Consider the following 925,036-nt stretch of genomic DNA (forward strand, 5'->3'; position numbering starts at 1 on the left):
CTACCATGGGTGCTCAGAGGGTCAGGCCCATGATGGAATGCTTTCCCTTTCCTCTGAAACACTGCTTTCCCTTCTGCCACAACCGGCTCAGTGGGTGCCTCTCAGACAGGAAATCTCGTGTTCCTCTGGGGCATTCATAATGCGGTATTTCATTTCAATAATCAAGGCACTCTGCATTCTGTAAAAGGGAAAACCAATGAATTCTACCACTTGCAATTTTGCTCTGACAGGAATTAATGTGGAAGGTTTCTTATTTTATTGAGCCACCCACAAAAGGGAGCGGAGAAAGCCTCAAATTCCTCTAAAAGCTCTTATTCCAGCAAAATAACCCAGATAAACATTTATGCTTCAGCTTTGAGATAATTTTCCCAAGCTCCATTTTTAACTTTTAGCGCAGCATAATCTTATCAGGATGGTTGATGCCCTTCAATTGAAGCATCAGCTCCTAGAAGAAGGGGTTACTAGACACTCACCCCGCTACCGACCTCAGTGGCCATCCTGAGATGGGGACTCCCAGGAGCTTTAGAAGGTGACCCCAGTGAGAGACATTGCCCGATGCCCTCTGAGGAGGAACACCTATGTGGAAGGGGGCAAGCTGCCGGGGAGAGAGGGCAGGAGGCTGCCAGTGAGCAACTCTGCCTCCCGTCTCCACCCACAGCAGAATGGGAAGATGCCTATCTTTCATCTCAAGACTCGTCAAACCAGTGCCATCTGGTTACCTGTTCTTCAGAGCCAGCCTCCACTTCTACCGAATTAACAGGCCCTGCATGCAGCAGGAGAAGGTCAAAAACAGCCCTCAGCAGGAAGCCCTGGGCCACTCTCATCGTGGATGCTAATGGGTATACACTACACACTGAAAAGAATTTTTTTTTTAATGACACCATGATGAGGGAATTCTCATCAATTCTAAAAAAATATTTATGATCTATTTTGGTCTCTTCTAGGGCTTTGGGTCAGTCCACAGACTCCTGGAAGCCTTCAGAGCCTCTACAGTATATAAGAGCATGGTCATTTGACCTGTTGAAATCCCTCCATCATCTAAGCACGGTAATGAGCTTGTGGAAGGTGCTCAAATATTTCTTTCTGGATTGAACAGAAATGGCCATTCATGTGCTGTTAAGTATTACATAATAATTTTCATTAGCTGAATCTTACTATGTGCCAGGCGCATATACATATATATACTAGTTTCTTCACATATGCTTTTTACTGACTTCATTTAAACACGAGAAAATACCACAGAGGTTTCACACAGGTAGAAAGTGCTGGAGCTGCCATTTAAATGCAGGTCCATCTAGATCCATACCCCAAAGTCTAAACACTAGGAAAAGGAAAGACAGAGAAAGTGGGAAAATGCCAATCTTGCCCTCAAGAGACTGATAATCTCACCAGAAAACAAGACACACTCCCATGAAATAATTGTAACGTGGAACAGAATAAAATGCCTAAAGTAGGCACTATGTTCAGTTAGCAAGTGCTTCCAGAAGTCAAAGCTGGTGTTGATTAATGCACACAGGATGGTCGGGGAAGGCAATGAGGTTTAAGGCGGGGTTTAGAAGACCACCATATTTTTGATTGATGTCAGTATAAGGAGGGGGCTTTGAGTGAGAGGGGAGGAGGATGGCAGAACCACACTAGCAGACAAGGCACCTAGCATTGTTCAGGTGTAATCCATCCTGGGTGTTGAGTAGTGTGGGAAATCACGGGATGTAAGGGAAAGAAGTGGCGAATGAAGGAGTGACGATGCTCAGCGGATCTTAAAGGAAAAGATAAAGTATGCAGATTTAGGCAGGAGAGCTATAGCATGGTGAAAACAGGGTTCCAGGATGAACTATCAGGTGGTGGTGGGCAGGGCTCACTCCAGGCAGGGGAGGAGAGATGGAGAAAGCACCTTTCAGATTTCCAGTCATCAGAAGGATTGAGGACAAACAGAATATCTTCCTTAGCCATGCCAAGTGGACAGCTCCACGGAGAAGGTACGGACATTTGCCATGGGTAGGACCAGAGCGAGATATGGGTAAATATTTGCTTTGCCTCAGCTGGAGAAGATGGATTTTTAATAAAGAGACAGTGTGACTCATGTCACAGAGTGTACCAACAACTCAGGAAAAAGCCACTTCAGAAAATGCCAGGATGGCAGGCAGTCTCTCTTGATGTGCTCTCAGGAAGGGTTTGCACACACACACATACACACACACACATACTTCCTCCTCCCAATGGCACTGGCACCATTCTATCCTACGGTGTCACTATGGGCCTGATGGTGTCTCCTGGGGACATTTTGGGTCTGGTTTCCACAGTCATTCCAGACCCCTTGTAGATCCAGCTCCCGTGAAAGCTGTGCGATGTGGTGGTTGTGATTAGAGAATGCTGAGGGCCAACCAGACCGTGCTCTATGACACCCTCAAAACAAAACCCACCATGGTATCCACAGAGAGCAGAATTCTAAGAGGGCCCTATGATCTCCATCCCTCGGTGTCATGTCTCGTGTAATACCCTCCCCTCAGGTGTGAGCAGGACCTGGACTTGCTTCGAACCAATGGAATATGGCAAAGTGATAGGCTGTAGAGACTTCCCTGCTGGCTTCGAAGTAAGATGCTATGCTGTGAGAGGGCCAGATGGCAGCAACCATGAGTGGTCTCTAGTTCCTAAGAGCGGTCCCCAGCTGACAATCAGCAAGCAAATGGGCACCTCACTCTCACAACAATAAGGAGATGAGTTCTGCCAGCAACCCAAGTGAGCTTACAAGTGAATTCTTCCCTGCTTGAGCCTCCAGATAAGGACGAGCCTGGCCATCATATTGATTGTAGCCTCGTGAGAACTTGAGCGAAGGACCCTGCTGCACTGTGTGGGGAGTTCTGACCTGTAGAAATTGTGAAATAACAGAAATGCATTGTTTTAAGCCATTATGTTCATGGTAATTTGTTATGCAGTGAAAGAAAGCTAGTATAGCCTTCATTTTCCTGTCTTCCCATAGGAAGCCCAAGAAAGCTCCGGTAATACAGGGAGTCTGAGACTCTTTCAAAACAAGCTGGAAGAAAGGAGCACGACCTGGAGTTAAAGCTGAGGGCATGGAGTCCACAGCAGTCAAAGACTGCTGGCTACATAACCTTGGTCAAGGTGGGAGTCCAGTTCTACCTCTCTCTAGATGAGAGAGTTCTTCCAACTCCGATAGATTCTGATTTAAATAACTGATGAATGAACACATTTAATGTCAGTTGAACACCTACTGATGTGGCATGCTAAACATTACTGCATTCTGTCTCATTTAAACTTCAGAAAACATCGTGCCCACGTGATTATTACAGTCACTTGCAGAGATAAGTAAACTGAGGTTCAGAGAAGTTTAATAATTTGCACAAGACCACATGGCTTGAAAGCGGTAGAGCCTGGAATCAGTCTTAGGACCTTTTTGCTGCATAATGCTGGACTGGCGCCCAGGAGAAAGTCTACTCAACTATTTAACTAGAAGCAATCAGGGAAACAGAGGAGCAGAGAAACCTCAGGAAGGGACCTGGAGTTGTAATAATCAAGTGGAGAGCCATGTAAGTGGTAATTCAATCTGACAGCTAAGACTGAATAGATTCCAAGTGATGGCTTTGAAAAAGTTAAATCACCAGGAAAGTTCATCAGAGTTCATTTTAGAGTGGAGAGAAGGGAGAAATTAGGATTTCAGGAGAATATTTCCCACCACACACTAAACACTGATGGTTCTAAATGGCTTTCTGTGGCTCAGACACGTCTCCTCAACTTTGGATCTATCTCTGCAGCCCTCCTGGTGGTCCCAACTTCAACTCAACATGTCCCCAAACCAAAGTCACCTTCACTGGAGGCCCCCTGCCCTAGTTAAACAACTTATGATTTCCTCATCTGGCTTTCATATCAGCAACTCCCTTTGCTTATCCCCTCACTTCTTAGTGGTCACCTAGACCTCTAACCTATGGATTTCCTCCTCTTAAATGCTTTGAATCATTGTGCATGTTATCACGAACTCAGAGTTTCATTACCTCTCTGCTGGGCTATTTCAGTAGTCCCCTAACTTATTTCCCTATCCTCCAGCCCACCCCCACCCCCTTTCCTTACACAAATCCATCTTCCACATTAATTCCAAGGTGAACTTTCAAAAATGCAACTCACCGCCACATCTGAAGCATTTTAAAGACGCTCCAGCACTAACTGGATGCATTTCAAACTCCTTGATAAGGCATGCAAGACACTTCCTTCCTGGCCTCCGTCTCCTCGTACAACCTCATTCCCCCCCATATCTCATCTTGTCCGGTTAACTCTGTTTGAACCATATCCATATTTTACTCCATCGCCTGGGAGATTCCCTGCAACACCTTTCTATATTTTGTCTACCTACTCATCATTTCAAGGCTCAACTCAGGTGTCCCGTCCCCTACGAAGCCTGTTTGTGACTCTTCCCTGAGCGACATGTTGCACATCTCCAGGATATCACTCACATTTTACCCTGAGGGCTGCCATTTGCATAGAAAATCATGCCCACGATCCCCCATGTACAACAGAGTGGCATGACACACTACCCTAAATGAACTCGGTGACTCTCCCACTATGACTACAATCTGATAACTGCCTCCTCTTCGAGACATTAAGCTAAGCTCTTTAACTGTAAAGGCCATGTCTTATTCATCTTTGAATTCTTAATGCCCATCTCAGTGCCCTACATACCGTAAGCCCTCAATAAGTCTCTGCTGAGTAACTGAGTGAACAGTTGGATGAAGTCATCAAAAGTCAGCCTGTGCAAGGGCAAGTACCTGAACTCCTCATCCAGATTTAGAATCCAGAAAAAAGGACAAGTTTCTTGAGCCAGCTTACATTGGGCCTTCTGACCATACATCCCCCAAAGAATAATGCCAACTAGTTGACTGCAATGCTATTAGTCTGAAGATATTGGTAGAGAAAAATATTGCCGGTTCTTTCCATTTTTGGCACATATACAAAGTATTTTGTAAAAATCTCAGGGAGGCTGGTTCCAGCTGCATGGAATGGACTTTCTCTTTCCTTTCCCTTTTCTTTCTCTTTCCTTCCTTCCTTCCTTCCTTCCTTCCTTCCTTCCTTCCTTCCCTTCTTTCTTGATCAATGTAGGAGAAATTTGGCTATTCCAGCATAATCAAAAAAATGTCTATGCAAGGTAAATCAGTGTCTTGGTAGCTTTCTGAGGTAATTACTTAGTTGTAGCTAAAATATCCATGTCTAGGACTATAGGAAGACTTAATTTTATTTATGTATTGAGAAGTTAGGGTTCCCATCCCACTGTTTCTTCCTGAACAGCTGAGTGCATGGTTCTAGACTGCAGGAGAGTCTGAGACTGTCCAAGGAGATTAACTTTATTTATTTATTTATTTATTTATTTATTTATTTATGTATTTATTTACTTACTTACTTAGCTGTTTATTTAGTGTGTTCTATCTCTCTCTCTCTCTCTCTCTCTCTCTCTCTCTCTCTCTCCAGGGAATTTTAACTCGGCCACATAAACAGCAGCACAGACATCTTCATATTGGGAAACTGATCATAGACTTTCTAGCCTTTACTACTTGTTTATGGTGTGTGTGTGTGTGTGTGTGTGTGTGTATGTGTGTGTGTGTGTGTGTATTTACTCCAAGGCCCCAGAACTGATCTGGTCTAGAAATTCTTCTGCCACCTGCTCTGGTTCAAAGTAGACCTACTGTGTGGGAAGAGTAGCTTCATAATCGAATGGCGTGTTCAGCTTCTCCTTAGTTTTGGAACCTAACACTAAGCTTCTCCAAAGTCACAGTTGCCAGACTCATTGTGAATAAGAGCAGATTTCATTGATATAGTTGCTATAGTCTGGGGCACTGGGGAAAAAGAGACCATGAAGACATGGCATTTATTCTCAAGGAGCTTACCTTAAATATCAGTAAACTGTTGCCCCCACTTTATTCTGACATATCTCCACTACTCCTAATTCTCTAGGCTGGAGATTTGGAATCTTCAGAAATAGCCTGAGTGCCAGCCTCACAGGTCAGTGTTTATCTGAGAAGTATACATGAGTCTGAGTTTCTGGAGTTCCAAGTTTTCAGCTCTGGAGAATCTCCATTAAAGAAAATATTACGTTACATACCATGGATGCCCCTTCCCCAGAGATCTGCAGGTAAAGACTAACTCTCAGAAATCCCCAACTCCCCTTATACCTCCGTGTAAAAGCTGACAATACCAATCCAACCATAGTGACAGATCATACTGATGTAGCCATTAGGCTAATGTACTTGCATCTTTGGGAAGAGGTCACAATAATTACGTTTTAAAATACAAACTCAACTAATTTACAGATATGGCCAGTGGCTTTGGGTACATGGTAAAGAGCACTGTATATTGAAACAAAATGTTGTTCGAGTATCTGAGACCCATCAGACTGCAAGCTGGACAGATTAAATCTGGTAGATTTAATTAAGTGAGGTGAGGTTGAGTTTTGGGGTGTGTGAGCTTAGGTGTGGTTGAATCCAAGAGAATCCAAGGTGGATATAAAGAAATACTCCAAAGAGTATCCTAAGTTCCCAATGAAGCAATGATCCTACATGTTCCGTTGGTATAATGGCAAACACTGATTGTCCTATCTACAAACAGCACTACATTGGGAAATTGCACTCACCGCAGCCACATTTGCCTGAACACCTTTAAAAATCCCTGAGCTCATAAACTCTTACATGTTGCACAGTTATCAGAAAGATCCCGATATACTGTACCGTGTTTAGAACTGAAAGATGGAAAGAGCTGGATTTTAACTTGGTTCTAGTTCTAATTGGCTAGGACAAATTGGGCAAGTCATTTGAATTCTCTGGGTCTTACATTCTCTTATCTATGGGCAAAAGTTTTTATGCAGATGACCTCCGAGACCCCTCTCAGCTTTAGATTTTATATTAGCTGGTTCCACCCCAACCCTGCATTATGTATTATGTCAACAAAGACAAGCCAAAAGGCTGAATCTTATTGCTCTAGATAGCAAAGAGCAGCATAGAGAGGTTAGTCGCTCAGCAATATTTAAGGTAAGCTCCTTGACGGTAAAGACCACATCTTCATTGTCTTTCTGCCAAATGCCCAGCACAGTGCCCCGTGCATTCTAGAAGTCTGCAAACGTTAGCACATAGAAGGGTAAGTCCTAGTTAGAACTGTGGCTGGGAAGTGATTGCACAGGTGAGGACTACAATACCCAGGCTCCCTTGCTTCTAGGTGGGGCCATATGACTAGCTCCCCCCAACCAGATACGGGGGAACACATATCTGGTCGGGGGGAGCTAGTCATATGGCCCCACCTAGAAGGTGGATGTACCTTTTCCACTGTCTCTTAGAAGCCGTGTTCTGAAGATGACAGAATTCCTGGGTCCTTGAATGCTCGTGTGGGGCAGAATACCCCATTACTCACTTGTGTCAAACTGTTTCGAAAGTGAGACGCAAACTTCCATTAAGTTAAGCCTCTAAAGTTTAGGGGTTGATTTGTTATGACAGTTGTTTTTACTTTAATGAGTACACAGAGAGTAATAATTGCTTCAATGCCAAAGCACATTAGATTTGCAAGAGATTCGCTGAGAGAAAGAGGGAGAAAGGGAGGGTGAGAGAGGGAAGAAAAGAAGAGGAAAGCAGGGAGAAGAAGAGAGGAGAGGAGAGGAAAAGAAAAAGAAAGAGCTGATTTGTTTGGAAAAGCATTTCATTTGGAAGACTGAAAGGTCAAGCTTGTAGGACTCAGACTGCAGAATTTTTTACAATAAGTCTAGAACAGAGAAGTACCTAGGACATTATGTAAGCATGACATAAGCAGTTTCCTCTGCATAGAAAGGGCTGGGGCTTGAACTAAGAAAAGTGTTGCACGGAAGAGCATTAAAATTGGGTCAATATCCCTGAGTAGACTCAGTCCAGCCCCATTCCACAGTCGAAACTGTGTTGGAGAGAGGTGCTGATAAGATGTTAGAAACACCGAATAGGTTAAGAGGGAATCTGTGACCCTCAGGGCTTATGCCCACCATCGGACTGAAACCCTGCAAGATTTGGAACACTTTGCATTATTCTCTAAGTCGACACAATGGCCTCGTATGTTGAGGTAAAGAGGGCCTGAGATACATTCACTGACTCTTCTCCATTAAGTGTAGGGGAAGGCAGCCAAGATGCTGAGAGGGTCTGTGGGCTGCAGAGGTCTGGGGCAGGTTAAGAAGCAGGCGTGGACCCGGGACTGGAGTTCCAGGAGGTCTCCCAGCAGCAGTGACAAGTACAGGTGCACGGCACCAGGGACCAGCCATCCCCAGTAGGTGCAGTGGCCTTCACACAAAAGCCCCGGCTGTGTGGCCACTCCAGGAGGAGCCAGAACAGAGGACTCAGACCAGACATCCCTTCCTGAGGCTGGTGGGTCACATGCACCCCAGCTTCCCAGGGGAGAAGAAAACACAGTGGACTGGAGCATGATCCTCAACAGACTGACTTTTCACCAAGAGTTTCACCTGAAAAAGTCTAGTCTTAAACTGAACAATCCTCAAAAGACAAGACGTTCCCCCTCCATCCATACAAAGGAAGGCTCATGAGGAAATTTAATTCAGTTATAGAAAAATTAATTTTCTACACATCCTAATTATCGTGCATAACTTTTATGCCCATTAAGTATATGTAGTATCCTTCCAGAAACAACACAAACCTGGTCAAAAAGCTGCGGTTACTGCCTTATTCTGAAGTCCAAAAGAAGTCAACTGGAGAAGAACTGTCCTCCTCTCCGTGACCAGAGGTGACCTTGTGCCCCAAACCTTTTAATCCCACGCCTTTTAATCCCAAGGCGTGGAATCTTCTTGATTTCCTGCTGGAGCGGGAAGGCCTGGGCAGAACCCAGGACCCAGGGCTAATGTCCACAGTTGAGGCCAGAAATGGTCAAACCGCCAGACCTGTTAGGGTGACCAGACGCCCAAGTCTGCCTGGGACTGAGGAGGTGGGGGTGTAGTTCCTGAAACAGGGCTTTCCATTAAAGCCGGGAGACTCCTAGGCAAACTCATGCAAGTTGGTCATCCTATCCTCTTCCCCACTGAAAGGCCAGGCCAGGTGGAGAGAAGAGCAGAGGCCCTTCTGCTGGGCATGGATTCACGCCCATTCACGGAGCATGGATGGGCAGGGGCTTCTCGGGCATGGTTGAGTCTTGGAACCCTTCTTGTAAGTGTGGAGTTACATAATGGAGTGAATGGACATGATTCACCATCACCGCCAGCGGAAGAACACACACACACACCTAAATATAATTTACAAGTGGCTCCTCTTGATGGCATTGCACAACCAAATTAGCTCCTTTAAAAAAAAACACCCACTTTAAAGCACAACAGATGATCTGTACTTATGCTCGAAACCACAAAAGTTTGCTCTGGTGGCAGAAATGGCTGAGACAAACAGGACCGGATTTGGATTTAGTTCTGAGAGAATTGTATTTGTTACTGTACATCACACGTGTGCCCGGCAACCTCCGAGATTAAAAAAAAGTCCTGATCCAACACCCTATGTCAAATGCTTGGCCTTTGCACGCGCACGTAACTTGCAAGTGTGCTAAGCGCACTCAATTCCCTCCGCTGTGAGGCAGAGGATGATAACGACTAGCAGAGGAAGGTTCCTGAAAGCGCACATCTGGAATGGCACAGATCTTGACGGTACTTCAGGATGATGGACTCCTCCCAGGAGAGGCGGCTCACGGAGGAAGGCTGCAAAGCTGGAAGACTGAAGTTTCGAGAGCATCCAGACCTGGGGACCGGGCCTGGCTGTGCGAGCTCCCGGGCTGCTGCCCTGCTGAGTTTATTTTGGAAGTCTGTTTTGAATTTACAGCGCTGCCTCTTTAGGAGGGTATTTTAAGATGCTCTGCCAACCCGCAAGGGCTCCAAGTAGCTTTTGTTTCTGTACTCACACAGATGAGGAGCTAAACTAATTGAGAGACTGACCCAAATTTGTGAGTATCACAGAGTACCACAATTGGCCTGAATTCCCCGCACCCTTTGCATGTGTCTGTGTTCATGTCCATTTGGAAGTCGCTCTTGGAACCCTTGCAAAACTCTCCTCACTCACATATAATCAGTAAATAAATCATCAGTTCCGCTCCTAAGTGGTAATGTTCCAAGGTCCCAGGAAGAAAAATTTCAAGTGCTAAACTCTTCCAGAGGCCTTTGTTAATATAAACACAGCTTAGCAAAACAATTACTGTTTTCTTTCTTTGTTCCATGACGGCACAGAGCGGCTTGTGCTCAGATATTGTCCTTTAATTGACATAATTTCGGTGTCTTAGTGTTGATCTACTCAAGGTTGTAAGAGCAAGAGATTCGCCTTACAGCCTTGGAATGTTTTCATTTTTATTCTTCCAAGTGTAGTCTTCTAGCCAAGAGCATTTCAAATCATCGTCAGAATTCACTGGAGAAAATAAAAGGGGGAAAATCACTCCCCACCCCGCTGTCTCTCCCCCCGGCCCCCCCCCCAACCCTGAACACACACAGACACACAAAGGGAGGAAGGCATTTAAGGTAACTACAGGAATGCAAGTCCTACAAGAATTTTCATTTCAAATGGGCATTTTCCATTTAGTTTATACATCTCTTTCTCCCTTTCCTTATTTCCAGCTTTCAAACTCCTTCATGATTAATAGATATGCCAGAAAGCTTCTTATTCTCTCTTTGGGAATCATGCTTATAACAAAGAGTAATTGGTGCAAAAAAGCAAGTTGCTGAGAGAGGGTGGGAGAGCGACGCACAGGAGTGTGTAAAGAAGGAGCAGCAAGGCAGGCGGAGCATGAGGCATGTGGGTGGCCTGCCAAGCGCAGCAGTTGGTGGGGACAGAAGGCTTCAGATGGACACATCCAGGTCCAGGCTGCTGGCTCAGACTCACCTGCACTGCGTCAGGCCTTGTGCCACCGAGCAGGAGTCTGCCCAGAGTCCCATCTCCAGGTTGACTCAGCTGCTGACCAAATCAAGGGTCCTTCGCCCCATCCCTCTAGGTTTTTTTCTTAGGCACAATATACACATAGGGATTTGGGAAAGGTAAGTCATCCTGCCGCACTGGGAGCAGAAAGGGGAGACTGAGTCAACCGCTGAATGAAAGCTTAGAGAGAAAAGTGAGAAAAAGAAAAAAAAAAGAATCTAGAGGCTGGCTATTCAAAGCGTGGCCCACTCACCAGAGGCATTAATGTCTTCTGGGAGCTCATTAGAAATGCATGACCTCAAACCTCAACCCAGATCTACTGAAGAGGAATCTGCATCTCACATTCCTAGTGATTCACGTGCAGGAGCAAATTTGAGAAGTGCTGACCCGAGATATCATCACATGGGGGGCTTTTAGCAATCACAGCAGCCCATGCTCTGGTCTGCAGTAGGGCGCACACCTCAGTACTTTAAAAAAAAAAATCCTCTGGTGATTGGAATGGGCATCCAGAGTTGACTGCCAATAATACACAACAGAACAATGGTTCCCAAAGTGTGGTCTCCAGACCAGCAGCAGCAGCTGGTGAACCTGTTAAAAAGGCAGATTCTTGGGCCCCATCCAGACTCTGGGGTGGGGGACAGCAATCAATGTTTTAACAAGCTTTCCAAATATTTATCCAGAAGAGCTATAGAAGGACCCCAAATAAGAGTAAGGGCTGTAAATACATTCAATTCTACCACTCAGAACTTCCCAGAAATATCCATTACCTGTAGTACGTCTTTTCAAAAGACATTTTAGGTTCTGCATGAATTAATCCAACATACCTTTCTAAATATACCCCCCGCCCCGTAATTCCCTTTAACGCATGCTGCTAAAATGAGTGGACTGGATTCTAGGGTCCCTTCCAGCTATAAGACACTGATTCTATGCTTCCAAAGCTATAACTTCAGCTAAGTTTATTATCTCCCGGAATATGGCGACCTAGATGCTCAACCTTCTTTGTCTACACAAGTCTCTTCTTCCTGTCTTCCTAGGTCAGATCCTATCCATTCTTGAAGGCCACGTATAAATGCTATCTCCTCTACTAACTGGTACCCCCTGCTAGAATGAAGCTCTCTCCCCATGTTTCTCATAGCATTTGCTCATTGCATACATTTCCCTGTTTTCTATCAGTCATTCGCCTGATGCTTTGGCTGTCAGCCATATGTACTGTTCCTTGAAATACAACAGTGTTTTATTCTTCCTCACTACTCCCAGCTTCTAGCACTGCCCTCTGCACATAGGAAGTAGCACATAAATACTGATCACATTGAAATGAATGGGTTTGAGGGCTCTCCAGAGATTTTTGTGGACTATAAGATGAATCATGACTGCTTTTTTAAACATAGTGAGCAAGCACAGAATTCCAAACCAGCCAACGAGAGCACAGACATCATGAGTCTAATGAAAGTGACTGTTCCAAAAATTTGATTTCAAAAAAAGTCTAAGTCACATCCTCAAAAATCCATAAAAAGAAATTATATCAAATTTTACACTACTTGGCACATATTAGTCATTCAGTAATTATTTTGTTAGATGAATTTTTAGATGAATATTGATAGAAAATTTTCTGAACAAGAGCTCTAGAAAACTAAAAATATTTTCATATATATATATGAATATATAACCTTTTTAAAAATGTTTAAAAGTTTGTTTATGTATTTATTTTGAAAGAGAGAGGAAATGAGTACCAGTAGGGGACGGGCAGAGATAGAGAGGGAGAGAATCCCAAGCAGGTTCCAGGCGGTCCGCGCACAGCCCGACAAGGGGCTCAATCCCGTGAACCATGAAATCATGATCGGGGCCGAGATCAAGAGTCAGATGCTTAACCAACTAAGCCACCCAGGGGCCCCTATGTGAAACCCTTTACTGAAATCTGATTTGACTTAACCCTCTGGCAGACACATTACGAATTTTATCTCATAATCTTCATAACCCTAAGAGGGAGATATCTTCTATTCTCCCTTCTGTGGGTAAATTCAGGCTACAGAAGGTTAAATAAGGCATTGAGAGCATCTGGCTAGAGAGGAGGCAGGACAAGGGCCCACCTCACACCTCGCTAAATCCAGAACATCTCTGCTCTCCACTGTATAAAGATGCTTGGTGTTTCAAAGATTTCAAAACATTGATTTCTCTTACGTGACTTTGTAGATTTTGTGTCTGTTTCTCCTTTTTATGTTTGTCATTAACTACATACTTCCGAATGATGACGCGACCAATAGGACTTTGTGGGAATGATTCCTTCCCACAAAGGAATGAGCCTTTCTAGTGGGACATTAGAGAGGAGAAGGAGGACGAGAGCAAGGAGGGAGCAGAGCCTGTGCGGTGAATGGGGGGCGATACATCTGCACTGGTGTGTCTGCTATGCCTCTAAGAGTTTAAACTGGATTTAAATTGCACCTGGTAAAATACCTCACACACACAGGCACCGGCAACCTACAACCACATGCCAAGGGCAGAGGTGAAAGGCTTCACGGTGGTCTGTTTCAGGTGGATGTGCTGAAGAAATCCCGCAAACTCTGTGAATTCGCCCTCCTACCTCCCTTTATTAGCGGCACTACCAGCTCTTTACAAAGTGCTACCTCATACCGTCAGGCTCGGAGATCTTTTTGGTTTTAGAATGTTTCCCTACAGAATCTGCCTTCTTGCCTCTTACATTTAAAAATGACCCCTCTTCTCAATCCCAGTCTCCCACCTTTATCCAGGACTGCCAATTTGTCATTGAATGATAAAGTCACTTTATACTAAGGAGTGAATGACTGATAGAATCCCTTGTCAGGGAATGCATCTGAAAAAAAAAAAAAGATCTTAATAATCTTAATGCTCTTAAATGACTTTTTAATCAGTTAAACATGTAGAATTAGCTTGAAAGGTGACCAACCTTAGAAGTGTATGTGTTTATTGGTGGGGGGGGGGGGGGAGAGGGAGGATTGGATTTCCTTGGATTTATTTTCTTATTTAATCCTTATTTTTCAGGACAGAAAATTAGTGGCCATCACTAAGGCAGGAGACTTTTGATCTGACCTAGTTCTGTGATGGGCAGTGTTTAAAACTATGACTTTGATTCTGATTCTCTCTGGTTTATCTGAGAACAAAACTCATCAGTATGTAAATTAAACTCAGAGAGGCTGAGGTCAAAGTCAAGCACAATATAAGAACAGAGAAGAACCAGGGATGTTCAGGAAAGAAGAGCTCAGTGCCACAAAGGAGAAATGAAACAGAGCTCTGGAGTCAACACCACCACAAACAGAAGTTGTCATGGAAACCCCCGTTGGAAAGCAGGCAGTTGGATTCTGGAAACTGGATGAAGCAAGACTTGATGTCAAGAGAGGGGGGGAAAGGCTGAAGCCCCAAAATGAAGTCAGATCCTTCAGGGGAATGGAGTCATCATGCCATCACTGTGCCTGTGAATGTATACATCACTGCTACAAGATCGGAGCATGACCGATCTGTCCAGCCAGAAGGTCTATGAGTAAATGTGTTAGGATCTTCCTTTTATGGCATTGCGGTGCTCATGACTCATCCTGCAGAACAATGTGATAGGTGGGTGGAATCTCTTTTAAAAGATCCCCAAGAAGAATAGGTAGTATGTCCATATCTAATTTTGAGCAGAAATTCTTTCTCCACTCAAATATTAAGAGTGGAGGCAGGTAAAACAATCGTTGCCATGATTTTTTGTACTAAGTATTCCCTTACGAATACGGCCATGAGGATTGTGCAGGCATATCAAAGACTGGCTTCCCTGTTTTCTGGCTCCAACAAACTCTGAAATTGTATGATTACACGGACTTATAGCATTGGCACTCGTAATGTACGTGGATTGGTTTTCCATAAATTACCTCTTAAAGAAGAGTCTGTAGCACTAAATGTGCACATGTGGTTACAAAAATTTTCCAGAGAGGAAAAGCAGACAGTGTGCCAGAGAAAAGAAAGAACTCTTTCAGCAGCACATAAAAACTACAGAGGGCTAATTCAAAAGCAGAGTGTAAGTGCATGTTCTGTTACCTGAACATGGAATAAGACACTCTTTGGGACAGCAAGGGGTATATGTGAGGAAAAGGTAAAACAAGTTACCCCAATGTAATATGTAGGGGGAAAAGGGCGGGTGACTTTGGCAATATGCACATCTGTCATGAGTAGGTCTGACAAGACTAACTGGTCTACGCATCCATGTTAAATAATACCACATCTATTCATTATGATCCTCGTGACTTCCTTTTGTATTTGTGAGTTACGCTCTAGCTTGAAGTTGGAAACAAGGATTGCAAGTGGAATGACAGGGGTAGAAAAATGCTACACTTTAAGCATTTGGTAAGTTGCTAGCTTAATACCCTTATCATGACTAAGGGACATGCTGGGCCTTCAAAACTAGGCAAGCAGTGAAAGGAAGAAAACTAGGACAAGACAGGGATGAGGTGGGAGCCAGGCCATGGGAGCAAACTCGGTTGCATCATTTGTGACCTGGGGCACCGGATTAACTAACACTGGTTGGGACCTAAAAGTGAATAGATCATGAGAACAGAAGTTGCCAGGCAGAAATATCAAAGGTGGGTGACAGCAACCCTGGGGTTTCAGGGAGGTTGTCTTAGGTTGGAGCTAAGTCCAAGAGGTAGAGTAGATAAGAGGCTATGGTTGAGTTTCTTAAGATGATTATCCAGCAAAGTTTAGGAAAGGCACAAGAGTCTTAGCCAGGTGGGATGGGACCCACCATAGGGGCTGAATTTTTGCAGAAGACCTAGAATACAGAATGCAGAAGATTCGGAAGCAGGAGTGGAATCCTACCAATCTGTGCAACCGCAGAGGGAACAGAAAGGTTGTATCTCAGTGAGCTCAAAGCTGTGGCTCGGCTTAAACTCATTTCCAAATCATTGGCTACCAGATCTATGTTAGTAAAGGTTTGTTCAGGAAAATGGAAACTACTCCAGGTATTCCCAGAAGAAAAGACTTTATGCAGGGAGTTAAGGGCTTGCAAAACCCTTGGGAGATAAGGGTAACAAAGGTCAGTGAACACTGCTTTTCGAATTTAGGGGAAAAGAACATTCAGGAATTACAGGTAACTCTGGTCAGTGATTTCAGGTGCCTGCAACAGCACTACAGGTGGCCACAGAAGGCCTGGAAGCCACAGGCAAAGCCTCCAAAGCTGCCTGTTGCTGCTACAGAAACAATGTTGACGTCAACTTCTCTTCTACTTTCAAATCTCCCTTGATATTTTCTCTTTGGCACAATCTAAGCAGGAAACCTCTGGAAAAGCTTCTGGGAAATGTAGTTTCCACATTTTACAGCCCACGTGATTCTGGGAGAACACAGAAGGGGGAAGAGGTGGTCTGGCACAAGGTCTACATGAGAAGCACTAATAATATCCCATTTGCTCGTGGAGATGTGATCCTGAAGTGATTTCCTGAAATGAGTTGGTAAGGCTGAGTCTGGGTGGGATTGATGCTAGGAAGCAAAGTCCAGCAGACTCCATAGTCACAACCAAATGGAAGGATGGCTTGAAGAGTGTGTGGGACCACATAGGGAGAGACAGGCCATAGCGGGGAACACGGCAAGTGCAAGGTGATGACCTCCAGGAGTGACACAGGACATGCTCTGATTTAGAACTCTCACTGGAGTGTGGAGCATAAAGGGGGACAGAAAACACAGCTGACTGAGGGCAGGCAAGTCAGGAGGAAGACTCTACGGCAACCCAGACATTCAAATGATAGTTACTGAAAGGGTTTTATGAATAAAAAAATTACTCCAGAGCAGGCAAAAATTTGAATAGCCTGAAATAGGGCAGTGATGTTGGAACTAGAAGGAAAAAGGTAGAAATCTGAGCCATTGAAAAGGAAGTTGGTAACCCAGTGGATAGTGGGGAGGGTAAAGAAGCCAAAAAGACTCCTTGGTTTGTGATCTGGGTAACCTTGTGAATGGTACTACTAATTGAGATACTACTTGAACACAGACTAGAAGTTGGGTCTGAGTCATTCTGTTTTGGGTCTGTTCAGGGGGAAGCACGTTAGGATTACATGAAAGGCACAGTAATTCACTGAAGATGAGGATGTGTGTTGGGCTGGTCTTCCCCACTCCTGTGGACCAAAAGGTAAGTCTTATATGCAGATGTAAGTAAAAATAACCTACACATGTGACATTGGATGTCCCCTAGTCTTACTCCCTCACCAAGTTTGATGTCTACAATCCAACGATCAGTACTTTGCATTGTCAGCTTTAAGTTAAACACTTCAGCTTTTGTACTTGCAAGCCTCCTGCAGTGTGTGTGTGTGGGTGGGGGGGTCGGTTGCCATTTCCATCCAACACTTAGCCTGAAGACGGTCCACGGCATTTCTGTGTCACACTTACAATTCGCCACTGATCTCAGGTATAAGAATAAGACCAGGAGGAAGTGGAGCTAGAAGAACATTTTAGGGGCGCTTGGGAGGCTCAGTCGGTTAAGCGTCCGACCTTAGCTCAGGTCATGATCTCACAGTTTGTGAGTTCAAGCCCCAGGTCGCGCTCAGACAGCTGCTGACAGCTCAGAGCCTAGAGCCTGCTTTAGATTCTGTCTCTGTCTCTCTCTACCCCTTCCCTGCTCACACTCTGTCTCTATCTCAAAAATAAATAAACATAAAAAAAAAAAGAACCTTTCAATCCCACACAATGCAGGGATAGTCAGAGAGACATGTAGGGTTTGCAGACAGAGAGAATAGGACCTTCCTGCGATTATCTTTTCTTCTGTCTTCACAGACTCCTTTTCTGATTTAGAATTGGTATTTCCTTATTAATAACTCGATTCCTGAAATCTCAGGCAATTCCAAACCTATTTCTCCCATCAAAATAAAAAGAATTCATCAGATAGAATCATGAGTCCATTAAGATCGGATGGTACATCTCCATGAAATTGTGATTTACATTGTACAACAGGTTAATAAAAATGGAAGCACTCTGTTGAAAGGGAAATATATCCAAGAATCTTTTAGGGCTATCTAAATTACATGAAATAATATTGCGAGAAAACCTGGAGAGACAGAGAAGGTACTGACTGAGAAAAAAGCACGACCAAAAACCCATAAGCCAGTAAAGTGGTGTGGCTCAGAGCTCTAAGTTTTGGGTAGACAACTGAAGCCAGAGAACATTCAGAGCTGCAGACAAACACTTAAATTAGGCATTCTGGTAGAGCAGGGGCTCCCACTGCAATGGCCTGTCCTACAGCTCTTATGAGGTCATTGTCGGTGTGTTGATTAATATGGCTCCTGAGAGCCCCTCCTAGCCAAAAGCTATGGGCTTTACAAGTGGTTCCAAGTGGACCAAAAACACTGCTCATTTCAACCTAGTCCAAAGAGTTCAAGAAAACAGTCATATGTCAAGAACTATGTAATAGTTTCCATATAATTCTGATTGTTTCAAATCATCAAAAACGCTAAAAGGAGTGGTCCCTGTAGCTATAGGATAGTATAGCCTATACTATCCTAAACCCTAAAGGTTTTGGGGCCTAAAACCCTTCCCAAATGCCTTCAGGCTAGTGTTGCTTTTATGTACTCTATTTATGTATACAAACATGAATTCCCTTGGCCAGAAAACAGTTTGGAAACCACTAGCTTAAAGGATCGGTATGTCGGACAGAATTAGATGTTCGATGGAAACAAGACACAGAATGGGACACGAAGAGAGAACTGTGGCCACACTGCCCTGAAAAGGGGATGACTTCCTTGACGTGCTACAGCCAGCCTGTAGGTGCCGGCTTCCAAGGAAAAAGGGGGCATGTCTTTCCCTAACTCTGAGTTCAGGGGCTTCACGTTAGCAGCTCAAAACTGGCCACGGTGGGAGTATTTACACCATAGAAACTGGCAAATGCCACACGAATCAGGGCTTTTTCTTTTTTTTCCCTCTCAGACAGCTGGTTATAAACACTTGCCAGCATACCACTGGAACTTAATCCAAAGACAATTTAGCCAGGAAAACTGCCAAAACCCTGTGAAACTCTGACCAATCGCCTCTGGCCGTGGTCAAGTTAGGGACGTGTGGAAGTTTGTAGAATCCAGAAAGAGGGGAAGGAGTTCTTCTTGGAAAACACACGTTCACTATGTAGTCGGACACACAGCCATAGACCAGGGATCTGAGAATTGACATGGAGAGGCCCATGTGGCAGGCGCTGCTCCGACAAGGAGCGAGAAACCTTTCTCACTCGACCAGACTCCGCATAAAGGAAGGAGTTGGGAGAGCCAAGAAGGTTGGGACTCAGAAGGACCAGTATCCAGGTCATTCTGACAGCTAACTTCTGCTTCTGTTGGAGTCCAAACAAAAGAAAAATGGGCGCCAACAACACATTCCTTAGGTATCACACAGAACTCTCCTAGACCAGGGGTCAGCAAGCCCTGGGTTAAGTGAGTGAGTGACATCACAGAAGCTCTTTCTGAGAGGCTCCAGATGGATATCATCCATCTGGGATGTCTGTGGCTCCCTCCTGACTGAAGCAAAGATTGGAAAATCTCTTCTGCTCCCTTCCTGAGTTCTGAGCCTCTTCAGCAAGATGTGTCATTAACCCTGAAGTGGCTTCCAGCAAAACGCAGGAGAAGTCGAAGCTGTCACACATAGAATGAGAGGCTCTGGCAGCCTAATGGAAGGAAGTTTTGTTCCGTTTTGAGGAAGAAGTTGATCTCTTTGAATGGGTCTGGGACAAGACTGCCTTTGCCTGACATGCCTCTCTAAATCTTACTGAGTCATATGTGTTTAAGATGGAGGGCCAGCTCAGGCAGCGAACAACAGCACTATGGGGCCACACGGTGTCCTTGCTATTTTCACCAGCTGCCTGGCAACTGGAGTCGCAGTCACTGGGCAGTCAAGCGTGAGACTACAGGCAATGGTGCTTGTTCATCTCAATCCTGAGACCCAAGCTCATTAATTTCTTTAAATATTTTTTTTTAAAGTTTATTTATTTTGGGAGAGGGAGAGGAGAGAGAGCAGGGGAGGAGCGGAGAGAGAAACCCAAGCAGGGTCCATGCTTCGCGCAGAGTCCGACGAAAGGCTTGATTTCATGACCCTGAGATCATGACCACGACCTGGGCCAAAATCGGGAGCCGGACACTTGACCAACTGAGCCACTGATGTGCCCCTTTTAAAAATGTTTTTATTTCATCTTTTTAAAGGAGGCTCTACAACCCACACGGGGCTTGAACTCAAAGCCCCGAGAGTGAGTCAGATGTTCCACTGACCGAGCCAGCCAGGGACCCCTCTCTGAGAAGCAAGTTCAAAGGCAATGTCCCAAAGAAGGCTGAGTGCAGGCACGTTTTTCCTAGAGGGCGGCAATTTCCCTGATGGCTTACTCTCCAGCAGTATAGTTTGCTTTCTCAAGAAAACATTGACTTTATTATTTAGAAAAAAGATTTGAAGTATGTGAGGACAGCTTTAAGAGCTGCTATTCAAAATAGCTAACTAGTGTAATGTGGACACTGACCAATCACAACAGGTGCTGGCATCAGTGCGAGGTTCCTGGAGACCCCCTGCATGCCAGCCTTTAACTCCTTAGATGCTGGATCGTGAGAGATCGTCCCCAAGCTGGAGCGTGGGTGACTGGGAAGCGGGACGCTCTGGGAGCTGGGGGGAGGGGGGGTACACCAACCACTATGGAAACATTGCAATGTCTTAACAACCAATCAAGCTGTCCCCATGCATCCTGGCTATGGAAACTTGACCATCCAGGACTTCATGGGCCAAAGGGGAAGAAAAGTCACTTTTGGCCGTGTTTCAGTTTGTATCATTGGTAATCAAGTGCCTGACCTTGTGAGTTTCGGCCTGAAGAACAGGAGTCCAGGATTTATAGTTCTTAAGCACCTGTTAAATTTCAAGCCGTTCCTTTATTTTCCTACCTTTGCGAATCTTTTCTATTTTTTAAGAGCACCCTTTGATGTCACTTTGATGACGTTTATTTATCTTCTCCAAACCTGCGAAGGCACTAGTACCTTTAAGTCGCAAAACGGATTCACGCTCGATGTTCTATATTTAGCAACCAACTGAGAGGAATCTGAGTCTGCACTTAGCCCTAAATAGCTACAAATAAGGGAGTAGCAGCAACATCCCTTCAAAAGCTTCTGTAGGAAGCACGGTGCCAGGGATGGTGGGACATCCCAGGACTTACAGGTGTGCAGGTGAGCTGTAAGTGAACAGGAAATCCAGGTAGTAGCTGATCGAAGAATCCGAGTGGTTTACTACGAAGCAGTTTCCCCACTTTTTCCAGATGGGTTGTAAGGAAACATTTCAGCGTGTTTATCTGTCTGCCCAACCCTATTTAGCAAAAAAAATGATTGCTCTTTGCTTCTTGTTACCATGCTCAGATGATACTATGGCAACCAGGCTGCATAAAAGGGAGGGGGTGGGGGGGGGATGCTGCTTAGCAACTTGAAGATTTTTAAAAGGCAAGTACTCATTTTAACAGCAACAGTTTCTCAAATGCCAGTTTTGAGGAGCGAAAAGAGAGGAACATTAGAGAAAGCGAATGGAATGACACAGTAAAGGAATGAGACTAAGCTCGTGGGAGTTTGGCAGGGTCCCTGCTCACTGATGGGGAAACTGAGGCTCACGGAGGGTGAGTGGCATCCTCAGGGGTGGCCAGTTAGGCAGGGGCAAGGCTGGAACTAACACACAGACATCCTGATTCCAAATTCCACACTCTTTATCACACCATGCTTTAAAAAAAGAAAAAAAAAAAAGGAATGAGAAAATCTGAGAGAGAGGAAAAAATTTAAAAACTGCATGAAAGTGTCAACAATGTGAAAAGAGATGGACATCTGTTTTTCAGGTAGAAACTCAATGGAAAGGAGAAAAATACATTTGAATGTATTTATTTAGGGCAAAAAACGGTGACAGGCAGACAGTGCTGAATTCTGGCGTTCCCTGAAAGGACCGCAGGTTGCCTGTTCCTGGAACACAGCATCTGGAGGAATCCCTGGACATTGTAGAGACTCAACGCAGAGGGGCTGGAGGAGAGGGGAGGGCTGGGAAGGGGCGTGGAGGGAAAACGGAGGGCGGAAGCCTTGCTCTGATTTAGGAAAAGACTGTCTGAGTGGGAAACACAGGCCTCAAAATAGATGACCACGTGGTCTCGACCAGGACTAGAACCAAAGGTGGCCGGAGCTCCCACTGCCCTCCTCACAGGCCAACGACGCTCTGCTTCCCAGCTCCTCTGACCCCCCTGCCCTCTGCTTTCCTCTGGAGATGAAGTACTAGGTGACTTAAAAACCAGAGAGTTCAAACACGGAGTCGCTGTGGGGTTAAGCCTGATGCACGTGTCCAGGAGCGTGTCCAGCAACCGCTGGAAGGTATGTCAGGCGAATGAGCCTTCTCCCAGGCAGACAGACGGGAGTCTCTGTATGATGCCCCGTCCTCAACCGTCTTGGTCGGATCGAAGCCCTAACTCAGGCCCAACCTATTCCAAGCTAGCGGAAGTCCTGTCTCTGCTTCGGGCGCCGGGAGTTGTAGGTGGAGACACGCATGGATGAAAACAGGCTGCTGGCTGAGTTTTCTGCTCTTCGGTCACTCTGTCACTCCATCACTCCACCCCCCCCCCCGCCCCCCACACGGAGGGCTGATCCTGTGCCGGGTGCTCCTCCCCACTGTGCCTTCCGCTGCCCTGCAACGGGAGGACCTCCAGGCCCAGGGATTCCAGGCCCTGGAGCGCGCCTCCTGGAAGAGGCGTGCGTCTCCTTGCTTTCCGGGTAATAACACAGCACTGACAAGACAAGTGCGGCTTTGGGCTGCCGCGGTCACAACCAAGTCATGGGCTGGCTCCACTCTGCGTTGTTTCCACTCGCTCCTAATTGTGTGGATGCAGAGTCAGCAAGAAACAGTAAACAGACTGCTTTTTCCTGTATGTAGTTCAACTCAAAGGGTTGTTAGGCTCCTAACGAACCAGCTGCCACCAAACATGAGTTCTAATGAGCCAAGAGTTTGAGGAGTGGGGAAGGGGGGGTGGGGGCGCCGTTCTTATTCAGGACACAAAGACATGAAAGGAGGACACTGACATGAAAGGAGGGATCTTCTGGGTTCTAGTCCTAATTTTGCCACTGGCACTTCCACCCCTTGCGATCACCCCCCTCCCCAGGTGTGCCACATACTCTGGCCATAATGAGTTTTTCTTTTCTTTTCTTTTCTTTTCTTTTCTTTTCTTTTCATGTCTTTTATTTTTGAGACAGATAGAGTGTGAGTGGGGGAGGGACACAGAGAGGAAGACATAGAATCCGAGGCAGGCTACATGCTGTCAGCCCAAAGCCCAACGCAGGGCTCGAACCCACAAACCATGGGATCATGATCTGAGCTGAAGTCAGAGGCTTAACCGACTGAGTCGCCCAGGCACGCCCCCTCCTTAAGGAATTTCTTGAGAGCTCCATGAATACTTCCACACATTTGTTCCCCCTGTCCCCCAGTTCATGAGGAGGTACCCTCACAAGACAATGCATTCGGTCTCGGGCTACTGCAGCTGGGGGTAGTCCTAACTGACATTTGTGTCATTTTTTTAAAAAGCACAAATCAGGGCCCCTGGGTGGCTCAGTTGATTTTCACTGAGGTCAAGGTCTCACGGTTGGTAAGTTCAAGCCTGGCATCTGGGCTGTGAGCTGACAGTGCAGAGTCAGCTTTGGGATTCTCTCTTCCTCTCTCTCTGCCCCCCCCCCCCCCCCAGCCAAAAAAAAAAAAAAAACTTAAAAAAAATAAAAACCAAAAATTATTTTCAAAGTCGTAATCTCAGTGAATTAAAAAACAACCAGTTTTAGTTGTTTAGATAGCAATATCCCTCTTTTTATAGACAAGGACATGAGGGAAATCGTTTAGCTGGTCTTCTCCAGCTCAACCCGCCTGGGTCACTAGTTGGGAGCTAGTGAGGTTTGGGATAAGGTCCAACTCCAAATCCCCTGCTCTTTAAGGATTTGCAAACCTCCTTCTCTCTCGGCTTACATTAATTAAACCCAAACCTGCCTTTTAGAGCAAAGCAAAACAAATACACCCTCCCTTTCAAATATTGGCCCTCCAAATATGTGAAGGCAGCTACTGGCTCTCCTCCCGGGGCTTTGCTTGCTTCTCACACTTGAAAGTGCACAAGACTCACCTGGGGGAGTCTGTGAAACCTCAGATTCTGATTCACTGGTTCTGGGATGGGGCCTGGGATCCCCATTGCTAACAGGTCCCACCTCCTCCCACATCAGTTGCTCTGAGGAAAAAAAAAAATGTGTACCATCTTCACAGTCAAGACAAAGAACTTGCCTTGTTTGCCGTTCCCCTGCATGTACAAAAATGCCTCACTTACACGGCACATTTAATAAATGTCTCCTCTGTTGGCCAGACACAGTAAAATAAAGTACCTCCTCCTTCCCTCTTTCTTTAGAAAGAGCCTTTGTCTGTTCCCCGTTACTCAACTTATCTGAAGAACACAGTTGTCATCTCTAAATCGGTGGTGACTGTGATATTGAACCTTAGGTGCCCAGCATGGTGCCTGAAGCACATGGGGGGGGGGGGGAGGCGTCTAATAAATGTAATGATCACCCCACCAGACAAAACCGAACCAAACCCGGCCACATATCAGTTGCCAAAACACTGTGTCCTCACTGAAACGAGACAGGAAAAATGCCTCCGCTGAAAAGAACACGCGGCAAGGACCGCTCCCGAGGCCTTTCCCGAAGGGGAACACAATGGCTCCCTGTTCGCCGGCGAGGCCGCGGGAGGAGCGCCCGGGCGAGCTCTGCTGCCCTCTGCTGGACGGAACGCCCACCCCGCGCCAGCGTGTCTGGTCACATCGCGCCAGCTCCCGGGGGACCCGTGTCCTGATCCAGCAGCTTATGCAACACCAGACTGCAGCCAGAGCACGTCTGAGAAAAGGAAACCACTGACTTCATGGCGCTTCGGTGAAAACTGGTGATAAAAGAAGAGAACAGGAGGGCAAGAAAATAGCAAGTGCTCTTGCAGCGTAGCAGGCTCAGAGCAAAGGTCCTTGAACGTTGTCTGCGCAGGACCCCCCAAACAGCAGGGGGCTCACTCCTATTTTGTTGTAGATGAGGAACCTGAGGCTCAGGGAAGAGTTGGGTACATTACTGAGGGAAACTGACTGCAGAGAGCCTCAGCCAGGTTTTGAATCAGGGCCTCTTTGACTTAAGAATACCAAGTTGCCACACCTAGCTGTGCCATTAATTAGCTGTGTGAGCTGGACCAAATACCGGGTCGTGTTGGGTCTTGGTGCTCTTCATTTTTGGAATAAGGGGTTGGCTGAGGTAAACTGAGTTCCCTCTCAGCTCTCACATTCTGAATACAAGCCTTTGTTACTGGTCGCTCTTGTCGCCTAGGAATGGATTATGGGGTCATCTCCCCCAGGGGACCATGCATTTCTCATCAAGCATAATTACCGGGAGACAGCTGGCACCCCCTACTCTGCAGCACCAAGCATGCCAGGTCCCCCACCATATTCTCCACAACTTACCTGGCTTCTCCCGTCCTCCAAATTATGTCAGAGGCTCAGAGGTGTGTTTTCTTCTTCTTCTTCTTTTTTTTTTTTTTTAATTTTTAATGTTTCTTTATTCTTGAGACAGAGAGAGACAGAGCATGAACAGGGGAGGAGCAGAGAGAGAGGGAGACACAGAATCTGAAACAGGCTCCAGGCTCTGAGCTGTCAGTACAGAGCCCGACGCGGGGCTCGAACTCACAGACTGTGAGATCATGACTGAGCCGAAGTCGGACGCTTAACCGACCAAGCCACTCAGGCGCCCCATCAGAGGTGTGTTTTCTAATTAGTCTTGCAGCTTTTCAAATCTGACCACTGGTGAAATGTGCCAAAGAGTCAGGCTTGCCTGTCCAAGATCCATGGTACAAGATAATGTTGCAGAGAAAGGAATACTACAAACTGAACAGGTTCACCTAATGCCCATCAGAGGCCTTGAGAAACATTTATAAATTCTCCAGGGAGAGTCCCCGGGGTCCTGCCCAAATGAGCCAATGGGACCATTTACCTTTTTTGTTTTGTAAAAATGGTTTCATTGAGTGATTGACATACAAAAAGCTGCGGATATTTAAGGTATACAACTTGAGGTGTTTGGAGGCTAGTATACACCTGTGAAGCCATCATCGCAGTCAATGCCACAAATGTATCCATCACCTCCAAAAGTTTCCTCCTGCCCCATGTTTTGTTTTGTTTTGTTTTTTGCCGTTCACTATTTACTTCAGGCATACTTTCTTTCAGTCTGCAATAATCCTTAGGAGTTTCAGTTGGATTCTTTAATGGTATGAAGGGGGTGGACATTTCAGTCCAGTCTAGTTTGGATATTGATTTATGACATTCTTCTAGTTCATTGGAATCTTCAGGTTGTAAAATATTTTAGGGGGCTCTTTTTCCACAGTGGAGCCAGGAAGCATCTCTGCTTCTCAGACAACTTGACAGAAAATTTCAAAATCCAAAAACATGAAAACTGGAAGGCACCCTAGAGATTATATGATCCCATTCTCTCATTTTATGGATGACAGTCTGAGCTATTTGTCCAAATAAAGAGAGTTCTCTGGAAACATTTTTTTTTTTAAAGCAATAAAACAAAACCAAAAACAAACCAATAAAAACAGATGCACCAAGCATCTTTTCCCAGACTCTGGATGGTACCTTTCATACACTGGCAGGAAGGCATTAGGAAAGCTTAGTCAACACAGAATCGGGGCAGCCACCAGAAAGTTAGGGTTCAGCCTGATTATTATATTCCCAGCTTTTAAGAAAGTCAGGTCTGGTGCCAAAAATATATTAATGCCTTTCCCGGAGCTCTCCCTCCAAACATGGCGCCTGGAGGGCAACTCTGGTCTCAAGAAAACATGATACCACACAATATCCAGGGAGGCCCAAATGATGTTCACCCCTGAACTGATGATAAAATACCGATCAAACACTGATCAAACCTCTTTAGAGGCAGCCAAGTTGCAGTTGGAGACGGTATCTGGCAGAGTTTCCAGACTGAGAGCACATGCCAAGTGTAATTGAATGTGAGTATGATAAACAGTGATGGACCCCTCACTGACAGACTGCAATGCTGTTAGAACAAGATTCCCAGCCGTTCTGGAATTATGGGGAGATGCTGGGAGGTCCAGCTGCAACCCCCGAATTCTGTCATCCCAGCTTAGAGAAAACTCTTACTGTTTTTCCCTTAAAAAAATTAACTGTTTCAATCTGGTCTTTTGTTTGTTGGTTGGGTATTTTTTGGTCCCATCCACTGTTTTCCCTATTAACATGGAACTTCTGTGGCTTGTGTTTTATTTCATCCCATCGGGAGCAGTAAAGAAACTGCACAGGACTGAGGAGCCCCCCAGGGGTTCTTGGAAGTGAGGGGGTGGGGTTGGGGGTTCTTGAAGTCCCAGGATGAACCTGTAGGATGAACTTGGCCCATGTTCCAGGAGCATATTTATAACTCATGGTTTACATTTTTTGGTGCGGGGGCGGGGGGGAGGAGAGGAGGAAGAGATGACATTGACATTTTACGAAGCAGCAAGTAAATCTGCATGGGTTTTAAAGATAAAGCACAAGATGTGAAGGAAATTCCTGCTTTGTGGCTAATTGCTTCGAGCTATCTATCGCCCCCCGTGACCCCTTGGGAGCCCACAGACGAAAAATACCAGATATGACATTTGATTCCGTCCAACTTTTCGCCTGGAAAATACGATTACTACTATCATTATCACTGCTACCTGCACGACTACTACTTAGTACTATTTCTATCCCTCCAACTGTTACTTCCACTGCTATTACTAACACGCACCCCCCTTTTCTTCTTTTTTATAAGCTGGAGAAATCCCAGGACTCCAAGGGGACAGGACTGCTGTGATGTTCTGCAGGGCCTGAAAACATGGTGCTTCCTTTGACTTCCCACCTGAAGACACGTCCCACTAAGAATTAATAATGTCTGAAAATAATAATAATACAGGCCAGTCTGCCAACACGGTGGCCATCAGCCCTCACAAGCCTGGGCGAACCAAGGTGGATGTCTCACACTAACACTTGGGTGACACGCTGGGTAAGTGATAAGGCTGCTTGGGGCCAGCAGCCTGGGCCAGAGTCCAGCTATCCTAGGCCTGCTCACTCTGAACTGAAGGGACTGATGTCACACTTGTAACACATCTGTGGCACACCACAGTAAGATCCGATTTAGCCTACTCATTACAGCAAATAATTTCAACAGTTTTTTCAGTTAGGAAAACAGAAGATTTCTCCTTGGGCTGATTCATCCCAGATGGGAAGGGGATTTGATTGAGAGAAGTCCGCATGTGACACTGATCACATGGAAATCTGTTTTCTCCTCTGGGTTCTGAGATGCCACCTGCTGGTGTTTCCCAAAGACTTGAGGCTCAGTCGGCTCTTAACTGGAGAACAACCTCATTCATGCAATTTTCATTTGTTCATTCATTCAACAAATACTTGTCGAATTCCTACCTTGTGCTATGCACTCCGCCAGGCACCAAGGATGTTATAAGGAGCCACTGCGGACATGTTCCTCCCACCGTGGAGCTTTCCATCTAGAGAGGGACACAGAGAAATAAGCTGATTTGAAGCAGCATAGGGCAGGAAACAGAGTGCCACATGGCACACGAGCGCAGATGTGAAGGCTGACTTTGGGAATTGGGAAGTGCAGCATCTAAGTGAAAAGCTAACAGAATTAGAAAAGTCAGCTGAATGTGGTGCAGGGAAGGCTACAGGAATCTGAACTGCCAGGTGATGCTGGAGGATAGAAGCTTAGGAAGGCAGAGTAAGGGGATAAAGACTGGAGTTCTGGCAAGGGCAGCAACTGGAATCTGCATTATCCATGACGCCCTAGCTCAGGGGAGCAGGGCCACGTCCACGTAAAGTCCATCCTCATTGTTCGGGGTTGCACAGGTGAGGCCCACCTCTCCACTGCCACTTAGTTTAATAAGGAGGCTTTGTGTGGATACTGGTAGCTGGGTTCCCATCTGTCACTTTCCTCCCAACCGAGACTCCGGGTCCTCACCCAGGCTGGACCAAGGGGACAGAAGAATGTCTGTTCTCTGAGCTGGAAACACGCCTCAGGAGAGACAAGGCACATGGACAGGGCTACATTGCTCCCTTTTTTGCTTTCTGAAATGCATTCTTAGATCTCTGTGACCTCAAAAAACTTTTATCACAATGTGGAGAAGTCCTAAACAGTTCAATTGCCCCAAAGCTCTTAAAAATGTTATCCAATCATTATCTCCCAACACAGTTTTGGGGCCCAGATATTTTTAGGTCAATTCTTTCAAATCCTTAATTATGCAATTCCTATTTTTCCATAGACTTCTCTTAAAGATAGAAAATATAGAAGACTACCCAATTTATTTTATGAAGCCAGAATAATCTATTAAAGACTCCAGACACATCTGTCTCATTCTCCATCCTTCCCTCCCTCCTATCTCTCTCTCACAAATATAACTATTGACTTCAATTAACGAATAGCTCAAAAGCTCCTACAAAAGTCCCACAAAAATCTAGAAAATTAAAACTGAAAATGTAGTAAACTAATAATTCACTACAACCAAAAATGTCATCATAGTTTAAGGTGAGAAAAGCTAACAATATAGCCCGCTGCATTAATGTCAGATAAAAAATAGTAAATACTGAAAAGGCATTCAATAAGTTCAACAACCATTCTTTCTTAGAAAAATACAAAAGAGGGGGTGCCTGGCTGGCCCTGTCAGTAGAGTGTGTGACTCTTGATCTCAGGATCATGAGTTCAAGCCCCACATTGGGTGTAGAGATGACCAAAAAAATAAATAAATAAAAATTATAAAATAGAGAAATGGAAGGAAGTTTCTCAAAAATACAAAAAATATTCACCCCGAAACAACAGGTGTATGTAACAGTACAAACTAGGCCTATAACTACTAAAATCAGGTCTGCGGGTAATGAGCACACTGGTATCATGAGGAAGTAGCAGTGTTCTGGAAGATATGGCAAAGACATTAATTTGTGACACTCAAATAATCATAGAAAGAGAGGAGAAAATTGCAATTACTTGCAGGATATACAAATCATCCAAAATAAATCATGGAGAGACAGTAAAATGAATGGATATTAAGCACATGTATAAAAATGTGTTTACTTTTTTCATCTGTCACAAATAATTTGACATATAAGAAATAAGACCCTTCATAATATCAAAAAAAAGCCCATAACATATGTAGAAATAATGTTACATCAGAAATATATAAGACCTCCATGTACCTATGACAGTATGACTTAAATAAATGGAGAAACATACTCTATTTTTGGGTGGGAAGACTTAATTTTGTAAAGATTTGAAAACTTACCAAAATCTAATGCTAAAATGTAAGAGTTTTCTTTGCAATTTATCAAAAATAATCCTAGAATATACAGAAAAATCCACGGGTGAAAATAGTAAAGAAAAATACTGAGAAAGGAAATTGATGATGCTGGATTACCATCAAGCAGAACAGGTCATGTGCCTGTCAAAGTTCCCTCTTCTGGGAGGATGGGACACCTTTTTCTAATAGGAATGCTTAGAGGAAAGTATATTTGCTAATTGGTTCACCCAAATGGGATGGCTTTTGCAATCTGACTGTCTGAAGGAGGGCCGTCCTTTTGAAGATTGAACAATGTAGAAAAAAAAATAAACATTTCAATAAATGACAGTGGCCAACTGGGTATCCGTATGGAAAAAATGGAATTGGTTGCTTATCTTATACCATTCACAGAAATCAGTTTAAGGTGGTTTAAGGACCTATCAGTAATGGACAAAACTTTAAAACTTCTAGAAGAAAATATAGGATAGTAGTTTAACACCTCAGGAGAGAGTAGAATATCTTAAAACAAGTAATAAAAGCTTAAACCATAAACAGAATATGGTTACTTGACTACGTTAGGATTAAGAGCTATTATTTATCAAAAAAACACACAGTAAAAAGAAAAATTACTAACTGGCATACACACACACACACACACACACACACACACAATTTATGAAACTGGAGAAAGAATTTGTATGCAGAATATGCCAAAAAAAAAAAACAAACCCAAAACCCACATATGAATCAATAAGAAAAACACAAAAATGAAACATAAAATGGACAAAAAAATGACCAAAGGACAAACATAAATTTCCAATTAAAATATGAAAAGATTTTAAGCTTTTAAATAATTACAGCAATGTAAATTAAAACCACAATGAACCACTTTTTCTTGATCAGATTGGTAAACAAAAACATCCATCAATTCTAAGCTATGGTGAGGACAGTGAGTGGGCAAGAGCTTAATGGGACAAATAATCTGGAAAACAGTCTGGCATTATCTAGACATTTAGAAACGTACATCCCCCAAATCCAGGATTTTCACCCTCACATATGAGAGGTAAGAACAACTCGTGAACACTGTCAACAAGGGACACATAAAAACAGTCATAGATGCCTTACCTGTAATAGGTAATACAAAACAACCAACCAAAATCATCAGTAGAATGTATAAAGCTGATATATTCTTATGGTAGAATATTAAACAACAGTGCAAACAAATTACAGTTACAAGCATCAATGTAGATGAATCTTAAAACTTCATGTGGGTTGAAAACACCAAATTGTAAAAAAATTATATCCAGTTGATTCTACTTATATAAAAGTTAAAAATTAGCAAACCTAAAGAATGTATACCACATGGGTGGTAACACTATAGAGAAAAGCAAGATAATTCGATCGTCTTTTAACTTTTTTTTGTTTTTAAATCCTTGGCGGTTCTAAAATGGGCATTTATTACCTACCTAATAATAAATGAATGTTTCAAAGAATATGCCTCAAGAGGTTTGACCGTGGGAGGCCTTGGTTCTTATACGTTTTCATTCCTCAGAGCCCCTCGTCCTGGAGTCCACCAGGATCTTAACCTCCCTGAAGTGTTTTTCTTGGCCATCGCCTGGACTTGAGACCTAGAGAAGTGTCAGTTTTCAGGCTCCTTTACCTCCTTCACCTAGAGGGAGTGACACATGGCATGTTTGAAGTCCCCTTGTTTCACTGATCTGGGGAACAGGGTAAGAATGAACAGGAAGGTAGCTCCTGGCAGAAACATGGATGTACTGAGTGGTTAAGTTCAAGATGACCCAAAACGTTTTCTGATATTCCTACATTTGAATTACAAGAGAAAATTTTTTTAATAATGATTCTTCCCCCTTTTTTAAGTTTTAAAAATTATTTAATAACTTTTTAAATTTTATTTAAATTCAAGTTAGTTAACATATGGTGTAGTCTTGGCTTCGGGAGTAGAACCCAGTGATTCATCACTTACATGTGACAGCCAGTGCTCATCCTGAAAAGTGCCCTCCTTAATGCCCATCACTCATTTAACCCATCCCCGCCTCCCCCTCACAGCCCTCAGTTTGTTCTCTGTATTTAAGAGTCTCTCGTGGCTGAAAATGGGGAGGATGTGTGTTCTTCTGACTGCCCTTCCCAGTGGCCTGCTTATATCAGAGTCTATGTTGCATACCAAAGTTTGTCCCATGGCTTCGGTAGCAGGAACTCTAGGCTGCCTAAACTCATCTTCTGTCCAATCTTAATAGTTTGAGTCTTCATTTACCATTGATATCGATCCACATTACCCCATAACGAAGGCTGTTTCATTGTATTGGATTGGATGTACTACCGGGCATCCAGTCTTTTTTCAGCATTGCCCAAATGAATGATCTGGTACATGGGCCTCCAGCGGAGGGGAACAGATTTCACTGCATACAAAACAGGAACATTGTTTCATTGTATACAAAATCGGGATGTTTCGCCCTTCTCCGCCACCTTTGACCTTGGTATAGCTTTGGAGTGTTTTTCAGATATTTAAATACATTTATTTTGAGTTACTTTTTAAGCATATTAAGGAATTCCTTCAATGTAATTTTTTTTTATGGTTGCAGAAGTTACAATTAAAGAAACTAGTACCTGTCGGTCAGTGGTTCTGCCAGTGATTTTGCTCCTCAGGGGATATGTGGGGATGTCTGGAGACAATTCTGGCCATGGCATCTGGGGACCTAGCTGCATCCATCTGTGGGTGGAGGCCCGGATGCTGCCAGTCACCTTACAATGCCCAGAACAGCTCCTCACAGCAAAGAATGGTCCAGCCCCAAATGTCAGGAGCGCAGAGGTGGAGAATCCCAGGTGTTGATTTACGGTGAAGATAAAGCATGCGGGCAGGCATGCCTTTCTCCGCGTTTTGAACACTCAAGTCTTAGCCAACGCAACATCAGTCTCACTGCCCCATCCCAGACAACAGCCATTTTGTTGTTGTCGTGGTTAACCAAATGGGTCAAGGCTATTTATGTTTCTCACAAGTCAAAAATCTCTCTTTGCCTAAAAGAACACCCTATTGGAGAACATTTTGTTTTGCCCTACACCACTTCACCTGCTGGCTTAGTTTGGCAACCGAAGTTGGTCGCACCGACTTTCCCGGCGTCATGAAGCTAAGTGTTTCATTTTATTTCCCTGATGAAACCTAATGCAAAACTGGAGTGTGTAGCAATGCCCCAGTGATTAAAGATGTCACTTTTTCCCCTCAAAGTCTAAACGTTTCCATTTTCTGAAGCAATCTAGTTGTGTTAATTTTGGATAATGAATGAAAAAATTCCAATTAAAAATAACCCCAAATCATTGCCAGTGTTAGTTCTCAGGCTGTAAGTGAACTGATCAGAGACCACAGCAGCTTCAGAAAGAGGGTTGCACTCCAAGTAGCCTAAGAATCAATTCTTTTATTTTAATTAACTCTTTCAGGAGGTCTGGCCAGACCCAGGTCCAGACTGTGGGTCTCAGTGAGGTGAATATTACAGATTGTGGAAATTAGCACCAGAAGGACAGTAAGGCATTGTTTTGTACAGCAACCTGCATCTTAAGACCTCTGGCTGGGCAATCATAACAATAAAAAATATTACATACAGAGAAAGACAGATACCATATGGTTTCACTCTTATGTGGATCCTGAGAAACTTAACAGAAGACCATGGGGGAGGGGAAGGGAAAAAAAAGAGGTTAGAGAGGGAGGGAGCCAAAGCATAAGAGACTCTTAAAAACTGAGAACAAACTGAGGGTTGATGGGGGTGGGAGGGAGGGGAGGGTGGGAGATGGGAATTGAGGAGGACACATTTTGGGATGAGCACTGGGTGTTGTATGGAAACCAATTTGACAATAAATTTCATATTAAAAATATATAAAAGATTCGCAGGACAGCTTTTTAAAATAATGCAGATTTCTAGGGCTTCAGAGACTGAGATTAGTAGGTTTCGGATGGGAGCCTAGAATATCTAGCAAGCACCTTTGGGTGATCCGAAGCAGCTTGAGAAGGCCTGGTTTAGGACGGCATGCTTATACTTCCTTGCCTGCCCTATCACTAAGTTATTAAAGACATTTCTCTTTCCTGCTTGTCCTTTAGTGCAAAGATAAGTAACAACGATTTAAAAGAAGGAACCTTGATTAACCACCGCTGTGGAAATGTTTGGCCTCAGCACTGTCTCCTTGGCCAAGGCAAAATAAAATTAGATGTTGCATGCGAAAATGCTTTATAAATTGAGGAGAGGGAAATAAGCCTATTTTCGTGCACTCAGCAAATAGCTTATATGTTGCCTCTCACACAAAAAAAGGTGCTTAGTGGCATGACTAAGCAGAGAAAAGCTACAGAATATCAAAATGTGACTGCATTGTTCTCTCTCATTTAGAGCTTAGGAAACAAGGATGGATCACTAGGCAGGGATTGATACCGTTCAACAGGATGAAAGGAGTCCCTAATTCAAAGAACTTTTGAATCCTGGCAGGCCGTCAAAGCAGAAGGTCATCATTCTGAAAATGACTCAGCAGAAATCTATAACCCTGCTAAGAGTACATCAGCAGATCTTTTTCAGGAAGCTCACACATTTCGATTTAGAATCTCCTAGAAGGCTTGGGGGCCTGGTGTGGCCCCTTACATCCTTCATTCCATTCGGAAACTCACTATATGCCTGACCTCGGTCAAAATCCTGAAAAGTCTCCAAGATTACGTCCCCCTTTTGTGGAAATGGGGACAACTGTATTTGCCTCAGAAAGTCACTGGGAGGATTAAAAGAAATGATGTGTGATAAGAATGTCGACACAACAAAACCACCTGTTCCCCTCCGCTGGAGACCCATGTACCAGATCATTAGTTTGGGCAATGCTCAAAAAAGACTGGATGCCAGCAGTACATACAATCCAATTTATTATTATACGCCAAAGCAGCCAACTGTGTGGGGAGCTTGACAAATGGGGACTGAACATGTGCAGTGCTAAAGTCTGTATGTTCGTACTTGACATCATATGCAATTTGTCTGGGAGGCCCAGCTCAGAGTCTTCCTGTTCGACTCGTCAACACCACACACACACACACACACACACACACACACAACACACACACACACACACACACACACACACACACACACACAGAGTCTCATTCTCCCCAGCAAAGGTAGTTCCACTTCTGCAATAGAACTTTCACCTCTAAAGTCTTGATGCCCATCTTTTCGCTTCGCCGACGGTCACTGCATCCTAAAACTTGCCAATAAAAACCTGAACAGGGCTGCACCTAGCAGTCAATTCGTCCCCATACAGTCAGTCAATAATCATAGCCACCCTGGAATTAGCAGGGTTTCCCGGGGGGTGTAAGTCATACGTTTTTCTGGCCTGAATGTGTGCTTTATTGGTGAAGGAAAGTTAGAATGAAGCACAAAGCAGCCAGCAGGGTGGACAAAGATCCCCACAAATCTTGGCTTAGACAATGATGTAGGTGAGGCTCGCCTGGGCAGGACGGGATTCTTCCCTCTGACAGTCAGCACTCAGCATTTATTTAAAACTACTTTCAGAAACAGTTTACGTCGATAGGAAAGGTGAGTCTCGTGATTCCACTCCTACCTCTTTTTTGAGATCGCTTATGATACCACCCAGCTTCCCCCATCTGAATCCCCTGTCATGGTTCTAAATGCCAGTTTAGAAAGTCAAGATCACCTTCACAGAATTAAGATTTATAACCTTTGAATATATTAAAAGAATGTGCCACAGGCTCTCCAAGAAACTCTTAAAAAGGAGTACTAGCAAAGTTTGAAAAGTGGAATATGTGTGTAGTTGTCAAGTTAATTACATTGGAATGCAACATTCATGTGGAAGGAATATTTGATCTGCTTGCTTACAGAGGTCAGTTACATACCTTTTTTTTTTGTCATAGAAGAATCATAGTAATATTTCTCCAAAGGCACAATACCAATGATTCTTTGAGCAGCACATAGGCACCGAATAGCTCCTAGGGACTGTTTTAGTTGAATTCAGATATTGAAAGGACACTGCAACCCGGCTTCCTTCTTCCCACAGAATGAGAACATTTAGTGTTGGATGGTGTTGATTATGGATGCAACTTCCAGAGAATAAGAATATTCAGTGTTGAGTAGTGTCTATTATGAGTGCAAATTAATTCGAAGAAGGGAAACAGTGTGCCTTAGTGTCGTGAGGAAAGCTTCAAGGACACTGGATGGGCCTGGAAAGATGGCTTGCATTGGTATCAGCAAAAGAACAGAGGAGGACAGTCCCACAAAAACACGGAGGCAGGGGCATGTGAATGGGCCCACCTGGCTGGTGTGGCACTAGCATGTTGGGGGATCGTGAGAAATAAAGGTGGAGTTGGGTCACATTGTAGAATGCCTTTGAAGGTTGGGGGACGGTATGTAATATCTTAGGGAAGAAAAAGTCATTACAGACTTTGGAGCAAGAGAAATATCATGATAAAAGAAATGTTTTCAGGAAAATTAAAGCAAAAATGACATCTAGGGGCTTGGAACAGAAGGCAGAGGAAACTATTTCAGTAACAGAGTTATGAGGCTAGAACAGAATAACAAGCGAATTGCTCACAGGTTCTGCATTTTTATATTTATCTTATTTTCCTCAGAATTTCTAAACATTTATTTCTACTATTTATTTGCCACTTAAGTTCTTCCTGTATGGTAGCCTTTAATTAATTAATTAATCAATTAATTAATTCATTTTTTTGGCATTTCAAGAGATCACACACCTTCTCCACTAGATTATATATTGGGACTCTATTTTATATTTATATTTTTTAATGCTCCTTAACATTGTCTACCCACAATTGGAAAAGAAGAAAAGGAAGCAAAATTATTTATGTTGACTAAATTAGAGAAAGTTTTTACAAATCTTGACAAGAGATGGAGAAGCCAGGAGAGATGGTCAAAGGTATCTCCCAATTTTCTAACCTAGGAGAATAAAATATAATATATACTTAGAAAATGGTTTGTTATAAGGAAAGTTGATGAGTTAAGTTTTAGCTGTGTTGATATCCAAGCAGAAAGATCACATCGGCTTTTGGAAACAAAGAAATAAGTGAGAAATCATCCATACTTTTGCATATTACTTTTCACTGTCTCTTCTTACATTATCCTATTATGACACTTTTGATTACCTATTCTGTTTCAAATACATGTTTTATCTCTATGGTGAATGTGGGATACATATCTATTTTATCTTTGTAGATATGGGACCATATTGGCAGATTTTTGTAGATAAAGGACTTTATCTTCCTCAAAATATTTAGCATATTGGGGTGCCTGGCTGGCTCAGTCGGTAGAGCACGCAACTCTTAATCTCGGGGTTGTAAATTCAAGCCCCACATTGGGTGTAGAGATTACTTAGTTATATATTATATTGTAACATATTAGATTATATTAATTATATTATATTTATTATATAGTACATATACTATACTAATATATTATATACCATTATATACTACTATATATACTATATACAACTACTTTACGTGCTATTTAGTATATATAAATAAATAAATAAATAAATATATATATATATATATATATATATATATAGTATTAGTTATATAATATGGTTAACATAGTGAATTATACATGGTAGGTTATCGGTGCCATATCAATAAGCAGGCTGACAAATGTTTATCAGTGTTTCAAAACTTCAGCATTATTAATATTTTGGACTGTATAGTTGGGAGGCTGTCTTGTTGTACTGTAGGACGTTTAGTACCGTGTCTGGCCCCTACCCACTAGCCGCCCACAGTATCCTCACTCCCCAAGTTGTGACAACTAAAAATGCATCCAGACATTGCCAGATGTCCCCTGGGAGTGACACTGTCCCTGGCTGGGGATCTGCTGGTTTAGACAGATGCTGGATTGGAGATTCAATTTAGGAGTCATTTAAATAAAGATTATGCTTTAAGGCTCGGTTCCAATAAGAAATGAAACAGAGAAGAAAGAGCTGGTGGCTAAGAACAAAACCTTGGGTGATGAATGTGAAATGAGGGAGGGAGTTTTCAAACAAATTTCTAGTTCCATGATATACCTACCTACACCTTGTACACAGTGGCAGCCAGCATTGCTCAACAGACACTTGTGTTATGAATGTAATTGTAAATTTTCTAGTAGTTCTATTTTAAAAAGTAAAAATAAACTGATGAAATTAATTTTAATAGTACATTTTATTTAATAATACATATTACCACTTCAACATGTAATCAATATATAATAGTTATTTATGAGCTATTTACTTTCTTTTTCTGTATGAAAACTTTGGGATATGGAGTATATTTTATTTTATTTAAAAAAATTTTTTTTAATGTTTATTCATCTTTGAGACAGAGAGAAACAGAGCATGAGCGGGGTAGGGGCAGAGCAAGAGGGAGACACAGAATCTGCAGCAGGCTCCAGGCTCTGAGCTGTCAGCACAGAGCCCGACGCGGGGCCCGAACCCACCAACCATGCGATCATGACCTGAGCCGAAGTCGGCGCTCCCGACTGACCCACCCAGGTGCCCCTGGAGTATATTTTATACTGATAGCACATCTCAATTTGATTATTCATTTCAAATGCTCTATAGCCACATGTGACTAGGGGCTGCCATATTGGATGGACAATTCAGTCGATTTAAATAAGCGTTTTCTGATCCTTTCATTTTATGTTATTATGCTTTTCATAAAGGGAGCCACAAGGATTAGCGACGTGTCTGAAACTTTTTATCAATTTACTTAATACTTTATAAATATAAAAAAGATGTCTCTTTTTTGGCATAGCGTTCTGTGAGTTTTGATAAATGCATGGGGTCAAGTAGCCATCACCAGAGTCAGGATACAGAACAGTTCTCATACCCCTAAAATTCTCTCTGCTGCTCTTTTGTAGTCCAGTTCTCTCCCACCCCAACTTCCATTTTTTTTTTCTTTTCTTTTTCTTTTTTTTGGAACAGGATTCTCTCCTTTTATCAAAAAAAGATGTCAGGGAAAAAGGTAGATGGGAAGCAGACACAGTTGGGAAGATGCAACCGTCGACATTGAATACATTTCTTTCCAAAGCTCACGTGCGGTGAGCTCTGCTCTACTTGAAGTCATGCAAGCCCACTCTGAGAGGGGCCATGTGTCTTCCCTTCCCCCACATTCATCTGTCGTTCCTCTGCAGGTTACAGGAATAGGAAGGTCTCTCCCGGAATACTCTGCACGACAGATGGCAGGTTCACACTAGGAGACACCTAGAAGAAGAACTCAGCCTCCACAGGTGGGCGCCTTTCCATGGCTGAGGAACAAGGCACTGAAGTGGACCCTCCTTGTATGCTAGATATTCCTTACACTCTGGCTTCTGGGTTCCCAAGTGTCTCTATCTTTTCATGGCCTCTTTGCTTTTCTAAGGAGAGAAACCTAGGAAAACGAGCTTTTTAGTGCATGTGCAGCTCCTAGAGTGGACAGGTCTGGGCTGCGGCTGTCATCAAAGCATAGATGACCCGGGTTGTGCCAAACACCATGAGGGCAGGTGTCCTTGGGCCAACTGACAGCAGTGGCTCTGGCTTTGTCATGCCTCTCAGCATCCCCGTTCTGTTCACAAAGCCGAGCAAGCAGATGGGAAGAGGCATGTAGAAGCACCTCCCTCACATATATGTCACTACTGGCACCCACGTTGGGAAGGGGAAGGTGGCCGGTTTGCTTGACATTGTTCCAGGAGCACATGCCTATTGTGCTGCCCAGAGAATCGGGCTCCAGAAATAGAGTTCCACAAGTCACACAAACGCCCACAAACACACGGAGACACAGAATATGCAGAGGCAAGCACATCGCCTCGAGTTCCCGCTGTTGAACATTTGTCCTTTGCAATTTGCCATCATAACAATGCAATCATAACCTTTAGGGTGTCTATCTTGGACATCTTAGTGTTCTCTACACTTTATATACTTGGGCTAACACTTCTCTTTATCCCTCACTCTCCCTCATATAAAGTTGTGAAGAAAAACAACAACAACAACAACAACAAGAGATTACAGTAACATAAAGGCAGGCACTGACCTAAACACATATGCATTAATTGACCAAGTACTTTGAGTAATTGTGTAGTAAAATTAAACTAGAAAGAAATCCTACCAGAACCGGAGAATCCTTTTTACTTCACAGTTTTCCCTCCCAAAGTCTTCCAACAACATGCCTCTACTGGAAAACCTGGAGACCATGTAAAGGCTTGCATGTTTGTAATGGATGACTGGCAACTAGTTTATCCAAGTTATTTCATTTTTTTTTAATGTTTATTTTTGAGAGAGAAAGAGAGAGAATGAGCAGGGAAGGGGCAGAGAGAAAGGGAGACACAGAATCCAAAGTAGGCCCCAAGCTCTGAGCTGTCAGCAGGGAGCCTGACGCGGGGCTCGAATCCATGAACCATGAGATCATGACCTGAGCTGAAGTCTTATGCTCAACCGACGGAGCCACCCAGGCGCCCCATCCAAGTTACGTCAAGTTTATCATGTAGTTCAACAAAATCAAGTATCCTCATTGGCACCCACTGTAAAAGGTGAGGTGTCCTGTGCACACTAGGACTTGCCAGGCAAAGAAGGAAAAGAGTGAAATAGTGGCAGTGGCCACACGATGTGTTCACAAATTACCGTTTCATTTCCTCCTGGGCATATGAGGATGCCACCTTTTCCCAGTCTCCCTTGCCAACTGAATTCTGGCTTGAAGAGACGCAGACTAGAAAAGTCGCATGCCCTGTAGAGACCTAGTCCCTAAAGCCACCCGCTGAAACCAGCGCGTGCCCTCCTTGAGGGCCAACCAGATACTAGACACCCCATGAGGACCCAGGAGATGGCGGAGGCACTCAATGGAAGGAGCCTGGGTCTCTGTTTGAGCACAGCCAATACTTCCAATCCTTAAACCACACTCAACCGTGAGATGAGCAAAAAATAAAGCTCTGTGAATTGCTCAGCTTCTGGAGTCGTCTGTCACAGCATTTTTTTTTTCATTTCCTAATCAACACAGGTCACAACCACCTGACTCCCAAGTTTCCTAACCTTGGTCTCAAGGCGATCATACCAAGTCTCCTTCAGTTGGATGTAACCGTGAAGGCTGTGATGCTTATGGCTCTTTGGAGAGCAAAACCTGTCTACTTCCCTGTCCAATTTCATTACTGTTTAGTTTAGTCCTGCCTACTATTCCATTTTGATTTGCCTGGTCTGGTCTAGAGGGGAAATAATTGGCGACAGGTTGGGTCTCCTAACATCCCCAAGGCAAAGAGCTGGGATACACTGGTAGTGTGCTGGTAAATGTTTAACGATTGGTTCTTTGAGAAAAATCATATGCATATATACAAGTGCATAAGTCTATTGCTACTTTTAATGATATTAAGAATATGTAGCACATAATTTACAAGTAATAAAATGTACAATACTTTTTAGTATAAATTTTATGTAGTCAATTGATTCTCACAGAACGTTTTCAGCAATTTTGCCCAAACTCTTGTATCCACAGGCAATCTACTATTGCAATTCAATCACGATTTGATAAAATTGCATTCCAGTCTGCTGATTCTTTTCTTAATACATTTATTGCCATTAAATCTGATATATTGTCTACCGTTAAACTATTTTTCAACCTCAAATTATATTCACCAAAATGAAACTTCCACCTCACCACGACACATACATATGGGAACTTGACTCATTTGTCCATTACATGAGCAATGCTTTTGCTGAATTGGATAATTGTTTTTGAATCCTGGAGGAATTTTACAAGTTTTCATGCTAGCCACAGCGTAAGGTCCATACATATGATGCCCTTTGATGTTTAAACTGTATTATCAAATATCTTCCCCATCAGTTTCCTATGTCTAGATCAGGGGCTTGGAGACACTTTCTGTAAAGGGCCAGTTAGTAAATATTTTAGGATTTGTGGGGCAGATGGTCACTCTCACTGACTACTCAATTCTGCCATTATACAAAGGCAACTATAGGCAACACAGAAATAAATGGGCATGGCTGTTTTCCAATAAAACTTTCCAGAAACAGACCTTCGGCTGAATTTGGGTCGCTGGCTGTAGTTTGCCAAATCTCGTCTAGGCAATCAATAAGACACTAAGTCAAGCCTCGATGTGTCGGGTTTGCCAATTTGTTTGGTGGACAGACTTCCATTGTAGTCAACTTCAGACTACTCGTGTGGTATCACTGAATGCAGAGTCAGGAAGAAACGTGCAGTAGCTGAGCATCATGTAATACTTTCATCGTACAGACACAATGGGGCTAACTGTAAAACCAGAGAGAATACCGAACTATAACAAAACAATTAGGAAGTGACGCTGAGTATTCATCACCTTTGCTTTCAATGCGATTTAACTGCAAGGATTTGTAACTTAATTTTTAATAATAGCTACCTTTCCCACATCGCTCAGGAAATTCCTGGAAGTTTACTAGTCAAGTCTCACGAGACGGTGCAAAAATGTTTCTAACACACCACCGGATCCCAGACAGTTTCTCTTCTCCATGGCCGTTGTATTGGAGTCAGGGAGTATCTCTCATCGATTTATTTTCTCCTGAGGCAGTTACAGTTGTTGGAAGGTAAATATTATTGAATCAGTTACCTTGCTCAAAAGATAACTCTGTCAACACTTAAAACTCAAAGCATGCATCAATTCTTACTCACATGTTCAAAATTATTACAGGTTCATTGCATGCTTTACACCAAAACATGCTCGATATTTTCCTTACATAGTGTGGAGGTGACTCATCTTTACTTAAGGGGAGGTACGATAGATTATGACAGTGTGTGAAAAATCCTCAAGCACAGACTTCTTTACTCCTTTTAAGCATCCACTTCCAGGTGAGGAAATCAAAAACCTAAATGCAAATAAAGGTGACTTTGAACAACACAGGCTTGAACGCAGGTATGCAGGTCTGCTTGTACATGAAGTTTTGGGATAAATACCAGACAGTGCTGTAAATGTTTTCTCTTCCCTATGACTTTATTAACAACATTTTCTCTTCTCTAGCTTACTTTAGTGTAAGAATACAGGATATAAGAATACAGGATATAATACATATGACACACAAAATTGTGTTCATCAACTGCTTATGTTATTGGTAAGGCTTCTGGTCAATAGTAGCGCTAAGGACTGGTTAAGTCTGGGGACGGCCAAAATGTCTACATAGATTTTCAACCGCATGGTGATCAGCACCCTTAACCCCCATGTTGTTCCAAGGGTCAACTGGATCCTAGAGCAAAACAGATCCTTACATAGATTGTCTGTACATGAGGCAACATGGCTTAATGGAAAAGGTCACAAGCTTTAGAATCAGACAAATTGGGTTCAAATCCCTGTTTTGATATGTGCTCGCTATATGACTGAAGGTAAATTCCTTAACCTTTTGAAGCCTCAGTCTCCTCTGTAAAATGGGTCATGAGGTTTAGAAGGTTCGAATGAGGAAAAAAATATGTGAAGTGCTACAACGTGCAGGGCTTCTGAAGCATTCGGTCAACGGCAGGTATTATCGTTATTCACTGAAACTCTCATATTGCTCCGGTAAGTGTTATCGTGAAGTTGGTGATACAATGGTTCTAGAAATGTCAACGATTATTCACGCCTTTAATGGTCTGATGCTTGGATTGGGGAGCCTGTGTTTCAGATACACGCGTCCTCTTCTTCATGCATTGGGTACCAGCAGTTGCTCTGAGTAGTCAAAAACTGTCAGGTCTACAATGCTGAATTAGCAATTGCCAATTCCCCGTGTGGCAGACTGAGCTGCCTCTGCTTTTCACCTAGACATGAGAAGCCACAGTGGCATGTTACCACTTGAAAATAATCTAGGGGCCTGCCATCGCATCGGTTTGTCCAACTTACTTAATAAAGCTGTCTAAGATGCTGTGCCAAAGATGAAGAGATGTACTTGGTTTTGAGTTAGCTTAACTTTTTTCTCTTCTATCTCACAGATGGGTAGCATCAGTTTTGGCCGTGGTATTAAGATGAGAGCATCTATTTCCTCCTGTGCTTCTACCAGAGCATCTTAAACTATACAAATGGTCAAACAATTCTTTAGGAAGATTTCTCTTTAACTTCAATATAAGGTCGTACTCGATGCTTTGATATGCACTTGAGAGTTCCAACCTAACACTCAAGGAGCATGTTGGCCTCCTGTTGATATTGTCAAGTATTGTTCACGATGATCCCACGCCTCCTACATCTTTCAGTGGGGAAAGCACAGCCACATTAGAAATCTGGCTCGCTATTGCACTTTGAATCTTCCCCAAATACCATTGAAATGTCCAAAAATATAGATATGATCCTGATTTTCAATACAGTCATCTGATTTTATTTTTCTATCATAACTTAAGACACCTGTACAGTAAGCAAAACTCATATTCTTGACCACCTGACCACTTTGAGTTGCTGATGACATCAAGCTACTGTCATCACGGTGACAGATAAACTTGACATATTTGGTGAAAGTATTCATCATTCTTAGCATATGTAGTTGAAGAATAACTACGTGTTCATTTGCTTTGATTTTTAATAAGAGGCAAAATAAAAGTCACCAGGACCAATATAGGTCAAAGAGCTTCCCGAAGGAAAGGAATAAGTGACTTTCTTTCTTTGTATTTCTTTTCTTACTTCTTTTTTTCTTTCAAGCAACATGGAAACATGACCTCTACTTGCTGTATTTTGGTAACCAGAAACCTTCCAGCGAGATGCCTTTCTAGAGCTATTAAGTTGTATTTTGCTCCTTGTGTATTTAAATTCTCCAATTGCAGGCACAGGGCAAAGCTTTCAATATTTTCTTGTCTAGAGGATTTTTTAAGTCAAAAACAAAAGCCCTCAGCTCTTCCTGCTTTTTTGGGAAAACCTAAACACACAGGAGAGATTATGTTGGATCTCCCAGAGGAGAAGGGCAGTCCTAGACAGAGAAATGGGTGAGGTGTGCAGGCGAAATATTCTTCAGCAATGGGCCTAGTGAGATATTACCAGAAATGTCTGGTGTGAGTGAATACTGGCTTGTAGCTTGGGGGAAGAAAACTGGTTTTCATAACCCCAGAGAACCCGAGGATGGATTAAGTGCTCATTCAGCTGCAGGGGCTCCTAATGAAAGCAGTGTGGTGGCAAACACAGGCAAGAAACTCCCCACTAAGCAGAGAGTTCTCTCCTGAACAACTCTCTTAATAGGCAGGTGAAACTCTATACAGGCAAGAAGAGACAGACAGACAGAGATATAGATAGATAGATAAATAGACAGACAGATAGATAGATAATAGATAGATAGACAATAGATAGATAATAGATAAATAGATAGATAACAGATATTAGATAGATAGATAGATAATAGATAAATTATAGATAGGTGATAGATAGATACATAGATAGATAGATTTTTCCCATCCTCTTTAAGGATAAAAAGATGTGAATATATAAATATATATTCAATATATAAATTTTCAAGACAACTTATTTGAGTTCCACATAATGGATGAACATAAGCATCTGAAAGGATATGAAAGCAAAAAACACATTATATGGGGGGAAAATCCTGTAGTTCACAAGAAGTGCATGCATCTGAGTTATCAGAGGAAACATTCTGTGATGAAACAGATTATGCACCAAGCAAAATCCAGGAGAAAACTGTTTTTCAAGTCTAATTTATATTCTCAATATGATTCCCTAAGATATTATATAAATGAAAAAGGAAAAAAATTGAGAGCAGTGAAGATTACTTTCAGAGGGAAACTGTTATACTCAAAATGACAAACACAGTGGAGGCCCCAAAGAACAGAATGAATAGTAAATCAAGAAATGAGATAAACAGCTTGAGAACTCCTCCTAGAGCAAAAAAACAACAAAACAAAACCCACAAGTAATGACTATAAGGAAAATATAAAAAGCAAAGAGGATAGCTCCTAGAGATATAATATAAACAGAAACAGGACAGTGCTCTTCATATCTTTCCCCGCAGAAGAACAGTGACAGAGAATAAGTATATTTGTACCATCTGTGTATACAGAGTGAGGAGTGGAGGGGTTGGTGGAAAATGCAGAAGAGGTTCTAACCAGGGGTAGAATATCGAGTGATCCAGGAAGAACAAAAAATGTGTTTTCAGTCTTTTGCTCTATCTTAAAAGTTGTTGAATATTTAATTTTTATCCCAAAATATATCCAAGTCTCATTCAACACCATAAGAAAAAAAGAATGTTTCATACAGCTTTCTGATACTTGTATTAGCTGCTGAAAGGAGTTAAAACATTGGGTGGATTTTTAAAGTATATTATTAAAAGTTCTAAATAAATAATAGATAAATGAGTACCCTAAAAGTTAAGAAAGCATGGAAGTCTTTCTTGCCTTGAGGATTTGGTACTCTCAATACACCAATCTTACTGCTTACGGGATTCTAAATGAGAGGAGATTTCAAAGAAATCCCAGAGTCTGTACAAGATGGGGCCTGATATAGAAAACTCTCTGCAGCCAATTCCCTCCACCATCCCTCCCAAAAAGCTGCTGAGACTCCAAAAATCCATACATTCAAGGGTGAGGGCAAATCAAAATGGCAAAACCCACAGGGAATTTCTTAATGGTTTCAAATCCTTTGGTTATACAGGTAATGTAAACTCCGGAATTTGGTTTAAAGAGGTAATGGAATTCAAGTGACCCCAGGCACTTTGGAGAAGTAAAAGTAAATTCTTTCTGGAGGGAAGCACCTGTACTATATGCCTCGAGTAATTCCTACAAATAATTTTTCATGTGCAATGTAATACACAGACAAAGGTAACCAGATACCCAAGAAAATTAATCTTCGCGAGCAAAATCAGCAGAATAAAACTACACAAAATACCTTCAAAAACTAGACTCAGACTGTAAAACAACTAGGCTATGTAAAAGAAATACTTGATAAGCTTAAAGATACCTGCAGAAACAGAAAACTATAAGAATGTCACATTGTACATTTAAAAAATAACCAGATGTAAGTTCTAGAAATTAAGAAGAAATTAACCTAATTAGAAACAATTTATGGCTTTAACATCAAATTAGAAACACCAGAATGGAGGGGTGCCTGGGTAGCTCAGTCTGTTAAGCGCCCTGAGCGCTTCGGCTCAGGTCATGGTCTTGACAGTTTCTGGGTTCGAGCCCCGAGTTGGGCTCTGTGCTGACAGCTCAGAGCCTTGGAGCCTGCTTCAGATTCTGTGTCTCCCTCTGTCTCTGTCCCTCCCCCGCTCACACTCTGTTTCTCTCTCTCTCTAAAAAAATAAATAAACATTAAAAAAATTTAAAAAAGGAAACACCAAAATGGAGAATTACTAAAATAGAAGATAAATTATAATAAATTCTACACAGTACAGCACAAAGTTGTAAACAAAACTAGGGGTAAAAGAAAAAGAAGGAGGAGGAGGAGGGGGAGAAAGAGTGAGAATCATAGACCACGGAGTGAAAATGTTTAATATATATGAACTAGAATCCAAGAAGGAGAAAAACAATTGAATGGGACAGAAGCATCACCCAATAGCAGATTAGACTTCGTGAAGACAGGATCAATACAAAAGTGAACAAGTCAATAGAAATATCCAAACTGGAGACAGAGAAGGAAGAATGGAAGTTACAAAGAAGAGCATTAGCAATGTGGGACAGAGCAGGAATATGTAACGTATGTGTAATCATAGTACCAAGAGAAGAGGATAGAAGAAATGGGGCAAAATGATTATTCAAAGATATGATAGTTGAGTTTCTCAGACATGATAAAAAGCACCAGTCCACAGACGCCATGAACTCAATGAATCTCAAGCAAGATACAGAAGATGAAATCCACACCTAGACAAATTATGCAAAGACTGCAGAAAATCAGAGAGATCAGACAAAGAATAGAGTATCCTTAAGCTACAGTCGACTGACAGCTGACTTCTCAACATAAATAACAGTATCTCTAAATCCATGGAATGATATCTACAATGTACATTTAAAAAAACAGGGGTGCCTGCGTGGCTCAGTTGGTTAAGCGTCTGACTCCAGCTCAGGTCATGATCACGCAGTTCGTGAGTTGGAGTCCTGAGTTGGGCTCTGTGCTGACAGCTCAGGGCCTGGAGCCTGCTTTGGATTCTGTGTCTCACTCTTCTCTCTGCCCCTAGCCTGCTAGTTCCTCACTCTCTCTCAAATAAAAATAAAAAAACTATCAAGCTAGAATGCTATACTGGTTAAAATATCTTTTAAGACTAAGATGAAATAAAGATATTTCAGTAAAATAAAACTGAGAGCATTCACCATCAACACTACCTTAAAGGAAGTTCTAAAGCATATAATTTAGGTAGAAGAAAATCTTAGATCTAAGATCTAAAATATAAAGGGATAAAAAGCAAAGGAAGTGGGAAATATGTGGATAATTCTAAATGAGTTGACTATAAACTTTTTTTAAATCAATGTTTTTTGGAATTTAAAAAGTGTATAATTAAAATATTGACAGAAGATTAAAGGAGGTAAATAATGGTAGAATTTTCAAAAGATCTTTGTATTGTTCAAGATGAGGATGAAAGAATTAATTAATATTAGAGATAATAAATTAACCTACATTTCAATTTGCAAACTGAAAATAAAGAATAAAAGCGGGATATATAATTGCAAATAAGTAGAAGAAAAATAGAAAATGCTAAAAAGAAAATAGGCCAAAAGAAGTCAGGAAAGGAGAAGAAAAAAGCATGGAAGACGTTAGACAACTAGAAAACACAAAACTAGATGGCAGATTTGACCCAATATATCAGGAATTCTTGATGTAGACATAAATGGATTACTTGACTGACTTCGGCCAGTACAAACGAAAACAAAACAAAATACAATAATTTTTGTTTTTCTTAAAACAAGAAATGTATTTTAACACGGTAACAACAATAGTAGCAACAACAAAACACCGGAAAGGTTGAGAGTGCTGTGTTAAGCATCACTTAGAGAAATTTGTAGTCTTGAAATAAATGTGTTAGAAATGAAGAAAGGCTGCAAATTAACAAGCTAAATGTTCAACTCAAAACTTGGAAAATAGTAGAGGAATAAACCCATTAGACTGAAGGAAAGTAGATAATAAAGTTGGGAGCCAAGATGAATAAAAATAAAAAACAAATATTCAACAGAAAGGAGCAATGAAACTCACCAAACATTGGCCTTTTGAAAAAGCCTAATAAAACTGTTAAATCTTTGATGAGGCTGACTCAAAAACAAGACAAAAGGAGATGAAACACAACTGGGACTCATATTACTACAGAGCCTTCGGACATTACAGAGGATCGTAAAAGGATATTATAATTTTATACCCTAAGTATGACAATTGAGATGAAATAGACAAATTCATAGAAAGGGTTTCAACTAAAAACACTGGCTCAAAAAGAAATAGAAACCCTGAACAATCCTGTAAGCACCAAAGAAATTAAATTAGTAAGAAAAATAATCTTGCAAAAAAGACCCAATGTGGGTCAAGATCATCCAATCCAGTGAAGGCCTAAATAGAACAGAAACGTACAAGAAGGTTTCCTGACTGTTGAGCTGGGACATTGATCTCCTGCTCTTGGCATTCTGGGTTCGCAGGTCTTCAGACCCGGACTGAAATCTACACCATTGGTTCTCTGGCTCTCACACCTTCCTTTGAGCACTACCACTGGTTTTCCTGGGTCTTCAGCTTGCAGATGGCACTTCAGCCCCCATCACCCCCTGAGTCAATACTTTATAATAAATATCTTTCTCCCCTGTGTGTGTGTATACGTATATACATATTACATATATTCTGTTTCTCTGAGGAATCCTAATATACTAAAAGATATCTTGTTTCTTCCTATGATGCTACCAGCCCAAGATGGATGCCGACTCCCCACAAAAATTTTAAGCCTAACAATGGGCAAAATGGGGTTCAGACATAATCTAAGCAAGGGAAGTCATGGACAAGCCATTTAACTTCTATCCTAGGAATAAGTGCCCCCCATTGTCCAAATTGGCTACTTTGGGACCAAGAATAGAGGGGTGGGGGCAGGGGCTGGAGAAACTAATGCCAAGTCTATTCCCAAATATTTAGGACTCTTTATTTTATAAATAACTGGTATTAAGAGTGCCATTGGGGCGATTCAGTGATGAGAGGGGACAGGGAACTAATAAGAATGAAAATATAGACTGTTGGTCATATTTTAACTAATCCAATGATTCTACAACTAAGCAGCCCCCTGTGTAGCCCTTAGGCTCTCAGGAGAAGCCTTGACAGCCACTGACTAAATAAACCTCTGCTGCTTGTGAATTGTTGCATGAGCTGCCCAATCCAGAAGCTGCTTGGGTCCAAGAGTTGCCACCTTCAGTCAGGACTTTTATTCGGGGCCCCTGTCCGAAGACACTGTTTTCTGCTTGGTTGATGGCATATCCGACGACTCTGTGCTGACTCTCCCAACTGGCAGTCAGATCACTTGTTCCTGGCCTCAGTATCAACTGTTCTGGAGAATAACCATAAATCTTCTGAGATGCCCACCTTCACCCTCAAACACTACCAAAGGGAACTTTTAGTGTGTTTCATGACATACGTTTTAAGTCAAATCATCCCACTGCTACTTCTCAATTTTTGCAAAATTGCTAACGGGTAGAAAAAAGTATTTATAGACTTTTTTTTCTATTAACACACGATTCTCCATTGGAGATTTTGAAAAAATTAATAGGAAATACCCCTAAAATGATAAATTGGTAGTATCTCAGTGACAGAATTATAGATGGTTGCTCTCTAGAGTTTATGAAATGTTAGGTTACTTTAGTAATGGTTAGGTTAAATAAATAAGGAAGTAACCTGATTCTTTCACGGAAATTTTTATATTAATAAATAAATGCTTAAGGTATGTGTATATATATATGTATATATATACATATATATAATCTATTATATATACATACACAAAATGTGTTGTATGTGTTAATATCTTTGTATGTCTGTAAGTGTATATATTGATATCATTCTTACACATCAACTCTTAGCGCTACAAGTACCTTAAAAAATTATCTTACCTTCTTCACACAAATCTAAAATTATCTGTTGTGTCCTGGGGTCATTTAAACCTGCTTACATTTTGATTTTTATACTTATCAGTTGGTTTGCCTGGAATTGCAGAGAAGTCAATAGTCATTGACTATTAAAGCCAGAGAAAACTTAACAGATCCAACTCAGCCCCTGCCAGGAAGATGATGAATTTATAATCATAACAAGAGGTGACTAAGGAAATCAAGCCCAATTTTATTAACAGGTGTATCTTGGGAGTAATTAGTTCTGGGCCAGAAGCCAATTTCAAGATCACTCCCTTCTTCTAAGTAGACTTTCATGTCCAGTCCCTTTGCTATGTTTTCACAATGCCAAAACCAAACATGCAACCGAACCATTTTAGTTAAAATGTCAAAATATCGTTCATTTAGTTGGTTAACATGATACCAAGGCATTGAATTAATAGATGCTTTGCCCAAAATTGAGGAGATGCTTTTGTATCTATTGGCATAGCCTTTGTACATGTGATATTTAGGACTTTCACCTTCAGATGTCCTACGCTCCAAAGTATCATCGAAGACACACCGAACTCATACATACACTACACTCAAAAATCAACTAGTCAATTTCAGATAGATTGAAGATTGACTTCATGTAAGAGATAAAACAATAAAGCTTCTAAAAGAGAATATGGTAGAACACCTTTGGGATCTTAAGATAGGCAGACATTTCTTAACAGGACACAAAAAAGCACTAACGATTAAGGAAAAGACCAAACAATTGAAAACTTCTCTCCACCTAAAGACACCATTCAGGGGCGCCTGGGTGGCGCAGTCGGTTAAGCGTCCGACTTCAGCCAGGTCACGATCTCGCGGTCCGTGAGTTCGAGCCCCGCGTCAGGCTCTGTGCTGACGGCTCGGAGCCTGGAGCCTGTTTCCGATTCTGTGTCTCCCTCTCTCTCTGCCCCTCCCCCGTTCATGCTCTGTCTCTCTCTGTCCCAAAAATAAATAAAAAAACGTTGAAAAAAAAAAAAAAAAAGACACCATTCAGAGAGTGAAAAGGCAGACAAGAACAAAGAGAAGATGATTATTTTCAATGACAAGGAACTCATATCCAAAATATTTAAACCAGTTCTACGTACTGATAAGAAATGCACAGGCAAACAAAACATGGACAAAAGATTTGAACAGGCAACTCACCAAAAGCAGATGTCCAGAAGGCCAATAAGCCTACTAAAAGTTATTGAACATGATTAGTCGTCAGGAAAATGTAAACTAAATCTAAAACAAGATACAACTATATACCTAGCAGAAGGACTAGAATAATGGAACAACCTGACATCACCAAGTGTTGGTAAAACCGTGAACAATAGTGTGGGGGAACAAACTGATGCAATGCTTTCAAACAGTATCTGGTAAAGCGGAACACAGGTGCACCCTATAACCCAGCAATTCCCCTCCTACACATGCTTCCATATATACAAAAATGTGAAGATTTACAAAAATCTTCAAAGCGATGATGTTTATAATAATCCCACACTGGAGATAACTCAAAAGTCCATGACAGTAAAGTGAGTAGATCAAGTGTGGTATGTTCATACAATGGAATACTATCACTCACTGGGGGAATAAGGCACACGACACCTGAATACATCCCAGAAAGATGTTGCAGAATAAACCAGAAACACAAAAAAACAGTATGGTTCCGTTTACATAAAGCTCAGCTCTGCACTGTACGTCAATAAGGAATGTTTACAAATAAACAAAGGCAATATAACCAGGCATGCTATATGCTTGGTCACAAGACAAACTACTTATAAAGCATGACTGTCATAAAATTACAGAACAAACACCCGACTTAGATTTATGTAACTCATTAATGCGGACACAAGTGAAAACATAAAGCTGGTTCAAACAAGAATTAGGGGAACCAGGGTTATAAAATCCACCAGGAAAGACAACATATTGAAATAATTTTCTGGGTTAGAGACCAAACCGTTCAATGTCCAACAGGGCAATAAAACTCATTTTTGTGATTACCAGTTCTATAAGACTGAAATATGTTCCAGTCTGACATTGAAAACACACAAGAGCTACCCTTTGTAGATATTAATGCTGTTAAGCATTTGATTGATCATCTTGAAGGATCAAGTGCATGGAAAGAAGTGGGTTGTAAAGAATGAGCAAATAAATATATATGTGGAACTACTATAGGTTGTCAAAAACAAAGGAAATTGAAATTCTGTAAACACGGTTTCACATTCCAAATTTTCTATGATTCTCCAACTCATCAGCAGTGAGATCATGACCTGAGCTGGATGCTTAACTGACTGAGCCCCCCAGGGGCCCCTAATTTTCTACAATTCCTCCTGGCCCGCCTAAACTGGTATATCTGGATAAATGATATACAATATTAAAAAATAAACATTATGTCAAGAGGGGGGTGGGCAAGAATATGAACTTCTTGCTTTGCTGAGAAATGAGTGCAAATAAGCAGGCCAGCCATGCATGAGATCGCTGTGGAGACAAGTCTCTACTACAGTAAAACCTGTCACCTGGCTTTCTCATCTCTGCATCCACAACCACCTTTGTGAAAGGTCTGCTGATGTCATATAAAATTTATGAAATGATAAGTTTTCTAATCTATAAAATTATAAGTTACCCCTTCTACGTGGTCTCAAGGCATTCAGTGTTCAACACACAGTCACGGAACCCTGTCCACATGGTAGGCACTGATCCAAATGCTGCGTAGCAGGAGTCAATGTGTAGGAAGTGGATGGACACATTTGGGATATATTTTTATGGTAAGAGGATGCTCTTCCAAGAAACTGAAAATGGGTGGCTAGGAGGAGAGATGTGAATCAGGAGTTTCACGATCTTGGGGTTTCTTCCTAAGAAATTAGAAGGATGAGTATTACAATTTACCAAGAGGGTAAAAAAATGTAGGAAGATCAGCCTTACTAACTTTCTAACTTGAGAAAACTGGAGGTTCCAATGATAGTAGAGATCAAGCGGGGAGATCAAGTGTGGTACGTTTATACAATGGCACACTATAAGGTGGGAAATGCTTATTGGACATCCACCATGGTAATGTTGAGCACGCGGTTGTATCCGGAACCTCACATTCAGGAATAGGTCTGGATTGAAGATACAGGAGGCACAGGTTTTTAAAGCCACAGGACTGCATGTCATCACCAAGCAGGTGCATACGGAAAGAAGAGTTGAGGACAGAACCCTGGGGCACTCCAAGTTCGGAGCTCTGGAAGGTGAGGAGAAACAAAGCAAAGGAAACAAAGAAGAAAGGATGAGAGAAGTAGCAGGAGAACCAAGAGGGAGCATGTCCTGGAATAGGAATAGGAGGAAAGGCAGATGACAAGGCAAAGCTTCAGGCCAGGTGACAGAGGACACATGCAATTCCTCTACCATTTACTTTGCAGTGAAACAGGAAGGAGGGTTATCCGACAGGGGTGAGGATGGGGCAAAGATAGCACAGGCTTGGAGAAAGAAAAGATGCACAACAGTAGTAAGCTAGGAGAGCAGGAGAGTGAACTAAAGGTAGGTGGGAGGCCTGAGGGCATGCTCAAGGTTAGCGTCGTGAAGAGAGAGTGGCATGACAACATGGTTTTATGTTTTCCTCCAGTTGCAGCCAGATGGTTCTGAGCGGGTGAGGAGAAGGCAGGGAGCTGGATTAATCCAGGGGCTGGGCTTTCCCAAAGGACCACGGCAAAGGGGGAGAGATTGAGCTATGGGTTTGTGGAAAGCGTATATAATGGGCTTGCAGGTGAAGCTGTACAAGGAGGATGGAGCCGCCATGGGTAGGCAGGGGGAGTGGAAAGGTCGGAGGCTCCATGGATGGCAAATCCTGGTGGGATGGGATAAGTTCTTGAGTTGGGGGGGCATGAGGGAGGGATCTGGCAAATGACAAGACGTGGAGGTCTGGAAGTGGGGTGGAGAAACTGAGTTTGGGAAGAGACGGGGCATGTAGTAATGGGAAGGTGCGGGGTGGAGGGCTGGGAGGGGGTGGAGGGCAGGGTCACTGGCGAAGAGGAAGCCAGAGAGCTGAGGCAGCAGAGGGCTGGGAAGGTCAGCATGTTCATTCCCCAGGGACTATTGCAGAGCTTGACCACTGGGCCTTTTCTGTGAAAGAGGAGGGCCCTGGGGTCACTGCACAAGGAAACCATCCAGGTGGAGGGCTTGGTGGAGGAGTCTTACACATGTGCCTTAAAGACTAAGGGGGAGGGTGTTCTGAAAGCGCAGGCCCAGGACCTGGAGGGCTGAGAGGGAAGCAACCGCCAGCCAGCGGGGGGCTGCCAGGAATGCATTATCCTCAGGGGAGACCAAATTGCATCTCCTTAGGACAAGAGCTTGAGGACACAATGGCCTCTGCTACTGAGCGGTCTGTTCAGAGGGCACAATGAGGGGGTCTGTGATGGGGTCAGACAGAGGGCCTCATGGGGACGGGGGTCCAGTGTTGAAGAAGGACATGGAAGTCTTTGGGCTCCTGTGGTGCTCTGAATAAAGAGGAGCAGTGGATCCGATGCACGATGGGACTAGGCCCGAGGCTGTCCCTTACTCTGTAAGGCTGAGGGTGCAGAAGGGGCAGAATGGGAGGTAGGAGCCCAAGGCTCTGGGCTCCTCTTCACTCTGCCAACGCAGGCCCAGAGGCTAACGGGGTAGTGGTGATAGAGGAATGCACATTTCCTGAAGTCAAGCATTGGTTATCACCACCTCTACAAAGAGCAAAAACAGGCCTACCAAGAGCTGGAAAACAGGGACAACAGGTATCTGCACATCTCACTGATATCTCTAGGTCAGGGGGAAGTTTAATCAGTGCACAGCACAAGGACCCCTGTGGTCACCGATGAGAATGGCCATCGCCAATAAGAGAGATGAGAGACGAGACAGACTCCTTGTTGCTGAGGGCTGAGAATAGCGGTGGGGATTTTAAACCCCCTTTCCCATTTGTATGAAATATCAGAGTGCTGGCAGACGCGATTTTGGAAACTGACTGTTGGTGAAGTGGAATCCACAATGGCCTCCACCCATGTGCTTTCAATTCATCAGGACATGTGAAGAATTAATATCCTGCCTGCCCAGTAGCAAGGAAGTTCTCGTGAATGGAAGGAGGGATGTGCCGTGGCTGCTGTTGCAGAAAGCCAAGCAGCATGAAGTATAATGGGAAGTGGGGAAAAATGGAAACTCAGCCAAGAACAGAAAACTGCACTTTAAGTGGATAATGGATAATGGAGATCGCTACTGGCCTAAGATGCCGTCCTCCAAAAAGAGTCACCTTTTAAGTGATTTGATTTCACCACTAAGCTGTTTGCCCATAAGATAAGTGCCCAATTAAGGCAGAGGGGGAGTTGCATTTGAGGAGATTAATGTTTCAGGCTTTTAGATTCCACATGGGAGAAAAAAAAATCAAGAATCAACTATTTCTTGAACCTACCAGAATGATGCTTCCCTCCCTCCAGGTAATTGCTGCTGGGAGAGGCCAGCCTTCTTGAACTAGCATCCAACCTGGGCCACTGTCCTTGGAGCTGATTGCTTGTAGGACGGAAAGGGCGGCTTTGGAGAAGCACTGAAATGCAATCACCACGTTGCCTCACAGGGGTGGCGCACTTTGCCCAGAAAGATCAGAGGGTAATTTGTTTGTACTACTCCTTGGCTGACTGGAAATCTTTACCTGGTTTCTAAACCTTGAGTCAGGTTCCCCAGGGTCCTGGCATCTCATTTCTGGAAAGCAAGGTCAGTTTTAATGGTGGAAATTAGTATGAAGGAGAGAGAATGAGCTTCAAGGTGAAGGGCAGTGGCTGTTTAAATATCCACAGTGTTTCCCTTCCCCTGATGGCTCCCCGGGCATTCCTACTTATTCTGGGGAATGTGCTTGAAGAGGTGCCATCGGCAGGGGGACATCAGAAGGCATGGCTGCAAGCAAAAGCACAGACATTAAATTCCACTTAAACACTGGATACCTTAATCTCCAAATTGTTCTGAGCCCAGCTACCCTTGCTCCCCTGCCTGGGGAGCCCACTATGTGGGAGGTCCCAAGTAACCATTAATTGCAGTGGCTTCCTTGAGCTCGTCCCTTATCAAACTGAAAGGCCAAAAGCAAACTGAATGTTAGTGGCACTGTGCACCACCCATCAGGTTTCTGTAACGCCAGAGGAAGGCGAATAGGCATGATGGTCACATCTTCCAAGAACTGTCGAGATGCTGAGCAAACAGGTGATTTATTGCTGCAGAGAGCCAGTAAGAGATTACTAAAGGGGAGCAGGACACAGGAGATCAGTGACTAAATGATTTCCTAATGGCCTGAACGAGTCCCACTGCCTCCCTCTGTACCTAATGTAATAGCAGAGGGTGCCCTTTGGACCCGGGACAGAATCTGGATCATTAACCCTAGCTGGATGTTTTCTAAGATAAAAGGAAAGTGGGTTGAGGCTAAGGGAAAATGCAGATAGTTGGGAAATTCTTCTTCACTGACAGGGATGGATCGCAGACTTGTATTTGTGGTTTTTTGGATCGTGGAACACCGCCTTGAGAAATAAAAAGTTTTGGACTGTCACACTCCAGGCTCTGTGTGTGTGTGTGTGTGTGTGTGTGTGTGTACACGCACATAACAGATTTTATATACAATTTCAGAGAACTAATGGACTCCTAAAAGTCACCCATTACATCCAGTTTAAGAAGCCCTGTCCTATACGGATTAGAGAGGGAAATGCCTTATCTAATAACACAATCCTCCTTCAAGAAGTTTGGAAATATTTACAAAGGAGGGCATATTCCTCATTAAAACAAATAAAATAGACATGGGTTAAAGTTAAATTCCTGAATATTTGTTTCTAGTTTCTCTTCCAGGCTTCTTTTGTCAACGTGTCACCTCCAGGATTAAATATGGGTAAAACCTAGCCATTTACTAACAAAACATATATTTAGTATTAATAATGTGCAAACAAATATGCTAAGAGCCCTGCTAAGTATGCAGAGATAAACAAGGCCTGTTTTAGATGCTCAAAGAGATTCGGAACATGTTGTAAAAATTAGATACAGTAGCAATTCCGCTAATATATAGAATGTGACTTCCAGGCCAAGAAGATCAAAGGAAGAGAGTTCTGGGCCACATCATCTGGAAAGGTTTCTTGAATGACATGCAAACCGATGGTAAAAATGGGGCTCCTGGGGGGCTCAGTCGGTTGAATGTCTGACCCCTGATTTCGGCTCAGGTCATGATCTCATGGTTCGAGCCCTGAGTTGGGCTCTGTGCTGGCAGCACAGAGCCTGCCTGAGAGTCTCTCTCTCCCTCTCTCTCTGCCCTTCCCTCACCTGCCTGCACTTTCTCTCTCTCAAAATAAATAAATAAACATTAAAAAATAAACTGATGGTAAAAGTGTTTTTCAAACTGTTTTCCCAGAAGAAATACATTTTATGTCACAGGATAGTACACATATTCATATACATGAAATAAAAATTTTGCAAAGCAATATTTTCCCTTATAATGAGCCAAAATACTCTGTTATATTCTACTCTACTCTGCTACACTATATTTGTTTTCATTTAACCAGAAATCATGATTGGAACCCATAAAGTTTATTTCACAACCCAATGACTATCTACCGTTTGGTAAATACTGTACAGTTTGATAAATACTGCTTTAAAGGATGGCAGAGGTGGGGGTACTTTGCATGATTAATATCACCAGACAGTTCCAGAAATTTTATGCTATAGGTACCATGATCATCGCTGTATGTCAGTCAAGGAAATGGGACTGTGGACAGGTTAAGTAACACACCCAAGGTCGCTTAGCTCTTAAGTAGTGCAGCAGGGATTCGAACATAGCACAACAGACTATGTAAAGGTCCAAGACCGTGAGAAGGCACAGAGGGAAGAAACCATATTTGCGGAAATGTGCAGTTTGGCGACTGTGTAGGGTAAAAGTAGGAGAATGGGGAGAGATGATTATAAAAGGAACCACATCATTATTATTTTCAAATAATTTAAGTGAAGTTCTTTTTTGTCTTTGTTTCATTCCCAACCTTCTCCTGGAAAATGCACCTGCACCTAATAGGTGCCTAATTCTTAGCCTAGTTCTCTCACACTTGATTTTTTAGTTAGAGCCTTTAAGAAATGCAATTCTTACCATATTTCACACAAGAAAGAGTTGAAAACATACATATTGTGTTTCAATGCTAATGAAAACAGAAGAAAAAGTGACAAGAAGGCTCTTTCGAGCACTCTGACTGGCAGGCAGACCTTACATAGGTGATTACATAGGTATATTAAATAAACATGCACATAAAGGGAAATGTTACTTTTGAAAATACAGGATGAATTACAGATACAAGTTAGAAGTCAAGAAAGGGAGAAAACATTTTCAATTGGTTCTTGGGATGTTCTAGGAAATAAATGGGATTTAGAAGGAAGATGTTCCAGATAAGACAAGGACAAGGGGAACCCAGAGAGTCCTTGGGAATTGGGTGATAGGAGGCAAACAGAGTAGGGGGGTGGGAGGTGAAAGCAACTGGAAGAGTTGATAGGGTGGTAAGGGGATTCAGGGCTGGGTCTGGATCGTGGAGGATCATCAACATAGTCTTAATTAAATTCTTGTCTTCCGTTATTCATAGTCAGCGCACGCTGTATGTCTGATGTATCTAAATGAGAATCTGATTCTTATAACAGCAGAGAGGAAAAGTCTAAACATAAAAACAAACCCAAAACCTAGCCTGTGTTTATGTTTGAAAAGTTATCCACAGAATCTTTTAAGTCGCTGTTAGTATAATTTAGATGAGAGCACCCGCATTTTGAACTGACTGGTGGTGAGAGCAGGGGGATGCTTCTCAGCTCATACACAGTGACAGCTGTATTTATATTTTGAAGAAATAATGAAATGCTCTCATTTTTTCCTGTGTCCCATTAAATGCTGCCTTACATAATAAAAACATGCATTCAAAAGAAAGCACAGGACTTTGGGGCCAGATTCTTAATAATGACTATTACTCCAATGTTCATGACACCACGGATAAGTATCCTCTCCCTACTCCAAAAGTGGTCATTTTAGGTCTTTGTTGACTTGCTGGATTATTGCATATATATGTATGTATAGCCTGTTCAAGAGATCTCAAAATATCCTTTCTGATTATTTGTGCTTTAATTTTAACATCAATAAAATGGAAAGAAGAATTCATTAAATAGATCCACCTTGGATGACTATTTGCAGAAAAAAAAGACATCTAAAAAGATATCTTGAACAATTTATAGATTCTAAGAAAACTGCCCTCACAGCTTCAACTGGAAATATGCCTCCGGTAGCCCAGACCTCTCCTTCTAGCGCGGGTCCAATAGGACAGAAACAATGTTGGTTCTTAGCTAATACTAAAACACCAATTTGGTTAGCAGTTGGAGTGTGTGTGTGTGTGTGTGTGTGTGTGTGTGTGTGTGTGAGAGAGAGAGAGAGAGAGAGAGAGAGAGAGAGAGATTTTGAATAAAGTAACTAGCCAGACCTTATTTTATCTGTTTTGTGTGTTAAAATGGTTTGACTGCCAAGCATTTGTTCTCAAAATCTGCACCTGTCTGAAACACAGTGGGTTTTTGTTTTCATGGGAGTTACGTTTTATAAACTCACTGTGAACACTAATCATTGCTCCTAGGAGAAATAGAAGGTTAGGTTCCTGTGAGCCTCTGGTCACATTTTTGTCAACGGATTAATACATACCCATATTTTATGTGTGTTTCTGTTTAAAGACACCTTATTTAATGTATAGTATTGATTCACTGACATTGAACTTGGCCAATAGCACTATAACTCAAGCCCAAACAAAGCTTATTAATGTGAAAGGGTGTTCAATATACCTAAATATTGAAAACTGAAAGTCAAAGAGTGATATGTATAGTGTATCCCCTTCTTGTAAAAACAAAAAGCAAACAAAAAAAACCCCTCCTATGTATATGTGTGTTTGTGCTTACACAAGCATGCAGAAAAGAGTTGAAATATAATGCCAGGCTGTTAGCATTATCTCAGGGCAGTAAAGGGCAGAATGGAAAGAAGAGTATTAACTTTTTCTCTATGCGTCTTGTATTTTTTAAATGAAACATAAAGATGTATTACTAATAAAATGTGTTTTATAAAATTTAATTTTAGCGTAGGCTGTAGCAACTTCTTTCTAGATATGTCTCCTGAGGCAAGGGAAACAAAAGCAAAAACAAACTATTGGGACTGCACTAAAATAAAAACCTTCTGCACAGCAAAGGAAACAAGCAACAAAACTAAAAGGCAGCCTATAGAATGGAAGAAGATATTTGCCAATGACATATCCGATAAAGGGTTTATATCCAAAATATCCAAATATATATCCAAAATATATAAAGAACTTGCACATCTGTCAGAATAGCTAAGGTCAACAACACAAGAAACAACACATGTTGGCAAGGATTCAGAGAAAGGGGAACCCTCCTACACTGTTGGAAATGCAAACTAGTGCAGCCGCTCTGGAAAACACAATGGGGGTTCCATAAAAAGTTAAAAATAAACTACTCTATGATCCAGCAATTGCACTACTAGGTATTTGCCCGAAGAATACAAAAATACTAATCCAAAGGAATGCATGCACCCTGATGTTTATAGCAGCATTATCTACAATAGCCAAATTATGGAAACAGCCCAAGTGTCCATCAACTGATGGAAGGATAAGGAAGATGTGGCACACACACACACACACACACACACACACACACGAAACGGAATATTCTCAGCCATAAAAGAGAATGAAATCTTGCCATTTGCAATGACATGGATGGAGCTAGAGAGTAAAATGCTAAGTGAAAGAAGTCGGAGAAAGACAAATACCATATGATTTCACTCATATGTGGACTTGAAGAAACAAAATAAATGAGCAAAGGTGAAAAAAGAGAGCGAGGCAAAACAAGACACAGACTCTTCGCTGTAGAGAACAAACTGATGGTCACCAAAGGGGAGGTGGGTAGAGAAATGGGTTAAATAGGTGATGGGGATTAAGGAGTGCTCTTGTTGCGCAGAGCACAGGTGTTATACAGAATTGTCAAATCACTATATTGTATGCCTGAAATTAATATTATACTGTATGTTAACTAACTGGAATTTAAATAAAAACGTTTTTAAAAAGCAGAAACTATCTATTTATTTATTTATAAAAGAATAAAGGCACCAAAGTAATAAACTATTGGCTCTCTTTAGCTAGGCAAAAAACAAACAAATGCAAAAAAAAAACCCCAAAAACAAAGCAAACAAAAAAACCCAAAGAAATTAAACTAAGGAGAAGTTCTAAAGTGTTTAAATTAGAATTGAAATAAAATAATGCTGGTAGAGTTGAAAATCTTGATAGTAGCTCACTTTTATAGAAAATATAAATTATTACAATAATGACAAAAAATAAAAAACCTGGGAAAATAATAACTATTAAAAATTAAAGTTATCAAAGAGTTACTTTTCCAAAGAGACTAAGCCATGATGATTCTAGCAGCCATTGCTTTTAAACAGACGATTTCAATACCATAACAACAGTCGAGAGAAGGAAAAACCTATAAAGCTACCTTACTCATTCCATCAAAATGGAAATAAATATATGTGTCTCTCTCTTTCACACACACACACACACACACACACACACACACACACTGAAAAAGAATACATCTATCACGTTGCTGGGGAAGAAGTGTGAAACTAGAGAACCAGAAACTTTGAACAATGTTTGGAAGAAAAAGAAGACTGGAACAAAAGGGCACAGAAACCAGAGAAAGAAAAATATTACACGCAGAAAAGAAATGTGCAGACTAAAACCACACTTTCCCCCACCGAAGCCCTCTGGGCACTTCAACTTGGAAGGGCTCATGTAATTCATAAAGTGAAAGAATTCCAACTTGAAAAATGTAACAATTTTAATCTTGTATGCATTGAAAATAATGCATATTAATAAAATCTGCAGAATGAACAACAATGATTATAACAATAATGATAAAACTACAAGGAGAAATGGACACACCTGCAGTACAATGAAAAACGTTTTAATTCTTGAGTAATTGGTAGACCAGGCAAACCAAAGAACTATCAGAAAAGGTATACAGGATTTAAACAACACAAATAAAAAGTGCAGTCTGACGGATATTACTAAAGTATTCACCCATGGATCTATCCGTCAGGAGTGAACCAAGGAGACAGAAACTGCTTTAAGTCTCTGCAACAGGGGTGAGGGGATTTAGCGCAAGAAATTGGTTACACATGTGATGGGAGAGTTGCAATGACAGATGGGTGTTGTTGAGCTAAGAGATTAGCAGCAGCAGGAAGTCACCACCACTCCAAAGCTGGGATCAGTAGTAACAGACAGCTTTTTCAAGTAGTTTTACCATAATTAGTTAGAAAGGGATTTGGGGTCAGGGTTGGCTTTGTTTTGCTCTTTTAAGGGATCTCCCCCCCTCGCTCCTGGAGGAAGAGGTTCTGGGCCTCCTTCAGTGCTGCTGCTGGAGGCTTGAGGTCCAAGGGGAGAGCAACTTTAATAAAGAGCAGATGGAGATCCAGGTCTGCCTCTTTACTTTCTTTAAAAAAAAAAAAAATCTAAACACGTTATATAAGGATCATTCTCTGAAACAAATCTGCAGATTGAAGCAGGAGCATACTGTGTTCCAAAAAACTGTAATGTAGAAAGCTTAACACGGAGGCATATCCTGGTGAAGTGGTTGAATTTCAAAGATGAAGGATTTCTTCAGGCATTCAGGCAGCGATATCATATCCCCTAAGCAGCGAAAGCCGTCAGGCTGGCCTCCAACTCTCTCCAGTGGTGGTGAATGCCGGAAGACACTGATGCTGTGTTCTGAAGGAAAGAGTGACTCAGGACTAGCGTCCACAAATGTCTTGTCTTGCAAGCGCTATAGAATTTGGGGGGGGGGTCTCAAAGCAAAGTGAAAATGCAGAACCCCTTACTTAAAAGAATATTAAAACTTTCAAGACTGTGACAACAATATTAAACCAAGCACGAGGTCCTTCCAAGTGCCAGCCCCCGTGCAGTAGCGTGTGTTGCACACTGACAAAGCCAGTCCTGCTTTCTAGTACAAAGGAAATGCTCAGGCATACATACAAAATACCACGCGAACCCTCTTCAGCAAATTATTTGATGAAAAAATCCAGAGATAATATAAAGCAAAGAACTAAGAAATGAAGAGACTGCACTGGCTGTGAGGATTGAATTTATCTTACATATGAAACAAATACTAAACAACTTTGAGAATTATGGTTACGGAAAATAAATATTTGGCAATAAGAGAAAGGATGAAATTGCTAATGCCCTTATCTAGCCCTGCAGGTAATCAGCCGACACTGTCTAAAATTATATTATGTATTTAATGAGACATAATGACTCTACATTCTCAAGGTTTTATTTAGTCTCTTTCCTTAATTTTAGAGGGCTTTTTTTTTTAATTGAGAAATATCTCATGGAATGAAGAAATATTTATGTGAAGGTTAAGGGATCTCTCTGGTTTTGCTTCAGCTTATCTTTCTTCTATTAAATTCAGATAAATTACATTTAATACTTTTTATTGAGAAAAATAGATGGCTCTGTTTTTATGAAAGTCCAAATGGTAATGATTATTCATAGATGATGGGATCCGAGTCCTTTACCTTCATCTCTGCCTTTTCTGCAGGAACTGGATTCTTTGTAAGTGCATGCGTAAACAAAAGCTAAATTTATTTTTATTTTATTACAAAATTTTAGTGAAATATTCTCTCACCAAAAGGCTCCAAGCCAGAAAGGATTTTATTGGTGAGGGCTAAAACTTCAGGGAGCGGAGTTTCTATAAGCTGGGCTGTTTTCTAGTGCAGAGAGTTAGAGAAGTTCCAACCCGTTCCATGATATATCACTGATACCAAAGCAAGGCAATTTATTACCAAAAACCCCCCACAATATGCCAATCACTTTGAATATAAACATGAACACAAATCACTTCGAATATAAATGAACATAACGATGCTATATAAAATATTTCCAGCAGGTTAGACCTCCCCTGATCCAGCCGCACACGCTCGTGCAGGTGTGTGTGAAGTGAGAGCTTTGTCACTAAGAAGTTGGTATATTGAGAGTCCAGCCTACGTTTGCGTGGGAGCGAAGGCGATATTCTCTGCCCCACCCCCCGCCCCGCCCTTGACGCCTGAACAAAGTCTGCTGGACTGAGGGCAATGCAGAGCCGTGGGCCACAAAGAAGGCTCAGAGATGGGCAGGGCCTACAGTGGACTGCTTCGGTTCAAACTGGCATGATCACAGAGAGAGGGCGCTGCCCTGGGTTGAAGAGGAAGGCATATCAAGGCGGGTGGTGGGAGGGGTCCACCCAGAGTACAGGCACATAAGGGAGTGAAGTGCCTGCAGGCAGTTTGTTTTTTGTTCTGCAGTCAGTTTTAAAAACAGTAATAAAAACAGCTACGGGGCGCCTGGGTGGCTCAGTTGGTTAAGTGTGGGGCTCTTGATCTGAGCTCAGGTCATGATCTCAGGGTCCTGAGTTCGAGCCCCGCATCGGGTTCTGTGCTGGGTGTGGAGCCTGCTTAAGATTCTCTCTTTCCCTCTTCCTCTGCCCCTCTTGCCCACTCGACGCGCGTGCTCTCTCTCTCTCTCAAAAAAAAAATAGCTACTAGTTAGTCTGCTGCTTATTATTACCAAGTATTTGCAATTCTAATGTCAGTGATAAAACACTCCCTTGTGAAAAAAAATACTCCCCCTTGGAATTAATAATATATATAATTTATATATATTATATAACATGTATAATGTATTATACATATTACATATTGTTAATTATGTATTAAACATATACACACATTATATACATTTAATAATATATTGTTAATTATATATAATACATAATACTAAATAAATATATATATAATATTACCTATCCTTTAATAAATATTGCATTTTATAGGAAATTCAACTCAGAGATCTTTGAGTCATGCACTCAGCCATCAACATGCAGAATTAGCTCTACAGGAGTTTTTCAAGGCCAAGTTTATAATGGTTTGGCTATTTTTAGCTGGCTTCAGGGGCAGCTTGTGTCACTAACCTTCGTGAAATGACCCATTCCTGTGTTTAAACGGTAAATTATATATAAACAATGAGTGTGCAATGATTATAAAGTCAAAGAGACAAAACTCAGATTGTTTTAATTCTCTAAATTGTGGGATTTCTTGGACCTGTTACTTGGAACTTGAAACCGTGTGAAACAGAGAGCTCGCTGAAAGGTGTAATATTTTTGTTTGGTAAGTGAACATTTTAATTCGCACATGAAACATACTCATTTTCTTTCATGACTATCACTAAGGATATTCTGTAGTAGAGAGATATGGGCGACACAGGAGGATCTACCTCAGGCATGAAGCACGTTGCTGACGTTGATGCCCCCGTCACAATGGCCACACGAGGGAGTAGTTGCAGTGACAGCAGCCAAAAGAGAAGGGAGAGGGAGTCTCTTCAAGACACTGAGCACATTTCCTGCTCTGTTCTCAGGTAATCAGGCAGAAATCGGCCCTGAATCCTCTGGACTGAGTAAGAGCCCTAAACTATTGCAAAGCAAGGGATTCAAGGGAGGAAAGAATGGATTTCTCTTGACTATTTGGATAAAGACTAGTATTCTTATGAATTTGGGTTTTGTGTGGACACCTCCACCTCAGCCATAGTAGAGTAACTGGAAACGATCTTACCTTCCCACCATAAACAGACAGAAAGCCGAACAAAATAAACATGGCAACTATGTTCGGATATTGGACAACAAGCAGTGCGGGACTGCGATCCCTGAAATCAGGGGAACAAATGAGGTGAGCCTCAGCTTTCTTCCTAGAGAGACTTTCTGCATCACAGTGCAGACAGGGAGACCCAAGCGAGGTCACAGGGATCTCCCAGAGGCAAGGTAGCAGAGATTAGTGCCGGGGGAAGGTGAAGCATCTGGAATCTGTGGGACAGAGTAAAGGAGCAAAAAGTGCTTCATGGAGTAAGAGCTCCAGAGTGTACAGAGGTTTCCCCTGGAGACTGAGGCTGAATATTAACTTCTGCATGTGTATGAAACGCTGGCCGAAGAACTTCCGGCTGAACAAGTCTTAGAGCTCACAGGGGATGAGAGAACATCCAGTTCCAAGCAGCATTCCACAAGGACATGAGAGTCCAGCTTTAGTAGTGGGACTAAGCTAGATTTACAGAAAGACTGCTGTAAACCCACTGACAAACCACAAAAGAAAGCCTCAAAATCATCGGCTGGTCCACAAGTGACTCAAGCGTCTTCTTAAAGTCCATCATTGTTTGCAGGAAGATAACAAAACCCAGAACTCAACAATATAAAATCCACTATGCCCAGCTTCCAATACAAAAGGACTTTGTCATTAAATTCTTGCCAGGGAAAAATATCAGGTCCAGATGGTTTCACTGTTGAATTCTGTCAATCACTTAAGGGAGAAATGATACCAAACCTTCACAGACTCTTGAGAAAAAACAGCCACTTTGTGTCACTGGCACATTGGCACAAACCCAAAGAGCTTCTAAGAAATGGAAGCTGCAGACTGATACTGCTCATGAAAACAGTCACAAAAGCCTTAAGAAAATATTAGAAAATCAAATCCAGCAATATATTGTATTAGCAGACTATATATGCATATATAGTATATATACATAGACATATACATGTACGTGTACATTCATATACATTCACATGTATATATAACACACACCAGTTTTTATATATTAAATTCGTATATATTAGTTGATCTGTACTGATGTATATTATACCTCATTTACAATTATAAAAATGTAAATAGAACCAATTACTTGGAAAAAATTTTCAAAGCCTGTATCTGATAAGGGATTTGTCTTTAGATTCTATAAAGAACTCACATGACTCAAAAATAAAAAGGTAAGTAACCCAATTAAAGAACAGGTAAAGGATATGAACAGCCATTTCTGTAGAGAAGATATACAAATGGTCATCAACACATCAACAGATAAACACATCAACAGATGCTCCGCATTATTAGTCATTAGTAAAAAAGCAAATCAAAACCACACCGAGGGGTGCCTGGGTGGCTCAGTTGGTTAAGCATCTGACTTTGGCTCAGGCATGATCTCACGGTTCGTGGGTTAGAGCCCCGAGTCGGGCTCTGTGCTGACAGCTCAGAGCCCGGATCCTGTTTCACATTCCGTGTCTCCCTCTCTCTCTGCCCCTCCCCTGCTAGTGCTCTGTGTCTCAGAAATGAATAAAACCGTTTAAAAAAATTAAAAATTAAAAAACACTGAAAGACTACTTTACACACTCTAGGATGGATATAAAAGAAGGTTAATAGCAAGTGTTGCTGAGGGTGTGGAGAAATCAGAACAAAAGTTACACACTTACACTTTTTACACTACTTGTGGTAATGTAAATGGCATATACACTTTGGAAAGCAGTCTGGCAGTTCCCCAGAACGTTAAATATAGCCTTATCGGGGCGCCTGGGTGGCGCAGTCGGTTAAGCGTCCGACTTCAGCCAGGTCACGATCTCGCGGTCCGTGAGTTCGAGCCCCGCGTCAGGCTCTGGGCTGATGGCTCGGAGCCTGGAGCCTGTTTCCGATTCTGTGTCTCCCTCTCTCTCTGCCCCTCCCCCGTTCATGCTCTGTCTCTCTCTGTCCCCCCAAAAAAAAAAAAAAAAAAAAAATATATATATATATATATATATATATATATATATATATATATAGCCTTATCATGTAACCCAGCAATTCCGTCCCTTCCCCGATATCTAACCAAGAGAAGTGAAAACATATGTTCACACAAAATCTTGCACACAAATGCTCATAGCGGCAGCACTCATAATAGCAAGAAAGCGGAAACAACCCAACTATCCACCAACTAATGAATAAACAAAATGGGGCATTTCATTGTACGCCAATGTTTACAGCAGCATTTTTGTCACAGTCAAAAGATGGAAACAACCCAAATGTCCATCAATGGACGAAAGAATAAACAAAATGTGGTATAGTCATGCAATGGAGTTTGCCATAACGAAGAATGAAGTAGGGGCACCTGGGTGGCTCAATCAGTTGAGTCTTGACTTGGGCTCAGGTCACAATCTCACAGTCTGAGCGTTCGAGCCCCGAGTCGGGCTCCCTGCTGTCACCACTTCAGATCCTCTGTCTCCCTCTCTCTCGGCCCCTCCCCCACTCCTGCACTCTCTTTCACGAATAAAAATAAACATTAAAAAAAAGGAATGAAGTAGTTATATGCTACAACTTGGACGAACCCTGAAAATACTGCGTCAAGTGAAAACAGCCAGTCACGGAAGACCACATATTGTATGTGCCTGTTCCTCTGAAAGTCCGGAATAGGAAATCTATAGAGACAGAAAGAAGACTAGTAGCTGCTAAGGTCTGGGGCAGCAGATGCAGGGTGCGGTGCGTGAGAGCTACAGGGTATATGAGGTTTCTTTTCGAGATGATGAAAATGTTCTAAAATTGTGGTGATGTCTGCATATCTGTGAATATACTAAGAGCCACTCAATTCTACACTTCAAATAGGTGAACTGTGTGGTGTATGAAATTATATCGCAATAAAGCTTTTTGTTGTTGTTGTTTTCTAAGTCTGTTATTGGAACTAGGGCCTACATTGTCAGAGAAATCACAGAGCCGGGGCAAGGGGGGACCCTGGCCCAGACACAGCCACATTCCCCAGGAGTGCAAAGAGCCGCCCCCCGAAACACAGCCTACACCCTGCTTTCGTGGGAGAACATGGGGAATCAGAAGTCAAGAAACTGGGGACTCCCTGACCCAGCCCCGTCCCCAGGAAGACAGGTGCCAGCGTAGACAGGCCTGCGGAGGCTCGAAGTTTCCACAGGTGCCGACCACCCACAGGCAGTCTGGGTGGGACCCCCAGGTCTGCAGTGACCCCGTCCCCCCTCCCGCGCTGCGCAGCCTCTGACCTGTGGCTTTGCCTCAAGGGCACCGCCCACGCTGCGTCCAGGGCCCCAGCTGACCTTGAGAGCACACTGAGCGTGTCCGGGTGGGCGCCGGCCATAGGAAGGGCGAGGCGACTGCCGTGTGCCACTCACCTCTGTCACCCAGGCTCCTGCCCCCTGGCCCTTGAACCTGAAGCTTCTCTGACCGCGCCTCCAGGTCACGTGGGCAGAGTCGGTCCAGAGCAGGCTCTCGCGCAGCGTGCATGCGCGCTCCACGCGCTCGGGCACATCGTGGACACAAAGGGCGCCCAGCTGGTGAAGTCGCAGGTCATCTGGGCTGCTGCAGTTGAGCAGTTCCAGAGTGCCAGGCGGCCTCTGTGTGGTCCCGATACTGGAGCACCAGCATCTCCCCCTCAGGGCTCCCAGGGCTGACCTGACTGCCCTGAACAGGAAGAAGGCTCTCTCGGAGTCCAGGTTCCTCTGGGGTCCGCCCCCCAGGTCCTCCAGTTCAGTGTCGCTGGCAGCTGGTCAGGTGCTGTGTGCCCCTAGGCGCAGGCGCAGGGGAAAGGGGGAAAGGGGGTGGTGTGCTGTACCTCAGCACTGCGTGGAGGTGGGGGAAGGGGGGGATGGTCTACACCAGCTGGACTCCAGCCCTGGCATGCCCCTCTTCCTGCACCCCCAGTAGAAATACTGTTTGACCATAAAAAGGAGTGAAGTAACGATGCATACTGGGACATGGATGAATCTTGAAAATATGCTAGTGAAAGGAGTCTAGGAAAATCTGTACAGATTGGTGGTTGCCTAGGGGTGAGGGGATGGGAAGGTTGGGGGGCTGGTAGTGATAGCGAAAGAGTACGGGGGGGGGGGGGGTTGGAAAGTGGCGACGAAAATGTTCTAAAATTGTGATGGGAGGTGTACGGCTCTGTGAACATACTAAAAACCTTTGACTTGTATCATTTAAATGGGTGGATTGCATGGTTTGTGAATTATAGCTCAGTGAAACTGTAATAAATGTATTTAAAGAGTGGGTAAGAATGGAAAGAGTGGGAAAAAATGAGACTTTTCAGATATATGGATAAGTAAGTTGGGGCAAGGCCTCTGGAAAGGAGTTTAATAGTACCTAGTAAAATGGAAAAGTTACATACTCTACGACCCAGAAATTTCACTTTTCTATGTGTCATCTGGAGCAGTTCCCCCCAGTGTGGTCATGGGGTTAGGTCAAGAGCTTGCACCAGAGTGTACATCAGAGAATCGCTGCCTCCCTCAGAAAAGTCTTGCTCTGTACTGTCATGTGAACTGAAAAGTGTGCTTGTGACATAGCTAACCAGTTCTGTCATAGACTCCTTACCTTACCATGGACCACGGCCAGTTTGTGGACCACAAACCACATTAAGCACTGCCAGTCTAGAGAAACTTGCCTGTGTGTCAAAAGAAATAAACAAATACAGAATGTTATGATGGTGAAAAATTAGAAACCGAACCGACTAATAGTCCATCAATAGTTAATGAATAAATAAGTTGTGGAATATTGATTGAATAGAATATCATTTAGTCACTAAAAGGAATGCAATACATATTTATATATAAATAGGTCTCAAAGTGTGTAATTTGGTATAAAAATACATAATAATATGATGTCATTCACGTTAGTTAAAAACATATAAATCAATGCTCGTTTATGCTCCTGGAAGTAAGTGTGTGTGTGTGTGTGTGTGTGTGTGTGTGTGTATTTGGATAAACTGGAAAATACACACTCAATTCATGACAATGGCTACCTTTGGAGGAAGAGAGAATTCAGACTAAGAATTCAGAGCAAAGTGACTTCAGTTTTACTCATCGTGTTTTATTAAATTACTTTTTTAAAAAAAGATTTGAGTCTAATATGTCAAAAATGTTAACAACTTTTGTTTTTAATGTTTATTTATTTTTGAGAGACAGAGACAGAGCATGAGTCAGGGAGGGGCAGAGAGAGAGGGAGACGCAGAATCTGAAGCAGGCTCCAGGATTCAAGCTGTCAGCGCAGAGCCTGACGCAGCCCTCGAACTCGTGAACCATGAGATCATGACCTGAGCTGAGGTCAGACGCTTAACCCAGTAAGCCACCCAGGTGCCCCCAAAATGTTAACAACTTTTAATACTGAGTGGTAGTTCATGGATACTTGATACATATTACTGGTACATTTATGTATTTTCAAATTTCTCAAGAAAAACAGCACAATAAGGTAGCTGTACTTTTAGTAAATTATGGCTGCATGTTACCCAGATATCTGCTCCAGTTATATTGAGAAACTGTTCGTGTGAAACTCCACCATCTGCTAAAGAAATCTTGACATCCATGGATAGCACAGAAACATCAAAGACTGACGTTTAAACCAGATGACAGAGCAGATATAGTTGGGGACATGTGGACAACTGTAGCCATTTGGGCAACAAATCCTGGAAACAAATTTCAGATTCCATCATAGAGTTAGTGAGGAGCATCTAGACCAAGGTGAAATTATCGACAGTACTGATTACGGTTTCATACACGACTTTTCATTAATTTTTCTGCCGGGTGGGAATAAAGAGCTGTTGAGCAGAATAAAACTTGTTAAAAGTGCAAGCTGTTCTGAGGAATCCTTATGTCTATTCCAGTCTGTTATTACAGGATTAAAGTGTTAAATGTGAGCAGGAACCCAGCAACATATGAAGAATCACAGCTTAAGCCCACCCCCCCCACCCCCCCCCCACCCCCCACTGGCAGTGAATTGTTTCTCTGACTCATCTTTTGTGCAGACAAATTCATTAAAAGGCACTTGCCTGACTGTGAGGTGACTTCCTTGCTGAACTTCTGTGCTGGAGACCTGCTGAGGGCTGACTACGGTGCAAGTTTCTGCAAGGGGGTGCTTGCTGTGGAAGTCCTTCCCTTGGAAAATAATGCCCCATTTCATAAGTAATTGTGCAATCATGCAGTCATTTTTTCCCCCGTTAAAATAAAATCACATATACTTATGTTCCAATTCTGCCCCTTGGCTTAAGGCAGACAAATCTACAAATTATGTGTCCCAACGTTGATCCCTAAGAGTGTATAAGTACTAGAACTTTTAAATAAAGTTTGGGGCTTTATTTATTAATTCAGTTCAACCAACTTTTATTTAGTTTCTACGAAGTCCCAGATACTTTATAAGTTACTGAAGATACAAAAATTAAAATGACGTTTTTTTGCCTTATAAATGGTTGTCAAATAGCGAAGAAAACAGATATGTAAACATATATGTATAGTTCAATGAGATACTAAAAGAGAACTATGAACAATGGTAAACCCCATGAAAACAGGACCATTGCTTTCCTTTTTCACAGCTTTCCTCCCAGACTTAGCCTAGTGCCTAACGCACTGAATATATTGAGTGAATTTGTTTATTAATGAGCAAAAGTACTATAGATGAGAAAGTGATTGTGATGGAAGATGTCAGATGTTATTAAGGACAGTTGGTTAATTAAAAGCTTGGGTCAGAAGTTGGATCCGGGGCACTTACGTGGCTTAGTCGGTTAAGTGTTCGACCTAGGCTCAGGTCATGATTTTGTCGTCTGTGGGTTCAAGCCTCGTGGGGGGCTCTGTGCTGACAGCTCAGAGCCTGGAGCCTGCTTCGGGTTCTGTGTCTCCCTCTCTCTCTGTCCCTCCCCCACTAGTGCTCTGTCTCTTTCTCAAAAATAAGTAAACATTAAAACAATTTTTTTAAAAAGAAGTTGGATCGAAAGTTGGTCGAAGTGGATACTTAACGAAAACCAACAAACCTGAAGCATTTTATTTAAAATAAAACATCATTTTGTTGTTGTTTGTGTTTTTCGTCAATCTTCTGATAATGGGCCAAACCTTTTTGAGTGTCTAAACCCAGAGATGGGAATCTTTATTGTACAAACCACATTTATGATGAATCTTCAATAATTTCCAGTTTCAATGGATTAAGAGCAGTGAACCCAAAAAGATTCTTGTGAGGTATCCTATCCCTCTAGATTTTTCTTTTCTCCCCCCAAATTTCCCCAAATTTCACACTTGTTTTGCCTATTAGTCTTTGCATGTTTTTTTTTTTTTTTGTATTTTTGAAGACTATCTTCATCGAGCCTTTTTAGTTCTCAGAGAAATATATCTATTGCCCATGCACATTTTCTTGATTTGTGTAAGCTCTAATTGAATCACATGGTTACAATAACACACACCACTGGAGCAATTGGTCCAAAGTGACTCCTGGTGAACACATGCTGACATGATGGGAGAAGCCAGCTGGAACTCTGAAGAACACTCCAGAAGAAGGCTGCCCTGAGTGTGCTGTGGGCATTTTGCAGAGCCAGGGACAGGCTGGTTAATATGAAAAGCTAAGAAGTGGAGGTTGTTAAGAGCATTCATCTAATGTCAGATGACCTGATGTCAAAGCCATTTAAAAAAGGATTAAGGTTTTCTCAGTAGACTAGGAAGAAAACTCTTCCAGATCAGAGGTCAAGTCTTGCAAACATACGACTCTCAAATAGGACTATATTTAGAGGGAATCTGAATCATTGGGATGTATCCTAATATGGGTTATTTTGAACAAGAAATTGCCTTTTGGAGGTAGTTTACTAGGATTATCAACGTAGTCTTTATTAAGTTGATTAGCTAAGGTAATTAATACACCTTCTATATGCATGGACCCATTATTGATTGTACCGTTTATGCAGAGTTGATATTTGACTTTGCATGAGGATAAGAAGAAAGAAGAAAGAGAAGGGGGAGGGGGAGAATAGGAGGATACATTAAGTTGATTCAAAGCAAAAACATTCTACAAGAAAGATTCTGACTTACATGGTGCCATACCCTGAGATGTTTACCTAGGGGTCTTTAATTTCGTTAAAATTGAAAGAACAACTTTAGAAATAATTTTACATGTTCGCATATGTATTCATTCCCATTCTCCCACACCTTCACATGCACACATACATAGTCAATACCTTTAAAAATATAATTTTATTTTAAAGTATGGCCATAAGATTTATCAGAAGCTCATAATTTAAATGTAATTTTATTGTAAACATGATCTTTAAATTCTAGTACCATACTTAAATTTTCATGAGAAGACTTTACCCCAGAAAAATGGTATTACGTACGAGGGGTCATAAGACTTAGGAATTTTATTATGACCAAGTCACTAAAAAGCTACAAAAAGTGAAGATCATCCCTTAATTAAGAGAGTTTTTCTTTAACTGGGAATTTATAATTTTGTATTCCAAAGAGGGAAAGGGCGTGAACTGACTGCAAACTTACTGTACAGATTGCTAGATTTCTTTGCTAGGCTTTTCCAGCAATTCCTTCTATTCCAATGCCTAAATTCTCCTGTCAGAAACCTTTCTCATGTTTCAAAACACCTAGGTTTTGTAGTGGGTTTTAGCAGGTCCCTTGCAGACAGTACAGAAATATTTGCTCAAAAACCATGGAAACAAACAGAAAGCCAGAACATGAAAACAAATCTTCATTAAATTATCATTTTTGCTTTTACAGGGTTTTTTTTTATTGCAACTCGAGAAGATCTGTTTTCATACTTTCCTCTGTTATTTATGGATAAATCATAGTCTAATTTGTAGTAAAATAAAACATGTACGTGCTCTTGAAAGTTAAAATTTTCGATGAGGAAAAACAGAGATCTTCTGTCCTGTTCTTTTTTTTAACCCTTTGTTTAAAAATCTTTAGGCCATTTTTACAGGCTTTTTACATACGTTTTTAAATGAAGTGTCATAATGTTATTTGCTCAATTTGTAGATTTAGCTGCCTATGAATTTTCCCAGCGATAGATGTGAACTTTGTTCTCCACCACCCCTCTCTCCATTTCCTCCAAATACCACATTTCTTCATTCAGTCAATATTCATAGTTTCTATTACTGTGGCTTATAATTTTATAATTGTTTGCTTACACATCTTTCTGTTTTCCTGTAATTAATAATTCCTTATCTTTTTTTATTAAAATTTTTTTGATGTTTATTTCATTTTGAGAGAGAGAGAGAGATAGAGAGACAGAGAGACAGAGAGAGACAGAGCATGGGCGGGGGAGGGGCAGAGAGAGAAGGAGACACAGAATCTGAAGCAGGCTCCAGGCTTTGAGCCGTCAGCACGGAGCCCGACATGGGGCTCGAACTCACAGATGGCAAGATCATGACCTGAGCCAAAGATGGGCACTGAACAGTCTGAGTCACCTAAGCACCTTAAATAATGCCTTATCTTGTTTTATTTTTTGTTAATAATGCCGTGTCTGTTGGCCATGTCTCTACAGCTAATTTTTCTTGAAACTCTCCAGGAGAACAGTACAATTCCTTTGGCTAGACACCATTACTTTTGCTTTGGGGGACATCCCTCTTGGCAACTTCTGTTGTCCTGCTCCACTATGGGAGAGCTGTGCTCAGATCTGCTGACCCGCTCGTCTCCGGGGACTTCTCATTACCATGTTGGTGAGTGCTTCTCTCTCCCAGTCAAACACCGTTCTTCGATCCCGATCCCATGTCTTTTCTCTGAGTGCACTGCCTTGTTTTGGTTCCCTTTCCACCTGGGGGTTTCCTGAGAAAGGTGCACAAGAAGTAAAAATGATGAGGCCGTGAATATAGGAAAATAATATAGTTCACCTTTACACTGTTTTCCAGGTTGGCTGATCCCGACTCCTACTATAGAAGTAATTTCCTCCACAAGTGTTTGAAGGCACAGCTTCGTTGTGTTCTAACTTTCAGCGTTGTTGGGAAGAAGACAAAGGTTGTTACACTTTCTAAAGTTTTGTATGTAACCAATTTTCGTTTCCTCTCAGTTAACTTTTAGTTTGTTTATGATTATGATTATTATTATTTTAGAAATATACCCAATATTTTGAAATTTCTGATGGTATGTGCTATTAAGTAGTAATTGTCTTCCTTATTTTAGGAATTTGGTGACCTCTTTCCATCTATAAACCTCTGTCTGTCTGTTCTGGAACTTCTGTTTATTTATTTATTTCTTAAACTTCTTGTTTAACGTTTTATTTTATTTTTTGAGAGACAGAGAGAGAGAGAGAAGGGGAGGGGCAGAGAGAGAGAGGGAGACACAGAATCCGAAGCAGGCTCCAGGCTCTGTGCTAACAGCTCAGCTCGATGTGGGGCTCGAACTCGCAAACTGTGAGACCATGACCTGAGCTAAAGTCAGACGTTTAACCAACTGAGCCACCCAGGCACTCCTGGAACTTCTTTTTATACCCTCCCTTCTATTTTCTCTTTTTCTATAATTTTTTAAAGTTTATTTATTTATCTTGAGAGAGAGAGCGCATGGGCGGGGGTGGGGCAGAGAGAGAGAGAGAGAGAGAGAGAGAGAGAATCTCAAGCAGCTCTGCACTGATAGTGTGGAGCCTGATCCTGGGCTCAAACCCATGAACCGTGAGATCATGAACCGAGATCAAGAGTTGGCCACTTAACCAACTGAGCCACCCAGGTGCCCCACCTCTGTAATTCTTAATAAGCAGATGTTGGATTATCAACATCATCAACAATAGGAATGTATTCTGATTATCCACAAATAAGAATGTAAAAATCAGGATTTTTCTTACATAACAGGACATGTGGATAGAGGCTAAAAGATGACCAGGGCTATACGTCTGTAAGATTCTCATACTTTTCTTCATCTGTGCCAAATTACGGTTTTTTTTAAAAATTTATTTTAGAAAGAGAGAGAAAGCACACTGGGGGAGAAGTACAGATGGGGAGAGAGAGACAAAGGGAGAGCCAGAGAGAGAATGTTGTTAAGCAGGCTCTATGCTCAGTGTGAAGCCCGATGTGGGGCTTGATCCCATCACCCTGGGATCATGACCTGAGCTGAAATCAAGAGTCCAATGCACAACCCAATGAGCCACCCATGCACCCTGTCAACTTATTAATAAAGAATGACTGCTAGCATCATATCTGCTTTCCATGATAGAAAAGGGTAAAGGGAAGTGAGTGAAGGGCCAATGTAGTGCAGGGACCTAGCTGTTTTGATCTGGGGACTCTTGACAATCTGGAGGTCTTCTTTCCTGAGGGCTGTGAGTTTTTCCAACACTGAAGGCCATGTGCCATTCCAGGAATCTCAAGAGAAAGGTGCTGGAGGGAAAGGAAAAGTATGATGGAATGAAGCCACAGAGGTAAACAAGAAAAGGACCATGTAGGATCTTGTGTTAGAAGATCATGTAAATGCAGAACGAGCAGTGTGTGGTCCCTGTCTGTTGGAGGGTTACTGTCTATCTGGAAGAATTGTTATCAGTTGAAGAAATCTTGATAAAAGATAGTCCATGCTCTGAACCATATTGTTTATTTTCTATTGAATAGTCTTCAAAGAAACGGAAATGTCCTCAGATCTCATAGCCACCAATATACAGCCACTATTGTCAGAGGCCAATTAAAGATTCTTCTATAATCCATAACTCTGGGGCAAATGATATGCAAGTGTTCAGGCCAATTTCCACTGCCTGCTGGTTGACTGGGCACCTGAAAGGTATAATTCAAACAACTGACGGGATCATTTTTATCACAGCTCCTGTTTGTATCCCATAAGAGCATTAGCTCACACTTTTGATGTGGTACAGGGGCTGTCCATGTTAGGGACAACAGTCCTGCTGTTATCAGCCCTGGAGAGGCTGCCTCCAGAGTCCTTTTCACGTGAGAGAAAAATAAACTATCTCTTTTAGGGCACGGGTATCTTTGTTTTCAATCACACACTACTGAATCTAATCCTGTGTGATATACACACATAGGGGCTTTCCTTAGCTGATGAATATTGCATGTATGTTCACGTATGTGCACACCAACTAATTAAAACTTTCTGAAAATATAAGATTAGAAACAAGAATTTACCTTCAGACCAAATCGTTTGTTTAGTAACACAATTCCGTATTTCAGTAAATATTGAAAGTTTCAATTCCATAATATAACATTTACTAAGATCTATTCAATATATACTAAAGGATTCACAGATGGATTTTTTGAAACAAGAAATAAATGTTCTATGTTTCAGAACTTAAGTTTTCTCAGGTCAAAAATTCCGATCCATTTTATTTAATAATGTCTCCCAAGCATCTCTAATATAGTGAGAATTTGGTAAGTATTTGTTGAACAAATTAATGGGCATATGTACCAGAACTGAATTATTGCCAGGGTCAAGCACAGGCTTTGTTTCATTATTATATTAACATAGATTTGGTTATTATATACCTAGATTTGTATAGATACAAAATGAAAATATATGCACATATCATATATCCTTTTTTTAGTTAACATATAATATATATTTTAAAGTTGAATATAATTTATTTTTTAAGTTTATTTATTTATTTTGAGAGAGACAGAGACAGCACGAGTTGGGGAGGGGCAGAGAGAGAGGGAGAGAGAGAATCCCAAGCAGGTTCTTCACTGCCAGCCCAGAGTTCCACGCGGGGCTTGAACTCATGAAGCTATGAGATCATGACCTGAGCTGAAACCAAAAGTCGGATGCTTAACCCACTGAGCCACCCAGGCATCCAAGTTGAATGTAATTTAAAGGTGAATCCATCAAGGAGGGTTTTCTTGCTGGAAAATACAGTACAAGCACAGGCTAAGGAATAAAAATAACTGATCAGCTCTGTAATTTAGAGCCTTGTAGGTCTTTATAAGTGCCTGGAATTTATATTCTGGGCAATGGGTTGGGGACTGCACTGAATAACTAGAATAGAGACATGGCCAGATGTACCCTTCACATAGATGAGGCTGATGGCCGTGGGTCACATGGAAGGCCCACCTTCTGGAAATTTCTGCAAGGACAAGAGAAGGGGATGGGATTGAGACATATTTGGAAGACAGTCCATAAGACTTAGATTGATTGTAGGATCTAGGTGAAATATAGGAAGGTGTTCAGATCCCTGGGCAATTTCTAGAAGGCTTGTAGGACCACTCATTGAGACAAAGGACTGTAGGAAGAAGTTGGGAGTGATGATGTGACAATGACTTCAGTTTTAAATATGATGCTTAATAGGATATCAAGTTGGAAATGTTTTGAGCAGTTAGATAGCTGTAAAGTTGGCTGTAGAAATTTACCTGTGGGTAATTTATCTTTACGTGGGTAAAGATTTCCAGGTACATATATACACACACAATTCTCATCCATAGCTACATATAACTATGTATTTATGTGAAGATGCAGTGTATCTTTCACACCCTATATAGAGATAAGTTTATCAGTAAGAATTGCTTATATAACATTATATGGGAATTGAGTGCACATTTATATGTTGAATTTAGACGTATAAAATAGAAATAACCATATATCTGTAGCTTTATCTCTGCGTAGATATTTCACATATATAACACATACATATTGATATTCTAAAAGGTTAGAATAGATGCTAGTATATTTGAGATCATTAACTCTGAAAAACCACAGTGGTAAAGGGGCACCCGGGTGGCTCAGTTGGTTGAGCATCTGACTTTGGCTCAGGTCATGATGTTGCAGTTTTGTGAGTTTGAACCCCACATCGGGTTCACTGCTGTCAGCCTGTCAGTGCAGAGCCTGCTTCAGATCCTCTGCCCCCCTCTCTCTGCCCCTTCCCTGCTTGTACTCTCCCAAAAATAAATATTTTTTAAAAAATCACACTGGCAAAAAAAAATTGTCATGTTATTATTAGAAATGCTTAAATTCAGTATTCTGAAAAAACTCTTAGATTAAACACAAATATAAAAGATGAGAAGTTCATGCAAAAATGTGGCAGGAAAGAAGGGAGAACCGCTTTGATATAATGACTTAGTCAGATAACACGAAAATGCTACCAGGGGCTAAAACTTCTAAGGCCCTACACCAGGGCCTCGCCTAGGACCCAGTGACTCCAGTATTCTATGGTCTCCACCTGGAGTGAATCTAGGAAGCCAGTTTCGGTTGCCATGTTGTGCAAATTATTTTTAAAAGCAAGGGGTTTTCATAAATATACGCTTTCTTTGACAAGCACATTTTGTGTATCCAATATAGGGCCAACATAACCACTAAATTGTAAGGGAAAACAGGGAGGAAACCTCTTACGAGTTTAGAAACAGAGTCACCTTGCTTTAAAAACTGCTCTTTCGAGTTTTCTACTTGCCAGCATCATGAAACAAGGAAGACTGTGTTGGGTCTCCACCTTGTGGCTATAACATGTACATACCATTAGACATAAAGAGCTAAAATCCCCATTGGAAATATTTATTTTCATTGACTTAACCTAAAATTTTGTTGTCCAAATCATTTCCCTTCCATTGGACCCGTCAACTGCATCTGCTACACCACACACACACACACACACACACACTTAATGATTGTTAATGACCTCAGCTGTACTTTTCCAATTATCAGTGAGCGAAGATTTATACTTTCAGAAGAGTGCAATTTGGAGTATAAAGTTCAAAAGTTTACCTTAAGAAACTCCTCTACAAGTTGTTTTTTATTCCATTCTCTCCTCCTCCCCCAAACAGATCTCTCTCTCTCTCTCTCTCTCTCTCTCTCTCTCTCTCTCTTAAAGCTTGGGATCATCTAGTGGAGGTTTGGAGTATGTGAAACTTTCACCTTCTCAAAAGCTGAAGCTCTGACTTACACGAAATCCTACATTGGTAGCCATGTACATGACTAAAAATGTCTTAAATTCTCAACTGTTTAGCACCGAGCAACTACTGTGTAAATTAGGCACCCCTCAATCCCTGTTATCCCTGGGCCTCACGTCATCGCCAGCGTGGTGATGGAAACAACATGGGGCAGGCACCATCTGGCAGATCAATCACAAGGGCTTGTAGTCATGTGTCCACCATGCCCATTGATCAATATACTAAATAAAAATAAACGTGGCATGAAAATGAAACATTTCTTTGAGAAAGACATCAGATATTGAGATGCAGATTATGCATGATACCTGTGAATGTGCAGATGATTTTGCTTAGAATCATTCATAGAACCTTCTGAGATCAGCAAAGGACAAGATAGATACCCGTAGCTAAGGCAGCTGGAATTTCAGAGCCGCGTGAGTGATATGCCTTGGGTTGTGGAAGTGTGTGTGTGTGTGTGTGTGTGTGTGTGTGTGTGTGGTGGGTGGGAGGCGGGGCGCGGTCAGGGGCAGGCAAGGCAATAACACAATTTTGTATTTAAAAAAGAAAATGGAAATTATTTTGTCATGCAAAATACACGCTATACAGCTTAGAGGGAAACTCTGGATGGCAGCTGTGAATCTTGAGGAAGGATGAGATGCTGAGATCTTCATGATTCTCAGGATGAGCCAAGGATTAGAACTATATTGAAACACTGATCTGAGAAGGGGGACCCTCTGCCTGCTTAGACTCCATATTTAAAACCTGCATTAGATTGGACATATGTCAGAAAGTGGTTTAGTGCCAGGTCTGAAGACGGTGATCGGACCACAAAAATGATCATAACACAAAGGAAACAGTGTAAACATTAAATGATTTCTCGTGCAGTTTGGAAATGTGAATAAGGGCTATTCTTAAAATACTTTTGTATGTTATTATCTTATGAATAATAAACTTTAAAATAAGTTGCAAAACTTCTCTCTGACACTGGTTTCATGGGACAGACTTCCTTGAGACCAAAGCTGTTATGAAAGTTATTTTAAAAAATGTTTCCATTTCAGTTTTACACCCCAAAGGTAATAAAGACTTGGTATAAACAAATACATTCAAACATGGATAAAGAGGGAAATGAAAGTCCTCTCTGTGTAGAGTGAAGATCTGACACGGAATGAAGCTCCTGGCTTATGATTGCAACGCTTAGGAGTTTCAATGTCTGACAAGGCCATTTTGTGGCAGCGTCATCAAAAATCCTCTGTACAAATATTCAGCTTCTGCAGGCATCATGCGGGGCTGACACTAGGGGGCAGACAAGCCTATGTTTATGATCCCGCCTTCTGGAAATGGGATTGAGGCTTCAAATAATTGCTTGCAGACCTGACGAAAGAAGCAAAAAAACCTGAAAAACAAACCAAAAAACTTAGCAATCCTTTAAAATAAAAAAATAAAGAAACAAAGCAAAACTGGGCTGTGTATTTTTGCCCAATTCAATAAAAACACCGACAGCTAAACAAAATATGTGTACGCGTATGAACAACACACACCAGTGAAATAGTGCTTAAGGAAGGAGATCCCGGTACAGCCTTATGGCTGAAGCCAGTGTGGCTGGAGGACAGTGTCTCAGGGGTGAGTGGCCACATCAGGTTGGAGAGGTAGGCAAGTTCACATCTGGCAAGATCTTGTAGTCCTACAGAGGTCCAGGCATCCCCCTTTCCTGCTGTATGGATACCTTTGTAAATGGTGGTAGGGTTCTTGGGGAAAGGACAAGGTGATATTGATACAGACAGGAAGCATCATCATGACCCCTATTGGAGTGAGAACATAGGAGTAGCTTCCTAAATGGAGTCTTGGTCCAGGCCAGCTTTCAGTGGGAACATGGATCACACAGTGCCAATTTTCTCAGTCCCCAAATGTATAGCTGAGATGGACATAGGTAGGTTGAAAGAAAAATATACGGGAAAAGTTATATCCTGGAAATTTTAAGAATAAGAAAGCTCGTGTGCATATGTTAATGCCAATTGACTTCCAGAAAAATATTGTCAGAGGTATACACACAGGGAAATGTCATGATGATAAGGAGTCATTTCATCAGAACATGAACACCATAAATGTAATATGCCCAATAATGAAGCTTCAGAATACATGAAGCCAAAACTGACAAGACTAAAAGGAAAATAGAGAACGTATGATCAAAATTCAGGACTTGACACCCCCCCTCCTCAGAAATTGGTAGAACCACACACAAAAAATTGGTAAAGCTATTGAAGATTTTAGCAACATTACTAATTTTGCCTTACATTCACAATGGCAGAACATTCGATCTTTTCAGGGGAACATAAAACGTTTGCCAAAATAGACCATGTGCTGGTACATTAAATAAATTTTAATATAATTCAAAAGATTACAGGGTATGTTCTCGGACTATACTGCACCTTAAATTAAAAATAAGTGACAATGGTGTATGTTTTTAAAAACCCAAATATTTGGAATCCATTTTTCAAAGATGAAACCTCCAAGGAATTAGGAACACACTTCAAGCTGCATAATAATAAAAAGGCAGTAGATGAAAAATTGAGGAGAGGCATCTGGGTGGCTCAGCTGCTTAAGCATCTGATTCTTGATTTTGGTTCCGCATTGCGTGAAGCCTACTTGGGATTCTCTCTCTTACTCTCTAAATAAATAAACAGACAAACAAACAAATAAATAAACGAACATATAAAAAAGAGAAAGATTGAGGCAGCTAACATAGAACTAGATGGTCAATGCCTGTATTAGAAAAGGAGATAAATTAAAACCAATGATTTCAATGCACCTTCCAAGCTAGACTAAAATAGCAGCTTAAATCTGAACTACTAGATATGAAATAGTAAAAATAAAAGCAGAAATCGTTGAAAAAGGCAAAAGGGCAACAACAGAGAAAATTAAAACCAGAAGACACTTCTTAGAAAAGACTAATAAAAGAGAAATAGCACTACTCAGGAAAAAAGAAAAAAAAAGATAAATATCAGCAATGAAAGAGCATCTCACTACAGATCCTACGATCACAAAAAGAGAAAAAAAGGAATAGTCTGAATAACGTTATGCCAATAAATTTAATAAACTCAAATGAAAAACAAAATCTCCCAAACCTGATACAAAATAAAGAGAAAATGTTATTTAGGATATTGAATTTACTATTAAGAACTTTCCCCCCCACACACAAAAAAATCCCTTCAGGTTATAGTTTCACTGGTGAATTCTATCAAACACTTAAAGATGAAGTCACTTCTACTCTTATAGAAAGTAGAAGGGGAATACTTTCTAACTTATTTTATGAGGTCACTAACACTTAGATATCAAAACCTAAAAAAAAAGATTTTCCAAAAAAAAATTATAAGCAAAAATCCCTCAAGAATTTACATGTGGAAATTCTTAACATAATATTAGCAAATTGAGTCCACAATGTAAAAAAAAGGCATTTTTATGGAATGTGCATACTTTTATAGTACCTCAGTATATAGCACAGATAGTATTTTTAGTATATATAGTATTTTTTGTATAATACTTTTATAGTAAAAATATTCTTTTTTTATCTGAAGTTTACTTTTAACTAGGAATTCTGTATTTTTACTTGATGTATCTGGTAACCCTATGAGTTCAAGATACTTGGAGTCTTTCACATAGTAAATGTTCTTAGGCTGTTGGAATGGATGGGTTGGACATTGAACAGAAAGTAGTCACCACCATGCAGTTTCTAGATCATTGTGCCTAGGAATTAGTGTTCCTGAGGGCATATAGTTTTGAATATCAGTTTAAGTTGACAAGGACCCTTTGGTCCTTGCATAGCACTGAGGTCACTTTCTAGCTGTCTTCTTACCACCAACCAATTTGACCAAAACAGACCCCACATCCAGAAGCAAAGACTGACATCATATCCTGTTGCCAAAGGAGCTTCTGAAATCAAAGGACCAAGTTAGAAAAGTGTACTGATTGATCTTGGAAAAGTTTTCCATAAAGTACCATAAAACAACATCTTAAAATTTAGGTGGAATATATTTCCTGACTACCCCAGGAAACAGAGTTTACTAGAATATAAGTTAACACTTCCAAGGAAGAGTTATTTTTAAAAATCCAAATAATTGATGCATCTAAAGACAATTATAATTTAAGAAGTATCCTATTACTTGATTATTAAATCATTAAAATAATTAATTAATGGTTTTGCCCTGATATTGCTGAAAGCAATGAGCATGGCAACTTTTCAAAGTAGTAGGATTTTTTTTTTAAGGAAAAAAATGTATACAACGGTCATAGCCATATTTTTCTAGTTTGCCAGTGTGGCTCTGCCTTCAGGGTGAAGGCGGGGTCCAGAACCTTATCTGGTTACTTCTGTGTTCCCAGACCCCTCAGAGATGCTCAGAATGCTTTTCTGTGAGTCTCATTTCCATTGCTTTTGGTCCTAGCTGACAATAGAGGACCCTCCATTCTTCTGCAAATTCTCTCCTAATTATTTCTCAACATTACTAGAGTGTGCCTTGCATGTGCACGCAAACAAGTTCTGTTCACTCCCGCCCTGTGGCTCTGGATGTTTTCTAGCCCTTGTGTTCTGATTGAGCCCTGCTGGGCAGATGATGGCTCTGCACCGACAGAGAAGCTCCTTCTCCCACATTCCTCGGCCTCCCTCCCCATGCCCCCTGCCTCTGAGGTAGGTATCAGGGAGGCACCAGGTTGTCTGAAACCCCCTCTGTTCTCTGCAGAAGTGGGGAGACACACACTCTCTCTTTTGGTTAATTCTTTGTCTCCATGACAAAGCAACATGTACCCAATGACTTGCAGAGATTTTAGTAAAATAACTCTCATGCTCTCCATCATTTTCATCTCCAGTAGATGCTGTACATTCCTGCTAAAAGGCAACAGTGACATCTGCTGGTAGAGGGAAACATTTCCTGGTACAGCTGTTTCCTTTTGTTTTGTTTCTCCTTTCAGTTTATGAAACTCTACAGTCAGGTCAAGGCAACCCTGACCCATAAGAACAGATCTAATTCCTGCCTGGCCATAATTATTTTATTTTTAAAATAAAATAAAATAAAATAAAATAAAATAAAATAAAATAAAATAAAATAAAGTAAAATAAAATCACTGTCTAGCATATGATATTTACTATTTCAGTAACTATAGGGGATTCAAACAAAACAGATGAGCAGGTCAAGACATCATTGTCTAAAGGATCTCCCATTTCTAAGAACACTTAAAATGGAAACACATTAATTCGATAGCTGTTTTGCACGATATAGAACAAGTTTCCACTTTCAGTTCTGCAAAGACACAAAACAAACAAATGAACAACAAACCTGTATCACACTCAACCATGGAGATGTAGAATCCTGATTAGATGTGTGAACTCTAGAGCTGTGGAGGCTGGGTTTGAGTCCCAAGTCTGCCTTTTAAACCTATCACCTTGGGCAAGTAACTGAATTTCTCTGTGGCTCAGTTTTCTTATCTGTACAGTGAAAATAAAGATAATAATACTTACCTCATAGCATTGTCATGAGGATTAAATGAGCTAATAGGTGCAAGTGCTTAGCACGGTCCCTAAAATAGAGTAAGCACTCTATGAGTTGTAACGAATATTATTATCTCATTTAAATGGTGTTAGTAAATGTTTCATATTAATCCTAATTAGCTGGAGAAGACTTGGGAGTACAATAAATAAAACAAACAACTCTAGAAATGTCAAATATTTCATCAGAATGAACATGAAAACAAAATGAATCTGCCAGGCAATCCTAAACCTTACAAACCTTCTTGAAAATTTAAAACTAGAAATGTTTTTGCTGTTTTAAAATTTACAAATTATTTTATTTTTACTAGCCATTGGCTATTCTGAAAAAGATCAAGAGAAAAAAGAAAAGTCTTTTTTTTTTTTGCATTATGATAGAGTTGGGTTTCTTTTAGAATTCCAAATGCATGGTTTTATCATAATTTTAAAGTAGCTTTATATTTTCAAGATGAACAGATATTAAATCTTACATCAACTATAAGCAGATCCTCAAGACCAGCATATGTCAAATGACATCATTTGAGTCACATTAATTGAAAGTTAACCTAATACAAAAACCACTATTGTTTCAAGAATTGAAACATGGCATGGGGCGCCTGGGTGGCTCAGCTGGTTAAGCATCTGACTTCAGCCTAGGTCATGATCTCACTGTTCCTGAGGCTGTGCTGGGCTCGGTGCTGACAGCTCAGAACCTGGAGCCTGTTTCGCATTTTGTGTCTCCCTCTCTCTCTGCCCCTCCCCCACTCATGCTCTGACTCTCTCTCTCTCTCTCTCTCTCTCTCTCTCTCTCTCTCTCAAAACTAAATAAACATTAAAAAAAATTTAAAAAAAAGAATGGAAACATGGCATGAATCAGAATTGATTAAGAATATTTTGTCCTCTACATTAAGAGGGGGGAAAAAATGCTCAGTGACATTACACAATAACAGTTCCCTGAGGTCATTGCAGATTCAGCCTACACATCTTTGTTGTTTTAAAAGAGAGGTTCACATAGCCCTGGGGTAGAGCTATGTTAAGGGTACACAGACTCACAGGGAAATAGAGCAGAGTCTTGTCAACACTTTTTAAAAAAATCAACAATGCAGGTAAAAAAAATTTTTTTTTTGGTATTTTAAAGTTTTTATCAGACATATGCACAAGTAAAATTAGCAGAATTCCATGTCTCCACTTTATCTAATGGAATGATTCAGGTCATTTTGAGAATTACTTTGCAAGATTAAACTGATACAAGAGGGCAAAGAGCAATGCCATTGTCTACTAAAGTGATTTCAAATCTGTTTCAGGTGAAGAAAAGAGACAGCCTGTCAAAGAAAAAAAATCCAAAAAACTTGTCCCATCAAAAAACTCAAACAACAAATTTTAATGTGCCCCAAGCATAAACTTGAACAGTTAACTGATAAACTGAATTAATCAATTTTCACAATATGTGCAGGAAAGCAGAGAAATGACGTACTTGGTGTTTCACTATTTTTTGCTTTCTGCATGAAGTGGTTTTGATCAATTCGTAAGGAATTTCATGGTGAAATACCAAAGTACGTGAGTTTGTGGTCTGGTTCTAATTAAAGTCATTTTCAAATGGGCAAAACAAGCAGGTATCTGCAGAGAAGGCCCATTTGTGACAGAGTCCTGCATCCAAACACTCCAGCAGCCACTGTTGCCTCCATCGGAAATGGTCTTTTTTTTTTTTATTTTAGGGGTATATTCAGTGGCTAGTAAAAACTGAATGATTGGCAAAACTTTTTAAAAAGCAAGCAACAATAAACCCAGATGAAATGCTCAGCTAAACACAGTTTATCAGCTCCCTGGTGCATTTTGTCCAGCCCGACAGCTGCCAGGAGGGAAATGCAAGACTGAAAGAAGATATAGCTATCCAAAAACGCAGGAGAGAGAAAAACTAAAATATTACAGAAATTCTGAATTGAATGTATATCTTTAAATATATATAATGCACATATGACATATAAAGACACCAATATAGAGTATCTTTATATGTATATATGTGTATATAAAACACACATTATATATAATATTATCTATATATTATGTGTATATATTATATAACTAAATTACCATAACCTTGTAAACCTCAGTGAAAAAGATGAATTTCTAGCAAAACTGATTTTTTAATGGCATAAGGAGAAATAGAAAATACAAATGAGCTAAAAACCTTTCTTTCTTTCTTTCTTTCTTTCTTTCTTTCTTTCTTTCTTCTTTCTTTCTTTCTTTCTGTTTATTTAATATGAGAGAGAGAGAGTGGGGGGGGGGTGCAGAGAGAGAAGAAGAGAAAGAATCCCAAGCAGGCTCCCTGCTATCAGCACAGGGTCTGACATGGGGCTCCATCCATGAATCATGAGATCAAGACCTGAGCCAAAATCAAGACTCGGATGCTTAACTGACAGAGCCACACTGGCGCCCTAAAAACCATTGTAAATATTGCATTGTAACCACCAAAAGCACATGCCAAAGTTTTGTACAAGTGTATCCCACCAAGTTTTTAAAGAATAGATAATTGGGTGCTTGGGTGGTTCAGTTGGTTAAGTGTCCAACTTCGGCTCAGGTCATGTCTCACTGTTTATGGGTTTGAGCCCCACCTCAGGCTCTCTGCTGACAGCTCAGAGCCTGGAGCCTGCTTCGGATTCTGTGTCTCCCTCTCTCTCTGCCCCTTGCCTGCTCCTGCCCTGTCTCTCTCTGTCTCTCAAAATTGAATAAACATCAACAAGTTAAAAAAAATAAAGAGCAGATAATCTTCATTGCCTTCTACAAAAATAGAAATCAAGTATTCTTTTTACTATTCAGTATGAATTCTCATACTGAAAGATTATCCCAATTTTCTATACAGCTAGCTGCTTACTCAGTAAGTCTAACTCATGCATCCATATCCAAGGGCTTCACCCCTGCGTGGGTTTATGTCTCCTCTACTCAGACCTGATTCAGTTGAAGGTGTGAATCCTTGCCCACACCCTGAGTCAGAGGTGCTAACCCAACTAAAGCCAAGAGATGGGACCGCAACATTCTACATCTATTAGATTTTACTCAGGTACAGTTATTGATCTGCAGACAGACATCCTAGGAAGTTTCTTAGCAGAAGGGCTTTGTGGAACCCTAATTATTTCAATAAACTGCACTTATGTCCTACACCAGCTGAGTCTAACATCCAAAATGTACAACGGCAAGAATCACCTGCCAACATGGGAAGTGTGTGCTGAATTCGTTCTAATTCATAGGTGGATCAATGAAGACAATTTTCCAGTGGTCTTTTTTATAAAACACACATATCAGCTAAACCAACTTACAGCTGTAGCCTGCAAAAGATGTGTGCTAAAATATTTTCTGACCCAGGAGATTTTTTTTTAATGTTTTTATTTATTTTTGAGACAGAGAGAGACAGAGCATGAGCTGGGGAGGGGCAGAGAGAGCGAGAGAGAGAGAGAGACAGAATCCAAAGCAGGCTCCAGGCTCTGAGCTGTCAGCACAGAGCTTGACGCGGGGCTTGAACTCACGAACTGTGAGATCATGACCTGAGCTGAAGTCGGATGCTTAGCCGACTGAGCCACCCAGGCGCCCCAAAGAGATTTTTTTTATTATAGAATTGTCCTTGGCCCTAATTCACCTAGATATGTTGTTTAAGACTTCTGTTACTATGTGTTAAAATGCTTTTGAAGTTATAAACATTTACTCATTCATCCCGCAGTCTTTTATATGGTCCCCTATAGACTAGACTGGATTCATGATGTGAAGGAGAAACTGATGAATAAGACAGACGAGGTCCTTGCTTTTATGAGATTTGTATTCTAATGGGAGAACACAAATAAGTAGTGAGTAACACAGTTTCATGTAACAAATAAGGTAAATAAGAGAAGCAGGATAACGAGAGAGTGATTTAATGGGCCAGGGTTGGGGGGGGGCGGTTAGATAGAGTGATACAGGAAGACTTCTTGGAGAAGGTGGCATTTGAAACAAAACCACATGCTGGGAGTCTTGGGAAGATCAGGCAAAAAGAATTCCAGACAAAACAATCAACAAACCTAAAGAGCCTATGTTTGAAATGAGCTTTCTGTGGTCTAGAGACATCAACAAACCTAGAGTGCCTGGAGATAGTAAATGAGGTAGATGATGGTCCAATCCTACGTGGCTTTGTAAGACAAAACATGGAATACTAGGAAAGACTGAGACACAAAGTAATGTACTTTGATGACAGTTTTTTTAAAAGAGACTTTATTATGACTTACAAATTATTACAAGGAAGAAATGCTTTGTAGATTTCTTTGTAGGTTTAAAAGAATCTTTTATAGTCCTTTTATATGAGTTGGTTTTCCCAGAGATAGAGGAGAGAGGTCAGAGTGAAATAATTATCGCAAGGTTGGTGGGCAAAATCCATCACCCATGACAAAATCAGTTAACAACTTCAGGTGAATAAACATTAAAGAAAATTTTTTTAAATGTTTTTATTTATTTTGAGACAGAGAGAGAGACAGAGCATGAGCAGGGGAGGGACAGAGAGAGGGGGAGACATAGAATCCGAAGCAGGCTCCAGGCTCTGAGCTGTCAACACAGAGCCTGATACGGGGCTCAAACTCACGGACTATGAGATCATGACCTGAGCCAAAGCCGGATGCTCAACCGACTGAGCCACCCAGGTGCCCCAACATTTTTTTTTAAACAACAAGACGATCTTACAAATGTGATTTCCTATAGTAGACATTTTTAGTCTCAAGGACACATGCCAACAAAGTCCTGAAACTGTTAAGAACCCTTTCAAGGTAACAGGAAGGCTCTTTGACCTCCTTGGCAAATAGCTGGACCCTCATCCATGAAGACCAAAGAACAGGCAGAGATGTCACTCAAATTTGGGAGTAACTAGCAGTATATATATTAGCTACATTTCCCTCATATTTATCTAGCAACAAGCAATTCTGCTTGATAGCCTGTCTTCTCAAGGGCTCATGTCAACAGTCTTCCATTCCTTCGGGATTTCTCATTAAACTCCAAGGGGAGGCACGTGGCTTCCATCTTCAGCTACATTTTCTGAATGAGCAAATATGGGGTTTATAACTTACTCTTTCTACAGAAATTTGGTTTTATTCTAAGTGTAGCAGAAAGTCATGGAGACTTCTGAAGTAGGAAAGCGATATGATGTTATTCGTATTCTAAAAAGAACATGAAGTCTTTAAAATGGATGTTGGGGCCTAAAAGTGAAAACAGAAACACTGACTAAGAGGTCATGGAAGCCTCCAAGGTGTAAGAGGGGGGCTTAGACTCAGGGGCAGGTGGAGCTGTGATCAGGGATCAGACTTGATAAGCATTTTGGAATTGGAGCCAATAGGACTTACTGATGAGTTGGGCAGGCACCTAGGAGAGGCGGTAGAAAGAATAGAATCATGAGTGACTTTGGGGCTTGGGGTCTGAGCAATTGGATGGTATGATAATGAGATGGAGAGGATTTTGCAGGTGTGCAGCAGAATCAGAAGTTCTGCTGGGTATCTGGAATTTAAAGTGGTCCAGGAGACATCAAGGTGGAGACAATTAATAAGTAGTTCATTATATGTCTTTGGTAATCAGAGCCAATTTCTGGGAAGATATGAACTGATTCTATGCAACTGAATGGGGTATTCTAGGGAAAGAGTGTGGATAGACAAGAGAAGATGACTGGAGTGAGCCCCGGCACATTTCAGCGTTTGCAGGACAGAATGGCAGAAGGACCCAGCAAAGCTGCAAAAAAAGGAGAAACTGATGAGGGTGAAGGAATACCAGGAAAGCAGGTTGTCCCAGGAGTCAATGCACCATAAAAAATGTACGAGCTTGAGATATTGCCCCTGGACATGAGAGTCTGTGTGTACTAATCAGGACAGTCTCCATATGCTGCCGGAACAAATGGCCCAACAAGCATCCATTTCCCATTCATGCTACGCGTGCAGCTCAGGTTACCTGGCTGCCCTGCTCATTGTGGCCACTCAGGGACAGGGGCTGGTGGGAATTCTGTTTTGACACTTGCTTCCATGATTGGCAGGACAGGGGAAAATGTGGTCACACATTGGCTCTCAGAGCTCTACTTGAACATGACACAGGCCACTTCCTTTCACATCTTATTGGTTAAAGAAAGTCAGGTCCACAGTTAACCTCAAAATAGTTAGGCAAAAGCCATGTTACCATGCTCCCAGCAGAAGGTGAAAATAGCCCGAGTGATGATCAGGCAGTGAGTTGCTGGTAATAAGTAGAAGTGGGATGTCATTGGTGCTATTCATCACTCATAGACAGTTAGAGACCAGAAAAGATTTTATTTTATTTTATTTTATTTCATTTCATTTTTAATATAATTTATTGTCAAGTTAGCTAACATACAGTGTGTACAGTGTGCTCTTTATTTTGGGGATAGATTCCTGTGATTCATCGCTTACATACAACACCCATTTCTCATCCCAACAGGTGCCCTCCTCGTTGCCCATCACCCATTTTCCCCTCTCGCCCACTCCCCGCTCCTGAAAAGATTTTAAAGAAGATTCTTTGGTTCATTTCACCTAGCCTCGGCTTCAAAACCAGCTAGGATGGGGGACTTTTCATCCATGTGGTTTCACAGGAACACGGGAAAGTTGAGTATTGGTAAAAGTTCTGGTGCTTTCTCCTAAGACACAGCTCAGCTGCGTAAGCACAATGCCATGCTGCCTTAGGGATGAGTTCCCAGTCTACTACCCATGTAGCAGGGTCCAGTCAGGAGACAAACATTTTAACGGAGAGAATTTGGTAGAAAGAACTGTCAACTGGATACAAGGTCATTAACTACAAGAAGGAGTCAGAAAGAACTGTAAGGTTTAAAAGGGCAGTAATGGTGGACAGCAGTTATAAATATCATTGCTGAGGGGGCAATGAACAAGGAAGGAATCTGGAAACTTTGAGGAGGACCTTTCAGAGATGAGATTCAGAACTTTGGGCTGAAGGAGTGGTCGGTGGAGATACAGGCTCCTCAGGAAAGGTCACTACAGAGCACCTGCCTTTGAAGCCCAAGAGCCACAACCAGTGCCATGAACTCTGTGGGCATCTTAGCCCTCCTTGTGAGTGGATGTCACAGTGAGAACAGAAACAGAGAAAAAGAGTCATCCTGTTGTGGGTAGAGTTCATGCTGCAAAAGATACACTGAAGTCCTGATCCCGGGAAACTGTGAACAATGACTTCTTTTGGAAAGAGGGTTTTTGCTGATGTAATGAAGATGCAGGATTTGGTGAGGTCATAGTGGAGTATGGTGGGTCCTTCATCCAATATGGCTGGCGTCCTTCTATGAAGAGAGGTACAGAGTCAGACACACAAAGAGAGCGCTGTGTGATGACAGACAGGCAGAGAGGAGATGACCACGTGGTGATGTGTGACATTGGGGTGATGCATCTACAAGCCAAGAAACGCCAAGGACTTCCAGAAACACCAGACACCAAGACAAAGGCATGGAACAGATTCTCTTCCAGCACCATCAGAGAGAGTGTGGTCCGGCCAACACTTTGGTTTCAGACTTTTAGGCTCCAGAGCCAAGAGCAAATAAACTTCTGTTGTAAATTACCCAGCTTGTGGTAGCTTATGGCAGTTCTAGAAAACTAGCAGACTGTCTTTTCTTCCCCTTCCAGCCCTCAGCCTCCCGTCAGGACCACCCGTGGGCAGGCGGGGAGAAATGAGGTTCCCTGGAGTCCCCACGTCACAAAGCAGGATAAAAAGACTGTGTGGAGCTCAGAGGCACTAAAGTAATAATGGTTACAGCCTGGGAGATCTTGGACAAGCCAAAAAACTTCTACGACACTCAATTTCATCTCATATCAGATGGAGAACAATCCAAGGGGCCTCCTAGGAATGTTGCAAGGTTATATGTGAAATGCATGTAGTAGGCTTAGTTTCATACTTGCAAGAACCCCCCCCCCCCACACACACTTACTAAGATGTCTCTACATATGCTTAATATTTTTCACGTGAGTTGAAAGCAAAGGAAAAGTTACCTGATTTCCTGAGGGAATTTATGGCACACCTACCTTTCTTTTGGAGAAATAAGAGCACAATGAAATTTCAGCTCTCATGACAATTTAAAGCCCCAGCATCTGGAGATGGGGGAGGACCCACGTGCAACCCCTAGAAATCCCAGTCAAAAGATGTTACATTTGAAATAAGTTCCCAAAATATCCAAATTAACTGGCATCCTGAATCTTTTCAGCAACCTAATGAAATGAACTTGAGATGAAAAACAGAGCAGTCAATTAAAAAAAAAAGAATGTTATATAAGATATAGCAGCAATGCCAAGACCAGAACCGCTAGGCCGCTTTACTTTTTTAAGAAAGCACCTCTGTCACCTCTAACTTGTCTGGGTGGGAAATTTTGATCGCTCCCAGACACACAGCACATTTCCCACAAAACTAAGGGTCATTGGTCGTCTGTTTCACTCTCTTCCATCTAGGTTAATGACCTAAGTTTTAAAATGAAAGAGAAAATGAAAACAAAGTGGGACTCCTTCTAAGAGACCGCGGGACCAAGTTTGCTCAAGAAAACAACGTTAAGGAGGCGACAGAAGTACAGATTCCTTGGGTATGTTCATGCTCAGAATTCTCAAGAGTTGACCCCAAGGAGGGGGGCACCACGAAAAACTGGGGTTTCCTAGTGTAGTGTGTATATTACAGGGCAATGGCTGGGTCCTGAGGATGCCTCACCAGGTCAGATCCCATAGCTTGGTCCATAAAGACAATCCACCCTCTGAAACCGCTCCACCTTGTTGAATGGCTACCAGAGGCCAGAGCCTGTACTAGGCACAAGGCAAACAGTGATGAACCGGACACAGACTTAGAGCCTAGTAGAGAAGACAAACTCTGACCCATAATGGCATGTGTGACGATCCTTCTGCACACACAGTTCTCACTGTGTTTAGAACTTCCAGAAGACACTGTCATTTAGGTCATCCTGGGGCACCTGTGATTCCTCATGAGATCCTTAAAAGGCTTATTTTAGTCCAAAGCTGTTCTTTTGGAGCACAAACATTCAAAACTCAGCATGCATCTTGTGGCTGCAGCTGCAGGGTATCTGGCTTCTGCTGGCCGCCCGGGTTCTTTGACCGCATCTCTGGCTGAATGTCAAACGTCCACTGGTTCTATATCTCTTAGAAACTCACCTAAGAAAGTGCTCTGAAATCGCCTGATTTTGCGTCATCCCACTTGGATGTGTGGTTCCGAGGGAGTATTCTGCCAGAGGCATAGATCTTCAAGAGATTCCTAAAATCTCTAATGGTGAATGGCCATTGATAAGTGGTCACTTGAGCACCAAGTTCAGCTGCACCAGATTGGTGTTCAATAAAGTGTGCTGGGAGCGTGAGGGAATAGACCACTCTTCAACACTTCACATTAAATGAAAACTCATAAAGAAAATTCATGACAAAAAAAACCATTCAGGGAAAAATACCCCATTTTCTGATATCAAGAGATCTATGGAGTTTCAGCATGGTTATCCAAAGCCCTTGGAATGTGGCCCCCATGTTTCACGTAGCAGTGTGGGGACACAGAGCTAAAAGGAACACAAGATAGTCATTAGTAGACTCTGAATTAGGAACAGTCATGCCAAGATTTTACGATTTTTAGAAGGAGGAATCAAAAGACATGCGTGAAGTTTTAGGAACCAGTGAATTCTCTTGGATATTTGAAGAAGGAACATGGAGTGGCTCTTAAGTTTGTCATATTCTGCTCCAGAACAGCCTTCTCACTAAGACCTCTTCTTTTTTTTTTTTAAATTGTGCTACTTCGGTGTTTTCAAATTGCTCGTTGTAATCTGACATACACTTGACTCAAGAGCCAGAAATGCTATTAAATTCTATTTCCTTATGCATTGTTTCAAAAGAACTTATACAACAGTTCAGTACTTTTAAGCAAGCGGGCACAATGAAGCAGTCCTAATCAAATATGTTCATCGGCAGATTCAGCCCCACACGTGAGCAGAGCGCTGGCACCTACAGGACCCGCTTGGCAATTTCCTATAGACACCCTCTCCACCAGCATCAGAAACTCGGGTCTGAGTGTCCCATGAAGGGCTTCGTCACAAGCTCCGCATTTTAAATAAGCTGACAGATTTCAAGAACTTTTAGAAGGGGAGCAATTAAGAAGGCTTAGTTTTTATGGTTAGGCTATCACTGTGGCTTATCATAAAGCTAGAAGTAGGGCTCCCAGGGAAAGATACATAGGGTCTTTGAGAAAATTACATATTGATCTCTTCTATAACTAAGTCCACTTAATTATTGCCTGTACTAAGTCTATAATACCAATGAAAAGATACGGCATGGTGTCAAGGTAAAGTCTGGAGTCTGGAGTTAGACTTCATGGGTTTCATATCTTGAGTTTGCTGTTTTCCTGAAGCTGGGCATGTGACCTTCAAACGGTATGCAGGATCACTGCATCTCATTACTTCATATGTAAAGTGGACATAATCATAGAACCAACTTCGTAGACAGAAGTGTTGTTATGAACAATATATAATGTGGAGATCTAAAAAAGCATATCTGTACCACATACAGAGCCTTTTCTCCCAACAAGATTGTGATTTCATTTCAGATAGGCATGAAATATTAGTTACTTTTTATTCTATGCTGTCTGGGATGGTATTAGGCACTTGATAGTAATGCCTGACATTGCAGTCGACTCTAACAGTTTTCTTATGGTGTGTTATTATATGTGCAGTGTTTAGCCTGGTTCAATCTCTAAACCGTGAGATAGGCAAGAGGTATTTTCATCTCTAATTTACTACTGAGACAACAAAAGCCTCCAGAATTAAATAACTGGTCTAAGGTCATCCGGTGAGACATATGCAAAGCCAAACTCTGAATGATGGTTTTTATTCTTTCAAATACATCTGTCCATCACCAGCATATTCTTTAGAAGACTCTCAGTTAATATCTGTGCCTGTTTTGGTTGATTGACAGGAATGCAAGTCATGCTGAATTCTGGTACCTGGAGAGGCTACTCAAGGAGGATTTGCGGTACCCAACATAGAGCGCCTTTCTGTGGTATTCTAGACTCAGCCCTGCCACTCCAGTCACTCGGCTTCAGGCATGATGCCTCTGGGACACTGCTGTGGCCAAAGGATAAGGTCACAGAGGGAGACTGAGAGCAAGAGCAGAGGCAGGTCCAAACTGGTCGTTGTTTATCCCTGTAGACAAGGCAGGCTGAGGTCAGCGCACAAGGGCAGGGAGGGGAAGGATGGTCCCAGCTCCTTTATGGAGCCCAACACACTACTCTCCTGAGTGCAATGGACTAGCTCTCATTCCTTGTTCCCACGAAAATGTTACAGCAGTGAGGGTTTGTCTCTGGAGCCGTCCACACTACACAAGGAGAAAAATGTGGGGACGCAGCCAGGATGTAACTCACTAGAAAAACATGTGCATGTGGCCCCATGGTTATATCTCTTGATAGGTAACAGGTTCACTTTCCGAAAGAAGTTAAAGATGGGATCCGTGGTTGGCAACTGCCCTGATACGTCTGAGGAAAACAGATTATTTGCAGACTCCTAGTATCCTCCCTGTCTTCAGTAATTTAATAAGACAAAAGCTTGAATTGTGCATAGAGTCAGCTTTAAAAATGTCAGTTATGAAGAGATAACTTGCTGTGTCAGTCCTTGGGAAAGAAATCCATGTTACTGCTTCCTTGCTGCCCCACCTCTGTGTGTGTGTGTGTGTGTGTGTGTGTGTGTGTGTGTGTGTACACAGTGCTGTGGAGTGATTATATAACTCCTTGGGGCAAAGGTCTTTTTTTTTCACAGTTCCTCTTTTGTCTCTCAAGGCATTATTATCTACCTATCATCCCCTGTGGGTGGAGGGTCAGCCCCTGCAGGCAAAGTCCACCCCAGAACCAAAGCCTTTCATAAATCACACATGCCACGTCCAAAAGACATCACCACTCAAGGGTCTGAGGGGGCATGACCCAGAAATGAATAAAAGGGGTGCCCTGCAACCTGGAGGCTCAAGAGGTTGAGGAACTTATGTGCCTGCACCCATGCAGAGATGAAGCCAGAGGTAATCCATATCATTCAGAGTTTATAAAATAATTCTGTGGCATCGAACAGGAAACCAGAGGTGTTGGAAGTCAACCCAATGAACTCAATCAAAGGAAACCAAATTTTGATGTCCGGTGGTCTACAAACATAAGAAGTAGTAACTTAAGTGTTTCTTCCTCATTGACACTTCCAAAAATATTCTTGACTTTGGTACCTTTTCCGTGGTTGAACCTGAGTCGATCAAACAAGTGGTTTCCTAGTTCAAGGCCAGGCCTGACTTCATGGATGTGCAGACTACCCAGTAGCCCAGGGCCCATGTTCAGAAGGGTCCCTTGTTTGGCTTAATCCTGTATTGTTGCGTCTTGAAATGTTTAATCATGCTATCTTTGAACTTGTGTTTTGCAAGTGAAATGTGATGGGACAGTGGAGCACACGTGTGAACAGAGAAGTTACATGCTATATGCACGTGCACTGCGACTCTTTGTAGGCCTATTTACAAATAGAATGGATGACATTCAACGAGCAAAGAATTCTGGTGGATCCACAAGGCATGGCAGTTCAGTGACTCAGTACAAGTACCAGGCAAGTAAGTTGGGTCTTACAGCTGGGTATGAAGGGTCATTGACAACCCCTTTAGGCCATGCTTTCTGTTTAAAACAGAACCTGCTTCAGACCCAGAGGAAGACAATGACACTCTAATGAACACTAATGAACAAGGAACCCTATCAAGGAACCCATTCTTTACTTGTGTTACTTTCTTGAGTTGGCCAATAATACTGAAAATGGTGACCCAGAAAGAAAGGAAAAGATAGGGTAATGGTTTCTTTTCTGTTCAGTCTTTCCTTACTCTTCAGTAAACTGAAAATAGAGTTGGTAGAATGTGTGCTGTGAAAAGCAGAGTTGCTTTTGTGCAGTGTTTCCACTGTTGCAATAAAACCACAATAGACATACAGGTATGAGCTTTGAAATTTGGCTTGTGTAATTTTGAGTATGCTACCTGAGAGATGAAGGCTCTTATATTTTCATTTAAAACTAGTATTGCACCCTATAAAGACCAAAGGTACATTTCATGCTAATCACCTAAATATGTTGATTTTTCTGGGGGCGCCTGGGTGGCTCAGTCAGTGGAGCATCCGACTTTGGCTCAGGTCATGATCTCACGGCTTGTGAGTTCAAGCCCCACGTCGGGCTCTGTGCAGACAGCGTGGAGCCTGGAACCTGCTTCAGATTCTGTCTCCCTCTCTCTCTGACCCTCCCCCACTCACACTTTGTCTCTGTCTGTCTCTCTCTCAAAAATAAATAAACATTAAAAAAATTTAAAAATTAAAATGTTGAATTTTTTCTGATTTAGAATGACATTAAATAGCAAAAACCAAATCAAACCAAAACAAACAAAAAAAAAGAAAAAAACAAACCCAATTACCATGATAAATCAAAAGGAGACTTCAGAAGAAAGGAAAAAGCCTTATGTTTTAATACTTTTTTTTTTTAATTTTTTTTTTTTAACGTTTATTTATTTTTGAGACAGAGAGAGAACATGAACGGGGGAGGGGCAGAGAGAGAGGGAGACACAGAATCGGAAGCAGGCTCCATGCCCTGAGCCATCAGCCCAGAGCCCGACACAGGGCTCGAACTCACAGACCTCGAGATCTTGACCTGAGCCGAAGTCGGATGCTTAACCGACTGAGCCACCCAGGCGCCCCACTTTTTTTTTTTTTTTAAAGAGAGAGAGAGAGAGAGTGGAAACAGGGAGGAGAGGGGCTGAGGGAGAGAGAATCTTAAGCAGGCTCTAGGCTCAGGGTGGAGCCTGACCCCACGACCTTGGGATCAAGACCTGAGACAAAATCAAGTCAGTCGCTCAACCGGCTGAGCCACTCAGGGGCTCCTATTTTATTGCCTTTAAAGGCATTTTCTCTCCTACTTTTTCTTTCTTTTTTTATGGAACGCTTCATGAATTTGCGTGTCATCCTTGCGCAGGTTCCATGCTAATCTTCTCTCTATGGCTCCAATTTTAATATACAAGCTACCAAAGCAAGCACTCTCCTACTTTTTAAAAAAGAAGCCCCACATTTTCATTCTGTAATGAACCCTGCAAGTTATATAGCTGACCCTGCTCAAGGCCTCATACGTGCACAGGTCTGTTGTGCAAAACAGAGACTGCTGTAAATGTCTACTCTGGGTGACAATGTCAGAAAAGGACACTGCTCTAGGGCTCAGCCTTCAAAGGGCAAGTGGCTGTAGCCACGGGGTGCACGCATGGTAAGAAGGCTTCCCCGGAGCTGCTCTGTGGTCATAACTGCTCTGCAGAGTTGCTTCTCAGGAGCAGAAGCTTCTAGCACTGGCCTCGGTCTTCACAGGCTCCCACCCTGCTCTGTCCATATGGGAGTCACTGTAGAATGAACCCAGAAACTAAAGCATAGCGTGTTGGAAAGCGGTGATGACCAAATGGCAATATTTTCTTTTCAAATAAATATACAATAAAATTACCAAACGTGGATGTGTCTATCTATTCAGTGTCTGTGCTGCTGAAGCGAGCACTGGGTGTATTTATTCAAAAAATATCCCTTGGAGATTTTGCCGATCCGGTCGCCCCTAGTTAGAAATAAAATAAAACAGAAAGGTCAGCTCTGGAGACTCAAAAGACTTGTAAAACCACAGGACCAGTGATTGGTATGTTTGATGTGGACAGGTGGGTTAGGGAGGACGGCAAAGGCCAGACACAGACCACTTTTGAAGATGGGATCGAGAGAGGAGTGAGTCATCTGTTCTCAAGGTGCAGGCTAACCAAACGGGGCATTCCTCGATTACCACTGGACAGTGTTGAGGATTTCACAAGCATCTGGGTACGGTTTAACTCACAATTGGGATGAAAGCAGGATTTACAGTTAAAGGGGATTAGAACTGTTTTTGCGATATAACCAGATATCAATCTGGCATAATTAGGAAGGGAGGAACAAGAAATAGCTTGATGATGTCACCTGGCCATCGTACATCAGTGCACATAGCAGAAGGGGCTGACTCCCGAGGACTGTCTGTGGCAAGTTGGAGAAAGAAAGAAACGGCTTCTTTGGCTAAATCACTTGCGTTTTTATTCTTTTCTAAACATGAGCGCTAAGATGAGCCACTCGAAGATTAAACACGATGCTGTCTTCACATCCCATTCAATTTCAACCTCCTCTTATTCACCAGCAGCCCATCCATCATGGACATGAGTGTGTCTGGCTTACTGTTCATCAGGCCCAGGCCAGCTGGAAACTGTTTGGGGTTTCTCACTCAAACCAGATTTCAACTCTGATTTTTCGAAGGTTAACAGGTTAGTACAGCGGTCTGTTGTGTCAACAAGGCCCTAGAAAAAATTAATCGTGAAAGCAATATCAAAAGGTCAAATGGGAGAAATTGAAAATGCTATCATAAAAAAATTACATAAGCCTTTTGTATGTGTTTCTGGGGCATTTAAATTCAAATGCAGAAGCATGACAAAGAAAATAAGATGATGTTGCTCAATGTGGTCGCCGCCAGGGGCAAGTGACATAAGACACTAGCAGGGGAGGGAAAAGAATTTCAACAGCTCATAATGGCCTAATGTTCTCTAAAGAGTCTAGTGAAACAGGAGAAATCCTAACAGAGGTAGGAAGGGAATGGAATCTCTGGTAACAAATTACTTCTTTAGTGTTAGGTGAAGTTAACGCAATCACCATCGGCTGCTATAGAACTTGCAAACGACCGTTACTTTAGCACTGAAGAATTTGAATCTCTGAACTTCCTTTAGAGTGTTAAGTGTGGTTAATGTTCCCTTCACATGGTGAATGGAAAAACGTGGGGATACAGAAGGTAAGAGCGGTGCTGGGACAATTTTGTTCTATTTGCTTCAAACTCCCCATCCTGCGCTGGCTGTTGGTAGCGCCAAGGAGGCTCAAAAAAGCCACGCATTGCATTATGGGTGCCTCAGCAAAGGAGAGAGCATGAAGGTAGGTCTACATGGTGAGTGTCTGTGTGTGTGCACAGGTGGGTGGGAGGAGTTATGTCTTAGACATAAAGACAAAGGTAATGTTTGTGTGATATGCTCGTATAGTTAAGCTTCCTTTTCCTGGAGAGAGACTTGGAACAGCCTCCTGAATAAAACAAGAAGATGGCTTAATAAGCCATGGGATTCTGGCCCAATGTTCTTTCCATCACTTCAAAGGTCCAAAGAAGAAAACAAAGAAATAAAACCTGAACCACAAAAGTAAACACCAGAAGATGAAAATCTGAACAAATCATCAAAATATAATATACGCTTAAACATAACGGTATGTAACTAATATAAGACATGTGAAAGGTTAAATCTTTAAAGTAACAACAGCAAGCTGGTTCCTTTCTCCGAATAGTTTCCTGGGATATCCCCTTTACCTAGTAGAAATTTACTGATAAGATAATTGAACTAGGGGTGCCTGTGTGGCTCAGTCAGTGAAGAGTCTGACTCCTGATTTCAGCTCAGGTCATGATCTCCCAGTTCATGAGTTCAAGCCCCACATCAATGCAGACACTGCTTGGGATTCTCTCTCCTCTCTCTCTGCCCCTCCCCTGTTCATACTCTCTCTCTCTTAAAAATAAACTAAATAAACATGTTTTAAAAAGATATTTGAACTAAATACCTGCTCAACAGAAAAACTAGTGGATAATTAGGTGTTGTACACATTTGAAATAGCTTTTATTAAACTTCCCTACTCAAGCACTTTTAAAAACAATTTTTTTACTTTTATTTATTTTTGAGAGCTAGAGAGACAGAGCACGAGTGGGGAGAGGCAGAGAGAGAGAGGGAGACACAGAATCCAAAGCAGGCTCCAGGCTCTGAGCTGTCAGCACAGAGCCTGATGCAGGGCTAGAACTCACGGACCACAAGATCATGACCTGAGCTGAAGTCTGGTGCTTAACCAACTGAACCGTCCAGGCACCCCTCTACTCAACTACTTTTAATGGTTCCCCATTTGTTGTGTAATCAGATATATAGGTACAAATTCATACGCTAAAATGCAAAGATTTTAAGTGTACAGTTCAGTGAGTTTGAGCAATGTATTTAGCTCAGTAACCAACACCTTAGTCAAGATACAGGATATTTCCATCAACCTAGAATGTTTTTAGTTGTCCATTCTGGCTGATTCTCCTCCCCTCCCCAAAACAACTATTATTCTAACTTTTATCCTCGTAGATTTTTTTTCTTCTCTTCTCTTCTTTTTTTTTTTTTTTTTTGCTTGATGTCAATGTCAATGGAATCACGATGGCATTATACGGGGTGGGTCTCTTCATTTCTGGCTTCTTTTGCTCAATGTAACATTTTTGACATTCACCCACGGTTGCCATCAGCATTCTTTAAAAGTTTTGAAGTGTCTACTTCAAAAACGTATAGTCAAGCTTCAGAAATGAATCAACTCTGTGCAGTGTGTTTACCTGGAGAACTTAAAAAAGACAAACAAACAAAACAGTACTCATGCCCAACTTCAGAGTTACTGATTTAATTGGTCTGGGGTAGGAGAAAAGTATTGATGTTTCTGAAAGCTCCCCAGCTGATGCCAGTGTTGAAAACCTCTGGATGAGCCTCAGAAATGTTGGAATTTCCTCTTGAGTTCACACAGATCTTCCCCTACCCTCTTTTCTATTTCAGAGGCATTGGTGGCCCTTCCCCTTTCCGTTTGTGCTCCTGACTTAACAATAGCTGCTATTTTATGACAGCTTACACCATGCTAATGACTTCTATATATTACCTCGTTTAGGTCTTAGAACAATCATGTTTTATCCCAGTTTGACATATGAACAAAATGCGATTTAAAGAGAGAATTTGCGCAGCTTGTAAAAGTAGGAGCCAGGAGTCAAACACGGCTATTGTCATACTTCCCCCCTGTGATCCTATCTCCCGTCCATTAATTATCTCTCTCCAATCTTTCCTTCCTTTGGCTTTTAATTTTTCCTCAGTCTATACGAATGCTTAGGTTATCTTTATCCTAAATAAGGAATAAATAGAGACTTCACCCTTAAACATGTCAGCCTTCAAACTACACCCTTATTTCTTTCTTCCTGTTTTACTCTTCTGCTCACTTCACAAACTAGCTGCAGCCTCTAGCACGTGACTGCAGTGGCTCTCTGGTCACCAGTGATTTCTTATCCCTCCATTCAATCTTTCAATCTCTCCCTCTGTTCTTTTTAAAAAAAAATTTTTTTAATGTTTATTTTTGACACACAGAGAGAGACAGAGCATGAGCGGGGGAGGGGCAGAGAGAGAGGGAGACACAGAATCTGAAACAGGCTCCAGGCTCTGAGCTGTCAGCACAGAGCCCGACACGGGGCTCAAACTCATGGACCGTGAGATCATGACCTGAGCAGAAGTCGGACGCTCAACCGACTGAGCCACCCAAGCGCCCCTCCCTATGTTCTTTTCATACGCTCAACTGATTGGACAGACGCCAGTGGGAAACTTCTTGGTGTCAACGTGTAACCGGAAACCTAAAGAACTTGGTATTAATTAAGGTCAAAAGAGGAATCAGATCCATGGTTATAGTAATAACTGCCCAAACAACAGGCAATTGTTATTGCTTGCTATGTATCTATGTAACATGCTGCTTAAGATCCAAAGAGGAGAACATAAGCTCCTCTCCCCTGAAATGGAGAAATCCGGTTGACCCAAGCAAGACTCAAGTTAGTAAAACTATTATAGTTAATAAAATTGTTAAACAATTTAAAAGTGAATAAATGCTGGATAAAATGGTATGGTTTACAAGTACAGCAAGTATCCAGAAAAGAAAAAAGTACTTCTGGGCAAAGAGACTCATAAAGTAGTTAGTATTTTATTAGGATGTATCACATCTCTAAGTCTTATATTGTCTTTCTGAGTCACAGAGTAGTTGGTAGGGTCAGAAAACTGGAAGGCAGGGACACTACACCAGTAGAGGCAAAGAGCTCAGTTCCTTGATGATGATGCCTTTCTTTCTCTGCTGGCTTTTTTTTTTTTTAAAGAGTATTTATTTTAAGAGAGAGAGAGAGAGAGCACAAGTGGGGAAGGGGCAGAGAGAGAGGGAGAGAGAGAATCCCAACCAGGCTCCATGCTGTCAAGGCAGAGCCCAATGCGAGGCTTGAACCCACAAAACTATGAGATCATGACCTGAGCTGAAATTGAGAGTTAGACACTTAAAATCAACTGAGCCATCCAGGTGCCCCTTCTCTGGCTTTTCTCTACTCCTTTTTTGTACCACATTTTCTTTGTCTATAATCTCCATTTCTCCCTGCTTCCATGGGTCACCATACTTCACATTAAAACTCCTCCTGAGCAGAGTGGCAATCCCATCCTTGTCTGTGGCCAGCAGCCGAACTGTACTAACTGCCTGGCTCTTTATCCTCCCAGAAGACCCTAACCATCTTCCAACTTTTACTGGGATTGAATCTAAAGAGACAATCTAGTCAGTCTCTTTCCCAAGAGTCTCAAATTTCTCAAATTTCCCAGAAAAACCTCTTTTTCAAAGAATCATCAAGATAACGTTCACATAGAAGCATAGCAAATGACTCACATTGGTGCAGCAACATCATACCTACTTTTCTAAGAAAGAAAGCTTTGAGCTTCCCCTAGGTTTTTCACAACTAAGACCCCTTTAATCTGGAACGGGCCATAGAGAATGTCTTGTCCAACCTCTGCTTTTCCTAGATGGAAACCTACGAAGGGAATGTCTTTTCTCAGCTAACGGAGTTGCTTTCCAAACACTAAAGTTTAGGCTTTAAATGTCTGGGCTTCTCTCCACTCTACCATAATGTCTTCTTCTTTGAAGAAATATTGCAGGAATCTGGAAGGCATCACAACAATTGAATTCGTTGGCGAGTAGAGCATAGATCAAAAACTTGCTTTATTTAATAAGTGCATTTTCACTGAGCAATCCATTTTAAAGGCATTAGAAAACAAGTTAATCATTTTCTTTTAAATCAAGACAATTAATCTCATGAGAATACTACTATCACACCAAGAGATATATCGTGGCTGAAATTACAAAAGTCTGACAAGGCTACAAATGGTGTTTCAAAACATAGGTTTGTTATTATTCAGGTATGGCGAGGTCAACAGATCAGGAGATGTTTGCCATTGAAAAGATAGTTTGTTATGTTCACAGATCCCAGGAGGAGGGAGTACCCTACACCATGGATGGGGACACACAGACATGTACTGGGATTGGCCAGGAGGCAGAAGGAAAGGAGGAACTTGATTATAGTTTCTGTGGGAAGGAACAGACAAGGCAGGGGAAGCAGACTTAGGACTGGCTAGTTTGAATAATTTCAGTGGGCTCTGGGGCACAGGCGCTGTCCCTATTTGTCTGGTGCCTGGCCTTAGGATGATTAGAACAGATGGATGGCGGTCCAGAGTGTGACAGTCTGATAAAGGAGGTGGTTGGGGATAGAAGCTCTGGATTGCTTGGTCTGCATTTGAAAGTACACCCTCTGGTGGGTTTACTATCTCTAGAAATTGGCTAACCCCGAGAAAGGCAGTCTCTCCCAGGTCAGCAAAGTCCCAAACGTCAAAGCATCCGAATATACACATACAAATGGTCAGCAATGATAACTTCAGCTATAGTTGAAACTATGATCTGGAAACATGATCATTTGACGTTTGGGTCAGGATAATCAGAGGAGAAAGAAATAGAATGGTTCTGCACAGTCACCAACCATTTGTCCCTTTCTCACTCAACTGAGTAAGAGCTAAGACTAGTACTAATATGTTATTCTTTCCCCCCTGCCAGCGTCCAACTCAGTAATTAATGGCTTTCCAGAGAATGCTACTTGAATCTGCCTTCTCTGCAAAGTTTCATGGAGCTTTTTGGAGCAGGAGGATTTAAGATGTCAGTGCGTCTTTAAAAAATTTTTTTTAAATGTTTATTTATTTTTGAGAGAGAGAGAGAGAGAGAGACAGAGACAGAGACAGAGAGTGAGCAGGGGAGGGGCAGAGAGAGAGGGAGACACAGAATCTGAAACGGGTTCCAGGCTCTGAGAGGTCAGCACAGAGCCTGACACGGGGCTCAAACCCACGAATCGTGAGATCATGACCTGAGCTGAGGTTGGATGCTTAAGCGACTGAGCCACCCAGGTGCCCCCAAATTGGAGAATTTCTGAGTATCCAGATTATCCTGGAGATTACCCCATCCTCTGCTTCAAAGGCCCAATTGCAGCACATTGCAGGTGGCACCTGTGTTGCTCAAATAGCTGTGAAAGTAAGTGCTGGAATCCTGTTCTATCGAGTGTTCATTTAAAAGAAGAAAGTGCATTTCTGAATCTGGGCAGGAGACCAATTTTAAATGGAAGTTGAATTTTACCCTATAGGTCTTTGACTTGTGTTGCTAGAAGACCTAAATCTGAAGTTTAAACATAGTCTAAATTAGTGACATCATTCGCTAATGCAAGCTTGTTTTAAAGATATAAAAATTGTATCATTCTTTCTATTCAGAGAATGATTAAGGTCTATATTGGTTAGTATTTTTTTTCCTGCAAATGACTACTTCATAGGTGAGAATTTTGAATTGTAGTAAGAAGTTATATTTACAAGTAAACATGAAAAAATAAGATAGTTAGCTCATAATAATCATCTTGTTGATAGAGCCAATATTGAGTGTCAGATTATAACACATTGTTTTCTGATAAAGTGATGGCTTCAATCAAGTGGCCAGTCACGCGTAGCACAGAGAGGTAAGAACAGAGGCATTGGCCTCACAGAGACCTTCCTGGCATTCACCTCCGTCTTGTCTCTTGAAGCTCTAGAATTCTCAGTGTCCTCCTGTGTAAAGGGAGGCCATAGGACTCGATGTTCAAATCAAAGTTTTAAAAAATTGTGGTAACATACATAGAACGTAAAATTTTACTATCCCAACTATCTTTAGTGTACCTTCAGCGGCATTCGGTATATTCATACTGTTATGCAAATCATCATCCGTCACCAGGACTCTTCGGCTTGTAAAATTGAAACTCTGTATCCACGAAACACACACCCCATTCCTCTCACTCCCAACCCTGGGGCAACTGCCATTCTACTTTCTATCAACGAGAATTTGACTACTCTAAGTATCTCATACAAGCAGAACCATAACTGACTTTTCACTTACCATCGCGTCCTCAAGGTTCATCCATGTTGTAGCACGTGTCAGAAGCTCCTTCCTTTCTAAAGCTGAATAATACTCCATTACCTGTATATACCACATTCGGGTGGCTGCCACATTGTGGTTATTGTGAATGATGTTGCTATGAACACAGGCGTAGAAATATCTCTTTGGATCTCTACTTTCAATTCTTTTGGGTGTTTACCCAGAAGGAGAATGGCTGGATCACATGGTAATCTATTTTTAATTTTGGGGGGAACGATTACACCCTTTTTTTACAGTGGCTGCATCATTTTACATTTCTAGAACTGGGTATCTTAAAATGTCTTTTGCACATTTATGATTCAAGGACCTAACGCTTGTCCTTAAATCATTTCTTTCAGCCATTTCCTCTTCACCTGGAAATCCTGCTCATCACGGAAAAATGGTCAAAAGTCTTTTAACTCCAGGAAGCTTTTTCTGACCTCTCTTTCCCTTACACTTGGATCAGGCACCTTATAGCACCCTAATTTACCAGTGTCAACACAAATCACTTTTCAAATCAATAGTTTATTTTTTTCCAGGACATGAGTTCCTAAAAGGCAGAGATCATGCCTTATTCCTCCTTATCTCCTCAGTGCCTGATACAGAATAATCAAGCAGCAAATGTCTGCTGAATGAATGTGGGTGGATTTGCACAAAATAGGGTCAAATACTTCCAAATGAGGGATCGAGGAAGTGATTAAAAACAGTAACTCCGGAGAATACTTTTTCTCCTAATGCAGAGTATTTCCCTGGAAAGGCTGGGACTCAAATAATAATAATGAGAAGCATAAAATTTAAAGACCTCTTAATAGTGCTGTCCAACCATCACCTAGGGGGGAATCTTCTCACTTGGGTTCTGGAAAGCCTGGTTCGGCATTCTTGCTGTCGCAGGCCTGCGAGCCGGAGGATGAACTGGTGGTTTTACTGCCCACCAAGACAGAAGTGCAACCAGGGATTCTAGGCTCATCCACAGCAGAACGTGGAGGGGACTTTCTCTGCTCATCTCTGTTAGACAATACAGAAAACTCGTCTCTAATGCTGGAAGGGACCTTAGAGTCCCATGATTCAGAGCCCTGTTATCTTGGATGGTGTAGCTGAGCTTCAGGGAAAGGAAGAGGCTGTTCGCAAGTCCTATGGCAAGAGGGCTTCACCCTAGATCCGGAGATCCAGACAAATGCTCTTCGCACACCGTTACAAACTATTTTTAAACGACTTTGCAGAGCGGTGGAGGACAGGCCTGTAGCTGGATACAGTGAAAAGACACTTCAGTGGAAGTCTTCAATTTAGAGGGTCAGACTGAAGTTGCTTCCATTCCAAGCTAGATGAAAGGCCCTGAACCGTGGGCAAGCAGGTGATAGTTCTGGAGCCAGACAACAGGACCTCAACCCTCCTGGGGCAAGAGGCCACCTCTGCAAATACTCCCTTTGTGCAGTCTTGGGTCCAGCCGGCAAGGAGGATGTCCAGAGATCCCTGGGAGTGTAAGCGGCTATTCTGGGTAGGCCTCCAAAGTGGGCGAGGGAGGACGCTGTCTGCTGTCTGACGGGGCGGGACCCTGAGCACGCACCTGCGCACCTGCTCGGGCCTGGGAAGGGGGAGGGCTGGGAGGGGCAGGGGCGGTGCACCGGCCTCTGCTCCTAGTGTCCCGCCACCAGGGCGCGCAGCCGCGCTCCGAGGGCCACGCGGGGCGCACGGCGGCCGCGGCCGCATACCCGGTGCCAGGTGAGCGGAGACCCGATCCGGGAGCAGCCCGAGGGCTGGAGGGAGCCGGGTGCGGGGGTCCGGGAGGGACGCGGGGCGCCCTGAGCCTGGGGAACAGAGCCCCGGCAAGTCCCTGTGACAGGACAGGGGCGGACAGAGCGGGGTCCCTGACTTCTCTCAGCAGCAGCAGGCGTACCCCGCACCCTGGCAGCGAAGACGAAAGCCTAAGATGGCCAGAGGTTTATCTCAGGGGAGCCTGAATAGGTTCCGGACTGTCAATCCCATCTTGTGCCTTTTTCACGACCAGGCGACCAAGCGTAGGTGTCTATGGGGGGTATTTTGGGGGCAGAGAGTTCATCTCTGACACTGTTTGATTTCGCTTTCTGGGTGCGTTCTCGGCCCCTTACTGCCTCTTCCCGGGGTCAGCAAAGTCCAAAGACGTTGCCCCACAGCCTCCCCAAGTAAAGGAACAAAACCTTACCCTCTCCCCAAAATGCCTTTCTTTACCATCTTATGTTTTGTTGTTGTTGTTGTTGTTGTTGTTGCTATGGATTTAATGAACAAGTTTGCTACTGTCTCTAAATGTCCAAACTGTATGTAAAATTTCTGTGTGCCCATATTTGCACATTTCCCAGGAGAGATACCCATAGATTGTATTTGAAGATCAAATAGCTAAAATCCTAGCTTTGAGCCCCATCGACTGGGCCAGTGCTAACAGTCTTTAGCAACAGAGTTGCAGATTCTTTTTTTTTTTTTTTTAAGTTTATTTATTTTGAGAGAGAGAGAGAGAGAGAGAGAGAGAGAGAGAGAGAGAATGAACAGGGGAGGGACAGAGAGAGAGGGAGAGAGAATCTGAAGCAGGCTCTTCACTGTCAGCTCAAAGCACGACGTGGGGCTCTAACTCATAAACCTGAAATCAAGAGCCCTACCCTTAATGGACTGAGCCACCCAGGCGCCCCCCCCCAGTTGCAGATTCTTTCTTTTTTTAAATTTTTTAACGTTTATTTATTATTGAGAGACAGAGAAAGACAGAGCATGAGCATGGGAGGGGCAGAGAGAGGGGGAGACACAGAATCGGAAGCAGGCTCCAGGCTCTGAGCTGTCAGCACAGAGCCCGATGCAGGGCTCGAACCCACAAACTGTAAGATCATGACGTGAGCTGAAGTTGGATGCTTAACCGACTGAGCCAGCCAGGTGCCATGAGTTGCAGATTCTTAACTGAAAGCTGCAATTGAGGGAAAGGTTGGGGAGAAGGAATCCTTCAAACTCAGGAAGGACAGCATTCATGCATCTCTCAAATTTGCCTGGATGAAGAACTGGTCTGTTTTCAACTAGTACCAAGTCAAATTAGTTTACAGATATGTAGAGGAAGAAAGGAAGATGAATCTTTGTGAGTAAAATGTCTACCCATGGTTCCTCTTGGTACAACCCCAGCCGTAGTTTCCAAGGACTCTGAAGGAATGTGAGAGGCACAGGGTTACAAGTTTATGCCTCCCTGGTCCACTGGCAGCTTGAGAAGAGGAAAGAATGAATGTTAACTCAGCTTTGGAACAGCACCGGAAAAACCCAGGGTGTGTGCGGAGGGAAGGGAACTCTAACGGGGTGGGGTGGGATATTGTTGGATTAAGAGTTTACTACAAAATTAACAGATACCCTAGAAAAATCACATTTCATCATGAATCCTACTTGTTTCCCCCCTCCCCCCACCCCCCGGCAGCCAAGAGGGTGCCATGGACATAAAATAGTTTATGCTGCCACTTTTTTGGTCCTGTCTTCCATATCAGAAGCTTGGAATCCCTGTCTATGAAGTTCATTGGCAAATTGACATTTAGGATAGCGGTTCTCAAACTGCTTGTTTCCAAAACACTGATAGCCTGCAGCTAGCCTCAAAGAATCACAATCTCTTCCCAATTTCCGAGAAAAAAAAATGAGCCAAAATGATGTGATTTTTTTCCTTTGTAAAAATATCCCCAAATCTTTGGTATTTGCTTTTATTTGTGTGTTATCTAGTTTAGTTCAAACATATGCATCTGTTTATGTTGAAACTTAATAGATCATTATTTCTAGTTTGTAAAGAGTCTGTTAGTTCTAGGTGGTCTATAACCTCCCTTTGATTGAGGTCCGCTGTTGGAGCAAAATGTAGGGAGCATATCATATCATTCTTGAGTGTCCCCTGAATGTCAATGAGTCCTTTGTGGACATCTGGCTCTTGGGATAGTAGCAGTGAATTGCACGAGATTGTGGGACGACTGAGGAAAGAAACCTGACCTCACATCCCTGACCAGTTTTGTTGTTCTAAACCTGACACATATTTTGTAAACTCAAACCATTCTTTTGCTGAGGTTTGTGGAAGAGGGGTTAAACTTCTTGGCCAACCCCTCCTCCCTTCCACTTGGTCTGTCAGTCTTCATTAAATCCCCAGTTGAACTGTTGTTTTTCAAAACAATAAGGTGGTTGTTTCTACCTACAACCTGTCTTCTCCTGATATGATTATTGTTTAAAATGGCCCCATGACATGGCCAGGGGTTCATTTGGCAATGACAGAAATTATAATTTTGCTTCTTACTGTATTTATTTTGTTTAAAATTTTTTTAATGTTTATTTATTTTTGAGACAGAGAGAGACAGAGCATGAACAGAGGAGGGTCAGAGAGAGAGGGAGACACAGAATCCAAAGCAGGCTCCAGGCTCTGAGCTGTCAGCACAGAGCCTGACGCGGGGCTCGAACTCACAGACCGCGAGATCATGACCTGGGCCGAAGTCGGACGCTCAACCCACTGAGCCACCCAGGAGCCCCACTTCTTACTTTAAAAGTGGTTAAAGAAGCAAACTTAAAACAAACAAACAAAAAAAAGTTGCCATTTCATTAACCCTTCAGCCCCAGATAAAATTTTGCTGAAATTACTCATTGTTCTTTTCTTCAGCAAATATGTATTGAGAACCTTCGCTGTGTTGGCCCTTAGGGTATGAGGTGATTCCGTGTTTCTGGTTTCAGGGAGTTGACAGACAAGCAGTGTGGACCTGACTAAGGACTTGCTAAGAACTGGCTTCTGGAAGTGCTGCCTCAGGGACTCTTTGACCGTGACCATTTTCTTTCAGGTATAAATTATTGCTCCCATCTGGGCATGAACCCATTTAAAGAGTCTGGCCAAGGAAAAAGCTGTCTGCTGTAGTTTCCTGGCCTCAGAGAACCCTTGCTGGTCAGCAGTACCTGAATTGGATCACCTTCACTGCTGTGTAGGTAATAGTTCTAGGAATAGCGTGTCCAGCGAGAGTAAATTAACTTGACAAGGAAGGAAACATTTGCTCTCCATCTGTGATACACGGTCCCAGGGAGCACTGGCGTCTCCCCTGGAGGATCCTAACAGCTGCCCAGTGGCATGCTTCACATCCCGAGGCTAGTCTTTCCCCAATTCATATGGAATAGAAGTCATAAATGTTTAAGGCCATCCTGATCTGCACCCTAAGTGAGATCCGGGAGAGTATATTCAAGGCCAATGAACTGGGGAGGAGTCTACTAGTTTTGATTAGTTAAGTTGGGCCAGTCTGAAATCTACCTCTTTCCTGCACTGGGGGAAAGCTTGATAGTGTAGATTTTAGTATCAGATAATAGTAATAGTGATGGCAGACGATGATATAGCACGTATATCTTTCAAAACACATACATAAAGTATGTTTCAAAATATACTTAACTCATTTAACCTCTCTCAACCCAAAGAGGTGGGTGCCGTTATTGTTGACAGGTTAGCCCTGGATCACACAATTTAGGATGTTTGATATACTTAGCCCATCTGGGATAAAGTCTAATTCAACCTTGTTATTTTAGAGCATTTATTTGCCTCTTGCCTACTCACTGTGAGAGGCATCCCAGCTCTGCAGACTGACTGCCCTAGTCCTCATCTTATGGCTCACTACTAACTAGCAGTGTGACCTTGAGCAACTCATTGTCTTCTTGGTGCCTCAGTTTCCTCGATAAAATGGGCATGATCACAGAATTACCTTGCCAGACTGCTGGGAGGATAAAATGAATGTATACTAGAGTATACATTGTATACATTTGTACCCAGGACGCGCTATTATTTTTATTATCAGCTATTATTTTCTTTCCAGCTTCATCTCCCACTGGTCCTTAATATAGCAGCCATGCTGAGCAGAGCTCCCTTGAATATCTCCCTCTGTCATATCTCAGTGCTTTTGCACATGCTATTCCTTTTGCCTAGAATGCCTTTCCCTTCCTCTCGCTACTTTCCGCTTAAATGTTCCTTCCTAATGACCTTGCTTCGTGCCCTCCCCTGTTCTCCAGGCAACTGTTCCCTTCCGTCTCATGCCATTCATCTATCAAAGGACTTAGTGATTAACAACTACCCAACATTTATTGAGCACTTATTATGTGCCCAGTAGTGTTCCAAGTGTTTTTCCTGCCTTTTTAAAAAAAATATATTGACAGCTCCATGTGGTAGGGTTACATTTCGTCAAAATTATGTCCATGTCTATCTCCCCCAGTAGACTGTGATAGTGGCTTGTACATCTGTGTGTGTTATTCACTTTGTATCTCTAGGAGCTGGCAGAGTGCCTAATTAATACACAGTGGGCACTCCGTAAATGTGTAAGTGGATACATTTTACCAACATCTATTTACATCTGAATAATAAGCTAATTGTAAGTGATTCTTCTTTTAAATAATCTTCATGCTTTTCTCATTGCAGAAATTCACTGTCAAAATTTTAGAAAACCCTGATAAGTAAGAAGAAGGAAATTAAAACGCCACTGCTCCCAGCCCTGGAGAGCTTGTGCAATGTGCTTAGGGACACACAAGTGTTCTCAATAGCCAAACTGAGAATCAAGGTCAGGCAGGCTGGCGACAGAGCGCAAAGCTTTAACGCTGCATGAATCTGCTCTTCCTTCTCCCCTGGCAAACACACACGCACACACCCTCCCGTGAACAAATTATATTAGCTATTAAAATAGGTTGGAAGAGCCGACATTGGAAAATGAAATCTACCGTATGTATGATGGCGCAAGATGTGAAATCTACATTTAAAAAATGGGCAGTATTCTGTCTTTTCATGCCTTCACACTTCCTGTTCCATCACGTACGTGGGGGAATCTGGACTGGGAAGCAGCATAGTGAGGGAAGCTAGAATCGAGGATGGCCTCTAAATCAGAGAGACACAGGTTGGAGCCCTGGCTGTGCCACCAGGTGCCTTCCAGGGACGTGTTGCAAAACCTCCCTCAGTCTTTATTTCTCCTGTAAAATAGAGATAATAAGAAACACTTCACAGCGTCTTGTGAAGTTTAGAGGTTACATGATGGTGAAGTGCCTGGCGCTTGATTAATGGTAGGTCTTGTTAAGTCTCTAATGGTGACATTCTGTGGCTTCCCCAAACAGCAACCTTGCCAACTTGATGTCCACTGCGGCTACGTGTATTTGTTTATTTGCAATCCTTCGTTTTCATTCTGGTGGTAACTTAACTTTCATATTATTATTAGATGCCTTGCCTCACAATCGTTTTCTTAGAAATTCAATCTCTTCTCCACAGGGTCTCTTTGAGATTAAAGAGAAAGAAGTGGCACATTTAGGATCTGAGAGCAATTTTCATTTAAAAGAAGATCATTGTTTTCATTACCCTATCATTAATGTTTTCTATTTTCCTTTATCAGGGAGTTAGTTTGAAGTGATTTGTGTTGCCAAACCGAACGCTTGTTTTCCTGCAAGATGAAAGGAGACAGCCATGAATGAGCCACTGGACAGTTTTGCAAATGCTTCTTCTGACTTCCCCGATTTTGCAGCACCTTTTGGAAATTGCACTGATGAAAAAATCCCACTCAAGAGGCACTACCTCCCTGTAACATATAGCATCATCTTCCTGGTGGGCTTTCCAGGGAACGCAGTAGCAATTTCCACTTACATTTTCAAAATGCGGCCGTGGAAAGGCAGCACCATCATTATGCTGAACCTGGCCTGCACAGACCTGCTGTATCTAACCAGCTTCCCTTTCCTGATTCACTACTATGCCAGCGGCGAAAACTGGATCTTCGGGGATTTCATGTGCAAGTTCATCCGCTTCGGCTTCCATTTCAACCTGTACAGCAGCATCCTCTTCCTCACCTGTTACAGCATCTTCCGGTACTTCGTGATCATTCACCCCATGAGCTGCTTTTCCTTTCACAAGACTCGATGGGCCGTGGTGGCCTGTGCTGTGGTGTGGATCATTTCACTGGTGGCCGTCATTCCCATGACCTTCCTGATCACATCAACCACCAGGCCCAATAGATCAGCCTGCCTTGACCTTACCAGTTCGGATGACCTCGCCGCTATCAAATGGTACAATCTAGTTTTGACTGCAACTACTTTCTGCCTTCCCCTGGTGATAGTGACACTGTGCTATACAATGATTATCTGCACCCTAACCCAAGGACCTCAGAATCACAGCTGCCTTAAGCAGAAAGCTAGAAGGCTAACCATTCTGCTACTCCTCGTGTTTTACATATGTTTTTTACCCTTCCACATCTTGAGGGTCATTCGGATCGAATCTCGACTGCTTTCAATCAGCTGCCCCATCGAGAATCAGATCCATGAAGCGTACATCGTTTCTAGGCCGTTAGCCGCCCTGAACACCTTCGGTAACCTGTTACTGTATGTGGTGGTCAGTGACAACTTCCAGCAGGCCCTCTGCTCGATGGTGAGATGCAAAGCCAGTGGGGACCTGGAACAAGCAAAAAAAATCAGTTACTCAAACAACCCTTGACATACTTCATTTAGTCAACCAAGAAGAAAAGCCTGCTGACATTTTAACTTCTAAGTCCAGAACGGCTCCCTCAGTGGCTCTCAGGAAATATTGTATGTTCAGCTAATCACGTGCTAAAGCCAGGACGGGGCTACCGGGAGTTCTTGGTAACCCATTAATTGAGATCTTCCCTAGGGTAGAGGTAAGAATGGGATACGTGCATATCAGCAGAAGATTCACATGTAGAATCCAAACTATTACAAATCAGGGACATCTTGCAAAACATCTAGTCTTGGGGCACCTGCATGGCTCAGTTGGTTAAGCCTCCAAATCTTGATTTCGATTCAGGTCATGATCTCAAAGTTCATGAGTTCGAGCCCCTCACTGGGGCCTGCACTGGCACTGAGGAGCCTGCTTGGGGTTCTCTCTCACCCTTTCTCTGTCTGTCCTCCTCAGCTCTCACTTTCTCTCTCTCTCCTCTCTCTCAAAGCAAAAAAATAGATAAACTTAAAAAAAAGAAAAACATCTATTCTCACCAATAAAATACACAGTTATATATGTATGTGTGTATATATACATACATATATATATATATGTATGTATATATACATATATTTATTCACACACTTGCCCTAGATCTTTCAGGAAGTTAGTGCCAAGATTGGAGAAAACCAAGCTACTCACTCATGGTTTCATGCCCCCTTCATACTGGGGCCTGTTTGTGTTGAACCCCCAGACTATCCAAGGCATTATTTATCTCTTTTTCAGTATTCTGTTTTCATTTCATAGCTTTAAAACTTACTCTTTCAAACTTTGCTTTGAGGCCATTAAACTGCGTTTCTCACAAGGCTTTAGTCAAGTAGATTCAAGGCGGTCAGTACAATTCACCTGAGACACCCCAAAGATGTCAGTGGAAATAGCAACATATGTGGGTCATTATGTCTGTATTGTTGTAGGTCATTTTAAAAGTTGCTGCTGAGTTTATAAAAATGACCAACTAATACTAGTTATTATCACCACATCCTGGGGAAGGAGGAGCCACTTCTTGGGGAAACAGAAGTCCTTTTAAATACCTTGTATATAGGGGAGCCTGGGTGGCTCAATCGGTTGGGTGTCCGACTTCGGCTCAGGTCATGGTCTCACCGCTCGTGGGTTCGAGCCCCGCGTCAGGCTCTGTGCTGACCACTTGGAGCCTGGAACCTGCTTCGGATTCTGTGTCTCCCCCTCTCTCTGCCCCTCCCATGCTCATGCTCTGTCTCTCTCTGTCTCTCAATAATGAATAAATGTTAAATTTTTTTTTTAAATATCGTGTATATATTGGGTGTTAAGTAAAATCTAACGTCGTCATGATTTCTGTGGAAAACGATTCTCAGAAACACCGATTCCCTTTAGATAACTTTCTCTTTTGTGACTCTCTTGAAAATATGTTATCTATTTATTTTAACAGCTAAAGCTATTTTTGATTTATGTGTGTGCCTAATTATCACAATATAAGTTGAAATAGTTTGAGAAAAATGCTCAGTCTGGACATTTAAAACCTTAGTAAATGTGTCGATACAATTAATAAACTAATTTATAAATTTTTTATGTTTGCTTTTGAGAGAGAGACAGAGTGTGAGCAGGGGAGGGGCAGAGAGAGAGAGGGAGACACAGAATCTGAAGCAGGCTCCAGGTTCCGAGCTGTCAGCACAGAGCCTGATGCAGGGCTCGAACTCACAAACCGCGAGATTGTGACCTGAGCCAAAGTCGGATGCTTATGAAACTGAGCCACCCAAGTGCCCCAATAAACTGATTTAAAAACACTGGATAAATACTGAATAAGCTGGTAGTGTTTTTCTGTGAAAGTGCAGCTTTACCACCATTATATATATTTACATGAAGCTTACGTTCTCCATGTGTAGAGAGCAAAACTGTTTGTGACTTTCAGGTTCTTCTAGAACATTACATCTGACTTAGACCTAAGTAAAGATGTGCGCCGGGAGCCTCTGCCAGGCTTGCAGGGGTAAGAAAGAGGCAGGCCGATGGCTCCGCACATGGATGTTTCTGGATGATGGCACTGTCTCCACCACCCACCTTCTGAGCCATCGTCTCCAGGGCCTTTCCAGAGCATAAGGAATGAGCTGTTTGACTGGAGGGCTTGACTTCCTCATGCACGTTGGCTGCACAGCATGAAACAGCATTCAGAGGCCCGTTGGGAACCTGAAGGCCGGGTAGCTCTCCTTCCCATCTCCCCAGTGTCCCGCCCTCACCAAAGTGTGGACAGGTCAGCCTCTGTACCACAGCTGTTGTTATTCTAGCCCGGGACGCAAACCCCTTTCTGTCTCTATTCTTTCTTATTTCAAAGATTTTACCCACCAGAAAAAAAGCCACCCGAATCTCCTTTATGTGTGTCTCAACTGTCTCTGTAGAATCTTTTTTATCCTTTTCCTTCTTCCCACAAATGTACAGAACAGTAAATCATTTCTCTTTCTGATTTCAATTCTTCCACTGTGTCTTTGGTCCTTACTCTGCTGTCTTAGGGATTTTACTCTGCCACTGAATCCCATTTTCTCAAATTTTTAACATTTCTATTACCTTGGATAACCGACCTTAGTTTGGGAACATGCATAATATTCCTTTATCCTCAAAATACCTTTGCTCACTCAGCTGTGTTATTCTTTTATTGGCCCTGCTCCCTGCAGGTATGGGTCAGGTGCAGATGACAGTCTGTCCTCCAGGGTTCTGCTGATAGAATATAATCGCAAAGATCCGAGCTAAATTAGACTCAAAGGGTCAGTCTTATTTTCCAAAGTAAAGAGTTCTGGGCTAATTGTGTTTGGAACTGAGGCCAAAAGAAGAGATTGATGATACTCCCAAGACTAGAATAGGACCCGAATGACCTTGTCTCATAGTTGTAGGCCAAGAAAGTACGGGGACAAAAGAGCAGAGCTCTGACTGTCTGCCAGAGAGGGAGCTGCTGGGTCTTCTCACCATATGAGGAATCTAAGTTCAAGTCAGGCCCAATGCGCTTGAGTGCAGGGAATCTAGAAAAAACTGTTCCAAACTTTAGCGACGCGGTAACCCCTCCACTTTGTTTTTAACTGTCGATCATAGAATTTTTTTAAAAATGTTTTCTTTTTAATTTTCATTTTAGAGAGAGAGAGTGTGAGCGGGGGAAAGGGACAGAGGGAGAGAGAGTGCGCAAGAGAGAATCTCAAGCAGACTCCATGCTCAGCATGGATCTTGACATGGGGCTCAACCCCCCGACCCTGGGATCATGACCTGAGCCGAAATCAAGATTCAGACGCTCAACCGACTGAACCACCCAGGAGCCCCTATCATGTCAAAGAAGTAGAAAAAGTAACAAAATGACCTCCCATATCCATGACTGAATGTCACCAGTAACCAACATCCTGCCATTCTTGTTTCATCCATTCCCCCCACCCTTTTGTTTTTTTGCTAGAATATTTAAAAGCAAATCCTAGGAAACATAGTAGTTTCACCTATAAATGCTTCAACGTTGATCTCTTTCAAAAAGCAGAAAAACAAACAAAATAAAAAATTATTTCTTAATATTATCTAATATCCAATCCTTATTTTCCTTCCCTTGGCTACCCCAAACATGTCTTTATACAGTTGGCTTTTTCAAATTAGGGTCCAGACAAGGTCTATGCACTACATGTGGTTGATAGGTCTATCAAATTTCTGTTCATCTATTAGAGTTCCCCTTTCCTTTATTTATTGTCATCTATTTACTGAAGGGATTGAGTCATTTGCCCTGTGGAATCTTCTTCATTGCGTTTTAATTCCGTTCGGCTGTTTGTCATGTGGCTCCATGCCCTGCATTTGGTGTAAATTAGAAAGGAGAACTGGAGGTTAGATTAGACGTAGATTCTTTTCTCCCACCCTCGCTCCCTCCCTCCTCTCCCTTTCTTTCCCTTCCACCCTCTTTCCCTGCCTCCTCTCCTTCCTCCTTTGTTTTCTTTTCACAGAAACAGGACTCCACCTCAGGAGGTATAGTGCCTGACTGCTCTCCATTTAACGATTGAGCAGGGGTTTCAGGATGTATCGGCCTGATCCTTGTATCATAAAGATACAACTTCCTTTGCCCTTCATAGTTTTCCCATCATTACTTATTGTCTGGACCCACTAGGGTGTTCACAGTGGTGACTTTTAAAAGTCTAACACCCTTCTGCTTTCATTTGTTACAACTTTTCTGTAAAGATCTTTAACCCATCAACTGTCTCTTCCCCTGCTACTCTGAGCACAGACCCACCGATTACATTTAGCTCCTCCTCCTCCTTTGGGAAGGCACAAATAAGGCATGAAAAGACAGAGTGTAAGTACTGGCAGAGTATCCTTTCTGTATGGGCCAAATTTTTGTTCTTTAACTCTTCAGGGTTAACGGCCATTGCTGTGACCCACAGGGTTAGAGCTGCAGCCTTGGGGAACGAGCTGGCCTTGTTGCGCCATGCTTCTACAAACCCACCTTAGTGCCTCTGTGTATCTTCTTGGACTACGGCAGGGCATTTTCACTTTCCCCTAGAGAGCTCTGAGAAGAGGGAGAACAAGGCATTAATAACGACAAGGCCACGTAGCACTTGAGGCTAAATGCTCACTTCCTGTGCTAATTTCATTCTTAAATTCCTCCCAGCGAACACCGTTCAATACAATCTACCTGATACTATACAATGAGTCCAGATGATATCAGATGATACAAGGCCAGCAAGGCAAAAATCCCTGAAGGGTGAGAGCCCTGTTCATTACCGAGTTCCTGGGAAGAAACTACATTTGTTATGCACATTGATCTGTCTTCTTTCAATTCTATTTCCTTTTCTGCACTTTCTTCTGAATATTTTCTATTTATCTTTCATTAATCCTGGCTTGTACTATAGATAATTTGCTATGAAACTCATGCATCGAATTCCTGATTTCAGATATTGTTTTTTTTTTTTTTAAATTTATACAATGTACTTTTGGTTCTCTTTATTCTACCACTTCTGTGAAGTAGTTTTTGTTGTTGTTTTTGTCTTTTGATCTGTTTTGTCCCTTTCCCTACATTTTCTAGAACTGAATAATCAGTTATTTTAAAGTCCCAATCTATTTGCTCCAATGTCATATCACCATTGGGTCTGCTTCTCTTGTCTGCCATTTTGCCTGTGTTTATGGGTCATGGGATCCTGTCTCCTTGAATGTCTATTAGTTTTTGCTTGGCTGATAAAAATTGCCCATAAGAGAATCAAAGGGACTCCCCTGAGAGGTTTTTATTTCAGTTATTTTACTTTTTGATTATAAAGTTTTTATTTAATTCCACTTTTGAAATTTCCTCTCACTCACTAAATAAGTCATTTTCTTTCAACTCTTCAAGCATATTTACATAGCTCCTTTATTATCTTTGTCTATTAAATCTAGCAGGGACTGGCTGTCTTGCCTTACTTCTGGTGGCTCCAGAAGGAAGCCATTTCCTGGCATTTTCCAAGTTCTAGAAGCCACCTCGTTCCTTGGTTTATGGCTGCTCCTTCCATCTTCAAAGCCAACATCTTCAATTCTCTCTGATTTGTGCTTCTAGGTGACTATCTCCTCTGCCCAACTCTGATTCTCCTACTTCTTTTTATTGTATCTCTTGCAATTACCTTGGGCCCACCTGGGTAACTCAGGATAATCTCTTCATCTCAAAATCCATAATTGAATCACATCCTCAAATCCCTTTTTCTGTGTAATGTAGGATATTTACAGGTTCCTGGGATTAGGACAAGGACATTTTTGGAAGGCTGTTACACAGCTGACCACAGTGGTTTCTTAAAGAGCAACTGACTCAAGTAACAATAATAACAATGTAAAGTGACTTTGAGGCTGGTTTCTGGTTGCTTTTTTTTTTTCTTGGCTGTGAGACACATCTTTCTGTTTTGCATGTGTAATCATTTTTTACTGAATACCGGATATTGTGAGTACATCATTGTAGAGATTCTAGATTCTATTATTGTCCTCTGAAGATTGGTGACTTTTCTCTAGTAGACACAGCATTTACTTGCTAATCACTTTAAAATTATGTTGACTCGGTTCTACAAATTTTTAAAGAACAGGTTTGTGAAAAGTCCATGATGTTTTCCATACCCTTCTAACACAGCAGGACCCAAATACCAAATTCTGTTTCTCCTTTGGTCTTGTCCAGACTTGGATTTAGGCTTTTTTTGTCAAAGCATGTCTAGAATAGACCTTACTCTGGGGCATGGTCTTTACAGCTAAGACACAGCTTTCTGCCGTCTCAGCAAGATGCGTTAATGGAGTGTTAGTGAGATTTTTCTTCCCTGGTTGGGCCAGACGTCCTCGCCCTGCTTGACCACTGGTGTCTCTGATGCCATAACAGCATCTTACTGGTGAATATCAAGTAGTCTCCCTTGCAAACATCGCCCTTGACCCAAGAATCACAGGAAATCTGCATGGGGGCCCCTAAGCTCCCCATGATTTCTTTGTCCTTGGTGCTCTGCTCCAAATATTTCAAATGATTCAACAATGCCAAACTCTGGCCTCTGTCTCCTTAGATCAACGGGACCACAGGACTGCTGTCTTCTGCTTAGACTTCAGATTTCTGCACCACAGTCAGGAAATTATTTCTGGACAGAGAGCCTGGGTGACCGTGGGGCTTATAGCATTACCTCATCTATAGTCCCAGCCTGAAAACATTGGATCCTATGTTTCGCCCGGTCCTAGTGTTGCTAACAGTGGGAGAGCCTCTCCCTAACATTCTACTGTACCGTGTACCAGGTTGGGGAGCGGTATCCGTGTGGAGGATTCCTGCCTTTCTCATTAATGCTTTCCACAAAACATGGGAGATTTTAGGGGCTCCTGGGTGGCTCAGTCAGTTGAGCATCCGACTTCGGCTCAGGTCATGATCTCGCAGTCCGTGAGTTCGAGCCCCACGTCGGCTCTGTGCTGATAGCCTAGAGCCTGCTTCGGATTCTGTGTCTCCCTCTCTCTCTCTCTCTGCCCTTCCTCCCTCATGCTCTGTCTGTCTGTCTGTCTGTCTCTCTCTCTGTCAAGTACAAATAAACATTAAAAAAACTTAAAATGTGGGAGATTTTAATTTAAACATGGAGGTGAGTCTCCTCCTCTCCTCAAGTGACACTAGAGCAATGACAGGAACATAAGTATAAAGATATTGGAAGGTATGGAAGCTGAGAGCCCATGGTTGAGTGGTGAAGCCAGACAAAAACAGAGCTGGTAATGCGGGGAATCTGTAGGTAGGCTGACGTACTCTGGTTAACTGCAAAATGCTTAGGAGTTAAATTACCACTAGCTCCCTCTCAGGGATGGTTGTAAATGGGACTGACAACAGGAGGTTTGGTTTAAAGCCTGAATAAGAAACAATGGCATCTCCAGAGACTCTCCCTTCTCCTGTGCAAACCGACGACTGTCCCTTTCCCACACCAGAATTCAAGGCTCTTCATTCGGGGGAGGTTGAAGCAGGAAGTTTCTTGGGGACAATAGACAAAACTGAAGGCAGCAGAAAAGCGAGGTGCCAAGTACTGGATAAAAAGACGTGGCTCTGCTACCAAGGGCAACTCGTGCTTGCACTTCCTAGCAGAAGATTCGTGCATTCTTCTCTATGGAAATGAAAATACAGCAATAACCGATACAAATTCCTGATGTGGAAGAATGGCTTTCTTCATGCACCCAGGTGATCTGACTTCAGAGCCTGTGTGCAGAACTACTACACTCTCCTGACTTACATAAAAGGAGAGAAAATACTCGATGCTAACAGTTGGGGAATAGCTCAGCCTGCTCACCCACGGGGCTGCCTACGAGTTGACCCCCTTGTCAACCCTGCTTCTCAGCGCCTTCCTCTTCAGAATGAGCGGTCAGCCACAAATAACAAGGTGACCGATGAAAGCCTGGAGTAGGGATCAGAGACTCCAAAATGAACACACAGGGAAAAAGCACTCAGGGAAACAGAAACACCGTAGGGAGCATAAGAAAATTTCAAAAAAAACCTATAAATTAATACTCTCAGAGACATCTTTGAAACAGACCAGGAGGTTCTAAAAGAATGACTGTTCAAAAGACAACAAAGAACTCTTGGCTACTGAGCAGGGGGAGGTTAGTGGGGTTATTCCACTTGCCCTCTGCTACCTGGCCACATCTTGGCGTGTGCTCTGCACTGGGGAGCCGAGAGTTCTCCTGGCATCTTCTTTCAATTTATTCTAAATGCTTCATAACTAGAAGAAAGTCTCTGAGGTTGGTAGTATGATGCCAGAGTTATTTCCTGATTTCAGTGCAGGTAAAACATTCTCTGATTTTTGTAATCTTGAGTGCCTCTGGGAGGTTTTAGGAAAGTGGGATGTTTTTAAGTGTACCTAAACCACTGAGTTCCTTGAAGTTGCCCTATTGCCTTCTTATTTTATCTCTGTGATCACATATGAACTAAGAGTATATGTTATGTGATTATATAGTAGCATATCATTTTTTTTCCTTTGATTTGAAAATATGCTCGTAGCCTGAACTGTTTTTCTTTCTAGAAATGCTCGCTGACACTACCTTAATGCTTCTAAATGATTTTTGGGGGGTTAGTCACAAGACCCTGCAGGAACATTAACAGAAAAATAAAACATACATGCATAAAATCTTTTTTAGTCTTTATTTATATTGCTGCTGGTTAAGTAAAGGGATTTATAGAATGGAGGAATGCCTTCATGTTTAGGACTCAATATCAGTTTTAAATGCAATCAGGTTAACTAACACCAGCATCTTCTGAACCTCTATACCATGTGCAAAGTTCTGTGCTACACCCTGGAGACAGAAACCTGAGTAAGTGAGCAAGTCTGCTTCCAAAGATAGACAATCGTGCAAACTAGCTGCATGATTGATATGTACCTTTTAGGGTGATTATTTATGCTACTCTGCATTTACTTACCAAATCTCAGCGAAATGTTTATCCAGTTCATTTTGCATTTTAGTTTATTATTACCCTAGTTATGTTCTAAAGAGCTTAATCCAAAGGGATTATTTCAGGAACATATATAATTATCTAAATCTCTCTCACTGATAACTCTGAAGGGTGTTCTAAATGGCAAAGCCACAGAAATATCCTAGGGTGCTAATTGTATATGGTTAAATGCCCTATTTATCTGTTTAAATCCACATAAGAGACAATCAATACCACAGTTAATACTTAGTATTATTTCATTATCAGAGGCAACACTATAAATATCTGAATCGTACACCATGAAAGCCAAAAAAAAAAAAAAAATCTACATGTGCATCACAATTGATGCTCTCTGGATCAAAAAAACAAAGTACCTTCTTGCAAAACATTTTCTGATTCACATAGTCCATTTTAACTAATAGAGCTTCTCCCTTCCCCAAACCCAGATGTTATTCATACTAAAGAATTAAAACACAGCCAATGTTAAGGCCTCTATTCAATTTTTAGCCATCCACAAAAGCACTGCTGAAGTTTAGTTTTTGAGAACTTTTCTCCAACCATCCAGCCTAGGAAAACAAGCTTCCCACCTCTCTTTTCTATTCATGAGGCATTTTGAGCACTTTATTACACAGGATTTGGATTACCAGTCTTCCATGTCCGTGCATTCTTTTTGTCTCTGGTGAGATTTTAATTCCTCCAACACACAGTCACATTTACTTGTGTTTCCAGCTCCTAGCAATGTGCTAGAAGGTATGACATATGGAACAACAACACAAAGGAGCCTCTCTGAGAATAAGAAATATCTACTTATAATCCCACTTCTTATTTGACCAATTTCTGGATATGAAAAATTCATGCTTAAACCGAGTCTTTGTATTGCCTTTGAAGAAGAGGGGAAAGACTTGTTTTTAGTAACATGCTAAATTAAATCTACTGCGCAACCTTCCAATTGGAAACGACAAAAATGGCTAAACAAAGTATTGTCGTAAGCACCTATAAAAATGCTCACTGAGCTGGTAAGAAACTAAAAAATCCACAAAGGACAAAATACAATATATAGCTAGGGAACTAGAGGTCAGCAAGCAACAAAAACAGCAGTTTTCTAAACAGTATCTGGTGCTTTTGAGCCTAAGTTTTGATATCTGTGTTTGGATAAGTAGGGTGATCGTATATCCTGGCTAATGCCTGTTGCCTTGGTGTAATTATTAACAGCACCCACTCTTATTCTTAAAAGTATCTTGAGTGGTACATGGTCATCCTAATTATAAGAGACAGGACATAATGTAGGAAACTTGAAAAAGTAAGGATTCTAATAGGAGATCTCGCGAAAACCAGCGTGTTAATGGGCTCCATTCTCCATGTTAGGAAGAATGATAAGGACACAAAGCCGAAGGAAGCAGTGTGTGAAATAGCCTGTATTTACTTTGACACCGGGCAGAAGGAAAATGAATCTGCCCCTGAGAAATCATAGTCAGCATCAAGCCCTCATGTACATTTGTTGTTATCTGCATGTTTAAATTGAAGTTCAAGTGGAGAATTGCATTTAAAGTGATTTCCAGATGGGTAGTACCACCAGGCAACTGGCAGAACATATGCAAAACCTCTCTGAGGGGACACAGCTTTCACCTAGGTCTCCAAGAATTCCTGGTGGTAAAGTTTCCAAGGAAATGAGAAACACATTTAAAAAGAAAGCACAAGAAATGCCAACCAAAAGGCACAATGGGTGAAGTACATCAGAGTTGGAGGATAGAAGAATCAGAGTGTCAGATTTTCCTACGTGAGGAATATTAGGCATGGATTATAAAATGGAATGTTTATTTTGTTCAAAAAATTAAGAAAGTTCTAAGAAGTGGACTGATAAAGATAAGACTATAAAATGATTAAGCAAATTTAGGAAAACAAGACTTCCGGAAATAACAAATGTAAGTCGCTATAAAAAAATATTAATGTTCTGTGTCTCCTTCTCTCTCTGACCCTCCCCTATTCATGCTCTGTCTCTCTCTGTCCCAAAAATAAATAAACTTAGAAAAAAAAAAAAAAAGGGGGTGCCTGGGTGGCTCAGTCGGTTGAGCGGCCGACTTCGGCTCAGGTCATGATCTCGCAGTCTGTGAGTTCGAGCCCCGCGTCGGGCTCTGTGCTGACAGCTCGGAGCCTGAAGCCCGTTTCAGATTCTGTGTCTCCTTCTCTCTCTGACCCTCCCCTATTCATGCTCTGTCTCTCTCTGTTCCAAAAATAAATAAACTTAAAAAAAAAATTAAAAAAAATATTAATGGATTGGTAAAATAGGGGATTAGATACAGCAAAAAAGACCATTAAGGAGTTGGAAATGAGATAAGAAAGAAACTATCTGGAATGATACCAAAGAAACCCAAAGAAACCAGAAAATGAAAAGTGTAAAAGGGCCCTGGATTGAAGACTGAGGAGGCTTCACATATACATGAGCAGATTTTCAGAAGGAGATAGAAAACAGAATGGGGGAAAAAGCAAAAACAGTCGCACAATTAGGTCACACGTGTTTATTGTAGAACTTAGCATGCAAACAAATGGATCATACGAAGGAAGGCTTTGCATAGAATGGTGTTGAGAATCTGTCGTAGGCCAAGGATTGTGATGAGACCAATTCTGTCACATGGCAGGTATAAAAGATAAGTCAGTCAACCAGCCAGTAAATAAATGAATAAATAAATAAATAAATAAATAAATAAAATTTAAATGAAATCAAGAAAGAAGAGGGAAAAAGAAACAGAAAAGTGGGACAAACAGAAGCCATACAATGAGATGGAAAAACAAACACAAATATGTCAGTAATCACACTAAATGTGAAAAGACTAAATATCCCAGTTAAAAAGAGCAAGGTTTTCAGACGACCCTTTAATTTAATATAACGTATGGCCTTTTAAAGAGACACATCTAAGACATAAAAACAAGTTATGAACTTGTGAAAAAATGAAAAATGCAACAGATTATAACCATGAAGGAAATAGAACTAGAAATTGTCTTAAGACAATACAAGTTTGATACTCATTAAAAAAATCAGTGATGTTCCTGGTCAGAAGGCAGCTTTATCCATGCAGTGATTCATGGACCGAAAGACTTTTCACCTCGTGAGGCCTCCACTGCCCAGGGCCTCAGAATCTTCTTCTTTTTTAATGTTTATTTATTTATTTTGAGGGAGGGAGAGAGAGAGAGAGAGAGACAGAGAGAGAGAGAGAGAGAAAGAAAGAGTGTGTGTGTGAACGGGTGGAGGGACAGAGAGAAGGAGAGAGAGAATCCCAAGCAGGCTCTGTGCTGAGAGCCTGCTCGGTCCCACAAAATGTAGGCTCATGACCTGAGCCCAAATTGAGAGTCTGATGCTTAACCAACTGCCACCCCACTGCCACCCGCGTGCCCCCCGAATCTTCTCACCTTTCTCACATTCCATCAGCAATAACCGATCACAGTTCTCTCCAAATGGTTTGGTTGTAAGAGCCTCATTATCTGGCTATTCAGGAATTAAAAGACTGGTTTTCTGCCGACCATCCCCACCTCAATACAGAACAAAGTAAAGATAATATCAATGTAAAAGCTCCTTCAGAGAAAAGAAACGGAAGAAGACAATAGTCATGGGAATGTTGAACCCCTGCCATGTAGACATTGTGAAAACCCTCTTCCCTGGCTGTGATGTTCCGGAATAGACTCAATTCTGTTCTCTAGAAGAAACTTCCTTTTCACTGTTCCCCAGGGGTTTTAAGATTTAGCAAGCATCAGAATTCCCCGGAGGGCTTGTTACAATACAAATTGCTAGGCACCATTCTTAGAACCTCTGATTCGGTGAGTCGGGATAATTTACATTTCTAACAGATTCCTGGGTGACAATGAAACTGTTGGTTTGGGGACCACACTTTGGAGAACCACAGTCCTAAGGCCCCATCTGAAATGGGCTGGAGGAATACGTACTCCTTGAGGGTGCTTCATGTTCACTGCCAGCTTCCTACTGGGGCAAGTTTGGAGACGTGAGAGCTGTTTTATAGTTGCAGGCTTTAAAATTTTTTTTTTTTTAACATTTATTTATTTTTGAGACAGAGAGAGACAGACCATGAACAGGGGAGGGGCAGAGAGAGAGGGAGACACAGAATCTGAAACAGGCTCCAGGCTCTGAGCTGTCAGCATAGAGCCCGACGCGGGGCTCGAACTCACGGACCGTGAGATCATGACCCGAGTCGAAGTCGGACGCTTAACCGACCGAGCCACCCAGGCACCCCGTTGCAGGTTTTTTAAAACCAGCCTTCAGTTTATTTAGCAAGATATTCCCACAGATACTTCCTAGATTCCTCATCTATTTGCTTCCAGTAAATCCCATGTATGAATAACCACATTAGTTCTTCCCTGGATAGAATTCTTTGATGTGTATCTTTACTTTCTGCTCCGCACCCCCCACGGTTGACTCTCTCAAATGCAATGACAGGTATCTCGAGGCCATGTTACAAAGTAACCTCGAAGTGGAAAGAAAGAACCTTAATGCAAACTTGGCCACAGAGCCGAACCCCTTCGTGTAACTGAGAACCCCTGCGGGACCTTTGCTGCTCAAAGTCCTTTCCGTTATAACTTCTAATTCTGCTTTACAGCATAGATACAGTTCTGCCAGTCCTCAAACGTGCAAGTTCCTGGACTCTCTCCATTCCCGTTCATCTCTGCCCTTGAGCCAGCCACTTCTTGTGGGGACTCACCTTTTTGTTTTTCGCACTTTGCTATAAGAAGAAACCAACACACCAACATTTCTAGCTCCTTCCAATTACTGCTTGCAAATCCACACATTTACTAGGCATCAGATACGCTTTCAAGATTACAGCAGGCCACGTTTTATGCTACCAGGGAATAGAGCTCTCCGTATTTCAGTCTGGTTTTATTGTTTTCCTTGCTGCCTGCCACCCACCTATTACCTCAATGCTACAAATTTTACAGTTTATTAAGGGGCGGGGGGATTCCCACTTCAAGATAGCAATTCCCATACTGGTTAGGGTAATAAATGTTAGCTGATGAAACAAAATAGTCCGCAAATATGGTGATTCACGCAACAGAGGTCCTTTTCTTGCACAAGTGACTGCCCAACATAGGTGTTCCTGGCTGGCAGGCTATTTACCTACGTGCAGGGATTCAAGCGTTTCTGTGCCTTCTATCTGTGGCCTCACCAAGTCCCAGGATCCCAGAGTCCCTGTATCTGATTGGATAAGGAAAGAGAGAAGGCATGCACTTCTTGCAACAGTGCCATATCACTTCTACACATATTCCATCGTCAAGAGCGGGTCATGTGGCCCCATCTCCATGCAAAGGTGGGTCAACTAATTGCCGACTGAGCAGACGCTTTCCCACGGTAGCTACCTTCGGGAAGGGGGGAGGGGCATGAGTTAGGGGGAGCTGCCAGGCCGTGAGCTTTCTTTGCGACAAGTATCAAAGATAATACAGTAACACTTTCGAAGGTAAAGGAGCCTGTCTTTAAACACCCGAAAAGGAAAGGATTTTTACACAAGTCACGAAAAGTTACAAACCGTAAATATATTGATAAATTCAACTATGTAAAAAATTAAGAGCTTCTATTCATCCGAATACACCATGAAGAGAGCAAAACGACAAACCTCAACTGTCTTTCGAGGCTGTCTCTGAAGATACTTGCTGTAGAAACAGCTGCCCCTACATACCCAGAATACGCGCAAAACTCTTCCAAGTGAATAAAACAGATAATTCAGTAGAAACAGTAAGTAAAAAGACGTAGGTAGTGACTTCCTGGAAGTAGCATGAAAGGCCACCAGGTATGTGGAAAGCTGTTTCCACTCATTGGAATTTAGGGAAATGCAAAATGGAAGTGCAAAGAGCTGCCATTTCGCACCCGTCAGGTTGGGTGAGTGTTTAAAGGTTGGGCAAAGCAAAGTATCAGTGAGGAGATGGAGAGAAGTGAATTCTCTTACGGTGCTGTTAAGGACAAACATTTACACACTGATTTATCAAACAGACTGACATTGCCTCGTAAGGGTAGTGGGTGTGAGGGTTCTTGTTTTCTCATTATCCAATAGTAAACTGTGTGTGTGTGTGTGTGTGTGTGTGATCTATCTCATAGTACAAACATTTAAAACAGCACTCTTTTGAAAATATGGTGTAAGAACTATGGAAAAGAGAACGGCCACACCTCGGTTGCCCTGGACACGCTTGTGACGTCCCGTACTGCCTCCCTGTTTAGAACTGGCCCTTTCTTCCACCCCTGGATCAGCACCGGATAGCATTTCTTCTCAGACTGATGAGAAATTCCAGCCTGAACAAATCCATCTCGTCATTTTAGTCTCAGTACTGGCGAATGGGGGATGAGAAAGCCGAGCCATGGAATCTTCTCCATCCCAACGCGCAGCCCTCTGCAGGAAATTCACGGAGGAAGCACACCTTCTGTTTATGTCAGAGGGGTTAATTAAGAAGAGTTGGTGTCATTTCCAATAATTACCAGAGATCGAAATTTACAGAAGGCGCAATGAGGGCCCGGAGGCTCTAGTAAAATAAATCTGCCTCTGACCACATGGCTGCAGCTGTTACATCTCAGAACGTATTTTTCAAATCACCTTGGCTTTTTGAAAGCCGGAGCCTGAGAATAGCGTGATTCCAACCACGTGGACTGGACCAGAAAACAAGAAGGCCCCACAAAATGCCACGTGGCTGTCCTCGGTGGCCTTAGAAAGGGACACAATTCATTTTCCATTTCTCAGAGGAGTGAATTTTAAAGCTTCTTCTCCAGGATCCAGAATTTAAGGACAGAAATAGGCTCTTCTCTGTCAACTTTCAGACTGAAATAACCAGTTCTTATAATAAACTATCCAATGTAGTCTAAGTGAGGCAGAATTTCACACAGCCCTGTGTTGGGGAGCACAGGAAAAGAGGTTGGAAAGATAAATTGGAAGTTTGCAACCTGTCTTTGTGGAAGGTGAGGTGAAGCCTAGACTTCTAGAATCTCCCGTTCTCTGAAGGTGCTCCAGAAACCACTTCAAATCCTACAATGAGTGCACAGCAGTTACTCCTTTATCCCCCACAGGCGAAATTTTACTCCCTAATTGCACATTACCTTGCCTCAAACGCTGGAAACAAAACATCCACTAGAGGGCATAGAAAAGCTTATTAGAAATAAAAGTGCCTCGGAGAAAACCCTCAATATTGGAAAAAATGAAAGGCTTAAAATGCCATCTCAGCCAAATGCAGCTGGGAAAGGCAAAGTGAGGATGCATTTTAAAAATACAGTCTCTTTCTATAAAATAAGATCCTCCTTCTGGAACGTGAACTAAATAGACAAAATTAGTAAATGGGCACCTTTTCCTACTGATGTGAAACAACTAACAATTTCTAACTTACCTTACAATTTAGATTAGCCCACAGATATCGGTGGTTTTCATCCAGAAAGGTCTTTCAAAAGAAAAGTACTGTAGTGGCTATTAAGCATCACAGCACTATTGGCTTACAAAGCCAACACTTTCTTAACTCACTGTGCTTAGAAGCTTCCAAGGGACCCCTGACCCGTAAGAGATGGGGTCTAATGAATGGAGATTTTGTTTGGGAGAGAGTAGGATCATCTGTTTTAGGAATCTGTGCCTTGAACTCACTGGGAAATAAAGTCATGATCATTCAGCTGGCTAATCCTTCATCTGGTTGGTTTATGCCCTTTGTGTTGTTGTTGTTGTTGTTGGTGGTGGTGTTTATCTTGGGTCTATGGGTCTCTCTCCGGAATGTAAGAAATGCATATCAGCTTTGGAATCCTGCTTTGGGATAAAAATGAATTGCTAAGTCATGCTATGACTTCATTTGCCAACCACATTCCTTCTGCCTCTGCTGAATCACCAAATATCTCCACGTTGCTGAAATCAGTTGAGCTACAAGTGAACTCTTAATAAGTATTGATGCATAAGGAAGATGAGGACATACCTGGAGACGAGATGCTGAGGGAAATTTTGTTGATCCCAACAGCTAATCATTTGTTTTAAACTTGCAAGAAAATGGAAGTCAAAGGAGAAGTTGCCAAGAAATGTAAAAAAATTATGCTGTGGGTTACTTGGTTACACGGAGCTTGTGGCAGAAGAGAAAAAAGGGGGAATGAAAAATGCAACAAAGGAGATAACACACTATAACAGAGCATATGTTGGTAATAGTTCAACATGGAGACTGCTGTTATCTTTTGTCTTCCGGGATGGAAACATGGAAGAAGAGCTGAGGAGCTTTTGGAAGAGACTCTCATCTTTACTGACAGGTACGGTTTCCAGACCAAAGAATTCGGTGGAACCTCATCTAAAATTCCCTTGGGTGTCAGAAGCATCTCAAGTGAGCAAAAATTTTGAGGATTACGTTTTCTCCTGTAAAGGCAGTCTTTTTGCTTAAATTTTTACTGTGTGCTTGGCTTGGCGTGTATACAATAGAGGAGACATTTCAAATCAGAATTAAGAAGAACCATTAGACTACAGAATAATGATGGTGGTATCGATTATGATGATGACAGCAAATTCTTCGGAGTGTTTGGTTGTAAGCACTTTGCGTATACTAACTCATGAAATCCTCACAACGACCCTATAAATTAGAAATTACTATTATTATTCCCATTTATAGATGGAACTGAAGCGCAGAGAGATTAGGGAACTCACCCAAGGTCACGGGAGTAATAAACAGTAGAAATGGAATTGAACTCAAGGGATCTGTCTCAGGGCCTATGATTTTAACCGCTGGCCAAACTGCTTCTCTAATAAATAAATATTGTCTGTTATCATATAATGTTATGGTAAAACTTTGGTTTGTGAGCATAGTTCGTTCCGGAAGCATGCTTATAATCCAAAGCACTTGTATACCAAAGTGAATTTCAGGAACTGTTGGCTCAGTTGTGATCACGTACTACTCGCTTTGCAAGACATCCCTTGTTTATCAAGTTAAAATTTATTAGAGACGTTGGCTTGTCTTGGGGAACACTCGCAGAACAAGTTCCTCACAATCCAAGGTTTTACGGTATCGTATATTACTTTTTTGTCTATTAGCACTCGTCCTGTGAATGAAAGGTAGTAATCTGTAAGTTCAAGTGTCCTGTACCAGTTGGCAGATCCCTGCACAAGTTAAGAAGAACGAATGCTATTATTTGCACACAGTCTCATCTCGATTTTCTATCTTGGAATGTACAGTGGTATCTCAAGTAATAAACTCTAAAGAAGCAGATCTCAACAATGTTCTTCATGTTAGATAGAATGTGCCAAAAATGTTTATATTCCTAGTCACCTGGAAGGAATGGTTTGGGGCAATCAGAAGGCAAGTTCAGACACTGGTGTCATCCACTCGGCATCTTATTCCCTCCCTTACCTTATTCCCACGTCTCCCTCTTCATTTTCCAGGCCTTTCCACATACTCATGACTATAAAATTTGCTCTTGCCCAGCAGTTTAGAAACTTTCATAAGACTGATATCACACAGCATTGGGGCTTTCTCTGAAGGTATGTTTCCCTCCCATCAGTCATTTTTAAGTAGAGCTTAATTTAAAATTCTATGACTTTGATCAAACCTAAGGGAATTCCTCGACCAGAAAAGATTGAGGGAGTGCCCATGAGGCACGGTTTTTATGGGTTTAGTTGGCCTATTCCTGTACTTACTCCCACCGAAGTAGAAGACTTTAAAATATAGGTTTTATATTTAGTCCAATCATATGATCTCAGGCATTTTGCTTACCAAGTTTATCTGAGCATCTGCCTGAACTTTTCTAATCATTTCTTTCAGCTAATATTTTAGACATTAGGAGGTTCGAAAAACCATAAAACAATGCCACTCTTTTCACAAATATCTTTTGCTTTGGTAAATACAGTTATCTTTCAGAAATACGCATTATTTGTGTTAATACGTGATAGGTTTATTGTCATTTTTAAGTTAATAAATAAATTTAGAACTTATTCTTAAAAATTTTAAAGTTTATTTATTTTGAGAGAGACAGAGAGCGTGCACACAGCAGGGGAGGAGCAGAGAGAGAGAGGGGAGAGAGAGTCACAAGCAGGCCCTGCACTGTCAGCACAGAGTCTGACATGGGGCTCCATCCCACGAACAGTGGGATCATGACCTGAAAGAAATCAAGAGTCAGATGCTTAACTGAACGAGCCACCCATGTGCCCCTAACACTTTTTTTTTGCTCTGATATCTAATATCACATTGATAGATATAATCCACATTAACCAAAGCTCTTTGAGGTCCTCACCACTTTTTTCATGAGTGTAGAGTGGTCCTGAGAACAGAGTCTAAAGACTTGTGCTTCACACACCTGGCCTCAGCAGCCCCAACCTCCACGCCATCGGAGGACTTGCCATGCTCCAGTGCCAAAACCACAATGGTAGAGTCTATAGCCCTGAGTCTGGTCATGACTGCCCATTTACTAAGAGGTGAGTCCTCCATGCCTTCATCCGTAAGGTGGAGACAATAATAACTAGTTTTAGGGATGTTAGAAACCTTGCATAAGTTGCCAGAGGTTAATGTGCATAGCCCAGGGTCCAGAATAAAGTAGACAAGAAATACATAGTAGCTCCCTTCTAGTTTCCCGGGTGCCTCGTATGCACCGCACCATTACATCATATTGTCTTTAAATCCTTAATTTTTAGCCCAATAGATCATCGAGAACACCTGCTTATCTCTTTCCTAAATAATGTTCTAAATCTCTCATGACAAAATCTTGTAACCAGAACCACAGCTTACATTTATGTAGTGCTTGTTGTGTGCTAGGCACAGATCTACATATTTCATCTGTATTAATTCATTCAATCCTAACGACAAACTCAAGAGTTAGGAGCTATTACATATAGTTTGGTTTTACACAATAAAAAACTGAAGGACAGATAGCAAGCAACTAATATTATATAACAAGCAAGTGTTGGAGTCAGCACTAGAACTCAGGCTGTTTTCAGATTCTATGGGCTTCACTTCGGTTGATGGTGCTAAACATTTTATAAAAGGCTCCTAAGGAACTCTGCACCGGACCCCACTGGTTCTGTGTGCAGCCAGTTAAAATATGACTAACGGCAAATTGACTTCATCACATCGATATCTGCTTGGTTGAGAAATTGCAACAGCGTCTTCTCTCTCCTTGCTTTGGTATCTCCATTGCAAAACAGGCCGACTTGTCAGCACTTAAGTAGGGTGGACCAACAAACCCGAGCTCGTTCTTCCGTGCAGTGGCTCTTTGGGACTGTTGCTGCTTAAACGCAATCAGATAATTGCCTCTGGAAGATAAACAAAGACAATTTAATATTTTCCTTCCAAATAATTGCACTGTAATCCATCGATTGGACTAAGGCCTCAGCATCAATGGCTACTTGACAGCCCATGTTAAACATCTTTAAGTTGCCAGGGTTGGACAGAATGGGACATTGATACTGTTGTTGATGTGGGCACATTTGCATCCACACATACTGGAGACTTTCTAAAAGTTTTAATAACATAATTACATAAATACATGACATACATTGTGTATGCACTCAAGCAGTAATTTCAAAACACGTTGTAATTTTTAGAACAGACGCTACATTGCTGCCAGAAGGATCTGAACAAGCCATTGTTTGGTGCCATGAGAATACTTCTCTTAATTTGTTTTTTTCCCCCTCACCTAGGTGTTAAACGACTGTCATTATTTTGTCATCTCCAGTGCCTAATCAAGTTAATTCGGAGCACCAAACATTTTTCTACAATAGGACATAACTTCTATTAGTTTTCCCAAGCTCAGTGGAAGGTTGAGATTCACAGAATGTTAAAGCTGGAGGGGCTCTGAGGGACCACCTAGTTTCTCCCTCTGATTTTACAGGTGGGGAAATAACTCGGTATATGGTTCATGTGGGGTACATTGTTCAGACAGGGACATAGAATGGGGGAAGGATGGTATTTCTATTTCTGTTTCTTTTTCTAAATTTCCTTGCTAACTCTGGTGACCTAGTTTCTTCGGAGTTCTTTTTTCTCTTTGATCTCTGTGCCTTTCTCTCCGTCTTGGTCACATGATGGATCACATCTGTCTCCTTCACACGCCAAAAGTTCCACTCACCTGATGAAGTCACAGAGAGGAAACTTGCACTGGACGTAGGTCAGAGTAACAGCATGGGGGCCCTGCATCTTCTGACCACATAGTAGATGAATTTAAATTGAACATTAGATCCTTCTTTTTGTAAAAGTCTCTGCTTCGTCTGGTGACATATGTTTTCTGCCACATTCTCTGGATCTCTTCTGCCCATCCCCCCATCTCTCCCCCTTCTCTTCTCTCCCAGCTCCATACTGCTTTTTGTGGGTCTCAGGTTTTTAATCCGTCTCGTGTCGTTCCTGCTTTCTCTCAAGGCCTTATTTTCTGTTAGCTGTAGCTTTTCAGTGTGTTTTCCTAAACAAAAATGGTGCCTTCCCTAACCGGAACTCTGGTGCCAACAGCGAAACAATACTCTTCTTTTTACCCAGTTATCTCAGAGCTGAGATATATGCCAGAGCATTTTTGGACAACTGGGCAAACATGCTTCATCCTATTATAGGAAAGGTCATGCATGGCACCATTTGCTGTGGGAAACGAAGGAGGCAAGTTGGGGAAGGAAGTCAGGTCAGGCCAGAAGAGCCACGTGGAGGTGAACGTAAAACAAGCCGCATTCTGCAGGGCACGGAGGGGCCTGAAGTTCACAGCTCCTCTGGTGGTGGGAGGCGGTGATAGGCAGATGGACGTAGGGGCAGATAGCAAAGGGTCTCTCTTGTCACGGTGGGGTATTTAGATGGGGAACACCAGGCACCAGAATCTGCTCCCCTGGGTCTTTAACTTCTCTACTTACATACTCTCCATCTGCCCTGCTGTGACCGTGGTCCAGCCTGCCATATCTTTTGCTTGGACTACTACCATGCTTTGAGGTACAGAGACAAATAAAGACATGATACATGAGGCAACAGACTGTTAACTCAGGAGAGTTAGAGGAACAACGTGGAGGAGTAGATAGGAGATGAGGGGAAGACAGGCAGGGGCCTCGTCTCTTTCCAAAGCCGACTCTCCATCCACTCAACTCTCGAAGATCCCGGCAATCTATCTACCCAAATCTGCTTATTCAACCTCCAGGAGGAAGTGTTCTCACCATCCAAACCTTTCTACCCACTGTCCTCTGGAAAAAAACAAAACAAAAACAAAAACATGAACAATTTATGATTCTAGCGGATTTCTAGTGTCGCATAAAAGTTTCTTATAAAAATGAATATCAAAGTAACAATATTTTATTGATAAAGATCAATGAAATTAGTAGAGATGCTCCACGTTTACAAGAACTGGTTGTAATAATGTTTAGTTATTCTAGGCCATCTGTGCACACACAGAGATAGCCTCATTATATGTAAACACATAATAATACTAGTTATTAAAATTTGATTCTCTTTGTAGTGTATTCAAACAAAATGAGAAAGCAGAGAGGCTAAGGTACATATTATTTTCTTTTTTTTAATTTTTAAATGTTTATTTTTGAGAGAGAGAGAGAGACAGAGACAGAGACAGAGAGACAGAGCTTGAGTGGGGGGAGGGGCAGACAGAAAGGGAGACACAGAATTGGAAGCAGGCTCCAGGCTCTGAGTCGTCAGCACAGAGCCTGACGTAGGGCTTAAACCCACAAACCGTGAGATCGTGACCCAAGCTGAAGTGGGACACTTAACCGACTGAGCCTCCCAGGTGCCCCACTAAGGTACATTTTCTATGAATGTGGAATCAGGAAAATAATTAGATGTGAAAAGAACTGTAGAGTTAAAACATTTTTTTTCCCCTGGGATATTTATAGTTTTCATGAGAAAATCCAAGATGCCCTATAGGTTATCCTAGCTACTGACTAACCTTAATCACCCAGAGCTGGCAATGTTCGTATATGGAAGTTCAGAGTCATCGAAAGCAGCAGGCTGCCTTGGGGAGTGTTCTCTGTCACACCATGTCATGCTGTCGTGCTGACCACGATCTCTGTCAAAGTCCCTGACGTTGACGAAGCCCATAATAAATGGTAGCTTCCTGGGGCGCCTGGGTGGTGAGTTCGAGCCCCGCGTCAGGCTCTGTGCAGACAGCTCAGAGCCTGGACCCTGTTTCAGATTCTGTGTCTCCCTCTCTGTGACCCTCCCCCGTTCATGCTCTGTCTCTCTCTGTCTCAAAATAAATAAATAAATAAACGTTAAAAAAAAAACAAATGGTAGCTTCCTTCCTTATTGGGTGAGGAAGGGGCTCCACCATTCCCACTGGAGTTTTACTTTCATAATTTATGTTTTGATTCTTTTTGAAGAAAAGAGAAAACAAGGCAACAGTTTATGGGTTTCTAGTATCTGCTAAACACTATGCACAATAGTTCTTCGTATGTGTATACACACATACGTATTTTTTTATATGCAGAACTGTCTTGTAACGTTGGTTTTACCATCTTCGTTTTACCGATGAGGCAAAAGTCTCAGCTATTGAATGGACACTGCAGACTGTAGACTAGATGAGCCAAAGAGCCAATATTTAGTTCAAGTTCTTGGTTCTCCAAAGCTCATCCTCTTCTTGAGCTTTCTTATTCTCCTGCCATCAGCTTTTACCCCATGGGACGTGGGAGCCGGTTAAAGAAACTTAAAGCCTTTTCTCTGACATATATCGAAAAAAGATGTCCAACATTCTGCATCAGCTAAGTTTGGGTTTTACGGTTGAAGCACACTTACTATTCACCCACTAGCTTTTGAAATTCCTTTGAATACAGGTAGCCCTCACTGCAGATGCAAACGGAAACCATGCCAAGTGGTTTGAATAATCAATAGGAAAAATCACGAGTGTTCCTTGGCCTTTAAAATTTTATACTGAGACATTAAAAACTCCCTTATGTCTGTTGTAAAACATTAGAAACACTGAGAATGAAAGTGTTTTCTTTGTAAAAAAAAAATGTATCAAGAGTAGTTTGAAGCGTGCTCACTTTCTTCTCATTGTAGAACTTAGGACACGGAGCAAGCATCTTTTCTATGCCTTGTTGAATTGTTGTGCTCCTTTCTAAACTTGGATCAGCTCTCGACGTTGTGTTCTCTGTGCCTTCAATGTCATGAAACACCTCTGAGAATTCCTTTCATGTGAAGGTTTTCTTTGCCAGCTTTGCTTCCTCTGGGACATCTTTATTTATTTATTTCTTTTATTACAACCACTTTCTTCATTTATGTTGTTGATGAGTTCACTTCCAATAAGTTCCTTCTGCTGCACATCCAGACTCTCTCAAAAGGAGGCAGACTCAACATTCCTGACACTAGCTATTGCTTCTATAGTTCTTTTATGTTTGATTTGCATTTTACTTACATGGTTATCAGTTTTCACTTTTTCTTTACTTTCTTTCTTTCTTTTTTTTTTTTTGGCCATCTTTGTTTCAATTTCCTCTTTATTTCCTAAAAAATGTTTATTTATTTATTTTGAGAGAGAGAGAGAATGAGAGCAGGGGAGGGGCAGAAAGAAAGAGAATCTCAAGCAGGCTCCATGCTGCCAGCACAGAGCCCAGCGCGGGGCGTAATCCTGAAAACCAAGATACCATGACCTGAGCTGAAATCAAGAGTTGGACACTTAACTGACCGAGCCACTCAGTTTCCTCTTTAGATCACCCTCACTGGTAAAGGCAAACATAACGACCCATACAAAACTATAATGGGGACATTTAAACCACTTTTAACCCTAATACATAAGTTAAAAGATAAAAAAAAAAAAAATTAAGAAGAGCTACAACTACAGAAATTTGCCCGTGGATGTATAGCATAAAACATGTTAAGTATGGGGGATAAAGGGAAAGCATAGGGAATATGGCCAACAGTATTGTAACAGTGTTGCATGGTAACGGATGGCGGCTACATTTGTGGTACACACCTGTTGAATCGCTCTGTTGTATGCCTGAGATGAATATGATATTATGTTTCAATTATACTTCAATTAAAAAAATATGTAAGTATGACATCAATAACATAAAGGGTTAAGGGGGGGGTAAACATGGGGAGACTTTGTATGCGATTGAAGTTCAGTTATCAGCTTAAAATAAACAGTTGTAACTATGAGATGTTTAATGAAAGCTTCATGGTAACTACAAAGAAAATACCAACTGTAGATACACAAAAGAAAAAGCGAAAGGAATCAAAGCATATGACTACATTAAAAAAAAATCAACATATCACAAAAGAAGATGTCAGGAAAGGAAAAGAGGGAAGGACGAAAGAACCACACATCAGACAAAAAAATAACAGAAGGGTAATAGTGACTTTTTACCTAACAATAATTTCTTTGAACGTAAATGGATACAGCTCTCCAATTCAAAGATATAAAATAAAATCAGAAAGTGTGATGACTACAGCTTTGCTTTTCTTGTCCAAAATTGCTTTCTCTATCCAGGGTATTTTGTGATTCCACATGAATTTTAGGATTTTTCTCTTTCTTTGAAAAATGTTACAAGAATTTTGATAGGGATTGCATTCATTCTGTAGATTTGGGGGAGGGGGGGTGGCATAGACATTTCAACATTATTCATTTTCCCAACCCATTAGTATGAGATATCTTTCCATTCATTTGTGTCTTCAATTTCTTTAATCAATGTTTTATGGTACTCACTGTATAGATCTTCTACCTCCCTGGTTAAATTTATTCCTAAGCATTTTAGTCTCGTTGATGCTACTGAAAATTATTTCAAATAATATTACAAAGCTACAGAAATAGAAAAGGTATGGTGCTGGCCTAAAAATAGACACAAGAGTAATGGAACGTAATAGAAAACCCAGAAATAAATCCAACTGATCTTCGACAAAGGTGCTAAGAATACACAACGGAGCAGGATAGTGTCTTTAAGAAATGGTGTTGGAAAAGCTGCATATCTAAATGCAAAAGAATGAAATTGGGTCTTTATTCTACACCATGCACAAAACAACTCAAAATGGATTGAAGACTCAAACATAATATCCAAAAATGAACATTTTAGAAGAAAATATAGGGGAAACGCTCTTTAAATATTGGTTATGGCAATGATTTCTTATATATGGTGACAAAAAACACAAGCAACAAACACAAAAATGACAAAAAAAAAATCAAGCGGAAAAGCTTTTTATAGCAATGGAAACAATCAACATAATGAAATGCCAACTTTTGGAATGAGAGAAAATACTCACAAATCCTATAGGTCATGATGGGTTATTATCCAAAACATATAAAGAACTCATACAAGTCAATAGCAAAAAAAAAAAAAAAAAAAAAGGTAACCCAGTTTAAAAATGGGTAATGGATTGAGCAGACATTTTCCCAAAGAAGACAAACAGATGGCCGGTGAAAAGATGCTCATCATCTAGGAAATGCAAATCAAAACTGCAATGAGGTATCACCCCACACCAGTTAGGATGGTTATTATTAAAAAAAAAAAATACAAGTTTTGATAAGGATGTGGAGAAAAGGGAACCCTTATACACTCTTTTTGGGAACGTAAAATGGTTAAGCCTCTATGGAAAACAACAAAATTAAAAACAATAAATTAAAAATGGAACTACCATATGATCTGACAGTCCCGCTCCTGAGTATACACCCCAAAGAATGTAAATCAGGGCCTCTAAGTGATATCTAAATAATATCTTCACTCCCATGCCATGACAGTACTATCCACAATAGCTAAGTTATGGAAACAGCCCGAGGGATCACTGACAAACGAATAAAGAAAATGTGGAATATTAGCCTTAAAAATAAAGGAGATATGGGGCGTCTGGGTGGCTCAGTCGGTTAAGCATGTGACTTCAGTTCAGGTCATGATCTCGCAGTTTGTGAGTTAGAGCCCCGCGTCAGGCTCTGTGCTGACAGCTCAGAGCCTGGGGCCTACTTTGGATTCTGTGTCTCCCTCTCTCTCTGCCCCTCCCCTGTTCACACTCTGTCTCTCAATAATAAATAAACGTTAAAAAAATTTTTTTTAAATAAATAAAGGAAATACAGCCATTTGTGACAACATGAATGAACTTGGAGGACGTTTTGCTAAATGAAATAATCCAATCACAGAAGGACACATACTGTATGATTCCACTCACATAAACTACCTAAACTAACCAAACTCGAAGCACAGACTGGAATGGTGGTTATCAGGTGCCAGGAACAAGGGGCACCTTGCCAGGGGAGAGGGGCAAACGAGGAGTTGTTCAACTGTTCTAAAGTTTCAGTTATGCAAGATGGATAGTTCTAATGATCTGATGTCCAGCCTAGCACCTAAGTCATCACTATGTATTATGCACTTAAAAATTTTGAAGTGTGGCTCTTGTGTTAAGTATTCTTATGAAAAAAAATCCACAGAGACAGAAGGAAACCTCAGAGGTGTTAGATACATCTATTACCTTGGTTGTGGTGATGGTTTCATGGGTATAAACATATGTTGAAACTCGTCAAATTATATACATTAAATATGTGCAATTTATTGTATGTTGATTATACTTTAATAAAGCCATTTTTTTGATTTGTTTTTAACAACAAGCTAAGTGCATAAAAGGAAGAGTGAATTTCCTGGACAACTTCAGAGGCTTGTTCCTGCTTTAGGCACCACGTGAAAGAGTTGTCCTCAGTCTTTGTAACACCAATTTTTAACTCTGCTCTTTGGAGAATTATTTCCATGACCATGTATTTACCCAGCTCTTGGAGTCAATGAAGAAACTGCTTTCACTAATATTTACTTACTGCTGTTAACATATCTAAATGTTGAACGGCAGCTGGCCACCCCAGTTTCCATGGGGAGCTTTTATCTTCTTTTAGAGACGATTTTGTTTGACTATGTATCCCAGACTTTCTTCATGGTAAGTCAAGATATTTGCTCATATAAATATTTCAGGAAGGAATACAAAGAGCCTCGGAAAGAATCCTTGAAGAGGATACAGATTTAAGTCCAGATTCTCTTCCTGTGACACTTAAATTCTTTCTTCTTGTTTTCTAAACACAGTTCCAGAAATACTTCACCAGTGCAATCTCTCCAGATTTGAAGCGTCTCCCAGAGAGGGTCTAAAACAGGTCCAACCAGGGGCTGGCAGAGAGCTGCTCTTAGTCTGTGGTGTGTGTCAGTCACCATGCTCTCATTACAGTGCAGGGCTCTGTTGTGATGGAAGGAAGGACAAAGTATTCAAAATAAATATCTTGGTATTTTAAAGAGCCTTAATTATGAAAAAAGTGACATTTTCACAATTCTTTCAACACTGTGGAAGGAAAAGCCTTTGTGCTCAAATGGCTTATTTCCTTGATTATTTAAAGGTTCTCTGCCCGCGGAGAAGGTCTTCTCCCAGAGGGAGGCAGAACCCTTGGGTCTCAGGGGGAAGGAGGTGAATCTGAATTCCACACAGTGGATTAGTCTCAAGGATGAGCTTTGATGAAAGGAACAATGAGGATCGGATTGCATAGTAGTGATCGTAAACTTCATGCTTCCAAATCCCTCTAAGCTTTGGAGTAGATGAAGTTCAGGGTCTGCTGTCTACAGAACAGACAGTCATGATTCCAGCTGTGTCCACTCCTATACTATCCACTTACTCCTTCAACGAACTGATGTTAGAGTCAAATTTCAAATAAAGGACACATGCCCTCTTTCGGTAGGCCAGAGAAGACATCTTGGTGAGAAGGAGTGAGTTGTGTGCTTTCCCAAATGAAGTTATATTGCAAGCCTGAGTTTGTTGTTTGGAAATATGGTAGTTCAATCATCTTCAGAGAAATTAATTATTCAAGGATGTTCTAAGACAGTAAAGAGAAAGTTTTTAAAGAAAAAGGGGATCGGCAATAAAGCTATTGATGAGCAAATATTGAAACTAGAGATAATTAAAATTAATTCACCAGATATTTATTGAGCAAATACGTTATCCCAGGCAGGTCTGCCATGTGCGATTGTGCAGTATGTAGACTGTGCAAAAGCATCTGGCTACTCACAAAGAAACCGTGTGAATTAGTGGAGACCCTAGAGTGAAAAAGATCTTTCAGCTCTGGGGATAGAATGGTGAGCCCAAAAGACAAAATCCCCCTCCTAATAGAGCTTATATTTCAGTGGAAGACGCAGACACATTGGCAAGCACTTCTATAACGGAGTGTGGGATGTTGCATATGTGGAATGCCATGGGCACAGTCAAGAGGACTCTGATCCAGGTAGAGGCTGGAGAGGGCAGAAAAAATAAACTAACACCAGAGTGTGAGTAGGATCTAGACAGACTGACACACAGAATGTGGGCAAAGGGAGTGTTTCAGACTGAGAGAAGGAAATTGGTAAAAACTCAAAAGTGTTCCTGAGTTTGGGATTTCCAAGACTCTGAGTGAATTCCATTTTAGCTGGAGCATCAGAAGGAAGGCTGGAGAATGAGGCTGGGGGGTGGGGGTGGGGGGTAGGCCAGGCAGGGCTCCCTACTGCAGAGCTCAGCTAACCATAGCAAAGTGGTTGGAGCAGTGAGTAAATGTTTTTGAGCAGGAAGGGAGGGAAGCAGGGGTGACAGGATCTGTCTTTTTTTTTTTTTAATGTTTATTTATTTTTGAGAGAGAGACAGAACACGAGTGGGAAAGGGGCAGAGAGAGAGGGAGATACAGAATCCGAAGCAGGCTCCAGGCTCTGAGCTGTCAGCATACAGCCCAACACAGGCCTCCAACCCACAAACTGCGAGATCGTGACCTGAGCTGAAGTCGGACACTTACCCGACTGAGCCACCAGGCACCCCAGGATCTGCTTTTTGAAAAGACCATAATGAATGCAAGGTCCAGACTGGTTTAAGGGGAGCAAGAGACGAGTCTGCTTTGAACACACCCAGTATTGATTTTACTTTGGAACCATATACATTACTTCAACCACATTTAAATAAATTAAAAAGTAATTACTTAAAATGGAAAGTAAAATTAAATGGATGACCTTAACTACATATCTATTTGGAGACAAAACCATACAGAGAAGAGTTATTCCCAGTGACTTTAAAAAACAATCACTTGATTGACCCTAGTGGGATAGACCTTGAGGAAAAAAGCACTGTAAAAAAAATCCCTTAAGATTTTAGAAAAATCCCTTAAGATTTAGCAATTATTTTGTTGGAAGAAATGTTAATATAAGTTTTCTGATATTTTTCTGTATGTGTCATGAACAATATCAAACAAGTAATTAGGTGAGCTTTTCAGCAGTCTTGAAAGAAGATACAAGTATCAGAGAAAAGAGGTTAAAGGAAAACTCTATAGGCCTGAATTTGAATGGCAAGTATTACTATAAATTTATGCTCTATTTTTTATTTAAGAAAAATTATATTATTATTAGACACAACGAGCAACCCATCTGCCGTGACACCATTAGTGCCCAGAGTGTCATCCATAAAGAGTGAAAGGAATCAGGGATCTTGTGAGAAGTATATTATCCTAGGTCTTGGCCCAGAATATGCACAAAATGAGTCTGGGATATCTCTTTGCACCAAAAGACACGATCTGAATTAGTTCCTGCTGGCCAAACATGAGCAAATACGACCGTTAATAAGTACGATGGATTAAAAGACGTCTTCATATGTTTGGGCTACCATAACAGAAGTACCATAGAGAAGGGGCTTATAAACAATAGAAATTTTTCACAGTTCTGGAGACTCAAAGTCCAAAGTCAACATGCCTGCACGGGCGGGTCTGCTGAGAACCCTCTTCCTTCCAGGTTGCACATCACTGACTCCTCCCTGTGCGTCACACAGAGGAGAACAGAGAGGAAGCAAGCTCTTTCCTGAGTCCTAAAAGGACACTAATGTTCATTCATGAGGGCCCCACCCTCATGACCTTATCTAATGCCAATCACCTCCCAAAGGCCCCACCTCCTAATACCAATGTGCGAGTGGGTAGAATTTCATGTGAATTTGAGGGGAGGACACGTTTATTCTAGAACACACAGCAAATGATATTTAAATGCCTGACCTCATAGATACCACAACAAACCAATAAATAAACAAAACCAAACCCTTACTGGTCAGTATGGGAGGATGAAAATGACTGACCTCGTGACCAAAGGTCCTTGAAGTCTTTAGACATATCTGAACCCTTGGGGCAAGACAGCCAGTACTGGGATCAGGATTAGACCTAAGATTTAAGCAGAGTCACCCATGTTTGTAGGGTTTCTGTTTCACAGTGTTTAACAATCCCATTTATGCTCTGGGTCCGAGAGAAAGCCCATTATTACTTAGAGCAACAGGTCTCACTCACCGAGACAATACTACCTTCCCCATTGTAAATGAAAATGCAGCTCTTTTTGGGATGAAACCAAAATTTTTCTAAGTGATATATGTGATCATCCATCACATAAATGAGATTTCCTAATTGTATAAGCACAAGAATTTTCCAGCATTCTAAAGAAATTGATTCCTCTCAGTTTAAATAAAAAAAAATGTGTCTTTGTTTTAAGATATAAATGGTGGAAGCTACAGAAGAACTATATTCAACACAAAAAAAGAATTTCTTCCATTAACTAATTTCCAGAGACTGTCATTTTCTTAAAGACAAAAAAAAACCCAAAACAACAACAACAAAAAAACGCTAATACAAATTTAGCTGGTTGGGAAAGTCTTGAACTTTGCTAAATATGTCACTGTTATTTCTTTGTTTTCCCCGTAACAACGGCAGCAAAAAATAACTATTATTGGAAAGCTTTGCAAGTTAAAATGAAGCTACCCTGGGGAACCAAATAGAGTTGCTAATCCTGTATACTTAGCTGGTTAGTTGATATTTTAGACTATATTTTTTAATGTACAGTGAAGGGCACCTGGGTGGCTCAGCTGGTTAAGCATCCAACTCCTGATTTTGGTTCAGGTCATGATCTCATGGTTCATGGTATGGAGCCCCCGTAGGGCCCTTCGCTGACAGCACGGAGCCTGTTTGGGATTCTCTCTCTCTTCTTGTCTCTGCTCCTCCCCTGCTTGCATGCCTTCTCTCTCTTTCTTTCTCTCAAAATAAATTAATAAACTTAATAGATAGATAGTTGCACGTCAAGAGACGTCCACTTAGGGAAAGTAAGAAACTGAGGGCTAAGCTAAGAAGGGACCCAGTTTGTATCGAGCACCCCACCACACATCTCCCAGGCCTGGGCCCTCTCCAGTTTGAGAGAGTTACTTGCAATCTAAACAGAAAAAGGACATTAACTTGCATTCCTAGTGTTCTTAATTAGTCTCCCTACGAATCGATAAGAAAAAACAAATAGGAAACTGTGCGAAGGATGCAAAGCTGCTTCTCACAGGACAGGAAGGCCGCTGGTCAATAAGCACATCCCACTCGTAAAGGGAGAAAAGCAGACGAAGCAGCAGTCCATTGCCATTTCCCACCTGCCTGACACGTTGGCCAAAAATTAGAAGTCTGATCAGCCGTGCCCGGGTGAGATGCGGGGCAAAGGGAACCCCACTCACTGCTTGTGGGATTAAACATCAGTCCACACATTCTGAAGGAGAATTTTGTATCGTCTGGAAGTCCTGGATATTTGTTTCTTCTTTATGATGAAATATTTTGAGTATTAAAAAAAAAAGCGGGGGAAAATATGCAAACATCCATGTATCCGCCACCCAGAAGGAAGCATGCACGTGAAAGAAGCTCTAAATGTTTCTCCTTTTCATCCCTTTCTCCTCTTTTCAGATGAAGCCACCGTCTTGAATGTGGTGTTTGCCGTTCTGATGCTTACTTACCCGTGTATGCGTCCACACGCCAAGTCCTCGAACTCTACGCAAATGATCTTATGTTGTATATTTCTTCCCAGAACTTGGTTATTTTTATTTTTGTTCTTGGTTGCACGCACCATTATCTTTTCAGGAGTGACCCATATATCCACTTATCTATACATCCATGATAGATGTAGCTGGAGTTTTTTCCTTTTAACTTTTTGCGGTGTTCCTTTGATAAATACACTGCAACTTATTTTTCAATCCACTACAGATGATCAATTATTTTTTTCCAGGTTTTTTGTGCTTTCTGTCTGGTTTGGGGTTTGCTATTATAAGCAATATTTCAATAGGCTTTCCTGTGTAGATAGCTCCTGTGAAAATGTGCGCGAGTTATCCTGGGTGTGATTCGTACTCTCCTGTGGAGTAGTCTAGTTAAAAACCTCCCCAACTTGTAATGTGCATTGGAATCTTTTTCAAATGCAGATTCTGGTTCAGTGATGTCTGGGGTGGGAAGAGAAACCTCATTCTCAAAAACTCCAAGGTGATGCCAGGGTTGCTGGTCTGTGGACCACTTGGGGCGTTATGAGATATTAGTAGCCTTTTGCTTCTTAGGACACTCCTATGACCCTTACATCAGTGAGCTCATGGTGTCCTTAGGTACGCCTTAAATGCAATTGGCCTGCTTTAACTCTTTAATGCGGAAGGGACCACTTATCTCAGTATACCTTCTCCGATCAATTCAATACACCATAACGGCGTTTTTAAGAGATGTGATAGAGTTTCTTTACGATGTCTTAACGTTGCCATAAGGCTCCCCTTGATTTTCACGTACAGGAGAGGTGACATGCAAGCCTTAGCTGGGCACTGGTGCTGAGCTGTCTCCGAACACAAACAGTGCTGGAGCCTGGGGTTACGAGGATGATTGCCAAGTGAACAACATGTTTTGTCCCTGGTCTTATATTTTATTCTCTTTACTGATTAGTGAAATTGCGCGCGTGTGTGTGTGTGTGTGTGTGTGTGTGTGCATGCATGTGTTTATTTTAATAAAAAAGTAATAAATGCACTTGGAAAAAATTAAACTGTGAAAAAATGAAACTGGATCCACCCCAATTGTGTGGTAAGTTACATGAGATTGTAGCGCTCATCTTGCTTGAGTTCCTTGCTACTTTGAGGGCTATGTGGGTCCCATGTGACATCCTTTAGGGGCCAAGGGGGGCCTCAGCTTCTGCAACAACCATATGAGTTTGAAAGCAGATCCATTCCAGGGCACCTGGGTGGCTCAGTCAGTTAAGCATCCAACTTCGGCTCAGGTCATGATCTTACAGGTCATGAGTTCGAGCCCCACCTCGGGCTGTGTGCTGACAGCTTAGAGCCTGGAGCTGCTTTGGATTCTGTCTTCCTTTCTCTCCGCCCCTCCCCCACTCTCACTCTGTCTCTCTCTCTCAAAAATATATAAATATTAAAAAAAAAAAAAAAGGAAGGCAGATCCATCCTAGTCAAAGCTTCAGGTGAGAGCACAGTCCACCTGCCGCTGTGACTGTGCCCTCAGAGGGAGTCCAGCCAAGCCATTCCCTGACTCGTGACACACAGAAACCAGGAGATAATGAGTGCGTATTGTCCTAACCATTGTAAGAACATGGATACACAGTAATAGAAAATGAATACACTACTTCCATAAATGATAAACATATACAAAATATTTATACATTTCTCTCTCTCTCTCTCTTTTTTTTTTTTTTTTTGCTCCAAATTTGGAAATTATTTAACATGGTCATATACGCATGTACTCTCTTAATTTCTAAGGCTGTCTTGTATTTCAGAGATTGAGGCTCCACATTTTCCTATTTAATGCACTTCTAGGTTGTTTCCCTTGGCTTTCAAAAGATCCCATTCTGTCGTCAGGGAATATATGAAAGTGGCTTCCAATGCCTAGGGACAGTAAACCATTTTTAAACATCTATCTGCTTTAGTTCCTGCTTCCCAGGCCTTTCTGTCTTTCTAGCCTTTCTTCCACTTGAGGTTTGAACTAAGATTAGTAACCATTTGGTTTACTCAGGACTAGGGTTTTTCTGGAATGCAAGATTTTTGGTGCTAACACTGGGGCAGTCCCCTCTCCCCCAAAGGGACAGTCGCCAGTCCTGCAACCCCCTTTAAAAGTTCAAACAAGGGGCGCCTGGGTGGCTCAGTCGGTTAAGCGTTGGACTTCGGCTCAAGTCATGATCTCACGGTCCGTGAGTTCGAGCCCCATGTCAGGCTCTGTGCTGACAGCTCAGAGCCTGGAGCCTGCTTCGGATTCTGTGTCTCCCTCTCTCTCTGACCCTCCCCCGTTCATGCTCTGTCTCTCTCTGTCTCAAAAATAAATAAACATTAAAAAAAATTAAAAAAAAATAAAAGTTCAAACAAAAGGAAAAGGAGGCATTCTAAGGACTGCAGGTGATTTCCTCTACGCTCAGCCAACAGTGAAGGAATAACAGTCCCCACGTCTGGTCTCCACGTTGCAGCCACGCTTGCATACCCAGCTTGGGGTTCCCTGCGAGGCCTCTGCTAAAAGTGAATATGCAAGTGTCTTTACCTAATGCAAGAATGAATAAAAGGCTTTGGATTTTCAGAGCAATCATCTACCTCTTTTTATCGGAGGGATAAACCTCTCAACCTAAAAGAATAGTTATCCACACAGGGCTTGGATTACGCCTCATAAAACAGCAAGCCTTCTATTATCACCTAAATAAAGCTGCCATCAAGCTGGAACAAAGAGACCAGGCAGAGAAAGTCTCTGAAAACAAGAGGCTCGGCATTTTATTTTTTTATTTTTTACTTTTCTCTCAATATATGAAATTTATTGTCAAATTGGTTTCCATACAACACCCAGTGCTCATCCCAAAAGGTGCCCTCCTCAATACCCATCACCCACCCTCCCCTCCCTCCCACCCCCCATCAACCCTCAGTTTGTTCTCAGTTTTTAACAGTCTCTTATGCTTTGGCTCTCTCCCACTCTAACCTCTTTTTTTTTTCCTTCCCCTCCCCCATGGGTTTCTGTTAAGTTTCTCAGGATCCACATAAGAGTGAAAACATATGGTATCTGTCTTTCTCTGTATGGCTTATTTCACTTAGCATAACACTCTCCAGTTCCATCCATGTTGCTACAAAGGGCCATATAGTATCCAAAATCTATAAAGAGCTCACCAAACTCCACACCCAAAAAACAAATAACCCAGTGAAGAAATGGGCAGAAAACATGAATAGACACTTCTCTAAAGAAGACATCCGGATGGCCAATAGGCGCATGAAAAGATGCTCAACGTCTCTCCTCATCAGAGAAATACAAATCCAAACCACACTCAGATATCACCTCACGCCAGTCAGAGTGGCCAAAATGAACAAATCAGGAGACTATAGATGCTGGAGAGGATGTGGAGAAACGGGAACCCTCTTGCACTGTTGGTGGGAATGCAAACTGGCGCAGCCGCTCTAGAAAACAGTGTGGAGGTTCCTCAAAAAATTAAAAATAGACCTACCCTATGACCCAGCAATAGCACTGCTAGGAATTTACCCAAGGGATACAGGAGTACTGATGCATAGGGGCACTTGTACCCCAATGTTTATAGCAGCACTCTCAACAATAGCCAAATTGTGGAAAGAGGTTCGGCATTTTAAAGGCTTCGGAAATGCACAGTAGGGTGGTGATGGCGGGGTCTGGAGTCTGACTGGCTCGAGTCCTGGAGGAGATTACTTCCTGCCTCTGCTTCTCTGTTTTCTCATCTGCAGGGCCTAATACAGGCAGACGTTTTGTAAATCTACATCCCACCCTCTCCTTTTTCCAGAAGAGGACACGGAGGTCGTGCCAGGTGGTCTGAGGTGAACGCTTGTTTCAGAAGGGCGGATAAGCCCATTCGACCTTGATGACACCCGCGTCCAAGTGCACTTGGGAAGAGGCACTGAGAGGAGGCTCCAGAGCCTGGGGCCCCGCTTCCTGCCCTCAGAAAGGTGACGCCCCAGGTTTACGGCCCACATGTGAACTATATCCAGAGACAGACATTGCAAATCTGCTCAGTAGCACATTTGAGAGTCTCCACGAGGACAGATGGTTAGGGGATGTTTCCTTGCGCCCAATGGCAGGATTTCTGGCTTTGTGTTTATGATTTCATGCTTCCTTGTCAGCGTTCAAAGCTATGGTTCTAAGGAATGTAAAAAAACAAAACCAAAAAACCTACACTTTCATATACTGGAAGCCCATAAATTAAGCACCTTTTAGCCTTTTCTTTCTTGGACTCAAAAAACCCAATCCACATACCATTTCCTGGGGAACCGCAGATGCATTTGTGTGGCAGCTCAGAGCCTTCCATCCACAGCTGTCATTCTGCAGTCACGGTGCTCGGAGACCCTGGGACAAAGCTGTTACCTGCGCTTGCCAGCTCAGTAGTCAGGCTAAGTGGAATAAAAAGGGGCCCCAGGCAATGAGCACCCTCCTTTCACTCATGATGCTTCTAAATAGAGGCACAGGTGCCTGTGTGTTTGCTATTTTTATTTGCAAGTGTCCCATCTGTGGAAGGGCCTTTAAAACAACAACAACAAATGGGCTTTCGTTGGGGAAGGAAAACAAAATTGTCCGCTGAGAGTAATGAAAGTTTACTGCTGACGACAGAAGCCATTAAAGATTTTTCAATGTTTATTTATTTCTTTATTTGAGAGAGACAGAGAGTGCATGAGTCGGGGAGGGGCAGAGAGGGAGGGAGGGGGGGAGACAGAATCCTAAGCAGGTTCCATGCTTAGCACAGAGCCTGACTCAGGGCTCAATCCCACCACCAACTGTGAGATCATGACCTGAGTCCAGCTCCAGAGTCAGATGTTTAACCAACTGAACCACCAGGTGCCCCTGTTAAAGACTTTTAGAATAGACAGGAATCTGGGGTCTCCCATGTGTCACACCACAAGGTGTGTTATCAAAAAGAGAGATGTGGTTAAATGACTGTTCCTGGGCCACGGGGACAGGAAAGGAGCCAGAATACCTTCGAGGAACAGCCGACAGACTTCCCTTTGTCTGGGGGCTCAGAGGGCAGAAGAAACAAAGGGGGGTGGTAGCCCATGCGGATTCCTTTTGTACATTTTATCTTCTTACCTCCCTTTTTTCCCCACTCCCACACCCTGGCCCTGAGAACTTTTAGTGACGGGCCTTCTGAGCCCGCAAACCTATCATGTATAGGGTTTATATAGCCACCTTACGAGGAAGCTAGGATTGTATCCCTGAAAATGTCATTCAAGGTTTTTGCAGGAATCATTTCGGTCTCCTTGGTTACTCGAAGCCATCCAGGTGACGTGTGTGTCTTTCACAAGCACATGCTACGAGGAAGCAGTTGAGAACCCAAGTGTCACAAGCACCAGGGTGTGCACTGCCCACGTTCAGCAGCAATGGCAGTAGAAGAGGCAAACTGATATAGAGTTGACAAGTAACTCAATAATGATGCATATTTCCACTCTGGAATTTTTCACTGTCCTCAGTCATTCGTTCATTTACCAGATATTTATTTGGCCCTAGCCATCATGCCCCTCATGTTCCCACTTTCTCTGCAAACGCCTTTAATTCCCTTGCTCTCTACCTGCCTGGTCGATACCAATACTAGAGAAACCAAATATCCACTTATTCTATTCCTGCAGCGGAGTAGCCAAACATTGGCTTAGCAAAGCACACAGTTTCATGTGTTTGTCTCACTTTGAGTCATGTTCATACATTTCAAACGGGCACACAATGCTGCTTGCTAATCTTATTATAGATCCCTAGTGGTCTCTTTCCCATTCCCTAAAGTGACTTTTTAACACATTGCCCTCTCTCCTCAAACATCTTGCTTCCCCTCCTCCCCCTTCACTCTCAACAAATGACCTTGCTCTAAAGTTCTAAGAGAAATTAGAAACAATGAAATAGGAATTTCTTGTGCTTCCCTCCACTAGATTCACCATGAGCCTAAGGTTTGCACCTGCGCTCCAAGGGTCGTGAATAAAGTATCTCTTCAGATGTCAACACATGTCTACCTATCATCTTCTCTCCCCTTTTCAAGAACATCACTTGTGTAAGTATCCCTTCTTTCTCTGGGATCATTAGTTTCCTCTTTGTACCAGATCATTCTAATGTGAAACAAAAGTGTCTCCAATCCTTAATAAAAGATAAGATAGAACCACAGAATCCTCTCTCGACAATCTACCAATCTATTAGTGTTCCTTACCTCCCCAAGCAAACATTCTTGCAAGGGCTGGCCAGAGTTCCTCTCTTTACTACACATTGGGACTCCGCTAACACTGCTAATTAAAATTACTGAGGATCCTGACTTTGCCACATTCTTTTTCTATTTTTGCCTTACCTGATTTCTACGGAATAGTTGATGTGATCAGACATTCTATCCTTCTTCAAACACTTTTTCCCCTTGGCCTCTGTGATAGCACACTCTCCTGATTTTTCTTTTATTTAGTTGTGGCCATTTATTCAGAGTCACTCATTCTTAGTCTCCTTTGTTGATGGATGCTCTTCTGCTTGGCCTTAAATATTGGAATATTCCAAGGGATATGTCTGGTACTCCTCCTCCCAAATGATACTCTCCTTAGGTTGTTTCAAGTGTCTCATTTCAATGTCATTTATAGGATAAAAAGTCTCATCTTTGTGCATATACAGATCTTTTACACGCCAGACTCTTGCACCTAATTGATTACGAGATGCCTTTACTTAGTAACGTATCTCCCAGTCTTTCCTATATCAGTGACACTTGCAACTGAAAGTCAAAAAACAGGATGAAGTCTCTTTTTCCCTTACCCATCATATTGAATTCATTAGAAGGCTCTGAAAATTCTTCCTCCAGAACACATCCTGAATCTCTCCATTTCTAATGCTACAACCTGAAAGAAAGCCAACATCATTACTTCTCTAGATTATTCCATTAAGCCCTCAATGATCTCTCTTCTTCCAGGTAGGTATTATCTTTCTTTAACATATGAGGACACTAAAGCTCCACAAGGTCAAATGACTTTATACATTCATTCAGAAATATTTCTGAGCACCTGTTTTGTGCTGCCAGATGCTTGTCTAAGTTGCAGGATATAATGGCAGTGCCAGTGCTATCTGACGCTAAAGCGCTGTTCTCAGTCTCACATACCATATTGGTATCAGACCAGGAATGTGCCAGAACATTCCTTCTAGTACAAGAAACAAATACATAGAAAATACACTGGCATGTAAGAACATCACATGCTTTATAATAGCAGAAATATACTAACTCAACCTGAGGGCTTTGGGAAGTTTACCTAAGGGAGCCAAACTGATCTATTTCTATTGGAAATTTCTCCCAAGGATCCTGACATCTTTTCCTTTACCAAAGTGGCTTTCTCTACCTGGCCTACCTTGTAGATCACATGCCTGGCTAATGACTACTTAACTCTGCAAAAGCATTGCCTTATCTAGAAATGGTCTACCCTTGGCCTATCCATGTCAACAAAAGTTCTCTTCCTCTGTGTTCCTTAGTTGATGCTTATTATATTGTATTGCAATTTGGGGTTTATACCTACAAATGACTTTGTGAAATCCTTTAAAAAATATTAGGTACAATTGATAAATATAGATGGAGATACTTGAAAAATGCATAGGGAACATCTAACTATCTAACTTTCCTTTGCAAAACCTGACACTCATCACCGTGTTCTCTCTTACTAGCCTACATGTCTTGAAAACTAAAGAAGCTTAAAATGTGTATTCAGTACAGGGTTGAATGAAATGTCATCCATATCAGGCACTACACAAGCCTGGAAAACAAATACAAGCCCTTCTCTTTGATCTTTCCAATGAATCACAAGACTCATTTGCCTTTCTTAGCAGAATGGTGCTACAGTGGTGGTGGTGACACTTCCGAGGGCAAAACAGAAATCTGAACCAACTTGGCCCCGCACTCCAGGAAGTGGAGACTCTGTAAGGATGTTGCTGAAGATTGAACCATCCCAGCCATCAAAGAAAGTGGGAGCTAGGTACTTTGTTTGCACGTGTATGTATTTTTTTATTCCGAACGACTCGGGTTTTAGTTTTAATGGTTGCTGCGTCTCCTCATTCAAGGCTTTTCATCTGGAATTCATTTCTATTCAAACAAAGTTGGGTTTATGGATGCTTGGCACAGCAAGCAAGACCACACATCATGGGGAAACGCCCCGTATTTCAGTAGGAGAGTGTCTGAACGGATAATTAGTAGAGGATGTGGGCTCTACCGAACATCAGGATGTTTTGGCACATTCCTGATCTGATACCAATATGGTATGTGAGGGGGTTTGGGGGGAAATTTAAGGAAGCAGGAATGCTCTTTGCATAGGTCACTGTCAGAAGGCAGGGGTAATTCTATAATCGAGCATGTCTTTTAAAACTTATTTATTTATTTATTTATTTATTTATTTATTTATTTTTGAGAGAGAGAAAGTGAGAACGATTAGGGGAGGGGCAGAGAGAGAGGGAGAGAGAATCCAAACAGGCTCCAGGCTGTCAGGGCAGAACCCTATGTGGGGCTCAAACTCGTGAACCATGAGACCATGACCTGAGCCAAAATCAAGAGTTAGATGCTTAACAGTATGAGCCACCCAGGCACCCATATATAATTGGGTATCTTAATACATTTTATATCTAGAACCAAAAAAAAAAACCAAACAAAAAAAACCAAAAAAAACACAAACAAACCAAAGAGTGAGGTTAAAGCATTAATTGGTAAAGGTGAGGTAGTCACTCAAGTTTGCCAGGAGAAGGGGACTGAGATATTATGAATTATAAGAAATGTACATATCTGATCTTCACCCACATTTTTTGGGTGGCTCACATTTGGGGCCATTGCCTGAGTAATACCCATAGGGTATGCAGGGCAAAACCAGATGTATGTCTTTGTTCAAGTTTCTAGAACTGCTAAGTCAGCCCTTGCTAGCAAACCACCAAATCATCACCTGGCTGGACAGCAGGAACCAGCTGGCTTTTGGAGGGGTAATGTGGTACCAATGCCATCTCTGGGGTCCACCCCAGACTCTGAAGCTGGAATGCTTGGGTTTGAAGGCTCACGTTCCCACCCATTTCCTAGCTTTGCACATCTATGCTCTGTTTCCTCCACTAAAATAGTATATACCTTGTAGGATTATTGTAAAGATTGAATACTTCCATGCACGTGAAATTTCTAGACCACTGAATGGCATATTGCCATCTGTGTTACTTCTCAACCCCACCACGCACACACATTCCTGGAATCCTTGGACCCCATACCTGAACTCAGTGGTTAGACAAACCCAGTTAGAGCTCCCAGGGCTGCATGGTTAGACAAACCGGATTAGCGCTTTCCAGTGAGAGGTAGGGGTCATGGTGAGTAGGCAGGCCTGTCACGTGATATTTGTGGAGTTGCAGAGATCACAGTCTGAATCTGGCATGAGGAATCTGAATTGATTCTGCCAGTCCCCTGGGTCCTACACAGGGTGCCTGTAAGGCAGGGGTCATGGACCATGTGCAGATAAACACACTCTTGAGTGCAGTGGGCCGGAAGTGCCATTTTTCCAGGCCTCTTTCTTTCCAATGTGCATTTTCACACACAATAGATCCCAATAAAGCCTGTAAAACTGCCACAATTTCCCCATTTTAGGAAAGGCCAGCCTCCCACTATAGGGAGGGGCTGTGTGCAGCAAGCATTAGTGCTGTAAATCACAAGGATGGGCTCTGCACACAGCGACTCCTTGCTTATAAGCCTTTTAATGTCTTCTTCCGTCACTGTGGCGTATGTTATTTACTCTCTGCCGGAGCTTTGGCTTCTGCCCTTCTGCTGACCATAAAAGTAATAGCCTATGTTTGTGCACAATGACAAATCAGAGAAAGCAAATATTATACCTGTGGAGTACAAATCCACCTGAACTCCTTTTGATCCCTATCACAAGGTTAGGTTATTTGGATGTGTCAGAGTAAGAGGATTTGGCTCTGTTTCCTTATGAGGGTAGATCTTACGAGCAAGCAGAGCAAATAGGCAAATACAGTTTGATTTGAGGGGTACAGACAAGAGCCTCTGTCCAGCTCCCCATTCTCCACAAAATGTGCAAGTATACTTTTAATCTATGTGCAATTGACTGCTTTACTCAAGAGTGTACAGTCTGAGGGCGGTCAGCTGGTCTTTCCTATTGATCTATTGCCAGATTTCAGACCTAGGGGCATTTGCATTTCAAGGAATGCCAAGAGTTTAAGTTGAAGGAATACATCTCCAGTTGTGTAATTCAACCAACAGTTAGTCTGTGGTGGAGGTATTTGCTGGAGCCTGGCAGGTTGAGGTCCAAGGTTTTGGGCTACAATTTGCTATGCATGTGAACGTGGGTTCGTGCCCACTCAGATTCTAAAAGATATAGACAATTGATTTTAGACCATTGAGGGACCATTAGTCCCATTGTGGTCACTATATTCTGTTTTGGTTCAGTTGTATGCTTATTATTCTACATCATAAACAAAAAGCTCCCAGTATGGCTCATGATGAAAATAATTTAATTGTCAGCTTGATGGAAACTCAGAAATTCCAACATCCCACCTCCTAAGAACCTATGCTAATTTCTAGGAGAAAATTCCCAATCGGGTAGACTATGAGCGTGGAGAAGGCTTTCCTGGGGCTGTGTTCTAAGGGAGGCCCATGTTCTGACCCTGGGGAAAGAAACTATAGACCCAGGTCAACTAGTAACCACAGCTGAACAACCATAGAAACAGAGGAATGGAACAAGACATGCCCTGGAAGGATTGAGTTGAGAAGACATGACTCTGGGCAGGAGATTCAACCTTGTCATGAAGTCTGAAACATCCATTAAAGTACTCTACCTACAGTAACGAGGACTTATGAATGTGCAAGTATAGTTTTAATCTATGTGCAATTGACTGCTTTACTCAAGAGTGTACAGTCTGAGGGAGGTCAGCTGGCATTATATTGGAAAATAACACATTTCAGGGGCAACTACAACATGTATTTCTGATAGCTAAATTTTAATCAACCCACAGTATTCATTTGTATACCAAATGTCAGAAAGGGGTCTTATTGGTGAAAAAATATTGATCTATTGACTAGTATGAGGACTTAGAAATGGGATCTGATTGGTAAAATTCAAGGTTTCCAAGACATGTAGGTGAGCTAAGATATTTTGGAGACACCCCTGCGTTCCCTGCATCCCCCACATCTCACATGGCAAGGGTATAAAACCCAGCGAGGTCGGTAATCTGCTTATGCATGCATAACCCCTGAGATCCCCAAATGGTCCTTCATCCAGCCATCAGGAGGATTTCTGAACATCTGACTAACTTTATATCCCAGAGTACTATGTCTGCAATGTTATGTTTGGCTCAAGAGAATATTTCATGCAAAGTAAGGGCAGAACATTTAGAAGAACCAAGAACCGGACCCTCATTGAACTTACTGAATGCTAATTATTCTTTCCCGCTTGCTTAATGTTGATTTAATAAATGTCTGACATGTGGATTGGCATTTTGACCTGCTCTCTTTAGAGTATGGTAGTGAGGTTATGGATAAAAAGCCATTCTCATCTAACTTAGTCATTTTGGGGTAGCTTCTAGTCTCTACCACAAAAACTAAAACAAAAAAACACAAAGAGTTGGACATTACTATTTTTTCACCTGTTCAAGATGTAGTCTGAAACCTAAGGATCTGTGGGAACATTTCTCTAGGGACATGGGGAAAGGGAAGGGATAACCGGATGGGGTCAGAAAAATCTTCAAGTCTTTAGAGGGCATTGAACAGAAACACAGCACTGAAGGGAGTCAGAGGAACAGGTTTTCCCTTGGTTCTGCCACTAAACAGTTCTTTGTGGTTGGCTTATCCTCTTGGACTCCATTACTCTCAGCTGTGTAAAATAAGGAAGATGAATAGAAAAAGCTCAAAGGTTCCCTCTGGTTCTCAAGTTCTAGGTGTTCCAAGGGGTACAAGCAAACGGATCTCTCCACCTTCTGGGTAAGTCACCAGGAAGGTAATTCTATCCCAACAGATGAGCCCCCTGCCTGACGTTCAGGTAATAACTGGAACCGCACTTTGGTGAACACTCCTCCTTTTCAATAAAGTATTATTAGAGGACAGTGGGAAACTACAAACATTTACAATTCATTGAAAATGAATTTCATTGATAGCTTTCTGATAGCAGTTAACACTTCATGAACTAGAATGTCGATCATTCTTCCATGACTGGAAGGGGAGGTAAGAAGGAAAAGAAGCAAGGGGTCATTTTCATCAGTGGTACAGAACTGAGGACAGGAATGGGGGAGGAGGTATGTTGAGGGGTGTTCAGGACACGTGTAAGCACAAGTGGTGGTTAGTCAAAACCTGGACATCCAAGATTCCTAGGTTGCCTGGGGAGTGAGAAAGGGACATCGGGAAAGGAGGGACAAAAAAGGCACAGGTGATTACTAAGCAGATTTGCCTAGGGGTTACCTCTCCCCCAACAGGCCCTGTGCCATTACAGAAGCCACTGATGAACTCTGAATTTAGATTTGAGAGCAGAGAACACTATCCAGAAGGGTAGAAGGCACTGCCGTCTTGGGATTCCCCAACCTTCCAGCTCTCTGCCACCTTTCCTCCAGAAGCTAATGCTTTCTCCTTCTCTTTGCTTTGTGAGCTGACTCAATGGGAAGGCCCAGGTCAACAGGGCCCACCCAGTTAACAGGTGTGTGTGTGCAGAGCCATTTTTGGTTGAAATCTGCTTCCCCTGTCGGCAGTTCAGAAGGAGACTCCTGGTCTCATCTGGGCCCCCAACAGAAGCTGACATGGCATCAGCCTTCCGGTGCTCGAGGTAAGATGGCAACATTCTAAACACACTTCACAAATCTTGCTCGGGGAGCATGGGCACAAGCTGCCTCAGGAGCCTACCGTTGGAGAACCTATCAGTCCCAGAGAGGGCAGCAGCCATCCTGCTTTCTTAGTGATCATCCAGCCCTATCTCTTCTGCCAAGAATATCTTCCAGAAGCTTTCTAAGATGGGGGGAGTGAGAGGGAAATTAGAACTTTTGCATATCTGAGCTCACTTTCATAGTCCCTACTCACACTTTATTGATCACTTGGTGGGTATAGATTTCTGGATTGAAAATGACTTCTCATTTTAACTTTGAAGGTGATGCTCCATGATCTGCTAAGCTTGTAATGGTAGCCTTGAGAAGTCTAAAGACATTCTGGCTCCTTACCCTTTGCTTTTTGTCCCTGGAGCATTTAGGGATATTTCATCACACTGCAGTATTTTGGCATTTGGCAAAGATATAACTTGGTATTGCTGTCCTTGCTTTAATTATGCTGGGGACTCATTTACCTCATTTCTCAGAAATCTTATCATATTTCATTGATAATGTCTCTATTTTCTCTGCTATTCCTTTCTCGAATGCAATTTTAGCTGGATGTTGTACGCCCTAACTTGATGACCTAAATCGCTTATATTTTCTCTTCCATTTTTCCAGCTTGGTTTTGCTGTTATTCTGTTTGATGTTTTGTAAAGTGTATGTTTTCAATAACTTTGATTAAGTTATATTTTCATTCCCCACAAAGTGCTCAGTTTAGAGTTTATCCCTTACTTTCCTATTTCAGTCTAGGCACGTTTTCTTTTTAGTAGTGTCCTTTCAGTCAAAAGATTCTCCAAAAGGATAAAGACACACACCAAACAGACAAAACCCACAAGTCTACAGAAGTGTCTTGACACTTGTGAAATACACATGATACTCTTCTACTTCAATGTCCCTTTTGTGGCCACATGAGTTGAGATACTCTTGTGGTTCTCGTGGCCTGCCCTGAAGCTTCTATCCTACCTCTAAAATGCTGTTTCTAGCAGAAGTTTCAGGAAACAACCGAGTTGTCACCAAATCCATAAATGGAAGTGTTATGCAATCACTGTAGTCAAATGGATGAGCAAAGCCCTAACTAGCAGCTGCTTTAAAACTTTGATTCAGAGTATGGCAAATCAGTACTCCAGAGTGGGGAAAGTATAGTCATGATCCTTCTGCTGAGTTTCATAGTTATAATCCAGAATGTGTCACTTTTACCGGCTCCAGAGGATCAGAAAAGCCACTGAAATGATCATGGTTGTTGTAAATTTTTTCTTACTGGGTAACACAAGCTCAACGTTTAACTGTAGCCATGTCCATGTACCTATACTCTGTTGAGATTCATTTTCACAAGGAAATATATTTTTTTCTGGTTTTTGTTCTTTGGGGTGTTGAGATCTGGAATTCATAACTGCAGATCTAAGAATGCACACAGCCACAGGCAGTTCCCTATTTAAAAGATAGATTCCAAATTGGCATTTATCTCCAGTTCCAGAGTTGGAAAGTGGGTAGCAGCCTATAAGTGCCTCCCTGCTAGGAAAAAAGAGTTCCCGGGGTCAAGGAGACCAGGAGAAAGCAAAGACAGAGGTTGGCAGGTTGTCTGAGAATTACGGAGTTTCAAATATGCACCTTTCTGTCTCTATAGACACAAAAGTAAAAGAAAAAGTGTTGTAAAGGCCCTATTCTCTCTGAGTATGAGGGGTATTTCTGTACTGTGAGTCTGTCCACTGGGAAATCTGATTTCAGCCAGTAAATCATGTAGAATGTGGCTCAACAACTCTTCCTTATCCTTTTCTCAGCTTCACTCCAGAGAAGCAAACTTACTAATTCCATGAAGACCAAATATTTCCATTAGGATAATAATACAGATCCCATAACTGTGTTATCACACTACTGGGCATTTATTCCACGGAAATAATTCTAGAAAAGAAAATATAGTTTTACCTGTTCTTCACAGAAAAATTATTTATAATTGCAGAACTACTGCGGTGAGCATTTGTGTCACACAGGGGAATGGTATGTAAATGATGTTATTTCCTTAATGGGTCATTAACAGTAATAACTATTAAAACCATGTAACTATTAAAACCATGTAACAGTAAGAAAAGAGATTTGCAGTTAAGTTTTAGTGAGAAAGGAACACAAAATATCACCTATGTGATGATTGCCAATTTTTAAAATGTATTTATATGGACTACGATGAGAAATAAAAAACAAAAATAAAGAATATTTACCAACAGTTGCTGGTGGAAGTTTGGTCGGTGTCTCTTTGTTGTTATTTGTCAAATAGTGGTCACCGTGGAATCTCATTCTGGAACAGCCGTTCTGCAGAGAAGCAATTGGGAATCCCTGGCCTCTGATAATACTTCCTGGGTATGTTTCATGGTATACTAGTTAGGTCTAGGATACTAAGATATTCCATGAAAACAATACAAAGCAAAACAACAAAGAAAATACTTTTGACCAAATGAATGTTAAATCCATTTGCTCTCAAAAATGTTACTGTAGGGCTCCTTAGAGACTTAGATATGCTAATATAGAACATGAAGTTCCCAGAAGGGAAATAAATATGCAGTCTTTTCAAGACACCTCAGGCTACACAGATTCCCACCCTCTCCCCCAGCCCCACCTCCCTCTCTCCTCCCTCCCCTCCACCTGCCTCACACACACACACACACACACACACACACACACACACACACAGGCATTCTGCAGGACTAGTGTCTTGCTGAGCAAGATTGGGTTGCTGATTGGGTTGGCGCATTTCCTTGGCTGTGCCAGAACTAAACAAACACTTCTCCAGGGTTCATCGTCTAACATAGTAGCTGAGCAATTTCTTTTCATCTTTCAAGGTCTCCCTTGAGTGTCACATCCTCTATGAGAACCTTCCCAATCCCTCCAGGCAGAACTGATGTTCCTTCCTCTCACTCCCCTTCCACTTTGCCTTTGTTATTGCACACTTTATTCTTTGGCAATTATTTGTGTTTGTTCTTCAGCTAGAAGGGCTGTTTTCAGTCCTCCCTGTGCTTCAGAATCCACGGGGGACCTTAACATAGTACAGATGCCCAGGAACCACTCCCAGAGATTCGGGTTCTTTGGGTCTGGAGTGAGACCTTGGCAAGGTCTGATGAGGACCACTGGGAGAAAGAATCAGCTCCTTAAGGCCAGGTGTGAGTTTCATTGATCTTTGTATTACTACTGCCTGTCACTAATGGGCAGGCACAAACTTCTGCTAAATCAATGTGCCCTAGCGAGAAAAGAGGAAATGCTTACTTAAACACTGGTTGTTAAATTCCTCTTAGGGAAATGACATGTTTTGAGTAGCGAGGTTCCTTCGTTTGCCATTTTAGTTATGGAAAGACGGCTGTGGAAGCGTCCAGGAGATGAGGAGAGAAAGGACACAAAAGGTCAGCATGTGAGAGACTATGAGGAGTGAGTGGTCCTCTGGTGAGAACCAAGATGCCCGATGTTCAATGTTAAGTTTTCAGTTTTGCCTCATTGCCACACCCTGCTGTTGCTCTCAAACTTTAAGGAAAGAGCATTCCAGCATAACGCTCTGAAGTTCAACCGGTCAGGGCCTGGGCTGGGCTATCCCTTGAGTTTTGTCGGAAAAGAAGAGAGGCCAGAGCCTGCATTAGGGTGAGGTGAGTGTGGTGCTTAGGGCACCAAAAACTCTGCAATCAAGATAAATACTATTTTGATGCAGTATTAAAAAAAATCAAGATGGAAACAAAAATAAGTCTATGATCAACCAAATACCAACATTTTATTATTTATTTAATTATTTAATTTTTTTTTTTATTTGAGAGAGAGAGAGAGGGAGAGAGAGATTGAGAGAACATGCCAGCAGGGGAGAGGGACAGAGGGAGAGAGACAGAATCCCAAGCAGACTCCATGCTTGGAGTGAAGCCCACTGCAGGGCTTGATCCCACAACCCTGCGATCATGAACTGAGCCAAAATCAAGAGTCGGACATCAACCGACTGAGTCCCCCAGACATCCCCCAAAATTTTAAATAAAGACAGAATCAATCATAGCTGTGTCCCTAAACATAGTAGAGCCCGAGGAAAGGAAAAATCAGTGATACTAATCCTGTCTTTATCTAAAACTTTGGTATTACGTTCATGATGGATTTGGGGGTTCATTTTGATTGTTTAGTATATTGCACTAAATAATATTTATCAAAACTTTTACTGATCTTGATCACTGAAGCATCTGGTGCCCCCACCGGTTTTATGTCTGAAGCAAGTACCCTCACTTGCTTTACTCTAGTCCCAACCCTGAGATGGACACTTGGAAACTCTTCTAAAACTAGTCTTCCAGCTTTGCAAAGGATGCTGTGTTTGAGAATACGGGATGCCCAATTAAATTCCAAGGAAGGAGGCTAACCAAAAAATTGCTCAGATGACACAGTATAACCCAACATCTATAGTCACAGAATGTCTTAAAGAAAAGAATATTGCTTTTTGATAGTAGGAGGCTTCAGACTGATCTGGAGAAGGATCCCCACTGGACTAGCCCACTGATGCAAACTGCATGCAATCCTGGTCTGGGGATTGTCTTGGGACTGACAGAAATTGGAAAGGATAATATTGAAACATGGCAAGGATATACCAACAATCTGCTACAACATTGGCATGTGTATGACACAGAAAAGCAAGGAGCCCCTATGGTGGAATCAATGTCTTGGGCACAGAACTTCAAATCCCTCAGTGCAGGAGACTTCTGTCCTTGAGCCCACGAGTGTTGGTTGGGTGAAATGCAACCAGGACTTGCGGTCTAGTCTCTAAAACATGGATGATGCACCTGCATTGCTTGATGTATGTAAACCATTTTCTCTTGGGGATCAGTGTAAACAATTATTCAAGTTCTACAAATAAATGATGTGTTTCTTTCTGCCATCCTCACTCATCACTTCAGGGTGAAAATTTGAGGGATAAGTACCCTTATGGGGACTGCAAAGATTTTGCTGAGAGGAAAATGTAACAGGACCACCACAACACCCCCCTCCCCCACCTGCAAAAACCAGCTATGGTTGGCATATCAGCTGGTGGCAGGATTCCTTTCTATGGGGTGAAGAAGTTTTTCTGTCTGTAGTGGGATACCTTGATGGGTCCTTTCAGTTGGAGTGAGTGAGCACCCAGTCATGACTCGGGTCATCAGGGCAAAGCAGAGGGAGCCACGTTGCCCTGCCTTGTAAAGTGGGAGAAGCGGTAAGTTTCAGGACATGGCCATGATGCATGGGGTGCCCTGCTGGAGAATGGACATGAAAGGGAATGAGTGCCTCTGGGGCTTGGGGAGGCTATCCAAAGCTCTGTTTAAAGTTATTTGCTACGCTGTGCTTTGCTGTCATTTATAGCCTCACCCTCACTCACTCCACCACCAAATTTGTCAATAAAAATCTCTCTGAATATAAGCGGTTTTTGCAAACAGTGTTTTGAGAGAAAAGCACAACAAAAGCAAAACGGGTTAGCATTCTGTGCTTGGGTTGATGGGGGGCGGGGAGTGAAGAAGTGAAATGAATAGTCAGAGAATGGGAACTTCAGGGGAAACTGAAATAAAGTCTAGAAGCAAAATAGAAAAAAAGAAGCAAGAGCCCTTGAAACTCCTTGGCCTGTGTTAGGTGGGGGATGGAGAAACTGGGAATGAGGGTCCTTCCTCGTGGGGGAGCGAGGCTCCAGCCACCTCCTCTCACTATTACGAGAAAAGGTGACCCCATAAGACAGGCTAGGGTGAGGACTTCCAGGTGACTGACATAGAAATGAGAGCTTAAATGCCACCACGTGTCACATAATGGCATAATAGAGCTTCTTTTCCCAGAATAATAATAATGCACTTGACAAAAGGCTTTTACATGAGTAAAGAGAACATAATTTCTGAATATTTAATGCAAATTGCCATAGAATAAAATGATCATTAAATATGTAAATGCTATTTACACGTGCTTATTGCTACCATAACTCATCTCTTATATAATGCGATCTCTGTGCCCTAATTTGTTACTTGGTCATGGGTTCCACAAATCAAAATCTGGGGCAGCTTCTCACAAAGAAGCAAGTTGATGAAATGCACAAAAAATATCTCTTTTCAGCGCTAACAGGAGGTTTCTGAATTTGGCCTTTGTGCTCTTGATCCGAGGAGGAAAGATGGAGACCAGCACCCTACTGGGAACTGATGTGATGCCAGGTGCTGAAGGGCCATTCGGATCAAAGAGAAGCCCAAATGTCCTGTCTCAAGTACACACCGTGGGTCTCCTTAGTCTCCTTTAATGTAATACTAAGCAAAAGATTAAGAAAGTTTAAAAAATTGTCCTTTGATGATCACAAGTGAGCCAAATTTCTACTTTCTCTTGAGGGCTGCTTGGGTGCTATTTATTATTTTAAAAAGAAAATAAAGCGAAGCTGGTGAGAGCAGCCTCCCTCATTCTGACCCTCATTATTGTGCAGTTTTTGGATTTTCGTCAAAGGGCCCAAGGCCTGCTTAACTCAAAGTGCATCTGGGCCAGCACTGGCGTCACCCAGAGCATCTTCGTTAGAATCCACATCTTAACAGATTCCCCAGGTGGACTGTATACACATCTGTGGTGGGTTGTTTTTTTTTTTTTTAAGTTTATTTACTTATCTGGAGAGAGACAGAGACAGCACGAATGGGAGAGGGGCAGAGAGAGAGAGGGAGACAAAGAATGCCAAGCAGGCTCTGCACTGTCAGCATGGAGCCCGAGACTCAAGAAACCATGAGGTCATGACCTCAGCTGAAACTAAGAGTCAGAGGCTTAACCAACTGAGCCACCCAGGCTCCCCCCGTGGTGGTTTTATAACAGTGTCAGTTTGGATAAGATTCCCCCGAAATTAGGGTTGGCCAAAAGAAAACTTTTGCGGGAGATTGACAAGATGGACTTAAAGCAGCCTCGGTCCTGCTCTGGGGCTCTCCTAGCCAGGGTCCCTGTAAACAGGTGGCTGGGTTCCAGCTTTTCCCTGCTCTCTCCCCTCTACCTGCACACCCAGCTCTTCTATTCGACAGTCAGCCCAGCTAATCAAGGGAACTCCAGACAGGGGGCAACAGCCTTCCATAGGCTTCGGCATCCCTTCTCTTTCCCACTGGCCTCCTAGATTTCCCAGAAAGTTCCAACTTGTTCATGCATGCAAAAGCTTCAGGTCAGTTTCCTTAGTGACCTTTCTGATTCCCCAGTTCCACTTACGGGAACTTCCCAGCTCATTCCACAATTATAATAGGTGCAGTTTGTATAATAAACGCCTTCCTCTATATTACTCAGAGCAGCTTTGCTTTCTTGGTAGAATTCTTAACTAGAAACACATTGAAGTTCAGAAGGCACTGATCTAGGTTACAGTCGTGATTAGCAAGCAACATTGCAAGTTATCCATTTTGAGCAAGTCCACTGGCCCCATCCCTTACAGGGTTTATCCGAATGAAGCATGTGCTTTCCAAGCAGTGGTGGAGGGAGATTCAGAGGTCTCTGGTAATTTCTGGTGAGTGCCCCTTATTTATATGAGAACTAGTTAGGTGGAGACAGTTCATCTGGGAAGGCTATTGAGTCCTTTTAGCCACATTGATTGGATGTTTCAGCTCGGAAGAGGAAAAGGTGAGCTGTTCCTTTGGGTTTTGGATACCTTATCCTGGTCTTTGAAAGTTTTCCTGGTGCATTTTTGAGTGATCTTTTTGAACTCTGAAGTTCTGTGCTGATCAGCTCTGTCATTTGAAAGTGATAGAGACCAACTCAAAAACAGCCCAAAGCGGTTAGAAGTGCTGTTTTGGTTTTTTGTTTGTTTGTTTTGTTTTGTTTCTCCCTTAACTTTTTTCTTTTTTTTTTTTTTTGGCTGGGAGGAGGGGTCAGCAAGTTTTAGGCTGAATTTGATCCAAGACCTAGGTGATGTCCTGAGGACTGAGTTTCCATCCCTCTGTCCTGGATCTTCCTCTTTGGGGAAAGATTTTTTTTCAATGGCTGCTGGAGACAATTCAGGGATCCAAAGTCCAGTGGCACAAAAAAGGTAATATCTTCTTTCTGGTCATGCAGGTGGAAATTCTGGGACCAGCCTGATAGGATCCGATGGACTGACCTATGCCACCTGCTCATCCATGATCCAGCCACCTGGCTAGGAGAAGGTCATAGGCCGAGGTCCACCCTGACAGCTGTGATTGGCATAGTCTCTATCTGAGGCACCCTGAAGTCCTGGGACTGAGAACCAGTATGGCAGGAGGTGGTGTTTTTACAGGAAGAATAGGGAATTGCTGTAGGCAGACACAAATCACCACAACCACCATGATGAAATGAATAGATGGCCACTTGAGGATCATAGTATAATATACTTTGGATTTCACTGTTCGGATTCTAGAAAGGAAATAAGAAGATCATGGCCTCTTAGTTTAAAACTCATCAAATGTTCATTGTTGAAATTTTAGAAAGTGCAGGAAAGCATAAAAAGGAGGAAGAAAAAAAGTCACAGCAATCTTATCACCAAGGGAAAATCATTGTTATTGTGTAGGCAAGTAAACTTTTTTTCCAAGTAATTTACTGAAGAGTATTTTCCATATCATTAAATATACTTCTATACTGTGCTTTTCAGTAAAGGCATAGTTTTTCATTGTATGTTTGTGCTACACACATGGTCCCATATTGTAGACCTTTTTATTGTTTCTAAATTATGAATCCAATGTGTAAAATGCTTACCCATCAATCTTTGTGAATATTTATAATAATTTCCACAGGATAAATGCCTAGCAGAGAACTCGCTCGGTTAAAAGACATGGACATTTTCCCTAATTTCCAACATCTTGCTATCCATAAATGTATCAATTTATGTTTCTATCGGATGTTCATTTTGCTACTTCCTCAACAGTGATTATTAAGAGTATATTTTAAGCTTGCCAACTCCATAAGCAAAAATGTCATTGTTGTTTGCCCTTATACAACTTTGTGATGTTAACACACTTGCGTATATGAATATCAGGGCTTGTATATTTGTATGTGTGTGTGTACTTCCTCTTCAGGTTGTTTGCCCATTTAAGAAATTAGAGCATTTTTATCTTTCCCTTTTATTTGTTAGACTCTTTGTAAACCAGGGACATTAATTCTTTATAATATATGTTATAAATATTTTTCCCAGTTTAACATGTACACTAAATTATTTTTTAATGGAAATTCAGATGTTTCCTTTTTTTTTTTTTTGTAGACCAAGTAATCTTTCCACTTCTGTAACTTGCCCCTTTAGAATCGTTATTAAAAAATGCCTCTTTCATTGCAGGAAAGGGGGGGGGGGAAGGAAGACAAAAATGGAACTCCTGAAGTTCCTTTCCAGGCATTCTGTGCTATTCAACAGTTAATAATAGATATTTTGTTACCCGCTGATAGGAATTACACCAGCCGTTTCCCGTTCCTCCCAAACGCTTCTAAGAAGGCGAAAGTTGTTGCTAGCCATTTCTGACATAAAATAATGTTATTTTGCACTGCGTTTTCCATATGAATTTGGGTTTCTTTTCATGTGGGTCGTTCGTTTCCAGTGATAAGTGTGTCTGTTCTAGTCCCAGAAACACACTGTTGAATGACTGCTACTTGGTACTGTATTTTATTTTCTGCAAGTGTAAGTCACATCTAATTATTTTGATTATGTAAAATTTGACTACTATTTTATCTTTTTTTTTTTTTTTTGGATACACTGTAGAATAATTTTGTCAATCTAAACAAGTCCTTCTGAGTTTTTTATTGGAATTGCTTTAAGTTGATGAATTGGGGAAAAAGTATTTCTTTCCATTCAATATAATTTCATATCTGTTTCTTTTTCTCAAAGAGCATCATCCCCCAAATTGAATATGCTTTAAGATCCACAAAACCATGACAACTCTCCTCCCACATTTAGAAATCCCAGGCTTGGGGCTGACAGCAGTATAATAGTTTAGCTTCCTTCTTTCTGGGTGATCCGCTGATCCCTCTGGCATTCCCAAGGTTTTCCAGTGAGGACTGGGGAGCTCTCTGTAAAATTCTCCATAACCAAATGAGATCTGACCTTGATCTCCAGCCCTGCCATGAGAGAGAGGGAGGAACTAAGAGGCCCCTCCCATGTTCTTCGCTCTTCAAGGGGAAAAACACACCTTGCAGACAGGCTAACACATGCTCCTCAAGGAAAACTGGCCAGAAGTCACAGTGGCAGAACTGGTCATTTTCTTCCACCTCAGAGCAGATTCTTTTAGAGCAGCAGGAAATGAAACGGTATTCACACTATCAATTACCCCAGCTGTTTACCTAACAAACTCAGCTGCAGAGACAGGCGTTTTCAAGACCAAAAGAATATAATAAGCCCACGGTAACCCTGCAGTAACAAGCACCTTGGCAAACTCAAGGTCTGAATTCACACGATTATAGTCTGGCTGCCGGGAAGATGCCATCCCATTATTGACTTATAATGCCATGTTATTTATTGGGATAATTATGCTTTTCTACCCTTCAGGGGCCCAGAATCAGAGAAAGTGAGCAATTTATTCTTATTCATTCAGCATGTGAGCAAATTTCAAATTAGAATAGATCTCTCCAAGATCTATTATACTGCGTGGAGGCACTCTGCAGGCTTTGGTCCCTACCCCTAAAAATTACAGGGGCTTAGAGGCATTGTAGGAACCCGTGGGAAGCAGTGAAACAAATTTCCGTTTTGTCCAGAACTCTACTCTCCCTCTCTGCCCTCAAATGTTAGCATCTTGTGCCGGCTCTCTGAGCTGGTTTGTAACGTTGGACGCAGTAAAATGAAATTTTAAAAAAGCATTGCATCTATTCTGCATAACCCTGGAAAGGAGTTATTATTGCAGATGAGGAAGTAGTTAAATGACTTCTTTGGTGAACACAAGTTAATAATTTTCTTTTCACTGGGGCACCTGGGTGTCTCAGGGGTTAAGTGTCTGACTCTTGATTTTGACTCAGGTCATGGTCTCACAATTTGTGGGATTGAGCCCCAAGTTGGACTCTGTGCTGTCAGTGCAGAGGCCTGCTTGGGATTCTCTCTCTTCCTCTCTTCCCCTCCCCCCCCAAAATAAGTTAATAAATATTTTTAAACATAATTTTCTTTTCACTGAACATAATTCACTTGTTTGCTTATCTAATTTCCCACCAGGCTTCCAGGTCCTTGAAATCAGGCATCTTCTAGTTGGATCTCAAATACCTCTGGCTCTGGTATAGGTCCTAATATACAGTGGGAGTTTAACAATTGTCTGCTGAATGGTGGGTCAATACTGGGCTAAATGTTGGTAGAATGCTCAGATCCAGTCTCGGGCCTAATGATTATTATTAACCTCGTGAACCTGGGTCTATCACTTTGCTCTGGCCTTCATTTTTCTCATCTCTAAGGGGACATAATCATACCAAACTTTTCTTTCTCTTTCTCACAAGTTTTTTTGCTAAGAATGAAATGAAATTTAGTGGAGGAGAGGGCTTTGAAATAAATTATAAAGTACGAATAAAATGAAATCCACCATGGGGTGCCTGGGTGGCTCAGTTGGTTAAGTGTCTGACTTTGGCTCAGGTCATGATCTCCAGTTCGTGAGTTCAAGCCCTGCATGGTGGTTGGGGCCGGGGGGGGGGGGGGGGGGGGTTTATACTGACAGCTCAGAGCCTGGAGCCTGCTTTGGATTCTGTGCCTCCCTCTCTCTCTGCCCCTGTCCCACTCGCGTGTGTGCGCTCTCTCTTAAAAATAAACATTAAAAAATTTTAGAAAAAGAAAAATTTTAAATGAAATCCATCATATTAAATTCTTTTTAATACAAATTGACTAGATTAGAAGAGGCCATTATGAATGCTCTCATGCCTCTTAATATGCAGGTCAGGGCTGTTTTTGTGTCATCAGGGTTTACTGAGTTTATTCCGGTGGACCCTTCTTTCTAATGGGTGGTCTCTAGGTTCTATGCCCTTTTGAGTGGTGCAGGAGAAAGATCTCTGAATACGGAATCAAAGTATTAAGGCTTACTACCCGTTTTGCCAGTAATAAACCATGTGGTCAAGTCATTTAAGCCCCGGATTTCAGTTTGTATTTTCTTTTCTGTAAAATAATGATGGTGATAGTGTTGGTGGTTGTGTCTACGGAGAGAGAGAGTGCGGTGGACGGAATTGGCTAGTTCATCTCTAAATTATGCTGCAGCTTTATTATTCCATGTTTTCACCTGTACCTTTAAAGTCTAGTTGCTATGGTCCAACTAGAGTTTAGAGAGAGCATAGTTGAATTAGATGGAAAGCTCTGAGTTTGAGACATATGCATGAGCACATAGGGTCACTGCTAAAGAGTGAGAATCAAGAATACCATTTCTCTTTCTCCTCCTAAAAGAAAACATTTTACATATGCCAGTTGGGAGTAAATTCGGCTCCAAACTTGGACCTGCTTCCACTGGAGTTGAGGTAAGTTAGACACCAAACCTGCCACTAAATTGGAGGGCTTCCTAATGAGCCACTGGAGCTCAGGCGGCCAGACTTCACTGTGAGGGCCTGAGCTGTTGACTTCTTCAGTGTGGGGAAGGTACTTACGAGGCTGTTGTCACAGGCATCACATGGAACTTTCTGAGGCCAGCACATGTTATGCCCAGAATCCGAGATCCCCAAAGACCACCAGGGAGCCAAGTCCGATGCAAAAGCAAAGAGCCTTTATTCGAGCTAGCTAAAGCTCAATCCCCTACCTGCACCAACGCAGCGGTGAGATACCGGAGAGAGAGAGAGAGAGAGAGTGGGTTTCAAGAGCACAAAGGTTTTATAGGGATCATGGCCTTAGCCGATTGGCTGGGGAAGGATAGAACAATGGCTGCCAAGGTGTGGTCCCAGATCAGCAATTATCAGCGTCACCTGGAACTTGTTAAAAATGCAAATGTTGGGTCTGGTGGCCACAGACCCACTGAATCAGAAACTCTGGGGGTGGGGCTCAGCAATCTGTGTTTGAACAAGTCTTCCAGGAGATTCTGATGCACCTGAAGTTTAAGAACCACTGTGTCTGAGGGTCTCTAACATGTTTGGCCTCAGTGTATACAGTACGTTTCTCACTGGTCACCTATTAACCATTGGCTGTCAGCCTTGCTGTGCTATATAAATACCTAGCACCAAACACCATCCCCAGAGACTCTGATTAATTGGTTTGGGGAGGGGTAACATGCTCCCAGGTCATTCTGAGCCTGGACAGGGTTGAAGGCTCCTGCCTTTGGCCCCTACCTGTGAGAAGCCCTCCCTCTTCTACTCACACTTTCCACACTTCTCACACTCCCCTTTCTCCCACCTTAGACTTCGGAAGAATGCATCAATCGGTAGCCTGCTTTCTTAGAAAACATAAGTTACTCAAGGGGAGGAGGCGTGGCCTGAGGTTTGAGCGGGAACTTCTTTCTGAGGCCATGTCGGGGACATAGTTACTAGTCAGCCGGCCTAGGTCTGCTCTTTCACACAGACTGTTCGCCCACTATTGCTTGTGTCCTGGTCTGACCATTCTTCCAGTGCTTCCTCTTCCTGGAGGTGCCCCAGCTCTAATCTTCTCCATTTTCCTAATGAATATTGCCCAGACATTGCAATTCTGCCCCTGCAGTATGTCTGAGAAATTCATCACCTTCTCTGGCAGGCTTTGAACTTAGCTTCTGACTCAGAGGATAGGATCCAATAAAACTGGTTTCCAAAACAGTGGGAATAACACAAATTTCATAAAAATCAAAGGCTCATCTTCTCTGTTGTATTTCACATGAGTTTCCCATGATTCACACATGTTGCTGTATTTTACCTTAAGAGACTGATGCTCCGTAGGGATAAAAACATGTATGCTTGCAAAGTTTTCCATGGAAACTTTTCCTCCGTCAGCCATGTTACTGCACTTCCTCAGGACTGTTTCGTTACAGACCCTGCTGAGACCTGATTCATATTCATGGGAAGAGAATACAAGCCTCTGAAGACATCTTGAACTTAAGGGTGAAGAAATATGCCTTGAGGAGACATTTCAGCTCCAGAGTACAGCTCAGAGCCACCAAATCTCCGAGAGAGGTGATGATGAGAGACAAAAACATTTTTTAGTCGTGGGTTTTTATCAGCTAAACCCTGGGGATTAGTTCTTGGTGCTGGAAGAATGTGAGAGTCACATGGGCGAAGAGCCTGCTCAGTAATTTTAATGACCTTTCCTATGAATAAAATAGTTTTATTACTTTGTACCTTTGCTAAGGATTCAGGGCCTAAGAAAAGGCAGGCACGGTAGAAAAAGATAGTTAGCTTTGACTTCAGTGGTGGAAAATACATTCCCCAAATAATCACACTGGGCTGGGCCAATGGAAGAGCTATTTTTGAAAAATACTGGAAATTACTGAGATCCAAACCAAATGGGGTCTGAATCCTCTCCCGCCACCTTATATTTTCTTTCAGGCTGCTGCCTTCCATCATCCAGAGAGGCAACTTCCAGTCATCCCCACTCATCCCTAAACACCTCATGCCACCTCCCCCGGGGACTCCCCAAAGATGACGTGGGGGCCAAAGTCATAGAATAAGAAACCACCACCGAGTCAGAATGGCCTTGACTTCTTGCCTCTCACATATGGACTTACCATGGCTGGTATGCTGTTAGTCAGCTAGGGTTTCTATAACACAGTAGTATAAACTGGATTGCTTGAACGACGGAAATGCATTGCCTCGCAGTGCCGGAGGCCAGAAGTCCAAGATCAAGGGTGGGTTCCCTCTGAAGGTGCCAGTGAATAATCTGTTGCAGGCTTCTCTCCTAACTCCTGCTGGTTTGACAGTGTCTACAGCCTCACCTCAATCTCTGTCTTGATCTTCATGAGGCACTCTCCCTGTATGTGTGTGTCTCTGTCCAAATTTCTTCTTCTTCTAAGGGCATCAGACATATTGGATTAGAGGTCCACCATAGTCCAGTATGACTGCATCTTAACTAATTACACCTGCAATGACCTACTTCCAAATTATGTCACATCTGGAGGTACTTGGGGCTGGGACTTCAACCTAGAAGTTTAGGGAGACACAATTCGATCCATAACAGGTTCCCATGCCTGATCTTTTCCAAAGTACCTATCTCTCCCATGTGGCTACCCCTTAGCAGGGATGTTTTGGAGACCAACCACTCCTGCCTCCCCTAGAATCATCTCTCTTCACCAGGTGCCATTGCTTCTGCTATACTGATCCTCCCAATCAAGCCTTCCAACAAATTCACTTCTCTTTCTTCTGAAGAACCAGCTGCGGCAACAAAAGCTTTCCATGGCCTTTACGTTCCACTTAAGCCTTGGCCCTGCACCATCTTTTCCATCACTGCCCCCCATCTGCTCCCTCCATGTGCTGTCTCCCGTTCACCCAACTCACTACAGTGTGGCCTTCACCTTCACTGCCTTACTGAAATGGTTCTTGCTGGGAATAGTAGACACCTTCCTTCAGCTATGGGCTGCAGAGGCTGCATCTTCCTTGACTGTATATCATGGCTTAACATTGCTAACCTGTTTTGACTTCCAGAAGTGCTCTCCCATTTCAGCTTCCCCAGCTCCTCATTCTCCTGACATCATGTTGTGTTGGGTTCCTTCCTGTCTCACTAGATGTTACAGTGCAGTCTCCTTTGCTGGCTTTTCTTTCTTTGTCAATTTCTTGAAGTGTCAGCGCTTCTCGGGGTCCAAGCCTCGATTCTCCAGACTCTCCCCTCCTGTGATCTCCTGTCCCACCAAACTCCAATGACCACCTGTATGCTATGACTTTCAAATGTCCTTCAAGCTCAGATGGCTCTCCTGAGCTCCAGGCTCGCATGTCTAATTACCTGCAGATGTCTTCGGGTGGATAACCACAGCCATCTCAAACTCAGTTTATTCCACACTGAACTCATGACAGACAATCCAAGTCTATTTCTATTTCTCTCTCTCTGCTCATTATCTTAATGGTACCATTAATGGTTTTGCCCAGTGTTGAAGTCTTGGATTCTTCTTCACTCTTTCCTTTCCCATATACCACATCTAACCACGCTTATTCTCTAGATTCCATCTTGTTATCTTTTAGAATCCTGCTTCTGGCAGTGGCTTATGCAGGCTGGGGGCATCATTTTTCCAGACTACCACAGCAGCCTGTGGACAGGTCTCCTTGCCTCTGATCTTGCAGTTTGCTGATCCGCTCTCCACACCACAGCCAGAGTGGCCTTTCACAGTGCAATACTGCTCTTCTGCTAAAAGAGATTTTTAATGCTTTTCATTGCTCTACAGTTGAAATTCAAACTCCTTAGCACTGGAGTCTCACAATTTGCTCACAACTATGCTGGACTCCTCAGCATCATTGTTCAATATCCTAATGGAGAGCTCCAATCTTTCTGAAGTACCTGCAAATCCCCAGTGCACTATGATTTCTTTCCACTCCTCACTCCATTCCCCTGCACGGCGAGCTCTTAGACCAGGAAACTCACCCCCAAAGCTGACCTAAAAAGTCTTCCTCTATTTTCTCATCAGACAGGTTTCCACCAGCTTTCCTAACTTTACCACATTATATATTGCATGCAGATTCATATATTCCTTGAAGACTAGGACTTTGCCATCTATGGAAAAGAAATAGCCTAATTTAGTGCACATAGCACAGGGACTGGCATATAGTAATCATTCAATAAATGCCTGTTAAATAAAATGAATGGATCAAACCTCCAGAGATAGCCAACTTAGCCATATCCAACTTAAAATAGCAAATAGTTTTGAAACCTCCACCAAATATTCTCAAATGCAGATAAGTTAAAAAAAAATCAGAAAGGTCCCCAAAAGCTTGAGTACATGGGTAACGTTTAAGGACATAACATGAAGAATATGTCCTTCTAATCTGTCTGTTTGTAATATTTCAAGGTAAGATTGAGCCCTCTGAGGGGGAGAGGGAAGATTACTTATGTCTATGACTAATAAAAACAAATTCTGCTAACTCTTCCATCAGAATATACCCCAAATCCAGTTACTTTCCACTACCCTCTCTGCTACTCCTCTGGCTCTAATCACCATCATATTTTGCCTGGATTATTTCAAAAGCTTCCTAACATCTGCCTTCGCACTTTCACTTTGCATTCTTAATCCAGTAGCTTAGGGGATCCTGCTCAAAGAGAAATGGTAACTTTTCACTCCTGTGTATAATCCATAACAATAATCAAAATGCTTATAATGAGCTTCAAGATCTTACAAGAGTAGCCTTCCCACCTCCAGCCACAACCACCCTGACCTCCTCTCCTGCTGCTGCTCCTTCACCCTCACCACATCCCACGCCTTGTTCTTCACACACTTCAGGCGTGTTCCTGCCTCAGGGCTTCTGCACTTTCCCTTCTCTCAGTCCAAGTGCTTTCGCCAGATATGTCCATGACTAGCTCATTTGTTTCCTGAGGTCTTTGCTGTGATGATTTCTTTTCAGTGGTGTCTCCCCTATTCACTCTACTTTAAATTACAATCGCTTTTCACCCCCAACACTCCCTGTTTACCTTTCCTGTCTTGACTTGCTTTGTAGCACGCAATCCTATCTGGTGCTCTGTCGGCTTGTTGACGTGTTTGTTTCTATTGCTTGATTTTTCCCATATGATATGCTTTTTAGGAGTTTTATCCACTCTTGCATTCTCTGCATTTAAAGCAGTGCCTGGCACATAATAGTCAATTGATAAATAAATGTTGGGTGAAAATATAAAATCAAATTTGAGGACTTTCACTTTAGCCATAGTGGAATGAGAGGGACCAGATTAATCTTCCGACTTAGAGAAAACATTAAAATGGAAAAATATAGGTAATAACATTTCCAGGTATTGGACAATGGGCAGCACAGGAAAGTTATCTCTGAGAGAAGGACAAGAAAGAAAATGAGACTCAAGATTGCTCCAGTATACTGCCTTGAAATAATTCATGGGGTGTAATGCAGGTAGGGACCCAGCAGAATCCCTAAGTTGAGGAGGCAGAGACAGAATTTGGAGAGTCCAAGATGGCTAGAACTCATAGGGAAGAATAATGGAGAGGTGATATCTATATATCTACATATTTATATATTGATATCTATCTGTCTACCTACCTATCTATTTATTTATTTATAGAAAGGAAGAGGGAAAGAAATTTCTGGAAATCTACAGAGGATTCCCTTTGAATCTTTAATTGGGTACTGGCCAGTGCATGTGTGTGATAAAACTGCACGAGGCCAGAAAAAGATAGCAGGAAGGATCAGATGGGACCAGTCCCCAGTGATCACATAGAGCCAAAAATAGTTTCTTTTCCACCAGCCAGAGTGGAAAGACCTCTTAATACCTGGATCATCAAATATAATGTTTGGAAGGGTATTGTCATAGCAGTGGGGCAAACAAGAATCAGAATAAAAATTGTTCTGAACCTATCTTAAAGTGGTTAAAAGAAAACATAAAGATCAAATTATTTCCAAGTAACTTAAGTGTAACACTGAACATAGCCCCACAGAATTTATAGTTCTCTAGAAAATCATGATGTTAATTTCACAACATCTGGCATTGAATCAAAAATTAATAGGCATGCAAAGAAACAGAAAGTTTAATCCATAACAAGGACAAAAATAAATCAATAGAAAATATCCAGAAATGAGATTGTTATAGGTTGGATAATGTCCCCCCCCCCCCCCACCCTGACAAATTCATATGTTAAAGCCCTAAATCCCATACCTCAGAATGTGAAGCTATTTGGACATAGGCTCATTTTAGATATAATTAGATAAGATGAGGTTATTAGGGTGGTGTCTAACCCAAAATGACTGGTTCTCTTATTAAAAGGAAAATGTGGAGACATAAAGAAAGATGATGTGAAGAGACAGGTAGATGATTACCATCTTCAAGCAAGAAGAGAGTCCTGGAACAGATTTTTCCCTCATAGTCCTCAAAAAGGAACCAATCCTGCTGACACCTTGATTTTATATTTATAGCTTCTAGAAATGTGAGATAATAGATTTCTATTGTTTAAGCCACTTATTTTGTGGTACTTTGTTAAGGCAGCCCAAGCAAACTAATGCAGACATCAGTGGTAAAATTAGTACAGAATGACATTATAAAGCTCCTATACATGTGAGGTATATATTTAAGAAGGTAAAGGAAAATATGTACATAATAAGAGGCTTGGAAATACATTCAAAAGACTCAGACTGAAGTTCTATAAATAAAAACTATATTATCGGAGGAAGAGAATTACTAATAGGTTTTACCTGTGGAAGAATAACTTGAGGACATAGCAATAGTAACAATTTGAAATCAAATACACAGAACAAAAGAAAACAAAATAATAACAGTATCAGTGAGTTGTGGGACAACTTTAAGTGGCCTACCACACAGGTAATCAGTCCTGGAAGGAGAAGAAGTTGAGGAAAAACAAATATTTGAAAAATAATGGCCCAAAATTTTCAAAGAAGCTCAAAGAATTCAAGCAGATGGAACATAAAGAAAATTACAGCAAGGCATAATGTAATCAAATTATTTAAAAGTAATGTTAATGATTAAAAATTTTTAAAGCAGCCAGAAGAGAAAGAAAAGAAACATTATGTACACAAAACAAAGTTAAGAGTGACACCAGGGTCAGAAATAATGCAAACAAATAGTAGTATAGCAACATCTTTAACATCTGAAAGGGGAAAACTACCAACATAAAATTTTATATCCAGCAAAAGTATCTTTTAAAAAATGAAAGCAAAATGAAAGCAGTGTGGAATGGCCCACCAAGCCATTTACTGAAAAACATTACAAGATAGTGAGAGATTAAAAAAAAAAAAAAGAAAAGAGAAAGAAAAAACCAAGAACAACAAAGACACAATAAATTGTTAACACTTCTCCTCTGTTGAGAAAATGCACAAAAATGCAAGCAATCTATGGTCACTTGTGTCCCAACAACAAAAAGAAATCTTTATGCACCCAATAACAAACATTTAAAATACATAAAGTAAAACTGTTAGAACTGAGGAAAGAAATAGACACATCTAGAACTATATAAGACATTTCAATCTTTCTCTCAACAATTGATGGAACATGTATACAGGAAATTGGTTAGGATAGAAGAAATGAAGAACTCATTTGACCAACTCGACCCAACTGATATTTGTAGAACACTCTACCTAGTAGCAAAAGATTATATCTTTGCAAGTGCACATGGAAAATTTACTAAATTAGGCCATATGCTGGTCCATAGGATATTGAAGTTCTAAATTATATAAAATATGTTACCTGATCACAATAGAATTAAATTAGAAATCAGTAACTCAAAGATATGTGGAAATTCACTAAATAGTTGGACACTACACACATACTTCTTAATTCATGCATCAAAGAAAAAAATCATATGGAGAATTAGAAATTATTTTGAAGTGAATAGAAATGGAAATGCACTATACCAAACACTGGGGAATGAAACTAAAACAGTGTTTACAGGGAAATGTATAACCCTAAACACTAGTATTAGAAAGGAAGAAGGGTTTCAAATCAATGACCTAAGCTTCCACTCTATAATCTAAAAGAGGAACAAATTAAAATCAAGCAATCAGAAAAAATGAAATAACAAGCATAAAAAGAGAAACTAATAAAATGAAGACAATATTAAAAATCAATAAAACCAAAAGCTGGGTCCTGGGAAAGATTATAAAAAAACAACAACAAAAAAGATAAATCTCTAGCCAGATTGATCAAGATGATCAAGATAGCTAGGGAAAAAAATTGACAAACCCACAAATTATACCAATATCAGAAGTTAGAGTGGGGAAATTCTACCGGTAGTGCATTTATTAAAATAATAATATAGAAATAATATGCATGATTTTGTGGCAATAAATTTGGCAACTTCTATAAAAACACATTCCTCAAAAGTCATCGACTACCAAAGTTCATTCAAGAAGATAACCTAGAGGCCTGGGTAGCTCAGTTGGTTAAGTGTTCAACTCTCGATTTTGGCTCAGGTCATGATCTCACAGTTGTGGGACGTGGGATCAAGCCCCATATCAGGCTCCACACTGAGCATTGAGTCTTCTTGGGATTCTCTCTCTCTCTCTCTCTCTTTCTCTCTCTCTCTCTCTCTCTCTCTCCCCCACCCCACTCATGCTATCTCTCTCTCAAAAAAATAAGTAAATAAAAATAAAAGGTAACCTAAACAGCTTTGTATCTATTATAGAAATTAAGTTCACAGTTAAAAACCTTCCTACAGTGAAAACTATAAGACCAGATGGCTTCACTGGTGAATTCTACTGAGTATTAATGAGGAAACAATATAAATTCTACACAAACTTCTCAGAAAATTGAAAGAGAGAGAGAGAGAGAGAACACTTCCAAACTCATTCTACAAGCCCAGTATCACTCTATAAAACCTGACAAAGCTACTACAAGGAAATTACGACCAATATTTCTCTTGAACACAGATGAAAAATGTATTAATAAAATCTTGGCACATGATATTTAACAATATATAAAGGTATAATACATAATGACCTAGTTGATAGATCACATTAATTAGAAAAAAGGAACAAAATCACGTTATCAGCTCAACAGATACAGAACATAATTTTTCAAAATTTAACATCTATTTATAAATTAAAAAAAAACTCTCAGAAAACTAAGAAGGGAGGAGATTTCCTCAATATGGTAAAGGAGATGAACAAAAACCACACAGCTAACATCATCATTTAAAGTCTGTGGCACTTAACGTAGGACATAGGAATTCTGTTCCTAGATATTTACTCAGAAGAAATGAAATAAGTTGTAGGAGGTCTTTTTGTATATTTCTTTGCAGTATCGTAACTATCTTTTCTCACCTGCAGCTTGCATTTCCCTCTCTTAATATGACTTTTGATCAAGTCTCTTAATATGACTTTCATCAGGAGTTCTTAATTTTAAAATAGTTTTACTTATCAGTCTTTTCTAGTTATTGTTTTTTATGTCCTGATATTAGAACATGATTACAAAAATGATTCTGTAGTCAAAATCTGGAAACAACCCCAAAGTCCATCAAGAATTTACTAAATAAACAGATTATGGTATTTTTACGTGACTACTACTAAGCAAAGTGAAGAAACCAGGTACAAAAGAATTTATGCTGTATAATTAATTCTATTTATATGAAGTTCCAGAACAAAGAAAACCAATCTCTGCTTCTTACAATTAGAAGGATGCTTATAATTATCAGGGCCTGAGATGAGAAAGGGCAGGAAGGAGGCCTCTAGGAGGTTCTATATTTTGACTGAAGTAGTTGTTACACAGATATATGCATTTGTTGAATATCTTCACACTACATTTAAAATCTGGGCGTTTTATTGTATATCTTTATAATTTAAAAGTATTTTTTGGTAGTGAAATATTTATTTATTTTTCTTTAAACACTTTTTAAAAATTCCTTAATTTTTTAAATTTTTTAAAATTTATTTGAGTTCAAGTTAGTTAACATACAGTGCAGTCTTGGCTTCAGGGGTAGAACCCAGTGATTCATCTCGTACATATGACACCCAGTGCTCATCCCAACAAGTGCCCTCCTTAATGCCCATCACCCAGTAAACCCACTCCCTACCCACCTCCCCTCCAGCAACCCTCAGTCTGTTCTCTGTATTTAAGAATCTCTTACGGCTTGCCTCCCTCTCTGCCCCCTTCTCAGCATCTATGAAAACATGCAGTAATAAGGATCAAGAACTTGAAGCTATGGCATATAAGGAACATGATGAGTGTGAATCAGGCTCGTAAAAATAAGATAGAGGAGTATCTCATCTAGCTTTTTAGACCATGTGAATTTCTTATCTTGGGTACCTATAAGGAAATGCACTCAGCAGGGAAGATAACTCATTATTGTTCAGTGGCAAACATTGATCTTTTTAAAGTTTCTAGAGGCTCTTGTGTAAAGGTCCTCCACTTTGTATCCAAGAAAAAGGGGCTTGTGACTCAGCAGACACTTGCCCAGCTGAGGCTCTGACGGAAAATCCAGTGCCAAGTGCTACTTGGAGATGTACGTTCTGCAGCCATTTAGCAAACAGGTAGAGGTTGAATGAGTGCCCTCCTCTCTCAGGAGAAAGGGTAATCTACTCCTGAAGTAAAATCCAATCAGGTAGGATTCCAGTGGTCCTTGCAGCATGACGGTCAAATGGCTCTACAATTAGCCTTACATATGCCCAGCCTTAACTGCAGGCAAGAGCACTGGTCACAGTTTTCAATCGTTCTCTGGAGGTTAATGCACTGGCTTTCAGCAAGATTTGACACGGCACGGAACAAGGTGCTGTGTTATTAACTACTTGGGAATTACAAATAGGTTATGGTAGACCAGATATGATTTGGAAACCGCATAAAATGGAATGATCTGTAACTCACATTAAAACCAGAATTACGAAAATACTGCCTTGACCTACGTAGCCTCTGTCCTAAAGGTCCAATGTATTGAAACCTCATTATTCCAGCTTTACTTCAAAGGCCCTGGGCTTTCTGTCCTCAATGAGTCTCTTAACTCCCCCAGTCAATGAGATGCTAACATGGGCGACAACAAGACAATGAGCTGTGATGCAGAGCAGGGAGAATTCTCTGGAGTTCCTGCTGAAAGGCAATAGTCAGCCCTTTCTGGGGAGACATGACACAGTAGCATTATCGGAAGCTCTCCCCCTGCTTCCAGTTATTTTTCTTACTCTTACAGATGTCCAAGCAGCACTCTTATAGTCCAGTGGTCTTAGACGCTCACAGAAGGCGAGCCCCAAGCAGCCAACATCTTTTCAGTTATGAGAACTATCACCCCATGCCATAGATATGAAAAGCAAATGACATAACTACTATTCATGGAAAAGGCTTCTGTGAATCAACAACTAGCCTGGGAAGATGAGGCAAAGAGCACAAATGGGGAATTTACAAAAGAAGAAATGCAAATCTCTAATCTGCATTAAATAGATCCACGTGTCACTAGTGAGCAATTTAAAGCAAAATGTGCGTCAGACTTCACGTCTCAGGTTAGTGCTGATTTGGAGAGTAATTGTGAGTGTATGGTAAGACAAGTACTCTTATGCACTGTTAATGGAACAGTCCATGCCATATCCTTCTAGGGAAGCGATTTGGCAATACATATTGAGTGACTTAAAATGTTCTTTCAATCAGTCATTATCTTATGACATGGTCCAAAGGAAATAATCTCACATGGGGACAAAGATGTGTATGCAAAGTGCTTATCACAGTTAGCAAAAACTGGAAATGACTTAAAGGTTTAATAAAAGAACAATGATTAACCAAGATATGTCATATTAAGGAATATTATAAACCCATTATAAGTAATGTTGGTGGACAGTAAGAGACAGGATTCAAGGTTAAATGTTAAGTGCAAAGAGGATAAGTGGGTAAAACTATGAATAGACATTCCAAAGAAGAAGAACGTACATAATTCTATGCACAAGTGTTGAAATCCCACAGCTATCAGATACAAATACAAATTAAAAAGAGACATTGATTTGCAGGCCTCAAAATAGCAAAAAATAGAAGAGCATATAATACAAAATGTCACTAAGTATGTGGGAAGATGGGAACTTGAACAACACTAGAAAGTGATATGTAGGTTCTTTGAGAAGTTTCCTCTGTGAGAATCCAAGGCCTAATAATTCCACTCACTCTTGGACATAGATCACAAAGACATTCTTACGCCCGTCCTTACAGGAACACGTAAAAGACGTTTGTCATGATATAGACTGGGGTGGCAAGAAGTTAGAATAACCCAAGTGTTCAACACTGGGGAAAGAACAAGCAAAATGTAGTGGATTTACACTATGAAATGACAAAATTTGGATTAGGTATAGGTCAATAAATCTGTAAAAGAGAAGGTTGAATGAAAACACTAAAGGAAAATGGGATTTTAGTAGAAATTGAATATTCTACTAATGAATATTAGTAGACCATATATGTGAAAGCGCGAGAGGGTGCAGCACGAGATGCATATCAAAGACCATTGAATATTAAAGACCATATGAATATTGAATATTAAAGACCATATGAATATTAAAGACCATATATGTGAATATTGAAAGACCATGTATGTGAAATGAATATTAAAGACCATATATGTGAAACAGTGCAACAATGTATTTCTCAAGAACAGGTGGATATATAGAAATTGGTAGGTAAGCATCTTTATCAGAAGGGAATCATAAATGTTATTTTTTTTTATTGTTAGTTTATAATTACAATAGAAAAGGACTTTGCTTAGATGGATATTCAATGATGAAATAGTTCTATAACTGAAAGGCATGAAAAGTTAATTGCTCGGGTACCTAAGACTTTAAAAAGAGAAGAGGCAATATTAAACTTCTACCATATAGTTCCAAGTTTGTAATAAATGTGCAAAAAACACCGGAAGGAAAGAAAAACATTACGATGTTAAAATTAGAATCTTTGAATGATCGTTTGTCACCTGCCTCCTTCATATCTGTAGGTAGGTGCCAAAGTCCGGCATGACATGTCCAGCTGTTGGGATTTGGAGATATTTGAGCATGGGGGGGTGGGCTGGGCTGGGGTGGGCTGAGCAAGCTAAGATTCCACTGGATCAATGTTCTCATGGCATGAGCCTCAGAGCTCAGGCACCAAAGGGGCAGTAAATGTCCTCTGAAGACCCATTCTTTGGATACGAAACTTAGGCTAAGGGAGAGAGGAGCTACAGTCAGAAGGCAAGAAATGGTTCCTTAGTTTGCTAGGTCCTCAGTAAGAAGGTCTGGCTGGGGATGGCGGTGGAACTTGCTTTCCTCACATCTGCATAAAACCTCAGAGCTTTAGTCGCACCAAGTGTCCTTTGACAACTCCAAATCCTTAGAGAGGGGACTCTGAGTGGTCATATAAAGAAGAGCCCAGGAGTCCCCTCATTCGGTTTTGTAGGCAGCTGATGTCACTGAGTATGGCCAGATGTGGAAGGGAAATGATCAAAAGCCACAAATAATGGGCCAAACTAAATTGTGAGCATCAGTCCAGGTGCTCTGGCCCCTTGGGTTTCTCATACTACCTAGAAATAAGAGGATGGAGGGGATAATAACTGGTTAGGGATTTGAGAACTTGCATTAGGAAGGAAGAGAAAGAACCGGTGAAATATGAGTTATTACTATTAATAATCACTCAGGTCAATGAGCTGAGGAAATGTTTCCTATTTTCTCTATTTTCTCAGCATTCATCATATAAACATATTTTTATAATAAAAATTATAATAAATTAGAAAATAAAAGTCTCAAGTATAAAGGAAAAATAGAGAGGCAAGGTATTTCTAAGAAAAGTCCTGATGACAAACTGTCCTCATCACAGGCTTATATTGTCTGTCTCTCTGTCCCATCCTAGGCTTTGTGTTGGAGTCTGGGAAAGAGAGAAGGAAAACACTGCCCTGTTGTCAAATGGCTCATGGTCTTGTTCTGGAAGAGCATCTAAAAACCGTTCTTTTGACATAAGAAAGTTTAATCCCATAGTTCAAGTTAAAGGACTGTTTCTAAGGCTATGGATATCAAATTTTGTGGAAGACAGTCTCTTCATACTGCCACCCTTACCGATGAAGAGTCACACCCCAAATTCTTCTTCTGCAGCTGGAAAGAAGGAAGTCGGGTTTACCAACCACATTCTGCAGAAGCAGCTTCTTCCTGGTTAGTGTCCTGAGTCCTGTAGTAACCACCCCGCAATCCCTTTCCCCACAGGTCTCCCCACCAGACGCTAGAGCCGGGGCCAGACTTCAGTAACACTGGTTGTCTTTGGTACTTTGCCTGTTTTCCATTTCCCGGGGCTTCCTCTCCTCTATTCCCAGAGAGGGCGCCCAGTCTCTCCCAATGCCCCACGCCTCCTGTTCCCATACCTACGTGCTACCGCGGAGCTTCACAAGCCAATATATTCTCTTCCTCCACCTTCATATTCTATCTCAGAGCTATATTTGAATTTTCAAAGCACATATTTGTTATTACGAATGGATCTATTAGGCATGCTGTGTATTTTACTTGCTTATTTTCTGCCTGTCTATATACTCTCTCCCACTCCCCAACATCAGTAATTCTTGTTTCTTATTCTCTGATGTAGTTCCAGGGTCTAAATCAGTGCTTGGCTTATAGAGAAAATCCTACTAAGCATTTGATGGAAGTATGAACAGATTTGAGGGAAATAATGTGGGGTAATGAACTTCCAGGAAGAAAGGCCTGGTAGATGATTGGCCATTCCATTCATTCATTCATCAGACATTTATAGAATACCCATGAAGTGTCAATCACTAGTATGGGAGGGGGGATTCAATTCTTGCCCTGGGGGAGCTCACAGCCTGCAAGGGTAGACATGCCAATGGAAACCAAATAGTGTGAAAAGCGCTATAATTGGGTAAGCATTGGAGCAAAGAGTGGGGGCATCCACTTGGGGGTCTCCATAAGGGCATCAAATTTCCCACCTAGGCTGAGGCCACCAAGTAGGGAGGAGTAGCCGAAAAACCGGAAGTGGTAAGTTTTGAAATAGGAAGTTCGGGGCGGAGGGGGAAAATGCTGCCAAAGCTTGAGGGTGAGAGAGGGTAGTATAATCCGGGCCTTGGTGCTGCACAGCTCAAGGGGATGGTGTTCACATCGTGCTGTAAGCGAGTACCTCTCTCAGGCACTTACAAATATCCAGAAGCAAAGGCCGTCAGGTGGCCATGGGAGTGTCCGGCACTTTGTAAATGCTCGGCGCACACTGGCTCTACCATCGGAGAGAACAGGAGGCTTCGGGTGGGAAAACGGGGAAGATGGGGCTGATCTTCCTAAGACAGTAGGCGTGGCTCACACTGAGAGAGTTTCTGCCAACAAGGAGGAGCAGGGCAGCACGTGAGATACGTAGCGTGTAAGGATGAGGTGACAGTTAGTGGGGATGACCGGGGGACAGGGACGCAGGGCTGGCTGAGAGTACTGCAGTTGTCCAGTTGTGAAGTAGCTCAAGGTGCCAACCAGAACGCAGGCAGTGGAGCAGAAGCACCGGGCTCGGGTGGGTAAAGGGAGGGTTGCTGGGATCTTGACTAATTATAGGGGAGAATAAAGTAGGTGGATGTGAGGACCGCCTCCGCAAGCCCCTGGCTCCAGGGCAGTGACGGGGACACGGTGAGGATGGCACAGGGGGCCGGAAGGAGAGCTTGCTCTCTGGCCCTCAGCCCCCACTAAGCACCTGCCAGCAGTCTGAGCTGCTCTGCAAGTGCCCACAGGACAGCAACTGTCCTGTGCTGCAAATAACCAAAAAGCCTCGAGATGCTTCTGCACTCAGCATTTTAATAGATGGAGACAAATATTAAACCAAGGGAATGAATCTCTAATTATGGAGCTAGTCATCTGGGAGCAAAATAAGGATATCCAGGGCAGGAGAAATAAACTTCAAAATGCCTCCAGCCTGCAAATAAGATAGAGCGAACACACCCACTAGAATGGCTGTAGTACAAAGGATGGAAAGCAGCCAGTATTACTGAGGATGTGGAGAAACTGGGACACTTGCATTTGCTGGTGAGGAGTTAACACGGTCCAGCTGCCGTGGAAACAGCTCAGTGGCTCCTCTACAAGGTAAATATAAGTTACTTTATTTATTTTGAGGGGGTGAGGGGCAGAGAGAGAGAGAGAGAGAGAGAGAGAGAGAGAGGAGAGACAATCCTAAGCAGGTTTCGCACTGTGAGTGCAGAGCCGGACATGGGGCTCGAACTCATGAACCGTGAGATCATGACTGGAACCAAAACCAAGAGTCAGATGCTTAACTGACCGAGTCACGCAGGCACCCTTAAAAGGTAGATATAGAATTACCAGTCACCCGGCTATTCCACTCCTGGGTATACATCCAAAAGATCTGCAATCAGGGACTCACAGATACTCGCATGCATGTTCATTGCAGCATTATTCACCACAGCTAAAAGGCAGAAATAACCCATGTCCATCAACAGATGAGTTGATGCACAAAATGTGGTGTAAACATGGGGTGCAGTATTATTACTCAGCCCTAGAAAGGGAGGATGTGCTGACAGAGGCTACAACACAGATGAAACTTGAGAACACTGTGCTAAGTGAAATAAGCCAGGCACAAACAGGCAAATACTACGTGATTCCATCTACCTAGAAATGGCAAATTTGGGGGACAACAGGTAGAGTAGCATCCAGGGAGAGACGAGAATGGGGAGTAACTGCTTACTGCCTACCGAGTTTCTGCCTGGGGAGATGGAAACGTGGTAGAAATTGACAGTGGTGACGGTCATACAACACGGTGAATGTCATTAATGCCGCTCAACTGTAAAGAACGGTTAACACGGCAACTTTTGTGTTATATATAGTTTAAGACAGTAAAAAAGAAATTTAAGCACGTACATAAAATACGTAGGAAAAGGTACTGTAAAGATATGTCAGGGATTAAGATAAATATAGGGATTTTCTTCTGGGTTTTGTGATGTTTTTGGGTAAATTTTAGCTTTTATACTTTGTAGTTTGTTGTGATTTCTTTTCTCATTTTGAGTACATTTTCCTATAGTAAAAAAAAATACATAGAGCCAATGTGTAGTTGATAGTGCCATTACCCAAACAAGATGCTTGTGGAATAGTTAACTGGCTGCTGGACCCCCCTCTGTCTCTCTGTCTTCTTCACTCTTGTGGCATCCCTGGGCCCTAGTGTCCTCTCTTCACAGCTGAGGAAACGGATCTGAGGAAGCGAACGGACTTGCAAGGAGCTCCTCATCAGAAGCCCGTGCTTGTGGATGAGGCTGCCTTATGTTTGGAAAGTGCCACTTTGGATCATAACGCGGTTGAAGGAAATCACCAGGGTGCAATTCCTTTCTAAGCAAATGTATGCCCCAAAATGACCTTTCAAACTGAACCACAATGAGTTTTTGGTTGGAAAGAAAAAGCTGCTATCCTGTCCTGGCATAGCCACTGACAAGTCATGGAGCACTGGAAAAGCCAGTTAGCCGCTCTGGGCCTCGGTGACAGCATCTGCAAAAGCCAAGTCGATAATATTTATCAAGTGGCCACAAGGCACAAGACCCCAAGTGAGTCTCTGAAGGATGGGGAGGCAGCATCGGCAGCTTTGCTCTCGGTGAACTTGGAATCCAATTGAGAAGACAGGATCTAGTTGAACAGAACTCTGAAGGCCCATGAAAGACGACGGAAGCCAGAGAACAGATCCATCAATTCTGTCTGGGGAAACAACACTTGATGAAGTGTGAGAAAGAAATTGATAGGCGTGTAACTGAGTCACCGGCCTTTGTGTCTTGGAGGTGGGGGTGAGGGCTTCCAAGAACAGTCAGTGAAATCGGTTTTTCTGGTTAGCTGGTTGGCTGAACCCCTGCTTTGCTCTCTTCCATTCTCATAATCTACTGTTTTGATCTTAAATGCCTGCAGGTGACTTACAGGGGGTGGGAGGGGTGATGATCTATTCTCCATCTTCTGCACGGTCCATGCACACACACACACACACACACACACACACACACACATTCCAGAAAAGGCCAAGCATTTGCTTTCATATCTCAGTGGTAGAATGCCCTGTAAAGAGCTGGAAATTCTCATGCACTCATGTCTGTGCTTGTCCTGACCCACAGCCTTCTTGCCCCCACCACCCTGGTGCCTCCACTGGCACATGGACTTTAACTCCTTCTATCTCTTGAAGTCTTGACCTCCATCATTCTCTGGCTGGCCCTTCCTCACTGTTTCTCCCCAGTCTCTGAAACCTTAGATGTGTACGTGAGTTATTCTGTTTTCTCTTCCTTTTGTTTCTGTGGTTGGGTTGGTCAGGAGGGGGGTGTGAAGAACTTTGGGTCTAAGAGTACAGGAAACTAGAAGGGTCATTTTAAAAGACAGGGATTCTGAATGGCAGCCTTTTGGCTCTTCCTAACCTTTCACTACACCCCAAAGTCTCATTGTGTTAACTTTATTTGCCTGTTTTTAATTCTTGACTTTCCCAAACTTGAACACTCAAAGGGCCATAGATAAAAGACCATCCCATTTCAGATACAAAAGAGGGAAGGGTATTTCTGGCAGAGAGAACAGAAGGAGCAAAGTGGAAAAGATGGGAATAAGCATGATACATCATAGGCATGGAAATTGTCTAGTCCATCCAGTTAGTAGGGTCCTGGAAGAAAGTGGTAAGAGATGAACTCTCAGAATTAAATTGAGGACTCTGTGAAAAGTCTTGAGTGCCTCAATTAAACATGGTGGCCTTCATTCTGTAGCACATGGGAAACAACTATGGAAAGGTTCAGAAAAAGTAATGATACGATTATGTCTTTGTTTTGCTTAATTCTGATGGTTGTATAGAATGAATTAAAGGGGAGAGAATATAGAAATCGACTTTTTCATTTATTCAGCAAATATTTATAAGTTGCTTCAATGTTACGGGTACTATATTAAATGTTGACACTAGACAGTGAACAAAATGGACAAAAATCCCTGTCCTCACAGAGCTTAAAGGCTATGGTTAGAACACTGTGGGTTTGTTGTCACCTTCAATGGAGCAATGATAGGGGAATAGTTAAGAAATATGAGATAATATTTTGGAAGTTCAATTAATAAGATGTTGAAACTTGGAGTATGAGAGAAGGTGGTAATACAGTTGACTACTTTAACCAACATAAGATACAGAGAATAAGAAGAAAGTTTTCTATAGCTTTCAGGAGAGTATGTTGTAGGTATACTAAGTACTAAGTGGGAGGTTTTTTAAAATTAATTAATTAATTTATTTTGAGAGACAGCATGAGCTTGAGCCAGGAAAAGGTAGAGAGGGGGGAGAGAAAGAATCCCAAGCAGGCTCTGCATTGTCAGTTCGGAGCCTGATGTGGAGCTTGAACTCACTCACTGTGAGATCATGACCTGAGCCAAAATCAGGAGTTGGATGCTTAACCAACTGAACCACCCAGGAGCCCCTAAGCATGAATATTTTATAGGCATCCCTGTGGTGGTATCCAGAAGGCGGTTGGAAATATGCCTGGAGTTTGGGGGGCAGGTGAGAACTACAGAAGTGAAGGGCATCAGAATATAGGTGATAACTAAAGCCATGGGCAGAGGTGGAGTCATCCAGAAGGAATAATAGGGTAAAAAGAAAAGAAAATCAGGCTCATAACTTTTGACATCGGGGCTGCAAGACAAGAAATCAGTGAAAGACTGAGAAAAAGCCATCAGGGAAGCAAGAGGAGAAGTAGAAGATACTGGTGCTTTGGAGCTCAGAGGAAGCAAGTGTTTTAGGAAGGGATGGGTAGAGGTCAGTACAGGAGGAAGCCCAAGATAACCCACGAGACGGTCAAGCCCATAGGGAAGCTTTGAAAGCAGCTTCTTCCTTGGAGCAGAAAGGTACAGGGAGGGAAGTCTGATTTTATAGAAGGAGGGAAATAAAGGGAGTTGAAGAAGGACTGTAAGGCATTCTTCAACTCTTTATTTCTTAACTTGAGTCTAGATACATTAGAAATAGTAGTTTGGGTGTTCTGTGACTTCCTCTGTGACACTTAACATGATACAATTCCTTTGCTATAGTTTGTCTTATGAATTCCAAGAGACTAAATGTAGGGAGTGCAAAAGAATCAAACTTCTTCCTAAGGCCAACAGGAAATGTCTGATTTGAAAGAGGTCTTGTTCTCACTCCTCAGAGAGCTGGGGGTGCCTTGGATTCCCTCTCCATTGTCCATAGACAGGATTCCCGGATTGCAGTGTCTAAGTGCTATCCCAACATCTTAGGAGATGGCACGGACATGTTTCCCTATTTTGTAGCAGTAGCAGCAGCAGTGGCTTCAGATTAAAGATGAAATTCCCATGAAGGCTTCTCTGCGGTCAAAAAGCTCAGAAGCTTTTTGACTGCAACGCTCTTGAATGTCCTACAGAAAACAGGGTCCCCTTGGATGCTTCAACATCAGTATTTCTGAGCATCATAAATCAGTAAATAATCTTTGGATCCGAATAAACTGAGTGAACCACAGCTGAGAGCTCTTAACTGGACAAGGTCTGCAGGAGATTTAAGGGATTAATAACTCAAACTTCCACCAGTCTACATGGTGACACAGCTTGATGTTGTCATAAGAACACCCGGTCCCCTTCTTTATTTATTGGAGTTCAAGTGCCTCTTCTTTCCTCCCATGGCAGTTCTCAGTGAATTTTGTGGCCAGCTCACACTAATTTATTTGTTCAAGTCTGCCCCCTTCAGCTTTCCGCAGAGGTTACAAAATTAAAAATTGTCAGTACCCATAACTGCCTGACCTTTTCAGTTGGAAAAGTTCAGAGACTGGCCCACTGGGGCTACAAGGTAATTCTGCCAGGAGCAGCTGTGGCCTCAAAGAATCAATGTAAATATTTCAAAAGGTAAATAATCAGTCAGAAGGCTTGGGCCAAAAAAACTACAAATGTTGAGCCAGACACAGGATGTCAAAGGTGGAGTAAACTTAAAAGGAAAGCTACAAGAGTGACATTTCATGAAAATAAAACCTTGTCAGAAGAAGAGCTTTGAAGTAGAATTATCTAAGTTCCAATAAATGGCTACTCTTCAAGGGAACTCAAGAGAACAAATGGAAGAACATGTGAAGGTTTCCATTCATCCTGGACTTTGCACTGTAAGTGATACACCATCACAATGGCCAAATTTATTATTTAAAAACTATGCAAAAACCCTTTTTTTAGTCTTCAGGAGTTACTCTGCTGTTGGGTAGCACTGTAGAAAAGAAGCCAGGAAATACTTTAGTGAATGAGGAAGGAAAGACAAAAATATGATTACATGGCCTGAAAGTCTCTCAAAAGTCTTGCAACCAAGAGAAATGAGCAAAATGGAACTGTGTCTGAATTATTCCCCATGAAAGTTCTATAAAAAGAGAGGGGTGTGAACATTGAGAATGCACAAATAAACCCATATATCCACGGCCAATTGATTTTTGACAAGGGTGCCAAGACCATTCAATGGAGAAAAATAGTCTCTTCAATGAAATGTACAGGAACAACTAAAAACCCCACATGGCAAAGAACTAAGTTGAACCCTTGCCTCACATTATATACAAAAGTTAACTCAAAATGGATCAACAACCTAAACAGAAGAGCTGAAACTATAAAACCCTTGGAGGAAAACATAGGGCTAAATCTTCATGACCTTGGATTTGGCAACAGATTCTTAGCTGATACCAAGAGCACAAGAAATAAAGGAAAGAATAGATATATTGGCCTTCATCAAAATTAAAAACTTGTGCACATCACAGGATACTATCAAGTAGTTAAAAAAGCCTACCCAATGGGAGAAACTATTTGCGAATCATATATTTGATAAGAGTCTAGCATGCAGAATACATAAAGAATCATTACAACTCAACAATAAAAAGATAACTCAATTTTTAAAATGGGCTAAGGACTTCAATAGACATTTCTTCAAAAAAAAAAAAAAAGCTATCCAAAAGCTTACATGCCTTTAACTTGGGGCTCAGAGAAGACAAACCAGATATTGACAGGCTTGTCAAGTAGACTCCTGTGACAGTATTGTCCTTCTTCAAGGGGATTAATCAGACCCATTCTCTAAGGCTCAGCTTAAGTGTTACCCGAACAAGAACATGAAAAATGTTCAACATAAATAGTCATTAAGAAAATGCAAATCAAAACTACAGTGAGATGCCTCTCCCATCTGATAAGATGGCTATAAAAACAAACAAAACAAAACTCCCAGAAAATAGTACATGTTGATGAGGATACGGAGACTTTGGGACCCTTGTGCATTGCTGATGGGAATGTAAAATGGTGCACCTGCTGTGGAAAGCAGTTTGGTGGCTCCTCAAAGCGTTAAATGTAGAATTATCACATGACCCAGAAATTCTACTCCTAGGTACATACGCCACAGAACTGAAAACAGGAACTCAAATAAATGTATGTACATGTATGTTCATAGCAGCAAAATTCACGATAGCCAAAAAGTAGGAACAACTTCAATGTCCATCTGTGGACGGATGAATAGATAAATAAATTGTGGTGTATACACATACTGGAATATTATTCAGCCATAAAAAGGAATGAAGTCCTGATAGATGCTACAGTGTGGATGAACCTGAAACCCATTATGGTGAGTGAAAGAATTCAGGTATAAAATGTTACATATTGTAATATTCCATTTACATATATTCAGAATAGGTAAATCCATAGAGACAGAAGGCAATTTGGTGTTTGCCTGGAGTTTCCAGAAGGAGAAGCTGGCGAATAACTGTTTAATGGGGATGAGGATTCCTTTTGGAAGATGAAAATACTTTGGAAATAGACTGAGGCGGTGGTTGCACCATATTGTGAATGTACTAAATACCATTGGACTGTCCATTTTAAAATGGTTAATTTTACTTTATGGGAATTTCACCTCAATTTTTTAAAAAAATTAGAGAAGTGTGGGTCATAATTCTATGCAGAGTGACTTGGGCTTGCTCCTTTAGGAAACATTTGAGCCCAGTAATGTAAAACAGTATTTCTGTAGAGCTTAGCCCAAAGACACATGTGAAGTAGCTTTTGAGACTTTTCTCTCCTCATTTTATTGCACCAAGGCTGTGGGTGGGGCAGGGTGAGGTCTCTTTTTCACTGTCAAACACGCTTGCTTTCTCTACCCACCCCACACCCCAGAAGGGTCCCAAACAACCACCCTGAACTCTCAGTTTCATCCCTCCAGTAAATTTCACTTATCCTGGGGCTCTGAGAAGTGACATCAGATAGTGACAGATTTGTCAAGTAGACCAGTAAATTCACTCCTGCTATAGTATTGGACTTCTTCAAGGGGTGCCTAGCAGAATGCTCAATATATTAAGGGTATCAATGCCAATAGATTGAAATACCTGTTGGATAATACATCTCAGACTAAGTAAAAGTGTACTTATTCCTTAGCAATATATCCATGGGTGTGTGCGTGTGTGTGTGTGTGTATGTGTGTGTGAGAGAGAGAGAGAGAGAGACAGAGATGAATTGGGCAGAATATATTCACTTGTGGAAGCCTTTTCATACGTCAGATGACCTCCTGCCAATGCCTATGGGTATATCAGTCTTGCTGCCACAGAGTTTCTGCCCTTCAAAGAATAAATTTATCATTCAGAGACCAATTAATTTAACCTAATTCTATCTTCAAAATAAATTGGGAGCTGCTTTATCGGAGGCCAGCTCTCTGAGATGGAACTGGAAAGGGGCCGGAGAAAGGTGTTTGATGAGCAGCCGGTCACTGGTGACTGGAGGACTTGGCGGGAAGCAGGGGGCCATGGACACCACCTGCGGCTCTACACCTGGCTGTGATTCTGTCACCCCACAGCAGGCTACAGAGGACTTGGACGCTGTCAGCCTCCGGGAGGGGGGACAGGAGAAGGAGGGTGGGGGAATTCAAGAAAGGAAATGCAATCGCTAGAGCAAAAATAACATTTTCTCCCCGAATCCAGAGTCAACCCGATTACTTCCATGTCCTCATTATATAAACTCTGAACAATGTCCGATTGTTCTGAAAGTGAATTCAGACAGCTGGTGGTTGGAGAAGAGGATGCAGATGATGAGGAGAAGCTGCTAAGGCCTGAGCCCCCAGGGGAGGTGCTACAGGCAGCAGAGTGAGGGCCAGTTTATTTAAACTAAAACACAAGGTTTAATATATAGTTGACCCTTGAACAGAACAGGTTTAAACTGCGTGGGTCCCCTTATATGTACATGTTTTCCAGTATACACAGGACACGACCATAAACGTATTTTCTCTTCCTTACGATTTTTCTTAATAACATTTCCTTTTCTCCAGCTAACTTTATGGTAAGAATACAGTATATAATCCATATGACATACATCATGTGCGTTCACCACCTGTTCATGTTATCAGTAGGGCTTCCGGTCAACCGTAGACCACTGGTAAAGTTTTTGCAGAGTCACAGTTACGCTTGGAGTTGTGACTACGCAGGAGGTCAGTGCCCCACCCCCACATTTTGGAGGACCGACTGGATCCACATTTCGCCGGCACTGCTGGGCTGCCGCTGTCCCCCATGGCATACGTTGGTTCTAAGAACTTCCCAAGACTCTACAGTGTGTCCTTTGCGCTAACCCCCTGGAGAGGAGCCGTCCTACGTGTGTGTCTTGCCAGTATGTTCTTTGATTGCTTTCACTGAATGCTTGCTTTGGAGTTTGCAGGTTCAGACCACTGGAAATCATTTCATTCTGTGCCCTTCTCTTACTTAATCTGGTTGGCTTTTCTTAGGAAAGCCGTGAGGGGAAAAACCAACTTTACTCAGGTTTGTGACATTGGTAAGAAAAGATAAGAAGAAGGTAGAGGGCCTGGTGGGAGACGCGGGGCAGAGGGAGTTGCCGGGTAAGTGGGTACATTGTTACTCCACAATTTGAAAGGATAGTGAAATCAACATAGAGTGAGTCATATTACCACCATGTAGTGGTAATTCTTGAAGCATGCAGGGGCAAATCAAATCACTGGCTTGAGTGTATGACCAAAGTTAGCCTGTTGCTGCACTGGTCATTGTAAAATAGTTTTGAATGTGGAAACGCAGAACATTAAGACCAAAAGGCAGCTTAGGTATCATGTAATAATATCTCTTCTTTTTTCCTTCACTCCCTCTTTCACTAAACGAAAATCGGAGTAGCCACTGCCAGTGATCACGTTTCCCAAGATATGCCCCTGCCCTTGTGAAGCCTCTAAGCCTGGGAAAGAGTGGTGAATGACCTTGTCAAGGTCATATGAGTGCCGAGAGGCTGAGTCAAAACAGAATCCATGATACTTTCAACTGGCCTTCCTTCCCCAAGGGGTTTAAAGTAGCGAGAGCCCAGGAACCGCAGAAAGCCACGGGTCTTGACATACCTTCCAATCTATGACTAAACTAAAAAAAGTTGAAAATTCCTGATGTTTTTTTCTGAAAAATTTGTTATGGGTTTTGCCTTTCCCCCTCAGGACACAGGTGGTTCCTGGAAGTCTGCAATGGCTTCTCCCAGCCCCCCCCCCCCCCCCCCACTTAGTACAGGGAATTTTTCCAGCAGCACAATTGCATTCTGAAGTTTATGCTTCAAAGCGAGTACTAACAGTGCTCTCCCTAGGTGCCCCAGCGAAGGCAACTCCCCCAACACCACCTCAAATGACTTTTAATTAAATCGAACTCAGTCAGTCATGACTTATGCTTTGCCCTTCTGTTTTCCACATCTAAAGTTCTATTTATAAACCATTTAGTCATATGGACTACTGGATTGGGAGCGTAATTAGAGTTGTATTACAGTATGGCCGCCTCAAACATTTGCCTCGCTTTGATAGGAGGCGGGCTAATTAATTGCTTGTGAAGGACCCATTGTACTTCTCTTACCAGGTTTGTCTGTGGATTCCATCTAAAGGGGATGCACTCCCTCTAAAAGCCCCAAACCACACACTACTCCTTGGCCACCGCTCTCCGCTTACTGGCTGTGTGCTGTGTGGCTGTGTGCTGTGACAGAGAGAAGGAACAGCAGCCCCGCACCAAGCCCATGGGCAGCAGTCACTGCAGGCCCCCGGTCAGTGTGCGGGAGGCTCTGATCACCTTACAGCCTGCTGGTGGATCGGTATTGGAAGGTTTGGGCCCATTTCTCCTCCTGTCTTGGACGGAAGCCAGGATTTAAATAAAGGAAAGAAATAATAAGAAAAAGAAATCAAATAGAAATTCAACGACTGGAGTCAAGGGCAAGCGAAATTGATTTTAAAGGGCTGGCTTCAAGCCACAGAAACAAAAGAAAGTTGAGATGGAAATGACTCTCCTGCTCCTGGTTGAATCGCGGCCACTGCTGAAGGAGGGGGATATAATGGGAAAGGGGACATGAATGCTTCATTTTAGAATTCCCAGTGTACTGAAAATGAAGACGGGGCATGCTGCTTAAAATTTGAGAAAAACCTGTCCCCCAGAACAGTTCTGTCTGCCTAAAATGTAAGCAAGAGGCATCAAAATCAGAGCAAAATGAAAGGATGGTGGGAGAACAAGACAGCTTATATCTTGCAATTCTGCACTGTTCCTTTATTACTCGATTTCTCTACAGTCATGTAATTTGCAGCATGGAAGTAAGATGTTCAAATTTAGCCATTTTAACTCCACTTGTATCACCAACTGCAAACAATGTCAGACTTATTAAGAGGTGATATTGCCTTGTGGTTAGGGGAGCCGGTTCTAAAGCCAGAATGCCTGCGTTCAAATGTTTGCCACTTATTAGCTGTGTGGCTTCAGACAAATTGTTTGACTTCTCTGAGCCTCAGTTTCTTAATCTATAATATAGGGATCATAGTAATAGTAAGTGTAGTACATAAAACGAGTGACATATGTAAAATGTAGAGGGCAGGATTTGCACATACTAAGTGGTAAAGTGTTTGTTATTTTTGTTTTTAAATATTAATGCTTTCTGCTGCCTATCCTACTTATCTATTTAATTTTCCTCAAAAGTTATCAGTGCAAAATATCCAAGTGGGGAAAAAGTGAATCTTGACCTGATAATTATACCGATATTATATACAAAAATTAATTCCAGGTATTGTGGGTATAAATAATAAAGTTGACACAATAAATCTTCTGGAGGAAAATGAAAAAATCTCTTTAGGACTATGGTTAAGGCAAAAATAATTTTTAAGCAGGACATAAAAAAACACTAACCATAAAAAAAAAACACTAAAAAATTCTACTTAAAATTATTTATGCTATGGAAGTTAACAAATAAATGTGCTAAATAATTTAACCGCTCAAGTCTTAACATTTGTTTATAATCTATTCACATCTAAGTGAGTTGAGCATGTGTGTGTTTGTGTGTGTTTGTGTGTGTGTGTGTGTGTGTGTGTGTGGTGTGTGTGTGTGTGTGTGTGTGTGTGTGTTAGAATGTAAGTTCCATGAAGACAAGGATATTTGACTTTAAGACTTGCTGCTCCCATCTCTGGCCACTTCAATAGTGTCTGATATGTAGTAGGCACTCAATAAATATTCATTGGATACATAAATGAATAAATGCCTTGCATTTGATAAATTAAAGGAAAGTTAATTTAATACTGTATTTGTAGGCCAGGAAAACGGAATGGGTTCCTTCCTAGGAGGTATAAATATTATGATTGATCTACTTTTATGTTTTCTCCAGCTAGTTTTTTTCAAGCAGGGTTTGTAATTGCAGGGAGTGATATATGAGTAATAGTCAACAGTGGGAACCAGTGTTCAAGGCCATGAAACATAAAGGAAATTAATTTCTGAGCCCACCAAGATATCTCAGTATCTATCACTTAACAGAATACATGCATTCCAGTAAAGATAACTCTAAAGCAATTTCTTTGGTAAAAGGAAATCTATTTTCCTATGGGAACTCTCAAAAGAAGTTGAATGAGTGTTTTCACAGGGAAAACTCCTACAATAAATGAGAGTTACAAAAGAAGTCTTTCTGTGAGAAAAGGCACAAGATGGCGGTCAGTTTCCTAACAGACTAGACATGACAGTACCTAGGACAGATCCTAGAGCATGCTTCTGATTGTCATTTCTACCTTGTCTGTTCTTTATTTGCATAGGTTTCCCAAATTTTGCATTCTTTATATCCAATCAGGGAACACATTTCTGTGAAAGTCTGCATTCCCTACCTTCTCTTTGGGGTCAGGTATTTTCCATATAATGAAGCTGGCACATGATAGTATGGGTCACCAGCATTAATAGTGATGTCACATTCTAGCTTCAACATCCTTCAAGTCTGAAGTCAAAGATTGTATCAAAAAAATTTTTATAGTCTTTTGTTTACTGTTTATTCACTTTTGAGAGAGATAGAGAGAGCGCAAGAGAGTAGGGGAGGGACAGAGAGAGAGAATTCCAAGCAGCCTCTGTAGTGAGAGCAGGAAGCCTGATGTGGGGCTCAAACTCACGAGCCATGAGATCATGACCTGAGCTGAAACCAAGATTTGGACGCTTAACCGACTGAGCCACCCAGGTGCCCCGTGAAACAAATTTTTTAATGTGGCAAATTCCAAATCAGGTAAATCAACCTTAATTTTCCTAATGGATGAACTTCACTTGCACACATAGCTTCCGAAGCGATTAGGTCAGTAAGTGGTATCATCACCATCACCATCGCCATTTACACCCAGACGGCCAGAAAGTAGCCAAGTGATACAAGCCCAGTAGTTAACTGCTGGTTTTTGTGTGGATGGCTAAGAACTGGAATGGACTTTGGCCCTGAGACAGTTTAGCAGCTTGGCCTGAGGCACTGATCAGCTGGGGAGACCAGCTATTGTAGCTGCTGTTTTTGGTTCTGTCAGCATAGAGCAACTCATCACCATGCTTCATATTTCCATCTGCAAAATGGGGCTGTAGACCCATAGCCACTCACAACAGCAAGGATTTCCACACTACCCATCTTGGAAACTGGCTGTGGAAGGAGCAGAATTAGCAAGGCAACGGGGAGGGAGGAAGGCCCTTGGGTTGCTGGTTGGAAGCTGAGAGCTGGCTGGAGATAATTCTCTCTGATCTATTGCCTGGAGAACATCAGGAGCCAGCTGGTCTGAGAAGATAAGAGAATTGTTCTTCTCCAGGCGAGGTGGTGCCATTACCTATCAAGGAGTTGGGCTAGCTGCTTAGCAAACGTTACTTTCACCGTGTGCCAAAGTTTGCCCACGTTTCATCTGGATTTGAGAATTAGAAAAAAAAAAAAAAGGGAAAAGGAAAAAAGCTCATGTTTTAAAAAATGACTTGGAATAACTTTGGAAATAACAGTAGTTTTGTATAAATGCTAAATTGCCCCTCATTGCCTCCTCCATCTGTTTGTATACCTGCTCTTGCTATCAGACTCTACCTTATCAGAAGCCGAGGTTCCACAGCTCAGAGGAAGAAGGGGAAACAATGGACTTTTACCCCTGTGGGATGGACGCATAAGAACAGAACTGAGCGTGGTGATGGGCGAATTTATATCTACTTCGCTAGGTTGTGGTGCCCAGCTGTTTGGTCCAAGACCAATCTAGGTGTTGCTATGAAGGTTATTTTTTTAGCTGTGATTAACATTTAAATCAGTAGATTCAATTCTGACACCAATTCTAATGTGTGAGTTCTCCAAAGCCATTCTGTGACGCCAACAGTTCAACTCAATTCTCAATTCTGACACTAAGTACCTGGAGATAAAATTAGATCCCATAGGTTAGGGGCTCTTTCCCCCCGTGCCCCCCCCCCCCCCCCCACAACACTTCCAGATGCAAACCTGTGTTTCTGACTTACAAGCTATAGGTTGGAGATTCTCATGATCCCCCCTCCTTGAATTAATTTGCTAGAGAGGCTCACAGAACTCAGAGAAACATCTTACTTACTAGATTACTGGTTTATGATAAAAAGACTTAAATCAGGAATAGCCAGATGGAGGAGACACATTGGACAAGGTAGGGGGAAAGCTGGGAGAATTTCCATGCTGTCTCTGAGCACACTACTATTTCCAAAGCCCCACGTCTCCACCAACCCCGGCCTTTACAGACCCTGTCCTCTTCTGTGTTTATGGAAGTGTCATTACACAGGCATGATTGATTAACTCATTGGCCATTGGTGATTGAACTCAATCTCCAGCCCTCTCCCCTCCCCAGCAGTCAAGAAGTGGGACCTAAAGTTCCAATCCTCCAACCACAGGGTTGTCAGGTGACAAGCCCTAATCCTTAGTTGACCCAGGAGCATTCAAAAGTTGTGTCATTAACATAGCAAAAGACACCTTTATGCTTTCATTGTTTCAGAAAATTCCGAGGGTTTTAGGAGTTGTGTACCAGGAATGGTCTAAAGCCAAACATACAATTGTTATTGTAGAAATAGAAGAAGAAGAAATTCTAAGTTACAACATAGAAACCCTGCCTGAGTTTCTAGCCTGCTGCCTTGCAGATTGTGGACTCAAGACTGCAACATCAATTCTTACCTGTTTCCAGCCTGCCCACCTGGCCTACAAATGGCTGACTAGCTAGCCAGCCCCAAATCACATGAGCCAATTCTTTGCCAGATCTATCTATCTATCTATCTATCTATCATCTATCTATTATCTATCTCTATCTCTATCTATCTATCTGTCTATATCTATCCACAGATAGAGTTCCCTACAGGATCTGTTTCCCTGGAGAATCCTGACGAACATAAGCATCCCACTATTACAGTAAAGGGAAGATATGCTGTTCCCCAGGAGGTATGGTTGAAAAGCTGCCAAAATATGACCCGTCCTGAAACATCTCCTTCCTCTCTTTATCCCCAAGTCTACCAGTTAGCTTGCAAATTCATTCTGGAAAGCCACTGAGAGGGACAACATCTCATACAGAAGGCCATAGAAGTATCCTTACCCATTAGGCCATTAGCTTGGTAAATTTCTCTGGGCGGGCCTTGCACCTTGAAGAGAGAGGCATAATACTGACTCCTGAAAATGGAGTTATATTGCTCATAGCCCTCAGGGGTAGGGGCACGTCAGGGTAGTCATATAGGATGAGACAGGGACTACAAGGGCTGCCCGGGAGGAGGGTGAAAAGACACAAGGTAGATGCTTTGTTACGTTGGACACTATTATGAATGATCAGCATCATAAGATCAGTAAGCCCCAAGCTGGCCATCTAGTCATGGGGAGGCAAGTCCTGACTCAAGCAGCTCATAGGGGCACCAGAGTGAAGCCCCGCACCCCAGACCACTTCCAGCCACCCCGTGCTTCCTAAGTGAGGTGCCCAAGTAACCCCACCCCGTCAGCAGCAAGCAGGGACTTGGCTTTCTCGATATGGGAAGAGGCACTTTGGGGTCGTTCGGCTTTCAAGGACTCACTGAATTTCTCCTCCTGGACATGTCATTCCTGGAAACCCAGCCCCCCTGCTGCAGGGGGATCCTCGGCAGCCAAACTCTTCCTCTCACTACTCCATCTTTGGTCTCTTATCATTTTTTTTCTTTAAAAAAAAAAAAAAAACAATTACCACGAACCCGGTTCCCATTCTCTTATCCTTACTTAGAACCCTTTGAGGTTAATAGTGCTCCATTTTGCAAGTGAGGCAACAGGCTGGGAGAGCTTGCCCAGATGTCAGCGGGCGGATCGGAGCTCGGCCTGGCGGAGGGCTGGTACTTGTGCTGACCCACAAGAAACTCAACGAGCAATAGACCAAGAAATGCCACGGCTGAGACCCCTTGGCCTGAGAGGGGCTCCAAGGTAGGGCCCCAGCACATGTGGGAAAGCCAGAAGAAAAGGGAGCTATTTAAAATGAAAGCCAAGGGGGTCTTTATTCTGTGAATTTAAATGCAGACATGACATTAACAGCAGGAGAACGCAGGAATACTAGCTCACTGCTGGTAATTAGACCTCGCACATCTTTACTCTTTGACAGATGCAAAGAATTTCAAAATATAATTAAACCTTCCAATACCCTTGTGAGGAGGTGGCATCATATTCATTTTACAGATGGGTGAATTGAGGCCAACAGAAGACGAGTCTCTGAAAGTTAGATCCCGAATCCATGAGAAAACATTAAGGAAAACCTGTGGTTCTTGGCTCCTCTGTGTTTCAGCCCCAACCAGCTCAGAGCAGTGGTCTAGAATTTTTAAGGGAGGAATCAAGATTAAATGTCGTTAAGGAAAGCATTTCACCCATATGTATCCATCCCAATATCTGAAGCAAATATCTAAAGCAACAGAACAAAAGTCGGTCCGTACAAGCATTTAGCCCCTGAGTGGCAGTGGTCTTATCCGGGGTTTCCGAATAGGACTCCCACAGGTGCCACTTGTAAATGATACAGGTTTTCTGGATTCTCCCCTGGAGATTCTGATTTGGTAGGTCTGGGATGGATCCTAGGAGTCTGCGTTTTGAACAAGTTTCCAGGTGATTTTTTATAAGTAGGCAAGTTTGGGAAACACTGGATTAGTTTCGTTTTTTTTTCTAAGTACTTCTGAAGCCTATTAATGTGCCTAGCACTGTGTTAGGTTCTATCAGATAAACTCAGAGTATAAGGAACAGCCTCTCGGGGTGCCTGGGTGGCTCAGTCGGTTAAGCATCTGACACTGGCTCACGTCATGAGCTCGCAGTCTGTGAGTTCGAGCCCCACATCGGGGTCCGTGCTGACAGCTCAGAGCCCAGAGCCTGCTTAGGATTCTTTGTCTCCCTCGCTCTCTGCCCCTCCCCCACTAACGCTCTGTCTCTCTCTCTCTCTCTCTGTCTCTCAAAAACAAACAAACAAACAAAGAAACAGCCTCTCCAATCCCTTTCTCCCCCTACTCAATGTCATGGAGTATACAACAGATGTTTAATGCAGGCCTACTCTATGGAAAGCCTTAGCTCTCAGGTTGGGTGCTACAGCAGTCACAAAGATCAAGAAACCAGGAGAGACAGACAGCTAAACAACAATTAAGAGCATGAGATAATAATGTGATAGAGGTGTGTACAAAGCATTCTGATGGAGGAGACAAGGGGGCAGGTAAATATAGCTGAAAGGAAGAGAGGGGAAATGTATAGCAAGAGAAGACCTATGAGCTGGGTTTTGAAGGATGGATAGGAGTTTGTCCACTGGGAGTGCATTACAGAAAAAAAAACAGTAACATAAGCAAAGGAATATATATATGTACATGTATGTGTACACATATATTTTAATCATGACTCTGAAGGAAAGGCAAGTGATACAGTGTAAGTCTGTGACAAGGTGTGGTAAGAGGTGGTGGCTAAGGGTTTCTTTTAGTGTCCTTGTATGTCTTGCTCATTCATTCAACAAATATGTATTGGGTACCTGTTGGCTGCCAGACAGTGTTTTAAGCTCCGGTGATTTATCAGTTACAAACTAATTTTTCAAAATGCCTTTCCTCGTTGGTTAACACTCCAGTGGGGGGAGAAGGTCAAAAGAACAGCAGTTCTGCCTGGACGAGGCTTTGCTTAAGGGGACATCTGGTCTGAAGAAGGCAAGTGTGGGAACCAAGTAGGGGACAGAGTGTTTACATTAGAGGGGGAAGCAAACAGAAAAGCCTTGAGCATAGAGTTTGCCTGGGGCCTCTGAGATATAGAGAGGAGGCCAGCATGGCGGGACTGGAGGGAGACAGGAGAGAGTGTTAGGAGATGAGGCTAATAGGGTGACAGTGTTGGAGGGGACAGTTAGTGAGGTCTCAATAGGATGTTTGCAGTCAGGGTGAGCTATCAGGTAAGTCAGAGGCCTGTTCCGGCAGCTCTCCCAAAACGTAGCCACAAGAAGCCGGATCAAACCGGACAGGCCAAGACAAAGAAGGCTGGAGACACTGCCCAAGTAAGGGAGAAAAGGCGTGAAACCCTGATGCCCCCAAATCCCCTCCCCAGTAATAAGCACTGCACCCCCCTGGCTAACATCTGTCAATAAAAGATAGAGACCCAAACCTTAGGTACAAACTCTCCCTTGAGCTCACCTGCTCTAATATCTCAAGAGTGCACTCACTTTAATAAACTTTCTTGCTTGTGCTCGCTCAACCATCGTATCTGGTCTATTCTTAAATTCTTTCTTGCCGTGAGACCAAGAGCCTCCAGTGACATCCCAGAGATGGGCTGACTGGAGGTCTTAAGGTTGGGGACCTCCCCAGTCTACCCAGCAACAGCAATAGGCAGAGAGAAGGGGGACCTGTTTACGAAGGGCTCTCTAGGATATCTTACGGGTTTTTGGCTTTTTTGAATGAGAAGGAAAACCACTGGAGGGTTTTAAGTAGAGGTGTGACGTGATCTGATCCTCTTCAAAGATGTATCACTCTGACGCCCATGATGAAAACAGCATGCAGGGTTAAGTGCAAACCAGAGAGGAGACTACTGCAATGATCCGAGTGTGAACTGATGGCAGCTTGGGCCCTGGGGGAAGCACTGGAGGTGGTATAAAATGGTAGAATTCTTGATGCCTTTTGAATTGTTAGAAGGGTGGATACAGAGCATGAAAGACAGAAGGAAGCTGAGGATCTTGGTCTCATTCTGGAAACCATTTGCAACAGCATTACCTGATCTCTGCTTTGTGAAATCTTTCTGGTTTTCACCTAGAGAATAGGCGGAAGGCTATTATAACAAGCCAGGCAAGAGGTAAGGATGTTTGAACAAGACTGGGTCTGGGAGTTCCAAAGAAGGAACCATGGTGAGAGAAGTTTTGGAAGAACAAGTGCAGAATTCGGTGACAAATTCAATGGGTTTAGTGCGACTGGTGCATGATGGAGGCACAGAGTAGCAGTCAGACTCATGGCAGGAGAGAGGATGACTGTGGCTTTGGCTTGTTGATCTTGAGATGTCTCCGATCTTTGGATCAATGATCCTTAGAAGGCCACGGGCAATTTATCTCTGCCATTTGGGAAGGAGATCATGGCCAGGAAGTTGTGGAAACAGCTAGTGATTTTAGATAATGATGCTAACTTTAAAGTAAGCCTCTAGATTTTGCCAAGGATAATGATTTTTACAATATATAGTGCTCATATCTCTAAATTTAAGCACAGGAGGGCTTGGGAAATACTTGGAGGTACAAATAGTCCAGTAGGATGAGCATGAGTGTGGGGGTGGGTGGAGGAGTGTAGTGTGGGCTGTGAGAAATTCCCCAGCCGGCTTGGATTGGCCAGCCTCCACAAGCAGACTGCATTCCTTGTGAGTTTTGTCTTTGCATAACTGCATAAGCACATTTATAAACTGTCTTTGCATTTTCATACGTTTATTTATTTATTTTGCAAGAGAGAGAGAGAGAGAAAGAGGCAGAGAGAGGGAGGGAGAGAGAGAATCCCAAGCAGGCTCCAGGTAGTCAGTGTAGAGTCAGATGTGGGGCTTGACTTCAAGAAGCATGAGATCATGACCTGAGCTGAGATCGAGTCAGATGTTTAACCGGCTGAGCTACCCAGGTGCTCTGCTTTTGCATTTTTGAAGCATATAACGGGGCAGTGGGGGCAGGGGTGGGGGGGAAGATGCCTGAGTGGCTCAGTCAGTTGGACATCTGACTTCGGCTCAGGTCATGATCTCATGGTTTCATGGGTTCAAGTCCTGTGTCAGGCTCTGTGCCGACTGTCAGAGCCTGGAGCCTGCCTCAGATTGTGCATCTCCCTCCCTGTCCCCCTCCCACCTGCACTGTCTCTCTCTCCTTCAGAAATGAGTAAACATTAAAAATATTTTTTTAATTAAAAAAAAAAAGCGTGTAACAGGGATCTTCAGAAAACCCCCCGAGTGGCCCTTGAAATCCCTTACATGCCCACTATGTCATCTCTTGCTTTGGTTGTTGGCTGGACAGGCACGGGCTTCTAACGGACGGAAGACGGCCAAAGTGATGAGATGTCTCTACTGACATTAGGTCATTAAAGACTGTGACTTCCATCTTGCCAGCACTTTCTCACCCTACCTGTTCACTTTGATGAAGCCAGCTGCCATTCTAGGAGCTTCCCTCTGGGGAAGCTCATGTAATAAGAACCAGGGGTGGCCTCTGACCAATAGCTCAGGAGAAACTGAGGTCTAGAGACCACTGGTCCACAAGCAACTGAAGCCTGCCTACTACTACTGAAACAGCTTGGAAATAAGACTCTTCCTGGGTTGAGCCTTGAGATAACTACACCCCAGGTGAGCCCTAGACTTCAGCCTTGTGAGGGGCTCAGGGCAGCACACCCAGCTCAGCCATGCCCAGATTTCTGACCCACAGCAAATGTAAGATAATAAACGGGTATTACGTTAAGCTGCTAAAATCCAGGGTAATTTCTTACACAATAGATAACGAATACACCGATTAATGTAGCATAGCCTGGGATGGTTTGGAGGAAAAGAAATAAAGGGTCTTACATAACGAACCTGGGGGGTTACCAAACATGTGACCCTGACATGGAAGCAAAGCTAAAAAAGAGGTCCTAAGAAGCGCTGGGGCAGAGCATAGAAAGAAAAGTGTGGAAATAAATGAAGACCAACCAAGTGAGAAAAGCGGAGGGTACTTATTCCAGAGCTTGCTGGAACAAGCGAGTCGTTGACCATCACTTGCATTTGGCAGAGACTCAAAGGCGGGCAGAGGATAGGAGAGCTTCACAGAGGAGAAAGAGGAAGGCTCCAGGGGTGTCCTGATTGGAGGCTGCTGGCCTGGGGAAGCAGGAGGCTGGCCAACTAGAAGTGGGCTGTCCTGTGTGATGGGTTAGGGGTGCACGTCTGACTTTCTCTGGTTGGCCCCAAGTTGGAAGTGAGAACAAAAATTAGGGAAGTTGGCAGTTATTTATCGAAATCCTGGCCATTCGAGGCCAGTTGTTACAGGGATTATTGTTCGGTTTCCTGGGCTGCTGATAAAGATAGTGCTCTGACTGGCCTTCTGGACGGCTTCACATAGATAAAGGGCTGGTTGCTGGAGACTGTAGGTCAGAGTTTTATTTTTATATTATGGTCTGGCCATTTCTATACTCAGTCTCTCAGAAGGAAGAGTAGCTATGAAGAAATGGGCTACCTGAGCCAGATCCAGGAGATGCCCACAAAGGGACTCAGGACATCCCTAGTCACAGAAGGGAAAGTGTCGGGAGCCCCTGCTGCTTTTTCACAGGGTCACAGATGACCCCATAAGTGAATACCATGGAGAAATGCTTGGCTGCACCGTGCTTCTGGAATCTGGACCCATGACAAGTCACTGGTCCAATTTGAATTGCTCATGACCATGTTTTTAGCCACACCTGTCTCTCCTTTCCTTACCTGGGTCTGAAAGCAAGTGGCAGTGCCGTTCCCGCAATCCACCTGATAGCCTTTCACACAGCCTGCTTTGCTCTCGCCGCATTTCTCTCCATAAAGCCACCATTTAAGTGGACTCTTAACCACTACGGCTTTTTTTTTCTAGAAACAGTCCCAGGAGAGTCTTTACCTCCATCGTCCTGAGTTGCACTATAACTTTCTTTACTGGACCCCGTTAAATATGTTCTTTTTTTCACAGTCAGATTTAGGGGAGGTTTTCTTTTCCTTTTTTTTTTTTTTTTTTTTTGCTTTGCCTTTTCACCTGCTAACTAGAAAATTACCCTCCGCATAGTAAATGCTATCTCATCCTGTTGTGAGAATCAAAAATTATCTTGTAACTTTGCTCTGTTGGGCAAAAATCTACATCAGATCAACACTCCCTCTTAGCAAGCAGTGATTTCAGGAGAGGGACCAGGGTCTGGATAATAAGAGCAGGGCTTGTAATCTTCCCGGTGCTAATGAGGGTCGCATCCTCCCTGACTTTCAGGGCTTCTGTGGAGAGAGTTACAGCTTCCCCTGCTCTAATTAGCAATGGCTGATGGAAGTGGAAACCTGCGCCTTTAAAGGTATCCATTGCAAGTGGTTTGAACAATGCAGAGAACAATTATTTGCAGGCCCAATGGCAAAGATGGTTAATTAAAATAGTGATGATGTGGATGAGAGGCACGACAAACGGGGGTCTCTCTTTAATGAGAATGGTCTCATTCTCTGCTCCCTTCTCCCTTGGCTCATCAGGAAATAGCAGAGTGGAGCCCCCAGGAGACTCCTGCTCAATTAGGCCCCGCAGGCAGTGGAAGCTGCCAAAGGCCCTGTGAAGAGAAAATTTAACCACCTAATTTGGGAGGGAAGGAGAGAGGGCACAGGCTTTAATGGAATATGCCACTGGCACTTCCAGGTCTGTAGCTGATGGGACGCGCCTCTGGAAACAGAGCGTGTGATGTGAGCAGGAGACACACGGGCTTTGCCGCCACGCAGGCCTACACCGGGATCCTCATTCTGGTAGTGTTCCTCCCCCGCTCTGAGCCTGTCTTCTCATCGGAAAACATAATGACAATGACCTCCTTGAGGGCTGGGTGTGTATGTGTGAGGGGAAAAGAGAGGACGTACACAGGGCTCACAGAGCACCCAAATAAAAATTGGCGCTTTTCCTCCTTACCCTCCTTTGTCCCAAACACACCTGCCCCGATGGACTTGATCCCTGTCATCTCTTGCAAACTACCACTTACAGTTGATAGGACCTGTTTACAGTGGCCCACACTTTGTCCTGCCCGCTGTCACATCGAAGGTGTCCTAAAGACCTTTCTTGGGCATTTTGTGTCCTTTCTTCTAGGCGTCAGCACCCTAAGCATGGGAGCTGTTCTTTGTCACCTTCTTTGATCCTTAACAGACCACCACTTGTCCCATCTGAGTTGGACATCACCTCCTCCCCTAAGAGAGAAGGGTCCTTGGAGGGACTCTGAGAACTAATGAACCCGACATCTGTCTCTTTCAGCTTTGAGGAAATCCCCCATTGTGGCTAACACCTATCTTTGTAAAGCAGAGGCATCTCGCGATCTCGATTTTGTTCTTTCCAATGACCTTGTGAAATTGTCCAACTTGGCTAAATCTAACTTTTTGGAAGAGGCAGAACTCAGGCCAAATATTCCGAGGACAAAGCTGGAATATACTCTCCATTTTCTGGAAATAACTAACATTGGACTCTGTATCTCAGGATAAATTATGAAAATCGCAGTGGCTGAAAATAACAAAGGCTTATTTTGGCCTCGTGCTACATGTCCATGACAGGTCAGTTGGGGTCCTGCCCACTAAGTCACCCCTGTAATCATCTGCACCGTGAGACCCTGGCTGATGGAACAGTGTCCCTTGGAGCATTGCTAACTGCCGGGGCAGAGGAAAGGCAGGCAAGCTAAGCATTTGCTTGATCCTAAAGCACTGGCCTGGAAGAGATGTATTTCACTCCACTCCCATTTCACTGACCATGCGTGAGTTCACCAGGGCAGGGAAGCATCACCCTCGCTGAGTGCGGGGCAGGGACACTGGTGAACAGTTGCACAGTTTCCCACTGACCCCATTTCTCTTTGTCTCAATTCCTCAGTGCTCTTGAAATCAGCAGAGTCTGTTAGTGGTCTACTCATTCCGGCTAGTGATTGTCACTACAGATGGAAGACTGTGGACCCTCTACGTGCTCTTTTTTGAAAGCAAAGACAAAGCAAGGACATCCACAGTAGTGTTTGCTTTGGAGGACACAAGTTAGAAGGTGATGTTTGCGCTTGGCGATCAATAACATGTTTAAATCCTGGACCGGAGGTTATATTAGCAACTGCAGAAGGAGAAGCTATGTGGGGCTTCTTGCCATAGATACGGTTCCAGTCTCCAGGGGTTCAAAGCCACGTGCAAATGTTTATGGTCTTCAACAGCAAGGTACTAACATGTCCCACTTTTTTGGTTTGTTTGCTGAAAAGAGGAGAAAACTAAATAACTTAACGAACAGCAGTTCATGACGAACAGCAGAAACAGAATTTTAAAAGTGTTTGGAAGTGATACAGCAGAAGATGGCCAGGGGCCTGGAGTAAAGGACCCGAGGACTGAGTTGTCTTAGGACAGGCCGCGTGACTCCTCCATTTCTACCTCCAGTGTATGCTGTGTCTTCTTCCTTGAACTCATTTGCTTGTAAAAGAAAACAAAACAACACAAAACGAAAGTACCAAAAAAACTTTTTTTTTTTACGAACAAAAACCCAACCCAAAGCTTCTCCTTCTAGTTTATGTGACTTGTTGCATACAGGTAAACATCAGATATATTTACTTACCTACTCAGACTTCATGCTTCATCTACTTCTAGGTGGATTTGAGGCAGGGTCGGCTTTAAACTTTATGCAAAATAGGAGAGTTGGAACTGAAGCCAGAGCAGAGACCATAGAGTGAGTAGATGTTTCCACATCCCTGAGAACAGCTAATGATGTGCTCAGCACTGACTTGTCTCCATAGGTTCTGGAAGCTATGGCACAACAGGACCACACTGGCCTCTTGGGAGTGTCATGCATCTGAAGTCCAGGCGATTGTGCAGGCAAAGTGCCACTTTGAGGGCTGTCCTCTCCTGCCTTGGTGGGACTACCTATCCCCTGAGGCTTAGGAAAGGCTGACTTATTACTAGGATAGGTATGCAACAAAATCTGTCACACCAGCCCACTGACCAACAGTGTACGTAGCCCTCTCTCCATTCTGGTCCCTCCTAAGTCTCATGGCGGAAAAGCAGTCTGATCCATCTCTATGTTCAGATGTTATCTGAGACAACCTCAAGACCTGACCTGATTTAGGGATTTTTGTTCAATTCCATTTATCTAATGTTTATATATTGACTACATGTTCAGAGCCTGGAAATACAGAGATGGAGAAGACAGAGTGTCTGAACAAGAACACTGATTGGTAGAACCACCCTGGGACCTAGGTAGCTGGGGTCCCCTTGCTTAGAGGACCCATTTTGGGCCTCCACCAGTCATGCCCCACCCTATAAGGAAAGATTCTACAGTGCCGGGAGGGATGTGTCCAACTGAAGCCTGTGGCTCTCCCTCCTTCTACTCCATGTTCTAGGTACACGGCACCCCAGATTTCCCTGCCCTAACAACCCACAACAGCATCTGGGGCCAGCATAAGCGTCTTCTGAAGATCTAACCTGGCCTGGTGGGAGTGCATCCAAAGCGTGACAGTATGAGAGAGTTGGCCACAGTAGGACTCTTGGCCAGAGGTGTCCGCAGACTTGAGACCATCCCCTTCAGAGTGTGGGATGGAACAGGGGTGGGAGGTGGAGCAAGAGGGTCAGCAGGCCACAGCCTGTATTGGAATGTTTGCCCCTGGTCCTGAAAATGTGGAGATGACCTCGTGATTGGGCATTCTGGGAGGTAATGATAGAGCTAGGTTGGAGACAGATCCCAAGTCTAGAATGGGTTTCTTTTGGCCAGCAAGGGGTTAGTCATCCACTGTTACCTATTTCTGATTGTTTACGGGAAGATTTGATCATGAAAAGCCAATGAAAGTGTTCAAGAGTCTGATTCTTCTTGTCTATCTAAATTACCATCTCAGGAGGTAAAGGAAACCAATTTACCTTGAGGCTTTCATCAAAGAAATCCGTAGACAGTTCAGGAACCACATGCTAACAAGATAGTGAGTCTTAAAGCAGGAAAACAAACTAAAAAGCCAAACTCAAACTAAAAGGTATTGCTTCATGATGAACTCCCACTTATTTGGGCCAAAGAATCCAAAGATAGCAGTATCATGGGGAAACACAGATAGTTTTGTTAACAGGATGTAAGTTAGGATTGTGTCTTCACAGATTTAATTTATTGTAATTTATAATATAATATAATAATTATATTTATTATATAATACTAAAATTATACTAAATATGATTATATCCCTTCTTTGTTACTAACTTCAGTAATTTGGCAGATTGCCTTTATTATTATTATTTAGGTTGCTAATATGTGCGTAGGGTCTATCCTCCAAAGACTGACTAAGCAGAAGTAGGACAAGAGGTCCCCTCCTTGTTATGACTGAAGACAGGTGCATGGGAACTTCTCATTAAAGACAGGCAGAAACGTTTCTCCCGTCGTGGCCCCTCTGTGGGTAACTCATGGCTTCACTGTTGCGATGGTACCTCAGTCTTCTCAACTGTTGTCATTCTAGAGTGTAGAGCTCATCAAAGAATTCTCTTTCACGAGAGAATTTCAGTGAAATTCTTTTTGCTCGCCTTCTGTGTTGGGGGTCACATAATAGTTGTCGACTCAGACAAAATGGTTATCTTGCTATTTAAGTCCCTGCACCTGAAAAATGTGTAGGTCTTTGCTGTTCTTTGACTTCTTCCCTTATATTCTTAATTAACTCCATCTGTACCCACCCAATGATCCCCTGAAGGCATTCCTCCTGCCATCCACCATGCCCACCCCAGGCCATTAGGTAGAATTCTTCAGAAATTCTGTGTAACTGGAAGACAGATTTAGTAAAGAGCAAGATGACGTGGGAGAGTGTTAGTGTGGTGGGGAGAGGTTGCTGGGCCCTAAATGCCATACTTACTCTATCTTAAGGTCAATGGATTACCATTGGGAAGGTTGAACAGGGAAGTGATATGACCGGGTCTTTGAATAAGAAGAGGAAAAGGTTTGGAGGCTGGGAGAGCAATTATCTCATAGTAGAATGTGGGCTTCGGGTAGAAGCAAAGCTGATCTCAAATCCTAGTTCCAATATTTATCAACCGTGTATCCATTAGGTGGTTACTGTTTACTTTCTTTGATAAGTCAATTTCCTAATTAAAAAAAAAAAATTGTAATGCCTCAGCGTGTTTCTGTGAAGGTTAAAATGGGTGTAAGAAGCTCCTACTGGCAGACTGGATGAGACAGAGGAAGGTCTACAGGCTGTGGCTGTGGAAATGGAGAGCAGGGATGGATGCTGAAGGTAGAGTTGCCAAAAATGGTAAGAAGAGTCAGGGGTAGGCGGGTGTTCTGCCTCAAGTGACCTTATAGGCTACACAGTTCATGACTGAGTGGGGGTGAGGCAGAACAGAAGGAACCAAAGACTAATTCAGATAGAAAAGAAGCTAATTTATTTCATTTTATATAAGTTGAATTGAGGGGTGAGTGGAAGACATTTAGGTGCAGGTGGTTATTAGTTCACCAAAGACAGGGGTCTAGAGAGCACTATTGGGACTGGTCAGAACATGGGCCATTGTGGTCACCCTGGGATTTGCTTAGCTTGCCCAAGAGGACAGGTTGGATTCACTCATTGATTTTTTCACCCACTAATTCACTCATCAAATATATACTATTTACTATGTGCCAGTGTAAGTGCTATTAAACAATGATGAATGTGCAGAAGTTGTGCCTGATCCTCAAGGTCTTATGTCAAGGTTATAGGATGAAAGGGAGCCAAGGATGCCCCTGGCCTTCGATCCTGGGCAGCCAAAACCCAGGTCTGTGTGTGGGCTGGATGCCAGGCTGCTGAGCTGAGCATGGAACAAGGTAGAGCTGGTCTGTGGTCGTGGGTTAGGGCACAAGAGGAGGGAAGACTGTCTAGCCTGACAGTGTCTGAGAACAGAGCAAAATGTGGATCCAGAATAAACCACGTACAACACAGGGTAAGAAAGATGGAGTGTGCAGGTCTAGATGTGGAAAGAGGAGAGGTTTTCTGAGGTATGACTGGGGCCAAGGGGAGAGCCTTTTCCAGCACACCTGTCACTTGGCCTGTGAGTGCTAGAGAGATTGCCGAAGACATCAGATGGGCCCTATTCTTTTAACTTTAGCATCCAGCATCACGCCCCGCTCTTAGAAAGTTTAGTGAACATTTCTTAAAATGGAAAGACAAAGGAATAATAAAAAGAAAGGTAGGAAAGAGATATTGAAAAGAGCTCAATTGTCATTGTCATCAGTCTGTAGATTTAGAAGGTGGTAAAGATATTGTGGAGTCTCTATTGACCTTCAACCCAATTACAGAAATTATTAAGGGGGACAAAAAGTAGCTAATCTGAATTTGGGGGCTGTTGAAAATTCCTAAAAACTTGCTCCAATGACTTTGAGTACTAACACCAAGATGTGCAACGTCATAGCGTGATGCTGAATGTATCAAGCACGTTTCCTAAAGTTCAGGATCTTAACTAGGGAAGGCTTTCTCTCCTAGAAAGCAAAGAAGCTGATGACATCAGATGGGGATTGTGGCTCTTTAGCCGTGACTGAGCTTCCTACGTGGGGTGCTGGTCTACCTTTCAATGGGGAGCAGCATGGGGGTGGCTGCGGGATTACTGGCTGTGGCTTGCAGCTGAACGTGGGAATACTAACTGTCAGCAGTGACCTCTTACAACAGTAATATATATGCTTCCATTTGAAACTTAACTGGCAGAGCTCCTGGGAGTGATGCCCTGGTTTGCAAAGACTTAATGACTCCGTGTCATCCAACACCTGTAGGTACAGAGACGAGAGGGGAGGGCATCAGCACCTGGCTGTGCCCCAGATAAAGTGAGCCGCGTGAATTTGTGAAGGCACCGCCTTTCCTTTTGAGAAAAAAATTCTTTATTCAATAACTGTTACCTTGATTTTAAGATTGCCAATGTTTTCACCCAGAAATATTTTAAATTATATTCTTTTTGTAAGGTTTATTTATTTGTTTTGAGAGAGAGAGAACGAGCAGGGGAGGGGCGGGGGGGGGGGACAGAGGATCCGAAGGGGGCTCTGTGCTGACAACAGAGAGCCCGATGTGGGGCTTGAACTCACGAACTGTGAGATCATGACCTGAACTGAAAAAAAAAAAAAAAGGCTGTCGCTCAACCAAGCCACCCAGGCGCTCAACCGACAAGCCACCAAGGCGCCCCTAAATTATATTCTTAAAATATATCCCTGCTAGGTTCAATTCCCCCTTTTGTGTATATTAGGATGGGTTTAGTTAGTCATAAATTAAACTTGAGGACAATTGCATTTCTAGAGTCCTGATAGAATTTTCACTCCTTTGATTTCTTCTTTCTCTGAACAAACATACGATTCACAGCAACTGAGGACATCCTGAAAGCTAGCTGCCCCCCATGGCTTTCAAACCCAATTTGTGAGGTCCTAATTTCCTCTTTAGCATATATCTTCTTATTTCACATGTGACAACTGTTGAAATAATTTAAATGATCAGATACATGCAAGCCTCACCCAGAAGTGTGAGGATTTTGGCTTTGAAAGTAACTCAGTATTTCTAGATTAGGATGAAAGTAACAGTTTGCCTATTTTTACTCTCCCATCTCCTTTTGATATAATTATAATGCTAGCTACAATGACGATATGACAACAGCAATGACACTATGAATCTAAACATTCATATTATTTCTAATCCAGGGCTATTACTTCAGGTATTAAAATATTAAACACTTGGAAGTATGATGGGGGAAACCAATAAATGCTTGCATTTATATAAATGTGAATATCTTCAGATTACACAAGGAAAGCCAAATAAATATGATTGCGTTCTTACCACTGATTCCAAAGAAATTGTAGCTTATCAAAACAACAGAAAATAAAACAGGAAAGGAGCATAAGTAGTAGAAATCATAAAATAACTGAAGACAATAATCCATAAATTATAACCATTTTCTAATGAAAAGACCATGACTCAAATTATGTGAAGAAAAATTAAACTACATGTTAGTTACAGATTATAAAAAGTTGAAAACAATATTAAAATGAAAGTTGAATTGAAGGCAAAAAGTATTAAATGATACAAAGGGGGTCATTTTATATTGAAAATGGTAGCCTCATCAGTAAAGAATGTGGAACATTCTCTCTAATAAATTCTTATTTATTCTTTGATAACAACTCACCAAAGTATATAAACTTAAAACTGTTATGAAATGATATACAGCTACAGTGGGAGAGTCTAGTATGCACTGTGTCTTTGATTAAAAAAAATACACACACATACAGTCGAGATATGTGTATATAATATAAATATATACATAAACAATACACATTTAATACATATATATCCTGGTATATAATCATTTAACTTGTGATGCAAGTTAAATGTGCATATATATATATTTGTGCGTGTATATGCATTTGTGTGTGTGTAATTTGATAATGCAATACATTTTCTTTCCAGGTATCCATGAAATTTTTATGAAACCTGACCACTTACAAAGCCCCAAAGGAACCTCAGTAGAGTTTAGAAAGCACAAACTTTGCAGGCAGATTTATCTGAACACAACATGTTGATCAAAGATAATAGGAGTAAACGAATTTGTTTCAAAGTAAAGGGACAGTTACAACCAACAATGACAAACTGAAATAAACTTACAGAAAAGCAAGTAAAAGGATAAACTGTCAACAAAAATGAAAGGCAAAGCATTGAGACAGATGAAAATGGTGGTATTTAAAATAAATCATAAGGGGCGCCTGGGTGGCTTAGTTGGCTGAGCGTCTGACTTCAGCTCAGGTCATGATCTCTCTGTTCATGAGTTCGAGCCCCGCATCAGGCTCACTGCTGTTAGTGCAGACTCCACTTTGGATCCTCTGTCCCTCCCTCTCTCTGCCTCTCCCCTGCTTGCATTCTCTCAAGAATAAATAAAACATTAAAAAATAAAATAAAACATAAAATTAAATAAAAATATCCGTGCATAAATTAAGATTAATATTTGAAAATGAAAATTAAGAAGTGGGATGATAAAGTAAAATATAATCACAAATAGGAAAAGAAAACCCTTATTAAAGGGAATGAATATTAACAGAGAGGTTTATGGGAGGGATGAGCAGACACAGAGGGAATCCCCCCAAAGCAGAAAGAGAGTGAAAGTTAATCACGAAAATCTGGAGTTTTGAAATAGAATGTGACGAAGCAGCCAATAATGAGAAAGCAATGGAAATAGAGAATTGATAAGAGCAGACTTGTTTCTAGAAACTTGTCAGACTGAGCTAACACGGATTCCTCTTTCAACCATAAACAAGTGGAAATGTTGGACCAAATATGCCAAAATAACTTTTCAAAACGTTGCTGAGCTCCAAAGACAGGACGGGAGCTAGAAGGAAGCAACAGCAGCAGCAGCAGCATCAGGCCCTGGAGGCTGGAACGCAGGCAAGCCTGGGTCCCTGGAGAGGAGGTGTGTGTGTGTGCGGAGGGTTCACTGGGAACAACCTGTCCCGAGAGTCAGGGCCCCAGGAGGGGCAGAGGCAGGAAGCGAACTGAGGCGTCTTACAATGAAATCCTCAGCTGACCCTACAGGCACGTGCTGTGGAGCCGAGAAGTCCCTAGTTAAAAGACCTGGCCTTTGCCTCCACAGCCACGTCATTAGAAACAGCCTGGCCTCTACAGGTGACATGACCTTGGAGGCGGCAGGTGCTCCAGGCAGACCCAGATGAGAGCTGTCAGCCAGCAGCCACACTCCCAGCATCTTGCGGGAATGTGCGCTTCCCTCCAGGTCCAGGAAGACAGTTCTGGAGAGATAACATATAATTTTCTTTGAGTATATGAATAACGTTCATTTTCCCCCCCACAACTCATTTAGCTGCGGCTACGTTATTTTGACAACCTTGAACATGTTTTCTGTCTCAGTTGTTGGGGAGATCCAATCAAGCAGTCCACTGCCCTCTGTCCAACACGTGCACAAAGACAAAGATGCTACTTATGTATGCATATATTCATTTCAGTGTTAGTCATTTGGTGGAAACATTGAAAATAACAAGAATGCCCCAAAATATGGGAATGGTAGAATTACATGCACCTATTAAAATTATATTTTCAAAGAATGGCAGTAAGAAGTTAATATATGTATTTACATTATATAGATTGTATGATTCTAATTCCCTAAAACATGTTATTTAAAATTTTACTCTAATTGCTAATACATAAAAATATGAAAGGAAAAGGTCAAAATAATGTCAGGATTTGGCTCTATTATGTATGCATTTTTTCTCACATTTTTCAAATGATCTAAGATCACATAGTATGTTGTAATAAAAAATTAATGTAATATATAAAAGAAATAATTATGTTGAAATTAGCTTTTATTAATTTTCAAATTTATTTTTATGTAAAAACTGACCTGTGAAAGGGAAACTTTACTATATTGAGAGCAGATTTTCAGTAATATTTTTGACATTTCTTTCAGTCTTACCTTGAACAGTATTTTCATGGTGAAGGGGGAAAGAAGTCTTGAGTATTTCTTAGTTCTTCTCTTATCTGTTTTTTTTTTTTTCTTGGAAGACAGAAGCCCACAAAATGTCCATGCATGTCTGTGTGTGGGGGTGTGGGGGGATGCACATTTGTTTATATTTAACTTCAATTGTCTTTTGAAGCCTCTCCTATGGCTGCTCCAATTGCTCTAGAGTCAGTGACTTTGCCTATGATCCCCACTAGTTAGAGGAACACAGTCAAGTGACATTTCTCTGAGGCTTTAAATCTAATGAACCCATAAGCAAGGAAAGAATCCACAAATCCCACTTCCACAGAATAAAAAGAAAATGATAAAATGCACCATTCAGGGGATTTTTTTGAATGAAGGAAGTTTTCTCTACTAGAAGTTAATTTTATTCTTTCTTTGCTTTTGTTGTAGGAACTAGTTATTTATTAAAAAAATCTATGTGGACAAACTGTACACTTAGAAATTGTGGAGAAACCCACATCGGCTGCCATTGTTGTTGTTTTCTTCTTCTTCCATTTTCTCTCCCTGTCTTGCCTTTCCTCTCTCCCTCTTTTCCTTCCTTTTCTCATTTCTTTTCACTTCCAAACTCCTTTGCTTCAGTTCCTGTTTTTGTCTCCCACCACTCTTTGTCAAACCTTTCCCTCATCCTTGCTCCCCAGGCTGCTGCTTTTCCAGGGCTCACAGTGAATTTCAATGTGCCGGGGGAGGGGGGGGGTAGTGGGGGTGGGTGGGGAGGAGGGGGACAAAGAACAGGAGGACCACCGAAAATGATGGTTCTAGAAGCTTATGTGTTTGAGAGCCTGTGAAATCCTCCCTGGCCTCAGAGATTTTAAATTGTTCCAATCTATATTTTCTTTGTCTTTTATGCTTCTAAAGCTTCACATCCAATAGCCACATTTGTATCCAAAGCATGGATTCTTTAGAGTTTGACAAAGCTGATCCCATGCATTCAATTTCCATAAATCCCTTAAAGTGTTTGACCAACTTTTCTCATTTTGCAAAAACGTCTAACAAAATCACAGGGGAAAACAATTGTTCTTGACATCACAACAGTTTAATATGGTAACTTATTCATTAAATTGTGCTTCACATCAATGGAGATCCTCAGTTCTACAAACTATCATGTTTTAAATAGCAATAAGGGTTGATAATGTCACAATACAATCTCCTAGTACCCGAGTTCATACATATTATTGCACAGAAACAAAAGGAAATATCTCTTAGGTGAAATAATTTACTATCTATTGGATAACTATCTTTACATCTAAAATGGGGCACCAGATAAAAGTCTAGATTTTTCTTTCCAACATTTTTCATCTTTGATACATTAAATGAAAAATAATGCAAACAAAACCCAGAAAGTACCTCTGGGGAACAAAAAGAAACAAGAGAAAAAGGAAAGAAAAGATGGCCATGTGATTACAAACAAAAGAAATGATGGGTTGGTGGAGGGCAACTGTGACAATAACTAAACCACACAAACTCTGCTTCCTTAGAACGCCGTCTTCCCCGGCAAGAACTGAGGTCTTTCAGCACTGACATCTGGCCCTTTGAGGAGTTCCCACAGTGCAGCAGAGCACGTATCGCGCAGAGGCTCCATTTAATGCGTCAAAGGATGACAGTTGCAGCCTTTTCCGTAGAAAAGGAAACAGAACACAGGCTTCGGAAACATCTGTGCTTCGGCGTTCTCAGATCTGGAGTTTTGTTAGGTCACCTCGAGTCCTTGCCTGGAAGTTCAGGGGCTTTGGTCTTGCAGATGTAGCTGGTGTTCATAGCAAGGCCAGTCCTTCTGGAAATCTCAACACTTCTGCAAGGTGGATTGGTTTTGCCAACGTGTGGCGTGGATGGGTCCATGTGTGTTCCATCCACGAGGCTACAAAACACACAGGTCTCAGAACTCACCCACTTGCCCAGAAGGGCTAATTCAAAGTTTTAGGGGGTTAATTCAGATGCGTCCAGGTGAATGTGGTAGGAGGACAGCAGGATTCTGTCCCGTGGAGAACGGAGGAGGGGGATAAGGAAGGTGCCTTGGAGAAGGAACCTCTCTCTGCGTGCTCCCCAGAGGCGATGTGACTGGGTGGAATCATCAGACTCAGGCTGCCCTGATACCCAGCCGGGAGACTTTCAGTTGGAGTTCTGATGACCAGTGGAGGCACAATAACTGTGGGAAAGGAAAGCCTTGGAGACGAGCTGTGAACAGATCGGGGTATCCTTTGTCTGAGTCCAACCCAGGTTTCCCTTTGATCCAACCCTTCCAACTCATTCAGCCTTCAGTCCTGTCGATGTTCTCGTCCTGCTTCATGAGCCTCATGCCCTTGTCATCTCTTTTAAGTGGCCCAAAGAAATACAGTCCACATGTCTTCAGCCTGCTCTTGTTCTTGAGGACAGAAACCGTATGTCGTTTTTCTATTTTTCAATATTTCCTGGCACATATGTAATTCCCATTCTTTTCACCTTTGAAAGACTGCTTCCCTTTTAGGAGCCCTCTCCTCCTCTATAGTTACTCCTACTCTTCCAAACCCCCACCCCTGCATGATCCCATTATACAGGACTTTCTTCTCAGCTAGAGGTCAAGTTTAGAGAGGAAGATGATCGACTCTGTGTGAAGATGTTAGCCTATGACAGCTTAAAGCATTTCCTCTCTCTGGCAAATGTGCAAGGGGACTCATTTAACACCAAATATAACCTTTAAGAACCAAAGCAATAAGTTGCTGATAAAATTCCAGAGACCTGGGGAAGAAGTAGAGAGGAGGGGAGATTTTTTGAGCAGGGTTCTATTGATCATTCCTCACACCTAACTATTCCGGCTATTACTGATTCTAGATATTTCTAACACTGAGCTTCCCTAAGGAGTTGTGAGCATATTCCCTCAGCCTTCATCTTGAATCGGACTCTGGATTGGCTGGGGTGAACAGCCAGCATGAGGTGTTTGAACGTCTGTGCTTCTCAATCTCCCCTGAAACACTGCCCATCTCTTGGACATTTCACTGCTAATAAGATGATTCCTCATGGGAGGCAGGGGTTGTGAGCCAACTCTACCAGTTTCCTTGGTATCTTGTAAGTCAGTAGTTCTATAAGAAGGTAAGGAAAGATATAAATCAATAAAGACTTAGATTTCATATTCTTGCAATTCCCAATCCTAATACTGATGCTGAAGAGCATAAAGTAGTAGCGAAGGCTCTGAAGTCAAGACGGGGGCTCTAAGCAACTTTCTTGTTAATAAACTAGAATTGAGAAATCTTTTAACATCTCTAAATCCCCATGTGAAACTATCAGATGGGATAATGAATAGAGGTCCTCTGTAGCTAACACACAAGACAGTAGTGGAGATAAAATGGGATACTGAGTGTACAAATGTTTGGAAAGCATTAAATGCTATACAAAGTTATGAATTTTAATCTAATCCTTTGCAAAACATATGATAGAATAGAGAACTCTGAAGAGCACTCGAAATATTTTTCAATTCCCTTTGGTGGCAGAGACTGATAGTTTTATCAGTATTAAGTTTCACATTGCCTCTTTTAATAATAGATTCCCCCCTGTTGGTCAAGGTGCATGGCAACCAATAAGGAAGACATTTCCTGGCATCCTTTGTTTACTTGTAGCTAATGGCTAGGTTCTAGCCCATGAGATGTGAGTGGAAGCGATATTTGCAACTTCCTTCCGTGCCCTCTCTGTTGTCTGAAATACAAACAAGATGGCAGGAGCGGCAGCAGGCACCTTGTATCATGAGGTGGCAGGCACGTGTTCGTATGAAAGAGCAACAAAGAGGGGGCCTGGGCTTCTGTAACTCACCAGAGCTATCCCACCAGTTTGTCTTTTAAATGAGAGGACAATGGCTTTGATCTCCTTGAAGTCATTATTATTTTGAATTTCTCTGTTAAAGTGGCCAAGTGGGAATCCTATCCTATGGATTTAATGTTTGTTTTTGTTTTTGTTTTAATGATCCGTGCTCATCTCCTTGCCAGGTCTATCTCTGGTAGACTTTCTTCCCTGTATAAATACTATCTTTACTCAGGTTTGAACAAGTCCTCATATTTCAAACCCTTGATTAGATGATGACCAAGTTACCTCCTCTAGATGATAAGAAACACGGTCTTATAATTCCTTAATAGCACACATGATATCCTTAGCTGTTGCCCAACACTGATTGCTAGTGTTATTAGTTATTAGAAGGAATATCCAAATAATTCTCAGGGCAGGCTTTCTCTGGTTAGCAAGAGTAGGCTGCCAAAAAATTAAAAAGAGACAGAAGAGATAGTATACCTTAGTCCCTGATGATAATTTAAACACACACACATAAACACGCACAAAAGGACACCCCTGTCCCAATCTGGGGCTCTCCTTGCCAAGAGAAGGGAAGGAATGTCTACCTGGGTGTTGTAGGAGTCAGTAGGATGTGGAAGCCCCTGGGGAATTTTCTCCCCCTCCTCTTGGGCTTTTAACAGCAATGTACCTGGTATTGATTTGGTTTTGGATCTTAAAGCTGTTGACTCCCCATGGCTCCCAAGATCCAGATGTCTTCTGTTGGCATCCCCTCTCTGAGCTTCACTCAGCATGTAGGTGTTCAGTCAATTTTTGGAGAACAAACTGTGTCCTTACCTCTTCATTTCTATCAACATAGGACCCCAGGGATATGACAAGCGTGCTGCTTTCGAATGAAATGATATGAGGGAGGAAGCCTGTGTCGGTCTTTTTAATTTGCTCAGCACTGGCCTCGGGCCAACACAAAGAGATGGTTTCTCCTCTGAACATCCTGATATCTGGTCTCAAGTGGAGCTCCATACATCACGCCTTCAGCGGCAAAGAGCCTTTTGATATAAATCCCGAGATGCCTAAGGAACAGTGTGAAGTCAGCAGAGGCTGCCTCCAAGTCTCAGCTATGCATGAACTCCCTGCCAAACATTTAAAGGGAGTTTAAAAGAAACAATCCGAATGCTTTCTAACTTGTTTTGATTTTCCACATGACAAAACACTGGATTGCTATTGTGTGAGTGTGTGTGTGCGAGCGTGTGCGCGTGTGCGTGTCACAGCGGCAAGCAGATAATTTGCAGCTCTGCCATTCCAGGCAGAACATTAGATCCTAACATCGAAATGTGACGATGGAGAGAGAGCTGCTCATTAACTGTAGCTGCCATCTTCTTCCCTCTCTACCTCAGGAACAAATCACGGGTAAGATTTTGTGAGTCTAATTTCTACCGACTAACAAGCAATGTCTATTTGGTCCCTTTAACTTACATATGTCTCAAAAAGTATGACTGCCTAAAAAGTCATCAATCTCTCAGCTTGCTGGTGGGCCAGGGATGTGGAGACGTCCGGGCTCACCCCAGGCAGCGTGGCTCTGGGTCACGGCCGGCTCAGGGCTGGCACAGTTGTGCCACGCACGTGGGTTAGAGACAAATCCTTCTGGGCTTTAATAGCTGGCTTCTTGCATGATTGGCAGGAAGCTTTTATCCCTCATGGAACACACGAGTAAAAGGAGCTTGCACTTTGCAGTCGGCCACATCTAGCATACAACCTATGAGGAAGCCGGTTATTGTCTGTGGGATTCACTTTTCCCATCTACGTAATTGGGCCCAATAATATCTACCTTGTTGTGAATAGATTTAAAGTATGAAAAGGGCCCCCCCACAGTGATGGACACAAGGGAGGCCCCCAATAATACTCCCCTCACGGGGCAGATGAAGCCAAGGGTAGTGAGAGAAGTACAAAGCCGCTTCTCCAAATCTCTCTTTGATGGAGACACTGGGCTCCCCTCTGTGCAGGCAGGCACTCCATGAATGCTTGTGGGTTGATTGACTCTCAACCCCAGAGAGACTATTCTGGAGGCTGAGATGTGGCTTACGTAAAGCTGGCTTAAACATCAAACATGTTAGATATCAATGAAATAGGCTTTTCAATCTGATTTAGGGGTTTCACTCATTTTGCCTTGAGCTCCTTGAAAGGACTGATCAGATCAATGTTGTGAAACTCTTGACCCGCTCTGATCCTGCTCCTGAATGCTAGGCAAGGGCTTTCTATCCCCTTTTCCCCGCTTTTCCCCTTATTATTCGACAAACTTGGTGTTCCTGTAGTTGTGATTGGGAAAAATTGAAAACGAGAAGCAATTGGCAATGCAGCACATTTTCAGGTCCTGTCTCACACACTCCAGACCGAGCTGCCAGCTGTGGGCATAGTCTAACAAGAGGAGAAGATCATGTGGGTAGAAGAAGGTTACCAGGCTGGAGATAGTCAAGATGTTGGGAGGTAGTCTGTCTAAACTCCTGGGACAACTGGCCCACTGAGTTCCGTGTCTCCTAGCATAAATCAGTTATCATTTATTTAGTGACCCTGAAGATCTTTTGCATACCGTCTAGCTAAGCTCCTAGTCTTTGGGCCACATTCTTTTTAAACGTCTTCGCCTCTGTGCTATAGCAGAATTTCAAACTTGGAAGTATCATATCAAAGAAGATGATGGCTCCAAAGAGGTAAAACGGAAATACTCCTGGAAACACTACAAGTTCTGTAGCCTGTTTGGAAATGTTAGACATAGAGTTTTCTTCCTGCTTCCCCCAGCTCTTAATTTATGAGTCAATTCTTTTTGAACGAAAATAAAATCGGTAAAGGGTGATCTTAGACACTTGTTAATAAGCACATGTTCTCTTAAATGCCACTACCAGTGTTCATTTCTCAGGGCCTGTCCTGAGACATGCCTGTCCTGATTCTAGCAGCCATTCCCTAAAAGACGGGAGATGCAGCACGGCTCCGAGCTGAGATGCAGGGACTTTGCGGGGTGTGAATCTCTAGCGATCGTCAGTAGGAGGGTGACCTTGTTTAAAAACAGCTGCAACAACAAAACACCGCTACTTATGATTTGAACCGCATTCGCACCGGGTTCAAGATGAGAGCGAACAGCAAAGCGAGGGTTGGCGTAAAACCTCATTTAAGGGTGGAAGGGGACTTCTTTCTTTCTCCTTCTCTCTAGACAGACCAGTATTTCCATTACAGAGGCCGTGTGAAACAGACCAGTTTCAGCAGAACATCCAAGCCATAATTTGGCTTTTCATGTGTGCCTCTGTGGGTTCCCATGCTGCTGCAAAGGATGTTTTCAAGAACTGTTTCTTTCTGGTGCTTCTCTCCTTGAGCTTCTAAGGACGTCTAAGTCAGATGCATCCCTACCCTACTTAATATCATGGATTGAAAAACGTCAGGGGAAAAAAAGAAGAAGAAGACAGATCCTCTCCAGCTGGGCAAGGATGAAGACAAAGAGGAAGCAGGTGTCCAAATCAAGCCACCTACAGCCAGATGTCCTCCAAAAGGCCCATCCTTCTCCAAGGTAACCAACACCACAGAAGGTCGGTGCGCCTGCTCATCCCCCCGCGTCCTGAGGAAGGAGAGCGCAGGGGGTCACCATCTCACCACCTGGCTGTTGTAGTCCTCGGTGACCACCCCGTCTGTGTTCCCATCCTCCTTGGGCCACCGGTGGCCCCTGTGCTCCCGCTGCAGCCTGCGCCCCTCCCGCCTCTTTTGCCGGTCCCTCTGGTGCTCTAGCTGCTTGGTGTGGTGGTAGCGCTGCTGGAAGAGATCCTTCGCGTACTCGTAAAGCTGCATGTCCAGGAAGTTGAGCTCCTCGATGCGCTGGCGGGCGCCCTCGTTGATGTCCACGTTGGAAGCCCGCGTGATGTTGAACTGCGTGAAGGGGGAGATAAACTTGAGGTTGAATGTCCTCTCAAAGAGAAACTGAGTCTTCCTCTGGAATTCCGTGAGCCCAAAGAAGGCCATGTTCTTCAGGTTGTTTTTCGCGCTCTGCAACAGGATGGTGTTTCTCTCGCTCTCATTCATGAAAGTCAAGTTGTAGCAGCCCACCAGGCTCAGGTCGGCCAGCATGCGCACCTGGCGGTTGTTGGCCAGGTTGTAGGTGCAGTCCATGAACTCCCGCAAGCTGACCCCAGACCAGTCGTCCCCGGGGTAGCAGGTAGGCAGCTCATCAGGGGTGGGGCTTCTCCCATCACACATGTGGAGGGAGGTTTTCCACGTGGCCCCTCTCTGGACGTGTTTCCACTCGCTCAGGTAACGTGACACTGGATCCCGTAACATGGTGATGTAATAGAAATTCCTGGAAGAAATTAGAAGGAAGAGGGTCAGTCAGTCGTTGACAACCACAGCTCTGGGATTCTGAACCTCCGTTGTGTTTATATCAGTACTGAGTCAATTGCCTCTTCTGCCCAATGTTCATGCGAGCGTCGTTGCTTGGATTTGCACCTATCAGGCAAATGTTCCCAAATGTGATATTTCCATAAACATGCATGGACCGGTTTTCAATACCATTCATTTGTTGGGTATTTCCTCCCTGCTCCAGTGTGGGGAGAGATGTGGTGGGGGAATAGGTCATTCATTCATTAAGCAATTTCTTCACTGATAAATTACTACCAGAAATAACAATACCTTATGTTAAGAAAACACACCAAGAGTTTTCAAAGTTATTCTCCAACCAATGTTTTATTTGATCCTTACAACAAACCTTTGTAGCAGATGTGGGACTATTTGACAGGGAAACGTGCAAGGAGGCAAAGTGATTCATCCAAGGTTGTGGGACCAAAAAGGGCAAAGCCGGGAGCCAAGCCTCCTTAGTCTTGCCTGTTTACACTGCTGTTTTGGATTACAAGGTAGGTGGGGTTGGGGGACGATGTGTTGTATGTGGAGACTGATGTTCACTGAACACCTACTGTGTACTAAGAGCTGTGACAGGTGCTTTATGATACTAGCACAGATAATCCTCAGCACAATTTCACAAAAGGTTCTTTATCATAACTTCTTTTTCTTCAAAGCTGAGACCATAGAGACTGAAAAAGGTGAAAACACAGCCTAAGATCCTAGAATGAATTAATACTTGAACTGCAATGGAGTCCAGGCCTATTGATTTTAACACTTCTGTGCTTTCCTATGTACTGTATTGCTATTTTAAAAATAAAAATATAATTAATATTTATTGAATGTCTGTTTTTTTAATTTTTAAAAAAGTTTATTTTTGAGAGACAGAGAGACAGAGAGAGAGAGAGAGAGAGAGAGAGAGAGAGAGACAGAGAGAAGAACCATGAGCAGGGGAGGGGCAAAGAGAGAGGGAGACACAGAATCTGAAGCAAGATCTAGGCTCTGAGCTGTCAGCACAGAGCCCGATGCGGGTCTCAAACCCACAAACTGCGAAATCAGACCTGAGCCGAAGTCAGACGCTTCACTGACTGAGACACCCAGGCCCCTTGAATGCCTATTAGTTGTCAGGTACTGTGGTTATTATAAGCACAGGTCTTCTCTACTGGCATCAGATGGAACATTGAGAAGAAATATGTCTTTCAAATGGTTAGCTTCAGAATGATTCTGTAAAGATCAGGGTGCTTCTGGCTTAAAGAGGCAAGAAAACTGTAAAGAGGCAAGAAGAGAGTTGGAAAAGTAGATAGGTAAAGACACAACACAAAGCATTACAGGAAAGTAAATATTGATTAAAATGAGGAAAACCCTTCTCATGATCTGAGCTGCCTCCCAATGGAATGAGCTGCCCACCCACCACTGGGACGAGGAGTGACAGTCAGAATGCCCCTGAGTAGACAAATGGTCCTGAAGAGCTCAGAAAGGAAGACTGGTCTTCCCTTGGCCAAGCTAACCTGGATTTTTTTTTTTTTTAACTTAATACCCAGGAAAAGCAATGACAAACATAAGGGCTTTGAGGGTGCACTGCTTTTGATGCTGCTTTTAAAAAGGAGTTGATAGGGCGCCAGGGTCGCTCTGTCGGTTAAGTGTCAGTCGGTTAAGCATTGGGCTTTGGCTCAGGTCATGATCTCGCAGTTCATGAGTTCGAGCCCTGTGTTGGGCTCTGTGCTGACAGCTCAGAGCCTGGAGCCTGCTTCAGATTCTGTGTCTCCCTCTCTCTGCCCCTCCCCTGCTCATGCTCTGTCTCTCCCTTTCTCTCTCTCAAACATAAATACACATTAAAATAAATAAGTAAATAGGAATAGATGAACTATAATATTTGAAACTACACATTTACTATATTCAGTTATTCTGAATGTCTAGCCAGACAGTTTGAAACGTGCTAATGAAACTGCACTACCTTAAGGAATGCTAGCGTCTCCTTAAATTAGAAAGAGGAATGTGCTGACCACAGACAGGCCAGCCCCAGCCCTTGCTGTGGCCAGGCCCCATTTTACGTTACTCCATTGTCTTTCACTGTGACAGAATGACAATTCCATCAGTGGGAGAAAATTTCCTGAAAGGTCAGTAGGGAAAGCAAAAAACAACTTGATACAGCTTCTGGACTCCACGACGAAATGTTGATGGCGAAGTTTTGTTCAGAGTAGGTATTACTATGGTTGAACGCTATATGACATGTCATTACTTAATCCTGCTTTGGTCCCATCTCAGGGCTTGTTCATGTTTACACTTTATAAGCATAGACTGATGTTTATTTCACAAGACAATTGCATAATAAATATAGAAACACAATAATGATGATAGTCACATAACTCATTAAGGATGCCAAACACTTCAAGACAGAACAATCTAAAGCAGACCGATCTTTAAATTGGGACAAAGACCGCAAATGGAAAATTTAAGATTTTCCTGTTAATTGGGCAGAACAGAAAACACACGCAAAAAAAGGATTTAAGGAAAACGCATGATGACAATCAGTTGATAAGTCTCCACCTCATTCACGTGTCTCAGAGTTAGAAACAATCTAGATTTTTTAAATTATCATAGGAGCTGGAGGGTTTTATGGCCAGGAATTACAATGGTTTGTGACATAAAGGTTTAACTGGAATCTGCTCCTGGAATTTTAGTGGCTTTTGTCTGACTCAGGAAAATTGGCCATAGAATTGCTGGGGCCCTCGTTCCATTGGAAATTTACAGGGTCTCAAAGCTGACTGAACCTGGCTTGGCTTAAAATGGTATTGGTTTCAAATTTAACTTTATTCAATTTAACACCGCAGTTAACAATGACCACCCAAGCTGTAGGATGATGTTTACATAAGTAAAATAAGTCCCAAATGTCTTCAGGTTCTGCCAGCTAAACAGGTAAGAGATCAATTTGTACGTAAAACTCCGACATCAAGACACAAAAATGTACTAGTGGGATATTTACATTGATGCAGTACAAAGTTATCCCAATCTCATGGTTCCGGAAAGGAATGGCCCTTCGCATTTAAGTATTGCCTTAGTCAGACATATTCTCACGTATGTTGTGTTTCCTTGTTTAAATCCTGCCAAGGATTCAAAATAGAAATTTAGAAAAACAGTAAAAATAAAACAACGGGTTGCAGAGCACTCAAGTACTGGTGAAAGACAAAACACTTAAACATGATCAATTAAATAATTTTTTCTCATCTCTACTTTTCATTTGCTTCTCTCCTTTCAGACAGAACACTGCAAAGATCACTGTTAAAATGATGTCTATGTCCAGGCCACACGCCCACATGTGCAGCGTACAAGCTTTGCTCAGGTTTTATGAATCTTCTGCTCGCTCCAAAGAACAACACGTACTCATTATCTTCTGTTCTCCAGACGCCTGATTCAGTTTCTAGGGAGAAGTCTTAGAGGGTGCCACACTACTTAAATTTGCACGTTTCTTTTGTACGCCTTTCTTGTTCAACAGCACAATGGAAGGTAAAGCAAAGAACAGAGAAAGACTAGCCCCAGCTCCCTAGCAAAGCCTGTTATGGCCACAGTGTGGAGGTCTTCATCCACTCTCTCCGTCTTTCCTAACGCAATCTCCTCGCCTAGGTACAGCGTCATCTGTTCAGATGCCGTCCTTGCAGTTGACTTCAACTCCCCTCAGATTTGGGAAACACAAATAAGTAAACTACTATTTTCCTCCCTCATCTACCATTCATTCATTTGTTAATTCTGCCAATGTTAATTGAGCCCCTTGTGTTTGGTAAGCACGTGAGGGGGTGGGGTAGGGTGGGTAGGAGACATCAGGGACTCAGAGATTACCAACACATCACCCTCAAGGGGATCTCCAGCACCCAGTGATTTTGTTGCAGTGAAAGAATCGCTAACTACCACGGTAAGGGAATGTTCTACCAGTCTCCTGGGACCACAGCAATCTCCGAGACAGATAACTTTATTTGTCGGTGACAGCATTCTGTCAGCAGGTCGTCCGTTTGCCACCAACTTCATCGAGAGTTTGGGCGAATTCATTTAAGAATGTCTATAAGGCAATTGCAGCCCTTTCGAATTGTCATTCTTGGGCCCCCAAGGTAATGATGGCAAATATGGGGTGTGCTCGGGAAGATTAGGGAACAAGTCACCTTGGTTAGTTCAAGGATGATTTTAACTGATGATGATCATCTGGGCCATCGTGGCTTTCTCAAGTTCAGGGCCACAGAAAACACACTTTTCCACGGCTGCTTTAGAACCACCTGAACGTCCTGCTCTGCTCTGAGGGAATCACATCAAACAATTCTACATGCAGCACAGAGGCATGACTGCCCTCCTTCAGTCTTTGACTTGTCTTTCGCTCACTCGCAAGCTGCTGCCTGGTCTTTTGTGGCCCAACTCCACCTTGCCTGATTTTTCCAGCCTCTGGGGTTTCCTGCATTACTCACTGCACTTTTAACCTGCACGTGAACATCGTGATCACCTCTACCCTTGAATCTCCCTTTTGATAACTGGACTCAGGCCTCATGTCCCACAACACCTCACACAAAGTCCTGCTCATAGCAGGTGATCAATACACGATGCCACATAAAAGAAATGATCATCGTATGAGATTAAATGTATTTTAATAACTAAGGTTAATATCGCCTTTGATAAATATGCCACTATCTTCTTTCCTAAAACAAATCCAATATTATTTTTGACTGTTTAAAATGTGTGAAAAGTAGAAAAAGATACATAATCTATGAGTGTATCCATCATTTGAGTGTGATGGTCCACGTGCAGAGAGAGACAGTCAACACAGACTTTGGGTAAAAAGTAGAGTGTTCAAGCAACAGGTAATTAGTAGCAATGAGGTGGCTTTTTAAAAATGTTAAGCTTACTAGTTTTCTTCCCTATTGCTTCAAAAATCTGTATTTCACCAAGCAGTTTATTGTATAATTGCTCATTTCTTTAATTAGCAAGCCATTTAATTAACACACGCTTATCGAGGGTTTGTTATGTGTAAGGATCTGCTCTAACAAATGTGGAGAACATAAAAAAAGAATAAAATGCCCTCAAGTATTGTGTGTGTAAGGGTGGTCGATTAGAAAAAGCCATTGCGTAGCATGTTACGGAGGTAAGGAGTGAACAGGCAATATTTAAGAGAATAGTTACGAATGTACGGAGAGAAGAGTGGTCTAATTAGACCAGGAGGTTCGTGTTGTGCCTTTCACAAAATGTTTGTTTAATATATGAATGGGTGGGAGCTACAATAGGATGCTGAGTCCGAGGAGTCACGGGCTCTGAATACAACTGTCTATTCCCCAAATGGGAAATGTGTTGATTTAAGAAGACTCATTTAGCAACAGTGTTCAGTGTAGACGGAAGTAGGCAGAGCCAGGAGAGACATTTGGTAGCTGTGGTGAAGGGCCAGCGGGGAAGAGCCCAGAACCATCGGTGTGGATGAGGAAGAATCAGGGACAGATTCCTATCATGCACCCATCTGTCATCCTTCCTTCCCTACTTCCACATTGCCAGCTTCCTCCAAACTACCTTTCCCTCTGTATATTCTTCTTCCCTTTTACCTCATCCTTCCTTTTCAATTCCTAAATGAAAGAAGGCAGAGCCAGTATGCCCATCAAAATGGTGGAATGAGAGTAGACGTCTCTAGAATCACCCTGCAAGTGGTGATTAAAAAATAGTTTTATGAGGCTATCACTTGCCTAGCCATTGAAAACACATCCAGAAGAATCTACAAAATGCTACGTTCACAGGAGAGATTTAATAAATGTATTCCTTCCACCAGTAGATTAACCCTTGTAAAATCAAGCAACAAAATTAGTAGCTCCATGGTCCACAGCTCTGTGCATTCAGAAAAAAACAGCTCAAGTAGAAACTCCTCCAGCCAACACCCTGTGATGTCCTCTGAGGAAGGAGCTTCTACTCCCCTGTAACCTGTGCCATTCATACTTTATCTTCATTCCAGTGACCAGTGACTGTTCCATCCCTTGAACAGGTGTCATGCCTCACTCTTCTTGTTTCACCCGGAGCATATGGTGCACGACTTTATACAACATGGATGTTCAGTTGTTCAATGTTTGTGGAATGAAAAAATATTTTATCAGCTACTGTCTCAGGGATTCTGATAGTGATACCCCCGGGAAACTGAACTTGGTGCCTGGACCAACAAAAGGTGACCCAGGCTAACGGTTTCTCTTAGCCTAGATCTTGTGAAATGTATGGAAAATAATCAATTTCTCCACCTTCCTCTCACCGTACACTTTTCAGTGAGTTTTCCCTACATAATCAAGTTTTGCCAAAGCTCAGCATCTCACAAAGAACGTTGTGAACAGTTGAAAGGTGGACTTGGGGGTCATCTGACGGAGATCTTTGGTCCTCCTAAAGGAGTGGTACAGACATCTAACAGTATACACCTTAAACATAAGCTGATGTGTGCATTTTCAAATAGTGACACTTAGCTCCCCTTCTGCCCTGCTGTACTGCGTACTGGAGTCATTTTCCAAATGCTCAGAATGGAATTAATTTCTTGACTCTCTTTAGAGCTGCACACTCATTATGGGCTACCCATTCTTCATTATCTCAGTAGAGTGTTATCTGCATTATACTGTATCTGATAGGCGGAATGGTGGCAGTTAGAGCTTGGCAATCAGACTGCCCTTTGACACAGTGATGAAAAGGCCTTTTATTCGAGCCTTGAAAACAAATTAAGGAATTTAAGAATGATGTTCTAAGCAAATGGGAAATTGGGAACTATGATTGTTAAGTATGGTAATAAAGAACTTTCAGAGGCTGACAATGGTGTGTGTCAGAGCGATTGGTTCCAAGGATGTCCAGTATTGTGATGAGAAAATGGAGACATGCATGTGTGGTTATCTTACTTCACACAGAAGCCACACGTCCCCCACCCAGCTGCCGCTGCTCCTCCCTCGCGGCGACTTACAAAGCAGCCAGACCCTTTTGGCTAAGGCCTTTTTATTTTATGTACTACCCAGAGATCTTGACTCTTTTCAGTTGGTAAGATAGAGGGGAGAGGAATGCCCACAGCCCTCCTCTCCTCCTCTCAGGAGGAGAGACACTTCTCATCACTTTTCCTGCCAGTGTACCTGATAACTTTAGAAGGAGAATACTTTTAGATGTAGCTGGTTTGACCCTTTTTGTTTGTAAATCAGTGATCCCCCACCTTCCCCCAGTTGGAAATGCAATACATCGGGGCACCTGAATGGCTCAGTTTGTTAAGTGTCTGACTTCAGCTCAGGTCATGATCTCACAGTTTGTGGTTTTGAGCTCCATGTCGGGCTCTGTGCTGACAGCTAGGACCCTGGAGCCTGCTTCAGATTCTGTGTCTCCCTCTCTCTCTGTCCACCCCCCTGCTGTGTTCTCATTCTCTCTCAAAAATGAATGAAAAAATTAAAAAAAATAAATGCAATACATTGATTTTCATGCCACTATGGAAAATATGAGCAATGCAGAATAGCCAAAAAGAAAAAAAATTAAAATTATGTATAAGCATTTCACTCATATATAACCACAGATAAATATATATTTTTCTTTATAGATTAAGGATCATAAATGAGCATGATATTTTTAACCTGTAATTTTAAGAAAAAGGGTTTTTTTTTACATTTATTTATTTTTGAGAGACAGAGTGAGACTGTGCAAGTAGGGGAGGGGCAGAGAGAGAAGGGGAGACACAGAATCCCAAGCAGGCTCCAGGCTCTGAGCTGTCAGCATGGAGCCCGATGTCAGGCTCTAACCCACGAACTGAGAGATTATGACCTGAGCTGAAGTCAGATGCCCCATCGACTAAGCCACCCAGGCTCCCTTAACCTGCACTTTAAGTCAAAACTACAGAGTGAACACTTTTTCTATTTTATTTAATATTTTTCTGTAAGAGTGTGATATTCCAATTATAGATGTACCATAATTTATGTGACTCATCTCCCGGTTTTGGACAATTAGACTGATTCTATTTGGAGGAGGATACTACAAACAATAATCTGGTGAATATCCCAAGCCATAAATATTGACGCAGGAATAAATTGCCAGGAGTAGAATTTTGAGTCAAGAGAATTGCCCCCATTTTGCTCTCAAAATGCCAAAATATAGCTGACCATCACTAGCATTGGAGAGGACAGGGTCCTTCCACGAGGCCTGACATCAGGAGGTGCTGGGGGACAAGGCCGCCCAGAAGCCAAGGGAGGCCTATAAAACAGGCTCCTGGCTCTGCTCCCTTCTGGTTGGACCAGGAAGAGGTCCTGCCGGGATCACATTTACCAAAGACGGATGTTCAAGGACCGCCGGGTGGGGCTTGTGACAGGGTGGTGTGGAAACATTCTTCCAAAAAGATTTGTTTATTTTGCACTTGATGAGCAGCTGGAACATCAAATTAGAGACTAGACATTTGTGGAATCAAATCCCACTCATCAGTCTTGCAGCTATATTAAAGCTGACATCTGGATCAGAAAGATGGAGGTCCCTCACCCGATTATATTGGGGCCGGTCCTCCAAGAAACAGCCCCTTGAGAGGCAGCATTTCTGCAGCTTTTAGTTGTCAACTAACTTTAATTATGAGAAGCCACAACACAGTACTAAAACAACCACACGAAAGCGTGAAATAAGAGGCTTCCGGACCACACTGGTCATTTCTCAGCGACGATCAGCCCACCTTCCAACCTCCCCAGAGGAAGAGGTAGTATTTATCGATAAGATAAAATTTTAAGTCCTGTCCCGTTGCTGCTTTATATTGACACGAACGCTAGGAGCCTCAGACTCACTAAAATGCCATGATTTTTGGGTGGTTGTCTAATTTGCTTTCACTTTCCCCCAAGTGGCTGCCGCAAGAATAAATTTCAGGGCATGCATGTTCCAGGGTCTTGTTTTTTGCTATCTTGCTGAGTACAGTTCCTTCCAGTACAGTTCCAAATGTGCCAGGGAGGGTCCTGCTCTCATGCATTATTCAGGCGCTTCCGTGCTTATTTGGTTCAGAGGCGCCCTGCTTTGCGCTGCCTTGCTGGGATTTGGGCAGGAGGACGTCTCAGGGCACTCCGCTCTGCAGAGCTGTGGTTTATGCGTGTGGGCATCCACCTGAAGCCTGGAGCCGCCCCAGAGTGAGATAAGGCCCAATTCCGTCTCACTTGCAGCTCTAATCCCAGCCGGGCACAGCGGAACACCAGATAGTACACTCCGATTGTGTTATCAGGCCGTGCGTGTTCTGCTGTGCTCTCTTCTTAGCTAATTTCCCAGACGCTGCTTTTAGCAAACGTGAGAATTACCCAGGGTAGAAGCAACGAGGTGTTTCCATTGCAATTGTTTTGCTGTAGCCAATTTGGAGAGGAAAAGAAGTAAATCGGGATATTTAAGAGCAAGGCACGTGTTTCAATATTTAGGCTTATCTCTGACGGCTTCGGTACACATTTTCCTAAAATATCTTAAGAACTTAAGAAAAAAATCATCTCTGTCCAGATTTTGCTGTGCTCGTCCATAAAAGACTCTTCTGAGTTAGGATTTTCCTAGATTCTGCTATCATGACTTGGCAATCATTTCAGGATATTTAACAAAATACCTGAGAGATCTCTGCTTGATTCCATCCCTTGGCAGTTCTCAAAGAAAGAGTGACTTGGAGGTCATCCCTTGCGCAAAGATTATGAACCAAGCTAACTTAAAATATGCAAAGTTCCATGTGAAACAAATATTGATATTAATAGCAGTAATAATAACGGCTAACATTTATTGAGCGCTGTCTATCTCCAAGTACAGTTATAAGTGCTGTATTTGCATTAACCAACTTAGACAGATACCATATGGTTTCACTCTTATGTGGATCCTGAGAAACTTAACAGAAACCCATGGGGGAGGGGAAGGAAAAAAAAAAAGAGGTTAGAGTGGGAGAGAGCCAAAGCATAAGAGACTGTTAAAAACTGAGAACAAACTGAGGGTTGATGGGGGGTGGGAGGGAGGGGAGGGTGGGTGATGGTATTGAGGAGGGTACCTTTTGGGATGAGCACTGGGTGTTGTATGGAAACCAATTTGACAATAAATTTCATATATTAAAAAAAAAATAAGAGTTACATAGGCTTTTAGATGGTGTCTGTAATTTCACCAAGCTCTCCCAAAGAGAGTTCTGATGGTCTCCTGTCCTCTTCTAGGAGTCAGGCTGTTTTAAAGATGCAGTTTATGAATTAATGCTGCAGTGGGCCAGGCTTTGTTTAACTCAAAGCTCTAGAAGCAAAATGAGCATTTTGGGTAAGGGGTTTGTGTTTACCTGTGGGGTGGGCAGCAGGAATGAGGGTGAGGCAGCACACTGTAGGGTCGGGGGGCAGAGGGTTTATCTCAGCTCTGGAGCATATGGGCTCAGAGGGTCCTCTAGATGGTCACAGCTTAGAAGTTCAGAAACACTTATCCCGACGTCGGCATGCACACAAAACTGCATAACAAATTTGCACTTGAGCTATAGAGACTAGTGGGAAAGACTGCAGCTGCATGAGTTTTTTAACACTCCTGAGGAATCTAGAAGCCAAAAGACTGCGGTAATCTCAGGACAATAATGGATGGTTGGAAATAGCGACACAAGAGAATTCCGATAAGGCAGAGCTCATGCAATGCCATAATTCTCTTCCTGGCTTTAACATAAGTCTTTTTTGAACACAATGCTACAAAATCTCAGAAATGTGTTCACAGGAGGTTGTCGGATCCTGAAGTTGGCTTTTGTTTCGGAAGAGAAGATTCAAGAAAATACACGTCAAGCTCTCCTCATTTGGACATTGTATGGGCGCATAATTTCGAGCACGTTGGAAACTTCACTGAAGGTGCAGTGGAAAGAGAATGGGTTTGAAGTCAGAAAGATCTGGACTTAGAATTTTGGACTTCAATTTTGGATCCTCCTCCCCCTTGATGTGCACTGGGTAGCTTATATGACCTCTGGGGGCCTTGGTTTCCTCATCTAAATAGCCAGGGTATATACATGCTTATTTCATAGAGTTGCAGGATTAAAGTAATGAGCGTGAAGGGCCCAGCGGCAGCTGATGCATGGCAGTCCCTTAACGTAAGTGCACACCCTTCCCTTTGACAGTTTTCCTTCTTACATGATTACCAGAACCTCAGGAACTAGCCAAATACCGTCAAGTTTTAAATGTTAAACAAGCTGCGTTAATCATAAAGAAAGAGAGAATGCTTTTCTATTTGTATAACATGCTTACAGTTCTCAAAACACTTTCCTTATCCATTATTGCACTTTATCCTCAGTAAAGGATTGTATCATAGCAGAATTTTCCAGGTGAGGACACTGGCGTTCAGACATAGGAAAGGATGTTCCTGAGGTCAAACAACTCAGGCGCAGTGGCTGTGGGACTTCTCTTCTGATCTGTCTTCAGCCACTATACTCATTTATTTATTTAAATATATTTTTTGATTACGTCTTTCATGCCAAACACTGTGCTAAGTACTTGTGATATAATGGCACACAGGACACGGCCTGACCTCAAGGAGCTGACCACGCCGTCATCTTTGATGATCCTACACTGTTGTGTTTTGCTCCTATGTAGTTGAGTTAGAAAGAAAACATGGGATTTGCACATCATTCTACAGTGTTGGAGGTTTCACTGATGTGTATATTAGCTCATTTTCTCTTTGAAACCCACTGAAAAGGGAGACCCAGAAGAAATAGGCAAAAATGCCAGGATACGGATATGCCTTTAGGTAATATTTGAAGTTGTAGAAAAAAATCAATCTGAAATAATAAACTCTTATTTCTAAGTAAGCAGTGTTATGGACCTCAGTCTGGAGGCACACAACGTCTAGCGGTCTCTCTTTCTGTGATGCCAGTGGCCACTGGTGATCATTTATTAAAGGATTGAGAAATGGTAAGATTCTAATTCTATCATTTCTGCTTCATTTGTTAGCCACAATGCTTCTATAAGGAGAAACTGCCCTTTATCAACTATTTGATCCCCCAAGGTATAGTTGATATAGTTAGGAAAGGTAGATGAATGTGTGAATCATGTTATTTATTGGTTTCAAAATAATAGATTACTTTCCTAGAATCCTCCAGAGGGGCTTTTTTTTTTTTTTTGGATGTTGTTTGTTATTTGTTTTTCTATCACTAATAGGTCGTGAGTTTAAACATATTTAGCGTGTTTCAAGACATTGCAGACATTATACTTATTGATGTTCAAATTGTCTAATTTTTGGCCAGTAGGATCTTATTCAAGATGGATTCTGAGTCCCTTTGATTTGGTCCCTTACATCCCTATAAGCCTTTTATGCATACTCTTATAGGATCTTGAACGTTGCAGAAGTTCCCTATTAACAAAGAGCAAGGAAGATGGGGTTACAGCTGGAAACGTGCCACCAATCTGAAAGAACAAAGTGATGGCTGCCCAGCCCCTCCTCCTGGCCAGCTGGACCTCTCGCAGTCCCTACCCAGCAATGTAACTGACGCCTGTGTTAATTACCCCTGAACGCAAATGGGGAAAGAGACCAGACACCATCTTTAATTCTCATATGTTCTATCTGGGCCCAAACATCAGGGGTTTCTGCTTTGATTTTTTCTTCTCTTTTTTTAAGTGCACATGTGTGACATTTTCCTCTGTGCTTGGAACAATAGGCAGGGCCAGTGACTCATCTGTGACTAGATGCCAATGTCACTCTACAAACTAATCTGGGAGAAACCAAATTATGCTGGAAGTAACACGGAGCCCTAATGAGGTTCTCTCCCAAATCCACTTATTCCCAATAACAGCTTGAGTTCCTTCCAGAAGCCTGGCTTACCACGTGGACACTCAGTGGGACCCTCCAGCTGCGGTGGGCTCTGAAGCACGGCTGTAATTCTGCCTAATTAATAAAGCAATGACAGGAATTTAGAAAAAAAATATATGCACGAGAATTTAAATCTCCCAGGAAAAAATCAATTCGTTCTGTCTAAATTTTGCCTTGGGTGCTCCCTTTATCAATTCAAGTGTGGAGCACAGTGACCTTAAGTTGCAAATATTTTTCTTCAGGCATGATTGAAGCATCAGAGAGGTAATAGCTTTCAACATGCATTTCTTAGAAATTTAAAAACACTCAAATGAGGACACTCATTTCCCCACTTGGCTCTGCTATATGGAAATCAGAGAAAATAATCTTTAAAATGGTCAAAATAAATGTAGCTCGGTGCTGCTAAAGTTAGCTTTACCTTTGTGTAGTCAACACCTGGATTAAAAATAAGAAGCAGCAAGCCTCAAGAAGCAGAATTATACACCTGTAATGCCCTTGCTTGCAAACTTCCCTAAACATACCCCCTCTGCATTTATTATTTCTCTTGGTGATAAGAATCTGAGTTTAATAATCAGAAAAACAGGAGGCGTCTGTCTCTTAAAAATGGACACGGCTCCCATCTCCGAGTCCTCCATCGAAATGATGTGAAATATGCTGATGCTAATCTAAAATGAAAAACAATTCAAAGCCATAATGCAAGCAAACAAATGTAACTGAAAAGAGAGAAAGAAAAAAAAAATCAACCAAAAACATCAACCAAAAAACCCAGCTAAAAGTGGATCGTCAGTGTTCAGTTCAGCTTTGCTAGAGCCACAAGGGGGCTCTCAAATCTTTCCAAACACTAGGTAAGTGCTGAGAACTGTTTTTCTAATAATTAATTTCCACAAATCAATATTACCTATTAATGTACACTACAGAGACAAGCTACAGACTTCTGACACTTTATGCTCAAGTTAAAGAGAGAATTTCCTATAAAAATTCTAGGGGCCTGTAGCGATTGTAAGTCAAAACCAGAATGAGTTGCACCTGTGATTTCCTGTGTCTGCTCTAGCATAAAAAATCCCAACACTGCACATTTCATCAAAGGTTAAAACTGAATTTGAAGCACCATGTATATAATGGAATACATTGACCTCTGATGCATTTTTAAAGGCTGTCTGCTTCCTTCCGCCACATCGCGCACCCCCAAAACAGCCAAGGAGGCTGATACACAAAAGTTAAAATGTGGTGACCCTTTCCTGGGGCAGGGGGAAGTTGCTAGAGCCATTAGTTCTGAAGGTTTTCAGCTCATGCTGAGAGTTTTATGGTGTCGGTGTTTGCAGCCTACATTAAAAAAAAAAAAAAAAAAAAAACAACTTGCAAGGAAAGAGGGTATTTTCATTCTCCATTAAGCCAGAAGATGGAGGCAGGGTCTGCTGAGGTACAGGGGCAGAAAAGGAGGTTTCCGCAACTAAGGACAGATTGGAAACTCAGCTTTCTCCGAAGCTGTCCCAGAAAAGAATACCACATATCACCCCTACCTCAGGCAAAATAAGGGAACAGAACAGACGTGCCCCCAAAACATTCTGTCAGATTCATTAAAATATCAAAATCATCTTTGTACGAATTCAGAAAGCCCCTCTGAGCTTTGATATAAAATGGCTTCTGATAACGGCCTTTCCTCTAATGGTAACAGTCCCAGTGAAGGGTAAGGATTGGTAACAATTCCACTGCGATAGGGCAGGAGTATTTTCATGGCATCTGGGGGATGTGGACCTTCTCCTTCTGGGCAGCTTCTCTCCTAGAACTGACAATGAGGGAGGAAGGGGACACCAGCTAGGACAGCTCAATTGTCCCTCTGGATCAGAATTTCCACACATTCATCTACTTCTGAAATTAAGAATCACCATAGAGAGGCACCTGGGTGGCTCAGTCAGTTGAGCAGCTGACTCAGGTCATGATCTTACAGCTTGTAGGTTCGAGCCCCGCATCGGGCTCTGTGCTGACAGTGTGCAACCTGCTTGGAATTCTCTCTCCCTCTCTCTCTCTCTCTGCCCTTCCCCCACTCATGCTTTCTCTCTCTCTCTCTCTCTCTCAAACATAAAAAAATAAACTTAAAAAAAGAGAATTATCATAGAGTAAATCCTGGTGTAAGAAGGCCAGTGTTCTGCCTTTAACTCAGGCACCCAAGAGATGTGTTATGGAAAAACAAAGTTCTCTTTCATGAAATCCGACACTGCTTGGCATATGCCCCAAATGCATATTGAACTAAACCTTGATGTAAAATGTGTAAATTTTTAGCTAGCACTTTTTAGAGTTAGTGCTTCCCCAAGTATTTTTTTAAATTGAAGTATAATTGACACATAATACAGTTGACTCTTGAACAGTGCAGGGGTGAGGGGCGCCCACCCCGGCACAGTTGAAAATACATGTATAAGTTTTGACTCCCCAAAACTTTAATAATAGTTTGCTGTTGGCCTGATAGCACAAACAGGTGATTAACACATATTCCGTATGTCATATGTATGATATACCGTATTCTTATCATAAAGTCAGCTGGAGAAAAGAAAATGTTATTAAGAAAATCATAAGGAAGGGAAAATACATTTAGAGTACTGTTCGTACATTTATTTTTGCTTTTTAAATTTATTTCTTAAAGATTTTTTAAATGTTTATTTATTTTTCAGAGAGAGAGAGCTAGCAAGTGAGGGAAGGGTAGAGAGAAAGGGTGACAGAGAATCTCATGCAGGTTTCATGCTGCCAGCCAGAGCCCAACAGGGGGCTCTAACTCACAAGTCACGAGATCATGACCTGAGCTGAAAGCAAGAGTCAGATGTTTAACCAACTGAGCCGCCCAAGGACCCTCCCTGCCCCAATACATTTATTTTTAAAAATCCACCTACAAGTGGACCCATGCACTTCAAACCCATGTTGTTCAAGGATGAACTGTATTATATTAGTTTCAGGTGTACAACAGAGTGATTCAATATTTTTATATATATATCATGAAATGCTCAACATAAGTGTAGTTACTGTTTGTCACCATACAAAGTTATCACAATATTATTGACTATATTCTATATGCTTTTCACTCCCATGACATATTTATTTTATAGCTAGAGGCTTGTACTTGTACTTCTTCATCTTCCCCTACATCATCCATCCCCACTAGTTTGTTCTCTGTATTTATGAGTTTGTTGTTGTTGTTGGTTTTTTTTTTTTTGGTCTGTTCTTTTTAAAAATATATATTTTACACGTAAGTGAAATCATACAGTATTTGTCTTTCTGTGACTTATTTCACTTAGCATTATACCCTCTAGTTTCATCCATGTTGTAACAAATGGCAAGATCTCAAGCTTTGTTATGGCTGAATAATATTTCATATGATATACATATCTCACAATCTCAATGGTATATATATATATACATATATATATATATATGTATATATATATATACACACACACACACACACACACCTTTATCCATTCATCTAACAATGGACACTTGGACACTTGGACCTTGGCTATTGTAAATAATGCTGTAATAAAGATAGGAGTGCATATATCTTTTCGAATTAGTGTTTTCATTTTCTTTCCAGTAGTGGAATTGACGGATCACAAAGTAGTACTATTTTTCATTTTTTGAGGAAACTCCACACTGTTTTCCACAGTAGTTGTACCAACTTACATTCTTATCAACAGTGCATTAGGGTTCCTTTTTCTCACTAACACTTATAATTTCTTGTCTTTTTTAAAAATTAAAAAAAAAATTTACTTTTGAGAGACAGAGAGAGACAGGGAGTGAGCAGCGGAGGGGCAGAGAGAGAGGGAGACACAGACTCAGAAGCAGGCTCCAGGCTCTGAGCTGTCAGCACAGAGAGCCTGATACAGGGCTCGAACCCACATACCATGAGATCATGACCTGAGCTGAAGTCAGATGCTCAACTTACTGAGCCACCCAGGAGCCCCAATTTCTTGTCTTTTTGATTTTAGCCATTCTGACAGGTGTGAAGTGATATCTCATTGTGGTTTCGATTTGCATTTCTGTGATTCCCCAATTTTAATTCCCAGTTTAAGTAGCAACAGTCTCTCTTAATTTGCCTAAATCATTTCTTTTTGCAATTTCAAAAGGTACGTCCTAAGAGATCATGTTTTTCTTCCGGCTCTAATCCAGACTTCCATTCAAATCCTTCTTCTTCACCACTTTGCACATTACTTTTATGCTGTCCCACATCTAACCCATACTTTCATTCATGCAACCTCAGAATGTTGACCTTCTCAAGGGATATCCCTTGTTAAAATTCTGGTCATGACCTGGGATTGAAGTTTAGTCTAAGGCTTAGGTGTACACATGAGGGTCTTCAACTTGGTCTTGACTCAGAGCCCTACCCCTCCAGAAGGCAGTTAGGACTGAGGCAGAACTTGTGAAGGAGGAGGTCAAGCAGTAAGGAGGTAGAAACAGATCTTTAACTGATCCCAAGGCATTCTGTTTTTAGACAAAGCACATCTAGTCAAGTGTAAGTATATTTTTTTAACTACATTTTGATCTGTGTACTTAAAATCACTCAAGGTCATAAAGAGATAGAATTCCCCACCTCTAAGCAGGAGGCGAACATTATAGACTGCATGTTTGTGCCCGCCCCAATTCATATGTTGAAACTGTAACTCTCAATGAGATGGTGTTAGAATGCAGGGCCTTCGGGAGGTGACTAGCTTTAGAGCCCCACGATGGGATTAGTGCCCTCATGAGAATAAAAAGAGACTAGAGCTTGCCCTTTCTACCATGTGAGGATACAACCAGGAGACAGCTGTCTGTAAACCAGGAAAAAGGTCCTTACCAGACACCAATTTGCACCCTGGTCTTGAACCTCCCAGCCTCCAGAACTATGAGAAATAAATTCCTATTGTTTAAGTCATGCAGTCTGTGTATCTCATTATAATAGCCCCAACTGACCAAGAGAGCAAAGGTTGGTGTTTTAGAGAAAAAAAAGGAAGCCTTTCTCCACCAACTTTCTCCTCTCATAGAATATCCATTGCAATATACCTGATCATGCTAAAACCTGCTTTCTAAAGAAACTAAATGACTAAATGATCTGACGTGATGGACTGGGGTTGGGGCTGGGGCTAGGTTTTGTAGAATTGGTCTTTCTCAATTTAAAATTCACCAGCCCAACTGCTCCTCTTCACTAGTCAACTCAAAACCCATCACTGATCTCCCATTTAGAGGTGTTGTGAGTTGAATTAGGTTGTCCCAAAAGATGTTGAAATCCTAACCTCCAGTACTTGTGAAAGTTACCTTATTTGGAAATCAGGTCTTTGTAGAGAATCAAATTAAGGTCATTAGTGTCTCCAATATGGCTAATCCAATATGCCTGGTGTCCTTGGAAAGGGGAGACATTTGGACACAGAGACATTGTGAAAAGGGAAGACAGTGTGAAAACACAAAAGGAGAAGGCAAGCATCTATAAGCCAAGGAATGTCTGAACATACCAGAAGCTAGGAGAAAGGCATGGAAGAGACTCTCCCTCACAAAACTCACAAGGAATCAACTTTGCCAACACCTTGTTTTAGGCTTCTAGACTCCAGAACTGTGAGACAATAAATTTCTGGTATTTTAGCCACACAGTATCTGGTGCTTTTGTTACAGCAGCCCTGAGAAACTAACGCAAGAGAGACATTTACTAGAGAAACAAGAACACAATGGTGGAGAAGGCACACACTAACTACCCACATTAATAACCCTAGTTTTTCTCTATAAATATGAATGGACCATTAAGGTTTACTAAACATTTGAGGGGAAAAAAGTGAGTAAACAGAATAAATGCCTGGAAGAAAAAGGCAATTTAATAAACAAAATGTATTATTATGAACTATCCTGAAAAGTTACTGCAGCCATTAAATAAGAATAGGATTGTAGGGGAAAAAACATGAAAGAGTTCTTAGAAATTAATTTATATTCATATATGTATTGGGCCTGAAAAAATCGATAGATGGAATAAGTGATAGGATCCAAGAAACCTGGTAGATAGGGAGGGGGAAGGTGTGGAAAATATGAGAAATTAAGAGACGAGGATATGCATTCTATAGGTCCAATACCTGTCTAGAAAAAATTTCCAATAGAGAGTAAAGAAGGAACAAGAAACCACAGGAAGAAATAATAAAGGTAGAGTATTTCCTAAGCCTAAAAATACCATGAATTTGCAAATTGAAAAGTCCTGTGGAATTCAAGGGATGTAAGTGGAATTTTAGAGCCCCCAAGATAAAGAGAAGTTCCCCAAAGCTTCCAGAGAAAAGGGATCTAAAGAGATCTAAGATAAAATAAAAAATTAAATTGCTAACAGTTTTCTTATCAGAATTCTGAATGCTAGAAACATTGGATCAGTGACTTCAAAATTCCGAGGGAAAATTATTTTAAAAATTGAATTTTCTACCTAGTCAAACTATCAATTAAGTGTGGAATAAAAATACTGATAAGCTCAGAATATCTACTTCTTCTACATTCTCTGGAAAGAAAAAAAAAACTATATTCTAGAAAATATCCCAACACAAGTAAAAAGAAATCCATGAAAAGGAGATGGGATCTAAGACACTGGAATTAACAGTCTACACAGGAAAGATTTACTAGGATAGGAACTCCGATATCTCCAGAGAAGGAAGCAAGGGAAGTGAGAGAAAAGTCATTTCCTCAGCATTTGTAGATTGAATATTTTATTTTATTATTTTTAAAGAATTTTTTAACCTTTATTTACTTTTTTTTTGAGACCGAGAGAGACAGAGCATGAACGGGCGAGGGTCAGAGAGAGAGGGAGACACAGAATCCGAAACAGGCTCCAGGCTCTGAGCTGTCGGCACAGAGCCGGACGCAGGACTCAAACTCACAGACTGTGAGATCACGACCTGAGCCGAAGTCGGACGCTCAACCGACTGAGCCACCCAGGCGCCCCTAGATTGAGTATTTTAGATAATAATGATGAAAGAGGCATAGAATTCTTCTCTCCACAAGATAAAAGAAAGACAATTTCCCGGCGATTCCAGGAAAAACAAAAACTGAAAGCGAAAGTCACAACTATATGTGAAGCAAACTAAAACATGGCAATATTTTAGGGATGAAATGGAATTCATGAAAGGAGAATCCATTTGGCTTGGTGTGGTTTGGGGGAACCAATGTACATTTCCTTTTTTTTTTGAGTCCAATCACACCATTTGTAGATATTTACGTGGTTACATTAGGCATGGTGTTTATTGGTTTTTTAATTTTTAATTTTTAGAATCATCTTACAGAATAAGTTCAGAAGTCTATGTTTCATTGAAGGCCAGAATGCAAATAGTCACAAAAGCCTCACAAAATGAAGGTAAGGCCAACAGATGTTGAAGGTGGAGTGAATTGAGGGGCACACATGGAACTAAATGTGCCTTAATGTCCTCATTTTTCGTAAGAGAGAGTCAACAGAACTCTGCCACAGAGAAAGAAATAGGCTTTTACTCACTGAATAATGAATAGTTGTTGAGCCCCTACATAGCAGAGGCAGGAGTCGAAGTAGCATATCAGTAAAGAGGCTGTGGTCCAGGGTCTCATTCCCTATTGTACAGTGACACCATCAGTGACAGAGTATGTGATGGAGTATACCTTTCTCGGGAAGGAGAGTTGCACATTGACGCCTTTTCCCACCCTTGCATTCAGTCCAAATTACATGGGAGAGGTTCTCCTAAAGTCAGATGTTGAGTCCACACTGCACCTTTCTTCGTGTGTGTGTGTGTGTGTGTGTGTGTGTGTTTACATTTTCTTTCCCATTTTTGCATTTATTTCTTTTTCTCAGATCCTAGGATAGCTGTGGATTAGGTAAACCTGCATGCATGCCATTATTTTTCTGGAAGTAAATTGTAAATATATCTCGATAGCCAGCTAGCTTCAGAACCAAGGGCATTATATATAGTTCCTCTACCTGGCCAGATATAAGATTAGAGACCAGGCAGGGCTGATCTCACAGGTACTGCGATCAGAAGGAAGACCAGAAGGAAACAGGCCCTGAGTCCTAAGAAACTCTAAAGATAAGAAGCTGATAACCCTATACCAGATTCCTTCAGGTTCAAATCTGCAGGAGTCATTGAAAACACGAAACCTTCCAGCAAATCCTAAGTCAGGGTATCAGAGATATGTCTTGATTGTCCAACATCAATGCTTAAGAGGTATGTGTGTTCACTTTTAAATACAAAGATAATTCCTCATATTCAGAAGGAGAAAAGACACCATATATGCTACTGTGATTTCTAATTAGGAAATGTATATTTGGTGTTCACCTAGTTCCTGGCACAGAGCTCTTAAACCTTTGGAATTTCCTGAAGTGATGACAGCATAAATGTGTCTTTTGTTTTGCTAATGAGGCTACTGTTGGAAAGCTTCTGGGTAACCTAAGGATGGGAGAACCAACCCGGTGAGTGGTTCCATCTGGAGTCTTCAGTTCCAGATGTGGCCACTGGGGAGGGGAGAGGGGCTGGAGATTTGAGTTTGATCACCAATGGCCAATGATATAATCAATCACACTTATGTCATGAAACCACCATAAAACATAAAAATAAAAAAGGACAAGGTTCTGAGAGCTTCCGGGGTTGGTGAACCTGTGGAGATATGTGGAGAGTGGCATCTTAGAAAGATAAGAGAAGCTTTGCACTCTTTCCCCACACCTTGCCCTGTGCATCTCTTACATCTGATAGCTCCAGAGTCATATCTTTTTTATAATAAACTAGTGATCTAATAAGTAAAATATTTCTCTGAGTTCTGTGAGCCTTTCTAGCAATTAATTGAACCCAAGGAGGAGGTAGAGGGAAGCTCTAATTTACAGCCAGTTGATCAAAAGCACAGGTAAGAGCCTGGGCTCGCAAATGGTATCTGAAGTGTGGGTGATGTGGTGGCAAAGACAGTCTTGTAGGACTGAGTCCTTACCCTGTGGGATCTGATGCTATCTCCATGTGGATAATACCAGAATTGAGTTGAATTGTAGGACACCCAGCTGGCGTCAGAGAATTGCTTGGTGGTGTGGGAAAACCCTCTACACATAGTAATTGGGATTAGAATTATACCATGACTGGTTGACAACTTTATAATAAGAAGAGCTTCACCTAAGAGTTGGGAGAAACCAATATCTCAAAGCTTGAAGAATAAAAGGTTAGCAAGCTGACAATTGTTAGCAGGCAAACTGCCCTTCTATGCAAACTTCATTGTTCTTATGTGCTAGTGAGAAGGGAAAAAAATGTTGAAAGGTTAATTTTAAGATTCAACTTCAAAATTCTTCTCAGGAAAATACCTGTTCTAGCTTTGTGGAGGCCCCGTGGTACAGGCTTGCAGGGAAATATTGGCCGGCCGAAAATCTCTGATGGCAGAATGGTCGAAAGATGTGAAGAACAGAGATGACTAATATTAACCCTTAAATTTATCCCTTGGATTCTGTATTGTAAGCCCTCCTTGCCACCCCTAAGTCATCAGTAAAGTCTGGAATACAAACAATCATCTCGTGCGGGTGTCAGATTGGGACAACCCAGGACAAGAGGCTGGGTTCTTCAGCAGTGTCAGGATTGGAATGTCACTGAATTCAGGCCATCAGAGCCAAAGGTGACCTTGAAAAGGAATGAAATTCCCCGCGTGCCTAGAAAACTTGGGGAAGGATGTGTGCTCCCCTGCCTGTCCCCCAGACCCTGATTCCGACAGTATGAACATAGCCCACCTGGTAAACCCCAGCCTTACCCCCCAAGCCCGCGCATGCTCTGACCAACATACCCCCGTTACCTAAGTCTATTCTGAGCATATTCTTTCTGGTCTAATAGAAATTGGGTCTTCTAGCTTGGCTGTGACTCAGGCTTGAGACCTAGGTATTCTTGGTCCTTCCATACTTCCATCTTGAATTTCAAGCTTTGATGTTCATATTTTAAACAAGGCTTTCTTTGGGTGTAAAAAGACTAAATTCAATGGCAGGTACAAATGGTTATTTATTATATGTGTTCAACTTTCTAATTTGTTTTTAATGAGGTCTCCTATTCATGTTTTTTATTCATTAATTCACTCAGCAGATACTTACATCCTACTATGTTGCAGCCACTATACGTTCCAGTCTATGAAGTAATTGCACCTTTTTGTACATTGTAACAAATGTATTTGCTTCCCAGTATAAAAAAAAAAGTTGAATACTATTAAGCTTTTCTTAGGTATTCTTTTTACAAATAATGGCATTTTTCCTATTTACATAGAGCTCCAGACATTTATTGAACATTTTCCAACAATTCTTTAACACTCCAGCCAAGTGGGTAAAAAAGAATTGCTATTCTGATTCTAAGATGATTTAGGAACAGGGCCCAAATCACATCAGAAGTAGAAAAGCCCTTTAAAAATAGGACTGCTTTTTCTGGGTTTCTCTTTGCCAAAGCAGAGCAGTGCAGGGTCTCGTGATGGTGCCTTATCACTTCCTAGCTAACATGCTGAAGATATTTCCTTTGCAGCCCCAAGGTAAGTAACAGCAGTGGCTTTTCATTTCTGCTTTTGGTTTTGCACCATTAAAAATGCTCATTTTGCTTCATTAACAAGAAAAAGATTCACACTGTCTAGGGGCCTGCTGCTTCTTCATACAGAACATTGTCTCCTTATCACCTGTCCTAAACAGACCCAATGGAGCTGGGAGGTCTCTGGAGAATTTGTTTTTGGATGGCCCCTATTATTAGTACTTAGTGTATTGTTCACAGCAAAGAGGCCTATAATTAAGCTGCAGGAAAACTTGAATTGTAATTTCTCATTTTTGACTAACACAAGTAATAGAAAAATTGCCTAAGCTCTTTAGCTACATTATTGTTGCTATTTCGTTTTGTGTTTCATGGACAGTTTTCCACGAGGTAAAGGCAAAGAAAATTCCCTCACCCCAAAACACACACCCAAATTCCCCAAAGTTAGGGCAACTTAGATTTCCCTCTATTTCAACGTAACAATTATTCCATTTTTAACATCATCCTAAGATTTGCTCATTAGACAGAATCCAAGCTGTGACACCACTTACTTGAACAAATTATTTAACCTTTCTGAGCTTTACCTTCCTCGTGTTTAAATGGTGATAAAAATAGTACCAAGCTCGCAGGGTTTCCTGGGAGGATTCACTGAGATACAATATGGAAAAATCTCGGCACAGAGCCATCCCATAATAAGCATCCATGAAGGTCAGCTATTCTCATCATTCACAAAGTTTTATGATTAATACTACTAATAATAACAATACATGAAAACAACCCATGTGAGTACCTTTCACAGAGTACTTCCTGTGCCTGGTGGGGGGAGGAAAGAGGTCTGCTTCCTCCTTTGTTCTTCTATGTCTTTGTGTCCCTCACTGATGGAAGGAGAGGCGATTTCTAATGAATTGATTTGAGTCCAGAACAGGATGAAGCCATGCTTTCCTGATAAAAGGGCTACCAAACCTTCCAAGGAAGCCACCATAGGGAGACCACCCTATACTTGCTTCCCTCATGTCAGGGAGCTGTGATGTCTCACTGTGCCCTCCAGATCTCAAATCGCATTCCCCAAATGAGCTTTGACCTGCTTTCAGCCTTGCAGGGTATTGGATGCCATCTCAGTCCTTCATCAAGACAAATGTTGAGTCCTACTTGGCATTGCCTCCTTGGTCAGGAACCCCAACTGTAGCATTCTTGTGAGCTGGCCATACGACTATCCTGATGGTACCACGGTCTCATTTGGAATCCCTGGCCCCAGGCACTGGGACAAGTTCTATGGAAACATGACCTCGTGAAGCTCCTCAGGGAGGAAGGCGTCATTATCCTCAACTTTCGGAAGGCCACGCCAGGTTTAGAGAGGTGATGGCCTCTGCCCCAGAACTGGTAAGTGTTAGAGCCAGCGTGTATATCCAGGCCTGTCTGACTGCGAAGCCAGTGTCTGTAAGTCTTATTCAGGGCTGCCTCGTATGTGCTAGATATTAATAATTAGTGTCAGAGATACCAAGATAATGAAAACACTGTCCTACCTTCACAGAGCTTATGGCCAAGTCTGGAAGCTCAGGGTCAGTACTGTCCCACCCATTGTAGTCTGCAGATCCCCTGCATACATGACTTGACCTACTTCTTAATGTGCAGGTTCCCAGCTCCTGTCTTAATTCACTCAGGCTGCTATGACAAAAATATGGACTGGGTGGCTTAAACCTAAGCATTTATTTCACACAGTTCTGGAGCCTGGGCAGTCCAAGGTCAAGGTACTGGCAGATTCAGTGTCTGGTGAGGGCCCTCTTACTGGTTCACAGGCGGCTGTCTCCTCACGGTGACCTCACAGGGTAGATGGGATAAGACAGCTCTCTGGTATCTCCTCGTATAAGGGCACTAATTCCATTCATGAGGGCTCCACCTTCGTGACCTAATCACCTCCCAAAGGCCCGCCTCCTATTACCACCACATTGGGATTTACATTTCAACGCATGAATTGGGGGGCTGAAGTCCATAATACCGCTCCTTCCCTAAGTATGCTGAATTAGAATCGCTCTGAGGCAGATCTGAGGATTCTGCGTTTTTTTTAAAAATGTGTCACCGGGTTATTCTTAAAGTAATTAAAAGTTGAAAACTACTAGTTTTAAATTTAAAAGCAGAAGACAAGACAGACTAAGAAATAGCATATTCCTAGGAAATTCTCCTAAAACATTTATCCATAAGGGTGTCCTTTTTAAATTCTTAGCCTGAGTATTTCCTGGGGTTGCCTAAATCCACCAAACATAATTCTTAGTTAGGAAGAATCATGTTAGCATCGGATTACAATAAAAATTTTATTACTAGGCTTCACTTTAAAAAAAAGAGGACATTATTACAGGGCTAACAAGGACCATTACTCAAGCGTGATGAATGCAAAATCAGAGGTCCAAGAGCTTTTTTCCTTGAGTCTAAAATATTAAGCCAATAGCTCAAATGGTTAGAGGTGAAACTATAAATTCTGCCCAGAGTAGCATGTATTTTGTTTTGCTCGTGTGTGTGTGTGTGTGTGTGTGTGTGTGTGTGCAGTTTAAAAGAGAGGAATGCTCTCAGTTTAGGAAAACTTCTCTTCTCCCCTCCCATCTGCACTCTGCAGAAACCTGGCTGGGCTCCCTTCTTGAATGCCCATGGACCACTGCCTTCACATGAATCATCACAATTACTTCTCACGTTAACTTCTACTCAAAATCAGTAACAAGGCTCCTGAAAAAGTCCCCACTTCTTACCCTGACATGCAAAATTCTCCACAATCTGGGCTCCTTTGCCTTTTTTTTTTTTTTTTTAGCATGTACTTCTTTTCAAAATTAAGCTTTTTCAAGGAGTTGACCTACTTAAGCTGCTACATTCCCATAACTATGCTTTCTCTTTTGCCTTTTCTCCCACGAGTGCTGAGTCAGTAGGCACAGGCTGGGTTCTATGCAATAACAAAACAACCCCTGATTCCCAGTGGCTTAAAACAACAAAGGCTTCTTACTTTTTGTGCAAGTCGGGTGTCTCTCATGAATTAGCACGGGGCTGGCCTCATCGTACACTACTGGGTCAGCAGGTGAGGTCGCCATGTTCAGCATTGCTGGTTGCCACGCCAGAGGATAAAGAGAGCTCGGGGAGACTCACATTGGCAGTTAAATGCTTTGACCTGCAAGTGACACGCATCACTTTTGCTCTCCACTCATTCATCAGAACTGGTCACGTGGTCCCACCCAGCCGCAGTGAAATCAGGACGTGCAACCCCATCAGCAGCTCAAGTGGGAAAAGTATCAGTAAACAGCATTCATGACGAGCTGAAGTATTTTTTCAAATCCCATCAGTACTAAAAGCTGAGCTCAAATACCTCCTCCGTTGCTTTTCCTACAGAGCCCAGCTGGATGAGAGCAGGGTTTTTTTCCCCTTCACTTAGAACTTTTATTTTTCTGTTCCGTTTATTTGGCATAATCAAATCCAAAAAAATTTACATGATTATTTCATATACACATGTCTTATCTCTTCATATACACTGTCTTTTTGCAAATCATTTACTTGATGTATCATAGTTAAGATAACATAATAGATGTTTAATAGTATATGTAGGCATTGACTATCTTTCTAAATTACGTTAAAAATACGGCATCTATCCTACCACATTTTCATTTTGTACCGCTAGACATGAGAGCTTTGAACTCCTAGTTTACCCAGTTTAAATCTTATGACAATCATTTCAAATACTATATCCTTAGTTGCTGGTTTTGTCCAGTACTCACATTTTATCAAACCCTGATTAGATGTTTTCTAATGTTTTATATGTAACCCAGACACATAGGACAGTGACTGACAAATAATAAGCACCCGATAAGTTCTTGTTGAAGAGTTCATTCTATGTTCAGAATGACCCTAAAAGAAAACATCCCCATTTTACAGATGAATAAATGGGTTGAGGCTTAGGGAAGTCTGGCAAACAATATGCAGTATAATATTATTAAACAAAATAAAGCTTCTTTTACCAACACCATTAAAAGGATATTGTTTTGATTTAGGATGCATTTGATATTTCTAGAACTTTTTAAAAAATGTTTTATTTATTCTTGAGAGAGCGCAAATGGGGGAAGGACAGAGAGAGAGAGGGACAGAGGATCTGAAGTGGGCTCTACGCTGATAGCAGCAAGCCGACGTGGGCCTTGAACTCATGAACCAAGAGATCATGACCTAAGCTGAAGTCAGACACTCAACCGGCTGAGCCACCCAGGTGCCCTGATACTTCTAAAACTTTTAAGCTCTTATTTTGGCTGGGTTCTTGATGGTGATCAAGAGACGTCAACTCTGTGGACTTAGAAAAAAAAATGGGGGGGGGAGGAGGAAGGACAGGAAGCCTGTAGAAATGATGAACTGGCTAATTGATAGGTTCAGAAAGGAAACGTGGGATCTCAGGGAAGCGAAGCGATGCCTAGGTGCAGACCCACAGCAGGAAGTCTGCTGAGGAAACCATTCCCGTGCCCTTCCCACCGGCCCCTGGCTCCCCAGCTTTGTGACTTTCCACTCAGTTGTAACTCTGACTGTCTTCACTCTCCTCACACCTGTGAGCCACTTTCTCAACAATTGACTGGCTGAAACAAGCCTGGATGAGCCTTCTCACATGTTTGTGTCATCAGTGCCCAATGGTACAAGATTGGGCCCTACCACTCTCCATCTCGGGAATTCCCAAAATAGGAAGAACAGTCAGTGAACCAAACGGCAAATTTCCAACACCGTTATGTGCAATCAGTCCCCAGGGGCTGGACTGACATTTCTGACCTCAGATCCAAACGATAAGACCAACACTTGTATTAGACACGAGAGTAGAGAAAGGCTTCCCCAGACATGATCCCCTAGAAGCGGGCAGAATTGCTACTCTCATTCCACAATGAGAACATGAGTCAGGTAGGTCATCCGACTAGAACTGTGGAGGCAGAGCGTAAACTCAAGTCTTCCTTTCTGCAGATACTGTGGTCAATTTACTACATTATGCCACAATTCAGTCTATATTAGAATTCAGGGAAGACAAAAAAATTATTTATAAAAGTTAGAACCAAGTTTTCTTCATTTAGAACAATGCTTCCCAACTTCTTCCATGGAATGGCACATGTAGAAAATAGTCATTACTATGCACCCATCTGGGATAAAATGGATAAATCTGGTTAGGACCAGACCCTCTCAGACTCCACAGTACAGCTACTAAAAACAATCATGGAAAAGCTGAGTATTGACCAATGTATCTGGGAGTATAATACTGATATAGTCCATGAGCAGGGATAGTTCCTCAAACATGGGCTTCTTATCTCCCATGAGCCAACCTGAATAGTCAGGGCAGGAAAAAACAGGTCAACATGCATGAAGAGCTCAGATTTTCATAGGGGAGACAAAAACGTAAGCAGAAAATTACAATGCAGTGTGACATAGCCACAAGGCAAGGGATACCGGCAGCCACTAGATGCTGGGAGAAGCAAGGAGCATATTCTCCCCTGGAGCCTTTGCAGGGAGGGCAGCCAAGCTAACACCTTGGTTTGGACCTGCTGATATTGATTTCAGACATCTGGGCTCTAGATCTGAGAGAGAATAAATGTATGTTATTTTTAGCTGCCAAATTTGCGATAATATGTTTTACTGTTAACTTGGGAATGACATTGCTCAGAATCTTCTTCTCTGTATGGGCTGGGTTAGAGTTCTGCAAAACAAATTATGTGATATCTGGAGCTGAAACTGAGGCAGAATTACACTCTGAAGGTCATCATTGGTTAGGAGCTTGAAACACGTGCAGAGGTGCAGGCAAGCTCTCCTCTGGCCCTTCTCATTTACTCTGCCCCTACATCTTGGTCCTGACAGTGGCCCTGCTGACTGACAGTACTTCCAGACCCACACTGCATGGGAACTCACAGGGACAACAGCCATGAGTAGTCAGGAACCTTCCATAGGCTTTGTATACCAACCACCTCATGGCCCCACTGCGTCAACTGCTTGTGCCTACCTTCAGGATCTCCTTTGCAAGCTTCCACCCAATTAACTCATATCGAGACTGATCAGTGATTTTTCCTTTGATTTCCCAACTCTCTTTCTCATTTATTATTATTTTTTTTAATTTAAAAAAGAGAGAGAGAAAGTGCATGCACATGAGCAGGGGGACAGAGACAGAATCTTAAGCAGCCTCCGTGCTGTCAGCGCAGAGCCCCGTGCGGGGCTCCATCTCACGACCATAAGATCATGATCTGAGCTGAAACCAAGAGTTGGTTGCTCAACCGACTGAGTCACCCAGGTGCCCCTAAAATTCTCCTTTTCAGATCTTCACTTTCCTAGCTTCTGTCCCTGTTGTGAAAATTCTTACTCCTACGGTAAATTTCTTACTGTGCATAGTGGTTTACTCCCCTGATTGAATCCTGATTGATCCGCACGTGTGAGACAAGCTAGGCCTTTGCAAAATGTACTTGGAAAGAGGGGAAGGATGTCAGCAAAGGTACAAGATAAAAGAGCTAGGGAGGGCTAAGTGCAGTGACTTAAGAAGAGGAAAAAGGTTTGGGTGGCTCCCGGGTTTCCAGCTTGGGAATGGGGGTGCTGATACTAGTTTTCTAGGTTTCCTATAATAAAGTACCAGACCGGGAGGCTCACAACGGAAATTTATTGTCTGGCAGTTTGGAGGCCAGAAGTCTGGGCTATGCTCCCTCTGAAGGTGCTGGGGAAGGATCTGTTCTAGGCTTCTCTCCCAGCTTCTGGTGTTTTGCTGGCTCTCTTTGGTATGTCTTGCCTTGTGTATGCATCACTGCAATCTCTGCCTTCAGTTCACGTGGCATGTTCCCTGTGTGCATGTCTGTGTCCAAATTTCCCCTTTTTATAGGAACACCAGTTACATTGAATCAGGAGCCCACCCTACCCCAGGATGACCTCATTTTAACTAATTATGTCTGCAAAGAATCTATGTCCAAACAAGTCACATTCTGAGGTACTGGGGGTTAGGATTTCAACATATGAATTTTAGGGGACATAACTTAACCCATGATAGGAGGATCATGACTCAATGAAGAAATCAGGAAGATAGATGGGGGAAGACTGAGTTCCATTTCTGACATAATAGTAATAACAACCACCATCTTGAGCGCTTGCTATGTGCCAAGAGCTGTGTTCATTTTTTTTTTCATGTGTTTAGCTAGCTTATTCTTCACAAGTGATTCTTAAAAAAAATGATTAAAATTGGCATTTGACTTTCCAGAGGCTTAGAAATCCAGCTGTATGGCATTGAAGTCATTTGGACAAGGTCACACAGCTAAACAGAGTAGATGAACCCAGATATTTCTGACCCAGGACCTTTGGTCTTAACCTGTATGATATGCCGCCTGCAGGGATGTCCATATAAGAGGGGTCTATAGTAGGCAACTGGATCAGGTGAACATACAGGTTTGGCAAATAGTAGCTTAGAAAAAGCTTGGGCATCCTAGAATCTTGTCCAAATCTAAGAATATAATTGAACAATTATAACCTGAAATCGAATAGCCAATATTCAACTGATTTATAGTTGTTTTATCTTCTGTGTACATCAATCCATTCAGTTAACTAAGACTACACTTTAAAATCTGATATCCAGGAAGATTGAAGGTGCAGTGAATGCTTTCCTGGTGTTGATTTTTTTTTCATGATCTGGGTAAAGATTTTGTAATATTTGCTTTAATATGTTTTTTTTTTTCCCCCAAGCCAGGACTATTATGGCTACACCTTGATTCAATCCTAATATTCTTTTCAATTTCAACTGAAATGTCACTTCCCCAGGAAAGACTTCTCTCATCTTCTCCCCAAATAAAGCAGGCAGCTGTGATGGGTGCTCCCCACGTACCACAAATCTATCTGATTTTGGTTCTACCATGTTTCATGTTAATGGCTTATTTAGTTATGAGTCACTATCGGAAGATCATATGCTCAGTGATGAGAGGGGCTAGCGATATTTTGTTTCCATTATGCCTCTAATCCCTGGCACATCTCAATAACATTTCCATGGGTGCATAAATATATAAATTAACTGCACTTTGATTATTGGTTATTCTGAGACTTGAAAACATTTTGGAAACGTTTTACGAGAAGCGTTTTGGTTCTACCCATGGACATCCTCTGTGTGAATATATAGTGACCTGCTTGCTTATGTGTCCTCGTTAGTGTCCACCACAATTATAAGATAAAGTCAATCCCTCTTCCAACTATGGGCTATATTTAGCAAGTGGTATAGGTACCTACAATTCCAGGTGTTTGTCAGGGAGCATACATACTTAATAAAAGCTCTGAAGTAGAATTTGTGGAACATTGCTTTGAAGATAGAACTACTCATGCCTCTAGATACCCAAAAATACATCCTTGGGTGAGACTGCAGTAGTACGTTCCTGCATACCTGGGACAAAATTGCATAGCTTGTCATAGAATTTCATTAGCAAACTTCACTTGGATATAAATGTAACGTAACAACACTGTCATCTTTCTAACCCTTTTTAACTCAATAAGATTCACCAGAAAAATATTTTTGAGGGTACTGGTCACCCTATTGCTTTGTGACCCTCTTGTTAGTGACCCACAGAGCAATACTAAGCTCCGTATTTTACTTCCTTTGGAACTCTGTTTATTTTTATCATATTGCCAAGTCTTGGGTTTCTTATTGGAAAGATGAGGACAATAATACCGAGATAAGAAAGTTTTGGACAATATGAAATGGGATAACACCAATAAAATGCTTGCTTAGCATAGTGCTTAGTGCATGGTAAGGAATTTGTTATGTACTGTTTTGTCACCGTCATCACCACGATCACCATCACCATTATCATTGTCATATTACCCTCTTGGCATTTATGACTGGAAAGTGCCAAAGCATGTTCCTAACCACCTCCACCAAGTGAAATTACTGTTTGGACAAAATAACCTTCACCTCATCCTAATTTTTCCCTACTCTTACTTTTCCCTTGAACCAGTTTTCTCATTTATACATGTCTAAGTACATTTTTGTTCATACCACTAGATGCTGGCTCACAATCTTTGTGGAACCATGTGAGTTATTACTACGCACATATGTACGTACGTTAGTTTCCAAAGGGCAAAGATGGATCACAGAAAAGTGGAATGGCTTGTACTCAGAGTAGCAAAGCAGAAAGAATTCTTGTGGGTTTTTTTTTTATTTTTTTTTTAACATTTATTTATTTTTGAGACAGAGAGAGACAGAGCATGGACGGGGGAGGGGCAGAGAGAGAGGGAGACACAGAATCGGAAGCGGGCTCCAGGCTCTGAGCCATCAGCCCAGAGCCTGACGCGGGGCTCGAACTCATGGACTGAGAGATCGTGACCTGAGCCGAAGTCGGACGCTCAACCGACTGAGCCACCCAGGCACCCCAAGAATTCTTGTGTTTTAAAGCATGGCTCCAGCCCTTTTTTTGTGCAGAAGGCCACTGAAGCTTCTCTGTTGCTGAATTCCTACACAGTCCCGTCAAAGAGTCTGATGTACCTTTTGCCACGTTCCATGCTGCTTATTGTTGAAATGAAAGCTTTCCTTCTTATTTGGTGCAGAAACTTCATTGAGGGAAGGAAGGAGCCTGAGAGGACAGGCCACAATAGCTGGAAAGGAAGAAAGGATTCCTGGCGTGCTGTGTACTGCCTAGGTAACCTAAATATCGCATAGTGAACTGATATAAGCAGGGATTTTAATATTATTTTTAAAGAAAGAAGAAGTCAATTTCTTTTTATTCCCAAAGGTAGCTGTGATTAATCTGTGGGGGTAAGAAGAAAGAGCGGCGAGACACAGAGCCCTTGAAGATTTATGGCTTTGTATGTGTAACGAACATAAGTTTATAAATACATTTGTAAGCCCCAGGCTCTACCCTTAAACATTCGAGACGCTTCCCTCCTCCCTCTTTGTACCACATGGCCTCAGAAACCACATGAAGGACACTCTGGGCTGCCATCTGGCCTACATTCTTATACGGAGGCTAACTTTTCTCCGTTCTGACCACTTCAGCTGCGTATCTTCCCCTCCCCGCACTACCTCCCCACCTCTGGTTTTACACTCATATATATATTTTTTTCTTTTGGATGGGGTAACTTGACTAAAGCATTTGCCTTGGCACAAGAGAATAGGAAACCCCACATGGAATGCTGATCCAGGCATCCGCTCCACTGCTCAGCCTTCAAGCTTGTAAGCCCGTGTTTTAGGAGCCGTCTTTTGAGCCCTGCCAGGTTCCCAGGATAGGAAAACAGGCATGTCTAGCCTCCAGCTACAATCAGGGGGAGGAGAGATGGGTCCTAAATAGTTTTCCTTCAGACAGGCTACAGCCTTTTGAGGGCAGGACCCACTTCACTGCCACGGTCTTTCCAGTTGTGCAGAGCAGGAATCATGTTGGAAATTTCTTTTCTTTCTTTCTGTTTTGTACATTCTCCCACACCCAAAGCATGAACACCTCTAGAGTTATATTCCATGTGGCCCAATAAGTGCTCATTTAAGCAGATTATGGAACAGAAAAGGAATCATAATTTTCCTCGTCTGCTGTCAAATACTCCAGAGGGTAGAACTACCCATGCCCCAACACAAAACTTCTTGCCTATCCACTCTCAGTATTGGATCTCAAACTATAAACAAATAAACAAATACTGGCAAGATTTCAAATTTGAGTAGAGCCTATTTGCCAGAAAATGTTGAGTTCCAATCTTGGCTTTAACTCAGAGTCTATTTTTGTCTTAAAGGAGAAAAAAACAAACAAACAAAACACATTTTCTCATCAATTTGCGCAAAGTCATTCTTACCTGCCCCTTTGGGTACCGTGAGGATTAATGACTTCTATTTCTTAATAATACCCGACTCCCTCCCTGGTAGTAAGCTAGGGATATGGGCCCATTAGCTGCAAATGTTGCTCCAGTGGCCTTTAAGGATTAATATACCTCCCAAAGCCCTTAACTTACTGGGACAAATCTGGCTCAATGAGTTAATTGGCTAATTAGTTAATTGTCAACTCTGCAAGATGAGAAGTATTGTTATTTTCACTTTATCAAATTCTTGAGGATTAACAACTAGAGGGAGTGCATGCTAAGAGGATTTGAAGGATCCTGGATGAGTGTGACACAAATTGTTGGTCTTGTCAACAACCTCTTGTCCAGCCTTTCCTGGGGGAGTGAGGGGATGAGGCCATTCATTCTATCCCGCGGGTAACTGACAACCAGAGCTGTTGGGAAGAGATTGGACTCCACTGTATAAAAGCCTTCTTGACATGAAAGTGCGTCTCCTAAAGTAGGACGAAGAGTCAGGGTGGTAGAATAATTGTCAGTTTCCATGTCACTGAATGAGAGAGAGATGACTGTTGTGATGTGTGAACTGAGGAAAGATTTGGTCTGCAGCATAACTGGATATGCAGAATGATGAAGTACTTTTTAGTGAGGCTTTATAATGCCACTTGAAAATATGGTTCACTTTAGAGCCAAAGGAAAGAGCATGGGGGAAAGTATTTGAAAATGTGAATATTCTATAAATAAGAATGAGGTGAGATCAGCATGGGGCATCTGAGTCACAGATACTATTAACAAAGGGAAGTCATTGGAAGGGGTTCAAATTGTTAGTTATGATCAGAGATTATACAGCTCAGACAACTTGTTTCTAAGGACAAACTTTAAAATTGCATGAGCCTCTGGATGGTTTGGGAGTGTGTTCAATCCCTTTGCAGACCAGTGCATTTTGAAAAATTGGAAATTCTACACAGAACAGTCATAGCCCAAAATGATGGATACGTAAGCCTTCCTGGTTCCACAGGAAGCATGTTTTATTTAAGGCTCTTAACAACAACAAAGTAGCTAATTAGACTTTTGGAAAAAAGGTATGAAGAACAGGTGAAAAGTTGTACTTAACAAAGAAAAGCTGTGTTAAAAGAGAAAATGGCTTCAAAAGGGAGCATACACAAACACAGATGGCCAGTTACAGACATTGTGCCAGAAACTCCTTGAGATACGGAGTAGACCCTCTTGGCTGTCTATGCAATAGTCATCATTCCTTCACAATGTCTAAGCCCTGATTTTCTTCTTGTTTCTAATCCCTTCTTCTTCCCCACGAATCAGGTATATCCTGAAAAGTCTCAGCCATTAGCGATGGGTCTACTGCTGCCAAGGTGGGGAGTTTACAGAGGGGTATGTAGCCAGTTTTGTCAGTGGGATATGAAAAGAGGCCTACTGGAGGGCTTCTGAAATTTTCCCTTCCTAATACATTTCTTTAAGTCAGAAATATCTCCTTTTCTATTGCTGGACAATGTTATACTTTGATGTGTTTCTGTAACTACTTCAGCCATTTTATGGTTATAAGGAAAAACAGCCTTTAGATGATATCAACACAGAGAACAGCCAAACAGAGAGCTAGAAGGAGCTTGGATCCTTGATGACATTCTGAGCTACAGATCTTACGATGATATAACTCTGGAGTTCCTTTCATTAAGATGATAAATCTCATTATTTATTCCAGGTAAACTGAGTTCTCTATTGCTTGCAGCCAAAGGCACCGTATAAATCCAAAATTCCTGTTCCCTTTAAAACGCTAAATGTACACTGCACATTTATTTTATCTTTTTAAAGTTTATTTATTTTGAAGTAGAGAAAAAGCGTGGGTGGGGGAAGGGCACAGAGAGAGAGGGAGAGAGAGAATCCCAAGCAGGCTCCTACTGTCAGCCCATTGCCCGATGTGGGGCTTGAACTCACGAACCTCAAGATGGTGACCTGAGGAGAAATCAAGAGTCAGAGGCTTAACCAACTGAGCCATCCAGGCGTCCCCACTGTACATTTATTAAGAGTATCATCAATGCAGCCTGACATGGGGTTCGATCCTTGCCATTGACTGTGTGAACTTGGATAAGTCACTTAAACTCTCTAAGCTTCAAGTTTCTGTCAATAAAGGAACAATAACCACTATTTCCTAGGGCCCCTGTAAAGATTATGTAAGAGAACACATGGAAAATGTACTCAATAAATACCTGAAATAACAAACATGCATACAGTCTAAAGGCAACTCTGACAGCTGTTTTCAAATAGGAAACAAATCAAGTGAGAAAATAAACACCATTCAAGCAGCAGGATAAATAAAACTAGAAAGACATATGGTATATCAGACAGCATCTGAGTTGAGGACGTAAAGCCTAATTTTTTATACCTAATCCTGGATTAAGTATAAAAATATTGGTATTTTTCTCAGATCTCTTAAGAACCCAGAATCTGAGGGGAGAATCCCTTAGGGATCTACAATGTGGGGCATACTCAATGTTTCAGGTCCTTGAAATTGTCAGAGAAGGATCAAACAATGAGACCAAGGTAGACTGGCCAGTGACGATAAGTAGGGCAAGAAGAAAACGAAAATGTTGACCCCAAAGCCAAGGGAAGAAAGTGTTTGTGAAGTATGGAGTAAACGACAGTGCTGAATGCTCTTAAGAGACTAAGTAGTGTAAGAACAGAGAAGTGAACATATGGATTTCCACGGAGGAAGATGATGAAACATGAGTGAGGGGTAAACGGTAAATGAAGGCTGAGAAGTTAGAAACAAGGACTACCTATACATTCTATATTTTACTCGGGCAGGATAGAATGAATGGGACAAGAACTAGTGGGCAACCAGCGGTGTTTTTTTCCCTTTCTTTCTTTTAAGATCAGAGATGCTAGCAGATGTCTACATGCTGCTGGGAGTGTGCAACAAGGAGGGTGAAACTGACCGAGCAGAGAGAAGGGGGATGATCCCAAGAGTGAAGTTCTGGAGAAGAAGAGAGAACAATGGGACATCTGGCTTTAGGTAGGAGCTGGGAAACTATTCATTATAACAAGATGGGAGGTATGGTTGTATGCAGACAGAGGGAGGTACTTTGGCGGATTTGGAAGATGAGTGGATTTCTATCTGTTGGTGGTGGACTTGGAAGGTAAGTGGATTTCTATCTATCTGTTGGCTTCCATCCTAGACAATGGACAAGAAAATACACCAGTCAAAAGACAGAATTTCCCAGAGATGGAAAAGTGTTCTACATTTCCCTTGTTCTAGATTTTAAAGTTTGGACCTTGGGTTAAAGTCCCAGAATTCTGAGAAAGAAGAGTAGAATTTTCCTTAATTAGAGAGCATTCTAATTGCTCAGACACTGAGCTGCTTGGATGCATAGCTTCTTTGGCATAGATGCAGTATAAATGCTTTGGGACAGGATAGTCATGAATTTAACAGGAAAATTAATTCTCTGACAACTGTCCAACTACTTGGTGGCAGCATCATGTGGTGAAAAGAAAACAGTTTGAGGCTGGAAAATTGAGGTGTAATATTACACAGGGTGTGTAAACAACATTACACACCCTGTGTAATATTGGGCCAGGACTGTAACTTCTTTGTACTTCAGTTTCTCTGCCTACATATACAATTATTATGATAATCTGTATCTAACAGATTTGATAAGAAAATCAAATTATATGAGAATAATGATAATAATGTTCCTGATAGTTATAAGGGCTGTTTCTTATTGGGTGCCTACTTGGGGGCAGTAATTCTAAACTCTCTCTCTCTCTCAGGGGTGCCTGGGTGGCTCAGTTTGTTAAGTGTCCAACCAGGGCTCTGGTCATGATCTCACGGTTCATGAGTCTGAGCCCCGCATTGGGCTTTCTGTTGACAGCTCAGAGCCTGGAGCCTGCTTCAGATTCTGGGTCTCCCTGTCTCTCTGCCCCTTCCCCACTTGCACTCTCTCTCTCTCTCTCTCTCTCTCTCTCAAAAATAAACATTAAAAAAATTTAAACTCTGTGTATGTGTATGTATATATGTACATACACACACATATATCTTGCTGTTGGCTAATTGTGCCCCCCTCCCCATAAATTAATGTGTTGATGACCTAATGCTCACTGCCCTGTGTTTGGAGATAAGGCCTTTATGGCAGTGATTAAGTCAAAATGAGGCTATTAGGGTGGGCTCTAATCCAATCTGACTGTGTCCTTACAAGGTGTCCTTATAAGAAGAGGAAATTTGGACACACACAGAGACACTAGGGGTACACACACACAGAGGACAGACCAGGTGAAAACACAGGGAGAAGGAGGCCATTTGCAAGCCAAGGAGAGAAGTCTCAGAGGAAACCAACACTGCCAGCACCTTGATCTTGGACTTCCAGCCTCTAGACCGTGAGGAAGTAAATTTCTGTTGTTTAAGCTTCTCAGTCTCTGGTGTCATGTTATAGCAGCCCTAGGAGGCATATTTTATTTTATGTATAAAACCTCTTCTCCTTCCTCCAACTCAACAAGGTAAGATACTGTTATCCTTATGTTACAGATGAGAACCCTGACACTTAGATTAAGTGACTTCCTCAAGGTCACGTATGACAGGCAAATTCTCACAAAGTGCATATTAACTTCAGAATCCCTCTTATTTTTTATTTTTTTAAGTTTATTTATATTTATTTTGAGAGAGACGGAGTGAGTGGGGGAGGGGTAAAGAAAGAGAGAGAGGGAGAGGCGGGGGTGAGATAAAAAGAGAGAAACAAAGAGAGAGAGAGTCCCAAACAGGCTCCACAGGGTCGGTGCAGAGCCCGATGAGGGGCTCGAACCCACAAGACCATGAGGTCATGACCTGAACTGAAACCAAGAGTCAGCTGTTTAACCGACTATGCCACCCAGGCACCCCTAGAATCCCTCTTAAGGTTAATTGTAAAAATTTGAAGTCATAGAAACAAATTTAAAAACTTCTCTGTTTCTCATCACCACATTCTTAGATTCCTAGTTCATATGCTCGGATTTCATAGCTGTTTGCTGTTGTTATTTTCGGAGCTCCTACCCTGCTATCTCTTCAAGGTTTATTAGAATTTTTAAACATCCTTCTTATTGCACCTTTTATTGGTCCCTCATTGCAATTCTATCATTCAAACTCAATTAACCAGATTGTTTATTCTCTCGGCCTTTGTTACCTTCTCAGCTGGGATCACTTATGGGAGTTGCAGCTTGCCAATTCTGCAATGAAGTGCTTAGATCAGAACTTCGAGCGGGACCTGGTTTACGGGACAGCATTGCAATCGGAAGGCGCCCTTGTCAGCGCAGCCTGGGACCTCATTCGAGGCTTGCAAACATCTGCTCTCCCTGCAGCATTTCACTTCCATTAAATGTGGAGCCTCCAATCTCCCTTGTGCATCCATGCTTGGGCACTGGGTGACTTCCAGTTGAAGGGTCAATAAATATAATTAAAAGGCTCATTCAACTGGATCTCATTTTCCCAGTGTCTTCTCTTGGAAAGCCAACGCTTTCCATGTCATAAATGGATTTTTTAAAACATGCGGGCTTTGAAAGGTTGCAGATATCCTCAGCCTATTGATTTGCACAGTTGAATGTCTGTCGAGTTGTAGTCAGGGGCCTTAGACTCATAAGGACACACTTTTATATGCAGAAAGTTAAGGGATAGTATTCACTGCATTATTGTCTGTTCAGTGGCTCCACTGAAGCAATGTCACCCATTCAGATCTCCTCACGGACAGGTAATAATGACCATGACTCATCAGGAAATAACAGTGAGAGAAAAAAACAGCAGTAGCCAGTTTCTTGAGCAGCTATTATACAGCAGGGCATTTCTTCATATTCTTACATACCTTGGTCCTATTTCTTATGTTAACCTGGCATCCTGCCAATTATTACTTCTCTCTCATTACTAAGGAAACCAAAGCTTGGTGAATTTAACTAATGCATCCAAGGTTTCATAACTATAAAGTGTCTGAGATTGCCTCCCCATCTCCAAGACTCATGTCTTCTCGCTCTATTAAATTTTCCCTCAGCCAATCATCGCTGGCATTCCAAAAATATGAGTTTTCTTTAAAAAGTTACCCTTTGAAACTTCATTAAGTTGAATGTTGCTTTCTTATACCAACAGTCTGAACTGCTCTCCTGTTTTAGAAGTCTAGATGTTCAGTGAGCCTTTGAATTATTGGTTTATTGCCATATCAGTCAAAAGAAATGACAGTATGGTTCATTTTAAAAATTTCTTTTGCCTCTGAGGTTTTGCCAAGATCTGTTTATCGCTGTCATGTGGAAAAGGGAAATATGATGAGGCCTGAAACATTCAAATGTGAAGTTTTCCCTTTCCCATTCAAATAAGGGCCGGCAACAAATCAAAAGGCAAGATTTCATTTCCAGTGATTGACTTAGACAAACGAAAGGCTGAATAAATGCTGGGTAAATTAGATGTGGTGACTGCTGCTTAAAATACGTGAATCTTAATGTTTCCGAAAAGTAACAGACAGATTAGAAGCAGATCTTCTATCAATACTAATGGTAACATCAAGGATCATGATGACGGTAATGTGGATTTGTGTCGCCTTTTTCCTTCCCACCATCTCCAAGCCATCAACAGATGCATCTGGGAACAAAGACCACAGGTGGACAAGTCCAATGAGCGCCACTGTGCTGGACCACTGTGCCTCATCTCCAACAAGCAGCCGCCCCTCCAGGAAGCGCAGCTTCTTGCCATTTGGTGGGTTGCAAAGGAGCATTCAGTCAGATGCTTGTTGCCATGGGGATAAGAGTCAGGAAAAGACCTGTTCAATTGGTCGCCCAACATAAAACCCTTCCCTTTAGATATAATTCTCTTTGGGCTCTCTGGGGGCCAGGCTGAAAGTGATTTGCAAAGAAGTCAGAAATTTGAATGAGTAAGAGCACAACCTTTAAACATATTTTTTATAGTTGCAGTCTTATCGCATTTTTGTTTGAAAAATATAAGGCAGGTATTAATGAAGGGGTAACAGAATTATCAAGTTTATACGATTTTGATAGCTTAGCATTTAAGAGAATGGGATTGGGATTCAGAGACTAGCTTCAAATCCTGCGTCTGCTACTTATCAGCTCTGTGGCCCCAGGGACGTTACTTAACCTCTTTCGTCTTTAGTCATTGCAACTATATGATGGAAATAATAATACTCAGCGTATAGAGCTGTTGGAAGAATTTAAGAGCCATAATGAATATCAACCATATTTCAAATATCTGGCTCAAAGACAACATTGAAAATAGTAGATTTCAATATTAAAATTGATTATTAATGCCGTGATAGCATTATGATGACCAGACTGGATAATAATGTCATCAGTCAGTTAGAAATTTAGGTTTATAAGATGCACTTCCAAAGATAATAAAGAGGATGGAAAGGAGTGAAGGGTTTGAGTGATAATGAAAGCACTTGTGCAGGAATGACTTTGATATAAATAGGTTTTTGTTTCGGAGGGTGGCGTATTTTAAAGGAAACTAAGCAGAACATTTTTTTTAAAGCTACACAGTAGGGTACCAAGGTGGAAGTCACAGGTGACAATCAATATGCTTTGCCAAAAATATAAATAAGGAAATTCATCAGCTGGAAGAAGCATTGCTACAATGTGCGTGTTGCTTCCATCTGGAAGGAGAATGCTGGAAAGAAACTTAATATTCATGACTGACACATTTTCTTTGTACTGTCAGTCAGCCAGAACCAAAATACACAGCTGGTTAGAAAGCCCATCTCTAGTTCGTGTTTCATCTGATGACCTTATACATCAAATCAAAAATTGTGGGACGAAACAACCCTCTTCACCTAGTTTATTATTTTTTTCCTGAGGACGGTACAGGGACCAAAATCTGCCACCATGTAGCCTGTTTCCTTTCTTCACCTTTCAAGTTCTTATCAGAAATCAACACCAGAATTCAGTAATATAAGTCCACTTATCATCCCAAGAAATAAAGGAGGAGAAAATACACACTTGGTCAAATACCTTATTTGCAGGCAAAGTAATTTGTCAAACAGAAGATTCATTTTTGTTTTCAAAGCGCTGAAGTTATGTAGAGATGTCTTAAAATACATTTTTTTTTGGAAACTCAGCCATAAATATTCAGGAAATCCAAATGTTAGAAAGACTCTCCATTGTGAAAATATGTTTATTTTTTATAGATTGTAAATTTCTGGAGTCAGATCCAACCTTTTCTTACACAGTTCCTGGAAATGTTATCTGCATAGAGGAGTATTTATCAGTTTTGTACACACGTGGAACTCACGTGCCTAATTATAAGTTCAGGGCTGTGCATTTTCACAAAGAAGATGAATATCAAAAGTGTTACTATTTAACCTATCATCAGGAATTGAAATAAAGGAATTGACACATAAAGGATGACATCGAAGTGTCTGTTCTCAGCAAAACGAAATCAGCACTGGGTGTTGTACGTAAGCGATGAATCATGGGAATCTACCCCCAAAACCAAGAGCACACCATACACACTGTATGTTAGCCAATTTGACAATAAATTATATTTAAAAAATAAAATAAAATAAATGAAATTGCAAAAAAACAAACCCACACCACCACCACCACCAGAAAAAACCCCAAAAACAAAATCAGTGGCCACCTGTCATTTATCTTAGCAGAAACTGTCATAATTGCAAAATCAGTAGAAACAAAAGTAGTCAGGTACGTGCACACCTAAATCTTCGAGGATTCCATTCCTTCTTAGCATGTCATATTCAATCAGTAAGAAAATATTTGGCTGATGATAAAAAATGAAAATGAAATGCATTATTATCTTTAAACAATATTTTAGGAAGGAAGTCATCCTTAGAACCATAATCATACCCTTGTTCCCTCTCGAGGGATTACTTCAAACTGGCATAGGAGTCCTAGAGCATTGTAGTGGAAATAAATTCCTAGCACTCTGCTCTTCTGAGGATTGATTGCAGATTTATATATCTTTTCTTGCTTTGGTATGGAACAGCCTGTAAAGATCCCCACATGACAAAGGGTGGTTGTGATCCTGTGGTATGAGAGATTTAATTAGACATCCAATGTGCCTCACCTAATGAGGGTTGTTTAAATTATCAAGGCACACACTGCCATTCTCCAGCTCACACACTGGAAGGAAGCATGAGGTAAAAATCCAGTGAATCCCTTTTTGACATAACGGGATGCAGGGAACTACCGTGTTACCCTTGGCAGGCACACAACTCACCGACTCTCCTTCTCAAATGTCTGGGCTGTTTTGTATTTCATAGATGATTGCCACTTCTTCTCTTGTCTCTCAATCAACCGGTCCGCTCACCATCCCATTGATCAATTTAATACCTTGGCTAATTTCACCCCAGAATAATGTTTCTGTTTATGGAAGTCTGGCTTCTGGGGCAAGCAACAAACACACAGGAGTGTCCATGAAGCAATGACAGTGGATGCTGGAAGGACAAGGAGAGCCTCTCCAATCAAAACACAGTCTCAGCTTCCAGGGCGTCTGGGTGGCTCAGATGGTTAAGTGTTAGACTCTTGGTTTCAACTCAGGTCATGATCTCACAGTCATGGGATTGAGCCCTATGTTGGTCTCTGCTCTGAGCATGGAACCTGTGTGGGATTCTCTCCCTCTCTCTCTCTCTCTCTCTCTCTCTGTCCCTCTCTCACTCTCTCTTCCTCTCTCAAAACAAAGGTAAACAAACATTAAAACAACAACAAAAACAACAACAGCCCCCTCCTCCATGTCTCGTCTTCCCCCTCCAGGGGAATTGGTGGTTAGAACCCTTCTGTGCACAGCTATACATGTCCATGCAGCCTGTTGGGAGAGGGATGGTCCATGGGGATGAGGGTACCTCATTGCCACAACTTTCAGACTGCAAGGTAAAGAATGATGTGAAATGGATCCTTTCAAGCCAAGGTCAGGGCTATTAGAGTATGTTGGCAAGACACGAACTCACTTCTCAGACCAAACAATTTGTTTTATTTCCCTCCATCTTTCTAATACCAGGCATGGGTCACATGTGGCCAAAAGGAAGCAATTCTTGGTCATCTCGACAAATTGGTGTGGTGCCAGGAGGGAAGGAAAACTTGCCGATTAGAAAAGGATTGATGACTGCAAGTGTTTTCCAGGTATAAACCATCTGGGCAGGTGTCTTTTAACTAAGATTAATAAACATATGTCGCTGCAAGTTTCTCATTACAAGAGGCATGATAATGGAGATTCAAAAATTTCAAGTCAAACTGCCAGCCTGCCTGCCAGAGAGCAAAATCTCTCCAGATAAACAAAGCCATGCCAGCTCAGATAGGAAAAGCTCCACTTACTGCACCTGAAATGTGATGTCCAAGGTAAATAGTCCTCTTTGTTTCTGGAAAAGTGAGTGTAGACCAGAGGTCTCTCTGTCCAGGCCAAAATACAGGTTATAAAATTTCCTCTCAATTGGCAATCTGTGCTCATATGGACAAAGCAACATCCTGGCCTCTAAGTTAATGCCTACAGCCAAGCACGGAACTATTTTAGAGCCTCTCACCAGAAATTGGTGGCCAGGGACCTGAATACAGCAACATTTTCATAGGGTAACTACACAAAAGTCGAGGACCATGGCAACAAATATCGGAAGTGTTCCATGGAACACCAGAGGGGAATATACATGGTCAGTTCAAAATTTCGTTTCTCCCCAAATGTCAAAATGGGCCAGGGCTGTAAGCTTCCAGGGAACCATCTGAACCATGGTTTGTGTTTCAAATTCAGGATCAATGCGCATTTGCATTTTACAGCTCACGTGTGTAAATCCATCACTGAACATTCATTTAAATCTTGCTGTGAAACTGTGGGCGAACTCTTTTCACAAAGACGATTAAAGGCTCAGAAAACAGAATATCTAATCTCCTTGCCCACAAAAGTTAATTATTAATTTTTCCATTTGCTTGAACTTTTGGTTGACTGAAGCCTTCACCTTTCACTTGAGATGTAGAGTAATGTTTGCGTTATCCTGTATGATAACATATATATGGTGTAATATGTGTATGCGTGTTATCTGTTTATATATGTTAGGACACAGGGAAATAATAACTCTATTATTTTGCCTCATGAAACCATTATGTTGGTAAAAAGTAGACAGGCAAGTCCTTAACAGGGACTTACAGGAAACCATCATCAATTTGAAATAATTATCTGGAGTGGAACGTCAAAGATCTAAAATATATGACGGTACTAAAGAACGGCATGAATTATGAAATAAACACAGATAGAGGAGGACAGACACAAGAAGACGTGGTCAGTGTTGTACTGTCCAGGTAAAGACACTCCTTCCTGATCCAGCCTGCCATATAAATAAAGATTTTTAATATCAGAATGAGAATGAGTGTTATTTTCCTGGATTATATTCATTATTACCTTTCATAGCCTGACAGAGTTATGGCAACCAAATTTTATCCCATGTGTCAAGTTTGATGGCTTGATGTGGCTGTCTGGACCCTTGTGCCGAGAAGGTTTCTGAAGCTGCATCTGGGTCAAAGAGACCAAAGATAATCAACAAATAATCCCTGCTGTGGCTGTAAGACTGGCAGCTGGTGATTACACAGTATACACTTGCCGTGACTCACTCTGTACCTAACAGGTGTCTCTCTCTCTTTTTTTTAAAATTTTTTTAATGTTTATTTATTTTTGTGAGAGAGAGAGAGAGAGAGAGAGAGAGCGAGCATGAGTGGGGGAGGGGCAGAGAGAAAGGGAGATACCGAATCTGAAGCAGGCTCCAGGCTCTGAGCTGTCAGCACAGAGCCTGATGTGGGGCTCGAAACCACAAACCACAAGATCATGACCTGAGCCAAAGTCAGACGCTTAAACGACTGAGCCACCCAGGTGCTCCTAACAGGTGCTTCTTAAATGTTTATTATTGATAATAAAGAATGGAACATTAGCATGCAAGATGCCAAAAAACCAAAGGTCAGAGGTTAAAGGATGGTAAGGACAACCAAAGCTAAGATTAAAAAATGGGATTACATCAAACTAAAAAGCTTTTGCACAGAGAAGGAAACCATCACCACAATGAAAAGACAAACTACTGAACGGGGGAAGAGAAGATATTTGCAAATCATACATTCCATAACGGGTTATAAGGGGAAGCTGGGTGGCTCAGTTGGTTAAGCATCCAACTTTGGCTCAGGTCATGATCTCACAGTTTATGAGTTTGAGCCCTGCATTAGGCTTTCTGCTGTCAGCACAGAGCCTGCTTCAGATTCTCTGTCCCCTTCTCTCTCTGCTCCTTCCCCACTCTTGCTCACTCTCTCTCTCTCAAAAATAAATAAACATTAAAAAAAATAAGGGATTATTATCCAAAAGATATAAAGAACTTACATAAATTAATATCAAAAGAAAACACCTCTATATTTTTAAAAAGGCAAAGGACTTGAATACACATTTTTCAAAGAAGACATACAAATGGCCAAAGGTATATGAAAAGGGTTCAACATCACTAATCATCAAGGAAATGTGCAAGTCAAAACCACAGTGAGATATTACCTCACATCTGTCAGATCGGCTAGTGTCAAAAAACAAAAATAGAAACAAAAGATAATAAGTGCTGGTGAGGATGTGGAAAAAAAGGAACCCTTGTGCACTGTTGGTGGAATGCAGGTTGGTGCAGCCACTGTGGAAAAAAGTATGGAGTTTACTCAAAAAATTAAAAGTAGTACTTTCTAGCAACTCCACTTCTGGGTATTTATCCGAAGAAATGAAAATACCAATTTGAAGAGATATATGCACCCTTATGTTTACTGCAGCATTATTTACAGCCAAGATATGGAAGTCGACTATGTGTCCATTGGTAGATGAATGGATAAAGAAGATGTGGTGTATATGTGTAATGGAATATTACTCAGCCATAAAAAAGAATGAAATCTTGCCATTTCCAACAACATGAATGGACCTAGAAGGTATTATGCCAAGTGAAATAAGTTAGACAGAGAAAGACATATACCAAACGATTTCACTTATAAATGGAATCTAAAAAACCCAAACAAATGAACAAACAAAACAAAATAGAAACAGCCTCATAGATGTAGGAAACAATCTGTTGGTTATCACAGGTGGGAAGGGGCTGGGAGGGGTTGGGTCAAATAGGTGAAGGGTACTAAGAAGTAACAAACTCCCAAGTCATGAGGAGGTCATGTACAGCATAGGAAATAAAGTCAATAATATTGTAATAATTCTGCATGGTGACATATGCAGACTAGACTTACCATGGGGACCATTTTATAATGTATAAAAACATCGAATCACCATATGTACTCCTGAAACTAATAGGATGTTGTATGTCAGCTATATGTTAATAATAAAGTAAGAATAATTTCTACCCTACTGCTTTTAGTGTTCTTTTAACTCCAAAAATATAAACTAATAAGTTTATGTCTCTCACAGTCCAAAATGATGAACTTTTTTTAAAAAGCTGCCATAGGAAGAAAAAAAAAACAACCCACAAGCAAGACAGATCCCAAATAAAGGTAAAGGAAGATTTTTGTATATGTTCCAGAAAGTTTTTAAATGCCTTTCATCTTGGGCATCCTGTGGCTTGCTGACTTTCTTTATTACTGTAAATCAGTGAGGGCGACTCCGCTGGCCATAGGGCCTGGATCCATGGAAGGTGGAAGTCAGTGGCAGGGCAAAGCAGCCCATGCCTGTAAGCTAAGGTTAACACCAGAGCTAAAGTTGATGATTCCTGCACAAGGAGATGAATGTCTTTGCTGATCTCTTTGTGTTGTCTGGATCACATCTCCTGCATGAACACATAATTAGAAGTTTGTTAGACTTGTTATCTGTTCCACAAGTCTCTGTCTGTTGAAACGAGGGCTATTTTTAAGTGAAAGGAAATAATTATGAAAATGGAATTTATATTTGACAGTTTCACCTGGCTGGTCAAGGAGAAATTTGCCATTTCCCAATCTGCTTTGGAGATGGCAATAAAATGAGCGAGCAAGTTTAAAAAAAAGAAATTAGGGGAGGTTAGGGGTGGCAAAAAATAGTGCAGCACAGAGAAGCATCCTAATGAAACAGCCTCAGCAAAGTTCAATAACTTGAAGACACTGCCCGCTGCATGAGGAAGTCATCTCTCAACCTAGTAAGAATCTATTTCAGGTCACATAACTTGAGGATGTGGGACTAAAAATAGCCGCTAAAAGCTAAAGGAAGAAGTTTCCTCAGAACTGCATCTATTATCAGGGCAGGTAGCAGGGAGGAAGAGACCTCTAAGACACTACTTCATGAATGACCATGGCAATTAGGGAATCAGAGGATATATGCTCTCTTGTTTGTCATCCTACAGAAATTTTTTTAAAGGGGAGGGATGGTACTTTCAAGGGAAAGTTAGACAACCATTTCTCAGAATTTGGGGAGGGAATTGGTTCGTGAGATAGCCAGGGTCACTGTGAACGAAGGTGGGGCACCAGAATCACCTGTGGAGCCAGCTAACAAGCCATCTTATGCAAACCTTCAGCCATGGGACCCGGGAATGTGAAATCACATCCTCAAGAGATTCTGGCACAGAGACAGTACTGAAAACAAACAACGTTTTACAGAATGTCTTCTGAAGTTTAATTCAGACAGGCAAAATTTTGTAATAAATAAATAAAAATAAGTCTGTGTGGATATTTGGAATGGCACTTCACACGCAGCAGGAACTAAATAAATTTAGGTTGAATCTGAATCTTAATTTAGAATGTTTTGGATTTCCTTGTTTTAAGTTTTCCCCTCATTTCCAAAAATGATGACAAGAACTGCAGATAGCCCGTTACTTAACATGTAGTCAGGACTCCATAAATGTTGGTTAATTTGAATCCTGAGTTACTTTTCAAGACTTCTTAATATTAAATAGTATCTTCATTGAGTTAGCTCTTGGGACCGATTTTAAGTTTTTCTTTCATTTGCAACAATGATTATAAATAGGTGTTGCACATAGCGTAGAAGAGGTGTGTGTGTGTGTGTGTGTGTGTGTGTGTGTGTGTGTGTGTCTGTGTGTGTGTGTGTGTTAGAATCTGATTACTGAGTTAGTTTCCAGGAAACAAGCTTATAATAAACCACAAATCTTAAAACACAGAAGTACTTGTCTGCTGAGTGCTCAGTCTGTAACAGTGCTTATCAGTGAAGAGGGACATATAATGTTTCAGATGCTCAGTCTGACACTTTTCTAAAAACGATGGGATAAGGAGAGTAGGAAAAGTTGCAAATCAGAAGTCCTAACAAAGCTGATTGTTTGCTGGCCTTCTTTTGCTTAGGATTAGAACCCAAACTGGGGAAGGAAAACAGAACTTGACATACCATCAAATCAGCGGGGACTTTCCCAATGGCCTTGCCTCTGGTTTCTCCTGGCAGGGACACCTGGAGCTGTGCACTGGGTACAGCAGAAAAATCTCCAATGGAAGCCCTATTTTTATTGTTTAAGGAGTGGGAAAGAGGTCCCTGCCCTGTCAGAGAGAGTGTGGGGGGTGGGATCTGTTTTGTTCTGTTTTTTTGTTGTTGTCTGCTCTTGCCCAAGCTTCCAGGCAATCTTACGTTTAGGTTAAGAGCCTAAAACTCTGAGAGGAGGAACCTTTCCTTCTGACAGAAGAACCATGGTCCAGAGGCTATTGGGGAGGTATTCCCATTGCTTTTATTTTGCTACTTGGCCCCAAGGTGGGTATAGTTACAGGAAGTTTATGACAAAGAAGGCAAATAGAGTTCTGGCTTTCTCCCCAGGGTGCCATGAAGGGGTGCCCTTGGAAGCAAGAATGTATAAAGGAGATCCTAGAGATGAGGAGCCAAAGAAAGTGATCTCATAAAACTGTGTATGATCTCCTGAGCTCATCACCAAGCCATGTATATGTGGATCTGAATCCAGACAGCTTTCCAAAGCTTTGAGGACTGAAGTGTGAGGCAGACGATTGCCCAGGTCCTAGACTGGAAGTGAGCAGGCCTATATGTGACAGATCCAAAGTACATAGCAAAGATTTTTAAAAATGAACTAACAAAAGGACCACAGCTCACAGAAGGTGGGTAGGAAATTTTGGTCTGAACATAATCAAGTTAATTGCCTGCTAAACAAAAAAATCAACATCCTCCATACAGTCTTACTCAAAATGTCTGGAACATAATCCCAAATTACTTAAAATGTTAAGAATCAGGAAGATCTCAACATCTCTCAAGGAAAAAGACAATCAAGAGATGACAAACGGGAGATAAAACAGATGTTGGAATTATCAACAAAGGCTTTGAGGCAAATATTTTAATCATGACCTAAGAAGTAAGAATGAATACTATTGAAATGAATGGAAGATAGGAGATAGAAGATACAAGGAATGACCAAATTAAAAGTTTAGAATTGAAAAATATAATAGCCCAAGGGGAGCCCGGGTAGCTCAGTCGGGTAAGCGTCTGACTCATGGTTTTGGCTCAGATCACGATCTCGCAGTTTCGTGAGTTCGAGCCCTGTGTTGGGCTCAGTGCTGACAGCATGGAGCTTGCTTGGGATTCTCTCTCTTTCCTTCTCTCTCTGCCCCTGCCCCACTCATGCTCTGTCTCTCTCTAAATAAATAAATAAACTTAAAAAAAGAAAAAAATATGATAGCCTAAAAAATAAAAATCACTGGGAGCACTCAATAGCTGAGTGGTGATGACAGACTGAAGTCAGTGAACTGAAAGATTCACAGAAAGTATGCAATCTGAAAAATGGAGAGAACAGAATTGAAAAATTAGAACAGTGAATCTAGGACCCATGGGACAACACCAGAAAACATTTATATTATCAGAATTCCAGGGGAGAATTCGTCCCCAGGGGGATAAAGTGTGGTGCAGAAAAACTGCTTGGAGAAGTATTAGATGAAAATATCCCAAATTTGGTAGAAAACAAACTTACAGATTTAAGAGGCTTGTAAATTCCAAACAAGATAAACTCAAAGAACTCCATACCCAGGCACAACATGATCAAACTTCTAAAACTGAAGGCAAAGGAAAAAAATCTTTAAGGAAGCAAGGAAAACTGTCCTCTACAAAGGAACAGCAATGCAAATGGCTGTGGGGTTCTCATCAGAAACCACGGAGGACCAGTTTCTAATGCAGTTTTCTAATGTTTAAAGAAAAGAATGGTCAGTCTTGAATCCTAGAGCCAGCAAAAATATGCTCCTATAAAGAGGAAATAAAGACATCCTCAGAAGGAGAATTAAGAGAATACATCAGCAGTACACCTACTCTAAAAGGCAAATTTTCTTCAACAGAAAGAGGAATGTTATCAGTGAGAAACTTGGAACTTCAGAAATGATGGAAGAACAAGAGAAATGGTAAATACATGGCTAATATAATGGACTATTATTCTCCTCTTACTCTTTAAATACAAATAATGGATGAAGACAAAAAAGATAATATTATCTGACTGGAGCTTCAATGTATAGAGGTTATGATGATCTTGAAATGAATGGTGATGAGAACAACATAAAGGGAGAAGGGCAAAAGAACTTTATGGCAGTAAATTTCCATATTCCACTGGAAGTGATAAAATAATAGTTATAAGTAGACTATAAAAGTTAAGTATGGGGGAGCCTGGGTGTCTCAGTCAGTTGAATGGCTGACTTGATTTCGGCTCAGGTCATGATCTCATGGTTCATGAGATTGAGCCCCACAGGCTCATGCTGAGTGTGGAAGCTGCTTGGGATTCTCTCTTTCCCTCTGCCCCCACCCTCAAAATAAATAAATAAACTTTAAAAAGTTAAGTATAGGGGCGCCTGGGTGGCACAGTCGGTTAAGCGTCCGACTTCAGCCAGGTCACGATCTCGCGGTCCGTGAGTTCGAGCCCCGCGTCGGGCTCTGGGCTGATGGCTCGGAGCCTGGAGCCTGTTTCCGATTCTGTGTCTCCCTCTCTCTCTGCCCCTCCCCCGTTCATGCTCTGTCTCTCTCTGTCCCAAAAATAAATAAAAAACGTTGAAAAAAAAAATAAAAAAAAAAAATAAAAATAAAAAGTTAAGTATATATTTTGTAACTCCTAGATAAACACAAACAAATTAATACAAAGAAATATTTAAAATTCAATAGATAAACTAAATTGGAATAAACAAATTCAAACAATCAAGAATGCAGGAATGAGAAAAGAGAGGAATGTAGAACCAAGGGAACCAATAAGCAAACAAAAATCAAATAAACATAAATCCAAGTATATAATACAAAATGTGAACAATGCACATATGAATTATAAATGAAAGATTATCAGAATGTCAAAAAAAGAGACTCAATTTTATGCTATTTTAAGCAACCTACTTTAAATGTGATGTCATAGGTAATTTTAAAAGCTATCCATATAAGCACTTAACAAAAGAAAGCAGCCATAACCATATTAATTTCAGACACAGTAGAATTCAGGACAAAGAAAATTGTCAGTGTTAAAGAAGGAAATTGCAGGGGTGCCTGGGTGGCTCAGTCGGAAATTACATAATGATAAGAGGCTCAATTCACCAAGAATACGTAACAATCCTCGATGTGTATGTAATCTAAAAACAGAACTTCAAAAACTGTGAAGCAAAAACTGTTATAACTGGAAGGAAAAATGGACAATCCATAATCCAACCCTTTCCCTTCACCTATAACTATCACAAGCAGACAGAAAATAGCCAGGATATGGAACTGAATGATGTCATCAACCAATAGATCTAATAGACATTTACAGAACACCCTCAAAAAAAAGCATCAAAATTTTATACTGAAAAGTACAAAAGGCTGATGAAAGAAATCAAAGAACTAATAATTGACCTGGCATACCATGTTCATAGAGTAGATGACTCAATAGAGTAAAGATACCAATTCTTCTCAAATGATCTTTACGTTTAATGTGATTCCAAAAAAATAAAAAATAAAAAAAAGTTCCAGGAAGATATCTTGTAGATACAGGCAAATTCATTCTAAAATTTCAATGGAAAGACAAAATAGCAGAGTCAAAACAATTTTTAAAAGCTAGATTAATGTAGGAAAACTCATACTGTTTGATCCTAAGACTTACCATAAAGGTATAGTAGTCAATACTGTGTGGTTTGGCAAAGAGGCAGACTTGCAGGTAATGGAACAGAACAGAGAGTCCAGAAATAGGTCAACACAAGTATGCTAAACTGATTTCTGACAAAGGTGCACAAGCAATTCAATGGAGGAAGGAAAAGTGTTTTTGACAAATGGTACTGGAGTAGTTGGACATCCATAGACAACAAAAGAAAAGAAAAAAAAAAAGAAAAAGAACTTTAACTTAAACTTGACTTCTTATATGAAAGTTCATTAAAAATGGATCATCAACCTAAATATAAAATGTAAAGTGAGAAAACATATAGAGAAAAAAAAACATAGGTGAAAACCTTGACGTTGGGTTAAGTGAAGAGTTCTCAGACATGACACCAAAGGCACAATACAAAAAAAAAAAAAAAAAAAAAAGAAAAGAAAAAAAAGAGGATAAATTAGGCCTCACCAAAACTGAAAATTTCTGACAGTGCAAAGCACACTGCCAAGGGAAAGAATAGATGAGGTACAGTCTGGAGGAAAACCCTGATTACAAAATATATAGAGGCGCCTGGGTGGCTCAGTTGGTTAAGCGTCCAACTTCAGCTCAGGTCATGATCTCATGGTTTGTGGGTTTGAGCCTCACATCAGGCTCTGTGCTGATGGCATGGAGCCTCCTTGGGATTCTCTCTTTCCTTCTTTCTCTGCCCCTACCTCACTATCTCCCCCCCTCTCTCTCTCAAAATAAATAAACTTAATATATATATTCAATATATACATATTATATATATATGTGTGTGTGTGTATATATAACTCTTATCATGCAATAAGACAAAAACCTCATTTTTTAAAAAATGGGCAAAATATTTGAACAGACATTTTGGTAAAAATATATAGAGATATATAAAGAAACACATGGAAAGATAAAGAAATGCAAATTAAAACCAAATGAGATGTCACTACACACATATTAGAATGGCTGAAATGAATAAGTACATACATACGTACACATGGACATATGTGCATACATAAATGATAACGCCAAGGGCTGGTCACGATGGAGAGCATCTGTAATTTTTGTACACAGTGCTGAGAGTGCGAACTGGTACAGCCAATCTGGGGAACATTTTGGCAGTTCCTTAATAAGCTAAATATGCATTTACCACTGACCCAGCCATTGTACGCCTGTATATTTACCCCAGAGAAATAAACTTGTATTCACAAAGAAACCCAGACACAAATGTGTACAGTTATTGAATCCATAATTGTGAAAAACTGGAAACAACCCAAATGTCCAGCAGCAGGTTAACAGATAAACTGTGGCACAACCATACACAAGATGACTACTCATTAATAACACAAAACAACCAATATATTCAACCAACTGGACGGCTCTCAAGGGAGTTATGCTAAATGAACAAAAGTCCATTTCAAAAAGTTACATACTATGTGATTCCATTTATGCCATTCTGAATAGGTAAAACTCTAGTGATCAGTGGTTACCAGGGGTTGAATTAGGGAAAGTCTGAATCTAAAAAGAGCGACACGAGGGAGCCTTTTTGTGTGGCCATAAAACTGTTCTGTGCAATGGCTGTGGAACTTGTAAGAATCTATGCATGTGCTAAAGCTCTTAGAATTATACATCTTAAGAAAAGTCAACTTTATTGTATGTAAAATTCTTAAAAATTTACTTTTGATCACATGCCAAACTTTCTTAAATTTGTAATGTTTTCTCATGCAAAGTGTATGGCTGTGTGTGTGTGTGTGCACTTGTGCGTCCTGTCCCTGTGTGTAATTCTCTATTCATCTGTGCAACCACCAACAGGAGATCCTTACAGTCTAATGGAAGGAACACATGCTTTGGGGGCAAATCAAAACTTGAATTCTTGCCTCCCAAATTTATCTAATTAATAGTAACCTACTATGTGCTAGGCATGTGCTGCGTTCTAGGAATAGAAAGCCAAATAAAATAGATGTTTTGACATCAAGAAACTTACAATCTTGGGGTGCCTGGGTGGCTCAGTCGGTTAAGCGACCGACTCTTGGTTTCAGCTCGGGTCATGATCTCACGGTTCTTGAATTCGAGCCCCGTGTCGGGCTCCACACTGACAGTGCAGAGCCTTCTTAGGATTTTCTGTCTCCCTCTGTCTCTGTTCCACCCCTCCCCCTCAAAATAAACAAATAAACTTAAAAGAAAAGAAACTTACAATCTCGGGACGAATTCAAAAGTAAGCAGATAAACATGAGAGTAGATACATAAGATGTGATAGGCTGTGGTAAGTTCTATCCAGAAAATAAACAGGCCGATGAGCTACAGCAGAATGAAGGAGGGGACATTGAGACATGAAGGAAGACAATGAAGCATCCAGGCAGAGCGCTAGGAAAAGAGGCCTTCTTGTTGTAGGAATCAGTGAGTGCAAGGGAGCAGGGGGGAGAAAGCCCTGTGGAATTCAGAGAATGACGAAGCTGTCAATGTGGCTGGAGTGCTCTGAGGGGAGAGAGGAGGCACGGAAGGTGCCATGTCATGGAGCCTCAAAGGATGTGGTATACAGTGTGGCTGTCAGAGCAATGGGCAGCCACTGGTTTTTGCGGTTGTGTTTTGTTCTTTTTTTTTCAAGCAAGGGAGTGGCCATGATCTGGTTTCTGCTATCAATGGGAACTTTAGAAAATTCTTTTTTTTATTAAGTTTATTTATTTTGAGAGAGAGGTAGACAGAGAGAACTAGAGAGACAGAGCGAGCAGGGGAGGGGCAGAGAGAGAGGGAGAGAGAATTCCAAGCAGGATCTGTGCTGCCAGGGCAGCGCCTGACATGGGGCTAGATCCCATGAGCCATGAGATCATGACCTGAGCCGAAAATCAAGAGTCAGACACTTAGCAGACTGAGCCACCCAGGCGCCCCTGGAAAATTCTTTTAACTCTGAATCTCAGTTTCTGCATATGCCAAATGGGAGGAACAATGCTTTTGTGAGAAATACACGTGCGCGTGTGCGTGCGTGCATGCGTGTGTGTAGAATTGTGCAGGTTATAGCAGGTGCTCAATGAAATATGGGCTTCCCTTTTTTCACTGCGTCTCTTTATCTCTGGGTATGTGTGCCCCTGTACTGCTTTCCTGTTCATGTGAGCTTCTGTCTCTCTTGTCTATCATTTTATCTTTCGTTGAACTCTGGGTGACCTCGGAAGGAGAATGTTAGCAAGTCCACAAGCACTAGCACAGTCAAAGCCTCTGGTTCCTGTTCTCTTTGCCCATTTGCAGCTCAGATTCAATTTGGGCGAACCATATGAAGTGGCTGTGTCAGTAGATCTCGACTGACTGAATCAGGCTGACCCAATTTCACAGAACTGAGCTTTGTAAGCACACCAAAATGTGACCAACACGGATCTCAGTGGTTTCCTCATCTGCTAGAGATTAGATTATTTTTGAGAACCAGTATGGCTCTAAATTCTGTAATCAGGCCCACGTTGATTAAAGGCACAGCCTTTGTCACCAGTATAAGTGAGCATCTATCTCTCTTGCAAACTGTCTTGATCACTGACAAATTCCCAGGAGGCTCTCTCCAGGATCACAGCACCAATATACAAAGGAGCTTCCCCAAATACTGCACTCTATCTCTCAAAAGCATTCAATCCTTGTTATCTTTTCATTAGGCAGGTTTTAGGGTTTCATTGCATGGAGCACCATTTCCATCACTTCCTTGAGGATAGGCTTGGTAGAGAATACAGCAGAATTAGAGAATCAGGTCTAACTAATTCAGTCAGTTGATAAAGTTCTAGTTTTCAGGTCCAACGTGAGACACCTAATTTATAGTTCCTTGAGGATAATGTGTAACATCTATAAAATGTATCTTGAACAATGCTTTTTAGCCTGCTAATCAGTTGTTTGAAACAGAAATCCACTCTCCTTTGCTCTTCTAAGCAAAGCCAAGTCATTTTATCTGTCCACAAGCGAGAATAACGTTATCGTGTATTAGCTGAATGATGTCCTATGACGTGGTGGGTAGGCGTATTTATAATACTCTACTTTAGTACGTAATACTTTATCCAGCTCTCTACCTCCCCTTTGACAAAAATAAGGAGATAAAAATTAAAAAGTTACAAATCTCAAAAGCTCATTTCCCGAAGAGAGGATTGCAACTCCTTGCCTTTTCTCCTGCTCTGTGCAACGTCTGCTAACTCCACCCCCCAAGCACTGACTTTCACCAGACAGGTCAGTTTAAGCAGGTCATATTCATTTCCAAAGGGTTTTCATTACTACCATTAATCTTTCCCCAGATCCTCATGAGGAGATAAAGCAGATATCAATACAAATAAATATGCTGTTTATTTATTCATATCAAAGCTCCTTTCTTCTCAGCAGGAAGTGAATTTCGGCCTCAGTCTCCAATCTCCCATTAGTGATGAATCAAAGGGCGAGAGCAGGGAAAACTTGAAAATATTAAGATCGAGGAGGCCTCCAGGGCCTGGCTGTCCTCCGCTTTTTCTACTGAGTCTTTCTTTCTTCAGGGTGTTGTCATTAAGCTCACTGGTGAGTCTGGGGTGTAGCACGGTGGGAGTTCATCGTGAAGATCAGTGACACAATAAATATGATGGTTTTAAGTACGCTCTTCTCAACCCAATCAATAATAGCTTTCATGTGATCTTGAGATGCAAAGTTCTTCCACACATTGCTTCTGGGCTCTGCTTAATCACGCCTCCCCCTCCTGTTTGAGTTCTCATGACTGAAAACCATGCTGCTAATCCCCCAGCAAAAGGAACTGCTCTATATTGTCTCCACTTGCTTTGCAAAGATTCAGTGGCTCCATCCTGTCCATAAACCAAGTTATCATTGCCTGAGCCCCTGGGAGATTCTTCTTCCTTTCACAAGAGAGAAGAGACACTTTTATTTGTCTAACCCCTCCCCACCCCCCCGCATCGTTATGGTGGTAATCAGCTGTGGGATTCACAATTTCTTCATAGAAAAAGAAAAACTGTTTTGAATTTCAAACCCAGAGAAAGAAATGAAGAGAAAGGGGAATACATCAGAGATCGCTTCAGCCTGTATAACACCAAAACACTGGGTAAAAAATAAAACCATTAGCCAGACTTTGTGATGTTTAGCTGGTAGGGTGTTGCTGCCCAAATGGGACAAGAGGTAAGGAGGGCAGAGTCATGACCCATGATGGAGGCAAATCAGGCCAGTTCAGGACCCCAAAGACTAGCTACATCATTGGTTCGTAAGAAAGAAGTGATCCCAACACACAGCTTTGTGCACGAAGGGCTCATTCGGTGCCATACATTCTGTTTTCACATTTTTGTGTCCTATCCATATACCCACTTAAGACTCTTAGTTCATAAGCCTCTTTGTTCCTTCAACAAATAATGTGTTCTATTTTGTCCTCATTTGATCATATGGCTTGAAATAATTTACTCAACTTACTCATAAATTATTCCGGGTCCGATGCTCTCTCTGTTCTTACAGATGAGAATTTCTGGCCTCTCTCAGAGTTTATCTTTCCTACCATAGACAGTTTCTGTGCACATTTTTCCTCTCCCTTCACAATAGGGACCCAGAAATTTCAGTATTGAGGCATTTGGAGGGTTTCTCCTCCCTCTACCTAAAATGAGTGATTTTAAGTGAGTATCTGATTAGCCTTGTTCAATAAAACTTCCCAAATTCCAAACCTCCCTTTGCATGTCTGCCATTTTAGAGCTGGCTAAGGGCCACTCAGCAGCTCACGGCCACACATCCATGTGCAAGGAAAGACGCTAAAGCTGAACAGGAACAAAGAAAATTCATTATGTCTGGCAATGATGTGACGTGTTCATGGCAACCATTTTGGAGAGTATGGAGAAAATTGGCAATCCTTAACTCTGTGATAATTTTACTGCCTTCAGCCTCTTAAATAATTCAATAGCCCTTTTTGCTTGAACGTTAGCATATATAACCAGAGGAAACTTGGGGGCAGCATTGGGGCTAGATTGGTAAATTTATTATGTTCTCTGAAGAAAAGCATCAGATTCCAGAAAAAAAAAAAAAAACACAACAGTATATCTGAGACAAGCTTGAAAGTTCACCATCAATATGGATGCTAATACATCACAAAATTTGCCTTCAATTTCTATTTATTTCCCTAACAGATTTCTAGGTTATCTACAACCATTCCTGTTCCACATGAGAAGTTTATATTAAGGCTATGTGGATATTGGACACGAGATAATTATTTGGGAACATATTTATGAAAATAAGATTACTTTTTCAGGGTTTTAGTCCATGATTTTTCCTTCAAGGTTTGACAACTGACTAATAATAATGCCAATAAACACCAACAATAACATATTTGTCATTCCACTATAATAGCTAAGTGGAAGCAATTTTAGCGAAACATGATCATCTCTTGAAAACAAGATTTGGATTTGCAAGAAATGAAAGAAGGTTCACATTTCCCCTAATAATGGGAAAGAGATTATTTTTGAGGCCCAAAGACAACATAAGTTGTTTTGAATTGGGCTTCATCTCATTATTGATATATTTTCATTTGCTGAACTGCAGCAGAGTTATGATCTTCTCTGGTTTCCTGTTGAGAGTTTTATCTTTCCATTTTTATAGTGTATGCTTTTTTCAAAAGAGTAAACTTCCAGAGCAATTTGTTTAAGAACACACAGCTACTGAATATCAAGAATGCTAAGAAACTGTTATGAATACACTACAGCTTTTCCTGAGAACAAAGCTTTGCCCTTGGCTCTTCACCTCTGATAGCATTCTGGAGAATTTGGCTCAAGGCTGCTGGGTACAGTTGGGTAGGTTGTTCACTGCACAAGGGCAAATGACCAAGAGATGAGGGGCTGAAATTTGGCTTCACTTGCACAGCTGTATGCCCTGGCATTGGGCTGCAACCCACTGGAAGAAGGAGTGCCTTTTACTAATTTTCACAGAGGCATTTATGCACTTGTGGCAGCCTTATTTAGCTTGGCAACTAACACCTAATAGGAAAACTCTCACATGTTGAGATTAATTTGTTTGCTCCTTAAAGTGCAGAAAGAAGAGAGTGTGTCCACAAGCAAGATATGGGCACTGCAGGTATGGAAGGAAGAATTCCTCATCGCGAGACAGACATAGCTATCTACCTCAGGGTATGTCACAACTCCTTCCAGACTATTTCCTTATCAGTAAATTAGCTGTAATAATGTTTATACAGCAAGGTAAAGTATATCCTATACTGGCTGGTACTTAATAAGCCTGAAGTGCTTGGTGGTAGTTGTGGTGGTTGCTGCTGCTAGTGTTTTATTGTGCTGTGATTAATATCTCTTCCATCCCCTCACTTCACAGTTAAGATTGTCACTCTGCCAGAACCAGCTCTCCTGTGCATACACGTGCAGCTAGGAACATTCGAGAGGAGAGGACAGAGCTCATCCCCACCCTGTCTTCTGTCTGCTGTCCATACAGTGGATAGTGAGGCAGAGCCTTTAACTCCCCCCTCCCAGAAGCTAGGGTGTGCTACGCAAGAGCTGACTTATTCTCACCCTGGACTAGCGGTGTTGAGAGGAGTTTGCAAACCGCTGTAACAATGGGAAGTATCTGAGGGTTCGTGAGCCTTTGCAGTTCTGTGAGGAGCGAGTCTCTGGCTTTCACTCAACTCTGAAAGTGCCTCTCTCCTAAAAGTTAAGACCTGCAGTTCTGGACTAAGGAGAGGGGGAAGGAATTAAGGAAGATTATTTCTCTCCAACTCCAGGAAATGGAGTTCTTGTCTGGAATGCATGTGTCAAGATCTGCCCTGTCCAGCTCTCTGCCTCCTATTCATCTCTTTCTGCAAGACTTGGGCTGCCCAGCTAAGGCTGCTGGTTCTTACTATTGCAGGATGATCACCCTTCCCTTCAGCTGAAGCAAATACTTGGCATATAGTGTGTGCAGTATCTACTGCTGCTTTCTATCTATCTATTCTGTCAGCCCTCGGCATGGATCCCTAATCTCTACTGCCCACTTTCTCTTTCCAGCTTCTTATTCCTTGATACTTACTTACTTCTTCCATTTGGTACATCCATTCTCCCTCAGTTCTAACTGCTACCGTTCCAAATCTGAACCTGTTCTGGGAATCGTGTGCCATGCCTGCCACTGAGACCAATCTCCGTGCGTGCCCTCTGCCCACTCTGCTTTCTGATCTTGTGGTTCTGATTCTTTGCTTTAGTCTCCTGCTCTAAACACAGGCTTTTAAAATAAATCATGTTATTCAGCAATACATTCCAATAACCACAGTTCCATTCTGGGATTGGACAATAGGTCATTGAGGCCTGTAGTTTATGATTCATCTTGGCTTTTTTCCAGAACCTCAACTTGAATTGCAATCTTGTTGAGCTAGGCAAGGATTCAAACATCCTTCCGAAAAAAACAGTGTAAGTAAGATCAGGGGTTCTAATAAGGGAAATATACCTGCTTGATCTCGGGGCAAGTCCGAGAGTCAAAGGGCCACGAGTTCCCTCACCTGTGTTCCTGGATCTGCCCTCACATTCACTCCTACACTGTGACAGGAACATTCCAGTGCTTTACATTTCCATCTCTATTCTCCTTTTACATCCTGCACTTGCAACAGTGATCACACTCACTCTCGTGCGGATGTTCTGCCAACTCCTCACACTCGAAATGTCCAAACCCTCAATTCACTGTCTCCCCGCAAATGACCTCTAAACTCAGATGCATTTTTACACACTGCTGTCAGAGCAGCCTTTCCAATATGAAACTTTGAGATAGTTGTTGGCTACCTCAAAAAGTTCCAGTAGGGGCGCCTGGGTGGCTTAGTCGGTTAAGCATCCGACTTCAGCTCAGGTCACGATCTCACAGTCTGTGGGTTCGAGCCCCGCATCAGGCTCTGTGCTGCCAGCTCGGAGCCTGGAGCCTGCTTCGGATTCTGTGTCTTCCTCTCTCTCTCCTCCTACCTCCCTTGTATTCTTTCTAACAAAAATAAATAAACATTAAAAAAAAAAAAAGTTCCAGTAACAGTCTGTTCCCATAGAACAAATTTCGAACTTCTCAAGATGGCACTCAAGAACACAGTGTACTTTAGGGGGAAGGACCTCTTTTGCCAACATTACAATAACTTGGGGGAATGTCCTTCTCATTGAGTGTACCTTCCATGCCAATTCATAAATATCAAAGTACCTGTAGAAAGATGCACCTGTATAACTTACTGCTTTCTAGCACCGGGTGTGGCCCACAGAAGATGGTTAATAAATCTCACTTTATTATTTCCTCATCCCTGTGCCCTTAGGACAATTTTTCTTTTCTTTTCTTTTCTTTTTTTTTTTTTTTAGTTTTTATTTACTTATTTTTGAGAAAGAGAGAGAGAGAGAATCCCAAGCAGGTTCTGCCCCATCAGTGCAGAGCCTGACATGAGGCTCAATCCCATGAACTGTAAGACCCATGACCTGAGCTAAAATCAAGAGTTAAATGCTTAACCAACTGAGCCACCCAATATTTAACTCCAACATAGAATTTTTGATTTCTCTCTATTTATATGTATTATAAACATTTTTCTCTTTACAATATTCCGAGTATTTGCTGACCATGGCTCAATAACTGCATAGCTTTTTTGCTCTGAGGTCTATTTTTTCCTTCTGACAAACATAGCATTGCTCTCTTGTTCTTTTTTAACCGGGTTTGTTTACAGTTTAGAGCTGAAGAGTGCTGAATCTACCATTCCATGTTGCTGGTATGCACCAGAATTAGGCATCTCACAAACCCTACTGAAATAAGGCAGACCTTTACCTCTGGACGGTGAATCTCCAGATTGGGGATGGGTGGGGGGCCAGTAGTTGCTGATCTAAGTAGCACCAACTCTGATAGCCTTGCTGAATTTCACTTTCCTCTTAGGTCCCTCTCACCTTGATTGGAATGGCCTGCACCCATATCTCGGCTGCAGATGTGTGCTACTTTCCATATCAAACTCTGGCCTATGCATGAACCCAAAGGTCTTCCCTTGTGATCCTGAGCAAAGCTGAGGCACCATGAAATAAAACAAATAAGAAAGACTTCACCAGGTGTGAAAGAAGAGCAAAGATACAGCAAAGAAAGAACTAGAAGCCTAGACTTGGTCATGATTATACCCACATAGATTTGTGGTATTTCTTAGCTAGTGTCTCACCTTTCTTGTTCATGGCCCATCCTTGTTGGAAGTAGAAGCTAAGGGCAAGATGGCCTCCTTGCAACACACACACACACACACACACACACACACACACACACACTGTATATGTATTTACATTGTTGTAGTTTCTGGTAGTCTTGTCTAAGGTTGATGCCTAACTTCTCGAAGACTTTTTTAAGTCAAGCTGGGGTTACGGGTATCAAAAGCAGTCATGTCAAGATCCCTCACTGTGTGAGAGAGGACAGGATGCCTGCTCTGTAACAGGACAAAGCTGACAAAATCTTGGGAGGCTTGGCACCTTCATAGAGGAAGTGATGAACATTTGTTCACTGCAATATTCCTAAACTGCACATATGCCCTCTGGATGCGGGGCTGGAATCATTGGGTTTCTTCTCCTCTAACCCCTCAGCCATTTTGGTCTGCTTATTTACTTGTATGAATAGCTGAGTGATTGCATCATGAGAATGTTCACGTCGGTTTCTCGAATTCTTTCTAAAGCTGACTCTTGCTTTCAATGTACAGGTTGCCCTCGCTGTCTGAAAGGGTGCTCCTACGGAAACTTTCCCAAGCCAAAATGGTGAAAGGCGAAAAAGGAACTTCCATTAATTTTCATGGGAAACATTGTAAGCCTACCTAGATCCGAAAAATCACGTCTCCCAGGCTTTTCTGATACCTTAGCGCACATCTTGCTAACGGATGCACGAAACAAACCGAGACAAAGCCCAGATGCGCACAGACACCGCGCAAAGCTCTGGCAGCTGGAGGCGGAGGTGCTGAGCGCGGTCCCCGGGGAAGGAGCCTGGAGGGGCAGCTCAGGGAGCGCTACTCGGGGCGCGCCCCGCCTCCGCAGATGCTCACCGCAAAACTGAGGTTGAACTCTTACTTGCACGTTTTGCCTTTTTCCGTAAAACTGAAAAGCCTCCTCAGATTTCTCCTGGTTAGTGAAAACAGATACCGACGTAGTAGGTCTTTTGCGACGCAAACTTTTGAGAAGTGGGGCATGCATGTCTCATTGAGTTTGCTGATCTCACCAGCCATTCCGCCAACGGATTAACTACCAAACACAGCACTGCCTTCCTTTCAGGGAGGTAGCTGACCAAACGCGTGTAACCTCCTCCAGGCTACTCTCGATGGGGTGACCAGAATACTTTCAGAGAAGTTCCCTGTCTCAACCTTCTACTGGTTTCTGACAGTCACTGCACAATAATTAATCAATCCATATTCAATACCAATCTATTGAATACTCACTGCAATACAGAATCCACTAGGTTTTCTTCCCTAATACCTCCTATTTTATCCCCACCAAGAAAATCATGCGCTGTTTGTTTTGCATTATAGTTTTTCTATATGTTGTGGCAAGCAAATTGTTATAAGACAATTTGCTACTCCTATGAAATAAATATGATATCCCGTCAAGAATCTGTTACCTCTATAAGGCAGGTATGTAAGTAAAACATGAAAGCCTTAAGTCTGACTTACATTTGTCTAAGTTTCTGGGTGTGTGTGTGTGTGTGTGTGTGTGTGTGTGTGTGTGTATAACATGCCAGCATTAAAATTACACTAAAGAAAAATTATTTGAAAAATTATTAATTGCTAAATTGCAAAAAAACAAAAAAAAAAAAACAAAAAAAACCCACCCACAATCAGGATGCATTTTCAATTAATAAGTCCAGCCTCTGGATCTCCAGTTTGGCTTGTATGAACAAGTGAACTGCATTGGGCAGTAAAGCCAGTATTTAGAGCCAGTAGCTGTGTGCACACATAGTTCTGGACGATTTATTATTCTGTACAGTAAATGGCTGGCCCATAATTCACAAGCTGAGAGTTAATGAGAATATCTGTCCTTAATACCCATAAGAAAGATAAGGACCAGCATAATGTGGTTTATCCAGCACTTCCCAGCCTTTCAAGGGCAAGAGTGAAAGCCTCTGACAGCAAAATGCAACAAGAAATATTGCACTGACCTACAGACTTCCTGCTCTCCCATCAAACCAATCCATGTGTACAGGCATTAAGGAACAATTCATTCTGAATAACTGTTCCCAAATAACTAGATCCTTTATAATTGTTGGCACAATTAATGATATGATTGTGTTGCTCCAAAGAAGAAAGGGATGGAGAGAGAAATTTATTTCTTCCTCATAACTTAGCTAGCAAAACTAGAATATATATACACATATGTGATATTATACAATTATTTTCACAACCATATATAAAATATACATTCTCTATATATTCTATTCAAAACTACATGTGTATTATTATATATTATATATTTATATATATATATAGGATATGTAATATTCATACACACAAATGCTATATACACAAATGCACATACACATAACATATATACACAGAAGGGCGGGATAGGAGAAACAAATTAAACAGGGAGAAAGTCCCCCAAATGACTAATTGTTTATCAGTTTATCTGATTTTATTACCAACCTTTAGAAAGTAAATATCTGCTTGGGGCCTCATCAGAGCAGTAATAAATATTAATAATTACCAATTGACTACGGGTTTTAAATGGTCTTTCTAAAGCAACGTGTCAGCAATACTGTGTTCCTAGTAAGCATAGAATGGATGTCTGCATTAACAGCTTCTCCTCTTTGTGGGGTTTTAAAGTCAGGGATGTTCTCAACGGTCTATCCTAATGGCCTCTAACTCTCTCTGCTATTTCCTTGAAGGCAGTTGAAGTGTCTTGTAAAGAAGATGTGTTACCACTCTGTGCTGAAATGAACCTACAAAATGCCCCACCTTAAATAAAGGCAGACTGTGTGTGTGTGTGTGTGTGTGTGTGTGTGTGTGTGTGTGTGAAACAGAGAGAGAGAAAGTGTGTGCGTGGGTGTGCATACATGTTGTTTAGGAACCTGATAGGGTTTAGCTAGGATGTGTTCCTCCCAGTGGTTCGTGGACCAGCAGTGTCGAAGTTTGTTAAAGCCGAAAATCCTCAGGTCCTTCCCATTGTCGATCTACTAACTGAGGGGAGCCCAGGAATCTGTGTTTACAAGTTCTGCAGGCGATGTATTTGCTCACTAAAGCTTCTGAAGTATCGGAATGGTTTTTCTTGACTCATTATCGTGCTGTGAATCAAGTATGAGCCAGCAGATGCCAGAGACTTCGTAATGTGATCGCTGGCATTTTAAATTTTATATAATCAGTCAATGGTGTTGCTTGTATACTAATGGAAGATTAGATATTGCGTTTTATGGAGGACATGCTCACGGGATCCAAAAGAGTAAAGAGGTATTAAGAGTCTTTTTGTTCCCCTCCTGCACTGTGACTTACGTGGCAGGAAAGCACTCATTTTCTTCTGAGTTTAATCACACTTCAGTCAGACCACAAGAAACAGAGTTTGAGTATTCATGTTAAAATTCTATTCCTTCAAACAACGGTGTCTGAGGAGAAATGCAGAAAAAGCCAGAGAGGAATACAGAAGTGACCCAGTCGGGTTTGTGATCATTCGCTAAGAAAGGCTTACGTGTGCACTTACATGTACCGCCTGCAAAATTCGGGCCCCAACTCACTGTTGGCAATTACTGTTCTACACGGTCAACTAGCTGATGGAGTAACACTGAGCATTCTCCCTTTTGCATAGACTGTGTCCCTTCCCCTTCCCCTTAATCTATTGCCTCAAAGGCAGTCCAGAGTGGTGTGCAGGCTGAGCAAGTGTGACCTTCCTTCCAAGCATCAGTGAGGTAAACAAAGAGCAGGCGAAGTCAAAGCTAGTGATTGGAAAAGTAACGACAGCCTTCTTCTCAAGCCCTTGGAGAAAAAGCATGAGTATTTGAGACTCTACTGTGTCTGCCTGAGTAAGGAGAGACAAAAAAAAAACAAGGTACAACGTGACCTTAGGGATGTTTTCCTTTCCGGTCCCTGGCCTCATCCTTCTTAGCTAAAATGGGAGAGCAAAACTATTATGGCATCCAACTGGGACAGAAGAACAAAGATGTTACCTAGTTTTAAGACCAGCTCAAGGTATCCCCTGGTTCTAAGCTAGGCATTAGGTTATGGGTATCTATTCAATAAAGTTGTGTATCTGATGCTTTTCTTTTTTCACTTTTAGCTCAGGGTGTGCACAATATCTTGCCTGCTTAACACTTAATTTCTGGGCTGACTGAGGCTTTGGCAATATGTGAACGTGGCTGGCTTCTTGCCACAATCTGCAATCTGCAGCTGCCAGTCTAATTTCTGCCCCCTGAGCTGTTCCACTTGGCTTCAGGTGCCATTTATCACCAAATACCACACAGGCGTCCAGTGGGCAGAAATTCTATCAATATGCGTGTTTGCCACAACATGCATATACCCAGTTTTATTTCAGTATGGCAATTCAAGACTTTATCAGATCAACAGAGAAGGAGTACTGTGTGTGTAACAGGTTACAAATGTGCAAAAGGTTTTGTTTTCGTAATTCCCACACCCACCCTCCAACAAAGCCATAACATTTTCCCAAGGCTATTGTAATGAGAACAAGGCAGGTAGAGATTTGTCAGATAGATAGAGATATAGACGACCTTTGTTTTCTTAAATCTTAAGGTTGGGGAGCATGTGTGTGTGCACCATATGCTTGTGTGTTTCCCTGTGTTAGTCACAGTGCACCACGGATAGGAGTTTGTGGTCAATGTTTGTTGAATGAATTATTGAAAATATTTGTTGGATACTTGGCTCAGGTCATGATCTCATGGTTTGTGAGTTTGAGCCCTGTGTCAGGCTCTGTGCTGACATCTCGGAGCCTGGAGCCTGCTTTGGATTCTGTGTCTCCTAGTCTCTATCTGCCCCTCCCCCACTTGTGCGCGCGCTCTCTCTCTCTCTCTCTCTTTCCCTCTCTCTCTCCCTCTCACTCTCTCAAAAATAAATAAACATTAAAAATTTATTTAAAAAAACAAAAATATAAATAAACAAACAAAGACATACATGTATGTATGTGATTCATAACAGTTATAAAAAAAGCAAGCTACTTCTGGAGGGAGTTACACCTCTGTGTTAGGTATCTTAATCAGTAGGGATCTAATGAGACAAAGTTAGCACATAATTTCTGGCACACAACTGGAAGAGGTCTCAAATAATCTTGTCGAAGGGCAAACATCCTAGCAGAGGATGGCCTCATAGTCATAAATTGTATTTGGGCGACAAAGGGGGGATTATTTCCATCAGAAAATAAAAAGACCAAAGCTGGTGCAAGGTTGCCTCGGAAATATTTCTCAGTGACACCCCAAAGGAAGCTTATCCTTAGAGAAAGCTGCAATTCTTTTGATGGATTACAAGTGGAAGGATTCCCCTTAAAGATGTTAGAGACTTTCCAAGTCCCACAAACAATTGGCTGCAATCATGTAATCAGTCATCTCCAAATGTTATCCCACCTAGGCTCATAAAACTTTTACTTAATGATTTTGTCAGGCATATCCACCCAAGGGAGTTTCTGCCTGAAGAAAGTAGTGGGAAAATAGACATATGCTAAGAATCTTCCTAGTTAAGGGATTGAAATAACAAGCAAAAGACAATTAGCGCATATAATCAGCACTTTGGAAATTTGCTGCCTGCAAGGTTTTAAAATTCCCCTTTTAAAGATGATTAACACCGCACTGTCACATTTACTTTTCAAAGGGATATAAACAGAACTTTTGTGTGGTATGATTTTTTAATCATTTGTTTTAGTTTGTAAACTTAGGTTCACAAATGTTTCTCACCAGGTAATTAACTGCTGCCCGTTCATGTAGGCAGTAGGAAAAGAAAGGAAAATTCTAGTGTCAATGTTTTTAACGTCTATTTTTCTTACTCTTTTTTTCTTATAACCCCAGGGCCCCGCCCCCCAAAAAAAGAATGGAACAGAGATGAACTTGTAGTTCTGATTGATTGACAATAGGATGTCCTACTGGTTTATGTTCAGAATGTGTACCTGGAAATTTGGAAGAATTTGCCTCATATAATCAAATAAAAATCAGTTGCTACCCTGACTTCATTAACTGTGATGGCATTTATTACAGTGTCATTTCTTCATCTCAGATGAAGCTTTTATCTCAAAATAGAATGTGTCCTCGTCTCTTTCTGAGACCTGTTTCATAGTAAAACAGCTGCCAACACTCATAAAAGAAAAAAAAAAGCTCTTTAAAAGTCTGAGGCTATATTTAGTACACAAAGCCTTTGTTGCATACATTACCATATTCTTTGTCAAGTACATGGTTCCAACATACAAGGTGAAGATAAGAGAGGTACCCTTCGCAAGATGAAGAGGGAAATGGAGAGAGAGAGAGAGGGAGCCACAGCTCACAGAATCCAAGGCACTATTGCCAAACCCAAGAAAAATGCTGGGGGGGAAAATCACAGAATGTTAGTGCCAGGGGGATCTTACATTCATCTAGCGGAGAAATTACCAAATGCTAGCGCAGGAGGGATCTTATGGTCACTGAATGCTGTCTTTCCACTCTAGAGGCGAGTAGACTGAGGTTGGAGCTGACAAAGATAACACGGTGGTTACTGGACACTTGAAACATAGCCAGTGCAACTGAGGGCCTGAATTTTTTTATTTTATTTTATTATTTTATTTTTAATGTTTATTTATTTTGGAAAGAGAGAGACAGAGCATGAGTGGGAGAGAGGCAGAGAGAGGGAGAGACATAGAATCTGAAGCAGGCTTCAGGCTCTGAGCTGTCAGCACAGAGCCCAACTTGGAGCTCGGACTCATGAACCACGAGATCATGACCTGAGCCGAAGTCAGATGCTCAACCAGCACCCAGGCGCCCCTGAGGGCCTGAATTTTAAATTTTGGTAACTTTAAGTTCCAACTTCAATTTCGGTGGGCTCATATGGCTAGTGGCTACCCTGTTGGACAGGTCAGAGGTCCTTCCTAGATCCTTCTCTTCAATTCGGTTTAAAGTCACGGCCAATCTGTTAAAACTCAAAAGAATCAAAAAAGACAAAAATCATTCACAATAAACAAAATCATCAAAGCCTTCTGAAACCATTCAGGAGCATGACAGGCACTCCAGGGGAACGTGATCAATAAAACAAAGACCTTCAAGAACCAAAAACATCTATGAGGACTTCGATTCTTTCTCAGGAGGTGTGGAAAGCATAAGAGAGAGACAAAGTGGCAGCAGAGAGCAGCTAGGAACATACTTCTCATTCTGACCTCTCAGCTGGTGAGAATTCTGCCCCAACACCAACAGGATGAAGGAAAGAAAGCCTGTTGAGAGACAGAATCAACAAAGGACAAAAGGGGAACCACTGAGCAAGATGGCGAGGTTGGAAAGACCAAGAAGATCACCCTGCCCATCTCCTTCCCGAATCACACACGGAATCAATGCCGAGAGGATGAGTGGAGAGCAGACACTAATCAAGAATATTGGATTTTTATCGCTATGTTAGCAAGTTGGAGTATGACCTTGGGAAGCACACTTAACTGGCTATCTCACTTGCTTCGTCTGCTGGAAGAAATGGTAATGAGACTTGGTTTCAGGTGCTTGGGGAGGCGTAAGATGAAAGTGTAAGATAGAATCATCACTTGTTCCTTTTCCCCTTTCTATCAGGCCATACTTCTCTTTCCAGTTAATAAGACCAATCACTTTCAAACCACAGTCTAATGTCTTGTTATAGAATCCTTCTTTGAAAACAGTCAGGCTTAACACTTTTTTTAGCTTCTTTGAACATATAACAATTGGAGCTAAAATTAGTGTTGTTCGTGTACTCAATAGAAAAGGGTTTACAATATTTAAAGAAGGAGGATGACTGTGTGAGGAAGTCCGTGGAATCTAAAGAAGTAAATGTGAGTAAATGTTGAATTAAGAATACTCTGAACTATTCTTTTTTTAAAAAATTCATTTCTATTATAAATTTAAACAATTTTCAATGTTTATTTATTTTTGAGAGAGAGAGAGAAACAGAGCACAAGCAGGGGAGGGGCAGAGAGACAGGAGGACACAGAATCTGAGGCAGGCTCCAGGCTCCGAAGTGTCAGGACAGAGTCTGACACGGGGCTTGAACCCATGAGCTGTGAGATCATGACCTGAGCCGAAGTTGGACGCTCAACCAACTGAGCCACCAGGCGCTCCTTCTATTGTAAATTTTTTTAATGTTTATTTATTTTTGAGAGAGAGAGAGAGCAGTAGAAGGCAGAGAGAGAGGGAGACACAGAATCTGAAGCAGGCTCCAGGCTCTGAGCTATACACATAGAGCCCAACACAGGGCTCGAACTCACAAACCATGAGATCATGACCTGAGCTGAAGTCAGATGCTCAACTGACTGAGCCACCCAGGCTCCCCTTATCCTGAACTATTCTTAATTAAAGCTCCAACAATTATGATTCTGGGGGTACAATTGCAAGTTATTATAATTTCTTTCACTTCTACTATTTTTCTGCATGCCAGAAAATTTTCTTATTTTCTACCTTCAAGGTTACTCAAGAATGATTGTCTTTGAAAAGCACATTGTTGTAATATAACTTGCATCTTACTTTCCTATCCAATGTTTTCCCCATTTGTTTTTTAATTTCGTCTATTTAGGAAACTACATAGTGCTTGCTATATATCCAACACTAATCTAAGCACTTTACAAACGTTGAGGCATTCAATCAACAATGTTAGGAGGTAGGTACCATTACTCCCTCCAACTCATAGAGGAGGAAGCAGATGCAAAAAGGGGCTTAAGAGTCTTTCCCAAGCCATGGACAGAATTCCAAATGGTGGGGAGTAAAACAACCCATCTGGGTCTCTTAACCTCTAGGCCATGCTGCCTCATTTTATATACACACTTAGGTCAAATTTAAAATGAGTGTTTGTAAAATTAACTGCCTTGAAACACTTTTTTAGGCCACAGTTTTTCCTCAGTGTTGCTTCCCCATACCCTCTATCCCCACTCACTTTATTTCTGAACAATCTCATACATATGAGTCATTTGTCTCCAAAAGAGCTAAATCACCACTAGAACAAAGACCATATTGGAGGAAAACATCAGTACCAGTTTGTTTGTTTGTTTGTTTGTTTTTACTTTATTGTTTCTGAAATTTAATTTTTTTATGTTTTATTTTTTATATTTGAGAGAGAGAGAGAGAGAGAGACAGAGCATGAGTCAAGGAGGGGCAGAGAGAGAGAGGGAGACACAGAACCCGAAGCAGGCTCCAGGCCCTCAGCTGTCAGCACAGAGCCTGACGTGGGGCTTGAACTCACAAACTGTGAGATCATGACCTGAGCTGAAGTCAGATGCTTAACTGACTGAGCCACCCAGGCACCCCTATTATTTCTGAAATTTAAGGAACATAACTGGAGGGGTGCCTGGGTGGCTTAATCAGTTAGGTGTCCGACTTTGGCTCAGGTCATGATCTTGTGGCTTGTGAGTTTGAGCCCCACATTGGGCTCTGTGCTGACAGCTTGGAGCCTCGAGCCTGCTTCAGATTCTGTGACTCCCTCTCTCTCTTCCTCTTCCCTACTCACGCTCTCTCTCTGTCTCTCAAACATGAGTAAATGTTAAAAAAATAATTAAAAAAAAAAGAACAGAAATGGAAGAAGGCCAACTAAAAGAAAAGAAACAGGTGGAGGAGATCAATATAGAGGAGAAAGAACAATAGAAGGAATAAGGAAATGTAAGAAAGATACAACACCTGTCAGCTTTGCAGAGCCTCCTAACATGTTCAGTTCTCACAAGACAAATTTAGTAAGCGCTAATTATTTAGAGTCAGTGACTTGAGTGGTTAAAGAACAGGTTGGCCTTCAAATAAGTACACCTTATTCTCCCAAAAGGAAGTAGTCTTGAATAAGGCTGCTGAGCCAATGAATAATCTTTTGTTAATTTTATTCACAGGGTGGCAAAGACAACCCGAAGAACAGAGAATAAGGCTTCAGCTGGAGTTGCACAGAAACAGCCTATGAGAGAGATCAGCACGATGGCAAACACCACTTTCCTTGCTGAGGAAATCCAGTGTGAAAGGCTTAGAATTTGTGCCCTCACTGTCAATATTTAGAACGATTTTAACACCTCCTCCACTCTGATCTGATGGTATATGTCTAACTATCTACACATTTGAATTGTAAGCAATAATTTTTAAGTACATACATATGTACTACATGTATACACACTTCATTTTTTTCCCACTTTTATTGAGATACAATTGACATACATTGCTGTATAAGCTCAAGGTATACAGCAAAATGGCTTGACGTACACATACTGTGAAATCATTGCCACAATGATTTCAGTTATTTAGTGCCCAGCATCTCACATAGATACAATAAAAAAGAAAAAACAAAAAAAGAAACAAAAAATTGTTTTTCCTTGTGATGAGAACTCTTAGGATCTACCCTCTTAATGACTTTCCAGTTACCTTTCAGCAGCATTAACTACAGTTGTCATGTTGTACATTCCATCCCTCTTGCTTATTTATCTTACAATGGAAAGCTTTTAATCCTTCCACCTTTTGACCATCTTCCTCCACTTCTGCTACCACCAGCCCCCCAACCACTGTTAACCACAAGTCTCATCGTGGTCTATGAATTTGTTTTTGTTGTTGTTGTTCTGTCTATTTTGGATCTCACATATAAGTGATGGTGAATCCCTAATATATAAAAAAAGATAACACATCATGAACAAATATGGTTTGTCAGGGAATGAAAGATTTGTTTACCACTTGAAACTGAAACTATAATTCACTATATTCATTAAACAAAGGAGAAAAGTTACATGATCATCTCATTAGATGAAAAAAAATAATGACAACATGTAGTAATGTTCATCACTTAAAAATTTTCAAAATTGCAAAGGTGGTTTTGAAAGCAGAAGTCATTAAATACAATTCACCACATTAATAAGTGAAAGGAGAAGAAAGAAAGTCATATATTCTCTCAAAAGATGAAGAAAAATCTGTGATAAAATCGATTTACTCATGATCAATATCATTGGTAAGCTAGAAATAAAAGGGAACTTTCTGAACCCAGTAAAGAGTAGTTCCAAAAATCGAGACTGAAAACATTCCTAACAGTAGAATGTTAGAAACAATTGCTTTAAAATCAAGAGCAAGAGAAGTATGCCTTGCTTCTATGCAGGTTGTATTAGAGATTCTTGCTTGTCTAGTAACACACAGGAAATAAAAAAAATTTAATGTATTTATTTATTTTTTACAGAGAGAGAAAGCATGAGTGCGGGAGGGGCAGAGAGCGAGGAGAGGGAGAATCCCAAGCAGGCTCCGCACTGTCAGTGTGGAGATGTGGGGCTCATGAACTGTGAGATCATGACCAGAGCCAAAGTCAGGTGCTCAACCAAATGAGCCACCCAGGAGCCCTGAGAAATAAATTTTAAAATACAAGAACCAGAATGGGAAAAACAAAAAAGGTCAACATAGATGATATAATTATCTACACAAAAAATCGAAAATAATTAAGAGAGATATTAAATTAATATAAGATAAATGAATTTAGCAATCTGGCTAGAACTAAGATCAATACATTTAATCTATATGCCATCAATGACAATTGAGAAAATGTCGTTTAAAAAAAAAAAGATAGCACTTAAAATAGCAACCGAAATATGCAGCACCTAGAAATCTAACAAAAGATATAGGTCATTATGGATACAATTTTACAACTTTATTGACAGACAAGGAAGAAATCATAACTAAATGAAGAGATATAACATGTTCATTGGCAAGAAGGCCATTGTATCATAAAGATACAATTCTCTCCAAATTTATCTACAGAGCCAAACCCTATTCTTTTTTAAAGCAACTTACTGAGGTGATTCTACATGTGCATTAAAAAAAACAAAATGGCAACTGGCTACTGGAAAAGATAAATAGTTGTGAAGACTTGCCCCACAAGACCAATTTAAGGCAACAGCAGTAAAAACACTGTAGGATAATTACAGGGATGTATAAAACAGAACAAAACAAATTCCAATGAAACTGAATAGAAAGACCAGAGAGTTGATTTAAGACAGACACAGATGGCAACACAAAGCTCTAAGAACAGAGATGCCTCTTCAAGAACAGGTTCTGGACAATCACGAACCAGTGACCTGAGGAAAGAAGTGAAATTTGAACACTACCTCTCTCCCCATTCACAAAAATCAATTCTGTGTGTTTTAAGTATAAAAGTCAAACTTCCAAAGCTTTCCGAATAAAGTACAGGAAAATATCTTTATCATGCTGGAAGTTGGAAAGCATTTTTAAAAAGCACAAACTAAGGAATTAATAGATAAATTTAATTACATTAAGTTAAGAACTTGTGTCACTAAGAGATATTATAAAGATGGTGAAAGAAAGGACACCAAGGAGAGGATATTTACAATATCTGTAAGTGACGAGGATCTAATATGTGCAGAAATCCTAGGCATCAATATGAAAAAGACAAATGATTCAGTAGAAAAATGAGCAAAAGGTATGAATAAGCATCTCACTTAGTGGGCAACATAAATGATATAAAAACTTGCTTTTTATTTTATTTTTTAATTATTTCCTTTTTTTAACCTCTTTTATTTATTTTGAGAGAGAGAGAGAGACAGAGCATGTGCAAGCCAGGGGCAGAGAGAGGGAGAGGATGAGAATCCCAAGCAGACTTCGCATTGTCAGTGCAGAGCCTGATGGGGGCTGAAACTCACAAACTGTGACATCATGACCTAAGCTGAAGTCCGATGCTTAACCAAGTGAGCCCCCCAGGTGCCCCTAAAAAACTTATTTTAAAATGATCAACGCAGTTAGTAATCAGAGAAACACAAAATCAGATCATAACCAGATTCCATTTTATGCTCATTAGTTTGGGAAAGTAAAGGATCCTTATGCTATCTAGTTTCGTAGAGTACCTGGAGTAGTGGAAACTGTCCTAAGCTGCCCGCAGGAGTATTAACTGGTGTCAACCCATCAGAAGGCAATTTGACATTACCCTGTACCCCAAACACGTGCACACCCTGAGAGTCCGCAGTGTGGTATACAATGGTACTCGCAAAAGCATGTTGTAAACGGCAACTACTACTAACAAAATGCTACAAATAGCTCCAACGTCCATCCGTCCACAGAAAAATAAATACACAAATGAAGGTAGCACGTGGGTAAATCCTAGAAATGTTCACTGAATGATAAAAGCATCTCTAAAATGACTACACTGAGTAAAATACCATGATACAGACTCAAAAGAAAAGCAATATAGTATTTGGGAAAACATATGCATTTCTAAAACTTTTGGAAAATAAGAAATGTTTTTAAAAAGTCAGGGGTGCCTGGGTGGCTCAGTCGGTTGAGCGTCCGACTTCGGCTCAGGTCATGATCTCACAGTTTGTGTGTTCAAGCCCCGCATCAGGCTCTGTGCTGACTGCTTGCTCAGAGCCTGGAGCCTGCTTTAGATTCTGTCTCCTTCTCTCTCTGCCCCTCCCCCACTCACACTTTGTCTCACTCTGTTTCTCAAAAATAAATAAAATGTAAAAAAAAAAAAATTTAAAAAGTCAGAGAGTAGTTACATTTCAGGGTCATGTGGGAGCAGGAAGACCACACAAGAAGCTTTATCAGTACTGGCAATAATCTTGCCCTTAGATTTGACTGTCAGCTTATGACTCTTTGTTTTTAAATTTGCTTCAAAATTTTTCTCCAGGTGGGGCGCCTGGGTGGCTCAGTCAGTTGAATGTCCAACTCTGGATTTCGGCTCAGGTCATGATCCTAGGGTTGTGGGACTGAGCCCCATGTAGAGCTCCATGTTGAGCGTGGAGCCTGCTTAAGGTTCTCTCTCTCTCTCTCTCTCTCTCTCTCTCTCTCTCTCTCCCTCTACCCCTCTACCCCACTCCTGCTCTTTCTCTAAAAAAAAAATTCTATATGCAAGTTATACAAATGATTCTATATTTCTATAATTCAGAATAATTCTATATATAGATATATAGCTGAGATTATGTGTGTATATTTATAATATATATATACTATATGTAGAAACATATCACATTTTTTTGAAGAGGGAGGATGCATATACAATATACATACAATGTGTATCTCGATCCTGGAAATCAGCTTTTATTCTTTTAAACAGGGTATTCCATAAAATGGTTGCGTTGGCTATGATTAATTACATGCTCTGTTCTGTCGCTTGCCTCTTCCAGCTTCTGGTGGCTGCTGGCATTGCTGGGCTTGTGGCTGCATCTCTGCAGTCTCTGTCTCTTCTCACTGACCCTCTCCTCTGTGTCTCTAATTTCCGTCTGCCTTTCTCATGTCATGACAAAGCTGGATTCATGGCCCGTAGTCCACAATGCTTTCATCTCAATATCTGTAGCTTAATTATGTCTGCAAAGACCCTGTTTCCAAATAAAGTCCTAGTCATGGTTTCCAAGTGGACGTATCTTGGGCACCATTCCAACCATAACAGTCAGTCACCTGTACTCATTTTATTTTAAATATTATTTAAAAATCTGAGATACTGTTCCTAACAGATGATGAGGGAAGAAACAGTTGTGTGATTCCCTTAATTCAAATGTAGACAAAATATACACTGATGTCTGAAAAGGGCATGGCAAGATTGTTTCGTTTTGTGCGAGAGAAAATAGCAGTTTTAATTTTACATTTTCCTATATTGTTTGGAGGTGTTTCAATGAACCTGCACTTTTTTTATAAGCACACACAAAATTAAGCTCTTTTCTCTTCAACGCTAAAATGCTATTGGCATGTTTCTTTTTTATATTTGAAAATCTCCACCTACATTTCAACTTAGGTTGACAAAATTGTAAAGGAAGTTAGCGGTATGTCACGGTATGCTATGCCATGACTGGCTTCCTGCCTGTTGGGCAAAGCTTCCGGTCTTCCCTGAATACCTCCATGGTTAATTGCTTCCTCTCAACAAAGGCAGGGGGGTCAGCCTCAGATCTGAGTCCAAGGCCAGCGGAGCCTTTCTTCTTTTAAAAATACCTTCTTCTTTGTTTTTGTTTTTGCTCGGTCATAGACATACGAGGGATTTTAAAAGCATTATCTTGTTAACAAATAACACTTCTGTTGGCATAATGATGTCATGAATGGGTTACCAGGATGAAGATGTGGCGAATCCTTTATCTTCACTTCACTATAAAAGACAGACAGACAGGGATGTGGCTTGTCAAGGCTATGCAGTGAGGAAGGGGGGATCTAGGGCTGACCCCAAGGTGATGGCCACCAGTCCTAGGTCACTGGAAGATGGCACAGCGAGATACCGCATTTCTTATAACTGCTGGGTTTCCTTGGGACTTGCGCAGAATCGGTAGCATGAATGAAGCAACTTTCAAAAAATGGAAAGGTTTAGTTGGGCCATGTAACGATCACTTTGTGACTTTTCTTTACCAAGTGCCAACTTTGAAATGTGTGGTAACTGCTATAGTCTCTCCAAAGGTACTAGGGTAGTTAAGATATGTAAATGAAGGAATTGGGAACTTCTGATTATTTCAACTGTCTTCCTGTTAAAGTCATGGCATTTATTATAGGCAAAAACTTGTGAGAGATTTTGCAGTTACCAAAAAATTCTTTACACAAAATAATATCTTCCTCGACTTCATTACAGAATAGAACACTGACCGTCAAGAATCTTAAGTTTGATTTATTCTCATGACCATGGATTAGGGTAATGGATAGATCAATTTATTTATTAACTCTGGATTATGATATTTAGGAATATTATGAATTAAATAACTCAGTGCACCAAAATAAAGCTTAAGAAAGCTGAGATACAAACTTAATGAAAGATAAAAGTAGAAATTAATTAACTAGAACCCAAAAGACAATAGAGCAAGTAAACAAAAGTGTAAAATATACAGAATTTTGACGATGAGGGAAATACAAAGTGACATTACTATAGATATAAAGATGGAATTAGAAATTATAAGAGAGTACTATGTACAAACTTATGCAAGTACATTTTAAAATATATATGGAAGGGACAATTTTAAATTAAATTACCAAAATTGAATGAAGATTTAAATATTTTAATGGACTAATGATCATAGACAAAATTAAAATTTAGGCAAATCTCAGGGCACCTGGGTGGCTCGGTCTGCTAAATGTCTGACTTTTGGTTTCAGCTCAGGTCATGATCTCACAGTTGTGGGATCTAGTCCCACATCGGGCTCCAGGCTGGGTGTTGAGCCTCCTCCGGAGTCTATCACTCCTTCTCTCTCTGGCTCTATGCCACTCACATTCTCTCTCTTAAAAATAAATAAACAAATTTAAAAAAAAATTAGGCAAACCTCTATCCTTAATTTGAGACTACCAATCCAGATAATTTTATAAGTGAATACCAAAAAAATCCCCTCCCCCCCAAAAAAAAACCCCAAGGCAATGCAAAACAACACCTAAACTATTCCAGAGCTTAGAAAAAAATGTAAAATTTCACATTCATCCTACAGTGCTTATATAATATTGACTCCAAAACTGGACAAGGAGAGCTCTCATGCATACACACATACACATAAACACATGATCCAAAATTAATCTCATTTATAAATAAAGTACAGTAATCCTAAATAAAATATTCACAAAGTACACCTATCAGTGTATTGGCAAATTAATTAATATGCATTTGCATTTTTATATGTGTATGTACATATATGTATAATTATATAATTATATATGACAAGATTTATTAAACTGTATATATTGTGCTCATTTTCACTCAATATGTGAGAAAATATCTTGACTTATCATCTTCAACAATAGTATGATGTTCCACTGAAACCACCAGTTTAAGGCAAAATAAAGAAAGAATTTATTTGTATTGAACACAAAGCATAACTGCAGTGACATTAGGGGGAAAAAAAACCAAACGCTTTTCAGTTCCTTTTGTGTTAGTTTCAATAAATCCCCAAGTAGCTGTGGAATCAACTTTTAATTTTCTATCTCAATAAGAGTATGTTTTATCATAACAGAGAGAAAAGGGGGACAGTGAGAGGGAATTCCAAAAATCTGTTGAGCTGAAAGTATTTAAACGTCTGGGCTATTTATTTCCTAAACTAAGGGGGACTAGGAGAGGCAGAGGGTGAGAGAGGCCAGGAATCTGAGGGAGGGTATCAAATGCCAACTCGGAAGAAGACAATGAAAATGGCAAGAACTTAAACTGTGAAAGAACAGTTAGTGCCAAACGAACTCTACCGGTTGTTCCACAAAAGTGAGAAAAAGCATGACTATTATTATTCAGTTCACAAACTTTTTAAACTTGGGGTATAGTTGACACAGTTTATGTTAGTTTCAGGTGTACAACATAGTGATTCCATAAGCTTATACCTTATGCTATAGTCAAATGTAGGCAAGTGTAGCTGCCATCTGTCCCCATATCACTATCACAATATTATTGACTATATTCCCTATGTGGTGCCTTTTATTCCCATGACTTATTCATTCCAAAACCGGAAGGCTGTATCTCGCTCTCCCCTTCACCCATTTTGCCCACCTCACATCCCTCTGGTAAATATCAGTTTGCCCTCTGTATTTATAGGTCTGGTTCTGCTTTTTGTTTGTTTACTTTTTCTCATTCCACTTAAATTTGAAATCAGATGTTATTTGTCCTTCTCTGTCTGACATATTTCACTTAGCATAATGCTGTCTAGGTCCATCCATGTTATCACGAATGGCACAATCTCATCTTTTTTAATGGCTGTGGAATACTCTGTTTCATATGTATGTGTGTGTGTGTGTGTGTGTGTGTGTGTGTGTGTAAATATGTATGTAGACACACAACCTCTTCCTTATCCATTTGTCTGCTGATGGACACTTGGGTTGTTTCCATATCTCAGCTATTGTAAATAATGCTGCAATAAACACAGAGGCTCATATATCTTTTTGAATCAGTGTTTTCATTTCTTTGTGTAAATAACTAATAGTGGAATTATTGGATCGTATGGTATTTCTATTTTTAATATTTTGGGGAACCTCCATACTATTTTCCACAGAGGCTGTACCAATTTACATTCCTACCACATACTCTAAAATACTCTGTAGTTATACAGAGGAGATTAGCATGGCCCCTGTACATTTCACAAACATTTTTAAGGTTCTACTATAAGGCAGGAAGAACAATAGGTGAGACACAGTCACTTAATGAAGCTTGAAAATTTACACTGTAATGAATGAGACCAGGCAAAACATTTATGTAAAATAAAGCATACAAAAGTATATATGGGTTGCATGTCAGACATTTGCAAACTAGTTTAGCTCCAAGTAGCTAAATAAAAGTGCATGAGTTAGACTGATTAGTTCCACTATGTGGGGATTAGCCATGATTAATTAGCCAGGATCAAAAGCTTTTCCTCTATATGAACTGAATCACCTTTTCATAACACTCTGTACTCCTGGGTCACAGGGGTGCACATCCCTGACCCAAGTCTGGTCAAACAAGCATTGGATCCCCATTTCTCCATCCATGGTGACTGGTCCAGGAGAGGACACAGGATCCAACCAGGGCTACAGAAATCTTGTCCTGGGAGTTGTATGTGGGCTTTGTAAGACATAAGTTCTCTTTGAACTCTGCTAAACAAAGAAGTTGGAAATCTGGGGATGCCCTTGGTCATCTTTCATGCCGTATAGAGAACACTAGTCTGCAAAGGCAGAGGATGAAGTAAACACAAGAGTGAAAGAGACAAGGTAAGGTGAGAGATGGATGAAGAAAAATGCCCTCCATCATGTGTGAAGTGGGGTATACCTCTAGCCTTCCCATTTATATGAGACAATGAATTTGCTTTTTGCATTAGTCAAAATTTCTGACTCTTATGATCAAATACCTCCTGAATATATCTTCCCAATATCTACCTTGTTCCTGAGAGGCTTCCATATATGAAGAATTCACACAACATGCTAGTGTCACCAGGTTTTTATTACGGTGTCTCTAGTGGCTCTGAATCTCAATCTACTTCAACCACCACTGGACCCTTGTCATTATCCACAACTGCACCACTATAAAATACTATCCCTAATATCCCCAGTTTCTCATAATCGCAGAGATACACATATATATTAGTGGCTGAATTATGAAAAATCAACTGTGACAGATTGCATCATATAATTAGGTGTTGTGAAAGTTAAAAAAATAGTTCTTATTTGGAGTAGTAGTATTGAAAAAATCTCAAGTGTTCAATATAATTTCTATTTAAACATATGGTATGTAAAAGAATCGATCTTGTTAATGATTTTTCATTGCCCTATTTTAAAACACATGGTATTCTTATATATTCATCAGTCTTTAACCAAAATAGACAAAAAGGGAAAACCGTAGCATTCCAACCCTGCCGAAAGCTAAATATAATTGATCTTTTTTTCTTCACATTTCTTTTAGCCTTATGCTGCATATTTAGGAAGCATGTAGAATTAATTGAATGTGATGAGCTACTGAAACATTCTGAGATAGCACTGGGATAATAGAGAGGTAAAGAGCTGGGCCACCGTTAATCATAACAACATCCCACTTAAAAGCTGGAATGTATCAGCAATCTGCTGTTGCCATATTGATTTCACTTAGCCCTTCTGGATGGAATACGAGGGAGATTTTCCAATGTAGAATCAAAACAGATGGTGGGGAGGTTGGGGAAAAAAATAGTCTCGCAGTATAATGGAAGTCACAGCAAAGCTTTTTGAAAAATATTATTATAATTCCTTGACAAACAACTGACATAAAACCAAAAACATCTATTGGTACCATGGCAAGAATCAGTGACATAAGAACCTTACAGTGTTCAGTGATGTTCACTGGCTGTTTACTTTTTATCAATGAAGTTAGACCTTGCGGGTCTAGGGTATGACTCTAATAGGGGAGTTCCTCAAATCACTTTATCAATCAAATGATATAATACAATTAATTAGATTAGAGCTTCAGGGGAAATCTTAACCTGGAAATGGAATCTTCAAAATGACATTTAATTATAGAGCAAGTGTTTAAATGTTATATTTTTTATAAAAAATGATCATTCATATTCATGAACCAAACATTTACAGTGATGCCTCATGATTTCATATGAGATTACTACAGAAGCCAAAATCATGTTATTCTTGATATGCAAAAAAGACGGAAGCCTAGTATCACATAGGAAGCACTTGTGGTTTTCTTTATTCTATCTAAAGCATTGTAAGTAACCAGTTTTAACTAGTTAACTCAATATAATTACTACATTCTACCTTCCTTGTGTACATCCTTCCCTTACCATCCTTTCTTTGATCTTTACAATTTGAGAGGAACTAAAGTAATTGTATTCTATGTCCTTGCAAACAGCAATAGTCTGGTTGAAAAAAAAAAACAAAAACAAAACAAAACAGAATTTTTAGTTCAAGGGTTTTAATTCAATTCTATCACATATTAATTCTTTGACCTTAGGCAGGTCACTTAACCTTTTAAACCTTCAATTCCTCATTGCAAAATTGGAATTATATCAAATAATGCTAAAGGTTATTAAGATTAGATACATAATTATATAAAAGTGCCTGAATTAGTCCCCTTACTTTCCCTTAGTCTTGTCAAGAAAATACACTCTCTCTTTAAAGTGGGAGTGGAGCGGGGTAGTTCTCAAGTGGAGTTTTTTGCAGCTTGGAAGAGTCTAATGCATTTCTTGGGTCTAGTCCTAATATTGGAGGACTGCCTCCCTACCAATGTTTGCTTTGTTTTTTTCACTGGGGCCGATTATTTATGCCAGGGAGGAAAGGCAGTTCAACCAGAACTTGCTGCTACAATACATTGGTGGGCTTTGTCTTTCTGCAGCAGTGGGAAAGCCTGAAGATGGGAGTGAGGCACCAGGAACAAGACCAGACAAGTAGAAGCAGAGACCCAGAGGAAATCTGCTTCCGATCATGGCCAGCAGCCACATGGCTACAAGAGCGTTACTGGAGGCAAAGTAGAAAGTTTCAGGAGTGGTGTCAAACCACCTCCCGGGTGGGGCAAGCCAGAGACCTATTGAATCCAGTGCACTCAAGTGAGTTCTGAGACACTGATGTACATTAAGTATAATTGGCACCTACTGGAAGCTCCTCGGCCTTCACAAAGAGAGGGCCTTGCCCTCTTCCTCCATGCCAAAGCCAGTTCACTCAGGAAATTGTGCTTCTGTTACAGTTACCTTCATGACTTTGGGTGCACTGCCAAAACATAAATGTCCCCCCGCCAACTCTGCTCTGACACATAGCTCCCAGAGATAACGGATTCATCTCTTTTAAATGGACACGGAGTCATGTATGCCTAGTGAGACGAGAAGCCATCACTTTTACAACTTGGCTGAGCACTACCTTAAATCCTAGCATGTTTAGTCACTACCACTGTTTTGCACTTTATTTGTTCTCTTTATGCCTTTTGGTCTCCTACTTCCTCTTCTAGAGGTTGGCATGTAGGTTCAGTGAAGTTCATCGAGGCTATGATGTTTCAACTAGAAGGTACGTTAGAAAATATTTATTTAGGTTTCCTCATTTTCATAAAGGCCAAGAGGTTGGGTGATCTGCAGTGATCACATAACTCATGGTAGAGACGGGAGTAGAACTCAGATGTTTTGAGGGATCTTTTGTACTTACGAAGCAACGTATCTTCTCTCAGATAGGAATTACATAATTGTCTGGGCACTTAGTAGGTCTTCAACAATAAACGTTGAGTTAGTAGTTGTTCAACAGGTAATTTCCAATTTAGACATTTGATCCTTAAGAAAGTAGAACCCTCAGTGAGGTTGATGAAATTGTGAAACACAGCACAAGTGAGTGGAAAGAGCTTAAGTACGATGTGCTGGTAAGTACACAGGCAACAGATTTGGTTTTGATGGACAAATATTGTTATATTCCTCTTGACTACCTTGTCACCTCAGAAAGTGCTGCCTAGTGCGTCTACTTATGAGAAGTTGGTATTAAAAACTTGATTCATCAAAAGTGGAAAAAAGATGATTGTCACAGGGGAAGGCTTCTCAGAACTGAAGACAAGCTGCTCCTTTCCAACTGAAAATGTCCAACACTTATTCATACAGTTCTTACCAGACTTGATTTATATGAGCAACTGCCGATCCTTAACCTCCCCCTCATACAAGTGCAAATGGGAAGCCTGCTCATTCAGCCATTAAAATCACGTTAGTTTTGTTTGATATCCCGAATAGAAAATCATTTCTTCCCTCCATGTGGGAGTTATTGATTTACCCTGTCATTCGCTTTAAAATCTTCTAGTTTCTAAATATGTTTGTTGTTTACCTGCAGGGTTGTAAAAAATATGATTATTTTCTTTATGGGTTTCTAGGAGTTTGGCTTAAAAAATAAACATTGCTTACAACCTAACTGATCATTTGAATTCACATTTTCCAAGGCCAGTGAAAATTACACTTTTTGCGGAGAGAGGGGGGAAAAAAAAACAAAATAAGGTAAAATTTCACGTGTACCGTGTTTCCAGGCAATAATGAGGCTTCTACACTGAAACCTGTGCATTTTCTTAAGGACTCAAATATTAAAAATTTTTTACTTCTGAATTTCCTAGATGACATATGACTTTTATAGAAATATTCTTCAAATGGGCATGCCCAGATAATGGGAGAATTACCAGGAAAAATGACACATACGTGGTTGGGGCAGATGAAAACAAGGTTTTCAGTGAAAATGAAAAAAAAAAAAAGAAGAAGAAAAAGCAAAAGGAACAGGCTTGATCCTACAGAATGAGTCACTTATTTCAGAAAGAGAAGAGGGAATCAGAAAGCGTGATTTATAGTGCCATGGTCCAATAAATCATAGCCAGGAAAGAGTTGTAAGGTACAAAACGTTTCCTGTGATATGCCTCTTCAAGCACCAGATTGATAAATCTTCAAAAATTAGTCCCTACCCCCAAATGTATATTACAACAGAGAGCTGTCTTGAAATACCCTGATTCACAACACCTTCATTGTCAAACTAACAAAGAAAAGACCACAAGCTGTGTTTTGGGTTTATTTCATAGAGCACAAGGACTAAGAGCCCCAGAAAAACTATAAAGAAACATGCCCCCATTTCCCCACTTCAAAAAGAATAGAAAGATCAGTTATTCACTAAGCAGGATTTCCACTGTCATTATGGAATTTTACTCACAGTATGGAGCAATGCTACAATAGAAGAATAGAGGGTGTTTAATGGCCATGTTCTCCAGGGAAAGCTGGGTCATCTCAGAAGCTTTACCTCCCAATACAAATGTTCAGTGCCAAGACTGCCAAAGAGGCAGGGGCAAGTCAATACGGGGAGGGTCCCAGTGACTGTTCAATAGCTTCGGTATTTTTAAAGCATGCATTTTGAACCTCGCAACTTTCTTCACACTCGCTTTTTCCACATTAAGTGGCTTTCTTTTTAGATGCTCCTGATGAATAACTCAGAACAAAGAATGACTTGAGACTGCATAATTTAACCAGTGGTTTGACCAGAAGGAGACCCACCATGTCCCCCAGGATTAGCAAAATCAAGACCTGATCATCCAAGGTTGGCAGTGAAGCATGGAAAGGATCGGAGGTCCCTTTGGAGCTCTCATCCACATGACTGCAGCCATATGTGGAAAGGGATCACAACTTTAAAAATCCAGCCACATTTCTCTATAAATCTTGGAGGATACAAAAAATGTGAGAGGGGACACTACCTAGTTTCCTGAGAAGAGTCTCTCTCTTCTTCCCGATGTTGGCAGGCTGAACTGGATTTCATCAGGGAAGTAGCTAGTCCTCAGCATCCCATCAGTTAACATTCTGCTGCCCTTAGATTACAGCTTCACCACAACTCAAGTTCATGAGCTACAACGAAATAGGGTGCAACTTCCCACGGAAACATGTTTCACACAGAATGTGTCTTCATGGATAGCATTTTAATAAGAATATGACATTAATATCTGTAATCATAGGGATGTACTCTTTAATGAAAATAAATGTGAAGTTGGCATTTTCTAGGGGAAAAAATGAGCTCAGAATTTAAAACAAGGCTGAATATTCAGCTGAACTATTATGCACCTGAAATCGTGGTATTCAATTACATCTTCTCATTCCTTTAAAAGATGCAGAACCTTGAAATCTTACAGCTACAGGTAACAGAATAATGTGACTGTAGTGGCCTCAAGTACATTTATGATTAACATTCGCCTGGTATATCTTTCTTCCTCCTTTAACTTTCAGTCTTTCCCTATATTTATGTTTTAGCTGTGTCGTTTTACATGTGTCACTTGTAAAGAGAATGCAGCTGAATCTGGGTTAGCTTTTATTCAAACTAGTGTGTCTGTACTTTACACAAGAGGGTTTGGCCCTCTTATACCACTTGAGATTATCAATGTATTTGGAATTGTGTCTAATCATCTTATTTTGTTGTTCTCATTTTTTCTGATTTTACCTCTTTTTATTTTTTTTCTCCTTTTCTGCCACATTTTTGAATTCAAATTCTTAAATTCCACCCCCTCTCCCCCTGCCACTGGTTAGGACGTGACACACACTATTTCTATTCTTTAGTAGCCATTTCTGTTAACAAGGATCTGCTGAGACTAGGTGAAGAATGTTGTGCTTTTTAATGCCATCCTAACCATTGGCTTCACACACACTCTTTCAGTGGGATGCTGGTATAGCTTCAAAGGTGACAAGCCCTAATCGTGCTTCAAGAGATGTGGGATGTTTTGTTAATCTTGTGAAACCAAAGAACCACATAGAGGGCAGAGGAGCAAAGGAGAGGAGCCAGTATATCCATGATGCCCCCCTCTTTGTCTATACTGCATTCATTCATTCATTCATTCATTCATTCATTCAGACAGCCATGTATTCAAGGAGCAGGCCTTTGCTAAGTGCCTCCCATGCTATGGGTATATTGCTTGATAATAAAACCGAATTGCTTTCTATGTAAGGGGTTTGCCTTTACTCACTATATTGTGCATTGCAAAGGAACAAAGGCACGGTCTTCTATTTATTTTCATCTTCTCACGCAGTAGTTCTCAAACCTGAATGAGCAGCAGAATCATGGAGAAGCTGACAGTCTGTCTTTCAGATTAAGGTGAAGCATGACCACGTTTGCATGGTGTTTCCCGTCAATTCTGCACATAGCGGTGATCCATAAATGTTTGCCACAAGTGAAGGAGATAGCTGCACTAGACTTGGGGGGCAGGTAGAAGTCTACATTTCTACAAGCCAGTAGTTCTGATGTTAGTTGACAAAAGGCCTTCATAGTGTGGTTTGCAGAATAAAAAAAATTAATCCGAAGTAATAATAGCCACGGTTGCATTTTATCTTTATGTCAGTCTGACCCATCTAATCCTATAAAGTTGTACCAAGAACCTCACTCTTTCAAAATCATCTCTGGCTGAAAAGCTCTCAAAATAGATTATGCCAGGTAGGACAGACAGCAAGGGAATCTGTGATTGTGAAAATGTTGCTCATTGGCAAGAAAAAAAAAAGGTACCTTAAGAGAACTTTAAGACTTTAATAATGCCACATAATGTCAAATGGCAGCCAATTATATACTTTGCTAAAGGAAGACACGTTTCTGGTGGCAGTAAATTGTTTTCCAGACAGAAAGTTACTTTCAAAAATAAGAAAGAACGGATTGTTTCCCCTTGTGGATTTTTCTTTCAGTTGAAGGGGAAAATGCTTAATGCTAACAAAGTGCCTTTGCTTGTCAACACCATAACCGCTACTTCTAACTTCTCACAATTACATGCTTGTTGGTATCTGGCACCTGTTTAATCAAGTATGATTGCTGTCTCCGTCTTGTTGCCAGACACACTGAGTTCGTCCATTTGTGAGCAGCTATTCATCTGCTGACCTATGGCTAGCCTCTGTCTCCTCCTTGGAGGAAAAGATCGAATCTTGTTGCAGCTCAGAGCTAATCTGATTTTGATCTCAAGAGCCCTGTCTTTCTGGACACGACTTTTCTGCAAGTCCTCTTAAAAAATGGGTCAATGAAAAACACCAATTCAAAGGGATACATCCACCCCTATGCTTACTGTAGCATTAACAATAGCGGAATGATGGTAGCAGCCCAAGTGTCCATCTATAGATGAATGGATAAAGAAGATGTGGTGTATCTGTATACACGATGGAATATTATGCCATAAAAAATTATGAAATCTTGCCATTTGCAACAACATAGATGGATCTAGAGAGTATAATGCAAAGCAAAATAAGTCAGTCAGAGAAACACAAATACCATATGATTTCACTCATATGTAGAAGTTAAGAAACAAGACAAATGAGCAAAGGAAAAAAAAGAGAGAGAGACACACACTCAAATCAAGAAACAGACTCTTAACTATAGAGAACAACCTGATGGTTACCAGAGGGGAGGTAGGGGGAGGTGGGTAAAATAGGTGATGGGGATTAAGGAGTGCACTTGTCATGATGAGCATTGAGTAATGCATAGAATTGGTGAATCACGATATTGTACACTTGAAACTAATATAACACTGTATGATAACTACACTAGAATTAAAATTGAAAAAACTTAATAAATACAAAAATAAACAATACTACCCCCCAAAAAGAAACCCAAAAACCAGGTCAATGGAATGAGAATGAATGATCTAGTGATGGAGATTACCATCAACACTTCTCCTAACGGACTTACATTAAATTACCATATGGTTAGCAGAGACATGTCCACAGCAGAGTGTTGGATGACTTTGAATGGGTATGGGATATTTCAAATTCTTGGTTCAAAATATGTTACTACACCCCAACTCCCAGCTGAGACTAAAGCCTTTAGCTAATATTTTTTCTTGTTTGTAAATGATCTATATGATTGTTTTAAATATAGAAACAGCATAAAAGTAAAAGATCAGAATGTGTGGAATAATAAACATTTCCCTTCCCTATCTGTCGCCCCCAAATCCACTTCCCCTCCACAGAGAAGCCTTTGTCCTCATTCTCTTGTGTATCCTTCTAGAAATCTGCTGTGCCCATATAAGGAATTAATAACCCTTTCAAGAAATATTTATTTACCACTCAATATGTGTCAAGCATTGAATATGGTGTATATATATCAGTGAGCAAAGAAGTCAATATTCTTTTCCTTCAAGTAGTATACATTCTAGGGTGGGGAGACAGGCAATAGATAAGATAAATATGCGAATTTTTTAGTCTAGTAGAAGATGATAACTGTTTTGGGAGAAAACTCAAACAGGAAATGATAGTAGGGAGTCTTGGGAAGTTGTAGAAAGAACTTCATAGACAAAGTGACATTTGAGCAGACTTGGAGGAGAAGAGGTTGTAAGTTCTGTGAATACCAGGGAAGAGCATCCAGGAAGAGTGAGTTGGGAGCATAAAGTGAGAAATGAAGTCAAGGTCCAAGTGGACCAAATCAGACTGGGATTTGTCCTTGTAATAAACTTAGCTTTTGTTCTAATGGAAATAGAGTGCCATTGAAGGGTCTTGAGAAAGGAATGACACTATCCCAATCATACTTTGGCAGGATGTCTGCATGTTTCACAGAGAGCAGCCTGTATAAGGTAAGCAAGAGCTGGGAGACACTAAGAAGGACATTGCAGTAACACAGTCAAAAGTCTGATCAATGACTTGGACTAGGATGGCAGCAATGGAGGTGATGAGAAACAGCTGGACTCTGGATATAGTTTGAAGGCAGAGGCAACACGAACAGACTAAGGCTTGGATGTGGGCTGCATGTGACCCTGAGGATTTTAGTCAGAACAAATGAAAGATTGGAACTGTCATGACCTGAGATAGGAAGGCTGAAGAAGGAACAGATTTGAGGGGGGGATGATGGGAAGTTCAGTGTTCGATATCCTAAGCTTGAGATGCTTACTAGATGTCAAAATTGGATATGCCAAGAAGACAGTTGGATATATGAATATGAAATCGGGGAAAAGATGTGAGCCAGACATTAAAATTTGAGAGCTGAAGACAAATGGATGATATTCAAAGCTCTGAGTTTGGGGGAGCTCTCACAAAAGTGAACACGGAGAAGAGAAAGGGAGCAAGGACGAAGCCCTGGGGTCCTGAAACAGTGGTGAAGGCCATGAGGTAAAAGCAAAGAGACGAAAAGGAAAACCAGTGTGAAGGGTCCTGGAATCCAAGGGAATGACAATATTTCAAGGAGGAGGCATGACAATTGTGTCTAATGGTGGTGAACGATTTATCAAGATCAAGGTCAATGGTAGTACTGACGTGAAGAGTTTTAGCGGGACAAAAACGAATTAGAATGGATTTAAGGAGTAAGAAGCCAAGGAGAAATTGGAGAAAATGAGTATAGATTAAGTCTCTTGAGGAGTTTTGCTGTAAAAGAAAGTCAAGAAAAGAGGTATTAACTAGAGGGAGAAAATGTGATCAAAAGGAGATCTGCTTTTCTTTAATAGAAGAAATACAAAGCTTTTTTTGAATGCTGATGGTAATGATCTAATAAAGAGGGAAAATGTGTGTTTTACACATAATTATTTTGTTGCACATATAATACAGTTACACACTAATTTGAACATCCCCCCCCCCACACTTAACTACAGTATTTCATCAAGTTCCAGTTCTCACTGACCAGAAAACACATCATTATTTCACTGCTAGGGAAGAAGAAAACTATTCTGCCATCGAAAAAGGACAAGTCATTATTTGAAAGACACACCCTGATTTCAAAACGTTAACAAAACAAAACACAACAACATCAACAACAACAACAAAACACGTGCTTCATAAACAAATGACATACAGTCTGCCTCTTGGTGATAATAACAGAGAAAAGCATCTTTCATGAAAGGCGGCAGCATATTCCATTTTATCAGTGTACCATGACTATCCAACCAGTTATTTGTTGGTGATGACTTCTTTACAATTCTTTAATGTTACAAAAATGGGGCACTGAATACCCTTGTATATATAATCATCTTTACCTGTCTAGGTGAATCTGAAAGAGAAATTCCTGCAAGTGCAATAATACTCTTATGGATAATCCAACCGGCTGTGCATCAAGGTTTTGCCAATTGCCAGCAATGTCTGAGATGCTGTTGGCCACCTTCATCCAAAATATGATGCTATCAAATCTGTTAACCTCTGCCTATATGGTGTGGGAGGTAGAAGAGTGCCTTTCCAAAGATGCCCATATCCTAACCACAGAACCTGTAACTGTATTACCTTACACAGCAAACACGACTTTGGGATTAATTTAAGAACCTTAAAATGGGGAGTTTAAACTGGATTACACAGGTGGGCCCCCTGCAATCACAAGGGTCCTTTAATAACTGAAGGAGGGAGGCAGGAGATCAGAGAATGGGATGTAAAGAGAAGAGATGTCAGAAAAACAGGGCAGGGCACCTGTGTGGTTCAGTTGGTTAAACATCCAACTTTGGCTCAGGTCATGATCACACAGTTCATGGGTTTGAGCCCCGCACTGGGCTCTGTGCTGATGGCTCAGAGCCTGGAGCCTGTTTGGTTTCTGTCTCCTTCTGTCTCTGCCCCTCCCCCGCTCGTGCTTTTTCTCTCTCTCTCTTCCTCTCTCTCTCAAAAATGAATAAACATTAAAAAAAAAAAAAGGAAAGCAGAGGGCAGAGGGACACAGTTGCTGGCTTTGAAGATGGAAAGGGGTCACCAGCCAAAAATGATGGCCTGTAGAAACTAGAAAGTCAAAGAAACAAATTCTCTTCCAGAGATGATAGCTTTACTAAAAAAACACAGATAGTATCCTCCTTTATCATACACTCTGAAACAGTCTGAACAGCATTGGAATTCTCTATTAGTTAACATTTCAATAAATTGTGCTTTGAAATTATCTCTTTTATAGAAGTTGGTCTGTATAGATTTTCTATACATTCTATAATTCCCTATGAATTCATCATCTTCATCCATATTCTTTATCATGTTTGTATAGACCTGAGCAAAACAGTCTCTTGTGATTTTTAAAATTTTTACATCTGCACTCACTGTCAATTTTTTTTCTATTTTGCTTTATCCTCTTTTCTGTGATTAAGTCAGCTAATTTTTTTTCTGTTAACCAGCTTTTAGATTTACTTACTTTTCTATTTTTCTATTTTCCCATTCATGAAAATCTGTTTCATCATTTTTGAGTCTTTTTTTTTTTTTTGCTTTTCTTAGTTAGAAGTTTAAATCTTTTTCTTGTTTATTACTGAATTATTTAGTGCTGTAACTTTCTTTGAGCGTGACTAGATGCCTCACATTCTGGCATATCACACTCTCATCAGTCTCTCCTACATGTATTACAACTTACATTTTGATTTTCTTATTGTCTCAAAAACAGTTTAGGAGAAAAATTTTAAATATTTACATGGTTATGTTTGTTTGTTTGTTTTAATTTAAAATAGCTATATTTCGGGGCACGTTGGTGGCTCAGCTGATGAAGCATCTGACTCTTGATCTCAGCTCAGGTTTTGATCTCAGGGTTCTGAGTTCAAGCCCCGTTGGGTGTGGAGCCTACTTTAAAAAAAAACATAAAATAGCTATACTTTGAAATTTCTCATTTTATTACATTGGATCAAAGGATGTTTTTGGTCCTATTTCAGCTTTGGTGAATTTGCTGAAGTTTTATTGATGGCTAATATGTTACTTTATGCAAATATTTCTTGAGCACCTGAAATAAACGTTATTCTCCATTTTCAGGATAATGAGTCTCATATATATTTACAGAAATTAAATCTATCTTATTGTTATTTAGGTTTCCTGTATCCTTAATTTTTTTTTTGTCCAGTCAGTCTATTGATGACTGTAATAAATAACTTAAAGTCTCCAATTTTGCCTTATGTTTCTGGTGGTTTTATGATGATTTTTATAAATGATTTTTTATGATGATTTCCATAATGCTCTTGATGCTCTATTATTTATTTGGTGATTAGGGATTCACAGCGGGAGACCTCCATTGTGAGCTGTACTCTGTATCTTTATAAAGCACCACATTTTGTCTAGATTTACCTTGGATTCAAATTCGTCTGGTATCAACATTGTGGCCAATACTTTATTTTTGTCCACATCTGCCTGGGATGTCTTTGCGTCTCCTGTGACTTCCTCCTTTTGTTGGTCACTTCGTTTCAGAGTCTTCCTTTTATACAGAATGCAAGTGGGATTTTTCTTGTGTGTTTCAGAGCCTTCCTCTTAGATGAATTTAACCAGTTTAAACTTAATTATATGATAGCTATATTTAGGCTTACCTCACTCATCTGTTATGGCTTTTACTTCTTTTTTAATTACCTGGCATAGGGGAGGAGAGAGCACAGTTTCCATTTATTTAACACAGCGATCTTGGGTAGTCTGGAGAGAGGCTGACCAAGCTCACTCTTAAATGCCAGGGATCGAGATCTTGGCTCTTTTTTTTTTTTTTTTTTTTTTTACTATTTTTCAGTATCCCACACCCTGCATTCTGACCCAATATCCTTCAAAATGTTTTCACATTTTGTTTAATATTCTTCCTCATATATATTGATGCCTCTTTGATAGTGAGTGCTTTTCATGAATAAGAATTATGTAATTGACAATAGGTGAGTGTTATCAACATATTGCCTTTCTGATAACTTTTCATATGATTCTCAGCATTTCTGAACTTGTGCACTCCCCTTCCCATGTGCCCGCTCCAACCCCAACACACAGAACACATCAGCCTTTCTCAGATTTTTTTTAAAGAAAAATAATTTTTTCTTTAGAGATTTTGTGTGTCCCTTTGGTTCTTAGCTACAGGTGATTTTCATCATACATCATCCTAGGCTCTTCAAAAAAATTGTGCAGGTAATGGCTAATGTACTTGGCTGAGCAGTCTACCCCATCACACAGCTGAAAGCCTGATGACTTTACTTTCTTTGTCAACTTAATATATTACATTCCGACTTTGAATGAGTATAAATGTCAAAATCCAGCATCCAGAATAGCCCTGCAGCATCTCAACCTTCAGCTTTTGGGGAGAATGCCAGAATCTGTTCTCTAAGATGCTTCTTAACTGTTAATGATTAGCACCTCAAAGCTTAGAGGCACTCATGACTCCTCATCTGAAAAAAATACCCATTAGCAGAAGCTACACTGGTGTGTGTGAGTGAAGGAAAACAAATTTCTCCAGACACCATGTCCTGGTGAGAGAAGCAAATGGGGGGTGTGCTGTCACTTGCTCATTCTCTGCGTTAATGCCGCTTCAGGCTTTGCTCATTTTAGTTTTGCATTAGCAAATAATCTTATTAAAAAGATGGCCATGATAACACTGATTGATGGAGAGGAAACATGCCTGGTTTAAAATACTCATAATTTATAATCAACTGTGCTTTAACAATGTAAAAATGTCATTTAAAATGCTGGGTATATTTAATCTATTTCTGAGGGAGCAATTACATCTATATGAAATTCTAATGATTTGAATGTAATGTTCATCAAACCGTTCTTCATTTTAATTTCAGTCCCCTCCTCTTTAACAAATAGTTACTTTAATCTATAAGAACCACTTTCTTGAATACTCAATGATTATTAAATGTCAATGTCTAGATAACAAAGGTGGGGCCAGTATAGGAGCAATCATAGTTTTACCATTTGTCGCTGTGCAACGTCTTTGAGCAATCTATTTTAGAACACTGACCTAGGAAGAGAATCTATGGGCAAACTACGAGACAGTCTTTTGTTTCCCTTGCAGCAATAGTGCAGAGTGTTTCCTTCATCTAGCAAATATTTGTGAGTGCCTCCTATGTGATAGGAGACTGCCTGGTGCATGCTGCAATGACAGGCTGGTCCCTGTCCACATGGAGCTTGTGGTCTGAGGGAAGTGGCCAGATCATAAGTAAACAAGGGGGCTGGATTGTATGTCAAGTCGGAGAGAAGTCCCTGCAATGTGTCAGCAATGGAGTGGCAAGATCTGATATGCACTTTTAAGAGGTTAAATCTGACTGTTCAGTAGGCAGTGAACTGTAAGAAGGCTCCGTTGAAACAGGGAGACGTGGTCCATTGCGGGGACCCTGGGGCAAGGTACTGAGGTGGCAGTGGGTGGATCAGAGGTCTTCTCAAGAAAGTGGCAATGAGGCTCGCTATTTTGTGATGTGGAGGTGAAAGAGGAAGCCAATCACAGCTGTCTTCTGAATTTCTGGCTTGAGCAATGGGGCAGAGGAAGCTATTTCCTGAGATTAGGGGAAGGTGGCAGACGTATGTCTAGAGCCATCACTTGCCAAGAGTCTTCCTAGGGCCTGTCATCGGTGACATTCACAAAACCTCATGTGGTTGGGGCGCCTGCATGGCTCAGTTGGTTAAGTATGGGACTTTGGCTCAGGTCATGATCTTGAGGTTCATGAGTTCAAGCTCTGCATCAGGCTCTGTGTTGACAGCTCAGAGCCTGGAGCCTGTTTCACATTCTGTGTCTCTTTCTCTCTCTGCCCCTCTCCTGCTCACTCTCTGTCTCTCTCTCTCTCTTTCAAAAATAAATAAACATAAAAAAAAACCCAACTCATGTGGTTAAATATTATCATTCCCATATCACGGAAGATGAGACTGAGGGCTGGAAAGGGTTACACAACTCACTGAAGTCATTGATCTAACAAATAACAGTGTCAGAATTCAGTTCTTCTTCTTTTTTTTTTAAGTTTATTTATTTGAAAGAGAGACAGCCATGAGAGGGGAGGGCAAAGAGAGAGAGAGAAAGAGAGAGAGAGAGAATCCCAAGCCGGCTCTGCACTGTCAGTACAGAGCCCGATGCGGGTCTCAAGCCCACGAACCATGAAATCATGACTTGAGCTGAAGCCAGATGCTTAACCAACTGAGCCACCCAGGTGTCCCCCTATTCTGACTTCTAAACTCAGACCCTCCTGTCTTCTCCCTTCTGCCCCTCTTGGAATAGTTTAGAAGAACTTTTAAAGTATGTATTTTTCCTTTCCTTCTCTTTTATTGTGTTCTTTCTTATATCCTCCGACAATAGGTACTGCCTTACTATAAATAACAATTTATTATAAGATCTCTCAAATCCTATTAGGACTTTTGTGGGGTTATAAAGGCAACTGATTAATATTAAAGTTGCTACAGAATACATATAGTACTTAGCTATCTTTCTTGCTTATTGTTTATATCAGCACCCTGATTAAGATAGTTTCTGAACATCAGCAAAAAAAAGTAGCATCCTTAATATTTAAAAGTAGAGAAAATAGCTAAAATCTGTCTTACTAAGTCCATCACAAAAAGGATTTATGATTTTTGTTTGCTCATTTGTTTTGCTCTGTTTTGGATTTGGTAGGAGTGGGGTTGCCAAACACATAAAAGCAAATGGCTGACCTGGTGACCCAATTTTGTTATACTAATGTTTATCTAGTACTTATCATGTGCAAGGCATTCTGCTAGATTCTGAAACATAGATCACACAATTAATTTTAAATGACTGGATATGAACAGTATCTGGAGGATTGGGAAAGTGGTTGGCAAATCCTCAAAAAATTATATGCTATGATAAAGAGCACTGTGTTGAGCTGCAAGATGACCAGAAGGAAGCCATGGGAATAAATGTCAGGTTCAGTTTGAGGTATAACTTTATTAATGATCTGGAAGAAGACATCCATTAATGAAATTTCCAGATGCTACTACAGAGGGAATTGTCAAGCACACCAGTGAAAACAGAGAGCTAATATTATGTACAAAGGCTAATAATAGCAAGAAATAAAGGTTAAGTCTACAGAAAAGATCTTACTGCATGAAGTTCCACATTAAAAACCACCATATTCTAACAGAGCAACTAAAGATTCAAAAACTAAATAAATGCTAATTGGACTGAACATGTACCAGAGGTGAAAGAAAGAAGTAAGACAATAAAATCTGGAGATACCAAGGTGTTATATATACAGAAAATGAAGAGGAAGCTGGAAAAACAATTGCTAACCAAAACTAAAAATATTTTGTGATGTTTTGAGTACAGGAAGTATAAACCATTTTAAAAGCCCCTCAAAACAAATAGCGAAACAGAAGTCAAGACTGAAAGACTGTACTGAATTAAGCGTTTTAAGCTTCCAGCGTCTGCTCCGTTTTCTTGGTTTGTTATAGTTCAGACTGCAGGATGGTCTATGGCTTCTCTCTACTGCTTTTAAGGCAGAGCTTCCTTTTGCACCACATAGCAGCTAAGATAATGCAACAATAGAATTAATTTTTAAAGTCAGTGAAGGCTCTTTGTTTCAAAGCATCACTGGAGGTTGGGATTCCAGCCTGAGTGGGCATCCTACTTATTACCCTAGAGGACATATCTCCTCCCAACAACCCACCCCCTGGCATGGGCACTGTCATTAGCCACCAAAACTAGAAACTTCTTCTCCCTCCCCCTTAGATACACTAATTTTATTATTTAAGTTTATTCTTGGACTAGACAATGAAAGGAGGCTTTAAGCCTTGCTCTTAAAGCACCCTGTGTGTATTCTTACAGCTGATTCAGTGTTTGGTAAGTCAGGTATTACTCACCTAAGTATGAAAACTCACAATTTGATATTAAGCAACCATCTGGCTCTTTTTCCCCCCTACACCAAATAAAGGAGGTAATTTCCATTACCACTACCACTCTGATTTATAGTTTGGTTGTAAGATGAATGGTAGAAAACACTTTTTTTTATTAACAGAATTAGTTTTTATTTAGCCACTACAATATGCCAAGCCCTTTGCACATATTAGCTCTTTTATGTCCCATAATAATCTTATAAAGATAACTGACTCCATTTTTAAAAAGCACTTCTTTTAACAAAACCCATAAAAAATGTGGCTTTCTCTTGAATATGATAATTTTTCATGCATCAGGTCACGGATGATCAATTAACATCTTAATTGTGGGAAGTGCCATATTCACTGGGTTCCCAGATAAAGCTTTTCAACATTTGAGCTTGCCATGCTATGAGAATGGTAACAAAAAAGAAGCTGAGAACATTGACCTTCTAACCCTGAAAATGACTCAGTGTTATATTTATACTTTGTACAGTGTAACATGTAGAAAAATCTCAAACAGTGGGTAGGTAGCCTCTCCTTTCAGGAGAAGATAATTTTAAATATTAGAAAAAAGAACATTTTCTTTGTTAATACTTAAGGCACTCCTGAGTTATGTTTAATCTCAGTTCTAGGGTCTCTCTTATCTATATTTTAGGAAACCGAATGATGCCATGAAAAGTACCCTCCCTAACCTAGAAGACTTGCAACCTGAATTGTAGATATGGTCTGACACAAATTAGGTAAATGAATATAATACTGGGCTTCTTTTTTCATTCAGTAAATATTTATTGAGCACCAACTGAATAATCTCTCACCTCTGATACTGAAAGTGTAACTTGATTATCTATCTTGTATTTTCAGTATTTGTGTTTTTGTTCTTGTACTTTATTTTATGAATTTATTCAAGAAAGTATTTATTGAGTGAATGCATTTTGCCAGGAAGTGTGCTAGCTGGGTACTGTCTCCTTGTCTTCAAGAACTTAAAATCCGTGGAGAAGACAGACAAGAAAATAGACAATTACAATCAAAAGTACATACATGTGAGGAAACTACCCAAGACCAAGGAAAGAACTACCCAAAAATATTAGAGGGAATAGGACTCGGCTTCTCATTCAGGGCTGGGAATGGTGACTGTTATTATAAGTCAAACACTAGATACTCTCAAAATTCACAGGTTATTGAGTAAAGTAGTATTTTCTGGTTCCCCCCCAAAAAAGAATTTAGATGCAAGACCTAAAAGAATCTATTTCCAAGTAACTTAACTGCATTTAATAAAAAGTTTAAGAATATTTATAAGAATATAAAATATCCAGCATCCAACAAAGTAAAATGACAATGCCTGAAAGCCACTCAAAAATGATCAGACATACAAAGAAGTGAGAAAATACCACCCATAATGAGAAGAAAAATCTAACAAAGCAGATCCAATACTGACCCAGATATTAGAATTAAGAGATAAGGATACTGAGTTATTATGACTGCATTTAACATGTTCAAAAATTTTAGTAGAGACATTGAAAACATATAAATGATTCAAAATGAACTTTTAGACATTAAAACAACAGTTTATGAGATGAAAGTATGAACTGGAGAGAAATAACCACAGATTAGAGATTGCAGAAGAAAGAATTAGTGAATTGGAAGATATAGCAATAAAAACTACCAAAATGAAACAAAGATGGAAAGCCTTTTTTTTTAATAAAAAAGAATATCAGTGAGCTATCAGACAACTTCAAGGGGCCTAACATTTATGTAATTGTAGTGCCTGAAGGACAGGATGAAGAAAGGGAAACTAAAAATATATTTGAAGAAATATTGGTTGAAACTTTAAACACACTGATCCAAGAAATTGAAGAAATACCAAGCAAACCCTATCAGAAAAAAACACACAAAAATTATGAAGCAAACTACACCAAAGCACATCATAATCAAGTTGCTCAAAAAAAGTGATAAAGAGGAAATCTTAAAATCAGTCACAGAAAAATAACAGAGAGTGAAAAGAAAAAAAAATGACTGTAGATTTCTCTTTGCAAGCAACACAAATGAGAATAAAATGGAACAATAACCATAAAGTACTAAAAGAAAATAAAAACTGGCTACAGTGAAAATATCTTTCAGAAATAAAGGAAAAATATTCTTTCAGTCATACTAAAGGTGAAATAATTCATCGTCAGAAAACACTGACTCCAAGAAATGCTAAAGGAAGTCTTTCAGGCATAAGGAAGATGATACTAGAGGGCAATATGAATCAACAAATAGGAATTAGGAAGTAAATTTTTCTTTATTCCAGATGACATTATTGTCTATGCAGAAAATCCAATGGATTTTCCAATGGATCCAATGGAATTTACAAGGAAAGCTACAAAAATAATTGAGTTTAGCAAGGTCACATAAAAGATCAGTATTCAAAAGTTCGTTACTATTTACATATTAGCAACACTGAGGATTTGAAATTTAAAAACAGGACTATTTATAATATCAAAAATATGAGGGTGTCTGGGTGGCTCAGTCAGTAAAGCATCCAATTTCAGTTCAGGTCATGATCTCACAATTCGTGAGTTCAAGCCCTGCATTCAGCTCTGTGCTGACAGCTCAGAACCTGGAGCCTATTGAAAATTCTATGAATCCCTCTCTCTGCCCCTCCTCTGCTCATGCTCTTTCTCCCTCAAAAACAAATAAACTTTAAAATCATATATTTAAAAAATATGAAATACTTAGCCATAAATCTAACCAAAGATGTGCAAGACCAGTACAGTGAAAACTGCAAAACATTTATGAAGGAAGTTTAATGGAAAGTTATACCATATTCATGGATAGGAAGAATCAATATTTTTAAGATTTCAGTTCTCCTCCAACTGATCTATACATTTAAAATAATTCCAATAAAAATCCCAGCAGTCTATTATAGATAATGCTGTTATAAACACCATGATGCATGTATCCCTTTGAATTAGTATTTTTCTATTCTTTGGGTAAATAACTGATAGTGCAATTCCTGGGTTGTAGGGTAGTTCTAAACAGCCCAAATGTCCATTGACTGATAAATGGATAAAAATGATATGGTATATATACACAATAGAATATTACTCAGCCTTAGAAAAGAAGGAAATCCTGCCATTTGCAATGATGTGGATGGAGTTAGAGATTATTATGCTAAGCAAAATAAGTCAGTCAGAGAAAGACAAACACCATACGATTTCATACATATGTGTAACCTAAGAAACAAAATAAAGGTGGGGCACCTGGGTGGCTCAATCAGTTAAGCATCTGATTCTTCATCTTGGCTCAGGTCATATCTCATGGTTTGTGAATTCGAGCCCAGTGTCAAGTTCTGTGCTGACAGTGAAGAGCCTGCTTGAGATTCTCTCTCTCTCCCTCTCTTTGCAACTCCCCCTCTATCTCCCTCTCTCTTTCTCTCCCTCTCCCTCCCTCTTTCTCTGTCTCTCAAAATGAAAAAAGGGGCACCTGGGTGACTCAGTCAGTTAAGTGTATGACTCTTGGTTTTGGCATAGATCATGGTCTTGCGGTTTTGTGGGTTCAATCCCCACGTGGGGCTCTGCACTGACAGCACAGAGTCTGCTTGGGATTCTCTCTCTCCCTCTCTCTCTGTCCCTCCCCCACTGGTGTGGTCTCTGTCTCTCTCAAAACAAACTTAAAAAATATTTTTTAAAGAAACAAAATAAATGAGAAAAGGGAAAAAAAGGAGAGGCAAACCAAGAAACTCTTAACTATTGAGAACAATCTGATGCTTACCATAAGGGAAGTGGGTGGGGGGATTAAGGAGTGCACTTATTTTGATGAGAACAGAGTGAAGAATGAAAGTGTTGAAATACTACTATATTGTACACCTGAAACTAATATAACCCAATAATTTTTTTAAAAAAATCCCAACAGTTCTAAAATTCATATGGAAATGCAACTGACCTAGAATAACAAGACAACTTTGGATTAAAAGAAAAAAGGTGAAAGATCAATATTTCCTGAACTAAAGACTCACTATAAAGTTGCAATAATCAAGACAGTGAAGCATTGGCATAAAGATAGAAAAATATGTCAACAGAACAAAATGAAGTCCAGAAATCTCTCCCTTTTTCTTACTATACACACACACACACACACACATACACACACACACACAGAGGAAATTCAGTAAAGAAAGAATTGTCTTATCAACAAATTGTGCTGGGATACATTGGATATCTCTCTGCAAATAATTTTTAACTTTTACCCATATCTTGTACCTATATAAAAGTTAACTTCAAATGGATCATAATTCTACATGTAAAAGCCCAAATTTAAAAACTAATAGAAAAAGCATATGAAAAAAATCTTTGTGGCATAGGTTAGGTAATGATTTCACCTTTAATACACTAAAATCATAATTCATAAATGTATATAATGACAAATTTTACTTATTCAAAATTAAATGATTCTACTCTTGAAGATACCGCTAAGAGAGTTTAAAAAACAAGCCAAATAGTAGGAGAAAGTCTTAGCAACTCGGGTTCTAACTAAGGATTCATATCCAGAATATATAAAAACTCATAAAAGTCAATAATAAAAAGCCAAACAACTCAGTAAAAAATAAGCAAAAGTTCTGAAGAGATACTTTACTAAAGGTGATATGTAAATAGCAAATAAGCATATAAACAGATGCTGAACATCATTTTTTGTTAGGGAAATGCAAATCAAACCCACAATGTGAGACCAGTATGCACCTATCAGAGCCTACATATCCCCAGTACTAAGAACATAGAGTGGTACAGTTACCATGAAGGACAGTTTGATAGTTTCTGAAAAAAGTGAAACATGCATCTACTATATGATCCAGTCATGCCATTCTTAGGTATTTATTCAAGAGAAATAAAAACAAATGTTCATTCAGGGCTCACATACAATATTTCCAGCAGCTTTATTTATGATATCCCCATACTGGAAACAACCAAACTGTTCACCAATAGCTGAATGGATAAACAAATTATGGTCATCTACACAATGAACTACTACTCAGCACTAAATGAATAAACTGTGGGTGCAGACAAAATATGGATGAAACTCAAAATAATTATGGTCAGTGAAAGAAGCTCAACCAAAAAAAAAAGAGTATGTATTTTATGATTTCATTTGCATAACATTCTCAAAAATGAAAACTCATCTCTAGGCACAGAGCCGATGTAGATCCGTGTTTGCCTGGATGAGGGTTTGAAGGGGAGCCAATAGAAGGAATTACAAAAGGGAACAAGAATTTGGGGGATGGTGGATATGTTCACTATCTTGATTGTGGTTTCATGGTGCATACATATGTGAAAATTGTGTTGTATACTTTATATGTGTAGAGTTTATCGTATGCTAATTATATACTAATAAAGGTGCTTAAAAAGTTACAGACATAACCAAAGACCCCATTTCTCTCCCTGCCTCTACAGAAGTTATCACTACCAAAGTTGATATGTATCTACTCCGTGCATTTTCCTCACTTTTTCTACATTTCTGCGTACCCATTCAATATACACTTCTATTGTGTGTGTCCTAAGTGTACATAATGGTTAATATAATGTGCACATTATGTTTTATTGCTTTAATCTCTCCAGAGTGTTGTGAAGGATATATGAGCTTTGTTTGTGAAGCTGTACTGCCTTCTGGGAAGAAGCCAGTCTAATCCCAAGAGGAGAATAAAGCAATGGAGAAACAACTTTTTCTAAAATGTAAAAGTAAGACCACAAAAGAAAGCAAGCCAGCAAAGATGTGATGAAGAACTTGGAAGAGAGGAGGCAAAAAAAGGAGGCTAATAAAGTATTTCACAATGAAACATCAAAAGAGTTTTAGAATCATAAAATAGGAATTAAAGGGATTTAAGATGAGACCATTAAAAAGCTCTTTAAGAGGCTGGAGGAAATGAAAGTAGGATAAAACAGAAATGTCATAGAAAATGCTTTACAGAACAGACTGCCTGTTAAGTCAAGATCATGTTGAAGCGCGGAGAGGCAGAAAGCACTGCCAGGAAAGGGTATGGGGAGGAGGTGCCCACAGCCGGGTTGTGAACGCACCATAGAAATTAACCAGTAAGCCCCAACGTCAAGGTTCGGAAGACCTGCAAAGAGAGTCTTATGGGTACCAATGAAAAGAAGATGGTGAGGACAGCTCAGCAGAGCCAACGTTTGTTGAAAGATTTGCCAGTTAGAATCAGGTCGTCTGTAAGCATCAGAATATCCACAACAACAGTGGCCTAACAAGATGGACTTTGGCTTCTCTATCTTCTAAAGGAAATCCAGAAGTCGGCAGTACAGGGCTGGAAGGCCAGCTCCAGAGCTGCTCTGAGCTGCCCAGTGTCTTCTTCTCATTGTGACACCATCCCCAGGGAGGGGAGAGTCCTCATCGTGATCCAAGGATGTCTGCTGGAGCACCTTGTGAGGAAGGAACAAAGGGGAAAGAACAAAGGGCACACACACACCCGCTGTTTCCTCAGGTTTCCTGGCAGGTGCCATCCAGAACTTCTGCTTTGATTTCATTTCATTGGCGGTGACTGTGCGTCACAGGCATACCCAGCTTCAAGAAGGCTAGGAGATGTAGTCATCCTTTAGAGTGGCTATGCACCAGCTCAAAAATTAAGGTTCTGCAACTCGGTAAAAAGAGACCAGGGAAATCGGGTACACAATCAGCTGCTTTGCCACAAACCCCTTCAGGCTAAGTACTTTTATACATATATAATTTTAATCCTCACATAAACCCTACAAGATAAATCTTAGTATTCCCACTTTAGAGGTGAATAAAATGAGGTATCAAGGGTTCAAGTATATTTCAGAAAGTCACAAAAGGATTAAAATCTAGATCTGTCTGGCTCTAAAGCATATATCCTTTCACTTTTAAAAATGGGAAATTTAAGAGTCATGATCCCAGGATAAAGATGCTTGAGAATACAAATGCAAATGCAAAAAGAAAGCAGGAGGCCCAAGCATTAGAATGATTAAAATTTTATAAAAAACATGACAGGTATTGACAATTTTGGTTTTTAAATAAGAAATTGATAAGCAATGCCGATGGAACATTTTTGGCTTTTGTTAGTGAAACCCTAGGTCTTTGACATATATTTTGTATAGCTTCATGATCCTGTACTTATGTGCCAAATCCCTGCTCTATGAAAACCAATTTTCACTCTAAATCATTTATTGGCAAAACCTGATTTAAACTGAAACGCGAGTCTTTAACTTTATTATTTAGCTTACTTTGTGTGACTATTCAGGAACTTCCCCGCAACAATACCAGAGAGCTTGACCACAGGGACTTCTGTGCACGGCCCTGGATGCCACATAATAAATGGTATATGTACAATCCTACCCTTACAAGTCAAACTTTTAAAGAAATATATCTGGCTCCAAGGATTCAGATAAGGTCACGTAGACTGTGTAACAATCCTCCTCAAACTGGAAACCAACTAAGCTGATGCGTGTGGAAGGGCATGGGGAGGACTTGAGAAATCCGTATCGATGTGTAATGTAGTATTATTAGTCCGTGACCAGATGCACTCCTTGGTCTGTAGCTCGGTAAGTCAGTACCTGAGGTGTGTTTTCTTCCATAAAGAGAATGTGTCTATAAATTCGCCTTGAATCTAAATTTCTTAGACATTACTATTATTAGACAAATATTGTGATTTACGCTAACATTCTAATTAGCTTGGGTTTAATTTGGCAATAGAAAAATCTTCCTCAGACATAACACTTTATGCGTGGTTAATCCCCGAAGACTCCTGACTGGAACACAAATCACCCGCAGAGGCAAATATGAGGACATTAAGTAGATAAAGATATAAAAATGCTGTGTCTGTTCTAAAATAATATGTCTAAGCACCTCGCGCTCAGGTGATATGCACCATAAAAACACATAAACACCTTGTTCTTCAACAAGAGGAATTATCATTAGCCTCAGTACAGAGGCAACCAGCATGGGAGGGTTTTGAAGAATTTGAAACTTTGCTGCAGAGTCTGCTTGTTAATTCACAGTTTCTAGGTCTCCGCTATCTGCTCACCATGTGTCTTTGTACAAATTGTATGATTTTCCTTCAGTTCCCGCAGTGGTTATCATTACATAGACTTTCATTGAGCTCTTACAAAGATATGCAATGAAGAGAGAACAGGAAGATGTGCTGATGTGAATTGTTCTTTTAATGACACCCTTAAATGTGCGCTATGAATGACATAAAACACCATTTCCTAAGGGAGCAGCAAACTTCAAATTACCACCAGGCACATTATGTCATCATCTGATGAGCCAGGGGTCAAGCCAGATATGAGGATTATAAACCAAAGAAGAAAAATATTTATTTCCATATTGCTTTTCATCAGTAGAAGAAATTTCCGTTGACAGTACATGGTGCCTTTTTACCATGTCAGGATGAGGGTAAAAGCAAAAGATGTCAAAATACAAACAAAACAGGGCCAATCAGTGACTCAATCGGTGAGGATAACCATAACTAAGGAGGTACGTTAGCTCACCTGAGAAGAAATTCGAGCGAACACAGAAGACTGCTAGCATGTCATCAAAAAGCTCTCTGTTCATTCAGTTTTTTTCCTGACCCCTCAAAAATTCCAAGAGAGAAAAAGAAAGCTAGTACCAAACCCAGGAGTAGAAGGAGAACCCACACGTGCCTCTCCCAGCTTGATTCCCTGGGGCGACTTCAGACCGAGCAGAAGCAGCCTGCAGAGTTAAGAGTCTCTCCTTTCTGTATTTCATTATCACCTACTATAAGCAAGTAGCTACTATGAGTAATACAAAAGGGAAGACGATAGCCATGGCCTTGTGCAGCTTATAATCCATTTCTCGGAGATAAAAGTACAAGAACAAGACAAATTCTATAGGAAGTGCACATGAGTGGCAACAGGGTCTTAGAACTGATATACACTATAGGCGTTTAAAGGAAGAGGATAGTTAGGACGCTTCCAGAAGCTGAGTGGCTTCTTTTATCACTGCCTCCAATGTCAGGGGAGCTAAAGAGTCACATAGGAAGGAAGAAGAATGGGGAAGAACAGGAGAGACAAACCCACATGTTGGCTTCTGGTGCTGTGAGGACACACGTGCAATTTACCAGCACCTGGTCAGCAAGCATGAGAGGGCACCCCCTTGAATCCAGAGAGAGAGATGCGGGTTTCCCAGCAGACGGAGAGAAGGAAGACAGAGGGTGTTAGGAGACTGGGCTGTCAGGCACCCAGGAGTCTGTGGGTTCTCTTGTCCTGGGCTTTACTCAGAGAATCTCTAGGACAACTTTGTGGAAGGTAGAGTCACAGTTATAGGTAATGGCAGAGGTGCTACATTATTGAACTACGTTTTCTTTAGTCCGGCAAGTAAGAGCACCATAAACCTGTAGAAAGCTGGATTCACTGAAAAAGCCGAGTGCAGATCACATAATGTAAAACAGTAATTATGCTGGCAATTACTCATTTTAAAGTCTAAGCAAGCTGGCTTTAATAAACCACAAACCACCTATCACCAAAACTCTCCTTTTTATTACAATAAAATAACACTTCCAAGCTTGTAATTGCTTTAGAGACCTAGAAATAGGATGTTGATGAGATTATTTCCACAGGGTTCAAATATTTATGAAAATCCTAATAATTTCAAAAGTTACAACACAAACATTACCAAAAAAAAAAAAACCCCCTCATAAAATAAAAGAGTCTCTGTTGCTTTTTCTGTTGTTTTTAAACCAAGAAGAAGTGTTGGTCTCACATTTTCTGGCTTCTTGAAGTAGGAGCTTCTTAGTTGCCATTTTAAAGTAAAGATTTTGTAGGAGCACCTAGGTGGCTCAGTTGGTTATGTGTCCGACTCTTGATTTCAGCTCAGGTCATGATCTCGCAGTTCGTGGGTTCGAGCCCCACGAACATCACACATCACACATCAAGCTCTGTTCTGGGGGTACAGGGCCTGCTTGGGGCTCTCCCTCTCTCCTTCCCTCTCTGCCCCTCCCTAGTTCACTCTCTCTCTCTCAAAATGAATCAATAAACCTTTAAAGATTTTGTAGAGGAAATTTGCATGGCATATACATTGAGGCTATTTCTAAGGGTAAATTTATTAATGTTTATTTATTTTTGAGAGACAGAGTGCAAACAGGGGAGGGGCAGAGAGAGAGGGAGACACAGATTCTGAAGCAGGCTCCAGGCTCTGAGCTGTCAGCACAGAGTCCCACGCGGGGCTCGAACCCACGAACCGTGAAATCATGAACTGAGCCAAAGTCTGAAGCTTAACCGACTGAGCCACCCAGGTGCCCAGAGGCTATTTCTAAAGGAACCAAGCTTCTCTCCAAAGATGCACCTCCATCTACTACAACTTTAAAAAGCTTCATCACTGAAGGAAAGATGTAGCTGGGAAGGGGATAAAAAATAAAAGAGGAACATGGATGGTGAGGAATAACGTGGAAAACAGTAGCTACAACGGCGAATGTAGGCATTTACCAAATGTCTTAGTCTGCTCGAGCCGCTATAACAAAGTACTGTGACGGGGTGGGGTGGGGGGCTTATAAAACACAGAAAAATTTATTTCTCACAGTTTTGGAGTCTGGAAGTCCGAGATCAGAGGCATGGTTAGGTCTGGTGCTGGGCCTCTTCTGGGTTGCAGGCTGATGACTTATTGTATCCTTTCGTGCCAGAAAACAGGGAGGAAGTAAGCTCTCCTGACCCTCATAAAGGCACCGATTCCATTCCTGAGGGCTCCGCCCTCACAGTCTCATCTTACCCTAATGACCCCAAAGTCTCCACCTCCGATAGCAGCACGTTAGGGAGGGGTGGGTTTCAACATGCGAATTTTAGAGGGTACACAAACATTCAGTCCCTATCACCATAGAGCATCCATTCATCCCTCCATTCATTCATTCTGTTATTTAACAGATTTTAATTAGGGCCTCTTCTGCACCCAGCATTATTTTGTGAAAGTTACATCAGTAGTTATTTAATTCTGTTTCAGATGAAATCTTACACTCTCTATATAAAACAGATTAAAAGGGTATTTTAGGAAGCTAGATATGTGTCATAATTTCAAATTTATAATCTTTATTTTGTATAGTCAATCATCAAACAATATGGCTATTTTTGTGAACCCCCAGATTGGAAGTTGGTAGTTACAGAAGTCAACATCCAATTTTTTGCCACCCCTCCCATTTTTTGTTGTTGTTGTTATTGGTGGTGGTTTCACACTATATAGAAAGAAATTTTGATTCCTGTTGGAAAGGAGTCACAGTTGGTAACAGTTCCTTAACAGCATGACAGCATGTGTTGTAATCTCAGGGAGCTCTTCAATTAAATAGAGGTGGAAGGAAAGCTTTGATCTGAGGTCTGCACAAAAATGATTTAACCTGGCACTTATTTATAGATTCAGTAAGTCACTGCGAGAGATACAGTGGTGAGAAACTATCTTTGTCACCCTTGTACAATTTAAATCTGGCAGGGAAGATAGACATTAAATGAAATTAATTACATGAACTATTATTTAAAATCATTGTAATAGGTGATATGTGAGGGTAGCTGGGATGCTGACCCGGACTCGGGATTCAGGAAATCTCAGCATTAAAGGCTTGAAATAGAGTAGTGCCGAGGACTGATGAGAGGAACCTGAGACACGGGACCCTGGGTGGATCACGTTTGTTATTATCACTTATTTTGCAGGGCAGAGGAGGGTTCCAATGTGGGAACCCCGGTGTGTTAAAATGTGGAATATCACACTGCTGAGTGTATTGTATTTTTAATTATCTTTTGTAACACACAGCTATATGATACATTTAAAAAAATGAAAATTTCCCCTACATATGTAGAACCTCTAAAGCACCTCTCTGGGATCCCCACACTGCCCTCCCATCAGAGAAGTTCTTGGGGACACGTGCCAGGGTTAAGTCCAAGGGCTCCAAGCCTAGCTAGCTTGACACCATGCAAGTGCTGTCTCATTTCTGAGTGTTGATTTCCCCACCTGTGAAATGGAGTTGTGAAGAATAAGCAAAACTAAATACGAAAGGCCCCTTGCACAGTACTCACGAGCTAATAGCCATGTAATACATGTTACATTTCCATTTCCTCCTCCCTTTCTTTCCTATACCTCAGCATAACAGGAATGTGAAGACGCGCTCTCCAGGGCTGGTCTGTGGTGTGAGTGCCACTCTCTACATGAAAGCATATAGTATGCGGTACACTTCCAAAAAGGATTAGTAATAAAAAATTTAAAAAAACAAAACAAAACAGAAAAAGCATAGCAGTATGGTACTTCACACTTACTTGGGACCAAGATGCTTTTATTTTTCCCAGAACCTGTTCCCTCTGAGTGCATAATCTGTCAATGATAAAAGGGCCTACACACTCCCCATTTGCCTACCTAAACACTAGTCCCTCGTATGCATTGTCGGAGACTCACTTCATTCGGGTGGACAGCAGAATCATACGCCCTGCCACACAAGTGTCCCCACTCTATAAAAGTATACTTCTTTCTTGACTGCATGTTTTCAGATACAACCTTTGTGGTTGATGTTTGTTCCTTTACTTGGCCCATGTACCTACACCGACGGAGGAGTCAAGGGCATTTGCTATCTTTCCCCGTGCGTTTCTTTTCCTTTTCACTTTACTTTTACTGCATGCTGTTTTTTATAAGTCCAAATACTAACTTGTGTCCTTTCTGGAACAAAAACAGAAATAAAACGGCATAGAGATGGGCATGTATCTGGAGACATGGAATGCTAAGTAGATGCTGGATGATAGGGAGATTAGGTAGGTAGGTACACAGGTAGGGAGGTGAAGGAAGGAAGGTGACAGAGCTGTGGGCAAAATTCTAAAGACACTCCTACCATGTTGCTACAAAAGGCCATATTTCATTTTTTCTCATTGCCACGTAGTATTCCATTGTGTATATAAACCACAATTTCTTTATCCATTCATCAGTTGATGGACATTTAGGCTCTTTCCATAATTTGGCTATTGTTGAGAGTGCCGCTAAAATTTCATATATTAAAAAATAAAAAATAAAAAAAAAAAATAAATAAAGACACTCCTACCCCCAAGATTCTCCTACCCTGTTTATTCAGTCAAGCACTAATCCAGGTGCTGCTTAGTAGGGATTTTGCACATGTAATTAAAGCCCCAGATGGGCTTGATCTAATCACAGGAGCTCTTCAAAACAGAGAGCCTTCTGCTTTCTGAAGTTTAGAAGTCGGATTTGAAGATGGAATGGGCCACATGAAACAGAAATACTGGCGGCCTCCAGGAGCAGACAGCAACCACTGGCAAAGAAATGCAACTTCATTCCTAAAACCATCTGAATGAGTTTGGAAGCAGATTCTTTTTCAGAGCCTCCACTCAGTGTGGCTAACACCTTAATTTTGGTCTTGTGAGAACCTGAGAAGCCACCTAAGTCAACCATATTTCAGAACTAGAGTTATTAGCTAAGTTTGCGAAATTTCTTATGTAGCAACATAAAATTAACACAGATAAACGGAGAGGTAGGTTAGATAGATAGATAGACGATAGACAGACATCATTGCTGGCACTTTGCATTAATTAAAATATTAGTTGGAATTAGTTAATGACATGTGCTAGGAGGACTATTTGGTGGTGAGTCTAGAACAATTACATATACCCTCTCGGTTATTGCTAGAGACAGAATTTACATGGTACTCTTGGTAGACTAGTAGGCTATTTAAGTTTTTTGTCCAGATTCACTTCTACTTAAAACAAAAAACAAACAAACAAAAAACCCCTTCTCTAATCATATCAGCCTCTCGAATGGAATGCTTGATATTATGGGATATTTGAACAATTCAGAAAATAATAATGGTATCTAATTCAAGAAATAAAGGCAATTAAAATTTCTAGAAAAAGCAAAAAGTGATATGAGAAAAGTAATAAAATCATGATACACTGCTAGGATCTGTCGTAAATCACTGTAAATAATCACAATAATGTAAATATTCCTTATTGATTGTGATCTGTTATAATTAGCTCAGAGACAAAGCACAAAAGATTTAATTACGATTACAGAACAGAATGTAGATGTTATCAATCTGAATAACGTAAAAGCACAAAAGAAAAAGTGTCAGGTGGAAAGGGAGGAAAACAGTAAGAAGTCGGAGGAGTAGGAAACACTATCTGTAATGGATAGAACAAGAAATTAAGATTTAAGTATGTCGTGTTTCCTAAAAGTCAATACAACCAAGAAGGGAACTTATAAAATCTTAATACAACTATGTTTAAGACATGTCGAGGGAAGGCAAGAAGTAATATAAGTGAATACAATCATTCACTTTCATCATGAGAAACAGATAATGTTTCAATTAGATGGATTTCTACTGTAAATAGCTAAAGATAGGGCAATTACTGCTAGAAGAAACAGGTGGTTAATAAGGGTTGCCTCTGGGAAGTGGTACAAGGAATGGAAGGGAGTCAGGAACGAAAATGTTGTGTAGTTATTTTTAATTGGAAATATTTCAAGAATTTAACAAAGATAGGATAATGACATAATAAACATCCAAATACACCCAACTTTATCAAATTTACTATTTTCCTGTACATGCTCCAGATTTTTTTCTAATTTGAAAAATGTTGAAAAGAAAAAAAATCTCCCCAGAGTTAACGACTAGCTTTGGAGTCGGTGTTTCATCCCCTTGAATATTTTGTTTTTCCCTTCATATACATAAATCCAAAGCACTTAAATATTATTTTGCATGATTTTAAACTTTAAATTACCAGTTTGCCATTTTTTCCTTCAACATTCTTTCTTTGAAATTTATTCAAGTTGACATACGTAGCTCTATTTCATTCAGTAATGTTTGTTTTTGCCATTAGTGTATTTAGCAAAATGCTATTTCTATTTAATGACTACTCCACAGTTTACTTGATAATCCTTCCAATTAATGGACAGTTGGACCCTTTCCAGATCATCACTATTATAAACAATTATGAGTATCCTTAACCATCTGGTTGTGTATTAATACAGATGTGCAAACGTTGTTCTACGTTGGCAGTGAGTTGCTAGTGTGTTGGGAATGCACACCTTCAACGTTATTCATACAGCTAAGTCAGTGATGCCAATTAAAATTCCTACCAGCAATGCGTGAGTGTTCCTGTGGCCTCACAATCTCTCTAACGCTTGGCATTCTCACACATTTTTAAGTCTGCATACTTGATTAGGTAAAATGGCATTGCTTTGCGTTATTCTGCCTTCACCTGACCATTCTAGAAGAGGAAGCGCCTTTTCGTACGTTTGCTGGATTTCCTCCTTTATGATTATTCTGCTCCTACCCTTTACCCAATTTTGAATTGTTATTTGTTTTTCCTTGGAAATATGTGGACGTTATCTATAAACTCAGGATATTAATACTCTGTTGTAATATACGTTACAAATATCTTTTTCTAGACTGTCTTTCCATTTGGTACACATTTTTATAGAGATGTTACACACTTAATTATAGCCTTATTTATGTATATTTTCCTTTTCACCTTGTGGGGTTTTCTACCTTAAATGTCTCCCTACCTAGTGATCACAAAATAGTCTCTATTTTCTTCCAAAAATTTTAATGTTTTTCATTTTCACATTTAATTTTTTAACCCACATAGGAGCTATTCAGGGCCCAGTTGTAAGGTAAGGGTCTAATTTGATCCTCATGGGTAACCAATTATCCCAGCATCACTTACTGACTAGCCAATTCTTTTCCCACTGGTTTATATGCTGCCCTGCCTACCAAGTTTCCATACATATGGAGGCGGTCTCTAGGCTGTTCCAGTAATCACCATGTTTCATCACTGGGTGTTCTGGAATATTTATTTTATTTTATTTTATTTTATTTTATTTTATTTTATTTTATTATTTTTTTTTCAATATATGAAATTTATTGTCAAATTGGTTTCCATACAACACCCAGTGCTCATCCCAAAAGGTGCCCTCCTCAACCCATCACCCACCCTCCCCTCCCTCCCACCCCCCATCAACCCTCAGTTTGTTCTCAGTTTTTAAGAGTCTCTTATGCTTTGGCTCTCTCCCACTCTAACCTCTTTTTTTTTTCCTTCCCCTCCCCCATGGGTTTCTGTTAAGTTTCTCAGGATCCACATAAGAGTGAAAACATACGGTATCTGTCTTTCTCTGTATGGCTTATTTCACTTAGCATCACACTCTCCAGTTCCATCCACGTTGCTATAAAGGGCCATATTTTGTTCTTTCTCATTGCCACGTAGTACTCCATTGTGTATATAAACCACAATTTCCTTATCCATTCATCAGTTGATGGACATTTAGGCTCTTTCCATAATTTGACTATTGTTGAGAGTGCTGCTATGGAATATTTATTTTAACCATAATAAACTTCAAAATAATAAATAATAAAAACAGAAAATCGAATCATGTTTACTCTAAAGACAGAGAGTAAATTGGTAGAGCCACTATGAAAAACAGAATGGAAGTTCCTCAAAAATTTAAAAATAGAACTAACATACAATCCAGAAATTCTACTTCTAGCTATTTATCCAAAAAAACAAAACAAAAACAAAAACACTAATTCAAAAAGATATGTACACCCTATGTTCATCTCAGCATAATTTGCAATAACCAAGATATGGAAGCAACCTAAGTGTCCATCAATAGATGAATGGATAAAGAATACGTGGTACGTACACAATGTAATCTTACTCTGCCATAGAAAGGAATGGAATCTGGCCAGTTGTGACAGCATGGACAGACCTAGAGGGTATTGTGCTAAGTGAAACAAGTCAGACAAAGACAAATGCTATATGATTTCACTTATATGTGGAATCTAAAAGACAAAACAGAACAAAACAGAAACAGATTCATAGATAATACTATGAATAATTATAATCATAAATTATCTTTATGTATACTTATATATATAATTATAAATTTATATATATATATTTACATTACAATAGCATTGCAATAATTTTGTATGTTGACAAATGGTAACTAGAGTGTGGTGGTCACTTTGTCATACATACAAGTATCAAAGCACTGTGTTGTACACCTGAAACTAATACAATATCATGTGCCAACTATTCCTCAGTTAAAAAAATGTTTTAAAAGATTTAATTAAAGACAAAATAAAGGTAAAGAATTTTCATTTTTCTTTTGCAGCACTATTAAAAGAAAAAAGTGCTTTCAATAAAACCATGCATGACTGCTTCTACCAAAGCACCGCTCAAAGCAAATTATTTTTACAAAGAGTCTCAAAATTGTTGAACGCACATGCCCTGGAAAAATATATTTTATTTAAAACATTGGATAAATTACCCAGTAGCATTATCTCCTCCCTTGGTATAAAATAAAATTCATATATGGGAGGTGTTCAGGATCTATTCTTGGAGAGGAGTTATAAATGGGCTCTAATGCATCTTTTGGAACCATTAAGCCTTGCCAGGTAAATAATGTGTGTTTTAAACATCGCTGAATCTATATTTACAGTCATATGATAGATGGTAATGGCTCTAAAGAGAAATGTTAAGATCTAATGGACATTTAAAACAGTCCCTCAATATGTATTTATGCAAGGGATCCAAAGAGACTCAAAAGCAGTTTAGTCCTATTTGATCAATGGCGATCAATGGTTTTGAAAGATGTAGAATATTTAGAGTCCATATTTAAAACTCCTATAACAAGCAAGCCTGCAAGCTTAGGGTTATAAATGCTTCTTTGTAGCTTGGGACAGATGTGGAATTTTGAAAATATCCCATTAACATCACACCAAAAAAAGGCCAAGAAAATTTAGCACAGAAAAAGATGACATTTCACAATAGTAAAGTTGTGGCACCGAACAAGGAAAGCTGGAGCATCCTTTTTATATCCTCAAATGGATTTTCATTTTATGTTACTCGGTAGGAGTCATTTTGAAGACAATTTCTTCTGAAAATAAGCTTTGAAGATTTACTGTTTTTAAAAATCTCATTTGATTCAGTTTGCACAGGCTTGGTTTCTATTTCTGTTCTTTTTTCCCTGTAGAATCACTTACATTTCCATTGTATTGTTTGAATGAAAGAATCACACCTACTGAATCTTTTAAATGCACTGGGTGTATGGGGAGGGAGAAGATGTCATAGAACAAGAATTTGTGTCAGATTCCTAGAAAGTCTTTATTGGCTAAAGAGTGTCAGGACACTGTCGGGGACATTTGGAAGCTATCCAACAGCTGTCTATCAACATATGAAATGGAGTCATCTTGACTGATCTAGATGGTAAGCCAATACTCTTTACTCCAAAAAAAAAAAAAAAAAGGCTATTTGACATTCCCAAAGCACTAAGGTGCAGTCCTGGGGGCTAGTTCATTCTTTTACTGTCTGTCTACACAACACCATCCCTCAATCCTTACACTGGAATAATAGAGACTGTATGGTTTTGCTTGGGTGAGCCTGATATCTCATTGAGTTCGGCATATGGAATTCTAATCTAACAGAGCCTATCAGCATGCAACTTAAAATTCCATAGCCCTAAATCACCAAGTGATGCCTAATCCATCTGTTCCCTTGCTTTATTGTTGTTCCAAGTTCTTATGAGGCTGTCACACCAGGAAGTATCTACAGATACTGGTGTCAAGAAAGATGAATCTGTATCTCTCAGTGTTCATTAGTGTTCACACCCTAAAACTCTATTTAATTCTACCATTCACCTTCGTTCAGTTCAATTTAGTCATTTTTCATGAGTCTAGGAAGCCCTTAACATGATCACCAATCTATAGGTCACTGTGTTAAGTGAAAAAACTCAGGACTGGTTCACAAAATAGACAAGAAATGAAATAAAACCATTCATTCCTAGCTTATATATCTTTGGGCAAATATCCCATAATGGAGTAAATCATCTGTTATCCCAGAAAACTAGAGTCCTACACAACTCATATGGTTTAAATTCTATAGGGGCAGAGAATTATAATAAGAAATCTTAACTTCACAGATAGAATATGAACTGATCTGCTCAATCTATTGCAATTAAATCCAATGTCATTCTTGATAGAAGATGTACCAGAAATTATAAAACAATTCAAGTTGACCACAATATGGATTATATAATCACAGGTAGAGATACAAAGAAACATGGATATATAAAGAATAACCCATAGAGAGAGGGTGGCACAAAATATATTGGGATACACAAGGAAAGTCTGAAATGAGACACGCAATGGCACATAAATAGAAAATATGTGGGAAGGCAGTCCCTGAAAAAGTCCTATGGATATGCAGGTGCTTAATTGATGCTTTGGATGGTGGCTTAATAAGAAGATATCCTTAGAAGTTAGGAGAAAAAAAAATATATGTGTGCAAAGTAGAACCTAGGAGGTTCACAGAAAGACACGAACTGACAAAAGCCAGAATGTAGACAGGCAAAGATGAGAACCACCTTGTCATAATTGCTCATACTGTATTTTCCTACAGAGAATTACTTAATAAATGTACATATCTCCCACATAAAAAGTGATTCATCTCCATGTTAAAATGCTTAAGTATGTATGTATGTATTTATTTATTTTATTACCACATATTATTTTATCAATAAACTATACATATATTTAGGCTTTTATGCATTATGCATCATAAGAGTGTCTGCTTATTTTATTTTCACCACATAATTATATGGTTGGTGGATGTTCTGACTGGCCAGGTTCTGAGAAGTGTGGGTCATTCAGACTGAACTAGCATGTGGTCGACTCGGGGGAGACAGGTCAGACTGGGATTGCTGGCCAGTGGCAGGTCAAAGTCTAGGAAAGTTGCCAAAGCTGAATATGGAACACAGGTTGTTCACCTCCCTTTGGAAGGGACAGGTTACACATAAGTGGGTTCAGAAGCAGGACAGACTTAGGACAAAAGGTACATTTTTGTTGGTAAGACTAGCAAAAGAAGGGTCAAGGTAGGTATGGGATCATTGAGAAGTCTGAGAAAAATGTTCGATTCTGACACTGGCAGGGTTCACCCAGGTCCAGCTGGCTAAATTCACTTTGGGATACCTCCCATTTCATCTTCAAGGACAGAGACAATCCATCTAGGCCTGGCTTCCTAGGACAGCAGGAGATTCAGCTTCCATCCAGAATTCTCCATAAGGCCCTCATCTCCACTGGAGAAGCACTTCTCTTGGATTTGTGAGCAGCAGTACCCAGCAGGAGGCAGAGGTGATGATATGCACCCCACTGCAGTGGGGTCAGCCTGCAAGAGGAGGCCGGGGATCAGGACCCTGCCTGGCTTAGTAGGTATTTAATGAACATTTGTTGACTTACGAATGGAGGAGGAGTTATCTGCCTTATCTGTGCATTTGCTTACAGAGAGAATGTCCATTGTCACTTATGTTTACCTGGGAAAGATCATGGCCTCATGTGGTCCAGCTTTATCATTTTGGTCTCTGGCACCTGAATCAGCCATCTCTGGGTGGACTGTGCTCAGGACGTCCCACTGGTAGATGCGGGGCTCAGAGGTGACCCAGCGCCAGCTGTCTTTGTGCACAATGCTGCTGAGCCACACCCCCAAGTTAGCGTGGCCAGTTCAAGGCTGGGATCTGCACTATGCTTTCATTTCTAAATTCACTGTTAGCTGACATTGCTTAATACTTTCTCCTATTTCCTTTAGCTGTCTTTTTAGCCATTTTCCAAATCTTGAGTTATATATTGAGTAGGCTAATTACACATCGCGGGAAAATTAGACTAATAGTCGTTGCAACAGACGTTAACACCACCGCCTGATTATTTACTACGCAGCAGCCCTATTTCAGCTACTGTCCTTCCCTTACCTCTCCAAATGACTGAGAAGCAGCACAGAGTTGCAGTCAATGACGGGAACTAAAGACACAAGTTCAAATAGGGCTCAGCTGTTCATAGCCTTTTGCTTGAATTATAAAATATTTTCTTTACATCGTTTCCAAGCTACAAAATAGGAATCATAATAAGGAAGATGGGGCTTTCTATTTCAAATTACCACTTTACATAGGTATTAAAATTAAACAGTATCTTAAAATGCTTCACCTTGAGTAATCTATTTGACATTTATTGATTGCTTACAGTGCTAACTCAGGCTGCTCTAACAAATCCCACAGACAGGGCGGTTTAAACAACAAACACTTATTTCTCACAATTCTGGAGGCTGAAACTCTGAGATCCATCTCCGGCATGGACAGATTTTCGGTGAGGACCCTCTTCCTCCTTTACACATGGCCACCTTCTTGCTGTATCCTTCCATGAAATCATCTCTTTTCTGTCTCTTCTTATAAGGGTGCTATCACTTGAGGATAGCACCTCTGAATGTGTGAGGGTGTATCACTCATGGCCTAATTACCTCCCCAAATCCTCTCTTCCAAACACCATCGGGTTGAAGATTAGGGCTTCAACACAGGAATTTGGGGGAAACACAAACGTTTAGCCCATAGCACTTATCAATGGGAAAGGCTCCAGACACAAAGGGGAATAAGACACAATTCCTACACTGAAAGAAATGGCAGTCACGTGCATGTGTGCTTGTGCATGTGAGTGTGAGAGAGAATGTAAGAGAGAGATGCTGTGGGGGTGGGGCAGTGGGGAGTTGGTATTTAGGAATGGGAGAAGGGGTATCCAAAGTCATTGCTCTCCTATCCTTTCCTCCATCCTATCAACAGCTGAAAAGCATCTACTAACACTGTCTTTGTATTCCTTTGTCCTTCATTGATAGCTTATCATTTTGCATTTTCTCCCATAATGTGTTGTGCCAGAGATCAGTTCCACAGAGGAGTTGAAAGGAACAATCACATTCGTCTAGCTAAACTGGTATGATCTGCCCAGGATCCGTGGATCCCTCACTACTAGGCTATTCTTCCGCTGGGGACCCACATCTCTCTGGAGAGAATCAGGCTCCAGGCTGTATATAAGGTCTGCTTAGTTAAATAAAAGCCTGACCCATGTGTATGGAGACAGCAGGGACCAAATGAGGAAGGGAAAGCCAGAGGATAGCACAATTGGCGTTGAGAAAATAAGGGAAGGATGTATTAAGCAAATTAAGTATCCTTGACATCACGCATCAGTATTTTGCTGACCTTCCTCATTGAGACAATGAGCCTGATCGAGTTGAGAGAAAGAGAATGGTGCCTTTCAAACTGGAACACCCGTGCCTTGGAAAGTCTGAGTACTCGTATGGAAAATTCCACATCACACGCTAAAATATGAGGTCCAGACTTTCCTATCGTCTCATGTTTTGCGGAAACCTAATCTGAAGTCATTAGCTGCATTCAGATAATTATGACAAAAAAGTAAAGTGGCTTCTAAGTGAAATGTTTATTCATTTTCCACAAACATACTGTGAGGTAGTGAACATGTAAACAAGAGTTCCGGAATGATTTCTGGCTGCTGTTTTCTTGAACTCGTGACACCAGCACTTAGTGTCTTTCTGAAGGCTGGTTGAAAGGTTCACAAATCCAATATCCCCAGCAGACATTTCATTAGATTTCCTAACTTTAAAGCCCATCTGGAATGCCCTTATTCCTTGGCAACTCTTATTGACTGATGCTGATTATGCCATCAGCAAACCTCACGAACTCCAGTTCTTCATTTAGATCATTAATGGTCAATACAAGGCCTGCGATGGTTGACTATTAACCTCTTTTCTTTCAGAGGACTGACACTGAATACTTTTCCTTTGTTTTTCACTGCATGCTTAGCATGGCTCTCTGTGGGGGAAAAGAAGAAGGGAGTGAGATAAATAAATCTCTTGGAACCTTCCTACACTCGTCCTTCATGTGCATGAGCTCTAGGGCTGTCAGGGCATCCCTGTATGAGCTGAGCACACGCAGTGCCAAAAAGAAAATATCCAATGTGTCTGGCTCCTGGTGTACATATGTAGAAGCCAGAAGGAGGCCCAGCCAACATGGACCACTGCCAGTGTGCCGTAGGAGCACAGCTCTGGGGCTCAGGCCCGGCTGGATTCATCACAATTCCATGAGGAGACTTGAAAATGCAGATTCCTTGCTGTTCCATTTCCAGTGATGTCTCAGCTTCCAGAGATCTTTTTTTTTCCCATGCCTTTTTGTTCGAAGAGCCAGGCTACTAACAGCTCTGTCTGCTCCTCAGTCCATCTTAGAGGGTAACACATGACCCCAAACTCAGCTTCCAGGGACTGCCTGCTCGTTTTCTGTGCGTCTGATCCCGGGCAAAGAGAATGTACTTATTTCCTTTCTGCTCTTAGGGGACGGAGAGACTAAAAAGAACTCAGTCTCCTTATTTGTCAAGGATAAAAAAGACAATTTGAGATGATATTTTGTGGGAAGTGCTGCAAAGAAAGGAATCAATGGATTATTCCAGAAGAAAAGACTCCTAGATGAGCCCGGGCTTGACAAACTAAAGGTTGAGACAAGCCAAACATCTAGGAGGGATGGAAGAAAGAGGGTGAGGGCCAGTGAGAAGTATCTGTCCCTGCCACCGTCCTTTCGGTGAAATAAGCAAGAGTTTGATGATGGGACCTATAGCTGAGGATTCAGGAAGACCTGTTGCCTGTCAGAGTGCCAGGACCATGGATGTAGGTAGAGGCCTGGGTGAATTGCTAGAGACTGATCAGGCTGCTGTTCTGCCTGCCTGTTATGTTTCTCAGCACTGCAAGCAAGGACTTGCTTCAGGGACAGAATGAACACAGCAGCTCCTGAAGACGTGAGTCATGGCGGGACTCGGAGGCTTGAGCCAGAAGACACCTGCCTTCACTCATCACATGTGGGCTGGTGGAAAGGCCATAAGCATCTGGATGCAAGTGTGCAGCACTGGCGGGCTAGAATGGCCTCATGAGCTTCCAGCATCATTTTGTGGCATCCTTATGTAATACCTGATGTAGACACCCTCAGCAAGGCAAATATGCACCGTGTTCCACGAATGGTATCACGTGGAAGAATCTGACTAAAAATCCCATTGACAGAAGAATTCATCTAGGTCATTCTTTTGGCCGCTCTTATCCTTCTAAAAGTTGTTCTTACATTGGTTCAAATTGGTGCACTTTTAAAAGACCTATTGTTAAGGGAAAAGAAGGGATGAACAACAGGCAGAGCACAGAGAGTTTTTAGGGCAGTGAAACTCTTCTGTCGGCTACAATAATGGTGGGTATGTGACATTAATGCATTCATCCAAACTCAGAGAATGTACAACATCAAGAGTGAACTCAAACATAAACTATGGACTTTGGGTATAATGACACATTTGTGTAAGGTCATCGGTTGTAATGAACGTACCACACTGGTGGGGGCTGTTGATGGTGGAGGAGGCTGGGTGCATGGTGGGGCAGGAGGTATATGGTGAATCTCTGTACTTTCTGCTTGATTTTTTTGTGAACCTAAAATTGCTCTAAAAACTAAAGCCTATTTTTTAAAATGCCCTAATAGAATCTCTGAAAATTATTTGCATAGTTTCTGAGAAGAGACTAGGTAGCTCACCAAAGGGACCCCAGGCCACTTGGGCCCTTCTCATCCCTCATAGAGACCCCAGATTACCTACAAAGCTGATTTGCAGGCTCAGATGTTTAGGAACTTGGGAGAATTGCTTGCTTTTCTAGTCCTCTGACTCAAATGTGCCTGTGGCTGGTGTCCCAGTTTTCGTAGTTTCCACCCTGCTCCCTAATACCTGGCTCCCTCTCAGCTAAGCCCCAAGAAGCTAACTCTTCAGGTGGCCTGGACCTGGTATCTTACACACCCTGCTCTGCAGCCCAGGCTCTGGACTACTCAGCACAAGAGAAACATCTTCATTCCAACACAGAATGTTAGACATATTGCTTCCCAACTGATTCAATATTTTTAATTTCTGGTCTTTGCTCTTGATCCAGTTATAATTTATTCATCTATATTCATCTTCCCACTTGAGGTATCCACATCGACCTAACTGATCTAACAGCTAATGCTTGCCCTCAGCAAGCTAATTGGGGAATGGGTCCTATAAACTATCCAGATTAGATCCCGATTGTGTATGGAGAACCAAAAGACTTCCTCGGTCGGGATTTATTCTGGTAGAATGTCAGGTGCAGCATCCCATCTGATCTGTATAATGCTGACTGGAGATGGGGCTTGGTGCTGGCTGATACAATCTCTATTTTCTCTAGCTCAGGTTGTAGTGTTGCCTGAGATATTTGGTGCTAATTAGAAGTGCCTACTTAGAACTATTTTGAGGGCACTGACTAATCCCAGCATGCTTAAGACAAGTTCTTCTGTAACGGAAGACGTCTAGTATCCTTTGTTACGTGTTAGTGAGATCAGTAATCCCAAGGAATCCAGCAAAGAAGCAGAATAGAGTGATTGCCAGGAAGTAGTGGTAACATTGATGCCTGTGAATTTGTTCCATTTTCTTTGTTATCCCCACTTTAGACATATGAAAATATTTGCAGCAATTTTATGCTGAACAAAAAGCAAGCACTCAATCAGGCTAAGTGCCTCTGATGAGAGCATAACATTATTTTCATTTTCTATTTTTAATTAGGATGCACCAGAAAATGACAGGTTGGTTACTCTTCTCACAACCTTAACAAATGCAGATGAGCAGAGATGCCTCACCGGTTGACACTAGAAATCCTTAGTGCCATTTGTTAAATACAGTTCTTAAGCAAGCTTAAATAAAAGCATCAATTGATAGGCAATGCCAATGTCAATAGATGATTTAGAAAAGTTGGTCTTGAGTGGAAGCCATCTCATAGATACACATGGTTTGCTATTTGGAAGCAGAAACTGTTGCTGATAACAGAGATTATGCCCAGTATTAAAATTTGATTTTCTCATTAATGGAAGCAATTTGGAGAGCAAATATGTTCAATATACATGACTATTTTAAACCTAGAAGAGACTAAGTCTTGGAGATCCTAAATTTCAATCATATTATTAGACAAAGAAGTCTTAGACAAGTTGGATGGGCTAGATCAAAGTTACAGAACAGAAAATAACAATAATAATAGCACCTAATGCTTTATTAACTTCTACAGTTTAAAAACACCTATAAGTGTATTATTCCTGCTCTGGAAACTGAGGCTCACAGAATTTAATTGACTTGTGCAGGTCACTTACCCTTTCCTTTTTCACTCCTTTTGCTTCAGGTGAAGCTGATATACCCTGTGAGCTTGAATTCTCCTGGTATTTCATGGTGGATATTTAAAAACTCTTTAAAGAGGTCCAATTATTTTACTTCTATTTCTCTTGGACACATTCTGAAATGAAAAGATTGAACCCCTCAAAATTTCTTCTTTCTGTATATAGAAGCAAGTGATTTGTTTCGTACGTTTTCAATAGAGATACAGGCAGAAGGTTTGATATAGCTGTGCTGATGCCCAAGGTGGTATCAGCAGAAAGGGAGTGGGCAATCCTCAGTGCACCCTAGTAGTTTCAACATTAGACTTTAAAAGTAAGGTAGGAATATGTTCTATTGATAAATATTGATTTGGTTCATTTGCATATTGAATTGGGTATTCATTAAGTACTCACTGAGTATTTCCTTTTTTTTTTTAAGTTTTTAAAAAATGTTTATTTATTTTGGGGGAGTGGGGTAGAGAGACTCAGTGCTGTGATTGCAGAGCCTAGGGCAGAGCTCGAATTCACCAACCATAAGATCATGACCTGAACCCAACTGAGATGAAGTCAGAGGCTTAACTGACTGAGTCACCCAGGCGCCCCTGAGTATTTCCTTTGAGAACTGTCAATGAACTACCCAGAAATATTGTCCCCAGAGGGCTACTTTACACATGGAACCACCAGAATGGTTTGTCTGAAAGGCAGAGAAATCTCTGTAGATAAACCAGATTCCTTTTGTATTATCTTACTGGAATGAGTGCAGACCATTTTGACCTAAGAGGAATGGATTACACGTTCTTTAATGGTGTTTTCTACATCTGTAGTTCATCCCACAACTAAAATGGGACAATCAGTATTGTCTCTGACTTCACCTAGATATTTAATCCCTTAGATATCTGCACAGCCATGCTTGCTGTTCCTTTCATCTTCTTTCTCTTCACACCCTCTCTCCATCCGTCTGTCTGTGAAGTCCAATGATCACCTTGATCATCAATAGATGATCAGTCTCTGTCCTTACACTCATCATCTGTGCTGTTATTGTTTTTTTCACTTCCCTTTGCTTACAGGAAATTCTTGTATCTTTCTTGTCTTCCTCAATCAGTGATAAATAGTTTGGTCATGGGGACACTTTTTTAAGTCTACCAAGGGCCCAAAGTGCTCTGAGTAGTACATTTTGATTGACTTTTCTTCCTAGCTTTGTGAATTCCATAGTGTTACATTTTATTTTTGTGCCCATTAAAAAAAAAAGTCTAAGGCAAGTTAAATATGTATATTTAACCACTTTGAATAGTTATTTAAAATCAGCCCCTTCTATTTTTATTCTTAAATACCATCATTAAGATTTGTCTATACATAAGGTAGAATCTCAATGAGCTACCACATTATTCGATTAGTCATTCTCTACATCTTCAGACCAGTAATTAACATTTCACCTGTCTCAAATTGTGCAGTGTCTTAAAAGGAATGAAAACAAAGTGAAAGGCTGGTTTTAATAATACACCATGCCAGTTGTCATGATAGAAATGTTATGACTTTGGCAAGTATAGTACTTCTTTTGTTAGATGGTAATTTTGATTGATTGATCAACCCAACTATTTAAAATAGCTGATTATTATCCAACACGTTTCTTCTCCCCCAAAATCAGCCAAAATACGATTGTTCTGCTTATTATGATGATCAAAACAACTCTCTGGGCAAACCATTCACCCTTAAATTGTAACCAGGTCATTTGAAGATGTGAATTTCCGCTAGCTCCACTGTTTCTTTGGGTGAACTGAATGAGACCCGGATGTCCCAATGTCCTTGCCCCATAGGAGTAAGGAGTTTACACTCATTAAGTCATTATCTAGCCTAATGATTAAATCCCATGAAATGAGAGTGAATCATTCGCTCCAGGGGAAGTGTGTCATCTATTTTGGGCCAAAAGGAAACAATTTTGTAAATGACCTTTTCAGGGAGACAAGCAGTCCCTTCGGAGCCAGGGGGAATTAAGGCTCTTCTTCCTTACGGTGGGTAATTTTTCCTCCTCTCTTACACAGACCCAGATACAGTAAGATGACAAGCAAAGGACTTAAGCTGTCTTTGCTTTAGGACTAACAGATTTATTAGTTTAGGTTTCATATATAAGATAAATCAGCATCAACAAAAATGTTGACAACGTACATGATGGGCTACCAGAATTAAAAAAAAAAAAAAGAAAAATTGAAAAGGGATCATTGAAAAAGGATAATCTTTGGACATCGCTACAAACAAACAAATAAGAAATAATGCTGAGGTCCTGAGCAAAGGGAGATGTGCCTTAGGGACATACAAATGAAAAATAGTTTAGGGGCCTAAGCTGCCAATGCATTCAATAGGATTCAGCAAAAACTACTGTCACCAAAAAGGCTAATGGCAATCTTAGCCCACTGCTCAGTAGAAACAAAGTATTTTAAAGGATTTATGTAACAAACTTACACTGCTCAGCACTGATTACACTACATGTGGTCTTTTGTGTTTGTTTCTCTGATTCACGCTTAAAAATTTGAAAACATATCAGTCTTTGGAGAATATCAGAGTATAATATAAAAATGCTCCAAAAACAAATAAAATAACCCATCGATTCACCATGCAAAGGTAACCATTCGCCAGTAGAATTCTGGGATCAAAACCATTTTCCCTGGTAGTTTTAAAGACATTGTACTGTTGTCTTCAAGCATGCATTGTCACTGATGAGACCTCCATCAGAGGTTACTTGTAGTTTAAAAATTTTCTCTCTAAATGGGAACTTTTAGATTTTTTTTTTTTCTTTTTTTACTCTTGGTGCTCTAAAATTTCACATTGATAGGTCTAACTGTGGGTGTTATCTCCTTCATCCTATTCAACATGCAGTGAAAACTTTTAACTGGAGAAATCTTGCCTCCCATCAGCTCTTAAAATTTTCTTGCATTGTCTTTAGTTTCTCCAGCTGTATTTTCTCTTTCCGTTGGTGGAACTTTTAACTGTCATATGTTCAACTGCGCAGATAGATTTTAATAAATTTGTAATATTTTCTCTATTTCCCACTGTTAAAATTTTCCTGTTTTTGGATATATGGTATATATCTTACATATATATCTTAGGATATATATGTGTGTGTGTATATATATAATCTTAGCATATATATCTTACATATCTTAGGATATTTTTTGTCACTTTTGTTCATAGCATCTTGTTCTTGTTTTATGAATTGTATTATCTTCTCAAATCTTTCTGAATATAATAGTCATATTATCACAAGTTATCTTCCAGTTCTTGAATTTTCTGTTTTTTCTGGGGCAGTTTTTCTATGTGCTCTTTCTTTTAAAAAAAAAAAAAAATGCTGCATTCTTCCTCAAATGTCTGAAGACTCTGGTTTGCCATTTATAGTTAAGGATGAGAAAACAGAGCGGCTGCCTGAGAGCTGTGTCTGTGTGTGTGGACCATCCTTGCTCATTGTTTCGATTTTGTGTGACCAGATCCTGAGCTCACTGTCAGGCTAGGGACCTCTTCTAAACGCTAAATGAGGCAGGCCTCACTTTCATCTGCCAGCACCCACATTGGCTATCCTAATTCTTCCCACATATTAGTTCTGCTTCCGTAGAGAAAAACTCTCTGATTTTTTTGCTCTGGTTTAATGGTTAGTTTCACGCTATTGTGCGGAGAGTCCAAGGAAGAAAGAAGAGAGGAGGTCAGCTGACTTTTAGTGAATACCCAGTCTTCTGCCTCACTTCCCAGTCTACCCTAAAACCTGTCCCTGGAGTTCTTTCAAGCTGAACCCCATCAGTGTATTATATATGCTGGGACCTCCTCCTCTCTGATTTATTGGATACATTCTTCCATCCATTTTCTATCTTCTAGAGTCATAGTTTTATATATCAGTTTGATGAGGCTACAGTTCCCAGTTATTCAATCAATGGCTAATCTAGCAGCTGCTATGAAGGTATTTGTAGATGATATTAAAAGTCCCCAGTGAACTGATTTTAAATGAGGGAGATAATCCTAGATAATCTGGGTGGCTGATCCATTTAGTCAAAAAGCTTTAGGGCAGAGTTGAGGCTTCCTTGAGAAAGGAGCCAATCTACCTGTTGACAGCTGCTTCAGCTCATACCTGAGATCCAGTCTGCCCTTCCTGAGCGTGGACTATGGATTTTGAACCTACCCGATGAGACATAACAGTCATGGAAGCCGATCCTTTGCAGCAAATCTCTTATTATTTACCTCCTATTTCTCTGGTTACACTCTGACTGATAGATTTCTTAAATTCTTTCATCCACTCAGAGACTCCTCTCTCCCTGTATCGTGCTCCTTACTGTTAACGGATTTACACTACACTTTTTCAATAGATTATTGTGAAGGAAGAAGATCTGAACATAAACTCTCAGTCTACCATTTGGTGCCAGGAGCCCAGGATTATTTAATTCACTTATTGTTTGGGTTTTCCCAAATTTTCGTGATTATTATTTATTATTGTTGTTATGAGTGTCGTGTTGCACATCACTGTACATGAACCTTGTACATCTCAATCTTTCTCTACACTAAACTCCTAGAAGGAGGGGCACCTGGGTGGCTCAGTCGGTTAAGCATCCGACTTCGGCTCAGGTCATGATCTCACGGTCCGTGAGTTCGAGCCCTGCGTCGGGCTCTCTGCTGACAGCTCAGAGCCTGGAGCCTGTTTCAGATTCTGTGTCTCCCTCTCTCTCTGACCCTCCCCCGTTCATGCTCTGTCTCTCTCTGTCTCAAAAATAAATAAACATTTAAAAAAATAATAAATAAATAAACTCCTAGAAGGAATTGCTGCATCAAAGAATAAGCACAGTTTAAAAGCTTTTGTTGCATATTGCCAAATTGTCCTCAGGACACCTATTTCTCATTCCTGACTTCAGGGTGTGAGAGTGGCTCACAAACTTTCTGATGGGCCATGGAACCAGAACTAGGGATGGCCAACTTAGAGGAGACTCACTTGCTACCTGAAAACAGTCTTCAATATTTTGACTCAAAGGAGTAAACTAGGACAAATGAGCAGAATCTAAAGGAGAGACAGAGTTTTTTTCTTCTTCCTGGCCAACCTAAGACAGAATGTTAAATTAAAAAAATAAAATAAAAGTAATGAATAGTTTTTAAAACATGATGATGGTATCCTTAGATGAAATGAGTGTTCTCATCACTAGACCTTTCATGCACTTACTGGTAGGCTGTCAAACAGCTGGGACTTTGAACCAAAATATTTGGATACTTCCAACACAGAGCTTCTAGGTGTCTGTGTTTCTGTGCAGATGTGTGTGCATATAAGTGTGTGTGTGTGTGTGTGTGTGTGTGTGTGTGTGTGTGTGTATCTTATTTTGATACATCAAGTTATTGTTGTTGTTTTTTTCACCATAACATTTAAAACCTATGGACAGAGGAAGAAGACATTACAGCCTGCAGATATGAAGAGGGTGTTACTGCTTAAGCTTAGCTGCTTTCTGAGTTTCAGGCCTGTGGGTTATAAATGGTTGCTGAGGACAGCATTGAATGTGTATTAAGGGTCAAGTCTGAGCCTGTGCAACTTTAGTTTAAGGATGAGTCTCTATGACAGGGCTAGAGCCAACTGCCACATGAAAGATGCTCAGAGACTGAGAATGTGAATATGAAAGCAGTTCTCTCTGGCTTTAACCTTTGTGAGAGACGGTCTCACAGTAGCTCTGCCTAATTTCCTCTAAATTGTGCTTATAGCCGATGATCACTTTACCGTAAGAATAAATAACTGAAATAATCTGGATTAGGCAGTAATGACAATACAACTCTGAAGAATCTGGCTAAGATTTTTTTTTTAATGGCATAACAAAGTCACATATATTTGGCATTAGAAAATGTTGTTCTGTATTCAATAATGGGGTTGGAATCTGGTTTCATATTTTTATTAAAAATAGGTGAAGCAGAGCAGTAAGCTTTCTTGTCTTCCACCTGTAGAGTAGAGAAAGCAGCCTTACCTACATAAGAGTGACGTACCAGATGAAGGGTAAATTTCATCTTAGAGAACCAAAATAAAACTGTGAATTGATATTGTAGATGGGTATCAACACTAGGGAGTCATTGTACCTGAGTAGGAGACTTAATTTTTCAAATAGGTATTATCATCTGGCCACAAATGGCCTTTTCAAGCAAAAAATTCCAGCGTGAGCTCAGTAAAATACAGACCATACCGCGTCCCTCAAATAGCACATTAGAAAATGCCCCTGTCTGACAACATATTTCCTCCTACACAGTAATTTTTGAGAGTAGTAATTGGATTTGCATAATCCTGAATACAAAATAACAGAAAAATAAACACAAAAGAATTAATAGGAGACCAAAATTAGTAAATAAGCGAATGGAAAAAATATACATTTCTGTTTAATAATTTGACCAATAATAGCTATGCCAGAAAAAGAAAAGAAGTAAAAAATGAACATCTGTTACTCCATGAAACGTTATTAATATTCATATAGAAAGAGTTGCTGCTGAATCATTCAGTATGGAATCTTAATGCAGTTTAATTATTTTCATCTTCAGGATTTGCACAAGCTCCCTGAAAGCAATCTGTGATTAAAGTTCCCCACAGATTCAGAAATCTGTAGCTGTCCTAATAGTGGCAAGCGACCTTGAATATACTATGAAATCTGTATGGCCCCCAAGGCTACGTAACTCTGCAGAAATGAAAAAACAAAAACAAAACTTATGCCTTTCCTAGAAATATTTGTTGTTTGAATGAATCTGAAAATTTCAATTTTAATTTTTTTATATTTATTTACTTATTTTGAGAGAGAGAGAGAGAGAGAGAGAGAGAGAGAGCAAAAGCAGTGGAGGGGCAGAAAGAGAAGGAAAGAGAATCTCAAGCAGGCTCCACGCTGTGGGCACAGAGCCCAACGTGGGGCTTGGTCCCACGAACTGTGAGATCAGGACCTGAACTGAAATCGAGTTGGACGCTTAACCGACTGAGCCACCGAGGCGCTCCTGAAAATTTCAATTGTAGCTGGTTACTGACTGATCTATATTCCTCATTCTAAGTACTAGTCTTTCTCTTAGCCACACTAACCATGATTTTTTTTTTTTAATTTTTTTTTTTTAATGTTTTATTTATTTTTGAGACAGAGAGAGACAGAGCATGAACGGGGGAGGGGCAGAGAGAGAGGGAAACACACAGAATCGGAAGCAGGCTCCAGGCTCTGAGCCATCGGCCCAGAGCCCGACGCGGGGCTCGAACTCACGGACCGCGAGATCGTGACCTGAGCCGAAGTCGGCCGCCCAACCGACTGAGCCACCCAGGCGCCCCTAACCATGATTTTGTTTACAGTGGAAGACACTGAATTTAGGCCTCGCTGGAGTCCAAATGCCGCTTCTCTCGCTTGGACGTGTGTGACGTTGAATATCCACTGTTTAGCTTCCGCCATCTGTTTTTTCTTCTGCGTGGGAATATTGATGCCTACGTTAATGGTGACTAATTAGGGCAAGTGCTAGATGAGATGAAACAGTCCCTCAATGAAACGTTACTGAAGAGCAGATACTCACGGAAGAGCTCATTTCTTTAGGGCGCACAGCCACCAAATATGCTATTTTTCTTTTAAATCTTCTCTGTGCTGACTTGGTGTTCAGGTTGTTCCCACGGTATAGGATGAGGAAAGGAAACGAGGAAAGAAGTAAAAAACAAAAAAAGGAAAAGAGAAAGAAAAGAAAAAGGAAAAGAGAGGAAAGCTACGCAGAGTTGCCCGAGCTAGCTAGCAAACTCCGGATGTGCCCATTTTGCCAGCTTATGAAGTCAAAAACTCAAATTAAGTTTATATAAATTCCAACTGACTTCCTTGTCCCCCTATTCTCAATATATGACCACCAGCAGTAAGAAGAGATACAATGGGGCTCCTTCACTGGCCAACCAGTTGAGAGACTATGGAGTTCCAACGACCGAGGGCAGAGACATGTGGCAGGTGGCTACCAGTCTTACATTAAAACCCCCCTTTAAATCCTTCGTCTCCAGTAGCCTGTCACCAGAGCCATCATTGACACATGGCCCTCTGACAACTTATCAATTATGAGACAGCTGCAAATTAAATATTTTGGCTGAAAACACCCCCTCCTTATGTCAGGACACATTAATTTGAAACAAACATTTTGCTGAGATGTGAAATGAAGCAGATCCATTAAAGGTTACTAGTCATGTGTTTTGATGTATTACTTTCTGATGTAGTATTTGCTGTTGGGCAGACACAACAATAGTTGACCAATGTGATGTATTCTTCATGGGACAGGAAGGAAACTGGAAATTATAGAGGGCCTGCTGTGTGCCAAGGACTGTGGTATACACTTTACTTTCTATACTTCCCTAAGTAATCTAGTAGGTAGGCATTTATTCCCAACTTGGGAATTGAAAATTTTGAAACCTACCATAGCTGAGCATTAGCAATAAGAATAAAAACCATATTCAGGTTTTTTGTTTTTTGTTTTTTTTTCTTATCTCTTATGGGCATTCATTTCACAAGGGACCAAACCTTCCCATGTGTTGGAAATGCATTTTCTCATTTCCCTATCCCTAGGTAGTTTCCATGCAGAGTAATGGTCTCTGTGCAGGAGCACTTGGAAAAGTGATCCAAAAATGCATTTCAACAATTTCAGAAGTTCTCACCACTGCTTAAAGGGTAATCTCTGTCTATGTAAATAGAGGTAAACATTGCAAGGTGCCAGGGCCAACAGTGCTTCCTTGCTATCCCCTCCTGGCATGGGAGATGGCTTTCACTTCAGATGATCCATGAAGGTCTTCGGGAGTGCAGTAGAGATGTCTACGTTGTATTTGTAAGATAGCCTATTATCTGGTTTCAAATACCGAGTCAGAGGGGAACCATGCAATAGTGTCTAGAAAAGCTTTTGTCACAAAAACTCAAAATACCAATCTATCAAACAAAGATGACCTGATTGCATTTTGAATAGTAAATCACACATAGCACACTATGTCTGCATATAATTATAACCTGGGTAATGAAACCAAATGCTCTGATATCCGTATACTTTTGCCTTAATATTTGGGGTCCATTGGTTCTGTATCCAATTTTTTTAATTAATTGTTTTCCTTTAAGTTTCTATTTCATTTAAATTGAGGATTCATTTATGCTTTTATATCTAATATTATAAGATGGGGCTGAATGATGTTCCCTTTGTAAGGACTCAGCCAGATCTCAAATCTGATGCAGCAATGTTCAGTGTGTAAGAGCTGATTCTTGTCCATAGGATCCATCACTGGTTTTCTTCAGCTGTAATTCAAATCATGAGCAATGAAAGGACCTGTAGGACCTTTCTTCAAATGGGTCTGTTTTCTCTGCTTATACCCCATCTCCTGTGAATCTTCAACTTGGTAGCCAATTTAGCTAATATGGTTATAATATAGCAAATTCTCAATATTGATACAAAATCAAAACTGCATGCTGCATATTCTCATTAAAAAGGAGGTGCCTGCGACCAGTATCATCTGAAGTCAATACTCTTTCTCAACAAACACTGATGGACAAATAAACTTTAGGATGCTGAATAAAGAAAGAATAGCCAAGGAAGCTGCCTTCCTCTTTCTAGGAGGAAGATGAGCCAAAATTTGCACTTCATTTCTTTCATACATAAGTAGGTGTAGTTATTTCTACATATCAGTCCACCATGCAAACAAGTACCAAACACAAAACAAAACACAAACGCACAAACACAATTGGTGATGCTGATGGTTGTATAACCAACGAACCCACTTCTTGAAGACTCGAAATTGTGCCTGTCCTTACGTCAGTGCCAATATAGTTGAGGATACAGGGCATACACATCAACTACACCAGAATATAGTTTATAACAAAGCTGAATTTGCTAAAGATCAGTATTTTAGGAACTAAGATGAGGGAAAGACATGGGAAACAAAGAGGAGCCTGGATTTTATTGTCCAACAAATTTGATTGTAAATTCCAGTTCCAGCGCTTACTAGCTGGCAAAGATATGAGTGATACCTACCTTCCCAGACCCCTATGTGGACTGGAAGTGATAATCATTTGTCTGCTAACTATGTGTACTGAGCTAACCCTTATAGATGCCATTTTATTTAACTCTCAGAGCAACTCTGAAGGGCTGTGAAAGACTGTACTTTGATGATCCCCGTTTTCCACAGTATGAAACTAGGACTCAGAGATAAAACATGTATCAATACCACTGCCCTACCTTGTCTCATAGGAAATACAAAGACCTATCACAGACGTGGAGATAACAGGTGCTTTATAAATGGTGACTCTCAGGATTAGGGTGATGGGAAAAGCTTCAAGGAGGAAAAGATTTCTCCTGGACTCTAAAGCATAAGTCTGATTCAAATAAACATGCAGCGATAGAAGGATGCTTAAATTGGGGTGTCCTGGGTAAACAAAGGATCAGCAAAGCATCCTTGATATGTCATAAGCTGACTGCAGTGGCTACACAAAAGATATATGCCAGGGATTAGTGGGACCCTTTGCATAATGATGGGCAGCTTATTTAATGAAGATTATAAATCTATTTCATCATACTAAACAGGTCACCGAAGAGGAGAGAGAGTTCATCCACAACTGACAGATTCATAAGTTCAAGGAAAAACTCATTAACAAAAACACACTTAAATTCAGAGGTTGTGAATCTGACAGCTGATAGAGTTAGAATAAACTTCCCTCTCAAGTGAATATCTCTTCTCTATGATTCCTTCTGCAGCATCCTTCAAGAACTGAAAGGGTGGGGTGGGGGGGGGGGTAGTACTTAAAAACAGAAGGAAGCAAGTACCTTCAACCTACCATCCTTTGGAACCACACAAAACTAATCCTACCTCTTCATGCCACCAGCTGGATGAAGCCACAGAAATCACAAATTACAAAATCCATTAAAAAATAAAAACAAATTTTATATGTGCATAAACACATAGCATCCAGCCAAGTTCCCAAAGCCTAGCTTAGTGGCATCAGGGGGAGGTTTGGAAGGTTTTGGTTGACAAGATTGGAGCTGGAAAGAGTCAACTCCTCTCACAGATCTATTATTCAAATGGTGCAAATGAGGACTAAGCCAGTATTTGATCATCTCAAGCATTGTTTTAGCCAGTTTTTAGTGAGAAATTGCACGGTGGTAGCCATCGTGCCTCACTGGCTTCTTCCTCATCTATCGCCCATGCCCCTAAAAACACAGAGGGTCTCAAGCCTAGATATCACCACCAACTCCCAGCTTTTACCACTCTATTTCCAATGCCACCAACAAGCCTGCCCGCCCTCCTCCTCAGAGATAATATTTAGATACAACCAGCTCATCCTGTGAACTGCCTCTTAGATTGACATGCATACTACCAGATCATTTTAGAGATGGAAAGTGCTTCAAATTTTTCAGAGATTGGCTGATATGTGAGTCGGAAATATATAATCATTTCTGCCCTTCATTTCCTACAAATCTAAAATACCAAAGTGAGCTCAGCTGTGGGCATGTTTTGAGACATTCTGCATATTGTCGTCATTCTTTAAATGCACCCTGTCTAGATGTGTTACAAACATAAGTTGCCCAAATTCAAAGTAATTGACTTTCAGCCAACTGTGACCAAATCACAAAAAAAGAAGACACCATGTGTTACAGCATGAAAACCCACCCCAAACTCAGAAATTCCCATCCCAAGGAAACTTTTAATAGCCTGCCTTGAAACCAAATGCATTCTATGGTGGCTAAAAATAATGTATTCACTGGGGGTGGAGGGTGTAAATTTGTCTCCCTGCACAGATTATTCTTTAACAGAATTATTTTGTATATTTGTTATACTAAAAATATTCACAAAGTGAACATTTTTACCATCATATTTACGAAAAAAATAAAGGTTCTTTTGGCTGTTTCAGAATATATTTGATATTTGCTCAGTGTTTCTTTAACGAAAAGGAGAAAAGAGAGCCTGGAGGAAAGGGAGCAGCAAGCATGCATAAATTAAATTGCACTTTTATCTCTGGTGAATATTAAATACCAAAACCCACATTTTAATATATCTGATTATCACATGCATTGGACTCCACAATGGGGAATGGTGTAAAACCTAACTATAGACAATAGATGCCGAATAAATTGTATCTATGACATATGGCCATGAATCCCATTCCTCAACAGTAGTGTTATACAGTTAACTTCTAAGTCTGTTTCCACAATGGAAGAATCAAGCTCCAGAGCTATAATTTTACACAGGGACAGAGATTAAAGGACTGCAACAAACATATGGCATTTTAACTTTCCTTGACTGTAAGCGTGCTTGCTTTATCAAGGAGCCTTTTCTATTTTATTATTTAGTTGCACAGATCACCAGCTTCTTGATGGAAGGGGCTGTCTTGTGCATTCAGTGTCTTAGGAATGGAAGTTATTAGATGTACTAAATTAAAACAACAACAACAGCAATAAAAAAATGACTATCAATCCTTCTCAGATGTGCCTAGCCAACATAAGATAGCACATTAAACCCGAATAGGTTCAGTTACCTTGCGTTCAATAGAAAACTACAATAACTCAAGACATATTTTTAGATGGCTTTGGCCTCTGAGCTGTATGTACTAAGCACCATTTCAGCACTATTTACACAGGTAATAAACCATAATTATTAAAGAGGAATAAATGCATTGCTGTGGGCTAAACCACAATCTGGTCTGCACATCAATAAAAATATCTTTTCACTTGTGACAGCTATTTTCTTGGCTTGAAAGGTCATCATTTGCTTGAATAAATAGGCAAAGAGGAAGCTTTTCAAGCTGCATTTGAAGGAAAATGAGGCCCCAAATTGGAGGAGACGTGTATGGTAATGAGAAAGTGTGATGATGAGTTGTGTGTAACTGCAGGCAGACGCCTTCCTCCTCATATGAAATTTTAATGATGGGTTACTTTTCCAATGGGAAAGTAATAACTTAGGTGAGTACAGTTGTACACTCCAAAAATGAAATTATTTTCAGTTTTAAAATATAACCCCGATGCTATCTACCTGCAATTTCATCTGCCACTGTCATTAACGAAGCACCTAAAATGAACATCTCATTCTCTGAATTACTCTCTGGTCCTTACGACCTGGCAGGGAGACATGGATGTAGACCACGTTTCTCAGCACCTTGGAAATTCTGGGAAATTATTCTGGGCAAAGGAGGGAAAACAGGAAGGAAATGTAGTCATTGCCATCTTTTCTGTGGTTGTGTCTGTAAGAGACGCTATTTTTTATCTATTGGACGTTGAATTCTCCTTCTCTTCCCTTTCCATCGCATCATGGGATAGGTACACGGTTAGGCAGGAGGATATATAATTTATAATTGTCACATTCCTACAGAAGGGAAGATCTCAACTCCATGGTACTCCGAATATTGTTGATGCTCAGCATGTGTTAATGAATGGATGAATTATTGTCATGTTTATTCTCTTTGCAGAATCATAATACACATACTACATGTTGTAGAATGGAATCCATTGCATAAATGACTGATTGAAACATAAATTGGTGTGAGATAAACTTAAGTAAAGTACAAAACACAATGGTGACTTTGTCCTTCCGTATCCCTGTGCCAGGTATGCAGGAATTAACACTCCTTTGACAACCACAACAGTCCACCCTCTTTCCATCTTTATGAAGACAAAAAAAAAAAAAAAAGCGAGAATGAGTTAATAATAGAAATAAACTATCCATATTTAATCCTTTCGACTTACGTAAAATAATCAATTTCTGGTCTACTTAGTGCCAAAATGACTGGTTTGACCCACATTATCACTTTTCATTGGTTTGTTTTGGAATCATGGCAGAGAGAGTAACAGTCAAATGATACTTATCTGTTAAAAATAGAAGACTGTCAGATTAGGAGAACCAGCCCTTGCTAAATAGATTGCTTCCATGTGCTGTGTGCTGAATACTCCTTTTATGTACTGATCATTTTTTTTTCACTCACATGTCTTTATTGCAAGCTACAGAACCAAATAAAAAATGCTGTGCAGGTATGCTTGTATATGTGTGTGTGTATACACGTATACACATTATGTATCATGCCAGGACAATCATAGTAGAAAAATGCCCTGTGTGTGTGTGTGTGTGTGTGTGTGTGTGTACATAACATATATATGTGTATACACACACACATATATATGTTATGTACACACACACACACACACACACACACACACAGGGCATTTTTCTACTATGACTGTCGTGGCAAGCAGCTCTCAAATGCACCTAGTAACTTCCTGCTTGGATGGGTCTTCTGCTGGCATTCTTGCTGTCATCCACTCCTGTGAAGTGCATTGTAATTAGGCGTATGTTTCAAGCCATGGAGCTGCACTACCAAGTGATAACAGGTTAGGGCTGTCAGTTCAGGTGTCAAGAATATGAAAGGATATTTAAGTGCAGATGACAACACAATGGGCATACTTCAAATCCAAGAGGCATTAGACGCTTGGTCCTTCATTGAGCAACAGGCTACCTTTGCAAAAGAAGCTATTTCTCGGATCCACTGGCCCTCCTCATGCCCCCAGCAGTATGCACAAACTGAGAACTTTGTTCTTAGGCTCCAGTTTTCAACAAGCCTCTAATTATACACACAAGCCTCCCAGTCCTGATTCCACTTACATTTCTGACTGTAAATGAAGACTTCATTTCAAAAGTGTTGGATGATATCAAATATTAATGCCAACATTTAATTCGGCTACTTAAAACAGTTTGAAAATTAGACAACTCCTTTGGCTACGGCACTTGGTGTTTCTGGAAATACAGAAATATGGTTTAAAACAGACAACCTTTTGGGGCATCCACACAGGAACCTCTGAAAAGGTACACCAAGAAAAAAAATCACAGTATAAAAGAGAAATGAAGAGAAAAGATAACTATTTTACCCAGGTTCCTATAAATTATATATAATAAAAATATAAAACTTTTTACTCGGAGTGAAATAGTTTAGTTACTGGGGCAACAAATATATGCATAAATTCAGTGTTTAGCCTGTGCTACACAAACGACTTTCCCCAAAATTACAACTGCTCAACTATTTCTAGATAAGTCAATATTAGCGGACTTGCAGAAAGTGACTTAGCTGTCGACATAACCTTTCAGATTTCCCAGTATACAAAGATCATTCCAATCACAGTAGTACGGCACACAAATGCCTACTTCTATTTAAAAAACAAAACACACACACAAAAAAGCAAAACAAAACAAAACAAAAAAAACATAGCCTTCAAATCCATCCACCCACCTTTCACTTCTTTTCAGATTCTCTGTGGTTGGTAATTCTTATACTGGTTTTTATAAAACTAAAGATAGTAGTGATTGTGTTCTGTTATGCTAAATGACTTGGGAATTGTTCAGGTTTTGTTGTTATTATCATTACTGCAGATTTTCCCCTTACAGAAAAATGTAATACTTTTTTTGAGAGAGAGAAAGAGAGAGAGAGAATTTTAAGCATGCTCCACTCTCAGTGCCAAGCCCAACGGGAGGCTTGACCTCATGACTGTGAGATCATGACCCGAGCCAAAATTAAGAGTCAGAAGTTTAACTGACTGAGTCACCCAGGTGCCCCTGATTCTTCCTTGTGCAAACAACAGTCCAGTAACACCAATAGAAATTAAATATGTGAAGAGAGTATTGCCCAAAGGCTGAAGATTATTTCCCAACAATGCGATGACTTAGCCAAATTAACCAGCACCTATTAATACAAGTGGCTACCAATCTCGTTTCCACAGCATTTTGGCTGGCATGTGGTTGGAACAAAGTAGCAACAATAGATGAATTATGCATGTACTAAACCAGTCATTAAATAATACCTGCTAGTATTCATGCTCTTACAATGTCTTAATGAACATTTGGAGGAAAAGGGGACTGCTTTAGAGGATTGTCTCCATCAGTAAAAATTCCGCCAAGGCATACCAAGGTTTAATTAAAATATCAAAATGTGGAGGAGAAACACAATTTGACAGATAAATGTAGATATCATGGCATTGTCACTGAGCTTTCTAATGAGATTAGATTCCTACTTTAATTGACATTTCCAACTGAGGCACAGATAAGACAGATTTAATGGGAGCAGTTATATATAGCTGGACTCTAGCTGGATGAATAAGTGTTTGACATTTAAATATCGTAAACGATATATGCTCCCGTCACTAATGCACTGTCAATGTTAAGAAGGATAAGCAGATACTTTAACTATACGCAGCACAGAAAGCACAAGTGAGGTAAATAAACCTTATGGCAGCTTAGTTGTTTCAAGCAAACCTTCATGAAATCGCTTTCATTCTGCGCATGCAGGGTCTTCTATAAAAAAGGGAAAATCCTCACACAGAATCCCTAAGGGTAATTTAATTTTAGGTTTATAAAAGGGAATGGGAGAATATAAAGTTGCTTTCCTGAAATTATTTTCGTTTGGTAGGAACAAAAGTCATGGAAAAAAAAATTGATCAACTAATGCAAGGTTGCATCATGATCAAGGCAAAAGAAATAAACCCATCATTTATTTAAAAATATCAATACAAGAACTTCTTTCTTTATTGGCCTTTAATGAGGTTTCCACCATGAATTCACCTTAAACACTTCAGCTTAATGAACAAAATTTGCTATTATGAAGTCTCTTTTGTATCGGGTCTAAAACCCAGGTGACACGGTTCTGGGATCTATGTGCAGTGCACTGCATTTAGCTCCCGAAGGGTCACTGGTTGTCTCTGGAGTCAAAGTCATTGTCCTCATTTGTCCAATTTACAGCTGGAGTTCCCCTGAGAATTCAGCAAGTACCACAGGATCATTGTATTTCCACAAATCCTTAAACCTAACTGCACAGGAACAAAGGAGGGAAGAAACAGAAGCGGAATAAAACATTCAGCTTCAGGAGGCAAGGTTTTACTGAGCTTGGTAAATATGAAGAGAAAGGAAATGATATGAAGATTGCACGGTTTAAAAGGTCGTTATTATGCCACCTAAATATTTATGCACAAACACAATTTCAGTGAGTTTAGAATATATTTGTGAATAGAAAGAGGTCATTATTCATGTATAAATATATATGTGTCTGCAATAGCGACATCTACCCTTAATATCCGGATTGAGCCCTGTGTATCAATTAATTTTGGAGAGTAAACTAATACCTTTAAGGATTTTATTTTATTTATTCCCCAAATATTTATGAAACTCCTACTATGGTCCATACACAAAGATAAATAATGCATTTCACTGGTCTCCAGCAGCTTAGTCTATGAGATACACAAGAATATATTCAAGAAATTATATTCAACAGCCCCCTGATTTTGCCCACATAGTCAGCACAGGCTTTGCACAGGTTGGAGGTTGGTGGGCGGGGGGAGTGATGCTGAACTCAATATGAAAAGGACGAGGAGATATTTTTCACAGGGACAGTGTGGAAGAGAAAGGAGAAAAGGTCCTTTCTAGATGAGGCATGACAGGACAAGATCTAGTCGATAAATGGCCATAAGCTCAGCAAGTCCAGGCTTGGACTGGTTTAAAAAGTGGGCGACATAGAATCTCTCGGTGCAGGAGAAAGTGAGGGAAGGAAATGGGAAAAAAAATGTTCCACCCCCACCCCGGAACTCAACTGGAACAGCCCTTTTCATTCATTCTCATATCAGCCTTTAAATAGGATTTTCTTTGAAGAAGTAGTCTCCTGTGAAGAAAATATATTAGAAAATCAATTCATTAGTGGCACATAGTCCATGATGGAACATACTAGGGATGATACTAAAAAGAATCTAGATTAATTTAGGGCTTTGAGTGCCCATCCAAAAGGTGTGGACTTTAGGGCAATAGGGCCAATGAAGGGTGTAATATGGTTAGTGATGTGATCAGTTCCGCTTTTTTGGAAATTAAGTCTAGTAGCAGCAGGATGGAGAATGGTTCGCAAGAGATCATGAGAATCTAGAGCAAAGGAGGCCCAGGGGGAGAGAAGGTAAGTTTGACTCTGCAGATGAGAAAGGAAGTCTACACTGTTTTTCCAGATTTGACAAAGAATATTGGTTGAAAACAGGTGTTATAATTCCTTATTTCACAAAGCACTCGTATCTTGATCAGTATAAAACACATTTTGGGGGACTAATTTTATTTCTAACATTCATGCATCTGAACACATCCAAACAAAATTTATATGATCAAGTGTTATTATTCTTATTCTAGCCCAAATTGTGGAAAACCCATAAAGCAGAGCCAACTGTCTCAATTAGGCAAAGGAAAGAGCTACCCAAATGGCACATTTTGGCAATTATAGGAAAAACCAACCTAATCATAGTAAGTATTTCCTGCCATTTTAAAGATGTAAAAACTGAGGCCCAAAAAAACCTATGTACCTCATCCCAAGTCATAAAGCTAATGCATGGTGAAGACTGCATTCCAAATCATGTAATTCTGAAGCCATCACATCCTTCCTCTACCACCTACCTATGTGCTTCCCACTCTTCCCTATTATTTCTCATCATGTCTATGATTCTAGAAAGGACTTTTCTGAAGTATAAAGTCTACAGGAGATTTAAATATCCCTGTAGTGGGTAGAAAATTATGCCCAGGGTTGAAGGATGGGACGGTTGCTCCAAGATGGTGGGTCAACTCCTAGTGCAACAGTCTTTAAAAGTTGTCCATGGGGACCCATGTCTTGGCATGACCAAGAGCTATGGTTTAAACCTCTTAGGAATATGGTGGTGCTTAAACCTTCCTCAGCTGTGCTAACATATTGTCTACACCTCTGTTGAAACACATTTCACTGTACTCAGGTAATAGAAGTGTCCTCTCCCCTTTGTCCCAGACTGGAGTGCACTGAAGTGTCTTGCTTCATCTCCGGGTAGGAAGACCCTGATGTGCCTCCACCCCAGCCTGGCTTCTAATTCTCATTCTCCCTATCCTCTCAGCAGAGTCCTGCCATCTCATATAGCTTACAAATGTACGGGAGGATTGCCAGGTTACATTTATCACACCGCAGGGCTTCTAATGCAATACGATACCTTTTAGGTTAGGGCAAGGGGTTGCTAAGCCATGTCACGGTGAAGTGGCAAGATTCCCACCATGAAGCACAGAAGTCACTGGGGGGAACCAAGGAGTCTGTGGTAGGCTGCTTGGGTCAGTTGTCTCCCAGAAAGAGATGCTAGGATAGGTGCGGGGTCTTTCGTAGCAAATTTCCCATCCATAAACACTGGCGTCTCCAGAGGACAAGCCTGTCCTGGAGCACTGTGCTGGATGGGCTCCGAGGCTCTTCCCTCCTAACCCGGAACCTGGTCCCTTTCCTCCGAACCCCTTGCATTCCTTCCCCATTCTTCTCTCACCTCTGCATTTCGGTTTGAAATATGGCACTTTGGGGTCTTGGGCACACCTTTTCTTATTTTGCTCCAATTCTCCCAAAGATTCTAATGCCCTCAAGGCCAGGACCTGTTTTCTTGGAACTTTTGATCCCGTTATTGTATCTCAGCCCATACCAGATCCTTAAATGTTTGATGAATGAATGTGCGATATCTATCTTAAAGCAAGAAACGGCAAAGAAGGATCTGCTGCTTACAGCTGTTGCCACAGTAACCAGCAGGTGACCTCCCTAAAAGAAGGCATCTGTGGGGGCAGAAAGCTAGGGAACAGCAGCATTTCAAGTGAGTCCTCATAGAAAAACAAAAAGGAAGCACTGACAAAGACTGGGAAGCAGCAAGGCGCCTAAGGGTAAAGTGTCTTTGGCTCTGCCTTGTGGCAATTGTGGAGGGTGGGCAGGGGCTTGAACAATGGAGTGGGTGGGCGTGGGGGGGGGAGGGGTGTGGGAGGGGGCAAAAAGCTCCCAAATAAAGGCATCCAAACATGCACGTGCGAATGTGTCTGTGTAATCCTCTCACACTGAGAATCTGTGTAACTGCTGGTGTGGGGGTTAGTGAGAAGTCCATGGTCAGCGCTTTCAGGGTGAGGCAGGAAGGGATGCTGTGGTGTGCTTTAAACAAGCCCGTTAAGAGCTTTTCAAAGTGATGCTCATGTGTCTCATCATTAACTAATGAATTAACTAGTTCGGTCGTCCTCAACTTTTGACTGTTACATTAAGATGGCTGGATGCTAAGGGGCACTTGTACCCCAATGTTTATAGCGGCACTCTCAACAATAGCCAAATTATGGAAAGAGCCTAAATGTCCATCAACTGATGAATGGATAAAGAAATTGTGGTTTATATACACAATGGAGTACTACATGGCAATGAGAAAGAACGAAATATGGCCCTTTGTAGCAACGTGGATGGAACTGGAGAGTGTGATGCTAAGTGAAATAAGCCATACAGAGAAAGACAGATACCACATGTGTTCACTCTTATGTGGCTCCTGAGAAACTTAACAGAAACCCATGGGGGAGGGGAAGGGGAAAAAAAAAAAAAAGAGGTTAGAGTGGGAGAGAGCCAAAGCATAAGAGACTCAAAAACTGAGAACAAACTGAGGGTTGATGGGGGGTGGGAGGGAGGGGAGGGTGGGGGATAGGTATTGAGGAGGGCACCTTTTGGGATGAGCACTGGTTGTTGTATGGAAACCAATTTGACAATAAATTTCATATATTGAAAAAAAAAAGATGCCTGGATGCTAGCATCCTGTAGATACTATTAAGATGCTCAGGACATCAAAGACAAGTCCTGGTCCCATCCAACAGCCTAATAAGGAAAAGAGGTTGGTATCTGCAGATTATATCCCATGTGGAAGTTAAATTAACAAGCATAGACGAACTTTGCAAAGGCCAGCCAGACAGAGGAGGGTGTGGTGATTAAGAATACAGAGCCACTGTTCTGTCTCCTCTGGTCCCTACAGGAGTGACCTCTTTGTTCTATGACTATGCAAGGAAACAGATGCAATTTTCCTATCATCCCCACACTCAGGGTGAGTTCAGGGTTGACATTTTAATAAATTGTTTTATAGATAACAAAAGCTTTGAAATTCTGCTTTCTTTGTTTCCTCTTCTGAATGCTATGAGGGTTGCACAAATAGCTGAATTGTTAAGAAAAACAAATAAACAATGAAGTGTACAGTGTGGTAATTAATAGATGGACAGTTAATGAGATAAATTGGAATCAAAATCAGAGGAACTCTATATCATTGTCAGTTCTTCATGTTGCTTTTGAGGTCAGAGAGCCCATCTTGCTTTTAACTGGTTGTAAGTATTAGTCAGAATGCTACAATAATGTATTACAATGGTATTACCAAATATTATAGGCCCAAGTCCTCAAAATATTTCTGCACCTTAAAGAATTCAGTATGAAACAATAAATAAATAAGTGTTTTGACCAAGTACAATATTCACTTAAATTTGAAACGAGATTTATGTGAATCTAGCATGACTCAAGTTCTCGAGAAGAAAGATGTAATCAAATATTTACAACACAATGTCATAAGATATATAAGAGAATTGAGTGCAAAATGATCTGGGCACGGAGTTGCTAATAATATCCTGAAAATAAATCTCTTTTAAAAAGAAATACAGCACAGGGAATGAAAATGACACATAACCTTCTCATTTTAATTTTTCTTGAACAACTAAAATGCGTGATATACATACATACATACATACATACATACATACATACATACATAATATATATATGTATATACAGTTGACCCTTGGGCAACACAGATTTGAACTGCATGGGTCCATTTGTAGGTGAATTTTTTTCAATAATTACACTGCAGTACTGTAAATGTATCTTTTCTTCCTTACAATCTTCTTAATCATTTTCTCCAGCTTATCTTACGGTAAGAATACAGCATATAATACACATTATATACAAAATATATGCTAATTGCCTTAATTGGTAAGGCTTCTAGTCAGCACGCCATTAGTGGTTGTTTTGGGGGAATCAAAAGTTATGCACAGATTTTTGACTGCACAGGGTGTGTTGGTGCCCTTATCCCCCACATTGTTCAAGAGTCAACTGTACACACACATACACACACACACACACACACACACACACACACACACACACGTGCCTAACTGAATTTTAAAGTACCAAGAAACGTCTTATCTTACATTTTATTGTGTCTTTCTGGGTAGAGAAAATATATCCTATCAAAATGCAAACTAATCCACATAACCTGCTTTAATCCAAAAATGGACTCTCGGAACAACAACATAGATGTTCTCCTGCTTCACCTCTATTTACTGTAATCCAAGACCCAGGGATGTGGCAAACAACTTTTCCTTTTAATCTGAAAACCTCCCGGACCACCCAAAGAGATGACCCGTGCCCTACCTGTGAGATTGGCTGTAGGCATCGCCATGCAGTATTTGAGAAAAGGCAAATACAATGTCAACTTTTCTTTATTGACTATGACCTTGCCTGTTGTCCTGCTTCTAATTTACTCAGAGAGATTTTCCACCTAACAGAACCTGCTGACCACCACACCCAAGGAGAAGGTGCTGGAAAAAATCAAAATAACTTTCTGAGGAACAAATCACAGCCATCTAAATTACTCCTTTGACAGAGTAATGGATCTTATAGATGAAAGAGAACACAAGGTGTCATTTATCTTGACTTCACAAGACTTGTCAACTTTTCTTGGTCTTTTCTGAAGAACACAATCATAAATAATTTAGAAAATTATGACTTAGACCTCAAAACCTTTAAGGGAGACAACTACAACCTGGGAATGAGGACTTTAAAAAATAATAGTTACCTGGGTCTCCTGGGATGGAATGGGAATCATAAAGCAATTTGTCAGGGAAATTTATGGAGCCCGGTACTACCTATAATTGATACGAGGCATTCATTTCTTGGACAATTCAACTTCATTCAATTCAGCAAAAATACATTTGTTTAATGGAACTGTAATGGGGTTGAACACTGCCCTGGGTGTGTCAGTGATGGTGTTTACAGCCTGAGAGTTGGCTTCTGGTTCAAGCAGCTCTGCTTGTTGCCAGTGTGTGGTATTTTGCTACAGCAAGCAGCCCAAGCAGACTAATACAGAGCTCTGGGCCAAGAGGCAGCCCTGGGTCCTCTGCATTGCACAGGTGGCTCTGACGGGACCAGGGATTCGCAATAGACACCAGGGTAACTCATCTAGAAGGCTGACTGGCCCTGTATGGTGGCCAAGAGCACAGCTCTCTGTGCAACTGGGCAATGATAGAGAGCTACACAACCAGGCTGGCTCCTGGTGGATTTGCACTGGTGGGTGCAGTGGATTAATAATCAAAATCTAAAGAAGGTACAGTGCACACAGAAAAAAGTGACAGTACAGGGAGAGATCATGTGGGGTATTAGTGAAAACTGAACAGAGAGGTTAGTCCTTCATGTTGCTTCAGATGGATTTCCAAATCTGATTCCAATCTTCATTTAGCCTTATAATAATCTCCTCTGCCTCACTCCTTGTTTTCTCTCCTCCCTCCCTTCTTTCCTCCCTCCTTCCCTTCCTCTTTCTCTTTCTTTCTTTCTTTCACTGAGAATATTTAAGTCCTATTCTCTTAACAAATTTTAATTACACAATACAATGATGTCAACTCTAGTCACCATGATACACATTATATCCTCAGACCCTATTTGTTATAGCTAAAAGATTGTACCCCTTTACCAACCTCTCCCTATTTCTTCCATCTCCCAGTCTCTGGCCACCATGTTTCTACTCTGTTTTCATGAGTTTGACTTTTTTTTTTAAGTTCCACATATAAATATAAGTGATACCATGCCAACGTTGATCTTTCTCTGTCTGGCTTATTTCACTTGGCACAATGTTCTCAAAGTTCATCCATGCCGTTGCAAACGCCAGGATTTCCTTCTTTCTCACGTTGAGTAATATTCCATTGTATATATACCACAATTTTATCTGCTCATCCACCAAAAGATGTTTAGGTGGTTTCAATATCTTGCCTTTTAATAATGCTGCAGAGAACCTGGGAGTGCTAATATCTCTTTGAAATCCTGTTTTCATTTCCTTTGGATATATACCTAGAAGTGGGATTTCTGGGTCATATGGTAGTTGTATTTTTGATTTTTTGAGGAACCACCATACTCCTGTCCATAGTGGCTTCACCAATTTACACCTCCACCAATACTTATCCCTTGTCTTTTTGATGACAACCATTCTAACAGATGTGAGCTGATATACCATTGTGGTTTTGATTTGCACTTCCCTGCTGGTGAATGATGGTTTCTTTAAACACTTTTATGTAACTAGAGGTCCAGGAGAGACTTGATCTTACATGGCTTTTGAAATTGGAAAAAAAAATGTTTTTTGGAATTTGAAAAAAAAAATTTTTGGAATTGGAAAAAAAATATGTATTTTCTCTTATAAAAAGTGGGACCTTTCATTCTGCAAATATGAGAAAGCTCCTTCCTATTTTACCATTTTATTCTTGAGGAAGCCCTACATTCAACAAAATAACCAAAATACTCTTTCTTTAGAATGAGATAGACAATATATATTTTAGAATTTATATAAATGTGTATATATATATATATATATATATATATATATATATATTAGAAAGAGAGAGAACTTGTGTATATTTAGAAAATAGTAAAGAATAATTCCCTCTCAAAATTAGAAAATAATAGTTCTTAAAAAATACAGTTCTTGATTTTTTCAAATTGAGATTTAGCTTCAGATTCAGGGATATCTAATTTATATAATTAAATGTATACTTAAAATTACAGCTTATACTAGGGGTGTGTGTTTGTGCGTGTGTTGGTTTTTGTTTGCTTTTTATATTCTTGTCCAAGTAGTAGCTTCCCAACCATCAAGAGTAGGGGCCCAGCACAGCTAAAGCTAGAATGGATTACTTAGATGCTAAATTTACTGTTATTTCAGATGAAGCGTAAACATGGTAAGTTGAATCAAGGCATGTATCTCTACTTTCTCCTGAAACATGATGTTTAAAAACAGTAAAACAGTAAAGGGATAAAAAAGGCATAAACTCACAAGGATATTCCATTTGGGAACAGAAAAGGAAACAGTAGCAAGTAAAAGGAAATCAGCACAAGTTCTGAGAGCAGAGCTGAAATCAAGTCTGTTGGGGGTGGAGGGAAGGGAGGAATGGAGAAAGCAGAAGTGAGCAGGTGAGCACCTACTGATCCCGAGAAGGCTCAGAAGTTGGAGGGGCCATGTTTCCAAGGCTCTTCCTCATCTTAATAAAGGAATGTGGAGTTTCTATTGAGACTAAATCAGAGCATGTGAACTCAGGAACAATGAGTCCATCTGAGGGCCATGGAGAACGAAGTGAAAGACTGCTCATGAATGGTGAGAAGCCAGCCTCTTTACCCATTCAGCTCACACAATACTAGCAGCTTGGCTCACACATCCCAGAAAAAGGAGGCTTTCTCTCTAAGAGCAAGGACCACCTATAGGAAAAACAAAAAAACAAAAAACTTATAGAAACTGACACTTGGAGGTCACCCATCAAAAGAGCTTTGTCATCACCTTATAAGTGTTCATTACCTCACCACTAACTTTGAGCAAACATTCAGACATTTGAAGAAATCTTCCCACATAAATGAGAGAGGCGGGGCACCTGGGTGGCTCAGTCAGTTAAGCATCTAGCTCTTGATTTTGGCTTAGATCATGATCTCATGGTTTGTGAGTTTAAGCTTGGGATTCTCTCTCCCTCTCTCTGCCCCTCCTCATTCGTGCGTGTGCACTCTCTCTCTCTCAAAATAAATAAACATTTAAAAAACGAGATAGGTAGAAACAAACAGAGATTTTTTTAAAGCCCTTGGAAGAAAAAGAGATGAAACTATAAGTTTAAAAAAAAACTAATTAAAAAATCCAGATGGTGCCTGGGTGTCTCTGTCGGTTAAGGGTCCCACCTTGGTTCAGGTCATGATCTTGGGGTTTAGGAGTTTGAGCCCTGCATTGGGCGCTGTGCTGACAGCTCAGAGCCTGAAGCCTGTTTCAGATTCTGTGTCTCCCTCTCTCTCTGCCCCTCTCCCACTTGCTCTCTGTTTCTCTCCATCAAAAATAAAGAAACATTAAAAATTTTTTTCAAAAATCATCAGAGATGAGAAAATATTGTGGTCATGAAATAAGAATTGGAGGCTATAAAAGTGAGGAAAAGTATTATTAGATATTAATATTTTAATATGAGAAATGTAAAATATCAATAGGAAGGTTAAAGGATCTAAGTTGAAAGCTCTCAGGAACTGGAGCAAAAAGTTCAAGGACCAGAAAACACAAGAGAAAACATAAGCAGCCAGAGAATTCACGTGGAAGAACTAGGAGGTTCCACAACTGACAGGTAGGAATTCTTGACAAGGATCAGGAGTACACTGGAGAAAAAAGTTCAAAGAATCAACAAAATAGCCCTGAAATCAAGGACATGAGTTTCTAGATTAAATTACCCACCAAGTGCCTACGAAGCAAATGACTGACAGAAACTAACATCAAAACACATCATTTTGCAGTTTCAAAAGGGAAGATTCTATTAGCTTTGAGCAATAAAATACCGTTTACCTTCTGTGGATGGCTGAGTAATGGTTACCCAAAGATATCAGTTCCTAATTCGGAGAACTGTAAGTTTGGAAAAAGTATTCTTGCAAACGTAATTAAATTAAGGCTCTTGAGATGGGGAGGTTATTCTGGATTATCCCAGTAGGCCCTAAATGCAACCATGAGTGCCCTTATAAGAGAGAGGCAAAGGGGATATTAACACACACAGAAGAGAACGTAGATGAAGCAGAGACAGGCTTGAAGATGCTGGCCTGATATATTTCAAGGACTGCTCATTTCCGGCACCGGATTCCCCCAGACTCCCCAAGAGGATTGATAGTGGCAATTCTCTTCCACTGAATCTATACTTAATCACAAGGATGTGCCCTGGGTCCATGTCCTCAATAGGACAACTGCCATAAAGGAGTCCCAAGTGTATCAGTTTCCTACAGCTGCTGTAACAACGTACCACCGACTGGATGGCTTAAACGACAGAAATCTCTTTTGTCACAGTTCTGGAAGCTGGAAGTGTGAGACAAAGACGTCAGCCGAGCTAGTTTCTTCTGAGAGCTCTCTCCTTGGCCTGTAGACAGTGTCTTCGCCCTATGTCCTCACATGGTGTTGCCTCTGTCTGTGTCCAAATTTCCCTGCTTCTAAGGATACTAGGCTTATTGGATTAGGGTCCACCCTAATGACCTCATTTTAATTTAATTCCTCTTCAAAGAAGCTGTCTCCACAAAAGGAGAAATGCGGTCCAGAAACGCAGCATATAAATTTTGGGACAGGCACAATTCAGCCCGTAATGCCACATTATAATTTATTCAGCCTTAAAATATTTTTATCAAAATGACATCTAAAAACAAAATAATAGTTTAAAAAGTTAGAGTATTACATAACTTAAAAATGTTTCTTTATTTTGAGAGACAGAGGGATAGAGAGCGAAGAGGGGAGGGGCAGAGAGAGAGGGAGAGAGAGAATCCCACCCAGGCTCAGTGCTGTCAGTATGGAGCCCAAAGCAGGGCTCAGACCCACACACCGTGAGATCGTGACCTGAGGCAAAACCAAGAGTCTAATGCTTAACCGACTGAGCCACCCAGGAGCTCCTAGAATATTACATAACTTACAGTTAAATTAGCACTCCTTGTCCCACTAGCTCCCTCTGTAATATTTGCTCTCCAACAGTAGCCACTTTCAAGTTTTTTTTCTCTCTATCCTTTATATCCACATTTCTAAATACATTTTTATACTTCTATTTATTGTTTCATCATAAATATTACGTGTTGGCACCATAGTGTGGAATGTAAGGATTTTACTCTCTTGTACCCCTTATACACACTTCCCACCAAATGGTTAAATAGTCAATATTTACTTTATTATCACTAGGTATTATTCACAGGTGATCCAAAAAGGAATTATGTTTCCTTTCTTGTGCTGTATTTCATTTTATATGGGGCTTAAAATTGCCTTCATTTTCCCTAAGTGTTCAGTAAAGCCCTGTTAGAGTTCATAGTCAGTTCTTGTGGCACTGGCGGGTCTGGTCCCAGATATAGGAAGGAATGGCCAAGGAGCATCAGTGGTGGCCCCAGGGAGGACAGCCATGCCCGGCAGAAAGCACTTATCAGATCTTTGGCTGCATAAACACCACACACAGTCCATTTCTGTTAACTGCTCATTATCCATTTGGCACAAGAGACCCTCTGCCAACGGCCAATGGATTATTCAAAGAACTAAGAAAATATTTGATTACCTGAGACAAATTCGATTCAAATATCTAAAAAGAATGGTTCCATATATTATTCAATGAGCCAAATCTCTAAACCTCCTCCATCTTTGCTCATATATCTGGCTTCCCTCCGATGGCCATAGATGAACACTCCCAGCTAGATCCAGGATCAATACTCGACTTGTGGGTACCAGACATCATCCCCTCCCTGGCATTTCCTTTCTCTCTAGCATTTTCATTTCTCTCTGCTACTGAATAATCCCCACTAGTATACATTTTTGCTGTTGGATCTCATACCTTAAAAACACTTATTCTTGAACTCACATTCCCCTCCGTTGCCATCCTGCTCTCTATTCCCTTTTATATTTAACTCCCTGAAAAGGATGTCTGCATTCACCTAGCTCTGCTTTTCATCTGCCATTGTCTCTTGAATCTACCTCAAACAGACTTTGTCCCTATTACACCACTAAAAATGACTTTGCCAAGGTCAACAAGGACTTTCTCTCATTTGACCTCCCAGCAGCATCAAACACAGCTGGCCACTCCCATCTTCTTAAAGCATTTCTTTATTCGGTTTCCAGGACACCACATTCTCCTAATTTTTCTATTCATCTCTGGCTTCACTTCTTCTGAATCTTCTTTACTGGTTCATCCCTCTCTTTTCAGACCTCAGAATGCTGAAGTGCCCCGAAGCTCTGTTCTTTTTATATCTAATGCCACTTTCCACATCCACTCCTTAGGTTATCTCATTCAATCCCACTGCTTTGAAAATAATCTATGACTTGATGGCTGTCAAAAGAAATCTCTAGCCTCATTTTTTAAAAATTTTATTAGAGAGCGAGAACCAGAGCGAGCGAGAGAGAGAGAGAGAGAGAGAGAGAAAAGGAGAATCTCAAGCAGGCTCCACGCTCAATTCAGAGCCAGATGCGGGCTTGATCTCATGACCCTGGGCTCTTGACCTGAGCTGAAATCAAGAATCAGATGCTCAACCAACTGAACCATCCACGCATCCTTCTCTAGCTTCATTTTGTCCCCTCAACCCTGCATCAGTGTATTCTCTGCTACTTAAACCTCAGTTCCCTGTTCCTCCTCCCAGACACTTGTCTCTCCTTCTCCCCTGTCTTAAGGAACAGCAGCAGCACTGGCTAAGTCAGCGTAACAACTATGATGACAATTTCCTGCTACTTTTGCCTTAGGATGAAAAGTTGTCAGAGAAATTTTAACTTGTTAAAAAAATTTTCTTAATGTTTATTTATTTCTGAGAGAGAGGCAGAGTGCAAGAAGGGGAGGGGCAGAGACAGAGGGAGACACAGAATCTGAACCAGGCTCCAGGCTCTGAGCTGTCAGCACAGAGCCCGTCGCGGGGAACCCACAAACAGTGAGATCATGACGTGAGCCAAAGTCGGCGCTCAACAGACTGTGCCGCCCAGGTGCCCCCAAATTTTAACATTTTTAAATACTACTTCTTTCAGAGCAGGATCCAGGGTAAAACAAGGAGATGAATATTAAAAAAAAAAAAAAAATTAAGTGGTAAAGAGAAGAACAGTATGTCCAAGTGTAGGAAAGTTGAAGAACCACCAAATCATATATCTAGCTCTTGAGAAATAAGATAAAAATACAGAGGTTAAACCACTGCTGGAGAGACCACGAGGTGCATGAGAGAGGACTTCCTCCACCCGGATGGGCACTGGCTAGAAATGGGCCACGGAGGAAGGGGGCATACACTGTCCCTCTGAGCACTTATTAGACATGGGTTGGTAACAATCTGCTCTGAAAGATTTCAAGACATGTCCTCCCTGGAGGGAGGAGGAAGACTCCAAAGGCCTGCTGAGGGCCCATATAACTCCTAGATTTACAGTGCACCATTACATTACCACCACGGCTTAGCGACACAGTACAGTAAACGTATAACATTAAGCCAGCTGCCATCTGGACCTTTCTTGGCCTAGGCACACTCAGTAGCCGTCCAGGGTTTACACCTAAGGAGGTGTTCACATATGTGTGTGCCTCCAGCATAGTTCATTATGGTTTTGTTTTATTTTATTTTATTTTATTTCATTTTATTTTCTCTTAATATACAGTGCCCTTCAAGTTTTCTTTTAAGTCTACCGCAAATAACAGGTTTTAGCACATCAGGTGATATTTTGCTTCCTGAAGCAGTTAAATTAATTTTCGATTACCAATGCAAATGTGTACTTTCCAATTTACCCACTGCACAATAAAACCTAATTTAAAGCAATTAATGTTCATTAATGGCCCCATCTGCATGTTTATCGCTTTATCCTTAAATACTTGAGACATGGTATCCATATTTTATAGCTCACTTCTTATCAGCAAGAATTCTTATCCTCAAGGGTAAATGTAAGACTAATGTGCCAGGATCTCATATCTTTATAAGAAAACTACATTGTCTTTTTTCTTTCTTTTTTTTTCTTTTTTCTTTTTAGAGCTGTATGAGTAGGTTGAATGTGCATCATACCAAATGTACCTACTACCGAAAAAAGTGGGGGGCGGGGTTCTCCCTGGGCACTCACCTCCCTCTCCATCTTCCTTTCCCCAGAACTGGTGTGTCGCAGCAGTGAGCGTGCTCTGGCCAGTTCTGCAACCCTCTGACAGGATTTGGCCAGGCATAGGATGGAATGCGGGGACAGCAGCACTGGCAGGTTATCTCACCTTGTCCCCTTCAGCAGGGCAATGCCTTGCCCGGAACGGGCCAGGAGGCGGCGCTTCCTAGAATGTCAGAGGGCGTTCTGAGCATGCGCCTTGATATCAGCCAGGCATCGCTTTGCCACTTAATTGCATTCGTTGCATACACTTAAGGATATTGTCTGCACCTGTTGCGCATCAGTTTTCTCACTCTGCTTGATTAGGCTTTTCTCAGGACTAAGATAATATGCTAAAAGTGAAAAGATGTGTCGTGAATAAGAGGGTAGCTTTCACCCGACCAGACTGTTGGGTTCAAATCCTGGCTTCACCTCTCACCAGCTATGTGTGCGTGTGAGAGAGGCCTCTCTCTGCCTTGGTTTTCTCATCTGTAGAATGGGCATCATTACGGTATCTATCTCAAAGGGTTCTTGTAAGGATTAAAAGGAGCTAATATGTATAAATAGCTTAAAACAGAGCATGGCAAATAGCAAGGACTTGGTGACTGCTTGGAAAAGAACAAAAGCGGTAGTAAGATGGAAAACAAAAGCCATTTTTATTAAAGGAATTTGTCTAGAGTCACCGTCTGTAGTGATAAATTGTGGTTTCTGAGCTTAGAGACAAGAATCCTGACATAAGGGCACATTGCAGGTGGCTGGTCTCACAATATCTCCCCTGCAACCTAGACGAAGGCATAGTAAGTATCTCTGCTATGACACTATTATGTCTAAAGCCCTGACAGCCAAATGCATGTATAATGCTTGCAAAAAGAAAAAAAAGGAAAAAAAAATCAATAATATGTTTACACTCTTGTAACAAGGAAAGCGAATTCGTTTGGAAGGGATTTTTTTATATAATGTTGTTGAGCCAAGATCAACCCATCTGATTTCTCTATTCCTTAAAAAAAAAAAAGAAGAAAGAAAGAAAAGTTAATAAATGTTTCCACACGTGTGATTTCAATGAAATTTACATTTATGAGTCATTATCATTTTGGCAGAAGGCAGAATGATACTCGGCTTGTCACTGGCAGGACAGATGGAGATGGGAGTTTAGGAAGTTGACACACTAGCTGACAGAAACGAGTAAAATTTACGTCCCAACCAACCTAATGGCAAGCAATTATCTCTGAACTAGGATAACAAATGTGCTTTTTTATACTCAAAAGATGACATGCATTTTAGAAGTTTCCAGAAGCCATATTTTCTGTAAAGAAGCAATTGCTTCTGTATTCAACGTTTAGTACAAGAGTTTAATTGGATACTGACCCTCTCAGAAGATTTCGTTACAAGTTAGACATTAAGAGAATGGAAAAGTCTACCTAAAGTGGTGGCTACTTTCTGTTACCTATTTCTCTGTTTAAATATGGCCTTACAAACATGCTTTTACTGGGACGCCTGGGTGGCTCAGTCGGTTAAGCATCTGACTTCTGCTCAGGTCATGATCTCGCGGTCCGTGAGTTCCAGCCCCACGTTGGGCTCTGTGTTGACAGCTCAGAGCCTGGAACCTGCATCAGATTCTGTGTCTCCCTCTTTCTCTGCCCCTCGTTTGCTTGTGCTCTATCTCCCTCTGTCTCTCAAAAATAAATAAACAAACAAACAAAAAACAAATGTGCTTTCACTTCATATTCAATACTGTTTCTAGACATTGGCATCAGCAAAATATAAATTACTCTATGCACAATCCATAGGCATCCTATCCGGTGAGCATGATAAATAAAACAAATACAAGTGGAAATCTGGTGTTTATCTTGTCTTGAAAGACTATATATCTTAGTATGAGAAAGGCATTTTTGATTCCACGATTAAATGACATCTTACATAACAAAAAATTGGCAAATGTACTGGTGTAAATTCATCACGATGACATTATGTAATTAAAATGTATTGATATAAACCTTTAAGACACTTTAAATGTCTTACAGTGTAAATTTCAAATGCTTGGGCTCATAAATTTATTCTATATAAGAAAGTAACTTAACTAGATGCACTGTCCTATCTATAAGTTATATATCATGAAACATGATGAAATAGTTACATGAATGACTTTCATTTACTTATTTTCATGAGGGCATAGAATATAACTGCTATTTGATAAAGAAGAAAAATTTTGAAAATTAACTTACATAGAAAGTCCAGAAATACACATTCTTGGCCTATTAGAGATGGAAGTGACCATACTTATTCTCTAGATCAAATCCCTTAGGTTAGAAATAGGGAAGCTGAGGCTCAAAAATGTTGCTGTCACATCCTAACTGTGACAGCAATGATACTGATACAATGAAAACATCCTCAGCCATTTAAAAATTAACCATATCTCTATTTAATAGTATCAAAATCTTAGCCTCAAAAAAATATTGGAAAGAAAGGAATACCAGAAAAAAAGAGCATGGATGTGATGTAATCCAATGAATTGATGATGGTGCTATGATGTCAGAGGAAAGAGCAAAAGAAAGAAATAGGTACAAAAGAAATGATATTGAGCCTTTGCTCTATGCCAAAATCACCATAACATAACTTATTCAAAAAAGACTTAAAGTCTGTCTTAACGCTTACTAGTCAGTGTCCTTGGGTGAATCAAGCCCTATGAATCTCTGATCCCATATTTCAAAGTAAAGGTAATAATACCCACGGTTACCGTGGGGACTAATCGAGATAATGCATGTAAAGTAAGAAGTTATTCCTGCAGGACAGGAAGACTATACTGTACCCTTAGATCTTCAGATGGGCTCTGTCACTCACTGCTCATGACCACACCATGATACAAAGTCAGTGGCAGAGCTGGGATTCAAATTTTGTCTCTAGTCCCAAACCCAAGCAATTCTCCTGTTTGGCTTCAAGACATTTGTACATGGTCATCCCTCCACTCAGAATTCTCTCCCCACCTCCCTGCCCTACACCTCCAACTGCCTGCTAAATCCTATCCATCCTTCACAATTCATTTTAAATACAACTTTCAGTGAACTATCCCTGGAACTTTCCCTATATGTTCTCTTAGTATTCCCATATTTTTGCTTTGTTGTACTTATTAATAATTAAAGTTAATTACTCTTCTAACTATTTTTAACCACTGTTTCTCTGCTAAACTGTATAAATTCCATGAGATTGAGGGCCATTTCTCTCTTGCTGAACATTATATCTCCGATCCTTGGGAAGGTATTTGGCACAACGTAGGCATTCAATAAAAACTTGCTGGATACATCAGTGAAGGCATGAATGGATAAACAAAGAATGAAAAAGAGCTTTGTATTGGCAAATATTTTTTATTTTGTTTAGTAATGGCAGAATGCTAATAAAGTCCCTGAGGAAGTCAAAGGACTTTGTCCAGGGCAGAAGCAAGAATTGCCCAAGAAAAGGAGGAGGGACGATTTTGACATTTGTAGAAAAGAAGATGGAAAGATCACTGCAGACGTACAAATATCTTCAAAGGATCCCTTCATAGACATGCTATTCTCTGTGAAGTGGGAGGTGGCCTTCACGTGTGATTAAGAGAGAGGAGGGAGATGAAGTTTGGAAGAGCTCTGTGAAAAGAACAGAAGGTTCTGAATGAGAGACACAGAACTGCCAGGAGGCATCAAGCATTCAGCCAAAGTTAGAGACCATGAATTTGGAATGTTACCAATTTACACCGGCTTGGGTAGCATTTTCTGCTGCTCAGTTCAGTGATCAGGGTCTTGAAGACAGATGTTTAGATTCAGTATAAAGATGAGGATCAGGAGGAGGAGGAGGAGGAGGAGGAGGAGGAGGAGGAGGAGGAGAAGGAAGGGGAGGAGGAGGAGAAGGAAGGGGAGGAGGAGGAGAAAGAAGGGGAGGAGGAGGAGGAAGAGGAGGATGCTGACAAACATTGACTCACTCCACCAAACACTGTGCAAAGTTGTTTCTATGAATTATCTCATTTCTTATACACACAATATTGTGTATATCCATTTTTTACAGATGAAAATACGAAGACATTTTTATACCACTTTTTAAAGGTATAATTCACATACCATTGCATATGTAGAATTAAGTGAAATTTATAAATTTACAGACTTAGCAACCATCATCACAAGTCAGTTTTAGACCATTTCCATCACTCCAAAAAAATTCCCTTGAGCCTGTTTGCACTCAATCCTGCTTCAACCTCCAAACCCAGGCAACCACTGATCTGCTCTCTGTTTGAATAATTTGTCTTTTTTGGACATCTAGTATAAATGGAATCATAAAATAGAGAGATTTGTGTTTTGTGTATGTGTGTGGCTTTCTCACTTAGGATAATGTTTTTGTGGTTCATCCATGCTGTAGTATGTATTAGTATTTTGTTCTTTTTTTATTGCTGAATAGCATTTAATTATATGGATACATCCCATTTTGAAATTCATAGGCATTGGGATTATTTCCAGTTTGAGACTATTATGATGTTGCTATGACTGTTCATATATAATTCTTTGTGTGGACATATATTTTTATTTCTTTCTGTAGATCCTAAAGTGGAACTTGGAATTATAAACCTGTCTGGTAAAGTTATATTTAACTTTTTAGGAAACTCCCAAAATGTTTTCCAAACTAGACATGTACTGTCCAGTACCATTGTATATCCCTACCAGAAATGTATATATCAAATGTATTTTCTGTGTCTATTGAAATAGCCATGTAGTTTCTATTCTTTATTCTATTAATATGGTTATTCAATTAGTTAGTTTTCAGATGTTAGTTTTCAAAGTTTTGCACTCCTGAGATAAACCCCACATGCTCACGCTATAGAATCCTTTGGATATGCCTCTGAATTTTTTTTGCTAATATTTTGTTAAGAAGTTTTACATCTATATTTCTGAGGGATATCCATTTATAGTTTGCTTGCCATGTTTTTGTCTGGCTTTGGTATCAGGGTAATTGTGGCCTGAAAAAAAATTAGGTGAAAATGTTCCCTTTTCATCTATTTTATGAGTTTGTAAAGATTGTTATTACTTTAAACATTTAATAGAATGTACTATTTAAGACAAGAAAGGCAGGACCATTGTGGCAAGATTTTAAATTACTAGTTACATTTCTTTATTATTCTGGACTTTTCTGATTTTCTATTTCTTCCTGAGTCCATCTCAGTAATTTGTAAACACACAATTTTCTACTCACATCTTTATCATTTCCTTCCTGCTGTTTACTCTGGATTTAGTTTGCTTTTCTTTTTCTATTTTTTCAAGATGGGAGCTTAGATTATTGGGATTAGAAACTTTCTTTTTTGGTGTTATAAGCATCTAGAGTTATAAATTTCCTTCTAAGCACTGCTTTAGTTGCACTCGATAATGGTCACCTCTTTTTAGCCTTCATTCAACTCAAAATAATTTTTGATTCCCTTTTTGGTTTCTCCTTTGACCCATGGGTTATTTAGAAGTCTATTAGTACCCAAATGTTTGGCACACATCTCTTTCTGTTGTGGATATCTAATTTAATTTTGCTGTGGTCAGAAAATATACTTTGCATAATTTCAGTTATTAAAAAACCTGTTCAGAGGGGCGCCTGGGTGGCTCAGTCAGTTAAGCATCCAACTTCGGCTCAGGTCGTTATATCATGGTTTGTGAGTTCAAGCTCCATATTGGGCTCTCTGCTTCAACACAGAGCCCACTTCAGATCCTGTCTCCCTCTTTCTGCCCCTCTCCAGTGCTGCTTGCTCCTCTCTCTCTCTCTCTTTCTCAAAAATAAGTAAACATTAAAAAAAAGTATTGGGAATATTGTGTGGCCCAGCATATAGTCTATCCTGGAGAATATTCCATTGCAAAAATGTGTTCTATAGTTCTTGAGTGAGATGTGCCCAAATATCAGTTAAGTAACATTGGTTGATGATGTTGTTCGGTCTTTTATACCTTTGCTGATTTTCTGTTATTTGTTATATTGATTATTGGAGTGGAGTATTTAAACCTCCAACCATTAATTTTTTGATTGTGTATTTCTCTTTTCAAACCTGTTATTTTTTGCTTTAAGTATTGGGGGGGTCTCTGTTATTAGATGTGTATACATTTATAATGATTATATCTTTCTAATATATTGACCATTTTAACATTATAAAATGTCTTTCTTTGTTTCTAATGATATTTATTATATTGAGGTTTACTTTGTTTGATAATAATATAACTGCTCCAGATCCATAAGGTTACTGTTTCATGGTGTACCTTTTTTCAACCTTTCTTTTTTTAATAAATCTATTTATTTATTTTGAGAGAAAGAGAGAGAGAGGGAGAGAAAGAGGGAGAGAGAGATAATGAACCAGGGGAAGGGGGGAGGGGGGGAGAGAGAGAGAGAGAGAGAGAGAGAGAGAGAGAATCCCAAGCAGCCTCCATGCTGTCAGTGTGGAGCCCTATATGGGGCTCAGTCTCATGAACAGTGAGATCATGACCTGAGCCCAAATCAAGAGTCAGACACTCAACTGACTGAGCCACCCAGGAGCCCCTTTTTCCAATCTTTTACTCTCAAGTTCTTTGTGTCTGCATCTAGGTTGCATTTCTTCTAGGCAGTACATAGATATCACAAAACACCAAAGAACACGTGGGTTTGTTTCTTCCTTGATTAGCACTCCAAGGATTTAGATTACAAAGCTAATGAAGACACTCTTTTCCTTAACCAAACAGTTGTGAGAATAGGTAATGAGACACAGAAGTTTTAACACTCTAATCTTCAGAAAATCTGGATAGCTTTCCTTTTAGGTTATCTCTGCAATTTGGAATTAAATGTTTAACTGTTCTGAGAGAACACAGATAAATGATTTTCAGCTTCTCAGTCACTTTGTCTTCTTTCACTGTGGTTCTGATGATTTCAGATACCCTATTAGTTTTAAGGACAGAAGGAAAACTTAAAAAACATTTCAGTCTTCACATCATAACATTCCTTCACTGAAACTAAAGGAGAATGTACCTTTTTCTTACGGTTTTAAAAACTGTCAACCAGGTCACTGACTGATATACCAACAAAGCAGGTGTGTGACATTTTACTCTTAACAATTTCATGACTGTTGGACACTGCACCTATGAGTAATGACTCGTTGCTTCTTTTCAGCCCCTACATGTGGACATTTCATCTACTCCGTGCTCACCAATAACATGTACTATTCTCCTAAAGTCTATGTTTTCAAAACACTTGTAATGATAGATTACATTCTCTATATATACAATTGCATCCAATTGCAGCCATTCGATTTTTAGGAAATGCACGGTTTCCCCATCACTCAGGTTACTATTTCTACTGACTAACTTGCAACAGGCTGGACACCGTGTTAACTAAAATGTCACGGCACTGGGACTAGAGGTCTGAATAAATCGATATTTCCCAGAAGCTCAGGAAGGATGGCCTGAGAACTACCCCAGGAGCTCAATGTGAGGAGCAACTTCTTGGAATAAGCAAAGGCAGACCCATCTTTCTCAATCTCTACCTTGGGAAGGCTGAAGATGTCAAGGTCATTGTGTCTCCTGCAGACCATTCTAAAATGTCTAAGAGGACCATCCTTCTGGAATGTCATTGCTGAAATTGGTAGTGTCCAAGCAATGCATAATTATCTGACTCCAACCTTAGTAAATTTATGGGCTGTTTTATTCTCATCATTTTCCCAGGACTTTGAATTTATGTCTGAGACACCTTCATTGATTTTTGCAATCTAGGCGAGAAAGTCTGCCTGCCTTGCTTCATCAGGTGATGACAAGGAACATAGGGCAAATTCTTCTTGAAACTTTGAAATCATTTATTTAATTATCCCAACAATTACAGATTTAGGATGGCTCCAATTATGGAAATAAGGTAAGTACTTAATGTTTAAAAGGTTACTACAATTTAAAGTTACTGAAGACTGGAGGTCTCTTCTGGATTAGAGCCTTGTCCCAGATAAGGTCCATTTCCTCATGAACAAGCTTGAGTGATTTTGTTTGTCAAATAAGCTAAAATGATAGGATGCTTGCCAAGCTTTTATTATTTACCAATAACAAAAGATATTTTTATAGGAACTTATAATTTTCAAAGCATTCCCATGTCCATTATCCTGCTATATTCTTGTTACAATTCTGAGAAGTAGGTGTTATTGTGCCCAAATTGTAGCTGGACCTAATAAGTGCAAGAATCTTGATTGGAATTCAGTTCTTCTGATTCTATATTAATGCATTTCACACTATATAATAGAGTGTCTCTTCATTAAAAAATTAATTGCCCTGGTATTGTTACAGCATTTGTACAGAATAAGGATTCGTAAAGATTCAGTATACATAAGAGAGAAAATAAATTTAATAAGTGAATTCATAAGCCATAGGGATTAAGTAAATTTCAGTGCATCTATAAATTAAATCCTGTCTATTTATTAAGAGGGTATTATGTTGAATATTTATTATTATAAAAATATAACCATAATATACAAAGCAGAAATTTGCAAAAGACTATGTGTATACAGAATAGGCAGTTCAGAAATAGATACACACATATACAGTCAAATGATTTATGACAAAGATGCCACTAAAATTTTGCAGGAAAAAATGTTATTTTCAATAAATGGCTCTAGGGCAATGAGATATCCATATGAGAAAAAAATGAACCTTGTCCCATTATTTCACACCATATTTAAAAACTAACATGAAAAAGCCCAAGAAACCAAATGCAAAAAAATATATTTTTTTTCCAGAAGAAAACAGAATCTCTTCATACCTTAGGGTAGAAAATAATTTCTTAATTAGTACATAAAAGCAATGTACATCAAAGAAAAAATAATAAATTATAGCTCATTGATTTGAGAACTAATTTATCAAAAGATACCAGAAAGAGAATGAAAAATAATCCAGGAAGAGAAGATATTTAAAATACATATACCCAAAAAAAGCTTAGTGTGGTATATCTCAAAAACTCTTACAAACTAATAAAAAAAGGACAAACCCTAATTTTTAAATTGGACAAATATACAACACACAGCCACTATACAAAAGAGAATATCCACATAACAAATTAGCAAAAATCAATAGAATTAATCATTAATTCAATGCAAATCAAATAATCCTTTTAGAGTAGCTAAATCCAGAAGACTGATAATACCACTCATTGGCAAGAATGTGGAATAACTGGAAAGTTCATATCTTCCTCAAGGAAGCCAAACTGGTGCAAATAAATTTGAAAAACTGTTTGCCATTTTTATTACCCTATGATCCGGCAATCACGCTCCTAGGCACAAGTGTGTATATCCATCAAAAGACATGTACAAGAGTGTTCAGAGAATTCTTACTCATAATAGCCAGAAACTGGAAACAACCTAAATGTTTACCAATAGAAGAATAGCTAAATACATTGAGACATAAAATAGTAGGCAGCATTGAAAATTAAACAGGGTAACAATACATAAAATGTGAATAAATCTCCTAAGATATCATGTTGAGGAGCCAGACACACACAGAAAGTTCATACAATGTTATTTCATTTTTATGCACATCAGTAGTAAGGCATAAATAATTAGTCAATGGTGATAGAAGTAAAAAATCATTGCTACCTCTAGGGGGAAGTGTACTACTGAACATTCTAGAATGCCAAGAATGTTCTTAATCTTAATGTGGTGACAGTTGTATGTAAGGGCAGAGTCAGATGTTGCTTCATTTTGATGTGCCTCCTTTTGGCCAATGCCTTTTAATCATCTTATTGAATCCTGAGTTCAGCAACTGGCAATGGTGTCCCCTTTTTCTTCACAATTTTGTGAACGGCAATGTTGAATACTGAGCATGCACTTATTAAAACGAAGTTTTAGAACAGACACTCTTCCATCCCTCTCTCTCCACTTCTTTTTCCACAGCTACTGCCATGCAAGATTCTGAAAGACGTCACTGAACACTCCTAGTGTCAACGTGACCACAACCAGGCAGGTTCTTCACAAAAGTCCCTTCTGCAAAAGTTGCCAATAGCATTTTTAAAACACCAGCGCTCATAGCAAAGCACTTTTCAGGCCTCCAAAAAATTTTCTTTTGAAACAATGATAACAAGATGCACTTAAGGATTCTTGATCCAGTCCATTCTTGTTCCACCTTGAAAGTGAATGACTTCTAGATGTCTTTCTTTCTCTTTTTAAAATTATCCTTGTTATGTTTAAAATTTTGCTTTGCAATAAATAAAAATAAGGAAAGAATATCTCTTTGCTTGTACTGAATTAATATTAGAGTTAGAGTGATTCTACCTTTCTTCTTTTCTTGCTTTGCTATTTGAGGCATGTCCCGGGGGGCGGGGGGAGGGAATGCCAAAGAGACACATGCATTCTCTCCCTTTTACACACACACACACACACACACACACACTTAAAGAAAGAGTAATCCATTTGGCCATGACACATCTAGGTTTTGACAACCAGCATCCAGTGAAAAGGCATCCCAAATATGGCTTTAGAGCAACATAAGACTTTTTAGGTATAATATACATAAAACCAGTCAGTTTGCTATGAAATCTAAGGTTTAGAACCCACCTAAATCTTGGAGCTCAGGCACATTAGCCCTAGTTTCTCAGCACAGACAATTTATTGAAGAATCCATCCAGCATCGCTCTTTTGTCCCTCTTTCTCTCATTCCCCTATGGAATGGCTCAGAGTGGAGCATAGCCAAAAGGAAAAAAGCTTTATGGTAGCCCTTATCTTAAGCCTAGAGACTTGGCCTTGAACACACCTCTTCCATAATGTCATATTTTGGTTTCATTTTGTTTCCTGGCCCTTATTCTAGTCCCAAAGGAGAAGTTTGAGATAGGGTCAGAATTAATTCCAACAATGTACTCCTAGTCTATCTTTTGAAGATAAGTTTGTGATAGGAATAAAATGAGGTTTCCCTCAGTAAATGAAAGTGTATGTGATATAATTGGGATATTGTAAAGCATCCTGAGAAATCACGATGGAAAGCATAATGGAGAATAAATTACTAATTGCATTAGTGGTCTTCTGTGCTCAACTCAGAGTATAACTTTTAAGTGTACCTGGCATCTAGTCCCATTACTGTAATTTGTTTTGCTTGCCTTTTTTAAAAACTCACACGAGTTATTTTTAATAATGTGTTTTCAAAGGTAGGACAAAGACGATCTTCATAATTCTCTCAGGTTATGAACAAAGGCACAGAAATAGGAGTCTAAATTGGAAGCTCTAGAGGGGATTATATCTATTGCTATGTTTTATACATTATCTAATTTCCTCTTGGCAACCGCAGATTCTGAATTATAACTGTGGTGATCATAATAACAATGAAAATGAGTGACATCTCTTACTAGCATGAACTGTGTTCAGCCCACTCCTTTGTTCTTGAGATGTGGGATCTGGTTTCAGAATCTGTAGAGAGCCCTAAACAGCATGATAGAAGGTTAACAGGTAAATAAAGGTTAGAAGACACATCTTTACTTTCTATCATCACGTGGTCTGCCTGTCTCTCCTTCTTTCCCAGGATCAAAATACGTATGTGGCAAATATGGAAGGGAAAAGATCTGTGTGTACTTGGTAGAGTTTCATTTCATTCTTTATCCATAATGCCTGGTTTTTCTCAGCGCTAGCATTGATATTCTCCAGCATACGATCAGAATTTTCTTCCTGCGGACAGCTCATTTCTGGTATAACAGACAGTCTTCTAACAGTCTTTTAAATGAAAGGACTAGTGTTTTATGTAGGCCTCCAAGAAGTCTAACTATTTGAGGATAGATAACGAATGAAAAAAAAACTAAACAAAAATCAGCAACCCTCCCTTTGGCAGCCCATTTACAAGTTTTGAGTAAGAATTCAATGATGTTCTGAACATCAATAATAATGTTTTCTAAGACATTCAACTTCCCAGAGATAAGCAATAATCTTGTTTGCTCCAAACTCTTTGGTATTTCCTGTTGAACTAGTCTTTGAAGCACATTTTCTAACACATCTGCAATGCCCCCTGATTTAGCCTGCTCAAGGAAAGGGGACGACCCACCCACTCTCTGGGGTTCAGTGTCTCCAATCCCTGTCATCATAAGTGTGTGAGATTGAGAAATTCAGTTGCACTGAAAAGCATAAAGTAAGGAACTAAGATGCTCATTTTATTCTCCCTTGACAGATACTGGCAGAGAGAAGATATAAACTTAACAGTGTCCTAAGGGCTCAGGTGAGCTTTTACCTCACTTCTAAAACACCTTAAAAATAACAAAAATTGCTGGTAAAGCGGCCAAGTCGGCCAAGAAGTTCCTTCTTCAACATTTTGTAATGTAAACTCTTGTGGGGAAAAATTGGTACTGCCCTTGTCAAATTAAATAATCGCTGCAGACACGGTAACTCCGGGCTGTTTTCTAATAATGATGGCTTGAGGAACAGGTACATCTAAGTATGCGTACAAGAGATAAAGATGGGGTGTGTGTTCTTACATTCATGATGAAAAATGAACCATAGAGAGTCGGATTCGGTATAGATTTCCTTCATTTCAATCAGAATATTTGATTGAACAAAAATTAAAAACAAAAATTTCAGAAGATTTCCTACACTGCCTACTCTTCAGCCTCAGTTTCCTTGGGAAGGGGTGGGAGGTAAGAATCAGACACGCTGCGAATAGACAATCAGGTCTTCCCACCTTCTTGGTTCAAGACCAGAATGAGTCATGAAGTGAGATTCTCCTGCCTTCACACTTACCTCAGAAAAGCTTTTAGCAAACACAAGACCCCAAATAGTATTGACATTTTAAAAATATGTTTTTTTAAAAAGCATTTCCATTTTCTTGCAGAGCAAACGGTCAACCATGAGAGTTTGGTTGTCAATTCACTGATGATTATTATGATGTGATTATTATATGTGATTGAACTTTGTGACACCATAAGAAAGCCTTCCTTACCTCCTTTATCAGTGCCGCTTGTTTTTATGGCATTTCTAAAGAGCTACCAAATATGAGCTCAAAGATGGCCAGCAATGCCTTTTTAAATTCAGTTTTAGAGTAATTAAGAGTCCCGTCGCTAACTGCAGCAATATTTTCAGAACCCATACCCCCACAAAGGTCTTCAAAGACTAGAGGCAAAATTCACAGATTACGACTTGCCTGTTTGAATTCAATCTTTCTTTCAAAGAAGCACACAAAACTTTTTTTCTAATGCACTGTACAATCAAGAACAGATAGGTGAGATGCTTTCAACCCATAAGCCTATATCTCAACAATTCAATACAAGGTGACAATGGTTAGTTTAACCATCATCAGAACCTTTTATTGTGTGTACCAAATACATCAAAGTGGAGCCATATCTCAAAGAACCAGGAAGCAAGAGATAGGTGGGCAGACAGAGGGGAAGGAAAAGAAAGGAGGGTGGAAAGGAAAGAAAATGTGTGTTTGTGCAGTTCTTCCTGGGCCTCAGACCACAGATGGGGATTCACTGATGTGGTGACTGTCAGGGAGTGAGTTACCTACGTTTGAGTGGGGGTCAGGTGGGGGATGCCTTTACACTCAGGAAAATCCATTTTTCACACAGCAGAGTCATCTAGCATGCCCCAGCACTACCTTTCCCAGTGCTCCAGAAGGCCTAACCTCTTCTTGGAGAGATGATTGCTCCCTTAGATGAAAAGAGAGTCAGGAACCAGGGAAAGGGTTGACCTGACAGGCAGAGTATCAGAATAGCTGGGACAAAGGGACAAGGTCAGGAACTGGGAAAGCACCATTGTTTCCAGTGGCCATTGGGAGGTCTATGAGATACTCTCACAGCTCATAGCATATTCCCTGTGGCAAGAGATGTCCTAAGTGGCCTGTGTCAACACCATGCAGGTGTCACTACTGTCACACATGTGGCCCATGTCCTGCACTAGACAGCCATGAGACCATGATACTCTGACCTATACTTTCTATTATTTAATTATTGAGCTTTCTTGATACATTTAGCCCAAGGAAAGGCAATGACATTACATTTCTATTATTCAAATTTTATATATACACGTGTATGCTTATGCATGTGTATATATAAAGATGTGTTTATATATGTATCTATACAGAAAGACTGTACTATATTACTGTATTATATAAAATAGTAGAGATTTAATATAGTATTATATATATATACACACACATATATATGCATATATGCACATACACATGTGTATATATATGCACATACACACATGTGTATATATACACATACACATATCTCCTATACACAACCACACATACCAGATATATGGTAGAAACTTAACATGGTATATTTTATACATACTTAGATGTGTATGTGTATGTAGGTATATATAGAATTGACAGCATTATATATAATAGTAGAATTTAATGCAGTTTATAGGTCTTAGACTATATGCTTGAGACTATATACCAGGTACTAAACTTTTACATATCTGATATTTATCATGACAGTGAACGTATCAAGTCAGATATGCATTCCACATTCTGCATTCATTCATTCTATACTTACCGAAGATTTTCCTATGAACAGAGAATTGGACCACATACTGCGGGGATAGGGAACCAAAGAGAATACAGTGCCTGAGGTCCAAATGAGCTTCAAGCCACATGACAGAAAACGTATGTCAGTAACTCATTGAATGCAAAACAGTATGGAGCAGGTGTCCCAAGGCAGACAGAGCCAGATGCTGAGAGTGTCTGAAGGAAGGAAGGGTTATTATGATTTGGTCTGAGAAAGGAGACAAGGAAATCATTGTTAAAGGAGATGCTTTTGAACCATTTTAATGACCAAAGGAGGAATATGGGATCTACAAGCCAACAGAGAAATGTGAGCCAGGGGATGAGGTGAGGAAGGTATCGCATGCTTAGGGATAACAAGCAGATTCACTTATGTGAAGAGGAAGAAGAGTGAAGCAAGGGAGCCAAGCCAGGAGCAATAGGAGGGACAAGATTGTCTGTTGGTGTGCATTCTATGTTGAGTCTGTATCAGAAGATGAGCCATTATGGATACGGTCAGGGCTGACGATGTGGAAGGCAAGGCATCTGAACTAAGTATTGAAAGATAAATATGATTTCTATAGTCAGAGGTATAATCAAGAAGAACATTGCAGGAAAAGAGAATTGCGTTAGGAAAGGGGCAGTGAGAAGAACAAATAGTGGGGACTTAGGGAATGGTACAAGTAGGATAATAAATTTTGGCCCATTCCTGGCATGTACTATGGGTCAACAAAAATTTGTTGAATGAATGAATAAACGATTGATCACAGGGACATCAGGCAGAAAGAAGTTTCAAAATCTAGGTTGGAGTCAAACCTTGAATTCTAGACTAACAAGTCAGGCCCTCAGCCAGTAGTCATTGAGGAGGAACTAAAGAATTCTAAAAGGAAAGAGTGACAGGATTGACACTGTGATCTGGAAGAGGAATCTGGTATTGAGATTGAGAAAAAGGTTGGATTAGAGAGGGGTTGTCACAAAGAAAAGGCTACGCATGTATCACCAACTCCTGTTGGCAGGGATTTAGGTAATAGTAGGAATGTAATAGAATGAATGGAAGAAACATTAGAAAGACATGTAATAGTATTACTTGGCTTTATCTGATGACCCACCCACACACAGCAAGGTTTGCAGGCCAGTAGAAATATACCCACAGGCCAACTTGTGGCCATTGTCTGGGGCTTCACACTTTGCTTCCCCTGGTGCATCATTCTTCTATTTCAATCTTCTGCCCCTTTAGCTCTGTTACCTGTTTCCAGGCAAGTCTGCACATGCCTCTTGGACTTGAAATAAGTTTTACCTCCTGATGTGACATCCAACCCTCATTCTTGTACTCTTCCTGTGCCTGACTGTTTCAGATAAACATAGCCCTCATCTCAGCCTCAGCTTCTGGAACAAAACCCCAAAGGTGGCCCACTCGTTTAGAACTTATCGTATTCTTTGAGCCCCTCGGAGGTAAAGCCACGAGGAAGGACTTACAAAAGGAGGGATTTCAGTAGAGATTGAAAGTGAGAAGGAAAGAAAAGTCAAAGATGAATTACCTTTCAAGAGAGATCATTCACTCATAGATATTTCTAGAGTTCCACTGCTTGCCAGTCATGGTTTTTCATGCTTTACATAAATTAGGGAATGAAATGGCCAACAGTCTTGCTCTCATGTAGTTTGACTTCTAGGTGGGAGAGACAAACAATAAACAATAGGTATCATAAAAATATAAATGATACAGCATGTTTGAAGATGTTAAGTGTTCTGAAAAAATCAGCGCAGGGTATGGCAGAAATAGTACTGTGGGAAAAAGTGGAGCAGGATGCTATATTGAAAAGGTTGTCAGGGTTGGCCTCATTGAGGAGGAGTGATACGAGCAAAGGCAAGAAAGAGACAGAAGAAATTAGCCAAGCATGTATCTGGGGGGAAGAACATTCCAGGCAGAAGGAATAATAGCAGCATGTGTAGCAGGTTCAATGAGCAACAAGAACGTCAGTATACCTACCTCAGAGCAAACAAGAAGGGGTATAATAGGAAATGAAAAACATAGTAATTCTGGGATAGATCGTGAAGGCTTCTACAGTCCATAGTAAGGACTTTGGCTTTCACTCTGAGTGAAGTAGGAGCCATTAGAGCATTTGGGCCAAAGAGGAACATGATCGAATTTACATTTTGTGGGATTACACTGAGTGTGCATTGAGGAAAATTACAAAGGAGCAAGGATAGAACAGGGAGGTCCCTGAGTGGGGCTCAGCAGTAATCCGAGCGAGACAGGACAATGTTCTCACAGCAAGGATGCAGCAAAATAGGGGGTGAGAAGTGAGCAGGATATATTTTTGTGGTTAAACCAACGAGAGTTCCTCCTGAAAACCTGGATAAGGGGTGTGAAATAAAGAGAGGAGTCAAGGAAGAGTTCGAGGGCATTTTTTGGCCTGGACAACTAGAAAGATAGAGTTGCTATAAACTAACATAGAGAGAACTGAGGTTGGAGCAGATTACCTGGAGCACAGCGCAGCAGATATGGAAGCTCAAGATGTCTGTGAGCTATCCACGTGGCATGTTCAGTAGGCAATGGGATGTGGGGGTCTGCAGAAAGGTCTGCGATGGAGACATAAATGTAGATGTGCTCAGCATGGAAACCATACATAAAGTCATGAGACAAGATGAAATTACCAAAGGAGCGAGTGAAGATGAGGCAGCGAAACAAAGAGGACCAAGGACTGGGGCCAGGGGCACTCCACATTAAGAGACTGGGTGGAAAATGGTGCCATCCCTGAGGCAACAAGAGATAGTCTGAGTGTGGGGAGAGATGACTGGTTCGATAAATGAATTCTTTTTTTTTATTTTTTTAATGTTTATTAATTTTTGAGAGACACAGACATGGCACGAGTGGGGGAGGGGCAGAGAAAGAGGGAGACAAAGAATCCGAAGCAGGCTCCTGGCTCCGAGCTGTCAGCACAGAGCCCAACGCGGGGCTCAAACTCATGAGCTGTGAGATCATGACCTGAGCCGAAGTTGGACGCTCAGCCAACTGAGCCGCCCAGGCACCCCTACATGAATTCTTTTTTATCCATGTTGTGTTTGAGGTGAAATTATGAAATTCAGGTGACAGCTAATGGTGCACTGGTAAATAGTAAACAACTGACTTCAGGGGAGGAGAGTGTAATTTGTAGACTTGGCCAATTTCTCTGGTGTTATATACTCCCATCATTGCCAATTAGGAGCTACAAACTTGGAAGTCATTGCATTTTAGTGGCTGATGGAAATACAGGAGTAAGACCCAAAACAAAAATGTATTACTTTTTTGATTTTGAGAAATCAGCTCTAGGGAGGGGACAATTAAAGTGATAGGAAAGGATGAAATCTTCAGAGGGTATATTGTGATAAACAGGAGACAAGGCAAAACGTGGGTAAATGTCCATATTAAGGGGGCTCGAGAGATGTCCAAGGGAAGAAAGAAACGCAAAAAGCTAAATTCCAGAAAGGTTTTATAAACTGGGATCCTTTTGCTACTGTTGTGTTTCTTCTTTCTTTTCTTCCTAGTTTTCCCCTGGCAGGTGAAAGTATATGACTCAGGTAAGAGTTTTTCTTTCAGTGCCTCAGAGAATGGACACAACAAAGCCTTTTCCTTATCGATATAAGAACTTTAGTATGAACGTGCTTATGAATAGTTTTACCCATTTCCAGCTTTCCATAAAATAAAATGTCATAAGGATATCTGCATACTCCAACATTTATACCATTTGGATTTTCCAAATGGTCAATGTGTTTTTTCAGACACGTTCGAAAAAAATTTTTAAGTCAATTTACATTTGGTAAAAAGCGCTGCACTTAATAGCCAAAAGTCCTGTTACACTGATTAATACTAAGAACAACCAGTAGGAAACAGTGGTGTCTTAGTTTGCTTTTTTGTGTGCAACTTAGCTGCACTGATGAAGAACAGAATTAAGACTATGATTCATTCTTAGCTATTTAGATACAGGTCATGCTATGGAAAACGAGACATATGTTAGAACAATCAAACATGTGATGCAACTTTTTTAAAGGTATGTATGTTTGTTTGTTTATTGAGAGAGTGTGTGTGAGGGAGGGGCGGAAAGAGAGGGAGAGAGAGAGAATCCTGAGCAGGCTCCACACTGTCAGCGCAGAGTCTGACGTGGGGCTCGAACCCACGACCTCTGAGATCATGACCTGAGCTGAAATCAAGAGTCAGATGTTTAACCAACTGAGCCACCCAGGCACCCCAATGTGATGCGACTTTTTAAAAGCCTTTAAAAGTCTCTATGTACCTTTCAAGTATAGCATATGTGTGCTAATCACATTTCTGGGATATTTCAAGATTCAAATACAAATGTATTTGTAATTGTCGAATCATGTATTCTAATTTTTTCATTTGAAAAACATGAACACTGTTAGCAGATTTGCTTTGGACTAAATTCAATTTAGATTCCACCCCCAGTGTCTGCTGGATGGTAGAGAGAAGGCTACTAAATCTAAGGAAAATGCACTAAAAGCCTACCCGACATGCTCATTGGGGCTGTACTCTCAAGAAAGCTTGGCCAGCCCAAGCTTGCTATAACACTACAAGTATTCTCAAATAGCAGTTGAATGTCCTAGTTCTTAGTAGCTGCTCTGACTCAAAAGAGCTCTCCGTTCTTAGGACATTGAAATTATGACTTGAAAAGCAAAAAAAAAGCGTGTTATTGCATTTTTCCTGGATTGAAAATCACACTGAAGACAGTGAAACTCTTCCAAAAGGCAAAGTTCTGCTTCACCGTTTGGGGTCCTTGTGCAATCTCCCTCAGGACCCATACACAAAATGAGGACAATACGGAGACCTGCCTGTTCACATAATTGATCCACTTTCATCCGCATAAAGGGATGAGAAAGTCTCAAATTATTAACAGTCCAGTGCTTTTACAGCTCCCACCTACCATGCACTTATCGCTTTCAGATTTCTCCTAATTGAATTACTCAGAGCAGACCAAATGACCTTAGTTGTCCAAGCGCTATTTATCACATTGTACTGTAAATGAATTACGTTATTGAAAGAAAAATATTCTCCTAATCCATTTTCCATCTTCTAGTAATTATATCCTCAGTGTCCTAATTTTTCCATGACTTTTCTTTTCAAGAAACAGCTATTAACCTTCAACATAGTCAGTGACCTTGTTTGGATGACTCTGTCCCCCCAGGTGACCTTGAAACAAAAAATTATAGAAGCATCAATTGGCAAGTTCACCAGCATTCAGCAAAGTATGAAAAGGGTAAGAGCTCTTCATTTCCCAGCACTGGCATTCATCATGGAAAGACATGTAAAAGAAAGGGCAAATTGCAATGACATGCATCCAATAAATTGGAGACTCTTGTCACAGTAAACGCGAATTCAGCAGTTTATAATCACAATGCATAATACGGCTACATTACTTATTTTTCAACCCTCCAAACTTATGCTTTTAATATGGGTTCTTCTGTGTCTTCCTTTTTATCATTAAAAATCCTAAGTGCTGTCTGCTATGAGATCATCTTTCTAAGTCTGTTGAATTTCATCTTGACTATTAGTAACAAATCTTTTTTGTAAAGGCATCCAATCAAGCGTCAAAGATTTTGAAGAAATCTGAAAGGTCACGTAGTTTCAAGTAGACCATGAACAAACTGAACTAAAGGGGAAATGACCTATCAAATTGTTAATAAACTATTTGCAAGTTCAAAAACCCAGCCCTTCTCTTGGCAATCTGCATGGCATTTCATTTCCTTTAATCTGGTAGATGGGATCCAAATTCTCTTGCCTAAATTGGAGTTAAACCCAACAAATCAATAATCAAGATGATTCATCATTCCTAAATAGATTTATTTATGAACTAAGAGAGTATAGTTCCATACATATTGTACTGGTGTCAGTAGAGTGTCCACACTAAGTGATGTTCTCTATTACATGTGCTTGATTTTTTTCAGATAGTGTGAATGCTGTCACTAAAGTGCAACGTAATAAGGTCAAACACACTTACAGAGATGTCCGTGCGTGGTCAGGCTCTCTCATCTCCGTATTACATTTCACCCAAGCGGGTTATGAAAGGTAGAGCAGCAACACAGAACAGACACTGGCCAAAAGGGATCACAGGTATGGGGTTGAGTGCAGCTGTCTGACTCTTGTGAATTCTACTAGACATTCACTCGAACCCCCTGGGCTTCTACTTCCTCATTCATGAAACCGTCTCTGAAGTCATACGATCCTATCGGTCTACGTTGCTACAAGTAAACACCGGATTCATTGCTCCCTCTTCATTTCTCCCTCTTCTCCCAAAGCAAAACAAAGCAAAGCAAAAAATAAATAAACAAACAAACAAACACACACACACAGAAAAGGGGGCAAGGAGACAAAACTGGCTCTAGTCTGTGCCTGAGACGTGCTGAGTTTCCCAGTTTTGCATGCCTGCTTCCCAAGCACTGTGAGCGTGTGCTAGCAGTGAGAAGCACTACTGTGGCAACCCATGCTCTGATGCTGTGTTGATGCTCTGAATCCTATTAAACAATAGGATTCTTAGATTTCTGGATCTTTTCATGGTTCATCCCCAGTGACCGTAGCATACATATCACAACTTGAACAGTCGGTATTTCATAGTTCAGGACGGGTCCACATTATGAGGTGGAATATTTCCTCCACCTAAAATAGAGCCTTCTTCGAGATCATTCTTCAAATAACTGCCATTTTTGGAAGTATTATCATCTCTGCAGCTAGATCCATTGAGGAAAATCATTTCCAGAGATTTGTTTCCTGAAGCATTGTTTGTCTATTCACTGTACCAACAAAAGAGCTTGACCATTCTGTGTTTCTGCGTAAGGTGCTCCTGGGACATTTCTGATCCTGAGGTACAGCCATAGGTTCCTGCTACTGATTCTCATGTCCAATTTTGAGTTGCATCAGCTGCATGTTATGAAGCCAGTCCTCACTACATCCCACCAAGAATGTCAATCGGTTTTCCAGGCTGTTTCTACTCCCTGCCCCCACACCCCTGAGGCAGTGCCCTAATCATCTCACAGGAGCCCTGGCTGATCTCCATGCCCACACTTGGAGTTGGACTCTAAACTAGACCCACTAACAAGATTCAGGTCTCCTGCTCATATGATACCATTTCAGGCATCTCAAGGGCTTCCTTGCCTTAAAAACAAAATTCTACTTTTCTAACTGCTGCTTCAAATTCCCTTAAGAGGATAAAGACATGCTTTGACTCAGTACACATTTTCCTGGGATAGGAAACATATAACCTGAAATCTATATAATTGATTATTCTGACAAAATTGATTAATATCAAATCCTTTCCTGAGGAAGGACTCTGATGGGGGAGCCCCACTGGCTAGCGAAATGGGAAAAGTACAGCAAAAGGAGGTGAAAGACACCATATGTTTTGCTTCCTTTTTGCCTCATTATTATTTGTGATAGGAGCATGATGTTAATCTCCTGAGGTTCTTCAGCTAACTGAACAATAAATAAACACCATTTACTGAGTCGCTCAACAGTGAGAAGCAGCACCGTGAAAACGCTGGTAAGCTCCAAAAAGCTTCTCCTTTATAAAAGCAAGGAGAGCACTGGCAAATATCATCAGAAGTTACTTCTTTATACCTCTGTATATTAGCTGAAGGCTTGCAACCATTCACGGAACTTTTGCTGTTTTCGTTGGTAAACGATAAGCCTTGTTAAGAGGAGCAAGCTTCATTGTGTTTTTACTTGCCCTATTTCCACCCCATCCCTAAATTCACAGTCCTCTTGAAAACTGACAGCCACAATCACTGTTAAAACCAGCAGTCTGGCATCCCTCACAAGGGGCAGAATGGTCCTGGAGCTTCTTGAAAGCCCTATTCTTAGAGAATTAATCATTATTTGACCTGTCTAGTGGTTCCCCAGAAGACCCTATTTGCAAGGATATCTTTATATGACATGACTTGAAACTCATCCAATGTGAAAAGCCTTTGTCCCAGGGGTATTTGCCCCCCTCCAGAAAGAATCTTAGGCTCCTATTAACACTGCAGCCACCTGAGGCAGTGGGCAACAATGGGACAATGGGTAGGGAAAAAGTTTAAAAGAAAAAGACAGGGAATGAGATGTCCAGAGTGGGTTTTGAACAACCCCAACATATTCCTAGTAATCTAGAAGCCCGTGTGCACGTGCGGGGCTGTGCACAAGGCCAGGACTGTGTGCACATTCAGGAAGACTTAAGAAACTCTACCTTCTTGCTAAAGTTGACATCCTGCGCAAGTAGAAAATGAAGGCTAAGAAGAAGTAGCCTAGTTGAGTGTTGAAGGTGTTCCCCAGGACACATATAGAGCTCCTGGCAAAGACTGGGCAACTTATTAATTCCAGGCATTTAAGAAAATATCTATCCAATTATTATCTGACCATTAAGAGAACTGGGCAGAGACTTCACTGACCACACACACACACACACACACACACACACACAGAATTCAGAGTTTACAGAATTACAGAGTTCAGTAGAGTCACCGAACAAACACCAACAGCAACCCTGGTGAGGAGGAAGAATCTGATTTCCAGGGTTACCACAGGGTATTAGCTAAAATGTTCATTTTTCAACAAAAAGTAGGAGACATACAAAGACGTAAGTGGGTATGGCACATACACACACAGGGAAAAAAAGCGATTAATAGAAACTATCTCTGAGGCAGGTTAAAGGTTGGGACTTATAACACTGACTTTAAGTTAGCTATTTTATTTATTTTACTTTATTTTATTTTCTTAAAGTTTTATTTATTTATTTTGAAAGAGACAGACACAGTGCAAGTGTGAGAAGGGAAGAGAAAGAGAGGGGGAGAGAGAGAGGAATCCCAAGCAGGCTCCATGCTTCCAGCACAGAGCCCAACATGATGCCCAAACCCACAAAGCTGCGGGAACATGACCTGAGCCGAAACCAAGGGTTGGACACTCAACTGACAGAGCCACCCAGGCACCCCTAAATTAGCTATTTTAAATATGGTCTAAGAATGGTCACCAAAGAGAGTATGTCAATAAAAAGGCAGAAATTATACAAAGGAACCAAATAGGAATTCTGGAGACTAAAAGTATAATAAAGGAAATAAAAACTTCACTACAAGAGCTCAACAGAAGATTTGAGCAGGTGGAATTAAAATTTAGTGAGCTTTTAAGGCACCTGGGTGCCTCAGTCAGTTAAGCATCTGACTTCTGCCCAGGTCATGATCTCAAGGCTCATGGGTTTGAGCCCCGTGTCAGGCTTTGTGCTGACAGCTCAGAGCCTGGAGACTGCTTCAGTCAGATTCTGTCTCCCTCTCTCTCTCTGCCCCTCCCCTGCTTATGCTCTGTCTCTCTCTCTCTCTCTTAAAAATAAATAAACATTAAAAAATTTTTAAAAAATAGTGAGCTTTTGGTGGGTATTTATCTCCCACAAAAAAAAACCCAAAAACCAAAAATTTGAAAAGATATATACACCCCTACATTTACTGTAGCATTATTTACAATAGCCAAGATATGTAAGCAACCCAAGTGTCCATAGACAGATGAAGAGATAAAGAAGCTATGGTACACATATACAATGGAATATTACTCAGCCACATAAAAGAATGAGATTTTGCCATTTGTGGCAACATAGATGGACCTACAGGGTATTATGCTAAGTGAAATAAGTCAGCAAAAGACAAACGCTATATGATTTCACTTACAAGTGGAACCTCAAATATCAAAACAAATAAATAAACAAAAAGCATAATCAGACTTATAAAAACAGAGAACAGACTGATGGCCACCAGTGAGGAAGGGGTGTGGGGAAATGGGTAAAATGGGTGAAAGGGAGCTGGAGGTACAGGTTTCCAGTTATGGAATGAGTGAATCACAGGAGTGAAAGGTACAGCATAGGGAATATAGTTAGTGGCACTGTGATAGTGTTGTACTGGAACATGGCAGCAACACTTGCAGTGAGCATAGGATAGTGTACAAACCTGTTGAATCACAGTGTTGTACACTTGAAACTAATATAACACTGCCAACTATACTCTGATAATAGTAATAATAATAAAAATAAACAACATAATCTGGACTTCATGTACAGAGAAGGTGTACATGCGTGTGTGTGTGGGGGGGGGGGTGTGTGTGTAATGTTCAATTTTGGGTTTTTGGGAAGTGGCTTCTAGAACTATCACCAAGTCATATACATGTGCTTTTAAGATATAAAATTATTTCAAAAATATTTAGTGAGCTTGAAGATAGGTCAATTGAAAGAACCTAGTCTAGGGAACAGAAAGAAAAAAGAATAAAGGAAAATGAATATAGCCTAAGAGCACCAAGTAGATTAATATATGCATAATGGGAGCCTCAGAGGAAGAGAAGAGAGCAGGAAAAAGGGGCAGAAAAATATTTGAAGAACTAATGGCTGAAACATCCCAATTTAAAGAAAACCATCAATCTACATATCCAATAAGCTCAAAAAAATTCCAGGTGAGATAAACGCAAAAAGATCCACAGCTAGACACTTCATAATCAAATCATTGAAAGCCTAGGACAAAAAGAGAATCTTGAAAGTATCAAGAGAGAAGCAACTTAGCATACACAAAGGATCTTCGACAAGACTAACTGACAAGCTGATTTCTCATCAGATATCAGGGAGTCCAGAAAGCAGTGGTATGACATAATCAAAATGCTGAAAGAATAAAGGCTGTCAACCAAGAATTCTACATCCAGCAACACTATCCTTCAAAGATGAAGTAGAAATTAAGATAGTCACTGATAAAAACTGAGATAATGTATCTGCTTGCTTTTCTGGCCCACAAGAAATACTAAAGGAAGCCCTTTAGGTTGAAATAAAAGGATACTGGACAACAACTCAAATCTACATAAAGACATAAAAACCACTGGTAAAGGTAACTACATAGGTACATATAAAAAAATGATATAAATGTTTATTCACTTGTAACTCATTTTTTCTCCTATCTGATTTAAAAGACAACTATATAAAATGATGCTTATAAATATGTGTCTATGGACACAAATGGATAAAGATATTTCCAGGACAATAATAGCACAAGGAGGGGGAGAAAATGGAGCTACATAACAGCAACGATTTGTATATTATTGAAATTATATTGAAAATAACACTACAGGGGCGCCTGGGTTGCTCAGTTGGTTGAGTGTCCGATTTCAGCTCAGGTCATGATCTTGCGGTCCATGAGTTCGAGCCCCATGCTGGGCTCTGTGCTGACAGCTCAGAGCTTGGAGCCTGTTTTGGATTCTGTGTCTCCCTCTCTCTCTGCCCCTCCCTGCTCATGCTCTGTCTCTCTGTCAAAAATAAATAAACATAACAAAATTAAAAAAATAAAATAACACTAGAAAATATCTATATAACACAAGAAAAAAAGCTGTTATGGGCAAAACATTAAAGACATAAGACCTACAGGAAACAAATAGAAAAATAGCAGATGTATATTCTACCTTATAAGTAATTTCATTTAACAAAAATGAATTGAACAACCCAATTAAGAGAAAGATATTGGCAGAATATATAATCCAATTATATGCTGTCTGCAGGAGACAAACCTTCAAAGACACAAATAGGTTGGAGGTAAAAAAGATATATCATGCAAACAGAAACCAAATGAGAACCGAAGTGGTTATATGAATATTAGACAAAATAGACTCCAAAACCAAAATTGTCACTAGAAATGCAGACATTTTAAAGTAAAAATCTTGAAAAAACACCATACATCAACTAGACCTTCGGACATTTACTGAATGCTCCACTTGACAACAGAATATGCATTCTTAAGTGCACATGGAACATTCTCCAGGACATGCCATATATCAGGCCACAAAACAAGTCTCATTAATTTTAAATCTGTATTACTAAAATGGAATTAATCAAAAATCAACACCCAGATAATATTCTGGTGTGTGTGTTTTCTTTTTGTTTGTTTGTTTTTAAGTAGGCTCTATGTCCAGCATGGAGCCCAACATGGGGCCTGAACCCACAACCCTGAGATCAAGACCTGAGATGAGATCAAGAGTCAGATGAATAATCGAATGAGCCACCCAGGTGGCCCAGCCAGGCAATCTTTTAAGTCATTTACATGAGTTATTTTAATTAATTCTGAAAAAAAATTCTATGAAGTATTGATAATATTGGGTCTAAGAAGCATGATTAGGTATGATGATTATCCACTTTTACAGATGAAGAAGCTACAGTAGTGAGGGTTATATGACCTACCTATGATGGAACACTTCATAAGGAACAAAGGTACGAGCTAAACTTAATGCCCTACTCATGTTTGAGGTCTCAGCTTAAACACTGCCTCATCAGAGATACTTCCTGCCCAGTCTACACAAGATCCCCCCTGCAATTCACTCTTATAGCATCCTATTCTCTTTCTTCATAGAACTTTTTACAGTGTGAAATTCTATATTTCTGGGTCTGACGATGGACAAGTGGATAACATAAGTAGTGTGAACAACTTGTCTTTGTTTGCCTGGGACTTTCCCAGGGTTGACACTGACAGTTCCAAGTACTAGGAATCCTTTCAGTCCTGGGGAAACTAGAGTGGTTTGTCACACTAAGGAATAAACAAGCTATGAGCGTTTCCTCATTGATGTCACACAACAAGACATTCCCTCCATAAGTGATCAGAGCTATCACCAGGACATTAGTGCTATAGCCAACCCTCTTTCCCCTGACAATCCTAAGTGGCTTCTAAGTCATGGGAGCGTCTCTGTGTCTACCCGCTACAAGGCACCCTTTTCAGTCACCATGGACACACCGTGTAGAAACTAAATAGAGATGGGATTTAAAAAAATTTTTTTTACATTTATTTATTATTGAGAGACAGAGAGAGATAGAGCACAAGTGGGGAAAGGGAAGAGAGAGAAGGAGACACAGAATCCGAAGCAGACTCCAGGCTCTGAGCTGTCAGCACAGAACCCGATGCGGGGCTCAAACCCACAAACCGCGAGATCATGACCTGAGCCGAAGTCGGATGCTCAACCAACTGAGCCACCCAGGCGTGCCAAGAGATGGGATTTTTAACCCAGGTTTTGAATAAAAATGGAAACTCTGTGAGAAGGAACTCCCATTTTGGGTACCATTATTGTTTACTTGTTTATTCCCCTTCTTTTCCATTTACTCCATAAGAGCAGGTGGCTTACATTTTTGTTCACCATTAAATATGCAGCATGTAGCAAAGGCCTGGCATCTGGTGACTATTCAATAAACATTTGAAGCAGGGACCATGTAACTTCTAAGGCCTTGCTCTTAATCACCATCTACCTGCTTTGATGTAATACTTTAATTCCCCCGCCTTAACAGTAACACAGGCTAACAGTATGAACTACTCACAACATTCCAGGAATGATATAATTAATTGACAAAGTTTTTGAGGTAATTATTCCCATTTTCCAGATGAGGAAAAGAGAGATTAAAAAACTTTTCTAAGACCTCAAAGTTAATTTGTATTTGCTCCACAAATGTGTGCTGTAATTTCTCAACTCCATCATGCTTGTGGCAAGAAATATTTCTATACCCACACAGTGTAAACTACAAAACATCAGGTGCTTACTAGCATTCCTTGTAGAGACCACTTCTCCATGCTTCCCATATTGTTTAGCGTGCCAATCTGGTAAGCTAAATATTTTTCATATCTGGGAGTTTCACCTGGGTTCTTCTCCAATTAAGTTCAAATTAACACAGAGTTATAGTAGTTGTAATAATAACCTCTGAATTCCTCAGGCACTAGCAAATTTTGAGTCCATAATAATATAATTTCCCAAAGTTGTTTCTTCTTCTAATTTCTAAGACAATCAAGGAAACCATTTTCATTCATTTTTAAATTTCTCTTTTATTTTATTTTATTTTATTATTTTCCATAACCAACATAGCTCTTAAAGCTCTCCTTTCTTCTCCTTTTTTTTTTTTTTTGAAAAGAATCCTCAGGTGTACATGCATGATATTTAAACTAAACTCCCTAGAGCTGAATATGATTTATCTTCAAACAGCAGGGAGGAGGGAGGTGAGTAGAAATCTTCAAATATATATAGATTCATAGCTAGCTTCTACTGAACTCTCGCCCTTGTCAACTCGTTTAGAACACAATTTTCCAAATGCCACTGCTTTCTGGGAATCAGGGGAGGGTAAGAGAGCTCTTTCATTTCATTAGATTTGTGTCAACTCCATTCTGAGTTTCGAGCAATGGAGACTCTTGGAAAAATATTCTGAGCTCCCCTTCAGGGCTGGGCTGCTGCAAATCTGGCAGCACAAAGCACTGAAAGTAAATAAAATGGTTCGCATTGTGCTCCAGGCATGAAGGAGCCCTAGAGATAGGACGAGAAATCCAGTTGATGTGCTCAGACCCTACCTCCAATTGTATGCTGCTGTTTTCTCAATAGTCAGAGCTGTAGCCATGGCCAAATTGCACAATTGGAGCCAAATCCTCCCTCAACTCTGTGTAGGCAACTTCATCCAAAGTCAGTAGGTGTAGAGTGCATATCTAAAAGGGACATTTGGAAATAGTGCCATTTAGTTCTCTTATCGGCCACATACTTACTATGCGGTAAGTGCTTTTCCACCAATTTCTGCACAAACGTGAGCCTGTTTGCTATTATCTATCAGATGGCAACACTTGCTGTACAATTTCCTCACTTTTTAAAGCTTTTTGTGTTTTGCCAGTCAGGAGTACATTCTGCAAGTCCCTGGCAAACACAAGTGTACTTTCTCCTTGGCTTGAAAACTTGCGGAAGCCAGATGAAAGAAAACAGCTCCCAGGGAAAGCTCAGGATTTCATCAGTTCATCGGTGAAATAGTCTTAGGCTTCTCCAGTCCAGTTTTGAGTGGATTGTGTTTCCTTAATTGAAGAAGTAAAATTTCAGAAGAGGGTAAGTGAAGAAAAGAGCAGAAGGCTCACCTCATGAACAAGTTCTCGTCCTTCCCTTGGCTCTCTGTCCTCAGGCTGAGGTGGTGGTTTCCATTTCCTATGTACATCTCACATCCTTTCATGTGGGGGTGGGATTTACCAGGTGCATACATCCCCCACCGTCTAAGGTGGGCTCCCTGAGGCAGGACCAACAGCGTCTTCATCTCTATAACGCTGGCATGTCTCATCAAGAAAAATTTGCTCTCTACCTACTCTATGTTAGGCATTGCTGCTCCTCCCAGGGAAAGGGATAGGGTGGGGTTGCATACTTCTATCCCTTGAGGAACTTAGAGCCTCGTCAGGACACGGATGCTTAAGCATAACATTTATGCATAATGTGAGTCAAGGTTATATGGAGTATGACCAGGGCACAGATGTGTGTGTAATCCTGATGGTATAGTCAAGAAGACTGCTGGGAGAGGACTATGCCAGAGCTGAATGTGACAGTGACACTAACCAGAAATTACGTCAAGAATGAGCATGGAAGACAGGGAGTTCTAGGCATGGGCCACACGCCGGTGAAGGGGCACATGCTTGTCAAGAGCAAGAGGGCAGGGAACAGCATGTGGTGTACCATGCAAATTTCAAGGGCCAGGCTGGGAATAGTAGGGCCATTAAAACTGAGGAGGTGGACAGTGTCCAGCTAGCCAAGACTTTCTTTTTAATTGTCTAAGTTTTTAAAAAGATAGAGACTAATTTCAACACTGAGAAAACAGGCTCGTATCTGTGTTTTAAATAGTTTGAATTGGGAAATTAATAAAGAGGACGGATTTTATCTGTGCAAGACAGAAAACAAGGAGCCCAACTGGGAAACAATTTTAATCATCTTGGTGAAAGACCAGGGCAGCCTGTGTTAGGGCATTGTTATTAGGCCTGGGAGTAAGGTTATGCAAGAAACATTGACAAGGCAGAATGGGAAGGATATCGTGCTGGAAAGGGGGTGGATGGAGGTACTCACTGGGCCCTGGGTTATGTAAACTTGAAGTTCAGAGAAGAGTGAGAGATTAAAGTTGCCTTATGTGCCTCCTAAATTTATCGGAATCAGAATAATCCTTGAGAGCAGATGAGATTCCCCATGAAGAACTTGTTAAAAGAGAAAAGCAGTAGCTGGGCATCCTTGGGGGAAAAATACCATTTAGGGGGTGAGCAGGGGAGCAGGTGCCTTTCAAGGTGACAAGACCCTTCAGAGACCTACATGTGGGACAAATACAGGGTGAGACCCTAGAGGTTCAGCAGTAAAGTTTTTCATAGAAAAGGCAGAAAACAGGGGCACCTGGGTGGTCCAGTCGGTTAAGTCTCCAACTTTGACGCAGGTCATGATCTCATGGCTGATGAGTTCAAGCCCCGCATTGGGCTCTTTGCTGACAATTCAGACCCCCTGGAACCTGCTTCAGATTCTGTGTCTCCCCCTTTCCACCCCCCTCCCCACTTCATTCTCTGGCACTCTCTCTCTCAAAAATAAATAAACATTAAAAAAACATTTTACAAAGAAAGGGAAGAAAACAGTGTCAGTGCCACTTTGTGATTAGTCAACATAAAGTAATGTCATATAACTTTGGCAATAAAATAGTCTTTGAAGACCTTTTGTGTAGTAAAGACACTTCTACCTATTGCTTACTTAATACATGAATGAATGAATGAATGAATGAATGAGACCAAAACTTCAGAGACTCTGTTACCTTAGGATGTAAAGGGGGAGGCTTCATTTGTTGGGTGAAGGCTGAGCTTCAGAGTAGTCTAATCTCTAGCCTTATAAACTTACTTACTTAGTATTGGTAACACAAAATAAGCCATTCTGTCCCAAGCTGTTTCTTATTGACTTTTCCTCTCCATAGAACTTGCCACCACGCATATTAGCAGTGATAGATGAGGTAAGAACTAAGGCGGAAATGCAGGATCCAGGGATAAGCTCCCTTCATCACTGGTCACAAATAGGACCCACTTCCACATTTCATGTAGGTTAAGGGTCATAGGTCTGTGTTCGGAAACATTGACAACTAGGTGTCACGACGTCCAAGTTTTAGCACTAGCTCTTTTATTGCCCACAAAGAGATCTCTGGGCCCGCACCTGTTCATCCTTGAGTTGAAGTAACAGACTAATGGACTTCGACGTTTTCTTCCATTTTAAAGTTTTTCTAGACACTCACACTCTGACGCCTGTGAGGCATACTATATTCACTTAATAAGTGCTCAACAAAGATTTCAGCCGCTAATTCAGTCCCTCCGGACCGAAAGCTTTACACTGAAGCGAACAGAACGATGTGCTGTTTGTTCCTGAACCAAGCAGAGATTTATTTCGCTTGCTGTGGTTGTTCTTCGTTTCTGCTTTCCCTGTTGTGTTGGTACATATGCCTTCACTTTATATTCCTGCCTTTCTCTCCGGAAGTCTGAGAAACACTGGTCGCTGCCAACGCATACACCCATGCTGACTCATCCAAGGAAGGTACTGAAATCCGCTCCTCCATGTTTTGACTCACTGCAGGGAAGAAGCACACTGCCAAGTTTGCAGCTTCCAGGGTTAGAAGAGTGACAGGACAGCAAGATGAAAGAACAAAGAAAAGAATGAGAAGAGGTTCTGATTCCAAGTGTGGCTTGCAGCACGGTGAGGGGAGAAACACAAACAAATGACCTGGCTGATTTCACTGGGAACATGCGCATCTCACTCACGTGTTCCCGGATTTTGACATCTACTAATGTCTTGCCTGGTGTATTCAGATGACTCACCATATGGACAGAGGCAATGTTTTCCTTAATCCTTAGTGTAGTGTACAGCCCGAACTATCAAAGTTCCATCACCAACCCTAACCACAAAAGGAAATGGTACTGCTGTTGCAAAACAGTGATTCACTTTCAGCACGGAAGCTGCAGAGGGCAGGGATCTTGTTTATGTTATATACTGTTCTCAGAGCTCACCAGGCAGTGACTAAATAGCGAAACCCACAAGCCCATCTTCTTTCACTAACATACATCTAAGTCCTTAATGGCCGCCTAAATTCTCAACGTTTCCAAGGGTTGGTGCTTTGGAACTGCTTCACAAAGGTATTTAAAAAGACTGAATTGCAGAAATAAGGCAATGTTTTGATGTTCAGAAAACAAGTCAGAATATCTGATATTCTGGAGCTCCCCCCAAATAACAGTCCACTCTTTGATATTCTTGAATTAGAACAGCTCTCCATTTGGTTCAAACAAGAGAACAGCCTCCTCCCTCCTCTCTCACCTAGTCAGAGCTCTAACTTGCATGTATTTCCAGATATTCCCTATTGCGCTTGCCAAATGGCAGCCCTTTCTTACTCTGCTCTGGCACTCATAATCTTTTGCTTTTCTTGAAGATTTTCATGAGCCCCAGAGCACTGATCCTGACATCCAATCATTGCAAGAAATGTTTAAGAAATGTATGACATCTCAACCAAAGTGAATTGTAATTAATTGACTTTTTGAGAAATTTGCAATATTATCTGGAAATATATGGAAAAAACTTTTTTTTAATTAGTTTTCTTTATTTTTGAGAGATAGAGAGAGACAAAGCACGTGTGAGGGAGGGGCAGAGAGAGAGGGAGACACAGAATCCGAAGCAGGCTCCAGGCTCTGAGCTGTCAGCACAGAGCCCGATGCGGGGCCCAAACTCACGAACCTTGAGATCATGACCTGAGCCGAAGTCGAACGCCCAACCTACTGAGCCACCCAGGTGCCCCTAGAGAAAACTTTTAGTTGACGTTTTAAAATAAGACACACAAGAAATAAACATATGACATACAACCAAAGTGCACCGAAGATAATTATATTTTAAGAATTTTGCAACTTGTCTGGGATATCAGTAGATAAGATGCTATAGACTAGGGCTGAAAACCAGTCCCTTAGAGCAACAGAATATCCCAATAGAGTGACTGGCGGTAAGGGTTGGTGCAGAGGAAAAGAAAAATAGGATAAATGGCTATTTCTTTTCCAACACAAACAACATTGTTTACTCTTAGAACATTCTTGTTTACCTCATTAAATTTACGACTCTTGGACAAAGTCAGTGTCTTATGTTACCAGCCTTCTGAAAATGAAATTTACAACGTTCATTGCTGTTACTTCATGATAAAAACATTTGTTATTGCTGTGCCCTCTGATCTAAACAGGGCCATGGGCTGCTAAACTTTTATTTTTAGAAACAGAGAAGAATTGATAGATGATACCCAGGAACAAAAGAGAGAAAAGGACCATAATCTAAGCCATAATAAAACTACTCTGAAGAAAATTCTGGAAAAAGATGAGCTTTTTTGTGTATGCCTTACATTGCCCTTAAAACCAGAGCAGCTTATCTGAAGTATTACCTTCACCTCCCAGCTCATTTGATTACAAGCCGGTTCTATCTACCTTTATTTTCTTATAGGAAATTAGCAACAATATCTATCTCATATGTATTTGTACTCTCACATTTAGAATGTTTCTGCCTTGATTTTACATTGAAGAGTACTGAAAACCATTGATTTCTAATTATAATGGTAAGCTTCACATCTAAAACAATGTAGAACTCAATGAAATAAATTTCATTCATATCCCTATTCCAACAGGCACTATAGAAAAAAGCCCATTTAGGGAGAATTTCCCATTTCTGAAAGTATGGCCGACTAAATTTTCTGTTTCCCTTTGAAAGCTCCTAAAATGATTAAATAAAATCTTTTTTAAAGCATAGCGTTTTAAAGCCATCTTGGAACTCATGAGAAAAAAGGAATCCCAGATAAACTGAATCCCCAAAATGAAATAAAAGCCAGCCCCAGAGAGGTAAGCCAGCATCAAAGCCTCAGCTGTCTTGAGGGTATTGGCCGAATTGTGTAACCTTGACTCTCTATTTAGGTAGATTGTCCAGGCATAGGAGGTAACAGACAAGAGTCTGGGTCTGCTCAGAGTGAGGAACTTAGTAGAATTCTACACAGTGCTGAGATTCCAAAGTGGAAGAGTAAATAATAAACAATCTTTACCCTCAGGAAAGGAGAGTAAGGGAACTTGCTACCATAAACTTGACACTAGGTATGAGGAAAAACAAATATCCCTGAGAATTAATAATCACAAGTCAATCCTTAGGGACAATTTGTGATTTGTAACCCACATTTGTGTTCTTTGTATGTACTGAAAAACCACAAGCATGGAAAATAGTTAAATGTGCAGCCAGATTAATATTAATCCCTGACATCCTTTAGAGAACTCAACATCAGGATGGAGTTCTAGTTCTCACAGGTAATTCCAAGAAAAACAAGGAAATCACAATAAAAATGATCACCACACATACAAGAAACAGCACACCAAGAATGAGAGATGACAGAATTATCTGCAAAGACCTCAGATATTGAATACATAATACTCTTCTTTCAATGTTATTTTGAGAGAGAGAGAGAGAGCATGCACATGTGTGTGTGTGTGTGTGTGCATGTGCACGCGTGTGTGTGTGTGTGTGTGTGTGTCATGTGTGTACGACGGAGGGGCAGAGAGAGAGGGAGAGAGAAAATCCTAACCAGGCTCCACTCAGTGCAGAGCCCGATGCAGGGATCAATCCCATGACCGTGAGATCATTACCTGAGCCAAAATCAAGTTAGACGCTCAACTGACTGAACCACCCAGGTGGCCCTACATAAGACTCTTAACATAAAAAAATTTAATATGCTCCAAGACATAAAAGACTCAAAAACATGAAAAAATAAGACATTTTTAAAACCAATCAATATTTCAAAGTATCTATTGGATTTATTGATTTTTCAACTGAAACTTAAATATCAGTATGATAAATTAGCAGATTTAACATAGCTGAAGAGAGAACTAATGACCTTGAAGATAAATCTGAAGTAATCAACCCAGAGTGAAAACTATTAAAAATAGAAAAAAGTTGAAAAGAGATAGATGGGATCACTGAGAAAGTTGGACGTACATATACATGGAGTCTCATAGCTTCATTTATTCACAATGAATAAAACTAGAAGGAAATGTTGGAAAAATATTTTCAACAGTGTTTGAAAGATACTAAACTCATTCAGAAAGCTTAGTGATTTCCAAGCATACCAAATAAAAAGAAATCCATACCTAGACATATTGAAAGTAAAAATATATATCGATGAAAATAAAGAAAAGATATTTGAAAGAATCAGAGGAAATAAGGGTTATCACTTATAAAGAAACAATGATACAGATACTGATTTCTCAGCATAGCAATGGATATCAGAAGATAAACTGCAACACACTGAGACAAAGCAGTCATTACCCTAGAATTTCATACCCAGTATAACTAACTTTTTAAGAACAGGGGCAAAATAAGAACATTTTCAGAAAGGTAAAACCTGAGAGTTTTCATCATACACAGACTATCCCTAACTGCAACTCTAAAAGATATGCTTTAGAAAGAAAGAAATCTAGTCCAGATGGAAGGCCTAAAATGTAAGATGGGATTCTGAGCAATGAGATTAGTAACTATATGGTAAATACCAATACTAACATCTAAAAAAGCTTAATTTGTGAAGGTTAAAAATATAGAACATGATAAATGGAAAATAATAGCTTGTAAGCTCGGAAGGTGGTGAAAAAGCTAAAGCATTCCAAGGTTTTTGTATCATTTGGGACGAGAGTGAAGTTATGATTAATTTTAAGCTGTGCTCATTTACGAAGGTTAACATATCCATAGTAACCACTAAAAAGAAACATAAAGAATAAATTTTTTAAATGAGTGCAGAGATAAAATTAAAAAGAAAGCAAGAAATTAGAAAAATTGAGTAACCAAGCGAGATGTAAATTTAAAATAAAAAGGTAAAAGAAAATTCCAATGAAATAATCTATGGGGAATTTTTTAAAAAGATTACTAGAGTTGACACACACACACACACACACACACACACATACACACACACACACACACACATATATATATATATATATTTGTGTATGTATTTACAGGCACACACGCTAACATACATATATTCTCAACAAGTGAGAATGCAAAAGTATCAGTTAAGTCAAACAAATGCTAACCCAAAATGTCACAAAGAGAATAGACTTTAAGGGGAAAAGAGCATAAGCAGAGAAAAATAAGGTCTCTTCATAAAGATAAGACATTTAATAAATTGGTAGATGTGACCAACAAAAAAGCCAGCATAAAGATGGAAGACCTGGACAGCCTACTTGACTCACATGGACGTATGTAATACAGAGCACTGCACCAAATAACTCCAGAAGTTACCTTCCTTTTAAGAACAGATGAACTATTTATGAAATCATCCACATGAGCGGCCATAAAGTACATCTCAATAGTTTTCAAAAGACTGGTCTCAGGTAGATTGTATTCCATTAATAGAAAGCAATTAGGTTAGAAATCAAAAACAGAAAGGTATACAGCACAAGAACTATATACTGGCAATATTAAAAGAGCATCCGCTTCTAAAAAATACATGGATCAAAGAAGTCATGAGAGAAAAATTTTTAATGAACTGTTGAATGATTCTTTAAAAAAACTGCATATTAACACTTGTGGGATTTAGCTAATAAGTTCAGCTAATAAGTTCTGAGGGAAATTTGTACACTTCTATGAATGTATTAAGAAGGATAAAATCTTTAAATAAATGAATTAAGTACCAAGCTTCAAAAGTTAGAAAAGAACAACAGTATAAATCCAAATAAAGCATGATATAGGAATTCATAAAGAGCAATCCATAATTAAAGAATGAGAAAACAAACATACAATAGAAAGCATCAAAATGCCAAGCCATTTCTTTCAAAATATCAACCACATAGGAAAACTGCTGGTAATATTAATTTTAAGAAGGAGAAAGAGTACAGATAAATAATAATTGGTATGAAAAAGAAGGCATAACTTTAGATGCAGAAGAGATTTAAATTATAGTGAAAGGTTATTATAAACAAATTTATACCAAAACATTTGAAATCACAGACAAAATGGGTAGTCTTTTAGAACATACAACTTATCAAAACTGGTTCAAGTAAAGTAGAAAACCTAAATAGTCATATAATCATTAATACAATTAAATCCACTGTTCAAAATATTTTAACAAAGAAAACTCCAGGCCCAAATTACTTTACGGAGAAGTCTATTAAACATTCAATAAATGAAAAATATAAGGCATAAACAAACTCTTTCAGACAATACAAAAAACCCACACTTTTAAACTTATTTTATGTAGCTAATATAGCTTTAAAAAAACAGAGAAGAGTATGAGAGAATAAAATAATAGGCCAAGTCAATCTTGGACACAGTTCCAAAATTCCTAAATAAAATATTAGGAAATAAAATCTAGCATTATATTAAAAATATACTCACCATAGCCAATTGTCTTCCTCCCATAAGTACAAAATTGTTAGAAAATTGATGATTCTAACTCATCACATTAAAAGATTAAAAGAGAAAAATATATCATCTTCAACACAGATACATAAAATCATTGGTTAAAATTTAACATGCAAACATGATTAAATTATATGATGACAGAGGTGCTAGCTAATGCTATAATAGCAAACATATTACAGTATATAAATGTATCAAATAAATATGCTATAGACCTTACATTACACAATATTACATGTCAATTATAGACATGCAATTATCAGATTAAGAGAATTAGTGAGATATCTGCCAGTAAGAAAATACAAATAAATAAAAATAGAAGAATCAGAATGGAAAAAATAAAACTGTCCCCATTTGCAAAAGATATGAGTACATCCACAGAACACAAAAATAATATACAGATTATACGTTATAAATAATTAGAGTTTTTTAGTAGAGAACCTGGGTGGCTCAATCAGTTGAGCATCTGACTTTTAACATTGGCTCGGGTCATGATTTCACGGTTATTGAAACTGAGCCCAGTGGGGCTCTGTGCTAACAGCATGGAACCTCCTTGAGATTCTCTCTCCCTCTCTGCCCCTCTCCTGCACTCTCTCTCTCTCTCTCTCTCTCTCAAAATAAATAAATATTAAAAATAAAGAGATTTTTTAGCAAAACTGTTGAATACAAAATATTCAAAATTAAATTATATTTCCAATACCGCAGCAATAAGAAATGTAAATTTTAAAATATACCATTTATGGGCACCTGGGTGGCTCAGTTGGTTAAGCATCCGACTTTGGCTCAGGTCATGATGTTCCAGTTTGTGGGTTCAAGCCCTGCATTAGGCTCTGTGCTGACAGCTCAGAGCCTGGAGCCTACTTCAGATTCTGTGTCTCCCTCTCTCTTTTCCCCTCCCCTGATTGCACTCTGTCTCTCTCTCTCTCAAAAATAAATAAAACATTAAAATTTTTTAAAAAGTATACCATTTAAAATAGCACCATATCCTATTAAGTACCAAGAAATAAATTTAACCAATGATATACAATACTTTTAAAAAATTACTCATTTTATGAACAATTGGGATCTCATGAAGATAAAATCTTCTACACTGCAAAGGAAACAATCAACAAAACTAAAAGGCGACAGACAATGGGAAAAGATATTTGCAAATGACATATCGGATAAAGGGCTAGTATCCAAAATCTATAAAGAACTCACCAAACTCCACACCCAAAAAACAAATAATCCAGTGAAGAAATGGGCAGAAGACATGAATAGACACTTCTTTAAAGAAAACTTTCCAGATGGCCAATAGGCACATGAAAAGATGCTCAACGTCACTCCTCATCAGGGAAATACATATCAAAACCACACGGAGATACCACCTCACGCCAGTCAGAGTGGCTAAAATGAACAAATCAGGAAACTATTGATGCTGGAGAGGATGTGGAGAAACGGGAACCCTCTTGCACTGTTGGTGGGAATGCAAACTGGTGCAGCCACTCTGGAAAACACTGTGGAGGTTCCTCAAGAAATTAAAAATAGATCTACCCTATGACCCAGCAATAGCACTGCTAGGAATTGACCCAAGGGATACAGGAGTGCTGATGCATAGGAACACTTGTACCCCAATGTTTATAGCAGCACTTTCTCTAATTATTTTTTTTAACGTTTATTTATTTTTGAGACAGAGAGAGACAGAGCATGAATGGGGGAGGATCAGAGAGAGGGAGACACAGAATCTGAAACAGGCCCCAGGCTCTGAGCTGTCAGCACAGAGCCCGACACGGGGCTCGAACTCACGGACCACAAGATCATGACCTGAGCTGAAGTCCGCTGCTTAACTGACTGAGCCACCCAGGCACCCCAGCAGCATTTTCAACAATAGCCAAATATGGAAAGAGCCTAAATGTCCATCAACTGATGAATGGATAAAAAAGTTATGGTTTATATACACAATGGAATATTACTTGGCAATGAGAAAGAATGAAATATGGCCTTTTGTAGCAACGTGGATGGAACTGGAGAGTGTGATGCTAAGTGAAATAAGTCAGGCAGAGAAAGACAGATACCATATGTTTTCACTCTTATATGGATCCTGAGAAACTTAACAGAAGACCATGGAGTAGGGGAAGGAAAAAAAAAGTTAGAGAGGAAGGGACCCAAACCATAAGAGACTCTTAAAAACTGAGAATAAACTGAAGGTTGATGGGGGGTGGGAGGGAGGGGAAAGTGGATGATAGGCATTGAGGAGGGCACCTGTTGGGATGAGCACTAGGTGTTGTATAGAAACCAATTTCATATTAAAATAAATAAATAAAAATCATTTTAAACAAAAAATTAGTCTATAAAAATAAAAAAAATAGATAGGAATGACAAATTCATTAACAGAAAGCACCAATATTATGAAAATAACAGGTTTTCCCCAATTTTTCTATACACAAATAGATTTTTAAAATTATATGGAATATCCAAATAATGAAGAACAGCCCAGATACACTTGAAGAAGAAAACAAGGTGAGAACACCTGCCTAACTAACAGGTATTAGTACTTACTGTATAATAAGACAGTAAGATGCTGATTCAAGTATATGTAAATAAACCAGAGAAGTAGAACTGAAAGCTTTCAAAGTGACCCAATCATGTATGAAAACTAACAGTTGATGGAGCTGGTTGAAAAGCTATAGAGAAAGCTATATGATACTGAAGAGTTGGTTTTCTATGTGAAGTAAATAAAGTTGGATTCCCTATCTCACACCATATAGAAAAAAATCAAATCTAGGCATATTAACAGATAATATAGGAGAATATCTCTGCAAAATTGCTACAGATTAATATTTATAATATCAAAACAGGAAAATATTGATAAACTGGACTATGTTAAAATTAAGAACTTCACTTTATAAAAATAATCATAAAAAGAACAAAAGAGCTAACAGAAATTGGGTTAAGTTATTTGCAACCCATATGATGTTGCAGTGGAACCATACATACAGTTTAAGGTCTAACCTTTCAGAAATGGTGGAAAATAAATATATGACCTCATCTGCACACACACACACACACACACACACACACACACACACATATACTGAGATCTGGGTGAATAAAAGTTTCCCTGAGAATATTTACTCACAAGTATGTTCTCATATAGATTTGGTGTCTGAATCTTTACTACAACATGATACAGGAAATTACAACCTGATATTTAACATAGAATATTCTCTGCCAATAAAATTCCTGAGATTCCTGACTCCCATCCCCACCCTCACTCTAATCTCAACCCAGGATGCAAAGGATTCCAACGAATAAAACCACAAGGGAAATAAATTCACAATCTCAAATTACCAAATAAAAACAGGAAAAAGAATCCATCAGGTAAAAGTCAACAGATAAATAAGAATAGATCTTGAAATAGATTTTGGATAATAGAACTATGAGATATGGAATAAAAATGAAGTATATTAAAATGATTGAGGACATAAAAGGAGAAGTTGAAAATATCTAAAAGGAATGAGCACTATCACAAAGGCAGGCAGACGTGAAAAATAGCCACCTGGAATTTCTAGAAATAATATAATTGAAATATAAAATCCAAGAGACAGATTAATTAACAGCTGAATATGACCTAAATGAAGACAGAATTAATAAACTGAAATATAGAGATGGTAAAGTTATTAAGAAAGCAGGACTGAGAAAGAAGTATAAAACCTGAAAGAGTCATTAAAAAGACCAACAACATCCGAGTTCCAAAAGAAGCAATAAGATGTGGGTAAAGCAGGCAATATGGAGAGCTATGGGAAGAGAAAGAAAGAAGATATTTAGTGATTTTCAAAAGATGCTTGATCAAACCTTGCCTGAAGCCCTTTCCATTACTCAGCCCTTCTGTTGTTAGTCCATACATTTTCTTAATTATTTAAGCCTATTTGTGTTGAGTATTTATTTCTTTGCAAGTTAAGTTTTTCTAACTGATATGGGGAGTAAGAAAATAAAAATTAGTTAAATTGAAAAAGTAAACAAGGTACCTCTACACGCAGCATCTAGAAAAACAGATACAGATAAAGCCAGCTGAAAGTTAACAGGAAACAATACTTCCCCCAAGTACATACTGCTGATGTAAAGGGTCTCAACAAACACCTTTGGGTGACTACTGCTTTTTTTACTCAGTGAGATACTTTGTTCTAAGCGATGAATCATTGGGTTCTATCTACTCCTGAAAACAATACTACACTGTATGTTAACTAATTTGAATTGAAATTTTTTTTTAAAAATTAACATTTTAATTATCAAAAACTTTGGGTTTTTTGGGGGGAATTGTAAAAATGTAAAAATTGTAAAAATCAGTAAAAATTAAACATCACACTCTTATAGAGGATCTAAGCCACTTTGACACAGAGGCATCCTCAATTTCCAATCCTGGTGCAGAGCTTCAAATAGGGTTTCGAGACCCTACACTGTACGTCTGTCTTAACTTTGTAGTTTCCAAGGAAACAGGACTTTAGATCCACTTCACAGCCCGGACTTGATGTTAAACCCTTTGCACACAGCCCTGCTTTGCTTGAGCTATCCAAACACTGCTTTATTTAAATGTAACCTAAACTCCATTATCCCTCAAAATCCTATAATAACCCCTATGTTTTCCTCTGTTTGGTGAAATGCCCCATAGTTCCCTGGTATGTGGTCTCCCTCACTGCAATGGCACAATAAACCTGACTTTGCTGAATAAAAGCTCGTTCCTGGTGATCTCAGGCCAACTGGGCTAGAAGAGAAGGCAAAAGAAAGCAAACTAAATAACTCAAAATATAAAAGTATATTTTTAGTATTTGCCTGAAGAGAGTCACGTTGAGAGGAGTACAAAAGAGGCAAATGACAGAATCATTTGGTTGGTCTGTAACTAAATAGGGAGGGTTTTCATTGATGATAGCTTCTTGGAGAAGGCGAGTTTTGGAGAGAGAGAGATTCCCTTTGCTCCATTAAGAACATGGAACTAGCAACAGAGGTCCTTAAAGAAAAAGGACCCCCCTCCCCCTCCCCTCACCACATGTATGCTTCCAGACAGGGACAGTTCCTTGTTCAATGCAGGTGGCCATGGGGCTCCCAGAAATCTGAGTGCAGCTTAAAACAAGTGCCAAAGCACACTCTGGGATCCAGCTGCCTCCCAGGGCTAGGGCTGAGCTCCTGGGCTGTATTTTCAGCAGAGAACTGGCAGTCATAAATGTCAAGCCCTGATCAACATAATCCCCTTAGTTCTTCCAGCTTAGTTCACAGCGAGTAAAGGTGGCATGAAGAAGATTTCCTATGTTGGAAAAAAAAATAATTGCTGAACTCAGATTGGCATAATATTATAGTATTAATGTTATCTATGGCCTTTATCTCTCCAGCAGGTTCAAGATTACTTAAGCGTTTGTGGGAATTAGATTTCTTTGTAATCAAGACAAAACACAGCCTTTTGGTGCCTTCTCTGATGGCAAAGTATGGTTATTTTTCAGCTGGGGGAACTAATAAGAAAAATCTGGTGTAATGCAGCAGTAAAAATAAAAAGTGGAGCATAATGAAGATGTAGTTCTCTGATATCCTCAGTTTCAAGAAACCCTTGTGGCTCCTCTCACCTTCTTCAGGTCCCACGGCTTTGACCTTGAACAGTGAAAGTCATACCCACAAGGTGTGCATAGGCTACTCAGTGTCTTGAATGTGGGGTACTTACATAAGTAAACACTAAGGAAAACTACACATGAACCAAGTACAGTTGCATTTTTAAGAGCTTGAAAACTGTTCTAATCCTAGCTAGCTCACCTTTACATTACTATGGCTTCCTGGGCTCTATCAGTCCATCGTGTTTGCATTTCCAAGCATTTTTTAAAACGCCAGTATGTTGATTTTCTTGACCAAACCATACTGAATTAAAAGCATCAAAGTGTGTGGGGTGGGTGGGCGTAGATTCTAAATGGAGCATTGAGAGATTGAAGACACAACTTTCTTTCATAGCAACAGCTTTTGGAGCTTTAAATAACTCAGGTCATGCACGGGTACCTTCAGCCCCAATGGAGAGCTTCATCACCAAACTCCGTCCACTTGGCAAAGATGCAAAGCACATCTCACCTGCCAATCTCTACAGGTGTCAGCCTTGCAGGAAGAACATGACAGCCAGCTTCTCAGAAACGGAAGGGATCTGCCAATTCACCTACCTTGTATATTTCATAGACAGGCGATTTTAAAAGGTTTCAAGTCCCAAAGTTTGGTTGTTTACATCGATCCTGCCACTGATATGTTGCCAGGGCCTGCCACCTGTCAACTTTGTCCAACCTACCCAAAAAGGAAGCTGTAAGGGTGCATGTGCCATTACTGTAGAATATGGGATATTAAAATAAAAAATATTCCAGCTCTTTGATTTCCTCTGATTTTGTGGGTAATACAATAACCAGAATGAGATAGCTGAAACCAATAAAATCTGATTTATAGCATTAAAGGCAATCTTTATAGCACTTATTTATGGTACATTACATCTAAAATCCAATTTCACAGGCCGCTGTTTGAAACTTTCTGTTCAATCATAAATACACTACATACACTGTACCTCAGTGCCACAGAGTTAGATTACATAAATGTCTGTATCCCCAGAAGGTATTAAAATTCGGTTACTATGGTGGTGAGTGAGCTTGACAGTAATTTTCCTAACCAACTCTTCAACCAAAAAGATCCAGTCAGCATTTGATAAATACTGAAAACGCTAGACTACTGTCATTAAACCACACACACACACACACACACACACACACACACACACTACTTAGATAACTCTACATTCTAGAATGAAATTAATTGAAAAGAAGTATAGAGAAATAGGATAATTGATGACGCTGAAGGATACTTGCATTAATGTCGCTGGGGTACGTTTTCAAGCCAATGAGCAAAAGCACTTTTTGCATGACACCATCCGTATTGCAAGGAGACACATGGCTAAGTCTACACATGCTACTGTGGAAATATAACCTTAAGTGTCTACATTCATACACTTCAATGGAGAAGCCTATATTGAGTTCAATTACTATAATCATTGTCAAAGAGAGGGCAGAGAATACAATCTTTCGGAGAACTGTCATTTGAATCTTAAGCAACTTCACATTAGTTTAAAAAGGTTTTGATCTTAAAAAAAAAATCAGGTCTCCATAAGCTTTGCTTGCCAGGTATTAGATAAATGCAAACAGAGTGGCTGGAATCTTCACCTGAGCTAAAAGGAAGCAGACTCTTGCTTTGTGAGAGTTGGCACTTAAGTTTTATTCCCTAAATACATTTCCAACTCATTGTCTCCAGAAATGTGCGTCATGCACCCCTCACCTGGCTTATGTTCTACGCTGGTAAGTCATTCCAGACTACAGTTCAGGGCTCAGCTGTAAATGACAGAAAATGGCAGGAAAAGGGAGGAGACTCAGTACCCAAATAACCAACACTCACCAAGTCTCTGGCCCGTGCCAACCATTGCACTATGCCAGGAGTGCACTGGGATTCTGCGGGTCCTGAAGCTAATCCAGTTTGAGGATCCTCCTTAAGAGAAGAATACAGGCTTCAAAAAAATTACAAAACTAGGTTGCAAACTTAACATTATCTAGAAGGGACTTGAAACAAGTGAAGCTTCGGTAACAAAGTGGTAAAAGCATCTCTGAGTCTTGCTTTTCACATATCATTCTATCCTCCCTACAGCCCGGCAAGGTCCGCATTATTCTTTAGTTGAGGAACCTGCTGCTTACATGGGTTATCCCAGATGAGGAGTTAGGAATCCATTCCTTGGAATGCAAGCTCAAGTTTGTCTGCACGGAAACCCACGTATACTGTTGAGTTTCAGTTTATATTGATGAAGGTGTGGGTTGTATTAGCTGGACCTCCCTGAGATGGGAAGGTACTATTGGTTGCTTTAGCCTCCAGAGAATTCTTCACGGCAAGGGAAGATTTGAGCACGAATTAGATTCCCCCGGAGGGCTTGTGAACTACAGATTGCTGGATCCTACCTCCAGGGATTCTCACTCGGTAGGTGTGGGCAGAACCTGAGAATCTGCCAGGCAATGTTGATACTGCTGGCCCTGGACTATACTTTCAGAGAGGGACCTAGCGAAGCTGGATTAATCCCAGCATTCCGTCCACCCGTTGTCTTCCTCTGGTACAACTACAGCTACTGTCGTTCAGGTTTACTCTTACCAGCTCAGCTCAAACGGAGCTAAACCCCATCCTTTTCCGTAAAAGCCTTAGGCTGGATGAACACTGTCTAAAATCCAAAAGATGCTGCAAAGGAAAAATGTTAGTGAAAGATTATGTTGGAAGTACAGACTGATTCCTAAAATCTGATTCAACAGTGATAAACTCAGCGTATTTAAATTAGCTTCACTATAGCATAATTTAAAATTGTTAAGTAACTGTAGTTAATGAAAACGCATATAAATGCCCTAAATTTTCTGTAAACTAATAGAAAAATAAAATCAACGAATATGGTGAGAAGCCAAGGAAAGACAATCACCATGTTGGTGGGGGTGGGGGGAGACCCTGAGACACTTAGGGCATGAAGTGTCATTCAAAATTGAGTTAGTAGGATTTAATCAAGGTATTTAAATGCATTCTACAATAGAGTACAACATACATTCTGTATTTAAGTCGGATTCAATATAATAATGATGGACTTTTATTACAAGACAGCTATTCAGTGATACTTATGAAATGATTGTAGACAAATTATCTCTGTGACATACTACAAAAGTCACATCCATAAATTATTTTAAGATGCCAGCACGAAGTATATTAAGATTTGAAAGACTTCAGTTCTCTCTGAACTCTTATGTCTCTTGAACATGTTTACGGAAAGAAAAAAATGACCCTTTTGTCACTAGCATCTCATGAATTATTCTGTAGTAAAGCATCTTGTGTATTTTGCCCTTGGTTGAAAGCCTATGAGGAGCTTTGTTTATTCAACAAAGAATTACTGACACCTACTAGGTGCCAAAGATACACAAATTAATAAGATACCGATTCAGCCTTCAAAGAATTAGCCAACTACATTATTCTCTTTGTCTCCTTTACTTGAAGAAAGAAAGGAGAAGTAATACAACTATCCAGCAAGTCATGTCAGAGATAGAAAAATATAATCTGAGCTTTGGGTTCAGGGAGGTTTTCTTCTGCTAACTCCATGTGACTTATAGAAATGGATGTTCAGAGATCCATAGTTTCCTCATGTGGTGATCAACAGACTAGGGGGTGCCTGGGTGGCCCAGTGGATTTTGGCTCAGGTCATGATGTGGTTCATGGGATCAAGCCCTGCATTGGGCTCTCTGCTGTCAGCACAGAGTCCACTTCACATCCTCCACACCGCCCCCCCCCCCCCGCCTCTCCCCTGATCTCTCGCTCTTCAAAATAAACATTAAAAAAGAAAAAAGAAAAAACAGACTGATTTCTAAAAATATATACATAAGGTGAATATGGCCCCACTTAGAATACTTTCTGCTTCTAGGAGCAGAGAGGTTCATAAGGAGGGCTTGTGTGCATGGGCATTTGTATATGAATTGTCTAAAGAATAGGAAAGTGCTGATAATGAAAAGAAATTAAGAGTTTTTCAAGTAGAAACACAGATTCTGAAAAGGAACCACAGATTTTTTAAAGAACTAGTGATAAAATGATCAAATTTTAGATCAATAAGGTGATATACATAGAAGTTCTGCAATTTCCTAGAAAATGTACCAAGGGTAACAATAAATCTTAGCTCTGATTCCAGTCAATTACCTACTTTATGGACCAGTACACAAGAAAACAATAAATTCCCTACAATTATCATGGGCTATAAGCACCTTCATTTATAAGAGAGTCCATAAGAAAATATATGTTTATATTTATAATATCAACATTTGATACTATTCTTGCTTTCTAAAAACGGCTGCTGTAAATGTATTTTTACTACACATTTCATAGGCAGATGGTTTAAAAAATATCGTTTAACAAAACAAAAACAAAAAACAAAACAAAACAAAACAAAAAAACATTTCCTAGCCAGTGTCAACTGTGTTTCTATTAATCTGCAATATATGGGAATAATTCTTTTGATCCTCTCTTAAAGCTGTTAGCAGAAAACTTTTATTTAGTATAATTAAGGGAAGGGGCACCTGGGTGGCTCCGTTGGTTAAGTGTCCGACTTCAGATCAGGTCATGATCTCACTGTGGGCTCAAGCCCCGAGTCAGGCTCTGTGCTGACAGCTCGGAGCCTGGAGCCTGCTTCAGATTCTGTGTCTCCCTCTCTCTCTGCCCTTCCCCTGCTCATGCTCCATCCCTCTCAAAAGTGAATACACATTAAAAAAAAATTAATTAAAGGAAATCATAAGTTTCTAATAGAAACAGATGACTTAAATGTTGCAGCAGCCTTACCAAAGTAAACTTCAAGTCATATATATCAAAAATGTGCCTATGTCAATATGAAACAAATTTTCAGTACATTCCACATGAGGAATGCTGCCTGTTTGCAAAACGCCTATGATGACATGTCCAAACACACTTCACTGGTGTCACAACGTCATAAATCCTTCATGCTTCACCAAAATTCTCTAACCGATTCCTCTAATGGTTGTGTTTATTCTGCTTCATTGACTTTCAAGTTCACATCAAGTCTCAAAACTTTGAACTAAAAGGAATCTTGGAGATGATTTAGTCCCCTCCTTCCAGCTCACTCTCAGGTATGATTCATTGAGACCCAGAGGAGTCTGGTGATATGTCCAGGATCTACATCTGGGTGATGAAAGAGCCAAGGTTGATTGAGGCCCTGGTCACATGACTCGCCGTCCATTGGCATTGGTCTCACTGTGCCCGTTGATCAATGATCTCGGATGGTGCCCTGACACCTTCTTTGGAATCACACGCTCTCAACAGCTATGTGAGTGTATGGCATCCAGACATTTGAAGAGCAAATATGAGAAGCAGGAATTTGTACATGGAATTCTGGACTAGCTGGCTTATGCTAACTCACAGAATGATCACTAGGAGCAACTGGTAGGAAGTAGGTAAACTCTTAAAGCAACAGCCTTTGTAAATTGTAAAGCACGATGCAAATATAAGGCATTTTCAAGACCACATAACCTAAGACATTGTTATATGGAAAGTTTCTTAAACAAAAACTGAGGTGTCTTGCTAAAAATGTATGGGATACCACAAAATATCCAAGCCAAGTTCTACCCACAAACAAACTGACCGGATACATTTTAAAGATGTATTGTAAGCAAATGTCAAGAACAATCTTATTACCAAAACGTATCTGAGATGAAAACAAACCTGAAATTTAGCCAAAGGTTAACCAGCATTTGTAAAAATTTGGCTGCTTTTGAAAACTGTACCAAAATGCCAATTCTAAGGGGATGGAGTTGAATAAGACCATGATTTTCCATTTTCATAATTAAATGGGAATATATTTAAATCACCCATAAAATCATAGCGTATTATTTTGTTTTTATTTTCTGTCAGCAATGTGTATACATACGCAACTCTGAACCTTCAATAGTCTGACAGCAATTTATAGAATTAAGAAGAAATTGGATTCTCACAAATTAATAGACTTTTTCACCATGAAAAACCAGCTTGAACAAAGATTCACAACATGGTAAGTTTCCATTATTCTTGCTTCGTTCCTCTGCCTGGAAAGGCTTCCACCCACCGTTGCCACCAATTCTCTCTGCCCCAAAGCAGACCCCCCGAGTCGGCCTTGCAGATGCTCACCTACCCCCCTCACCTCCATCAAGCCTTTCCTTGTCACTTCTCCTGCTTTATCCAATCCTCCTAACATATAGCTCTCGGCTCCTGTTGTACACTAGCGATCATTTTTGTACTTACTTATAGTCTACCTCTTAGACCGTAGACTCCATAGACGTAGGAACAACTCAAAGGCCTTTACGTTCACAGCACAGTGCTTGGAGCTTGCCATGACCAATAATCTTGCTCAGTTTGATAAGGCTAACGTTCCTCATCAAATATCTTTTTATTGACTATTTCCCACAGTGCAATTAAAGGGAGGAACTTTTAGACACAAGCCTTCTTTTGATTAATTTACTCAACTCAGCACGTGATCATAGAAAAGCAGTCAAGTATTTAGTATATTTAGTATTTACTGCTGAGTTTACAATAACAGCATTTTAATAGAAAATGGAATCATGCAGGCCGATAAAATAAACGGCTCCCAAAAAAGCAACTTAAGTGATACTCTCAAAAGAAATAGTATATAGAGACTGAACAAAAACAAACTTCCTGATTTTTATCTTTCTATTTTTCCACCGGTCTCTGAACACAAGAAAGGAATGGCAAACCACCACCTCAAATTAATAAAGTCAATGTTTATTTATTTATTCATTAAATGCTGAGCCAGGCACATCCTAGGTGCCAGGGAAGCAGCATAACAGTGACCACAACTAAGTCTCTGCCTTCAAAAGACAAAAACTTAGTGGTGGTGATGATGGTTGACGACCTGAGTTTGACTCTGAGCTCTGCCACATAGGAGCTGTGAAATCTCATGTAATTTACTACACCTCTCTCTGCTGCAATGTCCTAGTCTGGAAAATAATACTACCTATGTTGCAGGGTTATGAGTAGTCAATGAGTTAATATTTGGAAAGTTCTTTAAAGCCTTCCTGGCACATATGATGTAAGTGTTTGACAAAATTTCAAGGTGCTTCAATTCTACCAAAAAGAGACAGACACAGAACACATCTCTCTATGATCTGTCACCTGGTGACAACCGCTGTGAAAAAAAGTAGGAGGCGGAGGGAACAGAGGGGGTAGGTCGCTGCTACTTTATTCTTGGGTCACTGGAAGAACCACAGGGACTAAAGGAGCAGGACACTGGCTGGAGGCCAGGTCAGAGAAGAACTGAGGGAGTATGATAGCTCCTGCTTCCGTGGGAAATATGGTCCAAGACCCCCAGTGGATTCCTGAAACCACAAATAGGACTGATCCCTATATATACGATGTTTTCCCTATACACATATCCATATGATAAGGTTTAATTTATAAATTAGGCGCAATAAGAGATTAACAACAATAACTAATAAAAAAAACAGGACAATAATTGTAACAATGTACTGAGAAAAAAAAAAGCTGTGTGAATGTGGTCTCTCTTATTGTCAGCGTCCTCACCCTTCTTCGTGTGATGCTGTGAGGTGATAAAATGCCCATGTGATGAGATGAAGTGAGATGAGGGACGTAACTCTTCTGCTCTGGACCACAGGCAACTGAAACCTTAGGAAGCAAAACCATGGATAAAGGGGGATTACCGTAATCCCACAGGGCATTGCGGGTCGTGAAAAGGACCACACGTTTCAATGTGCCTGAGGTGAAAAGCCACTGGAGGATTCAGAATGGAATATTAATGTTATTGGGGTTTTGTGGTAAAAGGACAACTGTGTCTGCTACAGAAGATCAGCGAGCACACAAACAGTCTAGATGAGAGACTATCTGTCTTTGACGAACAAGGTAGCAGTGGAGAACATAACATGTTGCCAGTCTCAGGTTAGTTTCGAGGTATAGTCCCAGGATTTCCTGACTGAGGGAAGCAGGGAGAGAAAGAGAAGTCCAGGGCGACTCCAGGGTTTTTGGTCCAAGCCTCTGCAATGATGAAATTATTATCCATGGAGATGTGCAGACCAAGGGACAGTTTTATCTACTACAAGTCAAATCAGTTTCCGCCTCAGAAATCTCCGGTGGGCCCCACTTACTTTGTGAAGTAAGTCCAGCCCTCTTGGCATTCGATTCGAGGTCCTGCTGGCTGACACCACAGTCTTGCCCCCATCCATTTCACACATGCTCTTTCTGCTTCAGCCACGCCCGACCCATTGCTGGTCCCCAAACCTTCACAGTTTAATGACTTTTCCTTGATCTTCCCTTTCCTGGAAGCACTTCCTCCTCTTGTGTGCCTAAGTAAAAGTTACTCAGTCCTTCAGTGATTAACTCGAAAGTCCATCTCTCCAATGACGCCTTCTCTGATATTTCTTGGCAGAAAGTTTTGGGCTTTCTATTCTTGTCACACATACCTCATTTCACCTTAAATTATTTTACATACTTGTTTTCCCGTTTCATCGAGTAGACTGTATGCTCTTTGAAGGTAGAAATCATTTATTTATGTGAATAGATCCATGGTTCCTAACACACTGCTTGCATTAAAAATAATTCAAATTTTTGTTGAAATGAGATTAATATTAGTATCACTGAAAATATCTTTCGGGGGGGAGCACCTGCGTGGCTCAGCTGGTTGAGAACCCGACTCTTTATTTCTGCTCAGGTCATGATCTCAGGGTTCGCGATATCAAGCCCTGCATCAGACTCTGCACTGACAGCATTGAGCCTGCCTGGGATTCTCTCTCTCCATCTCTCTCTGTCCCTCCCTCTCTCTCTTTCTCAAAATAATAAACTTAAAAAATGTCTTTTGATATGGAAACAAGCAAGTGCTCTCTTCAAAATATGCTAATTTCAGAATTTTGCTATTTTTTTATTTCACCAAATAAACATATATTTAACATTTTCTTCACTTATAGAATGCCAATAGGTAAATCATAGAGGAAAGGAGAAAGGAAAGGAAAGGAAAGGAAAGGAAAGGAAAGGAAAGGGAAGGAAAGGAAAGGAAAGGAGAGAGGAGAAAGGAGAAAGGAGAAAGGAGAAAGGAAAAAGGAAAAAGGAAAAAGGAAAAAGGAAAGGGAGGATTGATGTGCCTCTGGTTTTTTGTGTTTGTTTTTCAGCCAGATACATTTCTTTGGCTGATCGTGTAGGTAATACTCTTGAGCTTTACATGATAAGGTTAAAATTTTTCTCTATGATATCCCAGCATATAGTTCAGGCAATATGCCTTAAGTTTTTATTTTTTCTTTCTCTTTCCAGCACAGCTACAAGCTTCTCTGGGGAACCAGCTGTAACACAAAGATTTGGTACACTATCTGTCTCTTCCATTTCAGAAAACTACAAATTATGTGCTTTGAGACATAGGGAAGTAAAACATTGATTGTATACAACATTTCAGTAGAGTGGAAGGTATTCTAATTAACATGATAATCAGTACAGTCCTTTTCATTGGAAGAGATTGTATAATCGAACATTTTTTATGGATTTTGATAAACATACTTTATTCTCTGAGGGATTTCAAGCTTCTGGTGTTATTTCTCTTTTCTGGATACCAAGGTATACAATTAAGGTAAAAGAACAAAGAAAGAACCAGACATTAACTTATAAATGAGCTAATAATTGACTATTACATAAGGGAATAACACCACTCCCTGACTCTTCTGATGCTGATTAAAATAAATCATACTGGGGACGCTGGAAATTAATAACGGTCTCAGAAATCCTCTACCATTCTTTATACCGGTGTGTGAGCCTCACTTTCCATCCATATTATTTGTTGAAAATAAGGGGCGCCTGGGTGGCGCAGTCGGTTAAGCGTCCGACTTCAGCCAGGTCACGATCTCGCGGTCTGTGAGTTCGAGCCCCGCGTCAGGCTCTGGGCTGATGGCTCGGAGCCTGGAGCCTGTTTCAGATTCTGTGTCTCCCTCTCTCTCTGCCCCTCCCCCGTTCATGCTCTGTCTCTCTCTGTCCCAAAAATAAAAAATAAAAAACGTTGAAAATAAATAAATAATTTTACCTGGGGCACGATGATAGCAACCTTCATTATATGAAGTTACTCTTAATTGAGTACAAACTCAGCCAGGCATTGAACTGAACATTTCATATATAAAATCTTAAATTTTTGCAATAATCCAGAGGATAGCTAATATTATCCCCACATGTTTTAATTGAAGTTGAGAGAGATTAAGTAATTGCTCCAAGGCAACAGAAGTCATTAACAGTCCAAGTCAGGATTTGAACCCAGGCTACCTGATGCCAGAATCCACGTCCAGAATCATGGATTCTGGATACTATCAATTTCCTTGATCTTCCTGTGTACCTATGTGCCTGTGTTGTCACAAGGAATGAACTGGTGGAGAAAAGTTCAGTAACCGCTCTCATGGAGCCTCCCTAATCATTCCGAGAGGAAGGAAAATGGCTTCCCTAGTGTATATTTTGAAGATTCAAGTGGAAGGCAATATTGACCTTCCCAGTTCATTTTCCATCACCACATTTTATTAGAAACAGTAAAGTATGGTAGTATATTTCAAATTAAAGTATGTTTTAATGGAATTATTTCCACTAGATTCACAGGTAAATTTTCATAGAACATAATGAATCTTCCCCTGTTAGATTCCTACTTTGTAACTGAAGAAAATGTTTCTATGATTTTGAAAATGTGCGACTCTTTCGACAGGACTTGCTGATGAATCTACCGGCACCTAATTGGAGCCAGTGTCAGCTGAGTTCTGGTCCTGGTGTTGCCATGATAAGAGTCAGTTCCTACTAAAAGAAGTGCGTCATGTGCATGCCTCAGTTTATAACAGATTGTTGTCAATAAACACTCATTTATTATTTATGGTTTGTAGCTCATAGAAGCATTTTTAAAACGTCATCTCTCTGAACACTGGTTCATGAAGATATCCACACAGTCTGTTTTGAAACTAAATTTATAAGGATGTAAAAAATGAAAAATAAAATTCCTTCAAGGTGTAAACCCACACAGAAAACCACGGTAAAACTTGGTGCTATCTATCCAGACATTTTCATATTCATCTACCAAACAGAGATCCTTGACTTCTTATATTGGACCATTTATTTAATTTTTTAACATTTATTTATTTTTGAGAGACAGAGACAGAGCATGAGCAGGGCAGGGGCAGAAAGAGAGAGACACAGAATCCGAAGTAGGCTCTAGGCTCCAAGCTGTCAGCACAGAGCCCAAAGTGGGGCTCGAACTCATGAACCATGAGATCATGACCTGAGCCAAAGTCAGACGCTTAACCGACTGAGCCACTCAGGTATCCCTATACTGGACCATTGAAAATAATGACTAATTTAATTTTTCTGAGTTTCTTTTTTGTTTGGTCTTTAAATTTTAACTTAAGTTTCTCGTGAAAAAAGATTCACAATATATCATTTGCTTTATGTATTGGGATGGAGTAGGACTAATTATACCAGATCCTCTGGTTAGTAATATAGGGAAAATTTGGGTGTGGGAGTCCTATGAACAATGTGTGGGGCCCAAGAGTCTTAGAAAAATATAAGTAGGTAAACTCATAGACAAACTCTAAGGAGTAAATAAAAAGCTGTGGCTTTAATTCTTCCAAACCAATACGAAGAAGATACAAATGAAATCTGATGGGATTAAAATGCATACCTCTAAGATGGTTCATTTATTACAGACATGATGATTAGTGTATTGTCATATTTTTCAGAATTCAGTCATTATTTCAAAATAATATTAATGTGGGATAGGCTCCTCAAACCCATAGAACCCTATTATTAATTATTTTCCATTCCCTCTGCACAACATATCCCTTATATTTAAAGGGAATAATATATCTCTACTGATAGGTAAGAATACCTTCAGGTCCCAGAACCTATAAGAGCTGGAGTGGAGGCTTTTAAAAAAATCTGTTGATAAATTATTTAAAACTGACTGAGCTAGAAAACCACCAGAAGAGAAAATATTTGGTAAAAGATGTAGAAATCTTAAAAATCATCAATACGGGAATATTTTAAAGCCTTTTCCCTTTTCTTCTCCACCTCACACCTCACTCATCAATTCTCCAAATGTCAGCTTAAACCCTCTGGCCAAATCCTGTTTCAGGGAATCCACTTGTGGAAGTGCCACAGCAGGCATTAAAGATGCCATTAAACTGACATCTGCTCCCGGACACATGAACCTTAAATGGCCTGAAAGCATATAATGCATATAATGTGCCATGCCAACTTAAGAGAAATAAAAAAACAGAAGCAAGAAAACAGAAACAAATTAAAAATTACTTAAATGATATTTGAATTTAAGTGTGTGCACAGGTGTGCATGCTCACACACACACACACACACACACACACACATTAATATGCTCAACTGGCTTTAGATTCGTAGCATTGAGCACAGAATTGGAATACCACATGCTCCATTCTGATAGTGACGCATGTTTTGCATTATTTTGAAAGAACTAATCCTTATGCTCTTTTGCCAAACCATTATATTATCGATGCCATTTACATCTCCGCCACCTTTGGTCATACAGAGAAAGACTCCCTTCTTGTTCTTTTCAAATAAGCCCAAATATACATATCTTATGAAACAAAGACACACCTCATCTAATATGCACTGTCATCCCCAAGACCTGAAATTTCTTTCCCAGCACCCTGACTCAAATGATGTTCTCGGTATCTCCATCTCTAAAATACACTTGAAATTAATAGAAAGTTGAATTACACCCACTGCCTTTATTTTTAAAAATATTTTTACAAAGTAGCAAATTGTTTCCACTCAGTAAAAATGATGGATTATTGTATAGTGTGAAAAAATTAATGAGCAGATGGAATGCCAAGCCATTATTCATTAAAATATTGCACTAGGTTAATTCAGCAAATAAAAATGGAGAAGAGAGCAGATGGCCATTTATAGTTCTCTTGAATTCTTAAACTACTTCTTTACAGCCAGAACTGCTCCTATATTTAACTTGAAATGCACAGCTCTTACCATATGCACAGTAAGCAAGCATTCATGTGACCTCATAAACTTTTCATATAGCACAGCAATGATTTTTATGATTTAGTTAAAGGAACACTATACACTTACAGAGCAACTTATTCCCCTATCCCCAATATTCTGGGGATAATTTGAATTTCCTAGACTCAGTAGATCCTCGCCATCATTATCTGGACTGAAGGAGGTTCAAGTAGGCACATGGGTAAAATTTCACAAAAGGAAGTGATCAGCTTTGTTATAAACGCTTAAGTATGCCAGGCATACATAAAATTATTACAGAGTAGGCAGTGTTTCTCTTAAGGCAATGCTTTTTCCCCCCATCATATCCTGATCTTACAAGTTATTGCCTTTTTCAAAAATTCTTTTCTCATGTAGAGTAAATGGAACTCTCATGCAAGTAAATTGAATCAACCACTCTGGAAGGGTGTTTGGGAGTCTCTATCACAGCAGAACATACATACACTCGATGGGCCAGCAATTCCACTCCTCATTATATGCCCAACAGAAATGCACACTCATACCCACAAAAGACAAAAAATGTGAATATTCACAGAAGCACTATCTGAAAAAGCTCAAACCAGGAAACAACCCAGATAGAATGAATAAATAACTGGTGACATATTTATACAATGGTATAATATAGGAAATGAAGATCAAGGTACAACAGCTATAAGAACAACCTGAGTCAATGTCACAAACACAAAGCTGAGCAAAAGAAGGCAAACACAAGAGCATGTACTATGTGATTCCCTAGGTAGAAACTTCAAAGGTTGAAAAAAATCACTCTGTGATGATAGGACTTGGCATAGAGGTAGCTCTGGGGGGAAGAGTGGGGAACAGTCATTGAAACAGGATGGGGCTCTTTGGGGGTGCTGGCCAAGCTCTATTTCCTGATCCGGGAGGTTGTTAGTAGGTTCTTAGGAGGTATGATGACTTTATTTTTTTTTTGAAATTTACTTTAGAAGCTAAACAGACACTACGAATGAAAGAAAAAAGTCCTCTGTATCAATGCCACATAAAGAAATCACACTAGGATTAATAGCAAGAATTATATTCTATCAGAGGTAACACAAGTAACATAATACAACAAATACTATGTGAACACTTTTTTCATAAAATTCTCTGATCCCCATATTCCAAGAAATCCTTCAGTAACTTCTCTTTTGTACCTTTACCGGTTAAAGAAGGCCTATGTTATTTCTCCCGAGCACTGGGCCTTCCTCTTCCTGGTGAGTATCCTAACTTTCCTTGGTGAAATTCCTTTCCCCGGTTCTCCTCCGTGGTCTATGCCCAATGATGTTCTCACCAGGAATGGCTGAAGCCAGTGTTTCTCTCAGGGACAGTGTTCTCATTTGGGGTAGGATAATTTTTTGTTGTATGGAACTGAGCCAAGCACTGTGGCGTGGTTAGATTCCCTGGACCTTATGCAAGATGGTGGTAAGCCTGTAGGATGTGTCATTGTTATTATATGTAGCCTGGAGTTCATGACTGGGCTTCAGGGTAAGATTTCAGAGACAAGAGACCAGGCATAATGTCTTGTACATTGTTATTCCATCTAAACCCAACAGTGCCTGGGGCATGCTAGCTCTTCAATAAAGTTCATCTGAATTTATTTGGCATATATTCAATAAATGTTTATTGAGCACCTTTATATGCCAGGCATAGTTCTGGACAATAATAAGGATATAGACTTGAGTAAAATAGGCCAAATCTTGCACACATTTTTTTCCTTCTAGTGAGAGAGAAAGAGATGATAAACAAATAGCAAATAAATGCAAATAGAAAAATTGCAGATAGTGAAGTTAGGAAAATAGGATAATGTGATAGAAATAAAGTGGAAGGGGGCTGGTTGCTTCCGTGGCCCTCAACCAGCAGTGATTTTGCCTCTGCGGACATTTGATGAGACAGTTTTAATTGTCTCAAGTGAGGACATCTAGTGAGTAGAGGCTGCTAAACATCTTACAATGCACAGGACAAGCCATCCTCACAAAGGATTATCCAACCCAAAATGTCAATAGTGCCGAGGCTGAGAAACTGTGCTTGATAGAGTGACCAGGGGAAGCCTCTCTGAGGACGTCCCATTGGAGCTAAGAGCTGAGCAATGATAGAGACAGGTGAGCAAAGCGTTGGAGAAAGAACATTCCAAGGCTCAGGGACAGCAAGTGCAAAAGCCCTAGCGTGCAAATCAGTGTGGGCGGTGTGAAGAAAATGAAGGATAGAGGGGCTGAACTTAGCCAGGGGGAAGAATGGTGTATTCACGATGAATTTGGGCAGGTAATTGTACCTGGAAGATAAAGCTGGACAAGGGGGGCATGGACTACATCATTTAGGGCCTTGCAAGTCACAGTAAGGAGTTCGAATTTGATTCTAAGTCCAAAGGGAAACCCCTAAGATGTGTTAAGCAAGGAGATGACCGTAATTCCATGAAAAAAAATCACCCTGCCTGTTCTGTGAAGAACGGCTTGTAGAAGAGCCAAGTGGAAACAATAGGGTGAGAAGGAAGACTCGATCCAAGAGAAATAGGATGGTACATGCACAGAGTTGCCAAATAAAATACAGGATGGCAAGCTTAATTTGCATTTCAGAGAAACAATTAATACTTTCTTGTATAAAGATAGCCCACAAAATATTTGGTATATACTTATACAAAAATCATTTGTTGTTTATGTGAAATCCAAATTCAACCGGGCATCCTGTCTTTTTATTTGCAAAATCTGGCAACCCTGTGCATGCATGAATGGATGAATATCCACATAGGTAAACAGAGAATAATGTGTATTTGGAAAATAAGCCAACTGCTACATTTCTCAAATTCAAAAATAAAAGGTTCTGCATGACTGATTCCTATATGTAGAAGAGGGGTGTGTCTAAACATATAGTGTTTATAGAGGAGATCAACTAAGTCTCTAATCAATTTTGACATTTATGTCTTTCTCTCATTAGTTTAAAATCTAATGAAAGTAGGAACATATATAGTAAATTGGTTCTCATTGCCCCCTAAGCTGTCTTCTAAGTCTCCAGCGACCTAGACCCCCAAGTTCAAAACTTTGCGGTAGGCTTCTTCCATGGCTTTAATTTTATATGTGAACTAATAAAATTTCCAAATTCTGTCAATTATTCTGCAAATTCTCTTAAATTAGATCCTCCTTCCCAGTTTCCATAGACCCATTTTTGTCTGGATCTGACTCCTGCTCATTTCCTACACTCTCATGTTTAACCGTTCCCTTGTTCCTTATCATGGAAGTGGTAACTGGTCATCCTTAGGCTGTATCAAGCCAGCAGGTGTCTTTAATTTGGCTCACACAGTAGCAAAAAAGAGTAAACGTTTAAAATTAGGAGCATTTCCTTTAAAGTGTGGGTATCTGGCTACATTTGAAAGATCTGAAGATCTGGCCACACCAGATCTATCTACTCATGGTTACCACAGCTGGAGTTGAATGAATACTTCCTTCTTTAGACAGAGCTTGTAAGTCCTCCTCTGTTTTGGGACCTGGCTGGCATCTGACATTGGATCACATTCAAATACCTCTATAGTGAGTGTCAGAGACCTCTAAAAGCTCTTTCTTGCTCTCCACTTGAACCCAAACTCTGGATTAGGCTGATAGCCCCAGCAATCTCCTTTTGTTCCCTCTTCCTTCACCTGCAATAGCCAGGAGAGGCTGAATCCACATTTCTTTTCCTCAGTTCAGATTGGTTTATCTTTATGTTGATTTCCTATGTAAAGTTTTTTTCATACAATCTCACCCACATTGCTCATTACCTGGATTTTCTTTCTGAAAGTTAACATGCAGATATTCTCTAGGCGTTTCTGAGGAACTTGCCTTTTCTCGCCAAGATGATTGTGTCAGCTCCCTGAGGACAAGAGCCTTCCTTGCTACCTCTTCTAGCAGTTCTGGGCATCCAAAAGCACTCAAAAAGTAGCTGGTGCATGAAATGACTCTACCACAACCTAATCAGCATGTAAAGAGAAAAGTGGGCCTGAATTTATTCCTTTTCTGAACGTTATACTAGTATGGTTTGAAACTGGTCATTTTTCCTGACATCAACTATTTTAAAAAATAGCATATAAGAAATAGAAACTGAGAAAGCTCTTTTAAAGTTCTGTTTAAAGTAATTTAATAAAGCCTTTGTATTAAACCACATTATCTTACTTTATTCCACAGATATATTTGATTCTATGACCAATAAAAACTAAAAATTTCATTCATTTTGCCCTTACTTCTTATGAGATTATTAAACTCAAAGATCCAATTTTCTATCGTTTTAAGAAGGCTGATTATTTAAATGTTAAAAGCTTGAAATGAGGAAATAAAGCATTCTCTGGGTTTGTATGTATCTATTAAAGCACAAAGGAATAGATGAGAAGCCTGAATCCTAAGGGAAAAAAAAATTAACTATGTGAGCAGATACCAAAATCTATTTAAACTGGTATGTAAGAAACAGTGAGTCTTAAATCATTTACTTTAATTGTACACCTTAAAAAAATAAGATTTAAAGTGGTCCAAAACGCAGTATTTCCTTAACGAAAAAAAAATTCATTCCACACAATAATTACCTCTAAAGAATATTTTTAAAGAGGTTCAAAGTCAAAAAATAATTAGTAAGAAATCCACTCGCAGTAGGGATTAGCAAACAGTCTGTGTTTTCCTAAATCAGCTCCTCTCGATGTGTTGTCAGGATCATGAGGCATGACAAATTTTAAATGGGCTTTCTGCCGAGAACTCATCCATAAGGTACAACCATTTCACACACACACACACACACACACACACACACACACACACTTTAAAGGGGTGAATAAAGCAGCAAACAGGCATGGCTTAGCCATTTTCATCATAATCAGTAGAAATGAAAATAACATTCTAGATAAATCTTTTAGGAAAGGCTTATATGTCAATATGCTATGTGAAACATGAACTGCATTTTTCATAAATTTACATGTATGTAAATTTACACACAAATATATATGGCTTGAAAGATGCTTACTCATTAACAAATAAGGAAAAAATGCACTGCTCAAGCAATTGAATCTTTAGCACAATATAGAAGAATTTAAGGGAAAAGTATATACAAGGACATTGGTTTCTGATTAGATTTACTCAGATTTCATGTTTCTGGTATGATTTATTCTAAATCATAAGATCATATGGTGAATAAAAAATAAAAGAACATACAAAAGGTAAACAAACAAAATTAATGATCAACTCAAATGTAAGACAGCAGCCCTTAATTATCCAAGGGAAATTACATTGTTCATAACACAGCACATGACTTACTAATATCATTTGCATAGAATCATATGTCTCATTAGCACTTGGAAGGGATCTTAATGAGTGTCTAAGACCTGTAACTCTAGAAATACCACCAAGGAAACCTCATACAATGACTTTCCCAAGGTCACTCAATTTGTCAGTGACAGAGAAAGGGCTGAAACTTGGGACTTTTTGCTTTAGAAAAAAACCTGGTAGCCCTTGAATTTGTTTGGTTAATTACTTGCCCTGCTGATATCTTGCTTGTAGTTTGTTGCTTTCTTCACTTGTTTGTTTAAATGAAAGGCTAAATATTCTATCTATTCTAAGAAAGTTTGCGAGGGGTTTGAAGCGCTCTTTGGTCAGGGATGTAAAAACACATCAAGAGTAGACTGGCAGATATCGAGCAAGAAATGGAATTGAAAAATGAGCCCAGGAGATTTTCACGTTCAACTTTGTCTAAATATCTATGAACAAAGGGACGTCCGGAGACGCGCTATGGCTTGCTCCATGTTAACGCAGCTAGCTGGTGGCAGGAATGGGGCTAGAACCCCGTGTACCTGTCTAGTCTAGGTTCTTTCATTTGCATCTTGTCCTTGAGTTGTGTCTTCAGGGTGAGGCTTCATTGTAACATTGAAATGGAATTCTTCATTGAATTAGATCATCATATTAATTACAAATGCAAACACCATGCTCCAAAACCGGATATAGATGTTTTGATTATTTGGTGTTCTACAATGAGTCTATTATTGTTCCTTGCAATTAGAATGGATAAACAACCATTGCCTTAGGGTACTGCTCATGTGTCTTGAATCCGTTAGTTCATCATGGGCAAACAGGAACGAGGCAGGACCAACACATCACATGTTTTAGAATTAAGCGTTGTGTCAAGCACAGGCTGGGACAATACACTTACAGCTTCATTGATTCAGCCTATTTGGGAGGAATATGGTACAAGATGGGGACAAGTGAAGTGGTGAAAAGACGAAGTCTAAAATTAAATAGTTTTGAAGAAATACAAATCAATTATTTTGAAATAAGCGAAAGTAACCCACTCCACTACTGCCAAATATGAGTCCTGTAGGGCTTATTTTAATAACTGAATAACTCAGCTGTAATTAGCAGACAAATTGTTTATATGCAAATGGCATCAGAAAACATTTGAAAATACTTTAGCACATTAAAAATGTGCCATTGAATCTTATTTATTCCAAACTTCACATGGAAAACTCTTCCCTACAGGGAGCAGAGGGAAAAATTAGTATATTTGTAGTTAAATTATCAAAAAGTCTCCTACTAATAATGCTCTTACTACTATAAGAAGTGATAAAGATAGTAATAATAATTCATTTCTGTTCCTTCGAGGGAGTCCATATGTATTTTCTAATTTATATTCTAACAGAGCTCTGTGCCCTGAGGGTACAAAGAGGTGACAGGACTTACCCAAGATCTAATAGCAACTATGTTCTACAGCCTGAACTAGAACATGGGTCCTCTGACCCCTGCCATGTGCCCTTTTGCTTCTCCACATACTCTCCATGATAGAACACAGTGCTCTGGGCTAGGCCAGATGAGCCCTATGTCATTTTTCTTGCTAGCAGGATCTACATTTGCCTGGCTTCATGTGCACTATGGCATCAAAGAGAAAGGTACAAAATCCACATATGTGCGATTGGGGCTTAGCTTCCCTGTATTTCAGGGACACTGGATTGCCCTTCTGTGTGATCATTGTTCCGTGGGTCAGTACCTATGTTCACCACCTCAACTCCTTGTTGATATGAGGTGGGCATAAATATTCAAACTATCTTTTTTTCCGAAACACTGGGTTTAATTTATAAAGGAAACGAAGTCAACTATCCCTTAGTTTTGTAACAGCGAGGATAAATGATAGCTCCTAATCTACCATTAACATTACCAACACCTAGATATATGGATAATCTTCTTTTCTCAGGCAACAGCTACTGTGAGCCTCACTTTGGCAAGGAGAGCAGAGACACCAAAAGAAAGAACCTTGGAGATTAATTTGTTAAACGAAGAGACACATGCAGGATAAGAAAAAAGCCTTTATGCTGTTTATGCTGCTAACTTAATAAAGAGGCAGATGAAGTAAGCATGCACTCGTTCAAGAGTCTCTTTCACCTTAGCCCGTGTGTATGCCAATATTATGTTTATGGCCTTACTTATGTTGATAAAGATATGATCTTAGACAAGACTCAGTTTGAAGTTTTTAATAGTAAAATGTCACCTCTCAGCCTCTGTATATGATACAAGGGAGATCTTTTTCGAGTGAAGTGTGCACACATGTAATACTGCCTATGACAGCAGATGAGGGTGCTAATACCTAGTGACTGATCAACACTGGAGTTGACCAACATGCGTAGAGGGGAGGAAAGAAGGCTTGAGCTTTAAGTAATGCTGTGAGTGGCTTAAATGAGCGTTTCTTACATCCCTCTCTTTGTTCTTTATTGTCAAGATTTTTCAGCTTGATTTCTCATGCATATCCTCCACCCCAGGCCTCCTTGACTATTTACTCATGGTTGCTTCAACAATAATTTTCTCACGCTGTTCCTTTGCAAATAGTATTTTGTCACCTGTAAAGCCCCTTTATCCTTTCTCTTCTCCACTCATGGAATTCTACTCATTTTTAAAGACCCAGATTATACATCACCTCCTGAGAGAAGCCCTCAGGAAATGTGCACTCATCTATATTCAAAAATATGCTGGTCACACCACTATTATAGCACTGACCGTAATGTTCTGCAATTATTTGATTAGTTACCTCACCCAGTAGACTGCACATTCTTCATGGCCTGGGTCATGGTGTTATTCCTTTCTGCTACTCCTTCGTTGCTGCCTCTTAAATGTGACCCTTGCCAATATGCTTCCCAGTGTCTTGTACACTGTTGGGCATACAGTAGGTATTCTATAAATGCTTATTGACTGAACCAGAGTGGAAGTGGCCAATGGATAATCAGGATCTAATGGGTAGTTAGATTTATGTGTGATGAAAACCCTCCTAAACATAATGCATTGACCTAAAGTCTCAACTCCCTGACCTTTCATTTACACTGCAAACCAGAGTTCATGAATCTTTGCTTACTTTTTTTTTTTAATGTGCTATACACTTAGATTTCAGCCTTACATTAATCTGGGATATTAATTCCACCAGCACTTTTGATAGAAGCTATCATTTATACCACTGAAAAACCCTTCTGTGGGTTAATATTCAGAGGTGTAAAAATACAAATGATATTAAACATTAACTAGGCAAAGAAGTATGAGTAAAGAAATTGTACTGTGTAAAAACTGAGAGCTAAAATTAAGGCTAAAACATTTCACAATTAAAACAGGATGAAATGAACGTGTTACAGGCTATGCATTAATCAGAAAGGACATAAACCAAAGCAGAGGCGTATTTATTCCTTAAAAAATATTCTCAACTCCCTAAAGCGCCTGTAATTATTAATTATTTATAAACAACACTGGAAGTGTTGACACTGCATATTCCCATAAAATGAAACATAAAATAATAATGCCTCAATTTTATACAATCCCTTCAAGTTAATGATACATTTGAAAAAGGATCCTGTGAAGTTTTAGGTGGGCACGCATTGATGACCACCTAGAAATGGTACCCATTAGGTTAATACCTCAGTCTCCTCTCTCATTAAATATCCTCTCTTTGACCCTAACACCACAGACAGACAATATGAAGTGGCTGATCCAGTCCTGAGGTCTTATGTTGACATGCCACAAACTTGCTGAATGACCATGAGTAAGGTCTGTATTCCTCTGGGCCTGAAGTTCCCAAAGTAAACGAAAGGACTAGAATAGTTCATCTTTCTTTTCAACGAGTATTCAATCATCGGTATTTCTAAAGTTTATTTGATTTGTTTTCCCTGCTCTTGTTCCTCACACAGAGGGAAAGGGTGGTGGTCTGATAAAAACACATGCCATTTTGTAGCATTTTTGGTTAGTTGAAAAGTCAGTTTATTGAAAAATTTTATCCATTTTGGTGTTTCTAGCCTCACCTAATAGAAAGCCTAACCTCATGCAAGTATTATTTCATATACTAGGATAGGCAGGGTGGAGATGGGCTCAGGTGAAGGTATCATCAAAGACAAAGGTTCTTTCCATCTCTCGCCCCTACCCTCTTTGTGTCAGTCTGTTCTTCAGATTTCTAGTAAGACAGCTATCTTGGTACAATGGTCCAATAGGGAATACAAAGACGGGACTCATAACTTCCAATATCCTTGGATGATGTCATCATTCTCCTCTAAGCAAACAGCCAACAACTCATCTAAGTACCTTCTTCTTTCTGTCACATTATTAAGGTAATTTGGAAAGTAACCATTGAATCCCTAGAAGTCCAGTATGGTGCTAGGAGCTGTTAGTTATACAATGAAAAGTATTAAGGAAAATCCATTCACTCTTTCACTGTGGAATCATGACTGATACAGAAAATCAAGCATATCTGTTCCAGAGTCTTAAAACAGGACACAAACACTCTCCATGAGGTTAACCCAGCCCTAGCTGAATCTCCAGGTATAGTTAGACAGTGTTGCCTCATTCATACTTGTAGAATAGTAGAAATTCCATACCGTTAAATTCCATACTTAAGAAATTCCATACTTTTAAATGAAAATTATTTCATTATCGCAGGCTGCAGTGACCTTGTTCTTGAAGTGACTAAAGCTCAGCGATGCAGAATGCATTTCAGATTATAGTGGCTAGAAACCAAGGGTTTCCTGCGATATCTAGAATAAAATTTTCAGCAAGGTAAACATAGTATAATCCAAAACGTAATCATAGTTGCTATAGATTAAAATATGTCATATATCACAGATGGTATGTACAATTCATTCCCAAATCCATTCTTCTCAGATAGGACCTGATTTTGAGATGATAAGTATTACATTAGAGTCTAAAAAGGGAGTACGTGGGGTGCCTGTGTGGCTCAGTCAGTTAAGTGACTGACTCACGATTTCGGCTCAGGTCATGATCTCACAGATTCGTGAGTTTACACCTAGCCTCGGGATCTGCACACCGTGTGGAACCTGCTTGGGATTCTCTCTCTCCCTCTGTCTCTGCCCCTCCACTGCTCCCACTCTCTGTCTCTCAAAATAAATAAATAAACTTTAAATAAATAAAAATAAAAACGGAGTATGTGATAAAAATCATAATCATAATATCCAGGCACTTGAATGTAAATGTTCCCAGAGTCAAATGGCTCTGGGATTTGTTTACAAAAACAAAAAACAAAAACAAAAAACAGTATAGTATGACTATATCACAGAATATCTAAGTAGATCTTTATTTCTTATTTCCAACAATGTGGTAGTAACACTCACACACGTGCCTTCTGGAACATATTAGTGACAGTTTCTCTGTGCTGGAGACCTAGTAGTAGAACTCCTTCTGGGTCATAGGGTAACCACATTTTCCATTTTCATGACTGCTGCTAATTACCCCCAAAATGGCTGTCCTAAATCCCACCAGCTGTATGTTAGAGTTTTTGTTTCACTGAATTCTCCACAAACGTATGCTATGATAAGACATTTTAATTTTTACCATTCCAGTGGGTGAGAAACAGCACCTCATTTTTTAATTCATTTGCACTTCCCAGATCCCCAGTGAGATTAAAGTTGAACACTTTCTTGTAGGTTCATTAGCCACAAAAAGCCTTTCTCCTACTAAAAAATGCCGGGGCGCCTGGGCAGCTCAGTCGGTTGAGCATCTGACTTCAGCCCAGGTCATGATCTCGCAGTCCGTGGGTTCGAGCCCTGCATCGGGCTCTGTGCTGACAGCTCGGAGCCCGGAGCCTGTTTCAGATTCTGTGTCTCCCTCTCTCTCTGACCCTCCTCTGTTCATGCTCTGTCTCTCTCTGTCTCAAAAATAAATAAACATTAAAAAAAAAGCCTACCTGTTCTGTTTGCTCATTTTTCTATTGGGATCTTTTCTAGTTCACATGACTTTGTAAGTTTTTCCCATGTATGTTGCTTTTTGTGGGTTGATGCCTTTTCTATTCCTTTGCTCTCATTTTCTTTTTTTACAGTTTTGTTGAGGTATGGTAGAAAAATAAAAATTTTTGTGTATATTTAGGTAGTTCAATGTGATTTTTTAAAGGGCTAGAGTGTGACAATTTAATATGCCTCTATATTGTGAAATGACCAGCACAATCAAGTTAATGCACACATCCAGTGCCTCACACAGAAGTACAGAGATTTCTTCAAGACACTGATTTCATCTCTGTTGCATATACACCCAGAAGTACCGCTGAATCATATGGAAGCTCAAATTTTAATATTTGAGAAACTTCCGTCCTGTTTCCAAATGGGTGTGCCAATTTACATTCCCACCAACAGTATACAAAGGACCCCAGAAGGAAACTCCACACACTGACCCAAACTTGTTATCACTTATCTTTTTAAAATCTCTTATCTTTTTGATAATAACCACCCTGACAAGTATAAGGTGGTATCTCATTGTGTTTTGATTTGCATTTCACTGATGATTCCTCATGTTGAGTGTCTTTTCCTTTATCTGTTGACCATTTGTGTGTCTTCTTTTGGAAAAATGTCTGTAAAGTTCCTCTGCCCATTCTTTAGTAGGATTGCTTTGTTTTTAGGTGGTTTTTGCTTTTGTTTTTTGCTATGGATTTGTAGGAGTTCCTTACATATTTTGGGTTTAAGACTTTATCAGATACGCACTTTGTAAATATTTTCTCCCATTCTGTAGGTTGTCCTTTCAGTCTGTTGATGGTTTCCTTTGCTGTGCAGAAACTTTCTAGTTTGATGTGGTCCTACTTGTCTATGTTTGCTTTTGTGGCTGTGCTTTTGTTGTCACAAAAAAAAAAAAAAAACAAAGAAAAACAAAAAACAAAACATTGCCAACGTCAAAGAGCTTTTTCCCATTTTCTTCTAGTAGTTTTATGATTCAGATCTTAATTTACATCTTTACTTCATTATGAGTTAGTTTTTATGTAGGGTACAAGAGCCTAAATTTCTTTTTTTTTTTTTTTTTTGGCATGAGTCTATCCAGTTTCCCCATTTTAAAGAAACTATTCTTTCTCCTACTGTGTATCTTAGCACCGCTGATAAAGATTAGTTGACCATATATGTGTGGGTTTATTGCTGAGCCTTCTGTGTTGCTCCATTGGTCTATGTGTCTGATTTTAGACTAGTACCATACTGTTTTGATTACTATAGCTATGCAATAAAGAAATAAAAGCCATCCAAATCAGAAAGGAAGAAGTTAAATTGACACGATCAATCTTATACATGGAAAACCCCAAAGATTCTACCAAAAAACTATTAGAACTAATAAATTCAGTAAAGGTGCAGGATATAAAATCAATATGCAAAAATCAGTTATGTATATATACACTAACAATGGACTACCCGAAAACGAAATTAAGAAAACAATCCCATTTAAAATAGCAACAAAAAGATAAAATACTTAGTAGTAAACTGAGGAGGTGAAAGATCTGTACACTGAATACTAGCTGACACTGTTGAAAGTAACTGAAGACACAAATTAATGGAAAGATAGCTCATGCTCGCGTATTGGAAGAATTAGTATTGTTAAAATGTTCATACTACCCAAAGCAATTTATGGATTCAATAAAATTGCAATCAAAATCCCAATGGCATTTCCCATAGAAATAGAAAAAATAATTCCAGTATTTATATGAACCCACAAAAGACCCCAAATAGACAAAGCAATCTTGAAAAAGAAGAATCAAGCTGGAGGCACCACAATTTCTGCTTTCCTTTAGTCTCATTTTATAAGAGTTTGGGAAGGAGAAAGGAGTTAAATGCATGTAGCTGACTCACTATGTCAACTACAAGTTCTGAGCGCTCCATAATTAAGACCCTCTTCATATATGAAGGGGGTCTGTCATATATATGGACTTATGCTCTGTCATGCATGCTGGTCTGCACATAGCTGCGGCTAGAATGTCACCGTGGCTTCTAAACTTGTCCTTCTAACATACCAACCACCATAGAACTTCTGATTTCTTCTCTCACCAAAGAGACAGGTGGAGATAATGTAATTATTCTGCAAACACACATGGAAAACGAGTAACTTCCAGGGATTTAGTATGAATTTTGTTACGATGCGTTCTTTAAAGAATTTGGGTTTTTTGTTTGTTCTATTCTTGATATGTTGGAGCACCATCCCAGAAGTCAACTGAGTACCTATTTAGGGTAATGAGAAGTATCTAGCTTGTTTTAAAACTAAGGACGGGGATGAGGGAAGATTGAGTTTAATGAGATAGTCTATCATTTCTGTAAATGTAATGAAGAGCTCTGTAGTCTAGAGTTGCCCAGATCGTTTTGTGGGGAAAACATCCCCCCATTAATTCTCAGGACCTTGTGCTTTCTTCTTCTTTTATTTTCCTGTGCTTATTGCTATGGTTTTAAAGAGTCACTTCTCGTCAAATAGGGAATTTCTTTTGGTTGTGTGACTAAATGGTGCTTAAGCGGTATGCCAATGAGACATTCATTATGCAAGGTGCTACAGCAAAGCACCCAATGATCTGTGAAGGAAACAGAACTTCATCTTTGGTATTTTAAAAGTACTTTCCAAGACAGATTATAGCAGTTCACCAAAGGGGACAAAAAAATAGTCTCACGTAGTTTTACAAGACAAAAGAATAGCAAGTATGTGCTATCTTGGCTTAAAAACACATAAGCTGCATGCCGTCTGAGTTTTTCCCAAAGAGTTCCTGAACAGGTAGAAGAAAAGTTCTACAAAATGCATCAGCCAGAAGTACTGTGCTAAATTGCCCAATTACTCATGCTCTACAGAAACTTTCAAAATGCAGTTCACACCACTTGCTGAACTTGTTAGTTCATTTTCAATTGCAAGGAACAACAAAATAGTTTCTTTCCCTATTTTTGGGCGGTGAAAAATGAGTAACCTCATAAACTAGATATGTATCATTATCATTTATATCTGAGGAGGCTGCAGCCAATTATATTATTTTCTATGTTATCTGCAGGGCAACAAATAGAGGCAGGAGAAAAGTCAGCAAGCTGTTTGCACACAGGCTGACCACACTGATAGAGCACAGACCTGAGGCTTGGGGCTGAAGCAGTGAGTGGGGATTGGGTGGAAACGTATGCGTGAGAAGCTCCTTGGGCTCCATTCTCTTCCAAAAGCCCATCAGCCCAGAAGGAGGCTGTGTCATAAAGGAAGGTGATAAATGTTGGCCTCAGGCATGTCACTTAACCATCTGGGAGAAGAGGGTATGATAATACATACTTCATAGGGACTCCATGAAGACTAAGAGAGAGACAATCCAGGTAATACAGACAGCACAATGCATACTTAATAGGTGCACAATGAAGCTCCTTTGAATCCCCCTTCCGTGTTACCTGTCAGATCCCAATCATTAAACTGGGTCTCATTCTCATGCTGCGATGCTACACTAAAGAGCAGGGCACACTTTTCAAACCTTTGAGTAGCTCTATATAGAGTGACTATTTCTCTGGGACTGTCATAGGCCCCATACCTGTACACCCACTAGAGTTTCTGCCAGTAAGACCTGTGGACTGTGACCAGACTTCCTTTCCCTTTCTTACATGCTTCAGATTCTTCCTCTCAAATGGAACTTGGAAGTGTTTTCTCCCCATTGCTACAAGACTTCTTCAAGCATAAAAGTAAATACCTGAAGATGGGGCAGCTTTCTCAAAAAAAAAAAAAAAAAAAATTAAGACTAATGGGTGTTCGTTCTAAAAGAGCAAGGATCAAAAAAAATAAAAATAACTTTCAAAGCAAAACAAATGCTGTTGCTCTGTCACCATCGAAGACACCTGGGGTTTGGTTTCCTTTTAAGGTTTTTTTTTTTAATTCCTTTGAAATATATATAAATGTGATAGGTTTTCCCATTTAATCAGGAATGGGTCTGAGACAATATGATAGAAAGAAACCCAGCCTTGCCTAAGCCACTGCCAGACCTATATCATGGGATCCTTTTTATTCAAATCTCTATATAGGATGACTAGAAGTGTGATTTATTAGAAAAATTAAAAGGAGATCAAAAGAAAATATTTTACCTGTTGAATTGCTAACTAGCTTTTCATCCTGAGGCTCTTTTTCTGTTTCTTCTAGATGGATCCATTGTTCAGTCTAGCCCAACTTCCAGGAAGCAGCTTTGCTTTCTCTTTCCTTAGCTAGATCTCAGAAACCTGAGAGTTTCTATCTGGGTTCCCAGTCTCAGTGTTGGCTGCTTTCTCTCTCTGCCTCCCTGGCCTTTGGTGAACCACAAGCAAGGCACCTCTTGCCACCCCCTGAGTTGCAAAGTACCTGCCATCTTCTGCCCCCCCCACCCCCCACCCCGCCTGCTGCACAGAGGCCGTCTGACTCCTTACTTCTGGATGCAAGATGCTAATTCCAGTCACACACTTTCCTTGCCTGGTGCAGGGACACAGTAAAACATAGTTGATTATTTTACCAAAATTCAACAGCTAGGCAAGATGTTGTTGTTGTTGTTGTTGTTGTTGTTGTGATCCCAAAAGAGAGATTCAACTTGCTTGACAGACCTTTGAATCTACATTTTTAAAGTCTGAATCGTCAAGGATGATGTAATCACAACTGTTTCAGAAACTGTGTGGGAAATAAGTCTACATTTACTGGTTAAATATTATCTCTGATGTCCAACATTTTTTATAAATATATGAAATTTATTGTCAAATTGGTTTCCATACAACACCCAGTGCTCATCCCAAAAGGTGCCCTCCTCAATACCCATCACCCACCCCCCCTCCCTCCCATCCCCCATCAACCCTCAGTTTGTTCTCAGTTTTTAACAGTCTCTTATGCTTTGGCTCTCTCCCACTCTAACCTCTTTTTTTTTTTTTTCCTTCCCCTCCCCCATGGGTTTCTGTTAAGTTTCTCAGGATCCACATAAGAGTGAAAATATATGGTATCTGTCTTTCTCTGTATGGCTTATTTCGCTTAGCATCACACTCTCCAGTTCCATCCACGTTGCTACAAAGGGCCATATTTCATTCTTTCTCATTGCCACGTAGTACTCCATTGTGTATATAAACCACAATTTCTTTATCCATTCATCAGTTGATGGACATTTAGGCTCTTTCCATAATTTGGCTATTGTTGAAAGTGCTGCTATAAACATTGGGGTACAAGTGCCCCTATGCATCAGTACTCCTATATCCCTTGGGTAAATTCCTAGCAGTGCTACTGCTGGGTCATAGGGTAGGTCTATTTTTAATTTTTTGAGGAACCTCCACACTGTTTTCTAGAGCAGCTGCGCCAGTTTGCATTCCCACCAACAGTGCAAGAAGGTTCTTGTGTCTCCACATCCTCTCCAGCATCTATAGTCTCCTGATTTGTTCATTTTGGCCACTCTGACTGGCGTGAGGTGATATCTGAGTGTGGTTTTGATTTGTATTTCCCTGATGAGGAGCGACGTTGAGCATCCAACATCTTATTTTTAAAGAGCTACTCTACTGAGCTTGGTGCTAGGGATTTACTTAATACAAATCACCTTATTGCTCACAAGGTAACATTGTTCTCAGAGGTGATTAGGTAATACATCCAATGTGTGGCCACTAGTAGGCGAAGTCTTTGAACCTAAACCAGCACATTCAGAAGCCCCCACTCAACCCCACACACCAATACCTTCTATAATAAATAATGTGCCCGTCCTTCATTTAAGAGGTTGGATAAGCTTCAAGGTTATTTCCAACTATAAGCTTATGGAGGGCCTGGCTGAAACCCTCATAGATCTCAACTCAGGAATATGCACAAAGGAATTTTGGATACATGCTTTTTGATTAGGATGATAATAATTAAAAATAAAATTGTATGAATGATCATAGGGAATACTGATTAGACCAATTTAATAAAACCCCATCACCACCCCTCTAAAGATACATTTTAGCATCTCAATGATTTAATAGAAGATTGCTATATTGCAATTCCCAGCTGCACAAAACCTATTCTCAAGCATGATCATTATAATCTCGTGCTTTATTAAACATCTGAAAGGAATGGCATAATGGTCCTTCAAGGACAGCTCCATTAGGGGAAAAAAATAGAATAATCTACAGTATAATGTGTTTAAAATGCTTTTTAAAATAGTGTTGTCATTAAGGTGATCAGCACCTGGGTTATTCTCACTGAAACAAGCCTGAGGTCTGCTGATTAAAGAGACAGCTACACCCCCTTTCCCTGACCCATTAAATGAACCAAAGATGTAATCTACACATGTCTTCCTGTGGTCTAGTTTCATTAGGATGGAAATCTTCAAAAACCAGTTCGTTATCAGTGCAATAAATAGGTTGGGAAATAGAGGAGTGGAATGACACATAGCTTTATTGACCAATAAAATTTAATTGACTATATATATTCTCACTTAGAAATTGGTCAAAATGACCCCCAAATTCAGTTTGATGCTACCAGAGCTGCCTGCAAAGGTCAGAACAAAATTTTTAAAAAGCACAAGTCCACCGTTCTTCATCTTTTCCTGGCCAAAATTATATCAGGCATTCCTTCCAAATGAAGCTTGCCTGATAGTTGATTAATATTCCCCAATCCACATCTAAGATTATAGGTGGAACTCTACTGGACTGAAAAACAAATAATAAGATTAATAAAACTTACATTTATGTTGTGACATAAAATCTACCGGCAATTTTAATGTCTGTTCCCATTTTTAAATTCTCACCTCGACAACATTATGATGCCCGTTTTTCAGATGAGGAAAATGAGGACTGAAAGATTACATGACTTGCCTGAGATGACAGAAAGCACAAATCACTAAAAAAGGATTCCCAGCCAGAACTTGGAACTGGCCCTGGGCTTTCTGTACTATGCTATCTTTTTTAAGTTAAAACTTTCCCCTTACCTGGCACTTGCCATACTGCCCAAATTCTCCAGAACATTATTACATGCTTTGTAAATGAGTCCGTAAATGGTTTGTGAAAAATGAACCTCTTACGCACAGCAGGCAGCAGGCAGTGATAACTGTTATCTGCCTGCTGTGAGACGTAGGGCAAGTTAGTAAATCTCTCTGAAACTTAACTTTCTCTTCTTAGTATCAAAATAATAACATACTTGCCTATAGAGAAACCAGGGCAATAATGCATCAGAGGACCTCTCACAGAACTTGGCACATAGGGAGTTCTCAAAACGACTTATTTAATACACATTTCAATTAGAGCATTATCAGAACCTACATGTAATTAAGCTTGGAATTGTAGCCTTTCTTTTCAAAGATGGGACTGTTGGAGGTAAAATCAGCGGAGGGCGGACTTGATGGCATGCTCATCTAGAAAATCGGAAACAGAAGAGCATTGGAAAGAGAGACGAAAAGAGACAAAGATAAAGGCTGAGGGAAATCAAAAAGGAATTTCAAGAAGACTGATGATACCTATGCACAGACAGGTATCAGCCTGCGGATGATGACTAGATGGCCCAAAGCAGATAGAACATTTATGTACTTAGTAATCTTCCTGCTAACTCTATGAGACAGCTCTTGTCGTTACTGTTCCCATTTTACAGAAGAGCAAATTGAGGGACAGAAGGTTAAGGATTTCCCCAAGGTCACACAGCCAGGAGGTGGCAGAGCTGAGATTCAAAGCCTGGCTATGTGACTCGAGAGTCTGTGCTCTGATTCCATGCTATTGTTTTCCTGGTCTAGCGGGCAAAGGCAGCTGAGCGTTAGAGTGGGCACTGAACATACTCGGTCACTCCACAAGAGGACATGGGTCTTGAAGGCAAACACCACCTGTGTGTGCCATCCTTTGGACACAGCCGTCCAGGAAGCCGCTGGCTCAGAGCTTGGGATGACCAGAGCACAAGGCGGATGCCGCTCTTTGCACACTTGCCAAGATGGCTGAGGGATCCCTTAGGGTGCATGATTGTGGCTGAAAGACACTAAATTTTCCCAGTAACATTCTCTGCACATTGTGAGGCTCTCCCTGTCGCTAAAAAGTTCAGAGAGGTCCGGGAGAGCTGGCTGCAGTTTGCTGGGCTTCCACTTGCATGTGACATCATTAAGGGTTTTCCTTAAGCTCTTCCCTGCCCTCCTTACTCCTGAGCAACACCGCGTCCGCTTATCTCTCAGCCTCTGCCTTGGCATCTCACCACCTGCCTTAACCACACAGACCCTTCCAGCTGAAGCCCTTCCGTACCGGCTCTGCAGCGACAACCTGTTCAGTGCCACCGCTGCTCATGTGACCTTTAACCTCCCTGAGAACCTCTCCGTCTATAAAACCCGGTACAACAGGATCTACCTCCCGGGGTAGGTGCAGAGGTACAATGAGATTATACTTGTGAAAATGATCTGGGATTATAGAAATGTTTGTTGAATCTGGACTTTAGTAGCAAATATTACCTACGAACAGCTAGACTGACTGTTTCTAGACCCTCACTGTTGGTGAATCCATCTCAACTTTAGAGATGACCTATAAATCACCTGGATTAAGTAGTTTAAGAAATTGGATGTGACATCAGATATAAGGCTATCTCGTTTCAGCATACCCAACAATGGCCTGTGCTGTAGCTGCTGCTGCTGATAAAAATGCGCGCAGCCAAAATATCCTGAGCCATTATTATATGCCATTAATGTCACTTTCAGCATTGGAAAACTGCTTTTCTGTCATTTTTATGAGTAATGACTCACCTGTGCCTGGGATGTAGTTACCATCATTCACTCTTCCCATAGAAGTGGATGGTTTGGAACACACATGAGGGTTGGTATCAGAATCGGGATTCAAACTACTCTACCTGTATTGCTTAGTCAAATCAAGCCTAATTGACCAGGATTAAAATACACTTGTATCTTCAAAGCAAATACTTTTCTCGATCAGCCCCAAGGTACACCAAAGCAGGATTTTGTTTTTAATGGTCAAAGAGTCATCCCAGTTCACAAATTTAGGGATAATGAGTTCTGGCCAAATCTATGGGTACTTATGGAAAACCAAAGATGCCCATTTAGATATCAATTTCTAGGTATCAATTCATAAGAATGAAGGTAAAACTTAAATATATATACACATATATGTGTATATATATTGCTTACTCTGGAAAGGAACTTTATTTTAAAGCTAAGGAAAGGGAAGCCAGAAAAACTACCTAGCTACACAGTTGGTTAGTACAAAAACTAGCAATAAATGCAAAGTCTCTTCACCCAAGTCCAGTTTTTTTTAAGCATTATAAATCTAGAGGCACGGGGCTCCTGGGTGGCTCAACTGGTTGAGCGTCTGACTTCAGCTCAGGTCATGAACTCGCTTTCATGAGTTCAAGCCCCATGTTGGGCTCTGTGCTGACAGCTCAGAACCTGGAGTCTGCTTCTGATTCTGTGTCTCCCTCTCTCTCTCTGCCCCTCCCCTGCTTGTACTCTCTCTCTCTCTCTCTCTCAAAAATAAATAAAGATTAAAATAATAATAATAATAATAATAATAATAATAATAAATCTAGGGGCATGAAAAACTAAGGCAGTCCTATTAATTTATGAGCAACACAGCCCCTCCTACTCTCATTCTAGGGAAAGTCCAGGTAGACCTCTCTTCAAATGGAAGAATAGCCTAGGAAAGCAAATAGTCAGTAGTGGGCTGATCAAAAATTCATTTCCATTATACTAAGAATGGTTCAGATTCAAAGGGCAAAAGCATAGAGCCAACTCACTCTTTAGACCCTTCTGAAATGTTCCATTTCCCCTTCATTCAGATATACAGGTGACCAAGATATAATAATCTATGGTGCTAACTTAAGGTGGCTGAGGTCCTGGGAAAATAAATTGTTTGAAGCAATTTTCCCACTAAAAAATCTAGAATTTATTATCTCTGTCTGGCATTTATTGTCACTGACGTCTGTGAAGATTTTCAGACAAGAATGTATTGTCTTCCACATCTCGCTCCAGTTCAGTGTACCATATTCCACAGGATTTTTTTTTTAATAAAGAACCATCTGTTTAAAATGATTTTATTAATTCCTTTTGGTATATTTTTTGACATGTCTACAAATTACAGATCATAAATTTTCTAATAACAAATTGTTCATGGAGCTCTAGGCAGAACCTAACATGAGACTAAATATAGAAGTGGTATTTACATATGTACCCAAGTAATTCATACATAATGGAAGCCCTGTTTCCCAAGACCAGGATCACCGGTAGACAAGCTCTGATAACACAGAATATAGAGCCCCTATAGAGTTTCCATTAGGTCTAGCGAACTCTGCAGTAAGGCTACAGTTTTACTCTCATTACAAATCTCTAACTTATTTCATTGTTTTCTTTAAAAATATCATATTTGACTTGAGCCTAAGGCAAATGTTTTCTGAAAAGTTTGCACTCAGCCAATTTCTTTGTGACCCATGTGACCACTGGCCCTGTTTCCATTGGTATTCAAAAGAGCAGAAGGGGAAACAAAGGAACAGAAGCAGAATTAGGTCTAATACTCTTAATGTACAAATACCCACACAGCGTCTCACTTTCTTCTGCAGATTGTAAAATTTCTCAACCGCCCTGCTCCATGAAATCCCACAGTGCCTTTTCCAAGCTCCTGATGGGAGGAAGTGCCCCAGGGAGGTTGGGAAGGTGATGCTAGATGATGCCCTGGAGGAGGGCAGGAGCTGCTGATGAAAGAGGCACATTTCCTGTGCCCAGAAGCTGATGAAATGGGCTTTGCTACCATCTTTCAGATTCCTTCCTTGACCTGAGGTCCAGATATAAGAGATGGTGTTCAGACTCTTCACCAGAGAAGCCAAATAAAATGTTACTTAAGCAGTGAGCACTGGCTTGGTTACAGCAAAGACAGGGTATTTCTATCAGCTATTGTTTTTAGCTGTTCACGTTCTGAAAATGGATATTAATGGATATATGTACTTGTCTGGCTCTGACGCTCTCACTCATCTTAACTGTTGACTTTTACTGTTCTATCTATATCCCACTGTAGTTAATTTACCCAAACATGTTTAAGTCGTAAATACATATATTTTAGAGAGAGAAACATATGATACTTTCTCCATGAAACTGTCATCTCTTGGCTTGGTGACACTTATATTTACTGGTTCTCATCTATTCTGAACAGTCCTTTCTCTGTTCCTTTTGTTCTTCGTTTTTCTTCTGTCCCTTAAATGAGGATGAACCCCAAGGTTCTGACCTCTCTCCTGTTTTAACCCCTAACATATCTCCCAAGCTGTGGCACCGCATTCTAATTACCTGGACACGTTCACATCCATTTCCAGCCAGCTGCCTAATCAACCTATTTGTATTACTGTCGTCGGCATTCATTACCTAGCCTAGTGCGCGCACACACGGCCAATTCCTTTGTCTAATTTCCCTAATGCTATTTGTGCCAATATTCTCTGAGTCAATCAAATTCAAATCCACAGCTGTCTTTGATTCTTCTTCCTCTGCCACCAAATTGTTACCATCACGGGCACTTCATGATGGTGTCACAAATGCATATGCTTTCTGACATGGCCTTCTTCTTTGAGTCTCCATTTAATTCCATCCGGATAAAACTAAGCACCTCTTTGGTTGCATTAATCTTATGCATAATATATTCAATAAGGCTCTGGGACATCCACACAAAGTTTCAATGTAATTTAGTGGAATTAATCTGACACGTAAGATTCTACCAAATGTAGGCATGTCTGTACGAGGCTACCTTTCCATTATAAACTTTTGTCTCCTTGTTGCCCTAAATACCAACAAGCTTAAAGAATGCTTTCCTATCTGTACACCTGCTCTTTCCTCAATCTTATCCCCCTCATCTACATTTACTGGGATCATTCCTGGGAAGCTCCTTTTCTGCCCCTGAGTACTGTGGCATTCTAGACCACTCATCCTGCATTCCCTGGACTTTTCCTCATTTGTACCTTGTCATACCTCTCCAGCATAGTGACAGCATCTGGAAATCTGGAAATTTCTGGAATTTCTGGCATGATCTGGAAATCATGCCTTATCAAACACTAGGACCCACATAGCATCCAGCACGTGGCCTTTGCATAGTAGGTGCTCAGTAAGAACATGCTGCATATTGAAACAATGGACAGGAGTTCCCAGGAAGAGGGAAGAAGTGCCATTAAGTCAAGGAATCAAGGCATCCCGATGTAGACCTGACAGGCGATAAGGTAAATAAATTGCATGTGTGGGAGTTACACGACCTCTTCAAATATACTTTGAGTTTCATGAAGTCCAATATCTCCAGTGACCCCAATGTCCACACCTCAGGGAGGACCCACTGACCCCTAGTGTCAGGCTTACCCTTTCTCAGCCCCTACTTCACTCCTGTCCCTGCAGCTGGACAACTCAAACCCCTGCTAGACTCCAAGGGCGTCTGCTACACGTTCTGCTCAGAATCTTTATTTCAGCCATGATAACTGGGCTTAACTCTTCTCCCACCGGATTTTCCAGTCTGGTAGCTGTATTCTTTTGCTTTGTGCTATGGCTACGGCTTCCTATTCTTCCCTGTCCCCAGTCCCCTGAGTGTCGGACGATTCTAGTTTGTATTTCTCAGTGCCATCCTCACATCTCCTCCAGTGTAAACTCCTACACTTGAACCTCAGCCAGGTGCCCTTTACCTGCTGAAGTAGCTCTTGATACTGAGTGCCTGACTCCTGAAAATCCACTGCCATGCTCCAGCCACTTGTCCAGACGCCCCTCTTTGTCCTTACCATGAAGTCTCTCTGTGTGGCTCTTGCTGGCCCAGATATCTACTTTGGCAGCCCCACTACATTTGCTCCAAGAGCGAGCCGCTGGATGTGTGCCCACAGTGCCCATAGTGCCCAGATGGGAAGGTCTGGATTAGAGCCCTGGACCCTTGCCCTCTGACCCTTCCTGTTCTAGTTGACTTGGTACTGACCACAGATGTGACAAGCTGGTAAAAGGCCAGCTATGGAGAACCCAGAGACACATAGCACAAACACTATGTCACCTTCTGAGAAGTCAGGATCAGCTGTCTCTTGCTGCATCTGGCCTCAGGTGACCCCATAAGGCTACGGCCAAAATACTACAAAGGAATGTACTTCAGAAGAGTCAAACATTTTTAAGAGCAAAGACATTGAAAATATCACAAGCCTCTGTACTCCTATAATAGGTGTATAGCATACATCTAAGCAATAAATACATGCACTTTGAATTGTTGCAAACCATTGAAATAAACCAAATTTCATTTTTTAATGCATGCAATAAACTTCTTCCGTAGCCTATCAGTTAAGATTGCTCTAACTTTAAAAAAAAAAAAATCACAACTGACTCGTTCTGTATTCCTGTAGCTCAGAATAAATAGATCAACTAACTTTAAAGTTGGCAGGTTTACAGTTCTCACAGAGAAGAGAAATTAAAGCCAAGCTGAAGATAAAAAGTAAGTATTTTTTTATATTTATGAAGTCTTAAAATTACAGAGCTGAACATACAAGGTCAATACAGAGCTGGCAGAGAGCTGAAGTCGGATATTTCCTACATTAGCTTTATTTTCTAAACTGAGAAAGTATGATCCAGGGGGTGGAGATGTGTGAGCAGAGCAGCAGGGAAATGGTGAGGCGTGGTTCCCATGCAAACTGCTCATGAAGAGTAAACATTTACAGGTGGAACCCCAACTCTAGGCTTCATCCAGCGAAATCCCTTCCCAAAGAAATGTCAAAATATGAACTGTGGCATAGAATGCTTTCTTGGGTATCTGCAAGGTATTGGGTCTTCATTTTGTAATTATTTTGTGTTTTATTTTTCTACGTATTTGCATCTCCTTACCCCTCAGCAGTTAACTCCCCAGGACAAAATTTCTGCTTTCGTCAAACAAAGTCATAAACAGGACCATAATCCCAGCATTGAGAATAATGTCTGACACATGGCAGTTTCTCAATAAAAATTTGTTGAATAAATGAATACATTTTTAGTCCTACCGTGACCCTCTCAAGGGAGCTCACCAACCTTAGCACCTATTCAATGCACACAAAAAACAAAACAAAACAAAAAACACCCTGCTTGTTCACTTTCTATATAAGGATATCTAAGCACTGTAATTTAAGGTGTCACGTTCAAAGGTAACATTTTATTTTATCACTTTGAGGGCCCATCTCTAAGCATGAGAAAGAATATTAATCTTCCTTGTATTTGTCTCTCTGATCACTAGAAATTTATTAACATTTAATTGTCTGGAATTTGAATTTGGCTTCCAGGAAGCTTCAAAGAATTAGCACACTCTGAGTAAATCCTTGTACGATATTAGTTTTTGATCTCAAAGGATAGTTAATTTAGCTTGTTTACATGACAGATTTGGACAGAGTTAAAGGTTAAATTCTACCTTGGAAGTCTAAATATAACTGACAGTTGATATTAATAATTTTATAATTACTGAAACTATGATTAGCATTGTCTGAGTATCTTGTGCTAGTAAAAAGTGTCATATGATTCTAGCCTGTTCTCCTGGGAGATGACCTGACTTTTGAATTTTCATTACCCCTAAAATTATCAGCTTCAAAACAGCATTTATGAAAAGAAATTAACATAAACCTTTAAATGAGGTTTTTCTGAAAAGCTACTTGCTCATATAAAATTGAAAGTCAACAATGAAATTACTTAAATTAATCATTCTTTCATTCACTCCACACATAATTATTGAATATCTGGTGTGTGTTGTTTATTATGCTAAGTTCTGGGGATACAAAAAAAAAAAAAAAAACCCATAGGATATTGTCCCTATCATTGAGGAGTCTAGTGCAGAGTTGGGTTTTATTTGCTGGTTTCATAAGCCCTGGTATTTACAAAGATGCCAAGACTTGAGCTCACATAAGGCTCGGAGCTCCGTGATGGTAGCATCCAGGCTGTGCTGTTCACCATTGAATGTCCAATGTCAGGAGTATTAGTAAGTATGGGTGTCTCTGTGGTGCTTTCCAAGGTGCTGACGTGGTAGAAAGACAAATGTGGAAACAGAGATCAACACACAACGTGGTAAGCGAGATAACAAAGAAATAGAGCACAATGAACATGGCCTGGATGAATAGCTAAGTCTGCCTGCAGAAGCCAGAGAAGGCCTCTGACAGGAGTTACCCTTGGGCTGAAGCCCCTCTGGGATGAAGCATTATTATGCCAGGCACGGGAGAGGGTTCCAGGCAGACAGCACAGCACATGTCAGGCATGGAAGCATGAGAGAACATGACGTGCTCTAAACCCATAAATGTTTGGATACAGCTGGTAAGGAAATCTGAAGACTGCCGTGGACGTTATCAGGATTCCCCTCAGGTTTCCTTACTAACTGTTGTTACCTCATCAAAAACAATGCTCCTGGAAGTAATCTAAGTGAAAAATTATTATTGGACTAAAGTTGACTCTTTTATAATTATTTCAGCAAAGGAGAGAGGACCTTTTACAATATCATTTGTAAAGTTTAATAAAGTGTTCTCTTTTCAAATACTTGTATTTTGATTACTTCCAGAAACACGCTTTAACAATTTCTCTATAAGCCTGGAATCAAATCAGAGCCACAGCTATTCCTTGACTCAGTGAGGATTTAATATTCTAATCTATACTGTGAAAAAGCCAGTATCAAAAATTCCTCATGGGGGTGCCACGTGGCTCAATTGGTTAATCAGCATACTTGATTTCAGCTCAGGTCATGATCTCACGGTCCTGGAATCGAGCCCCATGTTGGGCTCTGCACTGATGGTGCGGAACCTGCTTAAGATTCTCTCTCTCCCTCTCTCTCTGCCCTCCCCTGGTCACGCACACACACTCTTTCTCAAAATAAATAAAGAAACAAAAGAAAAAAGAAAAAGAAAAAAAATTCCTCCTCCACATTTCCCCCAGTCTGATAAACTATCTCAAATGTGTATTGAAAAACACAAATAAATTAGCACAAGCACCCAACTAACAAATAAACAGTGGTTTGTGGAGGCTGTGGAGGTTCTTCATTTCGTGTGCACACCCAAGAATAATTTCCACTGAGTGCCTCCGGAGAGTACAACAAAACAAGTGTGTCTGGCCACTCTTGGAGAAATGAAGGAGACTAAACAGCCCTTCTCCTTTGAGACTGGATTGTGGGAGGAGGGACGGTGGGGAACAAAGTGCAGTGTGATTCATAGGAGCGTACTCAGGGTCCAGGTATACCTTGAGCACAGCTGTATGAGGAATGACTCAAGGTCACTCCAAGGTCTGGGATGTTTAGGTTGAGAGCTGTGTATTGAGGGGAATAATAATAACTGTCTTCAAGTGTAGGGAAAGTTGTGATGGCTAATTTTATGTGTCAATATCACTGGGCCAGAGGGTGCTCAGATATTTATTTAGTCAAACATTATTCTGGGTGTTACCATAAGGGGATTTTGGATAGATGAGGTTAACATTTAAATCTGTAGACTGAGTAAAGCAGACAGCCCTCCCTCATGTGGTTGGGTCTCATCCAATTAGTTGAAAATCTAAACAAAACATAATGATGGGCCTCCCCCAATTAAGAGAGAGAATTGTCCTGTCTGACAGCTCTCAGACTGAATATCAGCTCTTCCTGGTTCTACTGCAGCTTTGGGTTTGAGCTGGGATGTTAGCTACGTAGACTCTGAACTTGCCAGCCCCCATAATCATATAAACCAATTCTTTGTAAGTCTAGATAGATAGATAGATAGATAGATAAAGAGAGAGAGGGGGAGAGACAGAGAGAGAGAGAGAGAGAGAGAGAGAGAGAGAGAGAGATCTCCTATTGGTTCTGCTTCTCTGGAGAACCTGACTAATACAGAAAGTAATAACAAAGGAAGAATACCATGAGAAAACATGAAAAGTTGAGAAAGTAGAAGACATTTTGGGGTGACAGTAGAGAGGCCAATTTACAGGAAGAGAGGGATATTGTAGACAAGATGAAATAGTCACATTGGAGCCATGAGGTTGATTCCCACAGTTTCCACATCACTGGAAGTCTTTGAGTGGGGTGGGATAAAATTAGTGTACTTTTTGAGGAAGAAGTGTTTGGATACAGCATATAACCTTCTAGAGGACGAAAAGTCTGGAGGCCCCAGGGTCCACTCACATGCTGAAGAAGAGTGAACTCCTCTATATGAACCCAATTTTGAATCAAAAGAACTTGACAGTATTTTGAGTTAAATATTAGGTTGGCCAAGATGGAAAGGGCGGGGGCATGCTTCAAGTGAAACAGAATCATTGAACAAAATGTAACAAGACCGGATTTGTCCTTCTCTGTATGTTACAATTTTGCAATTTTTGCACTTTTCTGCATTTCTCCTAAATAAAGCTTCACAGTGGAAGGGAATTGTTATGACTTCCTTGGATGCCTCCGTGACAGCTTCATCTTTCAAGCAAATCTCTAGGATTAAAAAAGGATTCTCAGGCCTTAAAACACCCCTGATACCGTAAGTCTTTTAAGCCAAAAACAAACTACAAACCAAGCAACCCTAAGACCCAAAACTGGAGCCTTTCCCATGTCAGCAGGTAAACACACTACGATAGATACACTATACAAACTCGAAACATCTCAGATGACAAATGAAGATGAGGCAAAAAGCAATCAAGGCGGCAGAACACTAAGACTGTATAAAGGACAGAATTCATTAACATGCTTAAGTTGAATTCTCTCGTTCTCTGCTTTTCACTTTTTTGACAACAAGGGAACCACTAAGGTTAATCTTAAGGAAAACTATCCCATCATGTTTAAGTTTCAAAAGCAATACTAAGAAAGTAATAAATATCACATTAGTATAGTGTCTCTAATTTTTCCCTGATCAAAGGTATCTACTGCTGTAGCACTCTGTCTCCAATGCCCTTTAAGGAGTGAAGAAATACTAGTCTGAGAGGCTGGGCAAACCCTAAAAGGATGAAAGACATGCTAGAATCAGCTGGTGGATTTGCTGTGAACTGATTTTGGTACCACATTAGCATCCTGATGTTAATAGCTCCCCGAGCCATACCTGAGCTTACCTTAAACTTCACCCATACCCTATACCCCCAAGCTGTTCTCTCCAGGGTTACTTTCTTCTAGAAAATATTTACTGTACCCTGCCGAGAGGAGTTCTCCACAGTATCTCTTCACTTCTCCTCTGTTCCCATGGTGCTTGTTAATATCAGCAAGTTTCCACCTAACTGCCATAAAAAGAGCCCAGCTGTTGCCAGGGACAATGATGCCACAAGACTTTAAGAAGTGAAACCCAGATCACTATAGCTTCTGGCTTCTGTCATTTACTGTTTTTCTCTGGCATCAGATGTGGATTACCCAGATCAGACTCCCCTCCACTCTTACTTGTAACAGAATACACAAGGGAGACATGGCCGGAACAAGTGTGGACATTGCTGGCCCTCTAGGAATCCATACCTGATCCCAGGTCGATGCTGAAATATGTATTCTAGGGTAAGTGCCCATTGTGGCTTGGGAGTTTATTTTAAATTGAATCTTTAATATGCAAATGTGAGATTCACCTGGGGCACCATAAGAATGAAATCTATCCTCCACCCTGTCTTGCGCTCTTACATTAAAGGGAAGAAGAGTAATTTTTAACACACCCCTACGATGGTTTTATGCAAATTCTTCAAGCTAGGCAAATTATTTTTGTGTTAAAATTTTTCAACCCCATAAAAACAGGAGTGAATTTATGTGGCATTTTAAAACGATGTTAGGCACATTGTAAACCTATTTCATCTCATTTATAAAGAAGAGTGAACATAAAAACAGGCCACAGCATAATTAATAGTGAAATGATTTATAGCACCAACTCTTTCTCCATTCATATTTATGTATTTTCTGCAGTGTGGTGCAAGTTTTCCCTTACACATCCCCAGTGCCTGTCCTTGCCACAAGAGAGAAACGGTAGCAGGTGAAATTCACCAGGTGGAGATTAAATTCATTTAGGCGCACACGCACGCATGCTCACGTGCCATATACTCTTAACAATGGTTTTCAAACTTGGCTGCATGCCAGAATTTCCTAGCAAGGGCTAGAAAGTACTGATCCCTGGGTTCCACCACCAGAGGGTCTGTTTCAGTTGGTTTGGGGGGGGGGGGGCAGTGTGGAGCATTGGGATTTTTCAAATGTCCCAGGTGAGGCTAATGTACAGTCTAGATTGAGATTTACTACATTAAAGTATTTTAAGATTATTAGGCAAAGCTATAACATGGAATTTACATACCCCCGTTAAATAACTTGAAGAATAAATTCAGAGGCTACCCTATAAGGCTGCTCCATTTCTAATTCACCCTGTAATTTATGACTTATAGCAAATTCAACAAGTATTCAAGTGAGTACCTACAATGTGCCAGGCACTGCAGTAGGTCCTGCAGACACAAGAATAACACCTATCTTATCTTCACAAAGTAAAGTATAGAGTTCCGCAGATATTTGTAAGTAGTTTTTTCTACTTTCTGTATTCCAGCTAATGCTCTACCTGCTCTTGATATTTACTTTCCGTAACAGGTGGTTCTTAAAGTAGATCTTGGCTTTTTCTGCTTGGAGCTTCTGTTTTTAAATTTCTTACGAATACAGATGAAAACTAGCGAACTCACGTATCTTTATAAGAGCAATAAGAACACAGGTAATAAACCAATTCTAAAACTAATTAACATTTCAAAGAACCACCTGAAAGGGAAATAGGAAATATTATCTCCTCATGAGGATTTAATCCTACATTGTGAAGTTTATGAGAGAAATAAAAGTTCAGCACAGACTATACGGACCGCTCTTAAGATAGTAACAGTCTGATGTTCGTCGGAAGTAGGGCAATGAGTTATATACTTCCCTCCTTCCCATGATGATTGGTGTGGGTTTTGAGTCTAATTTGAGATAGGCTCTAAACTATCTCCTAAGCTTTTCAGAAGAGTAGTTTTGGCTACAAAGGGAGTGCAGAATAGTAAATATGCCAGCATCATTTGTAAGATGTCATTTAATTTCTCTTGACTATGTTCAGCTGAGAAGTCTGCTCACAATGGTTTAATGAGGTAAATTGAAATAATTGTTCCATTCTTACATGGGAGAACATGAGCACAATAAGCTGAGTTATCAAACTCACAATCCAAATAAGTAGCAGAAATTTGAGCAAGAATTGATTCAAAAGAAACACAAATTTCAGTCTTGCATAGAAACCACCACAACTTTCTCATGGCTGACACAGGCTGCATAAAAAATGCCAGGAAGACTTAGAGAAATGTTCTCAAACATTTCTATTATATATTCACCAGGCAAGGAGTGCAGTTTCCATTTTTTAATTAACAAAGATCTGTTTGATTCTCTCTAGAATACCAATTTGGAAGGTAGTTTCTTTATTGTTATAATTTCCAAAAATCTCTTCTAGGACGAGCTTCATTTCAAAGCAATACAGATGTGAATTTCTAAGAAGGTTCATTTTTAAATAGTATAATGACCCAGATTTTCTCTGAGTGCCCAAGTCACTCCTTGGAAAGACTTCCTGGCCAGCAGAGGACCACTTCCCACATCCCATCAGACATCCACCAGTGAAGATGGTAATGTGGAAGTTGGCACAAGCTTTATGCATGCACAAGAGGGTAGAAGAGGGACTCAAAGCTGGAAAATATTCATATTCTGGATTTTTCCATATTGTGGGTCAAAGAGGAAGACTAACAATGAGTTGTCTTGAATATCATAGTAATAATTGGAAACAAGATAACTAACAGTGATATATATTTTGCAGATGTGTTTAGGCTCCTACCTGATCATTTTCTGTGCCAAAGCACTCACCACTTTATTCAGGAGCTTTTGCCACTATTAGATTGTTCTCAAATTCCTGTTTGTCTGACATAGTTCTATCTACTCATTCTTCCATATGCTACCCATCTAACTATTTAAAGATACATATCATATCTACTACAAGCCTTCTCTTTCTGTGTGAAATTCCTTAGTTTTCGATGCCCTTCTATTGGATTTAACCTACTCTGAATGCTCTCTGGTTTGTAAATATCTCTGTGAGTGAGTTAGCACCCAAATTTGAGACAATATTCCAGATTTCAGCTTTCCAGTGCAGATGTTTATGGATATCTATCTTCCCTTGTTCTGGCCGCTTGCCCTCTTGTTGCTATGCCACCCTGTAGAAGGGTAAGTTCATGATCTACTGAAGCCATCAAGGTCTTTTTTCACATCAACTGTCATTGAGTCATGTCAGGCCTCCCCAACCCTGAGAAAGTACGGATAAGATTTAGAATTCAGTACCTTACATTTAATCCTATCATATTTAATATCCATGGTTGGAACACATCATTCCATCCTATTAAGAAAAAAATTTGATTCTGTCATTATTTTGGCCTGTTCAACATTTTTTCTTAAAATATCTTATATGAAGACCGGTTTTAAAGCTTACTTGCCATCACTCATATTTTGTATCTTACACATAACCCAGAAGCATGTTTTCTATGTCTAACTGAAGCACAATTCACCCACACCTTTCTGAAGTGTTACCTGGACAGAAGAAGAATTGATCCTGAAACTGATTCCCTTTACACAAATATTATAGGAAGATGTTCTGGTCAATACATTGTCTTGGCCCCAGATTTAAGCAAAAATATATTAATTGCAAAGTTTTTGCTCAATATTTATATAGCTAAGAGATGGCCCCTATGGAGTGGTGGACCCTGTAATGGTTCCTTTTTTTTTTTTTTTTTTTTTTTTTTGTATTCCTATAGATTTCAGTGTAAGTAAAGAGCAAAGATCTGCAAATTAATTAAGGTTCATGAAGTTGTTCATGATCTCTCTGCTGTGGGCAGGGGCAGCCGTGAAGATTATGCTTCTCTTTTTCAACATGTGTTTTGACCGTCCTCTGAGAATTGTTCTTGGAGTTGAGCACCTGTTTGGGTTCAGCGATCACCCAGGGGATGACAACCAAAATAAGGAGAGCTATTGTACCACACGCCATTGAGACCTGGAACCAACCAGCCCTGAGAGAGAGGGTGGTAATGTCTCCCAGCAGATTGATTTAGACAGAATAAATCAGGTATCCAGTAACGCTGCTGGGAATGCTGTGTCCCAGACTGTCTGGAGGGGAGATGGGAAGAGAAATAGAGTCCTGTCTGTGAGTGAGAGTGGCCCTCCTTAAAGGCAATCCATCGTGACTGTGTTAAGATATCGATATGGACGTGTGAAGAATTAAAAACTCTAGCGTCTTTTTCTTCATAGCACTAGTCACTATCTGAAAGCATTTGTTTACTTGAGTATTTTTAATCGTCTCTTTCCTACCATCAGAATGTAAATCCCCATTTGAGCAGGGACTGCCATCATGTTTTGCTGTCATGTGTCCTTGAACAGTGCCCAGAGAGGCTCTCAATTACTATGTGTGACTATAATGACGTGTTGAAAGGCAGACAGAGACAGGGCAGGCCTTGAAAGTGGCAGAGCAAGGACCTAGACTATGTCCCTGAGAGGAAATCTCTCTTAAAAATTGATAAAGGTGAATGCAGTCACTTCCACACTTCCCACTCTGCTGAAGTTCGTGAGAAGGAAGAAACAGCAAACACAGGGGACTGTGGTCAGGAGGTGTCAGAAAGGGGTCAGGAATGGAGAGAAAGCCCCTAACTGCATTTGCAATAGGAGATCAAGTTCTGCTTTCCCAGAATATTCCAGGAGGGATTCACTCTTAAAACACTGGGAGGGTGTTACTTTGTTTAATCATGCATTTGCATAATCATAAATAAAAACCCCAAATGGACAATAGATTATCTTTAAGGTAAGGTGAATCTAACACTTTACGGGTAGGTGTTCAATCAAAGGGACCATCTGACTCTATTACCATGCCTTTCAATTTCTCCCTACTCACCACAGGCATATCCGTATTGGCAGAAAAGCTGCTGGAGATCTTAATGAAATAAAGATATACTGTTTCTATGGTTTATGGTTTTCCCCTTCATCTGCCAGTCCAGTAATCCCATCTATAAATGTGAGGAAGTAATTTGGTCATGTCTTGTCTTAATAAGCCAGGAACCATCTTTTTCTTAGGTAATTGTTCAAACATAATTTAAGTATTTGTTCCTGAGATTTTCTTTTCTTTTTTTTTTTTTTTTTTTTTTTTGCCCCTGGGAATCCTTGAGTCAAAAAGGTTTCAGGTCTAAGGATCCATAACTAATCCACGGGAAGGAAAAAATATTTTGATTCAATAAGACTAAGAAAAAAATGTAAATACAAAAAACTCTCAGGAAATGAACATGATGTCAAACTTAACTCCCACTGTGTTACATTTCAACTGACATAAGAAGAGCAGTTGGTAAATTGTGGCACCGCCTCTAAGTCAGATGATACAATGAGTTGCACAGTCTACCAACAAAATCGCTTCATGAATAATTCAGCGCTGATGAAAATACTTTATGTGTCGGGCCCCTAGGTGACTATTTTGGGCATCACGGTTGCAAGCCATAGCTAATGGTAATGGGCAAAGATTCCCCTAGATTCCACGAGGTCACATAGCACCGGGTGATTTGAGGAGACACCTCCCCTCTGGCCCTGGGCAGGCATCATATCATCCCATTTTCAGAAGCTTCTCAGTAAAGTTATCATTTTCATTACATTTTGCATTTTTACAGCACCTGTAATCATAGCTCCCAGGCACTATACATTGTTAATTTATTACAGGCATTTCAATTTTGCTAGTTAACTCCCCGGTCTCCTTACACACTAAGCCCTAAAATCGGCACCGAGAACTGAAATTCATGCGGCTTCAGACCAGAGTATGTTCTCGGGAATCTGGAGGCCTGGGTTCCAATATCAGGACTTCCCCTGATTGGCTCTGTGATGAGGGGAAGTCCCTTCTTCTTTCTGGGCTTCAGTCTTCTCTTGGATAAAAGGCTGAGACTGGACGACATGTCTTTTAAAATCCCCTGCAGCTCTAAGCTTTTCTGGTTTTGTGTGTCAGAGCTCTCAGGAAGATGTGTCTGACATATATCTGTGCATAGATATGGATTAAATCTGTTCCTGAGGTCACTCTTGCTCTGCACTCCTTAAGTGCATCATCCATCCTGGTGTTGGCCGCTGACAGCTCCCTGTGGAGGACCCCATGCCAAATCTAATTCCATAAGGTACTCAGAACCAGAATTAAATAGGAATGCCTCGGGCTAATTTAGATGTCCCAAGCTAAGCCAAGAGAAGTGATTCCTTCATGAGATTTATTTTAGAACAAAAATGGTTTGCAGAGTGAAGTGAAGGAAATGGCATTAAGTTACGAGAGCATGTTAGTTAGTAATTAATGGCACAGCTTAAAATGTCAATTTAAGAGATTTTCCTCAGTGAGGAAAATCCATTAACCAAATTTAAACAATGCTGACAAGGTCCCTTTGGCTGAGGAGGAACTGCGGATGTCGAGGTAGATACAGGAGGTCAGACAATGTCCCTACATGTTTCTTGCCCTTCATGTGCTTACAATTTAGCAGATAAAATGAATCAAACATTTAAGGAAGAGACAAGTTAAAAAAAAAAATGAAAGAAAAAGAAATATCTGGACTGACAGCACATGATACATATTTGGGAAATCTTGAATCAGGTTTATATCCAAGTGCCATAAAGACCTCAGAATGGGCCTTTAGGGAAAAGTAGAATTTGTTTTGGAAAGTGGCTTGGAAGAAATAAATACAATATATACACTGGGAAGTACTGAGAAGAAATGCAATCAGGTTGGACTTACCAAAGAATCCGTTATATATTAAGGTCTAGAGCAATGCTCCCCACACAGTAAGACGCAACCTGCCAGGAAATTTCAGAGCTCTGCCTGGCCATCCCAAGGTTAGTTCTCTATAGACGCTGGGTTTCAGATGACAGCCACTGCTCCCTTGCCGGGCCTACTGACGACCTCTACCTAACATTCTGCTCTAGTTATCCAGCAGGGAAACTGTGAGAATGAAGGAATCAAGTAGATTCTCTTATGGGAAAGACCCAGCCCCTGGGCTACAGGAAAATGCCAAGCGTGTTTATGGTGTAGGCCACAAGAGAAGTGGGAAGTGAGAAATGCAAAAGCAGAACAGTAGTTAAGGATATTATCCAGGGAAGAGAATGTGTCAATATACAAAAGGGAGCCACTGCAACTTTCTGAACCTGGCAGTGGCTACTGAACACCTGGTATTCATCACCCAATTATCCATTAGAGGGTTTCCTTTTCAATTCCAGGACTCTATTAAAACAGAACGAAAACAATGAAGAGGCAGTTGAAGATAGACTTTCACGTGAGCCCTCAGAGTTGTGCAGGTGCCTGGGTTGAGCTGGGGGGTTGTAGTCATTGGAGTCATATGATAGATACAAATCTGAGCTCAGATAAAAATTTATAGAGAAAACTAGTAAGACAATGAATGCTAGGGCAGAACATAAACTGAAAAGGACTTTTCTTATGTCTGTAATTTCCCTATTTGGGAACAAGTATACCCAAAGTATAAAGCACCTGCTTTGTGCCAACAACTCTTTCCTAGACGTCATTCTCTATGAGGAAATACAGTGCTGGGAAAACCTGGAGGAGTGGGAAAACCACTCTTCTGCCTGCGATGATACAATATCACAACCTACAGAGGCATTGGGGCAGGAAAAATGTTGGTTTTATGCAAAAATACAGAACAAGAGACCTGCCCAAAGACAACGTATAGACCAATTGGAGATACAGGATCTCCTCTGAACCAAGTCCTCTATAACCCACCCTCACCAAAAAGCAGTAAAACTGGTATAAAAACAATCCACTGAGGGGCGCTTTGGTGACTCAGTCGGCTCAGGTCATGATCCCATGGTCGTGAATTCAACCCCCGTGTCAGCCTCCATGCTGACAGTGTGGAACCTGCTTGGGATTCTCTCTCTCTCTCTCTCTCCCTCTCCCTCTGCCCCTCCCCTGGTCGCTCGCTCTCGCTCTCAAAATAGATAAATAAACTTAAAAAAAATCAACTGAAAAAGTGGAATTGGTAAAAATTTCAAAAGGAGATTTTTCCTCATTTAAGTCTCGAACTCTCTATATCATCTAAATATTGCTAAAACCAATTTCCACACACTCAAATAGTTCCTTAGGATATCTCCCAATATTTTAAAACAAAACTGCTTTCCTCCCAAATTGCTAATAAATGCACAATGCAAAAATCACTCTAATTAATATATAAGGCAGGAGAGGGGCATGACCACTGTCGTTTTTTTTCCCTTCAACATGTGATTAGAATTACTTCATAAATTATTCACATGTTCTGCTAGAATAATAAAAGAGCATCTCATTTTACATAAATGACATTACTTATTTGGAAAGGGTGGCAAAGTTCCTCTAAAATGTTTTGATAACACGGAAGACAAGGCACCCCAAGCTCTGATTAGCATTTGGTTCATCCCGTTTTGAAGTAAACAGTGTAAGCAACCCACTTGCATGAGCAGCCACTTCACCTGCATCTATTATCTGTGGAGCATCACCATCAAGGTTTGCCAGGGCTGCAGCGGAACTGTGAGGTTGAAGAGAAGAATCTCTCCATGTCTCTCCTCCACGTTTTCGGATACTCACTTTCCCCTTTGAAAGCACCATGACCCACCTGTACCTCCTGCTACACCGAAGCTGTGTCTTCCATAAGCCTCTGCCAGCAGAGGCAAACTCTCTCCCACTCTCATTTATGAAACAGACTTCTGACATCCAACCACCCTCAACGCTTGATCTGTCCCTAGCATCGGTTTATTTATCAGTGCCCTTGAGTTTTGAGACACATGAACGAAATTTGCTGTTCCAAGCTAAGACCACTGTTTCCTGTTGTATTATAATTAACATTTAGTTATGTGAATAGCACCCTACTAGTTATTAGGGAAGATGATGACACAGGAGTGTATGAAACATGTGCCCTGTCCTAAGAGGTTTTTCTTTTTTGATCTTATGGTCTACATGGGGAAAAAAATATATGTATGTAAGTAATAGAATGAATATTTCAAATGGGGGACCAGCACAGAAATAGAAGGTGCTCAATATAAGATGAGCATGGAAGCTGATGTAACTGGAAATGTGGACCCCTCTTCAATCCTGGCCTATTGTAGAGTCTTCCTCAGGTCTTGGAGGCAAGAGAGAAGTGCTTTGGTCTAACCAAAAGAGTATGAGCTTCTCAATGGCTTTTCATGTCACACACAGAACAAAGGGCCTAGTAAAAGTTTAAAGAACATTTTTTGAATGAGGAGAGCCTAAAAGGGAAGACCATCAGGTATATGGGTAAGTGAAGAATCAAAAAGTAGAACCCCCCCAAAAAAAGAACAACAACAAAAAAAGAAGAACCAAGAAGTATCCTTCTGAAACCACACAGCTTAGGTAGCCTCTGTACTTTTTTACAGTGTTTCTATTCTGTTTTGCGTAATCATCCACAAACAAAGTATTACCTATCACAGACCCTTTGAGAGACCCTAGGACCACATTCTCCCTGGCTGACTCAGATTATCCTAAAAAGAGGATGGCAAACACCAACCAATTCCTTGAGGGTCATGGTTTTCCACCTTGTCTGGCCAACCGAAGTCAGAATTCCAGGCATCACTTTGCCTCTCCTCTCCCCAAGCACAGATGGACAAGAGCCACAATCTCCAGCTGTCTAGAAACGAACGCCCTCAGCTAAGAATGCCCTTTATATTTGATCATTCAGGATCTGTACAGAGTTCTTCTCTAAGCATCCCTGTGTGTGTTATTCATGTGGAGAGAGAGCATCTTGTTTTTATGTTGTCTATAATAAATTATAAGTGTAACAGCGGGAGCTTTTTCAATACTATTTGTAAATGCAGCCAGAGGCTATTAAGTGATTGGTGTATCAAATAAATATAATTAGTAAATAGAAAAATAACATGTCTGTAAACTGCCTTTGGAAATATGTGATTAGACCAAAGACAACAATTTCTGCCAAAGCTTCTAAGTGTTTCCAAGAGATACCAGGAAAATACTTTAACGATTTCATAATGACTTTGAAAAATTTCTGTGTAAATCTGTTAAGAAGGTAGACAGTACGCTTACTTAGTCCCAACTCCTTCTGAATGCTACATGTTGGAAATTTAAGTGCAGGGGTATGCTTAAGTGCGCATCATAATTTTTTCAGGGGAGTTAAAATGTGCTTGATTATTGACTCTATAAGTTTTTAAATTGACATTTGATGAGGTTAAGAAGAGTTATAAATATACCTCCATGTGCAAAGTGCTCTCAGGCGGTAGCGTTATTCTCAATTACTAACACTTAAAATGATCCCAGCAGTCAATCAGTGTAAAGCGAGGTGAACTCACCCTGCCCTTCTCTCTTATTGGCATTAGGGAAAAGTTTGCTCTTCACCAGTGATGTGATGCTCATTGTCTGGCAATGGAAACTGAAGAGTCACCCGAACCCACTGATTCCTCCTCTGAGAGATACAGACAGACACCCATGCTTGTCCCTTAATCATCTCCCCTGAATTCATACGGGACTGCACTGGAACCTCACTTCCCTCATTGCTCCCACCCCAACTTCTCACTCCCAGTCCACATGAATTACTCTTCTAAGAACCTCACTTTTACCTGTGACTTCCTGGGAAAGAACCTAAAATGGATCTCTATACACACGTAGCAAGCCACACGTTTAAACCCTACCTACCCTTCCAGATTGTCCAGAATTTAGCTCCACCCATGCCTACAGAATTTCATTTCCTACTAACCCCCAATCCAACCTCTAAGTCAAGTTAGACTAGTCTCCTCAATGTCCCTGGGGCCCACTCCCAGGGACACCTCTGTCCCCCATCTCATTCAGGACTCTCTGCTACAATGACTTGCCTTCTAAGAGCTACATACTTCCCCACCACATCGGATCCCTCCATACATACCTGAGCGGGCCCTACTTTGCATTTGCGGTCTTTCTGCATTTATGGTTTGTTCTGCATTTCACTGCTACATTGTTCCTGCCTGTGTGTCTTTTTTCTTGTCTTCCCAGTCCCTTAGAAATTCCTCCTGGGAAAAGAACAAATTTTATGTCTCTTGCCTCCTCTACAATGCCAAGACTGGTGCTGAGCTAAAAGCATGTAAACAATGATAGCCGTGATGACGATGACTGTGACTGTGGCGTCATTAATTATGTTGTTATTTGCTTATGTGGCAGGCCCGGTGCCATCCAATGTCAACAATTATGTAATTTAAATCTTTCAACAACCAATTGGGATAAGATATGGTTAAATACACTATTTCAAACATGAGAAAACGGAGACATATGAAGGCAGTTTGATTAGCTAGTCAGTGAGTCACAACTGAATTTCAAAGAGGTAGGTATATTATTACCTTAGAGATGTTTACTAATAGAGTCAGTATATACATTTGGCTTACAATCAGAAATATATGGCTCTTAATCCCCTGATCAGAACATTTGGCTGAGTTTCATGATTACTCATTTACTCATTCTTTCAACATACACTAACTGAGTCACCTCTATGTGTCATACGCTAATTACTAAATCCTAAGGATAGAGAAAAGCAATAACATATGGTCCCTGCCCTCAAACAACTCACAGTCTTGACATTGCCCAAAATTACATCTATGGCCTTATTTCCTATGAGTTGGAGGAGGCTGGTGGACAATAGTGTGGGATGGTGGAGAAGGAGCATTTGAAAAGCAACCAAGATCCAATGGTCATTTTGGGGCCTGGGTGATCAGTGCCTGGTGGGATAAAGAATGATGAGAAAGGAAAAACCTATATTAGGAAAGGATAGATTGGTGAAGTGACTGGGAGAGCTCTAGCAAAAACTCTGGAAAAGCAAAGACCATGCCATGTGTACAGGTTTCTAGAAAAATAATCCCCGGGGCAGTGCACTAAAGCCCATATTTATCTGTCCAGAGCAGAGGTGTGAATGTGTGCAAAGACCTCAAGGCCAGATCAAATGAGACTGCGCTTCTTTCTAGTTTGGGGGCCCCTGGGGATTACTTTAATACTGAGCACTTCGTCATCATGCTTGATGGCTTCGGCGGCCTCATTTATCAAGGATCTATAGTTAAATTTAATTTTCCTGTGAGTGGAGGACAGCCATGGCAGCCGGGCTCCTTGTTGCTGATCCGTCCCCGTTGATGTCTTCTGAAGTGGAAATGATGGATGCCACATGTTCTGGCTGTGATTAAATTTGCTTTGACAAAGCAGCATGGAAATCTGATTTTCAATAGACTTCTGCATTTCACCTAGTGCTGAGTAAACAGATACAGAACATAATGCTTACATGGCTGTCAGGCCGCTAGCTAATTCATTGTGCCCATCTAATCAGGCTGTCCATTAAATTATTATTTGTCAATAACATGCAGGATCATTTTTGAAACTCTTGAGGAATGGGAAACTTGTTTTTAAGTAAATAAACGTGAAGCCCTTGACAAAGGCTGGGGATTTTCTTAGGAAGATCCAAATAACTCATCTGTCTCTACGTTCCCCACTCCCCTGAAGAATCAAAGCACCATTTAAGAAGTTTTTAGTTTCACTTCACTTGGCTCCCATTTCAAATGCAAACAACAGCATCCAATTACAACAGAGAATGAAGCTACAAACATTGACACTTTAGCTCCCCAGTTTATCTTTAAAGGAGAATGAAGCAGAAAATCACATTAAGTATGCATCTTATATTAGAGCTTTTAACCTCCTGCCTAGAAGTGCTTCGTGCAGACCACCTCCTGGAAAAGGCTCCCACTTTGGGGGAACGCAGAAGAGAGCTGTCTCCAGAGGCAAGCAAAAGCAAAAGTGTGATGTTAATGCTTGTTCTTTTCCCCAGTCAGTGGGGGTCCATGTAATATTAGGAAAGCCCAGCTCCCAAACTCAGACATTCCTTCTCTCTGTACTCTTTTACTTCTGAAGTTCACACCAAGTATTTTCTGACCTTGCCTGAGCCTTTCTTAAAACATCAGAGCCTTCATCAACGCTCTCCTTTTGAGCCAACCTCTTGTCAACCACCCACATAGCCCTGAAATGTATTTGCCAATGGAACCCACAGACCTCACACCTTCCGTATCACTGAAGAGCCAAGAGCAGGCAGTGTACTTGCATATCCACACTGGCTGAAGGACCTTGAGCACATTTCTTAAGCTCTCTAACCTTTATATTTCTCACTGGAAGAATGCCATGTAGTCAAAGTGCAGTTGCAAGAGTTAAATGGAATAACGTGTGGAAGAAACCGTTTTTCACCTCAATCAGTTACCCTTTGTGACCCTTCAAATAGGAATTACCCTCTCTCAAAAGTACTGGGGACCAGCTGTCAGTCTTCTTACAGTCATTTTTGCCTTTCCACAGAAAAGGGGTGACTGCGTGATGAGGTCTGGCTGCTCTTTGGATCCAGCTGGGGCAGGTCCCACTTCTGCTGGGACAGTGTGGGGCTGCCATCTCTGGAATGGCCTGCAGTTACCTGTCTAGCTCATTGGCTTTTGGAGGTAGGTATGTTGTATTCAGGAGAGAAAGAAGGTATCACAAATTGGCCTCCAGTCCATGGTGTGTTCTTCTCCCCAGCTTTAAGGGTAATGAAACTGATATGTGACAGTTGTGTTTATTTCTCAAAGGGGAAAGGACTGGGGAGAGACACAACACGAATTATTTATTACATTCATTGCCCCAACACGGATGACTGGACATGCCAGCTACTCCACTCTAGCAGCTTTAATAATAAATAAGTGACTCTAGGAGATACAAAATGGTAGTGATGTTTCTTGTCTCATTAAGCCTTCACAACACCCCAGGTCAGCAAGTAGGGCAAATAAAACCTCCATTTCACATGGGAAGAAGCTGAGTTTCACAGATGTTTGGTGATTTGCTCAAGTTCACAAAACCTAGGATACAGGACAAGAAGAACCAAGCTTTATAATTCCCACTCAAGGACACTTTCTACAACCACACTCTGCTTTCTTACTTTCATGTGTCCAGGAGGGGACAGATCTCTGAAACAATCCCCTGAGTTCTCAAAGTCCCTTGGATTTCTCAGTATAAGGTTTCTTTTCAACTTCCATGACCCCGCCACTGTGCTATTTTAACTTACTCGAAAGTATTTTGTTGCCAAAACACTTACACCCTCAAGGAAGCTGGCATCTCCTTAATGCTTACTGTAAAGATGACCACGGATTGGCCAATGACCCTGTCACAGCCAGAGTATGGCCCTAGCTACAACAGCAACTAATGGATCACAGTCCACCCTCTGCCCTGCTGACCTGCACTGAAAGAGCAGTAAATATAAGAAACAGTTCAAGGCTTAACATAATTATCATGAATTGAAATTTAAGCTAACACCCAGCCCACAGTGAGATGTTCCCAGAAGACTCCTCTTCTAAAATTTGAGCTTATAGTGATCTTACAGTGACTGGAAAAGAATCAAATCTTCTGCAGTATGTCTAAAAGGAAATGGAGGGATATCTGTAAAACATGACTTAATCCAACCCAAATCCCTTTTTTTCAAATATCAACACCACCAGGCCAAGAGAGTTTGAACCTCTCAAAGCCTGGTTGTACAGACAAGGTGGAGGTAGAGGGTTTGCAGACTTTTACTTTGTCCAAATAAATTCATTGTTTATTAGGAGCATGACCAGAACAATAAAGAGGGAAGAGAGGAGGATGAGTGGAGAGAGAAAGTGGAAAGAGATATTGTTAGCAATATAGACTCAACACTTTCTGATCAGCATTGAATGTTGCTCTAAAGATGAGGCATTGGTAAGCCCTGAGGAGTGCTCTAAACTCTTGCTACTCAGTGTGGCCAATGGATCAGCTACACAGGATTCATGTGAAACATGTTGGAAACACAGACTCATCAGATCTACTAAATCAGAATTTGCATTTTAACAAGACCTTAGGGTTCTAATGAACCTTAAGACTTGAGAAACACTCGCTGGTTATGGCTTTAAAAATGGGGATGAGACGGGTGCCTGGGTGGCTTAGTTGTTTAAGCATCTGACTCTTGATTTCAGCTTAGGTCATGATCTCCTGGTTTGTGGGATTGAGCCCTGCATCAGACTCTGTGCTGACAGCATGGAGTCTACTTGGGATTCTCTGTCGCCCTCTCTCTCTATGTTTCCACTTGCATTCTCTCTCTAAATAAATAAATAAGCTTAAAAAAAGAGTAAACACTTAAAAATGGTGATGAGAGGCACCTGGGTGGCTCAGTCGGTTAAGCATCCGATGTCGGCTCAGGTCATGATCTCCCAGTTCGTGAGTTCAAGCCCCATGTCAGGCTCTGTGCTGACAGCTCAGAGCCTGGAGCCTGTTTCAGATTCCGTGTCTTGCTCTCTCTCTGCCCCTCCCCTGTTCACGCTCTGTCTCTGTCTCAAAAATAAGTAAAACATTAAAAATAAATAAATAAACAAATAAATAAATAACGGGGTGATAGTATGAGATCTAGGGTTCAAGCAGGACTGGGAAGCATGGGAGACAAACAGCAGTATCGGAACAAATTATCAATAAGACAGGTTATAATATCTCCTTTGCATGTTATCTGCTTTGATGTGTTACTTTGGTGGAAGGATATGAGAAAATTTGTCTGTCATACACGTAGTTGGAAATGAAAGGAATATTCTAATGTCACTTTTAGATAATTGTGAATATATTTCTTGGGTACTACATGCCAACTTGACAAGCGGTAGTGCCTTCAGGGTTAGTTACAATGTGGAATCTGAAGCTTTATCAATGAACATTTGTAAGGTATTGTGGTAAGATACCTTGCTGTGTCTCGCACTTTGAATGATTCTTTATTCGGGCATGATTTCTGACATTATGTATTGGTTATTAGAAACCATCGGTTCAATGGGTTATGTGGAACTGTCAAATGTTAACATACTTCATTGCCTAACATTTAAAAATTGCATTTGTTAATATTACCACCAATCTCATCAGTATTGGGCAACAGTGACGCTCATGGAGCCTCACACAGGCCTTCCAAAAATTCGAACTTTCTCTTGAGAGCTCAAATTTTATCATTAGCAACAAATATTGCCATTTGTTTCCCCTGAAGTGACAGACTCGCTTTCGAAGTGATAGGTTCATTTTTGAGAACCTTTCTGCCAAATACCTGAGTCTGAATAACCATAACTTGCAAGACATTATTTCAAATTAAAAAAAAAAAATGATGCTCCATCAAAAACACTACCAGTTGGGCTCACAATCAATTGTGCCATTGCTTTCCCTTGGCACAACCATCATATTTGGGTATTTGCTTCCTATGTACTTCCCAAGTCATTAGAAAGAATGTTAAAAAGATGTGTACTCACAGCTCAAGATTTAATGCAATTAATAATTACACTGCTTTAGCAAGGTCATTCTTATGTGAACCTGGCATTATGTGTACTTGTCCTGAATGGCAATGAAGACTATAGTGACTCGTACAGTTTGGTGCCCCACCTGGATAAGCCCTACAACTCCACCGCTACCTTTCCATCAGGAGTGCAAATATTAACACAGTAAAATAGTTTTGACCTTGCAGATGCCCCCTGAAAGGTCTTGAGATCCCCAGGGGTCTGCACAGCACACTTACAGAACAACCCTGCCTACTTCTCCAAGGGAGCCCTTACTACTGCCTACCTCACTCTGCCCCAGCCACATTGGCTTCCTTGACCTTTCGTGAACACACTGAGCTTGTTTCTGCCTCAGGGGAGTCGAGCTCTGTGGTTGCAGTTTCTTTCATTGGTGATGTGATGCTCCTACCTGCGGGGTTCACCTAGCCGGCTCTCCTCATCACTTCTGGTTTCTGTTGAAGTGATAGCCCCTCGAAGATGCTTTCCCCAACCGCCCTATCCACATTAGGCTCCATCTTATCCAGCAGAGACTCAGGAAACTCTCTACCTCCTTATCCTGCCGTAGTTCTTCATGTTACTCATCGTTAACGAGAATTCCACCATGCATTTATGTTTACTTGCCGATTGTCTGCCATCCCCACCAAAACAGATCCTGCATGAGATCTAGGGCTTTGTCACATTTACCACTACAGCTCTGATGCCTAGAAAAGTGTTGACATATAATAATCAATACTTGTTTCATGAATAAATTAAGTTACTTAAAAATCCCTCAATACTGTTGCTATCATTTAAAAAAAATTTAATGTTTATTTACTTTTGAGAGAGAGAGAGAGAGAGAGAGAGAGAGAGAGAGAGAGAGAGACAGATAGGGCACAAACAGTGAAGGGGCAGAGAGGGAGATGCAGATTCCGAAGCAGGCTCCAGGCTCTGAGCTGTCAGCACAGAACCCGATGTAGGGCTTGAACTCATGGGCCACGAGATCATGATGAGCTAAGGTTGGACACTGAATAGACTGAGCCACCCAGGCACCCTTACCATTGCTAACATTTTAAAGAAATAAAAGAAAGTCTTCTGAGTCACTGCTGTCCAATAAAAATATAAGGTGAGCCACAGATGTAATTTTAGATTTTCTAGTAGCCACCCTAAAAAAAAAAAAAAACTAAAAGAAACAGCTGAAAATAATTTAATGGTGTATTTTATTTAACCCAAGATATTCAAAATATTATGATTTCAACATGTAATCAATATAAAAATTATTAATATGTTGCACTTTCTTGTTTTTCTTGCTAAACCTTTGAAGTCTGGTGTGTATTTTACATTCACAGAACATGTCCGTTCTGATCAGAGAATACAATCTAAGGAAAAATTAGAGGAAACTAGAAAGCAAACAGTATTTGCTTTCTCTCAAATTTAATGGAATGAAGAGAAAAATTATGAACAGTAGCAAAGAAGAACAATAATAATTACCAGCACAACCGAATAAAGGAAGAGTCCAAGTTAATGCCATGTATTTTACAAAAATGGAGGCCATGAATGAGGCAGAGAATGTGCCACAACCCACCCCTTCTAATCATCCCCACTTCCACTCCTAGAACCGGTACTATGAAAAGAAGGTGAGTTACCAGTTTGCTGAGAATTTTCACTAATACCTCTTAATTTGGCGAGGATTAGAAGGACGGGGTGAGCAGGCATCCCAGCCCTTAACTCTCACTGCCGTCTCTGCCAAAATAAAATAAGCCCCCCACCGCACCACACAAATTCAAGGGACTAATTAATTCTAAGTCTCCACACAGCATCCGGAGTGACCTTTCTAAATGCAATTCTGATCATGACACTCACCTATTTTAAATCCTTCACTTGTGCACTAACTTCATCCTCTGGAGAAATTCTGAGCTCATCAGCACATCACACAAGCTCCTTGTGGGTGAGCAGCTCTATCCTCCCTTTCACCGCACCAAATGCGTTCTCCAGATCAGGAACCACTGTTCTTTCCCTGAGCCACTCCATTTGCCCAGAATATACTCTATCTTCCCCTTTCCAGGCTAACTCCAAAAATCCTCTAAATTCAACTCAGCAACTTAGCAAAAGCCTTTCCTCTCTCCTTGGTTTACCTAATGATGGATTCCTGTGTCCTGGAAACCTCTAGATTAGTGCATACACAGCTCTATCATTGTAGCTCTACTTGTATATCTTTTTTTAATTTTATTTATGTACTTTGAAAGAGAGAAAGCATGAACAAGAGAGGGGCAGAGAGAGAGGGAGAGGCAGAATCCCAAGCAGGCTCTGTGCTGTCAGTAGAGAGCCCAATGGAGGGCTCAAACTCACAAACTGTGAGATCATGACCCGAGCCAAAATCAAGAGTTGGATATTTAACCGACTGAGCCACCCAGGTGCCCCTCTACATGTGTGTCTTGACTGAAGTGCAAATTCCTCCAGATCAGGAATGAGATCTTCCATTGCTTTGTCACCAGAGCTTAACACAATGCCTGCTTCATGGTTTGCAGAATACATAGGTGTAGGACAACTTAGACTTGTCATTTACTGGTTGTCATCACACTTATAACTAATAAGTACATTGCAAGAGATAATGAAAACCAAAACACTCTAAGTAGGCACGTAATAATTCCAGGTGAAGTTCATTCAAAGTCACAGGTTACATCTGATTATATCTTAAATAACTGAGAGCAAAATGTCCCAAGTTAAGTTTGGGATGTGTGTGTGCGTGTGTTTGTGTGTGTGTGTGTGTGTGTGTTTGTGTTTCATATGGAAACATTAGGCAAATGTTCAAGGCTTTTGTGTCAGTATATCATCAGTAGCTGCTGTGCCCTCTTGGCTGTAAGAGGTAAGAGCCAGTCTGCCTGATGAAGTCTCACAATGGCCACAAAGTTCAGAGTCCACTGGTAACCAGGAGGGGTGGAGGATGAGACAGAAAATGAGGTGGGTAATTAAGCAATACACCAGTCCCCAATCTCCCATCTCTATCCTAGCATGTGCTAACAATGAGCATCTCAAAATTTACCTCAAGGCAAAACAAACTAAATACTCTCTCTCTCTCTCTTTTTATTTTTTTACAGAAATTAAATAATTTGCCTGTGGCAAACTAGTGTGGTTACATAGAGGGACTGAAGGTCAACTTGCTGGCCTATTTCACACCCCAACACTCTAAATTTAATTGGTGCCGGAAGAAACATAATTCAGAGAACAAAAGGCAACTTTCATAAAATGAATTCTTATTCTTGTAGGCATTTGAAGATATTGCCATCATAAAATAAAAATAGGATGCTATGAGAAAGAATCATATGTGAAACTAAAAAGAATATAATTATATATTATAATTATAAGTACACACCTAGCAAAATAAAAATACAAATAAAGGCAGAAATTATTTTTAGGAAATTTTATAGCATGGAAGCAAAAGAACAGGAGACAGAAGACACGAAATAAAATTTAAGAGAGAAAAAGATTAATCAGGAGAGTCCACATCGAACCAATAGGAGATCCAAAAAGGGAGAACAAACAAAATGAAGGGAAACACGTAATCAAATCAATAATAGAAGAAAACTTTTTAAGACCAGAATGAAAATAAAAAATTCAGCACCCCAGCACATCCCTGTGAAATTTCAGCACAATCAAGACTAGCAGAAAATCCTAAGTGTCCAGAGGAAAATAAAACATGAAGAATATCTACAAAGTTATGAGTGTTAGACTTTTCATTATCAACACTAGATTCTAAAAGGCAATGGAATGATGCAGTCAAAATACTGAAGGGACATTCCATTATCCTAAAGTGCTTTGGCAACCCAAATTGTCAGTTATTTGAGGATAAAACACTGACACGCTCAAGCATCCAAGGACTCAGAAAATCTTCCTCAAAGGCACCCTTTCATTAGAAGTTACGAGAGTGTGTGCTCCAACAAAGCAACCTGCATTGCTTGGCTTATTAAAAATTGTAACATTCAATAAAACGAAATGAGCTATCAAGCCACAAAAAGACATGGAGGAAACTTAAAATGCATATTTCTCACTGAAAGAAGCAAGTCTAATATGATTCCAATTGTATGGCATTCTGGATAAGGCAAAACTGTAGAGACAGTAAAAAGATCAGTAGTCACCAGGGTTTGGGACAAGGGAGGGAGGGATAAATCAGTGGAGCACAGTGGAACTGGGGGACTGTTCTATGTGATACCGTAATGATGGATATGGGACATTATACTTTCACCAAGATCCACAGGATGTTCGATAGGAAGAGTGACCCCTAATGTAAACTGTGGACTTTAGCTAATAATAATGTATAAATATTCCTTCATCAATTGTAAGAAATGTACCACACTAATGCAAGGTCATAACAGTAAGGGAAACTGTCATGGGAGGTAGTACACGGGATCTCTGTACTTTCTGCTCAGTTTTTCTGTAACCCTAACACTACTCTCAAATAAAAGTTGATTAATTAAAAATAAATACATTGTAACCCACCCCTCACTAAGCCTGCTGGTCTCCTTTACCCTGATCTACATCGTCTATTTTTTCATGTATCACTCACTCATCACCTTCTAACATGTTAATATAATTTAGCTATTCTTTATTGTTTATTTTCTGTTTTCCTGGCTTCAAGGAAACTTCGACAAGACAGGGATTTTGTCTTTCTTATACACAATTGCATCAAAAGTGCCTGGAACATCGTGTGCTCAAAAAGTACTTATTGAATAAATATAAGAGCACGGTAAAAAAACAAAAACTGCAAAGAAAAATAAGAACAGGGATTCCTGGAAATAGAAGACATAATCCATACCAGTAAAAGTTGCTCTCTGCCTGATGCTGGACTGCAGACCTAGAAAGATTCTCATTCACATTGGGGCAGGAAGTGTGCAGGCTTTAAGAGAATATCTGAATATACAAAGTAGACTCAGAAAGGTGAAAAATGATAGATAGATAGATAGATAGATAGATGAACTGCTGCTATTTTTAATGTTAGTAATAAGAAAAAAGTGTACATAAGGGAAAAAAGGGGAATTAGCCTAAAAATGAAAACTAGTAAAAATAATTTAATCAAGGAAGTCTTAAATGAAATAAAATGTAGCATGCTTTTGAACATTTAATGCCGTTTTTAAAACAAGGATGTAGAGCTGCTTGGGTGGCTCAGTTGAGTGTCTGGCTCTTGATTTCAGCTCAGGTCATGATCCCAGTTTATGGGATCAACCCCACACCAGGCTCCATGCTGACAGTGCAGAGCCTGCTTGAGATTTTCTCTCTCCCTCTCTTTTTCTCTTCCCCTCCACTGTTAATGCATGAATGCTCTCCCTCTCTAAATAAATAAATAAATAAATAAAGAATCAGTTAAAATCAATGAATCAGTCAAGGACGCATTTGATCTTGAAGCCTGCAATGTACTCTCTTGGATAGTATAAGACTAGAGATATCAGTTTCCATATTTCTACAAGATCAATCACCATTTGACTCTTCAATAAGCCACACTTCCATAATCATAATAATACAGATGTTGAAAACATTTTTATAGTTTTAGAGTTAACTGACAGACAAAATATTTAAATTATGGTTTCAGAAGAAGGGGTAAATTTTATAAACCCTGATGATAGGAAAATAATAGTAGAGCTAACGGAATTTGGGAGTTAGAGGAAGAGGTGGAAGTTGGAGGAAGAGGAGAAAGGTAATGATGTTATTTCCCTCAGCTTTTGTAGTGAGGAATCGTGAACTGTTGCCTAAAGTTAATGCGACAAGCAGTGGAGGTTCAAATAGATTATTAAAACTGATAACATTACAAAATGTAATAATAAAAGAATCATTAGTGAAGTGAAGGGAAGAAAGGCTGGGGGAAATCAAATAGTCCTTCATTTTTCATATTAAGTGGTCAAAAAGCCATCTTTACATTTTCCAAATCAAGATCTAAGTGTATATGCTTATAATTTAGCATTACAGAGATTATTACCAGCAGAACCAGGAACTTCATTTTCAAACAACTTTATGGAGTAAATGCTATTATTTTACCTAGTTACACAGCAGGAAATGCAGGCACAGCAAGGTTAAGTAATCTTCTTGAAGTTTTGCAGCTAATAAATCACATTGGTGGGATACAGACTCATTTTGTTGGACCTGTGCTTATAGCCTTCACACCATATTTTCTCCTAAGCTATCAATGGACAAATAAACATGGTCTCCCCAAGTAAGTTTCAACTGCTTAAGAGCAGAACTATTTTTACTCATCTTCATATACTCTTAGGTGGTCAGTTCATTACCAGTCACATCCCTGGAACCCAATAAATGACCACCGGGCAGACCATGCCCAGAAATATTCATTCATTTGCTCCTCTGACCCCAGTGGTAGAGTTCAGACCCGAGAGTTCAGTTCAGACATAGTCATTCAAGGCACAGAAATGAGACCTAGCCCAGAATACCCCATCTCTCTCCTATAACTTAGGGAGTATGTAGGTCATTGAGTAAAGCCATAGTTCTCTAGCAGACAGACTATCAAACATGATGCCAGTTACCTACCACTTAGGCAAATGTTGGAGTCAGTGAGAGCTGAGACCACCGGTCATTATCACAGTGATTCCACTGCAGTGTTAACCATGTTTTAGACCCAGAGGTCTCTCCAGGCATTTCTCTGTCCTGCCCACTAAGAACACGTCTTCTGAAAGGCAGAGAGAATGAACTCTATTACCTTGTGCTAAGTAAATAGGTTTTAAACAAGTGTTCTATCATTTTAGACAACTTACCAATAAAAAAATAAAATAAAAAAGAATGCACATATTTGGATCATAAACTCTCTATCTATTCTAAAGTCATTTTCAGCCAAAATGTGAAAATAAATGTTTTCTAAAGGCTTGTACATAGAAAGGATAGAGATAATGTTCCAGAACATAGAAATCTGTCCTTTTTAGAAATAAGTGAAATGATTTTAGTATGAATGCTGCTTCATAAAATAACCTGAAAACTATAAGATGACTTTGAATGAAGGATAGGCATTACAAAATGTACCTAATAAATCAGAAGTTCAAAAATGCTATTAGACACTTCCTTCTCACATGACAGTTGCCTTTACTGGGAACATAATATAGGCGAATTATTAAATTACTGCTGTCTTAATCCAGACATCCGAATTCTGAATTCCTACAATTTCAATATCTGGTTAACTACTCATTAAAGATAAAGAGCTACTTATAGCAATCAAGTAATGGAAACGAATGTTTGCTGACTTTATTTTTACCACCCAAGGGTGAAGGAGGAAAGGCAGTTGGGGTGTACATAACATAATATTCTTTTTCTACATTTTTTAATAAATAGTTTCAAAGTTGCTACATAACATACCTAATATACTACATAGATCAAATAAATAGCACTGCTTTAATGAATATCTTGCTCTAAGCAACTAAATTACCTAGTATTATTCCAACCGCTCCCCCTAGAAAGGGGAATAGAATTAATTTGCAGTCATACCCCCCATTCATGTAGGATTATATTTAATTAACATTTGTATGATCTTAATCAGAAAGAAATTGAAAATGTTCTAGGTATCACTGCTTTTCTTTTAATAAACATCTACCTAGGAGATGGTATTTTCCTCCATGGAAAAGGAAGCATTTCCAGGAAACCCAAAATGCCCAAAGGAAAACCAGTTTAATAAAGCTGCATAGGCCCCTGCAATGATCTTAGCTTCCATCTTAGTCAAGGAATACTTAAAAGCTCACTGTGATAGATTTGATTCTTGTCCCCGCTTCCTGGTCCCCAACCCTGACCTCCACAGGAGGCTGTGATATTATGATTTATAATAAGAAATATACATTTGGTCTTTGTCCCCATTCCTGGCACAGAGTTCCTAAAACCCTTGGAATTTCCTAAGGGATGACAGCAAAAAAGGTGTCTTCTGTTATGTTAAAGAGGTGACTTTTAGGGGCGCCTGGGTGGCTCAGTCGGTTAAGCATCCGACTTCAGCTCAGGTCACGATCTCACGGTCCGTGAGTTTGAGCCCCGCATCGGGCTCTGGGCTGATGGCTCAGAGCCTGGAGCCTGCTTCTGATTCTGTGTCTCCCTCTCTCTCTGCCCCTCCCCCGTTCATGCTCCGTCTCGCTCTGTCTCAAAAATAAATAAACGTTTTAAAAAAATTTTTTTAAGAGGTGACTTTTGGAACCCACCCTTGGATGGGTACCTGCTGCCAAAGGAGCCAACCAAGTGATTAGAGGGTTGAAACTTTAAGCAGCGACCCCCCTCCCATCTCCTGCTTCTGGGAAGGAGGGAGGTTCTGGAGGTTGGATGGCTCGACAATTGCCAATGATCTAACCAATCATGCCTATGTACTGAAACCTCTGTAAAAACCCAAAAGGACTGGGTTTAGAGAGCTTCCCAACTGGTGGACGCATGGAGGTGCAGAAGCAGTGGCGTCCTGGAGAGGGTACAGAAGCTCCATGCCCCTTTCCCGTGCCTCAGCCTATGCACCTCTTCCATCTGGCTGTTTCTGAGTTATATCCTTTTATAATACTGGTGATCTAGTAAGTAAAATGTTTGTCTGAGTTCTGTGAGCCATTTTAGCAAATTAGTGGGACACAAGGAGGGGACTGTGGGAATGTCTTTGTAGCCAGTTGAGCAGAAGCACAGGTAACACCCTGGGCTTGTGACTGATGACTGAAGGCATGCATACGAAGGGGAAAACCTTGTTCAACTGAACCTTTAACCTGTGGGATCAGACACTATCTTCACACAAATAGTGTCAGAATTGATTTGAACTGTTAGCACACCAAGTTGTGTCCAGAGCATTGCTTGATTATGTGGAGAAAAACAAAAACAAAAACAAAACCCTCCACCCTCCCGCCCACATACACACACACATTTGGAATTGGGTCCTAGAACCCAAACGAGAAGTATATTCTCTGCCTTGCTGTTGTTGGGTTGGCCATAATATTTGCCTTGGTCAATGGGACACAGGTGGAAATGGGTGATATGCCAGTTCTGAGCACATTATCCTGGCCCTCTGAGAGCTTCCAAACACTGCCACAAAAAGAGCATACCCCTGGCAGCCTGCTGGTCACAGAAGAATGAGAAATATGCAGAGGGTGCCTGGGTGGCCAGTAGGCATCCGACTCTTGCTTTTGGCTGAGGTCATGATCTCACGGTTCGTGAGTTCGAGCCCCGTGTTGGGCTCCATGCTGGTGGGCAGAGAGCCTGCTTGGGATTCTCTCTCTCTCTCTCTCTCTCTCTCTCTCTCTCTGCCCCTCCCTCACTTGCATGCTCTTTCTCTCTCTTTCAAAAATAAATAAATAAACAACAACAAAAAAAAGAAATATGTGGAGCTGACCTGCACCTCACCATGGCTTTAAACCAAGGCTAACTAAGCCCAGATCTGATCACTGAACCTGCAGAATTACCTGTAACAAAAAGTGCTTATTGTTTCATGCCACCAGATTTTAGGACAGTTTGTCACACTGCATGATTGTGGCAGTGTGTTAAAGTTAACACCTAATAGTTTTGAAAACTATTTAGGTTGTCAATAAACCTAGACAATAAATTCCTAGAATAAATTCTAGACTAGAATAAATGCGATTCTTTTCAGTGCGCCCAGTGAGGTTCTAATGCAAATCACTACCTGAACCAATAAAGGTTCTTCCAGTATCCTCCCTAAGCATAGAAAATAAAACTGAAAGTACTTATTAAGTTCTTATTCAAAAATGTATGCCAATTTAAGAACATTTGAACTTCAACAAAATATATCAGGGGTGGAAAATGTTTTACTGCTTTCTAGTTATTTACTGAGCACCTATTAATTGCTAAACAAATGTCAAAATATAAAGATGAGAAGTATAGGTTAACTAAATAGGGCAGCATCAGCCACATAGTAAGTATGATATAAATTTTAATGCTGTTACTCTCTTCATAATCATCTAGACAAACAATAGAGTGTACTATAATGATGTAATATAGTAACAACTAAAATGGAACCTTGTACAAAGTTGAAATAGGAGTTTACAGTACAGAGCCTCCATTTACTTTAGGCAGTCTGACAGTCTCTTAGAGGAGGCAGCATTTAAGGGGAAGGTAGGAAGATGTCTAAGAATTTGCAAATACAAGAGCAGGGGAAAGGCATTCCAGCACATATAAAAAGGCACAAAACATGAATGTGCCCAACATGTCTAGAACGAAAAAAGCAGGAGCCACTCTACAAAAGGCGAACAAGGCCAACCCCTCATGCCTACCGCTAGCAAGGACCTCACTAGCTCCTTGCTTACCCACAATCTGGACCAAGGGAGCCCTCCTGGTGAGCTGCATACTGACTTGAGAAATATAATTGCTTCCTTGAATTCTTATAAGGGAATTATAAGAAACTCAACAGATCTTACTTTTGAGTTGCATGTTAGTGATTTATTGAAGTTTGCCAATATTAGGTATTCCTAATCAAACACTACATTATTCCTCAAGTTAATACGGACTCCAGTGACAGAGTAGAGCAAGGAGGCTGGCTGATTACACCAACCGCAAAGCTCCTTCCTCCAAGGCAAAGGTGCGCAGAAAGATAGATAAAATTCTTACCCATTTCAGAAAGAATGCTTTGCTTTTAGTGCAAACTGAGTCGCCTTGAGGTACCTCTGACTTTCAGTTATTCAGATATTCTAGACCTTTTATTACAAATAACTGTTAGTGTACCTTTATCATTATTAACGCTTTTCCCCTGAACTCCTTGTTACCAGACAACATCACTTGCATGTCTAATAGAATCTCAAATTTAACTTGTCAAAAACTGAACCCTTTGATAAATAACACAACGTGAAAATAACAAAGTAAATAAATAAAGGAACTACTGTATTAGTCTGCTCGAGCTCTTATAACAAAATACCACTGATCGTGGGGATTGGGTGGTTTAAAAAACAGACAGTTTTTTATATATTTTTCACAGTTTGGGAGGCTGGAAATCCAAACAAGGTGCTGGGAGGACTGGTCTCCTGCCTGTGACTGGTTTGTCAACAGCCACAATATGCTTGTGTGTTCATATGACCTCTTCTTTGTAAGTGTAGAGATAGAGAGGTCTCTCTTTCCCTTCTTATAAGGCCACCTATAAGATTAGAACCCCACCCTTAAGATCTCATTTAACCATAATTACCTCCTAAAACTCTATCTTCACATATAGTCATGTTGAAAGTAAGTGTTTCAACATATTTATTTTGGGAAGGATACAATAGCGGTTACCAATGGTAAATTGTATCATCATTCAGTCTGATGATCAGGCCAAGAAAAACCTTGAAATTGGTCCCCTTTCAAACATTTTATAACTCACATTGAATTTATCACCAAATCCTACTGGCTCTACCTTCAATATAGAGCCCAAATCCAGTAAATTCTACCCTGCTGCACTCTTACCAACCTAGTTCAGGCTGGTATCATCTCATCTCAGGGTTATTATAGTTGTTTCCTATTTGCCCTCCCACCCCCACCCCACCATTCTACCCCCCTCCCAAAATCTGTTCTCCACATAGCAGCCAGAGTGATCCTTTGAAAAACAAGTTATGTCACTATCACTCTCCTACTCGGATGCCCCACTGGCTTTTTTGTCCCACTGAGAATGAAGTCCAAATCCTCACCGTGTCCCACAAGGCTCATGACATGCTCCTGACCACCCTTCCAACCCTCCCTAGAATTAAAGCTTTATAAGGCAAGTAGGTTCTCCTCCTCCTCTTCCTCCCTATTCTTTCCACTATATATTACCTTCTCCTAGAAAAGTACCTAGACCATTTTGATCTATTTAAGTAATATACATATTGGATAAATGAACGGATTTAGGTTGTTAGAGTTTCTTGGTCAGCCTTACAATATGTAGTAATAGAATATATTAATATTATTTTAATAAAATTTATAATTTTCAAATAACTGGACATTAAAATATCTATGGGCTATGATTCAAATGTAAATCATCCAATTCCTCACTCCTAAATTAAAGATGCAAACATAACACTCCAAATTTGTTCATACTTCATCATTGTATTGTTGTTCTTTTAAGCTATTTTTTTACTAGGAAGTAGAACCTTAGAGCATGGGCCACAGATAAAATGTTTGAGAACCACTATGCTAATCATGTAATGAACAAGCTCTCAGGAAATATGATGATGAATAACTCCTGGCAGTTTCACACACATATGCCCTTATTTATAAAAGTGTATATTGTGTAAAGTATGCAATATACTTTATGAATGCATCTGCTATATAATGTGAAGCCCAGACCAAGTTGAGGGACCACCTGAGAACAGATGCACACTTCCTCAGAACTCAAGCAGGACACAGACGTTCTCTAATTTACCTGTATGATCTTGAAAAAAAATATCAGTGATCCTTGAATCAGAGTAATGAGATCTAGAGTCATGGCCACAGGCATGAAAAGTGGGTGATGATTCTGTAAATCATAATTAGAATCAGGAAATCAGGGAAAGATCATTGAGAGGGAAACATGCCACTCATCTATTACTACTGTTTACCACCTGTCTTTTTCTCAGGGAGACCGTGGCAGATAAAGTGGAGGGAATGGAGAAGACAGACACATAAGTCACATGGCGACGGTAAGACATCCTGACCCCAAGCCATAGCAACCTCCTGAACTCTCAGTCTGAGAGAAGCATCCCCAGCGAGACTGAGTAGAAGGGACTTCAGATCATTTCAACTCCCAAACACCCTGCCTTCATTGTCTGCATGGGCTTTCCTTTAATTAGTATCTGTCTGCATTACTACAATCCTTTGAAAGATCCAGTATCACAATTATGCATCAAATCTGTGAGAAGAGAAAAGTAAAGGAACACAAGCAAAGCTACCTGGGGAAAATACATTATAAGAAGTAACAATATCTGGGGGAACAGAGGCAGAGTTGAGATAGTTCTCTGTTGCCTCAAAGAGATTATTGACAGTATGATGGCTCTAAAGAAAAAAAGCTCAAGAAAGAGACACAAGAGGGGCACCTGGGTGGCTCAATCGGTCGGGCATCCGACTTCGGCTAAGGTCATGATCTCACAGCTTGTGAATTCGAGTCCCGTGTCGGGCTCTGTGCTGACAACTCAGAGCCTGGAGCCTGCTTCAGATTCTGTGTCTCCCTCTCTCTGTGTCCCTCCCGTGCTTGCACTCTGTCTGTCTGTCTCTCTGTCTCTCTCTCTCTCTCTCAAAAGTAAATAAAGATTAAAAAGAAATTTTTTTTAAAAAACAGATACAAGAATTCAAAGAATATTTAAGACACCATAAGGAAATGAAAAGTAAGTTGCCAGAGCTCAGACAAGAAGTAGAAGGGGATGGGGCGCCTGGCTGGCGCAGTCGGTTAAGCGTCCGACTTCAGCCAGGTCACGATCTCGCGGTCCGTGAGTTCGAGCCCCGCGTCAGGCTCTGGGCTGATGGCTCGGAGCCTGGAGCCTGTTTCCGATTCTGTGTCTCCCTCTCTCTCTGCCCCTCCCCCGTTCATGCTCTGTCTCTCTCTGTCCCAAAAATAAATAAAAAATGTTGAAAAAAAAATTAAAAAAAAAAAAAGAAGTAGAAGGGGAAGACATATAAAAAGTCATACAAATTACAAGTAACACATAGAAAAGTGAAGATAATAGTGAAAAATCACACAAAACAAAAGGTAATTTAGCAAAGATACTTCTATTTCAATGATTATGGCAATGAACAGAGACATGAAAACAAAGAAAACTCCAAATGAGTATTACTGGTATTTAGAAAGTAGAGAACAGGCAAAAAATTAAATGAAAAAAGCACCCAATGAAATAATAGAGCTTTCCTAAAATGAAGACTTGAATCTTCAGATCTTGTCCCAGAAAAAAAAAAAAATACACAGAAAGATCAAGGCCAGAATGCATTGTGGAAAGTCACTGAACTTCATGGATAAGGAGAAAGATTATATTGATATCCAATAAAAGGCAGGGGAGGAAGAAGCATTTAAATGGGGAAAATTACAGTCTGATCTCATAGCTACCCACAGCAACACACACTGTGATCTCCCAGTGCAGCTGGCCACAGAATTTCAAGGGAAAGAAAGGGTGTTACCATTATTTTAGGATCATGCAGTTGGAGTAACAGAAAGATGCTCTTGAGCTTACAAGGACCAAGGGAAGGCAACGTCATGAAGCTTTCTTCAAACTACTGGGGAGCAGCACCATCCCTGTTTCTGTAGAGGAAAATGGGTGCATACTATAAACACAACATCAACAACGAGAGGTTAAAGATCAGAAAAAAGAAAGAGAAAAACAATCATTATTATCTATAGATGATATAACTGCCCCCAGAGAAGAATCAATAGAATCAACAAACAACTAGAATTAATGAGAGGGTTTGGTGAAGTTGACAGATACACGATCCATTGATACCAACAGTAGCATTTTTCTACAACAATGAACTACTAGAAAAATATAAGTAAGAAGATAGCATTTGCAATCACAATAGACTTACGAAGTTGCCTAGGAATTTTAAAATAATTCACAAGCCCCTCATATAGAAAACATTTAAATCTACTGAAGGACGTAAGAAGACATAACTGATGGACAGTTTGTACTCTTAAGTGGGAATACTTAATATCAAGAAGTCAGTCCTTCCCTGTTAGATCTAAACTTCAGTGCAACCAAAATCAGAATTCCAGCTGAAATTTGGTGGATTTTGACCAACTGAATCTAAAACTTATTTTAAAATTTAAATAAGAGTTCTAAGAATTGCCAGCTCAATACTGCAAAAGAAAAGCAAAGACAGGGGACTTGCCTAAACAGATATTTTTAAAACAAAGTCATACTAATAAATACCATATGATACTGGGGCAAGAAAAGGAGACTGTATAATCAAATAATCTTTTCATATGATAAAGTTCACACCTTAACTCAATTGATAAATATTAGTTTGCATAGTAACACTAGGAAAATTGACTTACTGTGAGGAGAAAAATAAAACTATATTCCTATATAATAGTGTATAGAAAAGTGGATCTCAGACCAAAATGTGGAAATTAAAATAATGAAGTTAATAGAAATGATGTAGGAGAAGACTGTTGTAACCTAGGAATACAGAAGGACTTCATAAACATAAGCCTCAAAGCACATTTTACATAAATTAACATAGATGGATTTGGTGAAATAAAAATAACAATTTCTATTTAACTAAGGACACCATGTGCAAAGTTAACAACAACAACAACAGACAGCCCGAGAGATGCCTGCAATCTAACACTAGCAAGGAACTCTTATTTATTGAGAGTGCCTGCAAGTCAAAATCAAACAAACCAAAGCAAGAAACCCAATAAAAAAAACAGGCTCTGTATATGCACAGGCCATTCAATGGAGGAAGAAACTCAAAGGCTAATAAGCCCAAGCTTAATAGTATTTAGAGAAATTCACATTTAAACAGCATGGAGCTATTACTCTACGCTATCACCTTGACAAGAACTGGAGAGCTGCCTCGCGTCAGAGTTGGACAGATGTGGGAATCTGAGAATCCCCACGTACTACTGATAAAGTTTACACAGCTGGGGTCATTCTAGAATGCAAATCGGCTTGTTAGACAAATTAATCATATGTACACCTCTGACCCAGCAACCTCTAGGTATAAATTCCCAGGAAATTCTCACCCAGTTCCATGAGGGCATATACAAGCATATCCATCTAGACATACTTAGTAGTGGCAGAAAGTTGGACACAACCTAAGTTTCCATGAATAAAGCCCTGAAAACATAAAATGTGGAACAGGTATCCTAAGGATATGGTGACCATGCTCCTCAGTGGCCTGAGTCAATCCCAATCAATGTATGCCTACTGTCCTAGTGTAATTTATTAGTACAGTGTTTTGGCCTCAACGGTGTTCCATTTTGGATGATAAATTACCCCTAATGCTCTGCAGAGAAAAAAGCCACAAACTATACACACAGGAACATGGATGAAACCTTAAGATGTCATGATGAGTAAAGAAGAAGTTCAATGAAGTCCTTAGTACAGCGTCACTTATGTAAAAACACAACGCTGTATGTTTTATAAGGAAGCAAACTCATTCATCAAACACCTGGGATATTCATCAAACACACTAGAATGATTGTCTATGGGGTCATGTCAGGAAAATGAAATTGGGGAATAAAACAATAATAACAACAATCATAAAATAATTATCGTAATAATTTTTTCAAAGAGATTGTGTCCCATAAACTAAGGAGCAGGATTAACCTAGCCTCTAGAAGTGAGATTCAAAATGATGGTGGTGGGGGATGGCTATTGCTAAGGGATCCAGACAATTATGGAATAAATCAGAGCAAAACTAAAAATATAAACTCAGTAATAGGAAGGCTTGAGTTGAGCATTCTATTCATTTAAATGCTGATTACCATTATGAAACCATGGGGGTGAATGAGAACCGCAAAAGGTAAATGCTATAAACTTCAGTGGTGAAAAACCTAACCATATAACTAATAAAAAGAGTATGTTGTGAGGAATCAAAAGTGTGCTAATCTCCTCAGTCTTCATAGCAGGGAGTCGACTGCTAAAGTCTAAATTTCAAACATGTAGGTAAAATAAGCAATATTCCTTAGGAAAGATTTACCTGAATTTCAACTACTTTGGGTTCATTCAGCTTCCCTCATTAACCTGAACTAAAAGTCAACTGGATATTTAATATTAAAATTGTAGCTACGGAATTATGCATTCTAAAGTTATTTCGATTTTACTTTTACCAATCTCTCTACCTATCTGCTTAGGGCAACATCTAGAATAACGCTCACCAAATGTACGTGATGATTACACCCGAACGTTTATGTTCATTTTCCTTGCCTTTTTTTTAATTGTTTAAATTTTACGATGGCTTTAACTTCTTTAGAGGAACAATACAGTTATTACAAATAAAATGAGAGGAAAATAGTGAATGCACGGCAGTAATGGCAGGAACCATTCTTAGCTGCTAAGTTACACAAGTAACTTCAGATACAGAGGCAGAGAACCAAGCTCTGTATGCCAAGACTTCCCAGTACCACATATTAATTGCAGAAAATTGAAAGCAAAAACGTTATTCTGAGTAAATTCCCAGTTGCAAAACCCTATTTCCTCCTCCAGAGGTGAGATCTGTCTTCTTAGGATCTCAGAAAGGCACAGCTCAGCCAGGGTCCGGCTTTCCTCCACAGTTCATTACTGGAAAGGCAAAACCACAGGAGACGGTGAACAGAAACAATGTCAAATTTGTCATCGACAGCCAACCATTCTCGCTCGGGACACACGTCATTACATTTTACATTAAAAGGTAAAGTTAGCCAAAATAGTGCCCATGACTGATGCACCAAATTGCCACCCAGAATTCTCCAGTGGAGGCTGAGGTGGAACAGTTCTTGATATCCTTAGTTATTTGAGTTAAATGAAGTCTGACATAGTCCCACATGGAAATAGTAAGGAGAAACGTGTTTTTTTTTTTTTCAGTCTATTAAATTTAATTCATTGTGTATATTTTTCTTCCTTATCAGCAGTTCAAATTAATTTTTCTCATTGTCAATGGGGCTGACAGACTCCCACATTTTTAAATCCAAGCACACAATATTTGCTAGGACTATCCATACCCACGGGTGTGGAAAACAACATGTTCATTCCATTAGGTCTTAGCCAGGCTCTAACAATTACACAAAATAATTTATCCCTCGACGATCGGGTACAGCTGTATCTAACTCCTCCTGTCAATTTCCATTTCAGCAGCAGAAATTATGATGTTCTCGGGAGAGGAATGATTGGTTTTCAGTTACACACTGCTACAGGTGGAAGTCATCTGAAAACTGTAATGCCAGCATATGGGTAACCTGTGTGGCAGCATAATGATATCTGTATGTGCCTTAAAGGTACTCATTCAGGACTATGGCAATGTAATCAGTTTCACAGGGGGCAGAAATAACATGCATCTCTCCATTCACTTATTGCATTGAGCACTGAAATAATGATCCCCACCTAAATGGAAGGGCAGCATTCAATAGGAAAATAAGGGATAACTGCAAAGAAAGATCTCTTATCCTATTTAAGAAATGAATGAATGACAGACACAACTTGTAGAGGCAGCCTTCATGGGAGGTCTCCCCACTCGTATCTAATGTGTAGTGGAAATACATTTGCCATTTGAAAATCAGGAAAACCTCCTGGAATCAGAAATACAGGTTTTTAAAATTAGTACTCATTCCAACATCTTGCTGCCTCATTTTTTTTTTTACCTGCAAAATGAGGAAGCTGATACTTTCTCATTCTTCCCTTGAAAGGGTATTTGAGGACAAATGGAAGAAGAATGTACAAGTGGTTAGAGCTTTTGGAAGAAAAGTTCTCTTAATCCAAGCTATTACTATTATTATCACCGCTGACTATACAGTGGTTTCAAATCTCAAATCTAAAAGCTTTTTCAGACATCTATTATTCAAATCTTATAAAAAAAAATCCTGCATTATTTAGCTCCTTATTAGAGGTGGGTAAACTGAGACCTAAAAAGAATAAGAAACCTCCTCAAGATCACACAATGGCAGCTAAAGAAACAGAAATATTAATTCTGTGTACAACATCCCACAAAAAGGCGAAGTGAAACTCAGAACCATTAATATCAGAGCCTGAACCAGCAGCTTTTATATTTAAAAAGGATTCAGTTGAAAACACTAGCCCAGTAAAAATCTTGGAGAAGCCCTAAGCAGAAGCATTTTTGCACAAACCACTTTTCTATCCTTTCCTTAGTTGTATTTTTTTAAATGTTTATTTTAGAGAGAGAAACTGTGTGTGTATGTGTGTGGGGAAGGGACAGAGAGAAATGGAGACACAGAATCTGAAGCAAGCTCCAGGCTCTGAGCTTTCAAAACAGAGCCCCATATGGGCTCAAACTCACGAGCTGTGATACCACAACCTAAGCCAAAGTCAGACACCTAACCAACTGAGCCACCCAGGCACCCCTCTTCAGTTGTATTTCTTGATGTGACATATATTTTTTATTGAGAGTAAGGGCAATGTACTTCTATATATGATTCTCTCTCTGTGCTTATGAAATCATATTTTTAAAACCCCTCAATTTTCTTCATTGAATAACGAGAGGTCTACCCATGTGAAGTTGTCTTCATTTGCAATGCATTTTTAGAATAGACAAAGGCAAGTAAATATCTTCCTGCCAGTGTATTTCCCTCAATTCATTTAAGTTTTCCATGTACTTTGCGGAAATCAGTATTCTCTGAGTGATGGTAAGGGCTGTAGGGACATGTACAGCCCAAAGCCATGTATGAATTGGATTGCCCCATGGCACAACGCGGCAACACCCACCTTAACTCATGGACATTCCAACTTACAGCTCGAGTTATACTTTGAGAATTCTTAGAAATATTTTCTGGGGAACCTGGGTGGCTCAATTGGTTGAGCATCTCACTCTTGATTTGGGCTCAGGTCATGATCTCACAGTTGTGGAATTAAGCCCCTTCACTGATCGTGGAGCTTGCTTAGGATTCTCTCTCTCACCCTCTCTCTCTGTCCTTCTCCCACTCACACGCTCTCTCTCTTTCTCAAAATAAATACATAAACTTAAAAAAAAAGAAATATTTTCCAGATACAGAGCTCCACCTTAAAGGGCTCATGACTGTCCTACAAAGGCACCCACTTTCGTGACCCACTTGCTGTTCTTATCAGCGCTTTTTCATTTTAACGGAAGCCTGCCTATTCACATTTTCTCGCATGTTTTTGATGGATTTAAACTGCAGCCTGCCAATCTTTTGGGAATTCTCCCATGTGATTACAGGGGATGTAAAGTAGCAATTACAAAGGAATAAATTTGTTCCACATTAAAGATATTTTCAGCTGCTTTGGGAGATCACTTTGAAAAATTTGGAAATGTTTCCATCTTGTTGAATAAGCATTATTTACATTCTCATAGGGAGGATGTCACCAAAATTTAGTACTTGAGTGTAACATAGAGTACTGTGGGTCAGAGTTGTCTCATTGGGGTAATACTTCTCAAAAGTGGCAGGCAGGAAAGCTGGACTTTGGGGTCACTTATTATTTTAAATTTTATTTTTATATTTCTCAGTTTCACCTTGAAATAATAGTATTATTTTATTACTGTTGCATAGGAATTATGCAACAGAATTTTATACATTTCAAACACTTTTGAAAGCTATTCTATCACCACTGAACATCTTTGGAGTTGTGGTCTTACATCACAACATGCTCGTAAGAAATACATTGAAAGCAAAAGAAAAAGAGAGAGCGCCTCATTTTCTAAGAGGAAAGGTCATATTTGATTATGTTAGGTACGTTAGAACTAGGTCAAAGGAATGGAGAGCAGGGGTGCCACTAAATGTCATTGGGTGTCACTCAAGGTCTCCTTTTCCTATCTACATTCTAAGCCCTACTGAACTCTGCTAGCAACATTCATAGCAAAGCAATTGCTAACACCTGATCAGAATCTGCTGTAAATATCTGTAGTACCCAAGGCTGCCCACAATACACCAGCTACCACAGTCAGTGGCCACCAGAGGGGCAAAATTGTAGTTACAGATGTGAGTGTTGCAACATCTGGAGTCATGCTGCCTGAATTCAAATCCCACATCTGTCCTTTATCAGCTGTGTGACCCCTGGGCAAGTGATTTCACTTCACCATACTTTAGTTCATCTTCTGTAAGATAGGAATAATACTAGCCACTACTTCATAAGGGTTTTGGAATCATTAAACGTATTCATAGATACAAAGTATTTAACACATAGTATGGCGCATGCTCAATAAATGCAAACTATTATTATTAGTCCAAACTCTTCTACTCTACCACCCAATTCATACTGGTTTCATTGTTGTTCTAGAATGCTCCATGCTCATATGGCCATATGTTCCCCCATCCCCACCTCATGATGATCTCCTATCCCATGAATCTAAAATGGAAGAATCCCTGTGTTCTTCCATTTATAAATCCTACCCATCTTGTTACACTCACCTCCACCATAAGCTATTCCTGGGATATGTCAGGTCACAGTCATCTCCCACTATTTCTTCTCTGTCATTTATACTCTCATATTCTTTCATTGTTAATTACATACTTTAGTATACCATTCTCTATTTGTTTTCCATGTATTCATGTTATCTTCATAGTTAAACATCAGCATTAGGCACTGCCTTGACCTTCCTCATGTGCCAGAATGGTGACCAATGGTAGTTCCAAACAGGTGTTAGTTCACTCCCTTGTAAACACCCTAGGGGAGTTTTCTGGGCATTAGATGAAGGAGAAGGAGAAAAGGGGAAGGAGAAGGAGAAAAAGAGAAGGAGAAGGAGGAGAAGAAAAAGAAGAAGGAAGAGAAGGGGGAGAAGGAGCAGGGAGGGAAGGAATGGGGGTGAGGAGGAGGAGGAGGAGGTAGAGGAGGAGGAGGAAGAGGAGAAGGAGAAGAAGAAGAAGAAGCTTTCCATTTTTCTCTTTCTTTTCATTTAATTCAATCCAAGCATTTAGAAAACAAAATTTATAAATGCAGGAGGGGTTCTGACTATCACACACACACACTGCACTGAATGAAGCTCACTAACATCATATTAAAAATAAAAAGCTCTTTTGTGAATAGCATAGATAGTGGATAGTGGATAGATAGTATGTGTGATTTAGTTAAGTTACAATCAAGCTATAGTCGGTTGACCTAATCAGGGATTTTCAATCCAGGAAACTCATACCAGTCCACCAACCCAACAGAGGAGATTCTGTTATCTCTACTTCAGTCAACACCAGAAGTTTTGCTGATTAGTATAATGAATGTCCAAAATGGGTTTTCATCGGCACTAGGGTATGTTCAAGATATGGAGTTTGGCTAAATATTTCAGAAATGTTCCCACCCTTGAAAGAACAAAGTATAAGAACTACTGAAGCCGATAACCTGCACTCTGAGGGCTGGTACAGAACTGGCATTGGAAGACCTATAGTTGCATAAAGCCGCCTGCAGAAACTTCTACAGAATCCTTACTTCGGAATACTGTATATCTGATTCCAGTGACTCTTGCTGGCAAGGTCACGGTTGCAGACCCTAAAAAGAATGGAGAGCTGGGACTTCATCTAACTCACAGAGCAAGCTGTATATCTGCTTTGTCCCCGCTTGCTAACAAATAGGTTCTTTAAATAATAATAGTAAAAAAAGCTCATTTGTGAGAAAGTGTCAGGAGGGAACCAGTACTTTGAACCATTTCCCTCTGTATGTCGAAACTTTTGATCTATTCCCATTTAGAGTGTCCAAAACTGACAAATGAAAGAAAATAATGTGATATAAATGTGCACACACATGGACAAGGCAGGCTATGCTGGCACTTTGCTAACCAGAAGGCTGTGGAAATCAAATCAATCAATCAACTGATATTTACTGAGTGCCTGCTAGGTGCCCAGAACCGTGAAAGTACAAGATATCAGAAATTGGCATTTCAGATATCACCTAAAATAAATCTCCAATCTGGTCAGGAACAGTAGGCTAACTGAGTACTGCAGTCTACACAGTGAGATGAGGGTACCTGAGGGTTGCTAGAACACTGCTATTTATTATTCCAGCTTTTCTTGAGGGGAAAAGTTAGATATCTGTCATACACGGCCTTAACAAACAGTCATGATTTATGGTCCATATATTTGCTTATAGGTCTAAGGAGAAAAGAAAAGGGGAGAACAAATGCAAGTAAGAATATAAGAAGCAACATAAATGAAGTCTCATTTTCCTGGAAATTTTGCTTTATTCACCATTACAATTTTATGCTAGATTACAAAAGTTTTGTGGTGTATGTCAGAGGTCAAGTGGCTCATATCCTAATCAAACAACAAATTCGACTGGACTCATCTCATGCTGTAGGGGACTTTAGGTCCCTCCATTCACAAGGAATTCTTAGCATGCCAGAAGTGAAACAGGTAAATTAGGAAAGTGTAAATCATGTGTAATGTGATATTCTTCTATGGATTGCAGCAGCGTGTAAGGTGAAAGGAAACAAGTCAGGCTCTTGGCAGAACTTACTTCCCACTGGTTCATGGAAGACTCACTCTGGGCCAGGCTCTGCTCTAAATGCTTTGAATATATTAATCCTCACAGCTGCCCTGTGTGGTAGGTGATCAGTATTATCCCCATTTATAGATAAGGAAATAAGCACAGCACACTTACGTGCCCCAAAACAGCAGTTAATAAGTGGCAGGAGCTGGAATTTGAAGTCAGGGAGTTTGGCTCCAGGACCTATTGTCTTAACCACAGCATCCACTCAGAGAGTATAACAAAGGTCAAAGTGTAAAAGTATATATAGTAGTAGGCACTCGATACACTTAATTCCACTTTCCCTTATTTAGAAACCAATTTTCTGTACTATAGGTGCTCAAAGAATAGACACTCCTCTATTAAGCAAACAGACCATTAGGTTCTAAGCCACAGCACAGGCACAGTATACCAAGGGTGTCATTAACTGTGGGTGTCAAAACTCGACAGATGTGGGTTGAGACACCTCTGTCTCTCTCTCTCTCATCACCATTAGAAGACATTCTATAGTCAGATGTGTGGGCTCTATTTTTTTCTGGCCCTATCCATTTCTTCCCACAATTCCTTCCTCCCAAACTTTCATTCTACCAAAGAGAAATTAAGATTGCCAAGAGTGTCATAAATTGCAATGCATTTCACAGCCAAGGAAGCCCACAATTGGTGCAAGCATTTAAATAATATGGCCACAAATTTATTTTTGCAAGCCAACTACAGTTATGCTTTATGGCTCTAACATTATTGGACAATTGCATTTTAATAGATTTCATATTGATCCAGTGCAGTATCATTAGATCTATGAATAGAAACTCTCTCTAGAAAACAAATGCCACAGACAGCTAATCCATTAAACGTGGGGCTTTTCATGCCATCTTCAGGATGGCAGGCAGACTTGTTGATATGTTGTTATGGCACCATCCTGAGCAATGGCTATCACCAGGGGCCACAGCTCAGTCATGTCCCAGGACTTGTGGTTGGTCAGAAACTTGCAAGTCACCATCCTCTCGCATCTGGATTACTGCAAAAACCTTTACTTTTAACCCCCTTCAATCTATTCTCATCATAGCAGACAAGAGTGGTACTTTTTTTTTTTAAGTTTGTTTATTTATTTGTTGAGGGGGATGGCACAGAGAGAGGGAGAGAGAGAGAGAATCCCAAGCATGCTCCATACTGTCAGCTCAAAGCCCAACCTGGGGCTCAAACCCATGAGCCATGAGATCATGACCTGAGCAGAAATCAAGAGTTGGATGCTTAACCAACTGAGCCATCCAGGCGCCCTAAGAGTGGTCCTTTTAAAACAGAAGTCATTCCACTCACAAGTGGATACCCAAGGAACCTGAAAACATGCAACCATACAAAAACTTATACATGAATGTTCATAGCAGCATTACTCACAATGACCAAAGTGTGGAAACAACCCAAATCAATGAATAAAGAAACTATGGTATACCCATACAGTGGAATGACATTTGGCAATACAAAGGAATAAAGTACTGATATATGCTACAACATGGGTAGACCTTCAAAACCTGCAACATGGTTGCTAAATGAAAGAAGCCAGCCACAAAAGACCATGTATTGTGCGATTCCAATTATATGTGATGTCCAGAATTGGCAAATCTACTGAGACATTCAACACTAGAAGGCACCACATGGAGAAGAAAATGAACAACCCAGGTCATCACAGCCCAAATTTTCATTCACATGTCTGACATTTCACCTGTGGTGGTTGGACAAGCTGGAGAGAGGTGTGGGGCAGGCCTCTTCCCACAAAGCCTCTACATTGCACGAGCCTTGTCGTCTTAAGTTGTCATCTCTTGCTTGGCAGCCAGCTTCCAAGAGGGAAGAAGACCGAGAATGTCACATCTGCTAAACTCTACTGGTTGAAGCCTGCTGGAAGGCTAGCCCATTCAAGGACAGGGAATAAAGATTCCACCTCTTGATGGGTAAAGTGGCATGAGCATACAAGGGAGGGGAGGGGTGGATGGTGGCCATTTTGGAAACAAGTTCCCAGAGCCTCACAGAGGGACTTCTAGGAACTTCAGATGTTCTCTCCCCGTGGTCTTTACTCCATTCCAAGGTAGAATGGAATTTCCCCAGAGTCAAAGATAAAATGAGTACCAGGAATAGAATGTGGCCACTGGAGTCAGGGGTGGAGACTTCAGGAATTCCCCCTCAGGGATAAAAAGGATTTTAGGTGGAATTGGATTAGAGCATAGCCCTGTTCTTGGAACTGCTGACTGTAGTGAGTGCTCTTAGAATCACTCCCTTTTTTTTCTTGCCCTCTTCTTCTAATGTGGCCCAGACAGCAGTCTTGATTCCACATCCCACTTATGAGTGCTTCTGCCTCTGTCCATCACCCCTAGATGGCCCAGTTATCCAAGAGGCTCAACCAAGGATGTCTCAGACTCAGAGCATGTTGCTCATGCCTACCTTGTGTCCAGGCTTCATGGGATAAGAACCACTGGTCTGTTCCTAAGGGTAGCAGGTACGTGAGAATAAATCTAAACCTTAATGAGTTACAAAAAAAAAAAAAAAAAAAGCATGCTTTGTTCTGTATTTATATTTTTCAGAAATCTAGTCTTAGTGGCATGCAAAGGATTATATTCAAAAATACTAAGATTCAGGTCTTGGCCACACATTTACACAACTAACAACTCATGGCCCTATGAAGTCATATCAATTATACTCCCACTGCCCCAGGCTGAGATTATATTAGAGTCTTCATTAAATGGCTCTTTAAGTAAAGAGGCAATATGCTCTTTCATTAAGCTGTTAATAATCTTAGCTTGAGCAGGACTAAAGAAGTTACTCAAAGAAGCCATCAACAACACAAAAACAATCTCTCCACTTACTCTGTGGCTATTTTCCTCATCAACTCTTTCCACCTAAGATGGAGAACCACAAGTCCGCTGTGTGTAAGGCACTGTTAAAATTCTAAGGAGGTAATGGCATTTTTTCTTAATGAGGACCCTTATAAAATACTGGCACGAGGGGAACCGCTAACTAGCCAAAAATAAAGATAAAAACACAGGAGGGATATTTCTTACAAGTGGCAACAGCCCTCAAAACAAAAATCCTCATACACAGTATCCTCAGCTAGTATTAAAAGAGGGAATCTCATTCCATTAATGAATTCTGTGCCAATAAATTCTTGAATCCATTTAACAAGAACTGAGTGTTATAAATGGGCTATGGAAAAAACATAAAAATCCCCCTCAGGGTGATTGTGGAAAAGGAAACAGTATAATATCAGTCAAGATGAATGAAAAAAGATGACAAGACAGAATAAGAGAAGAAAAGCAGCAGGTTGGAAGGGGGAGGCGAAGAAGCAGGAGTGAGTACAGGAGAAATGGAAAGGATGGCGTAAAGTAACCAGACACCATCCACTGTATGTAGTCAAACTCGATTTGTCCTTGGGGCAAAACTATTCCTACTTATTCTTCATATTGCTATATCAAAGCGCATATCAAAGAGACATCTCAAAGAAAAGGCTCCCAACAATACTGGTTATCCTGAAGCACAGACTATCAGTGGGACCAGTAGCAAGAAAGCAGTCATCTTATTACCTCTTTGTTAATAGAAGCATACTGAAGGAGTCCCTCCAGTATATGTGCTGGGACATGTGCTCAACATCATTTCTCTTTTCTTATCCTTTCCCTCATGTATGTATACGTATTTTTGGTGATTCCAAAAGGATGTTGCAAAATTGCCAGTAGAGCTTGACAAAAGCTATCTTGAGAGATTGTGATTTAGTAAATATGTGGCAGTTCTAGGCACCTCCAATCCTATAGGCTCCTAAGGTTATTCTGATATATCACAAAGACCAAGAGTCATCAGCACAGAGCAAAGACATGGACAGAGATTAAGGACAGTATGTTTGAAGTCTGACTCTGAACTGATGGCATTTAAGCAGGACCATGAGATCTTCAGTAATTCATTTAGCCATTCTGAAAAATTATAATAGTCCTTATATTTGTTTTAAAATGTGAGATATTGATATTCATACTTTAATAAGCCATAATATTTCTCATAACTTTCTATACTTGCCTCTATCTTTTTATCATTCTACTCTAATTTGCAGCACATGTCATTTGAAGTTAAAAAAAAAAAAGACCACAAGAGAAAGAAAACCTACCCTTTTTTCAGAGCTTTTGGCAAAGCAAAATCACAGTATAATTAATATTTTGCTATGGAGGAAACATGAAGTTCAGTTCATAAGTTAAGATATTAACATTTCCCCATCATTATCAAGGTCAAGAGGATAGCATTAATTTATTTGAGCTGATGAGTGCCAATACCACTCCAAAGAAGAGGTATCCCACACTGTGCCACATACTGTCCCCAAGGAATATGGTAACATTGATATTGAGAGTGGTTGTGCAGAATAAATGTGATAATGAGTCAGTATAAACCCTGAAAAACATTCTAAAACCTAAATGGTTATCATTATTAGGTATATATGCAGCCAAATGCTCTGTTATGTTTTTTTTTTTTTAATATTCTATTAAGAGAGGCATCAGAGAATTACTTTGAAATCCTTGAGGGGAACTTTGAGAAGGATGAATAGAGGGATGCCTACAATCTTTAAGGTAACCTCCCTCAGAAAGGTGAACTATCTGGGAAATGGGTACAGTGAAACCTTCTCCGTACCAAGAACAAAAAGAGAAAAAGTGCCCAATCTCTAGGTACAGGTCTCCAGGGGCAGGAAGAAAACAATGGTTCTAGTTCTGAAAACGGACTAAACGAACTGAACAGCAAGAACCATGACCTTGGGAAGCCAAGTGAAGGGCAACTTTTTTGGAGCATGGCTCTGAGAAATTAAAGTTGTCCTCGCTCAAAAGTCAACATTGGCAGAGTGCCCTTGGCCAGTGTGGAGATGTGAATTAGCAGCATCTGTCAGAGCAGGGAGCATGATTTTGTCAACAGCCACCAAACTTGGCAGCCTCAAGCAATAGCATTAGCAAACTGAAGAGGATTCAATCTCTCTGCTCTTATAATGGAAATTGAACTGACCTTTCAGCCCCCATTTGGATCTGATAAGCCCTCAGGTTTCAAGGAAGTTTTAAGAGGGGAAGGATCCCCAAAAGGGAAGCTACTGTACTTCCTGTCAATATACAAGAAGACTCAAATCAATTTTAATTTGTGTTTAAAGTCATAGAGGAGTTCAAACTCAGTTATATGCCCACATATATGTATTAGGGTCTCAGCAAAGGCCATTCTTCAAAAAAATTAAATTTCCCTGTTAGAAATGGTGAGTGTATCTTGGGACTGATCATCCATCTGTAGACACTAGGACTAAAACCCTTAAGGAAGAAGAGACAGAATGCCCCAAAAGGCAAAGTCCTCAACTTACTAAGGAGGAATTGAAGGGTATTTACTCTGACATAGGACCAAGTCAAGATTAAGGAGGAAGACGTACCTATGACACAGAGTAGTATCACACATTAGCCCTAAGCCCGGCTTCTTGATAACTGGTATTTGTTCCTTAATAGAACATGCTTTGAAGCAAAATGAGATGCTAGTCTCTCTAAAGTTGGCTGAAAGAATGGAGATTCTGTCCTGTTGCCACAGAAAGAGTGGTACTGCTGGCAGAACGTGTGGATTGGGCAGAAAAGCCACAGGAATGAACCAAGTCTCTAGAGAGTGTGGACTGACCAACAAAATGACAGCGTTTGTGAAATAGGAGTTAAGACATAGTGGCCATACTGGGCAGAAAATAACAGTAACAAAAGCAACCTGAGCCACCTACAATCCACAGGTAAAATGGAAAAAGAAAAATCAGGATGTTTCATCCTCTAGTATATAAATAGACCCCTTAGCAGAGTCACAATGGGACACCCTTATAAGGAGAGCCAACCACATAACAAAATCTGGGTTGAGACTAGATCTATCCACTTCATTCTTACACTAGCTTTTAATTTTTCCTTTGAAAAATAGAGTAGGAAACAAAAGTTTAATAGTGTCTCTGTCATACATGGGAGAATAAAATCACTGGTGATGATGACGCCTACCAAGCTACTCTAAAGATTGACACGAATGACCCAACAAGATAGCAGCCTTCATTACCAAGAGCATACCTTCACAGTATTAGGTAGCCAGACTGACACAAACTAATGCTTCCTAATGTGACGTATCAACTAACAATGGGCCATCAAGTCTCTATGGATCACACGCTAACCAACATGGGAAGCGGAAGAGAAGTACAGGAGTGTCTAGTCACAATTACAAGAGAGGTGTGAGACTTCTGGTGCTGGACTGGGACACATATTAGAGATTTTTTATTCAAGTGAAGTCAGTTTTGATGTGCTGGGAACACCTATGTACCAAGTACTTCCAAAGGAGGCACAGACAAGGAAGGAAGAAAAGATGAGAACATAACTTGCGTGAATGCTGAATGCCAAGCCAATTACTGAGCAGCAGTCAGAATGAGGCATGACTCTAAAAAAATGTAAGATCTGTATTTGTTTATATTGATTACCTGGCAAAGGAGAATAGTTGAGGAAGTACCGTGGAAGGATTTATTAATAAACATTAGTTAGGAGTCATACTGTACAATGAATTAGTTCCCTGGGTGGGAAACAATAGGCAAGCAATAACAAAGTTGCCCAGGAGATCCTTGAGACACACTTCTGAGCAAGAGTGGCTGGAATTGGGAGATCTGGAAATGAGGGCAAGATGAGCACAGGTATCATGACCATGGTCTCATTGAAGGGTTTAGCACATCACTGAGACTGGAAGAGGCTATGTGTTTACAAACTGGCTACTAGGAAATATTGCTAACAGCTAGGGTATAACTCACCACTGTAACTGGCCCAATGGGGCCCAGAGGCCTATTAGTATGCAAGCTGAGGATGCAGGCAGGTGATCGCAGATTATCCAGTTACGAAAGGTGATACATTCAGGGGCAGACAACTGGGAACCCCCATCTTGCCGTGCTCCTGTCAAAGTCTCATAACCATACATCTGCACTGTTCTGGGTATTTTATGCCCATTAATATTATAATTACGAAGTTACTAATAACCATGTAACAGGAAAATCTCCTTCCTCCCTTTGAAAACAAAATCTCTCTCCACTTTTCCTGCTCTTCTTTTAATGGTGGTACGAAATGTGTCCCTGAGTCCCTCCAACCTACCACAGAACACTAAAACAATAACCATGAGGATAAATACCAGATGGCAAGCTTATGGTGCTGGGAATAACTTTCAGCAATGGTCACTTTTTTTTTTTTTTTTTTTTTTAGCTTTCAAAATGCATTTAGCTAGCAAAAATAATGGGATAATTCACTCAAATAAATGGAATCTATTTGAACTTGATTAGCTAAAGTATAATATTCAGATTAACATGGGTCTTCTTCAGAACTGGTCCAAGAAGATAAATTATGTTAAAAACTAACTTATACCCTACGGTAACCCCAGACTGAGTATCAAGGAAGTCATTATGGTAAGTGTTCAGAATAGCTCACAAGCAGTCATAAGCCACACACTCATGTCCTAAATACACAATAGCACCAATTGTCCTTTGCACTGTAGATGGCTCACCCAGGCTGTCCAGATGGACCCAGTATTGATCGCTAAGACAACATATAGCACAATATGACTGAAGATTTGAAGCAGGTTAGCCTGTATTAACACCATAGTGGAAACAGAGTGGGGGTTAACTATGAGTTTGCTTACTACCCAATGAATGCTGTGGAAAATCCTGTATTTAATAGATTACCACTCTGTAGACATTTTAGGGAGTTCTATTTATAGATCAGATGATACAGGGGAGCCAATAAAATATGTCTCTCAAGTGATATCATAGCCATGAAATGCAGTTGTGTGGTACTTAGGAAGACAGGGTCTATAATCATGTCATTTAAATATCCTCAGCATTTCAGAACCGTAATATGTACACATATTAATATTTTAAATGCATTCTTAGTCTGGTCAATGCAAAACAGTCATCTCATAAATCTTTCAGCACTGCAATACTGTTTTCATTTTATTCATTTTATTATCCCTAAAATTCTGCCTTGCACATTTATTTCTATTTATGACCCTTAAAAATACATTGAAAATATCTGTGTATGGCTGAACTCCTTGGGACAGTTCAGACTTCAGCTCACTCTCTGAGGTTCATATTAGGGTGCACATGTTGTCCTTTCTTCTCCTACCGTGAAAACACATGTCAGATGCCCTTATTCTGATGCACACGACAAACACCGAATAGTTCTAGAATTAACATTCTGGGGCTGAGCTAATTATGTATGTTTTCCTATTGCATTAAGTTCAGCTACTACCAAATCCAAGTATGTTTCAAAGAATCTAACTCCAGAATTGGTACCATTGATTATAATTATTGCCTCTGTAACTGAAAGACCTAATCCTCAGAAATGTAACACACTTGTCCTTATTTAATGCATTTCCAGGTTTCTTTAATATGCAAAGAAAGACTCAGAGTTGAGTATGAGTGGAAAGGCTAAATGGAGCTAACTCATTCTACATAAGAAAACATAGTGAAATTTATATTTATATATACGAAGGAAGGGACAGAAGTAAGAAGAAGAGAGAAAAAAAGACTGAGCTACACGGAGGAGGATATTTTAAGAGTATTATTATCTGATACGCTATGATATAAATGTACTCTTTCCCCTAAATATCAACAAAATCTGTTCAAACAGACAAGAAGTACACACATGTGATTTAAACAAGTTAATATCAGGGCATGCTATTTGAGAAACTCTTAAAGAATATTAAGTCTTACTATGATCCATACCATTATTTACCATTTATAATGCTGACTAACGATAGAGACTCATGGTATCACAACACCCATAAGCAGTGCTATTAAAATGATGGGTGTTTTTAGAAAACATGGAAAGATATTAAAAAAAAAAAAAGAATTTCACCAGAAACTACGATGAACTAGTTACTATAATTAAGAATAAAATTTAATTCTAAGTTTCTTAGTTGGGAGTCAAAAATAGAAGCAGATTTTCTTTTATTTTCCTAATTTGAGAAAAACTATATGTTTGTACATATACAGGCAAAAAAATTCCTGGCACAAAATCTTGTAAGTTTATTGTGTGTCTTGATGAATTAAGAGCCATCAAATAACATGAAGAGCTATTTACTAACTGTAGTTTGTTCTGTAAGTAGTCATTTTGCTATAAAAAGCCTGGTTAAAAGCTGAAGATATAACATTAAATCATAGCTTCAAAGGCAGTTCTTTGGGGGAAGAAAGCTAATAGAGGCTAGAAATGCTATTTCCTCTTACTTCAATAATATAAAGATAGATCTTAGAGAACCTAACGGTATGGCTTGGTTCGCATGCCCATTGTAGTATCATTTATTATTTCTCATGACTCTTTCTGAATATCATCATACATTGCCAGCCGGCCTCTTCAGTATATAAGGCACACATACGTCAAAGACCAAGCATGCTGTCTTAGACATAGAGTTCCATTAGGCATACATTCTTGAAATTTTTTAAATCTATTTTCCTCATGAAGGTAAAAGGAATGATTTTTAAGGATTCCAAAAATTTGGAGTAGGTGTTATGAAATATATTCACCTACACCAAAAGTAAAACTGGTGTAGAAGCATTCAATGTGGCCAAGAATATTATTTTAATTGAATGCATGTTCCACTTAAAAAAAAACAAAAAACACTACCGTACAGCCAGTACTGATTATTTACAACATAAAAGATGATTTGATTGACAAAAGGCTTCATGGTCATGTCCTTATTCACCAAATGCATTTTCCTGATCTTTGTAAGTATCCAACTACTTGATGGCAATGAAGCTAGTGGAAAAAAAGGAAGCTCAGCTTTGAAAACACAAGGCAGCATTGCCAATGGACATCAAATCAGAAGTTATGACAGGAGTCAACAGGGAATGACGAATCAATTTACAGTCTGATTTTAGGAACCCATCCCTCTTACTAAAACACCTTGATATACAAATACCAACACATGATCTAAATAACAACGTACAGCATGTATCATCAATAATTTAAAGATTTCATCTCGGAGGCATCCTAAGAGATATCAGTTTTCAAGTTTAGGAGCACATTCTCAGCATATTAAAGGACAACAGTGGAACAGAGAAGTGATGTTTCTTACTAAATATAACAGAAGCACAAAAGAAAAATATAAGCAGTAAAATTATCTTTTCTTACCTGTCATCGGAGAGAAGGAGCCAAGTTCACAGGGTTCATACACATCCAAAGGAGGAAGCCAGAGGGGGTGGGGGAGGGGAGAGAAAAAAAATGACACAAAGGATCATTTTGGGTAAAACTAAAGTATAGGTGACAATAAAAATGAAACATTTTGCAAAGAAAACCACTCTCCTCCCATACAGGAAGCATCTGATTATGTGGATTTATTCAGTTTTTTTTTTTTTTCTCCTGCCAAGTAAACTCGAGTTAATTTGCTTATAATGTTGTGGATCTCTCATACTAGACATTGTTAGGTTGTACAGCTGCTTCTATTCACAATGATAGATGTATAAAACCAGTCTCACATTTTAAACATCATTCAACATAGGAAACATTGAACATGTCTCATGGTATCAATGGGCTCACACTCAGCTGCAGAAACTCTGCAGTCGTGTTCAAAATCACCTTGAAAAGGGATTATAAGCCAAATGTGAATAGTCTGCATGTGATTTGCGATCTAACTATCTGCTCTGCTTTTAAAAAACATTGACTGTATCTCTAAAATACAGGAGCCAGTGCTGGGAACTAGGACACATAGACGCCAACCTCAGCCCCTGTCCTTTAATACCTACTATTCTACATGAATGTGGTTTTCATATGATTTAAATAGGTGTAACTAGAGATCATCCATGAATTCTGAATCTGAGATCACCAGAAGATTCTCTGACACCAGCTTCACCAGGAAGTGTAGTCCCTGTTACAAGTCAATTTTTTTTTTTTTTTTTTACTTTGCAGGGATATCATATTTAGAAATGAAATTTCGGTATACGGTATTTTCTGAAGTGATTTATCAGTCACCTATTAGGCCTCTAAGGCAATGGCTTACAACCCCAAGCCAACATCAAATCACCATGTGCTCTAGGAAACCTCAAATATACCCATGCTATTCTACCTTTCTAAGTAACATTGCTCTATTAGAGTTTTCCTTTTTTCCCTCATTTCTTAAACATTTTATGGTTAAGGGAGGCAGACAGGAAAACCCACACAAAAGAAGTCAGATCTCCCTTTAAGAACAAACAAAACAAAACTCCAACACCCATGTATTTGAGATACTTCACAACAAACTGATCATAACTGAACAGGGTCTAACCTTATCCACCTTATCCTTATTCACCTTATATGGATCCTTTCCAGATAATGCCTCACCTCTTACAGTTCCCAGTGACCCTGTCCCTTTATCCAACTTTTACCAGATTTTGCATTCTCTAAACTGAAAATTCTGCCTATTTGTAAAGTTTGACCCAATGGCATTGTTGCTACTGAATACCAGTCATCCCACTTTACTGCCTTTGTAGGTGAGGATGTCACAGATCAGTTGGAGATTTGCCAGCCACTGATATTAGTCATTCTATGACTCTGGTCTATTCAAGGCTTCCTACTGTATAGAAAATTAACAAGGAGGTACACAGATTTCTAAAAAGAATTTGAGAGCTCTAACGAATCTCAGACTGTATGAACCAGGTCAAAACAACTCCATATGTGTTCATAACACTAATGTTTATTCTTTTGTTCATCTCTCTCTCTCTCTCTCTCTCTCTCTCTCTAGCCATTTACTCAGAAGCAATTTAATGTGCACCCAATATTGTTCCAGGTACTGTGTTAAGTACTAATGTGGAAAAGATACAAAACAAAAAATATTCTTCTCTTAAGGATGCCCATCTCCTGAGTGAGACAAATAGCCCACAAAGATATACAATGATATAATATGAGTGATAGAAGAGTCAGCCAAAGAACCATATACTCCAAATTTCTCAAATTGAGTATCTTTCCTAATTCTTAGAATATATGTTATCCCTTCTTCACTTTGAAGCTAAATGCCTCTTTTAAAAGTAAAAAATCTGATTATGTCCCAATCCTTACTAAAAATATTATAGCCATTTCACATGACCTTGCATGGATAGTCTACATGGCCTCAGGAGCCTTGGCTTTGTCCATCTCTCCCACCTCATCCCAAACTACTGCTCCCTTGATCTCTGAGCTCCAAACACACTGTTCTCCTTTCAGTTCCTCAGAGATGCCAGGCTCTTTCCACCACTGGACCTTTGCACTTCCTGTTCCCTTTTTGTGGAATACTCTCCTTATAAGCTCCATCCTTCATCCGGCTAATCCCTATTAGCCTTTCACATCTCCAGGATCATTTCCCTGACTGCCATGCCCTCAAAGTCTGATCATTTTCCAGTGTTAAATGCATCCATAATACCATATTCCTTTCCTTCAGAAGTTAGATCTCAGTTTGCTTTTATAATTTCATTAGTATGATGTCTCATTAACAACTGTCTGTGCCATGAAGATGGAACATCTACTTTTGCTTACGAATGGTATCTTCTCTAGCTAGCATCTGGCGTAGTGTAAATGCTCGATAGACACTGCTTATATCAAATCTGTTGATGGAATAAGAACCTCTTTTAGTGTACATGGCATGCGAAAAGTAACACTAGGGGGAAAAAAAAGAACATTTGTTGGGAGACATCAGAGGAGCCAGAAAAAGGTAATGAGTATTAAAGGCATGGGCATGTTTTCTCTATTTAACAAATTTTCCTAGGATCTCCTTTGAACATAATGATATTAACAATTAAAAGGAACATATCCACGCAGATTAATCTCTCTGTTTAGTTTTATACTTTCTTATACATTTCTATTTTACCTATTTCCTTATATTTAATGTTTGATTGAACTTGAAGTGGGGAAAGACCACTGCTGTATGGGATTGAAGAAAAGTCATTTTGAAAGCTGCTCAGGATCCAGACAGATTAAGCTGCCTAGGCCCAGGAAATGACCTTAATCAAGTCATTTCATTGTTATGGGCTTCTAAAAGCACCGCAGGGGAGACCAAATAAAAAGTTAGTCCCCATAGGGCAGACAGTGCTATATCCAAGCTGAGCTTTATGGAAAATACAAGGGTAGGAATGTGAATCCTAAGATATTGAAAAATATTGTCATATGAGCAGAAAATACATTCTGTTTGGTTTCAGGGAGCCAGATTGGAAAGCTAATGATCTCAGTCTCATAACCAGCCTCCCCATCAGTCTCCTCTGGGAGATATGGCAAAGAAAGTAGATAGACCAAATAATGAACCTGCATTTGCCCCAGGAGAAAGGACCCTGAAGATCGGTGTTATAGGTTACTGGTAAATATTATTGCCGGTGTAGAAACAGATAATTCTCTGGGTTATTTTGAATAGGAGTATTTATAAAGTACCCCAGTATAGGAGAGGCGCTGTGAATAATATACTTGAGGACAAGACGGGAGGAAGAGAAAAGAGCATTTTGCTGAAACTTTCAGCAGTAGTAACAGATTCTTTCCCATTTGTATTCTTTTATTTTGGGGGTTGATGAAACACAGAGGGTGGAGATCTAAGAGCAAGGAGTGGCATGTAGTGAAGAAGAGAGAGGCGAGTAGGACTCAGAGAGAACAAAGAGGGGAAGACAAAGACAAAGATAAACCAGGTGAGAATACGGCCAGACAAAGAGAACTTTGAAAACTGATTTGTTTCCCTTTAGAGCTCATCATAAGCTGTTTTCCAATGTCCAAAGCACGTTGCACACGTGACTTACATCAAGCCTATGAGACAGATGGAGCAGAGATCACCACCCACGTTCTTGATCACCTGAGGCTCAGAGACAATGCAAAATGCCAGACCCAGTGAGCAGAGGAGCAGAGTGGATGGGCAGGATGACTCTGACAGCAGCACGCATGCGGGGAGGGCAACAAGGTGCACCATGTCGTGAGGTTGGTAGAGCGTGAGCCCATGGAAGTGCTGGTACCATTGCCAGCCTGGGAGACAGGCAGAGCTGCTTCCAAAAAAGGAGAAATCCAGTTAAGTCCTGTTTTTCTACTCTCCATGCATTCTACAAAGGTTTCCTGCGGCCCAGTCTGGGGCCACTCTAGAGAAAAGCGGGCACCGCATCTTCCTCCAAAAACCCACCACTTTCCTCTGCTTATGCAGTCAGAAAAGTAAGAAGCACAATTTTTGTTGTGACTGTTTTTTGTAATCACGAACGCAGTTTTTAAATTTCCCACTTTACATCATAAGCTTTTCTCAGTGGCCTCGACACAGATTCTAAATCATGTGCTCCTGGGTTTCAGAAAGTTCGTCTGAGTTTGACTTGACTGCATCTGAAGCATAAGCCAAAGATGTCCACGATATACTTGGTCGTTGATTAGTCAGATCCTGAAATGTATTATACTGAGAAAATAAAGACGTTCTCATTCCCGATTAAAACCCTAAATCCGATGTTACAAAATAGAAAACAAGGGTTTTTAGATAGAGCAGATATTTTTGTGATTAATCAATCTGATTTATGGTTAGGAATGAATCTAAACAAAAAGTGTCCAAATCACTTAGTTTCTCTTCAGCACACTGCCATTTTTAAGTGCATGTACACATTTCATAAGCATCTGGTGCTGTGGGCTCCTGAGTACACTGAGGCCACACTCAGATGAACCTACAACCTGGGTCAGTCCACACAAGGACTGAGGACGGCAAGTGAGTCACCTCCCAGTATTGCACAAAACTCCCCCATAAACCATTTAGAAAGGGACACTGATGCCAGGATGGCAGAAGGTGGGCAGGAATAGGAGTGGGGAGTAGTGAGATGGAGAGGGAAAGACCCAGAAGCCTAGAGGACCTCGTGATATGCAAACAGACACCCTAATAAACATCAACTGTCTTCAGAACAAAGCAGCCAAATGTGTAAAAGCCACCGAGACCCGCATGCCCTTTCCCATCTCATGAATCAGCCCAACACTTGGAAAGTTAATCCACTGCTGCCACACACACTAGACTCTCTTCTCTCCACACACACGTACCTACGTCCTTATGATTCTTCAAGTGCAGAACTTACTAGTCCTTGTGGTAGACAATGCTAGTGCGTTGCTGCCATTTGGGGGAGGGGGGCATGTGACTCATTCTAGCCAATGAGATGGAAGCAGAAGAAAGTGGGTCACTTCTGGGCTAAGGCAGTGAAAAGCTCACCACACTCCAAGTCTTCCTCACCCCCATCAAGGTGATGGCAGAGGAGTTCTAGTGTCAAGACAGAGCTAACACAGGTTGAAACCACTAGATCACTGGGCATGCAGGACAATTGCCTAAAAGAGTTGCCTGGACCTACGTGGACTCTGCATTAGAGAAAAACAAGTTTTTGTTATTCTCCAGAGATCTAGGTGCTGTTTTTTAGAGCAATGTAACTTGGTTTAATCTGACTCAGTCTCATTGTCCATATTACTAATCACCAAGCTCTCTTACTTCCATTTTTCAAATCCCCTGAAATCTAACCACTGTGACTACCTTAAATCAGGTTATCATCCCTCTTACCTGTGTCAGTGGAACAAGTCTTCCTGCTTCTGGTCTTGAAGCAGAATGGGCGGGCCCAACCCATCTCTTATGTACCTACAGTCATCATTCTAAAGTGCAAATTGAACCTTTTGTTCCTCTACCTAAAACCATTCAATGGTTCCCAGTTGCTCTGATGATAAAACGCAAACTCCTTCCCATAGTATTCAAGGCCCTCTGGTTACCTCTTCAGCCTCAGCTCTTGACATCCCACTCTCCCTGCTTCAGTCCTATAAATATCTGATGTCCTTTGAATTACCATGGTGCAGACTCATTAGTCCTTCTTCTTAGAACACTGTTGTCCACCTCACTCAACTTTCTCTAGACTAATTTCTCAGGAACCTGTTTAGGCAACACCTACTCTTCTGATTTCTTAAGGCTGAACTGAGTATTCCAGAGTCAACCTCTGTTCACCCAGGTCACTTCTTTGGGATAAACAATCGCCTGTCTCCTTGACACTCCTCTGCTAGAGTGAGAGGTCCCTGAAAGGCCTAGAACACAATAGACCTTTAACAAGTATTTGCCAAATGAAAAATGAATAACTGAATGCTTAAATCCGAGGCTCCCACCCCCACCCCGCTCCCCACTTCCCTTCTCCACAATTATTCCCTTCTCTGTTAGCTTGGGCATAGAACAAAAAGGAAAGAGAAAGGACTTAAAGTCTGACCAAGCTGGCTTTAAATTATTTCCCCAAAACCAAGAGCACACTGCCTACACTGTCTGTTAGCCAACTTGACAATAAATTATATTAAAAAATAATAATAATAAATTCTTCCTCTATCGCTTGAAAACTGTGTGACCCCAGGCGAAAAACCTAATCTTTCTCAGCCCCCAAATCTCCATTTGTGAAACTCCATTACTCCATTACTCCAATGGAGTAATCGCATCTCCATTAGGGCATTGTAAACAATGGACTTGTGAACATAAAACAGCCCTGGAATGAGAGGCACAAAGCAAATGCTAAATATAAATGCTAGGTATAATATTATTCCTGTTGTTATTATTATTATTATTGATCAGATAAAAACTAGTCTGATGGCAGCAATGGAAATGCACTTGAAAGTGAGATCAGCTTCCATTTCAAGCAGGAGCAAAGAGGAAAGAATTAGGCTAGAAATGAGTCCGGGGAACTATGAGGGCGATAATGGACTTCTACTCAACTCCCCTGCTGGCTTCCTCTGTCTTTCTCATCCTTTATGTTTTTCATAAATGCATTATTGTTTAAGCTACTCCCAATGTTCCTTCCTTTTTTGCCTCTTAAGACCCCAGTCATTCCTCCCCATGCTTTCCACGTCCCCTCCCCTTCGCCTGTCATCCTTGAAACTCCTCTCTGCACATGTCCCTTTTTATATTCCTGGCCAAGAAGAAGCAGCCTGTTAATGAACACAAATAAGACAGAGCAATCCATCCTCACTTGAAATACTAAGTCTTAATTCCAGGTCTTCCAACGTCCACATCAGTCATTCATTCGCCACACATTGATTGAGTGCCCAGCGATCGAGGCCTGGGGCGCTGAACTAGGTGCAATTTTTCTCTCTAAACAAGAATTAATTAGTTACAAACTACCGGGCACACCTATTAGAATAAAATTTCTTGGAGGAAAAACCAGTCTCTTCCATACTCAGGCCGTCTCGGTACCCAGGCACAGAGAGGGGGGTTTTATTTTGCTGCTGTTGTTGCCGTTAATAAATCATGTAGCAAATTGGTAGCATAGAATTTGGTTTTCGGCGTATATGAGACTTGCATTTTAGTCATGAAAATTAGCCACTCTTTTGATTGAACCAGACCAGACGTAAGGGCATGCATGCATAAAAGGGAGCTCTGCTGCTCTAAGAAGCTGACCCTATCAATACATAAATGCATTTATCTTTTTAACCTAAAAATCTCACAAGTGTCAATGTAGCATACAGTATGGTCGCATATTAAAGGACATAGTAATTTCTTGACTTTCTCTTTTGTGTAACGTGAGATTCTTGTTGCTACAGAAATCTGATGACCAAAATGAAAAGTCGGTTTATATCTCTATTGTCTTCCTCTATCTCTCCCCCACCTCCCCCAGCCTTCTGTATAAACCAGATGAGGCAACAGTATCATGGACACTATTGCTGGTCAAGAATTCCAAAGAATAACCTTCCCATAGGTCTAGGTAGAGTGTGGTACATGAGGGAGACTTGGCCTCTATTAGACTCTGGATCTTCTTGAGGGAAATAGAAAGAAATGTTACATGACCAATGTTTTACTAAAGGTTGATTTAAACACACACACACACACACACACACACACACACACACACAGTTACTAACCTTCTTCATGTAACTCATGTCTAATATTAAAAAACCCAATTTCAGGAAATTCCTCCTTATAACTTACTCCAACCCTCGGTATGTGCAAAATTCTCTGAATTATTTAGGGGAACTCAAGGACGCTATCAAATTAAGGTGTTGTCCTTGTAAGCTTCATTTCACTATCCTTTGATATGAACTCTTCCTCAGAGATTGGTTCCCCCTCATTAACAGCATGACTATATTTCCCTTTCTGATGATTAAAGTATGGTCCAAGATACTACGCCACAAATATATCCCATCCCAGTGAGCCACATTTGGCAACATTCATAAGATCTAATGTCACCACAGGTGCTAAACAGTCTCAAGGAATGATTCACATCCTAGTCCCCTGTCTCCTTGGTCAACCCATCATTGGATCTGTCTAGGGATCCTGAGTAAGCTATAGAGGAAATTAACCTAATTATCTGTGTTCTTAGAGTGTTAAGGCTCCAGCGAAGATGAAAATAGCCTCTCTTTCTCATGTCTGTGTCAGATTTATTCCTTAAATTTAAGAGCTTTCACCAGCTATGAAGAAGCACATTCCATTCCTTTCAACAAACGGATAGCTACCTCTTCTTTTCAGATGGTGTTTGTTTTCTTCAAATAAAAATCTACCACTAGCCAAGGTCACTGTGCACCTCAGCAAGTGAGGTTATGTTTTATTTCATGGTTCTTCCTGCATTTCCTCCTTTTGGCCATTCGTGGATGAAGATTTTTAAATGTAGGTAAGCTAATTACCCTAAGTTTCATCTCAACTCTGAATTCCTCATTTTGGAATAGACCACAGATGTCTTTGTGTCTTAACAGGTTTACCAAGGGACAAAGTTACGATGATTTCATCTGATTTTCTTTTTTTCTGCAACCATTGTTGGATGAGTAAAGTCCCTAATTAAACAGTTCATACCATTAGCAAAACACATTTAGAACAGTCCCGGACTTCATTTTCTCTTTGTAAAACTGGTTGATGGGTAACACTGCTGTTTTCTCAGGGCCATATTGTAACCACATAGCTTCTGCCAACATGGACCTTAACAGACTGCTGATGGTCAAAGAGCAGGCAGAGGTTTCCAGGGAAATAAAAGAAAACTTGCAACAACCAGCTTAAGGAACACACTACATATTTATTATCAAGCAACTAAACTATTATGTTTGTATTAGCGCCCAAGGCTGTAAGGAAAACGTGCATTCATGGAACCTATTTTAATAACCACTATCCACCTCCTGTCATCCCTGTTTCATGTGCCCAGAGCTACATAAGCACTTACTGTCCTGTTAAAAGGCATTGCTTGGATGAGAGAGTAGGCTTTTAAGTAACTGCCCACCTTTCTGGTCAAAAAAGTAGAAGCCTGAAGAGTAAGGAGAGCCCAGAGAAATGAATATATTGTAATCCCAAGAATGTTCAGGACACTTTGGTGTTAACTATGGGAGCAAGAATTTCCAAATGCAAACTATAAGTTAAAATGTCTATTTAAGAACAAAACTATAGCCTCACTGGTGAGAAGAGAGTTGCAATTTAGCCTTGAACCTTTGTTTTTCTACTTGAGGAGATTCCTCTAACTGTCAACTGCTTCCCTACAAGGTAATATGTTTCAGTAGCCAATCGAAGACAAATGTTTAGGGTTTTGAGCTCTCATCCAAGCATTGTATTTAGCATCTATCTGATGTTACATAATTTTTAAAAAATATTCTGTGTCTGAGTTTCACACCTGAAAGTTAAAAAATATGAGGAGCCATCCACCGCTTATTTGAAAGGAATAACTAAAACAAGTTCTAGCTAGAGATAATAATTGTTGCAGGTTACTATAAGTTTCTTTTGATCTTTTTCTCATTAATTTCAACAGACTTCACTGGTGCAAACACTCTGGAGAGGTCACGATTTCTGGGTTTCTGATTTTTCTCCAGGATAGCCAAATTATTCTTCCACCTAGGGTGGTAACCAAAAACACGATTAACTTATTAATTACACTAAACTTGCATCACTGTAAACCAAATGTCATTCTTCTTCTCTGCATTCACATAGAACCATCAATATAGTAACTGTGTTTGGCCAAAGATACCTCTGAAATCCTATCATTAGGCCCACACAGATTTAGCACCACTCACTTCCCAGGGCACTACACGTGCTCTTTATCTACAGCATCTGTCACTGATCCTCTTGCCCTTTCAGTATTTTCTATCCATTTGGACACAATCACTGCAGTTGTTAAGCTAACCTACTCAACCCTAATACCCCCAGCCCCGCCATCCGCCCCCTGCAACCAACACTCTCTCTAACATTAGGAGCAAGCATCACATTCTCCAAGCTTCGGTTTCATCTCCCCGAGCTCTTCTGCAAACCTACCCATCGCCATCACTAACGGCCTTCTGTGATTCAAGGAACTGTCACTCTCAGCTCCCCACTTGATGCAGAGCACTGACATTAAGATGTGCCCACCAGGGAAAAAATACTGAAGGAGGGGTGTACATAAAATGAAAAGGATTCATTGACCAGCAAAAATCAATGAAGCAAAAATGGACCATTTTCCTCTCATTGATTTTCACTGCCCATTGTATGTTGATAGCCATTTCTGCAACTTTTCCCTCCTTTGTAGTTCTCAGGGAGGCCATGAAACGACATGGGATGCTCACAACACTTGGCCAGGCCCTTTCCATTCCACTGGGTTAGAGCAGCATACCAGAAAGAAATGCACATTGAGGAAACAATGAGATTCTTTCTTAGTAAACTGCAGCCAACACGTTTGTGAGCAAGCTGTCCTCGCTGGACTCTGAAGAAATCACACCATGGCCCTCACTCAATGGCCTCTTGACTTCATCTGGCCACATTCTCAGATCTGCTGTCCTGTGGGAACCACGACCTACCCTCTTCCGGATTCAACCTCCCAGTATTCTAAAGAAATGGCCATTTTACACAAAGTGCCATCCATCATCTGCAAACGCTGGGAAGTTTAAGTCCCTGCCAAGAGCAGGGGCAGATATTCTGAGTAATTGGATGCTGCCTCTGTAACCTAACTGCTGCTGAGCAGCTGGAGACAAGAGGTGAGGTGACGAGGAACCTTCCCGGAAGAGGCTGCAATGCCAGACACTTCGAATTCCATCTCCGAGGCAATCAGGTGTGTGTCAAACTCCCTACCTATTTTTAAACAGCACACGCATTCTAAAACAAGTCAGCATATACTTTTTTAAGAAGTTATTTACCATGATGTGTCATGCAGTCACTTAGGTCCTAGAGAAGCTCAGATAAAGATAAACTCTTCTGAATACATGCCTAGAATATGGGGGAACTCAGCCTGGGTTACATTCACTGCCCTTTGTTTCACCAAGAAGAAAATGCCTGACTAAAAACCAAGTCCTTATTTCCTTAATTAGCATTCTAGTGGGGCTACGCAAACCTGTGCATTTAACTATGCATCAGTCAATAGCAGGGCAAGAGTGCGCCTGTGTAATTAAACATGCCCATATTCATGCACACACTGCTAAGCAAGGTAGAAGCCACAAAATATTCACAGACAAGTAGGAAGGGCACAAACTTGGCTTTGGAAAGGGACTTAGGATTTAAGCATGTGCTTACAGTACTAATTCTTTAGATGTGGTCCATGAAAGAACGTTGCCTAGAAAACAGAGCTAACGATGTATCGGTTAAGGTCTAGCATCTCTTAATTACATTCCTAGCATATGCTTACTAGATGAACCCAGTGAATGAACTGTCCCACAAGTACCACGACCTTTCCTTGCTTCCTTCTTTCCTCCCTCCCTCCTTTCCTTCCACCCTCTCACCTTGTTATTCTTCTCCTTTCCTTTTACAAACATTGATTGAATGCCCATAAGTGTCAGGCACTGCACTAGTTCCCGGGGATGCAAGTCGACTAAAGTTTTCCCATAGCCCTTGAGTAACTGCCTCAAGCCCTTTCGACTCGGTCTAAAGGAACAGATAGTTAAGGCAATGATAAGGCACCCAGGGTTAAGTGCAATGATAAAGGTAAACCCGAGGTGCTAAGAATCACAGAGGAGGGGCATCAATCCATGTTTAATGGAATCATGGAGGGCTTACAGGGAAGAAGTCTTTTCTTGACCTTAGTTTTCGAGGTTAAATAGGAGTTAGCTAGACAAAGAATGGGAGGAAAGTCCAAAAGAGTAGCATGCAATGAGAGGCATGATACAACATGATAGGCTGAACAAATTGGAGGACAAATGAAAGAGAAATGAGGCTCCAGACCTCAGCCAGAGGCAGTTACAGACTTAGCACACCTGGCTAAGGAATTTGAACTCCACCTTAAGAATTAAAATTTCATTGAAATCATTTAGGCAATTTAGAATTGTGGTAGTTCAGTTTGCCCTGTGTCTGGCTTGCTTGTTTGCTTTATTTGTTTGTTTATTTATTTATTTATTTATTTATTTATTTATTTATTATTTTAGAGAGAGTGGGGAGAGGAGGAGAAAGAACCTCGGCGCCAAGCCTGACACAGGGCTTGATCCCACAACCCTGGGATCATGACCTGAGCTGAAATCAGGAGTCAGACAACTGACTAAGCCACTCAAGTGCCCCTCTCTGGCCTTAAACAATAGGACAACTTCCCCTTCCGAGCCCAGGCCTGCTGAAGCATCCCATATCTTCTCAGGATTCTGCCTTGGGGGAGCAAGCTCTGGGTAGCCTCTGTCTTCTCAACCCAGTTCCTGAAAGGAGCAGACCCAAATCTGACTGCACCAAATCCAACCAAGCTTGGCCAAAATCAGCCAGACCTCAGCTCCTACAGACCCATGAGCAAGAAAAATAAATTCATGTTGTGAGCCCTGAGACTTGGACCATTGTTTATTACTCTACCTTGTTGAAGCAATACATTATTTATTACTCTGACTGACCAAAGTACTGAGAAGTACTCATTCTCCCTACTTTTTTTTTGGTGGGAAATATTTGTGTTTGGGGAGTCTAGATTGCTTAAAAAAATGAGAGAAGGGGTGCTTGGGTGGCTCAGGCAGTTAAGCGTCCAGCTCTTGATTTTGGCTTAGGTCATGATCTCACAGTTCATGGGATCGAGCCCCATATCAGGATCTGAACTGACAGTATGGATCCTGCTTGGGATTCTCTCTCTCTCTCTGCACCCACACCCACCCCCTTGCCCCCACACTCTCTCTCTCAAAATAAATAAATAAACATTTTTTTGAAAAAAGAAATGAGAGAATGCTGGGAGGTAGATGTTCAATCATTCACCACATTTTTAAGTGAACAATGAAAGAGACCTATGTTGGAGCACCTGGCTGGCTCCTGTCCCCTCCACGGTGAGCAGCCCATGCCCCCTCATGGGACACCATGTTTCTACCACTTGTCTCTGCTCCCCTGGCGATAAGGACAAGAAGTGATGATGTCAGAGGAGGGACAGGGAAGCCAAGAAGCAGGGAAAGCTTGTCTGCAGAGGGGAAAAAAAAAAATGGAGCCAAAACACAGAAAGCAGCAGAAACCAGTAGCTATTTGGCCTTGGAGGGTAGAGGACATCCAAGATAAGTTGCGTTGGTGCCCACAGCTGTCTGTCCTATTCTCAGTCCCCGCAAAGCCTGGCGCACTTCCTGCCTATTAACCCAAAACGTGACTCTGAATCACAATAATAAATCCTCCATTTGATTAAGCTCAAGAAAAGATCTGTTACTTGAAACCAAAAGAAACTTGAGGAAAATTGTGCCCATTCTGTGCCATACATGTGCACGGCATGAGGGGTAACAAAGAAACAGGACAGATAAATAAATAGACACTTTTTTTTAAATTTTTTAACGTTTTTTTTAATTTTATTTTTGAGACAGAGAGAGACAGAGCATGAACAGGGGAGGGTCAGAGAGAGAGGGAGACACAGAATCTGAAACAGGCTCCAGGCTCTGAGTAGTCAGCACAGAGCCCGACGTGGGGCTCCAACCCACATACCGCGAGATCGTGACCTGAGCCGAAGTCGGACGCTTAACCGACTGAGCCACCCAGGCGCCCCATAAATAGACATTTTTGAACAGTTCCCAAGTTATGACGGAAATGCAGATGGTAGGGGAGTACTTTCCCACACATAGAGGCATCCAGAAAGTCATCTTGGAGGAACTTACATTTAAGCTGAATATAAGCAGAATACTTTACCAGAGAAGGTGTAGTCAATGAGGTCAAATGCCATTTAGGTGGCCAGTAGGAATCTGAGAAATGGCCTCTCAGTTGAGCCAAAAAGGTCACTGGCTAATACTGAGAGGAATTTTGAGGAGTGGTCAGGACAAGCCAGACCACAGGGGTTGAAGAGAAGAGTGGGAGGTAGGAACAAGGGATGACAACACTTACCATACTTTAAAATCCATGCCTATGGAAGAGGCAGGTATGTGGGATGGAGTTGAAAACTTGTTTGTTGTTATTGTCTGAGTAGGAAAGCCTTCACATCCCAGACATGAGGACACAGGCTGATGTATCTAGAAAGGGCTATCTTTTTTGGGAATTGATGAACAGAAGGAACGGTACAATGAAATTAGGAAATAATGTGTCAAGAAGATAAAGACAGGCCACTCAGAAAATGCAAGTTTATTATAAACCAACTGCTTGGAAGGAAATTATTTTGGGGGGAAATGCATTACCATTCTCAAATGGAATGCCTGAAAACTAATTAATATTCCTAACTTATTTATGCTCAGTGCCTCACCAACATGATCTTTCCATAATAGATTCATAGTTCAAAGTATGGAATGAAAAAAAAATGTAACAACCAGCAATGAATGACACAGAGACAATGATCTCAGGTATAACAGCAATTGGAAAAGTGAATATGGGGAGATGTTCAACTCTACTAAATTTACACGATTGTTTTCCTTTTTACAAGTCTCATTTCTCAAGGGCACTGAATGTATACCAAACAAATAATTGAAAATTAATTTTGTTGACTTTGAAGAATTTCCCATATGTATACAGTATATCCAATAAAGACTTCCCTTGGTGTAATCAGTTGTATTTTTACACACAGGAAAATATTAGCAGAGGAAGAGAATACTTGTGAAATGAGCAGAGCGTAGAAGTAAAGAAAAGCATCGTACAAAATACATCTCCTAGAACCTGGTGTTTGTAAGCCACTGCTATGCCCCTTCCACCACCACAATCGTTACCGACACCACCATCCCCATCATCATCATCACCATCACCACCCTTACCACCATCATCATCATCACCACCACCACCATCCCCATCATCATCATCACCACCACCACTACCACCATCCCCATCATCATCATCACCATCACCACCCTTACCACCATCATCACCACCACCAACACCACCATCCCCATCATCATCATCGTCACCACCACCATCCCCATCATCATCATCACCACCACCACTACCACCATCCCCATCATCATCATCACCATCACCACCCTTACCACCATCATCACCACCACCACCACCACCATCCCCATCATCATCATTGTCACCACCACCATCCCCATCATCATCATCACCACCACCACTACCACCAACCCCATCATCATCATCACCATCACCACCCTTACCACCATCATCATCATCACCACCACCACCATCCGCATCATCATCATCACCACCACCACCCTTACCACCATCATCATCATCACCACCACCACCATCCCCATCATCATCATCACCACCACTACTACCACCATCCCCATCATCATCATCACCATCACCACCCTTACCACCATCATCACCATCACCACTACCACCATCCCCATCATCATCATCACCACCACCACCATCCCCATCATCATCATCACCACCACCACCCTTACCACCATCACCACCATCACCACTACCACCATCCCCATCATCATCATCGTCACCACCACCATCCCCATCATCATCATCACCACCACCACCCTTACCACCATCACCACCATCACCACTACCACCATCCCCATCATCACCAGCAGTAAACCATCTCTACTACCATCCCTACCATCACCACCACCATAGCTACCAATGTCATCACCACCAGCTAGTTTCCAAGAATGATCTCTGAGCCATGAGTGGCTATTCGAATCACCAATATTAGGTATCACTCATTCAGTTGCAACACAGTTTGGTGCTACTTTTTCTCCTGAAACTCCTTTCCTTCTTTATTCGTATAATAAATATAATAAATATACAAATGCAGGCCAGTGGCAGGGGTGGAAGTGAAGAACTAAGCCTCAGGGTGAGAGGTGGAGGAGCGGGACACCGAACAACCAAGCTGCAATAATGACCTGACTCTCAAGGCACACTAGCCTGCTGCAGGACGGATTTTTGATAGGAACTTACAAAAATAGCATGTGCAGCCAGGGTTTTATTTTTAATGTCCCAGCATTGATCAAAAAAAAAAAAGGGGGGGGGGTGGGATTCAACTAAGCCAATGATGGAGAAAACTAATTTCATGGTAAAATAATTCTAAAATGTATTTAAGGTGCACTGGCAAGACCATTTTCAAAGACATCTGCATTACAAAACATGCATGGGAATTGAAGACTCTATTCAGACAACCTCCAGCTGCTAAAGAAAACTGTTTTTCTGTAGCTCTCCCCCACTGTTTCGTGTAAACAATTTTATGAGGGAGAAAGCTTCCTTACCACATCTGCCCTTGTCAAAAAGAAAGGCACAGCATGGTGTAAATATTTTGCTTTGTTTCTTCCATTAGCAAATATTTCTTTCCTGTAGTAAAAGACATGAATAAACAAAAAGAAAACAGTGGCACTGAAATTATTTACTAGCTTACGTGGAGGGGATCGATATGGAAAAGCGATTGAAATCATCTTTTTCAGGTGTTGCCAAAGAGAGGAGATTCAGTGAAGGTGTGTCTTCCTGTGAACTGTTGTATTTTACATTTGATGCCAAAGATCCAAGATAAATATTTTACTTCTTAAAAAACATCTAAAATTCTCAAGTATAGCTTCTATAGCGTCTGTATACAGGGTTCTATAGTATATTTACATAGTACACTTGCCTTGTTTTGATCACCCCTTGCTCCGGCATGTGTGTGTTGAGTGAACTTAAACTTGCAGTAGGACATAATACTCAAACACAGCCTTGTAGTAGCATGCCTTTTTTCTTTCAATTTCCTCGTTTTCCTTACAGCAAAAGGAGCTGATTGATCGCAGTGTGTGTGTGTGTGTGTGTGTGTGTGTGTGTAGCCTTTTAAATAAAATTTAAATGACCACACAAAATCATTCAATTAAATGACCACATAACCAGATAAATGTCCCATCAGTTCAATTTCTCTCTTCTTATTCACACTTATTTCAATTTAAAGACATCCAATTTCTGGCTTTCTGGGACTTCTCATAATTTATAAGGAAAAATGCCCATTCACGATGCCTAGCACATCACGCCATACATTGTTTGTGCATTTGTTTCTAAGCCTCATTTGTCATTTTCTCAAACTTAAGCCTTGAAGTTCTCATTTAGGATCGTGTGCAGCAATCTCTGACATTTTAGAATGCAAATAGCTGCTGGGAAAAGTCAACAAAAAGGTACGTTTAAAGAAAACAGAAGCTTTAATCATTAGGAAGACACAGCCCTTGGGTGTCAACATAAAGAAACACAGGACTGACTAAGACTAAATACACCATTCCAGGAATGGGTCTTTAATGAAGTCAGTTCCAAATTCCTGGGTTTCAGTTTGAACCTTGACACTGACTAGTTTTGTTCTCAATCCATACCTAGCCCTTGCACCAACCTTGTTCTTGGCTTTATTTTGCAGTGAACTTAAATACCATGTGTGTGGTGAGTACAAAAAGTGGGTCTTCAACTGGGCTACCCAGTTTTAAAATTCTGACTGTACCCTGTATGAGTTTGGGCACATGATTTGACTTCCCTCTCTCAATTTCCTCCTTGCAGAATGGTGCCAAGTAGTACCCATGTGATGTAGTTATTATGAAGACTAGGCAAGTTAATACATAGAAACTGATTATCATAAAGGATATGCTAAGTTAGTTCTGTGGTTGTTATCGCTTATTCTTTTTAATGTTTATTTATTTATTTTGAGAGAGAGCAAGCGCACAAGTGGGGGAGAGGCAGAGAGAGAGAGAGAGAGAGAGAGAGAGAGAGAGAGAATCCCAAGCAGTCTCCATGCCATTAGTGCAGAGCCCGATGCAGGGCTTCATCTCACAAGCCGCAAGATCTGACCTGAGTTGAAGTCAAGAGTTGGGCGCCTAACCAACTGAGCCATCCAGGCACCCCATGTTATCACTTATTTTTATAATAATAATTATTTTCAATAAATATTGTATCTACTTAATGTATACAACATGATGTTTTGATACACCTATCCATAGTGAAATGATTGGTACAGTCAAGCTAAATAACATATCCATCTCCTCAAATGGTTACCTTTTTTGTGTCTATGTGGTAAGAGAGCCTGAAATCTACTCTCAGCTAATTTCCAGTATACAATGCAGTATTATTAACTATAGTCATCCTCTATACATTAAATCCTTAGACTTATTCATCCTACGTAACTGCAACCTTCCTACATAACGGGATCCTTTGACCAACATCTCTCCATTTTCCTTACCTCCTCACCCTTGATAAGTACTATTCTGTTCTCTGCTTGTATGAATTCAACTTTTTCAGATTATACATATAAGTGAGATCGTGTAGCATTTTTCTTTCTGTGTCCAGCTTATTTCACTTCGCACAACGTCCTCCAGGTTCATCTGTATTGTTGCAAATGTCAGGATCTCTTTCCTTTTAAAGGCTGAATTTTATATCTATATCTATAGATATAGATACATCTATAGATATATATTATAGAATATATATATCACAATTTCTTTATCCATTTATCTGACAATGACAGTTGTCTCAATACCTCAGCTATTGTGAAAAATGCTATAATGGCACCAAAAGTTCAGGCAGAAAAAGCAAAAAAAGTGACCAGGAATACATTAAACCAAAAGGCTTCTGCATAGCAAAAGCCAAAATCAACAAAATGAAAAGTCAACCTACTGATTAAGAGAAAATATTTGCAAACCTAATATCTAATAAACAGTTCATTCAAAATATATATGCAAAATATACAGAAAAAAATATACAATCCAATTTAAAAATGGCAAAGGACTTGAACAGATTTTTTTTTTCTAAAGAGACTTGCAAATGGCCAACAGGTATGTGAAAAGATGCTCTGTATCACTAATCATCAGGGAAATACAAGTCAAAGCAAAATGAGATATCCCCTCACACCTTTGAATGCTTATTACCAAAAAGATAACAGATAATAAATACTGGCTTTGGTAAGGATGTGGAGGAAAGGAAACCTTTATACACTGTTGGTGGGAATATAAATTTTTTTAATTTTGTTTTAATGTTTATTTATTTTTGAGAGAGAGACAGAGTGAGAGTGGGGGAAAGAGGAAGAAAGAGGTGTGAGCACACCTCTGAGCTGTTAGCACAGAGCCTGATGCAGGGTCCAAACTCACAAACCGTGAGATCATGACCTGAGCTGAAGTCGGATGCTTAACCAACTGAGCCACCCGAGTGCCCCAGTGGGAATGTAAATTTGTATAGCCATTATGAAAAACAGTATTCAGGTGCATCAAAACATTAAAATAGAACTACCAAATGATCCAGCAATCTCACTTCTGGGCATATACCCAAAGGAAATGAAATGAACATCTCAAAGAGGTATCTGTGCTCCCATGTTCATTGCCACATTATTTTTAGTGACTATTATCATTAGCATGGCTGTCTGTCCCTTTGAATTATAGGTTCCTTGAAGAAAGGTGCAGGCCTTGTATATTTGTGTAGCCCAAACAATGCCTTGTACACGGTAGATGTTTAATAAATTAAATCTACCTAGACTCTGGTTTTTATTAGAAACTCTACAAAGGTAAAGATAAAAGATGACCAGGGGCACAATTATAAAAGAATAATAAGAATTCCAAAAATATCCCATCTTGAAGCATGATCTTGTTTTTCTTTTCCTATGAGACTAATTAAAGAAACACAGGACTAAGAACAAACTTAAGCAGAGGTTGGTGCCAGCTGCCAATATGGCATTCCTCTGAGTTTCCTTGCCATCTTTTGCCTTTGACATCATATCAAATGGAGATGCTTGAGAAACACCATTCGAATAATGGCAAATAGAACACAAGGACAGTTGGAAAGTATAATCATATTTTGAAACTTATCATAAACAACGCCAATGAGAGCTACACGTGTGACAAATGGAATTCCAGCAAACATGGTAGACCCAGAGATCCAAGAAAAACTGGTAAGTACAACCACTAATATGCAAACAAGATCCTAGACAGACCATCTAGTATCTACCCAGATCGTACCTCTTTCTCTACCCAAAAACGAAAAGCAGGGTATGATGTCAAGTTAAGGGGGGGGAGCTAAAAATCCAAAAAAGTTCAATTTCACTCTGAGTCCAATAATTTTGTCTCCCATTCAACTTGTAAATAGGAGTCATTAAGAACAAACTGAAAACATACATGTAAAGGCAAAATAATTGAAATAAAGGAAGCTACCTTCCAGTGATACTACATTTTTTTCTAACTTTTTTCCCCTAACATTTCTTGCTAAGAAGTATAGAAAAATCAAATTCCACTCAGGGAGCACCACACCTTTCTTCTATGACCAGGAAGCTTTCATGTGTAATGCACGTGCCCCGTCCCATCAAATAATTGTTACCACGTTTTAAAATGATACATGGTGGTGCGCCTGGGTGGCTCAGTCGGTTAAGCATCCGACTTCAACTCAGGTCATGATCTCACAGTTTGTGAGTTCAAGCCCTGTGTCAGTCTCTGTGCTGACAGCTCAGAGCCTGGACCCTGCTTCGGATTCTGTGTCTCCCTCTCTTTCTGCCCCTCCCCTGCTCATGCTCTGTCTCTCTCTGTCTCTCAAAAATAAATAAAACGTTAAAGAATAGAATAGAATAGAATAGAATAGAATAGAATAGAATAGAATAGAATAAAACATGGTGTGTGTCATTTCTCTTCAGTTATTTTCATGGCTCCGCAGTACTCGAGAAATGAGTAAGCCCCCATGTATATTTTGATTCTACTGCCAATGGCTATTTGGGGTGTTTCTATGTTTTGCTGCTAAAAATATTTTTATGCAAGTTTCTGGGTGAAAATATGCAAATGTTTTCTAGGGTTTCCACCTAATAGTGAATTTTCTAGTTTCATGAGTTATGTGTAGGTTTAAATTTACTAAGTAATACCAAAGTGTTTTCCAGAGTATTATACAAATTCCTACTCCCAGTAGAAGTAAATGAGAATCCCATCTACAACCTGACATTTAGTGTTATCCAATTTTTTAGTTTTTGCCAATCTGGTGGGTATGTATAGTTTTAACACTAATAACTCTTGAGTTGGAGCATCTTCCTAAATCAGCTTTGCCATTTGAGTATCTGTGTGTGTGTGCCTGGTGTGTGTGCAGTGTCTTGCTTAAATCACAGTATATTTACTATAGATACTGTGGATGACTATGTTTTGTTTTCATATTGAGAAACATATACATTGTTTTTATATATGCTTTTAGAATTAAGAAAACATATATAGCATTAATGAGAAAAATATCACGGTCAATGGCACCACTATCGACATCATTGGCCAAATTAGAACTAGAAATCACTCCACTGCTCTCACTTTCCGTTACTCTACCTTCCAGGAGATAGGTCCTCTGCTACCTTCCAGTAGGTAATCAAATTCTGCTGAAACTATTTACCTACATAGTTAGGTCTAGAAAACTGGTTCCTCTCCTTCCATAATGTAATAAATATTTAGTTATTTGTATGCTCTACTCTTGTCTCTCGAGAGCAGCTAATACAAACTGTGATGCTATGAACATTGTTGTACAACAGTGTGCAAGCATTTCTCTAAGATGTATATTAAAAAGTGGCATTTAGAATCATGACAGTGTGGGAGTGTTGAAAGTTACTATTAAGAAATCCCAAAAGTGAATGAGCGTTCTCCACTGCAGTCACAACCTCACAACACTTTTTAGTATGGCAGCTCTCGTGGGGAGGTAATGGTATCTAATGTTTTTAATTTTCATTTCTCTGAGTAATAATATTATTTAACATCCTATAAGATGTTTGTTAGTATTTTAATTTTCTCTTTTTTTCTCCTTTTTCCCCCCGTATTGTTGTATTAGATTATCTTTTCTTACTGACTTGAGGAAGTTCTCTCACCTGGATACTAGTTATTTGCCAGTTGTACATGTTGCTAGCCTGCTGGCTCCCCCTTGTCTTTTCACTCTGCTTACAGTATCTTTTGATAAAGAATATTTCAACTTTAATATGGTCAAATTAAATCCTTACTTCAGGGTTTTGCCTTCTTGTGTCTTGCATTATTTGTATCTTTGTTTAAGAAATATTTTTCTATCTTGTGGTCATAAAAATATAATCTTCTACTTTCTTCTAAACATTTTGTAGTGTTTCTTTCATTTGCAAAATTTTAATCCATTTAATTGACTTCCTCATAAGAAGATAGGCACCCGATTTCAATCTTATCATATGCTTAACTAATTATCTGCCTTATTACTATTTACATTGACCCCTTTCTGCAATGTTCTCTTGAAAAAGCTTTCATACATTGCCTTTGTGTAGTGGGGTGCTCTGCATTTTACCTCATAGTTCTATATCCAACCCTGTACACTGTCTAAATTGGAATATAAACTTAACTAAGCTCTATTATCTGAAAGAGTTTGCCTCGCCTAGTTATTCTTCATGAGTGTCTTGGGCAATCCTTGTACTTTCCTTTTTCAAACAAAAAATTTTTAACTTTATCTAGTTACACAAATACACACTACTCTGTTGAAGTTTTTGTTAAATTGGCATTGAATCAACATGGGAAAAATTAACATCTTCCTATCTAGAAGAATGATAGAACTCTCCATTTATTCAGATTTTCTTTAATATTTTCCAATATAATTTATGATATTCTATATTTGTTCCCTAGTTCTAATCTCACACATTATTTAAATAGGAACATGATATTATAAAATTTTTGTTAGATTTATTTCTTGTTACTTTATATATGCTGCTACAGTGACTTCCTGGGTATTCACATAGACAATTGCAACTCATGTTTATATCTTGATTTTGTATCTAGCATTTTACTAAACTGTCTAATTAATTTTAGCATTTTATTTATAGATCTTTTGAGTTTCCTAGATAGGAAACCTTTGAACAATGGCAGTTTTGTTTTTGCTTCTCAGTTATTTATTTTTTTGTCTTATTACATTAGCTATCTCCTCCAGTAACATTGAATAGAAGTGGGGATAGTCAGCATTCTTATCTTGTTCTTGATTACAAAAAGTGCTTCCAGCATTTCACCATTAGGTGGATGTTTTGCTGTACATTTTGTAGAAGTTTCTTTTACCAAAATAATGAAGTTTCATTACCCTCCTAGTTTACCAAGAATTATTCTTTCTAAGTCATGAATAGATGCTGAAATTTATCAAATTTGTTTTTTCCCGAATCCATTAGGAGTTTTAAGAAATTCTTCAATGTGTTTGGGTAACTTATTACATTAATCAAGTTCCTCATATTAAGTAAACTTTGCGTTACTGAGATAACATTATATACTATCTTCTTTAGATGTGCTAGATTTCATGTGCTACAACTTTAACTAGGTATTTGCATCTATATTCATGAGAAGAATAGCCTATAATTTTTCTATCTTCTTATCTATGTGCTTCCTTGCCTCCAACGTTTTGCTTGCCTCACATAATAAGGTTGAAACTGCTCCCTCTTCCATCTTCTTAGAAAGATTATATGTAACATTGGTATTACCCATTCCCTGACCATCTGGCAAGCCACTTGGCCCTGATGTGAAGGTTTAAGGTCTCGTGGATTTGGCAGAACCCCTCAGGGTGAAAGCCAGCTTTGGAGCTCATCCACCTTGCAGAATTCCAACTTATACTTCAGCTGTAGTTTCTTCCGATTCATGTTGTGTTCCATTCAGCAATGCATTTTAAAAGACTTTTAAAAATGCATTTTCACCAGCCTATGGTTCTTTTAATCAGGTGGTTTTTCATACCAACAGAAATGGATATCCCAGCGGCTATGTTCTTCTAACAACATTCAAACTGCCCTTACTTCTGAGACCATGTCTACTCTGGCACATGGTAGAGGTTCAAGTAATATTTTTCAAATAAATTAATGAATAGCACAACCAAACATGTTGTTGTCCTTATCACAACACATTATAACATTTACCTATGTGTTTATCACTCCTGCTGAATGGTCAGCGCTGAAGGACAGGAGCTATGTATATATCTGTTTACACATCTTCTTATCCCCAATGTCTAGCACATAAATATAATGAATAAATGAGTGAATAAATACACAGATAAATCAATCACTATAGTTAATTTGAATATATGTAGGTTAAATTTTACCCAGATGCTTTTTAGTCTGCTACCAACTAGGTAATTAATGCAATGCAGTGTAACCAAGATGTAAATTATTGAATTCTACAGCAAAGTAAATTTACTGTCATTTAATTGGGTGTATCTCCCATTTTGTAGAGTTGCATATGTAAATCTCAGATAATTAAAAGCCTACAGTGAGTTGTTCAATAGCACTTATGATGCTTTTTTTTTTGTTTCTGCCCCCAGGCAGCTTGTTTTTGGCAGTAGATGTCCAGCTCACATGCATTATTTGAACATAAGTTATACTTCTTGACAAGATGCTCTGACCTCCCCATTGAAAGAGAGGGAATTCAAGTAGGCCTGTGCTGAGCAGGCATACTGCCAGACCTCTTTCCTTAACTGAAAACTGCCTGCAAATTGAATTTAGAGTCATATGAGCTGTCTAATTCTTAAAGCCACTGTTATGTGAAGTAATGGCCTCCCGTAGTTTACTGCTAAGTATAAAGATATAAAAAATCAATACCAAGCACACATATTTCTCTGAAGAAAGACAAATGGATCTGCAATCACACAGCATCTAGTCTTGAAGCTTATATGAACCACGCCAATGGCTGTGTGACCCTGCTGAGGTCGAAGTCTGAAAACAGCAGTGTGTTTCCCAAACCCTAGAGCTCAGAGAATATAAACCAACTAAATACATGTTTACAAACATTATGGGATCTTACAAAAATACATACGAGCCTTGAGAAGGAAAGTGCTTCAGAATGAAGCTTAGTTACCAAATTAAAAAAACAACAACAAAAAAAACTTTCCTATATATAAAACCATTAGCAAACTTAAATAACAAGTAGAATTCCAAACAAATAAATTACTTTCACAGTTCAACTCCTTTGCTTTGTTTAAATTCCTAGTAAATGTCTGATAGTCTGAAGCCAGAATTCTCTGTCCATTGTTGGGTTTGCTTTCTGCGCCCACATACTCATAATGGCACCGTGGCTAGGTTAAAAACACAGAAGAATGGTACAATCCCGGGGAAAACTATACCCTTTCACAGAAATTATTTTTTTGCTGTTATGTCATGTATAATACCTTGGCCCAATCTCGATCTCCAAGTAAAGGAATTTAATGAGACTCTTGCTTTTAATAATGCCAATATAGTGAATTTAGCTACTTGCAACATATTTAAAGTAAACCAATCTGCTCATTAATCATCATTACAGTTACAAAGAGAATCAAGCAAATAACCTTTCAAAATGTTTCTCGGGTCAAACTTCAAATCACTCCTGCAACTTTCAAACACTGAGTTTTAAAAGGTAGTTTACCAATACATGCACACACTGTAACCAGTTAATTAAAGTAGATATTAATTATGCTATTATTCAATTTATCATTTTTAAGTTACAAAAGCAAATGTGAACACTCATCAATCCCTTTATGGCTTGGAAGGCATCATTCTCAGGTAAATGTTACAGCCATTTGTGCTCCCAAAGCCAGAAAAGGAACAGACTATGCAATCTTATCAAGAATTGTTGAAAACAAAAGGACAATTAAAATCACCTCTTAATCCCAGTGAATATGTAGGAATAAACACATTGCAACACTGCAACAGTACAAATATCAGACTCCACCATTATTCCAAAACTGCACGCCTATTCCTACTGTCAGGGATAAAAGCTGGCCTGGTTCCAACAGTACCTGTATTTTCAGATATACTCAGTATTTCTCCTTATTGCTTTATACTCTGCCCTGAAAGCAGTATGACCTTCCCAGTTTGTAGAACTTCTCCAATACAACAACCAGGATGACCTTCTATATAAGTATCTCAATGATGAAATGATGATCTTGACATCCCTTTTTTGAGGTCATGTAGGCGTTCCGGGTTTGGAACAAGATAAAATGGATGTGTATTTCTTCCTTTGTTTAATGACTCCTATGGGGATTTATTTATTTTATTATTCCTTATTTATGATTCAATTAATACAATTCAGATGAGCATGAATATGATCTCAGAACACCTACCACCAGGTTCCAGTGTCTCTCCTGTCAAGCCCAAATACAATCTGAATTGTCTCCCCCTTTTTACACCACCTCTTTCTTATAGACTGCTTCATTTTTATCAGTGATTACCTCAGTCTTCACTTCCCTCATGGTTTTAATATATCCCAGCTCCCTCAGAATACGTACAGCAGGAAATGGAAATATGATCTGGGAATTTCAAATCTCAAACTGCAATTCAAAGATCTTTTTTTTTTTTTTTTTTTTTTTTGTCTTGAGAACCTGACAAATGTAACAGATTGGGCAAGACAGTCTCTTAGAACCTATTCCAAATGTTATAAAAGAAAGTCAAATCAGAACCAGAACACCTTGAGTTTGAAATGCTGCTGCTTGCCAAGGCTTTGTCCTTTCTCAATTACTTCCTACTTCTTTGAGTGAGTCTGAACTTTATTTTAGCATGCAGAAAAATGGCTCCATTAGAAGAATTGAGCAGAAAACATCAAAGAAAAACTGCTTTGGGCGCTCTGTTGTAAGATGGAAATATCCTAAATCAGATGTCACACAGGCAATCCACACACCTTCTATAATCTTGTTACTACAAGTGTGATTATATGCATAAATGCTTAAAATAGAAAATACAATTTGACATTCCTAATAGGCAGTGTATTCTGGATTCCAAGTCATCAACCAGTTACCCTTGAGCATAGTAAGGCTGGGTAAATGTTTTATGAATGAATAAAGGCAGGAGTCGTGTTCATTTGGATGATGATGAAAGAAAAAGCACTACCATGCTATTAGCCAAAATGGTTCTTTTTTTATTATTCTATTTTCCCCCATTCCTAAATGATTTATAAAAAAGGTCAAAAATGCTGATTATACAGCTAAACCCATCTAGTTTTCTACAGTTTTACACAGCAGTAATTATAATCAAAGGATCAAAACAGGGATTGAACAGTCACTGTATATGTGGAATACTGACTGTATTCATCCTACCACACCTAGATAATAAGGCAGATTATGCAGTATACAGAGAAAAAAATTTTTACCTAGCAGCAAAGATAGAGTAGAATAGGGGTATTATCTACTAGTGAAGGCCCTCTTAGCATTCTTCCTGAGGAAAGGGGGAGAAAAAAACCCAAAGAAACACTTGACATACTGAAAAAAAAAAAGATAAAGAAAAACAAATTTTACTGTGAAAAATGCCAGCATGCAATTTTTATCTTAACTAAAATATTTTGAATCGTATTACTCAAGAGTATCTAATGATGAGATTTCCAGGGCTAAATTAACAGAGCTACTTCTCCTTGATACAGAAATAGGTTCCTATTGATCAAATTCAGCACAGGGCAAACTAAGCAGTCTTGTCTGCCCATCTGTATGTGTTTTGCCAGCTCAGAATATCCCTAAAGAGGAACAGAAGTGCTTGGAATCAATACTGTCCAATCCAATTTTTTTTCATGGCTATCAAAGAGAGTTCGGTAATTAAGAAACAATTCCATTAAAATGTCTAGCACCTATACTATAATCAACAGGGTCTCAGATGATTCTCTGTTTCTGAAATACTATTTACGTTTTCACTTTGTACATCACATTTATGTAACTACCACATTGTCACCAAGGAAATAACCGCTTTCTCTTTCTACTGCCTGTGCTGCCAGAAGTTGGAAGTTAAGGGAAATCCCTATATGCAGTTTAAGGCTTGAGATGCTTTTAAAGAGACCCATCTTGTGATTATGAAGCTTGTGACGTTAACCATTTTTTTCAATTTAAGCTGTTTCTGATAAGTGTTTTAAAGATAAATGCCAATCTGGCCATATTCAAATAATAGAAATTTTCTGCTAAAAGGATAAGTAAGTGTTTGACCCCTGCAATGTATTTCAGAGCAAGGACAAAATAAGAGGAGGAATTCTAACCGAGGTCTTTAAACTAATTGTTATCAGCTTCTATGTAACTGATAGAATTTAAAGTTCTACATATCAACATTTTTTGCCTGTTATTTTGTTCTTTTATTAAAATATTCACTTATACATTCTAGAGACTAAAAATGATTTGCATGCACTAAGGATTGCTATGGTAATAATTCAAAGAGATTAATTTATTTCAAAAATATGCGATTACTATAAATATGTACAATAGCTACATTTTCAAAAAATAAAAATAAAAACTCTAGATAACAGGCCAAATACTTCATCTGAGATTGAAAAAATATAAATAAACATTAAAAAAAAATTTTTAAAAAGGGGCGCCTGGGTGGCTCAGTCGGTTGAGCTTCTGACTTCAGTTCGGGTCATGATCTCGCAGTCTGTGAGCTCGAGCCCCGCGTCGGGCTCTGTGCTGACAGCTCAGAGCCTGGAGCCTGCTTCAGATTCTGTGTCCCTCTCTCTCTGCCCCTCCCCCACTCATGCTCTGTCTCTCTCTGTCTCAGAAATAAATAAACATTAAAAAAAATTTTTTTAAGAATAAAAAAATATTAAAAAGTCAGGACTGCATAGTCAAACCCATGACTTATGCCAAAAAATAGATGTAAATATATATAAAGTTTTATAATTTCATATAAATGAAGTTATAGGAAAAACAGATTAGACCAAGAAAATCTCAGCTTAAATACCACCATCACCGAGGGGAAAAAAAGCTTTTGCCAAATCTCTAATTACATAAGTCACTTTCTCAAATGACTAAAATAAATTAGAAGCAAAACTGTCCTCTAGGAACCTAAAATCTCAGACTCTCAGAGCTGACAAAGTTAGGGCATTTATAGTACATACACATAATAGATACCTATATTACAGAATATATAAATAAGATGAAATACTGTATAAGAAAAATTCACTTGCTTCTCACTTAGGAACATGCATTTACACATCAGTAATTTGTGTAATTGGAGTGGAGAGCTGCTGGGCGTTCAAAACTGGATATAGCGGGGCCAATCTGCCTCATCTGAAAACAGATTACAAATGGATAACACATGTTCTGATTAAGCCCCCTCATCTTCAGTTTTACACAACCAAAATGATTTGCAACGAAGGTGATTACACAGCTAACTGGATCTAGTCTTTACTTCTACACAGCGGTAATTAAAACAAAAGTATCAAAACATTGATTGTCCGGTCGCTTTATATGCAGTATATTTAGTGCAGTCATCCTACCACACCCAGATAATAAGACAGAAAATAAATATGTTCTTTCAAAAATTTACCTACCAGAGCCGAGTTTTTATAATTCCACTGAAGCCTCAGGGTCCGACTGAACATACGTGTAATAAAAAGCCTTCAGAGAAGTTGGCTCTTCTACAAAAGATAGCACACCTTCGTCATTCTGCCAGGAACACCTGAGAGACTGTAGCTAACTCAAGAGGCCGTGGTTTAGCCATCAGCATTTAAAAGACATTTTTCTATAGTAATTCCACTGGCCTGATGAGTTCTGTTTCACAGAAGTACAGGCATCCTGTGTCCATTATAAGCCAGGATTAAAGAGTTTTAAACCGACCTTAAAACCAGAAGATCGTTTGTATATCCTGGATATCATGTGGATAAACAGTTCATTCTGCTTTACAATAAAGACAAAGTTCTAAATTAATCACCAAAATTTCATTTTAGAAAAAGCAATAGGCATACAAAAAGTAGTCAGTTATTCAAGTTCAAGCCTTACAAGCAATTAATTTCTTTTAAACTTCTTTCATCTATCAAGGGCTGGGGACACAAATATGTTGCCTACATAGTAGATATTCATCCATATGTGTTTGATGGACTGATGTTTAAGCATTCCCCTTGAGCTCCATTATTTATGGAGCTAATACTCACTGAGAATCCTCTTACCCTACTAAGAAGCCTTGCTCTGTGGTACTTCATTCTAACATCATGCCACATGAACACATTTTAAAGCAAAGTAGTCTTGGTTAATACACAGAAATTAAGTCAAACCAGCAGGTAAAAATGGAGAGGAGAAAGCTGAGTCCTCATCCATAAAGAAGGAAAAGGAAGAATTTACACCACTCATCTTCCCACCCTCTACACACATGCACACACACCCACACAGCTAATTCCTGAACTTCAATTTATTTCAGCATATCAAGAATACTGTATACTTCTCTGCTAGGTTGGCATGAAGGCAGACATCGCATATTTTAGGATCCGATTATGTCATTCCTCAATAATAAGAGAAGTGGCAGAAATAAAACAAGAAGAGAACTAGATAATTAGCTACAGGACGCAAAGTCTAAAATGCCAGCACTCTTGCTACTCCTGACTACTGTCCTCAAGATATGAAGATTCTACTGCCCATAGTGATCCACAGCCAAACTGGCTGCAAATTTATCTTTTCTAATCAAATGGGTCTCTCCATTCATTAGAGAGAAAAAAAAAACCCTAAATGTTTTAAGCTGTAAGAAGAAAGCCCCGATACTTTAGCAGGCACCCATTCAAATGAAGATAGAGCACCACATATGAGCGGACTTTAGTGTTATAATCAATGCAACTTAAAAACATTGATCTGACACATATTTAGTATTATGAATAATCATTGTGCTGCATGGTAATTAGGGATAAATGCTAAGTCGTTCACATAAATGACAAAAATTAATGTAAGGTTTACACAGCGAAATCAAATTTTCATGGTACTACACTTTTCATTAAATTACCCCCCAAATCAATGTCTGCTATCACATGCAGCAGATCTTGTATCCTGCAGCTCTCATTAAAAAGGCAAAGGTCTCGGGGCGCCTGGGTGGCGCAGTCGGTTAAGCGTCCGACTTCAGCCAGGTCACGATCTCACGGTCCGTGAGTTCCAGCCCCGCGTCAGGCTCTGGGCTGATGGCTCAGAGCCTGGAGCCTGTTTCCGATTCTGTGTCTCCCTCTCTCTCTGTCCCTCCCCCGTTCATGCTCTGTCTCTCTCTGTCCCAAAAATAAATAAACGTTGAAAAAAAATAAATAAATTAAAAAAAAAAAAAAGGCAAAGGTCTCAAATCTTAGCCCCTTGAGGCTGGTAGATGCTTCCGCCCTGCATCACCACAGACCCGCTGTGAGTTTCTTAGGGGCCCAGAGCTGAGGTACATTCAGTTCCTAACACATGCCCTCATCTCCAGATCTTGGTCCACAGGCTCCATGGAAGGACCCTGTATAACACTTCCATGCTTAGTAGCATTTAGTTGGCAAAGAGCCAACACTACAAGATAGTGGAAACCTTGAGCTCATAAGACTAAGGGTGAGCTGCCTATAGGTTGTGGAGTGTGTATGAGAAAAAGGGAGAGATGCTTTCTTTTTCTATTAACTTTTCTCGAGGATCTTCGACAATTCCTTACAATTATACCCAACAGGGCAAGAGAAGGAGAGTAAAATCAAGGGAAGGAGTCCCAGAAAGGGGAGCATAGTTATCCTTATAACAGACACTCTTTTCCTTATCAGTGTTTCAATCGAGGCTGACTGAAGTATAACCAGCAAAAGTTGGTCAAGAAATATTTAAATTTTCTAGACCACTCAGAGGTAGGGGTAAGAAGTTTTATGTACCCAGGGGTTCTGGGATGCACTTCTAGCTTCCTGTTATTGATTTCCAGGTGTGTGATGACTTTGGTGGCCTTCCAAATGAACAAAGTCACCAGTGGCTAATGAGATGACCTGTGGCTGCAATAAAAATAAACTAGAACCGGTTTCCTTCTACCTCCATATACTACTAAGAGAACATTACAGATACACTACTGAAGTGGCTTGAAACAGGGCCTGATCATTTTCACTCAGCAGCGTTGACAGACAATTCTCCAAGGTGGTTCTGCACATCTCGTATCAGCTGTTGTTTCAGGCCTAACTTTCCAAGATTGTTTTATGTCAAACAGTCCTAGAAGATAAAGAGAGTGTCTCTCTCCAGGGCATGGGTTGATCAGGCTACACACAGTTTGTTAGAAAATATTGGGTTTCCTATACTCAGGGGTCCTCAGCTGTGGCACAAACCCACTGTGTGCACAGCATCTACCTGGCCGCGCCTCATCACTCCCACGGGACTTGGAGATGAGGAGGAGAATGGGGAGTAGGGGAACCAGAGCAACCATGTAGCTCATGCCATCTGTTGTGCCATGAGTAAATCCTTTGTCTCAGGCCACGAGTCTCATGTCTTTTGCCAGCATCCAAACTGTGGCAGGCTAACTTGTTAGTTTGCAAGTAGAGTAAAATCTCATACCTTTAAGAGTAATTCCTGGCAGGATAAGAGTATCCTCCCAGGTAGCAGGGTAGAAAGTTGCTACGGATTTTCCATCCCCCTGGGAAAAAAATATAGGAGTATATCTTATCCTGGGAGAGGCAGTTCTGATGCTGAAGGAAGAATAAATAGCCAGCTAGAAAAGAACTTCTCCAAGACCTTGGAGGCAGCCATATTGCCCACATAATCTAAAGATTCATTTTATTATGCATTAGAAAAAAAATGTGTATTATTTTGAGATATCCCTTGTTGATTCCTGATGGAATTAGAATAGCTGATAATTCAAATAAAATTAAGACACATTCAGTAAACTAAGAAAATCTTCTTAAACTCCTTTAAAAATAAAACTGTAGGGGCTCTTGGGTGGCTCAGTTGGTTAAGTTTCCAATTCTTGATTTCAGTTCACGTCATGATCCCAGGGTCATGGGATCTAGCCCTGCATCAGGCTCTGTGCTGAGAGTGTGGAGCCTGATTGGTATTCTCTCTCTCTCTCTCTCTCTCTCTCTCTCTCTTCTGCCCCAACCCCACTCATTCTTGTGCTCTCTCTCTCTCAAACAAATAAATATCTTAAAATGTAAATAAATAAGAAATTTAAAATATAAAATTAAAAAGTTAAAACTGTAATGACATGAGAAATTAGGGTTTCTTTTCCCATATTAATTTCCTGGCTGCTCACAAAATACGAACATTAAGCTCAATCATTTTCCTGTCACTGGTTTTTTGTCAGTATTTTGAAATGAGAAAGGGAAACCTTTAAAATTCTCTGGAGTACGAAAAATGTCTCCTTCAATACTTGGGTTTCTACTGCTCAGCTGTGTCATTTGGTTGGAGCACAAATTCAGTGATATGGTTCCAAAAAATGGCTATTTACCCCGAAGTTCTGAGCCTCTATGAATTTTACAGGTTTACTATATAGATTCTGCTGATGATTATAGTTCTCCTTGGTTAATTAACGCTCTGCAACATTTAATTTTGCACTACATAAATACCAGTAAAGAGAGGGAAAAATAAAACTGGATGCAAATTTTATGCTCATTGCAATGCACAAATTAGGCCATAGAAAATCCCTGGCTGGATTCAGAGTTTTCTTGAGCCAGCTAGAGCCTCAAAAAAAATGTTAAATTATTTTTCACCAATTCAACAGAGGTAAAAATGATCACATAAAAACCAGACTAAACAGAAACAAGTCAATGAGGCTGCTACACATAAAGCTTTATACAAATGAAGCATTGTCAAAACATTTCGAAATGTCAGAAATTCATTTAGAAATTTACAGTCTCTTAAAAAAAAAAAAAAAAAACATACACTCCTGGCATAAATTTGCCTTTCTGTAAACGTAGTCCCAACCTCTCATTATCACAAAAATGTCAGTCTTCTCAATTTCTAGAACTGTATCTATGATATTAATTTGCAGAGTGCGAGCTGTCTGCCAGTGTCATGTCCCAAAGGTGGCCTTTTTGATCGGAGTGTTTGAGGAACACAGCATAGAAGGACAAAACTGTGCACAATAACAATCAAGCTGCACAAGACGGCATTTCAAAGTCATTTTTAGACACACATTAAATCAGAGATGCATTTGTGTTGCCTAATCACTACTAATGAAGCTTGAGCAGATAATTCAAACTTCAATATTTAGCTAAAATGTTGAAGTGTAGGGGCACCTGGGTGGCTCAGTTAGTTGGGCGTCTGACTTCGGCTCAGGTCATGTTCTCACGGTTCGTGGTTCAAGCCCCGCGTCGGGCTCTGTGCTGACAGCTCAGAGCCTGGAGCCTGCTTCAGATTCTGTGTCTCCCTCTCTCTCTGCCCCTCCCCCACTCAAACTCACTCTCTCTCTCTCTCTCTCTCTCTCTCCTTCAAAAATAAACATTAAAAAATAATAATAATTTAGAAAAATAAATAAAATGTTGAGTGTAGCATCTAAATTAAATACTATTACTTGGGAAGCTAAGATTAGGCATTTTTACATTTTCTAGACACTCAGGACTGGATGATATGACCACAGACTAGAACAGAACTAAAACCCAAAGAGTTTGAAAAACCATTCTTGCTGATATTGGAAATTCAAAATAAAAGCCTATTTTTGTTTTTGTTTTTTTTTTTTTTTGGATAAAGTTGTGTTACCTAGGTCAACATCGTTGAGGCTTTTTAGTCGTAGAAGGATGGGTAATGTGATTACCATCTACCCCTTCTTTTTTCTCCTCTAATGTCAGGCGATTTTTTTTTAATACATTGAAAGAAAAAATGTTCTGTGAAACATGAAAAAAAAAAGCCAGAAATAAAATTACAAAAGTTTAGTTACAGCCATAGAAGACTAAATCTGCTTCCTTAATATTGGTTGGTCTACTGACATGGCAAAAATTGGCTGTTGGTTCCAGCTGGGGCTTTCACATGGATGGGGGGTTGAAGAGTCGCCATTCTGACTTCACAAGCCACAGCCGAGTGTTTGTCTAGTGCCAACGTACTTGATAACCCACCCAGATTGTTTTGCCAATAACATAATTTCACCTCTTTAGCAGAGATGCCAAATGTTCTATGACAGGCTACAACTGCACTTTCAGCCACATCTATCTCATAATGAACAAAAAGAGTCACTGCCTCTCCCTCAGTGGAGAAAAATATTGCTGGAGCATAATTTCTTATTAATCATACACACAGTTTCTGAGGACAAGTTAGCCAGAAACCTCTCGGGCAATTTGTGTGCTCAAGACAATCATCTCAACTTCTTGTGGGACTGGTAAATATTTGTACTGAAGAATGAAAGATAGATGGCCAGTCTCCAGGGTATGGGGAAAAATACTCAATAGTCATTCCAATCCAGCCAGGAAAAAAAAAAAAAAAAAAAAAAAAAAGGTATAGAGGTAGGCAAGCAGAGGTCTCTATTCAACACAAAATGCTTAAAGACATCTTTACTAAAAATAAGCAGATTGCAACAGTAATTCTATAAAAAGTCAACTATGGTGAGATATTTCACAAATATCAATGTTCTGTTGAGATGAATAGACAAGTTTTTAAATAAGTCTCAAAACAAATCATAAAAGTTCCTATGGCAAATACCACTGGGAAAACAAGAAAGTAACAGTCCATCAAAAAGGCTCATAAAACTGAATAAAAGCCAATCGTACACCCCCTGAAAAAATGACTGTGTTCGAGTCAACTCATTTATTAAAACTACCCATCTCTCGGAGACCGAGTTTCCAGATTCCCTGAACTACCTCTGAGCAAAACATTTGTTTGAAGTCAGAGCAAGGCAGGCACCACTAGTGGAAGGACTAGTGGGGTCTTAGGGAGAAGAAAGCATAAACACGGGGAAAGGATAGGAATAAAAATCACTTGGTAACCTGGGGCTGCTCTGTGGAGCGTTTTTAAAAATCCAAACTATACAGCTGATCTTGGGTTTTCACAAGTCCAATTAGAGTTTTAGCAAGCAATATAAGGTAATGCATAATACCTTTTATCTGTAGAAAATCTTCACTTTAAAATTCTATGATCTCTTTCTACATAGAAAGGAGAAGGGCAACAGAAGTACCCGACATTGTTCAATGTCTTTGAACATGTTCCTAAGTAGGAAGTCTATTGTGACAAATAGCTGGATAGCCCACTACACCTGCATTCTCTTTGGTAAAGAACATGAGATTGGTATGGCCTTCTGAAGGGTTAAACATAGGCAAGTACACAGCTGGGTAGGTAGATATAGGTGGACACACATATGGGAGTACAATCTTCTGAAGATAAATACATACATATATATGTGTGTATTTATTTATTTATGTATTCATTCATTCATTCATTCATTCATTCATTCATTTATCTCAGATTTAACGTGAGCCCACCCCATAAAGAGATCTGTTTAGTATTGTTATTTGGTAACAAGGGAGTCACTGTCCATGAGGTAGAGTTGAGTAAGTGAGATGGGAGACTGAGTCACATGAAACATCCTCTCTTACAGGAACTCTACAAGAACTGGAATCAGACAGATTCGTAGCAGGGACATAATTTTATTTCTCCAAGCTTGGCATGGTAGATGTCATAAAGAAGAGTAGCAGTGTCTTTCTGGGGTGGAGGGGAGAGAGGGCCTATTTTGAATAATAGTTCATACTCAGCCTTCAAACCATTCTAAAGGTTTCCAGACTATACCCATTCATCACAAAGGTAGGGAGAAAAGACACAAAATTATACCTCACCCAACAATTATGCTCAATCTGTGTCTGCTAAAGTTCTAGGCATGACATATAAAAATGAACAAAACAAATATTCTCATAGTCTAATGGAGACAGGCAATTAAACTTAATTGCAATACAACCTAAGTGCTACACTAGAACTACAGAAATAAACAAGAAAGGCACTCTGGTAGGGAAGGCTTAAGCATTGGATGGGAAGGCTCCCCAGGAGGGACTCTCTAGAGTTGAATGGAGAAAGTCAAGTGGATGGGAGAAAGAGAAACTGTAGGAGCTGTAGCTGGAAGGAAAAGGCACAATGGCAAAAGACATGATTCACTAGAAGCACAAGTGGTTTAGGATGGATAGGATTTTTTTTTTTAGTATTTCATAGGCACTGCAATAGACATTGGAAATATCCAGGAAAAAAATTGTGTTCAGGAGTCTGAAAGTTAAGTTAAGCCACAGGCAGAATGGAATGAGTATTGGGTGCCATTCTAAGTTATTTTGGCCTTTTGTACAGGTGATTAAAAAAAAAAGCTGAAAAATTTTAGGCAGTAAAATTACAACCTTATTTGCATTGGAAAGAGACAGTTTGGGGCATATTCAGAGATGATGACGATGGTTGATTATTTAAGGGATACAATTAAGTGAGTCAATACAAGAAGCATAGAATTTACGACTGTAAAATGCATTTTTAGTGGGTTGATTTTTTTAAAGTAACCCAGAAGTTTTGTGTCAAGGGAGAAGATAAGCTACACCATCCTCAAGTTTTTAGGTGAGAACTAAAAGATAAGATGATGTGGGCAGAGGAACAGACCTGGCTTCACCCAGCTGCATTGACCACCGTCCCATGGACAATTAGGTGAAGAGTCTCCATCGCATCTGCAGTAAGAAAAACAGCCTCTAGTAAGATGGAAATGAAGAAAACACTTCTGGAGATAGCACACAAGGGTAGGCCTTCTGGGAACTGAGAATTGAGACACAAAAGAGAAAATGAATGAGGAAGTGGGATGGAGGAAAAGATTGACTTGGGATAGTTACGAACACAGAGGATGCAGGAAAGCGGATGACCCTGCCATGTTAGTGAGCTCCACCCAGAAATCCCTCAGCTGGTAAAGTTGTCGAATGAGACTAAAGTAGAAGTTGATGCCTTCGTGAGTGTCCTTACCTGGAGACCAGATATTGGGGGCTGTGGCTAGAAAATGCACAAGCTGGGAACACCTAGAAACAAAGGTGTTTCAGATTTCTAACTGGATAATGAGGTTGATACTAGCCCCACTAACTGAACTAAAGAATGCAAAAGGACTACATTTAGAGGGCAAACTGCTTGCCTTTGTGGAACTCAGTTTCTTCCCATTCATGGAATGAGGGCATTGCCCTGGTGCACCCTAACATCCATGCCAGTGCTGAGAACAAGAATTCATCAAGAACATTCCACTTTCAACTAATGGATCTCACCCCCCACAGCCCTCCTGGACCCCTCAACATGCCTCCTCTTTTCCACTACCAAAGCATGTATGAATACAGTAAAACAGAAACTTCTGGAAGAGGAATAATGAAGTCTAGTTCAAGGCCATTAGGAGTGCCAAGTATTCTTTTTTTCAGAGGGAGGTCATACCACAGACCTTGTCAATCATGTTCCCTTATCATTATGAAGGGAGAAAACTACTCCCACTTGCAACCCCACACGGGTCTTCTCACAGATAGAGGATTCTTTCATTATTAAATAGCAGCAGTCACAGAAAAGCATACATATTTGAAGGTGTTACTATTGGATAGGTCAGTATGCAGAGTAAGATACTGCTGATTAAATTCAGCCTCAGTTCACTGGTCTAAAAAGAAATCCTACACATAAAAAAATTATTAACTTACTTTGGGACTCATTTTTTATAAAAGATGTAGATATTAAGACTGATAGCCATCTAGCATGAATTCCATAAATAAAATATTTTTATTTCAAAAAGTTTAATACTATCATTTTTTTTATTACTTCTACCAAAGTAGAATGAAGAAAAATATATAGCGCTGCGTACTCTTGCGGGGCTTTATTTGAAGTCTTTACTAGGAGATGTTTGGGTAATAGCGGATTTTAGTTGCTCTCTCAAGAAGGAGTTTTAGGTTTAACAAAATATAATCTGTAAGACTTCAAAGTACTTTCTAAAAACATAAATGTTAAATATAAATGAACAATCATATTTGGCTGTCATATACTCTGGTTACCAATACGGATGTCAAGCCTTCCTCTGACACACTTTTTGCTCAACTGATTGTTTTATTTCATAAAAAACGTAATAGCTTCAGTGTTTTCTTCTTCAGTAAACACTGGGTGATATCTGGTTCAATGCTTTTCAGCACAAAATTACGCCAAAGAAAGGCCAGTGTAATAGGTTTGACCTATTATTTTTACCTATTTCTTTCCAATTTCCACAGCCCATTGTAGCATCAAGCATCTCTAATGCAGGGTAATTCATTTCTGACTCTACAGCCGACCCCTAACTACACCGAGGTCATTCACTACATTTGATACCCCCATTTTTTTTAACAACCTCTCCTTAAATTTAGATTATGCTACAGCTTAGACAGGGTGTAGTATGTGCTAAATCTTCTGATCTTCAAAGAATATGTTTACGCGCTTCGAGTACGGTTTGAAAATGAGAAAAAAAAATCTCTAAAAATGCTATTTCAGCAGACGCCATCCATTCAGTCTATTTATAAGAAACTAGCAGATGAAACTTCATCTCACATCACTATCCAGAGAGATGTCACATGTATAAATAGCACAGTAGCAGTATCTGTTTTATATATCATATAATTGTATACTTGGTCATGTTCAAATCTTTTTATTGCCTAAAAAAGGTGAACTCTACCCAGTATAGTCCTACAGAAGAAACCCTTTCGTTTAGGTATCACACTGAACCCAGAAAGCTTAGTATAAAATGTCAATGACGTACAAACCCATTTGTGTTCCATATGAACACAGAAATTTCCAGATTTTAGTCACAAGAAATTGAGATGACTCACTTAATTATTAGGCTATTCTGGATGTTCCAATCTTGTTCGGCTCACAAAAACAAGAGTGAACCCTCACGACTATAAATCAATTCTCGTTAAACATGTAATGTCCATTAGTGGGAAGTCTTCATTCCAATAAAACGTCCTTTTTGGGCTTGTTCCCACATCAGGGACCATGCCAGAATAAGCAGTTACTGCTTTGAAATCCACATGCCATGTGATACAGGCTATAACTCTGGTCATTTCCAAAAAGTCATAAGGTCTACCTGCCTCAAATTAAACAGTGCTTCCATTTATACACCCCAGCCCTGTGTACTCACTGCAATGGTAATTTGTTCTTAAATTTTGCTCAAAGTGTACTTGCCCATGATTTAAACAGCAAGTAGTCCAGGAGGATCTATGGTATAAAGAAGAAGCTTCTGCCCCACAGTCTATACTTTTCTCCACCTCTCTCACCAGCTTCTTCCAGCTATAAATGAAAGTCCATAATATGGGAATGATAGCAGTGAAAGCAGTTTACAGTAAGAAGTAGATGAGTTTATACATATATATACTTGGAGGACTGTCACGAGCATAGGACACACTATGTAAGTGTAATCTGTGATGATAATCACTTTTACAGTCCCAGGGCCAACGCTATCAAGAAATACAACAGTTATATTCTGTCCTATAACTAGAATTAAGTCATCAAGACCAGAAACTGAGCACTTCCTAGGAAAGGGCATTGTCTTTAATGAGAACCATGGGGAGCCAGTGTACGTTTCTAGTTCAGCAGCATACCTATCATGGGCCACTCTTCTACAAGCTGGGTACGGAGGGGTGAACCAGCCCAACACGGTGCTGACATTCTAGTAAGGAAAAACAATGAAGAAACCAACAAATAAACTTTTGAAGAAACACAGTCAAAGAATGATTCATTTTTTTTTTTTAAGCCCATGATTACTCAAAATTTGCCAGGATTTTAGTGTGCTTTACATTTACATGGTGCTTCCCTATATGCTTCCTTTCTTTGTTCTTGTTAGAAGTAGGACTTTCTCACCTTGTCCCTAATATCATCCAGTTCACTCATTCTTTCTGTTGGAGCCTCTTCCATTTTTCTTGAAGCCCAGTAATGTCCTAATATAACGAGGGCTGGTTGTTTCATATTTGAACCATAAAAAAATAATTTTTTTTTTTAGAATTTCAAATTTAGTCTTATGGTCTATTTCTCATTATATTCTCAAATGTTTTTCTCCCTGTTAATTGTACCTTTTATTATGTTGAATCCACCATTTTCTCAGAATCCCACCTCCTGAGACCTTTTTTCTCTTCTCCGATCTGGCCTCCCTTGGTGAGCTACCCTTCAATTGTCACCCTTCAATTTTTCTATGTCCCTTGGATGCCTTGTTTTTTAAAACCCACACTTTTAAAAAAAAATCTTACCCTCTTTTTGCTGCTATGCATTATCAAGTAACTTTCTCGGAGTACCTGTCTGAAAACGACTTCATCCTGGCCTCCTGATTGATAATTTATCAAGATATAGAACTCCTGACTAAAAATCTCTTAATTCAGGTTTGAAAGTTAATGTTCCATTGACTTCTAGGATCCAGTGTGCTAACGAGCACAGTGGGAGGAAAACTGGACTTTTTTTTTTCTTTTAGGTCTTAACAAGGTTAATTCTCTCTGTTAAACTTGATATCCAAAATTTTTTAGAAGGCATTGTTACTCTGCTCAACCCTATTTGCAATGTGAAAATCTGTGACCAGTTTTCACTCTGGGAACTTTCTTATATAAGATTTGTTCCCATCGGGGTGCCTGGGTGGCTCAGTCAGGTAAGCATGCGACTTCAGTTCAGGTCATGATCTCAGGGTTTGTGAGTTCAAGCCCTACATCTGCTCGCTACTGTCAGCACAGAGCCCTCTTTGGATCCTCTGTCCCCCACCCCCTCCGCCTCTCTCTGCCCCTCCCCCTCTCACTTTCTCTCTCTCTCTCTCTCTCCCTCAAAAATAAAACATTTAAAAAAAAGATTTATTCCCATCAACTTTTTTCAGTTACTTATTCCTGAAACTCCTATTTGTTGAACAGTGGACATTCCAGATTGAATTCTATGTCCCTTATCTTTCTCTCACACTTCCAGTCTCTTGTCTTTTCATTCTCCATCCTTACAGACCCCCTAAATTTTAACCTCCAAATCTCCTACTGTAGTTTGTATATCAATAATATTTTTTTCAAAAGCTCTTTCTCCTTATCTGATTATTCACTTTTACAGTATATTATTCCTTTTATGGATGTACTATCTTAAATCTCTGTGAGGAGACTGATGATAACTTTTCTTGTAATTTTCCACGTGTTCTGAACTCTGAATTACTTGTTTCCTTTACAGTCAGTTTTCCTATATTTTTTACAGGTCTTTCTCTAATGTTGAAGACTTTCCTCAGCTATCTTGTGCTTCCATGTTGTTCATTATTTTATAATAATAATGGGGCCTCTGTGTTCATGGGTAAGATTTGCCAACTGGAAAGCTCTACTTTAGAATGAGCAAGTGAGGAGCAGTCTTTGAGTCAATGGCCCCCCATGTCCTACCAAGTGGAAAGCTTTACTTTGCAGCACAACAAATGCTCCAATTGTTTTCTGGGTTATCCTCTCACCCTTCCCCCAAAAAGCATGTTTAATATTTTCAAGTTCACTCTATTTTTCATCTACCTAGTAATAAGTGCTGGAGAAAAGTTGGGGGGGGGGTGGTCAGTAAAAGGATTTATTAATCTACTTCATAGTCCCTGTGCACAGGGCTCATTCCTCATGGCTATAGTCTTGCTGAGATTCTTTAGTTGAAACCACTGAAGGCTCCCCTGCTCTAGAGGCCATGTGGAATCAGAATATTTTAAACCAGGAAAGGCCTTGAAATTCTGAACCACTGGACCATACACATGATGATTCTCAACATTCTTGAGCAGTTTCATTAGTATCACCCAAGTATGGACATTATTGGTCTGAAACAGTTGTAAGGTCTTTCAATGGACTCAATACATTTTTATTGACATGGTGTTCATTGTAAGCCAACTCCTCTCATTAAGAAATGTGAACAAGATAATTTAGTCCAAATAGTTCCCTCAGTATGAGCTCATATGGGTTCAACATGAGCCAAATAAGAAAAAGTGAGAGAGAAAAGAAAACACAAGACTAGAAGGTAGGAGATCTGGGTGTGGATCCTAGTTCTACCTCTAATCATCTATGAGACCTTAAATAAGTTGATTCACCTTCCTGGACCTTTTCTGTAAAATAAGAACCTCTCATGAGAATAAGCAGCATAATGAAATACTAAGTCATGGCCCGAGATATGTGTCAGAATATGATTTAAATTTGTGTATATATTAAACCTACAAAATACTCTTGTTTTAGATACCAGAAGTGGAGGAGGAAAGAAATCAAGTTGTTATACAACGAATAGAGTATATGGAGACACAAGAACCAGCTGGAACTCAATACAGACATCAGTCCCTTGACACAGTGGAGTATATACTGAATGAATGAACAAGTGGAAAGAAATATATGTTTAGAGCAGTGAAACTCTTAAAAGATGAATGTTGCTGACATTTGTAAAGAGTAAAAAGTCATGACATCATAACAGAGTGTCCCCCGGCGAGTTCACTGTTAAAAGTGTTACTCCTCCCTAAGACAGGTTGGAGATTTCCAATAACATTTGTCTGTGCCTCTGACTGTCAAAGGAATTTATTGTGCATTTACACAAGCAAGAAAGAAAAATTAGAAGAGAGACCAATCCTCATACTTTTTTAACATGAGAAGTATCCCCAGCAGAGTTACTGGGGAAACAAAAGTTCCCCTTAAATAATTTCAGGGTCTTTCCATCCAATGTATTGAATAGTCAATAGCAGTTTGCTTTTCCTTGGCACATCATGAACTGACTAGAGCAAGAAAGATATCAAACAAGAAAAGGCAAAGGCTTAATCTAGCATAATAATCTGTCTTTGCATTCAGACATTCCCTTCATTTCAGAAAACAAATGTTGATGGTTCCTACCAAGCTTATTTCTTTTTTTTTTTTTTTAATGTTTACTTATCCTTGAAAGAGAGACAGAGCGCGAGCAAGGGATGGGCAGAGAGAGAGGGAGACACAGAATCCGAAGCAGGCTCCACGCTCTGAGCTTCAGCACACAGCCCGACACAGGGCTCAAACTCATGAACCGCGAGATCATGACCTGAGCCGAAGTCAGATGCTTAACCAACTGAGCCACCCAGGCGCCCCTACCTACCCTATTTCTGATCAGTCGTGAGGAATCAGAATTGTGGAAACCTCTTAATTTAATTCAAGTGCTAAGAATCCTCATGTGTTCAGTGATAACCCTAGCTCCTCTGGGATAGGGACAAAGCAGTGATGGTGGGGAAGGACAGGAGTGAAAGAAGTGATAGTGCTGTCCTTGCATCCAGAAAATATAAAATTCCTTGAAGGCAAGGAAGACAAAACATTGAAGGGGCTGAACAATGAAAACAGCTGATGATGACACTCAGCAACTAGGAAGCCACCTCAGTGGACAACATGAACAAAGGGCCAAGGATAGAGAAGGAAGAGATTGGTGTAGACTGGGGAATCAGGGTGACCTCCAGGAAGGAGAGAAAATTAACAGCATGCAGGACAATAGTCGTGGTCTAGAAATACGGGAAGGAGTGGGGAGGAATCTTGAGTTGGTAAACTCAGCAACCAGCACTCAAGGAACAAAACTACAAAGAGGTTAGTAAAGTGACAACGAGGAAGTGCACCACAAGGTGTCTCAAGTTGTTCGAGGAATGCTCTCGTGGCATATTTAGTATCCACCATGGCCTTCTAGACCACTGCTCTGAGCTCTGACCCCACAGTGCATTTGTGAGGATAACAGGAAGAGCTAAAAGAGAATAGAAAAGAAAAAGAAGGACTTTATTCCCCAACTTTAATATCCTCCATTTTGAAATTTATCAATCAATATATTTGAGTGTTTATTTTTGCCCTGAGGTTACATTAACTTGCTCGGCTGCCACCACAAAATAGGACAGACTGGGTGACTTAAACAACAGAAACTTATTTTGTTACAGTTCTGGGGGTTGAAGTCCAAGATCAACTTGTCGGCACACCCTGGTTTCTCCTGAGGTCTCTCTCCTTGGCTTGCAGACGGCTGCCTTCTTGCTGTGTCCTCAAATGGTCTTGCCTATGTGCAGACATCCATAGTATCTCTATGTGTGTCCAAATTTCCTCCTCATATAAGGATACCGGTCTGATTGAATTAAAGCCCACCCTAAAGGCCTCATTTTGACTTAACAAGCTGTTTAAAAACCCAATCTCCAAATATAGTCACATTCTAAGGTACTAGGGGTTAGGGCTCCCACATATGAATTGAAGGGAAAAAGTCTCAGCCAATGACATGTATTTTATGTGTTTTTTAGGCAAAAGAGAAATGACACTGATAACTATATACAGTACTTTAAACACAGCATGATATACTGGACATTGTCGTAAATGTGAAATGTAATTTAAAAATACAGGGGCGCCTGGATGGCTCAGTCAGTTAAGCGTTGGACTTCGGCTCAGGTCATGATCTCCCAGTTCATGGGTTCGAGCCCCACATCGGGCTCTGTGCTGACAGCTCAGAGCCTGCTTCGGATTCTGTGTCTTCCTCTCTCTCTGCCCCTCCCCTGATCGCACTCTGTCTCTCTCTCTTTCTCTCTCAAAAATAAACATTAAAAAAAAATTAAAAACACAGATTTTGGGGGCACCTGGGTGACTCAGTCAGTTAAGTGTCCAACTTCAGCTCAGGTCATGATCTCACAGTTTGTGAGTTTGAGTCCCTTGTCGGGCTCTGTGCTGACAGCTGAGAGCCTGGAGCCTGCTTCAGATTCTGTATCTCCCTCTCTCTCTGCCCCTCCCCCACTAGTGATCTGTCTTTCTCTCTCTCAAAAATAAACAAACATTAAACAAAATAAAAATACAGATTTATACAAAAGTACAGATAAATACCTTATAATTTGAACAATTAAACTCCGAAATCTCGCCAGACAGGGGAGTCGCAAATTTAGACCAGGAAATGATAATGTCGACCTTCGATTTCCCGCCCACTGAACTGATGAAATATCTCAATAGATTATTTGCTGGAAAGGCTTTTTGATAAAACAAATGACCGTGTCCTAGGGAAATGTAAAGCAAAGGGAATAATGTAGTAGAAAGAGCCATGGATTAGGATTCTGGTGTTCTGGATTCTAGCTTGAGGCAGAAATATCCAAAGAGATTGACAAAGAGAAGGGAAAGAGCAACATTGTAACAGCTAAAGGGATTCAAGATCCAAAGAAGAGGTCAACCCAGAGTCCCCTGCTGTGAACAGATCAGCCAAACATGGCCTGAGAAGAGTCTGACACACCTCTGGGTTCACTCAACCTTCACAAAAGCAAGCCAGGAGAGCTGAGACAGTTAAAGACAGATTTGGTTGATGGAGCAATGAATAAGAAATAAAGTGTAGAGGATTAGTGATTTTTTTGTTTAGGTCTGACCACTGGAGACTTTGGTGGTGGCTTAGAGGAAGACCACACAAAGGAGTTTTTTTCCTTCCTTTTTTTCTTTTTCTTTTCCCTCTCTTGTTTTGTTTTGTTTTGGTGATAAAACTAGAGCTTGTTGACAGGTTTAAAGAAAGAACCTGCTTGGAAGTAAGGCTTGAGGAATCTAAGGAGTGACGGAATTTTCCCTGGGTTCCCTGAAGCAATGTGTGAGGAACTTCTAGTCATGTTTGTCCCTCCCTGTCCTCAAGGGGCTTATAGATTAGTGGGGCTACAGACAATTACCATAAAATTTTTGTTTTCATGCCTGGATGTCAAACTGAAGAGAACACATTGGCAAAGGAGAACCCACATGTCCTTGAAAGTCTGAGAAGGTCTTCCAAAGAAGTTGGAGCCAAACCTTGTGGGATGGGCAGTGTGTCAGGTGAACCCGAGAGACGAGGTATTTCATGCAGATGAGTTTATGCAAAAACAGAATCATGAAGAATACAGACAGACCCCATGGAGAGATTCACCTAGAAAGGGAATAAGACGTTTCTATAATTCGTAGAAGGAAAAACAGAAAATATGAAAAACAATCTGGTCAAGTTTTGGGAAAGAATGGACGGGAAATGAGAGGAAGTTATGCCTAAGGACCCCCATTTTCTCAATTTTCTTCTTAAACCACATGAGCTGTTGGTCAGATATAAGCATCACACTTTGAAAGTTCACTTTTAAAACTGCATAGGGCTTCACGGGACAGTTTAGCATCAAATACAGACACCCTCAGAAGAAAGGAAATAAGATGGACTGGGCAGAGGATAGGTTTGAAAATTCACCTGGAGACAAAGGCAAAAAGTTTAAAAGAGGCGATAACAAGGGCTCTGCCCATCAACACAGCTCAGTTGTAAGTGCAAACAGGCATTATTTGATCAAAAAAAAAAAAAAAGGCATCGAATCGAGAATTCTTTCAATTAACCTCCTTATAATTTACAATGAGAATTAGTCAAAGTACTAACAATCTTACAGGAGAGATAAAACATGAACCAAAAATACTGGTGTACAAATTGGAATATGATACGTACCTAAAAGATAAATAATGTTCAATCCTCATAAAAGCAATCAAAGTAAAGTTAATCCTATCTAGGGATCAGATCATGCGCCAAAAAAACAAACAAAACAAAACAAAACTTCATAGAAAGTATAAGGGGCTTGGGAAGGGAATCATAGATCTCCACTGAGTTGGTAAGGTCAAGACCTGGTAATATGAGAGAGGAAAGCCACCAGCAACAAAAGGGACTATGATACGGAGGCATCTGTACCCTTCAGAACAGTCTTCAAGGCTGGGTGAACTTGACCAGTATTAGGAGGCCAATCAAGTCGTCTGACTGGAAAGCAAGGGTGACTGAGAAAGCCGTATGGACAACTGAACCTAAGGCCAAGGCAGGCACTGGTCAAGGAAGGAAGGGAGCTGAGGCAATCATGGTGATAATTAGGGTTGACATACAGCAAAATAAGAAAAAACCTGGTTGGTGTAGTAGTTGCCTAAAGCTGCCATAATAAGTCCCACAGTCCAAGTGCCTTAAACAACAAAAGTTTACTTTCCCACAATTCTGGAGGTGGGAAGGCTGAGATCAAGGCGTTGGCAGAGTTGATTTCTTCTGAGACCTCTCTCCTCGGCTTGTAGATGGCCATCCTCAACCTGTCTCCCTTCACATCCTCTTGCCTCTCTGTGTGACTGTGTGTTCAAATTTTCTCTTCTTATATGGACATTGGTTATATTGGATTAGGTTCCCTCCTAATAGCTTCATTTTAATGTAATCATTTCTCGAAAGATGATCTTCAAATCCAGTCACATTCTGAAGTACTTGGTGTTAGAACTTCAACATATGACTTGGGAGAGGGAGGAACACCTCAGCCCATAACAGTTGGTAATTATAGGATTCTTTTAAAAATGCAGCAGGTAATCAGTCTTCCTGGTCAAAATTTAGTCGCAGACATTCTTGCTTAGCTTTGGAAAATAGAGCAATATTCAGATGACCTTCTCCGCCATAGAAAGGTATCACCCTCGCTCGGTTGAAGAACTAGAACGTGAAGTACAACTTTTGGTTGTGGGCTCTTTTTTATATTAGAGCTGAGAATTTTATTATCACCCAATCATTTTACCTCAAATAAAAACATAGAACAGAAAAGTGGAAAATGCTTTTTTAAAAAATGGACAAATTTCAATAATCTGTGGCTTTGGCTACTTCCCAGCTTCACTTTTCTTACTATTTATTAGCTAAATAAGGCTACTTAGGATTTAAAGTCAAAAAGAGGAGGCAAAATTGCCATGTTCTCTTCACTTACGATTTTCAATATTTTAAAAAGAGCTTAAAGACCTTTTATTTTATACAATTGCCCATAATTGTCTTTATGGTCTTATTGGTATTAATTTCATATAGCTCATTTAGAATGTCAGGCCACATACGCAACATAGTAATAAAGTCATTATTACTGCATAGAGATATAATTATAAGTAATTTTGATTCTCTCATTTTTGTCCTCTTACTTTCTTCTCATTTCTGCCCACATTTTATAAGAATGAAGATGAGTTTGGTGACCTTTTGCTAAAGAACATTTACTACGAAGAAGCTGATGATTTCATCCTGATAAGGGTCCGGGAAACTTTTATTTTCTAGCACTTTTAGCGCCTTCAGAGTAAGTCTGATTATAATATTACTGAATTACAAATAAACTTCTAAATTCAGAGGAGAATGCTAAGGCTACAAAACAGTAAATAATTCAAATAATATATTTGAATTTTAGCCATAATTCAATATAACGTTTTTTCCTTTATTAACAATATACTAGAGAAATAATTATTTAAAAGTAAAAGAACACAGGAATAAGAGGAAAAATAAAATTTCTCATTTTTTGTCCAAGATGGGATGACATACATCATTAAATATACTACAATAAAGTTTCTCGGAATTAGGTCAGCAATTTAAAATATGTAGTAAATGGAATCTATGCCCACTAAAGCAATTTGCATATTTCTACAGGCTTCATTAGGCATAATTTTGAAGGACTTTATGAATCTATTAGTTCTTACATAAGAGAGCACACTATTTGGCCCTGGTAAGGATAAGTACATTTTGGCAAATGTTTTGAGTTCCAAACGTATAGGGGAAAAGGCAAAAAGAAATGGAAGATCCTATTTCCAGGCCTTGTGCTGGGGAGGGGGTAGAGTAACACCCCCTTCTAGGTAGCCAGACTAGAACCTGTGATCTAAAGGGGAAAAACCCAACCAATTTCAGAGCTTGTACCATGAGGGATGAAACGAGATGAGTGGAATGTACTTAGTGCTGACCATGCCTTTGTTTTGGGAAAGACACAGGTGTAGACACAGAATTATGCCAATGTAAAACAAAAAACATATTGTACAGTGGAAACTTAGAGAAGCTGGGGCTTTGAGGAACTAAGTGGGTCTGTGAAAGATGATTATACAATAGGCAAGATTTGTATCCCTGAACACGATCTTCTAATTGGAAAAATATTGCTTGCCAACCATCACTCTCTCTTAGGCGCAAGGGTATGTTGTATTTCAGCTGCCTGCTCATAGCTTAAGCAGAGCCTGAGAACATTCAGATGGCAGAAAAACCTAGAAAAAGAACTAGACCCGTCATGACAAAGCTCACCCAGGAAGTCCAACCCACAGCAGTACATAAAAATGAAATCTGCAGATATTCAGAAATGTCTACATTAAAGGACCTTTTCTTTTTGTAATTTAGAAGAAGACATGAGGAAGAGGTTTAGAATTGCAGGACTACAGCTTTCTGGAGAGTGACTGTGTTATTTGGGGAAAAGTGAAAACCACAACCCTATGAAGGAACTGGACATACTCACTGTCAGTCACCTTTGGAGTTTCAAACAGCAAGACTTGGAGGGTGGGACTAAACTGGGAAGAGGGGAACTCCATACTCTTCCTTGGTATTGTTCTCTTAGGACTGGACCTGAAGGAATCTACCTCAAGGGTAGACATAAATAGTGGAGGAAATATACCTCTGAAAGATGAAAGCAGGCAGGGGGATGCTGGCAAAAGCATACCCTGTGGTCAAGCAGGGCAACATGATTTGCCTGAGCAGGGAAGCAGCTTCAGCTGGAAGGGCTGAACAAGACTATAACCTATGAGAGTCGCCATTGCTAGTGGCCAATGAGAATTTGGTCTGGGTGGTGTTCTTCCCCTGGGCCATCTCTGACCTCGTGCTGCAGGTAATGACTGGAAATCCTAGGTGATAAAGAGAAGAGCAGGGCTCTCTGAGACTAGCAGAAAGGGCAGCATGATAGCAGCAGGACTCGGCTGCCCAAACAAGCAGCTACTTGGAATGCAGGCTCCAATCATGGCAACAGTGAGGACTGGGGTCCCAGGAAAACCTGAAGTCAGCTCTCTGCAGCAGAGCAAAGAGCCAGCCAGTGCCCAGCCTGACATCAGCAGTTCATGGAGGCACTGTCCCGGAAAAATATTAGCCAAAGGAGGTTATCTTGAAGAACCCAGAAAGGAGAGAGAGTTCGCCTAGTACAGTTTTCCAGGCGAAGGGAGCAATTGTATTTGAATTTAACTTACACGTGACATCCCGTGTATCCCCCATGCTGGTGAGACCCCGGGGAAACATCTGTATTACATTTCAAATAAACACAACTCCCATGAAGCTAGAAATTAGGGTTATTCTAATTTCATCGGTAGGAAATTTAAAGATTGTGATATTTCCTCAAACTAAAAAGGGTAATACCCCAAATTAGAGCCCAAAGCTGCTAATATTCACAGCGACGCTAAGACACTAGCCGCAACGTTGTCTCAGACAGCGAACACCCAGCAGGCATACTACATCAAATTGTGGAAGCACAGTGATCAACGTCAATTTGGATTCTATGAATGAGCCCCTAGATTTTACCATGCCTTTCTGTCAGGGTTTATTATCTGTTAAGGGGTTTAAATTGACAACAGAAAAATATTTCTGTGAAATCCGGTAATACACAGTGGTTAACCATAGCCGAATTTTATAAACTGTGATTTGTCAAATAATTCATGCTTTTCCCCAAACACAAGCCCTGCATTTTTCTGACAGCAAAAAAGAGTCTACCTAGCACCTATAATTTACCATTGAACCTACCGCATATCTGCTTTATCTGGATTCTTAGAGGGTTAGGAATTTAAGCCCCCAAACCACTTTGTGATAGAAAATGTAAAGTCTTCAAGCTAGAAGGACTGGAAATATCATTTCCCTGGACTTCAAATGCGACCATACATGCCAGCTCAGGCTGAGCAGAGAACACTGACTGGACTCTTTAGTAGACACATCTAAGAAATGAAATTATACAAGAGAGAAAGTAACAATCAATCAAATTAACAATTATTGAGCGGCAAGCTCTCTTCTCAATATGCTCAAATTACATTAGTAACTCTGTTAAAATGGCTGCTAGTAGCTCACTTAGTCCTTAAAAATAATGAGACCGATAGTGTTGTCATAGGGGTTAAGTTCTCTGTCCAAGATCACACAGCCGAATGGTAGAGTTGGTGTTTAAAACCAGTGTCTCTAACACCGACATCACTGTTCTCTTTACAATATCACGCTTCTTCCATCTGTAACCTTTCTGGTACTTAACCACGGCTTCTGTCAGGAAATTTTTTATTCTATTCTAAATCTCATTCATTTAAGCCTGTTTACTTGAAATCTTTTCTCGTAAAGTTTTGAAACAGCTGGTCACTGTCCTTGGTTTCAGAACTCCCTCACATACAGTACTCGGAGATAATTAAATCCCCCATCAGCAATTTCTTCTTTTGGCTGAATAAGCCCTTTCCAATGTTTCCTTAAAAAGATTTCTGCACCCTTAAATATCTTGCAGCATCCCCATATCGTGTTTTACAGCTGGAACACTGGCACATGTGTTTTGGGGAGTCATTTATAACCCTGAGGACCAACCCCTCCCCCATTGCCATCATGTTCCTTAACCAAATGTCTTCTGTTTAATGCTTAAGCAGCTTGGTTCTCCCTGCTAAGCATTTTGTCCTCCTTGAGTTTCCTTATGTTTGCCGTGACCATTTTCTCCAATTCGCCAAGAAGCTGCTTCTGTTTTCTAAGGAGCACGGCAGATCATTTGCCATCCTGGCAAAATCCTTACCTCCTCTGTTTCAGTGTATGTATCTGCTTGAGAAGCACCTGTTACAAGCTAAATGGTGCTCCCCCATCCATAGGTTAAAGTCCTAACCACCAGTTCCTCAGAATGTGACTGTGTTCGGTCAGAATTAGGGCATTTAAAGGTATTTAAGTTTAAATGAAGTCATTGGGGTGGACTCTGATGCAATGGGACTGATACTGTTATAAAAAGAGACTGTGGGGGCTCCTGGGTAGCTCAGTCGGTGAAGCATCTGCCATCTGCCTTCGGCTTAGGACATGATCTCATGGTGCGTGAGTTCAAGTCCCACATCAGGCTCTCTGCTGTCCTTGCAGAGCCTGCTTTAGATCCTCTGTCCCCCTCTCTGTCCCTCCCCGACTTGCGTGCTCTCTCTCTCTCTCTCAAAAAAAAAAAAAAAAAAAACTAAACTAAAAAATAAGATTAGAACACAGACACACGCACAGAATTAGGACCATCTGAACGCACCATAAAAAGACCAGTCACCTACAAGTCAAGGAGAGAGGCCTCAAAAGATACCAATCCTGCTAACACCTTGATCTCAGACTTCTAGCCTCCAGAATGGTGAGAAAATAAATTTCTGGGGTTAAAGCCATTTAGTCTGTGGTCCTTACTATGGCAGCCGAAGAAACTACTATAGCTCCCTGTAATGCCTCATCTCACTAGCCATATGATTAATTATGTAAAGAATTCCACACTAGGTACCTGGGTGGCTTAGTTGGTTTAGGCGTCCGACTTCAGCTCAGGTCAAGATCTTATGGTTCATGGGTTCGAGCCCAGTGTCAGGCTCTGTACTGACATCTCAGAGCCTGGAGACTGCTTCGGATTTTGTGTCTCCCTCTCTCTCTGCTCCTCCCCCCACTCATGCTCTCTCTCTCTCTCTCTCAAAAATAAATAAACTTAAAAAAATTAAAAAAAAAAAAAAAAAAAAAAAAGAATTCCACACAAACTGAAAATCCCCTAATACTGAAAAGGTCACATCACTTCCGTGGTATTCGTGTCAAAAATGAGCCAACTCTATCCATAAGTAGGCATTAGATGATTCCTGAATCATAAAGCACTCTACAAAATAACTGACCAGTACTCTTCAGAGGGTCAAAGGCATCAAAGCAAGAAAAGAGCAAGAACAGCCACAGAATGGAGGAAACTAAGGAAATACGAAAACTAAATGCAATAGGAGATTCTGGATTGAATCCTGGGCCAAAGAGTATTAGTGGAAACCCGGTGAATTCACAATAAGGTCTATTCTTAATTAATAACATTGTACCAACTTTGATATTTTAGTTTTGATAAAAGTATTATTATTATGCAAAATGTTGACATTAGGGAAACCCAGGCAAAGCATATATGGAAAATCTCAGTTTTACCTTTGCGATACTTTTGAAATCCCAAATTATTTCCGAAAAAACCCTAGAATAACAAATATACAGCAATAAATATATCATAATATAAATACATATTATAAAAATTATATATTCTAAATACATATAAAACAATAGATATAACAAAAATTTAAATAAAATAAATGCACCAATAAATAACCACTGGGAGAGGAAAAAAAACCTTTAAACACTAAAGTATTCTCTGAAATAAACTCTATTAAAGAAAGCAGGAGAGAAGGAAAGAGCGACTATTCATTGAGATCTACTGGATGATACATCCAAGCACTTAATCCTCACAACACTGTCATCCATAAAATGTGACAGCGGATGAAACAAGCTCAAAAATATTTAAGTAACTCATTCAAGGTCACATAACAAGTATGAGGCCTGAATTTCAGACCCAAGTCCATTTAAATCCAATGCACATGCTAGTTCTACTGGCCTCCCCACCAACTTAACATTCGTTTAATTGTATCTGTTCTGCCTTTGGGGTTCCCTTCCTTGGCCGCACATTGGAATCACCTGGGGGGCTTTAAAAACACCCTGATCCCAACCTAGAAAACTCTGATGTCATCGTTTTGGGGTTCAACCTGATCTCAGGATTTTAAAAAATCTCCCCAGATGATTGAATATGAAGAGAACAACTGTACTAGCTTATCAATGCGTGGGGTCACACAGAACAGAACTCAAACCTTCCCAAAGACGGAGCAATCCTATCTACCATTTCGCTGGGAGTGAGAACGTATCATCAAAATCAATTCAATTTCACCAGTGCAACACATTCTTTATGGGAACAACAAGAGAAGTGGAAATTCTTCAGGAGAACAGGAGAACAGGGACCAGCTGTAGAAGGGTGCCATCAGCTAATTGCGTATGTGCCAAGAATTTAGAGGCAGTTGATTTGAGAGAGAAATCTCTGAACTCTTTCAGTACAGAGAAGAACGTAGCAATCTTTTGACGGGTAGAAGTCAAATGACTTAGTGTCTTTGATTTTAATTTCCTCTGGTCCCTTTAAAATGGCAAAGGAAAACCATCAAGCTATGTAAGACTCTAATTGAAAATAAACATTTTCCTACTTTTGAGTGGAATCGAAGCTGGGAAAAAACTGAATAGCTTCAAGGTGAGGAATGAAACAGAAAGCACCATCAAGAAGGCTGCAGTGAGGGGATTTGAAAACCATTCTGTTTGCTGAATTGTGAGCCGTGCAAGCACTTACAGACAATTACAACCCTAGAAAACAAATAAAAAGTGGGTAAGTAGGCACTTTGATACTTCTTCCTAATTATAGGGTTTACGAGCTGGATTCTAAAAACACAAATAGAGGCAATGCAAACAATAGTAACCCTGAAATGAGGTTATGAACTTATTAGCTTTACATAATTACACAGCTGTGACAGGTTGACGAGACCCCTCCCTGAGGCACAGTGCCTCCTCGCCGCTGGGTCTTGGAGTAAGGGTACCACCTTTGTGCTTTAGATTTTGAAAAAAATGCAACTTAGGTGGAGACATGTGGAACTGCCAATATTTGGCCTACGAAACAGCAAGTCCATATTTTGAGTGACAATATGAAGATCTCCTTCATCTCCCTGGGGTTTCTCAGGGGCACAGACTTCTTTTCCTAGAGCCTTTGAAACATCCATAGCACCAACCACAGAGCTACGAATAATAGAGCAAGCTTAGTAAAGGCATCTACAATAAAAGAAGAAAGTCACCTACCTATAGAGAAAAGCTGTATTTTCTAATATCTAATGAATCGAGAAACCCCTGGAAACCATCGTCTGTGATATATATACCAAATAACATTTCATTCTGGTAATTGGCCCAGATACCAAATTGCACCTGCAAATCGGCTGACTGGGGCTTTTAGAGAATGATTATTTACTGTCCCTCTTGATTTATTTGTAGAGGGCTTTGGAAACTCAGTGGGGTTAGGAGCCTTTCACTGCATTTAGAAACACATACACGCACACAAAGAAGGCTTATAATTAACTGTTTTACATACCCATGATTCACAAATGCTTGTGATTAATCTTCCATGTTTTTAGATATAAGGAAAAAAAACTAGGCAAAGAGCAATCGCCAAGAAAGGCATAAACTAATTCTTAATTGTCTAACATTTGTTTTAGTAATGAAAACCTGTTTGTGAATTCCCATGTCACACACACACATTTTGCCTTTGAAAAGCCAAATATGGACTTGGCAGATTTTTCTCATATATGCCAAAGAGAGATGTCTATAGAAAGTTTCATTCCAAAGAAAAACTGCTAAGTTCTTCAAGGCTCCAGGCAGCAAACTGCAAGATATAATAATAAAAGCTCACGTTTATTGAGTGCTCGCCATGTTTGCTGTTCTAGTGCTTTAAACATATTAGCTATTTACTCTTCACAATGATCTTAAGAGGCTGGTACCATGTTTATTCCATTTAGCAAAGAAATGAGAGGCTTCAATAGGTCATTTTCCCACAGACACATGCTTCCTAAAAGGCAGCCTGAGCTCTGTCTTATGTGGCCTCTTGCCTGAGCAGGTACTCAGACTCACGACTCTCCTGCCTCACATGGATAGCCCACACCAGCCCAACTACAATGCAACCATAATAATATTCCAGAAGTACATAACCCCATTGTACGTTATTTTGATTTGTATAGTAGGTTATTAGCAGCTATCTTGAGTGTTGCTCAATGAAAACAAAGAGGCATCATCTCCCATACAGGCATGCATTATAAGTTTGTTTTATTATGTTTATCACTTCAGGGTTTATTTCAAGTTCATTATGTAAAAGGATGTTTGTCAAAAAAAAACCAAAAAAAAACACGAGGATATGCCCACTGAATGTATATTGCATTTCTAAGTGAAGTGCTAGCAAAAGATGTTAGAGAGTTTATAATTCTTTTAATTTATTGAACAGTTTTACTGTTTTCAGTTTGGAAACTAATTAATTGAAACCATTTACAGGTGTAATCATTAAACAAGAATTGGTTGGACCCACGTTTTATCAAAACAAGATGTCTTTGCTTTAATTGGAAAGATTCCACTGCTAGAATTCATTTGATGGGGAATGTCCGCAGTGGCGAAAAAAATGTATCTCTAATAAATTTAGTCATTGTAATTGGATTTCATAACACGGATCTTGCTGAAGAATGATGATGCTATATAGGAAACATGCACTTGTAATATGAATATGACTGGTCTCTGTGGTCGGTTTTTTATTTATTTATTGAGAGAGTGGGAGAGAGACAGAGAAGGTGAGTGGGGGAGGAGCAGAGAGAGAGGGAGAGAATCCCAAGCAGGCTCCACACTGTCAGCACAGAGCCCGACCCGGGGCTCCATCTTACAGACTGAGATCAGATCATGACCTGAGCAGAAATCAAGAGACTGTGGCTTAACCCACTGAGCCACCCAGGTGCCCCCCTATGGTAGTTTTTAATCCAGTCTTCATGAAGTGTAAGACTGGGATAACAGGCTTAAAGTATTGAATGCATGTGAATAATTCAGATTATTGCAGCCAAGATTCAATCGCATGCTTGGGGAACGAAGTAAGTTTGGAAACCCACAGGTTGTGTTACTGTGCGGTTACATGGAGTACTACAGTAGCTTCCTAATTGGCCTCCCTAATTTCATGTTATTCACTCCCTGTAGTCTGTTCTCAACACAGCAACCCGTAAGGCGAATTAGATTAGTTTTCTGAAGTGTATCATAGTGGGTAGAATCAAATATAAAATCCTCACCGTGGCCAACAAGGTCCAACCTTCATTCTGCTCCCGCCACACTGGCCTCACACCGGTCATGTGAACCCCCATCAAAGAGCCTCTGCACCATGGTTCCTTCTGCCTGCAGTGAAGACTTTCAAGTGGATGGTATTCTCGCTTAATCCAAATGTTACCTCCCAAGGGGCCTTGGCCGTCCACCCCATCTCAGACTCACCCATATCCCACCCCAGCATTCTCTTCAGGCAACTGACCCATTTTGTTTCTCACTTGCTTTTCATTCCCTTGAGAGCATGTACCATTTGTTTATTTGTTTGTTTCCTGTCCTCCCTGCTAGAAAATAAATTCACTGAGGGCAGGGACTTATTTTTTTGGACCCAGGACCAAGAAGAGTGCTAGGCACATAACAGACATTCTCTAAAAGTTTTTGGAATGAATGAATGAATCTGAAAAACTGAGTGACTGTCTATGAATGAACAGCCCGTTTTGATTTAAGGTGACATATCAGAATTAGAATGAAGATGGAACCTTCATCCTTAAAGAAAGCAGGATTTGCAGATTTCATGGGTTCTATTTGGAGGACCACTTTTCCCAAATCCAATAAACCTTGGGGAAAATATATGGAGTCCTGAAGAATAAGAAGTAAAAATTCTTGCATTTTCTCTGTTGTCCACTGAAGATTTTTGTTTCAATTATATATTTATTTCATTTTAGTGCTTTTTTAAAGTTTATTTATTTGAGAGAGAGTGCATGAGAGTGCTATTTTTTTTTTATCTATTTATTTATTTTGAGAGACAGCACATGAGCAGGGGAGTGGCAGAGGAAGAGGGAGAGAGAGAATCCCAAGCAGGCTTTGCACGGTCATCATAGAGCTTGACTCAGGGCTCGATCTCATGAACCATGAGAGCATGGCATAAGCTTGAATCCAGAGTGGACACTAACCAACTGAGTCACGCAGGCATCAGTTTACTGTTTACTTAATGAACAGTTCTGTTTACTTTTACATATGCGTGCCTCCTTTATTTTTTTATTTATTTATTTTGAAAGAGAGAGAGCACAAGCAGGGGTGGGGCACAGAGAGAGAGAGAGAGAGAGACGAAGACAGAGAATCTCTCCACACTGTCAGCACAGAGCCCAACGCAGGGCTCGAACTCACAAACCATGAGATCATGACCTGAGCCAAAACCAAGAGTCAGACACTTAACTGAGCCACCCAGTCACTCTTAAATATACATGCCTCCTTTAATGTTCACATTACAAGTATATTACTTACAATGTTATGATAGTATTATATAAGTTAGGTGGGAGGACTAGATGCTTTAAAAAGCAAATAAAAAAGAGAAACCATGTTTTAAAAGTAAAAGATAAATGGGAGTATTTTTTGTTATTACTTCTTGCTAGTTTGTTATTTTGTATTCTATCACATTTCTTGCTCTCTTGCATTTAATTCTAAGAGTAAATGCATACCTCATTTTAAGAATAGGAAGGAAGGAGGTGGGGTGGATTCCCAGATAAGGGCTCTAAGAGAATTAGTTCTAGTGCGACTCACATAACATGAAGCCATTATATCTTTGTCCCTATGGAGATGCATCACACAGTGACAAGAGCTCCTTGATCCTCCTCAACATGTCCTGAAATCATGATACACCTTCCACCATAGTTTGTTCTAGACCCCAGTCTCCTTTAGAACATCCTGCCCAGTCTGTGGGGATGTATACGTGCCCTCCATAATGTCAAGGGACTTGCCAATCCCTGATTTCCTGATAAATATTATCCTCTGTTTTCTAGAACATTGCTTGGAGGACCTTTAAGCTACCATAAAACCCAAATTTCAATACTAAATTGTTGCTTTGCAGAGATGTCTGCCAAAGTACAAAATATGTGACAAAGAGAGAGAACACTACAGACCAAACTACATGTGTTGCAGAACCCACTCGACTCAGAATAGTGCGGTGGGCTCACACACGGCTGAGAGAGTTTGCAGTGTATGTGCTAATGCATTCTGGCCAAGAGCGTTCGGCACAGTCTGCCATAGCGCTCACTGGCTGAAAGTGCACGGCAAAGAGTATATATACAGGGATCTGTAATTTTGTTTTAATTACAAAAACACTTCTATTATAAATAGTGCTAAAACGAATCATTATTACGCAGGGAAGCACGGAACATGCAATATATTCAGAAGGAGGTGATAATTATTTCACGAATGATAAAACAATTATGTAAAGATATGAAAAGCTGAACTGTGGAGAAAATGAGCCAAGGCACGAAAACATGCATTCATTTAATAAACATTTACTTATCTATGTGCCAGAGGGGGGCACTCAACCAATACCCAAATTTATAAACTAGACATACAACAATGAGAAGACATTTTTCCTTGACCTCAAAGAGCTTACAATCTACTATGGAATAATAGATACATAAATAAGCAATATGTTGACTATTTACTAGAGCTTTTGCAAAATTCTACGGAGTTTTTGTCGGTTTTTTTGGACAAAGAGGTGGAAGACGTGAATCCTCCCTGTTTTGTCAGGAGCGCCTTTACTAAAGATTACTAGAACAGAACCTAAGGCGATGATTGGGTGAATCAAGCAAAGAGGGCTTCCTAGATATAAGGAACAGCATGTGCCAAGGTGAGAAGGAAAATGGCACATTCAGGTGACTGTAGGTCATTGTGAGTAGCAGATGTCAGATCATAAAGGGCCTTCTATACCATGCTAAGAAGGAGCTTGGTCTTCATCTTGAGTAAAATGGAAAGTAAAATGGAAATATTTTAAATAAGGGAGTATTATGATCAGATTTTCAATCCAACTATAACAGACTGTAAAACAGTCCTGTCTTTTTCCCTTCCTTGAGAAGTTGAGGCATTGACAATACCCTAAAAGTTCTCCATAGAGGGGAGACAAAATCATGAATGAATGAATGACTTAATATTTTACTAATCTCTGTTCTATGTGTTATGCTAAAGCAATCCTACACAAGGAGTATTTCTGTGCAACAACTAAAAAAATGGGGTTTTAATAATTCAATAGTAATCAATATTAACGTTTGTTACTAGCTTTCTTATGCAACTCTGATTTCCGCCATGAATAACTTCCAGTGGAGTCAACATAATGGAGTCTAGAAATTCTCAATAAAGGAGAAAAACAAAGGTTAAGAGGCATAGAAAGTGGGGTAGAAAAGAAAGCCAAACTGCAGCTAGGAGAACCAAGATTCAAAACACATTCTCATTCCCCAATGGGGTGAATCTCAGTTCACACTCTATCAATTTTCCTCCTTCCAGACAAAGTGGGAATAACTATACTACTCCCTGATTATGCAGAACTGTTTCCCAAACCAAATGAAAAACATGCTTATCAGTGAAAAGCACAAAATATCTAGGTTATGAAAACCTCATCTATCAGTGTGCATAAGTGCAAACATGGGCACTACTGTGATAAAAGCCATAAATCCAATACTAGTACGTATTTGATCATCGATTATGAGCTGGTTTTAAAATTTAGAAAGTGTATTTGTTGATCTAAAGATAGCTCTTCCCCCAAATATTTACCATGTGGGCACAACAGTAAAAATACGTAAAATAAATTTTTCAAATGAAAATTTCTCATCCACTAGAGTCCTTCTCCATGTTACATTAAAGTGCATTCAGATTCAGTACACCATGAATCTGATGAAGAAATAGGATGGCATAAAGGGTGAAGGGTAAGGAAGAGGGAAATATACAAACATTTCCAGGAAAGTAGACACAACACAGGGACACTTCCAAACACAAAAATGGGACCTTTTATTCCCCCCAGATGTGTCATGAATCCCGTCATATACATCCAGGTGTGTATCAGGTAACTCCCACCACTGTTCCCCCACCTAACCAGAATGTATTGTTGACAGTACCTGGTTCCAGGGCACGCAGATACCAGCTATGTGTTTCTTGCTACTGCTGGCTGGAAAACTTGATGTAAATCCCCAGCAGGAGGGAACTGGAGAAGCCCGCAGATATCTGTGACTGTGTAAGGTTGTGGCCCAAAGTTATATACAAGATTTTCATGGACGATAGAGCAACCCCTCTATCATGGGGCAGAATCTCATCTTCACAAAGATACATTGAGGGGCATCAGAGTGGCTCAGTCAGTTGAGTGTCTGACTCTTGGTTTCAGCTCAGATCGTGGGATTGAGCTCCACATCAGGCTCCACGCTAGGCATGGAGCTTGCTTGGGATTCATTCTCTTTCTCCCTCTGCCCCTCTCCCCTGCTTGCACTCACTCTCTCTCTCTAAAATAAATAAAGAAAAAAATATATATATATGTATATGGGAAGATAGGTTGGAGTCCTAACTCCTGGTACCTGTGTGTATGACCTTATTTGGAAATAGGGTCTTTGCATATGTAATCAAGTTAAGATGAGATCATTAGAATGAACCCTAATCCAGAATGCCTGGTGTCAGAAGAAGTGGGATGTACCATGTGGGCACAGAGACACATGGGGCAAAGACAGCCAGGTGACAATGAAGACAGAGGTTGGGGTAATGTCTCCATAAGTCAAGGAAAGCCAAGGATTGTTGGTACAAGGAAGGATTCTCCCCTACACATTTCACGGGGAGCACGGCTCTGATGACACCTTGACTTTGGATGTCTAGACTCCAGGTTTATACGACAATAAGCTTCTGTTGTGTTAAGCCACCTAGTTTGTAGTACTTTGTTATGGCAGCTGTAAAAAACTAAAACATGGTTTCATACAAATTCATCTATCTACCTACCTATCTCTCTATTTATCTATCTATCATCATCAAAAGATCATACCAAGCAGGGCGCCTGGGTGGCTCAGTCCGTTGAGCATTCAACCCTTGATTTCGGCTCAGGTTGTGATCCCACAGTGAGATTGAGTCCTGCATCAGTCTCCATGCTCAGTGTGGAGCCTGCTTAAGATTCTCTCTCTCTCTCTCTCTCTCTCTCTCTCTCTCTCTCTCTCTTTCTCTCTCTCTCTCCCCCTCTGCCCTTCTCCCCTGATCATGCTCTGTCTCTCTCTAAAATAAATAAATAAATAAATTAGTTAATTATCAGACTAAGCAGAAATGATGCTTTAGTGAATACTATACCACAGAGACCAGCTATATTCTCTGTCCAGGCCCGATCAAATGCCAACTGGTCAAATTTCCCTTTTTTTCTTTTTTTTTTTTTAATTGGCTGTTCCATTTTCTCCCTACATTTTTATACAGTTTCAGTATTGAGGTATCCTTTTGCTACAGATGCCTGAAGGACGGTTTCACATCAAAATAGAAAAGAAACTCATAATGAATAATGTACATTTGTTGACTAACTGCATTTTAACAGAAAAGCATTCACACTAAACTGTTACAAATGAATACTTTTGTGATCTTTTCCTTGCTGCCATATTACAGGTTTTTTTTTTTTTTCTCATCTCAATATAGGAATTTTAGGCACCTATTCAACCAACACTAAAAAAAGTCTAACTTAAAATCAGTAAAAAGCTTGAATACAGTTAATCACTCAAGAAGGTATTTATGGGTGGGTTGCCTGGGTGGTGTCAGGAGGTTAAACGACCAAGGCTCAAGTCATGATGTCAAGGGCTCAGGTCATGATGTCAAGGTTAGGGAGCTGGTGAGTTCCACCCCTGCACTGGCTCTGCACTGACAGTGCTGAGCCTGCCTTCCATTCTGTTCCCCTCTCTCCCTCTCTGCCCCTCCCCCGTTCACACACACTCGCTCTCAAAAATAAATAAACATTAAAAAAATAAAAGGAGATATTTATGGGGGCCTTGCACACACTGATGCTGAACTTCAGGCTCCCAGGGCAACGCGTCCCATGTCCTTGAAAGAACTGCCAGTCAGCTGGGAAGGACGCAGTCTTCAGGAGGCTGGGACCGGTGGCGTCTAAGTGTGCAGTGAGTGACTCAGTGAAGCCTGGAGTTACAGCCATAAACAGGAATCTGGCCCATAACCGAGAACGAAGCCACGCTGCCACCTGGTCGAGTTCCCATAGCTTGTTTTCTGGTGTCTCCATACACTCATCGCTGCTTACGTCCTCATTTCCAGCCATTTCTTCTCCAGCTCAGTATTCACAACCCCTGGGCCATGGTTGGGATGTGCCTGTGGGCTGATTGAACCACTGTGCCATCCCATCTCTTAGGGTGCTACCAGTATAAAAGCAGAGAGGAGGTCTGGATTGCTGAGCCCAGCACTTGGGGGAAGGGGATTATCTTGCCCCCCTACTGTGAGCTGGAAACTGCATTTCCAGCTTTGAATTACAAACTCGTCCAGAGCTAAATTCCCAGCGCAGAACTCATGAAAAAAGACAGAAGATGCAATTTAATCTGTGTCTATATATAAAGCCAATCCTCATTGTTTGCAGATTCCATATTTGCAAAATCACCCACTCTCTAAAATTTTTTTTAACACCAAAATCAATACTCCTGGTGCCTCTGTGATCTTTCAGACCCCGTGCTCAGAGCAGCAACAATTCCGACCCACGTTCCCAACTGAGGTTGAACAAGGCAATGCTCTGCCTTCTTGCTTCAGCTTTCATAGTGCAAACAAGTGTCTTTTTTGTGCTCTATTTAGTGCTATGTTTTTTTTTACATTTTTTGTGCTTTTTCTTGGTAATTTTGCTGCTTAAATGGTCCCCAAGCATACAGCTGAAGTGCTGTCTGGTATTCCTAAGTGCAAGAAGTCTGGGGTGTGCCTTAGGGAGAAAAATACATGTGTTAGATACAGGCAGGAGTTATAGTGCACTTGGCCATGAGTTCAATGTTAATGAATCAACAGTAGATATCAAATATTGTGTCTTTAAACAGAAACATACATAAAATAACGTTGTGTATTGATCAGTTGAAAATGCTGTGTGACCGGAGGCTTGCAGGAACCTAAATCTACATTTCCCCTAGGAGTAATTAGTATTCACTAATTCAGTGTTCACAGAAACTTCATAGACACAACTACCACACATAACGAGAATAGACTCTGTCTCCATATACGTATACATATATACGTACGTACAATTATGTATATATGTGAAATCAACTATATACACATATATAAATATATTTATACAAATATATAAATATAAAATACATTATGTATACATATATACACATGTTATTTATAGGATGTTATATCGTTTTTCACTATGTTGTTTCTATAGGGATGGTAGTCAACAAAACCGATATGGCCTCACTTCTCAGGAAGCTTAGTCTAGTAAAGGAGTAAAACGTTAATTAGCAAACCTCTCTGGGCTGCTAAATCGAAAGCCACATTCTCCAATCATCTTCATCAGTAGTAAAACTTGATATGTTTACCTTCGCTGATTTCTCGCTCTCTCTCAAGTGGTTCTGAGGTAGAGCAAGGAAGAAGACATTGCCTTAAAATGTGAGCTCAGTGGGGCAGGGCTCTTTGTTTATTTTGCTCTGAACCCCTAGCTCCTAACACAGGTACTGTGTACATAACGGACTCTCATAAATGAATAAATTTATTGGTCCAGTGAACACACAAACAGCTGGTACCAATAAGAAAAGGGTGCAGAAGCAAACTGCAAAGTAAAACTACAAAATATATTCATTCATCTGATAATAATTCTTCTAATTCCTTTCTCCTTGCTAAGAACTTCTGAATGTGTGCTGGCAGTGGGAAAGTTAGCCAAAGATAAGCAAGCAGGCAGGCTCTCTAAGGGCCAGTGGAAATTAGGAAATGAGCAATCCAAAAACATGCTTGTGGCTAGTTTAGTGTTCTAAAAGATTCTTCTTTGTAACTACCTAATACCTTTCTGCTCTCCAATCAATCAATTTATTGAGTTCAGTTGCTCAATAAATTTGGCCTGTATAACCAGCAATGAAAATACTTTAAGCCCTTCAGGAAAATGATCAATAATTGTAAATGCCATTAATGAAAAATCATCTGTAAGTTGTTTATGCTGTTGTCGTTTTATTCCTAACTCTATGCATATTGACAGCAAAACTGGTAACATTCCAGCTGTTAATCTTTGTATTGGGCTAAATGGGGGAATCCCCCAATACAACTAGGCAAATAGGTAAAAAATTTTAATGGGGAAAAATTTTTTTTTTCAATTGACTGCAAATACATTTTAATGCATGCATCCCAAGATATCGGCAATACCAACTGAATGAGAAGAGACAGTCTGGCCAGTTGCCATTTTGCCACTAACTAAAAAAGCTAAGGACTGCTCTGCAAATCTCCTAAATAAAAAAGCAATCTAGTTTCTGGCAAGGAGATCAGCAATGGCCATTTCATATAAATGAATCTGTCATGATTTCATTTGCGCACAAGCTCGATCATCCAAAATAGCAGAAACAGCAGGCTGTGGTGTGGCTTTTCTTTATCTGTTTTTGATAGACTGCTTCTCCCTTTCCTGCCCCAAATGATGACTGCCATCGATGAAAAACTGTACTGTGAAATTGCAAGAAAATTATTCTCAATTTTAATAGTCAACTAACTTACCAAAGAGAAATTGTGCCTTTTATTTTGTTAGTGCTTTACAGATTCCTAACACAAGATCAAGTACAAATGTGATCTTCCCCTTATATATCTTCATCAAAATAAGATAAGTGGAGTATGACAGGCTATAAAGCACATTCTTTGCTTATTGGTATGCCCACCTGTTCCAGATCATTTACAAGGCTGCCAGTAACAGAAGGAAGTGGCATAAATGAAACATGCCTTTTTCAGTAAGATTTTCTTGCAAGATCCACAGAGAACATCAACTATTATTTTCTAAAGCCAATCAAAGGTCTTCTGTGCCAATATGCCCATCTCGACAGCCATGCACGCTGGCCTTATTTCCCAACTCTGGCTATTCCGGTCATGTGGTGCCTAAGCTGCTTCATTAGGCAGAACCAGCAAAGACAGAGTGAGGAAATGGTGTGCTCTTCATTCCAAATACAAGCAGAACACTTTATTTTTTCTTTCCTTCAAAAGGCAATGAAAGTTGTTATAGCTTAGCAAGAGGATAATGGCAGTGCATCACTGGGCTTGGAGAGGCGTAAGCCTTGTATTATACTGTGTCCTCTCCACCAGCAGGACTTGGGGGCTCCTCACCGATGCCCGAGATTTCCCAGGCCAAGAAGGATAAGATGACTCTACCTCCCTCCCGCTCCTCATCCGCTCCCATCCCATCTGTACTGAACATCATGTTCCCAGACAAGTTCCCTCAGGAACTGTAATTTTCTGATTAATGTTACACTGTGAGAAGATTCAAAATGGCTGAGCAGGGTCACTCCATTCCCTAAAGAACCATAATTGTAAGGCAGCGATAGCCTAGCCTGAATTTTTTCAGTTATGTTTGAAACATCCTATTTTTAAATCTACCTTTTTGAGGAGTTAATTATTATAACTATGGAGGCTAAATTTAGAAGAATAAAATTTGTTGAATCCTCAAGAAATGTTTTGGGTTTTGGTGGTGATTTTTTTTTTTAAAGGAACAGCAACTTTAATTTCCTGCTCAAATATCACAGAGCTCTAAAAAAGTCTCCATCATGTCTTATAAAGTATACCATTTTTTAAACACCTAATGTCAATTTTGTGCAAAATGAAAACAAGCCCGTATTTATTCAGCAAGAAGTAGCACCATGTTAAGAAAGAGAACTAGAATATAAATCTAGTCATCTGACTTGAAGTTGAAATCACAAAACTAGTTAAAATTTGGCTTTGAGTAAATATACCTCTTTGGACTCCATATTTTGCATACACATATGAAAAGGTCAGGCCAAACGATACTAAGATCTCTTCAAGTCCCGAATTCCACTATTCTAATCAGCAAAGGAACAATATGACTAAAAATCACTTCTTGTTTCATTTAATACTTAGTAAACCACAAACAAAATAAATTGTCCCTCTGCAGGGCTGATCTATGTGAAAATTCTATTTTACTTTTGAATTCATCTCCTAAAATGCATTATTAAAATATCTTCTTTCTTAAAGATATGACTAAACAAGGCCATTTGTTATGAATTTTACAACTGTAACAAAATCCGCACAATTTACCATATGGGTTTGAAAAGACACTGAAAGTCTCTTTCTCAGTTTTGACTTTGCCATCCTCTGAAAGAAATTTGGCCATTGTCCAGTTTAATTTATGTAACACTTTGTTGCCTGTGTTTAACATAATTGCAGACATGATACGCATTCATAATTGCAACCTAAGCTCTAACGGTCTATTTTTCATCTCATCAAAAACTAGCTACAGGAAGAAAGGAATTCCAAGACAGCAGCAACAATCACAATTATTCACAGGACGTCCATATTAGGCATCATTAGCTGGTAAAGTTCAAGACCGATGATGTTTGCAAAACTTAGTAGATGGGTTTAGACCCAAAACATGAATCATAACAATTATCACATGATATATATTCAAGCCTTCAATAGCCACCAAATATCCTATTATTTGCACAACTCTAACCTTTTTAAAAATCTTTTTAATGTTTATTTATCTTTGAAAGAGAGAAAGCGTGAGCAGTGGAGGGGCAGAGAGAGAGAAGGAGACACAGAATCAGAAGCAGGCTCCAGACTTGGAGCTGTCAGCACAGAGCCCAACGCGGGTCTTGAACTCACAAACTGTGAGATCATGACCTGAGCTGAAGTCAGACGCTTAACCGACAGAGCCACCCAGGTGCCCCACAACTCTAGCCTTTCTAAGTAAATTCAAGAGGGATTTGAGAATTAAAACAAAAGCTAACATGTAGCAGATACCTGGATGCTGTTGAAATAAAATAGCACAGTTTTCTTCTAAAAATTAAGTTTTGCCACAATATCCTCCATAAATTCTCCTGTTAATATTCTGCAAGAATACATGGACAGCTAGAAAATTCTTAAGAGATGTTACATAAAATAATGCATTGCTTTTCTATCTCTTTCACCCCAATTTCTTCTCTGACCATGTTTACCAAGATTGTCCTTCATGCCACAGGGGTGCCAGTGTTTTTTCTGCTCCTCTAAAGAACATAACATTGCGTGCTTTAACCAATTAAATTCTACACTGCGTGTCCCCTTTCGCTTGATTTCCAGATTGCTTTATTTTCAGATGTGTTCAAGGTACTGTTATTCATATATTTAAGAAACACTTGGATTAACCAATGAATAACATTCAGGAAGAGGTGAAACAATATTGAGACCAAGGCTGGAATCTCAAATTCTAATTAAAAACAGTTTGTAAATGACATATCGGACAAAGGGCTCATATCCAAAATCTATAAAGAACTCACCAAACTCCACACCTGAAAAACAAATAATCCAGTGAAGAAATGGGCAGAAGACATAGACGCTTTTCCAAAGAAGACATCCAGATGGCCAACAGGCACATGAAAAGATGCTCAACGTCGCTCCTCATCAGGGAAATACAAATCAAAACCACACTCAGATACCACCTCACGCCAGTCAGAGTGGCTAAAATAAACAAATCAGGAGACTATAGATGCTGGAGAGGATGTGGAGAAACGGCAACCCTTTTGCACTGTTGGTGGGAATGCAAACTGGTGCAGCCACTCTGGAAAACAGTGTGGAGGTTCCTCAAAAAATTAAAAATAGATCTACCCTATGACCCAGCAATAGCACTGCTAGGAACTGACCCAAGGGATACAGGAGTACTGATGCATAGGGGCACTTGTACCCCAATGTTTATAGCAGCACTTTCAACAATAGCCAAATTATGGAAAGAGCCTAAATGTCCATCAACTGATGAATGGATAAAGAAATTGTGGTTTATATACACAATGGAATACTACGTGGCAATGAGAAAGAATGAAATATGGCCTTTTGTAGCAACGTGGATGGAACTGGAGAGTGTGATGCTAAGTGAAATAAGTTATGCAGAGAAAGACAGATACCATATGTTTTTACTCTTATGTGGATCTTGAGAAACTTAACAGAAGACCATGGGGGAGGGGAAGGAAAAAAAAAGTTAGAGGGGGTGGGAGCCAAAGCATAAGAGACACTTAAAAACTGAGAACAAACTGAGGGTTGATGGAGGGTGGGAGGGAGGGGAGGGTGGGTGATGGGTATTGAGGAGGGCACCTATTGGGACGAGCACTGGGTGTTGTATGGAAACCAATTTGACAATAAATTTCATATTAAAAAAAACAACAGTGCCATCTGATAATGACAGTAAAACACAGAAAGCAGCCCACCCAAAGGACCCTTCAAATGAAAGAGGGCTCAGGTAGCACGCCCATGTGTCCATGTACCTGTAGTGTGTTGATGGTCATGTTCTCTGCACCTTAAATACAGTCAGTCCGTCTCCACCCTCAGGAGAGGGTGTAAATGTAACCATTTACATATCACATAATACACTTGTATATTCCCTGACAGTGGGGCTGAAGAACTTTAACCTGGAAATGCAATATCCCTGTTCCCAGCTATGAGCACCAAGGGTCACAGTAAAGTTCAAATTGTGTAGCAAAACATTTCTCTCTACTTCTTTAAAAAGAATTATTTCTTTATTCTCTTATCATTTCTTAATTATAGTGAATTTGGAAAATATGACCTTCACAATGTAACCGAAGTTAGACCATCATGATTACCATTTAAATGCATTGGGGCGCCTGGGTGGCGCAGTCGGTTAAGCGTCTGACTTCAGCCAGGTCACGATCTCGCGGTCCGTGAGTTCGAGCCCCGCGTCGGGCTCTGGGCTGATGGCTCGGAGCCTGGGGCCTGTTTCCGATTCTGTGTCTCCCTCTCTCTCTCTGCCCCTCCCGCGTTCATGCTCTGTCTCTCTCTGTCCCAAAAATAAATAAAAAACGTTGAAAAAAAAATTTTTTTAAAAAAATAAATGCATTGCTTCCAACCTTTTTATTTATCTATATTCCTATTTTAACAAAGCAATATTATCCTTTATGGATGTGCTACTTATTTAATATAAGGCACCTATTATATAATTAAATATTATATCTAAGTGGGGTTAACTAACATTCCACTGGATATAATTTGGGTAATTTAGCTAACAATAACAAACAATATTTTGACAACTGCCTATTATGGATTTTTTTTCAATTTTTCACAGCTGAAGGGAAAAAGTGTCAACAAATATCCAAACAGTATATTAGAGGTGTGTGTGTGTGTGTGTGTGTGTGTGTGTGTGTGTTTCAGAACCTCCCCCCAGGACAAAGGTTTTGTTTTGTTTTAAATCATTATCAATTTGATAGTTAATATGAGGCATCTCATTATGGCTTTAATTTTTACTTCTTGAGTATCAGTGAGATTGTTTCTACGTGCTTATTAATTTATAATTAATATATATTAATATATATTATATATAACATATATAATATATATGAATAGTATATATTCATTTCTTCTGCCCATTTTTAATTAGGGAATTTGTATTTTTCTTATTTATTTGTAAAGCACTTTTATATTAAATTATATCATATATCACATCATATTATTATATCATGGATCTTAACCTCCAGATGCATATTTTGTTTTTCACAATTTGCCATTCTCGTTTCAACCTTGTGCACGGTATCTTTTTATTCTTTTGATTTATGGAAACTATAAATATTTCTGTAGTCAAATCCATCATTATTTTCACTGTTGCTCCTTTATCTGCTTTTATATACAGAATGTCTTTCTACCTACAAATATAAGGAAAATACTAACCTTATGGTGCTTTTGTAATTTCTTTATTCTTTTTTCTTTTTCTTTTTTTTTTTTTTTTTTTACATTTAACTCTGTACTCCCTCTGGCATTCACAATGAAATACTGGTTCAGGTAAGAATGGAACTATTTTTCTACTAAAATTAAGACCTTACTCCTAGTTATTGAATAAATCTCTATATTTGCAGTTGTTTTAAGGCAATATGATCATAGTCTATTTTCCTTTGTGCCACAGACCCTTTCAGGAGCTTTCTGTTTCTAGATTCTTTCTCAGGTCTTACTGATCTTGTGTCCTTGAATAAGTCCATTCACTTCCTGATGTCTGATTCCATTACCTACAAAACAGAGTTGGATCTATTTGCAGATCATTTTAAAAATTAGAGATGATTCATATGAAATGCTTATCACAGCCCATGTAAAGTTTGGGGCACTCATTAAACGGAAGTTCCTATTTATTGTTTTATTTATTCATTTTTTTATTGATCTATATCTCATCTTGTGCCAGTACCACAATGACAAACACATTTGAAATTTAACATATGCTCTGATACATCAGTATAGGAAAACTCTGACATGTTTACTTACCACTTAAGCCTAATTATCAACACCCCCTCCAACAGTCATACATTTAAGAAGTATTTCAGCACCAACAATTACACCAAGACTGTATTAGGCACCATAGGGGCAACAAAGAAATGAGAAATAGGGGTGCCATTCAGAATTTTTCAAACCCCTGCCTCCTTCTGTTAATGCACAGTGTATATTCATTTATTCAACCAAATCTTCATTAGCCCTTGAAATGACTGGATATCATGCCAGGGGCCAAATATAAGGATGGAATATTTTGTCCAGGTTTCACCATACAAATCTGATGCTGCACATATCAGATATGAACCAGTATCTCCCACTTGGGGAGTTTGCTGAGATAATAATCTCCCTTCAATATTCAACTCAAAAACTTCTTTCATGAAGTCTTCCCTGACTTCCCCATTAGAGGTCATTATTATTTACTTTTTTACCTGGCTATTCTGTTTATCTGTATGTCTGTCTATCAGTCACCCTCCCCACCTTTAGACTCTTTCCTCCTCAAGGCCAGGGCTGTATCTTTCTCACTTTGCATCCCTGGCAAACCACTACCATTCAACAGTGAGCACAGTGAGCAGGTACAAACATGTTTGGTCTCTTTCCTCACCTAGGATATATTAGTTGAATGATCTTACCGTATCACATGTCATACTGTAGTTTCATGTGTATTTGTGCAATGTGCTCCAGGTTGGGGAATATTTTCATCCCTTTTTGTATATCCAGCTGGGCCATATGTTGGCCTTCATGTAGGGAAGCATAAATATCACGATTTATTTTTACACCATGTACTTTGAAATATGAATATGGGGGGGGTGGAGAATAGGACCCACTTACCGTCATCAGTATTAAAAACAAAGCTAAAAATCCCAAATATTCTCAATATTGAAGTGTTGCGTTATAACAATCTTCCCTAAATCCTGAGGCTTGAAATTTTATTTCACTCCTAAGATTTTTATTATCTCCATTACTTACTAGAGACTTTTTAAAAATCATTCTCTTTTATCATTTCACTTGTTACCTAAATTCAGTATTACTGTTGAACATTTCAAACGTTCAGTTCTTATTCCCCCATCTATAATTGTAACGTAAATTCCTTATGGACAAGGACATTTTCTTCTTTTGCTTTATATATCTCACAGCACCTAGCACAGTGTCTTGATCTTGCTAGGTCATCAAAAACTTATTTACTGATTCAAGTAATTAACACTTTACTGAGGGATATGTGTAATAGATCACCAAAGTGAACCCAATCTCTCCAGCCAGGTGTTTCAGAATCAATTTTGTTTGCAGAACCCAAAGCATTGACTTATTTATTCAATAAGTAATTTTGAGCATGGGCAAGACACTGTTCCAGGCTCAATCTAATTGAGCCCCTAATATGTGTTCAATATTGGGCTTTTCACGTGGTCTTGCTTATCATATCATTACAGTTCTATGAGGTGAATATTATGATTCCCATTTCATCAGTAAAAACAAAACAAACAAAACAGTGAACAAAAAGCTGCTTAAATTTAAACAGGCAGTGAATAGCTGAGCAAATATATGATCCCAGTCTATCCAAAAGCCAAGTTTAACATCTTAACCGGTACGCATACTGCCTGTAGAAGTGTCCAAGGATTTATCAATGAAGAGATAAATGGTTTATCAGATGAAATCGATAGAAACTTTATACATAGCTCTCTCCTTTTTTAAAGTTATATTTATTTATTTTGAGAGAGAGAGAAAGAGAGACCAGGCACAAGCAGGGTAGGGGCACAGAAAGAGAGAGAGAGAGAGAGAGAGAGAGAGAGAGAGAATCCCAAGCAGGTTCCACACTGTCAACACAGAGCCTGATGCAGTGCTTGATCTCACAAACTGCAAGATCATGACCTGAGCTGAAAGCGAGTCATACACTTAACCGAATGAGCCACCTAGGTGCCCCAAGAGCTCCCTGCTTTTAAGCTTAAAATGTCACAAAAAATATTTTAAGTTTCAATATTAAAAATGACTGCATTAAGTTTCAATATTAGCAAATATGTCCATTTCTAAGACATTCCCTGGATTTAAAGTCAAATACAATTTTAAAAATGTAATTTTTTTTATAAATCATGACACTGTAGAATGTTAATACAGATATGCAGAGGCTGAAGTGGAGAATAATTATCAGGATGCAGTTTCCATTGAAAACAAGAAAACTACATTTCAAACATGCAGGTCTATGTATATCTTGTCTGCAGAAAATATTTAATGAATGTTGACCTAAAGAAATCAATATAGGATGAGACTTTCTTCACAAAATCCCAAAAATAGGATAGCATGTGCCAAATCAAAAACCTGTTTAGAGTAACTTCTGCCAATTTAAGATTATAAATACCTGATATGCACCTTAATCTAACTCAAAGATGTGCATTCTCCCCACCCCCACCCCCAGGGCATAAAGACATGCTATGCTTAAATAAGTTGTAGATGTTGCTTTTTTTTAACATTTTACAATTCTTGTTGCCTGAGAAAACACTAGTAACTGCATTTTTAAAAATCATGCCATTCCAAAAAAAAAAAAAAAAAAAATGAGAATGACCATAAATCCAGTTCCAAACTTCCCATTAGATATGCCTGGGTTGAACCCCTCTCTGGTCATGAAATGCAAATGACAGATAAAACATTCTGCTAATTCCAAAGTTCCAATGCAGGATGAATATACACGGCACTTTAGTGTTCCAGTCTATAGCTAACGGAGAACATGGGTATTTTCAGACATGAAAGCAAAGTGCCATAATTTCATGAAGATAAATGCGATATACAGGTATAGGTAACAGTGGTATTCACTAGTGTTTGAGGAGGAAGAAATCAGGATTACTGAGGCTAAGAATTATGGTACAAGGTCTTACACTCTTCAAAGTACTAGTTGAATGTTTTCTTTTTTTTTTATTAAGCTGTCAGAATTATCTGTGTGTGATACCAGATTAATGTCTGAATAAAAATATAAAACTGATTAGAAGAGACTGAGTGTAATTAAAATGAACTAATCCAAAATAAACACAACAGTTTAATGCCATTAGTATTCCAGCTCCTTAAAAAGTTGTTGAACCTAGTGCAAAAAGGATTACAAATTTCAAAGAAAACTAAATTAACCACATAGCTGAAAAGTGAATTAGGAAAACAAGAATTCCAGGCTGTTGAGCAAACAAGAGTTTTATTTTCTACTGTTCTAAGTTTCCAAAGTTCGGAAGTTCCCTTTCTTGCTGGAAAAGTAAATCGGTCTAAAAATCAAGCCACAAGAGTTTATGAATTGGAATCTCTTTAAAAAGTAACTAAATACCACACCAAAGTCACTTGCAAGAAAATGTAAATTATCTTCTGAAATTCCGTTGTTCTTCCAAACTGTGTTTGTGTGTCCCAGGCCTTTTAACACCAATGGAAAAAATCAATCCGAAGATTCTTGACTTGCTATGCTGTAGGTAATCTCTTTCTGCATTAGAAAGGTAATTCAGGGGCGCTTGGTGGCTCAGTCAGTTAAGCATCTGACTTTGGCTCAGGTCATAATCTCAAGGCTCACAAGTTCGAGCCCCACGTCAGGATCTGTGCTGACCGCTCAGAGCCTGGAGTCTGCTTCAGATTCTGTGTCTCCCTCTCCCCCTCAGCCGGCCTGCACTCTGTGTCTCTTTCTCTCTCTCAAAAATAAATAAACATTAAAAAGTATTTAAAAAAAAAAAAAAAAGAAAGGTAATTTATACCAGTAAAGGGGATAAAAATGTAACACTGTTGGATGTGCTTACCACTTAAGAAAAGGGATTGGTCACATTCCGTCCAGAAAGATCATTATTCTGAAGTACTGGAGTCTGGTAGAAAGCTCCTAAATCTGATTTTATTCCATTAACTGATGTTCCCTGTTTGCCTACCAGAGGCAAGGCATGGTGTTAGATCCAGAAGGTATAAAAATGAAGAGATATGGATCCTTCCTTCTAGGAGTTCCTATCAACCAATGACCAAACATAGTAACATCACATTTCCACATACAGCCATACCTTCATACGGTTTACCACCCTCCCCCAAAATAAAGCACTAACATTTGTTAACACGACAAATTAAAGCTAACCAATTAAAAATTCTCTAACGCAGGGTGGCTTTAGGGTGAGGTGTTGGCTACACCCATGGCTGTTAAGGTGTTGACCTTTTGCAAGCTTCTTGGCTTCTTAGCCTGATTTGGCACTGAAAAACCACAACTTTTCCTTCCAAACTTTGCTTCCTATACTGCTCCATAAAATGTCTTCTATTCTTCTCATGCCACAATTCTTACTTACTCTAAGATTTCCCCCAATCCTTCATCACACTGACAGATGAGAGTCTGCAACAAAAGGTTCAAAAATATATCAGCCCACTCTTTAAAATGTTAAGGAATTTCTTTCCCTGTCGTCAAGTAAAAAGGAATATTGAGCCGGGTCTTTCCAGGACAGGCACTGCCTCCTGAGAGCACATTAGGCTCTTTTAGAAACAATCTTAAAATTTTTGGGTCACACAGTATATAACACTAAATTGTATCCTGGGGGCATATAAGGCCCAGAGCAGCATCCAAAAGAATTCATTTTATTCCTAGGGAATAGTCGCTTTTTTCCCCCAAAATAATGTTCTTTAAAATGAAATATTGGAGAATGAGTTCCTTAGTCCTACATATGAGATCTAGAAACACAGTTGAGTGTTAAAAGGTATGTTCTTTTAGAAAAGTTTTATAATTATAACCCCTCTCTTATGAACAACAGATGCTAAAAGAAATTGTCATTCTACAGAAACAGTTCGTTTTAAAATAAATCAATTAGAAGACGTTACTAAAGACAAATAAAAATATCGAGATATTTCTCATTTATATTCAAAGCTAAGGATTAGGAGAACAACCCAATTACTCATCCAATCTGCCCATTTAAGCACCTGTCAACTAAAGGGATTAATATGCCTTATGTTTATGGAATTAAGGGCAGTTCTGTCATAGTCTCTGAGAACCATTAACAAACATATTTTCTAAGTATGTATTAACATTTCTTAGCTGTCTCTACTGTAATGACCCTGATACAAGCTAATCAAAGCATTCAAATTTCACAGCTATATTATTGTAGATAGAAGGCAATGCCCCCAAAAAAGACAGGTGGTCCCCCCACCTAAAAAATGTTTGTTGCAAATACCCAATTCATAGAAACTAATTATTCTCACATTCTCAAAGGGATTTCGTTTCCTTGAAGAGACCAATTAAAATAAGTGTAAGAAGGAAATGATTAAGTCACAAAAGTGTAAAAAATGTAGAGAACTACATAATGTAGGATCTGAGTTACCAAAGATACCATATGTAGCATCTGCAAATGATTATCACTCTCAGATGGTAGCAACACCTGCTTTGGCTCCGGTTTTGGTGTGAAAACTCTGAAACAAAGGTACTGATACTTTACTGAGTCTATCTGAGGATAAGTGAACTACTCCAGCAGTGATTTCCTTCCCTTGACAAATGGAATAAATGCACAATAAATAGCTTTTACCTATACAAATAATTTGTTAATAATTACTGAAATCACATAATCAATAATAAAAACAAACAGACCAATTACAAATTGGCGAAATACTTGAATAGACACATCACAAAGGAAGAAACATGAATGGCCAATAAGCACACGGAAAGAAGCTCTTCATCATTAGCCAACACGGAAATGGAAACGAAAACTATGATGAGATCCTCTTATACCACTAGAATGGCTGACTGGGGTCAGTGTGAACATGGAGGAACTGGAAATCTCATCCGTTTCTGCTAAGAATACAGAAATGGCAAAACCATTTGGGAACTGCTGGACAGCTTCTTAAAAAGCTAACATGTGCCTACCTGATCCCGTGATTCTGCTCCTAGGTGTTACCCGGGAGAAAGGAAAATATATATCCACAAAAAGATGTATACATGAATATGCAGTTTCATTCATAAGAACCCCCAAACTGGAAATAGCTCAAACATTCATCCATAGGAGACTGGGAAAACAAATTGTGTATATTCATGCAATGGGCTACCCCTCAGAAAAGGACCAAACAACTGACACATGCAACAACATGTGTGAACATCAAAAATATGTTGCAGAAAAAAAGACACAAAAGAGTTCTAGAATAGGCAAAACTAACCATTGGTGATAAAAAACAAAATTTTTTTTTTTTTCCTCTGGGAGACAGTGGATTGATTGCAAAGGTGCACAAGGAACTTTCTGAGGTGATATAAGTGTTCTATATCTTAATTGGAGTGTGAATTGCATGAGCATATAGTTCCCAAAAGTAAAAAAAAAAAAACTGCACAACTAAAATTGTGCATTTTTATTGTACGTAAATTATGCCTCAATTAACAAATACAAAATCAGGAATGATCAGTCACATTAACATTGACCATTTCAGACCACCCAATAACTAAGACTTATATGGTATGCATATATTCCAGGCTGTTCTAAGCAGTTTATGTATGTTATCTCACTTAATCCACCTAACAATCTTATGCAATAAATGGTATTATTGTCCTCATTAGATAGATGAAGATCTAAGAAGTTAAGTAACTTGACCCAAAGTCTCATAGCTTGTATATCCATCTGTCCCTTATTTAGACAGTTAATAAGTTAAACATACATTATATCAACTTGAAAGAGTCCCAGGTAGTTTAGAGTTTGGGTTGATGAGTTCTTTAACTCACAAATTACTGAATTATTATTCTACAGGGTTATACAGTAAATTAAAAGGCTGTTATAGAGTATTTCTTTTTTTTTTTTTTTAATTTTTTTTTTTTTTAATTTATTTTTGGGACAGAGAGAGACATAGCATGAACGGGGGAGGGGCAGAGAGAGAGGGAGACACAGAATCGGAAACAGGCTCCAGGCTCCGAGCCATCAGCCCAGAGCCTGACGCGGGGCTCGAACTCACGGACCGCGAGATCGTGACCTGGCTGAAGTCGGAGGCTTAACCGACTGCGCCACCCAGGCGCCCCTGTTATAGAGTATTTCTGACTCACGAATGTGTACGCTCATGACAATTGTAACAGTCAATATATAAAGCTCCATGAAACAGAGAAGTGATAGACTTTTTAAAAATTTTTTAATGTTTATTTATTTTTGAGAGACAGAGAGAGACAGAGTGTGAGTGGGGGAGGGGCACAGACAGAGAGGGAGACACTGAATCTAAAGCAGGCTCCAGGCTCTGAGCTGTCAGCATAGAGCCTGATGCAGGGCTTGAACTCACGAACCGTGAGATCATGAGCTGAGCCAAAGTCAGATGCTTTACTGACTTAGCCACTCAGGAGCCCCAGAAAAGGGATAGTTTTTACCAAGATTCATTGAGTGCATTCAGGCACTTTCAATCTGTGCAGGCAGGACAGAAGTGTGTAGCGCTGGGAGAACTATCAGTTAACTACGGGACATCCAACGAGGGAAAGGGGGACCTGCTACAGCTGATGTGTTGAACGGTGACTTGGACAATGAAAAAACAAAGGATGCTTATTAAGTCTCTATCGACACCCAACTTGGAGGGCTTTAGAGGGTCATGGTTTCAAACAACCCCTAAAAGTTGGAGATAAAAATAGAATGATGAAAAAAAAAATAGAATGATGTTCAATAGCAACAAAGGTAGATCTTTCAATCAGGAAAAGGGGTGGGGGGACGTAAGTACAAAAGAAAAGGAAAGTCTTCTGTTAAAAAATGCCCCATAAAAGCAGAGTACAACCTCTTCTGTGCTGGCCTGGTCTCCACACCATTTTCATTACTTTGATGTCTTTGCTATCCCTGCTTAAAATAATTAAATATGCAATAATCAATACATTTTAAATTAGAGATACTCAGTTACGCATTCATATAATTTCATTCCAGAAATGTATGCTTTAAATTTTTTTTCTAGATGTTAGCTCTCTGTAGTGTCTATCTCTATTTTCATTCATTATCTTCAAATTAATGCTCTGGGTCTGGGAACCAGGGGCTAGGTTTACTCTAAGGAGAAGGAAAAGAAACCACTCTGAAATACTGATGGACTATAAGTCAAGGACTTAGAATGGCATGACATGAGGAAAAGGAAAATCCCCTGTACAAACCAGGGCATATTTTCCTGCTCTTCAGTTTGTCAGAGAATTATCCTATACACGTAATTCCAAAACCACAAAGCCCTGAGCCATCGGGGGATCTTCCCTCAGCCGCTCAGTCTCAGTGCCTCTTCTCATGTTCCTCCTCCCTGGTGGTGTCATGTTCCCAACAGCATCCCTTTCCTGATATACTCCTGTTATTAGGTCTCTAATTTTACCATTACCAACTCCCCAGTTCCCATCAACTGTGATAAGTTCCTGTTATCAACCCACTAATTACGTCCATCACCCTCTTCCTTATCCATACTAACCAATTAATCAATTAATCAGTTAATAAACATCAAATTAATAATTATCAAAGCACATTACTAGCTACTGCAGGGGAAGAAAATTAGTATATGACACTCTTTGCTCAACTCAAAGAATCTAGTCTATTTAGGGAGCCAAGAGCCTGTGTGTGTGTGTGTGTGTGTGTGTGTGTGTGTGTGTGTGTATGTGATTTAAGCACTACCTAATCAAAGACAGTATTCTCAGTGTGTTGAGATGAACAGAGGCAGCCCCCATTGAAGAGAGGGAGGACTTGAACTTCCCTGTCTGAAGGAAGAACAGAGTTCAAACTTGTAGTGAGTTGTATGCACAAAACCCAGAGGTGGAAATGATAAGGCTAATCTCCCTTGAAAAGAAAGTTTGAGTCCTGCAGCAGAGTGTTACAGAACTGAAGCAGTAAATTAGCCAGATCATTGAAAAAAGACTTTCAATAGCAAAATGCAGAAATTTACTTATTCTACAGACATCATGAGTAAATGACTTAACTGAACACTGCATTCTGTAAGAGAGATCCAAGTAAACTTATTAAACTTGGGTCTCCTGATCTTAAATCAGAAGCCAACCTACTGATAGCCCATAAGAAGAGGAATAGCATGACTGATGGCACCAGCCATTGGACATGGATAACTCTTGGATACCTCCAGGCCTGTCTCCACTCTGTAACTATCAATGATTTATATTGGGTAGGGAGGGCTCTTGTTAACATTAAAGTATTTTCTTTGTATCTGTACAGTGCAACTTTAGGCATTTCTTCACTCCTATAAGTAAACAATATAAGCAAAGCAATGTTGTTTCAATATCCCTTGAAATCCTGTTGAAAATCTCGTTCAGTAAAGTAAGAGAAATCTCAGTAAGAATTTCACAATTCACAGAGTCAATGGAAGGCAGTGTAAAAGTGATTCAATTTTCTCATTTATAAAATAAAAGGGTTAGACAAACTCTAGCATCTCTCTGAGTCCAAAAGGGTTTAACTCTGTAATCACACTCACATTTTAAATTTGTTGATATGATAATTAAAAATTATTAGTGGCCCTTTAAATACTTAAGAAACTAGATTTTATTTTGCTATAGTGACAAATTAAATTTAAGACATACATTAATGTCTGATACTCATGTGGCAAAAATGGGTCAAAGTTAGACAGGTATTGAGAAACTTGATGTATCTATCAGTAATCTACTGCTGGATAACAAAGTACCACACATGTGACAATAAGTGTGGCTCAAAAGAAGGCATATTTATTATCTGGTAATTTCTGAAGGTCAGGAGTCTGGGCACAGCATACTGGTCCTTGGCTCAGGTTCTCACAAGGCTGTAATTTATGGTGTCAGCCAAGCTGCATTCATTTCTAGAGCATGAGGTCCTCTGCCAAGCTCATGGGGTATGGAAGTATCCCATTCATGAGGTCCTTATCCTACTTTCTGGGTGTCCTTGGGGGGCCAACATCAGCTCCTAGAGGCTGTCTGCACGCCACATGGCCTTCTTCTCTGGTCTCTCACATCATGGCAGCCTCTCCCTGCTGCTGAAGGGCCAGCCAGAGAATTTGGCACTCCTGTCTGCTAAAAACAAAGTCTTATGTAATACCACATATCCACAGGAGGGACAACCCACCACTTTTGCCAAATCTCATTTGCTGGAAGTAAGTCACAACTTCCACCCGCCACTCAAGGTTAGTGGATTATACAAAGGCATGATTCACTAACGGTCACCTTAGGGTGTGTTTCAAAATGTGAAATGTGAAACAACTGAGTTACTACAGCCACCTAAGTTCCTCCCATCAATTAAAAAATATTTTTGGGGGGCGCCTGGGTGGCTCAGTCGGTTAAGCGTCTGACTTCACCTCAGGTCATGATCTCGCGATCTGTGAGTTCGACCCCCGCGTCAGGCTCTGGGCTGATGGCTCAGAGCCTGGAGCCTGCTTCCGATTCTGTGTCCCTCTGTCTCTGCCCCTCCCCCGTTCATGCTCTGTCTCTGTCTCAAAAATAAATAAACGTTAAAAAAAATTAACAAAAAATATTTTTTGATGGAAAGATAAGAAGTAAAATGAGAATGGAAGGTTACTATTGGAAAACTTCTTGTAATAGTCGCCATGACAAGAATAAGGGTAGAAAGCCTACGTTCAGCATTTTTAAGCAGTGGGCACCACACACCTGTTATGATATTTACCAGTTACAATAAGTCCATGGGGGAAGTTATTATCCTCATCTTACAATAAGTAAAATGAGCAAAGATAGGTTGAGTTGCTTGCACATGTCCACACAACTAGAAAGCAGCAGAACTGTCTCAGAACCCGGTACAGCAGCAAAGGGAATGTCTAGTAGTTTTCCAAATCTAGTAACGAGGTTACTCAGCAAATCATAATAACCTTAAGACTCGGTTTTCTCATCTGTAAAATGGGGAAGATAATAATACCTAGTCTAGAAATCTCCTAAGGTTGTTGTGAAGATAAAATACATACATGTATAATAGAAAACCTAAAGTGCTTCACTCAAATCTGAAACCTGGTAAGTTCTTAATAAATAGTATCGTTGCTGTTCAGCTATAAGCACTGAGTAAATGCTGAAGTATTTATACATTTGAATGTATGGGTAAGGATGATAAATTTAATGGGCTTTTGTGTGTTATTATTTTTTACTGGTAGGAAATGTTCAGGATATTTACTAATCAGTTGACTACTTTTCTATGTTAAAGACTCTCGAGAAATAAAGAGGAATAAATATTGCACCTTTCTGTACAAGAAGAAATAAAACTCTCTTATCCACCAATAAATTGAAATGCAAAATACATTTTTTAACAATTCCTATTGGTGGGTCAAAGATGTGGACTGCTTATATGCTTGATAAGGATGTTTGAATTAGCCTTTGTTAAAAAGTAAAGTATTAAGATAGCTAAAAATGGACTATTCAAAAGAATGAGTGGATCAAAGAAAAAAAAACAAGATATTCAGAAAGATTTAATCATACAGTAATAACATTATAGAACATTATATAAGTCATCCTTAATAAATCTATAATGTTCTTAAAACTTAGACACCTATATTGTTAATTGTCTAGTCTAAAAGGCGGCTATTTCTGAGACCAGAGATGACTATATACTTCCCCTTGAACTCCTTGGCTTGTCTTTCCCATACACTTGTTTTTCATTTTTAAATGTTACTAATCAGATCAATATCATCACCATTTATAAGTGTTGACTTTTCAAAGGGGATATTCATCAATGTTAGCCATTGCACATGACCAAAGGCCACCTATAGGACACTGCTGTGCTAGTAATTGTTCAACAGACAACCTCTGAGCGGAAAAAGAGTTTTGTCAATCTCTATGGCCAATTTCAAGCCACCAATAGGGTGTCAATGATCAAGAGGTAGGAAAAGGTAGGTCTGGCACACCACATAGCCTGAGTGGGAGATCAAAAGGAAACCACTGAGAGAATATTAAAATTCAATTTAATGTAGTATAACTCATGTATCTATATGGTGATGTCTTGGAATTTCCAAACTGGGCTTGGGAAGACTTCTGGAGGAAGTATGGAATTTTTCAAAGGAAGGATTGAAAAGAAAATAATTAATCATACTACATATTCCACAAATGTTCTCTCAGGTAATCCCTGATTAACCACAGAAGGTAAGTATTATTTCCCTCATTTTACAAGTAAGAAAACAGAGGCTCAGGGAAACATCCTCATAGTTAGTAAGAGGCAAGTCCTTCCACCCTTTCGTCCCTTCCTCACCTCTTTCCTGTGTTTCTTTCTCATATTTTCCTTTCTTCCTTCCCTCTTTCTATCCCTTACCAGCTCTCCTTTATTGTATATTCATCTAGTGTTTGCTATGCCCAAGATAGTGTGCCTGGAACCAAGTATATGGCATGTTGGGAGGGAAGAACCACATGGGACCCAAAAGAGAGAGTAAACATACTCATATTGCAACAGCATACTTAACACTAGACCACTTATTTAAAATTGAGAATAGACTTTAGTCTGCTATTAACAATCAATTTGACTTAACATAGTTTTTTTCTTTACAAATTAGAAACAATTAAACTATTGCTAGAAACTCCACAGGAATGTAGTAATGCTAATAGACACACTTTTTGCTCTTCTCCGTGAATACGATAAAAAAAAATTGCAATATGTTATTATTACAAAAACCTAATTTATCTTTTAACTCAGATGCCAGAAAAAAAGTAGAGTCTCTCCAACATCCTCCGGAGCACACAGAAATCCTCCAAATAATAAAAGCACATTAGCAAAAGCTTTCCTTCTGAGAAGACCACAAAGCAATAAATGAATAAGTGAAAACTTAACAGGAAGATCTTCTTGGCACAAATATGGCAGTAATATTTTAATGTCTTAGCTACCTTCTCTGCTTGTTTTTTCTATAGTTAATAAAATAACACAATTAAGTATATTTATTGATTTTCACATAGTATATAAAACTGAATGATTCTGAGTATTTGATATTCCAATTCCCTCACCTTGGGGTACATTTTTTTCCTTAAAAGATCTAAGCCTCACTTTGTACAAAAATGATTTTGAATTTGCACTATTCTTAAACTACTTCCTATCACAGTGCTAAACAATGTACTATAAGGTAGGGATAATTTAAATAATAGGATCACACTCTGAGCTCTTTATTATAAAGATTACTGGCAAAAAGTTATATTCACACCTTCCTTCATGCTCTGCACAATGAATGCATTGTGTATACATTTTATACAAACCATATTTCTACCAGATATGAACCATGTCACCTCTAAAGTTAATTTATCAAGCTTTAGGTGTAGCTTTATAAAAATGATACCATGCTGATTTTAAAGTGAGACTACAAAAGATATAAAAGCTTCTATCCTGTCCAGAGAGTCAACATGAAAGCAGAATAAGATTTAGGATTAGAGGAGAAGTTTAATCTCTGGCTACAGCCTAGAAGAATGGCCTACCCCTTATCCCAAGATGTGTTAGAGCCCTAAATACTACTGAACTCCTGATTACCAGCTGTGGCCATTCTATTCTAGAACAAATTGGGAACACTGACTAAGCCTGTCTCCAACTGAGGCACTCTTCTCAATAGGCATTAAGGACCATAAGAAGAGTCTTGGAGAAATTCAAGCAGTAAAGGAGCCACAACTACAACCAGACATCTGGTTTACCCTGCTTCCTCAGCACATATATATTTGAGAGAAGAAGCTAAAAGAATATAGAAGTTACCATCTGCCAAGAGAGGTAGAGAATATTTTTAAAAAGAATATTCTAATGTTTCCATGTTTGCTTAATCTTTAAAATTGATGCCTTATAAAAATTTTCATAGGACACATGACTATGATCATTTCTCCCCCACCATTATTTTCATTATTAAACAATTTTCTGGCATCACAGGCTAGAAACAGTTACCAGCATCTGAGTGCCAACCTACTGACCTCATCCACAAAGAAGAAATCTTGGCCTGGTGAAGCTCTGGCTCGCTCATTTAGCTTGGTGACGTTAAGAAAGCTGAACTGTTTGGTGTTAAGAGTGGAGGTCAGAGACTGGTGGCTAGATAAGAGGCTGTTGCAAAAGTCATCCCAGAAGTGATACATACTGAATTAGCACAGTTATGGGGAAAAGGTAAGAAAGGGAACATGCATTGGCATACACATAAGAGGTAAAAAGCAACAGAGTTCGGTGACAGATTGAGTGTGGTGGATGAGAGAAAGGGGAGAGTTTGTTGAAGACTGGAAGAATGATCTAAACATACCGCATGGTACTTTTAAGAATCTACAAAGACTCTTAATATCTAAGAGCCCTTGGATGTGAATTATGAGCGTCTCATGGAAGATCATTCAGTTCATGCTTACTGGGCTGAATTAAATATCCTATGCAATATTTCAAATGATACTAAAATTACAGATAATTTTTAAAAATTTTTTTAAATGTATTTATTTTTGAGAGAGATACAGAGAGAGTGAATGGGGAGGGGCAGAGAGATGGAGAGAGAGAATCTCAAGCAAGCTCCACACTGTCAGTCAGCATGGAGCCCAATGTGGGGCTCGAACTCACAAACCTGTGGGATGCGACCTGAGCCGAAACCAAGAGTCGAACACTTAATCGACTGAGCCACCCAGGCTCCCCCAGATAATTTTAAATAAAAAGGCTTAGTTTGTATACTGAAGACATTCTTACATTTAACCAAAATTAAAATGGCAAAGAAAAATAACTTATTGCAGCACTGAAGAGATACTGTCATTGACATTACAAAAAAGGGTAGAAAGCAAGAAATTTCAAGCCAAGTTCCTCCTTGCTGCGCCGGTCCTCAGTTAGCATTAAGTTATTTTAAACGTTCTGTTTTCTCCTGGAATGTGAAAAGAATAACAGACAAAGAGACAGAGAAGCAGAGCGCAAACCTTGACCCTGTCACTGTTAACATCTTGGGTCCCATTCAGCTATCTGGTCCTGAATCTTCTCATCTATAAAATAAAGATTTCAGCTAGATGGTTTATAAGAATCCATCCATTTCTTTTTTTTTAACTTTTTAAAATGTTTATTTATTTTTGAGAGAGAGAGAGAGAGAGAGAGAGAGTAAGCATGAGTGGGGAAGGGACAGAGAGAGGAGACACAGAATCTGAAGTAGGCTCCAGGCTCTAACTGTCAGCACAGAGCCCGATGTAGGGCTCAATCCCACAAACTGTGAGAACACAGCTTGAGCCGAAGTCATATGCTTAACTGACTGAGCCACCTAAGTGCCCCTGAATCCGTCCATTTCTTATAGTCTTTCATCCATTATGCTAATTAAAAGCTTAAATACTATATATTCATATTCTCATAGATAGTCCTTTTTGTGGAGAAAAGGTGAGTTTAGAGGACCAAAATGCACTCATCACCTTACAGAAAAATGTCTCAATTCTTTTTTTAATGCTAGGCCTGCATATCAATGTATTTCATACAGGTAAGAAAAATCATACATACACACACACACACACACACACACGCACACACATACACACACACATAGTGGGACAGGTTTTTAAAATAATTAACAATCACTTATATCAATATGGTATACACATTTATTTCTAACTTATAAGTTTATTGAATATTTAACGAACCAATAGGATTTCCACAAAAGCTTCCCCATCTGTTAGGTTAAGGATGTAGCCAATGACAAAAATAGAATCAGACTGTGGTTACCAGAGGTGGAGGGAGGATTGGAGGAAGGTGGTTAAAAGGCACAAACTTCCAGTTATAAGATAAATAAGTACTAGGGATGGAACACACAACATAGTGACTATAGTTACCACTGCTCTGTGAAATACAGGAAAGTTAACAAAATAAATCCTAAAAGTTCTCATTATAAGGAAAAGAACATTTTTTTCTTTTTTTCCATTTATTTTATTATATCTTTACGAGATGATGAATGTTAAGTAAACTTATTGTGGTAATCACTTCACAATGTATGTAGGTCAAATCTTTATGCCATACACCTGAAATTCATACAGTGATGTATGCCAATTACATCTCAATAAAACTTGGTGGGGGGAAGGGGGCAGGGGATGTAGCCAACGGTAAGAAGCTTCAGAAACTTTCAAAAAGTATAGGATGAGTGACATTTTTCTTTTACTATTATCAGGTTTTAGGTATGATCACATTTTCATGAACTCTAAACCTAGGGGCCATTGAAATTTGAAGGTTCGTCTACATGACCTGCTTTGTTTCCAGAAACCTTTGAAATCATTTTAGTTAATGATTCCTTATAACTGCCATCTCATTTAGTAAATTAATATTGCCTTAGCATATTCATGAAGACTATATTTCTTAGACGTAAATGTGATGGCAATCCTTCAGAAACCGTATCACCCCATCCTTGTGAATATTAAACTTTTCTAATTAGAATCCATGGACTCACTGCTCTTAAAATCATGTCCAACTTATTACTTAAATAAATCAACATGGCTATTTTGATTCATTCTGGATATCCATATAGAATTCTTCCATACTTGCTCTGTGATTAAGCTCCATAAAGGCAAATATAACACATACTAACTTGGATGTGACCAAAAGTGTATGATTAAATACCTTGAGGTTCATTTTCCAGCAAACAAACCACATATGAGTTTATGGCAGTCAAGGCAGACCAGAGGGTACTTGACAGCTTAAAAGCCATCAAAGTTGGCCAAATGATTGCTCTATAATAGAATGGGTGATAAATCCACTGCTGGGGGCTCCATGGCTCTAAGACTCAGAGGCCATGGCTACACCAGATGGCCAGCAATCAAATGACCTGGCACAGTTACCTGCAAATGGCTCCTGATGCACAAAATGGGAGAAAAGACAGGCTTTATGTGACTCCCTATTGAGAACATCATGCAAAACCTCTGTGCATTGATGGATCCAAAATAAATAAATGAATGAATAAACAAGCAGGCAAACAAACAGCAACACATGAAACCTTTACTTTTAGAGACTGACTGATTCTGCCTGGGGCAGGCAGTATTTGGGATTTGGGGGTAACTGGAGTAATCCAGTTGGCCCATGGCTGTAAACGTGTTTTTCCCCTAATAGAGAATAATAAAGTATAATGCAAAATTTAAGCACCCTTTATAAAATACCAGCTTCCCCAATGGATTATGTTCAACATGGATTTTGGCTGTATTATAATTCTCTGCTTTCTAAGCCATCTTTTTGATTTCCAAAAGAAAATATTTTAACCAACATGCACAGATGGATGATGAACAGCTCCATGAGAAGAATGATTCCTGTACAGAATAGCATAATAGTTCAACCATCTAATCTTATATGTAGACAAAGGATTTAAATGATTAGTTTTTTCAGGTGTGGATTATTTGCTTTGAAGATCATCCATGGTTAATTTAAATGTCTGAATCACTCAACACACTCCTGGTTATCTTTCCATGGCGTTCAAGTTTATACTCAAGGAACCCAAAGTGATCATGGTCTTAGACAAACATAATAAGATGATATAAAAGGATGATTGTTTCAAAAGTCATATAATGCATCCCAAAGCTATATATTAAGGTATTATCTATGCTCCAGGTTCTCTTCAATGCAGAAGACTACCAAGAATTACCTTCATTTGAAAAAGAAGCAAAAGACTTCAAAATAAAAAAGGTATTATACAAAAACAGAATCAACTCAGGAATGTTTCTTAAGCACTTGTCTTTGGTCTAACATAGTGCTGAGTTTTGTAACAAAAAAGAAAAAAAGACATATATCAGCCTTACGGGAACTTAACAGATATATCGAACAAGACTTATCCAATACATTCACACACATTGCAAAATTATGACATCTTATAAGGCCAAATATTATTAATCAAAGTAAGCTTACAGTTTATAGACTATAGTGCTATAGAAATTCAGGAAAGACAAGATCACTGTTAAGCAGGGTTAACCAGAGAAGATTTCCTGGAGGAGGTGGATCAAAGGGCTACCCTGAAGGGAGACTCTTCTCATTCTTTCATGTGTCCAGATTGTCTGGCACAGTGCAAGGATCACATAACAGTTTTCTGAATTTAACTGAAGGGAATATAGGGTTTTCAATAATGAAATGGAAGTGAAAGCCCATTCAAGCTAAGAGAGCAACATAAGGAAAGAAGAAAAGGAGCAAATCAATATCACTTATGTAGGATTTTTACTAAACTGTTTAACTGGGACATAACCATAAGGAAACCACCAGACAAATCCAAACAGAAGGACATCCTGTAAAACACTTCAAGTGTGCTCTTCAAAAATACCATTATCACAAAAGATAAAACATAATATAGGAGTGTTCTAGAGTAAAGGATACCAAAGAGTCCTAACAATCTAATGCAATTCAATTCCTTAACTAGATTCTGGAGAGAGGAAAAACAGCTGCACAGAACTTCTTCCCCCCAAATCAGAGAAATGTGAATATGGACTGCATTTTAGATAATATTACTGAATCATTGCTGAATTACTGGATGTGATAATGGTTGTGTAGAAGAACATCCTTATTTTTAAGACAGCAGCTGAAGTATTTAGTGGTGATGTATCATGTCTACAACTTAGTCTCAAATGGTTCAGTGAAAAAAAAAACAAATCTATAAATAAATACACACCTACAAAGAGAGAGATAAAGCAAATGTGGCTTTGGTGAATCTCAGTGAAATAAATAGTTGTGGGGAGAGAAATAATGAGTCAGATGGGACTAGATTAGGAGGATGGATGGCACCAAGAAGTGAGGCAAAGATCTGTGAATAAGGAAAGTATGAACAACTGATGGAGATCCTTGGATTGCAAAAGAGGAACTTGGCCTTGACTTGGAAAAACAGTAGGGACACAGGATACACAATAGTCTTTGACTTAAAAGTAAAACAATGACTTCATCCATCAGGAAAATAAATACGGCAGCCCTTGGCAGACAGCACTAGAAAAGGAATGATTTGAAGGCCAATTAGAACAGTCTCTCATAATAACCAAAGGGACATTTGAAAAGTGTTGGCTTCATAGAAGCAGAGGAATTGAAAAGACAAAGATAGAACCGGTAGGAAATATACATTGTCGATGGATTACTTCCACAGATATTAATTCCTTATGATTATTTCTCTCACCAGCCTCCCCTAAAATCTCAAGGCAGATATTTATCATCTCTCCTAATAATGGTCTGATTCCACTAGAATTTGACCACAGCAAGATCCCACGCTGGCTGTGATTGTTCTCACAGGATTGAAAGTCTCAGTCACAAGTAACCCTCAGTAAACATGAAGCTCCAGGAAACAAGTGTGTATCTGGTTCAACATTAATGTCCAGCATCTACACAAGAATAAAAAGGAAAGTGACACACAGGGTTCAAAGGAAAGGAGGAGGTCAAAATGCTTGTGAGATTTCTAACATGGAGGCTGAGAGAAGTGGAGACATCTAGAAAGAGAGCTTACTTAGAGTGAAGGTGTCATTCTCTATGCTATTTCAGAGATGATAGTATGTTAGTGGGATGGAGAATTTATTTCAGAAACTGTCTATAGCAACAGTATTCTTCCCAAATTGTTTTTGGACCTGATTTGTTTAAAATACGGTAGATATTCTTACTCACATAATTAGTTTGTCTAATTTCCTGTCAAATCAACATTTATTCACACAAATCAATCTTGTTGCTTTTTTCCCTGAAAGTATTTGGTCAATTTGTGTCACTATAAAGAAACTTTCCAGGGCATTTTCTCCTACAAATCTTTTTTTTTCTTTCCTACACAATTTATTTCTAGTCTCTCTTTTTTTTTAATTGCCTAGTTCATTTTGGTGTAGATTTTAGTTTCCTTACAGACCAATCATACATTGATTTGAGTATTTTTCTGCATGCACTCTATGTACATAATAAGAGCCATATGGACCTGGGTTTTAATCTCAGATCTGCTACCAATTAACTTTGGCTCAGTACATGATCTCATAGTAAGTGAGTTCAATCCCTCCATCAGGCTCTCTGCTGTCAGCATGGAGCTGCTTTAGATTCTCTGCCCTCCTCTCTCTCTCTGTCTCTCTCTCTCAAAAGTAAACATTAAAAAAAGAAAAGAATAAATTTGAGGACCACTTCCCAAGTCCCTCTAATTTCATAAATATCCAAAGAGATTAAGTAACTTCTCTATGGTCACACAGTTTATAATGGTAGAAATCCAGTTCATCCAGGGTCTTCTGTCTTCCAAGCCAGGGAGTGTTTTATCCACTTTATCACAGTGGCATCCAACTGGGAAAGAGCTGGAATTACTACCAATGTGCACTGTAATTTTAACACATTCCTAAAACCAATGCTATGCTGCAGTGTGAACAAGTTAGCAAAGAGGAAAGTTCACTGAGGTCTTATGTACATGAAAGAGTTGCCTGGGCAGGGGAAATATTATTTTTTCAAGGGCAGCAAAATGTCTTTTGACAAATATTGACACATATTCTATTACAAAGCTAGAAATTATCCTTAAGGAAAACTTCTTTTAATCTGAAAAGAACCACTTTAAGAGCTCTTTTTAATTATATAAATGCAAAGCAAGGTTCCAGTGCTTTATCTTTGGGATATACAACATGGCAAGCTTAACTAGAATCTGAGCTTGGGCCAGTAAGTGGAAGGAATCACTTTGTCCCTTAACCACAGTCACTGGTATAGAGTTAGAAGCTGTTAAAAACGGGTTGAACACATTTGCAACTTAGGGGTGTTCTGAGATGGAAGGCATTGAGAACTCAAAAGCTTCTCTCTGACACTCAGTGGTACTGAACTCCATTGAGTTAGCCCTGACTAGGGCCAAGTTGGAAAAGCCCCTGATCAAATTCACCATAAGAAAGAGGAACATCTCCAGCTAAGCCTAATGCCAGCATAAGGAAGAAACATTCCCACCCACTGCCACAACCACAGCAGCCAACAGGGCTAGTCATCAACAGCAAAAACTCTCATTGCTTCAAAGGAAGCAATACTCTCAACTTTTTGGAGTTAAGAGAAGACAAGACCAAGGAAGGCTGGCCTTTGGTTTTCAGCAGCCACCTTTGACAGCCTTAGACATAAGATAGGAGGAGTTCCTAAGGAGAAGAAAAATTAGAAGAAGTTAAGGTAGGAGCTCAGAGTTCTCATTTGAATATTAAAATAACTATCTTATTTGTAGTCACAGGCTGAAAGACTAAGGATACCTCATTACAACATCATATGGCATTATGTTAATAGACTCAACTATGGCTCAGGCAGAGGGCTCTTTCCACAAATATAACTTCAGGGTCTCAAATAGTCTCTACCTTTCATGGATCACTTTTGCCTCTGATAGCTTACAGAGTTCTCCAGAAGTGTCTCCCATGGGATCAGGGCTCCCCTCCAGGAGCTGTCTCAGTGCCCCTCTGCCCTGCTGTGAGCCACCTCTGCTCTGGACCCTTCTTTTCTTCAGTATTTCTTCTCAGGACACTCCAGGGCATGGAAACTGCCTCAGATTGCTGATGCCCTCTCAGGGTGCACTGACCTGCCTTATGAGGCCCAGAACTCCCTCAGGCTTCGGCTTCATCCTGAACCCTGATCTCCCTCAGACACTATCTATCCACTAACGTTCACCTCGAGGCCAACTCACTGCTCTCAACCACTTTGTGTTCACCTCTTGTCCAACTGGGATCTGCTCCCCTTCCTTTGTGTTCTCCTCTCCTTGACATGTTTGGCCCCCAGGAATTCACCCTTTTAGGTTTGACACAAACAGTGTTCATCTCTTGGTTTGCACACAAACTATCAAGGACCTGGCAAACAGCAGGATCAATCAACAACCTCACAGCTGACCCAAAAACACAGCTTCCTTCTGAGCTTCAGACTCCGCTGCCAAGTGTGCCTTGTTGTTCCAGAAACAATTTCTCCAAGAAGGAATATTTGTAATGTCTTTTGTAGTTGGATTCTCTTGAGTCCCTCTCTCCCGTGCTCACTGCATTCACTGCCTCTCAGCCTTGCTTCTACATGGCTGAACCTCAATCTCTAAGACTGAATCTCAATCACTAATACTTTTTTTCTACATTAGGCCCCTTAGTCCCATATAAATCAGTTGATACAAATATACATCACAGTATGGAAATGGATTGTTGGCTTTTCACACCTAGGCAAGGACATGCTTTAGATTCAGCAAGGATATACTTTATACACACTCATACACATAAACACACAGCAAAAGAATTTTAAATATATGTACACATTCTCTCGTTTTCACCTGACTATTCATTCCCATGAATGGAATATACTGAAAAATATAGATTAATCGTAGATTAAGGGAAATAAATAAGGAAAGAGAAGAATGTCCTTAATTATATAGTTCTTCATAACTTTGACATTATTTGTCAGATGGAAATGTTGATCTGAGAAGTAAAATAGCATGATGAGCCAGAAACATTAACTGATGTCTGCTATCTACAAGGTAAATTTTATCATATTCACCCTTTACTAGAAGTGCATGGCTCCTGGGCTTCAATTACTAAAGTAATAGGACTAAGTTTGACAGCTATGTTAGTTATATTATCACAAGTCTTACTAAAACTCATTAATTTTCTATACGGAAACACAGTCCTTGACTCTAAAAGAAAGGAAGTTTCAGTAAGGATGTAAGAAAGATCTTGACTTGTGCAAGAGTTTGCCAAGATATTGTTTTCAGGACATTACAGTCAAGTTACAGGCAATCATATTCAGTCATAGCTTATTTAATAATACCACACCTTTATGGACTATGCAGTTTGTAAGACACATTCATTTTAAGTCATACTTTTTTACAAAGGAAGAAGAAGAGTTGCAATGGGATGAAAGTGAACTTTTCAGCGTCAGAGTGTGATGTATGACCTATAATTAAGGTTCAATATTATGTGCTGCCTTGACATCTGGTAAAATCAGGTGTAGAATAGCCTCACTATAAGTGAGGCTTCCCACACTGCATCCATAAAAAAGCACTTTAGCCAAATAGCCCTCCTTGTTGTTGTTTTTTAATGTTTATTTACTTTTTGAGAGAGGGAGGGGGAGAGAGAGAGAGAGAGAGAGAGAGCAGGATAGGGGCAAAGAGAGGGAAAGAGAATCCCAAGCAAGCTCCTTGCTGTCAGCACAGAGCCTGATGCAAGGCCTGGTCTCACAAACCGTGAGATGATGACCTGAGCTGAAATCAAGAGAGGGATGTATAACTGACTAAGCCATCTAGGCATCCCCAGATAGCCCTCCTCATTAAAGAAACCAAGCAACAGTTTTTGCTTCTCCCTGAGTAGCAGATTTTAGTTCCCTGCCAGCCCACAAAATTATTCAAACAAGCCAATCACATCCTCCCACAGGAGCAAGGAAACATTCCACCCTCTTGATACTACAAAGTCTGCCTCCCACAGCTCCTGGTTGTTCATTCTGTTCTGGAGTGCAACCCTGTGTGACCCTGCATGATACACTGTCCTCCTCTTGGCTGTGTGCATATGTGACTAAAAAATTGGTCTCCATCTCAGGTATCTAGTAGTGGATGTCCTGTGTTCAGCCATCCCAAAAACCCTAGGCAAAGAACCCCTCACTCACCAACAGGATGAAGAGGAAGCAATCAAAACACAGAGCAGGCACATGGCAGAGAGGATGTTCCAAGCCAAGCTTTCTGACTGACTCCACAGCCACTGCTATTCCAGTCCCCAGAGCTACACCCACCACATGATGACAGCACTCAGGGGGTAATTTCTGTGTGAGTTATTTATGAGGATTATCTCATCTAAGCCACACAACTATCCTGTAAGATAGGGACCATGATTCTTACCATTTTACAGATGATGCATCTGATGCACAAAGAATTTGAGTAACCAGCTAGAGACTGATGGAGCTGGGATCTCATAGCCTGCCACTGCCAAACCCCACTCCGAAAAGAACTACGGCCTTCCCAATCAAAGAGTCCTCTGCTAAATGGATTTTCCAGAAACACTCAGCCAACAGACAAAAAGAGTTGAAAAATATAAGATTATGAGTATAAATTGGGTGTACAAAGGTCACTCTGATTTGCAACCACGCCTAAGTAAATAGTGGTTTCTACTGAGAGTACAAACTGAAGGCAAGACCTGCCTCAAGCATGGTTAACGAAAAGCAGCACACAATCCTGATATTCCTATCCTCCAAAGTCATAATTTTTATTAAACATTTTAAAATAGCTTAGTATATTTTAGGTCCTCTCTTTTTTCTATAGTCATTTTCAAATCCAGATATAATTACACACAGTGACATGTCTAGCTCGAGCTACGTCTCTTCAGATTTCTTGAATCCAGCTTCTATGCTTCCAACTGCCCTACTGAACATCCCATTCTACTTCATCATGTCCATATCTTTCTCCCTCACCTAGACTACGATCTGCTTGTGAGCAGTGACCAGGTTTTATTCATTTCTTTTTTCTATCACCAAAATCTCACTCAGTCCCTGAACGGTTTTTGAAAACAAGCCAATAAATGAATATAAAAGTAAATAAAGTCAAGCAAGGAACAATTTTTTTTTAATGTCAAGGGGTTAGAAGCTACTTTATTTTTATCCAAAACTAGTTCTTCATTTAGAGGCTACATTTTTTTTCTGAACATTTTGACAATGTTTGGAACAGAATTTACAATTTTCATACAAAGTGATAAAGTACTTCCCTAAAAATAATTTTTTTAACTTGTCATCTTTTTTAAAAAAGTATGGTAATTTGGAACTAATATCTGTTATACAGTCATATGTCATTTAGGAATACAAACCATGTACATACACACATACAAAGTCAACCAACAGACACTATTGATGAGCAACATTGAAACAGACCTTCTATGAAGCAGTGAGCTCCTCACAGAAAGTAGAGTGTTCAGTGGCCAATCATCAAACACTTCTGCCTTTGTAAAAGTTGAATCAACTCTCTTTCTCAGAGCATTTTTAACTATAATACATGGTTTTACAGAAAACACAAGCATCTTATTATTCTAATATAAACTGGTTTTACAATATTTTTTCTTTTCTCTGATTCTCTGCTCAAAAAAAAATGTTCTTTTATGTACTAGGCTGTGTCCAAAACTCTAGAAAGTTTCCTTGTAAGAAACTTTTTGATAAAGCACAGTCTCATTCTAGGCAATATTTAACCTATTGCTCAAACTTAAATTTATAATAATCCTCGAGGAAGGTTACTGAAATGCAGGTCCTAGGGGCCCATGGGTGGCTGAGTCAGCTAAGTGGTTAGGCATCTGACTCTTAATCTCAGCTCAGGTCTTGATCTTGTGGTCTATGAGTTCAAGCCCTGCATTGGGCTCCATGTTAGGCATGGAGCCTACTTTAAAAAGGAAAGAAATTCAGATTCTAGGTCCCAATAAACTTCCCACATACCTCACACCAGAGATTGCAATCCAGCAGATCTGGAATGTAGCTAAGGGATCTACATTTTTCTCAGGTCCTGTCTAAGTTGGGGGTTGTATCAACTATACTTGGAAAAATACTGCTTTCAGAATATTGCTATTCATAAAATATGAAGTCAGTTTGAACAGCAAACTTAAATTTAAGATTTTTGCAAGGCTGTTTGCAACGATGTGGAGAATGATTTCAGGACAAAGAGGTTTTAGTCAAGAAAATCTGTTAGCATAATCCAGAGAGAAGTTTATGTAGGATTGAAGAAGAGTGTAGGATGGAAGAAGGATGGCAAGAAAAATATTGCAGAGGCTCAATATTGACAAACTAAATCATTAAGACTTGGTGATTCAATAGTTAGGCAAAGTGGGGGGAAGAGAGTTGGGGTGAAATCAGGAATACTGAAAGACAAATTCACTTCCATAACTCAAGCCCTGGAGACAGACTAGCTGGAGATGCTGTTAAGTGAGGTGGTTATTAGCCAAGTCTGTAACCTGCACAAACCAGCAGGAATACTGCCAGTTCATAGCGGTCTCTGTGAAAATTTGGAAAAGTAACCACATTTTATGTAGAAGCACATCTCGAGGCAAAGCTTGGTGAGTGGAAAACTCCTTCGGGCAAATTAGAAGGTGCTCCAGTCTGTGAACAAACAGCCCTGTGCCAGTCACATTTGGTGTAACATAACAAAGGCTGGATTTAAGCCCCCACTTCCCCTGAAAAAAGGGTCCTCATGAAAAGCATGATGTGCAGTTGGCCCAGAGAGACGCTAACAAGATTCAGGGTGTGGTGAACGGCCTTGGGAATTGATGGTTAGAAAAGAAGGGAGGCAAAGTCACTAAATGGAACAATTCTCAGGAATGGTGAGGTAAATTGATGAATGGGTTACCTACATGCATAATGAATTCTTCTAGGGTTGCTTTCCTAAAAGGCCCCATAAAAACCTCACAGAAGCCCTTATCACCCTGCCTGATATGAGAGCAGATATTACTAAAGTGAGGGTCCATTTAGGGGAGGGACCTTTGCTGTGTGATTCAGAGTAACACAGCCATGGGTAACTCTCACTAGACTGCAAGATGAAAGAGGGCAGGGATGGTTTCATTCATGGCTCTTATGCCCAGCACCATGGACAGCACCCAGCACACTGGTACAATGACTAAAGTCCAGTCTTCAGTAATATTCTTCCACTTCATTTGTGGAAACACGATTTGGGATTCTCTGTTCTTGTTTTCACCTTCCCTAGTACTATAAAATAACATGAATAAGACTAACTTTATAAATGACAGGTTAGTCTGGAGGGGAGGTGGGCAGGGAATGGATTAAATGGGTGATGGGTATTAAGAATACACATCAAGTATTAAGGGATGAGCACTGGGTGCTGTATATAAGCACTGGGTATATAAGTGTATATAAGCCCCCACTTCCCCAGTGCTTATATACAGCACTGGGTGCTGTATATAAGAATCACTAAATTCTACACCTGAAAATAATATTACACTGTATGGTAAATAACTGGAATTTAAATAAAAACTTGGAAAAAAGAAGAAATGACAACTTAGTGTATTAATACCACCAAAACTTGGCAAATAAAGTAAAATAGGCTTCTTTTGGAGATTTCTCAATTGTAAAAGAAAACAATTCTACCATGTATTTCATTGTATCTCTATTTCTGCTTACTCAATTTACATATTATTCTATAATAAATCTTTTGTCTTATTTTGACCAATTCTGGTCCTACAACATGTAGCTTTGTATACCTATTCTGGATTTTCTCTCGCTCTTCAATAGTGTCACTTTTTTGTCACAGTCATTTAATTTCCTTGTTCTTTATAATGGTGCTTAAGTTGTTTTGACTGAAGATGTTCATCAGATGGAAACAGCACAGATGTCAGCACCTGTATGCTAAACCTGTGTCTTAATGTACCATTTGGTTCATTATTTTACAGATTTTACAGCCATAGTAGGAATTGTGGCTTTTTTATTTACAGAGGACATTTCAGGAAATACTGTTTTTATTTCTTTTGTAAATTCCTACTAATTGTTAGTGCTCATAACTTTGTGCCTCAGAGACCTCATTAAATACAGCAAAAAATACTTGAGAACTACTACCAATAATTATATGTGTGTGGCGAATTGCCTTTAGAATTAAGCTACATTTTCTTAAAAAGAACAGCCCCTTAACTTTCAAAAGTCAAAATTTCTAGGGAAAGGGAGAACAGAAAAGAGAGAATAAGTAAGCATTTATTATGTACTATAATACAGAAATTTATAATATTTCTCAAAACATCTTGACAATAATTCTGTGATGTTGGTATTGTTCACCCCAGTCCACAGATGAGGAGCCTCATAAAGGCCAAGGAACTTGCTGGAGACCATAGATAATGTTGTAATCAATACATGTTGTAGATGCTGGGAAAAGGCAGATCAAGGATTCAGTCCCTGAGCCTGCCAGGCTCTTGTCATGCTACCAGTTGTGGACAGTATTTAAGCAATACAATTTTTCCTAACATCACAGTCCATTTTCAGATTATGACATACCAATGCATGTGAATGTAACACTGAAGAATAAATTTATCTCTAGATTGAATCACTTTGCTATCTCTCTGCTTGACATGAAGGATAACACAAAACTTGCAAGCATTTGTCTATTTACCAAAAGCTTCTTAAAGGAGTTTACAGTAACAAATTTGCATCTGTAGTTAATAATCCAATAGCGATTTTAGATATCAATCCATAAGAAGCACAAATGGTACTTGAGCATATTTGCACGTATGTTTTATAAAAGATAAAATATACTGTTGGTTAAGCCATGATGGCAAGTTTATTTTTCTTTATTTAGCTTAGTCCCTAGGACATTATGATGCCCCCTTGTCAACTCCGTCTGCTCTTAGGACTCAAATCGCTCACCTACTTGGGGGAAGCTTAGATTATGTTGATCTCTCAGGGCTCCATATGCTTCTAGGGACATGGTTACCATATTGCCGACTTGCAAAGCTCAGAAAACAAATTATTAAGGAAACGAAATGCCAGGAACTCAGAATACTGAAGACAAATATGTAAATAAATCCAGAGAGTAATGTTGGCTGAAATTACCATTGAAATGTGGCATTAAAAACATATACACAGGGAAGCGTTTATCTTCCCAGGGCCTCTAGCATCACTAATTCCATGCTAGTGTCACAAACAGTAATGTTCGTAAAGAAAAGATTTACCGGTAACATCTAAGTTGTTTAAGTCCGCGGGATATATTTTGCACATAAAGGAAATACTAGCAATCAATTTTCATTCAAGGTCAAGTGTAGTTGGTATATTACAATTTTCTAGAATTTAGGTGGCACATGTTAATTGGCTTTTATCTCATGTTGAGAGATATTAATAAGCAATAAAGACAAATAATTGAGAACCAAAATAAGCACCCTGCCATACACACTGACCCAGGTCACAGGCTTGAAGATAGAGATTCTTTAGAGTACCCATGATAATTTATTAAATGTGCTTTATTGAAGAGCAATTTGATCCCCTTAGGAAAATTAATTCATTCAATGGAATCTGGGGGGGGGGGGGGGGACATTTATCTATATACTCTAGGCACTGGGATACAGCAAAATAACCCAGAGAAGATTTTTACCCTCAAAGTACTTATATGCTGAGATACAGAGTAGAAGTAGATAATAAAAAGAAAGTGAGGAAGCAAGATCACTACAGATCACGACAATGGCTATAAAGAAAATAATCCAGGGGTGTCTCGGTGGCTCAGTCAGTTGGGCATCTGACTCTTGATTTCAGCTGAGGTCATGATCTCAGGGTGCAGAGCCTGCTTGGGATTCTCTGTCTCCCTCTCTCTCTGCCCCTTCCCCACTCACAATCTCTCTCTCTCTCTCGCTCTCGCTCTCACTCTCTCTCTCTCAAAAATAAACATTTTTTTTTAAAAAAAAAAGAAAAGAAGCAAAGTGATGGGAAGCAACTAGGAGTCAGAGGTGAGTGGATGAAAGGCCACATCTTTGTAGAGAAGCCAGGCAACACTTACTGAGGTGGCGTTTTTGCTAAGTCTTGAACAATGAGAAGGGACAAGACCAGGGATGAGCTGAAGAACCATGTGCTGAGTATAGGGAATTGCAAATGCAAAGAGCCTGAAGCAAGAAAGAACTTTCTATGTTCAAAGAACAGAAACAGTGCCAGTGTGGCTAGAGCGCAGTGAGCAAGGAGGGTGGACTATGATGAAGCTTAAGAGGTAAATAGAGGCAGATTTTCCTTGTGTGACATGAAGGACTTAGAAATGACAGAAATTAGTAAAAGTTTCTTGTAACTTGGTGGATACCTAAAATTAATGCCATCTATCTGGGCCTGCTAGTGAATTGGAGGAAAATAATAATAATAAAATTTTAGGATTAGAGGGGAATTTATGGATTATCTATTCTGCCCCTTGTTTCATAGAACCATGAAGGCCCAGTGTGGTCAGTGAGGAGGGGAGTCAGAACTCTGGGTTCCCTGAGGTCTAGTGACCTTTTCATGACGCTCACAGGCTTATAGTTTTTACCACTTGAGACTCCAGTGGCTTTCTACCAGACCCTGTACATTGCAGACATCTAGCTGCTGAAGAAAGCTACTCAAACTCTTCTCAGAAGATGGAAATGAAAAAGAACCAAAAAGTGTTAATGCATGCCCAAGGGGGGAATGTCTTATTACTCTGTCTTAGGCAAACGACAGCCTTGAATAGAAAATACAGAAAAATACAGGGATAAAGATTCAGGGAGTGCTACCAGAAAGAGAAATTTGATGAAATTACAGAAAATGGGGAACCCCATAGGTGAAATAGCCTCAATTAGCAGGTAACAATAGCTAAAGTTGGAAAAGACATGAAGTCTGCCAGAGCTAAAAGATAAACATGTAAAAACACAGTAAAAATGACCTTTAAAATTCAATATTAACAAAAATCTCAAAATTACTGATTGTCAGGTCAGATTCTCTTTCCAATTGCAACCCTTTTTCAGGTCTTTTTTCAACTGACCAACATAAACAAATAAAAATACTATAGAGTAAAACAATAATATAATACTGGAAGGACACATGACAGGATGCTTACTTGAGGAACAGACTGATAAGGGTTAAGACAATCCCTCTCTTTCCAGAGAGAGAGAGCTTAGACTTGTCTGGTCAAGGTATTTACCTGTTTGGGGGCATGAAGCTAAACCAAATAACTTTGTAAGTAATGCTCTCTATAACAAAATGGAATCACTTTGTCCTGCCTGAATGCAGAGCATGATTAACAGGGTCAAAATTCTATAAGAGAGAAGGAAAGCAGATTTAAACTAACATCATGACAAAATAAGGTAAATGCAACATAGAAGTTGTGATAGTCAGACACAGCAGTGTTTTTAATGTCGCTATCAGTGTGTCAGGCAAACCATGATTTGTACACCCCTGGGATTACATTGGGAAAAACCCAGCCACTTATTTCAATCAAATTGATGAGAACAGACATGATTGAAATAAGCAGAGAATGCTTGAGGAAGATTTTCCTTAACACTCACAGCTTCACATAAAAGAGTCCTCATACATCTCCTTAAATCACATATTTGTTAGCAACACGAACAAAAATCTAAATGGCCCTGTTTTCAAATTGGTGAAGAAAGCAAGCAATGAGACATAGAAAACACAAACCTTAGCCTTCAGGAAGCTTCATTCCAATGTTAGATTTATAAATTGTTTAAGCGACAATCACTACATATTCTCACTCTTGTTCTTTTAATAAAAATAACACATAGCCAAAATCCCTTTTTTATTTATGTATATATGTATTTATTTATATTTTTTAGAGCAAGAGGGAGCATGTGCGAAAAGGGGAGAGGGGCAGAGGGAGAGAATCTTAAGTAGGTTCCACACTCAGCGCAGAGCCTGATGTAGGGCTTGATCTCACAACCCTGGGATCATGACTTGAGCCGAAATCAAGAGTCAGATGCTCAGCTGACTGAGCCACCCAGGCACCACTCAAAATCCCTTTTGTAAAGTATGTCTCTAAAAAATGTAGATATAGTGTATTCAATTTATGTGCACACCATGTCTGGTGTTGAAATACTGGCATATTTGAAGATCATGTACATTAGCTACTGTAAGGTGGAGGTTTTTAGAGGCTTCATTGGTGGCTCTCAGAATGATATGTTCACCTCCTAACCTCCAGGAACCTCAGAGTGCGATCTTATTTTAAAAGAAGGATCTTTGGGTATTGAGGAGGGCACCTTTTGGGATGAGCACTGGGTGTTGTATGGAAACCAATTTGACAATAAATTTGATATTAAAATAAATAAATGAATGAATGAATGAATAAATAAATAAACATTAAAAAAAAAGGATCTAAATCCAATGATAAGTATCCCTATAAGAGACACACATAGGAAAAAGTAGGGAGAGAAGAAGAGAAGGCCATGTGAAGATGAAGACAGAGGCAGGAGTGATGCAGCCAAAAACAAAGAAATGCCTGGAGCCACAGAAGGTGGAGGAGGCCGGGATTTCAGAGGGGACCCAGCTCCGCCGATGCCCTGGTTTTGGACTTCTGGCTTCCAGAATTGTGAGAGAATAAATTCTCTTGTTTTAAGCCACCAAGTTTGTCATGAGGTATTACAGTAGCCCTATAAAATTAATACAGAATCTTTCTGCTCTTCTTCTTAAAGACTATAAAGGCACTATTGCAACATTAAAGAAAGGTTTGACCAGAAGATTGAGACAAATCATTCAACAGAATCTAGCAGGTATTTTCATTTTAGCATACTCCTGCTGACTTTTTGTCCATTTACTTACATTGTTGCACTCAAACTGAGCACATGATTTCATTGCCCTTTTCTCACTAAAAATTACATCATAATCATTTTCACTGCATCTATGATGGCCTTCAAATGTATTTTAATGTCTGTATCAATTCTGCTGAATTGATACACTATATATTACCTATTTTGCAAGCTTCGAAGGTCTGGACTGATTCTTGTATTAGTCTAATAAATGGCTTAGAACTATAGTAAGACACAAGTCCTGGATATGTTTGATGCAACTATTACAACATTGCAAACAGGCTGGATGATAATGCACTGAGAAACATCAGTCAGTCACTCGCCAAGTATTTCTTGAACAACTACTAAGTGCCAGGCACTGTTTCATGTCTTAGAAATGCTACAGGAAACATAAAGAAAGTGTACAGGCTATTGGTTTATATCACAACCAAAAAGTCAACTGATAAAACATGGTCAACATATTTTACAAACATGATAAATCTGATCAACAATGAAAGAACTCTTAGCAAACTAGAAATGGAAATGTTTTTCCCTAATTTAATAGATGCCATCTCTCAAAACTACAGCAAATACCAAGCTTCATAGGTAGAACGTTAAGAGCATTTCCTTTGAAACTGGCAACAAAGAAACAGTATCATCCGTTACCACTTCCACTTAACATTGTTCCAGATATCCAAAAAGCACCATAAGAGAAGAATAAGAAAATACAGGACTGAAACAAAAGAGAGATAAAACTATCATAATTGCAAATAATATGACCATCTATATAGAAAATACCCCAAATATCTACAAGTTTTTACAATTAATGAATTCAGTGAGATGGCTGAATATGACATCAGGATACAAAACAAGTTCTTACAAGAGCTACAGAGAGCATAGTTATAAAAGAAAAGATTGATCATTTTCACCATGCTAAAATTAATCATTTCTCATCAAGACACCATAGAGTGATCTTGGCAACACATAAAACATATTTCCACGTATATGGCTTGCTAAGCATGAATACTAGAAATGTATAAAGAAGTACTACATGTTGGTAAGGAAATAAATACAACCATTAGAAAAAAGAGACATAAAACTCAAACAGGTCTTTCATGGAAATGAAAACCCAAATAGCAAATAAACACATTAGAAGATATTTAGTCATCAGGGAAATGTCAATTAAGACTACTATGAAATACTAATTTATTCACATTAGATTGGCCAAAATAAAAGCCCCCAAACCCTAAAGGTTTGCCAGTATATGTTCATGATATGCAGTAGAGTAACATGTAACCTAATATCCATTATCAGGAGGATGACAAAATCATCATGTGCTTTGTTCATACAAATAAAATGTTACCCAGCAATTAAAATGAATGAAATATTTTCTATGTACAGCAAGGAAGAAGACTCAGAAATAATCTTAAGTGAAAAAAAAAATTGCACAAGATAACACAGAGCATAGAATTATTTTCATAATGCTCAAAATCCAGCAAAACTAAATAATATATTGTTTGGTACACGTGCATAAAGTAATAATAATAAATATTTTAAAAACAGTAATGATGAAAGCAAAATCCATAACACTGATAACCCTTGAGGAAATCAGGAGATAGGAGATTTTAGAGGAACACATAAACAAATTCATTAGTTAGGGTAATTCCTCTGGTTCTTGAGTTGGATAATTTGTTCACGGGTTTTCGTATTATTGTTAAGCTTCAAAACTTATATATATGTTACATAAATGTTTCACATATCATAAATATTACATAGGAAATTTCTTAAAGTAAAAGAATACACAAAACAGACAAAATTTAATTGTTCTAATGTAGAGAGAAAAGTTGCAAATGAACAGAAAATATTGCTGCTGAAAGCAACTTTAACAGTAGACCTTTCATTCTCAACCCTAGCTGTACATTAGAATCACTTAGAGATATTTTTTAAATTAAAAAAAAAATGTTTTATTTATGTTTGGAGAGAGAGAGAGAGTGCAAGCAGGGAAGGGGCCGAGAGAGAGGGGGACAGAGGATCCAAAGAAGGCTCTGTGCTGACAGGTTGACAGCAGGGAACCCGTGTGGGGCTGGAACTCATGACCCACAAGATGTGGGGCTTGAACTCACCAACCCGCAAGATCATGATCAGAGCTGAAGTCAAATGCTCAACTGACTGAGCCAACCAGGAGCCCTGAGGTTGTAGAGACTTTTTAAAAGAGGCTGGACACCTCCTGGACCCTTCCTGAGATCCGATACATCAAATTTACTGGGCTAGACACCTGCCATCAATTTATTTGTTCTCTTTTGATTTTACATTCAGCATTTGCCAGATGATTCTTTTTTTTTTTTCTTCAATGTATGAAGTTTATTGTCAAATTGGTTTCCATACAACACCCAGTGCTCATCCCAAAATGTGCCAGATGATTCTAATGTGCAGTCAGGCAGACAAATCACTGATCTAGACCAGGCCTTCTATTTTCTATTGAGAAACCGAGGCCACTATGTTAGTGGAAATCCCAAGCTGGAAACCATTCGCTAACTCACCAAAGTAACCCTACCGTCAGGAAATTTCACCAAACTTTTACTAAAACGAAGCACGAGACGTGGAAAGAGTACATTTTGAAAAGATCTCATTCTGAAAATAGTCACCAGTGCTCTCCTTGCACATTTTCTCCAGGCGAAAATTACACATAGCTTCATCATTTTTCCATCCCTTTCTGGGTGGGTGGGAGGAACCCTCCCTGCTCTATATCCTTTGCTCCACTTTGTACTTATTGAAGTGCAGCAAAGCCCTAGAAATCAGCCCAAAGAGGTGTCTAACAGCCTCTTCCCCACACTCATCAGTCTTTTTGTGCAACCGCTGCCCAGATGACAGAGGCCAGTGAGGTGCTGACAAATGTGCAGGACTGCCTAGAAGGAGCACAGATTCAAAATATAACCTGCAGCTTCTACTTTCCCTAGGCTTTGCCCGGAAAGGCTTCATGGCAGTTCAAACGGTGGCCATATCGTGGGATCCCACATTATACTCACACGAAGTCATCAGACAGCTGTTAACAATACCTAAGGCGATTGGGTATGTTAAGGCGTCTGCTTTCTGCTTCACCATGCAGAAAACTGGGGAAGGAGGGAGTGATCTTTTGATTCAATAACCAAAAGCCTTCTGCCCGCCTCTCCTGTGGTTGGTTCTGACAGGGCATCAGCCAGTCACTGCTTGGTAGTTTTGCCCGAAGTACTTTAGGTCCTTCTCTCTAATAGGCTGCAAGAGGGTCGGCCCCCACTAACCCTCTGGAGGATTTGGTGTTTAGGGGAAGAGAAAACCATGCTCAAACAACTGGGTCCATATCACCCTTCTATGATTATGGGTGCACACACACCCCCACTCTCACTCTCCTTCCCCAAACACACAGCCTCAAGGAGCCACCATTTTCCTCTCACCGACTTAATCCTCCTGAATCCAAACACAGTACCCTGTGATTGAGTTGTATGTCTCCCTCAGATCCCAACGGTATTAAGACAAACGTTTCCTAAAGGTAAAAATGTGTCCTTACGCATTTATCCCAAGATGGAAGTATCAGGACATTTGCAAAGACTTGGAGCGTTAGGAATAATAAACACTGGCATGTGTGTTAACAGTTTCAACGGGTCCTGCTCTTGAGCAATTCACGCAACCCTTGCAATATCATAACTAACTTACTTGAACTTAGACTCCTCTCATTCCCCTGGCGAACCCAGAATGTTTTGTCTAAACTCAGAACAGAAAAAGGCAAATGGATGGGATTACGCCCAACACAGACAAATTCTAAATAATTGATAGTTGACTAAGAGAAAATGCATAAATATGCAAACAAAAATAGAATTTTTACTCCGTTTTATTATGTTTCTGTTAAAATGAAGAATTATACTGTAGATCCTGAATTATACCATGTAATTTAACATGAAGAAGAAAATTATGGTTTTTTAAAAGCTCTGAACATCAGGCTTGTTGGCTAGAGACTGGATTAATGCTTATGATGTGAGAAGTCCTTTTTTCATTGAACATGTCTGCCAGCTGGATTGAAAACATGTCTTCTTAAAATACAGTAAAGCCTAATATAATAGGCATTTATACACAAAGCAACCATTCTTTTATGACTGAGTTCTGAAAATTCTGTTATTTATAAGCACCCCATCTTCAATTCAAATAGGGTGGCCCCATGCCCAGAGAGCCCTTTATTTTGGAGTGGGTAATAGGATTCAGCCTGCAAGTGTAGAAGCAGGGCCTAAATTTAGTGAACTATTATGCCTAATAAAGGAGAGAAAAACGTAGAGTGAGGAAAATAAAAAAGAGATAGCCAGGGGCGCCTGGGTGGCGCAGTCGGTTAAGCGTCCGACTTCAGCCAGGTCACGATCTCGCGGTCCGTGAGTTCGAGCCCCGCGTCAGGCTCTGGGCTGATGGCTCGGAGCCTGGAGCCTGTTTCCGATTCTGTGTCTCCCTCTCTCTCTCTGCCCCTCCCCCATTCATGCTCTGTCTCTCTCTCTGTCCCAAAAATAAATAAAAAACGTTGAAAAAAAAAATTAAAAAAAAAAAAAAAGATAGCCAGCAACGTGGGGGCGGGGGCTGTGCTAGGGTTGGGGCTGAGGGTGAAAAACCATAGGGAATGTTGAGCAAAATGATGTAGGAAAATTTGGAGGGTTTTTTGGAGCAAAATACTGCACTCTGAACTCTCTCTTTGACCTCGTACATTTACAGGGGGGAAGAAATTAAAAATTAGGGTGTAAGTTTTCATTGAATTATCAATAGAAGCATGGAAAACCTGAGCACTGCTCAGTGTGTGTGTGCTTAGAAGAGTTATCACAAGGAAAAAAAGAGGTGCTGACACTCAGAGCCTGGAGCCTGCTTTGGATTCTGTGTCTCCCTCTCTCTCTGCCCCTCCCCCACTCACACTCTGTCTCTCTCTCTCTCCTTCAAAAATAAATAAACATTAAAAGAAAAAAAAAGATTAGGCCCAGCCAATCAACTAGATATTGCCAGCCACTCCTCCTCTGTGATTTCAAAGTAACTGAGTTCTAGAACATTCTGAGTTGTTTGAATCAACAATAATGGACAGCATGTGTTTTTGTTCTTACATTTTGCAAAATTGTTATCATGTTATCTCATTCACATCCCCTTTGTTTTCTCCATTATTAACACCCAGGAAGTGAACCAGTCTTAAAGAGCAGGAAAAAGAGCCAGTAAGAATTGAGAAGCAGAAACTTAGAAGTTCATCTCAAAACATAAGTAATAAGCATAGTAAAACTGTACCAGCATCACGGTCAACAACTATGATTTGGGTAAAGTGTGGATCAATATTTAATTAAACACATTACACAGAGGAAACAAAACATGCAGACATCTGATTTGCAAAAATAAATGTGAACCCTATCATCCTGTAATCAAAAGATTTAAAAATACAAATCCTTTTATCATTCATTCCTGTTGTTATAAAGCACCATTGTCTAAGAATATTATCTTAGAGTTATATCAACTTTTACCATACAGAATTAAGATATCTTTTTTACTTCAGGTTTTTTAACAAAAATATTTTAAAATATTGCTATTAATCTGTATTACAACAAGTATTATCCTTATACAAGAGTAAAATGTAAATTGTAATTATTCACAGCTCAGTTTACCAACCTATTCTTTAAAGCTGTGTTCTTTACCCACACCAGAATCATGAGGGGTACTCATACCTGGTTCTCACCACCAAAATTCTGATATAATGCATCTGAGGTATAGCATGGGGATGGGAGATTTTTGAAATTCCCTAGGTGATTCTGATGTGCACTCAAGGTCGAAAACTACTACCCTAGATCCATTGAAGAATTTCTGGGCATGGGTCCTATAATCTTAACAGGCCTTAGTGGGTTCCCAGGTGATGCTTAAACACAATAAATTATAAGAATATTTTTAAAAATGTTTTTGATTTACATGTACCTGAAAAGGATTCAAAGATACTCAAGTGTATAACAAAATCCAGCATCCTCCTAACTTTAGTTGCCTCCCTAGAGAAAGGGCAGAACTCATTCAAAATGCTGGATGTGATCATTTTAAATATCTCCTTAGAATGCCTCACTGTTTCAAAATGTTGTCTTTGTAATTTATCTCATTTAATAGGACAACAACTTTGTGGGGTAGTCTTATAATCCTCATTTTAAATATAATGCAAATTTAGATTCAAGGCTTTTGACTCACCCAAGGTGAAATTAGCTAGTTAAGCCATGAAATTAGAACACAAGAATCCCAAATTTCTTCCTGAAATATCTGCTTTTTCCTCTGTATACACAATAACCATATTACTTAGAAGGAAATCATAGTTCCTGGCCTGACAAAGGCACTAAACTTGAAAAAACTCACATTTTATACTTGTGGCTTCTCCCTTATCTTTCTAATTACACAGTTTAAAATGAGTTTCAGGGGCTCATGGGTGGCTCAGTCAGTTAAACATCCGACTTCTGGTTTTGGCTCAGGTCATGATCTTGCGGTTTGTGAGTTCGAGCCCCACATCAGGCTCTGGGCTGACACAGAGGAGCCGTCTTGGGATTCTTTCTCTGCCTCTCCCTCCACGTCTCTCTTGCTCTCATGATAAATAAATGAACTTAAAAAATAAGTTTCAGAAATAATAGCATCTACATGGTGCACAGTACATGTCACAGTTGACAGTATTAATAGAATAATGTCATAGAATGATTTTGATCTCCTTATTTAAAACCTTTAGTTTTGACCCATGACTCCCAGTGCCTAGTACAGAGCCCTAAAAGAGAGACAATCCAGTCAATACTTATTAAACAAGGGAATCATGTGTGCCACTTCGAGGTCAAGTTTCTTTCCTCTAAACTTTTAATTTCAAAATAACTACAGATTCACAGGAAGTTGCCAGGAAAAGGGTACAGGAAGATTCCTTGTTTCCTTCACCCAGCCTTTCCTACTGGTCACATCCCATATAACTCTAATGTAGTATGAAAAGCAGGAAATCAATATTTGTATCATCCATAGAATGTGTTCATATTTATAAACACTTGTGTGTGTCTTTCTATGGAATTTTGTCATATATATATAGATTCATGTAATGGTAATGGCACCACCCCAATCACGTCACAGGACTGTTCTGTCACCCTTAGAGTCACAGCCTCCCTTTCATCCTTAACCCCTGCCAACCACTAATCTGTTCTCCACATCCCCAATCTTGCTGTTTCCAGAATGTCTTATAAATAAAACCATACAGTACGTAATCTTCTGGGATCAGCTGTTTTTCACTCAGCCTAAGGCCTTTGAGATTCATCAAATGTGTTGCATCTATCAATGGTTTATTGCTTTTTATTGCTGAGTAGTATCCCATAGTATGGATATATCACTGTTTGTTTAACCAGTAATCCACCGAAGGACATGTGGGCTGTTTCCAACTTTGCGCTATTAGGAGTAATAAAGCTGTTATGAACATTCACGAGCAAGTTTTTGAATGCACATGCGTTTTCATTTCACTGGAATAAGTGCCCAGGAGCTAAGCATTTTAATAAGTGGGCATGCCTCCTCTACTCTCCCTCCCTTCCACCAGGGGGATGCAAAGGACAACAGGGCTTCTGGGCTGGCACAGAGTCACAGAATGGAAGGAGCCTGGTTTCTGAATCACTGAGCGCAGGAGAGTCTCCTCCTGCTCAGGAATACCCACCTGGGAGGTTAAGTAGCCCAGAAATAAACTTTTATTGTACCTGGGTCTGTTACAGAAATTCAGCCCATTTTGTCTAAAAACCTAACAAGCAAAACAAATCCAAACTAATACTATACATTCTAGCCAACGAATGAAATATATTTGCCGTAAGTCTATTGCATTCAAAAATGATTTTTTAAATTTTAACTGTTAGATATCTTTATAAAACATCATTTACTTTATTTGCTTATTTATAAATAAATAATAAATAATCACCATTACTGCCTTACCACAACAGTAATGGGTTGTGCAGGTGGTCCCCTACATTAAGCGATCCCCACACAGAATGGCTTGATTCCATTTGTGCCTTCCTCTAATATTACTTCTCCCACTAGATTTAATATACCTCTCTCCTGTTACCTAGCACACTGGCATCAGGTTCACCTGGAGGGCTGTTAACAACCAGACTGCAGGGGCAGGGGGCACTCCTAGAGTTGCTGGTCCATTTGCATTTTTAACAAGTTGCCCAGGTGATACTGAAGCTGTTGGTCTAGGAAACACATTTTGAGAACCACTGACCTAGAAAATCAGGAAAATAAACTTGCAGCGTTTTCAGACCAGAGCAGCAAGACCCTGAAAGGCGACATCCCTGAGAGTGTCTCTAATGAGCAGTAAGCTGCACTAGAGAGCCAGACTTTGCAGCATCTACTCTGGCTTGAAGGAACTGGGTTTTGCTACTGTTGTTTGTTTGCTATGTTTCACTTGCTTCCAGCTTCTCATGGAATCTTGTCAGTCAGACTTAAAGGTTACCCAGTCAAACCTCTTCTCGAACCAAGAAATTCCTCTATATTCCCAAACAAGCAAACAGCCTGCTGCTTTCAGCACTCCCGGGGATGGGTAACTCACCCGTATGTTTTTTTCAGATCGTTGACACTGTCAGATGGGAAATGTCTAGTTAGGTGTTACTTTAAAATGATGTAAATTATGTTTCTTAAATTCTACATATGAGTGAAATCATATGGTATTTGTCTTTCTCTGCTTGACTTATTTCACTTAGCATAATACACTCTAGCTTCATCCGCATTATTGCAAATGGCATGTCATTCTTTTCTATGGCTGAGTAATATTCCACCGTGTGTGTGTGTGTGTGTGTGTGTGTGTGTGTGTGTACACACCACATCTTCTTTATCCATTCATCAGTCTATGGAGTTTTGGGTTCTTTCCATAGTTTGGCTGTTGTTGATAATGCTGCTCTAAACATTGAGGTGCATGTACCCCTTCAAATCTGTATTTTGTATCCTTTGGTAAATACCTAATAGTGCACTTGCTGGATTGTAGGGTAGTTCTATTTTTAGTTTTTTTGAGGCACCTCTATATTGTTCTCAAGAGTGGCTGCACCAGCTTGCATTCCCACCAACAGTGCAAGAGGGTTCCCCTTTCTCCATATTATGCTAAGTGAAATAAGTCAATCAGAGAAAGATAATACCACGTGATTTCACTCATATGTGCAATTTAAGAAACGAAATAGATGAACATATGAGAAGAGGGGGAAAGAGAAGAAAGGGAAACAAAGCACAAGAGACTCTTAACGACAGATGGATGATGGGTATTAAGGAGGGCACTTGTGATGAGCACTGGGTGCTGGATGTAAGTGACGAATCATTGAATTCTGCTGAAACCAATATTGTACTGTTAACTAAATAAAATTTAAATTAAAAATATTATGTGAATTATGATCTGAACTCAGACATGGGGCAATGAAACCATCTTAGCTTCCCCTAATAGCTTCTTAAAAGGAATCTTTAAAAACTTCTTACATTTTTGGGGGAGCTTGGGTGTCTCTGTCGGTTAAATGTCTGACTCTTGATCTCAGCTCAGGTCATGATCTCATGGTTTGTGAGTTCGAGCCCAGCGTCAGGCTCTGGACTGCTCACATCAGGCTCTGCACTGACCGTGCAGAGCCTGCTTGGGATTCTCTTTACCCCTTCCCCTGCTTGCTCTCTCTCTCTCTCTCTCTCTCTCTCTCTCAAAATAAATAAATAAACTTAAAAAAATAAAAAGTAAAAACTTCTTACTTTCTTTTTTCCATTACACTTATTCAGAATAAGAGAAAAGAAAGACATTTAAAAAGAACCAAAAACATTTTTTTAGTATGATCAGCAAAGCCTTGTAATAAGTAAGGCATCAGGAAATTCGGCTGGAATCACAGTCTTCCACTGATGAGTCATGTCATCTAATTACTCTTAACCCCGACTTCCTCATTTGCATTATGGGGATAAAAGTGTGTCCCTTACTACTCACAGGTGCACCACATCAAATATTGTACATCAAAGCATTTTCTAAACTAGGATAATCAACTCATTAGCTATTAATAGCCTAATGATTCATTCTATCACTGTTATTTAACTAATATACCACTCTCAGATACTTTTTCCAATAATATTTTCATCTCTGAGTCAAACGCTCATAAATTTCTGATATATAAATGCTCTCTGGCCTCCTCCTGCATTTTTTAATTATATAAAAACATCATAAATCAGGGCTGTCTGTCTCCTGAGAATTTCAAAATAATGTTCCCTACCTCTCTTAACTTCTCTACATTCATAATGACGGCTGCCCCAAACCCAAGCCTCCCCTGGTACCAACAGAAACCTAGCCTGACAGGATACTAGCAGCTCTCTTTCTGATAGTGGGGGACCAAAATATTTTCAGTGCCCTCTGCTGCTTTCTCCTGCTTATATTAATATCAGGGATTAGCCTCTGCTCCTTTCCCACAACCAGCCTGAAGGTCTAATCTTTCCCAAAGACCTAGAGGGATCTAACATTAATCCCATTTGTCCTGTACCCCAAAACAGGAGCACTGAGGAAGGCATTTCCCCCTTCTCCCCTATTTCTGTCAGTAAGACCTACAAAAACCCAAAGGGTGCCCACCTTTTTGGCCCAGACATTTAGATACCCTGAGTCTTTTTGTTCCCTCCCTGCAAAGTGGAATGTTTTTTCAACCATCCCAGGAAGGTCCCTCACTGCTTCCTGGATTGTGCCAGCACCCACTCCTTCAACCTTGGGTTGAAGGGCTGACCCAGGCTCTGCTTAGGAGAGCTCTGAGCTGGCCAAGCATACAGTTGACTTTGTTTTTGCCCTGTTCTCCTTAAGTGTGTTCTCACTTCCTTTTTTTTTTTTTAAGTTTATTTATTCATTTTGAGAGAAAGAGAGAAAAAATACACATGCAAGTGGGGGAGGGGGGAGAGAGAGAGAGAGAGAGAGAGAGAGAGAGAGAGAGAGAGAGAGAGAAACCCAAGCAGGCTCCACACTGTCAGTGTGGGGCTCGAACTCATGAACTGTAAGATCATGACCTAAGTCAAAGTCAGATGCTTAACCAATTGAGCCACCCAGGTGCCCTATTTCCTCACTTTCTATCTGGCTGGCCTAGACTAAGTCACTTCCCATACTGGACCCTCCACCCCATACCCCTCCTACTTTCCTGCTAGCTTCTCTTCTGCTGGATCTTCCCTTGGCCCAGGTTGGAAGGGTTTTAGCCACCCTGCTAGAGACTAAAACTGGATGGACTGTTTTGCATCTGGTTATCTTTGAAGCTATTTTTTTTATGTTTATATTTATTTTTGACAGAGAGAGAGAGAGAGAGAGAGAGAGAGGCATGAGTGGGGAGGGGCAGAGAGAGAGGGAGACCCAGAATCCCAAGCAGGCTCCAGGCTCTGAGCTGTCAGCACAGAGACCAACGCAGGCCCGAACTCATGGACCGTGAGATCATGACCTGAGCCGAAGTCGGACGCTCAACTGACTGAGCCACCCACGCGCCCCTCTTTGGAGCTATTAATTCACTTTCTGCTGCTCTGCCTTATTAGGTCAATCTCCTAGAATTTTTCAGTGCTTTCAGCATGTTCAGACCAATGGCATGAAGTAGTCCACAATCTGTGTGATGTTCCCCCTCCCCTCTCCACAGCAACAGGACCCTCAGTGGCCATTCCTGACAACCTCCGTGGTCAAGGAAAGGACCTGTCCATTTCATTCACTGAAGGCTTGTTAGTGTCAGCTCTCAGGGCTCCACTCCCGGAGTTTGTGATTTCATTTGCATTTCTAACAAGTTTCCCAGGTAATACTGAAGGTGCTGTTTTGGGGAACCAGTTAACTGAGAAGCAGTAAATGGTTAAAAGAAAAACTCTAATGAGGAACCAAGGTTTTCTAGAAGTGTACTTTGCCTATATAACTAGGTGGAATTCTGCATTCCTACACAGAAACCTAATTCAAAACTTTTAAAAGCAAATGTGCTTATGATAAACTTTTCAATACTCTGCCTGCCAGTCAATCTGGAGCACAAATAATCCTATAAAATGCACAAGCAATTTAAGGAGGAAAAAAGTGACCATGGGTAAAGCTCTGTCAGAAGTACACTCATTCACATTAGCAATCGTAATTTGTTTCTAGTAAAAATAAGAGCCTTCCTCATCTTGCCTAGTTAGTTCCTTCCCAGGCACCTTTTCTCAAACATTGTAACTTGATCCTGAAGGCAAGGCTGAAGTCAGCACCAGGGACATCAGAAATAGTGCAAGTCGTTAATCCACACTTAATATTTCTCTTCTCATTTTGCAAAATTTCAAACCTAGAGAATATTAGAGTGAACACGTGTATCCTAGATTCATCAATTATTATTTGCCACATTTGCTTTCTCTCTCCACATATCTTCTCCTTCTAATTGCATCTTCTAAGAATAAAAATATTTTCCTAAGTAACCACAAAACCATTATTGCACTCAAGAAAACTAACATTAATTACTTTAATTTGTGATCTGTGATATAGTCTACATTCAAATTATTCCAGTTCCTCCTAAGCCTCAAAATGTCCTTTATAGTTTTCTCTCCTTTTTTATTTTTAATTCAGCCATCAAAATTTCATGCACTGTATTTGGTTCTTAGGTTTCTCTAAATCTTTTTAATTTAAATATTCCCTTTGCTTTGTGTGTGTGTTTCATGATATTATTTTTTTTTAATCCAGGCCAGCTGTCTGTCACACTATCCCACTTTCTAAATTTGTCTAATTGTTCCTCCACGATAAGATTTGCTTTAACATATTTGGCAAGAATATTACCTAGGTGATATGATAGCAAATCAGGAGACATACAATAGCAGGTTTTTCTATTACTAAGTTTGATCACATGGATAAGGTGACCTCCACTTTTTAGGTTTATTTTTCACTTTATAAGAACCTAAGAGACAGAACACTTAAATCTACATGGAGATACCTTCAGACCATGTGAAGATCCTGCTTCCAACCACCCTTCTCCAAAAGGGTTAGTACTGACTGATGATCCTTGATGGATCAATTATTGAATTGAGCATTACAACACTGTGATTTTCTTATTTTATCTCTTCTGCTGTAATTATTAATTAGCATTCTTCTGTTAAAAAAAGGGATTTCTCTGTACTTATATAAGTATATACATACGAATATATATACATATAACTATAGACTCATGCTTTAACCTAATATGTTATAATCCATTATCATATCTATTCTTTTTTGATGTTCAAATTATCCAAATTTAGCCTACTATATCTACTCCATGCCAGTTCCTGGAGATGGACACATTCTCACTTTGGTTAGTTTTTTGTTGAGTTGCTTAAATTTTTCAATGAACTCTCACTTTAAATGGATTTTGATAATTTGTATGAGAAACGATTTACATAGCTTAGGTAGATGGGTAAGTCACTGACCATTTGAAAATAGCTTAAATCACAACAGTCCAGGCTAGGATACTTGCAAATATTGACATACAACATCATTGTGTATTTGAAAGCAAATAGTTAATTCCATTTCAGTAGGGTTTATTTCAGGACACTTTAAGTAAAACTAATGCTAATAGTAAAGCGGCATTAAAAACTAAAAATTACCCAGAATCTCACACCTCTAAATTACCTTGTCCATTTTAAGTCACCTCTATGGATTTTACACTGTTGTAATAATAATACCTATATTATTATTTATTGTTTTCACCTAATAAATAGTAACTTATTTAATTTTTCAGAGGAACTAGACGTAAACTCAGTGATATATGGAGTTTCAAATCATATATCATAAAACCAAACCCTATCACAGCCCACAATTTTAAATTATGAATTAATTTTATTATAAAAGGAATTCAGGGGGCTCCTGGGTGGCTCAGTCCGGTAAGTGACCGACTTTGGCTCAGGTCGTGATCTCGCAGTTCTGTGAGTTCAGTCCGGCATCAGGCTCTGTGCTGTCAGCTCAGAGCCCACTTTGGACCCTCCATCTCCCTCTGCCCATCCCCCACTGGCTCTAGCGCACTCTCTTTCTCTCTAAAAAATACACTTTAAAAAACTGCTAAAAGTAAAATTTTTTAAATCTTTTAAGTAATTCAGGGGCACCTGGGTGGCTCAGTCACTTAAGCATCCGACTCTTGATCTCAGCTCATATCATAGTCTTACAGTTTGTGGGTTCGAGCCCCACATCGGGCTTTTTGCTGACAGGGCAAAGCCTGCATGGGATTCTCTCTCCCTCTCTGCCCCTCCCCCATGCACACTCTCTCTCCCTCTCAAAAATAAATAAACATTAAAAAATATTAAGTGATTCAGACACATGACAAAAGTAGAAAAGCATAAGATGAAATAAAATGAAATTACATTTTCCTTCTCTTCAAGACCCTGTCTCTCCTTCCTCAAAACCATCAACTTACACAGCTTCTTACAGAAGGAATTCCAGAAATTTCAAATTTATAAACCTAAATGTCAGTAAATCCTTTGTTGTTGTTGTTGTTGTTGTTGTTGCTAAAGAAAGGAGAATTTATAACAGCCAGCGTTCTGCATTTGAATGGTTCAAATGGAATCTGAGGAACTTTTTCATTTCAGATCAGCACACCCCTGGTAGCTAACTCTAAAGGATATACGCCTAGTTTTTCACGGGGTAGCTCTACCATAATTTATTTAGCCCGTTCCATTGTGGTCGACAGTTTTCATTTCTGTACTTGCTTGTTTATTACTGTTTCAGGCAATGGTACAATAGATGTTAAGTGTGCGTGGACACAGAGGAGGGCACCCATTCAGAAAAAAATATCTAATAATATAAAGGTGAGGTTAAAAGATCAGAGTAGATTTTAATCTGAGAGATACTGTCAGTAGTGTGTAAGAGTCCTCTATTCCCCTAATACTGTAGTGTATTAGGGGAATACTGTAGTGTAGCAAAATTTCAATTTCTACCATATCCCAATGGGATAAGTGAAAATTAAGCTTAATTTCTTTAACTAGGAGGATGAGCATTTTTCTTGTTTATGAACACTTTATATTTTTTTGTCAATCACTATCTCTGTGATTTTTCATTGAATTATGTGTCTTTCCTTTATGATTTGTAAGAACTCCCTTTCAAGAGGAAATTAGAGCTTTGTCAATTGCATAAGTGAAGGCATTATCTTTTTCCCTAGCTTGTTGTTTATCTTTTGATTGCTTATGGCATGTTTTGCATATGTAGTCAAATTGATCACTGTCTTGCTATATGACTTACTGATTAAGAGTTTTCTTTACTTGTTAAAAATTGTGGTAACATTTTCTTCCAGTATTTTTATCTTTTCCTGTTTTTATATTATAGTACTTTACCCACAGAGGTTTGATATAAAGAACGATTATATTTAGCTTTCTTTTTTCCCAAATAACTAGCCAAGCTATCATGATGCCATTTGTTAAATTTTCCACTCTAATCTGAAATGTCACCCACATTCCACACTCAATTCCTCCATGGATGTCTGGGCTCTATTTGGTTCCATTAATTTCTCTCTCTGTCTCCCAGAACTGTTTTCATTACAGTAGATTTAAATATGTACTGAGTCTAATGGGCACACCTGCCATTTCTACTTGGAGTTAAGGACTTGAGCTCTAGAGTCAGACTTTCCTGGGTTCAAATCCTGCCTCTGCCTCTTACTGTGAGACCTTGGAGAAGTTATGTCAATCTCTCTGTGACTTCCTTTCCTCATCTATCATAGAGATAATAATAAAAAGTATCCCACAGGGATATTAGGGGGCATAACTGATATAACTCATACATAATGGTTATAATTGTGCCTGGTGGAGAGCAATTTTTAAATAAATATCAACTTTTTCTTTTCAAAAGATTTCCTGGCTAGTCTCAGATTTTTATTTCCTTGTACAACCACCAGGATTGATTTGTCAATATTCAAACCTTCTGTGATAGCCAGCCTCTAACATGGCCCCCAATGATCCATGATGCCTAGAATTCATGCCCTGAGGTAATCTCCTCTCACATTAACTAGGACCGACCTTTGTGGCCAATGGGATATTGCAGGAGTGACGGTGCATGACATTCAAAATTAGGTCATAAAAGACATTACTGCTCCCACCTTATCCTCACTCTTGGTTCACTCACTCTGGGAGAAGTGGCTACCCTGTTGTAAATACATTTAAGTAGCCTTAAATGGAGAGATTCACCCGGAAGCCTGGAGAGATTCACCCAGGAGGAATTGAGGCTTCCTGCCAACAACCACGGTCATGAGAATGAACCATCATACAAGTGAATCTTCCAGCCCAAGTCATGTCTGCATATGACTACAGCCTTGCCTGCGACTTCGTAAGAGACTCCAACCCAGAACCACCCAGCCAAGTAGCTCCCAAATTCCAGACACAGAGAAACTGCATGAATTAATAAACACTTATTGTTCAAATTCACTACATTTGGGCTAATTTGTTATGCAGTGATATATGCAGTATGCAGTGATATATGCAGTGATATATGCAGATATGTTATGCAGTGATATATAACTAATACATCCTCCCAATTTTATTGGGAAGATGCTGAATTTACAGACTCATTTATAGAGAGCTGACCTCTTTACAATATTAAACATTCTTATCCAAGTAGAACTTCTTTCAGTTGAGTCAAGATTTTTAAAAAGAAAGACATAAAGAAAAGAAAGAAGGGAAAGAAAGAAAGAAAGAAAGAAAGAAAGAGAAAAGGAAGGAAGGAAGGAAGGAAGGAAGGAGAAAACCTGGTAGATATTGTAAGTCTTGTTCATCTATGTCTGGTGCATTTCTCATATAATTTTTCTTTCTATTTTATTTCCTTCTATTTTATTCTCTAAATAGTACCGACACTATCAACTTTAATGCTATTAATCATCTATTAATTTGTAACCAGCCAACTTACTGAGTTTTGTCATTTTTCTAGCAGCTAATACATTTTTCTAGCAGCTATTTAGTAATAGCTAAAACTATACAACTGATAGTTTTGGATTTTTCAGGTGTATAATCATACCATCTGAAAATAATGACAATTTTGCCTCATATTTTCCTTTTTATACCTTTTTTCTTTACAGCTATTATTTTTCAAATTACATTGGCTGAAGTAATAAATATTAGCACTAAAAAATGTATTGTGACAATATAAACCCTTAGTATTTATCAGTTTGATTTCTTCCATTTCTCTAAACGTTCTGTGGTTAAAGACTGCCAGTTTCCCAAGTTGGGTCGAAATGGTTAACATTTTTATTTAACAACACCTCATTTTAATAGAAATATTAATAATTAATTTTTTTAATTATGCCAAATCAAACCTTCTTAAAGTTCTTAGCAACATGACTTAAAAAATGTAAAAAAAAATAAAAGAAAATGGCTAAAAGATGATAATCATTGTCATAGTTCACGATCTTTCACTTGCTCTCCTTAATCCTACTTGACCTTTCACCAAAAGATTTGATTATCTTCCTAACCCACGGGAAGTAGAAATCAGAACTACAGAAATAAATAAATACATGCTTCTCAATGGAAAAGGTTAACATAAAAGGGAGCAACATCTTGAGATTGCTGAGGAAAAAAAAATCTTCCCAAATAAATTTTCCTTTTAATAACTCTCAAAAGTAATGCAATTTCTGAAATATTTAAGTTGAAAAACAATTTCCAGATAAAACAGGATAGGGAGGAAACAATGGGGAACATCTTTAAAACCAAGGAAAGTGAGAACACTACAGGGTAACTGGTAAATTGATTTTTAATAATGTTAGAAGCTTGCAAACCCTCTCTCTTCATTGTGCTGCACTAAGAGAATACATTAGCAGGCGTTAAAACACCTCCAAGGATTTTCAATTTTATTATTATATCCATGCAAGGGAAAGGAAAGACAAAATAACACCCAGGTAAGTAAAAAGTTCATTATTACCTAGAATTGTTTAGTGGTAATTTTTCCCTTATCTGTGTCTAACAGAAGAACATCTTGCACTTTATACAGAAGGCAAAATGAACATACAAGTTTAACGTTGAAGACTCACATTTTATAGATTCTAATTTTGGAAACATTTTCTTGCATATAAATGATAATTCTGCTTGAGAAGACCCTCTTCTGTGCTTTCCAGGCAAATGTTATGCCAAGACTTTCCAAAGTGACTTATCACAACGCCAGATTGATAAGCAGGTTTGATCAACACTAGCAAAATCCTCTCACATCAAATATTACAGGATTTACAAGAGTACAGACCGTGACGGTAACATGTAAGCTGGCTTTTTCTGTGCTTAACTTGGAACCACAGACGTGTTCAGCTCAAACCTTTTCAAGTCATAACATCTGTTATGAGCATGATGAAAAACAATAGACTTGGGAAATTGGATTCATTTCAATACTAATTTCAGTGGCCTGACTCCATGTAGCTACAGGATTGACATGAATAACAGCAAGAGCAAGAAAGACTATTTAACCCAGATGAGGAAATTTGTGATTGTCGACTGCAGATTTGGGGTCTATACCTGGGACATAGCAGAATACCCTTTTTAAATACCCAACTAATCTCTTCAGAAGCACAGTGTAAGATTTATTGTAGCATCTCAGTCAACAACTAAGAAGAAAGGGTTTATCTTCACATATTACACCATGGGAACTGGGGTTAAATGATCTTCCTTTAAGATAAATTCTTCATTGATTTTCTGAACTGCCAATCACAACCTCAGTCAACATTTACACCAACATTATTTGGTTTTCAAATGAATAGATTCTCCTTAGTCTGCTAAGCGAACATATCAAGGTCTTGGCATTAACAACTCAACCGTATTTTCTTTGTAAAATTTTCTCTTCCTCTTTTACTTCTGCTGAACTGAACTGAAATGGAGCCCGTGGCTTAAATTTTTGTCTTATGTTGTAGTCAAGTCCAACAACACATGTCTGAGAAATAAACTTGCTCTAAAGAAAGATGACTGGCAAGCTAAAACTTGCACCAAGCTACACCATCAATATACTTTCAGAAGTGGAATGAATCTCAATCTTCATGGAGTTGAAACATAATGCCCCTGGATATTTCCTTTTTCTGGAGGGGTTGTGACATTTTATTTAAAATTTTGAAAATGTTATGCAGCATTTTTGGAGAGTTGTTTGGGAAGGGAGAGAAATAAACTTAACTAGAGAACAATATGATTTCGGAAACAAACAAACAGAACACCACCACAATACCGTCCTTAAAAATATAATATAGAATACACAAATACGCTTGATTTGCTTATTTCAAATTATGGAAAAAAAGCTGCAAACCTGAGAACCCGTTGTTCTACTTTTTAACTTTAACTTAGCAGCCCACACCCCATTAATAACTCAGAGAACGTTAACTGAAAATTGTACTGGTACTTAAAGATTATTGCAGATGCAGAAGAAAATGCAAGTCAACATTCGACTGAACATGAAATCAAATCTTTCGTGTAAGTTTACAAATTTCTATTTATGGGGGAATATAACATTTAGGGTATTATTAGTCAATCAAGGACAGAGTGTTCCAGGATATAAACTGTCATGAAATTTTAATTCGGTAAACCCTAACTTTCATGAATTCTTTTTTCTCTGTCAGTTGTCTGTATTCAAAGCATAGGATGAGCATGTATGGAAGGGCTGAGTCACTAAATTGTGCTCCTGACGCTAATATTGCACTGTATGTTAACTAATGGGAACTAATGTCTTCAATGGGTTTTTTTTTTTAAGTTTATTTATTTACTTTGAGATGGGGCAGCAGAGAGAGAGAGAAAAAGAGGCATGGAGCCCAACACAGGGCTTGATCTTATGACTTGGGAGATCATGCCCTGAGCCGAAATCAAGACTGGTATGCTTAACCAACTTAGCCACCCAAGTGCCCCCTTAACTAACTGGAATTTAAGTAAAGACTTTAATAAAATCATCCCTGGCTTTCATCTGTGACATAAACCCAACTGCCACGTGTGACTAAGAACACTTTGATTAGTTATCAGGCTTTTCTTCACTTTTATTTTTCTTTAAGCACAAAGTCCAAACTTCAAGAGCATGTGTGGCCTGAAGAGATCTAGACATAAAGAGACTGGCTGTTCCCATAAGTGCCCACCACTTTGAACAGTGTCTGGGGAAAGCAGCTGAGACCTTTCTGAAGCTGGGCTATTCTAACTGCCCTGGTTGCTGGTTCTCTGGGTGGTGAAATACATGCCTGCAGTCCTTGAGAAGACAAGTCAAAGTCCCTCTGTGAGGGAGTTTTCACAACACAGCACTTAGTGATTTCTCACCGAATCCACAAGTACACACATTGGTTTCAGTAACCTTGACAAATAGTTCTTTGGGGGAAAATGCTATGGAAGGCATATTTACCAATTATGTCACAATCAGAGTTAGGTTTCATTTTACATGGTTAATCATTGATTAGCACTATTTCAAAAAATGCAGATGTACTTTGAAGCACATTCCCTCAGACCCTCTAAATATGATACAACCCACGGCTTTTAGTGTTATGTGAATAGTCAACACCTCCAGAACTCTGAGTAATTGGGACTACAGTAATAGGTCCTCAACTTGACTCTAATGGATTTTGAATGTTACACCTTCTTAGATGGCATTCTCTTTGGAACAATCTATATCCAACAATCGTATATTTACCAATAGAGTGCTGCTGTAATAACTTCCAGCAAAGCAAATGTCAGTAGTTTTCCATGACCTGTAGATTTTCTGGGGCAAGCACCTTCTCCCACATTTTTGCTGATTCCATTGGTAAGAATTTTGATTGCATTTTATTGACATTTAACTTTATTTCTTCAATGAAATTCTTACTGAGTGTTCACTCTATACCAAAGAGCATGCTAGGTGCTAGTGATACTAGGTGGATAAGGGATTTATACTCCTTGCTTTAATGGACCTGAAGCCTGTTGGGAGATACCAATAATTAAATAATAGCTTTTCAGTGGAATGGGAAGCACAGAGTGGGAGCACCCAGTTTACTCCTGGTGGAAGGGAAAAAGTGAAGAAGGGTGTCAGCTAAAGTATCTGGAGAGAGTGTCATTCAACTGAGATCTAAAAGGTGACTGGGAACAAAGAGCTCTAGCAAAAGGTGGCAGAGGGTAGAAGCGGAATTTTCCCTAATCAAAGAATTGCGTAATATATTCTATTCCTCTGAACTCTAAGTCTAAAAAGAATGCAGTATCCCCGCCCAGCATCTTTTCTGATTATATTATTAATTCCTACTAATGTTAACTGTGGTCCAGTAAGAAGGAATGGATTTATTATAGATTCCAAATAGTAGGTCATCCTGCAGTATAAAATTTAAGAATTCCTCAAAATTGCACAGTTGGATTATGTACACAGGGAAGCTTTCATCAGGCTACTGGTTTCATTTATGAAAATCAATTTTCTAAACAATGGCTGCTGAAACAATGAGCATTTCATCAAGCCTGGGTCTTAGGTGAAAAAAGGCAGCAAAGGAACATAAGACTTGAATATGGTTGGGATGAATGGTCAACCATTACGTTTTGTTGGCAACATCATTGTACATTTCACAACAGAATGGAAGCTTGGGCAGGCTGTGCTGATGTTCTATTTCTGCATAACAAATGGCCACAAAGCTTAAAGTAGCTTAAAACAATGCATGATTCTTATCTCATAATGTCTGTGTATCAAGAATCCAGGCACAGCCTATCTGGGTTCTCTGCCTCAGGATCTCACACAGACTGTAATGAAGGTGTCAAAGCTGGGGTCTCAGCTGTAGCCTTGAATTAAGAAGGACCCACATCAAGCTTATGTAGTTGTTTGCAGGATTAAATTCCCTGCTGGTTGTTGGCTAGAAGCCACCCTCAGTTCCTTGCCATAGGGATCTCTCCAACACGACAGCTTGCTTCAGCAAAGCATATATGCAGAAAAACGAATAGAGTCCACTATCAAGAAAGAAGTCACAATCTCTTGTAACCTAATCACGGAAGTGACATTCCTTTAATGTTACCATATTCTGTATGTTAGAAGAAAGTTCCTCAAGGAAAGGGGATCACACAAGGTCATTAGTACCCAGAGGCTGGGATTACTGGGGACCATCTAACAGGCTGTCTGCCTTATCTGCTGATTGATGGTCCGCTCTCAGTGTGTCACAGGTCAGTGTAAAATGTTATCAAGTTTTATCACGTTTCCAATCTTCCAGCAAGAATATACAAACATGGAATTATAGTACCTGTTTTTCTTGGTTTTATTTTTATAAGTAATATTAGTATGGTCAAAGCACAGCTGGTTCCAACAGAGGATTTTTATCATAGATGAGAAATCAAATATACTTCAACTGAACAATATGGTAAATACTTGTCCTCTACTACACATGAAGTAAACAGTAGAAATGTAAATGGTAAATATGGGTGTGGCAGAAATGAATTCTACTGGTCAAATAAAATTCTCACACACCTAGCAGTATCTGAAATCCTTTAGCAACATAACATCCTCATACCATTCTAATAAATAATACTGGGCTGTGGACACACAACACACACACACACACACACACACACACACACACACACACACAGCACAGCACACTTAAAAATTAATGTAGTCACTAAGACAAACATGCTTTAGAAAAAAGCTGTCTAGCCTAAAAACAACAATGCTCTGAAACAACAATATGAATAGGAATATTTCAGGTAAAATGCTAGAGGCTATATTTTGTTTTCTAAGTAATTGCATTTTTCAAGGATTGATGATAGCCTTATGAAAAACAAGGCACTATGAGCTCACTCTAAGGAAGAGTTCCTCCAAAGGCTGCCTACTTCAATGCAAATATATCTCTAAGACAAAACAAACAGCAAAATGTCTCTCAGTACCCCTGACTCTAGTGTGTTTCTCAAATGCTGCCTTAATCCATGCTGTGGGGTGAGATTATTCCTAACCCAAATGTTTCTTCAGCATGAAAACAGAAGATAATTTTACTAGAAAATGTGCCTGTATTCTATTACTTTTGTCCAAATTTTATCCTTACACAATTGAAAAAGAATTTCCTTTCTGTCCTTATTATTTATACATGGAGAAGAGAATAATCAAGGAGAAAGCCAAAAAAATCATGTCAAAAAATTCCTCATCCATCCATGGGCAGAACGGGTGTTCTTACAACACCTCAATCAGCTGGCTCATCACACTGATTCTTAGGATGGTGTTCCAGAGACCAATGACACTGTTCACGAGCAATAATGACCTTCATTCAACAGAAACATCCAATGTGAAAGTAACATCAAAAGGAAGAACTGAAATACGAACTGAACACTTCTTTGTAATAAAGGACAGCTCAGGGTCAGGATATGCTTCTAACTACCACAGGAGACAATACACATTCAATAAACATATCCCGAAACGTAATATGTACACTCCCTATGTTTAACAACTATCCAATCAATAACAAAGAGAAGAGCAGTGGCCATGTACAACCAAACCTATAAATATTCATTGGGCAAGACAATATCTCATGATGCAAAGATCATAAGCTTTGGTGTTCCAACACAGTTGTTTGACCTTGGGCAAGTGCTCTAAGTTTTGAGACTCAACCTAGGAAATGATGACAATGACACCTACACCTCAAAGAAGACATTTAAATAAGTATCTCTTTCCTCCTGATTATTTCTACAGGTTTTTTCTTTTAATCCTAAGCAAAATGTATGAATAAGGAAAGACTATATTGATTGTTGAAGAATTGTTAGACAAATGACTATTTTCTCTGGGCCCCTATTTCCTCATCTGTAAAATGAACATGAAAATAGTGCCTATCTTAGGACAATCTTATACATCTCTTATAAAGTGGTAATCTTTTTGAAAAGCTTCATCTGACACCTGCACACACATACATACAAGTATATAACTGTAGGCTAGATAAAGTAAGGCTAAATACAACATAATAAACAAGATGAATAAGGGATACTATGAATAAGGAATGACGTGGAAGAAATAAGGATATGAAAAGATAATTAACAGTTTAAGAGAAAGAAAAGATAATGGGAGATATGGTCATGAGAAAAATTACCTTGCCTCCGCTCGCCAGCAAGAATGTCAATGTCTTATCTGCAAAAACCTATGAATGTGTTGTGTGATATGGCAAAGGAGAATTGAGGTTGCTAAACAGGTGACCTTAAAACAGAAATTATCCTGCATTCTCTAGATGGGCCCAATGTAATCATAAGGGTCCTTAAAAGTAGAAAAGAATGGCATAAGAGGAGGTCAGCATGATGTACCGTGCCAAGGACTGGACGTTCCATTGCTGACTTTGAAGATGGAAGAGGCCACAAGCTAAAGAAGGTGGAGAGTTTCTAGAAGCTGGAAAAAGCAAGAAAATAGATCCTCCACTGGAGCCTTAAGAAGAGAATGGAGCTTTGTCATGCCCTTGACTTTAGCCCAGTGAGACAAATGTTGGACTTTGGACCTAAATATTACACATTTGTTTCGTTTTAAGCCATTAAAAGTGTACCAGTATCTTGTAGTCTGTAGTACTTTGTTGCAGCAGCAATGGGAAACATACAGCAGGCTGAGGAGAAGTAACACATCCCATCTCTTAAGCAGCTAAGGAACAGACTGATGAGCGTGGCTGTCATTGATGCTGAAGAATAAGAAATCCCTTCTCTTAGTAATAATTATCTTTGGGTGAAAGGAAAGGTTCCATGACCCTTTGGCAGCTTGGCAGTTAGGACAAATCCCTTTAAGAGAGGAGAGAAACAGTACAATATTAAGTACAGAGTACAGACATAGAGTCCAAAGATATGGTATTTGCCCCTGAAATTTAGAAATCCTATCTGAAATGTATCAGTTATCTCTAATCTAGAGTCACAGATAGAAGCATTTTTTTCTCGAATAACACAAAGCCCAACAATAGTGAGAACAGAATTGTGCCCAGATAAATTATATGCACTTGACACAGCATGGCTTCTCTCTAGATAGGGTAAAAATTTTAGCTGATAATTAAGCACCAAATGAACCATTTGAAAATTTCAGTGCCATGAGCAGAAGAAAATTAAATTAAATCAGAATGAACATATTAAGTCTGGGTTGAGTAAAGACAGATTATTGCTTTGTCTGGATTCTGTCTTGTTAAGGAGAAGCTATTCTTCAAAACATCCAACTCTAAAATACAATTGATAGGATGACATTAGCAAGTAAACATGATAATTAAATCATTTAAGTTAAAACTAATGTGCAACAGAATGTTCTGTTGTTACAAGGGCAATGCTTCAGAGGGCCTATATGAGTGGGTTTGTTATTCAGTTGCACTCGACACCTACTACTGAGCCAGGCATAGTATTAGATGCTTGGACTTTAAAGCTAATAAGACACAGTCTTTACCCTTCATGAACTTCATAGTCTACAGGAAGAAGATGTGGTAAACAAATAATATTAAAAATAATATGCAAAGAAACTGCCATCGAGTTTCAAATCATAAGAGTCTAAATTTGGAAAGTGATCATTTGTCCACAGATCTCCCAACCTATGTATGACAAACTTTTCTAAAAAATTTAAATCAGTAAGTTCTTAATACTATTTTCACCACAGAGACCTTCATGAATCTGATGAAAATCATGGACCTTTTTTGGGTGGAAGACAAATGAGTCTGATTGTCATTGATGCTGAAGAATAAGGAAGCTCTTCTATTAGTACACAATTCCTTTTAGATAAAAAGAGGGTTCGATGCTGGAGAAAGGGTACCAAATACAAACATATTCACATATAGCTGCATTCATTTTAAGGATGTACATATGAACCCTTGATTTAGAGCACCTTATGATGTACACATGAACACCTGATTAAGAGTATCTTATATGAACTGAGGATATATAAATTACAAATCACCTCTACACATGGTAATTAAAATAAACGTACTAAATAATTATCTTTTAGCAAAGGTTATAAGAATTTTTACAGTAATGGTAAAGGAGAATGAAGATGCATCCCTTAGAGCTAGGGAGTCCAACTCTTAAAATATTCTTGAAGTTTGAAATTTTAGCTTTAAAAAGTCTGTAAGAATTTTTATCCAATTCCGTAATATATCTACTTTTTCATTATAAAAAGTGTTTTAATTAACATTCAATGAATACTTAAGGGGCACCTGGGTGGCTCAGTTGGTTGAGTGTCCAACTTCAGCTCAGGTCATGATGTCACAGTTTGTGAGTTCGAGCCCCACATCAGGCTCACTGCTGACAGCCTGTCCGTGCAGATCGCCCTTCGGATCCTCTGTCCCCCTCTCTCTACCCCCCCCCCCCCCGCTTGTGTCCTCCCAAAAATAAATAAGTATTTATAAATAAATAAATAAATAAATAAATAAATAAATAAACAAACACTTAACTCAGCCCTTCAACCTCCATTTCTCATGTTTACCCTAGGACTTCACAATAATCCTGGCATATTCCTATGTATCCCCAGGGTAAGAATATCTTAGTTTTAAAGCACCATGAGAACATGCTAGAGTGGTCTCTTCATGAAAAGAAACTTGTATATCAGATAATTTTTTAAATGTAATAAACTTACATATGTGCTGCACCTGATATATTGAAAACTGTGTACATATACATGCATATATATTTACAAATTGCTTCATTTTAAGATTCACATGGTGCAAGTTTCCCATGCTGAAGGAAAAACTAGTCCTACAAAACGAAGTAAGAGCCCTTCCTAATAGCAAATGAAAGCGTGGCTCAAGTTTAAAATGGTGTGATTTTTTAATTGGATTAAATTTTAAATGTATTTTATTGTTTTAATCTATACATCAAAAATGTAATCTAAAAATTAACACATTAATATTTTAGACTACTTTTTTAAAAATAGGATAAGGTTCTGAAAGCAATCCATCACATTTTCTCTTCCCATTTTGAACACTGGCCAAATTCTGCACAGAGATCTAAATTGAAAAGATATTTTATAGATTATTTTTACTTCACAGAAAAGGAATGCCATTTCCCCCCCAACACTGTAGAAGCTTAGTTGGGAATAAATAGCTGATTTTTCTACATATACCCAGAAAAGATGGAACTTCAAAGACTTTCTTTGTTAGTTTAGCCATTATGTCTGAGAAGAAAACATCCAATATTTCTACAAGATATAAGCTGGAAGCTAAGAAAATCTAAAACATTTTGTGTGTATGTGTATAAACATTGACTTAAGAAAAGAATTAGTGATAAGTATCTATATACAAGTATAAACATGTATTCATTTAAAAAACATTTACTGAGCATCTACGACACAGCACTGGGTTGGGCCATGAGACTAGAATTATAAAATGAATTGTGATGTGCAGGCAGAGTACAGGGTTTGATAAGAGATGCTGACATGCAAATGAGATGATCCTCTCTCCCAAAAAAATGAGATGATGCCACAGGAGAAGTGTTGACATGCTAAGAAAACCATAGACTGATTCCAAGGACCCCAACCATGCCACCTACTTCCACACATCTCAGTACCTAGCTCAGTAAGCACAAGCCCAGATCAAAATAGCCAACACTGATGGCACTCTTCCTCCATGCCAGGCACTCTGCTACATGCTTCACATACACTACCCTGATCATCTTTTCATCAATCTACGAGGGAGGCATTGCTATCCCTGCTTTATATTTGAAAAATAGGCAGTTTGGAGAGGTCAATGTGTCCCAGGGTACACAATGGAAATGACAGAGCTCAGACTTCCACCACGTCCATCCATCAACAAATTTTCTGTCCTGAATCGACCGCCAACTACCCTTCACATGTCAGGTGTCTTTTAGATTGTGCTGCTTCTTGTTTTTATACATCGAATTCGTTTCTGCAACCGGCTCCAAGTTCAGGACATCTGGGTGACACCATATCCACTTCTTGGAACCTGGTCGGGTTCTCTGATTCAGCAACATGCATCTAAAAGATAAATCATCTATTTCCAACATACCTAACACACAACAGTCAATAAGGACCCAATAACAGCAATTTTTTTAAGATAAAAAATACCTAATTCCGAAAAGGGGAGCCGAGAAATACTGCACAGAGCTTCCTGATTGACAGGACAAACCACACCCAACAGGACAGAGTGAGCAATGATTCCTTTCTGGATATGAGTAGGTTCTTCACCAGCAAACTTAACCTCAGTTCTGCTCTTGGAGACTCTCTTGGTCCTTTGTCTTCCAAAATCTTTGTTTATACCTGTGAAAAGCATCTTCCATTTGCATTGTTCTCCAAATCCACACAGGAGATGATAACCAAGAAGCCCCTTCTCAAGATTGAATAACAATAGTAAACCAAGGCCAGTTCAAAGGGAGAGGGGTTAGTGGCCTGAGGATTATGTTAGGAGATAAACAGTCACACGCTATAATTCACGGGTTTGAGTTTCTTTGGCAATCCACTTCTTCAATTATTTAATAAACTCCTGGTCTACTTATATCTTCAATCATCTTTGCGTCTCGAACTCCAGTCTCCCTGCCACAGGTTTCTGGAGCCTGGCCATCCCTTGGCTTTCAATTTAAAGGCCTCTGCTGTGATGAAATTCGAAACCATAGCCTTGGGCAGGGAAGCACCACCAATAATTCCTTCTTTCCCCTCAGGCCTGATCACCTTGTAGGCCCAAATGCTTAAGGAGAGGGACTTGGGAGATGCTAACAACTCATGTTCACTGCCTCATTTCATCTCTTATTAAGCATCCAGCTCTTCTTGATTTAAGGAGAGAATCTGGCGTTTTAAACGATTTCAGGCCCTAACCAAAGATAATATCTCTAAAAAAATTTTTTTTTAATGTTTATTTATTTCTGAGACACAGAGAGACAGAGTGTGAGTGGGGGAGGGGCAGAGAAAGAGGAAGACACAGAAGCAGAAGCAGACTCCAGGTTCTGAGCTGTCAGCACAGAGCCGGATGTGGGGCTTGAACTCACAGACTGCAAGATCATGACCTGAGCCAAAGTCGGTCGCTCAACCGACTGAGCCACCCAGGTGCCCCAAGATAATATCTTTTTTAAAAATGAATTATTCCTGCACCTCTTTTTTTTCATTTTTAAAAGCTCACCTTCAGCTCAGTTCTTTTCTTTCTTGTAGCATGTCATGAAAGTCTCACAGAGGAGCCAGTACACTCCACATCCTGATTTGCCTTACTATTTCCCGAATACTCTAGCCTTGGTAGGAGCAGCATCCATATCCCAACGCACAGCAGGCAGACATTTGACTGATTGGTTTGAAAACACATCACCAAAATCACCAATTTTTGAACCCAGAAACAGAGGGCAACCCCCTATCCTTGACTAGCCAAGACCCTCAAAGCAAGGAGCCTTGTTCTGAAAGAGAATGTCAGTGTAATGTAGTTCCTCCAGAAATGTGATAGATGGAACCAGTATGGATATTGCCACACCCTTTTGAATCCCACTAATGTCAAGAAACAGGCACCAGTGGTGTGGACCTGCAAGCACACAGCGGAAGAGAAAAACGCTGGTGTAACTGGCAGCTAAAGAAGCCGATGCCTACGCGGGCAGTAGGCAGCCGGAAGCTGGAGATTTCATCCCCTAGAGCCCAGGAATTAGAGGCACCAGAAATCTCTGAAGTTAGGGGACTGTACGAACTGCTGACAGATACTTGTAATGCTGGTTGAAAGAAAACTCAGGTCTCCAGATCCTTTCTCCAGCTCCTCCTGGCCATGTGACTGCCCTTCTCATGCTCCAGTAGAAAACCAGAAGATTACTCTGGAGGTAGTGAAAGAGAAGAGCTCTAGGCTCAGATAAGTACTGTACCCTGAAAAACAAGGATGTGTGATAATCTTCAGAAAACTTAAGAGTGGCCCCAGGGTCCTCTACCTTCACTAGCTCCCAGAACGTTGCAGCCAGGCATCTACCAACCCTGCAAACAGACAACCCAAGAGAGAAAGATCTACACCTCTTGCAGACGGGAGTCCCCCCAGCAACGCAGCTCATGGGTCATTTTCAAAGTTTCCAATTAGCTTTTCATGTCTCACCCTTAGGTAGTAATTTTAGTCAAAGAACACCAAATATTTGAGAGCTGTCTCTAGAAATACTGAGGCTCAAAATCATGAAAGTAAAACCAGAAGCTAGAGGTAACAAAGATAAAGGAGAATAATTTTTTTAATTCTATTAAAAAGATCTCAGAGGTAAGAAAAGGTATCACATCTATAAAATAGGGGGGAAAGAGATTATAAAAATATTTAGGGAACAAGTATTCCCAGTGTTTTGATGTACACAAGAAAAAAGAATTTTTTAAAATTAAAATTTGACAGCACAAATGAAAAAAAAAAACTTAATGGGTTGAAAGATAAAGTTGAGGAAATCCTCTAGAAAGTAAGTCAAAAAGTTGGAAAATCAGAGAGAAACTATAAGGAAATTAGGTAATCAATCCAGGAATCCCTACTTCCAAATAACAGTTGCTCTAGGGGCACCTGGGTGGCTCAGTCAGTTGAGCTTCCGACTTAGGCTCAGGTCACGATCTCACCGTCTGTGTGTTCGAGCCCCGCGTCGGGCTCTGTGCTGACAGCTAAGAGCCTGGAGCCTGCTTCGGATTCTGTGTCTCCCTCTCTCTTCTAACCCTCCCCCGCTCATGCTCTGTCTCTCTCTGTCTCAAAAATAAAATAAAACATTAAAAAAAGAATTAAAAAAAAAAAACAAAAACCAAATAACAGTTGCTCCAGAAAGAAAGAAGAGAAAAAATGGAGAGAGAGAAACTGACAAAGAAAAGTATTTTTTTAGGTGTTCCAGGTTCGAGAAGATGAATTTCTAAAATGAGAGAATTCACTGAATGTTGAGCTAAGCAGATGAAAATATACCTACCCCAAAGCACATCATCCAATGCACATTATCATGAAATGTGCTAGGAACAGTAGGAATGACAATGTTCCAGATGAGAAGATACAAGTAAGGTCACAACATAGGATCGGAAATGAGAATGTCTCTGAAATTTCAGCAGCAGCATTGGAAACCAGAAATAATGGAAATGTGTTTCTCATGCTAGAGCCAATTGTAAGAGAAGAAGAAAACTGTAAGTCCTATGACCCTTTCTCAGGATACTAGAAAATATTTTCCACCAACATGAGGAAGTAAACCTTGAAAAAGGAACCCAGGAAATAGGGGATTTAAGATAAGTGACAAATCATGGGAATTGCTGGCATAATGGAAAATGGAGACTCTGGGATTAAGCTGACCACAAAATGCAGAAAACATTTTCCAGAGAAAAACAAAACTGATCCCTTATTTCATGTGTTTGGAGGTACTGAGAAGAGATTCACACTTCCATCAGAGTTGAGAATGAAGAAGTAGGTGGTCACAGAAAACTGACCAAATGAGAAATGAGACAATTATTAATTTCAGGAAAGACAAAAAGTTTATGTAATTATGATCTATTTCTTGGCTGATCTGTGTGTTTATAATATTGTAATCCCAAAGATTGATTTAATAAGATGATAAGAATATAATAACTTCGGATGTTTCTGTATATAAATTCAGGATGGAGATATTAGGTATAAGAAAGAAAAAGTCTTTTATCTTTCTTTCATACCACTATATTATTAACTTGCTAGCGTTGTGTGAAAAAATAGGAAATATACATATTGATCTCTGCCTTGGTTCCTGACAGAGCTCCTAAAATCCTTTTAATCTCCTAAGTGATAAGAGCCCAGGAGCATCTTTTGTTCTACTATTTGGTCTTTGGCTCTGGTTCCTGACGCAGTCCTCCTAAATTCCTTGAAATTTCTTGGGTGATAGGAGTGTCTTTTGTTCTGATGAGGTGACTTGGTGAGTTTGTGAATAGCTTCAGGATAGGGGCTGATCACCAGAAAGGCCAAGCCATGATAAGCTCAGAACTTTCCACCCCAATGGCTATCCTCACCCTCCCTGGGGGGCAGGGGAGAAGAAGGTTAAGCACTCCTACAGGATGAAGTCTCCATAAAAATCCCCAAAGGGGGTGCCTGTGTGGCTCAGTCAGTTGAGTGTCTGATTCTGGATTTTGGCTCAGGTCATGATCTCGGTTTGTGAGATTGAGCCCCGTGTCAGGCTCTGTGCTGTCGGCATGGAGCCTGCTTGGGATTCTCTCTCTCTCTCTCTCTCTCTCTCTCTCTCTCTCTCTCTCTCTGCCACTCCCCTGCTCTCTCTCTCTCTCTCTCTCTCTCTCTCTCAAAATAAATAAATAAGCTTAAAACAAAATCACAAAAGTACAGGATTCATAGTGCTTCTGGGTTGGTGAACACACCCATATCTGGAAGGGTGGTACACCCCATCCTAATGGGACAAAAGCTTCTGTACTCAGGACTCTTCCTTACCTTGCCTTATGTGTCTCTTCATTTGCCTATTTATCTGTATCATCTATCACATCCTTTATTATATAATAAACTAGTAAATGCATTTGCTTCCCTTTAGTTCTGTGAGTTGTTCTGGCAAATGATCAAATCTATGGAGGGAGTCATTAGGACCACCAATTCATAGCCAAGTCACACAAAAATTGAGTAATCTGGGGACCTACTACATGTGATTGGTATCTGAAATGGGGGGCAGTCTCGCGGGACTGAGTCCTTAATACGTGGGGTCTGTGCTAACTTAACCTGTGTCAGAGTCAGAATTGGACTGAATTGTGGGACACCCAGCTAGTGTCACAGCAAATTGCCTGGGTGGGAAGAAAAAAAAAAAATGACACACCTGGTGTCAGAAGTGTTGGGAGAGTGGTAATGCTGTGAAAGGTCAGAAGACACATGGGAGGAGTATGTTTTCTACTCAGACTGCCATAACAAACACCACAGAATGGGGCACCCAAACAACAGAAATGTATTTCCCCAGCATTCTGGAGCCTAGAAATGTCGGATGAAGGTGTCAACAGGACTGGTTTCTTTCTTGAAGCCTCTCTCCTTCATTTAGAGATGGCCATTTTCTTCCAGTGTCTTCACATGACCTTCCCCTTGTGTAGGGTTATGTCCCAATCTTCTCTTCTCCTAAGGACACTACTCAGTTTGAAGTAGGGCTTAACGTAATGACCTCATTTTGATTTAATTACCTCTTTAAAGGCTCCCTCTAAACACAGTCACATTCTGAAGTACTGTCGTGGGGTGGGGGTGGGGGGGGTCAGATTAGGGCTCCAATACACGAATTTTTGGAGGACACAATCCAGCCCATAACAATAGGTCAGTAAATAATCATCTAAAACTGAAAAATCCTGGTATTAAAAACAAAGAAAATAAAAAAACATAGCAAATAAAAAAAAAACATCTGAAAGAACAAAGTGGTTGTCTCTGCAAAGTGGACATCAGGTGCCAGTTAATGGAGGGGAATTACTTTTCTGTTACAAAACTTACGGAACTAGTTGCTTTAAAAAGCACATATTTAAATACAATAAAAACAAATTAGACTATTTCAACATAAAAATAATTATGAACATGTGAGTAATAGCCAAAAATATATCATTACCAATTAGGCAAAACTCTTTGCTTATTACCAGATGCTTGGGGGAGCAACAAGTTATGACAATTAAAACATAAATAAGAAAAATGGTGATAAACTAACCAGAACTTACAGTGTTTTAAAATGTCAAACACTTAGGTTTATGACTTCCCAGGCACTGATAATCTAAAGAAAGGCCAAGTCTATAAGACATCATAAACCTGATCAAAGAAGAGATGATTCTACCATGGACACCCACGCAAAGAGTATTTTTCTTTGTTTCCTATACATCTTTTGAAAAAACAAAAGAGGGAATTATGCAAGCCATTAGTATCCTATCAAGCCTAAGGGCTGGGGAAAATAAACTCTAGAGAGGAGCACTGCACCAATTCCCATCTGATTAATAAAACTACACTCCGCAGGCAGCAACGTAGTCCGCTGAGGCCATCCGTGCCTGCCCAAACTGCCCCCTCGTAGACACCTCATTCCAGGAGTTAGAATTGCCATGGAAACCTTCCCCGAAGCTATAACTAGAAGAGAGCTGCCGTAGGCAGTAAGTAGGGCCCTGTTAACAGAGGTACTAGGGATCCAAAGACATAAGGAATGAAAAGGGAGGCCCGTATTTAGGACAAGCTATTGTGCTGCTCGGTTGGCAAAGCCAGCAGTCAAGTCACTGGGGCCACAATACCACCTGGGCTAATCACTGAGGTCTATTCAAACCCCTGAATGGCTGGTATGGCATTTATGGTAAATACACCACCACTTGGAACACGTCCTTGGTCAAAACCGGCCTGGGTGATTCCAAAGATTTTTTTCAACCTTCAAGTTTCAAGTTTCAAACTTCAAGTGTTCCTGTAACAGCTTACCCTGAATATGGTTTCTACTTTACCTGTTGGCATAGTCCCAAGGTTCCCCTACCTGTGGGGGCATCCCCCGATAAGCACATGACTCCTCCTTCACAAGCCACCCTCAATTAGCAGCAACGAACACCCTCCCAGTCAACAGGATAATCAGCCTCCATGGAATGTCAAGATCCCCAATGGCCACACATAGCCAAATTTGCACAGAAGTTTTGGGTGGTGCTTTCTAAGGGCTTTGAGTTTCTTTCATACCAGTCTTCCCCTGTCATTCATCAACCCATGGCAGAGCCAAGAAGCATCAACTAGGTAGTTGAACAACTACAAAGAATATATACCTACAGTAGTTTGTTTTCTTAAATACAATCTCGATTCAGTTTTGAGAACCTGGCTACAGGCCAGTCAACTCTTCTTCTTGCCCAGTCTACACCTCAACCATTTCCCTTATCAGGCTCTCACATCCTGGGCTACAACACATCTTCCCTAACTGTCTCAGGGCCAGGTAACAGGCAGCTAGGGACAGACTCTATACCCCGGAGCCCACAGAATTCCTCAAATTATCAAATCCACAGAGAACCTGTGAAACCACGTTAACACCAGCCACCTGCCATTCATAAGCTGCCTCCTGCAGCTCTGGCTTGCTATCACCCTGTCCCTGGGAACAACCCCCTGGGTGGCTGTGCCTGGCAGCCTGCTCCAGTTGGCAGCTGTAGGCAACAAAGAGTTCTGCCTTCATCTACCCAAGGGTCAATGTGCTGTGTCCTGCCACCAAAAGAATGTTTAAACCTTATAAAGCACCTGCCCCCACATCCGTAACTCGCAGAATTTGTTTTTGGTGACACACTGCATTCTTTAACTTTGGACACAAGTTGGGGGAGGGCTTCCACCCCTGCCAATTTCTCCCGAAAATTCTAGAACTACTGTTACTCCAAAAGCTCGACTTTGTCAACTCCTGGGGAAAGCTATGGGCTTCTCCAAAACCCTCAGTACCATCCAGCACTGCAGACCTCCAAAAAAGACAGGAGAGATTTGGGGCCCAGACTTTCTCCCTCCCCCAGACACCTTTCCTTTGCTTGTACCCGACCTTTACCACAAGTCCTAGCAGTAGACACCTCTAAAGAGTTATTACTTCAGGTTAATAATCTGCCAACAAAGAACACAAATATTCTGGGCACCCACTACCCTGAATTACAAACACAGAATTGTTGTAGAGAGTTGCCTCAGCTTTGATGCTGACTCAGATGTCCTTAGTGTGGTTATGGTCCTAAATATCAGCCTATGACCCAAAATAAGTACCGGCAACATGCCTGAATTTCCATTTCCTTTCCTCAAGTAGATGGCAAGTAAATGTTTACCTATGTGTTGCTGATAGAACATATAAATAGGCACAACGCCAGGTCAATGCATATTTTAGATACTAAGCAATCCCCTGCACAAAATGTGAAGTGCCTTCGATTTTGTTTCATTTCAGTCCCTTAAATCATACCGGCATTCTTCAAATCCTCACAGATTGAGCAGTACTTTTTCAAATGAGATGTCCAAAGAGGGCCTCTAATGATTAAGGGAAACGCAAGCCAGTAGTGAAGCAAGACCGAACACCCACGTAACCAAGAGAACATTCAAATGGTGCCGCACTGACTCTAAACGCTCGGGGGAATCACTTACCTAAATTTTGTCAGGCTCCACAAAGACTGTCAAGAGGCAAACTAAACAGATTGTTGCAGTTTTATAGATGACAAAAATGAAATCAAAAAGGTGAAGAGACTTTCTCAAGGTCACCAGTTACTTGCCAGTAAAACTACAAGCAAGTAGAGCTACAACTAAGGTCCAAAATTTACAAGGCCTACAAGAGATACATATACTCAGACCTTCAATACTTTTATGTATTAAGCAAAACTGTCATGTATCTTTAAGTGAAGCAAAATTTAAAACTATGATATAAAACTTGGGGAAAAGAAACCTGAAACATGAAAGAAAGTCATCAGATATCTCAGATATGTTTGAAATTATGGATCTTCATAAATAGAGTAAGTTGGACAATATTCAACATTATTGAGTACGGTTTTCCCACTGTCTTAAGTCTGTAATTCACTGAGCATACAAGGTTCCCTCCAAGTTCATTATCACTATGGAATTTTATGCCCCTGATCGCTTCTTAGATATTTTCTTTCTTACAATAATTTCAAACTAAATTAAGTATTTTTAAAATATAGTTTGTGTATATATTACCATATCTTAAGATGCATAATGAATACAGGAGGGAAAGGATGTTAACATACAAAACCACTTCTTCCTAACATTAAAGTCTGTCAATTTAAATGAATTCTAAATGTTTTAAAAACTTTCTCAACCAATTTAAATGACCAATTTTAGCCCCTCAAAGGATAACCCTTCCAGACTCCATTCATAGTCCCAATAATGTTAAATGTTTAAGACTCTATAAAAATATTACCTTACCTCAGAAAATTCTGAAGGGCTATCATTTATATAAATTGCATTCGTAAAGCAGTATTTATCAAATATACGTCTTAAAATCTAGCATTAAACAAACATAATCTGTCCTTTTATTTGTATAGTCTTCCCTCTAAATGACACATTAAAAAACAGTAAAATAATACTTCTTTTCATTAATTGTCTGAGAATATTGCCGTATATAACACGATTTTACTAGTGAATTAGAAATAAATGGAAATTTTCTCTAGATAACGAAAATCTAAAGCTTTGAGATTTAAATAAACTATCAGTCCTAACGTAATATGTCCAACCTATACACAGTAATAAAATAAGGTAATATAGTGGTTTCCATAACAAAGTAGGACAACTTGGGTGGTTTCAACATTAGAAATGTATTGTCTCACTGTTCTGGAGTCTAGAAATCTGAAACAAGGGTGCTGGCAAGGTTAATTCCTTCCGAGGGCTGAGGGAGTGTCTGCTCCATGCCTCTCTCCTAGCTTCTGGTAGCCTCAGCCATTCCTTGGCTTGTAGATGATATTATCCCCCTGTCTTCCCTCTGCATGTGTCTCTGTGTCCAAATTTCTCCTTTAGGAGAATTAAAGGTTATTAAGGTTACATTCATCGGTATTAGGGAATAGGACTCTAACATATCTTTGGGGAGGGGGATACAATTCAACCCATTAGAAGTACCAACTAAATATCATGAAATCCTGAAGCATTGGTAATCATTTCCCTTAGAATTCTTTAATCTACTAAAATTGAGGAAAAGGGTAGTTTACACCCCTATCCTAAAGATATTCATGAGGCCATCGATCCCATCAGTGAAGCTGATAATAAAGCTTTTGAAGATGTCTGGAGAAGGCGTTTCTGCAACTTCTGTCAGCCTATTTGTGCTAAAGAGCTGCCTCTGTAAGTGTCTTCCTGGAGTATAGCTTTCTACCATCTATTGCCACAAATCTTCATGGCTAGCACAAAGGCACAGAGGACTGATAAAATATTCTTGAGTTTGTCAGTGTGGTTCATTTAAGGGAGACTTGTCACCTCACACAGTTTATGGAAAGAGGTAGGTTATAATAAGAGAGATGGTCCAATTTAAATCCACATGATGTTCATGTGGCAAATATTTATTGAGTTCTTATTATGCTAAGCACTGTTGTTGGCACTGAATGAAATGGACAAAAATCCCTTATGAAGCCTATTTTTTGCTGGGGGTAGGGACAGAAAATAAACAAAATAAGATGTAAAATATATAGCATGTTAGATGGTTATAAATGCTATACAAAATAAGGAAGGAAGGAAAATAGAAAGTACCAGAAGGCAGCAGATTGCAACTTTAAATAGGCTCTTCAGGGAAGATGATTCTGAGCAAAGAAGGGAAGAAGATATGGGAGCACACCCTCCAGGCAGAAGAAATAGGAAGAGCAAAGGCCCTGAAGAGTGTTTGTGTTCCAGGAACAGTAAGGAGGCCTGTGGCTGGAACCGAGTGCAGGGGCCACTAGAAGACCTGGAGCAGAGGAGTGCCATGCTCTGTCAGACTGTGGCTGCTTTGATGAGAATAAGTTGCAAGGAAGCAAAAGTGGAATCACGGAGACCAGCTAGGAAGCTACTGGCTTAGACGAGGGGGGTAGAGGTACAGGTGGTGAGAAGGAGTCATATCCTTCATATTTGGAAGCTTGATAGTCATAAAGATTGGCCTAAAGGTTGAATCTGAGGGGTTTGGAAAGAAAAGGAGGTCGAAGGTGACTCTAGATTTTTAGCCTGAGCAACTGGAAGATAGTTTCCATTTATGAAGCCAGGGAAGATGGTGGAAAGGCTAGATTTGGAGGGAAGTTCAGATTTAAGTTTTGGGTGTTGTCAACTGAGCTAGATCATTCCTCAGTTACTGGAGAGGAGGCGCTACATGTGCAATTAGACATACGAGGAATGATGAGGCATGCAGTGTGGAGGCATTTCTTGGGGAGTGCAAAACATATGCGTATTTAAAGTCATGAGCCCAGATAAGACCACCAGTGGCAGAAACGGAGGAGAGGTCCAAGTACTGAGCCTTGAAACATACCAATCAAAGGAGGTTGAGGAGGTGAACAGAGATTAGCAAGGGAGACTGAGAAGAATCAAGTGTGAGGCAGGAGGAACACCAGGAGACTATGGTATCCCAGAGGCCAAGTGAAGACCATGTTTCAAAACGGAGAAAGTGATAGACTATGTCAAGGGTGCCAATAGAGCAAGATAACTGGCAATGGACTGCTGAATCTAGCTACACAGAAGTCATCAATGGCTTGACAAAGCAATTTCAATAGAGTGGTAGACACTGCTAAAAAGAAAACCACAAGACACTGCTAAAGAGTGGAGCCACTTAGGGTAAGGCCTCAAGTCAGTAAACCAAGCCTGAATACCTAACCTAACTGCAGTTTCAATTTTCCTGGAATATAACCTTCAACCAGTCAACACGGGAATTTCCTGGTCAGAACTAGGAAATTTACAGAAAAGTCCCATCTGTTCCCTTTAGGAGTGCGAGACCTTGCCTAAAACGATGGATTCCTTGCTAATAATTTCCTTTTCCCCACTCCCTCTCTACCTTTAATTTTTTTTTCCTTTTCTGCAGTTCAGTGGAGCTTCTTTCTATTTGCTAGATGGGATCTTGCCCAATTCATGACTCATTTAATAAAGCCAATTCAATCTTTAAAATTTACTTGGTAGAATTTTGTTTTTTAACAAAACAAAGCCTAATTATAGAGGCCTCACGAAAGAATGGGAAGAGTGGGATGGAGATAGTAATTTCACATAATTCTTTTCAGGAGTTTTGCTATAAATTGAAAAACAGAAAAATCAAAAGCTTGAAAGGGATGGTGAGTCAAGGGAGGGTTTCTTTTTTTAATAGGAGAAATAAATAGTATTTTTATATGTTGATGGAGATGATCAAATAGAGAGGGGAACATTCACAGAGCTCTTGAATAAACAAAGCGGTAGAAACAACTAAATAGGTTGAGAGACTGGCTTGCTACTGGTGCTAAAAAATTAGTCTATGGTAGTTGTTATAAAGGCAGAGTATGTGAGTAGATTGATGAGATGATGAGAGTCTGGGAGTTCTTTTCTGATTGCTTTTCTTTTTCTCACTGAAGTAGAAATAAAGTTGTCAGCTGAGAATGAAGATGGGAAAAGAGGTATTAGTAGTTTGGGAGGTGGGGGAAAGCTATGAAATAGCTTAGGAACATACAGATCGAATGGACTAGGGAAGCATGGCACAGGTGCATTTGAGGTTCATGGTCATGACTTAAAGTGAAACTTATCAGTAGGACTGTCTATTTTTCCCCTGGCCCCATTCACCTGCATGGGTTACAGACGCAAAAAATAGAATCTATCGAGGATTGTGGCTTTACCAATGGAGTGACACAGGAGCAGGACATTGAGACAAAAGGCAAAAGAAAAAACACAGTGAATAACTATGGAATTTACACAGAGTATAGAGAGAAGTAAGGTCATGAGGAGGTGAGAGACAGTGAAAACATGGTGGTCAATAGATTGTAGTTCCAGAGAATTACTGGAGAGTTGGAGAATTACTAGAGTCACGTTACAGAGAAAATAAGTGGGAAACACAGGGCATGGTAGTCAGAGAATAAGATTCTTGGAATTAAGATGTGGAAGAGTTGAAGTTAATAGCAATAATAAGATCTAGGCTAGACCACCTGGGGAAAACCAGAGGGGAAAAAATCATCGTCATCAGAAAATCATGATCAAGGAAATTAGAGGCAAGGAAATTAGTGGCAAGAATACAGAAAGGATCATCCTCACAGATACTGCGGAAGAACGAGTGGAGTGTGGAGAGACACCTTCAACATGGAGAGCTTACAAGTCATTTATTCCAGGGGCATGAGATTCAAAATAGAGGGATTAGAGAATTTTTTTTCCTTAGTATTCTCTTGCATTAAATAGGAAAGCCAAAAGAAGACAATCCTATGCTACTTTTCTTTAAGTTGAATTTATTAGACAGAGTCAAAGAAAAGCATACCAATTATTCAGCATAGCCAGGAAGGGATAAGAAGTAATCATAAAAAGAATAGGACCTGGACCCAAGAAATCATCCTTGCCCCATACCCCAGCCCTAGGAAGGGGTCAGAAATCCACATTATAATATTCAAAAGTGTGAGGCAGATGTCAGTCTGGTCGGGACCATCATTCATTCCAAAGTGGCCAGCCACGATGGGCCTTTGGCACAGTGGTGGCAGCACAATGAAGCAAGCTCAGCAAGGCACCACAGGCTTTAGATAACAGATTGACTCAAGATCCCACTCACTACAGGAAATTAGGATCCCAGCATCCTTACTCTTCCCTGACTCTGGGATGTTGAGAGTCTGCCCTGAAGCTGTTTGACCAGCCCCTGGGCTACAATGGGGTTGGTGGCTGCTGAAAGTGTAAAGTCAGCTGAAATGCTGTCCTGAACAAAAATAAATACGTATGCACTCTGAAGTCTGGGAACATTTAAAGTGGGACTCGGCATTGTGGTGAATCTCAACTCCATCTCAAAGATAACAAAGCTCATTTTCAAACCTTCTGTGTTTCTTTGTCAGCTTTCTGTACACATTTATGTCTCAACACGCTCTATTTCCATAACAATACTGCTATCCCAATTGTGAAGAGTGAGTAAAACTTATTACAACTGAATGTTCTCACATATCAATGTAAACTTCAGGATGGGAGACAATATAACACAAGGCACTGTGAAGGCTTGGAATCTTCCTCCAACAGTTCAATTTTGGGTCACAAGAAACACATTCATATGTACTTGGAGCTGTGAATGAGAAGTAAACAACACTTTCCAAATCCAAAGGGGAAGAACATAAGACAGGCATCTTGCTAAGAAAACTGTGAGTAAAAGATCAAAGTGTTCACTTAGGCACGTAAATGACTTTTCAGAACAAAAGGAGGAGGTTTCCACATGAAGCTGCATATTAATTCCCCAATAAACGGCACCAAGACAGTAAGGCAAAGATTCTCTGATAGATATTCCCTCTCTGTCTGTCTGTCTCTCTCTCTCTCTTCACTTTATTGAAAGGAATCATTTGAGGAATAAATGAAAATGCCACCATCATGGAAGCACTCACAGCAAACCTCATCAGAAACCAAACCCGGATCTAGTGTCCTCAGAGAACAAAGAAAAGCAATTTCTAGGGCAGCAATCTTGTTTTTCCAGCGTTCAGGGAACTCTAGTATTGGTAAATTTCCTGACTCCTAGCAAAGAGCTATAGAAAGACCATTCTCAAATGCTAGACAACCAATTCCTTAAAACGGACCTGCAAAAGTCCTAACAAGTTTGATCATTATTGGCTCTGGTGTTGACATTGTAATGTTGAGCCAAGTATAGACTTTGATTCTAGTGTGGCTTAGTAACAAAAACCCAATGAAAAGCAAAGGACAAAGAGCAACCGAAATCCTCATATACTGGTGGTGGGAATGGAAAATGGTGCCACGGCTTTGGGAAACAGACCAGCAGTTCCTCAGAAGGTTAAAATAGCAGCACTGCCATGTGACTCAGCAACTCCATTCCTACGTATATATACCCAAGGATAATCAAAATGTGCAGTCATGCAAAAACTTGTACATAAATGTTCATGGCAGCAGCATTATCTGTAATAGTCGGATAATGGAACACCATTATGAAACATGGAAACCACCTAAATCTCTCCATCAACCTGATGAACAGATAAATAAACTATGGTATATCCATGTAGAGGAATATTATTGGGGCAATAAAATAAAGTATCAGTAAATGCTACAGCATGGAGAAACGTTGGGAACATTGATAAATCAAAGAAGTCAGTTACAAAAGTTTATATATATTTTTATCTCATTTATATGAAATGTGGTTTCCAGGTGCTGGGGGAGGCTGGAGGGAAACAAGCAGTGACTGTTAATGGCAAGGGGTTTCTGTCTGGGTTAATGACAATGTTCTAAAATTAATTGTGGTGATGGATGTATGACCCTATGAATATACTAAAAACTACTGAGTGATTTTAAACTTAAATGGATAAAATGTGTGATAGATTAATTATATCTCAATAAAGCTATTATTTTAGAAAGCTAAGGACAGCTACTAAGCCAGAATTAACATTTTCCTTTAGGAATATCTATGTGCCAAAAACTGCTTTTTCTTTGAATGTCACCCTTAGAATTTGGACTTAACAGGTGAGCAACATATAAAGAGTAATTCTTTGTGACTTAAGAATGCCCGTCCATTTTTTTCCCATGTTACTTTATATATAAGATAGAAAGTTGGGAAAAAAAGAGAAGGGGGGTGGGCGTGTTTGTTCCTATGAGGAGAAGAAATGTCCAGAAGCCAGAAAAGTAGCATCTGCTCCTGCTGGCTGTGACTAAAATTAAGCTCTAATTTAGCTTTCAGCTAAAATTATCATAATTGAAATAAAACTAACAAACTGGATGTGACTTGCAATTTTCTTATCATTTAGGAGAGAAGAGGCCAAATGGTTAACTCCGGAAGAGTGGGCTTCTACCCTGAAGGGTGGCCTTATGGTTTTGGATGGACAAAGACCCTCTCTGTTAATAGAACTTCACTTCTTCCCCAATCCTCCAAATACATGTTCTGTAAGTTGTATTTGGAGAAAAATCTAAGGAGGCAAATGGAGATGAGCACCTTGGGTTAGCTTGGAATTTAGGGAAATTATGTTTTTTTTTCTTTATTTGACTGTTCTTTTTTGGTTCTTTCTTAAAAAGAAACTTTCACACATTTGCAATCAGATATACTCCCACACACTACACATACCCACATGAGTGTTGTGTGTGTGTGTGTGTGTGTGTGTGTGTGTGTGCGTGTGTAATCTTATACATGTAGTGGTCCACAAGTACTGATTTAAGAAAACAAAATAGCACTTACCACAAATACGTGCTGCAAACATTTGTTCAATACAAGCTGTAAATATTAACACAATAATGATAATTTTAAAAATACAACCAGAAGTGAGCACTCCAGGGTTCTGGAAAGAAGCCAAGCACTAAAGTATGTCTGGCTTGCTCCACAGTGGTGTCAACTCCTGTTTTTCTTACAAAAGGAAAAAAGAGAACATGGCCTTATTATAAAGAAAACCCACTGACTTCATACATAACTTGGAAAAAGTCACATCTCTCTTGGGTATCTATTTTACCTATTCAAAGGCTAGCAAGCTTGCTATTGAAAATGTAGAGGCATACAACCTCAGCAGAAAGGTACCAGGTCTGCAAGTATAATACACATAATTGTATGATTAACACAAACAGTCTTTTACAAACAAAATGGCATTTTCACTTGTTATAATGGGTGACAAGCAGAATCAAGTAAAAAGTACAGAAATTAATGCATACAAATGGGGAAATTACACTCTATGTTATATAAAGCTTTAATTTCCTCATGAGCTTTGACACATTCTGTATAGAAAGATTTGTTGGACTTTTTTTCATTTTTAATCTCTGAAAGAGGATTCTATCTAAAAACCTAACATAAACAGTGGCAGTTATTGTTCTGAATGTAAATAAAAGCTGCTTCTTGCACTTCAAGTAATAGATCCCTAGCTATCAGGTTAAATAACATGTTATGTTTATGTTTTCTTATTCTGCAACAATTACTAATAATTGGCTATATTTAAACTTCTCTATTTCCACAGAAATGATGATAGTCTGTTTTTTTCTGTTTCTTAGTAATGGCTTGGGTCATAACCAACCAATATCAGTTGTCAAGATCTTAGAGAAATATGTCTGAACCTCCTAAGAATAATTAATCTAAATCCTTTGTGCAGACACTGGGTGTAGTATGATATGAGTCACTGGTTTTCTCCTCTACAGTTGATATATTCAGCAAGAAGAAAGACTTTTTGTTTAGTAGCAATTGTACTTTGTTTTTTTTTCCCAAGGTCAAATACATTTAGATAAGATTTGTTCATCCACAGATAGATCTAATGCCAGACTTCAGAAATTTAAGAGTTTTTGATACATTCTGCTTTGTTAATATTGGTGTATTGTTGATGTATTTTATCTTTTGGTTTCATTGTCTCATCTACGTATGTACTATACTTTGAAATATAACATACCTACAAAAGAGTATATGAAAATATATAAATGCAACTGCATAGTTTAAAAAGCAGTAAGAAAATAAACTACCTGCATCTGACTTTCAGACCAATAAGTAGGACATTCCCATACATTCCCAAACTATTTTTACTACTTTTGTATGTAACTTTAAACAATTCATAGTTTGGTTTTACCTGTTTTTTGTACTTTACTTAAATGAAATAATGCTAATTATCTTCTCTTCTGAGAAAATGTGTTTTTGAAATTCATCCATGTTGATGAATATAGCTATTGTTCACGATGGTGCTTTGTTTTTCACACAAAATATCTATCCCCTTTCAAAGACATATAGACTGATTTGCCTCTTTGAAGTAAACATTAGATAAACGAGCCCAGTCTAATGAACCCATGTACTACTGAATCCATGAACTATTGAGTTGCATGATTTCAAAGACGTGAAGTAAATCATTCTCTGTTACTCTCTTTCTTCCTCTTCCCCTGCACCCCACCCTCATATACCCTCTCCAAGAAAAAAAAAAGCCATTTTTTGTAGAGCTATTTCAGTTTTTCTTACCTCGGAATGCTTAGAACAAACAAAAGGTACAGCACCAGGTTCAGAAAACAAGTAGAGCTAAGTAAGAAAATGCTAAAAACAAACAATGCTATATAGTTCTTTTCTCCTGCTCAATCATGCCACCAGAAATAGCTAGCACCAGCTGCATCCTGCCACCTGGGTTCTTACCTCCTGATGACCACATTGCTAAAGGAGGGTTTGTAAGAGAGTTAGCTTTGAGTTGCTGGAAGAAGATATTCTTGAGTTAGGACAGCAGTGAATAAACAGCTGCCCTAGGGATTTGGATTTAGGAAAATACCTTGATAGGTTACTTTATGGATTAGTGAGAATCTGGGAGTGTGGATATGCAGAAGGGAAGGGAAAACTTTTTCTAATACTTAGCATTAGAAATATTTTTTTTTAATTGAGGGTATTAGGAGAAGGGTTGGGGAAAGGAGAGGAGCCAAGAAGTTGATGTAAGGCTGGAGCAACGTTTGGGGTGAAGGTGTTCAAGAACATTATTCCTGATAATGGAGTAGAAGAGTGATTTTTTTTTAATTTTTTAATGTTTATTTATCTTTAAGAGAGAGAGGGAGAGACAGAGCACGAGCAGGGGGAGAAATTAGGAGACACAGAATCCAAAGCAGGCTCCAGGCTCCTAGCTGTCAGCACACAGCCCAATGTGGGGCTCGAACCCACGACTGTGAGATCATGACCTGAGTTGAAGTCGGATGCTTAACCAACTGAGCCACCCACGCACCCTTAGAAGAGTGATTTTTAAGAAAATATATGGAAAATAATAAAGTTAAATTTACTTGCATTGCTGGATGCACATTTCCCAATATCTTAGTAAAATGTATTATAGACAAGAACTACATGTGAGCGAGTTTTCTTGTGGAAATTGAGTAAGAGAATGAATTTCATACCTGGGTTGATGCGGGGAGAACAAAAACAGCAAGCACAATATATAAATATGGCCCATAAACATAAAATCCTATGAGAACAGAAGATTGGAGACAGGGGTGAATTTAAGAACCATACCTCTACTCCAGCCTGGAAAAGGCCAAAAAGCTTGGAGAGGGTTTTAGACACATGCTCAGTGTGCAGTGGTGGTTCAAGTCAATCTTACCTGTAATTAAAGAGACATGGAGACTTCAGCTGACATCTGGGTGTGACAGAACAAAAATATGTTAACCTCTTCTTGGTTTCTATATGGGTACATCAAAAAACTAGGACAAGATGAGGACAAAATCAGGACAAGAGAACAAGGCAAGATACGAACCATAAGGTGCTATTTCTGTGACATTAGGTAAGAAAGTAATAGGAGTTCAGAAATAGAATACATCAGTGAGGAGCAGAATATCTGAAACCATCAGGCAGGACATGAAATTTATACCAGACTTAGGAAAAATCTATGGCATTTTGGAAGATGGGCAGAAAGAGAGAAGATCTTGCTGGGCACAAGCACAGAAGAGTTGCATGAGCTAAGATGTATAAATGAGAATTGACTATGGTCGAATGAAATCAGTGCTAAGTGGAAGTATAAATAATATGGGGAAATCCAGAGGAAGGGATGATTAATTTTGTCTGATAGAAGATCTCTCTAAAAAAGTAGGTTTAGAGCATTTAAGAATGATAAGGGTCTAAATAGGCAGACAATGGAGGAGAATTCGTTTCTCACAATACAGCAAACAAAATAAACTTGCTTAAAATGTTGGAGAAAATTATTTTTCAAAAGTCCATTCTAGTGCATGGCTGGGCTTGCATGACAATAAGAAAATGAAGTAAATCTCAAGAAGATAGTAGAAAGCAAGAGCAAGAATCCAAGGTGATAAGCAGGTTCTCAATCCAGCAAGTAACCTAAAGTACTTGCCAGTTCCCAGTAACCTAGATGGAAAGCAGTCTATAAGCAAACATTACCCAAAAGGAAAAGGATATTGCTATTTATATTAAACTCACAGTAACTTAAAATGTCTTTACATTTGAAGACAATAAGAACTTTTAATGAAAAATAAGTACATAATGCTAAAAGATGTAATCCTCCAAGAAGATGTAATAATTCTAAACTTGTATATAGCTAATAACATAAAGTCCAAATAAATAAAGCAATATTTGACAGAACTAATAAGAGAATTTAGAAGATTCATTATATTAGATTTTTAACAGAGGTCTTTCAGTAACTAACTCACGCAACGATAGCAATAGATAAACTAAAACAGATAATAAAACCATTTGAATGAAATTAACAAAGTTAATATAATTTATTCATCTATATGTGTTTTGTAACCTACTTTTCCACTTAACATTTTTAACTATTGATTTTAATATTCCTCTCATATAAAGTCTTATTATAGCTAAAAATAAGGACATTGATGTATTTAAAATTTTTTTAATATAAAATACAGTGTCGAATAGGAACATATGTCCTTATTTCATTTTTTTAATCAAAATTTAATTCAAATGATAAAGTACAAAGAGAACGTGATAACTGACAAAATCTGGACTTTTCACCAAAATAACTACTCTTTAACTCAGTTATTTTTAATCTTAAGTCACAGGCTTCTTTGAGAATCTAATAAAAGCTTTGATCCTCTCTCCAGAAAAACACATGCGTGCAATTTTGCAAACTATTTCAGAGACTTTGTATTACCTACCTATGGAGCCCCAGTGGACCACAGAACTTGTTTAAGTATCCAAGTATACGTGAACATGTTGCTGCTAAAGGAATTAATCTTACTTAGAATGGGAATTCAATGAAATATTTTTAAAAAAATAAGTTAACACCAATTCCTAAAAAATGTTACATTTACATTTTTATTGCAGTTAAAAATGATGTGTCCAGTCATTTTGAGCATCGCTGATGTTGTCATCATCTTTCAATTAAACAGTACTTACTGAGCACTATCTACGTGCCAGGCTCAGCATGGAATCAAGCAAGTGCTAAAATCAATGCTGTCTCCCTCAGAAATGTATGACTATGTAAGAAAAACAAATAATAAAACCAGAAGGTGATAAATGCAAAGAGTAGATCAAAGTGCTAAGCATCCCAGCATCTAACCTGAAACAATATTAGAATAAAACTTGAGAAAAATAAATATTTGCCAACTATGCCGAGTGTATGTTTGATCAGAAAATTCACTTAGAAAATATTTTAAATTAGTTTTCCTATAGTGGAAGACTGTGTAAATATTTTGTACAAATACAGGGGAAACATGCCAAATATAATTTTTCTTTCTTTCCCTCTAGACAAAGGCTAACTTTCCTAATCTTCCCAGGAAATTCCTTAATTTCCTATCAGTGAAACTCTCTTAAGTCAACATGTGTATGCAATTTCCCCATTGTAACAGACTATATCATGCAAGCGGCAAATTGTCATGGACAGAATCTTTGCTTCCCAGAATAGCATGCATATTTATGAAGCTGTGAACTTGAAAAGAACAAGCTAATCTTAACCACACATGGCTGTTGAGAGGGGTTCTTGCTGGATCCCAGACTTAAGAGTACAGGAAGAAAGGAATAAGAATGGAATGGAGCAGAAATGGAAACAGGAATGAAAATGGCACCTCAGAAATTACCTCACCTCTAATTTCCCAGAGCCGGTAACACGTATTTAAATGCCTTGCCCTGTCTTCCATAAGTTTGCTGCCTGCTGCAATACCTACTAAGGAATTATAGGCAGAGAAAAGGAAACCATGTTGATTATTTTAATGACTTTTAAGGTTCAATATTTAAAGTGTCTACAACTCCTGTGCCTTATATTTTCTGTTTTCCTAATGCTTCCATCTACAGCATTGTCTTGGTACCAGCAATAAATATTTTCTGTCTGATTATAATTATTTGACTAAGAAGAACTGAAATGAATCTCAATTACCATTCTAGTAGGATAATGAATACCACATTCGAAGATCATCACAAAGGCTTTCAATGAGGCAATACATAGGGAATCGATTGTGTTCCTTTTAATGTAACATCTAATGTTGTCAGTTCAGTAAATCAGTCCACTAAATATAAGAATAACTATTTTCTTAAAGATTGAAAAATATCTATAAAGTATAACACTAACATTTTAATAAATGCTTTCTCTCATCTTGCTGATCACCATATTAAAGTTGGAGTTAAATGTCATTACTTCTCGGTGTTGATACCCTCGACTCTTCATCTTATCTCTTTCTTTAAAATAAATTAGTTCTTCATTTCTCAACAACTGATGGAAGTAATGTAAATCCAAAAAGCGGCAATTATGCAAAAACTAAAGTCAAAACCGTTTTCTTTTTCCCCCCTCTCTAACAGCTTGTAAGCATAATTAATCAAATCAAGCTTCCCTCTCATCGTGAAGAGCTATAATTTCAAAAAGCAAATTACAGCATTCTTGCAGTAGCACATATAAAGTATATTAAGAAAATATGTATATGAAGTAGGAGTTTGTTCTTGGAGATAAATTTTATTTTATTAACTCCCATTCTGTATCACAAATTCAAAATCATATGATATACACTGCCCATTGAAGGAGCTTATTATAGGAATTTTGAATCACTGAAAATATAATAAATTAAAACCACACTCAGATACCACCTCACGCCAGTCAGAGTGGCCAAAATGAAGAAATCAGGAGACTATAGATGCTGGAGAGGATGTGGAGAAACAGGAACCCTCTTGCACTGTTGGTGGGAATGCAAATTGGTGCAGCCGCTCTGGAAAGCAGTGTGGAGGTTCCTCAGAAAATTAAAAATAGACCTACCCTATGACCCAGCAATAGCACTGCTAGGAATTTATCCAAGGGATACAGGAGTACTGATGCATAGGGGCACCTGTACCCCAATGTTTATAGCGGCACTCTCAACAATAGCCAAATTATGGAAAGAGCCTAAATGTCCATCAACTGATGAATGGATAAAGAAATTGTGGTTTATATACACAATGGAATACTACGTGGCAATGAGAAAAAATGAAATATGGCCTTTTGTAGCAACATGGATGGAACTGGAGAGTGTGATGCTAAGTGAAATAAGCCATACAGAGAAAGACAGATACCATATGGTTTCACTCTTATGTGGATCCTGAGAAACATAACAGAAACCCATGGGGGAGGGGAAGGAAAAAAAAAAAAAGAGGTTAGAGTGGGAGAGAGCCAAAGCATTAGAGACTGTTAAAAACTGAGAACAAACTGAGGGTTGATGGGGGGTGGGAGGGAGGGCAGGGTGGGAGGGAGGGCAGGGTGGGTGATGGGTATTGAGGAGGGCACCTTTTGGGATGAGCACTGGGTGTTGTATGGAAACCAATTTGACAGTAAATTTCATATATTAAAAAATAAAAAAAAAAAATAAAAATTAAAAAAATAAATAAATAAATAAAATAAAATTTGTTTTAATCTAAGTTTGTTCTCACATCAGAAGGCTGTGTATTCCCTATATTCCATTTCTGACTTGAGTTGTTGAAATATTTTTTTAATCCATTAAAGTAATAAATCCACTAAATTAATATTTAAAAAAAAAAAAAAAAACACTTCCTATGTCACAAGAAATCAGTCAGAGGAACAACATTAATGGACACCACATCCTCAGGAATAATCTCAAACATATCTATTGTATCATGTTAATAAGTATACCTTAGCAGTTTCTTTTTTTAACAGACTCGTGACACACGTGTAATAAAACAAAAAAGTACTATTCTTTACGTTTATTTATTTATTTTGAGACAGAGAGTGCGAGTGGAGGGAGGGACAGAGGGAGAGGAGAGAGGGAGAATTCCAAGCAGGCTCCCTGTTGTCAGTGCTGCTGAGTCCAATGTGGGGCTCAATCCCACAAACCACAAGATCATGAACGGAGCTGAAATCAAGAGTTAGATACTGAACTGACTGAGCTATCCAGGTGCCCCGGAAAAAAGTACTGTTTTGAAAACCTGTCTATAGTGTCCCAAAATGTCCACAATTAGGATATTACTAACTTCCAGCAAGATAAGTTATTTTCAATGTTTCCAGGAAACAACATCTAATAATTTCTCCTATTATTTGCAGAAATGTATGGATATTGCTCCCTCAGTTCTGGAGATTCAGGAAGGCCATGTGTCCAAATATTTGCCCAAGATTATGAATGCAGGCAAAATATGGGAAAAGTAATTTCCTTCCCAAAATACGATATTAGAGAGAGCATTTTCTTCCACTGAAGCATATCTTAAAATCCCTCCGCTTTCTTAAAGCCTCTCCAGACTAATTGAATGTAGAAGACTAACAATTTTTATGGCTTCCTACCACTTACCACCACCCTTTCCTATATAATTATTCCCCTGAGTGTTATAATGCTATTAAATCATCTATTTGGCATACGCATTTTTAATTTTAACATTGATTGAGCCGTCTGCATCTTCCTTGTATTTATTTGAATCAATGCTGCCTGTCTACTTTGTTCCAAGCCCAGGACCAGCTCCAGATAAGGCTGTCTGGCAGAAACAGTTTCAAAAGCTGTTTGGTATAAATGATAATGATGACAAAAAATTATTTGTTAAAGTCAAGATTTCTTATCATACTAGAATCCAGTTTCATAGGGAGGTAACATTTTTTTTTCTTCAAAGCAAAGACCTTATTTACAGGGTTAAACACTTCCTGACAGAAATCCTAAAACACAAAAAGAAACCATCGACTTGCACACTGAGCAGGCAGAGCATATGTGTAGAGCGAGCATACGCACTTCCCAAATGGAGACACTGACTCAGTCAACAAGACCCTTCTGGTCCTCCTGAAAGGATAAACTACTAACTAGCTCTTTCATTCGAAGAGAAACAGTGTTTAATTCACCCTCAGACAGATCATATGAAGCAAAACGAATGTGGACTCGTTTTCACTTAACGGGGAAGAGTTAACCAGGAACCAGATAACAATTCACAGCAAGGCAAGTAACAAACCAATCTTGAACCAATTATAAATTGGTTTATATTATGTATATTCTTGTGGGATATATGCAGATTGCACTACAGATCACTAATAACTACTTTTATCTGTATCAGTTGTTAAAGACATTAAACTTTAACAAGATAAAGATATTAAACTTTTACACAAGACCCAGCATTAGATTCTAAAATTAGTTATATATTATTCTATAGTAATATAGTAATATAAAAGAACACACATTATTTTCATTTTCATGTATATAAGAAATTCTGTATGCAAAAAAAAAAAAAATATATATATATATATATATCGCTCAATCTATACTGATCCTCTACTTAAATATCATAATTTGTGAAAATACAGAGCTGTCCAAAATTTGATGAGAAGCATAAAGAATGCAAATTATAAAATTCCATAAATGATGCATTTCATGTTCTTTGTATTTCAACAAAAATTCGCTATCAAAATATATTACCTATCAAATATGAAACTTAAAACATTCATGAAATATTTTAAAAATAAATGTTAACTTAGGGAATAAATATGGATTTTTCAGAAATATTTATAAATATATCAAGCAAATATGAATAATATTATTTGACAACAAGTTTATTGTTGTCAATAGTGTTCCCATAATTTTGTTTCCAAATAAAAAAGCCATTAGGTTTTCCAGCCATAATAAGATCCAGGTATGCAATGCCCACAATCTAGAAATGGGAATTTACTTCGGAGGAATTATTGGATACCTCTGATCTCCTGATAATTCAATAAATGTGAAAGGATAGAAATATGGAAAACTCAGGGCAGGAAAATCATTAGAAAAACATCAAGTAATGACTCTCATGCAGTTGAGCTTGGAAGCCTTCCAAATTGTGTGTGGTATTCTCTGTCGTCTCCCCCAGGCAATCAAGGAGTTTACAGTGCCTTTCGAAGACACCCCCAGCTCCAGAAAGATCAACCCTCCACCTCTGATCATCATCATTAACTAAGGCAGATCTCCATTAGATGGTCACTTGAGGAGACCTTGACACTAATGTATAACAAATAATGTAGTGCTCCTCAAATCTAATCACATTTTTAATAAAATAAATGTCTACTGGAGAATAAAAGAGAAAGCATTTAGAAGCACAGACTCTAGCTCTCTTTGCTGTTTGCTGTTCTGGATGAGATGCAACTCCACCCTGAAAATAAGCCACCAACCAATATAATTCCACTATGAGGGTCAATCAGAGTGGAATTGACATTAAGTAGAAAACTATTTTACAAAGTTGAATACCTTTGAAAGCTGCAAGTCACATTTTTAAGTTAAATCTTCCTACTTCTATTAATTAAAATCTTAGGTGAATCTGATAAAATATTATAAAACAAAGTGGGGGGAAAAAAACCATGGCTAAATAAATACAAAACCCTGACTCAGTTCTTTCACAGATTTATCATGTACTTCACTCTCACTTTTTCATCTTCCCCCAGACCACCATTTTCCCTCAATTCTCAGATGTCCTTCCAGTGCCATACCGGCACTTTGATTCCCCCGTTATCCAGAACGTGCCTCCCTGTCTATTTTGCTCCTGTTCCTCAAGATCAGGAACTCTTCAGTCATCTTCCACAGCAGCCCACAAAAGTGCCTCATTCAATAAACATGTGTTACTGAAATGAGACAATATTTCACCTTTAGCTGGATAGTGGGCCAACCATTTGGCCAAAAAACAAAAACAAAAACAATAATAGTTCCTTTTCCTTCCCACAAAACTAGACTGGAAATAACAGTGTGAGGCCCATAAGGTCAGGGCACAGAATGAGAAAAGGCCCAGATCGCTAAACTTCTCTGGTTTCTCAATAGAAGAGAGCCAAGTTGAATCTTGCTTTTTCCTGGTCCTGGGAATTTACTATTCACAAAATCATTTAAATAAAGTATACATCTTTGCAGAATTTGAGGCATTAAAATTTACCTGAAAGTATGATATTAAACTATATTTTAACTGAATTAGTGTGTTTTTAAAATGATAGACATTTCCAACCCGACCTTCTAGAATACAGGTCAGAAAACATTTTCTGTAGAGGGTCAGATAATAAATATTCTAGCTTCTGTGGGCTATCACAACTATTCAATTCTACCACTGTAGCATGAAAATAGCCATAAGTAATATGTCCATGGATGGGCGAACCTGTGTTTCAATAAAACTTCATTTCCAAAATCAGGTAGCAGGCCCAATTAGGTCTGAAGGTGGTAGTTTGCCAAACCGTGTTCTAAGATAAAATCATGAGATTATTAGAACCTTGGAACAAGAGCTGGCACTATAAGTTATCTAGTTTAGCAACATTTTTGAATTCAAAAGTGTTATATAACAATTATTGTCCTTTGTAAAATACATAATCATTTCCTTGAAGAATATTTCCAAATAAAATAATAAAGAAGAAAGCAAAAGTTCTCTCTAATCTCACAACACTGCGATAGCTACTGTTAACATTTTGTTATTTACTCTTGTAGTCATTATGTATAAATCTCATGTATAAATTTCATTCTTTTTCATATGATATAGGCACTTTTTTGCAAAGTAATTATCATACTACCTATGCAATTTTGTGAGCCATTTATCTATTTAACAACTTTTCAAAAGCATTTACTTACACCCTTAAATAATCTTCAAGAGTATACTTTGAAAAGACTACATAATTTTATCATCAGCTGCTTATGCCATAAGTTATTTAATCAGTCCCTTCACACTAGACATTTCCCTCAAGTTGCTATGCTGTTATAAATAACTAGACAATAGATCTCCCTGTGCATAGATCTCTCTATGACAATCTGATTACTTCCCCATGGTAAATTCCTAGAAAGGGAATAGCGAAATCAAAAAGCATGGAAAAAGTTTTTTGTTTTTGTTTTTAATTTTGTGGCTTTCGACACATATTGCTAGATTGCCCTCCTGAGTGGATTTATCAATTTATACCTCCACCATCAGTAAACCACAATACCCACTGCCATGTAATATTGTGATGTTTTCTTTTTCTTACACTTGTCACCTTGATGAGCCTCAACTGCTATGAATAGTTTGGCATGTGTTTCTTCCATCAGTGAAAAAACTGGACCCTTTTCCTAATTTTGGAAAATTGTTTTGTGAATTTCAACTCTTATTTGAAGGACAAAGAAGATAACTGAGGTTCAGAGGGGTGAAGTATTGTCTCAGGGTCACAAAGTGAGAAAAAAAAAAAAGATCCAGGACCAGAACTCAAGTCTTTAGCTGACAGACCAAAGCTTTTTGCATTGTACTATGTGCTACCCCCATGCTACCCATCTACAATCTATATACTTGGATCTGTCTTACAGAGTTTAAAAATTCTTTCTAGATCATCTTATTGCTTAATGTTTAAGTGCAAGATAACCAATACATGGTTTTTTTTCCCTTTTGTCTTTCCTATTGCCAAAGTGTTTTAGACCAAGGTCTACTGTAAAGGCAAAGTTTATAGTAAGTTATTTTATGTTCTGCTTTAATTTGTATATTGGAGAGGATTTTTAAAAAGCAAACATTGTGAATAACAAATATACCAAATAAAATATATATATATTTCTAATGCTATACGGTTGTTCTTAGAGATGGCCATACGTCTTGGTTTAGCCAGGGACTGCCTCCGTTAACACCTCTTTTCCAGCATAATAATTAGCAGAACACTCCTTCGCTCTCAAAAATTTTCCCATGTGGAAGAGAAAGTTAATCGGAGATGTACTTGAGAACCACTGCACAGAAAAAACAAGTATCTCTTTCCTCTAGAACACTAGAGTCAATGACCTCTCTCTAATGATGCTTCTGGTATTTTTCAACATCTATGCAAAGTATAGTCCAGTCAACATTCTAAAATATATTTCTCATGAAGTTATTATAGTTTTGCTAATATTTAAAATCTTTCAAAGTAAATTAAATGATCGCTTTTTCACCATTAATTAAATTTCAGTTTTGCAACCTAATGCAGCAAATGTGATTATTTTCTAAATACACTGAGGCATATTATATATATATATGAAACCAAAAGTGACTTGTTAAAAAGACCCTAGATAAATAGTCAATAAATATTTACCTTCTCTAAACTGTTTTTTCGCAAAGGATAAACCAACCTCGCCCACTGATGTCAGAGTTCTACAAATTTTCTCTCTGTCTATAAGATTTCTTCCTATCACAGTTTGGAATATTTGGGTTCTGATCTGGGTTATCCCACTGCCATCACTCTTCAAAATATAAAGGTCACAGTAATTTTTTTCTTCAATGCAAACCTAAGTATGCCACTAAGTGCTTCATGGAGCCCTGGTGGCCTTCACACAAAGTGCAATTTCTAGCTAATCCCCCATGTCCTTTCAGAATTTGGACTTGCTGCCTCTACACTCTTAAACACCCAACACAACCACTGTATGCTGTCTCGTGCTATTGTGCTTTTCCTACTCTGTTCCATGGTCTTAGAAGGCCATTCATGATCAGTCCCATCTGGCATCCAATTTCTCTATGCATGGTGATATTCCTTCTAAAGGACATGCCCTTCTAAACTTTACTCAGGTGACACTGTCTGTGGGAAACCCTCTCTCCACTGGATCAGATGCCACTTCTCCAAGTTCTCCCTGTGCTAAATCCCAAATAACATCTGACACATATTTACTCAGCTTTTGCTATGTACAAGGCATTGTGCTAGATGCCAGGGAAAGGCAGCAGTGAGTAAGACACATTCCTGCCCTCGCGGAGTCTTCCATTTTAAGTTCACAGGATGTTACCCTCTTTTCATCATTGCTTTACTTGCTTACCTTAGCCAACAGATTACAAACCCCATGCAAGTAAAGACAGCCTTCTTTGTCTTTGAATTTTCAGAGCCTGGATTAAGGTTGGAATTTAATAGGAGTTTAACCTACCATGAGAAATATCCCGACAAAACATGACATCTAGACTTCTAGGAGAGTTAGATGAATTGCATATGTTTAAAGTTTTAGTTTACTTAAAGATTAAATATTTCAAAAAATATTTTTCTCTACCACTACTGAGTTTACAGCTTGAAAGTTTGCAATAATGTTTCTCTCTCATCTCCAAGAGTATTGCTAATCTTCATTTTTCCCCCTGCAATATGAAATCTCTTCCATTCAATTCCAGGTGTTTGGCAGAAGTGAAAGTTGCCATGACAAAGAATAGGTTCTCAGCTTCACTTCTGCTGAGCTGTTAGTTTCTACCCTTAAAATAGGCAGAGGATACAAAGGTCAAGCGCGATAACCTCGTTTCGTGTGACAGGTCAACTAATATCTATAAAGTTGAAATGGAGCTCGGTAATAAAAAAATTTTGCAATTGCTGTAGAACAATTTGGGTGCTACTTTATCTTGATTTAGGTAGCAGACTATTAGAGATGTCTCTGGATTCAAAGAATGTGCACAAGAGGAGGGCAAAGTGTCCAGCCTTAGAGGACCCTCTGTAAGATGAACAAATACAGACCCGTGTGCTGGATCTCAGCGCTAGCGTTCTTTGTCAAGGAGCCTAAGGAGAAAATTTACTTTATAATACTCATCTTAGTATCAGACCTTCTAATAATTTGTTACTAGTTTTTTGCCCTTTCCCATTTTCCATTTCTCCATTTCCTTCCTTCCTTCCACTATGCACAACGTGTTTTGCAGGTGCACACGCAAAATCATGGTCACGTAAGTGCAAACGCACCTCTGTTTACCTCATCATAAATCCTGACATCTTAGTGTTTAAGCACACCAAGAAAGAATCTATGGAATAATGTCTATTAAACAAGATATTGCCCTATGTTTAAATCTAACAAACTTGAGCATTTCAGGAATTGTCTAAACACATCATCTCCAACCAGCTAAAATAAGAAATTAATCATTCCCATCCCAATCCACAGTTCATTAATGAACAGCCAAATTAGCAGGTTTCTCTAAGAAATTTTCATCTTAAAATAGGTGCAGCTTTATAAGTAATGTTTAATGAAATGTTCAGGCTTGGAAATAAGTGATGTCATTCATTCAAAATGTATTCATTTTACATTTCATTCATTCAAAAAATGGATTCAAAATACATTTTTTTTTTTAGTTTCATGTTTTTATTTAAGTTCCAGTTAATTAACATACACTGTAATATTAGCTTCAGGTGTAGAATTTAGTAATTCATCACTTACATATAACACCCAGTGCTCATCATAAGTGCCCCCCTTAATACCCCCCCCCATGTTTTCAGCATGTCCTAAATACAAGACTGTGTGGTAGGCATTGTGGGGAAATGGCAAAGCTGAATCAGCAATAAATTGTTACCAAGAAGCTCCTCCTCCAGTAGCAAGCTTATGGACGGCAGCAGAAGTGATGATAAAGTGTCCCAGGAGTGCAGATGAGGCATGAGCATTGCACAGTGGGTGAATCAGAAACGCCTTCATCTGGGACACAGTTTTTGTCTGGATGCCCCAAATCATTAGGGAGAAGGCAGAGGAACATGACATTTAGAAGAAAGAGCTTCAGGCAGGTCAAAGGAGAAAGCAAAGCAAAGCACAGAGAATTAATCCCATTTGCACGGGCCACTGAAGGAAGGAACACCCTGAGGACAACACTGGCAAAGCAGGTTTGGGCCAAATCATGGTGTGCCTTGAACGCCAAGCAAAAGAGCCTTATTCACTGGAATGTACACTCCACAGGGGAAACCACTGAAGTTTTCTGAGAAAGGATTCAAGAGTTTGGCCTTAGTTCCGTTAATTGGACGGAAGAGATATTTCTTCCTCTGAGAAGAGTGGAAGAAAAAGAAAATAGGTGGAATACAGAGAAATTTAGAAGCAGAAAAGAGGGAAGTCACGAAAACCATCTCATCTCAATGCATACAGTAAACTAAAATGGTCCTAGCAGAGAGCAGGTAGATACAGATGAGGCTAGGAATCTATGCAGAAAGGGAAAGTTGAGTATAAAGGCTTACAGATTTATCAGAAATTTGTTATAGAATAAGAGGGAAGGTTAAAAAAAGGAGGGGGGGGGAGTTGTTGGAAATGTAGTTGGAAGTAGGTGGGAGCCAAACTGTGACAGGCCACTGAATGAATGCTAAGGATTCTGCCTCCGATACAGCAAACCATGGGAATAAAACAGAACATGAGCCAGGGTGGAGGACGACCCTAGTAGCAGCATTGAGGATAGACAGGACAGGGGATAAACTGCAGAAGACGACATAACCAGCTTGCAGGCTAATCCAATAGGCAGAGAGAGAGATGAGGATATATTCGATTAATTGTTTAATAAACCAAAGCATAATCAGTTTAGAATATGGAGAAGGGCAGATCTAACAACATTAACAAAAGCACTCCCTGTAAAACATGTGAATAAAGCTATGTCACTTGAAAAGTTATTTCATATTACAAGTATGCAAGTAGGAAGAGTGGGAGATACTTGAACCCATTCACTCAAAATAGGCAAAAAAAAAAAAAAAAAAAAAAAAGTCAGTTGAGTGTTGGACTCAATTTCGTCTCAGGTCTTGATCTCACAGTTCATGGGTTTGAGCCCCACGTCGGGCTCTACGCTGACAGCACAGACCCTGCTTGGGATTCTCTCTCTGCCCCCCCCACCCCTCCCCCTCAAAAATAAACATTTTTAAAAAAGGAGTTTCAGGGTAAAGTGATCATGAACTCATCCACTGAAAGTTATTCTATCAGCTATATAAAGAGTAAATTATTTTATTAATTACATAACATACAAAAAAATAGCCTGGAAAATGTTGGCATTTTCTAAACACTGAATTTTGTGCCAGCTTTTCTCCCTATTATTCTGCCGTTTGGAGATACACAGTCTACTATCAACTTCTCAGGAGTCTCTTCTTGAGGGTTATCCAAGTCCCTAAAAAAATTAGCTATTCCAAGAATCTATTCTTAAATCTCTAAGTATACACTATCACCCGAAGATTCAAATGTTAAGCTAGAAAGAACAGGAGCTGATCATTCCTCTAGAGAAAATGTGATGCTTTTGATTTTAACACTATAAATTTTAAGGAATCACGAGCCCATTGAAGAAATCTTTTTAAGAACATAAACAGAAATCCTGTAGCATATGGATCAGTCAGGTATTTAAAGATCAGAGCAATGCTGTCCACCAGGATTTTCTGCAATGATGGACATGTTCTATGTCCAACAATTTGATAATAGCAGAAAACTCTACTAACATGGCTCCAAGAAAGTTGAAATAAGTCCTCCATTAGCAACCCGTTTATGGAAAATCAGAGCCCCTCCTTCCTGTGTCCCTACGGTGATTCTGTAATGACAATCAACTAATCAAACCATGATGGTTCCCATGTCAAACTCAAGTCCGCAGCTAATATCGGACATCCTCATTAGTCTACACTAATGCTTTCCAGTTTGTACTTACCAGACACCAAAACCGTCCATAGAACAAAAAGTATAAACACAGTGCTCAATAAAGACTGTCAGGCTTTTAATAAGACACATGGGAACATACTAATCCAGATTTCTTGTAGGCAGATACTTCATAAAAGGTTAATCAAAGTGCTGGGCAATGTGGGAACATCTGTATCAGGCTCAGCACTATTTTTTTTCCAGAGAGCTCAACATCTGCACGTAGGCCAAGATTGCTCCTTGGGGACAACCCTGAGCCTTAAAACGGAAAGATTTGCAAGGGCATCAACTGTTGTTATGTTAACATGACTTCTCTTCAGCACTTCTAAATCACAATGACGGTTGGAGGGAGAAAAAGGGAAAAAACACCTCTGTGCTCTGATATTGAATATCTTTGTAATATATCTTTGAATATTCTTTGTAAAAAAAACCTAATAACTTAAGTAAGCAAACCTATTAAATACTAAAGATATATTATCTCTGTTTAAAAAAAACTGAAAAAGAAAAATATTTGAGATGTTACCATTGAACTAATAAGATTTAAATGGAAGGATTTTCATGCTATTACACGCGACCTGTTTAAAAGGTACAAAAATACCTGACTATGGCCATCTGCTGAAACAGCTGGAGGGTGAAGCCTGTCCATTGATCACTCTCCTGTGTTTGCTGTCATGACCCTGCTTTTAACCACATACTATTTATTTTAAAACAACAACTGATTATAAAAATCCATTTGTTTTGTTTCTTGCTATGACTCAGGTAAAATGACTTTCATTCTATTCACACAACTAACAAAGGAAAATTTAAATTTCTGACAATTACGGTGATGCTGTTAAGGACCAGGCCATGTTTCTATCACAAGCCTTTATTCTGCACAGTATCTATCTGAATACACACTCCTCATTCATAAAAAAAAAAAAAAAAAAAAAAAAAAAACCAGAAAAAACCTTTCATTGCCAACATCCACATTTTTACATCCCCAAACCTCCGTACATGAGTATTTTTTAAGAATCTAAAAAGTAAGTTACCCTACAAAAGGTCATGGAATGAAAAAACCTCATTTAATTTATTTTGTATAAAAATGTGATGTTATAATTGCAGTGTCTTTTCACAAACTCTCGTCTTTTTCCACCAATCTCTTCACCCATCTATATTGTTCTATTTAGGTTAACACCACCCACTGGGATAAGAAAGTGACCATTTTTGTTTTTGTTTTCTTTTAACTTAAGGTATTGCTTGTGAACCAAGTTACTGTAGTAACTTTAGCCACATTCAAATATTACTTTAAAGTTTTATTTGTTTTAAGAGAGAAAGAGAGCACAAGCAGGGGAGGAGCAGAGAGAGGGGAGAGAGAGAGACAAAAAGAGAGACAGAGAGAATCCCAAGCAGTCTCCACACTGTCCGTGCAGAGCCAGATGCAGGGCTCAAACTCCTGAACCGTGAGATCATGACCTGAGCCAAAATTCAGAGTCAGATGCTTCACTGACTGAGCCACCATGGTGCCCCTCAAATATTACTTTATTCCATAAATTAGGGATATGATTCTCTCTCTCTACCTGAAGGGGTCCCTGAAAAGGTAAGCTGGTATATTAAGTGTTGCAATCTACCCATTATCCTTGGTCTGAGCTTCGAAAATAAGGCATAAGATTATTGACAAGCTCTACAAGTACCAATGCTGAATGAAGTAAAAGACCACCAGTAGCCCTGACCTTCAAAAACTATTAGAGTTGCTGTTTTTTTCTGAAGGAATGTCAAATCACTATTAAATAAAATCCCCAAATATAATGAGTGCTGAAGCTCCTAATTGAACCCAACTCTTAATAATTTTACAAGTTGTTCTTTGTTCTGTTTCAAGGCACGATTGTTCCATAAATATCTATATTATCTTTCGTTAATAATATAAATCTTGATTGAGGGGGAAGACTGTCAGACCTTTTTGATATCTCTACATCCCCTCAGTTCTAAAGGGAATCTATGGGATTCATTATCACTGAAGTTCACCATTCATTAGTTGTAAAATTAGCCTGTGGCTTGAAAATTAGGATGTGACAATACATAGCATATAAGAGCCGCAACTCATATTTAGCATAAACTATTGCATCTAGGAAATATTTTAAGTAATTTAGAATCTTCAGTCTAAAATTTGAAATCATTTGAAATTGAACAATTTTTTTTCTTTTATAATCAATAATTAGGGAGAAGATTAAAGTTATTCTAATAATCTTGCTATTTATTCACCAACATGAATTCACCTTGGGGATAGAGATTTTCTCTCTCCTAGTCCCTAGTTGCCTATGGAGTACCTGCCACAGTGCAAGCTCATTAAATATTTGTCAGTTTGTTTATTTTGCTGAAGTACTATCTATACAGTTTTGTACTTTTCATAGAAATTTAACTAAAATTAAGAATGTGAAATACATTCATTTCTTTCTATAGATTAAAAAATAACCTGAATAATCAAAAGTGGTTCAGCAAATGCACTTTTAATTTAAATAGTTCTTTTAATAACAAACATCTGAACAGACAATAGCCTCCCAAATCCATGATGAATCATTCTGTTGCTTAGAGGAGAATTAAAATGAAAACTACTATGCCAAAACTTAGAGGCACCTGGGTGGCTCAGTAAGTTGGGGATCTGATTCTTGATTTCAGCTCAGGACATGATCTTACAGTTCATGAGATTAAGCCTCACATTAGGCTCTGCACGGACAGCTCAAAGCCTACTTGGGATTCTCTGTCTCCTCTCTCTCTGACCCTCCCCTGCTCTTGCTCTCTCTCTCAAAATAAATAAATAAATAAACAAACATTATTTAAAAAATGAAAACTACTATACCAAATATACTATACTACTGTACCAAAATAAAATAACCAGACTATCATTTTCTTTTAGGTAGTATGGTCCTAAATTGGCTTGCATAGAATATCATTCTCAAGTAAGTTAACAAGTGTTTTTTAATAAAAATGTTCCATGATATGTAATTATATTTCAAAAGCCCTCTTAGATATTTATAATCTCTGAAGTCAATGTTTCCTAAACACAGTTATTCACAGAACATTTGTTTTTGTTTTTTTTGTTGTTGTTGTTTTGTTTATTGTTTTTTGTTCTCTTGTTGTTTTGTGGGGGTTTTTTGTTTTGTTTTGTTTTGCTGTCCAGCTCTTAGCATCTTGCAATATTGCTTTCCCTAGAACACCAGCTTGAAAAATGAGGCAAAGAGTATGTACTCAATAGATACTTGATGGTATGCTTTTTGCCAAAAAAAAAAAAATCATTGGCATCTTCCTGGATGGTGAATCAGGTCATTATTTTATATTGATTTCATTTGAATGGAATCCTGGCTATATAAGCTTTTCAAAATCAATCACGTTTTTGGATTGTTGTTGCTAACAGCCCTTCTCTTTCCCACTTAAGTCATTGCCAGAAAGCTCTGTCGTAGCACAAAATAATATTTCAATAACTCTTCTTGTCATCAGATCAAGGAAGCTTTCCTCTTTTGAGAGGGTAATTTTTTGAATAAATACATTTATTCCTTTGTCAGGACCATCAATTTTCATTAAAAACAAAAGTTTATTATCAAACTGAATCCCGATCACTTCATTTTCCCAGCAAGATTCCTCCGCCTTCCTCCTAACACATCAATTTCTCTTTTTCCCTAATCTATACTCAAGAACACAGGAGTTCTAGTCATATTTCAAAATATGAGCCACACCAGGGATGCCGACGAGTCAGAAGTGCCTCTTTCAAGTTCCTCTCATGACCACCAACCCTCACCAGCAACACTAAATGAGACTAAGGCTGGCAGCATCCAGACCTTACTCTTGGGCTGTGACCACTTAATTCGACAAATACTTACCGACCATCTACTATATGCCAGGAATACAATAGTGAATGAAACATATAGACCCTCATGGGGCCCACATTCTATGAGGGAAACAGACAACAAACTAAATAAATACGTAAAATATATGGATTATTAGATTTATAAATGATAGAAGTTTTTTTTTTTTTTCTTTTTAAATCAGCAGGGTAGAGGGATATAAAATGTCATGGATAGGAGTCTGGAAATTGTTAAAGAGTGGTCAATAAAAGCCTTAATGCAAAGGCGCCCTTTGAGTAAGTGATGAGATAGAAAAGGAGCAAGCAGATACCCAGGAAAAGGGAGATGCCCAAAGCCCTGAGGTAGAGTATGTTTGGCCTGCGACTAGAGCTAAAAAAATGAAAACAAAAACAAAAACAAAACAAACAAACAAACAGAACAATGGGGTTGTGGTAGAAGAGGAGATCAGAGAGGTAACAAACCAGGTTATGTGGGGATTTACAGGTTATCAGAAGGACTTTAACTTATTCTCTAAGGTATATAGGAAGCCATAGGTGATTTTTGAGCACAAAAATAAACTGCCCTCATTTCTATTGTAATGAGATTACTTTGGCTGCTATAGTAAGAATAGATTCAGTGAAGTGAGAGTAGAAAGAAGTAGGAGGTCAATTCAAAAGCTAGTTCCTTCTAATCCATGCATTAAAGAGACAATGGTAGCTTTAACCAGAGCACTGGCAGTAGGACATCTGTGAGAAACGGATAACTCCAAGGTTTGGGCGATTCTTAACTCTTACTATGGCAGATGTTTTGAATAATATATTTACTGAGAAGGTCAGTCACCTTGTCATATTGCCCATTTAAATGTGAACTTCTTTGAAATGCTTTTTTATATCCTTCTGCTATTGTACTGGATACAAATCTTCTCCTCAGATCCCCTGGGTTATACTATCTGTCTCTTAGACCCCACTAACACCCTAGGGGTCCAGCTGGTCACCAGCCTCACATGTGTCAGGCCATCCCCCTTGGTCACTGCTGTGCTAGGCTGACCAGCTGGATGTTCAGAGTTTTTGAATCCTTTGTCAGTTTCAGACTAGAACGAAACAATGAGGGGCGTGAGAACCGACATGTAGAACAGCCAGTAAAGTGGTCTAATGACACAGGTGAAAGCTTACTGCCTATTGGGCATGCTCTGACCAATAGGAAAGAAAACACAGAACGGCGCTAGGCAGATACCTCCCCCCTCCAGCTTCCCTCCCACGGACTTCTCCATCGCTAAATTCTCCTTGTCACTCATTTGAGAAGTTCCCTATGCTGAGTAAATACACCTGCCACATCACTTTGGATCGCAGGGCATCTTGCCTTGCTTCTCTTCCTTTAATCCTCACCCTTGTAACCTGAGCTGGAACCTCATAAATAAAGCATCAGCACTTTAATCCTGCCTCAGACTCCACTTTCTTGGGAAAGTGGACCAAGAGAGCCATCAACGTGTCAGGCTTCTTTGAAGATGATGATGATGATGATGATGATGATGATGATGATGATGATGATGATGTTTACATTATCATTACAAATAACTTCTCCAGCTGTGATCCATTGTCTTTGGTAGCTTCTGCCATTTTCAAAATTTCCATTTTTATGTAGCCAAAAGTTCTTTGGTAGTTTCTAGATTTCTTGGCTTGATTAGAAAGGTCTCCACAGGAGCACCTCAGTGGCTCAGTCGGTTGAGCATTCGACTATTGGTTTCGGCTCAGGTCATGATCTCGCAGTTTGTGTGTTCAAGCCCCACATTGGGCTCTGTGCTGACAACACACAATGCAAAGCCTGCTTGGGATTCTCTCTCTCTCCCTCTCTCTCTGCCCCTCCCCTTGCTCTCTCAATCCCTCTCTCAAAATAATTAAATAAACTTATAAAAAAAAAAAAAAAAAGGTCTCCACAACCTTTAGTTACCACATGAACTATTAATTTTCTTCTTGATTTTTTTTAAATTTTTCAAATGTTTATTTATTTTTGAGAGAGAGAGAGAGAGAGAGAGAGAGAGAGAGAGAGAAAGTGAGCAGGAGAGGGGCAGCAAGAGAGGGAGGCATAGAATCCAAAGCAGGCTCCAGGCTCTGAGGTGTCAGCACAGAGCTCGAGGAGGAGCTTGAACCCATGAACTGCAAGATCATGACCTGAGCCAAAGTGGGATGCTTAACCAACTAAGCCACCCAGGCGCCCCTAGAATTTTATTTTTAAATTTAAGCCTTTTGCTCAACTGAAATTAATTTTACACATGTTTAAAGTAATGGTACCCATTTATTGTGATTTCCAGATGTGTGGGAACAACTTATTAAATAAATCATCATTTTTATAATGAAATAAAATGCCAGCTTTATCATATGTTAAGTTTCCATGTATACTGAGAACTACTTCAGAATACCTATCCTAGTTTATATGTCTATTCCCAACCATTTTTGTTGTTATTAGAGTTGTCTTATGGTGTTTTGGTATTTGGTAAGGAAAATGGCTCTTCCCTATTCCTCCTTTTCATATTTTAATTTTTTTCTCAGATACTGATTTTTCCAAACCTTGAACTTCTTAAACTCCAAAAATAAGTTGTAATTTTAAATGAAATTTCCCTCAGTTTATATATTATGAATAGGATATTAGTTCTCTGTGTTTACGTCTTGTTTTATATCTTTCAATATTATTTTGTAATTTCATTTATATGTATTGTGTGATTTCCTTGCTTAAAATTATACCTAAGCATTTTGGTTTTTGTCATTCCCAAAACTAAGAAATTTTTACTATTTCCATCTTTAAATAGCTATTAATGGTATAAAAATTTAATATTTTTCTTTTTTTTAAGATTCTATTTTTAAGCAATCTCTGCACCCAACGTGGGGCTTGAACTCACAACCATGAGATCAAGAGTCACATGCTCCACTGACTGAAACAGCTAGGCACTCCTTAATATTTTTCTTATAACCTGGCTCTCTATAAAGTTTCCTTACCAATTCTAGTCACTTTTACTAGCATATCTTGGGGTTTCTAGTTACAGAAGAAGTATCTTCAAAAATAACCCAATAGCCTTACTTTTTATAATAGTTATTGTTATTATTATATTTTCTATATTTTATGCTTTGACTTTTCACATTTACTTTAACCAACAAGAAAATATTAAATAATAACAGCAATAGAAGACATCCTCTTTTCTATCCTGATTTCAGTGGATATAGATTAGTGTTTTACTATTTTGGCTGAACTTAAGATGACGTTTGCTATCAGTTTTAGTAAGTAGTCTTTATAATAATGTGGTGTTTCCCTTTTATTCCTATTTGGCTTGTTTTATTAGGGATGGCTGTTACATTTGTCAAAAACTTTTTCAATAAATGTATGAATTTTTCTCATTTAGTTTGTTGAATCAGGAAATTAGATTAATAGTTTCCTGGATATTCGATCCATCCTTATATTCCTAGAATTAAACCTAGTTGGTCACAATGATGTGGGAAACAAAGGCAAAAGGAAAAAATTAAATTTCCTTACAACTTACAGCCCACTGACAAGTCCTTGAGACAGGCAGAGTGACCCTCTAGGAACTCAACCGCCTCAATGTTAATACTTTGCTAAGGACAAAAGGCAATCTTAGCTTAACATCATCCCAACCTCCAGGATCCTGTAAGTCTTCTTTACCACATAAAAAATTCTTTTGGAAACTTCCTTTACCCCCGCCCCCAAGATATATATTAGCAATCATCCCCCAAGCATATGGCCCACTGATATACATCTAAGGGGCCTCATGATTGAGTTTTTACTAAACAGTAATAAATGACAGTTTCCTAACAGCAGCTAGCCCCTCAATGTCCTGGAAACCTTGCTTCCAAAATTCCTTAGAGATGTCCGCTATCTCTAACCCTTCCCAATATTTAAAGTATATAATCAATTGCTCCTCATAATCCCAGTGCAGCTCTTTCTGCCCAGAGGTCCTGTCCCCGTGCGTTAATAAAACAACCTATTTACACCAAAGACGTTTCAAGGATTCTTTCTTGACCATTCACATCAATAGTGCATATTTTTTTCATATGTTACAATACTGCTGGATTCTATCTGGTTAACATTTTGAGTAACTTGGTTTAAAATGCAAATTTTTAAAAAATAATCACTAGAATAAACTATAAGAAACCCATTTAAACCCAAGAGTTTTCACCAATATATTTAGATGTAAAATAAAATGAGACACAACCTACAAGAACAAATTCATATGACTATATTTATGACAGGGGGAAAAAGTCCACAATAGAGAATGTAGTTTTCACACAGAGTTCAGAGAAGAATGATATCAGTGGTTCTCAAACTTCAGCATGGATCAAAATCACTCACCAGACTTGTTAAAATGCAGACTGGCAGGTCCCGCGTCCCAAAGTTTCTCATTCTGTACATCTGGGGTGATGCCTAAGAATCTGCCTTTCTAACAAGTTCCCACATGATGCCGATGTTGCTGCAGCTCCAGGGACTACACTGGGAGAACTTCTGCAGTGGCTCCCTGGAAGCTTTCAACTTACCAATTGCTTAAACTTTGAACTTCAGCCCCCAACATTGGAAAACCAGAGATAACCATCATTCCTCTGAGGATGACTGTGAGAAATAATCTAGGAATTATTGGAGGAAATAGCGTTTAAACAGAGCCTGGCACATGGCACACATTAAATAAATGTTAGTTATTTCTCACTAAGAAAGTAAAGAACTAAAGAATAAAGAGGAAGAGGAAGAGGGGAGAAGAACTAAGAAGAAGGAAGATGAACACAATCCCCAAAACTTGTGAACTACTGCCATTTTATGTCAATATCTAACATAGGAATTAATGGCAGAAAGAACTGAATTAATGGGGTGCCTGGGTGGCTTAGGCGGTTAAGCATCTAACTGGATTTCAGCTCAGGTCATGATCTCACACTTCATGAGTTCAAGCCCCAGGTCGGGCTCTGTGCCTGGTAGTGCAGAGCCTGCTTGGGATTCTCTCTCCCTCTCTCTCTCTCTGCCCGCCCCCCCCCCACACTATAAATAAATAAATAAATAAACAAACAAACAAACAAACTTTTTTAAGAAATTTTAAAAAAAGAATTCAATTAAGAAGAAGAGTATAGTCATCCCTGTATGAGGTGATGATAAAATATATCATAAGGACTTTCAGCACTGATTCCTAAATTCCCTGAAAAGAAAAATAACTCTTATTTTAAATTTGCATTAGGTATTATTCCACTTTAAAATTTCTGCTAAGTTACTTTCCACATATAGCTTGATATTATGTAATGACATATGGAGCTATATGTGGATAATACTCTTCTTTACAGATCTTAAAATATCTCTAAAGAGATAATACTCCTTAAGGACCTTAAAATAGCCAAATATTAAAATATTTAAGGTATTTTATAAAATTTTCCTGTATATCTTGATGGTGGAGTCAACTTAAAAATGAAGTAACTCAGATTTATTTCATAGATACTAAACATTTGGAAGTGTACCTTAATAAAAAAAAAAGATTCATTTAGATTTTTAATTAGGAATTGAACAGGCACCTGTAGGATGTTATATAGAAGCTCATCTGATTTACTTTTATGGGAAACCTTTGGGGGTTAGGGAATGTGACTGCTGGAGTCAATTTCTACCGTGTTGTGCCTTGACAACAAAAGATGTCTTTGTATCATGAGGTCTTCCAGAGAAGAGACCCTCCTCTGGAGGCGCAGCTCTGGAAGGAGCTGGGAAACAGATTTCTCTCCCATATCTCTTTCCCTGCTTTGCACACTCAGCGTGGCCACTCCTTCTCTCTCTCTCTCTCTCTCTCTCTCTCACACACACACACACACACACACACACACACACACACACACACCATCCCTCCTCAGGCATAGTCAGGGGCAGGCATGTGTCCCACCCTGAACTCAGGAACATTAAATGAAAGTTTGCATACCCAGTGTTAAAGCTCCCAGACTCCAGCTCCACTTGGCTTCCACGGTAATGGATGTATAAGCAAATATATTTGCATATACAAGCAAATCTCCCATCAGGTGAATGAAAGAACCTTCTTTGGGGAGTGTGAGCTGCCCAGGAGAAAAGATTTAAAGATACAAAGCTACTTTTTTTGGAATTTACTTGGCTATAATCAATGTTAACTCTTCAGAGTATACCCTATTGAATACCTTTGCTATTACCTATATATCATCACACCTATAGAATTGGATATTCTCCTCCTGTGTATTTTAAAAGATATCACAGTCTACAGCTATTTTAGGATCTGCTTTTCTACTTAATGTACTGTGCACATTTTCACATGATGTTAAATATTACATAATATTATTTTAAGTGGCTATATCAACAAACCCCACCTCAGCCTCACACACACACAGAGCTTTTTAGTGATCTTAGGCAATAAAGAAATAGAAGGGTAATTACAGAAGGAAATAGGACATTCTAAATGAGAGCAGTTGAAGAGTTGAAAGATTAAGAGTTAAATAGCTGAAGGAGAAGAAGAGAGAGAGGTTAAAATAAAGGATAAGAGGGGAGAACTAGTTAAGCTATCCAGAAAGCACTTAATAGACTGACATCAGCCTCAAACCACAGGTGGCCAGCTTGGCCACTCCCTTGGCCACAAGAAAGAAAGTGGACCTGGGCTGCAGAGAGAGAAGGACAGAGAGAGGGAGAGGGAGAACTGGCAACTTGATTAAGCCCTAGATCTATCCATGACTGATGCTACAAAACCATGAGAATTTTTGCCAGTCACATGAGCACAGAAATTCCTCTTGGAGCTTAAAATGATTTGAGTGGAGTTGCTGTCATTTGCAATGAAAACACACCTTGTCCTTTAATTAAACATCAACTTCTCTATCTCTAAACAAACTAGGAAGACTTTCAAATACACAACACACCTATCAAATTCATCATTATTTAGAGTAATGGTAAATATTGGGTGAAATAATTCATGACTTATTCCTCAGAACACTAATTTCTCTCACTAAGGCAGACAACTATTAGAACCAAAAAGCTCAATTCCCTCTTCCATCCCACTTTATTAAATAACATGTAATATGTGGCCATATTTTCCATTTTCTCAAAGGCTAAATTGCTCTTCTTAAAGTGCAAGTTGATTGTAGTTTCATACTTTAACATTGTGAATTCAGAAGTAGAATAAATAGCACTAACAAGTATCTTTTAGTCTCTCTGAAAGCAAAAGGACTGCTAAATAGTCTATCTTTAAGAGGATCAGAAGTGCCAGGGGCTCCTTGAAATGTATGCGCTGGGAGACGCAAGGATGATAAATCATCTCCATATCAGAGCTGCTCATCTTCCTGCTGAGTCACACTGAAGAGGGGCCCAAAATTCTGTCACACAGCTTCCTGTTCTTTTCTTACAGGTTATCTCACACTATTAGGACCTTACCAAAGCCAAATGTTCACGAAGTGATGAACTGCAAGACAAAGAAAGTAAAAAATATACATTTAGTCCTAGAGCCCTCACATAGTAAGATATCCACAGCCAACATACATTGCCATTGCCTGAAAATCCCAGTTTTCAAAAAAAACAAAAAAACAAAAAATGACCGTAGTCTCTCTACATGAAATATGATGCAAAAGCATCCCCAGCAGGGAAGCTGGGTTAATTTTAACCAAGTGGGCTTCAGCCAAGGACATCGCTCATCCTTGCTCTTAGGTCAAAGGGAGCCAGCCCCAAATGCTTCTCACAATTTCCGTCTTTCCACTAAGGTTTAGGAAAAGAAATGAACATAAGGAAGATGTGTGTTTTCAGGAAGGTACACCTGAAGTTAATAAGCTATTTATCTCAGAGTAAGGCCCCATATATCTATTAACTGTAAATAATCTGTGCCCCCTATAACTTTGCTGGTCAAGATGTGACACAAACCAGCAACATGAACAAGACCCGAGAGCATGTTGGAAACGCAGAGCCTCAGGTCCGACTGTGGATGTCCTGAATCAAAAACCAGATCTTAACAAGCTCCCAAGGTGATTTGTGTGCACGTTCAAGTTTAAAAAGCCTGGCTCTTTAAGGAGCAAATCACCGAAATTTCTTAGAAATATTATTTTGTCCCCACAAAGCAACTCATCGAAAATTGTATATATCGATAGTCATTTTAAGATCACAAAATTAATGAAACTAAATGGCATACTCTTTAGAGATTCAAACTTATGTGATAAAAAGTATAAATTAAAAAGCAATTTAGGACATCCGGTACCCCGGAGGGGGGTGGGGGGGTAGAAACCAAAGACCAGAAGAGGTTGAGACCAAATAGGTAAGGAGTTCAAGGTAAGACACTAGGATGCAATAGTATCGTGGATTCACAGATGTTCCTGTTCTTATGCTACATGTATTTTGTATATTCAGACATGACATAATAAGCATTTTCAAAAGTGAGGAAACATAACCTCAACTGGAATAAAAATAATGTTTTATAGTCATAAAATAACAGCTTTTGCATAGGCCAAGTATATAGAGAATTGAAAAGGACTGACTTAGCAGCCTTGTAGGGCATTATTAAGGAAGAAGAACAATGAAATAATCCAGATGGGTCATAAAGAATGCTTTATTACTTAAGAGTGGAAAGGTAACAACAAATACATACATAAACAGATAGATCAAGCATTTGTTTGCATTTTTCTTCACAGAGGAAAAAAAAAACCCACCCTGCATCACCAGCATCTCTCTGAAACATGAGAAGCAAATGGTGAGTCTGGGACAACAGATGCTTGGAGTGCAGTGAGGAGGAGATATTCAAGAGATGCTGAGCCAGGTTATCCATCAGGGACTTTCGGAACTAGGGACAGATGTGGACTGAATGGATTTTCCAGCCAACAATGATGCCCTCAGGTAACCAGGCATGTGTTCCTTATTTGCAATTTTGCATTAAACAATAACATATTTTAAAAATTCATGCTCACAACAACACTTTGTATAAACCTTGAATTCTAATGCTCTGCTTGTAAGGAAAGAAACATGAATGTGCAAACATGCGGTCTCGGGTTTCCATGATCCTAACTGGCACATTGCGTCATACACTTGCTTTCACGTCTGGTGCCTGATGAGAAAGTGAATCTTCAAACAATGGATGACATGTTTCTCATTAAAACTTTATGTGAGAATTGACATATTCTTTAACATACATAGAGCACCCTAATCCTAACAATGAGAGGTGGAGGGGAAACTGAATAGAAAACGTACGCAAAAGCTGTAGGTTTGATTCTTGGCATCCGATTGATTGGGGAAGAACAACCTTGGGTAAGTTAGCTCACCCCAGTAACCCTCATGCTTTCCTCATTGGTTAACTAAGCAAACCAAGCTTTTGTGAACATGTGGACACAGACATAGATGTATCTCCTGAAACATCTTCCCTGATCTCCATCTACTTCACTATTTCTTGACTTCTTGGATATTGACCTTCATCTGCTATTGGTTTGTGCTTCTGCCAAAGCATGTTCAGCTAAACTTCTGGCCATCTGACTTGGCTAGGCTTCCTGACCACTGACTTTCTCTTTCTCCCAGAGGATACTGACTCCAGAGGAGCCATCTCGTCCTTCCTTCCACCCCTACTTAGCGTATCTTACCTATGCATGACTGAGGATTCATGGCATGCCTTATTCCCATTTTTGCAGACCAAAGTAGACATGAGGTATGAAGGTGTTTTGAAGAGTTCAGAAGAGTTACTGAGAATAATTGGGAAATGAAAATACAGCGGAGGTTAACCTGTCAAAAATATTCATAGAATTGATTCAATTATTTCCCCAACTATGCCAGAACTTTAGACTTTCACCCAAGTATTATCACAACCAGAGGTCCTAGGTCCAGATGTGTCACCAAGTAGACCCACTGGAAGAGTCTTATAAATTTTCTTAAGCTTTTCCTGCGGCATTGATTAGATATGATCTTAATTTCCTTGAGCCCAGCACACAGCTATGCAAAATATGATGACCATAATTACTGGAAGGAAGGAAGTTGAAAAGAACTCACAGCTCTTAGTGACCTTGGAGAGAGTCCAATCTAACTCCCCTACTTTCCATTTTTTAACATATGCCTACGATCATATAACTAACTACTATCAGAACCAGAACGCAGGTCTCAGTGTAAAAATAATTCCTGTAATTTTATGATGTCTGATAATACTTCTGAATGCAGGTAACTTAACAACTTCAGGCTGGTGACACTGTGCCATTTTTAAAGCCACCAGGCCAAAAATTCCACAACAGTCCTCAGAATCCTGTGGTAGTGCCAGTGTGATATTTCTACAGGCCTTTCTCCTCATGGTTCTCTAAATCAGTCCTATTGCAATTTTAACTTTTCTCTCTTGTTGGAACTGATGAAAAGCATGCACATTTGTTTTTACTCCTCACCACAGCAATACTCAGATTTATGAAAAATTTCCTGGGTTTGTTGTTGTTGTTGCTGTTGTTTGTTTTGTTTTGTTTTTTCGTCACAGAGCCCAAGGCATTAACCATCGTTAGAGACCTAAGTTCCTGTTGCTGTGCTATGCTAGAGTATGATAAATAGAGCTGCCCTTAAGAGGAGCAACACCTTCAGAAACCAATACCTACAATTCAGAGTACCTGTTTTTGTTACTTTGATTGGAATCGTATATCGAAACCACCCTTTGTTTTTAAAGATATGGTATCTGAATATGTGTGGTTCATCTCTCTGGAATGTCAGTCACATAGACCTATTGTTCTATCTCAATATTAGCTACGACTCCAGAAAATGACTATCATATTGAAGTATACCAGCATAAATTTCGTTTAGGCCTCAAAAGCTCTTTCAAGATAAACTACACTAGACCTAGACTCCAGATTACTCTCTAGCCGAAAATACATCCAGCAGGTTTTGTGTTATGTGATACAAGACAGACAAAAACATAATTCACTTTGTATTGATTACAAAATATATACTCTCTCACCACTCTTTTTTTGTCTAAGAAATTTAGTAGAAATCTGCTTTTCTGTTTCATTTGTTGTTGAAGGGAACACATCCTGAATTTGTCATCTCTTCTTTCTCTACAAGGAGTCCTTCATGTTAAAGGTAATCAATCAATTGGTTTACAATAGAATGCCTGATATACTGCAGTTACACATCACTTCATTGATAGGAATAATAAACCTAAAATGGAGAAATGGTAGACATGTTTTAAATGAACAGGGAAAAAAAGAAGGTTTCGTTGGCAATCTTTTGGAAAATATATCATCAAAAAACTAGAATATATGGCCAGGAAGAAATGGTTCATTTCTTGAAGAACAAATATTTCATCACAGCCATTAACCACCAGGTAAGAGACATGTCAAAAAAGAAAATTTCAGTGACACATCACCTTTCCAGAACCATCCAGGAGCTAATACTGTGCACAAAACAAGCTTTGTGTTGACAGACAATAAGAACCTGCCAGTGTAATATGTTGCCAAGCTACTGATTGAGGGCACCAAGGCAAAGAGCTGACACACTCAGAAGCTATGTCCACATACAATTAAAGCCACAAAGGCAGATATTCGCAACATTTTAGGGAGTTGTGATTCCCTGCCATTTTTAATACAATATAACCATTTTCTAAAATGTATTGGATCACTTATAAAAATTAAGTCTGAGTAGTCTTTAAAAATTAAGTTAAAATAGCACAGAAATACGGTTTTATGAGGTGACACAGAGAAGAGACCCCTAAGCACCAAACAACTGCAGGCGCAATTAAGAATTTCCAACCACTGCCAAATCATGCCTAACACAGAATAAAAGAAACATACTGATTGAATGCCAATGACTACCCTTTTTATGTGATATTCCAAAGAACAAAAAGGAGTTATGAGATAAAGAAGGCAAGAAAGAAGAAAGGGGAACAAAGCAGGGAAGAAAGTAGATTGGCAGCTAACAGAAGCAGCAGAATTCAATCAGCAGGGATGGCCTGGCTGGGGTCTAGATAAATCTACTCGGCTTTTAGATCTCATTTTGCCAATTTCCTTTTTGAAACAAACCTTTTCTGATTCCTCTAAACAAGATTAAGTTTTCCTCATAATACTTTCAGGTTACAGTCAAACACTCTGAAACTTACCCTTGGTATCACTCATAATTTGTATAATTATTAGTCTAATGTTTCTACTCCCCTGTCCCTCAATTACAAGCTCTGTAATGGTAGAGACTATATGTCCATATCCATAATGACTAGCATATGGTATATATATGCTCAATAAATATTAGAATAAATGAGTTAAATATAATCATTAATGTAAATATTTGAAGAGGCAGCATAATGATCAAAGGCATAAACTGGAGCCTGACTGCCTCGATTTGAATTCGGTTTCTGCCATTCACTATTCATACAAACTCTGGCAAGTTTCTTAGCCTCTCTGTGACTTTGTTTCCTCAGTTCAAAATAAGGCTAATAATGACACTCTCTTCAGAGGGTTATGGAAATTAAATACATCAATGTTTATAAAGTGGTTAGAACAGTATAAATAGCCATAAAATATTTGTTAAACAAATATTTGAATGCTAATAAAACACATATTTGCTTGTAAACAATAAGAATTAAATTTTTAGATACGTTAACTATGAATCCAAATTTGGTATTCCCAAGTATAATAGACTATCAACATGACATGTTCTAGCCAACATAACTGTACGAGCAAAAGTAAAATTTCCCCACTGGGGTTTTAAATAATATGTTAAAAATTACCTAACTTGTTAAAACACCTAAACAATAATAATTAATACCTATAAAAAGCCATAAAGGTGGATGACAGAATGACATCAGCAATAATAGCAGAGTAAGAACCTCTGAAAATTCTTTCCTCTATAAAAGCAATAAAAAAAAAACTGGCAAAAATAGTCAAAGATAACTTTCTCAGAACTTTGCAAAGTAACCAAATTCTTGCAAGGACCCAGAGGGCATTTCTGTCAGAAAGCCAAGTATCAGTAAGAACTTTGTGGCATTTAGACTTGCCATGCCTTGCCCTCCAGCTCACAGCTAGGTTGCAAATCAGCAGCCTGAAACCCACCTTTGGAAACAATGGAGCTTCCTCTTTTTTTATCTGCTGTGAAAGGCAACTGCATAAAGCCATGACTATAAATCTGTGTTAATGGGCGCATAATGCGAGTGTACATATATATACATCAAGATATATAGATAGATAGATATATACACATACACACACACATATATACATATATATACATATATACATGTGTATATGTACATATATACATACATATACACGTATATATACATACATATACATATGTGTGTGTGTGTGTGTGTGTATTACTGAAAGCAGCACAAAGGAGGGAGTGGAAAATGGAGCTATGTAGGAGGAAAGTTGTTTTACAATACTGAAATTAAGTTGGTATTGATCCAAACTAGACTGTTATAAATTATGATGTAAATTGAATCCTCAGGGCATCCACTAAAAAAAAACCCGAAATTTATAGCAAAATATATAGTAAAAGAAATGACAAGGGCATTAAACTGGGAACCTAGAAAATATCTATTTAACCCAAAAGAAGGCAGTAATGGAGAAAGAGAGAAACAAAAATGACAACACATATAGAAAACTAAACAATCTCCATCTTTAGTGGGAATGTTCATTACATTTACATTTAATAAAATTACTGATATGGTAGGGTTTACACCAAAAGAAAGCAGAAATGACTACATCAATATCAGATAAAATAGATTTTAAGGCAAAAATTGCTACAAGAGACAAGGAAGGATATTTTATAATGATAAGGGGGTCAACCCATCAAGAAAACATATGAAGTTATGAGAAATTATAATATATAAAAAGAAATTACAAACATGTATCAATAACAGAGCCCCAAAATATATGAAAACTAAAACTAACAGGAATGAACAAAACAAAAACTAACAGAAATGAAGGGAAAAACAGGCAATTCAACAATAGCTTAATAAGGAAGGCTAATAATAAGTTTAATAATAAGGCTTCCATGTCTCACTTTCAACAATGGAGAGAACAAGTAGACAAAAGGTAAAGAAACAAAATTTTGAACAATATTATAAACAAACTAGGCCTAACAGATATCTATAGAACATTCTACACAACAACAGCAGAATCATATTATTTCCAAGTACACAAGGAACATTCTTCAGGATAGACCATATGTTAGGCCATAAAGCAAGTCTCCATAAATTGTAAAGGATTCAAATCATACAAAGTGTATTCTCTGACTACATGAAGTGAAGTAAGTAATACACCTTTACTCACTCTTTAAGGTGAAGACACTCTGAGATAGAGAATCACCCCTACCCAGGGCTTCTGTTCCAGCTATTTCCTTCGGTGGAATGTTTCCCTCCACTCTTCAGCTGATCTAAATTCCATCCACTTATGCTGGGATCTAGGGTTGGCTATAACAAGGACACTCAAAGTAACAATGGCTTAAACCAGATATTAATTTCTCTTACATGTAGAATCCTTAGCTGTCATGACAACTCTGATGAGGTTGACAAGGGCTGTTGCTCCTTTCATTTTGTTATCTGCCATATTCACATGACTCCAATATCATGGCCCAAGATGGATGTTCCAGCTTCTCACTATTTTATCTGTGTCCCATCCAGTAAGACAGACAAAAAGTAATAAGGCACAGGCATACTTCCTGCTTTAATAGCATGATCTAGAAGCTAAACACACAGTTCTGCTTAGAACCCACTCTACAGAACTTGATCACATGTAGGTGCAAGAGCTGTGAGAGGTGCAGCATTCAGCCAGGAAATCAGTGAAATTAGATAAATTTCACTCCTATCTAAGAAAAGAAGAACAGGTACTGGAGAAAAGTAATAGACTCAGCCACACCACACCGCAAGTCTCCACCCAAGTTCCATGTCCTCCAAGGAGCTCACGCTACTCAAGCTTTCCTGCATTTCTGAAATTACTTATCTACAATTAGTTCAGATGACACTTTGAAAGCCAGTTATTCTTGATTGTTTCATGTATGTCCAATCATTCTGTTCCTCCATTTATATTAGAAGGTCTTTGAAAATAAGATCTGTCCCTTATGCTACTTTTGACTCACTTCTCTGCCTCCATGTACCAGGCACAGTGTTGGAAATATATGAGGCACTCCTATATTATTACTCAGTGGTTAAAACGAAACAGTTAAAATACCTGAAGAACACAAAATTACATTAACATTTCAATAAATGTGTTCTGAAAAGGTATTGCAAATGCTATTGCTGAAATTCAGGAGTAAATTGATAAGTTGTAGTTCCTCCAAAATACAGCTAAAATCATTTATAAGGTTTTGAATAAGGTTAGATAGCCTATTACTTATATCACTGTAGCTATTTAAAAAAAAAAAAAAACCTAAGGTTAAAATTACAGCTGATTCATTTTAGTCACAGCTGATTAATTACAAGGCTTGATAAAATTAAGCAGTTGATGTGAAACTTCAAAAGAAATTATTGATTCTTCTCATGAGCAACAGCCAATTAAAACAGTATGGTGCAAGACTGCTCTAGTTCTTAGTATTCTAATTTTGGATTTTTTCTCTTCATTTTTTTAAACAAAGAACATTATATAAAGACTTCAAATTAGCTCTTGGCTTTTCCTATTCAATATCAACCACTTACTGAGTGCCAATCATTTTGCTGAACCTTCTTTAAAAAAGAGTTTTGCCAGTGGCATAGCAAATGAAAAGAGATGATGAGATAATCATAGCTAAATCTTATCCGGTGTGCTGCCTTTTCTTCCCTAATGAGAACCCCACATGACATTGTTATGTGGCAAAAGGACATGATGATTCAAACACCAGAACTGTTTCTTTCACACCAACAAAATATGAGAACCCCCAAAAGGTGTGGATTTTGAACAAAAGAAGTTTAGGGTGGATCTTGAATTCCAGATATCCTACTGGCAATTCTACTTTTAGGGGGAAATTGAAATTGATGCTTCTTTTATAAATGGCAGGATTCCAAAGTGGATCTCCTAAGACAGGGTAGCCATGTCCTATATCAAGTGAATATACATTATTGTTTAAGATAAAAATTAAAAAGCATAAAGCTATCCAAATCAGTTTATGCAAATAAAGCTGTTGAAATGTCTGTATAACTCATTTCATTTTCCATTCCCAGAAACTGAGTACTTTTCTCCATAGCTGACCACAGTTTGAACTATTGCTCCGTTTTTCAATTATTATAAAAATGGTATTTTAGTGTTAAAAGAAAGTAATTCACCCATTAATCTAATACCTAAATATAACTGTCTTTATATTTACATTCTTTCACTGCCTTATTCATGTTTTCCCATAGCTATAACTGTAGTATAAATATAATTTTATCTTCTATTTTCTTCACTTAAAATTAAATAGAATTTGTGACATTTTCATGCTGATATATAATCATCATAGTTATGATTTTAGTGGATGTATATATTCCATTTAATTAGTACAATATACTTAATCATCACTCTTTTCCAGGGACTTTTGGAAAATGTCGCCTTTCTGAAGACTTCCGTTTTTCATTTTGTTTAATGTTTATTTTTGAGAGAGAGAGAGAGAGAGAGAGAGACAGAGCATGAGTGGAGGAGGGGCAGAGAGAGAGGGACACACAGACGCCAAAGCATGTTCCAAGCTCTGAGCTGTCAGCACAGAGCCCAACAGGGGTGGCGCAGCGTTCGTTGGGAGAGTTCGTTCAAACTCACGAACCGGAAGATCATGACCTGAGCCAAAGTCAGATGCTCAACCGACTGAATCACCCAGATGCCTCAAGACGTCCATTTTTAAAAGATGGTCTTTGCCAAGCACTAGAGGTTCCACATTATAACAGAAATAATAAGAAATACCCAGAAGGACAACATATGATTCCTGATTGCAACTAATTTACAATACAACAGATGAGGTAAAACAAGAGCAGAGGATAAAACTCAACCAGGACTTCACAGGAAAGCTCATTAAGGAAGGTTTCACTAGGCAGATCTCACTCGTGTGAGGCCTGGAAATACAACGACAGAGTGTTTGGAAAGGCAGAGAAATGTAGGGAGAGCGTTCCAGAAGGGGGAAAGGTTATTTGACTATGTCAAAACAAGAGCTTTGGCCAGAATGGTGAAATCTGTCCTAGACCGAAGCAGCGTTGGACCTGTAAGTGGACATTTCATCCTTTCTAGTGGTGAGGGCCAGCGGGGTTCAAGGACTGAGCACCAGGTAGATAAATAAACCCACTCTTTTGGCAGTGTGTGCCCGACAGGAGTGAGGAGGGAGGTAAAGACTCATAGGTAATTCCTCCCTTACAAATGTATCCCTAGATTTTTCCCTTCATTGCATAACTTCATTACAATCACACAGGTGTAGCTCACAATATATTTAGGGTACAACTACTAGATGGTCGACATTTTAGACACTAAAACAAGAATAATATCAAAACGTGAAAAAATATTCATCATATATTTTTAAGTAGAACACAAAATATATAGTTATAAATAAACCACTACCATATAAACTAAATATGGACATAAAAATAAAAATGATTATCTTTGGGTCTTGCATTATGACTTGACCTAAGGAAGCAGGTAAGAGGATAGGAAACCTTCTCATGGAGAGTTGCTTCCACATACATGGACTCTTCCCTAATTCTTCCCTTTACATTCTGTGGGATCTGTACCTCTTCTTGGGTGAAAAAAAAAACAACTTTGCTTTATATAATAAGGCACTTTTCCATATCTGTTGTTTCTTTCATACATTTATGGCAAGTCTCTCAACTATATCTTCTGTGGTTTTCCAATGTCTATGGGTCATCTCCCCTCATTCATAACAGTCCTCTCCTGAGACACTGGACTAGAAGACTCTAGTTACCTGGCCCAGGCAGAGCCATGGGGTATGAGCAGGTACATTAAGAAAAATAAATCCTGAATATTTTCAAATATTAGACCATAATACCCATACATATTCTTTTTTAATTTTATTGGAAATATGCCTGAAAATATGCCCAGCAATATCAGAGCTAAAATGTAATCTCATTATCAATTCCAAATTATAAAGCAGTGCTCTCCAAGCACATACCAGCTGGAGGAGCTGGAGTAAGGCATTCCTGTTTACTTCAGGTGTCTTCCAGAACTCTCCACCACAGGTTCAGCTCAGGGATGGAGGTAACTGGTGTAACGAGGGAAGCCCTAGGTTGGTCACCATGTATTTGAATTTTCACATGACCAGTCCATCTATGGAGAGAGATAATATTTTGGAAAGGTCTACACTTAGGTACTATGGCCTAAGGTTCTAGAGTAAACATGGGTCTGTGGCAGGAATTGCCAAACAATTCAGAAGAACTATACAAGTAAGCTGAGGTTCTGAGCATGGACTCAGCTAGATTTCTCAGGATCACAGCCCTGTCACAGGGTTAAAGATACTGCCCAGAAGCCTTCCAGGTTTAACAGGAGTGCTAATAATGTCTCCTCCAGAGCTATTCAGAAGCAATCCCTAAGGTCTCTGTTCACCTACCGTTAGTTACAAGGGTGTTCTTTTCCAGTCACCCTATGTACCATGCTTCATTCCACTTTCAACTGCTTCTCTCAAATATAAAGAAAACACAGCGCTGGGCAGCCACTAGCCTCACATTCTCTGACACTCAGCCTGTAGTCTCCTATCCAGTGTTTCTCAAAATGGAATACAAACCACATCTGGGTCAGAATCACTTAGGACGTGTTATAGGTGGGGTTATGTGCCTCCCCCCCTACCCCCCGACAATTCACATACCAAAGTCCAAAATTCACATGTGAAAGTCTGCCAGTATCTCATAAGGTGACATTATTTGGAAATAGGGTCTTTGCAGATGATTAAGTTAAGATATGGTCAGTAGGATGGGCCTTAGTCCAAATATGACTATGTCCTTATAAAAAGAGGAAATTTGGAGACACATGTACATAGAGAGGACACTCTTTGAACATGAAGTCAGAGACTGGGATGATATATCCATAGCCAAGTAACACCACAGCCCGCCAACAAAGCAACAGAAACTAGAAGAGAGTCCTGAGCAGATTCTCCCTCACAGCCCTTATAAGGAACCGGCCCTGCCAACACCTTGAGCCTGAACTTCTAGCCTTCAGACTGTGAGACAATAAATTTCTGTTGTTCAAGCCACCCAGTTTCTGGTACCTTGTTGTAACAACCACTGGAAACTAATCCACAGTGCTTGTTAAAAATGCATGTTCCCCAGGGAGCCTGGGTGGCTCAGTCAGTTAAGCATCCGGCTTCAGCTCAGGTCATGATCTCGCGGTTCGTGGATTCGAGCCCCACGTCGGGCTCTGTGCTGACAGCTCAGAGGCTGGAACCTGCTTCGAATTCTGTGTCCTCCACCTCTCTCCCCCTCCCCTGCTCATGCTCTGTCTCTCTTTATCTCTCAAGAATAAATAAACTTAAAAAAAATGCATGTTCCCTGGTCCTCCAGGCAAACCTAAAACCAGAAACTCTGGTCATGGGTCTCAGAAATCTATCTCTATAAAACACTCCAGATGATTCTGATATTTTTAAAAGCATAGAAACCTTCCACAAAACTTAAGCTAAATATTAAACTATAATACCAGTATAGAACCTCCTAGGAGAAATCTGCTAATTGAGATTTTAGAGATTATTCTTCAAAAGAAACCTAGATGTGTACCTACAATGAAATAAAATAACTAACCTCTATACAGCAACTTATAAAAGATAGTTTCACATGCTTTACTATATTGAGTCATCACAATAACTGTAAGGTACATAAGGTGGATACTTATATTAGTCCTATTTTCTAAATATAATAAGGAAGGTTCAGAATATTTCCAACATGCTGAGCATCGCACAGCCAGAAAGGTACTAAGCTAGTGCTCCCAGCCAGGTTTGGGTATATGCTCAATAAATGTTTTCTGAGTGTTGAAGGTCAAAGCTAATCAGTGGGAAAGATTAGGCAGTGGAATCAGAAAGTGGCACTATGGTTCCAGAGAAGTGTCTTGCTGAAAGGAGGATACCAGTCAGGGTAGTGTCCTGGGTCCTGCCAGCAATTGAGGGCAGGCATGAGGCTATGAAGGCACAAAGGAAATAGCAAGGCATGATGGGAACAGTGGGCTAATCCTAACAGAAGTAGGCCAACTCTTTCCTGCTCCACAACCACAAAGCTATATCCATTTTGTATTTAACAGGCTTGAGGAGATTTTGCAGACCTAATTTTATGTATGTTTCAGAATTAATTCAGAACCACCACCACTACCAAAAAAAAAAAAAAAAAAAATGTTGGTGGCATTTAGATTATTTAACTTCACAGCTACTGACATTTCAGAAAAGTCATGATTGTCACCTTGTGCCTTACACAAAAGCTAGGGAAAACAAAGGAACACAACTTCAGTAAACAAAGATTTCAAAGAAGAATGCTTTTAACCAAAATGATAGCTTATGGATATGTGCTTCAGTCCTTTTACGTACTGAATTTTCACTCCCGATACATAACCCATTCTTTACACCATATAGCTAACTAGAGAGAGTATGATGTGATACTTTTACTATAGAAACATTATTCTATTGATTAGAAATTTCAATAGAAATGGAGAAAAATAAATTACATGAAAATTCTCTAAAAATGAGAATGAAAATGCACTGCCTGTTGCTGTATGACACAAATTCCCCAAATAATTATTGGTAGGGTCCATTGCCATATAGTTGTATAAACATAAATGAGCCCAAGATAATACCCAAAGCTCAAAGAGTAATGACAAAGGTGGAAGAGATGGTCTAGTCAGGCATGAAATTGATTTTATAATAACAAATATCTGTTGCCTTCCATGTGCTAAGTAAATAATTCTGAAGCAGGGGGTAAAGATAATAAAAACAAAATCATTAACTGCTTCTACTAAATCAAACACAGAAAGAAACCCATTGTCATGTTGACCCTGAAGCCTGTTTAATGGCTAATTAAAGCAATTATTTTCATCACGACACAGCCCTTAATCATAGGTACGTTCAGAGCTGTAGGAAAGTTTGGCTGGTAATCTTGTTGGAACTACATCCCCCCAAATTTACACTGAAAACATGAGAGACGCTGTGCTCAGGTAAGGAAGGAGAAAGGAAAGTAGGGGATGAACTCAGTGTTAGAGCCCACAATTGGATCATAGACTCCACAATCTAACCTTCGAAGGCAGGCTTAATATGATGTATAATCTCACTCTTTAGTTTGTGGGGTTTTTTTTAAAGGACTAAATTAGCTAATTACAGATAATGGAAGTTTATGGTCAGCTTTAAAAAGTCACTTTGAATGTCATTATGTCATTTATGTTCCCACAGCTCAGCTCAGTTGATTAGAATATAATTCTAAGGAGAATAGCATTTCTGGTTCAATGCCCAGGTGGGTCAGTTGGCTTTACTCAGTCCCTTGGCCCCACAACTCATCATTTCTCCACCCAGCTATTTTCAAAGGTGAGGCTTTTATCTAAAAGGAATCACAAAAGAAAAAAGGGGGAGAGGAGAAGAATGTTATCAACTTTTACAAATTCCAGGAATAATTCCAAAAAAGCTCTAAGCAAGTTCCTTATTAATGACATCTGCCCACGTCCAAGAAATCACATGAAATAAACACCTAGTGTTTTTGCCTTCTTAGTACCCTGCTCTTCTTGATGCTTCCCCTCCCCCTTTCCCAGTGCAGTTTCCAGAAACACTGCCTTGGTCCTAAATGGCTCAATCCTCCAGGCCTTGGCAGAGACTGACACCTTTCCAAAACTGAGCCAAACAGAAATCCTTGCCTGGGATTTTTGAAATTGGATTCAAAGAACATCTGTAAGTCTGTCCTTCTTGGTGACACAAGCAATCAGACTTAGAATTTAGGAGCTTCTGGTGGCCATAATTTGACCCCCTGCAGAAAAAATTTGGCTTTAGTGAGAGGCAATGAGGCCTCCACACAGAGAGAAGTTGAGACAGAAGGTAGAAACAAAGGGGCTGGCGGTATTCAGTCCCATCCCACAGCTTGGGCTTTGCCTGAGGCTCAGATCCATCTGTACCCCCCTATTGTTTTATTTTTTAACCTTTCTTGGATTCCAAGCACTGCTAAATCCCTTCGTTTTTGCCTCAATAAGTTTGAGTTCGGTTTCTGTCACTTGCAATCCAAATAATACATATGTACTCATTTACAGGCAATGAAGCAAAAAAGAGAATGTCATTTTTAGTTCTGGCATCGACTCCATGTATCAGTCTGGATAAGAGGTTACGCTGTAGTAACAAACAACTCTGTGCTCAGCAGAAAAAAATAACAAAGAATTAGTTCAAAATGACCGTATGTCCCTGTTCGCTGAGGACAGTTCCGGTTTATGACTCTATTTCAACCGAATTATTAGTAGAGGCTCCTCTGAGTCTCAAAAGTGATCTGGTGTGAATGATAAAACTATACAGTCACACTATTTATTTCTCACTTACCTTATCTATCCATCACATAATGCCCAGGCTGAGGGAATGGTCACTGTATTGAACCCCGCCACTCAATATAACAGAGGGAAAACAGAGGCCTAGTGTCTTAAACTAGCAATTAAATGCCGCAGACTAGAAGCATCATCTAGATATATCATGTCTCCTTCACAACTCACAGCCCCACCTCATTGCAAGGAGCCAAGAACTCAAATTATTTGGTGAACAGTACTGATAACTTCCAAATTCTAACTCTCTTCTATTGTGCATTGGTTTTCTTATTTGTAAATCTAAAATTCTTAGTCATTTTTTTCTAATGGACTATTACATAGGTCCTTAGATGAAGATTAGTTTATTTTAGTTTATGTTTCCTTTTCTAAATTTATCTCTTGACAACCTGCATCATTTCATTTCACATTCATTGGATGCCTGTTTGTCAAATATAGTGCTCACTCTTGAAGGATAAGGCAATGATTAAGACATGATCCCAGCCCCCAGAAAGTTAAAGCAATTTTAGTATTCTTTAGAGTATCTTTTAGTTCATTGTACTCGTAATTTACTAAGTGATTCCTTTAAGAACTGCCAGAGTTAATATCCCCAGGGTATGGTTCACTCACCTGGTAAGACCTCTAAAGAAAATCTCTATGCAAATTTAATATAGCTTATTCTCCTAATTTAATTTTAACTCTATAGCTTATACTCTTATGCAATGAAAACTCTGATCTTAATTAAATAAGCATAATACAGAAAATCCTAATATAAAGCACTTGCAATGTCCTTTACATAGAATTGACTTTTTCATTACAGCTACTAAAACTCCTTCCCCCCATCCAGAATTTTCTCTCTCCTACTACTAGGACACTCAGAACTTAAGTTGCCCTGTTATGACTAAGGCTGAAACTACATCAAAAATGTTCCTATTCTGGTTGCTTAAAGTCTAAAAGGAATTGGGGAGGAGGAATTTGTACAGTTGTTGCCAGTGATGCAAAAGCAGAAAATGTAGATCTGGCACCAGAACTGGAACTTGAAGTATATTTTCTTGCAGAATATTGTATAACGTGATGAGCTACCACCTTATGAGTGCTATATTTCAGCAGTATTATGAGTGAAATGGGTTTTTATGGACCTCACCACCACTGATAGTCTAGGGACTTCACCACCATTTATAGTCAGAAATAGGTTTTAAATATCAAGCAACAAAGCTATACATTTACTTTCAGAACACTATTGCCTAACTTGGTTTATCTGAATGCTGTAGGTAGGTGAAGATAATTGAGTGAGATGTCCAAATCCATCCTTTGTTTTAAAGTCAATTACTCTTTGTCAAGGCCGTGTTATATACTTTCAACACCTGGGCCTCAATCATTTAACCAACATATATTGAGCATCTCCTATACCCAAGAAAATATTCTAGATGCTGGTGATATGTTAGTGGGCAAGTGAGATAGATTGTCTATGATCAACTTGGTATCATCTCTGCTCCCTTCTATAGACACTTCACATTGCAGAGAGAACACAGAAACCAGCCTCTTCAGAATGCCCTTCCTAGCATGGTGCCAGGTTTGAGCCATCCCATGAGAGGAGTCCAGGTCTCTGGGAAAGTTGCAGGGAGACTCATGGGCAAAATGCTAGTTCTTAAGAATCCCTAGGATCAACAGTGGCAATTCCCACTGAGACTGGGAGGTTCTCTGAGACAGCTTCTGGGTAGGTTCCTACAAGTCAACTACACCCAACCATCTGTTTCCATGACCTTCTCCAGAAATAAAGATACAATTTATAATTCAACTTTTTGAACTAAACAAAAATAATAGGTTTTAAGTGAAAGGAGACAATTTACTGTGTGTACGCACTCACAATGAGTTAGAAAAGCCCAAACCAAAATAACTTAAACATATTTGGTATTAAAAGATGATGTATGGGTGCGCCTGAGTGACTCAGTGGGTTAAGCGTGTGACTCTTGATCTTGACTCTGGTCATGATCTCACAGTTCATGAGATCAAGCCCCATAATGGGCTCTGCTCTGACATGGATTGGGATTCTCTCTCTCCCTCTCTCTGCCTCTCCCCTACTCTCTTGCTTTCAAAATAAATAAATAAACATTGAAAAGAAAAAAGATGATGTGTGTACTGTCTGCTCCAGTTGTCATAACAAAAGACCATAGACTGGGGACACTTAAACAACAAAATGTGTTTCTCACAATTCTGGAGGCTGGGAAGTCTAAGATCAAGGTGCTGGAAAGTAGGTTTCATTTTGAGGCTTCTTCCCTACACTTGTAAGCAGCTGCCTTCTCACTATAAGCTCACATGGCCTCTTCTAGTGTGGAGAGATTTCTGGTATCTCTTCCTCTAAGGACACCAATGGATCTATCGAATCAGGGCATTACCCTCATGACCTAATTTAATCATAATCACTCCTTTAAAAAGGCCTATTTCCAATACAGTCACAAAGGGGTTAGGCCTTTAACATGTGAATACTGGGGAGAAAGGACAAAATTCAGTGCATAGTGATATGACTTCATAAAACAACATATGTCAGATATTTGGTTCAAGAATACAAAGAAATCCTTTCCAAAATTATATCAATAATCAGGGGCAACTGGGTGGCTCAGTTGTTTAAGCGTCTGACTCTTATCCTCGGCTCAAGTCATGATCTCAGGGTTTTGTGAGTTCGAGCCCTGCATCAGCCTACACACTGTCAGTGCAGAGCCTACTTGGGATTCTCCCTCTCCCTCTCTCTCTGTCCCTCCCTCCCCCACTCACAATCTCTCTCTCTCTCTCTCTTAGAATAAATAAACTTACAAAAATGTCTTAAAATAAAATAAAATTACATCAATAATCATGATAGCCACTACTGGATACACTACATCTTGTATATTATATAATACAACCCTACACACACACACACACACACATTCTCTCTCTCTCTCTCTCTCTCTCTCTCTCTCTCAACCATCCACGAATCACAGCCCTTCAAAGCTGACACCTAAGTAGGTTGACCACAGACAGCATCAGGATCTCTCATTCCTACAAGGCAGCAGCACTTTGGCTAATAAGCAGAAATATCAGAAATAAAAGTATCTCATGAACCACACTTGGCTTTATAGTCTGAGAACATCCTGAATGGGTTTGTGACTACTGTACTATTATTTTAACGTTCAGTGCTATTATAATTTATAATTGTTTTTATATCCCACAATAATATCCCCAAATGCACCGAATGGTGATGCTGTGAAATGTGCCACCCACCTCCCCACCCCCAGTCAAAAGCCATGGAGTGAAATTACACGTGATAAAAAGCTATGAAAAGGGTCAAGGTTTTATAGTTTATTTATTCATGTGTTATTTTTATGTTATTTGCTATACATAAAAAGCATATTTAAAAGTAAAATTACACTACAATTGTGGTAGATTTATGAAGTCTGAGAAAGCAACCCTCTGCATTACAATTTATTACAATAAGAAAATTAGTGTTGAATTATGTGAGCTTTGAAAAATACACAGTCTTTATGAACCTATTCCTCACATAAAATGTGACTGCGTCGTGCATACAACTGAGAAGCATGGACATCCTGTGAACCCAGAGATGGTGGAGGGATCACTGTTCTGCTTTCCAAGGAACGTTTGTTCCTGCCTATTCACAAATGTACATCTCTGCCATTATTTAAATAACCTGTAATAGAAAAATTGTGTCCACGTCCTCAAAGTATTACCGAGATGGAATTGACAAAAGATAATAGGGCACACGAGACCCAAAGGAAAGTTGTCGTTAGCTCAGCTGAGACTTCATGCTAAAGTCATTTGATATGTGAGTCACACCTCCATCCAGAATCATCAATGTGCAATTTTGCCAGGAAGCAAGAGGATAAGCAAGATGATCTGATGTCCTCTGCAGTCTGATAAATGTAAGTAATTGTTGCTTCAAATGTAGCTATGTTAGATTTCATCTTTTGTTGAGCCTAACCCTCTGCTCTAATCAAGTACTTCAGCCACTTTGGAGAACCACCTGATAAGCCTTGTTGGTCTCTGGCGTTGTACACAATCCCTTCCTCCCAGCAAGTTTCATCAGAATGTAGCCAAGGGCAAGCAGACTGTGTTCTTGGGTCAGCGGTGGGAGGTCAGCCGTACCTGGTTATCTGTCTTAAAGCTGGATTCTTTCTCCACTTCCAACCTGTCCCTTGATAAACCAATTCCTTTTTAGGGCTCTTTTATGACCCAAATACCCAGAATATGTTTCATATCCATCCCTTCCCATCAGTAAGATCCCCACATTTTCATCGTAAAATAACAATCTCCCAGCATGGATAATGTGCCCCCTGTACCCTCTCGACACATACATAATTCTTGATCCATCTAAAAGAATTTCCCATCCTAACTGGAACCACCTTGCAAATGTTATAATACAGCACTCACAAAATTGGTATCATACCCTAAATTTTATACAACAGTTTGTATTACCATGAGCAAAATGAAAAGATGCAGCCTAATAGTTGTGTCCATTATGGTACTTAAGGTTACCACATGGTATCACACTCTTACAGTGCTTTGAAAAAGCCTGACAGATTTTTAATAACATAAAAGATATTCATGTAGTCAGAAGAACAGATTTTTCTCCTTTCCCACTGAGAAAAAGCAGAAAGGAAAATGTTCAAGTTGAAACCAAGGAGGTTTAGTTAGATTTAAAGATTTAGAAATTGTTATATAGGATTAGGTGAAGAAATCTAAAATATTCTATCCTGTTGTAAGAAGAGAGATGCCTGTCTGTCAGCAATGCTTAGAAAATCTCACAGGACAGCCAGACTGACCATTCCTTTGGGGCAGGCACCATATTTCTTTTGTCTGCTTTTGATTTATCAGTCACTGGAATGTATGTGGCATACAGGCACTTACAGAATAGACATTCAATAAATATATGTTGAATGAATGAATGTCTAATCAAAATGTCAAGTCAAATATGTTCATTATTGTATATCTACTTTAGCCAATCCTCATAAGTACTGAAAGTAAGAGGGATCTTAGAAGATGTGCCCACGGTCAAAACAGAGAGTGGCAGACCTAAAACTTGAGTCTCTCTCTGTTAAGTCCTATCAGTTAAACAAGCATGTAACTCTGTCCACAGAAGAATAATTAACAACCTCTATTTTCCCCAGAACATCAGATGAATTGACAAAAAGTACCCTGAGTCCCAATAACTAGCAATAGATTCAGACCAGCCAAACTAAAATATCTTGTGTCCACTGTTAGCCAAGCATTACTGTGGTGCTCTCACGTCCATGGTTGTTAGGTAAACATCTGGACTATTCTGTGAGGTAGGGATTGTTATCTCCATTTTAAATATAAAGAAAAGCCACAGAGACATTAAGCCAACTGCCTGATGTAGCTCGGTTAATAGAGATTTGAAGCCAAATGTTTTGATTCTACTTCATTCTTTTTCTATATCTTCAGAAACCATGGAATTCATTGGACAATTAAATACGATGACCATCTGTTTCAGCATCTAAATGAGGACATTTTTTGAAAATGAAAAGACTATGAAAATCATCAAGCATAAACTCACTCTGTCCTGGGAAAAACTGGAGGAAGACCCTTCTGGTCCTGCCCCTTGATCCCTTCCTCTGTCAAAGCATGTCTGTATCACCATAATCTTAATCACTCCTTCATTAAGAGTTTCTACTTTTGGATCAGGATATCTGTCTGTACATTTTAAAATTCTAAGGTAGGTATTTTCACTTTGCATACTACAAAAGTAGCTGGAGTGTTTCAAGGGATTCTAAATGAATTAGAGTCAATACTGTTGTCGTATATTAATTGAATTACAATTGCTTAAATAAAGTCAATTTCTATTCAAAATTTCCAAGGAACAATAAACTCTTTTTCTGTGTAGGGTGATATCAACAGTGCTTTGCAGGGGAACTGAGAGGAAGTAGAGGTAAGCTAGATGCTAAGACCCCAATTTCCTACACAACACCACAATGTCATTCTATATTTATATAATGGCTTTGGGTTGGAAATTTGAAAAGAAGGGGTTATTTTCTGGGTATCTTCTTAGTGAATGGTAGAAAATGTCAATTCCCACTTATTACTGCTTAATTAGAACTTTTTAAAAGTTATTTTCAAATTTCAGCATTTTGAAATGTCAACTTGTAACACTTGCAAATAATTTCTAAAAAGCTGTACAAACTAAGCCTTATACCTTTGCCTTTTAGAAATAACCCATGGTGACACTGGGTTGCTTTGGAGAACTGTAAAGGCTCTCATCTCCCCAGAGCTTACCTCCCTGCCCCGTAAAATAAAGCTGAGAAAGGTTTGAACTCAGAGTCGATCAGTTTACTTCTGTTTATAGTCATCCGTGAGGGTCATGGTGTCTTTAAAAACAAACCAGGGTGTTCATTGTTTGGTGGTACCAGAAATACAAATAATCTAATTTGCTTTGGTCCATGTGCTGTGTGGATTACCCCTTAAGCGTGGACAAGCCAGGACCAGTCAAAACCCATCCTTAGAAATTTGAGGATTTTGTATTGCTAGGGAGAGGCTGGCAATCTGCTGTGCAGGCTCAGAAACACCTCTCAGTAAAAACTAGTTAAAGATGGCTCTGCTTGGGGTGCCTGGGTGGCTCAGTTGGTTAAACATCCTACTTCAGTTCAGGTCATGATCTCATAGATTGTGATTTCAAGCCCCGCAATGGGCTCTGTGCTGACAGCTTGGAGTCTGGAGCCTGCTTTGGATTCTGTGTCTCTCTCTGTCCCTCCTCTGTTCACACTCTGTCTCGGTCTCAAAACAAATAAACAAAACATTAAAATAAATAAATAAAGATGCCTCTGCTTGAACAAAAGGCACATCTCCTTCCATGATCTTTATCCTGGAGATTTCATCCATCTGCTAACTTCTACGCCTCGTCCAGAATTGGCACAGCCAGTACAGGGAGCCATTGCGATATCAGTATGAATGTGGAAGAATGACTCTTAATATTGTTTACTAGGAGAAACTGCATTATTTGAGGTTAAAACAAAACAAATTATCATAGGCATAGGTTTGCGATCTCCCAATGTCACCCCATCTGACCATGCACATGAAGCCACTAACTCCAGAACATTCTCATACATCTAGGGGTAGGGAGGAAAATGGAAGTGTGTCACCCACCTTGGCTGGCTCCTAGCCCCAAGAGGTAGCTCATTAAGTGGTTCTCATCCCACCTGAACCCAGACATGTGGCTGTCATCACAGAGAATTCCCTAACCCCTCACCAACTACGAGTTCTTTGTCAAAGAAGATGATTTTCCTCCTGGCGAAGTATTAATCATGATAACATTGTAAATGAGAATGAAATATCCAGACCTGGACCTGGGCCAGTGGCTGCTCTGTTCTTGTCCAGATCTGATTTGTATAAGCCAATAGTCTACTCCATGTAATAAATGTCTGAATCTCAGCTTCTGCTTCCTGTAATCTATACCAAATCTTCTGTGATCCATTAAATACTTAAGAAATACCCTCATTTGTTGAAAGTTTGTCCACAGTTGTTTAATAATTTTCCACACAAACTATACAGATGATCTTATGCCTTATAAGGAAATCAAGGGGGGGGGGGACTTAGAGCTAGAGAGGTATACCCAAACACATCAATATTTTCTATCAGTATTTAGCATTCTAATTACAATAAACATGACAGGATTACTTCATTTTCCATTTATTATAATAATGTGGGCATTTACATCCATCTTCCCTTCCTCTGTGAATGTTAAGTCTATTGTAGAGTACAGACCAGGAAAATTTCCTAGGCTAGTGGTTTTTAACCTGGAATCCTTGAACTCTCAAAGTGTCCTGGGAGAGAACCCAGGGAGTCCATTGGATAGGAAAAAACAAATTTGCATCTTTATTTTTTCTACCTCTAGTGAAAATTTAGCTTTTATTTCAACATATCATCACAGTATTAGTCAATCCTGTGACTGGGTCGCCAATAGAATTCATGTATGTCTTCATATCACATTAGGTTGTAACAGCTGTCTCGCAACACCGATGATATTCATCATTACTTCAAAATCATGGTACTTAGACGTCCACCCCATGTCACAGTTTTATTTTGTACAATTTTTTTGTTTACAAACTTTTAAGGAATCTAGAAAAATGATTTTTAAATTTTATATTTTTATTGAGGTATAATTGACATACAACACTGTATTAGTTTCAGGTGTACAACATGATGACCTAGTATTTGTATATATTGTGAAATGATCACCACAGTAAGTCTAGGTAATATCTGTCACGACACAGAGCTACACAATTTTTTTTCTTGTGATGAGAATTTTTACGATCTACTCTCTTAGCAACTTTCAAGTATGCAATACAGTATTCTTAACTGTAGTCACCTGTTTTATGTAATTTTGAAAACAGTGTTTTAACATAAATGACTTCTTTTGTAATCCTGTGTACTTTATCTTAATTTATACACCTACAAACATTATTCTGAGAAGTCATTTACAGGCTTGTACAGACGAACAAAGAGGTCCAAGGTACAGAGAAGATTAAGAATCACTGTCAGTGCTCACATTTAATAACATAAATAGGGGCCCCTGGGTGGCCAAGCCGGTTAGGCATCCAACTTCAGCTCAGGTCATGATCTCACGGTTCGTGAGTTTGAGTCCCGTGTCAGGCTCTGTGCTGACAGAGCAGGGTCTGGAGCCTGCTTTGGATTCTGTGTCTCCCTCTCTCTCTGCCTCTGCCCCACTCACACTCCGTCTCTCTCTCTCAAAAGTAAACATTTTTTTTTAAAAAAAAATAACATAAGTAAATGCAGGGAGACATAAAAAAAAGGTTTTTATATGAAAATGCTTAAGTAAATAATTCATAATATCATGTGATCCATTTCAGGGTAAGTGCAGATTTCAATCCTCATTAATTCAAGTTCATTTTAAAAGGTATCCTTTCTTTTTTATGCAGCTGTCCAGTTTTCCCAACACCATCTGTTGGAGAAGCTTTCTTTTCCCCATTGTATATTCTTGCCTCTTTTGTGGTAAATTAACTGACCATAAAAATGTGGGTTTATTTCTGGACTCTATTCTATTCTGTTGATCTATGTGTCTATTCTTGTGCCAGTACCATACTGTTTTGATTACTACAGCTTTGTAGTGTATCTTAAAATCTGGGACTGTCACATCTCCGGTTTTGTTCTTCTTTTTCAAGATTGCTTTGATTATTCAAGGTCTTTTGTGACTCCATACCAACTTTAAGATTACCTGTCCTAGTTCTTTGAAAAACGTTGTTGATATGTTGATAGAGGTTACATTAAATCTGTAAACTGCTTTGGGTAGTATGGACATTTTAGGAATATCATTTCTTTCAATCCATAAGCATGGAATGTCTTTCCATTTGTGTCATCTCCGATTTCTTTTATCAATTTTTTATAGTTTTCAGAGTACAGTTCTTTTACTTCCTTCATTAAGTTTATTCCTAAGCTACATGCAAAAGAATAAAACTACTTTCTTATGTTAAATGCCAAAATAAACCCAAAATGGATTAAAGACCTAATGTGAGAGACCTGAAACCATAAAGTTCCTAGAAGAAGACATATGTAATAATGTCTTTGACACTAGCTGTAAAAACATTTTTCTAGATGTGTCTCCTCTGGCAAGGGAAAAAAAAGCAAAATTAAACTATCGAGACTACACCAAAATAAAAAGCTTCTGCCTAGTGAAGAAAAACATCAACAAAACAGAAAGGCAACCTACTAGATGGGAGAAGATATTTGCAAATGATATATCCAATAAGGGGTTAATATCCAAAATATATAAAGCGCTTACACAACTCATTACCAAAACAAAAATGATAATCCAATTAAAAAATAGGCAAAGGACCTGAATAGACATTTTCCAAAGAAGATAAATAGATGACAGACACATGAAAAGATGCTCAACATCACTAGTCATCAGGCAAATGTAAATTAAAGCCACAATGAGATGCCACTTTATACTTGTCAGAATGGGTAAGTTCAAAAACATAAGAAATAACCAGTGTTGAGGCATCTGGGTGACTCAGTCGGTTGAGCATGGGCTCAGGTCATAATCCCAGGGTGGTGGGGTTGAGCCCCGTGTCAGGCTCCATGCTGAGTGTGGAGCCTGCTTAAGATTCTCTCTCCCTCTGACCCTCTCCCCTAAAACTTTGTTTTTAAAAAAGGAAATAACAAGCATTGACAAAGATGTGGAAAATAGAGAAATCCTTGTATGCTGTTGGTGAGAATGCAAATTCATTTAGCCACTGTGGAAAACAGTATTGAGATAGCTCAAAAAATTAAAAGTAGAATTGCTAAAATGAAGAAATCAGGAGACTATAGATGCTGGAGAGGATGTGGAGAAACAGGAACCCTCTTGCACTGTTGGTGGGAATGCAAATTGGTGCAGCTGCTCTGGAAAGCAGTGTGGAGGTTCCTCAGAAAATTAAAAATAGACCTACCCTATGACCCAGCAATAGCACTGCTAGGAATTTATCCAAGGGATACAGGAGTACTGATGCATAGGGGCACCTGTACCCCAATGTTTATAGCGGCACTCTCAACAATAGCCAAATTATGGAAAGAGCCTAAATGTCCATCAACTGATGAATGGATAAAGAAATTGTGGTTTATATACACAATGGAATACTACGTGGCAATGAGAAAAAATGAAATATGGCCTTTTGTAGCAACATGGATGGAACTGGAGAGTGTGATGCTAAGTGAAATAAGCCATACAGAGAAAGACAGATACCATATGGTTTCACTCTTATGTGGATCCTGAGAAACATAACAGAAACCCATGGGGGAGGGGAAGGAAAAAAAAAAAAAAAAAAAAGAGGTTAGAGTGGGAGAGAGCCAAAGCATTAGAGACTGTTAAAAACTGAGAACAAACTGAGGGTTGATGAGGGGTGGGAGGGAGGGCAGGGTGGGAGGGAGGGCAGGGTGGGTGATGGGTATTGAGGAGGGCACCTTTTGGGATGAGCACTGGGTGTTGTATGGAAACCAATTTGACAGTAAATTTCATATATTAAAAAATAAAAAAAAAATAAAATAAAAAAAAATAAAATAAAAAAAAAATAAAAAAATAAAAAAATAAAAAAAAAAAAATAGAATTGCTATATGATCCAGTAATCCCAAAGAAAATGAACATGCTACGTCAAAAAGACATATGCACCCCTATGTTTACTGCAGCACCCTTTACAGTAGCCAAGATATGGAAGCAACTCAAACGTCTATGGATAGATAAATGGATAAAGAAGATGTGGCCCGTGTATATAATGAAATATTACTCAGCCATAAAAAAAGAATGAGATCTTTCCATCTGCAAAAACATGGATGGACATAGTGGGTATCATGCTAAGTGAAGTAATTCAGTCAGATAAATACCATAGTATTTCACTCATACATGTGATTAAGAAACAAAACAAACAAAGAAAAAAAAAGACAAAAAAATACAGAATCATAAATACAGAGCATCAACTAGCAGTTGCCAGAGGGAAAGTGGGCAGGGATATGGGTGAAATAGATTAAGGGGAGTAAACGTACACTTCTCTTGATAAGCACCAAGAAATGTATAGAATTATCAAATTATTATATTGTACACCTGAAACAAATATAACACTGTATGGTAATTATACTTAAATACAAGTAAATAATTAAGCACTCTGCATATAATATGGGGGGCAAAATGTATCCTCTCCTGAAAACTAAAGAGAAAGGAGTCTTCGCAGCTGTCTGGGAGGTACCTGATATAGGAGTCCAGTGGGCTGGATAAGGATAAATTTCTGCCATGATAAACCCAGGATGGGTAGATGGATACATAACTGATCGTACTGTTCATGAAAACTGTTCACAGAGAATCTTACTCTTGTGTTCTTTGTGCCTGGTTTTCCATTTCATTAAATCTCGTTAAGAATCAAATTATTTACAGTATAAAGGAACAATTATAATTAATGTTTGATGATAATTTCCTTGATTTTCCCCCAAAAAGCCCATGCTATCTTCATACATAGAAGTTACAGAGGGCAGAAATATCCACCTTGACTCTCCATGGCTTTCAGACTTACCTGGGCACTTAAACGCCCCTCATTGTTCAGCCAAAAAGACCAGACTAGGACAAAAGTTCCCTCGGCCCTAACAGTCTGGTTTTTTTCATAGAAAATGTTTACTTTCTTTCATCTCATTTTTCTTTATATTTTTCACCTGCTAATAATTATCTCTTTATCCTTATCTTCATTTCAGTAGAGACAAATATGTAGTTAAACGGCCTTTCTCAATGTCCTGGGAATGAAGGTACCTAATTGTGATGTTGTTGCCATCTTACTTCTGAAACCTTCCTGAATGACAGTTACCATTCACTATTCTGATGACCTTCATCCATCCCAGGTAAACCCCACAAGGATAAGTGGGGTTTAAGACGATTCTAGGACCCACGGTTAAGACAATTCCAGGACCTTGTGGTACCTTTATAAATGCAGCTGATCCTGCTTTCAGTTTCTTCTATGAGAAACTTGGTTCAGATGACCTGTGTAGTACTTGCTGTAAATCCCTAACACATTCACCAGGGCTGGCTGAAGGGGATTAGTCTAGGACCACAAAGTTCCTTTATTTTCATATTTCAATGTCAAAAAAAAAAATCAGGGACCAATTTCCCCATAGATCCACAGCCTCCACATATTTCTATCTTCACACAACTTCCCAAGCTTTGAAGAATAACATTTTAAAGATGCTAAAGTTCAAATGTTTCAATCTCCCGACTTTGTAGATAAAGAAAGGTAAACCTAAGCGGGTGGAGAGACTCATGCAAAGTCCTCCAGGTGCCAGAGCTGAGAAAACGCGCTTCCTGTGCCTTTTCCATTTCACCACGCTGCCTCCTCACCCTCCCTGAGTTTTCTCGCATTCATAGGCACTTACTACTGAAAAAAACTATCATCAAGGATATTTGCTAACACTTTAAAAACAGCTGTGTTCGACCAATTTTCTTCCTTCATTCACAGCTCCATATCCCCTTTTTCAATTGGTGCTTTCCTATAGCTGATTATAGCTCAACAATTTGAAGCCTACCATTACGTACCAATCTATACCTAAGAAACTGGACTGCTTTAAAGTGCTTATACTACTAAACAAAGAATCAATTCCTGTTCTATTTTATTAAGCTTACTGGTATTTGCTAATGAATTTCTGTGAAACAAAATATAAAATTTTTAGGATGCAACCCAAAGACATTTTGAAAGTAATGGCTTTGTTCAATTGAATAATCTTCCAGAAAAAAAAACCCTCAAATATATGAATTTCTGTTCTTATAAATAAATCCCTTTTGGCTTTTACTCCAAAGCCCAGGAAGGCAGCCATTGTAAAGGGGATTAAAATAAAAGGCAAACAGGCTACACTATAAGAAAACTCGCTCAATGAAAAGAAAATATTTAAAAGGCCATTCAAGCTTGGAACCTAGCAAAGTAGCGACCAAATGATTTGAGCAAGGACATCAAAGGATATTCGCGTATAGTGGTACATACGTGGTAGTATTGAACACTTTGTCTTTGGTGGCAGTAACAATAATACAATACATGAAAGGCTCAGATTCTTAACTCATTTTGTGTCTCTTACAGAACTCAGATGGAAACTCACGACCAAGTGAGGGCACAGCCAAGAAAACAATTTTATGGAAAATATTGCTATGCATCCAAATCATGGTTTAATACAGTCATTGATTTAAGCTTCATATTGTAATATAAGTTTAAGTGGAACTAATAAACTAGAAACAAAAATTTTACTCCTCCTCTTTATGGCTACTCTCTGACAGAGATGCTAATCAATGGCTACTTTTTCCACCCAATTAAACAACCACAGGTACAAATGGGAGAAGACCAATGGGAAAATCCAAAGTTAAATGTTTGTAAGGACACGAGCTAGAAAGAACCAAAGAAAAAATTAAAAGGACAATGGATGAGTGTGGTGGCTTTCAGATGTTAAAAACACTATAGTAAAGTCAGAAAATCTAATGAAAACACAAAATATTTTCTATGCCTCTTAAAATACAGAAGAATCTCTACTGATAGAACTCAACCCAGGATTGGGTTTCTCTAGATTTTACATCTGATCAGTACCAAAGTCCTTTTGAATCCATCCCATTGGTCTTCCCAGAGCCACTGTGTGCTCCCATGTCCTCTGCCTCACTTGGAACACCACAGTAGTCATGAGCTGTCCTCCATGTGGCAGCCAGAGGCCCTATCTAAATTGGTCCTGTCCATCCTCACTTAAAATCCTCTGAAGGCTCTCCATCACCCTTACGATACAGTTCAAGTGTCCAAACAAATCTTAAAAGAATCATGATTCGCCCCCCTGCCTAGCTTTTCACCCCAGATTGCATCAAGACTCCCCTTCCCCAGTCCCCCAAACACACACACACACACACACACACACACACACACACACTATTCTCCAGATATGTGAAAACACCTGCAGTTCACAGAACACAGCATGTTCTGCCCTCCCCCTGAGTTCTTGTACATGTAATTACCTCTAGGAAGAGGGTTCTTCCCCCCACTATATCTGCTGAGTGGATTTAGCTTAAACATCTCTTCCTCTGTGAAGCTTTCCGAGACTTTCCCAATTAGAGTAAGGGCACTTCCTCATTTGTGCACCCATACTGCCTTGTACAGACTTTACAATGCACTCATTATAAGGTATATTCTCTCCTTCCCTTCTATAAGTCTCTATGGGAAGGGAACCATGCCATGTTCGTCTCTGTTTCTCAAGTTCTTAGCAGAGTAACTCACATAGAATGGTTACTTAATTAGGGGTTGATGAATGAATGGATTTAATTAGACCATTATTCATTCAATACTGAATAAATATCCATTTAATATCTCCTATATGTCAGACACTGTTTTGGGTGCTGGGGATGTACTAATAAAAAGGCACGATCTCTATGACTAAGAAACAGTCTAGTTGATGGTAGAGAAAAGGAAATTGCCTCTATCAAGCGCCACTAAGAACAGCTGCTTTGACATATATGATCTCATTTCATCCCTACTCTGACTCTATGAGGGGTTGTCAATCCCATTTCATAGATAGTCTCTGAGAGTTTAACAAATTCTTGAGCCTCATGCAATTGATGCCAGAGCCAGAATTGGTATACGATGCTACCAAATTCCAAAACCCATACCCCTTTCTACTGTGTCTTTGTATTTTTCCAATGTTTAAACTTCTGGGGTTCTTTGTTGTTAACTTTTTGTTTTTACTTCTGACATAAGAACTGGGACCTGGATAATAAGACTAACTTGTTCACATCACTCTGAAGCAGTGATTCTCAGACCACTCTATCTAGGATATAGAAGCAGTCGTTGCCAGATGCTGCACTGTCAGTTCTATGAATTGTTTCCATTTTCCTGTTTCATTCAGAAAACTCAACAGCAGACATACTAAATCCACTGTGGTCTCATCCAGACTTCAATAAGAAACTACCATTTCAGAACCTCTAAGTCCTGAGGCTGGACCACTGTTTTAAATGGTACAGTGACCTGCCAAAATCAAATGGAATCTAATATTTTATATAATCATCAAAATAATGATGATAGTGATGACAATATTAAAAATTATGAAAATGATTGTAGCAACACCCCAGAAAAACTCAACAGTGCTCAACGAAGAAAGCAAAGGAAAAATCACGTTTGTCTCTCAGGTTCGTGATACCCAAGAAAACACTGGCTCTGCTAACACACAAGATTTCCATCTTTAAATCTCCTGAGGAATGTATTTCCTACTCTTCTCTTGAATGCCTCAGTGCTATCTGTAGCCCTCACTTTTTCTTTTGTTCTTTCCTTTATCCCATATTTATGCTTGCGAGCATTTTAAGCTTAATATCACCAGCACCTGATTCTATGTAAAAGCTTTATTTATATTTTTTTCTTACAAACATTTATATAGTTCTTGCTAAGTATCACACACTGTTATAAACATTTTATAAATATAAATTCATTTAGTCCCTGCAACAATGCCATGAGGTAAGTATTTTTTTGAGGTAGGTATTATTATTATCCTCATATTACTTATGAAGAAAATGAAGGGAAAGAAATTAAATAACTTATCGAGGGTCACAAAATTGATGTGGGTAAAGCAGAGTGGCAGCTAGAGTCTTGACCCTAAGTATCATGCTAATCCATCTCTCAGATAAATATGATAATGCATACAGCAATCCTGGAAAGGAATGTCAGCATGGGTCATTAGAAAACTACAAATAATATGTGAATAACTGTTGACTTTGAACCATACAGCCTTATATTCCAAGTGCTGCTTCAAGACTAATTAAACACCTCCAGTGGATATACAGTATGGAGATGCAGAAGGTTCTTCTGGAATCCTGTGATCTCCTGATAAACCTTTTAATCTCAAGGTCCCGGTACCATTGCTCAATTAAGGACAGTCAAGTGATGCTAAACACCTGCCTCCAGAAAGATCCCTAACACCTTGAGGAAGTGAGAAAGGCCATCGTCAGGAATAAGTCCACTCGTGCTTAGAATGTGGTTATGTCATAACTCAACAGAAACAGGAAGCCCTTCTGAGAAATGCTCCATCTTAAATTAAGTCAGATCCCAAATGAAGAACATCAAGCCCAAATAGGGTAACCATCTATCTCTGTTTGCCTGGGAGAAGTCCAGACTTCAACTGTGGTGCAAGTGTAAATATACACAACACGCTCTCTTGCTCTCAAATGCATACGAACCTGGGAGATAAAATTTGCTGTAACCCTTACCATGGACAACCAAGGGTTGGTTGTAACTCTTAACACATCTACCCAAGAATGATCTCCGCCAATGACCATACACAGCTTCTCTAAAAATGTCGAAGCTTACCATATCTGATTCACAACTCTTCATCTAAAACCCAATTGCTAAATCGCCTTGAACATCCCAACCAGAGAAAGATTAACAAATTTTTTAATGCTTCTTAACTATGTAACCACCTGTACAAAGTCTCACACAGGCCTGCAAGCCGTGGCCCCTGTCCTCCAGCTGCCCCACCGGCCTGAGAAGATGTTAATGTTAGATTTCTGGCTCCCACCATGCAGCTACTTAATCCTCACAGTAATGCTGTGAGATCAGGATCAGTACCCTCTTTTTAGAAAAAGAAGAACAGGCTCGGAGGTCACTGTTGAACTGATCAACTAAATTAATCATCTGGACACTGCTGAAATAACATGGAATTTTTAGCTCCCATTCCTACCACACTTTTGAGATGACAGAACGTTTTAATATACACATGACAGAGTCTTTGAGATTCACACAACCTTTGTTTTCATTTATTATACAGTGAAATTCCATTCTCTCTGGGACCAATCCTGTGTGCGTGTTTCACCTGATGAAACACCAGGCTGAAGTATGACCTGATGGGACTACATTGCCCATACAGCGGCATTTATTTAAGTACCTGAAAATTCAGTTGCCTTTTCTTTCCTGTTTTTATACAACACTGTGGAAGACAGAAAAATAAAATGTTAATACTGGTACTAATACAATTTAAGAAATGCGAATTATCATCAAGCATACCAAAAGCAAGACATCAAAAGCTCATGGGACACGAGCTGGTCGATTGTGAGTTTATTTGTGAAGGAAATAGCAATTCCTCAATGACACACAAGCAATGACAGAACTGGGGGTGAAACCATGTGTCTATAATTGAAGTAAGGGTAGAGAAAATGGAGACAGTCATAAATCTGTGGATTAAGAATCAATGTCAGAAAAGGATTTAAGTGATTCAGATACAAAGAGAAACTCAGAAATTGTTAGAGCTGTTGATATGAATAAAGTTTTCTACAGGTTTCTTCTCAAGGGAAGACAAAGGCTAGTTTCCACTCTTCTGAACAAATTTTGTATGAAAGCTGGTAATTCACATTAAAGTCAGCATCAAAACTGCCTGCTGAGTCCCCTGAAAAATTACCACCTAGAAAGCCCATCCCACTGTTTATTTTTTTAAATGTTTATTTTTGAGAAAGAGAGAGAAGAGGCAGAGAGAGGGAGACAGAGGATCCAAAGTGGGCTCCACACTGACAGCAGAGAGCCCGATGTGGAGCTCGAACGTGAACCCACAAAATCACAACCTGAGCTGAAGTCGGACGCTCAACCGACTGAGCCACCCAGGTGCCCCACCACTCCACTGTTTAAATACATTTTTTGCTATCTCCTAAAGTCACACCAAGTAAGCTGAGAAACTAAAACCTTAGGTAGGAAATTAGTTTTAAAATAAATTCACATTACATGCATTTAATGCTTAACATGGGTTTTAGTGCAACAGACAATCATACATACATTGTAGCATTTACAAAGAAAAACCTAGGGCCCATTCACCATGCTTGATGCCATAATTAGGGGTTTTATAACATTTTCATTGCTATAGGATTGTCTCTCCTCAACTCCTTGCTATTAACCAGCCAATCTGTGTTACTCAGCCATTGTACATGATTTCACCCTTGTTTTCAGAAAGACCTTCTGTGATAAAATGGGATAAAATGAAAACTATTTGCTGTCACCATCAGCCTGTGGTAGAGGAGATCCCACGGAACTAATTTAATATACTGTGGGTGGAGACTCACTTCTCTCTGAGTCTGCCCTGACTTGCTGTGTTCCAGTTAGGTGGCAGATACTAATTGCTTGTTGCATAAATTTTAAAAAGAGTCTCAAAAGTTAAGAATATATCCAAAGTAAGAAAAACAGAATGTCTTTTCCAGCCTAACATTCACCATTTACTTTGACTCACTCTTTCGCAACTGGTTTTTAAGCAGCTGAAATCCACTTATAATTCTCGCTGAATGTTGGCTTTCTATTCGCCGCTATGGAGAAAGCTACAAGGTCAGGAATCAACCTCGTCAGCTTTTTTCTTCGGGTTTTCAGAACATACAGCCTTCTCTTTTCTGGAACGACTTGAAGTTCCTTCTTCTAAAGCACATCCTTTTCCTTTGAGGCAAAAAGTCTCCTTTCTTTGGTTCCTCCGAGCTAGACAGTTTCTAAGCTTCTCTCTGGCGTCTGTCCATCCCTTTGAGCCTTTCTGCATCTTTATACCCTAGAGGCCTAAAATGACATCACTTTCTTTAGCTGATCCCAACTGAGCTCTTCCGACAAGAAGTATGAAGATTAACTACAAATGGTCCTTTTAAATGGCCATGCTTTTTGGAAATAATACAGTAGGTCACGAGGCACTAATCAGGAGGAGCTGCCCATGATGTAGTTGTTAAAAGGAAAAAGTATACTACAGAGCAATATGCCCTTTTGTGGGAAAACTATATTTATAATAATCTGTACACATCCACAAAATGAAAGGCTACATTCAAAATGTTGGCATTAAGGATGACATTCACTCTTTTCACTTCCTACACTTGGTCAATGCTTGAAATTTTAATATATAAGCACGTAGTTCTTTTGTAATGAAAACAAAAAAGAATGGTTAGGCTTTTTCAGCATGCAATACCTTCTTTTTTTTTTTTTTTTTTTTTTTTTTATTTATTTTTGGGACAGAGAGAGACAGAGCATGAATGGGGGAGGGGCAGAGAGAGAGGGAGACACAGAATCGGAAACAGGCTCCAGGCTCCGAGCCATCAGCCCAGAGCCTGACGCGGGGCTCGAACTCACGGACCGCGAGATCGTGACCTGGCTGAAGTCGGACGCTTAACCGACTGCGCCACCCAGGCGCCCCGCAATACCTTCTTTATGCAAGGCCCTGCCCTAGAGACTAGAGATAAGAGAATAAATTAAATGTGGCCCCACCATGGAACAGTTAGTGATCTCAGGGAAATGGACACATAGGCAGTTAGCCATACTATCATTGTTTTGATATGGAACCAAATGAGTAAATAATTATTGGTTATTTAATATTTAGAAAGAAAACAATTTGTTCACTGGTGCCACTGAATCCTTGCAGGAATTTAGAGGGAAGAGGAAAAAGGAAAAGTCAGCTGGTTTCTGCTGGAAAGGACATGTGCTGGATTCAAGCCCTCACTGCCCTTTTTACCTGCCATTACACATCATGCAAGTTACCTACTCTCTTAGAGCAGTGGCTCTCAAAATCCAATAGGCATGCGTATTACGGAAAGATGATCACACAAAATGCAGATTCCTGGAGAATATGCCTAGACTTTCTGATTCACTAGGTCTTGGTCAGGGCCCAGGAGACTGCATTTCAACAAACACCACAGGTGATTCTGCTGCAGATGGTCCACAGATCACACACACTATGAAAAACACTGGTGGGGAGCCTCAGTTTCCCCATCTAAGGAAGACGCCTACTTTCTTCGGGCTTTCGTGAACATAAATCAGACCTACTAAGGGTGGTTCCATTTTTTTATAACCATGAAGTCTGTAGAGATGCCTTCAGGATGTTGATGGGATTGGCCACAAGCCAACCTTCTCTGTAGTGGGAACCCTTAGAACTGCCCGTGACTAGTCAGATTTTCCAGAGCACAGAGGAGTTGGAGGTTGTATTCATTTCCTAGAGCTCCATAACAAATAACCATAAACCTGGTGGCTTAAAACGCAGAGATTTATTCTCTCACAGTTCTGGAAGCTGGAAGTACAGAATCAAGGTGTTGGCAGAGCCATGTTCCTCTGAAGGTTCTAGAGGAGAAGCCTTGCTTGCCTCTTCCAGTTTCTGGTGGCTCCAGACATTGCTTGGTACCACTCCAATCTCAGCCTACATCTTTACATGGTCTTCTCCTGTCATTCTGTTTTTTTCTTCTCTTCTGTCTCTTATAAAGACATCTGTCATTGGATTTGGAGCTCACCTGTGTAATCCGGGGTGCTCTCATCTTGAGATCCATTTTTAATTACATCTGCAAAGACCCTTTTTTCAAATAAGGTCATATTCACAGGTTCCAGGTGCTAGGACATAAACATATCTTTGGGAGTGGGGGCACCATTCAACCTACTACGGGGGTTTTATGGGCTTTTTTCTCTCTCTGGTTCTATAACCCAACCTCTGCTGAAGTAATTCACCTTCTAGATCATCTTCCATCCTGCACAAACTGTGCACACATGGACACAGACTCTCTCTCCACAATTTTAAAAAAGAAATTTACTGTGATAAAATGTTCATAAAAATGAACCATTTTGGCCATTCTTAAGTGTATAGTTCAATGGCATTAAGGACGTTTACATTGGCGTACAGCCATCGACACCATCCACCTCCAGCATATTTCCATTATCCCAAAATGAACCCCTTCAACATCCGTACGCCTTAAACAACTCCACATTTCACCCTCCCTCCATCCCCTGGTAACCTCTAATCTGCATTCTGTCTCTATGGATCTGAGTAGTTTAGGTGCCACATATAAACTGACTCATATAATGTTTGTCCTTTTGTGTCTGGTTTCTTTCACTTAGTATAATGTCCTCAAGATTCATCACGTGACATGTATAAGAATTTCGTTCCTTTATAAGGCTGAGTAATATTCCACTGTATGGATATACCACATTTTGTTTATCTGTTCATCTGTTGATGGACATCTGGACTGCTTCCAACATTTGGCTGTTGTGAATAATCCTGCTCTGTTCTAATATGTTTCTAGATTTGATGTGGAAAAATTCACCCATAGAAGGCTGTTGTGAACATAGCAGATTGTACTGGAGAGAGGAAGACATCTATCTTACAAAAAATGTCAACATTCCAAATCTGACTATCAAACCAACCTGACCTTACAAAGTCCGTTAGCCTTTTCTGCCTACTCTGTTTCCACTTCTCTCTAAGTTTTCTGGTCACTCGCTCCCTTCCCTCTCCTTCCTCTCTCCTCCTACTCCTTTTCCCTCCTTCCCCTCTAACCACAAATCTCTGGTGACCATGTATCCAGGGTGATTCAGCTACCTTTTCTCACCTTGTTTCTGCCAACCTTTTTTTCTCAGGGTCCCAATTTGTAGCATCGATTGGCTTACAGGCCATTTTCCTAGGCAAAGCCCATGGCCTCCCTAGATGGATTTCTGGGGCCCTCCCTCCTGTGTGACATTTGAAGTAGCACTAGGACAGAAATGTAGAAAAGCAGCTAGGTGAAAATGAGGGACAGGAGGATGAAAGAGAGAGCAGGGTTTGAGATGAAGAGTTTGGCATAGGAAGGAGAACAAAAATTTCCTTCAGTTCAGGAGAGGGAGGAAAGAGAAGACCTGAGGACAAAGACCCTTTTGAAGGACACGCAGAGGACTCCGAGCCAGCAAATGAGAAAACTGTCAAGAGATGCACAAAGTTATAAGTGCGTTGGTTGATAGAACAGCTGGCCACATTGTTTACACTCGATGGCAAATATGAGGGTTAGTCATGCATAAGTTTTCAGGCTAACTTCACTAGTATCAGCTACTACAGGAATTATATGTGCATGTGCTCAGAGAAGAAAGATAGGCATCCTTCAACTGAATTCAATTCGTTTCTGAAAGTACGTCACATAGTAATTTTCAAGTGGTAGGACCCTATCACTCTATTATTTTAATGGGGAAAATTAGTATGTTCCAAATCCATCCAAACATCCATCCAGTTCCCCCAAATATCAGTAAAACACCTGTAAACATCTAGATAGCAATCCAAATCGACTTCTGAATGACATAAATTAAATCATTTGAAACACCAAGTATCTAATTCTTTAACACCTAAGGAAGCATGTGGAGGGTATGTTTGCACACAGTACACAGGGAATCCTTCCTAACAGTATCAAGTGGGAATTATATTTTCCTTTTACACATGCAAGGAACATATACGTAATGTAAGTAAACCATGAGATAACATGTTAGAGATACTAAAGGTCCCAGATTCCATGTTGGAAGTGCTCCCAGATCATGGCATAAAGGAACTGAGATGTAGGAAGGGCCGAATGTTCAGGGAAAAGCATGAGGAAGATCAGTGACTATGCAAACATTTTCAAACAACCTGAGTACAGGCTGACTGAAGCCAGTATCCCACTCACTCCATATCCTCTTGACTGATTTCAATAGCAACAAACTTTTTTGTTACATACACACACATGCATATTGATTATGGTAAATTGCTGATTCACACTGTGTATTTAGTATAAAAGTGTCTATAAATCCTTATGGTAAATATTTGAATAATGAGGGTTTACATACACCTGTATACTTTAAAAGAAAAACAGCCTATAGGGAATTATTCTCACATTATCTTAATATATTAATGTTAATATATTCCCACATTAAATTAATTCTAAATTAAATCCAAATTTTAGTTTGTCTCTAAGGAATTAATGTTACAGAGTTGACACAGAGCAAGAACTTAGCTGGAAGGTATATTGGAAACACAACTCACCTTATTATTATAACCTTAAGAGATACATAAAATTAAAAGTTCCCTCAGATTAGTTGAATATACTAAAATATGAAGCTGTGGTATGCAGTATGTACTTGAGATTCTCAAATTCAATAAAAATATGTACTTTAGATTCTCATGTTAAAAATAGCCTCTGTTATAGATGAATGGATAGAGAAAATCACATGCGCATGCGTGCGCGCGCACGCGCGCGCGCGCACACACACACACACACACATCAGAATGTTGTTCCACCATGAAAAAGAAAGGAAATCTTTAATTTGCAACAACATGGATGAACGTGAGGGCATTATGCTAAGTGAAATAACATTTCTAATTATGCTAAGTGAAATATGCTAAGTGAAAGAAAAACACTGCACGGTCTCACTTATATATAGAATTGGAAAAAGCCAAACTCATAGGAACAGTAGAATGGTGGTTGGCAGGGGCAGGGGGGTAGCGAAATGGGAAGATGTCGGTCAAAGGGTACAGACTCCCAATTTATTAGATGAATAATAAGTTCTGGGGATCTCATGTACAGCATGACACCTATAATTAAAATACTGTAATATATACTCGAAAATTGCTGAGAGAACAGATCTTCAATGTTCTCACCACACACACACACACACATACACACACAAGTTAATTATGTGAGGTGATGGATGTGTTAACTAACCTTTTGGCAATAATCATTTTGCAGCATATATGTGCCTCAAATCATGATATTGTACACCTTAAACTTACACAATGTTATATGTCAATTACATCTCTCGATAAAACTGGGGGAAAAGTGGGCTCTGCTATGTTTCCATGTTATTTGATTTTGGCAGCTTAAAGTCATTCACCACAAAGTAAAAAGGGAAGGAGGGGTAAAGATGGGAGGGAGGAAGAAGCCTGCATTCAAACAGGTGTTTCCCTATCAGAATTGAATCTAAATAGACACATTGCCACCAAAAGGAAAGGAGCCAAGGACTGGAATGCACACTGGGATACAGTATGAAAAAGAAGAGTTCTTCTGGAAGATTTTTCTTGAAAGCTAAGATTGTTTTTAGAGGGAGAGAGAGCATGCAAGTAAGGGAGAGGGGCAGAGGGAGAGAGAGGGAATCTTAAGCGGGCTCCATGCTTAAGCCTGACGCAGAGTTCCATCCCACAACCTGATCATGACCTGAGCTGAGAGTCAGACGTTCAATTGACTGAGCCACCCAGACACCCTGAAAGCTAAGACTTTTAATATTGCCATAGGAAAAGGAAATGTCTGATTGGCTTTCTAAAATGTTGCTCTCTCCATCAGGGAGAAATGAAATACAAAATAATCTCTCTAAAATGTGTCTAAATCTCCACATATCCACACAAAAACATGAATACTTCGCTTTAACCTTTTCTTTTTTTTAATGCAACACAGCCTTCCAGGTTTGTTTTCAGCAGATACTAAGCGAAATCAATTACTATTCCCAAGAAATAGTCCACTGAAAAATTATTTTTGAAACCCGTCACATCTTTTACACTATCTGGACCATAAAGTTACAAATCCTCTCCCAACAGAAATCCATTCCATCTCAAGGAAGAAGCCAAAGTTCTATGCAATCCAATCTCCTCTAGGGATCTGAAGACAATTTCACTCTTCTGTTTTTAAACACCTCGAAAAATCCTTACATTTGCTTGAAAGGACAAACTGATATTCCCTACACACACACACACACACACACACACACGCACATGCACACGCACATGCACACACACATACACACACAAGGAAATAACAGTACATTCTACAGGGGCAGTTTCTGTGGTAAATATTTCAATCAAGTCTATATTTGTAAACCTTTTTTGAAGTATCTGCCTTAAAATCATGCAATCGAAAAATCAACTTCAATAAGCCATATATTCCCTGATTCCACAAGGACTGCCTCCAGGCCAGAGGAAAAGGTAGCTGCCTAACCATTTTTTAAAATAACCACTGAAAATGTCCTTGATAATGTATTTCAATGTTTCGACCTATTAGCATCAAAAAGTTCATCCTGATAGTTAACCTAATTCTCTTCAATTGCATAACAATATCATTCTCAGGCAAGTTGGGAAGAAATGAACAAAGAATTCTGAGCAAGTCAGAGGACCTGGTTTCACATTCTGGTCCACTACATTTGCTGTGTGACATCATGCTAGTTATGGGTCCCCATTTCCTAATTGTTAAAAAAAATTACTGGACTAAATTACTGGTCTTTACAGGTATGACACTGCTCTAGCAGTAAGTACCTAACTGGTTAGCTCAAGTCAAACTAAACAGCCATTCACATATGTATGTATTATGATATTGTGTGTGTGTGTGTGTGTGTATACACATATACAATTATCACGTATTTTATTTGTATATTAGTTGAACATATAACAAGTTTTACATATATAACTATTTCATTATATATATATATATATATATATATATATACATATATAACTATTTCATTATATACATAATTAGTACATATATATTTAGTATAAATACAGACAAAATTAGTATCTTAGATACCTTTCTTTTACTCAAACTGACAAACCCTACTCTTTTATTTAATGTTCATTTATTTATTTTGAGAGAGAGAGCACATGCGCCATATGCACATGAGCAGGGGAGGGGCAGAGAGAGAGAGAGAGAGAGAATCCCAATCAGGCTCCATGCTGTCAGCACAGAGACCAATGCAGGGCTTGAACTCATGAACCATGAGATCATGACCTGAGCTGAAATCAAGAGTCAGATGCTCAACCAACTGAGCTACCCAGGCGTCCCATCTTTTCTAACATTCTCCCCCCTGAACCCCCCCCAAAAATTCAGTTTGTTTGTTCTTGTAGAGAATAATGCTTTTAACATATCAATGATGTAACATATTAACTAATTATTTCCCTGTATATTTCCTATTCTCCCAGGACACTCCCTCACTCCCAGATTACTGCAGTCTAGGAGACAGGTAGACATTTGGGGGTTTCTATTTCACAGAAGAACCAAAGAGGCAAATTCTTTACTTTTGCACCTAAAAAGCCAAGGACCTCGCATAGGCAAGAAACTTACTTGGAAGAAGAATATGCTATTTCCCAATGCTACCAAGAGGCTACGATCGTTTGCATAGGTGTAGGTACCCCCAAAAGCTCAGGAGCACCACATGGGTGAGGAGGCAGCGCTGTGCGAGATCCTGCAGACCTCATCATCAGAACAAGGAAGGTCTCTAGCAATCTCTAAGGACCAACACATAAGAGACCAGAGAGAGCACCAGTGTGGACCCGCATGCCTTGGCCTCTGCAAGGTCCCCCCAAATTAGTTGGAACCTATGAGCAAATGGAAACCAAGAGCTAAGTGAGGATTCTGAACTGAGAGCTATTACCTTGAATTGTTGAAAGCCTTGAAAGAGAAAAATAATTGAGTTACATCTATTGGAGACCCTGAGGTTGCGGTCTTCATGCCATAACATTCACACTCTTCTCTGACTCAATTCTCTGAATCTTGTATAAGTAGCAAGGTCCAAAGTAGACATGATGACTGAAGAGACATACTCTAGGGAGCCCAAGAATAACCTCATTGTTTGCAACATCACATGTTGATTCCAAATCCTCCCTGAAAGCCTGATTTTGATCATCTGAGATGATTTAGCAATAGCACACAAAATTAGTGCCATTGTAGCTGATCATATTCATCTAAGGGGGTTATGCAGTAAGATTTCACTATTGCTGGAAGAGATTAAAAGTAATATTCAATACATGCTGTGACTTCCTAGCATAGGCAAGTGAATAACATTTAAAGTTAATAGGTATTAACTTTAATAGCAGTCACAACAATTTTATATTCAAACACAGTTACACCTAACTTAAAAAGAAAATGCAATATATCCTGTTTCCCCTTGAGAGAAACTGACAACAGTTCATTACCTATGTACAAAATGCCTCATATTTGGCCAACTTCCATTATGAGCCACCCATAGACCTCACTCCCTAGTGGAATGAACCTCAATAATTACACCAGAGGCTTCAAATTTCAATTCTATATCTATGGTGAAAGTTTAAAACTAGCTTACATAATCCTCTTTCCATCTGTAAATTACCTAGAACTGGAGGAAGAATATGTTTTTTTTCCCCTTTGATTAATACCAAAATAGATGGAATGCATAACAACCCAATTTGCTTTGTATGGTGATAGGATTAAGCATTTCTGATTCATCACAATGACATCGCCTGTTCCCATAAAGCTTTTTAGGAAATCAATTGCATCAGTTAGAAGTGAATTAGCACACTCTCTTGATTGCTTTAACATAGTGGTCATAATTACAGAAAAAAAAAAATTCCCCTTTCATGCAAAAGACCTCCATTCTGCAACCGATACAAGGATTTCTATTACAAAACTGATTTTGATACGATAAATTTATTTTAGCATAAAGTCATTAGAACAAAGTAATCACTTTGTCAACTCTCCTCCCTACACAAGACACCCTGGAGATTTTCTAATGCCATAGGGCTGCTGTTCCAGAATTTGCACTACTGAATTCCAATCATTGCATTCACGATGGTGGAAACTTAAAAAGAAAATCCTACAACTCTGAATAATTACTGTGTTTTCATTGACCCTGTATGTAAGGGTGATATAATTTCCCCAAAGGAATGGTTAAAATACTGTGCTAAAGTTCAGAATAGCTTTTTAAAACAGCTTTATTGTCTTCCTATGTTCATTTTAATTTGAACAAATTAAGATTCTCAAGGGTCCCTTTTCCATTTGTTTATCCTGAAGGCCACAGCTCTCTACATAAAGGCTTATCAGAAAGACATAATGACATTTTCAGCAGCTAGGCAACCCCCTCATTCCTGCCCCCCACCCCAAAAAAAGTGAAAAGTTTCTAAGGGACTAGTTGGTGCAGCTATGCCAATTTATTTTCTTTTTTTTTTTTTTTTTTATGTTGCACTCATGAGTTTGTTTCTTCTTTTTTTTTTTTTTTATTTTTTATTTTTTTTAATATATGAAATTTACTGTCAAATTGGTTTCCATACAACACCCAGTGCTCATCCCAAAAGGTGCCCTCCTCAATACCCATCACCCACCCTGCCCTCCCTCCCACCCTGCCCTCCCTCCCACCCCCCATCAACCCTCAGTTTGTTCTCAGTTTTTAACAGTCTCTTATGCTTTATGCCAATTTATTTTCAATCTAGGTTCTCAGGTAACTCAAATATAAGTGTGATAATATTAACCAACTCTACAAACACCCCAGGGAACATTTAAACTCATAATTTCTTTTAAAGAGCATCTAATACCTTCCAAAGAACTATTAATTTGTGTGCAAACATGTTCATACTTAAAATAAAAGCCGTTGTGGCCGGATGTAGCTGAAAAGACACCATAGTCCCACCCCCAGGATGCCTACAAATTTAAATAATGGCCTATTGACAGGAGCAGCAACCATTGGCCAACTTGTCAATTATTTAAAATCCTGACAGCTTTGTTGTTCCAAAAAGAGCTATCCTATTCCCCAAGGGTCAGTCAACAGATTGGTATTGTCAAGGTGGTTTAACAATTAAGTTTCATTAGTCAAAATAATTCAACAAATGTAGTAGATTGTTTTATCTGATTATGACTGAACATTGAGCCAGCCATAGCATATCCATATTCCTATTCAGCCACAGTATTGAGCATATCACCTTAACAATGTCAAAGAAGTTTCAGATATGATCCTTGCCCTTAAGAATCATACAGTCTGCTAAAAAAAAAAAAAAGCAAGACAAAACAAAACACTCAAGAAATACTCGGCAAATAAAAATGGAATTTTTAGTACTAGTATTTGCCATATAAATTTCCCTTTCCAATATGGTAGCCACTAGCTACATATATGGCTATTAGCACTTGAAATGTGACTAGTCCAAACTGAGATGTGCTATAAATGTAAAATATACACTTGATTTTGAATAGTTATCTAAAAATATATAAAATATCTCATTAATAATGTTTGTATTTATTACACACTGAAGTTACAATATCTTGAATAGACTGGGTTAAATGAGATATATTAAAATGAATTTCAATGGTTTCTTTTTAGTTTTGTCAATGTACCTCAGTGAAAAACAAGAATTACATATGCAACCCGCATTTGTGGTTTGTATTCTTTTCCTCCTGGATAGGGCTGGTACAGATGATAAATACAAGTGTAATTAGGAAAATTCAGGGAGGGACTGGCCTTTAAAGGATCCAGAGGACTCGAACAAGGTAGAATTAGGAGGGAGGCATGTTTCAGGCAAGAACTGGAATGTAAAATTCTAGGGGCAGAGGGGACATTGTCCAGGAAGTGCATTTGGAGGGTTGGATATTTGGGTAGAGACCATGTTTCGGGGTCAGGCAGAGGGGTACACATATATTCTTTTTCTAACTTCTCCTCTCACTTCTGATGCACTTTATAAGCAAACTCACTATAAGAGATACCATAAAGAAGTACAAAGTGAGTTTACAAAATCTTCAGTGAAAAAAGTGAGAAGCTGAGATTCTATCTGTCAAAGGTAACCTTGCGTAAATGACTTATCATCTCTGCCTTTGATTATTTTCCACAGTACCTTAACATTGTGTAATGCCTAGTATTTTTCATAATGCCAAGTTATCTTCTGACTTTAAGAATTTTTTGCCAAGATGTGCTTGAAGAATATCACATACCAAACAGATTGGTATCACTTTAGGGTCAAGGTCAGCCAACCTTGAGACCAGCTTCTCAACCATCAGCTGAAGCTCCCACTCTCCACAACAGCTACCCCAAACATTATACTCTCTTTGGCCATCCTCCCCCACCCTTCCTGCCCTATCATGGATGGTCTAATCTCCAGCCCCATAGAGACAACCTTCAAACTTACCTCCAGCAAGACTTCTTGCTTCCCTTCCTTGTATGCTGGTGAAGGGAGAAGGATCCTTGAATAACAATGCTTCTGGGGACTGAACCTATGCCCTTTTCTCACTTCAGCCTACTTCTCTCCCAAGACCAGAGGTCCTCAAACTTGTGTTCTCAATATACTCACTAAAATGATTTTGAAACACCCCACTAACACTTTCAAGTTAACATCCAAAAATTACCATACGACCTCATATAGGATATCATTGGCGAAGGATACAATTCCCACCATTTTATAAACATTGGAACACCATTTGAAAATATTATCATTATTTCATTCCTTTAAACATGTCCAATGTTTAAGATATGTGAGATCATTATAGAGATTTCATTCCCACCTTCATCTAGTTAAAAAATACATGGACAAGCTCTTCTTTTACATTAAAAAATATTACATCATTCCTTTTTCTCTTAGAACTCATAATTCTGTTTTGCTTCTCCAACAAAATTTCCACCCAGTGTAATATATTTTATGTTTAGAAGTCTTTTATTGATCACCTTATCCTACATCTCTAAAAAAAATATGTTGATACATTTGATTTTTTTTAATTGCCTGGGACCATAAGTTTCTAAGTGATAACATTTTTCTTCTGGATTGAGTTCTCATTAAATTACCATTATATCCAATTAATAAACACAATGTAACATATTTTATATTTGATAGATATTTATTAATTATATAAAATAGAATTTATATGGAACTATTAATTAATTAAGATGGTTTTCATTTTTTTCAATTAGTTTATGGGTTCATGGATAATATAACTTACTGCCAGAATGAAACAATGTTCTGCATCAGGTTTACTCCTGTTTTCATTTTTTGTGCCTGAAACATTTCCTAAATACTAGGTAGACAGAAATAAAGAGTTTTATTATGAGAATGTCACACAATTACTTAACTCCTTCTGAGTTATATGCTAAAAATCAAATAGCATTCTTTTCATTCCATGGTATGCAAAAACAAACAAACAAACAAACAAAACAGAAGGCACCCAAGTTACAAAAGGATATATTACCCCCATTTGGGTCATTCACTCTCTCTGTATAAATGCCACCACTTTTGTGTGGGGCCCACAGAAGCACCACATCAAGAAAGAACAAACTGCAGGTCTGCCCTTCTTTTGTAAACAGGAAACGAACTCTGTGAAAGGAGATGTGGGGAAGAAGAATCTGCTTGACCACAGAAGGATCCTCAGGAATACTGATCTTAGAAAAACAACTTATGAAAGTTGGAAACCTAGCAATTGGATTCCCTTAAAATTATTTGCATGCCCACATAAACTTTTGAGTCTTTATGTACTCCCAGAAGTACATGTACCTCAATTTGAAGACCATGGCTATAGTCCTTTCACTGATTTCCATGACATAAATTACAAAACGTCTAAGTGCTGATAACTGTCAAACATACATCAGGTCGGTCCACTCTCCTGAGATTCAGAACCACCTATCTAGCAACGTATTGACCATCCTAACTCATAAATATTTCCTGAATCTATCCACTTGTCTCTACCCCCCTGCCCTTGCCCATACTTTCTTGCCTGGAATGTCATTTTAACATCCTCATTCACTCATCTCCCTGTATCCAGTCTTATTTCCTTCCTACCCATTCTCCACACTTCAGCTAGAGTGGTTAAAATGATAAAATAAAATTGGATCATGTTCTGACTCTCTTTAAAATCTTTAGTGTTGCCCCAGCATTTAGGATAAAGTACAAATTCTTTATCATGACTCACAAGGCAATCCGAATCTGGTCTCAGTCCTTCTGGGCATATTTCTGCAACTTTTCTTATCACTCTAAGCTCCAGCCAATCTGGACTTCCTTCCATTTTCCTTCCTTCCCTCCTACATACATACATGTTCTTTCCTCTGTCCACATTGCCTAACTTCTTCTTAAATAAAGCCTTAGTTTAACTGTTATTACCTCCAGGAAGCCTTCCCCTGATTCCTATAATAGGTTAGAACCTCACAGATAAATGCCCCTGCGGTACTCTTAGTTCCTCTATCACAGCACATATCACGTGTCACTGGAGCAACCTGTTTAATGCTTCATTTCACCCAAAGACGATCAACTTTATACTGCAAGGAACATATCTGTCTTCTATTCCTAGTACTGAAACTGAAATATTGTAAATGTCACACAAATGAATAGTTGGTGAATAAAAAAAATTCTTATCAGTACATAATCAAAATTTTATTATCAGTATATTTATCATTCTCTAACACAAAATTTGCTTGAAATATATCAATTTCCATTATCCCTTGAAAGCAAGTCCAGAATTCCTTCCTGATGACTCATAAAAGCATCAAATACTCCAGGGGCACCTGGGTGGTGCAGTCGGTTGGGTGTCCAACTTTGGCTCAGGTCATGATCTCGAGATTTTTGAGTTCGAGCCCCACGTCAGGCACTGTGCTGACAGCTCAGAGCCTGGAGCCTGCTTTGGATTCTGTGTCTGCCCCTCCCATGCCCTTGCTCTGTCTCTCTATAATAAATAAACCTTAAAAAAACCTTTTTTAAAAAAAGCATCAAATACTCCAAAGCAACTAAACATAGAGACCTAAGCACCAAGAGTTTGTTTGTCTACTGTGTTAAAGGCGCTATTAAGGAAAAAGCCAGCTCTTTTGAAAGGACACTGTAGTCTGTACCAACATTCCATTTAGATAGAATCACATCAGTCACCTACATGGATCCAGGTAGGAATTATGTTGATTTAAAGGTTCTCATTCCTCGAATGTTCTGAAGAGGCTTAAAATAGAAGTTATTATTAATTTCTGACAAATTTCCATACACCATATTTGTGTTTGCCTTGCCTCTTACATATAAACTCTTTGTGTGATAACATCCATTATTTTTATCTGCATGCTCATAGTAATTGGCTATTAAGTATTTCAAATTTCTTTTGTACAGTAAAAATTAGCAAAAACAAATGTATAATTGGCTTTAATAAAACAAATGAGCGCAGTATAAAAATTACTGTCTTTGCTATGAACACAGTTAAGCTGTATTCTGTAACAGTGTTTGCCTTATTAAACCACCCATTACAATTGCCTTTATGGGTAGCATCTTTCATATGAAGTAGTGCAATATGATAAGCCAACTGCTGCTAAGTGATTGACTTCATTTGTATAGCCAGATGAAGAGATATCTCCCATATCAACACCCTAAGGCATAAGACAATCACAAGGGAATTCTTGGACAATCAATAAGCATCAGTCATGAAAATAATTAACCTTCTTATTAACCATTTCCATGGTATGCGTTCATGTACTCACCTGTACGAATATAAATACTGAGGAACCGGTATCTCCACACTTTCTTAACTTTAATATCTTGGTGGTTTCTACTCTGTATTCTACCCTGAATAATTCATAAATTTTAATTTTGAGTCAGGTTGCCTGAAGAGATATTTTTTTAAATATAAGATCTCCCACAAAAGGTAGAAAATACTGAGCTCCCAGTATTCTTTCCTCAGCCCTTTCCACTGCCCTATTTCCTCATTCCCACAAAGATACAATCATTTTGTCATTTGTCAAGTTCTAAATTTTGCTGTTGTATTTTCCTTTTCTCCAAATTGTGCGGCCAATCCTTACCTCTTATCCTGTGTCACCCAGGCACCACGATAATCATCTTACACCCAGATCATTTTTATCCTTTCTCTTCACATCAGCACCAAATAATATCAACACTTGCCAAATATTCATCTGTTCATTCATTTCACAAACATCTGTTGAAAACACACTATCTACTATGCATAAGCACTGTGCTAGGTACTGGGGTAAAACAGTGATCAGAGGAGACTTGAACTTTGACCTAAGGGGCCTCCAGCCTAGCAGAGGAGACACAATAAACACATAAATATACGTAATTCGAGATCATAAATGTTGTAAATAAAACAAAAATGGTTTTGAGCTAGAGGGGCACCTGGGTGGCTCAGTCAGTTAAGCGTCTGACTTCTGCTCAGCTCATGACCTCACAGTTTATGAGTTTGAGCCCCGCGTCAGGCTCTGTGCTGACAGCTCAGAGCCTGGAGCCTGCTTAGGATTCTGTGTCTCCCTCTCTCTCTCTCTCTGCTCTTCCCCTGCTCACATTCTGTCTGTCTGTCTGTCTGTCTCTCTCTCTCTCTCTCTCAAAAATACATAAACATTTTAAAAAAACTAAAAACTAACTAACTAAATAAATAATAAAATAGTTCTGAGTGAGAGAATAATAATGGAGAGAAGATCTACTTTTTTATCAGGAGGTTGAGGAAAGCCTCTTAGAATTAATTACATTTAATCTGAGACCTAAAGAATGACATGTCAGGAGCAAAGGGGATAAAGGCATAAATAGAATGATAAACAAAAGAGCCTTATAGGTGAGTCTTCACTATAGAGAACTGGTTGCTGCCAGAGGGCGAGTGGGGGTATAGGCGAAATAGGTGATGGAGATTAAGAGTAAACTTAGCATGATGAGCACTGAGAAATATATAGAATTGTTGAATCACTACATTGTTAAATATACTGAAATTAAATTTTTAAACAATAAAAATAAAAAAGCAAATTCAAAAAAAAATGAGCCTCGCAGGCTGTTGTAAGGAATCCACAGTGCGTCTAAATGGCAAAATCAGATTTAACTTTTTTAAAAAAGGCACTTTGGACTGAAGAATGGATAAAAGGTGACAAGACTAGAGCAAGGAAACTGAGAGGGCTTCAGTGGTAGTCCAAGTAAGGGGCCATGTGGCTTGGCTTAGAATGTTAATGATAGAAACGGACAGGAGTAGAAGGTTTGGAGATATACAGGAGCTAAAAGCTATAGATTTTGGTGGCAAACTGGATGTGAGAGGTGAAATGGATGAATTAAGGCTAACCCTCAGTGTTTTTTCTCAAACAACTGGGTGGATGGTGGTAGTGTTTACTGAGATGAGGAAGACTAAAACAGGAAGAGATGTGGAGGATGGAATCGAAGTTTCCATTTTTGGAAATAAGCCTGACAAGCCCATAAGGCAATCAACTGTCAACATGGCAGCTGGGAGATCATCTGAGATTCATGGGTAGAGCAGGAGACCTGTCAGAGAGAAAATATGGGATTGGGAGTCATGGGAGGAAGGTTCGGGTTTAGCTGAAACACCAAAATTCTGAGACAGAGTAGTGAAAAACCATGAAGTGAGAGAATAATAAAATAAGAGAGTCTGAGGTTGAAGAAGCCAAAGGAGATCACATTTCAAGAAAGGAGTGGTCCACTGAGTCTAGTGCTGAGTCAAGTCTGAGGACAAAAAGAGCAAAACTGTGGCCACTGATTTAGGCCATATGAAGGTCATTTGCCACCTTGACAAGAGCAGCTCCAACTGAGTGTTGGGGTTAAAAACAAGATTAGAAGTAAAGCATCAGCACATGTAGATGACTTTCCAAGCAGGGGGATTACTAAGAAAACAGGAATGGAGCAAATGTTAGAGAGAAATATGGGGCCAGAGATTTTAAGTCTGTTTTTACACAAGGGCCTGGTAGTGATGAAGAGATCAGTGATGCAGCGAGAAGAGATAAGTGAGAGAAGGAAGTGAGAGAAGGCAGAAAAGTTGGAATGGAATCCAAGAACGGGCTTGGATAGGAGGAAGAGGGATAGTTCCCCTGTTGTACTAAGAGGGAAGAATAATAATGCAAGTGGGTTTGCAGATTTGGTAATGAGAAGACAAATAAATATCTTCCTGATGGCTTCTATCTTCTCAATGACATAAGAAACAAGGTCACTCTAGCTGCAAGATAAGTGGGAAGAAGAAGTCTGAGAGATCTGAGGAGAGCGGATGTTAGGAAACAGTCATTACAGGAGGTGGGAAAGTGAGTCCACTAGAGAAATATGGTAGGATAGCAGTTTTGAGATTTGTGATCATGCATTTAAAATTAAACCAGGCAGCCCTCTTGTGTTTTTTTTTCTCTAGGAATAGTTAGCTGCTTGGGTGCTGGCAAGGAGATAGTAAATGACAGATTCAGTGTCAGAATTGTTCTAGAAATAAATAACAGAGGAAGAAAAGTAAGAGAAGTTGAGGGATTTTTCAATGGCGCTACTACAGTGGACAACCATGGAATCTGAGCTGGGTAAGGAGAAAAATGAAGAGAGGGTGCTTCAGGTGATGAATGGACAGTGGGAATGGGCTGGGGGATGGGGCAGTAGACAAGATGATTCAGAAGGTAGAGGAGCCAAGCTGGAATCGTGGATGGGTGTTAGAGTCACTGAGAGGAGAATAACGACAGGGTTCAGGGCACTAATACTATGCAAACGGGAGCTAAAATCTTCAATGAATGAAGAAAGATGACCAGAAGATCATCTATAGGGATTTGAGGGTGAAGGTGCTATAATCTTGGAAAACTCAAAGGATCAGGGGTTTTTGATGTAGGGAAGGAGAAGTACTGGTCTGAAAAAGAGTAAGAGAAAACAAGGGAAAAAACCATGCCTCTCCATAGCTTTTTTGTTTTTTAATGTTTATTTTTGAGAGAGAGGGAGGCCCAGAATCTGAAGCAGGTTCCAGGCTCTGAGCTGTCATGACAGCACAGAGCCCGACGCGGGGCCCAAACTAAGAGACCGTGAGATCATGACCTAAGCTGAAGTCAGACGCTTAACTGACTAAGCCACCCAGGCACCCCCATAGTTTTTAAATTTATTTTCTACATTTCACTGAAATTTTTTTTATTGGTCTTTTGGATAGAAACAGTTTATATGCCATGAAGGATGATCCCATCATACTTCTGCTGGAACCATGGCCTTCTCTTTCCTGACTCTGTGTTTGGCCCCAAAGCAGCCTGTACTGTACTTGCAGCACTCGGGCTATAAGTAGAAAAAGTTTCTGCTTGATGGGGCCTACTTTCAAACACCAGTTGACTGCCTACTCTGCATAGTACAAATCCTTGTCATCTTGCAGCTCAGTCACAGGGCCTCATATAAGGCAGAATTCCAGATAGTTATGAAGTATATATTTTTCTATAAGTAACCATAAATAATGAGAGAATATTGGCACAAGAACAGACACTCAGATCAATGGAACAGAATAGAGAACTCAGAAATGGACCCACAAACGTATGGCCAACTAATCTTTGACAAAGCAGGAAAGAATATCCAGTGAAATAAACAGTCTCTTCAGCAAGTGGTGCTGGGAAAACTGGACAGCGACATGCAGAAGAATGAACCTGGACCACTTTCTTACACCATACACCAAAATAAACTCAAAAACAGGGGCGCCTGGGTGGCTCAGTCGGTTAGGCGTCCAACTTCGGCTCGGGTCATGATCTCGCGGTTCATGGGTTCGAGTCCCACATCAGGCTTTGTGCTGACAGCTCAGACCCTGGAGTGGGCTTCAGATTCTGTGTCTCCCTCTTTCTCTGCCCCTCCCCTGTTCACGCACTGTGTCTCTCTCCCTCTCAAAAATAAACATTAAAAAAACAAATTAAAAAAAAGAAAACTCAAAATGGATGAAAGACCTAAATGTAAGACAGGAAGCCATCAAAATCCTCGAGAAGAAAGCAGGCAAAAACCTCTTTGATCTTGGCCACAGCAACTTCTTTTAACTCAACACGTCTCCGGAGGCAAGGGAAACAAAAGCAAAAATTAACTACTGGGACCTCATCAAAATAAAAAGCTTTCGCACAGTGAAGGAAACAATCAGCAAACTAAAAGGCAACCGACAGAGTGGGAGAAGATATTTGCAAATGACATATCAGATAAAGGGTTAGTATCCAAAATCTATAAAGAACTTACCAAACTCAACACCCAAAAAACAAATAATCCAGTGAAGAAATGGGAAAAAGACATGAAGAGACACGTCTCCAAAGAAGACATGCAGATGGCCAACCAACACATGAAAAAATGCTCAACATCACTCATCATCAGGGAAATACAAATCAAAACCACACTGAGATACCACCTCACACCGGTCAGAATGGCTAACATTTACAACTCAGGCAACAACAGATGTTGGTGAGGATGCAGAGAAAGAGGATCTCTTGCACTGTTGGTGGGAATGCAAGCTGGTGCAGCCACTCTGGAAAACAGTATGGAGGTTCCTCAAAAAATTAAATATAGAACTACCCTATGACCCAGCAATTACACTACTAGGCATTTCTCCACGGGATACAGGTGTGCTGTTTCAAAGGGACACATGCACCCCCATGTTTATAGCAGCACTATCAACAATAGCCAAAGTAGGGAAAGAGCCCAAATGTGCATCAATGGATGAATGGATAAAGAAGATGTGGTGTATATATATATATATATATATATATATATATATATACACACACACACACACACACACACACACACACACACAATGGAGTATTACTTGGCAATCAAAAAGAATGAAATCTTGCCATCTGCAACTATGTGGATGGAACTGGAGGGTATTATGCTAAGTGAAATTAGAGAAAGACAAAAATGATACGACTTCACTCATATGAGGACTTTAAGAGACAAAACAGATGAACATAAGGGAAGGGAAACAAAAGTAATATAAAAACAGGGAGGGGGACAAAACAGAAGAGACTCATAAATATGGAGAACAAACTGAGGGTTGCTGGAGGGGTTGTGGGAGGGGGGATGGGCTAAATGGGTAAGGGGTATTAAGGAATCTACTCCTGAAATCATTGTTTCACTATATGCTAACTAATTTGGATGTAAATTTTAAAAAATTAAAAATAAATTAATTAATTAATTAATTAAGCTGTTAAAAAAGTAATGAGATAATATCTAGCATCCACCCATACATTCAGACATATATTTTTCCCATATTGTATAAACTATTCATGAAACTGATTTTCCACTTAGCAATGTATCACAAAGATTTCCCAACATTAGATATTCTTGTCCAACAAATATGATCTTAATAAATGCATTATATGACATTGGATAAATCAGCTGAAATTTATTTAAGTAAGGTGCTACTGTTATATGTCTAGGTGTTTTCCAAATTTGGGATATTATAAATAATGCTATAATGAGCAACCATGGGCATAAATCTTTGCAAATATTACCAAATATAAATGCCTTGAAGAAGTATTAGTTAGTCATAGGAAATGGATGACTTTAACATTTTTGAGACATAGCATCCTATTATTTTCCAAAAAAGCTTATAAAAGTAGCATCTAAGATTTTCCTTGGACCTTGCCAAGCCTGGGTATATTCTTTGTTTCCTTTCTTTCTTTCTGTCTTTTTAATAGACGATAGAACAAGGACCCAAAAGAAAAGGTCTTGTTCAAAGGTCAGCCTCCCTTCCAGAACCTGGATGTGCTGACGTGCCAAGGCGTGCCAGCTCCAACATGCAGCAGGTAACAACATTCACTGCACACACTTCCCTTAAGATGACTTTCTTTCTGCTCCTGCATCCTGAATGCTAATTATCTTCCCTGCTGCCATCTGACCATGTCAGTCCTTTACACAAAATTACCCCAAAGCTCCCTGGATTAAATTTAAATTCCTTCACAATCTTTACTGCCTATTTACAGACTTGCCCAGACCCCATCCCTCACCTCCTACAACCAAGTCATTATCAGCTTGCCTCCCAACCACCTCTAATCCTCTACTCCTATCAAATTTAATTTCTGGATTAAAGCTTCCAGGCAAACACAAATCGCTATCATTTCATATTTTTCTATTGTGTTTCATTATCTCTTATTATTTTCCCAATTTCCTACTGTGTTTTCCCTCTTCCTCATAACAGGTTTCATTTTGATTTATTAGGTATCTTTTCCAGTCTTCATGACTGTATCTCTTTCCATTTCAGATTTATTTTGCTGGAGCTCTTCAAACTATAGTTTCTTTCTTAGGTATTTCAAACCCTCTATAATAAAATGAATGTTCTATATTTGTCGAGTTCAAAATTACATTTCCCACTGGCTATTGCTTTCAATAGGACAGTAATAGTTACTACACAAAACTAAAGGAATAAAAAGAACAAGAAACCAATATTACAATATTTTAATATCCTTCCCATTCTGATAGACAGGACAAGTCTCTTTGCATGTGATGTGTTATACAGCTTCAAAAGAAAAGGGCCTTTTTCTGGATGGAAATTCTACTCTTGATAGCCTGATATGGTCCCACTTAGGGAAGGAACTTAGAACTTCATTCTACTATTTTCTAATTTGTAGGAAACAAATATTTCCACACCACAATTAGAGGAAAATGCATTATCTTTAAAAAATCCAATGTTTTAATAAGGGAAAACAGATGTATCAATCAAGCAACGGCTCTATACTGTCATTCAAAAAGAGGGGCGCCTGGGTGGCTCAGTCGGTTGAGCGTCCGACTTCAGCTTAGGTCACGATCTCACGGTCCGTGAGTTCGAGCCCCGCGTCGGGCTCTGTGCTGATGGCTCAGAGCCTGGAGCCTGCTTCAGATTCTGTGTCTCCCTCTCTCTCTGCCCCTCCCCTGTTCATGCTCTGTCTCTCTCTGTCTCAAAAATAAATAAACATTAAAAAAAAATTAAAAAAAAAAAAATAAAAAAATAAAAACAAAAAGAATGCATAACATGCTTATCAAAATTATGGAATGAATCCTTCAACATCTTCTTATTTGGTATGCATAAAATAAGCAGACCTGTTTTTTTTGGCTGACAGGACTACACGCCAAATGAAAGATACTGGGCCTACATCCCCAACACATCCACCCTCGGAACAGGTTTGCCAATACCCTTCTCAAAACTCTTTTACCCAAGCTTCAGCCAGAACCCAAGACCAGCCAACAACATTTCTGCCCTTCTCCTTGCTATCATCTTTCACCACTGCCAAGAGTGATCGCCTTAGGTACCAACCATTTCTCCCATTGCTCTTCCTTTCCTCCTGGCCCTTTCTATAGCCAATCCCCTTCAGTCGTGTCCTCTGAGCTCTCTGGAAACAGGCCTGCCCGTGCCCATTCTCCATTCAACTCCACCCATATATACTCAAGCTCTTCTCAGAATGATCACATTTTTTCCTACCCTATCTAGATCCTGCTTTCCTAAGGATTCATTATCCCCTGTAGCCCTCTCTAGAGGAGACTGCTCACCCATGCACACCCCATACACAAGCATACTTGCATAGCATTTTCTCTGCATTTCTAAACCATTATTTTTCCACTCATTATCACATTTTTCAGGGGGTCATGGCATCCGTCTATCCCATCCTCAACATTTCCCTTCCCTGGCAATAATGATCCTATGATCACTCTCACAGTGGATGAGAGATTTGGCATCTGTCCTTCTCCAGTCCTCAACTCTGCCATCCATCCAAACACTTCCTTAGCAACCTGCTCCAAGCCACTGTCACCTCCTGGGTTACCTGCCCTCCATCATCTTAGACTGTGAACTCACTCTCTCACAACACAACCTCCTGACATTCCGTTTTCTCACTCCTACACCTTAAGCTTCCCTCCTCAGGCTACACGCTCTACCTTTTCCCAAGTCAAGAACAGAACAACATGGCGTATCTCTTCAAGGGTCCTATCACATCCCCCTTCAGTCCAGCTATCTATGTATACCCCACTTATTCCCAAGAACACAAACACTGCTGGAAACAGCACACAATCATTCATGCTGGTATCATCAATGTTTTGATTTCTAACTTTAGGGGAGAAAACAGCTTTTATTTGCCCTTTATGATGGTCAGTCCAGGGGCCAATGCTAGCTTCAGAAGTCCTTAACCCCTCTTTTTGTCTATCAGCACTCTTCATCAAAGCCTTCCTCCATATGAACATACAATTTAAGTAAAAACAGTATATACAACAGCTTCTAGAAAATGCCCTAGTTTCTTGTACTCAAAGTTTAGTGATATGACACATAACATCATCATCACTTGGGACTTAGCAACTTGTAAGAAATTCAGGATGTGAAGCCCTACCCTAGACCTAATGAATCAAAATGTCCATATTAACAAGATCCCCAAATGATCGACAAGTACATTAACAGTTGACAAGCACAGCCTGGGCCCCACTTGCCTTTTCTTCAATTCCTCTCCCAAGACACACACACACACACACACACACACACACACACACACACTACAGAAATTATGAGAGCTTCATTGGACAGTTGAGTCTCCTAATTAGTTACTTCCACCTTATTCTTTACACCACCTTTTCCCCCTCACCTGACGTAGGTAGCCTTACCACTTTCTTTCAAAAGGAGATGTAGGTCATGAGGTGGGAGCTCCCTCAGTTTCTTGATCTTCAAACTCTAAGTCCATCAATCACCACAAGGACCTTCATCTCTTGCTGTTCATACTGGATTCCCCTCCTATCCAAGGTAAGCCCTCCTCTCCCCCCTAACCCCTTTGGCATCTTGCTCCAGGCATTTTCTCCTTTCTCTGCACTGTCAGGAACATATCAGTCTTCACTTCTGATGGGCTCCATTTTCTTAGCCTATGAACATGCTCAGATACTACCTGTCTTTTACAAAGCTTCTCATGACCTTGAGTCCCCCTCTAAGGTCCACTTTGTCATTCTCTTTAATTCTGTCTCTTCAAAGACACCTACACTCATGCTTCCACTTCTACTGTCCCCACCCTATCTTCCTTTGGCTTCCATGAAGCTCCTCTCCTCTTCCCGGGGAGGTTGGCCTCCAGCCAATTTCAATCCTTGGACCTCATGTTCTACATGACCCACCCTCCCTGCACACTTTCTCATGTCTAAATGCTTCAACTACAACTTCATGCTAATTGATTTCCAAAGTCTACATCTCCAGACCCTTATTTCATCCAGACGGCTGGACAATTACACTTGGAACCCCACATTCAATGTCTCCAAAAACTGAATTTACCTTCTTTACCACCACATCAATCCACTGATCCACATCTGATGGGGTACTGATGAGCACATCATCTATATAGTTCCCAAACCAGTACTTTGAGACTTTTCTAAGTCTTCTGAATCCCTTCCTGCTACCCTCTTCATTCTCACTCTCCTGGTCTGTTTAACTTTGCATCACTTCATATGGATCAAAACAATGGATTCTTATTTTGTTTCCCTACCTTAGCCTTATGCCCACACCAATCCATCTTATACACTGTGCCTAAAGAGATGACCAATCTGGTCATATCCCTACTCCACTCAGGGTCCTTCAATAACTCACTATTACTCATAGGGTAAAGTTCAAACTCCTCAATAGGACATGAAAGACCTTTCAAAATCCTAAGCTCTGATAACTTCTTAGACTCTTTTCCTAGCAATCCAACATGTTCTTCTTATGCTCTAGCCATGCTGAGTTACTTGCATTTCCTGAATATGCCTCACGCTTTCCCAACTCTGCCCCTGCTGCTGAGACTCTTCTCTCTCACCTGGTTAACTCATACTCATCATTTGAGATCAACCCAAATGTTTCCCCCTCTTTGAATCATTTCCTTGCCTGAGCCCCCAAATGGAAGTAAATACCTCTCCTGCAAATTATATGTCCCTTTATTTTAGCACTTATCATTTCATGGTACTAAGAGCCTAAATGGAGTCTCCCCGTGAGGTGATGACCCAAAAGAAGGCTGTGATTATGTTCTATTGTATTATTTATATTCCTAGTACCCAGCTGTTATGTACTGAACTGTTCCTCCCCTGCAAATTCATATGTTGAAGCCCTAGCCCCCCAGTATGATGGTATTCGAAGATGGGGTCTTAGAGAGGTAATTAGATGTAGATAAAGTCATAGGGTAGGGCCCTAGTGATGGGATTAATGACCTTATAGGAAGATAAGAGATATATTTCTCCCTGTCACTGTCTGTCTCTCTATCTCTTTCTCTGTGCCATGTGAGGACACTAAGAAGATGATTGTCTACAAGCCAAGAAAAAGCCCCTCATCAGAAAGTGAATCTGACAGCACTGTGATCTTGGCCTCCAGAGCTATTAGAAATAAGTTCATCCCTCCCTCTCCCTGGTCCCTCTTCCTTCTTCCTGAGCTAGCTAGAGAACTAGTATGGGTCAGGTTTTAGCATTTAATTACATTCTGGTTTATAATATGATGTCTTTATGCAGTCAACCTTTTCTCCATCTGAATGAAAACTTCCTGAAGGCAGAGACAACACTTAATATTTTCTGTGTGTCTTCTCTAGCACTAAACACAGCACTAATTATGTAGCACAGAATTTCATGAAATGCATTAGATGGGGTTTAGCAAACTGTGGCCCACTGGCCAACACCAGCCCACTGCTTATTATTCTATGGCCCTGGAGCTAAGAATATTTTTTACATTTCTAATTGGTTGGGAAAAAAGTAAAAGAAGAAGGATATTCATGGCATGTGGAAATTATATTTAATTCAAATTTCAGTCTCAAGGCATGTTGGTGGCTCAGTTGGTTAAGCGTCCAACTTCAGTTCAGGTCATGATCTCACATTTCGTGGGTTCTAGCCCCACATAGGGCTCCATGCTGACAGCTCAGAGTCTGGAGCCTGCTTCACATTCTGTGTCTCCCTCTCTTTCTCTGCCCCTTCTTCACCTGCACTCTGCCTCTCTCTCTCTCTCTCTCTCTCTCTCTCTCTCTCTCTCAAAAATCAATAAACATTTAAATATTTTTTCAGTCTCTATACAGTTATATAGAAACACAGCCACATTTATTCATGTGTGTGTTGTCTGTGGCTGCTTTCATGTCCCTACTGCAGAGTTAAGTAGTTGCAATAGAGACCATCTTGCCCACAAAGCCTGAAATATTTACTCTTAAATCCTTTACAGAAAGTTTGCTGATCTCTGCATTAGAAAGTTGAAGCGATTGAATTAAGTTCACCAAGATTATTGAAATATTCACCCAAAATACTTCCCCCACAAAAATAAAAAAGAAAACTCTTCAAATTGAGTAAGTAGGTAAAAAAATAAAGAAAGGATCACAAATCTGCTATTGGAGAATCCACTTGCAGAACTGTCCATGACATAATCTGATACTGAGAGATCACAAAGCATCACGAATTCAAGAGAGAAGGTCATGTCCCTGTATCATTTTGCTCTGAGAGTCTTTCTAGACAGGAAGCAGTAACCAGTGCGGGCATCCTGCACAGTCTTCACCTAGACAGTCTACACTGAAATTAATGCAAGAAGACATAAAAAAAGCTTTCTTTCCAGCAGTTTACACCCATGTTGTGCAGAAGGAATATGAATCATGGATTGGAAACAATGAGGCTTCTTGTCTAATTAATCATTTTTATGCACTAGTCTCTCACTGCAGGATAGGGATCAGTAAAAAATGACCTAAAAGAGCTGGGACTTCCACACCTACCTTGCTTTCTGAAACACTGTGAATAGATGAAAGTTGAAGCCAGTGGTGTCCCAGCACAGAGATATTTTGATCAAATGATGGGAAATGCAAAACTTGAAGGCTTAACTGACTTAATAAGGTGCCACCTTTACCTCATTGTAACATCTGTACTTGTGCAGCCATGGCCCCTACAGGTGCCAACACATTAACTCCATCGCCTTCCTACCTGAAATCTCAGCTTAATTGGACCATTTGTCAAAATGGCACCTGTTTTAGAGGCCAGATCAAATTGATTACTGTTGTTCCGCTGGATCTCCACAAATGCTGTTAAGTACCTATTTTTAGAGCAAAAGATGGGTAAATATTTACCCCAAAGATTATAGTAAATATAGTAGGTAGATGAGAAGGAATATATCTGATACGTGAAGAACATCCACACTTATAAAGTAAGACCATATTTTTACTTTTGCATGGAACTTGCAGAAGATGGAATCAATGCAAAATCAATGTTTTAGGGCTTACTCTTTCGAAGAGATGGGCTAAAAACAGTTCTGGCTCATCAATTTAAGGTGACTAATCCCAACAAGCATGGATTTAACTGGCCACAATTTTAAATATAATAAAAATATTTATGCAGAACACTAACTAGACAAAGTCCCCATGGAGCACCATGAAGCTACTGTCTAAGGATCAGCAAGTTGATATGAAAAATGTCTAGATGAGCTGGCTCCCATCAATAACAGCCACGGCTAAAATGCTTTGTCTGTAATGTACCTGACAAAAAGACCTCTCATATCTTGGCTTAACATTTCATTTTACTGTATGTAAGTGCCACTTATGTGCATTCACACCAAGGCCTCTAACCTAGATTAAGGCCTCCAAGGACATAACTGTGCCATTATATTTCTTTAATCAGAAAAATACTACTCTACATCACAGAATTTGAAACTACAAAGTGTGTTGTCCCATTTAAATGGCATGTCGCACTTAAATGGTATATTTTTGACAAAAATATAAACAACAGCAACAAGGAGACAAAAGATAATGTACTGTCTTAATTTCCCCATTAAATCCCGAAACCGTTCAAAGTATGAACTTTGAAATGCATATAAATCCAGCCATTGGTTATTTCTAAATGCTCTAAATTCTTTAAGTTAGTGTAATGAAACCATTTTTAAGAGTGATATGCTCTCTCAAAAACTCATCATTCTACACACAAAGTGACACTTTTGGCTGTATCTTTGCTTAACTGTCATCATGCCCACTACCACTGAGGGGACTACAGAGGCCTGGAGACTCAACAAAAAGCACTTATTTACTACCAAAGATCATCCAGGTCGTGGCAAGACCATAAACCAAATTTCCTACCATATTGCCCCAGGACTCGCCATAATAAATGACTACATGTTTATAATCCATTTTTCCACAAAGTCTCCTTGCTCTTCCAGGTTTCTCTTTTACTTTTTTTCCCCAGGTGAAGTACATTCTTCCCTTCTTTCTTAAATCTTAAGATACTTAAAAATCATCCATTTTAATTGATCTCAAGGAGAAAATACCTACACGAAAGCCAAAAAACCTGGGTAAATAGCAGTGCCAGAGAAAGAGCCAATAGGAAAGACAATAAACAAAAATAGGTTATAAACTGATCACTGATCAAAAACAGGAAAGTATAGTTATTAAAATAAAATTTTATACCAGGGATATCCTGATGCAAGTAGGGATGGATGTACAAGAACTATAAGATACACTTCTTTCGCTTTCCATTAAGAAAATACATAAAAGAGGGACACATTCAACATAACTACCTAAAATAATCCTATCTACACATTGAAAGAAGTATTCTAAAGCATGATGTTTATTTCAAGTAAAAATGTTTCACTTTGGGAGGAAACATGACTCTTAGAATATTGAAGCCTATTGTTTCTTAATGTATGGGCATTGGAAATTATTTGCTAATTCACAAAATGGTTTCCAAAAGAATACTCCCAGAATAACTCACCGTTTACACCTCCTAGTGTAGGCAATCTGTAATAACAGCATCAGCATCTACACACTTATGTCCCCTGGATAATTTAATTAGGCCAAACTCACTTTGATATGCATTTACTTCTCAAATGGCCTGGCATCTGGGTATACCTGTCAGATACGACCAATTAAATCTATTGTCTACAAAGGATGTCTGTGATCAAAATTCACATTTTAAGCTACCAAAATACTATGATGCTTGGAGGAAATGTTTTATTCTTAGTGACTCCCTCAATTGCCAACTTACAAGCTAATATATTGCTGTGCATAAACCATGCATTCAACTTCAGAATAATTCAATTACCCTTTGGAAAAATTAAACGCACTCTCAGTAACAATGCAAACATACTGCACTTACGCAAACATAAAAGTCTACCCGAATTATTTAAGAATAGCCTGAAAGAAATCTAAGTAATGATGATGGAGAGGATTTTCATTCTAAGTGACTGTAAGATTCTTACCAAAAGAAACTCGTAAAAAGACCACTGGTGGAGGGAATTGGGAAACAATTAGCTGACCTGCAACCTTGGGTCAAGCACTGACTTCCTCCAACCCTGTATTCAGTTATCCTAAAACAAAGATAATTTATATTCTGCCTAGAACACAGGACTATAAGCATATATAAAAACGTTTTGTTAATTTCTAATAGGTACCAAACTACTAATCAAACTGATTCTCATGGTAAAATTTGATACAAGCTTGAAGATTTTACTCTTCCCTGTCCAAACCCACAGCCCTCAGTGATGGGGCTCTGGAGTCTCATTTGCAATCATTAGCCTTAAGAACCACAGAATAAATGAAAGCACCATAGAGGCTAATATTCTAACATAGAAATTAGAACATCTTGAAAACCCATAGGTAACATGCAAAAGGAGTTATGTGCGTCATTAGGATGGACAACTTGCTGCTTACAGGGCTGATTCGTCCCCATATATATTCAGTAATTCACACTCTGCAAAGGGAGAGGAGGAGAGGAGAAGAGAAGGGGGGAACAGGGGACAGAGGAGGATGCTGGAGGGGAGAGGAGAAGAGGGAAGAACGGAAGTGATTGGAATATTCTGTTTGAGTTTATATACAGAGCTAGCTTCCATCTGAAAGCAATTGCCATGGTTAGAGAGAGAAATTGGAGTCCCTCAACTAGATATCCAAGGATAGCATTTTTGACCTTTTATGGTAGCAACTATTAGGGTGAGTTTTATAGTTATTGCCAAAAATTGTAGCATATATGTTATTGCAACAGCTAAGCAATTTTCTTCCTTCTCTTACCACCCCCCACAAGTTAGACACAAATCAAGGAATAACCTAAAAAATGAAAAACAGAAAGGTTTTTTCCCCTGCATCCATTCCAGAAAGAACATCCAAGGGGTTATTTTGTGTCACCACAAAGTATAGGTGTTCTGTTCTGAGCACAATTGCTCTGGTCCCATCCATGAATGTCAATACTAGAAATGGGTCTTGGGTTCAGGCCCAGACTGGGGCATTAGAAAGACACTCTGTGTACCTCAGCCCTGCCAACACCAATGTGGGAATCAGCTGAATGGTGTCAGTGGCGGGTTTGAGCAACTGTGGGGGCAACCATATTACAAAGGGCGTTGGAACAGGTTGTCTTGTTCTAGTGTGGGAGGCTGTGCTGTCCAGTGTAACAAGAATGCCTATGTATTATCACCTCAGCAACAGGCCATTTGCTAAATGGCCACTATCACATTTCCTATTGCAAAACATGGGTGACTCATTATCCCATCCATCTCTATTCCCCTCCTCCAACTTCACTCGACTTACCCCATTCTTGTCCTGACTGGATTACACAACTGACATACTAATACTGAAAATTCAAACAAGAGAATAAAATATTGGGGTTTTTTTTGATTTAGTGAAATAAAATATCCTAAAACAAGCATGGCTTACAATGAGAGGCAACTTAGCCCACAAACACATCCTACAAATCATAAACAAATAATAGGACATAGTACATGGCTACACTCCATTTCTAAACCAAAACACATAATATCTTCAATTTTGCAGTTTCAATATAGAATAGTGCAATAGAAGCTCCTGGTTTGACCTCTTTTACCAAGTTCAGATCCATAAATGCCACTGAAATAGACACAAAAACTACAAGAGTCATCCCCTCCACCCACACACACACACACACACACACACACACACACACACACACAAAATGAATCCTATCATTAAACTATGTGAGCTAAAGCATGCTTCCAGACAAATGAAAAATTAATTTATGAGAAAAAAGGAATGGAAATCCAAGAAATTAATGGCTTAGCAGTCCCTTGTGTTAACTTCCTATTTATTCCTCTAAAATTCACTAACACAAAATAATTCTCTGTAAATAAGTTCATTTTGATTATTCTGTTACTGATTCAGCCATATGAGCAATTACTAGCTGTTAGGCCTGAATAATATGCTCCTGTTTAAAGAGCGGTGCTGGAGAAGTGAAATCCTCCAAGTAGCAGGTGAAGCAACGAAGCCCATTTACCTGGTATGAGATCAGTGGGCAATTTTCATTAAAGAAAGTTAGGGACTCATGTTAGCTTTCACTGATCTTGTTAACTCCTTGCTTGGATATTGACCTTGTGATTTTGCCTCTGGTTTTCTCTGAGCTTTACCACATTCTTTAATTTCCTGTGTGATTAATCTTCATCCCAGGGAAAATGAAGCTGATGTTGAACCATAAGAAATGTTTCTCATCACCTTTCCACACAGACATGTGTAGCATCTTCTAAAGCCTGGAAATTATTAAAGTCCATTTCAAGGCCTTAACTCTTTTGGCTTATGTGATTTGTGCCTTGTTAGAAAGGAAATCAATGTATTCCCTTTACATCATAAAGTGGCTAGGAGGAAAATTATATTTACTCCAGCATCTCTAGATTGTCTTATGAAGTTAAAAAAAAAAAAGAATTGAGATTGGTATTTTACGGTTACCCAAGGAAAAATAACCTTGATTTTATCCAATTGTATTGTCAATTTCACCATCTCTATTTCAGAACTCGAGTAAATTTAAAGTCAACATGCTATAGTTTATTGTTCAATCATTTAGAATCAATTATAAAATTTAAAATAGCACTTTATCATCAAAAAAGAAAATTTAATATTATAACTAAAGTTGATTTTTTTCCATCTTGAGTGGGAAAATATAATCTTTTTTTTTTCAGTCATCCATGCTAAAGAGAGAAATAACCCAATGTAAAAGACTACATCTTATTCATTTTTGTATCCTAGCACCCAGGACACATAATCTGCCGGGTAGCTTACATTTTACAACCACGTGGTAGATATTGCAACGGTCTAGAATTCCAGGAAGCCAAGCATCAATGGCGTCCTTTTTCTGATCATGAGCTTGTTGGAACCACTTTTTGCCTTACTAGACTCTGGAGGCCACCAGTTTACCCATGCCACTCCTGGATGTCTACACCATATTTTCCCTCTCCTGTTTACTGCCTGCCGAATGAACTTTATTTAGGACATTAACTTCAGTTCATTCCCCCAAACTCTGCCTCTCCGCTCCCCTTTCTATTACAGTTCAATAGAATTTGGTTAACAAAATCACTCAACAAAGATTTATTGGAAGCTACCACAAGCATTGTTCTAAGTGCCTGGATCACTGTAGTATTTAAGACAATCCCAATCATTAGTTTGAATTCTACAGATGAGAATAAGCCATAAGCAATGAGACAAATAAATAAGTGACAATTTGAGGGAGCAGTGACCACCCAACAGTGATTTGAGTAACAGTCCTATTTGCCCCCACTCAGATAGATGTAATTGGATTATTATTTCCCAAAAAGACTTCTCCTGACCCTAACTGCTTTCCAATCAATCAAAAGGGTGTAACAAACTGATTCCTCACCAACAAAGCAGCACCTATTTTCCCCACAAAAAGAAGTTTATGTTTTGCTGTTTTGTTTTATGGGGAGGGGGGCGGAGGGCAGGAGGATTATTTGAGACACAAAGAAGGTATATTTTCTTCTTCACAGCTATTTTTGTCGGTTCATTTCAACCTAATGTACAATAATGTGTAAGATCTTTGAGATATAGGAGGAAGGATAAGGAAAGGGACTTCTTAAAAAGATAAAGCAGGGGTGCCTGGGTGGCTCAGTCAGTTAAGCATCTGACTTTGGCTCAGGTTATGATCTCACGGTTCGTGAGTTTGAGCCCCATATCAGACTCTGTGCTGACAGCTCAGAGCCTGGAGCCTACTTTGGATTCTCTCTCTCTCTTTCTCTCTCATTCTCTCTGCCTCTCCCCCACTTATACTCTCTCCCTGTCAAAAATAAATAAAACATTAAAAAAAATTTTTAAAAAGACGAAGCAGAGTGCAGGGCAAATAGGGAATGCACAGGGATAGTGCAGGACCCTGAGACCCATAACAGCAGGGTTGTCACCAGCACTTTTGTTCTAAACAGAAAGAGGTGGAGTGAGCGGTTATAGGGACCCAGAACAAGAAAGGATGTGAGAAGAGGGCTACCTAACAGACGCTGTGACCTTGGGTCAACGGGCACAGCCAGCCCAGGAGAACCCTTGATTTCAGTTTCCCCCTTTCCTTCATCTCCTACTGAAGCTCCCCATTGGCTAAACTCAATAGTAAGGCAGAGGCAAGGCATGCTTTGAAGTACCCTATACTAGTCACATTCTCAGGTGCTATGGATTGAATGTGTCCCTCCAAAATTCATATGTTGAAGCCCTACCTAACCCCCTATGCAATGGTATTTGAAGTAGGAGTCTTTGAGAGGTCATTACAATTGGATGAGGTCATGAGGTAGTGCACTCACTATGGGATTAGTGCCCTTACCAGAGGAGACACTAGAGAGTTTGCGCCCTCTACACACACACACACACACACACACACACACACACACACACATCAAGAAAAGGCCATGTGAGTACACAGCAAGAAGGCTGCCATCTACAATCCAGGAAAAGAGCCTTCATCAGACACTTAACCCTGCTGGACCTTGATCCTTTCCCACTTCCTGAACCGTGAGAAACAAATCTGTTGTTTATGCCATCTGGTCTATTTTGTTACAGCAGCCTAAACCAGCTAATACAAAAGGAAACAAAGTAGGGGGAGAAGTGTGGAAAGTGGATCTAAAGAGGCAAGCGAAATACTCAGCATGCTCAGATATATTTTATAAATTAAAAGTTATCAATACTATGGCTCCAAGTATGAACTGGCTGATATTTAAATTATCAATTCAGTCAGAAAATGTGTTATTGCTAAATATGTTGTGTACTGAGTCTCTCTTAGCCTAAGACAGAAGACCTCCTCAATTTTTTTTGCCAGCTTGCAAACAACATTAATTGACAAGCAAAACCTTTTAAAGGCGTTGGCAAAACAAATGTTCATTTGTGCCCCAATAGTATTAAAGCTTTAAGAATATTTTTTTCTATTTAATTTCTGAATGAGATTAGTATTTTGTAGTAAACTGTCATGGTTTCTGTATCCATACATTTACCCCAAACAGGATGTTTCAATCCTGAGGCATAAAAACGGGAAAATCATGACATTGTCAGACCACATTAATTTCAACAATTACATAATTAAATTCATGAAGCCAGTGGAACAGACTTAAAATTTTATATCATATGACTTAGCTATATAATATGTGAATTTATAGAAGCCCTGGGCCAGATAAAATGTCACAGATTTATTAGGGGATATAAAACTATTATCAGGAAAAGAAGTTAAAATAAAGTTTCTTTAAAGTTTTGTGTGTTTTTTTTAAGATAAAGTGTCCATTTGAAACAGATCACCACAAACAACCTAGCCAGCCCAAATGAGCTGATAGTTTCACTTCAGGGAAAATCACCACAATTTCTAATTAAAGCTCTTTAAGTGGGAGAAAAAAAGGAAGGTGACTTCAGATGTCTGTGAGATACACACCCTTTAAAAAAATATGTCGTTCCTTACAACTTAAAAGCCAAGAAAACAAATCAGAAAATTTAAAGTTTTAATGAGGCTTTAAATCTGTGTATTTAAAAAGGTCTTTCAGGGACGCCTGGTGGCTCAGTCGGTTAAGCATCTGACTTCAGCTCAGATCGCGATCTCACAGTTCGTGAGTTCGAGCCCCGCATCAGGCTCTGTGCTGTCAGCTCAGAGCCTGGAGCCTGCTTCAGATTCTATGTCTCCCTCTCTCTCCACCCCTCCCCGGCTCACAGGCTGTGTGTCTCAAAAATAAAAAAATTAAAACATTTAAAAACAAAATAAAATAAAAAGTTCTTTCAAAAATATATTTCTCTAGATGATCTTTCTCAAAACTCTTAAAAATGTATCTAAGATCATGTTTATTATCTGCAGGGAAAGGATGACAAGAGGATGTCCTCTTCCAGGACAGAGATTATTTCACCATCTCATAAGGCACCTGTAGTCAGCTTTGTCTATCTCCAAGTTGCCAGAGGCTAAAAAAAAGTGCCTGATACTCATATCAGGATGCACTCAATAAACATTCCTGAAATGAATGAATGAATGATGCTACTAGAGTTTAAGTACCTGTCGTCACATGAGCTCAGGTCTGTCTACCTCCACCATACTTTTTTTTTTATCAACATGCCATGTGGAAAGTGTGAGGCTCAAAATACAGTCACAGGACAAATCACCACATAACATTGTTCTCAGGAAATGCAGCCTCTCTGACTACAGCAATTTTTTCATATTATTTAGATGATGTTCCACATTAAAATACCTTCACAAGGCTGACAAAACTATATTGGAAGGGAAAATGGACAACAGAGAAAAGAAGAAAAATGCCAAGAATTTAACAGAGCAGTGTCTAAGGGGGGAACTCCAGGCAGGGGTGAATAAGGCTAAGACCATCTGTGAGCTAGGTAAGTTCTTTGAGTTAGTTAAGTTCCAGAAGCACATACTTAAAGATCTGAATTTAGGCAAATGATTTAAGGGGAAGATGTACAGGAACTTAACAGGTGTCACAGCTGGTCCCCCAGGGCATCTTTATGTAAAAGATGCAGCTTTTGGGGTGTCTGGGCAACTCAGTGGGTTAAGCGTCTCACTCTTGATTTTGGCTCAGATCATGATCTCATGGTCGTGAGAGTGAGCCCTACATCGGGCTCAGTGAGGATCACAGAGCCTGTTTGGGATTTTCTCTCTCCGCCCCTCTCCCACTTGTGGGAGCATGCACACGCAAGCTCTCTCTCTCATAATAAATAAATGCACGTTAAGAAAAAAGAAAAGAAAAGAAAAGATGCAGCTCTATAAGGGGATGGCTTAGGGAAGCATTGGTGTCTTTGTGGAAAAAAGAAAATGGCACGCCAGACTCAACCACAAGCAACAGCTCTCGGTGCCTGACCGAAAATGTCCACCGAGAAATAGCATGAGCTAGGGACTGGAGGGAAAAACAAAAGGGGTGAGAAAGCCTGTCCCTGCCAAGAGCAGTCAAAGCCATCATGGAGAGAGAATGGTGCACATCCAGGCTTGGTTCGGCACCAGCAAAACCCATCTGTCAAGTGATGGACAGCAGCAAATCACATCAGAGAGCACAAGACAAAAATATTCCCTAAACCCCAGTCCTTCAACAGATGCCTTCTTAATTAAGTGGGGCCAGGCCACATTTCTTCCTTGCAGTCTCCATCTCTGGCCAGTTCTGATGTAAGCTTTAAACATATCCCTAATGCTTGTCCTCTCTCCACGTGGCTTGGGTAGTTGACATTTGGTAACTGGCATGTTCCCACACGAAACGTGAAGTCCTGGAAATAGCCGGATTAGCAGAGAGAAAGACATCGTATACAGTCATTCTCTGCCAGATCTCGTCCCTTGGCCCCTCCAGCTGTTTCCACCCTGGTCTGACTGCCCTGAGGTTCAACTGCATGGACTATGACAAGGCGCCCCCTGCCTTCTGGCTTCCATTTGGATTTGGCAGATGGGGAGCCCTAGCAGAAACAAGAGTAGGGGAGGAGAGTGGGGTCTGGGTATTTATTCTCCTGGTTTTTGCAGGGTTCCCTCTAGCTGCTATGTCCCTCGCCTGACAGTCACTGATGCTCTTGAGGTAGTCTGCTCTAGATGACTCTCTCCTCTGCTTTCGGGAACTTCTGCCACTCTGCCTCCCACCCTAGCCCCTTATCTCTGTGGACACAGAAATGGCGAAGACTGTGACTGCTTCCAGTCCTGAGTCCTGGATTATCCCCAGGTCTTCTATCCTATATCTCTATAATGAATCATTTTATAAATAAATTCATCTTGAATTGTTTTAATGTGAGGGCACCATCTCTTTTGTATCTTTCATACTGGGACCTTGACTTACAAAAATTTATGCATTCTACCAACAGAACGGGAAAAGATATTTGCAAATGACATATCGGACAAAGGGCTAGTATCCAAAATCTATAAAGAGCTCATCAAACTCCACACCTGAAAAACAAATAACCCAGTGAAGAAATGGGCAGAAAACATGAATAGACACTTCTCTAAAGAAGACATCTGGATGGCCAACAGGCACATGAAAAGATGCTCAACGTCGCTCCTTATCAGGGAAATACAAATCAAAACCACACTCAGATATCACCTCATGCCAGTCAGAGTGGCCAAAATGAACAAATCAGGAGACTATAGATGCTGGAGAGGATGTGGAGAAACGGGAGCCCTCTTGCACTGTTGGTGGGAATGCAAATTGGTGCGGCCACTCTGGAAAGCAGTGTGGAGGTTCCTCAGAAAATTAAAAATAGACCTACCCTATGACCCAGCAATAGCACTGCTAGGAATTTATCCAAGGGATACAGGAGTACTGATGCATAGGGGCACTTGTACCCCAATGTTTATAGCAGCACTCTCAACAATAGCCAAATTATGGAAAGAGCCTAAATGTCCATCAACTGATGAATGGATAAAGAAATTGTGGTTTATATACACAATGGAATACTACGTGGCAATGAGAAAGAATGAAATATGGCCTTTTGTAGCAACGTGGATGGAATTGGAGAGTGTGATGCTAAGTGAAATAAGCCATACAGAGAAAGACAGATACCATATGGTTTCACTCTTATGTGGATCCTGAGAAACTTAACAGAAACCCATGGGGGAGGGGAAGGAAAAAAAAAAAAAAAGAGGTTAGAGTGGGAGAGAGCCAAAGCATAAGAGACTGTTAAAAACTGAGAACAAACTGAGGGTTGATGGGGGATGGGAGGGAGGGGGGGTGGGTGATGGGTATTGAGGAGGGCACCTTTTGGGATGAGCGCTGGGTGTTGTATGGAAACCAATTTGACAATAAATTTCATGTATTAAAAAAAAATTTATGCATTCATTCAGCTAACATTTATTAAACACCTACTGTATGCCAGGCATTATTCCCTGTGCTGGAAATACAGCAGAAATAAGATAGGCAAAGAAATATATATGTATACACACACACACACAAACATACATTCATACCGCTACTGTGCAGTATAACATAGTTATTAACAGTACAGACTGCAGTTAAACTATCTGGTTTCAAATCCCTGCCCTACTTTTAACTAACTGTGAGATTCTGCAGGAATTTGCTTAAGCTCTCTGTGCCTCAGTTTATTCACCTGCAAAATAAAAGATGACAGATAGATGATAGATAATAGGACCTCCTTCCTTAATTTGTTGAGAGGATTGAGTGAGGAAATTCTACCCAGCCAATCAGCCCTGAGTAAATGCAATCATATTTTAGTATCTCCTAGAGTTTCCATTCTGGCAGAGGGGGACAGATGAGTAAAAACTGTCTCCGTTATATCGTAAACAGGCAATGGTGATCTTAAGCACAGTACTTTAATTTTCCAAGATCCCGTTTTCTCATCAACTAATCAATGAGAGAAAAGTAAACCCTATCTCGCAATTTGAGGAAGATGTAAATTGGATTATGTATATAAAACACCTAGCACAAGGATGTCCCTCAATAAATGCTCATTGTCTTCTATCCTTTTACTTCTTAATTCAGATTCCCTGCTCTTAGATTAGATACGATGTTCAAAGTCAGCTTCTCCTTTACTGACCACCAGGAACAACACTGCTGGCTTCTGTCTTGCTTCCTGACATCCCACAATGGCTCCAAGGCAGGAGACGATAGGCAGAGAATGTGATGAGGAGGGTTCCAGAAATGCATCCTGGAGTCACAGGAGGGGTCTGGAGTCAGAGAGAACCCAGGGTGGAGACACAGACAACTCTGTAGGTCAAGGGGACCAGGGGAGTCAGGGCAGGAGTGTGGAGGGTAGGGAAAACAAGGCAAATGCTGACAGAAAATTAGATGGCTATGTTTTTTGTATTTTTTAAATTTTTTTTAATCTTTATTTTTGAGAGAGAGAGAGAGAGAGAGAGAGAGAGAGAGAGAAAGTGGGGGAGGAACAGAGAGAGGGAGACACAGAATCCGAAGCAAGCTCCAGGCTCCGAGCTGTCAGCACAGAGCCCGACGCGGGGCTCGAACTCACAGACCGTTAGATCATGACCTGAGCCGAAGTCGGACGCTTAACTGACTGAGCCACCCAGGCGCCCCTGTTTTTTGTATCTTCAAACATTCCTTCCACTTTTGTTTTCCCTTTATTTTTAGTAGAAGTCCCTTTGAAAATGGCAACCTGTCCTAGTATGCTCAGGGAACACAGGAAGCTGCAGATTGTGCATGCTTAGACCAGGTTAATATACCGTAGAATGTCACCTCTGTGGTAGGAGGGAGGGGTCTGGGATGGAGACAGCCTTCAACTCTAAGAGGAAGTGTCTTCCAGACTGTGTCCCCCACCACCACCTCTCTCACCCCTTCCCACCCGTGATGACATCATTTCTTAGCAAAGGATGAACCACAAGTAAATATAGTAACATGTTAGTTTGGGTGAATCTGGTTGTGTGTCAGATTATTTTCTATACTTCTTTGTAGATATGAAGTATTGTCAAATTTAAGATGAATCTCCACTTTGGGGAAATGATCAGAATTTTCAACAAATGCTATGCACCATAATATTTCTCTATTATTTATCAGAGAGGGGGTGGGGGAGGGAACACACTTTAAAGGGCCAGTACTGAGGCTCAGTGACTCATGGAGTGCCCACTCAGTGGAATATTATGCCGTCATTAAAAGGACTGCTCACGGGGTGCCTGGGTGGCTCAGTCAGTTAAGCGTCCGACTTCAGCTCAGGTCATGATCTCGCGGTCCGTGGGTTCGAGCCCCACGTCGGGCTCTGTGCTGACAGCTCAGAGCCTGGAGCCTGTTTCAGATTCTGTGTCTCCCTCTGTCTCTGACCCTCCCCTGTTCATGCTCTCTCTCTGTCTCAAAAATAAATAAATGTCAAAAAAATTTAAAAAAAATAAATAAATAAAAATAAAAGGACTGCTCACAGGTGCGGGTTATGTGCCAAAGCAGAACAAAAAGTTTATCTGCGACACAAACAAATAAAATATGCTAGAATGTTAGCCCTGACTGCCCAGAAATTGCACAGTAGTGATAATAGTTAACATTTACTTACTATACACATAGTAGGTGCTATTTTATGTTATGTATATAAATGTATACAATTCTCAGAACAAATTTATGATTAAAAACTATTATTATCCCCATTTTATGGATGAGAAAACGGAGACACTGAGAAATTAAGGAATTTGTCAAAGAGTATGATGCTAGGAAGTGGCAGAAACGGGGTTTGAGCCCAGGCAGTTGGCTCCAGAAGAGTCTCTTAACCACTCTTCTCTAGTGCTTCCCATAAATGGGCCAAAATAATAATAGCTACCAACTGTTAAGGCCAGCAATCATTTCAGTCCTCACAACAACCCTGTGTGTAGAGATTATGGACTCCACTAAAAAGATGAAAAATTCAGCAGAGAGAGGTCTAAGTAACACACCTAAAAACACCAAGCCGGAAAGAAACCGACAAATCATAACCCATGTCCTAATCGTGACGCTCTACGTTCATTCTTCGCCTTCCTAAATCTCCGACAGGAAGCATGTATTACTTTGACTAAAATAATTAAAAACACACCAAAAAACACAGAAAGACAGAAAGCCCAAAAGAAAAGGTGCTTTTGACAACCACAAACATAAAGCAATAAAACATTTTAGAGAACAAATTTGAACCCGCCACGTTGTAGCCTTCCATTAAGTCTTCTCTCATGTTCATTTCCCACAATTACTGGAAGAGACTACCTACAATTTCATATCCCCCAGAAATGATTCTGACCACTTGGGAAGGGCAACATTTCTTTACATGATTGGCTGGATATAGCTACTGCCACGGGCAGTTCACATCTCGAATTCAATTTAATGGCGTGACCAATGATTTTCTTTCCAAGCCATCCGAGTTGTGTCTCATTACCCATTAGCACCCAGGAATTACTACTCACTGGGTGAGCTGAAGGCCCTGCGTTCGCAAGCGACACATCACACAAACAGCTTCCTGCTTCTTTGAGGAACGCCGCTTACGCGCCGCTGACACAAATTGGACAAAACAGGCCCGGGGTGTTGGGAAGCTGCTGTGGCAATGCAGACATTTCGACTGAGAGAGCTGCCTTTGCCACCAACCTCACCTCTCCCGGACACCTTCCCTCATCTCCGAACACCCTTCCCCCTGCCTCCCACACGGACAAAATGGCTCCCGAGGTGGAGTGGAGGTGAGCGAAGAGGTGGGGATTGGAAATGATTCACCGGCCAAACTGCACACCGGCCGGCACCGTCTCTGCTACCGCTCAGCTCACATGCTCCGCAACATGTCTCTCTCTTCCTCAGAATTCAGCTGCCTCTCAATGGTCCAAGCCTCCAGTTCCTCATTTTGCTCTTAAAGCCATCGTGGTCACCTTCATTCACTTTCAAATAATAAAACCCCTGGCTCGATTTCCTTTTTAAAATTTTAGAGATGGATATTTCTACGATCTGGAGATCTCCTAATTATGCTAACTAAAGAGATCTTCAGGTCACAAGGTTAACTACTCACAGCTCCAGGCTCAGTTAAATTTAAACCAGTTCTGGGCCCTCAATAATGCACATCCACAGTATTTAATAATCTCCTTTAAAACAATCGTCTTGGGGCATAGGTAGCTCACCTCAGACGCCATCCAGTTAATACAGTCTATATAAGCCAATAAAGGATTTTTAAAAAATTGTAATGAGATGGGAAATTTTATTTACCAGACTCGAGGAGTCTGGAGGAAACAGATCACCATGGCGGGGCTATTCCCCAGGAAAGAAATAGAGATGAGGTGAGATTATACTCCCTGGGGGCTTGGTGGGATATGTGAGCAACGGTACCTCCATGTAATTCCTCCTTACCACCGATTCCACCTACCCAAGTAAAATCCTGAAAAATGTACTAGCTCACAAAGATGCTGAGTATGAATGAATTTCACGTGGAAATGGTCTACAGGTGGAATTCTGGATCCTGGTCTGACTGGTGCAAACACGCACACTAGCGATACATGTTTATAAGATTATAAAAGTAGAATGTAGCCACAAAAATACAAACTACAAAAATGAAAAGGCAGACAGTAAAACTCTAGGAGAGTTTCTTAATGACCTGGAGTTAGGGAATGATATCTTAACCAAGAAACTAATATGAATAAACTTTATAAAAGGGGGGTGGATACGGAGCCTGGTGTCTCAGTCGATGAGGCATCCAACACTTGGTTTCGGCTCAGGTCATGATCTCATGGTTTGTGAGATCAAGCCCCAAGTGGGGCTCTCTCTGCCCCTCCCCCATTTGCATTTTCTCTCTCTCTCTCTCTCTCTCTCTCACAAAATAAATAAATAAACTTTAAAAAAAAAGAAACTGGGGTGCCTGGGTGGCTCAGCCTGTTGAGTGTCCCACTTTGGCTCAGGTCATGATCTCACAGCTTGTGAGTTCAAGCCCTTCATCGGGCTCTGTGCTGACCGCTCAGAGCCTGGAGCCTGCTTTGGATTCTGTGTCTCCCTCTCTCTCTGTCCCTGCCCTTCTCATACTCACTCTCTATCTCTCTCTCAAAATAAATAAACATTAAATTTTAAAAATTTAATTAAAAAAATAAACTAAAAGGAAAAAATTGAAATACATTAAATATAAAAATTACAGTTCAATCAAAGACTTTTTTTTAAAAAATGAATAGAGAAGCCACAGATTAGGAAAAAGATCTTTGCCATATATGTAACGAAGGATTAGAACCTAGGGGCGCCTGGGTGGCTCAGTTGGTTAAGCGTCCGACTTCAGCTCAGGTCATGATCTCACAGTTCATGGGATTCAAGCCCCAAGTCAGGCTCTGTGCTGACAGCTCTGGGCCTGGAGCCTGTTTCGGATTCTGTGTGTGTCTCTCTCTCTGTCCCTCCCCTGCTGGCACTCTCTCTCTCTCTCTCTCTCTCAAAAAAATAAATAAATATTTTTTAAAAATTTTTAATAAAAAAAGATTAGAACCTAGAACATGTAAAGAGTTCTTACAAAACAATAAGAATTACCACTGTTATGGACAAAATGTGCTTCCCCACCAAATTCAGATATTAAAATCCTAACACCCAATCTGATAGTAGTAGGAAGTGGAGCCTTTGGACAATGATTAGGTCATGAGGTTGAAGTCCTTATGAATACAATTAGTGCCCTTTAAAAGGACCTCAGAGAGCTCCCTCCTTCTCTCCCCATCAAGTGAGGATACAAGCAGTTGGCACTCTGCAAGCTGGAAGAGGACCCTCATCAGAACCGAAGCATGTGGCACCCTGATCTCAGAAGTCCAGACTCCAGAACTCTGAGAAATAAATTTCCATGGTTTATGAGGCTTCCAGCCTCTGGTATATTTGTTATTGCAACCTGAACTAAGACAACCACCAAAAAAAAAAAAAAGGGGGGGGAGGGCTATTAAAAAATGACTCACTGAAGAAAAGCACTGTTTGCATGCACCAGACTGACAACGAAAATTTAAATTTAAATTTAAAGTCTCGCTGCTGGTAAGGATATGCAGCAACTAGAGTTCTTACACGCCACTGATGCAAGCATTAATTCGAGAATAATATCTAGTAAAGTTAAAGACATGTATGTCCTACAACCCAGCAATTCCACTCATAGGTAGATGCCCTAGAGAAAAATCCCAGATGTGTGCACATGGAAATGTAGACTTTGTCAACTTCCTATATTGAGAAAATCAAAATGCCCATCAACGAGAGGAAGGATAAATAAAATGGGATAAATTCATACGATGCAGAAGTACAGTGCAATAAAAATAAACTATATCTATATTTATTCATGTGATCGATCTCCAAAAACACAATGGTGAGCTAAAAAAAAAGCAGACTGAAAGTATAGCAGGTGTCCTCATGCCTTTTATGTAAAGTTTGTTAAGTATGCAAAACAATCATCTCATTTTTGGTTTAGATATGCATGCATACAGAGTAAAAGTATACAAATATGCAGAAAATGATCACACCATACTTAAGTTAGGATTGCGTCCAGGAGAAAGGTCAGAAGACCTGGGAGGATGCGTAGGGATCTTCAACTGTATTTGTGTTCTTTCTTTTCCCTTAAACTGGGCATTTAAGGATATTTTTACAAGGTTTTTATATGGTTTAAAAAAATTCATAGTAACAGAGAGCAAAAGAACCTCACTAATGAAAGCAGGTGTAATGGGTGAAATAAGGACATGGGGGTTTATGACACATATACTCTATAATACTATCCCATCATCAAAATACCCAAAGCATTCGAGATCCACTTGCAAAAGTTAATGTATTTTGCTTATCTCTGAAAATGAAACACATAGGTATTAGGACCCCATACAAAAGTGATTCCAGGGATTTTCCTTTTTCTCTTCTTTTGTAGAGGGGCGCTGCTTGTGTGTGAGACAGACGCACACTGAGATTCACTATTCAGACATCAAAACGTCCTGCCCTGAGGCAGGAGTCAGTTATAAGCCACAGAGTAGGAACATTCATTTTCACTTACGTTGGTCTTCACCTCAACTGCCATTATCACAGACAGAAAAAAAAGGAGACCCCCCAGAAGCAGAATGCAGAATCTTTAGGGGTGGACGAAGCAAATGGTTTACACTCCAGTACTGAATGGTGCCCTGTTTGTGGTGACGCGATGGGAAATAGATGACAAGTACTTGTACAAGGGGGCCAAATTTTAAGGAAAATCTGTGGCTGTCTTATGAAAACTCCACTGGGTTAAATTAAGTTTTTTCCCCTTGAAAAGTCAATATTTGGATTTGTAAAGTCCAAGATAAGCCAGTACAAAATAGCATAAAAATCCCTTGACCTAACTCACAGTTTATACATTAAGTCAAACCAAAAATAAGTTATCAGCTGCTCTGTCAGTATAGGAAAATCAATATTTTCCTATCATACCATCTGCTTTAGCAGTGCAAGTTAATAAATTTAGCTGGTGAAATTTTCTTCTCTCTTTGGATTCTGGAGAAAGAAGATATATTTTCAATAGTTAATCTAGTCACTTACTATATAGAGCAATGAAAAATGAAATACTATTATTTGAACATGTGAGTTTGCCGTGTTCGGTAATAGAATTCTTCACCACTGAAATAGCAAACCTGTATCACATCTATTTTTCAACACACTCCACCCCGGTCCCCCTACTTCCAAACTTCTTGCCCTGTTTGCCCCCCAAAATTGTATCAAGAGAATAAAATAATCTGAACTCTAGAAAGTAACTTGGCCTTTGAGGCATGCTTTCAACCCTGAGTGTATTTTGTTTTTCTTTGACAAAATAGAATTGACTACATTTATATAACTTGAACACATGTGGACTAGATCTATAAACAGATTCAAAGAACTTTCTAATTTTCTCAAATTTTGTAAAGATATTGTTATTGAAAGAGATGCGCACTGTGAGTGATCATATCCTGATAATATGTATCTTTTGAAGAAAATAAGTTAAATAAGACTTCAGCTTTTAAACCACAGGCAAACAGTCCACAATGGAAATAGGCTTTCTTAGAAATGTTCAAAGCAATGACATATATCCTGAGTACCTACCATGTGCCTAGCATGTATAATGATATATCAAGAACTCATGTTTTCTTATATGCACTGCCACAATGCCCAGGCATCAAAACGGATGCCAGTATTTCTTTTATAATATTTTTAATATTCTACAAAAAGCTTTCTTTTAATTTTTACCCTAGAGATATTTTCCTATTAGTGTGCCTGGCAGCAATTGACCAGTCAGATAAAAGTTCCTTTTGATGTAAGTTTTTCAGTTAGAAGAGTATATCCAAATTGGTAGAATCATCCTAATCAGGAAATACTCTCGTTTGAGAAATAGCAAAATTAGCAGACCTTTCTTGCTCTTGGTATATACTCTATGATGTCAAGAAAATGGTCTATCCATCCTGTAACTTTCTTTCAGGCTGTCATTTATCTTGTCTTCTGGGGTTGTTGAAAGTTAATATCTATAAAAGGCTTTGTGTTTTCTTCACAAAAAGAGGGTAAGTGGAAGAAAAGCAGCAGTATATCACTGCACTGTGTAGACATTTAAGTGAGTTCCATGCAACCTGAATGTAAAATTTTAAGTTTCCCACAAACACAATATAAAGACAGCCACCTATGGTGCCATACTTCCACCAGAAAATAGCATCCTTTTTATTATCTTTTTTTTTTCCCTAGAGGAGAAGAAATAAAGATTTTTGGAGTAAGAAAGTATCTAATAAAATAATGGAAAACAATATATGTAAAGAGTTTCGACATTCTCGCAATCTAAAAAGACATTTAAACGATACAACATTCTGTTCTCTAAAAACAGGAGCATCTAATTCAGTCCTGCAAAGTACTAGCCAGGAAGTCACCCAGCCTGCTGCACATCTGTTTATGCAAACACAAACGAGCAGGCTGAGAATCGAGCCCATGGTGCAATCACTCGGCTGGACACTGCTGACCCAACCCCAGAGGTGTGGCAGGCCAAGTTTGTAGTGGGGTGAGTGCTGGAGACAGGACCTGCTGACGATTGATGGTGTAAGGTTTGAATAATCCCAAGGGCTGGAAGTTTATCTTGCCATCCAAATAAGAACCATAATAATAAAAATAGAAATGATAGCAACCATAATAATGATGATGACATAAACAGATGATGAAGTTGATGTCATAGAATGAAAAAATATAGAAAGACATCTGCTTTCCTTAACTTCTGCTAAGGCTACGGTGCCTGAGCAGGGGAATTGCTGAATGCCCTAGGGACACAAGATCACACCTCAGGACATGTCATGCCATGCCAAAGCCCACCCAACTGTGACCTAACAGTGGCTAGCAGAGAACTGGCCCCCCAAGAAGGTTATAAGAAAAAAACCCTTCTCTTCCTGGTAACCACAAGTCAGGTGAAGGCCATTCAACCTCAGAAAGTTTACCAACATGAGAATGCTAGGAAATAGAAATATTTTGGCTTACATTTATCACTTCCTTAATTCCTAATGTCCATTACTTCCTGCTTTTGAAAACTGGTTTTGAGATGGGATCCTAAAATTTTGAGAAGTGAGAATTCCTTCAGAGAGTCTGGGACCGTGGACATGATGGAAAGAAAGCTGTCCGCCTCTTGGGGAATCCCAGGAGGAGGCTCTGTAGCTGGAGGGTAGTGCTCCCCTATCTTAGGGTTCTATCAGAGATCTTGAAGTACAGCTTGTCACAGTGTGGACAGCAAGATGCCACAGCACCAGGGGCTGGAGGATATGATATGCAATATCATTTTGCGATGGGACCGCAGTGTTAATGGCTGTGGATGCTTAGGGTAGGAAATAAGGACTGAGGCATTTGATGAAATCACTGCTGTCACAAGAAGAGGAAGTAGCTTGCACAGCGGATAGTAGCTAGAAAGCATTAAATCCTTTTGTCAGGAAATCCAAATGGTGTGAGGAATACCTGAATAAGGAAAATATAATTCCCTTTCACCCCCTTGAATTATTTCAGATGGTATCAAGGCATTAAAATGGCAGTTCTCAGGGTGCTTGGGTGGCTCAGTCAGTTAAGTGGCCAACTCTTGATTTCGGTTCAGGTCTAGATCTCATGGTTCATGGGTTCGAGCCCCGTGTTGGGCTACACTGTCAGCATAGAGCCTGCTTCGGATTCTCTCCCTCCTTCCTCTCTGCTCCTCCCCAATTCATGTGTGCATGCATGCATTTTCTCTCTCCTCTCTCTCTCATTCTCTCTCAAAATAAATAAACTTCAAAAAATAAAATAAAATACAGTTCTCTGGCGTGATTCGTTATAACAAGTCCCATTGGTGCCAGATCAATTCATTTTTTAAAAGACATTAAAAGCAGTATTTAGGGATGAAATCTTTTATAGCCACTGCAATGTATCAGTGTGTGTGTGTGTGTGTGTGTGTGTGTGTGTGTGTGTGTGCGCAGATGTGTATGTCTGCATATGTATACATAGAAGTATTTTTCCGTGCATTTACACTGAACAAACTCGACAAATATAGAGAGGGAAATCTATTTTACAATGAAACTTTGCTACTCTTATTTGCTAGGAAGTATTAAATATCCACCCTCATCAATTTCATGAAAATGCATTCATGTAGTTTCCACATGGTGCTTGCAGAGGGCTATAAAAGCAGGTGATCTAGAGAGTCATCAGCTCATTATTTAGTATCTTTCCAGTCATATCTGAAGTTTACACTCTAAGAATGGTGTTAACCAACATATTATATGGTTCATAGAGCTGTGTACCTTGAGCACTGGAAGAGATACTATGCAACAGGAATTAAAAATTAATGTAGCATCATTCATGCAATGGCACCAAATACAACTCTCCATAAAAACGATGGACTTTCACTTTCTACATGAATTTCTAAATTTTTCTATTTTGTTAAATTTCCTGTGGACTTCACAAGTAAAGACCAATATTAGTCACAGAAACCTGGGGTGTAAAGATATCATTATTCCAACCAGCCTAATCTAGGACAGCTTCCACCATGAGAGGGATTTACAAATTTGAAATGGAAACTAATTGGAAAGCAGATATGCTCTCATCTGAATTTCTGATGATGCCATTTTGCAGGCCAAGCTTCCTTTTAGGCAAGGAGTTTTGTCCCTTACATCAGGCCCCAAATAGCTCCATCTATTCAGCCACCATCATCAGAAATTCTGAGGCATGCCAGAGCTCAGAGTGACACAGGTGCGTCTGCAAACAGCCGTCTGAGGGATGTACACCCAGCCCCATGCACAGCTGGGATGTGGTAATAAATACTTGGCAGGCTGGCATTTATCAACTGTGTCTCTAATCTCAAAGATAACCAGGCAGAATACCATGGCCACCTGCCATGAACTCATAGCTGTAAGTTTTCTGGCCTAGGCTTTGTCCTGATCAGTCCCTGGGTAGCACTAGAACACACACAACAAGGGGAAGGGGGGATGAGGCTAGGAATGAATGAAAGTTACAGTCATACAGAGAGTATGGAACTAAGTATGGTCTGTACTTCTTATCTGGAGACTTGAACACATGGATGTAATTCATTATCAGTGTCAGAAATATTTTTTTCACTCCTGGAAAGGCATAGAAGGCATAGAAGGCTGTTACTCTGGAGAAAGTTTAATTTTAATCTTATATGCATTTGGGCTGCTAGCAAACTATTCAAACAATCACACGAAACCAGAATCTGCATGTCTTTTGACTTTGACACTGGCTAAAAGGCATTCCTAGGTTTTTCTTACCAAATATGAATGAGATTGTTAATGGGTTGTATCTTTGGTAGGCCTACCTTCTACTTTCTGGTCAAATTCTAAAATAAACCATAGTATGATTTGCAAAAGCCTCAGCCTTGTCTTAGAAGAAGTTATAGCTTAACTTCTAAAATTAAAACTTGGGGCACCTGGTTAGCTCAGTCAGTTAAGCATCCAACTTCGGCTCCAGTCATGATCTCGCGGTTTGTGGGTTCGAACCCCACATTAGGCTCTGTGCTGACAGCTCCGAGCCTATAGACTGCTTCAGGTTCTCTGTGTGTGTCTCTCTCTGCCCCTCCCCCATTTGCTCTCTGTCTCTCTCTCTCTCTTTCTCTCAAAAAATAAACATCAAAAATATTAAAAGTGAAGTGATATACACAGAAGTGATACAGAAATCAGAACCAAAAAAAATCAATATATGTTTAATGGTTCTCATTTCTTTATAGCTAATAGTTATTAAAATGAATTAATGCTAACCAGGTACTTGGCTATATAACAGCCCACTAATTCTTAGCCAGTGACCTTATAATTAATTTTATAAATAATATAATTGAGATATATAACTATCAAGAGATCTTCTGTGGTCGTTCCTTCTTTAAGTAAAGCAATCTACATCCTATATACAAAACCTCACCTTCACTATAATTGTTCAGCTGTATACATGGAGAATACAATTTCATGTTGCTAAGGTCTCCTTTTAATTCCATAAAGCAAATTAATTTATACATTGTTAGTATTTAGACGTACTTTAGCCCTAAAACCCAAAGAAAATTCCTATCCCCACTTATTAAACATACTTAGATAACTGCCAATGAACCAGTCCTCCATGAATTATATAGATCCATTTGGAGGTTGCAGGGAGAAAGAATAATAGAGCCAGCAACATGAGCCTCAGAATGATGCAGAAACATTGGTCAGAAAGCTGCATTTCAGAGCAAGAAAGGCACTTCCTTGCCCTGAGAAACAAAGGTTGTGAGAAGTTTGACAATTGACCATTGAAAGGGCTATGGGAAAAGCCTTGGGGACCAGGCTTGGGGACCATATCCTTGGGACCAGCAAGGTTACAATTCAAATCAAGAAGCCAGGAAAATATCTGGAAACGTAAAAAAGAATAGGAAAGAGAGAAGAGTGAAGGTTTGGTTCATGAAGATAATAGTTTTGGGGTGATGAGTAACCTTGGGTTTGTAGCAGTGACCAAAGGAAAACATGCCTGTGGAACACGAGTAAATTTAGTCCCACAGTGTTTGGAAGCAATGAACAATAAGGCTGGAGAGGACCCCACCGTGGCCCATACCAGATGCCCAGTAGCTACAGTGGGAAAGCTGGGCTTTGATTTTCCCAGTGTCCCCTGCAATGGTGGTTAGTAGCAATGAGCAAATAGAAGCTACATGGCCCTTCGCCCAAAAGATAGGTTGTTTGTACATGTGGCCGGCACTTCCCAATGCCAAGTCCATGCTATCACTCTCAGTGGCCTCACAACTGAAGGGGGTCGGACAATGAACAAGTGAGCCACTAACCCACACTTGATTCCTGCATCTTGGACCCAGTGGTGATAACAAAAAACCAGCTCACCTATCCTTATACCTTCGATTCCTGAACACCAAGAGCTCCCCTGTCCTTTCCTCGGGTCGCTGGGCCCCCGAGCAGATTTTCTGGTGTTTGTTTTGGCCCTTTGTACCTGTTTACACTGTCCTTTATGCCTTTTCTCTCCCATCTAAATGCTATTTTGCTTAACTGTAGACTTAACACAGACTGAACCGTGTTTTTGGTGCACATTCGGTAGTGAAATAGACAGAAGTTTCTTACATAATGTAGCCAGAGAGGCAGTGCAGGTCTGGTGTGACAGCTTCATGGTGTCACCAGGGAACCAATCTGCTAGGGCATGGCTTCAACCCTCAAGGTCATCCTGTCTGAGGTGTAGGCCGGTAGAAGGGAAGTCAGAACAGAAAAAGGCATCCTTCTGAGGACGCAGGATTCTCAAAAGCCTCACCAACACTTAATTCACAACCCACCAACCAGAGTTGTTACATGGCCACTCCTAGCCGCAAGGAAGGCTGGGAAAAGGTGACTGTATCACACAGGAACAGGGGTAGCTAAATATTGGGATCCTAAAACAAAGAAAGAAGGAGACATGTTTACTGGGTGGAAACCAGCTGTATCTGCTACATATGTGGAGCTGTGTTTCACTCATGATCCTCTTGCAAAGGTCCCTCTGAGATCTCCACCTGCCTAGGACAGCTCTCCACCCCCCACTGGCACTACCATGCTGTGGGTGAGCAGTTACACCATTGTTTTCCTAAGTCCTCACACAGTTACCAAAGTCACCCAGCAACCATCATCAACATGGTCGTCAAGACCCAGAAAATCATTAATCAATCCTGTGGCCTTGGGAGGTTATTTATTCTCTCTATGCTGTTTAGCATCAACTGCACAAGAGGATAATAAATCCCTACAGTCATAGGGCTGTTGTGAGGATTCTGGTCAACACAGCACCTTTCCCTTTCCTGTCTGATTTACCTTCCAGATAGTAGAGAGCTGAGGGGACCTTCTGAGGGGAAGCATTTAAGGAGATGCCAATCAGAAACGCAACAGACATGGGGTACCTGGGTTGCTCAGTCCGTTAAGCGACTCACTTCGGCTCAGGTCATGATCTCACGGTCTGTGAGTTCGAGCCCCGCCTCAGGCTCTGTGCTGACAGCTCAGAGCTTGGAGCCTGCTTCAGATTCTGTGTCTCCCTCTCTCTGCCCCTACCCTGCTCATGCTCACTCTCTCTCCCTCTCTCTCAAAAATAAATAAGCATTAAAAAAATTTGTAATAATAAAAAAAATACAACAGACATGGGTCATAATCCAAAGAGGTGAGACCAAGACGGACAAAGCAGCTGAGAAACTAAAGTAACAAGGACAGCAGAGACCTGATAAGAGGAGAGATCTGAATAGGAGGCTGACTCTAACAATTCTGTGGGCCACCACTGGTGGCTGCCCCAGCCTTTACAGGCATTGCAGAGAGGAAGCAGTTAACATGCTGACCCAGCGTGACACTTCATACTAAATCGCTCTTCACTTTCACTCACATCTGTGCTCTCAGGAACATACTAGAAGAGTACCAAATTATGCCTTCTACTTCAGGAAAAAGCACACAAGTAAAAGCAGATCGAAAATAGAAAGAAATCATGTGGTTCCTGAGATTGATGAACTCAAGCCTATTCTGAAGACCCAAGGATAAAAAATTGCTTTAAACTAACATTTACTGAGAGCATATTTTACTATTTGCCGCACACTTCTTGAGATGTTTCCAGAGCTCTACTTCATCTCATCACGTCGTGAATTTATGGTTGAGATACAATAATGCCCCCATTTGGCAAAGGAGGAAACTGAGGCAGAGAGGGGTTAAACGACTTTAAGCCTGTTGGGAACACCTGTAGTGGTGGGGGCATGGATGACCTTGTACGGAGAGTGATGCTTTTTGGGCACCGGCTCTACAACAAATCCTCGGTGATGGTGACCACCATGGCGAGGAGGTCCCAGCGAACCTTATCACCTTAACAAAGTAGAGAGTGATCATCCAGGCCATGTTTTACATCAGGCAATAGAGCCCCACGCACAGTGCTGCCTGCAGTTACTCACAACGAGGTCGTAGTTCCTTCCTGACAGAATTTATGCACACACTTGAAGATATGTAGGGCTGTGGAGATGGATTAAGCATGCCACTGGGAGTGCACTTATGCACGGAGACAAGAAGATGCTCTGGAAAGGATAAACTATTTCTGCAAAGGGTTTAAAAAAAAAAAAAAACAACCTTCGAAGCTATACAGCAGTTCTTTTTATCAAGCAAAAGCTCAAAGATGGCATTAAAGATTGTCTCTGTTATTCATTGCTATTTTCAGGAAGCAGGGAAGTCTGCAAAAAACATGTTCCATCTTCCAATTTGACATCTTCAAATAATATAATTTCCTACGTGGGTCTGTTAATGTTATTTTTGTTTCCCTTTTTAGTTTTGACATTTCAAAAAGAAAATCCTTGAAACTAGCAGACAAATCTTGAACTAGTGAAGGCATCATTTCCCCCCAACATGTTGCTCTCTTGGCAGATGTAATGGTTTTATATCAGAAATCAATAAAATTGCATTTTAAAATAACCATTACACACAATATTCTCATTAATTCCATGAATAGCACAGGACCTCTAAGTTTAATCAATAACAAAACGCTAATTAAAGTTTGGAAATGGGATCAATTTACCTAATAGAAATGATAGATAACCATTACAAGCGAGGCTAAACGGAATGAAAAGAGGGAAGAGGAGCATAATAAGATGAATTTTCTGAATAAAAAGATAAAGCTAGAAAATAGAGACCTCCATACTTCCTAGGGTTGAAAGTTGACAAAATGCATCAAAGGAAATGCTTTTAAAGTTCAGAGACCAGGACTAAATATCTTCAAATGTATTCTGTGGGTTATTTTTTTTTTACATCTACTTTTGGTTTGGTTACATGGCCTTCAGGTTCAGGCAGACAAAATACATTTCCGGTGAGCAGATTTTTGAGTACTCTTCATTTTACAATATTACATAGAGAATGAGCTGAGGGCGCCAGGGAAATGCCTGTGGTATATGAAATGGCAGCCAATAAGGGGACCAAGGCTTGGAAATGGGCTGGGGACAATTGTCCCCACAGGATTGCTGTGCAGAATACAGGAGACTTAGATAAAGCTCCGAGCACAGTGCCCAGCACACTGTAAATGGCCAACAGCTCACATCTAGTGTTATTATTACTGAAAAGCAACAAAATGATTCCTAGAACGCACATTTTGCAGTTTCAAGGGATCCTTAAGGAGTTCCACTTAATGAAGTAGCAGATTACCAAGTGTATTAATTAGCTCTGGTGTCCTGAAAGAGTTTATTCAATTTGCAAAATAATAAGATGGCTAGAAAGGGACTTAATGAAATCCCAGAGGAAACTTCACTACCCCTCTTTCTAAATGCCCTGTATACTTAATACGGTGCACACTCAAACGCTATCCAAGCAAAGGCCAAATCTAAGCCACAGGCTAGGTCATTACTGTTTTCAGCCTCTCCCACCTCCCTCGCTCTCTCTCTCTCCTCTGACTTCTTTTTTACAGTCTGAGATCTCTCCAGTTTGGAAGAGCATACCCATAATCAGTCTCATCCTAAACGTTTATGACACATCCACAACATAGCCTCCAACTTCCTCGAATCAACTGCCCTTCTGAGAGTTCGGCACTTTTGTTTATCCTTCAATTCCCCATCGCCAGTGTCATGGCTCTCTTAGAAAACGTACACTGAAGCTCCCCTCCCTTTCCTTACCCTCTGCCTTTACTAACCACTTATTTCCTATGTTTTTATTTACATTACCTTAATGACATCTCTAAGAAATGCAGAATGAAATACCCGATAGGAGCCTGAAAAGGCTGGTTGAATGGAACTGAGCTGTCAAGCCATGTTCCATCTGATTTCTTTCTGCTTTGAGTAGATGGTTCTACTCATAGAAACAGGGTCAGAAGCAGTTGGGTCAGTGACAGGGTGAAGGTGTGAAAAATCCACTGGGTTTATCTGATCTCACCGAAAACCTGAGGAGAGAGATCTCTGGACCATGGCAACTTTGATTTCTCTCTTGTGCTTCTAAACAGAAACCTGGAACCAAAGGCATCAGAGGACCAGAGGAATGGATAGAGATAGGGCTGTGGGGGAAGAGGTAATGGATTTGGTATTTCTGTGATCTGCTGGAGAGAGGAGTGAGCAGCACTGAAGGAGGCAGAAGGATGCTCAGAGACCCGTCAGAAGACTCTTGAGCACCATAATGCCTCTGGGAGAGCTCAAACACTCTTTCCTTCAACCTTGCCACATACTGTCCCATTTTTCACTTCTTCTCAACCTTACACTCATTCTAACTAAATATATTTCTGTACTAATATACTACCAATATTGCCTTTTAAAAATTATCATACTTGGTCAACATTATAACTCTTAATGAAAATATCCTTATCTTGGGGCACTTGGGTGGCTGAGTCAGTTCAGCATCTGACTCTTGATCTCAGCTCAGGTCTTAATCTCAGAGTCATGAGTTCAAGACCCATTTTGGGCTGCACAATGGACGTGAAGCCGAAAGAAAGAAAGAAAGAAAGAAAGAAAGAAAGAAAGAAAGAAAGAAAGAAAGATAAAGAAGAGAGGGAGGGAGGAAGAAAATATTCCTATCTCTGTTTTAGTACTGATTATAACAATAGTAATTTTTGTCAGAAAAATATTCTCTTTCTTAGTACTAATGATAACAATAGTAATATTTGTCAGACACTTCTCTATACACTTTCCTAATTTCACTTAATCCTCACAGCAATGCTGGGTGAAATAAGCCAGGCAGAAAAAGACAATACCTCATGGCATCATTTATATGAGGAATGTGGGGGGGGGGGGGAGTCACATTCATAGAACAGAGAGTAGAAAAGTAAATGCTACGGGCTGGGGTGAGAGAAATAGGGAGAGGCTGATGAAAGGGTATAAATCTTTAACTCTAAGATGAGTAAGGTCTGAGGAGCTAATGTAAAACATGGTGACTACAGTTGATTACACTATATTGTATAATTGAAAAGTTGCTGAGAGTAGAATTTAAGTATTCTCACCAAAAAAAATTTAAAAAAATATATACGTGAGGTGAATAATGTGTTAACTAGATGAGAAGATTCTTTACATAATGTATACATACATATCAAATTACCATGATGTACACTTTAAATCTAATCGTACCATTTTATTTCTTAATTATACCTTAAGAAAGCTGAATTTAAAAAAAAAAAAATCCTTACAGCAGTACAACTGACTCTCCCATTCTCCAGAGGATAAGTAATTTGCCCAAAGTCACAATTAGAAAATTCCGGATCCAGATTTGAACCCAGTTCTCTGGCTCCTGAGCATGTCTGGATAAGTTGCTTGACCAAAGTCATCCAATGAATAATATTAAAGATTCGACTTGTGTTCTGACCCCAGGCTCAATATTCTCTCTGCCACCCTGAGCGAATGTCTTTGCTCTCTATCTTGAAGGGATGCTCCTTTTTACTTTCCATCTGCCTACTCCTACTTCTGTTACAAGAAATGACTCCTATTGAACTCCTATGAACTCCAGCTTTATTGAACTCAGCTGGCTTTTGTAAATAGAAGGTGTTCTACTAAATAGTCACATTTTTGGCTGCTTGAATTATTTTTTTTTAATTTTTTTTTTTAACGTTTATTTATTTTTGAGACAGAGAGAGACAGAGCATGAACAGGGGAGGGGCAGAGAGAGAGGGAGACACAGAATCAGAAACAGGCTCCAGGCTCTGAGCCATCAGCCCAGAGCCTGACGCGGGGCTCGAACTCACGGACCGCGAGATCGTGACCTGAGCCGAAGTCGGACGCTTAACCGACTGAGCCACCCAGGCGCCCCTTGGCTGCTTGAATTATACATATATAATCATTTGTTCGATCAAAATGTTTTTTAATTTTTTAATGTTTATATTTGAGAGAGAGAGAGAGAGAGAGAGTGCATGAGCAGGGGAGGGGCAGAGAGAAAGAGAGAGAGAGATGGAGACAGAATCTGTAGCATGCTCCTGGCTCTGAGCTGTCAATACAGAGCCTAATGTGGGGCTTGAACTCACAAACTGAGATCATGACCTGAGCCAAAGTCGGACACTCAATCCACTGAGACACCCAGGCGCCTCCAATCAAAAAAGTTTTTTTAAACATCCACTAGTTGTGGGCACTGTGCTAAGCCTTGAGGCACAAAAGTGAGTAAGACAGAGCTCACATTGCAATGGGAAGACAGACGAGTAAACTATGGAGTGGCATTAAGATGGGAAGGAACAACACACAGGAGACAATGAGTGCACACAGGAGGTAATTAACCCAGGCAGAGCCATCAGGAACGTGGACACTGGGACCTGGAAGGTGAACTGAGGTCATTCAGTAGTGGGAATGGAGCCAGAAGGAAGAGAATGCATAGGGACTAAGTGTGTCTAGTCAGGGAGGGTGGGAGAGACAGGTCCTCCAGAGGACCACAGATATGTGGTGTGCAAGGGCTAGAAGATCAGCTCCAGTGTGTGTGTGTGTGTGTGTGTGTGTGTGTGTGTGTGTACAGGGCGGGTGGTGGAGCATAAGGCGACTGAAACCACTGAATGTCTCTATGCAGAGACTGACTTGAACAAAGTTGCTTTTTAGAAAGCTCATTCTGGCAGTGAGATGGAGACCAAGCTGGAAGTGGACAAGTCTAGAGGCAGAAAGACCAACTAGAAGCCACCCTGAATTGTGATGGCCTGGACTGGGTAGGGGGCAGAAGGAGGTAGTGAGGCAGACGGACTGAGAAGTTTTGGGGAAAGAGAAAGTCATAGAGATAAATTGGATACAGGAATGAAGAAGAGGAATCAACAATGAGGCCTAGGCTTCTGGCTTGATGGTGGGGTCACATCAATGGTGTCTCATCAACTCTTGAACCACACTTACTGCAGTCTTCAAAGCCCATCATGTCTGGGTCCCAGCCACCTCTCCAACCCCACCTAGCTCAGTGTTGCTCACCAGACTCCCCTGCTGCGTTCCCCTGCATACCTCAAGCTTGTCTCCACCTTCAGCTCTCTTCATCAACTGTTCCTTGTACCTGAAGCAGATGTTCTCCAAATTCACATCACTGGTTCCTTCTTGTCCATCAGGTCCCTCCTGAAATGCCCCCTCCTCAAAAGACCCTCCTTGACCACCCTGTTTTTTTTTTATTTTACAGTACTTCTCATTATCTGCCTTTAGTTTCTTTGTTACTTATTACTTGCTAACTGCTACCTCTTCACTTCTAAGTGTATGCTCTTATGAAAGCAAGAATCTCCAACAGCTCAGGCAGCACCTAGCGTATGGTAAGTAGTTGGCAAATATTTGCTGAATGACTAAATGAATGAATAAATAAATAAGTGCATGAATGAGTGGAGAACTCATAGGGACGGGAAGCTGGGGACATACGAAAGAGTTCAATTTTTGACATGAGGTACTAGATGGGTATTAGCAATAAGAGCATAGTTACCATCCAGAAGGTAGACAACATGGAGCTCAGAACAGAGTCTGTGTCTGACAATGGATTCCATCATCCACCTACAGATGGGAACTGAGGCTCTGCAACTGAAGGAAAGTGCCCAGGCAGAGAGCAAAATTAAGAAGGCAAGAGAGCCAGCACCTAGAACAGTACCTGGCACACAGTAAATACTTAATAAGTGTTTATGACACAAATCAACAAATGAATGGATGGATATGTTACAGTTACTTGCACACACATCTGATCCTATAAAACGCTATGTAAGTTTCATTTGGACATCAAGTTTGGACCATTTATCTTTTTAACACTTACAGTCTACTACATGGTTCAATAAATGCCAGGTGAGGGAATTCACAATATGTTATAAATTTTTATCACCTAATTTACTCCTTAACATCTAAGGTCCAGGAGATCTGTGTCAATGTGGGTGCACTGCATCACTGCTCACAAGTATCTGCTTTCTCCTCTTGCCCCTAACCCACCCCTGCCCTTTGAGATTAGCCAGGTGATTTGCTTCAGCCAATGGCCTGTGAGCAGACATGATGTATATCACATCAAGTCATGGCTTTAAATCCAACTGTGTACTCGATTTAGCCTCTTGGGTTCAGTCTCACTGCCAGAAGATGCCCCAGATAGGAGCTGCTCCTTTTGGTCTGTGTTCCAGAATGATAACACAAATGGAACAGACCCACAGTAATTCAGCAACCTGGACGTCCAGATGGTATGATATATAGACCCACAGCCAATCCACAGCCACAAGTAATATGAACAAGAAACACATTTTTGCTAGTGTAAGCCACCGAGACTTGAGGGTTATCACTGCAGCAAAAGTTGAGCAATTCTTCGATTCCCCAGAAGACATGAAGGCCTCCGGGATGAAAGCAAGGGAGTGCAGACCTCAAAGACAAGGTCTTCCTAGACAAATTCCACACAAAACAACTCGAGAGATAGCCCTACATCCCTTCCTAGAAGGAAGTTCAGGCCAAGAGAATGTCATTTACACCTTACATAGTGGCATGTGTCCAACTAAAAACTGAAGGATGAATCATCCAGGAATTGATATTCATTATTAAATAAGATTCGACTGGGGGCGGCTGGGCGGCTCAGTCTGTTGAGCGTCTGACTTCAGCTCGGGTCGCGAACTCGCAGTTCATGAGTTGGAGCTCCGCGATGGGCTCTGTGCTGACAGCTTGGAGCCTGGAGCCTGTTTCAGATTCTGTGTCTTCCTCTCTCTCTGTTCTTCCCCTACTTATGCTCTGTCTCTCTCTCTCTCAAAAATAAATAAAGATTAGAAATAATTTAAAAATAAATAAATAAATAAGATTCGATTGAATCTGCTATTAGAGACTCTATCATGACCCTTCTGGTCTATTACACCACCTTGTATTCAGCCTCCACTCACTACTTCTGTTTTGAATGTTTTCAGTTTTAAACCTATAGCTCTTAAGCTACTCTGAAAGAAAACTTAATAAAACTATAAACATAAAGGAGCATTAAAGTAATGATGATAAAAATAATCAATTTTCATTTCTTTTACAGTCCTATAAGTCTTATGGATTTAATCAAGTCATGAAATTTTTTTCATAGAAAATTACAGGTAAAGAAAAATGAACTGAAATACATTTTTCCACTCTTGCTTAATCAAAATGAATCCCTCAAGTAGGAAAATATAAATACCTGTATTAAGAAATTTATTCTTGGGGCACCTGGGTGGTTCAGTTGGTTAAGTGTCCGACTTTGGCTCAGGTCATGATCTCGTAGTGTATGAGTTGAAGCCCCACATTGAGCTTTGTGCTGACAGCTCAGAGCCTGGAGCCTGCTTTGGATTCTATATCTCCTTCTCTCTGTGTTCCTCCCTTACTTGCACTGTGTCTCTCTCAAAAATAAATATTAAAAAAAATTTTTTAGAAGTTTATTCTTGCTGGCTATAGCTACACATTTTTTATTATGTGATAATATGGATCTTAATGTTTGTATCGAAAATTAAATAAAACATAAACTAGTATATTGGGAGAAAGATTTTAAATTTGCATACAAAGTAACCTAGACTCTCCTATCTATACCTTCAATGACAATTAGAGGGTATCCTAAATGCAGTTGTCTGACAGCAGTAACAATTAAATATTGATAACTTTAATGATAAAGTAAACATACGATGAAAATCGGTGAAGAATTATTTCACAGGATTCACAGTTTATAGAGGAAGAGAAATGCCATTTTGAGCAATAATATGCCAGACACCATACAAGGGCACTTTATACATATTTATTTTCATTCACAATGTCTAAAACAGAAGCATGTATGTTAGCTTTGTTTTACTGATAAGACAAATGACTCAAAAAAAGATTTTAAAATTGATCGAGGCTTTACTTAATTTTCTAGAAATTTTACTTTGATTTTGAAACCAAAACAATGTTACATGTAAGTCATAAGGAAGACTGATATTCAACTTCATCTGAAAGTTACTATAAGAAACACACTTATTTAAACCATAGTCCTATATATAATAGTATGTTAAGTTCTCTAAAGTTTGTTAATTGAAACAGAGTATATGGTAAGCGTCACCTGTGACAGGATTTGTGACCATCCCAGAGATGTGAGCAGATGCCATTTCCATGAGCCAGTGCTGATGCAGAAAAGGGGGCATGCCAGCAAATAGAAATATACATTTCAATACCTTATATACAAGTATTTCCATGTATCACCAGCAGCACTTTGCAAATAAAATGATTACAACCTGAGTGGCTAAAAGTTGGTTGTTGCTCAAGGAGGATCAACCTTTGCTTAGATACCAATCTTTGCTTAGAAGAATAGGAACTCATTTTCAGGTGTCCATTCTCAATGGAGAGAAAGAAATTATCACTAAATTCTGCTACCTGGGGAGTCAGCTCTTTGACAGCAGCTTGACAGATAAAGAAGTAATAAGCCAAATCAGAAAAGTCAACATGTCCTTCAGCAGGCTGGCAGACAGAACAGAACACCAACATGGTATTGATCTACAGATCAAAGGTGTCAAATCCACAATGCATTGAGGTGGTAGAGATCTAGTCATAAGAATCACTGAGTCAGACTTCATTAAGGAAAGTCAGATGGCCAAAATCAAGTGCCAGATCCTGTTATACAACCCAAGGTGAACCCATGCACACTATGGTCACATCACAGAAAACTTGGGCTTTGGAATCAGTTCAGGATGAGTCCTGAACTGCCTCATCCACTGACTAACTGGGATATCTTGACCAAATTGATGCTCTGAATCTCAATTTCCTCCTCTGTAAAATGAGGAACATGAAATGAGGCTCTGGGAAACGGGGCTAATGCCTTACATTTCTGGTGAAGAGTAAATGAGATAGCATAGGTGAGCTGTCCAGCACTTAGCAGCTGCTCAGTAAATGACAGCTATTTATGTTATAAATCATTTGATCAGCTTGGAAATGGTGTTCTCAGCAGTTCCCAGCAGATATGGGATAGAAATGCGATATCACAAAAGTTGCCTCAAGGTGAACAAATTCAAGTAAGTCCAAAAGACGTCAGAAAAACGTTTTAAAGGCACGTGGAAGTACAACCTCAAAGAGTGTGCTTTTCCCTGCAAAATGCCGATAAGCAGCCGCTGCCACCGTTCGAAGCTAGAGAGTGTGTTGGGATGACTCCTTTGCAGCAACAGTGGTAGACAGATTGTGGGAAGCAAGGAAATCAGATCCATCAGAGCTCAGGAAATCCTGTGCCACAAACCAAGAAATGGTTTTCATAGCAAATTACATCGCGGACACTCTTCATCACAGTAGCCACTTCCATCACAGCCACCCCTCCACCCTCACGGCATCATCTCTAAACCTGAAGGGCAATAAAATAAAAAATGCTCCCCTGTTCCACTGTGAATAAAGGTGAAGACCATATGCCTAGGATTATACGTAATCCACACACAGAACTAAAACAAGGAGGAGCGCCTGGAAGGCTCAATGGATTAAGCCACCAACTCTTGATTTCAGCACAGGTCATGATCTCACAGTTTGTGAGTTCGAGCCCCCCATCAGGCTCTGCGCTGACAGTGCGGAGCCTGCCTGGGATTCTTTCTCTCTGCCCCCCCTTTGAAAAATAAATAAACATTTAAAAAAGAACTAAAACAAGGAAAACAGGCTTATATATCACAGAGTCTAATTAAAAATAGATATTTGAAGAAACATTCAGGGAAAAAGCATACCCTCCCTCAGAGAAGTGGTTTACACACCTGCCCACAGAGTCAAAAATAATATAAAGTGGTGACCCTGATGTCCACAATTTACTTGGATTTTCAAATATCTCTAGATAGGGCTTTAAGTCCGAGGGTGATTTATACCCACACACAAAGGTCTCCTTAGTGGAAAGGCATCCAGATATTACTTTGAATCCCATCAAACTTTCAAGACCCATCCACCTAACAACCACCAGGTACATAATAATGTAAAGTCAAAGCGTAAACTTGTGTACGTGGGCCATAAGGCTCAGCAGGAGAAAGGTCACTAGAGACAGGTGAAAGAAACATTCAATCATTGCCCACAATCACATAGGCTGTCTCCTTCAGGATTCCTGTGGTTGAAATTCTAAAGAAGTCCCCAGAGCTCCACCTTTCCCAAACGGTGAAACTCAGAGGGTAGAGCAGGTATCTTAGTGCTCTAAGTCAACTTGTTTTTCTTCTTCTTTTTGCCCAAATGGAACACACTTTGGAGAGCCTTGTCTGTTTGCAGTGCACACATGAAAAGTGAAAGCCAAGCTGTTTGCTAATTGTCAAAAGGAAAAAATTACATATACAGATATATGTATACTGTGCATGCATATACACGTGCATATTTGTATGTAGGCACATTACATATATATACCATTTATACACATAAAACATAGACACACATATGTGTACATACACACATATACATACAGTACATGACTGCATTTAGACCTACTCCAGTTTTTTTAGCATCTCTGCCCAACTGGGGAGGAGCACATGGACTCTATATGTGTGAATAAATGCTTCCAACTGCAAACATCACATGGTAAGTACCCACACGTGACCCAAAGCATGATCCGCAAAAGCAAAGAGAAAGAGATACAGAGTCGAATTCAGCAAGCTAAATAATTTCACGTGCCTTTATTTTCACTGCCTCTAAATTCAAGCAAAATAAACAATTTTGGAATTGAACAAGTGCTACTGAAAACATTACGTGGAGTATATATGTGTGTGCTTCTGCATACGGCCCAAATCCTTAAAATCAATTAATATGCAAGAAAATGCAGCAAACTTATATAAGGTAAAACTCTGCGTGGTTAAAAGAGGTAACAGTAAGAATGCATGTTTTCCATAGCACTTTAGAACGTTCAAAATGGTCTCTGTCCCCTGGCTGTGGTGCAGGGAGTGGTCAGCGGCCACACCAAACACAGCATAATAGATATGCAGCCAACGGTTTCAGTTTGAGGCCCACCTTTGTCACTCTTTAGCTCTGGAATATCAGAAGTGAAGTTCCTCTTCTAAAAAAGGCAAATATTCATACCTACTCTACCGGGTTGCTCTGAGGCATAAATAAGAAAACACTTTGTAAATGTTAAAGCATTCTACAAATAAGGAGAAAAAAAAAAGACACAATCTTTTGAACAACTCCAAATGGATGGGACAGGTATTTTTATCCCAATTTCCCACTAGGAAACTCAGTGCACTCATATGACAGACAGCATTCTGTAACATCCAAATTGGTGACCAGCTGATTCTAGCTCATTTGTCTTAAAGTACAATTCCTCACTTTTATTATTAGCTATTAAGATCGTATTTTTTATTTTTTTAATTTGAATTCCTGTCAGTTTGCATACAATTGTTACATTAGTTATATAATTAGTTATATTAGTTTCAGATGTACCATATAGTGATTCAACACTTCCACACATCACCCGGTGCTCATCATGACAAGTGCCCACCTCATCATGTATTTTAAATATCTTCAAAACAAATTACAAATACACAATTTCCTCAAATCCATGTTTTTATAATATCATGATGAGCTACATAATGCATCTAAAACATTTTAAAATTATTTTTAAACAGTGAAAGTGAGATGTGTACAACCATATATTTTTTGTTCATTCATTCAGTAATTCAACTGAATATCTACCACATTCTCTACCCTGTCCTGGGGCTCTGTGGGTTTAGCAGGGAAGATGAGATCCCTAACCTCATGATGTTTGCATTCTCCTCAAAAATACAGTCAATAATCAACCAAGTAAATAAGAAAAGTACATGATGGGGGGGGGGGGGGCACCTGTGTGTCTCAGTCAGTTGAGTATCTGACTCTTGCTTTCAGTTAAGGTCATGATCTCATGTTTCATGAGTTCAAGCCCCACATAGGGCTCAGCGCTATGCTTAGGATTTTCTCTCTCCCTCTCTCTCTGCCTCTCCCTTACTCTCTTTCTCTCTCTCTCAAAATAAATAATTGAACCTTAATTTTTTTTCAAAACAGAAGAAAGAAAAAACCATGATGGTAAGTGTACTGAAGACAATAAATAGGGGACTGAGAAAAAACTAGGAAAGCCAGCATGGAAGGGGAGGGAGGAATGACCTGTTAGAACAGATGATGAGAAGCACTCTGCATGATGCAACCTTCCTAGGAAGACCTGAAAGAAGAGAAGGCTAGCCTAGTAAAATAATGGAGGAAGAAGATGGCGTAACAGCATGGAAGGTTTTTTTGCATCTCACGTCCATGAAATACAGCCAGATCAACACTAAACCATCCTGCACACCTAGAAAACTGATTTGAGGATTAACACAACAATCTGCACAACCTGAACCACAGAATTCAGCAAGTACACAGTGCAGAGAGGTGAACTGGGGGAGAGAAGCTGCGGAGGGCAGGGAGCTGTTTTTGCTTGAGGAGAGAGGATGGAGATGGGGAGAGAGTACAGGAATAACACCCCCCACCAAAAGCACTGGAGAGAAAGTGGAAAAGTGGAAACAGCCACAGGGACTGAACTAAAAAGGGAGAAAGGAGAAAGGAGAGGGTTAAATTCTATTAAGACTCTATAAACAGGGGGAACGCAGAGTCTGAAACTCTGCAGCTCAATATCTGGTGGTGCTCTGGTGGGAAGGGTGAATCCCCAGGAGCAGAGTGAGGTCTGGGGCTCCTCGGGCCACAGGGGAAGAGGCAGTTCCCCTCCTGGAAGAACATTTCGTAGAGGCTGTGTGGCCATCCGGTCCCAGCAGACCCTAGAGAACAACCACATTCTCTGGTGCTGGAACAAGGTCATTAAGGGTGAAGCCTGGTGCCAGATGTGTGTTGTGATATTCCATTACCCTTGAAACACTGCTGCTACATGATCATGTGAACTTTTTTTGGGATGAGGTGGCACCCAGCCACAGTCTCAGCATCGGCAGCAGCACGGTCCCGCCAACGTTCCTTGGTGTGGCTGACACCCGGCCATTATTTGTGAGACTTTCCCAGAGGATCTGAGCAGGTCAAAGCCATAGTCCCCCAAAAGTGAGGGGTCAGGAAACACAGCCATATCTGAGATAAAACTCAGGAGGGAGGTGCCTGGCAACCTGACAGCTTGGTCACAGACAGTGTAAAAGTGGGGAGTGGACAGAAGCCAGACACAAAGGATGGGTGCACGATTGCTGGTCTGGGAGACCACAGAGTTCTTATACTAGAGACTGGAGAGCTGGTGACACCATTTTTACCTCCTCCACGCATGCACATGGAAGTGCCACTACAAGCGCCCCAACAATCCACCCCAGTAAGCTAAGGAACGCCATCTAGTGGAAAACGGAGTCGTTACACTAAGCCCCGCCCAACTGGGCCAACCTTGCTCTTCAGGAACACCACAAGTCTCTCTGCCTGCTTAGTTTACAGACTATAAAGTGCTTCATAGTCTGACTTCTAGGGGAAAACGATGTAATTTCAATCGTATTTCAGTCTGTTCTCTGGCCCATGTATTCAGTTTTCTTTTTTTTCCTTTTTCATTCCTTTTCTTTTTCTTCAATACAAAGAAAACATTTGTTTTCATTAAAAATATTTTATTTTTTGTACTATATTTTTACTTATTTATAAATCTTTCAAATTATATTTTACTTCCATCATTTCATTTTATTCTTTCGTTGTTTTTATTTTTTCAAATTTTCAGACATTTTCCTTTTTTTTCTTTCTTTTTTTTCTTTCTTTTTTTTCTTTTTTTTTCTTGTTTTTTTCTCCCCCCCGCCTCCTTTTTCTCTAATCTATCAAGCTCCTTTCAACAACAAAACCAAAACACACATAGGATTTAACATTATTTATTTCATTTTGTGTGTGTGTGTGTGTGCTGTTTTAAATCTTTTAATTTTAATTTTTTTTACCTTATTAATTCCTTTTCTTCCTTCAAAATGACAAAATCAAGGAATTCATCCCCCAAAAAAGGAGGAAGAAACAACAGCCAGGATCTTAATCAACACAGATACAAGCAAGATGTCTGAACCAGAATTCAGAATCACGATAATAATAATACTAGCTGGGGTCAAAAATAGATTAAAATCCCTTTCTGTGGAGATAAAAAAAAAATAAAAGCTAGTCAGGATAAAATAAAAAATGTTATAACTGAGCTGCAATCTCAAATGAATGCCATGGCAGCAAGGATGTATGAGGCAAAGCAGCTAATAAGCGATATAGAGGAGAATAATGGAGAATAATGAAGCAGAAAAAAAGAGGGAGACTAAGGCAAAAGAGTACGATTTAAGAATTAGAGAAATCAGTGACACATTAAAAAGGAACAACATCGAAATCATAGGGGTCCCAGAAGATGAAGAGAGAGAAAAAAGGAAAAAAGGGTAGAAGGGTTATGTGAGCAAATCACAGTGGAAAACGTTCCTAACCTGGGAATGACACAGACATCAAAATCCAGAAAGCACAGACGACTCCCATAAGATGCAACAAAAACAGACCGCCCACAAGGCATATCATAGTCAAATTCATAAGATACTCAGGCAAGGAAAGAATCATGAAAGCAGCAAGGGAAAATAAGTCCTTAACCTACAAAGGAAGACATATCAAGTTTGCAGCAGACCTAAGAACAGAAACTTGGCAGGCCAGAAAGGAGTGGCAGAACATGTTCAATGTGCTGAATTGGAAAAATATGTAGCCAAGAATTCTTTATCCAGCAAGGATGTCATTCAAAATAGAAGGATAGATAAAAAGTTTCCCAAACAAACAAAAATTAAAGGAGCTTGTGACCACGAAACCAGCCCTGCAAGAAATTTTAAGGAGGACTCTCTGAGGGGATAAAAGACGATAAAAAGAAAAGAAAAAGACCAAAAGCAACAAAGACTAGAAAGGACCAGCGAACACCACCAGAAACTCCAACTCTACAAGAAACATACTGGCAATAAATTCATATCTTTCAGTACTTACTCTAAATGTCAATGGACTAAATGCTCCAATCAAAAGACATACGATAACAGAATGGATAAGAAAACAAGATCCATCTCTATGCTGTTTACAAGAGATCCACTTTAGACCTAAAGACACCTTCAGATTAAAAGTAAGGGGATGGAGAACCATCTATCATGCTAATGGTCGACAAAAGAAAGCCAAAGTAGCCATACTTATATCAGACAATCTAGACTTTAAAATAAAGACTGTAACAAGAGATGAAGAATGGCATTATATCATAATTAAGGGGTCTATCCACCAAGAAGACCTAACAATTGTAAACATTTATGCTCCACATGTGAAAGCACCCAAATATATAAATCAATTAACAACAAACACACAGAAACTCATAGATAATAATAATAATAGTAGGGGACTTCAACACCCCACTTACAACAATGGACAGATCATCTAAACAGAAAATCAACAAGGAAACAATGGCTTTGGATGACACGCTGGACCAGACGGACTTAACAGATCTGTTCAGAACATTTCACCCTAAAGCAGTGGAATATACATTCTTTTCCAGTGCACATGGAACGTTCTCCAGAATAGATCATATACTGGGACACAAATTAGCCCTCAACAAGTACAAAAAGATTGAGATTATGCCATGCATATCAGACCACAATGCTATGAAACTCAAAATCGACCACAAGAAAAAATTTGGAAAGGTAACAAGCACTTGGAGACTAAAGAAAATCCTAGTAAAGAATGATGGGCTAACCAAGAAATTAATTAGGAAATTAAAAAGTACATGGAAGCCAATGAAAATGATAACACCACAGACCAAAACCTCTGGGACGCAGCAAAGGCAGTTGTAAGAAGACAGTATATAGTAATCCAGGCCTTCCTAAAAAAGAAAGAAAGTTCTCAGATACATAACCTAACCTGACACCTTAAAGAACTGGAAAAAGAACAGCAAATAAAGCCCAAAACCAGCAGAAGACAGGAAATAATAAACATTGAGCAGAAATCCATGCTATCGAACCCAAAAAACAGTAGAACATATCAATGAAACTAGAAGCTGGTTCTTTGAAAGAATTAACAAAATTGATAAACCACTAGCCAGGTTAATCAAAAAGAAAAAGGAAAGGGCCCAAATAAGTAAAATCAAGAATGAAAGAGGAGAGATCATAACCAAAACAGCAGAAATAAAAACAATAATAAGAGAATATTATAAGCAATTATATGCCAATAAAATGGGCAACCTGGAAGAAATAGACAAATTCCTAGAAACATATAAACTACCAAAACTGAAACATGAATAAATAGGAAATTTGAACACACCCATAACTGGTAAAGAAATCAAATCACTAATCAAAAATCTCCCAAAAAAACAAGATTCCAAGGCCAGAGGGCTTTCCAAGGGAATTCTACCAAACATTTAAGGAAGAGTTAACACCTATTCTCTTGAAGCTGTTCCAAAAAATAGAAATGGAAGGAAAACTTCCAAACTCTTTATATGAAGCCAGCATTACCTTGATTCCAAAACCAAAGACCCCACTAAAAAAGAGAACTATAGACCTTTTCCCTGATGAACATGGATGCAAAAATCCTCAACAAAATATTAGCCAACCAGATCCAACAATATATTAAAAAAATTATTCACCACGACCAAGTGGGATTTATACCTGGGATGCAGGGATGGTTCAACATCCACAAAACAATCATTGTGATTCATCACATCAATAAAAGAAAGGACAAGAACCACATGATCCTCTCAATAGATGCAGAGAAAGCATTTGACAAAATACAGCATCATTTCTTAATAAAATTCCTTAAGAAAGTAGGGATAGAAGGAACGTACCTTGAGATCATAAAAGCCATATATGAAAGACCCAACTCTAATATCATCCTTAATGGGGAAAAACTGAGAGCTTTCCCCTAAGGTCAGGAATAAGATAGGGACATCCACTCTCACCACTGTTATTAAACATAGTATTGAAAGTCTTAGGCTCAGCAATCAGACAACATGAAGAAATAAAAGGCATCCAAACTGGCCAGGAAGAGGTCAAACTTTCACTCTTCACAGATGACAAGATACTCTATATGGAAAACCCAAAAGATTCCACGAAAAAATGCTGGAACTCATCCACGAATTCAGCAAAGTTGCAGGATATAAAATCAATGCACAGAAATCAGTTGCATTCCTATACACCAACAATGAAGTGGCAGAAAGAGAAATCACGGAATCGATCTCATTTGCAATTGCACCAAAACCCATAAAATACCTAGGAATAAATCTAACCAAAGAGGTGAAAAATCTATACACTGAAAACTATACAAAACTTATGAAAGAAATTGAAGAAGACACAAAAAATGGAAAAAGTTTCCATGCTCCTGGATAGGAAGAACAAATATTGTTAAAATGTCAATACTACCCAAAGAAATCTACATATTCCATGCAATCCCTTTCAAAATAACACTAGCATTCTTCACAGAGCTAGAACAAACAATCTTAAAATCTGTATGCAACCATAACATATGCCAAATAGCCAAAGCAATCTTGAAAAAGAAAACCAAAGCAGCAGTATCACAATCCCGGACTTCAAGCTGTATTACAAAGCTGTAATCATCAAGACAGTATGGTACTGGCACAAGAACAGACACTCAGATCAATGGAACAGAATAGAGAACCCAGAAATGGACCCACAAACGTATGGCCAACTAATCTTTGACAAAGCAGGAAAGAATATCCAGTGGAATAAACACAGTCTGGGAAAACAGGACAGTGACATGCAGAAGAATGAACCTGGACCACTTTCTTACACCATACGCAAAAATAAACTCAAAATGGATGAAAGACCTCAATGTAAGACAGGAAGCCATCAAAATCCTTGAGGAGAAAGCAGGCGAAAACCTCTTTGACCTTGGCTGCAACTTCTTACTCAACATGTCTCTGGAGGCAACGGAAACAGAAGCAAAAATGAACTATTGGGACCTCATCAAAATAAAAAGCTTCTGCACAGTGAAGGAAACAATCAGAAAAACTAAAAGGCAACCGACGGAATGGGAGAAGATATTTGCAAATGACATATCAGATAAAGGGCTAATATCCAAAATCTACGAAGAATTTATCAAACTCAACACCCAAAAAACAAATAATCTGGAAGAAATGGGCAAAAGACACGAATAGACACTTCTCCAAAGAAGACATCCAAACAGCCAACCAACACACGAAAAGATGCCCAACATCACTCATCATCAGGGAAATACAAATCAAAACCACAATGAGATACCACCTCACACCTCTCAGAATAGCTAACATTAACAACTCAAGCAACAACAGATGTTTGTAAGGATGCGGAGAAAGAGGATCTCTTTTGGACTGCTGGTGGGAATGCAAACTGGTGCAGCCACTCTGGAAAACAGTATGGAGGGTCCACAAAAAACTAAAAATAGAACTACCCTATGACCCAGCAATTGTACTACTAGGCATTTATCCAAAGGATACAGGTATGCTGTTTTGAAGGGGCACATGCACCCCAATGTTTACAGCAGCACTATCAACAATAGCCAAAGTAGGGAAAGAGCCCAAATGTCCAACAATGGATGAATGGATAAAGAAGATGTGGTATATATATATATATATACATACACAATGGAGTATTATTTGGCAATCAAAAAGAATAAATCTTGCCATTTGCAACTACGTGGTTGGAACTAGAGGGTATTATGCTAAGTGAAATTAGTCAGAGAAAGACAAAAATCATATGATATCACTCATATGAGGACTTTAAAAGACAAAAGAGATGAGCATAAGGGAAGGGAAACAAAAATAATATAAAAACAGGGAAGGAGACAAAACATAAGAGACTTAAATATAGAGAATAAACAGAGGGTTACTGGGGGGGTTGTGGGAGGGAGGATGGGCTAAATGGGTAAGGGGCATTAAGGAATCTACTCCTGAGATCATTGTTGCACTATATGCTAACTTGGATGTAAATTGAAAAAAAAAAATTTAAATTTTAAAAAAGTTAAAAATGGAAAAAAATAATGGAGGAAGAACATTCCATGTAGAAGGAACTGCAAAAAAGGCTGGAAAGACATAGTTGGAAACCACTTAGGAGGGTACCACAGGAATCGAGGGGAGAGAGCATGGTGGTCTAGCCTTTGTGGCAGATGAAAAGCAGCATATTTTGAGAGTAAAATCACCTGTACTTGGGGACGGACTGGCTGTGTGGGCGAGAGAAAGGGTGGATACAATTCCCACATTTGAGTACCTGGGTGAGCATTTTGTAGGTGAGAAAAGGTGAGATTATCTAGTTGAGGGGAGAAAATATAATGAATGGCATGATAGAAGATTTTTTAAATTCTTTTTTCATTGTAAAAACACATAACACATTTTTCCACCTTGACAATGTTTAAGGGTCATGGTTCAGTAGCATTAAATGCATTCACAATATTGTGCAACCATCACCACCACCCATCTCTAGAACTCTCTACACCTTGCAAAATTGAAACTCTGTCCCCGTTAAACGGTAACTTCCCAACCCCATCTCTTCCCAGCCCCTGGAGGCCGCCAATCTACTTTCTGTGTCTATAAATTTGACTGCTCTAGGAAGCTCATAGTAGTGGAATCCTACCACATCTATCCTTTTGTGTCTGGCTTATTTCACTGAGCACAATACCCTCAAGATTCATCCATGTTGTAACATGTATTCGAATTCCCTTTAGAAGAGGGTATGCTTACAATGTGGCCATGGAAAGACTAAGGGAACCTGAATCAAGGTCTATCTGGGCGTCAAACAGAACAGGGCAGAGAGGAGCTGTGCTCGGTGAAGCTTTCTCTTGCGTTATAACTGAGAGGATGGGGTTAGTATATAACTGTTAGGACTGGAGAGGAGAACTGACTAATACCCCCAGGTACCACTGCAATATCCCCTAAGACACAGCAAGTAAAGTGGAGATCATCCAAAGACTTTTCCACTCTGAAGCATCCAGGTTTCTTGGGTCATTGACCTGGGGTGTGACCTCGGTAGAAATCCACATGTTTTTCTTTAGCCTCCCCCTCATCGAACATGAAGCCAGAGCTAGACAATAGCAAAGGTGAAGAAAAATCAACTTCTCTACAGGCTTTCCCCCACAAAGGCTTTAACATAGCACGCAGTCATTTCCAAGCTTATATTCTCGATTCAATCATTTTCCAAGAAAATGGAGGTTATCAAAATGATTGTTATTATCCACAACATTTGGTAACAGAAAAACAACAGGGTCTTGTCTCATGTTAGGCTCCACCGCTATCTAGCAGCAGCTCTCGAACAATCTCTATCACGTCTTTAATTCACCCAGGAGGAGCCTACTGACAACAGCTACCCTCCACAAAATGGAAATTCTTAATTTCCAAATACTGGGTGAAGGAAGAAATTGCAGAAGACTTTGCAAAGGAAGCTAATAATTTAGGTTGGAGTGATGGGCTGGCTATTTTCCTGCAATTCTATGCATTTGAATCCTAATCTCACAGAGGTCTGTAGTTCAGAGGAGGACCTCCAGAGAGAAGAAGGTAAGACAATGACATTATTTTGCAACCAAGTGTTAGTACAAGGAATTGTGTTAAGGATTTTATTTGCTTACTCACAACAGGTATATTACGTTTCATGTTATCTCTGCTGCAGTTTCTAAGGAGTTCTATGCCTTTAAGCACAACAGGTACAGAACAAGAAGAAAAGCAAAGTAATGATACCAAGTCCTTTACAATCTGCAGCAGATATAACAGCAAATGTAGTATAATTAAGCTAAAATAAAATCAATACTCCTCTTCATTAACATTCTACTTCACAAACTTAAGAATATTACCCATGAATATCTAATTGCAGTTTTCCCTCATGAAGTTCTATTTTGAAACCTCTGTCAAACTGAAATTGAGCTCCCTGATCACATTAGTGAACAGAATTATTTCAGGAATAAAGGATTCTTGTCTTAAATCATGAAGACATTGCCTTTATGTCCCGGCATACTTTCAGCAGCTTTTGCAATCGCTGTGCCCCAGAAGTCATAATGAATTGCGGGGTTCAATATCATTTTAGGAAAAGTCAAGGGTCGGCAATACAGCAAAGCCTCAGAAACGCAAATTAATTGAATGAATCAATTTATGAAGAGTGCTATTTTGAAAATGTGCTATATGAGCAGCATGGTCTAGTCTCAAGAGGTGTGGACCAACAGTCACAAATTCTAAGCTGGAGTTCTGACCCCTTCGCCAACTAGCTGTGGCATTACCTGAGTCCCTGAACGTCTTCCAAGTTGCGGTATCTCATCTAATAAAAGTTCTTCTCCTAACTCCTAGGCTTATGGAGCAGACAAAACAAAACAGGGTAGGTGTGAGTGCTTTTAAAACCAGAAATTACTCAACATATGAGGTATTATTAAGTAAAAATAACTGCTGGTTAAAAAAAATCATCAAGGAAAAGTCCTTTGATAGCCTACAGCAAAAATAGATAAATTGAAACAAACCAGGACAGAGATGTGGATATAAACCCAGAAGCTCTGTTTTAGTCTAGAGAAACTATTTTCAAGAAGTGCTGTTCAGAGATAATGGATTCTCTTCTAGGAAAGTCTTGGTGACAGACCACAAGAGCTCTGAAATGGAAGCGAGCTTCTCCATCGAGATCAGCCTTCCAGAACATAGCCTCTTGTGTAGCTTCAAGAGCGCAATTTCCAGCAAGAGGTTCTGAAAAGCAGATGGTAGGCAGTGCTGCTGCTAGAGGTCTGTGAAGATGCCAGAGGACAGCTAAATAACCTGGAAGCTTCTGGCTACTGAGCTCAAACAGGCAGAATAAATCTCTTCTTTCCTGAGGAAAATATTTGGAGGGAAGTTTTTCCAGCCATTGCTAACTATAATAATTGCATTTGACATTTTAGGAGCACGATTCAATAACTAAAACATGTAAATGTAAATGACTTGCAGGAAGAAATATAAATGGGCATACATTCAAAGACCAACTGCTCCTCTTCTGAGAAAATGAGCTTCCAAAGTTTCTCATAGTTAGAAGTTAAAAAAAAAAAAGTTCTGTAATACACCATGAATTCAGAGTAGAGGATTTTTTTTAATATAGTACCATATATTACAGAAAATAAAACCTCTAGATTCAATTGTGTTGAGGAGTTTATGTAATAAAATAACAATGTACTTCTGTATTACATGCAAAGTATAATTTAACAACTGAATTTCAATCAGTGGCCACCATTCACTAACAATAAACGCATGTGATAATAGAACATTAATATTAGTATCTGAAGCAGACTAGTATTTTTAAAAAATTAAGTATGTTACGGTAAATGAACTATTGATACATAGTGCCATACCAAATGTAGTCATACAATCTGGTTCCATATACCTGTTTATAAGCTATCCACAAAAGGAAGGGAGGGAGGGAGGGAGGGAGGGAAGGAGGAAGGAAGGAAGGAAGGAAGGAAGGAAGGAAGGAAGGAAGGCAAGAAGGGAAGAAGGGAGGGAGGGAGGAAGAGAAAATCCAGCAAGGTTTCTATTTGATACTTTGATACAATTGTGATTAGTTCAAATCTCAGACTCACCACTTGCTAGCTATGAACAAATTATTCAATGTCTTTAAGCCTCAGAGTCTTAACCTGCAGTAAAATATCAAAAGAGGGATACTTGGCTCATTCAATTGTGAGTTCTAAACGAGTTACTCCATATAAAAGACTTGGCTTAGTACCAGGTACCTATAAGTACTCAATCATTCTTACTGTTTATACGTCAAGTGCTTCCGATACAGCAATTAATCTCCCGGTTTCAAGGTTCTATTGATATCATTAAGAATAGTTGAAAATTTTTTTATGAATATTTATTAACCATTTCTTATTTCTATGCCTCCAGGAGAAACCCCTAAAATTTTATTAATAAAAGCAACTTTTTTTATTTTCAAAAGAAACAAACACTATAATTGAGGTGGAAGAGTTCTAACAATAACGCTCAATATCAGAGAAGGGAGGCAGATGTAATTTTCACTCTCCTCCTGGTAGGAAGCTGACAAATATGGAGGAAGGCATCACACTGCCGGCTGAGAGAGGCATGGCGCTGTGTAAGGCATCTGGTCATCTGCTTTAAAGTCCCTCACTACTGCACACAAAGGGGGTGCATATAAATAAGGGTTTGGAAGGTGGGAAAGGAAAATACATAAGAAATGAATCCTGTTCCTAACCTAATGGCATGATAGACACATAACCATAATCTAAAACAGACGGTGGTGAGGATGATTTTAGAGAGGCCAAGGAAAAGGTGATAATGTTGAGAGAAACTGGATTGACCCTGTACATTGGCCCTAGGGAGAGGAAGGGCCATGAGTGATCTCTGTATGATTCTTAACTCCATACATGCCGGGACCTTATTCATCTGGCTCACCGCAGTATCCCCAGCACCTAGGACAGAGCCTGGTGGGTGCAAGCACGGATAAATGTGTGTTGAATGAATGCCTGGGTAAATAATGATTTCAAGATCATGAGCACAAGGAGTGAAAAGACAGCATTACCAGGAATTTCGATAGGAAAAGCCAGATGCTAAATAAAGATGATGCTAGTATGCAGCAGGGAGAATGAGAAAGATAAAGAGTTTGGTTAGTGATGCATGAGTGTGCTGGTGTTTTGCAAAATACGGAGTTAACAATAGCCTTCAACAGTGCAGTCCTGGTAGAGTGGATAAGGATCCCAGTTTAAATGGCATTTAGACTATTACAGATATAGTCTGGATCTCTTATTTTAAAGACACTTTGCCCAGGACTCAGTTACATTCAATTCTCACTTTTCTGTCCACTAATATCTTATTTTACTACTTAATCGAGTTTGTCATTTCCCAATATGTAAATTTCACTGTTCAAACCTGTCTCTTGACTTAACTACGTAAAAATCTGACAGTTTCTGCACTATTTTATTTTATTAATCCATTAACTTCATCTACTGAAAGACTTGCTTATTTCCTTAGTGCGAGCCCAGTCTCTCCATTTATTAGTATTTGGCCTAAAGCCAAGACACTTTGGCTTTTAAAATAGTCCTCTATACAAAATCTGGTCGGTAGCTATTAGAAATCTAAATAAAAGATCCAGCTCTACTTTTAACTTCATCAGACATGTCCTTCCTTCATGAGGCAATAGCATCTTTTCCCAGAGAACAGTTCCAACCTTCCATATTGTCTACTCCTACCTGTAAAGAAGTATTCCTGGTCTACAAAAGAGCAAGGACAAAGCCGGTTCCCAGGTGTCTGATATAAATGATGCTTGGAACAGATAGATTTACTCCAAACTAAGAGATCTCACATAGAATGTGTCCCCAGTGGGCTATATAATGGCAATCGGGCTAATTTACTCAAAGACTTATTTTTGGAACACTCCTTACCCTCATAGATAGAGACTGATAGCCAGGGCATTTACCCTAAAATAAAACCTAAGATCTGCTCTGCTAAGAATTTACCAAGGCAGATATAATTCTGGAGCAGGGGTGAGTACTCCCAAAGCGGAGTCCTCCTTCTATTTGCATGTGAACAAGCAGTACATATCTTGCACAGCCCCAAGTGAAGTCTGCCAGTTAAAACTCCCCCACCTAGTTACATGAAACTCAAAGGCATCCCTCCTCACAGGGAAGAGGTCTTACAGCTAAAAAATCCCTCTGAGTCACCAAAGAAACCTATGCTGGCTACCTATTTTTAACCCAAACTGGTTTTTTTATTCTTTATTCTTTTATACTTTTATTTATGGAAAATTCCAAACATATACAAAAGTAGACACCCCCAACACCCACCTTCAAAAGTATTAATTCATGGCCAGTCTTGGCATTTACATACCCTAACTTACTTCACCAACCCACAAAATTGTTTCGAAATTCCCAGACGTTATACCATTCCACCATTAAATTAGGTATGTTTCTCTAAAAGACAAAGATTCCCCTTCCAAACCATAACCAAAATAACTAAGTCACAGCTCCCCAAAATCAACAATTCCTTCACACCATCATTCAGTGTTCATCTACTTGATTTGTCCTACAAACAATCTTTAAAAACTACAATTTGCTTATTTGAATCAGTACCAAAACAAGGAAATACATTATGATTGGTTGGTAAGTTTCTTGATTTCTTATAGTCTATAGATTTTCTTTCTGTCTCTTTTTTTCTTCCCTGAAATTTAATTTGTTGAAGAAATCACATTGTCTGTTCAGTAGAGTGTCTCAAAGTCTAGACTTTACTGACTGCTTCTCCATAGCATCACCTAATATATTCCTCTACCAGCCACATTTCTTACACATTGATAGATTTATGGAAAGCTTGGTCTGATACTGGTTCAGTTCAGAGGGTGGGGGGCAAGACCATTTCAAGTATAGTGTGCATACATCCATCAGGAGGGAAATAATGTCTGTTTGTGTCTTCTTCTGCAAAGTATTGATAACCACTGCCTGAATCAAATAATTCATTAGGGTTGCATAAAGATGACATTCTCATTCAATCAGACCTTCCTCATTTATTATCTGGAATACTCCTATAAAGATAAGCTTCTTTGGGGCGCCTGGGTGGCTCAGTCGGTTAAGTGTCTGACTTTGGCTCAGATCATGATCTCACGGTTTGTGGGTTCGAGCCCCGTGTCGGGCTTTGTGCTGTCAGTTCAGAGCCTGGAGCTTGCTTTGGATTCTGTCTCCCTCTGTCTCTGCCCCTCCCCCACTCACACTCTGTCTGTCTCTCAAAAAATGAATAAATGTTAAAAAAAATTTTTTTAAGATAAGCTTCTTCTCATCAAATATTTGGTTATCCTCGGGTACGGTTTATATAAGAAAGGCAAGATAAATGCTAATTTTTCCCTTTATTCACCAACCTTTTTTTAAAAATTGAGTTTTGTACCTTAAAAAAGTTATCCTTGAATTTTGGAGTCATTTTGGGGGGAGAGTTGTTTGTTTTATTATGAATCCATAGATTTAAACATATTTGATATGTTGAAATTCATTGCAGTTACTCTTTTTGATGATGTGTAAACTTTCCCAGCTTTCTCCAGAAGGAGCCAATATGAATTGGCTCCTCACTTCTTTCAACATGACCCTAGCAGGACAGTTTCCTTTCTAGAATGACAAAATATTGTGGGTTCATTTTGTATACTTCTTACCCCTGACCAGGTATCAGCCATTTCTTCAAGAAGTTCTTTCATTTTAGCTTAAGATGGTATTTAGAAACAACAACCTAGGTGCTGGGGGTGTCCATTGCTGAGTTGATCATTCTTTCTGCAGTTTTTTGGTGGAGAAAGCTAACACGACTTAATCTCATTGATCTTCTATATCTTAACATCCATCCTCCCTGCCCAAAACCCCAGTCCTCAATAGCAACAACATAATTACTAGTTTTCTTTATTGTGCAATACACAGTCTGATTTCAAGACTATCATCAATGATATAATTGCTAAAAACAATTTTAAGTGTTTTGCAAGTATTTTCATCCTTGGGGGCACATCCTTCCAAGAATATACAGATCACTGTGTTTTAAATCACTTGGGATGGCTCATCCCTGTGTGGTTACATTGCCAAATGAATATACAATCAGATTCATCTATTTCATTTTACTACTGGTTTGAGAGGATTATCCTTTAAAATTCAACTTTGTATTATAATTAGGTAAAATAAGTGCATGGTTCCAAAGGAAAATTGACAAAATAGCATAATTCTATCCCCTCCCTCTTCAAAAGCTAACTTTTTTAAATTTCATGGTTTACCCTTCTGTCTTAAAATATAAGTGCATGTGTATAGATTTATATTTAGATTTTCCCTTTCTCAGTAAATAGTATCACACTACACACACTTTTCTCCACCTTACCTTTTGTTCTACCTACCAATATATCCCAGCAATGACTCCTTAGATAGATAGATAGATAGATAGATAGATAGATAGATAGATAGATCAAACTACATCTTCCGGATCTTTTTTTTACACGATCATAGTACTCCATTCTGAAGAAGTTCCATAGATCATTCAACCAGTCCCCAATTGATGGATATTTCAGTTATTTCCAATCTTTTACTACTACAAATAGTGCTATAAAGAGTAGCCTTGGTCATACATATTTCCATACTTTTGTCACTTCCTGTAAGTGGGGAACCCGTCATTTTAAAATGTAAACAGAGAAATAAATATCATCAAACATTTTGAAAATAAAAAACAAAATGCAATACGACCAAGAGGCATGAAGATTAGAAACTGACTCCAGAGAAAGTGAAAATAATTTAAGAACCTAATTAGTATCCTCAGAGAGAATCAAGAGGATACTGCAGTCACAAAATAAGAACAAACTGCTTTTAAAATGTGAGATGAGAGAACAAGAATGAAATACTACCTGAAGGATGTGTGAAGTAAACCACTCTTTCATGATTGGTATTCAACAAATACTTTCTAATGTTGATTAATTAGGGGATAAAGATGTAACATCTGTGTGTGTGTGTGTGTGTGTGTGTGTGTGTGTGTGTGTGTGTCTGTCTATATATCTCTATGTCATATACACAGAAAAATATAGAAGTGATTGCCTCTGGGGAGTGGTACTGGAGATGGGAAACCATTTTCATCTTATGTCATACGGCATACCTAGAATTTTTTCACAATATTTTAATTAAGCATAAAATATGAGAATGAATAAATAAATGTGAGCTGGCATTGATATGCTTTTATTTGCAACATGTTTCTCAGAGCACTGAGGAACTGAAGACTATTCTTACCTGCTGAAAACCTTCCAAAAGTAATGTTAACAGGTGACAATTTACTCTGATGTCCAAAACACAGTGTGACAAGCATGATTTACTTCTAACTAACACATTTCCCTTAGAGCTTGCTGAGCCTCCTTCTTCTGTCCATCACTCTCTTGCTCTCTTTTCCATTTAACTGGTCATAATAATAATAATTAAAGTCCATTACTATCCCTTATATGTTGTCTTTCTTATATGATGCTTTTGCTGTTCATAAAATTCAGGTGAATAGAATATTTTACTTTTCTTTCACAGAAAGTGAAATTAAGTTGTTTAATTTGAAATGCAATTCCCAATTAATTTTTTCTCACTAGCTAACAATTAACAACAAAAAAATCTTTCTTAAACTAAATAAATATTATTGTCCTCCAAACACCATTTTTATCCCAACCTGAGACTTTTCCTCTTCTAAGACAAGTCTTGTTCATCCTCAAAAAAAGAACCATTTTGTTCTATCACACTGGACAATGTGTGCGTGTGTACTCAATAATTTCATTCTTATGATAATAGATATTATCTCCTTGATAAGTATGTAAATGAGACTGATCTTTCTGTGTTCTCAAGTTCTTTATAGATGGGAGTTAATGTTAGAACATTTCAGCTACTCAGACACAATGATGTTATCAACTCACATGCTTTGACAAACTTGTTAATAACTTTATCTTTGAATTAATTCAAGACCCCTGGTTGCACTGCATTAATTCTTTGATTAGAGTGATTTGAATTCCACCAAGGTTTTTGAACTGTGCTACGGTGGACAAGTCACTTAATCTCGGTGCGACTCAGTTTCTACCTTCACAGAATGGAGATAATACCATGCATTTCAGAGTTATATCCTGACCATCCTATCTAAAATGACATCTCCACTATGTCTCCCTCTCTCTCTACCCCTCCCCTGCTCGTGCTGTCTCTCTCTCTCTCTCTCTCTCTCTCTCTCTCTCAAGAATAAACATTAAAAAAAATTTTTTAATGACATCTTCATTCTTCTCTTTCCCTTTTATCTTATTTATTTTTTCTTAATTGTAGCACTTCTTTCTATTTGCTATCACTCTATTATATCTATTTTTGTTTACTGTCTCCCATTCTAGACTGCAAGTTATTTGAGGCTAGAGCTTCCCCCGTTTTTTTCACATCTATACTCTGCAGCCCTTACAACAATGTTTAGCACATCGCGCCTGCTCAGTAAATGTTCCTCAAAAGGTTGAATATAGAGCATTGCTGAAAGATTAAAGTAAGATAAATATAGAGCATTGCTGAAAGATTAAAGTAAGATAATGTACATAAAATGCTTGGTGCTTTGGCAGAAAGTAAGCTCCTAATGAAAGGTAAATATTAACATTTTCCTATGTTTATTATGTCAATACTTCCTATTTTTTGCCTAATATTAAAAAGACAAGGGGAGCAATATCTCAAGAGATGAAGACAAAGAATTTGTTGGTTTCTTCTGCTCTCATAAGATCTTCTCTAACAATTGGAAGCAAGATGATTTATCTGAGCCATTTGTGGACAGAACTCTACAGGGACCATTTTAAGGAAGTTTAAATAACATTTATAATAGTGATTGTAAATAATAATTTATAAACACAGATAAAAATGTTACCATGTTCCTAGTAAAAAACAATAACTAATGCTTGTTATAAAATCAAAGTATAATATAATGCCGAGGGCAATTAGGTAAAAGGAAACTGGTAAATGAACTCTATGCTAAATGGATCTGTTGGTGAAACAAAGGGCCACATGGTGGTTCTCAAACTATACACTCCAGGGCACTACAGTGAACCCACAGGCCACCACAAGGTAGTTTTAATTTGGGAGGAAAACCAGCACCATGTGACAGACACTGCATGAGTGACTAGTCAAAGTAGTTCACAGTTTCCACATGAGACTGCATTATGTACCTTTGATGATGTCATGTCCTTGCAAAGGTGAGTTTGGGGCAGTTGATGTGATAAAACATTAATCACATGGATATCACCATGGAACAGAAAATAAGGGTGATAACAGCCAATCAGATCTCAGAGCTTGTGAAGTGGCACAGTGCTCAATATGTACACACATTCCATTTTTAAGAATTAAATTAAAATATTTTTTCTTTCAACATATGTGTATTAATTTTTTTAACAGTTACAATAATTTGGACATAAATATTCATTAAATTGTCTGAACCTAACCACTTAAGCAGAATCATTAAGTTTATTTGTTTGGTTTATGCCTAGGAGCCCCAGGGGAAAAAAGTTACTGAAAACTAAGGCTTCACGAATCAATGAGGTTTGGAAATCTCTGCTGTAGAAGCTAGAGACAAACCACATCAGCACGTGTAGACCAGAAAACAAATTTCGTAATTTGCCAAGACATCCTAATATACTGCGAGATGTCTTGGAAGCCCACTGAGAGAACATCATAAAAAAAAAAAAATAGATATTCAAGCAACCAGGGAGGCCTGAGCAAGCTTCTTGGATGCAGAATCAGAGTGTGAAATGCAGCTCTTGAAGAGTGTTCCATCCCGTGACCCGTGACCCGTCACAACAACGCCTGCAGCCTAGGGGATGCTTCCCTGTGGCCAAAGAGGGAAGGAAAGGCATTTTGAACACACCAGGCCAGCTCTGAACTGTGAAGCTACCAGAGCAGGGCAGACATAAGAGGCAGGAGATGGGAAGGGGTAAACAGAGGAGGGCCAAGGAAGGAGGCTGGTATGAAAGCTGGAAATTTAGCATTTCATGTCAACCACCTTCTGTAAGGTTTCATCTTAATAAATATAATAATATTGGCTTTTTTAAAAGTTTATTTATTTTGAGAGAGAGTGTACAAAAGGGGAGGGGCAGAGAGAGGGAGAGGGAGAGAATACCAAGCAGGCTCAATGCCGTCAGCACAGAGCCTGATGCAGAGCTCAAACTCATGAACCATGAGATCATGACCTGAGTTGAAATCAAGATGCTTAACTGACCGAGCGACCCAGGTGCCCCAGTACTGGCTTTTTAACTAGATATCTGAGCATTTCCTGTCATAAACTGATCCTAAAACTATGTGATTTCGTGGTCTTAACCAAAAAACTAAGGTTTATATTTCTTCATTAAAAGATACCCATCTAGTACTACGTGGCAATGAGAAAGAATGAAATATGGCCCTTTGTAGCAACATGGATGGAACTGGAGAGTGTTATGCTAAGTGAAATAAGCCATACAGAGAAAGACAGATACCATATGTTTTCACTCTTATGTGGATCCTGAGAAACTTAACAGAAAGCCATGGGGGAGGGGAAGGGAAAAAAAAAAAAAAAAAAAAAGAGGTTAGAGTGGGAGAGAGCCAAAGCATAAGAGACTGTTAAAAACTGAGAACAAACTGAGGGTTGATGGGAGGTGGGAGGGAGGGCAGGGTGGGTGATGGGTATTGAGGAGGGCACCCTTTGGGATGAGCACTGGGTGTTGTATGGAAACCAATTTAACAATAAACTTCATATATTGAAAAAAAATAAAAATTAAAAAAAATTTTAAAAAATACTCATCTAATCTATATGTAGGTGTACTGGACATCTCAGCCTGGCCTGAGAGTAAATCTTTCCAATCTTTTTCTGTTTTTAAATGATTTTAATACAGTCTCATGGGACCATGTATGTGTGCATGCACACGCATAGCAAATAAGCTAATCTACCCTTCCTATTTTCCGATTCTACCCATTTCCCTCCACCTACTTTCTGTGCTATGCCAAGGCCTCACTTGCTGTCAATCATCTTGCGTTCTTTTAAACTCCCAAAATCCAGAAGCGTTTTTACCACTTCCATGTTTATCAGTTACACAGGGAAGTGGGTTCACTGCCTCCTCATCCCCATTTCCCTCCTGCACAGCACTGAGTTCCCCTTGACAGTCCCAGGGAGGCCTTTATCAATCTGTGTCTCCAGTTTTTCCTTACTCATTGGCTTTTCTCCAGTTTGCTCGCCTTGAAAAAAAAATTCCCACCATTTTTAAACTTCAGGGGATCTGCAGACATAAGGAAACTCCTTGGCTGCATCTTTGCTCCAGCAGGAGAAGCTCACTAACAGGATCACATGAAATGGCTTATTTTTAGGAGAGAGGAAGTAAATGTAAGTAGGCTGAACTGCGCCCATATCAAGTTGCTCTTCTCCACTGAAAGTTTTCTCTTCTGTTGCAGGCAGCAAGTCAAATTCAAATTCTAGTATCTCCATTGATTAACTGTGTCTCCTTAAGAAGGGCACTAAAACTTCCTGATTCCCAGGGTCCTCATCTGTAAGATGACGACAACGATACCTTCTTCACCTGATGGTGAAGACGGACTATCAGTGATGGACAGACAGACACAGCACACAGGAAGTCTCATTATTCCCTTTTTCTTTCTTGTGTTCCTTACGCTCGACATTAGTTAACTGCTAAGCAATTAAACACGCACGTTATCAGTATGAATGTGATGGTCCTGAAACACTACAAGTGGAAACTCTAAAGTACAAATCAGGTAGTTTTGCTTTTATCATGAGCAAGATCTAATTCTTCCTCACAGCCATGATTCCATTCTTCGGCAGTACTATAGGCAACCACGTTAACTAGGCAGGCTAACAGAAATATGCTAAGCAAGCCAAACAGGTTATTCAGACAGACACCCTTGCTTCTGAGCCCTCCCCTCCTCGCATTGTGTCTGCACACATTTTGAGAGCTCGCTGTTGGGATGAGATGCACAGAGAGCATGTGTGGTATTAAAAACACTTCTGCTAGAGCTTGGAGGTGGCATGATGGATTACATACTCGCTCAAGGTTCCTTTCCACTCTGTGATTCCATAACTCTCCCAAGACAACTTCTAAAATTCCAACACTACCCAACAATTTTCCTACAGCAGTGTTATTTAAATACGGGACTTTGATTTCACTGGAAAAGGTGGGACCGTCCTCAGTCTAAACCAGAAAGAGAGAGAAAAAAAACACCACTCTGGAAATCAGGAACTTAGAATTGAAATCCCTACTTCTCAGATCTTCAGTCACCAGATCTGAAAAATGTGGGCTGAGCTCAGCAAACTTGTATGTTTCATTTCAACCATGAAATTCTGATTCCAGGATAAGGTTGCTGCCTATCACAGTACCCAGTTTGGCAGAGGGTCATAAATAAACATGGGAGAGCTGCTCCCTCTTCAGAAGTGTCCTGTGACCCTTGCCACTTTCAGCACTGGTTATCCCTGAGAAAAGGTGGGGGTAGAGAACAATAACTAAAGAAAAAAAATAACAGCTGTGGATCAGGATCATTAGGTTCTCCCTGCTCTCTATTTCAAACTAGTAACTTCAAATAACTGCTCAAGGACGTGCTTTTGTGCACCAGAAACATTCAGAAAAGGACTCACATACGTCTTAAAGATAATGGTTCTCCATATCAATGATGCTATTCTCTCTGGGGGCTCAGAAATTAGCCAAACTCCTGGCTGCCACAGCCATCTTTCCCCCCAGACAGCACATACATTTTCTCTTTACATGCCCCACAGAGTGCTTAATTAGCACCATCATGGGCCCAAAATAAATAGGAGACTAGTCCTCAACTGTCTAAAGGCCCAGATTATTTTAATATTCCAAGAGTTACCAAGGCAACCAGAGTTTAAGAAACACAATATTACTGCCAATAAAGCCTTCTGATTTGTTCGATTTTTTAAGACAGTTACTCTTTAAACCGAAAAAAAAAAATGGTGTTAAGTTTTAACAACACTTGGAAAATTTTTCAATATTAACTTCCAGCTTTATAATCTAAATAAGCCCACACCAATAAAATCTTAATCATCATCAAGCACTTCACACTTACATACACACAGGCACATGCATGCACAGTATATTTATATATCAGAGACACCACGTTGTTAGGCATATATATGTATATATATAAAGAGGCCCAAAGAGGATTTTCATGAAAATGTTAATAATTTCTATAAAAATCCTCACGTACTCACATGCATGACACTTGCATATAACATTTCAATTAATTACCTATTCCTGAAACACTTGGGTACTTGCACAATTCAGCAGAATTAACACAGCATTAGTATGAAGACATGGTAAAGATTGTCTAATAAACCCTTCCTCAGGATGTTTCATGTTTGCAAAGCACTGAGGCTCAGTAAATGACCCAGCAGCCTGGCCGCATGCCCCCATCTGTTCTGTACAACATCAGGTCCCTTCTGGCCCTGTTTGATTTAGTCCAGGGGAGTCACATGCAAGATCCTCGGGCTATAAGGAAAGATAGAGCGAGAGCACATGGCACTCTGCAGCCCCCAGAAGCCAATTCAAAAATAGACTTCCTCCTGTCCTTCCTCCTGAACAAACACTGGAACTCTGATAGGCTGTGGCTAAATAACTCTGGCAGAGGAGAAAGTAGAAGAGTTAAAGATGTCCCTCTTCCTAATAATAGCTACCATATTAATGTGCCAGCTCTGAGCACTCTACAGACATTATCTGATACGTTCCCCAAAACTCCTTGCAAAAGATGCATGAAAACTCCATTTATGTGATGGGAACCTGGAGCTCAGAGAGATAAGGGGCATGCATGGTCCTGAACCCTACTTTTTCTAACTGGCCCCATGCTGCTCCTTTGAAGGAACTAGGTTATGAAATCTCTACTATGTTAAGGGAGATTTTCATATTCCTAATAGACACGTGGGGTTTTGAGAGACTCGCCCATCCACTCACCCCATCTTGCTGCTAGGAACTTAGAGGAGGGAGAGTTTTCTCCATGTGATGTTGACTAACCACTCAGAGACCTGCAAAGCAAGCTGAGCTAGATTAGAGTGGGAGTTGGGTAGTCACAGCATCAATGGCCATCAAAGCGTCCCACAGAGAAGACAGGAGGGAGGTGGCTAAACAATCACTACAACTCTCTCCACAACCACTCCATCCTCCAGGCAGTGGACATTAGTGGCACATTTTTTCTTTGTTTTGTCTTGTTCTGATTTGTCTATGCAACCTTCTCTTCGGATGGATGGGTAAAAGGATAATTCTAGCTTTGTTCAGTCTTGCTGGGACTCATGACCCCACTTCTTTTTACCAATGCCAAAGTTGGAGCTCATTCACTGCCGACTACCCAGGAGCCAGGGCACAGGTGTGTAAGAGAGATAATGTCCTCCTCACGATTCAAGGTGTACCAATCAGACAGTCCAGCCCAGACTCTGACTGGAGCAAAACTGAAGGAGTGACCAGCCTTTATTCACAGCAACTGCAGAAGTGCCTGGTGGCAGCCACAGTTTTGTCCAGCAGTGACGAAGTTCTGACGAGACTGTCCCTGCCAATGATGAGAGACTGTCTTCTCAGCACCTGTGGGGTATGGTTTTCAAATCTGGTTCTTCAGCTCCCATGTTTTGTCCCCATCCCCAATAGTTTGATAGTCTTCAAAATGGCATTTTTCCACTTAAGGCAGCCAGCATCGGTTTCTGTTGCTAGCATCAAGCAAATCACACACACACACACACACACACACACACACACACACACACACCTCTCTACCCTGTCACAGACTGTATTATTGTTCTTAAATATTGACCAAGATGGCCTTAAAATTCCCCTCAACTGGACCGTACTTTACACAGAGTTCTTCCTGACTCTAGGCCCCTGCCATATCTTAGAAGCATTTACATTATAAAACTTGAACTATAAATTCTTTCTCTGCCCTTTTGAGATGTAAACCTTTTTAAAATTCTCTTGCTGGTTTTGCAACCCAGGAAGGGTTTCTCAAGGTTCCGGCAGCCAACTCTCTGAAATGTCAACTTCAAGGAAGAGAAGCCCTCTCTAGAGAAGGCTTCTTTTCCTCGGTAGAGAGTAGAAGCCTAACTTTGGTGGGTCCCTTACTCCAAATTTTAAAACTACCTCCTGTCATGAAGATACAAGAAAATTGACTTTTCCTTTTGGTAAGGTCAGAGAACAAACAGAGATGGCCAATGACTACCCTACCCTCCACTCCAACTCTTAAAACCTCCCCTTCCCTTTGTTCAGCAGAGTTGAATGCAGATTCTGTTGAGGTCTCTCTCGTCTAATGCAGTGTCCTTGAATAAAGTCTTCCCTGCCTCTTTAACTTTGTCCAGTATAAATTTTGCTTTGACAATATTCATTACTCCTCCCTAAGAGAGAACCAGATTCCTCACATACACCCTCTGATACCAGGTTTGGCCCATGAACTTGCTCTGGTCAATGAAAAGTAAACTGAAGAGATATGCCACTTCCAGGCCAACGCTGCGTGTGATCTAGCCTGTAGTCTGCCTGGTTTCCTCTTGCCTAGACTACCTGAATTCTCGAGTGAAATGAGGAGGACCGCCATCACAGTTGACTCGTTGTGTGCACATGTGCCATGAGCAAGAAATACATTTTGGCAGTTGTAAGCCACCAAGATGTTGGTTATCATTTGTCACCACAGCACCAGCAGTTTTGACTGGTCACATGCCTTTTATGGCCCGTGGCCCTGCAAAAGGGAAGTTCTGAAATGGACCGAGTATCTCCTGGAAACCTGCCCTCTGACATTGCCTTCCACAAACTAGCAGTGAGCTTCTGAAGTCCTCCTGGACAAGACAACCCAGAGGGAATCCTGGATAAACCAGGGGGCTTTAAAACAGCATGTGGACTGCACCAAAAGAGGTAAGCTTGTATGATCCAGGGGCCAACAGAGGCCTTTGGACAATCCCAGATGGTGTTTCAAGGGGGCCTTTTTTCAGGGCTATCCAAAACATTTTGCTCACATTCCTCCTAAAATATATAGACACTCCTTTTACATATTTTTTAGTTGTCACCCCAAGGTTTTAAATTTTAAAAAGTTAATTTTTTATTGACAGAAAGATATGAAATATTAAATATTTTACAAGACAAAATAGGATGAAGATCAACTTTAACTGAAATCAGTATTTCATGACATGCTTTGATAAAATAGGTTTTAACTATCATAGTGAAAACTGCACTGAATCCAAAAGGAACCACATGAAATATGTGTTTACAGTCTTATCTAATGTATCTTTAAAACTTTGTTAGTCCTGGAAAACACAGATGTTAGTTTTAAAAGAACTGGCACCACTACGCTATGTTACAAGGCTTAGCTTCATCCTTCTCAGAAACATATGTAAGATCTAGAAAGACAAGAAACCCACCAGGTGTGTTTCCTTGATTAATCATTAGAGGAGCCCTCCTCCAAAACTAATATTTCTGAGCAGACCTTTTGCTGGTGCGTGGGATATTTCTGATCCTGGGGCAAATGTGCTACATTAACACTTCAGATCGGTGAAGAGCAGGCCTTTATTTGTAAAGTAAGGGAGGAATTTGCAAAGCAGACGCCTTCTCAGGCAATTTGAGAAGAGAATAAATGTAGAAGTAGCAAATCTTGAAAGCAAGATTTGCAGCGTTACTGCAAATCCTTAAGACTACCCATGCATGAGCGTACTCAGAAAGTGTGCAAGCCCCTGTTTAAAGAAAATGTTTTATATACATACAAAACACAGTTGGTGTGTATGGGACAGAGAAGCAGCAGATGAGCGGACGCTCTCTCATAGGTGCTCCCTGGACTCACAAAACAAGTCTGAGCAGAAAGCCTACTCCCATTTGAAGTGACTCTTCCTGGAGACCAGGGGACGCCTTCTCACCGCAATGATATCTGCACAGCTACCGTAAAGCACCAGGAACCATTTCTGGAGCGCCACTGAGGACTGAGAACTGCATTCCCCAGAACTCAAATCATGTATCACAGAATGCCAACAAGACCATAAAATTTTGTCCCGGTTTTATACATATTTAAGAATTCGTGGGTAATATATCTAAACTCTTCTCCTAAAAAGAACCCTGCTAGCAACTACACTTTTGAATAAAAAACTGTCAACACTGGCAGATTCAGATCTTCTGCTGAGAAGAATTTACCCCAACAGAATGATCGAAGTACATCATGTCATGCAGCAGTTTAATAAGGACATATTCGTAGGCTGGAGGGAAAGAGGGTTTTCAGTAAGCTATGGATACATTAAAAATCATTATAAATTAATTCTATGCTATTATGTCGATGGCATTTGCTGAACAGAGCACTATATGGTTCAACGTACCACCTGGGCTGGAACCAAGGAAAATATTGTACACTGGTATGGTTTTAAAAAAAAACTATCTCAGAAAGACTTACTATCAAGATGCATTGAAATGGCACAGAAAAAATTACCATGCTTACATGCCCACTGCCCTATGAAAGCAGCATGCTACTCCAAACACAAAAGAGCAACTCTATAAAATCAATAACTCTCCTTCTTTCTTAAGAATGGGTGACTAGGGGCGCCTGGGTGGCTCAGTCGGTTGAGCGTCCAACTTCGGCTCAGGTCATGATCTCACGGTCCGGTCCGTGAGTTCAAGCCCCGTGTCAGGCTCTGTGCTGACCGCTCAGAGCCTGGAGCCTGTTTCGGATTCTGTGTCTCCCTCTCTCTCTGACCCTCCCCCGTTCATGCTCTGTCTCTCTCTGTCTCAAAAATAAATAAATGTTAAAAAAAAAAATTAAAAAAAAAAAAGAATGGGTGACTAGATGATTCCAGTCTTATTAGAAGTTTGATGGCAGATCTCAAAATAAGGTTTTATATATATTAATATCAGATTACATGGGGGACCTTTTATGTGAATAATTTAGTAGCTATGATGATTTTATCATACATTTCTTTTGGGAAGGGGGTGGGGTAGGACAAAAAGTCATATTACAGTTCATATGGAAAAACATTTATAATAATCAAACATAATGGTTCATTAACATATCAAACAAACTAAACAACATAATCCCAACACAAAATATGAAAAATAACTGCTAGATAACAAAATGCGTTGCCTTTCATCTGAACTGTGATAAATTTTTAATGGTCCAGAACTCTTTGTATCACAATCAACTTTGATTTGACAAAATTAAACTACATAGCACAACAATAATATGCCAAAGAGAATTCTTCACACTACATCTTATCTCATTTTTCATTGTAGTATGCACTTGAATTCCTCCAAGTACTACCTCAGTGATCTCTTCCCTACCTCTCCTTCTGAGCTTCCAGATATAAAATCCTAGTCCTGGATTAAAAGGTCCATATAGCGATTTCTCCTGCATTTCCAAACCAAGAGGTCCAAAACCAAACTGAAATTCTTTGCCCACAACTTTCTTCTTCTTCCTGTATTCAGTAGCACGACCCATATCTATTTACTCCCTTAGGATCCTTTTCTTTTTTTTTTTTTTTTTTTTTTTTTTTTACATTTTTATTTTTTTTTTTTTTTTAATTTTTTTTTTCAACGTTTTTTATTTATTTTTGGGACAGAGAGAGACAGAGCATGAACGGGGGAGGGTCAGAGAGAGAGGGAGACACAGAATCGGAAACAGGCTCCAGGCTCCGAGCCATCAGCCCAGAGCCTGACGCGGGGCTCGAACTCACGGACTGAGAGATCGTGACCTGGCTGAAGTCGGACGCTTAACCGACTGCGCCACCCAGGCGCCCCCCTTAGGATCCTTTTCAACCATCTTCACACTCTATATCCAAACATTTGACAAGCGCTCTGAGTTTCACACATGCTCAACCATTTGATTCAACAATTCAGTTCCTTCTTTTAGGTTCCCATTACTCCATTTTTCCTCTTTTTTTTTTTTTTTGTTTTTTGTCTTTTTTACCTTCTGTATTTTCATACCATTAGATGGATGTTGGAATTTATGAATCCATCCTCCACATTTCTTACATTTCCTATCATTTCTTCCACATCTTTATCTCTGCAGCATTCTGGGAAAATTCCTTAGGTTGAACTTCCAAATCAGTGGCTGGCTATTCAGCTGTTTCTAGGCTGTTATTTAGCCTATTGGCTATGTTTCCATTTTAGTAATTTTATTATTTCCAAGATTTCTTGGAGCACTTATTTCGGTCTTATGAATGTGAAGACATCTATCATCTGAAGATCTTAAATATTCTCATTGTAAAGTCTTTTTTCAGACTATTCTATCATCTCTATTTCCTTGGGAGCAAATTCCTGTGTATGTGGAGTGACTGTGATCTCTTCAATGATGGTGCCCTTTGCAAGTCCCTACTGACTTCCTCTTTTATGTGAGAAATTCTCCCTTGTACTCTTATGCTTTACCCCATCTACTTCCTCCTTTTACCAGAGATATGGATTTGTTGTTTTTATAATCTTCTCTTTTACACATTTCTCTGAGTTTTGTGTGGGAAGGAAAGATTTCAATATATGCTTTCCCCATCAGTCTTAAAAGATAAAGGTCTTTTATCATCTGTTCAGGGGATTTTGACAATAGCCTCCTAACTCATCTCTCCTCCCCAGCATCTCAAGTCACACAGCAACCGATGCGATCCTTAATGGTTCTGCTAAGAACCCAATCTCTGGGTTTGGTGTTATTCTTCTACCTAAAGCATACTTCAATTAAAAAAAATGTGTAGTAAAATGTGCTCCTAGATCCTTCACTCTTAAGAGAAATAAAGAACTCTATAACAAAGATCATGTAAGGTAAAACCCCTGAATGTTAGCCCCATCTCCTTTTCCACCCTGCCTCCCCACTCCATCTCTTCATTATGGCCACCCTCTAACCATCCCAACTACTCAGAGAATCTACACAATTGCATGTTTCCCTGCCTTTGCTGATGTGCACTGCACTTACATGTCCCACTCATCTGCCAAGATCCAGAGAAAATCCAACGATCTACTCTATGAAACCTTCCATATGTTATGGACATTTCATGATCTGGGCCTCCATTAGACATTACCCAGACCCCTATTGGTATACTTTCCTCATTCTGCCTTAATAATGCGTTAGAATCCCCAACTAGGCCACAACTTCTTGAGAACAAAGATTCCTCATTATTTCTTTCCCTATTTCAGGCAGCACCTAGCACAATGTTCAGCATATAATAGGCACTCAACAAGCTTTTTTAAATAGAAGATGACCCTTGTTCCAGTGACTAGAAATGCTATTTAGCAAATATATTTAGCAAATATATACTCATAAAATTAAATTCCAAGAACTGAGGAATTAAAGGGAAGTGAAGACATTTGAACTAGGATTCAGTGTCATAGCTTTCGACTGTAGGTAAAGGAAATTTCCTCTTGACATTCTGAACCTGTATCAGCCTCAAGTACTCCTCCCCTTCTAAAAAGCCCCAGTGATGGCTCAGTCCTCTGGGCTCTCTCGCATGCCTGCATGCCTCTTTCATTGTATTTACTATTCAAAAGTGCAACTGCCTGTGTATCCGTCTACACCACTGGATTATATCCCCTCTGAGAGCAGAAACCAGATAGAGTGTTTACCTGAGAATAAATAAAAGTGTGTTGGCTACATAAATGCTTAAATACCACATTTTCCCTTATTTGTCCTCAGAACAGCCTCAAGCAGTAAGGAAAGCTGTTATTATTCTCATTTCCAATAGATAAACAAGAGTAAATGGAAGTTAGACGAACTCATGGTCACAGGGGAAGGGAACTTGGTAGCAGAATTTAGGTCTTCTTGAAATAAATCACCACTTTTCTTTTTACTCCTATATAATAGGAAGCATCCATGGTCAGAAATATATGAATGGGACAACCTGGAGCTCTTTACATAAAGGAAATAACCCTCACAATAGCACAGTGAATAAACCCAATCTTTAAATAACCCTCAGAGTTCTGTTTCATCCATTCACTCAATACTAAGAGTTTCCAGAAAATAACTAATATCATAACAAAGTAGTCAGCCACACACTGGTCAGCACAACACAATCATTTCTAGGCGTCCAGGGCAACCCTATTAATTTAACCTGTTTGGCAGAACTTTAAAAAGCTACAAACATCACCAGATTTAGTGTATGTTAATTTCTACCAATTCAGCATTTTCATTACATGCAACGTCCTCTACTCTACAAACAAGATGCTTTTACTAAAACCTCACATAACCACATAGGTTTTAAGTTATTATTGCTCTTATTATTCATTTCATTAGCTATTTATTGAGTGTTTACTATATGCCACGCATGTTGCTAAGAGCTACGTAAATTATCTCCTCTACTCCTCAAAAAAAATACTATGAATCAAGCACTATCATTACTGCTTTTAAAAAATGAGAACTGGAGCTCAGAGATATGAAATAATACATCCAAGGTCACGCGGCTAATAGAGAAGGGGATAGGAATAGCTCCTAGTCCTTTCTGGTGCCACGGTACTGGCACCTCCCTACTATGGACGCTGGTTTGCATTAGTGTCCACTGGAAGAATGCATCTGGTCAGATATCCTCATAAGTTTGACATTATCATCATGTTGAATTGTATGAAATTGCTATTTTTGTGGGCTAAAAATGGTCAAATAGTTCAACCTAACACTTAGATCTTAATTATCTACAGGTTTTGCTTCCTTAAAAATGTATTATTTTCTCTTTATTTTGCATAGAATATGCATCTAATGACTCCTGAGATGATGGTGATGATGATGATGATGATGATGATTATTATTATTATTATTATTATTACAAGTTGCAGTATAAGACATAAACACCAGTCAGTCCTTCACGTAATTCCCCAATTCTGATCACAGACTGATTATATGAGACACATGCTGGGAAGATGTGGCCAGGAATTCTCCCCTTCAGAAAACCATTTCCTGATCAACATGTGCTAGAGTTATAGACAATGATCTGTTTCTACAAACTTGCAATGATTAGTATAGTACCTCCATTTCCTTTAAAACACAAATTAAAGCTTAAATAATTCCAAGAAAATGAAATAAAATAAAATAATAAAATAATGATAAAATAAGATAAGATAAGATAAAATAAAATAAAATAAAATAAAATAAAATAAAATAAAATAAAAGCAAAGCAAGGCAAAGCAAAGCAAATGCTAGCACTGGGGAATGAGAGTTTAGAAACTAGAACATTCATGGGTGCCTGGGTGGGTCAGTTGGTTAAGTGTTCAGCTCGTGATTTAAAGCATCCAACTCTTGATTTTGGCTCAGGTCAGGTCATGATCTCACAGGTTTGTGGGTTCAAGCTTCATGTCAGGGGAGAGCCTGTTTGGGATTCCCTCTCTCTCTGCCCATCCCCTGTGTGCATGTATACTCTCTCTTGTGCTCTCTCTCTCTCTCTCTCTCCCTCTCTCTTTCTCTCTCTCTCTCTTTCAAAAATAAATGAACATTTTAAAAAATAAAAATTGTTAAAAATACATTGTTAAAAAAGAAACTAGCACATTCATGCAGCCCACTCTCCTTTTCACCTTCATTGATCCCTGTGCCTTTCCTTCCCGTCTTAGAGGAAACAGTGATTGTCCTGCATCTTCAAGAATAATCCTTTCATTCTTGCTTTTCACCCCAGCCTGTCCTCTCCTCAGAGAACTTCCTCTGGAAATCTTCTCTCTGCTCCCTGCCTCCTGGCTTCAGCTCTTACACCAAACACAAGCAAGTTGGGGTCTCCTGTATCTACACAGAGGCCATACTTCCTGGGGCTCTCTTCCCCTTCTTCCACTTCTCTTCCCTGGCAAAAGGATTAACAAAGTGACAGGTTCTGCGCATACTCCCTCACCTCCCACCCACTCGTCATCTCAAAGTAGCCTGGCTTAGCTGTCCCTTCTCTAAAATCATTCTCAGCAATAACCCCAGTGACCCCCTCCCCCCAATTACTGGTCTCTCCGTTCTCACCCTACTTAATCTCTCCCTAGCTTGTGTTAATATTGTCTCCTCCTGCTCCAATGTGCCCTACGGGACTCATCAACACTAACCCTTCCCGGTTCTCTCCCTATCTCTATGACTGTTCCTCTCCGAGCCTTCCTTCTTTCACTGTCCTATGCACAGGTCTCTTCCTTGGCCCTTTCCTCCAAAGTTTCAAGCTTCTCATTTTTTCTTTTCGCTCTACTCTTCCCAATATACTCCCAGGAGGCTCGACATCAAAATACTCAAAGCCATGTTTCTCTCCTCAAATCCATACCTTTTTTGCCTTTAGACCCACTTCATTTCCCAAACGAAAATCACCTAGTCATTTTGAAATCCCTTCCCAAATTTATTCTGCAGCCTCACCTCCCTTGCCTCCTGGAACGCAGCCAAGCCATCACCCAGGTGCACCAGAGTCCTTACTCGGATGGCCCTTGGCTTTCATGCCTTTATACATACTGTTTCTTTCACTTGATCTAGCCCTTCACCTTCAGATCTCTACTTGAGTGTCACATTCTTTGTGAAGCTTTCTCTACTCTTCCTGAGAATATTCAGTTCTTCCTCAATGGTCCCAAAACACTTTGTATACACCAGTAATTTATAGCATTTACCTCACTGATAAAGTTACCATGGTAACTCTGTATGGTTCTGTCCCTGTCCAATGCTGTTCTTGTCTTCTTTGTTCGTAAAAAGAAAGGGACTGGGTTATATAGTCCCCATTGTATCTCATGTAACACTGAACAAGTGCCTGGTTCATAGCAGGTCTTCAAAATGTCTGTTTTATTGAACTGATCCATCTGTCTGGTCAGGTTTATATACAATCTTGTTCAGAGGTAAGGGTTTATGCTAGGTGATTTTTTTCGAATCCTTTTGAATACTAATAATCCATTATGTAAGACATACACAACACAAAAACAAGAGTTAACATTTTAATTTTTTTAATTTTAATTTTTCCTCCTAATATAAAACATTGTCAAAAAAATACAACTCTTTAAGGTTCATATCTGGAGGTTGCCTCCACCTAACAAAGAAAACAGATTCTCTTGAGACCACCTATCAGTTTCCCAAATCAGCCAACTGCTTACTACTGCTTTCTTAAATCCTACTTTAAAAGTCCAAAATGACAAATTATCTCACAGGTCCCTGGGCAAATACTTCACTGCTTTCTGAAATGTCAGTGCTGATGCCCTATGCCTACTCAGTTTTGTTTCATTTTAAGCCAATAGAAATATCTCTTCCTGCCAGCCTACATTTTGTTTTATAAAACTATTTTTCCCTTTCTTATTTTTCAGGATACAATTTCTCTGATAAACTACCCCTAACTTCCAAACTTTGGGAGTTAAAATATCCCAAAATATCTAAACTTTGGGAGTCAAATATCCCAAAATATCTAAACTTTGGGAGTTGAATAGCAGGAAGAAGAAACTGAGTCCAAAGCAAGATGGCCATGAAAGTGAACACTGGAAAAATCATTGCCAAAGATTTTTTCCACCAATAACTAACATTTACCAAATGGCATCAAATACTAAAGAAATGAGAAAGCAGGTTAGCACTTAAAAACATTATCACATTTTAATCTTCATCAGAGTAAATGTCATTATTCTTGTTTAACAGATCAATAAACTGAGGTTCAGAGAGGGTTAGTAATCGCCCAAGGTTACTCAGATAATAAATGGTAGACCCTTGCCATATGTTGGAATGACCTGAAGTAATTTTCTCAGGAAAAACGGACTTGCCTGAAGGTTTCTGCTTCTGCTCCCTGGCATGTGGTTCCTGGTCAATCACCATTGTCCCCATAAGGGAACAGCAAACCCATACTCTGCCTGCATTTCTGCTGTGCACCATGCTAAGAGCCTTCATCCATTTTTTTTTTCATTTAATCACTGAATGAGTTATATATGAGGCAGAGCAGTATTGTCACATTACAGATAAGGAAATGAAAGTTCAGCACCTGAAGTTCAGAAATAAACCCAACATCTCCCAGTTAGGGGAGCAGACTAAATCTACCCTCAAAGCCAACACTGCTGTCTCAACGTGGCCAACACTGCCCTAAAACAGCAGGATCTTGCCTGAGACTATCACCCAGAACTTGGCTCTACTATTCTGAAATTCAGTTGTGATAAGTCATATTCAAGACCGGTTGGTCTTCTGGGTGTTCTGAAACATCGCCTCCTATCCTGCCACTTAATCAGAGAGCAGTGAATCTTTCCTTCTCTGGATTTCTCATAGCAATGACTGTCTTCACTGGGCCACCTTTGGGTTTTCAGTCACTGTTTGCACTGAGGATCACTCTGAGAAACAAAAGGGCACAGTTGTAAAGCACCCGTGCCATGAAACCAGGCTGCTGGGTTTCAATGCAAGGTCTGCCATTTATGATGTGACTTGGGCAAGTCACTTAAACTCTCTGTGCCTCAATTTACCCACCTGTAAAATGGGGGAAATGACCCTCCCTATCTCAAAGAGCTTCTGTGATTCTACAGTGAGATAATACCTGTAGAGTGCTTAGAGCAGTACTGCCTCTATGATAAAGTTCAATAAATATTAGATATTTCACAGACTGTCCATATTGTGAGAAGAGAAAAATAAAAGGAAAATCACAAGAATTGGACTTTGTGGAAGCTGAAGAGAAGACATGTTTAAGGAAAGGAGAAACGATGTGCTTGATGCTCTCAAAGGTCCCTGTCTTAGTCAATTCAGACTGCTATAACAAAATACCACAGACTAGGTGGCTTAAACAACAAATTTACTTTCTCACAGTCTGGAGGCTGAATATCCAAGATCAAGGTGCCAGCAAGGTTGATGTTTGGAGAGCTGTCACCAAAGAGAAGAAATCAGTGTGTGAACGCAGGGAGGGAAGATAAGAGCTGTCTTGTGTCTTCCTTTAAAAGGACACTAATAATATCAGATGATGGGCCCACCCTATGACCTCATTTAATCTCAGTTACTTCCTTAGAGCCCCCATCTGCAAATACAGCCACATCAGGAGTTGAGCTCCAACTTATGAATTTTGCCATAAGGGACAAAAATTTTCAGTGGTAAGTCACTGAAAAAGTAACTTTGGGGTTTGGCTAAAAGGAGGTCTTTGGTAAGCTTAAAAATAAGTTTCCATGACTCTGACTTATTAACCAAACAATGTAGCGTGTTTACAATTCCTCTCTATGTATTCAGGGAAACAGTTTTAGAAGATTAAACAGAATCCTAAGATTCATGTATTCTGACAGAAAAATAGTATGATAAATTACAGACCATGATAAACTAACTGTACTTATGTTGTTGGCCATGGAAGACAGAAGTACTAGGTAGATACAGAAATCTTCTTCCTATTATCAGTTTTTCATTATTAAAAATTACTGTCATTCTTAGTCTTTAAAAAAAATCTCTAACCTTTTTTTAAAGAAAAACTGGCCAGAATAGCACGGACATGAATTTTCATTGTATAAATTATCCCAATCAAAATTTGTATTAACCTCTGACATCTTCATGCTCCCCTTGTACTGAATCTAGGGCTAATTAATACCTATTTAAGTATTCAATTTCTGCCCTGGAAGCCAAGATAAACTTGTCCACAAGACAAGAATATATTTGCCCAATAGTAAATCTCAATGAGGAGACAGTCTCTTTTTTTAATCTCATAAAAGATTTTGTATAAAATTTAACATAGCAAAGAAAATCTGGAGATTGTACAAAGGGGAAAAGGTTTATGATATCACCTCTATTAGGTAATAATCACTACTATTCCTTCAAGGTTTTTTTCCGTGCATATTTTAATATAACTTTAATTATGGTATACACATAATTTCCTATTCTGTCTTTCTCAATTAGCACTTCTGTTGGTACACATATGTAGGTAATACATGTGTGTTGATTACACAATATATAACTGAAAAACTAATTTAACCATTCCCATGGTGATGGACACTAACATTGCTTCTAATCATAATTTTAAACAACATTGCGATGGACATTTCCTACACCTACCTTTTTCTATCTTTGTATTATTTCCTTAGATTTAATTTCCAAAGGTAAACTTGGGGGTCTATAGGTCTAAGTATTTATAAGGCTCTCGATACATATTCTAAAATTGCCTCCACATTTTACGGTCACCAGTAATCTCAGACCCCTTTCTCTGCAGCAAAAAGTTTTCCTACCACAACAAGCAATAAATAGACAATTTGCTGCATTAATTTCACTTCTCTTATTACAGAGAACATTTTTCCTGTCATGGTTATTTCCTAATTTCACTCTTCCTTTGTGAGTTACCCATTCATTATCTTTACCTATTCATCTGTTAGAACTCTCATTTTTTTTCACTGATTTGTATGAAGCCATCTCTTTTACTCATAAAATTATTTAATGTAAAAGTAAGAACATTAGAAGGATCCTTGACATTCTGCTGATGTTACACTAAGCTGAAGAGTAAAATCACAGTCACTAATAAATGAAAATTAAAATATTTTAGGAACACTTTACCAAGTTCTGACAGTGTTTGAGGGACAATTTAGAGGATTTAAAAGTCTTTACTTTCACTGAAACTTACCTGTTATAATTATACTTATCTTTTGAAATGAAAATAAAGGGTTTATTTCCCAAACATGGCACACCAGCCAATGAAAGACAAAGCATCTTATTTCCTATCCCCCACAACCTTTAATTTTATTTATTTATTTATTTATTTATTTATTTACTTATTTATTTACTTATTTATTTGAGAGAGAGAGAGAGAGAGAGAGAGAGAGAGAATCTTAAGCAGGTTCCGCCCTCAGCACAGAGCTTGACATGGGGCTTGATCCCATGACCCTGGGATCATGACCTGAGCCAAAATCAAGAGTAGGATGCTCAACCAACTGAGCCACCCACATGCCTGTCCCCCACAACCTTTTAATGCATTATGGAAACAATTCAGTGAATTCAAACAAAGCAGAGAATTCTGCCCCTCTAAAACTGATGCTTACACTAAATCTGAAATTATCTGACATTGTTTAATGTTAACATTGTCATTAATCCTCTCCATTTACTGAAAAACTACTAAGTGCCAGATGATGTGCTGAGTGTTTTAGATCATTATACTCTCCACATAAACCTTTGACGTGGTATTAGCCACCCCACTTTATAATTGAGAAAATATGGGTTAAAACAGCTAACCACCTGGCCAACCCAGTCAGCAGGTGATGGACAGAAATGTAAACCCAGGACCTATGTCCCTCGCCACTAACTATCCAACCTTATATTACTGCAGCCCTTACCATGGCAATATTGTGTAGTAACTAATACTGATGAAAAGCAACTTAAAAACAGACATTTGTCAAGTGTATTTGGTATACATACTGGGGTTGGAAATTCCTCAAATGATATTTCATCATTAATAAAAGTCAGCATTTTTAAAGTTTACATTTGCAAAGCTTAGCCTATCATTACTTTTTGAAAGTTTAGCCTACGTAACTTACTAACATTTAAAATAGAATTTTTCGGGGCGCCTGGGTGGCGCAGTCGGTTAAGCGTCCGACTTCAGCCAGGTCACGATCTCATGGTCCGTGAGTTCGAGCCCCGCGTCGGGCTCTGGGCTGATGGCTCAGAGCCTGGAGCCTGTTTCCGATTCTGTGTCTCCCTCTCTCTCTCTGTCCCTCCCCTGTTCATGCTCTGTCTCTCTCTGTCCCAAAAATAAATAAACGTTGAAAAAAAAAAATAAATAAAATAAAATAAAATAGAATTTTTCATCCTGGAAGTTTTAATGGTGGAAATCACTTTTATGTAAATATGATACAATTCTCAAACACTTTGCTTACTTTTGATGGATCTGCATACAGAACATTGGGTTAATCAGATAAATTCTATGCCCCAGAAACTGAGCCAATTTCTCCATTTTCTAACCATTTTCAGAGGAAGTACAACACACCTCCCAATAGGCACACAAACTTCAGCCCAGTTGATGTGGAAATGGCAAAGAAGGATTCAATTTTCTCCCATAGATTTCAGAGGAAGCATGGCTCTGTGGACACCGTGATTTCAGACTTCTGACCTCCAGAACTATGAGACTATATATCTGGTGTTTTTAGGACAATTTGTGGTACTTACAGCAGCCCTAGGAAACTAATACAGTGATTTTTAAAAAATAATATTTACTGGATTTTTTCCTATTGATGGACATCTTCAGTGACCGTGAGGCATCTACTTAGAAATATGTTCAAGCCATTAACCATCATGCCAAAAGGAAATGCTGATAGATTTGCTACCCACATTTCTCCACTTAAGTTTCCCTTGAGAACACACACACACACACACACACACACACACACACAGAGCTTGGTACATTTAGATTTTTTATATAGGTTATCATAATTTTGAAAAAAGAATTAGAGTGCCCAAGTGTCCTTCTTGGGCATCTGGCCTAGGGCAACGTGAGGAAAGAAAGTTGGAAGTGTCCTGCCCCAAGTCATAGGCAGAACCACCCAGACAGGAGCCTAATCTCATTTCCAGTGCTATTACTATTCAATGTGCTGCTTTTGACATAGGAACTATTTTTTAAATTGACGTGGACCTTCCTCTAGAGCTTCTAGATAAAGTCTGGACCTTCATCAGAAATCTATTTGTTTTATTAGCTAATTTTTTTTTAAGTCAAAATATTTGGAGCGCATGCATGGCTCAGTTGGTTGGGCGTCCGACTCTTGATTTCAGCTCAGGTCATGATCCCAGAGTCATGGGATTGAGCCCTGTATCAGGCTCTGAGCTAAGCATGGAACCTGCTTAGGATTTTCTTTCTCTCTCCCTCTGCCTCTCTCTCTCTCTCTCTCTCTCTCTAAAATTGGCCCTGTGAAAACATAAATACTCAAAATGTTCCATTGAAATCCCACCACTAACAGTTTCATTTCTAGTGAAACTAGTTGCCTTCAGATAATTAGTTATCTTCAGATAACATGTCTTAATCTCCATGGGATTGGTTTAGTCATTCTCAGACATCTTATGAGAAAATATACATTAAACTACATGCATAGGCATTATTCAGCTGCTAGTGAATAATCTCTGCAAATCTTCCTGGAAGTTTACCATATTGTTCAGATCCCTGTAATTGAAAAATATAAAGGTTGTACATTGTATTCTGTCCTGGACATAATAAGCTGTCTTTACAGGGGAGGAATAATTTTTTTTTAATTTTTTTAACGTTTATTTATTTTTGAGACAGAGAGAGACAGAGCATGAACGGGAGAGGAGCAGAGAGAGAGGGAGACACAGAATCTGAAGCAGGCTCCAAGCTCTGAGCCATCAGTCCAGAGCCCGACGCGGGGCTCGAATTCACGGACCATGAGATGGAGACCTGAGTTGAAGTCGGACGCTTAACCGACCGAGCCACCCAGATGCCCCAATTTTTTTTTTAGTATCACACATTTTCCTTAATTGACCCAAATAAGAGATATGCTTTTCAAAAATAGGATTAGGATGATGACACGGGGTTATCTTTTGTTTCTCTTCTCCCTGATGCTCTGGCAGCTTTGGGACAGAGATTGGCTTTTCTCACCTAGACAGACCTATAATTCTTAGCATGAATGCAACTTACTTTAAAACAAGGTGATGGGAATACAAGCTGGTGGAGCCACTGTGGAAAACAGTATGGAGGTTCCTCAAAAAACTAAAAATGGAACTACCCTACAACCCAGCAATTGCACTACTAGGCATTTATCCACTGGATACAGGTGTGCCGTTTCTAAGGGACACATGCACCCCCATGTTTATAGCAGCACTATCAACAATAGCCAAAGTAGGAAAAGGGTCCAAATGTCCATTGATGGATGAATGGATAAAGAAGATGTGGTATATATACACAATGGAGTATTACTCAGCAATCAAAAAGAATGAAATCTGGCCATTTGCAACTTCGTGGATACAACTAGAGGGTGAACATAAGGGAAGGGAAACAAAAATAAAAACAGGGAGGGGGACAAAACAGAAGAGACTCATAAATATGGAGAATAAACTGAGGGTTACTGGAGAGGTTGTGGGAGGGGGGATGGGCTAAATGGGTAAGGGGCACTAAGGCATCTACTCCTGAAATCATTGTTGCACTATATGATAACTAATTTGGATGTAAATTTTAAAAAATAAAAAAAATTTAAAAAAAATGAGGTGAGCTTTTTCTCCTAGAATCCTGATAGGAGTCACACTCTTGTGGTTTTAAAGAAAAAAAGGCTATAAAAATGAAGGCACTTTTTTAAAAAATGTTCAGGAACTACTTTCATAATAAAAAAATAAATTCCATTTCGTGTCCTTTGACATAAAGCATAATGAAGCAGGTACTAACCGTTCACAGTGATCTAGAAATCACTAAGAACAATTTTCTACAGTAACAAAAAGGTGTTATTTTTAACACCTCAGAGCTGGAATCATCAATAATTGGCATTCTAATTTGAAAGTCGTCGGGATCTGTTTATTTAAGTGATTTTGATCAATTCCCTGCCAAGTCTAGTTTGTTTCTCTGCCCTTCAACCACACTGTTTCCTGTTCCACTTTCCAAATTGTACATTACACTTTATCATGAAAGCTAAATTTTCTTAAAGAACAAGTGGATTCTGCTTGCTTTTTTTCATTTTTATTTATTTATTTTTTGGTACCAATTCATTTTTTCTTTGCGTCTAATAGAGAGGATATGTTTTTTTCAGGCTTCCTTTCATCTCATACAGACCTAAAGAATATTGCCTTGTCATTTTCAGTGACTTTCACCTTTTTTCTAAATAATATTTATTTATTTTTTAGAGAGACAGTGGGAGAGGGGCAGGGCAGAGAGATCAGAGGATCGGAAGGGGGCTCTGTGCCAACAGCAGAGAGCCCCATGCGGGGCTGGGAAAGTCAGACCCTTAACTGACTGAGTCACCCAGAAGCCCCAGTGCATTTCACCTTCTATGGACCATTTGTTTCCTGGTTTTATCCTCATATGCTACCACTGAGATGCCCTATTTCTAGTGTATTACTCTTTTCTAATCCCTACTTTGTTGGGCATTTCACATGCGCAGCTCTGTGTAGTTATGCAGATGTCACCCTGTTCTCTGCATCTTCTTGCCACCCTTACACCCTTACACCCTAAGCACCCTTACAAGTGCTGCTTTCAGAAGCAAACTAGTGTGTGTGTATCCTTCCACTTACAGATCCTTTTCTTATCATTTATTTAAGCTGTCTGAAGTTGACTTTCCTGAAATTCATTTTCTTTAGATTGCTGTCTTCACTTCTTTGAAGTTTACACAAAGACTACCAATCTTGAAATGCATTTTCTTAATTAAATGAAATGTTCATCAAAGAAATAGCTCCAGGGATGCCCAGGTCATGATCTCGGGTCATGATCTCACGGTTCGTGGGTTCAAGCCCCACATTGGGCTCTGTGCTGACACCGTGGAGCCTGGAGCCGGCTTCAGATTCTGTGTCTACCTCTCTCTCTGCCCCTCCCCCACTCGCACTCTGTCTCTCTATCTCTATCTCTCAAAAATAAATAAACATTAAAAATTTGAAAAAAAAAAAAAAAGAAGAAGAAGAAGAAATAGCTCCAGTATGCAGATCAAGGTCAAGGGTAGCTATAAATACAAGCACAATCTCATCTCTTTTGTCTCTCTCCCTCTCTCTCCAGACCCTACCCAGAGAGGTTTCCACCTCACCATGTGTCACATATACTCTCTTGCCTTTAATCCACTGTGCTGTAATTCTCTCGTTAAATGGTTTTGTCCAATATGCACTTAGGATGATGGCTAGTGTGTTTTCAATCTCATCACGACTTATCAAGACAGCTGAAACCTGGCAATATCTGTCAGAGATAAATAAACTAACTGGTCAAAGGGCAGGTTAGCTGTCGATGAGTGATTTTGAGTAGCCTAAAAAACACAGAGTAAAATGGGAAAAACACACAGCCTGAACTTAGTAATGAAAGTAGACTTCTTTTGAATGACATTCCCTACAATGATTAGTAATTAAGTTAATCCTTCATTATGTGCTTCACTGACCACTATCAAGAATGACAAAACACATTTGCCCTTTTTTCAATTAAAATATGTGGGAGTAAGTACAGAAATTGGAGAAAATGAAAGTTTGGCTTTTAAAATGTCCCTCAACCACACTTAGTCACTTTGTTGGCTTATCTGCATCTCTTGGCATCTCAATTCTGCATCTGGAAGATACAACAAACTTTCCTGGTGTTGCTGATGACAAGTGATATGACCACCTTCTTTTGCAGCTTGATTCTCCCAGTCAGTGCCGCCTACCACCTGATTCATGCTTCAACTCCAGTTAACAATTCAACACTAGCAAATGCAATGGTTTCCTTTTTAAAGGCACTAAGCCTTTTGTTCTCTGAATTTTAAAAAAGCAACTTTAAATAAACCATAACTTACTTGAAAAACTATTTTTCCAAAAGATGTCTGCATACAGTGACTACACCTGGGTATCAATTACTTTATAAAATTGCTTTCATCCCAGGCTTGCATGAGAGCCCTGGGAAAGCAGTCCAGGCAGGAACAAGAAGAATGAGGCATGATTTATAACGTATTTTGAAGAATTCTAAAAATGTATTAGGGAGCATATATCTGAAGTTTCTGTCCGACTTCTTTGAACATCAAGGTTCTCTAATCTATTTGCATTTCTACTTTTTAAAAAACATTTTATTTATAAGCAATTTCAGGATCACGTCTAGTACATAAAAGACATAAATTGAGATCTTTTAATATATGACTATGTGATAGTGAACACAACATGAAGAAAAACGGGTCTCTAGAGTTCTCACTTTCAACTTACTTTCCTGTGTTTGTATCCTAATTCTGGTGGAAATCTTTTATGCTTTCAATAAAAGTGACGAGTGCTTTTCTATGACTTAGAATAGCCAGCTTCGTGGAATTTTGTGAATAATGTGTCATTACACTGATATAATAAACCTTTGGCCATTGATAGTTCTGATAACCACTCTTCGTAGTATACTTAGAAATCTTAATCAAGTAATGGGTCTCTGGTATTGAATATGTTCTAATAAACCAAGAGACATACCCAGGTAAAAAGGTGTGAATATTCTATATAACAAATTTTACCATAAATCATTATTAATTCTCATAAAACTCCATATGCCAGCTATTTTATCCTCCATGAGCTGATTAAAAAATAGAGGCTAATAAATTAAACTATCTTGTCAAAGTCATATGGATAGTAATGGCAGAGATGGGATTTGAACTCCACTGAGTCTGATTTCAAAGCTCTTCACTACATCATGCTATCTTTGTTTTCAATTAAGTTTAGGATTCCCTAAATTAGTGAAAGACACATATACCATAAATTAAAATCACCAATACCTTGAAAACCTAATTTTAACTAAGCTTTCCGGCAAAACATTTTCCTAACATTAATAAGGAAAACATTGGCTCATCTAACTCCTGTTTCTTCATGTGCTTCCCTCAATCACCCAACCCCATCAGGATGCTGGTAAGCACTCATATAAACAGAAGGTAAACAGCAGCCAGAGAAACAGAGGGTCTGAATAATCTACAAACTGGGTAACTATCTTCCAAACAATCAAGAGTAAACTGAATTAAATGGTTTGTTTAGAGTGTGTCTAGAAAGGGAAAATAAGTTATTTTCAATTACAAGGAACAGTCTTTATTATTTTTTCAGTAAACTGCATTCGTTTTAAAAGGTGAAAAATAATCTCAAGTATGTAAATCATACTATTTTTAGATATCTCTTCAACGTAAACAATTTAGAGATTCAATTCTAATCACTGCAGTAAACCACTTACAAGTATTTAAGGTTTTTCTTGAAACTGCCCTGACTGTTAATATACATATATTGGGTCACTTGTCTAAATATAAAGTGGTTAAGGAACATTCATGTATCACTATTTTTACTCCAAGTTTTATTTGGATCTGCAAAAAACTTTTTTTGGGAGCTCTGTAAATTTTGAAAGTTCGTTATCTTATTTTATAGGATATTAGCTTCATTATGCAAGGCGTTCAATCGCTGCTGTCAGTAGGATCTGTGCTCATCCATAAAGCCTTTTCCAATGAAGTGAAAAACATTTGCAGACTACATTATGTTGTGATAGTGAATGATTTTAAAAGATGTCAAGTTCTACTTTAAGGAGTTTTCTATGAAATAGCATTTATATTAGAGAAAGGTTTGGGGGAGGTGAAGGATGTAAGTCATCAGAATTTCATTTATTTTTAAATATAATTAAGCTCTCAGAAAGCATCAGCACCTTAACTTTGAATATCTTTTTTAAAGACATTACTGAAATATCATATTACTGTTTCTTGATTTTCTAATGCATCTCTGAAAATGAATTCACTTTAATAAGTGGGAGGATTTGTCTGGGAAGAAAACCAGACTATAAGCACAAAGGAAGGATAAAATGTTCAATTGTATTAATTATACTTTCATGATATGCCATTGATCCTGACATACATATTTACCACATTTATAAACTTCAGGAACAATCCAGTGATAAGATATGAGCATGTGTATCAGAATTGCCTAGGGCCACAATTCATATGCTTTTTTGCCACAGATACGTGGAAGCACAGTATACAGCCTTCTGATTGTGTGAGGAATCATCTGTGCCCTTGGGAATATTTTACTGCGTGTAATATCGTGGGTTTACACTTCAGTTCAGAACTGAAATAACTGCCTTAGGAGGTATTGTGTTGATCCCAGGTTCTTTCCAATCAGTCTCATTTTACCTCCACTAATCCTGGAATTTAGATGCAAAATAAGAAATTTTTACTTCTTTGGAAAAAGGGATTTCCAGGAGAATGATCTACCCAAAAGTGGGAAATAACAATACTTCTAAAAATAAATGAGAAAAAAATATGATTATTGTCACATTTTTAATAAAATACAATCTTTTTTAAATGACCTAAACACTAACTTTAATGGAAATTGATAACTATATTGATCTATGCTGACACTTTCATTTTCTTTTAGTATGGCCACAGTTAGACTTGAAAATACTTCTTCAGGCTCAAAATAGTTGATTTAAGGCCTAAGTGCCACGCCTCCCCCCCCAAAATGCACTAAACTTTGTGTGGCTTGTGAACAGGGGCACTACTTGCTCATTTTGCATTTTTCATCGCAACTGAGCAGAGTCCTACTAACACATGATAGGAAATTACTATTTTGTTAAGTCAAGAAGTAAAAAATACATAAACTTTGTAAACTCTTGTTTATGTTATACACACTGTAAGTCCTATGCAAAACTCAAGAAGAAAAAGTACTCTTTCCTATCAAGATTATTTATAAAAAAAAATAAATAACGTGCTTCCATCGAACAAATTATTTTAATTTGTATGTGCTTTTTTGCTGAATCTTTCACTATTTCAGGAAAAAATGTTTTTATTCCCAACTGACAACAGGGAACACCAGCTCATCCTTAATTCATTAAGTGCCGTTTTTTACCCACTGACATTTGTCAAATTATAGGATTCATTATAACAGGGATGTAGAGTTATGGCTTTAGCTCTTTTTGTTCTAATCCTTTTTTCATGTATTCTTTCTTTTGATTTGTGACCTTCATTACCAAGAGAGCTCATTTAATGCTTTCAGTTCAGTTCCAGGAGGATAAGCAGTCAGATACTGTAGGAATTATTTTACATACCACAGTTATTAACATGATTACTCAGAGAAATTATATTAATATCCAAGTCACTCCAGTACTTCCAGGAAAAAGAAATGCTTTTTATCAGAGTTTTTCCTTTAGCACAGAGAACACGTTCTTAGCTATTTACAGTTAAAATCCCCAGGTGAACATTTCCTCGGCCAAGTAGCAATGCATTATATAAAGGGTTCATTGTAGATGCAGATCACCTAGGTCACAGATTTCTTTTTTTTTTCTGATTATGAAATAATGTATTCTGATTATACTAAATTTAGAAAATTGAAAATAGTATAAAATAAATAAAATCACCCATGACCCCGCATACCTAGAAATAACCCTATCATTTTAATATGTTTCCTTCACCTTTTTTCTATTCATGTTAAAGGTATTCTGTGTGTAAATCTAGACTATTCTAGATTTAGAATTTTATATCATTCCTCACCTAACATTATATCAAAATTTCTTCCCTGTAATTAAATATTCTTCAAAAGTATTATTTTAATTTTAACAAAAATAAATGTACTATAACTTATTTCAACATCCCCTTACTAAAACTGTACAAAATGCAAACTAATCTATAGTAAAGCTAACCAGTGGGGGAAAGATAGGGCAGGAGAAAAAAGTGTTAAGGGGCACAAGGAAACTTTTGGAGATGACAAACACGTTCATTATTTTGGTTTTGGTGATAGTTTTATAGTAAAACATATATCAAAATATATCAAATTTTATAAATTTTAAATATTTATACTTACTGTACATCAACCATGACTCATAAAGCTGATAAAAATAATTTTTATAAATTCTCCTATTGCATGGGGCTCCTAGCTGGCTCAGTTGGTAGAACATGTGACTTTTTTAAAAAAATTTTTAACGTTTATTTATTTTTGAGAAAGAGAGAGAGAGAGAGACAGAGACAGAGCATGAGTGGGGGAGGGGCAGAGAGAGGGAGACACAGAATCTGAAGCAGGCTCCAGGCTCTGAGCTGTCAGCACAGACACCAATGTGGGGCTTGAACCCATGAACCATAAGATCATGACCTGAGCTGAAGTCAGACACTCAACCAACTGAGCCACCCAGGTGCCCCAAACATGTGACTCTTGATCTCAGGACTATGAGTTCAAGCCAGTGGGTGTAGATATTACTTAAAAAAAAATAAAACTTTTAAACAATATTTCTTTTATTACATAGTAGGTTGTTTCCCATGGTCAGCTATTATAAAGTGGTAATTAATATAATTCTCCATGTCATTTCAAAGAGAATACAAATTTGTACACTTAAGGTTTAATCAGATTTGATGAAGAGACATTTTGATTCTTTTGCAATTCACAACTGTTTTTATTAAATTTTTTCTGAAACTAAAATATTTACTATACTACTTAAGTTTAGAACTAAAAAGTATTTGGAGGTAAAACTAGATAAACTGTTCGTTGCTACCATGAAGGCTCACATTAATTGAAGACTTTCCATGAGCTAGACACTGTGTTAGCATTTTACACTATACAAGCATCTTCTTGTTTCTTTCAACAGTATCAGGCAAAACAAAGTAAAAATGTGACAATATTAAGTAATGAGGTCAGGAGGAAGCTTAACCTACAGAATTCAAAATCCTTGGAAATGTTCAGCCTTGTTCCTCTGTTTCAACTAGCAAAATCATCAGAAGGACCAATGGATAAATTAGGTATTCATATAATGAAATACAACAAAAAGGAACAAACTACTGATACCTGCAATACTGCAAATGATGAACATCCAAAACACTACGGTGAGTGAAGAAAGTCAGACACAAATGAGTACATGTTGCATGACTCCATTTATATGGGGACCAAGAAGAGGTGAAACTAATCTATAGATACCGAAGTCAGAAAGTTGTTGAACTATGGGGGTGAGGATGAGGATAAAATCAATTAGAAAGGCTCATGAAGGAACTTCCAGGAAGTGGCTACACAGATATGTATATACCGTTGTCAAAACTCACACTAAACACAGAACCATGCATTTAATTATACATTACTTATTAAAGTAAATTGAAATAAAATAAACCTCCAGGGGCGTCTGGGTGGCTCAGTCGGTTGAGTGTCCAACTTCGGCTCAGGTCATGATCTCACGGTTCATGAGTTCAAGCCCCACATCGGGCTCTGTGCTGCCAGCTCAGAGCCTGGAGCCTGCTTGGGATTCTGTGTCTCCCTCTCTCTCTGCTCCTCCCCTGCTCACGCTCTGTCTCTCTCTCAAAAATAAATAAAGATTTAAAAAATTAAAAAATAAATAAATAAACCTCCAGAAATCTAAGGATTAGCTCCAAAATTATTCCCATCCAATGCCATATCTTTTGTTTCGTGTGACTCTGTGACATTCAATGAATCCTACTGAATACAAGGACAACCGCCACCACGTGGATGACATGACCACAGATGATGCTGAACAGAAAGAACTGCCTTATCAAAAAATTGAAAATAATCAGAAGAATGAAATAAATTTAGATGAGGAAACCCAATTCAAATTCAAATACTCTACTTTGAAGTAAGCTAATCAGATCATTAAAATCCAATATTAGGTCAGAGGTCAAAATGAACATAAGGCCAAAGAATCACAGACAGAACCTTCTAACCTCCCTCTAAAATTAGCCTATCACGGTCCACTCTGAAGCAGCATGTTGTCTGGCTAAACAGTTTTCATATTTGAATTGTTTTTTTCTATAAACACAGCCAAAGCTGGCTCTCTATAAATTCCACCCATTGCATCTGGTTCTGCCCTAGTTAGCAACCCCCTCTTCCATGACAGTCCTAGGGATATCTGCCAATAGCAAGCAAATTTCCTTTAAGTTCCTGTTATAATTAGACTGAACAATTCCCTCAACTGCTCTTCATTATAGCACAATTTTTAAGTTGCCTCACCTTTCTATTTTTAAAGCGTATTTTCATTCATCCATACTTTTATTCATCCATACTTCTATTTGATGTTTAAAAAAAACGGAAAGGAAAGGAAAGGAAAGGAAAGGAAAGGAAACCTGTTGGTGATAATCACAGCCAACGTGCTTCCCAAAGCGTGAGACAAAGGAAATAGATTCACTCAGGATTCTCCCACAAACTGCCAGAGGGGTGGTAGGTCCAACCCAACACGTACAGCAGTCGGAGGAAGAGCAGATTTCAGAAGCATGACTGTGGCGATCCCACTATAAAGTCTCCTTCCAGAACAGTCTTTTGGAAGTTTCCTCAACAAAGCCAGGCCTCAGAGGTGGCCTTCCCTGCTGACCTCTTTGAGGTGCCACAATTGGCACTCTGCTGAACAACTTGCTGGTCTCAGCGCTTGTGTCAGAGAGAACATTTGTGAGAATATCCAGCTCCTGATAAACAATTAACGAATATGGGATACCTGGAGAGAAAAACTTACCAATTCTAATATAAAATGTGCCTCTTCCATAAAGAGGATCATTATCAGCCTTGGATAAGAAATGTATCATATGCAACTGATATGCGGGTATCATTGATGACATTATTTTTCCTGGAGAATCAACACTGAAGGGAAATGAAGAGATAGTCTACAAACTCAAAGGAACAACTATTAAGGACACTCAGGAGAAACACATCCAAACTCTGTGATCACTGAGAAGAATTTCCTTGCAATTTTCATCCCCGGCAAAATGCTTAGTGTTTGTAATCTTAAAAATAATAGCAAAAGGAATTAAAGGAACAGGCTATAATAGGAAAATAAGAAATAGATAAATAACATGAAAGGGTTTGGGAGATTACAATGCAAAGAATTAGCAAAATTAAAACCTATAAAACAGATAAAACCAAACCTCACAAAAAAGAAAATAATTGCATTGCTAAAACATAAATTGGTAAAAAAATAAGAAGAAGAAAAAAGAGCCAAAGAAAAAATATCAAAGATAGAAAATTAAAGAGAGATATATGAAGGTAAAACCAGAGCACCAAAAAAAAAAAAAAAAGGAGGGGGTAAAAAGTAAGACAAGTGAAAAAGAATAATTACCATGTAGAATACTAAAAGAATTAGATTAAAAATTAAAAATATATAAAACCATAAGCCAAGGTATACATGGAAAAATGTTCGATGTCACTCATCATCACAGAAATGCGAATCAAAACCACAATGAGATATACTTCACCACTGTCAATATGGTGGGTATTATAATAAAATTTTAAAAGTGTTGGCAAGGATGTAGTGAAATCGGAATACTTGCACACTGTTGGTGGGGAGGCAACATGGTGCAGCCGCTGTGGAAAACAGTATGAAGTTTCCTCAAAAAAATTAAAAATAGAGCTAGCATATGATCCACCAATCCCCCTTCTGGGTATTTGTCCAAAAGAATGGAAATCGGGATTTCAAAGAGAGATTGGCACTTCTATATTCATTGCAGCATAATTCACGATAGCAAGGCAGCCAAGATGTGGAAACAACATAAATGTCCATCCATAGACAAATGAATAGATAAAGAAACTGGTGTGTACGTGTGTGTCATACATAAATACATGTATACATACACATAATGGAATACTGCTGAGTCTTTAAAAAAAAAGAAGAAGAAAATTCTGCAATATGTGACAATGTGGATGAACCTTAAGGACATCATGCTAAGGGAATAAGGCAATCACAGAAAGACAAACACTGCATGATTTCACTTACATGAGGTATTTAAAATAGTCAAATTCACAGACTTGAAGAGTAGCAGTGTTTCCGGGGACTGGGGGGGTGGGGGTGGGGGGAAATGGAAGGTACTAGTCAACAGGCATAGCTTCAGTCAAACAAGATGTACAAGCTCCGCAGGAAACAAGAGAACAAGAGATCTGCAGGAAAATATGGTAACTGTGGTCAACAATCATGTTCTACTCTAACATTTTCAGAGGGTAGACCTCATGTTAAGTCTTCCTTCTGCAATAAATTAAAGTTATGATAATAAATTAATATCATAGAATATAAAAGAATAACAATAGTAAATGACAAGAAGGATTTTTTAAGTTAAACCAGGAAGGGTTTTGTATTTGCCAAGGTAAAATGTCCTAAGCCTTAAGTGGACTAATAAACCAAGACAAACAATCTACAGGAGAGTATATTGAAACCATTTAAATGAATAGAGAGGTTCTTTAAATAGCAGAGTAAGATATACGCTTCTCTTAGGTGCAGTTAAGAACTTGCTCTGAGTTCAGCGCAAACGTGGCAGGTCTCCTGCAGATTAGCCCAAGACTTACAGTTCCTGGCAAAAGATGCCAAGATGGTTTTACTGGAAAGCTGAGGGCGGTGAGCTGATGAAAGCTAGGAAGATCAGAATCAGCACACTTCTTATGACAGACACTCACCCAAGCCCTGACGTCCACCAGTCCTCAAATACTTTGCTTGGTGGTAGGAAGAGGAAACCAAGGCCTGGCTTTAAAAATGTACACAGCCGAGCTAGGGTTCAGGGCTATAGGGGAGTGTTTCCAGGACTGGTAACCTGGGTAAGGCCCGAAGACTCTGAGAAACTACTGGGAGTGAGGCATCAGAGAGAGGAGGAAGTTGGAAATCTGAGAGCAGTGATAATTGAAGAAGAAGTTCCAGACTAGATAGTCGAGGATAAAGAGCTCAGAGAAAACTGCAGAGAAATTCATTACGTGTAAATCCCTCTCTAAGCAGTTTTTAATGCAATACAACAGAGCTCACTGAAAAGCCCAAGGCTTAACCAATAGGGCCAATAATGAATGCAGATTTGGGGATATAGTTGCTCTTGGCATTACTTCAAGAAAAAGGAATTAAGGAAAGACAGGTTCACAATGATTGGTTGGGTAAGTTATTTCTCCCCATGGGATTCGTCCCATGTTTCATAGACCCTAAAACCTTCCCCAGCTAGGATCTGGTAACCCTTTGCCTTTACAGCATATATAATTAATGACTTTTCCAGAAATGATATTTTGCCTAGAAGACAATATCATTTGCTTTAATGGTAGCAAATCCTAATCCATGGAAAGAGCCTAATTAACCCCTCAGGGATGGTTCCTTCTGGGTCAATTCAAATTCGTAGCCAAGAGTATCTCCACTGTCTCAAAAGGCTCAGGGTTCCAAGCCACCTAAAGGGGTGGATGACGTGGAAAGGGGAAGAGCAACCAGTTCCCAGACATGCACCTGCTTTTTCAATCAAAGCAACTCATTTCTGTTATTACCTCCTTTAAAATTCTTAAAAAACAAAACAAAACAAAAACTCCCTGCCAAATGAAGTTTGGAAACCCCTAGGATAAGTTACTGTATTTATCAAAAAGTTACCATCCTTCTCCCCAGAATTATACATTCTTCATTTTCAGTGGGAACACTTTTCAAACTCTTTGGTATTATTGTCCCCTCTCAAACTGAAGAGCTACATTCGTCAGTCTTTCATCCTGAATAAAGAACTGCAGTTTAAAACATACTGTACTTGGGGCACCTGGGTGGCTCAGTCGGTTAAGCTTCCGACCTCAGATCAGGTCATGATCTCACAGTGCATAGGTTCAAGCCCCGCATTGGGCTCTGTGCTGACAGCTCAGAGCCTGGAGCCTGCTTCGGATTCTGTGTCTCCGTCTCTCTCTGCTCCTGTCCAGCTCACACTCTGTCTCTCTCTCTCTCTCAAAAATAAATAAATATTTCTGAAAAATCTTACAAATAAATAAATAAATAACACACTGTACTAGTTTGTTAGGTTACCATAAGAAAGTACCACAAACTGGGGGACTTAAACTACAGAAATGTATCATCTCCCATTGTGTTGGCTAGGAGTCTGAGGTCTAGGTGTCAGTAGGGCTGGTTCCTGTAGAAGCCTGTGAGGAGGGATCTGTCCCGGGCCTCCTCCCCTCAGCTTGTAGATGGCTGTCTTCGTGCACACAGGGAAAACGTCATTCTTGGAAAAGACTATCTCCAAACAAGGTCACATTCTGAGTGTCAGAACTGCAATTTATGAATTATGGGGAGGCACAATTCAAACCCTAACACATACTCTTTGCATATGGCCATTACTACTACTTAAGAAAATAACTCAGATGAATTTTTTAAAGACACGACTAATGCTCCAAATTGACTTCGATTCTTGATTCCCAGCCACTCTTGGTTCCATACAAACTAACAAAGATACCGATCCCAAGGACTTCAAATCCGTTAATTGTAATATCACTACAAGAATCATAATAGGCCATGTTTCAACAAATCAAACTCCAAATTATGTCAAGCAAAACTATGCTATAGCTTCCAGCCTCTGTAATTTAGTTATTAGATTATCTGTGTGCATACTTGCCAGCCACAAAATCCACAAAATCTTGCCAGCCACAAAATCTTACTTAAGAAGTAAGAAATGGTCCTCTTTCAGAAACTGAACAATCATGGCCAGAAGAAACCACTCACAATATTGCCTATACTACCACCAAAACTATCACATTTAAGAAACAGCTTTGAAGAAACATCTTAAAAAGGGAGACAGAAAAAAATTTTATTTGTGGAATTCCTCTTAAAAAGAGGTCAGAAATAAATAAATATTTTGATAAACCTTTTGAAATGAAGGAAAAGATTCCAAACACTTGAGGCTTTATTTTTTTTAATTTTTTTAATGTTTATTTATTTGTGACAGAGAGAGAGAGAGACAGAGAGCGTGAGCGGGGGAGGGGCAGAGAGAGAGGGAGACACAGAATCCAAAGCAGGCTCCAGGCTCTGAGCTGTCAGCACAGAGTCTGACACGGGGCTCGAACTCACAGACCGTAAGATCATGACCTGAGCCGAAGTCAGACACTCAACTGACTGAGCCACTCAGGCGCCCACATTGAGATTTTAAAATGACCGTTATTAAGCTCTCTACAACAAACAAGGAGGGGAATGTGTGTAGGTCCTAGCAGAGAGAGGGAATGAGGATGAGGAGAAGACAGAGAAGGAAAGAGAAGCAGGGAAAGGAGACAACTTGGAGACATAGAAAGGCTGCCTGATGTAAGATAATTTCCACTCGAACTCCCAAATCTTCAGGAAACTAATGAAGGGAGGTAAGGGATTTGGGAACCCGAAGGAGCTAGGCTTTGCACCTAGCCAAGGCAAAACCATTCAGTACTCTTCTGGAGAAGCCAGGTAGGGAGGAGCACCTCAGCTGATATCTGGAACGTAAGAATAACCTGGTTCCATCTGGTTAGCTCGGGATACACTTTAAGGCTAACCCACCATGCACACATCATGATACAGCACTGCTTAAAGTCAGAGACTGTCCGTGAGAGGACATCTTGGAAACAAAAGAAAAAAAAAGAGAGAGAGAGAAAATTCTTTGCAATATTCTGGGCCACCACACTGCCAGCATTTCATGAGACAGAACCTAATACTTAATCAAATCTTACTAGTTATGAGAACATTTTTAGAAGTCTGCTTTTAGAAGAAAGTGCTGATCCTGTCTTTGGGTCTTCCTGCAGCCAGAAAGCTTATCTTTAACTCGAGATTACAGATAAGACTTTTAACTTCCATGATAAAATGTTGATTTTAGTAACACAGTCCAGTACCTGATATACAGTAAGCACTCAATAAATGTGCATCAGAAGCAACTCAGCATGCATCTGGGTGGCTCAGTTGGCTGAGCGTCTGACTCTTCGGCTCATGTCATGATCTCACAGCTGATGAGTTTGAGTATGGAGCCTGCTTGGGATTCTCTGTCTCCCTCTCTCTCTGCCCCTCCCCTGCTCTCTCTCAAAATAAATAAATAAAATTAAAGATGAAGAAGAGGAAGAAGAAGCAGCAGCAGCAGCAATTCAGGAATGTTTTGACAATACAGGTTCCCAGGTCCCACCCCAAACATACCAACTCAAAAATCAAAGATAAGGCTGGGTGAATATATTTAAAAGATTCTGTTGCAGAAGGTGTAGGGATTTTACTTCAAAATCTCCAGGAAGATGCAAGCTGTTACCTCCTCATGCCTCCTCGTGCTCTAAGAGTCCAAATCACCATGTCAAGGTGGCCTGACTCAACTTCCCCATCAATTAATAAGCACATAAGGGGTTGATGAAACCACAAAGAATTGTGAGATCTTCCAAGGAGAACATCTAGGATAAGAAAAAAACTAAGGACATCTAAATAACACTACCATTTGAAGGGCACCTGAAGGAAAAAGAGTACTTTAGAAAAAACAAAAAAGGAATAGTCAGAGAGATGAAAGGAGAATCAGGAAAACCTGATAACTATACCAGATAGCTTCAACCTGTAATGAATTAATCACATAGAAGGAGAGCAAGTATTTATTGGAGTTAACATAGTAGATATTACCAGCAACCTTAGCAGGAACAATTTTACTGGAGGGGCAGAAGCTGAAATCCACCTGCAGTATGCTAAGGAGTGGAGACATAGTAAGACCAAGAGCCAGTGCAGAAGCATCAAGAAATTGGAATGCTCTGGAACACAGCAAGACTTATGCTCAGCCAAGAGTAGTTGTTGCTATTCATGTTGTAAGTAAGAGAGACACTTGAAATCCTTTCAAAGAAAGGAAATACTGGGACTTCAGGGGTGGCCGGTTTAAGAAGGGCCGGTGTTAAGAAGGGTCGGTTAAGAAGGGTCGGTGAAGTGCACAGAGGAGATGGGAGACCAAAGCAAGAGGCTGGGTGGGTGGCCTCCTATTAAACAGAGAGCCAGACACTTCACTGTCTTGGACCAGAGAAAACAAGGTAAAGATAAGCGAAACATAGGTAAGTTTTCAGGAGGAAGTGGGAAGAAATGGGGATAACCTTGGTGGACCCAATATTTTCAATACAGAAGAAAACAAAGTAGGAGTTAGAGGGGAGAGGTTGGAGGGGGAGCCTGCAGAGGTGAAACTTTGAGTTCATTACTAATGAGAGAGAAAGTATAAGGATGGCTGGAGACTCAGATGAGCCAGAATTCCATGATAATGGGATGGCAACAGCCTACACAGTTGTGTAGTTTTCTCCAACAGGGTTCAGCAGACAGGGTCAGGTGAGAGAAAACAAACTGTAGCATCAACCCTGACGCCAGATTTTGCAGAGTGAAGTGCAGCAGAAGAGTAAGTGTAGCATGGCAAAGGGTCCTGGTGAAAAAAGAGCTTGGGTGATAAACCACATGGCCCCTAGTAGGTTGGAAAGGAATAGAGGTCAAGAGGGAACTGACTGGTAGATGCAAAGAAAAAAGAGAAACTAAGAGATTAATGGTCTACATGAAATCATTGAGCAGGTATAGTGAGAGCAAAATTATGAGAGACCAGGAAGGAAGGAAGCTCATGCACTTACAGAACTAAAATTAAATAGCCATGGTCATTGGCTAAAATGTCCCAACAGAACCTTGACCACATGCTGTTAACTTGTGTAATTTTATTGAGTCGGTTATAAATGACCACATTAAATGATTCCTCACATGATATAAAAACTGCAATTGAAGGCCGTACTATCACATTGCTTATTTTACTTGTCTTACATTTACCTTTATCCTATATAGGATCTGGGTGGTTCACAACGTTATAAAAATACAGCATGATAGAACAAATTTAAGATAAGTAAGAAAGATGGAGGAATGGGTTAATAAGGTTAAGCAAACAAGATGGAACTGGAATTGAGAGTGGTTTGTGAAGCCTAATGCTCCTTAAGATCGATGCAAGATTTAGAATTTGGTGCCAGGGAGAGTTTTCGCCTAACACACCGGTATATTCCCTAATTTTAAACAAGAGGAGTTATTTAACCCATTACATTTCCATTGGGATCTTGACTCCAAGAAACATGGAAGCAAATATTTTCCCCGATTCTAATAGCTATGCTTAACCCAGGTGTTTCTATTAAAACCAATACCTTCCCTCATGATATATATCTTGCTCTTTTTCCTTGATGTAATAGACTTTTGTGGAATTTATAATGGCATGCCACCGCAAACACTGCTGGAGTAGATGCAACATAAATTAAAAATAAATATTCAGAAACCTCATTCCTAACAGTGATCTAGATAGCCACTGGACCTTTACTTAAAATTTCCAGCTCCATACTTAATTTCAAACCCTAAGAATAATTTCTCAAGTTATCCTACAGTGTTTTCTCTTACTTTTCTACATGTGGCAGATGGAGCGCAGTGAAATATCCTCCATGAACTTGGCATATCACTACATTGATCGGTCTAAATGATACTGTAAAATGGAATATCACTGATAATATTACTGTACATCAAACCTACTCTGTACTCCCTACCACTACTTATTTGTATTCTGTCATCAAAAGCAAGAATCTTCAATAGTTTATCGTAAGTCAGAGGTGCTTAGATGACGAAAGTGCTTATATACACCATGTTTTACTATGAATGACTCACTGGGTTAGCAAAACATGTGTTTATCTGCTTATGCCCCAGCGAGTGACCCACGGGCCTCTGGCTCAAGAGTAGAAATCTGAGGCAACTCCAAACACCATACCAAAGACTTAGCCATCCTCCGTGACATTAGATGCCTACAGGCTTTTTAGGCCAAAGTTGCCTACACCTTCCATTACTAATAAAGCAATATCTATTTTTTTTCTTTTACCTTATTTTAGTTGTTTATTTCACATCTATTCAATTAAACAAGCAATTAGGAGTGCCAAAATAAGGAAGCAGACGGTGGGGCTAGTCTGCCAAAGAAACTTGGCTAAATAATTTTGTCCTTAGGGACCTTTAATGCCTGGAATCAGTGCTTCCATTCGAGTCCCCAATGGTCTCCTTGTCCTAAAGGATGACCCTCTTGAGATGGTTAATAACTTCACACCTAAAATTGCTGTTCCTGGCAATTCAGGGGAACAATGGGCTAGAAACTACCATCAAGAGAGCTATAAGCCCAACTTCTAAAAACTATTAAGGAAATCTCCTGAATGTTTTACTTTCTTTTCTTTTTAATATCTGGGATGATTCAGTCCCTATATGACAAAGATGAGAACTTAAGTCCATGATTTTCAAAAGCTTAACTTTATGCTATCAGCCAAACTCCTTAATTGGCCCATGCACCCAATAACTACCATTTCAATAAGCTCTGCACTTTTAATTTTCTAAAACAACCAGGTGCTCCTTTTCTATAATGTTTCCAAGAGGAAAGCACAACAGAAGATCTTTATCTACACTCTTTTGAATACTCAGCAAACTAGCTTTTCTGCAACAAGCTTCAAAAAGATTTTTCCATCATATAAATCTTTTATCTGCATCCTTCACTCATGAAAATTAAGAGATAGTTGAGGGGCGCCTGGGTGGCTCAGTTGGTTAAGCGTCCAACTATTGATTTTGGCCCAGGTCATGATCTCATGGTTCGTGAGATGGAGCCCCACACTGAGCTCTGTGCTGACAGTGCAGAGCCTGCTTGGGATTCTCTCTCCCTCTCTCTTTGCCCCTCCCCCCCTCAAAATAAATAAATAAACTTTAAAAAAGAGATAGCCGAGTATAAAGACAATCATAACCATAACAGCCGTGCCTTTTTCATAAATAATCTCATGCCAAAATTCCTTTGGCAATAAACCTTAGCTGATAATTCTAGACCCTTCAAGGGAAGAGAATTTATATGTACCTAGTCATACTCAATGCCAGCTTTCCAGGAATGGTTTTCCTCAGTACTGGAAACTAGATGAGAAATTTCTTTGACAGTTATTTATATCTTTATAAGGGTGAGAGACTTTTCTCATAGTTGACACAAAGCAGCCTGAGCATTGGCTCCAATCATCCAATCACAAGATCATTTGTCCAATGCTCATTCTGTTCAGTCTGAATACTTTTTACTCACCAGTCGATGGTAGGTGAGGAAATCTATTGCACTTAAGTAATACATGCTTTCTCTATTATTTAAGAATACTCAATTCTTCACCAACAGACAAGCAAAACAAATAGAATGTATAGAACTCAAAGAAATGTTACACTTAAATAAAAAGTAAACTAATAGCTTAAGGAAAAAGCAAAAGTCATAGGATGCATTAAGTACGGATAAAGAGTAGCTTGTGAGACATAGGCATATGATGTGTTAATTATAAATAGTAAGTTAGTAACTTGTAAGATGTGTTAAAGGTGGAATAAATGGAATGTATGATGGAATGAGCAAGAGTATTACTCTTCAACTATAAGGTTCAGAAAGACCAAGTATTAATGTAAAATCACACCATTCTGTAGTGACAACCATGTTATCCTTAAATCAGCTATTTAATGTGGTTCAACTCTGGATGAACAAGTGCTCTCTCCAAAAGAACACAAATAAAACCCAAAGATGTTCAGCAGGCTAATTAGCAAGCTAATGCTCTTGGCAGGTGTACTTGCCCTTGCATCCCTCTGATAGAAACCTCCCGTCTGTCTGTTGGGACTCCTTCCTCAAACCCCACTGTCGCCCTCTTAACCACACCACCAGTTTGGAAGGTGATACAGCAAAGAGACAAGATGGATGAACATTGTATACCCCAGAATTCAGATGATGGGTTTCCTTGCACCCCTTAACTTACCCCACCTTTCTCCTCTTGATTTCTTCTTATATGCTTTGAACTGACTTAGTAAACCATATAATTAGAGCATCTTATTTTTTCCATGAGCCTTTCTTTTCAGTGGTCTCCGACTGAGAGGCTACCATTGTACTGGTATAATTTCCCATGCAACAGTGTGAGTGGGAAGATATATTAGGCTAAGCTGAAAATTTTATATATATACATACATATATATATATGTATATATATATATAATATATATATACATATATATATATGGTTAGAGGGTTTGCAAAAGCATAATCATGAAATCATGTTAGTAGAAATATAATCTACTATAATAATAGATTTAGAAGTACATGTATTTGGATGTTGTCTTATGACAACTGAAGGTATAATTGAAAAAACATAACTGGAAAGAAGCAAACGTACATAGCTAAGTGTCTGAGCTTTTGAGATCAAATGCAAATGCATATAAGTGTATGTACTCCTAACATCAAATCCTGGCTCCACCACGTTTCTTTGTCACCTCAGGCAAATTTCTCTTTGTGCCTCTATTTCCTCATCTGTAAAATAGAGACAATAACATTAATAAAATAAATATTAGTAACCATTTTGAAAGGGTTATTTTGATCATTAAAGGAATTACTAGCACATGTAAACCTCTTACAACAGTCATATGATAGGAAATACTTTACATTTTTCAGCTATTGAAAAAGAAAGAGTGCAAGTTAGAGTATTACCAAAGGAAACAAAATTCAGGGTGACAAAGGGTTGTACAAACACTACTCCCCATTGCTGTGGTAATGAGACTCTCTTCTCATGCTAATGACATTACAAAGGATAAAAATCACAGTGTATAAAGCAATAGTAAGTAATCAATACGGAGTAACATGTAGTTTGTGTGTTCTTCATCAGGTTGGGATGGATTTTAGGAGGGCTTAAGTACCAAACAAAGAGTGAGTTCATTTGAGGGAGGGATGGGGTAGTAGATGAGAGAAGGTTCAGAGTCCAGTATCTAGAAAACTTTGGGAGCCCAAGGCCAACTCCTCCTCCAAACAGAGCGACCAGAGCCAGTAAAAATAAGCCAAGTGCTCATGAGTCTGTCATGTCTTACTCATAACCATTGCTACTAGAAGAGACCTTGGACTGGTAGGGATTTGAGCTCACTCTTCTGATGGCTGTTAGGAACTAGCCTGGGCTATTAGCACTTGTGGCCATTTGCTTTCCCATTAGCTTTCTCCACTCCTTAGTGGCATCAGAGAGGTCCTAGGTGTCCAGAAGGAAGAATGCTCACAAGGTATCAATGCACATTATAATCAAACATAGCAATAAGAGTATGAGTTTTCTACAGACATCTCCATTCTATACCTCTCAGGGTGACCTCACCTCAAATAATCCTAGCTTCACTCTACATTTGCTTGACTCCTTAATAAGCCTCTAAAAAAAACTGTACCAAGAAGCCAAAAAAACCTACCTATTCCAATTGGGTATATCTCAATTCAGCTAAATTAAATACACATAAATTCAAAGTATTAGTAAATCACCAACTCTGAAATTGCATACTTTTAAAACCCTAAAGGGAAATGAAGGCATTTTTAAAATGCTAGCATAGTTGGGAATACACCTACAAATAATTTAAAATATTCTTTGGATAGGTGTGCAAACGAATTTAAATCCTCTGTGACCGATTTTAACACTATCTATTTTAGGAGGTCTGAGATTCGGAAAATGAAATTCTTGGTGCCCAAGTTTTATTACTCACTTTTCCCATCCAGCCCAGACCAGATAATTTCATTATAGGTCAGTGGATCTCCATTAGCTGTGGAAATTCCTACATTTATCGCAAACCTTATCCAGTTTCCAGATGAGACTTTACTGCTTTGAGTCTTGATGGATAATTTCCTAATGCTTTTGTAATATATGTCTGTTGGATATGCCAGCACTCCATATTTTATACAACTGATTTGTCCATGTTAGGGCTCTTGTGTGCCAGAGCTGGTAATTATTCTGCTAAACTCCATGCATAGAAGTTTAAATAGAAAAAAAAAAAGATTATTGTGTACTCTTCATGAAGAAACATAGTTGTCTAAGTCACAGGAAGACAATACCAAGTAAAATACATTTTTCTTCAAAAAAGATAACATTTATAGATTTTTGTGTCCTGATAAAATTTGAAGAATTCAGAAAACTATAACAAAGGAAATAAAAGTTGTCCAAAATGCTCCCATTCACAGGAAACCAGATTTAACAATATGATGCACTGGGGAAAAAAATGGAGGAATATATATACATATGTTTATGTATTTTTTAAATAATAGGAGTCAGAGTATATAGAATATTTTTATAAACATTTTCAATGATTAATATACTGTGAACATTTTTACATATCCTTAAAATATTCAAAAATACGCTCTAAATGACTGCAAAAACTACATAGTCTTTGCATATATTCCCTATGGCTGTTGTAACTAAAGACCACAAATTGGGGTGGCTTAAAACAATAGAAATTTACTCTCTCACAGTTCTGGAAACCAGGAATCTGACACCAATGTGTCAGCAGGGCCATGCTCTGAAATCTATAGGGAAAAATCCTTCATTGCCCTTTGTAGCTTCTGGTGTTTGGGAACCTTTGGCATTCCTTTGCTTATGGCTCCATAACTCCAACCTTTGCCTTCATTGTCACATGTGCGTCTGTCTTCATTCCTGTGGCCATCCTCCCACAAGGACACCACTTATATTCGATTAGGGGCCCACCCTACTCTGGTTTGACCTCATCTTAAGTTAATTACACCCGCAACCATGTTCTTTCCAAATAAGGTCACGTTCTGAGATCCTGGAAATTAATACTCTAACATATTTCCAGTTGGGAGGACACAATCCAATCTTTATCAGTCCCCTATGGTAAAAGAGTTTCCTTTTTTTTATTTTTGCTATTATATTTAATGCTGAAGACAGTCTGTGAAAGTGATTTTAAACTTGATGCAATATTTCAGAACTCATTAGTCCCTATAACAACCTTATCCCCATTTTACAGAGTGAAAATTGAGCAGAAGTATTAAATAACTGCCCAAGGGCACTCAGATAATAGATGAAAAGAACCCTCTGATTCAACAGTCTTTGAGATTAATCATACTCTATAGTAGAGAATGGAATAGATCCAATGCAAATTTCATTAAATCAAGGGTCAAAATGATTGCTCACTGAGCAACCAGGAATTCCTTTTTTTATCTCAATCCTTAAGTATTTTAGACCATTTTAAAATCTTCTTTCCCCTAAAATGTCTGAGTCTTGATTTTGCTATCCTAAACTCTTCTAATAAAACAATATCTAGCACCCAAATCTTTATAATTTATAAAGTACACCAAGATCTATTATATTTAATTCCACTTAATAAAGAGATATTAAAATCATTATCATACTTAGTCAGATCCTTCTGAAGTAAAATATTACTCTTTTTCCCAGTTTTATTTTAAAAATTACTGTATTTTTCCCAATTTTTCTCCCATTATTTTAAAATTCCCTTCAATAGTTTTCACATCCTACATTAAATTAATTAGCAGTTATTTAATGCTATTGTACTATTTATAAAGAGATTAATTTTTGTTACATTTTATAGGTTCATGAAGCACTAGAGACCAGGGATTTATTTAATGTTATAACTGTGCAGAACTCTTATTACTACAACAGTTTTCATTTGATTTCCTAGGGTTTTCTATATCCATAATCATGGATGCATTTACTAACCATTTATGTTATTCACCTAACCTTTCATATTTTTTCCACTCATAGTGCTGCAGCAAGCATCTCTAACATTGTTAAGTATTGATAGAAAGCATTTTAACATTCGTCCTGGTTCTTTTTTCATAATTTCTCCTTTTCTAGGTTATAAGTCTCTACTTCCTTTCTGTGGTTTTCATGTTGATTTTCCATCATTTTTGGTATCTGTTATTACTTTGCCAGGGCTGCCATAACAAAGTACCACAGACTAGGTAAATTAAACAACAGAAATGTATTTCTTCATGGTGCTGAAGGCCAGATGTTCAAGATCAAGTGTTGGCACGGCTGGTTTCATCCTGAAGCCTTGTTGTCCATACCCAGCTTCTCCCTTTGTCTTTACATGGGTCTGCCCTCTGTGTGTGTCTGTGTTCCAATCTTCTCTTCTTATAAGGATCCCAGCCATATTGGATTATGGCCCACCCCAATGACTTCAGTTAACCTTAATTACCTCTTTAAAGTCCCCATCTCCAAATACAATCACCTTCTGAGGTACCAGGGTTAAGAATTCAACATATGAATTTGGGAGTGGGGGACACAATCCAGCCTATAACGGTGTCCCTATTCTTTGCAGATTTATCTCAATCTATTTTCTGGATTCATGCAGTCTATTACATGTTTTTAATTCAATCACCTAACATTACAATTTACAACGAATGTGAATTTTTACTGTAGTGCTCTAAACCTATCCTTTGTAGCCTATCTTGTTTTCTGGTATTTCTGCAGCCTTTCCGTGTGCTGCAGTCATTCATCATCACTGCATATTTTTATAGATATTATGTCTTCCTTTCTATTTTCTCAAGTGGGTATCGTCATCCAATCTTATCTCCTTGTGATTCTTGATATTTGTTTTCCACCTCTACCAGTGCAGAAGCCTGGTCCTACAAATACGTTCTGTCTCTTTGATGTTAAAATACTTTCACAATGGGATTTGATTTTTTATTTTCATTTATTATTTTCAAGTGTTATTTTCCCTTTGTGAGGCTTATTATGATTTTTGTAATTCTTCTGCTATTATTTTGATAAGTTTAAACCACAGGGGGTGGCTACAATGCTAATCCATTTAGCATTTTCCTGAAAGTTCTTGTCTTATGAAATATTCAGGCCCAAATCGGTTTCTTTCATGCTACAAAAATCAAGACTCTTAGGACTCCATTCAAAATAAGTCTCAAAGCACTTAAGGAAGGAAGAAGCAAGGAGAGAAAAGGAAGGGAATTAAATTACTAATACCTACTGCATCCTAGAAACATCATTTCAAAATCTCATTTAATACTTAATCCTAAAAAATGGATGAAATGTTCTATCTCATTTTACAGATGAGTAAACTGAGGCTCAGAGACATTAGGGACTTTCTCAAGTTCATACAAGTAACAGATGATAAACCTCAGGGTCAAAATAAATTTGTATACTCCAAAACCCATGCTTTCCCCATGACTTCATATTAACTCCCATCCATCCTTACATACCTTTTCACCTACCTTCAAGTTGCCCTGAGCCTCTCTGAAGAAGTAGAATGATGAGAATATAACACAGGTGCCCAAAAAATCACCACAGGGTGGCGGGTCTGCCACCTGCACCTCGCCAGCCCACCTCTCAAATCAACAGTTTAAAATAGTGGTTCGCAGGCATTCATTGGAAAATTCACTGCAATTTAGAAAGTTCAGTTCAATAAATGTATATGGAGCACTTTCCACACGCCTGACACCAGGCCCGTTGCCTAGAACACACAGATGAATGAGACGTTCATCTGCCTCTGAAAAATCTACAGTCTGGGACTCACATGAGGCAGGGAGACTGCTATACGTTAACACGTTTGCAGGGGAGTTTGTCAGGCTACTGTTCCTGTCTCAAGAACCCACCCCAGGCTACGTCTCGACGGATCAAGAGACGGCCGTGTGTACCTCAATACTACAATACTCCTTCCCACCACCCCAATCCCAACTGGGTCAGGTGAGGTAGGTCAGTCAGCTTTCTCGGCCACAAATTTAAAATTAGGCCTATAAGAAGTGAGCTAGAGAGTAGCAGTCTAAAAGAAGCCAATGAAAGAAGAGAGTACGTAGTCATGGCCATGATGTCATGCATCCTGCTGTCCGGCTCCTGAAGCTGACCAGATTCTTCAGACTCTTCCAGACACTCATTGTTCTCCTGTTTTCCAGAGATGTTGCTCTGGTCAGCCAGCATCTTAAATAAACACCGCTTCTGGTGTGAGCTAATTACACTGGCTTCTATCGCTTGGAAGTAGGTGAGCTCCAACTGATGCAAAACTGTAACTATAATACGATAAATGCTATAACATATATCAGCAGGGTTCCGTGTCTGTGCTATGAAAGAGCTTCTGACCCATCCTTAACAGATGATACCTGAACTAAGTTCTGAAAATCTAGGAAACTGAACAAAGACACAGAGGTGGAGGGAGGGAGGTAAGGCCTAAAGTAGTCACAAGGTCAAGGAGGAATGATTGCTGTGGTTACCTAAACTCTGGCTAAATATTAAGCCACATCATCAAAAAGCCACATATCTTGGCCGATTCATCAAAAATATATATACTGATTGCTTATCATGAACCAGCATGTGGTAGAAATGGGTAAAATTGGAGTCGTGTACTAAAGGAACTCACAGTCCAGTGCAAATGGCTTTGCTCTCTACATGATTTATGAGAAGTAAATATATTTATTAAGCCTTGGGTGATGGTGTTTTGTAATAACAAAGTTTCATTCATTTGGAGGTTTTTACACCCTTTTATGTCTTATCAGAATCAACATTATACAAATAGCTAATACTGACATAGTGCTTTACATGTGCCAGGTACTTTTCTAAGCACTTTACAAATATCAATTTACATAATCTTCACAATTCTGTAATTAGACACTATTATCCCCATTTTACTGAAGAGCAAACTGAGGCACAAAAATGGTAAGTTACTTTCCCTACAGGGAGTAAGTAGAATTTGTGTGTGCACCCAGCAATCTGAGGATCCGCATTTTTAATCGCCACTGCACACTGCTTTATAATAAAGAAAGTAGGGAGGCACCTGGGTGGTTGAGCATCTAACTCTTGATTTCGGCTCAGGTCATGATCCCAGGGTTATGGGATCGAGTCTCAGGTCAGGCTCCACACTGGGTACGGAGCCTGCTTAACACTCTCTACGCCCCACCCCCTGTCCCCTTCCCACTCATGAGCACGCATGTGCATTCTTTCTCTCCCTCTCAAATCAAAAATAATAGGGGCACCTGGGTGGCTCAGTCGATTAAGCGTCCGACTTCGAGTCAGGTCATGATCTCACAGTTCGTGGGTTCAAGCCCTGTGTCAGGCTCATGCTCTCTCTCTCTCTCTGTCTCTCAAAAATAAATAAATGTTAAAAAAATTTAATAAAATCAAAAATAGTAATAATAAGCTAGGAATAAAACTAAAATTACCCACCCTTTCACAAATTTTTTTTTTCATTTTATTATGTTCCCTTGTAAAGTTCTACAGGAGAGACACGAATCCGATCCCTGGATAGATACTACTTTGTGTCTTCATTAACAATGCCTCAAAATTTCCTAATAAGCTGGTCTTCATAATTACCATTTTAATGGAGACAAAATATTCCATCAGTTTGTTTTATCATGGCTTAACCTACCATTCCCCTACCATCCAGCTGTGTGTGACCTTCTCATCCCAATAAAACCCTGTATCCTTGGCTAAAGAAATCAGGAATGTAATCTAACCTAACAGTGGAGTGTGTGCGTCTCCCGCACACCCACGTATTTGGGTATTTGCGTATTTGCGCAATTCCTGCAATTTGCAAATTGCAAATTGCGAAATTTGCGAATTTGCGTATTCCTGCAAACCCACACCCACGACACTCTGCTCCCCTCTTCCCTTTTATTTGTTGTATTGCCTTCACGGTACACTTTTCTCCTTTTTAACACAGATAGATCTCTTGGACTTTTTCCTGTGCTCTCTGTTATCTCTTCACATGTTGGAAAGGATCCCTCTCTCCAAGGTACTCCCAATATGTCCAATTTTATATTATCCCCAGGCTTATATTAAGTTTTATGTTTAACTATTGAGTTCACCTGGAACATAGTTTATTGTATGAGACGGAGATCTAAAAGAGTTTACTTCACTGTGTTTCTAAATGTTGTTGGGAAATTGGTTATTAAATGGGTATTCCTTACCCTATTCTGTGATAACTACTACATCCCACATTCAGTCCGCAAATACGACTGTATCAATTTCTAGAGCTTTTCATCCTATTCAAGTCCTGTTTTTCCTTTTCCTATTCATGCATCACTATATGCAGTTTATATTATTGTTTCTAAAATGGTATATATCCATGACTAACTTCACCTCGTTACTTTTCTTCTTTAGTAATATTTCTAGTATCCTGTGATTTTTTTTTCAGAATGTTTTAGAATGATTTTGTCATGAAAGAGTCTAGCAGATTTTTAAATGTTTGAACTTATAAATGAACTTACTAAAAATATCCAGTCTTTACAATATTCATTCTCCCACTGAGGAAACATTATTCATTCATGCTTCAAGAATATTCTCCAGGAAAGTGTTGTCATTTTGTTTACGCAGGTCACAGTGATTCCCTAAAAAAGCGAATTCCTAAGTATTTTATATCTTTGTCACTATAGGGGATGAGATTTTCTTTTCATCGTATTCTTCAGTCACTCATTAGTGATATACCAAAATCTCTGTTTGATAGAATTGATGTAAGTAACAGCCCTTTGAAGAATGTTTCTGTATCTCTAGCAAAACTACCATGAAAACGTTGTTCATGACGTCATTCCATGTCCCTTTAAGCAATAAATTCCTTCCGGAGGTCAGAAAAAAGAAGTTGTTGTGGGTTTTGCTTTGTTTTGTTTTGTTTTTCCTGAGACAAACTTAAATCAATGACCAAGGCTCTCTAAGTATTTTATTTTTGAGGGCATCTGGGTGGCTCAGTTGGTTAAGCTTCTGACTTCAGCTCAGGTCATGATCTCTCAGTTCATGAGTTCAAGCCCCGCATCGGGCTCTGTGCTGACAACTCAAAGCCTGGAGCCTGCTTTGGATTCTGTGTCTCCCTCTCTCTCTGCCCCTCCCCTGTTTGCACTCTGTCTCTCTCTGTCTCTCAAAAATAAATAAACATTTTTTAAAAAGTATTTTATTTTTTGTCTTAGCAGCCAAGATATTAAAAGCTTAAGTTCATGTTTAACTGCACAAATGAACTAAACTTAGATGCCTGGCACACACATCTTTCTGTTCCTTTTAATTGGTTTTCATTTTACTCATATTTTTAATTGTCCTATTTTAATTCTGTAATCCACCTCAAATTGTCTTTGGAGGTAGGCAGTTAGCCTGGGAAGGTTATGTACCTTAATATGCACATTCACAAGTAATTAAGCTATATGATAATTGAATAGTATTGTTCATCTGTTCCTAATTATACATGCTGAAAACGGAGTAATCAACCTTTTCCCTTCAGGACACACTGTAAATCTGTCCCTCTGTGTCCCTCTTAAGAAAGGATCAGAGAACATGAGAGAGATCCCACAGGTCACCTTGAGTCCTCTTTAATTTAAAAGGAAAATATAATCATTTTTTTGTAAACTTTGGTACTTCTAACACTTTTAGTAATAAATCACTTATGCTACAACTTAATAACTAGTCAAAGTGCAGCAAACAGTATGTCACGGAGACACATCTGGGACACCCCTGGATGCATGGCTCCTGCATCATAACTTCTGAGGTCGTTACCATATCCCCTTGGCAAAATCAGCCGCTCTTTCTCCTAAGTTCTCATCACCTTTTCTAATTAATCCGTTTCCTTGGGGCAAGTCTGTCCTGCCCTTGCTGACCACGCCTCTCTCCTTACCTGGCTCCCACTTCACCTATGCCAGCACATCCCTCGATACAATCGTAAAACTGTCCAGTGTTTAGTCCGTCTGTAAGGTCCTTGAGAACAGTGACAATGTCTGATTCACCTTTTATTTCCAGTGCGTGGCCAGCACCTAGCACTTCCAACCTCCTCTCACTGTATCTCAGTGGCTCAGATTGTTCTCTTCCATCCAAAAAGAGAACTTTTTTTTTTCTTAAATGTATCAGCAGGGCCTTAGCCACCTCTGCACACCAAACTTGTCCTATTGCTAAACACGAAGTATAAACACTTAAATACTGGTTGTTGTGCCCACCCACCATTTATACCTTTCTAGTCTCGATTTCTTGGGCCACTTTTTGGATCTTCATTCCTAGGCCCTTCCTGGGTCCCTTTTGACCTCTCTGATACCTCAAAGTCATGAACATCAGTGTAATTTATTGTACTGCCCTTAGCCCTTCTCCAGAACAGAAGAGGGTATCAGATTTTTAATAAATGCTAAGTAGCTCTCCCAACGTGGAAAGAATCAAGCTTTAGACAAAACACAGCCCAATCTACCTATGAAGGAGGCCCCTTCCACATATAAACAATGCATGACCTTTTAGAAATCATAGTATTCTCTAACACCTTCTCCTAGTCCATCCCATCAAAACCCAAGTGTTTTGAAATCGACTAACCCTCCTTTATGAATGAGAGCTATCTCCTCGAGAAACCTTTATTTCTCAGAAACCTACCTACTCATGTACTGACGTATGATCACATACTGACACATGATCACGTATGACATATGATCACGGTTTGTTTTCAGCTTCTGGGGCCCAGCTCACAGCCAATGGTCAAGATCTTATTTCCTGCAAAGTCATCTGCCCACTGGAAAACCTTGTGTACCTGGCAATCCAGGGACAGAGCTATCCCTCATCAGGGAAGTTTTAAGGTAACAGAATCTCGGTCCCCTTGATGCCAAGGTTTAAAATTTCTAAATGCTTTTAGACAAGAAACTTTACAAATATTATTCCCATTACTGCTTTCATAAAAAGGGAATGTTGCACAAAACTGTGTCTTGATAACTGTGATCAAGTGATACATACAAGGATAGTGAAAGTCATAGGCCCTAACCTTCCATGGGAAGCTGCAATCTGACCTCCTTACAGAGGAGTCCCTAGTGGGGACTAGTGCCCTAATGGGATACTGAAGGATGGGAAGCTTTGGCCCTTTTCCACAGAACATCCTTTTTCCTTCAGGTTCTTGTATCTCCTTATTTAACATCCTATTGCAACTTCTGTTTTATCTTATTTCTACGTTCTGCTCTCTTCTCTCCTTTATCTCTTTCCTTCTCTGTTCCTCAAAATCCCAAAAACTGACCAGCATAGAAGACTGACTTGAGGAATTACGTGCCCACACTCTACTGGGGCACATGTCATTCTTTGTCCCCCTGAACCCATGGTGCCGTCACCACGGACTTCCCAACTCCCAGCGCCAGGCTCCTTACTCTCCTCTCCAACTCCACATTTATCATCAGTCTTGACTTCAACATTTGCATGAATAATCCATCCAGCATCTGGTCCCAGCCTTTCTTTGACCTTCTTAACTGCAGGGATCACTTCTCGCCCCCACCTCAGCACTTACTCACATAGATCACACAATTACAGCACCTGCTCCAGCATGTCAACCTCACACACTCTGTTCCCTGACCATCATTCCCTGCAGTCCAGCACACTTACACCACAGGCCAGCTCCCCTCCTACAGTTCCCCAGACAGACCTAGGCCATCAACCCTAACACACACCCTTGACTGTTCTACTCTCTATCCTCGTGTATCTCTTAACCAACCTGGATTGCATGATCTGGGTCTATAAATGCCTCCTTGCCACCATAACTCTCTTGTTCCCCCACTGGTAAAACCCCAATCCTGGTTAAATACCCCATGCACTTACTCTATGCCTCTACCAGAGCAGCTTAATGCTGCTGAAGAAAATCACAGAACGTTGCTGACTGGACTGGTTTCAAATTTATAATCACAGGTCTCAGAACAGAACTCAATACTGCCAGACAGCTTACTTCCTAGGAAATTTGTTTTTCCAACTTCTGAGATAATTATTTATACCTTCTCTGCTCTCCTCAAGTTTCCAACATTTGTTCCTCTCTGCCCCTCTCTCAGCTAATGACCTTGCTGTGTACTTCATAGAGAAAAGAATGCAATCAGATTAGAACGACCTCATCTTTCAACCCTCAGCTCACCAACCTGCCTGGATCTGTACTCAAATACTCTGCCTTCATTTCTGTTAAAAAGAGAAGAAGATAGATGAGATCCTGTGTTCTATGATTGGATCATCTGTCATTGTCTTTAAAACATCGCTCCTACGATCACCCAGCTTTGCTTTATCATTCCTGTTAGCATTCAAACATGGCTCAGGGGCTCTTGCAAGGTTGCAGTCTCTGAAGACTAGACAGGGGCTGGGCGATCCCCCGCCAAGCCCACTCACACCGCTGTTGGCAGAAGGCTTTAGCTCCTTGCCATATGAGCCTCCCCAGAGGGTGCTCAGGACGCAACTTTACCCAGAGAAAGAGATGACGGGGGAGGGGTGAGAGACGGAGAGAGAAAGAACACCAATACAGAAGCCACGGTCCTTTTATAGCCTAACCAACCTCTGAAGCGGCATCTCATCGCTTTGGTTGTATTCTATTCATTAGAACCAAGTCACTGAAGTCAATCCTGGGGGATAGAGAAGAATTAAGCTTTACCTCTTGAAGAGAAGAGCGTCAGAGAATTTTTGGACATATTTGTAAAACCATCACTGTTTAAGGACTTGAGGTAATTCTAAATGTGATACTGAACAAAAAATAATATCTCTTCAGTCCAGCATATATTTGGAGCCCTCTATAAACTACCCTATATCATCCCAATATCACACCCTCTTCAGCCAATTCAAACACTTTATTATGTGCCTGTTTATTAATGAAAATATTCATACTCTTTCTTACAGCACATCTTCTTTAGAACTTGTATATGTAGTTCTGAATACAATACCATGAGTTGACTTGAATGTTGTGATGTAAATATTTCCAAGTCATTTTGTCTATGCCTTACAGAACTGTATTTCACTCTTTCAAAGCCAGGACCAGATCTCCCCAGTCTGTGTCCTCCACAATGCCCAGTATTGGGCTACGTACAATCACAAATCAATCAATCAATCAATCAATCAAGCCAGCTACCTATAGAAATAAAACCACTTCAAAATAAAATTAAATAACAAAATCACTAATTCAAAGGGATACATGCACCCCCATGTTTACAGCAGCATTATGTACAATAGCCAAGATATGGAAGCATCCCAAATGTCCAATGATAGATGAATGATAAAGAAGATGTGGTATATGTGTACAATGGAATATTATTCAGCCATAAAAAAGAAGGAAATCTTGCCATTTGCAATGACACAGATGAGCTAAAGAGTATACTGCTAAGTGAAACAAGTCAGTCAGAGAAAGACAAATACCATATGATTTCACTCATGTGTGGAATTTTAGAAACAAAAGAGCAAAGGAAAAGAAAAAGAGAGAGAAAAACCAAGAAACAGACTCCTAACTGTAGAGAACAAACTGATGATTGCCGGAGTCGAGGGGTGTGGGGAGATGGGTTGAATAGGTGATGAGGATTAAGAACTTAGGGCACTTGTGATGAGCACTGGGTGTTGTGTGCAAGCGTTGAATCACTATATTGTATACCTGAAACTAATATAACACTGTATGTTAACTAACTGGAATTAAAATAAAAACTTTTTAAAAATTAAATATTATATCACTCTTGTCAACCAGTCAATGTTCTCACAACATTGTATTATTCAATTTTTTTTAATGTTTATTTTTGAGAGAGAAAGAGAGACAGAGCATGAGCGGGAGAGGGGCAGAGAGAGAGAGAGAGAGAGAGAGAGAGAGAGAGGGAGACACAGAATCCGAGGAAGGCTCCAGGCTCTGAGCTGTCCACACAGAGCCTGACACAGGACTTGAACTCACAAACCATGAGATCATGACCTGAGCCAGAATAGGACACTCAACCGACTGAATCACCCAGGTGCCCTCACAACGTTGTTTAAATTGTAAGGGATCATTGAGGTCACCATTCTACAGCCCATCCTTTTCCTCCCTCTATCCTCCCACATCCATGTCCTCCTGTAGCTCAGAACCATACGAATTGAAGACCTGGTCCCACACCAATCTCGGCAACCAAGCCACAGTCCTGACTATGGATGTGAGGGCAATGACTAGTCTAATCCAGAACCCAGTCCCAACTTGACTTTGCTTCTGTACTCTGATCACTTGTTCTTTACTCTGCTTCTGAACCTACTTTTTACCACTTTTATGCTTTTGAATAACTAGATTCCGTGTCCTATATTTGAGTTCCATTCTTGATGGCTGTTTTAAGGATACTCGGGGATTTATTTTAATCATTTGTGGTAGGAAGAGCAGACACAGAAATGATTGTTAGGAAGGAAGGAGTTTTGTATACTCACAGAGCCCTGGTGAAAGAAGGCACAGTATGCCACACCAGGCCACGTAGGGGAGCACCAGGGTCAGCTAGGTGACAGAGGAAGCAAGGGGAAAACCTGGACAAGAGGCTTTCTTGTGGTTTCTCAGGGAAGGAACAAGGGAGGCAGGGTTTAGGATGGGCTAGTTTGAGTCGTTGCTGTGGGCTCTGGGGTATAGCGGCTGTGCTAAATTGTCAGTACCTGGCCCTCAGGTGATTAGCGCAGGGGTGGGGCATGGGGGACAGTGACCTGGAGTATAAGAGCTTAGTAAAGGAAATGGTTGGGGATATGCGCTCTGAGTTAGTTGGCTTTCATGTGCAAGACATGCTCAATGTCATGGGCACGTACTTTGGAATTAGCTAACCCTGGGAGGGGCAATCCCTCCAAGGGTCAGTAAGGCCCCAGATGTCAAGGCATAAAATACAAAAACCAGAAAACATGGTTATAATAATAATAATAATAATAATAATAATAATAATAACTTAGCTCCACCCTGGTTCTGCCTTGCTCTTCCTGGTATTCTTACTACCTGCCTAGACAGCAGTCATATATGCACAATATCAGCACAGGTATGGTTCTGCAGTACACTTATCTTAATGAGCACTGAAACTAATGTAACACTGTATGTTAATTATACTTGAATGAAAAATAATAATAAAGTACTTGCTACTTTACGCTCAAAAAAAAAAAAGAGAGAGAGAGAGAGATGGTTCTGAAATCAGATACACCTCAGTTAAAATACCTCACTGCTCTTAGGGGTGCCTGGGTGGCTCAGTCAGTTAGGCGTCTGACTTCAGCTCCAGTCATGATCTCACAGTTTGTGAGTTTGAGCCCCACGTCGGGCTCTGTGCTGACAGCTCGGAGCCTGGAGCCTACTTCAGATTTCTGTGTCTCCCTCTCTCTCTGCTTCTTCCCCACTCATGCTGTCTCTCGCTGTCTCTCAAAAATAAAATGAAAAACATTTAAAAAATCAAAATAAAAGAAAAAACCTCACTGCTCCACCAATGATTAATTCTGCAGCCGCGAACAAGTCACTTAACCTCCCTGAGCCTCATTTTCTCATCTGTACAATGAAGGTGGTAATAGTACCTACTTAATGCAAGTCCTTACGTAAGAAAGCACTTAGCCTAAAGCAGAGTAAGCAATTAAAATGTGTCAGCAATAATTACTAGTTCTTCTCCCTCTGATTTCTCCCAAAGTGTACTGTGATTGATATATAGTAGACACTCAATAAATGTATGTTGAAGTTAACTAAACCAACAAGGAAGTAAATGGAAAAAAAAATCAATGAATAATCTTTGACTAAGCACAGAAATGTAACACTTTTCATAGATGTAGTTAGAATAATTGGCAGACCAGAACTTGGAAGTGAGGGCTGGATTTGAAGTCTAGTTTTATCATTTAATCCCATGTGTCTCTCTACAACAGGATGGAGAGTCTATTGGTAGGCTCTCCAACATCCATTCCCCCTTTCCCTTGTTGAGAGAGCCTTGATTTTGTCCTGCTATCCACTATCCCCATCTTCACAGATAAATCCTGGAGGTCCTATTCCCATTGCCATTGATTGGCTTAGGGGTGGGAAAGTGAACTTTCTGCTCTAAATATTGTCCCTTTGGCCAGGAAATTCTGCCTGAGCAACTGCAGCCTTCCTGCAACCATGAGTCAACAAGGTTAAGGGGGTAAGGCAAAGGTGTGAAAAAACACCTGGGGCCTCAGTAAAATAATGACAGCTAACATTTAATGAGTGCTTACTGTGCTTCAGGTATACCTCTAAATGTCTGTGTGCATTAACTCATATGATCCTCAACACTAATACCAGGTAGGAATGTTTTTATCACTGTTTTATAGGTCGAGAAACTGAGGCTTCAAGTATTCACACAGTCTGTGCAAAGTCACATGGCAGAAAGTGGCAGAGTCAGGATTCAAACCCACGGTTGGACTCCAAAATTATGTTCTTTGCCTCTTTGCTTTACTAGATCTGGAAAATGCTATCAAGACAGAATCAACCAATTCTCTCTGGGTTTGTTATGAGACTTAAAATGTCTCACTATTAAGCCAATATGAACTTGAGATTTTGTGAAATTCAGCTGATAGTTTCCTAATAAATATACTCAGATTCTTCATCTGTAAAATGGGGACACTTCTACGTGCCTCAGAGGGTTGCTGTTAACATAGAGTTCAACAAGTGCAATGCCCTCCCTCTCTTCTTCTGGATCACCTCCTACTGTTGGTCATCACATCTCTCCTGGTTTTCCATCAGCTTACTGACCTTCTTCCAAGACTCTGGTCCAGAAGAAGTCTGGTCAGGTCATGATCTCATTGCTTGTGGGTTCGAGCCCCACATTGGTCTCTGTGCTGATAGCTCACAACCTGGAGCCTGCTTCAGATGCTGTGTCTCCCTCTCTCTCCGTCCCTCCCCCACTTGCACTCTCTCTCTTGCCCGCTCTCAAAAATAAATAAACATCAAAAAAAAAAATTTTAAGACTCCAGTCCAACCCAGGTACTTTGTATAGTTTAAGGTCTCCACCCAAGCAAATGTGTATATCCTCCTAGAAGTGATCAGGCATACCTCATATATGAAAACCAGCTCCTTACTAAGCAAAGTTATTCTGCTAACAGATCTTTATTATGAAACATAAACTCTTGATTCTAGAAGATTTTATTTTCTCTTCTAAAGTAACTTTTTGCTCTCCTGTAATTAGCTTCAAAAGCAAGTATGCAGAGAACAGCTCAGTAGATTATCACATGCTAAATCAGCTTAAATGAAAATGAGTTACATTCTCAGCACACTTTGAGGACATATTAACCGAAAGTTATAATTTAGAGTGGTCATATGAAAATAATGATAAAGTCATGAATACAAAAGTAAAAATACCAATTTTAGGATAGCTTCCTCAAAAGGGTAAAGCAATGCAGGGGAAAAAAACTTTTATAACTTGATCTGTGCCAAATCCCTGGAAAAAGAGTTTCCTGATGGTCTAAGGAGAAAAACTTGAGCATCTTGATAAGCCTTTTATGATATATTATGTCCTGTTTTAAGTGAAACTGCTCATTACTCTAACAAGTTGTCGAGCTGAATGTGTGTTTTGCATATTTTCGAATGCATCTTTGTCATTCCTGATTTTTGAAACTCCCTGTAAACACTGAATTATATATTCATTGCATTTCCAAAATCCAACTTTCCTTCCTTTTCCATTCTATGTCAAAAGGCTTCTCACTGTCAGAGTAAATTTAAGTTTGTAGAGTACTTTATCCTTTACCAAGTGTTTTCACTTAACCTCCAACAATTCCAAAAAGGAAGACAGGACACATATTCCTATCCAAAGCATCCGATAAATTAGTAAATTTATTCATGCTTGTTTTCTTTCATTTTTCATTTATTCAGCCAACATTTATTTGACAGCCATTATGACCAGGCACTATTCTAGGCACTGAGGATGCAGAGGGAAACAAAACAGTCACTATCTTCAGGAAGCTTAAATATTGGCAGGAAGGCCACACAATCAATAAGTAAACAAGTCCATGAAGAAACCTAGATTCAAACCGTGTTGCTTAATCACAAGTGCAGAGCTCTTTTCAGGATAACACTCTCCCTCCTTGGTCCAAATGAGCTGACACAAAAGTTCTCTTTGCCAAGAATTTGGGCAGGTTGATTTCTTTTTTTTTTTTTTTTTTTAAACGTTTATTTATTTTGGGGACAGAGAGAGACAGAGCATGAACGGGGGAGGGGCAGAGAGAGAGGGAGACAGAGAATCCGAAGCAGGCTCCAGGCTCTGAACCATCAGCCCAGAGCTCGACGCGGGGCTCGAACTCACGAACCGAACCGCGAGATCATGACCTGAGCCGAAGTCGGACGCTCAACCGACTGAGTCACCCAGGCGCCCCGGGGCAGGTTGATTTCTTGGACTCCAATCTCTTTGGGTTTCCAAAAGGGCTCAGATTTTTCATAGTCTTCTGAAAAAATTCAGTGGACAACTATCGAAGCAGCATCTAATAACCAATTCATTCAGAGCACTGTTACAGACAGTTGGGAAGATTATCTCTTATCCTCCCCAAAACAAAAGAATTGTGGATTTAGAAATAAAATTTAAAAAGAAACATACACACATGTAAATGTTTGTGGGCGTTAACTCAGATGATCCTCATTACTAATTGTCGGAGGAAGTCATCTAGAGGATGGAACCAATGGGTGAACCAGCACAAGCTGGACCTGGGGTAAATGGAAGGCATCCCCCAGCCACTCCCCTGTCCTTGGAATGCACTTTCTGCCTACATCCCCACACTAGGAGCTGTCTCTAGGACACGGCCTTGAGATAGTAAGGTGTGGAGACCATCTGGACTGAACTCAGCTAAAGTCTCTATATAAACTCTTAAGATTCTGGCAGGCAGGTGCAGAATCATCATGGGGCCACCCGCCCAAGACAAGCCTCATATGTAAGTTCCCTTGCTTAGTAAACCCGCTGCCTACCAATCTGGAATGGCTGCCTCTTCCTTCAGTCTTTCTTTGCCCCCCCATGTACAGGGGTGTTTCTGATTTCACCCAGGAAGCTCCCAAAGTCTGGAACCAACACTGACACCAAATAGGAATGTTTTTATCACTGTTTTATGGGTCAAGAAAACAAAGCCTGAAGAACTCGTGCAATCCGTGACAGGTCATATAATAGTAAGTAATAGAGTCAGGACTTAAACCTACATTTGGGCTTCAGAACATATGTTCTTTGCCTTTTATTTTACTGGATCTAGAAAATGCTATTGAGGCAGAATGTCTGCCAATGCTAAGACCTTCTTCCCTGGAAAAATATGGTCACATAAAATTTTAAAGTAAAAATTAATATCCTGCAAGAGTCTACTCATTTAGTTATTAGCCGTTGTGACTACACAGGCTTTCCACGGGACAGCATTTCAAATGACTCCCCTTTGCCTATTTTCCGTCTTACAGCACTCGCTAGTAGGTTAACTTCTTCCACGTATCATTAGTAATTCATGACTTATTCGTGAAGGTGCACGGCTAGCACTACTACGGACCTAATACAATGAATATCTTATTAGGAAGAAATTAACAAATGAATTGTTGCCGATCAATAGGTGTTGAAGAGAAAATTACAATGATAGTAAAACCTAAATAATTTATACACAATATTGATTTTTTCATTACATTAATTATTCTTTATAGCACACATAGGGAACTCGCAGAATAAAACTTTCAAAGCAAAGAAATTTATCTGCAGTGGTGCTGTAGGCTTAAGTGTGAATTTAAAAGACAAAGAATGGACCATGAGAGCTGAGAAGTATTTTTAGATTAAATACGCATCAGATAATAAATTTGACAGCTCCAACGTACCGGAGTTCCTTCATGTTGTCTGACGTTTTTATACACAATACTTTTGATATTTATTTATCAAGAGAAGTATTGATAGAACTGTTTCTTTAATAGAATCATTAGAAATAGAACTATCCATTAATCCACCTCTTTCATCGAATGTTTGGAAGGCAGAATGACAAACTCGATGAAGCTATGTGGGAAAGAAAACCTTCTCTAACAGCTCGCCCAGAATCTTTAAGTTAACGGGACTTACATTCAGTTGACTGGAGTGCAGTCTCCTTATAGTTAATATTCAGAGCCAGCAGAATACAATTCCTAAGGCAATTTTATCATGGCAAGTAAACTTCACACAGATGCAAGGGCCTGCACAAGAGCCTCATGTTTGCAGACCATTGCCAACTCTAGCCATCACATAATGGGGTTCTAGAGAACAAAAAACAGTGCTGTACGTAAAGAGTACATACATGTGAAAAAGAGTATGTTCTTCGTGGATGATGCTGTTCCCAGCAACGCAAAATCCCCTCCTCATGGATGGAAGAAATGAACTCAACACACATGCGCCAAGCTCAGTAGAGGTACTAGGGACAGATATTGCATTGAATATCTACAAATGCGTATGTTGAATCATGTTTGGCTCATGACATTTTGACTCTTGGAATTTGCACAGTGAACTGATAGTTCTTATGTCAAGTTTTCTCAGACATCAACTTTAACTATTTTTCAGTATCTAATGTTAGGAGATTCCATGTTCCTAATATTTTGCAAAGAGTTGCATATATGTATAGTATCAAGCATATCATATCTCTCCCGCAAAATTAATATGGAAATAGTGTTTCAAATGGCTTTTAAATAAAAAAAAAAAATTAAAATAGTTTCAAATTGATGCTTTTTTCTAATTGATACATTTTTTTTTCTTTCCTCATCATTCACCCCGAGACTGAAAGCCACATTAATGTTACTTTTAATGTTCTTAATGTTCTTGGAAGAAAATCTAAGCAACAGGAAGCATCTCATCTCACAAGTGTGCTTTTGCAAACTACAGCCGGTTTTGTAAACTATTTTGTCAGTCTCAATTAATATCTCTATACAACTTCAAATTTATAAAATACCACATACAGGTATAATATAATATGCATCATAATACAGGTAAAACTTCCCCAATCTGTTACTATTATCAGCTGGTTCTGGGGTGACAAAACACCCAAATTTAGCATCATTTCTATCGTTCAGTGAAAAAGTCACTGTCTATGGTGACTGCCATTCTGTGGAGTGTGCTTTGCTGCATTCACCGTTCTTTAGGTGGAGACTAACAGTCCATACAGAAAACATGAGGTCCAGGTACGAAAAGAACACATATTTATAAGTGGTCTCATTTGTAGACTTGAACAGGACATTCATAAAATGGATTAGAAGACATTTCAAACTATTTAAAGGCAAGTTATTCTGCGTGTTCATCCCACCCACTGCCCCCCGCCAAACCCAAATCCATTCTCCATCTTCCTCTGGCTTGTGGAACACACGAGATTATATCAAGTAGCTCTCTTACTGTTCACCTTCTGCGTGGATTCAGCCAGTGGAAGGCAATGGAAGGAGACCGGCAGGTGGGAGGAGAAAGTGATCAGGATATTTCCTCCCCATCCCGTCCTCTCTGCCTCAGCTCCATACTTCTGGAACAAGCAGCTCCCATGGGAAAGCCCTTCTTACCACTGGGGCTGTAGCTCCTGTCAGGCCCCAGCAGACAATGGATGCTGACAACATGGTCTCTCTCTGCCACTTCAGGCCCGGAGCGGATACCCTTGTCGGTAGTTACAAGGGGCCCCAGGTCCAGTGGTGGCCCTTAACCAGTCCATACCTCTGTAATAGCCCCATCACAATCCCAGAGTGTCCCTCTGTTTGCTTCTAGGACCCTGACTAATACAGCTAGCTGTGCTAGAGAAGAAGAATGTGTAAGTAATCAAAAGAACACCCGCAGCATTTAATGACACCAGCCCTCGGAGGCAGGGGATAGATGGTGAATTACTCCCCATAAAGGCACTAATGAGACCAACCATTGCACGCAAGATAAACTGCTCACCTCCATTTTCAATATTCCTTCTGATTCGGTTTTTTAAGATTTCATTCTTCACCTTGACTACTTTTGTCCTTCTGCTCTCCCTCCTCCGTAGCATCCTTCTAATTTACGCTCCACATTATCAGTGTCTGTTCTCTCTTCCCGGGCATGTCACTTTGTTTTTTACTGTACTATACAGATCTTACCTTGCACACACAGCTTAAGTTACCAACTATATGTGTTTAAAGTCATGTGTACCCTTCTCTCTAGTTCTGTTTTCACTTTTTCAAGCAAATCTATAAAATTCTACAAGTTCATAATTAGAGTCCACAAAATATAGAAGCTACCATCCAACTATATAGTCAACATCCATAACCTTGATTCCTTTTAAAGAAATACTCTGTAAAATCCAACAAATAAATGTGGAGGACAGCAAGGAGGTTAGCATTTCTACCCTCTTATGTTTATAAAGAAACTAGAATGCAGAGGTAACCGTGAACATACGGTGTTAAATGCAAGGTTCTGACAACAAATGGCACAGTACTTATCAATAAAAGCATGCTAAGATATTAATAATAGCAATGAACTGCAAATATTTATGTGCCCACAGGCAACTAATTCAATTTCACTGCAGGATTGCTCCATTTATGAATTTAATTGTGTGTGTTTAAACATTTTTGCTGCTGTTTCATTAATTACCCATAAAAAAATAAAATGATATGCTGAAGAAAAGGAAGAGTGCGAGTTTCCATTCAAATGCCTTCGTTTAAGTGCCCACTAAGTGTCCACGGCAGCTTACAAATTAACACTTACCTTCATCATCTGTGGCTTTTCTGCATCACAACTTACAGATTCATTTTTGGTCTCTCAGGATAAGAAGTGCCAGAGTCAAAAAGGACGGTACAGGGGCACCTGGGTGGCTCAGTCGGTTAAGCATCTGACTCTGGATTTCAGCTCAGGACATGATCTCACCATCCTGAGATTGAGCCCTGCATCAGGTTCCACACTGAGCATGGAGCCTGCTTAAGATTCTCTCTCTCCCTCTCCTTCTGCCCCTCCCTTGCTGGCTCTCTCTCTCTCTCTCTCTCTCTCTCTCTCAAAAAAAGGAAGGGGAATGGTACAGGTTTACCTATCGTTTTATTTTTATACAAAACAGCGTGGATGTGTAAGACGAGCCCCATAAGAAGAAAATGATGGCTAATGCTTACATGTGGCAGGTTTTGCTTCAAAGGTGCCACATGCACCGTGAGAACCCTCCAGGAATAGTACCACCATGCCTCCCATTTTCCAGAAAAGGAATCAAAGTACAGAACAGGTAACTGACTTATTCAGGGTTACATGAGAGTAAGAGGTTGAGCCAGATGAAAATCCAGCTCCCTTGACTTCACAGCCCATGCTCTTAAACATCGCCCTAACTACACTCACAAATTGGACATCAGCACAACTCACAGTGATTTTCAGTGACTGATAAATTTGTCACTGATTTCTTCCAACTTCCCTTGAGGACTGTTTTCCTAATTCGGGGTCTCCTTCCAACACTCCTCAATATCACAACCACCTCAACCATCTGACTTCAACCAGTAGTAATCCAGTACATATTATTTACACTTTTCTCAGCCTCCTAACCTACATCGAAGACACTGTGCTCTCCAGAGGCTGATTTTTTTTTTTTTTACTAAAGTTACAATAAATGAGATTAACCTTCCCAAGAGGCTGTTTGTACCCACACGAATTTCTGAGCTGTAGCATACTATCTCATAGGAGAAACCTCCTAGGATAGTCCAATAAGGCCTGGCTTCTGTCCTTACTTTTACTCCTCTAGAGAATCAGAGTTGACATCTTGCTAATCATGGAAGGCAACTACTAACAATTAGAACTGTCACCTGAAGTAAGAGAGTCATGCTATAAAACATTTAATCATTCCCTCTTTTAAAGAACCACAATCTTGTCAGATTATGCTGATATTTTTCCAATGTAATCTAGAACATGTCACAGACTTTCAGCTGACGTTTATGGAGTATCTTTCATAGATCAGTCTCTGTGCTGGGAACTTTGCGTGTGTTTTACTGAGCAAATGTATGTGCTAGAGGAAGATATAAACAAATAATATCATCTAAGTTAAACGTCTGGTACACTTCCCAACACATAGTTAAATGCTTAGCTATAATTAAAACAAAGCTCTATTAGCCAATTAAAATCAACAGAGGATTTATATATAATATCCATAATTTAACAAACTCAAAAACAAGATAATTAATTACTAGAAAATATTAATTTGGGCTCCCCATTTAATTGTTTTCATACTAAACCTATTTCTTGGCCCAATAATTTATTTCATGAGTCTTAAAATCACATTAGGATTTGGCAGTATCATTTAGACCTGTTTAATCCATTATCAGGCATAAGTAACTTTCAAATGCCATAAGCTTCTGATTGTCCTTCGTCAAAATGAGATGATAATAATTAGCTGTGGGGAATAATAATACAAGAGTCTAAGATTAAGCAAATCCACATTGTCAGTGGCTAAATTTACCTAGAATTCAATTATTACATGAGCATTTGGATTTTTCCAAAAAAAAAAAAAAGAAATCAACCCTTGCCAATATCCCAAGGTAACCAGCAAGAAAGAGGCAAAAAAATAAATCATCGATCACCATTTGCCAGGTTCCAGTTTTAGCTTCACAACTCAAAAAGAAAAAAAAAGGAATGGGTTTAATTCAACCTCTTTCTGATTTATAGCAAATGTTGGTGGTTTGGACCAGAAGCAATACTTTCAGAGACTCTGTAATGAACATGTAAGTGGATACGGCATAGAGACAATCTCTTATCTCCTTAGTTTCACACAGCACACAAACCTGATGGTGAAAATTAACCTTCTTCGCAGTTCAACATTTCTAATTAGAAGAGACATCAAAGAGATTATACTTTAGAAGGCTGTATGGGCCATAATATTCTAGACAATCTGAAAGAGAGCTCTGCTGACTCCTTATATATTTCAGCCCACTGTCTAAAGGAAAAAGCAATAACCAGATGATGTTTCAAAGTGGTGATGGCTTAAAACATAAGAGACTCTTAAAAACTGAGAACAAACTGAGGGTTGATGGGGGTGGGAGGGGAGGGAGGGTGATGTGTATTGAGGAGGGCACCTGTTGGGATGAGCACTGGGTGTTGTATGGAAACCAATTTGACCATAAATTTCATATTAAAAAAAAAAACCAAAGTGGTGATGGCTTTTGGTGGTAAGTTGTGTTATATTTTCTCATCTTTCCTTTTTTTTAATTTTTTCAATGTTTATTTATTTATTGTTTATATATATATATATATATATATTTTTTTTTTTTTTTTTTTTTTTTTTTTTTGAGAAAGAGAGAGAGACAGAGTCCAAGCAGGGGAGGGGCAGAGAGAGAGGGAGACACAGAATCTGAAGCAGGCTCCAGGCTCTGAGCTGTCAGCATGGAGCCCAACAGGGGGCTCAACCTCACGGACTGTGATATCATGACCTGAGCCAAAGTTGGAAGCTTAACCGACTGAGCCACTCAGGCGCCCGACTCATCTTTCCTTTTTATATTCATTATGAAGAAACAGAAGCTCTAATACACTGGACTACTGCTTTTGGGCCTCACCATGTAAAACAGTCTATACCACCAGACCTGTGCTTTCCAAGTTTCCTTGGTGGAAATATCTACAAATGTTTGACAACTGAGTAGTTCATTTGTAATCTTTCTTTTTGAGGGGTAGGGGTCGTGTTTTGCTTTCTCTGCATGGGGCAGAAGAGGGGAGAAGAAAGATACCCTGAATTCAGCTTAGATTAGAACACAGAATCTTAAAATAGAAGGCCAGAGAGGCTAAGCTCTTCCTCAGGGAAGAGTTCCTTTCACAACATCAGTGGTTAATGAGCCACATTTCAGGTTTTCACTGCTGGGGAGAAAGCCACTGCACAAAAGAGTCCATCCGCATTTTAGATAGCTACAAATTTTAGGAAGTTCTTACTCTGAGTTGAAACCTTCTCCAACCACCTGAATCTCAAGTATCCTAGTTCCATCCTTTGGAGAAATACAGAGCAAGCTTCCTCCATCTTGCAGACCTTCCTCCTTTGAGTATTTGAAGGCAATTTTTACATCTCTCCTTATTTTTTGCCACCTCTATATTAAATCCCCCCCCGTTCCTCCAAATTATTCCTCATGTGACATGGATTCCAGCTGCTGCAAATAAATTGGAGCTGCAGCTTAACATTAAAATGTTCCTACACACAAGAATGCAAAGGAGAGATCTGAAAGTTTATTTTTTATTTACTTACACCTGTTATTGACACAGTTGGAAAGACTATCCAGAACCCAATGGTCCCTGTGGGAGCTGTATCTATGTGAGCTCCCCTTATCACTACACACACACACACACACACACACACACACACACACACACACACCAGTCCCATGGATGGTTCTGTGATACCAGGTGGGTCCAGAAACCTCACTGCCCCAGCCCCATGGACTGGCGAAAAGAAGACTCACAAGTTCCAAGCTGGGATATTCAGAGTCATGCCCCAACATTTCAAATTGGAACATGGAGAAGGCTTGCTAGCCTCTTGGCCTGTGGAGTTATTAGACATGACAGCCATTTACCCATTTCATAGAAGAAGCCGATTGGACAGAGTGAGATCAATATCCAAAGGAGTATGGGGAGAAAGATCCCAAACTTCCAGTTCCAATCATTCTTGAAACCAACTCTACCCCTCCGTTTCCTGTGGTCTGGTTGTTAAGCCAGTAATGCCCCCTGGCTGAACTGAGTTTGAGTCAGGTTTATATCATTTGCAACACAGAAGGTCCTATCTACCACAATAGTCATTAGATTCCAACTACTCTACCAGAACCAACAGAAAGTAGGTCATAAAAGGGAAAAATCACTACCCCACCCTATAAAAGGTGTGGACAGAATCTCTTGCCAGCTTTATTTAAGAATGAGAGTGATACTCACCTACCAAAGATGAAGGTCTTTCTTCCTAATAGACTAACTTCCGTAGGGCTGACACTGTTCAAAACTGCATTCCTAGAACTATTGCAGTAACTGGCACATAATAAGAGCTTAAAACACTCTCCACTATACTTTTCATAGTAAACAGAAAAAACAATAGGCAAAACATCATATATAAATTATTAAAATGAAGACTCAAGTCCCTGAATAAACCTTAGACATATCATTTCACTTCCTTAGGATTAAATTGCCCATTTGCCATATATATTGTAGGACTCGATCACCTCTTCAGTCTTCTTTAGCCATAAAATGCTATGATTCTATCCATACTCAACAATAGTAAAGAATAGTCTTCTAAAGGCCTGAACATGCAAATAAAAGAAGGGAACATGGTAATAAAGAAGGCAGCACAAGAATAATAATTAAAAAAAAGAAGGGTTCCTGGGTGGATCAGTCAGTTGAGCATCAGACTCTTGATTTCAGGTCAGGTCATGATCTCATAGTTCACAGGATCAACCCCTGCTTCAGGCTCTGTGCTGAGCATGGAGGCTGCTTAACAGTCTCTCTCTCTCTCTCTCTCTCTGCCTCTCTCCCCTGCTCATGCACGTTCTCACTCTCTCTCCCAAATAAATTAATAAATACAAACATACATACATACATAAAAAGAATAACCTACCAAAAAGATAGTTGGGGAGGAAACAGAAGAAAAATGAGCAGAAATCATCAGTGATGTGATTGAAGAGGTCACTCATACATGCCACCTTCTGATTTGCTTCCTATTTTACTCTGACTAATCATTGTGCTGGAAAAAGCCCTCTGTGCTGGGTCCAAACTGCCAGCCCCAGAGCCTTTTCCCTTCCTGGGCATGTGTAGTCCACATGATGGCTCCTCCATCTAAACCATCTCCTTTCAGAATTGGCTTCCCACTTCTGCCTTTGGTCCTAGATATTCCATTTTTTCATCTTTAAAGATAAACAAGGTTTTTTTATCTTTAAAGTTTATTTACTTATTTTGAGAGTGTGTGTGTGTGTGAGCAGGGGAAGGGCAGAGAGAGAGAGAGAGAGAGAGAGAGAGAGGGGGGATCCCAAGCAGGCTCTGCACTATTAGTGCTTAAACTCACTATCAGTGCTTAACACAGGGCTTAAACTCACAAAATGTGAGATTATGACCCCGACGCAGGGCTTAAATTCACAAATTGTGAGATCATGACCTGATCTAAAACCAAGAGTCGGAGGCTTAACTGACTGAGCCACCCAGGTGCCCCCTAGACATTCTCTCTTGCTCTCGCACCATTCCAGACAGGTTTCCTTTTTGTCACCAACAGAATAGATACACCCAAGTACACTGTGTGCTTTCCCTGTTTCCCATACCTGTACCCTGCATTCACTGATGCCCAAATGTCCATAATTTTCCACTTATTTCTTAAGTTCGGAGTTTAGGATTCTGTCTCAACACAAGAAATCACAAAATGGCATCTCTATGGCCAACAGACACATGAAAAGATGCTCAATGTGACTCATCATCAGGGAAACACAAATCAAAACCACACTGAGATACCACCTCATACCGGTCAGAGAGGCTAAAATTAACAACTCAAGAAACAACAGATGCTGGCGAGGATGTGGAGAAAGGGGAGCCCTCTTGCACTGTTGGTGGGAATGCAAACTGGTGCAGCCACTCTGGAAAACAGTGTGGAGGTTCCTCAAAAAATTAAAAATAGACCTACCCTATGACCCAGCAATAGCACCATTGGGAATTTATCCAAGGGATACAGGAGTGCTGATGCATAGGGGCACTTGTACCCCAATGTTTATAGCAGCACTTTCAACAACAGCCAAATTATGGAAAGAGCCTAAATGTCCATCAACTGATGAATGGATAAAGAGGTTGTGGTTTATATACACAATGGAATACTACTTGGCAATAAGAAAGAATGAAATCCTGCCATTTGCAGCAACATGGATGGAACTGGAGGGTATTATGCTAAGTGAAATAAGTCAGTCAGAGAAGGACAGATATCATATGTTTTCACTCATATGTGGATCTTGAGAAACATAACAGAAAACCACGGGAGAAGGAAAGGGGAAAAAATAGTTACAAACAGAGAGGGAGGGAGGCAAACCATAAAAGACTCTTAAATACAGAGAACAAACTGAGGGTTGATGGGGGAGAGGCGGGGGAGAGGGGAAAATGGGTGATGGGCATTGGGGAGGGCACCTGTTGGGATGAGCACTGGGTGTTCTATGTAAGTGATGAATCACGGGAATCTACCCCCAAAACCAAGAGCCCACTGTATACACTGTATGTTAGCCAACCTGACAATAAATTATATTAAAATTAATTAATTAATTAATTAATTAATTTTAAATTTTTAAAATGGCATCTCTATAAAATAAGGTGACCTACTTTACAATGAGCTGCTCTAAGGAAGTCACCTCAGATCCTTTCATAAAAGATGATCTTGATTCAAGAAATACTGTTAATACAATTAACAACTAATGTTAAGTATGACTATATACCAGCACATTCTACTATGCACAGATACTGGGCTAAGTATGTTGCATACATTTGCCCCTTCAGGTCTCATAACACCTCTCTAAGAGAGTAATTACTACCTATGCATTAAAGATGAAGATTCTGAGGCTCAGAAAGAGTAACTTACTCCTGCTTACTAAGTAAGAGCCACTCTTGGTTACACAAGAGAGCCATATCCATCTGAATCCAGAGTTCTTGCTGTTACCCACTACGTGACTTACAAAGACACTAATCCCTGTGAGAAATGGGGAGGGGGCCTTTCAGGGGGACCAAAAGCAAAGAGACCAGGGAACTAAAACATGATCTACTTCTTGATTTTGCTTAGAGTCTGCCCTATTTGAAGAACCTTGTTCCCATTATGTAGCAATAGATTATCTGCCATTTTGCATTGTGGAAACGTACCCTCCATTATCCAGGCTAATCTAGTTGACTGTAGAATGCTGTACTCGGGCATTCCAATGACAGACTACTAATTCAATCTTCTCGGTGAGGAAGATGGTACCGGACATCCCTTCAACCTTTTTCCTATAACTTTAGATGTAGGGCACCTCACATAAACCACAACCATTCCTTCCTACAACATCTAGAGCAAAAAAGTAAGTTAGAATATCAGGAAGGGGAGAGAGCGTGTAGAAGAAAAGGAAAAAGGATTATAAAGAGTAGTGTAAAAAAAAAAAAGCTACCACGAAAATTTTGAATTCAAAAAAAAAAAAAAAGAAAGCAAACCGGTTCAGGGTGATTATCTGATAACTTGTGATTCAGAGAGAAATAAATGTTCATGGTCCATCACTAAACAAAAAGAAGCACTTGTGCAACAGAAACTATATGTTTGAATAGCCACAGTGGAATTTTCCTACATCCCAGCGTAGAGAGATACTGAGGATTTCCTATAGGAGTGAAACCTCAGTGCTGTAATCCATGTAGGGTCTCTAGTAGCAGCAACATTTCATCACTAAGCAAAAATCCAGTTATTTTTGGTTCCAGAATCTCTAATTCCTCCTAAACTCTTCATCTATTCACTGTGAGTTTTACACATATTGGCAGAATATACTGCCGGTCTCTGTTGAAGAGTCTTTAGATGTTCCTGTGTGATAATCAAAGTCTCTAGTTTTACTGAAACGGAAGCTGGGAATCAGACTAGCAGACTCCTTGGGGTCATTCAGGAATTAATACATAAAGGTCTCAATACAAAAAGTACAACTTTGGCTAAAAGGTAGCAAAGATTGTCTCTCATTGAAATAATCTTGTTTGTCAGGAAGTTTGAGATTCATAATTAATTGAAAAACTGTTTTGAGCTAAACATAGAAGGGCAGGATCTAAAATACTACACAATTAGACATTTTTAAAAGTAAAAGGTCTTTAAAATATGCTAAGGAAGGAGCCTTCATACCAAGCCCAACCAGTTTCCTATTCTAACCAATTTCCATTAAACAAGGAAAGGAGCAGGGAGGAGAGAAAGTATTTGAAAAACTGCCAGACTAAAAAATCCCATAATGAAATTTTGCTCATTCTTGGAGAAATGAAGTAGAATTAGATGCTTCAGTGGTGGTGAATTTCAGAATCTGGGTAGCTTCCAGTAAATGAAGTTTTTCCATAATGTCAAATGCAAAAGCTATCTGATATCAACATATTGAGCTTGAGTTTTTAAATTCCTATTTCCTTACAGCAAATTGTTTGAAACCTTTGAGATAAAAACTTCAATAAACTAGTGTTCCAAGCTTTTAATATTTTAGTCCCTTGAGCAAGCATGTCAGATTAATCTTCAAATTGCAATGGGCAGAAAGAACATTCAACCAAATTCTTAAGCCCATGCCTCTCTCAAAGGATGTTAATAATGTAGGCAGTTTCATTGGCTATTAAGATTTCAAACTTTCCTAATTCTCAGCAGTATTGCTATTTAAAAGTAGGGGGTATGGGGCGGAGAAAACCATCTATCTTGAAAGGAAGGGATTGTACTTTTTGTATCTCTGGATTCACTTAGCACGTAGCACGTTGCCAGGCACACAGTAGGCATTTAACTAACACCTCTGGCAGGAGTTGATGGTTGGCCTGGGGGAGAGTGGAAATCTTGCTGAGAACAGCAGGAGTCCAAATCTGGCATTGCTCAGCAACAAAGACCATCTCCAGACTTAGGGTTATCGAGGTCCTGCAGGAATTTGACAGTGTATCTTCAAAGACACATCAGGAGGATTGTTTCCCCGAGCTGGAGAGGAGCCACCCAAGAGCCACCTATAGAGGGATTCGGCTCGTCTGGGGCTTCAGCACGTCTGTAAAACTCCTGCCCTGCCTCTCTACGCCCAGCTCCTCCTGCCTTTTACCGGATTTGGGTTTCCACTCACACAACTTAGGAGCAAGATCCGACCTCGCTAGTCTAACCCAGGCCTCCTCTCCATTCCACGGTCCGCGGGAGGCCACACCGTCCTAGACACACGGAAGAACATACACTACTGCTCCTGGACACCTCTGAAGATGCAAGGGGGTGGCAGGAACCCCGGGGGCGGGGGTGGGGTAAGGGAGGGAGAGGAGTGAGTTCAAGCCCAGGGCTCTAGCCAGAGGTTTCTTATCCCACTCCCCAAGCCTCTGCCCGGACCGCTGGAAGACGCTGGGGAAACTACCCGCAGGCTCGGGCAGCGCAGGGCCGCCCAGGGTCCGCACCGGGGGTGGGGAGAGGGGCGGGGAGGTGGCAGGAAGCGAAAGGGGGCCGGAGACAGTACCTGGTGTGGCTGTGGTTGCGGGGACAGTCTTTCTTCTCCATGATGGCCGGCACGCAGTTGGTGAGCTCCGTCCAGTCGGCATGCAGCCCGCAGCTCCAGCCGGTGGAGAAGCGGGAGAAGAGCCACGTCTCCTTCTTGCCCGGCCGGTGGCAGGTGCACTTCTTCTGGCCCGCTTTGCAGCTACACGGCTGCTCCAGCCGGATGTTCTTCACAAGGTGCCGGCCGAACGTGGTGCCCCCGGTCTTCTGGATGTGCAAGAACACAATCACGTCGCGCCCTTTGATATTGAAATCCACGAAGCGGGTCAGGTCCTTCAGGGTGAAGTTAAAGCGCGGCACGAACCGGGGCAGGGAGCCATTCTCGGGGGCCTCGGGGTCCGGCTCCTCTTCCTCCTCCTCTTCTTCCTCCTCCGGCTCCCCGAGCTCCTCGTCCTCGTCCTCCGGCGCCGCGGCCCCCCGAGGGCCCTCGGGCGGCCCCGGGGGTGGCGGGGGCAGCTGGGGCCGCCGCTCCCACTCCTCCGGCGGCGCCTGTGCCCGGCGGGCGGGACTCGGGGCGGCCGGCTGTCCGGCCTCCCCCGCGCGGGGCTGCTCCCCGAAGTTGGCGCAGGAGCTGGTGCAGGAGGGGGACACGTACTGGTACATGATGACCACGAAGAGGAGAGTGAGCACCGGCGTCAGCAGCCACTTGTTGAACCTTTCATCCATGGTCCCGCTCTCAGGCCGGCAGGCGAAGCGGCGGCGGCGGCAGCGGCGCGGACTGGCGCCCGCTCGGAAGTTTCGGGGACTCCGGGGCGCGGCTCCGAGTCCGCCGCTCCTCCATGCCCCTGACGCGAGGCGTGCGGCTGGCTGGCGGCCCCGCGGCACTCCGGCACTCCGGGGCTGGCAGCGCCAGGGCCTGCGAGCCGAGCGGGGAGGCGGGCGCCGGCGCGGGTGGCTGCGGCTGCGGCGTGGGGCGCCCTGCGCTCCCGGGGGCGCCCGGCTCGACCCGCTCCCCGCTCCCGCCCGGGCGCGGCGCGCGCTCTCAGGCCACGCGGGGCATCCCGCCGCCGGCGCTCAGGCGCTCAGGCGCTGGGGAGCGCAGCTCGGGTCCTGCACCTGCCCGGGGCAGCCGGGCGGCTGCGGCCGCGAGCGCGGGGGCTGCATGAGGCTCGCCAGGGCGCGGGCCAAGGGCGAAGGCGCGGCCCGGCCCCGCCGCCCCGGCCGGCCGCGGGCACCGCGCTCGGAACGCGCGCCCGGCGCCTCTGCCCGCAGGTCGCCGGGCGCGGGAGCCGAGAGGGCAGACGGCGCCCGCCGCAAGTTTGCGGAGGAGCCCCCGCGGCGGCTGCGGGCGCGGCGCCTGTGCGCAGCCGCCTCTCCGGGAAGAGTCGCACTGCTGTCCGGGTCGGTCCGCCCAGGCGCGAGCACGCAGGCACACTCGCACACCCTGGCTGGCACCGCCACAACCCGCCAGCCGGTGTGACAGGAGCCCTGCTACCCGCAGCAAAAACCTGCCCTAGGTACGGAGCATGCGCCAAAGCCTTCCCCAGCCCCGGAGGAGTTTCCAGGGGAGGAGTCCGCTGCTCCGCGGGGCTCGGAGGAGGCAGCTGGGGGTGGGAATCCCTTCAGCCTCCAGCGAGGAGGTATTTGGGAGAGAGGTGAAGGCGGAGAGAGGAGAGAGGCCCCGAGGAGAGCCGCCGGCTCGGATCCGAGACCTCTAAATCCGCAGCTTTCTCTTCCTGAGGATGGACGCAAATCTGGCCGGCCTATGTGCAGGAATACCACTCGCGCACCGCTGGTTAGACTCACCTAGACAGGTCTGCGCTCGAGCTGGCTGGGGAAAATCGGCTCCAGACTGCTTTTAATTTCTACCCAAGACATTCTAACTGGTGCTCAAGTTTTATTCCAGTCCCTCCTTCACTACAGATTTGGTGTGTCCAACTCCACAATTGTATGCAACCAGCATCCATTCATCAATTATCCATTAGGTACCTGCTGTCTATCACAGGCTCTTTGTTGAACGCACACTTCATTTCCTCCACCACGGGACCAACCAGCCCACAAGCGCGCAGTACTTAGAAGAGCTTAGGGGTCACCTCCTAAAATCCATCCTACTAATAATACACACCGAGTTCCCAAATGTGCAAGACTCACCCCTAACCCCCAACGTAGATGATAAGACCGACACGTACCTCTATTTCATAAGCTAAAGAAGCTCTAGTTGACGTGCAGATTTTTTTAACTTTATTTTTCAAACATGTGAATTTTGCATTTACCTGAGTGCCACATCTTTGTTTAATAACATTTTCTGTTTTTCAGGTAATGAATGGATGTACCATCAAATGGGAGTAACTACCCCTCCACAATCCCTACACTCGTTTGACCCATGTGGAGAGGGGAGGTGTGTTGAAGAGGGAAACAATGCAATGTGATTATGTCCCTCCTGGCTACCTCGCCAATCCCAGTCCACCACACCTGGCATCTCCTGCCTTTAGAGCGGTCAACCTTCCCACCTGGCCCCTTTATGGATGGGTATGGTACTTGTCTTCTCTTGAGACAGTGTACTATCTCTTCCATTTGTCAGACTACCCCCTTCACAGCCATCAGTTAAGATCCAGATCTCTTTCAGGGATGCTAATTGAAAGTTATTTTTATTGTTCTAGACAGGTGGGATTCTTCTCAACAAAGCTTCCCGCCTCTGCTTCCTTTCCTCTTTCAACTCTATAAACAGCCACAAACAGTGCCCTTCCTGATACTGTATGAGCCTACATTAGTTACAAAAAAAAAAAGTGTTGGGTAAGATGAATCAGCTTCTTTAAAGCTTACTTAATTCTACTTATTTTCCTCTCACTTAAATTCTAAAATCCTATTAAGGACATCACACTGCTCTCCGAAGCAAGAAATTGTGAGTGATAAGACAAAGAAAACAATAGAACTCAACAGTTACTTCCTGAATGCATCTGGTTAATGGTATTACTTATTCAAAAACATACACCTTTGCTTACCAAAGTAAAACTTCATTATACTTTTTTATGTTACTTTATTTGAGAAGTTTCTCATTTTCTATAAAATCATTTGCTCTCACATGCATAAGTATAACCTTGTCAGCTACCCAAATATATAACTTCAGTGCTTCGGCAATTTGTATAATGGAAAGCACTTTCTAGATATTATCTCATTTGCTCTCAGAACAACATTCTAGGAAGATAAGAGAAGTATAATATCCCATTTCAGAGATGAGGAGATGGAACCAAGGAAAACCAGGAGAAAGCAGAGCCAAGATTAGCAACCATTAACATCCCTGAGATACATTCAAATCGCCATTGAAGAAACCCAATGAACATCAACAACAGAGCCCATAATTTCCTCTCTCTCCTCTGGAGACCCTTTGAGTCAAGAGGCAGGAAGAGGCAACAGAATTGCAATAGAACAATTAAATTATTTTCCCTCTCCCTCTGGCTTTAGAGACAAAGCTGAGCAATCTCCGTATCCTGCGGTTTGGGACACCTACTCTGTCAGTTTCCAGATAAACAGAGGAGAGACAATAACACTCTTGACATGGTTATGTCATTGTTAAAAGACATCATTTAGGAGAATTTCAGAAGAAAATATGATAAAAATATCACAGTTACGTTATTAACAAAATGTATAGTTCCATAAATAAGTGCACTTTAAGCCTTTTCAGTGTAGGTTATCCCAGAAATCTGTTTTTGCTTTTAGTAAAATAACTAATGGAGGGCCACCATTTCCTCGAGGTAACCACAAGAAAAGCAATGCATAGAATCAAGCAATTACACAGACAATTCAAGCATGTATGCAAGTATTCATTTTTAATGAGAGGTAACTTTGGTTGTGTAAACACGTCTGTCCCAGGTGTGGCCTCCCTATTACAGTTGTGGAACTTGGTGTGAACTTAATCGAAGCTCTTAAATCATGCAATAAACAGGTTTCCTTATCTACAAGGGCAGACCTCACATCCAGGGGCAAATGAATAGAAACCTTGTAAAATTGAATGCTCTCCAGGTAAAAGGAAAAACATGTTTGCATTCAGCCTGCTACAGTTACTCCACGATGACACCAGCTGGCAATTGTTTCTGGCTAACAGATTGCAGCTACTATGAATCCTACACAAATTATTAAAATAATAAAAATAATGTTTTCAAAGAGCTCTCTTCCACTTCCTTTGCCAGTCTAGCAATGAGCTTAACACTGTCTGTGAAGCAATTTGTTCACCTAATTTTATGCCTTAATAAGCTTTACTACAATTATTTTCTTGCCTGCTTCCTTCTCTGCCGTAACTTTAGTACTCTTCTTCCCTGTTCTTCTTGAATATTCTCAAGCCCGTTAACAACATTGCACTCCCCTAGGATTGAAACTTTTGATTAGAACAGTCCCCATTTAATCAAGTTCAATTGGGAGATAAAATTGCATCTCAACTTCTCCATTTTCCCTTTGGTGCCAGAAACTGCCTTTGAGAATGTTGAGGAAACCCTGGAGAGATTAACAATCCAAACAATCACAGAGAATGGTTTTGGATCCCCTACGTTTGCACACAGGAATATATAGATACAAATGCCCTTCAAATACAGATGTAAAACAAAATAGATTATGTAAGTCATTGGCAGCATGAATCTATCCTTCAGGAACACGAAGGACTCCTATACATTGAAATACTTTTTTTTTTTCATTCTTGTAAACAAACCTAAAAAAAAAAAAGCCCTCATGGTAAGCAGTTTTCCAAATAGCCAGCAAAGCAGTCACTTTTTTTCCTGAGGAAGTTAAGCAGAAGAGTTTGTATAGACAGAGCAAATTGCAGAAAAAATAGTGATATATACTAAGTGTATTCCAGTTCAATTGGGACTGCCAATCAGTAACATGATTGTAACTTTTGGGGGAACCATAACCCTACTTACTGTTTTCCATAAAGTTCTATTTATATGAGTAGTTCATTCTTTGCTTTATTGTATAACACTCTTTACCCACCGTAGATAGCTGGCTGTGAGTGATGAATGGCCACTCTGCTACCTGTCTTCATTACCGCGGTATAGCGTAAGCAGATACAATAACCTTTTCATTGTAGAAATTCACATATGTCTTCAACAAGAACTTTTAAGCATTCACACATACCACATGCTGTTCTGAGTGTTTTGGAAACAACATTAAACAAGACCAAAAAGGACACTACCCTCATGTACCTTACTTTCTAACAGTAGAAAAATAAATGATGAGTAAGTAAAAAAGATTCACACATTTAACCCAAAAATATCTGTTGAGCCACTACTATGTATTAGGTACTTTTAGGTACTTGGGATACTTTAGTGACCACTAAAGACAATGATTTTTGCCCTCAAGAGTGTGAATGCCAGCTGGGTGAGACATTATCCAGGAAAAGGTAGGGAAGACATTAGAGGGATAAGAGAGGCAGGTCCTGTTGGACCTGTTGGCCACTATAAGAAATTTACTATGAAAAAGATGGTAGCCACTGGAGGATCTGAACAGTTTTTAAAGGGTTGTTTTGACTGTTTTATTGAGAACAGACTATAAGAGGGCAAATGTAAAAGGAAAACAAGTTAAATGGCTTTTCCAATAACCAGGATGATGTGGTGGGAGGGGAGGGAAGTGGCTGCCTGCATTTTCAAGACAGAGCCATCAGTTTTTCCTGGTGGATTGAATGTAAGGAACAAGAGGAAGGGAGAGTCAAGTACGATGCCAAGGCTTGGGCCTATGCAACTAGAAGGATGGATTCCCCATTGCCTGGCATGTCACCTGGTACCATTACACGTGATTTATCAGGGTAAATGTGGAGGGTGATGTAGCGAAGGATATAAATGGCAAGGGTGAAAAGGATTTGGTCCATTCCATTGGGCACTCAGAAAAGACCATTGTTATGAAGAGGCAAAGGGGCTGAGCCCTGAAGGACTAGAATGAACCAGCCATGCCAAACATCCTGAAGAAGAGCTTTCTCAGCAGAACAACAAGTGCAAAGGTCTGAAGTAGGAAAGGCCTTGGCTGGCTCAAGGTGGAGAAAAGATGTTAGACAGGATGGTTGGGGCAGATCACGTAGAGCATGGTAACAGGTGCAAAGAAGCCAGCAAGGAGTTTTAAGCAAGGAAACGACAAGAATAATTGACATTAAAAGCTCATTCGGCTCCATAAGGAATGCATTTGATTAGGAGGGATAAGAGAGAAAGTAGGGAAGCCAGTGAGGAGGCTGGTGCAGTTTTCCAGGCAAGAGATGACGAGGGTGTGGACTAGCATGGGAAAGGTAGAGAAAATCACTTACAGTCATGAACCTGCAAACTCCTTATGGAAAGGTGTAACTTCATTTATTTTCTAATAACAGAATGAAACTTTGCCTTTACGACTGATTTTCTGAAAGACAGGAAAATGGAAAGTATCCAACTTATTTTAACCCATCACTTCTCAGTGAACCTCTATCTCTTTGGGGTAAATATTCAGGTTCCTGTGTCTCCTCTACCTCTTTCTCTTTGCCTTCCTCTGGGATGATCTGAGGCAAGGGAGACATCTTCATATTGGATGAAGGAGATGTGGGGAGTTTTCTGTTCCTACAGCTCTCTCCACAGTGTGTGGCTAATCTCACCTGGACTCGTGTAGATCTTGACTCCTGCTGTTACGGCCACCCTGTTATGACCCCAACTGTCATAGCATAGCCTGGTCCATACAATCTGCACTTTCTCAGCCAAACTTCTGCCCTTACTGTCTGCCAGCCCCTTTAGCTCTTCTCTGGTCTTTTCTCAGGGGCACTTTTGCACCTAGATCCGTGGTTTTCAACTCCATCAGACCCAGCAGTAGCTTATGTTGAACAAATATTTTGTAAATAGTCCCTTTAAAAGTCCCACTTTAAATGTCATGCAATTTTTGCAAAATTAACATAAAATGCCCCAAATGTAATGTGAAGGAGATATTTTTGAAGTAATTCATAATAGAACACATGAAAATGCTCAGACCCAAGTACAGCAGACAACATCAAAACATCAGATGCTTGTGTCTCTTAACTATCTTGTTCGGATATGAAAGAAGGAGCCTAGAAGTCATCCCTTTCAAGAAACTGAACAACCAAAAGGTGTTAGTGGACACTAGGATTAAAAATAGTGGTTGGGTAAGAACAGATCTGGCTTATAAATATGTATGCATATCATAAGACAAAGAGGAGAATAACCTTATTAAACGAAGCAAAGGTAACACACCATGACAAACTACCAATATGGATTTTTGGATTAAACAGGGAAATATGATATTCTCATAAATGAGCTAGATCCTCTTTTTAAATGTTAAGTCAAAATACTTCTCTATTCTATAAAACATCTGAAAAAAACATACCTTCTATCTTGAACTCCTACCACACATCAAGGCTAATCTCATTTCTGAACATAGTGGAATATTTGAAAGTCACATTACTGCAAGACAACTCTAGCATTGCCCCCACCAAAAAAGGTCAGTAAAGACACCCCTCCTAGGCACTAATGGCACTAATATCACTTCCATTGAGAATCTAAGTAGTCCTCTTTCTTTCTCCCTTCAAAATAAATCAGTTTGGGGGAGATAAAAAGACCAAATCAGTACACGTGTTTCCTCATTCAGTGAGACTTTGGCTCTTGGTAAGTAAAGCCACACTTTTAGATTTTTTTAATGATGCCTTTTTTTCTTTAAAAATCTTCTTTTGCATTTGAAACCAAGACTTTCAGACATTAATTACTCAAGGTCACACAGCTAAGTGACATATTTGGATTTGAACCATACTTGGATTTGATCCATACTTGGATTTGGTAGCCTGATGCAGAGATGGAGAAAAGTGGCTGGATTCAAGATAGATGTTGGAAGTCAAATTAATAGGACTTCATGAAGGGTTGAATAAGGGGAGGAAACAAGGAATGAGTCAAAAATGAGTCTGATGTTTGTGTTTGAGCTAGAGGAAGGCTGACGGATCTATTTACTTATTGAAAAGGAGGAAATAAATGTGAAACACATTGGGAGTCTGGCGATTCAGGGTGAATTCTGAGTTCTGCTTTGGATAAGTTAAATGTAAAATACTAATGGGACTGCCAAATGGAGATATCAGATAAATAACTATTTATGGGATCTGGAGTTCAGCTATGACAGGAGTTAAATGATGGTGGTTTTAGTAACATGGGTAACAGATAGCAGCAAGTGCTCTATAAATATTGAAAAAAAATATATGAAAAACTAAATAAGAAATTACTATGATACAAGAGAGAAATGAGACAGAGAGAGAGAGAGAGAGAGAGAGAGAAATAGCAGTAGAACAAAAGAGTAAAAATTTGAGAAATATTCCAGAAGTAGAATCAGTAAGATCTAGCTACTACACGTGAAGCAGTAAGAGAGGGAGAAATTAAGAACAGCTCAAAATGTCCAAGCTTGGAAAGCTACATGGGTGGCAATACCATGAATATGGGAGAAGAAATTGCTGAAAGACTGGGAGTGAAAATAAGTGTAGATAATAATTAACTCTCTCAGCAAATCAAAATGTTTGCATTTTTCAGATGGGTTTGAGCTTCAAAACATTCACATTTCATTTTAAGGAAGCAGGCTTTAAAAATATACTTTCATTTTTCTGCAGCTAGACAGATAACCTTAGTTTAATTATTAGCTTCAGAAAGAAAGGTCTAGCAAGGTACAAGCATATTTGGTAAAGACTCTTCTCTTTTCTAATGTTTCATATGATAAATCAGGATGCCGTGCTCCTCTTTTCCATGTTGGCAATGAATTTTATCCTTCATTTCAGTATCTGTCTCTTGCTCCTCTGTCCCTCAACAGATAAATAGGTAGACAGAGAGAGACAGAGAGAGAAATCTATCTCCATCGAACTACATCTACCATGAGAAATCAAATATCTGAAGCAGGTTCTAAGAAATACTGTAAGTAGCTGCTCTTTGCTCCAGTAGGATGGCATTTTCCAACAACACAGAAAGACAGGTGATCTGAAAGCTCCCTGAGGGAAGACTTTAATTCTGACTCTTCTTTTTTTTTTTTTAAGTTTATTTACTTATTTTTGAGAGAGGGAGGGAGAGAGAGAAAGCACCTGCTCACAAGCAGGGGAGAGACAGAGAGAAGGAGAGAGAGAATCCCAAGCAGGCTTTGCATTTTCAGTGTGGAACCTGATGTGGGGCTTGAACTCATGAACCATGAGATCATGACCTGAGCCAAAATCAAGAGGACACTTAACTGCCTGAGCCACCCAAGTGCCCCCGTCCCAACTCTTCCTTTATAAAGCCCAGTCCTTTACACTTACTAGACATCTGAATAAATGTTCTTTGAACAAGTTAAGAAATACACATGCTTCAATTTTAAATTACCAAATGAATTCCAAAAACTCCCTTGCTAACGTGTGCCTAACCTCAAATCCCTGACACTTTTTGCACGTCTTGTCCAAGGTGAAGTGAGCACGGAATCCCTCAGTAAATCATTCAACTGTGTTCCTACTACTGATAACAGACTTTTTAGCACGACCTTTCGCTAAGGTTTCTACTGATGTTCCTATGGTCTGATGAATTATATTATACAAAAGCAAACTTCTATTACACATATATGAATATCTATTTTCACTTATCAAAAAGACTGGTCACCTTGCCGTGGAAGTATATTAGCTACCAGGAAAAATTATTTTTGCTACCTTCTAATGGTTACTATATAGAATCTTATTATCTTCCGAACTTTGTAATTATTTCCTTTCTTCCCCCAAGGAATTCAGCCATAAACACTCACTGTCCTCAGAGCATTTTCTTAAAGCTTTCTGTTCTGCTCATTATTGTTCTAGCTCTCTATTTTACCAAGAAAGCATATTCTAAATGTAAAAAACAGGCTTAATGTAGCTATAACTGGCTTACCCAAACCCAAGTCAAGATCCTACACACAACCCCAGAAATACATACCCCTTTTTATTCGATTAATTAATATAAGTACTCATTTTAAAAATCATGCTGAGAAATGCATGGGTTTTTTTTATCCAATGAATTCTTAATTGTGCTCAGACACCCAAATTCAATATGCTTTTTTGCACAAAAAATTCATTTTGAAACAGTTGCTCTTTCATTTTTCCTCCCTCCGTGGAGTGTGGCTGTCTACTGATCATTCTTGCCTGTGAATTGCTCTTAAGCATTTAATGCTAATTCTTCCCAACTATTGTGAGTTAAATGTTGTTCTTGTGATTTTATAAGGCAATGATACATCATTTAAGTGTCTAACGCTAAGGTGCTGTCCTAATGTAGCAAATGCAAAAACATCTCATTTCCCTGAAAAGAGGAAAATTGAAACATCTGTCTTTCGGCCTTTGTTGTGAGACGTTCTATTTGCAGAAAGGGCAAAATGGCCGAGCAAGCTAAGACGATGGTGTGCTTCACATGGTGGCTACTTGTACGGGTCACGTGCCCCACTCACACAAGAGTGGGCTGAGGATGGTTGTTTGTTTGTGGAGAGTTAACACAAATACCAGGTCTTTGACAACCACTCTTTCCTGGGTCTGTCTTACCAGCTGCTGTTCTACCATTTACCTCTATATGTTATCAGTCTAGACTCTATTATCAGCATCCTCTTTCCACTCTCTTACATTCCGATAGCAAAGACCCACATCTCCCCACCACATACACACACGCACACACACGCACACTTTCTAGTCCTAACAATCTTCCATCAGGAATACTTTTCTGTAGCCTTCCCACCTGATGACCCAGTTTGCGCTCCCACACTCAGTTGAGAAACGTCCTCTTCAATAAAGTGATTTGGACACTCCATAGTCATCTATTACAGATAAAGTTAATTATTCCTTTCTCTCTTCCACCTCACTACAATTACCCAGCTCTAATACCAAACTATGTGTTTACATTACGTTTCTATAAATGACAATTAGGCGGGTCTGTGAATTCCCTGTGAGCAAGCACTATTGATTGTTGATATCTGTATTTACCCAGCTGAGGTAGGCAGAATTCCAACGTGACTCCCAGTGACCCCTACCCTTGTATAATCCCATTCTGTTGAGTGTGGGCAGAGATGTGATTCTGTCAGGTTGTATGGTAAAAAGAAATAATCCTGGTTATATCTGAGTCTTTTAAAGGCAGAAAAGTGTTCTCCAGCTGGTCACAGAGGAAGAAATAAGAGAGATTCATTCTTACTGACCTGGAAGAAGAATCATTTTGTGAACTGCCCAAGGGGACCACCTGGCAAGCAACTGCCAGCAACCTCTAGGTGCTGAAAGCAGTCCCTGACCAATAGCCTGCAAGACCTCAAGGAAATGAATTCTGCCAAAATTTGAATGCACTTGGAGGCGGATTCTTCCTCAGCGCCCCCGGGCAGGAAATGACCCATCTGATTCATTGGTTTCAGCAATGAGTCACTGAGCGGAGAACTCAGCCATGACAAGCCCCACCTGTGATCTACAGAACTATGCCCCACAAACTGTATTTTTTGGGCTGCTATGTTTATGGTTATTCATTATATTGCAATAGAAAAGTAATACGCTGGCCCAGTGCCTGGTATATAATAAAATATTGGCTGGTTATTTGTTGGGTGGATGGTTTGGATTAATCAATCAAGTTAGGGAAGGAAGAGAGTTACTACAGGTGTGTGCCCAGTGGCCTCTAGCTGGTGGGCCATCACAGGGATGAGGTTATCTCCACCTTGGATGCACAATAAAATCACCTTGGGAGCTCAAAAAATCCTAATATTAGACCTCATCCCAGACCAGTTAAATCAGGATGTGGGCATCAGAGTGTTTTCAACTCCCCATGTGATTCCGAAGTCAAGCTGACATTGAGGCCAATGCTCGAAACAAAAGATTGAGGCTTTTTCCCCATTTGGCCCAGTTCCTGGCTGTCCTTTCTTGCATAAAAAAGGCCCAGGCTTCTCCTAGTGGGTGTTAATTGCCAAGCTGACTGGTGAGTTCTCAAAGATTCAATGTGATGGCCTGGTTTGTGGTAGAGATCAGAACCATGTGTTGGAAACCCAAATATTCAGCCGGAAGGAGTAGTTGTCTCTATGAGAGTTGGACATGAATTTCTCCATGACCCCGTAGATTTCTTATCAAATTGAGGAGCTGGAGCCTGAAAGCCAATGCTCCCTGGATTATGGGCTACTCAGGGCAGAGTCATGCCTTCCTCTTATTCGGATTATTTCTAGAACCTAGTTCAATGACGCTCGGTAGGTGCTTCTTGTGAAACTGAACGAATGGATGATTTTTATTTGAGTTTCATTTTCCGGTGCCACATCTTTCACTTGGGCTATAAAAGCCAAGTTATGCACAGTCGGCCAAAGGTGATTTGAACTCTATGACCACTCCTTTTCACCTTTTTGTTAGAGTCCCTCAAAGCTCGGCCCGCCTCTGTTTTCACTCTAAATCCCCTCCACCAAAAGCTTTACCTGTGCCCTTGCCTTCAGTCTACTACCTGTACACCAGTGACAGTCAGGGCTCTCTCTATCTCCAGCCCAAACCTCGCCTCTCGACTGTACCTGCACTAGCCCCCTGTACCTGCAGTAGCCACTGCCTTCTCAATACCTCTATTTGGTTGCTTTACTAATATCTCCAACTCAACATGTCCATAACCAAACTCATGATCTTTCCTATGTATGTGCCCCAAGTCAACGGCAAAACTATCTTAAACCAGAAACCTGAGAGTCATCCCTGATAATTCTTCTTCATCATCCCTCTCATTCCATCCATTTTCAAGTCCTACAGATTTTTACTTTCTAAATACTTCTTAGAACATTTGTCTTTCTAATAACTTGATAAAAGCTAAGCTGCCACTATCCATGGCTTTGGCTCACAATTCTAACTGGTCTCCCTCTTTCTGAATCTTTCAATTTATTTTATACTTTGAATTCATAATATTCTTTTCAGATATCTGATCATATTTTTCCCCTGTTTACAATAATTCATTGGTTTCTCATGCTTTTCAAATAATGACTTACATCTTCAGCATGGACCTCAAAGCCTTCTCATGCCCACCTTGCCCCCCTCATTCTCTGCAATATAGTCACACTGGTCTTCTTTCATTTTCTAGAACATGCCATGAACATTGCAACCTGCCTCAGGATCTTTGCACATGCTCATTCTGTCCCAGAACACATCCTCACCATCCTTCACATAGTTCATTTCTACTCATCCATCAGATGTCAGCTCAAATGTCACTTCATCGGAGAAGTTCTTCTTGATACATTCCACCAGTATATCTAATCCTTCTGTTATGCAGCACTTCCTTTCTAGCACCATATGCTTTCATTCCATAACATTTTAGCAATCTTCAATTATACACTTATTGGTATGTCATTTGGTTAGTTGCCATCTTCTTTACTAGGTGTATGTCCCAAAAGACAGAGATGATAACTTGCACTCATCACTGTACCTCCATCGCCTAGCATAATGCCTGGCACATAGTGGACACTCAGTAAATATTCGCTGAATGGAGGAATCTAGACTTTGTGAATATCCTTATCCTGCTTGTCTCGAGAGACAACTTTTACCCTTTCTTGATGTACAGGTATTAGGAAAACTGACACTCCCCTTTTTGACAAGAGACGACTCTGTACTTGGACGAAGGAAATTAATAAAGACTTCCAGAGTTTTAAGGATGCCTGTTTGTTGTGTCCCAAAGTCTCCTTTTCTTTTCTGATAGCCTGTTGTGTCTTAGGTGTGTTATCTGCCATGATAAACTCTCCAGAATCCCTCACTCACTCTTCCAAAGGTGGCTTGGTACAAATGTCACTTGTGAGCAGCAGACTAATTTATTACTGTATCCCCAACAACCTCTAGGGGGCACCAAAAATAATAGCTATTTCAGCAAAGATCTCTAAAGGAATTTGCTCAGTATTCTCTAAAATAGCAAAAAGGAAACAGGCTTGTGTAACACCATATGCTAGAGGGTTATATTTATAAATCCCCCTTTGCTGTGCTCTGAGAGAAGCCATGAGTCTACTCTCCCTGTTGGCTCAGGCCAGACACCTCTTCTTGACTCCTTGGGGCTTCCCAACTTCTTTCCATGCACCACATATTACTTTGGGAGACAATGGTTTGGGGTCAAGCTTAAAATGGCTCGCCCCAAATAGCAACCTTCTCGGCAGAACTTGTATTTTATCTTAGAAACTCCACACAAATGCTTTGTTTTACTCCATAAAATACTCCAGTATGTTTTATTTTAAAAATACCTTGCCTGGGGCGCCTGGGTGGCTCAGTCGGTTAAGTGTCCGACTTCAGCTTAGGTCACGATCTCATGGTCCGTGAGTTCGAGCCCCGCATCGGGCTCTGGGCTGATGGCTCAGAGCCTGGAGCCTGCTTCTGATTCTGTGTCTCCCTCTCTCTCTCTGCCCCTCCCCTGTTCATGCTCTGTCTCTCTCTGTCTCAAAAATAAATAAACGTTAAAAATTTTTTTTTAAAAAAATACCTTGCCTAAACGCTTCGACAAAAAATGATACCCTCAAGTAGTATGTCTATCTTGTAGTTTCGCATAACCCTGGACGTAAGTGTCTACCATGATGCTGTATATACAACAGTTTTGAAACAAGACTGTGAAGGTCCAGTAGATATTCATTTGCCAAGTTTTGAAACAAGACTGTGAAGTTCCAGTAGATATCCATTTGCCAACATTAATTAGATCACATACACAAAAGTGTATGTAACATACCAGTACAATTTAAAAAATCTATCATCCAGCTTAAGAAACAAAATATTATTATGGGGCCCCTGGGAGGCTCAGTCGGTTAAGCGTCTGACTTCGGCTCAGGTCATGATCTTTCAGTTTGTGAGTTTGAGACCCACATCAGGCTCCGTGCTGACAGTGTGGAGCCTGCTTGGGATTCTCTCCCTCTCTCTCTGCCCCTCTCTCACTAGTGATCTCTCTCTCTCTCTCAAAATAAATAAACTTAAAAAAAAAAAAGAAACAAAATATTATCTGTATCTTTGGACACCCTCTGTTATGCCTCCTACACTGCACTTCCCTTGCATCTCTTTAAAGAAAGTTCACTTCTTAAACTTTGCATTGACATTTTCTATGTTCTTCATGTTTTGACATTATACATACGCCTCTCAACAACATATTATCTTGTTTTATCTGCTTTTTAACTTTATGTAAAGGGAAGTGTCCTGTACATCTTCTTCTGTGATTTGCTTTTTCAGTAATCAATGTGTTTTTTGAGATTGATCCATGTTGATACATGTAACTATGGTTCCTTCATTTTTTCTAGGTTCTTATTATTTCTTTGAAGTAGGGTCTCAAATCAGAATTTCTCTTCTTTTTTTTTAATTTTTTTTAATGTTTTTTTATTTATTTTTGAGACAGAGAGAGACAGAGCATGAACAGGGGAGGGGCAGAGAGAGAGGGAGACACAGAATCAGAAGCAGGCTCCAGGCTCTGAGCCATCAGCCCAGAGCCTGATGCGGGGCTTGAACTCACGGACCGCGAGATCGTGACCTGAGCTGAAGTCGGCCGCTCAACCGACTGAGCTACCCAGGCGCCCCCAGAATTTCTCTTCTTATTGCTGGGAGGCAGAGGGACACTATGAAAATAGAGAAATGTGTATTGCCATAAGTATCCATTCTTTCCACAGGGGAGTATGGAGATTACCTCTAATTAGCACTTTAGGTTACTTACATCTTCTGATTCTAAAATAATTTACATTTTACAATTCTTTTAATTTAAGACAAAGGTAGATAACAACATGGATCCCCTTCCATGTGTATAGAAATCTCTAGAATGACAGTTTTGCTATTTTTCACTTCCACACAGTTTTGTTTTGTAAATACATTTCCCAAATGGATGAGCACCTATTATAATATAGTTACTGGAATACAAATAGTGTCCTCTAAAGAATTTCTTGATTACTTTTCCATCTTGCTTGTTTTAGAACTGTATCAACTGTTGTAATTTGTTATTACCAATTCACCTTTCAATGTTGTACTATGGGAAGGAATTTTACCCACAAAATTGCTTTTTAAAAAAACTCCATGAATTTATAAGAGACGATGTAGGTTAAAAACCTCTATTTGACGAGCCAGGCATGCATTTCCCCGTAGATGTTGATGGAGTATCTGCTAAGCGTACTGACCCAGGGTCTAGGTGGAAATAGAACAGGTTCCCTTCCTAGGAGGAGCTCACACTCTCTCAGCCCAAAGAGACTTGCCCGTGTGGCTGTCATACAAGGCAGTGGATGATGAGGAACTTGAAAGAGCTGCAAACAAAATGTAAGAATAAGAATCAAAGAGAAAATCATTTCCACCCAGGGAGTCAGAGAAGGCTTTAAGGGGAAGATGGCATTTAAACTTTGGAAGATTGGTAGGATTTGGAGAACCGGGTGGAACGGAAGTGATAGAGGATATTAAGGCTGAGCTAGAGGTAAGAAGGGGCAAAAAGTTCAGGAAGCAGTGAGCAGTTTCATTCGGCTGTAGGAGATAATTTACAGGACAATAAAGGCAGCGATTCCTATTTTTTAATAGTTTTTTTCACTCTGCTTCTTCTTTGGGTCTTAGTGGATCAGCTCTGCTCTTACCTAATGCCCAGCCACATGTGTTGACATAACAGATGGTGCACACACACACACACACACACACACGACCTTTTCAGGATTTGGTTGGAAATAGAGATATAAGGATTCGATCATGCATCCCATTGCAATAAATCTTTATTACCCATTTCCTCTCCTCCAGAAGTCCCATATACCATTTGGCTCCACACTTCTCCCAACCTCCCCACCTGAGCCTCCCCCCGACCCCCCCCTCCTCCCCGCTGGCCATCACCCCTCTAGCCTCCAATCCCTCAACCAGATCTTTCCTTCTGAACTTATCCTTCCCTTTTTATTGTGGAGAGCCATCTGGCTTTTGTTTTCTCCAATTTTCCTTCCCACACAACAGCAAAGGAAGTCTAGTAGCTTGAAAAAGAAGAGGAAAGGGAAGATTAAGAGAGGACAAAGAGGAGGAGATGGAGAAGAAAAAGGAAGAAAAAGAAGGAAAAGAGAAAAAAGAGAGGTAAATAGTTTCTTCCCTAGAAAGACGGTAGGACAAGCATGCAAAAACTTACACTGTAAATTTTCTCTGAACAGTCACAGAACTTGATTTAATCTCTAGCAATCAGACAAAGTAGATGAATTGGAGGTCACTGGCGTCCTGCAAGTATCCATGTCATGGGTACTATGACTTCGACATCGGGGTCACATTTTCATTTTTTTAAACCCTCTACTGGTTGTCTGTTCCATCGTTTGGTGGGTTTGTGCTTTCCTCCTACCACTTCATTTGCAATAGCCTTCACTGTTCCTTGCTTTCCACCACACACTCCCCCCTTCCTGTTGATTTTTCCCATGGGTGGCATAGACAGGCAGACCATGTTTTGAATATTCATGGCTCAGCCTGTGCAATGAACACACAGAACAAGTAAAACAGCTGTCAACAACTCTGCAAAATTCTGTTTCTTGGACGAAGACCATCAGACGCACCTGCAGATAAATGTTATTACATCTTCTTTTCCTTTGCGAACACCTATTAAGCAAAGAGATATTGTAGCCATTGATTCCCACAAACTCTGTTAATAACCAAGAGCATCAGGTGCGGGCAAGTAGAAGGTAGTTAAGCACAACCTGCTATTGCCAAGAACAGTCCCCAGGAGCCTCTCCTACCTAATCGTTTACTCTTACAAATACACAAGACAAGAAAGTCAGTGCAGAACTAATGTAAAACCCAGGGGGCAGAAAGTAATAGGAAACTCAACTACTTAAGCTTCCTGGATCTCCGGAGAAAATCACTTCTAAACAATTACAGTACGTTTTGTTAGCATCATCTCCTCCAAGCCAAGAAAAAGAATAGTTTTTGATTCATAAGCAAAGGAGAAGGTAAAATGGTGAAATGAAAATGGCAAAGTGTGCATTATATCTGATGCTTAAATAATGGTCTATTATTTTTTCTAAGATCAGCTTACTAAAGAATTTACACATCCCCCATTTGGAAATATGGATTTTCCAAATTTAGATAGAGTGCTTTATATTATATCAAATTTTAGACAGCTTTAATGGGACCTTTGTCATGATTGGTTACCATCATTGTTTCAAAATACATACCATCCAGCTTCTATGCCTAAAAGTCATTCATTGGCAAAAGTTGACTTATTAAGAATATCAAAGACACCTAGGAAACTTGGGACTCACCAACTGGTGGACTGTTATCACTTTTATGACATATGGTGGTTGTGGGCGTGTGCTTTCCTAACTGCTCTTGGCTATTGCGAGATCTGAAGAAAACAGGATATTTGTGGAAATTGTGAAGCAAAAATCACTTTATCCATGAACAAATATTCTCTTAAGGGGAAAGTCTCGGTGATGTATGAGAAAAAGCACCTGGCTTGGAATCGGAATCAGTCTCTGCCACTGGCCAAATGGTCTTGTTTGAATAAATAAACATCTTCGCTTTTGTGGTGTGGAGATAGTCCTTCCTATAACCCAGTGGGATTGAAAAGGTTAGAAGAGTTATCCTTTGATAAATGTCTGTTCGCCTTTCTCCCCTCTCTTGCCTACCTTTGACCAGTTAGCATGGCAAACATTTGCATTTCCTTAGTGAAAAAGGAAAATCTCTTCTCTAGAGTGGGGCTAATCCCTGCATAATGCTGGAAGATGGACAGAGAAGCACAGAAACTTTTAGTTTGAGTATTTCTGTTTCTTGGTTTGTCTGTTGGCTTGCTTGGTATGGGAGCAAAGGAGAGAGGTTAAGCAAGATTTATATTCCACCAAAAGGAAACCAGAGGATCCCTTATCTTTTCTTTGCCTTACCCAGGAAGCAAACTTAAGTCTAATATTCAATTATATTTAATCACTCAGAGAGGGACAATGACAGTAAGTGACAGCGCTGAAAGTTTCCACTTTTATTTTGTATCCTCCAATTAAGGAATGAATGGGGCGCCTGTGTGGCTCAGTCAGTTAAGCGTCTGACTTTGGCTCAGGTCATGATCTCACAGCTCCTGAGTTCAGTCCCCGCATCGGACTCTCTACTGTTAGCACAAAGCTGGCTTCAGATCCTCCCCTTCTCCCGGCCCCTCCCCAACTCGTGCTTGCTCTCTCTCAAAAATAAATAAACATTAAAAAAAAATTAAGGAATGACTGACACCAGAGATATGTAAGATAGATAGAGACATAGATTCTCCTGAGGAAACTGCCTGCATATGTCAGGTAAACAGTATGGAACTAAATCTGTGAGTTTTTAATTTAGGTAAAATGTTAAAGGAAATAAGTACTTGGTCATTATATCCTGATGTCTTTTATAATTTTATTTATCTTATAGATATCATGAGTATTTCCAAAGTATTAGATACAATAAGATACTCTTCATTTTTGAGCTATTCTGCAAAGATCATAAAGATTAGATGATCCCAAGTTTTTGTCCCACTCTCTAGTGGGACATTTCAGCAAAATATTCATTTTAAAATAATAAAGCTTCTAGGTGCGCCTGGGTGGCTCAGTCGGTTAAGCGTCCGACTTGGGCTCAGGTCATGATCTCGCGGTTTGTGAGTTCAAGCTCCACATCAGGCTCTGTGCTGACAGCTCAGAGCCTGGAGCCTGCTTCAGATTCTGTGTCTCCCTCTCTCTCTGACCCTCCCCTTCTTGCACTCTGTCTCTCTCTGTCAAAAATAAATAAACATTTAAAAATATTTTAATAAAATGAAATAATAAAGCTTCTGTAGGGACAAGCCCTTCATTGGTCCAACAGGTCACAATGAGTGGGGAATAGGAGGTCTTGGCAGAGACCTTGTTCCAATTTCAGCCTTAAATTTTCACAGGTATAATCCCCAATACACCCTTTTGCACTTCAACAGCTATTTCTTTACTTCTTTTTTTTTTTTTTCTTTTTTTTGCCTGACCCATAATAAGCTCAGTGCTTTTACTTATTTGCCTATATGTGGTAAAATGCACATAACATCAAATTGGTGTAGCCTTGAACAAATCGCTTAACCTCTCCTGTTTCTCAGATTCTCTCATTATTTGGATTCCAAACTCTGCCATTTATATCCTAAATCTTTGCTTGGAAATATGGACTAATTAGGAATTCAGCTGACCCTACAATCCTACAGGCCTTTGGATCTAGTTGTTAGAGTTACAAAAGTCCTGAAAGACTTGCCTTTGGTGGATATATTTTGGAGGCACCAAGAGACAACAGGTGTGGCTCAATCAATTTTTGCATCACCACCAAGTGCGGGCTACCAGCACTTCATGGACAATATGACCTCACCATGACCAATGCCACACATCCTTCATTTCCGATGTGCCTCCATTATATACCTCACCACTCCTGGTTCCAACTGATACTGATGCTTTGGTTCCAAGGAACATAAATCAGTTCACTGAATATTAGATAGAATTAAGGAGAACCTGAAGCTCACCACATTGGAATGCAGAAGGGAGACAGCCAGTCCTCATGGGAGAACAGGAAACTTGTTCTGGGTGCGTCAGAGAGACTGATTTCTTTCCTAGGGCTTTCTTGTCCAAGTAGCGCGAACTGAGCGGCTAAAGACAGCAGAAGTGCATCATCTCATGGTTCAGGGGGCTAGAAGTCGGAACTCAAGGTGTCTGCAACCAGTAAGAGGGAATCCTTCCTCACCTCTTCCATAGCTTCCAGTCATTTGCCGGCGATTCTTGGCACTACTTGGCTTGTGCCAGCATCCCTTCAGGACGCCTCTGCTGTCGCATGGCCTCCTCCTGGGTGTCCGGTCTGCACACGGTGTTCTCCTCTTCTGAGGACACCAGTCATGTTAGCTTCGGGCCCACCCTCGCGGCCTCATCTTAACTTGATTCCATCTGCGAAGACCCTATTTCCAAATAAGGTCACGATCACAGGTTCGGGGGTGAGGACTTCCACGTATCTTTTGGGGGACGCCATTCAATCCACGAGTTTGACCTAGAAGCTTGTTTAGGGTCAACCTGAGCAACTAGCTTACCTGGCTGCCTCCTCAGGGAGCAAGCTTTTCTGAATCCTTGTTGCAGTATTTCCCTGTTAACAGGCTTTCCCTTCTTTGTTTTCATCTTTTTAATGATTTTGCTCCATCTACCAACTGCTCAGCTTCTCTGAATCACACATTCAAAATCAGTGAGAGAACAGGATTATTCTAATAAGCGACCTACTCTTCTCTCGTGCAAAGCCCTTCATTCTAATCACCACTCAGCCTTTGACAAATCTACACCTTGGGGAAACCTGGGTAGGATGCCCACCCACCCATTACTTCACCTGTGGCCCTGGGAACAGGATTCCGAAATGTCCATGTAACCACTTAAATTAAGCAATCATCTCAGGCTACTTTGCTTAGGGATCCTGTGCAGGGAACAATAGGCTATCTAGGACACAAAGAAAGCTTTTAAATATAGAATAAAATTATTACACATAGAAATCTATGCCTCATACTTTAAGAATGTAAGGTATAAAATTCAAGGAATTCACACAGATGCCAATAAATCCACCTTACCAGAGAGATGTATTGTGATATAAATTTCATGCAAAATGCAGTGATTCATAACTACCTGTATGTTAATGCTGCTTAGGGAATCATAATTTTTAATTACCTGAATTTTACACATTTAAATTTGCATATATATTATTATATTAGTTCAGCTTTAAAGACTATATATGTACTTTATATATGTGTAACATTATAATGTGTATGTGTGTAATTATAATTGAACTCAAGGGATCCCCATAATGATTCAATAACAGAGAGGGAAAAAATCAAAGCCAAAAGCAATAAATCCATTTTAATTATATGTTTAATAGCTTGTGGCCACAGTTTTTTTATACATATTCATTCATGTGTGCCTTTTGTGTTTTGCATTGATTTTAAAACTGTTTCTTCAATGTTTTATAATTATGACCCCATGTACATCAGCTCAGTTGAAAATTTTACATATTCAAATTAATGGGAAAAGACATAAGATGTTCATCTGCATTATTGAAAAGTAATTTTTACATGCTCGCCGTAGTTGCACTCAATACATGCGACTGCACGGACTCAGTGTTTGAATGACCATAACGTAAATGCTCTGTTTAAAATCAGGAAAATGATAAGTTGTTATATAAACTCAATGTTTTTGAGCAGAAAATATTTAATTCATAAGGGACTCTTTACCAATTTGAAATGCTATAATCAGAGCATGATTTATTGTATTTCCCAAAGCATGAATCAAATATCCTGATTGCCTGATAATGTTTTGGTTGTAGCTATTAGCATGTTTTTGTTTTTTGTTTTACTGCACTTAAAACATGGGAGGATTTGATTTTAATGGGGGTATGCATTTCAATACTCATTTGGTTACAACTGAATATAATACTACAACTTGGGCAATATGTCTTTCCTAAACTCTCTGGAAATTCGGCACGCAGGAATTACAGTGAGGCATTGAATAGAAAATGGAGAAAAACATTACTGCCTCTTTTTGCTTGAGTCTGGTGTGGTCTCCACTTATACATGGCATGAGAGAGCCATCTACAGAACGTTAAGAAAAGAACTGTCTCCTACAGTAAGTACAGAAAGTCTGAGAATGTCTGTTAGGACACATTACTCTGTGGTGACATGTGCTGTCACACAGTGCACACGGGATTGGAGCCCGGGATGGACTCAAACAATAACAGGCAGCTCCTGGAAGGATTTAAAACAACCTCATCATATAGTAAGACATGTCACATTCACAGTGGTCTAAGGCCCGAAAAGCTCTGTTGTCAGGCCAGGCCGAGCAGGCAGTCACCAAGAGTCTGCGATGATAAAATCAGGAAGCAAGCCATAGATCTGACACCGAGTGCCCTGGGCCAGCATGAAAAAGACCGTTAACATGTCGCCAAATAGATACACCTTTCTCGTTGAATCATTTGACAGTATGTCACCAACATCTTAAACTCCGTACATCTCCTCAGAACAAGTCCATTCTCCTTTATAACCACAGTTTCCTTATCACAACTAAGAGAATTAACAATGCTACAACCTAACTGAATGTCCAGTTTCTATTCAAATTTGCTCCCAGTTTCCCCCCAAATATCCTCACTAGCTATTTGTTTTCTGAAGCAGGGATCCAATCAAGTTTCACACTTTGCACTTTGTTGCTAGGTTTCCTTTTCATCTAGGATGGTACCATTTTCTTCCCCACGACATTAACCTACAAAAGATCAGGCCAATTTTATCGTAGAATGACCCCACAGTCTGAATTTGTTCCACTGTTTCTCGAAAAATTGTTTACCTTATTCCTCTCTTCCTTGTATTTCCTCTAAAATGGAAGTTCAGTTTAGAGGTTTGAATAGATTGTATTTAGCCAAAAATTTCGTATTTTAGCCAAAAATACTTCATAAGTGATGTTGTGCACCTCCCATGACATCTCATCAGAAGGTTTATCACCTTGTCTCACTACCTGGGATGATGTATTTGGTCATCTGTTAAGGCAGTGTCCCCAGATCACTCTGTTGTGCAATTACAATTATACTTTTGTAATGAATAAGTGAACTCTTGGGTGATACTTTGGTACCATTCAAATATCACATTCTCCAAAATCATTTTACCCAATGGTTTTGGCATCTATTTATGAATCATATCCAAATCAAGCATTACATTGGGAGTTTCAGATGATGATTTTTCTGATGTTGTCATTTTGTCTACATTTATTAGCTTCCCTTCTCCCACTCCCTCCATAGCTCTCCTCTGCCCCATAACTATCTCCCCCCTGCCTTCTTTCTTGAACATCACTATGGATTTAAGGATATTTTTTTGCTCGGTGTACTATAGTTAATTACTGTCATCTTTTGTTCTGGCTATCATCAGTTTGTTATTCTTTTTTTTTTAATATTTATTTATTTTTGAGACAGAGAGAGACAGAGCATGAGCAGGAGAGGGGAAGAGAGAGAGGGAGACACAGAATCCAAAGCAGGCTCCAGGCTCTGAGCAGTCAGCACAGAGCCTGACATGGGGCTTGAACTCGTCAACAGCGAGATCATGACCTGAGCCAGTCGGACCCTCACCCAGGTGCCCCTTCATCAGTTTGGCTAATGGAAGTATCTGCAAGCTTTCTGGCCTGTTGGAATTCCAACTCATGTCTCTACTCTTATTTCAGACCACTTAATCTGTGAAATATTCTTTACTGGGAGTATTAAGTGCCCTCTTCCCCTTTGCTCCAGTTGTGTGTTGTATATCTCCATTACTATAATTAACATTTTTGCATGATTATTTACAGGTTTGTCTCTCTACTGGTCTGTAAGAACCCTGAAGGAAGAGACATGTTTATACTCGTATCCCCAACATTGAGCATTGTGCCTGATGAGTATGAATTCTGTCTGGTGGAAGGAAGCCATGATTTCTCATGTCCAGTTTATTACTTCTTCAAATTTGTTCTCCTTTTTAAGAAAATGTTTCTTTTTTTTCGGGGCGCCTGGGTGGCGCAGTTGGTTAAGCGTCCGACTTCAGCCAGGTCACGATCTCGCGGTCCGTGAGTTCGAGCCCCGCGTCAGGCTCTGGGCTGATGGCTCGGAGCCTGGAGCCTGTTTCCGATTCTGTGTCTCCCTCTCTCTCTGCCCCTCCCCCGTTCATGCTCTGTCTCTCTCTGTCCCAAAAATAAATAATAAAAAAAAAAAAAAGTTGAAAAAAAATGCTTCTTTTTTTTCTATTTTATTCTTCTTTTTTCTTTTAGTTTTACTGAGGTATAATTGACATATAGAATTGTAAGATATTTAAAGTGTACATAGTGGAGTGGCGATTTGATATACATAGACATTGCAAAAGGACTCCCCTCATCTACTTACTTCACACATCATCACCTCACATATTTACCTTTATGGTGTGTCTGAGAACATTTAAGTCCTAGACTGTTAACAAATTTCAATGATACGATACAGTGTTATTAATCATAGTCACCATGGTATACATTAAACCCTCAGATGCTATTCATCATATAGCTGAAAGTTTGTAGCCTTTTACCAACTCTCTTTTCTCCCACCACCCCTGCCCCCAGCACTTAGCAACCACTTTTCTATTGTCATTCTCTGTCTGCCTTATCTCACTTAGTGTAATACCCTCAAGATCCATCCATGTTGGTGTGCCTGGGTGGCTCAGTCTATTAAGCACCTGATTCTTAATTTCGACTCTGGTCATGATCTCACAGTTCATGGGTTCAAGCCCTTTGTCAGGCTCTGCACTGATAGTGAGGAGCTTGCTTGGGATTCTCTCTCTCCCTCTGTCTCTCTGCTCCCCCCCCCCCTCAAAATAAATAAATTTAAAAAACAAGATCCATCCATGTTGTAGGAAATGGCAGGATTTCCTTCTTTCTCGTGGCTGAATAATATTCCATTGTATGTATAGTCCACATTTTCTCTATTCGTTCATCCATTGATGGATACCTAGGTTGTTCTCTTTCTACTTGGTCTTGCTTCCATACTTACTAAAGCCTCAAGGGGCCACACTCTCTCACAAAAGGATGAATGACCTCTTCAGGACAGGAGTTTTAAAGCTGTGGTGCTTGTCTAAACTATCCAGTGTTGTCCTTATACATCTTTTTTCAGGTCTTTTCTATGGAGTCCACTGACTTCAAACCCAAGCACTACAGCACTTTCTTGCTGATGCTTCCCTGGTTCCTAAGTGAATCACTAGGATCTGAAAAGGAAGGTGATGACAATGTCGTAGCAAAGAAGTTTTCTTGATAACGAGCTTTTCACTCTGGACTACTGAGTGAAACTGAAGGATCCTCAGTTTCAACCAATTAGAGTCCTGAAGGATCCTCAGTTTCAACCAATTACTTACCCAGGTAAAGGCATTTTTAGTGCCACAATTAATAGTAAAAATTTTTTAAAAAATAAATTAATATCCCTTTCTTACAGAATCGAATTGCCTCACAGTTAAAATTTCGGTGAATGATTTCTGATGTGCACTGGCTGAAATGGCTTTAGAGACTGGCACTATGCCATTGTTATCAGTGACAAATGCTGATGTCTTATTTCACCTCCACAAAACCACAAATGATGTTTTTCCTCCAGCAATTAATCAGGGACCAGTTGGATATCACTATCAGGGCCTTTTTAAACTGAGTCAACAAAAAAATAATAGCTCCTAGTGGTCTATGGAGCACTCTCTACTTTGCAGAGTGTTGTTAAATACCTTATTTTATTTAATCTTCTTCAAAAAGAACATCCACGTTTTGAGCCCAGACCCATATATCCAACTATTTCACTATCTCTATCTGGATTCCTTTTAAGTGCCTCAAACTCACTGAAACTCATCGGTTGTCCTAGCTCGGTGAACATCCCTCCTATTCATCTATGTGCCCAAGCCAGAGTCCTAAGCATCATAATCACACCTTTATTACTTTTTTCCCTAAGTACTTACTTGTTTGTTTGTTTGTTTCACCTCTACACCCGACGTGGGGCTCAAATTCATGACCCCAAGATCAAGAGTAGCATGCTCTTCAGACTGAGCCAGCCAGGTGCCCCACACCTTTACTTCTTTGATGTGTCCTTCCCTCAGACATTCAACCAACAAATATTTTGCATTCTGACTTCCTAATGCCTTGAATGCTACCCATCTCCTTGCCACATTGTGCCTCAAACTCACTATGTCCAACACCAAACTCATTTCTTCTCCCCTAAAACCTGCTACATCTTCTCAGGGAATGGAACCACATTCATGCAGTTCTCAAAGCTAGAAATCTGTATGTCAGTCTGAACCCCTCATGCTCCATACATGCACTTGTGCTTCTTCTTTTCCAGCCCTACTCTACTGACTTGATCTCTCTTGCCTGAACTATTTCAATCACTTCTTACCCAGTCTTTGTGGCTCAGGTTTATTCTTCGTATGGGTGTAGAATAGTCTTTCTGTAACATTTGTCTGGTAATCCACTCCCTCACTTTATTTTATTTTTTTTTTTTTAATTTTTTTTTCAACCTTTTTTATTTATTTTTGGGACAGAGAGAGACAGAGCATGAACGGGGGAGGGGCAGAGAGAGAGGGAGACACAGAATCGGAAACAGGCTCCGAGCCATCAGCCCAGAGCCTGACGCGGGGCTCGAACTCACGGACCGCGAGATCGTGACCTGGCTGAAGTCGGACGCTTAACCGACGGCGCCACCCAGGCGCCCCCACTCCCTCACTTTAAACCACTCTCAAAAGTAGCACGGAAGTATGGCTCAACATTAAATAAAACTAACTCATTATGTAAGAATTCAGACTAGTGGTTAGCTTTGGGGAGGGAACCATGGGGACTGATCGCTAGCAGCCAGTAGGAGTGTGGACAGTATGTACCATTTTTTGATGTGGATGCAGGATACATGAGTGTGGTAGCCGTATGAGAATTCATCAAGTCATTTAAGTATGACGTGCTCACTTTTCTGTATAAATGTTTTTCTTCAATTAAAAACATTGACTAAATAAAAAAAATTGATTAGCCAGTGATCATCCTATCAGGACTGAGCAACAGCTATAGTTTTTTTTCTAGATGGCTTCAGCATGGTGAGTTTCATTTTTAGCACATTTAGAACGAAAGCATTCTGGTCTCAGTTAATCTTCAATGACCAGCAAAGAGTCATATACTTGTTCTTACGTATTCTGGGTAGTTGGGATGTACTGATTTGTTTCATGTCATGATGATAATGCACCATCTCCCTGTAAACATTCTCTCTTCTAGTGGGCAACTGCTCATCCGTTTTAGGGGATGAGTCCCGTCAGCTCCCCTTTGTCACCACACTTGTTTAATGCCCGTATGAAGCAGTTTCGTGAGACAGAGAGACATTTTGGTGTCACTATCATCAATATGCTGACACAGACTCAACTCCATGCCAGCTAGTATTACTATTCGACTCTTCCAGCCTGGCTGAATCAGAGATAAAAATGAAATCCAAATGCTTAACTATAAATCCAGACAACACAGCAGAGATACTGGTAGGCAAAGAGATACCTTCTGAGGCAATGGCAGAAATCGTTGTGACATTTTAAATTATAGAAACTTGGAACACAAAGTTTAGGTGAATAATCTGACTTATACTTTCCAAAGAGCATTTAATAAAAATCCCCACCAGTTTAGGAAATGTTATGAACAGAAAATTCTGCTACATGGACATTAAAGTTATAACAATGAGAAACAAAGATAATCTCATAAAGCACCTAGTACTGATAAAATGATATAATGTTTTATTATAGAATCATAATATAGTGTGACAAATATATAACAAAATAATATAATTGATAATAGATTTTCATTTTCAGTGCCTACCATGTCCTAGGCATACACGAAGCATTATTTATACACATTGTTTTGTTTAACACATTATAGTTTTACATATACTTCTTGTGACACATTACAATAAAGAAAAAACAGTGAGATGTTCCCTAACTCGTTCCATTGTTCTTAGAGTTTTTATCCTCTCCGTATTGTTTTTTGGGTATCCGTGAAGTGTCCATACTGGCAGATTAATCTTCATTATTATCGTCACATATGTTAATATGTTAACATAATGCACTAAAATACCTAAGTCTTGAATCCAACTTCCCAGTAGTCAACTGTTGGGAAATATTGTCACCCGTGACTGAAGTTGTCCACCAGTCATTATGTACACTCTAATCCGTTTTTACTTATTGCCTAGCCGCCGCCCGCCCCCAAGATGTTTCTGAGAAGTATATCCCTGCGCATCCCACTTGTCTTTAGAAGGAGAAGCTCCAGATGTTCTGGATACCAAATGATTCAAAATAAAAACTGTCTGGGGCATGAGACCAAAGGGCTGGTCTAGTGAGTGGTTATCCAGTTTGAGGAAGGGCAGCAGAATCAATGAGCTAAAGGGGTTGATGCGAGGAGAGAAGTGCGAACTACAGGGAAAAGAGTCTAGAAGCCAAGGATGGAACAAGCAGGGACTTGTTTTTACACCGGATAACCTGTGCCCCCTAGGGTCATGTCCATGTCCCTGTTTCTTCTGGGGCAGTTGCTGCTGAGGGTAGTGACTGACCTTTGAGCAGACAGAACCACTCCTGCAAACAGTACTCCCGCAACTCCAGCCTAGTTTCGGAAACGCATTCACACTGAATTAAAGATGATTGATATCAGATTAACCGTGGAAGGGAAAAGGAGAAGAGGGAAGAGAAAACAGAAAGGTACTGGGCCCCAGAGTGGAATGGACACAAAAAGGAAAATAACTAAAAAGGTTTCCCAAGTCTGCTAATGTTGTCAAACCTCCCGTCCCTTTCCTCTTCAGCCCCCCTCAGGATCTCCATCTGACACAATATACACAAGAAATAAATTCCCTATTTGATTTCCTACTTCAACTACCTTCCTGCCTCATTCCTCTCCAGAATCCCCCCTTCCTAATTCTAGAGCTGAAATACACACTCAGAAGCAGAAGAGAAGTTAAATAGGAAGAGTGAATTTCTCTGGCTTTCCTTTGGCTAGGCAAAAACAAGTTTGGGCTTTTGAAATGAAACAAATTGTTATTTGATTGTATTAATATCTGTTGCTGGATCTGGAGGATTTTAAACCAAAATTATACAAATGACGTAAATTTTCTTGGCTCATCATGCTTGATAATTTTAGACAAAGTGATTTTTAGCATTTGCAGCTGCAAATATAACAGCTTCAAGACAACAATCAACACTAAATTTTGACATTTTGCTATTTTTGAATTATAATATTTTTGAAATAAAGGCACATCTTCACGTACTGCAATTTGACTTTCGAGTGATTCTTTAACCAATTAAACACTCATTATGGTACTTACAGTAAGCTACAAGATATTTACTTATGGCATACAGTCCTTGTCCTGATGTTGCCTTACAAAATATCCTCTGGCTTCTGGAAATCTTACTCCCTCTAGTTTCCAGGCTAATTCGTTGCCTCAAAATGAAACACTGAAAGCAGAAAGGTGTAGCAAACACAGCCAGTTGTCTACATAATACACATCACTCCATGATTCCTCAGCAACAGAAACATGATTTTGTTGGGAGAGAGAGGGCAAGATGGGCCCACTATTCAATTATATTTCCTAGAGCCATCCCACAAGGGTGGGGGGGGGGGGGAGGGGGGTCCAGATGGTAAAGAACTAGTGGATGAGGTCAGAGGATACGCTTCTGGAAAACTTTATTAAATATAACCAACTCAACAGGCACTCAGGTTTTGCCTTTTGGTCTTTCTCTTTTCCTCTTCCTCCTGCTAGGAATATATAAATGATGACTAGGGATGTAGGAGTCGTCTGTAATGATGAGGTTAAAATCCACACCTGGAAGATGACAAAAGATTGCACAGCTCTGAGCTATCATAAGCAGCTTCGGTGTGCTTAGTTACAGTTTCGTGAGGAAAAAAATACAATTTTTCCGTGGTTTAGGCTACTCTGTTGGGGGGTGTTGATAATGTCACCCTAACTCAATCCCCTTAAAAATTTTTTTTTAAGTTTTTCATTTTAATTCCAATGTTGTTAACATATAGTGTTATATTGGTTTTGGGTGTGCAATATAGAGATTCAGCAATTCTATGCATAACTCAGTGCTCATCATGATAAGTATACTGCATAATTCCCATCACCTATTTCACCCAACCCCACCCACCCACCTCCGCTCTGGGAGTCATCAGTTTGTTCTCCATAGTTAAGAGTCTGTTTCTTGGTTTACGTGTGCCTCTTTTTTTCCCCTTTGCTCTTTGTTTCTTAAATTCCATGTATGAGTGAAATCCTATGGTATTTGTCTTTCTCAGACTTATTTCACTTAGCACGATACCCTCTGGTTCCATCTATGTTGTTGCAAATGGCAAGATTTCATTCTTTCTTATGGCTGAGTAATATTCCATTGCTGCTAATACACATCTTCTTTATGCATTCGTCAGCCAGTGGACACTTGGGCTGCTTCCATAATTTGGCTACTGTAAACAATGCTGTGATAAACATTGGGGATCATGTATCCCTTTGAATTACTAAATCTCTCAGGTGATACGTTGAGATGTATGGCTTGTACCCATATATAATGATGGAAATTAATTACTTGAATAGCTCATAAATTGGGTATGAAAGTAGTTCCAAAACTAGTTTTTCAAAAACATTTTGACAGGGTGCTGGGGTGGCTCAGTCGGTTGAGCGTCAGCTCCTGATTTCAGGTCATGATCTCATGGTTCATGGGATTGAGCCCCATGTCCTCTGTGCTGACAGCATGGAGACTATTTGGGATTCTCTCTCTCCTTCTCTCACTGCCCCTCCCCTGCTCATATGCACCAGCACTCTCTTTCTCTCTCTATCAAAAATAAATAAGTAAACATTAAAAAAATACTGTGACCAATTGGGAATGTAAAAATCAAGACCACAATGAGATATCACCTCACCCCTATTAGGATGACCCATTAAAAAAAGAAAAAGAAAAAAAAAACCCTTGTGCACCATTGGTGAGAATATAAAATGGTGCAGCCACTTTGGAAAACAATATGGAATTTCCTCAAAAAATGTTAAGTAGAATTTCCATATGATCCAGTGATTCCACTTTTGGTGATGCTGAGACACACACACACACACACACACACACACAATTTATTGTCAAGTTGGCTAACATACAGCGTATACGGTACGCTCTTGGTTTTGGAGATAGATTCCCGTGATTCATTGCTTACATACAACATCCAGTGCTCATCCCAACAAATTCCCTCTTCAATGCCCATCACCCATTTTCCCCTCTCTCCCACCACCTCCCACCAGCCCAAAGTTTGTTTCACATATTTAAGAGTCTCTCATGATTTGTCTCCCTAACTCTCTGTTTGTAACTATTTTTCCCCCTTCCCTTCCCCCATGGTCTTGTTAAGTTTCTCAAGTTCCACATATGAGTGAAAACATATGATATCCGTCTTTCTCTGCCTGATTTATTTCACTTAGCATAATACCCTCCAGTCCCATCCGTGTTGCTGCAAATGGCAGGATTTCATTCCCATTGCCAAGTAGTATCTCGTTGCATATATAAACCACATCTTCTTTACCCATTCATCAGTTGATGGACATTTAGGCTCTTTCCATAGTTTGGCTATTGTTGAAAGCGCTGCTATGAACATTGGGGTACACTTTGTTCGTAGCAGCACTGTTCACAAAAAGATGGAAGCAACACAAGTGTCCACCAAGGATGAACAAAGTGTGGCATATACATAAAACAGAATATTATCCAGCCGTAAAAAGGAAGAAGATTCTGACATATGCTGTACATGCAAGAACCTTGAGGACATTATGCTAAGTTAGTCATAAAAAGATAAATACCACAGGATTCCACTTATATGAGGTGTCTAGAGCACCCAAATTCACAAAGACAGAAATTAGAATGGAGTTGCCCACAGCTGGAAGGAGGGGAAATTGGAGAGTTGTTAAATGGGTCTAGAGGTTCAGTTTTACAAGATGAGAAAGTCCTGGACATTGGTTGTACAACAATGTGAACGTACTTAACACTACACTTAAAAATGGTTGACATGGTAACTTTATGTCATGTATATTTTACCACAATGTTAAAACATACTTTTACCAGTTGAAGCATCTGATAAAGTGCCTACTCCCTGAAAAGGGGCTTTCTAGGATGTTGTTTGAATAGGTAAATTCTTAAATGTGTCATTAAAAACTTAACTTCATGAGGCATCTGGGTGGCTCAGTTGGTTAAGCATCCAACTTTGGCTCAGGTCACGATCTTGTGGTTTGCGAACTCAAGCCCCATGTCAGGCTCTGTGCTGACAGCTCAGAGCCCACTTCAGAGCCCACTTTGGATCATCTGCCTCCCCTTCTCTACACCTCCCCCCTCTCGAAAACAAATAAATGTTTTAAAAAATTAATTTCATTGCTCTATAGTCATTTTGTACATTCTTTCCATTGAAAACACTGAAAATAAAAAGAAAAATCAAATGTTCTAGAGAATATTCGTCATTTAAGACTCAATAGATATTTGTTAAGCACTTACTATAAGCTAAACCCCAGGCAAGGACTAGAGAGCCATGGTGACTGAGATATTATCTCTACCTCCTGACGTAATAGAAAAGATATGGGCTTTGCTGCCAGGTCGGATGAAAAAAAAATGAAAGTTAATTCTAGCTAAAAGTTACAAAATTCACATAAAAGAGGACACAAAAGGGCTTGTCAAGTTCAGGAACTGAAAAATGATTTTAAAAATCAGGAACATGGTGATGAGATTAAGGACAAAGAGTATGGATATGATGGGGTCAGAGTGTTAAACAAAAAAGTTTTCTTTAAACATTGGGAAAATAAAATATAGAAATATTCTCTAAAAACTTACATATTCTAGGAGAGAGGATTTCTAAATAGCATAGCTGGACTTAGAACACAAATGGAGGCTCTTCCGGGAAATGAAGAAGCCATGGCCAGTATTCAATTAAACATGTAAAGTCTAGAAGTGCGTCAAGCAATATATATGTAAGGAATTTCAATTTAATTCTGCGGGCAATGGAGAAGCATCATTTTTGAAGACATTGACATCATTTGCTTTGTGGCTTTTTTATTCCACTTTGTAAACGTTATGAACTATGTCCCACACAAGTGAGATCACATATCCACCACCTTTCTTAAGAAGTAGACTATTAATATCTTATTTTTTTAATATGAAATTTATTGTCAAATTGGTTTCCATACAACACCCAGTGCTCACCCCAACAGGTGCCCTCCTCAGTGCCCATCACCCACTTTGCCCTCCCTCCCACCACCATCAACCCTCAGTTTACTCTCAGTTTTTAAGAGTCTCTTATGGTTTGGCTCCCTCCCTCTCTAACTTTTTTATTTCCTTCCCTTCCCCCATGGTCTTCTGTTAAGTTTCTCAGGATCCACATTAAGAGTGAAAACATATGGTATCTGTCTTTCTCTGTATGACTTATTTCACTTAACATAACACTCTTCACTTCCATCCACGTTGCTACAAAGGGCCATATTTCATTCTTTCTCATTGCCACATAGTATTCCATTGTGTATATAAACCACAACCTCTTTATCCATTCATCAGTTGATGGACATTTAGGCTCTTTCCATAATTTGGCTATTGTTGAGAGTGCTGCTATAAACATTGGGGTACAAGTGCCCCTATGCATCAGTACTCCTGTATCCCTTGGGTAAATTCCTAGCAGTGCTATTGCTGGGTCATAGGGTAGGTCTAGTTTTAATTTTTTGAGGAACTTCCACACTGTTTTCCAGAGTGGCTGCACCAGTTTGCATTCCCACCAACAGTGCAAGAGAGTTCCCATTTCTCCACATCCTGTCCAGCATCTATAGTCTCCTGATTTGTTCATTTTAGCTGCTCTGACTGGTGAGGTGATAATCTCAGTGTGGTTTTGATTTGTATTTCCCTGATGAGAAGTGACGTTGAGCATCTTTTCATGTGCCTGTTGGCCATCTGGAGGTCTTCTTTAGAGAAGTGTCTATTCATGTTTTCTGCCCACTTCTTCACTGGATTATTTGTTTTTGGTTGTGGAGTTTGGTGAGTTCTTTGCAGACTATTAATATCTTAGAAGGCACATCTTTGTTTCATCTTCTTTTTCTCACTCAGAGATAACCAAAACACCGAGTTTTGTGTTCGCCATTCCCTTGCTTTCATTTGAGTTTCCATGTATCCCCAAAGGTTATATTGTTAATTCCATCTGTCTTTGAACCCTATGTAACAGAATCTTAGTATACGTATTCTTTGACTGGCTTTATCACTGATACTGTGTTTTTGAGGCTCATCCATGTTTATTTACATAGCTGTGACTCATTTATTGTCACTACTGTTTCATATTGTATTGAACAAAGAAGCCACAAATTATTTTATCATTGTACTTCAGTGGACATTTGATCTGTATCCAGTTTTTTGTTATCACAGAAAATAATTCATAAAGAGTTCTTTAGGTTTCCTGCAAAACTTTCTCTAGAGCAAAGGTTGGCACTCTAGGGCCCATGGGCCAAATATGTATAGCTTGTAAGTTAAGAATGCTTTTACATTTTTCGGGGCACCTGGCTGGCTCAGTCAGTTAAGCATACAACTTTGGCTCAGGTCATGATCTCACAGTTCGTGAATTTGAGCCCCGCATCGGGCTCTCTGCTCTCAGTGCAGACCCTGCTTAGGATCTTCTGTCTTCCTTTCTCTGCCCTTCCCCTGCTTTCTCTCTCTCTCTCTCTCTCTCTCTCTCTCTCTCAAATAAGTAACCATTTAAAAAAATGGTTTTACATTTTAAAATTTTAAAACAAAAGAAGAATATTTTAGGATACGTGAAAATAGGAAATTCAGTGTCCATAAGTAAAGACTTTCGAAACACGTCCATCCACGTCCATTTGTTTGCAATGTCTATGGCTGTATCCACGCTACAATGGCAGACCTGCCCCCTGAACTCCCTTCAGGTCACACCACTTATTCTGCGAAGCTTTTCTTGAGACCACTTCCTCCCTCAATTCCTGTCACGTTTCTTGTAACGTGCAGTCCTTTACATCTTCTCACAGAAAACTTCTCATTCTAATTTACTTTTTACGTCCGGTGCTACCCTCCCAACCAATGGAAAAAGTCACTTAAGATTTGAGACCATGTTTCATGATGTAAATGTAAAGCTGCTCTACAAAGGCGTCTTTTCTGTTGTTGATAATCATGACAGTAGGGCCAGGTGCTTCTCTAGGGATGGAAAGCACTTGTGCAGCTTCTCAAAGCGCTAGATTTACGTGTTTTGGTTTTTTTTTTTTTTTTTACATTTTATTTATTTTTGAGAGACAGAGAGAGACAGAGCACAAGTGGGGGAGGAGCAGAGAGAGACGGAGACACAGAACCTGAAGCAGGCTCCAGGCTCCAAGCTGTCAGCACAGAGCTCGACGTGGGACTCGAACTCTCAAACCGTGAGATCATGACCTGAGGCGAAGTCAGATGCCTAACCGACTGGGCCACCCAGGCACCCCTCAAAGTGCTAGATTTAAATTCGGGAAATAATTTGGGTGAGAAATTTGACTAAAGCTGTTTATTTGTTCAACGAGATTTCTTAAAAAGTATTTTCTTCTGGACTTCCATAGAATTTTATTAACTTTTCCCTGTAATAATTTATTGGGAGATGTCATATCTTCACTACACTGTGAGCCCTTCGAAGACATTAACCATTTTATCCACCTCAGTATTCTTTCACATATATGACATGGTCAGCTTCCCATACAGGATAAGCAACATATTTTGACCAAATTGATGAGCTGGTGCACATAACTATACTAGCCTCTACTAGAAGATGTAAAAGCAGGACATAGGTTTGTCTGCCACCAACACGCTTCAATCCTATGTGTTTTGTTGAAGAAACAAAGCAAATAATAGAAGCAATAGTAACTTAGCAAACTTTGAATGCATAACTGTAAAATATCGACCATGTATGTAAGTATAAAAGAATGTTGTTAAATAGATGTCAAGTTCTCATATCAGCCCAATTGATTAACTTAAAAATGTTATATTTTTTCTTCCAATATTTTATTTAAGTTCAAGTTACTTAACATATAGCGTAGTATTGGTTTCAGGAGTGGAATTCAGTGGTTTATTATATACAACACCCAGTGCTTATCACAAGTGCCCTCCTTTTTACCCATCACCCATCTAGCCCATCCCCCACCCATCAACCCTCCCTCCCTCCCTCCATCAACCCTCAGTTTGTTCTCTATGGTTTGCTTCCCTCTTTCTTTTTTCCCCTTCCCCTGTGTTCATCTGTTTTGTTTCTTAAATTCTACAAATGAGTGAAATCATATGGTATTTGTCTTTCTCTGACTGACTTATTTCATTTAGCACAATACACTCTAGTTCCATCCACATCGTTGCAAGTGGCAAGATTTCATTCTTTTTGATGGTTGGGTAATATTCCATTATATATATGTGTATATGTGTGTATATATACACACATATATATGGATGGATGGATACTGATGAATGGATAAAGAAGCTTTTATATATATATATATATATATATATATATATATATACCAATGAAATATATATATATAAAAGCTTATATATATATATATATAAAAGCTTCTTTATATATAACATATATATATGTTATATACATATAATATATATATTATATATATTATATATATATATGTATAACAGCTTCTTTATCCATTCATCAGTCAATGGACTCTCCATCAGTTTGGGCTCTTTCCATGATTTGCTGATTCGAAGGGGCACGCACACCCTGATGTTTATAGCAGCATTATCAACAATAGCCAAGCTATGGAGAGAACCCAAATGTTCCATCTGAGTAATATTCCATTATATATATATGTGTGTGTGTGTGTGTGTGTGTGTATTTATATCAATGAAATATTTGGAATATTACCTAACCATCAAAAATAATGAAATCCTGCCATTTGCAATGATGTGGGTGGAACTAGAGTGTATTATGCTAAGTGAAATAAGTCAGAGAAATACAAATACCATACGATTTCACTCATTTGTGGAATTTAAGAAACAAAACAGATGGACACAAGGGAAGGAAAAAAGGGGGTAGGGAAGCAAATCTAAAAGACTCATAACCATAGAGAACAAACTAAGGGTTGATAGATGGGCTAGATGGGTGATGGGTACAAAGGAGGGTACTTGTTGTGATGAGCACTGAGTGTTACATGTAAGTGATGAATCACTAAATTCTACACCTGAAACCAATTTTACCATATGTGTTAACTAACTAGAATTTAAACAAAAACTTGAAAAAATTATGTATTTTCCATACTTAATTTGCTATTTGAAAGTCACTGTAGTTAATAAACCACAGTAAAAAATTTCATCAAACATACCTGGAGTTAGACATTTGTGAGGCATTTGTGATGTATGTTAGGTAAAATGTGCAAACTTATAAAAATCAAATTTACTGACACTTAAAGGAAACTAAACAATAACTCATTTGTTTACAGTTTTAGTATAATCCTGCCTAGGGAGTAGGAATATAACAAATTAAATAAGTCTATAAATTCTTCCCAACTGGAATGAAGAGTTAGACATTTTCTTGTACTTAAGATATTCAAATAAAAAATGAGAAAAGGGTCTTTGTTATAGTAAGGGAAATCTGGAAGACCTACAGGGTAATATTTTTAAAAAGCCATTTCAGCTATGAGACTATAGGTAGAGAAAATTAAAGTTTTATTATATTACATGATAATTTGGTAGTAACTTTATCATCACATAGCACTACTATTTTCATTAAATAAATATAGTCCATGCAGTACTTACTTCAAGATGATTTATTTTATTAAACACAATATTCTTATTATGAAGGACTCATTAATCACTTCTTCCACATACAATGAAAACTGCTATCATCATCAATTTTCATTCATATTACCCTGATGTGAATAACTTTGAATAACATTTTGCTAAAAAATATTCAAGTACAATTGTGTTCCTGATCTATATTCACTTCATAGCCAATCTGTGCCAAAGGGTTATTGATAATGAAGGTTAGAATGCTTTGCTGCTCCACTAACTTGAGTGACCTTCACTGAGTTACTCAGTTTTTGCACTTTAATACAGGAAAACCTTTGATTGCAAGTAACTTGTTCGGCGAGTGTTCTGCAAGATGAGCGAACATTTCTAATAAATTTTAACTTGATAAATGAGCGATGTCTTGCAATACAAGTAGTACGTGATGCCGAATATCACATGATCACGACTGAGCCAATGGTTCTTGAAATTCGCTTTGATATATAAGTGCTTTGGATTACAAGCACGTTTCCAGAATGAATTATGCTCGCAATCCAAGGTTTTACTGTATTTCTATCTGTACATAGAAATGACATACAGAAGATACTTCAATGTTGGCTCACAACCTTGAGAGTTCCTTGGGTGAAATTTGAAACTGGCAGTCCTACACAGAGGGCAAGGAGAAACTGAAGAGAGAAGCAGAGGACTCCAGATTGGTAGGTGGCAGTTTTAATAAGCAAGGGGACTTACTTACAAGGCTTATCTTGGGCAACTGCAAGACAAGTAGATTTGAGCACCCACCTCTCAGAATCTTAAGAGTTTATACTGAGGCTTTAACAGGGTTCAATCACATATACAGAGCAGAGGTCTCTATAACATTACTCCCTGAAGGCTGCTTCCTTGAAGTGGCTCCTGATTTGGGAACAGTGGGAAGAGGGAATAAAGTGTCTCTCATTGCCCACGTCCAGCTCTGAGGTCAACCAGAAGTTCTCCTAATGATTTCCTCCAACACTTACATATCACCTAGTCCTAGTCTTTCATTGTGCATGTGAGGAAACAAGCCCAAGGATAGTCAGTCTAAGGAATATTTCAAACCCACTGAAGTTTCTAGGAAAATACTATGTAGGCTAAAATTTATAATAATTATGTAAATAAATGACCCTGGATTAGATTAATTTCATTCTTTAAAAGAGAAATGTAGCATTCCTCTTGTGAATTCAAATATACTGGAATGTATATAAATATATGTTTTATTAGTGTCTTTTAATAGTGTATTTTATGTGAGTCTTCATACACAAGTCAGTTCTCAAAGATTTGCAACCATCAGATATGCTGACATTTAAGACATTCACCGTCAATATCTTATTTCCTTTATCCTACAATTTCAGTCAAAATTTCAGTCCAAAAATAAATGGACATGAGGAGTTAATTAAAGCAAATAGTTGTGGAAGATTCTTAATATATTTTCCCATTATGTTCTACAGATAGAAAGGAAGCTCCATACTCATCTGCCTTAGTGTTCTACTTATCCAAAAAACAAGGACTGTTCAATATTTATTGAGCCCCAATAACATGTACTGTGCTAGGTATTGCAACGGATGCTAAAATTAAGGCACGAGCCCTGGGGAAACACCATCTCTAACAGGAGAAATATATAAGTACTGTATTCAAATTCTAAAGTGAAAATTACAAGTGGTTTATGACAGTTACGATAAAGAGCTTATGAGAATTTAAAGGAAGGATAGGTCATACCAAATAGGAAAAATCAGGAAATGAAGGCTAAACATAGAAGATGAGAACTAAGTAGAATTTCCAGAGCAAGTTCTTCTGAGGAAAGGTATACACTAAACAAATGAAAGGAAATGAAAAAATTATCACGTTTCAGCAGCTTCAGGAGATCCAGATTCCCTAAAAGGCAGAGGAGTAACTGGAAAAAAGGAACGGCTCGGTACATCCTCCGAAACTATTTTTCCCAGCTGCTGCTTCTCTTTACCATATATTTTAATATTTATAATAAATTTAACAGCTTTCTGGATAGAAAAAGAAGCATGCCTGACGAGGAGTCAGAATCTCGACGCTCCACCTCCGCCCAGTTGAATAAAACGGAATATTTTGATTTGATGAATCATCTGTACTGGAAAAACACTTAACTCTGTTGCAAGCTTTTGTCTTTGAGCCTGATGCAGTAAATGCATGTTAACCTGGGGATTCAGATTCAGTATGCCTGGGGTAGGGCCTGAGATTCTGCATTTCTAAGGAGCTCATAGGTGATGCTGCAGCCGTCCTGTGGGCCACTTTTGAGTACAAAGGCTAAAAGCGAGGTTTCCCAGCCAGCAGTATCAGTATCACCTGGGGCCTTGATGGACGTGAAATGTAAATTCTTGCATCCCTGCCCCCCACACCAGATCTACTGAATTAGAAACACTAGGATGAGGCCCAACACCCTATGTTTTAACAAGCGCTCCAGGTGATGTCACTGGTTTCCGAACAAGATTGCACATTCAGTCACCTGGGGGCTGGGGAGAGTTAAATACGATTGGGCATCGGGCTTTCGAAAAGCTCTACCAGGTGGCTTTAATATGCTATAAAATTTAGAAGCCCGT

The 925,036-nt window shown here is 39.9% G+C and overlaps 2 protein-coding genes, 4 long non-coding RNA genes, 1 other non-coding gene and 1 pseudogene across 7 annotated transcripts in view; 3 read left to right on the forward strand and 5 right to left on the reverse strand.

Moving 5' to 3' along the window:
• LOC132680261 (uncharacterized) overlaps positions 1-3,198 on the forward strand; it is a 5,678-nt gene extending 2,480 nt beyond the window's left edge. The window contains exons 2-3 of the long non-coding RNA XR_009610594.2: positions 945-1,047; positions 2,978-3,198. This is a non-coding gene — a long non-coding RNA (uncharacterized LOC132680261). The remainder of the gene's footprint in view (positions 1-944; positions 1,048-2,977) is intronic.
• Positions 3,199-25,304: 22,106 nt separating this feature from the next.
• On the forward strand, positions 25,305-39,513 carry LOC132680262 (uncharacterized). Its single transcript, XR_009610595.3, has 3 exons — positions 25,305-25,412; positions 27,704-27,934; positions 39,380-39,513. It is a non-coding gene; the product is annotated as an uncharacterized LOC132680262 (long non-coding RNA).
• Positions 39,514-101,128: 61,615 nt separating this feature from the next.
• On the reverse strand, positions 101,129-101,235 carry LOC132682532 (U6 spliceosomal RNA). Its single transcript, XR_009611718.1, has one exon. It is a non-coding gene; the product is annotated as a U6 spliceosomal RNA (small nuclear RNA).
• Positions 101,236-116,053: 14,818 nt separating this feature from the next.
• On the forward strand, positions 116,054-117,878 carry OXGR1 (oxoglutarate receptor 1). The gene has a single exon (XM_060634036.3). It carries the CDS (start codon positions 116,747-116,749, stop codon positions 117,761-117,763), a length of 1,017 nt encoding a protein of 338 aa, XP_060490019.2. The 5' UTR covers positions 116,054-116,746; the 3' UTR covers positions 117,764-117,878.
• Positions 117,879-121,437: 3,559 nt separating this feature from the next.
• On the reverse strand, positions 121,438-131,584 carry LOC132681907 (uncharacterized). The gene is made up of 4 exons (XR_009611312.3): positions 131,351-131,584; positions 130,050-130,169; positions 122,211-122,273; positions 121,438-121,561 (listed from the first exon to the last, which is right to left on the reverse strand). It is a non-coding gene; the product is annotated as an uncharacterized LOC132681907 (long non-coding RNA).
• A 5,016-nt stretch (positions 131,585-136,600) lies between these two features.
• LOC132681908 (uncharacterized) lies at positions 136,601-165,666 on the reverse strand. The gene is made up of 3 exons (XR_009611313.3): positions 165,318-165,666; positions 157,057-157,139; positions 136,601-139,771 (listed from the first exon to the last, which is right to left on the reverse strand). It is a non-coding gene; the product is annotated as an uncharacterized LOC132681908 (long non-coding RNA).
• A 58,587-nt stretch (positions 165,667-224,253) lies between these two features.
• Positions 224,254-885,162, reverse strand: HS6ST3 (heparan sulfate 6-O-sulfotransferase 3). The gene is made up of 2 exons (XM_060636829.3): positions 884,336-885,162; positions 224,254-231,316 (listed from the first exon to the last, which is right to left on the reverse strand). The coding sequence occupies exons 1-2, from the start codon at positions 885,037-885,039 to the stop codon at positions 230,608-230,610; spliced, it is 1,413 nt and encodes a 470-aa protein (XP_060492812.1). The 5' UTR covers positions 885,040-885,162; the 3' UTR covers positions 224,254-230,607.
• Positions 380,883-403,446, reverse strand: LOC132682416 (ubiquitin-conjugating enzyme E2 variant 3-like; annotated as a pseudogene).
• Positions 885,163-925,036: the final 39,874 nt, after the last annotated feature.

Source organism: Panthera onca, chromosome A1, assembly GCF_046562875.1.
Source record: "Panthera onca isolate mPanOnc1 chromosome A1, mPanOnc1 haplotype 2, whole genome shotgun sequence".
Taxonomy (NCBI): Eukaryota; Metazoa; Chordata; class Mammalia; order Carnivora; family Felidae; genus Panthera; species Panthera onca.

Bases quoted from the DNA above. Each gene is read 5' to 3' on its own strand.
- HS6ST3 (XM_060636829.3), bottom strand. From the start codon at position 885,039: ATGGATGAAAGGTTCAACAAGTGGCTGCTGACGCCGGTGCTCACTCTC. The intron at 231,317-884,335 runs GTACTGTCTCCG...AATTTCTTCCAG, and splicing joins CGCAACCACAGCCACACCAG to GAATTTCTATTACATCACCA.
- OXGR1 (XM_060634036.3), top strand. From the start codon at position 116,747: ATGAATGAGCCACTGGACAGTTTTGCAAATGCTTCTTCTGACTTCCCC.